Source organism: Odocoileus virginianus, chromosome 12, assembly GCF_023699985.2.
Source record: "Odocoileus virginianus isolate 20LAN1187 ecotype Illinois chromosome 12, Ovbor_1.2, whole genome shotgun sequence".
Classification (NCBI taxonomy): domain Eukaryota; kingdom Metazoa; phylum Chordata; class Mammalia; order Artiodactyla; family Cervidae; genus Odocoileus; species Odocoileus virginianus.
The window spans coordinates 63049370-64202802 of NC_069685.1; the positions used below are offsets into that span (position 1 = coordinate 63049370).

At 44.3% G+C, this 1153433-nt stretch overlaps 14 protein-coding genes, 9 long non-coding RNA genes, 5 other non-coding genes and 1 pseudogene across 68 annotated transcripts; 15 read left to right on the forward strand and 14 right to left on the reverse strand.

Annotated features, from left to right (window-relative positions):
• Nucleotides 1-7745: 7745 nt before the first annotated feature.
• On the forward strand, nt 7746-34825 carry LOC110126809 (uncharacterized). Of its 2 annotated transcripts, none has more exons than XR_011490743.1 (4): nt 7746-8199; nt 27386-27508; nt 30796-32007; nt 32222-34825. It is a non-coding gene; the product is annotated as an uncharacterized lncRNA (long non-coding RNA). The 2 variants fall into 2 exon arrangements; XR_011490744.1 differs by having other exon boundaries at nt 7746-8154.
• Nucleotides 28108-86499, reverse strand: PITPNB (phosphatidylinositol transfer protein beta). Of its 2 annotated transcripts, XM_020876682.2 has the most exons (12): nt 86381-86499; nt 81114-81144; nt 78270-78415; nt 71462-71553; nt 70816-70823; nt 70238-70312; nt 68591-68674; nt 48879-48956; nt 36409-36519; nt 34635-34757; nt 31275-31360; nt 28108-30111 (listed from the first exon to the last, which is right to left on the reverse strand). In XM_020876682.2, the coding sequence occupies exons 1-11, from the start codon at nt 86398-86400 to the stop codon at nt 31313-31315; spliced, it is 816 nt and encodes a 271-aa protein (XP_020732341.1). In that variant the 5' UTR covers nt 86401-86499; the 3' UTR covers nt 28108-30111; nt 31275-31312. The 2 variants fall into 2 exon arrangements, with proteins under 2 accessions (XP_020732341.1, XP_020732340.1); XM_020876681.2 differs by lacking the exon at nt 31275-31360.
• A 50758-nt stretch (nt 86500-137257) lies between these two features.
• TTC28 (tetratricopeptide repeat domain 28) lies at nt 137258-700404 on the reverse strand. Of its 5 annotated transcripts, XM_020876676.2 has the most exons (23): nt 700177-700404; nt 681878-682156; nt 418222-418369; nt 409579-409851; nt 408557-408687; nt 294403-294910; nt 230622-231963; nt 228853-229376; nt 225256-225365; nt 223331-223460; nt 220812-221030; nt 218631-218796; nt 170442-170582; nt 160027-160171; nt 154832-155011; nt 152525-153245; nt 150953-151077; nt 148378-148609; nt 147907-147983; nt 146623-146646; nt 146024-146153; nt 143537-143644; nt 137258-142477 (listed from the first exon to the last, which is right to left on the reverse strand). In XM_020876676.2, exons 1-23 carry the CDS (start codon nt 700276-700278, stop codon nt 140850-140852), a joined length of 7443 nt encoding a protein of 2480 aa, XP_020732335.2. In that variant the 5' UTR covers nt 700279-700404; the 3' UTR covers nt 137258-140849. The 5 variants fall into 5 exon arrangements, with proteins under 5 accessions (XP_020732335.2, XP_070331605.1, XP_070331606.1 ...); XM_070475504.1 differs by lacking the exon at nt 146623-146646; XM_070475505.1 differs by lacking the exons at nt 681878-682156; nt 700177-700404 and adding an exon at nt 540889-542014.
• LOC139037930 (U6 spliceosomal RNA) lies at nt 310543-310649 on the reverse strand. The gene has a single exon (XR_011490868.1). It is a non-coding gene; the product is annotated as a U6 spliceosomal RNA (small nuclear RNA).
• LOC139037897 (small nucleolar RNA SNORA70) lies at nt 485969-486103 on the reverse strand. The gene has a single exon (XR_011490846.1). It is a non-coding gene; the product is annotated as a small nucleolar RNA SNORA70 (small nucleolar RNA).
• On the forward strand, nt 498673-498776 carry LOC139037871 (U6 spliceosomal RNA). The gene has a single exon (XR_011490825.1). It is a non-coding gene; the product is annotated as a U6 spliceosomal RNA (small nuclear RNA).
• Nucleotides 668741-668847, forward strand: LOC139037941 (U6 spliceosomal RNA). The gene has a single exon (XR_011490879.1). It is a non-coding gene; the product is annotated as a U6 spliceosomal RNA (small nuclear RNA).
• A 1956-nt stretch (nt 700405-702360) lies between the features above and the next one.
• Nucleotides 702361-738481, reverse strand: CHEK2 (checkpoint kinase 2). 2 transcript variants are annotated; one of them, XM_020876663.2, is made up of 15 exons: nt 738394-738481; nt 736948-737245; nt 730871-730995; nt 730605-730752; nt 728093-728183; nt 724028-724136; nt 722178-722231; nt 716876-716937; nt 714825-714924; nt 712414-712500; nt 711325-711488; nt 710984-711099; nt 709867-709952; nt 705632-705712; nt 702361-704491 (listed from the first exon to the last, which is right to left on the reverse strand). In XM_020876663.2, the coding sequence occupies exons 2-15, from the start codon at nt 737237-737239 to the stop codon at nt 704402-704404; spliced, it is 1605 nt and encodes a 534-aa protein (XP_020732322.2). In that variant the 5' UTR covers nt 737240-737245; nt 738394-738481; the 3' UTR covers nt 702361-704401. The 2 variants fall into 2 exon arrangements, with proteins under 2 accessions (XP_020732322.2, XP_020732324.1); XM_020876665.2 differs by lacking the exons at nt 730605-730752; nt 736948-737245; nt 738394-738481 and having other exon boundaries at nt 730871-730955.
• Nucleotides 738482-739646: 1165 nt separating this feature from the next.
• HSCB (HscB mitochondrial iron-sulfur cluster cochaperone) lies at nt 739647-748110 on the forward strand. 6 transcript variants are annotated; one of them, XM_070475509.1, is made up of 7 exons: nt 739647-739937; nt 741431-741527; nt 742029-742118; nt 742704-742848; nt 742954-743100; nt 746659-746706; nt 747970-748110. In XM_070475509.1, the coding sequence occupies exons 1-7, from the start codon at nt 739702-739704 to the stop codon at nt 748059-748061; spliced, it is 855 nt and encodes a 284-aa protein (XP_070331610.1). In that variant the 5' UTR covers nt 739647-739701; the 3' UTR covers nt 748062-748110. The 6 variants fall into 6 exon arrangements, 5 of the variants coding, with proteins under 5 accessions (XP_070331610.1, XP_070331612.1, XP_070331613.1 ...); XR_011490745.1 differs by lacking the exon at nt 742954-743100 and adding an exon at nt 746160-746300 and having other exon boundaries at nt 739649-739937; XM_070475510.1 differs by lacking the exon at nt 742954-743100 and having other exon boundaries at nt 739655-739937.
• Nucleotides 748111-756658: 8548 nt separating this feature from the next.
• LOC139037911 (U1 spliceosomal RNA) lies at nt 756659-756806 on the forward strand (annotated as a pseudogene).
• A 5203-nt stretch (nt 756807-762009) lies between these two features.
• Nucleotides 762010-773122, forward strand: CCDC117 (coiled-coil domain containing 117). The gene is made up of 5 exons (XM_020876673.2): nt 762010-762337; nt 763029-763079; nt 767141-767365; nt 767807-767944; nt 770185-773122. Exons 1-5 carry the CDS (start codon nt 762156-762158, stop codon nt 770420-770422), a joined length of 834 nt encoding a protein of 277 aa, XP_020732332.2. The 5' UTR covers nt 762010-762155; the 3' UTR covers nt 770423-773122.
• A 2556-nt stretch (nt 773123-775678) lies between these two features.
• Nucleotides 775679-781524, reverse strand: XBP1 (X-box binding protein 1). Its single transcript, XM_020876669.2, is given in 6 exon segments — nt 775679-776823; nt 777121-777204; nt 777207-777266; nt 778782-778910; nt 780118-780214; nt 781261-781524. Coding segments are annotated over 6 exon segments (1155 nt in total). The 5' UTR covers nt 781488-781524; the 3' UTR covers nt 775679-776265.
• Nucleotides 777437-777508, reverse strand: TRNAG-CCC (transfer RNA glycine (anticodon CCC)). Its single transcript has one exon. It is a non-coding gene; the product is annotated as a tRNA-Gly (tRNA).
• A 4245-nt stretch (nt 781525-785769) lies between the features above and the next one.
• LOC139037822 (uncharacterized) lies at nt 785770-793934 on the forward strand. Its single transcript, XR_011490746.1, has 2 exons — nt 785770-790875; nt 791254-793934. It is a non-coding gene; the product is annotated as an uncharacterized lncRNA (long non-coding RNA).
• Nucleotides 791444-793729, reverse strand: LOC139037823 (uncharacterized). Its single transcript, XR_011490747.1, has 2 exons — nt 793454-793729; nt 791444-792683 (listed from the first exon to the last, which is right to left on the reverse strand). It is a non-coding gene; the product is annotated as an uncharacterized lncRNA (long non-coding RNA).
• A 28968-nt stretch (nt 793935-822902) lies between the features above and the next one.
• ZNRF3 (zinc and ring finger 3) lies at nt 822903-967245 on the forward strand. Its single transcript, XM_020907173.2, has 9 exons — nt 822903-823433; nt 907494-907619; nt 954958-955032; nt 955430-955561; nt 956893-957003; nt 957921-958088; nt 960140-960242; nt 960887-962656; nt 963708-967245. Exons 1-9 carry the CDS (start codon nt 823134-823136, stop codon nt 963749-963751), a joined length of 2829 nt encoding a protein of 942 aa, XP_020762832.2. The 5' UTR covers nt 822903-823133; the 3' UTR covers nt 963752-967245.
• LOC110146355 (uncharacterized) lies at nt 920442-923139 on the reverse strand. Its single transcript, XR_002316515.2, has 3 exons — nt 922561-923139; nt 921454-921607; nt 920442-921140 (listed from the first exon to the last, which is right to left on the reverse strand). It is a non-coding gene; the product is annotated as an uncharacterized lncRNA (long non-coding RNA).
• On the forward strand, nt 923098-939307 carry LOC110146359 (uncharacterized). 2 transcript variants are annotated; one of them, XR_002316521.2, is made up of 3 exons: nt 923098-923316; nt 938232-938444; nt 939166-939307. It is a non-coding gene; the product is annotated as an uncharacterized lncRNA (long non-coding RNA). The 2 variants fall into 2 exon arrangements; XR_011490748.1 differs by having other exon boundaries at nt 938232-939307.
• On the forward strand, nt 946606-950806 carry LOC110146358 (uncharacterized). Its single transcript, XR_002316520.2, has 2 exons — nt 946606-947509; nt 949220-950806. It is a non-coding gene; the product is annotated as an uncharacterized lncRNA (long non-coding RNA).
• A 517-nt stretch (nt 967246-967762) lies between the features above and the next one.
• Nucleotides 967763-970803, reverse strand: C12H22orf31 (chromosome 12 C22orf31 homolog). Its single transcript, XM_020907178.2, is given in 4 exon segments — nt 967763-967924; nt 967927-968278; nt 969602-970051; nt 970713-970803. Coding segments are annotated over 4 exon segments (879 nt in total). The 5' UTR covers nt 970716-970803; the 3' UTR covers nt 967763-967850.
• On the forward strand, nt 969790-975064 carry LOC110146356 (uncharacterized). Of its 2 annotated transcripts, none has more exons than XR_002316519.2 (4): nt 969790-969878; nt 970364-971225; nt 971673-971799; nt 974837-975064. It is a non-coding gene; the product is annotated as an uncharacterized lncRNA (long non-coding RNA). The 2 variants fall into 2 exon arrangements; XR_002316518.2 differs by having other exon boundaries at nt 970364-970468.
• A 2756-nt stretch (nt 975065-977820) lies between these two features.
• On the forward strand, nt 977821-1036886 carry KREMEN1 (kringle containing transmembrane protein 1). 3 transcript variants are annotated; one of them, XM_020907177.2, is made up of 10 exons: nt 977821-978075; nt 995974-996136; nt 999892-999983; nt 1016536-1016660; nt 1022494-1022647; nt 1024175-1024507; nt 1025292-1025450; nt 1026544-1026628; nt 1028420-1028576; nt 1033763-1036886. In XM_020907177.2, the coding sequence occupies exons 1-10, from the start codon at nt 977979-977981 to the stop codon at nt 1033793-1033795; spliced, it is 1398 nt and encodes a 465-aa protein (XP_020762836.2). In that variant the 5' UTR covers nt 977821-977978; the 3' UTR covers nt 1033796-1036886. The 3 variants fall into 3 exon arrangements, with proteins under 3 accessions (XP_020762836.2, XP_020762834.2, XP_070331616.1); XM_020907175.2 differs by lacking the exons at nt 977821-978075; nt 1033763-1036886 and adding exons at nt 984790-984869; nt 1033722-1033757; XM_070475515.1 differs by lacking the exons at nt 977821-978075; nt 1033763-1036886 and adding an exon at nt 984796-984869 and having other exon boundaries at nt 1028420-1032213.
• On the reverse strand, nt 982762-984031 carry LOC110146354 (uncharacterized). Its single transcript, XR_002316513.2, has 3 exons — nt 983932-984031; nt 983092-983314; nt 982762-982995 (listed from the first exon to the last, which is right to left on the reverse strand). It is a non-coding gene; the product is annotated as an uncharacterized lncRNA (long non-coding RNA).
• LOC139037824 (uncharacterized) lies at nt 1032077-1034319 on the reverse strand. 4 transcript variants are annotated; one of them, XR_011490752.1, is made up of 3 exons: nt 1034218-1034305; nt 1033953-1034043; nt 1032077-1033746 (listed from the first exon to the last, which is right to left on the reverse strand). It is a non-coding gene; the product is annotated as an uncharacterized lncRNA (long non-coding RNA). The 4 variants fall into 4 exon arrangements; XR_011490750.1 differs by having other exon boundaries at nt 1032077-1033074; nt 1033645-1034043; XR_011490751.1 differs by having other exon boundaries at nt 1032077-1033074; nt 1033616-1034043.
• Nucleotides 1036887-1068511: 31625 nt separating the features above from the next.
• Nucleotides 1068512-1107343, forward strand: EMID1 (EMI domain containing 1). Of its 7 annotated transcripts, none has more exons than XM_070475529.1 (16): nt 1068512-1068711; nt 1074628-1074741; nt 1075191-1075294; nt 1082615-1082698; nt 1083697-1083758; nt 1085318-1085438; nt 1085678-1085728; nt 1085808-1085897; nt 1086660-1086806; nt 1087915-1088004; nt 1088121-1088173; nt 1088660-1088722; nt 1088821-1088865; nt 1097831-1097875; nt 1102949-1103033; nt 1107121-1107343. In XM_070475529.1, exons 1-16 carry the CDS (start codon nt 1068611-1068613, stop codon nt 1107243-1107245), a joined length of 1380 nt encoding a protein of 459 aa, XP_070331630.1. In that variant the 5' UTR covers nt 1068512-1068610; the 3' UTR covers nt 1107246-1107343. The 7 variants fall into 7 exon arrangements, with proteins under 7 accessions (XP_070331630.1, XP_070331629.1, XP_070331631.1 ...); XM_070475528.1 differs by lacking the exon at nt 1102949-1103033 and adding an exon at nt 1103860-1103950; XM_070475530.1 differs by lacking the exon at nt 1107121-1107343 and adding an exon at nt 1103794-1103950.
• Nucleotides 1107344-1108117: 774 nt separating this feature from the next.
• On the reverse strand, nt 1108118-1113561 carry RHBDD3 (rhomboid domain containing 3). 9 transcript variants are annotated; one of them, XM_020907160.2, is made up of 7 exons: nt 1113084-1113559; nt 1112749-1112909; nt 1110955-1111144; nt 1109937-1110320; nt 1108882-1109044; nt 1108506-1108793; nt 1108118-1108419 (listed from the first exon to the last, which is right to left on the reverse strand). In XM_020907160.2, exons 2-7 carry the CDS (start codon nt 1112809-1112811, stop codon nt 1108242-1108244), a joined length of 1266 nt encoding a protein of 421 aa, XP_020762819.1. In that variant the 5' UTR covers nt 1112812-1112909; nt 1113084-1113559; the 3' UTR covers nt 1108118-1108241. The 9 variants fall into 9 exon arrangements, with proteins under 9 accessions (XP_020762819.1, XP_020762826.1, XP_020762825.1 ...); XM_020907167.2 differs by having other exon boundaries at nt 1112328-1112909; XM_020907166.2 differs by having other exon boundaries at nt 1112183-1112909.
• An 18-nt stretch (nt 1113562-1113579) lies between these two features.
• On the forward strand, nt 1113580-1139878 carry EWSR1 (EWS RNA binding protein 1). 8 transcript variants are annotated; one of them, XM_070475520.1, is made up of 18 exons: nt 1113580-1113682; nt 1118075-1118111; nt 1118242-1118293; nt 1119538-1119664; nt 1120081-1120098; nt 1123893-1124079; nt 1125932-1126099; nt 1128209-1128420; nt 1129308-1129488; nt 1132244-1132281; nt 1132820-1132852; nt 1133149-1133267; nt 1136750-1136879; nt 1137625-1137747; nt 1138185-1138347; nt 1138685-1138782; nt 1139232-1139484; nt 1139665-1139878. In XM_070475520.1, exons 1-18 carry the CDS (start codon nt 1113670-1113672, stop codon nt 1139702-1139704), a joined length of 1992 nt encoding a protein of 663 aa, XP_070331621.1. In that variant the 5' UTR covers nt 1113580-1113669; the 3' UTR covers nt 1139705-1139878. The 8 variants fall into 8 exon arrangements, with proteins under 8 accessions (XP_070331621.1, XP_070331623.1, XP_070331624.1 ...); XM_070475522.1 differs by having other exon boundaries at nt 1132247-1132281; XM_070475523.1 differs by having other exon boundaries at nt 1120084-1120098.
• Nucleotides 1139879-1143965: 4087 nt separating this feature from the next.
• On the forward strand, nt 1143966-1149319 carry GAS2L1 (growth arrest specific 2 like 1). The gene is made up of 6 exons (XM_020907156.2): nt 1143966-1144116; nt 1145037-1145685; nt 1146942-1147049; nt 1147134-1147230; nt 1147329-1147500; nt 1148016-1149319. The coding sequence occupies exons 2-6, from the start codon at nt 1145056-1145058 to the stop codon at nt 1149019-1149021; spliced, it is 2013 nt and encodes a 670-aa protein (XP_020762815.2). The 5' UTR covers nt 1143966-1144116; nt 1145037-1145055; the 3' UTR covers nt 1149022-1149319.
• Nucleotides 1149320-1149664: 345 nt separating this feature from the next.
• Nucleotides 1149665-1152357, reverse strand: RASL10A (RAS like family 10 member A). Its single transcript, XM_020907157.2, has 3 exons — nt 1151801-1152357; nt 1150611-1150735; nt 1149665-1150307 (listed from the first exon to the last, which is right to left on the reverse strand). The coding sequence occupies exons 1-3, from the start codon at nt 1152017-1152019 to the stop codon at nt 1150040-1150042; spliced, it is 612 nt and encodes a 203-aa protein (XP_020762816.1). The 5' UTR covers nt 1152020-1152357; the 3' UTR covers nt 1149665-1150039.
• Nucleotides 1152358-1153433: the final 1076 nt, after the last annotated feature.

A 1153433-nucleotide genomic window follows, 5' to 3' on the forward strand; every position in this document is an offset into this window, starting at 1 on the left:
TGTCTTGTTCATTACTGGATCCCTAGTGTCTGGAACTGAGGCTACATGTAAGGTACTCAACATCCAATTGCAAATGACTGGACCTGAAACCTGGGGCCTGGTTCCACAGAGGCACTCAGGGCTTTGTGTTCAGAACCAAATAGAAACTCCAGCTGTGCCATTCACACACTGGGTGACCTTGACCAAGTCTTCCGCCAGCCCCTCGTCTGGAAAGCAGAGATGAAGCTAGTGTCCCCTTCCCCGACTGCTGCTGGATCGCCAAGGCTGGAACATGCCAAAGAGGGTTGTCAGCCCCTGCAGGGTTAAGGCCGTGCCGTGTCACGTGGCTGGTTGCCCTTCCTACCCGACAAAAGGCCAATTTAATCCAGCCGCCGTCACCGCTGCTGAGGCCCGGGGCGCAATGCAGCAGGTTTGTGGCCAGCGTCTGCCGATCAGGTTTCGAGTAATATCCCCGCCAGGCTGCCCAGCCCAGCACACAAAGGCCTCTTTGTTGCGAATATATTTTTTAAATCCCTCAAGATATTAGCAGTGCTGGGGAACTCACACTGCAAAACAGTTCAAAAACTGTTTAAGGAACATGTTTCAAATTTGGGGGGTGATTGTTTAAATGGAAGCTGCCCTGGTGCTTTCTTATCAGGAAAAAGATTAGCTCAGGGCAGACTTGGCCCTTGGACCTGAGCTGGGACATCTCAACAGCGAAATAATCCTAACAGGCGTCGTAATGACAAAGCCAGTTGTGATTTACAGAGTCCTGGACAGGTGCCAGCCCACCTATGTATGTTAATTCCGATCCTAAGCACTTGGATTTGGACTAGTGCTACCATTTTATGGATGGGAAAACTGAGGTTTAGGGAAGTCTTGGCCCAGGACAGCTGACGGCCACATGACCCCATGCACACCTACCTGGTTCAAGTTCACCAATTGGAGCGCCTTCCTCAAACCTCTCCTGCAAACCTCCTCTCAAGTAACTCCAGCGGTTCCAGACCACAGCTACCCTTGTGTCTTTAATAAGGGACGGTGACAGTTCTTCAGGGCTGTGTAGTGGCCTAAAGCATGCAGACGCTTCCGTACCCCTCAGCCTCAAGAGAGCAGATGGCAAAGTACTTGACCTTGGATCAGAAACACCAGTTCTACAGAGATTTTCACAAGCTGTGCGGCCAAAAGCAAGTCAAAAGTGAGCTCAGCGTGGGGAAGAGTTAGATGGGGAGTCTGGGCTTAATCTGTATGCTCTGTTATATTTAAAATGGATAATCAACAAGGTCCCAATAATAAACAGCACAGGAAACTGCTCAACGTTATGTGGCAACCTGGATGGAAGGGGAGTCTGGGGGAGACTGGATACATGTATATGCATGGCTGAGTCCCTTAGCTGTCTACCTGGAACTATCACAACATTGTTAATCAGCTATACTCCAACATAAAACAAACAGTTTTAAAAACTGTTTTAGAAACACCTTGCATGCGTGCATGCATGCTCAATCGCTTCAGTTGTGTCCGACTCTTTGTTTCCCTATGGACTGTTACCCACCAGCCTCCTCTGTCCATGGGATTCTCCAGGCAGGGATACTGGAGTGGGTTGCCATTCCCTCTTCCAGGGGATTTCCCGACCCAGGGTTCAAACCTGAGTCTCGTGCATTGCTGGCAGATTCTTTACCACTGAGCCACCAGGGAAACCCTAGAAACAGCTTATGACCCAGCAATTCCACCCTTAGGTAGACACCCAAGAGAACTGAAAACAAGCGTTCCAAGAAAACTTGAACATAAATGCTCATATCTAGGTTATTCATAATAGCCAAAAGGTAGAAACAACCCAATGCCCATCAACAGAAGAATGGATAAGCGAAAAGTGGTTCATTCATATAAAGGAATAATATATAAACTAGAAAATAAAAAATGAGCAAAATACTAATACAAGTTACGATATGGATGAACATTAAAAACATTATGCTAAGCAAAAAAGCCAGACACAAAAGGTGGTATGATTCCATCGATATGAAATGTTCAGAACAGGCAAACCCACAGGAACAGAAATCAGACTGATGATGGGCTGGTGCTCAGAGGAGGTGCAGGGGAAGAAGAGTGACAGCTCATGTGGGTGGGGTTCCCTTTTGGGGTGATGAAGACATTTTGGAAATAAACAGAGGTGGTGTTCGTACACTGCTGCTAATGTACTACTAAATGCCACCGAATCATTCCCTTTGAAAGGGTTAAAATGGTGAATTTTATGCCATGTGAATTTCACCACAGTTTTTTGCAATCGCACTTATTTGTTTTAACTTTTGGTTGTGCTGGGTCTCCGTTGCTGCGCGGGCTTTTCTGTAGCTACAGCGAGCAGGGGCTACTGTCTAGTCGCAGAGCTCAGGCTTCTTCCCGAGGGGGCTCCCGCTTTACAGCACGGGCCCCGGGGTGCGGGCCCCAGACGCTGCAGCTCCGGGCTCCAGAGCACAGGCTCAGTAGTTGGGGTGCAGGGGCTCTGTTCCTCCACGGCACGTGGGGTCTTCCTGGATCAGGGACTGAACTCGTGTCTCCTGCATTGGCAGGCAGACTCTTCACCACTGAGCCACCAGAGAAGCCTCGGCTTCATTGCAATTTTTTAAAAGTGTATTTGCTATCTCTGTGCCTGCTTCTCTTACCGTCACACATTATGGTGAGATCTCGAGAAGATGGCACATTTAAAGAACCTGACACCAAGCAAGTGGCAGCAGCTTGTTCATTTTACTTTAATTGTCAAAACCACTCTTTGGTTCCCGTCATAGAGCAGGGAGCCGAGACTCAGGGGTGAGGCGGCCCAGCCAGTTGCACAGTTGGGCAGGGACCGTGGCAGACCCCAACACTGCTCTGCCTGGGCCTCTGCAGTGTGCACCATGCCCTGGTTACATGTCCAGGAAAGAGGGTAGTCTGATTACAAGTTGCCTTCAACTCCCCACTCTGTGCTGGACACGTTGGCAGTTGTTAATCTTTTTAGTGCAAAGTCAAACCAGGACTCAGACCCTGTGCCCAGTCTGGCCCTCGAGTCTGACTTTCCTCATCAGATCAGGCCCTTTGCATTGCAAACATCTGAGAGGAGTCTCCACGTGTATGTACTGAGAGCTTTTACTCTGGGCCTGGATCAGTTGGAGTCCCGCAGAAGCTGAGAGTTGGGGCGGGGTGGGGGGAATGTGATGGACGTTTGATAGAAAACCATTCACAGGAGAAAGGGCCAGGGGACAGGCCTGCAGAGGAAGTGTGTGCACCAAGCACTTCTCAAACACAGGCACAGGCACACGGGCGTGTGTATACATGCACATACATGCACGCGTGCACACACACATACACACACTCACCAGGAGGATTCAGGGGGCAACACATGGAGGCCCCCTCATTCTCTCAAAACTGGCCAGGGGACTTCCCTGGAGGTCCAGTGGTTAACACTCCACACTTCAACTTCAGGGTGCACGGGTTCGATCTCTGGTCAGGGAACTAAGAGCCCACATGCTATGCAGAGATGCCGAAAGGAACAAAAACAAACAAAATTGGCTGGGATCCTCTCTCTCAGGTTATGAAGCTTCATAGCAGCATTATTCCCCTGGAGAAGGAAATGGCAACCCACTCCAGCATTCTTGCCTGGAGAATCCCATGGACAGAGGAGCCTGGCGGGCTACAGTCCAGGGGGTCACGAGTCAGACACGACTTAGTGACTAAACCACCACCACCACCACCACCAGCATTATTCACAATAGCCAAAAAGCGGAAACAACCCAACGTCCATCAACAGATGAATGGATAAACAAAATGTGGTCTAGCCATCCAAGAACATTATTCAGCTATGGAAAGGGACGGAGTACCAGCACACGCTACACCAAGGATGAACTGGAAATCATCACGCTCTGGAAAGAAGGCAGTCACAAAGACTGATCCCATTTCGAATGATCCCATGTATATGAAATTTCCAGAAGAGGTAAATCTATAGAAACAGAAAGTGGATTAGTGGTTGCCAGGAGCTGAAAGAAGGGGAATTGGGAGTGACTGTTAGTGGGTATAGAGTTTCCCTTTGATGTAAAAATGTTCTGGAACTAGTTGGAGGTGATGGTGGCACAGACTTATAAATGTACTTGTAAATGCCAATGAATCATTCACTTTAAAATGGTTTAAATGACTATTTTATGTGGTATTTTAATACACACACACACACACACCTGTATGACACTGCTCTTTCAGACAAGAGGTGACGTGAGGGAACAGGAAAAGAGCATCAGAAGACATAGGTCCCAACTGAGCTCTGCTCAACCTGCTGGGCACCCTTAGGCAGGTCAATGCTCCTCTCTGGGAATCTTTGTCCTCCTCTATGCATCAGGCAGATTGCCCTGGGCCCCACAGACCTCACCAGGCTCAAGACAAACAGATGCAGGATCACATTTGGAAAAAAAAAAAATTCATATTATGACATTGAGAGCAAAACAAGAATAGAACCCTTGGGCTTCACACAAACATCGCTCAAACTTCCCTTCTTTTTCTGAAGGGCCCTACTTCACTTTCTCCTCACAAAATCCCTGGAAAGAAGGCAGTCCAGGGCTGGGGGGGCATTCTCCCAGCACAGACTACCAGCACATCCGCCCTGGCTGGCTTTCCAGAGCACCCCGGGGTGGGTATACTGAGGGGAGCCTTCAGATGCCTGTCTGTGCGGGGAGGTGCCCGTCCATCTCATTGGTGATCTGTCTGGACCAGTAAGGGAAAGGAGAAGCGGCAGACACGCCCGCCTCAGGTCCCCTGCTGGCTCTGCATGTTCCTCTGGACTTTGCAGAGGCTGTTCCCCCTGCCTGGAACTCTCTTCCACCGTATTAGTTTCTGTTTGCTGCTGTAATGAATTACACACTTACTGGCTTCCAGCAATACAGATTTATTATTTCGGCTCTAGAGGTTAGACGTGTTTCCAGTTCTGCAGGTTAGGGTCTCCCTGGGCTAAAATGCAGCCGTTTCATCCTGGAGGCTGGAGGAGAGACGGAGTTTTCCTGCTTCTTTGAGCTTCTGGAGACTGTTTCATTCCTTGGCTCATGGCCTTCTTCTTCCATCGTCAAGGCCGGCAGCACTATATCTCTCTGGGCATTCTTCCACAGTAACGTCTCTCTCTGAACCGAGTTGGGAACGCTCTCTGCTTTGGAGGGCTCAAACAATTACATTGCCCTTACCCCAGATAATCCGGGATAATGCCTCCCCCCACCTTCTGCAGACCCCAAATCTTAATCCCATCTGCAAAACCCCTTCTGCCATGCAAGGAAACACAGTCACAAGTTATAGGGAATTAGGATGCGGACGTCTTGGAAGGATGTTACTCTGTCCACCACAACCACTTCCTCTTACTTTAGCTGTGCTCTGCTTAGTTGCTCAAAATGTTTCTGACTCTTTGTGACCCCATGAACTGTAGCCCGCCAGGCTCCTCTGTCCATGGGAATTCTCCAGGTAAAAATACTGGAGTGGGTTGCCATGCCCTCCTCCAGGAGATCTTCCCAACCTAGGGATCGAACCCAGGTCTCCCGAAATGCAGGCAGATTCTTTACCATCTGAACCACCAGGGAAGCCCAAGAATACTGGGAGTGGATAACTTATCCCTCCTCCAGGGGATCTTCCCAACCCAGGAATTGAAGCGGGGTCTCCTGCATTGCAGGTGATTCTTTACCAGTTGAGCTCTCAGGGAAGCCCCTTACCTTAACCAACTCCTATTCATTCAGTGGTTCAGTGTGTACATCTTGTGTGCCTACAATGTCCCAGGAACCATGCTGGGGACATAGCAGTCATTAAGACAGATGCAACTCCTGCTGTCAAGGATCTCCTAAACTGGCAGTTCTCAAAATAGACAATCACTGCCTCCAAGGAGCCTTCCCTGACTCTCCTGACTTCTCCTTTGACGGGCAGATTCTTTACCACTGAGCCACCTGGGAAGCCTCAGCCAGGAGACAAGGCCCCTGGAAATTCCACAAGGTCGGTCTCTGATTTCCCGTAACTTGGAGACTCCTACTAGACTCCTAACTTTGGAAAATATTCTCTTAGCATTTGCAATTCTTGATCTGGGCCCAACACTGAAATTACTGCAGACTTTTTTTTTTTTTTCTTCTTCTTCTTCTCTTCTCCTTTTGACAGCTTGAGCAAAAGGAGCTGTTTTTGAATTTCAGAGGGGAAAAATACACACACTCACGCACACACCCTAAACAGCATCATTTTGCAGGACAAAATGTCCCCTGTGCTCCAGAGCGGGCGGCCCGGGCCCCGCTTTGCTGGCCTCACAAACACTTACTGTCACTGGGGGTTATGTAAGCGTGGTTTGGGCCTGCGAGGTTGGACGTGGCCTTGGGTTTGAAAAGGAGGCAGAGGAGTTTGGGTGAGGAGACGTTTGGCTCAAAATAAGTCCAGGAACAAAATGCAGGAAAAAAACATGATAATAATCCCCAAGACTCTAATGGAGGAATATTTAGATGTATAGTTTAGAGCATCAAGGACTCAGAAAAATCCAGCCAGAGTTTGGCCAATGTGGCTTTCTCAGCCCTCTCGTGCACATGTGTGAGGCTGAGAGGCCAAGGGAATGGGGGTCAGGGTGGGGTGGTTATAATGTGACCCCTTCAGAGGAATAAAGGGTAACATGCAGACCACATCACTCCTGGAAGGAAAATATCGATTCTTAATATATTCGAAAACTGTTTGTGCTTTTGTTCACTACATCTCTTCAGTTGGGGTTTCCAGCTTTTCAGCTGGGGCCCCAGATTCAATGATTTCTACTGGCCAGCAGGGACCAAGGCAGGCAAGCAAGATCACTGATCCAAGGAGAAGAAAGCAGGAGATGTAGGGCCCCCAACTCGTCCTGACTTGCCCCAAACCTTCCCAGTTTTAAAAACTAAAAGCCTTACGTTCAAGGATACCTCTCAGCCCAGGGTGGATGGGGCAGTTGGTCACCCTACAAAGGAGAGTACTCATGATGGCCCCTCATAACTGTTAACAGTGGTGGTGCTTTAGTAGCTAAGTCTGACTCTTGTGACCTCATAGACTGTAGCTCACCAGGCTCCTCTGTCCATGGGATTTCCCAGGCAAGAACACTGGAGTGGGGTGTCATTTCCTTCTCCAAATATTACACAGCATCTGCTAAGTGTCCCTGGCCATACTAGGGAATCTATATAAATACTATCATACTTCATCCTCCCAGCTACATTTGCACGTTGATTACGCCCATTTTACAGACCAGGCAACTAAGAGTCAGAGGGGAAAGTCAAACAGTAGAAGAAGCAGAAGACCACCAAGGACCCCAGCTCGGTAACTGGGGACCTGTGTTTATAACACGATCGCAGCGATTCTATAAGGGAGTGACTTCAGTGTGCAAAACTCAGCCAGGCTCCACTGGGGATGATCTTGGAACTGAGCACAGAAAGGCATTTCAGCAGGGACGGACGTCTGAGTGGAGGCAGTAGCATAAGGAAGGGAACAGAGTTGTAGAGGCTGGTGGCTGTACAGCTGAATACAGTTCTCTCGAGGAACAGAGCAGGAGGAGAGGCTGCTGTTGACAGAGGAGCAGCTTGAATTCCAGGCTAAGGAATTTTGAATTTAACCAGAGGGCACTGGGGATCCCTTGAGAGGATTTAAATAGTAATGACAAGGTCAAATTTGTACTTTTATAACCCACCCTCCCAAGTGGGTCCCTAGCAAGAGTCCTGTCCAGTGTCATTGGAATCAATAGAATGAGACCAAGTTTAGTTCAGGAGCAAAGGAAGGCTTTATCTTTTTTTTTTTTTCTGACTGTACTGCAGGGAATGTGGGATCTTAGTTTCCCGACCAGGGATAGAACCTGCACCCCCTGCCTTGGAAGCACAGAATCTTAACCACTGCATCACCAGCGATGTCCCAGTTCTTCGATCAATGCATGGAGAAATGCAAACGCAAGCTCCACAGTCCAGGTATCCGGGCAGGCTATGGGCAGGGCTACTTTGTAGGGTCAAAGGGGAGAGGGCGGAGTTCTGCACAGCCGCGCTGCTCCCGGCGCCAGAGCATAGTCTGCCGCCGCCATCTTGAGTTGAGTGTCGTGTGCAGCCCGTCTGCGCACCGCCCTCCGAACTGAGGCGTCTGTGCAGCCATTTTGCTCCAGGAACTCTGGCTCGAGGTCTGAAAGGTTTGAAACGTCAGCACGTGACTCTCTGAGTGAGTGAAACTAAGCACAGAGGAAACAGGGGAAAAAAAAAAAAGGTTAGACTTCATTATATCCAGATTCTACTTTGATTTCCCGAGAACTGTTAGGGGGCTTTGCTGGTGACAGACAAACCCCTCCTCCGCCCTCGTCTGGCTCCTCGGTCTTTGGGGCGCTGAGGGAGCAGGTCTGTCTTCTGTGCTGCGTCCTGCCGGGAGGCAGGGGCCTCATGGTGATGGGTGGGAGAGCAGAGCTGCTCCTGGCCGCCTTCAGCTGTGTTTGGTCTTCACCCAGCCCTGAGCGTCGGCATCTCTGAGTGACCCGAGATGGCTCAGTTGTTCCTGAAAGAGATAAGCCCCAGGTCTGGGGGAGTCGGGTGGCACATGCATCCGGGAGCCTGTGTAAACATTTAAGATCTACTGTATCACAAGCTCGCAAGCTCCAGGAGGCCTGTGGGTTCGGCATTTCGGGCAGAAGTCCTTGGGGGAGGCATCGTGCTTCTGTGACTGGGGTCTGGCGGCCCCTGCATGTCCTGTCAGCCTCTTCCCCTCTCTCCATCTGTCAGCCGTTCCCCGTCAGCGCTTGGTGGGGGCTCACGTCGTAGATAGGGGTGTCAGGGGGATCTCATCTGTGGTTTCTGTAGGATCATGCTTCCGGGCCCCGTTTCTGTGCGGAGCAGTGTGGTTGGGTGTAGCCTGTGACAGGTTTTCATGGTAACCTTTGGGTTGTCTAAAAGCACAGCCTGAGCTTGAATCCACTTTGGAGGGGCAATATCGTTCTGTTCCCTTAGAACTTAGCAAAGCCTGAACCTACTGTGGAGTCCATACGGCAGTTGGCAGACCAAACTGCACACTTCCGCTGTGGGTAGGCAGGGAGGTCACTCCTTAGAGAAATAAACAACCCCCCAAGTGAGGGGTCCCAGGTTTTTTTGGGGGGGGGTTGTTTGTGTTTTGGGGTTGTGTGTGTGTGTGGTTTTTTTTGTTTTTTTTTTTGCCCCGCTACACAGCTCAGTGAGATTTTACTTCCCCAGCCAGGAATCAAATCTGTGCCCCTGCAGTGGAAGCTCTGAGTCTGAACCACTGGACCATTGGGGTAGTCCAAGGCGCCGGGGTGGGGGGGTCCCAGTTTTTGAGCACATACCTCAAGGGTGATCCCCCTTCTCTCATGAACACAAAGGTCAAGGGTTTAGCTAAATCTGGGAGGGCCAGGGTGAGGGCCTGAAGTAATTGCTTTTTCAACTCTTGAAAGGCCCCTTCCCATTCTGAATTTCATTCAAAAGGATCGTCATCCTTTCCTTTCAACGTTTCATATAGAGGCCCAGGTATTAGATCATAGTTAGGGAACCAGATGTGGCAAAATCCAGCCATCCCCAGGAAACACCCCGAAGCTGTCTTCCAATTCTAGAAGGGGCAAGACTGCAAGTAGCTTCTTTCCTTACCGGGGGAAGGCTGCTCTGACCTTCTGTGAGAATGAAGCGTACCTAGGTCACCCTAGTTTGTGACATCTGAGCCTCTTCCTTGGACACCTTATATCCTTTATCAGCTCAGTGACTCAGGGTGGTTACAGCTGGAGATATGAATGTCGTCTAACATGTTGTAGGAGGGTTTCCTTCTCCAGATGGAGATCTTTTAGGTCTTTAGCTAAAGTTTCCCCAAAGATGATGGGGGGATTTTTGAACCCTCAGGGCAGGACAGTCCAGCAGTATTGTTGTTTTTTTTTTGTTGTGTGTTTGGGCCCTGCCACTGGAAAGCAGATATGTCTTGTGACTCTGGAGCTAACGAAATACAGAAGGAGGCATCTTTTAAATCTAATACAGAATAGCAGGTCCTGGTGGACACTAGAGTGGCCAGTGAGGCATACGGATTAGAGACCCCTGGACATGTACCTCGGTGGCTTCACTGGCTGTCCTGTGGTCCTGTACCATCCGGTATTCCCCACTGGGTATTATTTCTGTTTCGGCTGTGCCATGTGGCTTGCAAGATCTTAGTTCCCCAGCCAGGGATTGAACCCACACCCCCTGCAATAGAAGCACAGAGTTTTAACCGCTAGGCTGCCAACGGAGTCCCTCCACTAAGTTTCTTTACAAGGAGACTAGGGGTATTTCAGGCTGATTGACCTGGTCTGATAGGGTCTAATGGTGGTTCAGATGGTAAAGAATCTACCTGCAATGCAGAAGACCGGAATTCAATCCCTGGGTCTGGAAGATCCCCTGCAGAAGGGAGTGGTTACCACTCCAGTGTCCCTTGCCTAGACAGAGGAGCCTGGCGGGCACAGTCCATGGGGTCACAGAGTCAGATATGACTGAACAACTGACACTTGCACTTTTCCAATAAGGCTTAACAGGGTCAGTTGGGCCCTGTGTGACGGGGCAGTGCCCATCAGAGAGGGAGCTGTTTTCTGCTGGGCCGCATACATCCAGGTTTTAGATGGACGATCACGGGCCTGGTTGCTGCAGCTTGTCCCACCCTGGGGACTTAATCCAGGGAGATCAACTTGCTCTGTCCAGGGAGGTTTGTTCTCAGCTGTTAACACTGTCATCCGTGCCCTCTGTCTAGGGGACGCCAGTCTCCAGTTTGTCTCCCAGTCGGTGGACACTAGCTCCCAATTTATGTAGCGCATCCGTTCCTGGCAGAGGTATCAGGTATTCAGGGATGAGTAGGGAGGAGTGGTATATATGGTATATACTCATCCAGTTTGTGTTCTCATGGGTCTGTGACTGCTCGTTCTCAGGCCTTCCCTGATACACCCATAATTTTACAACTCTTGTGATCGAGTTTGCCCTATCTGGTGTTCAGAACCAAGAGTGGACTTTGTAGGGAGGGAATGAAGTAGCCCAGCCTCGAGCTGAAACTCCCTGTATTACCATGCCCCTTTCCTGAAGTGGAAACAGAGAGGTGAAGTGGGTGACAGAAGGTCACACAGCAACCCAAGGTCTCTAGACTTCGTTCAGACAACCGTTAAGGCCAGCAGTTGGCCTTGTGGCTCCTGTAGGGTGGGAGTTGTGCATACTCCTTGGAAACAGCCTAGAGAAGCTGCCCACGGACTCTCAGAAGTTGAAGCAGCATCTTTAGAGGCTGCCCTCATGCAAGCCCCGTCTCAACAGCCAGTCATTCTGCAGGCACAGATTAAAAGGAGTCCTCAAGAAATCTCTGGTCCAGAGGTAGGCATTGAGTGGGGCCTAGAAGCCCCCAGGACAAATCACTTCATGTCAGAGGCATGAAGAAAGGGCTGCAGGTCATGGAGCTGGGGTCCGTGAAGCATGTGAGAGCACAGTGACCTGTCGCCCAGGCACAATTCGTTCCCACGTGCAGAGCTGTGGTTGCCTGGAGTGGGGTCTTCGCAGCATGAGAAGGGGAGCGAACAGCCTTGAGCAGCCCCACAGAGTGCATGCTGTGAGCTCTCTGTCCTTTACCTTTCTGTCTCCTTTCCCTCTGCCTCCAGGAAGGCCGAGACCGCGTCACCCGTGTCCTCAGCAGCTAACACAGGCCTGACACACCATGACGCCGACAGACAGTGAACAACGGCCCCAGTTGTCCTGCACACCTCCAGGCACTGGAGGCTCACTGCCACCACTGTGGTCTGTCCCTGTGTCGAACAGCCTGCTGGAAATGCCATCCTTAATGTACCCCTTCTCCAAAATGGCAGAGTAACAGAGTTAGGCCCAGGGATCTCCCAATTTGAAATTCATCCTCAGGAGATCATTTAAAAATGGCAAAAACAAATTATCCATATGAAGATGTTATCTCCCATGGTGGAAATGTAGGAGCAGTCTGAACACCTCACAGTTGACAGAAATTGTGGGAGTGTGAGCATGTGTGTGTATTTGTGTGTACATTCTGTGGCTTTGGGCATGTGTGCTTTAGTTACTCCTGAGACATACCTATAATGGCCAGTTTAGCAACCATTAGAAATGTAAACCATGGGAATTCCCTGCCAGTTCAGTGGTTGGGACTCTGTGTTTCCACTGCAGGCGGCATGGATTTGATCCTCAGTTGGGGAACTAAGATCCCACATGGTGTGCAGTGTGGCCAAAAAAAAAAAATGTAATCCACAAGAAGCATGTAAAAATGTGGAGAATTGTGATCTAACAGAAGGTTAGGAAAAGCAAAATGCACGTTATGCCTGCAGTCACATAAGCCAAGTGTGTGCAGACAAGACGGAGTGGGAATGTGGACTGAAAGGGGTGGTCAGAATGGCAGCACCTTGGGTTGTTTATTTAAAGTTCCTTTCCAATTGTACCCCCTCATCCTATAGATGCTATTACTCCCATTTTAGAGGTGAGGAAACTGAGGCTCATGGAGGTGATACTGTTTGAAGGTGGTGGCTGCTGAGAGGAGCCAGGCAGCTGACTGAGTCCCTCTATAATCCTGTCTGCCTCCCCACCCAGGCCTTCAGCTCTTAGGAGCTGAAGACAAAACCCTTGCCTCCAAGGCCTTCTCTCCTCCTCCTCGACCATCCCTGCGCCTCTGGCTGTCTCCGCTAAGACTTGGTCTCAAGTTCCCCACTGCAGACCAAAAGGGAGCCAGAGCCAGAGAAGTCCCCACAACAGATAAGAATTGACTGAAAAATACCCTCATGGCTACAGCCTGACTTTTGCATGAGTCTTGGCACAAAGGCCCCCGTGCCCACTGGGGCAGCACTGCCAGTCGGGCAAACAGAGCAGTGTGTCAGAGCCCCCGGTGTGGCCATCTGCTCTTTAGGGCGCAATTAAATGTGACCCAGCAACTACGACTTCACAGTAGGTGACGGCCTCATACACGTGGGGCATCCCCAAGCTTTCCGGTTCCAGGCTCCACAGACTCCTAGAGCCTCACACACTGTAGGGTCCAAAGCCTCTTCTTCGAAGGCAAGCTGAGCTGGCCGTGCTGGGCCCGGCTCTCATGTCAGCTTACTTACTGTCCCTGAGACCGCATTAAGGCGCATGTCTTCTCCCTGTTTCACAGACAAGGGGCACGAAGGCAGCCAGTCTGGCCTGGAACATGCCCCTGTCCTCCAGCCCAGGCAAACAAACACAGATCTCTCTCCTCCCTTACCCCAACCCCACATAGTTTGCTTCTGAGTCACTCATTCAGGAGTTTTCTTTAGACACAAGCTCCTCTGCAATTATTTATCAAGTGTTGACCCTGTGCCCCTGGAGGAACAGAAGGTGCCATGAGCAGGAAAAAAAAAAAAAAAGGCACAGCTCCTGCCTTCATGGAGCTTATGGACAAAATAAGGAGGAGGCATTCAATAGTGCAGGAAGCTATACAGTCCGAACAGAAAAAGATGGGGTATACGATGCCCTGCGAATGTGGGAGTCACAGAGGGCTTCCCCGGGGAAGCGCCACACGGGTTGGGGGCTGGAGGCTGCGGTCGGTAACAAAGAAAGGGAAGAACAGTGTGCCAGCAGCAGGCACAGCATACGAAGAGGGCCTGTGGAGGGACCCAAAAAGGTCAGTGTGACGGGAGCACAGACAGTGTCCAGGGAATAATCACATCTTTCCTTCCACAGAAAGGGCATGGAATCAGTGTTTGTTTCAGCACATTGTTGAGAGGATTAAACTGCAAAGTTCCTAGAAATGGTGCCTCTTGTGGAGTGGTGGTGTTCAGTCCCCAAGTTGTGTCCACCTCTATGTGACCCGTGAACTGCAGTATGGCAGGCTTCCCTCTCCTTCACCACCTCCTGGAATTTGCTCAAACTTGGTGAAGCCATCCAACCATCTCATCCTCTATTGCCCCCTTCTCCTGCTGCCCTCAATGCTTCCCAGCATCGGGGGTTTTTTTTTTTTCCTAATGACCTGGCTCTTGTATGAGGTGGCCAAAGTATTGGAGCTTCAGTTTCAGCATCAGTCCTTCCAGTGAATATTCAGAAATGATTTCCTTTAGGATTGACTGGTTTGATCTCCTTGCTGTCCAAGGGACTCTCTATACCAGCAGCACAATTCATGGCATGGAGTAAGCATTCCCTAAACAGTAGTGATTCTTGTGTTTTTCTCTTCTTATCACAGTATGTCATCAAACCTAAGACACCATATCCCAATTTTAGAGATATTAAAATGCAAGAGGGAAAAAAATTACTTTTTTAGAATTGATGGAATACAGTATAATTCCTGTTGCCCAGACTGAGGTTATGAGGCTTGGGGTGGGGATATGATTTGCCTGTTTTTCTCCCCATGTTCCCTGCTCCTTGCCCTGGGACAGGGTCCTCACCGGGTCATTCTGGTGTCAGGTTCAGGCAGATTTTTGCTTTAATGACATGTTGCAAGAGGAGACTCAACCCTTATTTGAGCCATGGATTAACTTATTTTACTGCCATGTCAAAGAGAAGCAGAAGTCAGGAGCAATTATGCTGATGGGGGCCCCACCCACCCCCCACAACACCCTCCTCCCAGCCTCTGCCAAGATGACTCAGCCCCAACTATCCCCCTAATTGTCTCAACCTGTGTGGACTCCCCACTGAGGCCCCCCTTCCCCCAAACTTGCATTACTGGATCCCCAAGGGTTGCAGGCAGGTGGAGAGATCCTCTCTCTCTGAAATGGACTGTGGGCTTCCAGGGCCTTCCACCATTCCTCATAGGCCCAGTTCCCACTTCCCTCTTGTTTCTGCCCACCCTCCTCAGCCTGCATGCCCTGTGGTTGGTGGCGTTTATAGAAATTCCTGCTTAGCACTCTTTCTTTGGGCATCCCTGTTTCTCCACCCCTGGCCTTGCTTGTCAGTCTGCCTGGGAAAGGAGAGATACTGAATTTGAATTCCCTCTGAGAAGAGAAACTATCTTGCATTGACATCTAAAAATCCCACTCAAAAAAATAAATAAATAAATAAAAATCCCACTCAGAAGAGTTCATGGCACAAAGAAGTTCTTCAAGACAAGTCAGTTGATATATGATATTCATTTTTCTCTTTCTGACTTACTTCTCTCTGTATAACAGGCTCTGGGTTTATCCACCTCATTAGAACTGACTCAAATGCATTCCTCTTATGGTTGAGTAATATTCCATTGTATATATGTACCACAACTTCTTTATATATATGGAATCTAGAAGAATGGTACTACTGAGCCTATTTGCAGGGCAGGAGTGGAGAAGCAGACACAGACCAGACTTGTGGACACAGTTGGGGAAGGAGAGGGTGAAACAAATTGGGGGAGTAGCATTGAAACATACACTTCCCCATGTGTAAAATGGGTAGCCAGTGGGAAATCGCTCTATGACTCAGGGAGCTTAAACCCGGTGTTCTGTGACAGCCTGGGGGGGCGATGGGATGGGGTGGGAGGTGGGGGAGAGGTTCAGGAAGGAGGGGACACGTGTATACCTATGGCTGATTCATGTTGATGTATGGCAGAAACCAACCCAATATTGTAAAGTAACTATCCTCCAATAATAATAATTAAGGAAAAAAAAAAAAAAAAGACAAGTGGGTTGAATAAAAGAGAAGAAAAAGGAAAAAAAAAAAAAGAACCAAAGAGAACTTTGGTCTCGGAAGAGACAAGAAGGCCTCCAAGGAAGGGATGATGTGGCGGAATCAGACTCCTGTATTGGAACAAGCAGAGCAAAAACAGTACAGAAACAACGGCAAGAAGGAGCAGATGTGCCGATGTTCTCTACAGGTCTACAAATGAAGGGATCCGTAGATTCTCATGGGGAGAGGAGAAGGCACTAAACATGGACTTTCACACTCAGGATCGATAAAGGATCTTTTGGCTGAGAAAGTGCCCCTAGCTGTGTCAGTCTCATGAAGGCCGGAGTCCCATGAACTGAAGAGGCATTGAAAGAAGACCCACTGAGCAGGCAGAGCGAGGCTCTGGGACCCAGGCCCAGGCTGGGAGACGCTGGGAGCCTGACTGACTCGCCTTTAATCAGCGGATGACAGGGGTGAACTGACTCCTTCAAGGACACTCATCTGTGAGCAGCTGTGTCATCATCTGTCTAGACAGACCCTCCCCTGCCAATCTGTTTCGCTCCTTGCTACCACAGACATGGGCATTATGTATTTAAGGTCATTTCAGCCTTCCAGGACACCTGCCACCCCTTTAAAAACATTGCCTTGGGTAGGTGATTTTAATTTATTATTTTTTAAAATTTTGTGGCCATGATGCCACTTGGCAGGTGGGATTCTAGTTCCCCAACCAGGGCTCGAACCCATGCCCTCCTGTGTTGGAAGCACCGAGTCCTAACCACCGGACCACCAGGGAAGTCCCCCAGGGTTACTGGTTTTTTAAATGAATGTAAGTGATATCATCCTCTGTGGCTCATTTGCCATTTTCTTTTCTTCGTTGGTGTAAATTTTCAAAGATTCATCCTTGCTCACTCCTTTTAGCTACTGTATACTACTCCATTTTATGAACATCCCTTATTTTATCTGTCCATTTCCCCACAATGTAAGTTATCTCTAACCCTACCCTACCACACACTTCATTTCCTTTTATGAAAATGAGGTGCCACGAATGACTTCCAAGTTTACATAAGCTGGCTGCCTACATAGTACAGACCTCACCCCCAGGAAGCATGCAGTCCAATTGGAAAATTCATGATTTGTACATACAGACGAGGGATTTCACTGCTCAGCTGGACTGGGTGCCAAATATGTGTCTTAATTTTCATCTCTGCTGTTGGCCCCCTCACCCTGAGTATGCTTTGCGGAGTGATCTGATACAGGGGTGGAGGTGGAGGGGGGGCCAGTGGGGTGCAACTCCACGGATTCCACCGGGGGGCCCTGCCTCGTCCATCAACAGCCGTCCATCCTGGCCCAGACCGGTAGGACGAACCTCACGTCACGCAGCGGGAATCCTCTCACTGTATTTATGTTGGCTGCAAAATCCAGGAAATCGCCACTGGAAATATAGCCCAACGTCTCAGGATTAAATCTTGTTAGCATGAATCTCATTCCTTGGTATTCCCCTGTGACCGAGACCGCAGGGCCCGCCCGATGTTGCATCCAGGTTTGTTGTTACAGGGAAGAGAAAGAAACCAGAGCCCGTGTCGGGGAGGCTCCGAATCAGATCTATGGCCTGGCGGAAACACTACCATATGCTTAATTGTATTCCAATTACACAGAATGCTCTAGAATCGCCGCTCTGGGGTGGAGTGACGCTAATGGCCATCATTACATTTGGACAGCCCTGTTCAGTTATACTGTGATCTTTGCATCTACCGTGTGGTTCACCAGCCTCTTGTAACGTGGGAGCAATGCTGGAGTGAGTCACTTGCACGTGCTCACTAAGCACCTAGTACAGCCCACACAGGGTTCCGGGCAGGAGGGCCTCGGGAAACGAGCTTTCATGGATCTCCTAGTCCAGTGGGAAGAGACAAGCGGTAGTCACACACACGACTCACATGGTGCAGGTGGCGGTGAGTGCTCCGAAGGGCGCTGAGCTGCAGTGGGCGCTGCGGCGGGGCGGGGCTGTTTCAGGGAAGGTGGCTTGAGAAGGCCCCCTAGAGTGGGGAGGGGGCACGTGAGGGCATCTGAGGGAGGCAGGAGAGGGAGCCGGGAGGGGCTCTGGGGGCCGTGTCCCAGGCAGCAGGAGCGGAGGCCCCGAGGGGAGCGGCCGGCGTGTTGGAGAGCCGGCCTGCGGGACGCTGGCTTGGCTGGAGTATGGAGTCCAGGAGAGGCGAGCGGGAAGGGGTTGGCACAGGTGGGCCCAGCAAGTCGCTCTCAGTCACTTGGAAGGACTTTGAGCAGAGAAGGGCTGATACGGTTTGTCGCTTAAGAGAGCCACTCTGGCTTCTCTGTGGGAGGAGAAAGGGGCCAGTTAGGAAGGTCTTGAGCAACAGTCCAGGGGGTGGATGGTGGCTGGGCTGGGTTTGGTTTGTTGAGGCAGGTGTGGTGAGAAGGGCCAAATTTTAGACCTGAGTTCAAGGCGGAGCCCATTGGAACCTGTATGGGGATGTGGGGTGGGAGAGGTGCACGGGACTCAGTCGGTGGGGGTGTTGGGAGGGTTGGGGGCGGGATGGGAAGGCACATCACCTGCTTGACTGTGTCCTCAGTTCCCTCCACCACAGCCTGTCACTGGGCTTTGCTTTATCCACTTGGACAACCATGCTGACTGCCACTAAATCCAGCGGGCCTGACACCTGTTCAGGTGATCCCTGGACTCCCCTTTTGCTTTTGAGGACTCTGCTTCTTGCATGCACTCCTTCTTACCAGTGGGATTATCGTGAACAGGGTTTGGGACCAGGACCTTGGGTCAACCTCAGTGTTTTCACAGATGCATAAAACCCATACAAATAGTCCTTTGTGTTTGCACCTACTTCAAAGCCATACCCAGAGAAGAGGAGAGTCATCACCTGGCTGAGCTCTGCCCAGGGTGAGGCGTGAAGGATCCTGATGCTGGGATCCTGCCAGGGCCAGATGCTGGCTCCCACTCCTTCCCCTCAGCTCAGCCCATTTCCTGGGCTCCCTGGTCCCCATCATCCGGCGTGGAGACCTCACACGCAAGTTAGAGAAGAGTCCGTCTTCATGCACAGCTGTGATTATTTGAGGAGCTGCAGATTTTAAACATTTGAAAGCACTAAGGGATGCTAGGCTTCGATAATCAGGTACAAGGCATCTGGCCTCTTGTTCTTTCTGCCTGCAGAAGCTCCCGTGATGATTAAGGAAGAAAGCAATTCTGTCTTAGGATGTTCATGGTTCCAGTCCATTCCATTTTAGAATTTCTTAGATCTAATTCCTTATTTGTTCGATCTTGGAACATTCAGGGTTTTCACTCCCTTAACAAAATATCCTAGATCCAGTTCCTGCCCTTCTAGAATTTCCTTGATCTAATTTCTAACCGAATCCACCCCAGAACTTTGGAAGAGTATGTGGGAAACAGGTCTGGGTCACTTTCCCTACCATGGATATTTGCTTGCATCCAGTTATTTCTTCACTGGGTTTGAGTGTCAACTGTGGGCCAGACAGAGAGCTGGGAACTGAAGGCAAAAGCAAACTGGGCTGAGCCCTTCCCTTGAGGAACTCACACTGAGTGAAGCAGACAGTCTACACAAGAAAGTGATAAGGGCATTGTGTGCTACTCAGGCAAAGGGAGGGAACGTGGGCCCTGAGTGTACTTGTGGTTCCCCAGTTCAAGTGCTCCATCACCACAAGGGAAATGATCAAAATTAGATCCCTTGGCCTGAGTGCTCAGCAGTAGTTCTTCTGGGGTCTGAGGTGGGGCCCAAGTAGAGTGACGTGGAAAGTCTAGGACATGGGACTTTCTGTGCTAAAACTAGGATCATTCTGAGCAAACTGGGATAGTCTGTCTCTCTCAGTCCAGAAGTCTGCATTTTTAACATGATCCTCCAGTGGTTCAAATGCAGGTGGCTCCCAGGGACCTGGGCAGGTGGAGAGAGGAGGCCTGGAGCCCCAGTCTTCCCCAGGATATTTGAGGGTTTCCAGTTTTCCCTGGAATGGGGTGGGGAACATGGCCAGGCTGTAAAGTCCAGAGCGAGTTTGCAAGGGCAAAGTTCGCTGGTTGTTGTTGTTTAGTCGCTAAGTCATGTCCAACTCTTTGCAGCCCCATGGACTGTAACCCACCAGGCTCCTCTGTCCATGGGATTTCCCAGGCAAGAACACTTGTGTGGCTAGCCTTTTCCTTCTCCAGGGGTTCTTCCCGACCTAGGCATGGAACCCACATCCCCTGCCTTGGAAGGTGGGTTCTTTTACCATTGAGCCACCCGGGTTGGCTGGTGGGGATGTGTAATCCTGGCAGACAGGGCAGTCAAGACTCCTGGGACTAGAAGCACAACTGACGGTTATGCCCCCCGAATCTGCTGACCTAGATCTGAGCATCCCATCCCCCAGTGTGGCAAGCTAGTGTGGGGGAGAAATAACAATGAAAACGGATTGAGTACCCTACCTGGGTGGAGATGTCTGAGCTTGTTGGTACCACCGGGCCAGTTTTCCCAGCAGCCCCCCAGCCAGGCACAGCTGAGCTTCGGCTTCTGTGAGCTGCAGGATATTTGGAATCAAGGCTCAACCTTGAAGAAGTATTAATGAAAATGTCACAGGCACTAAAATCAAAGCAGATGCGAAGCCGGCTCCATGGGCAGACGTAGCTGATAAGAAACAGCCCAGGAGAGAACTAACCCCTTGAGATTAGGTCAAGGGCAGACGGGAAGGGGAAAAAAAAGATGACATCGGGGATCCGCCGTGGCAACTCGGGGGAATGCCGTCGCTCCTGTGGACAAGTTGACATTTTTGTGCCGCTGCGTTTTATACCGACATCCCGACAGGGCAGCGTTCGGAGGCCTCCACATCAGCAAATAAATATTACGTCTCCATCTTCAGCTAAGCAGAGCTGTGGTGCATTCCTATTACTTCATGTGGATTAACCATCTGGAAGTTGAATCAAGCCACAGAGTAAAGAATGGGATCCAATTTTGCATTCACCAAAATAAGCCGTACTAGTCTCAATTTATGGCAGATGGTTATGCAGTCTCAGTAGGCCAAAAAAAAATCTCTCTGCAAAAGAATAAAGTTTATGCCAATTACTGTAATAGGAACCAGCACAACAACTGTGTGGGTTGACTAAGATCGCAGATATTGTTGTACAGCTCATAAACCGTGGGGGGCCCTGGGGAACGATGGGGATCCAGTTAATTCATTAAGATAACGCAAGAGAAATGAGGAGCAGAGTTAGTCATAAAACAGAAATATTTCCTTGCAAAGGAGGGGAGGGGAGCAAGGTGGGGTAACTCTTAAACTGGGACGTGGCCTCGGCCAGGCTGCAGGCAGGGCAAAGGGGAAGGGTTAACAGGTAGTGGTCGAGAGAGAGCCTGTCTGCAGCCCTGTGGGAAAGGTGTGAGAAGGCAGGGGTTAAACCTGGGGCTTCTCGGCTCCATGCATTCCAAACAGATCTGTGGCGCGTGGGTGACTCCATGGCAGACAGTGGGAAGGCCCTGAGCTCTCGGTGGCCAATGCCGCCAGTGCTCCTTGTCTCTGCGTTTACGGAGCTCCCAGCTTGGCGGAGACGGCAGCACATGGTAGGGATGTTGGCCTTGTCAGGAGGTCAGAGGAGGCATCTGGGAGGTCAGGCACCCATCGACCGCTGGGCTGAGGTTGAAGGATGAACAGGGAAGGAAGGGGGCTCCAGACCTGGCAGGCACCCCAGGGCTTAGGTCTCAGAATCTGGAAAAAGGTGCGTATGGCTGGAGCTTGGAGGTGAGGGTGAAGATGAAGAGGGTGCCGGGCCAGTTCAGAAAGAAGAGGTTGGCTTCTGTCCTGGAAGCAGAGATGGAAGGAATGACCTGACCCACCTGCTTGGGGAGAGAGACCCTGGCCGCAGGAAGCGCTGCCTCTTGTCAGCTGAGGTCAGCTTGTTGATTTGTGGAAAGTGTGAGGACTTCCAGTTCCCTCCCAGGTGGTGTTAGGGTGGACCTGTGAGCTAGAGCAGAGGGTGGGGAAGGGATTCGCTCCCTCTGAGATGGGTCATCCCGCCTGAGGAAAGCAGTCCCAGGCCCCTGGGCTGGAGCAAGAGAGGCAGTCCGTCTAGGGGCACATGAGGCTGCAAGGCAAGGTGGTCTGTTCCCTACACAATCTGGGTTCGGCTTTTGTATTTGCTTTTAAATGAAAGCTTTTAGCTTCAAAAATGTTGATATTCGGGGCTGGGAATAAGGTAACCAACTGTTGTAGTTTGCTCGGGACTGTCTTGGTTTTAGAACCCAAAGTCCAGCCTCCCAGGAAACCCCTCTACCTGGACGAACCAGGATGGCTGGTCCCCCCGAGCTGATGAGTCAGCCACCCCTAGGGCGAATCCAGTGCTGTATAGGTCTCCATGCATTGCTTACACACTCATGTCTCCCGGCCACGTCCCATGTTGGTGTGATCACCCCAGCCTTCACTAGCAAGACTGAGGTTCAGGGGGGCCGAGACGTACTTGTTGGCCTGTTGCTCAGGAAGTGCATGTGTCAGGCTTGGAATGCAGGCGGCGGACGCCAAAGCCCCCACGTCTGGAGAGATAGCAGCAGTGACCATTAGTAAACCTGATGGCGCTGGTCATGGTTGACAGCCTCCACGTTCTCTGGTGGACGGACTGACAAGGACAGGAGAGGAGCTCTTTGCAGAGCAACAGTAATCCCACGGTTCCTCGCCCAGCCAGATGACTCGTCCACACTCTCGGGCCCGAGCAAACACAGGGCCTGCATCTCAGCCTGGTGGCCCAGCGCCAAGGCTGGGCCAGGCTGTCCCCAGTCTCTGACGGAGCCCCCCCGCCCCGCCCCGCCCTGCACCCCAGGATCCAGGGCGGCGAGGAGGAGGGGGAGGGCCAAGAGGGGGCCGAATTCCAGGGTGAGTCTGAGAAGCCCCTGCCTGAGGCCTGGAGCTTGCATGTTTGGGGAGCTCGCCAGCCAGAATGCAGGCGCTGACCTCAATCGCACAAGTGGAAAATCTGAGCCTGTTGGGTTGGAAGGGGCTGGGAGGAATCCTGAAATCCCCCCACCAACGGCTTTCTGGCACACGCCTAGGGAAAGGGGTGATCTCATGGGCCACCAGATGCAGAAGCGAAAATTCCTACCCACAGTGAGAGAAGGCACGGCTGGGCGTGCACACGGGGAAGTGCCCACAAGGTCCCGAGCTTCACAGAGATAGTTTAAGTAAGAGTCTTCTTCTGTAAAGCGAGATACTGAGGACAGTTCTCGGAGGAAAAGAAACTACCCCAAATTGCCCCACTGTCAGTGTGGGGGCCTCCCTGGTGGCCTCCCCCTCCAGCGGGCCACAGGCCTTAAGATTACCCACAGCTGAAGACTGCAGTTCTCCTGACTTCTCACCTTGACGGGGCAGACACTGTTTCTACCTATGTCAGAATCATCACTAAATCTTTCCCGCAAGGAGTTTGAGGGGACTTCCACGCAGGAGGCGTGGGCACAGGCCCTCAAATGTCACAGCACCGTCACAAAGTTCAAGTAGGAGGGGTGGCAAGGGGGACTGGGTGGGTGTGGGTGGAGTGATGCTAGGAGGCCTGCCTAAAGAGGTGGCCTCAGTTTGGACATGAAATGCCACATGGGAGTTTCCTGACACCTAGACTGAGGGGGAAACTGAGCTCTGTTGAGGAAGAACTGCTTTCTTGGCTCTGAGCGCTGGGAAGAATTGGTCATGGAAGTTTGCTCCTAAGTGGTGTTTGAGAACATAAGAGTGTCCTCAGAATTATCATTGTGGCTGCTCCTTATGTCAGCGCTTAGTATATGCCACAGGCTTGGAACCTTGCAGCTCTCAAAGAGGGAGACACAGGGGTGATGGGCAGAGGTTGTCCGTGACTCCTGAGTGGCCCCTGGGTAAGATCCCTGGCTCCACTGCTTTCCGTAATAATACCTAGCAAAATTACACTTATCTGGGCCTCATGTCCTCATCTGTGAAAGGGGGTGATAGCACCTACTTCATAGGGTGGTTGCTGTTTAGTCGCTAAGTTGTGTCCGACTCTTTTGAGACCCCATGCACTGTAGCCTTCCAGGCTTCTCTGTCCATAGGATTTCCCAGGTAAGCATACTGGAGTGGGTTGCCATTTCCTTCTCCAGGGGATCTTCCCAACCCAGGGATCGAACCCACATCTCCTGCACTGCAGGCAGATTCTTTACCACTGAGTCACTGGTAGTGAAGATTAAAGGCCATTTACATGCTGTGCTTAGACCAATGCCTGACAGACACTATTAAATGTTGATTGTTTTAGTGGGGGGTCTGGGGGGTGGGGCAAGAATCTAGAGATTGGCAAACTGTGGCCCTAGGACAAGATCCCAGCCCACCACCTGTTTGTGCAAATAAAGTTTTATTGGAACCCAGCCACACCCATTCATCTGCACAACATCTGAGGCTGCTTTTGAGCTACAAAGACAGAATGAGTAGCTGTGACAGAGACTGCATGGCCCACAAAGCCCCAAATATTTATGAAATATGACGTGAGCCTTCATAGAAAAGATCTGCCACGCTCTGATCTACATGAATGAACGACTGTTCTGGGACTGATCCTAAGCCTCTCTCCAGCCTGCCTTAGGAGAACCCCATCCTACAGAGTGCCTCTCCGGGGAGGATCTTTCTGGAGCAATAGCTACAGAACAGAATGGATGGGATGCACCAACAGCCCTTCTCGGCAGGCTGAGTGGTCTCAGGGCTTCCGGGGCCATGGGAAAATGGAGGTGGCTCTGAGAGAGCACACCAGTCATCAGTATTCGGGGCTGCAGGGAGCCGGCCTGCAACGGGATGCCCAGAGGCGAGGCTTTTGTTTAGCACATACATTAATAAACATTGTAAGCCACGCCTCCGTTCCACTTCATGAAGCCCCCTCAGTCTCGAGTGCAAGGCAATTCTACTATCAACTGATGAGCAGGTGGTGTCAGAATATATAAGTGATCCACGAGGCGAAGACTTGGCACGGCGCTTTACTGCTTCTCAGAAACCAAAGGAGTAAACAGATTCGACCAAAGGTGGAGTGTCACTGACTCGGGGAAAACTCCAGGCTGCTTTTCCAGGCCTAGCTTCACTGTGCCCGGTCAGGAGCCACGGGGGCCAAGCTCAGGTTAACATGTTAGCAATGGCATCTATGGAAGGAGCCAGATTTTAATTATGGAAAATGTATAGGGCATCTGTGAGCTTTCCCATGAGAATAGCATTTTGGTTTAACAGTCACAGATGGTATTTCCTGGACAATAGACATACAACAACGTAAAATTATGCCATTCGGGAAGTTTAGCTACCTGGGATTATCTTGTATTTTTTATGTCAACAGATTTTGTTAGCATAGCTCTACCCTCCAACTTCTGGTTGGTGCGTGTCTGACTCTGGGTTGGCAATCAGATGGCAAACAGCAGTGACTGTCTTCCTAAGGCTGGAGCCTTTCTAGAGACAGTACCCAGTCCCTTCACACATCCAGTGGCCATGAGGTGGACAAGCATTGCTGGCTCCACTTTACAAATAGGAGATTGAGGCTCTCACTGCTCACAGGCCTTGGCTACTGGGGTCCCTGGGGCCCCTGGGAGCCATGCAGGTGTTCAGGCAAGGGTGCGGCACCATCAGGAGCCATTCTAGAAAGTCACCTCTGGCAGAGCCTCATTAAGGCTTTACAAGATGTAGTCCAGCACTTGGCACCTATCGCCTCAGCCAAATCTGGCCCACCGCCTGTTTCTGTAAATAAAGTTTTATCGGAACAGACATGCTTACTTTACCTATTGTCTATGGCCCTTTTTGCCTTGCAAGAGCGGAGTTGAATAGCTGTGAGAGATCGATCACATGGTCTGTAAAGCCAAAAACATTTACTGTGTTTGCAGACACACTGCCCCAGATGAGAGGCTGGCTCACGGGAGCACAGCTTGCACCAGGATACCTCAAGAGGAGCAGGATTTCACAAGCACTTGGGGACACTTTTAAGACTCAGTGATCAACTAAGATTTCTGGCTTGGGCAGCACAGCCAGTCATGCAGTTAAGTGATGGGAGGAGTAAAGACTTCGAGTTTGGTTTTAAGACTCCTGAGGAGTCCACCAAAACTCCTGTTGGCATCTGGAACGAGAGGAAGAAACACGGACCAGGAGCTCCCTCGTCTGTCCTCGCCTCGTACTTTGTACGCTGAGCCACCAGAAGCGCTGCCTCCTGCTGCGGCTGGCAGTCAGGATCTGATTCTCAGAGCAGAAATTTGATCTCATGGATTTTTTTTTTGGTCATGCTCCCCTCCCCTCTAGCCCCAGGATTCAGAAGCGGCCCTGCACAGCACAGGCAGGAGTCTGTTGTGGGCAGGAGCAGCTTCAGAGTCAGACGTTCCACCAGGAGAGGCGGTTCTGGGGTACCACTGTGACTCCTGCCCAGGAGGAGTTCCCGAGCTCACGTGGGAAGCGAAACATACGGACACCTGAAAGATGACAAGCAATGAGCATCATTAACCAAGGCAGCGAGCCTGTAGGAGCCGAGTGAGGGGAATGGACCACTGGCAGTCATGCTAGGCAAACAAAGGCTGTGTGGACAGTGGGCACTGGGCTTTGAAGAACCGGCATGACTCTGATGACTTAGAAGGTGGTCTTCTCGACCGTCTTTCAGGAGGAGACTAGAAATTCTCTAAGCTTTTCCCCTGTCGTTTGAAAACAGGGCACACTCAACACAAGCTGTAGAAAAGCAGCTGGTGGGCAACTGACATTTTTAAAGGTTCCCCTGTGATTCTTAGTGGAGCCAAGATTGAGAACTTTTGGTTTGCATGTGCTGAACTGCTTTAAACCAGTAGCCCAAGTGTAACAGAACACTGAAAAGTTTTCTACTTTCCCTAGTCCAATCTGGTTTAAGAACTGGTTTTGAAGAGATCGCGGTTGCTTAACATTTCCAAGTCAGAAAACGCCAAGTGACCCTGGCAGGGTTCCTAGGAAGCACGCCCTGCAGACGCTCCAGGGTCAGCAGGACAACCTTTAACCTGTCTTCAAGCACCTTCCCTCCCTCCCTCCAATCTCGCGAAGGCCCCAACTCTAAAACTGACAATGAGGGCAACTTGAGAAAATCAATTTTGGACCCACTCAACTCTTTATCTCCTTACATCCAGTGACTCTCAATGGTATTAGGTTTGAGTCTAAGAACAGTCAGAACATTCTACCTCCACGTGGTCAGGAATAGGGAATTCTATGCCAACCCCTTGTCAACTTGATTGCGGAGGAGAAATGGACAAAACAGCTGCTAATAGATTGTCTTTTATTCCCTCAGAGACAAGACCTGAAAGGTAGGTTGGGCTGGGCTGTGAAACTTTATTGCTTAATGAGTTGAAAAGGAGAGAGGAAAGTGAGTTTTAAAAGCCAGGTGTCAGGTCCACAAGCTTCCCAGGTGGTTCAGTGGTAAAGAGGCTGCCTGTTAATGCATGAGATACAGCAGATGCACATTCGATCCCTGGGTCAGGAAGATCCCCTGGAGGAGGAAATGGCAACCCACTGCATTTTTTAGCTGTAAAACTCCTTAGACAGAGGGGCCTGGTGGGCTACACTCCATGGGCCACAGAGCTGGGCATGACTGAGCACAAGAGCGCAGGTCCGTAGGTGATCTTAGCTGTGATTTACCAAAAGCCGGGAGGCGGGCTGGCGAACAGGTGCAGCAGGAGAGAGAAACCACACTGAAAAGGACCACCACGCGCTGGAGGACACGGTGCCTTGGCTAACTGCACACACCACACCTGGGCCCCACGGCCCCACACACACACAAGGAGTCCGGGACTTGGTCAGGGGTCAGGAGGGGGCTCCCAGGGACCCCGCTAGCTAGCTGCCTTCAGCCTGGATGTTCGCTTTCTCATGTGTGTGACGTGGATGTCATCTAAGGTGTCTCTCACCAACTCTACTGTCAGATGGCGACTTACCAGACGGAGCTGTCGTCTACCTGTTCACACGCCGGTCTCCCACACTGCACTCTGCACTGCTGAACCCACGGATGACAGGCGGTCCACGCGAATGCAAACATCACCTCTGAGGTAAAACACTGAGATCATCACCTCGGAAAACACACATGGGAACACCTTGGAAATACATTAACTCCATCTAGATAGTTGGCCACCTCTCTGAAGGTTGAACTGCTCTAGAATGGTAACCCAGCACCACGAGAAAAGTTATGTGTCTAAAACCAGAAGACTGGAAGTGACCTCAGAGAAGAGGTGTGAAACCTGGCCCCAAACCAAAAAGCCATGGTCTTGAAATGGGCAGAATCTAATGGCAAAATCCTTACTGAGTACTTTTAAAAAATACTATGGGTTTAAAAAAAAAAAAAAAAACTATGGGTTTTCCATACTTTTCCCCTTTAAAAATTCTTAGAAAACCTCAGAATATATAATCCTTCTTTACTGTTCAGCTTTTAGAGACAAAATTATTTAAGAAATCAAATGTAACAACTTAAGGTGGCATAGGCACACCTCAAGAACAGAGGTTTGCAATAAAAAAGAGTCAATAAAAAAAATTTTTCCCCCAAAGTGATGGTGCTGCACACCACAGAATTCTTTAAAAAATAGCAGAGAGGTGGTTCACAGTGTTCTGAACCAGACGTGGCATCAGGCAAACAACCACTCAAGCACACAAGTGGCATTTTGTGATCAAATTTATTTTTTGTTTAAATTTCATTTACTTTGTTTTACTGTAATTTACACAAGAGACTGCCAAGTAAACTAGATATTTTACATTCACCACACATTCCCTCAGATCTCCACAGTTAGAAAAACATTAAAATCCATGCGCCGGGCCTTCATTTCCATGTGCGCCCAAGCTCCCAAATGATGCTACAGACGCCAGTGAGTGAAGTTCATTAAAAGAAGGCGAGACTCTTTACTTCACCAGATTAGCAATAATCTTCCTGGCATCAGACACTTTGCAGACAATGATTATGCTCTTGACAAAACCTATCTAACAGCAGTGCCCAGAGAGTAGACGTCGGTTCTGATCCTGAGTGCACAGAGGACGCGTGTGGTGAGGGGTCTGCAGCCGAGGGGAACCAGGTGTTGCTACGCAGGACTAACCCTGGACAGCCGTGTCCAGGCCACTGCGGTCACTTCAGTGGGGACACAGGGCTTCCGCAGGAAACCAGGAGCAGGGAGGGCGGGGCTGTCAGCCAGTCAGATTACAAATGTGGTATGACCACGGGGCCTGGCATGGGGCAGGAGGGGTGGGAGGTTAAAGAAGATGGCTGGGGCCCCAAGGCTTCAACAACATTCTATTTGAGCTCCCAGGACTGACAGGTGAAGAACTAGACTTGGACAGAGAAAGATGATAAAAATCTTACCTAGCTATTGTTCTTAAAAGAAAAGGAAAAAAGAAAGAGGACAAAAGGAGGCCAGCAGCCTCTGGGCCGAGTTTTCCCGATGCGAGTTCAGGGTGTCTTCCGATGACGTCCCAGGAGAGCACACCCCAGCGGGTGCGGGTGCGGGTGCAGCTGCGCTGGCCGCCTAACCATGTGCAGACAGGCCTCGCGCTGCTTCTGAATCTCTTCCTGTCTCAGATGCAGCGTCTCCCCCCACCCAAGTATATATTTCAACCCGAAAAGAGCAAAACAGCATCACTATCTATGTTCTACCGTGTTAACTTGTGAGGAATCTAGATCATTTGCATAGTTTCCAAGCTGTAATTTCAGAAAACAGTCATTTTAGAAACAAGACTCCATGGAAGCGCTGTACTTCCCGTTTTTCTTAACGGCCTACAATCCCATTAATTTCTTCATCAATTTCTGTCTTTGCCTGACAGAAGCCTGAAAAGTCATACAGTGTTCTTTTTTTTTTTTTTTTTAATAAATCAAAGACCGTCATTTCCATTTTTCCTAGACTTGATGTAGAAAAATACTTGAAATTTAAAATACAAAAATTTAATAAAAAATGGAATTCTTTTTAAAAGGATCTTTACCTCAGGGGCAAACAAGTAAAAACTGGCCTGTAACTCTCTTTACTAATAGATATTGTTCAATTTGGCTGTATGATAATGAAAATCCAGAATTAAATACATTCAGAGTTTTGTTCCAGATTCCTTGGAATACCAAAAGATTTTTAATAAATTTTCCTGTGGGATTCTGTTGATTATGGGACTAAAATTAAAGTTTATAAGAGACTGATTTAAAGGAACAAAAAAGTAATAAAAGGCTATATATATATATGTATATATATATATATCTTGGTCCACAACTTGCCATTTACGAAACATACCAGCTAGTATTACATTGCAGTCAATTCATCCATTAATGGTATTACTCTGATAATTAATAAAATCTGTTCCAGGTATATATATTGAAAATATTTTCTTTTGCATTCTTGCTGAAGATAGGTACAGTACTTTGGAGAAATTGTACTAATCCCTTCAGTATGTTTGTATGTACATATATACACAAGTGTGTGTACTGGGACCTGTAGCTCTACATGCGTTTTATATACAGCTACAGATTGACACACACAAACATATATACACACGTAGTTGGGACCTGTGCCTGTGGGCACAGAACCACAAGCACACGTCTGGGAAACGTCAACACTGCAAGACATGGTCAGACTCTTCTTCACTCATCGCTGGCTGCACTGGTGCCCCTCACTTGACCTTGATTACGTAACTGTAAGAAAAGCAAAAGACAGTGCAATGTGTTAAAATTCAAAGACACACAAAACACGTTAGACCGCAGCTTGTCGCAAACATTCTCTAGGGAAAAGATCCTCAGTGTAGCAAAACTGGCTGACAGTGCATACCAACTACTGCATTTTTAACATTTAATCTCTTGACTCAGGTCTTACTAAGAGCATATTTTGTTTCATTAGAGGAAAAATAAATTAGAAGAAATAAATCACAGAAACTCAGGAAAACTTAATGAAAGTAACAATAAATTTAAAAAATTTTTTAAGTGAACACTGAATTTTAAGAAAAGGGCTTTTGGAGGAGCCCTAGTGGAGTTCATCCATTCTTACTGGTACTACTTTACTTCAGGACTGAACATCGCTTGCTCAGTAACTGACGAGCAGGCAGTACATGTCAGGGGGTAGCAAAGAAACAGCAGGTGAGAGGACTGTTGTGTCTTGTTTCCGCAATAACCACCACAGTTCAGTATTAACAAGTGGCAGCAATAGACTGCCTGTTTTTGTTTACCCATCCTGGTCTCAACATGTGGGCTAGATTCTGATGTTCTCTTTTCTCCCCTATAAGAAAATCTCTTTTCTGGGCATGTACATGTGTGTGAATGAAGTAACACCATACAAATATTTCACACTGGAAGTGAAAACCAGTGTATTTACACATATTACAGCTAAATGTAAAGATACCCGAAGAGTCAGCATGAGGGAGGACTTCCTGGTGGTAAGAAAAAATCTCAACTCAGGTGAGTTACTGAGACTGGCTCTTATGGCATGGGATGAAGGATCTTTGATTTTAAATGCTTTTACATGTTTCCTTACTAACCACAAAAGGTCCCGGTGAGAAAAAGGTCAATGAACTGGCTATCAATGGGAAATTAGCTGCATGATGAGTGAGTGTACTTGGCAGCTGGATTCTAACGTGCAACACTATGAACTAACTTGGAATTACTATATTCATCCTGCTCCACAGATGAAATTTTTATACAATAACTCATGTTCACTGTCAATGTCTGAAATATATTAAATTCTCTTAAATTCTAAAAATTAAACCACATTTAACACACTGTCTCAATTCAGCAAGTTAACTAACTACCCATTACCAAAAAGGTATTGGTTTTTAAACATTCTTTTTACCCAGGTCTTCACTTACACAGTTTGATATTGTCTCTGACCCTACAGGGGACTCATTTAGACATCAGCAGCCGACGTGCCTCGGACGGAACCCTTCTTACGCATCTAAACGTAAAATAAAATCATGAGCTGCTGAAATCACAGACTCTACATTGGGTTAGTAACCAAAGGGAGACAAAGACCTTGAAGAGATTGTGAAGTGACCGCTGCCTGTTTATAAGCATATAACCTCGTTAAAATGAAGTTCTGAGACCATTCCAGTTACCCTGACCTAAGGAAAATCTTGCAAAAGGCTTTTCTTACACAGCACAAAAAAAACATGTTAATATCTCTTCTTGAAAACAGAAAACAAAAGCCTGCAGACTGATGAAGTGAAATTATCAAAGATCACCAGGGTAAGTGAACTGCTCACCAACACAGTGTGAGAAAATGCCCTGATGGTCTGGTTCACTTTTTCACAGTCCTTGGACCAGAGAGGAAGCCGTGTGGTGTGGCCACCTCTGGCTTCTGAGACCAGTGTCCCTCAGAGGAGTTCTTCACGGGAAGTTAATTAAAGAGCGGGAGGTGAAAGAAGAACGAGAGCGCACAGGGCCAACGCAGGGAGAAGAAACAGGAACACAAGGATGCTTGCAAAGGACAGACATTCCCGTCGGCCTACAGGCAGCTTGATGAGGAAATCAGGAAAAGGGTGGACGGAAAGGAACGCATTTCTGAAGCTCAACCCCTCCCACCACCCTCCCCTGCAGGGCCAGGTAAGAACAAGCGTAAGGTTGCCCTAAGTATTCCTTCAGTTGCTGGGCCTAATCTCAGTGTTTCTGTGGGATTACAGGCATGGGCATTCCTCTCATGCCTGACCTCTCGAGATGCTATGCCTTCTCTCCAGGGCCAAAATCCATTTGAAAGAAATCCAATTCTTAAAATATTTGAGAATTAAGAGAATTACAACACATCAAATTCTCCCACCAGGTGTCAGGGAAATGACCTCAAGGAAAGGGGAGATGCCTCCGTGGTGCAGAGGACGTGGAGATGTTAAGCGCTCTGGGTAGGCACTACAGGCATGCTGCCGCCCAACTGAGGAGATGCCAGCAAACCAGTCAGGACTCAGAGCAGCAGCGACATGATGCGGGATAAAGCATCCCCGGTGACCTCGAGCGAAATAGCCTATGTGGGATTTAACACCAAGATGACCAGCACTTAATCCTGAAATCTGACCTGAAGTATTTCTGAGATACTTCAACAAAGAAACTGCCATGAACTCCCAACCCTGAACCAAGGACAGATTTCTACCAACTTTATGAGGGAATTTGTCAGTTTAGGCCACATGGGTACAATCATGATGCTTTCTGATAAGCTGGGTTTCTGTGTAACTAGCTATCTTACACCTTCTTTTCAAGTGTAATTCCCAACTCACGAGTGACAGGTGTGCATGGAGACACAGCTGGGCCTGCAGGTCTGCCACAGGTGGAAGACAGTCACCACCTCCTGTCAGCACTGCATTCCAGTGTCTGAGGCTAAAACGCTGACAGGGAAGCAAGCACTCCCCCTGGAGAAGAGGAGGCCTCAGCCGGCGTCTGTCTGAGGGCCCCGCCCGCTACCCTTTTGCCATCACCACTCTTCTCGTGCTACGAGTTTGGCCTCAGAAATCAAAACCAGAAGAAAGCGTCCTTCCTGAGAGTTCAAACCAGTACAAGGAAGTCCATTTTCGGTTTTTTAACTGGTGTTGGCAAATCATTTTTTGGAGATGCCAAGGCTGTACTGTGGATGAGGGTGTAATCCTGGTCTTTCTTGTCAATGTTCAGCTGACACCCGCGGCTCCGAGGGGCTGGAGGCAGAGCTGGCGGCTTTCTGGAGCCTGGTGCATCCGGAAGGAGTGGACCCAGGCAAGGAGCGGGGGAAGAGGCCGAGACTGTGTGGTGGTGAGGGGCGCTGCTTAGAGAAGGGTGTCTGACTCGAGAGAAACAGTGTGACAGATGTGGAACAGAGGCACTGCAGGGAAGGGAGCAAGCACCCATAACATACTCTTGTCTGTTTAAATATCCTGCCTGGGGCCAGCCTCAAAAGTACAGGCAAGAGCCTGTCTTCTGTACTAGCCATCCTATCACCCCGCTCCCAAGACCCAGAACTCAGAGCCACACCGTTAAGTGTGAGGAACTGAGGTTGGAGAGGCCTCTATTGGCTGGCATGCAAACCAAACCCCGATTTATAATGTTGTCACTACGGGGAAAACATGTTCCAAATTTCAAAAACTGCACTAAAAAACTTTTGGAACAAAATCCATTCATAAGCTGGAGGCTGCTTAAAGTTTACTTTACATATAAGATAAGGTTAAAACACTTTATTGCCTTATAAAGAAAATATGTGCTAGTCCTCTCAGAAGGTTTGTATAAAGCTAATTAGAAGCAGATCTGCTGTAATCACCAAAAGTAAGCAATTTTAAACACAGATTCTTTACAATGCTATGTGCCAGACAAATAGATTTCCTTCTGTGCCAAAGGACCTGATTTGCTGCCAGTCTCCTGTGATTAAATGGAGTTCCTGCCTCACAGACAGGCATTTGTCAAATACTCCCCTCCTGCCTGCGGGCCTTCCCAAACTGGGACTGCTGGCAGGACTCTGGATGACTGCATGGAAACCACGAGCCTCCACTGGACATTCCATGCGTTCGTCTTCCCCGTGGGGCCTTACTTTCAACTGAGAAGCACAGCCCAGAGCAAGAGCAAAACTAGACACACGCAAGAGTAGGTGGGGCAAAACCATCCGCTCTGGGAGAAAGGGGGTGCTCGCGAGCTGCAGGGCTGGCTCACAGGTGCGGGGAGGAGCTGGGGTGGGCTGGACTTTCTGAGACATGGCCCGCGAACCTCTAGCCCAAGGATCACCTGAATTTCTGCCTCAGGTTTGTAAGAAATAAGGAGTCATTACTGGCTATGGGTGGGAGGAGGCACTTCTGGAATCAATGACAATACCACTAGCTTTTTTATCTTGGCTATAGAAGAGGGAACTAGGACTTACTGTGCTAATATTAATAACCTATTGTGATAATAAGATGACAGAGGCAACTTGGCCTAAGTAAAGTGAATGCCTCAAAGGCCTGTGAACCAGGCGTCATCACAGAGAACCAACACGTGAAAGAGAATACAAAACCACTGGACATTTTATGGGTAACAAATTTTAGATAAACAAAGTTCTAGTCTACTTGCATAAAGATGCTCAACAAAAGATAAATCAGAATAGAAGGATATTAGTGTCTAAGAACCCAGAGTTTAACAAGGATACAGAGATTAAGAAATGGCTTTCAATAACACTTTTCCTAATTGTAAGCCTAAACTTATTAAGCATGGACACAGTTTTAGAAAAGGGAAATTAGAATTGGAAGTCTTACTGTTTCTAGTTCTTTCTGAGTTTCATCTTCCATTCTCCTAATGTCTTCCATTGTCAGATCAATCCACTTGTCAATCCAACAAAAAAGCTGGCGATGAAAGTTTGTAAATATCCTTTTTTCTTGCTTTTAAAACAAAAGTAAAGTATTGTTAAGATGGCAAAACTCTTAACATTAAAAACATATTAACTTTATATGCCCCAGTTAACCCATGAATTTACATATTCTTGGATTGAAAAGACCACTATTTCAGTTAGTGAAAATCTTAATTACATCCTATTAACATTTTGTAAAGCAAAATAAAAAGAGAAATCTCCCTGAGAAATGTGAAAGAATTCTCCTTGCAAAGGCAGAATGATTTGTTAGAAACTGAAAAAAATGTGGTGGATGTGTTCAGAGCCAACATGAGCTCCTGCCGGACCCAACTTATTTTTACATTTTTCTAATGTCAATGACCTAAGGTCAATTTGACTTCTGCTACCGAACCATACATTATCATTTCCCCCTGCAATTCAAAGAAATACTGTGAGGCAGAATACAACATGCACTGAAAGAAGAGTCAGGTTCTTCAGAATAAGATGTTTTATTAAATTAAGAATTACTGCATACTCTCCATTAATCTTCCTGCCCTAGTGTTACTAAGTATATATGTATGTGTGTATATACACACATATATATATAAAATTAGTGACTTTAATGTATGTAATTCATGGCTTTAATTGCTGGATTATTTAAGTTTTACTACACTTTCCAAGAAGAGAGAAAAGTGCAGTGAACAGTGAGTACTTTAGTACTTTTGGACAATCTTCAACTTTAAAATTTTTTTTTCTATGAACAGAAGGGACCTCATCAATTATATGTGTAACTTCTTTATCAGAACTGGATTGTTAACCTATTATTCTGATCCAAGAGGAAGAAAGAGAGCCAGTATTTACAGAGTGCCTATTGGGGCCAACTGCAAGCAGGCTTAGGAAATAAGTTTCCAGCACTTTAAGATCCTTTAAAAAAAAAAGAGCAGTTACAATTTAAAAGTAGAAGTTATGGTGAAACTCAGATACAACTAGTTGTGGGAAGTTCCAAGGGCTTCTAAATAATGACAATGGAGACAATTCACAGACATCTATGAATTATTCACCCTACAGGAAAATTAAATACCAAAGAAACTTTCATATTCCTTACAAAATTACAATCATGAATACCTATGCAACTGCAATTCTCCCATCAAAACACTTGTGTTACTATCTCTTGAATGAAGAAGACATAAAAAACAGGTAATGAGAACGGGGGTCCTCACTCAGATCATGTCACCGCAGGTTCAGTGTAGCCATTCCCAGTGAGGACCTCCGAGGAGGACGTCCCATCAGAAGGTGCGAAGTTCACAGCACCGTCCGGAGAGAGCTGCAGGGGGCTATCCGCCCAGCCGGGACAGAGGAGCCTCAACAGCAAGGCCTGGCCTCTCCCCTCAGCCAGCGCCGGGACCCAGGTCCCCCTGGGGACATGCAAAGGGCTCCCCACAGAAGAGCCGAGCAAACCATCAGGAAAGCACTCGGCACAAAACGAACGCTTTGCTCTTCCCTAGAGAAAGCCCCGTAACACTTCCACTGGTATCTGTTTTTGCTGTTTGTAGGGAGAAAAAGAAGGGCAGAGAGGAATTCTGCTGGGACAAGAATCTCACCCAAAAGAGAAGGAAAAGGTGGTGGGAGAGACAGCACCCCACTGACAGCCACCTCCAATCTTAACCTACACTTAAGTCACTGTGTCCTGGGACAGGCTTTACCTTCTGGATGAAGTTTTCCACTTTGCTCTGCAGGCCCCACCACTTGAATTTGATGGTCACCAGCTTATAGGCACACATCTGAGGACAGTCAGGGTTGTTTGCCAGCTCCTTCTGGATGAGGAAAATCGAAAATGGGAAATCATGACTTGAATATTTAAGTCTTGATTAAAACTGACTGCTGTGTAACATCAAGGACATCTATGAAGAAAATCACATCGTATGTGTTTAATTCGGGTACCTGGGAATCTTAAATCATTTTAGCAAAAGCAGCAACATTCCCTTGCTGCTGACCCTCCTTCCACAGAGCAGGCTACTTCCTGGTTCTACAATTTAATAGGCACAGCGCTCTGCCTCAAATCACACTAGTCGGATTTCACATTAAGTACCAAATTCTATTCACATTGTGTCAACAGCACGCCTTTAACATGTGGAGTTTTCATAACGTCATTACTGCACTCACACCGTGGATGTGCTGGGGCCTCATCCATTTTATTGGGCCGCAGTAAGAAAACCATGAGGAAGCTTCGTCGTCGTCTTGTCTTCTAGCACTGGCAAGTGCAGGGGCACTGTTATTAACTGAGGTATTTTCCAACCAAATGAGGGGACATGAAAAGGTATGTAGCAGCAAACATCATCTATCATTACCAAGTATTTGGAAGCAAATTCCACACATTAGGATTTTAATTTCCACAAATAATTATACCTCATAGTTTAAATGTAGTCAAGAGTTAGGGTAAGAAAGGGAAAATAATGAGAGAAAAAAAAAGCAAGGGAGAGAGGGTGGGGGACTGTCTGGATTGGAAAAACAAAATGTTTATAATTTACTTTCATAAGAAAACAAAAATGCAACTAGAATTTGGATCCTCAAAACACGTTACCCTAGGTCCAGAGGGTATGAAAACTTAACTGTGGATTTTTAGGTTCAGAAATAAGAAAAGAAAAAACACTGGAGTGGACAGGAGAGAAAGAAGGGAAAAAACAAACACGACAAAGTGTTAACAATTCTCAGATCTGGGTGGAGGCGTTTCCAGTTCTATGCTTTTGGTTTCTTGACTGCTTCTGAAAATTTTCATTATAAAAATTGGGGGGGTGGGCGTTGCAATCCGCAGTACTGCTGATGATCTCTGTGAAACTGAGTGCAGGCGGCCGTCCTGGCACAATACATGAGCGTGTTTACCTGGGGGAGGGCGTGGGCCAGGAGCTCGCCGCACACCTGTGTCCTCACCATGGACGCACTGTGCATCACGGTTCTCCCAAGGCGGTGAGTGCAGGAGACGCACCGCCTGCCTGCCTGTCAGGGAATGTCTGACAGGAGGGCTCCTGCGTGTGGTCTCTCATGAGTCCTTTGTCCCTCTTCAAGCGGAACAGCACGCTGCTCCCAGGGACTGAGGTCACTGTGTGAGGCAGGCTTGGTCTCCTTTCGTAAACATTCTGCTTAGTCTTGCTCCCCTTTCTTGAGATACGGATTGTCTCCTGACCTTGTGACTAACATTACCCCTTGTTCCCTTGGTAACGGTTGCTGTACATTTGGTTTTCTGATCTCTATCATTCCCGAAAGAAGTTTCTTGTACCACAGCCTATATATACTCATAGAAAAATCATTAAAGCACCTTTGTTTCATTAGAGCTTAGGTCCCCGGGTTTTTTTTTTTTGTTTCTCTCTCTCTCTTTTTGGCTGATTCTCTGGAGCATGGAGACCCGTCATGCTCACTTTCCTGCCCGGGCTTCTAAGACTCTCTCGAGAAGGTCTTTGTGCCTTCACCCCCTCGAGAGGGCTCCTGGTGCCTTCGTGAGCGATGCAAGTCCTGTGTCAAGGGCTTTATTGGTCCTCTGTGTAAACCAGGGAATATCAGCCTCTTTCCCTCTTTTACTTTCTTATCGTCGACTCCCTACCACCAGGTTCCAGTCCATTAAAGGACCCCAACACCTGCCAGAGCAGAGAGCCTGGGGGGGCCCACAGCAGTGAGCAAAGGCGGCCTCGGTCCAGCCCGGAAGGCGGGTCGGGCTCAAAGAGTCCCAGGTGGCAGAGGGGAGGACCGCAGGCAGGGGGGAGGGAAAGGGCCGCCCTGACTCCCGTTCCAGTCCTGGTGTACTTCCAAGAGCAGAGCCATGTCTCAGGACTGTCGTCAGGACTAAATAAGGCAGGGTATGTACGATCCGTGCTTAGCTGGTGGGACTCAGCTGAGCACGCGCTAGTTCTCTCTATTTTTACACAGAGCTCAAAGAGTAACTTGAATATGCAAAACAGCTTTTCAAGAAAGTTTCTCAAAAGAGCAGACAGTTATGGGGGCCCTTTTTATAAAAACTGAAGTATGGAGTGAAAAGGTAACGCGCCTTTTACAAGGGCTCTCCCTTCTCCCTCACGGTTCTCGGTGTCACCCAGCGCTCGGGACACCTCGGCCCTGGCTGCAGCCACACCAGGTGCCACTGCCACGTGCGGTCGCCTCCCACTCACACGTTCACCCCACTGGCAGTAACTTCACTGTGTGTGAGCGAGTATTATTTCCAGCCAGCCACAGGTACATAGATTTTTTAAATGATGAATTTCTGGGTCTTATTCTAAAGCCTCAAGATTATTCCTCATTTATGCAATCATAGCAACCAGGCCACATTTCACTCCCCCCACCACCCCCTGCAAACCCTCAATAATGTTCCAGTTTCAAGTGAATTCTATGATATATGAAAAAAATTCTACTTTGGTATTATTAATAGGACCCAAAAGTTCTGTAGAGTCCTGCATGATTGATCATCTTTTCTCAGAAAACGTCTTCTGTAATAACATTTCACCTTCTGAATAATGACCAGGTACATGGATTAAATCAATGAGGCAGCACCACAGCACTTAAATACAAACATTACGTACAGCAAACTGTCCTTTCGTGAGTTCTATGTCAACAAAGGGACTTGACTAGCTTCTAGCTCTGTTTCTCCAATTTTCTTCCCATAAAACAGAGTACAATGTTAAAATTCAGCATGGATGGGTACATGTGTGTGTGCACATGCACAGACCCCCTTAATTTATAAACAAGTTTAATTCAGCAAGTATTAATTGGGCATCACTTACAACCCAATCTGTGCTAGGTGTTATCAGGGCACACGAGTGGCTGGTAGACAGGAAAGTAACTATGCATAAAAACAACGATGAAACCACTACCCTTGGTACCAACAATCTCTACTAGAAGGGACACCTTCTACTGTGGATGCTGCAGCCTTGGACTCCCATATCTGACCTGCAGGCCCTGCACTTAATTAAGCTGGGCTCTGGGGTCTACAAGTCAGTCCACAGCCTTCCCCAGTGGACAGCGAGCTTCTCAGGGCCCAGCCTCGTTGAAACGTCAGTAAGAAGGCTGGTCGTTTACAGATCGTTTTTTCAGTAAGCAATGAGCCAGTGTGGAGGTGCGCTCTAATCCAATGAGGGTCAACGACAACTCTCACATGAGATGCATCTGGGTGTATGCAGAATAAGGCATTTAACACAGTGAGGAGCGCCTGCCAAACAGCAGTGCTAGACTAGGAGTAAAGGGCTTGGGTCGCAAAGTAACCTATGTAATAATGTAGTCAGGGTTCTTTCCCTCCCCCGGCCAGTAGAAGCAAATGCTGGGCTCCACTTGAACTATTCATCCCCCACTGACGTGCCACTGAAAGCAGGGGTGTGAGCTGGGTGTGACGGGTGGGGTTGGCCCAGGGCTGCAGGGGCTAGGCTCATGTCCCTGACGTCCAATGGCTCGTCTTAAAACTTGCTATAGTTTTGCATTTTATTCTATAATATGCCCAAGCTTAACAAAATATCCCCCTGCCGACCAACTCTGGCTGAAACGTCCTTTCAGTGGAGAACCTCTGATATACCCACTGATTAGCCCTAAGACATCTTCCAGGAATGGAACATTCCAAGGTCCCTATTAATTATGGGCTACTGAGAGCTTCGTTCTCAAACTCCAAATCACTGGACAGCCTATGCTAGGTGAGAACCCTGGGTGTTTCTAGAACACCAGCTCTTCAGAATCCATGCCACCCACCCCCCCATTTTATAAAGACAGCAGGATGAGCACGGTTCTAATTAAAGAGCAAGCTAAATTTAATACATACATACCTACACTAAGCTGGGCCTCCAAGAACAGAGCACACACACGTGACTCCAACAATCACCCGAGTTTGTGTCTCACATCTTCCCAGTGACTTTGGCAGGCTGCTCAAATCATTTAAAACGACTACTGGTAATTGACAAAATCTATTGGTCTACAGAATTTAGTTTAGAAACTGTAAGTGATGGGACAAAAAGGAACCAGTTCTCTGAGCTATCTTCTGTGGATGTAAAATGTATAGTCAATCTGCTTTTGGTTTTCTGTCTAACATAATTAATTTAAAAAGTTCAGGGAAGAATATGGAAATCAATTAAAAGATAAGTGAACAAACAGCCTGCTGCCTTTATTTCTTGGCCTAACTCTCCACAATATCAACAAACAAGGGGGAGGCACAGAGATGACATATAGAAACATAATCTTAAAGAGCCTCGGAGAAAGATGAGAACACAGAAGTTATGTATTTTCAGTTATTAATACTGTATTAATATTATATTATTAACATCTGTCATATTTGAGATCTCATCCAATCTAAAGATGACTTATGCAATTCACCTCTTCATCTGTGCTATGGCCTTAAAACTAGTGACAAAAAAAAAGAAAATAACTTAAGAAAAGTCTCTATTAATGATGACAGAAAATAATGAACTTGACTACAAGTGGTAAAAAAAAAAATTCTTTTGGCATAATCTTTCTGACACTAAGTAATTAAAAAGTCTTAAAGCTGCTTATATCTTATATATATGCCATATACACTTCAGCCTGATAATTCTACTTTCAGAAATGTATCCCAACTCATCAGGTAAGAAAATAACAACACTGCAGATCTGTTTACAACAGCACAACCTTGGACTTGGTAAATGCCACACCCACTGAAAGAGCTGGTGAAACACCTCACAGGTCTTCCAAACAATGGGCTATTACATGAAGGAATAAAAAGCATAATGTGAGTATAAATAGATATCTGTGTATAGCATAAACATCTATAACAAAATAAACTATGTGCATCAGGGAATATAACAAGTAGCAATAATTAAATGGTGAGGCTACAACTGACCTTTTTCAAAACCTCTAAATATGTATCATTTTATAATCAGGAAAAAAACTAATACACTTAAAAAAATAAGACTCTAAAATAAAAGTTTTTGCTGTCAGCTGAGTAGTTTAGGACAATAATTTACTTTGCCTTAAATTATTAGTATCTGGAATCTATTTTAAATCTTCATTCATCTTTGATTACAACAATACATGTTTTTCTGCCTCTTTTGTTTTTGATGGTTCATAAATCAAAGCTAAAAGCTGAATTAAGATCTTTAATATATAACTTTAGTCCAGTCCATATTTAATTTTTCCTCATCTTAAACTTCTAAAGCAAAAATGAGGTATACAAGTAGAGTGAAATATTACCAACTCTTCAGAGTTACCATAAGTATTCTTATGAAAAAATATGTAACCTTTAGAAAATGTGAAAAATCTAAATGGGACAAAATATTTGCGACCCCATATCCTGAGCAGTGTTCCAGAACCTAGAGAACCTGAAGGAGTTTCCGCTGGTCTGCCCAGACTTCAGGAGACTCACGGGATGCTGGCCCAGGGCAGAGTCTGCTCTCTGGCCTTCAACAACACAAATGTTTTCTGATTCTTTCCTCTTCCACCAGTTGGAAAAAGAAAAAAATCCCCTAACAAATAAAACCACAATCTAAAGGTAGATCATTCACAGCTAATTCCAATCCAGCCCAACCCTAACACTTCCTAACTTAATATAGGAATAAATAAAAATTATTTAACTTGTATTTAATGAAAATACAAGTTTTATAAAGATTATGGCATGAAAATTGAAAAGAGCAACTGAAAATAAAAGGTAAAGTGTGCTGGGTTACGAAAATATAAGAATCAGAAGTTCTATAAAAAATAAAGTCATGGGCTAACAGAACCCCAAATCACTCATCTCTACATGATTTAAATTTCAGCTGTAGTACTAGCTAGTTGTGAAATGTTTCCAAAATTGTATTTAAATAGTTTGTGTATCCACTGAATTCCTTACATTTCACGTTTCTAACTATAAATGAAACCCTTAAACTCAAATCATGTTTTTAATTTAACAACACATATTAGGTTACTCTGAGGTATGTGGACGAGGCCTAAGGGAGAGTAATGTATACTGAAGCCACACAACGTAATTAAACAAAACGTGGCGTGTTTAACCGGAATGGTGAGCAATCAGCCCATGTTCTCCACAAGAACTGGTTTCTTGGATCTGTGACAAACACACATAAATGTAAAGGGGGGTGGGGGAAACCCCAAAGGCATTCTGCAAAGTCATTTTCTAAAAATGTGCTCTCACAGTTGCATCCCACATGTCAACTGCACATACACTCTTTCCTATTTAAAATGTGTCGGGATAAAGACAGCAGATATATGCTACATTTAACCAGTTAATATTTTGCAAGGACACAGCAGTTTCTATGAGGCTCACACCCCCTTTCAAATTTTAGACAATTTGAACGCTCAATTTCAGCTGCCGATTTCATAAGGCTAAGTTTCCAGCCCAGATTTCACTAAAGAAAAGTTATATGTAAATGCACTGCTGGGGCTATTGCCAGTGCGCCCACCAGCAAATGTCACCAGAAGATTACACTACGTGTGTCAAGCAGGTGTGCTGGAATCTCAAGGAGAGCCCGATTCTACCATTCCCGCCATTCTCAATCTGCTCCGATTTCGGTAGCCATGTGGACAGGCCAATGCTGGACATGACACTCTCTGTAAGTACACGGTGAGTCTAACGCTGATGTTTACTTAAGATGGCTAACCTGAATTCGCTGGATACTTACTAAGCGTCTACGCTGAGCAGACAGACCTCTGTGCTCAGCACTGCACATGTCAAGTGCGCTGGACACAGGGCCTACAGGCTGCGAGTCTGGAGGGTGGGGACGAGGTGGGTGGGGGAAGGGAGGGAGTGTGAACCTGTGCACTGCGTCCCTGACACGGGACACACCAAGGGTCAGGGGCAGGGTGTCGATGCAACACTCAGGAGGTTTCCGAGTCAGGAGGTTCCTATATGGTTGGGCAAAGGCTATCAAATGGAAGAAGTAAACGTGGGGTAAAGTTCTAAAGATTAAACTAACCGTAGGTTAAACTTATATATAGTAAGTTTCACAATAATAAAGACAGCAAAGCTTACTGCCTGGGAGAGAATGATTGGTCACATTTTCCATGTCTCCACACTTAATATTTTTGTAGCTCACTCCCATTTTACTCTGACGTGTGCTTCATACTTGCGTCCAATTACTCCAGGAGTGACACCAAGTACAAGTGAAATCACAAGTTCACCCTTCCAGTGAAACCCACGAAAAGTTTCTGTCCCTGACAGTGTCAGGAAGACGCAAGAGGCCCATCTTGTCAACGCACTCCTAGCACCCAAGTGGGACACCCCATCTGTCCACACCCAGTTCTTTGGCTCTGTCCAAGAACAGAGGCATTCAAGGGCCCAAAGTAAGGCTGGAACTAATCATGTACCGCTCCTGGGGAGCTCAGCTTCTGGAAGAAGACAGAACAGCTCTTCTGGTATCCTCCTAGGAGTTGCATAATTAATACACACTAAGGGTGAAACGCCTATTTTTTTATACTGAATTAAAAACCCAGCTGCCAAACTAAATACTTAAAAAAAAAAAAAATGTTTTAGGGTCTGCAAACATAATCCATAATGTGGTCTAACTAGAAACTAATTATTAAGCCTCTTTATACCACCCCCAATGGGGCTTCCAATGTGAGATTACAGGCGAGGGGTGGGTTTTTAAATGCCTTCACATCCCTCCCGGACTCAGAGCCGGGTCCAGGTGAGGACACAGGAGAGCAGCCCCAGGCCTGCTCCTCGGGCAGCTCAGTGCGGGGCAGGGCTCGTCAGCCTCTCGAGGGCCCTCTGGGCTGCATCCCTGCCAGTCTCCACCTCAAAGACGCTTCCACAGCGGGGTTTCAAATTCTCCCTCATCCACCTATTTTTCATTCTCCCCATCCCCGGTCAACAGAACCTTGTGGTATCTTTACATTAGGCCATCGGCAACCAAATCTGCCTTCTTTTCACAGATGTGAGGGGAGCAGAAGCAAGGCGTCTTGGTAGCACAGCAGAAAATACAGCAGCATTCCCACTGCCCACCGACAGCTGTCCTCCCCCGGCTTGGAGAATCCAGAAGGGCCCCCATGGCAAGTTCAAAATGAACCTAAAGCGTGACCACACACACGGGTGAACAATACGACAAACTGCTAGGCCAGGTGAAGCTCTGGCTGCTGGAGCTTCTGCGTAGTCCAGAAGTACCTGCCACAGGAGACAAATTGCACATGTCTTCATGATCAGAGAGAGTATATTCATATAAAGATATATAAGAAGGGGATATAAAATCCACCACAATTTCTGCATCAACTTTCTTATTCAACTCGATCCCCTAGTACCCCAGTGTTCAGATACCAAGTCTTTCAAGACACGTCAAGCAAAGCCTGTGACAAAGACCTTTACAGGCCTAATTATTAACTATCATGTGTGTGTATAGACACAGCAGCTTATGTCTTCATCAGGCATCTGGATTAAATGAAGAAAAAAATGAGACCATACTACAGTCTTCGAAGGTGTTGTTTCAGCTGGTTAACCTAACAACTCCACAGTCCATTAGAGAAGGGAAACTGCAAAGTTACAGGTATCTACATGTAAATGGGTAAGTCACTGGTATTGGTAATCACCACCCAGAAACACAAAGTGAACCACAAGATGGATGTGTGTAATCTACACACACACACATGTATAACGCTACACAGAAGCAACACACATCCGTGAGAAACGCACAGTTTTGCCTTGAAGCAAAAATGTTTCTCAGGTTATAAAATATTATCATGCAGACTCAATCAAGTGTTGAGACCTAAATAACAACATATAATTCATGTGCTCAGATTTTAAAAATTCTTTTTAGAGAGAAAATGAATATATATACAACTAAAGTCTGAACCTCTAGGTTTGTAATTTAAAAAAAATTAAAAAGCTATGCATCATACCATAAACTAAAGAAGTCTATACTCTTAACAAATACAGAATATATGAAAATCTATTATTCCCTGGTAACCCCATGACCCCTGCTAGCGAAGGCTCTAAAACTGTGCCGCCTCTGCTTTATGGCTGACCCTGGGTCAAGCACTCATTAAACACTCATAACCATGAGGGGTAAGGACAGGTGAACCAGGATGTGATGGACAATCCCCAACACCGAAAGCATGGGGACCCCTGGACACTAGACAAAGAAAAGGAATAATTATGTCCCAAACAAGGGAGCATATTCACCGACAGTACTCACTAAGCCCAGGAGATGATACTTTTTATTTTCAGAGACAAAAGCATGACAACAATGAAAAAGCTACCATTTATTGTAGACCCCCTCTCTGCAGGGGATATAATGCTCATTAGTCCTCACACAAACCTTCAGAGGCAGTCACCAGTATCATTTCCCACTTAGAGATGTGGAAACATGCTTTGGAGTTAAGTTATTTAAGTCACAGCTTGTAAGACTCATGACGGGTTTAATGGGTCTCCCCTACCACCACTGTCACCTAATAGCTTCCCAGGCCACTGGAAACATGACTGGTATTGAGACAGGTATCAAATTCTGGCAAATACCATGAATAAGAGAGCCACACCCCTGTCATGATACAGGAGGGCAAACAGGTACGTATTGGTGAGCCAGTGTCTCTGGATTAGGAGTGAAAATCTGCTATGTCTTCATGCCTTACACATCTCTGTGAGGAGTACTGAATCAGACATGACAGAAACGGCAGACGTTTCTCCTGTGACTATTATCCACATTTCTCTGGCCAAGTTTCTCATCTATAAAACGAAGGAGTTGTATTTACCCCATAGGAAAACTGTGAAGATTAAATATGACCTTGTATAGCGCCTGGCACCAAGAAAAAGGTTCTTCTCCTTCATCCAGTCTGGTGCAGACAAGCAGTAAATACGGCAGTAATTCAGAAGGAAAACACCACTGTGGGGTGAGGGAGGGGAAGTTTCAGCGAGATCACGGGATGCACTCTGGAGTGTGTTCTGGAAAGGCGCGTCTGCGGAGGGGCACGCAGCGCCTCTGGAGCACAGCGGGACCGCCAGGCAAGGCAGCACTGGGTCCGGAGCACCGCTCCACGCAGCCCCGGGGGAGCGGGTCCACGGCGGGGCTGCTCCTTCCCCCCCTGCCCCGAGCACCATGCCCTTCTTCCCTGTCCCCGTATTTCAGTAGAACAGAAACCTTCAGCTGTCATCCCTTTGGTGCCATGCAAGCAGGGCCTGCTCAACCGTGGCAGGAGATGCTGATAAGGGCAAGTCAGCCCCTAGGTTCCCATGATTCCGGCTGTATCACTGGCTAGTCAGTCCTTACTTTTCATTATCCATCTCAGCAGTAAGCGATGGGTTACTTAGTTATTCTTGACTACCTGAGTTATTTCTGAGATCATGATAACTCACTGAAATCCAGTTGAACAGTAACCCAACTTATGGAGTAGCTGCACCTACCATCACCTGGCCCAAGTTTAACAACCAACAGGCAAATGGAGAGAATGGTATCACTATCAGCCACACTCTCCCTGAGAAATCAGCTATTGTTCAACATCCCCCCCGCCGCCACACACATACAGAAGGGGGTAAAAATTCGCTACACTGCAAGGACTGAGCAGCTTCACTCTTACTGAGCGGCTTCACACTGCAACATGAAAAAAATGCAAAATTCACATTTCTAAAACCTAAACCTCTTTTAGAATTTTAAGTAACCATTAATGGATAATAAAAAGACAAAGCAATTTTAGTTAAAGAGGTAAAAGTCATAAATAAAAAAGCAGTAAATGTCATATCCCAAGTTCCCAAAGGTTGGAAATCAGGTAGAAATCACAGTGTCAAACTACGTTTGCTGTCTTTTATAGAACTGGCTAGGAGTTCCTACAGGAAAGATAGGCACCCAAACACACATAGCCCACCACATTATATAGCACCACCTTTTCAAGTTTATGCTTGAAAAACTGACAATGTGAAGAAAATGCGAGACTTAACTCACCTCCAAGTCTCAAGCCCGTGGCCCCCTACTATTCCCTGAAAAGAGGAGTTGGTATTATTGGGGCCAGACAGCCTGTGAGGACACCCAGAAGCCTCAAAAGCAGCCCACCTATCTGCTCCAACACAGTTTTCTCTCTCAAGGCCTGTGTTAAATCTCAGAGAAAAGGCTTCTCCTCTGACTCAGGGTGAGTTCTAAAGTTCACATCGAGAAATCTTGAAAAGGGTGTTTGGTTTTTTTTTTTTTTTAATCCATTAGAGTAAATTTAGAACACGTATACTGAACTTGTCCCTTAATTTCTAAGTGATATATATATATCACTATCTGGGTATTAAAAGTCTCTAGTCATGGCCATTAAACTGGTAGAATCTTGAACCAAACTCTACCCAGAGAACAAATGTGAAAATAAGATAATTATGAATCATTTCTTAAGAGAAGAAAGTCAGACTCATTCTTCATTTTAATCGATGTGCAAGACAGTCCCAAACAGTCCAACGCCCATGGAGAGCCACTCACTGGGTTCTTGCGGGGCTGTTACAGTGACCCCCTATCTACAAGCAACAGCGAGCACCTAGACTTCATTTATGGATGGCCTGTGACTGGCTTCAGCATAACCAGACTGGTCACCAAGTCAAGTCCTGCTGGTGGAGAATCTGCTTCAGGCATGTGCAGGTTTTCATGCGCCTCCCCTCCTGTCCGATCAGCTGGAATAACCTGCCATCAGCACACTAAGCCTTCTCTAAGGGACTGTAGTTGGTTTAGCGGATGTCTTTAAAATCCACTCTATTTCCACAGCGATTTAAATTACTACCTGGACACTGCTTTCCTTACTTCCACAAATGAAAATAAGGATGTGCTCTTTATTAGACAACAACCACTTGCTATCAAGACTGCTCTCTGGTGCCCTGCTTTCCAAAATATAACTATTAAAAGGCCAGGAACATGAGCCTGGGGAAGGTGAACTTGTTCAGTTTTTACTAAGATTAAATTTAAAACTATCAACCTTCATTCAACATAGACTTCTGTACTGCTTCAAGTCTCAAAAGAGAACATTACAATCCCCAAAGACTAAATCACTTGTCTCTTGTAAGAGTTATCAGAATAGCATTATGCTGAAAGTGACAGCCTGGCTCTGTTCTGTTTGTTAATGCAGCACAGACTTGCTGGCCAACTGCAACTGGCTGTGAGTCCTTATCACAAATAAAACTGTTTTTGTGCCATTTCTATTTTTCACTTAAACGTCACCAGCTCTTCCAGACTCAGGACCTGTCAAATGTCCTGCTGCCAAGACTCTGCCTGTCAGAAAGGTCAGCATCCAGTACCTTCCAGTTGGGTCCCAGAGGGCCTCTCTTGGTCTTGACGGACTGGAATAATGCTGGGTCTTCATCAGCTTTGTAGTCCTGCAAAGCAAAACAAAGTCAGAGGCAGAGAAGAAAACCAGAGAAAATTCTCTAACCTTGGCTGGAATAGCCCTTTGCAGCTACTGAAGACAGGACAGGAATCGACTGGGCTCACTGTGCTTTGCATAAATGCAGGGAAGTGCTTCTGTGTGACATTAAGTTGTCTGTTTGGTTCTCTTTGCTCTAAGCTTTTACCTTAAGGCAAAACAAGTACATAATAAAAGTAATACAAGTTTTGATTAACAAGTCCACCACAACTGGTTGCTGGATTGCTGTTAATATCTCTAAGAACAAAATTTTTAACACTTCTCAACAGTTTCAGCATTTTGATACACGTATCAACACACTCAAGAAATAAAGCAGACCCACACCAGTTTTGAAATGCCCACGAGACTCTAACGCCCGCTGGAGAGCAACCATCATGACTGGGAATACAGATCAGAACCGTGGGTTCTGTGCATCCCGAGCGCTGCCAGGCCTGGTTCTGAGGTGGAGCCTGTCTGTGGAGAGTCGCCAGGACCACGCTCAGGTCAGTCCCAGGTGGCCGAGTGAGGTGAGGGAGGGCTTCACAACTCCGTATGGGACTCAGTCACAGCATGTCACAGGGCACAGCCCTAAAATCTAGGTTTTATGCAAGGTTTCTGTTTGTGTGAATTGTTTCCCTTAATATAGTCTTTCTGGCAGAATGGAAAATACAAGAGAAGTAAATCCTTTTAATCATATCTGCTTTACAAAAGCTCTTGTGTCATTTCACACGTACACACACATAATCCACATAGAGAAATTAAACTCTTTTTGAAGAGCTAACGTCCAGGTTTAAAAAGTGAAGTCAGTTATAATACTAACAGTGAACAGAGGTCAGATGGAAATATTACAACAGGACAGCCTTTCTTCTTGGGCAGTGGTCCTTCACAGGATTTGTGGAGGACCACATACTTTGAGAAGAATGCCCAGACAAGTCAATATGAAAACATATCATTGTTTTAGAGAGGCACTGAAGGCACGCCAAAGCATAATACAAACACTCAAAATCAAAGAAAACAGGCTGAGAAGCAGCACATCAAGACTCGACAGTTATTCAGTAAGTGCATATGGCACGTCAGTATTTTCTGAAAAGAAAGTCACAAATAAATCACATGAGGAAGGAGAAAAGCGAGGTTCAGGTAGATAACAGAACCTCCGTAAGCAGCGGTAACTGGGCAGATGCGTGACCTTGGACTCAAAGCCTGTCTAAACGGCTACAGAGGCAAACCTGACTGGCCGCGGCGGGCCTTGCTGCTGAAACAGGCAGCAGGGCGCAGACGCGGGAGGAGGTCAGCCAGCGTCCAGGGCTACAAGCTGGGAGGAGCCGACCGCACGGAGTCAGACACCTGCAGCCACTCGGTGTGTGGGGGCACATCAGCAGAGAGTTCAATTGCTGTCAGCTAACAGGAATTCTTAAATTCCAGTTTAGACCCACAGCCTAAAATTAACAACTTCACTGCGGACTGAGGGAAAAAAAGAATCAACTGCACAGGTGATCCCAAGACCCAGGTTCACAGTGAGACACCAGCACTCCTGCTAACAAACCACCATGCAACGTTTTCTTCTAGGTCAGAGGCCTGGAAACCCAGAGACGAATTCAATGTCCTCCAAAACTGAAAGCATTTAACATCCTCTCAGATAATCACTTTTGACATCACCTCCCTCGATTCAAGGTCTATTTACTGAACAGCCATCACGGAGAAGGGTGCATTTCATAAGCACCAAGCAGGGTGCAAGATGCTAAGAGGTAGTCTGGGGGTCCGAGAGCAGAAGAGCCAGCACCTGGGTCGGGCTCCTAGGAAGTCAGTCTAGCTGGAAGCAAAGCAAGAGACAAACAAAAGGTACCCGCAACCCCAGGGATAACATGTCCACTGCCAAGAGAGAATGGAGAGAAGAAATTACAGTCAGAATGGAAACCAATCAACACCAGCTGAGGGAAAGTGTTTTTTAAATGAGTTTTAACTTCATGTTTAGAAGCAGAAAAATCTTTCTGCTAAACCTCATTGTGTTAAAATCTTTTATGATAAAATTTCAATTATCTGTATAATGCTCAGAGGCCTGGCCAGTGTTTAACACTTAACAGTTCATCCCACTTGAGGGAAAAACACTTCTTTTTTTTTTTTTGCTTTTTTACTAAGCGAGGTGTGACCTTACTGTGAGCAAGATGCCCAAGTGTTTGCTTTTTCACAAAACCTAAGATATTATGGAGCCCTGCATGAGCTGAAGAGTAAATAATCACATTTCCTGACTCTGAGAGACTGCCAGTTACAGGATGCTCCATTATTTTACGTACCATTAAAAAGGAAAACACTAGGCCAATAAAACATGCCACAACTGGAAGACAGATCTGACTTTGACTAAATATGAGGAGAAAAATGAGAGGGGAATCTCAGAACTGACGGAACAGAGACTGTAGAACTCTCTCTGTGGATTCTAAACTTGCCAGCTCCAAGACAGAAAGAAAAACAAGTCCGCAAAATACAGTGTACACAAGTGTTAGTAGGACTGACAGTATACAATAGGGCAGCAGACAAACCAAGGCAGAACTCATTTAAGAAAAGCGAGCTTGGTCTGAATTGTAATCAGCATAAATTATTGTCTTATAGAGGTAAACTAATTAAGGGGGTGGGTGCCCCAGGGGAAGGGCTGATGCTGGATTAAGGCGGCAGCACTGAATGTGAAAATGTTAAGCGGATGGATTAGATGGACTTCTGGACAACACTCCTTTCTCCGTCCTAACCCCATCCAGCACCACAGCAGGGTGATGACTTAAGGGATTTTTCAACACTTATTTGACATAATTAACTGAAAAATATGGAGTAACAGTTATTTCAGAGCTTTCATTATTAGTGCTGTTGACTGAGTAACTTTTCTGAACTATGGAGTCACAACATGACAGAGGGGAACTGCACCCTGAAGACCACCAAGCTGCCGCATTTCTCAGGTGAGGAAACCACTGTCCAACAAGGAGGTGGTATGGCCCACCGACCTGGGACCTGAACACCAGCTTCCTCACCCTCCCTCTGCCCGAGGCTCGTTCTAGGCCATCACACAGGAGGATGGTAGAAGGGCATCCACACGAGCCAAACACATTTCAAAAACATCAGGCAGCAGCAGCACCACAGATACCAAAGTGGATTCTCCTGAAAGGCATGAGTGTGTGCATATAAAACACACAGACACACACCCCCCCCCAAAAGCTAAGTCTCCCCTCTCTGCTCTTTCCCCTTGAATACAAAGCAGCAACATTGAAGATACACTGGAAATGTTAACAAAACCCAATTATTAACAATAGCACCTTAACCTTGACAGATGAGGAAAATGCATCTTGTCAAAACCTAGGAATTTTCGCACTTTTTAATGTTAGTTTGAATACACAGATGTTTAATCCGCTGAATTAAGTAGCAAGATATTAACAAGCAGCAAGCAAGTGTGGTTTTATTAACCTCACTTTTGTATTTATATAACATTTAATTTTTTGAACAGTATCTCTCTGGCTACAATTTTATCATTGGGTATCTAGTTTTGTCTTTCTGTATTTGAAATCAACTGGCTGATTTATATCCGTATCACAATGAACAAATATATTCCTTCATGTATGACAGTTTCAGCATACAGAATGCAACCTCAGCTACCAATTATAGCTGCAAATGAGCAATAGTGTGGAATGAGACAGCCTGCTGGCTTTGTTAGTATTCTGTCTCCTTTGGGATCCCATGGGGAAAGGGGAGGCTCTGATGAAGAGAAGCCCTTGGCTCATGGTTTATTGTGCTTGCCACCAGCTGCAGACTTCTCATCTCATTAGTTCTTTTAGAATACTGTGGGTGAAGACAGCTGTAGCCTACTTGAGTCTTCAGCTCCTGGGTATTCTGAAGGCTGAATTTGCTATGCACTTTCTGTAATCCTTGGGAAAAAAAAAAAAGCAGATTCACTGGGCCAAGGAAATGTATTTTTTAAATGAGTTTTAAAATCACATTTAGAAGTAGAAAAATCTTATTGCTAAGGTGCACTGTGTTTAAAATTTTTTTATGATCAAATTTTAATTGTCTGTATAAAATGCCCAGAGGCCTGGCCAGGAATAAGGGCTTAGTAAAACCATCATTATCAAGTTAGGTGTAGTGTCCCCAGACACTGCTCACTCTACCAATGCCTGAACAACAGAAAAACACAATGGTATCAGCATAAAGTAGATGCGGATCAGTGTTAATACAACTCTATTTAATTGAAAACTCTGTTTAAGTAAGAAAGGAGGCAAGTCAAGACACCCTTTGGAGAACAAATAAAATCTAATATGGTAAATAAGTGGATTACTGAGTCTCCACGCTGGAGCCACAGAATACATTCATTAAATTCTTATAAATAACTGTTTTCTGTCACTGGAATACAAAAGTTGTGCTACCTCTTGGGTGTACATCTGTTACTCACTACCGTTCTCGATAGAAACTCTCAACAGAAACCAGATTCATTCTGAAGACAAAGAATATTAGTTTTATGAATCTTTTAACATAGTGGCTGCCCCCGCCCCAAATGCAAGTACAAAATCTGTGCTGAGCCAACCCAACCGTCCTTGAGCCCAGATTGAACTCATGATTATGAATGGGGAAGGGAGCAGGAGGTAGGGGCAGGCTGGGAGGAGTTTCTTAACAGCTTGTGGAAAAATCAAGAGCTCCAGACACCAGAAACTGCTTAAAGAACCATGCCTGGGTCACCACAGGTGACGCTACCTGTATAGTGAGGAAAGAAAACACCGGCCCAGCCCATGTACGTGGGCGAGTCCTCCACACCTACCTTCCCCGGCAAAGAGAAACAACTCTACAGGGCAAACAAAAACTTGAGAGGGATATTAGGATCCTGCAGCCTGTTTGTAAAATGCTGTCCTTTAGCATAAGATGATTAATCAGGTGTCTACTCAAATAGCTCAAAGATAATCACCAAGTTTAAAATGCAGATACTGCTTGCTCAACTCAGCAGAGCTCATTTCCTCTAATCACACCCTAAAAGTAAAGACCAGGATGGGGAGAGAGCTGAATTAAATAGGAAGATAAATAACAAACATCATTTATTAGCACTGCACTGGATTTTTCAGTACTGTAGCACTTAGAAAAAGGGGGTTCCCGGATACTATCATCACTAACCCCAGTGTGTAACTCACTGGAGCTGAGAAAACTCAAGTGACTCCAAAGGGGAAGCCTATTAAGAAAAAAAAAAAAGTTTGCATTAAATTTTGCCACAAGAGGTGCAAAGAGAAATTAACATTTACTAACTTGTTTAAGATACTCATTTCAACATATTTTCAAATAAGCAGCTTTCTTTCCGATTTTTAATTACATCTCCCCAGTGAGTCCTCACCCTTTCAGGTTCCCACAGAGTACCATTAATATAGTATAAGTAAATCTTATTAATTCAGGTTCTACTACCTTGGAATTTATAATAATTCGGACAGGGGCTGGACTGAAGTTTATCTTTGCATGATCTATGAAAAAAAGATTTGCTACACAAATTAATAGAGTAACAAGATCTCAGGAGGGCTGTTTAAACAGTTCAGAAGTGTTTTAGAGCAATTCAGAAGCATTCATTTGCATATAATTATTATGCTAATTACAAATCATTCTTATCTATTCATTAAAGTAGATTCCCAAAGGACCACTAATTGTCAATAACTTGTTGGCCTAGTTTCTGTTGCTGAATGTACCTCAAAGGAACAGAGTTGCATTAAAAAAATATTCTCTAATTCAGCCCTCTCATTAATCCTTACAGGCTTTCCACCAATGAATCCTTAAAACTGAATTTTTAAACAACTGCCCTGAGAACTGAGAAATGCCGTCAAACCTACACACCCAAGCAGAACACTTGCTTGTAATCTTTTCAACCTCACAGAGACCCCGCACAGTGAGACTTCGGGTGGGCGAGCGTGGTGGACAGGGGAGGGGGACGGAGGCTGTCAACAGGACCCTGTGCTGAAAGGTGGCCCCAGCCTCAGGCACTGCTGGGCTAGAACACAGCTAGGGCAATCGCCTCCTCCATTCTTTCTCATCTTGTCCAAATCACAGCCAGAGCCTGCCAACCCTGTCATGGTTATGAAGGCAGACCCCTCAAAGCCTTTGGAAGGTTACAAATTAATACAGAAAGAGAAAAAACCCCAGAATTTCAGCCATGAAAAGAAGTTACAACCACAAGCCTGACATTCACAACCCAGCAGGAAAACCAAATAGCTGGGCTCCAGAAGAGGGGGTTCCCGGGGAGCCAAGGGCTCGTAGGTATCCCCCAGGTCTCCCCTACAGGGGTCAGTAGGCTACTGGTTTGGAGAAGCCTATATTTCATGCACAAATATACAATGTATTTGTTACTGTCACAAATTTATTACTATGTATTTACATATTATAGCATTAAGAAACAAATATATTTTAAGCTCTTCACACCAATGAAATTAAGTACCAACACACCCATTAGTCAGTCTTACTAAAGATGATTGTTGAATATTATATATCTTAAAATTAAACTGCATATGCCTAAAATGTAAATAATAAGTTTAGCAAAGTTTTACTTAATACAGTGCTGTGCTTAGTCGCTTAGTCGCTCAGTCGTGTCCGACTCTTTGTGGCCCCATGGGCTATATAGCCCGCCAGGCTCCTCTGTCAGTGGGAATTTCCCAGACAAGAACACTGGAGTGGGTGGCCATGCCCTCCTCCAGGGGATCTTCCCCACCCAGGGAACGGACCCAGGTCTCCCACATTGCAGGCAGACTCTTTACCAGCTGAGCTACCAAGGAAGCTTCCCTGATGGCTCAGATGGTAAAGAATTCCTGTTTTTAACACAAAATGCATTTCCTTAAATGACAGTAGATCGTAGAACATACTACATTAAATTCCTTAAAGCGGGAATGTCCTCTTGAGAACTTATAGGGTGAGCCCTCTCCAGTACAATGTTCATTTTGGTTCATGACCCGGGCTTCAGGCACAGCTGCTCCTAAGTCCCAGGACCCCACTGATTACATTAGCACCAATTTAATAAACACTAAATAGGACATGGTTTCCCTGATTCCTCAGTAGGTGAAGAATCTGCCTACAATACAGGAGACACAGGTTCAGTCCCTGGGTTGGGAAGATCCCCGGAGGAGGAATTGGCAACCCACTCCAGTATTTTTGCCTGGAACTCCCACGAACTGAAGAGCCTGGGGGGCTACCATCCAAAGGGTCTCAGAGAGTCGGACACGAATGGCCGACTAAGCTCAGTTGCTTAATTATATAATTAAATATAACATTTAATTATACTAAACATAATTATTAATTATAAATATAAAATTACACATTTTAACTTTAAAATATATAATATTTAACAGTTATCTTTAATAAAACTAACTTAGTGTGTTGGTAAATAGGATATAATTGCAGAGAAAAATTTAACTTTTTTTTTCTCAAACAATAATAGCAAAATCTGATAAGCAGCATCATTCCTGCTACTGTCTTTGGCAACATTTTCGTTCTGGGCACACACCTCCTCGCACCCTTGGGATAAGGCACTGCCATGGAAACTGGGGTAAGGAAGTGAAGGTCCCGCCCAGCCAAGTTCACGGCAGCTGGGCAGGATGAGGATGCAGAGATGCCCTGTGGACACCTGGGCTCAGGGAACGTCACTGCAGGAATGCGATGCGGTTTACACTCGTCACCTGGTGAGACTCGAGCACTTCACTCCCGGAGCAGCCTAGAGAAGCTCTCCCTGAGGGCTTCCACTGCTGTGAAGGGCCTTCATTAGGAATGCACTTTAGAAACTTGATTCGGAGCTGTTTATGCTGATTTCTTTAAAAATCTCTCTCATTAGCTGCTCAAAAAAAAAAAAAAAAAAAAAACCCACAAAAAAAGTTTTCTAACTCTTACCAGACCATTTCTCCCCACCCAGGAATACTTCACACCTGACCACCTGCATCACCCTCCCTGATTTTTTTTAACTCTGAAACCGTGCAACAGATTAGAAGTGAACACTAATAACGGGTTCTAACGGGAAAAGTATCTTCTGTGACATAAGCTGGTACACCCAGAGTTTTCAAGGAGAATTTTTATATTTTTGCCAAGATTTAAGCAAGCAGGAGATAAGCAATGTGTTCTTTTCCCACCAGAGGGCACTGCCATCCAACTATGCCTTCAAATACAGAAGACATTCTCTAAATCCACCCCTGGATGCAAACCTAAGTGTTTCACAGTACTTGACCATGTAAGGCACCAGAAGAAAGTGGGAAACATTTTCACATTTCTTTTTAATAAGAACCATGCTTACATTTATTTATATCTTCTTTGAGAAAGGGTGGGAAAAAACAAAATACCTCTGAAAGTCACTACAAAAAGGATCCTGACAAGGGTTTGTGTCATAGCATAAAGGGAGATGAGACAAGCCATTGACAAGTGAAGCTTCGTAAGCAAAAGCAAAACCACTGCTACCTCAAAACCTGTAACTTGAGTTGTTCTGTTTTTTCCTTTTTCTGGAGCTCAAGGAGGCCACTACTACACGTCAGGAGCCGAGTCACAGTTCTCACCTCTTTATTATGCACACACTTTAATAAAGAGCTTTTGGAGCTCCTGCACATAGACCTGGAATAGCAGCACCCTTTCGAGATAGAAATGAGTATCTGGGTTCATTCTAGTGGCAGAAGGAAGAGGTACTCAACTAGGCTGAGTGTGTGCTCACGCCAAGGAGACCTGAAGCACTTGGCAACCGCAGGCTCCTCGCACTTGCTGGAGGCTGGCCACAGACTTCTAATAAACAAAAGCTCTTTTCAGGGCTAAAGAATGGGATAGCCACAGCTCTGAGAGGCAGACGGCCCTTCTTAGGAAGTGAGAAGCAGCAGCTGGGACACAAGGAACATCTAAGATGCAGGTGTTTCCAAAAAGCTGCGAGCAAGAACGAACTGGAAAGATGATCAAGCCTGACCATCGAGGATTATCAGCTACCAAGGGTTATTTCTGAGGTCTATCAGGTTGACCCCCAAAGTGTCACTTTTGCAGCTCAAAAGCTGACAAATATTAACAATTTCATACGGTCCGATCAAATATTTAACTTTTTCCAGTAGGATTTCATCATGTTTCTAATTTTAAAGAGGAAAAAAAACATAATCTTGTAAAGATTATTTAGAAAGCATGTTTTCTGATTCTTACATTTCTTTAAAATTATGAAGTTTTTTTTCTGAAGGCAGTGCAATAAAGCACATGTTGCCAAGACTATCTACTCAAATGTGTAACATCTGGGCACTGTCTCACAGAACGCCTGATCAAAAGAAAAGATATGCCTGAATCCTTCCTAGAGCACATGAAACAAACAGTGCTTAAGTGTGACCAAAATTTACACGCCTAAATAAATTAAACCAAGTTTCATCAGCTTTCCATGGCTGACATTCAGGAAAAAGTATGTTTGAAAAGAGCAGTAAGTTTAAAACAATACATACTCAAGGTTTAAAACAATTATAAAGTGCCAGACTGTTCAATACTCAAATAATGGAATGGTGCTCAAAGTGAAAAACAAATAAATGGGTGGAAAAGGCAAGTCTTACATGCTCGTTTCCAAAGGCAACCGAAACATCAGAAAATCAGATACAGAGGAGCATACTTCCGCTGTCAACTGAAATGGGATGCTGCCCTGCCCACCAAAACACATTCTCCAAACAAACAGATCACAGCCAGAGAATAAATGGTCAGTGCTGGAAAGAACAAGCAAAAAGCACAAACTTAAAAAGCCAATTCATTTTCCTGGAGATCGCCATCACCACGGGACTTCCTACTAGCGGCTTAGATGACCCCACCAATCCCATTACTGTCTGTGGATATGCAATTGATGGGGACTTTTCATTTAGTGGTTCAAACTGTAAAGAATCTGCCTGCAATGGAGGAGATCCGCGTTCAACTCCCGGGTCGGGAAGAGCCCTGGAGAAGGGAATGCCAACCTACTTCAGCATTCTTGCCTGGAGAATTCCATGGACAGAAGAGCCTGGAGGGCTACAATTCATGGGGTTGCAGAGAGTCAGACACAACTGAGCGACTAACACTTTCATGTCTTCATTTAGGTAGGTAATAAACACCAAATCTCCCATCTCGTCAGCCTCTGAACCTGGACTTTGACGGCACTCTGGAGTCCAGCGCTGGTCTATCAGACGTGAGAAAAAAAGCTCTTTGGTGGAGGGCACTAACCACCACCAGACTACATGATCGGAACAAACAAACTCCAAGTCACTCAGAAACACTTTAACATGTTCACTAAGAATCCTGCACGCTCTTCAGACAGATACAATTCTTACTTTATCTGGAAAAATATTTACCATGCCAACAGAGAGCAAATAGCAAGTCCCAATAAATGTTTGCTAAGCGAACATGAAAATATATGAGTGGTGTTCTCTATTTTAAGTACCCACATCAAAAGACATCTCAGGGTCTCTAATCTTTTTACTCTACTGTATGTATGCAAATTTTCAAACATGCCACAGTTCAGGGGTTACGGATGGAGGTAACCAAGGCTACGGATGAAAACTGCTATTACGATGGGGCGGGGGGAGATTGGGGGACGCACAGGAAGATGGACAAAAAGGCAGGCACTTGCTTGTTTTACATCAGTTAAGAATGCTCTTCATCAACATCATGCAAAGGAAGAAACAACATACAGGGAGACGTTCTAGAAAGAGTAAGTCGGCAGCCCTGCTCTTGAGGCCTGGTTGCCCTCCGTCAGTAATGGCAAGTCACAGCACTTTGCTTGGCTCAAACTCCTTAACAGGGCAACTCATGACTGGTGTGGATGTTCTCAACCATGGCCTCCAACTGAGATTCCCCCTGCTTCCAAAATCCTAGAAGAGTACCCTCCCCGACCCTGTTCACCGTGAACAGGGCATTAGAGCACTTCTCAAGAGCGATCAGAGAGCACCGAGAGAGCTGGACCGAGTCCAGAGCTCCGGAGGTGCTGACCTGGCCACTATGGCAGTTACACTCATGGGCAGGAAAGGATGAGGAGCTGGAAGCGACAAACTGGGCAAAAGGGGGTTAAAAAGGTCGGAAGAAGGAAGAGATATGAATGAAATCTGAGCCTCATCTCAAAAGTACAAGCGTACTGGGTCACCCACAGCAAAAGGGCCCCTCCGACCTCTCTGAGGAAGTCTCCACCAAGGACTTGATCAATCAGACCACACCGTGCACATTCTGTCTGTGACCCAGAATCAATATAGCATGTGAGTTTCAAACCTGTCTCTTCCTTTTAGGAATACCATCTTCAGATAAACAACACCAAGCTTACAAAACTGGACAACTCTTGGTTTTGAAATGCCTCATTCAGGAAAAATCTTTCACCTTTAATAAATATACCCCAAGATGTTGACACGAGGGGGAAAAAAATCATTCTTTAAACTTGCTGCATTTTAATTTGGGATGGAGCTGTAGTTTTAAACTACATCTACCGACCAACTTAATACTTACACGCCATTAATATTTGCTTATTATTGACATCTAAAAAACAGATGTTAAGCTATGTATCACTTTTAGAACTGTGAGCCTTAAAAATTTGAACTGAACATTTTTCCTATGAAAAACGAATTGGAAATGTTAAAAATCAAGTCCCATACAAATCCTTCAGAGGAAGCAAAGACTATAGAGGAAGGCTGATACAATCCTTTCTGGTTACAAACAAATACCTAAAAATGTGGTTCCAATTTTTTTCTTTTTTTAAACGGTGCTCATTTTCTTTCAAATTACTTCCAAAAACGAAGGTCTCTCTGATGTTAATCGTGTGTACACTTCAGCTCACACTTTAAAGAGTCTCCCTCTCCTGGGAAGTGACTTTTGTATACAAATCATGGGAAGCTACTTAGACAAAGTGCTGGAGATGATTAAAAGGGGCCAGATTCAAATTTATACCTTAAAAAAAAAAAGCAGAAGCAGATGTCAACTGACTCATTTGTGTATATTTTGGAAATGAGTTGAAGATATGCATGTGCATTTCATCAGAACATTTAAAGAATTCTCAACTTTTTACTGTGGTTATGAATCAAGAACAACTTTAGAAATTAAAAATACTTTGAAGCTTATATTCCACTGGAATATATGCTGGACACCTTGACTCCTTACAATCTGATCTAACTGAAACACTTGTTAATATGACAGAAACGCATTTGCTCATGTAGAAAGAACCGTTTTTAGAACTGAAGGTACATCATATATACATCATGGTCTAGGATTAGTAAAGAAGGAGCTGAAGTAGCATTTGCTCACTTAATACTTGAACAATAAAAACTTCATTCCTCCAAACTGTTGCCCCACTCCACCCCCCAATTTCAATACCACACAGGGGAAAAAATCTGCACCTTCCCACCAAACCTTTATTGAAAAGCTCTCGACATAGGCAATGAGCACCTTGCTGGATCCTAGAAACACAGAGATGATCAGTCCAGTCTAGACCTCCAAGGGGAACCCGGTTTACTGAGGAAGGCTTTTCAGGAGTGACGTCCGGGTTGTATCTGAAATGAGGGAGGGGTGGGAGGCTGAGGGGACAGAGGATCTGAGTGGGGGCGGCGGTGTGTGCTCACTGGCTGCTGGAATTACAAGCAGAAGGCGCCTTCCTTCTTAGAGAACGTAACATCCTCGTGTGTCACTCTAATGCCTCTTTTCACTAAAACAAGAAGTCTGTTTTGTTTGGCCAGAAGATGATCGGGTGGGGACATTTACACAGGAATCACAGACTGCTCAACTTGTTTCATTAGGCAGTGATGTACCTTCTAGAAAATTACAGAAAACACTGGCCACAGCAGCAGTCCTATGCAGACTTCCCATTAAGTCATCGAGGGAAAAAAACAAGTAACCCATCAATTTAAACGTACGTATGATTCCTGTAGCAAACTACTCGGTGACTGTGTCACACTGGCAGAAGTTCAGAGTCATTTTGACAATGTCATCCTTCAATTATGTCAAGACGTCAAAGGCCCCACCTGAGCATCAGTGACACTGCGAATCTAATGCATGGTGAAATATGGTACATCAGCATGACCCAACCCAGCAAGTCCACAATGAGAACTGTCTGACACCAGCAAACCAGCACTGAGAGTTAGATACTCGAAGTCGTCAACAGTTGCTCTGAACTGAAACAGTGTTCAGGGCTGTTTGGATTAAATCCACCTGCAGCGACGGAAAACGCCCACCAGGTGGAGTAGAAAGATTCACGTTTCACTCCCAACTTCCTGGTTTCTTAACTTCGACCCAATTCATGTTCATCCTGATTTGGGAGACCTGGCTGTACCCTCTCAAAATTACTAACCAACTGTTTCCGTTTCTTTTAAAGCAAGTAATATGCAGGACAGAAATTCAACCATTTAAGGTGTTTTAAGAAATATTAGAAAAACCAGGGTTCATTAAAAACAAAATGAAAACCAAGGCATTAAGTTGGACTGAGACTAAAGTGAAGTCATTCAGTTGTGTCCGACTCTTGCGATCCCGTGGACTACACAGTCCATGCAACTCTCCAGACCAGAATACTGGAGTGGGATCGAATCCAGGTCTCCCACATTGCAGGCGGATTCTTCACCAGCTGAGCAACCAGGGAAGCCCCCCAGGAGTTCAGGTACCAGCCTGAGCGTGGAGGGATCTCCACACCTGCAGGTCTCCCTGCTGGAAATCCACCTTGGCCCATTCACAGTTACCAAGCTCCCAACTCGAGCATCAGTTTATCCTTAAAGAATTTTAGGTACTAACAAGTGATCGCTGGTATGGCAGTCACAACCTAAGATGACCCCTCTCCCCACACTGAGTCATAATCTTGTGTAATCACCTCCCCTGAGAACAGGTGGAGCCCGTGACTTGCTTCCAGCCAAGCCACTAAGGCAAAGGTGAGGGGCTGTCATCCCTTGACGAGGTTACATTACACAACCCCTCCCTCCGTTTGTGGTGATCTGTCATGCAGCAAAAGAAAACCCTACACTGAGCGAGAAGAGGTTGTACCCCTACGCCGTCCACACCTGTGCAGACTCGGCCTCGTCTACCCTGTCCCCCGCATCTAGCTAGAATCACCATTACCACCATCTTATACGTGTTTTCTCATCTGTCTATACGTAAGCAAGCAAATGCATGCACATAGATATTATCTTGTTCCCTTCCCATTATCTTGGAAAGGATTCCCTATCAGTACAAACAGGCTCACTCCCTTCTGGAAACTGCACTGAACTCCACCATACGGGTGAACCACATTCACATTAGTTCCCCACTGACAGAGAAACATTTGAGACTTTAGATCATTTCCTTATAAAAATCTTACATCTATGTATTTGGTACTTCATACTGAAGCGACAGATTTTATTTTCTTGGGCTCCAAATTCATTGCAGGCAATGACTGTAGCCGAGAAATTAAAAGACGCTTGCTCATGGAAGGAAAGCTATGACAAACCTAGACAGCATATTAAAAAGCAGAGACATCACTTTGCCAACAAAACGTCCATCTAGTCAAAGCTATGGTTTTTCCAGTAGTCATGTGTGGATATGAGAACTGGATCATAAAGAAGGCTGAGCGCCGAAGAATTGATGCTTTCAAACTGTGGTGTTGGAGAAGACTCCTGAGAGTCCCTAGGACTGCAGGGAGATGAAACCGGTCTATTCTAAAGGAGATCAACCCTGAATATTCATTGGAAGGACTGCTGCTGAAGCTAAAGCTCCAATACTGTGACCACCTGATGGCAAGAGCCTACTCAATGGAAAAGACCCTGATGCTGGGAAAGACTGGGAGCAGGAGGAGAAGGGGGTGACAGAGGATGAAATGATTAGACAGCATCACTGAATAAATGGACAAGAATCTGAGCAAACTCAAGGACAGAGGAGCCTGGCGTGCTGTGCACAGTCCATGGGGTTGCAAAGACTTGGACATGATTCAGCAACTGAACAACACTGCTTCAGACTGAGGAGGACCAACTCCGAGAAGTGGAACTTGCTGGGGCTAAGGCGACATCCATCTGCAATCCTGCTACCGAGGCTGTGTGCCTTGAAGCCCACAGGGATGTACGGGGAGAGCGCAGTTCGCCCCAGCCACCCAGGTGCGAGCAATTAGTTTCTTCACTGCCCTCAAGCTCATTAAGCTCATTTGACAAGTGCTGACAAGCAGCCACTCAGTGAAGAGCAGACAAGTTCCTGAACACAGAACAAGACACAGCAATTAGACAAACAAGAGCTGAAACTCAGAAGAGGGGAAGACTGATGTGAAGAAAGGTGAAATCCCCCGAAGCAGACTCTGCAGGACACACAGGCTATGGACCGAGAGGAAGGACCCCAGACCCCACCTCGTGTGAACCATGTCACCGTGCTGGGTCTGTCTCACCCAGAGTGTGAGCCGCTGCAGGGCGCTGGAGCAACCTCGAGCAGCTGCTGGGGGCGTGCCAGCCGCACAGACTGAGCCCCGCGACAGGGGCTGACCGCTACGACAACACTGCCCTTTCAGAAATGCAAATGCATCCTTAGAGCCTCCTTTGACACTGTGGACTCTAATTTCCAAGGAACATAAAAGTGCAGAATCAAATGAACAAATACATTCAACAGGAAACCCAAACTGGACCTGGCAAGAAGGCAGGCTGGCTAGGTGGTCCAGGTGTTTGCGACAGAAGCTAATCCTGATGCAAACATTAACTAGAGGAGGCCCAAGAGACCAGGTGGGGCCTGGAGGCAGAGTGGGGGGCGGCCGTCCGCACCGGCAGAGGGTACACGAGGGGCTCTCAACCACCCCAGCCTCACCCACCTCGGCCCTTACACACCCCAAACTGTCAAGGGCACCCGCACCTCCCACCACACAGCATTCCTTCCCCTCTTCCCATTTATAGCAGAAAATATGCATGTTGAGACTTTTCTTTCTCTTTCTTTTTTAAATGTCCAAAGGTCGGAGAATCCCTCCAGGATATCATTTGCACTTGTAGTTTCCACGACTTGAGAAAACACACAGACGAAACGCTTCTATGACACATGGTTACGGCAGCACTGCTTACAATGGCCAGAGGGTGAAAACCACCCAAATGTCCATGAAGTGAAGAATGCATAAACATAACGTGGTATTCACACACTGGACTAGTCTTCACCCATAAAAAGGAATGACGGGTGACGCACCCTACATGGTGGATGCATCTTGGGGACATTACACCAAAGCAAAAGAAGCCAGACGCAGAGGCCAGACACTGCAATGATCCCACCTGTATGAGAGATCCACAACAGAGAGCGCCACGGGGCAGAAGACACTCAGTGGCACAAAGGCTGGGGGGGGGGGGGGAGTCATGTGGTGAGATGGGAACAGAGTGTCCTTTCGGGGAGGTGAGAATGTTCTAGAGCTAGATGGCGGTGACGGTCGTACAACACTATGAATGCACTACACACCACTGCGTGTTTAAAAGTGGTTAATATGTATTTTATCACAATAAAGAAAAAAAGGTACCATAAAATCAGTAAACTTTTAAAACAGGCTGTTATTTTACCGGGCTTATGGAGAAGGGAAAGGCAACCCACTCCAGTATTTCTGTCTGGAGAACTCCATGGACAGAGGACCCAGGTAGGCTATACAGTGCAAGGGGTCGCAAAGAGTCAGACATGACTGAGTGAGTAACACTTTTACTTCCTGGTAACTAAGCGGTAAAGAATCCGCCTGCAATGCAGGAGATATGGGTTCAATCCCTGGGTCAGGAAGATTCCCTAGAGAAGGGAATGGCTACCTACTCCAGTATTCTTGCCTGGGAAATCCCATGGACAGAGGAACCTGGAGGGCTCCAGTCCATGGGGTCACAAAGAGTCTGACGTGACTGAGCAACTAAACAATAACAATAATTATCTTACTAATCTTTAAAGGGTAACTTGGAAAAGGGGAGCTATGCATGCTGAAAAAGAAAACTGCACATACTTATGTGAAAAACCGCACATACACCCTTATTCACTCCCCAAACCATGCTCAGTACACAGGTTCTCAGAACTCCTGCTAAGAATAATGACCATGACGGTGAACATTTATTCCACTAGGCACAGCTCTAAGTGTTCACGCTTAACCCTGTGAGGTAATTAGCCCCATTTTACACAAGATAAAACAGGCTCAGAGAGGTTAAGTAACTAAGGAGCCGGCAGGCAGCAATCGCAGAATCTGAGGCCAATCTAGTTTCTGACTGCATGTTCTCAGCGCCGCTGCCCTGGACTCACAATGCAGACCGTCCTCACCCGGCCCGGCCATCCTCTCTCCCTGTCCATCCACCCACACGTCCTTCCAAGAGCCCGCCACCTGCCGCGCCTCTGCACCGCGAAGACCTGCACCCAGAGCCACTGTGGCAGCGCAGCCACCACACAGCACCTGCCCTCCCCTCCGGGGGCAAGGCTGGGGTGGAAGGAAGGGGACGCCCGCCTCCAGGGCTACGGCACGGTCGGCTGAGCTGTCCTTCCCCTTGCACGCCCGCTGGCAAACGCTGACTGGGGGCCCACTGTGGCCTGAGGACAGGAACGGAAACCACTCCAGCGGCCCCGGAAGAGAGAGGCGCCCCGAGGTCTGCGGGAGAACCGCCTGGGATGAGACCTCCGAGCCGCAGGCTGGGCCACCTCTGCGGCCAGCACGCCTCTGCCGGACGCCCGCAGCAGGGTCCGAGCGCCTTCCCAGGAGCGCCCAACCCCGGGGGCTGCACGCACTGCTGCTCCGGGCGTCTGAGCTCTTCCAACCGAGCCGTCAAGTCACCCACACCAAGGCATCTTCCACCCTGTCACCACCCTCCCACCAACAAAGCTCGAGGCTAGAAGAGACACCAAGAGCAATAGGGGCCAGACAAGACAACTGAATGTGGTTGCTAAGAGAGAACACACATTCATTTCTAAGGATAAAAAATAGTCTGAGGTAACTTCAGAGGTGAAAATATTTCTGAAACTAAAATAACTTAAATGACAGCACAACTAAAACTTCAGAATTTCTATGACAAGGTGCCCTTATCAGCGTTCACAGCTCTGATCAGGGAGGGGGCCCTGAACAGAACAGGACCTGGCTGAGCAGAGGGTCACTCCGGGTGGTCCCCACCCCGGTGATTTCTGAGAAGAGGTCCAACCTTTGTTTTTGAAAGCTTACCTTTCAATTTCAATGGCAAAACCAGACACTTATTAGTTTTTTGGGGGTTCACCTTACAACCCTGCTGAAGTTCAGGGAATAAGCGCCAAAACTGAAATGGAAAGGGGCCCTAACTGAACGTGTGCTAACATGACAAACCAAGAGGCGCCACTCTTACTGCAAAGTTTCAGCACGTACAGAGGCCACAGCCGTGCCCCACGTACGCTAAGAACCGAATTAACACTGACTGGGGTAAAGAAATAACAAGGGTCTTAACTGCTAGTAGGGGGGTGGGGCTGGTGAGGAATAAAGCGTCCTTTGCAGGTGAAAACAATTATTTTTTAAATTAAGTCAAAAGTCTAGAGTACAAATATCTACATCCAGTAAGATGCAAAAGTGAAAGCTACACAACTGTTAAACTGGGATATTCTACCATCAACAGTTTTCCACAAATGACAACTTTAGCCCTGAGCTACTGAAAGAGGAGAGTGAAAAAGTTGGCTTAAAACCCAACATTCAGAAAACTAAGATCATGGCCTCTGGTCCCATCACTTCATGGCAAATAGATGGGGAAACAATGGAAACAGTGACAGACTTTTATTTTCTTGGGCTCCAAAATCACTGCAGATGGTGAGTGTAGCCATGAAAATAAAAGATGTTTGCTCCTTGGAAGAAAAGCTATGACCAATCTAGACAGCATATGAAAAAGCAGAGACATTACTTTGCTGACAAATGTCTGTCTAGTCAAAGCTGTGGTATTTCCAGCAGTCACGTATGGATGTGAGAGTTGGAGAATAAAGAAAGCTGAGCGCCGAAGAACTGATGTTTTTGAACTGTGCTGCTGGAGAAGACTAGTCCCTTGGACTGCAAGGAGGTCAAAGCAGTCAATCCTAAAGGAAATCAACCCTGAATATTGAAGGGACTGATACTGAAGCTGAAGCTCCAATACTTTGACCACCTGATGTGAAGAACTGATTCCTTCGAAAAGACACTGATGCTGGGAAAGATTAAAGGCAGGAAGAGAAGGGGACAACAGAGGATGAGATGGTTGGATGGCATCACCGACTGGATGGACCTGAGTGTGAGCAAGCTCTAGGAGTTGGTGATGAAGAGGGAAGCCTGGCGTGCTGCAGTCCATGGGGTCATAGAGTCAGACAAGACTGACAAACTGAACTAATACTGAAAGTTTGTTAAGTTAAAATTCTGCTCTCTTAATCAGACTTTGAATGTATAAGGTACCCACGGTATCTAAAGAAACTGAAGAGAACTCTTGTAAAATAATGTTATTTTTTTCCTCTCAATGAAAGCATACCCCTATGTACCCCGGGTATACTGAGACTTCTTAAAGGGATCACCTGTGCAAAGGTGACATCCACACGAGAAACAAACCACCCCCACTCCTGCTCTCTCATCTCGTGTGCTGCTCTGACCTCTTTCTGGACCCAGAGCTGAGCTCCAGATTTATTTCAGAGTAGAAAGGGAGGCCACACAAGAATCAAATAAAAGAACTTTCAGAGGTAAGAGGTAACAGGTGAAAATGTTATCAAGCTGTACATAGTACTTACTGCTGGTTCGACTTGACTTCGATCTGCAATATCTATGTGGACAATTTCAACCGTTTTCCACGTGTTTGGATCTAGACCGTGTACCTACAAATGACAGAAAGGAAACAAGGCCAGCTTAATACTCTTCTCGTTAGGTAAAACTAGTACGCTTCCATATATAATCTTTATCTTGAGTCTCTCAGAGTATAACAAGAGCCATAATAAAACCAACCCAAGCTGCTGTTTCATTAAATCAGCTGTCTGAAGGCTGGAGGGAGGAAGAGAATGCTGCCAAATTCACAGAAATCGGTCATCATTATTTCCTGGTAATTCTTAGAGATGACAACCTCACCTATGTTTAACCCAACTGATACGTGACAAAGTCCTTATAACCTCTAAGTCCTAGACAAACAGAAGGTGACATAATAATTAGATTTTAAGAAGCTGCACTATAAGCTCGAAAACCTCTCCTGAACTTGATTCACTCTAAAGGTATTCCGCTTCAGTAGGATGTCAATTCCTCTATACCTCATGTCATTCAATCATTTACTTCTGAAATTCCATCAATGAATCCATAAAGAACTGCTTAAAAATTGCCAAAGACAGGCCCATTTGAACACTAAAGATGGCAAATTAAATCATACAGACTAAAGCATATCAAAATACCTCATTCAGACTCTAAATTCTAGTTACTGTTGAAAAAAAAAAAATACAAGTAAGTGATCATCTTGAAGAAAAACTCAAGTTAAATACTCCAAGTTATAGCTCAAAAGTTCCTTTGATTGGCACCAGTAACAGAAAAGCAGAGGAAAAACATACTCTACCACCATTATCCATAAACTTACTCTCCCGTAAGAGAGTATCAAAAGGTTGCAATGGTCATTCTCAAACTGGAATGCACCCCAGAAAACAGACTGCAGGGCCCCACCCCCAGAGACTCTGACCCAGCGTGTATGGAGTGAGGCCTGAGCATCGGCACTTCCAACAAGTTCCCCAACGCCACTGCTTGCTGGTCCAGGGACCAAGCACCTGAGAACCCCTGGGCCAGGGCATCAACCTACAGCAGACACAGATGCCCTCCCAAGCTCCCTGCTACACCTAACCAAAAGTTAGAAGCTATACCAAGTCGTAACCGACTTTCTGGTAATTCAGTTGAGGGGTAAAAGTGCACCAATTTGTAAAAGTCAGGAGCGTTTCAACATTTTTGTAAATTATTCAAAATACCTTCTTCCTTCCTGCCTTTTGGGCATTTCTCTGAAATCAACCAATAATTCAAGCCAAATGGAATGGAGGTGAAAATTAAAGCAATCAATTTTGCTATGCATAGGAGCTCTGGCAAATACAGAGATGAAAAAAAACCTTTTTTTAAATTAACAGCTGAAACTGGCCTAAGGATTATCTGTGAGTTTTGTTTACCTACCCTCTCCCAATCCCAGATAAAGGGAGTTACTGATAAAAGCAGCAGCCTCACCAAGTTCACTCGCACACCAAGGCAAGGGGCCTGACAAGGAAGGCCCACTGGTTTCTGGCGGCAAGCCTGCCCCAGACACGCGCCAGCGTGGCCGGGCGCTCATCTGAGGCCGCTGGCGTCACGCTGGCGATGACACAAGACTGCGGTATCCCCACTTCGGAGGCCTTCTCACTGAAAGCCCAGGGTCAAAAACTTACATTTTCTAACGTTCCCAAGTCTGGTTTGTGCCATGTTTCAATTTTAATGAAGAAATCATCTTTCATATATTCGTTCTGCGGAAAACACAACAGCAAAATGACAGTGACCTTCCACCGGTTCTCGGGCTTGTGTCTGCAGGAGCGTTCCCCAGGCACAAGCGTCCACACTCTGACTCTACAAGACTGGTCCTCAGGTGACAGACAGTCATTAGCTGCCAACTGTTACAGACTTGTCAGGCCAAGCCAACATGCATTTAAATAACGTGCACAGCCCTGCCTGACATGCAGCGCACAGGGCTAACACCGAAGAAGCTGTGAGCTGTGCTGAGCGGATGTGGCATTCAAAGCAAGTTGCAGAAGCAAAATAAAGTCAAGAGGGAGAGGTCGAGGTAAGGCTGCCAAGAGCTCCGTAATAGTGGAGTACGTGGTGGAGTGTAAGCTGGTGCCCGGAGATAGAGAAGGGCCATGCAGCGGTGGGCAGTTTTAGGAAAATAAAGCAACAAATAGTTGAAAGCAATTACTATATAGGGCGAAGTTTAAAGATGAAGACTACGTGATACAGAAACAGTTTTACTCACCGTTACAACTGAGGCACACCGGAACAGGTAGGCAACCAAGGAGGAAAAATTTTCAGAATATTATAATCAGAGCCAAAACAGTCTGCCACAATATTTAATGTCACAAAGATTAAACTACCTGCCAACACAGAACATTTGGTTTAGATCTGCAAAGCACAATCTCTAAACAAGCGACACTATGGGATGTGTTAAGACTGTGGAGTCGCAATCTAATCATTTTAAGTAATTTTAAAACAATGGTAAAAGGAATAATGTCACAAGAGCAAAACACCATTTATAAGGCTGATGGAACAACCCGGAACAAACAACAGGAAACGGTTCCACCACGTGGCAATGGAAGCAAAATACTGTTGAAACTACATCAAACAACACTTGCGTGTGAGGGTAACCTTTAAGATTTCTGTATTCCTTTTATCTGCTGCCCGTGGAGCCTGCTTGGTCAACATGATCTCAGGGTGCCTGTCATCTGGGAAGGAACTGTGTCCCTCACCAAGGCTTGGGGGAGGGACCCCTGCAGTTGCTTTTCTGCCACAGCTTGTGCAGCGACCCCCCACAGAAGGCCCCACCTGGTGTCACCGTTCTCTAAGGCGTGGACCCCCGGAGTGCAGGGCAGAGTGGGAAGACGGTTTCTGGGAACCAGACTTACTTGTTCTACAGTAGGGGTATGCGTTCCAGGCTTTCTCGTGAAACACCAAGGAGCCCTCGGGAGCGATCATCCTCACGAATGCAGGGACTTTGCTGGGAGGAGAGAAACACTGGATACATTCTCAACAGCATCACTACTTTGTTGACTTCCATCAGACTGTTTCAGAGTACTCAAGTATAAAATTAATGTAGAGACAACAAAATGATTGTGTTTTTAAACAGAAGTAACTCTTTCTTACAGCTTTTGACCTACTCCCATAATACGAGATCTAAGAGTTAACTGAAGCTGTTCAACCTGCGTGGGACACGGAAGCTGTCTCTGGCAATCAGACCACACCACACTGTTTCTTAACATAGTAGAGAGTCTCTAGAATAAAGTAATGACTCAGAATAAAAGCCTTTTAACACATTTTACAGAAAAAACTTAAAAATGATAATATGAAGGGTCCGTGAACAGAGGAAGATAGGCAAACATACCTAAGTATAAAATTGTGTCAACCTGGAAAATAAATGTCAACTGCAGCCTCAAATCTGATCAGCTCAGACAGGTTGACTATGTAACTAACACATGATGAGCTTGTGCAAATTCATGAGATTATCAGGAAAGATCCCAACAGATAAGTGGGCAAAGCACAACCACGGATACACCACTAACAGAACACACAACTGGAAAGTTAGTTTTAACAAACATGGAAAATTAGTTTTATCAGTCTTCACAGCAATGCCAACGAAATGACCATCTTCCTGACTGGCGCTACGGTACAGAAACCTGTACGTGCGCAGGCTTTCCACAGGTCAGTTTCAAATCCCACATCGCCCTGAAGAAGCTGTGGGACCTGGAGCATGTCGCATCACAGGGCTCTCTGAACTTCCTCCTGTGCTGAATGGGGTCTGCATCACGTACTCTGCAGTAACTGAGGGTCCCGTCAGCCAGTACCTGTAACGTGTTAAGCACCAGGCACAGTGCAGTGAGAGCTGACTCAACGGCAACTGTTGCTGCTGTTGTTTAGTTGCTCAGTAGTGTCCGACTCTCTGCGATCCTGTGGACTGCAGCCCTCCAGGTTCCTCTGTCCACGGATTTCCCAGGCAAGAATACTGGAGTTGGGCTGCCATTTCCTCCTCCAGGGGATCCTCCTGACCCAGGGATGGAACCCATGTCTCCTGTGTCTCCTGCATTGGCAGGTGGATTCTTTATACCACTGAGCTAGCTGGGTGCTTTTTAATTATAAGCTGACACGTAGCTGGGTGCTTTCATATGCCTTTCTTCACTTTAATCCCCTGATAACACTATGAATTAACCATTAATTCATTATTTCATATAACCAGAATTTAAGTAGCTAAATAACAATGTCAGAATGATATCCTCCAACTTGAAGCCCTATGTATATTCTTTTCAGAGCTGCTTTCTGAAAACTTAAGCACAACTTAATTTCCTAAACTAAGAGAAAGAACAACAGCCCCACAGTAAGACTGAGCAGTTGATCAGAAATACTCCTATGCTGAATTTCAGAAGCTAAGCAAGGAAGGTGGAACGAGCCCCAGAGCAGCCAGAATGCCGTGTAACTACAAAGGGCAGTGCACACAGCCCCTTCTTCGCCTCTGCAGTACACGAGAACAGTGCAGTTGAGGAATTCCCTGGCTGTGCTGTGGTTAGGACGTGGCACTTTCATTGCCAGGGCCTAGGTTTGATCCCTGGTCAGGGAACTAAGAGCCAACAAGTGACATGGCATGGCCAAATAAAACGAATGCTATGGTTTGAAGCTCCTACTATTGTGGCAAATTAAATCTTTAAATCATTGGAAAAGCTGAAGTATTACTATCATATACACAGTATGCCCAAGATTGCATATTCTTAATTATTCTAAAATAATTCTTAAAATATTCTTAATTATTCTATTTCTATAGTGCCCAATACTCTAAAAACCTTAATATTCATCAAGTTTCAAAATTTGCTGACACAAGAAACTTGGCAATCATCTATTTAAAGTCAACATAAGACCAATCTCTAAAAAAATTTTAGTATTTCTTCATCGTGCTTCCAAATGCCTATTATTTTAAATCTAGGATGCTTTTCCTACCATGTGTATTTCAACTCATTTTATGTTTGACTTAGTTTCATGCAAGGATGGGCACAATAAAGGACAGAAACAGTAAGGATCTAACAGAAGCAGAAAAGATTGTAAAAAGAGGTAGCAAGAAAACACAGAACTATACCAGAAAGGTCTTAATGACCAGATAACCACACTGATGTGGTCACTCACCTAGAGCCAGACATCCTAGAGTGTGAAGTCAAGTGGGCCTTAGGAAGCATTACTACAAACAAAACCAGTGGAGATGATGGAATTCCAGATGAGCTCTTTCAAATCCTAAAAGATGATGCTGTTAAAGTGCTGCACTCAATATGTCACCAAATTTGGAAAGCTTGGCAATGGCCATAGGACTGGAAAAGGTCAGTTTTCATTCCAATCTCAAAGAAGGGCAATGCCAAAGAATGTTCAAACTACTGTAGAAGTGCATTCATTTCAAGTTCCAGCAAGGTAATGCTCAAAATCCTTCAAGCTAGGTTTCAACACTATGTGAACCAAGAATTTCCAGATGTTCAAGCTGGATTTAGAAAAGGCAGAGGAACCAAAGATCAAATTGCCAACATTCGTTGGATCATAGAGAAAGCAAGGGAATTCCAGAAAAATATCTACTTCTGCTTCACTGACTACGTTGAAGCATTTGATGTGTGGATCACAACAACTGTGGAAAATTCATCAAGAGATGGGAATACCAAACCACCTTACCTGTCTCCTGAGAAACCTGTATACGGGTGAAGAAGTAACAGTCAGAACCAGACATAGAACAAGAGACTGGTTCAAAATTGGGAAAGGAGTATGTCAAGGCTATGTACTGTCACTTTGCAGAGTATATCATGTGAAATGCCAGGCTGGATGAATCCCAAGCTGGAATCAAGATTGCTAGGAGAAATATCAACAACCTCAGATATGCAGATGACACCACTTTAATGGGAGAAAGTGAAGCAGGAACTAAAAGAGCTTCTTGATGAGTATGAAAGTAGACAGTATGAAAAAGCTGGCTTGGAACTCAACATGAAAAAAACTGAGATCATGGCATCTGGTCCCATCACTTCATGGCAAATAGATGGGGGAAAAAGTGGAAACAGTGGCAAATTTTATTTTCTCGGGTTCCAAAAATCACCACGGTCGGTGACTGCAGCCATGAAATTAAAGATGCTTGCTCCTTGGAAGGAAAGCTATCACAAACCTAGAATGCATATTAAAAAGCAGAGACATCACTTTGCAGACAAAGGTCTGTATAGTCAAAGCTATGGTTTTTTCCAGTAGTCATGTGCAGGTGTGAGAGCTGGACTATAAAGAAAGCTGAGCGTCAAAGAACTGATGCTTTTCAACTGTGGTGTTGGAGAAGACTCTTGAGAGTCTCTTGGACAGCAAGGAGATCCAACCAGTCCATCCTAAAGGAAATCAGTCCTGAATATTCACTGCAAGGACTGTTGCTGAAGCTAAAGCTCCAATACTTTGGCCACCTGATGTAGAGAGTTGACTCACTGGAAAAGACCCTGATGCTGGGAAAGACTGAAGGCAAAAGAAGAGGGTGCCAGAGGATGAGATCATTAGATAGCATCACTGACTCAACAGACATGAATATGAAGAGCAAACTCCAGGAGACAGTGAAGCACAGGGGAGCCTGGCATGCTGCAGTCCACAGGGTAGCAGAGAGTTGGACACAATTTGGCAACTGAACAACTGTAACAAAAAAACGAGCAAACCTTTGCACTAGTTTTGCTTCACATTTACTGGCTTTTCATGTTTAATATGAGAACATGAACTGACTACATTTAGGGGAAATGCACACATGGAATAAATACAATAAAATTTCAATTCTATTTCAAAGGAGAAGAATTTTCATCAAGGGCAACTTCAACATATTGCTAACAAGACAAGTCAAAGGTGCCATTTATACACAAGAGAAAGTATATACCTCGTTCTCCCCCTCAGGGTCACTGAGGATGTCACTTCAGCAACATGCAGGAAATACTGTTTTGGAAGCTTAGTCTCAGAAAATGGAGAAATGGTAGCCAAATTAACAAAACAGAGCTAGACCTTCAAAAACAAACTAAAAAGGACATTCATCCTCTTGTTACTCCAAACTAGTCACAAAATGTCCTCTCACAATAAATCAATATTTGTGACAGTGCTTACCTCAAGGTAAACACATCTCAATCACAGAGTTTAAGTGTTAGCCATAGTATCATGTCCAGTTGCACAAACATTCTTTGCCAGTGCATAGCCTTCCACCACTCCATCTCTGAACACAAAATAAGAATACTTAAGTTCATGTTAAAATTCAACTGAAGTGTTTCACCAATTGTGTTATCAATATCAAATCTAACCTTGACGTACTAATGGCTGTGAACCTGTGTATTGTGCAGTAAGATACCTTGGTTAGAGTGGGAGAAGAAAACAGAGGGCTTACGTGATTTAAAAGAGACATAATAAATGACTGTAGTGTACATGTAGCTTCTCCTGATGCAGGAGCCAACTTTAAAAAAGAAAATCCTGTTCCTAAGATAAATAATACCTTGGCAAATCATTTCAAACTGCACTTTCCCCAATGGAAAGTTTACGTCTTCTTGAGTAAGTAATCTTTCACTTTATAATCAACTGAAATATACCTTATGTAAATGGAGACCTCGTTCCTTGATCCACTCAGGTATTTACTTGAGTCCCACTGTGCCAGGGACCATGTAAATAACAGTGTACAAACAGGGACAATTCCTACCTGGAGCTCACCTTCCCAAGAGGGAAGCGGAAAATAGGTCAGCAGACAACAAAAGGCAAAGAAAAGCAGTGTTCCTAAAGTGCCGTGAGTTTAAGGAACATGGCAGTGGGCGAGCGAGCACGGGAGGCAAAGGTGCTCAGAAGAGGCGAGGGAGGCTCAGGGAACTGCAGCGGGGACCTGAGGGCCAGCGACACCCAGAGACAGCGATCACAGAGCGGGCAGAGGGACCCGCACGACCAAAGGGCCACTCGGAGGCCTCCAGCGTGGCGAACGCTGGCCAAGAAAGAACAGGGGGACACAAGCGCAGCACGGTGAGGTGGGCAGGGAGCAGACAGAGCACGCAGGGCCCGTCTCAAAGGCCTGCATCAGACGCTCTGGTTTATTTTAGATGCCCCAGAGAGTTCACTGGTGGTGATAAAGGGAGGTTTTTTAATGTATTGGTAAAATTCAATGAATGAGTAAATGTCAAGTGCTAGAAAAGTAAAACTGAGTAAACATAAGTAAATTCAATACTATGAATACTATATAGGTGATACCATGAAGAACGCTAAAATTTCTGAAAAGGCACATTTTTAGATATACTTCAGGTGCTAATGAATGAAAAGAAACCATGAATAACACAGTCTCTGGAAAATTGATTAATCAAAGTTATTGCCCTCACTCAAACCTGCAGCAGAAACAAAGAAATGCTGCATTCTAAGATAACATCAAAGTAAAACTGAAGGTTCTACAAAGTGACGTCCCACTTTATATTCATGTGTCATTATAAACAAAGCAACAGCCTTAAACTGAGAAAATTATGAAAAATATGAATCATCACAGCTCATCCACACCCTTAAAAGGCTCTACAAAACCCCAGCGTGAATCAATACGAAGAGAGAAAGCTCAGTGCAGAGCAGATTCCCTCCTCCTCTGACAAACTGTGGAGAACAGACACTACTGACAAGACACTCTTAAAAACCATTGCTGATCTTCTGCCCTTACGCAAGTATTAGTATGCATTTTCTATCTTAAAATATTTATACAAAAAAACAGAGATCAAACTGCCAAACTTAGGAGAACTGCAAACTAAGAGATAAAAACAATGAACAAAGGATCTGAATGGTCAAGTCACGCAATAAATTCAAAGGGCCAGTTAAATTAAATACATTTAACTTCACTGATAGAGAAATACAAATTTAAACAAGAGGCTATTTTCTGTGCATCAAATTGGCAAAAATTAAAAAGAAAATCATGGGGAAATGAATGCTCTCAAATTCTTGGAAGGCAATCTGGCAATAATACCAAAACTTTAAAAGAGCATGGGCTTCCAGCAATCCTACTGTAACAAACTTCTTCCAGAGACAGAGGAACCTAAGGCATAAAGACTTATGCACAGCCACCTTCACAGAAACATTACCTGCAAAAGACAAGAAGGCAAATACCTAAAACACCTAAATCAACTTATCATTTAGAGAATGGTTAAGCAAACTATGCTTATGACTATGCCAAGACGTTTTACTCAGCTTTGAAAATAAGGAAAGGGCATTAAATGATAACACGGGAGGATGCTCACGAGGTATCACTGAATAAAAACTAATGCAGAGTGCAGAAACGTGTGTGTGGTATGACCCCATTTGCTGTGGACAGCAAGAAACGACACAGGTGACATTTCCATGTTTCTTAAAAATTTCTTTCAATATGTGTAGAAAACAATCTGCAGGGACAAATGTTGTTTCTAATTTCTCTCTAGGGATATGGATTTGTGATAACACGAGGTTGGTACCAAGTTTTTAACTTATCATCTTCTGTTTGAATTTTTTTAATAAGCAGACAGATCACTTCATAATTTAAAAGTAATAAAAGAGAGGAATGCTCTCAAAAATTAAAATGCAACATATTATCACAATGAAAAAAACACCCAATAGTCAATTAGGTAGTTACATGCTTAATAAGTGGCTGGATAGTCAAAGTGTGATTATTTAATATGATGACTAAGCACCAAATGCAAACACCCTGCTTACCTCTTTAGGTGATAAATTTTGTGTGTATACTGTCCCTTTTCTCCATCCTTTTCATAAGGTTCATTCTTTAAGACTTCAATTCCTTCTCCACCACCAGTCTCATTCTTACTGGCTTCTGCCACAGAGTAAAGCTGCCCAACCTGATACTGAAATATCAAAGAGTACCCAACTTCAGTAAGTCAGCAGTAACTACAAAAACTTCCTGTGCTAAAATCTTTCTGCAGATACAGAAAAGCACATCCCAACCACTAAGCACATATGTTCCACATGAAAACGTGACTCAGATGAGAAATTAGTATGTGTGGAGAGATGAACACCAGATGATCATACAGCTTCAAGAAACTACAATAGTTTACAAGATTTCCATGATTTAGGAAAACTGTTAGTTACAAATATTCTGGTGCTTTAATACATACTATCCACTTGTTTCAATGTCGAGATGCATTTTTTTGGAATAAGAAAGATACATTCATATTTTCCAAACCATTTTGACATCTATGACATCTCACTTTATTTCACAAAATCCTGAAGAAGGTACGACAGGAATGTATCTGCTACTTCTTTGCCAAAAAAGAAAGCTGAACAATCAGAATACCATTCTCAATAATGAGGAGGGCTATAAAGTGAGAATAAAAGCCTGCAAATACAAAGGACCATTACAGTGCAAACTTTAGTAGACCTCTGGGGTCCTGTTTTCCATGCTCATGTATGTACGTGCCTGATTTGGCTCTGGTCCACCTAAGCACAAACAGTATTGGGTATCTAGGGTCTGAACTGTTAACTGTGAAGTTCTCCAGTAAAAGGAAACTGGTTTTAAAGTATAAATATACAAGTATTAACATGAAAAGGCAAGAAATTGCTGACAGTGCTTTCTCTTTCACTTCAAAGTGAATGAGAATTCTCGCTGGCTTGCACCAACACCTGTGAGTGGACAGCACTATTCTACGCCCATCTGGAATTTCCAACAGTTCCAAAGAATGATAAAAAGCAAAGTTCCTGCATTCTAATGTGTTCCAGTGACTCAATCATGGCACCATCTCCAACCTCTTCAAATTTGGCTAAATTTCTTCCTTCTAATGATGAGAGCCTGAAGAAATGTTGTTCTTTTTTTCCTCTTTTTTTAAGCATATTTTCAAAGAAAGGCTACCTCTAAAAACTAGTAATTCAAAACTAACATTTTATTTCGAGGAACAAAAAATCAGGGTGGTTGTAAGCTCAGCAAATAGTCCTATCTAAAAAAGTCCATGGAAATATGATGCTATATTGACAGTTAATTCAAATACACAAACACACAAATTTGGAAAGGTTTAGGAAGCTGGAACCAAACACATTTCTTAAATACGTCAAAAATCAGTTTTTGTAGAGATTGCAGACTGCAGAAAGGGCTGTCTTCTTTCTTCTGGTTTTTATGACAGACCACCAGGGTTAGTCCAGGAATGCTACAATCCTTAAGTCCTTCAAAATACACTTTTCAACACTGTCATATTTTAAAAATAAGATTAAAGTGTCTCTAAGTCTGAGGATAAATTTGATCTTGGTTAGAAACAGAGTAACAAAAATTTACACAGAAACAACAGTGTTCAAAATATGTTATTAATGGAATGATAACTTGTCACATGCCACTAAGCTTTCAATCTCATTTTTAAGAAGAACTTAAAGACAGGAGGCATATTAAGTCTGAATATAACAAAAAGCTGAGATTATTCTGGGTGACAATAACAAAAGACTCAGAAAGATTTCAACAAGTTGATCCAACTAGCTGAAACCAAAAGAAAAGAAAGTCGAATTCCACATTCAAGTTCACGTTCAAACAATTGTACAAGTCAAGATTTGGGGTGCCTGGCTTATCTGAGAGCTCTAATACACATGAAAGCTCAGACCCTACTGAGGCGCTTGCGGCTGTGTTCAAGTCTACATCAACAGCGCCAGACGGCTACTCGTTTTCAGCTCCTGCATTTTTTCCTGCCTGCCTCCTGTCAGCTGTCACATCTCCGGTTATCAGTTTGTTTCCTTCCACTTCCAATCCAGTGGTTCCAGTTGAGTCTCGGCTCCAGGAAGCCCAGACAACCGAGGAGCACAAGCTGTGAGCAAGTCACAGGAGGAGCCCAAGGCCTTCGAGGGTTTTGCTCCGTGGACCTTGATTTCTCAGGAGCCGTCTCTGCTTTTGAGAGCTGCGGCCACGCGGCTTTCTGAACAGATGACGCCTTTCTGTACCGTGCGGGCTCTCGCGCTCCTGTGCAGAGCACTGTTTCAGCTGAGAGCAACAAGTACAGCACAGGCAGCAGCCAGACGCGCTGGCGAGGAAGTCTGGAGGCCCTGTTACACCGGCCACATCACTGTGCTGGGAATGCTTCACCTTGGGACCTCAGGCAGAGAAGGTGCGACAAGGGCCAAGGAGAGGGGAGAGAACTGCCAAAAGTTACCCCCAAGGGCCACCAAGGGTAAGAGAGAACAGGCTTCCTTCCTTCCCTTTCTGCTCACGTGGAAGGAACTGTGAACAGCAGGCAGACTTTACAGGAAAGCATATTTTGGTTTAAAGTAATGAGAAATGTTTAAAATATCCAACAGTAAAGTAGGCGGTTACTCCAAGCAGCCAGTGACTTAACCCTAAAGTGCCCAGGTTGCGGCTGGAATCTCCATTCTCTGACATATTGCCGACAGAATTCCTGCACTGGACAAGTTGGTCAGCGTTCTCAGACTCTTCCAAAACCAGGCAGGGTAACAGATATTCATTTACAATTAATTCTCTCTAACACATCATAATTCACTGTCACATATGGCAACGTAAATCAAAATATGACCTCAGATTAGCATATCAAAATAAACTATGTAAGCAAGACTTACCTCCTGAACTGAACATGGCAGAACCACACGGCTAAAAAGACAAAAGGATAACAAATGTTACACACGAAGTGGTTGGCTTTATAACTGATCTCCGCGATTAAAAGACCTGTTGCTTTAAATCCAGTGACAGCATAGTACGAGATGTCATTTATGGAAGAGGGTCCTCGCAATGACTACAGATCTAAATAAGAGTTTTTAAACTGGGGAAATAAAACTACCCATTGCTGACTCTCAACAATCACTTGCATGTAGCATCCTCATCATACCAGGACCCCAAAAACGCCATTGTAGAGATTCTTGTGAGGAATAAAGGAACAAGAGGAAACTCATCACTGAAAATTGCAGGGGACAGGATGTATCATTTGTAGACTGTCTGGTCAGGCTGCCCTCAAGAAATTTTTAGTTCGGTTTCATTCTCCATCTATACACTATGCATTTTGTTTTTATGATACTTTCTCACAGAATTCATGTCTTGAATCTCATGAATGAATGCCTCCAAAAATTGCTCCCTACTACCCAATTATTGCTCAGTCTTATTCGAAAAAAACACGTAAAACATCCTTTAGACTTAGTAAGAAAAAACTACCATGGAAAATACTTTTAACCTGATAAATACAACCCCTTTCAGTGTAGATTCAACATGAGGTTGCTGTGTTTGACCTTGTCCGAGTCTGTTCCTGTACACACAAGATGACTAGGACAGAGGCATAATGCTCCTAAAGATGAATTCCAAAAAAGAATTCTGTGACAAATTACTTTATATCAGGATATTGCATTTTACCTCCAGATTTTTTAGGTAAGTACCGTCAAATACTTAGTTCCACAAGAAGCTCTGAAAACCAAGGCCATCCCCAAATATGAAAAGTCTCAAGGTCCAAGAGGGCAACTCCCCACCCCACCCCACCCCACCTGCCCCCAACCTGGTCATTCTTAGACTTTTCCCTCCTACCATCTAACTACCATAGCAATGCCACTTAAAATCTTTTTTTAACTCTACTTTAAGGAGAGGAAAAAAATACCACAGGGTTCACCTCAATTTTCATTTTACAGGAAATCCCCAATAGTCTTCCTCACTCCAACTTCTCCTCAGCTGCATTTTTTATCTGTTGCTGTCTCCCCAGTCCTCCTCACTCATGCTTCAGTGCTCCCGTCACCTTCATCTCTTCCAGGTGTCTCTGTGACTCCCCTCTCCTCCTTGACTACTGGGGGTCACTCATCACTCTGTCATTCTGATAATGATCGTCTAAAGACAATGAAGGTTCTCCAAGTCACAATGGTTGCTAATTTCTTCTCATCAAGAATAACCTTGTTATACAAAACCCTTCCAATACCTAATCATTTATTTCAGCTGTCTCCTCGGGGTACACACTAACACGCTCACCGTCTCAGTAACAGAAAATAAAACTGGGGTGGAGAGGTGCAGTGGACAGGGGGAAGACTATGATATAGGCTGGGAGCCTATTTTGGGAGAGTCAGACAAAGATACAGGTTGGGAGCATATTTTCAGGGCCTGGAATACAATGATACGAAATCTATTACATTCATTCAACAACAAAGAATCCTGGAAGGTTGTTCCAAAAAGTAAGCCACATAGCTATAGCTAACATGTCCTCTTAGGTGCTTAAAGACAATGAGAAGCAGGAGGCTGTGGTAAAAAGCCATCTTTTGCGAGGCAGGGCAAGGATTAACAAAGACCCAAAGGAGGATGCTCCGTGTACTGAGGAGCCTGGGGGGCTGTCCACGGATCCATGACTCACACTGACTGACACACACACACACACACACACAGGAGAACTCTGAGGAGCCCGGAGGGCTACAGTCCATGACTCACACTCAGTCCAAGGGTCCACGACTGACACTCACACAGACACACACACACACACACACACAACAACAACAACTCTGAGGAGCCTGGAGGGCTACAGCCCATGACTCACAGTCAGTCCAAGGGTCCACGACTGACACTGACTGACACACACACACACACACACACACACACACACACACACACACGAACTCTGAGGAACCCGGAGGGCTACAGTCCATGACTCACACTCAGTCCAAGGGTCCACGACTGACACTGACACTGACACACACACACACACACACACACACACACACACAAGAACTCTGAGGAACCCGGAGGGCTACAGTCCATGACTCACACTCAGTCCAAGGGTCCACGACTGACACTCACACAGACACACACACACACAAGAACTCTGAGGAACCCAGAGGGCTACAGTCCATGCCGAACTCTGAGGAACCCGGAGGGCTACAGTCCATGACTCACACTCAGTCCAAGGGTCCACGACTGACACTGACACACGCGCACACACACACACACGAGAACGCTAGGCTGCAGAGGAAGTCGAAGGAAGGAATAGAAAGGAAACAGACTTCCGTGAAGTTTCACAAAACCAACAATCACTGCTGAATAATTTTACTAGTAGGGAAAACTTACTTCACAAAACGAAAGTGACTGATTGTGACATTCTGAATGAATGACGAGTCAAGTAACTTCTTCAAGATTTAAGAAAAAGTAAGAGATAAGAAACAGGCTTTAATTTTGCATTATTATTCTAAAAGCAATATTCAACTTATACAGCACTTTGAAAATTTTCAAACATTTCTGAAAACTGTTATGAAAATAATTTTCCAAATCACACAACCTACTAGTTCTTTAAAACCAGGATTTTATGCTAATGGAAATTTCACCTACTGCTTCAATAACAACTTGAAGATAACTCCCCATCCTGAAAAAGTTATTTCTAACCTTTTAATTCATGTCAAAAATAGCTGGCATTTTTAAAGACAACAAACATTTGCCAAAGTATATTACAGTTTACCAACATCCTTACATAAGGATGACCTACCTATTCATTGCTCCTGACCAAGAACAATTTTAGAAAACAGACAGGTGAGTAGGAAGAATCATTTTTTTCATTAGACAACACTGAGTTCTTACAGTGTGCTAGAGGAGATGCTATGCTGGATACCAGGAATACTGGAATAAGAAAACAGCCTCTGACCTCAAAAATTCTAGGAGAAAAAGGGGAATTCCCTGGCAGCCCTGTGGTAAGGACCCTGAGCATTCACTGCCAAGGGCCCAGATTCAATCCCTGCTTAGGAAACTAAGATCCCACAAGCCACACGGGGCAGCCAGAAAAAGAAGTCTTTAGGAGGGAAATAAAATCTAGGAGAGACACAGGTGAGGAGTGGACATCAGGAAACATTAACTGAGAATTCCTTCAGAAAAAAGTATTACACCTTGGGCATATTTCAACATTGGTTATCTCGGTACATTGAAATTTTTATGAAGAAAGTAATGATTCACAAAAAGCATAGTGTGCAAATTCCCAATGAGAATTGCTCTCCATGATTTAGCCTGACACTACTCACATAACTGTCAAAGGGATCTACTGAATACAATTCACATTACAGAAAGAGGAAGTAACTCTAATAAAAGAAAAATTACTAGATCTGCAACCCAAAATTAGTTTCGCAACTTACTTGTTGTGTGACTTGGGCTAAGTCAATTTTCTCTTATTTCCTCCAGAAGTCTTAACACCTGCCAACTACAGACACTACAAAAATTTCAGAGTAATAAATGAACTAACACTTTCATGCTACATTATACAAATGAAATGGAAGAAAATTTTTATAAATTTAATAAAATTTTTACTGAAAACTTCTCTTCCCAGGATCGCTGTCTCTGACTAAAGTTAGAATTTTTCATTCATTTCTTTAACAAATATTTATTGAACGTTTACTATGTGCCAGAGACTTCAAGAATTGGGAACAGGGGAGTGAACAAAATAGATAAATTCATGAAATTTATGTACAGTGAGAGACTACATCCAGTAACAGAGAAGCAAGTTAGATGGTGATAGCTCTATGAAGACCAATGAAGCTGGAAAAGCAAAGACCAAACCATGAGGGTTGCAAATGAATCTTCAGAAAGAGATTCCATGAAAGTGATATTTAACCAAACACATGAAAAGGCATGAATTAGTAAAATGAGGGAAGAGCAAGCAGAAAGGCCCTGGACTGAGCTTCTTTTCTGGAGCAGTGAAGGAACAGCAAGAAACCTCGTGAGCTTCAAAAGGGCAAGGGAAGGGCTGTAACTGAAATCAGAGAACAAAACAGTGGGTAAAACCTCCCAGGGCATCTATCCTAAAGGCGGTGGCTTTTACCCTCAGTGAGATAAGGGGGTCCGGAAGATTTTTAAGCAGAAAAGCGACAGGAATTACTTTTAAAAAGAAATCTGAACTAACACTAAAAATAAGCTGTCTGGAGTTAGCTAAATTAAGTCCAAAATTTCAAGAATTTACAATGAAAACAGCATTTGAAACACCCAAGAATGGGCCACACTAGAAATCCCCAGTTGCCCAAACGGTGGCTGACAACATGAACCAGCTGTGACAGCGGAACACTCGCTGCCAACCAGACTTCCTGACATCAGTCACAGTCCTTGCCGGTAGGAAATGCCATAACTTTTCAACAAAATCACTTCGCCGGTATGATGCACCTGGGAACCCTTCCATACGACCGACCACATGTTAACGCCTCACCTAAACCCGGAGGAAGTCCATGGAGCCCAGAGTGTCATCCCATCTTCAAGATATAGAAACTGAGACTCAAGAGCAGAGAAAGATGGCTCTCTCGGGATGGGGAGAGCTTCGCTTCCCAGCGAAGATAGGTTTTTCCCGACTCCCAGCTCCGGCAGGAACTTCAGGGCGCCTACGTGCCACCTCGAGCCCCCGACCACCAGGGCAGCCTTTAGCTGGCAAGCCCACCTCCCGCGGGTTACAGGCAAGCTCCACCCCGGGGACGACAAATCACTGACCGACCGCGTCTCCCCCGCACCATCGGGCTTCGGCTGCGGGTGGGCCCAGTCTCAGACTCGGGTGTGGGGGGGTTGGGGAGAAGGCGGGTCCCAGCGGAAACTCCGGGCCTCGCCCGCCGGAGCCACGCGCTCGGGCCGGGACCCTGCCTCCTCCGCCCCTGGGGTGAGGGTTGGGGTGGGGGAGAGGGCGGCACTGTTACCAGGGCAACAGCGCTGGAGGTGGGGGCGGGGAGCGGAGAGCGCACCGCGGAGGGGCCTCGGGCGGGCCAGGGGCGCGTGCCGGCGGGAGGGGGCGCGCGCAGGGAGCGGCCGGCCCCGCGATTCGCTCCTTCTTAGGAATATTCCGCCACTTCTCAGTCAGTGGATCCCCCACCACTGCCGCCCCAGAACCTCGCTCACGCCCACTGGTCCCACTCACAATTCTTTAATCAGCACCATGTTTCCGGAACCCCTTCACAGCTGCCGCCGCCGCTACCTCTACCGCCGCCGCCGCTGCCGCCGCTGCCGCCGCCGCCGCCGCCGCTACCGCCTCTCAAAGCGCCTGCGCGGGCCCGCCCCCTGTCGTCCCAGCCGCCGCGGCGCCTGCGCGTCCACACCCTTCCGCCGCGACCCGTCGCGTCAGCGCGCGAGAGGAGCTGGCCCCGCCCCAGTCCCGCGCCCCGCCCCGGGCGCGCCAAGTTTCATCTGCGACTGCGCGGCTTCAGCGCGCGCTCGCTTGTCTCCTGGCGGCGGCTCGCGTTTCCAGTCAGGTTCTGTCGCGGGAGGGGAGGTCGGTGCAGCCTGCACTCTCCGGTGAGTTTTCCGAGTTGGTTGCTTGAAGTCGTTTTCTGGTGAGAAGAGCTAAACTTTCCCTCACCGCTTCTGAGAGGAGGCCGCCTTCTTGACGGACGCCTCCGTTGCGAAGTCCGCGTTAAAGACTCGAGACGGGTCTGAGAAGGATTGGTCCGGTGGGGGGTTTGCGCGCCGGTTCCACAGACCCAGACGCGCGCTGCGGACAGCTGTGGCCGCTCGAGTTTCCAGAGTCCACATCCCCTACCCCTGGGTCCAGAATTCCGGCCGTGGCTGTGACCCGACCGCAGGGGCGTCCCACCGTCCCGTCCCGCCCAGCTCCCCCGGGGGAAAAGGGAGTGCGCGTCCTTAGGACCCAGGAAGGGGGCCGGTTGTGAGGAGAAGCTAACGAGTCCCGATGAAGCCCCCACACGACTCGGGCTCCAGCTGGGAGCCAGGAGGTGGCCGTAGGAGTTGTAGCTGGGTCACTCGCGTGCTCTGTGCGAAGCATGGGTATAAGCCCTAGGCTCAACTAGCAAAACAGACACTATCCTTGTCCTCACTTGAAAACAAATAAGAGAATTGGGCGTCGTTGAAAGTACTAGTCCAGGAATAAGATAACACAGACTGGTGGGGGAGGCAGAGTAATCAAGGGAAGAAGGGCTCTCAGGAGGCCACAGTTGTGTTAAATAGCCCAGACTTTACTTTTTGGGGCTCCAAAAAGTGACTGCAGCCGTGAAATTAAAAGACGCTTACTCCTTGGAAGAAAAGTTATGACCAACCTAGACAGCATGTTAAGCAGAGACATTACTTTGCCAACAAAGGTCCGTCTAGTCAAGGCTATGGTTTTTCCAGTAGTCATGTATGGGTGTGAGAGTTGGACTGTAAAGAAAGCTGAGCACCGAAGAATTGATGCTTTTGAAGTGTGGTGTTGGAGAAGACTCTTGAGAGTCCCTTGGCCAGCAAGGAGACCTAACCAGTCCATCCTAAAGAAAACCAGTCCTGAATATTCATTAGAAGGACTGATGTTGAAGCTGAAACTCCCAGTACTTTGGCCACCTGATGCAAAGAACTGACTCATTGGAAAAGACCCTGATGCTGGGAAAGATTGAAGGCTGGAGGAGAAGGGAACGACAGAGGATGAGATGGTTGGATGGCATCATGGAGTCAATAGACATGAGTTTGGGTAAATTCCAGGAGTTGGTGAGGGAGGCCTGGCATGCTTCAGTCCATAAGGTCACGGAGTCGGAGGGGACTGAGCAACTGAACTGTGAAGTTGGGGGAGGAACTGTCCTAGTTAGAGGAAAATAGACCCCGAGGCTGAAATTTGCTTAGGGGTAGTAGTTGAGGAGCAGGTGGAGGCCAGGTGTGGCTAGAATGTCTTAAGTAAGGGGGAGGGGAAAGAAGCTGGGACTAAATAGATCCTAAAGAGTTTGTGTTGTATTCTAAAAACCATTGGAAGCTGTTCAAAGGTTATTAACAGAATACTAAAAGAGTAATAAAACACTTATATATAAACCTATATAAAATACACCCAATGAAGTTAGGACTGCCTCCAAAAAAGTAGTAGTAGTGAAATATTTGTCTCTAGTTGGAAACTGCCCACTATGGTAGCTGGCAATCCCTGGGATTGCCTGGGTTTCTGTTATGTGTGAAGCACTGTGCTAGTTATTGTGATGATGAGGATTCAAGGAAACACATGCTGTTACTATGGGGGAGCTTAGAAAGTGGCAGTCACTTCTACTGATCACCCCTCTGTTATATGCCAAGTACTGTGTTAGGTAATGGAAATGTTTGTCTCATTTCACCCTTAGAACATTAGGAGATAGGTGTTTTAACACACTTAAAAAGGAAAAAAAAAAAGTGTTCAGAGAGCCAAGTTAAGTGACTTGGGCAAAAGTCACTCTACTAGCTTGTTTACAGAGCCAAGTTTCAAATCTAGGTTTTAAAAACTTCAAAATCTGCTCTTTCCAGTACACTAACTTTTTTCTAAAAATGAAAAGTTGAGGCATGTAGGCAATATTTAAGACAAATCATTGTTCTCAGTTTAGGTGATACTTAAAGGTGAGAATAGACAGTCTACCATTTGAATACTGTAGTGCTGAACAAAAGCACTAGGAGGTGCATTTTTAAGGTTCAAGGAGATAATATTGGATTGGTCAAAAGGTTCATCAGGGTTTTCATAGCATTTTGCAACTAACTAGTCTTAGTGAATTTCAGCTGCATAGTCTATTTTCCTCTATTTGGGACTCCTCCCTTATCTTCACAGGCTGGGCTATTTGTAATGTTAGGCTCAACTGTTGCCTTCTGAGAGTACTTCCCTTGATTACTCTGCCTCCCCCACACTGTATGGTTGTAAAATAAAAGACTGTGTGCTGGGTGAAACATAACTCTGAACTACTGTACAGTATTGACTCTCTTTTTCCACAATGAAAGATTCATAGTAAACACTCAGTTGAAAACCACAAGATAAAGAAATCAACCAGTTTAGATGTATATATTGAGGGAAACAAAACCTGCTAATCCAAAATTAGCTAGTTTGATAGGAAACATGAAGTCTGTAACTAAATATCTGTACATTACCTTTGCTTAAGAGATAAAAATGGCAGAATAAGGGAATATTGAAGAAGACTAGAGAACAGGAAAGACAACCATCGCTGGAAATGAGAAAGAAGGAAGTATAAAAAAAAAGACTTACACAGGCAAAAATAAGCTAATGGGCTGTGTGGCATTTTCTTGTTTTAAAACTATAAAGATTTTGCATCTTGTACATTTTTGCAAATATGAGCCTATGGTGGGATGTAACTTATTAGTAATTATTTCTGGTTTTATAAAAGGTCCTCCTTTTAAGCCTAGTGTCTGTTGATCTTTGTTCTAACTTTCATCCTTCAACAAAGGTAACCTTTACACACAAGATGTCTGAATTTAATTCTGGAAGCCTCCTGTAACCACCAGCCTCATTACTTCTCTTGTATATGTTCTGGAACAGAGCTCCTTATAGTTAGAATGGTGGTAGATTTTACTGAGGCAAACCAAACGGTTTCTGATTACAGCAATGTTTGGTCCATTTATGCACTAGTACAACTCGGGTCAAAGAAATTTGGATGGTCCTTCAAATATTATACGTGAATATGGCCTGTTTTTTCCCCTGAAGAGAAGTTTTTAACTTGGATTCCAAAGGCTTTTTAGTGATTGCTCCCAGGAAATTTGTGAACCGCTAAGATTGTATATATTTCATGTCTATGTACATTTTTCTAGGGGTGCCGTCTATAGCTTTTATTTGCTTTGCTTACTCTGCATTTTGCCATCCTCTTTTATCATTCTCCATCCTAGAATTATCTTGATTGAAATATTTTTATGAAAAGAATAATTTCCAAGAACGCTTTAATATTGTCAAACATTTGCACGTAGGTCGTAACATTGTACTGCTGTGGGAGAGACAGGATTGGGCCTTGCGGTGGAAAGCCCTTGGCCTGAATCCTGGCTCTGCCACTAGCTGACTATATTGACACCTTTAGTAAATCATTTAATTTCAGATGCATATTTATTCATCTGTTTTTAAAAAAGGAGCTACTGATATCTATAACCTAGATTTGTTGCGAGGAATATCAGATACGAAGTGTATCTTACACATTACCTGATTTGTATTAGGGTTTCAGTGAATGGGAATCATTCAATTTTAATTTTTGGTTGTGCGGGGTTGTGCGGGGTCTTCGTTGCTGTGAGCGGAGCTCCTCTCTGGCTGCAGTGCGCAGGCTCCGCGTTGCACTGGCTTCTCTTACTGCTGTCGGAGCCCAGGCTCAGTAGTTGTGGCACTCGGGTTTAGTTGCTCCCGGTGTGGGAGATCTTTTCGGACCAGGGATCAAACCCATGTCTCCTGCATTGGTGTGCGAATTCTTCAACCCTGAGCCACCAGGGAAGCCCCAGGAATCATTTTAGCTTTCAGAGAGCAGAACAGTAGTTTTTTTTTTAAAGGTAAGAACCTATTTTTTAGAACTTTTTTTTTTTTTTTTGGTTGTACTGCGTCTTTCTTACTGCACTGGGGCTTGCTTTTGTTGCAGCGATGGGGGAGCTACTCCTATTTGCTGTGTGCGGGCTTCTCATTGTGGTGTCTTCTCCTATTGTGGAGCACAGGCTCATGGACTCAGCAGTTGTGGTGTATGGGCTTAGTAGCCCCTTGACGTGGGATCATCCCAGACCAGGGGTGTAACTGGTGTTCCTTGCATTGGCAGGCAGCTTTCTTAACCACTGGACCACCGAGGAAGTCGGTAATTTAAATTAAGATATAAGTAAGTTCCTCTCCACTCCCTCCATCCCTATGGTAACTGCTATCATTAATCACTATTCATCCTAATGCATGAATAGGAATGCATATATATGTATATGTACATTCCTGGTGGCTCATAAGCAAAGAATCCGTCTGCAGTGCAGGAGATTCGGGTTCAATCCCTGGGTCAGGAAGATCCCCTGGAGGGAGGAGGAAATGGCAACCTCCTCCAGTATTCTTGCTTGGAGAATCCCATGGACAGAGAAGCCTGGTTGGCTGCAGCCCATGGGGTGGCACAAGAGTCAGACACAACTTATCAACTGAACAATAGCAACAATGTAGCAATGTATGTAGTGATATATGGTTATAATGTACCTTTTCACCTGCAGTTTATAACAGTGTAGATTTCTGTTCTCTGTTGCACCAGCATTTGGTATTGTCAGAGTTTTTCATTTTTTACAATTTTATTGATTTTAAAATGCTATCTTAGTCACTTTGCATTTTTCTACAGGGAGAGGATCTTTTCATGTTGACTGGCCATGTTGTTGTCCTTTGCTCATTTTCCTGTTAGTTTTGTTGTGGTGACTGTTCTGTGTGTTGCAGAATGTTCCACAACATCCCTGACCTCTTGTCCGTTAGAGGTCAGTCATGACGATCCAAACATCGCCCAGTGTCCTGGGGGCAGAATTGCCCCTGGTTGAGAGCCACTGGTTTATAGTGACTAGTATTTGTCTTTAAGAAAACTTTGTCACAGTAACATTTTTGAGGTTTATATTATATGCCAGGTGCTAAGTGTTTCTAGAGTTTTCATATCATTGATACACAGTTGACCTTTGAACAAAACATGTTTAATCTTCGGGTCCATTTATAAACATTTCTTTCAGTAGTAAATGCAGTACTGCATAATCCTTGGTTGAATACACAGATGTGGAACTTCAGATATGGAGGGCCATCTGTAGGATTTGCGCATCCTCGGATTTTGTTACTCATAGCTGGCCCTGGAACCAGTTCTCCGTGGATACTGAGGGATGACTGTGCTATATCCTTATTTGTTTCTGGCTTTTTACACTCAGTGTTTTTGAGATTCATTAACGTTGTATGTAGTTCAGTTCTTTTCATTGCTGAATGATATTCCCTTGTATGGATATATCAGATTTTGTTTACCATTTGCTTGGTGAACATTTGAGTTCTTCCTAGGGTTTGGCCATTATAAATAAAGCTCCAATGAATATTTTTACAAAAGTCTTTCTGCAGATATGTTTTCATTTCTCTTGGGAAAATTTCCCTTGAATCATGAAGTGAACATTTAACTCTGGGATAAACTGCCAAATAGGTTTGCGAAGTGGTTGTGCTCAGACGATAAAACATCTGCCTGCAGTGCAGGAGATCCAGGTTCAATCCCTGGGTCAGGAAGATCCCCTGAAGAAGGAAATGGCCACCCACTCCAGTATTCTTGCCTGGAGAATTTCATGGACAGAGGAGCCTGGCAGGCTACAGTCCATGCAGTTGCAAAGAGTCTGACACAACTGAGTGAATAAAACACTTGCTGTTTTACATCCCCACCAGCAATGTATGAGCGTTCAGTTATTTCACAACCCTTTCAGCACCTGTTAGCCATTCTAGTGGATACGTTGTGGTGTCTCCTTGCAGTTTAATTTGCATTCCTCTGAAGACTAATGATCTTGAGTACTTTTTCTTGTACTTATCAGTTGTTTGTATATCTTTTGTGAAGTGGCTGTTTAAATATTTTGCCCATTTTAAAATTGATTTTATTATTGAGTCATAACAGTTCTTTATGCTAGATACAAGTTCTTTCTCAGAGCTGTTTGTTGTGAATGAATACTTTCGGCAGCTTGGCCTTTTGTTTTCTTGATGGTATATTTCACACAAATTTTAAATTCCAAGGAAGTCTGATTTTTTTCTCTAATGTTTTGTGCTTTTTGTGTCCTACCTAAGAAATCTCTACCTACCTCAAAGTCACAGAGATCTATTTTGTGTTTTCTTCTAGAAGTTTTAAAGTTTTACCGTTTCACATTTAGGTCTGATCCTTTTCCTTTTTTTAATTTCCTTTACTTTATTATAAAGCCTTTTCCTTTTTTTATTATGAAATGTACATAATTTATCATCTTAACCATTTTTAATTTCATAATGTTTTGAGTCCATCTTCATGCTGCTGCTGCTAAGTTGCTTTAGTTGTGTCCGACTCTGTGCGACCCCATAGACGGCAGCACGCCAGGCTCCGCCGTCCCTGGAATTCTCCAGGTAAGAACACTGGAGTGGGCTGCCATTTCCTTCTCCAATGCATGAAAGTGTCGTGTCCGAGGAAACCCCATGGACTGCAGCATACCAGGCTCCTCTGCCCATGGGATTTTCCCGGCAAGAGTACTGGAGTGGGGTGCCATTGCCTTCTCCTCCATCCTCATAGGTCTTCTCATTTTGTAAAAGTGAAACTCTCTGCCTATTAGGCAGTAACTCTCCACTCCCCTTCTTCCCAGCCCCTGGCAAGCACCATTCTACTTTCTGTCTATATGATTTTGACTACTATAAATATTATATAAGTGGAATCTTTCAGTATTTGTCTTTTTGTAACTGGCTTCTTATTTCACTTAGCATATTGTAGCCTGTGTCAGAATTTCCTTCCTTTTTTAAAGCTGAATGATGTTTCATTGTATGCGTATACTACATTTTCCTTATTCATTCATCTGTTGATGGACATGTGGATTGCTTTCACCTTTTGGCTGTTGAGAATAGAGGCATACCCCTGAGATAATGCAGGTTTGGTTCCCAACCACCACAGTATAAAGTGAATGTCAAAATAAGTCATGAGTTTTTTGGTTTCCCAGTCTATTTAAAAGTTATATACTATATTATAGTCTATTAAGTGTGCAATAACATGTCTAAAAGCGTGTACATACGTTAAAAAATACTTTATTGCTAAAAAATGCTAGCCATCTTCTGGGCCTTCATGGAGTTTTTTTTGATTGGGTCGTGTCTTCCTTGTAGCATGCGGGATCGTTGGTTGCAGCGAGCAGGCTTAGTTGCCCCATGGCCTATGGAATCTTAGTCCCCTGACCAGCCCTCTGTATTGCAGGATTGATTCTTAACCATTGGACCACCAAGGGAGTCTCAAGTTTTAATCTTTTTGCTGGTGGAGGATCTTGCCTCAATGTTGATGACTGTTGACCGATCAGAGTGGTGGTTACTGAAGGCTAGGGTGGCTTCTGGCACCCTAAAACAGCAATGAAGTTTGACATATCAGTTGACTCTTCTTTCACAAATGATTTCTCGGTAGCGTGCAATGCTGTTTGGTAGCATTTTACCCACAGGAGAACTTCTTTCAAAATTGGAGTCCTCTTCTCAAACCCTGCTGCTGCTTTATCAGTTTTTTTTTTTAACTTTACTTTCTTTTTTTTTTTTCAATTTATTTTTATTAGTTGGAGGCTAATTACTTTACAGTATTGTAGTGGCTTTATCAATTAAATTTATGTGCTATTCTAAATCTTTTGTCGTCTCTTCAGTAATCTTCACAACATCTTTACCAGGTGTAGATTCTATCTCAAAAAACTGCTTTCTTTGCTCATCCATAATAAGAAACTCCTCCTCAGAGTTTTGTCATGAGATTGCAGCAATTCAATCACATCTTCAGGCTCCACTTCCAGTTCTCTTACTATTTCTGCCACCTCTGCAGTAACTTCTTCCAATGGAAGTCTTAAACCCCTCGAAAATCATCCATGAAGTCTGGAATCAACTTCTTCCAAGGCTCTGTTAATATTGATGTTTTGACCTCTTTCCCTGAATCACAGATATTCTTAGTGGCATCTAGAATGGTGAATCTTAAGGCAGGTGTAGACTTAAATGTATTTCTTAAATAGTAATACTTGAAAATCGATTCCTTGATCCACGGGCTGTAGAGTGGATGTTATGTTAGTAAGCATGAAGGCAGCATTAATCTTGTTGCACATCTTCAGAGCTCTTGGGGACCAGGTTCATTGTCAGTGAGCAGTAGTTCTTCAAAGGAATCTTTTTTTTTTTTTTGAGCAGTAGGTCTCAGTAAGCCATATTGTAAACAGATGTACTGTCATCCAGGTTTTGTCTCCATTAGTAGAGCACAGGCAGAGTTGATTTAGCATAATTTTTAATAGCCCTAGGATTTTTTAAATGGTAAATGAGCATTGTTTTCAACTTCAAGTCACCAGGTGTGTTAGCCCCTAACAAGGGAGTCAGCCTGTCCTTTGAAGCCCAGCATTGACTTCTGGTCTCTACTTATGAAAATCCTGTATGGATGTAGGAGTTGGACTATAAAGACATCTGAGCGCCAAAGAATTGATGCTTTTGAACTGTGGTGTTGGAGAAGACTCTTGAGAGTCCCTTGGACTGCAAGGAGATCAAACCAGTCCATCCTAAAGGAAATCAGTCCTGAATATTCATTGAAGGACTGAGGCTGAAGCTGAAACTCCAATACTCTGGCCACCTGATGTGAAGAGCTGACTCACTGGAAAAGACCCTGATGCTGGGAAAGATTCAAGGCAGATGGAGAAGGGGGGAACAGAGGAGGAGATGGTTGGATGGCATCACCTACTCAATGGACATGAGTTTGAGTAAACTCCAGGAGTTGCTGATGAACTGGGAAGCCTGGGGTGCTGTAGTCCTTGGGCTTGCAAAGAGTTGAACATTACTGAGTGACTAAACTGAACTGAAAATACCAGAGGTGATAAAGACACTCTAAAATTTTTAAATTTCACGTTTTACATTTGGGTCTTTAATCTGCCTGGGCATAACTTTTGTGTACGGTGTAAGGTGTTGCAATCCAATTTTTCTTCTATGTGGATAATAAACAATTTAGTATCATTTATTGAAAGAAATGTCTGTTATTGTTGAAGTAGATGTTTTATTTTTCCCATTTCATACTTTATAGCAGAATATGGCTTAACAAGATGACAGGTAGTATCTTGAGATTCAGATAATACTTTACAAAGAGGGGCAAATGATACTTAAAACGTAGCTTGAGAAGTTTTTTTTTTTTCTTTCAGGTGAATTGATTTATTATGTGTAATGTCTTTCTAGCATTGCTTTTACCTGATATTCATTTAGCTAAACTAAGTCACTTTGTGTTAGTATTTGCCCAGGATATCTTTCTGTCTTTTTAAACTTGTTTGTTATTTCAAAAGCAGTTTTATCATATGCAGAGTTGGAAGTGTGTAATAAATTCCAATATGTCCGTCACCTGTCTTCAACAGTTATCAATCTGGTATTCTTGTCTCATTTATTCTCACTCCCCAGTTTATTTCTTTGGGGAGTGGGGAGAATATTTTAAAGCAAATCTCAGACCTGTAGTTTCTCCTACAAGTGTTACTGTTTCCTTTTCCGTCTCCTGACTTTCAGCTTTACTTTGTATATAAGTGTAACTCTTGCTCACAGATCATGTTTGTTTAACATTTATTCTGATTTTTTATAGCTCTGATATCAATGTAATTGTCCACTTCATTCACTGAGAATATATTTTTACAATTTTAGGTTCATCTTAGCATTTGTATCCCTTTTATATCTTCTTGTCACCTTTTGGGTTGAAGGGATTTTCTTACTCTGTTTTGCTGCTTTTCTCCATTTTGTTCATCTATTTTTTGGGAATTTAAATGCCTTTACCTAGTCTCTCTATTATTTTAGCTTTTATAACATACATGTAAGGTTTAAAAGTAAGCAGTATTTTTACTTCCCTTATGAATAACACAAGGAGCTTTGAACAGTCTAACTTTGAACATGTTTGAACTTGAAACTTTAATTTGAATATACTGAAAATATACTGAATTTTATGTTTATCCCATTCAGTTTTTCTCTTATCAAACATTTTTGTACTGGTGTTGTACAATCAGTATTTTATTTGGATTTGCCCACATTTTTATCAATATATCTGCTCATCATTCCCCTTCACACTGCAGCCCTTCCATCTTAGCTAATTTTATTTTTGCCTGGAATTTGTCTTCTAAAATTTACCTGAATAAAGGTCTATTAGTTGTAAGTGATGTTTTCTTGGTCTGCAAATGTCTATATTTTGTCTTCATTCATTAAAAAATGCTTTGTTATAGAATTCTAGGCTGAGATATGTTTTTTCTTGATATATTTAGGATACTATTACCCTGTCTTCTAGCTCCCGTTTTTGCAGTAAAGAAATTAGTCATCTGATTCCTGGCCCTTTGTAGATGATACATCTTTCCTCTCTAGCTTTTTGAGATAAATCTGTATTAAAATATAGCATGCATACAGAAAAGTGCAAAAAAATCATAAATACATTGCTTGGTGGATTTTTAGTAATAAAAACACATAACTACACCCCAGAATATAAATGGAGCATTACTAGAACGAGAGAGCTCTCCCCTTGTAACCCATTCCAGTATTTACCATCTAATTATTGTTTCATGAAAGGTTTATCATGATAGGTTAGTTTTTTCTTATTTTGAACTTGTATATAAAAGGAATAATAGGCTTTCTTTTGTGTCCGGCTGCTTTTCCTCAGCACTATTTGAAATTCTTCTGTTACAACTTGGTCATTCTCATAGAAGGTTCCATTATAGGAGTATACATTAGCCATTTTACTGATACTACTCATTTGAGTTGTTTCCAGTTGTTGACTGTTACGAATAGTGACACTGGTCTTTTAGCAACATACTTATTTCTATTGTATACGTACTTATTTCTATTGTGTATGTACTTAGATGTGAAATTTCTTGCAGTGGGAAACTGCCTAATAGTTTTCAGAAGTGGTTATGTCCTTTTATGCTCCCAGCAGAAATACATAGTTCTGATTGCTCCGTAAACTCATCATCTTTGTTGTGCTCAAGTTTTTAAATTGTATCTGTTAGCTACTTGTGGCTTTAATTTGAATTTCCCTGATGATTAATGTGCTTGTTGACCAGACATATATTTGTTAAATACCTGTTCAAATCTTTTACCCAATTTTTGATGTATAATTGACATATAACATCATAATTTCAGGTGTAAAATAATAACTTGATATATGTATATATTGCAGAATGCCACAGCATGGCTAGTTAACATCCATCACTGTAATTAAAAGTTTTTTTCTTGTGATGAGGACTTTTAAGATTTACTCTCTTGGCAACTTCCAAACATGCCAGTGAAGTTATTCAGTTGTGTCCGACTCTTGGCGATCCCATGGACTATAGCCTACCAGGCTCCTCCATCCATGGAATTTTCCAGGCAAGAGTACTGGAGTGGGTTGCCATTTCCTTCTCCAGGGGATCTTCCCGACCCCGAGCTCGAACGCAGATCTCCCGCATTGCAGGCAGACGCTTTACCATCTGAGCTACAGGGGAAGCCCTCCAAATAAGCAGTCCAGTATTATCAACTATAGTCACCACACTGTATATCCCCATGACTTATTTATTTTATAACTGGAAGTTTGTACCTTTTGATCCCCTTCACCCATTTTGTGCAGCCCTATACCACCCCTCCAACCTGTGCTTCTGGTGATCACCCAGCTGGTTTTCTGTATTTATGAGCTTGGTTTGTTTAAGATTGCACGTATAAGTGAGATTATACAGTATTTGGCTTTCTCTGTCTGACTTATTTTACTTAGTATAATGCCCTTAGGGTCCACCCATATTGTCACACATGGCCAGGTTTCTTCATTTTTATGGCTGAATAATACTCCATTTTAAAATTTAAATATATATGTGGCATTTTCTTTATCCATTCATCCGTGTCTTGGCTGTTAGTCTAAACAGTGCTGCAGTGAACAGGGGGTGAATATATCTTTTCATTTGAGTGTTTTCACTTTCTTCAGATAAATAGCTAGAAGTGGAATAGCTAGATGATATGGTGGTTTTATTTTTAGCATTTTGAGGAACTTGCATGCTTTTTTCCACAGTGGCTACCCTAGTTTATATTCCCATCAACAGTGCACAAGAATTCCCTTTCTTCACATCCTTGCCAACACTCGTTATTTCTTGTCTCTTTGGTGACAGCCGTTCTGACAAGTGTGAGGTGATCTCTCATTGTGCTTTTGATTTCCATTTTCCTGATGACTGATGATATTGAGCCACCTTTTCATGGTCTGTTGGCCATCTGTATATCTTCTTTGGAAAAATATCTATTTAGATCTTTTGCCCATTTTCTAACTGGGTTGCTTTGTTTTGTTTTTTATTTTTGCTGTTGAGTTATATGAGTTCATATATTTTGAATATTAATCCCTTAGCTGATATATGATTTGGAAATATTTTCTCCCATTTAGTAGATTGCCTTTTCAATTTCATGGTTTTCTTTGCTGTGCAGAAGCCTTTAAGTTTGATGTAGCCTCCATTATTTATTTTTGCTCTTGATACCTTTGCTTTTGGTGTCAAAAAGTTATTGCCAAGACGCATGTCAAGCAGCTTACTGCCTATGTTTTGCTCTATGAGTTTTAAAGTTTCCCAGATCTTGTGTTCAAGTTTTAATCCATTATTTTGCCCCCTTTTAAAAATCGGATTATTTTTGTCTTGAGTTGTAAGGTGTTTTTTAAACATGTATTCTGTAAATGGGTTCTTTGGTTTATTTTCTGTATATGGATATTTTCTATATATATTCTGTATATGGGTTCTGCTTATTTAACTTATGTGCAGAGTACATCATGTGAAATGCTGGGCTGCATGAATCACAAGCTGGAATCAAGACTACCGAGAAAAATATCAATAACCTCAGATATGCAGATCATACCACCCTTATGGCAAAAAGCAAAGAGGAACTAAAGAGTCTCTTGATAAAAGTGAAAGAGGAGAGGATAACAGTGAAAGAGGAGGGTGAAAAAGCTGACTTAAAACTCATTCAAAAAACGAAGATTGTGGCATCTGGTCCTATCACTTCATGGCAAATAAATGAGGAAACAATGGAAACAGTGACAGACTTTATTTTCTTGGGCTCCAAAATCACTGCAGATGGTGACTGCAGCCATGAAATTAAGAGACTCTTGCTCCTTGGAAGAGAAGCTATGACCAGCCTAGACAGCATATTAAAACTCAGAGACATTACTTTGGTAAGGTCTGTTTAGTCAAAGCTATGGTTTTTCCAGTAGTCATCTATGGATGTGAGAGTTGGACTGTAAAGAAAGCTGAGTGCCAAAGAATTGATGCTTTTGAACTGTGGTGTTGGAGAAGACTCTTGAGAGTCCCTTGGACTGCATGGAGGTCAAACCATTCAATCCTAAAGGAAATCAGTGATGAATATTCATTGGAAGGACTGATGCTGAAGCTGAAACTCCAATACTTTGGTCACCTGATGTGAAGAACTGACTCACTGGAAAAGTCCCTGATGCTGGGAAAAATTGATGACAGGAGGAAAAGGGGATGACAGAGGATAAGATGGTTGGATGGCATCACTGATGTGATGGACATGAGTTTGGGCAAATTATGGGAGTTGGTGATAGACAGGGAAGCCTGGCGTGCTGCAGTCCCTGGGGTTGCAAAGAGTCAGACACAACTGAGCAACTGAACTGCTGTGGGTTCTTTGATACATTTAATTTATTTAATGCACTGTTTACTAAGTGGTGGGATCTTAAGGAACAAAATTTTAAGTTTTAAATGACACCCCTTATGTGCGGAACCCCCCCCCCCCAAAAAATATATATATATAAATGAACTTAAAAACAGAAAGAGACTCACAGACTTAGAGAATGAACTTATGGTTGCTGGTGGGGGAGGGATAATTAGGTATTTGGGGATGGACATGTACCCACTACTGTATTTAAAATGCATAACCAGCAAGGACCTACTGTACAGCACAGGGAACTCTGCTCATTGTTATGTGGCAGCCTGGATGGGAGGGGAGTTTGGGAGAGAATGGATCCATGTATATGTATGGCTGAGTACCTTTGCTGTAGACTTAAAACTATCACAACTTTGTTAATCAGCTGTACCCCCAATAAAAAGTTTAAAAATAAATTCAGTGTATCAATTTATTAGGCCGTAGAACTCATGCTTTTAGAGTCTTATCTTAAATCTTTTCCTGTCCCAAAGTTGCATAGATTTTTCTCTTACATTTTTTTCTTGGAAGCTTTGGTCTTCCATCCCTTTAAGTAAATTTCATTTGTAGTACGAGGTAAGGGTTGACATTCATTTTGTTATACAGTGCATATTCAGTTGTTAATCTCATCTATATGTTATTCAGTAACAGCTTTGATTATTATAATTTTGTTGTAAATCTTGGTATCAACCTTCTATCTTTTTCAAAACTATTTTGGCCATCAATTTCTGTATAGATTTTAGAAAGAGTTTGCCAGTTCCTATGAACACAAACCTGCTAGGATTGGACTGGTTATTCAGTTTGGGGAGGACTGACATCTTAGCAATACAGTTAGTCCTTGAACACTGCAGGGGTTCGAGGCCCCAGTCCTCTGCATAGTTGACAATCCATGTATAACACATTGGGCGCTCCAGCTACATGGTTCCTTCAACTGTGCATTCCCTCTGTATCTGTGGTTCTACATCCACCGATTCAACCAACCAGAGGATTGTGTAGTAATGTAGTATTTTCTGTTAGAATAAATGTACATACCAGTGGATAACACAGTTCAAACCCATGCTATTTAACATGTATTGCCAATCCATGAACATAGCTTTTCTCCAGTTTTTTTAGGTCCTCTCTAGTATCTCTAAGCAGTGTTTTATGCTTTTTGGCATAAAAGTCAGAAATACGTTTTATTAAATTTATCACTAAATTTTTATGTTTTATGTTTGTTGTTCAGTCTCCCAGTTGTGTGCGAGTCTTTGCGACCCCATGGACTGCCTCACATCAAGCCTCCCTGTCCCTCACTGTCTCCCAGAGTTTGCCCAAGTTCATTTTCATTGCATGGGTGATGCTATCCAGCCATCTCATCCTCTGTTGCTCCATTCTCCTTTTGCTCTCAATCTTTCCCAGCATCAAGGTCTTTTCCAGTGTGTCGGCTGTTTGCATCAGGTGACCAAAGTATTGGAGCTTCAGCAGCAGTCCTTCCAATGAGTATTCAGAGTTGATTTCCTTTAGGATTAACTGGTTTGATCTCCTTGCTGTCCAGCTGACTCTCAAAAAAGAGTCTTGTCCAGCACCACAGTTCGAAAGCATCAGGTCTTCAGTGCTCTGCCTTCTTTATGGTCCAGGGTGTTCCTGGTAGCTCAGCTGAAAAAGGATCCACCTGCATGCGGGAGACCCCAGTTTGATTCCTGGGTCAGGAAGATCACCTGGAGAAAGGATAGGCTAACCACTCCAGTATTCTTGGGCTTCCTGGTGGCTCAGCTGGTAAGGAATCTACTTGCAATACAGGAGACCTGAATTCAGTCCCTGGGTTGGGAAGATCCCCTGGAGAAGGGAACAGCTACCCACTCCAGTATTCTGACATGGAGAATTCCATGGACTATACAGTCCATGGAGTCACAGTCGGACACAAAAGAATGACTTTCATTTTTCTCACAACCGTATGTGACTACTGGAAAGACTGTAGTGTTGACTATACTGACCTTTGTCAGCAAAGTGATGTTTGCTTTTTAACACACTGTCCTAAGTTTCTGATTGCTTTCCTGCCAAGAAGCAGTTATCTTCTAATTTCATGGCTGCAGTCACCATCCGCAGTGATTTTAGAGCCTAAGAAGAGGAAATCTTCAGTGCTTCCACCTTTTCACCTTCTATTTGCCATGAAGTGATGGGGCTGGATGCCATGATCTTAGTTTTTTAGTATTTAGTTTTAAGTCAGCTTTTTCACTGTCTTGATTCCAGCTTGTAACCCATCCAGCCCGGCATTTCTCATGACGTGCTCTGCTTATAAGTTAAATAAACGGGGTGACAACAAACAGCCTTGTCGTACTCCTTTCTCAATCCTGAACCAGTCACTTGTTCCATACAGGGTTCTAACTGTTGCTTCTTGACCTGCATACAAGTTTTTCAGGAGACAGGTAAGATGGTCTGATACTGCCATCTCTTTAAAAAAGTTTTCCACAATTTGTTATGATCCAGTGCACACATAGTTAATGAAACAGGTTGATATTTTTTCTGGAATTCCCTTACTTTCTCTATGATGCAGCAAATGTTGGCAATTTGATCTCTGGTTCTTCTGACTTTTCTAAACCCACCTTGGACATCTTGAAGTTCTCAGTTCATGTAATGCTGAAGCCTACAATGCAGGATTTTGAGCGTAACCTTACTAGCATGGGAGATGAGTGCAATTGTCCACTGGTTTAAACATTCTTTAGTACTGCTTTCTTGGGAATTTGAATGAGGGTTGACCTTTTCCAGTCCTGTGCCCACTGCTGGGTTTTCCAGATTTGCTGACCTATTGAGTGCAGCACTTTGATAGCATCATCTTTTAGGATTTTAAGTAGCTCTGCTGGAATTCCATCATCTCCTCTAGCTTTATTGACAGCAGTGCTTTCTAAGGCCCGTTTGACTTCACACTCCAGAATGTCTGGCTCTGGGTGAATGGCCACACCATCATGGTTATCTGGTCAATAAGATCTTTTTTGTACAGTTCTTCTGTGTATTCTTTCCATGTCTTCTTCATCTCTTCTGCTTCTATTAGGTCCTCACCGTTTCTGTCCTTTATTGTGCTCATCTTTGAATGAAATGTTCTTCGATATTTCCAGTTTTCTTGACGAGATCTGTAGCCTTTCCCCTTCTGTTGTTTTCCTCTATTTCTTTGTGTTGTTCTTTGAGGAAGGCCTCTTGTCCCTCCTCCTGTTGTCTGAAGCTCTAGTTGAGTGTACCTTTCCCTTCCTCCCTTGCTTTTCCCTGCTTTTCTTTCTTTAGCTATTTGTAAAGACTCCTGAAAGAAGCGGTGTCTTCTTGCTTTTCCTTTTCTTTAGAATGGATTCATTCATTGCCTCCTGTACAACATTACAGACCTCTGTCCATAGTTCTTCAGGCACACTGTTTACTAGATCTAATCCCTTGAATTGTATTTGTCACCTCCACTGTATATGTATAGGGGATTTGATTCAAGTTGTACATGGCTGACCTAGTGGTTTTCCCAGCTTTCTTTAGTTTAAGCCTCAGTTTTGATATGGAAAACTGATTATCTGAGCCATAGTCAACTCCAGGTCTTTTTTTTGCAGACTGTATATAACTTTTCCATCTTTCTACAAATAATGTAATCAGTCTGATTTTGGTATTGACCATTTGGTGATGTCCATTTGTAAAGTCGTCTCTTGTGATGTTGAAAAATGGTGTTTGTTATAACCAGTGTATTCTCTTGGCAGAATTCTGTTAGCCTTTGCCCTGCTTCATTTTGTATTCCAAGGCCAAACTTGCCTGCTACTCCAGGTATCTCTTGACTTCCTACTTTTGCAGTCCCCAGTGAGGAATGGAACATCTTTTTTTGGTGTTAGTCCTAGGTGGTCTTCTAGGTTTTCCTAAAACCAGTCAACCAGCTTCTTTGGCATCAGTGGTTGGGCATAGGCTTGAATTACTGTGATGTTGAATGGTTTCCCTTAGAAATGAACCAAGATCATTCTGTCATTATTGAGGTTGCACCCAAGTACTGCATTTTGGATTTGTTGATTATGAAAGCTACTCCATTTCTTCTGTGGGATTCTTGCCTACAGTAGTAGATATAATCATCATCCTAATTATATCCACCCATTCCCGGCCATTTTAGTTCACTGATTCCTAAGATGTTGATGTTCACTCTTACATCTCCTGCTTGACCATGCCCGGTTTACCTTGATTCATGGACCTAACATTCCATGTTCCTATGCAGTACTGTTCTTTACAGCATCAGATTTTACTTTCATCACCAGACACATTCACAGTTGAGTGTCATTTCTGCTTTGGCCTAGCTGCTTCATTTTTTCTGGAGCTGTTAGTAGTTGTCCTCTGCTCTTCCTCAGTAGCATTTGGACCACTTCTGACCTGGGTGACTCATCTTTCAGTGTCATATGTTTTTGTCTTTTTATACAGTTTGTGGAGTTCTCACCTCATGGCGAGTATACTGGGGTGGTTTGCCATTCCCTCCTCCGGTGAATCGCATATTGTCAGAACTCTCCACTATGACCTGTCCATCTTTGGTGGCCCTACATGGCATGGTTCATAGCATCATTGAGTTACACAAGCCCCTTCACCACGACAAGGCAGTGATTCAAGGGATTTTATGTTTATTCCACTAAAAATTAATTATTGCCATGGTTGTTATCTCCTCTGTTTTTCTTGTGTTTCTGCTTTTTAACTATTCCCCATTGTATTTTTAAAAGGAATTAGGAATTAATTAATTGAGTTATTAGGCCTTCCCTCATGACTCAGTCAGTGAAGAATCTGCCTGCAATGCAGGAGACCCAGGTTCGATTCCTGGGTCGGGAAGATCCCCTGGAGAAGGAAATGGCAACCCACTCCGGTATTATTACCTGGAGAATCCCATGGACAGAGGAGCTTGGCAGGCTACAGTCCATGGGGTCACAAGAGTCGGACACAACTTAGCTACTGAAGAGAGAGAGAGAGAGGAATTAATTAATCTAGGAATTAAAATATATAAACTCATTTTCCATAATCTACTTAGTGTTAAAATTTATGTACCGCGGTACACGAAATACAAGAATCAGCCATCTCGGTTTATTTACTCCATTCCTTTGCAAAGATCTGTTTCCACCTGGTATCCTTTGCCTTCTGCCTAATAACTTCCTTTAGCATTTCTTATAATGCAGATCTGCTGATAGTGAATTGTTTTAGTTTTATCTAAAACTCTCTATTTCACCTTAATTCTTGGGATATTTTTACTGAGTATAGAATCCTGGATTTATCATTTTTTACTCTCTTAGAATTTTAAAGCTGTTGATCCAGTGTTTCTTCTGGCTTTTGTTGTTTCTGGTGAGAAGTAAGTGGACTTTTAAGTCATTTGTTACTCCTTACATGAAATGTGTTTTTTTTCTTTTGGCTGCTTCAAGATAATTCTCGTCATTTTGATTATGACTGACTGGGCATATTTTTTGTGTGTGTTTGTTGGGGTTTGCTGAGCTTGCAAGTTTGTATCTTGCATATTTAGTCAATTTTTGGCCAGCATTCATTCCTCCAGGTATTTTTTCTTTTGTATTTTCTCTCCTTCTAGGAATCCAGTTACATACACATTATACCTTTTCCCACAAGTCCCTGAGGCTCTGGAAGTTTTTTTAAAAAAATATTTTCTCTTTCTAAATACTGTCTAATCTCTGTTAATTTCAAATGTTCTCCTGTTCCCTTCATGTGCTGTTAGCTCATCCAGTGAACTTTTTTGTTTCAGATATTGTAATTTCAAATCTAAAATGTCCAATTTATTCCTTTTATATTTTTTGCTGTTATTTATTCATGTCCAACTGTTTGTGACCCCATTGGACTGCAGCACACCAGGCTTCCAGGTCCTTCACTATCTCCTGGAGTTTGCTGAAACTCATTTTCATTGAGTCAGTGATGCTGTCCAACCATCTCATCCTCCCGTTGCCCCGTCTCCTCCAGCCCCCAATCCTTCGCAGCGCCGGGGTCTTTTGAATGAGTCAGGTCTTTGCATCAGGTGGCAGAAGTATTGGAACTTCAGCTTCAGCATCAGTCCTTCCAGTGAATATTCAGGGTTGATTTCCTTTCGGATTGACTGGTTTGATCACCTTGTAGTCCAAGGGACTCTCAAGAGCCTTCTCCAGCACCACAATTCAAGAGCATCAATTCTTTGGCACTCAGACTTCTTTATAGTCCAGCTCTCACATATGTACAACTACCAGAAAAACCATAGCTTTGACTATACAGATCTTTATCTGCAAAGTAATGTCTCTGCTTTTTAATACACTGTTTAGCTTTATCATAGTTTTTCTTCCAAGGAGCAAGCCTCTTTTAATTTCACGGCTGCAGTCATTGTCTGCAGTGATTTTGGAGCCCAAGAAAATAAAATCTGCCTTTGGTTCCATTGCTACTCCATCTATTTGCCATGAAGTGATGGGACCAGATGCCATGATCTTAGTTTTTTGAACGTTAAGTTTTAAGCTAGCTTTTTCACTCTCCTCTTTCACTCTCATCAAGAAGCTCTTTAGTTCCTCTTTCATTTCTGCCATTAGAGTGGTATCATCTGCATATCCAGGGTTGTGGATATTTCTTCTGGCAGTCTTGATTTCAGCTTATGCTTCATCCAGCCTGGCATTTCGCATGATGTACTCTGCATGTAAGTTACATAAGCAGGGTGACAGCATACAGCCTTGATGTACTCCTTTCCCAATTTGAAACCAGTCCGTTGTTCCTGTGTCTTATTGGAACTGTTGCTTCTTGATCTGCATACAGGTTTCTCAGGAGACAAACATGGTCTGGTATTCCTGTCTCTTTAAGGATTTAGTTTGTTGTGATCCACACAGTCAGAGGCTTTAGCATAGTTAATGAAGCAAAAGTAGATGTTTTTCTGGAATTCCCTTGCTTTTTCCACATTCCAGTGAATGTTGGCAATTCGACCTCTGGTTCCTCTGCCTTTTATAAACCCAGCTTGTATATCTCAAAGTTCTCAGTTCATGTACTGTTGAAGCCTAACCTGAAGGATTTTGAACTATACCTTATTTTCATATGAAATGAGCGTAATTGTATGGTGGTTTGAACATTCTTTGGCACTGCTTTTCTTTGGGATTGGAATGGAAACTGACCTTTTCCAGTCCTGTGGCCAGTGCTGAGTTTTCCACATTTGCTGGCATATTGAGTGCAGCACTTTGCAGAGTACATCATGCGAAATGCTGGGCTGGGGGAAGCACAAGCTGGAATCAAGACTGCCGGGAAAAATATCAGTAACCTCAGCTACACAGATAACACCACCCTTATGGCAGAAAACAAAAAAGAACTAAAGAGGCTCTTGATGAAAGTGAAAGAGGAGAGTGAAAAAGTTGGCTTAAAACTCAACATTCAGAAAACTAAGATCATGGCATCTGGTCCCATCACTTCATGGCAAACAGATGGGGAAACAATGGAAACAGTGAGAAGACTTTATTTGCAAAATAAAGTCTTTATTCTGCAAAATCACTGCAGATAGTGACTGCAGCCGTGAAATTAAGTCACTTGCTCCTTGGAAGAAAAGCTATGACCAACCTAGACAGCATATTAAAAAGCAGAGACATTACTTTACTAACAAAGGTCTGTAGACAGACCTAGTCAAAGTTATGGATTTTCCAGTAGTCATGTATGGATGTGAGAGTTGGACTATAAAGAAAGCTTGAGGGCCAAAGAATGATGCTTTTGAACTGTGCTGTTGGAGAAGACTCTTAAGAGTCCCTTGGACTGCAAGGAGATCCAACCAGGCCATCCTAAAGGAAATCAGTCCTGAATATTCATTGGAAGGACTGATGCTGAAGCTGAAACTCCAATACTTTGGCCACCTGATGCGAAGAACTAACTCATTGGAAAAGACCCTGATGCTGGGAAAGATTGAAGGCGGAAGGAGAAAGGGACGACAGAGGATGAGGTGGTTGGATGGCATCACCAACTTGCTGGACATTAGTTTGAGTAGGCTCCAGGAGTTGGTGATGGATAGGGAAGCCTGGCATGCTGCAGTGCAAGGGGTCACAAAGAGTTGGACATGACTGAGCGACTGAACCGAACTGAACTTTAATAGCATCTTCTTTTAGGATTTGAAGTAGCTCAGCTGGCATTCTGTCATCTCCACTAGCTTTGTTTGTAGTAATGCTTCCTGCAGTTCACTTGACTTCACATTCCAGGATGTCAGGCTGTAGGTGAATGACCACCCTATCATGGTTATCCAGGTCATTTAGACATTTTTTGTATAGTTCTTCAGTGTATTCTTGCCACCTCTTTTGAATCTCTTCTGCTTCTGTTAGGTCTAAAAATGGCCAATTTACTCCCTTTATGTTTCTGCTTATCTGCTGAGTTTTTTGTCTTTTTATTCCTTATAAGCATATTATCCTTGGTGTCTTTGAACATAGTTGTCATAGCTGCTTTAAATTCCTTGTATGTAAATTTCAACATATGGGGTCCTTGGAGTCAATCTCCACTGAGTGAATATCTGAGTATGGTTCACATTTTCCCATTTTTGAATCATGGTGTACATTTGGGTTGCATCCTAGACATTATGAATGATATATTATTGTAAAGGCTTTGGATTCTGTTTTGTTCCTCCTAAAAGTATTCATTTTTTTTCTTTTTTTTTTTTTTTTAAATCAAGCTATTAGGTTGGTTGAACTGGAACTAGAAACTCATCTCCAAGGTAGGCAGCAGCTGAAATTTTTCTTTAGTTCTTTTAGTCTTTTAGGGCCACATGGACCCTGCTCTTCACATATGCACTTCAGGGATTAGCTAGTGATTTGTGCACTGTTTATAAATACTTTCAGGATACTTGTTTTGCTCTCTCCATTGTAGCATTTTCTTCCTTAGCATTTGCCCTGAAATCTTTCAATCTTACATGAAAGTAAGATTGTAGATTTCTTTATCTGAGCCTCTTGGCATGGCATGGTTTGGGTTCTGCCCGACTAGGAAATGGAAGGAAAACTCAGCCCAGGGCTCAACCCTCCACTATAGAATCTCTCTGCTTCTGATTGCCCTCTAGTACTTTTAGGGGAGTTGTTGGATTTTTGTTTTGTTTTTTTGTGCAGAATTCATAGTTTTTATATGTAGAATTGTTTTTCCAATAGGAGTTACTCAGCCATGATTAGAAGCAAAATCTCTGGGCTCTTTGTAATGCATGAGCTCTGTACCTACTCATCTGAGGAGACCAGTCCTGCCTGAGCTGAGTCCCTATTTTAAGACATGAGTTACATGACAAGCAGAAGTAACATTATCCATGACTTTACTGCAGGGTTTTTCTGTTAGACTTGGTAGTAGTAACTGAACCAGGAATCCTTTATTAGATTTAATTAGATCAGTTTATTCAGTCAGTTCAGTCGCTCAGTTGTGTCCGACTCTTTGCAACCCCACGGACTACCGCATGCTAGGCTTCCCAGTCCATCACCAACTCCCAGAGCTTGCTCAAACTCATGTCCATTGAGTCAGTGATGCCATCCCACCATCTCATCCTCTGTCGTCCCCTTCTCCTCCTGCCTTCAGTCTTTCCCAGTATTGGGGTCTTTTCCAGTGACTCAGTACTTTGTATCAGGTGGCCAGAGTATTGGAGTTTCAGCTTCAGCGTCGGTCCTTCCAGTGAATATTAAGGACTGATTTCCTTTAGGAAGTCTGGTCAAAGTATTCTTCCAAACTGTATGTAATGAGAACACTGCACCTTATATGGCCAGTGGTTTTAACAAGTTGTAAGTTTCATATTTGTGTAGAGCCCAGTGAGGCAACAGCCCACTTCATGTGGTCAGTGCATGTTAAATCACTCTGATAAACAGCTTCAGTCCTTTTAAATGATTCAAAAATAAGATATAATTTAGAGTAGTGATGGATTGGAGTGTGTCCAAGGAAAAGAAAATTGCCTAGGATATTAGTGAGTTCAAGACATATAACCATCTGTGACTTGATGGAGGGGGGTGTAACATAAAGATGTATGATGCCATTTGTAAAACTAATTTCTCTTTCCATTTAATTTCTTGTTGCCTTAGAAAATGCAGCTAGTAATTAAGATACCATTTTGGTCTTGCTTGTAAATGTTGCTGCCTTCATTAAATTTCACACTTGTGAAAAGGAGCTATTAAGAGACAGCCTAAGGTAACACTTTTGAATAGCTAACTTTGTTAAAAATATGTTTTCCAAATTTCTTGCAATAAAATGTAATTGCATTTTCTGTTTTCACTTGTGTAGAGTCTTCTCACATACTATCTATTAGAGATAAGATTTGGCGCTAGGGGGAATATTCTGTTAAACTCAAGTAGTAAAGTGACTTCGGAGTTCTCTTCTCCTTGTCTTTTATAATAAATAAAGTTTTCTGGTTTCTCTAATGTAGGTGGTGGCAAGGGAGAGATTCTAGAATATATACTATTTTGAAATAGTGTCATTTTAACGGATTGTCACTGAATTAAAGTGGTTAGGAAGCAATCAATAAATAGGCATTGAGTCTATTGAATTACTAGAGTACTTTGAGCACATATATGGTTAAATACGAAAGAGTGTGAGGGAAGAAGGAAAGAGGAAAAAAATCTATATAATCTTTTTATTGTTGATAATAATACAGTCATGGCCCATGGAAACATGTTTTATCTTATAAAAATGGGTACATAGTAAAATTGTTGCTGCTCTGTATGAACGTTGAACTTGTGTGACATGTTGTTTTTTTTTTACTGTTTCACGTGTTGTGATTTTTTCATTGGAATTCTAAGTCTTCACTTCTGTTACTGGTCACTGCTTCATGCATGCATGCTCAGTTGTGTCCAACTCTATGCGACCATGTAGCACTAGTGTTAAAGAATCCGTCTGCTGTTGTTGGATAGTTGGATAGAAATTCCAAAAATGAACTTAAACTCTTATTGAGATATGGTATGTGGATATCGCCATCTCAGATCACTATGGAAAAAATGAACTTTTTAATAAGTAGTGTTGCAATCATTGGATAGCAATTTGAATAAAAAAATTGGATCTAAACCTCATACTGCTCACCAAAACACATTGAGATGGGTCAGAGATACGCAGTTGGCCCTTGAACAACATTGGTTTGAATTGCAGTTGGTTGAGTCCACAGGTGGGGAACTGCCAATGGGTGGGGGGCTGGGGGGAGGGGAGCTATAAAGTTATATGCAGGTTTCAACTGCAGGGAGGGTCAGCACCCTTCACCCCCACCTTCACTGCCCACTCACCCCCGCTTTGAAGGGTCAACTGTAATGTAAGAAATGAAACCATATAAGATCTAGGAGGGGGAAAAATGGAAGAATTCCTTTTTAACTTGGTAGTGTCAAAAGCCTTTCAAACTCTTGACTCGGCAGTACATAAAAATTATGGTATATCTGCATACCAAAAATCAGTAGCAAACTGGGAAATAGTATTTGCAGACTCTGTCACAAGGGGCTAATCTCATTAATGTACAAGGAGCTCTCAAAAAAATGAGTAGAGAGATCAGAAAACCAATCAAACACTGGGCAGAACCTTCCATTTCACAGGAAAGAGTGTCAAATGGCTTTTGAACATATTTAAAGATGCTCAAAGCCACTCACAATAAGTGACATTCAAATTAAAACCACTATGATGTGATACAGTGAAGGTACTACCCAGCGATAAAGAGGAGCAAACTGTAGATACCAAAATTATGCTACGTGAAAAATGCCACACACAAAGACTTCCTACTGATATCATTTATAGGACATTCTGGAAAAGGCAAAACTCTTAGGACAGAAATGAGGTTGGTAGTGGTCAGGGAGGTAGGGGTGGTGGGATGGGACATGAGAGAACAGTTTAATGAAAATGTCTTATACTTTGATTGTGGTGGAGACTGAACCAAAGGGGTAGATGTTATTTTGTGTAAATTATGCCTCAACAAACCTGAATTTAAAAGCAATCAAATAAAAAAACACATCATGGTATCATTTTGTTGTTGTTGTTCAGTCTCTCAGTTGTGTCTCACTCTTTGCGACCCCATGGACTGCAGCACACCAGGCTTCCCTGTCCTTTCCCATCTCCCGGAGCTTGCTCAAACTCATGTCCATCAAGTCAGTGATGCTATCCAACCATCTTGTCCTCTGTCGTCCTCTTCTCCTTCCGCCTTCAATCTTTCCCAGCATCAAGGTCTTTTCCAATGAGCCAGCTCTTCGCATCAAGTGGCCAAAGTATTGGAGCTTCAGCAACAGTCCTTCCAATGAACATTCAGAACTAATTTCCTTTAGGATTGACTGGTTTGATCTCCTTGCTGTCCAGGTGACTCTCAAAAAAGAGTCTTCTCCAGCTCCACAGTTGAAAACCATCAATTCTTTGGTGCTCAGCCTTCTTTATGGTCCAGCTCTCATATCCATACATGACTACTGGAAAATCTTAACTTTGACAGTTTGGACCTTTGTCAGCAAAGTGATGTCTCTGCTTTTTAATATGCTGTCTGGATTGTCATAACTTTTCTTCCAAGGAGCAGGTGTCTTTTAATTTCATGGCTTCAGTTACTGTCCACAGTGATTTTGGAGCCCAATAAATAAAGTCTGTCACCATTTCCATTGTTTCCCCATCTATTTGCTGTGAAGTGATGGGACCAGATGCCATGATCTTAGTTTTTTGAATGTTGGGTTTTAAGCCAGAGTTTTCACTCTTCTCTTTCACTTTCATGAAGAGGCTTTTTAGTTTCTCTTCACTTTCTGCCACTGGGGTGGTGTTATCTGCATATCTGAGGTTATTGATATTTCTCCCCATGGAGTAGGAAATGGCAAACCACTCCAGTATTCTTGCCTACAGAATTGCAAGGACAGAGGAGCATGGAAGGCTATTAGAGTGCTTTAACCTGCATATATGAGGTTATTGATATTTCTCCTGGCAATCTTGATTCCAGCTTATGATTCATCCAGTCCGTCATTTCATATGATGTACTCTGCATGTAAGTTACATAAGCAGGGTGACGACACATAGCCTTGACGTACTCCTTTCCTGATTTTGAACCAGGCCATTGTTCCATGACCGGTCCTAAGGATTGCTTCTTGACCTGCATACAGGTTTCTCCCAAGGCAGGTAAGGTGGTCTGGTATTCGCATTTCTTTAAGAATTTTCCACAGTTTGTTGTGATCCACACAGTCAAAGGCTTTAGTTCAGTCAGTGAAACAGATGTTTTTCTAGAATTCCCTTGCTTTTTTTATGATCCAGTGAATGTTGGCAATTTGGTCTCCAATTCCTCTGCCTTTTCTAAATCCAGCTCGAACATCTGGAAGTTCTTGGTTCACATATTGTTGAAGTCTTGCTTGAAGGATTTTGGTATTATCTTGCTAGCATGTGAAATGAGCGCAATTGTGTGGTTGTTTGAATATTCTTTGGCATTGCCCTCTTTGAGATTGGAATAAAAATCAACTTTTCCCAGTCCTTTGGGCACTGCTGAGTTTTCAAAATCTGCTGGTATATTGAGTACAGCACTTTCCCAGCATCATCTTTTAGGATTTGTAATAGCTCAGCTAGAATTCCATCACCTCCACTAGCTTTTTTTGTAGTAATGCTTCCTCAGGCCCATTTGACTTCACACTCCAAGATATCTGGCTCTAGGTGAGTGACCACACCATTGTGGCTATTTAATGGATATACATACAAGTAGAAATGAACATTTTCCCCCTTTCAGACAGATTTCTGCCTCATTTACACACTGTTCCGTACTTTATTTTCTTCACTTAAGATATATCAGAGATCTTTATGTACATAAAGGAAAACCTCTTTGTAGAGTTTGGGTGTTTTGTTTCTAAAATGTTTATTAACAGCTTCAGAATATATTCCATAGGGTATGTAATTTATTATGTAACTACTCTCCTGATGGACATTAAGGTATTTTTGTTTAATTACTGTCTTGATATTACAGACAGTGCTGCAAGGCACAAATCATTTCACATGTTTGCAATATATTTGTAGGATAAATTCCAAGAATTAGAATTGCTGTGTAAAATGAAGGGTACATGTTTAATTTTGAAAGAGTGTTTATTAAATTAACAAATTGCCATCAGTAGGGATCGTACCACTTTATTACTATTACCACTGATGTATGAGAAAGACTATTTCCCCTCAGCCTTGCCAACAGAATTTGTTCCCAAGTCTTTGGATTTTTTATCAAAATTGTCATATTTTAGTTTTATCCATTGGTTGATTTTTCTGTTAAGTTGCCTATCTTATGATTAAATCTTTTGTGATGTGAGTTTCAAATATTTTCCTGATTTTGACAGTTGTGCTCTTGACTTTGCTTTTGGTGGGTGTTTTCTTTTTTCTGTATAGAAGTTTCTTATTTTTATGTTAAATTTCTTTCATAGTTTGTGAATTTTTTTTTTTTTTGAGACCACATGCTGTTCTCCCCCCGCCCCCCGCCTCAAGAGGAGAAATTTGGTAATTAAATTTATTTCTAGTTTATTTTTTCCTTTTAGCTTTATTGTGTTATAATTGACGCATAGTACTGTTTAAGTTCACAGCATAATGACTTACATATGTTGCAAAGTGATGACACAGTACATTTAGCTTTCATCATCTTATATAGTGAAGTGAGTGAAGTCGCTCAGTCATGTCCGACTCTTTGCAACCCCATGAACTGTAGCCTACCAGGTTCCTCCATCCATGGGATTTTCCAGGCAAGAATACTGGAGTGGGTTGCCATTTCCTTCTCCAGGAGATCTTCCCGACGCAGGGATTGAACCCAGGTCTCCTGCATTGTAGGCAGACGCTTTACCATCTGAGCCACCAGGGAAGCCCACCTTATATAAGACACCCACTCAAAATTTTTTCTTTTCTTTGTAGTGAAAACTTTTAGGATCTTTTGGCAACTTTTAGATACATCATACAGCAAGATCAATTATATTATCATGTAATACATTACATCCCCAATAGTTATCTTGTAACTGGGAGTTTGTACCTTTTGACCACCTTCATCCAATACCCCTAACTCCTGCTCTTCACTTCCAGGAACCACAAATCTGATCTCTTTTTCTACAAGTTTGGCTTTTGAGTTTGGGGAGATTATTTTGTATTTAGATTACATATGTAAGTGAGAGCATATAGTATTGTCTTTCTCTGTCTGACTGACTTTTGTATTCCTTAATGTCCTAGAGGTTCATCCATGTTGTCATAAATGGCAGGATTTCCTTTTTTTGTTGAATAATGCAGTTCCATTGTATTTATATCTATCCCCCATTTTCTCTACCCATTCATCTGTTAATGGGCGCTTTGTTTCCATGTCTTGGCTGTTGTAAATAATGCTGCAGGAAACATGGGGTTGCAGGTATCCCTTCAACATAGCAGTTTCATTTCCTCTGGATATATACCCAGAAGTGGAATTGCTGAATCAAGTGGTAGTTTTAGTTTTAATTTTTTGAGGAACCCCTTTACTGTTTTCCATAGTGACTGCACTAATTTACATTCCCACCAGCAGTACACAAGAGTTCCTCTTTCCTTCATTCTCACCAGTATTTGTGATCTCTTATCTTTTTGATGATACTCATTCTACAGCTGTGAAGTAATTCATTGTGATTTTGACTTGTGATGTTGAGCACCTTTTCATGTACAGGTTGGCCATTTGAACCTCTTCTTTGGGAAAATGTCTGTTCAAGTCCTTTGTCCCGGGGAATTCCCTGGCAATCCAGTGGTTAGGACTAACTGCTGGCACCCAGATTTGATCCCTGGTCAGGGAATTTAAGATCCTGCAAGCTGCAAGGTGTGACCAAAAAAAAAAAAAAAGATGTTTTTCTGCTATTAAGTTATAGAAATTCTTTATATATTTCAGATATTAACTCCCTATCAGATACATGGTTTGCAAATATTTCTCCCATTCCATAGGTTGTCTTTTCATTTTGTTGATCATTTCTTTTGCTGTGCAGAAGCTTTTCAGTCCCACTTATTTTTTATTTTGTTCTTTGTACTTTAGGTGTCATGTGAAATATTATCGCTAAGATTTATATCAAGAAGCTTTTCTCCTATGATTTCTTCTAGGATTTTTATGGTTCCAGGTTTTACATTTAAGTCTTTCATCCAGTTTGAATTTTTGTGAATTGTGTAAGATAGTCTAATTTCATTCTTTTACTTGTGAATATCTGTTTTCCCAGACGCACTTAGTGAAGAGACTCTTTTCTCTGTTTTGTATTCTTGGCTCCCTTGTCAAGTGTTAACTGGATGTCTCTGCAAGGGTTTCTTTCTGGTCTCTCTATTCTGCTTCCCTGGTCTGTGTGATTGTTTTTATGTCAATACTGTACTGTTTTGACTACTATAGCTTTATAATACAGCTTAAAATCATAAAGCATGATGCCTCCTGCTTTGTGGTTCTTTCTCAGGATTACTTTGACTCCATATAGATTTTAGGGTGTTTTTTTCCTACTCCTTTAAAACATGCCATTGGAATCTTGATAGTGATTGGATTGGATCTAGATGGCTTTTACAATGGACATTTTACAATATTGATTCTCCCAGTCCATGAATACAGGCTGTCTTTCTATTTATTTTTGTCAGTTTGTGAATTTTGAGTTCAGTTAAAGAAGGGCTTTCTCAGTCTAAAGGTATTAAAGAACTTTGCCATGTTTCCTTCTAGTGTTGTTTCTTGTTTTTTTACCTTTAGCTCTTTGATTCTTACGGAATATATCCTAGTGGATAGTGTTCTTATTTTTCTGAATAGTGAATTATCCTAACAGTTTATTGAACAATCTGTTTTCTTCTTGGTAATTTGAGATATCACCTTTCCCACATACTGACTTTTCAAGTATTAGTCTACTTCTGTTGTTTATTTTACCTCATTGGCCTCCCTGGGTCGGGAAGATCCCCTGGAGAGGAAATGGCAACCTGCTCCAGTATTCTTGCCTGTAGAATCCCATGGACAGAGGAGTCTGGCAAGCTATAATCCATGGTGTCGCAAAAAGACAGGACTGAGGAGACTTAACAACATTGTTACAAGTGAACCACAGTTACTGAGGCTTTTACTATTTTGTATGGCTTAAACCCATTATTTGTTTTGAAATATATATATATAGTTTTTTTTCTGCTCAGAGTTTTCCTATCTTTTATATTTCCAAATGAACTTGAAAGTCTTCTTATATAGTTGAACAACAGTAACAAAGCTCTCGAAAAACTCAGTACTAACCAGAAGCTGATTTTTAAATTAATCTTGTCTTACATGTATAAATCAACATTACAAGAGCTTGCATTTTCTTCCTAAGCAGCACATACAGCATACCATACACTTCGAATACTGGAATTTTTGGCTTTACATTTGAAGGATTAAAATAATCAAAATTAAATAAAAATGAAATAAAGCAGCAGTAGCTATAATACAATCAATACTCTATCAAAATAGTGTCTCACAGCATCTTTAAAAGCATTCACAATTATATTCTCTGAGTTGCTTTTAGTGATCATCAATGTGTCTCCCTTTGAGGATCAGTTTACTTCTCTGCCTAGTCTGCTTGTGTTCTCAGGAAGCCAAGGTTTTTGTCATAAATACCCCTAAGTGTTGGTTGATGGTGAGATGTAACTTTTAATCTACTCCTGTTGTCTCCCTCTGTCCCTTACATAGCACTTACTTAGGTCAAACTGCATCCATTTAAAGAGTTCATGGGTATTTTAAGGAAACTCATTCTGTGTTCAGAAAATACTGCACAGCTGCAAAGATCAAGGAGTGTATTAATGGCCAAAGGGTAGACATGTCGACTGTGAGATACATATATGTAAATGTATGTGTGTGTGTATGTATGTAAAAGTGTTGTGTGTGTGTGTGTGGTGGTGGTGGTGGTGGTGGTGGTTTAGTGGTAGTTTAGTTGCTCAGTTCTGGCTGAAGCTTGCGACCCCATGGAGGGTAGCCCGCCAGGCTCCTTTGTCCAAGATTTCCCAGGCAAGAACATGGGTTGTTGTTTAGTCTCTCAGTCGAGTCCGACTCTTTGCAACCACATGGACTGTACACACCGCTTCCCTGTCCTTCACCATCTCCCGGAGTTTGCTTAAACCCATGTCCATTGAGTCAGTGATGTCATCCAACCATCTCATCCCCTGTCACCCCCTTCTCCTGCCCTCAATCTTCCCAGCATCAGGGTCTTTTCTAATGAGTTGACTCTTCGCATCAAGTGGCCAAAGTATTGGAGTTTCAGCCTCAGTCCTTGATTTTCTTTAGAATTGACTGGTTTGATCTCCTTGTTGTCCAAGGGACTCTCAAGAGTCTTCCCCAGCACCACAGTTAGAAAGCGTCAGTTCTTCGATGCTCAGCCTTCTTTATTGTCCCACTCTCACATCCATACATGACTGCTGGAAAAACTATAGCTTTAATTATACGGACCTTTGTCTGCAAGTGATGTCTCTGCTTTTTAATATGCTGTCTTGGTTTGTCATAGTTTTTCTTCCAAGGAGCAAGGGTCTTTTAATTTCATTGCTGCACTCACTGTCCACAGTGATTTTGGAGCCCAAGAAAATAAAGTCTTTAGTTCGTCTTCGCTTTCTGCCATAAGGTGGTGTCATCTGCATACCTGAGGTTATTGATATTTCCCCTGCAATCTTGATTCCAGTTTGTGCTTCATCCAGCCCGGCATTTTGCATATTGTATTCTGCATATAAGTTAAATAAGCAGGGTGACAGTACATAGTCTTGACATACTCCTTTCCCAATTTGGAACCAGTCCATTTTTCCATGTCTGATTCTGTTGCCTCTTGACCTGAATACAGATTTCTCAGGAGGCAGGTAAGGTGGTCTGATATTCCCATTGCTTGAAGAATTTTCCATAGTTTATTGTGATCCACACAGTCAAAAGCTTTGGCATAGTCAATAAAGAAGAAGTAGATGTTTTTCTGGAATTATCTGGCTTTTTTGATGTTCCAACGGATGTTGGCAATTTGATCTCTGGTTCCTCTGCCTTTTCTAAATCCAGCTTGAACATCTGGAAGTTCTCGGTTCACATATTGTTAAAGCCTAGCTTGGAGAGTTTTCATCATTACTTTGCTAGCGTGTGAGATGAGTGCAATTGTGAGGTAGTTTGAACATTGTTTGGCATTGCCCTTCTTTGGGATTGGAATGAAAACTGACCTTTTCCAGTCCTGTGGCCACTGCTGAGTTTTCCAGATTTGCTGACATACTGAGTGCAGCACTTTTACAGCATCTTTTAGGATCTGCAGTGGCTCAGCTGGAATTCCATCACCTCCACTAGCTTTGTTTGTAGTGATGCTTCCTAAGGCCACTTGACTTCAGACTCCAAGATGTCTGACTCTAGGTGATTGATCACACCATTGTGGTTATCTCAGTCGTTAAGATCTTTTTTATATAGTTCTTCTGTGTATTCTTGTCACCTCTTCGTAATATCTTTTGCTTCTGTTACATCCATACCATTTCTGTCCTTCATTGTGCCCATCTTTGCATGAAATATTCCCTTGGTATCTCTAATTTTCTTGACGAGATCTCTTTCCTGTTGTATTGTTTTCCCTATTTCTTTGCATTGATCACTTAGGCTTTGTTATCTCTCCTTGCTATTCTTTGGAACTCTGTATTCAAATGCGTATATCTTTCCTTTTCTCCTTTGCCTTTCGTTTCTCTTCTTTTCTCAGCTATTTGTAAGGCCTCCTCAGACAACATTTTTGCATTTCTTTTTCTTGGGGATGGTTTTGATCACTCCCTCCTGTACAATGGTTTTGATCACCGCCTCATGTGTAATGTCATAAACTTCCGTCCATAGTTCTTCAGGCACTCTATCAGATCTAATCCCTTGAATCTATTTGTCACTTCCACTGTATAATCATAAGGGATTTGATTTAGGCCATACTTGAATGACCTAGTGGTTTTCCCTACTTTCTTCAATTTAAGTCTGAGTTTGGCAATAAGGAGTTCGTGATCTGAGCGATAGCTCCCAGTCTTGTTTTTGCTGACTGTATAGAGCTTTTCCATCTTGGCTGCAAAGAATATAATCCATCTGATTTCAATATTGACCATCTGGTGATGTCCATGTGTAGAGTCACCTCTTCTGTTTTTTGAAGAGAATGTTTGTTATGAACAGTGCATTCTCTTGGCAAAATGCTGTTAGCCTTTGCCCTGCTTCATTTTGTACTCCAAGGCCAAACTTACCTGTTACTCCAGGTATCTCTTGACTTCTTACTTTTGCATTCTAGTCCCCCTATGACAAAAAGGACATCTTTATTTATTTTTTGGTGTTAGTTCTAGAAGGTCTTGTAGGTCTTCATGGAATCATTCATCTTCAGCTTCTTCGGTATTAGTGGTTGGGGCATAGACTTGGATAATGTGATATTGAATGGTTTGTCTTTGGAAATGAACAGAGATCATTCTGTCATTTTTGAGACTGCATTCAAGTACTGCATTTTGGATTCTTGCTGACTATGAGGGCTACTCTACTTCTTCTAAGGGTTCTTGCCCACAGTAGTAGGTATAATGGTCATCTAATTTAAATTCACCCATTCCAGGCCATTTTAGTTCACTGTTTCCTAAAATGTCAAGGATAGGGTAGCCTATCCCTTCTCCTGGGGATCTTCCTGAACCCAGGAATCAAACTGGGGTCTCCTGCACTGCAAGGGGATTCTTTCCTGGCTAAGCTACCAGGGGAGCGCTCACACCCACTAGGTTGGTCATAATCAAAACGATAGATAGTTAATAACAAGTGGTGGTGAAGATGGGAAGTTGGAATCCTCATGTACTTCTGTTGGTGTGAAAAGGTGCAGCCACTTTGGTGCTTCATGTGAACTGTGGGAACTGGGCCAGTGAGTCGAGTGCTTCTCAGGTTGAGAAAGTAGTGTCAAGAGTTTTATGTATATGTACACTATCACGTGTGAAACCGATCACTGGTGATACGTTGCTGTGTAACGCCAGGAATCCCAGCCTGGCGCTCCGTGAAAACCAAAAGGGGTACAGTTGAGGGGGAGAAAGGGAGGCTCAAGAGTGAAGGGACATTTGTATGTTTAAGGTTCATTTGCGTTGTTGTATGCCAGAAACCAACACATCATTATAAAGCAATTTTCCTCTAATTAAAAAAAATTTTTTTTTAATTTAGAATATCCTAGATGTTTCCTTTAGTCATGCTGAATGTTCTTGTTGGCAAACTATTCTATGATATAATGCTCTGAGAGGAGAATTCTAAGCTTCAGGAAATGTTTATCTGTTAGCCATTTTTCTTATCCTGATGAATTAAAATGTTTACTTTCATAATATTATTTAAAAGTTCAGCTTAATTTTCAGAAAATGGGAAGTGAAGGTACTATTCATTGACATTTTGCCCTTAAAAAAAAAAAAACTAATACAAGGTTAGCAAGATTATTAGAGTTGTGGTAATTGGATGTCTTTCAGGGAAATACACCATTAAAGTTTATGAGTCACGTCAACAGAAAGCCTTCTCATTTCCACCATTTCCCTTTATCAGTTCATTCTACAATAAACATAAAATCCTCTGCCTGGAGTTCAGAGCACAGCAAGGGAGAGAGGAAAAAGAGCAGAAAATTCAGACAGTCGTAAGTAGGAAATGTTCAGTTAGTAACCTTTTGCTCCTCCTGGTCATGACGAATGTACAGTGCTCAGTGCACGGCCAGGACCGGCAGAGTTTGGCTCTAGTGAGACTTCCTCTCAGCGGCTTAGTAACTAGTCTGTGATCTCAAGAATTCAGGAACTCCCCAGATAAGTTTTCTGGAAGTCATCTCAAAATCTTTTTAGTCATTAAAAGAAAGATGGTGAAAGCAAGTAAGAGCATCCTTAAGGGCTCTGACTGTTCACGTGGAAGGAGTCACGTGAACATTGCTGGACGCCTGGCAGCTGGGAGCGGGAGGCTGCACGCAAACCGTCTCTGAGCACAGGAAGATCCAGGCAACTGGGTGCAAGTCGTCTCTGACCTCGATTCAGAGAGAAGAGTGCCATTGCGGCAACACGGATGGACCTGGAGATTACCGTGCTGAGCAAGGAGAAAAAGACAGGCACCATGTGATGGTGTTTATGTGTGGAATCTAAAATACAAGACAGATGAGCAAATCTCTGGAGCAGCAACAGCCTCACAGACACACAGAACAGACTTGTGCTTGCCACGGGGAGGGGTGTGAGGTAGGGAAGGACTGGGGTTTGGGGTTAGCAGATGCAGACGGTGACATCCAGGATGGATAAACAGCAAGGTCCTACTATGTAGCCCAGGGAACTGTAATCAGTTCTTATGATAAACCATACTGGGAAAGAGTATATGTGTGTATACCTGAATCACTTTGCTGTACAGCGGAAATTAACATTGTGAATCAATTAAAAAAACAGAGTGCTTTGCTATCCTTCCCCCCTGTACTTCCCATTCGCACTTGGAGGAGACTGTGTGAGTGATCACAGACCACAGTCTGCAGAACCCTCGAGTGTGTGTGATTCACTTATTTTCTTCTTCTTCCTACCTCATTCCCTGACTCTTATTTTTGTTTCTGTGGATTCTGTGCTTTTATTTAGAGCAGCTTCTCGAAACCTCTTTTGGAAATTGAAGAATATATTTGTATATAGGTGTTCCTTAATGTATTATTGTAAAAGGAATATCCAAATTGACTTACATATAAAAATAGGTTTTTCATGATTTATGGAAAGCATGATGCAAATCTTATTGTGTGTGGGTTTTCTTTCAAAAGAATTCTTTGATTGTAAATTTTTCAAATAAAAAAAAGTCATTGTTTGCAACTTATTCTTCAAAAAGAATATGCAAACTGCCAGAAGCTCTTTTGTGGCCAGGAAGATGTATCAAAAACATATCCCTCTGTAGAAAGTTCAGCATCCTTAGGTGAATTCTGAAAGTCTGAAAAGTTACATACTCAGTTATGTGTGTGTGTGTGTGTGTGTGTGTGTGTGTGAAGATCTGGGTAGGAATGGGGGACAGAGGGCTGGGGTTGGGATGGGCTTAGAAAGCAGTCCGGCATCGACTCAGTCAATTGTGAAGTCACTGCCCTCTTTAGAACCACTTTTACTGATTTTTTTTTTGGAAAATAAAATCAAACTAACCATTCTTTGGCCTCCATAGGCAGCCTGAAGGAACTTTTCACTTCCAAGCAGCTGTTCTTACCGAAGACTAGGGAAAAAAACTGTTCCGTCCTGTAACCTCTGGTAGAAAAGGTCAGGCTCCCAAAATGTTCTCTTGTCACACTCATCTGATGTGTGCACATGACTCAAAGTACAGTTCATGGCTGTATGCAGACTTTTTTTTTTTATGGAGTTGGATATATATCACTTACCAGTCAGTACCTGCCTGAGGGCCACCCCCACCCAGTGTTTCAAGATGTATTAGTGCTTCATCAATTACTCAGATCTGGACTAATTATCAACTCAGTCAGTTTCTACATGAAGTCAATTGCCTTGCTACAGTGTCAGAATCAGCTAAATGTCTGGAAACTATCATCTGATGTTACCTGCGTGGAACTTCCTTATGAGTGCTGTTTTTTTTCTTTCCGGAAAACAGATGATGTGCTAAAATAAAACTGTTCTGATTTTTATTTTAACCAGTTTGGACAAAATTTTTTCAACTTAAATTAGTAACATATTTATTTTAAAAGTTTCAGGCTTAAAGATAGTTAGAATAATAATGAAAACTGATATGTCTACTGTCTATCCTAGGAAATAAAACATTATAAATATAATTGAAACTGCTGATATATTCCTCCCAGGTTATATTTTCTCCAGTTACAATTCTCATGCTTATCTGTAACAGATTAATTTTACTCATTTTTGTTGGTGGGATTTATCTATGTGCATGTGTAGCTCTATTTTAACAAGTCCCCAACCTTTTTTGCACCAGGGACTGGTTTTGTGGAAGATAATTTTACCACGGACTGGAGTGGGGTTGGATTGGGGCGGGGGGGGGGCGGGGAGGGGGGGCGCGGATGATTCAAGGGCACTGAATTTATTGTGCACTTTATTTCTATTATTACATCACTTCCACCTCAGATCATCAGGCATTAGATCCCAGAGGCTGGGGACCCGGCTCTAGTTCATTCTTGTTCATTGCTCTCCATTTTGTCGTTGCCTTCTTGATAGGTATTTAAGTTGATTATTTTTTTTTAACAAAATTTTAACATTTTGCTGTAATAACACCTTGATGGACCTTAAGTTGCCTTTTGATGCACAGAAGTTAATTTTCTTTATGGTTTGTTTTTTGTGTCTTATTTTAAGAAATCTTTTCTTACTTTGAAATAATAAGAATATTCTGTTTAGCTTACAGAAACTTATTTTTCACATTTAAGGCTGTAATTCACCTAGAATTGAGCTTTGTGTATGTAAGAAGTAGGGATCCAGGGTTTTTTTCTTTTGAAATAGATATTTCTTATGAAATGGGTCCTAACAATTTTTATTGAATAGTTCATATGTTGATCTATAAGCTACTGTTGATCTGTGAACTGTCCATGAAACTGACCTGCATTTTCACTTCCATCAAGACCACGTTTCAATATATGCATGAGTTTAATTCTGAGCTTTCTTTTTCTTTAGGTGTTATTTCTGTGCTAATCATCACCACAGCCTTATTTACTGTAACTTTTCATTCAGCCAGGGTCCAGTCAGGAGAACAAAACCACTCTTAAGTATTTCAAGCCAGAAGGGTTTAGTATGGAGAACAGGGCACTTCGCAAAACAGTGGCGTGACTGTCCAGTGCAGGAAGTGACTGACTGCTGCTTCCCAGGCTTGCCACTAATTTTTAGGAAGTCAGGAAGGTGCAGAAACTACAGATCTCTGAAATTAATCAGTTGTTACTGATGATTTACAAAAAACACGTGAAGGTTGCTGCAGAATCACACGTCTGCCCGTCCTAGACAAAGGAGCAGAAATACTCGACAGCTTCTCCTCTGCCCTCCGGTTTTAGGAGAGCCTTCCACTGGGAATCTAACCTGAAACCTGCTGGCAGGGTCCAGGGAACTAAGCTCCTGGACACCCAGCCCTGTGAGTGGGAGAAGGGACAGGGGTGTGACTTGCCAGCAGGCCTGCTGGCCTAGGTTCTTACTAGCCTCACTCTGTGTAGAACAGTCCTCCCTTCGCTGTACACACTCCGTTTCATTATCAGAACCCTGAGTCCTTTGCTATATGAACTCTTCAATGATCTTGTTAAGAACGCAGGATTTTAGATGGCCTTACATCTGATTTTCACACTAAGTTTGAGATAATTGACCCTTTATGATATTTGGGCTTCCTGCCCATGACCATGATCCGTCTTTCTTGTTAATGTCTTTCAGTAAAGCTTTATGTCCTCTACATGAAGGTTTTGTGTCTCTCTCATTATAATTAAACAACACTCAGTTAAAAAAAATATATATATATATATATATATATGCTATTTAGATGGTGGCAGAATACATAATGTGAACGAAATGCAAAGTACCTATCTGATGGGCCTTCCATCCATTCAGTTGCTCAGTGATTCCATGGACTGCAGGCAGCACACCAGGCTTCCCTGTCCATCACCAACTCAAGGAGCTTTGCTCAAACTCATGTCCATCAAGTCGGCGATGCCATCCAACCGTCTCATCCTCTGTCGTCCCCTTCTCCTCCTCCCTTCATTGTTTCCCAGCATCAGGGTCTTTTCAGATGAGTTCTTCGCAGTTCTTCGCATCAGGTTTCCAAAGTATTGGAGTTTCAGCTTCAGCATCAGTCCTTCCAGTGAATATTGAGGTCTGATTTCCTTTAGGATGGACTGGTTGGATCTCCTTGCAGTTCAAGGGACTCTCAAGAGTCTTCTCCAGCACCACAGTTCAAAAGCATCAATTCTTTAACACTCAGCTTTCTTCATAGTCCAACTCTCACATCCATACATGACTACTGGAAAAACCATAACTTTGACTAGATGGACCTTTGTTAGTAATGTCTCTGCTTTTTAATATGCTATCTAGGTTGGTCATAGCTTTCCTTCCAAGAAGCAAGCATCTTTTAATTTCAAGGCTGTAGTCACCATCTGCAGTGACTTTAGAGCCCAAGAAAATAAAGTCTGTCACTGTTTCCATTGTTTCCCCATCTATTTGCCATGAAGTGATAGGACCAGATGCCATGATCTTAGTTTTCTGAATGTTGAGTTTTAAGCCAACTTTTTCACTCTCCTCTTTCACTTTCATTTAGAGGCTCTTTAGTTCCTCTTTGCTTTCTGCCATAAGGGTGGTATCATCTGTGTATCTGAGGTTATTGATATTTCTCCTGGCAGTCTTGATTCCAGCTTGTGCTTCATCCTGCCCAACATTTTGCATGATGTACTCTGCATGTAAGTTAAATAATCAGGGTGACAATATACAGCCTTGATGTACTCCTTTCCCAGTTTGGAACCAATCTGTTGTTTCTTGTCCAGTTAGAACTGTTGCTTCTTGACCTGCATACAGATTTCTCAGGAGGCAGGTCAGGTGGTCTGGTATTCCCATCTGTTGAAGAATTTTCCACAGTTTGTTGTGGTCCACACAGTCAAAGGCTTTGGCATAGTCAATAAAACAGATGTTTTTCTGGAATTCTCTTGCTTTTTCAATGATCCAGCGGATGTTAGCAACTTGGTCTCTGGTTCCTCTGCCTTTTCTAAAACCAGCTTTAACATCTGGAAGTTCATGGTTCACATAGTTTCGCAGCCTGGCTTGGAGAATTTTGAGCATTACTTTGCTAGTGTATGAGGGCTTCCCTGGTGGGTCAGATGGTAAAGCATCTGCCTGCAATGTGGGAGACCCGGGTTCGATCTCTGGAGAAGGAAATGGCAACCCGTTCCAGTACTCTCGCCTGGAAAATTCCATGGACGGAGGAGCCTGGTAAGCTATATAGTCCATGGGGTTCCAAAGAGTCGGACACGACTGAGCAACTTCACATTTTCTCTTTGCTAGTGTGTGAGATGAGTGCAAGTGTGTGGTAGTTTGAACATTGTTTGGCATTGTCTTTCTTTGGGATTGGAATGAAAACTGACCTTTTCCAGTCCTGTGGCCACTGCTGAGTTTTCCAAATTTGCTGGCATATTGAGTGTAGCACTTCCACAGCATCATCTTTTAGGATTTGCAATAGCTCAACTGGAATTCCATCACCTCCACTAGCTTTGTTCATGGTGATGCTTCCTAAGGCCCACTTGACTTCACATTCCAGGATGTCTGGCTCTAGGTGAGTGATCACACCATTGTGGTTATCTGGGTCATGAAGATTTTTTTGTATAGTTCTTCTATGTATTCTTGCCACCTTTTCTTAATATCTTCTGCTTCTGTTAGGTCCATACCATTTCTGTCCTTTATTGTGCCCATCTTTGCATGAAATATTCCCTTGGTATCTCTAATTTTCTTGACGAGATCTCTAGTCTTTCCTGTTGTATTGTTTTCCCTATTTCTTTGCATTGATCACTTAGGTGTAGGCTTTGTTATCTCTCCTTGCTATTCTTTGGAACTCTGTATTCAAATGGGTATATCTTTCCTTTTCTCCTTTGCCTTTCGTTTCTCTTCTTTTCTCAGCTATTTGTAAGGCCTCCTCAGACAACCTTTTTGCCTTTTTTGCATTTCTTTTTCTTGGGAATGGTCTTGATCACTGCCTCCTGTACAGTGTCACGAACCTCTGTCCATGGTTCTTCAGGCACTCGTCAGATCTAGTCCCTTGAATCTATTTGTCACTTGCACTGTATAATCGTAAGTTAGTTGATGTAGGGCATACCTGAATGGTCTAGTGGTTTTCCCTACCTTCTTCAATTTAAGTCTGAATTTTGCAGTAAAGAGTTCATGATCTGATGAACATATAGACCTTGCAGCAAACTAATTGTTGACTGTATTACGATTTGATAGTAAGAACTGTGATGAGAACTAACGTGGAGTAAAGGGTATAGAACATGATTGCAGATAATACAGTGATAGAGGGGCAGCATCTGAGGGGTGAGAGAGCAGACGCTGAGTGGGGCGAGTGAGGAAGCCAGGAGGACTCCTGAGAGCAGCCCGTGCAGAGGCATGAGCAGCCGGCATGTCCGGGCCTCTGTGGGGAGTAAGCAGGGGCAGCGGTGGGGCCAGACCACGGAGGACGCACAGGCCGCGGGAGGGCTGAGAAGGCTTTGGAGCAAGCGCATTAGGTGAGCTGTTGCATGTTTAAATGCAGTTGCTGTGGCTGCCCTTACGGAGAACAGAGTGCGGGGAGGGAGGGCGGGCGCTGGAAAGACCAGGAAGGAGGCCTGACGGGCAGCGAGCAGGTGGCAGTGGTGAGACGGCCAGCAGGTCTGCGCTGGACTGTGTGAGGCGTGAAAGAAGGGAGCGTGGGGGCATGGCCTCCCTGATTTTGTCCTGAGCAGCGGGTTAGAGCTGCCGTTCCACTGAGAGGCAGGAGACTTCAGAGGGAAGACGACTAGGGAGAAGAACTGGTGGCCTTTGTAACCTGATACGTATTGATGTGTGACACACACGGAAGAGTACACAAACTGTCACTGCATGATGATTTCTTCCCAAGTGAACCCATCTAGATACGCACGTACCGGGAGTAGACAATATCCTAACTTGAACACCACCAGTTTGTTTTGCTAGTTTCTGAACTTTATGTAGATGGAAACACATGGTATATATTCTGACTTCTTTCACTCAACATTCTATTTTAAATATTTGTGCTGTTACACATGGTTGCCATAGCGTTTTCCATTGTCTGATACACAGTCATTGGTTTAGTCATTCCGTATTTGATCATCCAGTTTGTCGACTTTCTATATCCTGTTTAAGAAACATTTTCTTACCATAAGGTTATAGAGATATAATGTCTTATGTTTTCTTCTAAATATTTTCCGTAGATTTTCTGCCATTTAGTTTCATATAGCCCACCAAAACTTTACCTGTGGAGGTCAAGATTGATTTTTTAAAATATGTATATCTAGTCGAACTACCTCCATATATTGAAAAGTCTGTTCTTTCTCCACTGTAGTACAGTGTCATCTTTGTCATAAATCATGTATCTGTTTCTAGACTTCCTATTGTGTTTCATTCATGTTTATCTAACTTTGCATCAATACTACTGTCTTAATTTTTTTGAGGTTTAGAGTTCCACGCATGTACATTTAATAAGTGCAAATAGAAACAAAACAAACTAAAAGCCAGCACCCAAACAAACGCCACATATGCACGGTGTCCCTTTGCATTGCACTCTAGAAGGAGGAGCCACCAGCACCCGGCCCCCACCCTGTAACTGAGGGTGGGAACCAACCCCCTCCCGGAACCCTCCCCCCCGACTCTCTGCTAGACTCTGTGGCCAGGGCATCACCTCCCTGAGCCCCGATCGCAGGCACCAGGGTGCTGGGACAGAGTCAAGCGGAGGGTTCTAGTAAGATCTCTCCATGGAAATCAGTGCCATGATTTTAGGACAGACAGCCACCTCGTCTGCTGGGAAAATCATCTTTCATGCTTGGGCATAAGAAACCTTACATAATTTGCATACAGTTTGTAGTAAAGGAGATTATTTAGAATAAATGCAGGTAACTCATTGTGATAGTGGCAGATTCAGTAGCTATGGAAGACGTATTTTGGGGGTAGAAAGACGAGTCAGGGCTTACAGTGCAAGACGCTGGAAAGCACAGAACTACCTCCTCCCCTCTCCCCCGCTGGCCACCAAAGTTCCATTTTTGCATTTTCGTTTTCTTGTGATTCCCTTGTTCATCCAAGCACCACAACAGTTTCTTTGTTTTTTTTTTTTTTTTTTTTTGCCACAACAATTTCTAAACACTCGAGCGTTTAGGATGTGAATGCCCTATATATCGGTGTGCGGTATTTGAAAGTAAAAATTCTTAACCAGAGAATAAAAAAGACGGGAAAGGTTTCTGACAAAGCGCAGTTCTACTTGTCTTAATTATAGCTTTATCAGTTCAGTTTAGGTCAGTCGCTCAGTCGTGTCCGACTCTGTGACCCCGTGAATCGCAGCACGCCAGGCCTCCCTGTCCATCACCAACTCCCGGAGTTTACTCAAACCCATGTCTATCGAGTCGGTGATGCCATCCAACCATCTTATCCTCTGTCATTCCCTTCTCTTCCTGCCCCCAATCCCTCCCAGCATCAGCGTCTTTTCTAATGAGTCAACTCTTTGCATGAGGTGGCCAAAGTACTGGAGTTTCAGCATCAGTCCTTCCAATGAACACCCAGGACTGGTCTCCTTTAGGATGGACTGCTTGGATCTCCTTGCAGTCCAAGGGACTCTCAAGAGTCTTCTCCAACACCACAGTTCAAAAGCATCAATTTTTCGGCTCTTAGCTTCCTTCACAGTCCAACTCTCACATCCATACATGACTACTGGAAAAACAGTAGCCTTGACTAGACGGACCTTTGTTGACAAAGTAATGTCTCTGCTATCTAGGTTGGTCACAACTTTCCTTCCAAGGAGTAAGTTCTTTTAATTTCATGGCTGCAATCACCATCTGCAGTGATTTTGGAGCCCAAAAAATAAAGTCTGACACTATTTCCATAGTCTCCCCATCTATTTCCCATGAAGTGATGGGACCAGATGCCATGATCTTAGTTTTCTGAATGTTAAGCTTTAAGCCAACTATATAGCTTTATAGTGGAGCTTATTTTCTGGCCATGGAACTTATCATGCTTTTTTTTTCCCCTCCTAGACTGCCTTGGATACTCTTGGCTCCTCTGCATTTCCATACAAAATTTAGAATCACCTTGTTAATTTCTAGCCCCTCCCCCCACAAAAAAACTCAGCTGAGGATTTTCTGTAATTTACCCACAGTAAGATGTGTAAACTTTGCGAGTACAATTCGATAAGTTTTGACAAACATCCACTCGTAATGAGCACTCCAGTCGAGATACAGGAACAGTCGCATCACGCTAGGACAGTCCATCGTGTTCCCTTCCCATAATCCCCTTTTCCTCCCAGAGGCAACCTCTCGATTTCTGTCGCTGTAAGTTTGTTTTGACTGTTCTAGGACTTTATATAAATGGGATCGTCAAGGATGAACTCTTGTGTTTGACTTCTCTGCTCACCTCAGTGTGACTGATGCTCACTCCCGTCGCCGCCCCATCCTTCATTCCGTCTTTCTGTAGCGCTGTGCCCCTTGTCTGACTGTACCATGGCTCCCTTATCCTGCCACTGGAGTTTTCCCACTTGGGAGCGCCCGTAAACAGAGCTACGGTGGACATTCCTGTAGGAGTCTCTCTGTGGGCATCTGTTTTCATTTCTCACAGGCAAACGCTTGGACATAGGATTGGGTGGGTGTGTATTAAGTTTTATGAGAAACTGCTGAACAGTTTTCAGTAAATGGTTGTATCATTTTGGTTCTGGATATGCACCAACACTTGGTGTGTGTGGCCAGTGTCTGATTTAGCCATTCTAAAGGTAGGGAGTGTTTTGTTTTTACTGGAATTTTAATTTGCATTCCCAGATGACTAATGGTTCTGAGTATACTTTCATGTGCTTATCGATCATTTGTACGTCTTCCTTTGTGAAGTTTCTGTTCCGATCTTTCATCTTTAGTGTTTGATATCTTATTGGTGAGTTGCAGTTGATAATAGATATATTCATTCCAGATACAGCTGTGCCATCAGGTAAAGTTACTGTGAAAAATTTTCATGAATATTCTCTTCTAGACTGTGCTTGCCTTGTTATTTTCTTACTGATGTCTTCTGAAGAGCACAGGGTTTTAACTTCGATAGAACACCATTTAGTTTTCTCTTGTGGTTAGTGTTTGTTGTGTCCTATGAAATCTTTGCCTGACTTGGAGTCAAGAGGTACTTTCCGATGACTGAAGCTTTATAATTTCAGCTTTTATGTTTAGGCATATGACCCATCTTGAGTTACGTTTTGTAATCACTGAGGTTTTATTTTTCTAAAGATACGTCCTTGTCTTAGTGCCGTATGTAGAAAATACTGTTCTTTCCCCCTGTCGAGTTTCGCTGGTGCCCTTGGTTGAAAGTCCACTGACCGTCTATGTCTAGGCTCTCTTCTCTTTGTATTTTTCTGACTCTCTTCTGTCCATTGCTTGTTTATATTCCAAACGTATATAGTCTTACTTACTATAGCTTTAAAGTAAATTTTGAAGGCAACTTTTTTCAAGTTTGTTTTGACTCTTCTAGATTCTTTGCATTTCCAAATAAACTTTAAATATAACTTGGCTGTTTCTAATAAAAAGGCTAAGACTTTTTCCTGTTTATGTCAACATTTTCATTACAGCTGTGGTTCTGTAGATGAGTCTGGGGAGAATTAACATCTTAACAATATTCAGTGTTTCACCTGTCAATGTAGTATCTTTCTCTATTTATGTCTTTAATTTTTCTCAGTAGTGGTTTGTCTTTTTCAATGTAGAAATCTTACTTGCCTTTCATTAAATTTATCCCTAGGTATTTTTTCATCAACTTTATTGAGGTATAATCTACATATTATGAACTTTACCCATTTTGACTATAGAGATCAATGTGTTTTAATCAGTTTATATTTATTGACATAATAGTAAACCGAATGGGTTTTAATTTTGTTTTCCAGTGTTTGTTGCTAGTATATAAAACTACAGTTGTATTTACAATTGGTTGTGGTGTCAGTTACTTAAAAATCTCTATTGAGGAGTTCCTAGCTTCTTATTTCTCTGTAATATTGGAGTGTTCAAGAGAACAGACCACTGCATGTACAGATAAGGTAAATTTCACATCCTCGCTCACTCTGACCGTGTTGTGGCTGCTGGGTTGGACAGCACAGGCCGTCGTCATCGTGTCAAAAAGCACTGCGTGGGGTGAGGGGTGACCCCACCTTGGGATTCACCTGTCTCCTCAATCTGTATTTACAGTAAATTGAAAGTTCTATGCCTGTGTTTAAAAGCCTGATTAAATGCAGATTACAGTTTTATTTCACGTCCATCTCATAGGTGATGCCGGGTGCTCTGTGCTGCATCACAAAGAACGGAGAACTGACCACTGGATTTTACAGTGCGGATGTAGCGCCTGATCTTGTCTTGGCAAAAGCTTGATTTGAAGGGTGGTTCAGGAGAGAAGTGGGCAAGTGGAAGTGCTGCACTGAGTACAGAGCTTTGTTCTGAAAGAAGCTGAAAAACGGTGGGTTGCGGGTTCGCAGGACCGGGATGTGGGGCTGCTGGAGCGAGTACAGCGCGCCAGCGTGTGAGGGAAGGCCTCCCCTGAGAGGAACGCTCCGACGGTGCGGGTCCTTCAGCCAGCAAGCGAGAGCCGGCCTGGCCGTGGAGGTGGGGGCCATGGAGTGGTCCCAGGTGGTCCCCCACGGTGACATGAGGGTGGGCTGAGCCTAAGCTGTAGGAACGGACTCGGGGCTTCTCTTCGATCGATTCCATTGTTTATTTACACCCAAGATCACAGAGGCCCCTCTGGATGGCCTTAGACTTGGGTGTCGTCCATTTCACGTGTATATCTTACTCCTTAGCTTTTGTTTCCATCTTCAGTTTGCTGGCTCTTCTTCCAGCTTGCTTCTTTTTCACCATGTTCCGCATCCACAGCGAAGGCCCTGTTGAGGCCTCGTCACCTGCAGCCTTCCTGGAGCCCCTGCGCCGGCTCAGCCCAGCCGTGGAGCAGGGCACAGCGGGGGAGCCATGATAGGCACTTCCATTCATCAAGCTGTTTGGACCATTCACAACAAAGGAGAGAGCAGCGTGTAAGTTAAGGATACAACTTATTTTATAGACTTTTATATCTGTTTTAACTTTCCTGCTTTCTTGGGGATGGGGCAGGCTACATTCTATTTATTACAACAAACCCTCAGCAAGTATTTGTAGAGTCAGTGACTTCTGAAATATTAGATAAGAACTATCTATTTTTTATGAATTACATAGCAATTTTATATTTGCATTTTGGGTTCAAAAAGAAAATGGCTACACTTCAGGAAAAAACTTGTATAACTTCTACTTATGAAAAAAAAAATATTCAGACTTGACAGAATGCTGCCTGGCAGATCAGAATTCAAACCCATTTACCTGTCCCAGCTAGAAAGGCAGACTTTGAGCTCTGCTACTGGGATTCAAAATTATTTTAAAATTTTAGAACTTATTTAATATACATATATTGAGGATATTTATATATTTAAGAACGTATCATTCCCTGAAGCCCACATGCACAATTGCTGCAAATCTAATAAATATCTTGAGATTGGATGCAAATTCATTTGGGAGGCAGAATGTTTCCTTAATGCCAACACGTCCCTTTAATGTATTTGGATCCAGATGTTTCGACCTCATTTGCTGGAGTGGATGCAGCATTAGTCTGTCAAGTTCCCTGCTGTTTGCCATTATTTAGTATTGTTAGAGTCTGTAAGCTTGCACGCTCATTGGGAGAGCTGAAGAAAGGATTTAAACTGGAAAAGGTACCACCAAGCTGTGGCCCTTGTCCAGAATTCCTCAGGTTAAAAACAACAAAACAGGGACTTCCCTGGTGGTCCCGAGGTTAAGAACCTGCCTTGCAGGGACAGGAGGGCAGGAAGGAGAGGGACAGGGAAAGACTGAGAAAGAAGGGGAGAAGGAGGGAAGGAGAGAGAGAGAGAGACACACACAGCTCCAGGCTCCCTGCGCCTCAAGGACAGACCCCGCACGATGCAGGGGAGGCACCTGGTGCAGCCAGGAGCCAGACGAAATATTTTCAAAATCCTTAAAAAAAAAAGTGACTATAATAAAGTGTTAGAGTACTAAAATTACAAAGCAGCCCCGTTGGACTTCCCTGGTGGGCCAGTGGTTAAAGCTCCGTGTTCCTACTGTGGGGGGCCCGGGTTCGGCCCCTGGCCGGGGAACTAGACCCCACACGCGGCGCAGCACAGCCTAAGGAGCTAAGAGCAGTCCTGCTGCTAACTACAAGGTCCCCCGCACACGAATACCAGATCCTCACCAGGGGCCGGTCTCTCCTTCTGGGAAGCGTCCAACAAACTTCGGACACGCAAATTCTCCAACTCTGACAAATTACATAAATCGTGTTTTCTAAGGTAACAGGGACCACACAGCTGTGCTCAAAGACCCTTCATGGCGCTGTGCCAACCTCGCAGCCTTCTGTCTGCTCTGCAGATTGTTAAAGTCCCTCTCTGCTTCAGCAGTAACCGTTTCCTAAAAAACAGCTGGGCTGCGTGGGGTTTCCCTCACACTGACAGACCTGTCTCAGTACTCCTAAAGTAGGGAGTCACAGGTCTGCTTTCGTGTGTGATCACAGGGTAAACCTTGGACTTCGCGGCACCCCAGTTCTCAGAGTGGTGACGTGCTCCGAGGTTTAGTGCTGACCGCTTTTCTGTATGTGGGTGTCTTTACAGATACCGCTTAGGGGCAGAGCTCTGGCCCTTGGGAATACCACGCGAGTGTTCATGAGCAGAGGCAAGATCAGTGATGCACTTTAAATCTACGTTTTCCTGCTTTTAATGGAGAAGGAAATGGCAACCCACTCCAGTATTCTTTACCTGGAAAATCCCATGGACAGAGGAGCCTGGAAGGCTATACAGTTCATGTGGTTGCAAAGAGTCAGACACGACCGAGCAATTTTCACTTTCTTCCTAGTTTTAAAGGCATAGAAATTTAATGGTCATTGTTTTATTTCAGATTTTTATGTCCAGATTCATATATGAAATGGGCTTATACTTTTTCTTATACTATTGATCTTAGAATTAAGAATACCATCGTGGAGTGATTTTAATATCTTTTCTTATTTTTATGTTTTCTTAAACCATTTGAAAATACAGAGTACCACCAGTCCCTGGAAGTTTAGTGAAATATATGCACAACCTTCTGGGTCTGTATTCTTTGGAGAGTTGGATAAAGGGCAAGGAGTTATGGATACCATTTTAATTTTATGGGCTCTGGTTTTGTTTTCTTTCCCTTTGTGCACCAGAGATTTTAGTATTTTTTTCTAAAAGTTTGTATAATCTAATTTTTGTTGTGTAGTTGCCAATAACACTTTTCACTCATTCTTAAATTCCTTATGAAACAGTTCATGTGTGTGAACAAGGAGTTGTACATTGCAGCTCTTTGAAGTCACGTGCTTACCACTCCTGCATCTGAGGCCCACCATTTGCATTTAGGGGTCCCTCAACTATGTAAATAGGAATGCCTAAAACATACCAGGTGTTATCTTGCATTTTCACATATTTTGGCATAAAAGTATTCATAGTATTTTCTGATTAATTTCTGCTGCAACTTTAGCTGTACCCACTTTTCCTTTTCTGTCTCACACACATGACCAACCTTCACAGAAATGGGTATATTTTTCACTTTTGGCAGAGTTTACCGTGTGGTCTTCTGTGCTGTCTGTTATGAGTTTCTGTGTTGTCCCCTCCCTTTTCTCTCTGGGCTTGTTGTCACTGTGCTGATGTCAGTCACGCGCTCAGCGGCGCCTCCTTCCCAACAGACCACTGGCTGTTCAGAGCATCCTGCCTCACTGGCTGGGCTTTAAACAGTTACATGTTTAAAATTAACCTTGAAAATAAATATTTAGGTCTGTAATTTTTCTCTAAAAATGCCACTTTCACTGCATCCACTAATTTTCATGAAATTTTAAATCAATTTTAAGCTATTTATGTATTTCCTGAAAGTGGCATGTAAGCAGAACTAAGAATAAGTTTATATTTTACTTTATCGGGTGAAAAAAGATTGTGGTCTACTGTGCAAACTTCCAGTCTTGAACAGAACAAATAAGAGACATCTCTGTCATTAATAAAAGTGAACCCCAGAAACTCCCAAGGTGGAGCCGGAGGCCTCTGTGTGTTCAGATACAGAAGGTCAGCTCTGCTGCGCACTTTCTCTGGCTCTGCTCCTGGCAAACATGAGGCAGAAGTGCATTCATAAGGATAAACTCCAGACAGGAGTCTGTGTTCATTAATGACATGATACTGTGTGTACCGCAGAGAAACCTAGAAAGTGTGGAACAAAGAAAGTGATTCAGATACGGCACTTAAAACCAAGGGGACTCATGCTTTAATAGTCACGGAAGTCACAAAGGAAGGCCAAGTGCCTTAGCAATCTCAGTAAAAATACGAAGTTCTTTTTACATGGTAAATTTCATAATATAAAAAGTTTAATGCCATCTGGAAACTGTCATTTACAAAAAAGAAAAGTCCACATAGGCCAAGGATGGCTAACACTGCATACGGGGCATGAGTGCCACGTGGGGAAGGCGTGTGAAGAGGGGAGCCGTGGCCACGTGTGTCCTTCCACGCGGCATCCCTGAAGGACCTGGCACAAACGGGGGCCCAGTTCACAAAGCACATGTACAAGTTCTTTTAGGTAAAAGAACAAAATATGTGATGAAAATTACACAATTTTCACATTCTGCCTAAAGCAAGCCCGATTATCGTGTGGTGTTTTTTTTTTCCCAGCCTGAACTGAAACCAGCGAAGTGAAGGTTCTCCTTGTGGTGGCGGGGGTGCGGGACAGGGCATCACTGTTGGGCACCCGCGGCGGTGACCACCTGCCGGCTTCCCCTGGACAGCCAAGCAGATACGGACATGTGTTCGGTGGCATGTGGGCCAGGGGGCTGTTGCGAGTGGGTGGAGGCGAGAACGTTCTCGTTTCTCTGCATACCGATACCAAACGCATCAGAATGCAAGCTTGAGTGGCTCACTGTGTCTTGGTAAGTGGACTCTGTTAAGGTGAGTGAAGTGTGAAGAGTTCCCTGCGTGGCCCACTGGTGAGAAGTAAGATCTGCTGCCTTGCTTTGTGGTCACACCAGGGTTTGCAGGAGAGGGAGGTTTTATTGCTTGCGCAGTTGCATCTGATGGAGCAGAATAGGGGCAGGGGTCCCAGTTTCCTGAGCTGAAAAAAGTCCTTCCAGTGCTGTCTGCATAGTGACCCAGCGACCCCTTCCACATGGGGCGGGGAGCCAAGGACTCCTCTGGGGCCGGTCCCTTCCCTCCACAGGGCTCAGGTTCCCACACATCCCGTCAGTTCTGTCCACTGCCTGACATCCGCTTTCCCTAGACTGCAGAAACAAAACGTTACGCCAGTTGCGTTTTCTGCCATCTGGACCAGGAGTCAGCAAAATGTTTTCATAAGAAGCGAGATATTTTAGGCTTTGTGGACCAAGAGGTAAAAATCACAATATTATGTAGATATTTATATTAATATTTTAAAATGCAAACTCCATTCCTAGCTCATGGCTGTGAAAATCCAGGCCTCTGGTCAGATTTAGCCTGGAGGTCATTTGCCAACCCCTGATCTGTACAAAGAAATCTGAAAATTATACAATCACATAATTTTTAAGTGCATCCTTTTTTCAGGGAAGCCTAAAAAATTCACTTTGATTTTACATCCATTTAACTTGAATAGAAAGCACCAAGACTGACAGCAAACAGAAGTGGCAATTGGTCTTGATTTTATCATCTTTGCTTTCCTTCATTGAAGCCGATATCCAGGACCAAAAAAAAAAAATCATATATTCCATTTGGCTTTTGAACATGAAACCTACAACAGCAAATGTACTTAGACTAAAACCAAGTTAGGGTCCACAAGCCCTCCTAGCTGGCTTGGTAACCAGGAGAAGCGGTCTGGGTGGTAGGGGGCTGTGCTGGAGGCGGGCACCCGGGGCCAGAGCACAGACCGGCCTTTCCTCCAGGGCTCCTTGGCACTTGGGAAAGAGGCTCAGAGGTGCTGAGAAAGGACGAGCCTAACTACATGCATGCGGATTCAGAAATTCACTTTTGAGGTTTGTTTCCTGTTACTGAGGACCTGATTTTGCTATCTAAATGCACAGTGCTATAAACTTGGCTTTCATTTGCTACACTGGTACTTTTATTACCATTTACAAAAGACATAAAGACAGCCTCATAGTTGCTTGCCTCTTGATAAAAGTATTTCTCTTCCCAGTGTTGGGATCAGGGTTAGGATGGGAGGGACTTCCTTGCTTTTGTCAACATGGCTGTTGGGTTAAACACAGAAAGCTTCTGTGACACAGCTCAAGAGAGTAAGACAGGTTGAGTGTATATTATCTTTCTCTCTTTCCAGAGCACAGTGCGGAATAGGCAGGTGGTCAGTGTGTGTGAATAAAGTGAGACCTCCCCAAGGTTAACACCCCCGGGGCCTCCCTGCGGCTGGTGTCCCGGGACGAGAGGCTGCTGCCTTCGTGGGATAGACCTTCCCAGTGAGGAGGTAGTAGGATTTCCACTTGAGAATTACCTAAAAGTGGCCTAAACTTAGCACTAACATGATTTTCAGCATTTCATTTCCTTATAAGGTAAGTTAATGGTTACCCCTACCTAGACTGTTGTTTTGTCTTGTCCTGGCTGGCAGCAGTATCAGGGAGCTATCATGGCTGTAGCAAGAGTCCCGTGTCCTCCCTGTTGAGCAGTGACTCAGATGCAGACGTCTCAGCAGACAGCCCCTGCTTCTGCGGCCGTGGACAGTAAGGGCCTGTCCTCAGACCGCGAGCCAGGGCCCCAGTCACACCGAGACGGGGTCACATGCGATTAACGGGTGGGAGGCGCCGGGAACCTGGCAGCAGACGTAGGTAGAAGAGGTGTGTTAGCAGCCTGGAGTTGGGAAAAGATGATAAAACTAAGCAGGAAGTAAAGGGAATAGGAGCTGGAAGGCTCGATTCTGGTTAAATCTAGATAGCCATAGGATTTTTTTTTTTTTTGCTGTTTTTTTCTTCTCTTATAAGGAAACTGAATAATTTCAAACTCCCCCCCAAAACTTGATAATTACGTATTGATGACTGTTCAAAATCTGACATTTTAAAAAACTTCTTGAGCTTTTAAAAATAATAGCTATAAATGCAAAGTACTATTGATAACAAAACCAAGTTGTTTATCCACGTACAAAAAAGGTCAGTAAGGTTTTAAAAGCACAAAGTTGCATTTTAAATCACAATTGCATAGTTCTAAAATGCCTGGATGTGAGTTACGTAAATTTTTAAGAAACTTCAAGTTTGGTTGACCGCGGGGCTCCAAGGACATTGGTAGAGCTCAGGAGAACAGAGGTGAGGACGGAAGCACTATTTCCAGGTGAATTATTGCATCGGTTCTATGATGTTACAGTACCGTGAGACCAGAATTGCTACAATTTAATTACAAATCATTGGCATTTTTAAAACCAGTATCCTGTTTTTTGGCTACTATAATAACACTTTCATGTAGAATTCAACTTAGATTTTATGTATCCCACCCCCAACCAGCACCTGAAAGCCTTACAAAAGCTCTGTATTCTGTGTATAAAAGGTACTGCATATACACCTCCTAGCAAAATATGTACTCCCTCTCCTCCCCCACCCCAGAACCTTGACCATTTTTGTACAAAAGTCCTGTTGAAGAATCGCATCAAAGATGAGAAGAGGGAGCTTACAGGTAAACATTTGGTGATGTGTGTAGAAAATTCCATGAGCATCCTGTACCAGCCCCACAGAATTCCTGGCTTTTGGGGAATCTGCCCAGAGTCCCCGGGGACCACCAGCGGGCCGGCAGTGCATGCTCACGCAGGGGCAGCCAAGTGAATGCGGGGAGCCGGCTGGGCCGCTGCGCTCCGGGTTAGTGTCGGTGGGTATAAAAGATGCTTTAGCATTTAGAGGAAGGAAAAAATCTTCCTGGGGACAGAAACTTGTAGCCGTTTCCAGAAGGAAGTCTCAAAGAGCGCGCGGGCGCCGGGGCGGGTGGGCGCGCGGGCAGCGGCAGCGTGCTCAGCGAGGTGGTCTGCGTGCGCCAGTGTCCGTTGGGCGGGGCTTTGGGGGGTGTCTCTTCGCGGCGCTGCAAAGACAGCTCCTTGAGTTCCAGCTTGTCTGCGCCCTCCTCCTTCTTGCTGTGCCGAGGTGACAAATTCAATAGGCTGAGGACATCTCTCTTGGAAGTCATGGTCCCAGGGGCCCCCCGGAATATTTTCATCGGTCCCGTGGAGTGCTGGGGTGTGCTCTGCCAGAACATCTTCAGGTTGTGGACCGCCTGCACCTTCTCGTCAATGGCCGCCATCTTCAGCTTGTCGAGGTCGGGGTGGTCGGCGGGGCTGGATCGCGCGGAGCCCGCAGAGGAGTAGGAGAGAGCCGGGGACGGTGCGCTTCCCGCGGGAGACTGGTGGCCTGAGCTGGGGGACATGTTCCTTGGAGATTTGGAGATGTGAGCGCTGTAGGGGGAGCTGGGGTACTTCAGCTTGAAGAGAGGCTGGTCGCTCAGGGAGGTCTGCGAGTCGGAGCCGGGCGACGGCCGGCCACTGTGCTGGCTCGGGCTGTCTTTGGCGGACGCCTCGGAGGCGGTGGGGCTGCTGTACCCCGAGCTCACCTTGGGGAGGGAGGAGCTCCTGGCTGGGGGCTTTGGTTTGATGGAGACCGGCGAGGACGACGGCTGGCTCTTCTGGTGGGAGAGGGCAGGCCTGCTGAAGGCGCTTGTTTCTGACGCTCGGAAGACGGCGGCGCTGCTGGGCACGGAGACGCCATCCTCAGCACTGGAGCCCTGACCGCCGCCCCGCTGGAGACGCTCCACCGCCAGGAGGTGGCTCTGTGTCTCCTCGAGAATCTTCTGTGCCAGCTCTTGAGGGTCAAGCTTCGGGTTGCTTTCTTCTTGGGATTTCACGGTACTATCTGTTTCTGTGCTCGACTGGTCTGATTCTCCCGTGTCTGAACTGGCTAGTTTTCCCACTTTCTGGAAGGGTGAGTTTGGGCTGGGAATCAGAGTCATTTTAACAGGAGAGTTTGGAGTGCTTATGCTCCCCTTGGAGCTCACCGAGACTTTGACACTGCCCGCTGTCCCGACGCGGGACTGCTTGTGGTCGGGCGAGAAGCCTGTCGGTGGGTCTTCCTGGGAGGCCGCCAAGGGCTCCGTGCTGATGATAGAGAACCCCTCATACTCCTCCTCATCCTTGGCGCCTGCAGGGCGGGTGGGCGGGGACAGTGGGCTCCGAGGCAGGGTGGCAAGCGGTGGGTAGGCATTCTTGGACCGCTCGTAGTCCTGCCGTCCCCGAGGGACTGCGCCTTCTGACCCCCCGTCAGGCTTGGAGACGAAGCTCATGGAGGAGGCGATGGAGCTCAGGCTGTACACGGAGATGGCGTCTGAGGCTATGCTCTCCGCCCCAGTCGGGGAGAAAGGAGGGTGCTGGTAGCCCAGGGGCAGAGCATTGGAGACAGACTGGGCTGAGGCCAGCGACTCCAGGGAGGACGAGCTGTCCAGGCTGAGGCGCTTGGGTAGCTCGGTGGAATCTATGACAGAGGAGCACAGTTAGCATTCTCTATGCTGTTGACTTCTTTCACAAGCATCCTTATATGCATAGAAGCTAGAATTATAACACAAGCTGAATTTGTCTCAAGCCTGGAAAACAGTCCTGTGGGAAAGGTAAGTCTCACACTGGGGACAGAAATAGGAGAGGCCTCCGGCGCCGCAGGCCTGCCCTCACTTGCTCCCTGTCTCCTGAGGCCCTGTGGCCACCCCCTCCCCCCACCCGCTCTGGCACCCCTGCCTGAACCCTCACCCACCATCCCTTCCAGCTGCAGCTGCATCGCTCCACATCCCAGCACCCTCCTCCCCACCTGCTCAGAACCCACTCCAGCAAGCTTTTGTCTCCCCAGCTCATGTAAAGGTCGCCAGTGGCCACCACCAAACCTGGCGTTCACTGCCTGCTTCTGCACAGATCACACCCGGCTCTTTGGGACTGAGCCTTCCCTGGCCCTGCCTCATCTGTGACCTTGACCCGGGGAGGGCCCACAGGACAGTCTTGTTTGCCTGAGACCTGTGCGCATGTTAAGTCTCCAATCTGGACTCATCTAACCAGCTGCCTATGAACGTGTCCAGGAGGGGACTCAGACCCAGGCCTTGTGCCACCTTCACTATCTCAGGGAAGACAGCCCATGCTGGCAGCCGTCACCTCTGACCCCTCTCTCTGAGCATGTTCGTCAGCAGGCTTTGCTGTTTCCATCAAGCCCTGACAACATCAGCGCCAGCATTCAGCCTCACTCGGCCCCTTGAGGAGGGCAAGCTTGCCCCAGGGTCTGAAAACCGCCCCACAGGCCCAGCTCTGGGTGACGCCCCTCCCCCAATGCCACCTGCACTTGCTTGTCCCTTGATTTCCTCGTCTGACATACATTGCATGTGTGCACGTCATAAGGTGAGGTCCAGCAGAACAGGGAGCTTGTTTTCTTCAGCGTTCCCTAACATACAGCAGATATTCGCTCACTTAATTCTTCCCCTTCCCAAACCATCCCCAGGGCCGTGCCCCATAGCTCCTGGGAGCCACTCGGCACGGTGCCGCGAGGAGCTCTTACCAAAGAGCGCGAGCAGGGCCTGGAGCGCAAAGTGCATGGTCCGTCGATTGGCTTGTTTTCCGGTTTTCAGGATTACTTCCTCCTGCCCCACCTCACAGAGATCAAAACCTACAGAAACAAAGAGCATAAACACCTGCTTCCTTGGGGAAGATTCCCGGTCCTGAAAAGGATGTGCACTCCAGGGCTTCTCACACCATCCTGGGGAACCTGTGCAGAACCCCCTCACACACGCGCAGGGGGCTCACCTGCCCCACCCTCTCCAGAGAGGAGGGTGGGAGTAGTAAGGCTCATTGAAACTTGTCTCCATTCTTTTGCAGAACAGTTCACTTAAAGAAGACTGGCTCCTCCGTTTGCTGGATATTTAAAGCTGGTGCAGGAGAAGGTGGGAGCTTTGCAAGGACAGTGTCTCTGCGCGTGGGCAGGGTCTGCCCCAAGGGCCCTGAGACAAGCTTCTCTGATGCTGCAGAATCTGCTCTGGGCTGGAGCGCCCAGCAGGGACTTGCTCCGCCCTGCCAGAGCCCACAGGAAGCAGCCCCGAGTCTAATAAGACCCAGCGCGGGCACAACAAAGGCCGGGCGGCTGCCTAACGAGCTGTTGCCAAAGCACTCAAGACTCATTGGGGCCATGACAGAGGCAGCCAGCGCATCTCCTGGGGAAGAGAACAGGAGGAAGAGGCCCCACACAGACGCCGTGGCCAGCGCTGGATCCGCAGACAGTGCCAGCACGTAAGGAGTTAGGGCCTAAGGGGCTCGGCTCAGAACGTCTTCACTTAACCTCCCAGCAGATCACTGAGCTCTGCTTTGAACAGTGTGGACACTTGGGGCTGGCGGCAGCCTGGGGCTCCCAGGCCCTTTTCCGCCTCACCTCGGTGTTCCCACAGCAGGGACCCCAGCGCCAGACAAGAAACCTGTCTTTTTTATTCTTGTAATTACTGTGTTGGGTCTGACATTATCATTCCTTTGGGAACTGGACTCAATAGAGGTGCCTTGTACTTAGCATTCTGGTTGCTATTGGACATTTTCCCCTCTGAACTCAAAAATAAACAGTCCCTGAAAACAACAGGAAGGTCTCAGAGAACTCAGCACTTAGAGGATTCTAACTAAAACGTTATTAGTTACTCATTTTCTATCAAAGGGACTTGAACTGGTTGTCCCAGCAGAACTGAGTTCTCTAAATAAGCCACAGCTGTGACTTGCTGAGGGCTGGAGGGAGCACTTCTCCCCAGGCTCAGAACAAAGGACTTAAAGATTAGAAGTATGTGCACGTGACTCGCCCTTGAGGATCAGCGGGAGGAGCGGCAGCAGCACAGCCTGTCCCGGAAGGACCTTAGCTCCAGCCTCGCCGTACCTGCGGCCTCACACAAGCGAGACCCATCCTGGTGTGGAGCTGGTCCTTCTCACCGCTGCTGCACTTGCTCATGACTGTGCTTACTAGATATAAATGTGCTATGTATACCAAGAAGGCTATGTTTTAAGTCCACAAGAAACAAGCATATAATAAAAATCATTAAAGATGTCAGAGTACCTACTGCCAGGGGATTTGGAGCCCCTGCGGGGTTGTGTGGGTTCCCTCTTTGCCTCCAAAGACAGGTGGAGGCCCCCAAGTTGAGGCGGGCTGGGAAAAGTCATTCAAATGGGCTAGAAAAGGTGCCCAGGCTTCCCGAGCGGAAGGAACATTCCCACAAGGCATCAGATCCCCACTCCCCCATACTAAAAACAAGGGACCTCCCATCAGCGTCTCAACCCTGGGATCTGCCTCCGTGTCCCCTGCCCGGCCTAAGGCTCTGGGCCCACGCTCCTGCCCCTTTCTGTGACCCTGCTGCTTCTGTCTGTGCCGGGGTGCCTCACTTCTGAGCCGCTCACCTTAGACTGTGTCTTTCTACGTGTCTGTCTGTCTGTCTGCCCTGCTCTGGTATGAAAGCACTAATAAGAGCAGGGCCTTTCGTCCTGTGTTCACTGCTGCCTCCCCCATGCCTGCGACAGGATGGCAGAGCCTCTCAGGGTGATTTAGCAGCAGATGCACCTGCGGTGAGGAGACAGCAGTGTTGCTGGGAGCCGCCTCGACTGGCTCACAATGCTGAAGGAGGATCTTGCAACAGGCCTTCTGTGGTCAGAGGCAGTTTCAATTGTATTTCTTTCTCTGCCAAGCCTGAGTAGCCAGTGATAGAGCCCAGTGTTGAAATCTGGAGTTTTCTTTCGGCTGTAATCATGGCTTGACTCCCAGCAATGCTGCAATCAAGCAGATTCATCTTAACACGATGACTCCAAGTGAGAGGAGGAAATCATCATGTAGGGGATGGGATACAGCCGGAAGGCCACCTGGGAACTGTGCTGAGGCACTAGTCTTCACATTAGCTACTGAGTAATAAACACTAAAACACCACTTAAGACTCCTAAGAGTCTACCAGCTTCACCCAACAGACACTAGGAGAACAGATTAAAAAAAAAAGGTGGAAGGAGCGGAGCCCCTTCGCGGACATGGGCCTACCTAGAGCCGCCAGGAACTCGTGACAGCCGGGGAGCCGCCACAGCTGGACGCTGATGGACACCTGGATGGGCGCCGCGGCGAAGTCCTGCTCCTTCTCGCCGGCCTGCAGCTGCACCAGCACCTGGTGGAGCTGAGCGGGGAGAGCGTCAGCCTGCGCGTCCGGCCCCGGGGCTCGGCCCAAGCTACCCGCGTGCCGCCTGTCACTGGCATGGCTAACGACCTCCTGTGTGCGCAGCACCTGAAGTTCTTTTCACGGGGCCTCTGTGCCTGCTGCCCTCTGTCCTCTCTGTGGGAGCGTGAGGCCCGGCACGGGCAGGGTTTCTGCTTCGGGCCTTGGCTCAGAGCACAGGCTGGGGGGGGGGGGCTTGGGGCGAGAGGAGGGGCGGGGGGCTCCCAGACACCTGCTGAGTGTGAGCACTCCCCCCGGGGCAGGCCAGCAGTTCTGAGGGAACTTGAAAGGTCAGATCCAGAGCAGAGCGGGAGCCGGAAAGGGAGCCAGAGCCAAGGGTCGGGGCAGATGCCTGAGCCAGCAGCACAGGGCCGGGGCGGGCGGGTCGAGGGGCTCACCTGACCGCAGTGCTACTTAGAGTGGTACTCACCATTCCAACCATATTTTTAACAGCCTTCGGCCAGCAGAGTATAAGAAAAAGAAAGAAAGAGAAAGAGAAGAGTTTAGACTCAAGCACAGGTTGTTACGCACCACAAGCTGATCACTGCTGTGGGAAGCGCCACGCGGGCCGGCTCTGGGCCGGCGGGAGCGGAGAGGAGCGAGAGGCAGCAGGGACACAGGAGAAGGCGCAGCCACACCCGCCACACGCCCCGGGGGTCGCCGCCTGCCCTTCTGCGCCCAGAGGGGGGACGGCACTGCGGCCTTGTGGCCACGCTAAAGCAGAGTCTCCAGTTCGAGCGGCTCAGAGGCGCCTGCCGTCCCAGGGCAAAGAGAGCATTCGGGGAGCCACCAAAAGCAAGAGAGTAAGCAGTTGGCTCCAGATGCTCAGCCTCACCCTGCACACACGCCTTTTCTCTTGGAAGAGCACAGGCTTGTAGCCCTGAAGTGTCTTCCTGATTCTCCCCAACAAGCAGATCCTAACGCTTATTACAAAATGAGCAGAAACTCAAGATCAGTGAGCTATGTTCCGAATCTGGGTGGAAACCACCACCCAGGCAGCAGGGGGAGAGGCACCAGAGCTGAACCCTTGACGGAGCAGCTTATTTCCACGTATAAACAGTTCCACTAAAATGAAATCTGCTGATAAATACCTAATAACGTATATTACTTTGTCAAATTATTACACTTCAGAAAACTGCTCTGTCCTCTTCAGGGGTCACCATGCTGTCACCAGGGGCTTGTTCCAGACCCTCACGGGCCAAGAGGAAGATCTGAAGCTCAGTGGCCAAGTCAAGGATGGCCTACATGATGCCAAGGGCTAGAATCCTCCAGGTCTCTAAATTAGATCTACCTTCTCCTAAAAGAAAGCACTTCATGAAAAACCTGCTAAGCAGTATCTCCCACGAGAGGTGACTCTGTGTTCACCACTGCCTCAGCAGTGGCTTTATTCCAGGCAGGGGTCACGCTCTGATCTGATAATAAGTACGGGATCGCCTGCTGGCTTGGGGTGCTGGTGGTCAGGGGTGCCCAGTGCAAGAGGCCACTGGATGCAGAGGTCAGGAAGAGCCCTGAGACCACAGGGGACTGGGGCCCCTTGGGCGTCCTCTGAGGCCCTAGCGCTGCTGGCACTCAGCGCCCAGCTCCTCCGTGCCGGCCGATCTACCCCGGCGCTCGCCTCTCCCTCTCATCCCGAGGGCTGAGCTTCCTGTCAGGGTCGGAGCTCTGTCCCCCCAGTGCGGCCCAGCTCCTGGGCTCCGCTTCCTGCTGGACTCACCCGGCTGATGAGCTGCTCGCCCGTCTCTGAGGCCGTGATGAGTTTGCAGAGGGCTTGGAGGGCAGGGTTGGGCAGACCTACGGCAAGGAGAAGGCGGGCGTCATCTGGAGGGGCATGCTGCACCCCATCTGCACCTTCCCAGAGGAACACTCCCCGAATGCTCAGCTTTGCTCCCATCTTCAAAAGCTCAGCACAGCCAGACAGTGTGACCAAGTCCCACCTGGATGGTCTCTGAGAAGGGCAGCTGGAGGCTGCACCTGGTCACTCAGGCAGCGTCACCCCCCACCAAACAGTGCACGAATGGGAGCCCTGTGACCGTGTCATTCCGGGTTCTGCGACAGGGCTCTGTCAGGCCCGAAGCTGCCGACGAGACAGAGCGGCTGCTGTCAGCAAGGGGCAGAGCTGGGGGCACAGAGGGGTCTGGCGGGGACCACGGCCCCCACCCCGCGCGTGCTGCCGGCCGCGGCTCACCCAGCAGGGACTGGATGCTGCTGCTGCACTGCTGCAGCCGCTCGCCCGGGTCGGAGGTCGGGAAGAAGACGGCCGCTGGCAGACCGCTGGCCGGGGGGTCCAGCCGGAAGCCCACGGCGGTGAGGAGGGCCTGCCAGCCGGGGATGCCGCCCACTTTGTTCTCCACGCTCTGCTGCGACGTGTACATGGCGTTGCGCTGCCCGTTCTGAATGCGCTGCAGGGACTTCTCCACCTGCAGGGGAGGGGGGTGAGGCGCCGCTCTAGGCGGGGGTGGGGACCCCAGTTTCTCTCCAGGTGGCTTTGGGGAAACACACGGCAGCAGCCAGCACCTCGCAAGGGAGGGGCCGCCACTCTCAGAGCCAGCGAGGGCTGGGGGCTCCGAAGGGTCCTGTGCCTTCCCTAACATGGCTCCAGGCTCTGGGTGCCTCCACGCACACAGGAGATCTGTCTGGAAAACCCATCTCCTGCCCCACACCCTGCAGGGCTGACTGCCCATCACCAGGACAAACCCTCAGGATCCCGCACACACACGAGGCAGTGCCCTCACTGGGCCTGTCTCCCAGGCCTCCAACTCCTCTGCCTGCAGCACTGACCTCTGGACCCTGCCCCACACATTCCGGGGCCGCCAGGTAACAACTGGCCCCTCAGCTCTCCAGGAGCCTCCACGGCGCCTGCAGCAGCCGCACACTTTGCCTCGGCTGCTTGTCTCCTGAGACATCCCCTGCCCTGCACCACTGGAGGGGACAGAGCACTGTCCAGGATGTCCCTAGAGTAAAAGCCGCGGATGCTGGGGGATTGCCTGCTTGTCCCGTCGTCAGGACTCCGTGCTTCCACAGCCTTGGGCCCAGGGTCAACCCCTGGTGAAGGCCCGAAGATCCCAGGAGCCGTGCAGCACGACAAAAACTTAAGATAAAAATAGACAGCATCACATCTAGCGGGCACCCTGGGTGTGCTCAAGTGTTAAGCCTTTGCCAGGTAAGCCTACTTTTAGGAACTTAGCCTGGACAGTTGTGTTTCAGAAGTCCAAACTATAGGGGATTCCCTGTAGTTAGGGCTCTGTGCTCCCACTGCAGGGGCACGGGTTCAATCCCTTGTCAGGGAAGTGACGCATGCCGCATGGTGCAGCCAAAAATGAAAAACCCCGGGACGCTGGCGGCTGACATCACAGGTAGGAGGACACGTGAGTTCCCGGGCAGGACAGGTGGGCAGCCAGCTGCTGTCTCTCAGGCTGGGCGGGCCCTGGAGACACTGTCTGCTAGGTAGGTGTCCTACACTCATCCCCAAAGATGAAGCTGAGAAAGAGGCGAGAACCCTGGATGCACTTGAGGGGCCCTGAGGCTGGATTCCGGCCCCGGGAGGCAGCGCCAGCACCTCCAGTAGGAAGGGGGCACCGCCTGCCAGAGTCCGGGTGCTGAGCAACTTAAGGGTACGTTCACTTGCAGGCACAGGTTAAAACCAGCTGAGAAGGTCTCCCCCAAATTCTCAAAGCATGTGAGTGCGTCTACCCAGTGGGGTGGGGGTGCTTCCTTGTGTCTGGCCTGAGAGCTGTTGGAGGTCAGCCTCCAGCAGTTTTATTCACATATACTGACTTCTTTAAAGCCTGAGAAAACCTTCAGACAGACCTGAGTAAGAAGCGTCTGTGGCTGACTCGTCACTGGAGTCTGCCAAGGCTGTGCCCACCCCAGGACCCCTGGAGAAGCCCTTGCCAGCTCTTCCCTCCTGAGCACCTCTGAGCTGCCAGGTGGCCATGGGGGTACTGTGGGCCTTGGATTGGTAAAGAGCTTGGATGTGGTGGGGACTTCCCTGGGGGCTCAGTGGTAAAGAGTCTGCCTGCCACCCCTGGCTTGGGACGACCCCCTGGAGGAAGAAATGACAACCCACGCCTGAGAAACCCCGTGAACAGAGGAGCTGGGGGGCTGCAGTCCCTCGGGCCACAAAGAGCCGGACACGACAGTGACTAAGCTAACAGCAATGGACGCAGTGTGGGCTGCCGCCGTGTGTGGACAGGGCCTGGTCTTTCTGGCAGAATTCCAAGGAGGCTAAGCATTCTAAATTATTTGAAACTGCCTCTAGGTTACCAAGATGAAGAGGTGGAACAAGTTTCATGTCACTGGCTTGGTTTACCCCCTTTCAGTTCTGTAGCTAAGGGCATGGGGACTCTGACTGTGTCCTCGCCAAGAGCAGAGCCAGGCTGGAACTCTCCCAGCTGACTTTAGGGAGAGGCCAGTGTGCTCTGATTATAACCAGCTCTCGGCTACTGGGACCCTGTGGGGTGCCAGCCTCTCACCTTTTCTCTAGCCCTCAAGGTAACCTTGAAAAGGTACATTTTTATCCCCTTCCACTCACAGCTGAGGCTCAGAGAGCAAGGCCAAGTGCCCAAAGCCACATGGCTGGAAATGGCTGTGGTCAGGCTTTAAGCCAGAATCCCGCTCGGCCCGAGTGACAAAGCCCCCTCCATCTGCTCGCCCCCTGCCCCCGCTGCCGCGGGATCCCCAGCCTCATCGCATCCTCACCCCCATCCTCATCCTCATCCCCAGCACCGCAGCCGCTTCCCCGAGGGCCCCGCGCCCCTCACCAGGTGCAGCAGCACTCGCAGGGCGTCCCGCGCGCGCTCCGGGTGCTGGAGGATCTCGGTGAGGGCCTGACCGATGAGCGAGGAGGGGCTGTTGAGCTTCACGTCGCTGCCGATAAGCATGAACCCTGTGAGGACACAGAGGCACCTCAGGGCTGTCCGTCCCCAGCCCAGCTCGTTCACAGAGAGCGAGCAGGGCCTGCCCGGATAGCTGCTGCAGGGGCTGGACCGGGGCAGCTGCTCACTGGGCAGCTTGACACACCCCTGCCCCCACCCTAAGAAGCGACACTGTTTCATCACTCCGCGGGTGAAGGTGCTCTGCTGGGCAGGCTGCTCAGGGAGGTGCCCCTGCGCTCCTGCTGTGCTGAGCAAGCCCGGAAGAGGCCCTCCGCTGGCTCAGCCCCCATCCCGAGGAACCATCTGCCCTTTTTCCCTGAAATTCACCGGCATCTGCTGGGAAGGAGGGATGCTGTGCTGGACTCCTCAGGTCACCAGAGGAGGGGACAGGAGGCGGTTCTCCCCTAGACAAGCAAACGGGGCCTGGGCTGGGGGAGCCACACGTCCGCCCTCCTGCCCCACGGCTGCTTCCCCAGCGCCCACTTCTGTGAGCAGGGCCTGTGCCTAGGCGAGGCAGCTCAGAGCAGCTCTGGGAGCGCTAGGTCCTGCCCCGAGTAACGGGGACAAGGCCTTCTGAGAATGAATGCACCAAGGCTGTTTTTAAGGCTAACAGGGCAGCATCATTAAACCCCATTTCCCCCACAACAACGTTGGCTTTTCTACTGTCGCTGAAACTAAGCTGACAAACCGCCCCTTGCACGGGCATCCTGACACGTGGGGAGGGTCCTGTCAGGACTACGGCCAAGCGCAGGGCTCGTCCCCACAAGCCCTGTAGCACCTTCTGTGGGACCATGTGGGGGCCATTTTTAAACAGAAATGAATGGTGTAATTTTTTGCCATTAGAACAATAAAGTATAAATGTTTGAGAACAGTATTTTTGGTGTTCCTGTTTTAGGCATCACTACAGCATGGGTAGGATTGTGGCTCAGCTGGTAAAGAATCTGCTTGCAATGTGGGAGACCTGAGTTCAATCCCTGGGTCGAGAAGATCCCCTGGAGAAAGGAAAGGCTACCCATTCCAGTGTTCTGGCCTGGAGGATTCCATGGACTGTATCGCCCACGGGGTCGCAAAGAGTCGGACATAATAGAGCGATTTTCACAGCTACAACACCGCTCAGGTCACACAGCCCAACACGGAGCTGGACTGAACCCAAGTGCCCTGACGACCAAACCTCAGGCCTTTCTATGGCGCTGACTGCTCCTTCCTACGTCTAGGGGTCACAGGAAGGCTGTAAATGGGGCCCCCAGCACACACTCGACACTCACACTGCTGCTCCCTGCTCAAGAGACCACTTTCCTACCAGAGGAGTCAGGGCTGACTTGGCAGCAGGCCAGAGTGTCAGCCAGGGGACTCTCCTGGAGCCTCTGCACTGTCCTCCCCAGAACCACCCAGCCCTCTGACAGGCGCCCGAGCGCCCCACCACCACCCCCGAGCCTCTGACAGCTCCCGAGCCCCTACCTGCCCAGTTGGAGGGGTGTGAGAAGGCCTTGCTGCTCTGCACCACCTTCATGGCCTCGCCCAGCGCCGCGCTGGCCTTCAGGCCGTTCAGCAGGGACGAGTACAGGGCGTGCAGGAACATCTTGGAAGCGGCCACAGGCACGGGCCACAGAGACACGAGGACACACTGCGCGCCAGCCGCCAGGAAGGCCCGCGTCAGCGCCACCACCCCGTCGGCCGTGATCTTGCCACTGGACTCCTGGGAGGAGCCGAGCACCACCAGCTTGACGGGCAGCCGCAGGTCCAGGACGTCGGCGGCCGTGAGCAGCAACTCCTGCAGCGGCGGGCAGTCCGAGAGGCTCTCGCCGTCGCTGGCATCGTCCTGCACCCGCAGGGACTCGGGAATGGTGTAGGGGTGGCCGAAGGAGCTCTTGCCGCCCCCAGGGGTGCCGTCCACGCTGGGTGTGAGGACCAGGGCCGACAGTTTCCAAGAGATGTGGGTGGCGAAGTGCACGCACTCGGCCTGCGTCAGGGCGCTCACGACACGCTCCTTGGTGGCCACGCTGCCCACCAGCGGCTGGCAGCCCAGCAGCTCGGACACCATGTAGACCTCCTCCTCGGCCGCCGGCATCGGGCCCCACAGCCACCTGTCCATCACCGCTGACGGCAGCTTGGGGTTGCCGACCACCGCCGCCATGGACGTGGAGCTGGAGTAGGCGGGTGGGCTCTTCCTCAGCTGAGACTAGGAGAGGAGGAAAGGCGGGCGCGCCCGTCAGGGCTTCCCCGGGCGCTCGGACGCCCGCTCAGGTGGGGCCCACCTGTCCTCCTGGTAACCTCATTCACTCCACTTTTCAATACCTTCCTGACAGAGGGCACGTCTGGCTGAGAATCACACCTGCTGTGACAAGCTCTTGAGAACAACCAGACTAGACAGGTGGTCGGAAAACCCCATGCTGTTTGTCAGGCCCTGGGGGCGGGCGGTGGGGGAAGCAGGGGCAGGGTGTGCGGGGCGGTGCCAGGTCGCCTGCCCCACACCTCCCTCCCACAGGTCCCCCTGCAAACCCTTCAGTAAGGGGGAACCGATGCCACAGGGGCTTCAGGGGTGGCTTTGTTTAAACCTGCAGAAAGCAAGTCACTCTCAAGGGAAATAGGGCCAAATTAAGTCCTTTAGAGGCACTACCACTGAAAAGATTACAGCCCCTTCAAAAGAGAAACCTCCCTGAATTATAAAATCAGCATAAAGAAGCCCAACAAAGTTCTGATTTCACCCCACAATGCCTTCTGATGTTTTGAGGGGACACATCAAGTGTCAAACTATTTCAAAATAATTTTCTGGTGCTTCCACCTGGTGCTGCCTTCAACTCTGGGAGAGAGCAAGGCCTATGGGGAGCCTGTGGGAGGCAGGACTCCTCCCTGGCTCACCTCTGCCAGCTGGGTGCCCCGCAGCAGGAGGGGTCGGCCCTCAGGCCGGATGCACACAGCTTGCTCACCGACAGGATTCAGCCAACCGTGGGCATGAGGAAAACTTGGAGAAAATAATTTCTTTCTCCTTGAACTGAATCTGTCCCATGTGAAGGATGATCCAGCAACAAAAACAGTCAAAACTAAGCTATCCAAAGCCCATGGGGCAGAAACTGGCCTGGTGGAACCCTGCCAATGGCTAAGGTCAGCGGAGGCTGAGATGGGTCCCCTGCAGGCGCCCGTGTCCAAGCCTGGGGCGGAGTGCCGGGGCAGGAGGGAACCCGGGTCTCAGGGTCCCTGGGCGAGCTGAGAGAAGGGAAGAGGGTTCAGGGCTGGCTCCGAAGGCCCTCTAGTCAGGCAAGCAGGGCCAGGGGTGGCAGTGGGGTGAGCCCTGACCCGCGGGGGCCCACTGTTGCCCCCTCGAGTCCGCAGAGTTCATCCTGTGCTGACTTTCACTGAACGAGACGGGTCCCCTCTCCCCTGAAGGCCACTCATCGTGTTGGTTCTGTCGCCCCGCAGCGCTCTTCTCCACTTGACGCTCATCTCATCTGTCTGCCCTCCCTCCTGCGGCCCCTCCACCGGGTAGATGCAGCGCCCACTCCACGGTCAGCCTGCGAGCGGGTGCGGCCTCGGGGGAGCAACCCACCTCCACAGATGCGTGACCCGCCTCCAGCCCAACTCGGTGCTGTGACTGAGCTCCTGTTCTGGTGTCAGAGCAAAGCAGTGGAGACAGAAAGCACGCCCGGCGCCTCCTGGGTAGCTGAGGGCTGCCCGGCCCAGGAGGCTGCCCCCCGCCTTTAGACGGGCCTGCCCTGAGGTCCCCGCGGCCTCCGGCCATGGCCCAGCTCGCTGGGCAGCCTGACTTACCTTGGCCTGCGGGCCGAGGGAGCGGATGGAGGGGACAGCGATGAGGGCGAAGCGCTCGTACAGGTACTCGTTGGAGGAGCTCCCCTTCAGCAGGGCGAACGGGACGAGGTGCAGGTCCCCCTCCAGGACCAGGACCAGCTGCCGGTGCCGGCCCCCTGGGCCGCTGGCGTGCATCAGGCCCTGCGGGGAGCGCACGCTGACGCCGGTGTATGCCGGCCCACCTCCCTGGCCCCGCCCCGAGGGGCAGGGTGGAGGAGCACGGCCAGCAGGAGACTGGGTCACCCGTCACGGAGGGGGTGTCCCCAGAGATACAGCCCAGCAGGTCATCTGGGTGTCTGCCAAGGGCAGCTGCCCCGAAAGCGCTCTGCAGTCACGGTCACCCGGAGCAGCGTGGAGGGACCTGTCTCACGGCACTGAGGGCTCGGCCGGGGTGGGACCGCTGTCCGCGGATGAGAAGCGAGACCCAGTGTGTGGACAGAGGCTCTGAGACCAGGACGACATCCCTGGAGGAGGAGGTTCCGACTGCAGGGCCTCCGTGTCCCTCCCTGGCCCCGCAGGGCTGTCCCCACCCAGTCCCCTGAGACTGGCGGGGACTCTGATGCTGATAGAGCCCCCGAATCACTCCTGGAAGACTGGGCGGGACCCGAGGAGTGGGCGCACACAGACCAGTCAAGACACCTCACTCTCCAACAGAGCTGCTGCTGGAGACTAAGACTCGATGACTCTGGATAAAGAAAAGCAGGCGACGGCTGTGAAGCCTGGACTGGACACAGGGCGGGTGTGCATAAAGACGAGGTGGGCACAGGAGCCTGCGGGGGAAGGTGCGGGGCCCACAGCCCGCGGGCACCAGGTGCCGGGTGGCCCTGGGCCCTGGGGCGCTGGCTCGGGGAGGGTCACAGCCGGCGCCCTGCCCTCGTCCCTCTGCCACCCGAGCTGCTGCGCACCGGGGGTGAACGCTGGGCTGAGGATGCAGGGGGTGCTCAGCAACCACGACTGAAAGCTACCAGGACCGTATCCAACCAGAAGTGCAAAAGTCCAAATTCAGCCCACTCCACTGTGCTCTCTGAACCACAAACAACAGACCACTGGTTCCCTGGGGAGCCTGAGAAGTGGAGGAATCTGGCTGTGGAAATGCAAAACCAGTGGGCGACCAGAGCCAGAGGGGTCCCCCGGACCCCCAGGGTCCAGTCTCAGCCACGTCAGCTCCAGGGGCTGCTCACGCGCAGGGGCCTCTCTGAGGCCAGGGTGGTGACCACGAGCCCACACAGCCTCGGTGCAGTCAGGCCTCAGCTCCCCCAGAGCCTGCTGGGGTCAGGCTGAGACGGGGTGGTCGAACATCAGCTTGAATCAGCCTACGAGCCCTAACCCAGGGGAGGACGCCGCTTGCCCGGCGGGCGGGCTGGCGTTCTCACCGCTTCTGTGGCCCAGACAGCTGGCTGGTCAGTGCCTCCATTCTTCCTGCTCCTTGTCAGCTGTGGAGGTGCCTCGGGCCTCAAGTGACGTCTGTCCTCATGGGAATGTTACTCCAGAGTCCCCAGCAGAGACCAGACAGCCTGGCGGCACCCACCCTGCAGGCCTGGTGCCCCGTCCACACTCAGGCATCGAGGGCCGGCTGTTCTGTGGACGAGCGTCCCCTGACCGCCTCCAGAGCCCCCCGTCTTCTTACAGACCAGCCATGACCAGGCGGTCGTCTCCCAGGAAGGAGAAGTCGGGTTACCACACCACTCGATTCGTCTTTGTTGCCACGACTCAGCCAAAGCCATGCTCCTCTCCTCACCAAGCCCCTGGCAGAGCCAGACCCCTCCTCCAGCTCTCAGAGGGGAGGCCCTGGGCCGCCCCCAGCTCTGGTGCCTGGGGAGGCCAGGCACTGACCTAACCGACGTGACCGGCAAGCTGGAAGTCGGTTTCTGCAGTCCTGAGCCCGATGACTCCTTAGCCTAAGAGTGGTCTCTGGTCAACAGCAGAGGTGGACGGGGATGACCTCTCCTCCTGCCCAGAAGCATTCGCTCCAACCCCCTGTCCAACTGTCTTGGGTTTGACGACCATAAACCCAGGGAACAGGGGATTTAAATACATGCAAATAAATATAAGAAGGACAAAGACCATAACTAGAACAAGCCCAGAGACTTCCTAAATCACATATAAAGAGTGACTTGACAAATCCTAGGGAATGTTTGCCTCTGATTCTGGTCCTGGATGCTAGCAGCTCCTGGCCCGGGACGTCCAGGCCTCGAGGCCCTGTCTGCTCACAGAGAGGGCGGCCTGGGACCTGCATGCATGAGCGGCTTCATGCGCAGCAGGCCTGTGGCTGCGAGGGGCTCCTGAGGCAAGTCCAGGCTCGGCTGTGAGGCACTCCCCTCCACTCCAGGGTGAATGCCATGGATGCGCACCATGTCTGGTCCCTCTCACACTAACCAGGCGCACTTCTCCTTTGCGTCTGAGACAGGATTTGACTTAATGTTTGCTGATGACTTGTGAGCAGATGGAACGGGGACTCCTCAACAATAACTGGACATGCTCGCCCTGTCCTGACAGCAAAGGACGGCGGGCTTCCAGGAAAGAGCCACGGCGGTGTTTCCCTTCAGCTACATTCAATCAAGTCCTGGTGCAAGCCAGCGGGAAGACGTCATTCTGTTCCACTTTTCATACCATCTGACCTAGGCCCCTAGCAAAGGACTGCGGCTAAACAAGGCAGTTGTTCAAATAATTATAAGCCGCATGTGAAGAGGCTAATAGCTTTAGTCTTGAAAGTCAGTGATTCATAATCTTGGACTTTGGGTTTTGATGTGTATTTTCATTGAAAACATGGAGAAGGCCTGGCTCCATCTGGCAGCTGACAGCGCGGGAGCAGCGGACGGTGTCGCCCTCTAGTGGCCTTGGAGCAGAGTGGGAACGGCCAGCCCACTGATGGAGAGGATGGTCTGGGAGCACAGGGCCGCCGCCTGCCCCGTGTCTCCTCGTGTCCAAGATGCAGTGCGCCCGGCAGTGCCCAGCACGTGTCAGTAAACACTCGTGGGACGAGACCAGCTTCTGAGGGAAGTGTGTTCACTGGACCACAGTGGGTCCCGAGAGATGCTTCCCCATACTGTTCCCTCTAACAGCCTCTAAGAGGTTTCACTCCACGTCTCTTTGGAGGCTGACTGACTCCTTCACTGCGTTCAAACTCCTCAGTCACAAACGAGAACACTTTTAACATCAGGAACTGAACGTTTTCACCCTAAATGCCTCCTTCAAGACGCAACCACACTGCTGAGGGTCACACCTAGTCTCACGCACAGCTCCTGGGCACACACACATCGGGGACCGGAGTTTCCTTCCTATCAGTCCTACAAAGACTGTACAAAGACTGTCATACAAAGTCACTGTTTCAATGCGTTTGGGGCTCGAGTCCATAAATCTTCCCTTTCTGGCACCCTGGAGGAGCACAGAGGTCCAGCCACGAGCAACCACTAATCCCACTGGCAGCTTTTTTATTCTTTAAGTCACAGGGCAAAGTTCTCAGAGAGAGAAATTGTCTAAAAGTCACCAGGCGGATTCAGAAGGGGACCCATAAGGGACAACTCGGTTGAAGCAGCCCCTCCAGAGAGTGGAGATGCTGTGATGGATGAAGGGAGGGGCCGCCCCCCCCCCCAGGACTTCTGCCTTCCATACCAGGAAGAGCCCCTCCAAGCCCTGCCTTCTGGGGCCCAAAGGGGTACATCCTCCAGTGAAACAACTGGCGCTCAGGTTCCGGTCCCCTGAGACACGTCCCTGCACTTGAGATCTGCCCAGATATGAGCCAGGCCCAGCACCTGGCTGGGGGCCAGGGTCAGGGGCTCAGCCTCGGAGCTGCCCCACAGGCCCGGGGGCATCCTTCTGCATCCGAACCTCTAGGAAAGCTCGTGGCTGCCATCCCAGAGCAGTCACAGAGAACCCACTTGCTGACTTAGGTCTTGGGTCTTCTGTTTTGCATCCAGACTAGACCCGAAAGCCAAATGCATCTCTGGACCATGTACCGCCAATAAGCTTTACTAAGTGCCAGCACACGCCAGGCCCCGGGCCAGCCACCGGGACATGGAGACGGCTCTGCTTGGCGGCATGTCCTCAATCGGCCTCCACTGGTGCAGGCACCTGGCCTTTCCCCGGGGCCTGTTACGAACCGGGTGTTTGTCTCTCCCCAGATTCATGCGTTGATGCCTACCCCCTCAGTGATGGTGTTTGGAGGTGGGACCTCTGGGAGATAACTCTGTTTAGATGCAGGCAAGAGCTCCAGGGGGCCCCCTGTGAAGGGGACAGGAGACCTGAGTGTGCTCACTCTTTCTCTCCACCACGCGAGGACACACGAGAAAGTGGCAGTGGCTGTTCTCACGCAAGGAAGCGGGCGGGCCTCCACCAAGAAGCTGACGACGCCAAGCACCCTGACCTGGGACTTCCAGCCCCAGAACTGTGAGAAATCCAGGTCACCCAGTCGGTGGCATTTTGTCACAGCAGCCAGAGCTAACCCACGGTTGCGGGCAACGACATCTGGCGGGCTCATGCACAGCCGTTCAGATTCACGAGATCCCTGAGCCCTTCAGCAGCCCCGCACCCGGTCAGAGAACCGCGTCTGGATGAACAGTGACGGGCAAAGACCAAAGCCACAGAACCCTGTCAGAGGCCGCGCTCAAGCTTCTCAAGAACTCACAAGTACAAGGATGAGTCTGCCGCTGGACCCCGAAGTGGAGTGAGTCCTCCCAGGGCAGGGCCGAGGGGTCTGTTCCCATCAGGAAGTAGCCCCTGGCTTGAAGCTGCTCAGGTGAGACCCTCGGATGAGCAGTGGGCAGGGGAGCTAACATGGGCGCATCTCCCACCCTGACTGCGGAGATAGGGGGATGCATGCTGCCCTGGGCCCCCGGACCTCCCCAGGTCTGAGGAGCATGCTGGAAAGGAGCAGCATCTCATGTGCACCCGAGACTCCAAGGTCGACCCGACCACCAGCTGGGAGACTGGCCAGGGCCCGAACCTGTGTCTGCCCCCTTGGAGCCCAGGACCCCATTTGCGGCCCAGCGGCCCCCTTAGAACAGCGTCCACATGAGTGTCTAGAGGCTGGCTGAGAAGCCCCGTGTCTGGAAAACCCCCACTGTCTCAGGAGCCTGTTCTGTGTCTGGGGCCAGGGGCATGGGGTGCTGAGCAGGAAGTGATGCGTCCTGGCGCCAAGGGGCCGGCCAGGCACTTACCCCTTCCATGGGCGCCACGAGCAGGTCGTACAGGGCGCGGAGCGGCGGCCTGGCGAACGAGCTCTGCCTCCTGGGAAGAGAGGAGGTCCCGTCCTTGACGGGCGACGCGGCATTGCCCACCAGGCTGGTCACGCTCTGGCAGCTCCTGGGGAGAGAAGGGGGGCTGAAGCTGGCAGGAGGCCGCCCTCCCCCTCAGGTACATTCGCAGCACCGTGAGCACAGACACACCGCGGGCGGCCCAGCTGCACACCACATCAACACGGGCTGTGGAGTCTTTCTGCATAATCAAATGTCCCGAAGCGCTGTTCAAAACATTTAATTACATCCTCGTGTGGAGCGACTGGGCAGGCAAACGTGAGGACCATGAGAATTGGGGCAGCCGCCAATCTGCCAGGAAGACAGTGCCCTGAGACCTGTTAGTGTCTGGGGCGGGAGCTGCAGACATGAGGCTCGTGGTGGCTCTGCCAGAGCCCCAGCACAGCCCGAGGGGCAGGTCAGTTCAGGTGTGGCTGCAGGTTCTGTTTTTGTTTTTCATGTACGTTCCATTGTTTCTAGGCAAAATTTTATCAGTACAGATGGTATTTTCAACCCCAAGGCCCCAACTTTCACCCTTGATGTTAGGGGAAGCACACTGACTGAAACCACTTACCCTGGCCAGGTACCACAGTAAACGTTTGCCTGAGTTATTTTATGGCAGGAGGTCCTGGTAAGGAACGCAGAACTAACAAGCTATCGCCAACTGGAAGACTTCGGGAGAGGTCAAAAGGAGATGCCACGTGTCCTCCCACCTCCCAGAATCCTTCTGGCCGGCATCCACCTTGTCTGAGCAATGAATGCACCGGCAGGAAGAACCCCGAGTCAAGCTGGCCAGAGACAGCCCAGAAACTGGCCTCATCGCCATAACCCTAAGACTGCGGGCCGCGCGGCAGAGCCGTCCTCCTGGGCCCCCTTCACTCCCGCTCTCCCCCAGGGCGCCCCTTCCCAATAAAGTCTCTTGCTTGGTCAGCGTGTATGTCTCCTCAGAGAGTTCACTTCTGAGTGTTAGACAAGAGCCCACCCTCGGGCCTGGAAGGGGGTACCCCTTCCTGCACACCGACACAGGATGAGAGCATTCACTGAGTCACTGATTCACGAAGCAAATGTTTCCCGCCAGGCTCTGATGCAGGCAGGCCCTGGGCGGCGAGAGAGGACAAAGGACACGGCCGGGGAGGAGGAGGGATGGCGGCGGGAAACGAGCCCATTCCCTGCAAGGACAGGCTGCCCCTCAAGTCTGGCTAAACCGGCCCTGCAGCCTGGTCGGCGTGGCCTCAGCACAGCCTCCAGTGACAGGCTCCACAGAACCAGCAGACAGTCAGTGGTCCCTCAGCCTTGATTCAGACACTGTGCACGGTTCAGGAGTTTCTGCTACACACTTAGGACCTTAAGACACAGAGCAGGTCTCAGAGCAGACTCAGCTAAGTCAGTGCTCCAGACTGTCACCAAAGGGAAAAGCAGAACACACTCCCGCCCAGCCCCCACCCCCCGGGTCAAGCCAGGGTCCTTGACCATCTAAAGAAATGATGTGAAAAGTTTATTTGCATTTTTGAGACCTGGCTCTATCCCCTGGCCTTCCCCCCACCCTGTGCTGTTCTCAGCAACATCCCAACTCTAAACCCTACGGCCGTGCCAGGCCAGACTGAGAGCACCCCCCGCCCCCACCTGCTCCTATAAGAGAAGGAAGGGTAGAGGACTCGAGGGCCTGAGAGCCCGCTCACGGCGCCTGTCCATCACCCTCACTCAGAAAACATGGAATCACGAGTGACAGGGGCCAGGACACGTCTTTGCCGTCAGAGCCAGTGAAGCACTGATAACCCTGGAGTGACACTCACAGGCTCACTTAATCCCCTGGAATACACCACAAAGAGCATTGCTCCCCTGAAAGAGCGAGCATCAAACTGCCCCCCAGAGGAGACAGTCTGGTGCCACACGTGGCGTCCGTCACGGCTGCGTGTGCCCGTGCACACAGCCTGTGTGACCTCACATCCTCGGGAGCCCGAGTTGCCCCCAGGACAGCTTAGGGGTGGAGCGGGGAGCAGCCAGACGGCAGCACCCTCTCGCTGCACCGCCCTCACTAGACACGTGTCTGCCTGGACTGTGGGCTGGTTACCCCATTCAGGCACCTGGTCTGATTAATCTGGCCAAAGACATCCAGGGGAGTGCCATGTTCCCAGACAACGCTGTGTCCCCAAGTCCTAACGGGGACTGATGGGACACTCCCCAAGGCCCTGAATTTTAAACAGCTCCTACTGGAGTGAGACCAGCTCAGCACCCTGAGCTTCCCTGGGTACCAGGAGACCAGCATAACCAAGCTGTATGGAGTGGGGGCCAGGGGGAGGCAGGAGGAAGTGGGGGGCTATGGGGTGGACAGACCGTTTGCAAAAAGGGTGAATGGTGCAGGATGGGGAGGACAGCAGTGAAGCATCTTCACCTAGAGGTGCTGGGCGTCTCTGCTGATGGGACAGTGAGTGGGGAGGTCTGGGCAGGAGGGCCAAGTGTGCTGAAGGGCCTTTTTATTGAACCTGGGAAGTGCCAGAGGCACTTACCGGGGCCCAGCAACACTAACCCTCTCAACACGCATCACGCCCACGAGGTGCCAGGGTCCACAGAGGGCCTGCCCGAGGGTTCCTGCACTGGGCTGTGGGGAAGGGGGTCCGGGGCACAAGAGACTCTGCTGGTCACACAGAGCGGAGGCCAGGCTCTTGGAAAGAGGACCGCTTGCTGCGGGTTAGCCCGCCTGGGGACAGGGCGGGAAAGGCCACTCCAAGGCCAGGAACAACGTGGGGTGAAGCACCCATGTTGGCAGTGGAACAGCAGGGTGCCGGGGACAGAGCACTGAGGGAAGTGGAGGGGGTGGGGCCGCAGGGTGAGCGGGCTGGGCGGCTTGGCCTCTGGGCTCCGGCCCACGCCCTTCAGCACCAGGCGTGCCTGAACAGAAAAACAACTCCACCAGGCCAGTTCCTTCCAAGGCTGATCAGAGAAAGGCCCCGAGGACTTCACCCTTCCCTGCAGGCCTCCGGCGGGGCTCCAGAACTGGGACCAGGCTAGGACACGGTGCCCCCAGCCCTGGCCAGTTCAGGGGGGAAGCCGGTTGATGTAAGGTCCCTGTCCAGGGCTGGTAAACACATGGCTGGCCGTGGCACTTCAGTGGGGGTTTCGGAGGACACTCTCTGGGCATCTGCACACTTCCAGGGGCAGGTCTCGGGCTAGGAAACCACCCCCCCTCCTGCCTGGGGTCACAGGTGGGAGCAGCGGTTTCCTCACCTCCACATCGATGGCCGGGACAGACTGCAGTCATAGCTCCCTGTGTGTGCGGCTTCTGTTTTTACTACGACATCTGACATTCACAGTGACCTAAGGCCGCTCTCACTGGCCCGCAGCACACGGCCACGGCCCAGAGCCCCCGCTGAGCTGCCCATGTAGGCGCGGGGGCAGATTCGGCCTCGCGGATGTGTCCGCGGTGCCCGGCTCCGAGCCCCGGCCAGAGTGGTTGACAAGTGTGAGCGGGTGTGTGGGATGGCCCGCTCCCTGCTCTCTGCTCCCATTGTCTTGCAATGTCGCCATAGCCAGTGACCCCCCTCGCACTGCGGGCACTCGGCCAGGGCTGGGGCCTCGGTGACTGCACTGCTTCGGTTTCTGCAGCAGCCTGGCTGACTTCTCTCTGCCTCGGCAATCTGGACTCAGACGGGGTAAGGGTGCTTTGACAGGGTGGACGCATCCCCTGTGACAAGCGTGTGAGCTGCGGGAGGGGCCGCACCCCCATCCAGGCTCCAGCCAGGCCCGCCACACCCACATCACCGCTCAGGAGGTGGGGCCGCCCCTCCCCTAGGGATGAAGAGCCCACTTCAGAGAGGCCAGGAGGCTGCCGGGCAGGCAGGGTCAGGGCTCCCACCTGCCGGGGAGCCGTTTTTTGTGTCCCCCCAGCCTTGAGGACACACTGAGCCCCCTGCACTCACCTCTGCTCCCCACCCCTCTTGAGTGGGTCCACAAAGGTGACCTGACCGCGGCGGGCGGCTGCTCCGCGGGCGCAGGAAGGGGGGCTCCCGCGACTCGCAGCCGCGCCGCCACGTGGCTCCAGCAGGGGGCGCCAGCTCGCCGTCCTCGAGGCCTCGTTCGCTGCCGGGGCGCCAGCTGGGCTAACAGCCCAGCCCTCAGCACAGCACAGAGTTTTCTCACACCGCTCCTCGGTCTTTATCAGCTCCTTCCTTAGGTGGTGTTTATTAATCTGCTTCTGGAGAAATACTCGTTTTCTCTGCGGCACGGCCATCTGTGTGCTAACAGGATGGGAGAGGCACTGAGCGGTACCCGGGCCGGGAGGCTGGCAGGCTGGGGGAGCGCCTGGGCTCGGCGCCCTCCGCAGAGCTCTGAGCAGAGGTGTGAGGCGTGAGGCGCCCCGGGGCAGGGAGAGGCCGGGGTGGTTTATGTCTCTGGAACAATGACAAATGCCAGGCGGCCTGGGGAGCACACGCGGCTCGTGAATCTCCCCAGGGATGAAGAGATCTATTCGCCAAGCAGGGGATTTATAACGCACGGCTGCAGAAGACCCTGCGCGCTGGGACGCGCGCCGGCTCTCACGCTGACGCAGCCCCACCAGAGGCCTGCCTGGTGCCCGGGGGCACTGGGGACGCTGCGGGACGCGCACTTGGAAGTCTCGGCCCCAAGTGCCGCTCTCAGCACCAGGCTAGCTGCCCTGGCTTCCAGTCAGGGCCCCATGAAGGAGGGGAGTTGAGAGCACATGCAGAGCCTGCGTGGTGGGACCCCACCCCAACTCACACACATTTCTCAGGCTTTCAGTCAAGAAGGGGAGCTAGGTGAGCAGCAGAAATGGAGGAGGAGGGCTCAGCCCCCCAGAGGTAGGACTAAGCAAGGGCCCCGCCAGGCCCGAACACCCCAGGGACGGGGGTGGCCAGCCTGGCCTTGAGGTCCCATCCATCCCGCCGGTCTCTCCCCAAACCTAAGCTTGGTGCATCCCAGAGACCTGCAAGGACCAGGGCTCCACTTCCACCTGGAGGTCTCTATGCCACGAGAACAGGCCGCCCTCCTCTGAGGAGGGACAGGGACCGGCAGAACACAGGGGAGCAGTGAGCACAGGGGCGATTCTGACAGCAGGGAGGGGCGGGCTGACTGAGGAGGTGCAGGGCGGGGCCCCACCGGTACCTCCCTGCACCTGGAAGTTCTCCACGCTGCTCTCAACTCCCTGCCAGCACTCAGGTCCTTCCCACCTGACCCCGTGCACACATGGCCAAAATGGGAGCTGAGCCAGGAACACTCCCCGGGGGCCCTGCCGTCTTCAGGGCCACAGGAGGGAGGGGGCGTCAGTTGGGGTGGGCCTGGCCGGGCGGACACACACCCGTCCCTGGAAGCCTCCAAACGGAGACTCTAAGCCTGAGGCCCCGAGGCCCAAGGCAGGGGCAGGGCCCCACCGGCTCTCAACAGTCAGGCATCAGGAAGCCGTGAGCCCAGGGCCCGGCGCTACCACAGCCTCAGGCCTTGCGCCCCTCTGGAATGCCCGACAGACAGATGCTGCACTGGGCACCGTCTGCTTGCAGGACGTGCACAGGTCAAGGTGTGCGGGAGTGGGGAGGGAGGGCCCCACAGTGCTGAGCTCCTTCCAGGTGCCGCCCACCTTTGCTCAGACAGCTCCTCTCCTGCCCTGAGGTCTCTATCACAGGTTCTCACTTTCCAGTGGCCAGTTCAGGAGGCTTCCTGTCTGCGCTCACAGCAGCAGGGTCCCAGGCCTTGGGGTCGGGGGTCCTGCTTCTGCTCCTCATGAGCCATACAAGTCCCAAGAGGCCCCAGCCTTCCTCAGGGGGCCTCCTGCCCCACATTCGAGGAGCTGGGAGCGGTGCTGGCAGACGGGGCTGAGCGCCTGCTCCACAGGCATCTGCTGCTTTGACCCACTGGGCTCCTCCTCCCCACCTCGGCCCTGCCCGAGGCTCCACAAAGCCCCTGGGGGCTCTGAACTGTGACCTGAGGGAACAGGAGCTGGCCAGCCTGAGATCTGAACAAGTGCCTGGGTTTTAAGGTACCAGTGGAAAGACTGACGAACCCATTATATTCAAGCAGCCAGTGACTCTCCACCACAAACATCCTCACATGAAGGCTGTCTCCTCAGGGAGGTGAAGGCTGTCAAAGGCTGCATTTTAAGTACTTATTCAATAAGCTGTCGGTGCTGTCTCCCCGCTCCCCTCCCCAGTCACCCAGCGCCCGCTCCCTGACCTCTCCCTCCTCAGGGGGTGGGCTCAGGCAGAGACCCCTGCCCTTCCAGGGACGTGACTCCTCTCAAGTCCAGGGACAAACCTGGGCCGCGTGGGGCTCCTCTTCTCCTGCTCGCGGGCTCTCCCGGGAAGGCTGGGCAACGGCTGGGACACACGTGCCACCAAGGGGCTGGGGACAGCCCTCCCGAGGGACCATGGCGCGGCCCACTCTGCTCTTTGCTCCACAGCCCAGTCTGGGGTGGAGGGCGGGTCACCTAGGAAAACCCGATGCCCAGGCCAGCCTCACACAGGCTTTGCCTGCTGACCCCTTTCAGGGCCCAAGCTGGGCATTGGGGGGATGGGTTCACAATGCACTCAGGGGTGGAGAGCAGAGGTCACTGAGTGTGTGGCCTGCCCCGCTGATGCTAACATAGAAACGCCCTTTCCAAAGGGCCTTGTACCCATGGGTGATCTGTGGGTCCTGTTCCACACAGGACCTGTCACCCCACAAACCTGTGGAGTCTCATTCATTGACAAAGAACCCCCAGAGCCAAGTTAGTGTTTTCCCAGGACTGAAGGCACCACCTCAGAAGTGGTGAGCTCTCGCTCACTGAGGAGTTCAGGCAAAGGCTGTGACCCCCTGGAGGGAGCCTTAGATGGGTGGGATCTGGGAGCTGGAGCTCTGTCTTTGGAGCTGGCGAGACATGGATCCTAACAGTGGCCCTGTCACTGGGCCCATGTGACCCACCCATCAGGAAGGTCCACGTCAGAGCCACACTGACACGGGCGCGCGGGCCATGCGTGGGGGCCTCTCTTTAATCTCTCCCATCTGGTCATGGGAGGCTGGTCCTCCAGGATGGTGGTGCCACCTCTCTTCCCACAGGACCCTTGGTCTTTGTCACTGACTCTCTAGGGGGACCCCGACCAGGTCAAGGAGTCTCGTTTGCCAATTAACCCTTTTGTGGGGGTGATTGGGGTGCTAGCTGGAGGTTGCAGAGCTGAGGGAGGGCTCTGGCCCCATCGTGACACGTCTCTAGAAGGAGGAACCTCGACATGTTGTTGCTCTCTGCTTTGGTTCTAACCACTGACATCTGGGCAATAAGAAAGTCCCTTCCTACCCCCTACCTCACACACACTGCCAGAAGGGGAAAGAGCAAAGACAGTGGCAAGAGCAGTCGGAACCCTTCTGGGATACTGGCCCCAGTGGGTCCTGGCTCGGTGCACCTGCAAGGCCAGGGCACAGCCTGGGACCCAGAATCCTGGAGCAGTAGACAGCATATCCTGTTCCTCTTCCTCTTTTCTGCAGGAAAAGTGATCTGCTGACTGCCCCTAGGTTCAGACACACACACGCGCGCATACCCATACATGCACACCGGCATTCCAGCCTCCAGCATAACTTCTCAAGCGTTCTGCAAAACGAGGGGCAGAGGCCCCTCTGGGCACTGCTGCTCTGCCCAGTGGGGGACCTGAGGGTCAGGTGCTAAGTGAGAGACTCCTTGCTTTTCCTCACTGGCAGTGCCTGCTCTGGGCTCAACACGCAACTGCGTTTTCTGCCAAAGTGCAGAGGCGAGAAGAAATATAGTGGTTGTGGTGACCTCAAGAACAAAGACCAAGCTGTGCAGTGTGTGGAGGGGAGGGGCAGAATTCTAAGGCCAAGTCTCAGCTGACTTGCACCTGCCGCAGCAGCCTCATCCCCAACCAGTCCAGCGAACCACCCGGAACAACAGGGCCAGCAGCCCGTGAATCACAGAGCTGGAGGGCCCTACCGCGGGGCCCTGGCGCTGCTATACCCACGGCTGCTGCCACCTCACCTCCTCGGGCTCAGGGACCAGTGCTCTGCAAGCCCCCACAGTATTGGGGTCTGCAGAAAAGCCACTTCTCAGCCGTCCCAGCCGGTGACACACCAGCCCCACCTCCTGGTCATGAAGGGGCAGAGAGAAAGGCCTGCAGGGACCCCACGAGGTCAGGACAGCTGGGAGATGGACCAGAAACACAGCCCTGCACCTGCTGGGCGGCAGGTCTCCACCCTCCTGGCCTGTGCGTGCCCCTCAGCTGCAAGGGCCGTGGCTGGGCTGGAAGGTGGCAAGCGCCCGCACCATCCTCACCAGGATACCGCTGCTTCTGTGGGTCGCCAGGACGGACGGAGGCCAGCGCCCCCTTCCTGGACTCGCGGCTGACAGCGGAGGCCTGTGGCACCCGGCACCAAAGCTGAAGACGGACTGTCCCCTCCTCCGATCTGCCCCAGAGGCCTCCGGAGGTCAGGACTGGAAAGGCGCGCAGAGAGGTGCAGGAGCTCCATTCCTGGCGTCTTCCTGAGGGCAGGCTCGAGGCTTGAGGCAGGTCAGGCCTGACGAGGGAGCTGGCCAGAGAGTAGCCAGGCAGTGAAGCCACTGTGGGCCTGGCAGCCCCTCCCAGCCTCAGGCTGGCCCATCCTCAGCCTGGCCGCAGGCGCTGACCGCACTGTTTAATGAACCAGTGAGCTAACTGTGGTCCTGGGCTCACTGGACCTACCTCAGAGCTGCTAGGAGTGACAACAAACATTTTCTCAAAGCAAGAAACTCCATGATACAAAATTCACACCCCTTCCTGTCCAGGGATGATGAGGTAGGACCCCGGGTACACCTGGTTTGACCCCTTCCTCGCCCAGCACCCAAGGTCCTGGAGGAGGGGCTCCTGCCCACGGGCGTGCCTGAGATCAGGTGGGCCGCGGACGCCTGACAGCGGCCTCTGGCGTGCACTCTCACACAAGACACAAGGTGGGACAGGAAGAGAAAGGGCGGCTGAGGCCGCAACCTGGGGCGGTCAACAGCGGCTGCACAGGCACATGCACACTCCATCCCTTCCAAAATCTATCCACCCATGTTATCAGGAGAATCCAAGTTTAACAGTTCCTTCCCACTTCACTCAAGACAGCAGAAAGCCAGCACACCTACGCGCCTTCTGCACATTCCAAAGCCTAGCATGTGCTGTTCATACATTAGCTGCTCTAATTCCATGTTAAGGGAACCCTGCAAAGCAGGAAGCTTGTTCCCACTTTAGTGACGAGGAAAAGGCTGACAGTGGTGACGTCACCTGCCGCAGGTCCCACAGCTGACACGCGACAAGGCCAGACCCAAGTCCTGCGGTCTTCACACCCTAGTTTACAGCCAGGGATGGCAGTACTGGCAGAGACCCCAGAGCCTGAGGAGCTGAGGCTGAGGATGGAGCCAGCCTCGACCCCACACCTCCTCGCGTCTGGTCCTGTCCCTTCCAAGAAATCAGAGCCCCGAGCGACACCTGCGAAGGGGACAGGGCCGCAGAGGAAACTGGGAGTGAACCAGCCGGGGTTCTGGCCTCCTGTCAACCAGACGCCAGTCCCTTCAGCTCTGGCTCCTGGCTCCCATCCCATATGACTCACCCCTGGGAAAGTAAACACGCGTCTGTCACCCTGACAGCACAATAATGGGAGGAAACCGGGGCCTGAAGCAGGAGCACACAGGGCCCGGTGGCCCCCTCACAGCGGTCACTCCCACCCGTGCGCCTGCTCCCCCTGCCGCCCTGCAGAGGCAGGGGCCTCAGCGTCCAGGATGTCTTTCTATGGTCTCTCCAAATGTGACTCCCAGGTGCTGCCAACCAGTGACAACGGGACAAGTGCTCTTTAACCCCAACCGCCTCCCCTGTTCATCTGGACACAGCTCGGCTTGCACCCCTGGTGAAAAGACGCAGGGGCGCACCGGCTGGCAATTTCAACCTTGGCTCATCTCAACGCCAAGTACTTTGGTCAAGTAGTGGAGACAGGCCCGGGTGTGGATGGGTTCCTCCCCAGCAATGCTGGCATCTGCTCCCCTGGCCTCCCTCAGCCCCAGGCCAGAAAGGTCCAGGCACAGGGCCTGGCGATGAGCTACTGGCACAAGATGGCCAGGGAGAAAGTGTGTGATGTGGCTCTCTGTGCAGCCTCTCCTGGCGTCTGGGAGATCACCCCGAGGCCATGGGAGGGAGCAGCCGACCATCCCCTGGGCCTCCCACCCAGCCACATGGACAGTCACATCAGGCCAGCTGCGCTTCCTCCCCCGACCTGGAGGGCTACTGTGACCCCAAAGGCCAGAGCACCGCGCTTGCCCCCGGAGACCCCCATCCCACCAGAGCCCACGCAGCTGGAAGGTCACAGAAGCTGCACCACCCAGGAGGCAGGGCCACACGCACCTGTTAAAGAGGTTGTTGCGGCGAACCATCCGGAGAAAGCCAGTGGGGTCGGTGACCGAGTTGAGCCTGTTGTTCATCTCCTCGAACTGCTGGTCCATGATGTCTCCGGCTTCACTCTCGGTCTCGCTGCTAGCACAGGCCCTGCGGGGAAACAGCAGAGAAAGGTGCTGAGTGCTGCAGGCCTGCTCTGAGGCCCTGTCCGAGGCTCCAGCGTGGCCCGGCTCCTCCCGAATCCCCTCGTGCTCCCCTTGCCCCCCTTCTGCTCCCCACAGTCCTCCTGCTCATGTCCAGCACTGCCCCCGGCTGCAAACCCTCTTCAGGAAGGGGCTGCACTCTCTGCATCCAGCCTGTGCCCCACATGGACGGGGTGTGGAATCGCCCCTTGCTGAATGAATGGCACCACTTGCTGTGTCCTGCTGGCCAGTGGGCACTCTGCCAGCACAGGGCTTGGGCGAGTGCGCGGTGTGGCAGGAGCTCTGGTCCACTCCAGCTCAGAACCAGTAACTAAGCACCTGCCTGTGCCAGGCGCCACACCCGGCAGGGGATGCGCAGCCCCTAAAGGCACTTTTCCCGACGAGGACACAGACATGCCCAAGAGTGGTGGCAAGGCCAGGCAGAGGGGGACTGCTGAAATGAAGGCTTGAGAAACACGGCTGATTGAAGCCCATTCCAAGGTCAGCATGAAGATGTTATAAGTTTTGAATTACTAAATTTGTATTTCCCCTATGACAGACTGCGAAAGAGCATCTCACTATGGGTTTTAAATAAACAGAAGTACTCAGGACTTCCTTGATTCACCAGTCTGAGTAAAATAAGAGAGGGCATATTAAACGTAAAAGCCGTGCCCCGTGGCCCTGACAGACCAAGCACAAGCAGCTCGAGTGGTCGCAGACATGTCGAGGGAGTGCTGGCCATCCCCAGTCCCACCGCGACCCCGGCCACCGCACCTGGGGCTCAGCAAAGGCCGCTCCCTGTGTGGGGCCCCGCCTTCCTTCAGTGCCCGTTGCTTCCAGACTCTGGAAATGCAGTGACGTCTGCTCACAGGCGACTCCCAGCCCCCACGACAACTGTGTGTAAGGCTCCTGCTGCCTAAGGAGCAGGTGGAGGGTAGAGAGCACTGGAGGCACAGCCTTCAGCCAGGAGGACCAGCCAGGTAAGCTGCTCACGTGCAGGAGAAGTAGAACCTGGGAAGGGACAGACCCACTGCCAGAGAGAAGAGCTCGGCGCACTGAGACTCAGGCTGAGGGTGAGCACAGCCTGCCTCGAACAGCCAGGCCGGTGAGCCCCTGGCGTCTGGATCACGGGACAGAGAAGGGGAGGACTTCCCCCCGGGTCATCCTGGGGCCAACGAGATGCAGCGTGTGATGCCACTTAGTAAACCTGAAGGCTCTACCTGAGCGTCAGCCCAGATGAGAGGGTCCATTTTAGGTGTCAACTTGAGCAGGCCCCGGGGTGCCCGGCACAGCGTTCCTCTGGGTGTGCCTGTGAGGGCATTTCCGGGTGAGATTAACGTCGGAATCTAGACTGAGGAAAGCAAACTGCCCTCCCCGGCTCAGTGGGCCCCGTCCAACCAGCTGAGCATCTGAACCGGAGGAGAACAGGAGAGGGGCCTCCCCACCCGCCTCCCCGGAGCTGGGGTGGGGCGCTTCCCACCTCAGACGTGGACACCCCATAGCTTACACCACTGGCTCTCCATCTCTGGCTCACCAACAACAAACCTGGGGCGTCTCAGCCTTCACAACTGTGTGAGCCAGCTCCCCACAACAAAGCCCGTGTGCAAGTGTGCCTGTCGGTCCTGTCTCTCTGGAGAGCCTGGCGTGAGGCGCCGGAGCCCTACTCAGCCGTGCTCCTTGGAGAAGGTCACACCAACGCCCCACCACTGGGAGGGGGTCCCAGGAGCTGAGCCCCAGAGAAGTGCTGGGAGACGGACAGCTTTCAGAGATGGCAAAGAGGTGTGATCTCTGAGCCAGCTACCCTCCTTCATCCCAGAACCACACCAATGGCTGATCAAGGCATTACTAGCCCGACTTCCTCCCGGCCCCCACAACTAAACCCGGCCCTTCAAACCCAGCACACTGCCTGGCACACAGCAGGTGTACAAGAAAGAATGGCTCAACGATGCCAGCACCAGAGAGCATCTTACAACATGCAGGGTATTTCTGGCCAGATGTGATTTCATCTGTACAGCAAGCCTGTGAGGCAGCTCTCCTCATCTCCTCTAGGCCTGGAGAAGCTGAGGAGCTAGCCTAGGAGCACTCAGCGGTGGAGCCAGGCCTGACTCCCGTCCTTCCCCCTCTGAGGTTCCAAGCCTCTCGCACATTCCATCTCTCTCTGCTGGGCTTTGACAGGGGAGGGAGGGAATGAAGACAGGAAACAAGACGAACCAGGAAACTTCCGAGCACCTAAACAAATCACCCTGCCTCCACCCGGCTGGAGAGCAGGGAACGAAGCTTTATTCCTCCTGCCACCCCACGGGTGTCAGTCGACCAGGCCAGCAGCTGAAGGTTGAAAATGCTCCCTCGGGAGCTCAGGGCCCTTCATGGAGACCCTGGTAAATATCACTCAACAAGCTCTTCTGTCCAGGGACACATTTATCATCTGAACATGACAGCCTGCTCGGAGCTGAGAAATCTGCTTGTCACTCGGTGCTTTGCAAAGGGGAGAAGAATCGACTGCACTGGCATCAGCCTCCATTATCTTGCAGCTCTGCCCTCCCTGTCAGCTGCAGATGGAGCCCTCAGAATCTCATGCTTAATGCAGTTGTTTCCTATTTCCTGACCCTTCAGAGTATTAACACCAAAGGGGAAAACAAACAGGTGATGTCACAGATAAGGGAATCTCCCATTTACAAAGCGAGCCTCATCTGTACGGCAGGGAGTCCAAGTGCCTTGCCATCAGTGGTTGTCATATCACAATCACAGCCCTCTCATCTCTCTAAGAGACTTTCTAGAGATGGCACAGCAGCTGGTCTGGTTCCATTCACTTTGATCCAACAAGGATTACTATCTGAGATCTACATGCAAGAGCCACAGAGGCCAGACAGAAGATAGTAACATGCTTTCAAGGTATAATACATCCAGTATGACCAGTGACCACTGGCTAAGGTGGGTTAAGAAGGAGGCAGGAGGGTGTCAGCCTGGAGTCAAGGAAGGGAGGGTGCGAGAGCCCTCTGGAATCCCCGGAATCTGAGAGGCACTGGAAGGACAGCTTAGACAGGAAGGGACTGGGGTGGTGTGTGGGAATCGGGGGATGGAATGGTATGAGAAGGCATGGAAGTAAAAGAGTGGGGGGCTCTCTGGGGCCCAGGGACTAGCCCTGGTGAGCTGGAGGAGATGGTAAGAGTGGCGGAGAGAAAGGAGAGAGAGGGGGAGAGCCTTGAACCTGGAAGGCAGTGGAGAGCTGTCAGTCCAGGCTTCTGGTGGGCTCAGGGCGGTTGTCTGAGAGGCAGTCAACTGACCCAGAGTGGAGAACATGGACTACACGGGGCGGAGAGAGAAAATCAGGTGGCTTTCAGCAGCACTGCTCAGAAGCAGCCCTGAAGGCCCAGGGCCAAGCCCGAAGGAGACTGTTGTCCCCTCACACCTACTGGGAGCCCAATTCTCAGGAGTCACTGCTGTGTTAATACATCAATGTGCCTGGGTCTCAACACCCCCAGTGAGGCAAGCTTTCTCCAGCCCTCAGGCTTGGAGATCTGGGTAGCAGCTCCCTCCTCCCCCAAATCCCGTCTCCCTCCCTATAAATGGACATTCCCGGCCACGACCCCTGACCCCACGTTCCTGGTTCCTCCTCATTATGTGCTCTCTACTGTCACCAACAGGGGTTCTGCTTGTCCTGTGGTTGGGCCAGCTTAACTCATGAGTCTAGATGTGTAAACTAGGGTGGCAAGGTGGTGAATGAGAAAGTGAGAACTATCAGGAAAATACTACCAGACAGAGAACTTGTTTGCCTGAAACTCACTGAAGGAAAAGGATAAAAGACAACTAGCAGTTAATTTATAGCAGATGAGCCCGTGGTGGCAAACAAAGAAACTGAAAATAGGAGCTGGTCTTCAGTGGAAGAGGAATGGGTTTAGTTTGGACATGCTGAACATGCAGACAGGACTCTGTGTTGGTGATGTCAACTGTGCAGATACTGACTCTATTATTGAGATGGTCTTCATTCCAAAAGGGCTGGAGACTTAGAAATTCATGTCTGGTGCTAAAGACAGAGCTTGGGACCAATTGATTGATAGCTCATTCATTTATTTACCCAATAAATATTATTAAATATTTGTTATAAATATCCTGCTATGCCAGGTTCTAGTTCCAGGTAAAATGGAGTAAGCACATAGCACTCCATCTTTCTCAATGAATATAACTACACACTCTGTTGGACTGCATGGAATAGGATATCTGAGGAACATGAAGAGTTAATATCAGGCAAACGTGGGAAGAAGACCAGAATTCAAAATGGCACCAAATCACAACGGAACATCACACTCTTTGTCTCTGCAGAATCCATCAGACAACTCTCTGCAGCTCCCCCTTCTCTGTAGCCCCCCTTCTCTGCAGAAGTGGGCATCAGCATGAACAGAGACCTGCAGGAGAAACTGTCTATTTCCAGCTCAGAGAGAACAGAGAAAACCCCCCATTTCTCTTATTCTCTCATCTCTGTTCTCATGTTACAGGCCACAAACATTCCTATCAATTGACCTACTCTAAAATAATCGCTAATGGAAGAAGAAAAATGACATAAGAAAGCATCAGGAACATCAAGAAAGAAGGGAGAGTAATATAAATATCAAATGTCTGAGTAAATATAATAGACTATTCTTCTCCTCACACTGTCTCCTGGAGTTTTCACATAAGTAGATGTAGTATATAAGACAAGTGCAAGATGGGGGGGGGCGGGGAGGGGTGGGGGGTTGTGTGGTGGTAGAGGTTCCCATATGGTGATGAGACTTTTACATTTCATTCAAATTAATAAAGTATCAATAGCAAGTAAACTGCAAACTATAAAAAGTATATATGTATTATAATCTCTAGAATAATTATTTTAAAAGTTATAAAAGAGACAGTCAAAGAAATAAGAGATAAATTAAAATGAATTTTTAAAAAGTTCAAAACTCCAAAATAAGGCAGGAATAGGGAAATAAGAGGAATAAAAAGCAAAGAACCAACAGAAAACAAATATTCAAATATTGATATGACATACATAAACCCACACATATCAATAATTATATTAAACATAAATGGTCTAAATATAGGAGCTGACAGAATGGAATTTAAAAATAATCTAATTAAATGCTTCTACAAGAAAGTCTCCTCAAATATAATGATATTAGAAGGAGTAAAGTAAAAGGCAAAGAGAGAGACCATGCAAATATTATTCCAAAACAAAGCTGGAGTGCTTATGTTAGCAAGTAGACTTGTATACAAGTAGACTTCAAAGCAAAGAAAATTACCAGGGATAAAGAGGGACATTACACAATGATAAAAAGGCCAATTCATCAGGAATGCACAACGGTTCTAAATGTGTTTTCACCTTTCAACAGAGCTTCAAAATATATGATGCAAAAAGTGACAGAACTGAAAAGAGAGGTGCATAAATTGAGACTTCAATGCTCCTTTCTCAGTAGTTGACAGAATTGGTACACAGAAAATCAATAAGATACAAAAGAACTTAACAATACCATCAACTAATTGAATATAACTGACATTCAGAGAAAACTCCACCCAACAAAAGTTCAATACATATTCTTGTCAAATTCATAGTGAGTATTCCCCAAGATAGACCATATCCTCAGTCACAAAACAAACCTTAACAGTTTTTTAAAAATTGAAATCATGCAAAATAAGTTCTTCACCCACCATGGATTTAGATTTGAAAGTAAAAAAACAACAGGAAAGTCTCCAAATTCTTGGAAACCGAACAACTCACTTCTAAATAACTGTTATACAAGAAGTCTTAAGTGAAATTAGGAAAATATTTTGAGTTGAACAAAATTCTAAGTACAACATAAAATTTGTGGGACATAAATAAAGACTTAGAGATACATTTATAGCCCTAAATGCTTATATTAAAAAAGAAAGGACTGGGACTTCCCTGGTGGTCCAGTGGTTAAGAATCCACCTTCCAATGCAGGGGGCGTGAGTAAGACCCCTCATCAGGGAACTGAAATCCCATATACCATGGGACAACTAAGCTTGCATACTGCAGTTAGAGAGCCCACATGCTGTGACTAAAGAAGCCCATGTGCTCTAGAGCCTGTGCTCTGCAACAAGAGATGCCTGCATGCCACAACAAAGAGGCCATGCAGCCAAAAGTTTTATAAAAGGTGTTGTGGGGCAGGGGCTGAAATGACAAGAAGGTGGATGCACCAATACTCATGTCACACAAAGGCTATAAGGAAAGACAAAGGACATCATACAATAAAAAGATTAATACAAGAAGAGAATATTACACTCATTAACATATATGTTCCCAATATAGGAGTGCCTAAATGCATAAAACAAATACTAACAGACCCAAAGGGAGAAACTGATGGGAATATAATAATAATAGAAGACCTTAACACCTCACTGACATCAATGGACAGATCTTCCAGACAGAAAACCAATAAGGCAACAGAGATCCTAAATGACACAATAGAACAGTTAGACTTGATTGATATTTTCAGATATTACATCCAAAAGCTCAGAATACACATTCTTTTCAAGCATACCTGGAACATCTTCTATGGTAGACCACATACTGGGACACAGAACAAGCCTCAACAAATTTAAGAGGATAGAATTATTTCTACAATCTTTTGTGACCACTACAGCATGAAACTACATGGAAAGAAAAGACAAAAATAAGAAAAAATGATTATATGGAAACTAAACAACATGTTACTAAAAAAACCAATCAGTCAACAATGAAATCAAATAGGAAATTAAAAAATACCTCAAGACAATGACAATAAAACATAACCATACAAAATCTATGTGATGCAGCAAAAGCAGTTCTAAGAAGGAAGTCCATAGCAATATAGGCCTTCCTCAAAAAACAAGAAAAATCTCAAATAAACAACTTAACCTACCATCTGAAAGAAATAGAAAAAGAAGAACAAACAGAACCTAAAGTCAGCAGAAGGAAAGAAATAATAAAGATCATAAAGGAAGTAAAAGAGATAAAATAACAATTTAAAAAATCAATAAAACCAAGAGCTGACTTTTTGAAAGGATAGACAAAATTGACAAGCCTCTGGCAAGGCTCACCAAGAAGAAAAGAGCAAGGACCCAATAAGCAAGATAAAAAATGAAAGAGGAGAAATAACAACAGATACTTCAGAAATACAAAAAAAGAAGAGAATACTATGAAAAATCACACACCACCAAATTGGACAATCTAAAAGGAATGGAAAAGTTTCTAGGAACGTACAGCCTACCAAAAGTGAATCAAGAAGAAATAGATCATCTGAACGGACCAATCCCTATTAGTGAAACAGAATCTGCAATAAATTTTTTAAAATCTCACTGAAAACAAAAGTCCAAGACTGGATGGTTTCACAGGGGAATTCCACTAAATATATAAATAACTTACACCAATCCTTCTCAAACTCTTCTAAAAGACTGAAGAGGAGGAAACACTCCCAAAGTCATTCTATGAAGCCACAATCACCCTGATACCAAAACCAACACTACCAGAAAAGAAAATTACATGCCAATATCTTTGATGAATATAGATGCAAAAATCCTCAACAAAATATTAGCACACCAAATACAACAACACATAAAAGGATCATACACCATGACCAAGCTGGTTCATTCCAAGGTCACAAGGATGATTCAACATATGCAAATCAATGTGGTACACCACCACAATAAAAGAGAAAAACCATATGACCATTCAATAGATGCAGAAAAAGCATTTGAAAAAATTCTTCATTTATTCATTATAAAAAAATTCTTACCAAGGTGGGTATAGAGGGAACATATCGCAACATAATAAAAGCTATTTATGACAAACCGACAGCCAATATAACAGTAAATGGTGAAAAGCTGAACACTTTCCCACTAAAATCTGGAACAAGACAAGGATGCCCACTCTCACCACTTATGTTCAACCTTATATTGGAAGTCTTAGCTACAGCAATCCGGACCAAAAAAAAGAAATAAAATTGAAGGGATGAGGTAAAACTGTCATCATATGCAGATGATGTGATGCTCTAGATAGAAAATCCTAAAGACTCCACACAAAAATTACTAAAACTGATAAACAAATTCATCAAGGTAGCAGGTTACAAGATTAACATACAGAACTCTGTTGCACTTCTCTACGCTAATGATGAAATATCAGAAAGACAAAGAAAAAAAAATCCCTTTTAAAATTGTATCAAAAAAAAATCAAACAAAAACACCTAGGAATAAACCTGACCAAAGAGGTAAAAGACAGATATGCTGAGAACTATGAGACGCTGATAAAGGAAATTGAAGATGATTCAAAAAAATGTAAAGATATCCCACACTCTAGGACTGGAAGAATTAATATTGTTAAAATGGCCATACCACCCAAAATAATTTACAAATCTAATGTGATCCCTATCAAATTATCTCATGACATTTTTCACAGAACCAGAACAAATAATCTTAAAATTTATATGGGATAGCAAAAGACCCAGAATTTCCAAAGCAATCCTGAAGAAAAAGAACAAAAGTGGAGGCATAACCCTCTTGGACTTCAGACAATACTGCACAGCTACAGAATTCAAAACAGTGTGGTACTGGCACAAAAACAGACATATGGACCAATGGAACAGAATTGAGAGCCCAGAAATAAACCCATATATTTATGGTCAGTTAATCTTAGACAAAGGAGGTAAAAATATACAATGGAGAAAAGATAGGAAGTAGTACTGGGAAAGCTGGACAACTGCATGTAAATCAAAACAGTCAGAACTTTCCCTCACACCATACACAAAAATAAACTCAAAGCAGAGTAAAGACTTAAATATAAAGTATGACATCATAAAACTCCTAGAAGAGAATATAAGCAAAACACTGTCTAACAAAAATTGTAGCAATGTTTTCTTAGGTCAGTCTCTCAAGGTGAAAGAAATAAAAGCAAAAATACACAAAGGGGACATAATCAAACTTACAAGCTTTTGCACAGGAAAGGAAACCATAAATAAAATGAAAAAACAACCTATGGACTGGCAGAAAATATTTACAAATGATGTGACCAACAAGGGTTTAATTTCCAAAATAAACAAACAGTTCATACAGCTCAATATAAAAAAATAAGACAGTAACCCAATCAAAAACTGAGCAGGAGACCTTAGAAGACATTTCTTCAAAGAAGACATACAAGATTGTCAAGAGGCGCACAAAAAGACACTCAGTGTCACTAATCATTAGACAAACGCAAATCAAAACTACAATGAAGGATCACGCCAAACTGGTCAGGATGGCCATCATCAAAAAGTCTACAAAGAATAAATGCTGAAGAGGGTTTGGAGAAAAGGAAATCTTCCTTCGCTGCTGGTGGGAATGTAAATTAGTGCAGCCACTATGAAGAAAAGTATAGAGATTCCTTAAAAAACAGAAGAGTTATCATACGATCCAACAACCCCACTCTTGGGCATATATACAAAAAAGATGAAAACTCTAATTCAAAAAGATACACACACTTTCAATGTTCATAGCAGCATTATTTACAATAGCCAAGACATGGAAGTAACCTAAATGTCCATTGACAGATGCGTGGATAAAGAAGAGCTAAGCAAATGAAGAAACATACCATGTTCACAGATCTTAAGACTCAATTCCCAAATTACTCTGCAAGTTTATCATAAGTCCAATCAAAATATCAAGCCATTTTTATAGCTATACAGAGGTTAATTCTAAAATTTATATTAAAAAAATAAATAAAATTTATATAAAAAGACAAATGAACTAGAGCAGGTAAAGCAATTTTGAAGAAGCAGAATAAAGTTGGAGGAATGACACTGCCAGATTTTAAGATCTGCTATAAAGCTACAGTAACAAAGATAGTGTTGTATTGGTAAAAGGACAAACAATAGAGACCATTGGAAAAGACCCTGATGCTGGGAAAGATTGAGGTCAAAAGAAGAAGGGGATGACAGAGGATGAGATAGTTGGATGGCATTACCGATGCAATGGACATGAGTTTGAGCAAACTCCAAGAGACAGTGAACGACAGGGAAGCCTGGCATGCTGCAGCCCATGGGGTGGCAAAGAGTAAGGACACGACTAAGTGCCTGAACAACAAAAACAACATATATTAATGAAATAGAATAGAGTCTAAAACTGCTGCTGCTGCTGCTAAGTCACTTCAGTCGTGTCCGACTCTGTGCGACCCCATAGACGGAAGCCCACCAGGCTCCCCCGTCCCTGGGATTCTCCAGGCAAGAACACTGGAGTACCGGGTTGCCATTTCCTTCTCCAGCGCATGAAAGTGAAAAGTGAAAGTGAAGTCACTCAGTCATGTCCGACTCTTAGCGACCTCATGGACTGCAGCCCACCAGGCTCCCCCGTCCCTGGGATTTTCCAGGCAAGATTACTGCAGTGGGGTGCCATTGCCTTCTCCAGAGTCTAAAACTAGACCCATTCAAATATGGACAATTAACTTTAGACAAAGGTTAATTGCAAAGACGACTTAACAGAGGAATAAGTCTTTTCAATAAATAGCTTGGGAACAACTGGACATCCACATGCAAAGAAATGAACCTTGTAAAATAAACTTCAGACTCAATATTACACCTTATAGAAAAACTAAGTCACAAAATCAATCACAGATCTAAATATAACAATATTAAACTATGAGACTGTTAGAAGAAAATAAGGGAGAAAATTTTTGTGATCAGATTTCTTAGTCTCATTTCACCAAGAGCATGATCTAGAGAGAAAAAAACTGATAAAGTTGATGTCATAAAAGTTAAAAGCTTTTGCTCCGTGAAAGACACTGTTGAGAGAAGAAAAAGACAAGCTGTGGATTCCAAGAAAATATCTGTGAACCGGATACTGGGGCTTCCCTGGGGGCTCAGCTGGCAAAGCATCCACCTGCAGTGCGGGAGACTGAGGTTCGATCCCTGGGTTGGGAAGATCCCCTGGAGGAAGGCATGGCAACCCACTCCAGTATTCTTGCCAGGAGAATCCCCATGGACAGAGGAGCCTGGTAGGCTACAGTCCATGGGGTCGCAAAGAGTTGGACATGCCTGAGTGACTAAGCACATATCTGTAAACCAATGTATATGCCAAAAGACTTATATCTAGAATATATAAAGAACTTTCAAACTCAACAACAACAAAAAATACAGCTTAATCTGAAAAGTGAGCAAGAGAGCTGAATAATCTTCTAACAGTTTTCTTTCTCACCAAAGAAAATAAAAGGATGGCCAATAAGCATATGAAGAAATGTTCAATGTCATTTTGCCATTAGAGAAATGGCAAGATATTACTACACATCTATATGAACAGCTCAAATTTTAAAATGCTGACAATATCAAGTGCTAGCAAGACAGATCAACTGGAACCCTCATATATGACTGGTGTGGATGCAAAATGGTATAGTCATTACAGAAAATACTTTTCAGTTTCTTATCAAATGAAACATATATTTATCATATGACCCAACAATTCCACCCCTAAAGAATTTATTTATCCTATTTACCCTAAATAAATGGGAATTTATGTTACATAAAAACTGTCCATGAATATTTACAGCAGCTCTAGTCAAAACTACCCCAAACAAGAACCAACGCAGAAGCCCTTCAGCAAATGAATGGGTAAGCAGGCCATGGTACATCCATACAACGGGACACTCAGCAATGAGGAGGAGTGAACTCCTGACACAGTCAGTGCCTGGGAAGACCCAAAAACTTCAGGCTGAGTGAAATAAGCTAGTTTTAAAAGGTTATATACTGTATGGTTCTGTTAATATAACATTCTCAAAAGAAAAGACTCTACTGACAGAGAACTACTGATCAGCGGTTGCCAGGGGATGGTGGCAGAGGAGGTATAGGATATGATGATAAAAAGATGGAGTTCTCTGGGTTACAGAACTATTTTGTATCCTGGTCACGGTGGTGGTCACACAAATCTTTACATGTATTAAATTTTATAGAAATGACATCAGAAGAATAAAATGTACTGTGTGCCAGTTATTCATTTATTTACTGCTTCTATGCTCCGGACTCATTCTGCTTTGCCCGCCCTGTGATGATGGATCACAGCCCTTTCAATATTATTCCTTTGCCAGTGGGCATAGTTCTCAGCACTGTCAGTAGGCAGCACTAGAGAGACAGGCAGGAGGAAGCGGTTCTGCCGTCCTGTTTCTGGCGTGCGTGTTCAGAGGGCTCCTGTTGGGTGGGCGCCTTCTCCAGGGCCCTGTTCCTGCAGCACTGGTGCCTTCTCCACAAGCCCACTTTCACAGCACACAGCAGCCAGCAGCCTCCAGTGGCCATCAACTGGCCCTGGTATAAACCCCTAGGTGGTTCTGCAGTGGACTAGGACAGCCCCTATGAACAGCTTCCCACAGCACTCTAGAGAGCACAGTTCCAGCAAATTCTGAGGGTAGATTTGCGGCATCTTCTCTGCGGTAAGCCATGGCAGTGCCTCTCCAACGAAGTCCAGATCTCAGCCCTCAGCGAGGGTGGGGTGAGGTAGGGCCTTCCTCCTCGGGGTAGTGACTGCTCCTGACATCTGCTCTTCCTATACCCTTTAGAATATTCTTACTAGCCAATCCCTTTTCATTCAATTCTCTGTTAGAGTACCTATCTATCCCTGTTCAAACTACTGGGTGATTTCTTGCTCTTGCTTTGATGCTGACTGAAACATACCTTATGTTCATTAAAAAAACATAAATTAAATCCTGCTATTACTAAATCCTGAGAGGAATTCAGAAGAGCAAGATAAACCTTGGTGCTACTTATTTATCCATCTGGCCATTGGGCCCACCAACTCTCAAAACAATTCACCGTGCAACCAGTGTGTGCCAGGCCCTTAGCTGGGGTTTAGATCGCACCAAATGAAGTCAGCCTCTATCCTTGACAAGCTCAGGGAAGTGTGAGGTGGGAAAACTAATCTCTGCAACACAAAAAATAAATTATTACATAGTGGCGTGTATGTTTATAGAGATTAAATAAAGTATTGGGGACAAGAGAGAAGGAATGGAGGCTGAATATGAGAATATGAACAGATAAACAGCCTGTGATTGTGCAGAGCGAGTCCCCGGAGCACCTGGACACATGGCCAAGTTCTGGCCACTCTTCTGATGGCCATGACCTCAAACAGAAGGAAGAGCAGAGAAGTGCCGGTTTGGCAGACAAAACTGGTGGCCACAGTTCAGCAAAGGAGGGACCAGAGGCCTGGAAGGACAGAAAAGCTGCGGGCCAGGTGGCGAGGTTGGGGAAGAGGAGATAGGAGGCTGCCCAGAATGGGGAAGCCAGGGCCATGCCAACACCTTTCTCCCTATTCTGCCCACATCCAGTCCTGTGGGCCCAGCCCTGGACCCCTGGCCTGCCTACCTGTCCCACCCCCTGGGCTACCTCTCCGCCCCAGTGGCTCTCTGGGCCTAAGGATATTCTGGATCAGATTTGCCTCCCCGGGCCTTTCTACTGTTGAACCTCCGAGGGAGGCAGCATTCTCCATTCTTGTTCCAGGCCCCTGACTTTGCATTTGCCCAGCATCCAGAGTCCTGGCTGGACCTTGCCCCAGCCCCCTGCATGGGGCTGGGTGGAAGGTTGAGATTTATAGGTCATTTTGGTTATGGAGAACAGTGAAGGCAAAAGCTAAAGCCAGTAGAAGCGGGCTGAGGTGCAGGATGATGGCGCCGGTCCTGTTAAGGGGCTGAGAGGCGAGCTGGGGGGCCCAGGAGGTGGGCGGTGGCTTCTCCATGGTGCCCACCTGCCCTGCCAGCATCTGCCCCTGTGGCTGAGCAGCCCGGCCCTTCCCCTGCTCTGGGGAATATAAATCATGCTGTCACAGAACAGGCTCCAAAATGCTGTTCACATGCAGCTTTCTCCACAGAGGGAAACGGCCCATGAATCAAGTGCCACGGAGCGGCGCCCGAGCTGCCCTGTTCTGGGGGACAGGGCTTGGCCACAGTCTCCAGAGAGGATTTTCATCTGCAAGCATGGCCTCCCGATCTCTCCAGGTACACACTCTCTGTCATCCCTCTGACAGCGGTGACTGGAGCTTCACACAAGCACACTTTATGTCTCAGCGTTCCTCTGCTAACTCATTCCTTCTTCAACCCCCTACCCCATCTCTAGGCCTCTTCTGTACTGATAACTGGTTACTTTCCAAAGACCAACCCCTGGCAACCCTGAAGCGAGAAACAAAGAGGGAAAAGCCCCGTTCAGCTCCTAGTGTAGCAGGAAGCACAGGTTGGTAGCTGTGGTAGCTTCAGTACCACTAGTCCCGAGCCAATGGAATCAGCTCAAGGGCAGGAAATGCCCCTTCTTTCAAAGCAAAGACTTCTTTTTAAATTTTTTTACAAAAACTTTTTTGAGTCTTCATTGCGACGCACGGGGTCTTCACTGCTACACATAAGTTTTCTCCAGTCGTGACGAGCAGGGGCTGCTCTAGTTGCAGAGTGTGGGCTGCTCACTGCGTGGCCTCTCTTGTGGAACACAGGCTCTAGGGTACTTGGGTTTCAGTAGCTGCAGCTCAAGAGCGCTAAAGCTCGGGCTTAGCACTTGTGCTGCACGGGCTTAGCTGTCCTGCAGTATGTGGGCTCTTAGTTCCCAGACCAGGGATCAAACCTGTGTTCCCTACATTGGCAGGTGGATTTTTAACCACTGACCACTAGAGGAGTCCCAAGACCTCTTTACAACTGAAAAATAAACTTGAGGAGGCAAGAGTTAGTTCATTTGCTGCCACCGCACAGTCATTCTGGGTTTCCTGGTGACGAGGCCAGGTCTGAGTGTGCCAGCACCCTGGGTTATGGGAGTCCAGAGCTGGGTGACAGAGAATGTCTTGGAGACATGAAAAGGGACACAGAGGGCAGGCACCGTGGGCAGTGGGCTTCGCACAACCAGTCAGCCAACAGCTGAAAAGACCCACTCATCCCAGAAGCCACTTAGCAGGAGTCTCAGAAACCAAGGACATGTGACTTTGAACTCAAGACTTCTAAGACGTCTGAATTTCCCCATGTGAATTACTTGCTAGTCCCTGTCTGTTTTTTCATGGTGATTATAAGTGAAACTTCAGATGAAAAGAGCCTGGGGCTTCCTTTCAGGGACAGCAAGGAAAAGAGGCAGTGGAGAGGCAGCATCCTGTTCTGTGGCATCTCATAAAGGAGAAGAGCCAAGGGAACAGAGATGCTGATGCAAGGCATTCGAGCAACCGGGGGAGAAAGCTGTGGTGCAGCAGACAACCTTAGGGCATCTGCCCTGGTCATAATGATTCTACCTCTAGAAACTGTCTCCCTGACCCACAGGACCACAGGGGCGAGCTCCTGCTGCCAAGTGTGTACCTGACAACTCCCACTGCTGACTGGACCAGAGGTGGACACCAGCTCTAAACGGGCCAATCAGGTTCCTTTCCCAGAATCCGAACCCAGGAATTCAGGGAGAGCGAGGCGTGACTCGCTGTTGTCAGCTCTGCAGGCCGTGCGTGAGCACGATGGCCCTTCCCACCCTGGGACGAGAAGGAGCAAGCCGGAGGGAGGGCCGGCGGCAGGGGGCACACAGGGGGTGGCTGGGCAGTGCGGGGCCAGGCAGCCCGGGGCAGCCCAGGGCTCCCCACAGCTTTCCTTCCCCATTCTAAGCTCACCTTGGGTTTCAGGGGACTCTCTGACCCCATAACCTTATTATAAATGCCCCTTTCTGGTTCAAGTGAACCTCTGAGAGGACTGCTGTGGGGGGAATGGAGGAGGAGGGCTGAGAGGTGTCCTTGGAGACCTGTGTGGCCTTGGTGCAGGGAGCCAGCACCACAGCTGCTCGAGTTGCCTGGGCATCGCTCCATGCTGTGGGGCACACAGAGGAGAGGCCAGCACACGCTCAGCGGGAAGGAGTGTAAGCCGCCACCAGAGAAAGGCGTGCCAGCGTCACCCAGGACGGCAGGGCGACGAGAGGGAGGAGACCCTTCCCAGTGAGGGAGGTCCAGCAGGGGCGCAGTACAACCAGAGGCACAGCCAGCGCAGACCCTGAGAGCAAATCCAGGGGTTCAAACCCACACCACTGGTGTCCCCCGCCGCCCTCGGCAGCAGCACTCACTGTCAACACTGCCCAGGGGCCCTGCTGCTTCTTATCAGAAAGTGAATGTCACTGTCATCAACTCATCTCACTGGATGGAACTAGGTTTAATTTGTTGTTCCTCTATGTCACTCTGAAAGTGTTAGTCGCTCAGTTGTGTCTGACTTTTTTTGACCCCATGGATTGGGGGCCCCCAGGCTCCACTGTCCATGGAATTCTCTAGGCAAGAATACTGGAGTGGGTTGCCCTTCCCTTCTCCAGGGTATCTTCCTGACCTGGGTATCAAACTTAGGTCTCTCGCATTGCAGGTGGATTCTTTACCATCTGAGCCCCACCAGGGAAGCCCTTATATCACTCTAGAAATTACTTTTCCTTGTATCGTCTCAAGATTGCGATCCACACTATTATCTAACAGTTATTCTTTACAGAACAAATCTGTTGGTCTGAAGGCAAATGACTATATTCACCTGCCAGGAATCTACACATAAGACACACACAAAATCAGTAAGTTCTGTTAGGTGCCCTGGTGGTTAATCAACACTGGAATTGCATTCTTAAAATAAGCATTTGAATGTTTAAAAAAAGCCTCTTGCCTTTTGCATCCAGACAGTTGTACAGTTTTATCTCAGAAGTACTTGTGAATCCTAAGTAGAATCTTACCGCCTGGAATTATCTAGTCTCTATTTAGGAGGAGGAACATGAGTCTTTTCCTAGCTTTTCTTCCTTCAGTAAACACAGTGATCAAACAAATGAGGAGGTTTCACTTCCACTAGCTCAACAGCCTCTGTGCATGAGGATGGAAAGACTGTAATTGACAGGAAGGACCCATTACTTGGTCTCTCATTTTTGAAATCTCCGCTGAGAGACTGTCGGCAGTGGAGAGCTCTCCTGACAATGTGACTCGAACCCTCTCTACTATCGATTTGGCTTCGTCACATCAATAAAGACACTTTCAACCGACATGGACACTGTGTGTTGCAGCGTCTGAAGGTGTTAGTCACTCAGTTGTGTCAGACTCTTTGTGACCCAAAGGACTATAACCTGCTAGGCTCCTCTGTCCATGGAATTCTCCAGGCAAGAACACTGGAGTGGGTAGCCATTCCTTCCTCCAGGGGATCTTCCTGACCCAGGGACCAAACCTGGGTCTCTTCTATCTCCTGCATTGCAGACAGATTCTTTACCACCTGGGCCACCAGGGAAGTGGAAACAGCCAAAGCCCCACATCAGAGAGACTCAGGGAGACTCCCCCATCCTGGTCACCACCTGTCTCCCAGGTGACTATCCTTTGCCTCACACTGGTTGGGGGCTGTCCAAGGGCTCACGATGGCCCTGCTTCACTTTGTCACGTGGTGTGTAAGGGTGGTGAGGAGTGTGGTAGCGAGGGAAGGAGGTGAGCGTAGTGTGTATGTCATTGTGCAAGGTGAATGTGTCATGGGAGAGCTGTAGGTGTGAGGGTAAGTCAGGGTGTGTGCAGACAAAGCATTTTATCAGAGGAGTGGCTCTGGGCCCTTCCCCAGGCATCTGAAATAAGGTATCCATTCTCATCCACAGGGTACCCCAGTTCCCAGTCCAAAGGGCAACAGAGCTGTGATGTGTTACTATCCACAGCAGGAGGCAGTAACTGAACGCCGGGGCCGATGCTGAGGGAAACTCAGAGGAGTGCAGGCACCTGTCCAACTAACCCTAAGCAGCAGAACTGGACTCAGGAGCCAGGGGGTGCAAATTCAGGTCTATGCCTCATCACGTCCCCATCCCAGCCTCCACGAGCTCAGAAGCTGCCTGATCCAGGGACATCTTCTAAAGGCAGGTGAGGACTGTGAAGCCCAGAGTCCACAGAGGTGCTTCCAGACCTCAGCCTCTGAGCAGCAGCCCCTCCCATACACCAGGCACGCTTTTTTTTTCCCCCTCCTCATTTGATCCTATGTCTTGTGGAAAACAGGCTATTATAATGAAAATGTTTTTGAAGACCCCCATGAGGTCCATTTCCCTTGTCCACTAAAAGCTAAGAAGGTCTGTGGAGGGGACATCTGCATCCATGGTGAGTGCTCTACATACCATCTAGAAGCACGTGTGCATGGAGGGACCGATGCAGGAAGGTGAACGGTGGAGTGCAGGCATTCCTTTTTTCCCTGCATTCCTGCAACTGCTGGAGTCAGTCTTTAAAGACTTCCATTCTCTACAACTGCACTAATACAAATTATATTAAAAAGCCAAATGAATCCTCTAACAAATGAAAAGAGATGAGGTTTAGGATAATGAGACTATTATAGCAAAGCTCCTACTGTGTTTGTTTTTGTAAAGGGAGACCTGCATGAGACGCTGTGAAAGAGCCCCTCAGAACTGTGACAAAGGCACCCAGCCCTGATATGTCACCATAAAAATGCATATTTCAATACAACATGGTCCCCTTAATGAGGAAAACCAGAGGGACTGTGTGGTAGTTTTATTTATAAGCCTTTAAATCTAGGTAAATTGCACACATTTGAAATTTCTACACAAAGAATGTCACCAAAAGCTACCAAACCAAGTCTACTTAATAGGTCTGAGCACCGAGACGGGGGACAGAGAAGGTCAAGGCATGGCCATCTGCTGAGCAAAGGCCACGGGAGGGGAGTTCTTTTTCATGTGGTGCATAGTCCCTAAAAGCTTCTAAAATTGCTTCTACAATCACCCCCTATTTCCGAGATCCTCTGTCAAGACCATTTAATGAAAACAGAGACGAGCTGAAGGGACCTGTCTGGTGACTTCTGTGATGATTTCTAATGTCACAAGCACGCTTGGTACTGTCTCAACTGAACTCTGGGTGGACAGTTTCCGGTTCACTTGCAGTGTTTGTTTCCTGAGGAGAAACACAGGTTTTCTGAAACAAGTGATGTAGGATTTTCCTTTGTTAATATCGAAGTCTTTGACCTCGAGGGGAGAACCAGTCTCCCCCACCCTTCCCTCTAAGCAAGGCGTATTTCCTTCTCTGTCTAATTGGATTTTCTAAAAGGATCTGTTTCCCCTCCTCTATCCAGATGCCCGCGATACAAAAAGCCGCTGGCTGGGGTCGTTCTCGTCTTTTTCTGCCACATTAACCCAGTAGGGGGTCTAACAGCTCGAGATTTTGAAAAGCTGTTGTCAAATCGTGAAAGCCCCCAAATGCAACTTAAATGGTTATTAGCTGGTGGGAAACGTCCCCTGCATTCTAATACCTCCATTTAAATAACAATAATAAAGAAAATAATAACAATAAGAGTAAACTCCATGCCTTCACAGCCATGATTATACCCTACCACCCATAGTCCACACAGTCCATGGCCAATTCTCAAAAGGCCTGGGAGTGAGGGTGCAGCTTTGGCTGGTTGGGCGCTTCTGATTTTGCAGCCAGCCAGCAGGGGTCGCTCAAGCCATCTAGCAGCTAACTCAAGCTTCCATGACACCGTGGATAATTCCTTTAAACAATCCAAGGCATAGACAAAAGAGCCAAGGGGGTTCCTTGCTCTATTAAAAGCCTTGAAACACATGTATTGCCAAATGGAAAGGTGCAGAATTAATTGGAAAAGAGATGAAATTTGTGTTCCTCAGCTCCCTTGGGGGTTTTATAATTAATAAATATTTGTAAAGCCTTTGATAAGTATGAAGTATCATATATGCGCTAAACAAAACAAGCTTTTGTGAACATCAGAATGTACTTGTGGTACATTTCACATTAAATCAAAAGACACAACAGTTAGGAATAAGAGAAATGATAACAGTGCCAGATAGTGACCCTTTATGACATGCCAGATATTTTCCCTATGTTATTGCCTTCATCATGATCATCTATCAAAGAAGATATTATTATGTTCATTTCACAGGTTTTTGTCAAAAGCCCCTAAAAGCTCTGTGAGATTCTGTCACTTGCCCCAGGAAGCCTAGCCAGTAAGTAGAAGAGCCCTGATTCAAACAGGGCACTACATCCAATTCTTTCCAAGTCCCAAACTGGGGTTCTTTCCATAGCCCTCTTGAATAGCCAGCATAACAAAATGTAAGGACTCCTCATGCCAGGAATTCTCTAAAGGAAACATTACAGCAGGGAAAAAAAAGGACCCAGCCAATTTTAGAATAATGAATGAAATACAAATCGTGTAATACCAAAAACAACAACAACAACAACTGAGTTGGCTACAGGGTTTCTAAAATAACGTCTCAAGTGTTTTTATTTCTTTATGTATATTCAATACTCTATAAAATGTCTACAGATGTGAAAATTACAGTAAATATGTTCTGCAGTCTTAATTGCTAAACGATTACAAAGTAACTAAATAAGAGGTGGCAGGTTGCCCTGTGGCTTTATTCATCTCTTTCCAGAGAGCAGCAAAATCATAAAGTCTTCTCTGACACAACAGGTTTCTATGGTTACGCGGGACGTAAATGTGTTATACGTCCTGTACGGCGTGAGAGGACCAGGCAGGCGCGCTGTGTGTGCAGCAGCCCCCAGAGGGAGAGCAGTCTTGGAGACGGCACTCCTCAGCCAGTTAAACATTTGTTTCCAGGTTTACAACAGGGTAGGAACAGGAGTAAAAGCTTGTGGTGCTAGCGAGACTATCTACAGAGTGCAGATAATGTACAGGCACGCTGGTCACAAAGAAACGCAAAGAATGAAATGGCTTCTGCTGTGTCAGGCTTGGGCCTCAGCGAGCTGTGGGAGGCAGAGGCTTCATCCACCGCCCCTCTGGATCGGGGGGGCCTATCTTCTCCCACTGGGCATCTGAACAGAAGCTACACAGATCCAAATTATTCTGCTGGTAGTCTGCTTTTTAAAAAAAAAAAAACCTTAAAGATGTGTAACTCGATAGTGGCTGCTGAGAAACCAAATAAGGAAAGTCGCTTCCATTTAAGACAGGACAGGGTTGAGAACTGCCACCTCTGAATCCAGGGTTTACTATGTGTATCATGAGAAGTGACAAAATGCAATAACCTCCACCATTAAGACTCAGGATGGAATATCAGCAAATCCAAATTCAAAGACATGGGATAATAACAGCTTATATTTCTCCAGAGCTATTTTTATTACATGAATTACGAAGCAGCGTTAAATGGAGAAAAGCTGTTGCCCACTAAATGGAATTCCTGGGACCCTGAAGTGTGGCCTCTCCCTGCCTCACCCTGAAGTGTCCCACAGATCACCTGCTCCACATGCACAGACTCCAGGGGCCCTGCAATCCAGAAAGGCAGTGACTGGCGCAGCTATATGCCTTTATTTTTCAGTGATGGGAAAAGGAAGGATGGGCAAAGAGTCCCTAGGAGAAAAAGAGGCAAGGTCTTCTGGAGAGACAGCTTTTGCCTGAAGAAAGTACTCACTGGTACCTTTTGGAGAAAAAAGTAATGCCTCTTGGCTGACGGTTCAGCTTTTAAGGTTTTTAGAATACAGTGAAATAATTCTTTTGAAGGTATATGTTAACTGGATGCTTCTTAGAAAGAGGAAGGCTTATACAAACCCTTAGTACTTTTTCCACTTAAAGGGGACAATCTGAGTTAGGAAAATAACACAGGGACCCATTTAGGAGAAGACAGGGGCATATATGCTAGGTATCCAGCCCTCCCAGAGAGGAAATAGAGGCTGGTTTCCTCAGCTGTCTTCCAGGCACTAGAAATGTGGCAAAGGCAGGAATGGAGAAGGAATGATGAGATGGACCAAAGGGAAGTCCCTGGTAATCCCAGGATGGTCCTGCGCGTAGCAGACCACTTGCTGAAATGAGGCCTCCGAATGAACAGCTTGGACTGATTTGAAGACAAGGAAATATTAGGCTGTGCTAAATTGCTGCCTGGGTTCTGGACCATTTCAGCTGGCCTCCATCTGCACCAGACACAATGCAAAACCAACACTTCTGGGTTGAAATACAGGATTCCAAATGGGTTATTTGGATTTCATTTTAAAATCAGGAATTGAGCCTGTCTTTGGCCCAAATGAAAGGAAGAGGAGGTCGGAACCAAATCAAGGATGAGATAAGGCTGTTGCAAAGACAGAGCAGAGAGGGTAATGGCTTCCAACTCGATCATTAGCCATCTTGACCCCTTTAAGTCACGTGACAATCCTGATGTGGGACCAACATCCCACTGTGGGCTCCCCTCTAGCGCATACCTGCAGCCATCACCAGCTCCCAGCTCGCATCACTCTACACCCTTGGAATGTCCTACTTTCTCTTTAGACAACCCACATCTCTCCCCACCAATAAACTCTGCCTAATATTTGCCTCCTCCATGAAGGCACTCCTACTGACTAAGCCCACTGGCTTTAGATCCTTTCATCTACATTTAGTATTCAAGGGTTTGAGTATAAAAAAATCTAAGAGCGCTTCCAGCTCTAAAATGTTATTCACAGTTTAACAGAATAGCTGAAAACAACAGCCACAGTAAAGAGAAGGTCTTAACTACAGTCCTTGTCTTTATCACGGTCCCTGTCTTTGAGTCCAGTGGGGTTCTGGAACCACATCCAGCAGCAGATCTTGGCTGGGCTTATATGATCACATTGGTGTGTTTGGGTAAGTTCAGCAAGTCTGATGGTGAATAAGAGCAAAGATAAATCAGTGTGCTGACCAGACAGCACTGAGTGAAAAGTGCAGTGACAAAAAGGTAACTCTATTCTCTCATTCACTCAGCAAACACCTGCTGAGCCCCTTCCACAAGAAGGCAAACAGGGAGTCAGGCAGACCCTGTCCCTGCCTTTCTGGTCAGGGGAGAGACATACAAGAGACTACACAACAGCAGCGCTGGGTGACAACTCAGCAGAGGGACACTCAAAGCTATGCTCTGAGTCCTCAAGCAGCTACGGGATGATGAGTGAAGAGATAAGATAGACAGATACACACAGAGCAACTCTACACATGTGAGACAAAGTTGGACAGAAAGGAATGGTATGCAAATGCCAATGGCCCCTGGAAAAACAGGAAGAAGAGGCATGATTTTGTAGACTTAGACAAGGTACACCCCTTGAAGGACACCAAGGACTGAGATGAATGGAAAGACAAGGAAAGGATGACAGACTTTAGTCTACCATAGATTTGGGGCTTGTGCTAGGGACTTCCTGGATACGATCTGGTTTTAACTCACAACAACTCTGTGAAGTAGACATCATAATCTTCATTTTACAGATGGGAAAAGTGAGTCTGAAGAATGTGAAACAACTTGTCTAAAATGGCACAGTTAGCAATTGACAAGGTCAAGATCTGACTCATCAAGGACAGGCAAGCCTGGTGCACTGCAGTCCATGGGGTCACAAAGAGTAGGACACAGCTTAGTGACTGAACAACAACAGTGCTTTACCATCCTCCCGTCTACCCTTGTCCCTTCTCTCCCCACCATCACCACTTGCCCACGAAAAGCCTACCTACCCAGCACTCACCTGTCACTTATCCCATCATCCCAAGAAGACCCGAGTCACATTTCCTTTCCCATTAGCAGCTGTTCTAACGTTTTTGTTGTATATCATTTTGCCTGAACTTCTTCCTCCAAATCTGGATATAGGTATTTTAATCATATGAACAGTATCATTTTATACACTTCATTCTCTTTCTCATTTTTCCACTCTAATTTTTAAGGTCCATATATCCATGCTGCACTTAGTACATTTTCCCAAAATGTAATTATGAAAGAATTAAACATATAGAAAAGTTGAAAGAATTTTTATAGTGAATATCCAAATACTTACTGCCTAGATTCTAACATTAACATTTTAACAAACTTGCTTCATCACATATCTATTCAACTATTTTTCTCTCTTTCCATTCAATTCATTTTGAATTTTGGATTCAATTCAAAATAAATTTACAGGCTTTATTAAAGTTCCCCTCAATACTTCAGAAGGCGTAATTATTAGCACAATTATTTGTTTACAGTTTTTAATGTGAAATTTATATACAGTAAAAATAAAAACAAATACATGAAATGAACTACACAAATCTTCATTATGCATTCACTGACTTCTGACAAAGGCATGTCCTTGTATTCAAAAACCCAATCAAGATGCAGAACATTATTTTTACTTAGAAAGTTCCTTCATGATTCTTCCTAGTCAATCTTCACCCTTCCCACCCCAGAGGCAGCTGCTGCTCTGACTTTTTTCCACTGCGGGGTAAGTAAGCCTGTTCTAGAACTTTGCATGAATGGAGTCATATAGCATACACTCTATTGTATAAGGCCCCTTTCACTCAGCAGAGCATTTCTGAGATCCATCTGTCCTGCTTTTTGTACTCCCAGTTTGTTGCTTTTTATTGTTGGGTCCCCGGTGACTCAGACGGTAAAGCATCTGCCCACAATGCGGGAGACCCAGGTGTGATCCCTGGGTCGGGAAGATCAACAGAGGAGGAAGATCTCTGAAGAAGGAAATGGCAACCCACTCCAGTACTCTTGCCTGGAAAATCCCATGGAAAGAGGAGCCTGGTAGGCTACAGTCCACGGGGTCGCAAAGAGTCAGACATGACTGAGCGACTTCACTTCACTTCACCATTCCATTGTACAACTATAGCACAGTTTGCTTAATCATTCTATTGATAGACACTGAAACTGTTTCTAGTTTGAGGATATTATGAATAAATCTGCTAATAACATTCATGCAGAATTCTTTTTGTGAACATATGTTATCATTTCTCTTGGGTAAATAGCTAGGAGTAAAATTGCGGGCCCACAGGGTAGATATATGTTTCGTTTCATAAAAACTTTTAGAACTTTTCCCATATAGCTACAGCCACTCCAATAATACATGAGTGTTCCTGTTGTTCTATATCCTTACCGACATTTGTGTTGTCAGTCTTTTAATTTTACCCATATTGCTGGGAATGTAATGGTATTCTTTTGTGAGTTAAACCAACTTTTCTTGATGACTAACAACAGTTAAAAAAAAAAAATTCTTTTGATGTGCACATTGCTATTCATGTAACTTTTTGTGTGTAAAATTGTGAGTTTTTTCTTAAGTATTTAATAGAATTAATCAGTGAAACCATCCAGGCTTTAAGTGAGTTCGCTATTGTCATTAAATAGTTTTTTTTATTTAATTACATTTCTCTAATAGATGTAGGGCTATTCATATATTGTTTCATCTACTGTTGGTTTCTGCAAAATGTATTTTTCAAGGAATTTTTCCATTTCATTATAGCTGAACTAATTGGTATGAAGTTGTGCCTAATATTATTCTCTTATCCTTCGGTGTCCATAAGATCTGCAGCAACAACGCTCCTTTCAGCTCTTACATCCATAATCTGTGTTCTAGTTCTTCTTAGCCAGTCTCACTTGAGGTTCCTCAATTGTTTGCGCTCTTCTCAAAGAAGCATGTTTTAGTTTTGTGTGTTTTCTATACATTTTCATGTTCCTCTTCCATTGATCTTTCTTTTATCCTTCTTTCTACAGTGCTCTTTTTTCCCTAGCTTCTTTAGATGCAAATTTAGGTCACTGATTTTATTTCTTTTTCCAATATAAACATTTAAAGCTATAAATGTCCCTCCATGTATGTTTAGCTACATGTTGTAAACTCTGATATATTTATTTTCATTGTTATTTATCAGAAATATTTTTAAATTTCCTTTTTGTTATCTTCTTTGACCTATATAGATTATTTAGAAGTGTGTTTAATTTCCAATTATCTGAGGTCAGAACACATACTCTATGTAGTATTTCAACCATTTTTAGTTTGGTGAGATTTATTTTATGGTCTACCTTGTTGAATGTGTCATAGGCACTTGAAAAGAATATGTACAGGCAGACCTTGGATATAGTGCAGGTTCAGTTCCAGACCAACACAATAAAGCAACTATCTCAATCAACTGACCCACATATATTTTTTGGTTTCCCATTGCATAAAAAAGTTACCTTTATACTATAGTCTATCAAGTGTGCAACAGCATCATATCTAAACAATGTACATACCTTAGTTAAAAAATATTTTATTGCAAAAAAAAAATTTTTATTGCTAAAAAATACTAACCCTTGTCTGAGCCTTCAATGAGTCATAATCTTTTTGCTGGTAAAGGGTCTTGCCTCAATGTTGATGGCTGCTGAATGCTCGGGGTGTAGTTACTGCCATGACTGTGGCAACTTCTTAAAATAGACAATGCTTCAAAACAGTTATAGTAGTGACATCAAAGATCACTGTTGCTGCTGCTGCTAAGTCGCTTCAGTCATGTCTCAACTCTGTGTGACCCCATAGACGGCAGCCCACCAGCCTCCCCTGTCCTGGGATTCTCCAGGTAAGAACACTGGAGTGGGCTGCCATTTCCTTCTCCAATGCATGAGAGTGAAAAGGGAAAGTGAAGTCGCTCAGTCGTGTCCAACTCTTAGCGACCCCATGGACCGCAGCCTACCAGGCTCCTCCATCCATGGGATTTTCCAGGCAAGAGTACTGGAGTGAGTTGCCACTGCCTTCTGACCACAGATTAATACAACAAATAATAATGAAAAAAACTGCTGAGAATTACCCAAATGTGACACAGAGACACAAAGTATGCAAATGCTGTTGGAAAAAATAACAACAGACTTGCTCAATGCAGTTGCCACAAATCTTCAATTTGTAAAAAATACAGTAGCTTTGAAGTGCAATAAAGCAAAACGTAATAAAATAAGGCATGCCTATATTCTTCAATTTGGGAATGTACGTGTGTGCACGCTTAGTTGCTCATTCACGTTCAATGCTTTGTGACCCCGTGGTCTGTAGCCCGCCGAGCTCCTCTGTCCATGGGATTTTTCAAGCAAGAATACTGGAGTGGGTTGCCATTTACTTCTCCAGGGGATCTTCCTGACCCAGAGATCAAACCTACATCTCCTGTGTCTCCTGCACTTCAGGCAGATTCTTTCCCTGACTAGCCATCGGGGAGCCCTGGGGATGCAGTGTTCTACAAATATAATTAGGTCAAGATGATTCGTGTTTTTGTATCATCTATGCTTCTTGTTTTTTTGGTTTTTGTTTTTTCTAATTGTTCTATCAAATTCTAATAGTTTATCAATAAAAAGCAGTGTTAAAATTGCCAAATACAATTGCAGAAATGTGTATTTCTCCCTTTATTAAATTTTGTTTTATGTAATTTGAAACATTGTCATTATGATTACATTTGACTTTTCTGTATTTTGGGTCAATTGATCCTTTTATCATTAAGAAATGTCCTTCTTTATCTTTGGTAATACTCTGTCCTGAAGTCTATTTTACCTGATTGAAGGTACTTCATCTTTCTTTCAGGCTTACCTTTTGCATGGTGTATCTTTTTCCATGCATTTACTTTCAACCTATTTATAAACAGCAGATATTTTGGTTCTGCTTTTCTAAAAATTTATTTTGACAGTGCCTGTCCTTTAGTTGGAGCATTTAATTCCTTAATATTTAATGAAAGTACTAATATGCTGGATTAAAATCTAGTGTTTTATTATTTTGTTTGTCCCCTGTGAGATTTTCCCCATTTCCTACCTCCTTTGGGATTATCTGTTTTCTAGAATTCCATTTTAATTTACATTGGCTCTTTAGCCTGACAGTTGTTGTGTACAGTGGTTGTTTGGGGATTAGAACGTACATCCTTAACTTTTCAAAGTATCACACAAAGGGTCCATTTAACGCCACCTCCAATTTTCACTATATAATTGTGATATGTATCTCAGCTATCTCCATTAGAAATACCATAGGACAGTCTGACTTTTGTTTGTTTTATATAATCTTATGCACTTTTTAAAAAATAAGGGAAAACTAGGTTTATTTTTACCCATTTATTTTCCATTTCCAACATTCTTCTTTCTTCCTGAAGATCCAAGTTTCCATCCAGCATTAACCTTTCAACTGGAAGTGTTTCTTTTAGTACTTCCTGTAGTAAAGGTCTTCTGATTATCAATATTCAACTTCTGAAAAAAAAAATCTGAAAACATATTTATTTTGTCTTCATTCTTAATTTTTTTTTTTTTTTTTTTTTTGCTGTTCCTAATACTCTGCATCAATGATTTCTTCAGCCAACATTTTAAAGATGTCATTCCTGGTGTCTTCTGACCTTCATGTATTTAGCATGAGAAATCCACATCACTCGAAACACTGTTTCCTTCTATGTAATGTGCTGATTTGAGCTGCTTTCAGAATTTTCTCTATCTTATTTACAGAAGTAAATATCTTATATACTCTCTGAGATTCTTGAATTTTTAAATGTCATGTCTTCCACCAAATTTGGGGATGTTCTTCAAATATTTTTTTCTACCTCACTCTCTCTCTTCTTTTTTCCTTAGACCCTAGTTATATGTTAGATCTTTTGGTATTGTTCCACAAATTTATGAGGATCTTTTTTTTTTCCTCCAATCTTTTTTATCTCTCTTTTCTTAAGATTAGATACTTTCTATTGATCTATATCCAAGTTTACTCTTTCTTTTGTCAACTCCAATCTGTTATTAAGACGATGAAGTGAATTTTAAATTTTAGATACTGTATTTTTCAGCTTTAGAATTTTCATTGTGTTCTCTTTAAAAGTTTCTCACTGTCTGCTAAATTATATTTTCATATTTTTTATTTTGCTTTATATGTGTATTTTAAATATACTTGACAATATATTTTTATATATTTTATACATTTAAATATAATGTTATTCTCTTATTTTCACTCATTGTGAGCATAGTTAATTTAACATTATTATAAATGCTTTGAAATCCTTGTTAATTCCAACATCTGAATCAGATCAGGGTTAATAATCAGATCAGGTTAATATCAGTTGACTATGTTTTCTCTTAAAAACTGAGCTATATTTTTCTGGTTCTTTGTATGGCAACATCAGCATTTTTTTTCAGTGCATCCAGTGTGTTGTGAAAGTTATGCTTGCTGTGAATTCTGTTACATTCCTCTGAAGAGTATTGATTTTCCTTTTTTTTTTAAAGCAGGAAATTCACTTGATTGGATTCAAATGAAAAATTTTGTCTGAGTGGCAAATTCAAATCTCAGTTCAATTTTACCTTTAGCTAGAATCTCTCCTGTTCATTTGCAGTTCAGAGTTTATACATGGGCTGCGGTCACCCTGAACATGGTCATCTGATTCTTCGGACCAGAAGGATGTCATGTTTTATGGGAGTTCTAAGTGCCAAATATGGCTGCTGACTGCATTCTTACCTTAGGCTAAAAGCTGTAAAAATGGGACACATCCTCTATGCCATTCATTTCTTCCATGTTATGACTCCTCTCCAGAATCTGTTTGCTTCTGTTCACTCTCTAGCACCATCGGGTACTTGGTATTTCCTTCCCCGTGAGTTTAGCTGCTATGTGTGAGAAGTTTGTTTCCGCACACCGGGAGCAGAATCCCTGCAAGTGCAGTGCTCACTGCTGATGCGGCCCCGCCCCCGCCCCCGCCCCTCCGCAGTGACTCCAGTTCCCCATGAGCACGGTGACACAGTCCAGGGCCCTCTCTACCATGCCCCTGGGGTAGGAAGGGGGGACTCCTTCACACCCTGGCTGTGAACCTGGCCCATGAGGAGGAGGAGACAAGACAAGCAGAGCTGTGAGAAGGCTGAGTAACAAATGGGGTGGGGACTACACAGGAATAAGGCCCTGCAGCCTCCATCAAGGGAGCAGCAGGACAGCCACGTTTCAGGAGGGTTCTTGCGCCAGCAGGGAGCTTGTTGTCCTGGACTGCACAGAGGCTGGGGTCCAGGAATCTGGTTTGGTGTCCTATTTTCACCACGCATTCGACAGGATATGAACCAGGAGAAGCATAGTTGGCAGGGCTGGAAATAAAGGACTAACGTGGTCTTATTACTTTTCCTGTGGATGAGGGAGGGGTGCAGGAGTGAGGCCACTTTAAATGTAGTTTGCAAGGCTGCTCCTCACAAGACTGGAGATGAAGGAGTGGAAGGAATGTACTCGAACTCCATGTCTGCGGGTTTGGTGTCTTGGGAGGCTCATGGTATCACTGACACAAATCAGAGGGAAAAGGATGACTTCAGGCTTGGATGGAGTCTCTAAATAACCTCCCGGGCCCCTCGGACTTCAAACCTCTCTGATTCCATGTTTCCGAGTGTGGTTTCATGATCATGTTATGTTCTGAAGTTTATTTGTGTTATTTCAATGCCTTCAGATTGATGGTAACATCCTGAAAGCAGGAAGCAAGCTTTTACATCTTTAATATTCTATGGTATTTTAAATAGAGCATGACAGTTGAACGTTTATCATCTTTTAATAACTGCTAGTAATCAAGACCCCTATGTATTTGCTGGATTTTTAAATAAATAAAATATCTCTGTTATGAAAATAATAATCATTTATGCTCTGGCCATCCAATCTGGGGAGGCAGCACTTCTTGGCAGAAATAGGTACATACTGAATTTGAAATCCAGTTCTACCACTTTCAAGTTGCATATCCACTGGCAATTTATTTCCTCTCTCTGTATCTCTGTTTCTTCACATGTAAAATAGGTGAACACCAGGCATTAAATGGCATACCTAAAGCACCGAGCACAATGTTGAAACAGAGGCGGGCTCAGAGACTGGTTACAGTGAGATAGCTTTCTTAGTATAGGTCTCTAATAAGCCCTCACAATACTGCTTGTTCCAATATTTTATTGAAAGCAAGAGACAAAAGTATTTCTAAAATCATAGCAGATTCCATTACAACTCTGAATATATAGTAATGGAAATCGATTCTCCTAAAATCAGGCTTACAACACTGGACAGAAGCCTGAACACAAGGGGAACCCTCTAGCATCTAACTACCACAGATCAGCAGTAAGACAAAGAAAGGCACTGATTTTCTCTTCACCTCAGTTTTGTGAACTGTAAAGTGGAAATAATAATACTATAATACTTGCTCTTATCTGTTTTCTAGATTATAATAAGAGTAAAATGAGACATGGAATAAAAATATTTCAATGATGTATCATGTAAAATTAATATTTTATTGTTGAACAGGCCTAATTACACCCCTGCCCCAAATAACTTCATACTCTCAACTTCAGTTCTATGTTCAGAATGAAGGTGGTAAAGTAGTTTTCCCACAACTACTGTGAAACACCTTCAGTGTCCCCAAGAAGCAAGAGGCAGACGTGTCAAAAGTAAATGGTGAGATTTTCTCTGGAAATGTACCTGGGAAACTGGAATACCAGCCAACTCCAAGGAGAATTAGGTCATGAGAAACAGAGATGGGAGAGAGACTGTTCACCATTGTCTCTTTGAACCCTTGCAGTTCATACCAATTACAAATATTACTTGCTGAAAAATTCAAGTAGGAATGCAAACGGTGGATGGACAGGAGACGCATTTAAGGAGAACTATCAGTGCGTCACTTTGATACATTACACACAGGAATGTGTGGCCTCCTCTATCGCATCCAGAAACCAGCAACGCCTCTGGTATTCCAGCCAGGCCACCCCCCTTGCACGGCAACTTGGCAGCAGCTGCTAAACCTCACGGGGCCAGGCAGGATGGACTCTGACCACAGTGGGTATTTCCTTTCAGTGATTATGGACACACGTTCTCTTCCCAAAGTGGCATATGCACGGGTAATTATGCTTCCCACCAAGACGAGATTCTTCCAAAGAAGGAAGTGAAAGCCCGTGGATGCCGAAGAAAGGACTGGTTCCTCTGCTGCAGCTCACAATCCACTGACTTAGTGTATGCTCCGAGGTCACTGAGAATCTGTGACCGAAGCGAGCTGACGTTCTTTCCAGACTTCTCTGCCATATAACATTATTATGCTTCATAAAATGATCAGGCCAACAGGGGTCAGGCATGCTAACTGTGATCATTTTTCATTTAAGAAAACACCCTATAAGGCCAAAATAATTTAAGAAAACATGTTTTCTCTGGTTAAACTGAGGGCCAGTGAGCTCCTGTGACAGCCGTGCTACAGTTAAAGACAGTTCAAGCCTCCCAGCCTCGTCTGCCCTTCAGAAAAAGGAGACTATTTCTTCCTACTGTTTTTTATTTATTTTTATTGATACCATACAAAAATATTCAATTTCTAATAAAGAATAGGGCAAGAAGAGCATTCGGTACCATTTCATATTGCAGGCTGTCATGGAGTCAGGCCCTGGCCCTGAGTTTAGAGAGAAGGGATTTTGGTTTGGACTATGCACGGCTTAAACCTTGCTTGTTCCCTGAACGTTTATCCCAGCTAGGTAATTTTCTGCCAACACAAAGACATTACTAGGAAATGCACATATTTTATACTTGACTTGTTCTTACAACATTTGCTGGACCAAATCAGAATATTAATTTTCTGGTTTTCTCTAGAACTAGAAAGTGAGCCTCCTCCCTTCTATGTACAGTATTTCTTGGTTGAAGGCATATGCTCAACATGACTTAACTGTCCAGCAGGTTTTTAAACGGCTCCCTTTACTCCTAAAATAACAGACCATGTAGAATATTTAATCCAAGAGCCTAAGAGAGCACAGGGCAAAATGATCTTGAGTTCTCTTTGGACAAGTAGGATGGTGCATCTTTCTCAAATGCAAACTTCCCGCCCTGGCTGTGGGGTGACACCACTAGCCACGGCCACACAGCGTCTGGTGCCTTCGCAGCTTTCCAGCCTGTTTATAGGGGTGTTTGGGTCAAACTTCTCCCCATACTCGACATTCCAACTGTGCTGCCCTCCCTACCTTTCCCCTCCGCTGGCAGCTGCCCCACATTCCGAGCCTCAGCTTGTGCTGCACACTCCAAACAGGGTCCACCCTGCCTTGCAGGCCTGGTAAAAACTCACTGCACCTCCTCCTCCAGGAAGTCTCTCCTGACTAGACCCTCTTGAAGGAACAAGTGCCCCTGTGACCTCTGCGTGCCTCTCCCACTTTCCTCATCAGTGACAGCAGCAACTGCATGAAGGCTTCGAATGTGCCCAGCTCTCTCCTACTGTTTTTCAAGTATTATCATTGTATTGTTATAAAAATCCCATGAGATTAAATAGTCTGCCAAAGGTCATGCAGCTATAAGCAACAAATCCAAACAGAACACATTTGTTTTTTATCCTTCTCCTCTTAGACTGAGAGCTCCTTACCACAGGAAAGCTGTTGGTTTCATCTCTGCAACCCCAGTACTCAGCAGACAACCAGACACATAGTACACATGCAACAAATATTTGCTGAATAAATGTCTCAATAACTGGACTTCTCAGAGATGAGAGTGATTGCATTATCTATTGTAATATGAAATAATGAAAATTCCAACTTGAAGAAAATAAAAGATCTGAAAACTTAGGGATAGGTAAGATGAATGCTAGACCTCTGTGAAACTTTTATCTGTGCTTTCGAGTGTCTTTATTCATGATACCCACATACCTACTGGCCTGTGAATGCCTAAGGACAGGAACCATGTCTTTTCTTGGGGCCCAGTATAGTAACTGGCCTTATGGGGGGATATCAAGCAAATAGCTGCTGAATGAATAAATGAATTAAAAAATCTCAAACTCTATTTGAAAGGCCAACTTTTTCAGAAAAATGCTTCTAACATCGTCCACACTATATTGCAAAGCCTTCACAGCTGTTCTTTTAACTAGAGTAGAGTTGCACTAAGTGACACCCTATTTATTTATTACTTTTTTAGCAGTGCCACACAGCTTGCAGGATCTTAGTTCCCAGATCAGGGATCGAACCTGTGCCCCTCTGCAGTGGAAATACAGAGTCCTAATCATTAGATTGCCAGGGAATAACCTGATGCCGGTCTCTTTCCCCACTTCGATTTAAGCAGCTTCAGATTTATTCTGGAACCCACATGCCCAAGCCATGTAGAAATTAAGTAGATCAGTTTATTTATATACTACTGACTGAAATTTAGTTCATCTGGAGGCTTGGTGTGACACAGAGAATAATTCAGAACTTCATTATTACAGCTCAAATTCCATCTCTATAAATACTGACACCAACCCCAGGCAATGCCCATCTGTCTCAAACACAGGAAAACTTCTACTACAGTGAGAGACTTGGGATGAGCCTTGGCAAATCTAACAAAAGCTTATCCACGTAAATACTTGCCTTTGAGAGAGACAAATGGCTCTGTTGGAAAGAGCAGTAGATGGGTATCTGGAGGCCTGGGTCCAAGTTCCAACTTTATCCTTTAGCTGTGTGATTTTGGGTAAGTCAGTTTTTGAGGCTCAACTTTCTTGTCCCAAAAAGAGGGATCCTAACAGTTGTCTTACCTATCTCCAAGGGTTACTGTAAAGATTAACTGAGGAATGAATATAGGTGAAGATGCCTGGTAGATGTTATAAAACGCTCCTATATAGAACAGTTGGTATTATTATTATTATTATTGTCAGAGCTGATACCTCATTGCATTCTGGGCTTGCACACACTTACTTCTCTCCTCTAGTCCCTGTGGATAAAAGATTTAAACCTCTGAAGTCTCTGTGTCCTTATAAATTTTCTTTCTTTCAAATGAAGTCAAATATACAAGATTCAACTCTGTTTCAAGGTTGAGCTAAAATCACCAAAGCAATTATTTAGGGAGAGTTCAGGGAATTGTATGTAAGATTAAACGATCACTTTAATGTTTGAATGGAAACTAGGTAAATTCTCAAGGACTGCTGAATTATTTCTTTCATGATATGGCTTGATATGTACTCTTTTTATTTCAAGAAATACCCTGGGTAATGAAGGATTTATTTTTTAAAGATATTCTTTAAGCCAAAGGACTTTTATTTCTCAATGAGAAACCATGATCCGTGCTCTCAAATTCACCTTAGTAAGACTGTTTAAATGATGTGTTAGATTGCCCTGTGACAGAATATTTCTCTAGTTTTTCATCTTGTATATTTTCCTACACTGCTCTTTCCTCCATTTTACTGCTGAGACTGGAGAATACCCAGTACTTGGAGACTCAATGGAAGCTGCCAGAAGGGGAGGAGACAACTGTACTAAAATCTCTAAAGGGACAGCAAAAGTCTGGAAAGGCACTGAATGAGTAATTTTCTGTCTTTTTCTCATCCTCAAACAAAATCATTTGAAAAGGCAATTCTAGAGCCCCAGAAGGCATAGCACTCTTTGCTTTTGAGAAACCTTTTCTAAAGCCCACATCCAGTTCCACCATTTAACTAGCTACGAACCCCTGACAATTCCTTGAGTAACTCCGTCTCTCTGGGCTTCCTGCTATGTAGAATGGGACCACAATCACCACCTCGGAGGACATCACAAACAGTAAGTGAGTATGGACACCTGTGTGTGGCACAGGTAAAGGTCGTGAAGGCCATTTCTCTCTTCTTCCCTGAAAGAAGCAAGTTGAGAGGTTCTAATAGGGAGTCAGAGTTAAAATATGAGTGTTAAACAGAGCCCCCAGGAAGGCATTTTACACATCTTGGTTTGTTAATACTATTTAGTAGTGTAAGATGAAATCAAAGCTGTACACATATACTGAAAAACCCTACCTGCCATGAGAAACTGAAATGCCTTGTATTTTACAGAACCTGGATTCTCTTGCCTATTTGACTAATTTTCAAAGATAAGTTAGACAAATAGCTTTTTTCCTCTTTGTAACTTTCTCTCATCTCTAATTCTCTATCTTTCTAAACTTAGCCATTTCCATCATTCAAAAATACCATAACCCTCATTCACTACAAACTCTGGTGAGTTTTCTCTCCAGAACTTAAAACTCAACACTGAACTAAAGTAGGAGGAAGCAGATTTAAAAAAACAAAACAAAACAAACAGTAACATATTAGCTTACGCTTAATTGAAAGAAAGTTGGTACAGACACACTCCCTCCCATCTTCCCCCCCACCCCCATTTCACTCTGGTATTAATTCCATTTGCTCAATCTGTGTCCTTCTTTGGAAATTTTTTTCCTTTATGTAGCCAGATCAACTCTAGCATTGAAGGGAAACTTTCCTAGCTTCAGCAATAACATAACGTAACTGGAGTGAGTAGCCTTTCCCTTCTCCAGGGGATCTTCCCAACCCAGGGATCAAACCCAGCTCTCCCACATTGCAGAGGGATTCTTAACCTGCTGAGCCACAAGGGAAGCCCATTAACGTAACTATGAATTGACAATGTTTGTATGGGGGAAAGAAAGGTAGGCCCATTTCATTTAGTCATTCAATGACTATTTTCTGAGAGTCAACCACGTTCCAGGTACTGTACTGATGGCAAACCACGCAGACCCAATCCTTACACTCGATGGACTTCTAGTCCAGTGAGACAGAGAGACACTACAAAATGAACTCCATACAATCAATAATACTGTGACTAGAACACCCAAAAATAAAATATACAAGGTGTTGAGATAGAAGGAAACAGTGAAAACCCAACACTAAAACAACCTAGACCTAACAAGTAGCTTTTTAGAAACCCCAAAGAGATGTCTTCGTTCTCTGCAGGGATGCGGCACCCAAGTCTGGAGTGGCTGGTCAAAGGAAAGGAAATCAATGTTGTGTATCACTCCATCTTTCCATTTAATCTTCTCAAGAGAGGCTGGCTCCAATCTTGAGGTGACAATCAATACGTGACACATGGACTGTCAGCCCCATCGGTCTAAACCAGTACATGTGTATATTAACTTACAGTCAGACCTGCAATTTATCCCCACCCCAAGGCTCTATCCTTTCACGGACGACATGTGTCCATCCGACTTCCAGTGTTAGGTGGAAGCATCCACTGTTGCTTGATCCACCTGCAAGGCTGGAGATGAGGACACAGAAAAAGCACTGAAGCCAGTATCAGCGGCAGGCTCATAGGAGGCCCTGGAGTGGAGGCAGGGAGGGGACGAGGGCAGGACAGCTACGGGGCTGACTTCAGAGACGGGAAGGGATACCATCCCTCCTAAAAGCAAGATGCTTTTAGAAGGGATGCCAGAATGAAGTGTTGTTTCTTGATGTCTCTAATTAATAGGGGATGAGCAGCATGCACAGGAATAAAGGGAAAGACACTTTACAGTGATCACGTTGTCTCCGTCGGACAGTGTGCTTGTGGAGGTGACAGGGCCTTAAGTCATTCTGCTTCTCCTTATTAGTCTCTCCTTAATAGTCTGCTTATTAGCGGTGACTCCTCGCTGTATTAGTATAAGTCCATCAACAGCCAGGAAAGAACATCTCATTACTTTTGAAGCCTTAGCGAGTTTGATGTGTCACTACACTCAGAGGAGTTTCATGTGCTGGCTTAGGGGCCAAGTTTTGTAATGTGGATTAAGTTCAAGGTCTGCACTAATTATCTGATCTAAGTACACCTCTTTGAGTGTTGAAAATTGTTCTTTCATGGTACTTCATGGGGGCGGAAGTGGGAAGAAAAGACTAGAGCAATATGAGAAATAACTATGAAACATGTTCCCACCTGTGTCATGCTCTGCCATATCAACGATGCCATACTGATCTCATGGTCAAGGGAAGGAGTCCTTCTAGCCCCCAGCAGTTCTCTCCCCACTTTCCTCATCCACTCATCCAGTGAACACTCACTGAGGGCCTCTTAGGTACCAGGCACTGTTAGGAGCTGGGACTGTAGAGATAAGACACAATCACTAGAGCTGGTCACTGTCCAGCCATTCAGGGACAATACTCTTGGGACTGAGCCAGTCTGTCCTATTTAATTTTAGTTACCCAATGAGTATACATCAGACTTCTATGTCCCACATGCCCAGACTTTTCTAACTCCTGGTTGGTAGGTAAAGAAGGGGGGAAAGCATGGGTGGTCAGCTCCCAGCAGGTATCCCCTACTTTGTCCTCTCTCCTTAATACCCTCTGCTCCACTCTGACTTCTATCCACCTGTGTAAGCAAATCCTGCCTTCAATGTGTGCTTAAGACTTCCAGGAAAAGCAATGCCCCAGGGGTTAGGACTCCAGGGGATCCCATGCTGGCAGAAGAAGAAAGTAAATGCAAACCCAGGAGAATGTGCAGGATGAGGAGGTGGTGGCGGGGTGGCAGGGTGGCGGAGGGTGGGGGGAACCTGACCCCTGCTGGAACAGAGGGCTGACTCCAGGCACTGGCGTGAGGCAAGCCATATGGAACAATGGGACCTGCTGACCCAATCACCCCAGGTGCCCCTTGGCCACCAGCATTCTCTGTGGGTTATGATGTGTATGGGAGCCATCAGATGACAGTGCAGCTTTGGGAAAACTCCTCAGGCAGCAGGGGGCCAAGGGAACGGGAGCAGGAGAAGGAGGCAGGAGGCAGGGAGGCCAGGCTGGTCACACGGACAGACGTATTCTTATAAGAGCCGGCCCAGGGTGGGAAAACCGGAAATACCAGTGAACCTGATTGGGTACCACCTGAGAAGAGGTTTGATTTTGGATGTGGGAAGCCTGAGGTCATTTCCACAGGACCTGCTTGTATACAAGGGGAAGGGCAAGCATGTACATCTGTGTCCCTGAGGAAGACAACCTTTCCAAAGGAAAGCCCAATAACCAGATGTGAGCATGGGGAAAACACCCGTAGTTTCAGAGCAAGAGAAAGATGAGAAGCAGTCAGAGGAGACGGATGAGGGCTTGCAGAGCTTGGCTCACACCAGGGTATGTGCTGCGTTGAGTGTGGGGAGAGAGAAGCAGAAGGTGGTCCATGTCAGATACTGAAGGGAGCAGAAGCAGGAAGCCTGAACAAAGATCATCGCGTCTCTGCCAGTCTGCAGGGGGGCTGCAGGTGGGAGCCTGAGCTCCTGGCTCAGGCTGCGATCATGCAGCAGAGACTCCTGTCCTGTCCGTGTCCCACTGCATACATTTCTTGCTCTAGCCAATGGGATGTGAGCAAGTGGTGAGCCTGATGGTTTTGCTCGGCCTCCTGTGATTCTGGCTTCTGCTCTGAGAAGAGTGCTGTCTAGTCACAGAAAAAATGAGACACAGAGACCTAAGCCCAACAGGCTGGCTAAAACAGAACCACCCCAGTGGACCCGCAGACCCAGAGCAAGGAATACATGTCTGTGGTATTCGTCTCTGAAATTGTGAGGTGCCCCACGCATCACCAGCGCAGTGTGAACTGTGGTCTGACGCAGTAATGTGTGCTCCTCTGAGGACGGCACCTCTTCAGGGCCTCCTCACCACTGTGCTCGAACCGCAAAAGTACAAGTGAGATGAAAATTATACCTATTTTAGCCATTCCAAAGAGGAACGTAGTGGCTACACTGAGGTTATTTTCCCAAAGCAAGATAAGTCAAGAGTTATATATTAAATGTCTTAAATATTAATCATTAGATAAAGCTGCACAGAATCAAGCAGAAAGAAAAGACCAGGGAATTTCACTGGGGCAAAGGGCAGGATATACAAAGTCAAAGATATTGAGATCTGATTAGTTCAAAGAATTTTTATAAAATTGGTTATGGCAATAGCCAGCCAAGGCTGATGTGGGCCTGAGAGGGAAGCACTGACTGGACTGGTCAATGGATTTGCCTCGCCCCTTTCCTCCAGCCCTTGTTCTAATAGAAATGTCACTCCAAGCTTTGGGACCATGAACAAAGGATCTGGGATGAGACATAGAAGAAGTGTCTGGTGTCCAGCACTGCCCCTGCCAGGGCCCCAGGACACCTATCAGAATAGCCCGTGCCCTGTGACCCCGGTACAGACATGTCGGCCCCTGGTCCAGGGAAGTCTGGGCCTTTCACAGCTCCAGGCCCGGGGACCCCACATGGGCTCAATGACTGGCACAAATGGCGTGCCTTGTATCACTGCTGTCACCTTTTTGTCCTTAGGCTGATTCTACTATTCACCAGATTATCCCTCCTATGAATAATGGGAAAACCCATGTTGAGCAATTTCAAGAATTCTGCTTTTAAAAAAGTATATGAAACAGGTGGCCGAAATAGCTCAGTTGGGAGAGCTATTTAGACTGAAAAAAGTACATGAGAAATACAAGAGGAGATTCAATTTAGGCTATTTCAAAGGTCACACAAAAAGACCAACTACACTTATCCTTCTTGCTAAGCTGCTGACTTACACTAAGAAGCTTATCGGAGCCTTCTGTACTCATTTTGTATTCAGCCTTCTGGAAGGAATCCAAATTCAGGAATCCGGGGCATAAGACTAGAATCTACAGCATGTTCCACTCATTTCTGCAGCTGTGTCTCTTCAAGTGCTCTAATCACTAACCTGGCATCATGTTGTTTTCATTTTTTCTCCTCAGAGGTAGCTGAGCCTGTGTGAGTCACCTCAGAGGTAAATCCTGCCCTTTGGAATGAGCCTTTTCACGAGAAGCCAGGACATAAGAGACTCAGCTAGGCAAGCCCACCCTATCAGAAAGGGAGCTTGGCGTCAGATCTCACAGGAAAGAGGCAAGCCTCTGCACGCAGCAGCTGAGCACTGGGACGGAGGGACGACATTTCCTGCAGCACAGGACAGGGGTCCTCCTCTTGCAGTGACCACTCACCAGCTGAAGGCCTGGGCCCTTCCCTTCCTCCAGGCCCTGCGGGTAAGGGACTACTTCCTCTGCTAAGAATGACCTCTCCACCTCAAGCTTCAGGGCCCAGCTCAAATGTCACCTCTGAGGAAACCTCCTGAACCACTGCCTTGACCCCTGGGAGGCAAACTGAGGCATGGTCTTTTTCTGGTTTGGACCTTTGCCATAGCATTTCACATATGGTGGATTAATAATTTACACACTTGCTGCATGCTCCACACTGGCAGCTACTGTAAGGCCAAGAACTCCGGCTATTATTCCTGATGCATTTCCAAGCTCAGGACCAGCTCTGGCACAAACTGGGCTACATGATCATAAAATATTTTCAAAATGGCACTGACCTAATTTAGAATGAAGTTGGAAACTCTTTAACGGGTAAAATAAATGCCCCCAAATATTATATCCACTTTTACTTCATAGAATTCTGGGAAAAAATTTGGGATAAGAAAAAACATTTGATTTGCAAAATAAAACCTTACTAGTCTGGATTAATTGGGAGGTCTGCCTTGAGTTGCAATTTGCCAGAATTAGAAAATATCATGAAGATAGCTTTAAACTTTCAAAGTCGCTCAGTCGTGTCCAACTCTTTGCGATCCCATGAACCACAGCACACCAGGTCTTCCTGTCCATCACCAACTCCCAGAGCCTACCCATACTCATGTCCATTGAGTCAGTGATGCCATCCAATCATCTCATCCTCTGTTGTCCCCTTCTCCTCCTGCCTTCAATCTTTTCCAGTATCAGGGTCTTTTTAAATGAGTCATTCCTTTGCATCAGGTGGCCAAAGTATTGGAGTTTCAGCTTCAACATCGGTCCTTCCAATGTACACCCGGGACTGATCTCCTTTAGGATGGACTGGTTGGATCTCCTTGCAGTTCAAGGGACTCTCAAGAGTCTTCTCCAACACCACAGTTCAAAAGCATCAATTCTTCAGAACTCAGCTTTCTTTATAGTCCAACTCTCACATCCATACAGGACCACTGGAAAAACCATAGCCTTGACTAGATGGACTTTTGTTGGCAAAGTAATGTCTCTGCTTTTTAATATGCTGTCTAGGTTGGTCAGAACTTTTTCTTCCAAGGGGTAAGTGTCTTTTTATTTCGTGGCTACAATCACCATCTGCAGTGATTTTGGAGCCCCCCAAAATAAAGTCAGCCACTGTTTCTACTGTTTCCCCATTTACTTGCCATGAAGTGATGGGACCAGATGCCATGATCTTCGTTTTCGGGTTGTTGAGCTTTAAGCCAACTTTTTCACTCTCCTCTTTCAGTTTCATCAAGAGGCTATAGAGTCCATGGAATTCTCCTGGCCACAATTCTGGAGTGGGTAGCCTCTCCCTTCTCCAGGGCATCTTTCCAACTCAGGGATCAAACCCAGGTCTCCCACATTGCAGGCGGACTCTTTACCACGTGAGCCACAAGGGAAGCCCTAAACTTTCAAAGGCTCACTGTAATTTAAAATAAGCCAATGATGAAGCAATGACCAGTGCATGGTTACTTGCTTAAAAGGACAGATATAAGTAGTTTAAATCAGTCTATCAAGTATCCATTTTCATCAATTAAATATGTCCTAGTTGCAACCTTGCTTTTGCAATTCGCTTGTTTAAAAACCTCTGGGTTTTTTCCCCTTCTTTTAGCAGAGATGGGGGGTGGGAATCTCTTTGGGACTGAATTAATCATAATCTTTGGTCCACTGTCGATCCATGAGCAGCCTGTTTTCACATATTTATTCAGTAATTTTTAATAAAGTCATAAGTACTCATAAACCCACCAGCCCAAACAGCCAGAGAGCAATTTACAGCTAATCCTCTGCTACCTCCCACAGAGCCCATCCCCCTCCCCAGTCTGAGGCAAGTCCCAACCCCAAGCCCACGGCCATCACTCCTGCCTGTCCACTCCACACAAGTTTTACTGCCTCTAGCTATACTCCACTGGACCATAGAAAAAGCAAGAGAATTCCAGAAAAATATCTACTTTTGCTTCAATGACTACACTAAAGCCTTTGTGTGGATCACAACAAACTGTGGAAAATCCTTCAAGAGATGAGAATATCAGACCACCTTACCTGCCTCCTGAGAAATCTGTATGCAGGTCAAGAAGCAACAGTTAAAACCAGACATGGAACAATGGACTGGTTCCAAAAGGGAAAGGAGTAGGTCAAGGCTGTATATTGTCACCCTGCTTATTTAACTTACATGCAGAGTACATCATGTGAAATGCCAGGCTGGATGAAGCACAAGTTGGAATGAAGACTGCAGGGGAAAATATCAATAACCTCAGATATGCAGATAACACCACCCTTATAGCAGAAAGGAACTAAAGAGCCTCTTGATGAAAGTGAAAGAGGAGAGTGACAAAACTCAACATTCAAAAAACGAAAATCATGGCATCTGGTCCCATTACTTCATGGCAAATAGATGGGGAATAATGGAAACAGTAACAGACTTTATTTTCTTGGGCTCCAAAATCACTGCAGATGATGACTGAAGCCAAAAAATGCTTGCTCCTTGGAAGAAAAGCTATGACAAACCTAGACAGTGTATTAAAAAGCGGAGATATTACTTTGCCGACAAAGGTCCACCTAGTCAAAGCTATGGCTTTTCCCCCAGTAGTCATGTATGGATGTGAGAGTTGGACCATAAAGAAGGCTGAGCACCACAGAATTAATGCTTTTGAACTGTGGTGCTGGAGAAGACTCTTGAGAGTCCCTTGGACTGCAAGGAAATCTAACCAGTCTATCCTATAGGAAATCAGTCCTGAATATTCATCGGAAGGACTGATGCTAAAGCTGAAGGAAGCTCCAATACTTTGGCCACCTGATATGAAGAACTGACTCACTGGAAAAGACCCTGATGCTCGGAAAGATTGAAGGCATGAGGAGAAGGGGAAAACAGAGGATGAGATGGTTGCATGGCATCACCAACTTAATGGACACGAGTTTGTGCAAGTTCTGGGAGTTGGTGATGGATAGGGAAGCCTGGCGTGCTACAGTCCATGGGGTCACAAAGAGTCCGACATTACTGAACGACTGAACTGACCGCTCTATTCCTAGAAGCATATTTTGGTTTCAGTTGTTTTAACTCTATCAATAAAGATGTCATGCTATAGGCAGTATTTTTGGGACCTACTTTTTCACATATTTCTCCAATTTATTTAACTTATTTAGGAAGAGGTTCACTATTACTCATCTTTTTTGTCTGCTGCCCAATATTCCATTTGGGCACTAACTGCAGAACTATTTACTCATCCACTCTCTCACCAATGGCCTGTATTTCCAGAATTTTGCTGTTGTTTGCAGTGTGACTCTGAAGATTCTCGCTCATGTACAAGATCCTCTCTTGGATATTACACATATACTATATTATGTGCCTGGGTCAAAGGGTAGGCAACTACTTGGCTCAGAAGGTGACGACAAACCATTTTCTGATGTAGTCATGCCAATCTACTTCCCCAAGCCACATATAAGATACCCTGTGGACCCACATCTCTTCCAGCACTTGGGATTGTCAGTCTTGTTAACATTTGTCCCTGGTTATCAGGCTAGAACCAGCTAGAGGCATCAGCATTTATGAACTGGTGCACTCTAAGTTAATCAGTGTTTTGAAATAAGGAAATACATTTGACTATAAAAATAACTTTCACTATAGAAAATTCAGAAATATAGAAAAGCACCAAAGAAAAAAATAGTAGCAGCTATAGTATATCAAGATTTCATATTCATTTGCAGTAATGAAGGAATATTTACCCTATTACAAGGGCAGTCTACAACTGCAATTTATTTAAAGACCCTGGGGAAGACCAGACCAGATCTACCACTGAACATGGCCCTGCTAGTATTCTAACCTGTCAGCTTAGCACCCCCAAAGTGCCACTGCACTGTCTCATGTGCCCAGGAAGCAGCAAGGCTCTAGCTAAATATCAGAATTAAAAGCTGAAGATGTGCTTTGAAATTCATAACATCTCCCTTATGGGAGGTTCATGTTCTGTACAGTGGTTTCAATCTATGCCTCTTTTGATCTGGGAGGAAGGGACTGGAAGTTCTTATTAAACACTTAATAAAAGCAGTTCTTTTATTTTAAATCCATTTTCAGAAACTCCTTTGTAGCAATGTACTTCCTTTCAGCAGCAAGATGCCATTAAGGAGAGCAAAATTGGTCTGCAGAATAACAAGGATATCATGGCCAGACTGTGGGTAATTGAATGAAGGTGTTTCCCTAGGTGCGGAGACTCAATTTCTAGGGGCACACTGTGTACTTTACATCCACTGGAAAAAGGGAATCAGTGAGCCAGTCCAGCATGAGCAGAGAGTCTGCTCACAGCACACCTTCTGGTGACTAAACTTCAAATTCACTGACGTCCCGCTCTGGGCCAGGCACTGTGTTAGACAGTGAGAATTCAGAGAGAACACTGCACCTGCTCTCCAGGCATCGCCATCTGCTTGGGAAGACACAACCCAGGTGACTGTGGAACAAGGAAGAATGAAATAAGTGCTATTGTTAACGACCATGGAGAATGCTGCAGAGACCTGAGTTAGACTTACAAGGACTGGATGTTCCTGATGGAAACAGCACAAGCTTTAAACAGGGCTCTAAAGGGAGATTAGACTACCTACAGGAAAAGTAGAAGGACAAACTTTTTGGCCAATCAAATATTTCTAGAACAACTAAATCAATTTATATTCCTAGGGTATGAGACTGTCTACTGTACTCACACTTTAAAAATATTTACTCATTTTATAAATGAGAAATAATTTATCTGTCACTTGAAATCTTTTCTTGAAACTGTGAGGCAAAAACCAGTCTCACAAAAACTCCATTTTAGTAAATTCAAACCATGCCAACAAAGCATTTAATTTTAATATCATAATTAAGAACCTGAGTTTGAGGTCACAAAAGATGAACAAATTTCTAATAAGACTAGTTCAAAGCAACAGGAAAGACCCTCACTTCTGGATGTTCAAACTGGGATCGAAGCTACTGAGGGCAGCCCCCCAGATTGACGCTGAGTATCAAGCCAGACAACATCCTAGAGACCCCTGAGGATGCACCCTGATGAGTGAGCTTTCTGTCCTGGGCAGAGAGAAAAAGGTTAATGTGGGGAACAGAAGCAAGTTACAGTGCTTTCCTCTCTCCCTGCCATTGACGAAGGGCTGAACTATAACCCCAAAGTCATCCTTCTAAATCAAAAGGCACCAGGAAACAAACTCAGTCACCCTCCAGTTTCTTGTAAAAGAACTGCTCAGGCACAAGCGTTTGGAGTTAAACGATGGTGTCCAACAAGGGGGTGCTGGGAAGTCAAAGGGTTAACCCTCTCCTTCTCAGGATGAATTTCAACCTAGGTCCAAGAAAACTGAGATCAAGAGAAGGCTGTGCGTTCACACAGGCTGAGTCCTCTCAGTGTCTGGTGTGGACAGCGATGTCCTGGCTGCGGCAAGGGCGGCGCACACAGAAACCACCTCTGCACGCGCAGGGGTTCAGACGGCAGGTGCTGCACACCTGGGTCCCTTCATGATCTCATCTCAGTTCAAGCTCTGGAGTGTGGACCTACAAGCTTGAAAACCTCATGTTATGAATGTGCTCAAAGAATCTTGGCCTCATGGAGCTCACTTCCACCAACCAAGGTCATAGAGTTATACAAATCAGAATGCCAGTTTGTTATGTACACTTTATATCTGCAAGTAGATGTCATGAGAAACCAAATGGTAATCAGAAAGTGTGACAAGAAAACCATCAGGGAGGCAGGACCACCTGAGAGGTCTCTCCACTGAGGGTCACTGGAGACCCTGTGCATCCTGCCTGTGGCGGCCTTCATCTAATTTATTTCTCGTCATCCTTCTGCGCTCAGCTCAAACACACCTTCCTCAAGACCCCCCTGCAGCTCCCAGGGTGGGTTTCCCCACTGCTTACACATTTTCACTACCCCCTGCAATTTCAAGTACTTACAGCAATTTTCATTAAAGGACCATATCTGCTCTATTTTTTTTTTTCATTTGCCTCAGAGCAGGAGCTATGCCTGCCACCTTGACCACTCTGCCTGATCTCCAGTGGATGCAGCACGTAGTAGGCACTCAAATAAGTGTGGAAAGGTGGGGAGGAGGAGCGCATGATGACTGCCTGTCCGCTATGACGAGAACAGCCTTCCGACGGGACCTAGAGTCCTTTTGACAAGATTCTCTCTCCCTTTGCACAAGATTAGAAATGGGCGCAGCTGAAGTCTGCCCTACTAATGGTCCCTTTTCTGTATTTTTACTGCTGACCAACCCTTCGCTTCTCACACTTCCTTTGGATATGCAATACCTTTGACCGGGTTACAGGTTAATCAGACTGGTCTAAGCACCTTTCTGTCTGCTGAAACAGCTCTGGGTACCCCTGACCTAATCTATTTTACGGTCATTTATAGTTGAATCTGGGGAGTAGCCTTACATCCAAGTTCGAGGGGTTCCCACTCTGCGAAGCCCCTGTGGTCGCCAACCCATGTGCCAGCGTTAAGGACAGGGATGCTCCAGGATGCAGGGCAGCCGGGGGAGAAACCAAGCGACAGTGTGCGTATGTGGCTGACGCCTGCTTGTGCTTCCCACACACAGAAGCTAGAGATGACATTTTTACATGCTTCGACTATTGTCTCAAGTATGATATTAATTTTAATAATTAAAAACAGAACCAATACTGGCCCGGGAGTGTGGCTGAGATCGAGATTGTTTTGATCCTAGCCCTGACACTAACTCACTGTCAGCAAGTCCCATTCTGTGCTGGCTTCCGTCAAATAATGAGTTGGCCTTGATGGCCACCAGGGCCCTTTCCGGCCTTGACAGTTCATTTTCCAATGGTTATTTTTTGTCTAAGAGCTCATCTCAGACCTGATAAATACTCAAAGATCAATCCAGCTGCTGGCAATGACTACCATACCTCGGGAGTCTGACTTAAGCACCTATCTCTAAAGAAATCACTGCCACATCTTAAGATTTTCATGATTACAAATAAAATCATTCAAGAGGAAAGCAGATGTCCCAGGGACCTGACACCAACTCACACAGCAGATTCTCTGACACAGATCTTCTCAGCATTTGTTAATCACAGGACGGAGGACTGAGACGTCTGGGAAATCTGGCTATGACGCAGCTCTCAGGGACTCTCTTCCTTCCATCCTCCCAGACACAGGGTCCTTATGGAAATTACTTTCCATATATAAAATATATATTTTTTATATATACATATATTTCTATATATAAAATAGTCAATTATGATTAAACATTTCCATGAGTATATAACTTCTACAATATTTGCAAAAAACAGCACTTTTCTTCCCTATCCTTGATATTGGAAGTTCAACTTCCTTCACCTCAGCCTCCCAATGCACAGATCCTGTCACTGGTGATAAATTCTCAAACAGGCGTTCAATTGTAGTACAAACTCATTATGAATCTGTTTATAACCAAAGAAGCATCTCAATTTTAATTAGCTAATATGTTAAATTCAAAGTCATGTTTATGTTTAAACATTCTACAAACCCATCTTAGAAAATGGGCATGTCTGATGAGGCCCTTCCCTGTCTAAAAGGAAATTACTGAAAAGAATAAGACAATCTGCTAAGGGGTTTGTGCTCCAGAGACACATGTTTGCTTCTGCTACAGCAACTGTGAAGAGACCGAGCACAAGTGTGTGGATTTCAAAAGATTTCCCCAAGTAAGATGTTTGTAAAGGAAGAGACAAACGGAAACCCCCATACCTGAAGGCAGGCCCAGGAGCGCTGCCTCCTTACCTCGAGTAGCAGGAGTCCACGCCCAGGGCCTCCCGCACGCTGGCAACGTGCTGCTCCAGGGCTGAGCTCGCGGCTGATGGAAGGGCTGTGCTGCTGCCCGTCTGGAAGTCACTGGAGTTTTCTACCGTGGTGTCTCCCAGGTATTGTTCATGAAACTTCAGAATTCCTGAAATAAGACAAGCACAACCAACATTACATCTGACCAGGGTATAAGGGGAAGGGAAGGTGGAGGGCAAGGGGCAACAAGGTCAAAGCTACGTGACCAAGAGGTCAAAGTAGACAAGTGTGCTGTCCTCCAAACCATGGGAAGAAATCCTAAAATCCTGGGTCTTTCAGAATTCTAATCAGTATCATTTTTATAATTTTCACTATCAGGTTTGGTGCATGAAAACAAGGAATTGAAGACAGGACTTTTGCTTTTGATGATATATATTCAGAAGCTCCAGAACTGATGGCTAGTTCACATATTTTAAAACAGATGCATCTCAGAAGCAGCAACCAGGGAAAGTTCCCTTTGAAGAATGGTGCAGGAGCATGCCAAAGGTATATTCTCCCCAGAAGCTGAACTCCTGACAAAAACTGTAGCTAGCCAAATATAGACCTTTCCTTTCACAAAAGCAAAGCAAAATAAATACACAGCATTAAGGCCAGATAAAAACATTTTAAACCATCTTTAAATAAGACCAACTGGTCAATGGTCATTAATGGATTAAAGGAGCAAAAAATGATGGTTGTATGAAACCGAGGCAGTCTGCAGTGGTTTTCTGGCAATAAACACAGGACATATTCTCAAATGGTAATGAGGTGTGTCAGCCCTAGAAAATGCTGGTCCTCTCTGATTGGATTAAAGCCCCAGTGAAAGCTTCAGAGTCTAATTAAGAGCAAAGAGAAACGGAAAGAGAAACAATAGGCGCCTCATTATACATGACTCGTTATTACAGGGATTTGGATATGCCACCTGTCAAATCATGTCCCCAAAACATAACCACCACGGAGAGAGAGAACGTGCTCGATGCCTCCATCATCAGTTGAGCATCCTCCTGAGCATCAGGGCCCGCTGGGGGCTGGGATACAGAGATTCATCCCACTGTGTCTGACACTCACCAAGCCACCACAGACATCACAACTCAAAACCGTTAGCATATAAAGGTGGGAGGCAAGAATGTTCTTTATGGGAAGCCTATGGAAACGTGGGATTAAGGGGAAAATTACAAAGAGTAATCCTGCTGAGACATGGAATGTATAGGCATTCTCAGAATGTAATCAGAACCCAAGAAGTACCTCAGAGCTGTCATCCAGCAATCATTTTTTAAATTAAAGGGACAGAAAGGTAATCAAGAAAAGCTTGTCAGTTCTCCTTGGCAGTTGAACTTTTTGAAATTGGCTTACAGATATCCAAGAAGCCCATTCTTCAAGATTCCCAATTATAAGATCCACTTCCCCAGTCAATAAACTCTAATTGGATCTGGTCTGTCTCCAACATGGTAAAACCATCAGCATTTTATTATGCAAAAAATATGCCCCTAACAGCTAATTAGTGGTTCTGTACTTAGTGAAGCTGTTAAAGTCTGAACATTTAATCCTGATTTAATCAAAGGGGATTTTTATTTTTGAAACAGATTAACAAATGAACTGGTTAAAACTTGGTTTTGCTAAACTCAGAAATTTCAAGCATGAGACTTCATTGATACACCGTGATAAGAGTTGCCATCACCATTTCAGTCTCTTTAACTGGACCACAACAAATTATTAAATTTAAATTTAATATTATTAAATATTATATAAAATATTATTAAGTTTAATTATTATTAAATTATTAAATCATATAGAGAAAGAACTTGTTAGGACTTAACAGTTATCGCTTTATTAGCGAGTGAACAACAGTTGCCTAAAAATAGGGCTGCTGGTGACATTAATCCTCCTGTTCTTAGTCTTCCTTGATAAATGCTTCCACATTGACCAGCGAGGAGCTGTGATTTCTTGGGGGAATGAAAAAGCTGGGCTGTCTTATTAATTGAATGCCCCAGCACCAGCTACCCACTGAGGCTGAGGCTTCACTGAAAGCCAACATTAGCTCCTGGATCTGATCTATGGTAGTGCACGTACCTCTCCCACCTCTGCACATTAGACTCTCACGGTCCGCTGTCCTAACTGCCCTGTTCCCAAGGAAAGAGATCTTACCTGCCCCAGGAGCCAGCAGCCAGCTGTAGAGGTAGCCCGCCGCCAGGGAGTAGTAAAGCACTAGTCCCCTCTGGCCGTTAACCATCTCCAAGATCTGATCGACAGTGACCGGGGAGTAGGGGTCAGAGTCCTGCTGTCCTGTCTGTCGTTCTACCAGGAGGTCTGCAAACGCCCTTGTCCGTCCTCTTTCTGCCACGGCCAGAGCTTCATCATGATGGCCTAGGAGACAAAGGGATAGGCTGGGAGTCCACAGGGAGTGTGTTTATCAGAGAGGGCCTCCAGGTCCAGAGACCCCAGGCAGGCAGAAACCCCATGGCCTCTGCATGCCAACACGTGGCAGACTCTCAGTCAGACTGCCTCAGAGGCTGCATGCAGTGACCACGCTTCTCAAAACCCCCGGGTTCAGACCCCACACTCCTGAAAGCTGCTGGGCTTCCCTGTCTGGCAGCTACCTCAGGAGAGCTGCTGACAGCATCCATCCTAGCCTTGCCTACTCTCCCTCCTCAACCTGAGCTGCTCCAGGCCTTCTGGCTTCTGACCCCATCCCCTTGGCTCACTGGACCTGATGTTCTGCTCTCTGGTTACCCTCTCACTTTCCTGCTCAGCTTGGTTCTGATTTGGTCGCGACAGCTGATCCCTCCAGGACATGGCTTCTGACCATCTTTCTATTTCTCCTTGATGCAGCTCCTCCGTGCATCACATTGACCAGCCCCGTTTCCACATTTCACACCAAATTATATCTCTGTGTCCTTACACATGCTGGTCCATCTGCTGGAGTGCCTTTTCCTCCGTCACTTGAAACAAGGACTCTTGACAGCTGTCCTGCCTATCTCAACAACTAAATGAGGCCCTACACATGGAGACGCCTGGTAGGCAGCATTCAAAGCACAGTGCATATATAAGTGACATTATAATCGCTGGAGTTTATACCTTATTCCATTCTGGGGTCCCATAAACTTGCTTCTTGTCTCTTCTAGTTCCCACGGGCAAAGGGTTCAAACCTCCGAGGTCTCTAATTCTTTGAAATTGCTTTTCTCTTTCCAGTTTTTCCTCAGTCTTTTGATCCAACCTCTAAACCCACTTTGTCTAAGAAACTAGTCTGTAATGTAGTTTAAAAGCTAATGCACAATAATGAGAGCACAAAAGATACAGCAACATCCTTTCAAATGAAGATTGTTAGAAGAAATACAATGCAGAGGATTTACTTGCAGTCGTAAATGTACACACAGAAGAGCTGCTAGAACGAAGGTCCAAAGAGAGAGTGGGCAGAGGCAGGAGACCAGATGCCTCAACTCCAACAGCACTGGGAGGATGTCCCACTTCCTGCAGCCCATGTATCAGCAGATAAGCGGGGATTTACAAGTGTGTATGCAAATGTCTCCGCTTACTCTATTAAGTTATTAACTGGAACAGCAGGGACGATTTCTGTACACACTGGAAAACTGGCCCCAAAGTGCTAGACAGACTTAACACTGTGATTATAACAGATAATAGATTGTAATCCCAGGCAATGAGCACAGTTAATAGACACACTTTTTAAGGGGAAGTTTGAGCCTTCATATATATATATATAAAGCTAAGGATAGGTTACTGGTGAGGCCTTAACAACCAACTTCAAAGACATTGTTAATTCCAGTGGACACCTGCTTAACCCAACTTCTGGGCTGCAGGAAATGGTCTGCAGAGATGGGCAGGCCTGAGGAGAGGCAGAGCTGGAATCAGGTGGCTGCCACAGTTAAGCCAGGTAAGGGGAGGGGGTGCTGTCCCAATGCAACGTGGCACCCCAGCCCGGGAGAGTTGTCACTGACAGTGTCATGGCCACAGGGCAGACAGTACACATATTTACTAGACAGCAGCATTAAAGGATGTGTGGCACCAGCCCAGGTTGGATGCATGAGACAAGTGCTCAGGCCTGGTGCACTGGGAAGACCCAGAGGGATGGGGTGGAGAGGGAGGTGGGAGGGGGGACCGGGATGGGGAATACATGTAAATCCATGGCTAATTCATTTCAATGTATGACAAAAACCACTGCAATGTTGTAAAGTAATTAGCCTCCAACAAATAAAAATAAATGGAAGAAAAAAAAAAAAAAAAAAAAGGATGTGTGGCAGTGAACCAGGGAAGAGGCCAGTGACTTCTCAGGCGCCTGCCCCCACAGACCAATGGGCAGAGGGAACCTGGTGGGAGCACCTGCTTCAGGCACCCTGTCTCCAGGACACCTCCTCTGGCTCCTGGGTCTGCCTGCCAAGCCTCTTTGTTTCCACTACAAAATCACACCCTACTGGACCCCCAACTGTCATCTGCTGATGAACTAAGAGCTTCCAGAGGTCAGGAGCTGGGCCCTCTTGACCAGCACGTGGCACAACATTTGTGGGATGTACGAATAAATTTTCAAAGGCAAGGCTGTGGTTGTGGCTTCAGTTCTGCCATGATGACAAGTTGTATTTCATCACGGCGCTCACTAAAGGACTCAGACACAGGTGCACACTCAAGGCAGAAACCCCACCGCTGGCTCTCACCGAGGCTGACGAGCACTCGCTGCAAGGCCTGGTAGGAGGACGTCTGCAGGTCAAAGAGGGAGAGCTTGTAGTCCGTGCTCAGCTGCGCTTCGTGTCGGATTGTCTCAAACAAGGCTGATGCCCGGTAGAGCTGCAGGGAGGGAAGAGAACATTATCCATCTTCCAGAAGCTACGGGACAGCCGTTCCCTGACTAGAGACCACTGCTGCTCACATCTTGGTATACCATGGAAAAGCTGTTTTCGGAGTCTCCATTTCTAGACCTGAAAAGGCATCAGTTTGATCATACTTGGTAAATTACAGTTTGTGTAATCAATTTTTGACAGACAAGGGGATCTAAAAGACAGGGGTAATAGACTCATAGTCTGAAAGTTGTGAAAAAAGATCAGCTATTAATGCAATCAAGTCCTGATTTTGATTAAAACAAAACGAAAAGCCTCTGCTCTTGTCATCAAGCCACTGTAATTCACCACCCCACGCCTCGAAGTGCAGCAGGGCTGGGATGGGAGCGGGTGGGGGCAGGCTGGAGACGCCTGAGGCAGGGGGCGCGGGGGCGGGGGCGGGGAGAGGGTGAGCTGTGAAGACAGCTGTGCTCTCAGGAGGAGGAGGGGGCTTTGTGCAGGCTGTTCTGAACCAGATGTTGCTCCGCACAGCCGTGCTCCAAGAACCGTGTCCAAGCACATGGACGCCCTGACACCAGACACGCAACGCTCCTAAGGAGACACTGTCCTGCTGCTCTCATGGCTTTTCTCCGTAACCCATAGGTCCCTTTCCTCCGGGACCATGAGGCTTTTCTCCGATACCTATAGGTGGAAACAGTATCAAAATTTAAATTCATGCAAATGTAAAGAACAGCATTCTAAGACTAAGGGACTGAGACCAGGAGAGAGGAACGTACTCCCTCGTGACCCTGCCAAGAATTTGCTGGGGGACTTTCAGCAAGACTCGGAGCCTCAGCTTCTTATCTATAAAGGGATGGCTATCACTCTAGCTCACAGGGTCATTGAGGAATACACTCATTCAGTGAAAGTACTTTGAAAACTATAAATCACTATATCAATAAAAACTTTAATATCTGAAACCAGAAAACCAGAGGATTAATTCTTTAAATTGTAAAATGCCATAACATCCCAGGATGCTATGGCACAAGTTCAGGCACATCATGTCCTCAATCCCAGCAGCACCTCGGACGGGAGCCTGGATTCACCAATCCTGGGCCCCTTTGCTAGCACAGTGCCCTCCATGCTAAGAGCTGCCTCAGTGGCTAAGCACGTGATTTTTGAAGCCATCTCACAACTCTTGCAACCCAACAGAGGGATCTTTGACTAGAGACCACTCCAGGGATCTTTCTAATTTCCAGAGTCAGTCTGAGAGAAAATTTCTCTTCAATTCTTGGTTGAACATATGCAGAAACATGAACTCTGTGTGTGTGTGTGGGAGAGGGAGAGGGAGAGGGAGAGAGGGAGAGAGGGAGAGGGGGAGAGGGAGAGGGGGAGGGGGAGAGGGAGAGGGAGAGGGGGAGAGGGAGAGGGGGAGGGGGAGAGGGAGAGAGGGGGAGAGAGGGAGAGGGGAAAGAGGCATCTAGTGATATAATTAGAAACCTACAAAGACAGTAAATCCAATAATTACAAATTCTTGGATTACTTCTGTCAAAAAATGTATGTAATGTCATATTAAGGTTTTATGAGGAACAGCAGCACATAATACAAGAATTCCAAAGAAATTATTGAGAAATCTATCATACAAGTGAACAAGTCTTTACTATGGTTCAACGTGCTGGCCTGATACAGGCTGGATATCTTGTGAGTCAACCCAAGAGCACAAGTCAACACCTTCTGATAAATGTCATCACTGTTATGATAGTAATCTCAAGATCGTCCATGCTTCTAGAAACAAAATCTACTCAGAAAAGGGTTCTCCTGCTCACCTGATGTTGGGCCTCCTCCAGATTCCCGCTCGCCCAGAGGGAGAGGCCAAGACCATGGCGAATTTTGGCTTCATCTTCTCTTCGGCCCAGCTGCTCTGCTAACCTTAAACCTGAATTCAGAGAGAGAAATTTTGAGGATGTATAGAAGACAGACAATTCCACCCTGCCAAGGAGTTCTGGAGGGTAATTCTGCCTCAGGTGGATATAAAGATTGTCAGCAACACAGCGAGATAAAATGCAGGACACGAGCAGACTCAGCCAAGGCAGAGTAAGCATTCTTTTCAAATTCTGTGTTAGCAGCAGCCTTTCCAGGTCACTCCAAGATGCCCCAGCAAGAGCTCAGGCGATGGCTATCAGCAGGAGACAGGCATGCAGGGCAGGAAGAAACACGGAAGCAAATAGAACCCAACTGGCTGCTGTCCCCACTGTGAAATCCCTAGCTTTGCGAATGAAAACTCCAGGCCTATAAATGTATCGAACCCAATTCTCTGGCTGGCAGTAGTGTTTCTGACAGTTCCACAATCAAGTACAGAAGCCCAGCTCAGATCTCTCCTATCACCTGTGCACAGCATCCAACCAGCATCGACGGGAGACACATCAGATGTCCTGGAAGCAGAATGCTCGCACCGCCTGACCCTGCCTTCTGTTACTGATGCCACTGACACATTTCACATCTGATCTGCTTTTCCTTTAAGGCTGAGACTTTGATGTGCCTCAGTGGGGATGCAGAACAAGTGCTTTTGTGAGTCAAAAGCTTTAGATGAGACTATCCTCATTCTACTGGCCTTCGGATAGGCACCGGCAGTTTGGGTCACTTACTCACAGCAAGCTTCTGGATTTCAGGACACTGACAATCTCCAGGGCTTTGAGCAAGCCAAACCTGAAGGCAACCTTTTATTGTGTGGGTCACTAAGCAGTTCTCAGCATCACTCTGCCCTCGTTACCTTACTCTCTGTACTGAGAAGTCAGCTTGTGCCGAGACGGCAGGAAGGCCCCATGCTACAACTGTACACACCGAGGAAGGACTTCCTCTTTATAATCTAATTCAGGGTGAATGGGAACCTGCCTCTGGGCATGCTGGGCCCACTCAGTTTCAGACTTCTGGAAAAGAATCGAGTCAGTTGAGAAGCTAATAAAAGTGAGACTCGGGTTCAAGTTCCATAAAATATCATGTATCTCAAAATGCACATAACTCAAAAGACTTAGCAATAGCATTTTACATTTAAATCATGTCACTGGGTAATAAAAACAATATGTACTTGAAAATTATTCACATTTTAAAATACTTCATAGAGTAGGAACAGAAATAGAAGAAATGGTTCTTGGGTGAAAACCAGGAGGAGGCTGGTTGTTTTAACCTTCAACCAGCTTACTCTATTCACTCTTCAGGATTGCTCTCCTTGCTAGGCCTGGGCCTCCACGCTGGAAGTTCACTGTGGCAGCCCCTCCAGAAGGTATGTTCTGTGCAAGCAGCGACTTGACCATGCTCCCTGCTGGATCCCACAGTGGGGATCCTCGCTGGCCCGATGGTCAGAAGTTCAACAGTGAAGAGCAAACATGGTAGACACGACATCTGTGCTGTCCCAGTTTCCACCTGCTTCTGCTCTGAGGATCTGGCCCAGCCATCTGGCTCTCCTGGAGCCGAGTTGGCTCTAGCTCCCTTGCTTTATTTGCAAAAAGAGAAAAAACTGGATGAGACCAGTGGTTTCAATCAAGGGTAACTATACGACCCACAGAGCTTGTTCAAAGGACTCTGACCAGGCCCACCTATGAGATTCTATTACATATGGGCGGTGTGATGCTAGTGCACAGCCCCTTCTGAAAGTCAGGAAAGAGAACTAAAGTGGTTTCCAACTGAGCTGTTCCCTCTCTGCAAGAGGCTGAAGACCCAACTCAGAGCACTCAGTAAGTGCCCAATAAGGGTCCTGCACCTATAATAACTCATGTGAAGAGGCGTCTGGATGGGCCCAAGGGGAACATCAGGCTCTGGGGTAGACCACATCCACTAAAAAGACACTGTGGAGACACCACAGTAAGAATTTAGATCTCTGCAAGACTTAAAATTACAACAATAAAAAAAAAACAGCCTTCCATAAATATAGAATTATGTTACAATATCTCAGGCAAAGCAGCTGCTTCATGGAAATAATATTTCAGAAAAAACCAAAGAACACAGCTGAAAGGTTGTCATACGCTAGGTCTGAATTTAATAGTTTTCACATATTCAACTGAAAACTGCCCCTAGTCTGTTAGAATTTTACCACAGTCTAGTTTCAGGAAACCAAAAGCCAACTCTCATATTTCATGCATTGAGGCAGAGCTCCCATTGAGTGGGAGTCAAATAATGTCTGGGGAGTGGCTTACAGCCTCCCAGTAACCTCTCAGCCTGCAGGCCAGGGCAAGACCTGGTCTGTGCAGAGGACCACCCTGACCATCAGCCGCTGGCCCGTTCTCCACTCTGTGTGCTGTCTCTCTCTCCCGGCTCTCAGCTGGGGCTCAGGAGTGATCATGGACACGACTGTGCTAGCCTGGCTCTGTTCTAGGGGGCTGCATGGAGTCTTGTGCTATTCCTGGGATCAAGAAACCTGGGCTGAGCCCCATGCCACCACTGACTGACCACGAGGTCAGGATCAAGCCACTGCACTCTGAGCCTCAGGTCACTTAGCTGCCAATGGAAATGAAAAGATACACCTCTCAGGGTTACTAAGAGAATTAAATCCAATTAGATAAACTATGTATGGGAAGTTTTCTGGAAACCACACATGAGCATTTTTGCTGGAAATCAGTACCCCTTTCCTTTTACTCAAGAGCCAAGAACACTGTGTCTGCTGTGCCCCCTCCCAGGTGGTAACACACCATGGCCCTATGAGAAGAAGTGCTTTCCAGGAGGGTTTCCGGAGTGGAGGGCAAACACACTGCCGCAAGGCTTCTGCATGGTGAGGGAGGAAGCACCGCAGGCTCACCTGTGTGCAGGTAGCCACATGGAGCCTCTGCCAGAGAGGGAACAGAGCCAGGGGAAGTGAGGGAAGCAGGCACTTTCCGGGCCAGCCTGAAGCAACCGCACTGTGGCTGCTGCCCAGCCCCAGGGGTAACCAGTGCTGGGAAACCTGGCTGATGGCTTGAGCGACCCTCAGATGGATGCTACTGGATTAGACCCTGGTACCACCTTGAAATGGAATTCTACACAGTGCTGACATAGCTCAGGCACTGTCTAGCAGACAACGGGCTCAGAACCACTGCGCATCTCCTGATGTAGAGCATTAACCTGTACGTGCTTAGATCTAACTTCATCTTGTGGAGAAGGTGTTTTTCATTCAGTGGAGGGTTCTGAAAGGTAAGGAGGGTGTCAGCCCTCTGGACAGCTGGCTAGCATAGTGAGACAAGCTGGGTGATGCATCCAGGAGAGCGGAAAGAACTGTGAACTCTTAAGGAGCACCCACGAGAGGACACCATGATTTTGGAGTTGAATTGATGACGTAGCCTCTGAATCCTCACTCCAGGTCAAGATGGTCACTCACATGAGTGCACTTCCTCCTGGGCAGACTGTGAGCTCAGTCTCAGAGTAGACAGAGAAGCTGCACAGACCTTTCCACTTACCTTCCTGCAAGTACATGACTGCCTGGGAGTAGTTCTGCAGAGCGTGATGCGTCCTTCCGAGACTGCTGTAAGACGCCGTCTTGGCCACCAAGTCGTTCATCTGTGCAGCGATGCTCAAGTGCTGCTCCTGGTAGACCACAGCTCTCTCAAAGGTGCCCAGGGACTCGTAGGTCAGGCCCAGATTCCCGTAGGCCCGGCCCTGGCACGTGGGGTTGTTGGTCTCCTCGGCAATCTGCAGATCCAGCTGGTGGTACTGCAGGGCTGTATCGTACTCCCCCATCTGCTGGTACACACCCCCCAGGCCACAGGCCGCGTCACTCTCCAGAGCTCGGTCCTTCATCTCTCTAGCAATGTTCAGCTGGCGTTCAAGGCAGGAAATGGCTTGTTCATAATTCCCTAATTGGCTGTGCAGACTTCCCAGCTCACCGTAGGCCTGGGCTTTATTAAAGGCCTCCCCGAGCTCGTGGGCGACCACGAGCCTCTTTTCAAAGCACACCAGGGCCTGCTGCAAGCTCCCCATTGCCCTGTGGGGATGTAGACAGAAAAGCAATGATATTATTTTGTGCAGGTGCAGACATGCTAAAGCCCCTGAGAAAATGAAAAGCATTTGTCACTGTCACTTACTATAGAAGCTCTTAACTCCTCTTCTAGCTAAAATCTATCATGTGCCCTTAGAGTGAGATGCACGGGAATTTCATAATCTGGAAAGCAATTCAAGAGTCATCCCTTAGTGACCTTCCCAAGAGCCTGAGATTCAGTGGGATATACACCCCAGAGGAAACATAAAATATATTAATAGGCACAATGATAGCAAGTGAACTGTTTGGTTCTTTGGGCCTCCCAATTTCCACTACCGCACAGACTATGTTTTTGAAATCACTTTACAATGGCGATAAATCTTTCACCCTGAGCTTCTCGGAGCACTCTGTGGGTGATGATTTAGTCTGACCCTTGCCCTTCCTCCTCTCCAGGAGCTCTAATCCCCTGCCTGTCTGGAGAGGCCATATATTCTGCAGACGCAGACACCTTCTTGGATTCCCCACACCCAGGAGGGAAGCAGCGCCTTGCTCAACAGTGTGTCCTGTTGTGCTGCTAAGAGATGACACGGTAAGAGGGAGAAGGGCGTGGACTCCGGCAGCAGACCAAACCAGTTGTGTAGGACACACGGATTCCCTTCCCTGAGCTTCAGTTTCTGAACGCTGATAAATCCCACATCCCGTAGCCAATGATGATAAATGTAGACTAATACACAACTACAATAAATATTAAACAAGATATCTACACAAAGTGCCTAGCATGATGATAGTATATGCTCGTTCACTCCCCATCTTTTGAGGTGGCTTTCCCTAAAAGCAACAATATGGGGTCCAAGTAACCGGTGGGTAGAGACGTTATATTAATGAACACATTCATATAATGTGAGGGGCAATCAGAAAAGATAAACTAGATCAATTCATTCATCTTTCACCTTCCTGTTTTCTCTTTTAGTCTGCTCATTATGATGTAGTCAAAAAGGCACTGCATTTGGAGTCAGAGAGTCCTGCATTAAACTCTCAGCTGTCCCTTTTAAGCTGTGTAATCAACTCTGGGCCTTAGTTTCTTCCTCTGTGACACAAGGGTAGAAACACCCCTGCTACACTCACAGAATCACTGGAGGAAGCAAATGAGCAGTGTATGGAGCTGCTCTGTGGTCAGGGCGCTGCCAAGTGGACACAACAGCTGCCCCTGGTGCAGGTTAACTAACCACACTTGTCCTCTGTTGTTTTTACCTGTGTCCACTTCCCAGGCCTCGGTAAGCCTTGGCTTGGTCTTGCATGCGATTCAGACTCTGGGCAACAGATAAGTACTGTTCATAGTACTTGATAGCTTCCTCGTAGTCGCCCAGGGCCTCGTAGCAATCCCCCAGGTTGCCGTAGGCCCGGCCCCTGTCGAGCACAGACTCGTTCCCACTCAGCTGCTGCAGCATGGCCAGCTGCTGCTCGAAGTAGCCGATGGCTTCTTCCATCACGTTCATGTTCATTTTTGTGATGCCCATGTTGCCGTAGACCTGGGCTTCGAGACTCGGGTCCTTCAGCTTCTGCCCTAGGTCCAGCTGCTCTTCGTAACACTTGAAAGCCATTGTGTACTTCCCCAGGGCCATGTAGACTGCGGCCAGGTGCCCATGAGCTCTGCACTCTCCCAGCAGGTCACTCAGCTCCTGATATACCTCCAGCTCCTGTGTATGATAACCCAGGGCCTTGTCGTGTTTCTGGATCATTCGGTATGCGGTGCCCAGGGCTGCATATGCACTGGCCTCCAGTCTCCTGTCCTTCACGTGGTGAGCCAAGCCCAGCTGCTGCTCATAGAATTTTATTGCACCACTGATATCTTTTTTACAGATAAATATATCACCCAGGTTCCCCAGGGCTCTAAATTTAGCCTGGGAATTATTCAGGGACTGGGCTAGGGACAGTAGGTACTTTTGACACTCTTCAGCTTTGCTGAAATTCAGCAGAGCCTTGAACGCTAAGCCCAAGTTGCAGTAAGCTTTTGCTTGACTCAATTTGTCATGAAGGTCTTTGGCCAGGGCCAGATCCTGCTCATAGTACTTTACTGCCTCCTGGTAATTTCCAAGGCAGTAATGGGCGTAGCCGAGGTTGTGGCAGACCTTTCCTTCTCCCTCCATGTCTTGAAGATCAGGAGCAAGTCGGAGGTACTGTTCGTAATAGGGGGCGGCCTGGACGTACTCCCCTCGAGAGCAGTGGAAGTTGCCCAGGTTGCTGAGAGCCCGCGCCTCGCTCTGGATGTCTCGCAGCTCCCGGGCGATGTTCAAGTGGTTCTGATAGTGCTGCAGGGCCCGGTCGTGGGCGCCCAGGGCCTGGTAGGCCACGGCGAGGTTCCCGTGCGTGGATGCCTGTGAGGCACGGTCGTTCACTTCCATGGAGATCTGTAGCTCCTGCCGGTGGTACTTGACCGCCTGGTCGTACATGCCCAGAGCATTGTAGGCATTGCCCATATTTCCATAGGCGCGGCCCTGGGCAGCATAGTCGCTCAGCTCCTGGGCGATGCACAAGTGGGTCTTGTGGAGTTTCAGTGCAGTGTCATAATCACCTTTCATCTGGTGTATGATTCCTGAGAAAGAGCGCAAAAGAAAAGGGTTGGAATGACTGATTAGCAATAAAATGTAATTTGCAACTCGATTTATACTCCAATACAATCCAGATGAATTAAAGAATTTAAAATAACAGAGGGTAGAATTAAATATTTATCAGCTCTCCAGAGGCGGAATAGCTTTCTAAGCTTCAAAGCAACAGAAAAAAGAAAAAAAAACACACACACACAAAACACTGACAGATTTGGTTACAAAAATAGTAAGTTTTATACTACAAATAGATGCCTAAAATTAAAAGGCAAACACAATACTGGGAAATATATAAATCATATACAAAAAATTCAATAGCTATTGTGTGTAAAGATTTAACTGGGTTTGATTAAAAAAAAAAATCAAGACCTTAATTTACTGAAATAGGCAGACAACTCATATCCAAGGAAATACAAAGAGTAACCATAGGGGAAAATGTTAATTTATTTTAATAATCAAAGAAATGTAAAATAAAGCAACTCTGAAGTATCATTTTACTTCTACTAAATTAGCAAACAAAAAATTTAAACAATACCCTGTACCAGCAAGGTGGCTTTGAAACTAGTAAACCCATCAACTGCTGGACATAAATGGTAACAGTCTCTGGAAGAGTGGTGAGACAGCCTCACTCCCGGTGCTGCGCAGGCCCTGCAGTCCTGCTCAGGGGAGTGTCTTCTAAGGAAATCCTCAGAAGTTCTACATCTGACAGTCTTCACTGCAGGGTTATGGATTAGTGGAAGATCAGAAACATCTTCAATGGCAAACACTGGGGGGTTGTATAAGTACATTTCAGTACATCAACTCAATAGGGGATTACGCAGTCATTAAAAAGATTATTACAAAGACTACGCAGAAAAACAGGGAAAAACAGGTTCTTGCAATAATGTTAAGTGGAAAAAGCAAAGAACAATGCTCCATGCTCCCTTGTAACAATGATGAGGAAAATGAATGTGTACACATGGACAAGACCTCAAGGGGATTATGAAAAGATAAAAACAGTTGCCTTGTTAGGTGATGGGATTTGAATGATTTTTGTTTCAAAATTTCTTCTAATTTTGCTATCCAGCTTTTACAGTCAACAATAATTGCATTTCAAATAGCTCTCATAAACTATGCTATAGCTGCTAAGCCAAGCAGTTGTTTTTACAAGCAGTTCAAAATGAGATATATCATAAATATCATAAATATAAAGCAGTTGCAAATGAGGGATATCATAAAAGGAACTTGGGAAGAGCCTTTAAGGACAGCCTGGTTCATTCCAGTTGGGGCTGGGTGGGAGACACAGAAAAGGCAAAAGGATCTAGTATGCAAACAGGTTTCTCTCTGCCCTTGGTTTTCAATATGCTTTTCTATGTATCAACGTGTGAACTTTGTACTGGTGACCAAAACCTGCAGAAGTATAAAAACTCAAAAACACCAAGATGGGTTCTCACTGAAATGTCTGAATTGAAAACAGAGGCATGGAGAAAACAAGCTATCAAAATCCAGCCTCTGCAATTTGTTTATCTTTCCATCTTTCTTTCCTTCCTTCCTTCATTCACTCACTTACACACTGACCCAGCAAATATTAACTGAACATTTATTGTGTACCAAGCCTTGTGGTGGGCAACACACAGAGAGAGAAATGAAGACACAAGTCTGCCCTCAGAAAGCACACAGGGTCCTAAGGGAGACAGTCATGAAACAAATACTGTCAACATACATAATACAAGCTGAAGTGAGCAGGGCGTGGGGGAGAGAGGGGCATGCCAGGGCCACTCCTTTGGTCCTGACTCTCTGCAGCGGAGGTCTGTCCTGCCCCAGGAGTCGTGCCTGTCTCTGGATCCAGTCATCCGTACGACATTAACTGGATTCAGGACACTGGATAAATCATTTAGCCTCTTTGAGAATTTTTTCAGTTCATCCATAAATTGAGGAAAATGATAGTCTTGATACCAACCTTAGGATAGTAGTGAGGATCAAATGAAATAATGTATGTGCAAGCTCACTGTAAACTATAAAGTGAAATTCAAATATTAGTTACTGAAATTACTATATGCTTCCAGGGAAGGGAACTCTCAAGGTGGTAGAGATTAAACAAACTATGGTAATTCTTCTGTGTATTTCCTTGTACAAGCTAAATATTTCCATTTAAAATAAGCAAATTATGGTACTCTATATGATGGAATAACATGGTACCAATTAAAAATGGTGAAGTAGAAATTTATATATTGACATGGGAAAAAATAAAATGTATTAAGGGGTTATATGGGCTTCCCCAGCGGCTCAGCAGTAAAGAATCCTCCTGTAATGCAGGAGATGTGGGTTTGATCCCTGGATTGGGAAGATCCCCTGGAGGAGGGCACGGCAACCCACTTGAGTAATCTTGCCTGGAGAACCCCGTGGACAGAAGAGCCTAGCAGGCTACAGTCCACGGGGTCACAAAGAGCAGACACAACTGAAGTGACTGAGCAAAGGGGTTATATGGGCACAAAATAGTATCCTTAATAAAAACGTTAATAGGGTTCAGGCATGCGTGTGTATAGATATATGTTTACACTTATACATATAGTATACATTTTTAAAAATTTTAACAGTAGTAATTTTGGAGTGGTGGAATTTTGCTGTATTTTATTGGATTTTTCTATGATGAATGCATAATCCTTGGTTTAAAAATTAATCAAATATTTTTGAAACTCTGCTCCAATTGGAGCAGATTAGGTCTGGTCACTCCCCTGGATCAGGGATGTCACTGGCGTCCCAGCTAGAAAGAACAGATTTTCAAAGACTGTTTCAAGGTTAGAAACTCTAAGCTGCCCAAAACACATTACCTCAGAATCACCTGAAACCCTTCTAGTGGTGAAAAATTACTAGTGAACCAATACAGTATACTAACGCGTATATATGGAATTTTAAAAGATGGTAACGATAACCCTATATGCAAAACAGAAAAAGAGACACAGATGTACAGAACAGACCTTTGGACTCTGTGGGAGAAGGCGAGGGTGGGATGTTCTGAGAGAATAGCGTTGAAACAAGTATACTATCAGGGGTGAAACAGATCACCAGCCCAGGTTGGATGCATGAGACAAGTGCTCAGGGCTGGTGCACTGGGAAGACCCAGAGGGATGGGATGGGGAGGGAGGCGGGAGGGGGGATCAAGATGGGGAACACACGTAAATCCATGGCTGATTCATGTCAGTGTATGGCAAAAACCACTACAATATTGTAAAGCTAATTAGCCTCCAACAAATAAAAATAAAGGAAAATAAATAAATTTAAAAAAAGGAAAAAAATACTGGAAAAAAAATTTTTTTTTAAATTACTAATGACAGAAACATTTTAGTTCTGAAGGCCTGAATATGGCCTGGATCCCTAACCTGCTTTTACCTAAAGAGGAAACTTGTAAGGTTTCAACTTTCCAGGTATCCTTAGCGGAAATGCACCATTTACTCCCTCTCTCCTCAGCTTTGCATGAGGAGAAATAAGCGGCAGGATGCCTGCCCTGCTGTGAGTGCGGAGCTGGGGAGGGTGGTGGAGTGTCCTCTTAACCTTCTCAGACTTCCCCTCACAGTGATGCCTTTACAATGATTGCTTCCCCACAGATTTTGGATTTCACGGCCATGATTTTTAAGGCAATATGGTCACTAATTTGTCACTAAGATGATGGTAAAAGGAAGCGAGCAGCATGGGACCTTCAGAGAAGGCAACGGAGGAAACTCAGGAGTTTTGTGTGCCTCCTACCACCAAAGAACAGGTCACCTGGCTAGAACCCCATCCTCCCCACCTGTACCCCATCCCATAGGAAGCTGGTTAAGTATCTGGAAAAGCATGCTATAATGGAAAAGGCACAGGACTTTAAGTCAGAAGTCCCATTTTACAAGCCTGGCTCCCATCTCATTCAATTGATATCTTTGAGACTGTAAATTTATGTCTCTGAGCCTTTGTTATGTTGTTTTTTTTTTAAACTGATAACTTTTTGGTGTTTTTTGTTTTCTTATTAACAAGGCCAGGTTACAATAATCTCAAGGAAACAGTATGAGAAACACAGTAGTGTATATCAATAAGCTTTGCTAACTACGCATGCTACGCAAACACACTATGAGCAGTATTCAGAGAGTGAGAGTTCAAAGAAAAGGAATTCCATTTCTCTTACTCTCAGGGCCTCAAGAGTCTGGCTAGTTAATAGGGAGCAGTTGGGATGATAATGGCTACCCAGGGCTCAATGATTTGTGAAAGAAAGTGCCTGCTGGTTATGGCAAAATGATCTGACCTCCAGCCAGCTTGCGCACACTCCCCTTTCCTCCGCCTCTCTACTCGGCTGACACCTCCAAGAGTCTTTAAAGAACACAGGAAGATTCTCAAACAAAGACTGCCAGGCACAGCTAAGGGTAAGAGGAGACAGGCCAGCTGAGGTGGGCATTTTTTCTTCTGTCTTGTGTCTGCCCTGTCCCCGCCGCCGCTAGCCTGGAGCATTCTGAACGGAACATTACACACTCTTGGCAGCCCATCTCTTTGTTGAGGCAACATAAAAGCGGCCCTGAGAGCTGCCAGCAGAGTGACTGTACATGCTGAGGACATAATCTGTAGATCCTCCTTCCCTTTCGAGACCACAGCTTGATCTTCCAGGGCTGTCACTCAGATGAAGACTTACAGAGGGCCTGTCAGCGGGGGCACACTAGGTGACAACGTGCTGCAGGGAGGGGAATTAAATGAAGATTAGTGGGGCAGAAGATCCTCACAAAGCCCAGTTCTCACAAGGCGTAGGGAGAAAGGACGCATGGTTACGGATTTATTGTTGCTGTTCACTCACTAAATCGTGTCCAACTCTTCACAGAGCCCATGGACTGCAGCACACCAGGCTCCTCTGTCCTCCACTATCTCCCAGAGTTTGCTCAAATTCATGTCCACTGAGTCAGTGATGCTACCTAACCATCTCATCCTCTTTCACCCCCTTCTCCTTTTGCCTTCAATCTTTCCCAGCAACAGGGTCTTTTTCAAGGAGTTGGCTTTTTGCATCAGGTGGCCCAAGTATTGGAGCTTCTTTAGGATTGACTGCTCTGATCTCCCTGCTGTCGAAGGGACTCTCGAGAGTTTTCCAGCACCATAATGCAAAAGCATCAGTTCTTCGGCGCTCAAGTCTTTATGGCCCAACTCTCACATCCATACATGACCACTGGAAAAGTTGTAGCTTTGACTATATGTACTTTGGCAACAAAGCGATGTCTCTGCTTTTTAATATGCTCTCTAGGTTTGTCATACTTTCCTTCCAAGCAGAAAGCGTCTTTTAATTTCATGGCTGTAGTTACCATCCACAGTGATTTTGGAGCCCAAGAAAATAAAATCTGTCACTGCTTCCACTTTTTCCCCTTCTATTTGCCGTGAAGTGATGGGACCGGATGCCATGATCTTAGTTTTCTGAATGTTGAGTTTCAAGCCAGCTTTTTCAGTCTCCTCTTTTACCCGTCATCAAAAGGCTCTTTTGTTCCTCTTCACTTTCTGCCATTAGACTGGTATCATCTGCATATCTGAGGTTGATATTTCTCACAGCAATCTTAATTTCAGCTTGTGATTCATCCAGTCCAGCATTTCACATGATATACTCTGCACAGAAATTAAATAAGCAGAGTGACAATATATAGCCTTGTCACATTCCTTTCCCAACTTTGAACCAGTCAGTTGTTCCACGTCTGGTTCTAACTATTGCTTCTTGACCAGCATACAGGTTTCTCAGGAGACAGGTAAGGTGGTCTGGTATTCTCATCTCTTGAAGAATTTTCCACAGTTTTTCATGATCCCCACAATTAAAGACTTTAGTGTTGTCAATGAAGCAGAAGCAGGTATTTTTCTGGAATTCTCTTGCTTTCTCCATGATCCAATGAATCTTGGCAATTTGATCTCTGGTTCCTCTGCCTCTTTGAAATCCAGCTTGTACATCTGGAAGTTCTCAGTTCATGTACTGTTGAAGCCTAGCTTGAAGGATTTTGAGTATAACTTTGCTAGCACGTGATATGAGCACAATTGTTCAGTAATTTGAACATTCTCTGGCATTGCTTTTCTTTGGGATTGGAATGAAAACTACCTTTTCCAGTCCTGTGGCCGCTGCTGAGTTTTCCCAATTTGCTGACATATTGGGTGAAGCACTTTCACAGCATCATCCTTTAGGATTTGAAATAGCTCAGCTAGAATTCCATCACCTCCACTAGCTTTGTTCGTAGTGATGCTTCCTAAAGCCCACTTGACTTCACACTCCAGGATGTCCAGTTCTAGGTGAGTGATCATACCATTGTGGTTATTTGGGTCATTAAGACCTGTTTTGTACACTTCTAACCAGATGGTCAACACCGAAATCAGATTGATTATACTCTTTGCAGCCAAAGATGGACAAGCTCTATACAGTCAGCAAAAACAAGCCCGGGAGCTGACTGTGGCTCACATCATGAACTCCTTATTGCCAAATTCAGACTTAAATTGAAGAAAGTAGGGAAAACCACTAGACCATTCAGGTATGACCTAAATCAAATCCCTTATGACTATACAGTGGAAGTGAGAAATAGATTTAAGGGACAAGATCTGATAGACAGAGAGCCTGATGAACTATGGACGGAGGTTCATGACATTGTACATGAGACAGGGATCAAGACCATCCCCATGGAAAAGAAATGCAAAAAGGCAAAGTGGTTGTCCGAGGCGGCCTTACAAATAGCTGTGAGAAGAAGAGAAGCAAAAAGCAAAGGAGAAAAGGAAAGATATTCCCCTTTGAATGCAGAGTTACAAAGAATAGCCAGGAGAGATAAGAAAGCCTTCCTCAGTGAACAATGCAAAGAAATAGAGGAAAGCAACAGAATGGGAAAGAGTAGAGATCTCTTCAAGAAAATTAAAGATATCAAGGGAACATTTCAGGCAAAGATGGGCTCGATAAAGGACAAAAATCGTATGGACCTAACAGAAGCAGAAGATATTAAGAAGAGGTGGCAAGAATACACAGAAGAACTGTACAAAAAAGATCTTCATGACCCAGATAATCACAATGGTGTGATCACTGACCTAGAGCCAGACATCCTGGAATGTAAAGTCAAGCAGGCCTTAGAAAGCATCACTATGAACAAAGCTAGTGGAGGTGATGGAATTCCAGTTGAGCCATTTCAATTCCTGAAAGATGATGCTGTGAAAGTGCTGCACTCAATACGCCAGCAAATTTGGAGAACTCAGCAGTGGCCACAGGACTGGAAAAGGTCAGTTTTCATCTCAATCCCTAAGAAAGGCAATCCCAAAGAATGCTCAAACTACTGCACAATTGCACTCATCTCTCACGCTAGTAAAGTAATGCTCAAAATTCTCCAAGCCAGGCTTCAGCAATACGTGAACTGAAAACTTCCAGATGTTCAAGCTGGTTTTAGAAAAGGCAGAGGAACCAGAGATCAAATTGCCAACATCTGCTGGATCATCGAAAAAGCAAGAGAGTACCAGAAAAACATCTATTTCTGCTTTATTGACTATGCCAAAGCCTTCAACTGTGTGGATCACAATAAACTGTGGAAAATTCTGAAAGAGATGGGAATACCAGACCAGCTTACCTGCCTCTTGAGAAACCTGTATGCAGGTCAGGAAGCAACAGTTAGAACTGGACATGGCACAACAGACTGGTTCCAAATAAGAAAAGGAGTACATCAAGGCTGTATATTGTCACCTTGCTTATTTAACTTATATGCAGAGTACATCATGAGAAACGCTGGGCTGGAAGAAGCACAAGCCAGAATCAAGACTGTCAGGAGAAATATCAATAACCTCAGATATGCAGATGACACCACCCTTATGGCTGAGAGTGAAGAGGAACTAAAAAGCCTCTTGATGAAAGTGAAAGAGGAGAGTGAAAAAGCTGGCTTAAAGCTCAACATTCAGAAAACTAAGATCATGGCATCTGGTCCCATCACCTCATGGGAAATAGATGGGGAGATAGTGGAAACAGTGTCAGACTTTATTTTTTGGGCTCCAAAATCACTGCAGATGGTGATTGTAGCCATGAAATTAAAAGACGCCTACTCCTTGGAAGGAAACTTATGACCAACCTAGACAGCATATTAAAAAGTAGAGACATTACTTTGCCAACAAAGGTCCGTCTGGTCAACGTTATGGTTTTTCCAGTGGTCATGTATGAATGTGAGAGCTGGACTGTGAAGAAAGCTGAGCACCGAAAAATTGATGCTTTTGAACTGTGGTGTTGGAGAAGATTCTTGAGAGTCCCTTAGACTGCAAGGAGATCCAACCAGTCCATGCTGAAGGAGATCAGTCCTGGGTGTTCATTGGAAGGATTGATGCTGAAGCTGAAACTCCAGTACTTTGGCCACCTGATGAGAAGAGTTGACTCACTGGAAAAGACCCTGATGCTGGGAGGGATTCCGGCTGGGAGGAGGAGGGGACGACAGAGGATGAGATGGCTGGATGGCATCGCTGACTTGATGGGCATGAGTTTGAGTCAACTCCGGGAGTTGGTGATGGACAGGGAGGCCTGGCGTGCTGCAATTCATGGGGTCGCAAAGAGTCGGACATGACTGAGCGACTGAACTGAACTGACGTATTCCTGCCACGTCTTCTTAATCTCTTTAGCTTCTGTTAAGTCCTTACCATTTCTGTCCTTTATCATGCCCATCCTTGCACAAAATGTTCCCTTGAAATCTCCAATTTTCTTGAAGAGATCTCTAGTCTTTCCCATTATATTGTATTCCTCTATTTCTTTGCATTGTTCATTTAAGAAAGCCTTCTCATATCTCCTTGCTATTCTCTGGAACTCTGCATTCAGTTGGGTATATCCTTCCCTATCTCCCTTGCCTTTCAGTTTCTTTCTTCAGCTATTTGTAAAGCCTCCTTATTTTGCCTTCTTGCATTTGTTTTTCTTTGGGATGGCTTTGGTCACTGTTTCCTGTACAATGTTATGAACCTCCATCCATAGTTATTCACATATTATGTCTACCAGATCTAATCTCTTGAGTCTAATTCATCACCTCCACTATATAATCATAAGTGATTTGAGTTAGTTCATATCTGAATGGCCCAGCGGTTTTCCGTACTTTTTCCAATTTAAACCTGAAGTTTTCAATAAAGAGCTCATGATCTAAGCCTTGGTCAGCTCCAGATCTTGTTTTTACTAACTGTATGGAGGTTCTCCATATTTGGCTGCAAAGAACATAATCAATCTGATTTTGATACGTACATCTGGAGATGTCCATGTGTACAGCTATCTCTTGTGTTGTTGGAAAAGGGTGTTTGTTATGACCACCATGTTCTCTGGACAAAACTCTGTTACTGATTCATTTTGTACTCCAAGGTCAAGCTTGCCTGTTATTCTGAGTATCTCTTGACTTTCTGCTTTTGCATTCCAATCCCCTATGATGAAAAGGACATCTTTTTTTGGTGTTCTAGAAGGTGTTGTAGATCTTCACAGACTACAGCTGCTTTGGCATCAGTGGCTGGAGTATAGACTTGGATTACTGTGATGCTGAATGGATTGCCTCGGAAATGAACTGAGATCATTGTATTTTTTTTTTTTTTTTTTTTGTATTTGAGGTCACACCTAAATACTGTAGTTTGAACTCTTTTGTTGACTATGAGGGCTACTCCATGGATTTATATATCCTCAGAGTAAGCCTCCACTATGTATTAGGAACAGTCCCTGCATGGGAATAATAAAAACTACTGCATTGTATATTCCTGCCTCCTTTGTCGAAGATAAGGTGTCCATAGGTTCGTGGATTTATCTCTGGGCTTTCTATTCTGTTCCATTGATCTATATTTCTGTCTTTGTGCCAGTACCATACTGTCTTGATGACTGTGGCTTTGTAGTATAGTCTGAAGTCAGGCAAGTTGATTCCTCCAGCTCCGGGATGGTGAACACATGTAAATCCATGGCTGATTCAGGTCAATGTATGACAAAAACCACTACAATATTGTAAAGTAATTAGCCTCCAACTAATAAAAATAAATGTGGGGGGAAAAAAAGAGCTACTGCAAAGACCTGCGGTGAAGGCCAAGGAGTCTTGCTTATGAGTAGAACAAGTGCCTAGGAGACAGTAAGTGCTCAATACATTTTTGCCTCTGTTGCTAACCATTACCAGCAAAGACCAAAAAAGGTGTGGAACAGGACAAGACTAACAGAATTCTGCTGAAACTAAAACAGCATTTTAACAGTGAATTTTGGCAGCCTTTTCTCTTGCAAATTTTCTAAAAGTAGGGCCTCAGTGTACTTCGATGTATAAACTTCAACGTACAAATGATGGATGTGTTCTCATTTACTGAAAATATTACTATTCTGATTATTAACAGTGCATGATCCAAATGGGGCTTTAAGAGCCCATCTATTCTTTCCCACTGCTTTCAAACAGGTTGAGTTTGGCTAAATCCACTAGCTATTCTCAGAAAGTATCAAGATACAGGAAACAGAAGAGCCGCCCTAACTTTATAAATGCTGTGGGCCTGGCCCAGTGAGAGAAGTGAGTCAGCGACTGTGGAGAGAAGAACTCGGCCCACAGGCCTTTAGTTGTGTCAGCCCATCTGCTTTCAAGATGAGCAGGAGAAATAAAGGAACTGCGTTTAGTCTCACTAGGTGTGACATGAGACAACATCTGTACTTTAAAACCTTTTCATCCGCTAGAAGTACATATGGAACTACTTACAGATAAAATAACATGGTGTCTACTGTTTGCTTTAAAAATATTCCATCAGAGGGGAAAAGTGAGTATATGTGCGTATTTATGAAAATAGATGAAATAATATTAGCAAAATGTTGATAGCTGGGCAATCAATATAAGGGGATTTATTATACTATTTTCTCTCCTTGTGTAATGTATACGTTTGAAGGTTTCATAATACAAAGTTAAATCAAATAATCCAGACAAGCATAGAGGTCTGTAGTTCCTTGTGGATCGGGAAATGTCCTCACAGCTAAGGACCAACACGGATGTTTAAATTTACATCTCCTCGGTGGGACTTTGGTAGAAAAAAAGAAAGCAGCTGGTCACCAGCAGGTACAGCTATACCAGCCTCCATACACATCCTTCTCCAGGCTTGGCAGAGGACACGTGCAGACAGAACAACACAGGGCTTTGTCCTATTGCCCTGATTTAACATCATGATATTTAGTTTTGTCTATTATCTTAAAGAATAGGGTGATGATTTCTTGATCAAAGAGCAAAGTGGGAGGGAATGGGAAGAACAGCTGAGGAAACCTGCTCCAAAGAATATTCTGCAGCACTGCATATTTCAGGTGCTTCTCCCAATCTCACCCTCCCCAGGAGACAGGGCCCCAGTTTTTTCTGGGGATTCATTATTACCACTCTAGACACCACTATGGTGCCCCCATCCCACTCCTCCACCAGAGATATCTGGACACTCACAGGCAAGTCTGGAGTACATCATGAGAAACCCTGGGCTGGATGAAGTACAAGCTGGAATCAAGATTGCTGGGAGAGATATCAATAACCTCAGATAGGCAAATGACACCACACTTATGGCAGAAAGCAAAGAAGAACTAAAGAGCCTCCTGATGAAAGTGAAAGAGAAGACTAAAAGAGTTGGCTTAAAACTCAACATTCAGAAAACTAAGATCATGGCATCTAGTAGTCCCATCACTTCATGGTAAATAGATGGGGAAAAAGTGGAAACAGTGACTGACTACTTTTTCCAAAATCACTGCAGATGGTGATTGTAGCCATGAAATTAAAAGATGCTTGCTCCTTGGAAGAAAAACTATGACAAACCTAGATAGCATATTAAAAAGCAGAGACATTACTTTGCCAACAAAGGTCTGTCCAGTCAAAGCTATGGTTTTTCCAGTGGTCATGTATGGATGTGAGAGTTGGACTATAAAGAAAGCCGAAGAATTGCTGCTTTTGAACTGTGGTGTTGGAGAAGACTCTTGAGAGTCCCTTGGACTGCAAGGAGATCCAACCAGTCCCTCCTAAAGGAGATCAGTCCTGGGTGTTCATTGGAAGGACTGATGCTGAAGCTGAAACTCCAATACTTTGGTCACCTCATGCGAAGAACTGACTCATTGGAAAAGACCCTGATGCTGGGAGGGATTGGGGGCAGGAGGAGAAGGGGACAACAGAGGATGAGATGGCTGGATGGCATCACCGATTCAATGTAGTCGAGTTGGAGTAAACTCCGGGAGTTGGTGATGCACAGGGAGGCCTGGCATGCTGCAATTCACGAGGTCACAAAGAGTTGGACACGACTGAACGATTGAACTGAGACACCACTAGGTTCCCTGAACCCTATCCCTCCCTCTCAAGTTTCTACCCAGAGTCTTCTACAGTGTAGTTAAAATATCTCAGAGCCTGAAGCAGGGAGGGGGTGACAGACCTGGTCAGTAAACAAATGGTTACAATCAAAGGCATGGGAGCATATGTTCTTTATCTTAAATGCAACCAACTGACTGTCTTGACCGGCTCATTTTCAGGTGACTATGTTCCCAGAGACAGTCTCCATTATTTTCACCAGTGGAAGATAGCAAAGACATAGATGTTTTTATTTTTATTTTTTATGGTTTTTTTTTTTTTTACATAGATGTTTTTAAATGTCAGACCAGTCCAAAATTAGTTATCATATGATTTCAGCTACAAGCATCTTCCAGGTAGGTAAGCTTTCCCTGAGAATCTGGGCCTGGTTTCCTACCTTGATGACCTCATTTACTCGTCAAGACAATCTTGTGGTCTCAGAAACCCACAAGGTTCAAGAACTTATTCAGGCCCGTGTAGGTCTAAGTGGCAAGGATGATACTGGAATCTGGTTCTTTGGATTCAGGAGTCCAAGCTATTTCACTTGCTCCCCTTCTGGAATGAAGCTGGTGTGCCTTCTAGTAAAAGGTGCTCATGATTTTGTACTCATTTCTTCTTTATTAACATTAGTATGCTACTGCGGCAAACCAACCCTGTGGCAGCTATGTAAAAACAGGCTGATGGTCTGGCTAACTTTGTTTCTAGAGCAAACAGGTATACATGACAGACCGGAAAATCCTGAGACTCAGGAAGGTGGGAGGCGGCAGCAGATATGATTGTCCGTGTGGGCATCACCTCTGAAGAACTCTGTGGCCGCCACGTGTCTCTTCTGCCCTCGTCTATCACATCTGTCTACTTTTTCTACCAAACCCACCAGGCTCTTTCTGTTCCTCCAAAGGACACGTGACGTCAGGAGCCTCCTGTTGTCTTCTTTAGCTTCCACAGCCATCTGGGATTTCTCCAGTGACGCTGAGCGCACAGGGGCCCCAGATCCCACTGCCCTGCGCTTCGGTCTCAGCCCCGGGGTGGTGACTACAACACAGCCGAGGAGTCTCTTGCACGTGCTGCCTCCACCTCCCAAACTTGCCTCACCGGAAGCTACATGTCCTACCACCCGCCTCCAGCTTCACTGAAGCATAATTGACAAATAAAACTATATACATTTAAAGTGTACCACATGATTTGAACCAGCCCAGGTTGGATGCATGAGACAAGTGCTCGGACCTGGTGCCCTGGGAAGACCCAGAGGGATCGGGCAGAGAAGGAGGTGGGAGGGGGGATCAGGATGGGGAATACATGTAAAACCATGGCTGATTCTTGTCAATGTATGACAAAAAACACTACAATATTGTAAAGTAATTAGCCTCCAACTAATAAAAAAAATAATAATAAAGTGACTTTAGGTTTTTTGGACTAAAAAATAAAGTGTACCATGTGATTTGATACACATATAAGTTAATTAACATATCCATCACCTTTTTGTGGTGAGAATGCTTAAGACCTACTCTCTTACAATACAGTATTATTAACTATAGTCACCATGCCGGTGGCTCAGATGGTAAGGAATCTGCCTGCAAAGTGGGAGACCGAGGCTCAATCCCTGGGTCAGGAAGATCCCCTGGAGAAAGGAATAGCAACCCACTCCAGTATTCTTGCCTGGAAAACCCCCTGGACAAAAGGGCCTGGTGGTCTACAGTCCATGGGGTCACAAAGAGTCAAACACGACTGAGTGACTAAGACTTTCACTTTCACCATTCTGTACATTAGATCCCCAGAACTTACTCATCTTACAACGAAACCTAAGAAAATGCAGGAGGGAAGGGAAAGAGAGCCATAGCCCTAACTGTTCCACCCCTGGCCCTCAAGGCTTCCTTGGGGCTGAGCAGAGGCGGCTCCTCGGGCACCCCCTTCTGCCACCATCCCCAAGGCCGGGGTGAGCAATTATGACGAGAAGCCAGCCTAGAGCCACTGAGCTCACAGGTGCTTCACTGCCTTCGTACACGGCGCCACGGCCCAGCCTCCCTCGAGCAGCTAAAAACCAGGGCTGCAGGGGAACGGCGCAGTAACTCCCTGGGCCTGTGCGGCTGTAAATCCTGAGCAGCGGGGAAGATTAATTGTGCCGTGAAGTAGGGAAGTAATAATTAAACCTATTAAAAGGAGGTGGCTGCAGAGGGGGCTGTGGAGATGGGTGATGCGGTGGGAAGTGCTAGGCACAGTCACCCCTAGTGGCTGTGACCAGGCCGCTGTGAGAGCACTTGGTGCGAAGCCCAGAGCAGAGTGAAAAATATGCTGGGCCTGCCTGGCCAAGCCTGGCCATTAGTCACTGCTTGGAGAAGGCAAAGTATGCCTGGTTTTCATTCTGGTTCACAATAAGAGGTGGGAGGCACCCTCACAAGTGAACAATGCAGAGAATGTTACAGGCAGTTTGTTTCAATATGAAACAAGTATTTCTTTTGTTTCCAGCCCTGGGGTGGACTCTGAAAGGCAGAGATAGCCGCTTCTGCTCCTCCCTTGAGGGGAGCCTCAACTGGAGCGGCCCCACCTCCCAGCAGCACCTTCTGAGGGTTCCTCCGGCCTCAAGTGTAAAGAGTAGGCTGGTTACAATGGCATTTACGAGATTTCCAGATGCAGGCCCAGTCCAGCGGCCTGCGCCCCGTGCTCCTTTGCTGTGCCAGCCACGAATCCGCCCGCTCACCAATCGCTCCCTCCCAGCTGCCCTGGACGCCTGACTTCCTCAGCCCACTCCCGAGAAAGGCTCACCTTGCCTTTCTCCCCATTCTGTGATAGACCCTACTAATGTTCCCTGTTCTCTGGTTCTCTTCTACATCCATTGCCCCACTCACTGGAAGTTAGGCATGGCCAAGTTGAGTTGCTTTGCCCAATGAAATGCAAGTAGAAGTGACATGATACGGCCAGACGAAGCACTGAAGGGCTGGACTGCAACATTCCACTCTCTCTTCCCCTGCCCCAGTGCCTGTGGAAACCGTGCTCCACCCAGATGGCGCCTCTGGAGGAAGATGGAGCTGCGGCTGGCCTGGCGCAGCAGCCTGCCCCTGCGGGCTGCACGAGCCTGCAGTGGGCTGTGTACGACCATAGCACCTTGTTGTTTCAGGGCCACTAAGATTCGTGGGCTGCTGTTTCCTCATCAGACCCTAACACATCCTGATGGATATGCCATCCAATATCAATACTCCAAGACTTGTCATAATCTACAATTTCAAACTGTCCTAAAAAGTCTGTGTGAGAAGAGAGATACCTATTAATAGACATTTCATGATGGGATTTTGCTTTTTTGCATTTCTTTTTCTTGGTCATCCACACCTCTGGACATTCTAAATTCTAGCCCTGGATCAAGTGAGACCACTAAAATCCATAAACTTGAGCCAAATTACCTTCGACTCACACAGAATAGGCTGCAGTGAACTGACGTTTAACTTCAATGCCCTAAGGTTAGCTGGTTTGTTTTTTATTCAAGTTTGACAGCAGAAAAAGCACACTTAAACCTATTATAATCTTTTGCTATCAAAAAAAAAAATTGATAGTATAAATTTTGTCACCAAAATCTCTTATATAAAACCTCTTGAGAAATTTCTTTTAGAATTCAATTTTCTTTCCTCTGAGGAATTCTATGCTCCTATCTTTTGGGTGGTGAGAATAATCCCTTTCTCTTTTTGCTTTGGCCACCAGGAAGCTCTGACTTGAATATGAAGCTCTGTTTAACAACTATTTTAGCCTTCATGGGCTCATGTTTAGGCTCTTTCCCTTAATTTTGGTGTCCTACTTTTATTTGTATTTCCCTGATCCTGATTTTCTATTTCTACTGTATCATCATTAGATAAGTAAAATTCTTTATAGAATGAAACAAGTTATAAGTAAGCAATCAATCAAAACCCCTTTTCACATCTGTTGTACACTCAGCTGACCTTGCCTTGGTAATCTACCCACCACCCTAACCTGTCACTTCTTGACTTTGCCTCAATTTGTTTCTTTGACCCTGTTCTACCGACTTTAACAACCCAGAAGCAGCAGTTACTTAGAGACAGTTCTTTATGATGGAAAGACACTGTGACCAGAATTAGAAGTTTCCTATTCTTGGTTTTACCACTTCACTGTTTCATGCTCTTAGGAAAAGTTACTGATTCTCTTGGCCTCAAGTTTTCATCTATCTTAGATGGTTGTTATGAAGATCAAATAAAACTGGATACCACTGTTTCATATTCAATTTTCTAGTACATCAGTATTATTCCAAACAGCTCATTTATCAAAGTGTTCAATATTACTAATAACAAAATCAAAATATGCCACTCACTCTAACATTATTTTACCATAGAGTGTAATTCACTCTGTCTTAAGATGCCATCATATTTCCAAAGTGAGTACACCACAGGGGACTTGATAACAGTTCATATCATCTAAGGAGAGTGCAAAATCAAGGGCTCTGGGAATACTACAGCCAAGTTCTGTATATGATAAGAGAAATGGAGCCCATTTCCTTAAGAGTCTCATGTGGGAGAGGAGGTCCCCCAGGGGTGTTTGGAAATGCAGAGGGGCAATCTGGGTTGTTATCATATCTGGGGGCCACAAAGGCAGGCTATGGGCAGGGCTTGCATCATGTGGGTAAGTGAAAAACTGCTGCATCCTCAAATCTCCAAGAGACCACACTAAGAAACACTGGGGCTGAGGTGATTTTATACTCTGGCACCAATTAATAATCTGAAAAATACAACTTCATTTCTATATACTGTCATATATCAAAACTAATTAACCGGGAAGTCTTCTGGCTGGTATCCAATAATTTAAGCAAAAAACTAAGAAACTGAAAACCCGAATTTTAAAATCTAGTATGGGCTTCCCTCCTGACTCAGACAGCAAAGAAACTGCCTGCAGTGCAGGAGACCCAGGTTCAACTCCTGGGTTGGGAAGATCCCCGGGAGAAGAGAATGGCTACCCACCCCAGTGTACTTGATGGGGAATTCCATGGACAGAGAAGACTGACTGATCCCTTTCACCAGTTTCTTACTGTGAAATGTAATTCAGAAACTATAAACTAAAAGACACCATATGTAGGCTTCCTCCCAATTTCATTATGGTAATTAACAAAGAAGAGGGGAACCTTTCCCTAAGTAATAAAAATAGTAGTAGCAGTAATAATGACAATAATATACAAAATATTTCTTTGTGACCACATTCAATACTATGACAACACAAAACAATTGTGTGACTCCCAGATATGCAATTTCAGAACATTAGTCTCATAAACCTAATTGCCTAATGGATATACTTCAGATATACCTAAAATTCAATTACTTCCAAAAATGTTCATTGAATAATTGAACAGAATGAAATCTAACATTGTAGGGCACATGTTGGTTTTTAAAGTCTTCAGCTTCCACTATCTTATTTGACTCCAGGACAAAGGCAGGGTAGCTGGGTCGGCTTCTGAAGACACTCACAAAGGCCACACAGTCGCTGAGTCACACAGTTAGGACTGGAGCTCAGGCCCACAGCCTCCCAGCCCCACACTGTTCCCCTGGATTACTTCACCCCTTCAGGAGTCTGAGACAGCAACCGCTACAGAATTCAGCCATGCGATCTGCAGTGAGGATAAAGACCACCTCCTGAGGCTGCACCATTCCAGCAGCCCAGAGAGGACGAAAGGATGGCAGGGTCTGCCCAGACCAACAGGGAGCCCTGGGAACAAATAGGGAAGGGGAGGAGGGGCAGAAGAGCTAGCCAAAAGAACAGCTCTTCAAAATGATTTCACTTTGCAAATTCAATTGCAAAGACAGATGGATTTTCCAGCAAGGCTGGAGAGCAAATTATGAAATCTGCTTTCCCAAGGCAATCGGGTCTGAAAAGCTTCATTTTAAAAATTCACAGTGGATAGAAAACTCAAACTCTATGATTGTGTGAAGTGTTCTAGCTAGATTAAGCATAATGCTATCAAAACAAGTGATTCATATATTCTGCTCATTTTTCTATTAGTATATGGGTTTTTGGCTAGGGCAACTTCAAAAACATGGAGAGCAAAATGGGATTGAAACTGTGAATCCATTTACTGCTTTCAGTTTTTCTTCTCTTTCTGCTTAATTGAGAGAAGTTTACTTAGGAAATTAGAGGCTCCTGAGGTGGGCCCACTCATGCACATCACAGAATATTTAAAGGTGTATTCCTCTTTTGAACCGCTTTAAATCTGAAACCCCATTTTTCTCCTTTATTCAAGGTGTAGACACACAGGATCAGAGAAATCTATAGAAATCACCTAAACTTAGGCTTCCCAAAACATTTGTTGGTTCTTGACACACCTCAACCCTGCTACATCAAGACAAGGTGGGTCCCTGTCTGTCTATCTTGCCAGACCAGTCACCTGTCCATCTACACACCTATCTTCAGTCAACCACTTCTTCCATGTACATATAAAGAAATGAACCACCCAACCTCTCCCCCTCTATCACACAAAGAAATGTTAATGCAGAATACTATAACTGTCAAGACCCAGAGCAGACAACTTCAATGCTTTTCCTTCTTTTTGTCCTTTAGGTATGCATATTTCTATGCTATAGAGATATGATAAGATAGCAAATTGAACACAATAATCTCAAAAATATTTTCCAATTAAAAAATAATACATGTTAAAAAATATTTCTAGCAGAAACAAATTTTGGCTCACCCAACACTCATTTTCACTTCCTCCCAGCTGCCTCTGGCTATGGAGCTGGAAAGGTAAATATTCACTTTCCCAGCTTCCTTTGCAGTCAGGGTTGGTTACGTGACACTACTGTGGACAACAGACAAAAGCACAAGACTGCCAGCATTTTAGGAAAAGTGTTTCTGATAAAAACTGCTTCTCCCAATTTGAACAAGTCACGATGCCTGGAGCTTTAGCAGCCACTGTGTTACAATGAGGCATAAGCGACTAGCATGAGAATTGCAGAGTATAGGCTCTGTTATCCTTAACCTCTGAACAAACATTAGGTGTCTCACACTGTTTTGTGAGATAAATAAACCCTTATTTGTTTAAGCCATTGTAAATTAGATTTCTTAGCCAAGGATTATTGTCACTATATTCAATGTAGAAAATACAAAACACAGGAAAACTCTATATCTACCCACCTACCTATCTCACTCCATGACTATCTGAGATAATTATTGCTAACACTTTAGTATAGTTCCTGACAATCTGTTTTTTGTGCTCATATAGACTGTTTTATTTATATCACTGAGACATTATATGTACTGATTTTTAAACATAAAACAAAACTCGGTTCTTAAAGGAAGGTAATAAAAAAAGAATTTTGATGATGGATATCTGCCACTAGGTATATGCTCTGAAGTAGATCATTCAATATGCATTTAAAGGATGCAGACAATCATTTCTCAAGCTTCTTGGCAATGAAAGTAGTTATTATGTTGCTCTCTACAGCTCTGCTTTGCTGAATAAAAACTGTTTTAAGTCCAGTAATTCTTCTGAAAGTGTTTTAGCAATGTAAAAACAAGCAACTCTCAGGAAGTGCTGGGACAGAACTGCATCAGGTATATAGTCTTTGGGGGTTTCACACTCAACAAATTTCACTTGAAATAGGAGGTAAAGGATGTGGCAAAAGAAACAGATTTGCTGGTGTTGGTCAGGAGCCAAAGAAGGGCAGTTGACATGTACACGACAGGTTCACAGAAGCCACTTCACAATACACCAGTCAACTGAAACATGGAAGATAAAGCTCAAGGCTAACACTTCCTAATTTTTGTCTTTGTTTCTAGGTTCTTCTCTTCTACATCCCAATAGAGTTCATTCTCCAACGATTCAGCTTTCCACTGCTCAGTTCTACTTTTATTTGCAGATTTTACATGTTTAGATTCTCTGCAGTTCTTCCTTCTGTCGCTCATCTTCTTTGTCATCTGACCTTTTTGTCGTAACACCCTGCTTTCCTCTTCCAGTTTTCTACTCCCATCTCATGTCTTTTTGCACCTAGTAAGGACGCCAAACTCATAAAAACTTTTCTCTTAGTTACCATCAGTTCAGTTCAGTTCAGTTGCTCAGTCGTGTCTGACTCTTTGTGACCCCATGAATCGTAGCACGCCAGGCCTCCCTGTCCATCACCAACTCCCGGAGTTTGCTCAAACTCTACTCCATCGAGTCGGCGATGCCATCCAGCCATCTCATCCTCTGTCGTCCCCTTCTTCCCCTGCTCCCAATCCCTCCCAGCATCAGGGTCTTTTCCAATGAGTCAACTCTTTGCATGAGGTGGCCAAAGTATTGGAGTTTCAGCTTCAGCATCAGTCCTTCCAATGAACACCCAGGACATCTCCTTCAGCATGGACTGGTTGGATCTCCTTGCAGTCTAAGGGACCTCAAGAGTCTTCTCCAACACCACAATTCAAAAGCATCAATTTTTCGGTGCTCAGCTTTCTTCACAGTCCAACTCTCACATCCATACATAACCACTGGAAAAATCATAGCCTTGACTAGATGGATCTTTGCTGGCAAAGTAATGTCTGCTTTTTAATATGCTATCTAGGTTGGTCATAACTTTCCTTACAAGGAGTAAGCGTCTTTTAATTTCATGGCTACAATCAACATCTGCAGTGATTTTGGAGCCCATAAAAATAAAGTCAGTCGCTGTTTCCCCATCTATTTACCATAAAGTGATGGGACCAGATGCCATGATCTTAGTTTCCTGAATATTGAGCTTTAAGCCAACTTTTTCACTCTCCTCTTTCACTTTCATCAAGAGGCTTTTTAGTTCCTCTTCACTTTCTGCTATGAGGGTGGTGTCATCTGCATATCTGAGGTTATTGATATTTCTCCCGGCAATCTTGATTCCAGCTTGTGCTTCATCCAGCCCAGTGTTTCTCATGATATAATCTGCATATAAGTTAAATGAGCAGGATGACAATATACAGCCTTGATGTACTCCTTTTCTTATTTGGAACCAGTCTGTTGTGCCATGTCCAGTTCTAACTGTTTCTTCCTGACTGCATACAGGTTTCTCAAGAGGCAGGTCAGCTGGTCTGGTATTCCCATCTCTTTCAGAATTTTCCACAGTTTATTGTGATCCACATAATCAAAGGCTTTGGCACAGTCAAAGCATTGCTGTAAAGAGCAATATTGCATAGGAACTTGGAATGTTAGATCCATGAATCAAGGCAAATTAGAAGTGGTCAAACAGGAGATGGCAAGAGTGAGTGTTGACATTCTAGGAATCAGCAAACTAAAATGGACTGGAATGGGTGAATTTAACTCAGATGACCATTATATCTACTACTGTGGGCAGGAATCCCTTAGAAGAAATGGAGTAGCCATTGTGGTCAACAAAAGAGTCTGAAATGCAGTACATCGATGCAATCTCAAAAATGACAGAATGATCTCTGTTCATTTCCAAGGCAGACCATTCAATATCATGGTAATCCAAGCCTATGCCCCAACCAGTAACGCTGAAGAAGCTGAAGTTGAACGGTTCTATGAAGACCTATAAGACCTTTTAGAACTAACACCCAAAAAAGATGTCCTTTTCATTATAGGGGACCGGAATGCAAAAGTAGGAAATCAAGAAACACCTGGAATAACAGGCAAATTTGGCCTTGGAGTACAGAATGAAGCAGGGCAAAGGCTAATAGAGTTTTTCCCAGAGAAAGCACTGGTCATAGCAAACACCCTCTTCCAACAACACAAGAGAAGACTCTACACATGGACATCACCAGATGGTCAACACTGAAATCAGACTGATTATATTCTTTGCAGCCAAAGATGGACAAGCTCTATACAGTCAGCAAAAACAAGACTGGGAGCTGACTGTGACTCAGATCATGAACTCCTTGTTGCCAAATTCAGACTTAAATTGAACAAAGTAGGGAAAACCACTAGACCATTCAGGTATGACCTAAATCAAATCCCTTATGACTATACAGTGGAAGTGAGAAATAGATTTAAGGGACTAGATCTGATAGACAGAGTGCCTGATGAACTATGGACGGAGGTTCATGACATTGTATAGGAGACAGGGATCAAGACCATCCCCATGGAAAAGAAATGCAAAAAGGCAAAATGGTTGTCTGAGGAGGACTTACAAATAGCTGTGAAAAGAAGAGAATCTAAAAGCAAAGGAGAAAAGGAAAGATATTCCCCTTTGAATGCAGAGTTCCAAAGAATAGCCAGGAGAGATAAGAAAGCCTTCCTCAGCGACCAATGCAAAGAAATAGAGGAAAGCAACAGAATGGGAAAGAGTAGAGATCTCTTCAAGAAAATTAGAGATACCAAGGGAACATTTCATGCAAAGATGGGCTCAATAAAGGACAGAAATGGCATGGACCTAACAGAAGCAGAAGATATTAAGAAGAGGTGGCAAGAATACACAGAAGAACCATACAAAAAAGATCTTCATGACCCAGATAATCATGATGGTGTGATCATTAACCTAGAGCCAGACATCCTGGAATGTGAAGTCAAGTGGGCCTTAGGAAGTATCACTACAAACAAAGCTAGTGGAGGTGATGGAATTCCAATTGAGCCATTTCAAATCCTGAAAGATGATGCTGTGAAAGTGCCGCACTCAATATGCCAGCAAATCTGCAAAACTCAGCAGTGGCCACAGGACTGGAAAAGGTCAGTTTTCATTCCAATCCCAAAGAAAGGCAATGTCAAAGAATGCTCAGACTACCACACAATTGCACTCGTCTCTCACGCTAGTAAAGTAATGCTCAAAATTCTCCAAGCCAGGCTTTAGCAATACATGAACCGTGAAATTCCAGATGTTCAAGCTGGTTTTAGAAAAGGCAGAGGAACCAGAGATCAAATTGCCAACATCTGCTGGATCATCGAAAAAGCAAGAGAATACCATAAAAACATCTATTTCTGCTTTATTGACTACGCCAAAGCCTTCAACTGTGTGGATCACAATAAATTGTCAGAAATTCTGAAAGAGATGGGAATACCCAGACCACCTGACCTGCCTCTTAGTTCCCACAGTAAACATTATTTAAGGGTCTGCGTACCTTCTGAGAATCAGTGTTGCCTCTCCCTTACTTTGTAGCAATTTTTCATTTATCTCTATTTTTTTCTTGTTTAACCTCCAAATAAAGCAAGGTGTGTCTAATATTTACTCATAAATAAAGTACAGTGTTTGTGGTCCAGTGGGATTTGACCCCACCCTCCAATGCGTGGACTGGATAAATCCCAGTCTCAGATCTGTCATGAGATGAGAGAATGATGATGTATATAATGCCTCACTCAATTCCCAGTGTATAATAATATACATTTTAATAATTAAAATTATTGAGGACTTATTATGTGCCAGGCACTATTTTAAACATTTTACATATGCCAATGTGATTCTCAAAAGAGCATATGATTTAAGTACTATAATTATCCTCACATTCTAGACAGGCCCACGGAGAGGTTAAGGAACTTGCCCATGGTCATGTGACTAGAAAGTGGCAGGTAGGGATTTGAACCAGGCATCTGATTCTAGAATTCAAGAGCTTAGCCAGCACATTTGATAGCATTTAACGGCATCTGGACAATAAATCAAGGCTTCTATGAAGAAGATGCAAGTGGATAAGGTGGGATCTGGGGAGGTACAACGAAGCTTGATAACTTCTAAATCATGTCTAGATTGCTCACCTGAGGCTTTCACAACATTAGCTTGGGATGGAAGGTTGCGGGGGAGTGGGCAAACTTCAGGACAAAGTCTCAGAGGTTCCCCAATACTAAAAAGATGGAATCTAAACTGGGTGCCCTCTAAACTGTGTACCCAAACTCATCCTCCATATCTCACTAGTCCAAACCCTTTACTCCAGCTAGCTCTCTTCTGTGCTCTTCAAAGGAGTAAACTGAATACACCTCACACCCCCAGAGAAACAGTAACAGTGGCAATTACGGTGACAGAGTGTTACACTGGTCTCACTTCCAAAGAGTTCACCGTGCTCTCATCTCTCTCTCCCCTTTATCTTTATAGCATGACTCGGGGGGATGCAAAGTTATTAATCATTCATTTTCCAGATGGAGAAACTGAAGTACAAAGAAGGGGAACAACCTACCAAAGTCAGACAGCTGGTTACTGTTAGTATGTACCTGGCTCCTATCTCATCTCCTTAGGATCAGGTCCTGGGAGCCCTCCAGAGTGAAAAATGACTTGATTTATTCATCTCTGTTGGCTCAGACATAATTTGCTAAAATGCCATTATCACTCTTTCAGCAAACATTTACCGAAGCGCTACAGAGGGCATCAGGGATAAGAGATAAGGACTACGGATTCCTGCTCATGACCTAGTGGGGCGGGGGGCCTGATCACTATGCGGGATAACAAGTGTGTGAATGGAGGCACTGCTAACAACACACAAGTCCCCCAGTCAAGCCCCCCAGTCACCAGGTGCTTGCTCGAATGACCACCAGTGCCGCCAGAGGCTCTGCTATGTGGGGCAAAAAGAATAAAGAATGCTTTTACACCTTGAACTTTTGTAAAAGGAAACAGTACAGATCAATAACGCAGGCTTTACAGCAAGAGGATTCATATTTCTTTCTATACGTGCTTCTCTGCAATAGTTCACAAAGGTTTGTTAGAAAAAAAAGGATTATCACCAATTATTAATAAAACAGGTTAATTTGCTTAGCAATGATTTTTTTAAAAAAATGATTAATGAAATTTATTCAGCATAAAAAGATTATCATAGTTAATTCACACATGCTTTAAACATACCCATCCATTAAATTACAAAAACATGGCACGGCTTATTACAAAAAACTGGGTAAGAGACAAAAGGGAAGTTTTTTCTTATGAGGCCTCTGCATAAATTAGGTGAAAACAACAGCCACACTGGGAGCTTAGAGACCAGCTACAATCCTTAGAGGAACTGAGGGAATGGAAATTAGAAAGCAGCTACGTCCTATACTCTTTATCACTTTGAAAGACACTGTACCCTGGAGGCAAAAAGCAACATAGAAAACAAGAGAATCCTCTGGCCCTGGAGAGGACTGGAAAGAGAGAGAAACATGACCATTCAGTCCAGAGTACTGGACGTCCCATCCTGAAAACAGTTCCTAACTACACGGTGCCAGGGGTTGCCAGTGAAGGACAAGAATAGCTCGTCTCTCTCTCTCTCTTTCCCGACTCCTGCTCCACCAACAAAAAGGTGTTTCCTCAATGTTTCTCTAGAGGTGTGCTGTCCAATACAGTAGCCAGTGGCCACAAGTGGCTACTGAGCACTTGAAACATGACCAGTCCAAACTGAGATATGCTGCCAATGCAGGAGATGCAGGTTCGATTCTTGGGTGGGGAAGGTCCCCGGGAGAAGGAAATGGCAACCCAGTGCAGTATCCTTGCCTGAAAAATTCCAAAGACAAAACAGTCTAGTGGGCTACAGTCCATGGGGTCACAAAGAGTTGGACATGACTGAGCAACTGAGCATGCAGGCATGTAATATAAAACACAGCCAGGATTTCAACTTTCACACTGATTAATGTCATTAATTTTCATATTGATTACATGTTGAAATGATAGCATGTATTATACAGTGAGTTAAGCAAAATATGTTATTTATTTTCACTTTTTTAAATCTTTTATCATGTGGCCACTAGAAAAATTTAGATTATGTATGTGGCTCACATCACCTTTCTAGTGGACAATGCTGCTCTGGTCCATTTGTCTGCCCTTCAAGACAGTGAGCTCCGTGAAGCAGATGACTGATCTTCGTTCCTGGAGCCTCGGGAGTGAGCTCAGTGTTTGACTCGCATCAGAGCTGCTAAAGGTCTTTGCTGATCTAACTGGAACTGCAGCTCCAACAAATGGCTTACTCCTTCTGAACTGCAGTTGCTCACCTGATAAACAGGGTGAGGAGAGGACTCAATGAAACCCTCATCTAAAGCAAACAGCTGACTGCTGTTGCCAACTGATGGACTGGACTCGGATTCTGGTATATATTCTGAACACTTCTGTGGCTAATACTGAGATCCACCTGCAGACCTAAACATAAGATTTTAAGTAGGTGGTGCTTGGAGATGAGGGCCAGGCTGTGTGAAGAGTAAGAAAAGTGAATTCTGCAATCACCATAAAGATCGGTTGGAAAAGAAGCCTACTCTGCCTTTAGACATTTAGTGAGATTTAAACGGCCCTAGTCAATTTCTCTCTCCCTGAACACAGTGGGGTTATTGCATGCAACAACACATCAAATGCTTTAGGTATTTATACTACCACTCTGGCACTCTCAGTGCCGGCAATCTGAAAGTCTACCCAGGCAAGAAGTGAAGCGAGGCAGGTGCACTCTTCCCAACAGGAGTCCTGCCAACAGCGCCACACAGAGAGACATTCAGCCAGTCTGGAAACGAGCGGATCTCATCCTTAGGGTACATGTCAGACTCTTGGTGGGAGCTTTTAAAAATCCCAATGCCAAGCCCAGACCTCAGGCCAATTAAATCAGAATCTCTACAGTGGGGTGCTACAGTCTGAATGTTTCTAACTCCCCAAAATTCCTATTTTGAAATCCTAACCTCCAAAGTGATGGTATGAGTAGGTGGGGCTTTGGGAGGGGACTGGGTCATGCAAGTGAAACCCTCATGAATGAGGTTAGTGCACTTACCAAAGAAGCTCCAGAGAAATCCTAGCTTCTTTTACCATGACCCAGAAGACAGTCACCCAACCTCTCCCAACCACGCTGACCCTCTCACCTCAGACTTCCAGCCTCCAGAACTGTGAGCAATAAATTCCTGCTGTCTATAAGCCACACGCCATGAAATTAAAAGACACTCCTTGGAAGGAAAATTACGACTAACCTAGATAGCATATTAAAAAGCAGAGACATTACTTTGCCAACAAAGGTCCATCTAGTCAAGGCTATGGTTTTTCCAGTAGTCATGTATGGATGTGAGAGTTGGACTATGAAGATAGCTGAGTGCCGAAGAATTAATGCTTTTGAACTGTGGTGTTGGAGAAGACTCTTGAGAGTCCCTTGGACTGCAAGGAGATCCAACCAGTCCATCTGAGAGGAGATCAGTCCTGAATATTCATTGGAAGGACTGATGTTGAAGCTGAAACTCCAATACTTTGGCTACCTCATGCGAAGAACTGACTCATTGGAGAAGAGCCTGATGCTGGGAAAGATTGAGGGCAGGAGGAGAAGGGGACGATAGAGGATGAGATGTTTGGATGGCATCACTGACTCAATGGACAAGAGTTTGGGTAAACTCTGGGAGTTGGTGATGGACAGGGAGGCCTGGCGTGCTGCAGTCCATGGGGTCGCAAAGAGTCAGACACGACTGAATGACTGAACTGAACTGAACTGAACTGATAAGTCACACAGTCTGTGGTATTCTCTTATAGCAGATCAAATACACTAAGACAGTGGGCATCAGGGCTTTGCGATGTTCCCCAGGCAATTCTAAAATCAGCCAAGGCTGAAGTCCTCTGTGATAACCCCTTTCTCCTTTTAGCATGTTTTTAATACTTGGAAAAAGAAGAGGCCCTAAGATCAGGGAATTATCTGGGCTCTAGCATTTCATGGTTGTGTGATCTTGGATTTACCTACCCTCAGGAGCTGCATTTTCCTCCACTGTCAAATGGAGCTAGTAATACCCCCCTTACAGGGTGGGTTGTGGATGAAATGAATATGATCACCTATGTAGAGTGACTCGTGTGCAATGGGTTCCTGAGGAACCACAGCTGCAATCATTGTCATTATTCCCTCACCTCAAGGGAGATGATCCCTGCATGTGGTCAGGTCGGTGTCACTCTCTCCTGTGTTCATGCTTTGCTGGCAGAGCAGACGATGCACATAAAAGAACTTTGCAGACCAAGGCTTCTCAAACCTTAATGTGCATGAGTCACTGGGGACCTTGGTAAGATACAGAAGCCTCCCTCCTCGGTCTGAGGTGGGGCTCAGAGTCTACACTCCTAATAAGCTCCCAGGAGATGAGACGCTGCCCAGCCATGGGCCACACTTTGAGTACCTAGCCTGTAAATGGTAAACTGTTTGCTAAAATAAAAGGCTACTAGTACTTCCTTAGCTTACTTTTGGGAAGTATCATCATATTACCTACTCTCATGAATGTTCAAATGTTTTTCTTTTGAGAGACTTTATAGCAAGCTTAATACCTATAAAGGAACCAGTACAATTAGAGATCCTATAGAAAAACTTGAAGGTTTAAGCTCATTATTTTTCACCTTATGATTGAACCTAATAAACACATCTGAATCGCAAGTGTGAAAAACACATTTACCCTCCACTTCCCCAAGAATTGAAGGTATTTCTCCCTTTGTCTGCTCCAGAGGACAATGAGAAGATACATTACAACCTCCAAGGTACTTTGTGTTTCTTCTACTACTTTGGGAAAATAATAATAAACTCTTTGATGTTTCAGAAACTTCTCTGACTTTATCTTCATAATGATAGTGGTATTTCTCAATGTGAGCAGCTTCATTTGAGTGTCATAATCTTAGTCCTGCATGTGTTCTATCTGAATGATAATGTAATTTCTGTTTCATATGCATGTATCCAGCTTTACATATAAATATGTACTCAAAAATTGAGCAAGAAAAACTTATAAGTGAATCAAATCATATTTTAGATGCAGAAAAACAGCTGGCTATTTAAGGTTTCTAAAGTTAATTCTGAAAACCATCTTTGAAAGTCTATTTTGTCTTTTGGAAAATCTGGATTTTCCATTTTTCTACATGAGTGGATTACATCACCCTCAATTAGTGATCGTCTCTACAGGGTGTCTTCCAGGCCTATGGATTCTGCGTTTCGGTTTTTTGTGTGTGGTTTTTTTTTTTTTTTTTTTCAATTTTCTCTTGGCTTAGCCATGCTGTGTGATCTAAGGTCAGTCAATAAGTCTCCCCACATACAAGTTTCCTTATCAGCGAAAAATATTCACTTTCTTATAAAGCGAAGGAATTAAATTGAATAACATTTTATAAAAAGCCCTTTCAGTTCTAACATCCCATAGTTCTAGGATCCTTTTAACGGTAGGGTATGCCAATATTCTGATTTTCTAACATGACTCTCACAATGTCTGGAAGCATCCCACTGACAGCTTTATTCAGGTCACAAGCCATGTGCCTCAAGGGCAAAGGATGTCTCAAACTCTTTGGCAAATACAAATGCACCAGACTATAGAATATACCATTGGCTCTTGAAAATGGCTCCAAGTGCTTGGAAGTCAAGGAGGCTAAAGAACTAGAAGAGTTCACCAGTTCTGGCATCCGGACTTGGCATCTTGAAATTGCAAAAGCAAAAAATCAGTTAAGTTTCTTGAGGGTTCAGAATGATAATCAAGCTTTTGATAAGAGCAAAAAGACCTTGTTCTCAATCCTGGTTCTGACTTTTAACTGACTGTGATTTTTTAGAATAGTTTTTACTTTGAAATAATTATACTTTTCCCATTCTGCACTGGCTGATACCATCATGTGACTTTTCTTCATGAGCCTGTTAATATTAATACAATAGCTTACAGGGACCAATTTTCAAATACTGAACCAGTTTTGCATGCTCTGTGTAAACTCCACTGGTCATGGTGCATAATTCTTTTTATATGTTGCTGAATTCTAATGGCTGATACTTTGTTAAGACTTTCACATCTGCATTCATTACCTATACGTGTGTGTGTGTGTATATATATATATATGTATATGTATATACTTCAAAAAAAAGTCTTTGCTTGGTTTTGGTATCAGGATAATAGAGGCTTCATAGAATGAGTTAGGAAGTGTTCACTCCTCTTCCATTTTCTGGAAGAGATTGCAGAATTCATGTTAATTCTTCTTTAAATATTTGGTAGAGTTCTGCAGTGAAATCATCTAGGTTTAGAGATGTCTTTGAGGGGTGGTTTTTAATGAAAAATTCAATTTCGTTAGTAGTTATATTTATAGGAATATTCAAATTATCTAGTACACATTGGGTAAGCTGTGCTGGTTTGTACTTTTCAAGGAATTGGTCCATTTTAAGTAAGTTGTCAAATTATGGACATGGAGTTGCTCATAGTACCTCCTTACCCTTTCGATATTTGTTGGGTCTGTGATGATATTCCCACTTTATTCACAGTAATAGCCATCTGTGTCGTCTCTATTTTTCTTTGTCAGTGCTGCTACATGTTTTGCTATTTTATTGATCTTTTCAAAGAACGAGCTCTTAGTTTTACTGATTTTCTCTACTGTTTTTTTCTGTTTTCAATTTCATTGATTTCTACCCTTACATTTATTATTTCTTTTTTTTTTGAAAAAGAAACTTTATTGAGGTATAATTTAGGGTCCATATTTAAATTGTACAGTTCAATGACCTTTTTTAAAAGTTTATTTTTAAATGTACAACAGGCTCCAAGACAACACTTCATTCTAGATATGGGTGGCAACAGATGTTATGGCAGGGAAGCCAGATGCTTAAACAGGAATGGAATTGAGGTCACTTCAATGACTTTCATTAAACTTACCTAGTTGTGCAACCATCACCACAGTTAAGTTCTGTAACATTTTTATCTCCCCAATAAGATTCCTCTTACTAATTAACAGTTAGTGATGATTCCCATTCTTACCCCTATGGTCAGTAGCTCAGTCGTATCCTATTTGTGAGCACATGGACTCCTCTGTCTGTGGAATTTTCTAGGCAAGAATACTGGAGTAGGCTGTCATTTCCTTCTCCAGAGCATTTATTATTTCTTTCCTCTGGATTGTTTTAGGTTTATTTTTGCCTTTGTTTTCGCAATTTCTTCAGGAGGAGCTTAGATTATTGATGAGATTTTCCCTCTTATCTAACTTAAATATTTATTTAGTGCTATAAATTTCCCTCTCAGCACAAATTATGATATGTTGCATTTTCATTCAGTTTAATGTACTTTTTCATTTTCTTTAAGACTTTCTCTTTAATCCACTTATCATTTAAAAGTATTTGTTTTCCAACTGTTTGAAGACTTTTTATTTTTTACCTTTCTGTTACTGATTTCTAGTTTGGTTCCATTATGGTCAGAGAACATTCTGTGATATCAATTATTTTACATTTGCTGAGTTTTGTTTCATGGCCCAGGATATATGTGGTCTGGTTGTTTTCAAGAGATTTCTCTTTTTCTTTAGTTTTGTGAAGTTTTGACTAGGATTTTTTCTATGGAGTTTGCTCAGCTTTTAAATCTGTGTGTTTATATTTCTTGTCAGTTTCAAGAAATTTTCAGCTTTTATTTCTTCATATTCACTTTCAGCCCCTCTCTCCTTGTTCCAGGGCTCAAACAACACAAATGTTGGATCTTTTGTTATAGTTCCACATGTCTCCAAGGTTCTGTTCATTTTTTCGCCCAGTCTATTTTCTCTATGTTGCTCAGACTGGATAATTTCTACTGTTGTATCTTCAAGTTCATTGATTCTTTCCTATGTCTTCCCCTTTCTGCTGCTGAGTCCATCTGTTGAGATTTTTATTTCAGTTACTGTATTTTTCAGTTCTAAATTTCCATTGGTTCTTCTTTATACCTTCTTTTTCTTTGCCAAGGCTTTTCATTTTTTCCATGTGTTTCAACAATGTTCATAATTGCTCACTGAAACACTTCTGTGATATTTGCTTTAAAAATCTTTGCGAGATAATTCTAGCAAATGTGCCATCATGATGTCAGTCTCTTATCTCTTCTCATTAAGTTTGAGATTTTCCTGGTTCTTAATGAGTGAGTTCCAACTGAAACCTGGTATTTTTAATTATTATAAGATTCTGGACATAATTTTAATCTTATGTTTTAGAAGATCTCCTCTGACATCACCAGGTCATCCTCTGGTGGGTGAAGGGTATGATACCATCTTGTCACTGCCAGATGCAGGGAGAAGTCCAGTTTTCTCCACTTTGCCTTCTAAAGGAACTCACTACCATGCAGCTTATTACCTTGTCATTCTTTGGGTCCTGAGGTCCCTACTGGTCTACCTTATTTTTTCTACCTTTCTGAGCATTCTTATGCTTTTTTCATACATATGCATATATGTAAGCATATACATAATGCTTAGAGTTTTTGGAAAGTATATCTATTCCATTCCCTAGAAGCAGAAGTTGGTGATGTAATCTTGAGTGAGCCATTTCACCTCACTAATAAGGAATTATCCTTATTATCCAGCAAAGAATCTTATCCTCCACCAGACAGCAGACAGACTGAAAACCACAATCACAGAAAACTAACCAACCTGATCACATGGACCACGGCCTCGTCTAACTCAGCGAAACTATTAAGCCATGACGTGTAGGGCCACCCAAGACAGACGGGTCATGGTGGAGAGTTCTGACAAAACATGGTCCACTGGAGAAGAGAATGGCAAACCACTTCAGTATTCTTGCCTTGAGAACCCCATGAACAGTATGAAAAGGCAAAAAGATAGGATACTGAAAGATGAACTCCCCAGGTCGGTAGGTGACCAATATGCTACGGGAGATCAGTGGAAAGAATGAAGAGATGGAGCCAAAGCAAAAACAACACCCAGTTGTGGGTGTGACTGGTGATGGAAGTCAAGTCTGATGCTATAAAGGAGCAGTACTGCATAGGAACCTGGAATGTTAGATCCATGAATCAAGACAAATTGGAAATGGTCAAACAGGAGATGGCAAGAGTGAACATCAACACTTTAGGAATCAGCAAATTAAAATGGACTGGAATGGGTGAATTTAACTCAGATGACCATTATATCTACTACTGTGGGCAGGAATCCCTTAGAAGAAATGGAGCAGCCATCGTGGTCAACAAAAGAGTCTGAAATGCAAGTACCTGGATGCAATCTCAAAAATGACAGAACGACCTCTGTTCATTTCCAAGGCAAATCATTCAATATCATGGTAATCCAAGCCTATGCCCCAACCAGTAACGCTGAAGAAGCTGAAGTTGAACGGTTCTATGAAGACCTATAAGACCTTTTAGAACTAACACCCAAAAAAGATGTCCTTTTCATTATAGGGGACTGGAATGCAAAAGCAGGAAGTCAAGAAATACCTGGAGTAACAGGCAAATTTGGCCTTGGAGTACAGAATGAAGCAGGGCAAAGGCTAATAGAGTTTTTCTCAGAGAATGCACTGGTCATAGCAAACACCCTCTTCCAACAGCACAAGAGAAGACTCTACACATGGAAATCACCAGATGGTCAACACTGAAATCAGACTGATTATATTCTTTGCAGCCAAAGATGGACAAGCTCTATACAGTCAGCAAAAACAAGACTGGGAGCTCACTGTGACTCAGATCATGAACTCCTTATTGCCAAATTCAGAGTTAAATTGAAGAAAGTAGGGAAAACCACTAGACCATTCAGGTACGCCCTACATCAAATCCCTTACAATTATACAGTGGAAGTGACAAATAGATTTAAGGGATTAGATCTGATAGAGTGCCTGAAGAACTATGGACGGAAGGTTTGTGACATTGTACAGGAGGCAGAGATCAAGGCCACCCCCCCAAGAAAAAGAAACACAAAAAGGCAAAACTGTTGTCTGAGGAGGCCTTACAAATAGCTGTGAAAAGAAGAGAAGCAAAAGGCAACAGAGAAAAGGAAAGATACACCCATTTGAATGCAGATTTCCAAAGAATAGCCAGGAGAGATAAGAAAGCCTTCCTCAGCGATCAATGCAAAGAAATAGAGGAAAACAATATAATGGGAAAGACTAGCGCTCTCTTCAAGAAAATTAGAGATACCAAGGGAACATTTCATGCACAGATGGGCTCAATAAAGGACAGAAATGGTATGGACCTAACAGAAGCAGAAGATATTAAGAAAAGGTGGCAAGAATACACAGAAGAATGATACAAAAAAGATCTTCATGACCCAGATAATCCCAATGGTGTGATCACTCACCTAGAGCCAGGCATCCTGGAATGTGAAGTCAAGTAGGCCTTAGGAAGCATCACTATGAACAAAGCTAGTGGAGTTGATGGAATTCCAGTTGAGTTATTTCAAATCCTAAAAGACGATGCTGTGAAAGTGCTACATTCAATCTGCCAGCAAATTTGGAAAACTCAACAGTTGCCACAGGACTGGAAAAGGTCAGTTTTCATTCCAATCCCAAAGAAAGGCAATGTCAAGGAATGCTCAGACTACCACACAATTGCACTCATCTCACATGCTAGCAAAGTAATGCTCAAAATTCTCCAAGCCAGGCTTCAATAGTATGTGAACCATGAACTTCCAGATATTCAAGATGGATTTAGAAAAGGCAGAGGAACCAGAGATCAAATTGCCAACATCCGTTGGATCATTGAAAAAGCAAGACAGTTCCAGAAAAACATCTATTTCTGCTTTATTGACTATGCCAAAGCCTTTAACTGTATGGATCACAATAAACTGTGGAAAATTCTGAAAGAGGTGGGAATACCGGGCCACCTGACCCGCCTCTTGAGAAACCTGTACGCAGGTCAGGAAGCAACAGTTAGAACCAGGCATGGAACAACAGACTGGTTCCAAATCAGGAAAGGAGTACGTCAAGCCTATATATTGTCACCCTGCTTATTTAACTTATATGCAGAGTACATCATGAGAAATGCTGGGCTGGATAAAGCACAAGCTGGAATCAAGATTTCCGGGAGAAATATTAATAACCTCAGATATGCAGATGACACTACCCTTATGGCAGAAAGTGAAGAAGAACTAAACAGCCTCTTGATAAAAGCGAAAAAGGAGAGTGAAAAAGAAAATTAAGATTATGGCATCTGGTCCCATCACTTAATGGCAAATAGATGGGGAAACAATGGAAACAGAGGCAGACTCTACTGTTTTGGGGGGCTCCAAAATCACTGCAGATGGTGACTGCAGCCATGAAATTAAAAGACGCTTGCTCCTTCAAATAAAAGTAATGACCAACCTAGACAGCATATTAGAATGCAGAGACATTACTTTGCCAACAAAGGTCTGTCTAGTCAAAGCTACGGTTTTTCCAGTAGTCATGTATGGATGTGAGGCTTGGAATATGAAGAAAACTGAGCACCGAAGAATTGATGCTTTTGAACTGTGGTGTTGGAGAAGATTCTTGAGAGTCCCTTGGACTTCAAGGAGATCCAACCAGTCCATCCTAAAGGAAATCAGTCCTGAATATTCATTGGAAGGACTGAAGGTAAAGCTGAAACACCAATACTTTGGCCACCTGATGCAAAGAACTGACTTATTGGAAAAGACCCTGGTGCTGGAAAACACTGAAGGGAGAAGGAGAAGGGGATGATAGAGGATGGATGGTTGGATGGTATCACCGACTCAATGGAGATGAGTTTGAGTAAACTCTGGGAGTTGGTGATGGACAGGGAAGCATGGCATTATGCAGTCCATGGGGTCACAAAGAGTCGTACACGACTGAGTGACTAAACTGAACTGAATAAGGAGTTAATGTGCCTGTGCTTAACCAATGGAAAGCACTCAGAAAATGATAACTGGAGTAAATCAAATGAAACTGAAATGTTTTAAAATGAAGACACAGTATCATTCATGCTTTGGAGTGAAGAGAAATTAAGAGTGAAATAGGTGATGTTACTCTGTGTGCATGTGTGCGTGTGTGTGTGTGTGTGTTTGATTTCCAAACAAAAACAACTATAATTTTTTAAAACTTACAATTTAAAACAAATATGACTCTTATTCACATTACAAAAGAATTCTTTACAAAATAAGCACAGTTGGTTATTAAATCCATTCATGAACTAAATTTCAAAAATTTTACTCTAATGATTTATGCCCAGTTTTTGCTAAGCAGAGTTGTTGATAAATAAAACCCCAAGGCTAAGAGGAGCTTTGGAAGCCAAGTGAAGGAGGAACCCGAGAAAGGGTGTCAGTGATGCAGACATGGAGGGGAGCTCAAATAAATGAAGTACAAGGCAAAGTTGACAGATCTGACATTTAGAAAATCATTGAGACTTTAGCAAAAGAAATTTAAAAGGGGGGGTGGAGAAGGCAGATCTAGGGTGGATGATAAGTAAATGGAGTCAAGGAAGGAGAACCTGAGAGGAAGAGGAATAAAAAGATGAATCCAAATTTGAAAGTGAAGGGGAGGAACTATGGAGAATTACATCCTGATATCACTGCAGAAATTGTTATTGTATTCGAGTCATTTCCAAAAAATAGATCAAGAAGACTTAAAACAGAATGGACATATGGGATAAATCCAAAAAAGAAACAATTCCAAAATTGACTATTCTTTTAACTATATCTAAGACTGATCGAATATACTATAAAGTAGTACTTCTAAAACTATCTTGGTGAAGGGCCAGTTTGGGTATTCTTTGCTTTTTATAATCAACTGCAAACTAATAGTATTATAAGACAATGAAATATCACGGCAATGTCCAATTGCTATAAAAGTTTCAAAATGCTTACCCTTGCTTTCTTTCCTTGTCTTCTTGTGGACAAGGAATAGATGGCTCATGGACTGGCGCTGGCTCAGCTCAGAGCAGCGGGCTCTCTAAAGCTGGACTCTGCCACCTCAGCTGAGCTCCAGCTGTCAGGGCATCGTCTAACACGAGGGCACTCCATGCCTGTGCCCTGCTTGTGTTAGTCAGGGCGGGCTGAGTCCCGCTGCCACCAAGCACAGCCTGGCCTCAGGTTCACCACACATCTCCTGCTCACTCTGCCTGTCCCAGTGAGTCAGCAGGAGGCTCCATTCTGCACACCCACCACCCCAGCGGCTGCAGCAGGAAAACAGACACAGAAGAACTGCATGAGCGCTTTCCATGGTCTCACATTTCATTGGCTAGAAGTGGTAACACTTCCATGTCAAGGAAGCTGGGAAACTTCAGCACACCACTTTAACCATAAGCAGCACAGAGGAAAGTTTGCTGTTCTGCTGGAAACCAGCTGGTGGAGAAGTTCTTCTCCCTTCCTCTCACTCCCCGGTGTACTGAACTAGGAGATTTGGGAAGGGATGGGTGACTCTTAGTGTGAAGTTAAAGTGTTAGTTGCTCAGTTGTGTCCAACTCTTTGCAACCCCACGGACTGTAGCCCACCAGGCTCCTCTGTCCATGGAATTCTCCAGGCAAGAATACTGGAGTGGGTTGCCATTCCCTTCTCCAGGGAAACATCCTGACCCAGGAATCAAACCGGGGTCTCCCCCACTGCAGGCAGATTCTTTATGTCTGAGCCACCGGGGAAGCTTAGCCAGTGCTCTCTTGATGACTGCAGGCTTTTTGCTGAAGACTGGCTACTGCTGCTACCTGTACACAGGCATCCAACCACCACCCTCATTTGTAAGGGTCTTGTACAAGTTCTCTGGAGCTCTGGGGGGAGATCTACCCACTGCACATCTCCCTGATGTGGGAACCCTCTCTTGGATTCCCTCCACAGTCACACTCCAGAGTCTTGTGCTGCTAGAGTTTGCTCGTCAGAGGCAGCCCTCCTGGGAGTGGTTCTGGACAGCTGTCTCAAACCAACCTCTCCTCTCCCTGGGCCACTGGACACTGGTGCATGCATGCCTGACCTGCCAACACAGGAGTGCCGCTCTTCACTGCTGGCCCTGTCTCCATCTTTCTCCTCTCCCTTTCAGGAAGGTACAGATAGCAGACCAGCAAGTTCACTATTTAGTCAGATATGGGTCTGCAGAATGCGACTCCCATGCCTGCACGTACCTCAAGCACTAGGAGTAGTTCTCCTGCTGGCCCCTTCATGGTCTGGAGGGAGAACACCCATGTCTGTCCCCTGAGAGGTTAAGTATGAGCATCCTCACGGTGAATAGCTGACTTCCCCCACAGTGAGTGCTGCAAGAGGGAAGGAGCCAAAGTGGACGTTGTAGTCTTTCTGTAACCTTGCCTCAGAAGTCATATAGCATCACTTCTCTCATGTTCTATTCTTCATATGGGTTATTAAGTCTGGTCCACATTCCAGGGAAGGCGATTTAGACTCTACTTGGGAGGGAGAAGTGTCAGTGAATCTGTGGACACATTTTAAACCCCCACTCTCCTTAAACACTTTCCAACTCAGTCTGTGGAATAAACTACAGTATGAACCAGCCAGAGTCTGGATCAAACAAATATCTGACACAGAAATCACTAGAATCTCAAGATACAGTCAAAAACTGTCACAACTCTCTGCTTTTATAAATAAAGGGTAAAGGGATGTACTGCTAGACTCTTGGGAAATGAGATCCAAAACTCTTCAAATGCTCCGATAAATCTCTTTCTGCCACAAATTGTTAAAAACACTGAAAGACTGTTTATAAGTATTTGCATGAGGGAAGTTTTAATAACCAATCAAATAAGAGAGCTAAAAGTCTGTTCTTCTGTATCCTTCCTCCTACCCCGTGTCACCACGAAGACTCCTGCTCTGGCAGAAGCCCAGCTGTGCATCTGCATGGTGATCACAGGAGACAACCCAGGCCTCTCTGCTCTTCTGAACTGAGATGACACCGATTTTGTCAAAGCAGCTTTGGCTTCAAGAGTTAGGGAAAATCCCAAGACCTACCAAGACCTAACAACTTGCTCAGAGATAACCTCACAAGCAGGATATGGGAGACCCTGTGGCCCTCCGACTCCACAGCCTGAACTCTTCATCATTAGGCGGCGTTCTCTCTCCTAGACACCAAAACATAACTCAATATGCGAGAAAGATCTGAGGTGGCTTCTATTTCATTAAGAGGAAATCAATATCGTTGAACTGAACTCCCAAAGATACAAACAAAAACAGCGGCTAGTTCAAATGAACAAAGAATAACAATGACCAGTACTTCTGAAAATACAGATACTTAAAAAAACAAACATAAGCATGAATCATGAGGCTGCAGTGTTTCCTGTCTGTTAACTATTAGGATTACAGAACCACTGCCTTTGTCCTGAGTTTGAGGGGGTGGAGTTGAGGGGACTGAGGGAGATGCAGTGTTAACCTGCTACCAGAAGAAGCACATTTAATGAACGCCTTCTGAGAGTCATATACACAGTATCCACAGACTCCAAAGGCCTGCTACCAGGCCTTTAAGGAGCTCACAGCCTACAGGGGAGGAGAGACATGGAAAGAAATAGGAACAGCACACTGAGATTCAAGAAACACCAAAAAACAAAACACAGCTCTGTGCAGTGAGCAACTGCCTCCAGGCCCCAGTCGGCTCTTTCTACGGCACAGTCACGCACCAAGGAGGTCGTGGGAAGGAGGATAAACCCACGGTAACAAGGACAGGATGGCCTTAATCGCTGCTCATTTCAATTAAAGACATTTTCATCAGGACTTTTAGGAACTGTTAGCACTGGATGAACAACTTTAAAATACGAAACTCAAAAATTAAAGGGCTTTCCATTGTAGAAAGGGATTAAGGCAAAGAAGTCTGATATGAGGAAGGAAAAGACTAAGAAATCTGTTTGCCCAGGCGTTAGAAGTACCAGGCTGTCACAGCGCTTGGCCTCAAGCCAGCTCTGCGATTTAAACGCCTCAGCTCCCCTGAGCTGCGGTTCCGTTTTGCTTTGCTTCTCTAAACATTAAGGGGCCTGGATGATACGGCCCCTCTCCAGCTCGGAAACCTGGGATCCTCGCGTTCCAGGGACACGTGTTCTGCTCTCGGGTGCCATCTCCCCTGCAGGGTTCTCTTTGGTTTCAGGCCTTGAGCCAGACCTCCTTTCTCTGCTTGCCTGGCTCACCTCCTGCACGTCCCCATGATCACCCCGGAGGACTCACTCCTTAGGAGGACCTGCCATAGGTCAGCAGCTCCTGTACCAAGAGGGTGGTCCTCCCCTGCATGGTGGGCCTGCGGAAGCTTCCATAAGCTTGAATATGGGTGTAGTCCTGGCTTCTTGGGTGATCTTGGACATGTGAATTCTCCACCCACCAGGGCAAGAGGGTCTGCCCTGAGTCTCTGAAGGGCTGTTAATGAGGACAACATGAAGCAATTCATAAAGCACTGTACAAATACAGAGTATTACAGCAACAGACCATGATGACCAAATGCTCTGAATTCAGGGGCTCCTCCAGCCGGAAGTCTTGCCAGGACAGAGCTGTGTGCTTTATTGCTCCCTGAGAGGAAACTTGATGTAAAACAGACACAGCCGAGAGGCTGATGTGTCTCTGTATCTCTCCCCAGAGCAGCTAGTGGCTCTAGAACTAATAAGGTCCCAGCGGATTCCTTCTCTAAAGAAGCCTGTAATGTTGCTATGAACTGACAGTAATGCCGTCCACATCAATCCCACTCAGATCACAGTCTCCGGAACACACCGCATTAGAAACTTTAACTGGAGAACTTTTCTATCACTTCCCACTTAGGTCAACATTCATGACACCCACTGTCCCATGTAGAGTTCTAAGAAGTTAAGATCTCTATCCTATTAAAACTCCCCAGAAGGGTTTTATGGGACTGCAGGCATGTAGTGTAATGTACCCATGGGTCTGGACTTTTCAGAGATGGCCAATTTCATGTAACCTCCTCATTCTCAATAAAGGCAAAGATCACTTAAAAGTGTGATTAACTATAATTAATTTTTCCAAGTATCTTCTCGATAAAGGCAAAGATCGCTTAAAACTGTGATTAACTATAATTAATTTTTCCAAGTCCTTTGGATATTTATCCATATAAGTTAATAAATTAGGAAAACATTTTTTCAGATCAGATTCTTAAATTTTAATTGGAAAATTTTACACACGCATGTGTGTGTCCAATTCTTTGCAACCTCATAGACTGTAGCCTGCCAGGCTCCTCTGTCCATGGGATACTCCAGGCAAGAATACTGGAGTGGGTAGCCTTTCTCATATTCAGGGGATCTTCCCAACCCAGGGTTCAAACCCAGGTCTCCTGTATTGCAGACAGATTCTTTTTTTTTTAATTGGAGGATAATTACTTTACAATATTGTGACTGTTTCTTTCCATACATCAACATGAATCAGCCAGGGGTGCTCATGTGTCCCCCCATCCTGAACCACCCTCCCACCTCCTTCCCCACCCCCTCCTTCTGGGTTTTCCCAGAGCGCCAGCTTGAGTGCCCTGCTTCATGCATCAAACTCACACTGGTCATCTGTTTTACATAGCAATGTACATGTTTCAATGCTATTCTCTCATATCATCCCACCCTCGCCTTCTCCCAAAGAATCCGAAAAGTCTGTTCTTTACATCTGTGTCTCTTTTGCTACCTTGCATGTAGGGTCGTTACCATCTTTAAAATTCCATATATATGCATATTAATATACAGTATTTGTCTCTCTGACTCACTTCACTCTGTGTAATAGTCTCCAGCTTCATCCACCTCATCAGAACTGACTCAAACATGTTCTTTTCTATGGCTGAGTGATATTCCACAGTGTATATGTACCATCACTTCCTTATCCATTTGTCTATAGGCAGATTCTTTACTGCTGAGCCACCGGGGAAGCCCACTGATGATTACTGTAGATACTGTAAATCCTGGGTTAATCCCCACGGTCAGAGAACACAAAGCTGTATTTAATTTTCAAGTGCAAAAAGGAGAACAGAATCAATAAACACCAAACACGTTCATGCAAGCAAGAAGAAGGAACTGACTTAAGAGAGGTCTAACAGTGAGCAAGTTACAGTGATGGATTCAAACCCAAGTTTGGCTCACTCTGAAGTTCACTCTGCTTCACTCAGGTTTCTGTGCAAATGTCAGCCCCTCATAGAGGTCTTCTTTGACCTCACCACCTAAAATACCCCAGCTGGCACGTGACTCCCTTCCTCTCCATCCATTTGCTGTCACTTTCTACCCTCCTTCCCAGCTTAGTTCCTTCACAGTACTTATTTATTTAAAACCACTTCTCCTGTATTAGAATATAAGCTAAGCAGAGATTTTTTGTTGTTTTTGTATTCACTGTTTCATCTCCAGTGCCTAGAACAGTACCTGAGATGTGGTGCTCACTAAATATTAAACGAAGAACAAACTAACCTAAATGCTTGTTTTTCATCACAACTCACTGGAGGGTATAGTAAGAAAGCAGACATGTACATACATCCACATGTACACATTCTGTTTCACTGTTCTGTCCATGTTCTGGGTGGTAAGGTCATAGAATAAGGGTTCCAGGTGACTGTGGACACAACTCACCAACCTGTCTCCACAAGAAAAGAGCCTCTGTGTCCTAGGAGAGGATGACACCTTACACCTGTGCCAGTGCTCCTGTCCACATACCTGTGTCCTTCGTCACAGGAATCACTATACATCAAGAGCCCACCAATCTGGTAAGGTGATTTCTATCTTATTTTTCCACACAAAGGACAATTTAATACCAAACAAACCTCCCAGATCCTTCTTACAGTCAATTCCACAACCACTAAACTTATCCTGACTCACCAACAAAAGCCACATCAACATGAGAGCAAGGGATTCATTTAATATACCAAAAGAGTCTCTTCAGAACTTCTAAAGTAACTGCAATTTTTGATCATTTAAACAATTTTACATTTAACACAGGCTCTATTTTCAGATCTTTCTGAAATAGCTGGAAGACACACCTAATAAAAATAATTTCAACAAAAAAGAATTAAAGAGATTATGGAGCTCTGGGGTCATCATCCTGGGAAGGTAAAATTTTAAAAAGGAAGACATGCCTCCAAGGGTACATCATTAGGGCACATTCCTACTTTATTGAGGCAAAATGAGTGTACCGTAAATGTTGGTTCACCCATCATGTATGACTTCCACATAAGAGATACTCTGAGATCTAAATCACATATCTAATATTCAGCAGTGGGGCCGAGAATCGAGGGGTGAACCATGGAGGGAGGGAGATATGCGCTTCTTCCTGATACTCAAAAGCACAACACTGCTGCACAGACCCATTTGGTGTTTTCATAATTGCCTCAATTCTCTTCTTTTGTCAGAATTCATTCTCAGTAACAGCTTGAGCAGTGTAGCAATCGTGCTCTGAAATGACTTGTAAACCACAGACACAAATATTTGGGCCAAGAATGTGGAATCCATTGCTGTCACATTCCATTATTTCTGGTGGAGCAATTCACTAACATTTTGGAATCTAGATCATAAATTATGCAGAGCCTCAGCAAAAGAGCTGAGGACACAAACTGCTGTAATAAAATTCCTGTTACTGGAGCCATAAAAACAGAACAAAAGAAAGGCAAAGAAGGGAAATCAGGATTGGACTTTTCTGACATTCCTTGTCCACCATTGTTAATGGTTTTACAAAGTCAAAATGTAACATGCGCGAAACCATCAGACAAGCCAAAAATGATACGATGGGCATACTGTCGTTTATAAACACCATGACCACCATGAGACTCCCCAGAATAAAGTGAGCTTTGTGGAGAAAGCTTGAATATTGACATAAACGTGCCTAAACGTACAACAGAGCCATCTGTACATTTTTCATGATTCTCAAGAGGTGTGAAATGTCCTTCAATCACAGCACCCAGGCAGTGGTCGACTTTTCTTTTGAGATATATTACAAAATGTCAGAGGGATAGAGCTCTCTGAATTACCATGTTACTTTTCCTTTCTGTGGAAACTGAGTTAATGGCAGAGGCAGAACTAAAACCCCATCTCTTCACTCCCAACCCACTGGGTTTCATCCTGCAGAATGGTGCCTTAGGCAGGAAGGTGTTCAAAAATTATTTCATGGACAGATGGATAAAAGAATGGGTGAATAGATGGGTAAACAGATAAATGAATGAAATAAAAAACTGTCCTCTTTGGGTGAATGTTCATAACAAGAAAAAGCCAAAAAGAACATAGCACTGAAATACTTTAGAAATAAAGAACTGAAAAGTCAGCTGGATCATGCTTAGCAACCATTTCCAATGTGATTCTAAGAATTCTTTCTTCTCAAATATAACTTGAGAGCACTGGCATATGTATGTATGTGTATACCCCAAAAGGAGTAATGAGCATGAGAACAAACACAGGCAAACATATTTCTTAAGCAGGACCGCTATTACTTGGCAGGATTTAGTGTGACTCCTTTCCTCGAGGTGCACCATGAATGAGGGAGAAGAGAGGAGGGGAAAGGGGAAAAGCCCCAGCACAGAGACGGATGGGAAGTCAGGCATGTACTTTCTGAGCACAGCACTGCTTCTCCAATTATTACAAACATATTCAGAAGAAAACAAAATGCTTTTCAAGATCACATAGACGGTCTAAAATGTGAAAACAGGAAAAAGGGGCTCAGCTCAAGTTTAAAGCCATATAAGGGAAGAAAGTTATTTTTCACCAGGATAGAAGGAAACTTTTCTTCTAGCAAATCCCAGAGCACAACAGAAACGAGCTCCAGTCACCTGTCTAGGTGAGGAATCCTCAAGGCTTCTACAGAGAACCGCTTTACATCTCTCCAGAGCCTTGACATCACTCAGAGGAGGCGGGAAAAGGAGCAGAGAAGCAAGAAGGAAGCTGCAGCCAGCGGTGCCAGCAGGGCCCGAGGAGCAGGCGCTCTCAGCAGCACGCCAGCCGCGACTCTGAGCCGGGCACAGTGCACAGCGCTCCACACGCGTCGGCTCCTTTAGTCCCCTCAGGCGCTCTACCCCTGGCCCCACGCTGCAGGCTCCACTCTTAACTCCTTGTGTCAGATGAAGAAAGTGAAGTCTGAAGAGGTTATATAACTTTCCCAAAGCCACACAGTTCATAAATGGCAGAGCTATTATTCAAACCCAGTCTGGTCTGACACCAAGGCTCAGGTTTTTCTATCTCCGGGCTGCCAGTCTCCCTCCCCACTGAGAATCCCAGAAAGCCATGGCTTTACCAGGCTTAAATAGATGGTTTGGAAATCTACCAGGTATACCTTCAAGTTCTTTCAAGACTATGAGCTGAGAGTGCTGGTCAAAGTCTCAAAAATCTGGGTTTACCATTACAAAACAACTGGCAGTTGTCTTTCTTTGGTAAAAACCTTCTGGAAAGCCAAAAATTGCTGTGTTATGGTCATTCCTTACCCAAGTCTGCATTTTAACATCCAGCTAATTGAGATGAGTGGAGACATCTGTAAGCTGATTTTTAAGAGACAAATCTCTTCGGAGCATACTAACAGCGGTACCATTTACTGAGTGCCTGCTATGTGCTAAGCACTACTCATTAACTCATGCAGCATCAAAGATTAACAAGCTAGCACTAAGCCCTGGGAATACAAATGCATCAGAGGGCGGCCCACAGCCTGCAGGAAGCCAACACACAGAGCAGTCCCTGCCTGTCGGGCACAGGGCATCACGAGGGTGCCAGAGAGCACCCGTGTGGCTCCTGGAAGCCACCTTACCAGTGCGGTCACCTCACAACACCTCAGGATGGAACCGGAGGGTCAGAAAGTTTAAGTAATGTGAAAGGGCACAGCTCTGAGGTGGGCTGAGCTCAGGTTCGCCTCACTTCAGAGCCATGCTCCGCCCACCTCTGGCTGTGGCCTCACAAGAAAATACGCTCCTTAAAGCTCCTGCCACGGGATGACCTCCTTCTTACACGGCAACACGAGACAAAACCCCCACAGTAATTACTAGGTTCTCAGTCGAGTCACGTGATGGGACTCTTATTTAGCACCTGTGAATGTGTGCTCAGTCATTCAGTTGTATCCAACTCCTTGTGACTCCATGGACCGTAGCCTGCCAAGCTCCTCTGTCCATGGGATTCTCCAGGCAAGAATACCAGGGTGAGCTGCCATTTCCTTCTCCAGGGGGATCTTCCCAACTCAGGGATTGAACTTGTGTCTCTTGCATTGCACACAGATTCTTTACCACTGAGTCACCTGAGCTAACACTCATCAAAGCATTTTCACATTCATATTCACATTTGAGCCTAGAAACCATCTTGTAAAGAACAAATATATTATATGGTGCTTTTTCCTTTTTGCATGTGAGAAAATTAAGGCTCAGGAAGGGAAAGCAACTTGCCAAACAAAGTTGAGGCTCGGAGCTCAGTTTGGGGCCCTCTCGGTCCAGCCAATCTCTGAGCCACAGAACATGAGCTTATCAGGCTGGTTTGTGTGTTTCCTTTCTTGGTGTCCAAAACTGAATGACTTAACTCCAGAAATGAGTAAACAGTGTGGCACAGTTAGAATCTGGGGCCAGTTCTCCTCAGCCAATGTTCTGGTTTAGATGAGACTCCTAGAAACAGTATACTGAATGTTACCAGTGACTGAAGAGTGGGGTGCATGGGGAGATGGGTCCAAGGGTACAAGCTTTAAGTTAGAAGATGAATAAGTTCAGGGGATCTAATGTACAGCTTGATGACTAAAGTTAACAATACTGTATTGTATACTTGAAACTTGCTATTAAGAGTAGGGCTTTAATGACCTCACAACAATAACAAAATGGTAATTATGTGAGGTGGAGGGTATGTTAACTAACCTTACTGTGGTGAAGCATTTTGCAATATATATGTATCAAATAATCACACAATCCACCTTAAACCTATACAATGCTAAATATTGGTTATATCTCAAAAAAGTTGGGGGGAAAAAAAGAGATGACGAGATCAAAGAACAATATGTATTGCTGGCCCCTGATAACCACCTTCAACTTTCAACAGATCAGAATATTCTGAAGGGTAAGAAATACTACGTATTTCAGTAGCATTTTTATCTCTCTTTTAGCATCTTCCCACACGTGATATAAAGTTATGATGATGACAATGATGAAAACAATTTTGAATATTATGTGTTAGGCATTGCTCCAAAGGCTTTACACATATTAACTCACTCAGTCCTCATAACCATCTTGGGAGATGGGTGCTAAAATTATGCCCATTTCACAGGTGAAGAAACCGAGGCAGAGGGCAACTAAACATCTTGTCCAAGATCACAAAGTCATTAAGTGGCATAGCTAGGATCCCAAGCCAGGACATCTGATTTCAGCAGTCAGGTTCTTTACATGTGTATGCCAGACATAGGGTGACTCGATACCCTATATCCTAGACTGGCCCAGTGATAAATTCTACAGTCACCCTAGCTATACAACACTGTAAAAGCCACCACATTGGCAGAGAAGGGGAGCCATTTGTGAGTGGGGCTTCTTAGTGATTAAAATGAAGAGAAATCAGCATATGAGCTGAGTGGTTTCTACATCACCAGGAGAAAGAAAAAGAACAGTCCCAAAGGATTCCTATGCAGAGTGCCACAGCCCTGGAGGTCAGAATGGGAGCAGGGGAGAAAGATCAAACAAGTGTTCATTGAAAGATTCAGCACATAGGTGCTTCTTATTCCCTTTGTCACACACAAAGTAGTATGAGTTCCTCACTGATAACAAAGAGAATGTCTTTCTCCATCAGGCATTTAAGAAGTACCAGGAGTTGTCAAGGCAGACATGCCAGCTTGCCGGATGGTGCCACGAACTGAAGAACACCATCTGTTTTGTTAAGGTTGACAGTCTGAAATTTCTGGTTAAACTCCAGATCTCCTTGTTGTGCAGGGCTTGATAACTCTGAGTCCATTACCTTCTGCTTACTGAGTCACGGAGCACATTACCCCTCCCTTCAGAGCACTCCAACAGCTGGGCCATGGTATAAGTGGTCTCTGTCTTATTCGGTATTAAATAATGGATTTGATGGGACCTTCCTTTTGAATCCGGGAAACTCAATCAGAGAACTGCTGTTGTTTCAAATAAGTGGCCAACTCTGACATTCTGGCTCAGGAACACAAATCTGTTACTTTTTTTGCCACTGGGGCTGTTCTGATGAGGGCTTGCTTTACAAGCACATTGGACAGATAACAAAAGCATTTACTTCACTTTTTAATTGCTCTTGGAAACAGTCTAAATGGCACCAATGCAATTTTTACTAAAAAATGAAAGTGCTCGCTTCCCAGAGTAACTTAACTCTTCAAAGGAGAGCAGAAAGGACTACTTTTTGAAATCCCTTGAAAACTGAGAGCCTGTATTCAGGAGCTAACAAAGCTGTTTGAAAGTCAAATGGGGACAGGCTGAGTCAGCAATACCAACTAAAAGTCGCATTTCGGTTTTAATCCAATTCAACAAATGCATTTTCTGCTGTGTCAGAGAGAGCCTTAAGAAGAATTTCTGGAACAATATGCTGAAAATGGTTCTCGATGAAAGCTACTTTTTGAAGGCACCATGAAATTACTAACTATGCTGAAGAGAGTCTTAAACACTTGAGCCTCTCGTGGCTTTCATGCTGGGAAACAGAAGTGAGTTCAGGTTGTGGTCTATGAGCAGCCACACGTATGCCTGGTGTCAGTGTGAAGGTGTGCCTGTGTGTGACTGGCATGAAGTAGTGATAAGTGCATGAGAATGAAAAGAAGCTGTGGTTTTAAAATGCTCATTTCCAGTTTTTTTCCAGTTAAAATATGTCAACTCGCCCTAGCCACTTAAAAATGCAAGAGCTCTTGCTCTTCCCTAAATAATTGTAGCCACTCTCTTTATAGAGGCAGGCCGCATGACATTGTATTATAAAGACCATGGACTTTAGATCCAGAGAGCTCTGGGCTCAAATCACACACATTTGCTGTGGGACCTTTAACAAGTTAACCTCTGTTCTTCAGTTTTTTTACTTCTAAATAAGAATAATAAGCCCTATCTTTCTGAATTTTAAAATGAAACAATGACTCTGCAGAGAAAGCTACCCCAAGAAAAGTGTTAGCAACACTGGAGGCATTCCAAAAGTGAAATGACTTATTATTATCATGACTTTTAAGCTACTTCACAGGTGTGTTGAAAAGATCACAAAGGCCTTTCATACATTCTCTGTAGAACCTGTTATTTGAATACCTAAAAAGTGAAACTAGTCTTAGTTTCTTAAGACTAGATGATAAGTGCAGAGGAGAATAAACTAAAGTTATACATTTAAAAGAAGAGAGAGTGTGATATCTTAGTGATTTTCTTGTCCAGAAGTAATAAATATTAGGGCTCTGCAAACCTGCACAAAAGGCCTCATTTTAACCATGCTTTGTAAACTACTTGGATAAAAATCCAAAAAGGTTAATTTATTAGTTTGCCTGCTTCTCAGACTGTTTCAGTTATCATTGAGCAAAAGATTATGTAAAAGAAAGAAATATCTGCTCAATTCAGTATTCCTACTGACTATAAAGAGTAAAATTAAAATGGTATCATAAATCCTAATCACCACCTGCTGGTTTAACTATTTCTCAAGCTGATTATAGCTTTGGTTCATTTAAAAGCCCTTAGGATCAAGTTCCAGCTTCCATATACATCGTCTTTCCATGGAAAAAATAACAGAATTTCTGTCTTTTAAAGTAGTAGAGACTTTCAGAGATCATTTACACCATTGGGTATTTGAAGATCCAGTATAAAATGTACAGAAACTGCCATTGTTCCCAGGACTAGTCCACCTGTGCTATGGGATCAGAAGCAGCAGGAATTATATCTTGACTTAAAGCAGCAAGGCACAATGGATGAACACAGTAGCTATGAAAGAGGTAAGTAAGCACTTGACCCTCAGACTTCAGTAATTTAGTTCCTGGCATTTCCCACAGTGCTTGGCTCTTGTCATCCGTATCTATTCAAGATACATATTTGGTGTGGCCACTTACTAGCCACTAGGGTATAAGACCACCAAAAAAAGCTAAGAAACATATCCTGTCCATTCTTGGCATTTATGATTTGGTTGGTAAATAATTATGCTTAACAAGTGCCATATACAAAATGTTAGATCATAGGTGAACACTACATTTCCTGGAAGAGCCTGAGAGGCTTAAGGTGATATGACACTTGACTGACATCTGAATGAATAAGCAAGACTCCAAAGGCTTGACAGAAGGAGAAAGACTACTCAGGGCAGAAGAAATGGTGTGAGGAAAACCGTGAAGGAAAGACCGAGGGCAGAAGTTTGGAGGAGGAATGAGTGAGGGATAGGAAACAGCATTAGAAACACCAGCTGGGGCCAGTTCCCTAGGGAAGAGTTTTCTGGCACACCCTACCTCAATTAAAATTGCACCCCATATAATAATTTCCAAAGTCACTAAGTATTGCTCCTTTAAGCACTTAAAATGCCTATTTTATCTACCACACAGCCACTGGCAATAGTTTTTGGCATATAGTAGGTGCTCAAGAAATTTTTGAAAGTTTAGGGTTATTGAAAAATATATATGCTAGGTGTAAATGAAAAAAATCTCAGTGTTTTCCTTCCTGTCTGGAAAAAACCAGTTCTTCCCACTGTCTTTTCTCCCCCGAGTCTCCTTTACACTCGCACAGAACACTCCATTCCAACACTGCTGGTCATCAAGCGTGGTGTTAGGGGATGTTCTCAGCTAACAAGTGAGTCTTAGACCCCAGCTGGGTGTCCTAGGAGTCAAGTCTACCTGGAGCCGGCATCAGATCCCACAGGCACAGGCTCAGTCTCACAAGACCACCCCACTCCCACTTCAGATACCGGGCTCAACCTCTGTGCTTCCGACCAACAGGCTATACAGGAGATTCCTACAGCCTCCTCCTCAGGGTTGACTGTTGGCTAGAGAAGCTCACAGAACTCAGGGAAACACAAACATCAGTTTATTAAAGGGCGTGATAAAGGATACAGCTGAACAGACAGATGAAGAGACACACAGGTCCAAGCTTGGGAGGGTCCTGAGCGCAGGAGCTCTTCCAGAGGAGTCTCCGTGGAGTTGGGGTTCATCACCCTTCTGGTGTGGGTGTGTTCCCCAACATGAAAGCTCTTTAAACCCCCTATATCAGATTACTATTAGGATTTTATAGGCTTTCTCATATAGGCATGATCAATTATTATTAACAACTCCATTTCTAGTCCCTCTCCTAGCTCTGGAGGATGGGGAGGGCAGGGCTGCAAATTTCAAGCTTCAAATCATGGGCTGGTCCTTCTGCTCCCATCTAGGAGCCTACCCAGAGTTGCCTCATGAAGTCACAGACTTAAGAGGGAGACCTGTTTGGGGCAGATGGAGCTGTCGAGGGAGCAGGAATAGACAGATGTCTCAGATGGAAGTAAGGTCTGGGTTTGGGGATTTGGTGTATGGTGGTGAAGGCCATGGTCATGGATTAGGATCAAGAAAGGCATAACATTCCAATTCCACTCTGCCCCCAGAAAGCAATGTGTTTTTAAAAGTAAACCTTTAATTAAAGTATAATATACAGTCAGAAAGATATGAAATTTTAAGCATACATTTGAACAAATTTTCAAAAGTGAGCACAGCCATGTAACTACCACTCCAGATCAAGAAGTAGAACATTACCAGTATCTCTGCAATGCATAAACCATCAAAGGCATTTACTGCCAGTATCGTATTGGTGGCTTAGAGACCTGGAATCTTCACCTGTAACAATAAGCTCTCTTTAAATAGAACTCACCATGAAGAAGAACCACAGACGTGATCTGAATGTCTAGCTAAGCGACCCAGTTCAAATGTTCAACTTTTTCCACTGTTATTTTGATTTTCTCAAAAAATTAATCAAAAAGTAAATTCCTCCAGACTGACCTCAAAACAGATGGATTCCTTAAGGAATGAACATGAGACTAAAACAGAGCCAAATGTTTCTACAAGAAAGACCCCGAGAAGCCCACTGCAGTCACATGGCACAGGTCCAACAGGCAGTGTCCAGCACAGATGGCAGGACCTGGGGTCACATCTGCACCCACCACTGCTGGCAAAGCGAATGGCTACACAGGGGCTGCTGCAGATGGAAAGACTCGGGGACGGGCAGGTGTGCCAGCGCCAGGTGTGGGTGGCAGGAGCCAGCGGCCAAACCTTGCTGTGAGGCTCCCCTGCTCAAAGCACAGTGCCAAGCAGCACTGCTCACACAGAACAGCCACACAAAAAGGGCTGAAGGCTCAGTGAAGGCCAAAGTGGCAATACCCCCCAGCAGGCAGTGCCCACCTAAGTCTGGGAGAACAAAATCGTGTTCAGAAATCAATGTTCTCCAAAGTGATCACTCAAGTGTTCCCTTCTGAAGTCCTAACAGAAGTGTTATCAATGCTCAGGACTAGGCTGCCTAATGGGAAATGCCCCCATGGGGGCTTTTGACACATAAACCTATTCAGCCTCACATGTTCATAATCATTTGTGTAAAGAAGAAAAAACCTCCAAGCACTAATTAGAAAGATGGAGCTGTTGTATTTTCCTCCTGATCACCTTATCTTCTTTATTCAGTTCTTGAAGACTCAGCTATTAAAAGAAATTAAGTAATTCATCAAGACCATTTCAATTACCTGCTGCTGATAACATCAGATTACAATTAGCATCTACAAATGAACCAAGTGCCAACTGCCAAGCTGAAACATAAGCTAATTTACTGCTAGACTCTGCCTGCTGGAGACAGACCCTGGGACCCGGCAGCAAGCATCCACTTCATTACTCCAACAGCAGTTTGCAGCCTCTGCCGCAACCCTCCAAAGTGCAGCGCTGGCCAAGATTTACTGCCCCGTCCACCGCTGCTCACATGTTTACAGACGCGCTGTATCTGTAAGCAAATCACAGCTCCCTTTAAATGGCAATGTCTAGACAAGCAGGGTGACAAATCTTGACCTAAAGGAGAGAATAAATATTATTAATATTTATTAGGTACTGATAGGTGTGGGGCGCAGCACAGGATGTGCATGTCACCACCGTAATGAGGGCCTGAATCATTTTCTGTGAGTCCTCTGGTGCTTGATCAGAAAAATCTCCTGCTCTGGTTGGCGCTCTCCATTTTTCATTTCTCCTTTCAAACAGGGAAAGCACTTTCTGGTTACTTTCTTTTAGATGTCTAGAAAAATCTGTTTCAGGCTCTGGGTCACATTTTTCCCCTTTTCATGACCTGAACAGGAACTGCTTCGAAAGGAAAGCAGAGGTGTGTGGTTTGGCTTCCTATAGCATGGATCTTACTAGACTTTGACAATATGTGCAGTCTTGTCTATGAGTCTCAAGTAAGAACTAATGGTTCAGTTAAGTGTATGGGGTTCAGAGGAGGCTGTGGGCTGTTGCAGAAGACAGCAGGTAAACCTGGGTTTGGACCTTGCCTCTGCTGCTTATAAACCGTACAATCCTGGGTCAGCACCTTTACTTCTATGCCTACCACAGGGCTCTGTAGTGAAGATGACATGAAATAACACATGCAAAATATCTAGTTCAGTGCAAGTAATCAACAGAAAATAGATCCTCAAGGGAATCTAGGGAATCTGTTCCACCCTGACGGTGCCTGTCCTTCTCGGGTTCCAGCACAGGCTGGGACCACCGCTCACAGTGGCCGAGAGCCCTCCACTGGTGCTCCTTCTCTCATCTTCCTCTCTATGGAGGGTGGGTGCAGAGGAAGCACCTTTGGCTTTTCACCCTAGGCTAAGTAACTTCAGCATGGCTCCTTCTGGAATCCACCCACCATTCTAGGGGGAAGGCTCCCTCACGGAAGGATCAGTGGACTGGAATCAGAGACTAGAAGTCTAGACTCAACTCTGCCTTTTATTCCACAATGTTTGGTGAATTACAGACATTCGTTAATCTCTGGAACCTCATCAGTGAAAATGAATAATAATAATTTACCTCATAGTATACCTCATAAATACCAATCTACTTCATAAAACACAAATGTTATGGAACTACATTGCTGTAGCAAGAATTTCTTCGTGAGAGTCTTATGGACCCTTCAGTATCTTAAGTGGCTATTTTGAACACAGTCTCATAAATCGTACTGTGGATTCTCAAAGATAAATACTCAATGAGTGTAAATTACTTACTATCTACAATTACTAACATTTTACTTGTAAAGCTAGACCTCTCTCTGCCTAAAGAAAACCCAACATATAAAAATTGAAATGTGAAAAATAGGTAAAAGAGAGTGACTGCCGTATGACAGAATTTTTTCTCTTACAAACAAAACATATTACAAGATTTTTCACGATATTGTGTTTTACATGTATTCACAGTAATTATTTAATTAATAAAATGTAATCAGGAAGACAATATAATTAAGGTACAATGTGTGTTTGTTATGTATACAACATGTAATACTGTTGCATCTTTGGAAATTTAGAATTTTTTGATTCAAATTGTCAGAGTTTGTAAATATAATTTTTATAAAAGTTATTCAGATGATATTTCTTAAATCCTAGAATTAGAACAGCTGAGAGTCCCGCTTCTGGTGACTATTATTTTGCTGTACTGTGAGTATACCCACCAGGATAGCTACCAAACTTTTACCTCAACACATGACTCCCATGTTGGTTTGAAAACATGGGGGAAAAGAAGCCAAACATCATTTTATGAGATCTTAGTAAGTCTTTTATGCTACAGGTCTCTTGAAACTAAATAGATAAAGAAATTTTTTGATCTACCGGGGCTGTGATTTTCTCATATGTAAAATTAATTAATACTCTTGACCTCATAGGTTTGTGGAGATGATTAAATATGAAAATGGATATAAATATGTGACGCAGAGCAGACCTCAACATAAGCCTGGTAAATGAAAAACCATAAGCTCTATGGGGGCAGGAACCATGCCAGCTTTATTCATAAAAGATAGCACAGTGCCTGTCACATAACTAATGTCCAATAAATATTTGTTGTGCAAAAGAATAAATGATTAAGTGAGCAAGTGAATTAATGAATATTAGTCCCACACTGCTGTATTTAAAATAGATAACCAACAAGGTCCTACTGTATAGCACAAGGAACTCTGCTCAGTATTTTGTAATAACCTAAATGGGAAAAGAACTGGAAAAAGAATAGATGCATGTACTTATATAACTGAATCACTCTGCTGCACACCTGAAATTAACACACTGTTAATCAACTATATTCCAATATAAAATAAAATAATTAAAAATAAAACACAAGTCCCATTTCCCTTTCTTTCCCAAATAAGCTACTCTCCAGGTATCAAACATCTTTTTAAAATTTTAAATTATTTTCCATAGATAATTAGATATTTCATCCTAGGCCCTGTTGAAAAATACTTTTCATTTCTCATGTCTGACCCAATACTAGAAACAGAACCAGCTCTGACACTGTTGTGCATGGGAAGTGGTTTCTGAAATATGTTCACTTTTGTATGTATTTCAGGAGCATAGTGGCAAGCAAAGTGGTCACCTTCATCCAGAAAAAGAAAGGAAGAAAAAGAAAAAAGGAAGGAAGGGAGGGAGAAGCCACCTTTAGTCTCCCTTCTCACTTCCCCAACTGCAGCTTATCTCAAAGTAAAATGAGAAGCATTGCTGCCTGCCTCCCCCAAGAGTGAGAAGATCTGGGATGATCAGAGAAAGAGGACTTGAACTGAGTCTTGACTCAAGTGACATACTTTGCAGCCTAACCAATTCAACTCCAAACTACCAAAATAAGAACTATAAAGAAGGTTACCAAAAGACCAGAGGCTACAGAAATACGATCATGCAACTACCAGTGTTTTGAGCATAAAAAAGACAAGATGAACATTTTTTCAGGCAAAATTTACATTAGCATTATTTTCACAATTAAGACTTACTTAGAAAACATTAAGCAATTCTTTGTTGTTCATAAGAAACCTAAAGAGTCTAAATCATTTCTATTTGCTTTATTTTAAATCAACTACAAGGTGGATGGTAAATATTGGTACACACTGACCACCAAAGGGCAAAGATTTCTCATCTCTGCCTTCTCTTTTTCTCCATCTCCGTAAGTTCTATTGGCTTCTCCCTCAGACGTGCACAGAAAGCCTCTAAGGTCAAAAAGCCTTCTCAGTGACTCAAACCTCACTCTCCTTGGCTTCTCTGATGCAAGTGGTGTGCCTTCTACACACGGAGGCTCTCCTCTCCCTGGGTGAGCTCCACTGGGTCACCTCCACCCTCCGTGATCTTGACTCAGGCTCCCTGACTGGCCTTCCTCTCTTACCTTATAGGTGTCATTAGGACAATGCCATCTTAATACTTGTTTCTAGTTCTATTTTTTCATGTTACATTGAGAGGAACACACACTGGGCATGTCCAGAACAAACATGCCATGTTTGACAAGGAACAGGTTTTGGCGAGTTCCTCCTCTCAGCTTTCCTATTTCTTTCCAAAGGCACCACTAGTCTTCCAATCACCAAGGCACAACATCTTGGCATGAGCTTTGACTCATTCAATCTAATCATATAAACACTTACTGAGTTCTCATTATGTCTAAGCAGTTATACTCAGAGATACAGAGACCATGGAGTTGAATGCTGTTCATTCATACATCTACCGTGTTTTAATCCAGTGGCAGTAACTTTATAAGTACACAAATAACCATATTTTATGATTGAATAGAAATAGAATAATAGAAATTTTAAAAGTAGACTCAGGACTCAGACAAGGTAAATAACTTCTCTTGTTATCAAGAGAGGGCTTCAAGAAGTGAATGGTGTCTGGGATAACACTAAGAAGATGGGCAAACTTTAGACAAGCAAGATACAGACACAGAAGTTCTTCTAACTGGAAGAAATAGCTTGAGAAAATACATTAAAGCAAGACAGGACAGCCAGGGGGCTTGATTAGAGAAGATGGAAAAGCAGTTTTAGGTAAAGAGTCTGGACAGAGGAGCAGCAGAATTTAAAAATGGAAACCATGCCAGGCCCCATTCTGAGGTACAGTTTAGGAAGGTTGGTCTACTTTTGACATGTGGGATGGAGGAAACATGGGAGGAGGGGATGGTAGTGAGGAAAAGCCAACTAGTTGGTTATTGCAACAGACTGGGCAACTAGGAAGGAGCGAGAAAAAAAAAAAAAACTTCAGTGAGAATATCTATTTGACAACGGTTAGACTAAGTGTCAACTGAAAAAAAGGGGGTGGGGTGGGGTAAGAAATCAATGATGACTTTAGATTTCTAAGTCAGGACGGTATAACCAAGCCGAAGGACAAACCCCTCCCTCCCTAGTGTCTGCATTCTAACCCCAGGAAGCTGTGGCTGTTACTTCATACCACAAACGGGACTTGGGAGGTATGATTAAATTGTGGATCTTGAAAAGAATATTCTGGATTACTCAAGTGGGCTTGATGTAAACACAATAGGCTTTTTCAAAGAGGGATACAAGAGGAGTTGGGTGCAAAGAGAAGGTAATATGATGACTCAGAGGCAGAGACAAGAGTGGCACACCCTGGAATTGGGGGAAGAGGCCACCAGCCAGCCACCAGAAGCTGATTCTTCCCTAGAGCCAAGAAAGCAGGCTCGCCGACAGTGACCTCAGCCTGGTGAAATGAATTTCAGACGCCTAATCTCCAGAACTGTAAGAGAAACCATTTGTGTTGTCTGAAACCACTAAGTTTGTGGTAACATGTTACAACAGCAATAGAAAATTAATAGAGATGACTAGAAGAATGGGGCTGTAATCAACAGAATAAAAAAGCTAGGAGAAGCAGTTAATTTAGGAAAAAGATATTTCCCATTTGGACTCACAAACTTAGTAAGATCAGCATGAAAATCAGATGAAGCATCCACTAGGCAGCTGAAAATGTGAAAACAATCTCAGGCAGCAGGTCAGACCTGGTGAAAACAAGTTTAGAAACAATGTACGCTGAAGCAGCAGCTGAAGGTATGGTGGTGTAAGTGATAAAGAGCCAGATACAAAGAAAGAAGGGGAAAGAATCAGGAACAAAAATACAAGAACTCCCACATTTAACACATGGCAATACAATGGAAAAGGGCCATTAAAAATAAAGTAGGGAATCTGAATAATGACACAGAGGGAAGCCCAAGAGGGAAAGTGGGCTAAAAAAAAGCAGGTGGCAAAAAAAGATATACATTTTGATCCAAGTTTTTTAAAAAGGAACAACCTGTACACACGTGTGTATATTTAAGTATATTATTGTACTACCATGTGTTTATGTGCATAATAAAAAGGTCTGGAAGGAGTCTAACCAAATTGCTCACAGTAGTTAACTCTGAAGAGTGGGACAGAAGAAAGAATGTAACGGGGTGCACCTCCTTTTTCTACTTTATACCCTTTCATAGCATAAGCATTTTTAACAAAAGTAAGTACCACTTTTGTAACTTTTAAAATTGCTTTTTTTCCCCCCCTTAAAGAAAAGCCGATGAAGATGGTACAGAAAGAGCAGCCAAGAAGAAAACAGGACAGTGGTGCTTCCCAGAAACTGGAGGAGGAGAGAATTTTACGGAAGAGTAAAGCCTGCCAAATGTTGTATACTGATTAGGCAAATTTAGAGGTGAGATCAAGAGATCTCTAAACTGAGCCATCAGGAAATTACTGTTGATCTTTTTCAGGGTACAAAAGGTACATATCAAATTGTACTGGGTTAGGAGTCTGGCAGGCTACAGTTCGTGGAGTCACAAGAGTCGGACATGACTTTAGCGACTAAACTGCCACCAAAAATGAGTCTATCCTAGAGGAAATCAACCCTGAATATTCACTGGAATCACTGATGCTGAAGCTCCAATACTTTGGCCACCTGATGGGAAGAGCCAATTCATTGGAAAAGACCCTGACGCTGGGAAAAATTGAGGGCAGGAGGAGAAGGGGATGACAGAGGATAAGATGATTAGATGGCATCACTGACTCAATGGATTTAGGTTTCAGCAAACTCTGGGATAATGAAGGACATGGAAGCCTAGTGTGCTGCTGTCCATGGGGTCGCAAAGAGTCAGACATGACTGAGCGACTGAACAATAACAAAACAGATAGAAGGAGCTCCACTTCCAGTAATGGAGGAGCAGCTGCTCTCAGACACACCCAGACAGATAACGGAGTCTGACAGGGGGCAGGGGGCAGGTGTGGAGAGGGAAGGAACTTACCCAGAAACACTGGAGGGCAACCAAAAGCGATGAGAGACTGTGAGCAAGGTTGGAGTTGACTCTCTGCGGAAGGGAAGAGCATTAGGTCAGCTTCCCATTTTTGAAATGCCACAGGGCATTTTGTGGTGGCAGGGACCTGACGGCAAACCCCATCAGAGCTATGCGGTGAGGCTAAAACTCAAGTATATATACACCATCTTTCTGGTTTGAAAACACAAAGGCAAAATCCCAGAGAGAGTCACAGTGGGGAGCCTTGAATTCTGAGTATAAATTCTACACAAATCTCTGTTTAACTCATGAAATACACATGTGTGTGTGTGTTAGTCACTCAGTCATGTCCGACTCTTTGTGACCCCTATGGACTGGGGCCTGCCAGACTTCTCTGTCCATGGGATTCTCCAGGCAAGATTACTGGAGTGGGTTGCCATTCCCTTCTCAGGGGATCTTCCCAACCCAGGGATCAAACCCAGGTCTCCTGCATTACAGGTAGATTCTTTACTGCCTGAGCACCTGGGATCTAAGCAGCTCCATGAAAGCTGAAAGACTGAACAGAGATTTCAGCTGCCTGAAATCACAGGGAAGACAGAATCTGGAGTTTGAACTAAGTTAACTGGTAAAACAACAACAAATGTCAATACTGTTAAGAAAAATATATCAGAATCCAGAGTGTTTCTAAAATATCACTGACAATGTTGGATATAATTCATATCAAAAAGTACACTAAAATGTGACTAACAACTCGAAACAAAAGGCAATCGATGCACAACTCCGTGACTACACTACAAACCACTGAATCACACACCTTAAAGGGATAAATAGTATGCTGTGTGAATTACACCTCAATCAAGCTACTAAAAAATAATGACAACAACAGGCAATCAAAAGGGTGTAACTCTGAGATGACCCACATGGAACTAGAAGATGAGATTTTATAAGCTTTTGTAATAACTAGGGCTGCCTATGAGAAGGAAAATATACATGTAATGAATAAACACATAAATCTTCAGAAAACTGAACTGTTAATTAAATGAACCAAACGGAAATTTTAGAGCTAAAAAATATTATATCTAAATTTTAATACGCACTTACTCAATAAAGAATTAACCTTGCCCAGAGAGGTCCAGCCTTTACCCTTGGCTCTCAGAGGCACTCTATAAGCCTCTTAGACTGCCCAGTCTAAGAGTCTTTGTTTACCTGAGGGCATTGGCCATGCCAGACAGTGGATGCTAACAATATATAACCATCAATACCTTGACCAAAACAGCACCTGCAGAGACACCTATTGCAATACTACAAAGTATGTTCTCTGACTACAATGGAATTAAACTAGAATTTGATAACAATAAAGTATCTAGGAAAATCCCAAATGTTTTAAACAGCACTTCCAAACAACACAGGGTTTAGAGGGAAATCACAAAATATTTTGGAAAATAATTTAAACCCAATGAAAGCAAAAACATATCAAAAATTATTGGATGCAGCTAAATCAGTGATAAGAAGAAATTTTATATTTTTTAATTCTTGTATTAGAAATAAGAAAGGAAAAAAAAAAGAAATAAGAAAGGTCTAAAATCAATGACCTAAATTTCAACCTTAAGAGGCTAGGAAGAGGACCCAAAGAAAGTGACGGAAAGAAAATACTAAAAATGAGACCAGAAAAATGAAATTAAAAAATAAGACGAGCAATAGAAACAAAATTAACACCAACAAAAGTTGGTTCTTTAAAAAGATCAAGAAAATTGATAAATCTCTAGTTAGAATAATCTAGAAAGGGTGACGGGGTTGTTGTACAGGTACAGAACACAAACTACCAATAACAGAAATGAAACAGGGCATATCCTACTAGCATTAAAAGGAAAATACAGAAGTATTACAGACAACTTTATGCCAATCCATCCAACAATTTAGATGAACGAAGTCTTTGGAAAATACAACTAATCAAAACGATAGATTTCTGACATAAGATGAACTGTACAACAGGCACAGACTTCTGCACTCCAGGTTCCAAGCCCTCCAACCTCTCCTAATGCCACTGCTCAACTTGTCTTCTTTAAACAACTAGTCAGTGTTCTCCCTCCTACATTTCAAAATCTTCAGGAGTTCCTGTTCGCTAGCAGTTCCTTGCCTACTTTTCATAATAATCTTATAATCTTTTACCATCCTCTAGCACATTCCTGAAGGCTAATCATGCCACCATCCCTCAGATAGGCCCACCTATTGTATCAAATTCCTTGTATCACATACCCCTTGCCATCAATGCCATCCCATTTCTGGCCAAATCTCAGCTATTCTTCAAGGTTCACCTTGGTGTCATGCCCTCCAAGAAGCCTTCCAGACTATTCCCACTCCTCAGGGATTCCCTTCTGGGAATTTCATGGCAACACAACATCATTAACTCTGCTTTGTAGGGAGTCTGCTGCTGCCCCTATGTATTAGTCTTATTTTACCAACTAAATTATAAGTTATTTGAGGGCAAGGCTTTTTTTTTCAAACTTCTCTATCACTTAAGGCAATTATTCCAGGATTCAGCACACAGTAATGATTCAATAAATAATTGAAATTTGTTGAATGAATTGAATGAATATATAATACCAAGAACTTATTTCTACGGTTTTTATCAGACTCTCCAGGTTCTCATTCTGATCTCATCTTCAGTGTCATCTTCAGGGATTTGTTAGACTTATTCTAACAACCATATATATTACTGAAACGTATGGTTGCAGTAAGTGGAGGCAGAGGGGAGGAAGAAGCAGTGCCAAAGTTCTATGAAGAGAAGCAGGGTTTTGTAGGTCACATAAGGAAAGGGGACTGAGTTTTACCCTGCATTGCCGCTATGCTAAGCATACACTGGTACCAACAAGTTCACTGTCTCCCTGTCCTCTCCCCACCCTGAGTTCCTGTGGCACGAACCATAGGCTCCAGGCTCAGGGATGACTTCAGCTTATACCTCTGAACACATCTGTTCTCTTGGTTCATTATGTACCCACATCTGCTTGGGTACAGAGAAAAGCTACCAATATCCTCTAAGAAGTAGCCAGATACTAATACTCACCACCTCTTACCATTCCTTATAAATTCATCCAAATATATAAAGGTCTTAACTGTAACCAAATATGGAGAGGCCAAAAAATTCATTCATAAGATGTTATAGAAAAGCCCAAACAAACATCGTGCCCAACCCAGTGTGTGTAGCAAAACACACTGCAAATTTCTTACTTAAATTTTTCCAAAGAAAAAATTTGTACATTTACACTAATACTATCAATATCATTTGTGAATATACATACATTGAGAGGAAAAAATACATTTCCTTTGTGTTAAAGTCACCAAGTAAAGAAATCTTTCTAAACAAAAATCCTCTCAAATTCCCTCCCATTAATGACTTCCTAGCAGTTTCCCTTTCATTTAAACCAAACATAGCTTTGCATCTGCATTTCATTCCCCTTCTCTCTAATTAGATAAATCTGCTCACTCTTCTCTCTAGACAGATTAAAAGGTTGGGGTGTTTTGCTTTTCCAGTATTTCAGCATTCTAATGCTCACAGCGCTGGGATGACAGAAAGGATCCTGTGACTTAGAGCAGGCAGGCTTCAAGGAAACATAGCTGAAGGAAAAATGTAACACAAGCAATGAGGACTACTGAATATAAACACACAGATTGCTGTCAAAGACAGCGGGTCACTCCAGCAATTCCCAGTCTGTGGCCCTGACCCCAGTGCCGCAAGAAAGCCTGTCCTTACCCAGGTTGGAGGAAGCACGCCCCTCTGCAGCCCGGTCCTTGAGATCCTCAGCGATGCCCAGCTGCTGCTCGTGATACTGTTTAGCCCTCTCCAAATCCTGCATGCACCTGGCAGCGTGGCCCAGGCCAGCATAGGCCCGCATCTCAATGGCCTTCTCCATCAGCTCCTGCGCCAGCTCCAGCACATAGTTGTGGTAAGACATGGCCTTGTCAAAGTTCCTCCTGTAGTGATAGGCACTGCCCAGATTGCTGTAGGCCCGGGCCTCTTCTCGCTTGTTCCCCAGGTCCTTGGCTATCTTCAGATGCTGCTCATGGCACTGCACAGCATTCTCAAAGTCACCCATGGCAATATACACAGCTCCCATGTTGCCGAGTTCTCGGGCTTCAGAAAGCTCATCTTTGGATTGCTTGGCAAGAAGAACACACTGTTTGTGACTGGCCAGTGCATTGGGGTAATCTCCAATGGCTGTGTACACGTGACCCAGACTGCTCAGGGCTGATGAAGCTGCCTGGAGAGAAAGGATAAGGAAGAGAAAAGAAAGCATGTCAGAAAATGGCTTTGGTTTGTTTCAGCAAATAAAATGTTTGAGAGTTTGCCTGTAACCATCCAATACAATTTCCAGTAGTGTCTCTATCAGAGGTCTGCAGACCTATGCAGAACTGAAAAACAGTGCTTCCACTCAGCAAGTTCCTAATAACTGACAATGGCAATTCAATCAGTAACTTCCAATACCGAATCTCACAGAAACAGGTTGTGTGTCATATAACCTTCATCTTAAAGACCTGACATTTTTAATATTGTGATATTATATCTCTGTTAATAGCTATTAACCTCTGCAGTTAGAAGAAAATGTTGAAGAAAATCAAAATTAATTATTACATGTAATATAACACAGGACATTCATAGGAAACTCCATGCACGGCTCTTTGCACTCCTGGGCATTTCTCAATTCTTGTCTTCTCCCAAAGCGATGGATACACTAGCAGCAAGGGAGATATCAAGAATGATGGCTGATAATTCTGTGACCCAGGACCCACTGGAGGGTCCTGTCCTCTTATCTTTGCCCCCTCAGTGCGACTTCATCAGTGCTGGCTATGGTGGAGGGCTTAGATGAGATGAGAACCAGAGGAAAACGACAGAGTTACAACTACATCTCTGAATGGGGTGGTCCCCACGGGACCCCACCCCTTTAGTGCTTTGCACTCTGCTGTTCTCATCTCTAGCCTCTTTTGGCCTCAGCCTCTTTGCAGAAAGATGCTATCTTCCCAGTCGCCTCACACTGCTTGCCACTCGAGCAGTTCTTGTCTAAAGAAAAGAACATGACCTCTTTTTTGTCTTAAGGGTTTTAATGAAAATGCCTCTTAATTGGTATAGTGAACCAAAGGGAAACAAATATAACTAAGGAGATGTTACATGGGTTCTAGAATCTTACTAAGTGCAGACAGTCTTAGATTCTCACCTCTATTCTAACTCCTTTGCAGAGACATAAAAGGAAGTTACAGTGCATGTTTCCTGCCCTTCTTTTCATTCAGCAACTTGCCTGTCCTCCCCTCCCTTTTACCAAACCTACAGCTGGAGCCATGTAGCCCCCTTTCTTTGGGACGCTCCCTCCCTCTACCATGAACATGTGATCCTGGCAGAACAAATGGTAAAACAAACTCTGTCACAAATGGGCAAGCAATCTTCACGTGGGCCCCCAGGCTAGGGAAGGCCATCCCACCTTGGAGTGAGGGCACTGTTTTATCAGATGTGTTCCACATCTGTGTGCTTCAGAACACATTTACTAATATTTTATAGCTGTGAGTGATCTGCTACCTTATTTCTTTGCCTCTGAAATAAAGACTTGAGACTGACCTATCTTCATGATGCTTGCAAATTGTATATTTGCCAAAGGTTCCATACAGCTTTAAGCTGCTTTTATCATTTCACAGATGGTCCAACAAAAAGACTGAGGAAAACAGAGAGGAAATAAACACTTAGAAATGTACTTTTTTTTTTTTCTGAGTGGTAGAGAGCAGAAACAATTCAGTGAACATCACAATCCTGCAGCAATGTGATTCTGGCAGAAGCAGCAATGATGTCATCCAAGAGCATGCCACTTGGACGTGAACTGGCCTCTGGTTCCTACTTTGGGAACCTCTTTGGGATCAGAGGTTAAGACTTCATGTCAGCACATTGCACACGGGCCTTTCTACTGCTCACAACTCCCCACCTCATGCGCAATGAGCTTCTATCCTCCTTGCCACAGGCCCAGGGGCTCAGTCTCTCTCTTTTCCTTCTGTAACTGGCCCTCCCCTCCTTACTCTCAGGGGTCCTTCTGTGCCCAAGTGGGGCTAGAGAGAACACAGTCCACAGACCCTCCCATCTGCAAATCTTTGTTGCTCTCAAAGTAAAACACATGGCTCTTTCACTCTGGAGCTAGTGTAACTTGGAATCAGATGCACGTGGTTCAAAACTGTACTGCTGTTTCCTAGTTCTGGGATCTTTAGAAACTTCAATTTTCTGAGCCTCAGTTTTCCAGACAGATGTTTCTAGGACCCAGCAGTAAGCCAGGAACTGAGTGTTTTCAAACTTAGCCATGAGCCTCTGTCAAATGTATAAACCATAAATAATTCACTAGATAATTCCAAACAGTAGGTCTGGTTGGAGGCAATGAGCCCTTGAACACTGCAGGGAATAGATTTATAAGGCCTGGGGCAGGCACAGCACCCCAGGCGTCACTGTTCTTAGAAACTTCTGGTTTATGGCAACTCCAAATGACAGCCCAGGGATCTTCTGCTTCTGGTTCTTCATTTCTGTAAATGCCAGAGAGACAGAGCTCAGAGAGAGAGACTTGGGCTCATTTGCTCAAGCTCTCCTGAACATAAGGAAAGGGAGTACTGGGGCGTTTCCCTTCTGGGGTGTGAGGGAAAGAGGGAAGAGTGACTGCATTAGCTCTTCCCTGGCACCTGCCAGTCGCAGGCAGCACCATCAGGCTGCGACTCCTCACGAGGGTGTCCTGGAAACCGGCAGCTCCAGACAGGACAATATAGTCTGTGAAGCACACATCACAGCCTCCGAAATGAGAAAGGCTGCTTGATGTAGTATAGGAATGGAACAGGATTTAGAGTCAGAGGCCCTGTCTGTCACCCTGGTAAGTCATTCAACTTCTTCACCTGTGTTTTCTTTGTATGTAAACTGTTCTGATAATGACAGCATGTGTACTTCTCAGGGTTAAGATGGGATCAGATGAAGCAGTACATGCAAGTGTCCTGATTAAACTGTGAAGTTCTCCGTAAACACATCACTAAGGTGTGGATGGATGTTTTATGACTGCAAGCTGGCAGGGCTGAGCTCTGCTACCAGAGCAGAAGCTAGTAACAGCACTGAAAACATCAGTCATTGTGACCAAACATCTATATTCCTATCAGTTGCCACTGGAAATGAAGGCCAGTGTTTTACAGCCGCTGGGTAAATAACATGTGATGATATTTATCAGCTAAGTGAATTACAAATTAATCATTTATCTTTGTTCCTGTTCCTTCAGAACAAGCTTAGATCTGAAACAATAGTTTCAGGCTGTTAACGAGAATATGAAGACCCACTATCTAGGGGACTCACAAGCCCCACATCAAGCAGATGCTGTACTTGCCACTAAGGTTCACACTGCCTTTGTATATTAATCTCATTGAGATTTCTGTGCTAGAATAGCGGCAGCTGCTTCCCACAGTGGAAACATTTTGGAACATCTGTATTTGAATATCAAAATGCACACAAACAGTTATGCTAACAAACTATCCGGTTGGAATAAGACAACACTTTTCTCTTTTTACAAAAGATAAATTACTCATGTTCTTGCCAAAGCATGATTTCCAGCTGCAGACTTCACACACAAGAGTCATTACCCCTTGCTCTGTGACCTGAGTATCTGCAGAAGAACTGCACCTGACGAGTCCTTTCACGGGACATGAAGCTAGAAAAGGAAATTTGCTCATATTTTTTCAAACCACCTTTAAGGACTTTCAGTTTAGGACATAAAATAGACAAAGTCTAAAACTACCTGGGTTGCAAAAAGTTGGACATGACTTAACGACTGAACAACAACAAAACTACCCTAACTATAACCACAGTGATGATAACTACTATTAAACATTATTTTGTGGAATTAAACATGCTTTCCTTCACAGCTAGAATGTTTTTCCCCTTATTGTATGTATTTTCATAAGGGTTATATTTTGTGGGATGATTAAACACACATATAGAGGATATTTGACGTAATTGCTGATTAATTACATATAGTTTTAAGAACAGGGGAAATACTCCCACAACTAGTGCCAGAAATACACTTTTTCATCTTTACTGTCCCAATCCACACACACCTTGCATCCCCTGCCAGTTCAGTGCCCATGAACCCAAGGCATTGGGTTAACCACCTGCAACCCAAGAGGCAGAGGGATGGAGAAGAATAGGGACAGACTCTGGAATCAGGCATGCACGGGTTCAAAGGAAAAACTACGTAATATTGCACAAGTTATGCCACATCTCTGAGCCTCAGTTTCTTCATATGTAAATGGGAATACTGATATTTCGCAGTGCTCTGGTGAATACAATGTAAGATAGAAATTGTAAAGAGCCCTTTTCAGGGCTCACAGAAGATGCTCAAAATGTTTAATTTTCATTTATTTACCTACCCTAACCAAGACAACACTCACTTAGTGTCAATTACTCAGTCATATCTGACTCTTTGCGACCCCATGGACTATAGCTCTCCAGGCTCCTCTGTCCATGGGATTCTCCAGGCAAGAATACTGGAGTGGGTTGCCATTCCCTTCTCCTGGGGATCTTCCTGACCCAGGGGGTCTCATTTCAAAGATGGGGTAGAAGACAGATGACCAGAAAATAGAACATGACATTATGTTACCAAAACTAAAAAGACAACACAAGAATCTTGTCCCACTGATGATGGGAAGGGTTATTATCTTCATATGCTAAAGCATATTACTCATAATCAGTCAGTCAGTCAGTTCAGTCGCTCAGTCATGTCTGACTCTTTGCAACCCCATGAATCGCAGCACACCAGGCCTCCCTGTCCATCACCAACTCCCGGAGTTTACTCAAACTCATGTCCATCGAGTTGGTGATGCCATTCAGCCATCTCATCCTCTGTCGTCCCCTTTCCCTCCTGCCCCCTATCCCTCCCAGCATCAGGATCTTTTCCAATGAGTCAACTCTTCGCATGAGGTGGCCAAAGTATTGGAGTTTCAGCTTCAGCATCAGTCCTTCCAATGAACACCCAGGACTGATCGCCTTTAGGATGGACTGGTTGGATCTCCTTGCAGTCCAAGGGACTCTCAAGAGTCTTCTCCACACCACAGTTGAAACTCTTCTGCTGAAGTAGGCGTAAGAAAATTCACCCTTTACTCCAGGGCATTTTAGAGTCATTGGTATATGCAATGCAAAATGCTGGTAAAAGGACTTTGAGTGGTCAAAACTGACAAAGATACTAGAGTGTCTGGGGTCTTTTTGGGTGGTCACTCATATACTCAAGAAAACTCTCTAGACTTACACAAACAGAATCAACTAATTTTGACAACTGAGCAAAAGTAATTCAAAGGTGAAAGGACAGTCTTTTCAAAAAATGGTGCTGGAACAACTGGACATCCAGATGCAAAGAAAGCGAATCTAGACACAGACTTTACACCTTGCATACAAACTGACTCAAAATGGATCACAGTACATGTAAAATGGAGAACTGTAAAACTTGTTAAAGATAAGAGAAATTCTAGGGGACCTGGAGTTTGGCAATTAATTTATAGATAAAACACCAAAGGCATAACCCGTGAAAGAAAAAATTACTAAGTTGGATTTCATTAAAATTAACAATTGTGCTCAGTGAAGAATATGGCTAGGAGACTGAGAAGACAAGCTACAAGTTGGGAGAAGATATTTGCAAAACATTTATCTGGCAAAGGACTTGTATCTGTATCCAAAATATATCAAACATTCAAACAAACAAACAAAAACCCTTAAAACACAACAAGAAAACAATCCAACTTTAAAATGGACAAAAAACCTGAAAATACACTTCACCAAAGAAGATAGAGTTGTCTTCAGTATCCGCAAGGCACTGGATCCAGGATTCTAGCAGGTACCAACACCTGTGCATGCTCAAGTCCCTGCATGTACATATAACCTATGCACATGTTCCCATATTCTTTAAATTAACTGTAGATGACTTATAATGCCTAATATAATATAAATTGGGCTTCCCTGGTGGCACAGTTGGTAAAGAATACACCTGCAATGCAGGAGACCTGGGTTCAATCCCTGGGTTGGGAATATCCCCTGGAGGAGGGCATGGCAACCCACTCCAGTATTCTTGCCTGGAGAATCCCCATGGACAGAGGAGCCTGGCGGGCTACAGTCCACCTGGGTTGCAAAGAGATGGACATGAGTTAGCAACTAAGCACAGCACACATAATGTAAATGCGAGGTAAAGAGTCACTGGTGCGTGATAAATTCAAATTTTGCTTTTTGGAACTTTCTGGATTTTTTTTTCCCAAATATTTTTAACCTGTGGTTTGTTGAATCTATAGATGCAGAACCCATGGATATGGAGGGCTGACTATAAATAGATGGCAAAGAAGCATATGAAAAGATGCCCGCATCATGTATCATCAGAGAACTGCAAGTTAAAACAACGAGATACCACTACACACCTATCAGAACAGTGAAAATCCAACATAACTGACAACATCAAATCCTGGTAAGGATGTGAGCAATAGCAACTCTCACTGACTGCTAATGGGAACACAAAATGGGATAGCCACCTTGGAAAATATTTGGGTCATTTCCTACAAACATACTCATAGCATATGATCCAGTAATCATGCTCCCAAGTATTTACCTTAAGGAAATGAATACTTATGTCCACCTAAAAACGTGCACATGTATGTCTGCAACACCTTCGTTCATAATGGTTAAAAGCTGGAAGCAACCAAGATGTCTTTCAATAGGTGAACAGATAAATAAAACCTGGTATATCTTTAGAATGGAATATTATTCAGCACTAAAAAGAAATGATCTATCAAGCCGTAATCCCAACTATATGACCCTCTGGAAAAGGCAAAACTACAGAGAAAGCAAAAGGATCAGTGGTTTCAGTGGGGGGAGAGGATATAGCACAGGGGTTCAGGGCCATGAGACCGTTCTGCATGACATTATAATTATGTACACAGTGCAGCACATGTTGGTCAAAACACAGGTTGTGTAACACCAACAGTGAACCCTAGCATAAATTATGAACTTCAGTTAATAATAATATATTAACTATTGGTTTTTCAATTGTAACAAATGTACCACATTAGTGTAAGATGTTACTAAGAGGGGAAACTGAGTGGGAAAAGAGACGGAATGTGAGAACTCTCTGTACTATCTGTTCAATTCTCTGTAAATCTACAATTGCTCTAAAAATGAAGTCTATTAGTTAAAAAATTAATAAATAAATTGGATTTTTCCTCACTGGGGGAGTGGGCAATTCTAGGAAATGGAAACAGCACAAGCAAAGGCATGAAGTATGACAGAGTGTGTAGTGACTAGAGACCAAAAAACCAGTTAGACCTGGGAGTGGGGATGGTACTGGAGAGAAGTCTATAAAAGGTAAGTTTGGATGAATTCTATCAATTTATAAAATCTAAAATATATTCCATGTATGTTATTTCATTTAATCATTATACAAACCCTCCTAAGTGTGTTATTACTAAATCCATTTGTGAGTCTACTAAATTCTAGACTCAGATAAAATGACATACCTAAAAATACACAACTAATAGCAAAGCCAGGGTTCACATCCACAGACTTCAAACTCTAGCTCTCATGCTCATACACGCAGTTTAGCCTCTACTGAAGAATTTATGACCCACCCATGGGGCAATAACAACCACACATTTAAGCAGGAGACTGACAGGATCAGATTCATACTTTCACATATTTCCACAAAGTAGCTGAAAAGGAGGGAGACCGGTAGTAACAACATGTTTAACTAAAATAATGACTAATTAGAATACAATAAGTTCTACGTTAGGCACTAATGATACAAGGGTGGAGAAGGAAATGCCAGCCCACTCCAGTATTCTGGCCTGGAAAATCTCATGGACAGAGGAGCCTGATGGGCCACAGTCCATGAGGCTGCAAGGGTCAGACACGACTTAGCGACTAACTCCCCACCCTGACCCCCGCCCCCACCGGCCATGATATTAGGGTAGCCTTTAGGGATATTTTTGCCTGGAGAATCCCATGGACGGAGGAACCTGGTGGGCTACAGTCCACGGGGTTGCAAAGAGTCGGACACGACTGAGCGACTTCACTTCACTTCACTTTAGGGATATTCACAAGTTTGCTGGCATCTCTGCGTCAAAGCAGGTGAGACTGCACATCCTTGCCTGCAAGAAGTCAGGTAAGAGTGGCAATGCAACTTTCTTTGGCCAATAAATGTGCTCACATCCATGTAAAGCTTTAAGAACCAGCGCAGGCTTCACCACATTTCCTCTTCTCCTTGCTACACACTGCTCCATCTGAACTGAACTTCAAGTGACAATCACAGCATTGTGGAATAGAGCCCTGGCAGATTTATAACACACACACAGTGGGCACAAGAAATTAGGCACTAAGATTTGGGAACTGACTACTATTGCAGCATAACCTCGTCTACCCTAACCACAATACTGAGTATAAATTAATCATTTTCATGCTCCAGTCACTATAACTATAGTTAGCACTATCTATCTAGTGGTTCAATTATTTGAATTACCATAGGTTTTTACATGATGGAATTTTAGTCATTTTTCTAGAAAAACTAAATTTGAGGAGAACTGGATACTAAATACAGAAACTTAGCTAATCTTTAAAAATCTATATTAATCTGTAGACCCAAATACAAGGGTCTACTTGGTAGTAATTTACCCACACTGCAGATCAATTTAGGAGGAATTAATAGCCAACCAAATACAAACCTGTAGAAAGAGAAGACTGCGTCATGTTCTGCAGGGTCTATACACTCCCTACAATCTTAAATGACATCCACTCTCTATATAATGAATGTACCACAGCCTGAAAAATCTACCCTTGGTCAGCAATTGAGCTGATGAAGTAGTTCTGTACAAAAAGTTACAATAATCACTAATGTTCAGAGTTGCTTACTCAATAGTCACACAAAACCAACCAGACAAAATAATAAAAAATGTATAATCTATATTGTTGAGGACACTGTCCATGATACCATCTGATGTCATCTTCATAAGAATCAATGGTAAAATTTCCTTCCGAGTCAATGCTTCTACAAAACAGTTGCTATGGTTTTATCTTCAGAAAAATGTGAATCTTATAAGTGGTCATGTTTACCTTTTTTTTTCAGTCACCAGGAAGCTTATGATTTAATACAGAGCCTCCTTTTAACAGCCAGATAGAATCCCATAATAGGTACAAAGTCTGCCCTGGCTTCAGCAGATGATAGGATCCTAATCCTCTCATTACTCTGATTTCTTCCCTTTCATGTTTTGTTTCCTGCTTCCACAAATCCTCCTTGGATTGCAACAAAGAGAAGACAAGTCAGCAAAACACAAACAAAAAACAGTTAAATATTAAAGCTCTTGGTAGGGAGAAAGCTTCCTGAAATGGGATCGCTCAGAATTGTGAACTCACAATCACAGCCTAAAGAAGAGACTTACACACCACATAAACAGGGAAAATTTTAATTAGATGATCTTTAGCAGTCTTCGAGACAGCATATTAAAAAGCACAGGCATAACTTTGCCAACAAAGGTCTGTCTAGTCAAAGCTATGGTTTTTCCAGTGGTCATGTACGGATGTGACAGTTGGACTATAAAGAAAGCTGAGCGTTGAATAATTGATGCTTTTGAACTGTGGTGTTGGAGAAGACTCTTGAGAGTCCCTTGGACTGCAAGGAGATCCAACCAGTCCATACTAAAGGAGATCAGTCCTGAGTGTTCATTGGAAGGACTGATGCTGAAGCTGAAACTCCAATGACTTTGGACACCTGATGAGAAGAGCTGACTCATTTGAAAAGACCCTGACGCTGGGAAAGACTGAAAGCAGGAGGAGAAGGGGACGACAGAGGATGAGATGATTGGATGGCATCAAAGATTCAATGGACTTGAGTTTGAGCAAGCTCCGAGAGCTGGTGATAGACAGGGAGGCCTGGAGTGCTGCAGTCCATAGGGTCGCAAAGAGTCGGACACGGCTGAGCAACTGAACTGAATACCATAGTTGGAATAGCTAGTTTGAATCTATTACTATGAGCCTAGAGGGCCGTTAGTGATGGTTGTAACTTCTCCAGAGTAACCTGTCAGCCTTTTCTAATGTTACAGGGCCAGAGGAGCTTTCAGAATAATTATTTTTATCAAAATTATATTAGGGTTGGAAGAATAATACAGTGTCAGAAAGATCTATTACCTAGACCTAAGAGTTTCTATCACAGGTGATAAATTATTTATAATGCCCAGCATTAATACAGCAATGTTTTTAAACCAAGAATTTGTAAATGTCCTTTGCAGATGCAAATTAACAGATTAATAAGGAAACAAGCTTTCTTGTTTGAGAAACTGGATGACAGATTAGCTATTAAGAGCAATTTATAGGTCATAAGATATGAAAGTTGGCAAGAAACACTACCTCTGCTGGCTCTATAAATAGTAAAACTGCATTTAGTTTCCCAGAGGTATCCTGTTAGACATTTTAATTATACTATAAAAACTGCCAGAATTTATAATGAATTCATTTTTTTTTAAACTTGATGCTCCATGTAAACTTGATTCAATACATCAGGCATCTGTGCTATGTGCTATAACTGCCAAGTTGCAGCCAATGCAAGAGTGTGTGCTGCTTCCTCATGAAGAACTGCAAACAATGAGGTTGATGCTGAATGTCAGAGAGAAGAAACGTTCCTTCTTAACATCTCTTCCAGGTACCTAAGGATTCTCCTCCTTCCTTTATATCTTAACACTTGCCATGGCAGCCACATGCTATCCTTCCAGAAAGATTTTTATAAACAATTCCATTCTACATAGCTCTTTGACCACAAGATGATGACCAAGTAAAAAATCCTAGAGTCCTGGTAGTCCTACAGGGAAGTGAGTTTCATCGGGTGTAGATTTTCTCACTCACTCAAAATAATCAGTTAAGATGACTTTTGGAAACTTCTTTCCCATTATCAGTTTCACCTATATCTTCAGTTTTATTTGGGGTAGTGACAGGCAGATAACTTAGTCTCAAATTAGTTTTTTTACGACATAATTCACTCAAGTTTCTTATGCATCAGTACTGGTTTAGTCCAACCAAAACTACTCCATTCCACACTTGCCAGCCAACCTGAAATTTAGTGGACTATAAAACATTGTTCCGTAGGGAGCTGGAATGGAGTCAATCACCCTTTGAAGACTGAATCATAAAATCTGTCTTTGGCTGAGCAGGATGTAACGGAGAAATGTGGAGAGGAAAAAAAGATGGAAAACACATATGTGTTCAAATGCACATACAAGAGGCAGAAGAGACATTTCTTGGAAGGAAGAAAACCCAAGAAAAGGGCAGCCTATTTACAAGGATAGGCAGATTAACAATTTAAACAAGGAATCTTTTCATTGACTGGAAAGGAGTCTGCCATGATCCTGGAAAGATGTTAGGAAATTAAGAAACAACTGCTACCATCCATGAAGGAATATTGTTATGGCCCTCCCACTATGAAGAACAGGCCCTAGTGCAGGCTGAGACCTTCTTAAATTCACAACTTCTAACTGCTTAGGAATAAATGGCCCACCATTTGAGCTCTCAGTACTTTCAGTCATCCTAGCAGATTCAAATTCTATCCCTTTTGGATGATTATAAACTCAGATTGCAGAATAAGAGACGGGGGATTTTAGAGCTGGAAGAGGCCTTAGAGATCGCCTGATCCATCAGTTTTCAAACTTTTAAAGAATCAAATTAAAAATAAGTGTGATAAATGTGATTAAAAGTGTAGTTGTTTAGGTTACTTAGACTAGAGTGCACTCTTCTCCCCAGCACCCTTAAGAGAATCAATGGCACCCTGCAGGTTTGAAAACCACTTGGCAACAGTACTTCTCAGTGTCTTTAGACACAGAAATGAAGACCAAGACATGTCAAGCACCTTGGCAGCAGGTCAACCTGCTCATGACCAGCAAAGGCAGGGCTAGAGCCCAAATCTTTAGGCCCCCAACTGGTAAGTTCCTCACTCTGCTTTGTCCACATTCCATCACATCTAACAGTCACCTCAAACTCAAGCCTCATCACCTTTCCAAAGTCTTAATGAAAGAAGTGAACATTATCTCTATTTCTTTCAACAACTAGTTAAAAGCTCAGGGTTATCATTGACTTTTCCCTGTCTTTTGGCCCTCATAGTCAGCACCTATGCCAGACCAGATTTATTATACTTGTAAAGTTATAATTATACTAGCTTTTATTTAATAATCTTCACTTTAATGCCCATTATTTATGCAAAATATCCACTCAGAATTAATTTCTGACCATTTTATTTTTTTTTTCATTTATTTTTATTAGTTGGAGGCTAATTACTTTACAATATTGTAGTGGGTTTTGTCATACATTGACATGAATCAGCCATGGATTTACATGTATTCCCCATCCCAATCCCCCCTCCCACCTCCCTCTTTACCCAATCCCTCTGAGTCTTCCCAGTGCACCAGGCCCGAGCACTTGTCTCATGCATCCAACCTGGGCTGGTGATCTGTTTCACTATAGATAATATACATGTTTCGATGCTGTTCTCTCGAAACATCCCACTCTCGCCTTCTCCCACAGAATCCAAAAGTCTGTTCTGTACATCTGTGTCTCTTTTTCTGTTTTGCATATAGGGTTATCATTACCATCTTTCTAAATTCCATATATATGTGTTAGTATGCTGTAATGTTCTTTATCTTTCTGGCTTACTTCACTCTGTATAATGGGCTCCAGTTTCATCCATCTCATTAGAACTGATTCAAATGAATTCTTTTTAACGGCTGAGTAATATTCCATGGTGTGTATGTAACAACAGCTTCCTTATCCATTCGTCTGCTGATGGGCATCTAGGCTGCTTCCATGTCCTGGCTATTATAAGCAGTGCTGCGATGAACATTGGGGTGCACGTGTCTCTTTCAGATCTGGTTTCCTCGGTGTGTATGCCCAGAAGTGGGATTGCTGGGTCATATGGCAGTTCTATTTCCAGTTTTTTAAGAAATCTCCACACTGTGCTCCATAGCGGCTGTACTAGTTTGCATTCCCACCAACACTGTAAGAGGGTTCCCTTTTCTCCACACCCTCTCCAGCATTTATTGCCTGTAGACTTTTGGATAGCAGCCATCCTGACTGGTGTGTAATGGTAGCTCATTGTGGTTTTGATTTGCATTTCTCTGATGATGAGTGATGTTGAGCATCTTTTCGTGTTTGTTAGCCATCTGTATGTCTTCTCTGGAGAAATGTCTGTTTAGTTCTTTGGCCCATTTTTTGATTGGGTCATTTATTTTTCTGGAATTGAGCTGCAGGAGTTCCTTGTATATTGTTGAGATTAGTACTTTGTCTGTTGATTCATTTGCTATTACTTTCTCCCAATCTGAGGACTGTCTTTTCACCTTGCTTATAGTTTCCTTTGTTGTGCAAAAGCTTTTAAGTTTCATTAGGTCCCATTTGTTTATTTTTGCTTTTATTTCCAATATTCTGGGAGGTGGGTCATAGAGGATCCTGCTGTGATTTATGTCAGAGAGGGTTTTGCCTATGTTCTCCTCTAGGAGTTTTATAGTTTCTGGTCTTACATTTAGATCTTTAATCCATTTTGAGTTTATTTTTGTGTATGGTGTTAGAAAGTGTTCTAGTTTCATTCTTTTACAAGTGGTTGACCAGTTTTCCCAGCACCACTTGTTAAAGAGGTTGTCTTTTTTCTATTGTATATCCTTGTCTCCTTTGTCGAAGATAAGGTGACCAAAGGTTCGTGGATTTATCTCTGGGCTTTCTATTCTGTTCCATTGATCTATATTTTTGTCTTTGTGCCAGTACCATACTGTCTTGATGACTGTGGCTTTGTAGTAGAGCCTAAAGTCAGGCAGGTTGATTCCTCCAGTTCCATTCTTCTTTCTCAAGATTACTTTGGCTATTCGAGGTTTTTTGTATTTCCATACAAATTGAGAAATTATTTGTTCTAGTTCTGTGAAAAATACCATTGGTAGCTTAATAGGGATTGCATTGAGTCTATAGATTGCTTTGGGGAGAATAGCCATTTTGACAATATTGATTCTTCCAATCCATGAACACAGTATATTTCTCCCTCTGTTTGTGTCCTCTTTGATTTCTTTCATCAGCATTTTATAGTTTTCTATGTATAAGTCTTTTGTTTCTTTAGGTAGATATACTCCTAAGTATTTTATTTTTTTTGTTGCAATGGTGAATGGCATTGTTTCCTTAATTTCTCTTTCTGTTTTCTCATTGTTAGTGTATAGGAATGCAATGGATTTCTGTGTGTTAATTTTATATCCTGCAACTTTACTATATTCGTTGATTAGCTCTAGTAATTTTCTGGTAGAGTCTTTAGGGTTTTCTATGTAGAGGATCATGTCATCTGCAAACAGCGAGAGTTTCACTTCTTCTTTTCCTATCTGGGTTCCTTTTACTTCTTTTTCTGCTCTGATTGCTGTGGCCAAAACTTCCAAAACTATGTTGAATAGCAGTGGTGAGAGTGGGCACCCTTGTCTTGTTCCTGATTTTAGGGGAAATGCTTTCAATTTTTCACCATTGAGGGTAATGCTTGCTGTGGGTTTGTCATATATAGCTTTTATTATGCTGAGGTATGCTCCTTCTATTCCTGCTTTCTGGAGAGTTTTAATCATAAACGGGTGTTGAATTTTGTCAAAGGCTTTCTCTGCATCTATTGAGATAATCATATGGTTTTTATCTTTCAATTTGTTAACGTGGTGTATTACATTGATTGATTTGCAGATATTAAAGAATCCTTGCATTCCTGGGATAAAGCCCACTTGGTCATGATGAATGATTTTTTTAATATGTTGTTGGATTCTGTTTGCTAGAATTTTGTTAAGGATTTTTGCATCTATGTTCATCAGTGATATTGGCCTGTAGTTTTCTTTTTTTGTGGCATCTTTGTCTGGTTTTGGAATTAGGGTGATGGTGGCCTCATAGAATGAGTTTGGAAGTTTACCACCTTTTGCAATTTTCTGGAAGAGTTTGAGTAAGATAGGTGTTAGCTCTTCTCTAAATTTTTGGTAGAATTCAGCTGTGAAGCCGTTTGGTCCTGGGCTTTTGTTTGCTGGAAGATTTCTGATTACAGTTTCGATTTCTTTGCTTGTGATGGGTTTGTTAAGATATTCTATTTCTTCCTGGTTCAGTTTTGGAAAGATATACTTTTCTAAGAATTTGTCCATTTCTTCCAAGTTGTCCATTTTATTGGCATAGAGCTGCTGGTAGTAGTCTCTTATGATCCTTTGTATTTCAGTGTTGTCTGCTGTGATCTCTCCATTTTCATTTCTAATATTGTTAATTTGGTTCTTCTCCCTTTGTTTCTTAACAAGTCTTGCTAAAGGTTTGTCAATTTTGTTTATTTTTTCAAAAAACCAGCTTTTAGCTTTGTTGATTTTTGCTATGGTCTCTTTAGTTTCTTTTGCATTTATTTCTGCCCTAATTTTTAAGATTTCTTTCCTTCTACTAACCCTGGGGTTCTTCATTTCTTCCTTGTCTAGTTGCTTTAGGTGTAGAGTTAGGTTATTTATTTGACTTTTTTCTTGTTTCTTGAGGTAAGCCTGTAACGCTATGAACCTTCCCCTTAGCACTGCTTTTACAGTGTCCCATAGGTTTTGGATTGTTGTGTTTTCATTTTCATTCATTTCTATGCATAATTTGATTTCATTTTTGATTTCTTCTATGATTTGTTGGTTATTCAGAAGCGTGTTATTTAGCCTCCATATGTTTGAATTTTTAACAATTTTTTTCCTGTAATTGAGATCTAATCTTACCACACTGTGGTCAGAAAAGATGACTGGAATGATTTCAATTTTTTTGAATTTACCAAGACTAGATTTATGGCCCAGGATGTGATCTATTCTGGAGAAGGTTCCATGTGCACTTGAGAAAAATATGGAACGCTTCACAAATTTGTGTGTCATCCTTGTGCAGGGGCCATGCTAATCTTCTCTGTATCGTTCCAATTTTAGTATATGTGCTGCCGAAGCGAGCACTGACCATTTTATTTTAAATAATAAATATTACCTTTAAAGTTATATGAGAATGTTAAGAGATGAGGTTTGTAATATATTTTAAATACGTAATACTCCTCTCTAAAGTCTAAGCCAGCTATTTAGTGACAAATTCAGTGGCAAACTTTAAAACTTCAAACTTTTAGCAATTTTTCTAACAACTACAGATTCTGTCTCCTAAATAATAATACACTCAGCAATGCAGGGGAATACAGCGATTAGAACTGTCTGAATTGAAATTCTATCTCTGCTGGCCTTGTCTCTGTCCTTGTCTCCTTATCTACAAAGTGGGGGTAATGATATCTATCTCATGGGATTGTTACAAGGATACACTTAAAGAACTTCGAGCTGCACCCAGCACATCACAAGTATTCAATTACTGCTAAAGTTTATTACAGACGCTCAACATCAATAAAATCAAGTAAATTAAGTAATCTTAAAGTCATATATTCACTTAATCTGTTTTGTATATTTATTCAAATTTTAAATGTACTAAATTAGTGCCTCTCTTTCTCTTTCCCATTATATGAAATTTAAAACCTGAAAATGTCACTTCCCTTCTGTGGCATTTGACATTCCCTGTGTCACTATTCCTTTGGCACAGAAATTATTTGGGTATACAAGCACATAAACATTCCTTTCTGGGGATATCCAGAGAATCAGGACATCACACAAGATCTAAAAATGGAATGCAGTAAGCTCACAGGCAGAGGAACCAGAGATCAAACTGCCAACATCTGCTGGATCATCGAAAAAGCAAGAGAGTTCCAGAAAAACATCTATTTCTGCTTTATTGACTATGCCAAAGCCTTTGACTGTGTGGATCACAATAAACTGTGGAAAATTCTGAAAGAGATGGGAACACCAGACCACATGACCTGCCTCTTGAGAAACCTGTATGCAGTCAGGAAGCAACAGTTAGAACTGGACATGGAACAACAGACTGGTTCCAAATAGGAAAAGGAGTACGTCAAGCCTGTATATTGTCACCCTGCTTATTTAACTTATATGCAGAGTACATCATAAGAAACTCTGGGCTGGAAGAACCATAAGCTGGAATCAAGATTGCCGGGAGAAATATCAATAACCTCAGATATGCAGATGACAACATCCTTATGGCAGAAAGTGAAGAGGAACTAAAAAGCCTCTTGATGAAAGTGAAAGAGGAGAGTGAAAAAGTTGGCTTAAAGCTCAACATTCAGAAAACTAAGATCATGGCATCCGGTCCCATCACTTCATGGGAAATAGATGGGGAGACAGTGGAAACAGTGTCAGACTTTAATTTTTTGGGCTCCAAAATCACTGCAGATGGTGACTGCAGCCATGAAATTAAAAGACGCTTACTCCTTGGAAGGAAAGTTATGACCAACCTAGATAGCATATTAAAAAGCAGAGACATTACTTTGCCAACAAAGATCCATCTAGTCAAGGCTATGATTTTTCCAGTGGTCATATATGGATGTGAGAGTTGGACTGTGAAGAAAGCTGAGCGTCAAAGAATTGATGCTTTTGAACTGTGGTGTTGGAGAAGACTCTTGAGAGTCCCTTGGACTGCAAGGAGATCCAACCAGTCCATTCTAAACGAGATCAGTCCTGAGTGTTCATTGGAAGGACTGATGTTGAAGCTGAAACTCCAATACTTTGGTCACCTGATGAGAAGAGCTGACTCATTTGAAAAGGCCCTGAGGCTGGGAAAGATGAGGGCAGGAGGAGAAGGGGACGACAGAGGATGAGATGGTTGAATGGCATCACCAACTCAATGGACATGAGTTTGAATAAACTCTGGGAGTTGGTGATGGACAGGGAAACCTGGCGTGCTGCAGTCCATGGGGTTGCAAAGAATCGGGACACGACTGAGTGACTAAACTGAACTGAAGTTCACTGAAGAAAACTAAAATTTTAATTAAGATCCTAAACTACTTTTTAAAATGTTAATTTATTATAAAAATACCCAAACTGACATTAAATATAGGTTACATTGATAGATAAAATTTCTAATTACAAATGTGGCCAAATTCTTCATCTTGTTAGTTATTAAATTTGTTTTCAGTGGTATGCTTCCTTTGGATAAAAGTGAATATCAGAAAATGTACTAAGGTGTCAAAGGAAATATATTCTAAAACAAAAAGATGTGATTCATATAATTTCTATTTAAAGCAATAAGATATAGTATATATGGGTGAAAGGATGAGGAACACAGCATGTGAAAGGTCAGACTAGGCTTTCTTGAAGCCAAGAGTTGTCCTCATTTCTGAAACTTCAGAGTCCAGTGTAACACCTGGCACATAGCAGGCAATCAGCAAACAGTTGAAGAACAATCCAAATTTCAGTCTGCACAGAAGAAGAAAATCCCATCCTCTAAAGTAAGAATACCAAAATCAATGTGCAGTACCAATACCTCAGCTCTAGTTTTGTTTAAGCACAATTCAAACACACTAAAACTTGTCTACAGCTCCAACAGGGGATCCATAGACACACAGGGGTTTCTCAGTTGCACTTTGGTGTCTATATGCCCAGAACTCATGCTCCCCATATCTGTCCTTGTTCTACCTGCTGCTCATTTAGTCATTCTTTCTAAGTCTGATGAAATCTTCTCCCTTTTACATTGTTCACATGTGACATGAAATGATTATACAGGAGCCATTCTTATTTTTATTATAGTACTATTTTTCCTGAGAAAGATTATAATGGTATCCCCCCAAATAAAGTCTAGGAAATTTAATCTGGGAACCATGAAAATCTTCTTTAGAAAAAATATACCATATAATAAGTATGACTACTATCCATTGAGAACCAGGCATACCACATTTCTTCAAAGTTGCCACCAATTTACAAAGTACTTTATAATATGTATCACAAATAAAGGGATCAAAATATTACAATTAAAAAGTGAGAGCATGCTTTCTTATTGATTATAAAATCATCCTACATGGAAGCAACCTAGATGTCCATCAACTGATGAATGGATAAAGAAGTTTAGGTACATATATACCATATACATATATGTGGTACATGGAATATTACTCAGCCACAAAAAGGAGTGCATTTGAATCAGTTCCAATGAGGTACATGAACTTAGAGCCTATTATACAGAGTGAAGTATGTCAGAAAGAGAAAAACAAATATATATTAATGCATATATATGGAATCTAGAAAGATGGTACTGATGAACCTATTTGCAGGGCAGTAATGGAGATGCAGTTGTAGAGAACAGACTTGTGGACATAGTCGGGAAAGGAGAGAGTAGCACTGAAACATACACATTACCATATGTAAAATAGATAGTGCGAATTTGCTGTATGATGCAGGGAGCTCACACCCAGCACTCTGTGACAACCTAGAGAGGTGGGATGTGGTGGGAGGGAGACTGAGGAAGGAGGAGACACACGTATACCTGTGTATGGCTGAGTCATGTTGATGTACGGCTGATTCACGTTGACGTATGGCAGAAACCAACAAAATATTATAAAACAATTATCCTCCAACGAAAAGTAAATAATTTTTTTAAAAAAATCATGTTTGTATTCCAGGCATCTGTATTACTCCCTGGGCATTGACAGATAACTCCAATGTGCTGTGTTTCTGCCTGCTTGTGCTCTGAACCTTACTTCACTATTCTTGTAACTTTCTTGTGGAAAAAGAAAACAAAACATAAAAAACAAGTTTCTCAAATAACATTTGGCATGAATATTGCACCTGAAACTGTTTCCTCTGTCTGCATATTAATTTTAATGCCACTGTAGATGTAAAAACTGCATAGGAAATGAGAAAGTCAGGTAAGAGCATAGGAAATGGGAAATTCAGGTAAGAAAGAGAAGAAAATAGAGACAGATCTCAAAAAGCATGAGGTGATACTATATATGTATGTATGGTGTATATATAATAAAAACATATAAATATATATATGAAATACACATATATTGAAATTTCAAAAAAAACAACAGAACAGAGAGCTCTAGTATTGTGAGGTTGCAAGAGCTATAGTAGACACCTTTTCTCCTTAAGTTAAGGAAAACTAAATTCCCATGGTTTTGGTCGCTAAGTCGTGTCCAACTCTTGCAATCCCATGGACTATAGCCCGCCAGGCTCCTCTGTCCATGGGATTCTCCAGGCAAGAATATTGGAGTGGGCTGCCATTTCCTTCTCCAGAGGATCTTCCCAACCCAGGAATCCAAGCCGGGTCTCCTGAATTGCAGTCAGATTCTTTACCAACTGAGCTAGGAGAGAAGTCAATAAAAATCCCCGTAAGATGAACAAAAGGACCATGGTCTTATATATCAGAAACTAGACTAGGTCACTAAAGAGGGAAAGGAAATAAAATTTGTCAAGCTTATTAAAAACAATTTTTATTAAAAAAAAAAAAAAGAAACAAGAAAGAAAAACATATTCAGTGTATCAAGGAAAGAAAACATGAGCCAAGGGGGGGGGGGGGAAATCATCCAAGAGATTATTGTACTAAGCAAACTAAGAAAGAGAAAGACAAACACCACACACTATCCACTTATACGTGGATAGGACACAAATGAACACATCTGTGAAACAGAAACGGACTCACCGATACACAGAAAACACTGTGGTTGCCGAGGCGGTGGGGTGGGGGAAAGACTGGGATTTGGGATTAGCAGGTGCAAATCACTATTATTATATATAGGATGAATAAACAACAAAGTCCTACTGCATAGCTTTCCTGGTGGCTCAGATGGTAAAGTATCTGCCAGCAATGCAGGAGACCCGGGTTCAATCCCTGGGTCAGGAAGATCCCCTGGAGAAGGGAATGGCAACTCACTCCAGCATTCTTGCCTGGAAAATTCCATGGACAGAGGAGCCTGATGGGCTACAGCCCATGGGGTTGCAAAGAGTCGGACATGACTAAGTGACTAACACATACATACTGTATAGCCCAAGGAACTATATTCAATATCCTGTGATAAACCACAATGGAAAAATATGAAAAAGATTCTATTTATATGGATATATGTGAGTCACTTTGCTATATAACAAAGTAACGCAACAATGTAAATTAACTATACCTCAATAATTTTTTTTAATTATTTTAAAACATCCGGATTTGAGAGACACTAAAATAAGAAAATAAGTGTGCATTTTAGAGTTGATAAATGATATATCAGGTGTCTTATTTACATTGTCCCAAATCCACACCAGACCTCTCAGAGGTAAGGAATTTTTACTTTTACTTTGCAGATGAATAAAAAGACATTAAGCAACTGGTCTGAAGTCAAAATAGCTAATAAATGATTAAGACTGGAGTTTAAACCTAGGTCCACCTGACTGCATATCTGAGTATTTGATTCATACGGGACTTCCACCTAGAGAAATCCCAGACAGAAAATGAGGAAAACAGAACAAGCACTTGCTCTGAAAGGGCCTACTTACTATTGCTGCTCACAATCAGGTGCTTAAAATAGCTTAGCAAAAAATAACTATTGTCGAGTTGTATCACAAACTAGATACAGGCTCAGAATTTTACTAGGACGCAAGAAAGAAATCTGCAATAATTAACCTACCTTGTTTTCTGAGTAAAATAATGTTTTACTCTCTAACCCTTAGATATAAAAACTACTTCTGGATGTCTTCAAGTTTGCCAACCTACCTTTGAGGTTCAAAAGAGATGTGTTTTATTTGATTAATATTATCCTCGGGATGATATTTAAATGCTGAGATACAATGTGAAAAGTTTAGGAATGTTTCAAGTCTAGGACTGGTTAACGTGTCTGGCATGCCTGAAAAATCCCAGAAAGCTGCTCCCAACTGCCTGTAATTACAGACATTCAAGAGATGTGTTATGGGTCAGGTTTAAGCTTATTCCATCTAGTGACAGAAATGGTTTTCAACAGCGGTACTGGGATGTGAGTTCAGGCAGGACTGTCCAAATGTGCCTTAGTAATGCATGTGTGATGGGAGCTCAACAGGAAACAAGAGTTAGCCCAACTTTTTGAATGGCAGGGTCTATTTCCAGAAGGTTCCATTCAAAGTATTATGGCATTAAATATAGACTGCTGTAAGTTGTGTAGTTTTATGGAAACCTCAGAAGCTTTATTTTGAAAAAATCTGGGATTAGGAATGGATTGGTTTACCTTGCTCGTAGTGAACAGTGAAAGGGGAGGTGATGATTCAGTCACTGTTAAAGAGAAAAAGCAGTGGGAGGGAGGAGATGAAGTGGTGAGTGATGACACTTCTGTCCATGCCCCCTTCCAGATGGGGGTGGAACACAGCCTTTCCCTGCTCTGGCTTCTGCCCAAGGAAGTAGCAGCACATTTTCCCCACAATAAAGCACATGTTGCATCATACCTGATTGCACCTAAAACTTATTGTACCTAATTTTTTGTAGTTCAGAAGAAGAAGAAAAACGGAGGAAATGAGGGAGAAAATAGGAGGATAAGTAAAGTTTCACTTCCCAAGTTCTACAGTTACTCCGTTGGTAGTGACTTTATTCTGTGCGTAGTTAGTGCCCAGAATCTAAGAAAACTAGACAGAAATGCTGAAGAGACAGGGGCATTCCATCAGAGTAAGGGCAAAGACTTACCTCTTGTTTGATGTAAGAAACGCAAAATTAAGAACAGAAAGAAGTGAGAAAATGCCAGTACTAAAACATTCATCTACCAAAAATAGTTTTGCATAAATGTGAGAGTGGGACAACTTGAATTTAATTTAAAAGAAACACAAAGCCTTGATTTGCATTCAATGAGCTGTCAAAAAGACAGAGATCAGATTTTTTTTTAACGTAATTTTTAGTGGAACAAAATTAAACCTGCCGCACCAGTGATAAAAGGCAGAGGCCACTATCCACAACCACTCCAGGCTGCAGTCAAGGATCTGCCAGTCTTCTGCAGCAGCATCCAGATGTGCCCAAGTGAGCTACACTGCCCCCTGGGATGTTTCTTCCAACATCTTCTCTCTAACAAGATAAATAGTGGTTCTCACACTTCTCATGGGTGCCATCAGAGGCAAAACCAGAGCAGTGCATTAAACATGTGCTGGGTACTTGAGAGCAATGTGGTGATTAAGTCAGCTGGGGGCATCAAGGATGTGCTTCACGGGGTTGGCAATAAGAGTCTGGGAGATATATTCATCATTGGATACTTAATAAAATCCTCCGCATTAACAATGTCCACTGGGAATTCTAAGTAACTCGAGCATACTGTGAATACCAGCTGCATTCAAAGGAGACTGGCCTCATCACAATGGCAGAATCTAGAATGGCACTGGAAGCACTTTACTTACGGACACTTCAAGAAAATGAGTGTTTTGCAAAACTAACAAATTTGTTTATTAAAATTAAAATTGTATTAAAATTTATTTACTTATTCATTCAACAAACATTCGAGAGCCTACTATGTCCCAGGCCCTGGGTAGATAAAGACAAATGAGACGAGGCATCTGCTGCAAAGTCCTTGCAGCTTGGGAGACAGAGCAGGACAAGTGGAGGTGACAGAACCCTGGGTGACTGGAACACATGGAAACCCCAAGCTTCTCAGCTTCTGTCAGATGACTCAGAAAAACAACAGGGAAAGGCTTCTTAAAGAGCTGTAAGCCCAAGAAAATTAGAATACTGAGAAAGACACCAGCAGATGAGAGATATCCACCAAATCTTGGAAGAGGGAAAGCAGACGGATGGATGGTAACTGATTTTGTAGGACAGGGAAACAAAAACTAAACTGCTTGCAAGGAGGAGTGCCAAGTCCAGCTGCAGAACACTGGAAAGAAACAGGAGATGAGGCATGAGGGCTTCCGAAGGTCAGGGGAAGGGATGCAGGGTTCAAACAGAGAAGGGCATATAAACTTACACTGATATATAAGATATATAAACTTATGTTGATATAAACATATATGAGATATAAACAATGTAAGAAGCAATGAGAGCCTAGATCTGCTCCCCAAATCTGGCAAAGATGGAAGCCTACTTTCTATAGATGCTTAGAGATGATAGAAATGAAATGCTATACTGAAAAAAAAAAAACCAAGAAGCTCAGTAAAAATCTGCATTCTGAATGACTCTCCTCACCCCACACCCCTCTTCCCATTATAAGTCCCTCTGCTCTGCTCGGGTCCTACTAAGCTGGCAGCTGCATGGATATCTTCTGGCAGCAGACTGGAAGTTTCTGGGGAAACTGGTCCAAAGAAAAGATGTGTACATATTAATATGAGAATATTCCCCAAACTGAAAAAAAAGTTCTCTGTCTTTTTAACCTGCATTGAAATCTCTCGTGCATAAGACCCACCCAACCAGATACAGGCTCTCATCAGTTCTAGTGCCTCACTCCTAACATGAGAGTTGGCCAAAGATGATCAGAGACCTGAGGAAATCTCTGACATGAAGAAGCGACTGAAACAAACAAACAAAAGAACTTAATAGGGAAGAGATGCAAAGAGAGGATGAAAAAAAACTTTCAAAAAAAAGTCTGCTAGGACAAAAAATAACGTACTGCAGCCATGAATACAAGGTGCCACACAAAGAAACATTCAGAGAGAAGCCTTTAAAATTTCAAATGACAGCACAAAAAAATCTTATTAAGTAAAATAAACTGAAGAAGAATATTACATCACAAGAAGTAGGATCTGAAACAATAACAAAGAAAGAGAAAAGAGGGTGAAGGACAGATAATCCAATTAGAGGAAGAACCCAAGAAGCCTAACATCTGACTAACAAAGCTCCAGCTGTGGAGACAAGGAAAAATTATAGGAATAAACTGTCAAAAGTTTTTCAAAGAAACTTCCCCAGAAATTTTACACTATAGACCCAGACAATGAAAAAGAAGGGGGGGAAAAGTCCACTATAAACAAGGATAAAGAAAAGATTCCAAAATATTCCAGAGGAAAAAATCTGCTAGTAATTAAGAATCAGAATAACACTGGGCTTCTCAACAGCAACTGAAAGCTAAAAGACATTGAGTACTGTCAAAATTCTGGGAGAATATCATTTCAATATAGAATTTTATTCCTAGACAAACTATCAGTGAAGGTTGAACGCAAAATTAAAGAATGTTAAGATGTTTAAAGTCTCAAAAACTTTACCTATCATCCAACTTTTCTGAGGGTGTGCTCTAGTAACATATAAGTATAAACCACGCCCATCTCCCAGAAAAAGAGGCAATCTAAGAAAAAAAGGCTACAAGACAGGAAAAAGGCAAAGGGAATTCTCAAGAGTCACAGGGGAGGGCAGCTGTCAGGGGCCTATAGAACAATGAGTTAAGTTTGGAGCAGTACAGAAAGGCCTTCAAGAAGAATTTCTCCAGAAAAAAAGAAAACGTATAGATTATTTGATACGTTTGGAACTCTAGAAAGGAGTTTTCTCGTTCAGTTGAAAAGCCTTATGGTAGTGACTGGTATATAGAAAAGCAAAGCAACAACAAAAACTATAGTAGTAATTAATTCTGATTTTACAATACAGAAAGATCACTGGGACAATGTGAAGAATGGATTGTGACAGGGGTAGCACTGGAGGTAAGGAGGATAGGTTAAGAGTTGAGTGACAAAGTCTGGAAGAAGTTATAGGGCCTGAACCAGAGCAACAGCAGTAGGGATCAAGATGAGGCCAATTTAAAGGAATGGAGAGATGGGAGTATAATTTCTGATATAAACTCAATCTATATCCTTAACTACAGTCTTGCTGATGAAGAGTCAAGGCAAAAAGAATTTTTAAAGGAAAAAAAAAAGGAGTGTCATTATAATCAGTTAATTAACTGGGTGGAGCAGTAAGCATTGCTATTCTCATTAAGATGCCTAAGTAGCTGCAAGAGGATTCAACAATCCTAGTACTACTAGACCACCATGCTGGCCCTTTTCAAGTGACAGGATTAGGAAGGTTTTGCTGCTCCGACATTTTACTGTGAGGCATGGAGAGGGGAAGTTAATGCAACCATGGTCACACAGCTGGGAAGTGTCAAAGGAGTCAAACCCAAGCCAGCTGTCCCCATAACCTAGTCTCTTAACTGTGGGGTTCATTCTAATAACTACTAAAATAATAATTATCACTTGCTATCTGAGTACTGTGTGTCAGCACTGGGCTAAACATTTTACATGTGTTAACACATTTAACCTTCAGAACAATCCTATGAGATAGATACTAGTATCATCCTCATTTCACAGATGAGAGATAAAGTGAATTGTCCAAGGATATCTAATTAGTAACTGCTAGGATTCAAGCCCGTGGATCCTAGCTTGGATTCAAGTGCTTGCTCCTTGGAAGAAAAGTTATGACCAACCTAGAGAGCATATTAAAAAGCAGAGACATTACTTTGACAACAAAGGTCTGTCTAGTCAAAGCTTTGGTTTTTCCAGTAGTCATGTATGGATGTGAGAGTTGGACTATAAAGAAAGTTGAGCACTGAAGAATTGATGCTTTTGAACTGTGGTGCTGGAGAAGACTCTTGAGAGTCTCCCTTGGACTGCAAGGAGATCAACCAGTCCATCCTAAAGGAAATCAGTCCTGAATATTCATTGGAAGGACTGATGTTGAAGTTGAAACTCCCAATACTTTGGCCACCTGATGCGATGAGTTGACTCATTTGAAAAGATCCTGATGCTGGCAATGATTGAAGGTGGGAGAAGGGGACGACAGAGGATGAGATGGTTGGATGGCATCACTGACTCAACGGACATGAGTTTGAGTAAACTTGGAGTTGGGGATGGACAGGGAAGCCTGGTGTGCTGCAGTCCATGGGGTCTCAAAGAGTCAAACATATGACTGAGCAACTGAACTGAACTGAGGATTCAAGCCTAATCATTCCAGCTTAAGAATGAGCTGTGCTATAGGGTGCTGCAGCCTCATGTACCACTGGACCATATCACCTTCTCTACAGTTATCTTGATTCCTCTAAATCTCCTTCTTCCCTAGATCCAATAATGGGCAAATCCTACTGAGGTAAGCATGTCAAACATAGCACATGGTGGCTAGCAAACATGCTTTATTTGGTTCACACAGTGTTTTTTTTGTTTTAATTAGGAAATCTCACATAAAAATCTAGGTTTTCAATTTCCCTAGGGGGAAAAACCCAGATCTGACAATACCAACCCATAGTTTCTCTCACACAGGAAAAATCACCTAACTGAATAGTGTCTGTCTCCATCAGATACTGCAAATCTGCATTTTCAAGTTCTCCACAGACCCCACCACTGCCCACATCGAACTCTGCATTCTTTTGCAGTACTGCCTGGCTCCTATGGGCAACTGCCTCCTGAGACCCTGTTCTTTGGTCAGGTCTTCCCCACTCTGGGCCTCTTTCTCTCTCACCTGTGTTGCTTTAACAGCCTCTAACAGGTCTTGCAGCCTCTACCCCCTCCATCCACTCCATTAATTTCTGCTAAAGCATAGCTCTGATTATGCCATCCCTTTGCTTAAAAACCTTTGATGAGTTCCCAGTGCATACTAATCCAACCCCTAGGCTTGGCAAGTAACGATTTTTCACAACAGTGGTTCCAACCTTCTTTTTTACTATTATCACCCTCCTTACAACCCAGACCTCCTGGCATATTTGTTGTTCTCTAAACAACCAACTCATTTCCTGCTTCCAGGCCATGGCCCATATTTGTGTTAAATTTTTAATCATAAGAAGTATTTAAATGTAAGTTTGCTTTTTCAAAGTATGGTAGAAGCTTCTTTAAAAATCCTGGCTTAAAAAAAAATAAAAATAAAAATCCTGACTTATGAGAACAATGGATTATGAGAACAAAGGATTATTACATAAATGGAGATGGAACAATTAGTTTAAGATATATATAGTTCTTTCAAAAATAAATATCAGATAGAGTAAAAGGTTAAACATAAATAAAAAACAAAAAAATTAAAGATGATATAGGTGATTAATCTCTGAATGGGAAGGCTTAAGCCTAAAAACAACAGAAACCCAAAATAATAATATCAAAAGATTTGACTGTATAAACAATTTAAATTTACATCAAAAACATCATAAAATAAATTAAATGGCAAAAAAAAAATCCTGAAAATGTATCTGTCACAAATAAGGGATGAAAAAAGATATAATTTATCAATACAATATAAAAAAATGAAAAATTCATTTTCATTAGTTAGTAAAGGAACACAAAAGAAAAGATTCAGCTTCAACGTTCAAAGAGTAAAAACTTAATTTAAAAAAACTCTTCATGTTGGTGAAATGGAGTGAGGGGGCACTTTAGGGCACTGTTGGTAGGAACACTGGTGAAGCCACTCTGAAAAACAACCTGACAGAACAAACCGAAAACCCTAAAAATGTTCTTTGACACAGGAATTTTTCTTCTAGACACAAGACCAAGAATTTTAAACTGCAGGTTGATATTTTGAGCTGGATAATTCCTTCTTGTGGGGATCGGAGCGGGAGGAGGCTTTCCTGTGCATTGTAGGAGGTTGAGCTGCATCCGGATTCTACCCCCTAGATGCGTGACAACTCTTTCCCACTCCACCCTTTAGGAAGAGCAAACACCAAATGGACAAGAGTGTTACTTTAGGAGGATGGTGGGGGGCGAATAAAAGGTACATTCACTTTACCTGTAATATTGTTAACATCTACCATGAGAGTCTGTGTATATTCATGTACTTTTATTTTTTAATTTCAGAAATAAAATATACAAACATATTAACAGTAATTATCTTAGAGTCATAAAACTGGATGACAATTTTTGTATCATTTATCTTAAATACTGATTTAAATTTTTTAATAAAAGTAACCTTATTTTTGAAGAAAAGAACAAAGACTAAAAAGATTTCACCTGGGAAATGAGGTGACGTGTCATTTTTGTTTGCCTTTTTGATCACTGCTTTCTAAATTTGTTACAGCAGCATGCACTAATTTACAATTCAAAAAAGTTTTGCTTTTTGAAAATCCTAGTCTTATTAACTCTGAATTGAAAAGAATGGTTCCAAAGGATAAATTAGAACCAAATGAGGTCAGAGATAGTGTTGGTATCTGGCTCTTCTTTACAAAGCAGTTCAAAAACCTAGTCCTAAAGATTGGACACCAGGGTTGGGGAAGAACGGTTTAGAACTCGGTTTAGAATTGCAAGATAAGGAACACAGCCCCTCTGAGAGCTTAGGAACCAGAGGAAGACAGCCAGGGCCCAGAAAGGAGAACAAACAAATGGGTGTGGTGCAGTCTCAGACATGCCATCTCCAAGTAGCAATTAAGGAGCAATACAGACAGCCACTGGTTAAGGCTGGAGAGGGTCTAGCAGCAGGAAGAACACAAACTCTGCTAAGATGAGCAGCTGGTAGCAGAGTCTCAGAGACTTGCTCTACTTGATTTACAAGTGGAAAGTCATATTTTGTGTTACTATGCAAATAATTTTTGGTTGTTTTTATTTTTAGAAAGCACTATTATATTGCCTGGAAAATCTCTTATCTTCTCCCTTAACTATTCATGAAGAAAAAAATTGGTATTCACTCGGCATCTGCTATGTGCCAGGCAGTTGACACAGACTGGCTTACTTGCAACTCAAAACACTCTAGGGTTGGAAGCTGTTATCTTGCTTCAAAGGTTGGAAAACTGAGGGTCAGACAGGCCATTTAACCAAGAGCACATGGTAAGTAAAGTATAGGAGCAGCACTTGATCAATCTCAAAATCAATTCATTCAAACATTCAAAGCAATATTTTTGGGCACCTATTATCTGCATCTGGGGATATAACAAAGGCCATGACAACCTTTTCTTTCATGAAGAGTGTGGGGCTACTGTAGAGCACAGACTTTACAGAAGAAATCACAACACAGGGTTTGATGAAGGCTGGAGAAGTGTAGATGAGGTCAAACAGCAGAACTCAACCTCGGCTGGAGATTACTGGAGGCCTCCCAGAGAAACAGATTTAAAATGAAGCCTGAGCCAACACGTATGTGAAAAGATGTGCAACACTAACCGCCAGGGAAACACAATTCAAGCTGCAGTGAGACATTACCCACACCTGCTGAATGGTTTTTATCAAAATGACCAGAAACAAGCATCGTCGAGGATGTGGAGAAAAGAGAAACCTGGTGCGTTGTTGGTGGAAATGTAATTTGGTGCAGTCACTACAGAAAACAGCATAGAGATATCTCAAAAAATTAAAAATAGAACTACCATATGATCCAGCAATTCTGAGTATTTATATGAAGAAAATTAGAACACTAACTCGAAAAGATACATGCACCCCCATGTTCACTGCAGCACACAGCCAAGATATGGAAGCAACCTAACTGTCCATCAATGGATGACTGGGTAAAGAAGACAGACACAAATATTCATATATATATATATATATATATATATATATATATATTCTTGCCATCTGAAACAACATGGATGGATTTTTCAGGGCATTATGCTAAGCAAAATAAGTCAGACACAGAAAGGCAAATATTACATGAGCTCATTTACACATGGAATCTAAAACCAAAACAACAAAACCAAGTTCACAGATACAGAGAACAGACTGGTAGTTGTCAGAAGCCTGGGCAGGTGCAGGGACAGGGACAACAAAAGTGAAGGGGGTTCAAAAGGCACAAATTTCCGGTTATAATATGAGTTAAGTCATGGGGATGTAATGAATACAACACAGTAACTATTAGTTAATACTGTATTGTACATTTGAAAGTTTGCTAAGAGTGATCTTAAAAGTTTGCATCACAAGAAAAATATTTTTCTATGTATTGATGACAGATCTCAACTAGACTTACTATGAGGATCATTCATATTGTACACAAATATCAAATCCTATTGTACACCAAAACTCACATAATTGTTATACGTCAATTATACCTCAATTTTTAAAGGGGGAGAAAAAAAGTCTGAAAGATGTGTGAGAATTAAAAAGGTGAGGTGGAGCAAGTTGCAGAGGGAGGACAAAAAACAAGAGGCAAAACAAAGCACGAAAATGAAACTTTCAAGTTACTGAAAAAAATTCAGATTGGGTGAGTCATGCACTGTGGCCAAGAACAGTGAGAAAGATGTGAGGACAGCAGGGACAGCCAGGAAAACCCAACAGATTGAAAGGAGCAAGGCAGGGCTGTGGTCTGACCTGGGTCTGTAAGAAAGCAAAGAGCTTGGAGGGAAGCTGGCATGGACACAGGGTTGTCAGTTAAGTGGCTGTTCATCAAGTCCAGATGAGAGATGAATGTGCCCAGAACAGGGCTGACGGCCTTGGAATTAGAGAGAAGTGAGCAGACACGAGAAATACTGGAAACACCAAATTGGTTGGATATGAGTGCTGCACTCAATACGTCAGCAAATCTGGAAAACTCAGCAGTGGCCACAGAACTAGAAAAGGTCAGCTTCCATTTCAATCCCAAAGAAGGGTAATGCCAAAGAATGTTCAAACTACAATACAATTGTGCTCATTTCACATGCTACCAAGGTTATGCTCAAAATCCTTCAAGGTAGGTTTCTGCATTACATGAACAGAAAACTTCCGGATGTGCAAGCTAAGTTTTGAAGAGGCAGAGGAACCAGAGATCATATTACCAAAATTCATTGACTCATGGAGAAAGCAAAGGAGTTTCAGAAAAACGTCCACTTCACTGACTACACCACAGCTTTTGATTGTGTGGATCACAACACACTGAGGAAAATTCTGAAAGAAATGGGAGTACCATCTTACTGACTCCTGAGAAACCTGTACGTGCGTCAAGAAGCAACAGTTAGAACCAGACATGGAACAACTGGTTCAAAATTGGGAAAGGAATACAACAAGGTGTATACTGTCACCCTGCTTATTTAACTCATATGCAGTGTGCTCAGTCACTCACTCATGTCCAGCTCTTTGTGACCCGATGGACTATAGCCCGCCAGGCTCCTCTATCCATGGGATCTTCCTGGCAAGAATACTGGAATGGGTTGCCATTTCCTCCTCCAGGGGATTTTCCTGACCCATAGATCAAACCTGGGTCTCCTGCATTGGTAGGCAGATTCTTTACCACTGAGCTTCTGGGAAGCTCGTTATATGCAGACTACATCATGTGAAATGTCAGGCTGGATGAATTACAAGTTGGAATCATGATTGCCAGGAGAAATAGCAACAACTTGAAATATGCAGATGATATCACTCTAATGGAAGAAAGCCTCTCAATGAGAGTGAAAACACTGGCTTAAAACTCATCATTCAAAGAACTAAGATCATGGCATCTGGTCCCAACACTTCATGGCAAATAGAAGGGGAAAAAATAGAAACAGTGACAAATTTTATTTCCTTAGGCTCCAAAATCACTGCCACCAGTGACTGTAGCCATGAAATTAAAAGACGCTTCTTCCTTGAAGGAGAGCTATAACATATCTGCTGCTGCTGCTGCGCCGCTTCAGTCGTGTCCAACTCTCTGCGACCCCCATAGACGGCAGCCCACCAGGCTCCACCGTCCCTGGGATTCTCCAGGAAAGAATACTGGAGTGGGTTGCCATTTCCTTCTCCAATGAATGAAAGTGAAAAGTGAAAGTGAAGTCGCTCAGTCATGTCCAACTCTTCGTGGCCCCATGGACTGCAGCCTACAGGCTCCTCCATCCATGAGATTTTCCAGGCAAGAATACTGGAGTGGGTTGCCATTGCCTTCTCCATAACATATCTAAATATTGTTTTAAAAAGCAGAGATATCACTTTGCCAACAAAGGCCCATATAGTCAAAGCTATGGTCTTTTCAGTAATCATGTATGGATGTAAGAGTTGGACCATAAAGAAGTCTGAGTACCAAAAAATTGTTGCTTTTGAATTGTGGCACTGGAGAAGACTCCTGAGAATCCCTCGGACTGCAAGGAGATCCAACCAGTCAATCCTAAAGGAAATCACCTTTGAATATTCATTGGAAGGACTGATGCTGAAGCTCAAGCTCCAATACTTTGGCCACTTTGGCCCCAACTCACTGGGGGGTGGCGGGGGGGGGGGGGGTAACCCTGATGATAGGAAAGATTGAAAGCAAAAGGAGAAAGAAGGCACCAGAGGATAAGATGGTTAAATAGCATCACCAACTCAATGGACATGAATCTGAACAAACTCTGGGAGATAGTGAAGGACACAGGAGCCTGGCGTGCTACAGTCCATGGGGTCGCAAAGAGTCGGTCACAACTTAGTGACTGAACAACAACAAGAAAGTATTTGTATAGACTTCAGAGACCAAATGAGATAACCTACTCAGTGCCTATTACGTGCTCAACTCTTTACACATATCCTCTCTAGCCCATGACAATCCTATGAAGTAGTGGTTTCCTCACTTCACAGAGGAGGCAGAGGCTCAGAGAGGTTTCATAACTTGCCCTCAGTCTCATGGTTATCAAGTGGCAGGACTAGGATTCAGATCTAAGTCAGTCTGACTTCATGGAACCCCACTAGGCTTCTCTGTCCATAGAATTTCCCAGGCAAAAATACTGGAGTGGGTTGCTATTACCTACTCCAGGGAAATCTTCCCGACCCAGGGATTGAACTCCAGTCTCCTGCACTGGCAGGCAGATTCTTTACCACAGCACCACCTGGGAAACCCCAAGGAACCCCAGCTCTTTTCAAATACCACACTGCATCTGAATAGATTCAGAAACTTCAAAATCCTGCTTATATTCAATAGTTTAAAAACAAGAGAAACAAGGCTATTTGAAGAAGGATTTTCTTGGCATCATCATTCTCTATCTTAGATTTATAAAGATGTCAAACTAGCAGAGACCTTGGTCATCAGAGGACCACAGAGGTTTACAGCTGTCCTAGAGGGACTTCCAAGGTGCCTGCATTGTCTAGTTCTTCCCTCCTTCCACTATAAGTGTCACCAAAGCTTTCTGTGTCATAATTCAGGGCCAGTTTTCCTTCTGTTTTTAATTGTTTGAAATTTTCAAACAGAGAAAAGTATTAATATGTTGAGTGCCTGTGATTCAACTTTAACAAATCTTAACAGTTTCCTGTATTTGCCTTGGGTTTTTCTTCTCTTTTTTATGGAAAATAAATATTACAAATGCAGTTTACCTCTTCCTCCCTTTCTAGAGTAACCACTATCCTGAGTCTGAAGTTCACCACTCTATGCATACTTGATACTATTACTATGTATTAGGAATCCATAACAGGTGTTAGCATTTTGCATGTTTTCAAATGTTATAGAAATGGTAACATATGAGGCATATCATTGCATAGACTTCATCGTCTACATGTATTTGCATTATCTGTATTTTCTGGCAGGAGACAGCATGGTAAAGTGAGGAAGTATGGGCTCTGGTAGAACCAGGGAGGCACTGCAGCTTTTTCACGCAGGCTCTCAGGCGAGTTACTGAACCTTCCCGTACTCCAGGTGCCTGGTTTGTGAAAGGGAGACAAGAGCTCCCCTTCCAAGGCTACAGGGAGGTCTAAGATAATACCCATCTTTAAGCCTGGCACCAAGCAAATGTTCAATAAATGTTAACCATTATTTGCCACAGTAAAATAGTATACCCTCAATAAACAGGAGCTGTTTTGATTGTAACCTGTAAAAGTTCCATCTATCTTCGGAAATCCAAAGCCTTGAATGGCCCTGAGGTCCCGTGTCTGACTGTGCTTGGTAACAGGAGGTGTGAGAATTTCCAGGTCAAGTCTCCGTGAGTTTTTATGTAGCCTCCATCTGGCTGGGCTTGGCTTGTTTACTTTAATGGCAGAATTAAACTCCGCATTCTTTGCTCTCTACTGAACGCCATTCTATATGATTGAGATCAGGAATACAGCTTGCAGAAGTCTTTTAAAGCCTACTCCTGTCCGCCAGCCCCAGACCTTTTATGTCTCCCATGGACAAATTCATCCCACTACAATTCTGTGTTACCCATAAATTTAATGAACATTCATCTCTGTTTTCAATAAAGATGCTAAACATGGGCTCAGGACTGACATCAGCAGAAGCACTGCTATTTATATCATCTCAGCTTCACTTGTCACAAGATTGATATTATGGCTTCAAAAGCTGATTATGTTACTGCTCCATTTAAAAAAAGAAAAATGTGTTTATTCATTGTCTTATTTTTAATTCCTCAATCCGATTGTCATACCTACCTCTGCTGGTCAAAACTGCACCCATTCTTCAAGATTCCTCCCAACTACCAACTCCTTCATAAAATCCATCCTGACTGCCCCCTGCCCCAAAGGGGAACTCTCTCTGTCCCCCACCCCCTCACTCTTCTGAATCCAGAGCCTGCACTTGTTGCACAAAGCTCAACACGTAGTTAGCCCTACGCTGCCCTAATTAAACCACAAGCTTCCCAGGGAAAGACTCCTACCCACTCCTCTCGCAGGAGTCAAGAGAGCTGACTAAGAAGGCACGGACTGGAACTCAGTAACTATAAGGACCTGGCACACTGTGACGATGGGACACCAGCCCACATGCCAACCGTCACCACCACCAGGTGCCGACCAACCTGCTGATCCTGATGGCAACATGGACTCAATCTCTGCCTAAAGTTATTAGTAACAGCTAGGAATCAAGAGTCTCTGCCATGCCTGGCCCTGACCTGCATTAATTCTACCCTCATATCAATCCCGCAAGAGAAGTGGAGCTGAACCCATTTCGCAGACTGCAGCAGAACCGTCACTGAGATCCAGGTCTGTCTAGCTCTGAAGCCCATGTTCTTCCTACTGTGAATGTCCAACATAATAAACACCAGGCTGAATCTTGTGGCTCTGCAATGCAGCTACCCCGCCACACGCAAAGGGGCTTGAGGCAAGGAACACAACGAATAAGTCAGTCAGGATGCCCTCAGACACAGCTGAACAGTAACTCATAAAAAACACTTAATCTTTCCCAAGATTCCTAAGCCTCTGGTCCTTCCATCCCCTGGAGAAAATCCCAATCCATTCAGGATATTAATTATGATAAAAATTTATTAAACACTCATAAATGCTAGACACTATAGGGAACACTAGAAAAACACTGCTATGTATCTTCACTCTTATTCAAAGAAAATTAAGTGTCTAAATGATGACTCCCAGTAGCAGTAAACATTACTTTATTACTTGCATTTCCCCCACCCTTCTCATAAAATTGTATATTATTTATTCTCTTGGATTTCAGACAATAGGCCAAAAACTAATATGTGTTCCAGTAAAATATGATCTTATTGGAGAGAATACCACCAACTCACTATCAGCCTTATCTCCATCATAAGGGTCCTTGTGAAATATCACCTATAATGCTTTCATGTTTCTTTGCTCCTTCTTAGACTGAAACAGGGAATAAAAAGGGCTTACACCTTTTGTACAAATACAGTGAGGATGAAAGGATGCTCTTTTATTTTAATGCTAGAATTGCACAGAGAGAGAGAGAAAGAAATGACTATATTCAACCTCATCTATTTTTACACAGAAGATCTGGATACTCCTCCCTTATAAATGTCCTCAAATTTCAAAGACTTATTTTTTTCTCAGAACCTCTGTTCAAGGTGACAGAGCACAGTAATTAATATATGTGACAAGACCAGAAAAGATCCTGTGCATCTTGAAGCCCGGACTAGAATTTATACCTGACGGTAATTCTGCTCAGTTGCCCCCCACTCCAAGGTCAAGGTGACATTAAATTTTTAATAAAATGACACTTCCATCTAGTGGTTTCCTAGGAACTGAGGTAACTGAAATTAACATAGGAAAATATCAGACAAGTGAGTGATTCACCTATTTGGTGGGTATCAATTAAACGAGAATCTTCAGTGATGAAGACGTTAAATGAACAACAGAATAAAACATTTGATGGGATAAATATATTCAAATAAAACACTTGAGAACTAAAATAAAAGTATGATTTCCTCTATCAGGGAAGAAGCCCACATAAGCCCAAATCCTCTTCCTTTCCTCATGCATGAATTCCTTTAACAAGCCACAAAATCATTTATTTCACCATTAGAGATCAGGCTTAAACAGAAATAACCCCTTGGAAGAAGTAGCACATTGATTTTCATGAAATAGTATTGATTTATTTCCACCTCCACCCCCCATCCCACAACACACTGATTTATGCTAAGGTTAAGTATCTGAAGAGTAGAAGAGGGTTACTATAGACTGTCTGCACAAATCTCTAACTAGCCATGAGATGTCAAAAAAAGAGGGAACATTACAAGGATCTGAAGCAAAACACTTCAAATCCTACCTATGTCCCTTGAAAGCCAGCTTGCAAAATCTCCCAATTTTTCTAATTATGCATTGGGTCAGCTATGAGATACTCTGCAGTAATTGCTAAATAAAATACAAAGGCCCATCATCACAGATAGGTAAATGAAGACAAATAAACACACATTTACAGAAGACAGGAGAAACCTAACCCCTTGGATTTCTTTGCATTAAATTCTGGCTCACTCAAGGCTGTGACTCAAGTTATGGCCATACAGCAACTCCAGATCTTTTGTTGTTTAATTCTTTGGAGAAGTAACAAAGTATGTCCGTTTTCTAATCATCTTTCAACATGAATACCATCAGACGCTAAATACAATATTTGTGCTAGCCCAAGCAGCAGTTAGGCGTCTGAACTAGTGAAGAGAACCTAGTCTATCATACTGCTCAGACATTAGGCCACAAAGGAAAATTTAACCGACTCTGCTGAAGCACAAATTTAGTTAACACATCCCTTGTAGTAGATGAGCTGATTAGTACTTTCTCTGTTAAATCATTTAAGACCTAAGAGTTGCATTTTGCCTTAAATAGCACTAGGGCTTCATAAACAAAGGACATGGGTCCTCTCACCAGGGGTTTGAAAAGTCACTGAACGCCAGAAACAAGAAAACTGACACATCTCTATTTACCCTGGGAGACACACTACATTCCAGTTACCGTACTCATTAGTACTTTACTCAGCACTATCCCAAGAAACAGCCACTCAAAGATAATTTAAGCGCAACTGACTCTCATTGTTACAGATAATGAGGAAAAGTCTCTACTCTGGGCAGAGGAGGGGGAGGGGCAAAGGCAATAAAACATGAAGAACAAAGAAAAGGATTAATTCGCTTTAACATTTCAACACTGGATTAATATAAAATGTTGTTAGGAAAGTAAACATGGGACTCTACTCCAAATGTAAATGTTTAGACTGTCTGGGTTGGGATTATCTATTACTGGAAGTTATCTACCAGTTAAATACAGTACCCTTAAGGGGAAAATTCTGAGTGCAAGTAACTAACAAGTAACTAAGCCCTTTGAAGAGGATGCCACTTGATTTTGTGGAGGCTGAGCAGCTGTAAGGGCATGGTAAATGTGCCTTCAATAAATAATTCTTTAATGCTGTGACACAGTATAATCACTTTGGGTTAATTTACCCTAAAAATCACTGTAGCATTCCATTAGAGGAACACAAAAACAGTGACCCCAAAACACTATCCTTGGCTGCATGGTACACTGAAAAGGACAAAATGCCATCTTCTGAATCAGACAGATGTGGAAAGGAATCTCTTCCCTCCATTCTGTAATCTGCCTAAAGTGTTGCAAGGTGCTTAAATAAACGAAGGACACATGGACTTCCCAAGAAGCACTCACTGATATCCAGGAATTCCAACTTCTTAGTAACTAAAGACAATGTAACTTAGCATTAGCCAAGCCTAAAGGTGCTTTTCTATGGTGGTAGTCTAGTTGCTAAGTCTTGTCTGACTCTTGCGACCCCATGGACTGTAGCCTACCAGGCTCCTCTGTCCATGGGATTCTCCAGGCAAGAATACTGGAGTTGGTTGCCATTTCCTTCTCCAGGGTATCTTCCCAACCCAGGAATCAAAACCAGGTCTACTGCATTGCAGGCAGATTATTTACCTCTAAGCCACTGGGGAATAGTATTTTCCTTCACCAGCCCTGGCCACAAAACTCCATACTACATTTGGTTCTTCATCCACACAGTAATGTGACTAAAACAAAGAAATGGGAGAAATGCCAAAATTGCCAGGGTGGGCTAGTGAAAAGGGCATCACACTAGAGGAATCAGAAGAACTAGGTCCAAGTCTTAGCTCTAACTTAATCAGAACAGTTTCTAATACTTTTGTGCCATAGCCAGAAAACAATGAAGTTCAAAGACTCTGAAAATCTGGGAATAAAAACAGCCACACACCCACATAGGACCTTCATGATGTCCCCCAGGCATGGCTATAACTCACACTTATACAAAGGTAACTTGTCTTTTTCTACATAAACTAATACCCTATGAATTCTAGTTACAACAATCCATGGCCTTCTAAACTATGATATTTTAACCACTAAAACACACACACACTTCAAAGATGCAAAAAGGCTGTAGTCAATACCTGGAACTGACTTGAAGACTTGATAGACCTGAAACCAGTTTCAGCCTCTGAGAAAAGGTCTGTCAGAAAATTATGTGCTCGGATTTGAGACTAAAGATACTTACCCTCTACATACCAGAGGGTCAATCGCCAATCATTCAGAAGAGCAATTGCTCATTAGAATCATCTAGGACCTGCCAAGGAAAATTACATGCTTTGTAGCCACTGACTCAAACCTTTAACTTTTCTCAGACACACAGCCTTGTTAAACAGACTTAGCACGCACCAAGAGATCATGGCTCTCATAGTTTCTTATTTTCACACTAAGGGATCTAGAGATTGGCTACCACTAGCTGGCTGAGAGACATCGCTGTGCTGCTGTCTGCTTAGCTACAGAAAAGGAGATGGGACCAGACGGTCCACGTGGTACCTTCTAACCCTGCAGCCCAGCACCTCGCTCACTCCTGAGGACCACCACTGTGCTACCATTTCCCACACTGCACAGGAAGGTAGCGTTTCCAGTGATGGATCCCAGTAATTGGGGTTTACTGTGAAAAATAGTGCCTTCCCTGCCCTCTTTGTTTCTTGTTTCCTAATTTGGCAGTTAATTTTCTTCCCCACAACAGTGGCCTCACTATGGAGTTTATCTCTTAAGGAAATAAAAGCAAGGCCATCTCAAGGTGACAAATCTCTGAAGTGATCTTAAAGCGTGTACATCTGTGTGTGTGAGGATGCATTTGTGAGCAGAGGGATGTTGGAGGCTGGATCAGAAGTCTAGGGTCCTAGTGATGGTGTGCAAAATGGGAATAAAACCATCTTCTCTACTTATAGGCATACTGTAAGAGTCAAATAAAACAAGTATGGGAAAAGATTTGTTAGGCCTAGTGCAAGCAAGAGGCGTGTTTTTTATTAACTTTCCTTACTCTTATATACAAGTACCTGGAAATCAGAGAGAAAAAACCAGATTTGCAGAGTACAGGCTCACTAAAATTTAACTGGCTAAAAACTTAAATACCAGGAAAGATGGTGAATGAAAAGCATCACACTATTCAATAGACATTTTCTGTTTAGTGCTCACTATGCAGCAGACCCTGTGGGCTGAGGACCACATGCCTGCATCACTACTGCATCCTTACCACCTGCACAGCAGTTAAGACAGAGAGGCCCTCGACGTCTGCAGAGGGAAGGGGTCACTGGAGAGCCGAGTGCACGGTCCAGAGACCTGGAACGTAACAAGCCCAGTGATTATCACAGCTGATGGGAAAGAAGTCCACATGGCCCGCGCATGAAGGAGGGAGTGATCAGTCAGGCTGAACTAGGTTTACTGAGCAGGGATGAAGTGGAGAGAAAGTCAGAAAAGCCTCAGCAGAGGAGGTGAGCTTGGACAGAGCATCTGCATACAACTCACTCACCAGTTTAACTTTCCTTGAGTCACAGGTGTTTGGAGTGAGACACATGGGTTGTGGTTGTGAAGTGGGGTACAGTAAGGAATAGACTGTGTTTCTATCATCTTTGCTATGTGTAATCCTACTGAGCTGAATTTATATGCCTTACATGGCCTTGTTTACAAAGTGAAAACAACAAAAACAAGGCAAGAAGCAGTCACTGAGGAAGAAAGGATATTAGCAGCTTCCACTAAGGACCAGCAACACCACAGTTGCTACTGATCCTGAGGTCTACTAAAGATGTTAATAACAGCAAACGTTATTTTTAAGGATAACTTATGCGGTGAAACCTCAGGTTTGGAGAAAATACTAAATACCCTCAGACACAGGCAAGAGACTCGCTGTAGTCAGTTCTAGCACACTGAGTGCCTGCATGCTCGGTCGCCTCAGCCATGTACCTTTTGCGACCCTATGCAGTCCAGCAGGCTCCTCTGTCCATGGGATTCTTCAGACAAGAATCCGGGAGTGGGCTGCCACACCCTCCTCCAGGGGATCTTACCCACCCAGGGATCGAACCCACATCTCCTGTGTCTCCTGCACCGCAAGTGGATTCTTTACCCACTGAACCACTGGGGAAGCCCTAGCATGTTCATTAAACGTCATTAAATGGTCCAGGTCAGAGAACTCATTGCTCCTAAAAGCTGAGTGCTAATGACTACCCAGATATACATCATCCTAAAGCTGTGGTCCCAAGAATCACTCTACAATACAGGAAAGATGGAAGGGGAGTAATTAACAACCTGATTTATATTGCTTTCGGACTGCAAGGCTAAGGAATTATTTCAATGGCAAGTTTGATTGCAACCTACATAAACTGGTCAGTGAAACAGTCTACAGTTTTGCACCATTAAAACTGAGCATCACTGAGCCAGAAAAAAATCTACAAATGACCTAACAATAAATTCAGAAATGAATATAAAATGGGTTTTACCACATACCTATTTATATCAGTTCAGCCAAGTCATGTCTAATTTATGAATTCCATTCGATGAAAAGGAATTGTTGTGATAGAGGAAAGTGGTAATTATATATAACCTCCCAATATTATCAGGAGATTTCTTTCTCAACAGCAAAATCAAAGCGAATAGTTTGAATAAAGGTGAAACAGACTCAACATCATTAGTGACAGGATCATGCATCTTTAAAATGTTTATAACAATTACCTTTATCTTCAGAATTGACACGTGGGTACAAGAAACAGAGCACAAAACATCATTTCAAAAAGCACTTTTTGGTCTCAGGACCCCTTTGTGCTCTTAACACCTGCAACAGTAAAATTTGTGTGTGTGTGTATTTTACATTTCACCATTTATTATATGAAAAATTTTAATTATGAAAAAAATTAAATATTTATTAACTATAAGGAAGTATAAACCCATTACAGGTTTAATATAAATAACACATTTTTTTATGAAAACCAACTAGATCTTTTAAAACAAAGAAATTAATGAAAAGTATGGCATTATTATGTATTTCTTAAAATCTTTACTGGATGCTTAACAGAAGACAGCTGGATTTTCACATCCATTTCAGTATTTATTCTGTTGCAATATATTGTTTGGATTGAAGTATATGAACAAACCCAGCCTCACATAGATAGGTAATGGGAAAAGGGATAATTGCAGATATTATTCTTTAATATTATACTGAAACTTGACAAGTGATATTTTTTAAAGGTTAACTGCGATGTGGAATCTGAGGCTGTATTAATGAACTTTTTGTACTCTGTTCTGTTAAAACACATTGGTATACCTTGTACTTTGAATGCATCTTTTACCTACTTATGACTTTGTACTGTCATGCATTGGTTATTTGAAAATATTGTTCACTTAGTTCTCAGATTTCCAAAAGTTGACACATTTCATTATACAATATCAAACACTCACTTCCAATATCATCAGAAAAATACTCAGGAAGTTGTCAAGCTCACAGTGACAGTGGCAAATACAAGTTTTCCAAAATTCTAATTTTTCCTCGAAGCCTTGGATTGGCAACAAATATTGTTTTCCTTCAAGCAATAGGCTCATTCGGGTTTTTTCCCCACTCATTCATTTTTGATAAAACATCTCTATATATTCAAGCCTAGATGACCACAGTTTTTTGTCAGCTATGTAAGTAAAAAGTGTGTTCCATGAAAAAAGCAGCCACTGGGTCCACAAATCAAACAACACAAGGGCTTTCCTCCAGGCCAGCCACAGTACTCTGGCTGGTAGGCTGCAGAGCTGATGTAAATACACCACCTGTCTGGTCATACAGAATATTAAACAGACATGTACTCAAGGGCTGAGATGCAACAAAACTAATTTTTTTTATTGCTTCACTGAGGATACTCAAGTGAAACTGGCTTTTTCCCCTTAAACTGCAAGTGTATGGCAGTGAAGAATATAATGACTTCTAGTAGTTTGGTGCTACTGTCCAGATTCATGCTAAGATGGCAGCAGTTTTTCCACATGGCTTTTTGTTTTGCCACTTTATTTTTTTTTTAATTGAAGGTTAGTTGCTTTACAGAATTTTGTGGTTTTCTGCCAAATATCAACAAGAATCAGCCATACTACTCCTATAAAAAAAAAAAAATCAACGTGGTTTAAAAAAAAGAAAAAAGACACCCAAAAGTAACATCTTAGTATTAATATGAAAATAATTTTGACCTCATGGAGTCCATGAAAAGATTTCAGGGGCCCCAGGAGGTCCATGTAGCAAATCTTGAAAACTGCTGGGGTATAGGAAAGACAGCTCTGAAGCCATGCGCATTAGAGTTCTGTCTCAGACTTACTAGTTCTATGCTCTTGTGCACGCAACTTATCTGCGTTTAGTTTGCTCACTAAACAAAATGAAAATTGAAAGGAAAAAAAAACCCTCATTTTATAGACCTGCTGTGAAGATCATATGAGATGCAAAACAAATAGCAAAGTACTCAGTAGGTGTTTACAAAATGTTCTTTTTAACTCTTTCTCCTATATGAAATGGAGATTAGCCTATTTTCAAATATATGCAAAGGCCAAGAGAAGTTATTAAATGAATGAAGATAAGAAGAACTAAAATAAATGGAAAAATTACTATGAGAATGATGCATAAATAACAGATCAATCTAATATTTTTATGAAACTGAGATTTTTAAATGCCGTGGACAAATGCTGACTTTGTTTGTAAACACTGGTGAACTGCCCTAATTTCAAGCGATGGTACTAACCCTGCACCAATCGCCACTGCTCCAGACACTACAGACACCTCCCCCAACACTTTTCAGAAAATCTTTTAGGGACTCATTTTTTCCTTTGTTCTCTGCTACACACAAGGTTACACTCAATATAATCTCTATGATTTTATAGTTTTCCTACCCCAGCTGCTGGATCCCATCTGGTGTTCTTTATCTAGGACACCTGTTTCAGGAATGAGACAATTAAGGTGATGAACCATTTCCTTGTAGAAAATAAAAATTTCCCATTTCCTTAGGAATGTTAGTAGGAGAGAGAAAAATGCTTAATAAAGCACAATTACACATCTAATTACCAGATGTCAAGTATTTAACTAGAACAGAGATTCTAATTGCTGTATCTTGTTTTGCTCCACTGAGACATTGTACTAGTTATCTATTGCTGTGTAACAAAATTACCACAGATTTAGTAGCTTAAAAATAACACACATTTCTTATTTCACAGTTCTTTGAGTCAGGAGTCCCAGGCATTGCCTAGTTAGGTCTTCTGCAGGGCTGTAAACAGGGAGTCAACCAGGCCTGGGCTCTCCTTACCAGGTCAGATAGGGAAGAATCTGCTCCCTCTGCCCTCATGTGGTTGTATGGAGCAGAGACTCAAGCTACCTGCAGTTCTCCGCCACATGGAGCTCTCCAACATGGCTACTTGTTTCCACACAGCCAGCAAGGAAGAGACTCCAGCAGGAGAGATGCTACAGTCTTATACAACATAACCACATACACACGATCATGTATATTCTGGCACCACTGCCATATTCTATTGGTTGGAAGCAAGTCATAGGTCCTGCCCACACTCAAGGGGAAGGGACCTTACAGGAGCATGAATATCAGGAAATAGGGGTCATGGGGACCATCTTAAGAGCATGTTCTCCATAGACATGTTGCAACACTAGCAATGTGGCTAGTGGGGAATAAGAATAAGTGGGGAAGAGCCAAGATTAGGGTGAAAAGAACTAATGAGTTTAATGAATTTGACAGCTATGGAAAAGGAGGAGTACAAGCTTATTACCAATATAAATTTATATACATCAGTTCAGTTCAGTCGCTCAGTCGTGTCTGACTCTTTGCCACCCCAGGAACTGCAGCACGCCAGGCCTCCCTGTCCATCACCAACTTCCAGAGTCTACCCAAACCCATGTCCTTTGAGTTGGTGATGCCATCCAACCATCTCATCCTCTGTTGTCCCCTTCTCCTCCTGCCCTCAATCTTTCCCAGCATCAGGGTCTTTTCAAGTGAGTCAGCTCTTCGCATCAGGTGGCCAAAGTATTGGGAGTTTCAGCTTCAACATCAGCCCTTCCAATGAACACCCAGGACCGATCTCCTTTAGGATGGACTATCAACATGCAACAAATCCAGACAAAAGATGAGATGATCCTAATACACAAGGAGGTCTAAGTTGGTGAGTTGGATACCACTGTAAGTGTGACAGGCACTCACAATCAGCAGGTGACAATGGTGTGGCTCTGGGAAAGTGTCAGTTGGAGCAGGATCCCAGTGAGCAAGTGGAATACAGAAAGAATCTAGGCTTGAGGAGGATGACTGACAAGACAGACTCAGTCTTGGCTCTAGTTGAGGAGGCAGATGCATGAAGCAAGCTCTAGCTCTGGGAATCGGAGAGCTTAGTAAGAAACCAAGCAAAAGCCCAGTCACAAGGACCAAGTGAACAAGAACACAGCAAAGGTCCTGTTACAGCACTCAGGGAGCACCAGGGCACAGCACCGTTTAGGGCAGCAAGACTAATTCTAATCCTATTGGCTAACAACCCAAAGCTATCTTAGCTCCAGAGACTGACTTGGGGACTGACCAGGCAGGATGAAGTTTAAGGTATTAGTGTTGGTAGCTTAGCAAGAGAAGACAGGAACTTGCTTTGAAGGTTGCCCCCTCCCTTAGGATGGGATTCCTCAGTGGCTCAGTGGTAAAGAAAATCCACCCGCAATGCAGGAGACACACAGGAGATGGGGGTTTGATCCCTGGGTCAGGAAGACCCCCTTGGAGGAGGGCATGGCAACCCACTCCAGTATTCTTGCCAGGCAAATTCCATGGACAGAGAAGCCTGGTGGGCTATGGTCCATGGAGTCACAAAGAGTTGGACATGGCTGAAGCAACTGAGCATGCACACACTCATGACTTACAACACTGGCAGGGGTCTGAATCCATGGTATAGTATGAATGCCGCCATAATCTATCCTCAGTCTGCCCACTTATGTTGACACTCCTTAGATTGAAACTACTGGACCGGCCTGCCATGCTGTGAACCTGGCAAGAACTTGCATGCCTCTGAGACTCATTCTCTGTTCACCATGCCTGGAGGGCCCTGTCCCCTCCATCTCCATCGGAGATTCCTACTTTCCTTTCAGGACCTAGTTCAAATGTTAAAGTGAAAGTGAAAGTCACTCAGTTGTGTCCGACTCTTTGCGACCCCAAGGACTATTACAGTGCATGGAATTCACCAGCCCAGAATACTGGAGTGGGATCTTCCCAACTTAGGGATCGAACCCAGGTCTTCCGCATTGCAGGCAGATTCTTTACCAGCTGAGCCACATGGGAAGCCCAGTTCAAATGTTACTTTCTCCATAAAACATGCCCACTGTCCAGGCCACGCTTGCAGCACTTAGCAAGGTGGATCCTTGACCAGCAAGTCTTTACTCTACAAGGCTATGGGCATGAGGGGGAAATGGCTTCTCATCTAACCACTCAACTTTGTATCCTTCCCACCCGAAAAGAGTGGTGGGGATCTCACTGTTACTCAATAAAAATTGCTGAAACAACAAATCCAGGAAGCAATTAAATCATGCTTTATTGATCTTGCCTTAGGAGCCTAATTTTGTTTCCCCCTCTCACTGACACCCTCCACCCATCCCCTTGCTACACACCTACTTCTTGCAATATTGATGGGAGCTCTGTGTATATGTCTGGGTTCACATAACCGCTGCTCTTTAACGAGCATTAATGCAGTTGAAGCTTGACATAGAGGGCTGAAAAAACAGTACTAAATCTTTTATGGACAAACTGCAAATCTGCGTGCACAGTCAGACATTTCCCTTGTTGACCCTGGGCTCTGATCACCAGATGTGAGAGGTAAAGCAGAACACAACACCCACATGTTTTCAAAAGAGAGTAAATCCCAAGTGCAGTTCACGGCTGCCACTGTGGGTAACCCAGAAAGTCCACATGACCCGAAGGTGATTCGAAGTCCCTCTCCTTCTGCTGACAAGAAAAACATAAGTCTTGGCACTTGGTATCTTTAGTGTCTGAAGGTACAGTACAAGTATTTCCTTTTCAAAATTCATTCTGCATGTGAGAATGGCTTCCTTCTGCCCTTGTATGTGAGACTTTAATGACTAAACCTAATGCACAAGCACAAAGCTGGATCACAGATACAGCCATGGCTATTTCTAAGGCCAGCTCTTGCGTTCAGCACTAAATAATGTTCAGAAGCTGTCTACCTTCTACTGGGCAACAGAGAAAAGGGTTATTCATCATCGTCAGACATGCACAACATGCACAACAATGATGATAATACATACATCATTTTCTATGATGAAAGATTTTAAGTTGAAATGAATCTTTAAAGTCTGATTTTTAATGCTCAAGATGACCCCAACAGGGAGTGGCTGGAAACAAGCTCAGCTAATTTGCACGATCCCTTTTAGGCCTCTTAATATAGACATTAAACCCTGGAAATGGGGACAAATTATGCATACATCTTATCATTTTATTTTAAAATATGCATAGATCCATGTTTTAAAATGGCCCTTTGGCCCATGACAATAAAAAAATTCCATTCATAATGAGGGACAAGCATTAGATATGCTGAGAAAAAGAAGAATGAATTTGTTTAGTATGTCCTTAGATTGGCCTTGTGGAGAGACTGTGTCCAGGAACCGATGGCCCGTCTGCCAAGATGCTGAGCACAGCAGGTGAGTCCTACATGCGGCGACAGTGGTGCCGCATCTCACGTGCCGTCCTGACTCCTCTGTGTGCCCACCGGTCCTGTTCTGTCCATGTCACCAATGCTCGCTGAGAGCCTACTCAGTGTTATTACAGTAGACGCCTTCAAAACAGAATTTATTAAAAAAAAAAAAGAATAGAATTTATATAGTAGCATAAGTAAGAAATTAAAGATGTAAAAAAAAGGAAGTTTTAAACCACATTAGGTGAAGCCAACAAAGTCCCTTTGGAAAGCATACTTGGCTTTCTTCTCCAAAAAGAGAAATTGAAATTGCAAAAATATTTACTTCCACTGCTCATTGTTAAAAGTTTAAGGAAAGCTATTAAAATGATTCTGGTTTTTATAATCCATTTCCATGAGCTTCAAACATCTGTGCATTGGAACTTAACTATGTGAATTGGATTTGATCTGTTTTTACATCTTCTCCACAGTTGGTCACAGCAGCGGAACTTCCTGAATGATTAGAGCTTGAACTTCCCAAAGAGATTTCTTTGAAAAGGACTCTGTTAAATGACAAGAGGTATTTTATAGAAAACAAATACAATTAAACAAGTGCTAAATTCAGGATTTAATGTATACATGATAACTATGTGAGTAAACATTTCACCACTATATCAGAAAAAATGGAAAATGAAAAGAAATGGCTTTCTAAATCAATGCAGCAAAGTGACAAAACTTAATGTGACAAAACTTAACACTATGAAGGAATAAAAATTCACTAAAATCCTGATATTAAATCTACTCTTTTCATGGCCTTTGGCTTTTGGAGGGAAAAATCCCATCAGACTGACTAATGTTTATACAGATATTTATAGTTTATAAAATACTTTATGTTATTTCCTTTAATACTCTAAAGTAATGGTTCTCGACCAGGGCAATGTCCCCCCGGCCCCCAGGGCACATCTGGCAATGTCTGGAAACATGTCTGGTTGCCACAACTAGAAAAGGGGTGGGCAGAGGTTAAGGGTGCTGCTAAACATCCTACCAGTCACAGGAAGGCCCCCCACCACAAAGAATGACCCAGCCCCCACGTCAAGGCAGAGATGAAGACATCCTGCTCTAGGTAGTGCGTCTTGAGCTGTAGAGTGAATGTGCCTCACGTGAGATCAGGTCAAAATGCAGTGTCTAGGGCAGGGTGTGAGGTTCGGCACTTTTCTCTGCTCCCAGGAAATGTGGATGTGGCTGGTCCATTGAGTACCAAAGGCTCTGCAGGTCACATGCAGTGTTCAACGTGCCTATCTTGTGCAGCTCTTCTCAAGAACCTGTTTCCTAAGCCCATAGTTGTGGTCTTCATGACTCCACCCTCCCAGCAATGGTTCCTATACTTCAACAGACCCTAGAAATCAGCTGAGCCTGTCAGATGACCTAAGAATTTGTTATCAGGTCTCAAGGGCTCTGGAGAGTTTCTGCTGAAAACTAGGAGCCAGCAATCAATTCTGGGAACCAGACACTGAGCCAGAGTGAGGTTTCAGGATGGCTGTGTGTCTGGTCCATGTGCGCAGAGACACAGAAGGTTCTAAAGTAAGGAAGGAAAGAAGAGGAGGAAGGAGGAGGGCAGCAGAGAGGAAATGCCTGAAGAGAGGCAAATGTAAGAGCTGCACAGATATAAGAACTGCACAGATAATTCAAAATAAAATGCAATCTGCTTACTTAGGTAGTTGACGAAAAATAAATGGCATATATTTGAGGCAGAACTTGACAAGCTCTGATATCAACACCCGTGAAACCATCACCACAGACAATATGGTGAACACAGTCCATCACCCCCAAAGCTTCCTCTTGCCCCTGGGTGACCCCTGCTCTTTTGCCCCTCCCTACTGGCCCCCATTCCCAGGCTTTCTACGGCTAAAGATTCGCTTGTATTTTCTAGAGTTTTATATAAGTGAAACCATAGAGGGAGGTTCTTTTATTCAGAGTAATTATTGAGACCCATCCATGTTGTTTTATGTATAAACAGTTTGTTCCTTTTCGTTAGTGAGACGCATTCCATTGTTTCAACACAACCACAATTTGTTGATCCATTCACGTGATAATGGGCATTTGGGTTGCTTCCAGGATTTTTTGGCTATTACAGATAAAGTTGCTGTGAACATTCATGTGTAAGATATTGTGTGAATATGCTGCTTTTCTTTTCTCTATACAGTCCATGGAATTCTCCAGGCCACAATACTGGAAAGGGTAGCCTACCCCTTCTTCAGCGGCTCTTCCCAATCCAGGAATTGAACTGGGGTCTCCTGAAATGCAGGCAGTTTCTTTACCAACTGAGCTGTCAGGGAAGCCTCCAGAGGGAATATCTCAGAGTTAAACTGCTGGGTCATACAGTAGGTATGTGCTTAACTTTTTAGAACTGCCAAACTCTTTTTGAAAGTGATAGTACAATTTAAAGTTCTCAGCAGCAGCATATATAAGTTTCAGTTCTGCCACATCCTCACCAAAACTTGGCATAGTCAGTCTTTTTAATTGTAGCCATTCTATTAGGTATATAGGGTGTTAATGTATATTACCCTAAAAACTATTCATGTTGAACATCTTTTTATGCTGTTTTTGCTATTCAATGTCATTATTTGATCAAGTGTCTGTTCAATTATTGCCAATTTTTTCTTTCTTTTTATTCTCTCAACAAGGTCTTTCAAAGAGCAATTTTTATTTTAATAAAAGCCCAATTTATCAATTCTATTTCTTTAGAAAATACAGGGCTATCCAGGTCATCTATTTATTAAGTGTGCTTTGGTAGTTTTTATCTTTCAAGAAATTTGTCCATTCCATCTAAGTTGTCAGAGTTACTGGGATAAATTTCTGTAATCATAAAATCCCCTTAATTTTTTAATATTTGTTGTGATACCTGCTCTTTCATTCCTGATACTTGTAATTTGTGTCTTTTTTCCCTAATTAGTCTGGCTTGAGTATCAATCTTATTGATTTTCTCAAAGCACCAGCTTTGAGGTTTATTGATTTTCTATATTTTTTTCTATTTTTCTGTTTCATTGATTTCTGATCTTTATTATTTCCTTTCCTCTGCTTACTTTCAGTTAATTTGCTCTTCTTTTTCTAGTTTCTTAAGTTAAAAGCTAGAGTCATTGATTTGAGACCATTTTCCATTTGATAATATAGCCACTAATGCCATGAATGTCCCCTGAAAGTGCTGCTTTAGCAGCATCCTACAAACTTTGATATGTTGTATTTTCATTCAGTTCAAAGTACTTAATAATTTCCATTTTGAAATCTTTATTTTTTTTCTGGCTCATATGTCAGACAAGATAAATGACTGACCCCAGGGACATGAAGCAAAGCAGCAGAGCAGCTAGAATTTGAATCCAAATCTACCAAATTCCAAAGCATAAGTTCTTAATCACTATGTAGTCAACCAAAATGGCAACCCTTTTCATGCTTCCACACTATTTCTGCTGTGACACTCTTCCTTTGCTTAACTTCCACTTGGCTTTCAAAATCACTTCAACCACTACCTATCTAGAAATAACAGTAAGACAAAAATTTTAAAACTAAACAGAATGAATGTTAACATTTGTTGAGAGGTACTAAATTTCAGATAACACATAGTTAAATCTTACAACCCTGTAATGATCAATAGTGTATTTCCAATCTCAATTCTGAAGAAATGTCTAAGGCCAAAAACTGGAAAGTGGTTAAGTGGTGAAGTTGAGATTTAAGTCATTTTCTAGCCCCAAATACTACTGCAAAGTTTGGGAAGGCCTAGGAGCAGAGTGCCTAACTAAAGACAGGCATCAGAACTCCCTAAAGCTTTTCAAAAACATACATGTTCAAACCAGCTGCATTTATAGATATTAATAATGAACAATCCAAAAAGGAAATCAAGAAAATAATTCCACTTACAATAACATCAAAAAGAATAGAAATAACTTTTAAAATAATAAATATAAACTGAATAAATACACAAATTTAACCAAGGGACAAAAGATACTATACGTTGAAAACTTGAAGATATTACTGAAGGAAATTAAAGACATAAAATCAATGCAATGAAAGCCATGTTCATGGGTTAGAAGACATAAAATTGTTACGATGCCAATAGTACCCAAAGTGATCTGCAGGTCCAATATAATTCCTATCAAAACCTTAATGGCACTTTTTTGCAGAAAGGGAAAAATTCACCCTAGAATTCTTAAGGAATCTCAAGAGACCTAAATAGCCAAAATAATCTTGAAAAAGAAAAATCAAGTTAGAGGATACACATTTCCTTAGAAACTTCCTAAAAAGATACAATAATCAAAATATTGTAGTACTGGCCTAGAGACAGAGAGTCCCTAGATGAATTCTCACATATATGGTCACTTGGTTTTCCATCAGAGTGCCAAAACCATTCAAAGGGAGAAATGACAGTCTTTTCAACAAACAGCACTGGGAGACTGGATATCTACATGCGAAAGAATGATCTGGACCCTTACATTACACCATGTATAAAAATTCACTCAAAATGGACCAAAGACCTAAATGTAAGAGCTAAAACTATAAAACTCTTAGAAGAAAACACACAGGGAATCTTCAGGGCTTGGAAATCTCCCAAACCCTAGATTTGGCAGTAGTTTTTAAAGTATAACACCAAAAGCATAAACAATAAAAGAAAAAAATAGAGAAACTGAACTTCATCAAAATTTAAAACCCTTGTGCAGAGAACACTATCAACAGAGTGAAAAGACAATGCCCAGAATGAGAGAAGATATTTGCAAGTCATATACCTGATGAGAACTTGATATCAGAAGATATAAAGAATTCCTGTAACTAAGTCAACAACAAAAAATAAAGAACCCAATTCAAAAATACCTAAAGGACTTGCATAGACATTTCGCCAAGGAAAATATACAAATGGTCAACTAGAACATGAGAAGATGCCCAACACCACTAGCCATCAGGGAAGTGCACATGAAAATCATGACGAGATACCACTTCAATTTTGTTAAGGTACTATAACACGTAGGGGACGACAGAGGATGAGATGTTTGGATGGCATCACCAACTCGATGGACGTGAGTTTGAGCAAGCTGTGGGAGTTGGTGATGGACAGCGAAGCCTGGTGTGCTGCAGTCCATGGGGTTGCAGAGTCGGACACGACTGAGTAACTGAACTGAACATGTAAGAAAGGAAAGACGGGAGGGAGAGAAGGAGGAAGGAAGGAAGGAGGAAGGAAATAAGTGTTGGTGAAGATGTGATGAAATTAGAGCCCTTGTGTATGCTGGTGGGAATGTAAATAGTGCAGCTGCTGTGGAAACCAGCCTGGCAGTTCTTCAAAAAATTAAACAGAATTACCATATTATCTAGCAGTTCCACTTCTAGGCCTACAGTCAAAAGAATTGAAAGCAGGGCCTTGAACAGGTATTTGTATAGTGATGTTCATAGCAACATTGTTTACAACAGCCAAAAGGCAGAAGCAACCAAAGTGTTCATCACAGATGAATGGATAAACAAAATATGGTATACACATACAATGAAAAATTATTCAGACTTAAGGATGGAAATTCTGATACATGCTACTACGTAGATGAATCCTGATGAGAGTATACTATGTGAAACAAGCTAGACACAAAAGTACAAACATTATATGATTCCCTTGTAAGAGATATTGAGAACAGTCAAATTCATAGAGAAAGCAAGTATAATAGTGGTCACCAGGGGCTGGTGATGTGGTGGAGAAGGGAATGGGGAGTTAGTTTTAAGAGTAGAGTTTAAATGAGGAAGATTTAAAAGTTCTGGAGATGGATAGTGGGTGATGGCTACACAACAATGAGAATAAACTTACCACCACTGAAAGTGAAAAGTCAAAGTCACTCAGTGTTGTCTGACTCTTTGTGACCCCATGGACTACACAGTCCATGAAATTCTCCAAGCCAGAATACTGGAGTGGTAGCCTTTCCCTTCTCCAGGGGATCTTCCCAACCCAGGGATTGAACCCAGGTCTCCCACACTGCAGGCGGATCCTTTACCAGCTGAACTGTACGCTTAAAAATAGTTACATTGGTAAGTTTTATGTTTTACCACAATATAAAACAAATTTTAAAAAGTACACATGCTCAGATTACACTCCATATCTAAGGAGAGTCACCCTAAGAGAGTGAAGATCCCCTTTATTGGTAGAAATCATTTTAAAACTCTTATTTAAATCAACAAATGAAATATAGATATTTTCCAAATGGTTCAAAAATAAAAACAACCCTCCAATAAGATAAAAAAGTTAGTTTCAAATGAAAAGATAGCCAATCTTGTATCTTTTGAACAGAATATCTACTGCCTTTGAAAATCACACAAAGAACAAATAAGTTCTCCATTTGGCTTTAAAATACAAACAAAAAATTTAAGTCAAGCTAATTAAAACAAGAGAGGGACCAAGTGGATCAAGAAGATAATTAACTTTTAACGGCTATCATAAAAAACTACTATCAACTGTTCCCAGCAAAGACCAACTTCAAAAATATTAAATTCAACCTGGTGGCTCTATTGTATTGTAATATAGACATATAAAATATGGAACTGATTAGCTTATTTAAATACTCCAGATTCAACTAATTTTACTATTTTAACTTTCTCCTAACCATTTATTCATGATTGTATAATTAAAAGTGAAGCAGTCTTCAGAATAACACTATAGGTTAGCAGGGTAGTTAGGCAATAAGCAGGTTCCCAAGAGATGCTAGTCATAAAAGTTTATTCCCTGCCAATCCCTTCAATCTACAACCATATGAATCAGGAGTTAAGACTGATCATCCAGGGTGGACAGCAATAACTGAAGCCTCATTCTGAGTTCTCTGGATTAGACACAGCATAACGTCTCAGAAATGTCCTCTTCTAACACATGTAGACAATGGTGTTTTCCCTTCTCAAGAGAGGATTTTGACAATTACAGTTCCATAAAACATTTTGAAATGCTTAAATTCTTTTTTAAAAATCTAAATAAAAAATTATATTCCTAATGACGGTCTCATGATGCGGTAATAAAAAGGATGCACACATGCAGCATATCTGGGCCCCAGACGGAATATTCAAATAGTGGGAACCTGCTCCCCAGTCTGGTCACCAGCTGACAAACACCAATTGGAAAGAAAGAATGGAAAAAGCCATTGTGGTAGTAGCCTGTACCCGACAAGAGCAAACTGGCCTCACTTCTACTATGAAAGGTAAAAGAACTTGACAGAGAAAAATGCAGGCTCTTTTTCTACTTGCAATGGTCACATCAGCCCAAGTGACAGTATGATGTACAAGAGTCGAAGAATGAAAGCAAATATCCGTAGTCATGGAAAGGCCCCTTCCAGCTAAGCTGAGACAAAATTTCATGTGGATAGGCAGCAGTACGCATAGAGCTCTGTTGGCCGTAAAAGGCTTATTGATCCTGCTGAAGCATTCTGCAGGTTATTAAATCTAACTCAAGAGATCCAGACAAGACTTATTACAATTCATTCACAGGTGACTGCAACATAAGACTGCACCTACACATCAGGGGGACGCTCTCTGTCTCTGCATTGCCAGAAAACAACCCTTATTCTCAAGTGATACCTGGACACCACAGGAGATTCTTCAAAGGAGATTCTTCCACAGCCTTTCCTTCACATGCCATGACAGTTTCATGCACAAGCTTTTATTGTATTACAGGGAGAGGTGAGAAGGGGTCCAGCAAAAACAGGATGTTTTCCCTTGGAAGTATACCCTATACTGTGCCAGCTGGGAATGATCTGAACATTAAGTCAAGTGTGAGTTGAACCAAAATTTTTTCTTTATGGTCAGGAGAAGCTTTTCATAACTGCAAACTACTGAGCTCTCATTCATTCCAGTCCCAGGATTCCACTCCCCCTTAGCCAGGAGGAGTGACCTAATGGGAAGTCTAACTGCATTATACAATTCTTTGTGTGAGTTTTAGGCAAAAATGTTTAAGTAAGAAAGACATGTGTGCCTGCATGGGAAGCGTGTACTTGTAAAAATGCATCAAGTATTTTAAAGGTGTGAATTATAATAAACATTAACATTGGTGATCCTTGTACATATTTAAGTATATTCTAAAGTTAAGATCTCTAGCTTTTCTTTCAACAACCTGTTCATGCCGCAAATGCTGTCTACAGACCTAGCACATATATTACTGCACTAGAGACAGAGGCTAAAGGGTGAGGGGTGAAGAGGAGAGTGAGCAGGTGAATTAAACCTGGTATCTGCACTTGAGGAACCAGCAGTTTATAGAAGGAGATAGATATATAAAACAAATGGCTATATAATATGATAAGTGCTTTAATACAGAAGCTAAGGAAACTCAAAGAGAAGATCATAAAATCTGAGTCTGGGTTTTTAGCATGAGACAGGACAATGAGCCTTGAGTCCCATTTCTAAATTTTAATTCCAAAATGCACAACTTGTATGTAACTCTTCTAACCCTCCTAGAATCACAAGATAAACCCATTACAAGAGAGGCTGGTATCTGCAGATCACAGCTGGGAACAGCTCCGGGTTCTGTTTGTTTTATAAGTCCTATGGGCGGGCGGGGGGGGGGGGGGGGGCGCGGCGCGGGGTGGGTCATGGAATGTTAGCAGTTTACACATGGCTGATGTGGAGAGGCCGTGCAAGAGCCACCAGGACCTAGCTCTAACAGACCAGGCCGGGCCATGAGGAAAGTCTGTGAAAATAAATGTCTGGAAAGAAGATACTCGTTTCAAAGATTCAAAGAAGTCAACCATCAGGTCATTTACTGCTATAATCATAAATTAATTCCAGCATTGATAATGGCTAGGAAACAATGGAAAATGATTTCGTGAAACTTAAAGTATCAATCAATGCCTTGAAAACTTAAGGACATTTTCTTTCTGATTGAATGCAAGGCTTAAATACTTACATCTAGGAGCTACAGCAGTTCATAATGTCTGAGAAAGTATCCAGTAGAGAATCAGAGGTCATGGATTATTTTTTAAAGTAATATTAACCAATAACCACATAGGTCAGGTATTGGTCTTCTTATATCACACAAGACAATGATAAGGGAATGCAAGCCCATAAGCCCCTCGAAACTGCTTCTTCATCCCAGCCCTGGCTGAATGCCACAGCTGGCCAGGGTGAGCACCACAGTATCTCAGCCACCCTGTCATAACTGACTGAATCAGGTGTGGAAATTTTGACTGAAAGACAGCCAATCAGTTGGATAACCAATGATCTGTTTTGTGGTCTGGAATGAAAAAAAGAGCATCAACCAATTGGATCAGTTCACTTTCAGGAAATCAAACTGATAAATATTAAGAGAATGAGGCAGTTAAAAGTGAAACTAAAATTGAAGCAATGCACAAAAAGAAGCCTCATGAGGCAGCTTGGGGGAATGGGTACTCCCGGCATGGCCAATGATGGCACATTCTCAGAGAGCAGTAAAGATCTAGAGAGAGAAACACACACAGACATTAATCGATCCAACAGACAGAGAAAGCTGGTGGTCCTAACTTGTGTTTCCATTCCAGGGTAAAATGTATCCTTATAATAAATTTCCTTTCACTTAATATATTTTTCACAAATTTCTGCTTCTTGAAACAAAAGAATCAAGTACAATCTTCATTTTACAAATGAAGAAATTGAGATTTAATAAATTAAATTATTGGTTGAGTGGTAGAGCCAGGACTGATTCCTGTAAGTGGCTCAAGAGAGAAAAATAGTATAAACAGATAAAATAATGTGACTAGTATCTTTTGCAAACTTATGGCTTTTTTTCTTTTACTTAATATTCCTTTGATGACATCACATCATTTTTTTTATTTTTCATGTATTTATTTTTCCCCTTTGATGACATTACATTAGTTATTTAGCTTTTTATATTTTCCATTTTAATTTTGATTTGTATTTCCTTTATTGCTTTATGTTTATTATAATACAATATTACTTGAAATTTAAATTCTGGATTTTTTGAGTGATAATTTTTGGAGAAAATTAGGTACACTGGTAGAAAGAACACTTGAACGTGCTCCTCATCAATTTATATTTGAATTTTAGACCATTTTTCTCATACTTTACTACCTTTAAATTATAATATATATCACATAATTATGCTTCAATTAATTTACTTTTCCCTCATTATAAGATTTCTCTACATCTCACAAAATGCACACATTTTTATTAATATTTATACACTCTTCTAAAATACTGCCATATTATTTAATACATGACTATTTGTCCATTATATAACTAGTAAGATAGTGGAAAATAAAATGATAACAAAAGACAACTCAGGGATTAATTCCCTTGTTGAACATACATATTCCAAGTGTCACTCAGACATTAAAAACTCACCAGCAATGCAGCACACCATTCAAAGTCACGTGTGCTGTTTGTTACAAGGGCACAAGGAGCCATAACTAGCACGCATTCTGCAACACAATGCATCACTGACGAAATGACAACAGAAGAACTTGCTAAAACTGTTAGGGAGAAGGGAATTCACTAGGATCTCAAACTCCATTTCTATTATGCTAGCCTCATCTTCTGATCTAAAGACTACAGAATTAGAGGCTGAGATCCCTTAAAGTGTTTATTCATATATAGTGAAACAACAGGGTGAGTAAAACCCTTAAACTCTAAGAGACATGCTAAGAAAACACTAAAAATATATAATTTACTTCTAAATTAGAACTACAATGATGAATTGTTCCTGTGGGGTTGTGAACTTACATGTAATAAGCCCTTAAAATATATTCACTGACAGACAATCAGCCAATGTTTATCTCCAACTTGAGTCATGATCTTTTACATTATTTCCAAGGAAGGGGCTCTTATGTATTACAAGTGCCTCTTCTCTGAGGCTTTTCTGATACACAGTATTATAAGGTTTAGTTACACAATGTTAGGAAAGGAAAGACTGTTTGAAGCGTTTAATCTAGTCCACTCATATGGCAGATGGGAAATCAAAGCCCAAAGAGATGAAACAACTTTCCCAGAGTCAAAGCTACTATCAGCCTCTGTATATTACTTTCTCTTCATCCTGACTTTACTGCTACTCCAGTCATTCTCATAATATACTCATTGTTTGTTTGTTTGTTTTTCACTGAGGTTTTCTTCCCCCATTCTAAAATAGGCTAGACCAAGAGATCAGGGAAGGAACTGATATTTGTCCTAGCATTTGGTATCTGGTTTTCACTCGGCTCTAAATATGAAAGAAGCTTCACCCCAGCTGAAACTCCACAGTAACCACTGGCAAAGCTAATTGGACTCTAAATCTCAAATCTGTCCTTTCCATTAACCAATCCAAATATTAAAGGTGAAACATTGATCTAAGTGAGAGTCTAACTAAAGAAAGAATGGTATTTAAATATGGACTTACAATGGAAGACTAGCCCTATCAGATATGAAAACATACTACAAGTCTCCAGGAAAAAACAACGTGGTGTTGGCATCTGAACAGACAAAATGAACCAGGGAACAAAGTCTAGAACAAATGCAAGTACAAACACAAGTAAGGAAGCAGAGTATGAAAACGGTAGCATCTCAAGACAGCAAAGCAGAGATAGACTTTTCAACAAACATTGATGGGGAAAACTGAATAACCCTGGAAAATGATAAACTGAAATCCATAGATCCAAAGGAAATCAGTCCTGAATATTCAATGAAAGGATTGATGCTGAAGCTGAAACTCCAATACTTTGGCTATCTGATGCAAAGAACTGATTCACTGGAAAAGACCCTGATGCTGGGAAAAACTGAAGGCGGGAGGAGAAGGGGATGACAGAGAATGAAATGGTTGGGCGGCATCACTGACTCGATGGACATGAGTTTGAGTAAATTCCAGGAGTTGGTGATGGACAGGGAGACCTGGCATGCTGCAGTCCATGGAGTCGCAAAGAGTTGGACACGACTGAGTGACTGAACTGAATAATACCTCAGACCATACAGAAGAATAAACTCAAAATGGATCGTAGATAAAAACACAATGTAACAACTGAAACCATATGATTGTTCTATTGTTACCTTGGGTAAGTCCAGCACTACATTTCCTAGATTCCTGCTCCTTATGTGGTTTCAGCATAGAGGAGGCCAAAAGAGGAGCTTTAGAGAAATCTGGAAGGTGGAAGTGAGCCACAGCTACTACTGTCTGAGAGACTTCATGGTCTAATGTGACGGTGAACAGACAGTTTCAGCTGATGTGTTTCAGCCTGACTTACTCCTCTGCCCCACACCCAAGCTACCTTCCGAAATGCTGGTCGTGCTGACCATCTGCAGTCCCAGGTCCACCCCTAGAGGCTTGGCAGAAGACAGAGGCGACAGTTTTCCTACGGACCCATCCATGAACTACCCCCTCCACAATTCAACATCTGTAGCTGGGCACACTCACTTCTTACACTCCTGCGCAAGCTCCAACCTGCCCACCTGTGCCAGTGCTTCTGGAGTGGAGTGACCTTTTTCTCTCATCCTCCAGCTCCCTTCTTGACCTTCTTTCCTTAGCTACCCCCACATTTGTGTAGTTCTAATTCCCTAACACTCATCATGGATTTGCTTATATGACTGATGTATTAGTATTATAACTATCAGTCTTGGAAGTGGAATTCCAAGATAACAGAATGAAAGGGAATCTAGAAATAGTTCTCTGATCTAACTATACTCAAAGGCATTAGCACTCAAAAGCTTTTTGCTGGTTTTGAATGGGATACTGAGTATACAGCACACAGAAGCAAAACAGATTATAAAGGTGTTACCTAGAGTTGCCTGAAGACAAGTGCCAATAAAGGGCAAAACTCTGGGTGACCAAGAAGCTGACTCCATGGCAGACACCAGTGGAAATAGAGTATAAAGACTGTAGGTTTGGTTGCTTCTAAGGATTGAGAAGGAAATGGCAACCGACTCCAGTGTTCTTGCCTGGAGAATCCCAGGGATGGGGGAGCCTGGTGGGCTGCCGTCTGTGGGGTCGCACAGAGTCGGACACGACTGAAGCGACTTAGCAGCAGCAGCAGCAAGGGCTGTAGAGAACTTGAAGGAAGAAAATTATGAGCTCAGCACTATAAACATCCAGCCCAAGGTCAGGGTAAGAAAGCTTCCATGACTGCCCTGAAAGAAGTCCTAATTTTCTAAAGTCAGGTTTAAGATTTCCAAAAATAAATTACGACATAGACTTAGAAGGAACAGGACCTTGAAAAAAAAAAAGAATGAAGACATATAGGCATATTCTGATGAAACTGAGGACCTCAAATTCCAAGGGTTAGTCTTTCCTTCCCTGAAAACCTAAAATGAACAACTTCTCCTGAAGCAAGTGAAGCCCTGCAGAAGATGCTAATCTTCTTGAGACTGGACCCCAACTCCATCAGATCTCACTGCTCCTAGACTAGGGTTTCTCAGTCATGGGACTACTGACATTTGTTGGATAGTAATGCCCTATGCACTACAGGATGCTTAGCAGCATGCCTGGTTTCTAGTCACTGAGTTCCAGTAGCCCACACCCCGAGTTGTGACAATCAAAAATGTCTTCAGACAAGGTCAAATGTCCCCTTGGGGGCAAAGTTGCCTCCAGCTGACAACAACAATTCTAGGCCAACAACTAGTCTCTCTCTCTCTCCCCCGACCCCTCTCTCAGTGACCGCTCTCAGGGCCCTCTTTGACTGGGATTCCACGGCAGACTTAAGTCCAGATGCCCTAAGGTATCCACTGTATGCAATGATTTTACTCTTCTATGCACCGTAGGATGGTAGTATTTACATCTCATCCTTAGGAGAACGGGGACAACAGTCACTCAAATAATTTTCTGTATTCTGAGGTTGAAATGGGGAACTCCAGTTGAGAAAGGATGCTAGGGTTTACAGTATACATACACATCTTTAACTTATCACAGTCTACCTTTAAATATTATATTTCATGTAAAATGTGAGAATTTTATAACAGTATACCTTCATTTTCCGCTCTTGTCCTTTGAGCTATTATAATACATTTTACTTCACCATGCCATAAGCCCCACAATAACTGCTATTATTTCTGCTTTACACAATCAATTAATTATCTTTTAAGTAAATGAAAAAAGGAGGGGAAGAGTCATTTCTATTTATCTGCATATTTGCATGTTAAGCTCTCTTCTTTCCTTTGTGTAAATCTGAGTTTCTCTCTGGTATCATTTTCCTTCCACCTGAAGAGTTTCCTTTAACACTTCTCTAGTACAAGTCTGCTGGCAACAATTTTTCTCAGCTTTTGTCTGAAGATGTCTTTATTTCATCTCCATTTTTGAAGTGTATTATTGCTACATATAGAATTCTAGGATGACTGTTTTTTTTCTTTTAAGACTTTAAAGATGTCACTGTAATGCTTTTTTGGCTTGTAGTCTTTCTAATGGGAAGTCAGCAATCACTCTTATCTTTATTCTTTTGTATGTAATGTCTTTTTTCTCTGGCTGCTCTTCAGACATTCTCTTTACCATTTGTTTTCAAGAGTCTGAGTATGGTGTACCTTGGTGCAGTTTACTTTATGTTTATTCTGTATGCATGGGGTTTATTGAGCCTCTTTGTATAATTTTCACACTATTAGGAAATTCCTTGGTCATTATTTCTTCCATATTTGTACATCCTATTCTGGGAATTCAGTTACACATATGATAGACCACTTAACATGTCCAATGGACCACTGAAGGTGCTATTCGTTTTCCTTGGTCTTTTTTCCTTTTCTTCAGTGTGGATGGATTCTATTGTTTCATCTTTAGGGCTGTTTTTTTTTTAATCTTTTCTTCAGCTCTGTCTAATCTGTTATTAAGCCCATCAGTAATTTTTCATTCTCAGTATTATATTTTTTCCAACTTATTAATAGAAGTTTCATTTAATACAAGTTTCATTACTAGAAGTTCATTTATTAATAGAAGTTTCATTCTTTCTGATTGTTTCCACTTCACTCTTCATTATACCAAATATTTTCTTTTAAATCCTTGAAAATATTTATAACACCAGTTTTAAAGTACTTGTCTGTTGATTCTATCATTTGCATCACTTATTTGAAAATCAGTTTATTTTGAGACTTCTAAGTTTGTTAGTTGAAATCGTATGTCTGGATATACATGTATCCTTGTTGAGTTCTATCCTATATGACTTTTTACATTAATCAACCAATTACTGGTCCTAACTGGGTTAGGTAAGTTTCAGCTTTATCATCTACAACAGACAGCCTATAAAAGGCACAAGTAATAATAAGCAGATTCATTTTAGAAAACATGCTAAAGTTGAACAGACATCAGATTGAGCAACCATGTCCTAATACAGTGCTTCTCAAACTGTGGTCTATACATCAGTCCTGGTCTGCAAGGACACATGTACAGAAATTGAGGGTAGTATTTAGAAATGGTTTTCACTTTGACAGTAATTTTAAATCTATTTAACCAAATAATTTAAAAATTGGGACTTACATCATTTTTTAAATTTTATTTCATTTTTTTCTGGGTTTTTTGAGGGGTTAGTAATCTCCAAATATGTCAGTTTGTGATTGGTTAGAAATTTGAGACTGAGCCTCACCCACAGAGTCTGAAAAGTGCTGCCCTAACACAGCACGAGCTTTTGGGCGCCTGTCAAGGCTACAGAGCTGGATAAAGATCGGAGCCTGCAAGAAAATGCTCAGCGTTGTAGGCTTGAGCTATAGGGAATGGGGAACAGACATCCACCGAAGATGCAGCTCACTGCTTTAGTAACCTCACAAGCTATGTGGGGAGAGAGGGAAGCCAGATAAAATGAGAGTGTCCTCTGGCACCAGGGCTTCCCTTGGTGGCTCAGCAGTAAAGAATTTGCCTGCAATGCAGGAGATGCAGAAGACGTGGGTTCGATCCTTGGGTTGGGAAGATCCCCTGGAGAAAGGCATGGTAACCCACTCCAGTATTCTTACCTGGAGAATCCCCACGGACAGAGGAGCCTGGAGGGCTACAGTCGCAAACAGCCAGACATAAGTGAAGCGACTTAGCACACACGCACTGGCAAAGACAAGCAAGTGAAGATAAAGGTGAAGAGGAATAGGGAAGTGAGACATAGGGGAATAAATGTAGAATACCTTTACCCCAAATCCCTTGAACCCAGGGAGTTCATTCAATTCATTCAACAAATATTTATTGAGCACCTATTATGTAACAGGCACTGCTAGAGGTGCGGGAAATACAGAATAGACAACACGAACAGAAACAGGTATCTTTACCTTCATGGAGCTTCTATTCCAGGGGTACAATTTCAGAGATGTTAAAATGTGAAATATAATACATAGGCACCAAACATGGCAATAAGTTAGACAGTGCTAAGTTCTGAGGGAAAAATAAAGCAGGGCAGGTGGATAGGCAGGACTGGAGTAGGTCTGAATAAAAACGTGAAGTAAGCTGAAAGAGTGAGCTAAGTGGAGGCCTGGGAGAAGAGCAGAGGGAAAGCACAGAGGCGAGACGGAGACCAGTCCCTGCTTTACCAGCTGGAGAGCTCTCACAAGGACCATGTGGGTTCCACTCAGAGAAACCTCTCCCAACCACCATGTCCAAAGTCACTTTTCACCTCTGTTCAACTATAGGGGAGAGATTTAACTGAGAAATAGCTTATCTTGGTTTTCTAACCAAAAAGTAGGCAAAGAATGATTTAGCTATGGAGAGGAAAAAACTTGTGTCAACACACTACTTACACCTAAGTCAGTGAACGAATGAGTGTTACTGAATGACTTAACTGATTGCAAGATTGTTCTCTTGTCCTCTTGCTAGTAGGGTATAAAGAAGGCAAATGAAAAATCTGAAAAAGCTTCAAAAGAGAAACCCAAAGCACCACGTTTTCTTTTCTCCAAGTACAAAATACATGCTCTGAATTCTCAACACCTCTGCTTCCAGGGGCTCTTGATACATTATTCAATGTTTTTAATTCACGACAAATTACATCTAAATTTCCTTGCTCATGTTCATTTATGGGACATTTTTATCTTGTCATCTTTTTTCATGGACCGTGCAAGCAAGAAGAGAACACCCAGCACAACATACCCTTCAGAAATAAGCTAATGGCACAATTTGGTGTCAATTTCACAGCTCAGTGAAGTGAAAGTGATCTAGCTGGCCATCCACATACACCTAGGAGGAGGTCTACGGAGAGCGCCCAGCCTTGATGTTGCTGGTGTCATGCCTACAAGCAAGATAAGTTCAAGTGGAGACATTATGTATTAAGAGAGAAAGCACTTATCATTCAGATGCCCTTAGAGCTCGCTAGAACAGAATGCAGAGAGAGAAAGCAAGCCAGACCTTTCATTTTCACACTGCGGAAAGTTGTTTTTCAGAAGTCATGCTTATATTCACAAATGGCAAGGAACAGTAGCTTCCCTTTGGGGTTTTAATAACATTTAGAAGCAGAAATTTTCTTTAACAGAAGCATGAGAACTGAATATTTTAACAGCTTTCCCAGCTTCATGATGGGAAAAAAATCATAGACTTCCAGCTACAGTTAATACAAAACCAAAATGCAGTAGAAAGATTATGTAGCTTCTATTATTAACAGCAATATCAATACCATGTTTTGGTAGCACTCAGTAATGACTTCATTTCATCCTAGTCTACTTTTTCAAAGTTAAAGGGCACAGTTAATGACTTTCCCTATTTTATAGATAAGGAAGCTGAATCTGAGGTGACAGTTAATACATGCAAAAATAAATGCGATAAGTCAAAACTCAACCTCTGGCTTTTAGGGGGGAATTAGACTAGGTAGTCCCTAAGACTCTTCTCCAGTCTTTAACATTCTGTGATTCTTTGAGGAGCTAAGCTTACATTCAAATATAATGTATCATACTGAACTTGTTCCATGTGACAGTGTTTTTTATCCTTCACAGACCCTAGCACAGCTGCATACAGTGATAATCACAGTGATCGTGTACTCAGTGTTTTATACGTATACATTATCTCACTGAATCCTCACACTAACCCAGTGACATAGAAACTACCCCCATTTTCAAGTGCAAAAACTAAGGCTCACAGAAGTCACAGGCCAATTACACTCTATTAAGCGGTGGAATTCTGCTTTCACCCCAAGTCCTGGACTTCGAAACTCCTATTATTTCCATTGTGCTATGCAGCCTCTTGCAAAACTGACTAGTAGAAGACCAAATATAGCAAACTAGTAAAAATATAAGGTAGAATAAAAGGTGGGAAAACAGTTAAGAGTGTCAGGATAGCAGGCACTCTTTCTAAGATACTACTTTCCTCCTAAGTGTAAACAAGGTGATGAGCCTGCTAGGTGCCTGCTAGGACCACCAGAGACAACACTCAATAAATAGTGTCTCTAGTGACAACACTCATGAAGGAAAACAGATCGCACAGTTTGTATATCTGGGCTCCTCAATCATGGAAAATTGAAGGAGTCACACTGCCGGCCAGTTCTTCAGTGTGAACTTTCTCATCATGTGGGTGTGTAAGGCGCTGGACAAGGAGGATAATGAAAATCATGTGTGACTGTGCCTGAGTGAAGCTCAGAGCTGCTCACATGGCAGTGCAAGTCAGCTCACGAATCCCTAGTGGCTGCCTCTGCGCTGCTTGAGGCACAGGACTGGGCACCCGGGGGCGGATGAGAGCACAAGCGCCAGCCAGGCCCCAGGCTGCCCGCACCGTGAGACAGAGAGAAAACCAGTACTCCAACACAAGGCAAGAGCTGCCCGTGACAGATGGCATCTCACCACTCTCTGAGCACACAGACTGAGTGGAAACCCAGACTGTGGCAAGAGAAGTAGGGAGGGCTTGCTGGGGGAGGTGATGACTGACTTAAGTCTTATAGAGAGGGCTTCACCTAACAGATCACCAGCCCAGGTTGGGAGCATGAGACAAGTGCTCGGGCCTGGTGCACCGGGAAGACCCAGAGGGATGGGGTGGAGAGGGAGGTGGGAGGGGGGACCGGGATGGGGAATACATGTAAATCCATGGCTAATTCACTTCAATGTATGACAAAAACCACTGCAATGATGTAAAGTAATTAGCCTCCAACTAATAAAAATAAATGGAAAAAAAAAAAGAGAGAGAGGGCTTCACCTTGATGAATAAGGCAGAGAAAGACCTTCTCAACAAGCAGAAAAAGGAAGCAGAGGTCACGGGATGACCAAAAATTGTACAGTATATATGGAGAGCTAACAGCAGTTCTGCCTTCTATAGGCAATGGAAGGGGATGGGGCTGCGGAGAAGGCAAAATCCAGTTTTGAACAATTCTGACTATGAGTCACTGAAGATTTAAGCAAGGAAGACACGTGATCAGATTTGCATCTTAAATATCATCTCCTCTAGAAACAGTGAGTAAAATGCTTCTTCTTTATAGACGAATTTCTGAGTTGTTATGAAATAATACCCTTAGACGATAAACCTTCTAAAAGAACTAAGTCATGCTGTTTGCTGCGTACTTGTAGCAGGGCCTGAGTGCCAGTCAGTATCAGTAAGTGGCCTATGATAAATGACCCATTCTACTCTGCAGTAAGGCTGGGGACAGAGAAGGGTCTGAAGTGTCCCTAATGGAAACAGCATGTGTTCTTGTATTTGTATTCACCGAACACACCACATGTGGTGCCCACACATGGCTGGAAACTCCAGGAAACCTTGGAGCCCCCATCTATCTCCCTGACAGTTCTCACTGTAGCCAGCCTGGAAAACAGGGGCCAGGCTGGGGGGTTGAATTTACTCTAATCTCCACGACTTTCCCAGGCTTATTTGCCATGGAAAAATGAAGAGTTAATTTCAGAGGTGCTCTTTAATTAAGGAGAACATTAAAATTTAAAGCAGAACATAGTTCTCAACACTCAGCCATCAAAATACTGTGAAAATAACCAAAACATACCTTACTGCATGCACTACCCAAATACAGAGGGTTGTTTTTAGTTCAACAGTTAGTAAGAGGAGGAAAGACTTGGAATATGATCCCAATTTTCTAGCTGCAGCCCTGTCCTTCACAGTACACACCCACCGAAGCCACACTAGAGTTTGTCCTCCACTGATGCTTACTTGTGGAAAGAGAAAGGATTCTACCTGAAGCACCCTATAAACCTATAGGGGCTTCTAACCCATGATGCCAAGAATAAAGGTACATACTCGGGACTTCAAATCAGAATTTTCTTGTAGGTTTGCTTTCTGCTTCCATGAGGGTTTAATAATTCACTAGTCTAGCTTCTCTAACTTTTCTCCATAATGAGACAAACTATGAATACCCCATATGGGGTATTCAGCAAAGGGAGAAAATGCAGAACTTCAAAAACAGTTTGCTTTTATACCAGCTTTACCATGTGAGTAAATATATCCTTCCAACATAAATAATACGCATGTTAATTAATGGGTAGAACTCATAGAAATGACATTAATTCTTTAATTCCCCCAATTTGTCAATTTGCATTATTATATAATTCTTCATTTAGCCTGATAACTTACTTTCAGAAAAAAAAAATTAGAAGACAAACTAAGCACCATAACTGGTAAAGGTAGAATAATGCAGAGGTTGAGAATACAGTCTCTGAAATGAGACAAACCCAGGTTTCAAATCCCAAGTCCGCCACTTGGGAACTCTAGCTCTGAGTGTTCTCATTTGTAAAATGAGGACAAGAACAGTATCTGCCCCAGTGGGCAGCTGTGAGGATTAAATAAGTGAATGCATAGAACATTTTTACTTCAGTATCTGGCACACAGAAAATGCTCAGTATATGTAAGGTCTAATTTTCTTTATCATTGTTACTTCTCAAAGGGCAGCAAGGTGACTCAGAATCCCTGCAGATCTTCAGAGCAGGTAGAATAAAACCTCCCACAGGTAACTTTTATTTTTTTAAACACAGCTTTAAAATTAATTTTGAATTATATAAGTAGTACATGAAGACACTCTCCTTTGCCAGAGATAATTTAAGTGAATTCCTACTTGGAGTCAGAGGACTGGATGAGATAATGTCTTCCAATCTCTAGTAGCTCCAGGAACTGATGAATTTCCCAAGGACAAGGGCAAAGGGCAGCACCTCCACCAGGACTTGTAATACAACTGGGACTCAGCCAACCTTCATGTCCCCTGTGGCAGGGCTGCGTGCCCTCCATGGCCGCCTTGTGCTTTCACTGAGATGGGCAAGCCCTTAATGGTAAACACATTGTCCAGCAAAATGACAGGATGGATGTGTTTCCAGTTCAGGAAACTTAATAAAAATTCTTTATCTATTTTATTGAAAACTCAGTTCTGAGACATTACCTCAGAGGTCAGGCCTGAAGACCAGCCACTCACTTGCTATTTCATATTAAGACCAATTCACTGTGCCTCCAAGCAGCATCTCTGAGGTTTCACTCTTCTTGTTGTGATTAAAATAAGGACTCTCAACCACTTAAATAAAACATTTCAATTAACGCTCAACTAAGAAGCTAATTCTACACATAAGAGAGGTGTCTAATGTAAGTAACTGACAAATCAAGGTCCTGGAAGACAGTTGTGCAGATTCATTAAGCATTTTCAGTATTTCAAAAGCCTCTAGGAAACTGTGAACTGCAATCTAAAATGTCATGTTTCCTTGCTGTGCCTAGCATATCATCAGCACAGTCACAATGTGACTCACACTGATCACTTCAGTGTGAGGTTTTCCCTTTTAAGGTCCCAGAGGACATAAACAGAAAAGACTATCTATTTAGGCATTCTTTGGTTTATCTATCCTTTTGCTATATTTCAAAATTTTAAACTCTATGTCACTCTTAAGATTTCAAGTTTAATTTTCTTATTATTCACTCTATACCAATACTTTTTGTTTCCCATTTATTTTTATTAGTTGGAGGCTAATTACTTAAAAATATTGTAGTGGTTTTTGCCATACATTGACATGAATCAGCCATACCAACACTTTTTAAGAATTCTTCTTTGTTTTTCTTTGCTTTCTGTACCATCACTTTTAAAGAGAGACTTATAATATTAACTTAAAATTCACCTCAGTGCATTAAATGACATTTACAAATTTAATATATTCAGTTCTAAGTTCTCTAGTTACCTGACTGACAAACGCTTTCAAAGAGAATAGGTAATCCTTATAAATAAATGTTCAAATATGAAAATTCTTGGGCTGTCTAAAATCTTTCAGGATGATTTATAAACTTAGAGTTCTAACTCAAAATCATAAGTCTAATCAATTATTCAATTAAAAATATTAAGAACACAAGGCTGATCCATTGATCTAATAGTCCAAATTCTCTTAAACTTAAAAGTGCATATTGCTAAAAACAAAAATATTAATACTGGGGTTTGAATCATCTCTATATTTCAACATACAATTCTGAAAAGGTGCTTACACACTAAGGAAATGATTATGCCATCTGCAACAAGACTGAGAGCTATCCTAGGAAGCAACCTGGGGGTTCAGTTAGCTGCACAGCCGTTGAGAGGTTGGCTGGGCTGCAAGTTTACAAACACAGGTATCAGGGAATTATTCTTATAACCCGATGGGAAGGTGGGCCCCTTTCTGCAGCTGGCATGTAACAGGTTACAGAAGCTTAAAAGGGAGACAGTCACATACCCCAGGCCCAAGGCTTGAGTTATATCATAATCTAAATTTCAAGTCCTCATCTAGAAGGCTGTGCCCTTGACAGGAAAATGGACTCTTGGTATCACAAGACAACACTGACTCAAGGGTCACAGCTTTTAAGAAACATGCCATGACAGGTTTTATTTGGCATTAATTTTAAAATGAGAGCATGAACTCATTATTTAATATTGAGTTTGTTTAAAAGTCTAACTTTTAAAATATGGGGGAGTAGCAGGAGTCACAAATAGGAAACATATAAGACCCTTTAGTAAGGAGAAGTTTGGAAGCTACCAGTTTAGAAAAAAGATTGGCAAAATTCCATATACCACATATTTTTCTAAATAAAGTTTTATCGGAACACAGCCATACCCATTCAGTTACTCTCTATAGCTGTTTTCAAGCCACAATGCATTGCAATGATCTGGCCAAAAAAACTCTGAAGTATTTACCATTTGGCCCTTTATCAAAAAAGTTTGCCAACATCAGGTTTAGGAAAATAGCCACAGAACTGGAAATGAGAGTTGGACTCCATACCTAATTCCTACATTGTAGAGAAACAGAAATACAGTACGTATGAATTACTAATAAAATGTAAGTGATTCACAAATATATGGTGGCATATGATTAGCAATTAATTGAGCAATCTTAACTACTTTATTTAACCTATTTTTAGCTATGTTTCACAGCCTAATGTAAGGAACAGTGATATTTATCCTAATCAATGATAAAAAAAAAAAGCATGAGAAAATACAGACTTTGAAACATTAGAAGGCCTAGGCAATAGGGTAGTCCCATTCCACTATCCATTAAAAAATAGTACCCTGGATCGAAATCAATCTCTTTCAGTATTCCATATTCCATGTTATTAAAAGTAAAACACACACCAAGACCATGAGCATTTATCCTATACCCCCAACACCACTGTTTATTAGTAATGTCAGCTAGCTGTTCTTCACTTAGTGACTAACTTTTTTTTCAGAAGAGGAAATTAAATTTTATTATATTCAGCAAGGACACAATTCAGAAATAGCTACAAAATGATACAGTATCATAACACAAGAGACGGCTAACATGGTAACATGTTTCATCTCTCTTTCCAGAACAGCCTTGGGCTAATATAGAGTCATTTCAATTCTATATTTTGCTCTGACTCATTTGATAGGGCAGTTTCAACAGATTTGCAAGGACTCCTGTCCCATTATCCAGGAGTAGGGACAGGAGGGTCATTGGCTAACATCAGCGACAACTCCCTACCAAAACAGAGCTCCAACATTCACTGTAAAAATGAGATGATGAAGTATCCGATCATCATTTTTAACCTGCCCCACCTGCTATTCTGTGGTTCAACGACTGAAACGTACTGACCTGAGAATGGTTGCAAGAGCAAGAGAAGGGCGGAGGTAGATGATGGTATATATTTTGACAAAACTGAAGCCAGGCAGTTAAGCTGTAACTGTCATGACTAAACCCATAAATGCAAATGGTGCTGTCTCATATTCCTATCAGCATTTATCTAAGTGAAACAACTGAAACCAGAGAGAAGCTGTTTATTTGCAATACGTAGGATGCTCAGATCTTTTTTTTTTTCTCATTTCACACTGCCAGGTTTATCTTCATTAACACTGCTGAAATTTTTAAAGATGTGGACATTAGGGGAAAGACTCAGGTTTGTGTTCAAAGGCCACAAAAGACCTGGCAGCATCCTTTGGCAGAAGCTGACTATGGGGACGGGCGTCGTGGGTAGTTAACTCAGCCAGCAAGTCAAGATCGATGTTCTGCCCCTCTGCCCTTACCCAAACTGGAGTTACTAGGTAACGTGGTTTGGCTACTGATTCTAGAAACACACTGACTGATGCACCGGCTGTAGCAAGCAGAAAGCAGAGTGACAGGGACACAGAGACGCTCAGGCGCACCCCTCCTGCTGACGGCCGAGGCGGGCTGAGCGCCGGTGTCCACTGACTCAGCGGCCACAGTGCGCTGTCTTTCCCTGAAAGTGTCACAGCACTTTAGAGAGCCCTATAAAACCTTGCATTGCTATTTCAGAGAGCGGACTGAAAAGCAGATCCTGAAAGAAAATTATGAGTACTCTTGAGAGGGAGTATATATTTCCAGTTCTGGGAAATTTTCTAAATATAGTGTAAAGAAAAAGCCACCACATAAAAATAACATATCATATAATCAAATGATTATTTAAAAGAAGATATTCCAAAAATGTAAAGGAAATAATTGCTTTGGCTTCCAAACAATTTTAAGTAAATTTATGTTTCACATATTCAAAATTCAGAGAAATAGCCATAGTATGGCATTTTCTGGCACTTATTTTCATTGTAGATTGAATCTTCAAGAGATATTTTTATTCACATTCCAAAACACTAAACCTGCAAATTACCTAAACCACCACTAAGTAACAAAAGAATGTCACTGTAATGCAATGACTTTTTGCTATCTGACATCATGCTACATGTTATATATTTACTTGTTCACTATCTCTCACATGTGAAGAAAAACTCTTTGGGGCAGGGACTCTGCTATCTTAGTCACCACTGTGATTTCAGTACCTAGCACACAGTACCTGGCACATGGTAGGTATATAACACATACTTATTTTATGAACAAATGGACGAATAATAAGGACCTTAACCAGGTATGGTAGTAGGGATAGAGAGCACACTGATCTTTAAAACATTTAGGAGCTCAAAGAGCAATTCCTGGTATCTAACTAGACAGCTGTTGAAGGACAGGAGGCCTGACTCCCTGTTTGAATGACCAGGGAAAAGGGGATGTCATCAAGTGGCATGAGGAATTCATGGAGAAAATTAGTTTTGAGAGGAAAGTAATGAGTCCAGGTTTAGATAAGCTTACTTCCCTGGCTCAGTCAGTAAAGAGGCAGCCTGCAATGCGGGAGACCCGGGTTCAATCCCTGGGTGGGGAAGATCCCCTGGAGAAGGAAATGGCAACCCACTCCAGTATTCTTGCCTGGAGAATCCCATGGACAGATGAGCCTGGTGGGCTACAGTCCATGGGGTCGCAAAGAGTCAAATATGACCGAGTGACTAACACTTAAACAAACTTAGTTTGGGGGCATTTAAATGCATACGTTCAGTGAGCCACTGAATATACAAGGAAAGGAAAGGGTAAGGTTGGAAATACAGCTTGGTAATAGTCATAATCATGAAAATATACAGGGTCATGCAAAAAGAGGAAAGAGAGGAACACAGTGGAAATAAACTTGAACATCAAAATCTGGTGAGTGGGAAGAGACTGAGACAGTGAAGAAATACCAGCAAGCACCAGGAGAATCAGACAAGTCTAAGAAGAACATTTCAAAAATGGGGCTTATTCAGGAATACTAAATGTGCAGAGAAAGTCTATAAGACAAGAGGCTGGAAAGTATCCTGAGATTTGATAAAATGAAAGTCAATCAGAAACCACTGAAAAAAGGTTGAGTGTGTAAGAGAGAAAGAAGATATACTACAATGGTTGAAGAAAAGACTAAAGCCTGGTATGGACCTTCTCCCACTAGAACACATAGAAATGTCAGATGTAATAACATGTTAAAGTCCTCCGGGTGCTAGAAACAGAAAGAACCAAACAAGTATGTGAGCAAATACAGCTGTGGTCCAGGGTTCATCCGATGAGGAAACCTGGTCTTAGGTTCATAGAAGGCAGAGAACCAGAACTGACACTCTTGCCCAAAGCAAAGACTCTGAAAATGTTTTCTCCCTTCAATGAAAGAGGGACTAAAAAAACCACCCTTGGAAGACACAGGAACCTATATATCTGTCTTCTATACAGAAACACTGTATCCACTAAGAAATTAAAACCCCAGGCCTGTGGAAGGCAGAGCTGAGCTGTGTAGTCTTGAATTTAAATCTCACAAGTTGTATAGAATCTCAAAATAAGAAATCAACATTGAGAACAAGTCCTAGACCATGGAAAACCCTGAGTTTTTTCAGCAGAAGCAAATGCAAAGCCATCTGTAGGAACTCTTCTACAATCATTCTCAATAAAGATGATCTTGCTGTTTGAGAACAGCATGGACCACACAAGAAAGCCATTTGACCAAGAGGGGGTCACAAGACACAATAAACTGAGAATTAGCACCCCTAAAAAGTGACATAACATAACTGTGGTTGTCATTAGTGCTACAGCCAAATAGTTCCAACCCTTTGCCTCCAGGGCATGTAAGCCGGCACCTTGTGGCCGATTTGTAGATGAGTAACATGTGTCACTTCCAGTGTGAGACCCTCCTGTCACTACTCTGATGTGACAAGGAGCAATGTTCAAGATGGTGGTTAATCTCTCAGTCTGGGTCTCTGAGCGACTCTAATGATCAGAGACTCTAATGGCCTGCAAAGAACATACAGAATAAACAAAATATGCACCTTAGCTGCTCTAAACCACTGAGATTTTTTGGTTGGTTGTTATTGTAGGGTAACCTAGCCTGTATTGTCTGAAATGAAAATAATTTAGAAAAACTAATAAAATACATTTTTAGCATGATCAAACAGATTTTTTTTTAATGGAAGAGTGACTACAAAGTCAGGAACTGTGACTAACAAGTGTAGGTTACGTTTTTGAGAAAAGTATCTCGCTTTGGTGGTAAAGAAATAGCATAGTAGCTAAAAAAAGGAACACAGGGCAAGGGAACTTTTTTCTAAAATAGGAGAGACCTGAAGATATTCATAAGACTAATGATAAAGAGAAAGAGGTTAACATAGGGTTAAAGACAGAAAGAAAGAACTACATATTGTTTATCACTTCATCTAAGATCTCTAAGCAAATCATATAGGAAGTCTTAGCTGATTTTTATCACCACTGTCCTCACAGAAATCCTATTTCCTTTCTTTATAATAATTAAAAACCTTTGAAAAAGATAGCCCCCAAATTTTCCCCATAGAATAAAATAATTGTCCTCTATTGTTGTTGTTCAGTCACTAAGTTGTGTCCAACTCTTTGAGAACCCATGGATGCAGCTGGCCAGGCTCCTCTGTCCTTCGCCATCTCCGGGAGTTTGCTCAGATTCATGTCCACTGAGTTAGTGATTGCCCTCTATACTCTTATTTTAGTCCTCCCATTTTCTATCTTCCTTAGCAGAAGCCAACATACTATAAATTAACACACTGTAGTTGGATTAGTCAGTGCCCTTGAGTGGTGGACATTACTTATCAATGGCCTTGTCTTTTACACAGAAAGCTCAACTTTCAGTGCATAATTTGCACCAAATGTGAACAAAGGCTGAAAATATGAACAAAAGCTCACTGTGCCCTAGTCAATGAAATTTCATGTTATAATGGAAGTTCTAACTCTACGACTATAGCTAACTTACTAGACAGGAGCTTCAAAGATATATTTTCAGCATTTTATGTATGTTCTCAACTTTTAATCTTTTCCTTAATTTACTAGGAGATGTCAAAGAAAGTCAAATTGAGGATAAAGATATATTATTTGGAGCAGGGCCAATAATTTTCCATCTTAATCACAAATGTATTAACTTTTGAGACCCACATATCTTTTTGCTAATATTAACACTTTTATATTTAAATTTCCATTCATTTTTATAAAATAAGGGCAATATGCAATAAAACATACAAATAATTACACAAACTCACTCACAATGAGTTTGCCAAAGATGGCAATAGGAGAAGACGTGTAAATATCTAAAACTGGCAAGGGACCTAAACTCTAGGGCACAGGAAGAATGCCTGAAAGTCAATAGGACAGCAACCCCAATAAAAATGACAACCCCAACAACATCATGTCTAACAATTTATAGAAGAGCGAACGTAAGGGCAAACAAGAACATAAGCAAACGTTTCAATTTGTTAGCAATGAAAGAAATGCAATTAAAACAATGAGGAAGCATGTTATGCTTTTTAGACCAACAAAAATTAGAGTCCTAAAGAAGGCCAAGTGCTGACAGAGATGTAGGACACAGTAAAATATCTGTGGAAATAAAGACTGATACAGCCACTCCAGGGAAGAATCTGGCAGCTTCTGGTTAAGTCCAGTACATGTACATTCTATGACCTCACACTTCCATCTGAGTATATATTCCAAAGACATTCTCACCAGATCCAGAGGGGAATGAACCTGCAGGTGATCTTCGAAGCACTGCTGTGGTGGTGGGAAGCTGAGGTCCATCACTGGGGGGCTCAGTGGGTAAAAGGTGATGGATGCACACACATCAGAGAGAGGCAATCGCTCTTTAGAAGCCACTTACTACTGCTGTCATTGTTGTAATTTTTCTGTTTACCTATCTGCCTTTTCCTCTGAACTGTGAGCTCTTCAAAGGCAGGGACTGAATCTTATTCATCTCTGTACTGAAGTCATCATACACTGTTCTTAGCGTATAATAGGTGTTTGTTAAATATTTAATGAGTGAATAAAAATGGATTTAATAAAACTTTTAAGATACAAAAACAACATACATAATGTCTGAGAATACAATTTTCACTTCTACATAAAAAAACAACTTGACAGCAACTGCAATAATGGTGGTAATTTAACATTTTGGGTTTCTTCCCCCCCCCCCCCCAGTTTGGACTCAAGAGTACCACAGATAACAAAGTAATTGATGTTAGTTCAGAAATACTTACGTGTATCACAAAACTATGAGAAATGGTTCTAGGATATAAGACAAATGCTAGAAAAATCTAGTTCAGACTGTTGTAGATATCCTCAAATCAAATCACATTTCTAAGAAAAATGTGCTGCCTGTTCAATGGATGGAGTATCAAATATGAAAAGACAGCTCAATGGGTTTGCATCATATTTTTTAAAAAAAAACGAATCAGCTAGCCACCTTTATGTATGATGTCTAGAATCCACTAAAAGCAGCTATAATGGAAATGTCAAACGAAACTACTTCACTATTTGCCTTTAAAAGTGTGCTGCATTTTAAAGACACTTAGATATTTGGCATCAAAAACTGTGGTGACAAGGTCACATGGCTTCTCTCAGAGGAAATCACAAAGAAAGGGGAAGAGGGCAGAAGGAGACCACCGTCTGGCAGTAGAGGCAGAGAGTCAGCTTCAGGCCCAAACCCTCTACAGCTGAGGTTCTCTCCCAGTGACAACAAATCAACTACCGATGCATTTATTAAAGAAATATCTTCCCACAAAACTGGTATATTCAGGTAATGCTGTGTTCTCTTGGATGAATGCTTCAGAGAAAAGACAGGAACAGATGTGGAAAACATAATAATTTATTAGGAATTAGTAGAGCTTGCGCTTTATTTAGGGCAATTACACATCCCAAGGCAAAAACTCATGGGACATAAACATACTTATAAACAATTCTCTTTATGAAGCAGAAGTAGAAGAAGTGGAAAACTAGTAGTTGTGATTCTGCACTACAACATTAAAGGGGACAAATTTTAGACTAACTCTCAAGGACAGTACTATATTCATTCCTTTTAGCTAATTAAACAGAAGTGGTATATTCCACCCATCTGGAGACAAATGAAGTTTAAAGTTCTTCTTTTATATCTTTTTAAAAAATACATGAAAGCAAAAGGGAATCCCAACAGCTAAAAAACAAAATCTCTATTTCTTGAGAGCCAGAATCAGAATTATCATTATAGTCCTAAATCTGAAACTTAGCCTTTTATTATTTTTTTGAAAGAAAAAGATGAATTCATTTTTAATATAATGAATTTGGGGAGTAAAAGGTGAAATTATCAAAATCCAGAAACCAAATGAACAAGGTTTGTAAAAACAACAGAGCAACAAAACCTGCCATTGGAAAAACAGTATCCCCCAAATGAACCTGTTCTTTTCATAACTTGTTTGGCATGATTTCACATCCTGCAAATATGTGCATAAAGAATGACAGACCAGTGTTTCCCAGACTCAGAATTGTTCAGAACCAGGCTAGACTCAGGACTCGCTGTCGAGCTGTGCCAGAGGGCTTCCCATTCTTTCAAGTGACTCTGCCTGTAATTACAGGAGAACTAGCACACGAAGGTGACCACCATCACCTCCTTCTGTTTCAGGAGCATCACTCCTATTTCCTCCTATTCCCCTTCTCATCCTTGATGCTGAAAAGGATACTATGAGGATACTGTGACCACATTCATGGTACAGCATCATAATATGATTCACATATGACTCTTACTTCCTTATACAGGGACTCTGTAAAGGGGGTCCTTCTGCTCTGCTTATGCCTCTGCTCCCTTGCCTGGCCTGTTTGGGATGGAAGTGGTAAAAATCTGTACATTTCTTCCAAACCTCAGGAACACCATCCTCATCTAGATCCTTGATTTCTCCCAAGGACAAATTAGCTCACTCAACAAATAATTATTGAGTACTACATATCAAGAGGTATTTTAGATGCTGGGTTATAGCATCTCAAATTGTTGTACTTCTTGGGTACATCAGAGGAAAAAACACACACAGAAATACTGTCATCATGGAACAACATTCTAGTAGGAGGAAATCCACTTCACGGATAACAGACTTTTTATGGCAAAGGGGCTTGCATAACTCAATGAAGCTATAAGCCATGCCTTGCAAGGCCACCCAAGATGGACGGGTCATAATGGAGAGTTCTGACAAAATGTGGCCCACTGGAGAAAGGAATGGCAAACCACTTCAGTATTCTTACTGTGAGAACTCCATAAACAGTCTGAAAAAGCAAAAATATATGACATCAAAAGATGAGCCCCACCCCAGGTCAGTAGGTATCCAATATGCTACTGGGGAAGAGCAGAGGGCAATTACTAATAGCTCCAGAAAGAATGACCAACCTAGACAGCATATTAAAAAACAGAGACATTACTTTGCCAACAAAGGTCCATCTAATCAAAGCTATGGTTTTTCCAGTAGTCATGTATGGATGTGAAAGTTGGACTATAAAGAAAGTTGAGTGCTGAAGAACTGATGCTTTTGAACTGTGGTGTTAGAGAAGATTCCTGAGAGTCCCTTGGACTGCAAGGAGATCCAACCAGTCTATTCTAAAGGAAATCAGTCCTGAATATTCATTGGAAGGACTGACGCTGAAGCTGAAACTCCAATACTTTGGCCACCTGATGCGAACAGCTGACTCATTTGAAAGGACCCTGATGCTGGGAAAGATTGAGGGCAGGAGGAGAAGGGGACGACAGAGGGATGAGATGGTTGGATGGCATCACCAATTCAATGGACATGAGTATGAGTAGGCTCCGGGAGTTGGGGATGGACAGGGAAGCCTGGTGTGCTGCAGTCCATGGGGTTGCAAAGAGTCAGACACAACTGAGCAACTGAGCAACTGAACTGAACCAGAAAGAACGAAGTGGCTTGGCCAAAGCAGAAATGACATTCAGTTGTGGATGTGTCTGGTGGTGATGGTAAAGTCTGATGCTGTAAGGAACAATACTGCATAGAAACCTGGAATGTTAGGTCCATGAATCAAGGTGAATTGGACGTGGTGAAGCAGGAGATGGCAAAAGTAAACCCTGACATCTTAGGAATCAATGAATTAAAATGGATAGGAATTAAGAGTGTGTGCGTGCTCAGTCATGTCTGCCTCTTTGTGACCCTGTGGACTGTAGCCCACCAGGCTCTTCTGTCCATGGAATTTTCCAGGCAAGAATACTGGAGCGGGTTGCCACTTCCTACTCTAGGGAATCTTCCCAACCCAGGTATTGAACCTGCATCTCATGAGTCTTCTGCATTGGCAGGCAGTTTCTTTACAACTGAGCCACCTGGGAAGCCACCAAATGGACAGGAATGGGTAAATTTAATTCAGATGACTGTCATATCTACTACTGGGGGCAAGAATTCCTTAGAAGAAATTAAGCAGCCATTATAATGAATAAAACAGTCCAAAACGCAGTACCTGGGTGCAATTTCAAAAACAACAGAAAGATCTCAGATCATTTCCAAGTTAAATCATTCTACATAACAGTAATCTAAGTCAATGCCCCAGCCACTAATGCCAAAGAAGCTGAAGTTAACTGGTTTTTATGAAGACCTACAAAACCTTCTAGAAGTAACACCAAAAAAGATGTTCTTTTCATCATAGTGGATTGGAATGTAGAAGTAGGAAGTCAAGAGATAACCTGGAGTAACATATAAGTTTGGCCTTGGAGTAAAAAATGAAGCAGGACAAAGGCTAATAGAATTTTGTCAAGAGAACACAGTGGTCATAGCATAACACCCTCTTCCAAGAACACAAGGGCCGACTCCACACATGAACATCACCAGATGATTAATACCAAAATCAGACTGATTATATTCTTTGCAGTTTAAGATGGAGCAGCTCCAAACAGCACAAACAAGATCTGAAGCTGACTATGGCTCAGATAGTGAGCTCCTTATGTAAAATTCCAGCTTAAATTGAAAAAAGTAGGGAAAACCACTAGGCCATTCACATATGACCTAAATCAAATTCCTTATGATTATACAGTGGAGGTGGTGAATAGATTCAAGGGATTAGATCTGGTAGACAGAGTGCCTGAAGAACTATGGACAGAAGTTTGTAACACTGTACAGGAGGCAGTGACCAAAACCATCCCAAAGAAAAAGAAATGCAAGAAGGCAAAGTGGTTGTCTGAGGAGGTTTTACAAACAGCTAAGAAAAGGAACGAATTGAAAGGCAAGGGAGAAAGGGAAAGATAGACCCAAATGAACAGAATTCCAGAGAACAGCAAGGAGAGATAAAATAGTCTTCTTAAATGAACAATGCAAAGAAACAGAGAAAAACAATAGAATGGGAAAGACTAGAGACCTCTTCAAGAAAACTGGAGATATCAAGGAAACATTTCATGCAAGGATGGGCATGACAAAGGACAGAAACAATAAGGACCTAACAAAAGCAGAAGAAATTAAGAAGAGGTGACAAGAATATACAGAAGATCTATACAAGAAAAGTCTTAATGACCTGGATAACCATGACAGTGTGATCACTCACCTAAAGCTGGATATCCTCTAGTATTAAGTCAAGTGGGCCCTACAAAGCATTACTGTTATATGCACAAAGCAAGTGGAGGCTATGGAATTCTAGCTGAGTTATTTAAATCCTAAAAGATGCTACTGTTAAAGGAAGGCACTCAATATATCAGCAAATTTGGAAAATTCAGCAGTGACCACAGGACTGGAAAAGGTCAGTTTTCATTCCAGTCTCAAAGAAGGACAATGCCAAAGAATGTTCAAACCACCATAGAATTATGCTCATTTCACATGCTACCAAAGGTTATACTCAAAATCCTTCAAGCAAACCTTTAGCAGTACCCGAACTGAGAACTTTCAGGCATACAAGCTAGATTTAGAAGAACCAGAGATCAAATTGCCAACAATCACTGGATCATGGAGAAAGCAAGGCAATTCCAGAAAAACACCTATTTCTGCTTTACTGACTACTCTAAAGCCTTTGATTGTGTAGATCACTAACAAACTGTGAAAGAGAAGAGAATACCAGACCACTTTACCTGTCTCCTGAAAAAAGTGTATGTCAGTCAAAAAGCAACAATTAGAATTGGACATGGAACAACTGACTGGTTCAAAATCGGGAAAGGAGTATGACAAAGCTGTATGTTGTCAATCTGCTTATTTATCTTATAAGCAAAGTATCTTATGAGAAATGTTGGGATGGATGAAGCACAAGCTGGAATCAAGATTTCTGGGGAAAATATCAACAACCTCATATATGCAGATGATACCTCTCTAATGGCAGAAAGCAAAGAGGAACTAAAAAGACTTTTGATGAGGGTGAAAGAGGTGAGTGAAAAAGCTGGCTTAAAACTCAACATTCAAAAAACAAAGATCATGGCATCTGGTCCCATCACTTCATGGCAAATAGATGGGGGAAAAGTGCCAACAGTGACAGATTTTATTTTCTTGGGCCCCAAAATCACTGCAGACGATGACTGCAACCATGAAATTAAAAGACACTTGTTCCTTGGAAGGAAAACTATAACAAACCTAGATAGCATATTAAAAAGCAGAGACATCACTTTGCTGACACAGGTCCATACAGTCAAAGTTATGGTTTCTCCAGCAGTCATGTACAGATGTGAGAGTTGGACCATAAAGAAGGCTGAGCACCAAAGAATTGATGCTTTCAAACTGCAGTGCTGGAGAAGGCTCTTGAGAGTCCCTTGGACTGCAAGGACGTCAAAGCAGTCAATCCTAAAGGATATCAACCCTGAATACTCGTTGGAAGGACTGAAACTGAAGCTGAAGCTCCAATAGTTTGGCCGCCTGATGCGAAGAGCCAACTCACTGGAAAAGACCCTGATGTTGGAAAAGTTTGAAAGCAAAAGGAAAAGGGGGTGGCAGAGGATGAGATGGTAGGACAGCATGACCAACTCAATGGATGTGAATTTGAGAAAGCTCCAGGAGATAGTGAAGGACAGGAAGCCTGGTATGCTGCAGTACACAGGGTTGCAAAGAGTCGGACATGACTTAGCAACTGAACAACAACAATAAGGAAGAAACAGATATCACAATCATATAAGGCAATGACGTAGTTAGTAGAGTAGAAGACATTACGTGCTATGGAGAAAAAATAGAGCAGGAAGGGGAGTGGGTAGGGAATACCTGCATTGGACAGGATGGTCTAAGGGAACCTCATTGGGAGGTTCAGTGTGCCTGGAGAAGGGCAGGGAGAACCAAGAGATGAAGTTAGAGAGGAACAGGAGGTCAGTTCGGGAGGCCACTTGAAGAATCTTGGCTTTTATTCAGTGTTAGATGGGAACTTATTTCATTGGTTTTGAGTATCAGAGAGGCATACTTTGTATTACTATTTTTTAACTGGATGTTTCTGATGGATATTAGTAGGTGTCCCACATAAAAAGAAATAAAAAAATTCAAGTCAGGTTCCCTAATTAATTAGCCCTCTCTAATTAGTAGCTTTATGATTAACACAGTATTTTAACACATTTAAAGCTCTGAGAGCTCCTGCAGAAAGACTGCTACTAAGCTTGTTTTTTAACCTTTGATATCAGACATCTACTAGGCCCATAGAATCCTTTGATTATCAAACATCTTATAGAATACAGTTCAGAACCCAGTTCAGGAAACACTGAGCTAGACAATTTTTAAGGTCCTTTGAGATTAATAATCTAAGATTTTGTAATCAGAAACATTTTAATACAAGCCTAACTAAACTGAATATTACATAACATCAACAAAATTGCTCATGAAAAACAGATGAAATAACTTCGGGCTTTAGATGTCAGTGCTGTTCCTCTTTCTTGCTGCAGGGAAATAATAACAAAGAGAAGGGAATCATGAATATTTGTAAGCAAAGTTAGGGCTAAAATCCCTTTGACAAACTATGATACTAAGCAAAATCAAAGCTGAAGTCACCAGTTCAAGCAGAGACCCCTCAGTGGCTCTTGTCTGTCACATAAGAGTAGCTTTACAGCTTGAACTATTACAACTAACACAACCCTGCAGCCATTTATATCTGACACAAATGTTTATCTCAGCTACCGACTTTGTAAATTAGACTTTATGCAAACAATAGTTCTGAGCCACTAAACTAGAAAAATAGAGTTTTCCACACTGTAGCATGGCTAAATTAAAGTTACATTTTTTCAAAGCAATATATTCATTACACAATTTCTTTCTTTAATCATCTCTTACATCAAAGTATCTCAAATGTTTTGTACAACCACAATATCACTCAGTCACTAAAATCTAATATAAATGAACAGCTTATTTCTATAGCTTCATCTCTGATATAATTAACTATGAGCTATATATATATATATATATGTATATATATATATATATATATATATAAATAAATCAGTCTTAATGAAAGGACCTGGAATGACAGGTCTACAGGTAAGATTTCTATTTGTAAGGATCCCAAGAAATCATGCATTATACACATGATTCCTCATCATACATAGTTAACTCAGTTAAACTGTATTGTTTTTGCCAGTCGCCCAGTCCTGTCCAACTCTTTAAAACCCCATGGACTGTAGCACACAGGCCTCCCTGTCCCTCACCATCTCCCAGAGTTTGCCCAAGTTCATGTCCATTGCATCAGTAATATCGTCCAGCCATCTCATCCTCTGACACCCTCTTCTCCTTCTGCCCTTGATGTTTCCCAGCATCAGGGACTTTTCCAATAAGTCAGCTGCTCACATCAGGGGTTACCAAAATACTGGAGCTTCAGCTTCAGCAGCAGTCCTTCCAATGAGTATCTGGGGTGATTTCCCTTAAGATTTACTGGTTTGATCCCCTCGCTATCCAAGGAACTCTCAAGGGTCTTCTCTAGCACCACAGTTCAAAGGCATCAATTCTTCGGTGTTCTGCCTTCTTTATGGTCCAGCTCTCACAACCGTATCACATGACCACTGGAAGACGGTAGCCTTGACTATGTGGACCTTTGTCGGCACTGCAATGTCTCTGCTTTTCAACACACTGTCTATGTTTGTCATAGCTTTCCTGCCAAAAAGCAATTGTCTTCTGATTTCATGACTACAGTCACCATCCTCAGTGATTTTGGAGCCCAAGAAGAGGAAATCTGTTACTACTTCCACCTTTTCCCCTACTATTTGCCATGAAGTAAAGGGGCTGGATGCCATGATCTTAGTTTTTTTTAATATTTAATCTTAAGCTGGGTTTTTCACTCTCCTCCTTCACCCTCATCAAGAGGTTCTTTAGTTCCTCTTCACTTTCTGTCATTAACATTGGTATCATCTGCCTATCTGAAGTTTCAAGTTTCTCCTGCCTATCTTGATTCCAGCTTGTAACTCATCCAGCCCGGCATTTCTCATGATGTGCTCAGCATGTAAGTTAAACAAACAGGGTGACAACAGACATTCCTGTCATACTCCTTTCTCAGTCTTGAACCAATCAGTTGTTCCATACAAAGTTCTAACTATTGCTTCTTGACCCACATACAGGTTTCTCAGGAGACAGGTAGGAATTCCCATCTCTTTAAGAGAGTATTATTATAGGCTGTATTACACACAGATAACCCAGTTAAGGTCTAAGGCAGGATTGGCCAAATATTAGCCTAAGAAGTCTAACTTTTCTCTCCCAAGGGCAAGCAAAGATGACAAATACATTATCCCACAAGCCCCAACTGGCAATAAAGAAGATCTCATGGCCTTCCTCATGGGGAAGGGCAGCCCATAAGACAGGACAATGACTACCAGAAGTCAGCTCCTCATGAGACCACAAGAGGTGCAATATGGTTGACAATTAAGCATATCAGATGCAGGGTGGGAGACAAGCTACAGAACCTTAATAAGGGGTAAGAGGCAAAGGTAGGTCAGGAATTAGGCCTAGCAAAGACAAGGAAGACAAGGGCAGACAAGCAGAGAAGGTGGTCTGGAAGAGTTCCAGAATAAAGGTTAAGGTACACAAAGTGGTCTCTAAGGAAGCCACAGGATGGGTTTTCACGGTAAAGCTTTATGTTGGATGTTGAATGAGAGATAAATGAGACAGTTTATGGCATTGAGAGATAAGCAAAAATAACAATAATGTCTAACATCTATTACATCTTTACTATGTACTTTCACTAGGCAAGATGTTAGTGTGTTATGTGCATTTTTAATCTCTTTAACAGCCCCATGAATATCTTCTGTTTTTACCCTCATTATACAGATGAGTAAACAAACATTGAGAGAGGTTGAGCAGCTAACTTGAGTTTTTTAAAACAATAATAAGACTCTACTCATACAACTCAACAGCAAAGAAAGCTAAACAATCTAATTCAAAACTGGGAAAAAATGTCTATTCAGATAGACATTTTCCCGAAGAAGACATACAGATGCCCAACAGGTACATGAAAAGATGCTCAACATCTCTAATCATCAGGGAAATACAAGTCAAAACCTCAACGATACACCACCTCACACTTGTTAGAATAGCTATTATCAAAAAGTCAAGAAACAGGAATGCAAACTAGTACAGCCACTATGGAGAACAGTGTGGAGATTTCTTAAAAAACTGGAAATAGAACTGCCATATGACCCAGCAATCTCACTCCTGGGCATACACACCGAGGAAACCAGATCTGAAAGAGACACGTGTACCCCAATGTTCATCACAGCACTGTTTATAATAGCCAGGACAGGGAAGCAACCTAGATGCCCATCAGCAGACGAATGGATAAGAAAGCTGTGGTACATATACACTATGGAATATTACTCAGCCATTAAAAAGAATTCATTTGAATCAGTTCTAATGAGATGGATGAAACTGGAGCCCATTATACAGAGTGAAGTAAGCCAAAAAGATAAACACCAATACAGTATACTAACACATATATATGGAATTTTAAAAGATGGTAACGATAACCCTATATGCAAAACAGAAAAGAGACACAGATGTACAGAACAGACTTTTGGACTCTGTGGGAGAAGGCGAGGGTGGGATGTTCAGAGAGAACAGCATTGAAACAAGTATTCTATCAATGGTGAAACAGATCACCAGCCCAGGTTGGATGCATGAGACGGGTGCTCAAGGCTGGTGCACTGGGAGGACCCAGAGGGATGGGAAGGGGAGGGAGGCGGGAGCGGGGATCGGGATGGGGAACACATGTGAATCCATGGCTGATTCATGTCAATGTATGGCAAAAACCACTACAATACTGTAAAGCAATTAGCCTCCAACTAATAAAAATAAATGGAAAAAAAAAAGTCAAGAAACAACAAACACTGGGAGGATGTGGATAAAAGGGAACCCTTGAGCACTGCTGGTGGGAATGCAAGTGGGTACAGCTATTGTGCAAAACAACATGGAGGTTCCTCAAAAAATTCAAAACAGACCTCATGACCCAGCAATCCCACTTCTGGATATTTATCAAAGAAAATGAAAACACTTATCCAAAAACAGGCACACACCACCCTGTTTACTGCAGTATTACTTAAAATAGCCAAGACATGGAAGCAACCTAAATGTCGTCAATGGGTGAATGGATAAAGAATATGTGGTATGTATACATTATCTGTTGCTGTTTAGTCACTAAGTTGTGTCTGACTCTTTTGCAACCCCATGGACTGTAGCCCACCAGGCTCCTCTGTTCATGAGATTTCCCAGGCAAGAATACTGGAGTGGGTTGCCATTTCCTTCTCCAGGGGATCTTCTCAACCCAGGGATTGAACCTGTGCCTCCTGCATTGCAGGTAGATTCTTTACCCCTGAGCCACCAGGGAAGCCCTGATATGTATGTATGTATATACATACATACATATATATACACACACACAATAGAATATTACTCTGCCATTAAAAAAGAATGAGATCTTGTTACCTGCAAAAACATGAATAGACCTTAAGGGCATTATGCTAGGAGAAATAAGTCAGAAAAAGAAAAGCAAATACCATATTATCTCACTTCTATGTGGAATCTTGAAAAAAAGAAAAAAGCTAAACCAAAACAAACAAACAGCTGAGCTCACAGATTCAGAGAACAGACTGGTGGCTGCCAGGAGTCATGGCAGGGGGATGGGCAAATGGTACAAACTGCCAGTTATACAATAAATAAGTCACGGGGATGTAATATAGAGCATGGCAATAAGAGTTGATAATACTGTATTGCATATTTGAAAATTGTTGACAGAGTTAAGTTTTAAAAGTTATCATCAGGGACTTCCCTAGTGGTCCAGTGGTTAAGAATCTGCCTGCCAATGCAGGGGACGTGAGTTTGATCACTGATCTAAGAAGGTCCCACATGCTGCAGAGCAACTAAGGCCAAGCACCACAGCTATTGAGCCCATGTACCCAGAGCCTGGGCTTCACAACAGGAGAAACCACCATAAGCAGCAGCCCACACACAGCAATGAAGAGTAGTCTCCAGAGTTACTGCGGTGATTTCTCAATGCACAGAAATATCAAATCATCATGTTGTACACCTGAAACTAATATGTCAACTGTACCCCCCAAAATTTCTAAATTATAAAACTCTATTACATTTGTGCTTTCCATATTGCATTACATACGTAGTCTAAAATAAGCATCTCATGTATCCAACCTGGGCTGGTGATCTGGAAGACCCAGAGGAATGGGATGGGGAGGGAGGCAGGAGGGGGGATAGGGATGGGGAACACATGTAAATCCATGGCTCATTCATGTCAATGTATGGCAAAAACCACTACAATATTGTAAAGTAATTAGCCTCCAACTAATAAAAATGAAAATAAAATAAAATAAAATAAGCATCTCATGCCTAGTGACACAAAAATGAATAGCAACCCCCAAAATTACCAATGTGTAAATTATTTTTTCTTTAATAATAAACATTTGATTCTGAACTGGGACAATTTCACAACAGGCAATCTGCCTTTCATTTCATATAATTATTCTACTTTCCTATATCTACACTATTCACCTGTGTCAATTCTGATATACATGTGAAGCAATACAGACCAAAAAAATGTAATGCTGTGTATTCTTTTTTAAATTTTTATTTATCTATTATTTATGACTGCATCGGGTCCTAGTTTGTGGCATGCAAGCTTCTCTCTAGTTGTGGTGCATGGGCTTAGTTGCCATGTGGCATGTGGGATCTTGGTTCCCAGACCAGGAATCAAACCTCATCCCCTGCATTAGAAGGCAGATTCTAAACCACCAGACCACAAGGGAAGTCTCAGTGCTGTGTATAGTTTTCAAATGGTTTATCAGTGCTCACTTACTCCCTCCCAATCAGTCTTTACAGAAAGAAGAAATGAGAAGAGCTGTGCATCAGATCACCTGCTGAAATACTTTCTCAAGGAAGGTACCTCATTTTACACATATGTAGAACAAAGACGACATTCTCTAATTGTGTGGCTTATTTTAAGGATTAGAGGAGACACTGCCTGTGCCCTATGGGACACAAGAAAGAATCAGCAAATGGTAGCTATTGTTATAATATTACAGATTTGCTAAATGACATATCCCACCAGGCTTCTCTGCCAAGGAATTTTCCAGGCAAGAATACTGGAGTGGGTAGCCATTCCCTTCTTCAGGGAATCCTCCCAACCCAGGGATTGAACCTGGGTGTCCTGCACCGCAGGCAGATGCTTTACTGTCTGAGGCACTCAGTTCAGTTCAGTCGTTCAGCTGTGTCTGACCTTGTGATCCTATGGACTGCAGCACGCCAGGCTTCCCTGTCATCACCAACTCCCAGAGCTTGCTCAAACTCATGTCCATCGAGTCGATAATGCCTTCAGTCTTTCCCAGTATCAGGGTCTTTTCCAATGAATCAGTTCTTCGCATCAGGTGTCCACAGTATTGGAGTTTCAGCTTCAGCATCCGTCCTTCCAATGAATATTCAAGACTGATCTCCTTGAGTCCAAGGGGCTCTCAAGAGTCTTCTCCAACATCACAGTTCAAAGTATCAATTTTTCGGCACTCAGCTTTCTTTATGGTCCAACTCTCACATCCATACATGACTACTGGAAAAACCATAGCTTTGACTAGAGGGACATTTGTCTGCAAAGTAATGTCTCTGCTTTTTAATATGCTGTCTAGGTTGGTCATAACTTTTCCTCCAAGGAGCAAGCATCTTTTAATTTCATGGCTGCAGTCACCATCTGCAGTGATTTTGGAGCCCCCCCAAATAAAGTCTCTCACTGTTTCCATTGTTTCCCCATCTATTTGCCATGAAGTGATGGGACCGGAAGCCATGATCTTCGTTTTCTGAATGCTGTTTTAAGTCAGCTTTTTCACTCCCCTCTTTCACTTTCATCAAGAGGCTCTTTAGTTCTTCTTCCCTTTCTGCCATAAAGGTGGTGTCATTTGCATATCTGAGGTTATTGATATTTCTCCCAGCAATCTTGATGCCAGCTTGTGCTTCATCCAGCCCAGCATTTCACATGACGTACTCTGCATATGAGTTAAATTAGCAGGGTAACAGTATACAGCCTTGACGAATGCCTTTCCCAATCTGGAACCAGTCCGTTGTTCCATCTCCGGTTCTAACTGTTCCTTCTCGACTTGCATACAGATTTCTCAGGAGGCAGGTAAGGCGGTCTGGTATTCCCATCTCTTTAAGAATTTCCCAGAGTTTGTTGTGATCCACACACATTAGCAGTTCTACTCAAAAAATCAACCCCTATGTCAGGCTGCTTCTGAGTGACCCATGCCAACTTACTTACACAGTTAAAATTCTTGGGACAAGACAAATATTAGAGAGAGAGATGTTAAAACAAAAAGTCAAAGTCATTTGCCCAAGATAACAATAGTAAATGAGACAAACTCAGAAAAACCAAGCAATAAATATTGAATCATAAATATCTTATGGTAGAAAATGGCCTTTGAAAGCTACTGATGTTCCTTCGACAGCATCCAGATAGAAGTCAGAAAGCCCAAATTATTCAGGGATAGCAATAATTATTAGTTATTAAAAGGGTCCTTCTTGTAGGCTTTTGTACAGATAAAATGGGAAAAAATACGAAAGGCTGGATAAACTGATTCACCATTTGTCCTGTTCTTCCTTCTTAAGACATGGACAGTAAGTTAACAGAAATCATACTGAAAATAATTCATGCTAAGTAATTTGTAAACTGGGTATATAATTTTCAGATAATTATGCCACCACACTGCGGTAGAGTGATTGCACTGATAGTTCCAATTTTTCACCCCTCTCACTGAGGATGTGGTAACAACTCGAGGATCATTCAAGTTCACTTGCTTATTAGGCCAATAAAATGTGCAAGTGTGATTCGAGCAGAAGCTTGACAAGAACTTGCTGCTCGGCTTTCATCATAAGAGCATGCCCAGGGTGACCTGCTGGAGAACGAGACACACGGAACAGAGCCTGCTCTGCACAGCTGTCCCAGGGGATGTCTCAGACATGTGAGGGAGGCAAGGCAAGGTCAGGGAAGCTGCCTCACCCAGTGTCCAGCTGACTTCAGCTGACGGCAGACACACAAGTTAGCCCTGCTGAGCCCAGCCCTGATCAGAGATATGTAAGCAAAAATAAATGTGTATTGTTTTAAACCACTGAGGTTTTGAGGCTGGTTTGTCATAAGGCATTACTATAGCAACAGAATGCTGATATACATGATTATTAAGCATGTGAAAATTGTTTACTCACTATAAAGCCCAGACTCCACCAGAATGACTACATGACAGCGTCTCAACTATGACTGCGTTGTGTGTGTTTGAATAGGGTTTGGGTAATCACTTTTCTTTGGGTGTTTCTAAACAGATTTTAATAAAGAGATGCATCAAGGGTGGGACCTTTCCTATTATACTAGTTTTAAGCTCAAAATCAGAAGGCATCAAGGAAACTGAGCTGCCTAGGTCATATCCATTTGAAAAAAATTGCCTTGTACAATAGCTGACTTCCTAGGTGCATGCAGGGAGTAGCAGGATACTATACTAAACCCTGGGCTAAATGCCTACAGTATCTTTCCTATTTCCAGTTTCTGGGATTTCTCATTCTATTCTCTGATAGAACCCTGTTTCCTAACTATACAGAAATATTAGTTTCCAGTGATAAGAAAAACCAGCTGGATTTCTATTTCTATTTCCTGGAAAGTCTTCTCCAGTATTCGAGTCTAATCTTTGGATATCAATCTAGAAGAAACTCTATAAGTTGGGAAATTGACTGCTTTTAATAGCCACACGGGACACGGAAACAGCCAGGTGCCAGGGCAAATGACACTTAGCAAACAGGAATAAGGCAAGCCAAAAGATCTGTTTCTAAAATTCAGTGGGAGAAGGGTCCAAGTCATTGCTTTCTTGTGATCCTTTACCTAAGTCCAATTCCTTCTGTAATCAAGAAAAATAAAGCAGAACAAGAAGAAAACATAAAAGTCTGAGAGTGATAATAATGAATGAACTAATAAGAAAAGATATTTTGAGTTCTTCAGAGGAAGATCATCATAGTAATTAACCTAGTACTATTAATCCTATTGCCCAATCAGCTAACAGGAATTAAACCTGCAGAACCTAATCAGAAAAGGACATTCTCTAGAAACAAAATATATATTTTTTTCATTTATTTTTATTAGTTGGAGGCTAATTACAATATTGTAGTGGGTTTTGTCATACATTGACATGAATCAGCCATGGAGTTACATGTATTCCCCATCACGATCCCCCCCCTCACCTCCCTCTCCACCCGAATCCTCTGGGTCTTCTCAGTGCACCAGGCCCGAGCACTTGTCTCATGCATCCAACCTGGGCTGGTGATCTGTTTCACTATAGATAATATACATGTTTCGATGCTGTTCTCTTGAAACATCTCACCCTCGCCTTCTCCCACAGAATCCAAAAGTCTGTTCTGTACATCTGTGTCTCTTTTTCTGTTTTGCATATAGGGTTATCATTACCATCTTTCTAAATTCCATATATATGTGTTCGTATGCTGTAATGGTCTTTATCTTTCTGGCTTACTTCACTCTGTATATGGGCTCCAGTTTCATCCATCACATTAGAACTGATTCAAATGAATTCTTTTTAATGGCTGAGTAATATTCCATGGTGTATATGTACCACAGCTTCCTTATCCATTCGTCTGCTGATGGGCATCTAGGTTGCTTCCATGTCCTGGCTATTATAAACAGTGCTGCGATGAACATTGGGGTGCACGTGTCTCTTTCAGATCTGGTTTCCTCGGTGTGTATGTCCAGAAGTGGTACTGCTGGGTCATATGGCAGTTCTATTTCCAGCTTTTTAAGAAATCTCCACACTGTGCTCCATAGCGGCTGTACTAGTTTGCATTCCCACCAACAGTGTAAGAGGATTCCCTTTTCTCCACTAGAAACAAATAAAATATATTAATGCACATATATGGAATCTAGAAAAATGGTACCAATGAGCCTATTTGCAGGGCAGGAATAGACACATAGATGTAGAAAACAGACCTGAGGACACCATTAAGAGAAAGATGGTGGGACGAACTGAGAGAGGAGCGCTGGAACAGATACACGAGCACGTGTAAGGCAGATCGCTAGTGGGAAGTCGTTGTATAGCATAGAGAGCGCACTCGGTGCTCTGCGATGACTAGAGGGGCGGGATAAATAGGGGCGGGACTAAGTAGGGGCGGGGTAAGTAGGGGCGGGAGTGAAGTCCAAGACAGAGGGGATGTGTGTATGCTTACGGCTAATTCACATTGCCGTGCGGCAGAAACGAACACAACATTGTAAAGCAATTATCCTCCAATTAAAAATAAATTTTAAAAAGTGAGAATTCTCTAAACAGAATAAAGCCAATAACATGAATTAGAGTCTTCCTAAATTCAAATGTCTTTGCTCAAGATTTCAGTCACTGTTTTCAGAATCTTTTCAGAATGATTCATTTCCCAAATTTCTAAGTAACAGTGTAGGACAGAGATCAAGTCCTTTGAGACCAGAGCTGGACAGCTGCAGTGAAATCCTTTCACTGACATTTTCAAAGTTTAATATCAGATATCGTATTTAAACCTAAAGGGCATGTTGAAGCCGACTGTGCCATCAAGAACGAGCTAAAAGATTCTTTTTTGGTCATTTACACTGGAGATGCATACTCTGGTACACTCAAGAGATTAAAAGCAAATGGAGTTTATGAACCAGATTAATGGTCTGGTCCCTGAGGCCCTAGTGCAGAGTTTACTTAAGATGAAAGCTTTGGGTGCAGAAGTGAGTTTTTAGATCTAACCAAGATTCTCACTTAAATGGCCCCATAATAGTATTAGTACTGAACTCCTCCAGCTTGTTCTTTCCAAGGCTGCTAGAAACAAGAATATTGCAGAAAAACCTGATCGAGGTTACTGCCTGCAGTGGGTGCAGGAAAAGAGTTCTACAAGTTCAACAGCAGAGTGGGTCAGGGAGGCGGAGGCATATGTCAATACAAGTCCTTTTAAAACACTGATTCATGAGGCTGGGAAAATCTTTTCATCCAGGTCACTGAAATGCATCTTTGAAGGCAGACTGACTTCAAGACACATCTATGTTAATGATATATGTGGGAACGAAAGCCAATTGCCACGGTAATGCATATTTAGTAGCAAGAACCACTGAACCAGAGCAGGCTCTATGACATACTAGTTTGAAAATACCTGATTCTAAGAGAGAATCAGTTTTCCTTTCAAGTTGTAATGAGAATTCCAGATTTTCTACAAATATGCATTTAATGGGAAATGCAATGATCCTCACCATACCTTTCATGTCTAATTCCCTTTTACAGATTACTTTTTTCTCCTTTACAAATTAATGAAGAATTAGCTTTCTGTTGCTGGTGGTGGTGTTCCTTATCTAGACCATCTAGTTTCTTAGATATTATCTCTTAGATACTCTTCTTCACTTAATCAGTTTTTTTGAGAAAAGCAGTAGTATTTCTCCTTCAGTTATTTAATTTCATCTCTATTTTGATGAAAAAGAGTAACACATTTATTATGACAATCTATTTTTTTCTGATCCATTTTCTATTACTTAAAAAAAAAGTTTAACATTTATGATCATGAAGAAAAGACATTATATCTTTAATAAAACGCCTAATTCAGGTCTCAACATACTGGCCAGTGAATGCTTGAATACTGCCAACACCCAGCGGCCTTCTGGCAGCACGGGACCTTCTAAAAGCTGTTCTCTGGCAATAGTCTTTCACGCAAGCACTAATTTTATTATAGCTAGTTTATGATTTTCCCTTATTTCCCTGCTATTTTTAAACATGGGGCTGTAACAGGAGGCAGCCAGTGGCTCAGGAGATGAAGGAAACATTACACACTGTTGGGCCTCTGTGGTATCAGTGGCCTTTGGAAGCTAAGGACGCAAATGCAATGTCAAAGAATATTTGAATACAGGGTCCCTCACAGGAACTCTGCCCAACAAGAAACACATTGCTTCGCTCTCTGAATTTTCCTTTTAAATTCTGCTTTCAAGTCCTTGTGGTCTCTCAACACTCTCCCCAGTTTTGCTCTTTAAAGTTATTTTTGCACATTGCTCATTCTGGCCAAACCTATTTAGCTACATTTGACAACACTGTCTTGGGAAATGAGCTTTTGACATTTTGCATAATGTACTAGTAGTGATTTCTGTAACCCAATAAAACAACAAAAGATGTACACAAGACCTTGCATGAAGAAATAGCAAATTTACTTCTTATCTGTCTACATGTAACTTTGGGATGCAAGCGTTCAGAAAGACTGGCTCTGAATTTATGCTAACTAGAAAAAAATCTGAAGAAGTAGAATGGATTTCAAGGATGGCTTATTGGGAAAAAGAAAGACATTTATGAAATGGTAGAAGGAAAATCATGTGTTTTTCTTAGAAACATACTTTTAATAACTGAGATAAGCAGAGCTCTCACATAGGAAAGTGATAATTAAATGCCCTAGGCCCAAACTGCACCATCCCAATCAATTTCTATAATCAAAAATAGGGGGGAAAGTTCAAGATACAGCCCAAGTTGTACATTTATAAATACCAGAGCACCCTGACTTTAAGCTAGAAAAAAAACACATGTGGACGAGTAGGGACCAATCAATGACAAGAACAGTGAGCTGTGAGTCAGAGGGGTTGCAGACTAGTCCAAATCTACTTCTAATCTGTCCCAGAGACAACCCAGGGTTATATTTACTTCAAAACAAAAGAGAGAGAGATGATAAAAGTCATAAGCGCATAGAAGTGTGGTTCTAGCAATACTATTAAACAGTATTAATCTCTGGAGCAGACACTGCCTGACAAATATACTTTGTATGGAGAAGGTGAAAGCCCAAAGTGACACTAGGATTCCTTGGACAGAGATCCATAATATTGTACAGGAGGTGATGAACAAAACCATCCCAAAGAAAAAGAAAAGCAAGAAGGCAAAGTGGCTATCTGAGGAGGCTTTACAAACAGTGGAAGAATGAAGAGAAGTGAAAAGCAAGGGAGAGAGGAAAAGGTACATCCAATTAAATGCAGAGTTTCAAAGAACATCTAGAAGAGATAAGAAGGACTTCTTCAATGAACAGTGTTCCACAATGGAAGGAAACAACAAAAGGGGAAATATTAGAGATCTCTTCAGGAAAATTGGAAACTTCAAGCAAGCATTCCACCCAAAGATGGGCACAATAAAGCATAAAAATAGTAGAGACCTAGTAGATGATGACGAGATCAAGAAGAGATGGGAAGAGTACATGGAAGAACTGTCTTAAAAAAGATCTTGATGAACCAGATTACTACGATGGTGTGGTAAGTCACCCAGAGCCAGACATTTTGGAGTGCAAAGTCAAGTGGGCCTTAAGAAGCACTGCTGTTAATAAAGCTAGTGGATGCAATGAAATTTCAGCAGAACTATTCAAATCCCTAAAGGAGGATGCCATCAAGGTTTTGCATTCATTATGTCAGCAAATCTGGAAGACCCAGCAGTGGCCACAAACTGAAAAAGGTCAATCCTCATCCCAATTCCCAAGAAGGGTAATACTAAAGAATGTGCTAATCATCGGACAGTTGCACTCATCTCCCATGCTAACACGGTCACATTTAAAATCTTTCATGTCAGGCTTCAGCATTATGTGGAACCAAGAACTTCCATATGTCCAAGCTGGGTTTAGAAAAGAAAGAGGAACTAGAGATCAAATTGCCAACATTCACTGGATTATAGAAAAAGCAAGAGAACTTCAGAAAAACATCTAACTCTGTTTCATTGACTACACTAAAGCATAGATCATATAGATCATGACAAATTGTGGAAACCTCTTAGAGAGATGGGAATACCAGACCATCTTACCTGTATGTGGGTCAAGAAGCAATAGTTAGAACTTTGCATGGAACAACTGATTGGTTCAAGATCGAGAAAGGAGTACAAGGCTGTCTGTTGTCACCCTGTTTGTTTAACCTATACACTGAGTACATGATGAGAAATGCCAGGCTGGATGAGTTACAAACTGGAATCAAGACAGGCAGGAAAAACATCAACAACCTTAGATATGCAGATGATAATACTCTAATGGTAGAAAGTGAAGAGGAACTAAAGAACCTCTTGATAAGGGTGAAGGAGAGAGTGAAAGAGCCGGCTTAAGACTAAATATTTAAAAAACTAAGATTATGGCATCCAGCCCCATTACTGCATGGCAAATAGAAGGGGAAAAGGTGGAAGCAGTGACAGATTTCCTCTTCTTGGGCTCTAAAGTCACTATGGATGATGACTGCAGTCAGGAAATCAGAAGACAACTGCTTCTTGGCAGGAAAGCTATGACAGACCTAGACAGTGTGTTGAAAAGCAGAGACATTACTCTGCCAACAAAGGCTCATATAGTCAAGGCTATGGTCTTCCCAGTGGTCATGTAGGGTTGTGACAGCTGGACCATAAAGAAGGCAGAATACCAAAGAATTGATGCCTTCGAACTGCGGTGCTAGAGAAGACTCCTGAAAAGTCCCTTGGACAGCAAGAGAATCAAACCAGTCAATCCTAAAGGAAATCAACCCTGAAAATTCACTGGAAGGACTGACACTGATGCTGAAGCTCCAGTATTTTGGTCACCTGATGCAAACAGACGACTCGCTAGAAAAGTCCCTGATGCTGGGAAAGACCAAGGGCAGAAGGAGAAGAGGGCGTCAAAGGATGAGACGGCTGGAAGGCATCACAGGTGCAATGAACATGAACTTGGGCAAATGCCAAGAGATGGTAAGGGACAGGGAGGCCTGGCGTGCTGCAGTCCATGGGCTTTCAAAGAGTCAGATACGACTGGGAGACTCAACAACAACAACGGAGAAGGTGAAAGCTCAAAGTGACACTAGAATTCTGTCTCAGACTGTCATCAAGTACAGATTACACTTTAGTCATTAAAAACAAGACTCTATAAAGTAGCTTTCACGTGTACAGAGGTCAAACACTAAGCAGAATTTATTTCTCATTAATTTCCTTTTCTATTTACCTATTTCCATCACCTGTGTTTCATTTCCTAACATAAAAACTAAAAGGCAAACAGATATGCAACCCAGATGCTACCTTATACATTCTTGGAGAGCAGGTGATCAAGCTTTGCTATCATAAAGCCACTGTCAACAGCTCCACTGTGGGACCCATAAACTAGATCAAACTCTAGCCAGTCAGATCCATCCATTCTACAGTGTATCCTCTGAACTTACAAGTAAGTTTATCCTCTGTAAGAGTAGCTATCAACTTGACTGATAAATAAGATTAAGATTATTCAAACATTCTAAAAGCAAACTGCAAAAGTCCAAAACAATATTCTTTGGTTTACCACCCGTTGATTGTATGTGATTCCAGTCATATATACCTTATTCTTCTCTGGCATAACCTCTGAGCTATTATAGTTAATAAATACTCCCTTATAGCATGATAGACGGGCATGATCTGGTAATGTTCTTTATGAATTATCCACTCTAGATTGGAAAAAAAATTCATTTTACATGTAGAGTCTAACAAAAGGGGTAAAAGAATTTTAGAGTCTTAAATGTGGGTGGTTTGAGTAGCCCAGACAAGGCTTCATGGATGTGCCTGCAATTTGACAATATTATCACAACTTCAAAATATAAGCTCTTCTCTCACAATATGAAGCACAATCATTACTCAACCAGGCTGAGGTTGAGTTGATTTTATAGAATGCTTGTTAGACATGGTTTATGACCTCAGTAAGTGAGTAGAAGACACAAATACTGTATTACCTACCAGTGATGCAGTGTAAAATTCAATGGACTGTAAGTTGGGAGTCCCTGATATAAGAACAGATACTAATGGGCTGTGTGTCCTTGGATAGGTCTCTCTGCCTCAGGGCCCTCACTATTTCAGCTATAAAATGAGGACAAGTTACTCTTTAACATTTTTGTTTGATTCAAAAGTTGTGATTCTAAATAAACAAACATCAGGAATCTAAATACTGACTAGTAAAAAGCACATAATAAACTACTTTCAGTCATGACAGACTAGTTTGTAGCTAAAGAGTTCATTTGTCAAGAACTAGGAAAAAATGGATTTAAAAAAATACTTAAAGGCATTAAAAAAAATAACTGAAATTACAAATGTAATATGTAGGCTTAATAGCCAGTCAGAGCTAAAGAGAAAATATTTGTGACCATGAATAGAGCATAGTAAAAGAAAAATATCTAGGCTGAAACACACAGAGATAAAAATTTCCCAAAGACGGAAAATACTGTATAAAGAATAAGAGACAAATGGAACATTATGAAAAGGTGTAAGTTACATGCAATTGAACTCCTAGCAGGAAGACAGAAAAAAAAATGGGGTGGAAGAAATATTTGAAGGGATGATAGCTGAGACTGTTCCAACACTGATGAAAGCATCAAGCCGCAAATTTAAGCAGCCCTGGAAACTTCATACAGGATAAATACAAAGCAAATCACATCTAGGCAATTTCATAGTAAAAGTGCTAAAAGTCAAAGACAAAAAGAAAAAGCAAGAAGAGGGAGGAAAAAAGACATCTTCAAAGGATCAACAGTTAACACTGAGATAGACTTTTCAATAGAAAGGATGGAAATAAACAAGATGAACAGTGCATATATTCACATAATAGAATACTATATAGAGATGAGACTATATAATATTACTGCTATAGGTATCAACAATAATGAATCTAAGAAATACCATATTCAGCAAAAGAAGTCAAGTACAAAGAATATATTTTGTGAATCCATTTTATAAAGTTCAAAAACAAGAAAAACTAACCTACACTATTATAAGTCAGGATAGTGGTTATCCTTTGGAGGTGGTTAATACTGGAAGGAGATGAGGCTGGGTTGTTGATAACATTCTAGTTTCTCATTTGGGTAGAGGTCAGATATGTTTACTTTGTGAAAATTCATTTTAAAAATGATTTGTGTACTTTTCTGTGTGCATGCTATATTTCAATAAAAGTTTAGTTAAGTAACACATGAATGGATAACAGCAGTCTTTAAACTGCAAATTCATTTCACAATGATTTCATACACAACTTTTTTCCTTTTTTTTTTTTTTTTGCGTGTGTGCTCACTTGTGTCCAACTCTTTGCAACTCCATTGACTGCAGTCCACCAGGCTCCTCTGTCCATGGAATTTTCCAGGCAAGAATACTGGAGTGGGTTGCCATTTCTTCCTCCAGGGTCCTCCTTTTTACTCACTGCTTAATTTATCTTCAAATTACCCCATTTTGGGGGTTCAAAGACTTTCAAAAATGACACAGTCTTAAAAATAGAAGCTTCAGTTTACAGAGAGTCCCTTGGACTGCAAGGAGATCCAACCTGTCCATCCTAAAGGAGATCAGTCCTGGGTGTTCATTGAAAGGACTGATGTTGAAGCTGAAACTCCAATACTTTGGCCATGTCATGGGGAGAGCTGACTCATTTGGAAAGCCCCTGATGCTGGGCAAGATTGAGGGCAGGAGGAGAAGGGGACAACAGAGGATGGGATGGTTGGATGGCATCACCGACTCAATAGATATGGGTTTGGGTAGACTCCAGGAGTTGGTGATGGACAGGGAGGCCTGGCATGCTGCGGTTCATTGGCTTGCAAAGAGTTGGACACGACTGAGTGACTGAAGTGATCTGATATCTTATAAAGTAACTGAGGTATTCACGGCCAGGCTAGGAACTTGATCACAAAAAAAAACATCTGCTTCAATGAGGAACCAATTTTAAACATAAGCAAAACAAAAAGAATTTAAAGAGGGAAAGAATTATTAAGAATAATGAGAGAAAGAGAATGGATTGCAGAAGAGGCTAGTAAGGAGCATTAGGAAATGAGTAACTTGATAAGATGGCTCAAGAAAATATAGTATCTTAAACTTCACAGTAGGGGATCCATTTGTGATACATGTGAACACTTATCAATCACTAGGAGAACAAGAACGTAAAACAGGGTAGGATACATTTACGATACATGTATCCTATTTAGGATACATTTCTAGACGAACTTACAGAGAATCCATCAATCTGGTGTAAAAGCTTTGGCAAAGGCCTTCCCCACCTCATGTATATTTCACTTGGAACAAAGAAAGGGCCCTTAAAGTATTAATAAATTCCCGCCACCACCGTAAGTTTGCCTAAAGCAATAAAATCAGTACGTGGTTTGTGATACAGACTGTTAATAAAGCACTCTTACTGATTTGGCAGTTCTTTTTTCCTAATCATTTTCTTACAAGACCTCAAATGCAGTAAAAGTGGCTTTATAACTGAACAATGTTAGAAACCAGAAACCCAGTACAGGCTTTACAGGTACTGAATATTCTTCCATTCCAATAATTTAGTAAAGGAAACCCTTATCAGACTCTGCTAAGCTTTGGGAAAGAGTCACTGCTAGAAATATTCATATCTGACCTTATAATTTTTCTTATATGAAAACGCCCTTTTCTTCTTCTCCTTTATGAAAGTACTCCAGCTGCTTTTTAGAGACAGTAAAGGTATGTCCCAAGTGGCCTAGTGTTTAAAGAACCCGCCAATGCAGGAGACATAAGACGCAGGTTCAATCCCTGGGTCAGAAAGATCCCCTTGAGGAGGAAATGGCAACCCAATCCAGTATTCTTGCCTGGAGAATCCCACGGACAGAGGGGCCTAGCAGGCTACAGTCCATGGGGTCACCAAGAGTCAGACAGGACTGAAGCGACAGAGCACAGCATGCACAAAGGTGTTCTGCACCAGAGCAAAAAGTGACAGGCTTTTTAATCTACTGTGGGAAAACAGGAAGCTTAAAAAAAAAAGTTTTTTCTTCAAATTAGGCTGTCTACCACTCTACTATCTTATAATACTGAGATGGTGAAAACATTAAGTAGATGGGGTATAAGGTGGGAGCCAGAAAGTTTGGTCTGGAAAGACTGGCCATGTGCTTCAGATCCCCTAGCTGAAGCAGCACTGGACTGCAGCAAGGCAAAGAATCTGATACTCAGAAAGTAACAGGTTTTGGAGGACAGTTTCATTGACAGCTAAGAAATCAACAAAATAGGGAGTGCTTTTATTACAGGAACACTTCAAATGTATCAACATGTAAATCTTGGTTAGCCTAAGCCACTGGGATCAAATTATAAAGTATCAAAGGAAAAATAAGTACCTCACTGATTTGGATTCAGGAAAGAGAGGGATCTGAACTGGTAATAAGATTTGACTGGATAAATAGGCAAAGCGAGGATACCATCAAGTATACACAGTTACTAGAACTTCTCTAACAGCTTTTGTGGCTAGAGGAGGAGGATGAAGATGATGACGGCGGTGGCAACTCCTGCAGCTTACCGACCACATCCTATATGCTAAAAACTGTGCTAAACATTTTATTGTGTATTATCCCTATTTTAGGCATTGGGAGACTGAGGCTTAAAGAAATTCAAGTAATGCACTCAATGTCATATACCCAGGTAAATGTCGGAGAACCCAATTGAACAGACATTCGATCTTAATCACATTCTGCTCATAATTTTGATCAGCATAGTCAATTCCTTCTATGCTGAACATTTCTGGAGAATTTGGGAATGCTTATTGTCTTAAGGATTTATTCATCCTATAATCACTATTACCCATGGTGTGTCTAGTGAAAGTGAAGTCTCTCAGTCGTGTCCAACTCATTGCAATCCCATGGACTGTAGCTCACCAGGCTCCTCCATCCATGGGATTATCCAGGCAAGAGTACTGAAGTGGGTTGCCATTTCCTTCTCCAGGTTTGTCTAGTAAAACCTCCTAAAAGATACAGTTAAAGTAAAAATTGAGGCTTAACTAATTACCACAAATTCTAACTAGTCAGTTGAATTAACTGATTAATCAGGGAAGTGCTACAGGAAACTAAAATGGTTTTAAAAAAATACAAAAAAAATTAGAAGATTCTTAGGACTCTCAACCTCTTATCCTTCAGGAAAGGCCCAAAGACATGCTATAATATACCTCCAGAAACTAGCGGACACCTGGCTAGTGAGTCTGCAGGAGAATGTAGATTAAGGAATAAAAGCAGCAAGTAATTCAATGGTGATTTCTTTGGGATGTGATTTCTCTGTAGAAAAGGAGAACTCTGAGATTCATATGTGTTTTATGATAATTAGAGAAAAGTGCTTTTATTCAGGGGGAATAAAAGATTCTGATTACTGCTTTGAGAACTGATGTTTTTCTTCTCCCAATAGTGAACTAAAGTTGAAGAAAGGATTCCTAATTTGGATCATCTGTACTAGTGGAGGGGAAGGGTATTGTATTTGTAATCTATTTTCATCAGATTTCTATTGTTCTAACCCACGATAACATAAAATTAAACAAATCTCAGTGATGTCCTTACAAAATTAAAATGGACTGCAGGAAATTACGGTTTTTGTTGTTGTTTTTATTTTGGAAATTACCTTTTTAAAAACTGAACACACAGGATAAAAGTTCATTTCAGCAAGGATTAATGAATGAACGTATTCTAGCAGAACACATTTTATGTCTTCCAAGGCTATGATTCTAACACTTAATTGTCTAAGTGGCCTAAAGAAAAATCACTCATACTCTTTAAGTGTTCATTTTCTCATCTATAAAAGAGAAACAGGATCAGTAACTTGCTTCACTTCCTTAAGTTTCCATGGTCCCTAGAACAGATAAATCCAAAGGTAAAAATCAAGGAAGTGCAAGTTAATCTGGCAGCTATCCTGTCAGAACAGCTCACCACCATCATCCCGGAAAGACAGCATCACACAATGTCAGAGTACCTTCAGGAACCACAACACTCACACGCCTCTCAGCCCTCACGTGACACTGCAGTCTCCGCTATGTCACAGTCTACCTGTCTCTGAGTCCTTTGACTCTTTATGCTTCTATCTCTCAGCTCTCATGGGAAGTATATGCATAACCGAGCAAAAGGCTTTTGGTATAGCCCAGGGAGCCTGTCTCTCTGCAAAGTTACTCAACTATATCAAACAATACAAAAATCCATTCTGGAAACCTAAAAACATGCTCTGGGGTTTTGTGACAAGGAAATACTATATAAGGCAATCAGAAGTGTATTTGGAAATAGTAAGCATTAGTCACATATATATAATACTTAGTTATCACTGATAATCATGATTTCAAATAACTAGGACTCAGTTAACATCCTACAAATTGTATCATTATACAGAAGATACTTGAAAAAATTAGGATCTTTAGAAGTAAACTGCCACATAATGACAAAAAAAAAATATTCCTAAATATAACAACTTTAAACAATTTACTGTTGATCTTAGGCCAAGTCACTTCATTTCTATAGGCTTCCTATTCCTTAAGAAAAAAGAGAGGGCTAGATCTGGTGATTTTCAGTAAACAATATGAAGCACTTTTTTTCATAGGGCCTATATCTCAGTCCCTGCCCTATTCTATCACCTTTTGCGACACAGCAAGAGATGGCTCCCCACAGACAGCGCTGCAAGAAGAGGCCACTGGCCATGCAGTCGGGTGAGCACGCCCAACTTCACTGACATAGAGACGATACCACCACTCCTCCTTCCACTCAGACCAAAGATCCTTCTACTTTATTTAATTCTGCTTAATTTAAAATAACCATTCGTGGCTAATGGCTAGTTGGGCAATATGACTCTAAAAATCATCTGATCTGGTCTTTCTGTTTACAGACAGTGAACCAGCAACCAAGAGTTTCCAGAAGAGGTCTGCCCATGATACATAGCTGCTGGTGGCAAAACCAGGACTCAAAGTAAGATCTCCCAATTGTAGTCTGAAGTTCCTGCTACCCTGAAGAGAAAAAGAATGCAAAATGCTATAGCTGGAAGAGGACAACCAAAAATATAATGGATGAATGATGATAAATCAAACTTGAAAAAAATATAGGCAGAAAAAATGGAACAGGTGAGGGCACAAAGATTTGTAAACACATCATATGTTACATATACATACACACATATTCACTGGGTGTGCCCATTTCTTTTGATGTAATAACTATTTTGTCAGGAGGAGAAAAAGAGCTTTTAATAACTCATTACAGACCCAAAAGGTCTGACTTAGCCAATTTACACAAAATACAAAGAGCACAATCAAGAAATCGATGTCTTATCTCCATTCTCCACCAAATGTCCACTTTCCAAGTCCTACAGTCTTCAGTGATTTGCTGAGTTACAGCTTAACACTCTTATTTGTTTCTCAAAAGCCTGTAAGATACACACACCACTGGCAAGGTTGCCAAGCATTTGCCTCCTGAACTTAATATTCCCTTTGAGGATACGGCTCTCTGCTAAAATGGAATGCTTTTCACCTTTTAACCCACTCTCCTGTACTACTGAAAGTAAAATTATTACCTCTGCATTCCTTCTTTGTCTCTCTCTCAAACACATGCTGCCCACCCCCCACCCCCACAAACCTTTGCATGGATCTCACACTAGGGCTACTAATATACTAACATACACAGTGCAGAAAATGTCTGCAAAAAGGTCCAAGAAAAACAGCATTGTTTTCCGAGAAAGTGCTGTTCAGGATGATGTCATAAAAAATCATCTAATTAATTTCCTGTAGTTACATCCTGAAAGAAATCCAGAAGGCTCAATCTTCTCACAAAGTCAAGTAGTCTCTTTGGGGAGACACTAACTGTTCCTGTGAAACCACAGGTGTCATAAACTGATAAGGATTATGATTTACCTTTAATCTTCAAAATCGCAAACAGTGAAATTTCATTTTAAAAGATCTTTAATGTGGGAGGCATTATGAAAATGTAAAAAGTATCCTCATTAAATGTGTATTTTAGATTTTAGTTACTGACAGCAAAGGGAAAAAATGAGTAAAGGTATCAATATTAGGTATCAATATTCCTAAGGCCAGTAATCTCCTGGGCTTCACAGCGTTTCCTCTCCACATCCGAGAGAACAAAGACCAGCGTTCACAAGAGCCGAGGAGAGGGCACACTGCGCCCACGGCACAGCCTCAGTGCTCCTCCTCCAGGCGCCAGGCATTCACCAGTACGAAGCTGGGACCCCGCAGGACACCTGCCAGACTTGCACTCCTTGAGGGCAGGAGCAATAGCAGATTCAGCTTTATACCCAAAGGCATTATAGAGCCAGGCACCCAGTAATCACTTGGTAAGCATGCTTTGAATGAATTCATTAATAAATGAGATAATCAATATAAGTAAGTTATCCTCCTTCCCCCCCCCCCCGAAGCTGCCAGTTAATAACATCAGAAGACTATATTACAAACAAATAATCAATAAGCACCATAACTGATGACCAACCTAGATAGCATATTAAAAAGCAGAGACATTACTTTGCCAACAAAGGTCCGTCTAGCCAAGGCTATGGTTTTTCCATTGGTCATGTATGAATGTGAGAGTTGGACTGTGAAGAAAGCTGAGCACCAAAGAATTGATGCTTTTGAACTGTGGTGTTGGAGAAGACTCTTGAGAGTCCCTTGAACTGCAAGGAGATCCAACCAGTCCATCCTAAAGGCTATCAGTCCTGAGTGTTCACTGAAGGACTGATGCTGAAGCTGAAATTCCAATACTTTGGCCACCTCATGCAAAGAGTTGACTCATTGGAAAAGATCTTGATGCTGGGAGGGATAGGGGGCAGGAGGAGAAGGGGATGACAGGGGATGAGATGGCTGGATGACTTGATGGACATGAGTTTGGGTAAACTCCGGGAGCTGGTGATGGACAGGGAGGTCTGGTGTGCTGCGATTCACAGGGTTGCAAAGAGTTGGACACGACGGAGCAACTGAACTGAACTGAATCATAACTGAGCAATCACTAAGGGCTACAGTCTGCCAAACAATTTGAAAAAAATCTAAAAATTAATGTGACATGCTAAAGGGTTTAAAATATCCCCTGTGGTGATCATTGGGGAAACTCTTTTAACTTAAAGTATGTCTAATACTTCTTGATCCAGCAATCTCACTTGTCACACACTACTCTCGTCCTAAATGTATATAAAAAGACTTGTAAAAGGTCTTTTCTCCTGCAGCCATGTTTGTAAAAGGAAAAACAAACCTCTCTGAACACTCCACCAGCAGATGAATGGCACATTCATAATACATATACTACAAAGAAGTTCAAAAGAACATGGTTGATCTGTATGTGCTAACATGAAAAGAGGTTCAAGACTATTAAGTGAAAAAATCATTTGGAAAACAGTATCATATACCCATCCAGAAAAACAAAGCCATAAGAGAAAATAGCTAGAGCCATGGTGTATAATACAAACATAATAATTTAAACTTTCTAGCAACCACAGAAAAAGATAAAAGAAAAATAAAATTAACTTTAATAACATATTTTATTTAACTCAATGTATCTAAAATATTATCACTATATTGCCATCAATATGCAAACTTAGTAATGAAATACTCAACATTCTTTTTTCATTCTAAGTCTTCAAAGTCCAGTGTGTATTTTGCATTTATGGCACATCTCAATTAAAAAGCACACACATTTTAAATGCTCAACAGCCACATGTATCAATGGCTACTAAAGCAGATGGCATAGGTCTAAATGATACACTTCAAACTGGTAACAGTGATCACTTCTGGAATGGATTGTGTTTTAATCTTTTACATCAATAACTAACTCATATATTACTTATGTAATGGTAAAAACACAATAGCAAAAAACCAAGCATCATGGGAATATGGATGGCTAAAACAAACATACCTATTCCAAGGGTTAATGAACATCCAGCTAGAAAAGGAGGAACCAGGGCACACATGTACACACACACACACACAAAACCTAAGGATAAAACTAAACAAAGATATGCAATAGTTCTATATTGAAAACTATAAAACACTGCTGGAAGAGATTTTACAAGACCTAATAAATGAAGAAACATACCATGTTCATGGACTATTAAATTCATATATATTTATAGATTCAATGCTACCCCAATCAAAATTTCAGCAGGATGTCTGAGTGAAGAGAGGGGGAAATATAAGCTAATTCTAAGACATATATATGTTTTATATATTTATGTGCTGTATGCTGAGTCACTCAGTCTTGTTGGACTCTGAGACCCCATGGACTGTAGCCCACCAGGCTCCTCTGTCCATGAAATTTTCCAGGCAAAAATACTGGAGAGGGTTGCCACTTCCTCCTCCAGGGGATCTTCCTGACCCAGGGATTTAACCTGCATCTCCTGTGTCTCCTACACTTGCAGGCAGATTCTTTACCCTTGAGCCACCCGACATATATATGAATGTAAAGAACCTGGAATGGCCAAAACAATTTGGAAGAACAAAGCTATAAGCATTTCTAGAGTCAATAACAAACTACAGTAACTAAGTAATATGCTACTGTCATAAAGATAGACAAACAGATCAATAGCACACATCACCTTGCCTGTGACAAAAGTGGCAGACAGCGCAATCCCGTGAATACATGGTTCTGGGTCAGCTGGGTATTCACGTGGGGACTGAAGTTTGATACCCGCGCCAACCCAAACACAAAAGCAAACTCCAGGTGGCAGCAGAGCAAACCGTAAAGGTAAAGCAGTACCGCCTCACAGGAGGAGATCCTCACGACCTTGGGGGACACAAACATCTTCTTAAACAGGACACAAAGGGCACTAACCATTAAAAAAAAGACTGGTAAATGGCCTTCACCAATATTTGTATAATATTGGATAGAAAAAAACAGAAACTGAGACAGAGCTTCAGTAAGCAGAGACAATGCAAACAAACCTGGACAACAGAAAACATTGCTGAGGAGTCAAGGAAAAGATCTTCTATCCAGAGGGGCCATAGCAAGTAAAGACACAGAGGATGAGGCATAAGGCACTTTCAGCAAAGTGCGGCAAACAGACATGCATGAGCAGACTATAAGGTGTCTGACGCACAGGGCAGCTGGAGAAAAGTCACAGAACAAGATTACGGAGAGATTTGGACTTTATCTTAAAGGCAACAAAAAGTGGTCAAAGGCTTCTAAGCAGGAAAATTACATGATCTGAAATGAATTTTAGAAGGGTAACTCAAATATGGTTGAGAAAAAGAAGAAACTAGTATCAGAGCAGAGTTAAAACAGATTTCACAAATTAGAGTATTTAGATAGTCCAGTGTGACAAAAGGTGTGCAGAGCTCCTAACAGTACTTTTTCTAAGAGTGTCCAGTTTACTTGACTATCTGGGGGAAAACAATTTTACACTACAACAAAAACTGATCTTATACAGGATATGCAACATTCATATGAATCATTTAAATGATCATGACAATGATAATGCCCATAATAATGCTTTTTTGAATCCTTACTATGGCTCAGTAAGGAAATGGCAACCCATTCCAGTATACTTGCATGGAAAATTCCATGGACAGAGGAGCCTGGCAGGCTATAGTCTATGGGGTCACACAGAGTTGGACACGACTGAGTGACTAACACAACAATCTCTTATACTGCTGATGATAAAACTTGGTACAACTATTTTGGAAAACTGGTAAAAATCTTAATAAATCTGAACATACGCATGACCAAACATTTAACAGATGTTAAGTGCTGATGTTTACCTAAAGGTATATGTTTATAGTAGCTTTTCCATAACAGCCAAAAATTAGAAATAACTCACATGTCCATAGCACTTAGAAGAGTTATGTAAGTTTCAGGGACACAGTAATAAGTGGCCAAGCCAACATTCAATCCCAAGTTTGTCTAATAACTAAGTTCATACTCTCAGCCACTACACCATACTTGAAAAAAGTTAAATTCTTATGGCAGTAGCTTCAGGCTGCAATCACAGATTCAGGTAGTAGACACCCTCTCTTCTTTGCTTGGAGGAGAGCACCTGTTAAAAAGTACAGAAAGTTCTGAGAGGAGGCTACTGCAGCAGTCCAAACAAGATGATATGGCAGAAGGAAGGCACCAGAAAAGAGATTTCTTTTATAGAAAGATGAGAACCCACTAACAAATCAAACATACGAGTGAGGTGGCTTGGGCAAGAGGACAAATGGTGACAGCAGAAGTCAGCACCGATCGAGGGCTAAGTCAGGCATATTAAACTGAAGACGGGTGTCCAGGATGTACTTGGATAAAGAAATATGAAGCCCAGGAGAGAAATCAGACTGATAAAAAATGAAACAAAAACTTCCAAGTCACCAACATATGTGTATATCAGACTTCCTGAATAGAGAATAACATCTCTAAAACAATGTAACTCATGCACTCTTCTGACAACTAATATTAGCTCACAGGAAGGGTCTCTGTGGCCATCTGAAATTAATTTTGCAACTGCTAACACAGACAGAAGGCTAGTTAGAATGAAGGTGCCTGCTCTCTCCTATTGAATATCTGAAAACAGTTGTACAAAAGAAAAACATACTGCTCTTTAAGGTAAGTGGACAGTGGCTCAGGCTGCTTCTTGTTACTTGATAAAATCTTAAAATCTATTATAGCAAAGATGTAAGAGGCAGAAAGATGCAGCTTGGTTTTCTCACCAGTCACAGTATTTAAGTGGTTAATCTCTGCTTCAAAAGGCAGCTTTTTCCTGTATTTTACTTCAATATAAAAATAATGCAAAAGGAAAACCAGGATACAATTTGAGGTCACAGACACTATGTAAGAGGAGGATAGTCACTAAAAATTACATCCTCCAAACTTTGTATACTCAAAGGGTATGACTGCTTTGGGGGCAAGAGTTCTCAAAGTTCTAACCAGTGCAATAACTAAAAGAAAAAAAAAATAGGGGTACAACATAAGGATAGAAATGCACAAAACTATCATTATTTGCAAAAAGTCTGCATTACAAGAAAATCTAAGGAAATCAACAAAAAAAACCATGACCTATGATGAGAGAATTTTTGCATGGTCAATTATAAAATCTGCAAAGTAAACACCTTTTCTATATGCCGTTAGTAACTAATTTTTAGAAAAGACACATTGAAACAATATCCCATTTCCAACAGTATATATTAAATATCTACACTCCCCAAAAGTGTAGACCAGTGAGGGGTATAAAAGAGTAAATGAAAGAATAGACCACGCTCTTAAATAGAAGATCAACTATTAAAACTACATCAATTTATCCATAACTAACATGTAAATTTAATACAGTTTTAGTAAATACCACAATAGGAGAGTCTCTAAAATTTGACAAAATGATTTTAAAGTTCATTTGGTGGGAGAGGGAGAGACAAGAATATCCTAGATGTTAAAAATAATAATGATGATATGAGATTTGTAGTAGATGAAAAATATAGAGCAACCGTAAATAAAACTATACATTAGAGCACAAATCGCCCAATAGCTCAGTAGAATGATACAGCAATGTCCAAAATCATATCAATATACAATAACCAATGTTGCGATAGAAAATAGTTTGAAAATTAAAGATCTTTATAAAAGAAATTTTTTAAATAGTCAACCCAATAGACAGCAGAGAAATGTAAATCAAAATAATAACATACCGCTTTTAAACACCAAGCTGACCTTTTAGTTTTAACAGTAATGCCTACTGTTAGCTTTTATCCACTGTTTGTAGAACTGAAATAGATACAGCCCTTCTGAGAGCAATTTAGCAATATGTATCAGAAGTCTTAATGTTCTAAGTAAGCCCATTTAACCAAAGGAAATAATGAAAGACACGTTCAAAGATTGATCTACAAACATGTTTTTCTGGATTTTACAATACCAAAAAATTTGAAACAAACTAAATGTATAACAGTGCGTGTGTGCTAAGTCACTTCAGTCATGTCTGACTCTTTGCAATCCAATGGACTGTACTGTAGCCCACCAGCCTCCTATGTCCATGGGAGAATACAGGAGTGGGTTGCCATGCCCTCCAGGGAATCTTCCCGACCCGTGTCTTTTATGTCTCCTGCACTGGCAGTTGGGTTCTTTACCACTAATACCACCTGGGAAGCCTGTATAACAGCAGGGAAATAGATTAAATACATGATGATAAAAGACCTTCATTTAATAAAATGAAAGACCATTTAATAAAACGAAGAAATGTTTAAAATTAAGTGGAAAATATTTTCATGTATAATATTTATGTAATTAGATACAGCTAATATATATGGGTGTTCATTGGAAGGACTGATGCTGAAGCTGAAACTCCAGTACTTTGACCACCTCATGCGAAGAGCTGACTCATTGGAAAAGACCCTGATGCTGGGAGGGACTGAGGGCAGGAGGAGAAGGGGATGACAGAGGATGAGATGGTTGGATGGCATCACCGACTCGATGGACATGGGTTTGAGTAAGCTCTGGGAGTTGGTGATGGACAGGGAGGCCTGGCGTGCTGTGATTCATGGGGTCACAAAGAGTCGGACACGACTGAGTGACTGAACTGAACTGAATATATATCACATATTTTAAAAACCAAGAATCTGTGACTATATACACAATATAATAGAATGATTGAAAATATCTGTTTTAGACCTCATATGCCAATTTCTACATCTCTCTCAGAGGCCAGCTTGAGTTCTGCCTGTTTCACAGAGCTTCCTCAAGTCTATATCACTTTCTGCCTCCTCTGGAAGGACAGAATCTTGGCAGTGAATTAGGATGCTTTCCTTTTTTAATACCTATCACAACCCTCTGCCCCTAATTAAAAGTCTTTCTAATCTATCCAATAATTGGGCTAATATATACATCGCAAAGGTTAGGAAAACAGGGTATAAAACCAGCTCTTGACATACTTACAGCTATCTGTCCCTACACTAAATGGCCCTATCTAGATATCTATGCTATTTTAGTTTTTAAACTTGCCTTAACTTCTTAATGCTATCATTATATTTGTCTCTAGAAACCTGAGCCCTGTTTTTCATCCTTTTAACATCAAGAAATCAGATCATCTGGCTTATAAGGATTGCTTATAAACTAAGAGTAAATAGGCAAAGAGAAAAGTGTGTAGGCAACTTTCTTGAGAATAAAACTGCCAAAACATCACGGTCCTTGGTAGCTTTCCAAGGCTTTTATCTGACACTCATGGATGAGAGAGACTTTATAGAAGTCCAGCATTCTCTAGGGGCGATTCCAGCATGCCACTGAAGTAAAGGCTTTTTTCTTTACCATTCCTTTCTAATACCTGACTGTGTTCTAGAGAAATGAAGATCCTGGGTCATTTAAATAATATAATTAATCTCCATAATGTCCTACAGTAAAATTCTAAGATACAAATGTAACTAAACTTATTTCCCACCATATGGATGAATTCATAAATTTATTGTTGCCTCAGCTATTAACCTTCTCTTTCTCATTTAAATAATATTATATTACTATTACCATTTATGGAATTCCAGGTACCATGTTAGGTGCTTCACATATATTATTTATAATCCTATCACAACTGTGTACAGAATGAATGGAATCATAATTTTCTGAATAAGAAATAAGAGGCAAAGAGAAGTTAAACAATAACTTCCCCAAAATTCCCAAGCCAGGATGAATTGGAGCAGGCATTCAAGTCTGGGTCTGTCTCCCGCCAAACCCCACCCTCTTTCCACTCTTCAGGGACCATCGTGAGCATCTACTAGACATCAAGTCTCTAAGAATTTTACATTTCATTTATCTAGAAAAGACTAAGGGGATATTTCTCTGTCATTACAATTCAGCTCTCTTGAGGAGACTAAATATGTCTCTATCACCAGAGTTAAAAATCCACCAAAGAAACAGTGTGAAGGATTCACAGCAATAATACTCCATCTCTGACAAAGCATAATGTGTGCTTCCTTAATTTAATGGATATATCATACTGATACAGCTTTTGGCTAGTTTTACACATATCCACAGCACATGTGAAGAGCATAAGAACACTGCATTTGACAAGCTATTAGATCTTGAGGTCAGAGGCCAAGTCTCACCTATCTCTATATTCCCAAGCCCTGTATGTGGCAGATGTCCAACACCTCTTTGTTAATGAAAGCTAGAAGCAATGATTATCACCTTCTGAAAGTAATATATTAAGATAATTAAAACATTTTGAGCATCAGAAAAGAAAAATATCCCATGTTTCAAACAAACTGGTTTTGGTCTGCAGGTAAACTTCCTACCTCTCGATCCTTGAGTTTCATGGCAAGCACCAACTGATGCCTGTGGTTAGTGAGAGCCTCCCGGTAATTTCCTTTGGAGAAGAATGCAGAGCCCAGGTTCCCATGAGCTCGGCATTCTCCTGTCTGGTCACCTGAATTGGGTTTAAAAAAAAAGAGAATATTTCTCTAAGTTACAGCATTATTTATAATATATAAAGGCCATCTTAATTTGATAGCCACAGGTTTACTACTTAAAATTCCATTTGCCTTTTTTTCTTCCTCTGAAAGACTCCATGTGGGAAGTTATGGTCCTAGAAGTTAAACCTTTGGACAACCGTTATTGATGTTATAACATATAACAGGGACATAAGTTTCCTGGAAATGAGAGGTCCTTGCTTTGGTTCTGAACAACCATCATCTTGTTGGTTGGTTCAGTCATTTGACTCCAACCCTATTATAATATGTTGCTTCTTTACAAGTATGCCAATGGTAGACTCACCACATCTCTTCTCTTACTGCAATCTTCCAAGTCCTTAAATAATCAATGTAATGATTATTATAAACCATCTTTTTTAGTTTTTTTTAAATGAGGAAACAACTGCACAGAGATGTTAGGCAACTTGCCAAAAGTCACACAGTCAGTAAGTAGCAGAGTCAAGATTCTAAACTCAGCAGTCTGGCTCCTCAGTCCACACTCTAAACTACTGCTCTGAACTGTCTACTCCAACAAAATGATGGTGCATTCTCGTAGGCAAAAGTGTAAATTTAAGTGAAAGATCCCACAAATACCACCATTTGAGATATTAAATCAGTGAGCCCATATCTGAAAAGGCAATGAGTAGGTTCATCCATATCTTTTGGCCTTTTGGAAACTTAATACCTTGTTAAATGAAAAGCCCTAAAGACATGAGTACTCTAAAACACAGAATGTTCTAGAGGCAGAATCACTTTTCACTGCACATTTCAATCCCATTCACGTCAGGTTAATCCGTTTTCTTCATTTCCTTTCTGCACTAAAATAAAGGAGAAAAACAAAACTCTACCTAAGGTCTTGGCTACATCCAAGTCCTGCTGCATGTATCCCGTGCTCTTCTCTGTGTTTCCGAGAGACCAGTAAGCACTGCTCAGTGCAGAGAAAACGGAACCTCTCAGTTTGAGGCTGCAGGTGCCAATCTTCAGAGCGGCTTCTAAGACAACCACAGAGGCCCCGTGATGCCCAGCTGTCAGGAGTTCCTGCCCAACCACAGAGACAACCACAAAGGGGCTCTTGTCCAGTTTCATTTTCTGAAGCTGCTGATAAGTGGGCTCGAGGGAGTCTGAAGAAAAACAAAAGAAAACAGAGAATGTAGGAGAATACACAAAACAATCCTTTCTAACATGCTCTAGAAACAACGGTCTCTCAAACTTTCTATGGTCCATTTCAGGTACAAACTCTTCCAGCTTTTCATCCAGCACCATCCTCACTGTCCACTCATTCACATGACTGGACAACACCAAGGTCAGTCCAGCAATTTCCCTACTTCAATCTCACAGGTGTACGCCACACTCTTCCTCTCTTCTGGTTTTTCTTTGATTAGGACCCATCACTTTCCCTGAATAGTTCTCTCTTCTCTGACCTGCTGCCCTCTCAAAGTATCACAGGTACATCACTCAAGTCCCACTGCTACCATATCCAAGCAGACCTCAGAGATGCTGTGGGTCTGTCTGCAGACCACTGCAATAGAGCGAATGTTACAATAAAACAAATCGCATGCAATGTTTGGCTTCCACACATATCCAAGTTATGTCTACACTATACTGTAGTCTATTAGGTGTGCAATGGCATTGTGTCTAAAAAAAATCCCATTAATTAAAAATACTTTATTGCTAAAAAATGCTAACCATCATCTTGAGCCTTCAGTGATACAATAGCAACATCAAAAGTAACAGATCACAGACCACCAGAACAAATACAATAATAATGAAAAGGTTTGAAATATTGCAAGAATTGTCAAAATGTGATACAGAGACATGAAGTGAGCAAATGCTGTTGGAAAAATGGCACCAATAGACTCACTCGATGCAAGGTTGATGCAGACCTTCCATTTAGTAAAAAAAAAAAAAAAAAAAAGAAACAATATCTGTGAAGCACAATAAAGTGAAATGCAGTAATAGGAGGTATGCCTGTACTATCCCCAGGTCCTCCAGTCCACATTAATCTCTGTATCTAAACTTCTGATATATGTTTATAGTTAGTATTGCAGTTTGGCCCTTAACTTTTTTAGAGATGTTTCACGTGTGTTAATTTTTAAAATATTTTCCCAGCTAAATCTGAATACCATTATAGGACTGTTTAATACTTTATTATAAACCATTTCTATATAGGTGAAAGCTCCTAACACATCTGACATTCAATGAATGAAATGTTTGTTAAACCTGAATCTGAATGACTGATTAATAAACTCTGTCCACCTTTTCCCCTAGAAGATATAAAAGCAGCTCTCTCAACAAATAGCCATCATCCTCACTGGCAACCCAGTGTACCCTGCTGTTCCTGAGACTAGCATGACCACATTAAAACGTACTATCAATTTCTGTTGTGGTGACAAATGAAACCATAAAGAAATCATCTGAGTTTACTAAGGTAAGATGAAAGACAAAATTAATGTTTAGCTGGTTTTATTTTCAAGTGGTGAAAAAGACATAGATTAGGGGTCAGGAAGCCACAAGGAGATTCTTTCCATCTGAAGCTAGGTTTCAAAGTGGATGACCTTTAAGCTCCTCCTTCCTCTTCTCCTTTTTCCAAAGACAATCCCAGAGCTAATGACTATAACCCTACAGTGAGGCAGCACTTACAACACTTTTGTTGTTAGCTTCCCTGAAAAACTGTTTCACATTAGTTGTTCCACTGTGCCTATGTTTAAAGAAAAAAAAAAAAAAGGTTGGTCTCTTTAAATTGTGAATCTCTCAGCCAACAGTACTGCATTAAAATATAATTTTTACAATTTATGACTTCAAATCTCCACTCACTAAGGTGCTCTCGTCTGAATCAACATTACCACGGAAACCTTGAAACCTACTGGTGCCTAGAGCATTTTTTTCCCTTCAATCAGATCACTAAACCGAGAACAAAGAAGATTTTTTACACCTGTCAAGATGCAAGCAGTGCACAACACCAGTAAACACTTGCTAACCAATAGGGTTAAATACAGGCAAAGAACCCAGGAATTGCTGGAACAGGAAAAGAACAATGCCATACTCAAACAACTGGGAGCAGAATTTTGGTGGTACCCGCTGGACTTGGCAGCCAGTGATGAGCATATTAGCACACCACTGGCCAATCAGCAGGAGAAAAAAATAACAATTTTAGAGCTGAAGAGAACTTGAAACCACCCTTTATTTTAGAAAAGAAGAATCTGAGTATTCAAGTGATTCATGCAAGGGCAGATAGCTTGGGACAGAGCCACGACAGGAACCCATGGCAGGAATCTAAGTTCAGGCTCTCTGATACCATACCACACAACATTCTTAGTTGTTCACACATCAGTTAGATGTGTGACATCAATTAGAGCTGATTTTAAGTGGAGAAGAAAGGTACTGAGATGCTACTGGAAAGGGGATGTGGGTTCAATCCCTGGTCAGGGAGCTGAGATTCCAAATGCCTTTCAGCCAAAAAACCAAAACATAAAACAAAAGCAATGATATAACAAATTCAATAAAGATTTTTTAAAAAACTGTATAGGCTGGATTAGGTGATCTATAAGGTTTCATCCCAACTCTACTATTCTACAATTCTAATTCCTATCCTACAATAAATTTAGGCTGTTAGCAAAAGGACTAACTGTGTGATTTTCTCAGGCTAGATGGAACAGGGATTTGGCAGCCCTGTAAAGATATTTTTCTTTATAGAAATTATGCATAATACATAAAATATCCAATGTCAAAACAACTTCATAAGAATGTAAAATTATTTTGCAACAATTACTGAACACTAGTTATGTGCTTTCAAAATGTAAAGGCTTTAAGAATTTAAGATAAACAAAGTCATATTTCCTCACACTTGAAAAACTTGAAGGAATGTAGTATTAAATAGAAGCTAGTAGCAGACAAATAATCATACTCAGTTAAAAGACATATTATATTTATTTCATCAGTACTACATGTTTATTCACCTATTAACATCTGTGAATTTGAGATTTAATATCCATGAACTCACACTTCCTTAGTGGCTCAGTGGTATAGAATCTGCCTGCCAATGCAGGAGATGTAGGTTCGATCCCTGGGGAGGGATGATCCCCTGGAGAAGGAAATAGTAATCTACTCCAATATTCTTGCCTGAGAAATCCCGTGGACAGAGGAGCCTGGCAGGCTATAGTCCACAGGGTCACAAAGAGTCAGACACGACTGAAGTGACTAGACAACAGCAACAATCCAGAACTCAACGGTGCCTTACAATGGTTGGATATTTCTGTATCTGTGCTGTGCTGAGTTGGGTCAGTCTGTTTGACTCTTTGTGACCCCATGAACTGTGGCCCACCAGGCTCCTCTGTCCATGGGGATGCTCCAGGCAAGAATAATAGAGTGGGTTGCCATGCCCGCCTCCAGAGGAATCTTCCCAATCCAGGGATTGAACCCAGGTCTCCTGCATTGCAGGCAGATTCTTTACCTTTTGAGCCACCAGGGAAGCCCATTCCTTTGTCTAAAAGTAAAAGTGAAGTGTTAGTCACTCAGCTGTGTCAGACTCTGTGACCACACGGAATATAGTCCACCAGGCTCCTCTGTTCACGGGATTCTCCAGGCAAGAACACTGGAGTGGTTGCCATGCCCTTCTCCAGGGGATCTTCCTGACGAAGGGATCGAACCCAGGTCTCCCACATTGCAAGCAGATACTTTACTGTCTGAGCCATCTGGAGTCGATTTTCTTAATAATATGTAAAATAATGATACAACTTTCAATCCAGATTTCTCAGAACTGGTAGGATATGCTATGGGACCCCTGGGGAGAAAGGAAGGCAGGTCCCAGGTAGGTCTGAGAATGCTTTCTGGAGGTAAGTGATATCGGAACAGAAATGGAGCTTTGAGAAACCAGTGTTTTCCAGGAGCTGCAGGTAGTTTTAGCTGGGAGTATCTTAGTGATGAGAACAAAAGAGGTAAGATCTTTTATACTAAAGCAGTTGGCCTTTATCCTGCAGGCAAAAGGGAAAATATAGAATTATGAATAAGAGAATGACAGATCACATTTACATTGCATAAAACTCGTTCTGGAAGGAAAGTAAAAGCAGGGACTGGAAAGAAGCCTGGAAAGTCAGTGAGGGGAAAGGTTCTATGTTTTGTGACAAAACAGGTGGAAAACAAGAGATAAATTTAGGACACATTTAGAATTTAAAAATCCACAGAACTGAGGAATAAATGTATTAACAGGTACAATGCCTTATTCCAAAGTGATGATAGTATACTGACTGTCTCCTATGATGAATCATTCTTAAGGTAACTGAAATTGTGCAGACTTCAATCTGTCCCAGGTACTAAGAAGACATTCTGGAGCCTTCCATTTTATCCTTATAACATTTCATTAAGGCTTCAACTTTCCTAAAAACCTGGTGATATCACTACCAGTTACTATTGGATACAATATAACACTAAACTGAAAACTCAGAAGACCGGGAAAAACAATTTTGGAATGAATCTCCAGAACAGGGATCCAGAGAGAACAGCAACTGCTAACACATAAGTTAGCAAGCAAAGTGTAATGAGAGTAAAGTATTGCCCATAAACAAAGTTTAGAGATAAGGTTCATAATATTAACTTAATTTTAATTTATATCTTTTCTTAAGCAAATTCCTTATAGAGGAAACTAAGTTAAAGATCACCGGGCATGTCACAAAAAGGACAAATACTGTGTGATTCCACTTACGGGAGGTACCTTGGTAGTCATCAGGAGCTGGGGTGGGTTGGGGGAGGGATGAGGAGTTATTGTTTAAACAGGTACAAAATGCCAATCCAGGAGGATGAAAATCTGGAGACAGATGAAGGGCTGGCTGCACAACCCTGTACGTATACTTAACACCACATAACCACACAACTAAAAATGGTCAATTTGATGTTATGTACATTTTACCACAATTGGAGGAAAAAAAAAAAAGCTTTGGTTCATACTAAAAGGAAAACATAACTCTACTCAAAAAAATAAAAAAAAGAAAAACTGACACGTTTAGCTCTCTAGGTCACTTCATATTTTTCTGGGTTCATTTATGAATTTATTTATATCCTACTTCATTCCAAAAGGATTCGAAGACCTTCTATAGAAATAAGGCAGAAGACATGGTAGTCAGAGTGACTGGAAAGTAAAGTAAGGAAAATTCAGCTTAAAGATTGTTAAAGTCCTGGCACACTTCTTTAAGGTAGCCAGGACACTGGGTTCTACTGCTTCACAGAGGACAAAGCAAAAGAATCAAGGATCACTTTAGGTTAGTTCTCAGACCTTTTATATAAAAATACACTAACACTCAGGCAAAAGGCAGTTTTTCTAGGAACCAAGTGCTTAGCAAGAGGATCATGTGTACTGTGCAGTGTTTGTTCAATATCCACAGCACAAAGACAAGAGCAAGCTTATCACCACTGCGACTTCTCTCTCCAAGAGAAGAGGCGCATCATACTGCAGGGGGGAGGTGTCCAAAGGGGCCTGCCTTTACTGCCAGGGCTTGATTCTCAAAACAACAGTACAAGCTACTCACTATCACGCCCCTTTTACAGATACGAACTGAGAAGCAGAGAAAGGAAGAACCTTGCCCAGTCAACGGGATAGCAGATGGCAGTGCTGGGATCAGAGTCCCAGTCTTTTCAGGAAAAGTCAGTTCTGTTTCGTTTTCAACATTTCAGAAACAGGCCATCTGTGAAAAGTGACTGCCTTCTAAAAGAAAATCAGACAAAAAGAGTTATCAAGGGTGGACAATCAGGTAAGTAAAAGGTGAACACAAATTTGACTATGAGAGAAAAGCTTATACACATTCCAGCCATTTTCCACCAGTACATAACAAAAATCAGCTTCCTGGATCCTCTGGAGCTGAAAGAAACACCACGACAGGTGATAGCCCATAAATGTAATAGTCTTTAGATTACCGAATTAACAAGAGGGGAGAAAATATACACGAGAGAGCCCTCAGCAAGAAGCAGCCCTGCCATCTTTAGAGGAACAAATGAAGGTAAACTCAATCTCACTTTGTAATTGTATTACTAAATCTGTGGTTGGCAGCAGGACTATGCGACACCATCCAAATCTGCATAAACATTTATAAGATATAAAGAACTGAAATTGCTGCAAGACGATCTAAAAAAGAAAAATGGAAAATAGTAAAAGGACTTGAGAGTCATGAAAGAGTCCCACTTTATATGAATACTCATATTTGTATATTTTCATAACTGATTTAAGGGAAATACATTACATACAGTGATGTAAATATATTTAGAAGAAAAGTAGATAATCTGATATCTGGTTGATGAGCATGAATGAACCACAAAAATAAAGTAAAAAAGACAATGCAATTATCAAAATAGGGAACATTTTAAAAAATCAAGGAAGTTTTGATGTGGATTAATACAACGGAGTTATTTGGGAACAAGGGTATATTATCCCTATCTTTTAAAAAAAAAAAAAATTGAAACTTCCCCCAAAGGCCAAATGATAAGAATGCTATGCTTTGGGGGAGTTTTGTTTGCTTACAGAAGCACCTGGACCAGGGAGTCTCCATGTTGCATTTCAGATTCATTTTGCATTTCAAAGCAAAAACAATGGACACATAGATCAGACCTACACAGAAAGCATCCTGGACTGCACAGCTACTCAACAATGGCAGAAAAGGAGAACACTGCAGGAGATTACAACAAACAGTGGGCAAAAAATGATGACAGATTTTGTGAATTGTAACTGTATGACAAAAAGAAAGGTCATTAAGATGCAAAATGATAAACAGAACAACACTGTGTAAAGCAACAGTTTTTCTGTAAAATGTTGATAAAAAAAGCCCACCTGGAATAGATACAGTGGTAAAGGCAATGCCAAAAATACATGAGATAAGTCATTTTAAGGATAAAGAAGAAAATACTGAAGTGCTCCAGGCACCTGTAAGATGTAGCTTTCTGCAGGGTCACCCTGAGGTCACTCTGTAAGATGGGAAAGAACACGGGCACAGAAAACCCTAAGGGTGACAGCAGCCTGAGCTACTTCTTGCAGCACAGAGAAGATTTTTTTACATTTATCTAAATAAATTGCTTCAAAGGCAAACTGGTAAGTATGATTCTGCTGATCTCAACACATTCACTCCAATGTTCTAAAGGCAGCAGCAGAAATACCTCAGAATAAAGGGATATCTTCATGAACTAAATAAAAAATGATCTATGTAAATTACTTGCAGAGGGATATAGGGAGAGAATGAGAAAATACTAGAAAAGTAGAAAAGAGAGAGAGATTGATTTTCCTTGTTGCTGTCCATCTCCCCTCCCTCCCTTCCCACTCCTGGCGCTCCGAAGCGCGGCTGCTCTTGGTCAGAGTTTATTAAAGCAGGGCCCCCAGTGGGAGAAGCCATTAGGCTCCTGCAGCAAAGACTCGGCTTTGCATGGGGTTATAAAATCGCAGGAAGAGAGGTTTCCTTCCCACTTTTTTTCTAAAACATGAAATCTTCGCTTTCAGGAAAGTATTTTTTATAGCTATGAATTGCTCAGAAACCATATGAGTACCATTTAGTTCATCAAACTTTTACTTAGCACATAAATATTTTGAGCCAAGTATCAAACTAGCCAGTATATTAAAATTATCTAATGCTGCAAATATTTTCAAAACTAAATAAATTACCTAATGATACTGCCATCCATGTTTTTAGGTACACTCAAAAACATACCATGTCAGAGACAAAAACAGAGTTCTGCTTGACATCATCTAGTTAGTGTGGGACATCATTAGCATCAACCTGACTTAGTGTTTCCATTATTCCGCAAAGGTGACAACTGGTATACACTTTCAGCCCAATCCTCCCAAGAATTCTTTCCACAAAAATCAATGTTCCTCAAACAGAAGCCTTAGAACACCTATCTGAGCCTTAGAACACCTCCAACCTTCACAGTACTATTTTCAATCTGTTGTTCCAGAATACCAATTGGTATAACACAGAAGTAATACAGGTAAAAACCACATATCTACTTATTTTTCTCTTTCCTTTTAATTCAACATAATCTTTTAATGTTCCTCTGAAAAATGTTAGACATAGCCTACAGTTAGATCCATATTTCCTCTTAAGAAATGTCTAATGTCTTCTCTCATTTGTTTATTTCTAGATGGCATATTGGTCCAGCTGAGCAGATCAATTTACTACTAGAGGTGTTTTGTTTTAGATGTACAGAACCTGACAACTACAAAAAACATAAGAATTCTTTACATAACCCTAAAACCCAGAGAAGTTGTATAGTTAGTTAACGAAATATTCAAAAATACAATCTAGGTCCACAAAGTTCCAGACAAGTGGCCTTACCACTGTCCCATTGTGCCTCATTAATGTCAGCAATTGACAGTGATTTCCAATTTTCCTCTGTCTAAAATATCCAATCTTAGCTAATATGATAACCTATCAATTCTCAATGCCTGAGTCAAAATCTTCAAAGAATAGAAATGTTCTGACTTAAATTAGTGTTGGGACAAATACTTTTATCATATTTACCTCTCATGGGAGATTTCATGGCTGCTTCCACCATCCCCACCAGAAGCTGGAGACTCTTGGGGTCCTGAGCCAACCCAGATGCAAAGGCTGCCAGGGCATCGGCATGACGTCCAAGGTACTGGAGGGCAACACCCTGTCGGAAGTATGCCTGGAAATAAATAAAAGATAATGCATGTATTACTTATACACTAGGCCCCACCAGGCTGAGGAGGATTCTTTTTTTTTTTTTTTTTTTTTTTTTAAAGTTGATCAGAAACCTTTATTTGGTCCTTATCCTTTATTAACCAACCTACACAAACCATTTTCTGTATTTCTACCACAAGCAGCTGCATCCAGTCCAGAAATGGAAGACCCAAGTAGTGGAAGACCTTGTAGATTAAAGCTAACAGGCTTATTCAGGCTTAGGTGAACGTAGAACAGAAAAAAATGTGTAAGTTCAACATTTTAAAGACTCTTCTTCAAAGCTGAGGCCTGCAGAGGGTCTAGCTGAAGGATGCAGGTACAGGCTCACAAAACTGCCCAGCTCAGCAATCAATCCAAAGTACCTTCCAGAAAAGCAAATTCATCCACAGCTTCTATTGCAACTAGAACAACAGGTCAGCAGAACTAACACTGAGGTGGTCTCAGTTCAAAAACCTAGTAAAGAGTTTGTAATCAAATTTGACTTCTCTAAACATCATAAAATGTAAGCACACTTCTTGCAGGCAAATTATATTTAAAACTTTCATTCTTTTGACTTCTAGAACATATTAATTTTATCACATTCTTTGGTACTTATTCAAATAGTATATAATATTTTACCATTTTTTGATGATTTTAAAAACCTTTTACCCCAATTTAATAGCATAAGTTCCTCAAGGACAGGGGTTTGGAGATTTCTTTACATCTCACCAAAGTATCTAGTACAGTGCAAGACAAATGAGAGACACTCCAATTTCACTTATTTTGTTTTCTCCTCATTAATTAAAGGAATATATCAGCATGTGATTAGTATTAAGATAATTGTAATAATGAGTAACACAACATGGCTATATTTTTTTTTAACATGGTTACATTTAATGTGGTATTTCAGACATAGTATTTTAAAACCATTATTTAAAATACATGTGCTTTGCTTGAAACAAAATAAGATTGCTGTTGTTTGCATCTTTTAATTTGATTAGTTTAAAAACTGGTATTATCAACTGTGAATATAAAAAAAAAAAATCCCTCCTTCCAGCTAATTACAGAAAGGGCCAGAAAATTAATAAAATATTTAAACTTCATAATGATCATAAGAACTTATAGTTTATTTTCGAACACAGAGTAAAATCAAGTAAATGATCAAAGTGTTTCAAGTATATAACCAGCAAAGGATTTTGAACCTGATTAAATAACACATAAAACTGACATATTATTAATGCATTCATTGTTTATATGACATCTGCTTCTAAAATACTTGGCCTATTTAAATATTTTTACAACACTCTATGCTTGTAACACAAATGTAACTTTTTCATCCAATATTCTTTTCAATTGTAACAAATTGTATTTATGGGCTCTAAATGAAGTTTCAAACAACTTCTAAAACTACTATTCAAATTTAATACATAATTTTATATTATGTATACACACTATGAGAGAGCACCTTTCATGTTTACAAAACATAATTACTTACCTTATTTCATTTTTACAACTATGCTTTGAGGTAATTTAAGATAAGCAATACTATTCAGTGTTTCTATTAAAAAACAATCCATAAACAGAATGAATACTCAAATTATTATGGTCTATTCAGACTTCTATTAGTTTAAACTACCAGCAGCTGTTAAAACTCAGACTTCAGTAAGACAATAACCTGTAAATGCACTTTCATCACTAATTCATAAGATCACTTCCTTTCAGTGGACTCAGTCACTTTTTAATCTTTAATGTGTTTATACACATTTTTCACTACCCTTTTCATCTAACATTTTAGGTGATTTCTATAATCCAAGAGGCAACATGTACCACATTCCAACTAAAAATAACTATAGTTTATATAATTCTAGAAATGCTACATTAAAGCTAAATTTAAAAATTTATGTGTGTGTGTGTGTGTGTGTGTGTATGGATTTCCCAGGCGGCACTAGTGGTAAAGAACCTGCCTGCCAATCAATGCAGGAGATGAAAGAGATAGGGATTCGATCCCTGGGTCATGAAGATCCCCTGGAGGAGGGGATGACAGCCCACACCAGTATTCTTGCCTGGAGAATCCCATGGACAGAGGAGCCTGGCGGGCTACAGTCCATGAGGTCACACAAAACTGAAGCAAGTGAGCACAGCACAGCACACATGTATATGTAAATATATACATGAAATATTTACAAACTATTACTTATGAAGAGAGACAAAATAAGTCTGTGGTTAATGATTTCAGGTATATATTTTAAGAAATGCAATAATCTATAATGGTAATCATTTCAGAATATATTTAAGTCAAGTCATTTCACTATATACCTTAAACTATTAACATAGTGCTGTAAGTCAATTAAATCTCAATAAAACTGGAGAAAAAGCATAAAAAATTTAATTAGTCTCGATGAATTTTGATAATTTTTTATGTTTAAATCAAAGCATATCATTCATTACTTCACTGAGAAAATAACTGATTTTCCTATCTCCCAAATGAAGTCTCAGAAAAGTATGATGAATATACTGCTTAGTGGTTCAATGTTAATGGAAAGGTATGACATCAAATAAACAAAGGAGTTGCTTCCCTGGAAGCTCAGCTGGTAAAGAATCCACCTGCAATGCAACAGACCCTGATTCAATTCCTGGGTCTGGAAGATGCCCTGGAGAAGGGATAGGCTACCCACTCCAATATTTTTGGGCTTTCCTTGTGGCTCAGACAGTAAAGAACTGCCTGCAATGCAGGAGACCTGGGTTGGATCCCTGGGTTGGGAAGATCCCCTGGAGGAATACATCGCAGCCCACTCCAGTATTCTTGCCTGGAGAATTCCCATGGACAGAGGAGCCTGGCGGGCCACAGTCCATGGGGTCTCAAAGAGTCGGACATGACTGGTCAGCTAAGCACAGCACAACACATACACATTTTGTTTTCTTACTTAGCACTCTCAGAAATTAGATGAGGAAAGATATGACTGGATCACGCTGCCCAGAGTCTCAGTTTCCTTCCTGAGAAGATTCTGAAAAGAGGTAAAGGTGAGAAGGCCCGAAGACCTCCCCTGACCCTCCCTCTGTCCTTCCAGAATGACCCTCCCTCTGTCATTCCAGAATCCCCCACCCAACGCCAAAGACCTCCCCGACCCTCCCTCTGTCCTTCCAGAATCCCCAACCCAACGTCACCAGACTTTCTATTAAAAGCTTAGAGTTGTCAGCACAGTGCCTGACATAGAGTAAATACTTAACAAAGTAAGCTATTTTGATTATTAATTAATGAGGAAAACAAGAAAACATAATTACAGACTAACAGAACATAAGGAGAGTCCAATAAATATTTAAAACATTTCATTATTCACTGTAACAGCATTCAATTCCTATCACTGCTTTATTCACTCCTCCCTCTTGCTCCATGTAAGACTATTAGCAACTGGGAAACTCACTGCTGTAAGGCTCCCAGACAAAACCTGAACCACCCGACTAAAAGAAGTTGGTACTAACAGGTCTTGGGAGATGTAGCAACCCCCACCCCCACAGGATTCTCTGTCAGTCTCTCCTAAAGGAAAGATCAAGAAGCACTGAGTTTCACTGCTGTTTACTAAACTTAAAGAAAACTGATGTGACCTAATTCTTGTCTTACTATCACAGGTTTCATAGGAAGCAGCAGCATCTGGGAAAGGGACAAATCTGGGTCACTTAGGATTGAGCCCAGCCAACCTCAGATAATACACTCCCTGTTTCAGCACTCCTCATGTATATACACACATTCCGGTCACTGTTATGCAACAGACAGAGAAGGGAAGACAATAAGGACTGACTTTTGAGAGCCCCTATGCCCTGAGAACAATGGTTTTAACCTGAAGCTTTAGCCAAGAAGAAAGACTTATAAGGAGCTAGGTAATACACTGGACTACAAGGGGAATGCCTAGATTTTAAAGTGTTATAGAGTTATTTATATATTTGTTGTTTACCACAAAGAATCTTCAGTGATTATTCCACACATGCTACTAAGTAATCTCAGAAATAATAGAAATACAAGTAGATTACAAGTATGGTTTCATTCCTTCCATACTACTTCAATTAACATTCTCTAAAAATCCACAGAAGCAGGTACTGTGATATGCACCACAAATAAAAAGAAATAAAGATAGGACTTGGACTCAAGGTGCTCACAGTCTAGAGGGAAAGAGTATAAAATTTCTTGACTTCTACCTACAATAACTGTTACAATAGGAAGGGTTTATAACATTTTAGCAGTAATAAAAATGTAATTAATGACCAAAGTGCTTACATCCTTTGGTTAAAATTGTCAGTATTTTGTCCTTAGTGAATGTACATTCTTCTCATCTCAGAGAGTTTGCTAGACTGTGTGTGTCACTCCAAAATTAATAAGTTAAAACCTAATCGCTAGTGTGATGGTATTTGGAGGTGGGGCTTTGGGGAGGTGATTAGACAATGAGTCTCAAGAGTCTCTAATTCCTTTAAGAGTGGGATTAGTGCCCTTATAAAAGTGACTCCAGAGTGCTCTCTCTTTCCTTCTACCACATGAGACCAGGCACAGCAAGAAGACGTCAGGAAATCAGCCCTTACCAGATACCAAATCTGCCATCACCTTGATCCTGGACTTCCCAACCTCCAGAACTGTGAAAAATAAATGTTATTTAAGCCACCTAGTCTACAGTATTTTGTTATTTCAGTCCAAACAGACTAAGATAGGGTTAAAGTAAAAACACTCAAAGGCTAAACATGTGAAACAGTAAGCTATTCACCCCTCAAGTACCCCTGAAAGCAATGAAGGACCTTTAAGTCTTTTCTTTCAACAATCTATTCACAATTCTAAAACATCACTGAACTCAATAATAACCTAAACTTCCTCCTCTTCCATGGTTCAAATGAGTAATAAGATAAATTATGCTCATAGGTACATATGTACATTCATAACAAAAAATATAACAAAAAATAAATGTATATAATATGTAATGATACATAAAATTAAGTCTTTACTTACATGTACAGTATAATCTATTACTTAGTACAAGTGCTCCCAAACACTCCACCTTCAATTTAATCTGTACTTTTAAATGATATACTTTAATGTTCCTAACCTGTTTTTCACTGTTTGAATTTGAACTTTTTTTAAACATCTTCTGAAGAATAAATATCTCTATACAGGGTAGTATACTTGCCAGCCCATCATACCACCTGCTACCATAACATCACCATCTTGTCAACAATACTGGTAAGTCACAGAACTATTCCACTGACTTTTCCCTTGCTAGTTCATTTTAAAATGAGGAGAAATTGCAAAAACAGAAATGCTGATTTTAGTTTTTAAAAGCACCAGCATTAAACTACAATCTAACCATGATTGGGTCAAAAGTGAAAATGATTACAAGATGGCAAAAGTACAAAAGTTTTAACATCACACAGAACTAATTGTGCTCAGTTTTGATGGAAAAGGATAAAATTAGAGGATATAAATTTTTAAATGAATCTTAAAAGGAAAGGCATGATTTAAGATTTTATTTTTCAGTTCCCTAGGAATTAATGCTCCTTACTCACTGTATTTGTCAATCTCTTGTTTAATATTTGTACATTTGCCATCTCACATATTTGACGTTCATATACTTTTTTAGGAAGGCATTATATGAGAAAATAAAAGACTGTACTCCTTAAAACATATCCATCATACAAGCAAAATGTAAATGTACACATAATGCCCACTATAAAATTTATTACACATTATAAATTATATGTCACATTAAAATATGACACATAAAAATGAAGGGATAGGACCCATGTCCTCAATGAGTTTCCATAGTCTTGCATCAAATAGGAACCCAGATGGATACATAAGCACAAATTATTTTTGTAACATATTTTGTTATGTATGCTCATTTAGGACAAGAGAGAAATTAATAGAACTTTCTACAATGATGAAACTGTTCTCTATACTGTCTAATAACAGTACCCTCTGGCCAGCCACCTGTGGCCACTGACCATGTGAAATGTGACCCATGTGACTAAGAAACTAAATGTTAATAAGTTTAAACAGCCACAACTGACTAGTAGCTACTGTATTAGACAGTAGAGCTCTAGAGTTTGGTCTTCCTTTAAAAACAAACATCCAAACACAAAGTGAAAGGGTATACACTCAACAAATAAAAATAACTACTACAAAAGCTGGGAACTGAAGCTATGTGACTTACTTCCAGGGCAGCTGCTGCAGAAAAGACTCATTGGCTGACACTAGAATCCTATTCCAGTTGCTTTTCAGCTGTGTGCCTTTAGCCAAGGCACTTCTCCCCACTTCATGTTCCATTTCCACTTACAGAGAGGATGATAATAACAATGTCAACAAAGAATGCTAGTTGATATCACATATGGTATATGAAACAGAGAGTGGCTACATTTCTAAAAACTGAAGAGAAGTGAATTTCTCACTATTGAGTCTCAACTTGGCATTTGCTATTTAATCAGGTGGCTCATCTGCTTTACCACTTCACACAATAGAAATTACTTGTGGTAAAGTGGGTGAGGAACTGACAAAAAGCAAGCACAAAACAAAAATTGATGATCTCAATGATGACCTTTGGTCATTAACAGAATAGTTAACTTATGTTTGGCATCTCCCATTTCAGAAGCCTATAAATAGGTAATCTGTTTAATTGGAAATTTTTAAATCAAAATTGCTTTTAAAAATCTTTACACTTTTGGCACTTGATTGGGTAGGCTTTAATTATCTAGTAAATTTGTTACCTGGGAAAAACATCATATGCACTTTAAATCAAGTCCCTTAGCCTAGGTGGAAAAGAAGAAAGAGATGGCAAAAAAAAAACCAGATGACACACAAAAATCTAAGACTCTATCCTGATATACTGATGATTAGAATTATAAGATGTTCTGAGGTCCAAGCCTGAACACCTATCTAAGAATTAACAAGCGCCAGTCTTACTATATCAGTCTTGCCATTATAAAACCATAACTTTTAGTGCACAGATGCTTTATTTTCCAAAATCCCTTCTAGCTATCATTGAACTGCTACTCTGTGTCTCACACAATGCTAGTTGTTTTCCATAGTTCATCACTAACCCTCACGATATTCTGCAAGAATTTCTTATGACAACTATTGCACAAAAGAGGTGGTTATGAAACATCCCTGCTGCCAAAAACTCTTTCTACTATTCCACACTACCTCTTTGATAAAAGAACTAATAGTGTGCAATTAACCTCTAAATCAAGCTTTTTGTTTGGGAATTCTTACACTGGCAAAATCCAACCTATGGAGGCAGAAATGAAGGAAAATCAGAAATGACACAGAAAATTTATGAACATGAATATTTAATCTCTATTCCATTAGCAACCGTTGATTGTGGAACAATTTTTAATGAATTGGATGGAGGGAAAATTCATTTCATTAACCTTTCATATAAATGTATTATTATTGAACCAAACAGGCCACTGTACTTGCAACTCAGTTCGATGTTAATTAGATTACAGGCATGACGCTTTAAATCAAAGAGAAACAAAGGGAGCCATCAGCAAGCTTCTCAGCCAATGCTTATTTGTTTGCTGGCTAAAAATGGATTTTTACCTGCAATACAATTTGCTATGCTTCTTTAATTTTCTGAGATTTTCAAGTGGAGTTTCTTTTGCTTCTATATGCTGACAGTTTGTATTAAAAATAAAAATAAATGAAACCTTGAGAATCGGCAAAGAACACATTCTTCATGTAGCAATGTTTTACCTGCTCAGCTGGGAGTAATCATTCCTATCTCTCCAGAAAGCTATGCTTGTATTTTTTCACTAGTCTGTCTTACTGTATGCTGAAAGCACATGCAAGAGATTGAAGGCTATTTTAGAAAACACCATTATTCAGTTTGTAACCCAGAGTCAAAGGCCCAAATGGCCTAAACATAATGTTCTAACCAAATCTGCAGCTGTGAAGTGTTTTTCTCTTCAATGTTGCTTTTGGTACATACAGTATCAATTTCTAAAAGAAATCTCTCTCAATCATGATTGTTTCATACCATATCAGCTATTTCTTAACCCTAAATTAATTTTAAACTAATTCTATCAAACTTGTTAAAGTAACAGTTTATGGGAAAATCATATTTTGAAAAGAAACTAGAAATCTGATGAGCAGTTAAAGATGAACGATAACCAGGAATTAAATAACTAAGTAGGTGTCATTTTCTAGCACTGGAGGAATTCCTAACGCTAATGTTCATGTCAGATTATAAAACTTGTGTACCATCTTGAGTTTCCCTTGTAAACTTTGAAACTAAACAATGAAAGAAGTTTGAAGTCCCCTAGAGTAATGGTTCTGAATTGCCCACACCTTGTGCCGTCACTCTATGGGTGTGGCACAGGAGGAGTGTAAAGTCTTGCCAAAAAAAAAACACCAGGGAATTATCTGAACATTCTCCAAGTAATCATCTGGCTTCAGTGTAAGCTCTGTGCCCCTGCCCCACCAACCCTCCCTCTACTCCAGAACACTGAGCACGTGTGCCTTCACACATACAAATGATCCTGGGGAGAGTGTGAAACCAGGGGCAAACTGGGAAAAAATAATGGTGACCAAGGGAATTAGGAAAAACACTGAAGCCAACATATGGGAATTATAGGATTCACTAACTATTGAAAAAAGCACCATAATGTAGCTATACCCAAACCATACCAGACTAACAGGAATCCACTCCCTCCAGAAAGCAGTCTATAAGAAATTATTGCCAGAAGCGCTATACATCAGGATACAGGCGTTCTATACAAGGTGTCCTTGAGCAGACGAAATCCCACCATTAGTTGCACATTCTCTGATCTTTCTGATCTAACAGCTGATAGTTTCATAATTCTTACTTTTCTCATCAAAGTATAATTCAAATGCAAGTCCATAGCATTATACCATGGAGGTCAAAACTATATGATAACATAACATGTCCCCTGAAACGTCCAATCTATTTGAACTTTCTGGGAGAGAATCTTTTTAATTAGTAAACTACAGCAATTCTAGATTCACAGCAAAACTGAGTGAAAAATACAGAGAACTCCCATGATAACCATTGTTCTGACACATGCAGAACTTCCTGCACCACTGTGGTACTTTTTAAAAAAAAATAATCAATGGAGAATTATTTTTATATGAAAATTACAGAAGAAAATAAAAGAGTTCACACAATTTTTAAAGAAACATAAATAAATACCCATCTACATTCCATCTATAGCCCCAATCCCTTGGATAGTCCTCTCTTCTGACTCCTCAGGTACTGGGGAAGCAAAGTTGGAAGAGCGTTGCCAGAAACCACTGATGGCTTCTTCATTGTCAACTGCCAGCTCACATAAAGAGTGCCCAGAAAAGAAAGCATACTAAGAAGAGGGACAAGACAGGGTGACATGAGCAAGTGGTAAGGACAGAGCTGAAAGGCAAGAATGTACCTAAAAAAAACTTAACGCAAATATTTCATGTGTGCTTTTCTAAACAATGGACTTCATAGACTATGTCTTTCCCCTTCCTATATCAGGTAATCTTTCTACGTTGTCACATGTGTATTAAGGTGCCACACGTCACAATGAAAACCAAGAAAAAGAAAAATGTCTTCCCCTCAGTATCTACCACTACAGAAACATAACGATGTACTTTTGATCTTTTCAAAAGAGAAAGGGTTCCATTTCTAGGCAAGATAGAGTAAACATCCCGTCTTTCCACTGAATACCATCACATCTGGAAAGAATTCATGGAACAGATCTCTGAACAGCCAATGCAGTAGATGAACTGAGGAAAGAGACCAGAATTCAAAGTAGTACCAAAGCAGCAATGAGCTTCCTCTTGTGTTATGTATTCTTCCCATCTTGGATTCAAAGGCAGCTCAAAATAAGGAAACACTCAATTGTGCAAACAGAAGCTCTCCAAGAAAAGTCCTATTCCAGTCAGAGAAGCAAGAAAGAGAACTCCCAAGGGTCAGAAAGAGTAGAAAAAAACCCATTTTTAAAATCCTCTTTCCATTCTTTCTCACCCGACACCTCAGGCAAACCAACAGTGCCAGGGAGAGTGACTGCAGCGGCTGCTGAGCAGGCATATAAACTTGTGAGGAAGAGGGCCCTGATCACAGGACCTGTGGTGCCCAGAGTTCAGAATGAGTCCCAGAGCTTTTTTCTCTCTCTCGCTCTGTCTCTCTGCCCTTTCACTACTTGATGCCTCATTAAAGACATAATTATAGGATATGCATGGCAGCGCAGAGAAAACTAAAGCCCTAGTTTTGGCTAGTGGATGAGAAGGGAAGAGGGCAGCCAGCCAGAGAGCTGGAAAGTGTTGGGGAATTTTTAAAAAGATATAGGAGGGAGCTCATGAGAGATCCCATAAAGAGGTGTTTGGATCTGACCTTAAATAGCATACCAAAGCTTTGAGAACTAAACTACGGGACAGACTACCATCTGGTTCTCAAACTGGCCACTGGGTGGTGCATACAAAGGCAAGGTCCCAGAACAACTACAAAAACTCCGAAAACTTAACCGACTTTGGAACCAAAGTCCACAAAATATGGGCTGAGACTTACAGCCTAAATCTAATCAGGTGAATAGTTTATTAAAATAAACAAATTTATTCTTCTTAAATTGTAAATAAGATGCAATGAATAATATCAAAGTATTTGGGATATAAACAAAATCACTTCACCTGTAAAGAACTGAAAAAAATCTCTACTCACAAGGAAATCAACACATGCCAACTCTAAAATGACACAGAAGTTAACATGATCAGACAACTATTATATTCATGCTGCGAGATGGGCAAATAGTCTTGCAAAAAAGATGACATCCCCAGCAAAGAAATAAAAGATATAGAGAAAAACCAAATAAAAAAATTAAATATAAAATAACTAAACTGAAATATCTAGGAAGGGGTTCAATAGCAGAACTTTGATTACAGAGAAAAGAATCAGTAAATTTAAAAACAGACCAAAAGAAATTACCCATCTGAAAAACGGAGAGAAAGATAATAGAAAACCAAAGATGTTCAGAGCCTCAGGGATACACTGGACAATAACAAAAGCTACAACCTTCATGTCATTGGCAGGTATCCCAGTATAAGACAGTAAGAAATGTGAAGCAGAGGGGAACCTTGAAGTAACTGAAAACTTCCCATATTTGGTGAAGGACATACACCTACAGATTCAAGGTCAGCAAATTCCAAATAGAGTTAGCCCAAATAAATCCGTGTCAAAAAGCATCATAATCAGCATTTGTTGTTGTGTGTATAACTTTTATGTGACCCCATGGACTACAGCCCCCCAGACTCCTCTGTTCATAGGATTTCCTAGGCAAGAATACTGGAGTGGGTTGCCATTTCCTTCTGCAGGAGATCTGCTCAACCCAGGGATCAAACCCATGTCTCCTGCATTGACATACTGAAAACTAAAAACAAAGAAAAACATCTTGAAAGCAATCCAAGAAAAATGCCATATTATTTGCAGGAAAACTACATTTCCAATGACTGCAGATTTTTCATCAGAAACCATGAAGGCCAGAAAGCACACTAAAGACATCTTTAAAGGGCTGAAAGAAAAGAAATATAAACCTGAAATTCTATAAACCTTCAGGAAAACATCCTTCAAGAATAATGCTGAAATAAAAGAACTATGAAAACTTGAGTTAAAAAAAACAAAGAACCCAATAAAAATTAAGCAGTAGATTTGAACAGACACTTCAACAGAGAGGTTACTGAGATGGCAAATAAGCACATGAAAAGATGTTCAACATCTTTTAGTTAACAGCCAACATTAGTCAAGAAAATGAAAAGTAAACCACTATATACCTATTTGAATAGCAAACAAACAAAATGAAAAAACAATGTCAATAACCAAGTGTTGGTGAAGATACAAAGCAAGTAGAACACTCGTACAGTGCTAGTGGAAAGCAAATATCTGGAAAATAGTTTTTCAGTTTCTTATAAAATAAAATACAGATTAACTATTTTGTTGTTCAGTCTCTAAGTTGTGTTCCACTCTTTGCAACCCCACGGACTGCAGCACACCAGGCTTCCATGTCCTTCACCATATGCCAGAGCTTGCTCAAACTCATGTCCATTGAGTCAATGATGCCATCCAACCATCTCATCCTCCGTCACTCCCGTCTCCTCCTGCCCTCAATCTTTCCCAGCATCAGGGTCTTTTCCAATGAGTCAGCTCTTTGCATCGGGTGGCCAAAGTACTGGAGCTTCATCTTCAGCATCAGTCCTTCCAAAGAATATTCAGGGTTGATTTCCTTTAGGATTGACTGGTTTGATCTCCTTGCAGTCCAAGAGACACTCAAAAGTCTTCTCCAGCACCACAATTTTAAAGCATCAGTTCTTCAAACCTCAGCCTTCTCTATGGTCCAACTCACACCCATACACGACTACTGGAAAAACCATAGCTTTGACTATATGGACCTTTGTCAACAAACTGATGTCTCTGCTTTTAAATATGCCATCTGGGTTTGTCATAGTTTTTCTTCCAAGGAAGATTTAACAATATAATCTAGCAATCCTACGTCTTAGGTGTTTTTCCTAGAAAAATAACAGATGGTCACACAAAACCTGTACATGAAAGTTTATCACTGTTGTACACAGAATTTCCCCAACTGAGAACAATCCAAATGTCCTTCACAGGTGAATAGATAACTCTTCTTTTCAGGTTTGATTTTTTATTACTAGTATTTCACCCATTTGCCAACTCTTTCAAACAAGGTCAAAGCAGAACCCAAATAAAGTCAAGGGATACATCTATGAAGATCAAATTCAGGGTTGTGAGTCATGAGGATGATTTAAAAGTTTTAAAGGTATTTTTAAAAGTAAAATGCTGCTTTGGACATCTCAGTGAAAAGCACACACAAACAATACACACTGCAAACCCTACTGTGAAACAAAAAGAACAATTAAAAATGAAATGCGCTTTGTATAAAATGAACAACTATTGTATAACAGTTTCCTAAACAATTATATTTATATAAACTATTTAAAGTAAAGCCAAAAATATGAAGTTGTGAGATTAAAAAGTGGATAGCAATATGTATAATTAATCTCATTATTCACAGATTCTATATTTGTGAATTCAACTACTTACTAAAATTTATTTGTAACCCTAAAAATCAATACTACTGTGCTTTCATGTTCATTACAAGACATGTGCAGAGCAGAGCAAATTTGAGCTACCCAATCCCTATGTTCCTAAGACAAGTTGACACGTTGTCTTCTTATTTCAGATGTCAAAAGTAAACAAGTATCCTTTTCATTGGTGATTTCACTGTTTTAATTGGCCCCCAAGTGTAGGTCTAGAGTGTTTCTAGGTACAAGTCTATTATGGTCCTTACAGAGAAAATACATGTCTTAGATAAGCCTTGTTCAGGAATGATTTACAGCGCTTCTGGCCATGAGTTCAATGTTAATGAATCCACAATATACATTAACTCGGGTCTATTTAAACAGAAGCACACATAAAACAAGGTTATGTGTAGATCGTCTGACAAAAATGTTGTGACCAGAGACCTGCAGGAACCTAACTCTGTATTTCCCCTAGGAGCAATGGTTCAGTATTTGCTGACTTACAGAATATAACCAAACGCCTTGTAACCAGAACTGATTGCTACATTTTAATTAGAGGAGAAGGAAACCATTTCTCTCTTGGCTTTGACATCCAGTGAAGGGGCAAATATGCAAGTGCTTTACTGTCCAGTGCCCTCTCCTGGAGCCCTAAGGCAGGAAGCAGAGAAAGAATGGTTACCTACATCGTAAGTAGAGGTACAATTACTAACAATGCGATAATACCTACTGTTCACTAAGTGCCTCTTAATTTACCAACACTCTTCCACATGCTTTACATTCATTCATTCATTCTTTAAACAAATATTTGTATGATTAGCTCTTTGCTAGGCACTCCACGGGAGAGAACACAGATACCGTCTCTGCACTTCTAAAGCATTCATCTATTGCAGGAGTAAACAAGTACATGGTGAAAAAAATTATAAAATATAAGTTGTGAAAGGACAATAAACAAAGCATGTATAGTAATAAAGAATAACTGGTGGGGGAGACATACCTTATTTTAAAACATACCCAGGAAAGGTACCATTTAAGCTGAGAGTTAAGGATGGTAAGAAGCCAGCCAAGGAAAGAGCAATGCAGGGAGGAGTACAAAGGCCTGAGAGTATAAAGAGGGTACTATGCTCTAAAAAAGCACACCTCAGTGGGAAAGAATGGCCTGAGATGAGTTATTCAGTTCCTTTAATAACTTTGGCATTATCATCCCTATTTTTAAAATGAAGGACTTGAAGAGTTCAGGGAAGTAAAGAGACTTGCTCAAGGTGCACATCTAGTGGGCAAAAATTCAAACAGGATGAACTAATGCCAAAGTCCATACTCTTTCACTTACGTCATGCTGCCTCCCACTTTCTTCCTGCTACCCTATGACTCACCCCCAAAGATTTCCCTGTCTCACTAAGGTGGATATATTTATATACCTTAAAGAAAAATAACTAAGTAAGAGAAACATAATAAACAGGACTTGATGCCAACTAGTTGATATATGTTGTTTCTCTGTGTACATCCTGGGACCTTATGCACTTCTAAATAGTCACATCCTACTGCTGACACATGTTCAGTAATTACATTATTATCCTCATTACATTTCTGTAACCCCTTGATGCCAGTGCTTTCTCTCAATCATGAGCTAATCTAGCTTTCCCCTATGAGATATGAAAAGAAAATGACTTCTATTCTTATACAGGGAAAAACTAAGGAAAAGAGAGGTTAAAGTTCATAACGTCATCCTCTTAGCACATCACAGTTACCCTACTTGGGGAGTTCTGTTTTGCACATAGTATTTACAGAGACTTTAATCCTGAAAGGGTCTACATTAGGGACTCAGGTTTCCCATTTTCTTTCTTTGTTTTTGTTTTCTTAGGTAGTTATTTATGTGACTGTCCTCCTAACTAAATGGACCAATCTGGGCATAAACCATTTTCTCATTTTCTCTGCTTATAGAAAGGAATAGCTTATTTCAGCCCTGCAGATAACATCTCCAGGTCTCAGGAGGATGACAAATTGGAACAGTCTCTTTCTTGCCTAACATTTCTTACCCAAGAGTCAAGGGATGATGTTAAGTAACAAATTTCTCTTCTGACAATTTGCACTTATTTTCTTAATAGCCCTGCTAAGATTCAATGAATTTTAGTTTGCTTAGAGCCTACTTAGTGCCTGCCAACAAGCACAGGATGCTTCCATTCATCAGCGTAATAGTCCGAGGAGTGAGGCACTGCTATGAAATTATGGCAGCAATTCCAAAAAAGAAACAGCAGAAATAGGGGAAATGAATTATCTTTCAAAAGAACCATCAGAATAGCATAGCAGTGCCTACATAACTAGCAACTTAATAAATTATTTTGATTGAGAAATATTCAGAAATTTTATTGAGGTATAATATCAACATGCTAAAAATTACCTGTTCACTGGCTTTATCTATATTTTACAAAATCATTTGAAAACAAGTGCAGCCACTGAGTACAACTGCATAACTCTATTAATAAATCTAAGTCTTGGTAATCATACACAAAGAGTGTATTTACAGACCCCTGATGCCTCCAATGGCTAGAGAGTTTCAGATTAATGGCTGGCGTTGACCTGTGAGACTCTCCTGCACGTAATTCTGGTGCACTCTTGGACTGGCACCTTTGGTGCAGCAACGGTGTGTTTACACATCTCTTCCCAAGATCACAAATTGCTAACACTGTTCCCCCTATCATTTAAGCTCTCTTTCTGTAAAACTTGTAAATTGAAACACTCTTTTCTAGTATTACCTGTTAACAAGTTTTAAGCTGCAGAGTCAAAACAATTCTGCATTTTTAAGTGAATTCATCTTTGGCCTTTTTCTATAACTTTCACCTTTCATCAGTCATGTGTTCTCTGCTACCATGTATAATGTATTCAGCACGACAGAAGTATATAAGGAGAGACAATTAATGTCAGCTTTCAGAAAGCATATAATCAACTTAGGAAGGTATATAAAAGCTGCACATTAGATAATTAAAGAACTGTTTCAAAGCAACACATAAACAAGTGCTTATGAAACTGAATATGAATCCTTCCCAACTTACAAAGCAATTGTTTTTCAAAAGTTCATCTTCAAGCCAGCTGTTCAGAATGTTTTAAGCATTTTTGCATTAAAAGTTATACTGTAAACAGTAGTTATTTTATCCAGCCAATTCATAATGACCTACTTCATATAAGATGTCACTGGATTACAGGACTGACAATATTATGGAATGGAAAAGAAATGGAACTGATATTAGTATGTGATCAGCACTATCACACGAGTAATGTTACTTAGTCTCACTAATCCTGCAAGGTAGATTATTATGTCTTCCTTTAAAGATTAGGACCTTGAGTTGGTAAAGGTTGAGTAACTTGCCCATAGTAATAGCTTAAAAATGACAGAACAGATTCAAACCCAGAACTGTCTGGTTCTAAAGTCAGGACTCCACAACTGCAACATGTAGCTTTCCCTTAAACAGCATTTATAAGGGAAGCTTTTTTTTCAGTGTTTCAAATGGGAATGTCAGAAATAGATTTCACAACCCAGAAGCTCCTGAAGTGCAAAAACAATGCCTTTTCATCTTTGTATCTCCAAGGTAGTATCTGACACAAAGTAGGTAACCCATGATTACTGAATGAATGAATGAATGAATGAACGAACAGAAAATGAGTTCTTTGAAAGAAAGGATCATTTTTTATTCATATGTAGATACCTACAGCCTACCATAGACATATAATCTATCCATCAATAAATATTTCTAGTAAAGAATTCCATCTTGCTAGTACACCTCCTCTCATTCTGCTTTTCCTGAATTTGCAATCCTGACCACTTCCAAATTCACTCCTTGAACTCAATGTCTTTCAAAACCTCAGTTCTCTCCTCCTTCCTTTCCTTAGACAATAAAATCCAGAAGACTAAATCCATATTTACATCTTTTACGGGCTCAGCAAAGCTCCCTAGCCAAGACAGATATGAATTTAACCTAGGAAGCTTTTCCCATAATGCTCTTGGATCTCCGAGTCTGAAAAAGATGCACTGCCCCTTGGGGAGAAATTATCCAAACCAGTATCAATGAAGTGGATTTATCTTGTCCAGAGGAAATGCAAATGAACTTTAGTTGCATTAAGTTTCTGAAACTATACTACTTAAGCAAATTAAGAAACCCATTTCAAGTTGTTTGAAAGGAATGTTGGCTGACACTTGCAAATGAGTCTTCTACAGAGAAGGAGCTCTGATTCTACAGCTTATCATTTCATATGATCTTAAAGATGAATATTCAGATCCCACATCAATTCTTAATGAAACGGATAGAATTCCAAAAGCTTAAAAACTAGGTTCCACTTCATAATCTGTCATTCTCTGTACCTTCTTTCAGGATATATTAATTTTTTAATAAGTTCTTTTAACTATCTTCTAAGATACATTTTTAACCACTACAAGTTCAAAAATGACGCACCAAGCCACTAATTTAATTGATATCTTATGTATAGAATTCTTATTAATTATAAAATTGTGACTATAATTAAATAAAAATACAGAAGTGACAGAAATACAGGTTCTGAATTTCTTATATTAAAAGTCCTTGGAAAAAAAGACAAATCATCTTCTTAAACTGCCAGATGAGAACAGTTAATATCCTATACCAACCATGTTATTTTCAAAATTATCCTGAATATTATTAATGGCAAATGTTAAACTACCAAATATCTTGTACTATTGATAAATTCTCTCTGAAGCCATGGCTCAGCAATTTCAGTACATACACTTTGTGAAACAAGAGAACCAGAAGTACTTTCAAGAAACAACAACAAAACCATCATTCCCTTCAGCACAATTGGCTCAGAGTAATGAAACAGAAATACTTGTTTTTAAAACATACTTTATACCCACATTTAAATGCCTAATTAATCCTAATAATTAAATGCATCCACTAACCACTTTCTTTGCAAGATCTCTTTTCTATTTCCATAAACCCGGGAATTTAATGGAAATCATTGTGTCATTATGGCCAGGGTAATAAATGCCTATTGGTCAATAAGCTCTGAACCTTAACAGGCAGTTAACTAATTCAGTCAGAAATAAGACCAATAGTTCTAATGGCCTCTAATTTCACTGCAAGAGTCCAGCCTTATGAACTATAGATGGTTTTCATGAGCTCTTCCTACAGCAGAGAACAGCAATTTAAATATAAAAAACATGCATTTCAAATTCAAGTGCTTACACTCATTTCATTCGCCAGTGAGACTACAGATCAGAAGTCCTTCCGGAAGAAATATTTAAGTGCAATCAGTGGAGCCAATGCAAGCAAAAATAAACGATTTTAAACTACAAGAGATCAAGGCAGTCTATTTGAAAATTATTCAAATTTTCTTTTGCTTATTTCAAACAATGTGCATAATTTCTTTAAAACTAGACAAAAGTAACAACTGGACAAACACCTTGTAACAAAAACAAAAAGGGAGGCTTAGAAAGTTGATCTCTTCCTGCTGTCTCACTCATCCTCCTCCCCTAAGAGTGAAGGCTTCTAGATTTCAACATAAATAGATATAACTTAGTATACAGACATCCAATATCAGTATACATGAAATAAAATAGTTTGGAGACATCAGTAGCCACACAAAATCTAATCTCTTCAGCTGTCTGTCTCACACTGCAACAGCAGAGAAAGCATTTCAAGGGATGAGATGAGAATGTCCCTTCCTCCTATACCAGGAGGTGACTTCCACACAAAAAAGAACTAGGTTATGTCATTGTTCTGCCAGCATTCAATTCTGACCTGATTATTCTGTGCCTCTCTCCATACTTTTATGGTAGTTACACTTAACAGGAAAACCTCTTAAATTATACACTTGGGTTCCTTATTCTTATGACATTTAATTTAAAAAGCATTTACATGCCAAATTTTAAAACTCCTTATACTTATTCATCATTTACTTTATCAATTATGGTGAAAGAAATTAAAGTTCTCTGGTCTGATTTTACAACAAGCTTCTGACAAACCTAAAGAAAACAAATCACTATACATTCTAGCCTCTAGTTCAATCATAATCACACTTCTCACAAAATATTTAGACTATATTAATCTTTCCGATAGCACAGTAATTCAGAGAGTAATAATATATGGTAGTGAACCAGAACACTAGGCAGATAATAAAGAAACCTTGGGCTGGTATTAGCCTTATAACCAACCAGTTATATTCATTTCAATTTACTTTCCCTTTCCCAGCCTCAATTCTATAATTTCTAAAGTGAGGGGTTGGGTTAAATGACCTCTTAAGGTTCTTTAGATCTGTGTAACATCCTAAAATCCTATTCAATGAAATGTGATCTTCTTTAAATATTTATAGACTGGCTAACTGCTGAGGTATCCTATTAATAAATTTCTCCTTAATACTCCCACGTTCACTATCATTTGGAAACTTGTGACTACCATACTTGGTTTCATTTCAATGTCTCCTTTTTCAAACATATTTTACCTAAAAGAAAACCTAACACAAGAGTCCTAGATAAAGTATCTGCCCCCACCATTCATCCCCCAAAGCAAGACAAGCTTTTTCTTCTCTTTTAACAAAAAACACTCGCAATTGGCAAGAAGGGTGTCAGCCAGTCTATTTCTTTCCATGTGTTAATGAACCACCTATTGCCAAATGGAAGTCTTTCCTTAATTCCAGACCAGTAAACACAGTTTTCTGATGATATAAAATGACAAAGTTAAAAAAAAAAAAAAACGACAAAGTACTCATTAGAAGGAATCTAATATGAAGTCACAATTCTCATTAATTGGAACTTATTAGAGTAATTATTAAGTCACACTATCCTTAGACCAAAGAAACCATCAAAATTGATTTATGTATTCAGGAGTTTCCAATAATCAAGGTCTACAATCAAGGTCCTCTATAAAATGACCGGAGTAGAGAAAATAACGTTTTACTGGTTTAACAAATGTTCTGAAGATATCACATTTTTTATTGTTCAGATGTCTCTTTCTGGCATTTAAATATACCCTGAAACACTGAATTAAATGAGATGACTAGGAAGAGAGTACTTTAAAGTCTCCAAAGAGTACAACCTGTAGCATCTTCAAGAGGATAAAACAACCCTAATGATGACTAATGCCGTGAGGGTCCCAAGAAGCATCTAACTCTAAAGGCAAAAGAGTACTGCCTTTGTTCTACTCCCTAATTAAGATGAATTGAAGATAAATGCAAACAAATATTGAAGGCCTTTGGAGACCAATACATCAAAACAATAGAGGGGGAAAAAGCTGCTCAATTAATCGCAAAGCCATAACAACATGAATAAATTTTATGTTTCTCTTGGAATTCATCGGACTTCCTAATTCTTTTCTTAACAGATTTTTGCAATTTTTGAACTAGCTCAGATGCTATAGATATATTGTAATGTTAGCAAATTTTGGTATGTATTTGTACTCTGAACATATTTTAAAACTCTGTAATGAAAAGCTACTGATCAAGGGAATTCCTTGGCAGTACTGTGGTTAGGAATGTGTGCAAGTTCATTACAGGATGCACAAGTGTGATCCCTGGTTGGAGAACTAAGATCCTACAAGCCAAGCATGCAGCTGGGGAAAAAAAAAAAAACTACCAATCTTTGATTTATAAAAGTAAAAATTGTTTTGTGTGTGTGTTAAATTCCCTAAGTGCTACATATGGTCTAGGTTACAGAACGATGTTCTCAGAGCATACTGTCAGCCGCTCAGTCATGTCCAACTCTGCAAACCCATGGACTGTAGTCCACCGTCCCCAGGGGATTTCCCAGAACCAAGAATCAAACCCAGGTCTCGTGCACTGCAGGCAGATTCTTTACCATCTGAGCCTAAAATGCTAATGTGATGGTGAAATCAAAAGTTAATATAACTAAAAAATTATTTTACAGTTAATTTCACAAGTTAAACTCAAATTTTGAAACTAATATATTTTGTCATTGTTATTCAGTCACTGAGTCATGTCCAACTCTCTCCAGCACTGCAGTCTCCCCTGTCCTTCACTACTTCCAGAGTTTGCTACAATTCATGTCCACTGACGCGGTGATGCTATCTAACCATCTCACCCTCTGCTGCCCCCTTTCTCCTTTTGCCTTCAGTCTTTCCCAGCAGCAGGGTCTTTTCCAATCAGTTGACTCTTCACATCAGCTGACCCAAGTATTAGAGCTTCAGCATCAGTCCTTGCAATGAATATTCAGAGATGATTTCCTTTAGGATTGACTGGTTTGATCTCCTTACTGTCCAAGGGACTCTGAAGAGTCTTCTCCAGCACCATATTTCGAAAGCATCAATTCTTTGCTTCTTCACCTGCATACAGGTTTCTCAGGAGACAGGTAAGGTCGTCTGGTACTCCCATCTTTTTAAGAATTTTCCACAATTTGTTGTGATCCCCACAGTCAGAGGCTTTAGCATAGTCAATGAAACAGAAGTAGATGTTTTTCTGGAATTCCTTTGCTTTCCTCATGATCCAACAAATGTTGGCAATTTGATCTCTGGTTCCTCTACCTCTTCAAAGCCCAGCTTGTACACCTGGAAGTTCTTGGTTCCCATACTGCTGGAGCCTAGCTTGGAGGATTTTAAGCAAAACCTTGTCAGCATGTGAAATGAATGCAATTCTACTACAGTTTGGACATTCTTTGGCATTGCCCTTCTTTGGAAATGGAATGAAAACTGACCTTTTACAGTACTGTGGCCACGGCTGAGTTTTCCAAATTTGCTGGCATGTTGAGTGGAGCACTTTAACAGCATCATGTTTTAGGATTTTTAAATAGCTCAGCTGGAATTCCATCACCTCCACTAGCTTTGTTTCTAGCAATGCTTCCTAAGGCCCACTTGACCTCACATTCTAGGATGTCTGGCTCTAGAGGAGTGACCACACCATCATGCTTATTCGGGTCATTAAGACCTTTTTTTGTATACTTCTTCTGTGTATTCTTGCCACCTCTTCTTAATCTCTTCTGCTCAGTTAGGTCCATACCATTTCTGTCCTTTTTTGTGCCCATCTTTGCATGAACTGTTCCCTTGATACCTCCAATTTTCTTGAAGAGATCTCTAGTCGTTCCCATTTTATTGTTTCCCTCTATTTCTTTGCATTATTTATTTAAGAAGACCTTCTTCTCTCTCCTTGCTATTCTCTGCAACTCTATATTTAGTTGGGTGTATCTTTCCCTTTCTCCCTTGCCTTTCGTTTCACTTCTTTCCTCAGGTATTTGTAAGGCCTCCTCAGACAACCACTTCACCTTCTTGCATTTCTTTTGCTTTGGGATGGTTTTGGTCACTGCCTCTTGTACAGTGTTAAGAACCTCCATCCATAGTTCTTCAGGCACTCTATCAGATCTAATCCCTTGAATCGTTGTCATTTCCACTGTATCATCATAAGTGATTTGATTTAGGTCATACTTGAATGGCCTAGAGGTTTTCCCTACTTTCTTCAATTTAAGCCTGAATTTTGCAATAAGGAGCTCATGATCAGCCACAGTCAGCTCCAGGTATTGTTTTTGCTGACTGTATAAAGCATCTCCATTCCTGGCTTCAAAAAAAGATCATCAACCTGATTTTGGTATTGAACATCTTGTGATGTCCATGTATAGAGTTGTCTCTTGAGTTGTTGGAAAACGATGTTTGATATGATCAGTGTGTTCTTTTGACAAAACAGTTAGGCTTTGCTCTGCTTCATTTTGTACTCCAGGGCCAAACATGCCTACTATTCTGGGCATCTTCTGACTTCCTACTTTTGCATTCCAATCCCCTGTGATGAAAAAGACATCTTTTTTTTGGTATTAGTTCTAGAAGGTCTTATAGATCTTCATAGAACCAGTCAACTTCAGCCTTTTCAGCATCAGTGGTTGCCACAGACTTGGATTACTGTGATGTTGAATGGTTTGCCTTGGAAATGAATTGAGACCATTCTGTCGTTTTTGAGACTACACCCAAGCACTGCCTTTCAGACCCTTCTATTGACTATGAGGGTTGCTCCATTTCCTCTAAGGGATTCGTTTTCTCAGTAGTAGATATAATGGTCACCTGAATTAAATTCACCCATTATTGTCCACTTCAGTTCACTGATTCCTAAAATGTCGATGTTCACTCTTGCCATATCCTGCTTGACCATGTCCAATTTACCTTGATTCATGGCCCCAACATTTCAGGTTCCTCTGCAATATTCTTCTTTACAGCCTCAGACTTTACTTTCTCTACCAGACACATCTACAACTGAGTGTTGTTTTTGCTTTGGCCCAGCTGCTTCATTCTTTCTGGAGTTATTAGTAATTGTCCTCCACTCTTCCCCATTAGCGTACTGGGACCTGGGGGGGCTCATATTCTGGTGTCAGATTTTCTTGCCCTTTCATACTGTTCCTGGGGTTCTCGTGGCAAGAATATCAGAGTGGTTTGCCATTCTCTCCTTCACTGGACCATGTTTTGTCAGAATTCTCCTCTGTGACCTGTCTGTCTTGGGTGGCCCTGCATGGCACGGCTCATAGCTTCACTGAGTTACACAAGCTCTTTCGCCATGACAAGGCTGTGATCCACAAAGGGGCTAATAAATTTATCAATTACTAATCAAATAAAAAGAAAATTATCAACTAACAGGTCACATAAATAAATTTACAATATGTCTGCAAGGCAGGAGACCTAGGTTTCATCCCTGGGTCAGGAAAATCCCCTGGAAAAGGGAATGGCTAGCCACTCCAGTATTCTTGCCACGAGAATTCCATGGACAGAGGAGCCTGCTAGGTTATAATCCATGGGGTCCCAAAGAGTAAGACAGGGCTGAGCAACGAACATTTTATCTTATTTGTTTATTTTTTTGTCCTGGGCAGGCAGCGTGTGGGATCTTGGTTCCCTGACCAGGGACTGAACCCATACCTCTGGCAGTGAAAGCACAGAGTCCCAACCACTGGTCTTCCAGGAAATCCTCTACATTTATCTTATTTTAAAGATTTATATCATTCTAATTAAATAATATATGTTCATTCTAGAAATTTGGGGGAAAATAAAAAGCAAAACAAAAATTTAGCTCATCCTTTAATCTCATTACCCAGATATCATCACTTTCATTTTAATTTATGTGTTGTGCTCAGCCAAAAAACCAAAACATAAAACAGAAACAAGATTGTAACAAAGTAAATAAAGACTTTTAAAATGGTCCACATTTTAAAAATCTTGGATGGGATAATTATGTGTGTTTCTGATACAGAGGAGTAACATTGTCCTAAATCTAATTCAAGAATTCCAAAGTATTACTTTTATGAAGCACAGGGAAGTCCTTTTTATGAGATTTATAGAATATGGCATGGAGATGAATATAATTTAACTTGGAATTAACATGTGCAACCATCTATAAACATCTATTGGAGCCCATCTGTTTGCAGCAATAGTTTCACTGAGTTATGTGTTCTGCTGGAGTAGGAAATGGCAACCCATCCCAGTATTCTTGCCTGGAGAATCCCAGGGACAGAGGAGCCTGGTGGTTTACAGTCCATGGGTCACAAAGAGTCGGACACAACTGAGTGACCAAGTACACACATGTGTGTTCTGCACACCAGTAAAGAAATCTCTATAGCTTTTGAATGCTGATTAAAAAAAAACTAGCTTCTACCTACTGAAAAAATTACATGAACAGTAAAAACTTGGATTAACCTGGTGTTCTGGTGTTTTTCATTTCCTTGGGAAGAATATACAGAAAGGACAAAGAAAAGGATTTTTTATTTTAGCATTAAGCGTATGCCATTGCTTGTACATGACCATAACCACATATTTATATCCCTGATTACTCTTTAGCAGTATTATGAATTTCAATAGGAAAAAAAAAAGAGTATTTACTATTTTAAAATAGCCTTAGTCATTCTACTAGTCATTTGGTGTCTGCTCTATGTCCATGAAAAAATGTGCTAACCACACATATACCAATCCTGGGATCACTGATCCAGAAATCTAGTGTGGTGTCTTGCAACACAACTGAGAAATCAGACTTATTCAAAACAAGTACCTTTAGGCTGAGCCTTGAAGGAGAGTCACTACCAGAGAGAATAATGAGACACATACTACCTGAGGCAACATTACCAAGAAAAGGTAATTCAAATTCAACCATGCTTCCTTTGAAATAATCTCAGCTCAAAATTTCTACAGCTTTCCTTCTCAATTAAAATCATATATTAAGATCTTTTTGAAAAAGTCTTAAGAATTAACATGCGACAAATACCTTGTTGTCAGTATTTAATCATGATACCACCTGCCAAGAATCTGAAAGCATTAAAGAAACTGTAGCACTGAGTCTCTAACATGCTAAAAGATTTGGAAGGTTTATGTAACTGAAAATAATAAATTCATTCGTTGATCAGTATTATCAGTGATGAGAATTATTACAATTAACAACCACAGAGGCACTCCATTTATGCCCCACTCTCAAACTTATTTTATAATCATCCTAACTCTATAATCTGCATGAAATAAGATATAGCCTATTGGGATTAGGGAAGTTTCCCAAAGGGGTGGGAAAATGAGTCTCTCTGACCTTAATTAGGAGGAGAAAGAAGGGTTTTTCCCTCTCCTTTCATCTCTAAAGGAGATGGTAAGGCCCTGGCCCAACGTGAAACCAGGGGTTGAATTCTTTTATGAATAAGGAGTGGAAGGGGAAGGAGAAGAACATGGGGATGTCTTTATACATAGGACACATGACATAAATCAGTTATCTTAACCACCCTAAACCATGAGAATTACTAAGTCATTTTTTCCAGTGAGGGAGAGGAGCCTCTGAGAGGCGGGGCAGTTACCCCCATGTCACACACACCCAAACAGTTGAGTTGGGAGTCAAACTCAGATCTAACTTCAAAGGCTCTGCTCTTTCCACGGAAGCATGCTGCTGCCCTGACTGAAGTTTTACTCAGCAAAGTTTAATCATAATACCTTTCTCTATCAAAATAAATAACTTCAACCAGCTGGTCTTAATATTACAGGAACTGCAATTAAGAAAAAAAAAAAAAATCACAACAGCCACAAATATCTGGAACCACAAAGGAACATGTTATGTTACAGTCAATAAAGAGCTGGTTAACAGAAATTCCAAAGTTAGACCCCCAAAATAAAAACTCGTAGGAAGGAAAAAAAAAAATAACTGCTGCCAAAATGCAAATAATCACCCCCTAAAGATCCTTAACACAGCACATGGGATGATTGAGTCCTCAAACCCAGAACCATCTCCTTTCCCAGGCCTCCTGCCCTCCCATTTCCTTTAGCCTCACTCTTCTCAGGGAGCAAAGGTCACCAAATTAGGTGCCTGCAATGACCTTTTATGGATCTGCCTGCCTGAGTTTGCTCACAGAGCCGAAGGTAAAGCAACTTTTTCTGGCAAAGAAACTCACTTTCAGTTGTTTTTATTTTTAAGAGAAAGCATCATCACAAAAACATTAATGCTCTGGGTACACAAACAAGAAAAATTTGTTATGAAGCTCACTCTTTTTTCCAAAGACTTTACTACATAAATATCAGAACTTAAAACCCAGAAAGAAAGTGAGTCGCTCAATCATGTCCGACTCTTTGCAACCCCATGCACGGTCCATGGAATTCTCCAGGCCAGAATACTGGACTGCGTAGCTGTTCCCTTCTCCAGGGGATCTCCCCAACCCAGGGATTGAACTCTTACCAGCTGAGCTACCAGGGAAGCCCAAGAATACTGGAGTGGGTAGCCTATCCCTTCTCTAGCGGATCTTCCCAACCCAGGAATCGAACCAGGGTCTCCTGTGTTGCAGGCGAATTCTTCGCCAGCTGAGCTAGGCATATGACATTGGTTTTTCAAAAATAACAATGAATTATAAAATTACAGGGCTTGAAGGGATCTTGCACAGTTACACAGACCATCATCTTCACTTCAAACAAAATTTATTGAAGCATTTTAAATAATTGGGAATTCATTCAATGTTAAAACCTTCTTTCAGGAAAAAAGTAAGCATTCACAGGCAAGAAATTATTTCATATAACATGAAACACTCATTTTCCCTTATAAACTTGTGAGGAGTTTATTAAAAAGAGAAAAAAAACTTATTAAATCTTCAGGGTGGGAGTTGGTGGTAGGGATGGTTTGTGTGAAAGAAAGGAAAACAATCATTACATGTCAGGCACTACCCTGAAAGCTTTTATTTAATCTCTACAATGATCTGTGAAACACGTACTATGAACCCATTTTACTAGCAGATATTAAAGTTCATAAGGGTAAATAAAATACCAAAGGCCAGAAGGTTAACGGATGGAAGATTTGGGACATTAATTCAGGTTTGCCTAACAATCCTCTTGTCAGCTCATAGTTCATCACCTCTGGGCCAGATATTACCAATCTTGTCAAAGTGGTTATGCACTGCCTTCATTATCAGGGTGAAATGAGACAGCCTGGATCAGGGACAGTAACTTGAAAGCTAGGGATGGAGACAAGTGCTGGCCAACAGCTCTTATATGAAACACTGGGTCTACTTTAACAATCACTGGAAACTTCTAAAAGCCAGGAGGGCCACTCCAGCTCCAAACTCTCACCACGGTTTAAGAACGAGATTCAGACTGGCCGAAAATGGGCCACAGATTATGAGAAAGATCCCCAAACTACCACTTGTTAGGGCAAGTGGCTGACAATAGCCCTTGAAAGTGATAAGAAGTGGAAATTGTGGACAGAAATATCCATGAAAACTGATTAACACAGCTTTCCTTGGTATTCATTTCAGAGATCGCCAATCTCTGTAACATACAGGACTTTTCACATTCAGATAATGCAGAGAACATAGAGAAAGGGGAGCAGGGAGAGAAGAGAGTAACAATAAGATCCCGGTCTCATTGCTCCAGAAGGGGCAGGAACTGGGGAGAGCACTGGACAAGCACACTTCACAGCACAGCAACAAAGAAAACAACTTAAATCAAAAGGAATAAAACACAAAAGCAAAAACAAAAGTCAGAAAACGAGCAAGCAAAAAAATCAAAAAATATTCAGTGATGTGATCAGGGTAGAAACAATCTAACGATTTTTAAAGGAAAATCTCTTGAAGAGTCACTTTTCTCCTCAGCAAACACTCCTTCTACTTACACTCTTCTCCATTTACAGTGCACTCCATTCAATTTCATACTTCATTCTCAGAGTTCTGTTAACAGAGTCTCACCTCAGATAGTTTGAGTAGCAATAACCAATACATTACTCAGCAACAATATACATGCATAAAATGCCTAATGCCTCCAGATCATCAAATTTACTCCTAACCCATTTGGGGCAAGTGAGGCCCACTGAGAAGGGCAGCGGGAAGAAAAGCTCCTACGCAATCTCACATATTTTGAGAGAGAGACTTAAAGCAATGGGATTTGGACATCTTCTTTAGAACTATCAGATTTGCATCAACCAAAAAAAAAAAGATAAACCAAAAGCAGGCTTGCCACTTGAGTCTGAAGCAAGCAGGAAGAGTCAGGCATATGCCTTTCCACAATTCCAAGTCAGTCTAGAATTTGTACCTCAATTTCAGCCAGTTCACCTAGTGCTTGAGAGGTATGATGGGAAAAGATTCACCCCTGGGGTAAAATCTTTAGAAGAAAACAACCATAGCTCTGTTAGATACTAGAAACAACTGCAGAACTCACAGATGTGGTCTCAGGTTGTCCAAAAAAAAAAAAAGTTAAAAGCAACAGATGAACCTCTAGCCCTTCCCCATATCCAGAGTAGGCTCAAGCCCGCTCATCTGCTTCTGGTGTTTGAAAGGTGGAATGTAGCTGGATGATCCAGAGAAAGTGATGATATTCAGCACTCACTGGGGCTCCCAGAGGGTACCAGGTGTCGGCCTAGCCTATCAGGCCTCCAGAGTTACCTGAGCTCTAAAGAGAGCACAGAGATTTCCTAAAAGCCTTGGAATTAGCTCTCACTTGAGAGGAAAAGAGGCTTCCATGAAGCCTAGTGGAGCTAGAGCAACTTCTCCATGTTGCAATCAGAACAGAGAGACCTTCACAGGCAGCAGATACACCTAGTTGTTTGGGAGCTGACTTCCATATATGTGGAGCTTCTTTCATGATCGAATGCTACTTAAAAGTTATAGACTACTTCTAACCAATCGATGGCTTCTGATCCCATACTCCCTGCTCAAGTGAACACAGAGAAACGAAATGCCAGGCTCTTTAAACGTGCCAGTTGGAAATCACAGTGAAGTGCTGAAGGAGAAGCGCCAGCTCAGTGTTTCTAGTATAAACTCCCTGGTGCTCACTCTTAAAAGAGGCTGTCCTAGTCCTTCCCTGCTTGACATTTCCCTTCCTCGCTCAAGCTAAAGTACGGCCTGTGCATAATCACTGATGAACTAAATGCCCACACAACCACCTCAAGTGTCACACACAGTGCCCTGACACAAAAAACAAAATCAATAATCTGCTGCTCTGTGTCACATGGAAATCCTGACTGCTGTCAGTAGAAAGGAGGAGGAGACTTGGGGGTTGCAGTAGAGACAATTAGAGCCCTTGGAAAAGCAGAGCAGAAAGTAATAAAATCTCCCCAAGTTCATCAGTTACACACACACACACACACACACACACACACATGTGTGTGTGTGCACATGAAATGAAAAGGCCATGTAGCCAGAGGTCATATTTTTCCAGTCTGCTAAATTAAAGTGACTGAAAAGCTCTGTAATTACATAGAAACAGATGAAATTGTTATCTTAACTAAACTGTAAATGCACTTTAAATGTCATAAGTTTTGATGCAATTTAATATTTTAAATGGACATTGTTCAGTATATTCACTGAGTGTATGCCAAGCCACTGGGGATATAAGCCATGTCCATTATCAAGACTGAACAAAAGCTCATCCATCCTGAGCAGTACAAAAGGATACTAAAGAGAAAGCAAAGAACAGACCCTCTCTAACTGGAATCACAGAAAAAGAGCATTGCAAAAGAGCCAAGAGGCCCGAGTTCCAGTCTCAGCTCTGCCATTTACTCACTCTGACCTGAGGCAAGTCACAACCCTCTGGGCCTCAGTTTCCCCCTCTGTGAGACAGAAAAATGACTCCTGACATACTAGTGTCACAAGTTACTATGAAGATAAAATAAAATAAGAAAAATATTCTGCAGTCAGATACAAATGTAAACAATCATTAGAATTTATGCCATTACGTATTTGGGGGAAATAGGAAAACAAATCATTACTTACTATAGCCCAGAAAAGATCTAAATTAACTTTCCACTGCTAAGTCACTTCAGTCATGTCCGACACTGTGCGACCCCACAGACAGCAGCCTACCAGGCTCCCCCGTCTCTGGGATTCTCCAGGCAAGAATACTGGAGTGGGTTGCCATTTCCTTCTCCAATGAATGAAAGTGAAAAATGAAAGTGAAGTCGCTCAGTCGTGTCAGACTCTTAGCGACCCCATGGACTGCAGCCTACCAGGCTCCTCTGTCCATGGGATTTTCCAGGCAAGAGTACTGGAGTGGGGTGCCACTGCCTTCTCCGAACTTTCCACTAACCAGTGGTTTAAAAAAAAAAGTGGATGGATGACACATTCTCAGTGCATTACTATTAAACTCTCAGAGTGTCCAACACTTATGTTACAATGAAGATGAGGCAATAGTCTTCATGTACAAAACATAGACATACCTATCTAGTACGTACATAGGAGGATGAAAGAGCAAATAAATGTACTTCTTTTCATATCTAACTCATTAGCAGAGAGTGCCATAGCGCTGGAGAGAAACCGACCCATTCTCTCTCACCTTTCTTTGTCCCTTCTTACACACATTGTATATAAAATAGCAACTAAAGCAGACTAAGAGAAGCACTCAAGTGGCAAGTTTATATGTTAATTGCATTCCAGATAAAGCACAATTTTCTCATAGCGAGAGTAACTTATTTTCCTGTTATACATTCTGGGTATCTAGCAGATTTACTTGCAATTTTTGGACTCAAATGCATTATGTGTATTATTAATACTGTTAAAATCTGGATTTATATTTCAGTTTCCAGTCTTTTTAAAGTACTAATAGTTTTTAGATATTTGTTCATCAAAAAAAAGGTTTTTTCATCATGCTTAACGTGTTTTGCTCAAACCCTCCAAAACTTTGCTTTGGGATTAATCACAAGAATGGAAAGTTTTAGCTTTGATGGAATATTTTTGAGTCCTGGATGAGGTTAAGCTAGAAGATACCTCACACTTTGAGCTGTACAGGACTCCACGGATGGAAATGTATTTCTACAGTCATTCTCTCTTGTGATCACAGGTTCCACCAGATTTCTAAGGCAATCTAACACACAGACACACACACACACACACACACACACACACACACACACTCACACACATGTCTGAGTTAGTGATAAGTCAACACAACAATGCAATCAGAAACAAACAGGGCTGGAGTTAATGCACTGATAGTGGAGAAACAGAAAATAACTCAAGGAGTATTTAGGAGACTCTCTTGCTCAATTTTATATATAATGCACCAGTCTACACACAGATAATTTTGTATAGTACATAAAGGTTGAAAATTACTATTAAAATCCTCCAGAAATATTTCTCCAGAGCTGTCAGGACAGGACTGGCAACACTGCACAAAGAGAGTGTCTCCTAACAACCTGTGTTCTGCAAACAAAAGAGCTCACTCTCATAACAAACAGATCTCCATTTTACATGTGTAGAGAAAGCATTGCTTAGTCCACTTAAAAAGAAAAATACTACCAAAACAGAAAGGAGAACATCATGTCTTAATATAGTCTTCCATCGTTTTAGCCTTTGGGCTCACTTGATCTGAAGAATTCCATATATGCTTTGAGAGGTGAAAAGCCTTTGTGAATAATTGAAGACAAAATAATGAAACCCTAGAATGTCAGAGACATAATATAGTTTTGTAGAATTCATCACGGAGCTTTTAAATTCCCAAATACTACATGCTGAATAATTTATTCCTGTGTCAATATGGGGCCAGCAGATGTTCATTCAGAGCCAATATTAACCCTCCTCAAGCTGAAAAGCAGAAAAATAGGCTCTGTCTGAGATGGAAGAAGGCACTTAGCTTAAGTGAGATTATCTTGGTATTTATGAGAAAATTAAAGCAGCTTTGAAAGTCAAGAAAAAACACACTACTTAGTCGGCAATCTTTTATCAAAGTCTGCTTATAAAGATAAGGAGGTGAATTTCATGAAAAAACACAAATGGTTGAAACAGGGGGAGCTGATAACACTGCTCTCTCCTTTCAGAAGGGGCCCTGGGGACTTTTCACTGATTCTGTCTAAGGCTATCTATTAGTGGTTTATTGATATTTACCTCCCTCTTTGGATCAGTAATTCCTGATGCAATTTTGAACTCTACTGCAGTTTAGTTTCTGGGTATTCTCTACTCTATGGCCCACTTCTAATTCTGTTCACTTTAATTAAAAAGAGAATAAGGGAGAAGAAAACTGAAAAATTAAGCAACAATAAAGTTTAAAGTTTCACCAATGGTATTAAACTTCAAAACTGGAAACCAATGCCTTCCTTAGATCTCATTCATTCATTCACTCATTCAACAGCTAGTTATTGAATACTATCTCTGTACAAAATATTATGCCAGGGCCGAAAAGAGATGAGATGTTTAACAAAATATTCTAAAGATTTACTAAACAGGGGAATATACATGTACATGTCTAGATACCCGTGGAGGCTTCCAGTCAGTTACAGTGTCAATGGTGTACTAGGCCTCTGCAAAAAGAGACAGTTCTTGATCTGAAAACACACAAAGGGTAGAATATATGAAAATAATTTTAGGCTACATGACTGAGCTCACATTGAAGGAAGGGAAATCCCTCAACTGCTAGAAACAGAGAGGAAATAAAGACACAGTGATGAGCAGGGGGTAAAGCCAATAAAGTTCCCAGAAAAGTAATGGATCCAAGTCATTGAAGGGGCACCCTGACACCACCTCAGCGAGAGGCGCCCAGGCTACAGCTTCAGGTACTCCTCGGGGGACAGGAACTACCTGAATAAAATTAAGAATCACCAAGGTCTACACATGAAACAGAGACAAGGAAAAAACTCTACCTATCACCCAGAATGGTGATGTAGATAGAACAATCTGTACAGCAAGAGTTAGGCATAATTCAACAGACTAAAAGAAACTTTAAAACAACTATGTTTAAAATGTTAAAGGAGATAAACAAAGAGAAGTAACAAGGTTTAGGGGGAAAATTTTTAAAGGACAGTACAAAAAATGACCAGGGAATAGTATGAAAAAGAATCAAATAGAGACTCTAGAAATAAAAGAGAAGGTAACCTCATTTAGGGGGTATAAGAATTCAAAGGTGGCCTGAGCAATACACAGCTGATAGAAACTAGGGTTATTATCTCAGGGAAATCATCCAAAATTCAAGACAGACAAGGAAATAAATACAGGAAAAAGAGCTTGAGACAAAGAAGATAGAATAAGATGGTTCAGTCTACACTAACAAGGATTCCAGAAGAGAAGTAGGAGAAAAATGAGAGAAAGACATAATTGAAAAGTACTATCTAGAACAGACCTGATTTTACAGATGAGAAAATCTCAGCCCAGAACTGTCTTCGGTCACACAGCTTGTAAGTTAAAGGAAAGGGGGCAGCACATGGCCACTAGCTGATCACTCTTACATTATTAAACATCTTTCCAAAGGGAGAAACTCACTTAAAAAAACACCAACCTGAAATTCCTTTTAGTTATTATACTATTTGAATATTTTTTTCCATTTATTTTTATTCGTTGGAGGCTAATTACTTTACAATATTGTAGTGGTTTTTGCCATACATTGACATGAATCAGCCATGGATTTACATGTGTTCCCCATCCCGATCCCCCCTCCTGCCTCCCTCTCCATCCCATCCCTCTGGGTCTTCCCAGTGCACCAGCCCTGAGCACCCGTCTCATGCATCCAACCTGGGCTGGTGATTTGCTTCACCCTTGATAGAAAACTTGTTTCAATACTGTTCTCTCTGAACATCCCACCCTTGCCTTGAATATTTTACTTAAATGTATATGACACAGTGCTAAAATCCTTTTATGTTACTACCACTGATTTTCCAAATAACTTTACTATTATTTTCATTTTACAGATAAGAAAACTGATACTTAAACATAAGTGACTTTCCCAAAGTCATGTAAGTGATGAGTGGCAGAGCCAGCACTCAAGCAAAGGTGTGTCTGGTTCTAAAAGGCATACTCTTTTTTTCTAATTGAAGTAACAGTTCAGTTGCTCAGTCACATCTGACTCTTTGCAACCCCATGGACTGCAGCACGCCAGGTCTCCCTGTCCATCACCAACTCCCAGAGCTTACTCAAACTTATGTCCATCGAGTCAGTAATGCCATCCAACCATCTCATCCTCTGTCGTCCCCTTCTCCTCCCGCCTTCAGCCTTTCAGTATAGTTGATTGATTGTTGTGTTAGTTTCTGGTGTACAGCAAAATAATTCAGGTAGTGTGTGTGTCTGTGTGTCTGTGTGTGTATTTTCTTGGTGGTGGTGGTTTAGTCACTAAGTCGTGTCCAACTCTTTGCAACCCCATGGATTGTAGCTCACTGGCTCCTCTGTCCACAGAATTTCCCAGACAAGAATACTGGAGTGGGTGCTGCCATTTCCTTCTCCAGGGGATCTTCCCAACCCAAGGACAGAACCCATGTCTCCTGCATTGCAGGTGGATTATTTATCAATGAACCACCAGGAGAGCTCTCTATATGTTCTAATACACGTATGTTTTTGATATCCTTTTCTGTTATGGTTTACTACAGGATATTGATAGAGTAATATCAATATTACTGTACCAACAATGATACAGTAATAATAATGATACTGTAATAATGATACAGGATAGCACAGTTTCCTGTGCTATACAGTAGAACCTTGCTATTTTATCTATGTTAAATACAGTATTTTTTATCTGCTAATCCCACACTCCTGATTTTTATCCTTCCCCCACAGCCTTTCCCCTTTGGTAACCATAAGTCTGCTTTCCGTATTTGTGTGTTTGCTTCTGTTTTATTAAGTCAGTTCATGTATATCATATTTTAGGTTCCACATGTAAGTGACATCACATGGTGTCTCTGAGTTCACTCAGCGTGATGACCTCTAGGTCCATCCACTTTGGTGCAAACTGCATTTCTTCTTCTTATGGCTGAGTGATAATGAGTTTGGGTAAACTCCAGGAGTTGGTGATGGACAGGGAGGCCTGGCGTGCTGCGATTTATGGGGTCGCAAAGAGTTGGACATGACTGAGCGACTGAACTGAACTGAATATTCCATTGTATAAATGTGCCACATCTTCTTTACACGTTCATCTGTTGATAGACACTTAGGTTGCTTCCATATCTTGGTTTTTGTAAATAGTATTGCTGTGAACAATGGGGGGCATATATGCAAAAGAAAGTGAAAGTGTTAATTACTTAGTCATGTCAGACTCTGCAACTCCACAGACTGTAGCCTGCCAGGCTCCTCTGTCCATGGAATTCTCCAGGCAAGAATACTAGAGTGGGCTGCCATTCCCTTCTCTAGGGGATCTTCCCAACCCAGGGATCGAACCCAGGTCTCCTACACTGCGGGCAGTTTGTTTACCATCTGATCCACCAGGGAAGCCCATATATCCAAAAGGCATACTCTTAATCACTATATAATAATGCTTCTATAGTGATATAGCTTTAAAATAATAAGGCAGCCCTAAAATTTACATTCAAAGATCAATTTAATTACATCATAGTCTCACTGTATACTTGGGAGTATGATCTTTGAAAAAGTACAGTCAGCCCTCTATATCCACAGGTTTTGTATCTGCAGATTCCACCACAAATGGAAAATATGTATTTTTTAAATTCCAGCAAGTTCCAAAAATCAAAATTTGAATGTGTCATACACTGGCAACTATTTACATAGAAATTTCATTGCATTTATAATTATAAGCAAATCTAGAGACAAATTTAAAGTATATGGAAGGATGTGTGTAAGTTATATGCAAATACTACACCATCATATAAAGGCACTTGAGCTGCCTCAGATTTTGGTAATCTTACGGAAAAGCTTGAACAAACTTTAAGGCCAACCTAATATATATACCCAAGAAAACTGTAAAGCAGGGACTCAAACAGATACTTGTATATCAACATTCATAGAAGCATTAATCTCAGTATTCAACAGGTAGAAACAACCAAGTGTCCATCAACAGATGAATGGATAAACAAAATGCAGCATATACAAGATTCTGATACATCCTATATCATGGCTGAACCATGAAAATATGCTGAATGAAATCAGTCAGATGCAAAAAAAACAAATCATGTAAGATTTCACTTATGTGATGTACTTGGAATAGGCAAATTCATAAACACAGAAAACAAAACAGAGGTTACTGCAGACGGGGGGTAACCAAGGAGGAACGGGAGCGCATCTTTAAACAGTGCTGTTTCCGTTTGGGTTGATGAAAAAGTTCTGGAACTGGAGAGTGGTGCTGTTTGCACAACTGTGAACATACTTAAGGCCACTAAATTATACATTTAAAAATGGTTAAAATGATAAATTTTCTGACATATTTCACGGCAACAAATAAATGGAAATGGCATGTGGCTCACAGAATATCTCTTCCTAATGTTATTGAAATATACTAACATATCTTAAACATCTTTAAGAATAAATATCCCTTTACTACCACAAATATGGGTACAAGTATTAAAAAATACAGGATCCTTCAGTTCAGTCACTCAGTCATGTCCGACTCTTTGTGACACCATGAACCGCAGCACGCCAGGCCTCCCTGTCCATCACCAACTGCCGGAGTTTACCCAAACCCATGTCCATTGAGTCGGTGATGCCATCCAACCATCTCATCCTGTGTCGTCCCCTTCTCCTGCCCTCAATCTTTCCCAGCATCAGGGTCTTTTCCAATGAGTCAGTTCTTCACATCAGGTGTCCAAAGTATTAGAGTTTCAGCTTCAACATCACAGGAACCTTAAGATAATCTCAAAATAATACACAGTTGAAAAACATAATTATAGGCTTCCCTAATAGGTCAGCTGGTAAAGAATCTGCCTGCAATGCAGGAGATCCTGGTTGATTCCTGGGTTGGGAAGATCCGCTGGAGAAGGGACAGGCTGCCCACATCAGTATTCTTGGGCTTCCCTGGTGGCTCAGGTGGTAAAGAATCCTCACGCAATGCGGGAGACCTGGGTTTGACCCCTGGGTTGGGAAGACCCCCTGGAGAAGGGAATGGCTAACCACTCTAGTATTCTGGCCTAGAGAATTAAAGTATTTAAAAATACAGGATCCTTAGATAATCTCAAAATAATACACAGTTGAAGAAAATAATTATTGTTCATATTTACTGAGCCCTTACAATGTGCTAGCCACCATTCTTGCAAGAACGTCATAACACATACACTGGAACATTATATATATTATTATCCTGACTTTACAGATAAAGGAGTCATAAGAAGTTGAAATCTATTTGTCACTATGCAAATATTTTTAAAAATAAACAAGCTATTTTCTTTGCAAAAGTATTTCTGCTTTTGTGGAAAAGGAATTATCATGGAAAATTTTCTTTTAATAAAATTTCATGCAACATAATAAAAAATTCTTAATTGATTTTGCACATAATTTATGCAACCATCTCTACTGCATCAAGAAAGGTATAGCTACATGATACTTAAAAAGAAAAAAAGAGGGAGGAGGAAAGAAACTAGTATTTGTCAAGCATCAAATCAGGCACCAGAGACTGTACTAAGCATTTTACATATTTCATTTAATCCTCTCAACAACTTGGGAGGTAGGGATTACTACTTCCATTTTACAGGTAGGGAAAACAAAAATATACTAATCCAAAATAGTCCTATTTACTACTTTCTAATTCTGATAAATATTTTATTCAAGTAGGAGCCAATTAATTCCAGTTCCCTTGGGAGTCAAAGAAGAGTGGTCACTGCCAAAAACTACCACAGATACCCAAAGAAGCCAATGTGACAGCTGCCCCAGCGCGCTGCATGACTGAATGTCTGAAAGCCCAACAGATCTCACACCCAAACACAGTGTGCAAGGGCAGAGGATCACCCGCCCACACCACTGAGTCGAAGAACGGATTGTGCAGCCTTCTGCTCCAGCAGCAGCCCAACAGCCGAAACGACAACCAGATAGGGATGGCCCTGAGCCACATTAAGGTAGGCTCACACTGCCTTCCCCTACTTGGGTGTAAGAATAGAATCTAAGGCACCTTCTTTTGCTATGGAAAATGAAAACTTCTGAAATTCAAGTAAGTGCAGCAGAAACCATACAATAAATTTTTATCAAATATTTTGGAAATGATTATATTTAACTTTTCCCTCTGGGCTTACTTCATTTATTAACATAAATAGTCTCAGTTCGCCTTAAAAAACAAAACACAAAGAACTCTTCTATTTTATCTCCCACCCTAGCTACCACTCTTTTCCCTACAAAGCAAGTCTTTCAAAAAACTTTGTTTCTGGTTCAAATGCTATTAACACCCTCACCTTTGACTCACTCCTTCATACACTCCTATCTGGGTCCCTCGCCACCCCTATTAAACCGACCCTGTCAAAGTCACTCTTACCTAAACCGTGGGGGATTTGAAAGTGCCCAGAGAAATCACTAAGTGTTCTGAAGAGCAGAGTTTGAAAATTACTATACTTGGGTCTTGTTACATATTTTGCAAGGCAGTTACATAATTTGTCAAGGCTAGTACAAAGTGAAAATGTGAGACTCTTGTTTAAAAGCAGGAAAGAGGGCTTTTTCCTTATTTTCCCCTCTGTGTTCTCTCTATATACAAGTTGTGATGTTTTCTATTTGCTACTTGATACTGTGCTGCAAAGAATTGACTCATTGGAAAAGACCCTGATGCTGGGAAAGATTGAGGGCAGGAGGAGAAGGGGACGACACAGGATGAGATGGTTGGATGGCATCACCGACTCAATGGACATGGGTTTGGGTAAACTCCGGCAGTTGGTGATGGACAGGGAGGCCTGGCATGCTGCGATTCATGGGGTCGCAAAGAGTCGGATACGACTGAGCAACTGAACTGAACTGAACTGTGCTCCCTAGGGCATGAAGATGTCTCTAGGACAAATCCAGATCCTCACAGGCACCCAGGCAACACCCACAACTTCGTGTGTAGACACACACCAAACCCTACTCCTCGCATGCCCCTGTTCAAGGCCCTGCCAAGGCTGGAGAGTGGCAGCAATCTCTGAGAGGAACAGGGAAGCAGGCAGCCAAGAGTCTGTCCCAGGGAAGTGGTTAAGAAGTAGGAAAAGGCTAGGTCACAGAAGCTCCATGCCCCAGCACAGGCACCACTGTTCCATCTGACTTCACTCACAAAATACAATTTCAAAAATACAAGTATGCAGAATGTCAAGATGATGACCACATAGCATTAAATTTTAAGCACATGACTCCCTTCCGAGAATGAGATTTTATGCAACTACACTGATGGCAAACCCCAGTCCTGGCTACACCATGTAATAATCATAATAATGCCACCTTACAGCTGCATAAAACATCATAGTCCACAAATGTTCCAATGTAATTTTAATCCTACAATAAACCTATATATAGAGATCCTCATTTTACAGATGAAAAAGTGACTCAGAAAGGTGAAGTGCATTGCCCAAGGCACGGAAGAGCAGGTGTGAAACCCAACTCCTGACTCCAAGTCCAGGATTCTTTCCAGTGCAACACGCTTCCTAAGCAAAGAGCAGATGGGAGGGGACTAGAAGGGTGACCATTTCTGTACATGAGCCACTGGCTTAGTCATTAGGTGGAAGTATTTCTGCCAAACGTCTGTCAATTCCAGGTTTTTAAAAACTTGATCTTTTACATGGTCAAATTCAATGTCTTTATATAAAATATATGGTCTAAAAAAAAGTAAAAGCAACAGGTGTAAAGTTAGATTATTTTCCCCCAATGTACCCCATCCAGTATGCACCTTGAGACCAAGCTACTCTAAGATACGATGTACTTCAACTATAGGAGAGCCAATTCCTTGATTTTGTTGGGAGAAAATTCATCAAAATGGCAGATAGCAACAAGAGACGACAGGGAAGAAGGCAGCTAGGAGACCAGCAGTATCAAGGAGGGAGGTAGTTTCTTCAACCTGACTCTTCTTTACCCACTTTCCAATACTTTATGAGCTCGATCTTTCCAGATAGTGAAATTGTTGCTAAACGTCCTCATGTTAAAATAAAGGACTTTATTTTCAGACTTGAACTCTCAACTCATTCGTTTCTTAATTCAATTACTCAAAATTCTTCCCTAAAAGCAATAAGAGAGCATTTTTGTGTGTGGTTGAACTAATATGCATTTGTTACAACCATTCACAGTGTCAACCCTTCACACTGGCTGATCACCCAGAAAATACTGAAGGAAAAAGAAGTGCAATTGAATGTTAGATCCAAATAGCACAATCTCTCAGCTCACTAGAGCAGAATCTCTCTCTAATACACTGGTCACAGGCTATATGACTAGCTCTTTTTATCCTATCTCTAGGTAGGAAAGCTATAATTTAAACTGACAGCATTACTTGTCATGAAGTCTATGGGTTTACAATTCCTAAATGTCAGTTTGAACTTCTGACTAGTTCCTTAGAGCACTACTGTTTGTTTCTAAATGAGGCAACTTGTCAGCTCTGCATACATAAAAGCAGTTAATCAGCAATTTGCAGGCAACACCAGCGGGATCAGCTGGTGTGCTAACAGTGAGCCCACAAAGCACCTCCAATTAGGAAAGAAAGCCTCATCCTAAGCCAATGATATCCTCATGTATCACAAAACTCATTCTCCTACTCAGCAGATGAAACATTTCATGCCAAAGAACTTATTATTTTGAAGTAACTGTCTGCCACCAGCCTGAGGTACACAAGCTCCCACTGGCCTATAACGGAGGAGCCGCAGGCAGACAGTCAAGACCACTGTGGCTCCTGACCCTCCTCTCTTGTGGCTTCTCCTCAGCTCCCAGTGGGTTCTTATTCTTGACTCTCCTACCTACCATCCTGCTGTCCCCTTTTCTATGTGGCCTTCACATCTCCTGTCTTCAGCTCTCTAAGTAAAATGAGATGAGATCTTACCCGAGAATTACCCTGGTCCCTCTGAATTTTTCATCATCACCTGAAGGCCATAACTTATGTTAGGGTTTACTCTTGGGTGATACTGGGCTTCCGTGGTGACTCTAATGGTAAGGAATCCACCTGCAGTGCAGGAGACCAGGTTCGATCCCTGGATTGGGAAGATCCCATGGAGAAGGGAATGCCTACCCACTCCAGTATTCCTGCCTGGAGAATTCCATGGAAAGAGGAAGACTGGAGGCTATAGCCCATGGGGTCGCAAAGAGCTGGACACGACTGAGTGACTAACACTTGGTGTTAAACATTCTAGGCTTTGGACGAATGTACAATGACATGTACCCACCATTATAATAGCATACAGAATAGTTTCACTACAGTAAAAATCCTCTGACCTGCACCCATTTTTTGCATGTTTTAAAACAAAGTTCAGCATTCTCAAAGCTGGATACAAGAGTCCTCTTCTCACTAGGACATCGATATTAAATCTGAAACTAAGAAACATTAATTTTTTTCAACATCATCAGCACACATGAATAACTACCTGATATAACAGATTTATTTAGGTGATATTTTAAATTAGGAAATAAGGTCATGAGATAATTGATAGCAAAGTGAAGTGAAAGTCGCTCAGTCATGTCCAACTCTTTGTGACTCCATGGACTGTAGCCTGCCAAGCTCCTCTGTCCATGGAATTCTCCAGGCAAGAATTCTGGAGTGGTAGCCGTTCCCTTCTCCACGGGATCTTCCCAACCCAAGAATCAAACTGGGGTCTCCTGCATTGCAGGAGGATTCTTTACCACCTGAGCCACCAGGGAAGCCAAAGAATACTGGAGTGGGCAGCCTGTCCCTTCTCCAGGGGATCTTCCTGACCCAAGAATCAAACTGGGGTCTCCTGCATTGCAGGCAGATTCTTAACCAGCTGAGCTACCAAGGAAGCTAATTAACAGTAATATAACAGAAGTATCATTCCTAAAAGCTACCAGGAAAAAGGCACATGAACCTCAAAACACAGAAGCAAGCTTTGGGAAACTTTAGCAGAAAACATACATGATATTACCATATGCAAACACAAGGCATCCATCTTATTCTCTTGAGTAACTCTTTTCATTAATGCTAATGGGCTCAGGACCTCTGTTTAAAGGCTTTTTCTGCAAATGCTAGAACAACACAAATCTTATTCTTTTTGGTGAAGTCCAATCTCATACACAAGAAAAAAATGAAATCTATGTGTTGATATTGACACATGTCCACATGAGTATTTGTCGATGTATTACTTCTAACCACTTTTCCCTTTCACTTTAATTTATTAGTCATTAAAAATCCTGCCAAACATTATTGAGTAATACAATGTAAAAACAGCACCAAAATAAGATCCTATGGACATTTCTAACTAAATCCCTTTCATTAGGATTAAGAATTTTTTAAAACTCTGTGTAAAAAGGTAGTAGCATTGAAAGTCATTCACCACAGATGGCTTAAAGGTGTGTGCATTCAGTCATGTCTGACTCTGCAACCCTATGGACACTATAGCCCACCAGGCAAGAATACTGGAGTGAGTTGCCATGCCCTTCTCCAGGGGATCTTCCCTACCCAGGAATCGAACCCACATCTCTTGTATCTCCTGCATTAGCAGGAGGGTTCTTTACCACTAGCACCACCTGGGAAGCCCAGCTTAAAGGTAGTAATATAAAACATGCCACATATCAATCATATATTTGTTAAACACCAATTTACTTATGGTTAATAGGCTTCCCTAGTCACTCAGTAAAGAATCCGCCTGTAAAGCAGGAGAACTAGGTTCAATCCCCAGGTCAGGAAGATCCCCTGGAGAAGGAAATGGCAACTCACTCCAGTACTCTGGCCTGGAGAATTCCATGGACAGAGGAGCCGACCATGGGATCACAAAGAGTCAGACACGACTGTGTGACTAACTTTCACTTTTCACTTTATATATGGCTAAGTGCTAAATAATATACAAAACTGAACCTGAAAGGCATGTGCCCAATTCAAGTAGCTATTGTTTTAACAACTTTTTTCCTCTTCCTTTACACATGTATGTGTTGAAAATACCATTCTCAATATACCTTTCCTGATCACTATCTTCTGTCACTTACAAACTGAATTCAATTAAGAAACAATGCCAAACTTCAACCAAGAAGGTTGTTAATAAAGAAATCTATGGAAAAACATGCAGTTCTAAGAATTCCTATAGCCCATTTGACATTCTGCCCCACAGAGGCAAATAAAATCTAAACACGATGTAATTTCTTCTCAGTAAGTTCTTCCTGTTAAAATATTCCCTCCTGATTTCCTCTTTCCTCTCTCAATCACCCATTCTTTTAACATTTTCTTGTTGTGAGTTCTATTTACTGGGATACAAAGGTGAAGTAGTAATGATGTTGATTCCTGTCTTCTCAGGAGCCCACAGTCTGTTAGCAAAGACAGAAATGCATGCAATCACAGGAGAAATAAGTACTCAACAGAGGTCTATCTACATTGCTTTGGTGATGCAAAAGAGGGAGCAGTTAACTTAGGCAATAAGAGGTTTCTCAGACACCTGGATGAACTTAACAAAGAAGTAGACACTTAACTGGGGAAATGATAATTCAGGCAGAGGGAAGAGCTTGTGGAAAAGCACAGAGACCTGAAAGCCAATGACACAGTCAAGGAGCGATTTCACACAGAAAACCGGGGGACATGGGAAGAGACTAGCTTTGGCAGGAGATGAACAAGGAGAGTTAAACTGGGGCAAGAATATTTAAAGTCGTGTTTATTCTGCAAAGAGTTTGGTCTTTATCTGCTCTCCTTTTGTTTTCATTGTGATGAACAACAGCCGAAAAGCAGAAGGGCACAATCCACTGGTTTTAGGCAAAGGCACAAAGATAATGCAGTGGAGAAAAGATTGCCTTTCAACAAAGGGTGCTGGAACAACTGAATATACATATGGAGAAAGACAAAAACAAAAAAAGAATATGGATCCATACCTCACTTTGTATATAACAATCAACTAAAAATCAACCATAGACTGAAATACAACACCTAAAAAACATCCAGAAGAAAACATAGGAGAAATCTTTATGACTTGGGAGTAAGCAAAGATTTCTTACATATGACACCAAAAGCACAATGTATACAATAAAAAATTTTAAATGCATTTCATCAAAATTAAAAATATTGCTCATCAAAAGACGATTAGGAGACTAAGAAGATAAGCCAGAGCCTGAGAGAAAAATCTTCTTGATAAAGGACTTGTGTTCAGGGCAAGAAGAGCTCTCAAAATTCAACAATCAGAAAACAAACAATCCAATGGGGGGGAAATGGCAAAAGATTTAGACTCCTGTGTTAGTCATTCAGTCATGTCTGACTCTGTGACCCCATGGACTGTAGCCTGCCAAGCTCCTCTGTCCATAGAATTCTCTAGGCAAGAATACTGGAGTAGACTGCCATTCCCTTCTCCAGGGGATCTTCCCAACCTAGGGATTGAACCCAGGTCTCCCACATTGCAGGCAGACTCTTTACCATCTGAGCCACCAGGGAAGACCTTTAGACACCTGACCAAAGAAGACATATGAATGGCAGATAAGGACATGAAAAGATGTTCAACATCATTAGTTATTATGGAAATTCAAATTAAAACCATAATGAGATACCACTACACACCTATTAAAACAGCTAAAATTAAAGGGATTGACCATACATACCAAGTGTTAACAAGGATGAGGAGCAAACAATTCTTATAAACTGACAGAGGGAATGTAAAATGATACAACCATTTTGAAAAAGAGCTCAGCAGTTTCTTGAAAGATTAAACATACACCTACCATATGAATCAGCGACTCCACTCTTGGATATTTACTCAAGAGAAAATAAAATATAGATTCATACAAAGATTTGTACATGAATGCTTACAGCAGCCTTATGTATAACAGCCAAAAACTGGAAACAATCCAAATTCACATTAACATGAATAATTAATACACTGTGGCATATCCATTCAATGGAACACTGTTCCACAAGAAAAAGCAATGAACAGGTGATATACCAACAACATAGACAAAATTCAAAATAATTATGCATAATTATGCTGAGCAGCAGAAGCTAGATACAAGAGACTACATACTTCATGATTCTGTTTACATAAAAATCTAGAAAATGCCAAGTAATTTACAGAAAAGATAGTGGTTGCTGCCTGGGGACCACATTGCTGGGAAAAACTACAAAGAGCACACACAAGGAAACTTCTAGGACTACCTGAGGTTTGTGTTTTCCAGTACTTTCCCATATTTGTGACCAAGTTATGTATGATAAGATGAATAAGCAGACAAGGATAGAACACACAAGTTGGTAAAGACCAAACTTTTGAAGCACCTCCACAAGAAATCTGGTATGTATAAAGTAGCTGCTCTTCCTTATTTTGTTTCCCCTTTAACTACCCACATAATGTATTTGGTTCCTTATTTTTCCCATGACTGCAAAAAAATTTTAATATACAGTAGTCTTTTTTAATTTTTTGACTATAACGATGAAAAACTACAAAGAACGTTTCCAACCCATCATGGTAACAGGATGCTGCAATATTACTGTGAAATCACATGTGAGTGCATATACTACAACATATAAATACTCTGTCTAGCAAGACAAGTGTTTAAATTAATAGAACAGTGGATGGTGCTTTCAGAATGTGCAAAAACATCTAAAACAGTGAGAAGACTTAAACATTTTTAACAACACCCATCTCAAGAGTTTATAAAAATATACCACAAAATAAATACCACTCAATACTCTGGCTTTCTCCTCTACGTGCCCTAAAAAAAATGTTTCAAAAAAGATAAGTATTAAACAATTCTAGAAGGAAAAGAAATCCAACAGCCCAGAATGAGGTCATGTCCTGGCTACAGTGCATACAACGTGAAGTTACTTTCTCAAACTACAATGGCAAGCCAATGTTCTTCAGATTTGAATCAAGGACTTAATAGGATATCTGTCTTTTCGAGGAGTCACTACTTAGAGTATCCACCGTTTTTTGTCTGAGCTATAACACTTTAAGAAAAACAAAAACAAAAAACATCCAGCTCTTTTCTTAAAAGTTCAGATCTGAAAAGCTAGTACTAGAGTAGTAGTATATTCTAATGAGTGTGATGATCAGGGACTAGAAATGAACCAAGCTGACTGGCAAGACATCTGGCCCCATTACCAGGGCCAGGGGCATCAGTTCTCAGGGGTAGCTTTCTCTGAGTGAACAGTGCAAGAGAACTTCACCAAGTTAAAGAACTCTCATATCTTGAACACAAACGGGCTACATGTAAGGGCATCAGACTGAAGCTCACTTGTAATATACTAAAAAGTTGTTGGGTTTTGTTGCTTTTGTTGTTTGTTTTTAACATGGAACTGCCTCATTCGAGGGATAAGGTCTCATAGCACTGTATGCAACTCTGATGGTTCACAAATAAAACCGGGCTTGTAAACTTCTAGACGGATAATAGGTTACAGGAAGATCTAACTTGTATCATTCAGAAAACTAAGATCATGGCATCTGGTCCCATCACTTCATGGGAAATAGATGGGGAAACAGTGGAAGCAGTGTCGGACTTCATTTTGGGGGGCTCCAAAATCACTGCAGATGGTGACTGCAGCCATGAAATTAAAAGACGCTTACTCCTTGGAAGGAAAGTTATGACCAACCTAGATAGCATACTAAAAAGCAGAGACATTACTTTGCCAACAAAGGTCCATCTAGTCAAGACTATGGTTTTTCCAGAGGTCATGTATGGATGTGAGAGTTGGACTGTGAAGAAAGCTGAGTGCCGAAGAATTGATGCTTTTGAAATGTGGGGTTGGAGAAGACTCTTGAGAGTCCCTTGGACTGCAGGGAGATCCAACCAATCCATCCTAAAGGAGATTAGTCCTGGGTGTTCATTGGAAGGACTGATGCTGAAGCTGAAACTCCAATACTTTGGCTACCTCATGGGAAGAGTTGACTCATTGGAAAAGACCCTGATGCTGGGAGGGATTGGGGGCAGGAGAAGAAGGGGATGACAGAGGATGAGATGGCTGGATGGCATCACCGACTCAATGGACATGAGTTTGAGTAAACTCCGGGAGTTGGTGATGGACAGGGAGGCCTGGCGTGCTGCAATTCATGGGGTCGCAGAGTCGGACACGACTGAGCGACTGAACTGAATTGAAGTTGTATCATGAAGGCATGTCAATTACAGAAATATATGAAAAATATCCACTGTGTGGTCACTTGTAACAAGCACTAAACAAATTACTCAAAAGATCAGACAGTAAAATAACAAGAATGCTGTCTTTGTATAGTCGATGCACAAAAAGGCTCTTCAAAGACTCATGCTTAAAGTTATCTTTCACCAGCTTCAAAAAAAGATGTCAACATGACCAACTAGATGTATTCTCTTATTGAGTGTAATAAAGATTTAGAGAAATAAAATCTACAGAACAAGCTGATTTTGGCTTTTATGATTTAAATAGAACACCCTCTTCTTAAAGCAGTTATAAGGGATAGTGAAAATTAATATTTGTAAAGAGTTTAAAGAACAGATGCAACAGAAGATTAACAGAAATATACAGTAAGCATAAAGAGAAACCATACATGTGTTTCTTTTTACATTAAATCTGAATTTTATTTGTAAATCAAAATATATCCCTTCTGTGGTGGTTATTCTGTTTGCCCTCCCACTCCCCACTTATCCATGCCTGCCATTGTCTGCTCCCTCTGGACCAGGGGCCAACCTCTGCAGAACCTACAGTTTCCTCACTGCCCTGGCTTCAGGTTGAGCTGAACCAATGGGAGGCACCGGCAAGTGATGAGAAGGCAAGAGAAGAGAGGGACCAGAGAACTGGACTCCTGACCCCTCGGCTCTCTCTCTGCTCCCTGCAGGTGTTTCAGGGGCTTCGTTCCTCCGCAGCTTCGCTGCTGCCTCACGGCTCTTCTTCAACAGCAGCAGCACTCAGCAAGCTTCACTGCACTGCTCTCTCCTTCTGGATGAGGGGACACTGATCCCAGACACCCCCTTCACTATCATTTTCCAGTTTCCTTAACCCTGCCCAAACCTCTGTAAATAGTGCCCTCGTTAAATTCTCTTCAGTCAAACCCTGACTTTTTACATACTGCATGTCTTTAAAGCAAAACAGTCCTGTTTTGAGAGATAAATGAACATTTTACATGAAGACTGCTATTACACATGTTGGCCAATCTCAGATTCCCCATCTATCTGAAGCATCACTCTGATACCAGTGACTGCACACATCAATCTGCACCATTACACTTACAATCATATATTAATTCAAAGGTTTCCTGGCCGGGGGGGGGGGGGGGGGGGGGATAAAATATCTTATCTCAAAAGATAATCATCTATAGTTTCTTGGTAATTAGGTAATTTGACAGAAAACATCATATGTGAAATTTTGAGATGTTGAATCCCAGGAACATTCAAACTAGTATGAGAATATGCGTGCTGCATATTACATATCCCTGTAAGTACAGGGACCATTTACCAAAGAAAAACTCAGATACATAAGGAACTCAGCTGTTCAAGGCCCTACTCATTCCACCCGACATCCTTTCTTCTCCATCAAAACAAACAAACGAAAAAAATATGAAGGATGTTTCCAAAATCCAGGATACCTTCTAAGACAGTTGTTAATTCTACTTCTGTCCAGTGACAAGAAGTATACGGTATCCAGAGCACTGAAAAGTAAAGGCACTCAGCTGGGCCTTTTTGGCTTTAGATTAACTAGTGTTAAATATTACATCTACATATTGACAGCTTGCCATTTCCTTCTCCAGGGGATCTTCCTAACCCAGGAATCGAACCCAGGGTCTCCTGCATTGCAGGCAGATTCTTTACCAGCTGAGCTATGAGGGAAGCCTCTCAAAAATACAAACTATATCCAATATGTTAGCCCAAGCAAATCTACTGTTTGTAGGTTTCTGTTGAAATTAGATAATATGTTTTTAAATAAAAATGATATTTGTTTACATTACCCCTTAGCTACATTAGTAGACAAATGAGAGACGAATGCATTATATTAATCTTCAAATTAAACACACAACATATCAAGTCTAGCCCCACTCTACAGAAAAAGAAATTTATATTATGATGCAGAAGTGATCCAATTAAGAATTTAAAGAAACTAACAGTCAATATGTGAAATGTCCTTTACCAACTGATTTTTAAAAAATCACAGAATGTCAACGCTAAAAGGAGCCTTGAAGACCATCAGTTAAACTCTCTTATTTTACAGATGAGGAACTTAGTGCCCAAGGTTTAAGTAAGTTGCTCCAAATTCTTAGTTGCTCTGAACCCTATCAGGACTAAATCTGGTGGGCAAGAAGTATGGTTGTAAGAAGCATTACTTCTTGAAGGGGAGTGCTTAAGTTAGGGGGAGAAATTACGCTTACCAGCTAAGATTGCTGGGTTTTGAATGGCCAGTGTAGCTTTCTGTAATGATCAAGCTAGCTGGGGGAATTTATGTGCTTTTCTAATACTTTTAAGAGAACCACGATCACCCGCAGAAGGATGTCTCAGAATCCAGAATCTCGATGATGTATAAAAATTCAGACTCCCCCTTCCCCCTTGGCATTGTTCCTTATCTCTGATAACAGGGAGAAAGGTTTTGGCTTAGACTTTAAGTGGGAAATACATCATCAACATCATTAAATACCATTCAACATTCTTCACTGAGAATCTCTGTTCCCTATATTGTAACTCTGTGAGTAGGGTGTTTGTGAGAGAGAGAGAAACAGAGTGGAAGAAGGGGTAGGTTAAAAGAGAAGATAAGGAGAGAAGCAAGATATTAGAGAGCGGAGACAGAAAAAGGGAAAGCAGAGGGGGAAACAAAGAGACAAGAGAAAGAGACAGAAAGGCAGAGATACAGAGACGTGTTAGTCGCTCAGTCATGTCTGACTCTTTGCGACCCCATGGACTGTAGCCCACCAGGCTCCACTGTCCATAGGATTCTCCAGGCAAGAATACTGGAGTGGGTAACCATTCCATCCTCCAGCAGATCTTCCCAGCCTATGGATCACACCTGGGTCTCCAGCATTACAGGTGGATTCTTTGCTGCTGAACCACCAGGAAGGGTGAAACAGAAACAGTGAGAAACAGAAGCAGAGAGACAGACAGTGATGGAGAGACACGCAGATCAGAAAACACAGAGGGATAGAGAAAAGGAGGAGAGTAAGATAGCGAAGCCACACTAGAAACCCCTTTGTTAGACAATGCTGTCCTCACCAAGAAGTTTGAGCACCATCTGAGAATTTGTTAGAAGGCAGGAACTCAGGTCTTGTCCCAGATGCACTAAATCAGAATCTGTATTTTTAAGACTATCCCCAAGTAATTCAGGGGCTACAACAGTTAGTTCTATTTACTCAAGGTCATTTTTAACTGTCATTAAAGGAATGAAATGGTTGACACTATGTGCAAAGTTACAAGGTTCCATCACTTAGAAACCCAGGATAAACTTCAATCTCAGGCCAGGTAACTTGCATGCAGACATGTAGATTCAACCCAACCATACTTGCTACCAGTCTTTTTTTTTTTTTAAACAGTAGGTTCACATCTAAGAAGTTAATAATACAACCCCTTGTTTCCACAGAAATTTCCTTTCAAGTGTTCAGAAAACAGGACATCTTCAAGACTGACAAATGACAGATTTAATCAGATGCCTCTGAAACAATTATTCATAGTTGGAAAATTTCTGAGCAGCCACTATTAAAAACATTTAATTTCTTTTTTTGAAAAATTTAAGATGTAGCACCCATCCCATGATGACACATGTATTTAAGATATTCTGCACTTCAGATAAAAGAGTAAATATATTGTAATTTCACTATACAATGTTTTTATTAAACAGCCAAGCACGTAATTACAGGATTTTCAGTGCAAAATTACTGCCGCTTTGAAACTCCAGTATTTCACTCACCCACATGGCAATGTTTTTCTCTTCCTACAGTCCCAGTCATATTCCCTGAACCCTCTGCCAGCTGCTCCTTTCTCTCTCCACTTCCCTATTGTTTATGGCTTATCCTATTTATCATCTTTTAAAGGAGAAGAAAATAAGTATTAGACACTGATATCTACCTTTTTCCAAGAATATGCTCTTTGTTCTATGCACTGAGTAGAAATAATAACTGTTGCTAACAGAAGGGCCAGGATGGGAACTCTTGACTCTGATGGTCACCTTTTCCTTCTCTTTCCTCTTCCCTTCTCCCTCTCAGTCAATCTCAGTGACTCTTCACCCTGCCAACATATCCTAGCTAGCCAATATCTAAAGTGGAGAAAGCAACAAAGATCTGTACTAAAGGGGTGCAAACACGAAGGTCAGGAGAAGACAGCCAGAGACCACACACTGACTGACCAAATGACCTTGAACACACCATTTCCAAGCCTAGGAAATATGCCTCAGTCAGTGAAATGTGGGTGAGTTAAGTCCTTTCCAGAGCAAACACTCTGTTTCTAGCTGAAATCTGCATTTAGCTGAAGCCCTCTTTTCTTCTCATATATAACAAAAGACTGACCAGTGAAGAATACCACAAGAGCAAGTGAAAGAGAGAGGATGGGGACACTGGACAAGGTGAGCTCGCTGCTAAAGGTACTTCATACTCTGGAAGCACCTTCACATTATCCACTAATCCTCTCATTTACAAAAATAGCAAACATTTACCTCCCCACCCCCACCCCCACCCCTGTCAAAAAAAAGATGAACAAACTAAGAGGATCCCAAGTGCTCAGGCTGCTTTACTTACATAATAATGCTTAGCATCCTAGGGCATCATAAGGGCTATTGGCCACATCCTTCCATTGAAGAAGAGAAGATAAAGAACATTTAAGTCCACAGATTCCAATCACATCTTCAAAAATACCTCCGTTTAACATCTGCACTCAATAAATGTACATTTATCTAGAGTAATGTGCTTGGTTGTTTTTTGAAGTTTTTTTTTTAATAAGCAATTATTAAGAATATAAATAGTAGCTAAAGAAATAAATAAAGCTACCACCAAATAACTCTACTAAGTTTACAGAATGACTCAACAAAACTAACTTCTGAAAATGACAGTAACCCTCTGCCTAAATCTCTAAGCAGTATAGGTAAAAGAACAAAAATTGGTCAAAATAGGTTCTTGGGGGGCAGGGGGGGAATGCAACTATTCTAACATGAAAGAAGTAAAAGGGGTTAAAAACCAATTACAATGAATTTCCTTGTTGGTCCAGAAGTTAAAAATCTGCCTGGCAATGCAGGGGACATGGGTTCGATCCCTGGTCCAGGAAGATTCCACTGCCGCAAGGCAACTAAGCCTGTGCACCACAACTACTAAAGTCTGATCGCCCTAGAGCCTGTGCTCCACAACAAAGAAGCCACCACAATAAGAAGCCTGCACACTGCCAGATGCAGCAACAAAGACCCAGCACAGCCCCCTAAATAAATAACTTTTTTAAAAAATTAATTACCATGAATAGGCCATAATAGCCCAAAGAAACTTGTCTACCTGTAAGAATACTGAAGTGGAGGCAAAAACCATGAAATAAATGTTAAAAGTACACTTCGTTTTGTTTCTGAAAGCAAACATGGAAGAACACAGACATTTTTTAAAATAAGGACAATTTTTCAAAAGAAACACTTGGAAATGTCTATCATTTGAAACATCCTGCCTCCTTTCTTTGCTTTAAATTCCATGTAGGGTATTTTGAGCTTATTGCTTTGATCAGATTTAGCCCTAAGTAATTATATTTAGTCATAGACATTTGATCTATAAATGGAATCTACTAAAGGAATTATTATAACTTCCATGAAACTGGCAAACAGCAGCTCTGTTTGATGTGATTCTAGAAAAGCTTTATTCTGAAAAGAAAATGCAGTAAATTTACCTATATAGAAGATATTTCTAAGTTAAAATCTTTCAAAAGTATAGTTATACATCTATAATACGTTTCAAAGAAAGAATCACCATTTAACAGGGCCCTGCACAAATACGGGTTACTCAATAGTCACTCTTCTTTTGAGGAAGCAAACAGTAAAAAAAAAAAAAAATATGTTTCTCTTTTCATAGATCTCATGCAAATATCTATAGACCGAATGCCAGCCACTAAGCAAAAAGACTGTTCAGGATTCTTGCCTTGAAAGAATATAAAATATTTTGTTGACAGAGTATGTAAATCTAGACACAGGCAGAATGTGTCACTAGGTAGCAAAAGGCAAAGGAGAAAGGGAAAGATACATCGAACTGAATGCAGAGTTCTAGAGAACAGCAAGGAGAGATAACAAAGCCTTCTTCAGTGAACAATGCAAAGAAACAGAGGAAGACAAAAGAATGGGAAAGACCAGAGATCTCTTCAAGAAAATTCGAGACACCAAGGGCACATTTCATGCAAAGATGGGCATATGATAAATGACAGAAACAGCAGGGACCTAACAGAAGCAGAAGAGATTAAGAAGAGGTGGTATGAATACATAGAACTATACAAAAAAGGTCTCAATGACCTGGATAACCATGATGGTGCGGTCACTCATCTACAGCCAGACATCCTGGAGTGCAAAGTCAAGTGGGCCTTAGTGGCATCACTACAAACAGAGCTAGTGAAGGTGACAGAATTCCAGCAGAGCAATTTCAAATCCTAAAAGATGATGCTGTGAAAGTGCTGCACTCACTCAGTATGCCAGCAAATTTGGAAAACTCAGCAGTGGTCACAGGACTGGAAAAAGTCAGTTTGCATTACAATCCCAAAGGACAATGCCAAAGAATGCTCAAACTACCACACAATTGCACTCATCTCACATGATAGTAAAGTAATGCTCAAAATTCTCCAAGCCAGGCTTCAGCAATACATGAATCATGAATTTCCAGATGTTCAAGCTGGTTTTAGAAAAGGCAGAGGAACCAGAGATCAAATTGCCAACATCCACTGGATCACAGAAAAAGCAAGGGAATTCCAGGAAAACATCTTCTTCTGCTTCATTGACCCTGCTAAAGCCTTTGACTGTGTGGATCACAACAAATGGTGGAAAATTCTTAAAGAGATGGGAATACCAGACCACCTTACCTATCTCCTGAGAAACCTGTATGCAGGTCAGGAAGCAACAGTTAGAACCAGACACGGAACAACAGACTGGTTCAAAATCAGGGAAGGTGTACATCAAGGCTGTATATTGTCACCCTGCTTATTTAATGTCGATGCAGAGTACATCATGATGCAAAATACCAGGCTGGATGAATTATAAGCTGGAATCCAGATTGCTAGGGGAAATATCAACAACCTCAGATAGGCAGATGACACCACCCTTATGGCAGAAAGTGAAGAAGAACTAAAGAGCCTCTTGATAAAAGTGAAAGAGAAGAGTGAAAAAGTTGGCTTAAAGCTAAACATTTAAAAAACTAAGATCATGGCATCTGGTCCCATCACTTCATGGCAAATAGATGGGGAAACAGTGGAAACAGTAGTTGACTTTATTTTTCTGGGCTCCAAAATCACTGCAGATGGTGATTGCAGCCATGAAATTAAAAGACACTTGCTCCTTGGAAGGAAAGTTATGACCAACCTGGACAGCATACTCAAAAGCAGAGACATTACTTTGTCAACATGGTCTGTCTAGTCACGGCTGTGGTTTTTCCAGTAGTCATGTATGGATGTGAGAGTTGGACTATAAAGAAAGCTGAGCACCAAAGAATTGCTTTTGAACTGTGGTGTTGGAGAAGACTCTTAAGAGTCCCTTGGACTGCAAGGAGATCCAACCAGTCAATCCTAAAGGAAATCAGTCCTGGGTGTTCATTGGAAGGACTGATGTTGAAGCTGAAACTCCAATACTTTGGCCACCTGATGCGAAGAGCCGACTCATTTGAAAAGACCCTGATGTTGGGAAAGATTGATGGTAGGAGGAGAAGGGGATGACAGAGGATGAGACAGTTAGATGGCATCACCAACTCAATGGACTTGAGTTTGGGTAAACTCCAGGAGTTGGTGATGGACAGGGAGGCCTAGCACACTGAAGTTCATGGTGTCACATCACAAAGAGTCAGACACGACTGAGTGACTGAACTGAACTGATTAAGTCCTAACTCTGTGGCAAGCACTGTGCTAAAGGGCTTTATATACATTAATTAATTTTCTCAACAACCATATGAAATATGCAATATTGCCCCATATTACAAATGGATTAGATAGGCAGAATAACTCTGCTGTGAATTAGTGAAAAGAACAACAAGGATTTCAATTCAAGTCTGACTCTACAGACTGCGCTCCTAATCACTATACCATTCTGACTTGGGGAAAAAAAATTATTTCAGAGAAAGTTACTACCTTCTATCAGGATCAGAGTATTAACAAGGATGTTTTAGACCTGGTAAAATAAATAAATAGAGGAGGGAACAGGAAGGGAGGAAGGGAAACACTTTTACTAATAGCTCTTGCTTTTTAATACTCTGACTTTTAAGTCAGAGAAAGTGAGTCAGAATAAAAAGGACTGGCTCATGATCTTAGTTTCCCAGACTAGTGCAAGCCATTCTCTCCCTTTTTTTGGTGCCAGTAATAATAACAACTAACATTTACTGAGTGCTTAGTAAGTGCCAGAAACTCTTCTAAGAGCTTTATGTGTATTATCTTATTCAATCCTCACAAATCCATAAATATTATCTTCATTTTATAGATGAGTAAACTAGAACATAAGGAGATTAAATAACTTGGCTCAAATCCTGCCTCCAGGCAAGATAGAGTAACAGGGACAAGACTTATTTACCTAATTACTTAAACAACTAAAAATCTGTGGAGAAATATACAAGAAGTAACAGTTTTCAGACACTGGACAAGAGACAGCAAAGGACAACGATCCCTGAGAGAGAATGAAGAAAGAGGTATACTTATGAATGGCCCAGCTCACTGCATAGAGAGCTTTACTAAGCTGCAGTTCTGGGAAGGGGAACCCAAGAAAAGCCCAGAAATTTCCCTTAGTTGAGAAGACAGAGTGGGAAGCTCAAAGAAGCTCTGATGGGTCGAATCACAGAGAAGACTGGAGAGGAGAAGCTACACTGAGAGAAAACTGCAGAGACCTTCAGAGCCCTCCCAACCCCTGCCCCCAAGCCTTCATCTGAGAACTGGGTACGTGCATCCATATGAGAAAACCATCCAAAGATGGAAAAGAACCACCAGAAAGATGCAGGTGGAATACCTCAAAACTCACACAGGGCCAGGAAAAGGTTTTTCACAAGCCAGAGTGGAAAAGCCTCACAATACATAGGACATAGAACATGAAGTATTCTAAAGGACACTACCTCAATATACGGCTAAAATTTGCCCAGACTATAGGCTGCTCTGGTCCCCCCTAAAAAATGCTAAAAGTGAGCTTCAAGAAGATCAAGTAATTTACAAATAATTTAACAGCAACAAAGCTCCACAACAAAGTAAAAAAAATCTTCAGTAAACACAAGAATACCTAGCACTCAACACAGTAAAATCCAACATGTCTGACATCCAATCAAAAATTACCAGGCAAGCAAATAAGCAGGAAGATAAAATCCATAATGAAGAGAATAATTCAAGAGAAACCAAACCAGAAATGACACAGATAAGTATACAAGAATATTAAAAGCTATTATAATAATATTCTATATGTTCAAGAAAGTAGAGGAAAATATGATCATGTTAAGACCTGGAAGACATTTTTTTAAGACATATATCAGAGCTGTAGAGATAAAACCATAATGTCCCAAATTTTAAAATGCAGAAAATGTGACTAATAGTAAACTAGAAATTAAAGAAAAGATTGGTATATTTGAAAATACACCAAATGAAACAATTAAAATCGAAACAGATAGTGTTTTAACAGAATATAGTGAGCTGTGTACAAGTTCAAGCAGCCTAATGTATGTGTAATGGAAGTCTCCAAAGGAAAAAAGAGAGAGAAGAAGGCAGGAAAAAAATCCTTATTCAAGGAAATAAGAACTGAAATATGTCCAGGTTTAGTAAAGACTATTATTTAAAAAATAAAAACTAATAAAAAGTACAAGGCACATCATAATCAATTTTCTTAAGCACATTAATAAAGAAAAAGTCTTAAAAAGCATTCAAAGAAAATAAAGATTTGATACAGGAACAAAGCTAAGAATGACAGTGGATTTCTCACTGGAAATAGCATGAGAGAGACAAGGAAGCAACATCCTTACATCTGTGAAAGAAATCTCCAGACTTAGTGAAAATATCTTTCAAATAGCACAGCACAAAGCAATCTTAGACATATAAAAGCTGAAATGGAAAACAGTACGGTGGCTCCTCAAAAAATCAGAAATAGAATAACCATAGCATCTAGCAATTGGTGGCGCTAGTGGTAAAGAACTCATCTGCCAACACAGGAGGTCCAAGAGATGTGGGTTCAAGCCCTGGGTTGGGAAGATCCCCGGAGGAGGGCATGGCAACTCACTTCAGTATCCTTGCCTGAAGAATCCCATGGATAGAAGATCCTGGTGGCTACAGTCCATACGGTCACAAAGAGTCAGACGTGACTAAAGCAACTTAGCACACATGCACGAGCAATTCCACTCCTGGGTATATACTAAAACAAACTGAAAAGCAGGGACTCAAACCCATATATGTGTACAATAATATTCATAGCAGCTTTATTCACAATAGCCAAAAGATGTAAGCATCTTAAGTTTCTATGAACAAATGAATGGATAAACAGAATATGATATATACAAATAATGGAACATTATTTGCCTTAAAAGAAACTCTGATACATAGATACACAGGTTCATGCCACAACAAAAGGTAAACCTTGAGGACTTCCTGCTAAATGAAATAAACCTGTCACAAAAAGACAAATACAGTACAATTCTATTTATACGAGGAACCTAGAGTAGTCAAATTTATAGAGACAGAAAGTAGATTGGTGGTCAACAGGGAATAGGGGAGGCAGGAATGAAGAGTTGTTTAATTGCTACAACATTTCAGTTTTGCAAGATGAAAAGCGTGCTGAAGATTGGTTTGCATGACAGTGTGAATGCATATTAACACTACAGAACTATACACTTAAAAATGATTAATCTCAAAAATTTTATATATATTTTTACAATTTAAAAAAGCCTTTTTTACGTGGAAAGGGTTAACCAGCAACTGCATTACAAACAAAAAGAAAAACTAGAGGAAAGACTGATAAAGACAAAGAAAACAAGTCAAATATCAGAGGACACTTGAGGAGATTGCTCAGTTAAGTGCAATGCAATGTGGGATCCTGGATTATATCCTAGAGCAAACAAGGGGATTACAGAAAAAATGGTAAAAATTTGTATGGGCAGTAGTTTAATTAATAGCACTGTACTTGTTTTAATTTACTAGTTTTGATAACTACACTGTTTATTCAAAATGTTAACATTAAAGGAAGCTATGTGAAGGGCATATACTCTCTGTTCTGTTTCTGCAACTTTTCTGTAAGTCTAAAATTATTTTAGAAGAAAAATATTTAAAAAAAAAAAGAAGAAGAAGAAGAAAGCATGGTTAGCATACCACTTGTGACAAGAGTTAAGGTTCCCCTGTTAATACAGGTGACTAAAGTCCAAAGTGAGCACATTTAGATCTAACTTAGAGGAGAGAGAAGCAATTTTGTTTTGCCTTTTTCAGTTTAAACAGGAGTACAGAAGAGAATAAGGTCGTCAAGTATTGTTGAAACAGCATAAAAATCACAGTCTATACTTCACAATAAAAATGCCACCTTACCAAAGTTGTGATACATGTGACAATATCCCAGAACTAACCCAACAAATATGGGGATATAGGTACAAAAGCAATGTAGGAGTCAAGAGAAAGAAAAGAGGCTTAAAGGACTGGTTTGTGCAGTTCTGAAATCCAATCACTTTTAATCAATCCCTTAAGATAAAGAATAATAATTTCTTAGTTAAATTTCCATAAGAAGACTGCATGTTTTCCCTCCGCTGTTCCTGTCCATGAGATCCACAAATTTAATTCTCAATCTTCTCATCCACTGCAATCTGGAGCAGTTTTATGGAGCAGAAACAGCATGAAACTGAAACTGGTATTTACTGATCAGCTACTCTGTGCCAGGTACTGCATGGATTATCTGATAATCCATTAAATCCTCACAATAAGCCTAAAAGGTACTATCATCCCCATTTTAACAGATGGGTGATCCAGTGCTGGCTTTTCTACTATGTCACTGGGAAAACTTATTTGAATCACAACATCTCTGGACCCAAAGACACCAACACAGTTAAATGTCACTGCTGGCATTTGTTTGGTACCTGCCTTACCTCTCCTACTCTGAACTCCTACAAGGTAGGAGAGTCGTGACCTTGGTATTAGGCATATACATGCACAGGTTTGCAGTTGCTAAAAAGAGAGAATGTTACATGAGAAGGCTAAACTAACTAGAAAAAGAACCACTAGAGTTTCCTATGTTCTGCTATCATATTCTTCAAAGAAAAAGCATTAGAGAAAGGAATAGACTAGGGATGAAGAATCTGGGATCTGGTCCCAACTCCACCACTGACTGACTCTGTGGTCTTAGGCTCACAAACCTCTCTTTATCTAAGACTCAAAACCAGTGCAATAGAAAGTAGCTGACCTTTTTGATTCAACATACTGTGAGGAATGAATGAGCCTATCTTAGAGGCTTATTATAAACCTAAAAGAGACAAAATAAGTAAAGTTCCTGGTACAAGATCAGTGTCCAGCACTATCGTTTCAACACAAGGATTCAAGGATGGAGCTGCCTGCCTTGTTAGTAGACGGTGCCTTCCTGTCTGCTGCATTTTAGTAACCTGGCATTTTCACTCTGATGATATTTTTTTTGTGGTATCCTACAAATGTTGGTATAGAGGGTGATTCATCATGTAAACTAAAATCACTGCTTGCAAGTAAATGCAAACTGAAAATTACAGAGAGAACAGAGGTTTAAAAATGTACTTAAAAATAATAAAAACTCAAGTGAAGTCACTTATCCAATATTTTACTGGAAATTGGACCACCTCCAATTCTCTTAAGGGTACCCACAGTTTGGTAACCAGATGTTAATACTGTTCTTCTGCCAAAGAAAACTTCAGGATTCAAAGACTATTTTTTCCTTTAAAAAACATATTTATATCTCAAAACATGTATTTCTCTGATACCTTAACAGATTAGATGAAAAACAAAGTATCCCTTCGATCCCCATGCTACTCTGAGGTACATTTGATGTGCACTGGCAGGAGGCACTGGGAAGAGAAAGGGCCTATTCATTATCTGAATAAAGAATAAAACAGACACCAGTAGATAGCCAGCCTGACATTCAGATTCACAACTGAAAGCTAAGATTCAGAAGCAGCCCAGACCCAACGAGAGCTTAATGACTGTATTATAACTAGCAAGATGAGCCTTATTAAGGGACAGGCGCAGTAGTAATGAAGCAACGTGGCTGCTGGGACAACCCAACCTGTCACAAGGAATAAAGCAAACCATCATCCAAGCCAACCAAGTATCAGGTTAAAGTAAACTCTCTGCCATTTCCCTCAAGACACAAATATGAATATCCTAATCCACAGTATCAGAGTGGCAATTATGACAACTATACCAAGGCATTTTATTACTCTCTACTAGACTTGGCTAGATCTCTGAGCTGCTTTCATCATCAGCTGAGTATTCCCTGAACCCCAAAGCTGTTTCTGACAGAAATGAGGCACAGCAAATATGATATTCACTTTGTGCCATCCTCAAAGTACAGATAACAGAACAGAGTAGATTTAATTCTTTGACAGGATTATCCACGGGCCTGACCTTTGGTAACTGTTTCTAAGTTCATCAGCTAACCAATAAGTAAATGAGCAAATGAACAGGAGAGTTGGAATGCATGACTGTTCGACCAAACTCATATCATTGTGCAAATACCTCCAACTTAAAATCTTAATGATCAAAGGAATATGAGAGCTAACCTAGACCAAATAGATACACAAGTGCCTACAGCAAATGAGGATATTAATATCAGATAAAGTAGACTTGAAAACAAAGAGATAAAGAGGACATTTCATAATTACAAAAGGGAAAATTCATCAGAAAGACATGACTGTAATGTGTATGCACCCAACTAACAGAATTTCAAAATGCAGGAAACTATCTATTCTTTCTGTCACTACTTCATCTCCCACTTTCCTGAATCCTCTCCACGAAAATGTCCCTAAGCAAGATCACCAGTGACATCCATACAGTCAAATCCATTGATCAATTCTCATTTCATCTTACTTGACCTACCACTTCCTCATCCTTGAAACATTTTCCCCTTTGGACTGAAGGACTCCATTTTCTCTCCATTCTTCTAAAATCTACCATCTTTTCAACTAGGAAGTGCATTAGGCAAAAGATTGGATACAGAAACAACAGTTGGAATCGTTCATTTACTGGCCTTTTTTCCTGGTTTCCTTTCCTGGTTTCTGATTGTGCTTTTCTAAATATTCTACCCCCAATATGTACTTGGTTTTGACTTCTTCTCTATTATGCCTATTGCTTTACTTCTGCACTTTCTTTGATGAAAATGACATTGTTTAGTTTGAAATACTTTCCTTTGCCCACAGTGGTGATGTGTTTATCCTAAATTGTCCACACCCCCTTATCTACCTCTACCCTGTGTGGTTTTAGCATAGCTGACCATTGTTAAAAGCTGCAAATCTCAAATTTATAACTACAGTAAATTCCAAATGTGTATTCAAATCTCCACTTAGATGTCTAATAGTCGTCAAATCTGCAATCTTAATTCCAACCTCCTTTCTCCTTTTTCAATAAATGGCTCAGGCCAAATAACAGGTCCATTCTCTCTCTCGTAGCCCCATATCCAATCTTTCAGGAAGTTCAGTTAGTTCTACTTTCAAAAATAGATCCAGAACCCAACCATTACTTACCATTCCATCACTATCACCTTGGTCCAAGCCTCCCTACTGGTCTCATGGCCCTGAAGCCCATATAGCCTATTCTCCACATAGCAGTTACGATGATCTTTTTGAGCACTAGTCTGAACATGTCTTTACTTTGCTCAAAACCCTCTGATTTCCTTCCCTTATAGTAAAATCCTAATTTTTTACCATGGCCTTCAAACCTTACATGATCAGCCCTCCCCTCAACAACCTCTTTGACCATATCAGAAATCCTACCATTATGCCATTCATTCCCTCCAGCCAAACTGGTCTCCTTCCCCTCTGGGAGTACAGCAAGCATATTTCCTGCCATGAGTCTTTAACCCTGATGGTCCCCTTGGCTGGACTTCTCTTTTTTTTATTCCCCAAAACTACATGGCTTTTCCCTATACTTCTTCCAGGTCTTCGTTCATACATCACTTTTTAAGAAATTCATCTGACAATTGGACAGTGCATCCATATGAAGATATTCTCTCAATTAAATGAGTATCTTCAGCATTTTATCTCCCTTATTACCCTCATCCCATTAGTATCTAAGTTCTTTCAAACGTGCATCCATTACATCTTCTTCACATCTCTCCATTTCCATTACCAATGCGAGTTCAGTCCCCATCATATATCTTCTGCAACAGGCTCACCAGTGCTCCTTCTGTATCCAATCTCTTGTCTAATGCACTTCATAAGTGAAAAGATTATGGACTTTAAAAATTAGACAGATATAGACTCTCCTTGAGCAGTCAATTACCAGCTATGTGACCCTGAACAAATCATGTGAAATTTTCAGGGTTTCAGTTTGCTCATTTGTAAATGGAATTAATAAAACCTACTTTAAAAATTTTTACAGACTTTATTTTTTAAAACAGTGTTAAGTACACAGCAAAACTGAGCAGAAGGTACAGAGAGTTTCCACATACTCCATATGAACTCCACAGTTTATATATATGAACTTCTGTTCATATATAATATCTACTTATCAGGACTACGGTGAGTAAAAAAATAAGAATACAAAGCATACAATGATGGTCGCAAAGTACATAGCAGACACTCAAATATTACGAGGATTTTTTTCCTTTCCAAACTTTGATCATGTATTCCCTGGTTCAAAATTTTAACTGGCTTACCACTGTGTGTGTTAGTCACTCAGTCGTGTCCAACTCTATGAGACCCCATGGACTGTAGCCCACCAGGCTTCTCTGGTCCATGGGATTCTCCAGGCAAGAATACTAGAGTAGATTGCCACGCCCTTCTCCAGGGGATCTTCCTGATCCAGGGATCAAAACCAGGTCTCCTGCACTGCAGGTGGACTCTTTACCATCTGAGCCACAAGGCTTACCACTAAATACAGATAAATCAAAATTTTCAGTGTGGTGTCCAAAGATTTCCACAACTTGGCTCCAACCTAGTTTTCCAACCTTATCTTTTATTTAACACACCCATCTTCTAGCCCCCTTGCAAATTCTACTCCACCCACCACTCTACTTGTATTTTTTTATCACATTCAGCATTTTCCTACATCTATTCTTTGCCCCACCTCTGCTAAAAATACTTTTCTCTTCCAGTATGTCTGCCAAAATCTTGCGATCTTTCTAAGCCTGGCTCAAATTCCATTTTTTTATAAGAAGATATCCACAGCTTTACCAGTTGGCATTTATTTCTCTTTCTCCTATAAGTTCATGTTACTTTGTTTATGCCTCTTTTCCCACTCTCTCCTGATGAGCAGGGACCACATCTTATTCAGTAGTTAGCACAGTGCTGTGCAATACTCGGCATTCAGAAAAATCTGTTGGATTAAATCAAACATATTGACTACAAAATCACAAGTTACTCATCATTAGAGGAAAAAACTGGAGATCCATCCCTAGAATATTTGTCTTCGAATGAGTACTTGGTCAAATGTAAGTACTCATTCTACACTAGGATTCCACGAAGACTTTTACTTTGAGAACTTTAAAAAAAAAATGCCTTGGGGTGAAAAGGAAGAAGGGAATAAGTATGGGGAAAGAGAACACTAAATATCTAAGAGCTATGGAATCTTATAAATTGTATAACTCCTCAGAAGAATGAGGCTAAATGTTTTTATTTAACTTCACCCAGAAAGTCAGAGTGAAAATAAGAAACTAAAATCAACTTGTCCCTGAATCTCTTTCTGAAGTATGCTTTCCCCATCTCTAAGTTCCTAGAAAAATTACGTTCACATTACTCATCTGATAATCATATTCTGCATTTTGTTACTACTGCAGTATTTCCTTGAGCCATTTTTAAATCTTTCATCACTGAACTTTAATTCTCATATTCTCAATTAGATGATCAATTCCAAAGAAGGAGAGTTCATACCTTACACTTTTACAGTCTTTTCTGCTACAACACATTTCCACAACACCACAGAGTTCATGTCAATAGAGTGTGGAAATCGTATGTGATTTTTTTCTTAGGCAAGAAGAGCTGGAACAGTAGAACAGAATCACAGCCTTCAGGAGGAAAGGTAAAACAGCCTCAGCAAGCCTGCTACACTGACAAGGCCCTGCGCTCTCCTTAAGGAGAGTGAAAGTGAATGCCTGCCACGGCCGAGAGGTGGCATCTCAGCAGGGCTTGCTCCCCTCTGTGCCCCTCAGCAGCAACCCCACTGCTCAGGCCTCCACTTTCAAAGGCGTTATCTCACATCTCCGCAGGTCAGCATGTTTTACTCTTTTTCAGTGCATTTTTAACATCTATGGCAACTTCCACCCATACTGAGCTATCTGCCTGGGCTGTCCAATCTACTGTTTTTTGGTTCCATGGTTCAAAGTGGCATGTGTGTGTATGTGTGTGTTTAGTCGCTCAGTCATGTCCCACCCTTGCTGACACTAAAGGACTGCAGCTTGCCAGACCCCTCTGTCCTTGGGATTTTCCAGGCAAGAATACTGGGGTGGGTTGCCATTTCCTCCTCCAGGGGATCTTCCAGACCCAGGGGTCAATCTGGCACCTCTTGCATCTCCTGCATTGCAGGCAGATTCTTTACTGCTAAGCCATCTGGAAAGCCCATAGATTTTGAGTAATCTACATCTAGCCCTATTTTTTCCCCCATAATCTCTATAATTTTATACACACACATACATATATACACACACACACATGCATAGATAGTATGTTATAGTAAAATGCATGATTATCCAAAGTCACTAACACACTACCTTGAATATAACATTTATAGGTTATTGCATTTAATTCTGAAAACATCTGTATTTTGCCATTGTTCACATGATCTTAAATCTAAAATCCACTTTCTGGGGTTCCTAAAACCCTTCAGCCCCACAAGGAGTCCTTCATTGCCTGCTAAGGTGTCTATCATCACACCAAAATCACTACTTAAACTAAACCACTTCTGCTAATATAACATTCAACTTACTGTTGTAAAAAGATCTAACCTGCAATACCATCAGTATGACTCTCAAACCCCAATAAATGATGTGACCTCTCTGCTTGGTGATGCTAAACTTCTAGACACAATGAATGGAAAAGCGGAGACAAACAGGCTGTTTTCTATTCACTTTCACAGATGCTTGGGCTACTGCCCAATCTCCATAATGAGGGTGGCCTCTTGCTTTGTTTTTATGAAACCAAGAGCATGTAGAACACATAGCATTTCAATATGCAGCCTTCGGGATATTATATTGTCCCCAATTGCTTGATATTTTGTCTTTCTCGTCAGAATAGTCAGAAACACACTGAAGCTGTAACAGTAACTATGACTTCTACTGAATCAGCTTAAACAATCTACTTACTGTCAACAAGATGAATAACCAACTGATCATTTTAAGTAGAAGTCTCCACACTTGGATCTTTGGGACATGAGTTTCAATTAAAAAACTTGGAGATGAGTAGTATATTGTATTATATCCCCAACCAGGCCTGATGACACTCCTTTAACCTGGTTTAGGGATGTGCACATATAGTGCATACCTTTACATATACAGCAACATGATTTGTTTCCAACACACATGAATGTCTTAAACACATAATTCAAGGAGAGAGAGGAAATCAATCTTCCCTCCTTCCTTCCTCATTCCTTTCCTCTTTCTTTTTGAGGGAGGTGGGTGTGGTGCCAGAAAACATTTTCCTATGTAAAACAGCAACAATCCCAATGTTCACTGTTATTGTTTATTTATATAAACCCTGTGTAAACAATCCCCATGTCCTTGTAGGGCTATTTCATCCCTGACATATGATGCTCAACTAAATTATTTACATTACAAAATATATTCAAACAAAAGCAACATTTTTAAACACCATTCAACCAAGGCCTAACCACCATTTGGATATGAACTGTGGCTTATCTTTCATCAAAGCAGGAAAAATCAGAAAAGACACTGATAAATGTCATGTTTCTTAGAATCTGAATAATATTCACAAATTATGGCTAATACTGACAAATCAGAAATCACTTTCAAGTTATGACCTTAGGCCCTAAATTCTAAAATTCTAAATTATCAGCTTGAAGGTACTTTAAAGATCAGATATTCCAACCACCTCATTTTCAGATGAGAAAATTAAACCTTATAGCGAGGAAGTGAGCAGTATAAAGCCACAAAGCCAGAATTGTGCGCTGATACTTGAGCACCATTAATGCCTCTCTTCACAAGTTAAAACAATTATTTTAGAACATATTTTGAAATAAACTGAAAATGTTATTGACAGAAACTTTTTGCAGGCTTCTAAAATATATATGCTAATTTAGCAGCTGTACTTAGTCAACTCTCTATTTTCTTCTTATAAATTGTTTCATATTTGTTAACACCAAGATGACATTCCCCTGCAACCCCAAACAATTTTGGCAGCCTTTTCCATCTATTGGGATGTGCTCAAAAAATATATGTTACATTAAATATTTATTTAAGTGGAATCACTAGTAAGGCAAATTCATTGGGAAAATGACAAATTAATAGTAACAGTAAGCAGTTAAGTACCAGGCACTATAATAAGTGTTTTATATTTATTACCTAATTTAGGCCTTATCAACCCTAGGAGGTGGGCATTATTAATATTACTATTTTACAGATGAAGAAACTAGAGCACAGAGATAAAATACCCAGGAGTGACTATCATTTAGTAAACTCCAGAACAGGCGTTCTAGCTTCTGAGCCCATGCTCTTAACCACTATACTACAGGGCCTCTCTACCTTTTTTTTTTTTTTTTGACAGGAAATAGCATTTATTGGTGAGCGTGATTAAGGAGGGAACAGAGCTGATGCTCATGAGTGCAGGGCCCGCCATTTGTCCAGGGGACCATGATTAGGGATGTACTTGACCCCACAGCCATCCAGGATGAGTTGCTTTTCTGCCACCATGTTCTCAAATTCATCCGCATTGAACTTGGTAAATCCCCACTTCTTGGAGATGTGGATCTTCTGATGGCCAGGGAACTTGAATTTGGCCCGGCGGAGGGCTTCAATCACATGCTCCTTGTTCTGCAGCTTGGTGCAGATGGACATTATGACCTGGCCAATGTGGACCCTGGCCACTGTGCCCTGGGGCTTTCCAAAGGCACCGCGCATACCTGTCTGGAGTCTAGATTGAGAAACAGCAGGCCAGTCATGAATGCCCACTAGGAAGAGTTGTCTCCAAGGTCCCTTAGGGCTACCTGTACAGGCAACAGGTTGCATACAAAACCAAGGAGGCTGCTGTTTGCAGCCATTGCACACTGGGCCCCCATGGGGAAAAGAGCACAGTCGGCTTAATTGGCTGCAAATACAGGGCCTCTCTAAAAGGAAATTACATTTCAAAAGAAAATAATTTCTTGATTACCTGAAAGCTGAAAGATTAACTAGACTGCATTATCTCATAGAATGATAAAATTTTCAAGCTAAAAAAACCCAGAAGTCACTAGTCCAAGTCTTTCACTTTAAACACAAAGAAACTGACATTCAAAGAGGTTAAGTGATCTGTCCAAGGTCACACAGTTTTTGGTGGTAGAAACTATTTGTCATTACAGTCTAGTATTATTCCTCATTGCTCTCTTCTGCTAACAGACAAGCTAGAGAAAGTACTATTTATAGTAGCAATAACTACCTATCAGATAAAGAGTCTAAAAGGAAAACTTGACTTTGGGGAAGTAGAATTTATAAAGAGTGACATATCAAAGAAAAAGTATGTATGTAATTTGGTGGTTACATGTTCCACAAACAGGCAGAAGAGATTTTACTAGTTCAAAGAAAGCCAAAGTTACATTACCTCTTAGAAAATAATAGAGATTTTGCTAGTATTGATTGTCCCTAACTGAACATGGCCCAAGTTGAGGTCCAGCCAACAGTGAAAGCAGTCCACTGTCTGGCTGTTCTCACTCAGCCACAGAGCTCAACTTGTAGGACTGCTAACTCCGAGTTATCAGTTTGTGGATGCAAGTGTTAAACAAAGTCTACTGTGGCCGCCCAGATCATTTCCTCCTCCCCCCCTTTTTTAATGAAGCCACAAATTCAGTGGAGTCTGGAGATTTAAATTCTAATCATTTTCCCTTTGCCCTTTAACACTGGTGCTCCCAAGGGAAACTTTACTTCCAAGCATTACCATTCTAGGCCCCTGAATCAATAACCCACAGTTCTAAAAGGCAAGAATGCCAAGTAAATGCTGTTCTCTCTCTCCCTCCCCATCCCAATTAAAGAAAATGAAATCTATAAGGCTGTGGAAGAACCTCCAATAGACATACTATCATAATAAAAACCACTTAGAACATCTCGAACCAGACTAAACAAAATGCTGCATTCTACTTGCACACAGCAGCCATGCAATAATCCAGCTGACTACATTTAGGAAGAATGCATAGGTTTCCTCTCAAAAGAGGAAACCTAAATCTGGTTGCCTTTTTTCCCTGCTCCTGATCCAAACCCACCAGAAGCGCCCAGCACTCACCTTGGTCCTGTACACAGGATGAGATCTACCAGCGGACAGCTGGGTCTCTGCATTATCAATACCACTTTGCACAAAGGATGTTGCTGATTGTGCAGCAAACCAATCCAACATTAAGAATAAAAATAATTTTAAATTTCAATTTAATGAACATTTATTATCTTTAATATACCACACATTGAGTTATACACTGGGAACAAAGTAAAGGAAGAATAGCCAGTGCCTAGTTCCAATAATCTTACTAACTAATAAGGCAAAGAGATAAGTGGGCAGACAAAAATCTAACAGAAACTGCTTACAGTTATATAGCCCTTCATAACTTTAAAAAATTTTTGCATTTTTTTATAAAATGTTTGCCTCTTTTGTAGCTCACTAATCCCCACAACAGTCCTGAGGAAGGTAAGACAGTTCTAACTACTCCTCTTTACAGATGAAAGTACAAATTCAAGTAGAGAACTGCTATGAATAAAAGGCAAAAGGAATAACACAGAACAGAGCTAGTGCCAAAGAAACAGCATATTTAATGAAACCACAAATACTGTTGCATCATGATCATGTGAGAGAGCTCAGTCTGGCAGTTAAGAGCTCCAACAACAAAACAGCACTGAAAGAGTGACGACTTAAGTGTTATACCAACCAAAGATGTTTTTTACAGGACAAAGATGTTTTTCACCAGGACCATGTGATGCTCTAATTCTAACTGTACTGAACTGCTACTGACTTGTTTAATGCTGTTCTGAGATTTTAGTCTCTTCAATTACATCACCAAAGCGTCATTTTAAAAATTTGCCACAAATCTATGTATATATTTTAAATGTGCCACAAATATAAAAAGCTGACAGTGACCTAAAAACACAGCGGATAAGCGGTGGTACAAAACAGAGTTTTTGATCTCTCATTCACTGCTCTTTCCACTATAAAATATACCTCTCAGACTGTACAGGGAAGTCCAGGTCACACAAATTTCCCTTTGGAAAAGACTTCTTTAATAATCCAGACGGCTTTCAGTACAGGACTCCTGCATAAATCCCACGTTTCAGGTAGCCTCAAAATTGATCCCTAGGTCCCACGCAGCCCCAGAATTTGAAAACCAGGCTGTAACATCCTTTTCTTTTTTTTTTTTGGATGTATAGTTGATTTATAATATTACGTTAATTTCTATTATATAGCAAAGTGACTCAGTAATACATATATATACATTCTTTTTCATATTCTTCTCCATTACAGTTTATTTATGGCTGTTGTTCCCTGTGCTATACAGTAGGACTATGTTGTTTATCCATTCTAAATGTAATAGTTTGCATCTCAGTTGAGTTCAGTTCAGTTGCTCAGTTGTGTCCGACTCTTTGAGACCCCATGAATCACAGCACATCAGGCCTCCCTGTCCATCACAAACTCCCGGAGTTTACTCAAACTCATGTCCATCGAGTCGGTGATGCCATCCAGCCATCTCATCCTCTGTCGTCCCCTTCTCCTCCTGCCCCCTATCCCTCCCAGCATCAGGGTCTTTTCCAATGAGTCAACTCTTCTCATCAGGTGACCAAAGTACTGGAGTTTCAGCTTCAGCATCAGTCCTTCCAATGAACACCCAGGACTGATAGCCTTTAGGATGGACTGGTTGGATCTCCCTGCAGTCCAAGGGACTCTCAAGAGTCTTCTCCAACACCACAGTTCAAAAGCATCAATTCTTTGGTGCTCAGCTTTCTTCACAGTCCAACTCTCACATCCATACATGACCACTGGAAAAACCATAGCCTTGACCAGACAGACCTTTGTTGGCAAAGTAATGTCTCTGCTTTTCAATATGCTATATAGGTTGGTCATAACTTTCCTCCCAAGGAATAAGCGTCTTTTAATTTCATGGCTGCAGTTACCACCCGCAGTGATTTTGGAGTCGAAAAAAATGAAGTCTGACACTGTTTCCACTGTTTCCCCATCTATTTCCCATGAGGTGATGGGACCAGATGCCATGATCTTAGTTTTCTGAATGTTGAGCTTTAAGCCAAATTTTTTACTCTCCTCTTTCACTTTCATCAAGAGGCTTTTTAGTTCCTCTTCACTCTCAGCCATAAGGGTGGTGTCATCCGCTTATCTGAGGTTATTGATATTTCTTCCGGCAAGCTTGATTCCAGCTTGTGCTTCTTCCAGCCCAGCGTTTCTCAGGATGTACTCTGCATATAAGTTAAATAAGCAGGGTGACAATATACAGCCTTGACCTACTCCTTTTCCTATTTGGAACCAGTCTGTTGTTCCATGACCAGTTCTAACTGTTGCTTCCTGACTGCATACAGGTTTCTCAAGAGGCAGGTCAGGTGGTCTGGTATTCCCATCTCTTTCAGAATTTTCCAGTTTATTGTGATCCACACAGTCAAAGGCTTTGGCAAAATCAATATAGCAGAAATAGATGTTTTTCTAGAACTCTCTTGCTTTTTCAATGATCCAGCAGATATTGGCAATTTGATCTCTGGTTCCTCTGCCTTATCTAAAACCAGCTTCAACATCTGGAAGTTCGTGGTTCACATATTGCTGAAGCCTGGCTTGGAGAATTTTGAGCATTACTTTACTAGAGTGAGAGATGAGTGCAATTGTGCGGTAGTTTGAGCATTCTTTGGGATTGCCTTTCTTAGGGATTGGAATGAAAACTGACCTTTTCCAGTCCCGTGGCCACTGCTGAGTTCTCCAAATTTGCTGGCATATTGAGTGCAGCACTTTCACAGCATCATCTTTCAGGATTTGAAATAGCTCAACTGGAATTCCATCACATCCACTAGCTTTGTTCGTAGTGATGCTTTCTAAGGCCCACTTGACTTCACATTCCAGGATGTCTGACTCTAGGGGAGTGATCACACCATTGTGATTATCTGGGTCATGAAGGTCTTTTTTGTATGGTTCTTCTGTGTATTCCTGCCACCTCTTCTTAATATCTTCTGCTTCTCTTAGTTTCTTACCATTTCTGTTCTTTATTGTGCTCATCTTTGCATGAAATGTTCCCTTGGTGTCTCCAGTTTTCTTGAAGAGATCTCTAGTCTTTCCCATTCTGTTGTTTTCCTCTATTTCTTTGCATTGATCACTGAGGAAGGCTTTCTTCTCTCTCCTTGCTATTCTTTGGAAGTCTACATTCAAATGGGAATATCTTGCCTTTTCTCCTTTGCTTTTTGCTTCTCTTCTTCTCACAGCTATTTTTAACGCCTCCTCAGACAACCATTTTGCCTTATTGCATTTCTTTTCCATGGGGATGGTCTTGATCCCTGTCTCCTGTACAATGTCATGAACCTCCGTCCATAGTTCATCAGGCACTCTGTCTATCAGATCTAGTCCCTTAAATCTATTTCCCACTTCCACTGTATAGTCATAAGGGATTTGATTTAGGTCATACCTGAATAGTCTAGTGGTTTTCCCTACTTTCTTCAATCTAAGTCTGAATTTGGCAATAAGGAGTTCATGATCTGAGCCACAGTCAGCTCCCTGTCTTGTTTTTGCTGACTGTATAGAGCTTCTCCATTTTGGCTGCAAAAAATATAATCAATCTGATTTTGGTGTTGACCATCTGGTGATGTCAATGTGTAGAGTCTTCTCTTGTGTTGTTGGAAGAGGGTATTATGACCAGTGCGTTCTCTTGGCAAAACTCTTAGCTTTTGCCCTGCTTCATTCCGTACTCCAAGGCCAAATTTCCCTGTTATTCCAGGTGTTTCTTGACTTCCTACTTTTGCATTCCAGTCCCCTATAATGAAAAGGACATCTTTTTTGGGTGTTAGTTCTAAAAGGTCTTGTAGGTCTTCACAGAACCGTTCAACTTCAGCTTCTTCAGCGTTACTGGTTGGGGCATAGGCTTGGATTACCGTGATATTGAATGGTTTGCCTTGAAAACGAACAGAGATCATTCTGTCATTTTTGAGATTGCATCCAAGTACTGCATTTCAGACTCTTTTGTTGACCATGATGGCTACTCCATTTCTTCTAAGGGATTCCTGCCCACAGTAATAGATATAATGGTCATCTGAGTTAAATTCACCCATTCCAGTCCATTTTAGTTTGCTGATTCCTAGACTGTCAACATTCACTTTTGCCATCTCCTGTTTGACCACTTCCAATTTGCCTTGACTCATGGACCTAACACTCCAGGTTCCTATGCAACATTGCTCTTTACAGCATCGGACCTTGCTTCTATCACCAGTCACATCCACAACTGGGTATGGTTTTTGCTTTGGCTCCATCCCTTCATTCTTTCTGGAGTTATTTCTCCACTGATCTCCAGTAGCATATTTGGCACCTACCGACCTGGGGAGTTCCTCTTTCAGTATCCTATCATTTTGCCTTTTTATACTGTTCATGGGGTTCTCAAGGCAAGAATACTGAAGTGGTTTGCCATTTCCTTCTCCAGTGGACCACATTCTGTCAGACCTCTCCTGCGACGGACCGCGCAGAAGCGCGCCGGCTGCGAGGGACCGCGCAGAAGCATGGCCGTGAGGAGCTACCCCTAGCCCAATGTCAGGGGTAGCGACCGAGAGCGCCAGGCTGCGACAGCACAGGAGCAGCGGCCGAGAGGAGCTTCCCCACCTCCGAGGTCAGGGGCGGCGGCCAAGAGGAGCTTCCCCACCTCCGAGGTCAGGGGCGGCGGCCGAGAGGAGCTTCCCCACCTCCGAGGTCAGGGGCAGCGGCCGAGAAGAGCTTCCCCAGGTCCGAGGACAGGGGCAGCGGCCTAGAGGAGCTACCACACGCCCTACCTAGGTCAGGGGCGGCGGCCGAGAGGAGCAACGCCACCTCCAAGGAGTGGCTGCTGTGGGGCGCAAGAGGGCTGAGAGGAGCTACTCCACGTTCAAGGTCAGGAGGGGCGGCTGTGAGAAGATACCCCTCGTCCAAGGTAAGGAGCAGTGGCTGTGCTTTACTGGAGCAGCTGTGAAGAGACACCCCACGTCCGAGGTAAGAGAAACCCAAGTAAGACGGTAGGTGTTGCGAGAGGGCATCAGAGGGCAGACACACTAATACCATAATCATAGAAAACTAGACAATCTGATCACAGGACCACAGCCTTGTCTAACTCAGTAAAACTAAGCCATGCCGTTTGGGGCCACCCAAGTCTGCATCTACTAACCTCAAATTCCCGATTCTTCCCTCCTCTTCTCCCCTCTCCCATTGGCAACCACAAGTCTGTTCTGTATGCCTATAAGTCTGTTTCTGTTTTGTAGACAGGTTCATTTGTGCCATAGTTTAAATTCCACATATAAGTTATATCATATGGTATTTGTCTTTCTCTGTCTGACTTATCTCACATAGTATAATCATCTCTTCTTCCACCCATGGTGCTGCAAATGACATTATTTCATTCTATTTTTATGGCTGAGTAATATTCCATTGTGTATTATGCACCATATCTTCTTCATCCATTCATCTATTGATAGATATTTAGGTTGTTTCCCTGTCCTGGTTATTGTGAATAGTGCTGCTATGAACACAGGGGTGTATGTATCTTTTTAAATTATAGTTTTATTTGGATATATCAGGTCTTAACATCTTAAAGGCACCTAGACCAGGCTGGACACCCTGCAAGCCCAGTTCAGACCCAGCTGCCCCAAGACTAAATGGCTCCAGAAACATAAGTACTGTCAGGAACAGTGTAAATCCTGTCAGGCCAGAACACGGGCCCCCAACCAATTCCAAACCAAAGAGGATCTGGTAAGTATGTAAAATAGCCACCTGAGAACTATGGAGCCAAATGGGTACAGTGGACCCATGTGAGTGCTCAGAAGAGATGGTGAAACAAGGTAAAAAGAGAGAAAAATGGGGGAGGGAGAAGTAAAATGTGGGAACAAGAACCCTAAGTGTGGGCATAAACAAGGGATGGATGTTATGAATGCACTCCCCCTTCAGTCAGCCTCTCATAGTTTGGACCCTTGGCCACGATGAGGGTGGTTCTAGTGTGTAAAGCATGTCTCCTCCCTAAACACCATGGCCCATAAACACAAGCCAAGTGTATCTGGGGCTCAACCAAAGAAATGTTGCTTTGTTCTAACATTGGAGGGAAAATCTGCTGTATTAACACTATTAATCTCTAACATGAAATTTTTAGAGAGATTTTTTTTCAAGGTAATTTTCATTATTCCATTTTTCACTTTAGGTCTTGACCCTGGAACCTACTACCCAGGTAATACGTAGGTGGGTAGCTTCAGAATACTTTTCTCAGGGCAAACATGATTTCCCTACCACCTGAGTATCTCCAGCTTTTTGCTATTATTCTGGCTTCTAATTTCTAGTTTAGTATTTCTATATCCTTCTTCCAACCCCAATCTAGAAAAATGGGACTCCAATAGCTGGTTCAAATAGAATGTGATTTTTAAAGCTTAAATATGGACTAAAGAAACCAAAACAGTTTTTATTATTTCTAACTTTAGTTATTCGGCAATGAAAATTCATTGCATTGCTGATGATCCTAATATACGATGCACTTCAACTCTACCAGACTTTTTCATTTTCCAGCCAACTGTCTCCTGTCAGCCTTTGTTTGAAATTTCTTAACTCCTGGGGATTTCTGCCAAACTCTTAATACCATGAACTCTGCATTGTCTCTATAAAATTTAAATCCCAGGCTGGCTTCCCCAGTCACCTAGCTCATTTCTGAGCTCTTTCCACTACAAGCTGTATATAATCTGAGAAGAGAAACTAATTTTATTATCACTGTGAAACATAATTAGGGAGGTAAATTTCTCATAATCACACAAGTTAATAAATTTATCTTAAATACTATCAGTTAAAAGATAAGGTTTTTATTCTTTGATGCTTTGTATTATCAGTCACTCTACTTAAACCTTCAAGGTACTCAGCCCCTTGTCTCGCCATGCCTGGCCCCACACCAGGAGTCATCCTCATCTACCACCAAAAGCTGACTTTATAAGACATTATTCTTCAATAGCCACTTTGAAGACAAGCTCTTATTATAATAGTAGAAGCATGTGCACTCATAATAAATAGAAAACACAGATGAGGAAAGTGTTTCTAAATAAACATTTCACATTTCCAGCATTCAGAGATTAGACCTTTCAACATGTTGATTTATGGCCTGGTAGGTCTTTCCAAAGAGAATCATCTCTGTTCATTTCCAAGGAAAACCATTCAATATCACAGCAATTTAAGTCTATGCCCTGACCACTAATGCCAAAAAAAGCTGAAGTTGAACGGTTCTATGAAGACCTACAAGACCTTATAGAACTAACCCTCCAAAAAGATGTCCATTTCATCACAGGGGACTAGAATGCAAAAAGAGAAAGTCAAGAGATACCTGGAGTAACAGGCAAGTTTGGCCTTGGAGTACAGAATAAAGCAGGACAAAAGCTCACAGAGTTTTGCCAAGAGAACACACTGGTCACAGCAAATGCCCAGTTCTAACAACACAAGAGATGACTCTACACATGGACATCATCAGATGGTCAATACCGAAATCAGACTGATTATATTCTTTGCAGCCAAAGATGGGAAAGCTCTATACAGTCAGAAAAAAACAAGATCGGGAGCTGACTGTGACTCAGATCATGAACTCCTTATTGCCTTAATTCAGACTTAAACTGAAGAAAGTAGGGAAAACCACTAGACCATTCAGGTATGACCTAAATCAAATCCCTTATGATTATACAGTGGAAGTGACAAATAGATACAAGGGATTAGATCTGACAGACAGAGTACCTGAAGAACTATGGACGGAGATTCATGAAATTGTACAGGAGGCAATGATCAAGACCATCCCCAAGGAAAAGAAAGGCAAAATGGTTGTCTGAGGAGGCCTTACAAATAACTGAGAAAAGAAGAGAAGCTAAAGTCAAAGGAGAAAAGGAAAGATATACCCATTTGAATGCAGAGTTCCAACAATAGCAAGGAGAGATAAGAAAGCCTTCCTCAGTGATCAATGCAAAGAAATAGAGGAAAACAATAGAATGGGGAAGACTAGAGATCTCTTCAAGAAAACTGGAGACACCAAAGGAATATTTCATGCAAAGATGAGCACAATAAAGAACAGAAATGGTAAGAAACTAAGAGAAGCAGAAGATATTAAGAAGAGGTGGCAAGAATACACAGAAGAACTATACAAAAAAGATCTTCATGACCCATATAATCACAATCGTGTGATCACTCACCTAGAGGCAGACATACTGGAATGTGAAGTCAAGTGGACCTTAGGAAGCATCACTACAAACAAAGCTAGTGGAGGTGATGGAATTCCAGTTGAGCTATTTCAAATCCTATAAGATGATGCTATAAAAGTGCTGCACTCAATATGCAAGCAAATTTGGAAAACTCAGCAGTGGCCACAGGACTAGAAAATGTCAGTTTTCATACCAATCCCAAAGAAAGGCAATGCCAGAGAATGCTCAAACTACTGCACAATTGCACTCATCTCACACGCTAGCAAAGTAATGCTCAAAAATCTTCAAGCTAGGCTTCAACAGTACATGAACTGAGAACTTCCAGATGTTCAAGCTGGATTTAGAAAAAGCGGAGGAACCAGAGATCAAATTGCCAGCATCCAATGGATTACAGAAAAAGCAAGAGAGTTCCAGAAAAACACCTACTTCTGTTTTATTGACTATGCCAGAGCCTTTTACTGCATGGATCACAACAAACTTTGCAAAATTCTAAAGAGATGGGGTTACTAGACCACCTAACCTGACTCCTGAGAAACCTGTATGCAGGTCAAGAAGCAACAGTTAGAACTGGACATGCAACAGTGAGCTGGTTCCAAAGTGGGAAAGGAGTACATCAAGGCTGTATATTGTCACCTTGCTTATTTAACTTATATGCAGAGTACCTGATGCAAAATGCTGGGCTTGATAAATCACAAGCTGGAATAATATTGCTGGGAGAAATATCAATAACCTCAGATATGCAGATGACACCACCCTTATGGCAGAAAAGCAAAGAAGAACTAAAGACCTCTTGATGAAAGTGAAAGAGGAGAGTGAAAAAGTTGGCTTAAAATTCAACATTCAAAAAACTAAGATCATGGCATTCAGTTTCATCACTTCATGGCAAACAGATGGGGAAACAATGAAAACAGTGACAGACTTTTTTTTCTTGGGCTCCAAAATCGCTGCAGATGGTGAGTGCAGGCATGAAATTAAAAGACGCTTGCTCCTTGGAAGATAAGCTATGATCAACCTAGCCAGCAGGTTCAAAAGCAGAGACATTACTTTGCCAACAAAGGTCCGTCTAGTCAAAGCTATGGTTTTTCCAGTAGTCATGTATGGATGTGAGAGTTGGACTATAAAGGAAGCTGAGCACTAAAGAATTAACGCTTTTGAACTGTGGTGTTGGAGAAGACTCTTGAGAGTCCCTTGGACTTCAAGGAGATCCAACCAGTCAATCCTCAAGGAAATCAGTCCTGAATATTCACTGGAAGGACAGATGCTGAAGCTGAAACTCCAATACTTTGTCCACCTAATAAGACGAACTGACTCACTGGGAAAGACCCTGATGCTGGGAAAGATTGAAGGGAGGAGATAACAGAGGACAAGACAGTTGGATGGCATCACTGACTTGGGACATGAGTTTGAGCAAGCTCCGGGAGTTGGTAATAGACAGAGGAGCCTGGCATGCTGCAGTCCATGGGGTCGCAAAGAGACAGACATGACTAAGCAAGTGAATTGAGCTGAGGTCTTTGCCCTTGTCCCATATACACATATTCACACACATTTTCACCAAAATAACATTATATTCTACACATTCTTCTGCATCCTATTTTTGAAAGCCTTTGCTTTTCCATTTCAATAAGTTTTCATCTTATGTAATACCTAAGCCAAATTCAGATATCCCAGGTGACCTGAGGTGGTCTGTTTAAGTTACTGTCAAATCTAGAATCATCACAACAAATTTTAAGTTATTTCTTCCAAGCCTGCTATGACCTGCCTTCTTCCCTTTGCAGATCTGCACAGCTCAAGTTCTTCATTCAATATCTCCAAAGTGTCCCAACTCTAATCCCAACTTGTGTACAGCTGTATACAGTAGTAACAGCAGCAATACTACCACCTTGCACTTGGAAACATTTCCTTATCATACACACAAAAAACTTAATGCAATGCAAAATCTTTTGAGTTAGTAAGCACCTTATCTCCAGTCTGGAAAAAAAACAGAAATTTCACGTTAGAGGCCATATTATCCAGACCGATCAAGAAGATCTAAATGAATCTGTGACCTAATACATAAATATTGGCTAAAATACTTAGGATAGACCAGATGGTAACAGCAGTAATGCCAACTCCTCAGGCCACTTATTTATATGCTTCTAGTATTATTCTTTCAGCCTTCTATATTCTAAACAAGTGTGTATACATAAGAAATCCAACAAGATCTAATTTTATTTTTCAAGTCTTAGACTCTGAAACATTTTTAAAAATACAAATACATATTCATTGAACACTGAAAAGGCATTAAGTTTTATTCTTATTTTAGGTAAATGTTTCAGCTTCCTTAATTCTCATTTATATTTGGGTTGAAAGAGAAGACAGGAGTAGTAAGGGCAGGAAAAGGGGGGATCAGGGAGGTGTGATAAGAAAGATAACACAGGATACTTTACAGTTTAAAAATGAAGCAGAAAGAAATGTTGCTAGAGGGCCAGAAAGAAAGGGAAACAAAAGGAAAACTCAAAGGCCTATTATAGCCAGTCAAGAAACCAATGAGAGAGACGGAAATATATAATGGCTGAACTGGCCTTTCCATTAGAGGTACCTCCACAGATTAGCAGTAACAGGGTTCCTGTTCACTAAGTGATTATCCAAGACCGAAATAAAATCCAAAGCTTTTAAACATGCTTAAAAGAAATTCAGGGAAGTCAGATTCAGAAACATCTGTATTCCTTCATTCATTCCCAAGTGTTTGCTGAAAGCACTATGTTGAGCAATACACATGCACATATCACACATCCCTTATGTTAAGATAATTATTCTCAGATTAATGTTGTCTCTGATATGTCTGATATGTTGTCTGATATGTCATTAGCATATCAACAGGATTTTTAAATCATAAAATGTTCTTACGAGGAACAAGAAAGGGAGAGGGAGGATAAGAAAAAGGAGGGAGGAGGAGGAAGAATATGAGCAAGAGGAAGAACAGGAAGAAGAATCAAATAATACTCTCAATGGGCTAAAGTCTCCAAATGAAGTTCAAAGCCATCCATTATCAAATTAAACCATTAGACTCACAGCTGAACATAGACACAATCAACTAATTTAGAGATCCATGATGCCAAACCTAAATGTCAACTTGATGAAGAAGATCTATGCATTTAATTCACAGCTGCTATATTTCAGACACAAGATTTTTTAATTGACACGCTCTCCCTTTTTTTTTTTAAAGCTAAAATCAGGATCTTCCATCATCTGCTTACTGGTCAAGTTCCCCTATTCTTAGTTCAAATTTAAAATCTGACTTCAGTGCTCGCTTTGGCAGCACATATACTAAAGTTGGAACGATACAGAGATTAACATGGCCCCTGCGCAAGGATGACACTCAAATTCGTGAAGCATTCCATATTTTTAGCTGTTCTTCCACAAACTTCCACCAAAATGGAAATTTGGTTGATGGAAAATAAACTGTTTCTTAAAAAAAATAAATAAATAAAATAAAATCTGACTTCAGAACTAATTTTACTTAAATATGGGATCCCAAAGAGTATGTCTATCTGTAAAGGCAGGTGCACTGGAGACTATAGTTCTCCGTTTAACTCTTGAAATGGTAAGACGGGCAAACACAATACTACCACTTTATGCAAGCTTGTCAGAGGAAGCACTGGCATGGCAGGCTTAGAGAACATCTGTTTCCAGTAGCAGCAATAGATGGAAGGAGAAAAATAAGTTCCCGGTGTCTGCACTGAATAATGCCTAACGCAGTGACAGAAAACACAGGGCTCACAAACATTGTCATTTTTAAAGCATAGAAAATCAGTTCCTTAAAAATCCTGTGGTGGCACATACAAAAATAAGAGCTATTAATTCTTCCCTTTACCTGAAATTACCCCAGAGTGTTAGTTAAGTAACTCACTCTCTAATTCATTCTGATCATCACGTGTTGTTAGTTTGTGGTCTTTGATAATGTGTTGAAAGCTCTGCTTTCGGCTACAGCGCCTTAGAAGTTTTGGCGCTACTTCTCTGCAGGCCTGTCTGTGTTTTTTTTGTTTTTTCATCTTAAAGCACAGAACTGTACAAACTGTGCAGGACACCTGTGTCAGACAGATCCAGGTTCGAATCCCAGATCACCAGTTACTAATTTTGTGGTCGTCAGCAAGTTACTGACTTTGTCTTAGACTCAGTCTCCTCTCCTGCTCTAAAACCTTCCTGCAGTATTGTTAGGATGTGAAGGAGGTAATGATGTCAGCACTGTGCCTAACTCACAAGAGGCTCGCAATAATAATAATATTAGTATTAACATCGACAACTTTTCTCCAGGTGGTCTATGCTTCTGTTTTATTTCCATCTGCGAAATTGGAAAACAATTTCAAAAGTTTTATATCAAATTATGCTCTTACAACCAAGATTTTCAGATTTTCTTTTAATTATAAGTCTATCCTATGGTTACAGGCTAGTAAGAAACCAATACAAATTCTATACAGTCTCCCAGTCTCCAGAAGGCAATTGGACCTACGAAGCAGGCAAACATTACAGAGACTGTGCTTGTATATCCTTTAACTCTACACCAGTCTGTTCACAAAGCAAACCAAGAGGCAGACGCAAACCTCACTGACAGGCTCTTGCCAGACTCACTGGAAGAACATGGGACACCATTGCTGATTTTTGCTACCACCAGTCTCCTATTGTTACTGGGGCTAGATCCCTAACATGACTACTACAAGGCTAACACGTGGACGAAAACTGGCCCAAAACACATTGTTTTAGCCACAGACTATTAGATTATGAACAAAGACGCTACCTCCCTATAATATTAGAGACTGTTGTTACTTAGAGATACGGTGGCTCAGATGGTAAAGAATCTGCCTGCAATGCAGGAGAACTGGGTTGGATCCCTGGGTTGGGAAGATCCCATGGAGAAGGAAATGGCAACCTATTTCAATATTTTGGCCTGTAGAATCCCATGGACAGCTTTTCCGGTAAGCAGCCTGAGCTGACCCCTAAAAATGGTGCACTATTCACTCGACCCAGAAAACCCCACAAAATCATGCAAATCAAGAGGTTCAAATCTTCGTGTTTACTTTAAGAATACTCATGAAACTGCCCAGGCCATTAAGGGATGCATATCCAAAAAGCCACCAAGTATCTGAAGGATGTCACTTTAAAGAAGCAACGAGTGCCACTCCGTCGTTACAACGGTGGAGTTGGTAGGTGTGCACAGGCCAAACAGTGGGGCTGGACACAGGGTCGGTGTCCCAAAAAGAGTGCTGAATTTTTACTACACATGCTAAAAATGCAGAGAGTAATGCTGAACTTAAGGGCTTAGATGTAGATTCTCTGGTCATTGAGCACATCCAAGTGAACAAAGCCCCCAAGATGCAGCGCAGGACTTACAGAGCTCACGGTCAGATCAACCCCTACATGAGCTCTCCCTGCCACATTGAGATGATCCTTACTGAAAAAGAACAGATTGTTCCTAAACCAGAAGAGGAGGTTGCACATAAGAAAAAGATATCCCAGAAGAAACTGAAGAAACAAAAACTTATGGCCCGGGAATAAATGCCACAGAAAATAAATGCAAATAAAAGTAAAAAAAAAGAATTCCATGGACAGAGAAGCCTGGCATGCTACAGTCCATGGGGTCGCAAAGAGTCAGACACGATATAAGCGACTTTCACTTTCACTGAGGTCTAAAGGGAGATTTTAGTGAATGGAAATGAATGGGCAAATGGATTCCATAATTCAACTCATTAAGTAGACAACTGCCCTAGTCATGTGTTAAACGTGATTTGGGGGTCTAAAGTCAAAGCCTGGCTAACATTTGCTCATGTTACCTCCTGTTTAGGTCCTTTGTACAGACAAGTCGGCAGGCTCCATAAAAGCCGATTTTACCTTGCCTCCAACTACCATACCAAATGCTTCAGGAGAAGCATTAAATTGAGATCTCTGACTCCCAACATACCTGGCAGTCAATCAAAGCTGTCTCTTGACTCTAAATAACATACTATCTCACAAATGCCCCATTTCTTCTGCTTCACATATAAGAGAGTGTGAGCAGCGACCAGAGAGCCTCAGACAGGTCTGGCTTGGCTTCTCACCAGCAGAGGTGAACAGTTTTGGGTGGTTCAAAGCAGTGATGGATCTCCTTTTGTCACGAAAACAATCTCTGCAGCCATTCACAGTGTAAGTCTGAGGAGGTCAGCCACAGCTGGGGAGACAGACACATTTTAAGTAAAGAAACATCTGCCCCCAAACCTGAAGTAATAAGTTTCCATCTTCATGTGACTGTGGCTTGGCTTTTGATCTCTGCTTCTAATATGACAAGCTCTAGAAGCAAAGGACACAAAACCACTAACAAAAAGGCATCCTGAATACTGCTAAGATGGAAAAAGCCTTGAAAATACACTTTGTTTTTAGGACACACAGAGAGGAAGGGACGGCGTTGACAGATGTGACCCACTGCTCCCCCGCACACACTTGCTGGCTTCTCCTAGGCACTGGCCTGCCGGTCAGTCCATCCTGTGCTGACCTCTGCTGCTGCTTACTCCCAGCCTGCCTGCCAGCACCCAGCCTCCAGGTTCCTCCCCTCTCCAGTCTTTCTACCACCTCTTTCCCACCCACCCTTGGTTTTCTTCTACCTTCTCAGGTGTCCCTATATGACTTCTTACTAGGAGCCTTAACAAAGGCATTATCATTAGCTGCCAAAATCCTAACGTTTGTTTTATGAGAATTATCTAGGAGGGCAGAGCTTCAATGAAGATAAGGTCTGGGGAGTGAGATGATTACAATCATCACCAATGGGCAGGAAAGCATCAGACAGCAGTGGTAAAAACTGTTTCCAAAGTCATACAGAACTGGCAACGACCAATGACTGCTAGAAGTAGCCCCTGAACAAATATTTTACTTTATCATACCTCCTCAGATGCATGGTGAGTTTTTTATGTTTCCCCATTAGTTTACCATTTAATAGTGTGTGTTGTTAGGACAGGAGACTTAGTGAGACCTCAGAGCTCTGTACAATTAATGAATTCTGTTTTGAAGAAGGATCGTGTGTGTGTATATATATTCTCGGTATTTAGTCTGCAAGGTCTTCTTGATTCTGCTAAGAGGATCATATGTCAGTTTCTTATATAAAATTCAGCATACAAAAGTTTTTTAATGATTCTAATTTAGTATTTTCGAAATTTAAAAATAAAAATATTCTTACATAAGAGCAGGTTCTAAGTCTCTTCTCAAGACCTGGAGTATGATTATATAGATTAAAGTTAATGATAAAATATTTCTTTCTATTGATCATTCACTCAACAAATGTTTCAAGCCACTGCCTTAGGCTCCTTGGAGGACAAGACAGTGGTCTGTCACTAAGCCTTCCTTTAAGAAGCAGCATATTTGTAAAACTAATGTATATAAACAGCAGAAAGTAGAAAATATTGTAAGAAGTATACAGATAAAGCACTCCAGGAGTTCAGAGAAGGAAGAGATCAATTTCAGTTGAAGGACACATGGAAAAGATGTGGGAGTGGGACAGTTTAGACAAGAGGCCATTTCATCATGTATTACCATGTCAATTTCTGTGACCTTCTCTAGTAGCCAAATCTCCTGTGGAATCTACAGGTTCTATGTCTGATGTCAGTATTCTTATCCATAAAACTTCCCCAAGCTACCTCTCCCATTCATTGAAATGAAAATATAAGAAAGAACATAAGGATTTAAACTCTTAAATACAATTAATTTGGTAAAGGGACTGGAATACAAGCATCATTCACTTGACTAAGCCTCAAGCCCTTTGTATTTGATAGCAATAATCCCATAGCAACTAGAAAACACACTTATCTTATTAACGAGACTGGAATTATTTTAATTAGGTATCTCCACATGCACCAACTGTTAGAAATCAGACTGTTTTGAAACAGTTGTTAATGACTTAACACTGCAAACGTTTCCCTGAATTTCAGGGGGAAATCTATGATTGAGACAGATGGGGAAGAGCCTGTCCCTGCTGTGTAGCAGAGGAACAGCCTTGTGGGCCTAGAAACACATCTTCCACTGGGATTTAGCACAACAATCCTAGAGACACCCAGAAAGACAATCAGAAACTTTGGTAACATCTGTTACATTAAAACTTCAAAAGTGGCACTAGCACACATCTAATAATGAAGAAACGTTTCACCTCAGAAACAAGTCTCTAAATTTCAAAGTCTCAGAACACCTAATAAGAACATCAGAGCACAAGGTCTAATCCCAGCCTTGTGGCTAACCTGGGTGAGTGTGCTCTCTACCTCTACTAGATCCTTCTCACTCAGACAAGAAACAGGAAGCATAATGGAGTTCTAGTCTGCTTCACATCCTGTTGGAAATGAGGTTGTTTTCAGTTTATTATTAATTCACAGAAATGCTTTAAACCTTTGAAAAGGCTGTTAACAAATTTAAAGAAATATTTCCAGGGCCGTCTGAGAAGGTACATGCCCTGGAAATTCTATGTTCAAGAGATATGTATGTGGCCTGCCTGAAACAAGATGGAAATGTGTTAAAATGCAACTAAAAAGGAATACATTTTATGTTTTAGCAGTTGGATAAGTACTATCCTTCACAGCACTTCACAGGTAAGTCTCTACCTGTCTACTGAAAGCAAATATGTCAAAAAATGGCATACTGATTTCCTTTGCTCTTATTTTCTAGCCTAAGTAGGAAGAAAAGTAATAAGAGTTCTCTTACAGCCAGTCCAATGTTTTCCTAGACCTGATACAAAGATATATCGGAGAAAGTAAGAGGGAGAAGAGCAAACACAAGCATAATAATACTTCTTTCCAAGGTCTGTGGTACTCTGTACCTGCTATTTCTCCAAGGGTGTGATGAACAAAGGTTTTTCTGCCTGGCATGCCTGGGCTCCCTGAGCTCCAAGGTTTGGGAATACGAAACAATTGTAATGTTTCATAACACACACACACACACACACACACACACACACACACAGTGTTTTATAGAAGGTTTTGCTGTTTGGACAAGACAGAAGTTCTTTTGATTATAAGGCTGAGGGGCAAGGTAGGTACGGCTTATAATCCATTTACTTATGGATTTCACAGATTAAAATTTTCAGAGTTCTAATCTAATTTTACAAGATAGAAAAAACTTACAGTTGTTACCAGGTACAATAACATTTTTAGTCTAGGTATTTTTGTGGTATAATATGCATTGTGATTTGCACATATAATGAATATAAGGACTGACTCATTCTGCTAACAAACGCCTTTTCTCCTCTATTTTTCTAGTTCTCTCATAGCCAACTCTTCTATCGGAGCTTAATGACCAAAGGGCCAGTCTATTAGATCTAGCACACTGCCAAGTTCACAAGGAAATGAATGCTTCAGAGTCAATATCTTCTCTAAGGGATGAAAGTTGGATAGAGAAGTTAAGGCCATAAGGCATCAATTAACTCTTAAAATGATAAGTGGAGGTACAGCTGATGCTGTTTACTATTTGTATTCCAGAAAAGATGTCTATGAATTCTTAGTAATGTCACTTATATTTTAATATTTTCTCTTATAATTCAGTTATATTATGGAAGAATTACTATAAACCTGGCTATAGTTTCTGTTTTTCCTGCTTGGTAAACACATTTTTATAGGGTAGGCTTAATAAGATGCCTAGGAAGCAGACTTCCTAAAAGTTGCAAAGAATGGAAGAAAATAACAATAAAGGGAGTTTCTAAAACATCAGCACTGCATGTAGCAAATACACAACTTCCCAGTCCCACTGAACTGTTTTAGTTCCTCAGGAAGAACAAGGAGTTTGGATCAGGTTTCTTCTAAGGTCCCTTCCACCTAGAAGATTCCATGTTTTTCAAAAGTATTGTTTATTTCATAATACACATAATCAGCAAACACTTTGAGGAAAAAGTTCCCACTTTCATTTTAAAACCTCTTTCTTAAAGCCAGTACTTTTTTTCATCTGCTCTGCCATGACATAGGGCCACCAACATGTGTTAGAAATTAACCTACAATTAAAATGAGCTTTTCAAGCGAATCCTGAACTATCACCTCAAATTTTCGAAAGAAAAAGTGAACAAAGAGAATTGTTGCTCATGTAGAGCAGAAGGTACAGTTACTAGTCACTTAAGAACCAGGCAACAGAGTATTTCTTGCATAGAATATCTTCAGATCATGTTTCATTATTCATTAAACTTGGAGCTGAATCCTTTCCGAGCTACTGCAGAGTAAAGGAATCAGTTCCAAACTTCCAGCTGCAGTTTATGACTCTTATCCTTGCTTCCTTGTCCTCCTTGCAATGTTATACAATATCCGCTTCAAGAACTGGGAGTTTCACTCCACCCTTCTCCTGCTGTGAAAAACTGGTGATAATCATAGGAAAAAAATAGCAATTGTTAAATAATATGGTTGTAAGCTTAAAACTAAAAAAGAGGTCACTCTCATACTCATACCTATGTCTACTGACTCCTATGTTATTAAAGAGCAGAGAAAAGTGTATCTTTCAGAATCAAAGAAATTCAGCCTAGAGGTCATTTAACTCAACCTTCTCTCAAATGCCTAAACTGAATCAAGAGCAGCCCCACAGCACCTCCACTAACAGAAAACTCAAGACTTTCAGACAGAGAGCAGAAAATCCTGAGACCATTCTATCTGAAAGCTCTGCTTTGCATTAAACAAACAAGCCAAAACATGGCCCTGTCATTTCCACCAACTAGTCCTTGTGCTATTTTTTTAAGATATAATTCATATACCATAAAATTTACCCCTCACACAACTTTTAAGTAATGTGGAATATGGCTAATTTCTCTCCCACATCATAATCCTTCAAATACTTAAGAACAATATTGTATGCCTCTTACTACTAAAGATGTACATGTCCTATCAGTCTCCACCCGAGACTACAGAAAAGCACACTGTCATCCAGTCGCAGTGATGGAGGCCACGCTGGGCATACTACAGCTTATCTTCATCTTAGGTTACATCTGCCTTATCATAAACATGGCAAGTAATGAATAAAAGTAAATTATACAACTGTAGAAAACATTTCATTGTGAGAAGGAACATGGATTGATTGTATTACTGTGAGACGGAAGAGGCAAACTAATTAAGAGACTTTTTTGAGATACAGAAGGAAAGTGTTCACTGAAAAAGAGAGAGAAGCCTAGTAGGTTGGGAGGAGACCTCACTGTACTAAGGATAACAAAAATAGTATTTAGTGAGAAACAAACAAGAACACATTTAATTGAAGAGTTTAGGACCCATCTGTGAGGATAAAACAATAAAATGACTAGAAACAGAGGAAAATGGTAATTTAGTGAACTAGCAAATAAAGTGAATATATAGGATAGGATTCTTTTTCAATCTTTCCAAAAAAAAATAATTCTATCTTCAATGATGTAAGCTTCGATATACAACTTTCTCATTCATAATTCTCACCTTGGATGGAATGAAAACAGATCATAAAGAAAACCCAAACAACTGTTTCTAAAACAGTAATTTGGCTATGTTATGGATAAGACTTTATTTTCACTCAATTTATTTTCAACTTTGTTTTTTAAAAAGTGATGGCCTAAGTTCTCAAAAAGTGATGGACTAAATTCTCTGGTTTTAATACTGTAATGAAAACCTGTTCAGAACACATTATTGTTTTTAACAGATGCAGCAAAACTCCAGATCAAACTCTTCTGATTTTAAATAAAAATTGCTACATTTTTATGATGTTTTGTCACCCTTAAAAACTTCAAGTCCAGCTGCAGGGTCAAAGACAGCCACACTTGCAGATCCTAGCTATATGGAGCCAGGAAAAGCAACTGCAGAGTTAGTCAACTCTTTACAGAAGGCATTCCCACCACTGTTCAACCATGTTTATCATATTTAGTAATCTAAAAGCAAACTTCTTCCAAGAGTCCATTACAAAAACATAGTCTTGGAAAAGATTTTTGGTTCAAGCGATCATTCTTCTCCATCTGCAGAACCTCAAGAAGTGGTTCTGCAAAAAAAAAAAAAAAAAAACCTATCCTTTCTGCAAGAATTCATCAGAAATCAGTGCTTATAAGACAGCACCATGTATCTTGACAACTAAATGAGAACTACAACCTTCCCAAAAAGGCACAGGATTAAATGACGCCTGCAAGAAAGCACGACTTTCACAAGAACACTTATAATGTCAGGTTAATGGCCTTCACACTACTGATGACCTCCTCAGTTCCAAAGGCAGTGAAAGAAGTACCTTAAAAAAAAGAGGAGTTCTAACCACTAAAGGGACTTCAACTACTGCAACTACAGCCATAGCTGTGGCAGAAGTACACCGCTGCAAAAAGTCAGCCTTGCTGAAGCTGCTTCTGCTCGTATAGGTAGCAGTACACAAGCGGAGACAAACACCACCAGCATCATTAACGTTTTCCTCACCAGAGACAGAGAAACAGTCAGAACTAGAGTCACCAGTCTGCGATCTGGCAGACAGGACCGTCCCACACAGTCTCCAGAATTCTCCTCTCCACAAGCTCTAGACCCTGCTGGGGTTTCCTAATATAAAGACCCCACTCAATATGATTTCAAAATAATCAAATACTTCAAAGCATAGCAATTTCAAAATAATAAAAATAGTACAGTCATATAACTTATGAGAATAGTGAAGCCAAGTTCTATAAGCAGGTTGACAAGTCATTGTTAAACCTGTCCCAGTTGGAGAGCAAAGCTAGGACTTCAAAAGTTCCCCCAAAAACATGCCTTGTTAAAGAACACAAGCTCCCTCTTTCAGACATCTGAAAACCTGTCACACAGAAGATGAACGAAGACTGTGCCAGATGGTCAGATTCAGTACCTTAGTCCAGCTTCGTTACCCCCTGATTAGAACTATTAGTGCCTCAGCAGTTAGCAGGTCTTACCCCTTTTCTCCATAGCTGTGTCTTCCCAGTTCATCTCTTACCACGTGGTCATAGAGAGTGAGAGAGAAAAGATGATCATGGTTCTCTGCCAAACGTGAAAAATATTTCTTGGATGTTCACTGGCTCCTAAACAGAACCAAAACTCCCTTTCTTGGCATACAAGCCTTCACAATGTGACCCAGTCCCTCTCTCATGCCACGCTTCCTTTAACTTTCCACCAGACTCATGAAGACCCTGCCACGGTGACCTTTTCCAGCTACCGGGTTTGCCAGGTGTTTTCACAGTTCTGTGCCAGAATACCCTTGCCCCATCCCTCCTCCATTTGACAAAATTTTACTCCATTTTTTGCGCCAACTCTGCTCTCAGAGTTAAAAGTGTCTTACTTTACTGTTTTGTTCAACTCACAGTTTTAGCATGTACTGTGTTTTTCTGTAATACTTCCTCTGTTTTTAGGAATGGTGATGCTTAGGTACAGAATGTGCAGGAAACAAAGAGGTGGGCTGAAAGCAGATAGGAATGCAAAGTAGTTACAGGCAAATTTTCTCCATTTAAAATATTTTATCTAAACCCTTGGTTGTCAGCTCTTTAAAAAAGCACCCCCACTTGCTGCATTATTTAGATCACTAATGCCTGGGAGCACATTCACATAGGCTTTCATAAAGAATTTGGGTTTAATGACTCCTTTAAGATCAGACCACTTCTAAGCACCTGATGTAATCCTGAAAAAACAATGTGAATTGGATTTTATTTTCATGAAATATTGCGAGATAAATGCTTAAATGCTACAGTGAACTCTGGTACTTTAAATGTTACAGTGAACTCTGGTACAACACCACAAGAGTCAACTCTACATATGGACATCACCAGACGGTCAATACCAAAACCAAATTGATTATATTTCTTTGCAGCTAAAGATGGAGAAGCTCTATACAGTCAGAAAAAAGAAGACCTGGAGCTGACTGTGGCTCAGATCATGAGCTCCTTATTGCAAAATTCAGGCTTAAATTGAAGAAAGTAGGGAAGACCTCTAGACCATACAGGAATGACCTAAATCAAACCCCTTATGATTTTACAGTGGAGGCTACAAATAGAGCCAAGGGATTCGATCTGGTAGACAGAGTGCCTGAAGAACTATGGACAGAGGTTCTTAACATTATACAGGAGGTAGTAACCAAAACCACTGCAAAGAAAAAGAAATGCAAGAAGGCAAAATGGTCATCTGAAGAGGCCTTACAAATAGCTGAGAAAAGAAGAGAAGTGAAAGGCAAAGGGACAAGGGGAAAGACATACCCAACTGAATGCAGAGTTCCAGAGAACAGCCTTCCTAAATGAACGATGCAAAGAAATAGAGGAAAACAATAAAATGGGAAAGACTAGAGACCTCTTCAAGAAAACTGGAGATACCAAGAGAACATTTCATGCAAAGATGGGCACAATAAAGGACAGAAACAGGAAGGACCTAACAGAACAGAAGATATTAAGAAGAGGTGGCAAGAATACACAAAATAACTATACAAAAGATTTCTTAATGACCCTGATAACCGTGATGGTGTGGTCACTCATCTAGAGCCAGACATCCTGGAGTGTGAAGTTAAGTAAGCCTCGGGAAGCATCACTATGAACAAAGCTGGTGGAGGTGATGCAATTCCAGTTGAGTTATTTAAAACCCTAAAAGATGATGCTGTTAAAGAGCTCAGTTGTGCAGTAGTTTGAACATTTTTTGGCATAGCCTTTCTTTGGGATTGGAATGAAAACTGACCTTTTCCAGTCCTGTGGCCACTGCCAAGTTTTCCAAAACTACTGCACAACTGAGTTCATTTTATATGGCTAACAAGGTAGTGCTCAAAATTCTTCAAACTATGCTTCAACAGTACATGAATCGAGAATTTCCAGATGTATAAGCTGGATTTAGAAAAGGTAGAGGAAGCAGAGATCAAATAGCCAACATTTGTTGGATCATAGAAAAAGCAAGGGAATTCCAGAAAAACACCTGCTTCAATGACTACACTAAAGCCGTTGATCATATGGATCACAACAAACTGGAAAATTCTTAAAGAAATGGGAATACCACCAGACCACCTTACCTGTCTCCTGAGAAACTTGTATGCAGGTCAAGAAGCAACAGAACTGGATATGGGACAACAGACTGGTTCAAAATTGGGAAAGGAGTATGACAAGGCTGTGTATTGTCACCTTGCTTATTTAACGTCGATGCAGAGTACATCATGTGAAACGCAGAGCTGGATGACTCACAAGCTGGAATCAAGACTGCCTGGAGAAATACCCACAACCTCAGATATGCAGATGATACCAGTCTAAATGGCAGAAAGCAAAGAGGAACTTTGTCCCTTGGACAGCAAGGAGATCAAACGAGTCAATCCTAAAGGAAATCAACCTTGTTTATTGGAAGGACTGTTGCTGAAGCTAAAGCTCCAATACCCTGGCCACCTGATGCGAAGAGCTGACTCACTGGAAAAGATTCTGATGCTGGGAAAGATTGAGGTCAGGAGGAGAAGGGGGTGACAGAGGATGAGATGGTTGGATGGCATCACTGACTCAATGGACATGAGTTTGAGCAAACTCTGGGAAATAGTGAAGGACAGAGAAGCATGGCATGCTGCAGTCCATGGGGTCACCAAGAGTTGAACACAATTTAGCAACTGGACAACTTATACTGACACCAGAAGTAGCCTGGAGGCCCGTCACAGGGGTTAAAAGAGAATCAATTTTGAAATAGAAAAACTTATTTTAAATGCATAATTCAGGAGGAACACTTTATATTTCAAAATACCTTGTCAAAATTATTTAAAATCCTAAAGAAACAAATACATTTTTTGTTGTTGCTCTTCAGTTGCTCAATCATGTCTGACTCTTGGCGATATTTTTAGAATTTTTTAATTAAGATTGAGGGTTTATAAAACTAGGCAACTTCTCCCCACCATTCCCACGAGTTGTGGTCTATATCACTTATAATACTGCCAGCAGAATAAATGAAGGTGAACTATTTGCTTTGGGTTGTTCAAAAGCAAAGTACAGTGACAGCCAAATGACATAAAGCCAACAGAGTTTTGTAGACTGCTGTTAAATTTAAGCTTTGAGGTGATATTATGAACAATGAGGAGAAAGATAAACTACTGACTAATTCAAACTCAGAAACAATTCTCTAATTCATTATGAAACCTAGAAACATGTCAAAGCTTTGATGATCTTAAATATTCTTATTTTCAACTATTTCTGTCAATCATTAATATACTACATCATCATCTAATTTTGTTTGCCATGCAGTACATCTGAATGGAACTTTAATTTCTCTTCCATGTACAATGAGTACACAAGAGAAAAAAGGCTGTACTCTGGCTCAATCTCCTGTGGCTGGAATTCACACCAGGAAATGACCTTTCAGAAACAAACACCCTGCACAGATGCAGCACAGCTCTCTTGAGAGCAGCAGTAAATCTGAAGTTGATCGGCTGTAACTGGGGAGTGCCTGGAGGAAGGACTATTTGAAACATCTGGGATGCTAACTACAACCCTCTAAAATAATGTAAGGTGGCAGAGAGTGTGAGGAGAGCCCAACGTGTTATGTTCTTAGGAGCTGGTTCTTGTCAGACCAAGATATCAGAAGATATTGAGAAGACGGTTCTGAGTTGAAAACTGCAGCAGAGTTGGCCTATCGTGGGAAAAGCATTTTCACTGGAGACAAACCATCCAGAGGCCTGTGCTTCAGAGATGTAAGAGTGATGTAGACATCAGGATGCAACAGGAACAAATGTCTCAAAAGCCAAGGCAGTCTGTCCAAACATTTATATTAGTGGGTGGGGAAGGGGAAAATTGAAGAGAGAAGGACAGGCAGGACAGGGATGTGTAAGCCAGTCCCTGAGGCAGGGAAAGTGAATATGCAATGATCTAAGCACCAAAAATGGAGCAAAATTCTGTTAATTGCCTAATTCATAACCGTATAGTTCAATGTTCAATTTTGTATAGAAACTTCAAGAAATATTTTCCTTTGAAATAAATAAGAGTAATAAGCAATAATCAGTACAGTTTTTACAACTTTTAAAAACCATTTAATCAGGTTGGACAGACTTGATCAACTTTCTTTTAATATTTTAATTGCATAATTTGTTGAATTATAGCAAAACCAATGATCTAAAACTGTAATCCAGTAAAATATCTGAGACAGGGTCTCAGAGTCTAATTCACAAGTTTAATTAAAATTGGCCTAATATGAGCACTGCCAGATGGATTGACAAGTGGCTCTGAGATCACATAGGAAAATGATAAAGGAAAATATGTCAAATGGGAGGAGAGTCTGCTGCAAGTGCCAGGGTTGGTACTGCATCTGAGTTTAATTAACACATTCCTTAAATGACAAGAGAAAAATAAGATAATATCAGATAAATGAAATTCCCTTGAGGTAAATAAGAGAAATTTTAAATGAAGGAACAATTATAGAAAAGTGGAGACTATTCTTTGGAGGCATGCAATAGCAATTATAATTTTTATTAGAAAAAAATAATACATGGTACAGATTTAAGGGGAAAATCCATCATTTTACTGAATCAGAATTGAAACATATGTTCATGTGACTCTAGAACTATGGTGAAATCACATTTGGAAATTAAAAAGAAGTTTAAATAAAGATTTGCTTATAATAGACTACAGCGACCAAAAGTAAATATAATTTGAAACTTCCTTTTATAGAAATTATAATAATGTATTGCTTTACAGTTTCGTAGATGCTTTCACATATACTATCCTGTGAAATCCTCATAACAGCCCTCTGAGACAGGCAAGGTTCCTTGTCCAATTGTGCAGATAAGAAGCCCGAGGCTCTGAATGGGTACATAATGCACCTGTGATCATACAGCTAGGACACAGAAGCCATGCCAGCAAACCTCAGTTTGCTGACTTCTGTTTCCATAAAAGAAACGGATCACATCACTGGAAGGAAAGCTGATGCTACTGCAATTGTAAATCTTCCTTCGGTGCTTTATCAGGCACTTCAGCCTCTAACCTGGGCAACATCCAAATAATGATGTGACTTATTAAAAGGGCCAAAATAATTTTTTAAAAATATTTAAATACCAAATGATATGTTTTCTACACTTTACAACCTTCAAAAAAGTTTAAGAATGTTGAAGAGTTCCAACATTCAAGGTTAAAAGTTGAATTTTCCTAAACACCTATCTATGAAAGAGGATGCTCTAAAAATTGCCTATTTTTCTTATGCAAGTATACAGAACTTGAAAAAACACACCAGAGGAGGCAATATCAGTTATTATAAAGAATATATTCTTCACCTGAGGTTCCATTAATTTCAGTGTATTAGATCACAATATTCTATGGATTGATTGTTTTTCCTCTGCCCTTTGAAAGATCTCCTCTTAGCAAAAATATTTATTGAGAGTATACTAGAGGAAAATCTCATACTGGTACAGGCAGTTTCCGAATAATTCTAAACAGTCTCAGCAGGCACTGCCCTTCCATGTATCAGTCTGAAGTAATGGATCTTGAACATCATGTGGTTATTACATACTGAATACAACTCCTCCCAACCTCCACATCCAAAGAACTTTTACTTTACTGCAAACAAACCAGAGGAAAATTTGCCAGGCTGTAAAATGGAATTTGTGCTATTGTTGTTATACTCCTAGAATATTCTTTTCTTTATCCATCAATCTTCCTGCTTCAATAAAACATGACAAGTTAGAGTGAGCTCCAGAATGGCTTGGCTCAGTCTCATCTCTCCCAGGTTTTCAGTTACCCCTACCTATGCTGACGAACCATGTGGAAAAGCACAGCACACAACACCGAAACAAAAGAGACAGTAATATGCTTTGCAAAAAGAGCTGGGAACATCTGAACCAACAGGAAAACAGCAGTCAAAGGGAAGATTTAGAACTCCTATGATAAAACTTCATTACATTCATTCGATCAACAAATATTCACTGAGCACCTTCTTTCTATATTTTTTTAAAATTTATTTATTTTAGTTGGAGGCTAATTACTTTACAATATTATAGTGGTTTTTGCCATACATTGATATGAATCAGCCATGGGTTTACATGTGTTCCCCATCCTGAACACCTCTCTATATAAAGAACACATTCATAGAAAATGGCACATCCAAACCACAGGCATATTATTAATAACTTCCCATAAAGCAATTTTTCAAAGGAGTTTCTTTTAACATAGTCATTTTTTCCTCAGTTCGGAAAAAATTAAGGAAAAAACATTTACTTGAACAATTCCAATGAGGACTACCTTATGTTGACATGAACCTTAGGAAAAAGAATGAAATCACTGTGTTCTGTGTTGGAAAGAAATTCTAAAAAGGCAGACAACATATGGCTGACTTAGATGACTCAGGAATTTACAAGATTTAGATTCTATCTACCTACCAAAAGCTGTGGTAGACGTGTTCACATAATTTTATTACCAAGGCATATGCACATGCATTTTTATTACATCAGTAAGTTACAATACCCCAAGTCAAGCTTCCTGACAGAAAAATGGCACGACATTTGATTACTAATGTACACATCAGGCCAAGCTATGGAAAATTTGGTAGCTCTGAGCCTAAAACCTCAAGCCCTCTCACTACAAAGATGCAGACGGTTGGTATGAATCTTAACCCAGGAATTAATGTGGCTTTTAAAACATTAGCTATCTCTTGCTCTCAATGGTACTATGCCATGCTTTCTCTAAAATATGATCAACTTCTTAGAATAATCCCAATACACTAAAATACAGAGAGATCTTTTACCTTTTGTCTGACAGTAACTAAGAAAACCCAGTTTTAAACAGCACATAAGCATAATCTACAATGGAGGCAATCTCTCAAGACCCGGGCAAAGAAAAATTAAAAGGGAAAACCTTGAGAAGACAGTAATTGGGCCATTGGAGTCTCTTCTTACTAATTATCCCAGAGTGGCCATTAGCTACGTAACCAAGGAGGAAAGTGTGTCAGACTTCAGCGAAGCTGTGTCTTCAGCATCTTATGGAATGCACCCTAAAGCCACTATGTAATTAACTGCCAGGAAAATGCTGAGCGAGTAGAATAAAGAAGCTATAACAAATCAAATATACTGCACAGTTCAACCTCTAATGACAGCAGTTGAACTGCTTAGAACTTCAAAACACTCATCAGCATCCATTCCTTTTCAGAATCTCCAGAATACAGATCTTTGGTTGAGTAAAGAAGCAAAAATACATGCTTTATTTATTCTATAAATAAAATTATAGAAATTCTCAGCAATATGACTTGCTTTATCTAGCTGCCCTTCATAATGTTACAGGAACACAACTATCGGTGATGCTCAAAGCATGGGCCACGAGGAACCTATGGGACTTTTCCAAAAAACTAAGAGCATGATATACTGCACGTCAAACAAAGGAAGAACAGACCAAAATAGGGGAGAAAGGATGAGTCTTGAATTTAATGGAGCTACTCTCCATTAAGACTTTTCAGTAATTCATCTATTCAACAAATATTCAAATATTTAGTACAACATCTATTCAACAAAAATTTACTGAGTGCTTATGTGCTTAGTGACTCAGTCATGTCTGACTCTTTGCAACTCCATGGATTGTAACCCACCAGGCTCCTATGTTCATGGTGATTCTCCAGGCAAGAATACAGGAGTGGGTTGTCAGGCCCTCCTCCAGGGGATCTTCCCAACCCAGGGATTGAACCCAGGTCTCCCACATTGCAGGTGGAGTCTATACCAGCTGAGCCACCAGGGAAGCCCAAGAATACTGGAGTGGGGAGCCTATCCCTTCTCCAGCGATCTTCCCCACCCAGGAATCAAACTGGGGTCTCCTGCATTGCAGGTGGATTCTTTAACAGCTAAGCTACCAGGGAAGCCCAAAATAGTAGAGGAGGGAGTCCCTAGGTGGGCTCAAATCATCAGCCAAACGTGCTAGCCGATTGCACCACAGAGACTCTTATGTGCCTATAACCAACAATAAACTCCAATTCCACTTAAACATTGAAATTTCAAGGATCAAATAACTAGGCATAGGCTGAAACATGCCCATTTGTTTTGTTTTGATTTGGGAAGATAGGAATGAAAGGAGGAAAACTGTCTTTTCAGTGAGCAATGAAGCTCATAAGGAATGAATGTTATCTTCCAAACCTGGCAAGGCAGAATCACAAGGAACTTAGAATCTTGAACCCTACCGAACATCTACTGAGACAGACTGAGAGCAAAGTCCAGAAACATATAGTTTTTAAGACTCCTAAGCCTAGACAATTATAATGATTGCCTAGGTGTAAGAATCCCCTGTTAAATATAGAATCAGAACCAAAAATTTTATGGAACTATCTGAAGCCATAATTGCTCACTGTATCACCATTTCCTTCTTTCAAACTTATTACATGAAAAAAGAAAAAAGAACATCACTGTTTTAAAATACTTTCCCATATCTACTTCTTGAAATTCTACCCATTGTTCATGACAAATTAAAATGCAAATTCTTCCAATAAGCCGTCTCTGATTCCTCAGCAGGAACTGCTCCCTCCCCTGTGTTCCATAGCACTTTACATTTCTTATATTCTGCCTGTATTACAAAAGGTTGCTTATTGGTCACCCTAGCAAAAAATTAATCTCTGTGACACATGGAACCTTACCAACTGAATCTCTGTTTCTATTCCAGCATCTAATTCCTTGCTCAATGCAGATATTCCATACATATTTGTTTAATTGAACTAAACTTATAAACCAGAACAGAATTTGTCTTTTCTTTCTGTGGGGGGCATTCTTAAGAAACACTGATGATTCAAGACTCTTGCTGAAAACATGATGTTAAAACAGCAAATCAACAATCTAAATAAAAAAACCACCACCTCCAAGCATGGTATGTCAGCATTCTGGTTAAACCAAAGCACTGACTTAAAAGCAAAGTGACCATGACAAAGAAATTGCTTATTTCACTTAAAATCTCAGAGTTATACACTAAATGTAAGATTATACAGTTTGTTTCATTTCTTCCAAGTATTAGAAATACTCAAATAGCTTAGAATTCTATTTTCCCAAATGCAACTCTAAGTAAGACTGAGACCCAGTGTATTTTCAAGAAAAGAAGCTACAGATTATTATAAATAAATGTCCCCAAATCCCTATTATGGAATATTAACCTAAGATTTATAAGAAGTTAGGTAATTCAAGTTACCAACCTTATCACCAAAGGCTGATTTATTTCATATTAGGCAAGTTGGCTTCTTTGGCAGCTGCTACTGGTATTTGTACAGCCCTTGTCATCACCCCAGATGACTGCTGATTGACAGGACTAATTGTTTTTTGTTTTAATTGTAAAAGAAGACAGATGAAAGCTTTTGGCCAGATGACTAACTGCTCATCTTGAGTAATAAACATGCCCCTTTCTCTCCCTCCATATTAAATAACTATTTTTAATTCAATATTAACTAATTAAATAGGACTATAGTAATTTAAAAAAAGAATATAATGCAAAAGTTCAAGTATATCTCTTTGAAAAAACAGATTTCTTCTTCTAACCTTGATACCAACTAGGAATTACTAAATATAAACACCAAGTGGAACTTAAGTATTTTCCTGGTAGTTTCTCTTCTCTGCAGCTGCAATAATTCTTAAAAATACTCTTAAAAATATAGAAATTGAGAGGGAAAAGATGCACATGCCTTAACTCTAAACTTTTTTTCTCCCTAAGCACTTGAAAGAAAACAATTTAATTCTGTTTTTATAATCACAAAACCAAGAAACTCAACATTTTAAACAATTTTAGCTGAGATACACCTGGAAAAGAAAGTACATGTCTACTTTTTGGCCCTCTTTTGGCTATATTTTATATTAACTGATAAATACTCAAATCTATAATGCCACATTTTATCCAAAAACTATGTATCAAATTTATGACTAACCAAATAAAAAAATTATTTACCACTAAAATGGGGTAAGTACAGAGAGACCTAACTCTGCTATATAAACTGTGTGTGCCCTGCAGAGGCTAGTGCTATTACTGACCAATAAACCAGATGTTCAACAGTACAAAAAAGATCTTCATGACCCAGATAATCACAATGGTGCGATCACTCACCTAGAGCCAGACATCCTGGAATGTGAAGTCAAGTGGGCCTTAGGAAGCATCGCTAGGAACAAAGCTAATGGAGGTGATGGAATTCCAGCTGAGCTATTTCAAATCCTAAAAGATGATGCTATGAAAGTGCTGCACTCAATATGCCAGCAAATTTGGAAAACTCAGCAGTGGCCACAGGACTGGAAAAGGTCAGTTTTCATTCCAATCCCTAAGAAAGGCAATGCCAAAGAATGCTCAAACTGCCACACAACTGCACTCATCTCACACGCTAGTAAAGTAATGCTCAAAATTCTCCAAGTCAGGCTTCAGTAATATGTGAACCATGAAATTCCAGATGTTCAAGCTGATTTCAGAAAGGGCAGAGGAACCAGAGATCAAATTGCCAACATCCGGTAGATCACTGGAAAAGCAAGAGTTCCAGAAAAACATCTATTTCTACTTTATTGACTACGCCAAAGCCTTTGACTGTGTGGATCACAATAAACTGTGGAAAATTCTGAAAGAGATGGGAATACCAGACCACCTGACCTGCCTCCTGAGAAACCTGTATGCAGGTCAGGAAGCAACAGTTAGAAGTGGACATGAAACAACAGATTGGTTCCAAATAGGAAAAGGAGTACGTCAAGCCTGTATATTGTCACCCTGCTTATTTAACTTACATGCAGAGTACATCCTGAGAAAAGCTGGGCTGGAAGAAGCACAAGCTGGAATCAAGGTTGCCAGGAGAAACATCAATAACCTCAGATAGGCAGATGACACCACCCTTATGGCAGAAAGTGAAGAGGAACTAAAGAGCCTCTTGATGAAAGTGAAAGAGAGGAGTGAAAAAGTTGGCTTAAAGCTCAACATTCAGAAAACTAAGATCATGGCATCCGGTCCCATAACTTCACGGCAAATAGATGGGGAAACACTGGAAACAATGGCTGACTTTATTTTTCTGGGCCCCAAAATCATTGCAGATGGTGACTGCAGCCATGAAATTAAAAGATACTTACTCCTTGGCAGAAAAGTTATGATCAGCATAGACAAGCATATTAAAAAGCAGAGACATTACTTTGCCAACAAAGGTCCGTCTAGGCAAGGCTATGGTTTCTCCAGTAGTCGTGTATAGATGTGAGAGTTGGACTATAAAAAAAGCTGAGCACTGAATAATTGACACTTTTGAACTGTGGTGATGGAGAAGACTCTTGAGAGTCCCTTGGACTGTGAGGAGATCCAACCAGTCCATCCTAAAGGAGATCAGTCCTGAGTGTTCATTGGAAGGACTGACGCTGAAGCTGAAACTCCAATACTTTGGCCACCTGATGTGAAGGGCTGACTCATTTGAAAAGACCCTGATGCTGGGAAAGATTGAAGGCGGGAGAAGAAGGGGACGACAGAGGATGAGACAGTTAAATGGCATCACCGACTCTATGGACATGAGTTTGAGTAAACTCGGGAGTTGATGATGGACAGGGAGGCCTGGCGTGCTGCAGTCCAAGCGGTTGCAAAGTGTCAGACATGACTGAGCGATTGAACTGAACTGAAACCAGACGTTCAGGAAAGAGCCACAACATTCCTGGTTTACCTGACAAATCAGTATATCAAGATGCTCTACGGCCTCAAATTGTGCTCCTATGTATTTTACTTTCTTCCTTCCTTTTGTCCTGCATCCACTAACTATAGAAAAGGAATCGGCACATCCTATCCTGTTCCATCCTTACACGTAACATCCAAAAGCATGCTCAATGTATGTTGTCTTTCAAAATTAAACACATAAAATTTCAACACTAAAAAACTAATTTGTCTCAATCTAGGAAAATATAAGTAATAGAGTGAAATCTTCAAAAAGAATTGTTCTGATTCTACTTTACATGGTAATTTACTGACTCTTTGAAGAAAGTTACAAATAAGCACAATATCAAAAGAAAAGAGAGCAATCTCCCCCTCCAAAAAAACCTGCATTGTATTTCTCTGTTGACTAATGGGGTTGGAATGTTTTTCCATATATACTAGCAGTAATTATTAATTTATGACTGATTATGTGCATAAAAAATAACAAAAGAAATGATGCAATTATATAGTTCTTTAAGGCATTTATCAAAAAGCCTATAGTTGCTACTTTAAATCAAGAAGAGTTACCAAAATGCCTAGTCAAAGGAAAAAAAAGCAAGATACATTGTCTAATATAAGTTTTAAACATTTGACATAGATGTTATGGTCTTCGGTTGTATTTCTCTTTAAAATTTTAAATGACTATTTTTAAGAGGAAAGGAGTAAATGAAGTATCTCTGTTAAGTCAACAAAGCAGTAAATGTTACACTCAACACTGTAACAGTAATAATACAATGCTCAAAAAACATGAAAAGCAGGCTGTCTAGCTCTCACTTTATACTTGAATGATGTCCCTGCTAAATGATTCTGATGAGCAATAACGGGTTCTATATACAAATGGGCAAATGCATGGATGGATTCAGAGGTTAGAGGTCAAAAGCTTTTTTTTTTTTGAATCATGCGTCCCTGGTGGCTCAGCTGGTAAAGAATCCACCTGCAATGCAGAAGACCCCGGTTTGATTCCTGGGTTGGGAAGTTCCCCTCCAGAAGGGATAGGCTTTCCACTCTAGTATTCTTGGGATTCCCTGATGGCTCAGCTGGAAAAGAATCTGCCTGTAATGTGGGAGACCTGGGTTTGATCCTTGGGTCAGGAAGATCCCCTGGAGGAGGGCCAGACAACCCACTCCAGTGTTCTTGCTTAGAGAATCCCCATGGACAGAGGAGCCTGGAGGGCTGCAATCCATGGGGTCACAGAGTCGGAAATGACTGAGTGCCTAACTTGGCACAGTACAATGGATCCCACAAACAATGATCGCATCTTTTCACTTGTGATTTAAAACCTTGAATATATCTAAGTTCAATGTATTCTGCACCTTTTGCCATTCAATAATAATACATGTTTAATTTTATTCAGGCCTCAATAAGAAGCTTAAAAGCATTCTGAAACCCAGAAGAGAAGGCCCTTATTTCCTAAACACTAAAAGTCTAATTTTTATTTTTAAAATCAATTATATGTATTTTAAATACATTGATAACATTCTCAATAATTCCTATCAATGGATAATACAAATTGCCATTTTCTTATTTCCAGTCACCTACCTCTTCACTCAAAATACTGACCACTGAGTTCAATATTTTCCATGAAGAAATACAGATATTACAAACCATGTATCTGATAAGAAAAAGATTTCTGGATTAATAGTCAAGAACTTAAAAACCACTATATGTCCCTGACATTCCTAAAGATCTCTGGATCATTCTAATTCCTCCAATTTGCAAAAGATACTACAACATACAGCTTCCTCCACAAAATTCAGTAAAACATGACTGAAAATTTTAGGTGACCCCTTTCAGACTCTTGATTCTATAAATAATGAACTAAAGTAATTTACGATGCCATTAAAATAAGTCCTGCCATGCAAATAAACTCTAAAGTCCATTAAGTTACATCAGTATAGTAGCTACATTAACCTTATCTGTGTGTACAAAACAAGAATAGTACTTTCCAACCAAGATGTCCATCAACGGATGAGCGGATAAAGAAGGTGGGCTACATATATACGATGGAATGTTACTCAGCTGTAAAAAGGAACAAATTTGAGTCAGCTGAACTGAAGTGGATGAACTGAGAGCCTGTTATACTGAGTGCAGTAAGTCAGAAAGAGAAAAACAAATATCATATATTAATGCACACACATGGAATCTAGGAAAATGGTACTGATGAACCTATCTGAAGGACAGGAACAGAGATACAGACATAAGAGAACAGGTTTGTGAACACTGCAGGGGAAGAAGAGGGTGGGGCCAATTGAGAGAGTAGCACAGAAATACATACATTACCACGTATAAAACAGATAGCCAGTGGGAAGTTGCTATCAAACAAGGGGAGTTCAGCCCAGTCTCTGTGACGACCTGAAGGATGGGGGCGGGGGTTGGGAGGGAGGCTCAGGAAGGAGGGGGTGTGCTGCGGCTGATTTACACTGCTGTACAGCAGAGACCAACACAATGCTGCAAAACAATTGTCCTTCAATTAAAATAAATTAAGAAACCAACACAATACAGTAAAGCAATTATCTTTCAATTAAAAATAAATTTAATTTTAAAAATTAAAAATTTTAATTGTAAAAAAAATTTTTTAAATAGTGCTTCCAAGAGCTGATGATGGCCACTATACAGCGCATAGACCATCATGATAAAGAGAAGGATGGTGATGGAGAAGGATGGTGCATAGCAGGGAAAAGTCAGTTTATGCTAGCAGTAACCCAAATGTGGATATATTTACCAAATGGCTGAATATACAAGGTTGCTGGGTAGCCAGCTATACTCACTCATTAGCTAAGCAACTTACAGTTGGCACACGGGCAGTGCATGCTTTATCAAGATCACAAGTTTCTATATCACTCTTTGGGATCTCTAGAACAATTTAACTCTTGAAATTCTATCTGGAAATGACACATGCTTTGGCATACTTAACTTATGTATAAGTAACCTATGAAACAACTTGAAAATGATACCTAATAACTGCACATAAAAAGATGCAATAAAAGATTGTCCTTTCACAAGGAAATTAGGCTCTGACTAATTATTTGCAACACACTCTTTACATTCCCACAATAAACAAATAAACAAACGTGTCTTACTGTTCAACATCTTCCTGCCTTTGCCAATGGTGATGGCCCGCCCAAAATGAAACTTTCTCACCTCCCTCAAGTGTGGGAAACCATCTCTATTTCCCTCACATTCCTTTCTTAGCCAATCCATGATCCATAGTACACACTTCCATCAGAATACTCAGAACACTGTACTATAACTGAATATTAATATATATCTCTCAACTACACTCTGGTAAATATAATGCCATTTTGAGGCTGTTTTGAATATTATTTCTTTATCCAGGCCGCAGTATAAGTCTGATAACAATTTCCTTTTAATACAGTCTCCAGTAAAAGCATCTCATACCTAATTCTGTGTTTGCATCTTAGCTGTTCCTAGTCAAGTTCTTTCTTACCACTTGGCTTTGAGAGGAGGTGATTTCTCACCTCTGGGCTTTACCATACCAAACTATAACCACATTTAGTCAAACATTTAGATCTTTGCTAATTTCCAGTTAGCTCCTATCCATATGTTCCCCTTTCACAAACCTCCTGGATTAAATCAGTAAGGAATGGCTGCTGGCAGCTGTATGCCGTTCAATTTTGCTACCACTAAAGCATGTGAATATTTCATTGTTTAGGCGTTGCAGAGACTCTCAGCAAACATTTACTCTGGGTTCTTGGACTAGAAGAACATTTGTGGTAGGCAAAAGGTAAATAATAAACCACAATGCTACTCAACCAGTGACCTAAAAACCTTTTGACATCTGACTCTACTGCTTACTAAATCACTGTGCATATAAACAAAGATTCAACCCTTTGTTTCTATTACCAATTATATTTCTAAAACATACTTGTTCAGTTATTTAGTTTATATAAAATAAGCTATAAAGTAAGGCACAATAGTTCAGTGACTTGTAAGCTAACATAAAAAGTATCAGAATATGAATTCATCTGTAACTGACTGACTACATACAGCTGGATGTGTCATAATATAAGCTGTCAGATCTCTGGTTTCCTCCAATATAAGTCTATATGTAAGTTTCAGCTCTAATGAAGTAATATTCATGAATCTTCAGTCTGTGTGTCAGAATGAAAACAAACTCAATATATTCAAAGGTACTTGCCGAATGCCCTAGACAGTCAAGCACTATGCTGGGCACAAAAGAGAAAACGAGTAAGAACCATCAGTGCTTTTTAGGAGATGTAAATCTAGGGAGAGAAACAGATATAAACAAGCAATAAGAATGAAGAATTAGCTCACTGAAGATATGATCAAGGACAGCTCATCAGTTCCTTCCTGATATGTTGTATGGCTGATACACTGTGTGTAACAAACACATGTTAAACAAAATGTACTAATCAATCAATTCACTGATCAGCTGATTAAATAGCAAAAATTGCTCTAATAAGGGTTAACCAGTGAAAGGGGGGTCTCGGGGAGCCTCATGGAGAGAAAGGCTTTAAGAAAGTTTTGAAGAAAAAGTTCCAATGCCACAGAGTAAGGAAACTTCCTCACTGAAACAAGAGTCTAACAATATCTCCCCGGTCTCACGTTCCCCTGGGGTCTGTTCATGTCAAGAGTGGCCATCACCATCTCACTGGCACCAAGAGATGTGTTGCATTCCCCATCAAACTTCAATAGGCACTTGGTAAACAACTATTCAACAAAAGACCTAACTACTGGAAGCAGAGGGAAAGAGTAACAAAATCTTCCTTTTGTCTCTTCAGCTATAGCTAATGACATTCTCAAAAAGACTCAAAATGCCAAGGTTAGAAAAACTAAGCACAGATTATTATTAATTATTTAACTAATTCAATTAAATTGACTGACTCACACAGTCAACATTCTAAATCTACCTTCACATAGCTAGGTGGTTTGCCCCAGGAGTCGTATCAGGTCATTCTAATTCATAAACTAGCTACATTCTAACCTCAAAGCATCTTGACAGCTTCCCAAGTTTCTTTTCTTCCACATCCTAAGGCTACTTTAATGCAGAGGGATGGCCTGGGGATGGCACCACACAGGAGCTAACCAGAATATTCTGACAAGGTTTAGGGCCCATGCCCACTGTTAACAGTCTTGTTCGGTGCTACCTGGTGAGACTAAGGCGAACAGCCTCAGTGACTCTCCTCTACCTCCCCTTACTCAAGCTCAGGAATGGCCTTTCATCCCACCAGAGCTTCAAATGAACGACAGCACTCCATCAAAGGAAGTAATCAAACAATCGAGCAATTCATATCCTCGTTCATGACTTAAACAAAGACTACTACAGTTCACACTGTTGTAGACAACATCACACTTAGCCGACTCTTCCCACCACCTCAAACTTACAGCCCTGAAAAATTCAGGAAGGGAAAATGTTTTCCCAGTTGTGAAACTGACCAAGGGAACTACACCCTCTTATCTAACTTTGTATTGTTAAAATTTTTAGTCCTTTAATAACAAAGTGAAACCCTCGTAATGTTTTTCAGGAAAAACAGTAGGGAAATGTTTTAAGTGCTGTAAAAAATTGAATGTGAGAAAAATAGCTTGGCACGTAGCAATATGTTCATATCTCCAGGGAAATGTTAAATCCAGGAACCTGATAAGACTTTACTATGTCATATTTTAATAACATTTTATAACTTACAAGATAAGTTTTCGTTTTTACCTTCCTGCTGCTACCAGTATTTTTTTCTCACTTTTCTCTATCCCTATAATCTTCTCATTTTATTTCCTTCTCTTGCCTTCTTCTATTTCCTTCTAATTAATTTCAGCCATAAGAAAACAATATTTCCATAGACTATGTATATGAATTTTTATATCTAATCCAAAATAAAGATATGTTAATAAAGCAGTTCCCAACACATATATTTTCATGTTATTTTAAAAAGAGGCCATATTTGGGAAATAACTGATTGAATAAAGGTAAAGAAGTCTCTCTTCTCCCCTTCATTCTTTCTTTTCTAATTATAGGACTTCTCAGAACCCTCACAATATGCCAAAGGAGATCGTGTGGGTATACCTCTTCTGAATTTACTTAACCACAGAATTTTTTCCTCTTCAGTGAATCCCGTGGAGTGCACTTTAAGAACTGTTTTCCTAAACTGAAAAAAAAAGGGAAAAACTTAATATAGGTATAATACATTCAAAAGGTGTATGTATACTAATTTTTTTTTAAAAAAAGAGGACATTATGCCATAAGGTCAAAAGCTGGCAGGGTGGAGGTGGGGTGGGGGGGAGGACTGAGATAGCACTCATTTTATTAACAATCCAACTACAAAAACTAATCTTCTTAGAGGTGAATACATACAAAATACATTAATCTTCCAGAAGTATTTAAGAGGAAATCAAGCTATGAACAAAAATATGACAACATGAGAGTAATAAATGAAATACAAATGGGGAACTCCTTTAAAATTAGTTTAGTTACCTTTAAGTCACTTTAATAAAAATGAACGGTGAGTGGTAAGAAAGTCTGTACTAGAGAAAACACATGGTGGCTAGTGACCGAGACCGCTTTCACACGTAGCTCAATGCTTAGCTCACACCACCTCCTCCTCCTCTCTCCTGCTTTTCAGTGTCCCCACAGCACTCTATACAGGGCACTGCTGTTATCACGTTGTATTGAAATAATTCACTTTCTCATCTAACTTCCTGTCTAGACTGTAAGCTCCTTGAGAATGGGGATTATATCTGAATCTAACACTTCATAAATTACTAGAGTGCTTATAGTTAGTAAATTAATTGATTCTCTCAAATTCAATAATTACTACCTTACTTAGCAAACATTCATAAGGATTAACTGAGTATCTGAAATTTTAGAATAATGGAGTCACCATTAAGTATTACTCATTTTTCCTCCTCATGATACAAAGAGCCAACATGTGGTACATACTAGGCCCTCAATAAGTGCATATTGAAATAATTATTCAATCAACTGACCTCAAGCTTTGACTACAAGTTTAGGCTTTAGTGGAGGGCACAGGATACCTAAAAGCTGCTGTACTGAAGCCTGACTTCTGACTGCTGCTGAGTATTGCACATGGCAGCAGGAGAGACAGAAATTTCAGCACTAAGGCACCATTCTCAACTCACTGCAGCCAAAAGAAATTCCTATAAGAGGTAAAGAAACAGGTGCTACTTGAAAAGCTCGGAATTTTATAAAGGCATCCCAATAGCTCTGAAGACTGAAATCACTCATTTTTTTGCAGACAATCACAGCCTAACAAGGAGTTAACTTCCTGTACTGAGCACCCTTGTCACCTACGTAGACATATGTCCATCATTTCTTTTTCAGTATTCTTTCCAATTAATTATATTCTGGTATAAACTCATTCTTCCCACTCCAGTTTTCTCTGTCTTAACTACACACATATTATCTTTCCCAGATGGTATAATTAAATACTTTAAAAAGTAGTCAGAATTCTGTCTTCACAAAAATGCTCAGAGATCGAGCATTCCTTTTAAGCCGCAGCAATTGCCCTTCAGCCTGCCCATCAGCCTAGAGGCCATCTAAGCCTTAAAATCTTCCAGGAACAGCATGACAGGAGAATGCACCAAATATGAGTCAAAGACTCTCTTCACCTTCCAGACTATGATTTTGGAAGTTTATTCTCCTAGTAGAACTGTATTATTCTTTCATAATTTACTTAGGATGGATATATAAGTTCTCTCCAACAAGAGCTCTGGAATACAATTTTTTTTTTTTAAGTAAAGGCTGCTTAGTAGAAATTCAAACAGAAATGTGAATTAAAGGGGTAATTTCAGATGTAGTGAAAAGCTGTAATGTCCATTCAAACTAATGAAGGCACACAGCATTAATCTCCTAAAAGATTCAAATACTATGAGTAGGGCAATTCTGTTTCTTGGTAGGAGCAAATTAAGATGATTTCCCTTACAGAAATTGCCATAATTACAAGTAATTATCTTGTACTCTCTAAATTTACCACTATAGCACATTCTGCAAATATCATTCCCTTCAAATACTTTATTTGGAAATACAGGAGAGATAGCTGTTTTATGAATTGTGCTACAGACCTCAAACTGATTGTTTAACAGTTCTACATAATAAGTGTAGTAAAGAGATGACATTCTTAAGTTGGAAAGACTTGGAATTCCAAATTTATGATATTCCTATCATCAGGTAACTTATACTACCCAAAGGATTACAAACAAAATGAGAATGGCAAATGTTCAAAGATAAACTTGAGTCAAATGCGGACTTATGCATAAAACAAAGAGGAGAATCATTCTGATATACACAGGGCAATCATGAAAAACATGTAAACAGTTGCTGCAGTATTTATAAAAACCCTTGCAGAGCCAAATAAAATCCCATCATTTACAACCTACTCAGTTGTTCATTTCCCTTTAGTAAGAAAGGGTGAGAAAAAGCAGTTACTCATCGAGCATTAGGAGGAGAAGAAGCATGTGAAAACCTAATTCCCCATCTTTGGGGCCAATTACTGTCTGGATTTCAGCTGGCATTTGAAATCTATTCTCCAGCCAAACTGGGATGCCTTACCATGTTGTAAAAACATGCTCATAACTTGCCTCTCCCTTCGTTATTCTTGTTGCCTGGAATGGTTTCCTCGTCTTCCTCTGGCAAGCCCACCAAGTCTAACTGGAACGCCACCCCATCATGAAAACTCTCTTGATTGACTAATTTCTACCCCGAATTTCAAACCCTTCCCCTTCTCACCAACTCAGCTGTGTCCTCGCCTTTTAGTTACTTTCTCTGGTGATGCTTAACATCTGCCACCTCACATTTCAGACATTTGTGCACATGTCTTATCCTCCCTTCTAGAGGAAATGTATTTTATTCATATTTGTATCCCAAACAGCTTTAATAAATGTTTACTAATTTGATCATTTAAAAGATATTTTATTTTTAATATTACTATTGAAATTACCTCTAGAAGGGCTTTGTTGTTGCTGTTTAGTTACTAAGTCATATCCGACTTTTTTGTGACTCCCATGGACTATAGCCCAACAGTCCTCTGTCCATGGGATTTCTCAGGCAAGAATATTGGAGTGGGTTGCCATTTCCTTCTCCAGAGGATCTTCCCGACCCAGGGATCAAATCCACATCTCCTGCACTGGCAGGCCGATTCTTTTCAGAAAGAGCTACAGAGTCCACTAAGAAATCATACTTTTTTTAAACTCTGAAATAATATCTGGTTCTATTTAATCAAAAATTGTATATTTTTATAATTAGCATTTAAAACTCATCCATAGTAATATTATAATCTCTGTGCCTATCAATCTTCCCTAGTTTATTTGGTCAGTGTGTGCATGCTAAGTCACTGCAGTAGTGTCTCTTTGTGACCCTATGGACCGTAGCTCACCAGGCTCCTGTATCTATGGGATTCTCCTGGCAAGAATACTGGAGTGGGTTGCCATTTCCTACTCCAGGAGATCTTCCCAACCCAGGATTGAACATAAGTCTCTTACGTCTCCTGCATTGGCAGGCAGGTGCTCTACCACTAGTACCTCCTGGGAAGCCCATATTTAGTCAGTATAAATGCTAATTATATATGCATACATAAATACACATAATAGCTCAGTTGGTAAAGAATCTGCCTACAATTCAGGAGACCCCAGGTTGATTCCTGGGTCAGGAAGATCTGCCAGAGAAGGGATAGTCTACCCACTCTAGTATTCTTGGGCTTCCCCTCTGGCTCAGCTGGTAAAGAATCTGCCTGCAATGCGGGAGACCTGGGTTTGAACCCTGGGTTGGAAAGATCCCCTGGAGAAGGGAAAGGTTAACCCACGTCAGTATTCTGGCCTGGAGAATGCCATGGACTGTACAGTCCATGCGGTCACAAAGAGTTGGACACGACTGAGTGACTTTCACTTTCAATAACTTATAATTTAAGATCCTCCCTGAGCTGGTCCATCTGTTAAAGAATTTTTACATTTAAATTTTAAACCAAAAAAATATAGAAACCTACTCACTTTCTTCACATTTTACACTATTTAAATCAACTTCTCAGTGTCAGCATTGAGAAGTATATTCTATGTATATTCTATACATTTATAATAATTTAAAAATTAGCTCTAGGGATTTTACATTCTCATTCATCCTTAATCCAGAATGACAGAGTGCAATGTGTATCAATATTATGAATTCACTTTTAAAAATTGTCACAGAATTCTGTTCAAATTAATACAGATAGTTTACTCACAGTTATATTTATACTAGAAATGCTGGTTCCATAATAGCCCAATTCTTCTAAATTGTTTCTTTCATGACCACTATAAATGGTAACACATTTATATGGTTCATTAAAATTTCTTGAGAACCACAGCTATCATCAGAAATAATTAGAAAAGCGACAAGAATATTTTGATATGATTTATTATCAGCGAGGTCTATTTCAAATTTGTGGAAACCTACATAAACTGTTTTACTTTTCAAATAAGTTATTCTGTCTTTATTGATAGTGATCATTAATTTTTCCTCCCTTATGCTTGGTCCTTTGGGTCATCTACTCTCACCTAGAGCTGGTCATAACCTTAAAGTTACAAAGTACATGGAGTCTGTGGTCAACAACCTCTCTCCACTTCCACTCTCAGCATCATCTTCTCCTGTTCTCCCTGGATGCTACCCCCTTAATGCTACTTCTTTTTCACTCAGGATCCCCTCAAAATGACCCCATCCTCCACCTCAAAACAGGCCTCTCAGTTACCAGGAACCTGATGTTTCATGAATTTCTCCCAACCAGCTATATCAAGAGTTTATAAGGATTCTCATTTCTGAATATCTTGCTGGGTGACAGAGCAGCAAAGCTGACAGACAGCAAACAAATGTTATCATGTTTGCACTTTACTACAAATTTTTAAAGCACTGGCTCAAAAGAATTTTAGGAAAATAAGTCACAGAAAAGATGTCTGAAAGCAAATAGATTTCTTGTGTCTCCCAAATATGTTATCTATGTAACTGTCTCTTTTTCTTTTAAACAAAATAAGCCCCACCCTAGAGTCTGAGTGCCTAGAGAAGAGGTAGAAGCAGCACAGCTCAGCAGACACGGCCCGCTCCTTGGAGCACCAGGCCTACAACCAGCCTCTGAAGATGGAGCCAGCTCACTTGAGTGGCACTCCACTTCCTACTCTGTAAACCTAAACACTCCTTAAACTTCCTTTCATTTCCAAACATGTTTTATTTAGTCTCAGTGTTATAAATGCTGACTAGTAAGAGCCTAGGCTAAAACAGAAAGTTGTTGAGAGTCCCTTGGATTGCAAGGAGATCAAACTAGTCAATTATCAAGAAAATCAGTCCTGAATATTCACTGGAAGGACTGATGCTGAAGCTGAAACTCCAATACTTTGGCTATCTGATGCAAAGAACTGACTCATTGGAAAAGACCCTGATGTTGGGAAAGATTGAAGGCAGGAGGAGAAGGGGATGACAGAGAATGAGATGGTTGGATGGCATCATCAAATTGATGGACATGAGTTTGAGCAAGCTCCAGGAGTTGGTGATAGACAGGGAAGCCTGGTGTGCAGCAGTCCATGGAGTCGGACATGACTGAGCGACTGAACTGACGTCACTAAATAGATAATGTTTTAGTTAATTAACATTTAAGTAATTAATATTTAAATAAACCATGGTCATTCCATGATCATTTCTTAAGTAATCACCAATACTCCCTAAGATGTGCAAATCTACACTTCACATAAACTACTAATACTAGTTCCCTCTACAATAGTTTATTATTATGTGTATATATTCAACAAGTTATTGAGGGGGGAAAAAATGTCAAGCCAGATACTAAAGCAAAGTTAGAAAATGAAAAACTAGCATGAAAGTGAAACTGGCTCAGTTCATGTCCGACTCTTTGCAACCCCACGGACTATAGAGCCCATGGAATTCTCCAGGCCAGAAAACTGGAGTGGGTAGCCTTTCCCTTCTTCAGAGGATCTTCCCAACCCGAGGATCAAACCCAGGTCTCCCACATTGCAGGCAGATTCTTTACCAGCTGAGCCACAAGAGAAGCCCAAGAATACTGGAGTGGTTAGCCTGTCCCTTCTCCAGAGGATCTTCCCAACCCAGGAATCAAACCGGGGTCTCCTGCATTGCAGGTGGATTCTTAACCAACTGCGCTATCAGGGAAGCCTAGCATGGCATTTATCAAATCATTCAAAATGTTTTTCAGTCCCTGTCACTAAGCATCCTCAAAAGTATCTAACTCAGTATTCAACAGAATAACAAATTCTCACTTACCAAAAGGTCATTTATTAATCACCTTAAATATTTCAAACACTGCCTAAAACCAGAAATTAATTATTTAAAAAAAACCTCTAAGTAGTCAAAATAGAAAATCACAATTCATTACTCTCAAGTTCAATACTCATAAGAGAAACCCGCATTCAGAGGTTACTTAATTTCAGTCACAAGTTAAGGCTCAGTAAGCTGTGTTTCTCACCCACCACAGATAGGAAACAAATACTTAAAACTGCAAGAGGTAGGCACATGACAGCAGCATTACTTTGGGCAACATGGAAAGAAAGGTAAAAATCGCACAAAGATGTCATAAAATTATTTTAAAAGAAATAAAAAAGCAGTCTGGGGTCATTCAGTGTAAGATCAAATTATTCTGTATTCCTTAAAAGCTATCCTACAGTAGTGCTGCATTATGACAAAGTAGAATAACTCATGCTTGTGATAATAATCCTGAGTAATCTGGAGACTCTTAGTACCTTCTGTTTAAGAAGATAGAAAATATATATTTTAGAAAATTCCATATTAAAAAATGGTTGAAATTTAACAAGGGCTGGCAGTTAATGAATTAAGTTTGAGCTAACAAGAAATTCACAAGAACCCCACAGTTAAATAATAGCATAGTGATTTTTCATGAAAACTATGGTGACTCCAATACTTTGGCCACCTCATGCAAAGAGTTGACTCATTGGAAAAGACCCTGATGCTGGGAGGGATTGGGGGCAGGAGGAGAAGGGGACGACAGAGGATGAGATGGCTGGATGGCGTCACCAACTCAATGGACATGAGTTTGAGTAAACTCCGGGAGTTGGTGATGGACAGGGAGGCCTGGCATACTGTAATTCATGGGGTCGGACACGACTGAGCGACTGAACTGAACTAAACTGATGGTGACTACAGAATATTAAAATTCAAAATTAATCCCTCAAACTTATTTTAGTCTTAATTTCAGTATTTATCACCACCATTCCTAACCTACCAAATACTAACTGAACCAAAGTAGATTTCTAGTTTTGTAGGTAAAAGATGGTGAAACATGCTTCAATCTAATACATTCACCAAAATTAATAACAATATAGTAGGTTGCATTTATCTTTTATTTCTCCAGCTCACCCTCTATTGGAAAAAACTAATTATTAAATAATAAAAGACACAAAGTCCACAAAAATGATCATGAGTCTACTACCACTCACTATGACATTCTCTTTCCACTCCTCAAAAACAGATTTATTTCCAAAACTACCTGATAGATCTGGGCTTAAGCATTTAAGTTTTTCACAGATAATCGTGATTTAACATAATACTAAAAACGAGTGTGTGGATTTCCATATGTTCATTTATAAGTATTTAAAATATAAAACATGCTTAACAATTGTCAGAGCAATGAAGTAATGAACCAGATAAATATAATAGATACTCAAGGTTTTCAGCTATATAAAACAAGTTGACATTCAATTTTCAGGTTCAAATATTGTATTTTGACTTTCCATAAAACAAGGAACATCTATTTATACAATGGGCCAGTTAAAATAAGAAACCACTTATCAACTTTGAAAAACCCAATCTCTAATCTAATAAATGTTATTATGCCAATATAGGATATGTTATCCCAGGATGCACAACAAAATTTCCTTGTAGCTTTCTTCCCTCCCTACCCCCACTATTATCTTTCAAGGTTTAAGTCTACATATATCTGTGTGTTTAGGAGAGTATATATCCAAACACAAAGAGTTTCCACAATGACCTCCTAGTTCCCAACTCCACTTTGTCCCTATTCCAAATGGTAACTGCTTTCTAACTCAAAATTACCTAAAATCTGTGTTTCCACAAGCCTTAGTCTCCCAATGTGATATAAATCCAAAATATTACCTCCCCCAAAAAGTAATGCTGGAAATATGGGTATTCATGAATGGACATTAGCTTACACAACCAGACATAAACTATAGAAAATTCAGCCTTTCACAGTCCAAACTGAGAGACATCTACCAGTAGAAAGCTTATGTGAAGCTGACAACTGACATCAAGTTTATTTCAGGTACTCAGGTACTTTCTCCAGAAATGCTAAGTTTATTACACAGAAGGTGTAAACCAAAGGATACAATTTTATATTTTTCCTAACAATACATGCTAAAAGGATAGAATACTCAAAATAACAAAGACAGAACAGAATGAATAACAAACTGTGTTGAAAAAGGAATATAGTTAAAGGCTCGATCATGTGAGAATAATCCTCTTAGCTACCAAAATCTAAAAGGGGAGACTAATAAGAAAGTTCAGGACAAAAGCTTCATATATATCCCAAAAATGACAGTTAAATGATATAATTTTTATAGCTTTCAATAAAACTACATGGTTTTAGCACATCAATAAAAGCAAAGTCTTAAAGCTGAGACATACATTGTTATTAATGACATAATGAATTCACTGTGGAAGCTAAGGCTGACAAGGCCAGCCGGGATTTCAGGTTTTCTCTCGCGTCTGCTGTGTTTTCCACAGCATGTCATCACTGTGACTGACTAGCAAAATGAAGGTGGCTGCTGGAGCCTTTTCTTGAAGTTGGGCCAATTAAACTCTGTAGCCTCTCACACTGGCAATGTTTACTGGCTAGCTCCTGAACAGTAAAGGTGCCAAATCAGATTTCCTCATCACTGACTTCCTTCACTTCTTATCAAGTCTATCAGCTATTTCCAGCTACTCCAATGTCCCTGGAAGTAGTTTTCTATTGATGACCATTTTCCCACCAGTTTTACAAGATCAAAAACATTTCCAGCTGAAGGGAATAAAGATTTACTCTGGTAGTTTACAACCATGGTATTGCTCCACTGGTAACTTGCAACCCAGTTGTAAGATATTATCATTTCATGCAAAGATGGGCACAATAAAGGACAGAAACAGCACGGACCTAATAGAGCAAAAGAGATTAAGAAGAGGTGGCAAGAATATACTGAAGAATTATACAAAAAATGTCTTAATGACCTGGATAACCACGATGGTGTGGTCACTCACCTACAGCCAGACATCCTGGAATGCGAAGTCAAGTGGGCCTTAGGAAGCATCACTACGAACAAAGCTAGCAGAGGTGGTGGACTTCAGTTGAGCTATTTCAAATCCTAAAAGATGATGCTGTGAAAGTGCTGCACTCAATATGTCAGCAAATTTGGAAAACCTGGCAGTGGCCACAGGACTGGAAAAGGTCAGTTTTCATTCCAATCCCAAAGAAAGGCAATGCCAGAGAATGTTCAAACTACTGCACAACTGAGCTCATTTCAGATGCTAGCAAGGTCATGTTCAAAATTCTTCAAGCTAAGCTTCAACAGTACATGAACTGAGAACTTCCAGATATAAGGGCTAGATTTAGAAAAGGCAGAGGAACCAGAGATCAAATTGCCAACATTCACTAGATCATAGGAGAATCAAGGGAATTCCAAAAAAACATCTACTTCTGCTTCATTGACTAGACTAAGCCTCTGACTGTGTGGATCATAACAAACTACGGAAAATTCTTAAACAGATGGAAATACCAGACCACCTCAGTTACCTCCTGAGAAACCTGTATGCGGGTCAAGAAGTAACAGTTAGAATCTGTCATGGAACAACAGACTGGTTCAAAATTGAGAAAGGAATATGTCAAGGCTATATATTGTCACCCTGCTTATTTAACTGCTATGCAGAGTAGATCATGGGAAATACCAGGCTGGACAACTCACAAGCTGGAATCAAGATTGCCAAGTATGCAGATGATACTACCCTTATGGCAGAAAGCAAAGAGGAACTAAAGAGCCTCTTGATGAAAGTGAAAGAGAAAAGTGAAAAAGCTGGCTTAAAACTCAACATTTAAAAAACTAAGATCATGGCATCTGGTCCCATCATTTCATGGCAAACAGATGGGGAGAAAATGGAAACAGTGGCAGGTTTTATTTTCTTGGGCTCCAAAATCACTGCAGATGCTGATTGCAGCCATGAAATTAATAGACGCTTGCTCCTTGCAAGAAAAGTTATGACCAACCTAGAGAGCATATTAAAAAGCAGAGATATCACTTTGCCAACAAAGGTCCCTACAAAGTCCCTATAATTTTTCCAGTAGTCATATACAGATGTGAGAGTTGGACCATTAACAGCATTGAAGAACTGATGCTTTCAAACTTTGGTGCTGGAGAAGACTTGAGAGTTCCTTGGACAGCAAGGAGATCAAACTAGTCCATCCTAAAGGAAATCAGTCCTGAATATTCATTGAAAGGACTGATACTGAAGCCAAAGCTCCAATACTTTGGCCACCTGATGTGAAGAGCCATCTCATTGGAAAAGACCCTAATGCCATGAAAGATTGAGGCCAGGAGAAGGGGGCGACAGAGGATGAGATGGTTATATATCATCACAACTCAATGGAAATGAGTTTGAGCAAACTCTGGGAGACAACAGAGGACAGGGAAGCTGGGCATGCTGCAGTCCATGGGGTTCCAAAGAGTCACACACAACTGAGCAACTGAACAACAACAACTCGACAAAAGAGAGGCATCGCAGAATGTTAAGGAGAATAGTACATGTGTTTCTTTAAATAATTACTCTAGAAGAAGAAAGAAGGGAAAATCAGAGGGAAAGAGACAAGAAAAAGAAAAATCATTAGGATGTCATTTGCAATAGCTCCAGCAAGTGACAATGAGGCATTTGACTCTAACAGTGAGGAGTCAGATGTGAAAGATTAAATGACACACCCAAGGACACAAGTCATGGGAACTGCCAGAACCAAAACCTAGGTTTCTAGGTTGCACTGATCCAGGAATGATGTATAGAATAGATCTGCAGAAAGACCTTTATCATGAAATTTCTAAGACATCTCTTTAAAACTACTTTGGTCACAATGCTTGTTTTTAAGTTTAATTTTATACTATAAACAAACTGTGGTCCAAAATGAACATGATAATATCAACTAGCACAGCACTTAGGCAGGTAACTAAGTAAAATTTAGTATAGTTGTATTAAAATTTGAAACTGAGCTTTCTAATCTAAAAACAAAATACTTTATCATAGAAAAAGTGCAGGGATATGAAATACAGTTTTTTTGGTAAAAGGAATAAGCTATTTCAAGACACAAATTTATAGGATGCAATCCTTATAAGTGAGCTTTGAAATAAGCTTTTTAAATGAAGCCCTATCAGAGAAGTCATTTAAGAAGCCAGATTCACATTATATTAATGTGACAAGTATAATAAGATAAATACATCATATGATTCTCAAATGACATAATTAATGTAGCTTATGTGACATATTCCTATTAATGATCTTTTATTATGTGTGAACAGTAAAATAACATTAGATAAGCAATGAAAAAATCCAATCAGTAGCAGCTTTCCTAAAGGTTTTGACTTATTTACACAGTGTTATCTGATACTAATCCTTGGATTTTTAAAGAACAAAAATCACTTCAGAATTGTAAACAAACATGTTCCTATGAGATGATCATTTTAATTACTATCATTTCTGCAAATACAAGATAAAAATAACGTGCAGCATGATCGCCTCTTAAGGGGAAAACAGATTCTGCCAGGCCAATAAGGTTATGTTAATAAAAGAATCGTGACCCTGGATCGGAGCCTAGTCCACAGAGCCTGACAGTGAGTCTTAACAATGACTGCTATGGAACCCATGTGGAAAGTGTGGCTGTCCCCTCCCTGATATTGTCTATGGATGGTGAGAAGTGAGTGTCAAAATATTGTTGTTTTCTTTAATAATCCACTACAGTCTAATACCTATGAGCCAAATAAAATATACTGAGCTTTATTAAAGATCATACCACCCTAAAAACAGATACAAGTTTTACAAAGCAATATTTCTTATTTACTTTTACATCAAATAAATATCTACTGAGCAACTATATTATCCTTGGCACCAAAAAAAGAGGTGTGAAGTATACTGTTCCTAAACTCAAGGAGCTTGAAGTATAATTGAGAGGCTGACTTTTTAAAGGTGGGGGGAGGGGCAGTTTACTATCAGTAAAGCACAATCTATCTAAAAGAGCATAGATTTTAAATGCTCCAGGAATTCAGAGGTAGATAAAAATCACTGTTTCTTCAAGAAGGGGAGGGAAGAAGAGCATCTTGGTGGTAGTATCCAGAAGTGAGGGAGCAAAAATACAGCTAACTAAGCTCCTCACTGGTCCTGAGGGCAGAACATGATTAATCATGTTCTGGTGGTTTCTTTGTGAAAAAAGGTAGCAGACCCTAATTGAATACTCACATCTTGAATTTTAGTATTTACTTAAACCCAGCAAATAAGCAGAGGAAAGAAGAGTAAAGAGCTCCCTTTCAACCATATACCCCAGCTGCATGCTCAGTTAGAAACAAAGAAACCTAGAACCTATGGTCATGGTCTTAGGATGAGACCAGAATTGACAAAGCCAGCACTGGTGGTGGCTGACAGGGCACTGTGACAGCAAGTTACCCACCAGTCCTAGCCATGAGGCCCGGCTACACCCAACGCCACCTGGGTCAGTATCCACCGACGATCTTCTAGCTTTGCTGAATCACATCAATGTAGTATCACTTTTCATTTGTAGCATAGATGGTTTTTATGAAACAGCTTGACAAAACACAAGGCACGTGACTGTACCACTACAAATGTGTTAGCATACCCAGCCAGAAACCATGGCAATGATTTGATCATGTGAGTATTCTTGCAAGTGTAAAAAATAATCTTTGTAAAGACTTGTTTGTGCCGTCTAGGAGTTGAATATTCTTTCAAGGAAGCTTCCGTTTCCAATGTAGAGGAAGCAACAAGAACTGTTCTCTAGCCACCTCCAAATAATCACACAGTATTTGATAGCTCAGCTTATTTTTTAATCTTCCATAACTCTGTAGAATTTTATCTGGATCCTTATAACATGATGATTTGGGATTATGAATGCAGTGAATAAACACAACCTTCTGGTATAGCAATTTAAGTATCACAGAGTGAGTAAATACTTCAGAGTGAATCCTAACACTTGAAACAGAATCTTCCAGAGTCCAGAAATCCACCTGACTGCCAAGAATAATACTTCCGTGGTTCAAGCAATACCAGTACCCAGAGGGGTTTCCACAGACACAACCACATGAGTTACTGTGTACTGGGTAAAATAGAAAAAACAGACATTTATGAATGTATATTTTGCAGACATCTTAAAAGTACTCATAAATATACAATTTACAAATACAGAAGAAATTGAGGGGAGGGCTCGAGGAACGCACAGCATCTGTTTAAATTGCTTGATTATATCGCTTCTTCTATGGGTTTTCCTCACCCTAATTCTGATTTTTATAGGTCGGGGGTGGGGGGGAAGATGCATGGTCTCTTATCTAAAATACATGAAAACAATCTCACTGAAAGAAGCACTATGATAAGAACTAATATATGAGAGACTCTGACTTCAGGATGAGGTAGAAATGACTTCGTTTCAGATAGCAAATTAGATATCAAAGAAAACCTTTCAATTCACCAGGCTATACTGAAGCAGTGTTTGAACAAATGCACAATATCTTCTCATGCATTTCACAATTTCTATTTCAGCTCTGATGTAAAACATGGTATCACACATCATGCCACAAAGAAAAGAGTCAGTTTAGCTAGTTCAAGTAAAACACCAGGCAGCTGCTAACAGAGACAGGTCATGGCTGGGGAGGCGCACAGCACATTCAGTTCACTATGTTTTCCCTCAGAAGAATGTCAATAAAAACCAGGCCAAATTAGGTATTTGGGGGGGAGGGGGGGCGGGGGGTGGGGAGTCCTGCTATGCAGTCAACCACTGCGTTCACCTAACAGCACCAGTCAGACAAGTTAGCAAAAGGGAGCCCTAGCCAAAGCTACAGCTGCCAACAACTTGAAGAAAGCTGTCTTTCTCCCTGAACGTCCTGGGGTAGCGACCAGTCCCACATTTAGAAACGTTATTTCTGGGACCAATAGCAATTTATTTTGATAGAACCACTGGATTTTTTTTTCTTGAGTTCTCAACAAAGGAGCCATATTAGGAAATAATCTCGCAAAAAGCAAAGTGCCCCCTCCCCCTCTTCCCCACGATCGATGCACACACACCCGTGCAGGCTGCCACGCACAGACACGCGCCCGTGACAATGGCTGGCGTGTTCACTCGCGCTGGCCCACGCGGCCGCCTGGAGCCCCGCGGGCAGAAGGCCCAGCCGGCCGGCCCCAGGCGCTCAGGCTGGAGGCCCGCGGCCCCGCTGCCCGGGAACCAGCAGCTGGGCGGTTGTGCTGGGGATGCTCGCCCCCCAGCGGGGCCCTGGGGAAGCGGCTGCCAGCGGCTCACAGCCTATTAACCCCTTGGGGAAGTAGGTGCTACAACACCCACCTGCGAGGACACTGGAGTGTGTCGGGAACACAACCCCAAATGGCTCCCCGCAGAGGAGGCGCCACCGAGTTCTTAGACCCTTGCAGCTCTTGGCTGGCTCCGGCAAAGCTAATCGTGGTGCTAGCTCCACCGGGTTTCTAAAGCAAAGGGATGTTTCTTAGCTGTCACCCCTGAGAGTCCGGGCATACCAAGAAGGAAAAACTTAAGAGGGCAGTGGACGCAGATCAGACTTGGTAACTCGTCCCTAAGGAACTGGCCTAAGTCCCAAAGGGACAGAGCTATTTGGACCTGCCCGTCCAGCAAACTATGGAAAGGGTGGAGGGACCCGAGGGCAGCCGCCCCCAGTCGCCCCTCCCTGGGTCGGGCATCAGGGCCCCGTCCCCACTCTGGGACACTTACCTTCTTCCGGGGCTGCCATTTCATCATATTTGTACAGCCGATATGTGGAACATCAAGATGCTGGCTGGGGGCTGGGGGCAGATGCAGGGCAGCGGCGACTCCAAGTCATGCTGCCTGCCTCCCACCCCCTAATTCTTTCCCATATTCACCGCGAAGGGAAAGAGCCCAGAGAGTCCAGTCTTTTCGCCTGCAGTTCAGTGAAGTATCCCCAAACCAGGAACACGCTCCCCACGGGGCTAGGAAGTCCCAGCAGCAACCAGAATACTCCAGCCAGAGCGGAGCATTTTCCCCTCCGGCCAGCGCCCGCAAAAGGAGCCTGCAGCAGGGGGTCTCCAAGCCGGCGCAGAGACCCTCCCTCAGAGAAGAGCCGGAGAACGCAAGCTGCTGCAGAAACCCAGTCGGGTTCCTGCCATCCAAACCCCTTTTGACGAATTCTCCTCTTCTCAAAAAAAGATTAGACAAGCAATCAAACCCTCACGCGCAGCCTGGAGCAATTCCCAAAATTCTGAGTGTATTTCTCGTTTGTAAAATTTAGCAAAGAAAATTCCAAAGATCTGTAATCAGAGCTTCTTTACGCTGTTTTCTCTTCCTTCTTGGATAACTTGGGGAAAGGATCTACCCTTCCCGAAATGTCTACCTTCCCTTAACACTGTAAATAGGAAAACTTGGTTTGTGTGTTTAGATTTTTTTTTTTTTTAATTCCCAAGAACCTTAGTGGGGAAAGGCTGGAAGGAAATCCTGCAAGAACCCAACTCCACAGCTCAGTCTGCACTAATGACTTCCTTCCCTTCAGTGCGAGCACAGCCTGCCCAGCTCCAGCCACACAGAGCAAATGGTTTCTGGGTCTTAGTGCCACGACATCTGCTCCAAAGCAAAACGTAAAGCATACAGTTTCAGAGGCACCTCACAGCTCCCAAGGAATCAGAGTCAGAAGAGATTTACAGAAGCAGGAGACCATTTCAAAAAGATCTTGAGTTATATCAAGAGGAAAAAAGAAACAGAAAAGGTTTCTAGACCAAAGGGCTATATAATCTAAAAGTGTGACTTGAAGGAAAAAGACTTAAGGTATCTGACAAGATTAAAATTTTAATCAAAAGTAGACTCTGCTTCTCTAAATTTAGCGTTGATTTCATTATTGCTATCAAGATTAAGTTTCATGCAGCATCTGTAAAATGATTCCATCCTACTTAAGGAGATACATCTCCAAATACAAAATACAATGTAATTCTATTATTTGTCATCCAACATGTCGAGTAATTCTTATTACTATGAGGCTACTTTGATAGATGGGAATTAATGGGTACTGTAAGCTACTAGAATGCTAACTGATGTACATAATAAAAACAGCTGATGTACCATCACTCCATTGTTCCAGCCACGTTTAACGTATTACTCTCAGAGTTCTATAATATAATGCATTGACAGGATTGACTGATGGGGATGATTATAAGCAGACTGGACACTAACAATATCAGATACAAATGTCATTAAAATACCCAAAACAATTAACTAAAACAAATTACTTTTGAGTCTTTTTTTCTAAGCCTAAGTCTGAAATCTGATGGTGAAATCATTATCTTTTAAAAATAATATCAGCCATTATAGCTAAAGGAATAAACACTAGTTCTTAAGCCATAATCTGCATCATAGGCACACATCAGCCTTACTGCTCTGCTCAATAAAACTACTAAATGCCTATGATGTAAGCACATATTATTTGCCAGCCCCTGTTCCAGACACTAGAAATATGAGTAAGAGACTGTCCCTGCTCTTAAAATTACGTACTGCAGGCTGGAGTCACAAATACACCAATCCTCTGTGTATGTTCTAACATATCCAAATCATTCTTCACAGCTTAACATGGATATCTTACTAACACGGAAGTTCAATAAACTCCAAACCAAATTCATTAATCTTCCCCAAAATCAGTTTCTCTTCCCAACTTTCCTGCATCTGTCCATAGCACTGTTATTTTTCCAGGATCACAAATTAAAACTTTAATTAACATCATTCCTATGTCTAATTTATCACCAAGTCCTTTCACTTCTTTCTTAGACATTGCTTTCAAATTCCTACTACTGATATCTGAGGTCAGAGCCTCACAAAACAAACATATATTAAGTCTCAACTGGGTGCAAAACATCATATAGGATAGAAAGGTATAAAACTAAATCCCTACACTATAAGAAGTTAAAAGAAGTTAGGACAGAGCTGAAGACCTATAAGAAGACAACCAGACATTTGCCTTGGTCAGTTAAACAAATGAGTTACGTGGTTTATTGCATTCCAAGAGACAGAAGAAGAAACCACTGTAAACAGGGATGGCCAAGGAAGGTGTAACAAAGGAATCTGAAATAGAAATTCAGAGGAGATACAACTCACTCTGGAGCCAAAAGCCAAGGTCCTTACCACAGGCAGTAATGCTCTTCAGAATCACAGAACTCATCTCCTACCCCCTCTCCCACTGACCTTCTCAGACCCTGCCATACTGGCCACCCCACTGTCCCCTGAATATATCAAGCACCCTCTTCCTGAATCACTCTTCCCCCAAATACCTTCTTGGATCTCGCCCTCAGTTCCTTTAGTTCAAATACCATATTAGAAAAGCTGTCTTTCATCACCCCTTCTAAAATACCAGCACTATGACCCACATACCGTTATCGTCTCTCTTCCTCGGGCCTTACAGTTACTTCATAGGCCTTATGGCATATATTAAGAGTTTATTTATTTAATGTCTTATATCCCCAAGAATATAAGTTACAATGGAGCAGGAACTTTGTTATAAAATCAACACCCAGTGAACAGTGCCTGATACAACAGTCAATAAATATTTGTTGAATGAAATAACGAAAGAAAAGAATAGTGTGAACAAAGGAGGCAAGCCTATGTAAGATGTAGTCAAGATACAAAATATATCGATCTGCCTAAAATGAAAGCTTAAGTACGAGAATGTTAGAGGCAGAATGTTTCTTGTTCAGCTCTGTAATCCTCAGAGGCCAGCATACTGCCTGGCACAGCAGAGGTGCTCGATATTTATGGGAAAAAAGAATGAAGGGAGGGTAGAGATTGAATGATGAATGAATGAAATTCCATTCCATTCCATATAAAGTAAAAGATACTTTGGCAAGGTACATTGGAACCAAATGGTAGGGAAGAATGTAAAGCAAAGAAATTTGGACTTTATCCTGTAGGACGCAGGGCATTAAACATATTAACAATGGTCAAGAGGCACACTGAAGCAACATTTTTAAGCAATCTAACAAAATATTAACTATGACTTTATGAGGCTGCTTTGTACATAAACCTTTAGATTTTTAAATTATGTGCACAGTTAAAATGTTTATAATGATCATTCAACAGATATCAAAACTGAAATCACAGGAGTTAACTGACCTTTTCAATGCCACGGGGCAAGTCAATGGTAACGGAAGGATTAGAATCCAGGGCTTATAAACCAACACCTGAGTAATGGAGACAGGAACCTACAACTGCTTAGGGGTCAGAATAAAAGTTTTTATTTTTCACTCTGCCTCTGACTTGCTATACAACAAAAATTTTCAGAAGGGCAAGGCAGGTGACATGAATAAATGAAACAGGTATAAGATAAGAGGGAATTGTAAGGATTATAAATCCGGAGAAAGATAAATCATGAAAAAGAAGGAGTTACAACATAACACTTGTCAATTGATGTCATACAGGAATATCAGTCCAACGGTGCCAGATGCTCTAAATTTTCATAAGCTAAAATTTTCCTGATTTTAACTGTTTGCTCAAAAGTTTTAAAGCATCCTAACAGGCCAAACAAAACATGCCTGTAGGTCTAAATTCCATCTGCAAGTCATAATTTGTGACTGTGGATTTAAGTACTCAAGGTTTCACTTTCCTACATGTAAATTAAGAGAACTTTGCAGTCCCTAATCTATGGGGTGGTTTTCTGAGGGCATCTGTAAATCTATATTCATACCACACATGGTCTGTGGACTGAGGAGCTCAGATGCTGTCCCATGCTCAGATGTTGCTGGACTTAGTAAATTAAGACAGTTATTTAAATTGGCAGATTGGGAGTCTGAGAACAGTGGATTTAACAGGAAAGGCGACAGAGAAATTTATGTTTCGACAGAAAGACATAATCAGTCTAAAACTTTAAGGAGACACAAGGTTTCAGCTGGTTTTCAATTTTTTAGGTATACATCCTTTGGGTTACTTATTTGTATGGTATTTCTTCCCCCACTGACTGTTTCATTTAGTAGGTGCCACTTGACAGAAGAATCACATGGACAGAGGAGCCTGGCAGGCTACACAGTCCATACGGTTGCACAGAGTCAGACACAACTGAAGCAACTTATCACAGCACAGCACTCAATAGAGGACCATTACCTATAAGCCTATAAATATGAATACAATCTTTAATCACCTTACTTTTTTTCTTTGTGCCTTTATTTATTTTGCTTAATCCAAACTGATTTAGTAATTTGCCTGAAATATTTATAGAATTACTATCATACCAGTATACCTTCTCCTTTGGAAATTACTTATATAGAGCTACCAAGATAACACAACTCAGTGTAGCTTATTGTTTGAAAGATCCAGTGTCAAACAGTAAGAACACAATTTCTCAGATATGAAGCTACTAAAAGGCATCTGTACAACTTCATTTTTAACACAGCACTTTGCAAATCACTTACCTAAAAGCATATACTGTAAAACAGTCTATTAAAATAGTGTTTTCCTCAATAACTACTTGTCTATTCAAATCTGAACAAAAGCAAGAAAGAGGAAATGAATGGAGAAAACACACCTTTTTTCATTGTTGTGAATTTCTTCAAGATTTCCTAAGGAGTGATATGTCTGACACTGATCACAGGGTAAATGCCTAGAAAAGCTAGTATCATAGTTATTTACATTTATTGTGTTTTAGAATAATAAACTCAGTGTGAAACAGTATTTGGAAAATACATTAATTTTCCCAAAGACCTCCAAATTATTTTCAAGTATCTAAAGAGACATTAGGAAAGTAAAGGGACAAAGGTAGAAGTATATTTGAGACCAAAAAATGTGGCCTCATTAGTGATCTGCGTGTGCTCAGTCACTAAGCTGTGTCTGACTCTCTGCAACTCCATGGAACCTATCGGACACCACGGAATTTTCCAGGCAAGAATACTGGTGCAGGTTACCATTTCCTACTTGAGGGAATCATCCCAGCCCAGAGATTGAACCCACATCTCTTGCATCTTCTGTGCTGGCAGGCAGATTCTTTACCACTGTACCACCTGGGAAGCCAATCATTAATAACACTTCACACAACTGGGTGCTTTCAGAATATTAAAGGCCTTGCTTTGCTTTAAAAAAAAAAAGAGAGAGAAAGAGAGAATTTAACCTGATACAGTAAGAATTCTGCCACACAACCAAGTAGATGTAGAACCATGCTCCCATTCCTTGGAAGTAAACTCTACAACCTCCAGGGAGAACCACCTCTAACCTTAGCCACCTTGCTTCCTTTCACTATGTCAGACAGTGTCAGAGAAGCTGAAGCACAATCCTGTAAATTCAACACATACTGATGTAGGAGACAGATGGGCTCCAGGTTAGACATTTATAACTGGCCTCCTGTTTGCATTTCATGGGGCACAAACAAGTGGGCTTCAGGCTGGATACAAACTACTAGCATTTTCTGAGACAAGAGACAGTGGGCTCCAGTTAAAGCAGTTACAATCACCCTCCTGTTTACTCTCTGAAATAGAAGTAACAACAGAAACAGGGTAAATAGCCAGTATTTGTCTCTTGTAAACACTTTAAGGTAATAGTCATGCAGTAGTCAAGGTAATAGTCACAGCAAGGACAAAGAGGGGTAAAACCCTGCTTGAGTAAAGGATTAAAGGATCTCTGTTCCCCACTCTTTTGGGACAAAGGAAACACCACACACACACAGAAAGGCTCCCTGCGGGTCAAAAGTCAAGGGATAACACCAGGCCTTAATAAGTTGTGCTCCTCCCAGAAGCCTTCACTTTGAGATCCATCTTGGCTGAGGGATGTGTGCCCATCCAGGGGAGGGTCCCAGCATACGTCAGGTGAAGAGAAAGAAACCAGATAATTGGCCTGAAAGAAGACAAAGACCCGGAAGAACTGACCTATATAAATGACTTACCATATCGTTACTTCAGCTCCTCCTCACTAGCGGGGAAATCTACACGCGCTCTCTCTCTAGGTGTGCATCTCTGCCTTGCTTCTGTCTTAACTAAACAAACCATTTCTCTATGTGCTCTCCGACTTATTGTGCTATGTCTCTAGTAATAAACGTTGTACCTGCATTTACAGTTTCTGCCTCTATGATAAATGCATTTTTCACTGGGGGTAAAAATCCAAGGAAAAATAGTTTCTAGCCTCCAGCCTTTTGCTGGTCTGGTGGCTAGGATTCCTGGTTCTCATCCAGACTATCCAGGTTCAATTCCTGGGCAGGGGACTAAGAGCTTGCTTCATACCATGGCTCATTGTTGCCTCACCAAGATCAGACTGAGTACTCATTCTATACAAGGGACTCTACTAGGTACTATGAAAGGAGACAAAAATAAATCAGATGATTTTTGCCCTTGAGACAGAGCAGTCTGGTGGAGGTTGAAGGAGAAGACAAGTACAATAAAAAAAAATAAAATAAAAAAACTAATAAAATAAACTAAAAATAAAATAATAAAATAAACTAATAATAAAATAAAAAACTAATAAAAATAACAATAACAATAGCAGCTAACCCTTACTGATCTTGCCATTCATCTGACTTTAAGAATCCGAGCTCTTAGAGCAAGCTAAGTGCTAGAAGATGAAATAATTAAGGGCATATTCTCTCATTAAGACTATGAGAGCCCTAAAGAGTAATTAATTCTGACTGTTGTAACTAAGAAAGGGTTTACTGGAGAGGTGCCACAGTATCTTTTCAGCAAGCAGAGAAGAGGTTGGGGAAAGAATGTGCCAGACTGAAGGAACAGAGCATGAGCCAAAACATGGAGGTTTGAAAACACGGGCCACATTAGTAAGTCATCTTATTGATCTGAAACATACAGCACAAGGCAAGGCATAGTGTACTTAAGGTTAGAGGGCTGTGAATGCTATTACTTTAACAATAATAACTATCGTTTATTGAGTATGTACTAAGCACTGAAGTCTTTTATATGTATATGCTTTCATTTGTTGATTCTTCTTAACACCTTTATGAGGAGGAACTATCATTATGCCCATTTTACAGAAGAGACAATTAAGACTAACGGGTTAACACCCAAAGAATTCCCAAAGAATCATGGCTAGAAGAAAGGAAACTGGAGTCAGATTCTCAAGTCTCGTTCTTAACTTCTGACTTAGAATACAAGGGTGAGCAGCACAGGTTCTTAATTAATCCATTAGCAAATCTATTTGAGCTTCATGCTAACTCTGGAAGTATACTGTGAAGGACAGAAAAGCATATGAGAACAATAAAGAAAGGAAAGCCAAAGAAGTTTCTGTTGCAATAGCTCAGTAAGGGATGAAGAGGTCTTGAATTAGGGCAGCAGAAACAGAGAAAGACCTTCTTGAGAGACATTTCACAAGTAAAACATGGCCTAGGCTTCCAGGGTGGTTCAAATGGTAAAGAATCTCTCTACAATGCAGGAGACCCATGTTCGATCCCTGGGTTGGGAAGATCTCCTAGAGAAGGGAATGGCTACCCATTCCAGTATTCTTACCTGGAGAATTCCATGGACAGAGGAGCCTGGCAGGCTACAGTCCTGAGGTCACCAAGAGTCAGACGCAACTGAGTGACAAACACACATACAACAAAAACAGGAAGTTATTACGTGAAACAGACAGAGAAGGAAGGATTTAAAGATGATCCCTAAACTTTTCACCATCTTTTAGAAAAAGAGATATCCCATTAACTAAGGTATGGATCACAGAAAGAACAGGTAGGTATTAAATTCAGTTTGAGGCTTATAGGTCTAAGGTAGTGATAAGATATTCACAGGAATGTAAACTAGGCAGGTGGAGGTACTACCTGGAGTTAAGGATATATATCTGTATCTACAGCTATAGCTATAGAGAGATTTGTAGTTCATTCACATAATGATGACATGTATAAAGCTTTGGTGAAAAAAGAAAAAATACAATATAAGTCACTGCTCAGTTGGGATGGGTGGGACACCTGCCCAGTTTTCTGAAGCAGCATTTTTCATTTGGCTAATTATGCCTGGTTCAAACTCTAGATCCACCAACTAGCTATCTGACCTTGGGTCACTTCATTTTTCTGTACTTCAATTCCCAACTTTGTAAAATAGAGATAATAAGAGCAAAGTATGGTTTTTGGGAGTTTTAAATTATATATGTAATTATACACACACACACACATATATATAATATATCCTGTATGTAATGCTGTATGTTTACTGTTTTTGTTACTGTTGTTGTTTCACTATGCTAACCCTGACTTGATTTTTTTCTCTTTATCATACCAAGGGTTTTGTATTGACTATATATATTAAGGGCCACAAACTGTCAGAACTAACCTTCATGTGTTTCGGTAGTAAAGTCATTTTTCTAATGAGACCTGCTTCTGTTCGTGACACAGCAATTGGGACCAGGCGTACTCTCCTAGCATAACTAGAAACTGGATAAAATACAGGAAAAACACTGTTTTTGTACTATTTCAGACAACAATATGCACACAGTCCATGAACCTTGAGAGAAGCAAAACAAATGAGGTAACCCCTGTGATCACCCTGGATTTCTGCCTGGAGGCACTTTCCGGACCACAGAGGAGGAAAGGGATCCCAAGCAGAGCACAATGGTCTTGAGGAATCAGAGTCTAAGGATGTGAAAGAAGCTGGAACATTCAGGGCAGAGACATGAAGAAGATGAACTCTAAGTGGGTAAGGTGGACATGGTTCTCTAGAAATCAACAGAGGTCTTCTTGAGTTTTGGATGAATACAAAGTTGCCCAAAATAGGGTAAAACTCTGTGAGGCTAAGTGAAGGAAAGCTGTAAGATGAACAACTGTCAGAACTCTCTAGGGTTGTAAGTCTTTTAAGTTCCAATAGCTAGAGTAGACGGAATACCTGGAGCATTCAGTAGAGACCTCAAAAGAGTCATTCCTCAATAGAAGAGACTAACGACACTAAAGAATATTGTAAACTTACCCTGACAAAGTTTAAAAACAAGTCTTGAAAAAAGCACATTTAATGTACAAGTAACTTAACTATTTGGCAGAACAAAATTCAATCCTCTTTGAAGGAAGACAACAAAATCTACCGCTCAATGAAAAAGTCCAGTATTCAATTAAAGGACATGGGTACTAGCCTGGAAATACTTTATCTCTTTGGTAAATAATGAATCTTCTGTCTTAAGAACACCATGACTCTGTGACTGTGTTACAATTTTCTCATATAGATCAGATCAATGGACTATAATATTCTGGGCTACAATTTTGTTACTTCTACCAGGTAGCCATAGCTATAGAGCATGCATAATTGGTGTTATATAATTTATCAATCTGGGAAAATTTTCAGCATATGTTATCTTTACTTAGAATTTATAGGATTTATCTGGAGTCAGTTCAGTGGTCAGATATTTGAGGCAGAACATACAGCTTTGGGTTTATTAACCTTCTTAAAGGAAACCTGAATGTGCAGGGGCAGTGTTTTACTATGTTAAATTTAACATAATGAAGAAGCTTGAACAGGGGGCTTACTGACTTGTGTGTTTTTAACTAAAAGAGGCTATAATTTCTCTGGTTATGGTTAAAAGGAACACAGGGAAAGTAAATCTCGTTTCAATTCTATGGCAGGATAAAGGCTATGAGAGAAGAAAGTCAATAGAAGAAAATATTACTCTTAAAGTCCATTTGAAAGCACTGACTTGTTGCAGGCTCTGTAATTAAGAAGCAACCAAATAGATCACACTCACAAAATGGACACCTGTGTGTTGGTAATTGTTGAACTCCCTGGTATCTGAACTTAGCCTCTGTTTGAGGAATTCCCCATTATCTGAGTCTTGGTGGAATGTAGGAAGTATCTATCATGACAGTAACAAAAGGTCAGATAATTACTTGATATCTATCACCTGATAATTGGGATGAAAACATAGTATCTCTGGCAAAGATTCTTTGCCAAAAGTCTGAATGTGAAGCAACTGAGTCAAAGAACAGTGAGAGAGAGAATTTACTCTGGCAGGACCCACAGCAGCATCTAACTACTGCGGTCACCAGTACCCGGGAGCTCATCATGACCTACAACATCCAGCTCCAGGACACAGCAGTTGCCGCGGGCCCATTACGGCTGAAATCCATGTACCTCTGAATTAAAACAGTCAGGATCATTTTCCGTTAAACTTGCAACCAAGGGCTTCCCTGGTGGCTCAGCTGGTAAAGAATCACCGGCAATGCAGGAGACTCCAGTTCGATTCCTGGGTCGGGAAGATCCGCTGGAGAAAGCAGAGGCCACCCCCTCCAGCATTCTTGGGCTTCCCTGGTGGCTCAGCTGGCAAAGAATCTGCCTGCAATGCGGGAGACCTGGGTTCCATCCCTGGGTTTGGGAAGATCCCCAGGAGAAAGGAACGGCTACCCACTCCAGTATTCTGGCTTGGAGAATTCCATGGACTGTAGAGTCCACGGGGTCGCAAAGAGTCGGACACAACTGAACGACTTTAACTTGTAACCAAGAACTGCGGTTGACTCATATAGACAGGGTTGACTTTGTATGGGCACACAAGCTTTTCTTGCATGAACATATAGGAATAAAAAGATATGTATGTATGCTGGAGAGCTCCAAGGCAGAGTCTTGTGCCTATAAGTACTCCCTCAGATCTCAGATAGCCCCAAGTCTCTAAATATCACCTCTTAATTGATGACATCCATATTTATACATCAAATTCCTACCTGTCTGAGCTCCAGACTTATATGAATAGCTGCCTACTCAACATCTTCACTAAGACATCTAACAGAACATCTCAGACATCTCAACAAAACTCTTGATTTCCCCCCAGTAATCTGGTCATTCTTCATTCTTTATTTTATCTCAGTTAATGGCATCTCTATTCCTCTAACAGCTCAGGCCAAAAAATTAAAACAATTGCTTTGGATTCGGCTCCTTTGCTCGCCCTCAACATCTAACCCATTAACAAGTCCTCAACTTTCTACCTACAAATTCTAACTCGTATCCTGCCACTTCGCAGCATCTCTACCCCTTCTTCTTCAGCCACAGTAGTCATGGATACCAACTGGATGACTACAAGAGCTTTACTTTGCCTCCTGTGATCCAGTCTCTCTGTGAAAGTGAATGTCACTCAGTCATGTCCGACTCTGTGACTTCATGGACTATATACAGTCCATGGAATTCTCCATGGTCAGAATACTGGAGTGGGTAGCCGTTCCCTTCTCCAGGGGATCTTCCTGACGCAGGAATCGAACCAGGGTCTCCTGCACTGCAGGCGGATTCTTTACCAGCTGAGCTTCCAGGGAAGCCAAAATGATTTTTCAATAATATAAATTAGATCATACAGTTCCCCATTTGAAAACCGCTTAAGGCTTCCCTTTGCACAAAGTGTGTAAAAATACAAAGCCTCTACCATGTCCTGCAAGGCCCTACATTATCTAGCCTCTACTTTTCACCCTCATCTCTTACCATACTTTTCTTTAACTGTGGCCAGACCTGCCTTCTTATGCTTCCTTCATGACCTCAGTGGTTACAGTTATGTCTGCCTGGAAATCTCTTCCTCCAGAGTAGGTATTCTTTCTCAATATTTTGAGTCTCGTTTCAAATATAAATAGCAAGTCCTCAAGGAGTTCTCCTGAACAAAATCAACTCCCCACCCCAAATTCACTATATGGTCTCTTACTTTGTTTTCCTCAAGCCACATTCACATATTACAGTTTGAAAATGCATTATTTACTCATTTGATTACTATGTCACCCAATAGATTCTAAGGTCTAGAGAGTGGTATCTGTATTGCTCACCACTCTAAGTCCATACTTCAAACAGATATTAAGTACTGATATTAAGTACCAACACATATTAAGTACCCATTAAATATTCATTCAATGAATCAGTGAATTTAATGCTAGCCATATGATAAGATTAAACAGAATTTCCTTTAGCAATAAAATTTTCAGCACAGCATTTACTCATTTATCAAAGGATTTGAGCAAGCTTCAGGAGATGGTGAAGAACAGGGAAGCCTGGTGTGCTGCAGTCCATGGGATCGCAAAGAGTCAGACACGACTAAGCAACTGAACAACAACACTTGGAAACACGTTCAGTTCTGAAAGACAAACTCCCCCAAGTAACGCCAGAAGGGGCTTTTCCCCTTAAATCAGTACTACGCTCTGGCCTAAGTCTGAAAATGCTTAAGTGAAAAAATATAAGCTTCTGAAATATAATTATTGTCCAACACTGTTTTTTATTGCAAGAACTTCAGTACTATCACTTTCTATTTTCATTTATATTAAAGAGAATCTTATGTTACCTAAAAATGGGTGGATAAAATGATCTTTAATTAAAAACACTTAGAAAACCTTAGATGAAGTATAAATCACTTGTCAAAAGTACAATCTTATTTGTCAAAACATGAAAATGAGAAAAGAGAAGACACAGAAATAACAGGCTCAGAGCTGCCAAACTGACAGGCTGTCTTAAGTGAGATAGTCAAAACATTCATATGCTAATTTTTTAAAGTGCTGTCTCTCTGGTCATGGATATAAAAACAAGACAGGGCTTTTCCTTCCTACTTCAAGAGTAGGTGAATGGGCCACTATAGTGGCCACTGATTACCAAATCAAGGAACAGCAGTTAAGATCATAAAGAATTCTGTTTATTCTGAATGCATATATAAGACAAAAACTAACTTGCATGAAAGGTTTTTCAGAAGATCCACCTCCCACAGAAACACTCTTATCATCTAACACAATTACTGGTAGTGTTCTGCATACAGGACACAGTGCAAAAGATGACTGTCCCCGTTAGTAGCTGGGATTAGCTATACACTGTAAATGGCAAAGGCTGAATAGCAAATAACTACCAAAGTAGGCTTAAAGATTAAACCAAACTGTACAAACAATGTTTTAAATTATTCTCCTTTTTCATTTAGTATCTTAAAAGTGTTTTCATGCTCACATTTCTACTAGGTAGTCCTCCCTCTTACAACACTAATAATTCTAAACAAAAGAGCACCTCCTTGAAATGCTCCATTCATTGGGCTGATGAATCTATCATCCTCAAATCTATTATCAAATCAAATCAAATCTATCATCAAATCAAAACCCACTTCCTAGGATGCTACACAAATCCAGTCTAGAAACATTACTGAAGTATTGTTCAAATTTGCTTTGGTAAGAATACTAACGTTTCCAGACTCAGATTCAGATGTTCTGCTGCTAAAAAAGAAAGTGACACATACTGTATGGTTCCATTTATGCAAAATGTCCAAAACAGGCAAATTTGTAGAGACAGAAAGTCAACTGGTGAGTGGTTGCCAAGGTCAGGCGGGGGAGGGGGGCTGGAAAGGGGAGGGGGGGTTGGGGAGCGGTTAGGAGACAGGAAGAATGGCTGCTAATGGGTACAGGATTTCTTTGGAGAGAGATGAAAATGATTTAGAATTGGATAATGGCTGCACAACTTAGTGAATAAAAGAAAAACCACTAAATTCTACACTCTTAAAAGGGTAAACTTTATGGTATGTAAAAAGTATCACAATAAAGCTTATTTTTTAAAACAAGTGATCAGCTTTCCCCAATTCACAGAAAATTTAAGTTAATATATAATTCTCTTTATTTAAAACTCTTCCTCTCATAAATTTTTAACTCTTTGGCATAAGCTATCATATTCCTTCTAGCACCAGACAACAAAAATAAAAAATCAGCAGACTGATGATGGAAACTTGAGAGAACAGAACAACAACATTCTTGCCTTGGTTAAATGAGTTATTTTATTCTTGGACATGTGCTGATGATATTAATTTATTGTAACCATTTTCTATAATTACCATCTATAGAGCATCTGAAAGATAAAATATGTCAATATTTCACATTATTCTACTCAGAACACCATGGCTCTATACGGTGTCTTGTTTAGACACATTAGAGCCAGTGAAACAGAACAAAGTTCAAAAGGCCAAATAAAGATGGAAGCAACCTTTATAACAACATATGCTAGCCTAATACAGTTCATCTATGACTATAAACTGTTTAAAAAAAAAAAAAAAACTGTACACAAACTTTTCTGACTGCCTCCAAAAAGGAGGTGGAAAGGTTGTTTCCTATAATTCTCACCAACTTTAGCATCACCAACTTAAAGATAAGATTTTTAAATTCCAATCCTAAAATGCAGTGACTATTCTGTGTCAGAATCAGTTCCAACTGAAGAAAAAGAAATCTTAAAAAAAACCTCTGCTTCCTGAAGTAGTCAGATCTTAATGACAAGTAACAGTCACATTTTTCATACCTGCCAAGTGTAATGCTACTTATTTTACTGTATTCTCACTTATTCTATATCTTAGTCAACTTACTTAGACTTTCTACATATAAAATGTTTCTACATATATAACATATAAATATGTTATTAGTTCAGTTCAGTTCAGTCACTCAGTCATGTCCGACTCTTTGCAACCCCATGAACCACAGCACGCCAGGTCTCCCTATCCATCACCAACTCCCAGAGTCCACCCAAACCCATGTCCATTGTGTCGGTGATGCCATTGCCATCCAGCCATCTCATCCCCTGTTGTCCCCTTCTCCTCCTGCCCTCAATCTTTCCCAGCATCAGGATCTTTTCAAATGAGTCAACTCTCTGCATCAGGTGGCCAAAGTATGTTATATTTATATATAAATTTATATATAAATGTTTCTACATATAAGATATTTTTGCCTTAATTTTATATAAAACCCTGTTTAAAGTTTTACCTCAAAAAGCTTAGAGTAAAATTCAAAATAATAATAAAAATGCATTTAAATGGATAAGGGACCTGGGTCTGAGGACTGAGACAAAGGAAGGATGAAAGAGAAGGAGGAAGGGGAGAAAGATAACAAATTCATCTAAAAAGCAAAACCCAGGAGATTTTAGCTTGAAGATAGTATGGACTTCATTTAAACTTTTATCTAAACACTACTGAAATGGGTGAGACAATTTGAAAAATTCCAGATGTATCTAAACCTATTTTTCAATAACTTTCTCAATAATCTCCCCAGAAATAGAACTTCTAATACAAACCAGGATTTGGTAAAGACAGAAACATCAAAAGATATGTTACTAAATAAGAGGCTTTAATATTTTTTAAAAGTCAGTTTCTGAAAGGTAATACTGAAATATTTACCTTATTAATAAAAGTGTAGTCTTATTTCATCAGGTCATTAATGCATCATGTATCCCAGTAAAAGATTATTGAACACAACCACCAAAGACACAAAGATCTCCTACCTGTAGATGTGTGTGTGTTTTGACAGAGGGAGGTGGAAGTGGTAAATGGTTTAGCTTGGGAGTTTTTATGTTCCTATGCCAAAGATCTTACTCTCTTTTTCTAATATAAAGTCTAAAGAAAGTAAGTGGAACCTGACACAAACTGCCTTGCCCTCCAACCTTTCTCTCAAAGTGCCACCTACTTACCTCTCCCAGGTCAGGTCAAGTCCACTCATACTCCAAGATCAGCTTCTGCTTTTTGCAGAAAATGCAGATTAGCAAGCTCTTTTCTTGTTATTGCTGTTGTTCCATATTAGCAATGCAATCAATTATCTTATGCTTAATCCTCAATCTCCTAAACTGAGTCCTAATCACTTGGTACCTACTCCTTATCCAAGTTTTTTCTTCCCTGTCTCTGAATACTCAGAAATCTCACCCAAAGCCTGGCTCTCGTCCTCAGGAACAACTTGACACCTGACCTATATATTATCTGACTCTGATCTTCTGTGTGTATCTTCTGTTCTGGATTGTCCTCTGCTCTCAAACAGCCTAGACTTGGTTGTAGCTATAAATTTCAAGGCTATCCTTTCAGGAAATGTTGCTTGTCCTGTGGAGGAGGAACAGGGAGGTGGAGGAATATGTTCATTGAAAAAAAGGATTAAATACCAACAAATTTTCTGTTACTATGTTTTACCACAATAAAAAAAAAATTTGAAAATAAAACAAAACAAATACAGAAGTGAACCTCAGACTATATGGGAAAATAATAGCTCTCTGATGAGACCCTAAAAGGAAATACAGCTAAGATTATCAGGATAAAAGCTGAATAAATGAAAGAAGCCAGGTCAGAGTTGAAATATATTAACATGAAGGTTTTAGAATTAGGATGTTTAAGTTCAGAGATAAGGTCACAGGTAAAGGGTGATTATGGTGAGATACTTTTTTGTTAAACTAGTTGTAACTATAAAGTTAAAATATATTATGGTAAAATGTGAACAGATAGAAGACTACAAAATAAAAAAGACTACAAGATAAAAGATTTAACTCCTCCTTCCCATTACTGCCTGAACTCATCCATGCATATTCAAACATTTTTTTCAACTCACATGAGATAACACTTTACATATGGACCTGTAACTTGTTTCTCCAACCCAAAGAACATCTATGACATGTCATGCGCTACCTCCACTAACTTATAATGACTACATTACTTTCAAAATACAATAATAATCATTGAGAGTATCTGTAGTAAGAGAAACTCATTCACCATTTGGATATCTCACCAACTGTTGAAGCACATTAGAATACAGATAAACAGGCCCCATCAGGCTGAAGAATTTACATCTCTCACAAATTTCCAGGTGACACTGTTGCTGCTCTAAAGACTACACTTTAAGAACTACTAGGCAACATAGATCAGAGGAGGCAATGGCACCCCACTCCAGTACTCTTGCCTGGAAAGTCCCATGGACGGAGGAGCCTGGTAGGCTGCAGTCCATGGGGTCGTGAAGAGTCGGACACGACTGAGCGACTTCACTTTCACTTTTCACTTTCATGCACTGGAGAAGGAAATGGCAACCCACTCCAGTGTTCTTGCCTGGAGAATCCCAGGATGGGGGAGCCCAGTGGGCTGCTGTCTGTGGGGTCCAACAGAGTCGGACACAACTGAAGTGACTTAGCAGCAGCAGCAGGCAATATAGATGCAAAAATCCTTAACAAAATTCTAGCAAACAGAATCCAACAACATATTAAAAAGATCATACATCATGACCAAGTGGGCTTTATCCCAGGAATGCAAGGATTCTATAATATCTGCAAATCAATCAATGTAATACACCACATTAACAAATTGAAAGATAAAAACCATATGATTATCTCAATAAATGCAGAAAAAGCCTTTGACAAAATTCAACATCCATTTATGATAAAAACTCTCCAGAAAGCAGGAATAGAAGGAATATACCTCAACATAATAAAAGCTATATATGACAAACCCACAGCAAACATTATCCTCAATGGTGAAAAATTGAAAGCATTTCCTTTAAAGTCAGGAACAAGATAAGGGTGCCCACTCTCACCACTACTATTCAACATAATTTTGGAAGTGTTGGCCACAGCAATCAGAGCAGAAAAAGAAATAAAAGGAATCCAGATAGGAAAAGAAGAAGTAAAAATCTCACTGTTTGCAGACGACATGATCCTCTACATAGAAAACCATAAAGACTCTACCAGAAAATTACTAGAGCTAATCAATGAATACAGTAATGTTGCAGGATATAAAATTAACACACAGAAATCCCTTGCATTCCTATACACTAACAATGAGAAAACAGAAAGAAAAATTAAGAAAACAATACCATTCACCATGGCAACAAAAAGAATAAAATACTTAGGAGTATATCTACCTAAAGAAACAAAAGACCTATACATAGAAAACTATAAAACATGGATGAAAGAAATCAAAGAGGACACAAATAGATGGAGAAATGTACCGTGTTCATGGGTTGGAAGAATCAATATTGTGAAAATGACTATACTACCCAAAGCAATCTATAGATTCAATGCAATCCCCGTCAAGCTACCAACAGTATTTTTCACAGAACTAGAACAAATAATTTCACAATTTGTATGGAAATACAAAAAACCTCGAATAGCCAAAGCAATCTTGAGAAAGAAGAATGGAACTGGAGGAATCAACCTGCCTGACTCTACTACAAAGCCACAGTCATCAAGACAGTATGGTACTGGCACAAAGACAGAAATGTATATCAATGGAACAAAATAGAAAGCCCAGAGATAAATCCATGTATCTATGGACACCTTATCTTCGACAAAGGAGACAAGGATATACAATGGAAAAAAGACAACCTCTTTAACAAGTGGTGCTGGGAAAACTGGTCAACCACTTGTAAAAGAATGAAACTAGAACACTTTCTAACACCATACACAAAAATAAACTCAAAATGGATTAAAGATCTAAATATAAGACCAGAAACTATAAAACTCCTATAGAAGAACATAGGCAAAACACTATCTGACATAAATCACAACAGGATCCTCTACGACCCACCTCCCAGAATATTGGAAATAAAAGCAAAAATAAACAAATGGGACCTAATTAAACTTAAAAGCTTTTGCACAACAAAGGAAACTATAAGCAAGGTGAAAAGACAACCTTCAGAATGGGAGAAGATAATAGCAAACGAAGCAACAGATAAAGGATTAATCTCAAAAATATACAAGGAACTCCTGCAGCTCAATTCCAGAAAAATAAATGACCCAATCAAAAAATGGGCCAAAGAACTAAACAGACATTTCTCCAAAGAAGACATACAGATGGCTAACAAACACATGAAAAGATGCTCAACATCACTCATCATCATAGAAATGCAAATCAAAACCACAATGAGGTACCATTACATGCCAGTCAGGATGGCTGCTATCCAAAAGTCTACAAACAATAAATGCTGGAGAGGATGTGGAGAAAAGGGAACCCTCTTACACTGTTGGTGGGAACGCAAACTAGTACAGAGCCACTATGGAAAACAGTGTGGAGGTTCCTTAAACTGGAAATAGAACTGCCATATGACCCAGCAATACCACTCCTGGGCATACACACCAAGGAAACCAGATCTCAAAGAGACACGTGTACCCCAATGTTCATCACAGCACTGTTTATAATTGCCAGGACATGGAAGCAACCTAGATGCCCATCAGCAGACAAATGGATAAGGAAGCTATGGTACATATACACAATGGAATATTACTCAGCCATTAAAAAGAATTCATTTGAATCAGTTCTAATGAGATGGATGAAACTGGAGCCCATTATACAGAGTGAAGTAAGCCAGAAAGATAAAGACCAATACAGTATAATAACGCATATATATGGAATTTAAAAAGATGTTAATGATAACCCTATATGCAAAACAGAAAAAGAGACACAGATGTACAGAACAGACTTTTGGACTCTGTGGGAGAAGGCGAGGGTGGGATGTTCTGAGAGAATAGCATTGAAACAAGTATACTATCAAGGGTGAAACAGATCACCAGCCCAGGTTGGATGCAAGTGCTCAGGGCTGGTGCACTGGAAAGACCCAGAGGGATGGGATGGAGAGGGAGGCGGGAGGGGGGATCGGGATGGGGAACACATGTAAATCCATGGCTGATTCAAGTCAATGTATGGCAAAAACCACTACAATATTGTAAAGTAATTAGCCTCCAACTAATACAAATAAATGAAAAAAAAAAAGAAGAAGAAGAACTACTAGGCAATGAATAGTTGATCTGCTCTGATAATTTGAGAAAACAAGCAGAAAGGGGCAACAGTGGAATAGGTTAAACTCCCATCAACTGGCATGGAAAAGATATAAGAACTTCCAAATTCAGTTATCACAGAAGGTGACTTGGGATATCTTGCTGGTACCTTACCCAGGAAGACTGCCTGGAGGCAAGGGGATTCCAGTAGCAGGAGGCTTTAGATTGTATCACTAGAGGTGGAACCTCAGAGAGGCTGGAAGTGACAGAACTTGAACTTAGTCTCTCATATTAAGAAACTGCAATGGAGACGTTCCTAAAGGGCCCTTCAAAATATTCATACGTGTGCCTCCAGAAGAGAACTAGCATTTGGACATCTGCCAGTGGAGACCAGAGAAACTGCAACAATCAACGCTGAGTGAGCTACAGCTGGACCGGGGAAGTGAGACATTCAGCTCTTTCCACATCCTTCCCTCTAACTCACAAGAAGAGCTAGAGACCCAGAAGGCACAGGGAAAATTTTTTTCATGATGAAGCCTAAGCCACTGGCTTTGGACAAAGGGGAAGGGAAGAACTTTAAACTGGATATACTATTGGAGCTTTAAACAGGAATTTTTTAAATATTCTGAAGTATACACAAAGTTATGGAACTGAGAATCTGCTCAAAAAGAGGGATTTCACAGAACATGGTTGAAGGAAGTGATTACAGGAAAACAAAGCCATGTCATGTTTGTAGCTCCATAAAATGGTTAAGGGAGCCAGATGCTAATTTATCATATCAGCACCTTCATTTTCCTGATTATGTGTCTATCTTTTACAGTCTCTTGAAGATGCTTACTTTTCAATTTTATTTAGGAAAGATTTTCCCTATCTATGAAAAAGACTAAATTAGTGTATGGTAAAGATTTTGTTGGCCTTCATTTGCTCACTTCAAAAGAGAAAAAAAAAAAATCCTCACACTTTTATCTTTCTTAGAACAGAATTTAAAATGAAATACCCTCCTTCTCTCTCAGTATCAGAACTTGCATTTCATCTTTACTTTTTCTGTTACTATCTCTAAGTTACCCTATTACCATTTCATTTTCAGCACTGGAAGAGATGATGTTTACCCGATGTTGATCCTCCCAGGATTTTTACATCTACCTAACTAAACTACAGCACTCTTCACTGCTTTAATATCCTCTTTGAGAACAGAAGGAAACAAAACCACTTGGAAGCCATTTATATTAAGCCAAATTTCAACTCACAAAAGAATCTGAAATGACTTGATATTGTGGTCTTTTATAGACTTCACACCAGATGCTTTCCATTTTATAGACTCCCCCAAATTTCTTAATGCTATTGTGTGCCTCTGTGTCCAATGATCATATATAATCAGCAGAACCATAAAACATCATAGATTTACATTTCTTAGTAGACTTAGGTTTGTAGACTTAGGTTTACAAACTTTGGTTTCTCTCATTCGGGAGAAAAAATTCTTCTTCAGCTGTCTTACTGAAACACAATTACTAGGGTAAACTCTACATGTAAGAAAATTGCAGGAATACATTAGGTCAGATATAAATAGTGAGAAGAAAACCAGAAGCTAACCTTTAATTTTTAAAAGCATGTATCTAAATTCTAGAAATGGTCAATTAACCAAGCTTATAATAGGTACAAAGTAAGTCTTATTTGAGGATGCTTATGTTAGCCAGGGTTAGCTTGAGCTTCAAGGATTAGATAACTCAAAATAACAGTGGCTTACCTAAGACAAATTTAACTTTCTCCTATATAAACAAAGTCCAGAGATTAGAAGTTCAAGGCTGACACTGTGTTCCCTATCATCAAGAATCCATTCCCTTATCTTGCCTTCTCTCATCTTTAATACATGCTTTCAGTACAGTTCAGTTCAAATAGCTACTTAACCACCAGCCAATATCTACATTCCATCCAACAGGAAGGAGAAGAAGACAGGAAGAAAAGCACATCTCTCCCTATAAAGGTGTCCTAGGAACTGTACTAGACACTTCTGATTACATCCCACTGACCAGAATTTAGTTTTATGAATACACCCTAGCTATGAGTTTGGGTAGTCTTTATTCTAGGTGGCAAAAGGTCCAGTTAATAACTGCTACGGGAAAAAAAGGGAAGTGAATACTAGGGAAGAGCTAGCAATTTCTGCCTCAGTGATGATCATGTTTTGTTGTTTCTGAACACCAAGACTTAGCTTGCCACCTCAGGCAAGTCAATTTACATTTTCTCAATCAAAAGTTTCCCAGCTCCTGGCATGAAGAATATCAACTAGAAAAATGTAAAGTACACAAACTTTAAGTTAGAGTATGAATACATTCTGGGATCTGAAGTACAGCAGGTGACAATAGTTAATAATACTGTATTATATAAATGAAAGTTGCTAAGAGTGTAAATCTTAAATGTTCTCATCACAAGAAAAACAATGGTAGTCATATGACCTATGGTGGTAATCATTTGCAGTATACGTTTTTATATAATGTTATATGTCAATTATACCTCAATAAAGCTGGGTGGGGGGAGAAAAAAGGCCGAAAATACAGGGCTATACTGAGAAAGACAAGAGATTCTTAGAGGCAGCAATAAATTTCCCAAAGATTCTTAGAGGCAGCAATAAATTTCCCAAAGATGTTAGACAGCATTTGAATGAGGGAAGGATATAAAACAATGCTGATCTGATCTGTTTCTTCTTTCCCCTTGAGATCTTTCCTCCATGTTGCAGGTACAGGCATCAAAAAATTCCACTGTAAAGCATCAATGGTATATAAAAAATGGCATACCAAACAAAAGTAACAAATCTAAAGAAATCATACAGAGCACCAAGAGTGCGAAATCTGATTTGGCACTAAGACTAGCAAAGAGCAGCACAGTGTGTGATTAATCCTGCATGGCCACATTTACATCTCTAATTTGCTCATATAAATGCATTAAGCCAGATGGTTTTAGAGACTAGCACTCTGCATATACTCGTGGGTCAGCACCCACATCTTCTATACTTGATGGGTGCCCAGACTTTGACAGGATGCACCCCTAACCCTTCAGCAGTTTCCTAACATAACCCCTTTATTCTTAATTTTCCCCACTTTCCATAATCAGCATTCTCACATCCAATACTCACTTATGCCAACATCTGCTGTAATGTTGCTAAGCAATATATTAGGAGGACATGAAGAGACAACTGTCACTTTAACTTAGAACACATCAGAAAGACAGTTTTGAAAACAGGGATTTTATTCTACTTGTGAAAAATTAACACCCCCTACCAAAAATAGGAATTACATATTTTACTAGCATATATCCTATTCCATCTTTTAAAGAAAAATTCACACGAATAACAGATGTTCTCAAATATCCAATAAAAATTCCCAAACCAAAGCTTTTATTTGTGAAATGTTAATACTGATTTTCAATTATTATAATAACTCTACACTTATTGATCTGTTGGCATCTAGCTCCAACCAGACACATCATGTGAGCCTATTCAATAAGGCAGCTGTGGTAGCAATTTGATTCTAGGCAAATAATATACTGTTGAATATGGTCATTTTCTTCTATCTCAAGTGCCATCAATTAATGGACCATCAATTAGTCTTCAGTACGGAACTGTCACGTTAGGAACTATACATGACAAGCAGATATAAAACAAAGATACCCCTGAAGCATTCACAAGCTTAGGATTTTGATCATAACCTAAAAAGAAAGTAATCTGAAACAGCTCAGAAAAGACCTGTTTATTTTAGAGACATAGGGTACAAAGTAAGAATGCTATGAAAATTGGATGGTATGTTCAAAAAGAAGACATCCTCAAAGATGTGGGGATGACTGGGGGGACTACAGACATAATTCCCTCTGAGAAGAAGCTGAATCCCCTCAGCAAACCTTCAGGTGCTCCACAAATGGTGGGTGCAGGGGCCAGCTGGGGTGGGGGCAGGTCTCTTAAGGTTCACAATGCAACTAGGAGAGGCCCAGGGTGCAATCGCAACACCCACCGGATTAACCTGTTGGAATCATGGCAAAAGCTATTTAAATCAGCAATCTCAGGGAAATATAAATAGTAAAGATACAGAGCTAGCAAAATCTCTGTCTATGGGTCCTATCTCTCCTCTAATTTTAGATGACCATTTTTTTCTTCCTCTACCTCTTTTACACATGTAAGAGTTTACCCCCTTATGATGCTATGTGGGGGGATCACAATTGCAGGATTGTCTCTCATTTGGTTTTAAGAGCAAAGGGATAAAAATCACTATGAAACTATCATTTCTTATTAGAATTCATCCATTTTTGTATAATCAAAGCACAAAAATTATGATTTTCAAGAACATGCAATTATTCTGTCTCTAGTTATAACTAAATCAGCAACCTCAGTTTAGGTACTCTACTTATCCTCCTTTCTCTGAGAACCGCACCCCATCAATAGGATGGGGAGTCTGAAAGTGAAAGTGAAGTCGCTCAGTCGTGTCCGACTCTTTGCGACCCCATGGATTGCAGCCTACCAGGCTCCTCAGTCCATGGAATTTTCCAGGCAAGAGTACTGGAGTGGGTTGCCATTTCCTTCTCCAAGGGAGTCTGAAGCTGTGTTTATTAGGCATGAATCTGCCTCTTGGCCACAGGAAGCTGCACCAGGGTTGGACATCTGACCAAGTTAGGGCTTCAAACTGCTTTGTAGGAATCTGGAATCAATATTCAACTCTATTATCTACTATCCTATTAGTCTGAACTATTATCTTGTGAACCCAAGACCTAAGACTGCCATTATGGGTTACATATGCTTGGTACTTGTATACCAAAACAGAGAAAGGTGGTCTTCAGAAAAAACATGAACAGCTGCAGACAGAGAAGGAATGATTAGAGACTGGTAAACTAAATAATAGCTCCCAAAGATATCCTGGGCCTAATCCATGAAACTTGTGAAAATAATGTTATACACCCAAAAAGTACTTTGCAGATGTGATCCAGCTAAGGATCTTGAGCTGCAGAGAGTATCTTGGTTTATCCAGGTAGGCCCTAAATATAACTGCAAGCGCTCTTAATAAGAGAGAGGCAGAGGGAGACTTTTACTACAGGAGAAGGCCATGTGTCAACTGGAAAAAAAAAAAAAAAAGTCATGCTGCTTTGAAAAGATGGAGAAAGCCACGTGAATCAGAAAAACAAGAAATATAACTCTAGGAGATGGAAAAGGCAAGGAAAGAGATTCTCCCTTAATTCTCGAGAGGGAACACAGCCCTGACAACACCTTGATTGGAGCCCAGTGAAATTGTTTTCAGACTTCTGGGCCTCCACACTTTCAAAGAGAATGAATTTATTGTTTAAGCCACTAAGTGTGTGGTAATTTGTTACAGCACCAACAAGAAATTAATTCAGAGACCATGTGGCCCTAGAGAAAGAGGCTTTGAAAACGGCTGCCTGAGTTCTAACTGCTTTCTATTTCATTCCTTCACATGGCCTAGCTGGCACATCTTGCCATTAGGTTCCACAAGACACCAGTGTTTCACTACAATAAAACAATATTTTGCTTAGGCCAACCAGAGGCTTAGCTAAGATGTAAAGAGGGCCAATTAAATAAAAGTACAAGAAGCTATGCAGTGTAATTTGAAAAGAACCATAATGCAAGGTCTCCAGATAAAAATGCCCCAAGGTGGAAAACAATGTAGCAAATCTCTACCCCAGTAGTCACCCTTGCAGCTTTAAGTATCATCTCCAAAAGCCCTTGCTTTAAAATGAAACTCTCCTTTTATCTGAAAGTGGAATTCCCCAATATAATTGCATCAACTGAACACATCAATATGGAAGTGCAAACAAAATAATGTTAACAAAGTTTATACTTGGCCCTAAAGAAATAGGGCAAAGAAAAGGTACATTTGCAAGAAGGAACTTGTAAGAGGCTGGAAACTAAAACAGCATCTAAAAGGGCAAAATTCAGTAAGGTGGAGGTGTTACAATAAGAAATATATATTTGGTCTTTGTCTTTGGCCCCTGGCACACAGTTTCTAAAACCCTTGGTATCTCTAGAGTGGTGAAAGCATCTTTTGGGAGGTGAGAATTCTTAACAATGAACCTTCAATGCCTCCCAAAGAGTGTCTTTTGCATGCTAGACACTTCAGTGGAGGCTGGACTCCAGAAAGACTAAGGTGTGTCTAGAAGGTTGGAATATTCAGGCCCACCTTCTGACCTCCAGGGAGGGAAAGGGCACTGGAAGCTGAGTGAATCACCAAGGACTGATGATTTAATCAACCGAGCCTACATAACGAAACCACCATGAAGTGACAGCACCGCCTAAATGGCAAGGCTCTGAGAGCATCTGGGTCGTGAATACACTGAAGAACTGGAAGGGTGGCACACCCAGAGAGGACATGGACGTTCTGGGCCACGCCCCCATATCCTGCCCAATACATTTCTTCCATAAACTATTTCCCTGCACTGTGTGAGCAGTTAAGAGCAAATTATCAAACATGAGGAAGGGTCATGTTGTTGTTGAGTTGCTAAGTCGTGTCCGACTCTTTGCGACCCCATGGACCGCAGCCCGCCGGGCTCCTCTGTCCAGGGGGTTTCTCAGGCAAGAATACTAGAGTGGGTTGCCATTTCCTCCTTCAGGAAGGGCCATGGAACCCCTTATTTATAGTCAGTTGGTCATAAGTACAGGTGGCAAACTACGACTTGCAAGTGGTGTCTGAGGTGAGGCAGTTTTATGAAACTGAGCCATTAACCTGTGGGATCTGCACTAACTCCAAGTAGTTAGCTCAGAAATTAAATCGACTGTAGGACCCTCATTTGGTGTCTTGACAATCAGAGAAGTGGTTTGCTATGAGAAAAGCTTACACATTAGCAATGAAAAAGGTTTCCACAGGTAGAGAACAATATAAGAGAAGTGTTAGATGCAAACCTAGAGATGAATGAGCAGATTTTCCCCACATTTCAGCCTAAGGCTTACAGATCAACAGAGAAATCAATGTGTTTCAAAAATCAAACCTATTTTAAAAGCTCAGTACAGAAATTACACTATCCCAACATGAATCACTAAATTTCAATAGGATGAGAGAAGTCTTTTTCCATTTTCAATGAGAAACAATCCTTTCATCTTTCAAAGCTTGGCAAGTTGTACTTCTGTGAATAATTATTAGTCTATCAGTCTGTTATTCATCTTTTTAATGGTAGGTGTGAATGGCTCTTTTTCCAAAAAGTGTTATCTTTCCTTGTAGTAGTTTTGTGGGATAGGTTCGTTGTAGTGCTGAAATTCCTAGTACTCAATCTTCAATTCACATGAAAAGACAAGATGTCATTAGAAACTGTTTGATTAGTGATGCAGAAAAACAAAATCCTAACATAACACAGAACTAATCCAGGTTGAAATGCTACAGCTAAAAATCATGGGAAATAAAGATACACTTACCTAGAAAGGATTCTCTAACAAAAGAAAAGATCTGGGGGAGAAAATACATGCTTAACATAAATTAGGAAGATATTGCATCATTTGGTGAAGAAAAAGCAGAATTCCTGAACAATAGGTAATTAAAGTGCTCATTTATCTCTTGGAAACAACAGGGAGCATGGAAGGTCAGAAGAGGGGAGCAATCACCCAAGCAGGATTATTCGTGAACTCTAAATGCTTGTCACTAATTACAAATCATCTAGTAATACTGTAAAATGATCAAATAGGTTAATACAGGATTTGAATTAATCTTCCTGGGTTTAAGATTTTTCCTCTAATCCACTGAACCCTGGAATTAGTGAAGTGTGATTTCTGTGTTCTCAGAAAGAACACTGGGATCATTAACACAATATTCCAATCTCTTGCCAGGCCAGTCTCAGATACATCTCTTTTGCTGGGGTAAAAACTTAATGCTTTGTGTTTTGACCTTCAAATGGCAACCCACTCCAGTACTCTTGCCTGGAAAATCCCATGGACAGAGGAGCCTGGTAGGCTATAGTCTATGGGGTCACAAAGAGTCAAACATGACTGAGCGACTTAACTTTACCTTTTAGAGAAAGATCCATTTGAGGTTAGAGAGCATCTTTGACTCTCTAGAGGGCAGTGACCATGCTCACGGCATCTTTGAATCTTTAATGCTTAATAACTGATGTAAGGCTGACTGATAAATGAATGAACAAGTTAATATCGAAAACCTCTCTTCAAAGATTCTGCTTTTCTTATTTAGCAAATTAAAGCCCACCAAAACACCACCATACTGTAACCAACTAAGAAATATTGATATCATTCTTCTATTAATTGACATTAAACATAGTATCTACCAGTCATGTTCCAGTTCTCCACCCTGGATCATTTTCTTCCTGATATATCCCTATTACCCTTTTTTTTTCTCTAAGAACAATGACATTTCATAGGCTAAATGGCCGCTAGTCTCTTTACATAGAATGGCTTGTATAGTTCATTCTTTTACTAGTGGAGATTTTGAGCCTCAAGCAGTGAAGAAATAATTCTTACAGGGGATGGGAGGTAAAAAGCAGAGGATAGAAAAAACCCCATTCTATGACTTATCTTGAGTGGTTTGTTTAACAGGTGTTTACTTAGTTATAAATTATACATTTAGTTTTGCATACTTTGTAGATTATTACGTTTTAACAAAAAGAAAATGTGTGTGTGCATCAACAGATATATAAAAAGAGAAACTGCAACCATGAAATAAGGACAGGTTACCTAAAACACACACACACATGCACTACAGAGAATCAAGAACTCCTGAAGTTAAATACATAATAAAAATGAATGGTTCACTAAGAGGACAGTAATATGATAAATCCTAGGCAAGTTTCTCCACAAGTATAATGAAAAGCAAAAAAATGTGAAAAAGAGAAAAGCTAAGGGAGAAAACTACCAGTCCAGGAGTGCCAATATCTGCATAACATTCCAGCAAAGGAGAATAAAGAAAACAGGGGGAGGAAATCACCAAAGAAATGATTCAAGAAAATTCCAAAGGATATTAACTTCAAGACTGAAAAAGCCCACCAAATATCCAATGCAATGGATGAAAATCTCACTCACATCAAGGTATCACATCAGAAATTTCAGAACACTTACTATCTTATAAGCTTCAAGGGAAACAAAGATATTAAAGAGTCTTGAAGAAAGGATTTGGGATCAGAATGACTTTAGACTTGGGATCAGAATGACTTTAGACTTCTTGACAGAAACACCCTGTTTAAGCAAATTTGGGTGAGTATCTAATCTTTGCAGAAGAATGGAAAAAGAACCTCAGCTAAACATTACTAAGCTCACTGAGCCTGGGGAAAGCACAACTCAAAAAATAAAAAGAGAAAGTCATCCATAATTATTCTAACAAATATGAAAGATTTCTTTGCATTATAATAAAATAAAAATGGAAAGGTATACAGGCTGAAAGTATTAAAATCAATTCACTTAATAAATGTAAAAAATATTCTTATTATAGACTGAATTCAGATTACTGAAGTTCTAACTCCCAGTACCTCAGAATGTGACTATATTTGGAGACACAATCTTTAAAGAGGTAATTAAGATAAAATGAGGTCATAGGGATGGGCCCTAATCCAGTATGACTAGTGTTCTTATAAGAGGAGATTATAACAGATAACAGACACCCATAAAGTAAAGTCCATGAAGATAGAATGAGAAAACAGCCATTTACAAGCCATGGAGAGAGGTCTCAGAAGAAATCATCTTAATGTTGGATTTCTGACATCTTAATTCTACTGACATCTTAATATTGGATTTCTAACTTCCAGAACCACAAGAAAATAAATTTCTGTTGTTTAAGCCACTCAGTTTATGATACTTCATTATGGGAGCTCTAGGAAGCTAGTATTTCTAATACTCTGCTAAAATAATTATTACTAGTTAAACATGGTAGATTGAACGCAAGATTTGCATCTCCTCTCTTCTAAAATTCCACCTAAATGACATTAAAAGGATTTTATAAATGGCATAAACTCACAACGTAAATAAAAGATTAGAAGGTGAGGCAAAAACAGCAAAGTTCGAAAGGCTAGAAAGCAGATGGGCAAGTGCTAACTGACTTAGCAGAACCAAAACTTAAGCCACCAAGAAAAGTCCATTTATATTGCAGAACTTCTATCAGGCTCAGGAAGTGGCAGCACTAGGCACCTCTGGAAGCTGAGATGAAGACAGATGAGAAAGCTAAAGAAAGGGTGAAAGTCTATTTAAGAAGCAGTTACATATCCAGATGACCGCTACTCTCTCTTCTGGCAGAAGCCTGGATAAAGGAAAACAGAGATCTCTGCTTGGGAGATAAAAGGCATAGTTGGAGGGTTCAACTGAAAATATGGCACTGAAAATATATGGCTGAATTATAGGCTTGTATGTTTGGCTCTCAGAACACTTCAGGGAGCCAAACATAAATCCTCAGATAGAAAAATGGAAGAATTAGTGCTAAAGAATCTGACTGCATACAAGAAGGGGAAAAAAGACCCAAAGGGGTTCTACCCAGCCAGATCATCATGTGATGAAACATACAATCAGTCTCACCCTTGCTTAGAGAACTTCCATTAAGTTTTATTGTACCTCAGTCTTAAATCTAAGGAGAAAAATAAGGATGGTAGACATTTTTGAGAAAAACATCTTGTATAAAAAGCAGACACCAAACCACAGAAAAAAAGTTACTTGGGGAAATTAAAGAATATGTACAAAGATAAAATTTTCAAAAAGTTACCATCAATACCCTGAAAGATAATAAGAAAAAATATTGCTTCAATGAAGTAAGAACAGGATGTACTAAAAAAAGAACATTCAGGAGAAAAAGGACATACACACACACTACAACATGAATTGAGCCTGAAAACATTATGTTAAGAGAAAGATACAAGAAATAAAAATTCATATATTGTATGATTCCACTTATATGGTATGTCCACAACAGGCAAATATACAGAAGCAAAAAGTAAATTAGTGATTGTCAGGGGCTGATGAGTAAGGGGAATAGAGAATGACTCATGAGTAGAGGTTTCTTTTGGAATAATGAAAATGTTCTGAAATTAGAAAGTGACAATGGTTGTACAACCTAGTGAATAATATCTCATTTTTTAAAAGAAATTTTTGAATTAAAAATATGATAGAAGAAACAAAATACCCTCAATATAAGATCTAAAAGGTAAGATAGAAGAGATGTCCCAGAAAGTAAAGCAAAAATGAAACAATAATAAAATTAGGAGAAAAAGAAAAGGTAAGAAAATTAAATGGCAGGCTCATGAGGTTCAAAAATCCTAGTAACAGAAATTCTAGGAAGAGAGAACAGAGTAGAGAGATAAACTGTCAAACTACCTGTCTGTAAGTTCTATAAAAATTTACCTGAACACACAATCAAAACAGATCTACATTAAGGCATTTTGTTGTAAAACTGCAGGATGTTGGGGATAAGAAAGATCTTATAAGCTTCTAAACAGAGGGAAAAGAGAAAATCCAGCTTTCATACAAAGAATCAGGAATCAGAATAGCACTGGACTTCTAAGCTGCAACAATGAAAACAAGACAACACAGAACCAATGCCTTAAGAATTTGGAGGAAAATAATTTCTAAACTAGAATTAAATTAAATGTGAGAGTAAAATAAATTTCTTTTTCTCCCTTTCTTATTAGAAGGGTACTAAGGAGCATGCTCTACCAAAATGAGAGAATAAACCAAAAGAAATGAAGATGTGAGATCCAGAAAAAAGAAGATTCAAAAAGGTATGAAGCAAATGTACTCTCCAAATGATGATAAAGTGAAATCCTTTGACAACAGCGATACAGCAGAGATAAAGTAAGAAAGGGAGGAGAGAGCAGAGAGACTTAAGTGCAGAGTGAAATACTACTTTGGGGGGTTGGCTCTTTATGTGAAGAATCAGACTTAATCAAGCCATCAGTAAAAGTGTATTTTTATTTATATTCCAAGTTATAACATAAATGCTATAATTGAGATGCCAATCAGACAATGAACAAATAAATTATGAATTAATGCTGCAAATGTACTTTAAATAAATGTTTCCACATTTATAAGTGCCCACTTAATGGAAATTTGGACCTACACACTGAAGTACGAATGGGGAATCAATAACCTAAGAACCATGTTGTATGGACAGGATGGGATGCCAAGCCTGTACACTTCTGTCAAATAAAGTACCCCCTTCCAAGTAAAAGGCAAGAACTAGCTTTTCCCTGTAACAGTTGTGACAAATGTTGCTTTGAATGAAATCAGTTCTTTATGTGTCTCATTATAATCTACTCTTCTATACAAAAGCCAGAGGAGTTGTTTGATTTGTATGCTCATTTAAATATTTGATATACCAAGAGCTATACTGATGATTACATTTTAGTTATAAAGCAATTCAAGACCAGAACATTACCAATAATTTGCATCTACCTCTACCACTCCATCAACCTGCCCTAATCTCCCGCCTAAGGAAATATTCTTACTGTTGTATTTATCATCTCCTTGCCTTTTTTGACATAGTTTTATCACATTATGTCTGAACAACATATTTAGTTTTGCTTGTTTATTTACTTTATCAATGTTTCAAATAATAGGAGTTCATTCATTTTCCCTAATGTATAATATTGTGTGAGTATGCATAATTTATCCTTTATCCTATCAATGGACACTTGGGTAGTTTCTGGTCCTTTTGCTATTATAAACCGTGTTATTTTCAAAATTCTAATGCACAGTTCCTAATACACTTGTACAAGGGTTTCTCTACATAGGAGTCATTTCAATATATTGCCAAACTGTTTTCAAAATCAGTTATACCAGTTAACAGCTAACATTCCTACTAACAAGGTTATCATTGCCTGCAAATCCGTGTTGAATGGCACTTCTATAAATCTAGTATGTGAACATAGTATCTCACTGCAGTCTTAATTTGCCTTTCTTTGATTGTAATGAGGTGGTACAACGTTGAAAAGCAGTCTGACAATTTCTTATAAAATGAAAATATACTAAACCATATGATTTAGCAACTTCACTTTTAAGTATTTGCTCAAAAAAAATGAAAACATATTTACAAAAAGACTTGTTTGTATACAAATGTTCATAGCAACTTTATTCATAATAATCAGAAAGCTGGAAACAACCCAAATGTCTATCAACAGGTAAATAAATAAACTGTTGTATAGTCAAACCATGACATAGCAATAAAAATAAATGAATTCGCTAATGCTTGAAACAACACAGATGATTGCACAGTACAGACATTATGCTGAGTGAAAGGAGACAGATACAAAAGTGTACATTAGTATGGCTCCATTGATACGAAGTTCTGGAATAGGTACAACTAATCTATGATGATAAAATCAGATTGGGGTCATTAGAATGGAAAAGAGTCTGACTGCAAAGGGGCAAGAGGACATTTCTTGCAGTAATGGAAATGTTTGATACCCTGGACTTAAACAAGAAAAAAAAAAACAAACATAGATTGCTCAAGTCATTCTCCAGCTCCAAACCCAATATGGCTGTCCAGTAACTCTTAGGAAAACACCCAAAGTCCTTCCCATGATTCACAAGGCACCGTGTGAATTAACCTATACCCTCCAAGAAAAGGGAGAAGAGAATGGCAAACCACTTCAGTATTCTTGCCTTGAGAACCCCATGAACAGTATGAAAAGGCAAAAAGATAGGACACTGAAAGATGAACCCCCCAGGTCAGTATATGCCCAATATGCTACTGGAGATCAGTGGAGAAATAATTCCAGAAAGAATGAAGAGACAGAGCCAAAGCAAAAATAACACCCAGCTGTGGATGTGACTGGTGATGGAAGGAAAGTCTCATGCTGTAAACAGCAATATTGCATAGGAACCTGGAATGTTAGGTCCATGAATAAAGGCAAATTGGAAGTGTTATAACAGGAGATGGCAAGAGTGAACATCGACACTTTAGGAATCAGCGAACTAAAATGGACTGGAATAGGTGAATTTAACTCAGGTGACCATTATATCTACTACTGTGGGCAAGAATCCCTTAGAAGAAATGGAGTAGCCATCATAGTCAACAAAAGAGTCTGAAATACAGTACTTGGATGCACTCTCAAAAATGACAGAATGATCTCTGTTCATTTCCAAGGCAAACCATTCAATATCAGAGTAATCCAAGTCTATGCCTTGACCAGTAATGCTGAAGAAGCTGAAGTTGAATGGTTCTATGAAGACCTACAAGATCTTCTAGAACTAACACCCAAAAAAGATGTCCTTTTCATTACAGGGGAATGGAATGCAAAAGTAGGAAGTCAAGAGATACCTGTTGTGTAACAAGCAAATTTGGCCTTGGAGTACAGGATGAAGCAGGGCAAAGGCTAATAGAGTTTTGCCAAGAGAATGCACTGGTCATAACAAACACCCTCTTCCAACAACACAAGAGAAGACTCTACACATGGATATCACCAGATGGTCAACACTGAAATCAGATTGATTATATTCTTCACAGCCAAAGATGGAGAAGCTCTATACAGTCAGCAAAATCAAGTGCAGGAGCTGACTGTGGCTCAGACCTTATGAACTCCTTATTGCCAAATTCAGACTTAAATCGAAGAAAGTAGGGAAAACCACTAGACCATCCAGGTATGACCTAAATCAAATCCTTTATGATTATACAGTGGAAGTGACAAATAGATACAAGGGATTAGATCTGATGGACAGAGTGCCTGAAGAATTATGGACAGAGATTCATGAAATTGTACAGGAGACAATGATAAAGATCATCCCCCAAAAAAGCTGGATTTAAAAAAGGCAGAGGAACCAGAGATTAAATTTCCAACATCCACTGGATCGTCAAAAAGCAAGAGTTCCAGAAAAACATCTACTTCTGCTTTATTGACTATGTCAAAGCCTTTCACTGTGTGGATCACAATAAACTGTGGAAAATTCTGAAAGAGATGGGAATGAATACCAGACCACCTGATCAGCTTCTTGAGAAACCTGTTTGAAGGTCAGGAAGCAGCAGTTAGAACTGCACATGGAACAACAGACTGGTTCCAAATAGGGAAAGGACTACATCAAGGCTGCATATTGTCACCCTGCTTATTTAACTTATATACAGAGTACATCATGAGAAACCCTAAGCTGGATGAAGCACAAGCTGGAATCAAAATTTCTGGGAGAAATATCAATAAACTCATATATGCAGATAACACCACACTTCTGGCTGAAAGTGAAGAACTAAAGAGCCTCTTGATGAAAGTGAAAGAGAAGAGTGAAAAAGCTGGCTTAAAGCTCAACATTCAGAAAACAAAGATCATGGTATCCAGTCGCGTCACTTCATGGCAAATAGATGGGGAAACAGTGGAAATAGTGACAGACTTTATTTTGGGGGGCTCCAAAATCACTGCAGATGGTGACTGCAGCCATGAAATTAAAAGACACTTGCTCCTTGAAAAAAAGGCTATGACCAACCTAGACAACATATTAAAAAGCAAACACATTACTTTGCCAACAAAGGTCCATGTAGTCAAGGCTACAGTTTTTCCAGTAGTCATGTATGGATGTTAGAGTTGGACTGTAAAGAAAGCTGAGTGCCAAAGAATTGATGCTTTTGAACTGTGGTGTTGGAGAAGACACTTGAGAGTCCCTTGGACTGCAAGGAAATCCAACCAGTCCATCCTAAAGGAGATCAATCCTGGGTGTTCATCCTTCCAAGGACTGATGCTGAAGCTGAAACTCCAATACTTTGGCCACCTGATGTGAAGAACTGACTCATTGGAAAAGACCCTGATGCTGGAAAGATTGAAGGCAGGAGGAGAAGGGGACAACAGAGAATGAGATGGTTGGATGGCATCACTGACTCAACGGACATGAGTTTGAGTAAACTCCGGGAGTTGGTGATGGACAGGGGAGCCTGGTGTGCTGCAGTCCATGGGGTAGCAGAGTCAGACGTGACTGAGCAATTGAACTGAACTGAAGTGAAACCCTCCAAACCTTGCCTATCATTCAGTCCCTCACTAGTACACTCCAGTCACTTTGGTCTTCTCAATATTGATTAGAAATTCCTAAGTCTCTTTAAAAAAAAAAATAAAATACAAGGTAAAAAAAGTGCAGGAGGAAGAATCTAGTAGAGTAACTTTATTTGGATTCTAACTCAAACAAAATGCAAGAGAAAGTCATTTACAGCATTTGTGTTAGATTGACTGCATCAGTAAATTCAATGAATGACCTTCCTGAATTCTATCCATTTTGTCCTGCATCTCTGTAGTCCCCTCCCACTCTGTCTTGCTTTGACCAATGGGATGGTAGCAAAGGTGAGGCAAGCAGAAGCTTGAAAAGCACTCATTCATCTCACCTGCTCTCTTGCACAATTCGCTTTTGCTCTTGCTTTTCTGTTTTCAACATGAAAACATGCCCAAAATTGCTTACTGGAAGAAAAAACACATGGAGCAGGATCTAGTCGGTCCATTCGGCCCTAAATATGTGAACAAGCCCAACAAAAATCACCCATATTACCCACAGCTAACCACAGATACATGAGTGAGTCCCTCCAAGCCCAGCTTAGAGCAACAGAACCACTCAGCTAATACACAGACTCTACATTTGCTCTTTGTCTTTGAACCTCCAAGGTTTTGTGGTTGTTTGGTATACTGCACAACTGTGGCAAAAGAAAACTGATAAAGCATTTTCGGACAACTGGAAGTTCAACACTGACTAGATATTTGATGATATTAAGGAATTATTGTTAATTTTTTTCTAGTCATTCTGGCCATATTGTTTAAAAGAGTTTTAGATACACATTGAAATATTCTTCAATAACATGATGTCTGAAAAATAACATGAGTGTGGGGTAGGATAGGAAGGCCTGTCCTGCTCAATTCTGATTTTCCAGCCTCTATAACACATCTGGTTCATCGTAGGTACTCAAATAATAAACAAGCAAACCAAACCACAGCTGACTGAACCAAGCTGCAAATGCAGAAGTCAAGACAATGAAGACAGAATAAGTACAAGGGAGAAGACACACTTCTCAGGTATCCTCACAGAACCATAACTAAGAGGTATACTCAGTGCAGAGTACCCCTCAAGCTGACCCAATCAAACTGTCTTGAAAATGTACAAATGGTACACAGAATGAGGAGAGCCACTTATTTTAGGTTGTTAACTACAACCAGGCTGGTCTCTCCAAAACCACCCTTGATTTTCCACTGTTAGCATCAGGGGTGAGAACCCCATTAGGGTAAATTTCAGTGTTATGCACATATATCCTTACAATAAATTCTCATTCAAAAGGTAATAAGTATTTCTTTTCTTTGGGGCCAGAAAACCTATCTAATCACAAGATAATGACAAATCTGACCTTAATGTGATCTTACACTAGCCACTGCTGTTGCACCTAAGAGAATTTCCATTCTAGTGAACTGCTCTGATTTACCCATATGGAAGGAAACCTCTAATGACTTAAGAGGTGATGAATCATATTTAATTAACAAACATTTTCAAAGGACAATAGATAACAGATGATAATCAGAACCTCAAAGCTTAAAATGAGAACTGTGTAAATTCTCACTGATACTAACCTCAAAATAATTATCTTTGGTCTCCTTCCTCATTCTCCCCTACCCCTGGTTATCCAATACCCCAGTCTCTTCATCTTTGCCATTCTGCCACCCATTCTCAATTTATCTCTTCCGTTTCCTTTCTTTCTTCCTCCACGCTCATTTCAATTCCTTGTCTTATCCCCTCTTTCTTCCCCTCCAAGCTTCTACTGAAATGAACTCATTCACATTTTTTAATATTTATTAAATAATACACAAGAAATGAAAAGTAAAACTATAAAAATATATTGCTTTTACCTATCAGACTGAGGCTGTCCTTCCTAAGGGAGAGAAAAAGGAAAACGGCAAGCTCACATTACAGAAGATGTGGCAAAGCCAAATGGGGGTTATCAATATGCAGATTTTACAAGTCTCCAGATGTGAACTGTCAGTCACAATGATTACCACAGTAATCTCACAAAGGCTATATATGAGAAACAAGAGTGCTGCTACAAGCATTCATTCTAAAAGCATTTGTTTAATGGCTTGGGGAAATTTTTGCAAACATATCCAACAATTTTCTTTCTCTTGTTTTTCAAATAGTTGTTTCTCTTGTAACTAAGCTATACATAGATCCTAAGGTTTTAAGCCAACAATCTTGCCATAAAACTAAAGTTTTACACTTGTGACCTTACCATCAACTTTCTGGCAATAATATCAGGTCATGGACTCTACGAAGACAGAAATATACACTCAGTAGAAATCTTGATATGTTCAGAAAATTAATTAGTATTTGGCATGCTGTTTAAAAAGTCTTTCATTCTGATTCTGTCAAACGCAGTCTGGCACATTTCTCTAACAATCTGATGACTAGTAAACCAATGTTTTATTTAGGTCCTTTCCACAGTTCTTCACTGTTTCATTTGCATACATACATAAGAGCCAAGTCAAAACTGAGGTTCTAGAGGAGGAAAAGGCATTTTATACATATTCTTTTAATGCTTTTTTATGCTTTTAAGACTATTTCCTATCGCATGAGACAACAGTAAAGGAAGCAAACCAAAAACAATAAAATGCAGTCAAGTGTTCACAGCTGCAAAAAAAGAGAAGCTACCTTGCAAATTTTCTTATTGTGTTTTTCAAAATCAATCATTTAAAAGAACAATCACCCCTGACTACATGTCAGATCCTATTTTTTAAAAGGGCTACCAAAGAGATACCGTGATCATCCTCATTCTATAAATGGATAAAATGATTATTATTAAGGTTAAATGGTTCCTCCAAGGTCACACAGCAAGCAAATAGCAGAGAAGGGATGAATGTTCAGGTCTGATTCTAAAATCCTTTACCTTTAGCTACTATGCTACTCTTATTTTATTCTTTGTTATAAATACATTGCATTACATCTATCAAATATATTCAACATAAAAATCTAGCTATATCAAGACAGGTACTTTTATAAGAATGAAATGTTTCTTTTTAACTTTTATTTCTGTCACTTATATAACAGGTGACATGCAGCAGAAATTTTGGTTGTTCATTATTAACTTCCATAGAGAAGCAGTTATAATCTACATTTGAGAATAACCCTAGGCTTATTGCTTAGATAGTTTCCCATTTTGAGAGGTGCCTATAACAGAGAAATCACTGCTAATAATTAAACACATGGGAATATAAAACAAAAAAGGGAACATGAATAAAGGGGAAAAAACACTTTAGGATTATAGAGCATACATAAAAGGCTGTATTTTAGTATGGAAAACACCAAGTCTGGACACTTTGTTATAATTTACAATATTCCAAATTTATTTAGATTCTGATTAGCAAAACACAGACATGTGCATGTGACAATCACTGTGGAGACCAGCAAAGCTACAGAATGAAACCAGGTGAAAAGATGAGAATAGGAAATCTGTTCTATTTAGAAGAAAGGCAAGATTTTCTAACTGCTGGGGTAGAATGACTGAATTCAACTGCTGAGACAGAATTTGGATTAATTTTTTGGTGCTGTTTTCCTTCATTTCCCTAGGAAGAAAGATTATGTCACTCAGCAATGATACTTCCACTCAATTAAAGGATGGGGTTGGGCTATACCTCCAAGCTGGAAAGATTTCAGCTGTAACTTAGGAGACACAATAAGGATAAAGTAAGGAAGAGTAGGTAAAATGAGCTCTGTCACACAGGCAGGCAGGCTCATGGGAAGGAAAGAGCCAAAGAATTACTATTTCTGAATTTGACAAGTGAATGTCACAGTCACAGAGACTCTATATGCACCAGCAATCTTATTTTGCTCTGTCCGTTATACTACAAATCAGGTTTGAGGAACTATTTCTAGGTGTGCTCCATGTCAATCAAGGGTATTTCTTCTCCCATATGAACCAAAAACTTCTGTAGATTTTTAGTATAATCGCTGCTTGTTCCCACTCTCCCATTTTGCTCAGATCGCAGAGGTAGTAATTCGCAGTCTTATTCACAATACCCACAGCAGGCATTCAAAACAAACTGACCACTTTCATTATTCAGCAAACAGGAATTTTTTTTAAAAAAGCATTTTAAAAATAATTTCAAATATCTCATTTTAAAATACATTTTTAAAAATATTGAGGTGAAATTCACATAACATAAAATTAACCATTTAAAGTGAACAATTCAGTGGCATTTAGTACATTCACAATGCTGTGCAACCACTGCTCCAAAGCATTTCCATCACTCCAAAGTGAAACTCCAACCTCATTAACCAGTTTCTCCCCATTTCCCTTCTTCCTTCAACCCCTAGAAATCATTAGTCTGTATTTTGTCTCTATGGATTTATCTATTCTGGACATTTCACATAAGAGGAATCATGCAATATGTGACATTTTGTATCTAGTTTTTTTCACTTAGCATATGCTTTTAAGGTTCACCCATGTTGTATACATATCAGATATTAATTTCTTTTTATGACTGAATGATATTTCATGGTAGGTATATACCACAATTTGTTTATCCATTCACTCATTGTTAAGACATTTCCACCCATTAGCTAATATGAATAGTGCTGCTATGAAAGCGTACCTGTGTTTGAGTGCTTGTTTTAAATTCTTTTGGGCTATATATCTAGCAATGAAATTGCAAGATCATATGGTAATTCTATGCAGCTTTCCTGGTGGCTCAGACAGTAAGACTCTACTTGCAACATAGGAGACCTGGGTTTGATCCCTGCGTAGAGAAAATCCCCTGGAGACGGGAATGGCTACCCACTCCAGTATTCTTGCCTGGAGAAATCCATGGACAGAGGAGTCTGGTGGGCTACAGTCCATGGGGTCACAAAGAGTCACAAAAAGTGTCTAACACTTTCACTTCACTTTTCTTTCATGGTAATTCTATGTTTAACTTTCTTAAAAACTACCAAACTTTACCACAGCCAAGCAAGCAATTCTGAGCACCAACCATGTACTAGATAAAGTCCCTGATCTCATGAAGTTTACATTCCAGTGAGAAAAAAATAAACAAGTTAATCACTAATGTTGTTATATTGGGCCTATTTGTAAATATACACACATGTAAGTGTCATCTCAAATGGTGGTAAGTAGTATGAAAAAGTTATGCAGAATAGGGTACAGAGAGTTATGGGAGGGTACTATTTTATATAGGGCAGTCAGAAAAAGCCTCTCTGATATGTAAACATGAAATGAGATCATTAAATATTTTTAGAATACATCAATAGTCAGTGAAACATTATTTTTATGAAACATTATTTCTTATATTACATTTCTCCAAAGTACTTTCATCTTTTGGGCTTGCATAATGTTCCCTTTGTGATTTTTTCCTGAACATTAATTCAGACTAGTAACTTTATATAAAGATTCTTGCTATTTATTCTGTACAACACAAAACAAATCCACCTAGTGAATTTTGTTGATCACCAGTAATAACCTGTGACAACAAATCTACATTTCTGATATCATCGCAGTTAGAGGTAATCATTAGTTGTGGAATGTAAGGACTCTGTAATCATTTCAAATCATTCATTTCCCATAAAAATCTAACCAGAAATTATGAATAACTCACATAAAGTATTAAATCCAAAATGTGGGGCGAATACACTTGGTATGCAGGATCTTAGTTCCCGTAGGAGGTTATCAAACCCATGCTCCCTGCAGTAGAAGTGCAAAGTCTTAACCACTAGAATCTATCCTTGTCCCTTCTTCTCTACTGCCACTTCCTTAGTTCAAGTCATTGCCATCACTCTCCTAAACTATGCAACAAGAATCACCTCCTACCTGTTCTCCTTTCCTGATCCCCTATAAACCACACATTAGCCACAGTGATATTTCTAAATCACTGATCAGATAATGGCACTTCCAGGCTTAAAACTCAATGTATTTTCACTGCACTTCAATAAAATCTTGCCATGTTCTACTACAAAGCCTCATGACCACAGTCCCTGATATCACTGCTCATTACAACTCTTCACTCTCTTGCTCCAGCACACTGCTCCTCTATACCCCAAGCATAACAAGTTCATTTCTGTCTCAGGGTCTTTGTGTTTGTGGTTTTCCCCTATCAGGAAACCTTGTCCCCAAATCTTTATATAACTCATTATTAAGCTCTCAGTTTAAATGTTACCTCCACAGGTTACATTTCAGACCAAATCACTAACACTCAAATAATTTACTTCTTTAGAGCATTATCACTACCTATGGTTGTTTTTCTAGTGTTATCACTAGCTTCCTCCCACAAAAATTTAAGTTCTTTGAAAGTATAAATCTGGTTTGTTTATTATTGTATTTTAAGTACCTCAAAAACATTTCCTATTGCATAGCAGACACTTGATAAATGTTTAATAAATAAATGAACAAATGAATCTACAGACACAGTATCAATATTTTTTTACAAATCAAAATTATTACTACACTACCCTACCAACTTGAAGGTAGTGGCTACGTCCAATTCATCTTCCTATCTCCAGAGAGCTTCTATAGCAGCTTGTATTACTGTAGGTGCTTAAAAAAATGATTAAAACTAATGAAGGAAACTTTATTCTAAAGTGTCCAAAATATACTTAATTATATATACTTATATTGATATTGATTGAGCATTTAGTATGCCCCAGGTCTTATTATAAATGCTTTATGGATTATTTAATTTGATAAGCCTAACAACTCCATGAGATAAAAAATATTATTCACATTTTAGAGATGTAGGATCTAAACATAAAGAGCTTAAGTAACTTGCCCAATGTAACACAACTACTAATTAAGTAGCAGAGCTGAAATCTGAACTTAGACATTTCTCCCCAGGACAAGCATTAGTATCAGCTAATTGAGGATTCTCAGAAAAAGCCTGCCATTTTATCTGTTTGAACTCATAACTTTTCAAAGAATTTGAGGTTCTTCTAAATTTAAGTAAGCCAAAAGTTTATTTAAGTCATAGCTGTGACATAATCATTATTTCATATTAGAACAGGGTAACCTTCCAGAATAGTTTTGTCTGCTATGAGGTCCAAAGCAATGCCAGAAGGATTTTTGAACAATGAAAAAACTGTAAGGCATAAACTTAATTCATAATCACTGGAGGGAGAAATTGGGTTTATAGCTTAGGTGGCTCAGAGGTAAAGAATCTACCTGCCAAGCAAGATATGTGGGTTTGATCCCTGAGTTGGGAATATTTCCTAGAGAAGGAAATGGCAACTGACTCCAGTATTCTTGCCTGGAAAATCCAAAGGAAAGAGGAGCCTGGCAGGCTACAGTCCATGGAGTCAGAGAATCGGAAATGACTTAACAACTAAACAACAGTTAAGTTTATGATTCAATATAAAATTCAACAGGGTACTGAAGAAGTATAAAAATTCTTAAATGTTTGGCAAATATACAAAAAGTAATATGAAATATACTACTTCACAACAGGATTTGTGAACAGTTAATATGAGGTTATGTTTTTTCATAATATATAATTCAACTCTGTGAAGACTGATAAGTAATATCCTTTTGGCCTTGCTCTTCAAAAGCTCTGCTATAGTCATGACCCATCACCCTCGAAGTTTCATCAAAAGTTTTATGATTCCATAACTTCAGAATACCAAACTTCTTATAAAAACAAGCAAACCCTGTAGTTCACCATTTTTAATATTTGGAACTCTTTTGATTCTAGCCAGGAAGGCTAAGGGGTAGACAACCTCAACAGTGTTTCTGACACACATACCCTACATCTCACTCTGCAGTTATTCCCTTCCCCTGGTCCCAGGTCCTCCACCAAAGATGTCTGCCATGGACATTAAACCCTTGATAGACTGGGGCCAAAAAGGAAAACCCTCCATAACCCCAAACCCAAGAGAACCTCAAATGACAAAATTATATAGACATGTATTTAAATAACTCAATGAAAGTATATAATAAGAGGAGTAAGTAAACAAAAGGTAAAGAGAAAACAATATCAGACAGACGTCACAACTATTCTCTGAAACCTGAAGACTCTTCTGGGTTATCCCAGAATCCTCCAACATGATTTGTGTGTCTGCTCTGTCTCCTCAGCTTGACATGAAGTACACTGAAGAGCACAGCGTCTGTAAATCTCCTAATAAAATACCTGTAAACTGCTCCCTCTATAACGCTCCTCAGAGTCCAGTATAGTTTTTGCTATCTTGTCAGTTTTCTGTCATGATATTATGACAGGGTTATTTCATTTTAAAGGTCATCATTCCTTCAACTGCCAGATATCAGCTATCACAGGAGCAAATAACGGAACAGTATTTCTGTAATCTACATAGAGTTAACATTTTTTAAAAGGTAGTGAGTGAGTGAAATGATCCAACAATTCTAAAACCCAGTCTGATGAGAAAATAAGAAAAGACTACCAAATCTGAGGAAAAATAAAGTCCTTCCATTGTTAAACTAGCACCATATCATGACTGAATCAAGCCATTTCATTTTTAGTTATATGGAAGTCAATATCATACATATATTAAAAAATAATCTGAAAATCAGAATAATGTGTAACAGTGACTTTAACATTGCCTTTATTTAATTTTCATATTAAAATACAAACTGCTATCTTAACACAAGGTATCTGCTTAATTCCTAGTTAACTTCACTTCCATCCTTTCTTTCCCATAGCTTTTCTCATTTGGTCAGCTTTAAAAATACTCATGCCAATTCTCCAAGTCTCACCAGCATGATTAAAAAAATTTTATACAATATTGGTATGGGAGATGATTGATGATCTTATTTTTTTTCAAACTGATTTCTTGCTGGGTTTGTGGGATGGGAACAATGTTAAAAGTGATTTAAAAGCTGATTTTCTGAAATCCTACCTTCTCAGATGAATATCAAAAGAGAAAGAAAATGAGCATTTAGTCATTCTACCTTTAAAATGAGAAGCCCACACTGTGAAAATAGAGAAAAATATATTCAAAGAGACTGAGTAACAAACTGCTCAAGCCATCTCCTGAAAAGAAATTACATTTGTGATTGTTAAAATTATAGGAAACAACTTTCTGTTTTTAAAAAACCACTAAAATATGACTCCAAAATTGTAAGTATTACTTTTTAAATATAAAGATGTTAAGAGCAAAATCACACTATTGATAAATTTTAAGTAATGAGCTGTTATACTAGAAGACAACTGTGGTAAGATATACACAAAATACTAACTCATCTTGCCAAAAAAGGAAGACAAAGAGTAATAAAGACAAGTATAAAAGAAAATTGATTAAATCACCTTGAAAAGAGGGGCTGATGCTTTTGAAATTCTTTAGTATGGAATTTTCTTCCTATGGAATATTGTACAAATGTCTTTGTCTTGTCTAACATGCACTAAAATTACAAATACACATGCACACCAAAGAAAATTGCTTTTACTTATCAGGTTGAGAGGAACAAGGAAGACTTGGAAAAACAGATATTTTCAGGAAAGAAAAGTAAAGCAGGAAAGTGAAGGTATAATAAAAGGACTATAATCAGAGATATGGAAGGAAGACAAACTGCATTAATTAATTTTCTTTAAGAAATGAGACTAGCTGCACACTGAGATGAATTGTCTCATTTGCCAAGTGTCCCAAGTGGCAAAGTCAAACAAATAACTCTGTAATTCTTCATTAGTATTTCATCAAGTTTAACCATTTGCACACTGCCAAAGGTGGGGGTTGGGGAAATCCTTCAAATCTTATGAGAATCACAACTAATCAACTTTTTACATGGATTTTTCAATATCTTCCTTTGTTGAAATAACCAAGTACCAAATGGAAATGGATAAAAACAAAGCAAAAGCAAATAAGATAAACACCAGGAAGGGTCTGCTCTTTATGGGAGGACAGGCTGGACAGAGCCTTTCAAATCCTTCAGAACTGGGTTTAAATTCTGACTTTTTCACTTCCTAGTTAAATGACTTTGTCATTTACTTAATCTCCCGAGTCTCAATTTTCAAAGATGTACTAAATGAAGGATATATCAGCACTGCAGGAATGTTGTGAGATTAAACATGACTGTGATTTAAATATCACAAAGTATCTAGCACTTTCCTTAATAAACGTTAATTTCTCTAATAAAGTATACAGGTCAGGCAAATATTTAAACATTGAGATATATTGTTAAATGGTCAAGTTTTTGAGTACTGAGTGATGTTCTGAAGCCAAAAGACTCTCACTCAATATTTAGTTGAGAAATTTAGTCTTCAATTTTTATGTATTTTCAAACAGAGATAAAACTTACGGAAAGATTTGTCATAAATTTCTTTTTCCTTAGACATAAGCTTTTTTTTCCCCCTCAGCCCCACTACAATAAAGTTTTAAATCAAAGCCTAACTTTTACTAGCACAGGGACATTTTTTCCAAAATGAAAATAGCGTTATTATTTTTATCATTAAAAAATAATTGTCCTGATTATTTAAAATTAGATATTACAAAAATATTATAAAGAATAAATTTTTGAAATCTTAACACCTAGAAATAAGTGATTAAGATTCTGACCATTAAATAAACACATACACACATTCCCATCCCAGACCTCTTTCTCTGTATAAATATATGTATGTTGTGATTTTATTGTTTAGTCACTAATTCGTATCCAACTCTTTTGTGACCTCATGGACTGCAGCCCATCAGGCTTCTCGTCCATTGGATTTCCCAGGCAGGAATACTGGAGTGGGTTGCCATTTCCCTCTCCAGGGGATCTTCCCGACCAAGGGATAGAACCCCGTCTCCTGTACTGGCAGGCAGACTCTACATCAGTGAGCCACCAGGGAAGCCCATAAATGTACATGTAAGTTTGAATAACTCCTGGATGTCTTTTTTGTTTTGCTTTTCTGCCACACCACACCACTTGCAGGCTTCCCCGGTGGCTCAGACGGTAAAGAATCCTCCTGCAATGTGGGAGACCTGGCTTCGATCCCTGGGTTGGGAAGCTCTCCTGGAGAAGGACATGGCAACCCACTCTAATATTCTTGCCTGAAGAATCCCATGGACAGAGGAGCCTGACGGGCTACAGTCCATGGAGTCGCAAAGAGTCAGACACAACTGAGCAACTAATCACAGCACACAGCACACCACTTGCAGGATCTTACCTCCCCAACCAGGGATCAAACTGGGGTCCCTGCAATGGAAGCAGAAAGTCTTAACCACTGGACTGCCAGGGAATTCCCTGGATTTCTCTTATTAATAGTACAAAATCATAGGAATAACACTAAAAATACATAAAACTTCCACAATCCCAACACCTTAAATCATGTTTTTATTTTTGTCACATCCATTTCTAAGGCTTGCCCATACAAATAAGTAACTGACATAATTATAATCATAAAAGAAACAATTTTATATTATCTCTGTATCCATTATAAGCATGCTCTAAGTTGCTCCATGAAAAAAAATTAATACAATAAATGAGATACTTTGTCATAAGAACTAATATTAAAATATCCTTCCTGATCATGATTTATAAAGCCAATTCCTCATTCTCAGAAATGACTAGTTTTAACAAGCATACCTACTTTGATTTTTAAGGTTTTTATACTTTGTTGCTATGGAGATTAAACATAACGGGATTGTGAAAACTCTTGGTAAACCTGGATTATATTAACATAATATATTATTATTATCAATGGAATATAGTATGTTATGAATGAACATTACCAAGTATATGTGCTGTCTCTCAGTATTCTTAAGAATGACTTTTCTAGGTCTTTTTTGTTCCATAACAAATAAGACTCTTCCTCTATCCTACAACTAGATCAGTATATATTATGAAAAAAACAAATTTTCATGTACTTCTGGGTTTGCAAGCAAGTAGTGGAAAACTCTTAAGGTAGAGAAAGGAAAGAGGAGTTGAAATTGAATAGGGGGCACAGAGGAACTAAACCTGGATGAACAGAATGAGAACTTCCCACCTCAAAATTCAGCCTAGACCTTTTTTTTTCTTAACATTCTTTTTTTTTGGACCATTTTAAAAGTCTATTAATTGTCACGATATCACTTCTGATTTATGTTTTGGTTTATCGGTCACTTTTTTTTTTTTTAAGATTCTTTTGTTTTGGACCATTTTAAAAGTCTTTATTATTTGTCACGACATTGCTTCTGATTTATGTTTTGGTTTATTATGCTTTGGTTTATTGGCCATTATGTTTTGATTTATGTTTTGGTTTATCATCCCACAAAGCATGTGAGATCTTAGCTCCTAGACCAGGGATCAAACCTGCATCCTCTGCATTGGAAAGCAAAGTCTTAACCACTGGACAACCAGGGAAGTCCCCAGCCCAGACTCTTGAATTATGCTAAACTGGTCCCAGGTCCACAGAATTGTTGGCTTCAGACAAAAATAAATGCAAACTCTCCCTGAAATAAACAATCCCCAATTTAGGCCCTTAGGATTCTCACAGATTAAGTTCAAATATGCACTAAGAGTTAGTTTTTAAAAATCACTAAACCATTCAGGGAACTAAGCCACCATGAATGAGAGTAAAAACAACATGCAAATTTAAACTTCCAAATTTTTTTTTCCTAAAAGAAAGCTATATTTTATCACTACATTAAAAGACATTTGTGTTTCCACAAGGTCAGAATATAAATGTTTGATTTCTGTGCCCTATGATGCAAACTACTGTACAAGTGTCCTCACTGCAGATGCCAGCAGGGTAATGCCCAAAATCCTTCAAGCTTTGCTTCAGCAGTATGTGAACTGAAAACTTCCAGATGTCCAGCAGAGATCAAATTGCCTCCATCCGTTAGATCATAAAGAAAGCAAGGGAATTCCAGAAAAACATCTACTTCTGCTTCATCAACTACAGTAAAGCCTTTGACTGTGTGGATCACAACGAACTGTGGAAAATTCAAGAGACAGGAACACCAGACTACCTTTCCTGTCTCAGGAGAAACCTGTATTCAGGTCAAGAAGCAACAGTTAGAATTGGACACAGAACAACAGACTGGTTCAAAATTGGGAAAGGAATACGTCAAAGCTGTATATTGTCACCCTGCTAATTTAACTTCTAAGCAGAATACTTCATGTGAAATCTCAGGCTGGATGAATCACAAGCTGGAATCAAGATTGCCAGGAGAAACAGCAATCACCTCAGATATGCAGATGATACCACTCTAGTGGCAGAAAGCAAAGAGGAACTAAAGAACCTCTTGATGAGGATGAAAGAGGAGAGTGAAAATGCTGCCTTGAAACTCAACATTCAAAAAACTAAGATCATGGCATCCAGTCCCATCACTTCACGGCAAATAGACAGGGGAAAAGTGGAAATAGTGCCAGATTTTATTTTCTTGAGCTCCAAAATTACTGCAGGTGGTGATTGCAGCCATGAAATTAAAACACGCTTGCTCCTTAGAAGATAAGCTATGACAGTGTATTAAAAAGCAGAGACACCACTTTGCCAACAAAGGTCCTTACAGTCAAAGCAATGGCTTTTCCAGTAGTCATGTATGGATGTGAGAGTTGGACCATAAAGAAGGCTGGGCACCAAAGGATTGATGCTTTTGAACTGTGGTGCTGGAGAAGACTCTTGAGAGTCCCTTGGACTGCAAGGAAATCAAACCAGTCAATCCTAAAGGAAATCAACCCTGAATATCCACTTAAGGACTGATACTGAAGCCATCTGATGTGAAGAGCCAACTCATTGAAAAAGACCCTGAAGCTGGGAAAGACTGAGGACAGGAGGAATAAAGGGTGACAGAGATGGTTGAATGGCATCATTGACTTAATGGACATGAGTTTGAACAAACTCCAGGAGAGAGTGAAGGACAGGGAAGCCTGGCATGCTGCAGCCCATGAGTTCACAAAGAATCAGACAAGACTTAGTGACTGAACAACAACAATGATACAACCATAACTACCAAAGATGTGAAGAATATATTTCTCCAAAATCTCACCCTGAAATTTCATCCTTCATAAACTGAAGCTTGATTTTAAAATAGTCATTAAAATTTTTTTTTAAAAGTCATCTCTTTTTGTTCTTAACTGTTTAAGCAGGGATCAAGGGAAACAATAATGCCTTGGTTTTCTGGCTGCTGCTGATTTTTTTTTTTAGTAACTAAGTCTGTATTATGGTGTGGTTAGTAAAGAAATGCTAAATTACAGCACAGCAACACAACCTCCAATCACTGAGGCTTTAAGTAAGCAAGTTTTTTTTCCTGCCCTCCCTGTATGCCCACTGCTCTGCTCTTTACAGTCCTCACACAGAAATACAAGCTGCAAGAGCTTGTATTGTGTGGAAGAAGACAGATCACAAGACAGAAGTGAACATGGCATATGGCAAATTGTGAGCTGATCTCATGACATTTACTTGGTCGGAGCAAGCTGTATGACTGTGTCTAAGTTCAAGGGGTAGGGAAGTAAGTAACAGCCTACCACGTGCCTAGAATGAGGAGAACCAGGAATACTGATGACTAGCACTAAGCAACACCACACACAGTTATTTTAACTCTTCAAATGACATCTCCATTAGCAACATAAACAAAAATGCTGAGCTGGATGCAACTGCAAGTTTATGTAATAAATTCCACTGCTCGCTTTTAATGGAGAACCACAAGATGGCCTCAGAGAAATGTGGGTTTGACAACAGCTTCAGGCATTCATTGTTTCAAGACACTAGACTCCCTTATCAATTGAGTAAACGGAGCAGTTATCCAGGGCTCTACTCCTCCAACTAATTTAACTCTCTAACTTAATGTTTCTCTAATCAGAGGAGAAAATGGTTGACATACCACAACAGACAGAAGTCAAATAAAAATCACCATCATATGCTGTGTACTTAAAAGAAATATCTCTGATATCACTAGCAATGCCTTTTTACCTAAAATATGGGTCAATCATATAGTAGTTTAAGCTTCTTTTAGTCAAGAAGACTTCTTTTTTTAAGACATGGGCAATAAAGCTATCAAACTTTAAACTTAAGAATAATCTATAAATTCTCAGCCTTGTCATTTCTTCCTGCCCGCCTTGCTTCTATCTCTTTATCTCTCTTTTTCTACTTATTGAAGGTAAGTGATATTTTTAACAGTCTCCCTTAAGATGAGCACTGCCTTGGTTTAAGAAAATATCCTACTCTGTAGATACTCTGAAGAGGGTAAAGTGAGGACAGCCAAACTGTTGCTCATAAGAAGTTAACGGGTGGCTTCTAGTTAAAGATAATAGATTATATATAAATAGTTAGCACGAAAAAATGACTAAAACTAAAAGGAGAGAGCTTATCATAAATCTGCAAGGAGGAAACAAACAAAAAAAAACCCAACCTAGAACAAAAAGAAAAAAAGAGCAACAAAATTTTGGAAGCTATGAAGTCAACAAACTAGTTCTAACAGACTAAGCAGATCTAAGACAGTTAAGCCAACAGTAATGAAAGCTAAGAAATAACCAATTTATAACAATGACTCTCTCAAGACTTGGAAAACAATAACACCAGGTACTTCTAGGGGGGAAAAAAAAGAGGTAAAAATTGACCTAAAAATAGGACTGGTAAAAAAAAATATGTTTAAGAATATAGACTGTGGTTCCTAAATATTACATCTCCAAAAAGAACAGAATTCCCTAGAAAATGGCTGAGTCCAGCTTTTAGGCAGAAAAGAAAAAAAAAAAAAAAAAAAGATTGTGCTCAAAACATTTTGTCGTTCCAAAAGGTAAGATAACTTTCAAAGATCGCTGGAGTCATGTCAAAAGACACAGAAGTCAACTTGAAGAGGCTTCAAGGACCAGAGACTGGACATTGGCAAGGATAATAATGACAACACACTGACACCCATCAAGTCCATTTAGTCCAAGGGTTCATTATGATGCTTTAGAAAAAGAAAAAAAATTCACTGATAAAGACATGAAGAAATCAATCTGTAAGTGTGAAAATAGGAAAATAAGAGAAAGAAACATTCATCTTGCCTTTCTATAGGAACCACATCACAGGTAATCAAATAGCTATTTAAGTGGAAGACTGCTTTATAGAAGTTTTCTAGCTAATAAATACAGACGGAATGAAATTATTCAGGGTATCTTCATTTTGCAACCCCAAAATAATTTAAGGATCTAGGCAATGATTATCAGTGGCTGCTAACAACACAAAAAGAGAAACAAAGTATTAATACCTCATGATAGAAGTATGCAACACTTGTGAGGTAATCTCCCCACCCTCCAAAACTGCAGTAGTGAGTCTGACAAAGCATCTATATCCAACTTTCAGTTTCTGGGAACAGAAGAGAACCATAACATGTAAAGGCACCACAAGGATGCAATCAGCAAAGTCCAGGCTGAAAAACTGCATGACAACTGACTCTGTTTCTTCAAGAAGTATTTGCAAGGGGAAAGGAAAACAAGAAAGCAAAAGAGAGAGTGACTGAGAGCAAGAGCATATACAAGATAAAAAAAGAAAGGGAGAGAGAGGGAAGGGGAGGGGAAGAGAGGGAGAATAAGAAACTTAGAGCAACACATGGATGTTAATTTAGATCTTGAGTCAAACAAACACACCATGGGGTGGATATAGGAACCACTACTGAAACAATGAGGGAAATGTGAAAATTAAACTATCTGTGAAGAAAAATGACTGTTTATTATATTTAGGTATGATGATGGTATTGTGATTATGCTCCTTGTTTTTTAAAAATGTCTTTTTCCTTTAGCGAACCATATATAAATATTTATGAATTAAATAATTATGTGCAGGGCTGCTTCAAAATAACATATAAAACTGGACATGAGTTAGTAACCACACATGAAAACTGTTATTTCTCTTCTTGTACATGCTTGAGATTTTCATAATGAAAAGTTTATTTTATTTTTTATTTTTTTTAGTTTTGCCAGTTTATTGCTACCAACCCATCTTCCTCCACCCTCATGCACACATGCTCAGTCATGTAACCCCATGGACTGCAGCCCACCAGCATCCTCTGTCCATGGACTTTTCCAGGGAAGAATACTGGAGTGGGTTGCCATTTCCTTCTCCATCAAGATGAAAAGTTTAAAAAGCAGTTAGATAATCCCCACCCAGATACTTATTTTCAAACTATGTCCAGCAGAAAATGGCACAGATTTACCCTCTGGAGGGGATCCCTGTGTCTCAGATAGTAAAGAATCTGCTTGCAATGCGGGAGACCCAGGCTTGATCCATGGGTTGGGAATATCACCTGGATAAGGGAATGGCAAACCACTCCAATATTCCTGTCTGAAGAACTTCATAGACAGAGGAGCCTGGTGGGCCACAGTCCATGGGGTCGCAAAGAGTCAGACACCACTGAGTGACTAACACTTTCACTTCATCCTCTGGAGAGGTTAAAACACTGGATCTCTGATGTAAAGGACATCAGGAACAGTTAAATGTAGGATACTGCTTGAAATGAGAATTACTTGAAAGTTTACATAATGAATGTTGAGATTCTTCTCTAACCTCCTTCTCCTACTTGACTTCAACAGCACTGGCAATCAGAAAAATATCCCTTTGGGCCAGAAATTGAAAATAGTCTTCACTACAGAATCTCACATGCCCAAGGAAAGAGCTCTGAAAAGACTGACATCAGGAGTTCCTCCCAAGGAAACAGCCCAGCCACTCACCCTGTGGTGATGACTTGGAAGAAACAAAGCGAAGAATAAAATTTCAAAACTACCCTTTGAGAGATGAGAAAATACTGCATTTATGAAATAAGAATAGAATGCCAAAAAAAGACTAAAGTTATTAAAAATAAGATAGAAGAGGAAAAACTAAACAGAAGGATTTGATAATAAAATTTAAGAAATACTGGAGAAAACAAATTAAGGAACAAGAGAGATGGAAAATGACACAGAAAAGTATCAGAAGATTAGCTAAAGAGATTTGATATCCAAATAAAATTAGTTCAAGAAAACAAGAACAGAGAAAACCATAAAAATGAAATCATTAACAGAATCACTCAAGAAAATTTCCCAGAATTAAAGTAAATACATCAGTTCAATTCAGTTCAGTCACTCAGTTGTGTCCAACTCTTCGGGACCCCAAGGACTGCTGCATGCCAGGCCTCCCTGTCCATCGCCAACTCCCAGGGCTTACTCAAACTCATGTGCATCGAGTCAGTGATGCCATCCAACCATCTCATCCTCTGTTGTCCCCTTCTCCTCCTGCCTTCCATCTTTCCCAGCATCGGGGGTCTTTTCCAATGAGTCAGTTCTTCGCATCAGGTGGCCAAAGTATTGGAGTTTCAGCTTCAGAATCAGTTCTTCCAATGAATATTCAGGACCGATTTCCTTTAGGATGGACTGGTTGGATCTTCTTGCAGTCCAAGGGACTCTCAAGAGTCTTCTCCACACCACAGTTCAAAAGCATCAATTTTTCCGCACTCAGCTTTTCTTTATAGTCCAACTCTCACATAGGCTTTTAGATTGGGAGTTATCCATCAAGTGCCCTGCATTGTTGATGAAAACAAATTCTCCCTAGACAACAATGAGGAGAGATGGTTGAATGGCATCACTGACTCAAAGGACATGAGTTTGAGTAAGCTCTGGGAGTTGGCGATGGACAGGGAAGCCTGGCGTGCTGCAGTCCATGGGGTCGCAAAGAATTGGACACAACTGAGTGACTGAAGTGAATTGAACTGAGGTATTTACTTTAATTCTGGGAAATTTCTTTGAGTGATTTTGTTAATGATTTCATTTTTATGGTTTTCTCTGTTCTTGTTTTCTTGAACTACTTTTATTCGGATATCAAATCTCTTTAGCTAATCTTCTGATATTTTTCTCTGTCATTTTCCATCTCTCTTGTTCCTTAACCTTCTCAACTAAGAAAGTTTCCATATAAACAAGCAAGATTTTAAATTTCATCAAAATGAAAAGAGGGCAATGGCTGAAAATCAATTTCTTCAACATTCAGAGGGTAAATTAATTCCCAACCTAGAATACTATAACCAAACTATTCCTCTCCTGTGAGAGTATGACATTTTCAGAAATGCATGCCACACAAGCATGTTTCACTTCTCACAAAACAGCTCACGCATGTGTGCCTCCAAAATGATGACAGGAAGATGACATGGGATCCAAAATATAATGAATCAAATATAAGAAGCTAGAAGTATTCCTTGGCTGATTATAAATGATTATCAAAATATAATAGCTGTGGAGCAACTAGATCAAATTGGGGCAGATCAAAAGGCTCTACAGAGACTTCTTCAAACATATGAAACTGTTAGAAGGTCTCATGTGTCTAAACAAATTAACATGTTTCACACAACCAAGGAGATTGGAAGGGGATTTAATTCATAACATATACTTACTATCTCCAATCTTCTCTTCCCATCATTTCTTAAACCCATACTAAACAGGTGTTTTACCACCACCACTCCACTGAATCTGCTCCTGTCAAGGTAATTAGTAAGCTCCGCATTGCTGAATTCAATAGCCAATCTTCAATCTTTATATTAACTTGATTTATTAGCAAATCAGGTCAAAGAAAAAAATCAAAACGGAAATCAAAAAAATATCTTGAAACAAAAGAAAATGGAAACACAACTGACCAAACCTATGGGATGCTGCAACGCAGTCTAGGAGTGAAATTAAAGCAAAATATATCTACATTAAGAAAAAAAAAAAAGGTATCAAATAAACAACCTAGCTTTACACCTCAGGGAACTAGAAAAAGAACAAAGTAAGCCCAAAGTTAGCAGAAAGAAGGGGAAACACATACACAAACACACATCTGTACATGTGTATATATGTACATACATAGAGAATACAGTAGAAAGACAACATGGATGAACTGTGAGAGCATCACGCTAAGTGAAATAAGCCAGACAAATACAAATACTACAGGGTATCACTTACATGTATGTGGAATGGGGGAGGGGGAGTCAAACTCAAGGTAACAGTAAAAAAGTGGTTGGCAGGGCTGGAGGAAATAGGGAGAAGTTAGTAAAAAGATACAAACTTTCAGCTATAAGATGAATAAGATCTGAAGAACTAAGGCAAAATACACTGACTATAGTCAAAACTGTACTATGTAATCAAAATTTGCTAAAAGAGTAGAATTAGAGTGTTTTCACCCAAAATAGATAAATATGTGAGGTGATGGATATGTTAACTAGGTGGGGAAAGTTCTTTCACAGTGTACACGTATGTCAAATCATCACCATGTACACATTAAATACCCTACAATTTTTTCAATTTTATCTTGATGAAGCTGAAAAAGTAATAATATGCCTTTAACACCTTTCGAAATACAATACAAATAGTATGTATTGAATAAATACTTGTTCAATTGATGTGTCAATGCGAAACCCTTTGGAGAGCCTGTAAAAAAGTGAGAGAAGTCTCCAAGAAGGAACCCTCACCACCTAAACCTAAGACTACCATGAGCTGTCTGCCATCCGTAGCAAGTGCTTAGTATCATCCATTTGCACGTTCTGCTGTTAGAATTTCACTGTCAGTGTGTTTAAGACATTAATTTTAATCATTATGTCCATATGGCCTTATCAAACTTCCTCACAAAGTAGGAAGAATGCAAAGATGATGTCAGATACACGTAGTGAAGTGAAAGTCGCTCAGTTGTGTCCGACTCTTTGCAACCCCATGGACTGTATAGTCCATGGAATTCTCCAGGCCAGAATACTGGAGTGGGTAGCTGTTCCCTTCTCCAGGGAATCTTCCCAACCCAGGGATAAAACCCAGGTCTCCCACATTGCAGGCACATTCTTTACCAGCTGAGCCACAAGGGAAGCGTGATACATGTAATAACCTTTCAAAAAGATTTTTCTTATAGAAGGATCCATTATTATTACACACAAAAAATGGTTACCAAATGGTAACAGCAAAAAAGTCTAATGTAGGTTCAATTTATGCTTAATATTCAGAGTTGTTTTATCTCTTGAATAATACAAAATCTTGCTAGGACACAGCTAACTACATTAAAGTCTACAATATGCAGAAACCTCAACATTTATAATAGATAATTCCTTATCACAGTAATCCCATAATTTTCATTAGCAGTAAAAACTTCTATTTGTTAGCAATAACAATCTTCTGCATTATTCTTGATAACATGAGTTTCATAAAGCTGTACAAAGAGTAAAATATTTAGTTAACAATTTCATGAAAGGAGACAAGAAAGAGACTAGAATAGATCACTTGAGGCATGACATTCTATAGCTGGAATAAAAAATAATGTTAATATTTGATTATGATTGCCTTTAATTTGCTTGCAAGTATGAAAAACAGAGTATCTTATTTGACTAAATTTAGGAGGCTGGAAGAATATTTCTTACTAATATGAAATATGAACACTTTGGAACATATTCTTCAGTCTATTACTAGAGCTTTTCTAAAAACTTATAAAATAAACACTTATACAGTACCTACTACACACCAAGCATTGTATTAGGCACTAGATACACCAAAAAGAAGGGGAATAAAATGCACCTTAAACCTCACCTCACATCATACATAAAAGTTAATCCAAAGTTGATCACAGACCAGATAAAAGTAAAACTGTAAGACACCTAGGAGAAAAATATTCACAATCTTTGAGTATACAAAGATTTCCTAGACATAAAACAAAAAGCATCAATCATGAAAGAAATATATGGTAAATTTGACTTTTCCAAAATTTAAAAGTTCTGTTCTTTGAAAGATACCATTAAAAAATCAAAAGGCAAGCTACAAACTAGGAGAAAATATTCTCAAGCATATACCTGATGAAAGACTTGTATCTAGCATACATTGTTAAAAACTCAATAATAAAAAAGAAAAAAAGAAGCAACCCAATTAAAAATTGGGCAAAAAAGTTGAACAGATACTTTACAAAAGTAGATATACTAATGGCCAATAATCACAGAAAAAGATATGTAACATCACAAATTCATCAGAGAAATGAAAGTTCAATTTTTCTTTTTAATTTGGCCATACCATATGGCACATGGGATCTTAGCTTCCCAACCAGGGATCGAACCTATGGCCCTGCATTGGAAGCACAGAATCACTGAACAGCCAGAGCAGTCCCCTGGAAGTTTAAAATCACAGTAAGATACCATTACACCTTCAAAGGAATAGCTAAAGTTAAAAAGAATGGCAAACAGTCAAAGGACATATCACAAGGAAAATTAGAAAATACCTTGCAACAAACCAAAAAAAATGAAAACCCACCATACGCAACTAATGAGATGTAGCAAAAGCAATGCTAAGACAGAAGTTCACAGTAGTAAATAAATTTAAAAGAAATATTTCAAATAAATAGCTTAATTTACATTTCAATGAATGAGAAAAAGAACAAACTAAACCCAAAGTAAGGATTAGAGCAGAAATAAACGAAACAGAAAAAAAAGAAAGATTCAACACAACTAACAGTTGGACTTTTGAAAATATCAACTAAAGTGAAACCACCCTTAGATAGACTAAGAAAAAAAGACTCAAATAACAAAAATCAGAAATGAAACAGGAGACACTACATTTGATGCAAGAGAAATAAAAAGATTGTAAGAGACTACTACAAACAGTTATATGTCAACAAATTGGATAACCTAGAAAAATGGACACATTCCTAGAAACACACAACCTACTAAGACAGAATCACAAAGAAATGAAAAATCTGAAGGTAACTCCAACTTCAAGGAGATTGAACTGGCAATCAAAAACTTGCCAACAAACAAAAGATTCTCTAAAGCATTCTCACAAACATTTAAAGAAAAGCCAACAGCAGTCCTCCTCAACTCTTCTCAAAAATTGAAGAAAACACTTCCAAACTCCTTTTATGAGGCAAGCATTACCCTGATACCAAAGCTAGACAAAGATACTAGAAGAAAATAAAACTACAGACCAATTGACATAAAAATATTCAACAAAATACTAGCAAACTAAATTCAACAGCACATTAAAAGAATTATACATCATAACCAAGTGGGATTTATCCCTGGAATACAAGGATGGCTCATCATATAAAATTATTCAATGTAACAAAAACACATTTACAGAATGTAGGAAAAGAACCAGAAGATCATCTCAAGTGATACAAAAAAAGCATTCAACAAAATTCAACAAAATTTATCATGTTTTCATGATAAAAACATTCAACAAACTAGGAAAAGAGGGAAATGACCTCAACATAATGAAATCTACATATGAAAAGCCCATGACTAACATCATATAACTCTGGCCACCTGATGCGAAGAGTTGACTCATTGGAAAAGACCCTGATGCTGGGAGGGATTGGGGGCAGGAGGAGAAGGGGATGACATAGGATGAGATGGCTGGATGGCATCACTGACTTGATGGACATGAGTTTGAGTAAACTCCAGGAGTTGGTGATGGACAGGGAGGCCTGCTGTGCTGCGATTCATGGGGTTGCAAAGAGTCGGGCACGACTGAGTGACTGAACTGAACTGAACATCATATTCAATGTTAAAAAAAAAAAATGGAAAGTTTTCCCTTAATATCAAAAACAAGGCAATGTTGCCCATTCTTACCACTTCTATTCAACATGAATCTTTAGGTCCTAGCCAGAGCAATGATGCAGGAAAAAGAAATAAAAGGCATTCAAGTTGGAAACGAAGAACTAAAATTATCTCTGTTTACAAATGACATAATCTTATATGCAAAAAAAATTCTAGATTCCATACACAAATTTTAGAACTAATAAATGAATTTGGCAAAGATGCAGGATACAAAACCAACATACAAAAATCAACTAACGATGAAGAATCTGAGAATGAACTTAAGAAAATAAGCCCATTAACCAAGTAAATTTAACCAAGGAGGCAAAAGATCTATATAATGAAAACTACAAAACATTGCTGAAAGAAATGAAAGATAACACAAATAAATGGAAAGACATCATGCGTTCTTGGATTGGAAGACTTAATATTATTTTAATGTTCGTATTACCCAAAGCAATCTACAGATTCCTAACAATATCCCAATAGCACCTTTTGCAGAAAAAGGGAAAAAAATCTTAGAAGTCCTGTGGAATCTTAAGGGCCCACTAACTGCCAAAATAATCTTGAAAAAGAACAAAAAAGGGTCCACATTTCTTGACTTCAAAAGATACTGCAAAACAACAGTGATCAAAACAGTGAGGTAAAGCAAAAAAAGAGAGACAAATGAAACAGAATAGAAAGCCCAGGAATAAACCCTCATGAATATAACCAAATCATCTTTGACAAAAGTGTCAAGATCACAAAATTGGGAAAAGACAATCTCTTCAACAAATGTTGGTGGGAAAACTGTATATTCATGTACAAAAGAAGGAAGCTAGACACTTATTTATACCACATACAAACATAACTCAAAATGGATTAAAGATCTAAATAAGACCTAGAATTATAAAACTTCAAGAAAACAGAGGGGGAAAGTTTCACAACATTAGATTTGGCAGTGATTTCTCGGATATGACACCAAAAGCGTCGGCAGTGAAAGCAAAAACAGACAATTGGGACTACATCAAACTTAAGAACTACTGCACACAAAAGGAAACAATCAACAGAGTAAAATGGCAACCCACAGACTTGGAGAAAGTAACTAAAATCATATATCTGATACGGAGTTAATGTTCACAATATATACAGAACTCACTCCTCAACAACAACAAAAAAGACCAAGTTATCTGATTTCTTATTTTATTTTTTTAAGTTTTTTTATGTGAATCATTTTTAAATTCTTTACTGAATTTATTACAATGTTGCTTCTGTTTTATGTCTTGGTTTTCTGGTTGCGAGGCATGTACGATCCCAGTCCTCAATCAGGGATCAAACCTGCACCCTCTGCATTGGAAGGTGAAGTCTCAATCACTGGATCACTAGCGAAGTCCCTAGCCTGAATTTTTTAATGGACTTGAGTAGATATTTCTGCAAAGAAAATAATATAAATAGCCAACAAGTATATGAAAAGATGTTCAACATCACTTACGTCAAGGAAATGCAAATCAAAACTACAATGAGAAAATGCAAATCAAAACTACAATCCTCACACTATTAGGATGGACACTATAGAAAGAAAGGAAGAAAGAAAGAAAAAGGGAGGGAAAAAGAGAAAGAAAATAGTAAATCTTAGTAAGGATATGAGGAAATTTGAATCCTTGTGCACAAACAGTGGGAATGTAAAATATAGCTATAGGGATAAAATACAGACACCCTAATGAGTGAAACAAGCCAGTCACAAAAGGCCAAATATCGTAATGATTTCACTTATATTTCTACTACAGAAAACAATATGAAGATTCCTCAAAAAACTAAAAACAGAATTACCATATGAACTAACACTCCTACTTCTGGGTATACATCCAAAAGAACTGAAAGCAGGATCCTGAGGGCTATTTACACATTATGTTCACTACAGCATTGTTCACAATAGCCAAAAGATGGCAGCAGCACAAATGTTCATCAACAGGTGAGCGGACAAAGAAAATGTGGGATATATACACAAATGGAACATTATTCTACCATTAAAACAATCCTACCATTTGCAACAATGTGGATGGACCTTGAGGGCATTATGAAATACACACACACACACACATTATTCACACTTATACATATATATATTCATTGGAAAAGACCCTGATGCTGAGAAAGATTGAAGGCAAAAGGAGAAGAGTGTGGTAGAAGATGAGATGGTTAGATAGCAGCGCCAACTCAATAAACATTAATCTGAGCAAACTCTGGGAGAGTGAAGGACAGGGAAGCCTGGCATGCTGCAGTTCATGCAGTCACAAAAAGTCAGACATGACAGCAACTGAACAACACATACATACATTCATGTACATACACAGATACAATGGAATATTAGTCAGCCTTTAAAAAGGAGGAAATCCTATCACATGCTACAACATGGAAAAATCTTGAAGACACCCTGATGAGTGAAATAAGTCAGTCACAAAAGGCCAAATAATGTAATGATTTCACTTATATGAGATATTTAGAGTAGCCAAAATCATGGAAACATAGAGTAGAGGCTTCCAAAGCTGGGGGAGAGGAAATGGAGAGTTGTTGGTTGAGCATTACCCAAAAAATGAAAGTATATGTTCACACACAGACTAATGTTCATAGCACCTTTATGCCTATGTTTTCTTCCACTCTGTAGTTTGCCTTTGCATTCTCCTAATGGTATCTTTTGATAAACAAAGTTCTTAATTTTAATGTAGTCCAGTGTACTGTTCTTTTCCCTTATGGTGGCACTTTTGTGGGCTTCCCTGATAGCTCAGTTGGTAAAGAATCCACCTAGAATGCAGGAGACCCTGGTTTGATTCCTGGGTCTGAAAGATCCACTGGAGAAGGGATAGGCTACCCATTTCAGTTTTCCTGGGCTTCTCTTGTGACTCAGCTGGTAAAGAACCTCCCTGCAATGCGGGAGACCTGGGTTCAGTCCCTGAGTTGGGAAGAACCCCTGGAGGAGGGAAAGGCTACCTACTCCAGTATTCTGCCTAGAGAATTCCATGGACTGTATAGTCCATGCGGTTGAAAAGACTCAGACACGACTGAGTGATTCTTTACTAATGAGGGTAGTGGCAGTGAGAATGGACAGGAGAATATCGAATTTTTTTAATTGAAAAAGACATAACTGATGTAATAAGGGATACAAAATAAACATAACAGCAGGACATTACTTCAAAACACAAATAGCTTATATTTCACACTCCTATGTAGAAAGAAGCTTCACATTTTGAATCTCAGAATGTCTGCACTACAGATCTGATAAAAGTCAGTTTGAAATATATGATATTTATTCCTATTCTACTTAACAAGATCTCCCCCAAGAACAACTTTTAGATATGTGTGAAGAAATCCTATTGATTCAGATTTTTAAAATTAGATTTTTAGAATTAGACTCTTACTGAGCAGTTCTTCATTTCAAAACTTCATATTTTCACAATAATACAAACAGAGGGGCCAGAAGTCTTTCTATTATGCTACTCTTTTGCTTTTTTATATAATTTATTCAATGTTGGAAAATATATTTTTTAAAAATCATCACATACCTATTCACTTTTTTATAACCAGTCTTCTTTAGATGCAATGAATTTTTTAACTGCCACTAAGTTCTGGGTTTCACAGTGTATTCTGATGCTTTAAGTTAAAGAGTTGATTGGTTCTAAAAGCTTTCTCTAGTACCTATAAAAGCATTATGCTTTTTCACCAAATCTTTAAAGATTTACATAGTTAAAACAGTATTCTCATACATATTTCTCAAGTGGAACAGAATAGCATTGCGATTTTTGGTGATGGACTATAACTAAAGCCTTGAAAATTATCTGGTAACAACCAGTTAAGAGATAATTGCTGTTTCTACACTGGAGCAACAATATCTATTATAGCCTAACCTCCATTATCCCTGCATCTGAGGAGAGTTGCAGATTGAAAAATATTCATCTACTGATATCAATATTACTTGGTGACTGGCAACACATTAAGAACCATGCAAATTCCCTTCTAAATTATAAAGGAAAATGTGAAAGTAGCGCCCAAAAGTCCTTCTAAAAAGCTTTCCACAAGATTCTGACAATTAGGCTATCAACGCAAAATCTTGCATAATGAAGATCTTCCCCAATTTTTATAAAAGTCAGAGGAAAGGAACTGATCCTTCAAACCAAGGATAAAAGGGAAGCATATCCTCGCTTGGGCTATATATTTTGTTAATAAAAATTGATTATAAAATATCACAATATCCATAAAAGTCCAGGGCTGGCTCTGGGCAGCATTTTAATTTTTGCATTTTCTAATTTAGATTGGACACTTGTATTCTTTCAGAGGAGCCTGGCGTGCTGCAGTCCATGGGGTCACAAAGAGTCAGACACAACTTAGCAACTGAACAACAACAAATTTTCATATAGCATCAAACATTGCCTCGTAGAAGGTAGTAGGAACTAAATTTGTTGAGTCTTTCTGTGAAAAAACATAAGATTTGGACCCTGACCCCTAATTACATCACCAGACATCTTTTTCACTCATTCTTTGTGCTTCAAACACACATATAATTTCAGATTCTTCCCTTTTCCTCCTACCTCCTCCCCTTTCTTCAGAACTCAAATGAAGAATGTTTCCATGGAATTCCAGATGAGGTCGGGTCTTCCTGTTTGCTCTCATTTTGCATTGTACACTTTCACACCATTAATCACAATTGTAATTAAATAATTATCCTGTGATTGATTAGTTTAATATCTGTCTCTCCCTGGGGATGTAAGTGCCATGAGTTTTTACAACTTTATCCCAGTGCCTTTAATAAGCAGAATCAAAATAACTGATTGTTGATGAATAAATGAGTTTGAACCCTAGCTATACAAGTTACCAGGTAAATTTGAAAATACCACTTAATACCATTAAGCTTCAGCTTTTATATCTACGAAATGATGATAATGAAAAGGTTACCTTATTGAGTTGTTGGGATTTATGGTGAACTCTAAACTTTAAAATGTTGTATAAAAATCTTATTATTCTCAGCAAGGATAATCCACACTATAGTTAATGTTGTCTTTAGCTATATCTTAATAATCTTAGCTAAGGTTTTCAAAAAATCTTACACATTATCGAGATGCTAATAAATAATGGAACTATCTGACAAAAATTAATAAGTGGTCATTAGTTCCAGTCAGTAGCAGCCTGTGACAGATTCCAAGCACTGATCTAACGATCGCCAGTTTCATAATGATTGTCCACCTCACATGAAAGCTGGCAGGCCCACTGTAATTCATGTCTCAGAGAGAAGCATATCCTATGAAGTCAGCCTCAGACAAACAAATATACCAGTTAAAGCATGGATCAATAGTGAAAAGATGAGCTTTTCCAATTCACTCACAACTATGCTGGAGTGAATAGACTCATGTAAATCAATAATTTGTTATATTTACTACATTTACAGACTTGATCTTTAATATAAACCTGGCAATAAAACAACACACATTTCTTTTCCTGTTTTCTACAGTGATCTGAGCATGAATATGGTAAAGGGAAAAACTATTTTCTCTCTCATCTGAGTAATAACTACAAACCAAATTGTCCATTAACCTCTTTCAGGTATCTCTGGTAACTGTCTTCCTGAAAAGACTTTTAAAAATTTATGTAAACAACAACTAAAAGCTAGATACACAAAGGGAAATTACAAATCATAAGTAATTTTACATCCCAGGTGTATTTATATACATACAAATATCACCACACATACATACACACACACACATTATAAAGTACAATACATACACTATATATATATGTGTGTGTATATATATATGAAATCTCAACCCTTGCTCTACTATTATAATTATGTAGTATTTATCTGTATCCTCTCCTAGAAAATTACCTCTTTAAAGGCAAGGTCAATGTTTTTTAAATCTGTATTATCCTGTAGTAAAGTGTTTCAACATAATAAACATTTAGTGAATGTTTGCTAAATGGATGTTACCCTTTCTCTCCATCATAATATTTTCCTGACACCTGATTCACAGTCAGCTTCTGGGGCTGTCCATCCCCAGCTCTGAAGAAAGACATGCACTTAATAAAAAACACTTTCCTGATAATAATGTCTTCTTGTTTTCTTCAAGAAAATCCAGTGCCGGGGGGAAGGATAATGCAAAGGTGAAATAAAATTGTCTATGAGCTGATAACTTATGAATTTTTAGTATTGATTCATTATACTTATTCACTCTACCTTTGTATGTTTGAAAATTTCCTTTATGAAAATTTTTAACTAAAAAACAGTAATATTTCCATATAAATTTTACATAACAAGCTTCTTTGAATATTTTCACTTGAAAATTTCTTCTTTAATACTCATACTCAAGACAATACAGAAAGTAGTGATTATTAACCAGTCCACACTTTAAATTTCTGTAGCAGTCAGGAAGATATTCGTTCTTGCTTTTTCTCTACAACAGTCATGCTGATACAGAATGAAAAGAGCCAAAGTGAGAGTTAATGTGTCAACTGATAGCTTCAACTACCTTATTATTTAATCCTACCCACAGCTTCTCCGGTTCAAATTTTAGGAGCTGAGAGACAGCCAGATAAGTCAAGACAAGCTATCTAAAAAAAAAAAAAAAAAAATTTAAATGGAAGGGTATATTGACTTTTTCCAAAAGGTAGCATCTCCTTTTAAAGATAAAAACTCAATTTTCATTACCAAAAAAACAGGGGGGAGGGGCGGTGAAATATTTATACAATCTGAAAAAAAAACAGAATCTCAATTCTCATTAAAAATGAGATTTCTAAAAACATTTTAATGACATGAGAAAATCTTATGCTATATAAAGTAAAACTAGCCAAGGAAATGTTCATTTCAAACGGCTTCCAAACATTACAAAAATAAAAATACACATCCATATCTATACACACAGATATGTTCATGCATTTATCTATGTGTACATAAACAGAAAAAAATCTAGAATGAAATATAAGAAATATTAACAGAATTTTTACATATGAAAATATATACTTTATTATTTATATTTACTACATGTTCTAATGCAGTACGTGGATGCAATCTCAAAAACAACAGAACGATCTCTGTTCGTTTCCAGGGAAAACCATTCAATATCACAGTAATCTAAGTCTATGACCCAACCAGTAATGCTGAAGAAGCTGAACGGTTCTATGAAGACCTACAAGATCTTCTAGAACTAACACCCAAAAAAGATGTCCTTTTCATTATAGGGGACTGGAATGCAAAAGCAGGAAGTCAAGAGATACCTGGAATATCAGGTCAATTTGGCCTTAGAGTACAGAATGAAGCAGGGCAAAGGCTAATAGAGTTTTGCCAAGAGAACGCACTGGTCATAGCAAACACCCTCTTCCAACAACACAAGAGAAGACTATACACATGGACATAAACAGATCGTCAATACCAAAATCAGACTGATTACATTATTTTGCAGCCAAAGATGGAGAAGCTCTATACAGTCAGCAAAAACAAGACCGGAAGCTGACTGTGGCTCAGATCATGAAATACTCACTGCCGAATTCAGACTTAGTAGGGAAAACCACTAGACCATTCAGGTATGACCTAAATCAAATCCCTTATGATTATACAATGGAAGTGACAAACAGATTCAAGGGGTTAGATCTGATAGACAGAGTGCCTAAAGAACTATGGACAGAGGTTCGTGACATTGTACAGGAGGCAGTGATCAAGGCCATCCCCAAGCAAAAGAAATGCAAAAAGGCAAAATGGTAGCCTGAGGAGGCCTTACAAATAGTTGAGAAAAGAAGAGAAGCAAAAGGCAAAGGAGAAAAGGAAAGATATACCCATTTGAGTGTAGAGTTCCAAAGACAAGCAAGGAGAGATAAGAAAGCCTTCCTCAGTGATCAATGCAAAGAAATAGAGGAAAACAATAGAATGGAAAGAGATCTCTTCAAGAAAATTAGAGATACCAAGGGGAACATTTCATGCAAAGATGGACTCAATAAAGGACAGAAATGGTAGGGACCTAAAAGAAGCAGAAGATATTAAAAAGAGGTGGCAAGAATACACAGAAGAACTATACAAAAAAGACCTTCATGACCCAGATAATCACGATGGTGTGACCACTCACCTAGAGCCAGACATCCTGGAATGTGAAGTCAAGTGGGCCTTAGGAAGCATCACTATGAACAAAGCTAGTGAATGTGATGGAATTACCAGTTGAACTATTTCAAATCCTAAAAGATGATGCTGTGAAAGTGCTGCACTCAATATGCCAGAAAATTTGGAAAACTCAGCAGTGGCCACAGGACTGGAAAAGGTCAGTTTTCATTCCAATCCCTAAGAAAGGCAATGCCAAAGAATGCTCAAACTACCGCACAATTACACTTGTCTCACACACTAGTCAAGTAATGCTCAAAATTCTTCAAGCCAGGCTACAGCAATATGTGAACTGTGAAAGTCCAGATGTTCAAGCTGGATTTAGAAAAGGCAGAGGAACCAGAGATCAAATTGCCAACATCCACTGGATCATCGAAAAAGCAAGAGAGTTCTAGAAAAATATCTAGAAAAACTTCTGCTTTATCGACTATGCCAAAGCCTTTGACTGTGTGGATCACAATAAACTGTGGAAAATTCTGAAAGAGATGGGAATACCAGACCACCTGACCTGCCTCTTGGGAAATCTGTATGCAGGTCAAGAAGCAACAGTTAGAAGTGGACATAGAACAACAGACTGGCTCCAAATAGGAAAAGGAGTACATCAAGGCTGTATATTGTCACCCTGCTTATTTAACTTATATGCAGAGTACACCATGAGAAATGCTGGGCTGGATGAAGCACAAGCTGGAATCAAGATTGCCAGGAGGAATATCAATAATTTCAGATATACAGATGATACCACCCTTATGGCAGAAAGTGAAGAACTAAGAGCCTCTTGATGAAAGTCAAAGAAGAGAGTGAAAAAGTTGGCTTAAAGCACCACATTCAGAAAATGAAGATCATGGCATCGGGTCCCATCACTTCATGGCAAATAGATGAGGAAACAATGGAAATAGTGACAGACTTTATTTTGGGGGGCTCCAAAAATCACTGCAGATGGTGACTACAGCCATGAAATTAAATGATGCTTGCTCCTTGGAAGAAAAGTTATGACCAACCTAGACAGCATATTAAAAAGCAGAGACATTACTTTGCCAACAAAGATAAAGTTCACTGAACATTCATCATCTCATATAGATACAAAATTAAAGAAACAGAAAAAAAAAATGTTTCTTCCTTATAATGAGAACTGAGGATTTACTCTCAACAGCTTTCATATATAACATACAGCAGTGTTCATTATATTTATCATGTTGTGTATTAGTTCCCTAGTACTTAATCATCTTACAACTGGAAGTTTATAATTTCTAACTGTCTTCATCCAATTCCCCCTCCTCCCACCCTTCTTTTATTTCTATGTACTCTTGAAATTATACTATCTGTTTATGAAGTGATCTCTGTATACAATACAAAGCAGTCTAAGATTTTAAGATGGCATATATTCATGGTTAAGAAAAACAACACTGGATTTTTACTAAGGACACTGTGACTTGGAATAAAGTTTTATGAATAAAATAACTGGGTAGGTAAAATTTTTTTATCTCAGTGAATTCTTCTATTCTGTCTTATAGGTTGTAAATTCCTAATAGAAATCAATTGCATTACTCACTTGACATATCCATTACTGACATATCCAGATTCTTTTAGAGCATAATGTCTTAAATAACAGTAATGAGAATAATTAAAACACAACAACTATACCCTTTCTGATACATAAATAAGTGTAACAATGACTACCAGTACGAATCTCCCCGATAACACTGTTTCACTGGGGAAAAAAGAGAACAATTTGGCAAGTTAGCTAAATCAATTAATCATTTCCATCTGCTGCAAACCATACACACTAAAACACTCTCCCAGCTTTACTTAATGGAGAAAATGGAACTTTCATTTGGCGTTCATATCATATCAATAGAAAGAACATGCTGAATAAGGCCCTCCGAATGGACTACTTTGAGAGCTAACAAAAGGCCGGAAGCTAGAGAATTAAGAAGAGAAAACCTTACAGAGAGTATTCATACTTGGCAGCTACTGGTGATTTGATCAGGCCCGGGACAGAACATTCTTGTTTTACTTCTCTGTATTTTCATAAAAATGATTTTTCCATTCCAACACTTACATATGCCTGTGCACGGCAGTGAGAATAGCACTCACTGACTGACAGTACATATGGTATGCATTCAATGACATCATTCACGACTGCATTTGCCAAGTCTAACCTCTCCCATAGACCACCAAAACAGAGCTTCACAGTCCCTGTGGGGCTAAGCAAGTAGTTCCAAAGAAACAGGTCAGTCCCGCAGAGTGGAGAGGTTATTAATGTTTCATCCCATACACTCCATACCCTCCCTATCCCCTAATAAATAAAAACCTTTGTAATCTTGTAATGTATTCAGCTTTTATTAACTCTTTCACTGTTGCTTTGCATAGTGAAGTGAATACACACTTGATGGCTCTTATTGCCACAGTGCTCTGGCAGGTGGTGTTTACTGTCTTTTTATACAAGAGATTATGAGTGAATTTTTATTATGAAGATAGATGAAAATTACTATGTGAGCTGTAAATCATAATTCATGTAACTGATATTTTTAATTAATGATCATGAAACAAAAATCAAAGCAGCTTTTCTATCAAAGGAAAGGTTCCAGTAATATTCTGATTTTTTAAATTTAAACATCCCACTTAAAAGATTTTTAGAAGATTATATAATGGACTCATGATCTTTCAAAACAGTTACAAAAACCTCAATAATAATTTTCAAAGAGGTATTAAAGACTTTGCTTAATTATTTTTCAAACCAGTGGAAAAAATTAGAGAAAAAGCAACATTACTCATATAAAATTTTTTCCAATGGTCTATGATATATAACCACACGTGTAAGTATAGGAAAACTAAAGTAAAAAGATACTGCTGAACGATTTCAGGTGGTATCTTGCTTCACAGCACGCTGGTTACTGAGGTAGTTTAGCAAATAGCAGAGCTCTTAACACAAACTATTCAGGGCTTTAAAGCAAATGTCAGAAACCTAATCTCTAGGCAATGCAACAGAGAACTCTTGTTTGAAAGGTGTCAGCATCTCTTCCTTCCTTGAGCTGGCCTTTCTCAGATTGTTACAGGCTAGAAACTACAAACAGGGTCTGAAATTCTGTAAATTACAAAATGTCAGGTATTACATAACAAAATTATTACATCTTTTTAATAAACTTGGATAGTAACATATTTCCATTTAAAAGAAAATTTCAGTGAATTCATGTGATTGGCAACAGATATGATTTTATTCTCCACGTCTTAATGTAAACAGTAATGTTATGTTAACGCTATGAATTTTCTGAGGCATGAACATTCCTACTAGATATTATGATACTTAAGAATAACATAAGCATTTCAAAACCAAAATCTATTTAGCCATTAAAAAGAATTCATTTGAATCAGTTCTAATGAGATGGATGAAACTGGAGCCCATTATACAGAGTGAAGTAAGCCAGAAAGATAAAGACCAATACAGTATACTAACGCATATATATGGAATTTAGAAAGATGGTAACGATAACCCTATATGCAAAACAGAAAAAGAGACACAGATGTACAGAACAGAATTTTGGACTCTGTGGGTGAAGGCGAGGGTGGGATGTTTCGAGAGAACAGCATCGAAACATGTATATTTTCTAGGGTGAAACAGATCACCAGCCCAGGCTGTATGCAGGAGACAAGTGCTCGGGCCTGGTGCACTGGGAAGACCCAGAGGAATCGGGTGGAGAGGGAAGTGGAAGGGGGGATTGGAATGGGGAACACATGTAAATCCATGGCTGATTCATGTCAATGTATGACAAAAACCACTACAATAAAAAAAAAAAAGAAAGAAAGAAATGTATGACCCAAAAATAATTGTGAAAAATCAATGATTAAATTGTGAAATACATGCCATTTTCCAGAATAACAGAATAGTTTTCATATCTTGAGTTGGTGATGGACAGGGAAGCCTTACGTGCTGAAGTCCATGGGGTCACAAAGAATCAGACACGACTGAGTGACTGAACTGAATACTCATTACAGCTCACTCCTCAACAGCAAGTAGATAATACTCACTACAACCTATTTTATAGTTGAGGAACCCGGGCTCTGAGACAATTACTCTCTTGCCCAGGGTTGCAGACTGAGTAAGCAGCAGAGCTAGGTTATCAAACCAAGTGTTACTATTAAGCCTCCCAGCTTTTCTCTATATGAAACTGACCACATTTAAAGAGACTTAATATAAAAGTATAAAGCTAAAATTCTCTAAAGACAAGTTAGCCAAGAAGATTGGAAGAGAGCTATCATTTCCATAATACGAAAGTAAACAGGATAAAAGCAGAAATTTTCCAGCATTTTTTGACAGCCAAAAGTAAAGATAAATCTATTAAGATGAAAGACACATTCTATTTGGTTAAAATATATGTAGCTCAAAACACAAAGCAAACTAGTCCCCAACTCTCAATATTTACTGGACTCCTTGATATATATTCCATTTCTGAAATTCTGTCATTCTATTTGCTGGCCAGCGTGTGAGGAAAACAGTTCCCCAAAACCAAGAGATAACACTGCCTTCCCAAAAATAAAAATTGATGGGTCCTAAATATTAAGACAATCTAGTGTAAATTAGGGATTAAAGCATTTCTTCCAACCAGTTTTTGCCCAACATAAAGTAGAGCATCATTAAAGATGTATGTGTGCGTGCATGCTCAGTCACTAAGTTGTGGCTGACACTTTGCAACCCCATGCAGCTTGCCAGCCTCCTCTGTCCATGTAATTTTCCCAGCAAAAATACTGGAGCAGGTAAGACATTTCCTCTTCCAGGGGATCTTCCCACCCGAGGGAACAAACCCAAGTTTCCTGCATCTCCCCCTGCCTTGGCAGCCGGATTCTTTACCACTGAGCCATTTAGAAAGCCCAAAGATGTGGTATACCCAACAAAATTAGAAATCTAAAGAGAAAAAAAGATTTCCACAGAAGATACTCAAGTACCCACCCTCTATCCACCTCAAAAAGAAATACATATAGAGACCTGCAGGCAGAGTCTAGGGGTACAGAATCATAGCCAGTGAACTTTCACCTGGGTCTGGCATACAAGCCAATGGCAAGGCTCTACTTTGTGATAAGGAAACTTTTGTAAGCTCCTAAACTACAGAACATCTCAATCATCAGACTGCCCAATAGCCAGGTTAAGCTAAAGTCCCACATTTCATCCTGAAACATTCATTATGAACATTTCATAAAGTCATTTAAATTCCTTTAAAATAATGGTTAAATATGTATTAAAGCAATGTTCTGACTATTGTAATTAGGACTGTAGGAAGAAAATGCTTTCAACTCTACTTTCTCAACATTGCTTCAACACTTACTAATATATCAAATGTGAACTCACTCAAAGTGACTATTAAGCAATCTTTCTCTTTTCTGAAGTTTTCGGAAAGAGCATTTTTCAAACATTTATTACACATCTATGATATCTCTACTATAAATATTAACTATATTATGCTCAGCAATTTTGAGAAGAAATCTTCAAATATTCCTGTCATTGGCTTTTTCTGGCTTCAGCAAGGAAATTTTAGATTTATGAAAATGAAGACTGCTATAGGGTTTCAGCTGCCTGGGCTTAAATGAATTGAGATGTTTGCTTATAATAACAGATACCTGATCTAAGATCACAGATGACAAATTTAAGTTTTTAAGAATTAGTATATAATATTAAGTATAAACACATATACACAAACAAACCAAACTTCTGCTGAAGTAGCATGTCTGGCAGAATTCATCTACCAATTAGGAAGGAAAAAGATCTCTAAATATTCAAGAAAGATGTGCTTTATTCATTAGAGTTTTCCAGGCCCTCATTCAGGCCCTAAAAAAGAAAAATTGTGGAAAAATTGAAGACCATAGTACAGTCCACAGAAAAGATTTAGCTGTTGTCCTGTGTTAACTAACTGCTGAGCGTCTTGGCCAAAGTAACTAATTTCTCTGGACCTCAATTTCATTATGCATAAAATAAAGAAAAGCAACTCTAGATACCCTCTTAAGTACTAAGATGGTATTCTTCTTTTTAAAGACATTTTAACACTCTTGGTTATCTAGTTTATGAGCAAAAACAGATCAAAAATAGTCAATTACAGAGAGAAGGAGGTGTAATAAGAAGCAAATCATTGATCATGGCATAACTGGCAGCTGACAAAGGAGGAGGTGACAAATAATTTAACAATCAGACCCAGAAACCCTAACAATAATATGAGTCTGTCGGGAATAAAAGAAAACAGCTCTTCAAGATATAGATTATTCAAGGGTTTTTATTCTGGCACTTCAATTTTGCTTTGGTCATTTTACTGAAATAGATGATGAAAAACAGACAAGACAGAAATAAATTTATTTCAAGTATTGACAATTAAAACACAAAACTCTCTGTGAGCTTATGTTTCACTTAGAAAAAAAGAAAGAAAATGTGTCCTCTGAGTATATCTGTAGGTTAGACACTACTTTACAGTTCTAATAACCCTATTAGGAAGTAAGACAAATGATTTACATAAGAACAAGTTTCTAGAGTTCCACATGGATGCATGTGGGGGAAAATAGCAGATTTGGGAGTCATATGATCTAGTTTTGAGACTTAATTCTACCCAAAAGCAGCACATGAAAGACAGAAGACAAGTCATAGTCTTTTCAAGCTCAACTCTTAACTGGAAAATGAAGAAGATAATAATAATACTTAGAAAGCTGAAAGGATCAAATGAACTTAAATCTTTGAAAGTGTTCTGCAATTCTATAAAAGCCTTTCACAAACAAATGTCTCACATACACAACTTATGAATCTCCATCTCCAAAGTCTGGAGTAATTCTTGTAAAGTTTTGCCTTCTTACAGAGAATAACTGCAAGACAACTGCATAAATATGAATAAACTATAAAAGTTAATTATAAAATAAAAGTGTGTTTCTCTGACCAACATTGCTTTGATTCACTCATAAACAGAAGCAGAGATATTATCCAGTTTGGTCAAACTACTGATTTAAGTATGATGGAGTACTTTGTGACAGACCAACTCTCCCATCAAAAATACTCCAAAATATCTAAATAATGGATGGATGGACATGTTCACTCAGTCGTGTCCAACTCTTTGCAACCCCATGTACTATAGCCTGCCAGGTTCCTCCACCCATGGGATTTTAAAGGCAAGAGTACTGGAGTGGGGTGCCATTTCCTTCTCCAGGGGATCTTCCCGACCCAGGGATCAAACCCACTCTCCCGCACTGCAGGCAGACTCTTTACTGCCTGAGATAATATACATTTTTAAACTATCTGTTTAAAGGCATCAGAAAGAGTAGATAAAGCAACTGGCCCTGGAGAAGCCAAGATCCCAGAGAGCAGAAAGGAACTGAGGTGAGTGGATATTCTACTGACTCTCTTTCCCTGCGGGCATTGCTAATTCTGGGTAAAGGTCAAGAGGCTGAGAATCCATCCTAGCTTTGCTCTCAAGAGGGAAGGTTGCTTCTGGAAAACACAGAAACATACAGAGTTTTTGCTTGTCTCCTGGGACTAGTAAAGCAAAATTAGAAACTTGAGGGGCCAAGATCCCAGAGAAAAAAGAGAGGTAGAGAACTAAGCCTGACATAGAGCCAGCTTTCTCCTTAAGACATCTGCTAAATAATGCAAGACAAGAGCCTAAGCAGAAAACCTTCAAAAAGCAGGGTAAATTTTCAGCAGTCTCAGAATGCTGAGGAGACAAGAATTAAAGCTCAGAACCTATGATACAAGAAGCTTTATTGAACACACAGCTCTTCGTAGAAAGTTCTCGAAGGCTAGCCTCAACTCAGTATCTCAGTAGATTAAGGTGATCAGCCCCACTCTATGTGCCTACCAGAAGAAAGAACCTCTCCAAAAGAAAACATTCTCTGAACACTCTCCAATTTTTATGCACAATGACCACCTTTCCATCAAAGTTACCAGATATGCCAAGAAAGATAAAGCAGACAACCAAGAGAAAAAAAACAGAGAAACACAGACAATTTAGAAAGCAGAGTTAGCAAATAAGAACTTTTAAAGTACCATAACTAATATATTTAAGAAAATGAAGAAACAGACGGAAAATACTGAGAAACAGGCTGAGAATTTCATCAGAGAATGAAAATATTAAAAATACAAAATGGAAACAGAACTGAAAAACTGCTAAAATTAGAATTCAATAGATGAGTTTAACAGTAGATTACTGATGAACCAGAAAGCCAGCCAACAGAAAATAAACTGAAACAAAAAAAAAAGAATGAAGTACTAATACATGCCATGATATAAATGAGCATAAAACACAATCTAGGAGAAAGAAGTCATGCACAAAAAAAGAGCAGATATTGTATGATTCTATGTATATGAAATGTCCAGAACAGACAAAGCCACAGAGCTAAAAAGCACATTAGTAGTCGCCAGAGTCTGGGAGGGTGAGGCAGGCAGGGAAAACAGAGAGCGGCTGCTAATGGGTATAGGGTTTACTTTTGGAATGATAAACATGTTCTAGATTTAGATAGTGGCAATCCATGCAAAACTATACAAATACACTAAAAATCACTGAATTTAAAAAGGATATAGTGACATGTGAATTACATCTCAAGAGAGTTATTGAAAAAACAGAATAAAACTCAATATATGACTTACAAGAGACACACTTTGAATAAAAGATACAGAAAGATCAAAGGTACGGGATAGAAAAAGATGTAACATGTAAACACAAGCCAAAAAGCTGATAAAGCTACACAAGCATCAGACTTTAACAAAAGTAATATTATTCAAGATAAAGACATTTCATAGTAATAATTTTTAAAGTTAATCCATCAAGAAATATCACAATGCTAAATCTATGTATACCCATACGATAAAATGAGTTGCTATTCAGCAAATATACTTATCCCTCTACATCTCACTGAAGGTATTCTCCCCACTCTCTTTAATGTTTGGCCTGGCCAGATTACTTCCATCAGCCAGTGGACTGTCAGTGAGCATGACGTGAACAAAGGCCTTAAACGTATCTGCACATTTTGGATTGAGTCTTGTGCTCACTGATCTACTATAAGAAGAGAATGACCCAAATAACCTTTCCCCATTAGCAGGAGCTGCAAAACAATACCACATAAGGTAGAACTAAACTCAATCTGCAGCCTGAAGCAAACTACCCAGTCAACCACAGACCCATGAGAAAAAACAGATGTTTATTGTTATATGCCACAGAGGTTCCTGAGGTTGTTATGCTATATATATATATAGATAGATAGATAGATAGATAGATAATGACTATGTAATATATATAACTAATATACTACTATATCAAACTATATAGTGCAAAAAAATGGACAAAAGTAAAACAGTAGACAAATCCACAATTACTGTGAAACACTTTATATACTTCTTTTAATGGCTGATAGAGCAAGCAGACAGGAAATCTATAAGAACATCGAGGAACTGAATATCCAGCTAGGTTTTATTATAACAAATTGGTATGATAAGTGTCTCCTTGGTTAATAATAAAATTGGAATCATTTGAACAGAAAAGATTGCAGCAAAAGGTATTACCATCATATTCTGATAAACAAGGCTAAACCTTAAGTACAAGTCCTATATATGAAAGTGAAAGTCGCTCAGCACCTGACTCTTTGCAACCCCATGAACTATACAGTCCATGGAATTCTCCAGGCCAGAACACCAGAGTCGGTAGCAGTTCCCTTCTCCAGGGGATCTTCCCAACCCAGGGATAGAATCCAGGTCTCCTGCACTATGGGATTTTCTTTACCAGCTGAGCCACAAGGGAAGCCCAAGAATACTGGAATGGGTAGCCTATCCCTTTTCCAGGGGATCTTCCTGACCCAGGAATTGAACCAGGGTCTCTTGCAGTGCAGGCAAATTCTTTACCAGCTGAGCTACCAGGGAAATTAGACTGAAGTTTAGCTTTAAAAAGTATGACCTTCAATGCCTCCTTCACAGGTTTGGGGTGAAGTCATTTACAATCCTCAGTCATATAAAATAGTAATTATCACCTCATTTTTTTGCTTCCCTTCAAAGTTTTATTTCCCCCAAAATATTGCCCCCTAACTTGGTTAACCCTCAACTATCTCAAACCCCATTTCCCCTTCACTCTTCCTCTCATGCACATACAGCATCTGGCAGCACCATTCCACTGAAATCACTTACAAAGCCAACAATACCTCTCTATTACCAAATGTAATGGTCACTTCTCTGAAATCATCTGATTCAAGCTTTCTCTTGCCTTTGACACACCTGACTGTCACCCTTTACTGAAACAAGTCTTCCTCAGTTCTGATGACTGTGTACTCCTGCTTTTGCTCTGATTGCACTGGCAGCTTCCGCTCAGTCTCCTTTGCTGGCTCTTCAAATCTCTAAATACAGGTGTTAGGATTCAGTACTAAGTCCTCTTCCCTTACTTAAACTACATATAATCCATAATGATCTCATCCTATCCCATGGCTTTAAATACAATTTATTAGATTCCTATCTTCAGTCCTGACCTTTACTCTGAGCTCCAGACTCAAATATATGACTGCCTATTTGATATTTCCCCTTGAGTTTACTAGAAATATCTTAAACATGTCCTAAACCGAACATTTGATTTCATGTCTCTCCTTCCCAAGTCTGTTCCTCCCCAACAGTGAATAAGTCATTGTTGCCTTAAGATTTATTTATTTATTTGGCTGGATCTTATTTATTTGGTGGGTCTTCACTGCTGCACCTATTTCTGTTCCCTGGTGGCTCAGTTGGTAAAGAGTCTGCCTGCAATGCGGGAAACCCGGGTTTAATCCCTGGGTCGGGAAGATCTCCTGGAGAAGGAAATGACAACCCACTCCAGTATTCTTGGGACTTCCTTGGTGGCTCAGATGGTAAAAGCATCTGCCTACAATGAGGAAAACCTGGGTTGAATCCCTGGGTCGGGAAGACCCCCTGGAGAAGGAAATGGTAACCCACTCCAGTACTCTTGCCTGGAAAATCCCATGGACGGAGGAGCCTGGTAGGTTACAGTCCATGGGGTCGCAAAGAGTCAGACAGGACTGAGCGACTCCACTTTCACTTTCACTGCTGCACATGGACTTCGTCTCGTGTGGTGAGCAGGGGCTTCTCTTTGCTGCAGTATGCCATCTCCTCACTGACATGGCTGCTTTTGTTGCAGAGCCCACAGGCTCTAGGGCACACCGGCTACAGCAACTGCAGCACTCGGGCTCAGTAGTTGTGGTCAGGGGTTTGGTAGCTCCGCAGCATGTGTGATCTTCCCAGACCAGTGTTCTTTGCATTGCAAGGCAGATTCTTAACTACTGCACCACCAAGGAAGCCCTGCCTTTTTTTCTTTATACCACATTTCATTAGCAAGTTAGGGCAATGCCATCTCCAAAATTTATCTCCTATACCAACACTTCTTTCCATCTTCAATGCTATTTCCAAAGTCCATGCTATCACCCAGTCGCAGCAGCCAGCTCTGGTAAAGCCTCCTAAGTAATAAGCTCTATCTTTAGGGACACTTTCATAGAACAATTTAAGAAGTATTTAGGAAATTTATCCTACATTAAGGCAATTTAGGTTAAAAAAAAGAACAATAGTTTTGAATTTTTTATAATTTTCTCACAAAAATAGAAAAATTTAAAAGTTGGCTGATAAAAACAGCAAACTGGAAATCTAAGGAACAAGATTTTTAAAAAGTATAAGTTTTTAAGCCAAACAAAATCACAAAGAATTGGACAAGTTGCCTTTAAGTGAAAGCCACTAGACAAAAATTACCCAGATCATATTAATAATTATTTAACAAGGAATGAGATAATGATGATCCTGCCCCTCCACTTTTCATCTAAGTTCCTTCAGTTCAGTTCAGTTGCTCAGTCATGTCCAGCTCTGTGTGACCCCATGGACTGCAGCATGCCAGGCTTCCCTGTCCATCACCAACTCCCAGAGCTTACTCAACCTCATGTCCATCGAGTTGGTGAGACCATCCTACCATCTCATCCTCTGTTGTCCCCTTCTCCTCCCGCCTTCAATCTTTCCTTATAACTGAACAAAGTCCAAAGTCTGTTGAGCTTCAGAAGAAAGAGAATTAACTAGCCAAACATTATTTATATGGCAGTCTCCCTGTGTCCTTTGGAAATTCACTATGAGTAAAAACTTTGAAGCTTGCAACACTGTGTAACAGGGAACCACAGAGACTAAACGTGACATCATATCAGGAGCCAGATTAAGATAAACCAAACTCTCTAGCTTCATCAGTAAGTCACTTCCCTAAAGGATCTACTTTAGGGAAATAAAAGCTTAATGATGCCATTATTTAATAGTATTTTTTTTCCTCTACTCTCTATGCAGTCATTGTTGAGCACATTTCCACCATTCAAAATGCACCACAACAGTGGCAGCTATGAAGATGAGAGTGTCAAGCTTAATAACAGCTGAACTTTCATACAAAACTTTTCTCTGTATTAGTGTATCTTCTTCTTTTCAAAAATATAATTGCTTCCCTTAGGCTTCCTCCTTACCACCAAATGTGCTTCCCTACCCAAAAAACTTTCCCCTATCACCTGCCACATTGTCTGAAATCCCACACCACAAGTTACTTTAATAGAAGCATGATTTTCAGAGAGACAATTTTAGTAAGAAAACATTTAATCGGAGAGACCTTGTAAAGATCAAGAATAACTTTTCAAATACAAACATTGCTCACTTATTATGTGCTAGCACTGAACTAAATATTATATTCATTTTCAAATTTAACCCTCATAAGAAATGTACAAGATAAACGCTATTTCCATTTCAGAGAGGTAAAAACTGAAGGCTTCCCTGGTGACTGCCGGTAAAGAATCCACCTGCAGTGCGGGAGACCTGGGTTTGATCCCTGGGTTGGGAAGATCCCCTGGAGAAGGGAAAGGCCACCCACTCCAGTACTCTTGCCTGGAAAATCCCATGGACGGAGGAGCCTGGTGGGCTGCAGTCCATGGGGTTGCGAAGAGTAGGACAAAACTAAGTGACTTCACTTTCACTTTTCACTCTCGTGCATTGGAGAAGGAAATGGCAACCCATTCCAATATTCTTGACTGGAGAATCCCAGGGACAGAGGAGCCTGGTGGGCTGCTGTCTATGGGGTCGCACAGGGTCGGACACGACTGAAGCGACTTAGCAGCAGCAGCAGCAGACAGAGAGAAGATCTTGCTAAAAATCAAACACAAAACCTAATTGTATGGGTTGCTGAATTACAACAACAGTTGAATTTATAGTCTCACCAAGTTTCTCATATGGAGTTTAGGATACTGATGAAGACTGGGTTTTTCAACTGAAACTTGAAATAGGAAAATTTTCATATGAGAAACACTGAGACCAGAAGAAACTGGAATACTTTTAAATGCTGAAAGTGAAATCACTCTTCAAAAATTAAGACAAAATAAAGCTATGTTCAGAAAAATTAAAACAGAGCATTTATCCTCTACAAACCTTCCCTATGAAAATTCTAAAAGAGGTTTTTCAAACTGAACAGAACTGATGCCAGATGAAAACTGAGATCTTTGGGAAAGAATGAAGAGCACAGGAAGCGATAGATTTGTGAGTAAATACAAAAAATATACTGTATTTTCTCTTAATTTCTTATAAGACAGATGATTTGATAATGGCTTTTGCTTTCTTTTAATCTTTAAATTTCTACTTTGAAGTAACTTCAGACTTAAGTGTTGCAAAAAGAGTACTGAGATTTCCTATGGATCCTTTATTCAAACCCCCTAAACATTTTATGTAACTACGGTATAATTATCAAAATTAGGAAATTAACATTGGTGCAATACTGTTAACTAAATGATAGACCATTTTCTGTTTCAGGATTCAATCTAAGACCTCACTTTGCATATAACTGGAACACCTCCTTAAATCTCTTCCAATCAACATATGACAGTTTAAAGCAAAATTTAAACACCGTATTGTGGGGTTTACAGTATACAGTACAATATATATGACAACAATGTCACAAAAGATAGGGAGGTGATAAACAGAACTTATTGCAAATGTTTTTGTTTTATGCTTTTATCTTTTACATAAATTTGTACCAGTAGATCTCAAGAACACATATTCCTAGACTAGCATATTAAAAACTGTAAAGAAGTTAGCTGAATAGTCAATGTGGAAATCAAAATGAAATATTTAAAGTTCATATAGCACAATTCTGTAATACCTAACATGAGCAGAAATATTATGATTCACACTATACTAGTGATTTTGCAAATCTATTAGTCCATTTCCAGTGGAAACAAATTTCATTTGCTATCCAATCTCTGTAATACCAATTATGCTTTGGTTTTTTTGTTTCATTTTTCAAACAGACCACTTTAAATAGTTTGAACACATGTCTAAAGTATGCATGGAAATGAAACTGAAATAAATCAATAAGCAAGGAAATACATAAATAAAAACACCAATAACATGAAATCAACACAAAATGGTAGAAACTTGAATTTTCTTTAAATCTCAATTAAAAGAATGTAGCTACTTTCTTAACATAATAAAATAGATACATGTATTTATATAGATCTCAGCCTAAAAACCAGCATCACATTTAGTAAGGAAAGCTTTAGAAGTATTCCTACCAAAGGCAGGAGAAAGCCAAAAACATACCCACTATAACCATGACTACTTAACATTGTTCTAAAAGTAACAGTTCCTGCAGTTAGATAAGAGAATAAAAACTCAAAAAGTGGGAAGTTAAAGTTATATTTGCAAATAATATGGTTGTATTCCTAGAAAATCTTTTTTTAAAGCAATAAAATTAATAAATTAAAAAATGACCTTCATATATATAAGCAACAACTATTTTGGATGACATAAATGTTATAAAAGATGATACAAAAGAAGAAATTATTTCATTCGTAGCACAACACAGCACAATAGGAACAAAAAAAGATGACTTGCCTAAGATTCAAGTTTATCAAGAAAACTACAAGATATACATGACAAAATTCTTTAAAACTACTGAGAAATACTGACTAAATGTAACTACCTATCCTATCTTAGACGGAAGGACAATCCTATTAAGGCATCAATTCTTTGATATATAATTTTATTGTTTTATACATGCAATGCAGTCCAAAAAATTAGCAATAAAAATTTTACATTAGACACCTTAATCTCAAATAAAAAACAAACATGCAAGTAAAGCTGGAAAGATATTTTTAAAAAGAAGTAATGAGGAATACTAGCCCAACTCAGATACTGAACTACGTTTATATATTTTACATTATAATACTAAAATAATTACAAACATGGTCATGATATAACAATAGGCAGACACATTAATAAAAAAATAAGAGAACCCAGAAACAACCCAAGTATATATGAAAATTTAGAAAATGAGAAAGATGAAATTGTTTAACAGTGGGAAAAAGATGAAGGGGTTAGCCACCTTGGAAACCACACCAAAATAAACTGCAGGTTGATCAAAAGTTTAAATATAAAAATGAGCACTGTTAAAATCTTAAGAGTAGGTAAGTTCTTTCAAATAATGGTTGAAAGACCCAGAAAGATAAAAGAAAAAGCTGGCAGATCAAAATACATAAAAATTGAAATTATATGCAAGGTTAAAATACACAGCATAAATAAAGTCAAAAGACAAATAACAATTTAAGGTAAATATAAAAATTACAAGTAACTATACTCGTTTTATCACTGAATATAACAGCAAAAGTTTGAAAATAATCCATTATTGGAGGACTGTTAAATTATGATTCATCCATTGGTTCAATGTAAAGCAGCTGATAGACTAATACACAGTTCTCTATAAACAGAGATGGAAAAAATTTTAATACAAAAAGAAGGAAAAGCATAGAACAGAACAATGTACACAGTATGCTACTCAGTATGTGTGTATATTTATATAATTTTAATACAGATAGGTATATATGAATGGGATATCCTAACTGCATAGGATAATGAGTGTTGCTTCAAGGAATCAGTTCTAGAGAGGGAAACTAGATTGCTGAAGGTTGGGATGGGGTAACAAGGAGATAAATTTATATTTCTATAAATTGCTGTTAGTACCTTTCATATTTCAATTACACACATTTTACATAATCAAAATAGTTAATATTTAAAGGACTTGGGTAAGAATTTTTAATAGAGATTAAGAATTTAATATCCATATATTCAGTTGTACCTCTCCTTGAAAGGAGTTATTTCTAAATGACATCCTCTCCTACCAGGAAGTTTTTTTTCAATGAATTCATATGCAAACCCAAGGTATTACAATAGTACTTTACCATCTATTACATACCAATCCCTTATGACTATACAGTGGAAGTGAGAAATAGATTTAAGGGACTAGATCTGATAGACAGAGTGCCTGATGAACTATGGATGGGGGTTCGCGACATTGTACAGCAGACAGGAATCAAGACCATCTCCAAGAAAAAGAAATGCAAAAAAAGCAAAATGGCTGTCTGAGGAGACCTTACAAATAGCTGTGAAAAGAAGGGAAGTTAAAAGCAAAGGAGAAAAGGAAAGATATACCCATTTGAATGCAGAGTTCCAAAGACTAGCAAGGAGAGATAAGAAAGCCTTCCTCAGTGATCAATGCAAAGAAATAGAGGAAAACAATAGAACGGGAAACACTAGAGATCTCTTCAAGAAAATTAGAGATACCAAGGGAACATTTCATGCAAAGATGGGCTCAATAAAGAACAGAAATGGTAGGGACCTAACAGAAGCAGAAGATATTAAGAAGAGGTAGCAAGAATACACAAAAGAACCACATAAAAAAGATCTTCAAGACCCAGATAATCATGATAGTGTGATCACTCACCTAGAGCCAGACATCCTGGAATGTGAAGTCAAGTGGGCCTTAGGAAGAATCACTATGAACAAAGCTAGTGAATGTGATGGAATTACCAGTTGAGCTATTTCAAATCCTAAAAGATGATGCTGTGAAAGTGCTGCACTCAATATGCCAGCAAATTTGGAAAACTCAGCAGTGGCCACAGGACTGGAAAAGGTCAGTTTTCATTCTAATCCTAAAGAAAGGCATTGTCAAAGAATGCTCAAACTACTGCACAATTGCACTCATTTCACATGCCTGCAAAGTAATGCTCAAAATTCTCCAAGCCAACTTCAGCAACGCGTGAACCATGAACTTCCAGACGTTCAAGCTGGTTTTAGAAAAGGCAGAGGAACCAGAGATCAAATTGCCAACATCTGCTGGACCATCAAAAAAGCAAGAGAGTTCCAGAAAAACATCTATTTCTGCTTTATCGACTATGCCAAAGCCTTTGACTGTGTGGATCACAATAAACTGTGGAAAATTCTGAAAGAGATGGGAATACCAGACCACCTGACCTGCCTCTTGGGAAATCTGTATGCAGGTCAGGAAGCAGCAGTTAGAACTGGACATGGAACAACTGACTGGTTCCAAATAGGTAAAGGAGTACATCAAGGCTGTATATTGTCACCCTGCTTTTTTAACTTATATGCAGAATACACCATGAGAAATGCTGGGCTGGAAGAAGCACAAGCTGGAATCAAGATTGCCGGAAGAAATAACAGTAACCTCAGACATGCAGATGACACCACCCTTATGGCAGAAAGTGAAGAACTAAAGAGCCTCTTGATGAAAGTGAAAGAGGAGAGTGAAAAAGTTGTCTTAAAGCTCCACATTCAGAAAACTAAGATCATGGCATGCCATCACTTCATAGCAAATAGATGGGGAAACAGTGGAAACAGTGGCAGACTTTATTTTGCGGGGCTCCAAAATCACTGCAGATGGTGACTGCAGCCATGAAATTAAAAGATGCTTACTCCTTGGAAGAAAAGTTGTGACCAACCTAGACAGCATATTCAAAAGCAGAGACATTACTTTGCTAACAAAGGTCCATCTAGTCAAGGCTATGGTTTTTCCAGTGGTCATGTATGGATGTGAGAATTGGACTGTGAAGAAAGCTGAGTGCTGAAAAATTGATGCTTTTGAACTGTGGTGTTGGAGAAGACTCTTGAGAGTCCCTTGGACTGCAAGGAGATCCAACCAGTCCATCCTAAAGGAGATCAGTCCTGGGTGTTGATTGGAAGGACTGATGTTGAAGCTGAAACTCCAATACTTTGGCCACTTGATGCGAAGAGCTGACTCATTTGAAAAGACCCTGATGCTGGGAAAGATTGAGGGCAGGAGAAGGGGACGACAGAGGGATGAGATGGCTGGGTGGCATCACTGACCCAATGGACATGGGTTTGGGTGGACTCCGGGAGTTGGTGATGGACAGGGGGCCTGGCGTGCTGTGGTTCATAGGGTCACAAAGAGTCGGACATGACTGAACAACTGAACTGAACCATCTATTTACATAAAATACTATTAGGATGTGCAATATTTATGAATAAATGCCCTTTGTACTATAAAATTCAATACTCTAATTCTGTTTTCCTCTTTATTATTTAACTAGATCAAATAAGAAATAAACTTTGCAAGAGCCAGAATGCAGAGTCTTCATTTTTAAACAATACTTAACTGGTTTCAGAGCTTAGAATTCAACCTGCAGTGACATTTATAGACAAAGACAAAGAATCACAGAATTTTGCAACTGAATAAGACTTTAGATCTTAGGTCATCATTCTAATATGCTTCCTTCATCTTATAGTGGAAGAAATGAATATCTGAATAGTTTGACTGTCTAAAAACACATATAACAAATCAGAGGCAAAATGAGATTGAATCTTGCCAGATTCAGTCTTCATTCTATGTTATGCTAAATCATTCCATTCCCAGTACCATTACCCTAAAACAAGAGGAGAGTAATTAAAAGGCAACAAGAAAAGGTCAAGCCATCCTCACAGAATTTACTCAGAATAAATCTTTGATAGACCAAAAGAAAAAAAAAAAAAAACATAATGGAGCTATTTTAAGGTATTTCAAAGAACAACCCTAGGTGTGTTCGGTAGTCATTCACTTAAAATATCTTGGCTGTTCCACATTTCTATTGACCAACTGGAGCCATGATATGCTGATATAGAATACCATGGCTACAAGCTGCTGGTGAAATATGGGAAGATATGGATACCTATGCTACCTAAGTAAAGATAAAATGGTAACTGTGGCTTACATATCACAGCCTGCATTTCACCGATGTTAAAACCTGATACAATAATATTGGGAAATTTCAGTTAAAAAACAATCATATGAAGGACTGACCAAGGCTGGAGGATCTACTTCCAAGGTAACTCACTTATATGCCTCACATATTGATGTTGGTTGTTGATAGCAGCATCATTATTCTACTTTGTAGAAAATGTCTCCAATTTATGGTGGTTCAACTTACAATTTTTTGACTTTATATTGGTGCAAAAGTGATACACATTCAGGAGAAAATATACCTCCAATTTTGAATTTTTATCTTTTCCCATGCTAGCAGTATGCAATATGATATTCTCTCAAGATGTTAAGTAGTGGCAGCAAGCCACGCTTCCCAGTCAGCCACGTGATCACAAGGGTAAACAACTAATACACTTATAACTATTCTGTACCCATTCATTCTGTTTTTCACTTTCAATGCAGTATTCAATAAATTACATGAAACATTCAATCAATTCAGTTAAATTAGTTGCTCAGTTATGTCCAATTCTTTGTGACCCCATAGACTGCAACACACCAGGCTTCCTTGTCCATCACCAACTCCTGCAGCTTGCCCAAACTCAGGTTCATCAAGTCGGTGATGCCATCCAACCATCCCATCCTACCTTATTATAAAATAGGCTCTGTGTTAGATGATTCTGCCCAAGCTGTAGGCTAATGTAAGTGTCCTGAGCACATTTTAGGTAGACTAGGCTAAGCTAGTTTATCTACACTCCCCCTCGGCCCCATGCACATTCTGTGTGATTTCTTCAAATCTACCCTACAATTCATTAATTCTCTTTCAGTTCAGTTCAGTCGCTCAGTCATGTTCAACTCTTTGCAACCCCATGAATCACAGCACGCCAGGCCTCCCTGTCCATCACCAACTCCCAGAGTCCACCCAAACCCATGTCCATTGAGTCGGTGATGCCATCCAACCATCTCATCCTCTGTCATCCCCTTCTCCTGCTGCCCCCAATCCCTCCCAGCATCAGGGTTTTTTCCAATGAGTCAACTCTTCCCATGAGGTGGCCAAAGTGTTGGAGCTTCAGCTTCAATGTCAGTCCTTCCAATCAACACCCAGGACTGATCTCCTTTAGGATGGACTGGTTGGATCTCCTTGTAGTCCAAGGGACTCTCAAGAGTCTTCTCCAACACCACAGTTCAAAAGCATCAATTCTTTGGCACTCAGCTTTCTTCACAGTCCAATTCTCACATCCATACATGACCACTGGAAAAACCATAGCCTTGACTAGATGGACCTTTGTTGGCAAAGTAATGTCTCTCCTTTTAATATGCTGTCTAGATTGGTCTAACTTTCCTTCCAAGGAGTAAGCATCTTTAAATTTCATGGCTGCAATCACCATCTGCAATGATTTTGGAGCCCAAAAAAATAAAGTCTGACACTGTTTCCCCATCTATTTCTCTCTTTAGTCATGTCTAATTTGCTCTTTAATCAAACTATTGAGATTTCAATAACATTTTTCACTTCTGGACATTCTATCTGGTTGGTTTTCAAATGTTCTTGGTCATCTTTGATAATCTCTTGTTGCTTGTTCATTTTTGTGAACCCACCTCTTATTTCTTTAAATATTTTATGCATAGTTATTCAATATTCTATATCAGATCCATCCAGTATCTTAAATCCATGAGGGTCTAAATACATTGTTTTTTTCAACCAACTCCTTCACAATGACTTATATGATTGGTGATCTTTGATTGCGACCTTCATATCTGGTTGACCTTAACTGAGAGAATCCTAAGGGACGTAAAAATGTTTTCCTTCATAAAGAATTTGTATTTTCTTCTGCCAAGAACCATGGAGCACTATCTATCTCACTTTAGCTCCCTTCTATGGTTCTTGGCTTAAAGCTCTAATTTCATATTCGGCTTTGTTACCCTGTTACTGGCCCAAAGCTTAGATTCTCAACTGCTGTAATGATATGGGCATTTACTTTCAGGGAACCTTTCATGTGTGCTTATCTTTTATTGTTCCTGTTTTAGTTCACATTTTTAGTTGGAATTTTGTTGTTGTTATTTTGTCTTGCTTTGCATTTGAAGGGTGTTATAAGACTTTCTTTAATTTTTGCAAATCCAACAATGCAACAGCCAATGGTTTGCAGTGAAAGGTCCCTCCAACTTAACTTTTACATCATTCTTTCAGAAGTGAAAGTCCCCAAGGCCTTTACTGATTCACTCATCTTTTACATAATAAATAATTTCAGAGAAACTACCATGAACTCATTTCAATATTTATCTTAAATAATTCATCATTTAGAGTTCATTTGCATGATAGTAAAATGTAAGCCATCAAGAAACCAAAAACCTTGGGATATTTTAATCATATAGCACTGAATTAATGTGGTACTCATTAATATGGACATTAACTTGTAACGAGGATACAGCATGTCAGAAATATTGCAAATCTGAAAAAACAGGAAATCCCAAGTTACCAAGTACATAGTGTTCCTGAAAAAAAGGAACTACATATAGAGGGCCTGCTGAAAACTGACTGCTTGAAATCATTTACATGAGTTACACATGTCCATAGAGATCTTTATCTTATTCACACGCTTAGAAAAACTTTTTCCACAAATATACCCCTAATCCAAAATATTGGTGAAAATTTCATTAAATAGTTTGACTGAGCCCAAACTTGCATAATTTGATCAGTTCAAATAATACTAAAAGCCTCAGCCTCTAATGTATCCAAAATTATGCCAGCTACAATAAATTTAGTCTCTTGTTCTTTCCTTGTTTAAATAGTTTTAGTGTTTACTCCATACCCAATTATCAAGTCTATTAATTCTACCTCCTGAATTTGCCTGTAACTCTCCATCCCAATTTCACCCCCTTAGTCTAAGACACTATAATTTCCTTTTGGGTGGGTACAATAACATTTTACTCCCCCGCTTCTAGTCTTGCCTTGAATTTTGGGATCTGCATCAGCTTCTAGAACCAATCCCCTGCACATACTGAGAGATGGCTGTATATGAAATATCAAGAACAGGTTAATCCATAAAGACAGAATGCAGAGTGTAGACAGAGGCTACAGGGAGAGAGAAGTAAGGAGCAACTATTTTTTGGTACAGGGTTTTCCTTTGAGGTGAAAATAGTTTGGAACAAGCAGATAGATGGAGGCGGTGGATGCATAATATTCCAAATGTATTAAATCCTCTTGAATTGTTCACTTTAAAATTGTTAATTTTATATAGTGTTAATTTCACTCCCATTTTTTAAGTGTAAAATGTTCAAAATAATTCTTTTAACAAAACCTAAAGTTGAACTTAAATTAATGTCAAAGAACCTTCAAGATGTCACTTCAAAGACTGGTCCAAAATTTAATGGTCTACTCAAACATTAAGAAGGTGACTGAACATTCAGTGTGGCTAAAGTGAAATGAAAGGAGATTCAGAGAACTAGGGGATATCTGGGAATGATCTAGTGATAAATACATAGAAAAAATGGAGAAACAATTATCATTAACTCAAGAGAAAAAGTTTTACAAGAAAGGAAATGTAATCACAGTATACCAGTATACATAATCACAGTACATATAATCACAGAAATGATTCAGCTGTGAATGACCTTTTCAGAGAATAAAGCACAAATGTATGCTTTATTCAATTTACTTTTATCAGGAGTCCCAAGAATTTACCTATCTGCTCAGAAATAATGACATTTTTACACAAATTTCAAACATAGTTATGTTTAATTAAGCATTTACTAGAGACATTATAAAAATAATATCTACTGAATACCCATAATATACTGAACACTGTATAAAATCTAAAATTAAAAATTCTTCCTACTGAACATGAACTGCAATTATTTTTACCTATTACTTTTCTTTGACAAATCTGCCATTCATTCCTAAAGTAATTTATAAAATACGACATTTTGGGTCTTCAGGATTCAATTATCTAAGTCACTCTAAAAGCACTGCAAAGACTGTCTTAGGGAGCTAAAGTCCCAGAGGCCTCAAACTGTGTCCTCTTGGAATAAATGAAAATTAGCATTTATTTAAATAAATTTTCTAATTCTATCATCGTCTGATTTTGCAATAGCACTCTTCCTCAAAAATAATTTAGAAAAATAGTTATATAAAATAAGTTTTAATGACTTTATATCATCCCTTGAGATAACTAATATACCCTAGCATGTTACAAAGTAGGAATACAAGAGCAAATTAAGTAACAGCAGTAAATTTCAAGGAATAAATACGTAATATGTTGTGATTTAGTGGAGAAAAGTCTCATAATTATTCAAAGTATTAAAGGAAATTAATAATCATGAGCAGTTATCAAACACATACACACACAACTTGTAATTTCAACAGGTAGGTGCAGGACACCACTAACAAATAGAACTCAGTGATTTTCATCTACAGACATCACTGTAAGACCATTCTCCCTTTTGTCACATGGCTATTTTCCTTTGTATCTATGTTAGCTGGCATCATATTATTAGTAGATCGTACATCATAATCAACCCACTGGTGTATCTCATATGTCAAGTAACTGATATAAGGCCTAAAACAGAGCAAAGGGCTTCATAAATTTTTGAAAGAGTGTATTATTTAGAATGCTTTGTCAAGCACAAGGTTTTCATCTCAAAATAATATTAAGTGGTTTTTTTTTAAAGGAAAATAGTATTTTTTAAATAATTTTGTGGTCTATAAAGCAAATGTTCATACCTATAATTACTAACCATTTTTCTTAGCTAAGAATACATGATTACTATACAGGCTTTTAGATTTATCTGAATACATCAGGATGATTACCTGACCAAACTCTGTCCAGTGCTGGGACTTAAAATGTTATAAATATATGCTACAACATTAAGGAGCAATGAGGAGAAGATCCCAGAAAACAGAGGAAAGAAACAACTGTTTCTTAATGGCACCAAAAAGATGTAGAATAAAAAAGTTCCACACTTAAGTACAGAGCAGCTTTAAAAAATACACACAGATTATACCTCACAGAGGATAAGTAAACTGAAATGAATGATCCAAGATGTCGAAAACGCTATCATACTTCTTTCAAGGAAGACTAGGTTAGTGACAACACTGTAAGAACAACCTAATAGCTGCAACTGTGTATTACTTAAGGAGAACTAAGGTGAGACTTTTTACTATCAAAGTAATAAACATAAATGTGCAAATGAGAAAAGGAGATTGAAACCCATGAAACAGTATATGCTGAGTTTCAGAATAACCCATCATAGCTAGAGAACTAGCGAATCCAAAAAACTCCATTAAAAAGTTTTACGTCTAAAAAATTGGAATGTATCTTTTTCACAAATTAAAGACAGATTGTAAAGAGAGGGTTAGAGTTGGAAAGTTCCCTGCTCATCAAATTAAAAACAAGAGCTCTATTCATAAAAACAAAAAAAATATTTTTGAAAACTTATGTGGTCAAGTCACATTCTTAGGTCTAAAGTTTTTATGCAACTAGGGGTGAGCATTCTACTGTGATTCATAAAGAAAAATGTCCAGTATAACAGGGGTTCCTAGAGCATGTAAGTACATTCTAGGTAATACGTAAGTAGCCATTTAAGATACCATAGAAAAGGAGAAAACACACCCTTAATACTTGGAGGAAATACTGTGTTCACATGACCAACAGCTGGACTTGATTAGAAGGAAATCCCGGGTTAGGCTCGATGGTGGTTCTCCCAGTTACATGACGACACAAATGAGAAGTGCTCCATCTCTCCCAGCCTGCTGCCCAGTGATTTCAGGGCCTGCTCCTTTTCCCACCCACACAAGGCAACCACTTCTCCTCCCTTTCTTCCTCTACGTCATTTCAGTATTCTCGCTTTACAAAATCATCATTTAAAAGGACATAATGAGAAAACAGAGCGAGTATACATAAAAAATCAGTTTCACTTATAATTTGAGATTCATTTTTACTTTCATAAGCATGACAAAATAAAAGCTGAAGTTTCCTTATCAAAAATTAATAAAAAGTTACAAATGTATACAAAATTACTTTAAATAGATTAAACTATGCTGGTACAGTAGAATTCCTGTCCTCTGAGAATTGAAAGTTAAAATGCAGGATAGGAAGCAGATAACAAATCTTTCTTCCTTAAAATTAACTGAGCAATACAGCAGAAGGTTAACATAGAATGTAGTACTATGAAAGCAACACAGCTTTATTTAACTGTGAACTAAAGAGTTACATTAGATACCCACAATTCCTTGTGAAAAAAATCCCTCTGTTTTTCTGCTTGTCAGCATCTGCATTTTACAGCTGCCTCCTCAGTATGGACCCTGCCTTGCGGAAGTTCAGAATTTAAAACATTAATACCCAGAAGCTTAAAATCACAGCATTAATAACTTATTCAGATGGGGGAAAAAAACACAGCATTCTTGACTAAAGATGAACAGAAAATAAATCTAAAGACTGGCGATAACTATTTACAGGATATAAGGATAAAAAATATCTCTTCAGACTCAGCAAACACATTTATGCTTGAAAAATTCCACACACACACACAAAGAGAAATTCCTTTAAGCCAAAAAAAAAGCAGACAAAGGTTAATAGCAGGTTTAAGGTATTATTTACCAAAAGGTTAAAAATACCAAGAAAATTTTTCCCAACCACTTACTCTTTTCTCTTAATAATACAAGTAAACACCATTTTCTTCTTCTGACATAAATGTTTAACCCAATGCAAAAGGCATAATTTCCAGTAATTTTCCATTTCTTTCTCTCATTTAATGAGACTCCTTTTATTTTTTATCTGCAGTCCAAGATAATGACAGAAGTAACTCCTGCCTCTCCTGATACCACCATCACTCATGGTTAGCTTTCAAAGTATTTCTCATTTCAAATGCTAATCAAAACTACAATGAAGTATCATCTCACATTGGTCAGAATGGCCACCATCAAAAAACCTACAAACAATACATGCTGGAGAAGGTGTGAAGAAACCCTCTTACACTGTTAGTGGGGATGGAAATAGGATGGAAGTTCCTTAAAAAATTAAAAACAGAACTATCATATGACCCTGCAATCTCACTCCTGGGCATATGCCTGGAGAAAACCGTAATTCGAAAAGATATATACACGCCAATGTTCACTGCAGTACTACTTACAATAGCCAAGACATGGACGCAACCTACATATCCATCAGCAGAAGAACAGATGAAGAAGGTGTGACACATATATATATACAATGAAATATTGTGCTGTACTGTGCTTTCTCTTTCTCGTCCATGGGGATTCTCCAGGAAAGAATAATGGAGTGGATTGCATGCTCTCCTCCAGGGGATCTTCCCAACCCAGGGGTAGAACCCAGGTCTCCTGCATTGCAGGCAGATTCTTTCCTGCTGAGCCACCAGGGAAGCCCACAGAGGAGTATCACGCGGCCGTAAAAAAGAGTATGGACCTAGAGACTTACACTTAGTGAAGTAAATCAGACACAGAAAGACAAATATCACACAGGATCACTTATATGTGGAATCTAAAATAAAAGGGTAAAAATGAACTTAGAATCATGAACACAGAAAACAAACTTATGGTTACAAAGGGGTGTGGCGGAAGGAAAAACTGAAAGAATGGGACTGTCATATATATACTATATAAATATTAGATAATAAGAACTGTCTATATACCACAGGGAACTCTACTCCACACTTAGTAATGGCATATATGGGAAAAGAATCAAAAAAATAAAATAAAAGTTGATATATGTATATGTATAACAGATTCACTCTGTGGTACAGCTGAAACTAATAACAAGTTGTAAGTCAACTATACTCCAATGAAAATTAAAATAAACAGACAAAGTATTCCTCATTGCAAGGCAGCTCCAAGCTTCTCCCAAGGAGCCTTAACTCCTCCCGGTAACAATACGAGCTCTCCAGCATCGCTACCTCTGCTTCCTCTGCTCAGCCCAGCAAGGTCTGGTATAATACCAATTTGCTCCCTTTTTAAAAATATCCTGAATCTAAATCAGCATGTCCAATAGAATTTCATGCAATAATGAGAATGTATCTGAGCTAATAATATGGTAGCTATTAGTCACATGTGACTATTTAACACTTGAAATATAGCTAATGAAACAGAAGAATTAATTTTTTATATTCCAGCTGTTATTAACTTGAATTTTTTATTAAAGTTGACATACAATATTACATTAGTCTCAAGTGTACAACATTGTGATTTGACATTTATACATATTACAAATTGATCACCACAATAAGCCTAGCTACTATCTGCCACCAAACAAAGTCAATATTCCCAACTATATTCTCTATATTGTACATTACAGCCCTATAACATTTATTTTACAACTGCAAGTTTGTATCTCTTGATCTTCTTCACCTATTTTGCCCAACACTGCAGGCCTCTTCCTCTGGTGATCACCAGTTTTTTCGTGTCTATGAGTCTGTTTCTGTTTCATTTTATTTGTTCATTTGGTTTTTTAGATTCCACATGTAAGTGAAATCATATAGTCTTCATCTTTATCTGACTTATTTCACTTAGCATAATACTCTCTAGGTCCTTCTGTGTTGTCCCACATGGCAAGATTTCATTCTTTTTATGACTGAGTAATGTTCCATTGCATATACCTATACTACATCTTCATTATCCATTCATCAACAGACACTGAGTTGCTTCCATATCTTGATTATTATAATGAATGTTTCAACTAATACATCATTTTCAATCACAAGAGAAAGTTCCACTAGATTCCTGCCTCTCTGGCTACATCCTAAATTAGTCAATGAATCTCCTCACAGAATCCAGGCACTTTACAAGCTGCTGCTTCTGTGCTAGAACTCAAAGCAAGTAAAAGTCTCAGTTTCTCACAGCCTCCAGTTCTCCTGGATGCAAGCCCCACTGACTTTCAAAGCCAGATGTTACAGAGACTTGTCTTCCCAGTGCAGGATCCCTAGGCTGGGGAGCCTGACATGGGGTTCTGAGCCCCTGCTCTGCAGAGGGCACTTCTATTGTTGTGATATCCCTGCTTCTTATGGGTCACCACACCAATCGTGTGGTTTCTGACTAGATAGACCATGTCTCCAGGCCTCCTATTCATCTCAACTTGGCCTTTTCTTTACATCTTTGCTTCTAGAAAATCTGTTCTCCAGGTAATTTTCAGAGATAGTTGTTCTACATGTAGTTGTAGTTTTGGGGTACCTGTGGGGGCAAATAAGTTCAGGATCTTCTTACTCTCTGCGATCTTGATCTGGAACTAATTAAATCAAACTGAATTTTATATATCCACATATGACTAGTAATCTATCATATTAGTATACATCTAGAACAAGAGTTCTTTTTTCCCTACTAGAAATGACTAACTTTATCCTGCAAATGATGGAGAGCCACTGAATTTACATTGTAGAAAGCTTTCTCTGGCTGCTTTAAGGGAGTATGATTTGGAGGGTTGGGAACAAAAAGCAAATGTTGAAGGTCTGAAAGATGCTCATTGGATTTGGCAAGTAAGAGATCACTGCTAATTTTAGATAGAGAAGTTACAGTAGAGTAGCAGGGTTGTAAACCTCACTGGAAAGAGACTACAAATACAAACCATTCTTGAAAATCTGTTCATTCATATTTTGAAACTGCCTTTTGGTTAGTTATTCTCCTCCAAAGACCAGAATCCCTAAGTAAAGGATTTTTTAAAGTAACATCTCAAAAATAATTTGAGATATATTTATACAATCTAACTCATGTTTTCAGATCCTAGACAAAAAAAAAAAAAAACACTATGCATCTTTCACTGTCATCTTTAACTTATGTATATACTTATGCTCAAGTCTTCTTAGCTCCCATTTCTCTTTTACCACTTTAGGAAAATACAGTAGCACTGAGATATTCTAAATAAGTCCCTCCAATTCTTATCTCAGGCAGTTCTAAGTCCTAAAAGATAAACCTCCAATCCCTCATCTTCTAACCTATAGTTTATCTAAATAAGCTTGTATATTTTCAGTGACACTTTCCCTGAAAGGGACTATTATACTAAAATTCAGTTTTATAACATCTATGGGACTCCCAATAACTTCCTGCAATTACTACTATTTGAATTATAAAAATAACAAGATCTTGAAAAGATTCCTATAACTTCTTATTTGATTTCATTGGCATATTCCAATCTCTATCTCAAAGAAAAAGAAATGCAAGAGGGGAAAGTGGTGGTCTGAGGAGGGCCTTATAAATAGCTGTGAAAAGAAGAGATGCAAAAGGCGAAGAAGAAAGGGAAAGATATACCCAACTGAATGCAGAGTTTCAGAGAATAGCAAGGAGAGGTAAGAAAGTCTTCTTAAGTGAACAATGCAAAGAAACAGAGGAAGACAATAGAATGGTAAAGGCTAGAAATCTCTTCAAGAATATTGAAGATACCAAAGGAACACTTCATGCAAAGATGGGCACAATAAAGGATAGAAACTTCTCTTAGGCAAGGACCTAAAAGAAACAGAAGAGATTAAGGAGAGGTGGCAAGAACACAGAACTATACAAAAAAGGTCTTAATGACCCAGATAAGCACGATGGTGTGGTCATTCACCTAGAGCCAGACATCCTGGAGTCTGAAGTCAAGTGGGCCTTGCTTGCTTGTGCTCAACATTCAATCGTGTCCAACTCTTCACAACCCTGTGGACTGTAGCCCACCAGGCTCCTCTGTCCATGAGATTCTCCCAGCAAGAACACTGCAGTGGGCTGCCATTTCCTCCATCAGGGGATCTTCTTGATCCAGAGACAAACCCTGCATGTCCTGCATTAGAAGGCAGATTCTCTTCTGCTGAGGCCACCTGGAAAGCATACTAAGGCAGCCTTAGAAAGCATTAAGAACCAGAGATCGAATTGCCAACATCTGTTGGGTAACAGAAAAAAGCAAGAGAGTTCCAGAAAAACATCTACTTCTGCTTTATTGACTACTCCAAAGCCTTTTACTCTGTGGATCACAACAAACTGTGGAAAATTCTGGAAGACATGGGAATACCAGACCACCTGACCTGCCTCCTGAGAAATCTGTCTGCAGCTCAAGAAACAACAGTTAAAGCTGGACATGCAACAACGGACGGTTCAAAATTGGGAAAGGAGTACATCAAGGCTGTATATTGTCATTCTGTTTATTAACTTATATGCAGAGTACATCATGAGAAATGCTGGGCTGGATGAAGCAAAAGTTGGAATCAAGATTGACGGGAGAAATATCAATAACCTCAGATATGCAGATATGCCACCCTTATGGCAGAAAGTGAAGAGGAACTAAACAGCCTCTTGATGAAAGTGAAAGAGGAGAGTGAAAAAGTTGGCTTAAAGCTCCACATTCAGAAAACTAAGATCATGGCATCTGGTCCCATCACTTCATGGCAAATAGATGGGGAAACAGTGGCAGACTTTATTTTTCTGGGCTCCAAAATCACTGCAGATGGTGACTGTAGCCATGAAATTAAAAGATGCTTACTTCTTGGAAGAAAAGTTATGACCAACCTAGACAGCATATTCAAAAGCAGAGACATTACTTTGCCAACAAAGGTCCATCTAGTCAAAGCTATGGTTTTCCCAGTAATCATGTATGGATGTGAGAGCTGGACCATAAAGAAAGCTGAGCACTAAAGAATTAATGCTTTTGAATTGCTGGAGAAGACTGTTGAGAGTCCCTTGGACTGAAAGAAGACCAAACCAGTCAATTCTAATGGAAATCAACCCTGAATACTCATTGGAAGGATTGATGCTAAAACTCCAATATTTTGGCCACCTGATGCAAGGAATCAACTCATTGGAAAAGACCCTGATGCTGGGAAAGACTGAGGGCAGGATGAGAAGGGGGTGACAGAGGATGAGATGGCTGGAAGGCATCACTGACTCAATGGACATGAGTTTAAGCAAACTCCAGGAGATAGTAAAGGACAGAACTGGACATGACTCAGCGACTGAAAAATAACAGCAACAAGCCTTCCAGGAGGCCTCGGTGATCTTCTCCATGGAAAATTTAGAACAAATCTGCAAGAACTCCCAAAATCTCCAGCAATGATGTAAAATATCTGCTTATGCAATGAATGAGCAGGATTGATGAACCTTTCCTAAACAACTATAGAAACTACGATCTTTTGAAAATTTTCGATTAAAGGACATTTATAGAATGCTATAAGCAACTTCCACACCCACTTAAACCCACTCAACTAATTCCAGGAATGATATTCACAAAGCATCTTTTTATATCATACCTTTTCTGTATCTTGACCATATTCAATGACAGCTGACCCAATAATGAGTTATATTACGACTTTCAAGATACCACACTCTCGTTAATTTCTTCATTGCTCATCTCCTCTTCAATCTCTTTTTTGATTGCTGTCCATCTTCTCCCTGATCTCTGAATGGTAGAATACCTCCAAACTCAGTCCTGAAGACACCTTATCTTCTCTTTTCTATCTCCCTTCAGTAATTCCATCCAGCATCACGGTTTTAAATACAAATTTATACATTAGCTCATCTCTCTAAAATCTGAGATTCATATAGTTAACTGCCTACTCAACTTTTCACATGGATGTCTTTGAGGTATTTCAAATTCAACATGTCCAAAACTGAGCTTTTGATCTTCTTCTCAATCCAACTCCAACCATAAACTTCTGCATCTCAGTTGACAGCAAATCTATCCTTTCAGTTACTCAGGCAAAATGGCTTGGAATCATCTAAGACTTCCTCAAAATTGTATAAAAATATTGTTGGCACTACTTCAAAATATATCCAGAACCTGACTACTCACTACCTCCATACTTATACCCTCATCTCTGACATAGATTACTGCAACGGCTTCCTAATGGGTCTCTTACCCTATATTCCACAGTCTAGTCTCAACAGAGTAGCCAGAGTAATCCTCTTAAATGGTAAGTTAGATTATTACACCTCTGGTCACATTTCATTTAAAAAGTTAGAGTTCTTATAATGGTCTATAATCACCCAGATGATCCAGTTCCTCTTACTTTCCTCTCTGCTCATTCCTCTCCAACCATATGAAATTCCTTCTTCAGATGCACCAGGTACCCTCCTGCCTAAGGAGTTTTGCTTTAGATATTCCCTCTGCTTAGAGCACTCTTTTCCCAGATAACTTCATGGTTAACTTCCACACCTCCTTAAGCTCCTTGCTCAAATATTATTTTTTGCATCAAACCTACTCTCACTCTCCTACCAGCGCTACCTTTACTTTGCTTTTTCCCCCCCGACAGCACTTATCATTTCTAATGTACCATATATTGACTTCTATTATTGTTTACTTCTCTCCTGTCCCCAGATAGCTCCATCTCAGCTGATGAAAATTTCTTCTTTTGATTCATAGAAGTTCCTATGAACTTGGATGTTCATCCAAGTTCCTACAACATTATGCAGCACATAAGAGATATCCAATTAATATCTGCTGGGTGAAAAAAACAAAACTCATAAGCCTGCTAGTGACTAAAGAATGACAAAAAAACCACAACTACTAAGAGCCATGAAGCCCTATTCTTTTTGTTCAATCTAGCCTAACAAATAGATTATAAACCTACTGGTCCTACAAATAATGACAAGTCTTGCAAATTATGGCTCCACATTGTTCCTAAAACCATAAAAACATGAACTTAATCCAAAAGGGACACTATTCACTGCAGATTTTTGGCCTATACATAGTATTGACAGTAAACTCATTGCTTGCAGGTAAAATCAAGTTTGGGAGAATTATAACTTTAGAAAGTAGAACTAAAGTTCAAAACTTCAAAGTGACTTTGAATTTGTGAAATGGTCCATTAAAAAAACAAAAACAGGCAATTTCCTGGCAGTCCAGAGGTTAGGACTCAGTGCTCTCATTGCTGGGGCCCAGGTTCAAATCCCTGGTTGGGGAACTAAGATTCTACAAGCCACATATCATGGCCAAAAAGCACAAAACAAACCCAAGATGACCCTTAATAGGTAAAAGTATTCTTAATAATTGAAATAATACAATTTTAAGTAAGTTTCACATAGAGCTCTGCCATCTACAAATTGTTTTCGGAAAAACCCTTAATGGATCCTCACAACAATCCCAAGAGATGTATTATCACCAACCCCATTTAACTGCTGGGGTAACTGAGGTTAAAAGAAGTTACCTGCCAACTGCAGGAGACATGGGTTCAATCCTTGATCTGGGAGGATCCCACACGCTGCGGAGTAACTAAGCCCAAGCACCACAACTATTGAGCATATGCTCTAAAGCCCAGCAGCCACGACGGCTGCAGCCTGTGCTCCACAACAGGAGAAATCACGGCAATGAGCAGCCTGTGCACTGCGACAAAGACCCAGCATAGCCAAAAATAAATAATTTTTTTCAAATTTTACTTTTTGGTGTGTGTCTATGCATGTGTATAGAAGAGTGAGAGAGAGCTTTATATATCCATCAAATACCTGGGAAACAGCCTAGTAGCAGCAGATGCCTTTGAAGAGGGAAACTGCATGTCTAAAGGAAAGGAATGAAAGGAAAACTTATTTTTTACTGTGTAACTTTTTGTACCTTCTTGAATTTCATACTATAAGCATCTGTCACCTATTCAAAACTGAAGTAGTTATTTAAAAGTTACATACCCACATAATTATTGTTTTATTCCCCTGAGGGCCCCACAGACCCATGGTCATTTACTAGTTTTACTGTTCAAACCTCTAGCTGGAAGGACTAGTGGAGTAGAGAGAGGAAGAACGACTTCTCGCGAATGAGGTTTTGTACTCATAGTGGAAAGATCAGTTGTAGGCTACTAGTCAAAGCTTCTTGAGCTTGAAAGACGTTTTCTCATTCATTCAGTAGTATATTTAACAATATATCTGCCCTTGACAGATACTAAGCCAACAAGAAGAAGTCCCCAGTGCTACAGTTAAGGCACAGATAAAGTATGGAAGTTGTGATGAGAGATATCTATGCTGTACCTAAGACTTTAGAGACAATATGAGCTTCAGAGAACATTTAGTCTGCAGTATTGTTTAATTATTAATAAGCTATACTTATCTCTCATCGCCAAGGGGAATTACAGCTTTTTTGACCTTATTATGAGATTGATAATTCCAACATTTAATAAACTCTGAAAGCAGGAGACTAGTCAGAAGTATAATTTGGGAATTTCAATAAATTGAGAATTTTAATCAGGGATTACATAAATTACTAAAATGTACAAGATCTTTTACTTAAAGTACACACTCTGGGGAATCTAGTAAAATGAAGCATTAAAATATTTTCCTTAACATCCAGTACCAAAGCCATTACCAACTGGTAGCATCTCTTTCCCAGAGAATTCAGAGTTTCCATATGACTTTTAAAAGAGAACAGGGGTGTTTTGAATTATTTCTCAATTCTATAAACCACAATGGGGGAAAAAATGTTCTTTGCATCATCTGTCAATGAGCCCCCAAACAACTAAGTTAATCACTATACTGAGAAGTCTTATTCTAGAGCTTCAAGTATTTTTCAGAGCATTTTCTAATGTTCTGGACTTCAGAAAACAAAGAGAACAAAAGAAACAGGAAAGCTGTGCAGTTTTCAGTACAGATGACAGTCAGTCCAGTTCAGTTCAGTCTCTTAGTCGTGTCCAACTCTTTGCGACCCCATGAACCGCAGCACTCCAGGTCTCCCTGTCCATCACCAACTGCCAGAGTCTACCCAAAACCATGTCCATTGAGTCGGTGGTGCCATCCAGCCATCTCATCCTCTGTCATCCCCTTCTCCTCCTGCCCTCAATCTTTCCCAGCATCAGGGTCTTTTCAAATGAGTCAGCTCTTCGCATCAGGTGGCCAAAGTATTGGAGATTCAGCTTTAGCATCAGTCCTTCCAATGAACACCCAGGACTGATCTCCCTTAGGGTGGACTGGTTGGATTTCCTTGCAGTCCAAGGGACTCTCAAGCATCTTCTTCAACACCACAGTTCAAAAGCATCAATTCTTCAGTGCTCAGCTTTCTTTATAGTCCAACTCTCACATCCATACATGACTACTGGAAAAACCATTGCCTTGACTAGACAGACCTTTGTTGACAAAGTAATGTCTCTGCTTTTGAATATGCTGTCTAGGTTGGTCATAACTTTCCTTCCAAGTTACAGATGACAGTAATGACAGCAAAATTATCATACCTGTAGGCAGGTGAAAGTGCAGACAATCAAGCATTGGCTGAAGGCTATATACTTCTAGAACTAAATAGAATATACCTTATGTTACTGATCTGTTTAAGCTACCTGAGCTGAGAGCATGGCCTCAACCATTTATGTGCTGACTCTAAAATCACTATCAGGAAAATATATGTATTGGTGTAAGGGTAGAATACCACAGGAGGAAGAGTAGGGGTTTCACACCTTCATATCTCCATAGAGACTGTAGAATGTGCTTTACAAGGCATTTCACATTTTACAGTTAATACTATACATTAAAATCAAGCCTCACACCTATTTTGAAAGTAGTTAAAATGCTAGTTCTCACCAACTGCATGTAATTTCCAAAAATTAGTAATCAATGCAACAATGTGCCAAACCACCTTCAGAAACCATTACCTAACCTTTCAGCATCCATATCTTTGTCACAGAGAAATAAAACCAGTTTTAAGGATCCATTAGTGCTTTCAGAAAGTTCTGAAGCCAGTATTTCCAGCATAATTTTCTAAAATTTCACTGATACAATGCATTGTGTAAAACAACTCCCAAATATCTCCTACAGCAAAAGACCTTTGTAAATGGCATCTTTCTGATTCTGCACTAAGTATCTTTATTTAAAATATTTCCAGTTTACACAAATCCAGCATTCATTTACAATATTTGCTGAGCATTTATTATGTACTAGGCATTATGGACCTGGAGCACTTAAGTGAACAAGACAAAGTTCCCACACTCAAGAAATCCACAGTCGAGGGTTCCCTGGTGGCTCAGTGATAAAGAATCCACCTGCCAACACAGGAGACGCAGGTTAAGTCCCTGATCCAGGAAGATTCCACATGGTGCAGCGCAACTAAGCCCATGCGTTCTAGAGCCCAGGAACTGCAAAATACTGAGCCCATGTGCCACAACTACTGAAGCCTGTGTGCCCTGGAGCTCATGCCCCGTGACAAGAGAAGCCACCACAATGAGAAGCCCCCACACAGCAACTAGAGTAGCCTCCACTTGCCACAACTAGAGTAAAGCCCACAGCAACAAAGACCCAAGATGACCATAAATAAATAAAAAAGCAAATAAATAAAATTATTTTTTACAAAAGAAATTCACAGTCTAGGGATACAGAGAAGGGTAACAGTCAGCTATAATACAGAGTGAATGGTCACTACTGATGGCTGTGATAAGGACAGAGCATTATGGGAGCACACAGAGGTATCCCCAAGAAAGAACCCATTAATGCCCAAATGCTTCATGATTTTTAAATTTCCATATTTTAAAAAACACTGTTGCTTGTGTTTAATATAAAAAACTCTCAATGACAAATGTGAAGCAAGGGTAAAGTATTTAAAGTGATATTCTTTTTGATGACTGCCAACCCTTATTTTGTGAAGATGAATAACCCTAATTCTCTGAAGCAGGACTCTAATTATATAATGAAACATGAAGCCCTCTAAGATCTGGAAAAAAACTGCCATAAGCTGAGAATCAATGAAGCAGCAAGCCACTGTTACAGCTTTAAGTATATCTTATCCCTTAGTACTTTAGGGTAGAAACAAAGGTTGAAACTCACTGCCAAAATAAATTTAAAGTAAGATTCAATTTATTAGAATTCTAATCTATTCATAACTTTTAGAGAAAATCTATAATATAGCACAGCATAGTATATTATAAAGTGGGATACCCCTGTATGTATAACAATCCCTAGATATCATTACACTTCAATTACTGAAATAGATAGGATCCTCTCTTTAGGAAGGAAAAATGCTTAAACACAAGATATCAGAAAAATATGGGAAAATGAAAGTCAAAATATCTGTTGCAGCCTTCACTATCTGATCAATAAGAAGGGAAGTCTGCATGCTAAATCAAGTCACTAATCACTCACAGGCTTGCACCGCTGTTTAGCTTGCCTAAGCACACTATCTTCTTGGTATACTAGTGCCTCCTGGGGGTTACAGCACATTACTACTCCTTTGAGAAAACTGGCATAAACAGAAAACACAGATATTATTTTCTACTAAAAACACAACATGAAAACTCCATGTCAAATAACACGTAGGCCTTTCCTAAATAATCTCTATTTTTAACTGTCATATTTATTTCTGTCTGAATAATTGGGAACAAAGTACATAATGCAACTTAATTATAGAAAGTGGTTGTTAATATGATTAAGAACATCAGGGCTTATACAGCATTTTGCATTTACAAAGTACTAAGCCAACATTAGGCGATTAATCTTTAAAACATTCTTGAGGTCAATATCACAACCATCTTTTTACAGAAAAGTAAAGAGCAAAGTGAAGTGAAGTATTAGAAATTAAAAGACTAGTCATGACTCTAATCAGCAAAGTGCCACGGAATGGTTTAATGTAAAATATGAAGCACTAATACAGTATTCATTTCTAATACACTATGACCCATCTCTAGGAGAAGCTAGTTACTCTCTTAAACTGTGGTCCCATAACATTTTCTAGATCCCTCTATTATAAGACTTACTACTTCTGTATTATGGTTATCAACTTGACAGTCTCTGCTGTGTATCCCCCACAAGGCTTTGTACAGTGTCTCTAGCACACAGCAAGACACGGCAAAGAACCATTCAGGCATCTTCCAAGTATTAAGGACTTGCTACAAGCAGGGGCTATTCTGGACACAGAGGACACAGTGGTGAAAAAGAAAGCCAGTTCCCTAGTCTCATGGAACATACATTCTAGGAGGCAAAGGCAGATGACAAAAAAAAAAAAACCAAAACACTATCAAGCAGTAAGAAGAGCTATAGAGAAAACAAAAGCAGGGCAGTGTGACTACAGATGGCCATGCAGTTACATTAGATTAGGCAGTGATATTCAAGCTGGTATCTGAACACAAAAAATAACCAGCTATAACTATTAACACATGAGGAAAAGACAATTCCAGGGGGGAAATGACAAAGTGGGTAAGAAATGGAAACATTCAAGGGACAGAGGGAAAAAAGAAAAACAAAAACCGTAATTAGAGCAGTGGGCCAATGAATGAGTGATAAAATGTGAAATCAGAGAGGTGGGTAGGGCATTCTTGGGTCATGATAAGAATTTCACTCTGAATGAAATGGACAGTTCTTTAAGACTCCATAACATGTATTTGCCAATCTGAATTGCTGCATTTGTATGGTTGGTAGCATTAAAAAGAAAATTAATTCTGAAAAAGGAAAATTACTATGCTGTTCGTTAGGGAGCCTATTTTAATAAATTACTTTTCAGTGAAAAGTTATTTTATAATTAAATCTTCAGACTAAAGGATAAAACAGCAGTGTCTACTAACATTTTAATAGAAGTTAGAATAATGAGATTTTGACAGTCTCTTATTGGAAGAAACTGAAGGGCTCCTGCATAAACCACTGTACATTATACATGACAGTACTAGGATCTTATGCTAATCACTTATTAATTTTGCAAAGCCTAAGATATCTCCAAATAGCTCATGATGAGTGCCAGACAGGCATCTGGAGAGGAGGTTCCTGAGTGAAAGCATGGAAGTATCATTAAATATAATAAATCTCTTCCTCTTACCAGGGAAATCAGAAAGAAAAAGTATCCATTTAGAAGTGAGAACATGTCTCACCATATTAACAGAACAAAATACAGCAATCGCCTAAAAATTAAGTGCAGGTTTAAATTTCCCCTGAGATGACAAAGATGCTATGGAGGCCTCAAGGCCAGTCCCAAGCTACAACACCAAGATTCAGTTAAATTTAACCTCACAAATAGTCAATGCACAAAAAATATTATCATTTGCACATTATAGGAAGCTGATTCCTGGACATTTGGACTTTTTGTATTATCTACCTATTTAAGGTGTTTTTATTTTTATGGCAAAAAAAAAGGTAACAAAATTACCATCTCAGCTATATTTAAGTGTATAGTTCAGTACTATTAAGCATATTCACATTGTTATGCATCGGATTTCCAGAACTTTTTTATCTTGTGAAATCTATACCCACTGAACCACACTGCCTACTTCCCTCTCCCCCAACCCCTGGCAACCACCATTCCACTCTGTGTTTCTATATCACTCCCTGTTCTGTTTTTTACTGATAATATTACATTGTAATAGTACACAAGTTCCTACAAAAGTAACTATGTATACAAGATTTTGATTTGGTATTTTAGTTGGTTTGTTTTTGTTTAAACACACAGTTTCATCCCTGTTTCCTAAACCAAAACATGGATAGTAGAAGGGGCTAAAAATTACCTCCAATATGCAGGCAAGAACACAGAAGTGACCTGGAATTACACTATAATACACACTACACTATTTTCAATCCACCGTGAATATTAACAAAATTATTATAGAGAAGAAAATTATTAGCCATGAGTAGTATGCCAAGGAGTCAATATAATACAATCTAGTTATATGGGAAAATACATAGTATATAAGAAAAATTAATCATAGACTTAAAAAGACAAGTTTGAGAATAGTCTAGTAGACAATAATAAAATTTTTATTTTTATGTTTTATCAAGGACTTCTGCATATAATGATTCATTAAGTTAAATCATAGTCCCTCCAGATGCTTCCTTCTTCTCTAAGATATAAAAATGCTTACCATGCTTACCTCATAAGGATGATATAGAGTAAAAAAATGAAATAATAAATGTAAACAATTTGAAAGTTGACACTTCTGCATGTATATAAATTATCTAAAGATAAATTAAAAAAATGTATCACTTGTAACCTAGAAATAGTCAACATGGTGCTAAATTTGCAATTAATATTTATTATTTGTCAAATAATTTATAGGTTATCCTGAATATGAAGAGACAGCAAAATTTCCTCTACCCACTTGGTGCAAAAAAAAAAAAAAGAATTCTCTTAAATCTGTTAATGGTGAGGTTAACACTAAAAGAAAATCAAAATACAAATCTACAGACTGCATACAACAAGAACAAAAGGAGCAGGAATACAGGTGTGATTATTCATGATACAGAGCAGGTGGTCTTTAGAAAAATATACTATGTGTAAGTAACTTTTCCCAAAAGTACTTCCTTTTTGAATTGGTGACTTGGTAAACTGCCTCCCAAGTAGTGCTAGTGATAAAGAGCATGAATGCCAATGCAGGAGATGTAAGAGACATGGGTTCAATCCCTGGGTCGGAAAGATTCTCAGAGGAAGAAATGACAACCCACTTCAGTATTCTTGCCTGGAAAATCCCATGGACGGAGGAACCTGGTGGGCTATTGTCCCATACTCCACAGGGTCACAGAGTCGGACATGATCGCAATTTACCATATCAGTAATACCTGTTCAGTGAAAATTACAAAGGCACAAGCACAGGCAAGATTCTGTATAGGACAGAACAAAACCACAAAACCACAAAATCAAGAACAAAACCACTTCTCTGTGACATTATATACTTACAGAACTATGTGGAATTTACATGAAGAAATCTTGTATCTCATTCTTTTAAAAGTTGTGTTAAATTTGAGAATATGATCAAGAAAGTCACATAAAGCCATATTTATTTCCATCTCTGAATTGTACAAATTAGCCGATAACTGCCTACACAAATCAAAAGTAAGAGGGTTTTATTATTATCTAGTAAGCAGGCAGTTTAGTTCAGTTGCTCAGTCGTGTCTGACTCTTTGTGACCCCATGGACTGCAGCATGCCAGGCCTCCCTGTCCATCATCAACTCCCAGAGCTTACTCAAACTCATGTCCATTAAGTCAGTGATGCCATCCAACCATCTGTCATCCCCTTCTCCTCCTGCCTTCAATCTTTCCCAGCATCACTGTCTTTTCCAATGAGTCAGTTCTTCATCAGGTGGCCAAAGTATTGGAGCTTCAGCATCAGTCCTTCCAATAAATATTTGCAACTGATATCTTTTAGGACTGACTGGTTTGATCTCCTTGCAGTCCAAAGGACTCTCAAAAGCATCAATTCTTCAGCACTCAGTTTTCTTTATGGTCCAACTCTCACATCCATTCACAAACTACTGGAAAAATCATAGCTTTGACTAGACGGACCTTTGTTGGCAAAGTAATGTCTCTGCTTTTTTCATATGCTGTCGAGGTTGGTCACAGCTTTCTTCCAAAGAGAAAGTGTCTTTTAACTTCATAGCTGCAGTCACCATCTGCAGTGATTTTGGAGCCCAAGAAAATAAAGTCTGCCACTGTTTCCATTGTTTCCTCACCTATCTGCCATGAAGTGATGGGACTGAATGCCATGATCTTAGTTTTCTGAGTGTTGAGTTTTAAGCCAACTGTTTTACTCTCCTCTTTCACTTCCTTTTTTTTCCTTTTTTTTTTTTTCTCTTTCACTTTCATCAAGAGGCTCTTTAGTTCCTCTTCGCTTTCTGCCATAAGGGTGGTGTCATCTGCATATCTCAGGTCATTGATACTTCTCCCATCATTCTTGATTCCACTTGTGCTTCATCCAGCCCAGCATTTCACATGATGTACTCTGCATATAAGTTAAATAAACAGGATGACAATATTACATGCTCCTTTCCCAATTTGGAACCAGTAGGCAGGCAAGGCATTCTCAAATTCTGAACCTCTGGTAGCAAACCCTTTATAATTGCCTTTTAAATTCCTCCCCCTTTTGAAACGAATCCTTTGTTTATGATACTATTTGGTAAGCTTCTACCATCATTTTGGCACAAAACTTAAAGCCGCACCAAAGGATTCTAATGGGATCCATAAAATAAATCACAATAATTCGATCCATGAAGAATTCAAATAAGTGGGGGTTGGGAGGGGAGGGGAAGAGCTCTAGTTTCATGTCAATTAGAAAAAGGCTACAGTGAGATTTTAATGTGGTTATAAGTACCATAAGGTATTAATATAAAGGTCCTACTTTAATTAAATATTGACCCAAAGATTAAAAGTCACTTATTCGCCAGGTTTCTTTGCAACTAGAGCAACAAGCTGTCCTTCAAAATACAGCAAGGTGCAATTACCCAACTAATTTCAAATCTTTCAATCAGTAAGAAAAGTATCATCAGCTATGATATTTCATTTTTCCATTTAACACATTTATTGAAGGACTACGATGTTCCAAGCTCTTATTACTTTGATCACCCAATAGAGTCTATAAAAGCCATAGAAACTTCATATAAAAATAATGGTATAATTAAACCTTCTAAGTATTTTTAAAAATAACTTATATATACTTCAATAAATGCATTAACTAAATACAATAAAACCTGATATTCAGTTCAGTTGCTCAGTCGTGTCCAACTCTTTGCAACCCCATGAACTGCAACACACCAGGACTCCCTCTCCATCACCAACTCCCGGAGTTTACTCAAACTCATGTCCATCGAGTCGGTGATGCCATCCAGCCATCTCATCCTCTGTCATCCTCGTTTCCTTCCTTCAATCTTTCCCAGAATCAGGATCTTTTCAGATGAGTCAGTTCTTCACATGAGGTGGCCAAAGTACTGGAGTTTCAGCTTCAATATCAGTCCTTCCAATCAACACCTAGGACTGATCTCCTTTAGGGTGGACTGGTTGGATCTCCTTACAGTCCAAGGGACTCTCAAGCGTCTTCTCCAACACCACAGCTCAAAAGCATCAATCCTTCAACACTCAGCTTTCTTTATAGTCCAACTCTCACATCCATACACGACTACCAGAAAAACCATAACTTTGACGAGACAGCCCATTGCTGGCAAAGTAATGTCTCTGCTTTTGAATATGCTGTCTAGGTTGGTCATAACTTTCCTTCCAAGGAGTAAGCGTCTTTTAATTTCATGGCTGCAATCACCATCTGCAGTGATTTTGGAGCCCAAAAATATAAAGTCTGCCACTTTTCCCCATCTATTTGCCATGAAGTGATGGGACCGGATGCCATGATCTTAGTTTTCTGAATGTTGAACTTTAAGCCAACTTTTTCACTCTCCTCTTTCACTTTCATCAAGAGGCTCTTTAGTTCTTCTTCACTTTCTGCCATAAGGGTAGTATCATCTGCATAACTGAGGTTATTGATATTTTTCCTGGCAATCTTGATTCCAGCTTGTGCTTCCTCTAGCCCAGCATGTCTCATGATGTACTCTGCATATAAATTAAATAAGCAGAGTGACAATTTACAGCCTTGACCTACTCCTTTTCCTATTTGGAACCAATCTCTTGTTCCATGGCCAGTTCTAACTGTTGCTTCCTGACCTGCATACAGGTTCTCAAGAGGCAGGTCAGGTGGTCTGGTGTTCCCATCTCTTTCAGAATTTTCCACAGTTTATTGTGATCCACACAGTCAAAGGCTTTGGCATAGTCAATAAAGCAGAAATAGATGTTTTTCTGGAACTCTCCTGCTTTTTTGATGATCCAGCGGATATTGGCAATTTGATCTCTGGTTCCTCCGCCTGTTCTAAAACCAGCTTGAACATCTGAAAGTTCACGGTTCACGTATTGCTAAAGCTGGCTTGGAGAATTTTGAGCATTACTTTACTAGCGTGTGAGATGAATGCAACTGTGTGGTAGTTTGAGCATTCTTTGAAAATGCCTTTCTTTGGGATTGGAATGAAAACTGACCTTTTCCAGTCCTGTGGCCACTGCTGAGTTTTCCCAATTTGCTGGCATATTGAGTGCAGCACTTTCACAGCATCATCTTTTAGGATTTGCAATAGCTCAACTGGAATTCCATCACATTCACTAGCTTTGTTCGTAGTGATGCTTCCTAAGGCCCACTTGACTTCACATTCCAGGATATCTGGCTCTAGGTGAGTGATCACACCATCATGATTATCTGGGTCGTGAAGATGTTTTTTGTATAGTTCTTCTGTGTATTCTTGCCACCTCTTCTTAATATCTTCTGCTTCTGTTAGGTCCCTACTATTTCTGTCCTTTATTGAACCCATCTTTGCATGAAATATTCCCTTGGTGTTTCTAATTTTCTTAAAGAAATCTCTAATCTTTCCCATTCTGTTGTTTTCCTCTATTTCTTTGCATTGATTGCTGAGGAAGGCTTGCTTATCTCTCCTTGCTATTCTTTGGAAGTCTGCCTTCAAATGGATATATCTTTTCTTTACTCCTTTGCTTATCACTTCTCTTCTTTTCAGAGCTATTTATAAGGCCTCCTCAGACAGCCATTTTACCTTTTTGCATTTCTTTTTCTTGGGGATGGTCTTGATCCCTGCCTCCTGTACAATGTCACGAACCTCTGTCCATAGTTCATCAGGCACCCTGTCTATCAGATATAGCCCCTTGTATCTATTTGTCACTTCCACTGTATAATCATAAGGGATTTGATTTGGGTCATACTTGAATGGTCTAGTGGTTTGCCCCACTTTCTTCAATTTAAGGCTGAATTTGGCAATAAGGAGTCCATGATGTGAGCCACAGTCAGCTCCGGGTCTTGTTTTTGCTGACTGTATAGAGCTTCTCCATCTTTGGCTGCAAAGAATACAATCAATCTAATTTCAGTGTTGACCATCTGGTGATGTCCATGTGTAGAGTCTTCTCTTGTGTTGTTGGAAGACGGTGTTCGCTATGACCAGTGCGTTCCCTTGGCAAAACTCTATTAGCCTTTGCCCTGCTTCATTCTGTACTCCAAGGCCAAACTGGCCTGTTACTCCAGGTTATCTCCTGACTTCTTACTTTTGCATTCCAGTCTCCTATAATGAAAACGACATCTTTTTTGGGTGTTAGTTCTAAAAGGTCTTGTAGGTCTTCATAGAACCATTCAACTTCAGCTTCTTCAGCGTTACTGGTCAGGGCATAGACTTGGATTACTGTGACATTGAATGGTTTGCCTTGGAAACGAAGAGAGATCATTCTGTCATTTTTGAGAATGCATCCAAGTCCTGCATTTCAGACTCTCGTTGACTATCGTGGCTACTTCATTTCTTCTAATGGATTCCTGCCCACAGTAGTAGATATAATGGTCATCTGAGTTAAATTCACCCATTCCAGTCCATCTTAGTTCGCTGATTCCTAGAATGTCGACGTTCACTCTTGCCATCTCCTGTTTGACCACTTCCAATTTGCTTTGATCCATGGACCTAACATTCCGGGTTCCTATGCAATATTGCTCTTTACAGCATCGGACCTTGCTTCTATCACCAGTCACATCCACAACTGGGTGGTGTTTTTGCTTTGGCTCCATCCCTTCATTCTTTATGGAGTTATTTCTCCACTGATCTCCAGTAGCATACTGGGCACCTACCGACCTGGGGAGTTCATCTTTCAGTGTCCTATCTTTTCGCCTTTTCATACTGTTCATGGGATTCTCAAGGCAAGAATACTGAAGTGGTTTGCCATTTCCTTTTCCAGTGGACCACATTCGGTCAGACTTCTCCACTATTACCCGTCCGTCCTGGGTAGCCCCATGCAGCATGGTTTAGTTTCATTGAGTTAGACAAGCTGTGGTCCGTGTGATCAGATTGGCTAGTTGACTGTGATTGTGGTTTTAGTCTGTCTGCCCTCCGATGCCCTCTCTCAGCACAGTTTGATGTGGAATACGTGAAAGTAAATGTTGGGGACAGAACCAGGGAAACACTTAAAATTCTTTTCTCTTCTAATAATGAGATTAGATCATATGTACTGAATAGTTATCATTATACTTGAAAATTTTTAATCTCTTCAAAACACTGCACATATACCAACTCAATCCATCAAACTACTGAAAGTCAGAACAGTCTTAACTATAAACACAAGAGGGCGCACAAGCCTGGTAAATCCATAAAACCGAAGGCAAGTTGCATTTTGCTTAACTATCTGCAGCTCTTAAAGCATTGTCACATGGATTTACAAAGGATTCTTCACGCATGTAGTTGAGGCCAATTGCAATGAAAAAATTCCCCTTTCCCAATATACTTTCCAGAAATCAAATCACTGCTTCTCTTGCTAACACAAAGTCCTATACAAACAGACTTTAAACTTACATTTAATATTTTATCACGATGAGAAATTATGACTTTTTTTCAAGGTATAGTTGCTTTACACTGCTGTGTCACCCTCTACTGTCCAGTAAAATAAATCAGCCACACATATGCCCACATACCCCCTCTTTTGTGAATTTTTCCCCATTTAGGTCACCACAGAGCACTGAGTAGAGTTCCCCATACAGTAGGTTCTTATTAGTCACTTACTATTTCATACATAGTAGTGGTGGCTTCCCCGGGGACTCAGACAGTGAAGAATCTGCCTGCAATAGAGGAGACCCAGGTTTGATCCCTGGGACAGGAAGATCCCCTGGAGAAGAGAATAACTACCTACTCCAGTATTCTTGCCTGGTGAATTCCATGCACAGAGGAGCCTGGCTACAGTCCATGGGATTGCAGAGTCGGATATGACCAAGCGACTAATACACACATACACACAACATATATATGCCGATCTCCCAATTCATCTCACCCCCTCCCTTTCTCCCGTGGTACCCATACATTTGTTCTCTACATCTGTGCCTTTATTTCTGCTTTGAAAATAAGAACATCTAAACCATTCTTCTAGATTTCACATATATGCAGTAATATACAATATCTGCTTTTTTCTGACTTACTTCATTCTGTATAACAGTCTTTAGACACAACCATATCTCTACAAATGGCACAATTTTGTTCCTTTTTATGGCTGAGTAATATGCCATTGTATATGTATGTGCCCCAACTTCTTTATCCATTCTTCTGTTGACAGATGTTTGGGTTGCTTCCACATCCTGGTTATTTTAAGCAATGCTGCAATGAACACTGGAGTGCATGCATCTTTTGGGATTATGCTTTTCTCCAGTTACATGCCCAGGAGTGGGATTGCTGGGTCATATGTACTTCTATTTTAAAGTTGAAGGAACCCCCACACTGTTCTCCATATTGACTGTACCAATTTACATTCCCACTGACAGTGTAAGGGACTTCCCTTTTCTTCACACCCTCTCCTGCATTTATTGTGCGTAGATTTTTTGATGGTAGCCATTCTTATCAGTATGAGGTGATATCTTATTGTAGTTTTGATTTGCATTTCTCTAATAATTAGTAATGTTGAGCACCTTTTCATGTGTGTGTTGGCCATCTGTATATCTTCTTTGGAGAAATGTCTATTTAGGTCTTCCACCCATTTTTTGACTCAGTTTTTTTTTTTTTTTAATATTGAGCTGCACTGTATATTTTGGAAATTAATCCCTTGTCACTTTCTTCAATTTGCAAATATTTTCTCCCATTCTGAAGGTTGTCTTTTTATGGTTTCCTTTGTTGTGCAAAAGCTTTTAATTAGATCCCATTTGTTCATTTTTGTTTTTACTTTCATTATTTTAGGAGGTGGGTCAAAAAAGATGTCACTGCATTTTGTCAAAGAGAATTCTGCCTATGTTTTCTTCTGAGAGTTTTAGTGTCTGGCTTTACATTTAGGTGAAAGCATGACTTCTAATCAGAAGTTTATGCCACTTTATAATCTAACTTTCTCCTTGGAAAACCTACCATTTAGAAGCTAGCCAACTCTTATAATGCCTGTTTTCAAGTAACTTAAAAGCTTCTCCATTTAATGACTAGAATCATAATAAACTTAGCTATAGGAAATAAACCTCCAATTTTTAGAAGCTGATGCAAATCTGTATCATACTAGTATCAGCTATTTAATTCTCAGGTAGTTAATATTCTTTCTATAACATTCTATTCCAAAATTGGCTGTGAATCTATTCCAAGTAATAGAATATGATTTTAGTTCACTCCCTCACTAAATAAGCTACCACATGAGAAGTTTCTCTATGTGAGTAAATCAGACTAAGATTACAGAGCCTACATGAAGGTGCATAATCCAAAATAACTGCAGAGCACATTTCTGCCTACCCTAAGATTCATAGCAGATCATATTCTACACACACACACAGTTCTAGGTATGTAACTCTGTTCAGCTTTATATTGTCCTAATACAGGCTGTGACACATGAAATTACCCTGAATGCCAATAGTTTCATACGTTGCCTACTTCCTACACAGAAGAGACTTGAATATTATTTATCCCAAACATATTGTTATGTGAAAGTAAAGATCGCTCAGTTGTGTCCGACTCTTTGCGACCCCATGGACTATACAGTCCATGGAATTCTCCAGGCCAGAATACTGGAGTGGGTAGCCTTTCCCTTCTCCAGGGGTTCTTCCCAAACCAGGGATCAAACCCAGGTCTCCTTCATTGCAAGTGGATTCTTTATCAGCTGAGCCACAAGGGAAGCCGAAGAATACTGGAGTGGGTAGCCTATCCCTTCTCCAGCGGATCTTCCCGACCCAGGAATCAAACCGGGGTTTCCTACACTGCAGGTGGATTCTTTACCAACTGAGCTATGAGGGAAGCTCCATTATTATGTGAAGGAAACAAAAAAGACAGATGAAACTGACTGCTAGGATCAAGAGTCAGGCAAAAAGTCCAAACTAGGCTAGGTAGTGTGAGCAAAGCCTGACAATCCAGAATAAAGGATAAAAATGTATTATTTTAGTCATCAAAAGTCAGGGCACAAACCAAGGGAATAACAATTAAGAACCCAGAATCCAGCCAATTAAATAAGTTACTTGTAATGTAAGCACGTGGTACAGACCTGGATACTACAGTCTATCTGATCTAGATTCCTAATATACTTCTTCCTAGGTACTTGATTCTGCACCAGAAAGGGAAAGGTATTTATAAAAAATACTACCAGAGCATCAGTGAAATATGAATACAGGATCTGCGGATTGGATAGCAGTATTGTATCAATGTTAATGTCTTAATTTCAAGGGTTGTACTGTGGTTATATTCAGTACTTGTTGAAGGGTTTAGAGGTAATGGGACATCATGTCCACAATTCATTCTCAAGTGGTTCAGAAAATAACAGTAACAGTTAAAGGAAAAGAGAATTATAAACAAAATATGGTAAAATGTTAGCAACTGAGGGATCCAGATGAGGGATATACAGGAGTTCTTTAATATCACAACTTATCTGCATGTTTTCCATTATTTCAAAATTAAAAATATAAAACTAAAAAAATAAAATTTATAAATGCTTTGATATAGTATATTTTAAGAGAAATATCTAAATTAATAAACACATGAAATTATTTCAAAATAAAAACCAACAAAAGAAAGTAAATGAGATGCTTTGACAAAAGAGTATATTACATCTCAAAAAAATCTACGCTAATAAGCAGATAAAAAAATAAATAAACAGATGAAGCAATTCTTAAAAGCCTCACTGAATTTCAATTAACATGAAAAAATATTTCCCTCAAATTAATGAGAACATACTCCTTCTGAAGAATTCAAATGAAGGTAACAGTATCAACATTCTAGAAAGCCATCTGAAGGTAAAATATTTTTTATCTTTTAAAATATAATGCTTTTAGTAGCACTCTTCAAAACTAAAACAGTATAACCTCTTGTAAGGGGGGGAAAATCACTAAATTTAATCAATGACTAGCTTTACTCAGTGACTTCCAGTGTTGCTAAAAAGTAACACAAATATAGGAAGAATTTTCCAATTTTGGCAGTAGTAATACCTCAATTTCAAAGAAAAGATTCTTTTTTTTTTTTACACATATTGGCCATCTAAAAATCTTATCATTTAAGAAGGTTTTGGAAAAACACTTCCTTGCCATTGTTTGAGTTACTTTCATAACTTCTAATCGGAAATGTTTCTTTGAGACTATTGGAAAATATTTTTCTGAAATGATTGTGGAAACCCCTAGGATAGTTTTTCTCCTTTCGTTAACATAAAAAATGCTACCAACCCTTTATTACAGAACAAGAGAAACAGAAAAGTTGAGTGTCCTAATACATTTTGAATACTATCTCCCAAAAAGCATACATCTATAGTTCAATCAACTGTCAAGTATAAATGACAGTAAAATTTTCACTTCATTTAAAACAATGCATTCCCATTCCTTACTGATAAATTCATACCATCTAGGAGCTGGAAGTGAAATTGTTACTTACCATAGGGTTATGGCTTGGTCATTAGAACATTCTTGAGATGAATTATGACAAACAAACCTGAAACTTTAATAACTAAGTTCCCATTTCCTGAATTTCCTTTACAGCAAGACTTCCCTTCTTGCCAGACTTCCTGAATCATTTCCTAAGGATAAAGTACCCATCTTAAAAGTACTTGGTTCTGTCCCACGAAAGTCTGGTTTCCAAGGAGATGCGGTGTACTCTGCATTACCTCAGGCTCACATTTATAAGAAAAAGTCCTCTCAGTAAAAAAACTGCAATTTTCATCTCAAATCAACCAGAGTAAAATAAAAACTTAATGTATAAATAATTACCAGTGAGCTTAAAACTCACTTCAGCAAGAAATATAAAAAGCTACCAATTAAATGGTAGCAACTAGAAAATACGCTTTTGTCTGTCATCTCTGTCGTCTTTTCTAGAACAACAAAGAAACCAAGACTGCTTCGTGCCTTTTCACATGCACCCAAGAAAAGACAAAACCTTCAACCACTCTACCTCATCGCTGACACAGATTTCTATCTTCTTCTTAAATAAAAAGTCAAAAATACTAAGCTGGATTCATAACATGGAATCCATATTATGAATATGAATTCATTATGAATTCATAATATGGATTATTATATTTCCCAGGAAAGAATACTAGAGTGGGTTGCCACCTCCTACTCTAGGGGATCTTCTTGACCGAGGGATAAAACCTGCATTTCTTGTGTCTCCTGCCTTGGCAGATGATTCTTTACCACTAGCACCATCAGGGAAGCCTCTAAATAAAAAATCAAAAATATTAAACTGGTATATCCATAATATGGAATATTATATAGCTGTTAAAATAATTAGGTGGATAAACTGAGAAAATAAACGTATTACCATGCTAACATTTAAAAAGCATGTAGGTATATGTGTGAGCCTATGTGTATATGTGTGTATAGTTGTACATATATCACAAAATATCTCAAAATACTGAAATTGAATAAAGACAGTTAACTCTAGAACTGGAATGGAGGACGAGGAATGGAATGAGAGGAATATAATTTTTATTGTCTGAGATTTTTCCAAAAGTAATTTTGAGTTACTTTTGTAATAAGAAAAATACATATGTATGAACATACAACTTACAGAGTAACCTATAATACCTGAAATATAGCTTCAAAGGCATACAAATAATAAACCTGTCATAAAATCATGTTTTAAAACATATGAGTTTAGGCCTTCAGCACAGCTTGTCTTCTCTCTGCCACCCTGCCTCGTCCCCTCTTCCCTTCCAGGAGCATAAGGCTGCTCCTGGGCTACTCACTAATAGGCATCTTGCACACAGGGGGGAAGCAAAAAGACATATGAAATAATAGCTTATATTAATAACAAGAAACCATGATAAATTGGTAACAACATTTGTTCTGGTAATCAATAACATTAAACGAAAAAGTAGTAGACTGTGTTGAATTTCACTTATGGTAAATATAGAGACCACTTAACTTTAAGGGAAGTGTCACATTCTTCCTCTTTTCTGATTATCATTCCAGCTGTCCAACAAAAACTTTGAATAACTAAAGTCTCACTTCCTTAAAAGCAGGAATGAAATTATGCAAAGAAATTAAGTAAGGAAGACAGTCTATTTTATTGTAAACATTTATTCTGAACTTAATATTTGACTCATAACTTTGATTTTAATGTCATGAGACAGAATGCACAGATGTGGAGAAAATTAGAGTCAGGTAAATAGCATTTCTAATTCTCATTTTTTTTCTTACTCTGACTGTAGGCAAACTACTTATATCTTTCTGAACTTAACCTATGAAATAAAGACAGTACCACCTATAACAGGTGATTGTTATAAGGATCAGGGAGAGCTTTAGAATTATGACAATCGGTGAGTTTTTGCAAAGCTTATTCCATTCCCCTAAGTTTCTTTCCATTCAACACCAGTACTCTAGTTCAAATTAGCATCATCATTGGTCTGCCTGCTTCTGCTTTCACTCTCCTAGTTTCCATTTCTCTCACAATGGTCTTTTACATTTTTCCATAAAGAAGATTATGAAGCAGCTCTTCCAAAATGGCATAAGACTTCCAAAAATATGCTTTTCTATAAAAGCAGCAAGAACATTAGCAAAACTTTTCAAAATCAACTTCTGAGAAGTCTGGAAATTAACCAACAACTTGCAGCAGCCCAAGGAGTGTTTTTTCAAGAAAAACAGCTGAATCTCAAAGAACAACAAGTTTGTGAGGTTTTACCCTACACTATTTTTATCCTCTTCTCCGAACTCTGGGGTAGATGTGAAAACCAAGCAGTCTCTCAAACACAATACTTGTGAAAACCAGAAGCTTAGGAACCAATAGTGGGGGTAAAAACGGTTTGGAGTTTTCCAAGCACCCTATCCCTACCACTATCTGACTTGTTTGGCAGCTTCTTAAGAAACCTACAGTCTTAAGACTTTATTTGACCTGACTCAGAGATAACTCAGTACAAACAGCCCTCTCCTCAGGGCATGTGTCAAACAAAATCAGTGGCAATAGCTTAACATCACAGCTGCCTGAAGAAGTAATACAACTGCGTAAACAAGATAAAGAAATGTCTGGAAAATGAGATGTTCATAGGAGGCTCTGAAAAGCTCCTACATTCTTAGAAATCTAGGAATGTGAATGCCCAAGAAAGACCTGAGAATGATTCTAATCTCTTACCTCTGGCTGAACTTGAGGTTTTACACAAGCAGGAAGTGAAGGCTAAGACAGCACTGCAAGTTGCCAGAATGTTCAAAGTATGCCCCCCACACAGAGAACTCTTCAAAGGCTGGGAGAATTATTGGTTCAAGGCATTTAAGGAATTTCTATGCAATCAACAGCTAGCCAGGCAGAAACTTCAGTGCTACACAAGACTTTAAAAAGTTAGTCCAGGAAAGTCACTAACTCACAAAAGGCAACAGCAACAATCAACAATAAGCCCAGGCCGGGGGACAAAGAATACTATGGTTTTCAAAGTTGCTACAATATGTATGTGTGCTAGGTCACTTCAGCTGCCTCAGAATCTTTGAGACCCTATGGACTGTAGCCAGCCAGGCTCCTCTGTCCACAGAATTCTCCAGGCAAGCATAATGGAGTGGGTTGCCATTTCCTCCTCTGGGGGATCTCCCCAACCTAAGGATTGAACCTGGGTGTCTTTTTTGCACTGGCAGGCGGATTCTTTGCCACTAGCGCCATCTAGGAAGCCCCTTGCTACAATATATTACTACTTTAAAAGTACATTTTTCGACAAAAAAATTATGAGATACATAAAGAAACAGGTAGGTATGGCCCATACACTGCCAAAAAAAAAAAAGCAGGCAAAAGAATCTGTCCCTAAGGAAACACAGATATCGGACTTAGGAAACAAAAACTTTAAGCCAGCACTATAAATATATTCAAAGTACTAAAGAAAACCATGTCGAAGCAATTAAAGAAAAAAAAAAAAGTAAAGTTAAGCCTGAGCACAATGCAAAGAAATAGAGGGAAACAAAAGAATGGGAAAGACTAGAGATCTCTTCAAGAAAATTAGAGATACCAAGGGAACATTTCATGCAAAGATGGGCTCAATAAAGGACAGAAATGGTAGGGACCTAACAGAAGCAGAAGATATTAAGAAGAGGTGGCAAGAATACACAGAAGAACTATACAAAAAAGATCTTCACAACCCAGATAATCACGATGGTGTGATCACTCACCTAGAGCCAGACATCCTAGGATGTGAAGTCAAGTGGGCCTTAGGAGGCATCACTATGATCAAAGCTAGTGGAGGTGATGGAATTCCAGTTGAGCTATTTCAAATCCTGAAAGATGATGTTGTGAAAGTGCTGCACTCAATATGCCAGCAAATTGGGAAAACTCAGCAGTGGCCACAGGACTGGAAAAGGTCAGTTTTCATTCCAATCCCAAAGAAAGGCATTGCCAAAGAATGCTCAAACTACCACACAGTTGCACTCATCTCACACGCTAGTAATGCTCAAAATTCTCCAAGCCAGGCTTCAGCAATACATGAATCGTGAACTTCCAGACGTTCAAACTGGTTTTAGAATAGGCAGAGGAACCAGAGATCAAATTGCCAATATCCGCTGGATCATCAAAAAAGCAAGAGAGTTCCAGAAAAACATCTATTTCTGCTTTACTGATTATGCCAAAGCCTTTGATGTGTGGATCACAATAAATTGTGGAAAATTCTGAAAGAGATGGGAATACCAGACCACCTGACCTGCCTCTTGAGAACCTGTATGCAGGTCAGGAAGCAACAGCTAGAACTGGACATGAAACAACAGACTGGTTCCAAATAGGGAAAGGAATACGTCAAATCTGTATATTGTCACTCTGCTTATTTAACTTATACGTAGAGTACATCATGAGAAATGCTGGGCTGGATGAAGCACAAGCTGGAATCAAGATTGCCGGGAGAAATATCAATAACCTTAGATATGCAGATGACACCACCCTTATGGCAGAAGTGAAGAAGAACTAAAGAGTCTCTTGATGAAAGTGAAAGAGGAGAGTGAAAAAGTTGGCTTAAAGCTCAACATTCAGAAAACTAAGATCATGGCATCCAGTCCCATCACTCATGGCAAATAGATGGGGAAACAGTGGAAACAGTGGCAGACTTTATTTTGCGGGGCTCCAAAATCACTGCAGATGGTGACTGCAGCCATGAAATTAAAAGACATTTAACTCCTTGGAAGGAAAGTTATGACCAACCTAGACAGCATATTCAAAAGCAGAGACACTACTTTGCCAACAAAGGTCCGTCTAGTCAAGGCTATGGTTTTTCCAGTGGTCATGTATGGATGTGAGAGTTGGACTGTGAAGAAAGCTGAGCGCCAAATAATTGATGCTTTTGAACTGTGGTGTTGGAGAAGACTCTTGAGAGTCCCTTGGACTGCAAGGAGATCCAACCAGTCCATCCTAAAGGAGATCAGTCCTGGGTGTTCATTGGAAGGACTGATGTTGAAGCTGAAACTCTAATACTTTGGCCACCTCATGTGAAGAGTTGACTCATTGGAAAAGATCCTGATGCTGGAAAAGATTGAGGGCAGGAGGAGAAGGAGATGACAAAGGATGAGATGGTTGGATGGCATCACTGACTCTATGGACATGGGTTTGGGTGGACTCTAGAAGTTGGTGATGGACAGGGAGGCCTGGCGTGCTGCAGTTCATGGGGTTGCAAAGAGTTGGACATGACTGAGCGACTGAACTGAACTGAGCTCAATGTCTCACCAAAAACAGAATATCAATTAAGAAGTAGAAATTGTTTCATTTAAAAGACAATGGCATAAAATAATAATTATAAGATTATGCTGAAGGGCTTATAATATATAAAGATGTCATCTGTAGGACAACAAATAGCACAAAGGAAGGAGAAAGGAATGAAGCTGTATCATATCAAAGTTTCGTATACTTTTGAAATTAAATTTATATAAATTCAAACTATATTGTTTTAAATAAAGATGTTAATTATAACTCCTAGGACAACCAGTGGAAAAAAAACTAAAAATATATATAGTAAAAATATATAAATATAAAATATAAAAATATATATAGCAAAAAAAACAAGGAAATATAATGGTATATAAGAAAATATTTAACATAAAAAAGGAAGTCATGCAGGAAGAGAAGAATAGAAAAAAGACACAAAAAACAAACAAGACATTAAAAAAGTCATATAGGAAACATATAAAAAGCAGGTATAAACCCTACCTTTTCAGCAGTTATATTAAATATAAATGAATTAGACACTACAATCAAAGGAAAGGGATTGGCAGAATAGATTGTTATTGAAAAACAAAACCATGATATAGTCATAGACTATTTATAAGACACTCATGTTAGTTTCAAACTAACAAGCTGGAAGGAAAAGCATGGGGAGAGATACATCCTGTAAGCAGCGACCCAAATAGAGAGGGTGCGCTATTAATATCGGACAAAATAGACTTTACAGCAAAAATTGTTACTACAGACCAAGGATATTTTATGACAAAATGATCAATCTTTCAGAAAGACATAAAATTATAAAAATATTAGCACCAGACAACAGAGCCCCCAAAATACATGAAGCAAAACTAATAAAAGTGAAGGGAGAAAAAGAGAATTCAACAGTGAGAGTTAGGGATGTCAAAACTTCCAGTAACGAACAGGACCACAGAAGACTTGAGCAATACTATAAACTAATTAGGCCTAATGTACATCTAAAAAACACCACAACAGCAGAATATACATTGTTCTCAAGTGCAGGCAGAACATTCTTGAGAAAGATGATATGCTAAGCTATAAAGCAAGCCTCAATAAATTTTAAATGATTTGATATGATACCAAGTATCACAATGGAATGAAATTTGAAATCAGTAACAGAAGAAATTTTGGAAAGTCACAGATATGTAGAAATTAAACATACTCATAACCTTTAACTAGACTGACCATAAATTGTTATCACTCTGGTTAAAATCTTTCAATCATATGCTATCAATCTTTGAATAAACCTTAAAACCCTACAATGGTTTAAAAAGCCAAGGCTGTACATTACCTGGCTTCTGGCCACCTCAACAACCTCATCTCCTACAGTCTCCACTTCACTCACTTGTTCACTGTGCTCCACTGACGTTAGTGCTATTTTCTTCCGTTAACCAAATTCAAACTAGCTGCTTATGCTGCCTGGAATGCGCTTCGCCCAAATCTTCAAATGCAGTCCTTCCAGGCCCCATTGAATCTCATCTCCTCCCCAGCACTCTCCTCTAATTCTGCCACTCACCTTCTCCGGACTCTTTCCTTTCAGTGTGAAGTGAAAGTTGCTCAGTCGTGTCTGACTCTTCATGACCCCATGGACGATATAGTCCGTGGAATTCTCCAGGCCAGAATACTGGAATGGGTAGCCTTTCCCTTCTCCAAGGGATCTTCCCAACCCAGGGATCGAACACAAGTCTCCCACATTGTAGGCGGATACTTTACCAGCTGAGCTATCAGGGAATCCCTTTTAGTGTAGTCTGTTTCGAATAGTCTTCCAAGCACTTATCACTTTCAAATATTTACATATGTATTTATCACTTTATTTTCTGCGTCTCCCCTTCAGAATGTTAGTTGTAACAGCCTGGTTCTTTTTGAATCACTAAGCTTTAGAATGGTGCCAAGCACACAGAAATGCTCAATAAATATGTGTCTTGCTGAAGAAATGAACTGAAATTTAAAGAGCACTAATGTGAATAATAAATGCATACTAATATTCTATAAAAATAAACCTAAAAACATTTTGTGCATTTCTGTTATTAAGCTCCAAGTCATTTAAAACATCTTTTTTTTTCACTTGTAATGACAAGTAAAAAGCAAATAAATTGCAATCTCAGACTGATTTATATTACAGGAAACTGAAACTGAATGGTCGACTCAACATTATATGGCATATCAGTGTTAAAATTTGAGACAGAATTCTGAACTCTTACGATTCCTTAATTAATGAACTCTTTTATCCAGGGAAGTATTATAGTATACTGATTAAGGAAAAATTCTTCAGAGTCAGACAGACCTAGGTTAAAGTCTAACTCTTTAAGTTACTAGCTGGGTGTCTTGGGCAAATTATTTAACCACTCACTAAACACTCACTTTTACAAAGCTGGAATAATAGTATCTACTGCATAAGATTATTTTGAGTATAAAACTGATATCACAAAAGTATTCAGACAAATAAGCATCCTTTGGCAAATAAACATCCAATAAGAGCTATTATATTTTGCTACTATTATAATTTAGGTAAACCAAAAGGAAACATAAGGCCACAATATTTTTCAACATTTTTTATTACCTATAACTCTGTCATCAGGTGTAGCAACTAACAAATAAGATATAATACTCTGTCATTGAGTATTGTACCTGATGATAGGATTTTGTCATCAGGTATAATCAATAAAAAGCCTCTTGATAAAAGTGAAAGAAGAGAGTGAAAAAGTTGGCTTAAAGCTCAACATTCAGAAAACTAAGATCACGACATCCGGTCCCATCACTTTATGGCAAATACACGGGGAAACAGTGGAAACAGTGGCAGACTTTATTTTTCTGGGCTCCAAAATCACTGCAGATGGTGACTGCAGCCATGAAATTAAAAGACACTTACTCCTTGGAAGAAAAGTTATGACCAACCTAGACAGCATATTAAAAAGCAGAAACATTACCTTGCTAACAAAGGTCCATCTAGTCAAAGCTATGGTTTTTCCAGTAGTCATGTATGGATGTAAGAGTTGGACCATAAAGAAAGCTGAGCGCTGAAGAATTGATGCTTTTGGACTGTGGTGTTGGCGAAGACTCTTGAGAGTCCCTTGGACTGCAAGGAGATCCAACCAGTCCATCCTAAGGGAAATTAGTCCTGAATATTCATTGGGAGGACTGATGCTGAAGCTGAAACTCCAATACTTTGTCCACCCGATGAGAAGAACTGACTTATTGGAAAAGACCCTGATGTTGGGAAATACTGAAGGCGGGAGGAGAAGAGGACGACAGAGGATGAGATGACTGGATGGCATCACCGACTCGATGGACATGAGTTTGAGTAAACTCCGGGAGTTGGTGATGGACAGGGAGGCCTGGTGTGCTGCGATTCATGGGGTCACGAAGAGTCGGACATGACTGAGAGACTGAATTGACTGACTGACTGATAATCAATAAATGAAAATATGAAAAGAGCTTTACAGAAAGAAGAGGTATTTATGTTTCTTACTGTGAAATTTTTCCTTATATAGTGTTGTACCACATGAAAACTACCAAACCCCTCAAGAATATAACTATTTCTGTAACTCACAATTCACACTAAAATGATAGTAACTACTTCACAATTGACTTGTCTGAAAAGATGTGATACAAGAAAATTTCAAAACAAAAAGATAAAGGGTAAGAAATCAAACTAAAGTAGATACAACTAAGAAGCGATATGGAAAGTCAGAAAGAAAAAAATTTCTTGAATTAATGCATATATATAGAATCTAGAAAAATGGTACTGGTGAACCTATTTCCAGGGCAGGAATAGAGATGCAGATGGAGAAAACAGACTTGTAGACACAGCAAGAGGAGAGGGTAGGATGAATTGAGAGTGACATTCAAACACACGCATTACCCTGTGTAAAACAGATAGCTAGTGGGAAACTGCTGTGTAACAAAGTTAGCTCAGCCCGCTGCTGTGTGATGACCTAGAAGGATGGGTAGAGGGGTGAGGGGGTGGGAGGAAGGGGTTATATGTATACTTATGGCTGATTCACATTGTTGTGTGGCAAAAACAAACACAACATTGTAAAGCAATTATTCTTCAATTAAAAATAAGTATTTTTACAAGGGATATATTTTAGGAATGAGGGTACATAAATATGTACCATATTGTACATATGACCTGGCAAAGAATACAGAGGTAAATCACAAGGATGGCCAAAAATTCTTCCCTTTCTAAATATGCCCTTAGGTAAGCCCCTCTTACAGTGGGTCTGGGCTTGGTCATGTGAGTTGCTCTGACCAATGGGAAAATAGCAAAGGTGAAAACAGACTCAAAACTGCTGTGTCCCAGTGCTTCCACTTTCTTGCAGTGCTTGGAATCCTACAATTACCATGTGAAGAAGTCCATTAAAATCTGCTGGATGATAAGAGACACATGGCCCAGTTACTACCGTTTCCCAGCTAACAGCATTCTAACTGTAAGAAATGGGAATGAGACTGTTTCAGATTATTCAACCACCAGTCAAACCCCTAGATGACCTTGAACACATGAACAAGTCCAGTGGAAATTAGCTGGGTTCAGACCAAAAGAGTCACCCAGCTGACTTACAGAATCTTGAGTTAAATAAATGGTTCTTATTTTAAGCCACTAAGTTTTAGAGTGATTTCTTACAAAGCAAAAGCTTATACAAGTCTAGATCATCAATACACTCTCTTGGGATCTTAATTTCCTGCCCACGCACCCTGCGGTGCAGCACGATGTCTTAGGCACTGGAGCCCACGCGCCCTGTGGCGCAGCACAATGTCTTAGGCACTGGAGCCCACGCGCCCTGCGGCGCAGCACGATGTCTTAGGCACTGGAGCCCACGCGCCCTGCGGCGCAGCACGACGGCACAGGCACTGGACTGCCAGGGTAGTCCCTGTTCTTTTGTTTAATCATTAAAAAGTAGAATATCAAAACAATGAAAAATGTCCGTGTGCAAATTTTTTAAGATAAATCAACTAAACAACTCTTACCACAGAAGAACAATGCTTACCTATATAGCAAATGCCTAATAGATATTTGTTGAGTCAAAATAAAATATGGCACACATAAAAAAGAAAAATAGTATCTGACAAGTTATTCAAAAGAGAGCATATGTCTTATACATATGGTGAAAAAAAGTCTCCCTCTTCCCTCTGTAACACATATATCTTAATGGAACATTTCATCCATGTGGCATCATACTTTTTAAAAAATGATCAGCAGAAACTGGGAGGACTCAGATGATTTCTGAGATTATTATAAGAGGAAGAAAAATGCTCAAAAAAATTGGGTAATTTGACTAAAAACTGTATGTGTACAAATACAGAACAATTGTAGCATGATGATGGTGGTTAGCACCATCATCATTTATAACTATCATGTATTAAATAACCTGTATATGAGAAACTCTGTGCTAAATGTCTAACATTATTTTATTTAATCTTCAATACAACCCTTCAAGGTTTGTGATGTTAACACAGTTTATAATAGAAAAACTAGGGCTTATAGAGGAAAAGCAACATATAAGGAGAAAAAACTCAGGTCTTACCAAAGAACCAGCAGTGTGCTTGCTTCGGCAGCACATATACTAAAATTGGAATGATACAGAGAAGATTAGCAAGGCCCCTGTGCAAGGATGACATGCAAATTCATGAAGCATTCCATATTTTTGTAATTAGCCTCCAACTAATAAAAATAAATGAAAAAATAAATAAAAACTGGACTAAAAAAAAAAAAAAAAACAAAGAACCAGCAGCCTCTGTTTCACATGCCTCAATATATATGAATTTCAGTTACCACAGTTAAATAACACCAGTTCCCTAATAATGCAGTTTGAGTTTTACATACCATGGTATATTCAGTTCAGTGCAGTCACTCAGTCATGTTCTACTTTGCAACCCCATGGACCAAAGCACACCAGGCTTCCCAGTCGATCACCAACTCCCGGAACTGGCCCAGACTCACACCCACTGAGTCAGTGATGGCATCACTGGCATCACAAGGGTATATTAACTGTGAGTAAATGCGTAAAAGTACAAACTCCACTGCTAGCTCTTCAGTACACAACTGCTACATAATAAAAAGACATGCATCATGATTACTGACCAAACATCATTTGTTTCAAAGTCTGTCAGAGGGACTTTCCTGGTGGTCCAGCAGCTAAGACTCTGCGCTACCAATGCAAAGGGTCCAGGTTCAATCCCTGGTCAGGGCACTAGATCCCACATGCTGCAACTAAGATTTTGGATGCCACAATTAAAGATCCGGCATAACCAAATTATATAAATAAATAAATAAAAAGTCTGTCAGAGATTGGTCACTGCAAATCTGTTATTCAGCTCATATACAAACAGCAAAGTAGTAGTTATGCTGCCCCCTTATCTTCCAGTGATAAACCCATATGAACAGTCTCAAAAGAGAACTGAGCAACGAATATGAGTGCAGCAAAGAAATAAAAAGTAACAACACTGAAGGTAAAATTGAAATCAAATATAAAGAAAGATATAGGAGAACAGCTGACTGTCGGGATGCTGATATGTCTACCATTCAAGGAATTCAGTCAGAAGAACTTTGGATCATGAACTTACGGACATAAATGAAGAAAGTAGTTGTGACAAAAAAGCTGAATATGTTCCAGAGAAAGTGATGCTGGCAAAATTATTGGAATTACAGGAATTTTCAAAGATATTTCACAAAACTGAAAGCACAAATATTAAAACAGTAGAAGCTGATGCAAAATTACAAAGGAGTATGACAGTTTGTCAAGGCATATTGTCACTGACATTTGCTCATGCTGTATTATAAACTACATGATGAGAAGGCAGTAAGCACTGTTCAAATAACTCTGGGTAAGTTTTTAATATAAAAATAAAACAAATCCTTAATGTTTTAAATCACAGGCATTGAATATTAGTTTTTAAATATTTTAATATTTAATATTTTCCTTTCCTTATATATTTATAATCTACAGTAAGAGTTTTTAAAATTTTGATAAAAACTTGCAAAGGTCACAGAACAATCAAAATTGCTGCAATGATCACAGTGAAAGATTTTTCAGCCTGCACAGTCATCTCTAAGCTACTATGCTACCATACAAAGCAAGGAGTGCCTGTAAGTGCTGTTTCCATTATACGACGCTATCTCACTAAACACACAAAAAGTTTTAATGTGTGAGACTTGAAAGAAAGATTTCTTCCAGAACAGATTAAAAAGTAGACTAAAACTATTGAGGTCTTCAGCTAATGATTAAAAGAATTTCTAAACATCAAGTTTATGGTCTGTGACAACTGCATCCTTAGAAGTCTTCAAAAACACACATACACACACACACACACACACACAATTATGCCTCCTAATTTTCTCATTGAGGCTTAAAAAAAAGCGCATAGTTGCACTTCCCTAGTGGCCTGGTAGTTAAGAATCTGCCTGCCAATGCAGGGGACACAGGTTCAATCCCTGGTACAGGAAGATTCCACATGCCTCTGGGCAACTAAGCCCGTGTATCACAACTACTGAGTCCATGCTCTAGAGCCTGTGCTCCTCAGTAAGAGAAGCCACCACGAGGAGCCCATGTACCACAACGAGGACTAGCCCCCACTCCCTGCAAACAGAAAAATGCCTCGCGTAGCAACAAGAACCCTGTGTAGCCAATAAATGAATAAATAAAAATTTTTAATATTTTTTTTAAAAGTGCACAGCAATGTTAGGGCTATAAGATAAATAAACAACAAACTTTCAAGGAATTTTCAAGCTAATTTAAGACTCAGATACATTCAAGTTTATATAACAATAAAAATAATTAAGTGACATTAGCGGGACTCAGTGAATGATACATTCACATAAGCTCATTGCAGTTTCCAGGAAAAAGTAGTAAGAGTTGACAACCATAAAAAAGAATGAAGTCATGTCATCTGCAGCCACATGGCTGGGCCTAGAGATCATGATACTAAGTGAAGTAAGTCAGACAGAGAAAAGACAAGTATCATATCATATCACTTATGTGTGGAATCTAAAAAGAAATGATACAAATGAACTTATTTATAAAATAGAAATCAATTCATAGATATAAAAAATGTCTCATAGATATAAAAACAAACTTATGGTTACTAAAAGGGATAGCAGGGGGAAGTGGGGGATAAATTAGGAGCTTGGGATTAACATATACACACTACTATATACAAAAAGGATTTACTGTATAAAACAGGGAACTATACTCAATATCTGTAAAAACCTATAATGGAAAAATGGAAAAAGAATGAAAAAGAATACATGAATATATACATACACACTTGAAACTAACACAGCATTGTAAATTAACAAACTCCCCAGGTTGGTAGATGCCCAATATGCTACTGGAGATCAGTGGAGAAATAGCTCCAGAAAGAATGAAGAGACAGAATGAAAGCAAAAACACCACCCAGCTGTGGGTGTGACGGTGATAGAGGCAAGGTCCGATGCTGTAAAGAGCAGTATTGCATAGGAACCCGGAATGTTAGGTCTATGAATCAAAAGGAGATGGCAAGAGTGAACATCAATATTATAGGAATGAGCTAACTAAAATAGGCTGGAATGGGTGAATTTAACTCAAGACGACCATTATATCTACTACTGTGGGCAGGAATCCCTTAGAAGAAATGTAGTAGCCATCATAGTCAACAAGAGTCCAAAATGCAGTACTTGGATGCAATCTCAAAAACGACAGAATGATCTCTGTTCATTTCCAAGGCAAACCATTCAATATCAGAGTAATCCACAGTCTATGCCCTGACCAGTAACGCTGAAGAAGTTTAACGGTTCTATGAAGACCTACAAGACCTTCTAGAATTAAGACCCAAAAAAGATGTCCTTTTCATTATAGGGGACTGGAATGCAAAAGTAGGAAGTCAAGAAATACCTAGAGTAATAGGCCAATTTGACCTTGGAGTACAAAATGAAGCAGGGTAAAGGCTAATAGAGTTTGCCAAGAGAATGCACTTGTCATAGCCAACACCCTCCTCCAACAACACAAGAGAAGACTCTACACACAGACATCACCAGATGGTCAATACCAAAATCAGACTGATGATATTCTTTGCAGCCAAAGATGGAGAAGTTCCATCCAGTCAGCAAAATCAAGACCAGGAGCTGAGTGTGGCTCAGATCATCAACTCCTTATTGCCATATTCAGACTTAAATTGAAGAAAGTAGGGAAAACCACTAGACCATTTAGGTATGACCTAAATCAAATCCCTTATACAGTGGAAGTGACGAAGAGATTTCAAGGGATTAGATCTGAGAGGGTGCCTGAAGAACTGTGGATGAAGGTTTGTGACATTATACAGGAGGCAGGGATCAAGACTATCCCCAAGAAAAAGAAATGCCAAAAAGCAAAATGGCTGTCTGAGGATGCCTTACAAATAGCTGTGAATAGAAGAGAAGTGAAAGGCAAAGGAGAAATGGAAAGATATACCCATTTGAATGCAGAGTTCCAAAGAATAGCAAGGAGAGATAAGCAAGCCTTCCTCAGCAATCAATGCAAAGAAATAGAGGAAAACAACAGAATGGGAAAGACTAGAGATCTCTTCAAGAAAATTAGAGATACCAAGGGAACATTTCATGCAAAGATGGACTCAATAAAGGACAGAAATGGTAGAGACCTAACAGAAGCAGAAGATATTAAGAAGAGGTGGCAAGAATACACAGAACAACTGTACAAAAAAGATCTTTACAACCCAGATAATCATGATGGTAAGACCACCAACCTAGAGCCAGACATCCTGGTATGTGAAGTCAAGTGAGCCTTAGGAAGCATCACTCCAAACAAAGCTAGTGGAGATGATGGAATTCCAGTTGAGCTATTTCAAATCCTAAAGGATAATGCTGTGAGAGTGCTGCACTCAATATGCCAGCAAATTGGGAAAACTCAGCAGTGGCCACAGGACTGGAAAAGGTCAGATTTCATTCCAATCTCAAAGAAAGGCAATGCCAAAGAATGCTCAAACTACCATACAATTGCACTCATCTCACTCGCTAGTAAAGTAATGCTCAAAATTCTCCAAGCCAGGCTTCAACAGTATGTGAACCATGAACTTACAGATGTTCAATCTGGTTTTAGAAAAGGCAGATGAACCAGAGATCAAATTGCCAAATCCGTTGGTTCATCAAAAAAGCAAGAGAGTTCCAGAGAAACATCTGTTTCTGCTTTATCAACTATGTCAAAGCCTTTGACTGTGTGGACCACAACAAACTGGAAAATTCTGAAAGAAATGGGAATACCAGACCACCTGCCCTGCCTCTTGAGAAACCTGTATGCAGGTCAGGAAGCAACAGTTAGAACTGGACATGAAACAACAGACTGGTTCCAAATAGGGAAAGGAGTATGCCAAATCTGTATCTTGTCACTCTGCTTATTTAACTTATATGTAGAGTACATCATGAAAAACGCTGGGCTGGATAAAGCACAAGCTGGAGTCAAGATTGCCAGGAGAAATATCAATAACCTCAGATATGCAGATGATACCACCCTCATGGCAGAAAGTGAAGAACTAAAGAGCCTCTTGATGAAAGTGAAAGAGAAGAGTGAAAAAGTTGGCTTAAAACTCAACATTCAGAAAATGAAGATCATGGCATCCGTTCCCATCACTTCATGGCAAATACACGGGGAAACAGTGGAAACAGTGACAGACTTAATTTTGGGGGGCTTCAAAATCACTGCAGATGGTGACTGCAGCCATGAAATTAAAAGACGCTTACTCATTGGAAGAAAACTTGTGACCAACCTAGACAGCATATTAAAAAGCAGACACATTACTTTGCCAACAAAGGTCCATCTAGTCAAAGCTATGGTTTTTCCAGTAGTCATGTATGGATGTGAGAGTTGGAATAAAAAGAAAGTTGAGTGCCAAAGAATTGATGCCTTTGAACTGTAGTGTTGGAGAAGACTCTTGAGAGTCCCTTGGACTGCAAGGAGATCCAACCAGTCCATCCTAAAGGAAATCAGTCCTGAATATTCATTGGAAGGACTGATGCTGCAGCTAAAACTCCAATACTTTGGCCACCTGATGCGAAGAACTGACTCATTGGAAAAGACCCTGATGCTGGGAAAGATTGAAGGCAGGAGAAGAGGATGACAGAGGATGAGATGGCTGGATGGTGACACCAACTCAATGGATATGAGTTTGAGTAAACTCTGGGAGCTGGCGACAGACAGGGAGGGTTGCAAAGAGTCAGACACAACTCAGCAACTGAACTGAATTTTTTAAAATAAGAGTTGGACCTATTCTATGTAGCCCAATGAGCTTCCTTGGTGGCTCAGCTGGTAAAGAATCTGCCTGCAATGTGGGAGATCTGGGTTCAATCCCTGGATTGGGAAGATCCCCTGGAGAAGTAACCGGCTACTCACTCCAGTATTCTGGCCTGGAGAATTCCATACAGTCCATGGGGTCACAAAGAGTCAGACACAACTAAGCGACTTTCACTTATGTAGCCCAATAATAGTGGGTGCATGCTAAGTTGCTTCAGTCTAGTCCCACTGTTTGAGATCCTATGGCAGCAGGGACAAAAACCCAAGGCATAAAGCTTGGCATAAACAAAAAGAAAAGGGAAATGAGTGGATCAACAAGAGCAGCTCTGTCAGCAGAATAGTAAGAAATAAATGGGGAAATGTGACCACTGAAAGCACTGGAGAGTAATGAGAAGCAGGTGGATCCTGGAGAAAGTTATGAAATGAGTTTCCATTTTCAGGGTGCAGAGGTGAAGTGCTGATTGCAGGTGAGCAGGACAAGAGTGATGCCTCTCTGGCCTGTGGAATCAGACTACTGAAGCACAAAAAAGTCATAGCTTTTAGCCAAGGAAGAAGGGGATCCAGAAGGAAAAGAGGCAGAAAAGGGATACACAAATTCTGCTTTCCAACATCTCTGGATAAGCCTTGAGTTAACATGTATGAAGCAAATTCAAAGCAATTCAACTAAAGACAATATCTGTATTGAAGCTGAAGCTTCAATTCAAGAAATAAAGTATGTGGTTTTATTCTAAGCAAGAAAATTACTAGCCAAACAATATCATCAACAACCACTGAAAACAATGGCAAACTTACAAGAAAAAAACAAAATTAACTCAGAAAGATTTCAAACAAACCAATAAATAGCAGGAAAAAAGTAACACAGGAACAAAAACAGAAGACAGAAATAAAATGGTAAGTAAAGGCAAAATCAATAGTATTTATGATCACATTAACTGTTAGTGGACAAAGATTCAATTAAGAGACAAAGACTGCCAAAACTGACTTTAAAAGCAAGACACAATTATATGCTGTTCAAAAGAGATGAATTTTAAATGTAAAAGCCCAGAGAGATTGAAAATATATAAATAGAAAAATATACATAAAGCAAAAAGTAAGCAGAAGACGGCTAGAGTGGCTATATTAATATCAAACAAAATAGATTTTAGGACAAAAAATAGTATACCAGAAATAAAGAAAAACCTTGCACAATAATAAAAGGATCAATTCCTCAAGAAGACAATAATAAAAGTGCTTATGTTAATAACAGAGCTTTAAAACACATGAAGCAAAATTTGACAATATTAAAGAGGAAAATCAAAAAATAAATAAATAAATAAATAAAGAGGAAAATCTCCAATTCCAGAATCTTAATTGGAGATTTTAACTTTATTCCAGCAATTGATGGAATAACTAGACCTAAGTAAGTCAGCAAAGAGAAACAAGATATGAAGAACACTATCAACTACCTTGACCTAGTTGATATCTTTGACCTAGCTGATATCCATAGAACTATAGCTCGCTACTGCAAAATACTCATTCTTTTCAATTGCTCACAGTAGGTTCACCAAGACAAATCATATGCTGGCTATGAAACAAGCCTCAGTAAATTGAAAAGCAATAATATCATTCCAAGTATGTCCTTTAAAAACAATGGAAATAGATTAGATATCAGTAATAAGATAACTTTAAAAAACCCAAATATTAGGGACTTAAGTACAAACTTCATTAAATAACTCATGGATCAAAGAAATGACCATAAGGAGGATTAGAAAACATTCTTAATATTATCATTAAAATGAAAACATGTCAAAATTTGTGGGATACAGCAAAAGCAGTGATTGGAGAGAACATTTTAGGTTTAAATTATTGTAATAAAAAAGAAGAAAGATTTAAGATCAATAGCCTAGGTCTTCCCTGGAGCGCAGGGTTTACGGGTTCCATCCCTCGTCTGGGAAGATTCCACATATTACCGAGCAACTAAGCCTGTGTACCACAACTACTGAGCCCATGCTCTAGAGCCCTCCTGCCACAACTACTAAGGTCTGCACACCTTAAAGCTCTCACACCTCAGTTATTGAGCCTGTGTGCTGCAACTCCTGAAGCCCATGTGCCTAGAGCCTGTGCTCCACAACAAGAGGAGCCACCACAATGAGGCCCATGCACCGCAACTAAAGAGTAGCCCCTGCTTGCCACAACTAGAGGAAAGCCCAAGCCCGTGCAAAGCAACACACCCGGCACAGGCAGAAAGAAATACAGAAAAAAATTTAGTAAAATCAATGGCCTAACCTCCTATCTTAGGAAATGAAAAAGACAACAAATTAAATGAAAAATAATTAGAAAGAAGGAAATAATAAAGAGCAGAAATTGATGAAACAGAAAATGTACAATACTGAAAATCAATAAACCTAATAACTGATTGAACAGAAAGATGAACAAAATTGATAAGTATCCAGGCAGACTAATGAAACAAAAAAGATACAAATTAACAACAGTATGAATAGAATGAAAGAAAGGACACCATTAGAGATCCTACAGAAATGAAAACAATAATAAAAGAATGTTACTAACAATTTCATGCTGATAAATTTGCAACCTGGATTAAATGTAAAAATTAACTGAAAAACAAAATACCAAAACTAATCCAAGAAAAATTAGAAAATTTAAATGCCCTCATATCAAAGAAATTTAATCCATAATTAAAACCTTCCCACAAAGAAAAGTCACCGTAAAGATGACTAGACTGGTCAATTCTACCAAATACTTAAGGATAAAACATGCCTTTTTCCAGAAAACACAAGAAGAGGGAACACTTCAAAACTCATCATATGAGGCCAGTATCCCTCTGATACCAAAACCAGCAAAAGACATCATGAGAAAAGAAAACACAAATCAATATTCCTCATAAACATAGATGCAAAAATTCTTGACAAAATTATAGCAAATCATATCTAACAATATATAAAAATGGTATATGTAATGACAAAGTGGTATTTATCCCATGACTGCAAGGCTGACTTAACATTCCAAAGTAAGTGAGAAAAAATATAACTTCAATAGATGAAGAAAAAATGTGACAAAATTCAACACTCAATCATAATAGAAATTGAATAGAATATCCTCCACCCGATTAAGGGCATCACCATCAACAATACAAAGCTCATACTTTTGCACTACGATCAGGAATGAGTAGAGGAAGTTTGCTCTAATCTCTTCTATTCATAATTGTACTGGATAACCTAACTGGTACAATGGAGCAAGAAAAAGAAATAAAAGGCAAAGGCCAAAAAAAAAAAAGAAAAAAGAAGCAAAACTGTCATTACCTGTAGACAACAAGATCATGTACAGAGAGAATCCAAAAAGCCCTACTAGAACTTAAAAGAAAACTCAAAAGGGTCACATGACACACTTTTTTCTATAGACTCAGTTCGGTTCAGTCGCTCAGTCGTGTCCGACTCTTCGCAACCCTATGAACTGCAACATAGGCTTCCCTGTCCATCACCAACTCCCGGAGTCCACCCAAACCCATGTCCATTGAGTCAGTGATGCCATCCAGCCATCTCATCCCTCTGTGGTCCCCTTCTCCTCCTGCCCTCAATGTTTCCCAGCATCAGCGTCTTTTCAAATGAGTCAGCTCTTCGCATCAGGTGGCCAAAGTATTGGAGTTTCAGCTTCAACATCAGTCCTTCCAATGAACACCCAGGACTGATCTCCTTTAGGGTGGACTGGTTGGATCTCCTTGCAGTCTAAGGGACTCTCAAGAGTCTTCTCCAACACCACAGTCCAAAAGCATCAATTCTGTACACTAGCAATTAAAAATTGCTAAATGAAAAATTTTAAATACATTTCTAATAGCATCAAAAAACAAAATACTTAGAAATAAATTTAATTAAAGATGTGAAAGACCTGAACACTGAAAGTGACAGAAGTTGCAAAGGGAAATAAAATAAAAACTAAATAAACAGAGAGATATACCATATTCATGGATGGGAATGTTAAGACAGCAATTCTCTCCAAATTACTCTAAGAATTCAATGCAATCTCATTAGTTTCCTAGTAGATTTTTTGAAGAAATTGATGTTGATTCTACACTTACATAAAAATGCAAAGACAGAGAATTAGCAAAAACCTAGAAAAAGAATAAAGTTAGAAGATTCACAATATCTGATGTCAAAACTTACAAAACCATAGTAATGAAAACAATATGATTTTGTTAAGGATAAACAATAAATTAATGTAACAAAACAGTACAGTAATATCCTCACACTTTTACAGTCAAATGGTTTGTGGAAAAGGTGCCAAAGATAATCCAGTGGTGAAAGGATAGTCTTTTCAACAAATGTGACTGGAACATGGTTATCTATCTGGAAAATAAATAAACAAACATGATCCTTACCTCATTCAGTCCCTAAAATTAACTTGAAATGAATCACAGACCTAAAGGTAAAAACTACAAAAATTCTAGAGGAAAAGAAAAACTTCACAACTTTCAGTTAGACAAATATTTCTTAAATAAGACACAGAAAGAATGAATACATACACAGACAACAGCTATGAGGCAGTTGGAGATAAAGATATCATAATGGGATCGGGCTTATTGTTTTCTGGGGGGATCTCATAGTGCTTTCGTCCATACTTCTTTTGAAGCCCATATCACACCAAAATCACTGTTTCTTTCAGACAAAATAAGTGAGAATAAAAAACTCTCCATCCAATCTCTGGAACCCTTCAATCTTAACATAAAAAATTAACTTTTACAGAGAAAGAGAAATTTGAAGGTATGTTTTACCACATCAAACTAGACAACAATGACAGTTGGAGAAAGATTTCAGAATGGATTATAATGAAAAAGTTATGTGAAAAAAGAAAAGGAATTGATAAAAATTTACCAAACATATCTTTACAAGGGAGTAAAAATGAATCTTCTTTTATATAATGAGTATATTCCTACAAAAGTATAAAGGCAAATTTTTATCAAAGGAAACTTTTATGCAGTAGAAATTTCTTCATAGGTTAATTTTATTATGAATCATATTATATAGAAAGACCCTTTCATGACTTCAGTAACAAACCCTAATTTATATTTTATATAATTCTAAATCTTGTTGCTTAAAGCCAAATATGGAGTTGAAATATTAATGCAAATTTTAAATATACAATAAACTTACTTATCATAAGAGAAAAAAATCAGAGACTAAAATTGAGAGAAATTATCTTAAAAACGTTGATTTCTCATCTATAATCATAAAAGTGCACCTTCCAGCCATTTTCTGTGCAAAAATCATTAAGAAGTAGACATGAGAAAGTGGAAATGACATAGAAAAAGGGAAAAGATAAAAGTTTGAAGCTATTCACAAATAATAAGAACACAAAATAAGTAGACCTCAATAAAGAAGGAATGAAGACACTTAATCTAAAATTTAAGCTCTCTATATTTATTGGGCTCACTGTATCATCACAAGCTTTTAAAAAAGAAGAAAGAAAAAGAGAGGATACAGACCAAGGTTTGCTAGAATAACTTACTAATTTGAACATTTAATAAAAATGCACAATCATAGCTGTTATACATGAAACACCAAGTATGTACAAGTAACAAATAATCTCTAACTCTTAAATCACCTTACAAGATAGGTAAATCCATGGCTAATTCATTTCAATGTATGACAAAAACCACTGCAATGATGTAAAGTAATTAGCCTCCAACTAATAAAAATAAATGGAAAAAAAAATTTTTTTTTAAATAAATAAATAAAGTCTGCCATGTGATTCAGCAAAAAAAAAAAAAAAAGACAGGTACTATCATTCCATTTATCTTAACCCCAGAGATGTTAAGAGACTTATCTAAAGCCATATTGTCATTAATAGAAGTGAAGGAATTCAAACCTAGGTCTGTCCTTTGAAAACAGAAACCAGATCTGAAAGAGACACATGCACCCCGATGTTCATCGCAGCACTGTTTATAATAGCCAGGACATGGAAGCAACCCAGATGCCCATCAGCAGACGAATGGATGAGGAAGCTGTGGTACATATACACCATGGAATATTACTCAGCCATTAAAAAGAATTCATTTGAATCAGTTCTAATGAGATGGATGAAACTGGAGCCCATTATACAGAGCGAAGTAAGCCAGAAAGATAAAGACCATTACAGTATACTAACACATATATATGGACTTTAGAAAGATGGTAACGATAACCCTATATGCAAAACAGAAAAAGAGACTCAGATGTATGGAACAGACTTGTGGACTCTGGGAGAAGGCGAGGGTGGGATGTTTCAGGAGAACAGCATTGAAACATGTATATTATCTAGGGTGAAACAGATCACCAGCCTTGGTTGGGTGCATGAGACAAGTGCTCGGGCCTGGTGCACTGGGAAGACCCAGAGGGATCGGGTGGAGAGGGAGGTGGGAGGGGGGACCGGGATGGGGAGTACATGTAAATCCATGGCTAATTCATATCAATGTATAACAAAAACTACTGTAATGATGTAAAGTAATTAGCCTCCAACTAATAAAAATTAAAAAAAAAAAAAAAAAAGAAAACAGCAATCTAACTCCCAAGCAGTGTCACGTAACATTTTTTTAAAAACAGATCTGGTTTCATTAACAGTGATTATAGTTGTAAAAGAAATCCTTTAGGGAATTACAGAATCCTAAACAACTTATAAGGTAGCAGCATTGCTAGAAATTCCACTGACTGAGGCCAAAAATACCTACCAGAATTAAAGTAGAAAGCAACATGACTATGACATATCACTAATAAGATAGTAAGAATCATTTTTAAATTTCTGGGAAATTTTCACTAACATTTGTTAGTCCAACAGAAAGCCAAAAATAGAATGAAATGGGTTTGTAGTTCAATTTAAAAAAAAAAATCTCAAACACTTTGATCACATCTTAAGAAAGCATTTCTAAAACTGGATGTTAGAAGGTGAACAGGCACAATGAAAATAAAGTATATACCAAATAAAGATAACAACTCAAGCCTTAAACTATTCAAGGGAATATAGATAATTATCCTGATTTATTAGGGAAAAAAAAGCTTCTCTGATCAACTACCATTCTGGAAACAAGCAGTTGTTGTTAGAGAATAAAATTATTTTAAATTGAAGAAACACGATCATAATACTCCATCTGAAATATCACTGCAAAAGAGAGATATCCAAAACCTAGATAAATAACTAGAATGCATCCTATCAAGAAGCTAAGCTGGAGTAAAAAAAACAATGTATATCTCAAACACAAAGGAAAAGAATTAGACACGGAAAGCAAACTTCCAAAGTATAAAAAAGGAAGGCATTCACTAGTGCTCCAGCTCAGTGAAGCCAATTCCACATCTTGCTGAAGTACAGACTGTTAATAACTGTACTCAGTCAATAAAATGTAACATTAAAATAAGAAAGCACAAAAGGTTCTGTGAAAGTAGAGGAAATGTCTACCTTTGGCCACTTGGGATTGAGAAGTCGAGCTTTGATTGCATCATCCAGTGCCTTGTCATACTGCTGGATTTTCATATAGGCTGCAGATCTATTGCTGTATAAGATACAGTTCTGAGGGTCAACAGCCAGGGCTTCATTGTACAGAACAATAGCTGTGTGGAAATCTCCATCATGACAGGCCTGATTACTCTGACGAACTTTCTCAACAAATTCAGCTTTGCTCAGCACTGGTCCATCAGGACTTCTCCGGCCAATAGTCTTAGCACCAAAGAGAGGAATCTACAAATAAAGAAACTCTGTGAGATAAAGTTCAGTTAATCCAGAGAGGTTCCTTGTTGAAATTTCAAAAGAATATGGACATTCTTCATAGTCTGCTTTATATTACAGTTAACTTTTGTGCCCAGAAAGACAACACACTTTCCAAGAAACAGCAAACATAGTACCTTAAATACATATGTATATATGTATGTGTGTTCATATATACACATGTAGTTACAAACATATATATTTATATATGCATATATTTTTTGTTTCAGAGAATGAATGAATGAATAAATACAAAAAATAATCAGGCTTTTCCTTGGCAATTTAAAGTCATACTAAGAAAAAAACAAAATGCAAACCAATGCAGACAACATGATCTCAATCATGTTAAGATGGCTGCATTTAGGAAATTAACAGAAGGAACAAGATCAAAGTATCAACTATGCTAAGTTATCTTTGGATACAAGATTATGAGTTATTTTCTTAAAATTTTCTTTTAATCCAATGTGACGCAATGAGCACATGTAAGTCTTAAATTTAAAAAAATAATAACCTTTTAAGAAATAAATTTTCATGTACCAAGGAATCTTTTTAGACTGGCAAATTTGGTAACTATAATTTGCCTACCACCATGAAATTTCAAAGACAAACATCAGTTTTTGGATATCATCAAAAAGAAAAAAGAAAAAAAAAAAATGCTGTAAATTGTATCTTGGCAATTTAAACCCTGTCTCTGACGTTGATTTTTCCAAATCACTAAGTTTTCTATGACTTTATAGCAATTACCTTAAAACGAAAGGGAATAAATGAGTCAAATGTTATTCATTTTTAAAAAAGGAAAATTAGAAACTGCATTAGAATCCCAAGGATAGATGCTTACGACAGCAGTGTCAAGAGAAACAGTTTGCAATTTCAAGTAGACGTGCCCTAAGTGATAGTAAAACAAAAAATTTAATTTCCTTCCCCACGTCTTCCTTTAAGGCTCAGTCAGTCCCTCCATTCAAAAGTGTACATATCTAATAGGTAACAAATACAACAGGTACAAAAGTAACAGACTCCTCACTGAGGTAGTTGCATTAAAAAAGAACAGACTCCACAGAGAGGAGGAAGAAGACGAAGCCAATCTCCCACATAGGCAATCAAATTTTTTCCTCTACTCATAGGGGTATCATATCCTAGCTTTCTAGGATAATTTAAAATTTCCTAGAAATTTCAAACATCAGTGCCCAAACATCCCCCAAATTCCTCATACTAATATAGAAGTAGCCAATAATGTATACTCTGGTTAGGGTTCTGTTTGTGTTTTTTTAATTATGATCATGAAACATATTGCTTGAAAGTGAATGGACTATGGAATATTGAGCAAATGACCAGGATTTTCCTGAAGAGTCTTGATTAATTTTTTAATGATTTCAGCCACACTAAGCTAATGGATCAATATAAGACATTTAACAATGTATAAGATATTTCATTTTGGGAAACAGTCATCATCATGACTCTACTTAAGGGCAGTACTATCCATAAATTATAGAACAAATTCAACATTTGAAAATTCAGGGGTACAACATAAAAATAGCAGTAACAGTAATAGAAGTAAAATTTGTTAGGTTCATATGTGGCCTAAAAGTGAAAAAGACATAATCCTACTAATACAGCATTCCTTGCTTCTCAGGGTAATTTGGTTCTACTTCAAAATAGATAAGAATCAAATTAAGAAAAGAGTCTGCATTCTATTATCTCCATATACAGTAATACAAAGTAACATTTTCCAAAACATGTTCCAAGGAACCCCTAGGTCCTCCTGGAGACTGGGATGAACAAAGTTAAAATAAGTTTCTTCTTTAGTGGAAGACACTTCGACAGTGCATGGAATCCGCCAGGCCAGAACACTGGAGTGAGTAGCCTTTCCCTTCTCCAGGGGATTTTTCCAAACCAGGGATCAAACCCAGGTCTACCGCATTGCAGATGGATTCTTTACCAGCTGAGCCACAAGGGAAGCCCAAGAATACTGAAGTAGGTAGCCTGTCCCTTCTCCAGCAAATCTTCCCAAGCCAGGAATCAAACCAGGGTCTCCTGCATTGCAGGCAGATTCTTTACCACCTGAGCTATCAGGGAAGCCTGCTAAGAGTTATTTCACACATTGTAAATCTGATAAAGGAGATAGCTATTATACATAACAAGGTCAAAGTATCTTTTCGATGGAGTACCTAGCTGGACGAGAAAATGCTCAAACCACTGATGTAAACTATTAAATAATGCCTCTGAGAGCAAAGAAAAACATCATAAAAAAGTTAGTGCTAGTGCAGAAAGATTATAAATACTAGAGTTCTCCAAGACCATCATCATCACAAAATGCCCACAAATGTAAGAGAAAAATACACTCTAGTAGGTGTCCACAGAAGCATCTAATTTGTCAAAATCCGTCTGAGTCTACTCAGCTGGTTACAATGCGGTCCTTAGGAGGCTAAGAAATGGCAATTTTTGTATATGATTTTTTAAAAGAGATATAAGTTCCTTTGTCCTTCTCTATCTTCTCTGCAATTGATAAACTTGGCAATACAGAGAGATTTTTTTAAAAGGTTTGGAAAAAAAAAAAGGTTTGCATGTATTTCTCAGATTATATAGCACCTGGAATAAATGGCCATATTAAATTCATAGACTACTAAGGCAAATCTACAGTACTACTCAAGGAGACCAAAAAAAACCAAAGTTTTGAAATACCACTTAATTCCTCTGATATTCTTTCTTTCCTCATATATTTCATATAGGTATAGTTTACGAATGTCAACATCCGTTAACATTGTTGTTTTCTTCTGACCCTCTGACAGACTCATCTTAAAAGGATAGAAGTGTCAATAACATATGGACCAAACTGACTCAGACTATTCAGCCACATACAATTACTTAACATAGCTCCAGTCCTGTTATAAATTTTGACTATTCAAATGATATAAAAAATGCTTATCAGTTATAAATATCTGCATGGGAAAACTTATTTTTAAAAAAGTAAAAAGATAAGTCACAAGTAAATTTAAAAAAAAACTATTTGTAATACATGATAAAAAGCTAATTTGCTTACTATATAGTGAAAGAAAAGTAAGTCACTCCGTCGTGTCCGACTCTTTGCAACCCCATGGACTACACAGTCCATGGAATTCTCCAGGCCAGAACACTGGAGTGGGTAGCCTTTCTCTTCTCCAGGGGATCTCCCTGACCAATGAATCAAACCGGGGTCTCCTGCACTCCAGGTGTATTCTTTACCAACTGAGCCATCAGGGAAGCCCTTACTATATAAAAATATACAAATAAATTAGAAAAAAAAAATCCAGTGGAAAAAGCAAAGAATATGTACAGGCAGATCACGAAAAAGGAAATTTATATGGCTTTTAATCATATTTTTAAATGTGTGGCTTCAATTATTTTAAAAGAAAATCAAACCACGAAATATCACTTTTCACCTCTCCTACTAATGGGGAAAAAAAATACATTTCAATGGTAAGAGGATAAAGAAAAAGTCCCACACATACATTGTTGGTGGAAGTGCAAGCTGATGTAATCATGAACAATTTAGGAATATCTAAAAAAAAAAAAAATGTAAAAGATACACACCCTTCAAATTCTAGAAGTTTTTCCTACTTCTAGTAAATTAGACTTCAGATACATTAACCTATGTAAACAAAGCTATATATACCAGGATATTCATAATAGCATCATTTGCATGAGCAGAGCTCTTGGGTGAACAGGTACATTGTTAATGAGCAGTACTATTTTGAAAGGAATCTTTTTTTCTGAGCAATAGAGTGGGCTTAAGACAGTCAGTAAACCATGTTGTCAACAGATGTACTGTCATCCATGTAGATAGATGTAGCATAATTCCTACAGACCCCAGGATTTCTTGAATAGTAGTAAATAGCACTGGCTTCAACTTAAATTTACTAGCTGCAACAGCCCTAATAAGAGTCAGCCTGTTCTTTGAAGTTTCAAAGTCAGACACTGACTTCTCCTCTGTAGCTATGAAAGTCCCAGATGGCATCTTATTCCAACAGAAGGCTGTTTCATCTACACTGAAAATCTGTTGTCTAGTGTAGCCACCTTCATTAATTACCTTAGTGAGGTCTTCTGGATAACTGGCTTCTATGTCAGCACTTGCTCTCTCATTCCACCTTCCTGTTATGGAAACAGCTTCCTTCCTTAAACTTCATAAACCAACCTCTAATAACTTCAATTTTTTCCTCTGCAGCTTCCTCGCCTCTCTCAGCCTTCACAGAAGTAAAGAGAATTCGGGCCTTACTGCAGATTAGACTTTGGCTTACAGGAATGTTGTGGCTGGTTTGATCTCCTATCCAGACCCCTACAACTTTCTCCATGTCAGTAATGAGGCTGTTTCACTTCCTTATCATTTGCGTGTTCATTAGAGTAGCACTTTTCTCCCCCACAGGTTTAATAAGTTTCCCCCTTTAGTGTCTATTTGCCGCGCCCAGTATTCCTTTGAAATACCAGACAGACTTGGCAGTGGCCAACAGTAAAGCTTAGACCTCCGAAGTTTAAAAGCTCAGGTCCTCTGAGCATCATGTGTTGCACTTGTCCAAAACTGGTGACTCTCTATAGTTGAAGAGCTTTAAATGTACCAGTGGAAAAAAGTTTTCTCCTCTTCAAGGGGAAGAAAGAAAACCACTCCTCAAAACCCAGCAGATCTGTCTGTAGGGGCTTTCCTCCTGCCCCATCTCCTCAGGTTAGTTTTTTGCAGTGGAGCAAGAGACCAAAATCTAACTTGAGTTACAAGAAACAAGACAGTGATGGCTATAAAGGGAGTGACAGAAGCAGCAGATTCTCCTTTAGCTCCCACATCCAATATATGTGCCTCACAGAAAAACAAAAATAACAGGTCCACAAAATACAACAGCTAGAATTATAAAAAATCCATTCTTCCAATGGTGGTGCAGTATTAGTCACTCAGTCGTGTCTGACTCTTTATGACACTGCGGACTGCAGACTGCCAGGATCCTCTGTCCATGGCATTCTCCAGGCAATAATACTGAAGTGGGCAGCCATTTCCTTCTCCAGCGGATCTTCCTGACCCAGAGAGCGTCTGCATTGCAGTCAGGACACATACTACATTTACCAATTAAGTCAGGCATCTTACACGGGTACAATTAATTGTGCCCCAAAACAACCACAATACTAGCATCACAGATAACCATAACAAATAAAATAAAAATTTTTTGAAATATTGTGAGGATTACCAAAATGTGACACAGAGATATGAAGTGAGCAAATGCTACTGGGCAGGAATGGAGGTGGGGGAGAATGCCACCAATAAACTTGCTCAAAGCAGTTGCCACAAACCTTCCATTTGTAAAAAAGAAAAAAAAAATGCAGCATCTGCAAAGTGCAATAAAGCGAAGCACAGTAAAATGAGGCACGCCAATATTTTAGCTTGCTTCTTGGAAGAAAAGTGATGACCAACCTAGACAGCATATTAAAAAGCAGAGACATTACTTTGCCAACAAAGGTCAAAGGACTACTGGTTTTTCCAGTAGTCGTGTATGGATGTGAGAGTTGGACTATAAAGAAAGCTGAAGGCTGAAGAATTGATGCTTTCTGAACTGCAGTGTTGGAGAAGACTCTTGAGAGTCCCTTGGACTGCAAGGAGATCAAATCAGTCCATCCTAAAGGAAATCAGTCCTGAATATTCATTGGAAGGACTGACGCTGAAGCTGAAACTCCAATACTTTGGCCACCTTATTCAAAGAACTGACTCATTGGAAAAGACCCTGACGCTGGGAAAGATTAAAGGCAGGAGGAGAAGGGGATGACAGAGAATGAGATGGTTGGGTGGCATCACCAACTCTATGGATATGAGTTCAGGTAAGCTCTGGGAGTTGACGATGGACAGGGAGGCCTAGCATGCTGCAGTCCATGGGGTCACAAAGAGTCAGACACAACTGAGCAACTTAACTGAATATTTTAGCCAATGACAAAACTGCCAATATTTATATTAAAAGTAGATATGTTTTAGATAGCTCATGATTTTGAAGTGTTGTGGGAGGAAATGGCTTTCTTACTTCTAGTGTAAATTAAACTTAAAATGGCCCCTATATTCAGGAATTATTGGATGCAATACTTTTACCTGCCACTTTAGCTATTAAAATCCCAGGGCATTCTAAACTTGACTCTCTGGAAGCTAAGGGAAATCAGCTTGCTGACATCTCTGCAAGGAATGCTACCCTTAAAGGAACCAATAATCGCCAAACCTCTGTCATGGTAGAAAGGGATATTTCCCTAAATGATAACTTAGGAAAACTGGCTAAAGAAGCCCAACAATGGCCTCAGAAAAAAACAAAAACAGGATTGGAAACTCAACAAGTGTTGACTTGATAAAAAGAAAAAGCTCTGGTTTGGACCAAATAACAACCCAGCCATTCCAGAGACTCTCAAATTCTCAATCCTCACCATCGTACCTGCAATAAGCCACTGGTCTACTAACAAAACGATAGCCTTCATGAATCAATATTGGTGAGAAAACAATAACAAGGCCACAAAAAGTGCCTACCTCACTTGTCTCATTTACTTGAAGAACAACACAGGGAGGCCTGTTAGTACTGCTCTCAGACATTTTAAACAGCCCAATGGACCATTTGAGGTCTGGCAAAATGCATATCATACAATTTCTTCTGTCTCATGAATATAAATATGTTTTAGTCATGGTTTGTATGTTATCACACTGGATGGAAGCCTTCCCTTACGGACAGGCTACTGCCTCTTTTGTGGCTGAAGAGTCCTTTAGGAAAAAAATTATCCCTACCAAAAGAATGCTTCTCAAACTTCACAGTGATCAAGAACACATTCTATGGCCACTTCCTTCAACAAGCCTGAGTAGTCTGACTAGTTTTACAACACTTTCACTGTGTTTACCACCCTCAATCCTCTGGTTTAGTCAAATGCCCAAATGGCATTATTAAGATTGGAAAAATTTGTAGAGGCTCTCCAACTACCTTGACCAAAAGCATTGTCATTGGTCCTTCTAAATCTTAGACCCACCCCTTTTGGAATTCATAAACTTTCACCCTTTGCAATAGTCATAGGATGCCTAATGCACTTGGTGCTGGTTCTTTTGATGTGCACCTGATGGAAAGGAGAGATACTCCAATATTGCAAAGGTCTAATTGCTTCTATTAAAAATAGCCATGCTTTGGTACAGCAGTCTTTTCACAGTGCTCTCTCGGGAGACAAAGTACTTAAGCATCTCATCTTGAAACCTGGAGATTTCATCTAAAGGAAAAGACACCTCCAGGAGAGTATTTTTAAAAGTTAATGTTAAAATACTGCTGCATTTAAAGTAACTAGACACAAAAAGTGATAAAATACTACACAAGAAGAAACTTTTTTTTTAATGTTTGAGCCAAATTGATCCAAGCTCACTTTCACAACTTTCTCTGATCAATCCAAATACTATGACAGAGACTTCCCTGGTAGTCCAGTGGCTAAGACTGTGTTCCTAATGCAGAGGCCCTGAGTTCATTCCCTGGTCAGGAAACTAGATTCCACATGCCACAGTTAAGACCCAGCGCAACCAAACAAATAATTCTTTTTTTAATGCTATGACAATCATGGCAAACCAACTACATTTTGAAAAAAAATTCAGCTAGTATTAAACAAACTAAATCTAACTCCTCCAACTTCAACTAGAAATAAATATGTACTCTAAAGCAGAAGAGTAGGGAATTCCCTGGTAGTCCAGTGGTTAGGACTCTATACTCACTGCTGAGGCCCTGGGTTCAATTCGTGCATCAGGGAAATAACATCCCATAAGTTGCATGGTGCAGTCAAATATATATATACAGGTATGCAGAGAGAGAACAGTGTAAAACTGTTTAAGACATTTAACTATATCAACTCTTTAATTAAAGAAAAAGGAATAAGCTCAAAAATTAATATTTATTAAGTAGATATCTACATTTTACCCACACAGGAAATTCAAATGAAGAATAAATTTCTGGAATCCATTTTTTAACCAACCAAAAACTTCTTTCAGGAAACTAAAACTGTATTTTTATTTTTCAAATCTGTCCTTGGGCTAAAATTCTGAATCAATAAATTACTTATAGTGTTAATTCTTTTATTTTTAGTTAACAACTTTTAATTTGCATTATAAAGACTGAGTCCCTTCATTAATAAGAAAGGAAGATATAAGCAATGATTTTACAATTCTTCTATTTCAGAGATGCACCTGAAATTACAATCATTCCTTTACTATCTTAAAAACTAATATTTTTATATATCCTCATTTTGTTTGATACTTTTCTTCATTATCTGGTTTAATTCCCAGTATTCATTCAAGAAACATTTATGTCAGACACTGCATTAAGTATTAGTTTAATAACTGTTTTATAACTTTAAATACTTGAAAATAAACTGCTTACCCTGCAGTTAATTTTATATTTTGATTAATAAAGTTGAGATAATAAAATGAAATAATAAACTCAGTTTCAAGTACTCATCCTTTTGCTCTATCATCATTATAAAGACTCAAATTTCAGAATACTGTGCCAACATAACCTTAAACCCCAAAATGAAAACTAGATGTTTACAAAATATCCAGGGGCATTCCTATATTACTGTCCAGCAGTAAGTCTAACATTCCATAGCAAAAGATAGTTATAATGGATTATTATTTGTTTAATGATCATTCAAATTAGTCTAGTGCAATGGTTAAGAAAGTAAACTCCAGAGCCTAACTACTAACTTAGGATTCAGGGCAAATCAGCTTCCTAACTGTGGAACTGGAACAGGATACTACTTAGTAACCTCGCAGTACCTCAATTTTCTTTTGTGCAAAAAGAGGTAACAATAGTAACTATCTCATAAGATAGTTGTCAGAATTAAATGAGTTAACTTATGTAAAGGACTTAGAACAGTGCCTAAAACACAGTAAACACAAAATGTTAGTGATTAAAATCTGAAATCAACAGACCCTATACTTAATGGAAGGTACACTGCCAACATACAGTATTTTATAATTTACATGACTCTTCCAAATATACCTAATGAAAATTTTACTTTTTATGAAGTATATTTTGAATTTATGACCAATTTCCAGAACAATTTTTATAAATAGTCCTCAAAAATCTTCATAGAGATTAGGAAGTAATTTAACAAGAGCATTACTTGACAGTGGAGCAACTTTCAAAAATCCCATTTCTGCATAAACTAGAAGATTCAAGACAGCACTCTACACAAAATATTACATACAGAACAAAAGCATTTGTGACTGTTTTTAGTACTCTCTCAGGAAATTGTGCAATCCCCATAGTACACTTTTCCCAAGGACAAGAAACTATACACAAGGTCAAACGTCCAATAAAGGTGCCTGAATTCCAAAATCATATTAGTAACATGAAAATTTCTGAGACAGAAATGAGAAGGACCAAATCAAACCAGTCAATCCTAAAGGAAATCAACACTGAATACTCATTGGAAGGATTGATACTGAAGCTCCAATACTTGGCCACATAACACGAAGAGCCAACTCATTGGAAAAGACCCTTATGCTGGAAAGGATTGAAGGCAGAAGAAGGAGCCAACAGAGGATGAGATGGTTGAATGGCATCACCAACTCAATGGACATGAATTTGAGCAAACTCTGGGAGATACAAGCTGCAGTCCATGGGGTCACAAAGAGTCGGGCACAACTTACCAACAACAAATTCACTCCAAAATAAAAAGTACTGTTTCACAGCATTGAAACATGTATATTATCTAGGGTGAAACAGATAACCAGCCCAGATTGGGTACATGAGATAAGTGCTCGGGCCTGGTGCACTGGGAAGACCCAGAGGGATCGGGTGGAGAGGGAGGTGGGAGGGGGGACTGGGATGGGGAATACATGTAAATCCATGGCTAATTCATTTCAATGTATAACGAAAACTACTGTAATGATGTAAAGTAATTAGCCTCCAACTAATAAAAATAAATGAAAAAAAAGAATAAAACTACTATAAATGTTCATGTAAAAAAATAAAAATAAAAAAATAAAAAGTACTGTTTCAACCTAAGTGCTTAGCCTTATTAAATATATACTCTCCAGTATCAAACTATACTAGCTAAATTTCAGGAAACTAAGCTCATAGAGGAGAAGGCAATGGCAACCCACTCCAGTATTCCTGCCTGTAGAACCCCAGGGACAGAGGAGCCTGGTGGGCTGAGGCCTCTGGGGTCACACAGAGTTGGACACAACTGAAGCAACTTAGCAGCAAGAGCAGCAAACTCTTAGAAGACAAAGGTCACAGGGTAAGTCTTACAAAGTTGATGACTCCCTCTGTGCTACAACTTGGCGTAATAATCTCATAAATATATAAAGGTTAACATGCTTCCATTTAAAATGTTATCTCGTATAGACCTGTGCTTTCTGATAAGAATTTTATTGTTTTGGCTCTTACAGTTAGGTCTTCAATACATTTTGAGTTAATTTTTGTGTATGGTGTGAGACAGGGGTCCAAATTTATCCTTTTGTATGTGGATATCCAGTTGTCTGCTGTCCAGCAACTTTCACTAAAAAGATTATTCTGCCCACTTTGAATGGTCTTCACCTACTGTTGAGAATCAGTTGACTATACATGTGAGGATTTATTTCCAGAGTCTCAATTCCATAAACTTATGCTATTCTTATGCTAGTAACACACTGTCTTGATTACTCTCACTTTACAGATTTTGAAACTGGGAAGAGTGAGACCTCTACATTTGTTCTTTTTCAAGACTGTCTTGGGAATTCCCTGGCAATCCAGTGGTTAGGATTCCATTTCCACTGCAGGTGGCATGGGTTCAATTCCTGGTCTGGGAACTAAGGTCCTGTAAGCCTCAAACAGAGATCCCAGTAACTTTTGGAATGAAAAGTGAAAGTGAGTCACCCAGTCATGTCCAACTCTTTGTGACTTCATGGACTGTAGCCTACCAGGCTCCTCTATCCATGGAATTCCCCAAGCAAGAATACTAGAATGGATTGCCATTTCCCTCTCCAGGGGATCTTCCTGACCCAGGGATCAAACCCAGGTCTCCCACATTGCATGCAGACTCTTTACCGACTAAGCCACCAGGGATATTAATTTTTTTTTTTCTTTTTTTAGCTCAGCTGGTAAAGAATCTGCCTGCAATGCAGGCGATCCTGGTTGGATTCCTGGGTGGGGAAGATCACTGGAGAAGCGACAGGCTGACCACTCCAGTACTCTTGGGCTTCCCTGGTGGCTCAGCTGGTAAAGAACTCCCCTGCAATGTGGGAGGCCTGGGTTCGATTCCTATGTGGGAAAGTCCCTTGGAGAAGGGAACAGCTACCCAACTCCAGTATTCTGGCCTGGAGAATTCCATGGACTGTATATCCATGGGGTCGAAAAGAGTTGGACACAACTGAGCAACTTTCACAATTTTTAGAATATTGTCCTTTAAATCTAATAATTACCCTCTTCTCTTATCTCTGTTTGCTTCTACTTTGTTTATTTGGTTGACTCATTTTCAATATGTCTTTTCTTCTAACCTATTCTTACTTTCTTCTCATCTTCAAAAACTATTTTTCTTGTGCCTATTATGTAAAAATGAACACCAATGCATGATGTGGCAAAATATAAGCATCAAGTTTTCTGATTTTCCTTTTATGATGACAGAGGGAAATAATAATCTTAGGAAGTTCCATCTTCATCAAAGTGACATTTTTTATGCATTTCTGCAAGTGAAAAGAATACTGATTTTTAAAATTCCCTACCATCTTCTGAAATTAAGTCCACGTTAATAGAAACACTACTATGGCAATTTTTTAACTTCCACTATGGCAAACTTAGGCAGTCATAGCATGGAAATGTCATATATATAATCATGAAAAGGGAAAATGTATACAGTAAGACTCCTTCCCTTATGTAACAGTCACAGCTAAACTTTTTTTCACTCTTGCAAAACCACAACACAGAGTCAGGTTTCCTGCGTTACTGAGACCACCTGCTATTTCTTAGCAATCTGTTCTTTATCCACAACATAGTACCACATCCCCATTACTAATCATTATTTCTCAACTAGAATCTCAACAACTCACATTTCAGAATACTGCAAGTTAACTTCACACTATTAATTATTAAATACTGCATATTCTCCAGACTGAAATTTCCTCTCCTAGAGGTAATATAGTCTGGAGATGAAAAGAGGTTTTTGGTAGTGGTCGCAGTAAGGGCAATTAGAGCCCTTAAAGACCACCTGCCTCCCCACTTCTACGCTTCTTCTCTCCAGTTACTCTTACTGCTTTCTCAGCCTCCCAGTGTGTATGTGTGTGCTTAGTCGCTCAGCTGTGTCCAACTCTTTGCGACCCTGTGGACTGTAGCCCACCAGGCTCTTCTGTCCATGGGGATTCTCTAGGCAAGAATACTGGAGTAGGTTGTCATGCCCTCCTCCAAGGGATCTTCCCAACACCAGGACTGAACTCAGATCTCCCACATTGCAGGCAGATTCTCTTATCATCTGAGCCACCAGGGACGCTCCAATCTCAGTACTACTTTGATGTCCAATAAAATGAACTAGTCTCTGATCTCATTATCCCACAAGTCACGCAGTCAAAAAAAAAAAAAAACAGATATACAGAAAAAGTTCCAGAAAGTTACACATTAAAATATTAATAGCAAAAAAATATATATTAATAGCAATCACTATATTAGCAACGTTATGAGGGTGGTATTTTTGCTGGTCTAATATTTTCTAATTTCATACAATGCAAACATGCAGTTTTTTGTAATAATAAAAGGGTTTAATTTTGTTTTGGTCATACCACACCACATGCAGGATCTTCCCTGACCAGGGGTTGAACCTGTGTCCCCTGCAGTGGAAGTGTGGACTCAGCCACTGACCCTGAGGAAAGTACAAAAGTTTTTTAATAAAGACACTATGATTTAAATTTTTTTTATAGAAATATCTATGAGTTATCAGTTTGAGGATGTGGGGGCTATAAATTTAATTGTGATCTTGAAGATAAGTTTTTGTTTAACTGATATTTACAATCAGTCAGTCAGTGAAGTAGCTCAGTCGTGTCCGACTCTTTGCGACCTCATGGACTGTAGCCTACCAGTCCCCTCCGTCCATGGGATTTTCCAGGCAAGAATACTGGAGTGGGTTGCCATTTCCTTCTCCAGGAGATCTTCCCATCCCAAGGATTGAACCAGGGTCTCCCGCATTGTAGGCAGACGCTTTACCATCTGAGCCATCAGGGAAGCCACCATATTTACAATATAAACAATTATTTTCTTTGGTTCATAGTAAATACACATTCAGTGAACATGATTTGTTCCAAGTACCATATGTACATTATATTGTTGCTTATGATTTCTTCCTACAGAAAAGAGCAATCTACCCTAGCTACTAAAGAAACCTCAAAATAAAAGTACTATTAAATTTAAGTTTAAACACCAGGTTCTGTCTCTAAGAGTTTTTCTAAAATAGCAACCATTCTAAAGAAGTAAGAATTGTTACCATCAAACTTAATGAAAAAGCATTGCTTCTGATTTTAGGAAAAATAAATAGTAAAAGAAGAGCACATTAATAAGAACTGTGGAAGAAAAACAGCTTTCAGTTACACTTTCATTTTTAATAATACATACAAATACACTATCAAGTATCATACACACAGCCTGGATTTAGCAGCCTTCTATAATACAACTGTGTGGTGTGGGAGACTTTGTCCTTCACTGTTCCTCAAGCACTCACAGGGATTTCTTGGGTCACAGAAAAGTGATGGGGACAGGAAGAGGTTTGAGGTTTTTGTCTGTGGTTTTTTCTTTGTGGGTTTTTGTGGTTTGGTTCTTTCGTTTTTTGTTTTGGTTTTGTCTTGTCTGTGTTTTAGGTTTGTTTATTTGTGGGGGGTTGTGTTTGTGTATTTTTGGGGAAAAGAGGTTTTTTGTTTTTCTTTTTAGTTTGGCAGTTTGTTTGCTTTGGGGCTTGCTTTTAAATAGAGTTAATTAGCAAAAGAAGATAAACAACAAGTACCAAATCCCTACCACACGCAAGGCATTGTTCTGAATATCTACCTACGTTCTCTCTTACTTATTAGTAATTCTTTGAGGTGGATATCACTGTCCCATTACATACATGAGAACACTGAGATGTAGTAACAGTTAAGATGTGTCAAAAACTCAACTAGTAAGTAGCAGAGCCAAAACCTGGAGATATGAACCTACATCTGTATCCATACTTGAGCTTTCAAAGACCTTTCTTCCTTACCATTTTCAAGAAAAGATCTGAAACAGAAAACTTGACGAGACTACCACTAAACGATGAGGTTGAGAGATAACATGTGAGGGGTGAGAGAGGTCCAAAGCGGGGATGCATGTGCTCACAGCTAACTCATAGCACTGGACAGCAGAGACCAACACAACACTGTAAAATGAGCATCCTCCAATTAAACATAAATGTTTAAAAGGATATATCCAAAACTCAACTGTGTTTCTACTATACACTAGCAACGAACTAGTGATGAACAATGACGTGAAATGAAATGCTGAGGGCTTCCCTGGCGGCTCAGTGGTAAAGCATCTACCTGCCAAAGTAGGGGACACAGGTTCCATCCCCAGTCGGGAAAGATTCCACATACTGATGAACAACTAAGCCTATGTGCCACAACTACTGAGCCTGTGCTCTGCAACAAAAAAGCCATGCAATGAAGAGCCCACGAATTGCAACTAGAGAAAGCCCATGCAGCAAGGAAGACCCAGCACAGCCGATAATAAATAAAACTATTTAAAAAGAAAAAGAAGAAAGAAATGTTGAAAACAGTTCCATGTACAACAGCAACTAATACAATAACATAAACACTCAGGAATAAATTTTTGGAAGAAGTTTAAGACTTGGGCCTGAAAACTACAAAACATTATTGAAAGAACAGATTAAACACAATCTCTATAAAAACTCCTGCTACTCTTGGGCAGAAATTGACAAGTTGATCCTAAAATCCATATGCAAGAGACCCAGAAAAGTAAAAAAGTCTTTTAAAAGAATGAAGTTACAAGACTTACACTTAGTTTCAAAACCTATTACAAGCTTATTATCAATACAAATCTACTGTAACCAAATAGCATAGTACTGGCATAATAGAATAAAATTGAGAATCCAGAAATAAAATCCAACATATAGTCAGCTGATTTTCAATAAGGGTGCAAAGAACATTCAATGGAACAAGAAGAGTCTTTTCAAACCATAGTGCTAGGACAACTGGATCACCATATGCAAAAGAATGAATTCGGGCCACTGCTTTACCCCATATACAAAAATCAATTCAGAATGGATTGACAACCTAAATACAAGTGCTAAAACATAAAACTCTTAGAAGAAAGCATAGGGGTAAACCTTGAATTTGACAATGAATTCTTAGATATGACAACAAAAGCATGAGCAACAAAAGCAAAAATAGATAATTTGGACTTCATCACAAAACTTTGCAAAAAAGGACATTGTCAAAAAACTGAAAACACAACCTACAGAATGGGAGAAAACATTTGCAAATCATATATGTGACTTAGTAACCAAAAATTTTTAAACTCCAACAACTCAATAATAAAAAGACAAATAGGAATATTTATAACTCCTGCAACTCAATAATAAAAAAGACAAATAACCCAATGAAAAACTGGACACCTGAAATGGACAAAGGATTTGAACAGACATTTCTCCAAAAATATACAAATGGCCAGTAAGCTCACGCACGCGTGCACACACAGACACACACACCCAATATCATGTCATCAAGGAAATGCAAATCAAAATTGTAATGAGATACCACTTAACACCGACTAAGATAGCTAAGTTAAAAAGACAAACCATAATAAGTACTGGCAAGATTGTAAAACTCTCATACACTGCTGGTGGGAACGCAAAACGATGCAACCCCTTAGGAAACAGATTTTCAGCTCTTCAAAACATTAACGCAGAGTTACCATATAACCCAGCAAATGGGGTATGCCCAAGAAAAATCAAAACATCACATCCTCACTAAAACTCGTACAAAAATGTTCATAGCAGTATTATTTATTATAACCAAATGTGTGGGGGGGGATCTCATGTCTATCAATACATCAAAAGATAAAATGTGGTATATCTGTTCAATATTACTCAGCAATAAATGATACACATGCAACATGGATAAACCTCAAAAACACTGTGCTAAAGGAAAGAAACCAGTCACAAAAGACTATGTATTGTAAGATAATTCCAACTCAAAAAAGCTGGGTTTTTTTTTTAAGATACTTTAAAAAAAAAAGTCATGGGAACGTTATGTACAGCATGGAGACTATAGTTAATAACACTGTATTGCATAATTGACAGTTGTTAAAAGACCAGATCTTGAAACCTCTTATCACAAGAAAAAAATTGTAACGATATAACTTAATGTGATCACTTTGCAACATATAAATTTCAAATCATGTTATACACCTGTAACTAATCAAGCCATTATATTGTACACCTGTAACTAATATTACATGTCAATTATATCTCAAAAGAAGGAATTCCTTAAGACATTGCATGAACTACAAAAATGAAACAGTGGGAGAAAAAGAGCACCTAATTTTCAATTTTTCTTCTTCAGATGCCATCTCAATTCCTAAAATTTTGTCTTCCTATACATTCATATTTCATCCATCAACAAGAACTACTAAAATTAAATCAACTACTGAAATTCAAAACACATGAAAAAAACAGCCCCAGAAATATCAAATAACTTTCAAACCTATTTCAGCATTGATTCTGAACTAAACATAAATCTCAATTTCACAATATCACATAAAGATTAACAAATACTCAGAGATTTAAGCAAATTGCCAACTTTCTGAATAAACAGTAATTCAGATTTGCTTTGATGAAAATGTAAATATTTACCTGCCTCAAAAGAACAAAATCCTATAAGCCTAGCGTTCCCAAATGATGAAGAGAAAAAAAAATGTATTTTTTTATTCAGAATTCAGTTTCAGAAATTAATTTCAATCTAGCTAGGGTATACATAGTTGATGGCTTATACTAAGCATGTACATACCCTGCTTTTGCCTAAAATATACTGAAAACAAGGAATTTACAGTCATAAAAGTTAAGTTGGGACCTAAGGAAAATCACATACAGTATATCTGACAGAGATCTTAACATCAAAAAGCTCCTGAAAATACCTCAAGAACTCCTATTTTGGAAGCTCCCTAAGTCAGTCTTCCTGCAAATATTTACTGACCATCTACCATGAGCCAAGCACCGCGAGTGATACCAGGATGCCATGGTGAGCTCTGAACCATAGTAACCTAAGAGTTTGTTAAAAATTCAAATGTGCTTCTCTGCCTTGGAGCGCCTGGGCCTGGGTTGAGTCGTGACGCCTGTATTTTTATCAAGCGCTCCAGTTTATTCCCAAACCCTGGCTGCCTGCGGGCAGGGTGCTCGGGGGCATCCCATCCCACCCAGTGGGAGCCACACCTCTATTTCACTCGGTTTCAGTCCATTTCACTCAGCTTCCTGCACTCAGACGGATAAACACCCCAACTACACCACCAGCTGAGATAAATGTAAAGCATTCCAAAATCCCCTCTGTGGTAACACTCTGACAGACTTGCTTCTTTCCGAGGACGGACAGCTCACTCCCTCAGATTCTACCTGGGGCTGTCTGCACCTGAGCATCCCGGAGCTGCACCGACACCTGCCTCCCAGAGGCTGCGGTCTCCTTTTCCCGTGGGCCCGGGCCGCGGGCAGTCGCCGCCTTGAGGGGCCGGAGGCGAGGAGTGGCACCGCGCGCATTAGGCGCCGACTGTATACCGCTCCCCTCCCCGCTGGCGCGCACACACAAACACTCACTCCCGCGGAAACTGAGGTGGGCACGCGACAGACCCGGTCCTGACGCCGAGCGACGCTAGGCAGGGCTCGAACCCGGACGGCCGGGCGGGTTCCGCCTCGCGGGCGCTCGTCAGACTCAGAGGCCCGGCCCGGCTCGCACCGACGGAGTTTCACAAAGAAAGTCTCCCGGCCCGCGCCCCTCACACACTCACCGGAGCCGGCGCCGGCGGCGATTCGGGCTCCCGCCTTCTACGACTCCGTGCTGGGGTCGACCCCGGGGTGGGCTCAGGCGCGGGCGGCGGCGACTGCTCCATCCCCGCGAGGCACGGGCCGCGTCCGCCTCGAGCTAACGGTCCAGCCAGCTAGGCGCGCGCGCCGGCCCCGCGCGCCATGTTCCCGCCGTGCCGCGCGCCGCCGCGGCGCCTCACACTGCACCCCCGCCGCGCACGCGCGTACTCGCCGCGCACGCTCCCCGCGCGCCTCCGCGCGTGCCCCCGACCGCGCACGCGCGCACTCGCCGCGCCCCCGCCCCCAAGCCTGACGCCCTCCGGCCCCGGCTCCGCTCTTCCCAGCTTCGCGCCCACCCCCTCCGCACCCGTCAGGCCAGGCCCAAGCGCTCGCTGTTCTGGGCTGGGCGCAGTCGCCTGCCGCACTGCGGACGACGACAGACCAGGCCCCTCGTAGCATTACCCCTTTTAAAAACTTCACCTGCTTGGACTTGAAGCGGTGGTCTACCCCAAGAGGGAATTACCCCCAAGAAGTGTGAGGGGAAGGACACCGCTAAGGTGATGAGATCCCCATTGCGGTGGTCTGTGAGCACGTGCATGAGCCTAAGCGGCAGAATTGGATGTCTGTGTCACTGGAAAAGCCACACTCAATGAAGAAACTGAATTCGCGTCCCGCATCTCCACTATCTTTGCCTGATTAAGGTCAGGTCTCCAGAAGCCTGTTTTTCCTTTATGGGGAAAGTCTAACAACTAAGACAAGTCAGAGGACTTGAAGTAATCCAGATAAAATATCAATACCGCACCTAGTACTTTTACCAAGTAGTAAACTGGTGACAAAAACCTCTTAAGTAATTTTATGATCAAAAACCAAGGTCTCTTGAAAAGGGAAATTTCCGTTCAAGCCTTGCCTCCACTTCTTGCCAACTGGGAAATCTCTAAACCCATAAAGAGAGGAGGGGCAGCAAGGCCTCACAGGGTTGAGGTGAGCTTTCTGAGGAGACACACATGTCTCTGAGCACAATGCCTGGCACACAGCAAGCTCTCCAAGCTTCAATGGTATAATTCCAGCCCTGTCCTCCTAAGACTCCTAAAAGTTTAATGAAGGGGGCTCTGCTCCCAAACCCTGTGGTATAATTAGCTGGGAGGGGGTTCTCTCAACCTTGAGGCTGGAGAGACTCTTAGTTCCCACATCTTCACTTTCCATTCTTTGCCCCAAACCTCTCTGAAAACCCTGAAGCTGGCACAAAAACAACAGCAGTTGTTTAGTTTTCCCTACTTAAAAAGAAGTGTGTCCAAGGATCTCTTAGAGTTTGCAAATGGTTGGATTTATTAGTCTGGCCTTTTCTAGACACAAGTGACCAAACAATGAAAAAAATTAAAATAATTTGTTTCTTAATAAAAAAAAACCCTCAATCTGGAGTAAATCAACTAAGGGAACAAATCAAAGTCCCAGGTGGTACCTCACTGAAGGGATAGTTGGATCCAGGTGCTCAAACAATAAGCTCAGTCATTCTACATCTCAGCTCTGCTTGTCTGTGATGACTTCATTCTCATGCAGTTCTCCCCAGTGTCCTGGGCACCTCCCAGCTCACACCTCTACTATGGTAGGGTGAATAATGGCCTCTAAAGGTGTTCTCATCCTAACTTCCCACAATTTGTGAATATGTGACTTTACATATTCACAGCAGGAACTGTTCCAGCCAAAGGCTTGGGTTTTCTTTCTTTAGGGCCCCACGGGTCACGTGCATCTGCCTGAGCCTATCACAGCAAGACTGGCCAAAACAGACCACATGGAGCCCCTCTGGGAAGGGAGTGAGGTCAGCCCTGCCAGGACATGGGTGGGTGGGGCAAGTGGAAAAAGGGACTCCCCGTACGCCTTCTAACTGCTCCTACTAATGTTTCAGTCCTGTGCCCACCTCCAGCTGGGTGGTCAGTGGGAGAAGCTCTACCAGGGGAGAGGCCCCCAGGGACCCCTTTGGCTTCTTAGGTACCATCTCCCCCTCCCGCTATGAACTCGTGGGATAGGGGAAAAGAATTCCCCCTAATGAAAAGTGGCATATGAGGTGAAGAAGTGGAAGTGGATGCCTGGCGTCCCCAGATTAGCTGTCGATGTCTCAATAGTGAGTATATGTTTCCTCTGACTGCTATAACAAATTACCACAATCTGGGTGGCTTAAAACAACACACATTTATTCTGTCAAGTCTGGAGGTCAGAAGTCTAAAATCAGTTTCATGTGACTAAAGTCAAGGTGTAAAGTAAAAGGAGTAGCTCCTTCAGGGGGCTCTGAGAGGAGAATCCATTTCTTTGCTTTTGGTCAGCTGCTAGTGACTGCCATGTAGTGTAGTCCATGGCTTGTGGCCTCTTCCTCTGTTTCCAAAGAATACGACTCCCTCTCTTCCGACTCTCCCTGTGTCCCTCTTAAAAGGAACACTGTGATGACACAGGCCCACTTTGATAAAACAGGATATATCTTCCCATCTCAAGATCCTTCATTTAATCACACCTGCAAAGTCTCTTCTGCCATGAAAAAGGAACATATTCATAAATTCTGGAGATTAGGATAAGAATATCTCTGGAGGCCATTATTCATGGTAGGTGTAATCAGAGAGTGCACTGAAAACAGAGACAGGCTGGTTGACTACCCCAAGAGGGAAAGATGCCCTAAGAAACCACAGCCTTCACATTAAGTATTCAAATGAGCTGAAACCCATCTAACTTGGCAATCTCCGCCTCATTCCTTTAAATATGCAAACCACCTAAATCCCCATCTAGCCCTCAGCAACAGGCCAGCCAAGCCTCAGAATGCCTACACACCCTTTTAATTTCCATTGCCAACCACCATCCTCACTGCCTGGGGCAACAGCTGTGTGCCTCTCGCCCTCCCCTGGCTGGCTCAGCAGCAGCATCCGAACCAAGGCACTCAACTCATGGCATGGTCATCAAACTACAATGTGGCCTAGCATCAATCAGCCAAAGTGACTACAGAAGCAAATTCAGTGGGTCAGAAAGAGACAAGAGGAGCCAGCCATTAGAACTGCCCGGGTTCCTGATGGCCTCCCAGACCCAGCCCTCTGTAAGGCCAAAACAAATCTCCTTTTCCATGAAGTAATTTGAATGGGCCTCTGTTCCTTGTCCCCAAGATGTCCCAAGTTCCACAGATTATGGGGTTGTATCCATCCATCATGATTGAATATACCAGTATTCAAGACTTAGACATCAATTTCACATGAGTTTTGTCTGTGAGTCTACATCCCTGAGTCTGGATCGACTAGGGAACATGAATTGGAGTCAGGAAGCCCTGGGCTGGGTCCCAGCTCTGCCACTTCCTAGCTGTGTGACATTGAGTAAGTCACCTCACTTCTTCGGTCTGGGTTCCCCACTTATAACATGACGGTAATCAGAGGACCTAGCACACTGAATCACTAGACAAGACCAACCAAGGCAGGCACTTTACACAGGGTCTTCTTGGTCATCATTGGGTCAATATGACAACCCCACATGCCTTATACACATTTCAAACACAGTCAGTGTTTCTGGTCTTTTTCCTATAATCAGGAAGTTTTTGATTTCCACAACTTATCTGGGTCTGTGGTTTTAGGGACCATGAGAGTGAGAATGGGACTCTAAAACCATGGGCTAATTCCCTGTTGGTCCAGAGGTTAGGACGCCATGATTCAAGTGCTGGGGGGCACAGGTTTGATCCCTATTTGGGGAACTAAGATCCCAAAAGCTGTGCAGCCAAAAAAATAAAAATTGAATTTAAAAAATTAAAATAAAAAACACAAAAGTGGGCCATGGTATGTGCACCAAAGTACCAACTGTCTGGTAAAGACTCTGGCAACCAGTCAGTTTCAACAAACCCCACCCTGACTTGCTGTGCCCCACCCCCTGCAACTTTCTAAGGGGTCTTTAGAATTTGTATGCAGCTCACCCAGGGATGTATCCTAAGAAACATGTCTAGTTACAGCCTAAGTAGAAGCACCAGAAGCACACGTATCAAATACATACACACTAAAGTCATGTAGCTAAGAGCTGATCAACACGCAGAAAGCACAAAGCTCGGGTTCCATCACATTTTGAATTGTGTATCAGTGGTTGTGGAAAAGCAGCTGTTCCCATAATGAAAATACAAACTATACAAAACACGTTTAAAGAAAATGGCAGCAGAAGGGTTCAAGAAGGTACACTTCTTTCGTGGTCCACCAGTGTTCACGAGACAGCCGCGCACACAGCCAGGCGCTTCGTGGGGTCGGCATTCTCTGCTTCCCCTTCTCGAAGCCGCTTTCGACTTGTGGAAGGCTGCAAGTAAAGGAAAGGGGAGAGATGTTCAAAGAAAACCTCTGGCTTCGTCACAATTATCAGTTTCCCAATATGCTTCCAGTAATCTTGGAGCACTTCATGTGAACCTTCTAGGACCAAGAATGTTGGTTGTACTCATTGGCTCTGAACCCCTACCACACCCCTCCCCGTCTCACACACATTTATTGGACTGACATTTCTCTCCCCTGGGGCCTCCAACCACTCAATGATGCCTATTGAAAGTAAGCTGCAGGGACTTCCCCTGGTGGTCCGGTGGTGAAGCATCCGTGCTTCCACTGCAGAGGGCACAGGTTCAATCCCTGGTTGGAGAACTAAGATCCTACACGCCAAGTGGTGCAGTGAAAAAAAGAAAACAAGGAAGGAAACGAGCAGCATAACCAGCCTCCTCTTGGTTGTCTTCTCCTGACCCTTTTGTGTGTTTTCCCATTTACAGAATTGTGAGGGACCAATGGGAAAATGAATGTTACCGAAAGAAGGCAGGACAGAAATGAGCAGATATTAACATATACACAAAGCATATACACAATATCACAAATATCATCTTTGTGATATTAACATATACACAAAGAACTTCAGAGGAATAAGATTATAATCAGTACGTCATCAATCACTCCCCCAAATTTTTAAATTTTCAACAAATTTAAATCTGAGCCTCTCACACAGTCTTCTAATGTGGCTCAGTGGTAAAGAATCCACCAGCAATGCAGGAAACGCTGGTTGGATCCCTGGGTCGGGACGACCAACTGGAGGAGGAAATGGCAACCCACTCCAGTATTCTTACTGAAAAAATCCCACGGGCAGAGGAGTCTGGTGGGCTACAGTCCATAGGGTCACAAAGAATCGGACAAGACTTAGCAACTGAGCACGCACACAATCTTGCCTTACAGTAGACTTATTGAATAATGACCCCCACCTGTGCTTCTCTAATTTATAAAACATATTCTTCATTATTAAATCTTCTAAAGGTACTGGAGCAGATCAAGCTGAAAGTTTCTACGACATTACTCCTTACAAAAAAATGTTAAGTAATTGCAGCTGAAAAGACTATTCAAGCTCTTCATCCTCCACTCATGGGCTCCTTAAACTTATCCTACATTTAATGACCATCATCCAGAATACCTGGGCAGGGACCTGGGGCAGAGCCATCAACTTATCTTCTTCAGAAAGCAAGTTGTTAAATTTTCTCTTCATGTCCTCATCCTGTGAAGAAATGGAAAACCTAAGTAGGCTGTGAATGCTGGAAAGAAAGCTCCTGAAAGGCAGGGCCAGGATGCTCCCGGAAACAGAGAAGTGGGCTAAGATGGGGGTGGAGGGGAGAAAAAGGAACAGTCTAATCAGCAGTCAACACTCAGTCAACATGGGCTCAGCCAAACTCACACACCCTAAGTGCCCCAGGTGGGTCAGAGAGAACCACAGGCCTCAGTGGTCAAAGGCTTTCAGAATAAGCATCCCAGATCCTGAGAGACGGCAATCAGGAAGCCAGATACTGGGGTTGGCTCCATGCTGCTCTGCACATCTTTCCAGCAGGTGCCCCCTTCCTACTGCCAACAACAAAGCCTGTTACCAGGGCCACCCCAACAAAGCAACCCTGCACCCTAGAAAATTCACCAAGCAAGCACTGTATGAGTTCTAAGAAGGATGGCAAGCCTGCAATACCCCAGAGTTAATGAGAGGAAAAAGTGAACAGGTGCTTCCTGCTGCTAGAGATGGAAATGAGGCGTGGGGCAGTGCACATAGACACCCCTGCCCACCTCCCTAGATGCTCACTTCTTCAGGGCTTAAAGATTTGCCCACCAGGAGAGGTGGCCTGGTGTAGCTTCCCCCTTCAGAAACGTGAAATGCCACATGGTTAGGAATGTGGACACTGGGGCCAGCTGAAAGCTGAGCTCAGCCGTTGCAAGTAGCACGTGCAGAATACAGTCCCAGAGCAGCTCGTTTCCAAATCCCCATGTATCTTCCCATGCCAGCCCTCCCCTACTCCTCCCACTATGTACTGGCATACAAAGTGCACCGTCGGGGACGAGGGGGAGGAAGGACCAAGGAGTGAAGGCCTCAACATTCAGCAGTTTGACTGCAGAAAACGTAACGCACAAGATCAGTCTACCTGTTCTACATGTCAGTTCAGTTCAGTCACTCAGTCGTGTCCGACTCTTTGCGACCCCACGGACTGCAGCAGACCAGGCTTCCCTGTGTATCACCAACTCCCGGAGTTTACTCAAACTCAGGTCCATTGAGTCGGTGATGCCATCCAACCATCTCATCCTCTACATTTAGCAGCTAGAATCACCTGCCTCCATCACTCTGTTTATTGAGCTACTCAGTGTTGCTCCCCATTGCCCAAGCACCAAGTTCATCCACACTCTCCTCTAGGATCTCACTTCTCGGGCCAGGCCACCCTCAAAGGTCCACCCCTTATTTCCTCCTATACCTGCTCACAGCCTCTACCGGGAACGCCCCCTGTGCCTTCCTGCCCACCCACCCCACCCACCTCTCTCTTTCACCCAGTGAACAAACAGCTTACGGGGACCCTTGGGCGCCAGGCACCGTAATAAGCACAGGGGCCTCTGTATCAGAGGGGCTCAATCAATGTTGAAAATGCTATTCACCCATCGTTATGGCAACTGAATTGTTGTTATGACTGAATTGTGTGAGTTATGACTGAATTGTATCCCCTCCCCCTTTCCCCCCTTACATGCTGAAGCCCAACCCCCAGTATTGTGACTACTTGGAGACAGGGCCTTTGCACAGATAATTAAGTTAAAATGAGGTTCTTAGCTTAAATATAAGACATGACACCATACAACTCCTAGAAGAGAATATAGGCAAAACATTCTCTGATATAAATTGTACTGGTGTTTTCTTAGGTTAGTCTCCCAAAGCAATAGAAATAAAAGCAAAAATAAATGGATGTGAACTTATCAAACTTAACAAGCTTCTGTACAGCAAAGGAAACCATGAACAGAACTGAAGGACAGCCTATGAACTGGGAGAAAATATTTGCAAATGATGTGACAAGGGCTTAATTTCCAAAACATACGAACGAACAGCTCACACAACTCAGTAATAACAACAACAACAAAAACCCAGTCAAAAAATGAGCAAAACACTTAAATAGGTATTTCTTCCAAAGAAGACATGCAGATGGCCAACAGGCACATCAAAAGATGCTCCACATGGCTAATTATTAGAGAAATGCAAATCAAAACTACAATGCGGTACCACCTCACACAGGTTAGAATGGCCATCATTAAAAAGTCTATAAATAATAAATGCTGGAAAGGGTGTGCAGAAAAGGGAACCCTCCCACACTGTTGGCGGGAATATAAACTGGAGCAGCCACTATGGAAAATAGTATGCAGGTTCCTCTCAAAAAACTAAAAATAGTTGCTATATGTGCCAGCATTCCCACTCCTGGGCATATATCTGTACAAGGCAAGAATCCGCCTGCCAATGCGGGAGACATAAGAGACTTGGGTTCTATCCCTGGGTCAGGAAGATTCCCTGGAGTAGGAAATCACAACCGCTCCAGTATTCTTGCCTGGGAAATTCCATGGACAGAGGAGTCTGGCAGGCCAAAGTGCATGGGGCCACAAAGAGTAGGACACAACTGAGTGCGCACACACCCACAACTCAAAAAGATACATGCATCCCTAAATTGGACACTGTTAATGACAAGAAAGAATGACAAGATTCATATTCTTTGGACAAATAGTCCAGTGCCAGATCCACAAAATCATTTAGTTTCTTCAAAAATGCTGACTTTCCCAAAATAAAACCTAAACTGTCACTAACAGGTGATTTATGTGGGCCGTCGGCATCCTTGTCCCCACTGAATGTTCACTCCACCTTTTGCTGGAAAAATAAAGCATGGACAAAAGAGCATTCAAGTGAGACCCCTGTGGCAGGGCTGAACTTCACCTTCTCCTTGGCTGTTAACAACAATTTTCTTTTGAGACAAAAAGTTAAAGAAAAATAGGCTACGCTTGTTTGTACATTCTGGGTGGATGTAAATCCTGTTCCCAGGCCTAACTGGCAAGCTCTGTTTTTTTCAAGACTAACAGCTCCTCCACCTCCATATCTGGCCCCCAGGAGTTTCCCTATTAAGGCATATGAAAAGAGCCAAGAGGAATGTTTTTCTTTTTCATCAAAATTAAGTCCCCACATGCAAAGGCACCCTTTGTTTCCAAATTCCTTTTCTCCAGGGTCCTACAGTTTCAAATCTGTGTGGTCTATTAAGTGCTAAATCATCGGACAGATTTTTTTTTTTCCTGGGGGGGGGGGGGAGGCGGGGCGGGGGACTGCTGTTTCCAGGGCAACATCCCAAACATATACATCAACTTTTTTTTTTTATTGTAGGGATTTCTTGTTCTCAACCTGAGCTGGCCTGAGCTGAGGGTTGGAAGACAGAAAGAATAAGGACAGTCTTCCCAGAGCCCCAGAAGCACAGTGCTGAGACTGGATGGCCCCAGGAGTTCCTGGACTAGAAATTCCCAGAGTATCTGAGCCTCCAGCTCAAGCAACCTGGTTAAGTCCCCCATCCATCCCCACAAGTAACAGAGACCAAATGCAAGTTAACAGAAAGGGGTATGGCTGGCTGTGCTGAAAGGAACTCCACTACACAGGCCTGGCATCTGTCAGAGAGCCTGCCCAAGGCTGTAGTGAATTCTAAAACCAAAGACTAGCCCAGCAAAGGCACAAAGGGCTTCCAACTCCAGTAGCTTGAATGAAGTCAACGCATAATCTAATGGGAGCCGCAACCCCCAGCAGGGACACAGAGGTAATGCAGACTTGAAAGGCGCAGGTGACAATCTGCTAAGAGCATGTTTGCTCACCATGAACAGGAAGCAGGACCCCCTCATACCCGTTCACTTGGGCTTAAGAAATAGCCAGGTTCTCCCCGCACAAGGCTACTCCCCTCCTCCCACCCGTTTCCATGATCTAAGGTTGAAGATGGCGAGAACGCAGCTCACCCCATCTGTCTGAGGTAAGGGGTGTGAGAGAAGTGAAGGACGCAGCCGGGGTGGAGGTTCGGAGCTACAACCACCTCTCAAAGGAACAGAACAGAACACAACTGAACTGCAGACTCGGAGAAGAACAGCGGAACCAGGATAGGCCATAGGAGAGCTTGTTCATCCAAGTCAAGCTGTAAAGCCTGCACACAAACGCAAGACATGCCCACACTCACACCCACAGACATAAATACGCACCTCCACCCAGCTACAGCTCAGTCTTGAAAAATGGCATTAAACAGACCCAACCAAACAAACGTGTGTTTTCATCTTCTTCCCCATCTCTCGGGCACAGTTCAGGGTTGCCTGGGTATTTCAGGCGGGCAGCCACTGCCCCATACACACCTGAAGCCACGGGTGTCTTAAAGCCTCTTCTGTCGTAAAACGCGCCTTTGGATCCACTATCAACAACTTCTTGACGAGATCCAGAGCTAAAGCAGTAAGATAATTTGGCAAACCACAGTGAGAAGGATAAAAACATTAAATCAACAAAATGAGAGTGTGCCAGAATCACAGGCCAACATCCAGAAAGAGGAGAGAGGGGCTGAGGTCACAGTGAGTCAGCAGACACAGCGAGCAGGGCCCCCTGGTCCTCCCCACTTTCGCTATTTGTCCGAAGACTTTAGAACACCAGGAACGCCATGATGGTCCCCATGGCTCCCTGCTCAGATATCACAACTTCTTAACTCTCTGTTCCTGGTCCCCTTACTGGACTCAAATTCAAACTAATTAAAGCTGAACTTCCCCCAGTTCTAAAACACTCAGGATGTTCAGCCAACTCTCTCTGAGACCCACGGAGTGATGGAGAGAGTTCCTTAGCCAGGGAGAGCTCTCTCCTAGGAATCGCAGGCTTGGCAGAAACAAAGCTGGACTGTCCAGCAACAAGTGGAGGCTGGCTGTATATTATTGCAACAGTGTTATTCATCAGATGTTCTGACACTTAGCACAATCCTCTGTGTTACATTGTTTGACATTTAGTTTTAGTTTTCTATTTTTTCTTTTGAGAATTACAAAGTTACCCTTTTAAGTTCTAAAACACAGAATAACAAGTTACATTTAGCTTTTGCTGTGCTTACTACTTCAAAGGAAACCTTGTAACTAAAAAGTTACCCATTATTTTGCACCCTTAAATAGATACCAGGCACAGTGAGTATATTACAGGTAACCCTCACAAAACCTCCTTAAAACAGAGGTTTATTGTGCCCTCTTTTAGAAATTAACAAACAGGAGACCCAGAGACGTTAAGTAACTTGCCTAAGGTCACAAAGCTAAAAAGTACATCAGCCTGGCTCTGGAGCCCAAGTTCCCAATAACTTCCTTGGCCTCTAAAATGGTGCAAAAACTAACAGAAAATAAGAACAGGATCGACAGGAGAAAACATCACAGAATTTGAAAATAGACTCCCATCACAGCACACATACATTTGAGCAAACCAAAATTCTGAACTCTTTCGTATCCATACCCTTCTCTGAGACCTCGGCCCAGACTTCAGGAATGAAGTTGTATTTTCCACTGGTGATCTGATCCTTCAATGACACTTGAGTCTTATGCTCAGAGAAAGGTGGATACCCACTGAGGCTTCATATTGGTAGAGAGAGAAAGGAAAAGAAGTCAAGTGGCATTCTCAGTGGCATTCAGATATATCGATTTTTTTTTCAGCATAATGAAAACTCAGGTATTGTTTTAAATCAATGGTCCAAATAAAGTGACCTAAATTAAACACAAGCTCTCTAACTGGACACATTTCTGATTTCACCTTAATACCACCAACCACAGTCTGAAGCGATAAAACCTTTTTCTTACCAAATGAAAAGAATAACTCCTAAACTCCAGCAGTCCACAGCACGGTTATATCCCGCAGTTCCAAAGGAATTAAGAACCTCTGGAGCCAGGTAGGTGGGGGTACCACATAAGGTTCTCATCAGAGAGGTCTCCCCCAAAATCTTGGACTGCCCAAAATCAGTAATCTAAAATAAGGACAAAAGGGCATCTCTTTTAATGTCATGAAATAAAAAGTAACGTAGTCTGCCAATTCAAAAAAGACATGAAGGTTACAATAGTTCCTAGCCTATGGTTCATACCACTGTTAATCTGGACTCTACACATTCTTGTCTTCGTAAGGTAATTTTTAAAAAATATTTTTATTTATTTGGCTGTGCTGAGTTTTATAGTTGTGGCATCTAGTTCCCCAACCAGGGATCAAACCCTGGACCCCCTGCATTGGAAGAACAGAGTCTTAGCCACTGGACCCCCAGGAGAGCCCTGTAAGGTGATTTTAAATCTTGCAAGTTATTTAATTTTGCTTAAATAAAAATTCCTGAGCCAAGGAACTTTAAGGCTCAGGTTTTCTCCCAACATAGATCTGTATTCTCTGTAACCTTACAAAAGGCTAATAACCCTTAACAGACACTCTGGAAGTCTAGTTATTCCTGATTCTTCTTAGATCCCAGTTTTTCAATGTTGGCTGCAAACGGGAATACTGAGGAGCTGGGGAAAAATACTTCACCTGGGTGCCACCTACAGCAATTCTAAGGTGCAGGCTTAGTGTCATGTTTTTTTTTGTTTTTTTCCTATAAATCAACAGGGGATTCTCAAATGAAGCCAGGCCGGAAGTACTATCTTAGACAGAGGAAGACAGGGGATGTGTTTCCCCCATCTAGACCCTTCCTTCCTGTCTCTGAAGATGAAAGTGGCTTGTACACATGGAGCTCAATAAGTGCTCATTTGCATCTTCACTGGAGCAGTACCACCTGGATCCTAGAAGAATGGCTAAGAATGGAAATGTCAAATTCCTTACCTTTTTAGGCTCCCACTTTTTACTTGATGAATTTGAAAACAGTTTCTGAACAGAAACCTACTGGAGTGGCCACATACAGAGCATAAATTTCTTACCTTTATAAGGCAGTCTTCTTTTGGGGATGACAGTAGGACATTCTCTGGCTTTAAGTCCCGATGTATAATGCCATTTTCATGAAGGTACTACACAGAGAGGAGTAACCCTTAGATTTATGGAGTAGGTACGTGAGACAGACACACACACCTTATAGCTGGATGAAACGATGTCATTTTACAACCACACTCCCAAATCATAGAAAACCACTGGATAAATGGACTACTATTTACAAATCTGTTTGCAAGAAAATTTTTAAAAAGTAGAAAAAGGCAACTTATGACAGTAGACCTTTAATTTCACTCTTCAAGATAATAACTATTCCTTCACGTTAGCAGAAATAGGTGTCAGTTTCAATAATAAAAATGCAACAGGTGACATAAAATATTTGGGGACTATTTAAACTATAAAAATCCTACCAGAAGAGTATATTTGTTGATTCCACTTCTGAGAATATTTTTAAGGGGACTCTATAAAGTACACATATGTAAATTATCTGAACACCTAGAGTTAACATATTCCTTGATGCAAGATCAGTCTTTGAAAACTCGATGACTGAAATAGAATGGTTTCTAAACATCATAAATAGAATGATGTTTCTCTGTGTACTCATTTTTATATACCAAGTCATATTTCTTTAGGAAAAAAAGAATTTCCCACTGATCTGTATTCAATTCACCTTAATATTCTTGGTATAAGGTTGGGAGCAAACCACCTGGGTCCCAGGTGACTCAGTTGATAAAGCATCTGCCTGCAATGCAGGAGACCCGGGTTCAATCCCTGGGTCGGGAAGATCCCCTGGAAAAGGAAAAGGCACCCCACTCCAGCATTCTTGCCTGGGAAATCCCACGGAAAGAGGAGCCTGGCGGGCTACAGTCCATGGGGCCACAGGAGTTGGACATAACTTAGCAACTAAAGCACCACAAACCATGAAGAGAGCAAAACACCGGTTAGATTGATAACAGCAGATACTGCACGCGATCCTAACCAAACTGCCGAGAAGTGATGTCTGGCAGAAACCAACACCATTCTATAAAGCAATTATGCTTCAATTAAAAACTAAATTTTAAAAATTAAAAAAATTAAAATCACTGGTTAGGTGTTTATGGGCTTCAGGTTTCTCTGGATACCCCTCTGGCCTAGAGCAAAATACCTCCAAAACACTGAGAAAGTAACTTGGTGAAACCCCCTGGCTGGGCACCCAGGTAGACCAGCTCCTGAAAAACCTCCCTCAAGGCTCACTCAGTACAACAGCTGCTCCCAATCCCTATGTTTCTTGCACAGAGGAACATTCTCAAGGGAAGAGACCTTGGTGAGAATCCCCACAACATCTGGGTTGAGAAAGGGTGATGTTCTTTGAAGCATGCAGGGTGCCATCAGCCATTCACCCCAACACCTGCCCCGAATACTGAAGAGAAGGCAGTATACATGTCTGCCCGTGTGCCTGCTGCAGCACTGAAAAAACCACATTACCATGTGTAAGTTCAGCTCAGTTCAGTCGCTCAGTCGTGTCCAACTCTTTGCGACCCCATGGACTGCAGCAGGCCAGGCCTCCCGGTCCATCACCAACTCCTGGAGTTTACTCAAACTCAAGTCCATTGAGTTGGTGATGCCATCCAACCATCTCATCCTCTGTTGTCCCCTTCCCCTCCCACCTTCAGTCTTTCCCAGCACCAGGGTTTTTTCCAATGAGTCAGTTCTTCACATCAGGTGGCCAAAGTATTGGAGTTTCAGCTTCAGCATCAGTCCTTCCAATGAATATTCAGGACTGATCTCCTTTAGGATGGACTGGGTGGATACAGATAGTTAATGGGAAGTTGCTGTGTAGCATAGGGGGGTCAGTCTGGTGCTCTGGGACAACTTACAGGGGGTGAGAGAGAGATTCAAGAGGGAGGGGATGTGTGTATACCTATGGCTGATTCACGTTGATGTATGACAAACCAACACAACATTGTAAAGCAATTATCTTCCAATTAAAAATAAATAAATGGGAGAAAAAAAAAAAAACAGGATGCTACAGATGAAGGAAACCCCTAGCACTGTGCCACAGGGGAGTGATCCATCCTCACACCTGCCCAGCTGCCCCCTCACCCCTGCCCCAGAGGTAAGGGGGATTTCTGCAAGGACCAGACACAGTAGAGATCCCTGCCCTCCAGAAAAACCTCCTAGCTAAAGAGAAGCCGTGTGGGACCATGTGTTTATTTCTTTAACTTCCTTATTTTTTTTTTTCTAAACTTCACAGCAAAAGCTTTCTCATCTGAGTCAAAGGGGTGGGGTGTTTTTGCCAAGAACAGAACAACCCACACACAGACTCTGCTCTCTGGGCTTTTATCCCTGGTCCCTCATTTTCTGCCAACTCGGAGAGTAACTCACCTAAAAGAAAGCTGTCAAAAGCACCAAGGGCTTCTCTTACCTGCACAGCCAGGAGCATCTGGTAAAAATAGAGCTTGCACGTGGCTTCTTTCAGGCGCTGACGCCCCGCCACCCTGTCGAACAGCTCTCCTCCTTCCATCCTGAAACACAGGGGCAAAGCAGGGCTTCATTCCTAGAGGGAAGCTCACTTGGAGGGACGATAACAACACAAACAAACTCGTCAAGACAAGCAAAGTGGTTCATCCACTCTCGGCTCCCACTTGTCAAGGCAATGAGGTAATAAGCCACATTCACAATGAAGACATGTCTGTCGGAAACTGAGGCGCAAGGAAAGAGGGGGGAAGAGAGTGGTGGGCACTGGACACACTTGGGGAGCTTTCAGGAAATCTGATGCAACAGACTGGAGGCAGACCCCAGGGGTCTGCATTTTTATTGTGCACCCAGGTGGTTCCGAGACTGGTGTCGAGGAGAAAGCAGGAGCCCGTGACCTGACAACTGGGTCTGAATTTCAGCTCCACCACCTCCCAGCTGTGGGACTTGGGGCGACTTATGCAACCTCTCTGAGCTTGTTTCTAAACCCATTCAAAAAAATGGGGATAAAACGCCACCTATCTTAATGGCTGCTGTAAAAATTAAGAGATTAACTGCTGTAGGTAAAGCATCTGGCACAGTGGAGGTGCTTGGCCAGATTATCCAATCCCTCTGCAATTCAGTTCCCATTTCTGTAAAGTGGAGCTAAAGACAATAACTAACTCACCACTTCACTGATGTGACTTACGTGACTTTTTCACTTATGTGACTTCCCCGGTGGCTCGGACAGTAAAAGCGCCTGCCTACAATCCGGGAGACTCAGGTTCGATCCCTGGGTCGGGAAGATCCCCCGGAGAAGAAAATGGCAACCCACTCCAGTATTCTTGCCTGGAAAATCCCAAGGACAGAGGGGCCTGGTGGGCCCCAGTCCACGGGGTCACAGAGAGTCAGACACGACTGAACGACTTCACTGCTACAACTCGCCACTAACTTGCATGTAACCTGGATGACAGTTATGCAGGTTACATGAGTCAATCCCAGTGGAGTGCTTACAGCAGGTTTTGGTCTCATTACTACCAGTTACTGCTATTGTATTATTACAACTATTATTAAGCTATTTCTTTAAATTTATCTAACTGAGCCAGGTCTTAGTTGCAGCACGCAGGATCTTTGAACTTCATTGCAACATGTGGAATCTAGTTCCCTGACCAGGAATTGAACCCAGGCACCCTGCCTTGGGAGCACGGAGTCTTAGCCTCTGGGTCACCGGGGAAGTCCCAAACTGTTTTAATGAGATCCAGTCAGATAATAATCTCCTATTTCATAGCAACAGATACTCCCTCAAGCACTTCAAGGGCTGTCCAGTCTCTCCTGGCACTACGACTGGCCTGCTGTTTACTTTATAATCTTCATGGTCAGCCAGCACAGCCACTGTTGGCCACTCAGGAGTCAGGCCCAGCCTGTCTGCCATGATGGCCAGCCCCAGAAGCACTGTACACTTATGCAGAATGGACACCAAGGCAGGCCTCTTTCAGGAATGAGACAGCAGACGGTTGTAATCACACCAAGTAAACCTGCAGGTAAACCAGCACCTGAGAGACACTCAGGTGTCGCCCTGGCACAGCGACCCTGAGCAGCAAGGGCCCCCCAGGCGACTTCAGAGTGATAACATGCACCTGTGTTTGAGCTCCAAGCGTGCCACGCACTCTGCTGCAGGCCTTCCAGCCCTCGGAGCACTTGATCCTTATGACTGCGCAGGGAGCTCTCACTATTACTTAACACTAGGAATATGAGACTCAGACAGGTGAAGTCAACAAACCCATGGGTAGACAGCTAGTCACCAGCAGAGTGGGCTTCAAACCCAGGCCTCAGATCCACCTGCCTTTGGAAACATTAGAGTGCTTTTAGAATTGACACTAACCCCCTGTGCTTGTTTTACGGGCCACCCCCCACATACACACGCTGAGGGTCCTCAGGATGAGAAATGCAGGCCAGCATTAGACCCTTGGGTGGTTTATAAGCATTTAAATGGAAACAAATTTTAAAAAGTTTGCTACTTACAATTCCAAAACAATATAATAATCTTCGGCATCAAAAAAGTCTTTAATCTTGATGATACAAGGCTAAAAGGGGGAAAAGAGAAAAAATAGTTAAGAAGCTCCCCAAGAGGAAAACTACAAGAGCAGAACTTGGGACACCCACCCCAGGTGTCCAGGAGGCCAAGCCCAGGCCTCTGGTCCTTGCCTCGGGATTCTCTGAAGTTGATGCAGGGGAGAGGCACGCATGTGTCCTCAGTCGCTCAGTCGAGTCTGACTCTCTGCAACCCTGTGGACTACAGTCCACCAGGCTCCTCTGTCCATGGGATTCTCCAGGCAAGAACACTGCAGTGGGTTGCCATGCCCTCCTCCAAGGGATCTTCCCGATCCAGGGAACGAACCTGCGTCTCTAAAGTCTCCTGCTTTGGCAGGTGGGTTCTTTACCACTCGCACCACCTGGGAAGCCCGCAGGGGAGGAGACAGAACGCTAACTTGGCTGGCTCCTTTGTGAGAACACACAATAAGCTCTCCACCCCACCAAACTGACAAGGGAGCAGTCCATGCCTCGCATTTGACGCTGGCGCCAAGGGTGGAAGGCCAGCCTCTCCCCAGTCTTCCTCCTCCCTGTCCCAGAGCACAGGGACGCAAGGACACCTAAGAAACCTGGGAGCCGGACAAGGAGCACAGGGAAACGAAGCCCAGGTGGGGAGCCCAGCCGTGGTGCCAGACAGCAGGGCCATCAGCACACGCACCTGGCACCACAGGCAACCCATGAGACAAGGTCCTCCACTTTCCAAGCAAGAGGGCAATGCTAGTTTCAGAAGAATTCAAAAGCACATGTGTGGTGGAGGGGAGAGAGAGAGATACATACACACACACACACACACACACTTGTGGCTGAGAGTCTGTGACCTCTGATCAATGCTGGGTGCATCTGCTAAACAACAAGGGAGAACAGTATCATACATTTAAGGCATATAACACCCCTATTGTTTTTTCTAGTACAAAGGATGGACAGTAAAGCTAGTGGTCAGGGTAGATACAAGAACTGGTGAGTGTCAAGGACAAACACTCCTACCCACCAGGGAAAAGGATTCTGGCTATGACAATCAAAAGGAAAAGAGCAATAAGATTTTTAGACTGTATTTTTTCATCAAAATCTCGATTTTTACTGTCATATCTATTCACTTTACATTTTTCAATTTTCGATTAAAAAGACCAAAAACCTACCAGAGTGGGTGGGTTTGCATTTTCCTGCAAAGCACATTTCATCCCTTCCATCGCTGATTAAAATCCCCGAAGTGATACCTCCCCACAGTGAACTGTTAAGACAGCGGTGAATGGACGCCCCACCGCCTCCCCCAGCATGATGGACCTTGGAAACACAAGGCCAAGTGGAAAGGGCAAGTCTCAAAACACTTCTGAGTATGAGGTAAATTCGACAGTATGATCAAGTTTCTTCATTCTTAAATTCATGGCAAGCTCAAAGATGTTCATCTTAACCGGTTCACTTTACCACTTTCATTTATTACATGTGTCAAATATAATTTTAAATTATTTTAAGCCAGAAAGGGAGAAGAGTGAGAGGAGGGAAGGAGGGAAAAAAAGGAAACAGAAACCCTTCGGCACCTTGCGGCTGAAGAGGCTGCAGCCCAACTTCTCAGCGGGGATTACCAGCCCCTTCCAGACCCAGCCTCGTCCTGCCCCCACCACCACCCAGCCTCATCTCCTTCTGCCCGGCCCAAACATCCTCCTCTCCTCCTCTCCAGGCCACAAAACTCCCCATCCACCCCAGGCTCTCTCCCCACATCACATCTTTGCTCACACTACCCTCCAGCCTGGTGATCCAGCCTTCTGGGCGCACTTGGCCTCAGGTATCAAGCCCCAGCTCAAAGTCCCCATGGATTTTTTTTGCCACACCACACTCTGTAGCGTGTGAGTCTTAGTTCCCCAACCAGGAATGAAACCTGCGTCCGCTGGATGGCAGATTCTTAACCAGGACCACCAGGGAAGCCCCCCAACTTCCACAGTTTGGATCTATACTTCTTGCAGTGGCACTCATCTGTGTGGAAACTGACACCCAACACAAGTCTTTCAGCAGGTACTGCATGGGCTGAGTCAATGAGTCAGTCTTCTTCATCTTCCCAGGACCAACACTCAACAGAACAGCTGGCACACGGGGGAAACTCACCTGCTGTCCGGTTTAATACCATTAACATCAACAACAGACACAAGCACCCACTGAGGGTGGGTCCTGATGGCCATGTTTTGGTCATGGATTCCACAGCCATGGGGTCAGGCTGACAGCAAACCATTTCCACCTCTCCTTACCTGTGATCATTGTATACTTGGCTGTGCAGGACCACCTGTTATTGTCACGATGATGGAAACACTAAAAATGCACTGCAGCATCACATTAAGAGGGACAGAAAAGAGCTGAGGGACTTTCCTGGCAGTCCAGTGCCTAAGACTTCGCGCTTTGGGGATGAGGGTTCGATCCCTGGTTGAGGAACTAAGATCTTACATGCCACGTGGCCGAAAATAAAAATAAATGAAAAAGGAGAGCTAAAATTCTCTTGCAACAGAATGACAACAAGCTATTATTGTTGATAAGCCAAGAGACAGCAGTTTATGCATTAATAAATCATGTAGAAATAACAGAGGTAAATTCTTCTTTAAAAAAAGCTGAAAAAAATTTTAAATGAAGGGAAGGCGATTAGGAAGGAAGTAAAGCTGCTACTTATAAACCTTTTAGCATTATCTGACTCCAGAATATACACCTGTGACATCTTTTTCTTTTGGCCACAAGGCAAAAGGATCTTAGTTCCCTGACCAGAGATCGAACCCTCATCCCCTAGCACTGGAAGTGCAGCGTCTTAACCACTGGACCGCCAGGGAAGTCCATAGCAAAATGAAAGGAAAGGCAGAAGAAAAGACAGACATGGAAAAGGAACAGGAGAGGAAGGACTGGGAACTGCCTGGTCTGTTTGGCCAGTGCCACTCTGGGAACGGGGCGGGGGCGGCCAGCAGCTGACAGAGCATGCAGAGCCGCCACTAGACTGTCTCCAGTCCCCCCAGCTCTGGGGCCACAGGCTGCAGCTGCCACAGCTGAAAGTGTCTCTCAGAAACCAGAGGCCACCCACCCAGACCCTCCACTTAGGCCCTACAGGGCGGAGGGTAGGGAACTGCAGATCGCTGCCATGCCCCACGTGTGCTTCCTGTGCTGAGAGCTTTGTCTGCGTGTTCGGTCGCTCAGTCATGTCCGACTCTTTGCAACTCTACGGCCCGTAGCTCACCAGGCTCCTCTGTCCATAGGATTCTCCAGACAAGAATACTGGAATGGGCTGCCATTTCCCTTCTCCAGGGGATCTTCCCGACCCAGGGGTTGAACCTGGTTCTCCAGCGTGTCCTGCACTGCAGGCAGATTCTTTACCACTGAGCCATCTGGGAAGTCCTGAAAGCTTTAGAAGCATATATCCAAGTCTCATCGACCTTTGAGGTTCAGTATCCTATGATCTCCAGGGACAGACAAGGGAGCAGAAGCTCTGCAAAGTGAAATGACCTGCTCACGAGGGATGGGAACCCAGGTCTGTCTCCCCACTAGACTAAAGCCATATAAGAGGAGAGATGGCCAAGTCTATCTGTGCTGACTGCCTGGGGCCTAGAAAACAGGCTGGCACCATAAACATTTGACAATTGATAAATCAGTACCTGACTCCAAAGGCCAGGGTCTACTGGACCTCATACTAGGCTCTACTCACTGTCCCCAAATGTCCAAATGCACTCATGTGCCCATCTCTACTTCCCAAGGACTCCCAAGTGCCCTTATAAATTGCCAACAAAAATCTCCAAGGATCGTTTTTAGAGTTTTAAATTCCTCTCTTCTGCAGCAGACATTGGATTTGTATAAATGTTATGTTTGGGGATCTTCTGACATCAGAGAAAATTCTCTGAGGATTCTAAGTGTTTATCTTTGGGGGATGTTTGAAGCAACCCCACCCTGGAAAATTAGAGGGTTCCTCTCTTTAACGACATTCCAGATCCCATGGAAAAAAGGGGGGCAAAGGCAGGGGAGAGGTGGAAGTTGCAAGGCATTAGAAGAAAGCCAAACAGGAAGTTCAGCCACTCACACTCTCATGGGTCTTCAGATCCACCACAAATTCTAAAGGAACCTACTGAATTACTGTGTCCATGGGATGTTGGTCTTAGTTTCTATTTGTCATTAGGAGGATCTGACCAGGTCAGAGAAGGGAGAAGAAACCTTTTGTAGTTCGGAGGTTAAGAACCAGAATCAGACAATCCAGGGGTCCCCAACCCATGGGAACTGGGCCATATGGCAGGAGCTGAGCAGTGGGCAAAGGAGCAGTTTCACTTGTCCTTACGGCTGCTCCCCATCAATCGAATGACCGCCCACTGGTTCTGTATTATGGTGAACTGTATCATGATTTCATTATATATCACAATGTAATAATAATAGAAATATAAAGAACACAATAAATGCAATGCACTTGAATCATCCTGAAACCATCCTCCACTCACCCCGGGTTCGCAAAAAAAATCGTCTTTCATGAAACCAGTTCCTGATGCCAAAAAGGCTGAGGATGGCTGAGATAATTCTCGGCTAGAAGACTGGAGGTCTTATTTCAAGTTTAACTCCGGTGCCCTACCTAGCTCACGACTACATGGGGGCCCACGAATTAATGAAGAAAAACAGAAAGAAGAAAAAGGAAGATGGGAGGAGTCCCATTCATCTAACTTTCTCTTCTCACATCTGTAGACTCTTTCCACTGAGACAAGGTCATGACTGCACAAAAAAGACAGGACCTTTGATGCTCAGTGGGGCCAGAGACACCATTCAAACACTCAGGATGTTGTCATACTTATTGGGTACTCTTGGATACATTTGATTTATTCCAACCAAGGTGAATGGAAATCAGCACCTCCTAAAGGTACTTAAGAGGTATGAAATTCAGGTATAATTAATGTACCAAAAGAGCACTATCTCCCCAAATATAATCAGTTGATCAAGTCCCTATGATAGTATTTAGCAGATTTACTATGTCTTTTGGTTCAGAACTAACTCAGTGGAAAAACAACATAATTAATAATTAAATCTTTTTACAGTATTGTCCTTTCAAAATTTTAGGGTAAAGCTCTTACCAGCTTAACAGCTAATACCATGCATGTATGTATATACACACATGCATACACACAATTAAGGAACCCAGGTTAATACTAGTTTTATTACACTGAAGTGCTTTGCACTCTCCCCATTTTTTGAGATAAAAGAATTTAAGTATGGGTCATTTTTTTACAGTAGTACTTACATGATTTAGTTTCTTCAAAATTTCTATTTCTGTTTCAACATTGAGTGCTGGATCCTTTAATAAAATAACATTAGAGTTTATTAATGATAACAAGAGCCAATATTCAGAAAATGTTTACAGTTAAACTTAGTTGAGTAAAGGCTGCCTGAGTTCCAAACTCAGCACTGTTCTTACAGAGAAATCAAGGATGAATTACACAAAAACTCACCTAAAATCACTTTGCAAAATGCTTGGTAAATAATAAGCCATTCAGTAAGTAACTAGGCTCTATGCCAAGCTCTTTATCTAAAAGGGTCATCTCATGTAAGCCCCATAATCCAAGTGAACTGGGCTCTAAAAGTATTCCCACTTTACAGATGGAACAAGGCTCCAAGAAAGGAAGCCACTTGCTGCAGTTCCCACAGCCAGAAACAAATGTGTTCCCACTGTTCTTACATTGACCTGGTAAGCTCTGCTTGTCTCATCGAACTGAGGAATTGTTTACATTTGTAAAAATAATACAACAAGCAAAAACCAAAAAGAAGAAGGTATTCAATTAAACTGTGTAAAGAAAACATAAAGTCACATTTCTCATAATTGAGCAGAGCCAGGTTCCAATTTCAAATGTAAGCTGAGATATTTACTGAGACTCTAAAGGGAAGGGGAAGCTTCAGGGCAGAAAAGTCGCTCTCCGTTCCAATTCCAGAAGAATGACTCGACCTCATGGGCTACACCCTCTACAAGCAAAGAGGATATAGAATTACATATTTATGTAAAACGGACTTCAGCGAAGAAAGCCAGATGTTTAATTTTAAAAGCTGGCCTCTTCCTGTAAGCCGGTAAACTCATTACCAAGGCCCAGTATACTCTGATGATAAAGAGCTCTAAAGAATCTGATAGGATTTGAAAGATGAAATTAAAACGCAAAATTGTGCTCCAAGTCATTAAGAATCTGGTAGGTTATTTTCTTCCCCCCAAAATGGAAAACAAACCCAGAATCACAGGGGAAAGATCTATAACAAAGTGAACACTGAAAGGAAATTCCTCTTGCTATGTGAGAATGGCATTGTCTAGGGACCAAAAAAAAAAAAAAAATCGATCTTTAAGGAATGTAAAGCATAATAGCCAGAAACAGCTGGCCACAAAGGAAAACGTGACTAGAGGACACGTTTTATATTACTTTGTAGGGTCATATGTTGAAAAACCAATACATTTGGCCACTCCACCAATGCAGTAAGTGTGTATTACAGGAAATGTAAAAAGTGAATGGTTACCATATAAAGGGACCATATAATTTAATTAAGATCTTTTAAAATCTATAAACATGGAGGTATTCATTGCCACATTATCAGGAAGAACAAAGAAATAGAAATTATCTAAATGACTTAAATGATCTAAATGATCAAGCAGAGAAATGGATAAATAAAGTGTGATAAAGTTGGTGAAACAGAGACTCAATCATCCAAAGGATATAGTAAGGAAAAGTTTACGCATTAATGCTTATGTGGAAAAGCAGAATACAAAACTGTATACAATACGATCTCAGCCATCTAGAAACATGAATTCACAGGAACAAAGACTAGAAGGAAAGGGAAAACTGAAAACAGCTGTGGGTTCCAAGGGCGGGGATACAACGGGATTTTTTTTTCCCCTAATTTCCTTTCATTTATTGTAAAAACAATTTTGTAACAACTTGGAAGGAAAAAAAAAAAGTTCCTGCTATGTGTATTATTATATACAACCAAATATTTTTGGAGACAAATTATCTGTAAGTGTTTAGGTTAGTCCAGTATACCCAAAATTTTCCAAAGTTCTTCTGAGCGGTAAATTCTTTACAATGGGGCCAAGTAGCCACCGACACAGGTACTTACTGCCTCTCTCTCAGAGCCGATAGCAAACTTCCTCTTGCTAATGATCTTTATGGCCACTTTCTTACATGTCTTCCTCTCGAAAGCTAGCTTCACCTCACCACAGGCACCGCTAACAGGGAAAAATGCAGAAAGTGATTGACTGTCACAGTGTTTTTAATCCTGAGACCCACCACTCTTGAACTGGCCTGAGCTATTTCAAGTTAAAGACAGTCCATTGTCTCTGTTTACAGAAACCTCACCAGGGTAAGATGTCAAGGGCATAAAGGAACAGGGACCATCCAGCAACACCGAGTCAGCTCCAAATTCCACTTTTTGAGCCGAGCGATATAGACTTAAGTCTTACTGTCCCTCCAGATTGTGAAATGCTCAGAAAGACACTAAAAATAAATCAGAGAGAAATGACTTCTCCCAGAGGCCAGAGAAAGATCAAATACACAACCAAGCCCTAGTTTAAAATGAGTGCCTGCAACAAGGAATAATAAACAGCATCTGCAAATAAATTACTTCCACTCATCCATTTCTCTTTCTTATTCTGTCTTCAAAGGAAGTGCATAAGCAGTTGAAGACATGAATTGCACTGTAAATAAAATCACTAATAAACCAAAAGTACACCAGGAACCTACTTGCAGAAAGCTCCTGAAGATTCACAATTAATTGGGATGCTGATGCTAAAATGCAGGACCGCTACCCAGGATGGCACTCAGTACAGTTAATCAAGTTATCAAGCCCTCATTACCTACCTGAAGTAGATTTTTATAACCACTGGGTTTGGGGATGGGGTGAGGGGGTTGCCAAGACATCTCTTTTTATGTATTGTGTATATACATAAAATTTGCCATTGTAGTCATTTTAAAGTGTACAATTCAGTGGCATTAAGTACATCCACAATGTTGTACAACCATCATCTCTATCAAGTTCCAGAACTTTCTCAGCAGCACAAATGGAAACCCCATCCCCATTCAGTGGTCACTCTCCATTTTTCCTGCCCCTAGCCCCTGGCAACTTCTATTTCTTTCTGTAAAGATTTGCCTGCTTAAAAAAAAAAAAAAAAGATTTGCCTGCTCAGAGTATCTCCCACTAGTAGATTCATACAGTATGTGGTCTTTTTTCTGACTTCTTTTACTTAGAATGTTTTGAAAGTTCATCCATGCTATATAAGTATGTTCATCAGCATGTTCATCCATGCATGCATTAGTATTTCATTCCTTTTTATAGCTAAATAGTAGCCTGTTCTATGGATACATCACATTTTGTTTATCCATTCTCTTGCTGATGGACACTTAGGTTGTTCCCAACTTCTCGCTATTGTGAACAGAGCTGCAATGGAACATTCACGCACAAGATTTTGTTGAACATCTGTTTTCAATCTGGGGGGTATATACCTACAAGGGGAACTGCTGGGTCATATGGTAATTCTATGTTTAACTTTTTGAGACAACATCAAACTATTTCCCACAGTGGCTGTACCATTGTACATTCCCAACAGCAGGGCATAGCGGTTCTAATTTCTCTGCATCCTCACAAATGCCTGTCATTTTCTGTTTCTTTACTATGGTCATCCTAGTGGGTTTGAAGCGGCATCTCACTGTGCTTTTGATTTACACTTGCCTAATGACTAATGACGCTATCTTCTCAAGTGATTTTTGGTCATTTCTATATCTTCTTTTGGAGAAATGTCTATTTAAATATCTTGCCCATTTTTAAATTGGGTTCTCTTTCTGTTGTTGAATTGTAAGAGTTCTTTACCTATTCTGGATATTAGGTCCTTATCAGATATGTCACCTGCAAATATGTTCTCATTTCATATGGGTTTTACTCTCCTGACAGTGTCTTCTGACATGCAAAAGTTTTAAAATTTGACAAAGTCTGGTTTTTCCATTTTTTCTCTTGCTGCTTGCATTTTTGGTGCCATTTGAGAAACTACTGCCAACTCTATGATCATAAAGAGTTGTCTCCATGTTTTCCTTTTACAGCTGTATAGGTAAACCTCTTACATTTAGTTTTTTGTTTCATTCTGAGTTAATGAATATATGGTATGAGATAAAGTTCCATGTAACTATGATTTTTAAAAATCTACTCAGAACACTTTCTAATTCCCCTTCTGCTATGATAACAGTCACCTTTTGCCTGAGAAAACTTCGTTGAGTCTAACAGAACATCTATAGTAGTACGACACCCACTCCTGGGACTATGGGGTGGATGTACACACAAAATTGAGCCAATTAGGGATTTCTTCAGAATCAAATGCTGATGTTGGGAGAGAAACAATTCTCTACACTGTAGTTTCTAGAATAAAGAAAATATGAAATGTGAGACTCCTGGAAGACAATTTCCCTGACACCCGGAGAAAGTTATTCTATGGGAAAACAGCAAAGAATAGGGGAATCAAGAGATGGAGAAGCAGCCCTGGTAACACTTCAGTAACCCTCAGACTGAGCCACATAAAACCAAATAGATAATTAAAATTCAAGGGTGAGATAAAGCCCTAAAGGTCCAGTCATACCAGAAGTCAACTGTGCCCCTGTATTCCCCAGTTACAAGAGCCAGTAAATTTCTTTTGTTACCTGGCTCATTTCTGTCCCTTGCTAAAACCTAGAAAATTTGTGTTGAATCCTCCCTTAGGAAAAAACAAGAGTCCCAGACATTTCTTTAGGGTTGACACAAATTTGGCTGTGAGCTTCCAAGCAGTCAATGCCAAATATGGAAACGCAATGAGCTACTGAATTTAATGTTCATAAACTAAAATATCTCTCACAGATTATCATAAAGAGTACACTTTGCTTTATTCTCTGTGGCAGGAATGTGAGTTGATTATCACCTCGTATTTTCTACTTTTGTGTTTCCAAAAATATCAATAAATAGAAAGTCTATCGGGGACAGGGGAGGGTTGGGAAGGTGAAGGACATCGGGTACCATGGTAAAGGTGTCCTGAACACCTTCCCTAAGGAAGTGGTTCTTGACGGGCAACCCCCAAAGGGCCCTAAGATCCATTCAGAATGCCCACAAAGTCAGTACTAGCTATAGAATGACATGAAGACATTATTTGCCTTTTTCTCTCTCATTCTCTCATGGGTGTACAGTTTTCCAGAGGCTATATGGTATGCAGTATCACAAAAAAACACAAGTGAAAAAGCAAATATCAGGCTCCAGCCACCATCTAGTAAGCCAGATATGAAACAGATCTGTAAAAATGGGAAGCTTTCCCTCTCTTCTCACTAATCTTTTTATTTTTCATTTAAAAAAAAAGTTATTTATCTTAACATAAGTGACTATTTTTTAATGAATTAACAAATATTAGTAACATGTCTCCATTTTAATTTCTGGGCTTCCCTGGTGGCTCACTGATAAAGAATCCGCCTGCCAATGCAGGAGACATGGTTTCGATCCCTGGGTTGGGAAGATCCCCTGAAGAAGGAAACGGAAACCCTCTCCAGTATTCTTCCCTGGGAAATCCCACGCGCCAAGGAGCCTGGCGGGCTACGATCTGTGGGGTTGCAAAGAGTCGGACATGACTCAGTGACCAGACGACAGGAACAATTTTAATTTCTAACGCAGTACATTTCAAGATCTAAGTCACATGAACAAAAGCTCTTTGAGGTCTTCAGTAATTTTTAGGAGTGTAAGGGATCCTGACACCAAAAGGTTTTTGAGAACTTTGCCCTATTCAATGGTCAGCTTCATTTCTCTTCCCAAGATGTCACAATTCTGAAGAATGCAGAAATACAATAAATGTTTCTTTATGGAAGGTAATGAAAATGTTCTAAAATTGATTGTAGTAAAGGCTTCAGAGTTCTGTGACTATATGAAAAACCACTGAATTGTACACTTTTAAATGGATAAATTATATGATATAAAAATTATATCTCAATAAAATTGCTTTTAAAATGAAAAATTGTTCAACTGAAAATTATCAAATAAAATCAGTAAAATACCTATCACAAATAGGTACCCTAAAATATTTTCTATACATAACAAATGCTATAAAATCAGGAACAAAAAGCTAACCAGTGACAAATGTCTAGAAAGAAATTAAGTGCAAGTTCCATAAGAAAACAAAAAAGTTACCTTCCAAGAGTTTTTGACATGATGTATTCGTCTCTTAATTCCTTAGGATACACTGACTGATCATCTACAGTCAGATCAAAAAATACAAAAACTAAGGGGAAAAAATGGCAGAGATAAGTCTCATTAATCAATTTGATAAAGAGAAGATAAATGGTCCTGTAACTTAGTAAACATATGGAATATTAGACAATCATGCTTAGTTCCATTTAACATCTAACCCCAAAGAAATCATTAGCTAGGCTAACGGATACCATGAAACCCTTGAAAAATGATGGCAACAAGTTTCATTCCCATAATGGAAACACACAGTATCATTCTCACTACAGGACAAGAAACTCATATGTAAATGCTGTGCTTATTCACTGACCTCAGAACAGTTATCAGCTGGGCCCAGAACCAAATGCCAAATAATTTAAATCTAGAAAATATATTCAAGTCAAGTAAATATCCAGATAAAAATAAAGCCAGAGGTCACCATCACTAATATTATCATCTCTCCGTCATTTCTACCTTTACCTAGCTGGTATTTTACAGCGCAAACCATCCTGAACTTACTTGTAAAATTAAATAACACTTTCCCCCCTAAACCTCCTTTATTTCTTTACTATTCAGCCTATATCTCAGAGAAAGAATACCAAAAAAACTGCTCATTTCATAATTTAACCATCCACTGGTCCAAACCTCCAATCAGTTATCAAACACTGCAATTCTACAAAACGATACGTTTGCAATGGCCTATAATATTAGGAAAGAGTGAAATTTGTGAAGATCCTTGAGTTTCTCAGATTTCAGCTGACAGGTCTTAACTGCCCTGGAATAACCAAGAGAACCAGTGTCAGGCAGAAATCTGAACCAGCTCAGCACATTTCAATCCAGGCTGGTCCCAAGCAGGCAGATATCTGCCTAATGAATGAGACCTGCTGGCCACTGAGGATACAACCGTTCCTCTCTGTGGATATTTATGAACCTAGATGTTATAATGACACCTGAGATCAGTGGATCTGAGGGGCTCTGAGATGTATTTTTCCCATGTATCGAGGTCTAGTTCAAAGGCTGCAAACTCAGTTGCTTACAAAAGCCAGGCGGTCATGCAAACAGGTAAGGTTAGGGTGAGTGTAAGACGTAGAGCAGTGAATGGGGACTTGAACAGAAAAACACATCACCCATCTAAAGGAGGCAGTCTCTACTTAGCAGCCGGCAGATCCTCAAATTAAGGGACAATAGGCTCAAGTGTGGCCAGATATCCCATCTTTTCAAAAAAATCTGGATTTTCACATTAAAGCACACACGTCAGCCAAGGCCTAATAAAATATCAACAGGCCAAACGCGGTCTGCAGAGTACCAGTTTCATCCATTTCAATCGTGGCCAGCTTCAGACCACATAACACCTCTGTTCAAATTAGAAAAGGTGCCCTTTAGACAGAACAGTTATGAAAGGATGGCACGCCACTTGTCAAGTAGAGGACAGGCCACATTTCAGTGTCCACTTGCCCCCTCAACTGGGTGCTTTCAAAACAACAAAAACCTGTGCAAGCTGCCCTGACCGTAATTATCGGATAGGAAATAAAGTAGAAAACAGAGATAACTAAGGCAATCATAAAATGTACACCAGGATGGCCAGGATAGCCATAATCCCGAGATGGTGGTCTGAAGACTGGCTGCAGGACAACCACCTGGGAAGGATTCTTAACACCCCTGGAACCAGTGAATCAGGTTCGACAGTGCCTCTGGGAATCTGTATTTTTAAGGTGTCACCCACACAAACAGATACTATTTCACATCACTCAACCCTCGAGTTTTGGGAAGATCTGTGAGGTTTTCGCAAATTAAAGAAGCAAGAGTATTGCTCTTGTCCAAGGTTTTAAAGTCTCTGTGAGCTATGTTTAATTCTGTAGGTTGTTTTTTTTTTTATCCCCACTGAATGACAGCTGTTCATTTCAGATGTGATATTCATGAAGTTTTAGGAACAGCTGCTTATAAAATGCTACCCGATGGTGATGATAAACATCTCCACTTTCAGAGTATAACCATGTTGTATTTAAGGTGGAAGGTCTAAACTGAGACTCTTACAGGAAAACCCATAGCCTAATGCCGGGCTATATATAATAGCTCAATAAATATATATAGAAATTAATGTCTAAAAGGAACAAAGAAAAGGAAGAATGAGGAAGGGAGAGAAAAAGACAGGGAGGGAAATGAACTAACGGCCTAAAATAATTAATTGATATCTAAGGTTGATGTGACAAAACTGGATCAATTAATGAATGATAAATTAAGCAACATGATTATTTAAAGCATATGGCTTAAATGAAATTAATCAAACCAATCCAACCTTAGAAAATGTCTTGATAGAACTTTTCATAATTTAAAAAAACAGCTAAGATTGAGATGAATCTTGAATGCTAACCTACTTACTTTATTTACCTAAACCATACTCTGCAGGGGACACAGTGTCATTTTTCCTTTTATACGGGAGGAGAAAGTTCCAGTAACCAAAAGATAATAATATTACCTTTATTACTCCATACTGAAAGTGCAATTTCAGAATTGTTACTCAAAGGAAGGCGTCTTCCTTTCCCTACAAGCTCTCTATTTACAAAGGTTCCATTCCCACTGTGATCTTCTATGTATGCGATGTAAGAGTTTTTAGGACCCATTTCCTAAAATAGAGAACATTTTATTTCAACGTTTTAATGGTGGGACGTTAGAGTGGGGAGATAGCTGAGCGTGATGTCCAGATGACCAGTTTTCCCAAACGTATGGGTATTTGACACCTACTCTGAAGATCCGAAAGTGCTTCTTGCTGTATGTCCGGTATTTATCGGTGCTTTTCAGCAGGGGCTCATCGAAGCAGTATTCACAGTTTCTATCCCTCCCAAACCAGTAGCTGTCATTAATACAATCTGCAACACAAAAGCACGCATCAGAGGGATGTTGAATTTCATGTCTCAAACACCTTTTAAAACTGCTGATAAACACTGCAACACACATTACCATGAGTAAAATAAGACAGCTAGTGGGGAATTGCTGCATAGCACGAGGAGCTCAGCAAGTGCTCTGGGACAATCTGGAGGCGTGAGATGGGCTGGCAGGTATGAGGGAGGTTCAAGGAGGGAACATAGGTATACTATGGCTGATTCACGTTGCTGCATGGTAGAAACCAATACAACATTGTAAAGCAATTATCCTCCAATGAAAAAAAAAGATTGCTCACAAAATCATGACACAGCATGAACAAACTTTGAAAACATTATGCTAAGTGAAAGAAGCCAGACACAGAGGACAATCATGATTTCACTTATATGAAATATCTAGAATAGGTAAACTCAAAGATACAGAAAATAGGTTACAAATTAACAGAAGAACTTAACGGGGAATGAACAATCTCTTCAATTAATGGTGCTGGGAAAACTGAATAACCACATGCAGAAGAACGAAACTGGACCCCTATCTTACACCACTCACAAAAAATTAATTTGAAATAGATTAAGGTCTTAAATAAAAGTTAAACTGTAAAGCTACAAGAAAACAAATGGTCATTATGTGATGTGATGAAGGTGCTAGCTAAGGCCATGGTGAGGATCATTTTGCAATATATATCATGTATCAAATTGTATATCTTAATTTATACAATGTTATGTATGTTAGTGGAGAAGGAAATGGCAGCCCACTCCAGTGCTCTTGCCTGGAAAATCCCATGGATGGGGGAGCCTGGTGGGCTGCAGTCCATGGAGTCACTAAGAGTTGGACACGACTGAGCGACTTCCCTTTCACTTTTCACCTTCGTGCACTGGAGAAGGAAATGGCAGCCCACTCCAGTGTTCTTGCCTGGAGAATCCCAGGGTCGGGGGAGCCTGCTGGGCTGCCGTCTATGGGGTTGCACAGAGTCGGACATGACCGAAGCGACTTAGCAGCAGCATATATGTTAGTTACATGTGTTTCAGTAAAGCTAGGGATGGGAAAGGAGAAATTATCAAAGGAAAAAATTTTGGAACTGGATAATGGTGATGGTTGCACAACACTGTGAAAGTACTGATGCCAATGAACTGTATTGGTTATTGTTTTTTAATTGTTAACGCATGTCCGATTCTCAGGCTCCCATGTCCATGGGATTTCCCAGGCAAGCATACTGGAGTGGGTGGCCATTTCCTTCTCCAGGGGATATTCCCAACCCAGAGATTAAACCCCTGTCTCCTGCATTAGCAGGCACCAGATTCTTCACCACTGAGACACCAAGGAAGGTCAATGAGCTGCATACTTAATGGTTAAAATGGCAAATTTTTATGTTATATATATTTTATCACAATGAAAAGAAGTAAACATTAAAAAAAATTTACTAAGGGGGCTTCCCTAGTGGTCTAGAGGTTGAGAATCTGCTTGCCAATGCAGGGGTCAAGGGTTCAATCCCTGGTCTGGGAGTTCCCAAATGCCGTAGATCACCGGGAGCCACAACTACTGAAGCAGTGTTCTAGAGCCCGTGAGCCGGTTTCTGAGTCCCCGCGCTGCAGCTACTGAAGGCTCTGTGCCTACAGCCTCCATTCTGCAACAAGGGCAGCCACTGCAGTGAGAAGTCCATGCACCCCGACCAAGAGCAGCCCCCTCCAGTCACAATCAGAGAAAGCCTGCGTGCAACAATGAAGACCCAGCACAACCAAAATTAAGTGAATTTAAAAAAAAAAGAAATACTAAGGTATATAGCTTTTAAAGTGCAAGATTTGTATTCTGAAAACTACAAAACATGGTTGAAAGAAATTAAAGACCTAAATAAATGAAGAATATCTCGTGTTCATAGACTGGAAGACTTAATACGGTTACAATGGGAACAGTATCCAAATTGAACTACAGATATAACCCGAGGCCTTCTTTGCAGGAATGACAAAGTTATCCTAAAATTCCTATGAAAAAGTAAAGAACCGTAGTAGTCAAAACAATCTTGAAAGAGAACAAATCAGAACTCACTCTGGATTTCAAAACTTACTACAAAGACATACAGATGGCTAACAAACACATGAAAAGATGCTCAACATCACTCATCATCAGAGAAATGCAAAACAAAACCTCAGTGAGGTACCATTACACGCCAGTCAGAATGGCTGCTATCCAAAAGTCTACAAGCAATAAATGCTGGAGAGGATGTGGAGAAAAGGGAACCCTCTTACACTGTTGGTGGGAATGCAAACTAATACAGCCACTATGGAGAACAGTGTGGAGATTCCTTAAAAAACTGGAAATAGAACTACCATATGACCCAGCAATACCACTCCTGGGCATACACACCAAGGAAACCAGATCTGAAAGAGACACGTGTACCCCAATGTTCATCGCAGCACTGCTTATAATAGCCAGGACATGGAAGCAACCTAGATGTCCATCAGCAGACGAATGGATAAGGAAGCTATGGTACATATACACAATGGAATATTACTCAGCCATTGAAAAGAATTCATTTGAATCAGTTCTAATGAGATGGATGAAACTGGAGCCCATTATACAAAGTAAGCCAGAAAGATAAAGACCAATACAGTATACTAACGCACATATATGGAATTTAAAAAGATGGTAACAATAACCCTATACGCAAAACAGAAAAAGAGACACAGATGTAGAGAACAGACTTTTGGACTCTGTGGGAGAAGGCGAGGGTGGGATGTTCAGAGAGAACAGCATTGAAACAAGTATTCTATCAAGGATGAAATAGATCACCAGCCCAGGTTGGATGCATGAGACAAGTGCTCAGGGCTGGTGCACTGGGAAGACCCAGAGGGATGGGATGGGGAGGGAGGCGGGAGAGGGGATCGGGATGGGAACACATGTGAATCCATGGCTGACTCATGTCAGTGTATGGCAAAAACCACTACAATATTGTAAAGTAATTAGCCTCCAACTAATAAAAATAAATGGGAAAAATTTTTTTAAATAAAAATGATAATCATGTTTTCCAAAAAAAAAAAAAAAAACTTACTACAAAGCTACAGTAATTGAGACTTTGTGGTACTGGCATAAGGATGTACACATAGATCAATGGACTAGAAGTCCAGAATTAAACCCTGACATTTATGCTCAAACTTATAAGGACAGAGTACAGCGATAAAGCTGGAGAAGGAAATGGCAACCCACTCCAGAACTCTTGCCTGGAAAATCCCATGGACGAAGGAGCTTGGTAGGCTATAGTCCACGGGGTCACAAAGAGTCGGACATGACTGAGCTACTTCACTTCACTTTCAAAGGGATAAAGTAGGTGACTAAATAGTTAATCATGCTAGAGGATTATAAGTAGAAAAAATATGGGAGACCCCTATAAGTTAATGATTACTCAAGAAAGCAGGTTTGCTTAACCACAAAACCAAGCAAGCTTGCTTAGCAACAAAACCATGTAACAGAAGCACAAGTCATGCCGCTAAACAATAAAACAATGGTGGTGTGAGCCCCACATCCTGGCCAGTGAGCTCAGTAAGTTAATGATCCCTGGGACATGCTCTCTGCTCACATAAAAACAATTTGTGGACCTAGCCTGACCATGAAGGGACAAGAAAACTCCCCTGCTAAACCTGCAGGAGGAGTTGATGATGGAAGCATGACATCTCAAGAAAAACAAACATGGTCTTCTCCCTTCACCCACATTTTTTTTACCATAAAGCTACAGACTAGTAAGTTCTCAGTGCAGCATCTCTCACTCACCCCACTGGTAAAGCTCAGAAGTGCCCTATTCTAACAAGTCGCTTTATCTATCACTTTGCCGCTCACTGAATTCTTTCTGTGCTGAGACATAAACGACTGTGGTACCAGCAGCTCTTTGGAGCCTACCTCCCCCTCAAAAGGCTACCAAATGGTTTCAATATGATCTTTGATAAAGGTATCAAGAACATTCAAAAAGTCTCTTTAAGAAATAGTTCTTGGACAACTGGGCATTGCCATGACAAAGGATGAACTTGGACAATACCTTATACCAAGTACAAAAATCAACTCAGGGGTCAGTGTAAGAGCTAAAACTGTAAATTATTTAGAAGGTAGGGTTTGAATCAATAACAATAACAATAAAGTAGCTTCTCTTTACTCAGAAATTACTTTATTGTTATTCAGTTGTTAAGTCCTGTCCAACTCTGTGCGACCCATGGACTGTAGCATACCAGGCTCCTATGTCCTCCAGTATCTCCTAGAGTTTGCTCAAATTCATGCCCACTGAGTTGGTGATGCTACCTAACCATCTTATCCTCTGTCACCCCCTTCTCCTATTGCCTTCAACCTTTCCCAGCATCAGGGTCTTTTCCAATGAGCTGGCTCTTGGCATCATATGATCAGAGTATTGGAGCTTCAGCTTCATCAGTGCTTCCAATGAGTATTCAGAATTGATTTCCTTTAGGATTGACAGTTTGCTCTCCTTGTAGTCCAAGGGACTCTCAAGTCATATATCAAGTTCTCCCTTTTAAAGGAGATACATCCAGACACAGATGTAAAGAACAGTCTTTTGGACTCTGTGGGAGAAGGTGAGGGTGGGATGATTTAAGAGAATAGCGTTGAAACATGTATGTTATCAAGTGTGAAACGGATTACCAGTCCAGGTTCGATGCATGAGACAGGGTGCTCAGGGCTGGTGCACTGGGATGACCCAGAGGGATGGGATGGGGAGGGATGGGGGAGGGGGGTTCAGGATGGGGAACACATGTACACCCATGGCTGATTCGTGTCAATGTATGGCAAAAACCACTACAATATTGTAAAGTAATTAGCCTCCAATTAAAATAAATTAATTTTTTTTAATTTTTAAAAATTAAAAAAAAATACAGGAGATACATCCCACTTCACTCTTAACACTTCTGTGTCCCAGTCACCACACATCAGCCCTAAGCCTATCTTAAAAATATGGCTTAAATGAGTAAAAAATAGCTTCAAATGTTTACTTCTAAATTTAAAGTTATACATATGAATACTGTTATATTATTTCTCCATTTTTTGCTGTTTTTTCAAGTCACCAAGTTGCACACGATATAAAAGGAAAGGTGAGTGACAAGGTACAAAATGGTACATTAGTCATTCATTTCCTTATATTATTATTCTCTATTCCATTAACATCAAGTTCATTTTTTTTTAATGAGGTATATTGTGCGTATTTCAGTCGTTCAGTTGTGTCTGACTTTGCAACCCACTGGACTGTAGCCCTCCAGGCTCCTCTGTCCATGGGATTTTTCAGGCAAGAATACCAGAGTGGGTGGCCTTTTCTCTCTCCAGGGATCTTTCCGCCCCAGGGATAGAACCCACATTTCCTGTGTCTCCCCATTGGCAGGCTGATTCTTTACCAGCTGAGCCATCTTTTTAATGAAGAGGTCATTTTAATTCAAGACAGAGGAAAGATACTACATAAAACATACTGAGAGCAAAGTCTCACTGTTGGAATCAGCTGTCAGAGTGGATGAGTACATTTAAACAGCAAGGTTGGCTATTTTGAGATAACAACAAATAACAGGGAGTCAACAAATAACCTCCCCCATCCTGAGACTGTAACACAGATGCTCTGAAACTGCTGCACCAGAGCAGGAGTGAAGTGATGACACTTCTGTGATTAGACAACAAATGTTTGCAAGTTTGCATGAATCAGTATTCTTCAAGGGAAAAGATCCACAACCCTCCTCAGATGGACAACACATGGTAGAGGCCAAGTCAACATCTGGTGAAAGAATAAATGAAGGGGATCCACAGCAAGTAAGAGCCAGTGCACTACCCAAAACTGCTTTCTCCGTTCTGTCTTTCACCACCTCCAAACTCCAGAATCATTCCAGGAGTGTCTTGGGTTATCTGTTGCAACAACTTTCTGTAACTGTTTTTCTGAGCAAAATATTGCACTACATAAAAGATCTTACCAAGATTCGAGAATCCATCCTGAAGGGCCCATAATCGAGCCCAAGGGGCAGGGACAGGCTCCTCGGGTTCTTGGTCCTCCGGAATAGAATAGAGTTCCTGCGTAGACACTGTGTCTAAGGAGCTCAGCGTGCCGGAGCTGGAGTGAGAGGACTGGCTGGACGTGCCCTGGGACTGTGAAGAGGAGCTGTGTGGCTGCGAGGAGGGACCTTGGGACTGCGAGAAGCCGCCTTGGGACTTCGGGGAGGTGCTGCCGCGGGGCTGCTGACACTCCACATTCCTCTCCCAAGACATCACCACCTCAAAAATAAGCGTCCCACAACCAGGTGAGTCTCAAGGAACAAGACTTAAAGGTCAACAGTGAAGGATAGGCATATTTCAACAGCCAAAACAACACAAAAAAGAAGATCCAGGACAAGCAGGCTCTGCAGAAATTAAAATTCCAACAGTCTTCAGCTATCACTCTTCTGAGCTGAGTTTCTCATCAGATCATTGTGAAATTCACCTGATAAGTTTTTTGTGTAACAGCCACAAACCACAGGGGAAAGAAACAAAGAAATAATCTGAAGGCTATAAATAAGTGAAAAAACAAAGATACTGAATTGGGGAGGGGGAGAGACTCATAACAGCTTACACTCATCCAAATGTTAAAAATTAGAAATGGTGGTCCCTGGTGGTCCAGTGGCTAAGACTCTGTGCTCCCAATTCAGGGGGCTCGGCGGGTTCAATCCCTGGTCAGGAAACTAGATCCCTCAGGCCACAACTAAAAAGATCCCACAGGCTGTCACTAAGACCCGGTGCAGCCAAATTAATAAATAAATATTTTTTAAGAAAAAAGAAATAGAACCTAAAATGTATTCATTAATACAATCAACACTACACTTAAACTTCACATGTATTTTCAGAAAGCAAAGAAGGGGAAAGGTCGGGTGGCTTGGCATAGATGATGGGCAAAGAAAAATTCTACAGAAATTGGCTGCATTACCCCAGGGGTGATATTTACATAAAATGTCACTGATGCCGCTTCCAAAAACCAGCTCCTGAAGGGTAGGACCCAAGGTCATTCCAGATACCTAGACACCAAACTAAAAGCTGGGCCACTTAATGAAGCAAAACACTAAGGCAGCACTAAACAACCCCACCTAGCCCTTTGTGATGCTAATTAACTATGGGGCTCATCTTTTCAGCATCCCAAACGACCTCCAAGCACAACAGAAGGAACCATTCAGACACACAGAAGATCATAACAGAGGTTCCCACCCTTGTTTTAGAATTTAATTTGACAGTTAAACCCCAATAACAGAAACTACAGTGAAGTCAAAGTAACTTTCAAACCCTAACTTTAAATCCCTAATCTGATTTTTTTTTAAGTGCTTTCTCTCCAGATTTCCACACTCAGGCTACCCCTCAAGAAAAATATAGTAAACATGACTGACACAGGCTATTACATTTACACAGGCCTTCCAGATGCAAAAGTCCGATGAGGTTTCCCGGAAGTGCACCAGGGAGGTGCTGCCAGAGCTTCGACTTCAGGACCTGCTGCTCTGATACCACCTCAGCCGAGGAGTGACCTCCTGCGCCTTTGGAGCAAAACTCCGCCCTGAAAAGTGGCAAAAGACAGTGTGTCAAGAGGTAGCTGCTATCATCGCACCTGATAAGAAGGGTCCACCACACCAGGACTACAAGGGCCTCCGCCACATATAGTGGAGAGGTTATAAGCAAACAGATCTGGAGTCAGCTAAGCCAGCTCTTCGCATGACCTTTAGGTAGATCACAGCCTCTCAGAACCTAAAAAAGTAGACGGAGCTAGAAAATCAAATGAGACGCTGCTTCAACCCTCTTTCAACCCCACCCCCTCAGTAAAGCTTGATAATCGGACTTTCAGGCCCAAAGAATCTGAATGCAAGGAAAGGCCTTACAAGTGCAACACAATTCATTTTTTCTCAAATAGAGAAACTGCGTCCCAAGGAAGACTGGTGGCCCCCTCCCCTCCCTTTGCCACCCAATCCCCCACACTTCCTTGCGGACACTCTCGAAGCATCTTCCTATACAAGTCAGCGTGCTTTCAGTTCCAGCAGCGCCTATTGAGAATGGGTTCTCAAAAGGCATTTTTCAGATTGAACCAAACTATGATAATAATTACTAACACCTTTAAAACTTTCTGCAGAGCAGCTTGGCTCTGATTCTGAAGAGCACAACTTTGTTCTTTCTTATCCTGTACTTCTGGGCCAGTTTCTGCTTGCAAGTAACAAGGGAAGTGAAATGCACCTCGAAGTTTGTCTACAAAGGAGGAAGACAGTCGCCCACGCATTCTTCTTTCCCCCCGCTTCCCGAGCTCATACACAGGACAAGATGGAGGCTCTGGAGATTCAGCTCGCAATAAGACCCTGAGGACAGGATTCGAACCCCTAAATACCCAAAAGAAGCTCCCCACTATGACTCACCGCGTGAGCCCCTCTAGAAGAGTGCAACCCAGCGCAGCCGCAGCCAGCGGAGTGGCGCTAAACCCACAGATACAAACTCCACCCTCCACCAATCAAAACACCCCTCCGCTCCCGCCGGACCAATGAGAAGCAGCGGATGTGGCCGCCCCCGCAACCTCAATGCTTTCTGGGAGTTGTAGTTTAAGTTGCAGTGCGGAACTCAGAATCCAGGTTTCCCCCGGGTGGTCCCGCCCCCCGCCCAGTTCCCCAGCCAATCACTAGCACGAGTCTGGTCAGCCTCAGGTGACCTCGGCGAGGCAGGCCGTCGGCCCGATGTGGGGCGGAAGGACCGGGGCCTTGCTCCGCGCGTCGGGGTGGTGGCCGACAGGGGTGCTCGGGAGAAGACTGCTAAACTGCAATGCTGCTTCGCTGGCAGGAAGCAGCTCCCCACGATGTTGGAGCTGCGGCGGCCTAGGGGGCCCATCGCGGGGGGACCGGTTCTTCTGCCCTCACTGCCGGGCGCTGCAGCCACCTGACCCGACTCGAGACTACTTCAGCCTCATGGACTGGTATGGAGGCCGTTTCCTGAAACGCGTCTGGACGTGCGAGAGGGGAGGGCGGGTCGGGCTAGGGGAGGAGGAAGGCTGAACCAGTCACACAGGTTGGCGGGGCCCTGGAGGACCGGGCTGGGGGTGGAGCCTGGTCGAGAAGGGTGCGTGGGATGTATCTGGGGAAGAAATTAAGGGGCTGGCCTGAGCGACGACGCCTTAGGGGGATGAAGACGAGAGCGAGTCTTGGAGTGGAGAGGCGGGGAGTGGTTAGGGGAACCTGAAGTTTGAGGGCAGCAATGGAGGGAGGCTTGAGGGGCGGGTTCTGAGAGAAGGCCAAGTTGAGAGGCGGGGCTTTGAGGGGAGGATACTTGCGCGGCCCTAGGGCTTCCCTGATAGCTCTGTTGGTGAAGAATCTGCCTGCAGTGCAGGAGACCCCGGTTCAATTCCTGGGTCGGGAAGGTCTGCTGGAGAAGGGATAGATATACTTGGGTTTCCCTGGTGGCTCAGCTGATAAAGAATCCTCCTGCAATGCAGGAAACCTAGGTTCGACCCCCTGGTTGGGAAGATTCATTAATTACGGGCTTCCCTTGTGGCTCAGCTGGTAAAGAATCCGCCTGCAGTGCGGGAGACCTAGGTTGGATCCCTGGGTTAGGAAGATTCCCTGGGGAAGGAAAAGGCTACCCACTCCAGTATTCTGGCCTAGAGAATGCCATGGATTGTACAGTCCATGGGGTCGCAATAGTTGGACACGACTGAGAGACTTTCACTTTCACTTTGGAGCATAGAAGCTTGAAGTTCAGAATGTTTAAAGTTGGCTTGAGATTTTTAAGAAAGAAGTACAGAAGTGGTATCCAAAATACGAGAGTAAGAGCATGGAAAAACTTAAGGCTGTGGGCAGAGTCTAAGGGAAAAGTGAGAACTGGAGGGTTCTGAGAAATAAGTGTTTTTCCTGTTTATCGCCACCGCGGAAGGTCGAGGAGTTTGGAGAGGTGAGAAATTTGGCCGAAGCTATAGAGATAGGGCAGGTTCTGGGAATAAAAAGCGAAGGGGATACGTTTAAAATAAAGTGAGAGGCAGAAATAAAGGGACCTGAGCCTTAGAAAAATAGAGTATGATTCTGGAATACCCCTTAACTCTGGGCTATGGCCCCACCAGTCACTGAGCACTTATGAAGGGCTGCAGTAACACTACCCTGTAAGTTGTTCAAGCATGCCAATCTTGTTCTAACTTCAAGGTCTCTGCGTGTTCCCTGTGCCTGAATGCATCTTTCCTCTGATCTCTGATTACTCCTCATCATCATTTATGTCTCAGCTCAAATGTCATCTCTTTGTCCACTACATCTACCATTCTCTGACCCTATTTGTTTTCCTTTGCAGTACCTACTACTTTCTAGAATAGCTCTTGTCTGCATGTTTATTGTGTCCCCCCTGAGAAGAGGAACCAGGCCCATAGTATATTTATATATCTATAAATATCTGATGCATGAGTTTCATCTCCTGATTTCCTTCCAGCAACCGCTCCTTCAGAGTTGACACTGTGAAGCTCCAACATAGATACCAGCAACTACAGCGCCTTGTCCACCCAGATTTCTTCAGCCAGAGGTCTCAGGTAAGCCTGTTGGCCACCCCTAATCATTCTCTGGGTGGGGAAGCTCCCCTCGAGGAAGGCATGGCAACCCACTCCAGTATGCCTCCCTGGAAAATCCCAGGGACAAAGGAGCCTGGTGGGCAACAGTCCAAAGGGTCGTAAAGAGTCAGACATGACTGAAGTGAGTTAGCACAACAGACATAGCACAATCATACCCAAACACATATGCACCCTGTGTGCAGTGGCCTGTGGTTATGAGATTACCAGGGACAAAACTGGACAACCAGCTTTGCCCTGGGGCAGCCTGATTACAACCAACCAGGCCCTGGATCAATCCTACACTCAGAGCTTTTACCTTAATTCCTAGCAGAATTAAAACCTATTGTCTGAAAATTAAAACAGCTTATCCCACACCAGTTCTCCTTTCTTATGTGCCTGCCCATCAGTGTTTTATGAAACAGTTTGTGAATGTAAGATGGCTGATTTGTGTGGTAATATGACTATCTTCATTTCCACTTACAGAATGAAAAGGACTTCTCAGAGAAGCATTCAACCATTGTCAATGAGGCCTATAAGACCCTTCTGGCCCCCCTGAGCAGGGGACTATACCTTGTAAGGTGATTTTCCAACCGTTCTATCATGATTGCCTGATCCCATTGCTCTGGGGGACAGCTGTTCCCCTGTATTCAACAGAAGAGTGCTTGAGATCTTAGCTAGTCTAGGGACCCATAATTAACCTCAAAAATACTACATGCAAAAAAAAAAAAACTACATGCGTATAGTTTTCTGAGTATCTCTATAAACTTTACTTGCCCAGTTGCCTTTTTTTTTTTTTTTTACCATTTGCTACAAATTTAAAGAATTAGACTGTACTGGCTTTTAGGAAAGAGTAATTTTTGTTTTGTTGCTAGTAGAGAAGTGAGCACCTTAGAGTTTTAGAATTTAATGGAATCTTTACAGATACATAGTTCAACCTCTCAAGTGGAGGAATGACTCCCCTAGGGTCACATAGTTCCAGGTAGGAGAGTTCCAATACTCCTATCTCAGTCCCAGTTTCATCACTGGGACACTTCAAGTTTTCTCTGTGAGTGACATTTTGTTCTAAAGGGTAAGAAGGATTTATGGTGAGTAGGATTTATGACTCTAGCCATAATTTCTTGAGTTAAACTTAATTTTCCCTGCTTTATGCCCCAATAGCTAAAGCTCCATGGAGTAGAGATTCCCGAAGGGACAGACTATGAGATGGATAGTCAATTCCTCACGGAAATAATGGAAATCAATGAAAAACTTGCAGAAGCTCAAGGTGAAACTGCCATGAAAGAGATTGAATCTATTGTCAGAGGTAAAAGATAAAATAGTACCAGATATATTATATTGCTATTTTGAGTACACATAGAGTCTAAGTCACTCAGTCATGTCCGACTCTTTGCGACCCAATGGACTGTAGCCCACCAGGCTCCTCCATCCATGGGATTTTCCAGGCAAGAATACCGGAGTGGGTTGCCATTTCCTCCTCCAGGGGATCTTCCCAATCCAGGGATAGAAGCCAGGTCTCCCACATTGCAGGCAGATACTTCACCATCTGAGCCACCAGGTAAGCCCAAAGGCAGGTTCTTAACCTCTGAACCACCAGGGAAATCCCCGTATATGTAGAGGTTAAGTGGAAAATGGATATAAAGACGACACATTGGTCTTCATAGTGCTTGGGGAATTTTTTTTTTCTTGATGATACTGAAACCCATTCTGTTAGACCTGCAAAATCCCTAATTCTCTGGAAAGCAGGCTTAAACTAAGAATGTAATAGTATTTTGTAGACCACAGTGCTCTTTCCCACCCATGACATCATTTGGATGATGATATTATCTCTGCCAAGAAAAATAGGCCTCAGAAGTTCATGGGAATACCCAAAGTCACTCAGCAGATGTAGCAGAGCAAAGAATGAAACCTTGCTCTTATGATCCCATATTGCTTTACTTTCACTTTATTCCCTAGAGGGTCAGTCAGGGTTCTCCAGAGAAACAGAATCAATAGTGTGTGTGTTTGTGTGTGTGTGTGTGTGTGTGGAGAGAGAAACTTATTTTAAGGAATGGCTCATGTGATTGTAGGAGCTAGCAAATCCAAACTATTTCAGATAGATCAGCAGGCTGGAAACCCAGGCAGGACTTCTATGTTAGTCATGAGGAAGAATTCCCTCTTCAGGAAAACGCAGTTTTTGCTCACTGTCTTCAACTGATTAGATGAGGCCCACCTGTGTTATTAAAGATAATCTCCTTAAGGTCAACTGACTATAAATGTTAATCACGTCTACAGAAAACCTTCACAGCAGCATTTAGACTTGTGTTTGACCAGACAACTGAGCACTGCAGCCTAAACAAGTTGGCACATATAGTTAACCATGCCAAGTAGAAAAGGCTCCAGGTTTCTCACTCAAATTGCATGCATGTACAAACTTTCACAAATGTCTGTGGTGTGCCTACTGTGTATCAGGCGCTGTGCAGGACACCGAGAATCCAGCAGGGAACAGAAGGACATGACCTGGGCCCTCATGGAGTTTATGTGCTCCAATTCAGTGTGTCCCACATGGAGGTCATGAGTGTCCATCCTCCGCCCCCCAAAACCAACCTGATCCTCTGCGGATATTCCCTTTCTAAGTAGATGACCCTCTGCAGTTACTCAAGTCCAAAACACTGCATAAGCGTTCTTCCCAACTGACTCCCCCTCCCCCGATAGACAGTCTGTCGCCAGGTCTTGAGAAACTGACCTTCTTACTGTGTCTCAAATCCATCCATCCATTTTCACTGCCACCACCCTGTCCCAAGCTACCATTCTCTCCCATCTGGACGACTGGAGTAACTCCGACCAGTCCATCTCTACCTTCAGTCTGATATATTCCTGTGCTATCACGTGTGTTGTCTTTCTGAAACCCAGATCTAATCATCGCACCCTTGGCCTTGCTTAAAAACTTGAAGTGGCTCCCTTGGCTCCCCATCACTTTCAGGTTAAAGAGACCTGGATAGCTGGGCCACTGCTCCTTCCAGTCCAGCCATGCAGGCTGCTTCCAGTTCTTCATCCGTACTTTCCACCTTCCTGCCCAGGGCATTTGTAGGTACTGTTGCTTCTGCCCAAAATCCCCTTCTCCTCCACCCCATCTACTAACTCTTCCTCCTTCAGATCTGGGGGCAGTCCCCACTTCCTCAGGAAATCCTCAGAGGACCTCTATGTCTTTTAGCCGAGAGTACCCCTCTTTTGTAGGACTAATAATAGTTATAACCTTATTGTTCTATGTGAGATTATCAGCCCCACATCAGCCTCCCCCATTAGACCAGAAGTTCTGCGGAGGCAGAAATTGTGTCTGTTTTTTTCTTCTCTCACATCCTCAGCACACATAACAGTACTTGGAGTGTAACGAGGACTCAGTAAATATTTATCAAGTGAGTGAATAAAAAATAACAAACAAGTTAAAAGCAGTAAAATAGAAGTTGTGGTGGGGGAACTGTCCAGTGGGGGTGTATCAGCACTAGAGCTGTGTGGTGTTGGAAAAAGAGAAGCTCGGCATTTGCAGTCAGAAGACCCAGCTGCATGGCTTTGGCAGGCAGAGGACCATGAAGCTCTGGGTGATGTGGACTTGGGTTCAGTCCCAACACTGCCACCGACTTTTTGTGTGACCTTGAGCAAAGTGCCTTCACCCCCTCTGAGACTCAGTTTCCTCATCTGTAAAATGGAGACAATATTAGTACCCATTGTTGCAAGTATTAAATAAGTTAAAAACACCCTGATACTGGAAAAGATTGAGGGCAGGAGGAGAACAGGGCAACAGAGGATAAAATGATTTGATGGCATCACTGACTCAATGGACATGAATTTGAACAAACTCCAGGAGATAGTGAAGGACAGGGAAGCTTGGCATGCTGCAGTCCATAAGGTCGCAAAGAGTCAGACACAGCTTAGCAACTGGACAACAAAGTGTGTAAAACATTTGATACAGAGCCTCGTTCATAGTAAGTGCTCAGTCAGTGGTGGGGGTTATTTTAGCTCTATAGTTAATGTCTGGCTTTAAGCAGATCACTGATCTTCATTTAGAGTAATTCCTAAATTTCCTCCCTTACCTGCTAAGGCCCAGTTAAAGTGAATGTTTAAGGGCATGAGCTAGATGGTTTTGGGGTCAGGACTTCAGAGCCTCCAGACTCCTAATCCAGTGTTTTTTTTTTGTCGACACCACATTGCTACCAGAAAAGTGAGTTTCTAGCCACTGAACTTGGAGACAGGTGACTTGGGGTCTGTTCCGAGCTCTTCTACTCACCAGCTGTGTAACCACAGTACATTTTCCCAATACCTGTCGTTGCCTATGATGGGGATAAAATATATTTAAAAGTGCTTTGAAAGCAGGTACCCCCATAAATGATTAATACTGTCTGTAACTGGGAAATGCACTTATAAAACTCCTCATTTCCTAATGAGGAAATAATGCAAGCATGAGAGAGCTGCTCCTTTACTTCATCTGGCATCTTCTATCTTCAGGTACGTTCTAAGTGCTAAGTCGCTTCAGTCGTGTCCAACTCTTTGCAACCCCATGAACCATTGTCCACAAGGCTCCTCTGTCCATGGGATTCTCCAGGCAAGAATACTGGAATGGGTTACCATTTCCTTCTCCAGGGGATCTTCCCGACCCAGGGATTGAACCTGCGTCTCTTACGTCTCCTGCACTGACAGGAGAGTTACCACTAGTGCTACCTGGGAAGGAGAGGCTGTATGATTTCCTAGTGGTTGCCTGATTCTGTAACACCCTGCTGATAGGTGAGCCCAGCTTATTGATTTTTCTCCTAGCTGAAACCTGGAAGACTCAGAGTGCTTGGTGGAGATAAGATATTTCCTTGTCCTTTCTTCTTTTTTAATGCTTCTGTAGCCATTTTATGAACTTTGGTGATTGCCCCTCAGACCTTGCGTGGGTAGGAAAACAGTGTAACTGGGGTCAGCCAGAGCTGCACGGAACAGGAGCTTCCACTGCGCACATGTAGAGACAGAGGTCATGAGGCCTCACCCTTGAATCCAAGCTCCCTGCTATGCTGTATTCACAAGAAGATGACAGAGGGTTGTCTTCATATTATCAGTCTACTTAAATAGAAAAATTAAGATCTTGGTTTTCTTCTTTCAGCTAAACAGAAAGAACTGACTGATGATGTGAGCAGAGCTTTTGAAAGAGGTACTTCCTTCATTTCATGACTTTCTTAAATATGGAAAGAAATACTAAGCACTGAGATATAACCATTCATTCAATAAGTAGCTATTATATGCCCATCCTATGACAGGTATGTGGGGAGCGATAAAATAGAGATGAGCCTACATTTCTGCCTTCAAGGATTCACAGTCTTGCTAGAGAATCCAGGTGTGTGCTAAGCCAGTAAATGTCCACTGAAGACTAGATGAGAGAAAATGCTCCCATTCCCCTTTGGCAAGTAGGAGAAGATAAGGTGAGGGATGTGGGCTGAAGCCAACCCAGACTGACCTGAGGGCAAGGCTGCACACTCAACGTTTGGCAGAGCCCCATTCCCTCTATCCCTGTCTTGTGCCACCCCTTAAATAAGACAATAATATCCCTTTGGCCTAGGGATCATTCCACTGCAGGAAGGAGAAAGCAACTCATACTAACCCAGGTAAAAGGAGGTTATTCTAAGGAGTTAGGGACACCTCTCAGAATCCAGAGTCCCAGAGATGAGTCCATACAGTGTGATGAGAGTTGTTGCTGGAAAGTAGAAGCAGTCTGGAACCAAGACTGCGGTCCTGAATGTGGTGGCCTGTTGGTCCATTCCATCCTTCTCCCCCTGCACCAGGTGCTTCCACATTCCTTATCAGGTTTCGACCACCATACATGACAGGGGGAGAACTCTTCAAACACAACTTAGGAACTTCCTCGGTGGCCCAGTGGCAAAGAATCTGCCTGCCAATGCAGGGGACACGGGTTCGATCCCTGGTCTGGGAAGGTCCCACAGGCCACGGAGCAACTAAGCCCATGCACCACGGCTCCTGAGCCTGTGCCCTCGAGCCCCTGCTCCGCAGCAGAGGAGACAGCAATGAGACGGCCAAGCAGCACAGACAGTAGGTCCCGCTCGCCACAGCTAGAGTAAGGCCCGTGCAGCCGCAGAGACTCGGCAGAACCAAGATTTAATTAATCTAAAAAAACAAAAAACACAACTTAATTATACTGGGTATCATGCTGAAAAAGAATCAGCTTCTCATTTAAAGTCTGAATCCTGTGAACAAGCATGCTTTTGCTCCCTTTGGGTGTAAGTCCTCTGTTCCCGAGAGCAATTCAGGGTGTTCTGTCTCCCTCTCTCAGATCTACTGAGTAACTGATCAGCCTTCCAGAGCCCGGCACTCAGCTTTGATCCAGCTGCCTTGGGTGGTAGAATGATTTTATTCTTGCTTGAAATGAAGCCTCTCACATTAATCTTTCTCTTTATTTCAGACAATTTTGAAAAAGCCAAGGAACTCTTAACAAAGATGAGATATTTTTCAAACGTTGAAGAAAAGATTAAGTTAAAGAAGATTCCCCTCTAATGGTTGCTAATATTAAAGTTTCAAAAAATAAAGTTCTTACCTATTTCTCTTCTGGCCTCTGCTGTCTGAGAACAGAGGTGCTTCAACCGCTTTGCCCATCTTAACTACACTGTGGCTCAGGCACTCTCGGGCAGCAGAGTCTGGCATGGCGGCAGAAGCACAGCCTAGTCAGGGTTGGAGTGGTCGGCTCTTCGTGGGGTACTTGATATACCGTCTCCCCCAGCTAGGCTGGTGGATGAAGAGACGGAAACAGGGCCGCCTTGAGGCCCTGAGAGAACGGGCCTTCTTCCTGAAAAGGCCAGCGGTAAATGTTTTAGACTGCTGCGGGCCGCCTCCTCTGTGCAGCTGCTCAGCTCTGCCCTGGTAGCATGTGCACGCCACGTGCGTACTCAGCTGCTTCGGTCGGGTCTGACTCTCTGCAGCCCTGTGGACTGTGGCCCACCGGGCTCCTCTGTCCATGGGAATTCTCCAGACGAGAATAGTGAAGTGGCTTGCCATGCCCTCCTCCAGAGGATCTTCCCGACCCAGGGACCGAACCCACGTCTCTTACATCTCCTGTATTGGCAGGCAGGTTCTTTACCACTAGTGCCTTGGGAAGCCCTTATAGCATATTATTTACTCAGCAGGCAGTGGGTTCGATTTGACAGGGGTTCACAACCCTCTGCTCTAGAACCACATCTTCCTTCCAAAGGCATGACCTTCACAAATAGTCTTATTAGTATGTCTTTCAGGGAATTCCATTTTGGAACCGTGCAAACTGCCTAAGGGTCTCTTTGGCCCACACTTAAATAAGTGCATTTTATCTACATGAAATACAGGTCACAGTACCAAGAATTAGCCTGCTATGAAACCCCAAGCACATTTTCAGCTCCACCTTGGTGGAGCAGAGCATTTTTAATCTATTCCTGGACAGCTGCTCTCCTGTCACCCGAAGCAGCTTCTTTCCCCTTTTCGATCTTTGGAAATTCAATTTAAACTTCTTGATTCATTTCCAGAAGGGAAAAAAAAATTTTTTTTAAGTCTCTGGATCAAGGAAGATTAAAATAGAAAATTCTGAGAAGCAGCATTCAAACTCTTAGAACTGCTTGTTTATAAATGAAAAAATTCAGGGTTCTGAACCAAGGTTTAAATATTACTCCTAGAGCTTAAAACTGCAGCTCCTAGAACTTTCCTGGTGGTCCAGTGGCTAAGACTCTGTGCCCTCAAGTCAGGAGGCCCAGGATCAAGCCCCAGTCAGGGAACTGATCCCACATGCTGCAACTAAAGATCCTGCATGGTAGGACCTGCCACAGCCAAATAAATAATTTTTTTTTTTTTTTTAAGATAAACTGGAGTTCTTTTGCATCTTCCCTCATCACTGTCTTAAGAATTTATAGCTTGTGAATCCAGTTACACTCAGTTAACGTTTCAGGATTTATGGACCTTTCTAAAGGCAAATAAACCACAGCAGCTGTCTGGCTTAATGGTATTTAGGAATATCAGTACAATCTCCAAGCCCCTCATAATTTACAAGAAGAATGAGTTACTTATCTGAACATGCACAGGAAGTCCTTTAAGTAAATAATTACAAAGCAAGCAAAAAGTCCTGATTAGATTGGGTGCTTCTGCTAAGAAGGAAACGAAACGAGTATTTGAAATATGCCTGTAGACAATTTTCCATCCTTCCTCAGAACAAAGATCAAGACTGAAACTATCCTACCACAAAAAGAGATCAATGAATTTGCTCCGAACGACATTTTTGGCGGCACTTCAAAGAAACTTCTCCTTACCTATTGCCATTGGCTGGAAAGGCCACTGTGCAAACCATTTCTGATCAGGGGAATAGAAAAGACTATTTCTGGGATTTCCTTGGTGGTCCAGGGGCCAAGACTGTGCCCCCAATGCAGGCGGCCCAAGCTTGATTTCCAGTTAGGAAACCATCCTACATGCCGAAACCACAAGTTGCATAGCACAACCAAATATTCTGCATGCTGCAACTATAAGGGGCCCGTATGTTGCAACTAAGACCTGGGTGCAGCCAGGTAAGCAGTTTTTTTAAAAAGAAAAGACTTTTATTTCTGAGACATGGTTTCCCCTCTCTTCCAAATTCTTTCCCTTTTAACCTAAACTCCAAGTATAGCCGAACTTCTCAATCCAGAAGCCCGCTCAAGTGTTCCCTGACAAAGCCCTCTAGGGAGATGCTTCTAGACCTCTGGAAGCTTAGCAGTCCTACTTGGGTTAATGTTTCTGACCGAGGGAAGGAAATTAAGCATCTACCTCCCAACCCCACATGGTTCCTAATATAATGGTAGAACAAGTCAAGGGGTTGAGTAATTTGTGACTGTTTGCCCTGGTGTCAGACAAACCTGGTGTTGTGGACAGAACGTGGCTCCCCACGATTCGTATGTTGAAGCCCTACTTCCACTGTGGCTGTATTTGGAGCCTCTAACGAAGTAATTAAGGATAAATGAGGTTGTAAAGGCGAAGGCCTGATCTGACAGGATGAGTGTCCTTACAAGAAAAGACAGCAGAGAGCTCCCTTGCTCAGTCTTCATAGTCGTGCACGGGGAAAGGCCCCAGCAGAAAGCAGGGAGACGCCCACTGTCGGTAAACCAGGAGCAGACTTTTCACTGGATACTGAAACTGGCCCTGACAGCAACCTTGATCTTGGACTTCAGCCTCCAGACCATGAGAAAATTAACTTCTGTTGTTTAAGACACCCAGTCTGTGGTATTTCGTTACAGCAGCCTGAGTAGATTATTAATAATACACCTGGTTTTGAATTCCAGCTCTGCCACTAATTTGCATGAGTCCACAGTTGTGCTAAGCTTCGTTTCCTCGTCTTCAAAACAGTGATGATAGGGGCTTCCCTGGCGGTCCAGTGGTTGAGACTGTGCTCTCAATGCAGGGGTGGGGGGTGCAGTTTTGATTCCTGGTCAGGGAACTAGGATCCCACATGCAATGCTGTGTGGCCAAAAAATGAACAAAATCACACCTACACAATAATTCAGTAGGTTCCTTTAGAACGCCTAGTGGATGTGAAAGCCCACGAGAGTATGAGTGGCTGACCTTCCTATCTGGCTTTCTTCTAATGCCCAGTGCAACGGCCAAAACAAAAAAGGTGATAAAGATAGTAGCACCGCACTCACAAGGTGGTTGTAAAGAATAAATGGAATAAATTGTCTATGCAAACTGTTTAGCACAGTGCACGGCACATAATCACTCAAATGTGATTTTTTACATGGTAATAACTACTTTGGTTTTTATTTTGCAACAAACTCATACCTTTCACTACAGAGTAAAATATTATCCTTTCAACAAAGTTTCAAGCACCTAGTTTGGGTAAGAGAATGCTGGAACCTGAGAAAGTAACAAAAAACAGTGAGATGCTTCCTGTCTATTTGGGGAGACTTTCAGACTTTCACACCAACAACCAAAACAACGATAAAAGTTCCCATTTGCTGCGCAGTGACTGTGTGCCAGACCCTATGGGCAGTATTTTGCATGATTCTATCAAACACAATTCCACCCATTTTAGAGATGAAGAAACAAGATCACAGAAAGAAAATTAAGAGCAGGGATTCAAACCCAGGTCTGCCTGCCAAGCCTGTGCTCTTAGGGAGGTTGAACCAGCCATGATTAAGTACCAGACACAGGTACTGACCAATCTTTACAAGAGGGGCCATGTACCAGGGCCTGCACCATGCCAGCCAAAGCAGGATTTGATCCAAGACCCCGTTTCCAAAGTCTGCTGATACAGCTCCACTGGGCCTAGGGGACAACCATTCCCCATTGTGGGAACCAGGGAAGAAGGCCTCAGGGAAGTGGGATCCAGACAAGCTGAGAGAACCTGTGTCGGGTGTCCCCGAGACCACCCTCAGCTTCACTGACTCAGTAGGAGAACCCACAGGACTCGTATTTAGTCCTGCTCATGGCTACGATTTATTACAGCTAAAGGATACAAAGCTAAAGTCAGCACAGAGAAAAAGCACATGGGATGAAGTCCCACCAAAACAAGGCACAAGCATCCAAGGTTCCTTTCCCATGGGGAATCACAGAAAACACACTGTATTCCCCAGCAAAAAGCTGTAACAACAAAAGTGTGAAACTGCTGTCTGCAGGGAAGCTTGTTAGAGGCTCAGTACCTAGAGTTTTTCTTGAGTGCTGGTTATATAAGCACTCTTTGTTTAGCATGTGCCAAAATTCGACTTCCAGAAAGAAAACAGATATTCAGCATTGCTTGCATGAACAGCATAAACTAAGATCATGGCATCCAGTCCCATCTTTTCATGGCAAATAGATGGGGGGGAGAGGGAATGGAAATAGTGACAGACTATTTTCTTGGGCTCCAAAGTCACTGCAGATGGTGATTGCAGCAATGAAATTAAAAGAAGCTTGTTCCTTGGAAGAAAAGCTATGACAAACCTAGACAGCATATTAAAAAATGGAGATGTTACTTTGCCAACAAAGATCCATATAGTCAGAGGTCCAGTATTCATGTACAGATGTGAGTTGGACCATAAAGTAGGCTGAGCACCGAAGAATTGACACTTTGGAACTGTGGTGCTGGAGAAGACTCTTGAGAGTCCCTTGGACTGCAAGGAGATCAAACCAGTCAACCCTAAAGAAAATCAACTCTGAATACTCATTGGAAGTACTGATGGTGAAGCTGAAGCTCCAATACTCTGGCCACCTGATGCAAAGAGCCAACTCATTGGAAAAGACCCTGATGCTGGGAAAGATTGAAAGCAGGAGGAGAAGGGGACAACAGAGGATGAGATGGTTGGATGGCATCATTGACTCAAAGGACATGAGTTTGAGCAAACTCTGGGAGTCAGTGAAGGATAAGGCAGGCTGACGTGCTGCAGTCCGTGGGGTCACAAAGAATAGGACACAACTAAGTGACTGAACAACAACGTTGTTGTACAAAGAACTTAGGTATAGTGAGCCACTCTTACCAATTCTGGAAATAGGGTAAGTGTTAGTTGCTTAGTCATGTCCGACTCTTTTTGACCCCATGGACTGTAGCCCTCCAGGCTCCTGTGTCCATAGGATTCTCCAGGCAAGAATACTGGAGTGGGTTGCCATTTCCTCCTCCAGGGGGATCTTCCTGACTCAGGGATCAAACCCAGGTCTTCTGCATTGCAAGCAGATTCTTTACTGTCTGAGCCACCAGGGAAACTCCTCAAATCCAAGTTCCCAGGGACCAACCAAGGGCCAACCTTGTGAGCAGGACTTTCTAATGATGTTTGATCTTGGGATCCTCTGGTGGCTCAGATGGTAAAGCATCTGCCTGCAATGTGGGAGACCTGGGTTTAATCCCTGGGTTGGGAAGATCCTCTAGAGAAGGAAATGGCAACCCACTCCAGTACTTTTGCCTAGAAAACCCCATGGATGGAGGAGCCTGGCAGGTTACAGTACATGGGGTTGCAAAGAGTCGGACATGACTTAGCAGCTTCACTATAGCTTCACTTGATCTTCACTTGATCTCGGAGCAGCTCAGTTAACTGTTTTCTCCACAGAAGCCAAGGGGCAGTCCTGTCACAGTCGAGGGAATTATATGACTAGTAATCTATAATTGCTAAAGGGCTTTTTCCCGTCTGCTTGACCGCCATCAGGCAAAAGGAAAGATGCTGTTGAGTGACCACCTAGTATGTTCAGTGGCAAGTGACAAACAGCTTCAGCAGACTAAAGCTTTGCTTTGGCAAAGAACTGTCACTTTTGATAAGATGTTGGTTATATCAGATGGGGCCAGATGAAAAAAGAAAGAGACGACACCATCTTTTCCTTTCTAGGGGGCTGCAGTCGAGAGGCAAGAGAAAGTCAGGAGAGTTGAGAGGGGTGAGGGCTTCAGACAGAAAACACACAGGGCGTTAGTGGTGGAAGGGTGTGCCATCAGAGAGCGGTGAGGTCTTGGAGGAATTAGAACATGCCCCATCTCAAAGCTGTGGGGGGAAAGGGGGGTGCTACTTGACCCTGGTCCTTGCTGCCACGCTGAGATTCAGATGCTGTGTTGACCATCTCTGGATTGTTTTTAAGAGAAGCTGGAACTGGGATTTTAACAGGAAATTTCCCTGGGGTTGCCCATGGAAACATACAAGCAAGAAAGAGCTAAGTCAGCTGGCAAAAGGAGAGAAGCGAGAAAGGCTTTTGCAGAGGAGGTGATGTGAGAGCAGTAAGGTAAAAAGTAAGACAGTTCAGGGACTTCCTGGTGATCCAATGGTTAAGACTGTGCTTCCAGTGCAGGGGGACATGAGTTCAATCCCTGATCAGGGAACTAAGATCCCACATGCCAAGTGGTATGGCCAAAAAAAATTTTTAAGTAAAAAATTTAATGGAGTGTACAATTCAATGGTTTTTAAAAAAATGAGACAGCTTATCCGGTGGACTGAGGAAGGAAGTTAGGTTACAAATTATACTTGTGATACCGCAGATTTCAGAGATTCAGACAGAGCTGGGTTTTGCATCTGGAAGTTCCTCTTACTTACCGTGTGACCTCAAGCAGCTAAGTACATTTTTCTCATCTGTAAGACAAGCATAACCATAGCACCAGCCTTAATCATGACAAAGTACAGATATGACATCAAGAGTGAAGAGGATATAAAATAATGCACACAAAGTGCTCAGCACAAGGCCTGGCGATGCACTCAGCAAATATTCGTGGGAAGCACAGAATGACGTGGGAGCAGAGAGGAGCGGCCCCCAACCTTGACCAAGGGTGAGAGGTGGAATCACAGAGGCTTCCTGGAGGTGGTGGGAAGCTGAACCTTGAAGGTTAGAAGGCATCTGTGTTTTCTGGTAGGTTAGCAGGAGAAATGGCATGTATGCAAGTGAAGAAGACTCATACTACAAGGAGGTAACAGCAGGAGCAAGGAAGGGGTAGGGATGCTGTTGAGAAGGAGGCAGCCAGATCAGGAGGGTGTAGACAACTAGAGAAAGAGAGACCTAGCCGGAGACTCGGGTAGAGGTGACAGCTCGTGGTTTCTGATCGAAGGCAACATGGTGGTGAGGGGACAGTAAGTAGACAGATCCAAGAGCATTCTAGGAGGTGGGACTGTTAGGACTCAGCAGGTAATTGGCTACAGTGAGGGCTGAGTAAGGGGACCTCAAGTGCCTGGTGTGAGCACTGGGGGGATGGGGAAGCCTTGACCTAGGAAGAGGAGCTGCAGCTTGGGGTAGGGGCTGAGGGAGGGACTGAGCTCCATTTGGACAGGTTGGGTTTGTGTCCTTGGAACTTCCTGTAGATGTTCACTAGGCAACTGGAGGACGCCAGCAGCTGAGGAAGAATGTCTGGACAGGGCAGAGAGATCTGATGGACGGGCATTTAATAAGCATGTTACACTCCCCTCTCCTGAATCCTCCAATGGGCCCTTTCAGGCAGGAACTATCAGCCCCATTTCACAGATGGAGAAATTAAGGCTTTTAAGAGCACAGTAACTGTTTTGAAATTGGAACGTGTGCTGAGGAGATGGTGTATTGAATTAAGAATATACAGATTATGACCTGCTGATAAACGGGGCACAGAATACCCACATGGGGTCCCAAGGTAGTTCCCTCAGCATCTGAGCTCCCACTTTGGGGAAGTGAAACCCATGGGGTGATTTTGATTGAAGGCAAAGTTTCAATATGCCCACACAACGGAAGTAAAGTCACAAGAATTTTTACTTATAGATCCAGATAGGGGGGTGGGCGTTTACAATGAGTGGGGGAAGGGCAGTCCTCAGTCTCACATTAGGAGTGAGCTGGAGATAGAGAGCAGGGTGTATATGCTCAGATGCTCAGTCGCTTCAGACTCTTTGCGACCCCATGAACTGTGGCCCGCCAGGCTCCTCCTGTCCATGGGATTCTCCAGGCAAGAATATTGGAGTGGATTGCCATGTCTTCCTCCAGGGGATCTTCCTGACCCAGGAATCGAACCCACATCTCCTGCATTGCAGGCAGATTCTTTACCACTGAGCCACCTTGAAAGCCTCAGAGAGCAGAGTAGCAAGCACTTATCACTTATAAAGTAATTGGGGTAGAGATCACTAATTTTTTACTTAACCGCTTAACTCTTAAGTGGTTACTCTAAAAGGTTCCCTGGGAAAAGCAGAGTGGGAACTGAACAACAAGCACCCCAAACTCAAGTCCTTATCTAGATGTTCAGACTCTGGGTGTGAGCAGGGTTATCACCCTGTAAAATGTCTGGGCAGCAACTCAGAACTCCGTGTGTTTTTCTCATCATAGAAGAGAGGCTGAGTTCATTAACTCTGTCCTTCTTTTATAAGATTGTTTGGTTTTCTGGGTCCCTTGCTGTTCTGACAGGAGTGCAATACTGCAGTGTACTTCTGACACTAACCATCCACAGTTGGCATCAGACTCACCAGGTTTAAGGGCACAGGATTGGGTCAAACAAGATTTCCCTTATTTCAGATGCCAGCACCAAGTGGGGTCACCTATGCTTATGACAGACTAGCTACAAATCCAGGAGGTTCCCGTGACACCTTTTAGGTTCAACAGTTCACTGGAATGATTCCCAGAATTGAGGGGAAGTTATGTTTTGATTACAGCCTCAAATTCGTTTGTAAGGGTACAAACGAAAGGGTACATCTTATGTCTAGTATAAGATGTAGTGGGGGATACTTACCTGGCAGGGGAGATACCATGATCACGAAGGTGGTTTTCCCAGGGCAAGGCTTATCCATTGCACTCCGGATGTGCTGACCCCTGCGATTTCCCCAAATGTGGGAAACTCGACTGCATAATTTGTGGTAGTGGGGGACTGCGTAAAAAAAGTAAAAAAAAAAAAAAAAAAAGATGTAGTGGGGAAGAGGAGTCTTCCTAAGTGTAGAGTTTCTATGCTGAGTGCTTCATCCTCCAGCATATCTATGTGTTCATCATCAGAAAGCTCCAGTGAGCTCTGGCATCCAGAGTTGTTACTGCGGATTTACTGTGTAAAACCAGCCTAGACAGCATATTAAAAAGCACAGATATTACTTTGCCAACAGAGGTCCGTCTAGTCAAAGCTATAGTTTTTCCCGTAGTCATGTATGGATATAAGAGTTGGACCATAAAGAAAGCTGAGAGCCGAAGAATTAATGCTTTTGAACTGTGGTGCTGGAGAAGACTCTTGAGAGTTCCTTGGACTGCAAGGAGATCCATCCAGTCCATCCTAAAGGAGATCAGTCCTGAATATTCATTGGAAGGACTGAGTTTGAAGCTGAAACTCCAATACTTTGGCCACCTGATTTGAAGAACTGACTTATTGGAAAAGATCCTGATGCTGGGAAAGTTGAAGGAGGGAGGAGACGGGGACAACAGAGGATGAGATGGTTGGATGGCATCACTGACTCCATGGACTTGAGTTTGAGTAATCTCCGAGAGTTGGTGATGGACAGGGAGGCTTGGCGTGCTGCAGTCCATGGGGTCGCAAAGTCAGACACAACTGAGCGACAGAACTGAACTACTGTGTAAATATTGTTGACTTAATCATTGGCCACGTGGTTGGATTCAATCTTCAGTCTCTTTTTTTCTCTCTGGGTGCTGGGTTGGCGCAAAACCCCAACCCTCTAATCACATAGTTGCTCTTTTTGATGACCAGCCCCCATCTGGGATCACCTCATTCATTAGCATAAACTCAGGAATGATCCATAGAGCTCATAATACACACACACCTATCAGTCAAGTAATTCTCAGGATACAGAAACACCCTCCAGAACCAGAGATAAAGGCCAAAATCTTTGTTACACAATAGTTGCTTTTCTTCACGAATTTTAAAATCATTTTGTCAATATCTGCAAAAAAAGCTAGAGTTTTTATAAGGATTGCATTGAATCTGCAGATCAATGTGAGGAGTATTCAATATTAAAACAACAATATTGGACTTCCCCAGCAGTTCAGTGGTTAGAGCTCTACCTACCAATGCAGAAGGTGTGAGTTCAATACCTGATCAGGCCGTAACATCCCACGTGTCTCAGGTGCAGCAAATAAATTTTTTTTTAATTTAAAAACTATTAAACAAAAAAAATAAAAAATAAAAATAAAAACTATTAAACAATATTAAGTGTTCTGATCCATGAAAATAGGTAGACTTTTCATTTATTTAGATTGTCTTTAATTTCTTCCAAATATGTTTTATAATTTCAGTGTAAAAGTCACACGCTATTTTGTTAAGAGTTATTCCTGAGTATTTTACTCTTTCTGATGCTCCTGTAAATGAAATGATTTTCTTAATTTCAGTTTCAAGATTATTTTATTTATTGCTAGTGTACAGGAATACAATTGATTTTTAAATTTAAATATTGTACTATTTTAAAGTAGAAACAGGTATCTGCATTAATGATTTTGGTGCCTTGATGCAAGAGTTTGGGTTCATAAAATTCTCTCCTGAAACTATCTATCTGCAGACCTGTTCTGCCAGATTTCCCAGAGCAGAGTGCCTCATTCCTGATCTCTGCCCTGAAGCAAGTCAGCTACTGCAGTGGCTAATGACCTAATCCTTTTAAAGCCAGATGATGAGTGACATTCTTTAGTTAGCATCTGATTTAGGCATCAAAGTAATAGTGGCCTTGTATAATGGATTGGGAAATTTTCCCTCCTCTTCTATTTTCTGGAAGAGTTTGTGAAGGATTGGTGTCAATTTTTCTTTAAATATTCAGTAGACTTCACTGGTGAAGCCATGTGGACCTGGTCTTTTCTTTGTAGGAAGATTGTTTAATACTAATTCAGTCTCTTATCATAGGCCTATTCAAAATTTCTGTTTCTTCTTGAATCTGTTTTGTTAATTTGTTCATGAATTTATCCATTTCATCTAAATTATCTAATTTGTTGGCATACAGTTGTTTGTGGTTTTCCCTTATAATTCCCTCTTTCATTCCTGATTTTAATAATTTGAGTCTGTGCTTTCTGTCTCTTGATCTGTCTAGCTAAAGGTTTGTCACATTGCGTTAGCTTTTTCAAAGAATCAAGTTTCCGTTTCATTGATTTCCCTTGATTTTTAAAAAAACTGCTTATTTATTTGGCTGCACCAGGTCTCAGTTGCAGCATGTGGGATCTTAGCTCCCCAGCCAGGGATAAAACCCACGCCCCCTGCCTCGGAAGTGTGGAGTCTTAACCACTGAAGTGCCGGGGAAGTCCCTTTTCTATTCTTTATTTATTTCAGCTCTAATCTTTATTACTTCCTCCCTTCTCCTTGCTTTGTATTTAGTTTACTCTTCCTTGTTGTTTTTTTTTTTTTTTTTTTAAATAACTTTATTCATTTCTGGCTGTGCTAGTTGTGGCTCACGGGCTTAGCTGCTCCACAGCATTTGGGATCTTCCCAGAGCAGGGACTGAACCTGCGTCTCCTGCACTGGCAGGCGGACTCTTTACCCCTGAGTCACCGGGAGGCCCCCAGATGCTGCTTTTGAGAAGGGGGTCCTCTATTTGGAGTGTCATTGGCAAGCCCTGAACATACAAGTTTCTTTCTGTCCTATAGAGGTGGTTGTGTTTCTTTAAAGCAGGAACATCAATTTTTTTAGGGATTGTGATGGTTAATTTTATGTGTTAGCTTGACTAGGCTGTGATGTCATGATAGCTGGTGAAATATTATTTCTCAGTGTGCCTCTGAGGATGTTTCTGGAAGAGACTGGAATTTGAATTGGGGAACTAAGTAATACAAATGGCTCTTTGATGTGGGGGGCATCCTCCAATCCACTGGGGTTCTGGTGGTGGTTTAGTGGCTAAGTCATGTCCGACTCTTGCAACCCCAGGGACTGTAGTCCGCCAGGCTTTTCTGTCCATGGGATTTCCCAGGCAAGAATAGTGGAGTGGGTTGCCATTTCCTCCTCCAGTGGATCCTCCTGACCCAGGATCGAACCTGCGTCTCCTGCATGGCAGGCAGTCTCCTGCATTGCAGGCTGATTCTTTACCGTCTGAGCCATGGGGGATCTAATAGAACAAAAAGGAGGAGAAAGGGCAAATTGGCTTCCTCTTTCTGCTTGAGCTGAGACACCCATTTTCTGCCCTTGGTGCTCAGGCTGTCGCACTCAGATATGGACTCACATCAGCAGCCCCCTGATTAGCAGGCCTTCAGACTCAGACTGAATTACATCATTGGCTTTCTGGTTCTCTAGTTATAGAGGGCAGATGGTGGGACTTCCTGGCTTCCGTAACCAAGTGAGTCAGTTCCAATAATAGATCTCCGCTTATATATGTATATATATATATTCCTATACATCCTGTAGTTTCTATTTCTCTGCAGAACCTTGACTAATGCAAGGATCTTCCCTCGAATATGCATTTGGAGGATGTGCAGCAGGGGGGAAAAAGTTTCTATTTCCTTATGGAAAGCGGTGATGATATAACTAGTTTTGGAATCAAATATTTCCAGAACCACCATTATTAACTGTGAGACCTTAAGATTGGTCCTTCACCTCTCTGAATCTTAGCCTCTTATTCTGCAAAGTGGTGATGATGAGAAGCAGTGCCCTAGCACATGTGTGTGTTAGTTGCTCAGTTTTGTCAGACTCTTTGTGACCCCATGGACTATAGCCCGCCAGGCTCCTGTGTCCATGGGATTCTCTAGGCAAGAATACTGGAGTGGGTTGCCATTTCCTCCTCCAGGGGATCTTCCCAACTCAAGGATCAAACCTGGGTCTCCTGCATTATGGGCAGATTCTTTACCATCTGAACCACCAGGGAAGTACAGAGTTGTAGTGGAGTTAATGAGAAGCAGTGCCCTAGCATAGTGCCTGGTAAATAGTGAGTGCTCAATAAATGCTCGCTGCTGATGTTTACTTCTTTTGACTTCTTGTTTTTAACCTCATGTTCTACTCCATCTGGGCTGATATACAATGAGGTGCAATGGACACAAACATTTAGTCCATTGCATCTCATTGTATTGAAGATGTTTATTTTAAAAACACTGTCGGCAATTTTCCACCTAGGAATCCATTTACCTACTTGCAAATATATACAAAAAACTTAGTCAGATTTGTCTACACTTAGCCTTACAATGGGGCTTTCCTGGTGGCTCAGATGGTAATGAATCCACCTGCAATGCGGGAGACTGGGTTCGACCCCTAGGTTGGGAAGATCTCCGGGAGGAGGGCATGGCAAACCACTCCACTATTCCTGTCTGGAGAATCCCCATGAACACAGAAGCCTGGCGCACTACAGTCCCATGGAGTCGCAAAGCGTCGGAGACGACTGAGCTACTAAGCACACACAGCCTTAGAACAGAATTCCACTCAACAGTTGAAAAGGAAATGAAGTAGAGCGCTATGCTGTGTCCATATGCAACACAAGTGTGAGTCCTTGGTGGGCTCTGACTGAACGGCATTGACTTTGGTATAAGCAACTCAGACTAGACAACGGTGCCGTTTCCTGAGACGGGAAATACAGTCGTGATCAGTGGTTGGGATGGCCAACTCTGCTAGCCCTTTAGCAACCAGTCGTCTCTGGATGCCCCCAGAGAGACGCTGGCAGGCTTGCCAGTACCGCTCAGGAGAACTCTGAGGTTTTCCCTGATCCTCCATGCTGTTTCCTCTAAAGTGTCACCACCTTCATTTACATTAAAACACCGTAGACTGGAGAAGGAAATGGCAACCCACTCCAGTATTATTCCTGCCTGGAAAAGTCCATGAACAGAGGAGCCTGGCGGGCTGCAGTCCATGGGGTCGCAAAGAGTCGGGCATCACTTACTATGTGCCAAGAAGTGTTCTAACTTAGAACTTACCAGAGCTCTAGAAGTTTTAATTCATTTACTTCTCCTATCAATCTTAAGAATATAGGTACTACTGTTTTCGGGTTTTACTACTGAGAAAACTGAGGTAGAGAGGTTACTTGAGGATTTGAACCTACGACCTCTTCTAGGTAGGGCCATCCTCCAGCCCCGAAGACGCGGCCGGGCAGCCATCCTGTTTGTAGTCCTCAAAGACTTCAGCTCCCGGCAGCCCTCGCGCCAGCAGTTCGCCACACACAACAAATCCCGGCGTGCTCCGGGCGGCTTGGGGTGGAGGGTTCTAGAAGGCGTGACGTGGGGTCGGGAAGCGGGCTCAGAGGCGGCTACCTCTCGGCAGTCGCTGTGGCCGCTGCTGCCGGGCCCGGGGGCGCGGACGGCCGGGGCCGCGGGCGCAGTCTCCTCGTCTCCCCGGCCATGGCGGCGCTCGGCCGGCCGTTTAGCGGCCTTCCCCTGAGCGGTGGCTCGGACTTCCTGCAGCCGCCGCCGGCCTTCGCCGGTCGGGCCTTCCCGCCGGGGACGGAGGGCACCGAGCTGGTCCCGCGGCCGGGACTTCGCGCCGCCCCGAGCAGCTCCGGCGGGAGCGCGGCGCGTGGACGGTGAGGAGACTGGCTGACGGCGGGGGCGGATGTGGGCTCCGGCACGGGCTAGTTGACCCTTCTCGCGACCCTCGCGGGGGCTCTTCAACCTCAAGTTGAGGATGAGGAGATTGAGTCCCACAGGCGGTTGCCGTAAATCGCGGAGGTCGCACAGCGCGGGGGTCCGGTTCCGACCTCTGCGCGCTTGCGCCCGGAGAAGTGAGGAAAGGTCTGCTCACCCAGGGCTTGCGGAGATGGGAGCCGGACAGACCCGGGCCTGGAGCTGCCCTGGGCGCGCGCACGCCTCGCTCCTTCCAGACTGCGGCCCGGCAACTGTTGTTTGTAACTTTCAGCCACTCTCTGACTCTTGAGTTTCCTCATCCGCAACTTGGGAGAGAAATGGGTCCTTCTAGTGGGATCATAAACTAAAGTGCTCAGCACAGTCCCCGCCCCGATACGTTTTCCCTACGCTGGTCGCCCCAGTTTATCTCCCCTGGTCTTGACCGAATGAATTTAGATTTCAGTCTGACTTTGTCAAGACCAGCCAACACTTTTACCTGACTGACCGTGTGACCTGTGTATCCATCCCACAGGGCAAGGGAGGGGAGAATTGATAGTAGTGGGCTGGACAAGATTATTGGAGCCTGAAAGTGGATGCTGAATGTACCAGCTCAATAAATTTCTCAACTGACTGATTTTTTTTGTTTAACAGTATTTCAACTCACTGTAGAAAGAAACACAAGCGAGAGGAGGAGGATGATGAGTAAGTTTCAAGTGCTTTTTCAGTCACTTATGGTCACTTAGTTTAACCTATTTTATATCCGTAACTATTTAAGTGAATAGGTGGAGCATTAGGTGTCTCTGAATGGAGGCCCAAGGAACTGATAACATGGGTTACCTTTTAGAGAAGTGAGCTGGGCAGGTCAGAGGGAAGCTTGTTACTGTATAAGCGATTGTCATGCTTGAACTTTGAGACATATGATTATTATTACATGCACAAAATTAGAAGAAACTCGCAGAAGGCAAAATCTTATGCTCCCAGTTCTCCCCAGAGGGTTATCCTTATTGCCTGATTCCCCTTATGGAAGATAATGTAAAAATGTGCAAATATATTTATAGCTATATAATTCTAGTTTTTTACATTTATTAGTTAACATACTGTTCACACTGCAGCACTGGTGTTTTCATTTGACTCTCCTGTAGCTTGTTGCATATGGACACATAGAGTTCTTTTTTTTTTTCCTCTTTTTTTTTTCTTTTTTTTCCACATAGAGTTCTATCTCATTTCTTTTTCAACAGTTGAATGGAATTCTGTTGTAAGTCTAGGAATAGGTAATTAACCAGTCTCCCGGTGATAGATTTCTAAATTAATTTTAATACTAACAAATCTAAAGTGACCATTCTTAAGTTCCTTGTGTTTGTAATTAGATTAATGGATTCCTAGATGGGAAATTGCTCAATCTTTAAGTGTATGCATTTTGAATTTTAAGCAAGAGTTGTTGCCAATTTATACTCCTTTAAACTTTGGGAATGCGTGTTTCTCCATCTTCTCATCAGAATTGTATTTTCAAACTTCTTGATCATCACTTAACTGATAGGGAAAATACTGCATATTATAGGCAGGCAGTCTAAAAAAGAAAATGAGTAAAAGACTTCCCCTAAAGAGGATATCAAAATGACCAAACAAATGGAAAGATATTTGACCTCATCAGTCTTGAGGGAAATGCGTATTAAAGGCACAGTGAGAAACTACTCCACTACCAGATATTGGAGGGTTCTGTAGCACCAGGAACTTACAGACGCTATTGGGTGAGAATGTAAATTGCTACAACACTTTGGGAAACAGTTTTGAATGAGTTGAAGGCACACATACCCATTTACCGAGCAGTTCTTTTTTTGACTACGCATGCTCATCAGAAGATATGTACAAGAAAGTTTATGGCATCCTTGTTCATGACGGCTCAAAATTGGAATGTCCCTTAACAGTATCTGGACATAATAAATTTTTGCTGAGTTCAATTCAGCAAAAAAGAAACACTGAACTACACTTACCAACCCAGATGTGTCTTATAAGCAACAGTAGGAACAAAAGAAACATAGCATGAATGTATACATATTCAAAGAATTCCTCATATGAGGGTCAAAACCAGGCAGAACTAAAAACTTTTAATATTGAATATTTATATACATGATGTGTATTTTTAAAAATGAAGTGGTTATTATAAAAGTGTATACTTAAAGGGAGGAGGGAATAGAGTACCATTTAGGGATGCTGACAGCGTTCTGTATCTTGAATATTACTTTCATGGATTTTTGTTTTATCATTATTATATGTACTTTTATGCACGTAGGCATTTTATAATTAAAGGAGTTAGATCACTGTTCCATATTTTGTAAATTACATGCGATTTTGAACATCTTTTCCTTTAAGCCATTTGTGTTTCATTTTGGGTGAATTCTTAATTTTTCTGCAGATCTTTTATTGACTTATTGGTCTTTTTCTTATTAGTCTATAAGAAATCAGTTTATTATGTATGTTGTGTTTTCCCCAGATTTGTTGTCTTTCAACTTTTGTGTGATTTATTTTTTTTTTTTGCCAACAGAAACTTTTAATTTTCTCACCAGGTTGATACATAGACCTACAAGACAGTAGGTTTGAAAGTTGCCTCAGTTTAAAAAACTTTTGAGACTTCTCTGGTGGTCCAGTGATTAGGACTCCATGCTTCCAATGTAGGGGGCGTGGGTTTGATTCCTGATTGGGGAACTAAAATCCTGCATGTCACGTGGCATGGCCAAAAAGTTTAAAATAAAAAACCTCTAGACTAGACAATATTTATGTTCTTTATAGCTTTGGGATTGCTGTGGATGCACAAGGACCTCTTTGGTTTTATCTTTTGAAAGTGTGGAAGTGTTGGTTGCTTAGTCATGTCCAACTCTTTGCGACCCCATGGACTATAGCCCAAGACTCTCCTCTGTACATAGAATTCTCCAGGCAAGAATACTGGAGTGGGCCATTCCCTTCTCCAGAGGATCTTCCCGACCTAGGGATGAAACCGAGGTCTCCTGTATTGCAGGCAGATTGTTTACTGTCTGAGCTACCAGGGAAGTTTGCTAGGAGATCATTAAATCATTCTAATGTCATAAATAAAAAATTTGAAGTGTAAAAACCATTGACTTTATTTATTTATTTATTTTTTAAAACCATTGACTTTAAAAGTTAACCATCTTTAATGTGCAGATGGAGAGATTGAGGCCCTGCGAGGATAAGGGACTGGACAGTTGGATATTGAATGCCCAGAAGTGTGTTGCCTGCCTGCCACTTCAGTGGCTGTTATCAGAACTTTAAAGTCTTTTATATCCCATTTTCTCTGGGATTTAATCATCATCAATCTCTAATTATTTGCAAAGTAGACCCAGAGCCATGAAATTTTTTAGCCCAAATTGTTAGAGATCAGAACCCAACTCTGATACTCAGTTGCATTTAATAGTTTTAATTGTTAGATATGATAGGAAATTACCTATTCTTTCTAAAGTTGTTCTGCTCCTTCTTAGATGATTTCCTATGTGTATAACTTCTTGTTCTGCTTTCTAAAACATCAGATACTATCCAAATATTACAGAAGCGTTTAATTTATGGAGAGACATTCTTAATACTTATGAGTTAAAACTAATTATAAGCTAAACATATGATTGAGATTGTGCTTGGTGATGCCCAGGCAATAACGTACTTTTGGTCTGAATACTCAGAGCAGGACTGGTTGTGTATTCAGGACACCCCTCAGCAGTAAAGAATCGGCCTGCAGTGCAGGAGACTCAGGTTCGATCCCTGGGTCAGGAAGCTCCCCAGAGAAGGAAAAGGCAACTCACTTCAGTTTTTTGCCTGGAAAATTCCATGGGCAAAGGAGCCTGGTGGGCTACAGTCCATAAGGTTGCAAAAGAGTTGGACATGACTTAGTGACCAAACAACTAAATGTTGGGCGTGTTGTGGTCCTTACAAATACTAGTTTGTGTTAAGAGCTTTAGCAGTTGAACTTCCCTAACAAGGCAGGAGGTTTTAGTGAGAATTCTCTATGAAAAGCATAGAGGATACAGCATCTGTCTCTGGGATCTGGTACCCAAAATACAGCTCAGCTTATGTGACACTTTAGAGGGGGCACTTAAGTTTTCTACGTTCTTGTTTCCACATGTGCAAAGCAATCTGAATTGAACTCTTACAGTCTCAGTGAAATATAAAATTTTCTAGAAAGTGAAGATAGTTTATGTTGCAAGCTGGGAGAAAAGTGCACCCCATTAGGCAGGGACCCATAGAGCAAATGACAGCCTCTACCATTTCTGGCGAGAACCAAGAAATTAGCAAAGTCATCTGCACCTGTAGTAGTTGCTGCAGCCCTGAAGAAGCCTGTGTTTTTGCCCTAAGGGAATACAGGACGTCTACTGCCCAGCTCCTCACATGCCCAGTGCAGTGGGGCAGCCGCAGTATGAGAAATAAGGCTGGCCCTGAGTTGCTCCTCTGTGATTCTTGGTTTCTTTACTGCCTACCTGACCTTTCCAGAGCTGAGTAAGAATGACTCTTAAGTTCCCATATCAAACCTTCTAATCTGGAAAGGCAAAATCTTGCAGGTGCAGCCTAATTTGACAGATGTTAAGGGAAACATCTCAGGGCGACTGTGAAAATGACAGAATAGAAAATGCATGATTTTCCATCTTGTAATCACATACTGTCAAAAGTTAAGAGTTTTTTTCATAGCAGAATTTGATTAGCAATGGCGGTGATACATGTCTCATATTAGGATTTTCATTGATTTTTTTTTTTTCTTTTTTCAGTTGTCCAGTAAGAAAGAAAAGGCTAACTGAAGCAGGGCTCTGTGCTGGTCCTAATGACTGGATTCTTTGTGCACATCAGGATATAGAGGGTCATGGAGTAAATCCGTGCACTAGTGGCCTTTCTGCACCTGGCATGTTAGATGTTATTTGTGAAGAGATGGATCAGACAACGGGGGAACCACAGTGTGAAGTTGCCCGAAGGAGGCTTCAGGAAATTGAGGACAGGTAAATGGGCAGCATATCCGGCTGGCTTCTTGTTCCTATGTAACATCTCTGCTCTTTGAAGTTAGTCTAATTCATCATTTGGTGATTCCTTAATCTTCAGCCTGTCTAACTATAAAAATCACGAAGCTCAAAGTATGCACTTCAAATGTTAAAGTAAGCGTTTCTCATAGAACTGTACTAAATATTTTCATTTACTATCTCTGAATATTAATTTTTTGGTTTATGCGGGTTTTAGCCTTCAAATTTGGCATCTTTTGTCAAACATTGAACAGCTCTTTTGTATATACTTCTTTCTCTCCAAAGTAGAGTCTAATACTTTACTTGACCTTTTGCTGTAGCACCTGTTGAGTTTATCTTGTTTTACTTTAAAAATTTTGTCCAATTAATAGTATATGAGTTTAACCAAATAATTTTTCTTTCTTTGCATCTGCCTTTGTTTAGAATAATTGATGAAGATGAAGAAGTTGAAGCTGACAGAAATATTAATCGTCTCCCCAGCCTTGTCCTTTCTGATACCATGAAAACAGGTTTGAAGAGGGAATTTGATGAAATTTTTACAAAGAAAATGATTGAGTCCATGTAAGTTTTGGTTTCTGGTTTCCATTCAACTCTGATCTTTTTTAAAAATTCTTTTAAATTTACTTTTGGCTGTGCTAGGTTTTCACTGTCGTGCCCAAGCTTTCTGTCGTTGCAGCAGTCGGGGCTACTCTCCAGTTGTGCTTTCTTGTTGCAGAGCACAGGCTTTCGGGCATGCAGGCTTCAGTGGTTGTGGTGCATGGGCTTGACCCTCAGCTTGCGAAATACTGCACCAGGGATTGAACCCATGTCCCCTGCATTGGCGGTCAGATTTTTTAACCGCTGGACCACTAGGGAAGTCCCCAGATATGATCTTAGAAGGAAGACCCAATGTCTCTAGACACTTCCTGATCACCAACCGAGTGAAAGCTCAGTAGGTTTTATGTTTAGCCCAGGTTGGAGACCTTTTCTTAGTTCATTGGGGTGAGCAGAATGCTGTGCAAGTGGGAATTGGAAGTTCACAGGAGTGGCTGCCTTGTCTATTTACCCCCTGGGTTGTTGTGAAGTCCAAAATGCACTGATAGTCTAATACTTGGGAATGGGAGGATTGGCAAAAAAGAACCCATTCTTTCAAATTACTGTGATAGGTTGTAGGAACCACACTTGAAAACTAGCTGTTTACGTGGCTCTCTCAGTTATCTTGGACCACCATTAAGACCTTGGAAAAAAGTGAAAAGTTTACCAGCAGTCAAAAAAAGTTATCACAAAGGCCACAGTCTAGAGCTCATATTCATATCTCACAGTGTGTGGCCCCTCAGGCCTTTAGCTCTAAGAGCCATTTTGCTCTTCATTTAGACCATTTGATGAGCTCAGTTATCTGGTTTCCTTTGCCATCAGAGTAGAAACACACAAACAGCAAGTGAGCAGAATAAACTCACAATTAGTGAGCAGTGACAGTACAGTGGAAGGACAATAGAGGAAACGAAAGCAAGCATAAGAACCTAAAAAGCAAAGCAGCCTGGGCCCCATTAACATAAGACTAATGACAGCCTGTAATTAATAATAATGACTATGATCTCAAGTGGCCCTTACTCTGTAAAATACAGTTGTCTCTCAGTACCCATGGGGATTGCTTCTAGGACCCCTAAAGATACTAAAATCCAGGGATGCTTATGTCTCATATAAAATGGTCCAAATCAAAACCCCACAGATACGGAGGGCCAACTGTAGTAGGCAAGGTATAAAGTTCCCTGTACTGAAACTCTAGAAAAGACTTTCAGCAGACTTGGTACTGTGAAGGTAAGTGTCAGATATCTGAAAACTTCTCTTAGGCTACTAGTCCCACTGGTGCTAGGTAGATGACTGTCTTTAGACACTGGTTTCTCCTACTGCTGGATGTTAGCTCATGGGAGTTTTGCATTAGCTTCCTAGCTTGAGCTTATAATTAACTACCCAGCCCTGAGGGTGGGTAAATAGTTTAGCCACGAGTAAGCAGGTCATATTGCCCTCCAGTGTAAAGCATTAGCACTTTCTGCTCTTGGTAGTTTTCCAGAAGCTAACCTTTGCAGGGTGTTCTTCATTGTTTGTGTTTTATTTTGCCTTGCTCTTAGGTCCCAGAAACCATCAAACCATCACTAGATGAAATAGATTGGAGGTGGTAGACACAGACAGTGACTTACTGCACAAAGCATTATATACTTCATAGCTGTACTAAAAAGCAAAAGGCTTGCTGAGATATTTTTAGTGTGTTTAGCCAGTGTTTCTTTTTATTTATAATGGTTTAGTACAAGATAGTAACCCATATATGCTAATACTAACCACAATTTAAGAAGAAACTATAATGTTAAATCAAGGGCCTCTGTTTCTTATATTGAACATTTATATTCTAATCACAGCATCAGTGCAACCAGTTGGTTTGCTTACAATGCATGCAGAACTGTAAAATTTTATGTACTTGAGTGGCCTTTGTAAAGATAAGTTTGGATTGTCGTAATTCTGTTTTGATCACAACGAATCCTTTTTTTTTTTTTTGGCGGCTGCCCAGATCTTAATTGCGGCACATAGCATCTTTTAGTGGCAGCATGTGAACTCTTAGTTGCAGCATGTGGGATCTAGTTCCCTGAACAGGAGTGGAACCTGGACCCCTGCACTGAGAGTGTCCTCCCAATGTGGAGCCCCTGGCCTACCAGGGAAGTCCTTCCATGAATTTTTATATACTAGGTGGCAAACAGTAGTTTTTCAACATATGTCTTTTATTTCTGTTTTGTAAAGTTGTTGATACAAATATGTATTTCCTGTCTTAGGAGCCGTCCTTCCATGGAGCTTGTGCTCTGGAAACCTCTCCCTGAACTCCTTTCTGATAAGCCAAAGCCGTCATCTAACGCTAAGAACTACACAGGAGAGAGCCAAACTAAGCACGCAGCTGCTGGCACTGCCTTTCCTCAGAGAACTGAACTGTTCTTGGAACCTCGGCCAACAGGGTTGCCTGTTTACAATAGTTTGGAGACAGCTGCTTGCACAGAAGAGGAGATGGAACTCTAGAAACCAGTTTCTACACTAAAATTGTCATGTTGCAGAGGCTTATGTGTTCAGTCATGAGCCTGCTTGTACAGTATAGGGACTTGAAAGTTTTGAAACGGGTGTAATATCTCCACCTGTGATTTGGGGTGGGACTCTGATTTTGGGTAGCCATTTCTTGAAATTCAACTTCTTGCCAAGGAAACTTGTCTCAAGGGAAAAGCAGTTTTCTAGGGGGCTTATTAAAGGAATGTGAGAGTACATTCTGCAGAGTCAAGTATAGAAGCTGTATGTGACTTTTAAGTCATCTGTCACATTGTCTCAGTCATTCAGATAACTTGGAGAATATTCAGACACTTGGGTTGAAAAAGATGCATTAAAAAAAAGAGTGCTCTCCCTACTACAAGTGTGCCCTGACGGTTGAGCCACAACTTCATCTTCAGATAAATGAGTTCTGTTTATAATGGTGACTAGTTATTACTGGGGAAGAGGAAGATGACAGTAGCTTAGGCCTGTTGCTGGGGAATTTAACAGAGGCTCTGAAACTTGTATATTTGTTGTCAGTTCAGTGTAGCTCTATTGATTAAATAGCCAGTAGTGTTGTGGCTCCCCTCCTTGCCTCTGACGATGCAATGGAAAATACAAAGAAAAGGTTTTTCCTCCGAGGCTTTTTTTACCCTGTGCTACTGTTGCTCCTGGGTTTCCCTTGCATAATTGCTACACCCAGCTCTTCAGTGATGTTTACAGCCGCGTTAACTTTGAGTGGTAGTTTAGAAGATTGAGAGGTAACCAATGTGCGAACTGGCTCTGGGAGAAGCATCCTTAAGTAATCCTGAGGAAGTGCCGTATCAGCCCAGCCCAGCATATTATTTCAGTAGTTAAAGAAATGTGCCTGTAGAAGCAAGTTGTGGGTTTTTTTTAACGTTAATTTAGGAAATGTTGACTGATATAATTAACTGGGCACATACAAGTGACATTGAGATTTACTGAAATAGCCAGTTTGCCTGGTACTTCAACTCTTTGTGCAGTAAGCCTAGAAGTTACAAGAGAATATCTTTCTGCCGGCCAGAAATCATCATCTGGGGGACCCTACCCAGGCTCAAGGTGTCCTCTGAGAGTAATCAGGATTGAAGTATTTTTTTTTCTCAGGAACAGCTCTTCTGTGTGGCAAGGACTCAGTAGTACAAAGTAAAGTGACCATCCCTTTAGTGCTACAGAATACCCACTATAACTTATTAAATGAGTGTAATACTGGCCCTTTTATCAGACAGCAGGAGACCACCCCAGTTCTTTTTGTTTCCTGGGTTTCTTTTCTTTTGTAGGAATCACATACCTTGTGTAGAAAAAATGGTTTATGCCAAGTAGAGGTGACTTTAGGAGGCAGCTCCCAGGCAATTTTGAAACAAATGCCGAAGTCCCTCCCCTTGTTACAGATGGCGTAGAAGTCACAAGTCTGTTAACTGGACTGTTGCTTCTCCTGCCTGTAGTTCCTGCTTTTTCTATTTCTGTCTGGATAGTCAGGAAAAGATTTAATGTTTAATATTTAAACAAAATATTTAATGTCTACACAGTAAAATTATTCAGACTTCAAACCAGTATTGAAACCAGTTGGAAACCAGCTACTAGTTTCTTAATCTCAGATTTAGAGATGAATGTAAACTGTGTTCTGTTGAAATGTGCACGTGTTTGATTCAGCCATGTCAAGAATTGCCTCTAGGTCATTGTTTAATGGGACCAACTTGTAACATTTGTAGCCTTAAAGAAGTCTCCAGCTAAAAAGTTAGTTCTGCTACAGCTCATAAAGAGGAAGTGACTGCCTGGAATTTGGAGTTAGTCCCAGTGTTGGGGAGAAGAAGAGATGACAGTTTTCCAAAGAAGGACACACACACTTAACACTGTCCTCTGTAGGGGTGTTGGACAGGCCTGGGATCCAGGTCTGTACAGTGAACAGTAGGAAAGAGCTCTCTGAACAAGGCTCTGATACCATGGCTATATGTGGGAGAGAACTAGCAGGATTCCGTTAATTAAAATCCAGGCAGAACTTGTTTCAGGAGTCATTTTATCTGACACGATCATTATTTCTGCGGGAAACATGGATGTTCAGTGCGCCTTTTTAAACTTGCATTCATTTGTACAAAAATTTTCTTCTTCATCCTTGTGGTGCTTACTCATCTGAGCCGTCTCCACAGGCCCCATGACTTGCTTTGTTTCCCTTTTTGTAGGGTAAGGCTTTTGTTTTTGCCTTAAGGTTTCCCTCGGGAATTAACAGGTCTTTTCATTTTGTAAAACTTATACAGCATGGATCAAACATTGGCTTAGTATGCTAATGTGTGATGAGAAAAGGTTATCTAAAGCAGGTGAGCTTTAATGAACAAATGTATATTTCCTCTGAGTTTGATTAGGATGTGTGTGGTTTTTTTAATTAAAAGTAAGTCCAGTTCTCAGAGATATTAATAAAAAATTGTTACTCATTCTTGAAAAGGTGCAAATGTCCAATTTAAAAAAACAAAAGAAGTAGGGTGATAGCTCTAACCATGAGAAGAATGTTTACCAGCAGGTTCATTGATTATTTTGGATCTGGAAGTTGGCTTTGTTTTTTAAATAGTGATAAGAATGGTGGAATACTAGGAAAGTTCTGGAAGATGCTGTCAGTTTTACTTTAAAATGAGAATCTGGTTTTTCTGTATTTTATTGTTTTCAATAAAACTTCTTAAGTGTTTTGGACTTTTTGAGATATTTGTATTCCTGCATTTAAGTAAATTGAAATCAGCAAGTTTGGAAAAGTCCAGGGGGTAGGAAAAGTCCTTAATGTTCAGTAACATGGTCATTCCTTTCTTGAGTTGACAGGTCACTGGGTGGCAGTATTGCCTGCATGTTTACAACCATTATTAGATAAATGTGGATCCCTATTTGTGGGTGGGCAGAGTTTTCAATGCAGTTACCTTTTTTACCAGAATTGAAAATCACAGCTAAAAGTTAACTAATTTATTTTTATAGATTTGAAAACTAAGCCTAAGTAGATAGTGACAATTTAGTATAATCAGTTTGCCAGGTCCAGGGTTTTTTCTACTTGACCAGTATTTTTACAGACAGTTTTTTGACAGCAATACATAACATGTTTAGTCATTGAAATAAACTACTGTAAGGTATAGTTCAGGCGATGTTAACTTTAAACGCCTTGAGGGAATATAGTTGTATATATATCTGTTTGGTTCAAATACTCTTATCAGTGGCATTTGAGAGATGAACTTAATGCAGTTAGAATAGATAGGATGTTGTCTTTAAAAACTGGTTAGCAGGTAAACAAGCCAGTCTTCCTGTCCCTTCATTAACTTTAGAAGTCACAGGGTCAAGACTGAATGTCTTTAAAGATGAGCATTTGATGCCATAAAGTATTCCTGGTGTAGGAATTACCTCTGCCTACAGGTCTATTCCTACGTTGCCTGTACCCGCAGCACACCTGCTAGAGAAGCAAGGAGGCAGGCACACATCAGTGTTTGAAGGTTCAAGGAATTGGTGTCTAGCCATCTGTCACCTGTTTCTTTTCATCAGAACTGTGGACAACCTTTTGCTTTTAGTAGCAATCTTGCTTTGGTTTTGTGGGGAAAGATCCTGATTTTCATTTTTTAACTATTCAATTTAGTGTTTCAATATGAAGATACCAGTGAATATCAGGTGTTTTCTCAGGTCTGAGCACGGTGTTTAGTCATTTTCACCCATCTGTGCAGGAAATGAAAACTCAAATAATCTATACTCTTGTGTGCTATTCCTGTTAATACAGCTGTTTTTCATGTGATGCCACTGAATGTAAATTATCTGAACCCCAATCTTCAGATGCTTGTTCTATAATTTTGAAAGCTAAAACATATCTGTACCTTCGCCTATGTTGTTGTTGAGTCACTCAGTTGTGTTCAACTCTTTATGACCCCATGGACTGTAGCCTGCCAGGCCCCTCTGTCCATGGGATTTCCCAGGTAAGCATATTGGAAAGGATTCCTATTTCCTTCTCCAGGGGATAGATCTTCTCAACCCAGGGATCAAACCCACATTTCCTGCTTGGCAGGCAGATTCTTTACTACAGAGACACCTGGGAAACCCACATTTACTTAAACAATCCCTAAATAGATTCTCAGCACTTAAGTTTTCAGTTCTAGAAAATCAGGTGATCAGTTTTTAATTGTGGGGACAGCTGGGGGCTTGTTCTTATATTTACAAAACAGAAACTCAGAGCTTAAGCAAGTTCGCATTGCTAGGCACTAGGATTGAACTCTGGCTTCAGTGATGATAGATTGTCTTGCCTACTAGTGTGCTGGGTATGCTCCCAGTCACACCAAAGGCATTCCCCTTGTATTAATATACTTGGTTGAAACCATAGCATGCTGTGTCTTGCTACTTGGGATTCTTTGAATCCCATCTCATTTGGTCTGCTTTCACTGACCTCCCCAGAGGTAGTCAGTAAATACTGACCGGCATAGAATGCTGGCATGGGTGAAATAGTTTTTATGAATTAGGGAACTCCTTTAATAGCTTGTTAAGTGGTTTCCCAAGGAAAAGAGGCAGCATGATGGGGTTAAGTATGTAATTTGAAGGTCATATTGTCTAGGATATTTTCTTAAACAGGTTCATTGTTTTGTGAGATATGTTCTATAGTGTATATAACTCTTTTAAGAGATTAAAACCCTTCCAAAGTGGAATAGGAGATAACCATCAACTTTTGGGATGGTGCCTGGCTTTGTACTAGGTGCTTATAATGCATCATTTATTTGAATCCTCTAGTAGCCTTTAGAGATATTATCATACCCCTTTGAAGTGGGGAAATAAGGTATTTTGAGATGAGGAATTAAGTGGTATTTTATGCCCAAGATCACCCAGCTAAATGGGTGGCAGAGTTGAACTCAGGGAGTCTGAGTCTAAAAAAATGCTTTTTTTTTTTAAATGCTCTTAATATCTGTAGTATCAATAGCAGTATTGATACTTAATAGCATGACCTGTAACAAGATATTATGGCAAAATGGTTGTTAAGTGTTCTAGCTCTACCATTTATTAGCTGTAGTATCAGTCAGTTAGGCTGAAGAAACTGTCTCAAATATAGTTATTGGTCAGAGTGTATTAGGGCAGCCAGGAACTGAAGCAGGTGGTAATTAAGGGGGAAAAGGCCTTCACTCACTGTAAAAAGTGGCTCAGTGAAGCTGGATAAATCACTACTATGGCAGTGGAACACCCCGAAAGAACAACAATAAGACTTGAAAAGTTCAAGAAACATTCGAAGAACAAAGACACTGCGTTGTACTTTTTAATTGCACAGGTAGTTTTAAATAAATGGAGAAAGCACCTTCCAAAAGTTATACTAGCAGGGAAAGATTTCATCAAGCATTTAAACAGTAGTTTTTTGTAATTCTACAAAAGACTCTTGATCTTTCCTTGAACTGTACATGAGGGAAAAGGAGCCCCTCAGGTAGGCGTTCTGCTTGCAGAAGCAAACTAAAGGACCTAAAATCAGAGGCAAGCCTGCAATGCCAAGAAGGGGAAAGAGAAATTGATCAAGGACCACTCCGTAACTCCATGTCTGAAGCACTTATCGCCTGACCCTTGTGTAAGTACTTCAGGGCAAACCACCGCCCTTAAGATAAAGGTACACCCTCAGAAGCTGTAATTCTCAATCACAGTAATGTTATCTACGTACCCTCGACCACTAAAGGTCAAAAGACAACACTTGGGGTAACCTAGGTGGCTTGAACAAATACTTTAGAGGAGTTCTCCAGGACCACACCCCCTCTACTTTGGCGTTTTGGATGAAGCACAGGCCTCTGGGCTGTCCTCCCAGCAGCGTCACAGTCAGGAAAAGAGCATCAGTACTGGATCACTCCTCAGACACTAATCAGCTGGGGAAAGAGTTCACTGGCAAAAGGGTCCTCCCAAGAATGGTCTGCATCAAGCAGGGAGGACATGTCGCTCAAGGGAGAAGGGGAACCCTCATAGCTACAGTCACTGTAAGCATCCAGCAGGCAGGAAGATGGCTTCAGGCAGTTGCTGGTTGAAAGCAGATCTGAGATACCCAGCTCTGGAATGAAGTCATCTTCTACAAGTTCTTCCTTCACTGAGACAGTGAATTCAGGGTGATCTTTCTCTGAGGGGCTGAAAGGTGCTTCCTCAATTTTCACTACCACATCGGCTTGGCTCTCTGTCTCAGAGGGCATCTCTAAGACTAGGGGCTTTGTATATACATGGTCAAAACGAATCAGTTCATTAATGGCTTCCAGCTTGGCTGATGACGTCCCCAGGGATGGAGAAGGGGAGGCTGGTAAGGAACTGGGTCCTTCTGGGTCCACTTCTGGGAGCTGCTCCAGGCTGGCAGACTCTGGGGAAGGACATCTGAGGAACATGACTGGATCCAAGTTGAACAGAATGCCCAACAGGATATCAGACTAGAAAAGGAAAAATTAAATGGCATTCAACTGTTAAAGAGTACACTGGGAATCGACCTTAGTGCTAGGTTCCATAATGTAAACTAACCATTACGCTACAGGATGATCTCTGGGACCCACCAGACCCACTCATGTATCCTTCACTGCATGTCCTAGACCACCTGGAAACAGGAAGGTAGCCAATGTTCACCCCCAACTCAACCAAAATGACACTGCCCTCATCTGTCTGGTTAGGGCTGTCAGGCATCACACAGATGGAACCGAGTAAACAGCTCTACAAATCTGAGTAAGCCCTACCTCAGAGTCTGAAGAGTAAACACCATCAGAGTCCATGGGGAGATGTTCTGGACGGGTGACAACTGGGCCTGCACCTGCTGCAGAGGTGCACGTAGTCTGAGTGCTGCGGACTCAGCAGACCCGGCCACCGGCCCCGCTCCATTCCCCTGGAAGGAAAGACCAGTCAGTGAACAACTCCAGCAGCTGGGTGTCCCCAGAGAAATGCTTGCCAGGAGGCTGTGATTCTCAACTTTCAAGAAAGCTAAAAAAAACTTTTTTAAAAAAATTCATTTATTTTGGCTGTGCCAGATCTTAGTTGACAGCATGTGGGATCTAGTTCCCTGACCAGGGATCAAACCTGGGCCCCTGCATTGGGAGCACAGAGTCTTAGCCACTGGACCACCAAGGAAGTCCCTAGAAAATTATTCTTTAGAACTGAAATCTCTCCCTTACATATCTGTTATTTCCTTTTTTTTTTTTTTAGTCTTCCTTAAGAAAAGAAAAGCGAGGTAAGTCTAACTTCTTTTTTATTTTCTGTACAATAAAATGTTTTTCTTCCCCAAGCTAAGATTCAGGCAGGATTGTTATTCTTAAATATCATCTTATTTCTATTCTCAGTAAGAGTAACATCCCTAGTAATAAAGTTCTATAGTGAATTGAGGCCCAGAATCTTTTTGGATAGTGCTGTACTCAGATACTCAGTCATGTCCAACCTTTTACAACCGCATGGACTATAGCCAGCAGGATCTTCTATCCATGAAATTTTCCAGGCAAAATATGGAGTCATGAGCTGTGGTTGGTTACTAAGTCTCTGGAACAGACCAGAGCAGGGCGTGCCCTTGACCCCGTGACAGGTCACCCCTGGTTCCATGTCCTTTAAAACCAGAGACAGTAGTAGTCAGCTTTATGGTGAGACAGGGTGAGGACACAGCCAGTCCTCTTGCATTTATTGTTGTGTAGACAAAATGGTGTTAATGGAATGTTTTTCACCTCCCCACTGGTTGTTTTGATATTGTTTGTTTTAAATGTATATTTAGAATGGAATCATCTAAAAAGCTGATCTTGCTAACCTCCTGTTCCCTTTGAAGGGATATATCATAAGAATGTGTAAAAATAAAAGTCTAAGAAGAAAAAAAAAAAAAAAAAAAAAAAGAGAGAAATTTTCCAGACAAGAATACTGGAGTGGAGAGCCATTTCCTGCTCCAGGGAATCTTCTTCACCCAGGGGTCGAACCCATGTTATTATTTTTAAAGTTTGTTCTGAACACTACTTTTAGAGCAGAACTGCCAGTCAACCTTAGACCACTTATGTGTTATCACTGGATTTGCCATGATTCATAAATTAAAACCCACATATCATGCTTCCATCAGAAAGGTGTGTCTATCACAATGAATCCCTTCTCTTATTCATATTCATCAAAGAGCTATTTTAATTTTAGTGGCATTCACAGTCAGGTTTGACTGCCACTCTTACCCTGGTTCTCCTCAATGATGGCATTGTAGACACATGTCAGCTACCGGCATCTGTTAGTACTTGCTCTCAGAGAGTCGTGTAACTTATTCCAGTTATTAGGACTTAGTACTATTCACTACACCCTTGAAAAATGAATATCCTTAAAGAAAGAGGTCATGTCATTTAAAACCAGTTCTTACATACGGCACCAAACAAAGGACATGACTCACCTTGGTCTCTGCTTCCTCTTCAGTCACTAGGGCATCCATCCCCAACCGCTGTCTTAACTCCTGATTCTCAACTACAAGGCCATGAGTTTTCTCTCGTAAAAGCTGATTTTCTAACAAAAGTTTTTGGTTCTGGAAGAAAGTTCAGAAGAGGTTATTAAAACATCTCATTCTTTCACTTTAAGAATACACCTGACAGAGTTTCACTACAGTAGGTTTTCCTTCCTTCTCCTGGATCTTTTGGAAAACTCTATGCTTACACAGTTTTCATAGTACATATTAGAAGGCAAGGTGATAAATATAAAAAATAAGCTATTTAAGACGTACCATTACATGAGGGTCATATATAACAAAGTGCACCAAACTACTAATAGAGACCTCAGCAAAGAGTGACTTGTGGCTTTAATTTAGATGTGATGGTTTAAAAAATCCTATCTTGAACTGGTAGGTAATAATAAAAGTGATAGTGGTGAGCTGTAAAATTATCACGTTTTAAAAAAAGAACAACACAAATAATCTTTATGTATTCAAGATGTGTAACTGGCAATAATTTAAGTTTAGGTAACAAGTGGGTCCAAGAAGGGGAAGGGAACCGTTGGTGAACTAAGTCAGGAAAATTTAAGCAATGATTTCCTATCAGCTTTTACTGATTTCTTCGTACTGATAAAACATTGTTCTATCGCTGTAATTCACCAACAATCCATTTAGATTGATCTAGTACCAAATACTGGAGAAGGCAATGGCACTCCACTCCAGTACTCCTGCCTGGAAAATCCCATGGACGGAGGAGCCTGGTAGGCTGCGGTCCATGGGGTCGTGAAGAGTCGGACATGACTGAGCGACTTCACTTTCACTCTTCACTTTCATGCATTGGAGAAGGAAATGGCAACCCACTCCAGTGTTCTTGCCTGGAGAATCCCAGGGACGGGGGAGCCTGGTGGGCTGCCGTCTATGGGGTCGCACAGAGTCGGACACGACTGAAGCGACTTAGCAGCAGCAGCAGTACCAAATACCCGGAGAAGGCAATGGCACCCCACTCCAGTACTCTTGCCTGGAAAATCCTGTGGATGGAGGAGCCTGGTAGGCTGCAGTCCATGGGGTCACTAAGAGTTGGACACGACTGAACAACTTCTTTCTTTCACTTTCAGCACCAGATACCAGAGGGTGAATCACTTCTGTTCTCATCAAGCTTCACCACTTTACCTTTCTACCCTAACTTAGATTAGCTTAATTTTTAACAACACATCCAACTGTATTCTAAAGGAGATGAAATCACCATTCACCAGGGAAAGCTACACAATGAATGTAAGATAAAGTGTTTGGCCTTAAGTATTTTTACCTCTTCTTCCAAATCTACCACTTGTTGCTCCAGCTCACTCATTCGAGCTTTCTTTCGGTCTCTGGCAGTCTGAGCTGCTACTCTGTTTTTCAGTTTCCTGAGAACAGAAAGAGACATACCACACTGAATCATCTCGAACCTTATTTATCTTTATTTGAAAACTTGACCAGCTGGTGCTTTCATTTTAATTTACAGTACAGAATAATGGTAAAATACACTTCAGGCTCCTTTCCTCAGTAAAACAACAACAACAAAAAAAATCAGCCTTCTGTGGATCTAGCTAGCAGACCTACTCATCCTCCCCCGTATTGCGTCACCCACCTCAGCCACGTCCCCACCACAGCACAGAGGTTGCATCATAAGATATTTTCTCCTCCCCTTTCTATTTCCCGTTGATTCCAGATTACAGTCCCCTCAAAAAGGATCCAACCAGGACTAACCTGGATTAGGATTAAACCTAGCGAAGGCTGCAATCGCGCTACTGCAGCCGATAACGTAGTAACAACCTAACACCAAACAGAGAGAGGCGGATGCGACTTTCCTCTTGATGCTGACAGCCTAGGCCCGTGTCTGCTCCAGGAGGCACTTCATAAATCACAAAAAGCACACTGATCATAAAAGAACTAACATTTACGAAGGACTAAGCACGAGGCATTTCTCCACCGCCCCAGCGACCTCGGGAAGTAGATAACCATTTTAAAGGACGCAGAAACAGACTGAGGAGCCTCATAGGGCTTACAGCCCCTTCAATAGCTGGCATTTCAGTTCCGTGAGCCTCCAAAAAAGTAGGTAAACCCATGGCTCCACGTCACAGCCCAAGTTCAGAGAAGCTGAACCAGGGGTCTGTGGTCACACAGCTAGAGGGACTGGAACCCAGGTGCCAGCGTACGCAGCTCTAGTCATCTCTAACGAGACATAAAAGAAAGGAAGAAAAAAGGCCTGCGCTGCCCTGGACTCCACCCAGCGCAATGGATCGGCCAATTCAGACTTCCTGCCCTGCCCTGCCCCGCCCCGCCCCGCGCGGCGCCACGCTGGCACCGGACCGGCCAGACACCGGAGCCCGAACGCTGCAGGCGGCCAGCGCGGCCCCAGGCCCCTGTCCCGCTTTCGATTTCGGCCCCCAAACCCCCGAACCTCGCCCACCTCCGCAGCGCCTTCTCTTCGGGGCTCAGGTGCGTGAGGCGCTGTCGCTTGCGCGCCTGGGGAGCCCCCCCGCTCGCCCCCTCCGGGCTGGCGCCTTGCTGGCCCGGCACCATGACCGGCAGAGCCCGGCCAGCCGGGGCTCCGGCGGCAGCAGCGGGCTGGCCGGACAGAAGCAGTACTTTAGGAGCCCCGGCGGCCGGGCTCTGCGCGGGTGCAACCACCACCATGGCCGGAGCCTATCTACGCCAGTGCGCGCCGCCGCTGCCCAGTGGGGCGGCCCTGCCGGTCCCAACCTTTCTACGATCGTGGCCCTCCGCGATTGGCCATCGCCGCGTGACGCAAGCCTACCTCTGCTCCCATTGGCCCGGCGGATCCGGAGGGGGCGGGGCCAGGGCGTCCAGCGTGACCACCACCGCGGTCTTGCGCAGGGGGCGCCCGAACCTTTTGCGCAGTGGCCACAGGCAGAAGTTTCTGAGCAGGTGCGGGGCCTCTGAGGGTAGGGTGGGGGTGGGGCCCGGGATCTTGAGGAAGGGTCCGGAACCTGGCGGAGTTTCCTCAATAAATGGATTTCCCCTCCTGTGCTGACGGAGAGTTTAATTCGAATCCGCGAGGTTTCCAGACTGACGAATTTTGACTGAGATTTTTTATCCAGGCCTGAGAGAATTGTATCTTGTGCGCCCTTTCGGGCCCGGAGCTGAGTGGAAAATCCAAAGGGTAGCGCGAATCGGGCCTTGGGTTAGGAGAAAAAAAGCCTGCAGAGAAATTCCGCGAAATACGTCCTTAGGGAGTGAGATGGCCCGTTTTAAAACTAGATTCATTGCTGAACATTTAAAAAAAAAAAAAAACTAGATTTACCTCATAGTGAAGGTTTAATAAACCATAGGTGATATTCCCTGAGAATGGCGGGACGCCTGTAATTTCGTTTCTCTTTGCCTCTCTAAACTTTCAGCTATGAGCTGAAGTTTATGAAACGAAAAGAAAACAAGCGTGTATAAAAGATTGAGGGTTCCTGCCTGCCTGTTATGGCGCAAAGGGAGTGGGGGTGGGGTCCTTGTGAGAGAGGGGCCTCCGAACTGTAGCTGGGGACCAGTTTAGACACAGGAATATTAAAATGGAAAAAACTGAGGAAACACTCTCCACAGCCATTCTCACTTTTTTGAAGCGAATTATAAAATGTTAAGTTCCCTGGAATCACGAAGCAACCGTTGCTTTACGTTGTTGCGTCCTCTGTGCTTAGCACTGTTTTAGGTTCTGGGGATGCTGTTCTTTAGTATATAAGTCGTGATCCACTCTTTTGTGACCCCATGGACTGTAATCTGCCAGGCTCCTCTGCCCATGGGATTTCCCAGGCAAGAATACTGGAGTGGGTTGGCATTTCCTTCAGGAGATCTTTCCAACCTAAGGGTGGAACCTAAATATCCTGCATTGGCAGGTGGATTCCTTACCACTGAGCCACCAGAGGAAGCCCTGAAGGGACCCAGAAGTGAGTGAATCTCTCTGGTGGTTGGAAGATATGCAAAGAGTGAAAGAATGCTTCCAGGTAATTCTTTGGTGTTATTAAGTCAGACTAGCTTTTCAGTTATCTTTTGGTGGTGAGAAAACAAGTTGGGAAGAAGGAATGAATGAAAATTAAATCTCTCAATATACAGGCCCCTTTAAGGCATGGCTTCTGCCATCCCCAAGGCTGGACTGTAAGTCTCCTAGTATTTTCTTCCTCCCAACCAGAGGAGTAAAATCAGTGACTTTATTTAAATTGAGTCGGCCCACCTCAGAGTGTCCTGAGCACAGGCTGCTTCGTTTGATTGGAAAAGAGATGAGAGCTGATCAGAGACCAGGACAAAGCAGCCAGCCTCCCTTTTAACCTCATCAGCCTTGAGCTAACTGGGTCCTAAAGTGCATGCAGGGGTAGGACTCACTCCTGGCCCTGGAATATTTGGGGAAAATTTCTCACAATGCTTTCTAGTTGAGACATACATGTTCCTGTTACAGGACCTTGAAAAGCCGTAAGAGGTTCTGAGAGAAGCCATGTAAATGTCATGAAGACTTTTAAGTTAATATTTGTGAAGGCCAAAAGAATGTCTGGCACTGTATAAGAAATCTCAAGGCAACTAAAAGAAATTTAAATCATTTAGACTTTAAAAGAAAATGCATGAGGATTTTATCAGTCCAGCATAGTGTAAATAAATAACCATATGGAAAAGGTACAAGAGCTGGGGCAGAGGAGGAAAGGTCGATGGATCGCATTTTAGTATTGGTCAATGGGGGTAGAAATAGAATGTTGAAACTGACTCCCCCAGCTTTGTTTTCAAGGCCCTTTTAAAAAAATCTTTTTGATAAACACATTAAATCATACTCAGAAACAGTCACTGGACCCAGTGCTGATTGCTGTCCATGGAATCATGAACACTCTTGTCCAAACCTTTGAACAGTTTTATATCCTTTCTGTAAGATTACTCTGATAATTCTTGCATCAGATGCCATTAATATTTTAGAACAAGACACTTGTGATTGGAGTTCTAAAATATACAAAATACAAAGTTCTTAGTCTTTGTGAAATGCAAGAAAGAGTAGAACATTCAGTTCAGTTCAGTAGCTCAGTTGTGTCAGACTCTGCAACCCCACGGACTACCGCATGCTAGGCTTCCCAGTCCATCACCAACTCCCGGAGCTTGCTCAAACTCATGTCCATCGTGTCGGTGATGGCGTCCAACCATCTCATCCTTCTTTATCCCCTTCTCCTCTTAATTTAGAACGTTAAGTCTAAAAAAATGTCAATGCAAAAAAACTACACCAAAACAACCCAGTAGCAATCTGAAGCTAAAATTCAAGAACTGCTCTATCTACTACGGGAACCACTGACCACAGGTGGCAATCGATTGTTTGTTTTTTTCCAATCTTTATTTATTTGGCTGCACCAGGTCTTAAGCCTAATCGTAAAGTTAGAGTCTTAGTTGTGGCATGCAAACTCTTAGTTGCATCTTGTAGGATCTAGTTTGCTGACCAGGGAACAAGCCCAGGCCCCCTGAATTAGGAGCACTGAGTCTTAGCCACTGGACCACCAGGGAAGTTCCTGCCTATTTATTCTTTTTCCTACCTCTCTTTTTCACAGTCTCCATTGTAACACTCTTCACTCATGCTTAATCTTCCCAAAGTGCACTGCCCTAGGTAGAAAAATCTCTGGGCCTCAGAACAAGCAGACCTATCAAGCTACTAGTGATGAGACTGGAAAAGGAAATGACCTTCATCACTGAGTATCAAATCCCTTTCCAACTCCGTTGGTTCTACTCCTTTGTTATAGACAAAATTGAGTTGTCAGCAGAGACTTCAATACCATAGTTTTTAATGATAAATCATTATCATTGGCTTCTAACTCGAAAGATGTTCAGACAATTGAAGGGCATTGTTATAACCAAATATGCCTTCCTTACCTATCCATTTAGGTATATGAACAAGGTTTGGGGGCACTCTTTTAATGAAAAAAAAAAAAGGAATAAAGTTAATGTTGAATCTTGCCTCACTCTAGCAATAAGTACTGTTAATCCACTAATACATGATGGAAAGATACATTTCCAATGTATTTTATTCTGTTTAATAATTACCAAATTTTGAAATATAAGTTGTTTTGATAAGGTTTATAAAATTTGTCATGATTTAAATTGTTACAATAGCTCCATGCAAAATAATTTTTTGTGGTTTGAAAAAAGCTTTAAGATGCATATATTTTTTGTGTGTGCAAGGAAGCCTATTAGGTAATCAACAGTAGACTTTTAAGCATAAACCTATGTTGCATTGAGATAAAACCTGTAAGGAAAGTAGAATAGGCAGGAATGCACAGGGTGATGCTGTGTTCTTGTCAGTGCATCCTATCGGGGGCACAAGATGACCATTAGTCCCATAACTAGTGATGTTAATTCTTACCAGTTGGTTACCATAGTAGCCCCTGAAGTGAATTAGTACTGGTACTGATTAAGAATAAGAAAGATATTTGTAGAAAGATATTTTAAGATTTCTAGCTATCCTGTTCCTCATTAGATGTTCACTCACAGTCCTAGGATCCATAGATGATTCTTCCTTAAATTAATTGTTACCACAGTGATTTCCTTTCTTTAAAAATAAGAAAAACAAAACACTTTATTCTTGACTGCGCTGGGCCTTCGTTGGCTGTGCGCTGGCCTCAGTGTTTGGCTTCTTACTGCGGTGGCATCTCTTGTGTTGGAGCACGAGCTTTAGGGCAGATGGGCTCAGTAGTTGGGGTGCATAGGCTTACTTGCCCCAGTGGCATGTGGGGTCTTTTTGGGCCAGGGATTAAACCCGTGTCCCCTGCCTTGCTAGGTGGATTCTTTAACTGATGACCACCAGGGAAGTCCCACAAGGCTTTCTTAGACTGCTAGTCCAGACTGTTATTTAACTCTTTGACTGTTACCTAGCTTTCCATTTTTGTACACATTATTATGTTTTTCCAACTGGATTTCAAAAAGCTCATTAGAAACAGAAGCGTGTGTTACACTTCTTTGTGTTTAGTATAGTGCAGAGTACACATTAGACATTCAATAAATATATTTTTAAATGGTTATTAAACTGTTAGGTTGTCTGCAATATGCTTCAAAAGATAGAACATCTTTTAAATTACCCTTGCAGATTGCTACATAATACCATTTTCTTGAAAGCAGAATTCAAGGCAAAGCTGGTCTGTCTTGGACTCATTACTAAAGCCTAAAATGTTCTCATTTTAAGGCACTAAGGCAATATTTCTAGTTATTTATGCAGCATCTATTGTATTTTCCTTCCTTATTAAAAATAATAGTAATAATACTTTTGTACAGGTTGCCTAACAGAAAACATTCAGCTTCCCAATTCCCTCAAACTCTGAGTAGATGTGAAATGAAGTTCAGGCCAGTGTATAAGTGGAAGTAGTAGGCAGAGAGGATTCCAGGAAAGCTTGTTAAATGAAGACTCTGCTGGGAGGTCTTACACCTTTTGACTTTTGCTCCTTTCCCCCAGGCAATGCTGCTTGCCTGCAATAATGATGACAGTGGAAAGATTGAGGCAGTTCACCAACCACCCTGCAAACATGAGGGAGGAAGCCACAAACTAAGGATATCAGAGAGTAAAGACAGAAGGAGTCTGGGTTCCTGATGCCGTCACAGAGTGGTCATCTAGCCCTGACCTAGTTCTAGACTGCCCGCTTACAGATCCCAAGTTATGTGTGACAAGTAGAATTATCATGGTGGCTGGGTTTTTATTATCTGCCATACAACACAATCCTCACTTTTATAGACACTTACTTACCATGCTGCCCTAAATCAGATTTTCCGAACAGTCGTCTTTGTTGTTCTTGTGAATGGGCTACTAGTACTGCTGAGGAAGAAGCATGCTGAAATAGAGTGACAGGAAGTAGGTGGATCCCAGAGACATAGTTTTTATCAGATCCCTTCCAATACCAGGAAAAGAGATGAGTCACTTAGCATTATAGCATCACTATTTTGTGGCCAGGAAAAAAAAAAAAAACCTGTAAGTTCTAAGGGGCAAAATAATCATCTTAAGGCTACACTTTTCCCACTTAATTTATCTGTCCCATACTTCAGTACTATAACTTTTCTGGAATGTCCTTTTCCTCTCTCTGTTTAAATCATAGTTTCCTAACCTCGTCATTAATGACATTTGGGGCTGGACAATCCTTTGTTGTGGGGTGAGGCGCTGTCCGTGCATTGTGAAATTTTACTAGCATTCCAGGTCTCTCTTCACTAGATACCAGTAGCACCCCACCCCCACTCTTCCCCATCATGACAACCAAAATTGTCTCTGGACATAATCGCTGTCCCTGGGAGCCAAGACCTCCCCTCCCCCGCCACCGTTAAGATCCATTGCACTAAACTTGTGTCAAAAATCACCCTGCTGTGCACCTGCATAGACTTCCAGCAACACTGCCTATGATCATCGGCAGTACTGCCTACCTATCTAGATCTCTGTGTTAAACTGTAAGTTCCCTGAAGACAGGGACTACATCTGACTCATCTTTGTGATCTCCCTGTTCATTGACCAAGCAGATATTAAAATGGTCCAGGAAACTAATGGGAATAGATTTCAGGAATCCTGGCTCCCTGATACCATGATTTTGACACTCACTGTTAAGAGACTCCTGTGTCCTGTGTCTTTGCTTGGTATCTTATTTTATAGGCACTCACACTGTAGTCAAGAGACAGATTCTAGCAGAAAAGTGCTACATGGCTTATTGTTATAAACACCAATTGGGTGGAAAAGGAGAGCAAAAATTGTAAGACAACTTTTTATAGTCTCACAAAGAGAAATGAAAAATTCTTAAATGATATGGGAAAGAGTGAAAAGCCAAAGTTTATATACACTATCTTTGTTTCCTTAATGGAATCACAGTTGTATTTTAGTCAGAAAGTGCTGTGTACACCCCTCACCCAGTTCCCTTTTCCCCTGATACTGTCCTTTTACATGACTGTGGTTCATTTGTCACAGCTAAGAAACTGACCTGAATGCACAGGGATTCATTACCCACGAGAAATGGATGAAGTCGTTTGGTTTGCTAGGACTAGTGATTCTAGTGCTTTTAATTTCATGAGTCTGTGTTTAAAGGCAGACGTTTTTGAACTCTTTGAGTAACAAGACACCAACCTGTGGGCAGGAAGTCCTCCTGGTGGTGCTGGCGGATGCTTCCTTCAATCCTGTGGGCTGCCCACCCCTTTCTGGAGGAGAGTTGCAACACTTCCTGAAGCTCATTTGTGTGTATTAGGGCTCTAAGAAATTCAATACTCCTTTGGCTTCTGCAAAACGCTGCTGTTCATTTGCTCAGTAAATTAAACAGAGCCTGAAAGGGCGCACACAGTAACAAAAGGAAAAGTTTTGTTTGAAAAGTGAAAAGATATGACATGACTCTCTTTTACAGTTGGCATTGACCCAGAGCAGTACATGGCTCAATGTTTGTTTTTGTATTTTTGAAGTACAGACTCTCCATTGTCGGTACGTTTATTGACACCAAGGTTCAAAGGTAGCAGGAGGAGCAAGTTTTATCTTACTTGAAAGACATTTCAGTGGGGCAGGCACCCTTCGTTAGTCCTGAGAAAATAAATACCAGTGTCAATGTGCTGGTTGTGAATTTTTTTTTTTGGGGGGGGGTTTAATAATTTTTATTTCATTTCTTATTTTTGGCTGCTCTGGGTCTTTGCTGCTTTGCGTACACTTTCTCTAGTTGCAGCGAGTAGGGGCTGCTCTTTGTTGTGCTGCACGGGCTTCTTATTTCAGTGGTGTCTCTTGTTGCAGAGCACAGGCTCTAGGCATCCAGGCTCAGTAGTTGTGGCACACAGGCTTAGTTCTTCCGAGGCCATGAGAAATCTTCCCGGACCAGGGATTGAACATCCATCTCGTAGCTGGACAGGCCTCTGTTCCTTGCTGGCTATTGGCCAGAGACTTCAGTTTCTCATGACACTGTGGCAGCTTTCTTACTCCAGGAAGATCTGAGAGAGTGATCTGGCAATGCAGGAGACACCGGTTCCATCCCTGGGTCGGGAGAAGGAAATGCAACCCACTCCAGTATTCTGGCCTGGGAAATCCCATGGACTGAGGAGCTTGGTGAGCTACCGTCCAAGGCATCGCAGAGTCGAACACGACTTAGGAACTATAACAAAAACCCTATAAAGTTACCACCTAACATTTCAGTTCTGTCTTGGAAGGGCATCTCATCTACCACAGGTCCCTATGACAAAAGCTGCAAAACATTTTGATGCATTAAAATGCTACCGGGCCCCCCAAGTTCCCCCAAACGTTCAAACAGGAGGTGGCTCTGCTACAGAAGGAAGCCAGGCTAGGACTGCGGGCGCCATTGGCGGACCCATCTCAAAATTTTTTTTAATAGACTTTTTTTGGGTATAATTTTAGATGGACAGAAAAGTTACAAGGCCAATAGAATTCCCTTATGCCACCCTCCCGCCCCACTCCCCTACACAAACGGTTCTAGTTTCCCGTAATGTTATCAGCCTTTTTAGGTGGCACAGTGAAAAAGAACCCACCTCCAATACAGGAGACACAAGAGACGTGGGTTCAATCCCTGGGTTGGAAGAGCCCCTGGAGTAGGAAATGGCAACCCACTCCTGTATTCTTGTCTGAAAAATTCTATGGACAAAGGAGTCTGGCAGACAGTCCATGGGGTTACAAAGACTTGGACACAACTGAGCACACACGCACACAATGTTTTCAACCTACACTGCCATTGTTATATTTGTCAAAATGCCAATACTGCCACAGTGCTATTAACTAAACTCTAGACCTTATTTGGATTTCAACTGTTTCTCCCTTACTTTCTGTTTTCTGTTCTAGAATCCTGCCTTGGTTTTGATTGCTTTGCTTTCGTATGGTATGTCTATTTTTGCAAAATGTTTCATGACTAATTTCGGTAAGTGATATTTATCTGTACAGCACTGGATTTACCTAAACTCAACCTTCCCAGACACATACATAAACCCTGAGGCTCTGATTCTAAAATAATAGCAACTGAATCCCTCCCAAGGTGAGATGGCCTTGCATTTAGGTGATGCTGTGAGTTTTATCCTGACCTGGCTCATAGGAGACTGAATTTCTTGAGAATGACCCAGGGACTTTCAATATTAAAAAAAAAAAAAGAATCCTCCTGTCTTTTATTTATATCTGACTTTGTACATCTAATATTCCTGTGGGGAAAGACAGCAAGCTGTACATTTTCTGTTCTCTCATAAACTTTTTTGAAAACATCTAGGATTTATGCAGCTCCAAGAATCAGCTGGGTAAAATATAGACCAAACTCTGGTTTGGAGAATAAAGGAAATATGAGAAGAGAAAAGCTTTGGGAGCGGAGGACAAGAATTACGATTGCCTCCGAGATATTGGAACAGAGACCATGCATCTTCCATTTCCAGACCCTATAAGGACGGTCCTGGCAACCTGGAGGCTGGATGCCTGGACTAGGGACAAATGGACATCGGGCAGGTTTTCAGCTCTGACACATACTACTTAGGTAACCTTGGACAAGTTACTTGACCTCTCTGAGCCTCAATTTCCCTATTAGGAAAATAAGAATCAAGTGTTGACCAAGATAATATGTTAAACACAGTCCGTGACACAGAGAAAGCATCACAATTAAGCATCACAATTCCTGTTAGGTATTACTCTCACCAAGGGTCATCCACCTTCACACCATGTGCCATTGCCACACTTTCCCTAGTTTCACACAATTCTCATCCTTTCTTCCATCTTTTGATATCTGGTAGCCAGGAGTTTTGACAGGTCCCAGACGGCCAAGTAGAGCAATGGTGGGTCCAAGTCTTTAAAATATGTCTGAATATAAAATTTGACCACTGGTTACATGCAGAAAAGTGCCCATGAAGGTGGACCATAGTGATGGATGAGATGTAGGAGAGGCATCATAGGGATGGACACCAGGTGAGTTTTCCCCAGCTTCACTCTCCGCCAGCAAGAGGACAAAAGGCCCACATGACCCCTGGGTGGGCTGGACCTGGCCACAGGCTGCCGACAACCAGTTCTGTCTGTATGACCTAGGACAACATTCCCAGCAGAGAGCTGTCAACATTGCCTCGGTACACAGACCTGTGACCTCTGGTGAGATTCCGGGGCGGGGCCTGGATGATGCCATACCTGGGGGGGTGGGGGGGCTCGTGGGAGTTGCTCTGCACAGAACAGCTGAGCAAGGCTGCAGGATCTGGGGAGGAAGAGGTTGGGATCTCCAGTTTTTTAAAAAGGGACCCTGTTGGGACTTTTCTGGCGGTCCAATGGTTAGGGCTCCGAGCTTTCACTGCTGAGGGCCTGGGTTCAATCGCTGGTCGGGGAACTAGGATCTCACAAGTCACAAGGCGCAGCCAGAAAAAAAAGTGGGGGGACCCTGTTGCTTCATACTAAACAGATTCATTTTGTGTTTGAAAATGAGTTGTATTTTCCAACCTAGAGTTCCAGAATTATAGAGTTTATTACAATCCTTAGGACCTACAACATGTTTCCTAAAAGCCCTTGTCATAGTCTGTGCCTGCATGGAAGCCAGAGGTGGGGGACTGACCGCCAAACTTGAACAGCCCGGGGTGGAGGTTAGTGTTTGGCTCTGCTGGGGGACCAGGAATACACCATGGATCTCTTCAAGAGCTTTCTTTTCATTGTTGTTGTCTGTTTTTAACTATTTATTTTTGGCTGTCCTGAGTCTTCCTTGCTGTGCGGGCTTTTCTCTAGTTTCTAAATGATCTCAGGGGCTATTCTCTGGTGGTGTGTGCGGGCGTCTCATGGTGGTAGCTTCAGCACGGGCTCAAGGGTGCTGGGGCTTCAGTAGTTGTGGCGCATGGACTCAGCCGTTGCAGCTCCTGGGCTCTGGGGCACAGGCTCAGGAGCTGTGACACACGGGCTTAGGAGCTCCTAGCATGTGGGATCTTTTCGGATCAGGGGTCCGAACTTGCGTCTCCTGCACTGGCAGGTGAATTCTTCACCACTGGGTCCCCTGGAAAGCCCTGTTGTTGTCTGTTTTTACTCGAAAAGACAGGGATGTGCATGAAAGCAACCTAACAGTGCCTGAGTGCCTGGAACACAGGCGTTTAGGTCCAGGCTCCGAAGCAAAGGCAGTCCAGTCTGAGCCCCTTCACTTCCCCAGGGCGGCCCTGCCTGGAATCTGAAGGAAACTGACATCATCAGAGATAACCCCCTGTTTGAGTTCTTCACGCCCACAAATAGCCTCCTCGGCACCAGATAACAGAATGCTGGTGACCGGAGTGCCCACCTGCCAGCCTCAGACCCCCACCCAGGGCAGCACCATCCGGGAACAGGCACCGCCACAGAAGGAATGAATGCAGGTTCTCCAGCATCCCAAAGCCACATGTCTGGGATCCTTTAGATTCACCTTCCAGTTGACCAGGTGACTTTACAAGTCGAAGGGCCTCTGAATCTGACTTTACTTTCCAGAGCTGAGAAACGGATAGAGAAGACAGCCGCCCTGGGCACAGCTTTGGATGAAAATAAAATTTCTCAGTTGAGGTGTTTCATTAGTGTCTTGAAAAATCAACTTTGTTCAGGCTTGCAGGAAGTGTGTTGTCTAAGTGTAACTTTAAACATTTGGGGTGCAGAAATTGAAAACAGTTTTCTAGAGGGACACTCCTAATCTTGATCAGCAAATGTCCCCCCACTCCTTCGGGGACCAGGACTAGAGGGAGGAGAACAGTTTGTACTGACTTGAGCTTCTCCTGAAAACTTCCATCCTTAACCTGTGCTCAACTATTTGCATTCAGTAGGTTTTTTTAAAATTTCTGTTCCCTGTGCAATGAACTGGTATTTCCAACATTATAATTAGAACCACAGTCAGAAAAACCTTTTTTTGGAGTCGGTCATTCATCCTGAGCGCTGCGCTGCCTTTATCTTCTCACTGGGAGCAGAATCTAGAAGCGGAGAGAGATACTAAGTGACTAATGTTGTATAACTGCAACCAGCCCTTAGGAGTGGGACTGAGGAGCAAGGGCCTAACTCCACAGGGCCATCAGGGAAGGCTTCCAGGAGGAGGTAATATTCATGAGGCCCTGAAGGATGAGCAGGAGTTTGTGCAGGATTTAGCTTTACTTTTCCCCCTGCTCCTTCTCCCTACTAGAGAAACTAGATGCCACCTGGCCCCTGAGTTACAGTCTCAAGAAAGCAGTAATAGTTCATTTGGGGCTAAAAAAGACCTGAAACTAACACAACATATATTCTACCTTCGACACCTGCTACCGTTCCTGAGGCTGAGTGGAAAAGAAGACCCTTCTGGATTTCAGTATACTTATTCCAACTCTCCTGAGACATCCTTTGTCTCTTTCTTACCCTCATCCTTAGCCTCCTTCAAGATTTCCTTGATATTTTCATTTTAACCAACAACTTTTCTTTAGAAATGGAGACAAGAAAGAGAGAAAGGATACCTTCCCATCCTCCCCACCCTTCCCCTGTTTGGCTTTCAATTCTGCACACTCACTCCCTCCCCAGTTCCTTACTCTGCTTCTCTCCTTAAAGGAGACGGAAGGGACTTTGGGGTATCTGAGTTCAGGGGGTGCTGTCCCTCCCCTGAGTCCCTTGGAGGAGTTATCTCTTGGGGTCAGGAGCCAGGTGGGAGCCTGGGGTTCTGGGATCTGCCTCTGTGCCCGCTCCCGCCACCCTCCCCCCACCCTGCAGCTTTCCTCACTTTGCACAATGAGGTTGTTGACCTTTTCCATTTCATCTTGTTTTTCCTCTGTACCCTCCTTGGCTTGGCAACCACAAATCAGCTCTTTCCTCCTTGGCATTTCTTATGTATATTCCATTGAAATTAAAAACTCAAGAGGAAGAGGCCCCACAGACCTTGAAATGTTCAGCCTGCCTTCTGGCCTTGGCCTCTGGCTCGACTGGTTCCACCTGCTCTCCTGGGAGAGTGGGCAGCTGATGAAACCCAGAGGCCCCGAGCCCTCCCTTCCAGCAAGCGCTCTTGTTTGCATATCCTGGTTGGAAAACAGGAACCGCTGGTTGGAGATCAATCAGGGAGGTGAAGTTACTGAATGAGTGGGTGAGTGAGCCGCAGGCAGCGGCCTTCCCGAGAAAGGCAGAATCTGCCGTCTCTTTTAACAGGTTAAAATCTTCCTTGTTGGGACCAGGAGGGTGGAAAAAAAATAAAATTAAATTAAATCTTCCTTGTTTGTTTGCTCTCTGCTTCTGAAAGTTTTCTTGGAACCCTGTTCCCAGAAGAAACCCAGTGATAGGAAATAAGGGTCACAAAGACCAAGAAACCTTGTTTGGGCCCTCCTAAGTCGCAAAGCTCCCTTTGTTTTCAAAGAAACCAGCATGAGGATGTGTGAAATAAGTCACTACTAGAACATGAGTGAACGGTTACAGGACGTGAGCCAGGCATGGTGCATAACTCCTAGCCTCTGCTCCCTTATCTCTGCAAGGTAGGAATCGGCTCTGTTTCTCAGAGGAGGAAGATCAGGCTCTAAGAGGGTAAGCTGAAGGTCACATGGTCGACCTGGGATTCAAAGCTGCATCCCTGTGAATTCAGAGGTTGTCCAGCTTTCTGGAGGTTGCACAGATGTAGAAAGGACCCAGGCCAGGCCCACTGCTTTTAGGACAAGATGCCTCTGAGGCAACCCCCGCCTTCAGCGATTTGCATGGTATGACACAGAAACTGAAAACTCAAGTCAAGGTGTCCGAAACCAGCAAAAGAAGGTTCCTTTCAGTCGCTGTTCCCGTCCCCTGGTGGGGGTATAGACTGGGTGACATTTACTGTGCAAACAGCAGGCTGGGAGCCAGGCAGAGCCCACACCCAGCTGAGTAAATAGTACCTGGAGGCCTCGAGGCTGGGCACCCAAGGTCCCCAGTGAGGCCACCCTTTGAGAGGCAAACAGGAAAAGGTGCCTGTGGGCTGGGAGCCGGGAGCCCGGAGCACTGGTCCTAGTGCTGCCTCTTGTACGTCTCTGTTCCTTACCTAGAAGTGGAAGAAGTCAACTTGGTGACACGGGAATCTGGCTGCAGCGGTCAGTTTGCCTTGGGCAGCGTGGATTGGTGGGTAGGCCTGCAGAGGGGAGAATCGAGCTGCCTGGGTTCAAGTATGAACTTCACCACTCACACACTCTGTGACCCCAGACAAGTCCTTAATTTTTCAGAGCCTCTGTTTTCCCATTACTCATCCAAGGATAATTATAGGACCCATCTCACAGGGGCTTTCAAGGAATCACAGTCAGAAGGCACAGTAGAATTCTAGAATATTCCATCATAGCCATGAGAGCCCTTTCCTTTGACTTTTTGTTGCTATTGTCAGGGACATTGAGATTCAATTCAAGCAAAAGTTAACAAACTTAAAAGAAGAGGGTTAACCTCTTAGAGTTCAAGCTTAGTTCAGTACTGGTATCTAGTTGGGAATTATTAGTGATTCCTTAATTCTGCAAACATTCAGTGAATGCTTGGAACCTGAAAAGGCTCTTTACTAGTTACCTGGATGATACAGAGATATTACCACATGGACCCTATCTGTCCAAGATCCCACTGTTCAAGAGGAGACGCACACAAATATCTATGACACAGAAGCAACCAGCAGTCCAGTGGTGAAGAATCAGCCTGTTAATGCAGGGGATGCAGGTTAGATCCCTGGTCCGGGAAGATCCCACGTGCCACTGGACAACAAAGAACTGGACACAACTGAGCGACCGAGACACTCTGTGCCAAGCATCATCTTCGGTATTAGGTGCTAAGCACATGATGGTGAACAAGAATCTGCTTAGAAAACATGAAAATTTTCCAGAAATCCCCTGCAAAGAAAGACTGAGCAAGAAGATCAATGGCAGAACATGCCCAGAAGTCAGAAACCATCCCCATGATGACCATTTTAGATGAATTCTAAGTAGATACTGCTTAGCAGGTGGTCACAATTCTCCCAAGCCGGCTGCTATTCTTATGTTTAAAACACCTGCTGCTGTTTCCAGGATGCTAACATTTACTTTGGTTTTTATGTCAATGCCTTTTGTACAGAGAGCCAGCTGTGGAGCTTTTCTTGTTTCAACATTGCCCCTGGACTGTGCTTTGTTGATAAGAAAATAAACACCACTTGCCAAGATAGCACTGGAGTAGGCTTTAAGACTGGTTGGAGCAGAAGCCTTCTCTCAAGAGGAAGAATAGGCTTTCTCTTCCTGGTTAGGAATGTTGTCCTTCTTCAAGGCTTGACCATCTGGAATGCCGTCCTTCTTCATGGGTTGATTGTCTGGCTTGATCTTCTGTCCTTCTGCTTTCTCTTCTTTGGCTCTCTTTTTAATAATCCCTCTCTACTTGTGGGAATTTTACCAGACGGTTGAGGATTGATGAGCCATAAAAAGTAAAGATTAGACAGAGAGCAGGTGATCAGTTGCCAGGTGCTGGAGGTGGCAAAGGACTGGAGAGTGAGAACTTGTTGGGGGCTGGGTCTCCTTGGGGGGTCTGCAGTTCCTAAATTTTTTGGCACCAGGGACCAGTTTTGTGGAAGACCATTTTTCCACAGTCTGGGAAGGGGATAGTTTCAGGATTTCAAGTGCATGACATTTATTGTGCACTTTATTTCTGTTAGTATTACATCAGCTCCACCTCAGATCATCAGGCATTAGATCCCGGAGGGTGCGGACCCCTGCTTTCAGTGGGGGGGTAATGAAAATGTTTTAGAATTTGATAGAGGTGGTGGTTTCACACCACGGTGAAATGTTCTAAATGCCATTTGATCACACACTTTAAAATGATGCTTTTTATGTTATGTGAACTTCACCCCACTCAAAAACAAAACAAAAGATTAAAAAGCCAGATACAAAGGAACATGATCTATATGAATCACTTCATCTGATGCTCAGGTACCAGCTCATCTGTGGTGACAGGAATCAGAACAGGGGTCATGTGCGGGGAGGAAAGGGCGTGATTGGAAAGACACACAAGGGAGCTTTCTGGAATGATGGAAATTGTCTACATCTTGTTTTTGGGCAGTTGTTACAGAAAATATACAACTGTCCAAAAGTAATGAATTGTACACTGAGATCTGTGCATTTTATTGATGTTAATATACCGCATTTAAAATTGCCAAAAAAGTTAATTAAAAAAAGGAAAGGTGGAGAATTCCTGGATTGTCTAGTGGTTAGGACTCCGAACTTTCACTAGTAAGGGTCCGAGTTCAATCCCTAGTTGAGGAACTAAGATTGTGAAAGCTTAGTGATGGGGCCAAAAAAATAAAGGTAGAGGAGACAGCAGTATTTTTTTTTTAATATCTATTTATTTATTTATTTGGCTGCACCAGGTCTTAGTTGCAGCTTATGAGATCTAGTTCCCTGCTCAGGGATCGAACCCTGGGCCCCTTGCATTGGGAATGCAGTATCTTAGCCACTGGACCACCAGGGAAATAACCCTGCCTCCGTCTCCAGCATTATTTGCTTTGACTGATTTGACACACATTCCTGGAGTCAGTTCATCCACTTTTCTTTTTCTTTTTTTTTAACTTCCCTGGGACCTGTCTTCCAAGGCCAGGGAACAGCTTTACCGTCCAGAAGAGGGCCCTCTTGGCCCTTCGGGAACCTGGAATCCGTTCTCTTCTGGGTCGCTCAGTCCTTTTGGACTTCTTGCCACCCCTTGGACTGTAGCATTCCTCTGTCCATGGGATTCTCCAGGCAAGAATACTGGAGTGGGTTGCCATTTCCTTCTCCAGGGAGTTCATCCACTTTTAAAGGTGATGCCTGGAAAAGCTGCTTGCTGGTATCTCATTGCTTGTTTTATGAATACGGTTTTTGGAGGGGAAGAGGTTGCATTATTACTCAGCTGTGGGCTTGTGGCCTGTGCGCACACACAGTTTCACTTCGGAGAACTTTATGTGCTTCAAGGTAACAGAGCCTGGTCCTGAGCACCACAGTAGCCTTCTCTGTAGAGGGGCTTTGACAAAGTGGTCACCAGCCTTGCTTTGCAGGAAGGTGCTCTGGGTTGGACCCTGCCTCAGCCAGATTGACTCTTGCCTCATCTATCTGCCCGGGCCAGTTGGTAACTGTGTGACTCTGGGCAACTTGCTTAACCTCTCAAGGCATGACTTCCTCCTAGGGTGAAAGCAGGGATGGTAACCACACCCCACCCCCAACCCCAGCAACACTGTCATGAGTACTGAGCTGGCTGATCCCAGAGTCCTGGACACGGAAGGGCATCAGAAACCACAGCTGTGTGAGTAGGATCGTCAGATACAGCATAGGATATGCAGTTACATTTGAATTTCAATAAAGAACAAATGATTTTTAGTATATTATTATTATGCACCAAACGTTGTATTTGCCCCTCCATCCCCCAAATTCACACACTGAAGCCCTAACCTGTATTTGGAAGAAGTAATTAAGGTTAAATGAGGTCAGATGAGAATTCCAGAAAAACATCTGCTTCATTGACTATGTTAAAGTATTTGACTGTGTGGACCACAACAAACTGTGGAAAATTCTTAAAGAGATGAGACTACCAGATCACCTTACCTGCCTGCCTCCTGAGAAGTCTGTATGCAGGTCAAGAAGCAACAGTTACAACCGGACATGGAACAATGGGCTGGTTCAAAATTAGGAAAGGAGTACGTCAAGGCTGTATACTGTCACCCTGCTTACTTAACTTATGTGCAGCGTGCATCATGGGAAATGCCGGGCTGGATGAAGCATAAGCTGGAATGAAGATTGCCAGGAGAAAAATCAATAACCTCAGATATGCAGATGACACCACCCTTATGGCAGAGAGCGAAGAGGAACTAAACAGCCCCTTGATGAAACTGAAAGAGGAGTGTGAAAAAACTGGCTTAAAACTCAACATTCTAAAATGAAGATCATGACATCCAATCCCATCACTTCTTGGCAAATAGATGGGGAAACAATGGAAACAGTGACAGACTTTATTTTCTTGGGCTCCAAAATCACTGCAGATGGAAACTGCAGCCATGAAATTAAAAGGAGGAAGAGAAGAAGAAAAGCTATGATCAACCTAGACAGCATATTAAAAAGCAGAGACATTATTTTGCCAATAAAGGTCCATCTAGTTAAAGCTATAGTTTTTCCAATAGTTATATATGGATGTGAGAGTTGGACCATAAAGAAAGCTGAACACGAAAGAACTGATGTTTTTGAATTGTTGGAGAACACTCTTGAGAGTCCCTTGGACTGCAAGGAGATCAAACCAGTCCATCCTAAAGGAAATCAGTCCTGAATATTCTTTGGAAGGATTGATGCCGAAGCTCCAGTACTTTGGCTGCCTGATGTGAAGAACTGACTCATTGGAAAAGACCCCGATGCTGGGAAAGATTGAAGGCAGGAGGAGAAGGGGACGACAGAGGATGAGATGGTTGGGTAGCATCACCAACTTGATAGACATGAGTTTGAGCAATCTCCTGGAGTTGGTGATGGACAGGGAAGCCTGGTATGCTGCAGTCCATGGGGTCGTAAAGAGTCGGACACAACTGAGCAACTGAACTGACTGACCAAGATCAGGTGAGAGGAGCCCTGATCCAATACAATTAGTGTCCCTAGAAGAAGAGATGCCAGCAAGCTCCTCTCTCTTCTCTCCCGGCCCTGTAAAGACACAGTGAGAAGGCTGCCATTGGCAAGCCAGGAAGAGAACTCTCACTAAAAAATGAATCAGCCAGGGACTTACTTCCCTGGGGGTCCAGTAGTTGGGAATCTGCCGTGCAATGCAGGGGACTCCGGTTTAAACGCTAGTTGGGAAACTAGGATCCCTTGTGCCATGAAGCATGCCCCCCCCCCCTTTTTTTTAATTAGAAGGGAAAAAGAGCTCACAAACACCAAGACAGGAGAGAGGGCTCTAGGCAGGGACAGTCTCCTCTACCTCCAGCTGTGTCTAACTCCTGGGACCAGCCTCTTTTCTTGCTGCCCTTCCCCTTCTGTGGTTATAGATTCCAGGTGTTGTATAGTCCTCCTGCCCACAACCCTAGAACGTTCTTACCCATCACTCCCCTGGTCTGTGGGGCTCTTCTCAGCATGGCTTCCCAGACTCACTGGTCCGGCTGACTTGCTCTCACGTGCTCATCTCAGCTTCCCAGCTGAACCTTACTCAACTCCTACTTCCCTAAACATGACACCTTGGGACTGTCCCTGTTTCTCCCCATTTGGAGCTCAGACTCCAATTACTCCACACACCCCAAAGCTGCAGATTAACTGTGCCCGGCCCAGCCCCCAAAGGACTGGCCCAGGAGGAACCCAGGATCCGCCTGCATGACCAAGAGGAAAGGCCACCTTGGGAGAATCCCCAATAGCTGTCTGTAGTCTCAGATTCCTCACGGGTAGCTTGGAAGGGATTATGCATGTGGTGAAGATTCAGGGCCGACAGTGATTAGAGCTGTGACCGTACAGAGTGGGCCTAAGGAGATAACTGGTTTTTATTTTTAATTGGAGGATAATTGCTTTACAATGTTGTGTTGGTTCCTACTGTACAACAACATGAATCAGCTGTAAGTATGTATATATCTCCTCCCCTCTTGAGCCTCCTTCCCGCTGGAAATTATTAGCCAAAGAAACTCTGAAGAAAACACCGGGAGACAGAAGCGGACTGACTTGGTGAGTGGTGGGCAGCAAGAGGCAGCTTAGACACCTGGAAGCAAGGCCAGCCTGGGTGAGGGGCTCACATTTTAACAGTTCTTATAAAAAAAAGAAAAAAATGTAGAGAACAATAGCTGTGTCCAAAGCTGGATGGTCTTCTACACCCATCCCTGTGGCTCTGATGCCTTTTAGCCACACCCAGAGACTCACCATCTTTAAGTGCAAAGCAAAAGCCAGCCCAGTTCCCTCTTCTTCCATTTCAGAACATCCCCAGGCCTACGCGGGTTCTTGTCGATCCCTTAGTTGTGCCTTGACCTGCAACTCTATACAAGACGTCTTCCTTTGGGGACTTCCCCGGTGGTTCAGTGGTTAAGCCCCTGTGCTCCCAAAGCCAGGGGCACGGGTTCAGTTCCTGGTTGGGGAACTATTAATAGATCCCACATGTTGCACTAAAACCTTGCACAGCCAAATAAATAAACTTTAAAAAAAGAAGATTTCTTGCCTTACTCACTGTCTCTAGAATCATCTCCTCACATCTTCCTACCTTCCTGATACTCCAGCTGTTTTTAACAACTGAGTCAATATTTCCCTTGGGAAATTCTTACTGATTCTCTGCACTTTCTCAACTTGATGATTCTTTTATCAACTTTTCATTTCACTATTTTAAAAAAAGCTTCTAAGTGTGGTGTTTATGTCTGTAACTTTCTTAGGTAGTGTAGCTTTTTTCAAGGGCCACTGCCTGGAGGGCTGAGAACCTTTATACCACATTAAGATGTTTGACCTGGATCCATTTTTGCTGAGAAGCTAGTACTTTACTGATCCCAGACTCTCTGAATACACAGTTTAGTAAGGTTTTTCTTTCTTTCTTTTTTTTTTTTTTGAAGTCAGCAGGTCGGTGGGCCGGGCTGGCGGAGGGGGCAGGATTTGCTCTGCAGCATGTGGGATCTTAGTTCCCTGACCAGGGATCAAACCCGAGCCCCCTGGGGTGGATGCGTGGAGTCCTAACCTCTAGTCCGCCAGGGAAGTCCCCCATTTTTTTTTTTAAAGTTATCCCGTGATAGGTCAATTTTGCCAAGAAAGTATATTGGCTAAGGAAAGGGTAACCATCTATTACCATCCCCCAAAGTAAGAAGGGCATGATTTCAGAGTAGAGGATGGTCTTTTAAATTTAGTGCACTGAGCTTTTTGGAAAAAATGCCTCCACATTCTGCATAGTTTTCTCATTTCTTTGCTTTTTCTGGAGTTTGGTCATCAGGAACTAAGAGGCTGAGGGAGAGGGCACGGACACCGTAAAGCGCTGCAGGGCCATCTAGTGGCCATTTGTCATCACTGCATGTGCAAGTGACAACTATTCCAATGATTGACTCCCACCCAGGGTTTCTGGCATGAGAATCAATCTTAGTCATTTTGTGGAATTTCTGAAATCTCACGTTACAAACATTCCTACAACCTTGCATGCAAAATTATTGCCTCGGTAGAAATCTTAGGACTGAATTTCCAGCATTTCAGTGGTGATTCAGAGCACTGCTACCCAAGTCAGACAGGCTTGGGTGAGAGTTGGCTGTCTGTGTGACTTTGGGCAAGTTACTGGAACTCTCTGACTCTCTGTGTCCTCTTGCACAATGGAGATAACAGTGGACAGGACTGTTCTGAAGACCCAGGAAAGTGTGCATGTCACGTCTTTGCCACTGTTTCTGACAAGTAAACCTTTGCTATTAATTTGTTCAGTGCTTACAGAAAGACAGCATCACCCAGGTGGGGACAGAAACCCACCCAACGGGCTCAAGGAAAAGGTTCACTATGAGGAACTCGAGCATTCTCTCAGAAATCCTTCACTTCCTCTCAGTAATGTTTTATAGTCGTTGTTGGTTGTTTTTTGTTTTTCTTATATATATATATATTTTCTTATATATATATATATATATATATATATATATATATATATATGTATGTATGTATATTTGGCTGTGCTGGACCTTCGTTGCTGCTCAGGCTTTTCTCGGAGAGTAGGGGCTACTCTCTAGTTGTGGTGTGTGGGCTTCTCCTGTTGTGGAGCACAGGCTCTGGGGGGCGCAGGCTTCAGTAGTTTTGGCACGTGGACTCAGCATTTGCGGCTCTCAGGCTCTAGAGCACAGGCTCCATAATTGTGGCACGTGGGCTTAGTTGCTCTGCGGCTTGTGAGATCTTCCCGGATCAGGGATAGAACTTGTGTCTTCTGCATTGGCAGGTAGATTCTTTACCACTGAGTCACCAAGGAAGCCCTGTGTTGTTGTGTTTTTTATTTTATTTAAATTAAAAAAATTATATTGGGGTGTAGTTGATTTACAATGTATTAGTTTCCGGTGTACAGCAGAGTGATTCTGTTATACATATGTCCATTCTTTTTGCAGATCTTTTTCCCATATAGGTTATTACAGAGTATTGAGTAGACATCCCAAGCTATATAGTAGGCTCTTATTTATCTATTTTATATATAGTAGTGTGTATATGTTAATTGTTTGCCTTTGTAATGACATTGTGTGGAACCTGATGTGAAGAACTGACTCACTGGAAAAGACCCCAATGCTGGGAAAGATTGAAAGCAGGAGGAGAAACAGACGACAGAGGATGAGATGGTTGGATGACATCACCGACTTGATGGACATGAGTTTGAGCAAGCTCCAGAAGCTGGTGATGGACAGGGAAGTCTGGTGTGCTGTAGTCCGTGGGGTCTCAAAGAGTCAGAGACGACAGAGCAACTGAACTGAACTGAGCTGAGCTACATATTTTAATTTTGATGCCCTTATACATGGTGCTTTTCTACATTTCACTTTAAAATTGTTGCTTTTGTGTAGAAATTCAGCTATTATATCAACCTTGTGTCTAGCAAACTTGCTAAATTAACTTCTTTATTTTACAGTTTATGTTTCATTCATTTGGGCTCTCTGCATGCACAATCAGGGGAGTATTGCATACTGGTAGTTTTACCTCTGTGTATCCAGTACCATATGGCTTAAATATTGCCTCTCAAATGGCCTAAAGAACTGTGGTTAATATTTGTGATGAGCGCAGACACCGTCATCTCATTCTCCATCTCAGAAAGAGAGCTTTCAAAATTACCATTAAGTATATTTACTAAAGGTTTCCAGTGGATCAGATTTAATGAGACCTCTTCTGCTTTCTAGACCTTTCCAGAAGATGACTCATATAGACAAGAGCTGAGATAATGTACTTCTAACTCTTACCGGTGGTTCTCTCAGGATGGGCGTGTGGGGAGAGGTTGTATGACATTGTTCTTGCTCAGTCACTAAGTCGTTGTCCAGCTCTTTGTGACCCCATGGACTGCAGCACACCAGGCTTCCCTGTCCTCCGCTATCTCCCAGAGTTTGTTCAAACTCACATCTACTGGGTCAGTGATGCCATCCAACCATTTCATTGTCTATCACCCCTTCTCCTCCTGCCTTCAATCTTTCCCAGCATCAAGGTCTTTTCCAATGAGCTGGCTCTTTGCATCAGGTGGCCAAAGTATTGGAGCTTCATCATCAGTCCTTTCAATGAATATTCAGGGTTAATTCCTTTAGGATGTATGACACTACTTGTTGTTTGGTCGATAAGTCATGTCAGACTCACTGTGACCCCATAGACTTCAGCCTGCCAGGCTCCTCTGTCCTTGGGATTTCCCAGGCAAGAATACTGGAGTGGGTTGCCACTTTCTTCTCCAGCTGACATTACTTGCTAAGATAAAATTACTGTAGCATATGAACAATTTACCAGGAACCTATATTTCTTTTGTCACTAGAAAAAAATAAAGCCAAAGGGCAATTTAAACTAACATTACATAACAGGCATCAAAGAGTGAAATAGATCATTCTTAGACGAAACTTTGTGAAGACATGTCCAAGAACATATTTTTCACTAAACCTTTCCCATCCTCACATCCTCAGACTCTGTTTCAACTATTTTTTTCTAATGTATAATGAACTGCAGCATGTAGGGAGATTTGGTCTCTGGGCTGGACTCTGTTGGTGCCCTGCCCACTGGTACACCCACTTCCCAGCTGCTCTGGGTGTTGGCTGCTAAAAGCTCATGGCTCCATCCCTCTCTGGAGGATTCTCTTAGCTAATGGGAGCTGCCCTGCCAGGAGATGCCTGGGAGGTTACACACACAGCCCTGGTGGCCCTTGGCCAATGACTGACTAACAGGGTGGGGTTTAAAGTCCGGCTCCCTGGCCTCAGGGCAGGACAGACTGCAGTGTAATAAATACCCCCGAGCTCCCTGTGGGGTCGAGCTGCGGTTAGACCTCTCCTGAAAGCACGCATCTGCTCAGTTTCCTCCCTGGCTCTGTCCGGCTTCTTTAGGTTCCTCCCAGGTTCCTCCCTATAGGGTCCTTCCTCGATAAATCTCTTGTACTAGAATCTCTGGCTGTCCCAGTGTGTTTCTAAGTAACCCGGCCTAAGCGACTCAGAGTGGGCTCCCTTTGTCCAGCACCCACCTGAACCATCTGTGACTGGGGGGTGGAGCGGGGTGCAGAGTTAGGCAGCCAGGGAAGAGTGGGGGGTGGTGTTGTGGTTGGATCAGGGGGTCCCCAGGAGGGGCAGCCATAAAGAAGCAGGAGATGAGACATCTGAGAGGGAAAGTGAGATCTGAGGTTAGGTCTGACTCTGAAGCCTGGATTTGTATGACTATGACCTTGGACTCCTCTTCACTCTCTGCCCATACTTTCTAAAGTTTTAAACAGCAGCTTTTCTAAAAACCCTAAAGGGGGTCTTCTTCATCCACGCCGCTTCTAAAGCATTGACTGCAAGTTGTATGCCAAAGAGGGCGCTGCCCCGCCAGGGCTGCCCTGTGGCTGAGGGACTGGCCCACTTTGACTCAGCCCAGACACCAGACCAGCAGGTCTGCAGGGAAGCGATGGTGTTGGGACAACGGACTCTTTGTACGGAAAAAAAAAATAGGATCGGCTCACTCTGTCCCATCAGACCATGAACGAATTTCAGATGCATCAAAGCTCCCACTGTGGAACGTGAAACCTTACAATTTTAGCAGAAATTTTAACAAACATATTTGGGACATCAAAATGGAGATGGATCTCTTAAATAAGATGAAAAAACTGCAGACCATTAAGGAAAAGATGGTTAAATCTGACTGTATCAGGATTAAAAGCATCTGTGTGACAGATGGCAAAGGGAAAGGTGACTTACTGACTTACTGCTGGGTAGTCAGAAATACGGAGAAAGCCCACTCTAGAGGCTGTGCTCTCAACAGGAGAGTAGCCTGTGCGTGCCACAACTAGAGAAAGCCTGCTGGCTTTCAGACGGCATTCAGAGGAGGAAACAATTTCTGGGCAAAAGTAACATTAGTGGAACCTTGCAGGTGACAGGAGGGTGAGGTGGGGAATGTGGGGAAGGGCATCAGAGTCTGATAGAACAGGATTTCTTTCCTTGCTTCCTGAACAGAAAGCGTGAAGTTGGCCTCCCTTCCCAAAATTGATCTACAGCTTTGTGCTGCAACAAAGACCCAGTGCAGCTCAAAGTAATTGATTAATTAAGTGTTGGAGAGGGTGTGAGAAAAGGGAACCCTCCTACACTGTTGGTGGGAATATAAGTTTGTGCAGCCACTATGAAAACCAATATGAAGTTTCCTCAAAAAACTAAAAATAGAGCTACTATAAAATCCAGAAATCCCACTCCTGGACATCTATCTGGAAAAGAAGAAAACTAATTCAAAAAGACACATGCACCCCAACGTTCACTATGGCACTGTTTACAATAGCCAAGACATGGAAACAATTGAAGTATCCATGGACAGATGAATGGATAAAGAAGATGTGTTCCATGTACACAATGGAATATTACTCAGCCATAAAAAAGAATGATATATTGCCATTTGCAGCTACATGGATGGATCTAGAGATTATCATACTATGTAAAATAAGTCAGAGAAAGACAAATATCATATGATATCAGTTATATGTGGAATCTTAAAAGATAATGCAAATGAATTTATTTACAAACCAGAAACAGACTCACAGACATAGGAAACAGCTTATGATTACAAAGGGGAAAGGGGGGAGGGATAAATTAGGAGTTTGGGATTAACAGAAACTCACACAGGGAATTATATCAATATCTTGTAATAACCTACAATGAAAAAGAATCTGAAAAAGAAGGGCTTCCCTGGTGGCTCAGCAGTAAAGAATCCACCTGCCAATGTAGGAGACGTGGGTTTGATCCCTGATTGTATGTGGGAAGATTCCACATACTGTGGAGCAGCTAAGCCCAGGCGCCACAATTCCCGAGCCTGTGCTCGGGAGCTGGGGGAACTGCAGCGACTGAAGCCCATGAGCCCCAGAGCCCGTGCTCTACAACAAGAAAGCTCACAGCAATGATAAGCCCGCACACCACAGCTAGAGGCTAGACCCCACTTGCCACAACCGGAGGAAAGCCCACGCAGCAGTGAAAACCTAGCACAGCCAGAAATAAGCATTAGTAAAAAAATTTTTTTAAAGAATCTGCGAAGGAATGTATGTATCGCTTTGCCGTACACCTGAAATTAACACAACATTGTAAACCAACTGTCCTTCAATAAAGGAGGTTTCTGTTGGCATCGCGGAGCCGTGAGACCAGCACTTGGCTGCCCAGCTCCGGACTTCCAGTTACATGAGAAGAATAAGACCTCTATTTGGCTAAGCCATTGTAAGCTGAGCTTTCTGTTATACGGAGCCAAACCGATTCCTAGTTTATTCAAGGCCTGAGAGAGCAAGATATGTTAAGCTGGGGAGCTCCAAGTGGTTCAGGGGACTCGAGAAAGGGGGGCTGTAGAGATGACGAGGCGGGAGACGTGTTCAGGGACCGGATCACAGAGGGCCTTTGAAGTCTTGCCTAGGGATTTGGGCTTTATCCTGGAGGCTTTTGTTCCTTAAACCTGGATAATGTATAAATGGACTCTTTTTAAAAAAGGAAAACACTTTTTCCTGACCCTCCCCTTGCCACAGTATCACTAAGTGCTATTATTAAAATGTAGAAACGTAACACTAGGTGTAAACACCTTACAGAACTAGAAAACCACATTTGCAAATAAAAGTTACAGTTGTCAACAATCTAATGCAACAGATGATGTTGTTTTTCTTTCTTTTTTTTTTTTTTGCCACACGGCATGCAGGATCTTAGTTCCCCAACCAGGGATTGAACCCATGCCCTCTGGAAGCATGCAGTCTTAACCACCAGAAGGCCAGGGAAATTCGCAGATGATGTTGTTCTGCTGGAACTATATTACCACTCAAAACAAAGAGATGATGCTGGCTGCAGTGGCTCAGTTCTGCCTCTCTGACTTCTGCCACCTATGGAGCAGTGAGTGGCAAACTGGGCTAGGGTATTTCATTGTTGATACAAGAGTTTTCAGAGCTCTATTCCACTCTGTAATGACAACCAGCAATATTCAAACCTGGGGCTACTTTGGTATGATGCTTCACTTTTGAAGGGAGGTGACATGGAGCAAAGCACCAGCCAATATGTAATGAGTATGTAGCATAACATAGTAATAAAGATAACACTGTTACAAGGCACTGAGGTTTGGGGGCTGTTACTGTAGCATAATGTACCCTATTGGTAATGCTGTCATGGAAAGAGATCATCTGGAGACACAGCATATCTTTATTTTCAGTCAGTTGAGTTCAGTTCAGTCACTCAGTCATGTCCGACTCTTTGAATCCCAGCATGCCAGGCCTCCCTGTCCATTACCAACTCCCGGAGTTTACTCAGACTCATGTCCATCGTGTTTAAGTTTATATTATTATAACTGAATAGCAAAGTGATCATAAACATGGACTTCCCTGGCAATCCAGTGGTTAAGACTCCACACTTCCAATGCAGGGGGCACAGTTTCGATCCCCGGTTAGGGAACTAAGACGCCACTTGCTATGTGGCCAAAAAAAAAAAAATAGCCCTGGCTAAGCATGGTGGAAAAAAGGTCATAAACATAATATTGTGATTATGTACGAAAATGTCCTTGTCCTTAGGAGATATATTTTGAAGTGTATAGGAGTAAAAGGTTTTCACATCTACAATGTATTTTCAAATAGCTCAGCAAAAGTGAAACAGAACAATAAGGCAGAAGGTTAATAATTTCGATTCTAAATAAAAGCTGTGTAGCTCTTCCCTGTGGACTTGAGATTTAGAAGGCAAATTATCAGAGACTGCTCAGGGAGCGCCAAGAATACATCATTAGCTCTTGGTTTCGAAAGCTGTAGATCAATTTCGGGAAGGCTGATAGAGAGTCAAGAGGCCAACTTCAGGCTCTCTGTCCCAGAAGCAGGCAAAGAAATCCTGTTCCATCAAACTCTTATGCCCTCCCCACGTTCCCTTCCTCAACCTCCTGTCACCTACAAGGTTCCACTAATGCTACCTTTGCCCAGAAATTGCCTCCTCCTCTGAATGCCTGCAGAAAGCTCTCCACATCTTTCTACAGCATCTCAACGAAGTTCTACACCTACATGGTATGAATGAAAGAAGGAAGATGAGGTGGTGGTCACAGCAGCCTAGTGCTACTAAGCTCAGTGTCTGGCACATAGCCTAGTACATAGTAAGGCCACCATCCTTGTCATCACCCCTAATTAATCCTTAGGGTACATCAGCCAAAGTCTCTGCCTTCATATAATTTGCATTCTAAAAAAAGAAAAAAATGTGTATGAATTTGTCTATGTCTTATAACATGTACTATACTGGGTCATCGCTTTTATTGAGATAAGTATTTCTTAGATTATCACTTTGTGGTATGTGTCCTGAATACAGGAGTCCAGGTTTAGGACCTGATTCTAGTCCTGCCTTCACCATGAAGTTGCCGTATGTCCTGATGATTCTCTTTCCCTCTGTAGACCTTACCTTCCTCAACTTCTTCTCTAATCCAATAGGATTAGGGTCTTTATTAGAACTTGACGGGTTTTGATTAAATTAACAACCCCAAAGGGTGCTGTTCTTGTTTCTAGCACTAGGGGGCGATCAGAACATTGGAACGCATTTTGCTTTTACAGATCCGGCTGTTGGATGTAGGGTTGCAGGCAGATGATTGCTCTCTGCTTTAGTTCCCCAACCTCTTCTGAAACCTTAAGCCCCCAAACCTGAACCTTCTACCAGGCTGGCTAGAGACTCAGACCTCCATGAAAGGGAACAGGGCTAAATCGCCCATGAATCTTGGATCCATCACTTTTCTGTCTGTTATGAACCCTGCATGTGGTTGGAGGGAAGGCATGTGGGTGATAAATGTCCTGTGAATGACTGATGGACCACCAGAAGAAGAAACACTGAGATGTAGACTGAGATTTCATTTGGAAGAGAAAACAGTTTGGCAATACTATCTTGCTGTGATATCCCAATGAGACCAGCATGTGATGGGAAGGTCCATGGAGGCCATGCATACAGAAGGAGAGCCAGGGCCTGTATGCAAGGAGACCCATGATGAAGGCCCAGCTCATCCAATGGTCAGCATGCTCCAAAGCCATTAAGAGGTAGGAGAGCATGTACTCAACTTTGCCCTTGACCTGCAGAACTTTGCTTGGAATTTTCACATCCAGGTACACAATGTAGGGCTTCCCTGGTGGCTCAGTGGTGAAGAATCCGCCTGCAATGCAGGAGGTGCAGGTTTGATCCCTGGTTCTGGAAAATCCCCTAGAGGAGGGCATGGCAACCCACTCCAGGCAAGTATTCTTGCCTGGAGAATCCCATGGACAGAGGAGCCTGGCGGACTATGGCCCATAGGGTTGCAGAGAGTCAGACACGACTGAAACAACTGAGCGTGCACACAGTGTGACTGCGTTTAGGCACAAAGAGAAGGTTCCTCTAAGGGAATCTGGAATGAACTAGGGCTTCATTCCTGAAAGATAGCTCCATTGTGCGATGCAGCCACCATCCACTTAAAAATGGGTTCAAGTCAGCGTGTCCTGTTAGTGTTACTGGAATAGAAGTCAGGAGACCTGAGTTCTGTTCTTGGCCTTCCCCTTTGTTAATCGAGTGACTAAGCGTCTCAGAACCTCAGTCTCCCCACCAATACAATGGGGATTATTAGACCTGCTTTACGTATCTCAGATTATGAAGGCCAAATCAGACAGGTCACATATCTGAAAATACATTGCAAAGGGCAAATACACCATACAACTCCAAGGGAACATGATATGGATTTTTGCAGGGACCTTCTGAGAACAATATTTATCATCTTTTTTTATTCTTCTTTGTACTTTCAAAAATTTGTATACAGTATTCAAAGGTTACTTTCCATTTACATTTATTACAAAATATTGACTATATTCCTCCTGTTGTACAATACATCCTTCTAATCTGTCTTACATCCAGTAGTTTGTATCTGTCTTCCTGCCCCGCCCATATACTGCCCCTCCCTGCCCCCCTCCCCCTCTAGATTTTTTTTTTCTATTTCTAAATGAGTCTGCTTCTTTTTTTCCACATTCACTAGTTTGTTGTAGTTTTTAGATTCCACACATAAGTGGCTCAAGAAATAAAACCTCCCGCAAAAACAGTATCCCCTCTATGATCTCTCCCACACATGAACCCTATCCCAAACCTGATGTCTATTATTCCTCTGGATTTCTTTATATTGTATCTATATGTATGCCCTACCAAAAAGTAGTACTGTTCTGCATGCTTGTACAACTTATTTAAACGAAATCATGCAGTGTGTCGTTACTTTTTTACTTAGCATTTATAAAACAACCAAGTTGAGGCATGTAGATTAGTTCATTCACTTCCCCTGCTCTATGCTGTTTCATGGTAAATGAACAACATCTATCCATTCTTCTCATCATAGTCATTTTCTCCCCAGTTGTTTTTGTTTTTTTTTTTTTTGCTATTACAAACAATTGCTCTCTGAACATTTGGACTCACCTCCTTGTATGCATAAGTAAGATTTTTTTTTTGCAGATATATGTATGTAGGCATGTTATTGAGGGGTGGTTGAACTCTGTTCCCTGACTTACCTGAGCCCCCTGTGGCGGAACACAGAGTCTCTCCACCAGACCACCAGGAAAACCCTTATTCGATGCTCATCTTTATCCTATTTGTTCATAGATGCTCTTTAGGTCTTCCCGATACTGATCTTTGTTGATGATGTGTTGTGAAAATCTTCCCATCTGTGGTTCATGTCTTCCTTTTTTAATAGTGTCTTTTGTTGAACAGAAGATTAAAGTTTAATTTGTCTCTCTTTTCCTTTATGGTGTGACTTGTTTAAGATATCTTTTCCTACTCCAAAGTCAAAACAATGTTCGCCTTTTGAAGTTTTGCTTTTCAAGTTGAGCAATTTAATCTCCTTGAGACGGATTTGGGGGGACGTGGTGGTACAGGGATTTCCTCCCCTCTTTTCTCTCTGGATAACAGATTGTCTGTTCACCAGATGTTCAGTAATCAATGACAATCAGCTAATGTCATCCCCCTACTTAAAACCCTCCGTGACTCTCCATGCCACAAGAAGAGGCCCCAGATTCCTTGTTTCAGTCTGCAAGGTCGTTCACGAACTCTGCCTCAAAATTTCTGCCCTCACCTCTCACCATTCTGTGCTCCAGAACATGGCTCTCTATTACTTCGGATATTCACTGGTTTTTTTCTTACTACCTAGCGAGTCCATATACTTCTGGTCTCAGTTAATACTAGTTGTAGTAGGTTGGATGGTACTCTCCCCCAAAAAGTACATCTACCCAGGATCTGTAAGTATGGTCTTATTTGGAAAAAGGGTCTTTGGGAGTGTAATTAAGGATCTCAAGATGAGGTCATCCTGAATTACCTGAAGTGAAGTGTCAGTTGTTCAGTCGTGTCCGACTCTCTTCACCTCCATGGACTGTAGCCCACAGGCTCTTCTGTCCATGGAATTCTCCATGTAAGAATACAGGATTGGGTAGCCATTCCCTTCTTCAGGGGATCTTCCCAATTCAGGGATTGAACCTGGTCTCCTGCATGGCAGGCAGATTCTTTACTGTCTGAGCCACAAGGATTACCTGCTAGACCCTAAATCCAATGACAGATTCCTCCTAAGAGACAGAAGATGAGAAGACAGAGAGGAAGGCCATGTGAAAACAGGCAGAGCTGGAGTGAATTGGCCACAAGCCAAGGAACTTGGGCAGACACCAGAGCCTGGTAAGCTGAGGAAGGATACTTCTCCGAGAGTCTTTGGAGGGCACATGGTCCTGGTAACACGTCAATTCCAGACATCTGACCTCCAGAACTGTGAGAGACTGTATTTCTGTTGTGACGAGCCCCCTGAACTTGTGGGAGTTTGTCCCGGCAGCCCTAGGAGATTCATACGGACAGGAAGCTGGAGTTAGGGGGAACCAGAGAAGCTGATGGATGGGGAGCCCAGACTGGGGTACTGGAGAGGTGGGTGGTTGGATGCGGCCTGTCTGAAACTCCCAACCAGGAGGCAAGGCCACTTCCTCACGTCTAGGAAGGGGGACGATGACCATAGAGAGGGTGGAAGTGACAGGGCCACAGTGAAAGGACCCTTGACTCCCAATAAAATGAATGAATCCACTCCAGACCCCTTGAGATACCTCATCGGCAAAGGAGAGAGGCAGGAGGAATCCCAGGGAGGCCCAGGGATCCCCGGGCAGTGAGGGAGTGGACGCCTGAGCCACCGCAGTGGCTGGAGAGCGGCAGACGGGTCTCAGTGAGAGACTAGGGCTAAGCAGCGTGTGACTAACAGCAGGATGGGTAAGGTCTAACCCCAGCCCTGCAGCGGCGCAGGGGTGGATGCCCGCAGGCTAAAGGGCAGTTCCAGGACAGGGCAGTGGGCGGCTTCCTGTGTCTCTGAGCTTCTTTGATCCCTGGGCCACTTGGGTGGAGACAGAGCCTTGGGCACTGACAGGGTCATGTCTGTTTAAACAAAACTAAACACTGGGGGTAAATCATTAACTCACTGAAGAAACAAACATGAGTGTTGGCCACCCCAGGGTCGCCTGGACATGAAGAAGCCCCGCTTATCAGGAGTCTGCCACTCAAGGTTCCCACAGGCGGGTGTGAGCGTTTGCCGAGCATCTTCTCCACAAAGGAGTCCCAGAGTGGGTGCTGTGCGGACTGAGGCACGGACAGTCAGAGCCGGCTGTTGGCTCAGAGCTTGGGCACCAGAGCTCACGACCACCACAGGCGTGCGCCCACGTGCCATCACAGCGCCCTCCGCGAGCCATCGCGTCTCATCAAATCCTCATGCCGACCCTCTGAGGCAGGCAACGATTGCCTGCCCACATCCTGCAGGCCAGAAGACCCAAGCAGAGAGAGGCAGTGAACTTGGCCTGACCACACAGCTTGTCAGTGGTGGGGAAACTAACACAGATGGCTCTAGCCAACAGGGGAATGAATTCAGGTTTGAGGTATGTTTAGGAGCCTAAGGACAGAGCTGGGCCTCTTAAAAGACAGGAGCCATGACCAGCAAAGCCTTCGGGAAGCTACTGTCCTCTTCTCTCTGTTTCTCTGGGATTACAGGTCTCCCAACTGTATTTCTAATTGAATATTAATTTTATTCTTCCCTCTGTTTGGGGGTTAAGAGCAAGAGTGAGGACATCAGAGTTGGGTCCAGTACTGGCTTCACCTCTGCGACCTCAGGCACGCACACCACTCGCCCCCCCTGCCCCAGCCCGGCCCTGCTACATGGGGAGGCTGTGGTTCCCACGGAGCAATCAAAGGTGATAACACGTGCAAATTCCTTGGCAGAAAGCCTGGCACATAACAGATGCTCAGCAAACAGAAGATGCTGTTATCATCTCACGTGGTAGGAAGTAGCCTCCCCAGCCCTCCCAGATCCAACACTGCCTGTGAGTTCAGTAGCTCCTGGTCCTGAGTTCAACCAGGGAACCAACTATTACAAGGGAGGGTGGTGATGATGGTTTAGTCACCAAGCTGTGTCCAGGTCTTTTGTGACCCCATGGACTGTAGCCCACCAGGCTCCTCTGTCCGTGCGATTCTCCAGGCAAGAATACTGGTGTGGGTTGCCATGCCCTCCTCCAGGGGATCTTCCCGACCCAGGCATCGAACTCGGGTCTCCTGCACTGCAGGCAATTCTTCACTGAGTGAGCCATCAGGAAAGCCCACAAGGGAGGGTGCTTTTGTTCAAACGCGGCCTCAAGTGCGTGGAGATGAGAAGCCGGGCGGCCTAGTCAAAAGGTTTCTGTGACAGAAATTTCAACTGCAAGGCCTTGCGATCAGAAAACTGGGTGATCAGCCTTTCCAGACCCCTCCATGATGAACGCTTTGAGCGTCGACGGAGGCCAACCTGGCCAAGGGAGTAGCTGGCTGGAAACGTACAGGTGGATGCTGACCGAGAGGCTGCGGAACATGCAGGAGAGGCAGGAAGGATGATTTGAATCTCAGGACTTAATTTTGGCATAGATTGAAGAGCCATTCATTCATTTTAGCAAATCTGTACACAAAGCAGTTTGGCAGGAATCACTGCCTAAGTGAAAGGTGTAGTCGTTGCCCTCGAGGAGTTAAATGGTCCAGTAGAAGGAGACCGTGGGAGGAAGTGGACGAACGTTGTCAATGTGATGGGAACTCTAAAGGGATCTACTTTCCATTCAGTCCAGTTCAGTTCAGTCGGTCAGTCGTGTCTGACTCTTTGCAACCCCATGAACCGCAACACACCAGGCCTCCCTGTCCATCACCAACTCCCGGAGTCCACCCAAACCCATGTCTGTTGAGTCGGCGATGCCATCCAGCCATCTCATCCTCTGTCGTCCCCTTCTCCTCCCGCCTTCAATCTTTCCCAGCATCAGGGTCTTTTCAAATAAGTCAGCTCTTTGCATCAGGTGGCCAAAGTATTGGAGCTTCAGCTTCAACATCAGTCCTTCCAACGAACATCCAGGACTGATCTCCTTCAGGATGGACTGGTTGGATCTCCTTGCAGTCCACGGGACTCTCAAGACTCTTCTCCGACACCACAGTTCAAAAGCATCAATTCTTCGGTGCTCAGCTTTCTTTATAGTCCAATTCTCATATCCATACATGACTACTGGAAAAACCATAGCCTTGACTAGATGGACCTTTGTTGACAAAGTAATGTCTCTGCTTTTTAATATGCTGTCTAGGTTGGTCATAACTTTCCTTCCAAGGAATAAGCATCTTTTAATTTCATGGCTGCAATCACCATCTGCAGTGATTTTGGAGCCCCCCAAAATAAAGTCAGCCACTGTTCCCACTGTTTCCCCATCTATTTGCCATGAAGTGATGGGACTGGATGCCATGATCTTAGTTTTCTGAATGTTGAGCCTTAAGCCAACTTTTTCACTCTCCTCTTTTACCTTCATCAAGAGGCTCTTTAGTTCCTCTTCACTTTCTGCCATAAGGGTGGTGTCATCTGCACATCTGAGGTTATTGATATTTCTCCCAGCAATCTTGATTCCAGCTTGTGCTTCTTCCAGCCCAGCTTTTCTCATGATGTACTCTGTATACAAGTTAAATAAGCAGGGTGACAATATACAGCCTTGACGTACTCCTTTTCCTATTTGGAACCAGTCTGTTGTTCCATGTCCAGTTCTAATTGTTGCTTCCTGACCTGCATACAGGTTTCTCAAGAGGCAGGTCAGGTGGTCTGGTATTCCCATCTCTTTCAGAATTTTCTACAGTTTATTGTGATCCACACAGTCAAAGGCTTTGGCATAGTCAATAAAGCAGAAATAGATGTTTTTCTGGAAATCTCTTGCTTTTTCGATGATCCAGTGGATGTTGGCAATTTAATATCTGGTTCCTCTGCCTTTTCTAAAACCAGGTTGAACATCTGGAAGTTCACGGTTCACATATTGCTGAAGCCTGGCTTGGAGGATTTTGAGCATTACTTTACTAGTGTGTGAGATGAGTGCAATTGTGCTTTGGCACAATTTGGAGGATTCTTTGGCATTGTCTTTCTTTGTGATTGGAATGAAAATTGACCTTTTCCAGTCCTGTGGCCACTGCTGAGTTTTCCAAATTTGCTGACATATTGAGTGCAGCACTTTCACAGCATCATCTTTTAGGATTTGAAATAGCTCAACTGGAATTCCATCACCTCCACTAGTTTTGTTTGGAGTGATGCTTCCTAAGGCCCACTTGACTTCACATTCCAGGATGTCTGGCTCTAGGTGAGTGATCACGCCATCATGATTATTTGGGTTGTGAAGATCTTTTTTGTATAATTCTTCTGTGTATTCTTGCCACCTCTTCTTAATATCTTCTGCTTCTGTTAGGCCCATACCATTTCTGTCCTTCATTCTGCTTTAGGTACCAGGAACACACCTGTCCACACAATGTAGGGAGCAGGGGAAGGAGGAGGTGACTATGGCATCTAGTTTTGCTTTTGTGAGTCTTGCCTGGCCCAGCATTCCTTCCCCTCCAGTTGTCAACCAATCTCAGTCCATGTGGTTGGAAGGGACTGACCCTCATCTCCAGGTCCAGAGAAGAACACCTTGAGCCAGACCTAGCCAATCCATGTAGTCCACCCCCCCTGGCCATAGCGATTGGTTCACTGAGGTGTACATAAAGTAGCTGTGGCCAATGAGAGTCAACCCATGACTTGTGTTGGAACTTAGAGTAAAGAAGCTCTGTCTCCACTTGGAGTATTGACAAAGTGGGTAATGTGAGCCTGGAGAAGAGGAACCTGCTCTTGTAGAAACCAGGGAAAATGATGTCATAGAAGAAAGCAGAACTGAGAGCAGGAGAGGGAAGGCACCTGATAACATCCTTTGAGCCGCTGGACCCAGCTGTGTCTGAAATCAAAGTTATTTCTGTCCTTGTGGTTGTGTGAATCATTAACCCCTACCCTCCCCACTTTTTTTTTTTAATCTTAAGGGAGTTTGAGTTGGATTTCTGTTATCATAAGAAAAAGGATTCAATATGCCTCTCTCCCATCCCAGACTTAAAATTTTGTCCTTTATTCAAACAAGTCTGGATAACAGTTTCTTCTGTACATTCCTGGAGTATATATGTTTGTTTTACAAAAAAAAAAAAAAAAAAGGACTATCTAACCATAAGTACACTCATCTATCTTTCGATGCTCTAATGACCCCCTTATCTACTATTGGTCTTTCTTGGTCAAGTAGGTATGTGATTACATTTCCACCTCAATTAGATATGGCATCCTGAAAAGAGGTTCCCCTTGTGGTCAGAGGTGCAGCCCACACATACAGCTATCTCTGTGTGGTGTGTGTGTTAGTCACTTAGCTGTGTCTGGCTCTTTGTGACTGTTTGGACTGTAGCTGTCAGGCTCCTCTGTGCATGGGATTCTCCAGGCAAGAACACTGGAGTGAGTTGCCATGCCTGCCTCCAGAGGATCTTCTCAACCCAGGGATCAAAACCCAGTTTCCTGTATTGCAGGCAGATTCTTTACTGTTCTGAGCCACCAGGGAAGCTCAGCTCTCACTATACAGCGCAGCATTTACGCTTCCCAGATACTGCGTTTCTTCTTTCTCTATCTCAGTAGTGAGAAGCAATAGTTTTACAACCTGATCCAATTAACATTTGCTTTGTCACTCTTCCCTCCGTTGTCTTTTGGGCCAAAAATGTATTTATTTTGGGACCTGGAGGTATATTTATTTGGCCCCACGCAGCAATATAAATATTTTAAATCTATTGTAAACATTTTAAAACCAGCAGACACTACAGACACATTTGGAATTTTGCTTCTTTCTTACAACTCAGAAGATCTGTGAACCCTGGGCCCGTGTACCCCAGAGCGATGATACTCGGGAGTGGCCCGGACCTACCGTGTGTTCCCAGGCCACCGCTCCCAAGGGTGTTCCTGTTTGAGGCTCCTCTGCCATTTACCTTCTTGTGTGCTTAGTCGCTTAGTCATGTCCGACTCTTTGCAACCCCATGGACTGCAGGCCGCCAGGCTCCTCTGTCCAGGGGGATTCTCCAGGCAAGAATACTGGAGTGGGTTGCCATGACCTCCTCTAGGGGATCTTCCCGATCCAGGGATCGAACCCAGGTCTCCCTCATTGCAGACGGATTCTTTACTGCCTGAGCCTCCAGGGAAGCCCAATTCCCTTCTTCCTTGCTGGTTATTTTTGCTCACACCTGGCCCACCCCACTCAGCCACATTCCCTCCCTGGCCCCTGGAGCGTTGTTTGAGTTTGTGACTCCTGGTTGGGTGGCCACTGCACATCAGGGACGGGTTGAAGCAGGGTTTCAACCACTGATGAATCGGGGCCAGCCTGGCCTTCCGCCTCGAGGCTCAAAGTAGATGGAGATTGATGGTGCACTTCAAAGGCAGAAGAGACACTTCTAAGAGTTTTGAAAGAACTGCCGCTACTTGTCTGTGTAACATCTATTGTACCTTTCAAGAGAATTATATGATCTTTAAATACAATAAATTAAAAGTTCCCAGAAATAGACATAAAGACTGTGGAAGAACGCTAGCATGTCTTCAGTTTGAATCTCCTTAAAGAAACAAGATGAAATTCAAACTCTTAAGTTTACTTTGCGAAGGAAAGTGGACTTGATTGTCACCCTGTGTGACTTCTCTCACTCTCCCTTTGTGGTGCTTGTGCTGTTGTGTTAAGTCGCTCCAGTCGTGTCTGACTCTTTGCGACCCCATGGACTATAGCCCAGCAGGCTCCTCTGTCTGTAGGACTCTCCAGGCAAGAAGACTGGAGTGGGTTGCCCTGCCTTCCTTAGGGGATCTTCAGGGATTAAACCCCTGTCTCTTAGGTCTCCTACATTGGCAGGGGGGTTCTTTACCACTAGCATCACCTGGGAAGCCCCAATATTTGTGAAGGGAACAAATTCAATATGTATGAAGGGTATACAGGTGACGGTATACCTCCCTCCTTTCCCTGCCTCCCAGTCACCCATTGGCCACCATTCATTTCCTATAGCTCCTTCCACACATAGTTCATGTTTGCAAGCCTTCACAGATCTGTTGCCTCCTCATCACTCCCCTCCACTGTAGAATACCACATGCACATCCTTTCCACTGAGCAGTGTATGTTGGAGATCGGTCTAGGTAAGTTCACAGAGTGCCACTTCATTCTTTTTTTTTCCTTTTTCACTGCTTTGCTTGAGACCTTATTTATTCTTTTGGCTGCGGCGGGTCTTAGTTGTGGACGTGGGGTCTGTGTTGTGTCATGCAGGATCTTTAGCTGAGGTGCACAGGCTCCCTAGTTGTGGCTCATGGGCTCCGGAGCTTGCAAACTTCGGTAGTTGTAGGGTGCAGGCTTAGCTGTTCCACTTGTTTGTGGGATCTTAGTTCCCTGACCAGGGATCAAACCCTGTGCAGGGATCTCCTGCACTGCAAGGCAGATTCTTAACCACTGGACCACCAGGGAAGTCCTTACTGCATTCTTTTTAATGACTATTTATATGTGTTCCATTATATATTATATAGAGGTACCATAAAATAATTTGTTTAATGAATCCCCTTTGAGGCATATAGACTATTTCCTGTCTTTTGTTATCAAGAACAATATGGCTATGAATATCCATGTCTATTTTGATTTAGCACAGATAACAGTGTCTTTAGGTACTAAAGCATACATTTTACTAATCTCACACCCGTGAACTTCACTATTTGATCATGTAAATAGAACACTGATGGCAGAAAACTTCCTGAAGCTTTGTGTAGTTTCTGGCCTAAGTTAGCGAGATTTGCTTAAGGTCTGGCAGCTTTCGCTGATGCTGATGCACCTGTGCTCCGTTACTTTCATCTGAGCTGTGTCCGAGAGAAAGGACCAAGATAAGTTATACTCGGGGTGACTGGGATGTGTCTTGGATAGTGAATGTGCATTGCTTCAGTTCCCTCCTATCAGCCCTTGTTCCTGGCCTTTAAGTCTTCCTTCTTATTTGAAGTTATTTTCTATCTCCCCTCACTGTCCAGCAGATTTTGGTGAAGTTTCATTACTCACTGAACGCTTCCATTTCTAGACAGGTTTACTGCTGAGAGGTGAATCATGTCACTTCCCAGATGGTGCTAGTGGTAAAGAACTCAATTGCCAATGCAGGAGACACAGAGATGAGGGTTCGATCCCTGGGTCTGGAAGATCCCCTGGAGAAGGAAATGGCAACCCACTCCTGTATTCTTGCCTGGAGAATCCCATGGACAGAGGAGCCTGGCGGGCTACAGTCCATAGGGCTGCAGAGCTGGACACCACTGCAGTGAGTTGGTGCCCGCGCGCGTGCACACACACACACACACACACACACACACACACACACCCCTTTGTGTTGCTGACCTGTGTCTTATTAACCACACCTTTTTAAAAGCAGATTTAAAAAAAATCTAAACTGGTTTCTTTTTTGATCCTTGACGGGATCTTAATCACAGTCCCTGAGGGAATGACTGTTGCTCTTTTCCATGTTCAGAATTTATTTTGGTCCCATGAAGCCCAGTGCTCCTAAACAGCTGTTAACAAGCTGCCCCACATATCTGCAAAATGAGAGGGGTACACAACAGTGAGCTTATCACTCATTCATTTAGTCATTAATTCATGCAAGAAATATTTATATAGAGTGCCGACTCTGGGCCAGGCAGCCTCAGCCTGAGTCAGTGAATAAGACAAGGTCTTAGCCATTATAGAGTTTGCTCTCTGGCATGTGTGTTTATGGGGCATGAAGGAGAGACAAAAATAAATCAGCAAATTATTTAGTATGTTAGGAGGTGATAAGTGCTAAGGGTGGGGGTGGGGTGGGCAGACCAAAGGAGGTTAGGAGAGGGGGACAGGGGCACTCTGCTGTTTTAAACAGAGTATCCTGAGTAAGTGTTGCTGAAGGTGTGAGATTTGAACTTAGACTTCAAAGAACACAGAACAGTCTTACACAGTATCCTGTGTGTTATATGTGTGTTTGCCTGAAAAAAAAAAAAAAAACACTGATGATTTTGTAATATTTATTTTACAACTGTACTGAGATATACTGCACATACCATTAAATTCACCCTTTTAAAGCATGCAATTAAAAAAAAAGTGTGCAATTCAGTAGCTTTTAATATTTACAGAGTTGTGCAACCATCACAAAATTATCTAATCCCAGAACATTTTTAACACCCCCAAAATAAACCCATTAGCCATTGCTACCCATTTCCACCTACCCCCTAGTTCCTGGTAACTACTAATCTACTTTCTGTCTCTGTAGATTTTGCCAATTCTCGGCATTTCATATAAATGGGATCGTGTACCACGTGGTCTTATGTGTCCAGCTTCTTTCACTTAGCACTGAAAACCTTGCTTTCAAGGTTCATCCATCTTGTAGCATGCATCAGTACTTCATCCCTTGAAGGCTAATATGCCACTGTATGGATATGTCACTTTTGTTCATCCATTTATCACCTGATGGGCTGCAGTGACTGACCACCCCATTAAGAACTGGAGGGAGACCATTGTCAGGCCTGATGTTGCCCAGTCCAGTAAGCACCAGTGAGGCTTGGTTCTGAAGAAACTAAAATGCCACCATCTTCAGACCCTGCTTTCCCACCTGCTCCTCTCCTGAGCAGTAGCTCCGGGTGGTCCAGATTCAGCAACACAGACCTGTGGGTTTTTTTTCAAGTGTATTTGCTATTCCATATTTTGAAAGGTTTTTTTTTTTCCTACTTTAAATTGTAACCTTGGTAAATTGTTTACCCAAGACAATTCTCAATGGCTTTCCTTTTTAATATTTTGGGTGTGGTAGCAAGTAGAAGCAGCCCATCCCAATCAAATATTTGCAACTATCTGAAAAAAGTTCCCTATCTGGTCAGAGAGGGAACACTCCACGGAGGAAGTGGGAATTGAATCTGGATTTCGAAGGAAGGTTCAATTCTCAGAGGAATAGATGAGGAAGAAAAAGGCATGTTCCAAAGAAAATCCAAAGTTTTTTTTCTGGGTGACTGGGAACCCCTGAGTCCTGGAGCTCATGTCTTAGGTACGTTAATTTGGTAGCTATCCTCCGTGCACAAAGTGTGATGGTGTTGGAATCCTCTGGACTTCTGCTCAGAGGAGAATCGAAGTTTCAGAACTTCCATCAAGGGGGATGTTTCAGTTACAGCCTCTGGGGCTGTAGAAAGATTATCTCTATCAAAGTCCAAATGACTTAATGGCTTTCTCACCCCCGCCCCCTCCCTCCCGTACACACACAACTGTCTAAGCGACACCCGTGCAAGAACCCGACACGCCCCGGATTGGCCCAGCAGCAAACTGCCCCAGACCGCCTGAGCCTTTCCCATACGATCCTGGAGGTGGGGGTGGGGGTTGAGAGCCGGGTGCGGGGGCTCCGCTCTCAGGAACTGTGGATTGACGCGGGGAGCCGGGAAGGAAGGACAGGAACTTGACTTCTGCATGAGACCAGGAGGCGCGGGACCTCCAGAGAGGACGCGCATCGCCCCGGAGCAGGATGCCGTCTCCACTCCCGCCGAACTTCAGCAACCGCGAGGAGAAATGTCTGCCGCCGAAGGCGGGGCGCGACAGAAGGGGCGGGGCTAGAGCATGGGGGCGGAGCGAGTATGTAGGGGCGGGGCAAGACGGTAGGCGATGGGCGGAGCGACAGTAAGGGGAGGAGCGCAGAAGGCGGGCTAGGGGGCGGGGCTGTATTGGGGGCGTGTTCCACCTCCCGGCTCCACCCCCGCCGCAGGCGCGCCCGCCCCGCCTACCCGCTCCCCCGCCCCCCGGCTGCCGCGGCGGTCGAGAGCGGGGAGGGAGGGGAGAGCGGGTCACGACGTTGCCGGGGCGGGGATAACCCCTCACGTGGAGCAGATGAAAGGGCCGCGGCGCGACGGCCGTGGGAGCCCAGCCGAGCCTGCGACCCACAAAGCCGCCGCCGCCGCCGCGATGGGGCTGTGAGGCGTCCGCCCGCGCTCGGTCCTCCGCCGGCCCGCGACTATGCCCGGCCGCGCCCGCCCTCCGCGCCCTCCCGCCGCAGGACCATGAGGCCGCGCTCGGGCGGGCGCCCAGGGGCCCCGGGCCGCCGCCGCCGCCGCCTCCGCCGCCGCCCCCGCGGCCCCCGCGGCCGCCGCCTGCCGCCGCCGCCGCCGCTGCCGCTGCTGCTCGGGCTGTTGCTCGCGGCCGCGGGGCCCGGCACGGCGCGGGCCAAGGAGACGGCGTTCGTGGAGGTGGTGCTGTTCGAGTCGAGCCCGAGCGGCGACTACACCACCTACACCACCGGCCTCACGGGCCGCTTCTCGCGGGCCGGGGCCACTCTCAGCGCGGAGGGCGAAATCGTGCAGGTAGCTGCCCGCCGCCCGGGCCCCGCGCCGCCGCCGCCACAAGATGGCTCCGGGGGCTGCGCCCGCCGACCCCGCCGCGGGCTGGCGGGCGGGCGGGCGGGAGGGGTGGTGAGGAGGCCAGCGGCATCCCTCTCAGGCGGGCGGGCGGGCGGGCGGGACGCGGCCTCCAGGGCTCCGCCGTGGGGGGTTGGCGAGCGCACGTGGGGGTTCGGCCTCCCGTGGGTCCCGGGAGCGGGAGGGGAGACCCCGGGTCCGGGCGCCCACGCTGAGGCAGGCCCCCTTAGGCGATCGGGGCGCTCGCTTTTACCTCAGGTGGAAGTCCCGGGAACTACCTGTTGAATGCCAACTTCGGCGAGACAAGTGATGAAGGATGGGGTGGCTCGTTCCAGGTCGCAGGCTGTGCCCTCCCACCCGTGCAGGTTCTTTGAGGGAGCAGCCAGGCTTGTCCGAGGGGCTTCCCGGGAACCTGCCGCCAGCCTCACCTGGGCGCCCACCCTCCCGCGGGGGCGCTGGACCAGCAGCCGCAGGAGGAGAGGCAGCGGGAGCTGGCCGAAGAGTGGGGATCGCGGGTGCCCCGGAGTGGCCGGAGCAGCAGTCCTCGCTGCGTGCCTCAGATTACAGAGAGGGTGGGAGGGAGGCAGCCTGCCCGCTCCTCGGCCAAGGACTAGTGCAGAGGGCCTGCACCTCGGGGGAAGGGTCGCATACTGACAGGGCCTCCACCTTGCTCCGAATGAAAGGGGTGTGCATTCCAAAGGAAGCTGGCGGAGTGGGGGGCCGGGGAGGGGGAAGTGGAGAGCGAGCTTTAAGCAGACCCCCGCTCTGTGGAGGAGGGACCCTGAGCCCAAGCCTCTGCAGATGGTGAACTGGGTAGATGCCTTCCTGCTTCCTTGGCTGTGATTTTATCATCTTACTAGTAGACAGCCAGTGCACTTACGGCGGTGAATATGCGTGCCTGGGATGGGAGTGATTTGAAATGGTTGGCTTGTCTTTGAACCTTTTGCGGGTGAGGGGGTGGCTGCAGGGGCTCCAAGCTTTGAGGCCTTGTGCGCTTTACTCTTGGATGAGTTATGAATGAAGAGCGGGGACTGAATGGAATTAACTGCAAGCAGCCTTTCATTTCCCCTCCGCTGGTGCAGACTGAAAACGCTGCAGGGTTAGGGCAGGGGGCAGTGCGGCTTGGCCCTTAGAGGTGTGTCCTTAGTCCCCATCTCAGACTTCTGCAGGACAGATAGAAGGGGAAAAACACAGGTTGTTTGAGTTGTGTGACTACACATATGTTAAAAGCTTTTGGACTTTTTAGGAGGATAAGGTTATAATTATAGTCTTTAATTTATAAGCTTTAGAGACCACGGTCTGCTGAAGATTCCTGCAGCCTTTCAGTTGCAGCCTTCAAGCACAGTTTGAATCTTAATGCCTACTCCTTGTGACTTCTTGTTTCTCTTTGAGGCTTTCACTGTGGCCTGATGCCTGTAGAAAATGTTTGATTTACAGCTTTCTAAGAGAAAAGATGTTTTAATCATGGCACTTCACTTTTTGAAGGAGACTTTTGAAGTTTGCGATTTTTATCTGCAGTGTTTTAACTTGTACTCTTTCTCCCTAGTAGGTTGTCTGGCGAGCTATCCATTATGAGTAGTGCAGTGCTTTGGAGATAATCTTGGGTTCGCCATTTAATACAAAATTAGCAGTTTAAACACACCATTTGTAACTATTTTATCCTTGCGAGTGGGGCGATACTGTGTGAATTTGGCAGAAGGAATCTATTCTCTTTTGAAACTTTTTGAAGTGCTTATCTAACTCCTTTGTAGTCCATTAGCCTTGCCAAAAAAAAAAGTCAACAACTGCTAAGTAAAGAAAAATGACTTAAATGGTATTTAATAAGTTTACCTGTTAAGCAATCACTAATAAGTGTCCTAATTCCCTTATAACTGCAGTAATACTGGTGAGTTTGTCTGAGCTGTCTGAGTAGTCATTTCTTAGTGTTCTCTACATCTTTGATAACTTTATTGTGAGGCCTACTTGCTGAACCTGTGTGCACAGAAGGAGCTCGGCGTGGCTTACAGGGCTGTGTGTGTACAGAGGCTGGCATGCTTTTATTAGTTCTTGGAATACTCCTGAGTGAAGGAACTAGCGTGGCTGCTGTCAGCCCCGAAGAAAGTTTTTGTAAGGGAAGCTGATGTTTTAGGACTGCCGAGAGAATGTCACGTCTTGCGTGAGAAATGAGAATATAGAAGAAACAGCTTGGTTGTTTCTTCAGCTTCAGATTAATCAGATTTTCTAAGTGCCCTTGTTGAACTTTTAAAGCCTCCTTCTCTTTACTATCTTAAAGAAAAAGCTCTTGCATAATTTGCTATTTACTATTTTATGGTCTTTGGAGCGGGGTTCATTTTCCTTTAACTAAACCTAAATGGTAGCCCTTACAGCACTGGTTTTGTTGCCGTGGGATTCTGTAGCGCTGTTTTCATGCTTTAGGGGGAAAAGAACCTGTCTGAGAGACTCTTTCCTTTAAGAATTCTAAGATAGGAAATTGGTTTGCATCACTGATTTTTTTGCCCCCTCTATATTGTATGCAATGAAAGTATGTGTCTGTGTCTGTTTATAGAGTAGATACCTTATCACAGTCTGGTTTGCCCAGATAACTCTAATTAGAATACCTGTTCATTCATCTGCATGGGTTGGGGTAGGAGGAGGCCTGGTAAAGCAGGGGTGTGTGTGTGTGTGAGAGAGAGAAAGAGAGAGAGAGGGAGTGAGAAAGACATACAGAGAGAGAGAGGGAAATTCAAATCTTGGGATTCGTCACTAAGAGTGTTGATTCTCTCCTTGTGCATTTTAGGCTTAAATAACTTTCCCAAGGTCATCACTGTGCTCTGAAAGAAGAGAGATCCCTTTTCTTTTTTTTGACATCTTTGTCTGTGAAAGTTGTGGAAACAATATGTGGCTATGAAGTGCTATTCACCACTGTTAGTATCTTATTTATTCATGCAGCATTACAGCCTGTTTGTTTGTGTCAAGCATACAGTGTGAACGCTGAAGGAAGTAATTACACTTCTCCTTTAGTTCTGAAGTGTGGAACTTTAAAGGGTTCTTAGAGGTATTGATACATATTTCATCTTTGAACCAATTTGTTGCTATTAATGAGATCATTATCTGAAAGTTTCAGACTTTGGCTGTTCAGCTCACATGGTTAGTGATGTTAAATAAAGACCCAATTAAACACTGGCTAGTGGTATGTGAATTGGTTAAGCAAACAAAGAAAATTTGCATAGCTAGAGGTGAAAGATTGTTTTAAATGGAAATGCATCCCCCCCCCCCCCCAAGTCAAATATTTAGAACCGCTTGAGAAATTCATTTGTAGGAGAAATCTGAATGGTAGGTTTTGTGTAACTTTAAAATCGGCCTCTGGATCCTGGATTAAGTGTTGAATGGTCTTGAAAACAGAGCTTGCTGAGAACATTTAAGAACTAAGCCAGGGCCTTTAGCCATGAGGGCTGGGAGGAGAGCTGAGTGGTGGGTCAGAAAGGCTTGAGTGAGGTCCTTAAATAGCTAATGTTAACTAAGGGTATCAGAGAGAATAATTTTAGGAAACTAATTCCTCTGCCTTGTCTCCCTGTCAGTGTGTTTCTGCAGTTTAACATTTGATCAAACACTTTCTTTTCATCTCCATTTTAAGTTAACTTAACAGGCCTGCCTCTCTAAAAATTGACTTGACCTAATAGAACAATTGCGTGCTGACAGCTGACCTGGATTTACACAAAAAGGGATTGCTGACTGTCTTGTCAGAAGGGCCTTCATAGGTTAAAACCAAGCATTTGATTTAGGGGAAGACATCAGGGCTGTGTTTTGTGACCTCGTGAATTCTTTAGGGGCTCTTACTTTCTGTCTCGTTCCCTGAGATGCCATGGGAGTTACTAACACAGCTCTGAATGGAGATGAAGACAGGAGTGAGGGCTAAGTGTGCAGCCCGTGGACTAGAGAGGGTGATGATGGCTTCTCTTTAAGAGCATTTATTTTGTATAGGGCACTATGCCAAGCTCGTCATGTGTTTGCTCATCCAAGTCTTTAACATGGAATCAGCAACTGTTGTTGACCCATTTGACAGATGAGGAAACTGAGGCTGAGAAAGGCTGTTTGACTTCTGCAAACTCACACAGCTAGCAAATGATAAAACTTGGGTTGTAACCTAGGTCTGTCTGGCCCCTTTGTTCCTATTACTGTTAAATAAATAGGAGTTGGCTGGTTAGGTCCTGACGTTTGTTCAAGTCTAATTTTTAACAGTCTAGAATAGTGGTTCTTAACCTGAGGGTCACAGACTTCCAGAGATGGCCTGTGAACCCCTGAACTTATGCATACAATCCTGTGCATGTGCACTTTTATTTTCCTGAGAAGATGCGTAATTTTCCCCCAAGGTGGGTTCTCTGATGCCGCTGCTATCCATGAGGAAAAAGAGAAGCAGTCCTCCAGTGCTCGTCATCAAGTCATCCATACCTGGGGATTTGAAGGCGGTGACGTGAGGCTCAGGCTAGCAAGTCGTTGAGGAGTCTACAGGTTTATGTGTCCCTGTCGAGCGTGTTCACTTGATGGATTTCTACTCAAGCCCTGTTCTGTGCCAGATACTGTATTGCTGTTCCTTTAGATCTGTGTGATCTAAAGTGATAATTTGACTGGGTCTCCACACACAGTGGAGCCCCATAGTCCTGAAGGCATCCTTTATCTCTAATGGATGAATTTCTCTCCAGTTCATCTATCTGTAGTAGTGAAATGCATTATCCTTGGGGGAAATGAGAAGGTAGTTACTCCAAGAATTTTCTGCATTTAATATCGAATCACTATGTTGTATACCTGGAATTAACATAATGTTTTTAGTCAATTATACTTCAATTAAAAAAAGAATATTCTGTATTTAGATGGTGAAAGGCAAGAAGATGAGGCTCTGAATGCAGAGTGTGGGAGTGTGGACTGCAGGTGTGTGTGTGTCTTTTCAATATTCACTGGGAAATGAAATGGAGCATCCGTCGATGTTGAAACACCTTGAGAGCAACCCCTCACCGCTTCCCCGTGGACCTGGACACAGGCCTGTTTGTTTTTGTTCATCCCTGGTCCCCAGTGCCTGCTGCTTATCAGACACTCAGTGTTCAGTGAATGAATGATGGATTCAGGGTGGACACCAGGTGGGCAGTGGATCTTTATGAGAATCGATGAGAACCACTTCATTTGCTTTGGCTAATACATTCTGGGGTCAGCTTTCTTTTTTGGCTGTTGTTTACAGAAACTTGCTTGATTAGACGGAAAGAATGGTTCTGGTTGGAACCACTGCTGTTGTAACACCAGGCTGTGTGACCGTGACACACGTGTGTGTGCGTGTGTGTTCATGGTAGGGTATCTGGCGTTACGAAAGTCTGAAGACATTCTTTTCATGATAAAACACTGATAATTGAGAGAGGCCTAATGTGGACAGCTGTTAGGGATGGACAGACACATGAAGAACAGTTCATGGCCAGGCCCTAGTGTCCCCAAGCATAACTGTTAAAGTTTGGTATTCAGGATTATCATTACCCTGAATATTATGTCATATGAAAACTTTGCTTTTTGATGGCATTGCACAAGTCTGGAGAATGCGGATTCGCAGTTCATGACAAAAAGGATGTTTAAATCAATCTCGATAATCCGAAGACCCAGACTCAACCCTTTAATGTGTCAGATGAGGAGGCTGAGGTCCAGAGAAGTGAAGGGCCAGCACCACGTGGTAAGGTTGAGATAACCCTGGAGAACTGTTTGGGTCTCCCGGCTCCCACGTTTGGGCCTTTCTGTCATCCTCAGTTGTACCTTGGCCGAGTGTGCCAGGGAGAGCCGACTCAGAAGTGAGCTTAGTGATCAGGTGTCTAATTGGGGAAAGCCAGGTCTTGTAAAGCTGCATCTCGGGTGTAAGTGGCTGCTTTTCTCCTTTAATTTAGAGCTTTCACTCAATCTTCCTCTGTCAGAGCTCTTAAAAATAGGTGGTCATGATCCCATGTTTCCTGGACGCCAGGCCCTGGGTACAGCACCTGAATTTATACTCAGTGGACGAGGGAAACAGGATGCCCCAGGTTTTCAGATGAGGAAACTAAGCTCAGAGAGCTGAGGTCATGTGTGGAAGATGCTAAGCAGGTCAGTTGCAGGGTTCAGATTAAAACCCAGCTCTGTGTGATTCCCAGCCATTTCTGTTTTCACAAGACTGCTTCACTTGGCACTTTCTTCTGCTTGGGATGAGATGATGGGAACTGATGGTGGAATTTAGAGTCCGTATAAACCCAGACTGATGGACCAAGAGATGAACTGGTAACTTCAAGTGAGAAAACCCTCTGCCCTTAGAGATTTTTCTCCTTCTTCCCTCCCTTCTTCCTTTCTTCCCCTTTACTCTTTCTTTTTTCAATCACACAGTCTCATTCTACCTTGTTTTTTTCCATGAAGAGCTAATCCGCCAAGGTTGGGAAGAGGGACCAGTGACTTGAAGTACACCACTGTCTCTTGATGGCATGTCCGTTGTTTTCTGGCTCCAGGGAAGTTGGAATGGCTGTGGTGCTCTGGCCTTTAGAGAGATCTCTGAAGTGAGACACACCTCCTTCCTGTACTGGCTTTTCAGAGTCCTTTCACAGCCTGTGTGGCTTTCCCCAAAGAGGCCCCGTCCCGTGTTCATCGCCTTTCTTCCTTTATTTACACACTCTGCGTGTTCCCTGTGATCTGAAATTTGATTTCAAAGATGGTCAGAACCTGAAGCTGTGGCTTCCCTCTGCTCATCCCGTCCTCCTGGCCATTAAAACCTCTCGTGGGTCTGCGTTCCGGCAGTGGGCCGGCGTTCACTGCTGCTTTCTGTGCCGCTGGCCCTGTGCGGGGCGAGGCAGCAGGTGGGGGCGAGGGAGGCGCTGGCCCTGCCCGCAGGCGACCGAGCGCAGGGGGCGCGGCGTGCTGACCGCAGGCCCTCTCCGGGGGCGCACCTGGCCCAGCTGTGACAGGTGGGCCTGGGCAGCCCATTCTGAAGAGGCTCCTCTGCGTAATGACACAGTACGTGGATTTGTGCCTTTTGGCCCTTTCCTGCTCATTTTTTTGTTTGTTTTGTTTTGTTTTTACCTACCTTTGAGGTTAAAAGCTGATAACCCCTCTGCAGAGAGGTGCCTTTATACCTGCCAAACAGGACGGGGAGCCTGTAAAGAGTAGAGGGTCTTTGTTCCATCTGCTGCTTGAATGAGATGTTTGAAATTCTGACTTTGAGTGGCTCTGTTGACTCACGATAGTGTGAAGAGAATGAGGTCAGCCGGCCTGTTGTGGTTCAAGGGAGAGCGTTTTATTTTTATTACCCTTCAGATCTGTGGTAAGACTTGACATTAACCCCCTTCTCGCCCCAGCAGCCAGTGTGATATGGTTGTTTAGAAATTCAGTGTGTAGAGTTGATTTGGTGAAGACAGACTCTGATGATTCTAAAAGTTTCACAGGGAAATGTGTGTTGGGATGGGAGCTTCTGGTCTCCTGGTGCAGAAGCTGCTGCATTTTTAAAATAAGTTATGAGTGGTGCTCGATCAGGTGCATGTAACCCTTCGGTGCTGTAAGAGTTTAAACTTGATTTTTTTTTTTTTTTTTTAACTTAAACCGAGTACGCTAACTTGTCAGCAGACATTTGAGTTCCTGCTGTGGACACAACCTAGAGAAGAAACAGCTTTGTGCACCCACCATACAGTTTGTGATTTGCAGGTGTCATTTTCATGATTTCTCCCGTGAACGGTGGGCTGTTGAATTACCTGCACTTCTCAGAGGAAACTGGGAAGCTTCACAGAGTACAAGTAAGCTTCTCAGGGCCACAGAACTAGGCTCGAACTTGGGTCATTTGAAGACAGACCTCGAGACCTGCTTGCTTGAGGACCTGGGTGTATTTAGATACGATTTGGGCAAAGAGGCTAGAATAGATTCATTTTACATTACCTCTCGTCAGGGCCAACATTTCCCTTTAAAAAAACAGATCATCTGTAATTTATTCCTTAATTATAAAAATAATACATGTTTATTGTAGAATACTTGGAAAATAAAGGAAAGTATGAAAAAGAAAATCAGTCCCACTGCCTCCATGTAACCTCGTTAACCTTTTGTTATTTGGGATAGCTTTCCTTTCCTTTTTTTTTTTTTTCCCCTATGCACTTAGATTTTTAAGAAAATTGGAAAAAAACACTATATAGTGTTAATGACCCTTTGTGTACCTTAAGTATTTCCCTCTTACTAATAAATATTCCAAACCACTTTTAGTGTCTTGTTTTCCATTATTATAAGTGATGCTGTGGGGAGTTTTTTCTCTATCCCTTGATTATTTTCACAGACTCAAGTTCTAGTATTGGGACCCCTGTGTGGAGAGGTATAAACACTTTCCCTGCTTCTGTTGTGTGTTATCAGTTCCCCCTGCAAAAGAGCAGGGCTAGTTTATATTCCCCAGCCAGGTTGGCATATGTGTTTCCATGCACCCCCACTCACAATGGGTAGTTTCTTAAAAAACAAAACAAACGTACCCATTGAAGGCAGGAGGAGAAGGGGACTGCAGAGGATGGGATGGTTGGATGGCATCACCGACTAAATGGACGTGAGTTTGAGCAAGCAGTGGGAGATTGTGAAGGACAGGGAAGCCTGGCATGTTGCAGTTCATGGGGTCGCAAAGAGTCAGATATGACTGAGCAACTGAACAACAACCCATTGAAAAACAACTTCACAAAAGTGAAAGCCTGTGTATTCCTGTATGTGTGTTAGTCACTCAGTTGTGTCGGACTCTTTGCGACCCTATGGAGTGTAGCCCACCAGGCTCCTCTGTCCATGGGATTCTCCAGACAAGAATAATGGAGTGGGCTGCCATTTCCTTCTCCAGGGGATCTTCCCCACCCAGGAATCAAACTCAGGTCTCCTGCATTGCAGGCAGATTCTTTACCACCTGAGCCCCAGGGAAGCCCTGTGTATTCCTGTCACTTAGCAAGTGGTAAAATACTGGCTTTCCCCCCTCTGCTACGAGGATATGAGATGCGACTCTCAGCATCAAAGGGAAGGTGCTTGGTGTGGTTTCTGGGTCCCTCCCTGGCGGGTGTGTCTGAGCCGGATCCAGGAGCAGGCGCCCTAGGGCTCAGGGTAGGGACGCAGTGTCTGGCCAGGCAGATGGCCACACTCTGAGGCCTAGAGAAGACCTCATGGAAGGGACCGCCTCCTGGTGGGCACAGCCGGTGGCAGCAGATTGCGGCCCAGGAGGGTGCTGCTGCCTGGGATGTTCTCTGCCCCGCCTCTGTCCCTGTCCCCCTCGTTCCGAGCGGCACAGCTGTCAGCGTGTGGTCGGTAGAGGTGCATTAGAGCCAAGCTCCAAGACCATCGGGGCGTCCCTAAACAGCAGGCCCATGGGTGGAAAAACGGTTTCCTGCTGTTTCGTTTGATCCCTGTTAAAAATCTAGAAGTTTTACATAAAAATCTGGAGCTTTGGCTCTTCTCGAAAAATGAAGAGATCTGGCAGTGTCGGGTCCACATTCCCATGTGGCGACAGCCTGCTCCAGTGAGACAGCAGCTGCCCTCTTCAGATGGGGTGCAGGCCCCCGGTCTACAAGCTTCCCTTGCATCGCGGCGGCTTGCTGTGCTCCCGGGTAACGATCCTGTGCCTACCAGCACCCGGGGCCCCCGTGGGCAGTGACTTGCCATCCTCTCTCTCGCTGGGAGTTCTGGAGCTGAAAGCTTTTAAGTTGCGCTTGGCAAGTCTCCGTGGTCTTTCCCCTGCCATCTGTGTGTCGGAAGGCCAGGCCGTCAGCGACTTTATGACACTTCACTGCACCCTGTGAGCCTCAAGTTCCGCTACCGGGGAGGGCCGCGGCAGCCCTGGCATGACCAGCGCGTTCTTGTTTGTTGCTGCTGTTTTTGGCTGCCCCGCGTGGCATGAGGGATCTTAGTTCCCTGACCAGGGATCGAACCTGCACCCCCTGCAGTGGAGCACAGAGTCTTCGCCGCTGGGCATGAGGGAGGTCCCCCCTGACCTGAGTGTGCTCAGCTGACAAGGTGCTTCTGTTCCCTGGAGCCATTTGGCTCACACCTTCATCACCATCTCTGTCCATTCTCTCTTTTTGCTCCTTGGTTTCTTTTGACTATAAGAGCTCCTGCTTGACCTCGAGGGCACCCTGAAATGCCATGGCCCTGATCTCCTTTTACAGCGAGGGTGCTGTGGGCAAGGGCCTCGCGCCTTTGGTGGCAGGAGGAGCTGGGGTTAGAACTCGGGTCTCATCAGTCCAGGTGCTGGTCTCTCTGGAGCAGCATCCTTCTCTGATGCTCAGCTTCCAGCAAATTTTCCACGCACTTTTAGGGTACCCCCCCCCCCGCCTTGAACTTTCACCCGTATTCCTGGTTTCCTCCTCCCAGCTCAGAGCGCCTTTCCTGGATTCTGCCCAGAGGGCCATCTGCCATTCAGGTTGCCCCAGCTGCCAAGGCTTGTCCCACACTCGAAGTCGAAGGCTTTTCTTTGTACCTAATGTTACTTAAGCGCCTTCAACATTTCTGTGTTCAGCACCTTTATGCGATTTTTGGAACCACCACTGGGTACCCGGAGGCTTGGCATCATTTCAGAAGGTGCCTCAGTCTTGGAGTAGGTGGTAGGCAGGCGGCTAATGGCATGTAAAGAATGCTGCAAGCGTGACTTGCAAAGCCATTTGCAAAATGTAAATCGAGGTAGCTTGTGGCCGAGTCAGAGGAAGTGGTGCCCTTGCCCCCTCCCCGCTGACCTTGCCCCTTCACCTCATCAGATGCCGCCTCAGCATCTCCCTGCCTCCGCCTGTCTCCCCCGAGCAGCTCTTACCCTCCCCACCAGCTTCATCTTTCCCCAGTAACCACTGATCTTGTCATTCCCTCCATCAGAATCTTTCAGCGCTATGCTGTTGTTTGCTGAGCGCAGAGCTGGCCTGGGACGCGGGCCTGTGTCCTGGGTGTTTCTGCTTTTATTTCCCGAATGGGTCCTGGGCTTCCCTCACTCTGTGACCTTCCGCAGGGACACCTTTCTGCGGCTTGCACGTTCCCGACTCCCACCTTTGCCCCCTACTCCACTTGCCCGTCTCCCCAGTGCTTTCACCTGGGGTCACACTTGCGGCCGTTGCCGTCAGGCATCCCCAAGTCCTGCTGGTGGGCCCCCTTCTGCCCAAGCACCCCATTCTTTGCTTCTCAGTTGCTCTTCCATTCCTTACTATTTCTTTTTCCCCACAAAGTCACGGCTCCCAGCAGAGAGGGTTTGTGACTTCCTCACCCCCCCTGTTGCCTTGCAGTAAAGCTCTTAAATTTTACTGAACTGAAATTCTTCTAGATTATGATACTTAGGGGTAGCGTAGAGGTGGAGATGTTAGTGGGGCCAAAAAAAGAGAAAAGACTTGGCTTTTTGAGGGAGAGCTTTCTGTGATTGGAGAAACCGTTCACAAGATGTGGGTGTGTCCTAGGGCTATTCCAAATAGTTGGGGTGGACCAGACTCTCAGAATAATTTCCCCTTGCTTCTGTTCACTGGGCTTGGAAAAAGGACGTGGGATAAGGCTGTAGCACCATCTAACTCCTTCCCAGCTGGCAAGGGTGCCTGGGTGCAGTGTTCGGAGCATGCTGGACAAGAGACATCTCAGCCTAGACTTTTAGGGAGTATGTTTCTTTTAAAAAACGTGCAATATTTCGGTGTCACTTAGAAAGCTGGTGTTTTGGGAAATAGTAAAAGTTATATGTAGTCCCAAAAGGACCCGTTCTTAACTTAAGTTTGTACCATGTTGGTTTCTCAACTCTCTTCTCCCCACACACCACTCCACCTCTGACCTTGGAAGTTCTGGCTGAGGCTGTGTTTAAATGCTGGACGGAAAGCAGCTTTATTTCACTTGTTAGAATTTGTATTTTAATTTTGGTTTGCACTGTCTTTGTTGCTGTACACGGGCTTTCTGTAGTCAGGGCAAGCGGGGGCTACTCTCTAGTTGCAGTGAGAAGTTACACTTCTCATTGCTGTGGCTTCTCTTTTCTTAAATTATTTTCTTTCTTTCTTTATTCCCTGGCTGTGCTGGGTCTCACTGCTGCACGGGCTTTTCTCTCGTTGCGGGGAGTGGGGGCTACTCTAGTTTCGGTACTTGGGCTTCTCCTTGCGATGGCCTCTCCTGCTGTGGGGCACAGGCCCTGGTGCACGCGGGCCGCAGTAGTTACAGCTCCCGGGCTCTAAAGCACAGACTGGATAGCTGTGGCTCGCGGGCTCAGCTGCTCTGAGGCACGTGGGATCTTTCCGGACCAGGGCTCGAACCTGTGTCTCTTGCATCGGCAGGCGGACTCTTTACCACTGAACCACCAGGGAAGCCCCCTGCTCTGGCTTTTCTGGTTGCGGAGCCTGGGCTCTAGAATGCAGGCTCAGTAGTGGCGGCCCACAGGCTTAGTTGCTCCATGGCATGTGGAATCTTCCCAGACCAGGGATCGAACCCACAGCCCCTGCATTGGCAGGTGGACTCCTATCCACCGTCCCAGCAGGGAAGTCCGGGAAGCAGTTTTAAAGGACGACAGTAGTACTCTAAAGAGACCAGCCGAGGCTACTTCCCTGGTGGTCCACTGGCTAAGGCTCCATGCTCCCAATGCAGGGGGCCCGGGTTCAATCCCTGCTCAGGAAGCTAGATCCCACATGCTGCGATGAAGAGTTCACATGCTGCAATGAAGATCAAAGATCCTGAGTGCTGCAACTAAGACCCAGCACAGACAAATAATAAATATGCAAAAATAAATGTTAAAGAGGCCAGCAGGCTATGAGTGGAAGGAATTAGAGTTTCACTTTCAAGAACATGATTTTCTAGTCTTTAAGCAGCCCACCGTACACATTTTGGAATTATTAAGTTATTGCTTTGTTGTGTACATGTTGGCATGTTGAGGTTTTTCGGTTATTGTTTTTTGTGGAACAGTGGCTATCATATGGGTGCTCGGACCTTCAGAAATAGTTCAGAGTCTATCTGTGACATGTTATGTTTCACTTCTACTGGAGGCTAGTCACACCTTTTCACGGCATATCCACTCCAGAAATGTTCCGAGGCCCCCAGGTAAGTGTCAGCCTCACCCAGGGAGTTGAGTGAACAGCCAACGTGTAGTTCTGAGGCTTTGGTGTTACTGAGTTTAAATCTCTAGGACACACACAAACTTGCTTGGCATTCAGTGTGCCGTCTGGGTGATTCAGGTTCCAGTGGCAGTGGTAATTTTTGCATTTCCTGACTCTTGTGTTTAAATTTGCAGTCTCAACATTGCATCACCATAGGTTTTCACATTTAATGAATATTTATGTGGAGCAGAGTTCTATACGAATGCGGCGGTTTCTGACTTGATTATAGCTCGCTGCGTGCTGTGGCCAGGAGTGCCCTACAGACGACAGAGCTGGCACACGCCTCAGCACGCCAGGCCCTGGCGGATGTGGTTAGGGACCACAGTGACTGGTGCTCTGGTTGCCATGCCAACCTTGTTTTTGGAAGGGGGAGGCTCTGAAACAGCAATGGGATGGGGGGTAAGAATAGTTTAAGAATATTCCAAGTGGAATGATTCCCTGTTATGTGCTCCTACAATATAGAACCCTAGATGTAGAAGAAAGAAGATGTAGAAAACCCTAGAATTCTTACTAGATGCTCAGGTAACAGTAGTTAATTTTCTTAATTATGCAAGGCTGTTTTAATTGCCCCCTTGCAAACTTGTCAAAGTTCAGGTATGAATGTCTTCCCTACTGTGTGTGTGCACGCGCATGTGTATTTGTACGCTCAGTCATGTCCGACTCTCTGCAGCTCCATGGACTGTAGCCTACCAGGTTCCTCTTTTCATGGGATTCTTCAGGCAAGAATACTGGAGTGGGCTGACATTTCCTTCTCCAGGGGATCTTCTCGACCCAGGGATTGAGCCCGTTTCTCCTGCCATGGCAAGCAGATCCTTCACCGCCTGAGCCACCTTGGAAGCCTGGCTCCCTTACTTGCTGCAGGGTAAATAGGGACTCTTCAGCCTCTTAAAACTTACAAACCCCTCCCTCCCACCTCCTACCAACATCCCTTGCCCTCTGGTGTCTCCGATCCAATGGGGGTGATGGGGGAGGGAAAGGGAAAGAACACGGGGCAGGATGGGTAAGGGACTCCTCCTCCCTGAGCTCCTCATCCTCATTCCTCCCTGCTCCCCATTTCAGGAAGCCTTATCCTCTCCCCTCCCTGATCCTGTGTATTCAGCAGAGATCATGGTGGCAGGTGCCACCCTCCTGCCCATAAGTGGGGTCTCAGGCTGTCCAGCTCTCAAGGTTTGGCAAGGAGAGGAGTGATGTCTCTGCCACCCAGCCCTGGGATGCTGTCTACCCCTTTGCAAATGATGTCCCACAGAATGAATTCTTTGGTGCTTGGTGTTGTGCAGTGAAACATCCGGAAGGGGATTGGTCAGGCCCAGTAAGCTCAATGGGAGGCCCTGATGGTGGGATGGGATGGGACGCCAGGGCACCGCCCTCGGAACTCGTGCCCCTCTGCAGAAGGTGACCCAAGTCCCTGGAGGCCAGGCTGGGGCCGCATCACTGGCTCAGGCAGCCGCATGGTTAGAGGGCCTGCCGCCTCCCCTCTGAATGGAGACCTGCTGCTGCAGGAGGGGTGTGACCACACGCGTCATCGCAGCTCGCAGCTGTGGGGTCGCCGTGTGACTGTCCAGCAGGCTGCTTTTGTCTTCAGGGCAGGGCTGGGGGCGCGACCTTTCAACATCTCCCCACTCTGACTCACAGCGTCCCTGTGTATGAGTGAGGGGAAGTTGCCCCTTCCTCAAGATACCTGGCGTCTCTTTGCCCTAACGTGGATCCAGGGTGACTCCAGGAGTGGACAGCGCCCCCTCGAGTTGTGCAGTCATGAGGCACCTGTCTGTAAATTCATTCCCTCCTCCCCTACAAGGCTTCTCTCTCAGCAAATGTGATTTGTGCCCCCCTGCCTCCATTCCTAGAAAACCAGGGAGCCACGTTTGCCAGAATTGAGTGTAAAGTTAGGAAACAAGATCCCAAGGTGAGTCTGAAGTTTACTACAGGGGTTTTAAACATCTGCTTTGTCTGCTGTTTTGCTTCGGGTTGCCTGGCGTGGGGTCCTCAGGCCTTGGGTGTGTTCCAGTTAAATGGAGAGGCCTTCCGTGGAGCAGAAACGGCACCCCATTTTATGGGAGAAGATACACATGCCTTCCTAGGAACCAACTTAAAAATTACCTTTAGGCCTATCACCTGATTTGGGTATGAGTTCTCTTCAGTTCTGTGTTATAACCTTGAGCCAGCCGTATTTAAGAGGAGTTGGGACGGTTCCTCCGCGTCTTGGGGCATTGGTGTGAATATTAGCCTTAGTCTGCACCTTTGCTACGCAGACACCCAGGACTTATTGGCTTCCTTAAACTGTGTGTAAATGTTGGTGGTTCTGGATTTCCTTGGCTGAAGTGAGAGGCAGCAGAGCAGACTGCCTAGGCTTGGACCCGTCCCTGCCAGTTACCTGCCGTAGAAAGGTGACCATGCCTCTCTGGGTCTCCGTTTTCCTCACCTGCAAAATGGAGTTGAGTTACAACATGTACTTTGCTCTAGTGATGAAAGGGTGATAATGAAGAAAGTAATGTGTATACTTGCATAATGTTCCTCACTCATACTGACACTCACGGTGTCGTTCCCAAGTGGCTGAAACTTTTTACTCTGAAGTCATCGTTGATCAAGGTTAAAGAATCCAAAGATGCTAGTCATCGACAGGAGAAGCGACCATACTGTAGGAATCATTTCCCAACACGCTCAGTGCCTGACCACTTGCACCCGTGGCTCTTCTCTCCTGGGAGTGTCTGTGAGGGGCTGGGGTGTTCAATGCCTCTGATCCCCGGGTCCCTCTTTCAGCACTGTGACCTGGGGGATGGGGGGAAGCTCTGCAGCAGCTCCACCTGCTCAAGGCTGGGCCCTACAGCTCGGTCACCATCCAGGCTCCGAGCTCGGTCACTTGGTCCTGTGTTCACACACACATACCCACAGGCATGTGCACATGTGAACTGCAAGTCCAGTACACAGGAAATGAAGCTTCTAGACCAGCCTGCCTGTTGTCCCTGAGGCCACTCGGCCTGCCTGCGGGCATGGCCTCTCCAAAGGGAAGCAGGGTGGTGGCTGGCTGCTCTGGATCCAGCCAGGGCCCATGGGATGTTGTGATGCACTCAGGCCGTGCTCTTGGGGTCTGTTACGTGGGACCTGAGGCAGGCACAAGTGATGTCCACGCTTGGTTCGGTCCAGTGTGCGATTATGCCAAAGCAAATACTTTATTAATCTTAATCCCCCAAGTTAGGCACATGGACTTTTTTCTAAAAATGGGAATGACCAGAGTGCATTGTGGGTTTTTCTTTTTTTTTAAACAACCCCCCCCCCCCCCCTCCATCCCCTTTGCCAAGACTGGGCAGTGCATTCCTCTCCTTGAATGGAGACGGTGGTTTCCACCTTGGCCTGCCCCCTTCCCCCACATTCCTGAGACAGTGATGGAAAGATGCCCCTTTCTTTTCCGTGCAGGTGTGTTTTCTCTCTGCATTCTCCAAGAGGTACTGCTTCTTTCTACTTCAAGTCCAGAGAATCTTGCTCCTGAAAGGACCTGCCGTCCTGATGGGACTTCACTAATTGGGGAACTCTTTAGGATCCCGACCCTGAATATGTGTTGGGAAGCTGCTGGGTGACTGGGGGGCTCAGCCATCATTTCTCACAAGGCATGCGAGCGGAGTCAGGACAGGAAGAAGGGCTTAGGTGAAGGGCCCGCTCAAAGGGCAGGAAGAACGCATTTGGTATTAGGTGAGCTCGTCCTTACCTGGTTGGGGGGGCGGTAGGGTGGGGGAAAGCAGGCTCTAAATAAGCAAGCAACCTGACCTCACCTTGAAAATGATTCTGGGCGGGCCTCCTCCCTTCCTTTCCCTCTGCAGAGGCCGGGGACCTGGTGGGATTTGCCAGCTTTGAAGTCCTAAGGTGCTATTTTAATACTTTTCTTTTACACTGCAGGTTTCGAGACCGATTTAACTAGATTCTGGAGGGAGCTCACTTTACAGCATTCTTAAGAGCTCGGACAATCTTGAAAGAGTTAAACTCTAATTAGCTCATTCCTAAGGTATTTAATGCCCTTATTAAAACTCAACTGCTCGTTCACTTTTTTCTTCAGTGAATCAGATTTCTCGAGGAGCTGAGCCCTCGCTCCTCAGATCACAGGCTCACATGTTGAAGCTGGCAGAGCGCTGGAGGCTAGTTCCTATCTGTGTGACAGCATTTTTAATTTAACAGGACCGCCTTTGATGTTTCCAAATATTTATAGGCAGCTTTAGATCATTTCAGTGTGTGCTTTCTTTTTCTTTTCTTCTCTCTCTCTTTCTTTTAAAAAAAAAAACTGGAGCAAAAGTTCTCCTTCATGCAACAGCCTTCCTTTTATCCTGTTGGTTTATTTTTGTTTCCTTTGCAGCTTTAGCGAAGGCTCTCTGGGTGTATTCACACACACACACACACACACGGGCTTGACCCTTCCTCTTGCTTCTTTGGTAAAGACCACCTCTCTGTATCATCCTGCCCACTTGACATTGCTTAGGGCACTTTTCTGCTGTGTCCCTTGACTTTCTAGAAGCTGAGTTTTTTTTTTTTTTCCTGATTTGGCTCAGGAATCTGCTCTCTGGCTGACCTGAGGGCTTTCAGATCCGCGCGGAGACCTGGGCAATGTGTGTGGAGGTGTCTCTTTATGGATGACCAGGCTCCGCCTGTGCGTTTTGACCGGGCCCCAGCACGTTCTGATTTATGATGTAACTCTGGCAAGGGCCGTCGTAGCTGGGGCAGGAAACACAGAGAGACAGAACCCTGTCCTGCTCTCTGCAGGCCTGCTCCATTTGGCTTTGCTGGACTTCCTGGCCGAAAGTAATAGAGAACCTTTAGACCTCAGGCTTGGGAATGGGAAAAACAGAGCTGCGACGGAGATTTGTTAAACCATTAAGGAAAAGGAAAAGGAAACTTTGTACCAATCAAATCCAATGACAAGACAGAGGACAGTGGTTTCTCCCAGGCTGGACTCTGGGTAAACATTCTGTTTGTGAAACTACCCAAGTGGTTACCTCTCGGCCGCTGTCACTTAACCTGGCCTGGAACCTTGCGTGGCTGGCTCCACCACCCCTAGCTCTGCCCCCTCCTGCTCGGGAGGCTTTGGGGCTGAAGGTCACATAGGTGGTTGGTGAAATATTAGAATGAATGAAGGAATACCACGTTAGAGACTGCCCCTGGGGCTTTACACTGTTGGTCCCACTGGATCCTCAGGACACTTCCAGGCAGTAAGAGGTTCCATCCCTGCGTCCCTGGGTGACAGCAGGGTGCAGGGAGGTTTAACGCAACTAGTGACTGGAGAAGCTGGCCCGCAGCGCAGGACTGTGTATCCAGCCTCGCTGTAAGGTGGTTTGAGACCAGTAAACCCTACAGAGGTCTGCTCGCCTCTTACAGGTAACCATGGCTGCCAGCTGCATGCCAAGAGTTTGGAGCTGTCCAGGCTCGCGCCCCAGAAGGGGCGCCGTGGTGCCTAGCACAGCCCAGGAGTCGGGCCAGCCTATGCATCCCGGCCCTACCACTGCCATGCCGTGACCTTGGCCAGGTCACTCAGCCTCCCTGAACTGCTGCCTCCCCACCCCTCACCCGAGACAGGATAGCTTGTACCTCCAAAGGATCGTGAGCTAATTCATGTAAGGCACACAATAAGTGCATAATACACATTAGCACCCTGGCTTTGCTGCTGTGGAGCCTTCGCCCTCAAGGAGTCCACAGTCCTGCTGGAAAGACAGGCGAAGCAGGTGACTGTGGTGGATGCAGCAGAGATGTCCTAGTGCTCAGGAGGCACGCGGATGGAGCCACGGGCGTGGGCTTCTGCCTTCTCTCACTCAGCACCTGCGGGTTGAGTGCCCTGTGCTAAGGGAGCCTCCCCTCCCCCTCCTGAAATTTCCCTTTCCCTTGGGGGAGCTTGACTTAAAATGTTAATTGCCACCTGGAGAAAGGTTTCCTGAAGTCATTTTCACATGAAACCCCAAGGTGCCAAATGGGGGCATTTGACAGTTTATCTCGTGTGGCTCTGTGTTATCCTTCAACTGTTATTTTAACCTCATCTAATTTTCCCCCTAATTTTCCTGGTCTCTCACACGCGAGAATGGCACCATCCTTGAGAATGTACCGCCGACTTGCTGAGGGAGCAGGTGGTGATCCTTTTGTTCCTTGCGGTGCCCAGATGGTGGCCGTGCCTTCTCATGGTCCGGTTCCTTGGGGATTTGTTGATAAGGGTTTGCTTTGATTTGGTTTTCCAACCCAGCGCCATATTCAGATTTGATTACCGGCACTCTGTAACTCTTTTCTCTGCTCCATTTCATTGTCTCTGTAAACACAAGCCCCATTCTTCACCTCTCTGCCCCTCTGCCAGCAGCAAGGATGGTGGCACGGGAGAACTTTTTAACTACCCACAGCGTGCATAGTCCAGAGTGGGTGGCTCAATAGCTTTCATTTGTTGAGTTGATTGATAACACGTTTAATAAGCTACATTACATATTTTTAACAAAGAAAAAAGCATAATTGAACAAATGATACAGCTGAAAGGAGGTTGCTGTTGTCTTCTATATACTTTAAGAACCCAGATTAAGCCTCTTTCCTAAATGAGATTTCAGGTCATTTCAGTGCCTTTTTCGTTGAGTCAGTAAGCTTTCAGTGGAAGGCGGGTGTTTTGTAAATACACTGGTGGACCATGAAAATAGTGTTAATTTTTTACTTGGCTCCATTTGAAGATTCCCACCAGGGTGGGTCACTCGGCTCAGCACGGAGGTGGGGGGGACCCTGCTTTCTTTAAATAGTAGATGAGCTTCCCATCAAAGTGGCTTTCATGCAGCTAAGTCAGCAACCGGTTGAAAGGAGAGTTTGGAAGAAGGGTGAATGAAGAGGAGGCGGCCTGCGACTGAAACCTGCTGCCCGTCAGCTCCCTCGTGTTCACGAGAATTGAGCGGAGCCCAGACCTCTCCCCAGAGAACCCCTGCTCCCTCACCTTCCCTCGGGCTTCTCGGTGGCGTCCTTCTGTCCTTGGGCCCCGGCGTACGGCAGCAACAGACAAGAGTGAAGCAGCAGGGTCTGAAAGCACGCCTCCCGGTAGCACTGGGGAGCGTGCAAGGTTATTCTGGAGAGAAGTGGGCGCCACTGGCAAACCTGGACAGAAGGAAGAGCAGGGAGGTTGAGTTGGTGCCCCTGCGGCCTGAACGTGGCAGTGTTTGTGTTTATTCTAGTGATGCTCATGGACCATCCACTTGCCCCGTGCCCTGTGGGGCGTGTCTTGCCCCCACCCTGGCTGTCAAAACGAGGAGCAAAACCCACTGCGAGTCACACCCCTTCCTCTGGCTCAGCTGGGCAGATCGTGTGGTCAGTAGGATGCTGTGGGGTTCTGCTCAGGAGGCTTTTATCAGACGGGAAAGTCCACACTGGTCACACGGTGACAGCACCTGTGCTTGCAGTCTGGGTGTTTGTAACTGGGGATTAGAGCTGTCTGCGCGGGGAGCAAAGGGGAAGGTGATGGTCCAGCAGGGACCACAGGTTCTCAGACCAGGCCTAGCGTCTCCGCTGGGCTTGTCAGGCCTGCTTGCCTACAGGAGCTCTTTTGGTTTCGAACCACTTTCCAGAACTCTGAAGCCCTGCCCGGTCTTAAGTCTCTGTGGAAACGTGCGCTCTGGGGATGGGCAGCCCCTAGGAGCTGGCAGCCTCTAACGTGGCCCGACCATCCTGGGGGCTTCCTGTTGGCCTCGCTCACCGCCCTGCCGTGGACTCTGCCTCCCGTCCAGGACGGTTTTCACTTGTACTGATTTTCTTAGAAAATAAACTAAAATTTGCTCTTGCTGGTAGGGGACGGTTCTGCAAATCAGGTCCATAGGCTCGTGTTCCTGGAAATGTTCAGTGAAAAGAAGAAAGGGCCTCCTTCTGACCCATTGTCTCTTCCTCATTTACGCAACTGGAGTTTGATGAAATCTGGTCTGTGCCCGGGAGTCTCAGTTTCTCCATTAGACCCCGGGTCTGAAATGGAGTGAGAAGAGCGGTGAGGTGACGCGGCGCTGTCTCCTGTGGGTTCGGGCGGCCCCAGTCTCCACTGCGGGCTGCCTTGTTCTGTGTTCTTGGGCACGGCGGTGAGGAAGCCTCGGGTGTGTAAGGGTGTGTCCAGCCGTGCTTCTGCCCTCTTTCCTGGAGCGGTCTGATGGATGTGGGCCTGCCATCTTCCGGGTGGTGTGCACAGAACCACTGCGGGCCTCCTTCCGAGTGACCAGGGCAGGGGTGAGGGGGGCTTCTGGGCTAGCGGGAAGCTCAGGACTGTGCCCCCGAGATGGTGACAGGCTGGACTGAGTACTGCATGCCCAGGGCTGGGGAAAGTGCCTGGCGTTGCTGCGAAGCTCCTGGAGGCTCGCCCCCAGCTGGGTTCTTAAAGAAGGCCAGCACTTGGATCTCAGTGGGTGGGTGGGGACATTCCTTGCTGAGACCCAGCACCAGGTCAGCCTCCGACAGGGCTTTCCTGAGCTTGTGGGGGTCACAGTAGACCAGGAAGCCCCGTGGTGTGGAGTATGCTGGTGGCAAGCTGAGCCACTGCTTGGAGACAGGACTCCCGACCTCCTCCCTTACCTGTCACATGAGTGAGACCCCAGGGCAGCCAGCCCCTCTGAGCCTCAGCGCTCACACCCGTGAACTGGGCGTGGGGGCCAGGTGAGATTCCTGGGGGCTCAGGTCTGTGTGCTCAGGGGTGGGACGGGAGCAGGAATGGGGACAGCCACCCGAGCTGGAGAACCGGGGGTGGGGGATGGACTTCAGAGGGCGAGCCAGGCGTGGATCCGGGCGGCAGGGCGTGGGGTTGTGGGTGGTGGTGTGAGTGCCAGCGAAGGTGCTTGACTCTCTGCTGATGGGCTCCAGCTCCACGCGGTCAGGGGCTCCCTGTGCACGGCTGGATTTTTGATGACATGACCTCCCCCCTGCTCCAGGCTCCCTAGCCAGCAGCAGGGTTTGTAATCACAGCCTCCCAGAGGCTCAATGGGGGGCTGTGCTCTCCTTTCCCGAGGAGAACAGCCTGGAATGTAAGGGAGTAAGTGACATTCGAGTGAAAACCTTGAATTCACTTTATTAAAGATAAATAAATTACATGCCAACTTTGGCCTTTAACTGTTACTAGTAACAAATTGCTCTCCACCCGTACTCTCAACCATTCATGACACCCTAGGGAAATTTGCTGTTGTGGCCCTTTTTTTCTGAGAGTTTTCTTTCTTTCTTTTTTTAATATACCATGAGTGCATAGAAACTTCTGGGGGAGCGATTCATCAGCGGCCTCTCGGGTTCTGCCCATAACCCTTCAGCTGGGGCTCCATCTGTTGACAGTCCTGGGTTTCCGAAGAGTAATTCCGACGTCCGTTAGGATTAGGCAATCGAGTGACAGACAGGCTGGGTTTGGACATTTTTCTGGTTATTGACAGGCCTGACTGTGGCTTCTCCCACATGAATGAGGAATATATTTTTCTAAATCCAGCCACTGAGCCAAATGAGCCACACTAGGATAAACTCTGTTTGTTTACAAATTATGTAAGCGGAGGGCCTGACCATTAAATTCTTTTGGGCCAGAATTCCTAGCCCCTCTTCAAAGTTGTAATCAAACTAAACAAACACTTTCCACAGGAACTAACTCCCTCCTGAGAAGCAGGAGCATCTGTTCCTGGGAGGCCGTCGGCGGCTCTGGAATGTTTAAAGTAGAAATATGTAACCAAGGTGAAGCCTGTTCCAGGAGCTGTTGCTTGCTCTAGCCAGGACCAAAGCACGTGTCAGCTTTTTAATTTAGGGCAAGAGGTGCAGAATGAACCAGGGCCAGTCTGGGCGGCATTCTCTCTAGAATGTTTAATTTTCTGTTTTCATCTTTCCCTGCCTCTCATAGTTTCAGCTCTTTTGTGACCTTTATTCCTTTCTGCTTAAGTCACTTAAAAAAAAAAACAAACTTGATCCTTATCTCTGAGCTATGCTGGATCACATCTGGGGATCAAGGAGCCCTCCTCCTCACCAAAGCACTCAATTCCTGCTTCTCTGTCCCTAGGAAAGATGTCAGGTGCAGAGCACACGCTCCTGGGGAGGAAGACTGAGGCTGTCTCGCGTTTTTTGATCTGGGTCTTTACTGGCCGACTTGGTTTATTTTGGTTTGGGAATGTTGTGATTTTTTAGGGCCTGTATTAAAACAGAGGTACCCTTTCTAAAGTCCAGAGCAGATTTCTCTGGATTAGGCTTCAAAGATGAGCTTTTCTCAAGGCACCTTCGGAAAGATACCTAGTCCTACAGAATGCTCTGGAAAGGGTTCCACGGTGAGCTAAGTTTGAGAATGCTGTTTATCATCATTCCATCTTGCAGACTTAGACTGCTTAGTAGTGAGTTAATGGCTCAGAGAGACCCCGCTGAAAAGGAATTGAATTCTGTTCAAGCTGGCATTTCACGAGTATCCTTGATCCTACAGCTCTCTTTTCTCAAAGGCCCCAAGGTGCTAGGGAAACTCCACTCCAGCTGGCTGACATTAGGTTGGTTTAGGGACCATGTTCATCCCGTCAGCGTCCTGTCGGATCACGAGCATGGAAGGCCAAGACTGTGTTGATTTCCAGCTTTCCACAGGGTCCTGGGACAGTCATCCCCCCAAGAGCGGTCCAAACGCCTCTCATCTGTGATGGGCCCTTTCTTCCATCTGGGTTTAGCAAATGGGCTTAGCAGAAGACCATCTTGTGGTCTTCTCTGGACTTGGGTGATGGATGGGTTTGGGGTCGGAGTGTATAAAGAACCAAGGGACAGCAACTGTCTTTGAAGACTTTTAATTTCTACCAGCACGGGAAGACTCGTGAAAGAGTTAAGCAGTGATACCTTCCAAGCGGATAGGAGGCCATACCAGAGCAAGCTCAGCACCAGGTCCAGGCAGCCTGTCCTCTGGGCGTTTGTCAGGGCAGGAAGGAGCTGAGAGTGTTGCAACCGAGTGAGCTGTGAGGAGATAAAACAGAGGAGCAGCCTGGCAACTGAGACGTCCTGAATTACTTGCTGTTGGAGGCGGCCCTGCGTTTGACCCATGTTCACGGGGAGCAGCCCCTCAGACTGGTCCGCAGCTGGCATGTCAGAGTTGGATGGAGCCTCTGGAAGGAGCACTCTCTCGGCTCCTGGGCTGAGTTCACATCCTGGATTTGGGGTTGGCCACCCTCCCCAACTCCTGAGCCTCAGGCTGTGAGTCTGGGTTTTGGGGCCCAGCTGCCTCAGAGGCCCTGGGCTGAGTGGGATGGATGTGCATCTTTCAGGTTTGTCTACCTTGGTTAATGCACAGCAAGGTTGCATGCGCTCTCCTGGCTCTGGGTGCCTGTAGGGAGAACGTAACACGAGCAGGGCGGAAGAGGAGACTCCAGATGAGTTTAAACTCTTCTCCAACAGTGTGTCACATTTCACCAGTGTTGACTTAGGGTTTTTTGGTTTCTTTTTTTCTTTTTTCTTTTTTTTAACTTTTCCAAATGGGGTTGACCCTCCTGATGGAGACTGTCAGCAGCTGAGCTCTCCCTAGCCACGGGCATCCCTCACTTTGCCTAGTGGCTTTTGATGAGGTCCTAGCCTCTGCTGTGGCCCTGAGTGTTGGGACTCAGCCTCTCTTCAGCTCCCCCCACCCCCACCCCCAACACACACAAGCCACTCAAGGAAGCAGTGTCTTTTTGCAGGGTGCTGAAGTCAGAAGGTTCTTCCTTATACAGACCCAGACTCCATGCCTTGGTTCTGATTTCTAGAGTATGTTAGCATCCTCGGGCTCCCAGAACAAAGTGCCTCATGTGGCAGAAATCCGCCTTCTTATGGTTCTGGAGACTCCACGTCCAAGATCAAGGTGGCAGCCTGGCTGATTTCTTCAGAGGCCTTTCTCCTTGCCTCACAGAGCCCCCACTGTCTTCTTCCCGCATGCTCACATGGTCTTCCCTCCGTGATCAGCTCTGTCCAGATTTCCCCTTCTTAAAATGACACCAATCATACCGGATTAGAGCTCAGCTTTAACCTGATCACCTCTTTAAAGGTCACACTCTGAGGTCTTGGGGGTTTGGACTTCAATATAGAGATTTTGGGGAGATACAATTCAACCGTAACATGTAGAGCCACTGACATGACAGCCCTGCAGATCTTTGAAGGTGGTTATCCTGCTACCCACCACCGCCGATGGAGCCATTAACGTTCGTTTTCTCCTCACTGAGCACCCCGGTTCTTTCCATTATTCTTCACGTGAGATGGTTTTGAGATCCTTGACCATCTTGGGAGTCTTCTAGACTTGCTTCAGTTAGGAAGATACGTCGAGTACCCTGGACTGCTGATATTCTAGTTGGAATTAATTCTGATATCTCCTCCAGCAAATAGTTTTGATGATTTTTTTGGAAAAAATTTAAAGGCTAAAATTAGACCTAAGTTTCAGTAGCAACTTTACTAAATTTATCTTTAGTCTTGGCCTGAATTGGTCTGGCCATTGACAAAGGTACACACTCGCGCACACACCCACCCCACCACACCGCCCCCCCCCCCCAACGAGAGCAGTGCTGACCATAAGTCTTCTGACTCAGGCATCGATGTTGAGAGTTAAGTACTCAGGGTCCAACCTTATTCACCACTCTTGTCCTCCCTTATACTTCAGCTTTAGGAAAGCCAGTGGGGATAGTTATTTCAAAGGAACAAATGAATGGAGAGATGTGTTTATTCTTTTGAAGTGTAATTGCTGTCTGGAGAGCCTCGGAGTAACTCAGTTACTTGAAGATAACTCCTTTTAGGTACATACTCTTAGGCCAAGTTCTGTGTAATTAGAGTTGAGATTATAAGGTATCCTTTTCACCTGTGGAGGCTGTTTTACTTCTTATTGTCCACATCTCCTCTACCAGAAATTAAGTGTCAAAAGGCCTATCTCTTTTGTTCTTTGTATCTTCAGCACGTGGCAGAGCGGTTTGAAGTTTGTTGAATGACTAAACGATGCCTCTGAATCATCTTGTGCGTTTCTAATTGGGAGTGTCCTGTTGTGTCTCAGAGGCCCACATGTAGCAGAAACGGCAGCCTGGGGCTTGGGGGCTTTTCTGGCCGCCCCTTCTTTGGCCGCCGAGCTCTGGCTCTTTTCACCAAGAGGCCCTCGGTGCCACTCACTCTTCTGCTCAGCAGTGGTTTGTAAATCCTGAGGGATGACTCTGACCTTCTCCCTCCACTGTAGCCTCTTCAGATGGAGCTCAACGCTCTTGGAGTTGCTTTCTTTGAAGACACTTTGACTGCACCACCCAGGGTTTCTAAATTGCGGCTCTGAGATGCCCAGAACCTCGGCCCCACACAGCTGTTGGGCCCCCTCTGTTCTGGAGGCCCGATGACATTAAAAACACCAACTATTTATAGCATCCCTTTCAGTGTCAGGAAATTACAGGATGCTCTTGCCAGTGGGTCGGGACAAACACCCACCTGCCCGCCACTCTAGGGCTGCCCAGAAGCTGGCAGCCAGGTGGCGGGAGTGGAGGCCCACCTGGGTGCAGTTGGGGCCTCCCGGGACACCCAGGGGTTTCTAGTAGGTCCTTGGAGATAGTGTGGGTGGGGGTAAAAACACAAGAGGTGCCAAGGTCTGTAGACTCTTGAGAGAAGCCTTCGTTGCTCTCCCTGCAGCCCCTAGGTGGCTGTGTCTTGGGTGGTCTGTGCAGAGAAGCTAGGTGAGGTCCCTGGTGAGCAGGAGCACGCCCTGCAGTGTCCAGGTCTTCTTTCCTGGAAGGGGCCCTTGGATTCCAACAGGGGCACTGAGGATGCTGGTTCTGGCTCTGGGTCCACACAGTCTCTGGAGGGTGAAGAATCTGGAGAGGATGCGAAAGCTCTCAAGGAAGGCTGATTGGGTCTGGGGTCTTAATCTTCCCTCCCCTGCCCCTTTGGAAGGCCTTCCAGGCGGCCTTTGGGAGTCCTGGGGAAGGGGCGGCCCCCTCAGGGTGCTGTCCCATGTGCTTAGAAGGGGCTCAGCTGCTAGGACGCCGCCAAGGGTGGGCAGGCTCTCTCCAGGCCTCCAGGCCTCAAGGGGTCAGACTTTGGGGGCCAGGCTTGGCACTAGCTTTTGAGCCCTTGAGCCCCTCCTGTGGCTCAGGGAGGGACTAAAAGAGAGAGAGGCCTGGTCTGTTAGGGGAGTTTCCATTTAGCCCTGCCATTGGAAGGCGTGCCGCCTTGCTGGAGGGGTGGGGAGCTGGCTCCCCGTGACCCCGCCAGGCCCCCACGACCTGCCAGGCCCCCACGGCCCTCTCAGGGTTAACAGCTCTGCTTTGGAAGCAGCTGGCCAGTTTACACTCCTCCCTGGGCTGTACAAAAATACTTCCTTTGAAGTGTGGGGAGAAGCGGCGGAGGGTAAAACCTGGTGGAGAACTGAACCCGGAGCGGGGCCAGTTGCCCGCACGTCTCTCCCGGGGAGTCTGCGGGGGAGGGACCGAGCTCCCAGCCTTCCTGGTGACCCACCGGCGGGTCGAGTCTCCTCACACATTTCACAGCTTGCAGAAGGGATGCGGCTGGCTTCCTCCGTGTGTGTGTGTGTGTGTACGCATGTGTGTTTGTGTTTAAAGTTTCTGCAAAAAAAGTGTTTCCCCCTAAGAGAGATGGCTAGACTGCAGCTCCTGGCGCAGGCAGGAGCCCCTCTGACCACATAGCTCCCAGGGGCTGCTCCAGTGGGGGTGGCGTCCGGGTTTCTGGGAAACCCTGGTGTTTCCACCGAGTCCTCACGGATTGAGCCTGGCTCCTTGCCCCCCGCGGGGGTGGGACAGCCGCCACAGATCCCGCCTGTGATTCAGATCCGAGCAGTGAAGCCCAGAAGACCCGCGGGCTCAGGGCAGGAGGTTCTGATTCTGACACTTGGGACTCCTTGCTGAGAGCCAGCATGATGCCCCGACCCCTCTTAACCTTGGGGGTCCGTGTCCGAAAAGTGGGGCTGGCAGCTCCTGCTGCCAGGATGTCTGTGTTGTAAGGATCCGTGGAAATCAAGGCTCGAGGGCACCCTGAGAAAGTGCAAGACACTTCTGAAGTGCAGGGCCCGCTGCTGTCGAGCAGAAACGGCATTTAGGGCAGAAGAGAATGCCAGAGCAGAAATGAGACGGAACAAAGCTTGAATGTCTTCTTAATCCTTGAGTATTTGCAGCCGAGGAGGGGTCGGGGTGAGATGGGAGGAGAGGCAGCTGTTAGAGTCTAGGGGAAGAATGCCAACCTGTTTCTCCCCACAGATGGGGCCACACAAGTTCTTTCTGAAGTGGGGTTTGCAGTCCTTTCTTTCCTGGGAGGTGCCCTTATCATAGGGATTCCTTACTTCTCATGACACTACTTCCTGTCTCCCTTAGACAAGGGGTGAGGGCCACAGATTTAAAATATCACAGGGCTAACATTTATCACTGCCTTGGGACGTGATCACAATATGCCCGCATGACATTAAGCACCCAACACAGATGACCATATTTATTTCACATAATAACTCTGTGCTGTTAAGTGCCCTTGTCTCCATTTTATAGATGAGGAAACTGAGGCTTTAAAAGAAGTGAAATGACTCGTCCAAGGTCTTATTCCCTCCTGATACAAATATGGACGTGCAGACCTAGTCAAGCTGATTTTAAACCCTTTACTCTTCATTGCTCTAAGTTACACTAAGTGATGAAGGTTGAAATTTAATTCAGTGCCCCAAACCTGGTCAGAAACTGTTTTTAGGGAAAGCAGCAGAACACTGAACTCTGTTCCTTCTGCTGGTTATGTTCATCTGTTGATTCTTGCTGATCAGTTGTATTTGAATTAAATACTTTTTTCCCACTTGTGGTTTCTGAGAAGGAATTTTCTAGTTTTCTGTGTTGTCTTCATAACACAAATGCTGTTTTCTCTGTCATTGGGAAAGAAGGAAGGTGACTGCAGGGCTCTGTGATGGTGGCCTTCCTGCAGCTGAAGGTCTTGGTGTTGGGCATTGATGTACCTCTAGGAATCTTCGCTGTAAACTTTTGGTCTTACCCCAGCCTAGAGCCAGATTTGGCACTTACTTCAAGGGACCTGAGATCCCATCCTTGACCTTCCTCAGCGAAGGAGGGAGAGGGCTGGGAAAACTTGAGTGATTTACCCCCAGTTGCACGTGGGGCCAGACCCAGGTCCAGGCCAGCAGGCCACTGGCCACATGCTTCTCCTTTTCACCCGAATTTCAAACAGGAGAGTAGATGAAAGGACTAGAAATGACAAGTCAGAGGAGTACGAGGGCTCTCATTTGCAAACAGTTTCTTTTGATCTTCACCCCTTTGTTTAAACACCACCGCCGCCCCCCACCCCCCGCCCCCAGCAAAGCCACACTGGCAGCCTGAACACATGGTTCTCTTTGGTTCATTGAGGGACAGTCACTTCTCTTAGCGGGAAGCCCCCCACCCTGCAGTGGCCTGTTTCAGCTAGGGCCCTGCATCCCCTCCTTGACTCTGCTACTCGGCTGCCAGATGTCACGTTCCTCTTCCCGAGTCTTTAAGAGCTTTTTACTCTCTGTAGGATGGAGTCTAAACCCTGTGTTACCCTAATATTCTAAAACCCTTGGCATTTTGCTCCCCATCTGTCTGTCTTTGCAGTTTGATATCCTACTGTAGAATCACTCACCTCCTCCAAACAGACCTTATTTGCCTCTTTGCTTACTTTCTGCCCATCTTTCAAGCCTGCCGACTCCAGGAAGCTCTCCTGGACCATGGCTGCACTCAACCATCTCTGCTACCCCTGAACTTGAAAAAGCCTGGTTTGGTCATGCGTCTGTCACTTCATAATAGGTTTTGTGTGTGTGTGTGTGTGTGTGTGTGTGTCGGGGTGGGGGGGCGCACGGCATCCGTCTCTTTACTAGATTGCAAACCTACTGAGGTCAGAGGCAGGTCTTCTGAACTGCTCTATGCCACACCAGCACTCTGCAGGGTCTTGGTTGGATGCTACGTAAGGATCTGGGACTGCAGTCTTAACATTTTTTCTGTTAATAGGAGTGAAAGACTTGATCAATGAGTTTCCAAAATAATTAACAGAGAGATTTTTGTGCCAGAGAGATCTTGAGATCTCGCTATGCCAGAATCAATATGCTTTTAAATCAGAAACTCTTGAATGAGTGGGGGAATTTTTGCACATTTTAAAATGTGTGTGATTTTACTGGGAACCAGTCTAGAGTGGGGTTTTTGGAGTCAGACCCCTTCAGGATGAAAGCTAACAAGTGTGTGCCATTTTAATCTGCTGTTGAGGTTTTGCTCCCTTGGTTGGTTGCCCTTTTATTTTTAGGCTTTGACTTCAGGGTTCTGATAACTTCTCCCCCCGAACTCACTTCTTGGATCTCTCTCACACCACTACAGTTGTATTCTTCTCTTAAAAATATCCCTAATCTTTTCAGCTATTAGGATACTGTTTCTGGTTTCCTTGACCCTTTCCGAAGTTTTTGGTTGTTGTGCCCTGGACTCTGAGGGGTCCAGGTGGGTTGATGGTCTTCACTGGAGTTTCTGGTTTGAGCTCCCAAAGGTGGATCCACCTGTATGGAGAGGGTTTGTTTCCCCTTGTCCACCCCCTCCAGGCCTGTGTATGTATGAAATCCTGGCCCTGAACACACCTAACGCACCTAACAGTCCTGGACCCTGTCTGTTTTCAAGTTAACTCTTCTGTGCCCAGTCTGTGTGGGCTTGTTCAGCTGCAGTGGCCAGTAGAATCATGTTTGCGTCCCCACATACATTTTCCTTCTTGGCACTTTGGCCCCCTACCCCCACCCCCAGCCATTTCTTACACCCCAGTTAAGCATGTAATAGAAGAGGGTCGTCATTAACAGCTCTCCACTGACAGAATGCAGGGACTAGCTGGGAGAGGTTAGGCAGCTTACCAAAGCAGGGTTGGCCTTGCAAGGCAACCCAGAGATGTGCCGTGCACCCCCGGCCCCCATGGTGGTGTTGGGAGGCCAGTGACTGGACACGAACCTGCAGCCGTTTGAGGGAGGGAGTGGTCCAAACAGAGCAACCTGGAGTACTCACTCCAAGAGCCGCTTTTGATCTGATTTCTGTAAGTAATGGATTTTTTTTTTGGGGGGGGTTGGTATTTCCTCCAGGTTGTCCTGCATTAGTGGGTGTTTTTGGGGGAGAGGTTGGTTCTCATCTTTCTCTTAAGGCTGAGGCCCTTAAACCAATGAGGTGCTCCCAACTGGGGTGCCCTTGCACCCCTCTTGCCGTGCTGGGGAAGCTGGCCCCCCCGAACCACATGTGCCCTGGTTGCTCCAGCGACTGCCCTGGGGGCAGAGTTGGAAAGTCTCATGTGTTCCACCCTCACCCCATCCCCATGTCAGACCACTGTTTTCTTTCCTAAAATAAAAAGTCTATGAGGAATAACCTTTTAAAATAGCAAAGCGTCAAGAGGTTAGTTTCTTTTTCAAGTTCTTATTGTAGACAGTCTTCTACTTGTATTCACAAGTAGAGAGAAGGTACACCGTGTACCTCCGCTGTCCCCCAACCCAGCCAGCCGCCCTCACCTGCTTTAGAAGTCCTCAGCTTCCCGCCCCTCCTGTTTTCATGTGCGCCCCCACCCCTCCCATTCTTTTGAAGCAGAGCCAGCCCCTATCGTTCTTTAATCTGGAAATATTGAAAAATCTGTAAATATTCCCTAAAAGATAGTGGGTTTGTAAAAACATAACCTCAGTGCTATTCCCACAAGAGGTTATCTCTTGAGTTAGTGGTGTCTCCTCCCCTCCCAGAGCTCAGGAAAAATGCGCCTCCCCGCCCCGCCTGGTAAGCCACCCCGAGTGTCCCGGCCCTGGCAGCCGAGTCTGGGGGCTGAGTTGTGATCGGCGGTCCCCGTGTGGACCGCGGTTCCCCGCGTGGGCGCGCGATGGTATCGGCTTGGCCCCCGGGGCGGGAACCTCAAGATCAAAGGGCACCGCGCGCTCCGCGCTTCAAAGCCGCCGAGCAGCCGGGATTGATGCAGAGAAAGAGACTCTGCTGATGTAATCGCAGCCTGTGAGACAGGTTCTTTCTTTCTTTTTTTTTTTAATTTAAACAAAGACACCCCTTGTTTGTTTAGAGAGGTGAAGCGTGTGCCGCGGAGGGCACCCGGCATCTGGAGGGCTCCAAGCCTGGTGGAGGGGCGGTGGGGGGCGGGTGTAGGGCAGGAATGCGCCAGGCGTGGAGTTTTCTTAGCTGGACTTGCCGGAGTTTTCTGGAAAAGACAAACTGTTTCTGTTAGGAGCAGCTGATTTTTTGTCCCTTTCTTGGGGGTGGTCAGGTTTGTTCCCAAGTGGCCTTCCTGAGATTTTGAAAGCACCATCCTCTGGTGGGTGAGTCAGCCTTGGGAGCACACCTGGTGAGCCAGGTGGGGGACAAACCAGAAGTGGGCAGGGGGGTCTGGGGCCCCTCCTCTGCTTATTCCCGCTCACCTGTCCCCTCCGTGGTGGGTGTGAGAGGTTTGCCTGAGGCTGGTGGACAGGGCTTTCTGTTGGGGAGGTGGTCCCCAGCAATGTGGTAGAATGCCAGGATCCCCAGCACCCCCAGCCTGAAACGTCCTCCAAGTCTATAAGAATCACAGACATGTGGCTGATCTAAATGTTCCCGGCTTAAGCCGGTGTGTCTCTCTTTAGCAGTTTGTTCAGTACACACATTGGCGAAAGTCTGTGCCGTGCGTTTCTCCATGAGTGAAGTCAGCTGTGCTCCATCGCCTTGCAGACGCTGAGCTGCACGCATGAAGCCGTCCTCCACTGTGGGCCAGCTGGCTGGACCTTGAGCTCCTTCCTGGGATCTCTCCCACATCAGAGGTTGGGATTGCTGGGGTCTGAGGTGTTCAGCCAGGCCGAGTTCATGGTGACTGACACCCACCTTGGCATCTTACAGGCTTTAAGCCAGCACATGTGAAAAGCAGATTGCTCATCTGTCCCCAGGTCCATTTCCCTTGTGTCCTTGCTTGTAACTCAAGCTCAAATCCTGCCATCTTTCCAGTCTGTCTTCTCTCTTCTGGCCCCAAAGAGACCTCCGTCCATGCAAGTCAAATTGTCTGTAAGCTCTTTGACAGCACGACTGGGAGGTTTTTATCCTTTTTTTTAACTGTAAATCAGATTTCTCCCATCTTCTATGAAAGCCCCCCCCCCCCCACCCCGGGTATTTTAACATGAAAAATTTTAGACATAGAGGAAAAGAAAAAAGCGTTTTATAATGAATGACCATGCACCCATAATATACTGTTAACGTTTTACTATACTTGCTGTATCATATCTGTCCATCTGTTCATGTGATGTGTCTTAAATAGTTGAAACCTGTGCACATGTATTTGGGAGGTGCTCAGATGTTTTAATGAACGTGACAGGGTTATTTGAAGTTCCCTTTTTGTTATGTTTTTACAACTTTCAGATCCAGGCATCTCTCTCTCTCTCTTTCTCTCAAGCTGGAGCAGACCCAGGGATCTTGCTTCTTTATTTAGGCACTCAAAGGAGAACCCAGCAGGTTGCACCTGGGCCGTAGAGTCTGCTTTGGGGACCTGTTGTGTTTGAATGACTTGGCCCCTCACGCTTCCAGAGCCCATTGCTCTTCCGCAGTCTTGTCCTGACCTTTGCTGCCTGCTGATGTGGCCTGGGGATTCTTCAAGGCTCAGAGACTGTACGTTTTCCTACAACAAAGGATGCTACCATAGAGCATACAGTTAACTAGCTGGGTGGAATGTCTGGTAGGTTTTAAAGAAATTGGTTTTAAGACTCTCTAGTTTGAACGGTATTTTTTTTTTTTTTTTTACTTTATCATTTGTTTTTAAGTAAGTAAAACAAGTCATGTTTCTTGGAATATTAGTATGAACCTGTGTTTTGGAGGGAAATCTCACAGGAATTGACAAAGTCAGCTTATTGTATAACCCTTTCAGTTGAAAGGTCTTCCTTTGCTCTTGCTTGTAAACCTGCTTGAAGGATCCTGGAAGCCTAAGCTATTTTGACTTCTGTATAAAAACCTACATGTAAAAAGCTTTGCAAAGTTGAAGTGAACCATGAATTGCTGCACTTAAACTGGCCTCTTCCTTTCTTTTTGCTTTGCCCAGCTTTCCATCTCCTCCAGAACAAGCCAATGGGATTGCGGGTGTGTGCAGAGTCTTCTGGGGAGTGCTTGATTTCACTGTTACAAACAAGAAATGGACCAGGTCTTCAGGCTTACCTGATTCTTCTTCAGAGGCTCTTCCCTTTGTGCGTGGGGAGCAAATTTTCATTTCAGTCTTGGTTTCCCTGGTTAAGGAGTTGGGCTCAGAGAGATTTCAGTTTTAGGGGGGTATATGTGTGCAGATGACCTGACTTTGCCATGGTCTCTATGGTGCCTCTAGGATGCCGAGAGGTCTGTGACATGAGTTGTGTTGTGAATCTGCAGGGTTTTGCTCCAGGGTTGTACCTGTTTAATTTTGCTGTAACGGTAGAAGGCAGTTATGCAGCCTTTTTAATAATGATGCCAAGCCCACCATCTCCAGTTTGATTCTATTTGGAGACCTTTCTTTGGTCTGGACCCATGATCCAGCAATACTTGTGATCTGATTGTCTCCCTAATCCCTATCTTGGTCTTTAATTTTTTTTTTGCCCAACTCTTATTTTGAAGTTTTTAAACACATGGAAAAGTTGAATGAATAGTTTGAGTGTGGCAGAATGTAATAGTTGCTCACTTTATACTCTAACACGTTGTTGTGTGTGTGTGTGTGTGTGTTTCTTTCTGTTTTGGCCAGACCGTTCAAAAGATGCTAGTACCGTGACTTCTTCCCCCTCAATACTCTAGCATACATCCAGTGAAGGCTAAGGACGTGCTCCTAACACTGTGTCATCATCACACCTATGAACTCGACATATTTAGATTTTTCTAAGTGTCTCAACATGGCTGTAATAACTGGCTTTAAAAAATACAGGATGCATCCAGGCTTCTCTGGTGCTGTAGTAGCCAACCTGTAAGTGGCTATGTTGTGTAGATGCTCAGATACTAGAATGCTAAGAGGAAAGTGATATGAAAGGAAGGCTTCTTCCACAGTGTCACAATAAGCCAAACCAATTTCCCCTTTCCATCTGCTTGTAGTCTTTAAAAACGAAGCTCTGGACAAACTTTTCAGTTCATTTTCATCACCATCCATGAGATAATTGGAGGTATCGTGGAATGTGAAAGAAAAAAGAGAACTGACCAGCATTCTTGTGCTGTTTCACCACGTACATGAAAATTGTGGTCTTTGAAAATTCCTGCCCAGAGATTGGGAGTTTTATCAGGAATACCAGGAAGCCGGTGGCCTTTGAGTCCTGTTTGAGTCAAGAGGGGGAGAAATCGACTCTTCCTTTGGTTTGTCCAGAGGCTGGCTTTTCTGATGATGTAAACAGAATCCACAGGTCTGGGAACTCCTTTCTCCAAGGTGACTTCTTCAATCCTGGCACCGTCGGCATTTTAAGCTGGATCATTCTCGGTCGGCGGGGGGTGGCGGGGGGCTGTCCCGTCCATCAGACAACGTTGAGCAGCATCTCAGCCACCCTTCCCCACCCGCTGGATGCTAGTAACAAGCTTCCCTGTCAGTTATGACAACTAGAAATATCTCCAGATGTGTGTGTATGTGTGGGGCGCAGGGAGAGTGGCACAAAACTGCTTGTAGTTAAGAACCATTATTTTAGAAACATTTTAGGGTTAATTACTGTGTTGAGGTTGACCAGGCTACTGATGAATTTCTGTGGAGGGATATTTCCTATAGCCATGTGAATTAGACTACGTTAAGCCCTCTCCCTGTGTGAGAGCCCAGAAATTCCTAAGATGTCACCGGCCAGGGGCTGAAATCATCTGTTGGCAGATGACAACAGAGTGTGTGCCTTTTGTGATAAGCTGATACTGTTGGGACCTGTAGATGGCTGGGTGATTGAACAAGGTCGGTTCACTTGAAGCAGGAAATGATTTAAAACGTTTAAAAGCAGACATTCAGACTCAGGCTTTTGTGAATGGGACCACTGGTTTGTATTCCTCAAAGCCTTATTTTAGCATTCCTCTTGATTCAGCACTTAAAATTCACAGTTCTGGGCTTTTTTTTTCTAAGCAAAGGGAAAACTTACAAACACCTGCAAAGCTTTCAGAAATTCTGATACAAAGCTTCTAGAAATTGCCTTCCCGCCTACCCCTTTTCATCTAGTCTTCAAAAGTTGCACTTAGTTCTCAACCATTTTTAAAGTTACTTGTCTTCATTCAATCTTTCTTTCCACATTTTTTGATTTAGTTTTCCTAGACTGAAACTCAATAGTTTAGTTATAAACTCATATTAGACAGAGTAAGAACAAACAGATCTATAAACACATACAGTCTCGCTAGTGGGAGATGGTTTCCTGGTCAGGTGTCTGCAGTGGGTACCAGTCAGTGGCGTATTGGGCAGTTGTGTTCATAGCCCCTGCTCCATTTCAAAGTAGTAGAGTGACTCCAGATGAAGACAGTGCCCTTTCCTAAGTGTGGGCCTCCTTAGGAGTTGGAAGATCTGGGAGCAAGAGACCCCAAGCTTACCTTAGAGACCCCAACCTTCTGGCTGCTCATCTGTCAGGTTGGAGTGATAGTAACCCTGGTCTTAACCACCGTGCAGGTCATCCTGAAGGTTCCAGGCAGGTCACCTAAGGGACACGCTGGATGCACCTTTGCAGATGTGCCCCGGGGCCCCTGGTGTGTTATTAGTGAGTCAGCTCTTGCCGAGTCTGCGAATGGATTGCTCTTCTGAGGGTGATTTGGTTGCTTCTTGTTCTGACCACAGGACACCGGAACCGTCACACTGAGCGCTTTGGGCCAGAACAGGAAGCAGAAGCGACTCTGTTCAGTCTGTGTTCGTACCCCTTGTTTGTTGGTGTTGTTCAGTCGCTAAGTCATGTCCTAAGTTTGTGACCCCATGAACGGCAGCACGCCAGGCTTACCTGTCTTTCATTATCTCCCAGAGCTTGCTCAAACTCAAGTCCATTGAATCGGTGATGCCATCCAACCATCTCATCCTCTGTCGCCCGCTTCTCCTCCTGCCCTCAATCTTTCCCAGCGTCAGGGTCTTTTCCAATGAGTCGCTCTTGGCATCAAGTGGCCACAGTATTGGAGCTTCAGCTTCAGCATCAGTCCTTCCAATGAATATTCAGGGTTAATTTCCTTTAGGATTGACTGGTTTGATCTCTTTGCTGTCCAAGGGACTCTCAAGAGTCTTCTCTAGCATGTCCATACCCATAAGTGATGCCTGCTGGCAAACCCAGGTGGTGTGGCTCGGTTGTCGTCGTAGGTCTTGCTTAAGTGGAGATACTGGCTTCTCAGTGGTGAATGCAGACAGCAGGTGGGGGTGAGGTGGCAGGAGGTGGGGACACGGGGGCTTGGCTGGAGGGCCTAAGTCCTCATCCCGGGTCCTGCACCTGTGATTTGACGTGCCTGCAGAGTAAGTCTGCACCATCCTGGGGGAAAAGAAGTCATCATTTCAGTGCAGCATTCTAGGGCGTTCTGGACAGTAAGAAATTATATATACTTTTTTTTGCCAGGATGCCACTCTCATTCTTTCATCATCAGGCTGACCAGCGTTAGAGCTGTCAGCAGAGTCTTGTGCAGTTTCATGAATGGTTAGATAAATCTTGCGATGATGTTCAGACGTTGAAGGACCTTTTGTTGTGGAATGTCACCAATCAGAGAAACTGAATCCATCCAGTCACTCTTTTTGTAAACTTCCTCCTCCTCCTCCCACCTTGGGAAGCTAGAATCTCCCCCGTAGGTGAAGAGGTTATTTTGTGAGGACTTGAAGAGATTATTTTGTGAGTACATTTGTAGCTTGAAGAATAGCACAATTGTGTTGCAATTAGCATTAGGGAAACCCTGGAATTATTAATGCAAATTGTTATTAGTGCAGCACAGATTCTGCCCTGAAGCTAGCACTGGTCTTCTGACGTGCGAATTGACAGAAGGGGAAACATCCAGGAGGCTGCGCTTGGTTAAGGAAGCCCATCCATCCATGCCAGGCGCTAGGAACACCGCAGTGGAAAAGACTCGGATCCAACATCTGAACTGTCATAGCACTGCAGTCATGCTGAAAACAGAAGGACCCCCTCCTGTCCAGTCCCCCGGGGCTGGACGTGCAGTGAATGTGTGATCCAGAAACAGCTAAGCTTTGGTCACCTGGCAAAACACAGATGAGGTTTCCATGGTCAGAGAAGGTGTGATGGGGACACGCTGAGCGTGGTGAGGCTCTGCCGTGGCGATCCCGGGGGACCTGAACTCGGTGAGAAGCCGAGGCTGTATGCCGGGCCCAGGGCCCGCTTGGAGCAGAGGCTGTGGAAGGGCTGGGTTGTGTGTGGCTCCTTGTAACTGGGGCTCAGAGAGGACCCGCTCAGCCCCGCCCGCCCATGCGCATCCCAGAGCCCTATTTGAAATCAAAGATGAAAGCCTAGCGAAGGGAGGTGTGCCTGGGGCGATGGGAGGTGGTGGAGCTGATGCTTATCTAAGCTGGGGGAGGCCTGGCCTCTCCTGGGCTTGGTTTCCTCACCTGTAGAATGAGGCCTGCATCTCAAAGGTCTCTACTGCTTTGAATTTACCCCCCCCCCCAAAAAAAAAACCCAACCCTGCAGCAGCTCAACATTGTTGAGTAAGAATGTAACCACTTGCCTCTTTGATCTTTGATCAGCGATCCGCATGAGTGGAGGGGACCTGGTTTTCCTGGCTGCCGCTACCTTTGGCGTGAATGCAAACTGTCTGTCTGTAGAAGACCAGGCCCGCCCCCCCCCCCCCCCCCCCATCAGGGTCCGAAGCTAGGGCGGTGTGAGGGTGCGGGAGCCGCGCAGTAGCAGGAGGTCTTCCCCGACTGTCCTCAGGCCCAACAGTGAGCTGAGCTGAGAGGCGAGACCCCACAGAGAGGTGCCTTCTGCAGCTGGAGCCCTGAAGCCTGGGGGCAGGGCTGACCCCTGTTCCTTTAGTCCTTGTCTTGGGTGTTGCTGGCTGTGATCAGCCACCCCCTCCCCCAGTAGCCTTACCCCCAGCCGAGGAGGTTCACCCCATGTCCGCCTTCTCTTGACCAGCAGAAGATCTTCAGTGTAGGTCCTCTCTGAGCCGGGCCCTTCCCTCTCCTCCACGCCCCTGCTTCTCCCTCCCTCTGCCCCAAAGACAGAAAGCCAAACTTCTAATTATATGGAGACAAAGACTGCCAAAGTTCATTAGAAGTGTTGTGTGTCTGTATGTGTGTGTGTGTGTAGTCCACCTGTAATAACAGCCAAATCTTCCACAGCACGTCGTCTGACATTTTAGAATAGAGACTTTCTTTTCATGGCAAAGCCGTATTTTAATAGCTGTGGTTTTTAAAATATCATCTCAACTCAAGAACAAATGCATTCTTCTCAATTATACCCTGATTCCACCACGATCTTCCCTTTCTTCTGCTTAATGTCTCTAGAAATTATTGGAATCTACTTGTTAAAACTGGGGGATTGCACATTACAGTTGTTCAAAAAACGGATCAGTTCAAGTCTGAGCAGTGTGGTAATTAGAAGGCGTTTCAGGCGTTATTCTGATTTTCTTTTTTTGAAGGGACCTTCCTGAACTTAAGTGGAGCAGTCAGTGTTCCTCCTGAGCCAGGGGCCCCGGAAGCACACGTTGGAGTCTTCTGGTGGGCGTCTTAACTGCTGAGGAGTTAAATGTTACCCCTGCCCGTGTTTAAACATTAACCAGAGGGCTTCCTCTGCCGTTATCTGTTATCAACAATTACTTGGAACATTTTCTGGCAGTCGGAACTTTGTTTTTCCTCTGAGGAGATGCTAAAACAGGATGAGACTAGACATTAGGCTTCAACAAAGGAGATTCTTGATTATATCCAGCGAAACACTGGTGGTGTGGGTACATAGAGTTTGCCGTCTTAACATTCTGTAACCTCCTGTCAACACCTCCTGCCCCCCAATACACACACACACAGAGTTATCTGGATCCTGGAGAGGGGGCTGTAGTAATTATATTATACATATTTCACTGTATAAAGATGAACGGTACCTCTTTTCCTGTTTTGGTCTCGTTGTTTAGTCGCTAAGTCGTGTCTGAAGGCTCTTTACCGACCCCATGGACTGCAGCCCACCAAGCTCCTCTGTCCGTGGACTTTCCCAGGCAAGAATACTGCAGTGGGGCTGCCATTCCCTTCTCTCGGGGATCTTCCTGACCCAGGGATCAAACCCACATCTCTTGTACTGGCAGGTAGATGCTTTACCACTGAGCCACCTCGGAAGCCCCCTTTAGGGCCGCTCATTAAAATTGCTTCATGGAGACAGTGATGGCGAGGTGCAGGTAAACAGTGAGTGCTCTGGTGAGGTACCAGTGCCCTGAGGCCGCTCAGATCTGCGGGTCCTGGCCTACTGCAGATGCGTTCACTGGGTTATGAACAAAAGGCCGGGTGACCCAGAAACCCAAACCTGGAGAAGAACAAAAGTACTTTCAGACTCACAGATGGGAAGATGCTGGAGGCTCCTGAATAGCCCCTCTGGAGTGCTCTCCCTGCCACCTCGCTGCTTTGGAGCCGTGGCGTCTAATAGCTTCTCAGCCCAGAGGGCCCCATAAAATTTTAGCCTGTTTCTATATAGAGTGGTCTGGAGTGGCCATCTCTCTCCGCCTCTCATTTACTCTCAAATACCCCACTGGAAAAAGAGCTGATGAGGTGCATTGAGAGTTGGCATCAAAGGCCATTCATTGATCGCCATCGCCCAGTGCTCCTGGATTTTTTTGGCCTTAAATTTTGTTTTAAAAAATTGCTTTTGGGTTTCCCTGGCAGTCCAGTGTTTAAGACTCCATGCTGTCAATGCAGGGGGTGTGGGTTCGATACCTGGTCTGGGAACCAAGATCCCACACGCCACCTGGTGTGGCCGAAAAAAAAAAAATGACACCCCAAAATTGCTTTAAAGGCATAGCTCCTGTAATTCAAGCAAACATTACAGTCTCATCAGTGAAAAAGTATACAGGTTAAGAAAGGAGAAGCCTTCGTACCCCACTCTTCTTCCTGTAAATGCTGCCGTCACCAGCTGGGTGCCTAGTTTTTCTCTCCTGTGGTTTATCTGTTATCTGCTAGCTCTGTTGCTAGACGTGCTGACCCAGGGCCCCTCTGAGTGGAGCAGGGGTATTGGGGCACCACATCCAAGCCCTCGCGTGGCATGCAGTGCGGGTCGGGTGAAGGCATTTGTGGGGCAGCAGCGCTGACCTGAAGCTCCTGGGTGTCACATCTCTGCATGCTTCAGATATTGCCCCGCTTTCTGAGTATGGCTATTACGATTCTTTTTTTTTTTTTTAAAGTCTGTATTTATTTGGCTGCACCTGGGTCTCACTTGTGTCATGCGGGATCCTCACTGTGTCACATGGGACCCCTGGTTTCCGCACACAGGTTCTCTAGTTGCAGCCCTCGGGCTTATTTGGCGGCTTGTGCAGGCTTAGTTGCTTCACGGCCTGTGGGATCCTAGTTCCCCAGTCAGGGATCGAACCCGCATCCCCTGCGTGGGCAAGTGGATTCTTATCCACTGGACCACCAGGGAAGTCCCCGTCACGATTCTCGATCTTCTCGGTGTTTTTCTCCTGCCGTGGTGCTTCCAGAGTGGAATTTCGGGGTATCTCAGTTCCTCTGACCTCAGACACAAGCACACAGACCTGCCCCTGTTCCTGTCCTTTGTCCCCAGGGGCAGCTCTGCGGGGGCCCTCAGAGGCAGCCCACTTCGGTCGCAGGCGACCAAGCCCCGCCGCCTTCAGGTTTCCAGTCACTGGGCCCCGACCTTGGCCTGGCTCTCGTGTGGCCTGGGCGTTGGGTGCCCCGCCAGTGCGCTCGGCTCATCTGTCTTTGTTCCAGGTTCTTTGCTTCGGGTGCACTTCTAAGCTCCTTTTCAAGTCTGCCTGTTCTGGTGTTTTGACTCTAACAGTGACACTCGTGACAAAGCCAGTTTCTGTGATCTAGAACAGTGTTCTCGAACTTTAGTGTGCATCAAAATCACCTGGCCCCACCTCAGAGTCCGATTCAGTGGCCCTGGAGGTGGGGGGAGCTGAGAATTGCATTTGTAACAAGTTTCCAGATGCTGCTGCTGCTGATCTGACAACCCCCCTTTGAGAACCACGGATCTCGCAGGGACAGGGAGATGAGCACCATCTTCAGTCTGACCGCTCGGAACCGCTGTTAATTTCTGAGATGTAGTGAATGTGTGCTGGTGTATTTGCATGGACAGATTTTTAAAAGCAAAGATGGTTCTGGGCTGTAGAGGTTATCGCTTTTGAAAGAAGCCAACTTTTAATTTTAGAGTAGTTTCAGACTTGCAGATAAGCTGCAAAGACGGAATAGATGGTTCCCATATTCTGCACCCAGTTTCTCTTATTGTTAATGACTTATCTTCTTATGGTACCATTGTCACAACTAAGAGACCAACACTGGCACACGCAGTTACTGTTTTTGCTTTTAATGAAAATATTCCTTTTAATATTTTTTTCCCCTTAAGATTCAAATATCAGAACTGTATAGTGACAGAAGTAAAAGGCCTCTCTCCACTCCCCCATCTCATTACCTGTATGTCAGAGTATTTTTCCGTGCACTTGTGTACTCATATTATCACACACACACAGACATAGACACACACATACACACCTATACCTTATTTTCGGACATGCTTTTTTCATCTAATGTGTCTTGAACATTTTTCTGTCTGTCGGTGCATCTGTCCCATTGTGTGTTGATGGATAGCACACATTGTTTGGTCCTCTTTTTAAGCCTAATAATATCTCATCTGTTTCCAGATTCTAAATCTAGTGGATAAAAGGTGAGGTTTGGCACGCCTCCCTTTTATCTTACACTGGAGGTGAGACATTATTTGCCCGCCTCTGTGGAGTACTTAGCAGGTTCCAGGCACTGCCAGGCCTTCACCTTTAGCATACATTATCTCATGCACTTATCAAAACAACCTTACAAAACAGGTATCATTATTATCCTTATTAGCAGATGAGGAGACTGAGGGTCAGGAAGGTGAAGTGAGCAAAACCCTTTGATGACTTTCTAGTTGCAGCATGCTCTCTGGCTTTTTTTTTCTTTAACTGCCCCCCCCTCCCCCCCACTTTAAAGGTTCATTTACTTTTGACTGCACTGGGTCTTCGTTGCTGCATGCGGGTTTTCTCTAGCTGCAGTGCGTGGGCTTCTCACTGTGGCACAGGTTCTAGGCATGCTGGCTTCAACAGTTGCCGCTCGGGAACTCGAGAGAGAGGACTCAGTACAGTTCTGGTACAAGGGCTTAGCTGCTCTGTGGCAGGTGGACCAGGAATCGAACCCGTGTCCCCTTCATTGGCAGGCTGATTCTTAACCACTGGACCGCCAGGGAAGGCCCCCTGGCGTTTTGAGTGCCATGAGCCTCTCCACTTAGTGTGACTATGGCGTGTTTGTTCAGCTCTCCTGTGGGCCACACCCAGGGCTCAAATGTGAAGGTGAAGGATGTCCTTTAGGAACTCGGGCTATTTGGGAAGACATGCAGATAAACAAAGAACTGCATCAGAGGGTTTAAGTTACTGATGGGGTTTTGACGCCTTAAAAAAAAAATTCCACCAAAGGAGGGGACGTGTGCCTGGAGCTGTTGCAAGACAGAGGTGCAGAGGGGAGTGGAGCTTCAGGCTTGGCAATCAGACCCGAGTTCATAGTCAGCTGAGTGACCCAAAGTAAGGTGCTTGACCTCTCTGAGTCTCTGCCATGAGCACCTTCTTAGGGTTGTTGTAAGATTAAATAGATGCATGGTGGGAGCTCGCTGTTGTTATGCTCCATACACACGTAAATCCATATTAAGTATCTTTTCTGTGCCTAGTGGGCCTCATAAATATAAGTGTGCAATCTGTGCCACATCAGCTGCTGAGTGGAAACTTGCACTGAAGAATCCTTGGAACGTTCCAGACAGGAAATAAGGGAGGAACCACATCTCACAGTCTTCTTTTCTCTCTTAAGACCAACTCGTGAAGGTCTCCCGGGATGCCTCATGCCCAGTTTTGCCTTCTTTAAAACAAACCAAAAAAAATCGTTATTTATTTACTTTTGGCTGCATCAGGCCTTTGTTGTGGCGCACGGGCTTCTGTCTAGTTGCAGCATGCAGGCTGTTTAGTTGAGGTGCACGGGCTTAGTGATCCCGTGGGCTCTTAGTTCCCCAACCAGGAGTTGAACCCTGCCTTGGAAGGCTGATTCTTAACCACTAGGCCACCGGGGGAGCCCCAGTCTTGCCTTCTCACAACAGTCCTCACTCTTGGCACTGACACCTCACTCCCACATGTGCTGTTATCCCATTGGTGCCTGCTCTGCCCCATGCAGTTGCAGTCTCTGCCTTTTATTCTTGCGTCCCCTGCGGTTAAATGGGAACACACTGAAAATCAGTTGCAGAACCAGGTGCTATAAAGGAGGGGTGGACGCTCTCGTTGCCAAGGTGGTCAAGCTTACACACGACGGATGGCCTTGGAAGAGTTTCCCAGACGTTAGCCTTTTACACCCAAACTTGAGTTTTTAACACGGATGGGTTACTGCACATTTTGTTCAGCAAGATTTTTTATTTCATTTTATTTTATTTTTAATGTTTTTGGCTGCACTGTGCAACACGTGGGATCTTAGTTTCTTGACCAGGGATAGAACCCACACCCCCTGCGTTGGAAGGGCGGAGGCTTGACCACTCGACCGGTCTCCAGAGAAACCCCTCAGCAAGAGGTTTTTAATGAACACTATCCTGATATATGAGTAGTCTTCAGCATGAGTTAGCTTAATTCTTGGCTCTGTCGCTGGGAAGAAAGACTTAAGTTGATACCCCACCCCCGTAGGAAAGCTGGACAGAACCTCAGGCATCTCGCGTACCAGGACTGTTCTGACCAGGCCACCACAGGGTGGATAAAACGCAGTTTGCCCTTTTCCTTTCCTATGTGTGACTGGGCTAGAGAAGCCTCTGGCCAAGATTCTGGACCAGTCAAGCTGGAATAATATTGTAAAGTTTTGGTTGAAGATGCAGTGAAATGAGCTAAAGGAAAGACGAGCTGCTTTGCTGTGTAATGGCTTGGAGAACTTTCTGAGTTTGTCCTGGGGGACTGGTGGTTAAAACACATTCCATGTCGACCTGAACCGTCCAAACAGTCATCTTGAGAAGAAACAAGGCAGTGTTATTTTTGTTTTTGTTTTTCCTCCTTTCCCTGGAAAATCGGCCAAACCCCCACATATTGGTTGGAAAGTGGGCTTGACGTGAGTATGTGAAAATCCACTCTTCTGGATTCAAAGAGTGGGATTCCCATTTCTGACGAGTAGTAACAGCCATGCTACATTTCTGCTCCCCCCCCCTCTTTTTTTAAGAAGTTTGCTCCTCCTAAGAGAGCCAACTATTCAGGAAACTTAATCACAGGTTCTTCTTCCATTCAGACTTAATCTGGTCATTCAGAGGCCCTCGCCCTCCCCTTCAGAGGCTGCCAGCGCCTGACCTGGGGCCACAGAGGTCTTCCTCTGGGCCTTCGGAAGGCAGAGAGGGCAGGAGCAAGTCTGACTCTCTGGCTTAGGGGGTTGGGTTTTGCCTCTTAAACTTAATCTCCAGTCGTGAACTGTAAAGGAGACGCAGCATCAGAGAGACCCACTCTCCTTTATCATCACCATTGCAGCCAGAAGCTTCTAATGGCTTCAGCCAAAAAAAACCAGTATGAAAATGACCCAACATAACAGAAATGTGTTTAACTGAGGTTGTTCATTTTATGGACGGTTGTTCCTTTGCAGGCACTTGAATCACCCTCATGAATTCCTTCTCCCCACCCCCCTCATCTTTTTCTGTCTTCAATTCTCTGATGTGTTCAGTGACAGTGGAAGGGCCTTGAGAAGTCTTTCTTCACGTAAATGAGTGCCTGCATCTCTCCTCATTCTTCTTTCCTCTCCTTGAGAATGAAAAACAAGACGAAAAGCCCACACGAGTAGGAGCAGGGTTCTCAGAAATCCTGTGATGGCGGCAGCATTGGTGGCGGAGAACAAAGTGGGGAGGCCCTGGCACGCCGATTAGGAGCCGTCGCTTGTTCACCAGCTGGGTGGCCATAGGTGTCGAGAACCGCAGATTTATGTCTGTTGATTTGAATTCAGAGGAGTTTTTGAAATTTTAATTTTTTTTCTTTTCATTTCGTGTTGACTCTTTTCCACTTGGCTGAGGACAAACCCAGATAAAAGTTTTGGCCTATAGAAAAGGCCATTTAAATCTTGTCCTTTCGTTTTTTAGCACAGCACATTTTATATCCACAAAACGTGGTGAAGACAGAGCCATTGATAAAAACAGATTGCAAAAGGCTTTGACTTGCGAGTGTTTACCCTGGAAGAGATCACCTGTGCCTCTTCAACTTTGCCCTTTCACACAGGATATGGTTCTGAGATGGAGTTTCGTGGGATAGGGTTCCCTGATAGAGTTTCGGACCTGAACCCTCTTGCATGTGTATGTCTAGTCCCATGAACCTCTCACCTGTTTCAGGAAATCATTTTGAGCGAAACGATACCTTCTCTGAGGCTCTGAGCACTTTCTCAGCAAAACCACATGATACAGACATGGGGATCGGGCTGAGGACACACAGATGTGTCCACCTGCCTGGGGGCCTGACGTCCATGAAAACCCACTGAAACCAACAGACAGACTGTTCTTCGGAATCGTTTTCTCTCAGAACTTCTGTAGAGCCCGTCAAGCCATTCAATAGCTGCCAGAAACGAAGACCAAGCCTCTCAGCCCTCTCCTTGTCCCCGGACCTTTATGGTTGTCACCCGTGAGTGGAAAGGGCTTCGGCCTGGGAGCTGGGAGACTGGCCTCCCTATGAGCCGGGGGCATGTCCCAAAGCCTGTCTGCATTCAGCCTGCAGGAATGGGACTTGATTCTCCTACTGTCTCTTCCCCCAAGAGCCGTGTGATTTCTGTGCACGGCGCTCCGTTTGGGGCCGGAGAGCGCAGGTGTGACAGGGACTCTGAGATGTCCGCTTAGAGCCTGTGGAGCCTGCTGACTCCTGTGCCTCTTACACCTGGAAAAAGGAGGACAGCTTCTACTCAAATTAAGGGGCGCACTTAGATTCCCCTGTTTAGAGTCTATAGACAACAGATAGGTCCACTCTTCTTTGTGGCTGGAGTTGCTCTGCTGGGAAGAGGGTATTTGGGACCAAGGATTTAGAGATCTTTCTACCAGAAGATAATCACTTGCGTATTGAGACAGTGCTTAAAGCTGGTTAGTGTTGTTTAGTCCTTAAGTCTGTCTTGCGACCCCATGGACTGCAGCCCACCAGGCTTCTCTGCCCATGGGGTTTCCCAGGCAGGAACACTGGACTGGGTTGCCATTTCCTTCTCCAGGGGATCTTCCCGACCCAGGGATTGAAGCTGCATCTGCTGCATTGGCAGGCAGGTTCTTTACCACTGAGCCACCAGGGAAGCCTCTTAAAGCTGGTCCTTGCCATTTTATCACTAGTGGCTGTGTTTTTCTTTCCACAACCGTGGGTTTTCTCTGGCCGTCTCTCCAGTAGGCCCACAGCTCTGGCTAGCACTTAAAAAGGCAAGTTCAGGAAGTGCTGTTTTCTGTGTTTCTTCTTTCCCTCCTTTGCCCCTTGTTGAGCCACGCAGAGCTGCCAGGTTTTATGTTCCATTGGGCAGCTGCTACCGGTCTGATGTTTTTCTCCCTCCTTCCTCCTCCTCCTCCTGCGCCCCTCCCCTGGACGCCCCCTCCCCCACCCGTGCCCCGCTACCTTTGTGGTTCTCCTGCAGCTGCCGGACTTTGATGGGGACATGCTTGCTGCCTCTACACTCGCTTCCCGTAGCAACCAGCTCTTTGAAGATGACCTCTTGCTGTTTGCCTGTTGTCTCTTGTGTTGGATTATAGATGAGAGATTTACCAGGCTGGGGGTAGGGGCCTGCTGTTAGCACATTTCTTTCAGGGCTCCCAGCGTCCCTCAGCCTGTGCTTTCTCTTTCCAGAATATGAGGTCTGGGGGTGGGTTGGGGAGGGGTGGGGACATCGTGCTGAACTGAACACACTTTTTGAGTGTGTAGGATTGCCCTGGTGGTGAGATGATTTGGAAATAGACGCCGCAGCAGTTCCTTACTGAAGTTATTGGGTTTACTTTTCATTTTTATTTTAATGAGATTAGCCCTCATGGGAGGGGGAGGGCACTGACTCCCCTCCCACCCCCTCCCCGTCAGTGTTTGTGTGTTGGCACTGTACCTGCTTCCTGATATAATCTGAGCTCTGGGAATCACCAGAGTGTCTGCACCTCCACACACTCGAACACCCGTCTGTCCCCCCCATAGCGTCACGTTTCCTCTGTCATTAGAGGCTCAGAATCCCCTCACGTGGCCCGTGTCTGGCGTGGACAGCCTCTGACGTGCTGTGTGCATTTCCGTTGAGCCCCGTGGACGCGCCGTGGAGAGAACGAGGCCATCGTGGAGCAGCAAGGATTCCAAAAGAACCCTGGGTTAAAACAAAAACTGGCCTTATTTATTTTTTTAGCGTACCTGAATGGCAAAGGCCAATACAACAGTAGAACCATTTTAGTAAAAGGTATAAGAAAATAGCTGTTTTTATGCACTGCTGGTAGGAGGGTGATTCGTAGCAGCAGCGCTTGTATCTAGAGGCTCACAAATATTCTGACTCCTTGACTCAGCAGTTTTTCTTCTAGGAATTTATCCTAAAAGAAAAAATTGGAGGTGCCTAACAAGATTTTCATGTGAGGATGTTCACTAATATGTGTATGTTACGATAAAAACTACCAATAATGAGAATATGTAACAATCAAGAGGTGTCTCAGTGATAGTACTTTTGTTCACATAGTCAAGTTCCATGAATACCTTAAGATTGCTTGAGAGTGTTTAATGTTGAGGGAAAATGCTTGTAAGTGAAAAAAAAGCAGGATATAATAACGCAGTGGGCTTCCCAGGTGGCTCAGTAGTAAAGAATCCACCTGCCAATGCAGGAGACGCGAGTTTGATCCCTGGGTCGGGAAGATCCCCTGGAGAAGGAAATGGCAACCCACTCCAGTATTCTTGCCTGGGAAACCCCATGGGCAGAGGAGCCTGGCGGGCTACAGTCCATGGGATCTCAAAGAGTTGGACACGACTGAGCAACTAACACACACTTTCACATACTTTCTAAAGCTAAGTATTTTTAAAATACATAAACCAAGATAATCCATCTGTTCTTTTGTTGTTGTTGTCATTAGAATGTGCTTGCTTTTTTTTTTCTTTTCATTAACATCACTGTCATTCTCTGTGTGAGAGAAATGGCTTTGCAGCTTTAAGAAGTTGCAGTTTTATCCAAAAGGAAGTTCTGTCCCTTAGCAGGAATTCAATAAGGTAATATATCATCTTTTGTAATCATGCAACGACGCCTGACTTCAAAGTGACTTGCTAATTTATGGGCACTAGTGTTTGGATTAGTTGTTTTTGGCCGAGTCCAGGTAGACTGTCCATTTGCTAGAGGTGTATGAATGACAGTGTGCTTTGGGGGCCTCTTCTGTTTGTTAGTGGTTGAAAGCACTAGTTACAGACTCTACCTTTATTAGGAAATGTTTGTGATTTGGAGGGAAGAAGGCGCAGTGTTCGTAGGTGATGGTTTTATGAGCAGGTTATTTAAGGGAATCTGAGTGGCGGGAGAGGGTTTTGAGGACTTTAAGGTGAGTTTCATTTGTGTTTGTAGTAGATGATGGTGGCTAAAGGTCGCAAGGTCTGTTCAGTCTATTAAGGTGAACATTGACTATAAGGTTGGTTTACTCATCATAGCTATGCTCCCTTATACTTCTTCAACCGTCACTGTCACCAGTTACTTGGGAACTCATAAAGCTGGGAGGAAGAGAAATATAGCAGTGATTTCTGGAGAAGGCATTGAGAGTCAAGTCTAGAATGCTGGAACGTGGGTAAAACTGCCTTCTGTTGGGTTCATCTTGTGCGAGGGACTAGTGAAGTTTGGGTTGGCTCTCCTTAAAGGGCTTAGTTTTTTAACACTCCCTTCTATTTTGAATCCTTTAAATAGGGACATGTGGGAATCTACAGGTGTCTAGACGGAGTTTTAATTAGTATCCCGTTTTTAACCGTATATTACTGAGTAATGTTGCATTGTATGGACACCACATTTTGTTTATCCATTCACCAGCTGGTGATCGTTTGGGTTTCCACTCTTTGGTTATTATAAACAATGCTGCGGTGAACAGTCATGTACAGTCTCTGTGTGAACCTGTTTGCATTTCTCTTGGGTGCAAACCTGGCAGTCCTATTGCTCGGTCATATGGTAACTCTGCGTTTCACGTTTTCAGGAACTCCCAGGCTATTTTCCAAATGGTCGTACCATTTACATTCTTATCAGCACTGCATGAGGGTTCCAATTTCTCTGACTTCATCAACATTTGTTATTGTCTGTTTTGTTCTTTTGGTTATAGTACCTTGTGTTGTGTTTGCATTTCCCTGAGGCTAATGACGTTAAGCATCTTTCTCTGTGCTTCTTGGTCATGTGTATATCGTATTTAGAAAAATACCTACTCGGATCCTTTGTCCACTTAAACTGAGTGGTTCTCTTTTTACTGTAAGACCCCTTAGTGCTCCTGAAGCATTAAGGGACAAAGAGATTTTCTTTATGAGAGTTGCGTTGTTGTTGTTCCATCGCCTAGTCATGTCCAGCTCTTGGTGACCCCCTGGTTTGTGCACGCCAGGCTCCTCTGTCTTCCACTATCTCCCAGGGTTAGCTCAAATTTTTGACTATTGAGTCGGTGATGCTATCTAACCATCTCATCCTCTGCTGCCCCCTTTTCCTTTTGCCTTCAGTCTTTCCCAGCATCAGGGTCTTCTCCAGTGAGTCGGCTCCTCACATCAGGTGGCCAAAGTATTGGAGCTTCAGCTTCAGCATCAGTCCTTCCAGTGAATATTCAGGGTTGATTTCCTGTAGGATTGACTGGTTTGATCTCCTTGTTGTCCAAGGGACTCTCAAGACTCTTCTTTAGCATCGAAAGTTCTATGATGCTACAGTTCAAAAGCATCAATTCTTTGGTGCTCAGCCTTCTTTATGGTTCAACTCACATATCCGTACACAACTACTGGAAAAAAAGCCATCACTTTGACTAGACAGACCTTTGTCGGCGAAGTGATGTGTCTGCTCTTTAATACATTGCCTAGTTTGGTCATATCTTCCTCTGAGTGTTTTTCACACCTACTGATATTTGCCAGATAAGAAATTAAAAACAGAAACTGTAAAAATATACTTTAAAATAACTACAAGCCCATTACATGTTAACATAACTAACATTTCTTATGAAACAGTATTATATTTTGGAGATACAGTGAGAAGAATGGTTTGGTTTTGTATTCTCGTAAATCTCTTTAGTGTCTGGCTTAATACATGATAGTCGGATTCTCACACCTACTTTTGTACCCAGTCTGTTTTGATATGCTTTGATTGAAGTATATGAAGAAAATCTGGCCTTACTCAGATATGTAGTTGGAAAACAGAGGAGTATTTTCTTAGCTTTTCAAGATAATTGTGGATATTCTTTGATACTATATCAATACTCAGGAACAGGTAGTTTCTTGAAGGTTAGGGATAAAGTGGAACCTGAAACCATATTGATGAACTCTTCATGCTCTGTTCTGTTGAAATCCATTGGTCTTGCTTGTCCTTTGAAGGCATCTGTTACTAATGAATGATTTTGTATTATCATGCACTGGTCATTTAGAAAATACTGATCCACTGAGTCACTCAGCTCTTTCAAATGCAGACACATTTCATCATACAGTATTTAAAAAATCACATTTGTTACTATCCTCATTCTTCTCAGCAGGAAAGCCTTTAAGTAGTTCTGGGATTCTGTCAAGTTCATGGTGGTAGATACAAATTTCCCCAACTTCTGATTTTGCTTGGAAGCTCAAATTTTATCATTGGCAACAAGTATTATCAATTGTTTTTCTGGAAGTGGCAGGCTCATTTCATTTATTTCTGAGAAAATGTCTGTCCTATACCTGTCCGTTTAACCATATGTTGTAGACTTTTTAAGTAAAAATGTGTCCCATTATGAAGTGGCAGGTTCAGCTTGCAACTCACAGTCACATGGTATTGTATGACTTTATCATGAGGCAACCATGCGCTTTGGTATGCAACAGACATGCTTTGTGCAAACTTCTCATTTTTTCACACAGAATATTAAAAAGTATGTACTTAGGAGTTGAGGGCTTCCCTGGTGGCTCAGCTGGTAAAGAATCCGCCTGCAATGCAGAAGACCTGGGCTCGATCCCTGGGTTGGGAAGATCCGCTGGAGAAGGAAAAGGCTACTCACTCCAGTATTCTTGCCTGGAGAATTCCATGGACTGTATAGTCCATGGGGTCGCAAAGAGTCGGACAATGACTGAGCAACTTTCAACTCACTGGGAGTTGAATGCTAATAAAAAATTTTTTAAGTTAAGTAAAAATAGCTTTTATTCTTGAGTGTTTTTAATCAGTATTGCTTCATCAGCATTCTTCTTTATTTCTTTGTTTTTAAATTTCGGTTGTGCCATGTGGCATGAGGGATCTTAGTTCCCAAACCAGGGATGGAACCTGTGTCCCTGCGTTGGAAGTGCAGAATCCTAACCACTGCACTGCCAGGGAATTCCTGCTTCATCGACATTCTTAAGGAAACTGTTTTTTTCTGACTACAAGTGCGTAGTAATCAGGAGTGCAGCCTGGCGCCTCTGCCTTGATTCCCACTGCAGTCTTGTCCCACTGCTGCCTTTACACCATCAGTGCATGTGCCACACAGTGTAAAAGGCAAATGCTGCCTTAGCATCATTACAGAAATAGTTTTGCACTCACAGTTTCTCCGAAAAGGTTTAAGGACCCCCCACCCCTGCAACCATCACCTCTTGGGCTTCCCTCACCAGGCTCAGATGGTAAAGAATCCGCCTGCCAATGCAAGAGATCCAGGGTCCATCCCTGGGTCGGGAAGATTCCCTGGAGAAGGAAATGGCAATCCACTCCAGTATTCTTGCCTGGAGAATTCCATGGGAAGAGGAGCCTGGCAAATTACAGTCGACAGGGTTGGAAAGAGTTGGACACTACTGAGAGACCAACACAAACCCTGCGCCTATACTACCCCTGTCAGGAGATTGTAGACTGGACTTTCAGAACACATGGGCTGGATGGCATTTCATGGGAATTGGGATTAAACTGTTTTGAAGGCACTTGGCTCTCTGGTGAGGCGTCCCAGGTGGCTCACTGGTAAAGAATCTGCCTGCCAGTGCAGGAGATGCAGGAGACCCAGGTTCGATCCCTGGGTTGGGAAGATCCCCTGGAGGAGGAAATGTCAGCCCACTCCAGTATTCTTGCCTGGAGAACCCCATGGACAGAGGAGCCTGGTGAGTTACAGTCCGTGATGTCACAAGAAGTCGGACACGACAGAGCATGAATATCTGTTGCTGCTTTCTACGCTGATAGTTATGCCGCTCTGATATCACATGTTAGCACACACTTGCCTGATGATAGTGACTGTGTGTGCATGTGTATTATGCACCTTGTAGTTGGACATTCTTCCCAGTCATCAGCAATATTTAGAATCACAAAGCCATTACCGCTGAGGTCCCTTTGAAAATAAGATGCCTTCCGCCTTTTTTTTCCTTCCAAGTAAAGGACCCTCTTCATTGCCCGTCTTTGCCAAACGTAGTGTTTCCTTCTTTCATGCGTTGAGTTTGAGAAAGCATGGTCCCCCGAGGGCCTCCCTCCATGCGTCTTGTTTCTCAGGACACTCCTTCCTCTGAAAACCCCAGGTGGGTGTCTAGCTCAAGCCCGGGCCAGTGGCTGGCAGTGACCCGATCCTCGCCACGTAAATCTTGCCTGAATGGCAGGAGGCTCAAACTTAGCAGTTCACGGAATTGTAAGGTGAGCCCCGTTTCCCAGCCAATTATGACTCGATCTAAAGCCATAGCTGGGCCATTAATGTATTTTGGGCCTTGTCCTCTTTTATATCTTGCCAGACTTGGAGAGTCTACTGTATAGCTACTGGCAACAGGCCTCTGCCAAAACAGTCTGTGAATGTATTATTTTACACCTCATTTTTTCCTGTTCCCCCTGTGATGGCACCTTGCCTGTGTTTCTCTCCCACATCTTTCCACCCACTTAAAAAAAAATTATCCATTTAATTTACTCCTGCACTGTGATACAGACTTGTGGGTTCTGTAGTTACTTATTGTGAAAGAGATGTTAAAGAAAAGAAAATGCTAATTTCTTATAGGGCCCTTTCTTTCTCACGTACCCGTGGTTCTCCAAGGGTCTTCTTATGGGTGGCATTACGTTCCCCCACCCCAAAAATCACATGTCGAGTTTTTAACCCCCAGTACCTCAGACTGTGACCTTCTGGGGAGATGGATTCCTTACAGTGGTAATCAAGTTAAAATGAGATCATTCGGGTGGGTCCTGATCAAATACGACCAGTGTCCTTATAATATGGAGAAATCCAGACACAGACCCAAACAGAGGGAGGTCACACCGCGTGAAGACGGGAAACCGGGCCAGGCTGATGATTCTGCAAACCGCGGAGTGCCAGAGGTCGCCAGCAGCGCCCCCGCAAGCCCGGGAGAGGCGGGGGACAGATTCACCCTCGGACACCTCACTCTCTGACTGCTGGCCTCCAGGGCAGTGGGACAGTGCGTGGCTGTTGGGGCCACCGGGTTTGTGGCATTTGTCAGGGCCGCCCTAGGACACTGATATCGGCTGCAAGGCTGCCTGCGCTGTGTCTCACTGCGCCGTGGTTCTGTCGTTCACCTTGGACCTTTGTGCTGCAGGTCACACCATGGACGGTCTCCCTGTGTCGCCCCCACGCGAGGGTCACACTCAGAGCAAGGCTCCCTTAGCGCTCCCTCTGCTGAGGATGGCGTCGTCTCCCAGAAGGATGGAGGGGGGCGGGACTGCACCCCAAGGAAGGCAACTCCAGGCGTCCGCCTCCATCCCTTCTCCTGCCGGGCCTCCTCTTGCTCCTGGTCCTGCCGAGCCAGAGTGGATATCTTCTTTGCTCCAAGTGCTTCCTCCCCGGGAGCCTCCTGCGGGTTCCCGGCGGAGCACCGCCTGTGTGCGCCGCACTGTGAGGAGTGGTGGCCAAGAAAAGCGAGCTGCTGGGGGGTGCTCCAGGGCCCCGCAACCTCCTCTCTTGTGGTAGTTTGGTTCTTGCCAGGATGTCCTTGTAAAACTTTTATGAAGATGTTGTCGTACTCGTATTGGAGGTTGCAAATCGCTGTTAAGTTGGCTAAGTCCCGTGTCCCCCAGGAATGTGGGACGCTGAGGAAATGCCTCCGGGTCCTCCCTTCTGGACGGGCACTCCTCAGCGGCAGCTGCCTGCTCCGAAAGTTGAACTGGATGGATGGATTAAGGGCCATCAGCTAGGCTTTTGTTTAAAAATATTTAAAATATGTTTGAACCTCCCTTTTATCAACAAAGAGCAGTTCCTTTCAGCAGAGAGAAGTTTTTCATTTCCATGTGGTTTTTTTTTTGCGATTTTTGTTTGGTCCTTTTGTATATTCGTGACTTTGGGAAAGTGTTCCCATTCACATTTTTGAAAGCAGAGCACAGAGGCGCTGCATAATGTCCTATTTTGCTTAAGGGAAAAGAGCTGTTTACTTCTATTAAGAATATAACATTTATGAAGATAATCTTCTTGGGCTCGAGTTAATATTTCTTGGTGCTGTTGACGATTTAGGGAAAAAAAAAGGAACATGTTTGAGAACGTGTGTATTTAAAACTTCTCTGGAATTAGGAGTCCGTGGAGGTATATCAATAATGAGAATGAGCTCTGCAAGTTACAAAGAAGTAAAAATAAAAGAGGTTCCAAATGTCAGGGGACCGTGCCGTTCTTAGAACCAGGAGTCTTTGACCTGCTCAGAGTCCCTGACCATTAAGGTATTTTGAGTTAAATGTCAGAATAAAGTATTTTCCTAAAATAAGATCCAGGTTTCCCCTTGCCTTCCTCCGTGATGATCAGAGCCTTGTGTATCAGGTTTCTGCTTCACTTCAGATCTTCTCTGGGCATCTGCCCAGAGTTATTAGAAACCCGAGCTCCCTTCTCTCTATACGTGCAGGAAGGGCCAGCGTGTTGCACAACCCCAGGGGCCCCATTCATCTGAGAGCAGATGAGACCAGCGTGTGAAGGGTGCTGGCTGGAGCCGGGCCTCGCGTGCAGGTGCCGACAGGAAAGGCAGGGCGTGTGGAGGTCCCTGCTCTGGGGGTCATGGATTACGTAATCACATTTAGAAACGGACCCTGGGCATAAACCCTGATACTCTGTGCCCTTGATGAACCAAATCATTCATCTGGAGAAATATTTGGCCGACCCTGACTTATGGCTCTTGCCCTCCTGCCACGAGCTTAGCCTCTGCTTGACGGGGTTGAGGCCACAGCCCATGGAAGATCAACCTGGACAATTGTCAGCTGTCTCTCCAGGTTTCTTTGAACCTGCTTGCAGGCCAGTCCTGCAGTTGAGGAAAGGAACATACTTGCATTTCTCCTTTTTATACGTTTCTCCTCCACTATCCCTTCATGTGCTCCAGTGGATTCTGGAGACCGAAATCCGAGTCTCGAGACAGAGTTTAAAGAAGACGAAGAGGGCTTTAGGTAACCATTCTAGAAATATTTCAAAAGTTTCGGGGTTTTGGATTGAGGTTAGGGACGCACTGCCCAAGACCGAGGTTCCACTCCGTCCTGAGAGGAATTGGTCAGTCTCGCGCCAGCTGTTAATCAGACATTTAGCAAATGGTTCGTGCAGCTCTTGGGTTGAGTCCTTTGAACTTGCCATTTTTGTAAGTCAGAAATGGTTGGATATCCACGATTTCCCATGGTCCTACCCAGAGTTCTCTGGGGAGGCTCAGAAGAGCAGGGAGCTGGGACCCACATGCCTGGTGCTGGGCTGGGCTCTGCACTCTGTGTGTGAGTGTGTGTGTGTGTGTGAGTGTGTGTGTGTGAGTGTGTGAGAGAGAGAGAGAGACATTGGGCAGGTCACCAGCCCCCTCATACTTCAGTTCACTGCTCTAACAGGCATGATGTGGTAACTTGTCGTGGGGTTGTTTTTGAAAACTATTTTAAAAATTTATTTTGGAAAGATTTATTTATCCTTGGCTGTGTTGGGTCTTCATTGCCACATGGGCTTTTTTCTCTAGTTGCGTCGAGTGGGGACCACTCTCCCGCCGTGTCCCGGGCTTCTCGTTGTGGCGGCTTCTCTTGCTGCGGAGCTTGGACTCCAGGGCGTGTGGGCTCAGGAGTCGTGGCTCCTGAGTTCTAGAGCACAGGCTCAGTACTTGTGGCACACGAGCTTAGTTGCTCTGAGGCAGGTGGGATCTTCTTGGACCAGGGATCAAACCCATGTCCCCTGTGTTGGTGGGTGGATTCTCAACCACTGGACCACCAGGGAAGCCTGTGGAGTTGTTTTCAAGATGAAATATGTTCAGTTCTGTAAGCCCCCGGAGCAGGCGTGGTTCTTGGCTTGCCCTGTGCACTCTTGTTGTATAACGTGGTTATTCTCGTGACACCTTCATAAAGTGAAGTGAGGTCACTCAGTCGTGTCCGACTCTTTGCGACCCCTTGGACTGTAGCCCACCAGGCTCCTTCGTCCATGGGATTCTCCAGGCAAGAATACTGGAGTGGGTTGCCATTTCCTTCTCCAGGGGATCTTCCCAACCCAGGGATCGAACCCAGGTCTCCCACATTGCGGGCAGATGCTTTAACCTCTGAGCCACCAGGGAAGCCCTAGTTCCTTCCATACCTGCAAGTCATGGTTATTTGAAAATTTTCTTTAAAGTGACTGTAATTCTAAAAACTGAAATAACTTATCTTGTTAATTTTTAGAAGCTTTCCTTTTTGGTATCATATCATCTCTGACATTGGAATGTCTCAAAACCCATGGTGTGTCCTAGTTTAATTTTTTTCCTTGCCACGTTTGGTTGATGTTATCTGAGCTTTGGTGAAAAATGGCATTTTTGAAAGGAGATTTTTATCAAGAATTTGTGCTAGTTAACTTTTTCTAACTCATGCTAAAATGAACATATGTGTATTGTTTTTAAAAATCCGCCTGTGTACCATCTTGAATCCTCTGTGGTTTCACTTTAGGGCTGGTCGATAGGACTTTCAATACTAAACATGGCTGGGAAACCAGCAATAAGCCATTTTCCCATTTGCGCCGCCCCCCCCCCCAACCCGTGGCCCACCAAGGTCCTGTCCGCTGGGCAGGGTGGGGTGCAAAGGGTTCTCTCCATCCCTGGGACAGGGACGCTCACCTGGTGGACTAGTTGGCCCACCTGGCTGATGGTTGGTGGCTCTGCCCGTCGTTGGAGCACATCAAATACCACAGAGATGGTCAGAGACAGGGATGTCTGGCTTGGCCAGCAGTACCTTCAAGTAGTGAGCGTGTTCTTCACAGGCTGCTTCTTGGGATGGCAGTTGGCTGGTCAAGTGCTGTGCGAGGCCTGCCCTGAAATACAAGGGACCAGACAGGTGGGGAGAACAGGTAAGGTAGGGAGGGGTGATGGATAGTTCCTGCCAACACCTGTAGGTCTTCCTATTACACAGAAGTGTCTGATGACATGTTTTCGATTTTCTCAGCAGCCTTTCATTTCTGTTTCCTTGATTTTCTTTCTTTTTTTAGCAGCAGTGTCTTTCACCAGATGAAATCCCGAGCTTCCTAGAAACAAAGGGATCTCTGGACTCTTCGCTCCTTCCCTTCTCTGGGGCTGGCGTTTTCTTCCCAACCAAGTGAGGAGCAGGAGCACAGAGAATTTGGGGAAGCCGGTTCTGCCTTTTCTTCTCCAGGAAGAGAGGCGTGTCTGCAGAGCCTGGGGCCTTTCTCTCAGTCCTTTGAAGTCAACCGCTGTGCTGGAGACAGTTTGCCCGCTAGCTTTGAGCCTCGAGCTGAGCGGAGGGGGAAAAAAAAAAAAAAAAAAAATATATATATATATATATATATATATGTATCACTTAATTGCCCAAAGCAGTACGTGAGGTGCGTGAGGAGAGCTTCACACATTCCTGCCTTCACTTTATCTGCCAGAGAGCTGAGAAAGCCTTTTCTTAGACCCATGCCTTCTTAGGGGCATGCCTGCTTCTTAGACCCCTGGGCGAAGGCCTCCTGTAGTGGTGTGGAGGGGAGGGGGTCTCCATCCCTTCAGGGCTGGGGGATAAATAGTCCCCAGAGGGCTTTGGAATCAGATGGGGTCAGTTCTGGAGGAAAAATCGGGCCTGAGAGCCACTACTGCTTTTCACTCCAAAATGTCTTTAGCCCTCGGGGGGCTCAGCAGCTAAGTGGGGTCCAGCGGCACAGAGAGTCCTGATGGGCACCTCCTGCTCCCAGCACATCTTGATTTGTTAAGAAGGGAAATGTGAATCAGATCTAGAAAGGTAATACTGGGCAGACCACAGGGCATTTTGTTCAAGGCTGTCTGCATTCGGAAGAGGATTGTAGAGCACTGTAGATTTATGTTAGTGTCTTTTTTTTTTTTTAAGATTTATGATTTTTTGGCTGTGCTGGGTCTCCGTCGCTGCACTTAGTCTTTCTCTAGTCCCAGCGATCGGGGCCTGCTCTCGAGTCGAGGTGGGCTGTCCTCTCGGAGGCTTCTCTCGTTGCGGAGCACAGGCTCTAGGCACTCGGCCTTCGGTAGTGGTGGTGCACAGGCCTAGTTGCTCTGAGGCACGTGGGATCTTCCTGGACCAGGGACTGACCAGTGTCCCTTGCCTCGCAAGGCGGATTCTTAACCACTGGACCACTGGGAAAGCCCAGTGTCTTTGGTTTAGGACACTTGGTGTACGACATCACTGTGGTTTGGAGCCAGAGCAGCACTTTCCAAATTCCGTCTCTTGTCGAGGGGCTTTGCAGAGCTGGGGTCCTGCTCTGGTGGCACCGGATCAGGTTTGGTCACAGGATTGCAAGCCGAGGATCGTCATCCGGAGCCCCTCCAGCGGGGGGATCTTCCGTGTGACTCTTCACTATACCACTCCCAGCACCCGTCACAGTGCCTGACCCCCAGGGGATGCTCAGTAAGTTTATTGACCAGGTTTTTAAACTCCCAAATTGCTTTCTGATGGGATAATGACTAGCTCGCTGTTTCTGAGACCTTGTTCATCACATTGCGTCTAGTAATATTATCAGTATACTACCTCCCCGAGATTGCATCCCTTCAAGAGGTGGGAACCAGTTTGTCCTCCATCTGGGAGTGTGGAGAACTTTGAGGGGGAAGAAGGATGCTTCAGAAAGCAAGTGACGCTTCTGTCCAGTTGTTAATAAGAGCCGAGGTTACTAGTCACCTACCAGCAACTGTTTGAGTGTCTACTAGGCAGGCCAGTAGATTAGTCGTTCATTGATTTGGAGATGGATAAAAGTCGATTTTACCTTTGTCTCCCTCAGATCCAGAAAATGACTGAAAAGTCATGCATTTTTTTCCTTTTGGGGAAGGTATATGACCCAGTGACTCAGGGGCCTTGTTGATGGAGGGGGCTCAGAGTGGCTGGTTTGCCCGTGGGTCCAGCAGCCGCCCTGTCTCTTTGGACACGTCACTTCCTGAGCACAGGCCCCTCCTTTTGCGCAGGGCCATAAATCTACAGCAAAGGAGCGGATGTGACCTGCATTAAGGTTTATAATGGTTGGATGGCATCACCAACTCGATGGACATGGGTTTGAGTAAACTCCGGGAGTTGGTGATGGACAGGGAGGCCTGGCGTGCTGTGATTCATGGGGTCGCAAAGAGTCGGACACGACTGAGAGACTGAACTGAACTGAACTGAAGGTTTGTAAAGACCGTGTACCCCGAGGTGGTTGCCACCCATGCGGGCAGAGGATGAGGGAGTGGCCCTGGTGGGCACAGAGACTCCAGGAGCCTCAGGCTGGGCATCGGCCACAGTTGGTCCTCCTGCCCTCCGTGGGTGCCGACTCCTCCAGTTTCCTTCATTTGGCCCGTCTCCCAGTTTGGCTTCTCCCTCAGCTCTAGGTAAACAAGTTGACTGTGTTCAAAACCGAGTGACCCTCATCTGGTACATTTTGTCCTCGCATCTTATAGCAAGGACTAAACGGAACCGGGGTCATCAGCAAGGAAGCATGCAGCCTCGTGGGAAGGCCAGGCCCTGGAGGAGGGTGCCCTTTCTGGTCCGGAAGTCCTCACAGTCACAGGAGCTCCGGAAGGTTACCTTTTGGACCTCACCGTCCCACCCTTCCCAAGGGAAGCCGAGTTGCTTCTCGAGCTTGTCTTAAGACCACAGGGGTGAGAATCCAGTTTTGTTGAAAATAATTAGACCTCAGAAATAAGAAAATACAGGCTGGTCTTCCTGGAGGAAGAAGCAGGCTCAGTTTACACAAGCCTCTGGCCCAGCAGCTCTCTGACTCCCGCACGGAAAGTGACCCCTGAGCTGTGGGACCAGGCAGCTGGGTGGGCACTCGCCCTTGGACTGCCCCCTGCCCCTGCATACGTCCCCACCCAGGGGAGCAGCACAGTCCATGGTGGAGAGAAACCTCCGGGCCCAGTGGAACTCTTGTAAATTAAGGTTATGCTCTATGGATAAAAAGATGCCCATTCGCCAAGGCACATGTTCGCATCTAGAAGTAATGGCATCCTATTACCATATACAAGTGCAACTTTTGTAAATAACAGTAACTGTCAAATAGTGGCCACTGTCATATCGTTCTTCCCACTACTTCTTGGGAGCATCGAGTTATGATTCATGTCATGTAGTCAGTTTCAGATAGACAGTGAGAAGCCTAAATCGAGTTATCCTGTCTACCCTTGACCTGTTTTCTTTGGCATAGGCAAGTAATTTTCAAAGTGGTCCCAGAAGTTCACTTTCATCAGAATCATGTTAAAATCCCTAAGTCTGTGTCCCAGTCCCGGAGATTCTGACTGGGGTTGTGTATGGCTGGACTTTACAAGTTTTGTGTGTTTATAGTCTGTTCTTTGTGGTTAAAATTTACATGGAATGAGATGTACAGATCTTAAGTGTACCACCCGGTGGCCCCTTACGGAGCTCAGCCTTTGTCTCTTCGGTCAAGATTAGGAACAACATGACCACCAGCCGAGAAGGTTCCTTCTTGCCTGTTCCTAGTCAGTACCTACCGGACTGCCCACCTCACAGTGCCCAGGGCCTCTTGTCAGTGGTGGCCAGGAATTGCGGTGACTTCTGAGCTACCGCACCGCGTTGGAAGTCTGGTCTAGCAGGAAGGGTTGGGCATTGGAGTTACCATCTGAAGTCAAGGCTCTAGGATTCCGTGCGTCTCGGATCTTATTGATAGAATCTATACAGTATATGTGTGTGTGTGTGTGACTTGGCTGTGTCTTCGTGGCTGTGCGGGTGCTCCCTGCTGCAGTGCTATGCGGGTGCTATACTTCATTGCCGTGCGCAGGTTTTTCATGGCGGTGGCTTCTCTTGTGGCAGAGCGTGGGCTCTAGTAGGTGTGGTGCATGAGTTTAATTGCTCTGCATTTGGGATCTTCCCTGACCAGGGATTGAACCCCTGTCTCCTGTATTGGCAGGCAGATTCTTAACCACTAGACCACCAGGGAAGTCTGATAGGGACTGCATTTTTAAAAGACCTATTTTGGGCAACTTTCTCAGGAGTTACAAGCTGCCTGTAGGTCTGCCTTGCTGCTCCCTTCTGAAATCAGGGTGTTTTCAGTTCTGGATGTGGAGTCTCCATTGTTGTTCAGACTTTTAGATCTTTGGGCCTGTTTCAACAAAATACCATGGACTGGGCAGCTTATAAGGAACAGAAATTTATTTCTCACTTTTCCGGAGTCTGCAGTTCTGAGATCTGGGTGCCAGCATAGTTGGTGAGGGACCTCTCCTGGGCTTCAGACTTCTCACTGCGTCCTTGCATGGCCGAAGAGGCCAGAGAGTTCTGTGGACCCTCGTTCACAAGGCACTGATGCCACACCTGACGTACGCACCCCCTAGAGGCCCCACCTGCTTACATCACCTCTGGGGGCTAAGACCGCAACAGAGGAACTCTGCGGGGACACAAGCATTCAGACCTTAGCAGTGCCCATCGCCTGCCAGGCTCTTATGGGCTCCAGCCCCTTCGTGGCTCAGTCGTATCCAACTCTTTGTGACCCCAAGAACTGCAGCCTGCCAGGCTCCTCTGTCCGTGGAATTCTCCAGGCAAGAATACTAGAGTGGGTTGCCATCTCCTTCTCCAGAGGATCTTCCTGATCCAGAGATTAAACCTGGGTCTCCTGCATTTCGGGCAGATTCTTTACCATCTGAGCCCCCAGGGAAGCCCTTGGTACTCTGAGGTGCTCATTACTTTACCTTTCTTACAACTCTGTGAATTACATGGGGCAGGTGGTTAAATCCTGTGTATTATTGAGAAATTGAGGTCCAGAAAGAAAAAAATGATTTTCTTTTTTGCCCGAGACCACCCAGTGTGATCACTGGCAGCCTGCGGCCCGCCTCTTGCTCCCAGATTTCCTGTGCCACCTGACCTCCCACTGGTCTCTGGCCCAACACCTTCGCTGCTGGTTTCCCGTGGTGTTTTGTTTTCTTCTGCCCCGCATGGTGCTGCCCAAACAAAATCTCTTAACCACAACATTTGCCCTGTAAGCCTGCAGCATCCAACACATTTCTTTATCTTCTGGATTTGACCCAGTCCTGACTTTTAAGATAATTTGAGGAGGACAGGGTAAAGAGTATCTCTAGACTTTTTCTTTTCCCCCTCTCTTGAGATCTGAAATATTAGATTTCAGAGTCTAAAGTTAACATGACAGTCACTAGCCAGGTGTGGCTCCTTAAATTGGAATTCATTAAGATTAAGTAAAACTTAAAGTGCAGTTCCCCAGTTTCCACGGCCGCATGTGGCTCATGGGTCCCGGCAGTGTCAGTGCAGAAACAGAGCGTCCCCGTCACCGTGGAAGGTGCTGCCGGATAGCCCTGGCCTAAAGCCGCAGCCTGCACTGAAGGACTTCCTGTGACCTCTGACTTTACACGGAAGGCTCAGGATGCAGGGGGTGTGATGTAGTCGTCTGTGGCACTGATGTGTTCAGGCCACCTTCGAATAGTCTCTGGTTCAGCTCCCTAAAAGACAGAAGCAGTCGCTGGTGTTTCCCAGAGAGGGACAACGTCTGACTCTAGTCACTGCACTGAGATGTCACCAGTGCCCCTCCGCTCAGGCAGCCTCCCACGACAGAATCCCGAACCAGCATCCGTCGACCCTGCAGAACCACAGGTTCCACGTCCTTGGATCCAGCCAGCCGCAGACGGAAAGTGTTTGGTTGGGAAGCGAAATTCCAGAAAGTCCCCAAAGGCAGAAACTGGATTTGCCTCATGCTGGTGACTCTTTAGCATTTACATTGTATTTACAGCTGTTGACATTGTGTTGAGTGTTATAAGTAATCTAGAGATGATGTAAAGTGAACAGAAGGGTGTGTGTGTGTGTGCTGTGCCCAGTCACTTCAGTTATGTCTGACTCTTGGTACCTCTTTGGACTGCAGCCCTCCAGGCTCCTCTGTCCATGGGGTTTCCCAGGCAAGAATACTGGAGTGGGTTACCATGCCCTCCTCCAGATTTTCTTCCCAAGCCAGGGATTGAACCCGCATTTCTTATGTCTCCTGCATTGGCAGGCAGCCACCTGTGTAGATCCTATGCAAATACTGCACCATTTCGTATAAGCGACTTGAGCATCCTTGGATTTTAGTATGTGGGAGAAGGGAGGGTGGCATCCCAGAACCCGTTGCCGTGGAGACTGATGGACGACTGTATTATCTTCTGTCCCATGTTTACATGTGGTCACACTACATGTGTTGTCAGTGGTGCATAGTGACACAGTTGTGTGTGCGTGGATAAACGCATATGCGTGAAGGCACAGCCTGTGTTGGGGGAGGTGTGGTGGGGTGAACGAGTTGCCACGTTGCTGCCCCCACCCTTAAGAATTTCGCTGTTGCCGGTCTCTGACTGGAATTTGGTTTATGCGTTCTTTGGGTTTGCAAGAGGAAAAGCCTGAATGCAGAGTTACAGGTAAGGGACTGCTCTTAGTTCCTGTGCGTCAGATGTAAAGTTATTCTACGCACACTGGCTGGTAGCGGGAATGTCCTTTCAGAAGAGCGAAGCAGAGAGGGCTCGTGTGGTTCAGCACGTACACTGCCTCTGATGGGATGGTGAGGCACCCAAAGGGCCCCGCTCTTGGCTTCAGGCTCTGTTCCACCAAGATTAGGGTTTACAGAGCCTGAAGCGCCAAATCCACACTCGTGATCTAAAAAAGACATGGTCTCTTATTGGTTTTCCTGGTCTGGTTCTAAGCTAGACCTAAATCAGAGGAGGAAAGTTTTCTTCCTTCTCTCCCAGGTCCTCACGTGTCTATGAATGAACAGCTTATTTACATAACTGAGATGCTTATGACGTTTGGTTGGGGTGGAGAGGTCCATGGTGGAGTTGCTGACTCTTTGTAGAATGTTGTCTTTGGGTTTTTTTGCCCTGAATTCAGCAATTTCCTTAAAAACAAACAAACTTTTAATTAAAGTATTTATATACCATAAAGTAACCATTTAAAGGTAAAATGTAGGAAGTTTTGATAGATGTAGACATTGTGAAACCAATACCACCACCAATGTTTTCATTACCCCTGAAAATTTCTTATCCCTTGGCAGCCCATCCCTTCCTCTGGCCCAGCCCCAGAGAATCACTGGTCTGTTTTCTGTCACTACAGATAAGTTTCTGTTTTCTAGAATTTTGCATTAATGGAGACATGCATTATGTACCCTTTCTGGGAGGAGGGGAGGAAGGCTGGGTTACTTTATTTGGTGTGTTGATTTTGAGGTTCATCTGTGTGGTGGCCTGCATCCATCTTCTGTAGCTCTTTGTGGCTGGATAATATTCCATTGTATGGATACACCAGATCTTATTTATTCATTTACTTTGTTGATGGACCCTGGGTTGTTTCCACTTTCTGGCTTTTGCAAGCAAAGCTGCAATGACTGTTTGAGTACAAGATTTGTGTGGACAAATGTTTTCATTTCTCTTGGGTAAACGCCCAGGAGTAGAATGGCTGGGTCACCTGGTAGGTCTGTGTCTTATTTTATAAGAAGCTGCCAAGCTGCTTTTCCAGAGTGACTGTGCCGCTTTGCCTTCCAGAAAGCCATGCATGAGAGTTCCCATTGCTCCACATCGTCACCATCCCTTCGTCTGATCAGTCTTTTCATTTCAGCCCTTCTGCTGGGTATGTGGCAGTGTATCTTGTGTTGATGTTGCATTTCTCTAATGGCTAATGATGCTGAGCATCTTTTCATGTGCTTATTTGCTACGCTTGTCTCTTCCTTTGTGGAGTCTTTATTCAAATCCTCTTCCCATTTTTAATTGGATTGTTTGTGTTTCTATTATGGAGTTTTAAGAGTTCTTTATATATTCTGGATAATAGTCCTCAGTCATCTTTTTTTTTTCTCAGTCTTCTTTTGAGTCTTACAGTCATTTTTGTATCTTTGTAGTAAGACAAGGCCCAGCTTTCATTTTAGTGTTCAGAACTGAACTCCTTCCAAAACAAACCTGTTCTGTCATTCTTTTTCATCTCAGGCAATAGCATTTCTATCCTTGGAGCCCTTCTTGACTACTGTCTGTCTCCCCCACCCACGTCCAATCCATCGACAATTTCTGCTGCTCTACCTTCAAATTATATTCAGAATCCAACCGCTCTCACCACGTCTGCCCTGTTCTCACCCACCGTCATTTCTCTTCTGGGTTCTCAGAGGAGCCTCCTAGCTGGTGTCCCTTCATCTACGCTCCCACTTCCTGCCACCCTCCCCTCCCATCTTTCCCCAAATGTAGCAGCCAGAGCAATCCTGTTAAAACCCAAGCCCAGCCCTGTCGCTGCTGGGCTGAGAATTTCCTACCTACTTAGGAGGGCCTGTAAAGCCCTGCCTTTCTGTTCCATCCCCCTGGCTCACTCTGTTCTTCAGACACTGCAGACCAGCCTCAGGCTTCTTGAACTTGTGGTTTTTCCCTCTTTTCTGGGATAATTTTCTTCCTTCAGGCATGACTCTCTCCCTTACTTCCTTTAAGTCTTTGTTTAAATATTCACCTTCTACACAGTGTATATGTTTAATTTGGAGTCGCTTCCCTCCCCCCCCCCCCGCCCCCGCCCACCGCCGCCCCACCCCTAGTTATAAGCACCAAATATAAAAAGAAAATTAAAGATGCAATTATGCTCAAAAACAAGACAGACATTATCAGTGAAAAACACACAACCAAACAAAAGTCGAGAGTTGATGCTGAAGCCACAGCCCCGCTCCGCTGGGAGTCTGAAGTAGGCTGTGTAGCTGGGAGCCCTGCTCTGCTGGGGAAGAGGGAACTAAAAGTAGCCCACGAGCCAGACTCACTGCCGAAAACAAGGTCTGGGCTGGCTGCTCCGGCTGTGGAAGGAAGCTAAAAACATCCAAGACAATTACTGCTCAGGGTGAAGTCTAGGGCACCGGGAAGAAGCAGACGCAGGCCTGCAGCCCACTCGTGGGCCAGCATCACCTGGAGGCGTGACTGAAGTTTGCCTGCGTTACTGTGTGCCAGGGGTCCTGACCTGTCTACATGAGGCAGATCCTGGGAAAAGTGACCACAAAACTGTGGGGGAGGGGTGGTGCAGGAGAGACCCCCCCCACCCCCCACCTCCACCTTACTCCACCCACCTCCTGCTGACTAACTCTGACCGTGTGGACTTGCAAACCAAAATTCCAGAACATCTGAAGTACTAAAGATAGCCAACCAAATCAACACTGAGAGATTAATTTGTTCTGGGTTACGTGAAAATAGAGCAATCCAATACCGACTGTAAAATGCATGTTTAGAATTAGCAGAGACGGAAGAAATTACAGCTATAAGAAAACAAGAAACACAACGGGCAAAAAGGAAGTATTAATAGGTGGGCATGAATAAAAAGTACAAATGCCAGAAATGAAAAATGAGAATCAAAATTTAAATATTGATGAATGAATCCCCATACTGGACAAACATACAGATAGGATTAGTGAATTGGGAGATATGCAGAATGCTGAAGAGGAAGAGTAAAAATGTTTCGACAGAGTAGTTGGGTCACATGTAGGGAAGACCTGAGTCTCCAACCAGATCTGATAGGTGCCCTTGAGGAAGAGAGACAGGCCAGTGGCAGACAAGCGCTATTCAGAGACAAAGCCTGAGAATTTTGCAGAGGCAAAACAAGATACAAGTTTTCAGAATGAAACACACCCAGTGCTTTGCTTTAACAAGATGAATTAAAATAAACCCACGAGTCCACACCTGGGCATGTTGCAGTACAATAGCCCAATGTAGGCATAAAGCAAAAATCCCCCAAACTACCAACAGAGCAAAGACTGCTAACCTATGAAGGAGTGGCAGTTTTTGTTTGTTTGATTGGTTTTTGTTTTAAAAACTACATTTTAATTTTACTTTATTTATTTATTTGGCTGCACAGTGTGGCATATGGGATCTTTGTTCCTCAAGCCAAGCAGGGATAGAACTCACGTCCCCTCATTGGAAGCTTGGAATCTTAACCACTGGCCCTTCGGGAAGTCCAGTCCCAGGAGTGGCAGTTTTAAGGCGGTGTTTTTTCTGCACACATTCTGCTCCCATCTCAAGCCTTGATCCCAAGTGCTAAGGCAGGAGGTTACTGCGTAAGACCTTAAGCAGCCACAGATTTTGTCTGGTCGAGCAGTGAGGGGACCTGCGTCTGAGGAGCCACCCTCTTGTTCAGCCGCTCAGTCATGTCCAACTCTTTGCGACCCTATGAACTGCAGCACACCAGGCTTCCCTGTCTTTCACCGTCTCCCGGAGCTCACTCAAACTCATGTCCATTGAGATGGTGATGCCATCCAACCATCTCGTCCTCTGTCGTCCCCTTCTCCTCCTGCCTTCAATCTTTCCCAGCATCAGGGTCTTTTCCAGTGACTCAGCTTCTTACATCAGGTGGCCAAAGTATTGGAGTTTCAGCTTCAGCATCAGTCCTTCCAGTGAATATTCAGGACTGATTTCCTTTAGGATGGACTGGTTGGATCTCCTTGCAGTCCCAGGGACTCTCAAGCATCTCCAACACCACAGTTCAAAAGCATCAGTTCTTCAGCGCTCAACCTTCTTTATGGTCCAACTCACTCATCCATACCTGACTACTGGAAAAAAAGCCATAACTTTGACTAGATGGACCTTTGTTGGCAAAGTAATGTCTCTGATTTTTAATATGCTGTCTAGGTTTGTCATAGCTTTTCTTCCAAGGAGCAAGCATCTTTTAATTTCATGGCTGCAGTCACCACCGGCAGGCCACCCGCTGCTACCCACCACATCCGAAGATGTGTGAGCCGGGGTGTTTCTTGCCATGTTTTACGGACGCAGAATCTCGAAGACCCAAGGGGCTGAATGACAATGGCGGCTGTAGTAGACCGAGTTGAGGCTGCTGCCCAGAGCTTGTGCTCTGCTCAGGGTGGGAAATCAGATAAGCAGGCTTCCCGGGTGATCTGGAGTTGTTTGGTGCTAGAACCAAGCCAGGTTCTCTCAATGGGCTCTATCATGGCGGGTGGTCTTTCTCGCCAGGGCTGGGAGTGGTCCTCGGGCTTCTGGCTCTGGGTCAGCTGCATCGTGGGGAAGGTGAGGGGAAGACAGGCTGGTTACCTCCTATGCTGACACACAGACTGCAGTCCTGCTGCGTTCCTGCTTCTTTGGCCACCTCCCAATTTAAAAAATGACTTGTTGCTTTATTAACATGTTTCTGGACCTAGTTGGTACACTTATGATTTGCTATTGTGTGTTATGTTTTTCTTCAGGTTAGAAAAATTGATATAGATCGGTAGTTTTCTTCATGCCAAGGTACTTTTTGGTACCCATTGAATTTCAGAGGTTTAATTTATTTTTACATTTTTCCCCGTCATTTAGACAAGGACCTAGGAGCTTTGCAGAGGAGGAATTAGGTTTTTGCCAGTCAGGACATTGGGGAAAGTATCTGAAAGCACACAGGAGACAAACCAGGAAGATTACTGATTTATGGAGTGAGTTGACTGTGCTTGAGATGGGGGTGTGGTGGGTAGATTTCTTATGTAACAAAGTCATCCAGTTTATGCTTTCTTTTTTTTTCCTTTCAATTGGCGCATAACTGTTGGTTTCTCCCGTACAGTGAAGTGAATCAGCTATACATGTATACATATATCCCCTTCCTCTCGGACCTCCCTCCGACCCCACCCACCTATGCTTTCTCAAGAAATAAAGGGGTTGAGATGTAAAACAGTATATCGGGCAATGTGGCCACCATCATGAATTTGGCATTTTTATTTCCGTGGCTGCTTCTGTCTTAAGTGGATCTAGCGTTCAGCTGGATGGTTATGGCTGCTTGCACATTCCCAGATTTGGAACTTCGGTTTGTGGAGGCAGAGGGTCATAAAGCCTTCTTCACTGGGAATCTGTTTCTCCTCTGTCGCCCCTCAGAGTGGATGATGCCTCACCTCTAGAATTCCTTGTCACCCACATCCCTGACGACCCTTGTCCTTTCTCTCACTGTTTATTTGTTTAAACTCAAGGTCAACCAAATAACTAAGATGGTATCAGGACAGGAACCATTCTTAGCCCTTGGGTTGGAGAAAACACGTTCATTTTCTTTTCAGCACCAAGAAGGTAATATGAATGGGGTCGTATTTTATATCTACTGTGGCAGGGGAGTAAAGGCTACCTGGGTTTAAATCTCAGCTGTACCACTGACTTGGGTGTGACTTTGAACAAATCACTGAACCCCTCTGTCTCGATTTCCTTATCTATAAAACAAGAATACTAAGAATACCTAATTCAAGGTTGTTAGGGATCAAGTGAATTATCACCTGTAAAACTGGAAAACCAGTGCCCAGAACACAGCAAGCCCATGATAAGTGTTGGCAGCTGTTATAATCCACCACTCTGGAAGTTTAACGTGTGTTATCTTTGATCTTCACAACAAACTTATAAAGTTAGTTCACCCAACTGAATAAAGACCCTCAAAGACAGATGCCCATGTATAGACTTTTGTATCAGTTTTACACACATACAATATGGCCTTGCCCTTGCTTTGAAATACTGGTCTCCTGGGTTGGTAGCCTTGAAATTAAACCCTGCAAAAACTGGTCCGTGAGTCTGATTCCCAGGAACAGAGTCTTTGTGGACTCCGGGATCTCGTCCCCACGCCCCTCCCCAGCCTGGCGGTTACTCCCCTCAGGTCCTAAGAGTTGAGGGGTGAGGGTGGTAACATGAAGCAAGGGGTCTCAAAACGCCCAAATCCAGGGGGCCTTTACTTGTTTGTTTGTTTTATTTGTGGCTGCTCTGGGTCGTCTTTACCGCGCACGGGCTTCCTCTGGCTGCAGCGAGCGGGCGCTGCCCTCTGCCACGGTGCCTGGCTTCTCAGTGAGGCGGCTCCTCTCATTGCCGAGCACGGGCTCTAGGCACGCTGGCTTTGTCGTCGTGGCCCACGGGCTTAGCTGCTCCACTGGCTCGTGGCCCCTTCCCAGACCAGGGACTGAACCCGTTGCCAATCCACCGCATTGGCAGGTGGATTCTTTACCACTGAGCCCCTAGGGAGATCCTAGAGGGCCTTTTAAAGCATCCGTCTCTGGCATCAGATGCTGGGCGCCCTGCCGAAGGTTCAAGGTGCCCTGTTGTTGAGGAGCAGGGTTTAAGGAGTGGTGTTAACAAGGCTGGCCAGGCAGTGCAGACCCAGCCTGGGTTGTGACCTCCGTGGTGCCCTCTTAGAGCGAGAACTTTAATAGCAGATGTAATAAAGCTTAGGTGTCATAATGAGGTGAAGAAAGGGCAGAAGGCTGTCCTAGCTTGTGCTAATAATGCCTGAGACCTAGTGGTGTCTGCAGGAGGCCTGGAGCAGAGCTCAGACATCATCTCATTAATCCTCCCCAAACCCCCATGGGGTGAACAGGGGGCAGGCGTTCCCCTCGCTCTCAGGATCTGAGCGAACTGAGCCCTCATGCCACTCGCCGGAGGTCGTCCAGGGTGGGAAAGCGCAGCGAATAACTTGTTGCTTTTGCTGTCGTGGTCTCCTCTCCTCCCTATCCCCCCGCCCCTGTTATTAACAGACTAGCACAGGACAGTTTTAATCAGGCGGTTTTCATCCAGTGCCCCTTTCTGAAGGCTCCAGTCTGGAGGCTCACCAGTGCAGTCACAGAGGCGGGACGGGATGGGGTGAACCCGGGGGCCTGTGGTGGAGTAGTGAGTCCTTGAGGGCCCCGAGCCACCCTTCCCCTCCCTGCCGGCTCTTGCCCCCCACCCTCACCCCCCACCCCCGATCTGGATCCATCCCTGGGGTCCTGCTTTCCTGTGACAGGTTTCTCGCTTGGGTCCGTGGTCTGGGGCGTGGCGAACGGCGGTGGGTGCACTTCCGCCCCACTTTGCTGTCACACATCCTCCTGCTGTCAGTCTTCATAGTGACACCGCCCTCTCAGACACTGGGCCTCAATACACACCCCTCACCCCCAGCCCCGGGATCCTAATTTACCAAGTACGTTGGCTCCTGCCATCTAACTCAGGAGATGCAGGCCCTGTCCCTACTTTAGGCCCGAGGAAACGGACCTCCAGGACTGCATTCTCTTCAACACGCCAAATCATTGCTCTTAATTAGAATCCTGCCCTATTTTTTTTCTTTTTTAACTTTTCCTTTACTTGCATAGCTCTCTCATAACAGCTTTGTCAAGACCATACAGTTCACTGTATAAAGTATAGGGTTCAGTGGTTTTCAGTATATTCGCAGAACTGTAGAGTGTCACGACAATCCATATTAGAACATTCAAATCATATCAAAAAAGAAACCTTGTACCTTTTAGGTCCTACTTCCCCAGCCTCTCATTCCTCAAGCCTCCAGCCTTACGCAACCACAAATCTATTTTCTGTATTTATAGAATTCCCTGTGCCAGACTTTCATATGAACAGAGCAATGTAAGATGTGGACTTTTGGGTCTGGTTTCTTTCACTCAGCCTAATATTTTCAAGGTTCACCCGAGTTGTAGCAAGTATCAGTATTCTGTTCCTTTGTATAGCCAGATGATATACCCTTGTGTGAGTGTACCGTGTTTTGTTTACCCATTTGCCTGTTGATGGACGTTTGGGTTCTTTCCACCTTTTTGGTGGAATAACAAATAATGTTACCATAAACTTTCAGGCGCAAGTGTTTGTGTGGACATATGTTTTCATATCGGCTGGTTATATAACTAGCAGTGGAATTGCCAGGTCAGACGGTAACTCTGTTTATTTGCAAAATTATTGTACTGTCTCCACAGTTCCCAAGGCAGTGCATGGAGGTTCTGATTTTTCCACCTGGTAGACGACGCTTGTTATTTTCTTTCTGATCACAGCCGTCCTAGAGGGCATGGGGGCTTCCCCAGGTGCTCAGACAGTAAAGAATCCACCTGCAATGAGGGAGACCTGGGTTTGAACCCTGGGTTGGGAAGATCCCCTGGAGAAGGGAACGGCTACCCACTCCGGTATTCTTGCCTGGAGAATTCCCATGGATGGAAGAGCCTGGTGGGCCACAGTTCACGGGGTGGCAGAGAGTCAGACACGATTGAGTGACTTAAGCCCAGCACAGCACCAAGGGTATGAAGTGGGAGCTCATTGTGCTTTTGATTTGCATTCCCTTGATGGCTAATGCTGTTGGGCAACTTTTCATGTGCTTATTTGCATTCTTTTGTTTTTTTTTGGAGAAATAGCTATTTAGATCTCTTGCCCATATTTTAGTTAGATAATTTGTCCTTTCGTTGCTGAGTTGTAGGGATTTTTCTGCATTGTAGCCCATTATCGGACACACGGTTCGCATGTATATCCCTCCACCCTCTGGGTTGTCTCTGCGCATTCTTGAGGGCGTCCTTTCCGTTTGTCACTAGTCCAGTTGGCCTGTTTTTTCTCTGGTTGCTTGTGCTTCTGGCGTCAGCCCTGGCCACCAGCTGGGACGCGGGCCCACTCCAGGTCTAACCTCAGGAATAGATGCACGTAGTCGGGATCAGCACCGCCCTCAGACGGGAAGCAAGCTCCGAGGTTGCCTGGCTCTTCCCAGGTGGCCAGAAGTTAAGCGGCAGTGCCGGGAGCCACCCTGGCCAGCGGCTCACAGCCATATCCAACATGTCGGGGCAGTGCCCCAGGGTCAGCGGAAAGGACAGACTCTGCCCCCAGGCTGGACACCAGAGTGCCCACTCCCAACATGGTGTCGCGTCCCTCTGCGTCCACAACGGTCACTTAGCAACTGTCGGCTCATTCCTCCCATTTTACTTCCTACGTTTTACTGATTAAGGAGCCGTCCTGAATAAGAATGAATCAGAATCATGATTGGCAGGGAACGTAACGAATCTGCCTCCCCAGGGCCTGGCTTTCTTTGCGTTCAGAAAACGACTCAAAGTTAGAGCAAGCCTGCATTCTCTCCCTGGGTATTCCTTGTAAGAAGCTCCTCAGATCTCAGGAGTTGTCTTTATTTTATAAAGAACCCCTGACTTGCCCTTTATGGTCATATTTGGGGTGAAGAAGTGTATTTTCTGGGGCTTTCTAGGTGGTGATAGTGGGAAAGAACCCGCCTGTTGATGAGATAAGAGATAAGAGGAGACATAAGAGATGGGGCTCTGATCCCTGAATCAAGAAGTTCCCCTGGAGGAGGGCAGGGCAACCCACTCCAGTATTCTTGCCTGGAGAATCCCATGGACAGAGGAGCCTGGCAGGCTACAGTCCGTGGGGTAGCAAAGAATGAGATACAACTGAGCGACTTAGCATGCACACGGTGTATTTTCTAGGTGAAAGAATTTTTAGCTTTATTTTTGTTTCAAGTGTTTTTGTCCATCTGTCTTGTGTGTGTCAGAGGAAGGAAGCCAAATCGCCGTGTAACTTGGTAAAGTATTTCTGTGATTAGGTGGCCTCTCGAGCAAGTTTGGTGCATCAGAATGACTGGAGCTAAGCTGCTGTCCTCATTGGCTAGGATAGTGTTCATGGTTGATTCCTCGCTGTGTGCTGGTGTATGATAATTTCCTCCTGTGTTTTCTTTGCTGAGCCCTTGCACACAGCCTTTGCTGTTTGACCAGCACGTGCTTCCAGTGCCAGGCTGCGTGTGGGGTCTTAGCTCCTGGACCAGGGATCAAACCCACACTCCCTGCATTGGAAAGCGAAGTCTTAACCACTGGATCACCAGGGAAGTCCCAACAGTAGGTCTTAATTACCTTCTCTTGTGCAGTGTCCAGCACGGGGTCAGCGCTCAGCAAACGTTGGTTTGGATGAATGCTAAAATCCACAAAAGGGAAGTCTCCAGCTACCCTTACACTCTAAACCCATCAGCTTTTAAAAGTCTTTGTCTCCTTACATTCTTTGCCCATCTGCAGATGGTATTTTTTAATAGGTGTTGCCTTATACATACACTTTTCTTACAATTTCATACATGGTACTTTTTATACCCTGTCATCTTCATCATTATCTTCTTAGGGTTGTACAATATCCCATAAATTAGGCACATTGTTTTGTTTGATTAAATACTCTTGGGAAATCTTTTTTCTTTCTACATTTTCGTATTTTGGAGAGGGACTCCTTGAAGATTTTATCATGTAAAGTTGTTACTGTTCAGTCACTAAGTCATGTCTGATCCTTTGTGACCCCATAAACTACAGCACACCAGGCTTCCTTGTCCTTCACTATCTCCCAGAGTTTGCTCAAATCATGGCCATTGAATCAGTGATGCTATCCAACCATGTCATCCTCTGCTGCCCTCTTCTCTTGCCCTCAATCTTTCCCAGCATCAGGGTCTTTTCCAATGAGTTGCCTGTTTGCATCAGGTGACCAAACTATTGGAGCTTCAGCTTCAGCATCAGTCCTTCCAATGAACATTCAGGGTTGATTTCCTTTAGGATTGTGTTTCTTCTTTTATTTATTTAGTTTGTTTTTGACTCATTTGTTTTAAATTAATTCCTCAGTATCTTCTCTAAAAATGGAATTATGAGGGAAAGGAAGTTATAGGATCGCGGGTTTGTTGCATGTTGCTAGACAGATTCCACCCAAATCCACATATACCCAGCAGCCCTCCCCTGTGGTTAGCATTGGTTTACATTGGTGATTTTACTGTGCATTAATCCACAAGAAGACTGATGGTCTTTCAGTTTTCTTACTATAACCTATATAACCTTGATGTCTATCCTATAACCATCATTTCATTCCTTTCTGCTACTGATAACATGGAGACATTTTAAGAATATCTTGTTCTTTCTGCTTCCTTTTGTCATTCTCGAGCTTCCCTAAAGGGCTTCCCTTAACTCAAGTTGCCTCATCGATTCTCAGAATAGCTTACGGACAGCCAAACTGAGTTTTTCTCTGCATTGCTATACACCTGTTCCAACAGAATTTATTGAGTGAGTCCTTTCTGCATCCTTATGTTGCCCTGGTTTACGTTATGTTAAGATCTTATAACAACTTAAATGTGTTTTTGGAATTCCTTTTCCACTTGTTCCATTTTTCCAGTTTAAGACTGGCACCAAGCAGTTTTATTGATTTTGTGGTTTTATAGTATTGTTTGTAAAACTGGCAGAATGAGAAGCCCACTTTACACTTTCCCCTCCAACATATTTCTTCTTGATTTAGTAGCTCTTTGGTGTGTACAGGCACTAAATCCTTACCTTTTTTATAGTAAGAGCAATCACGTGTCCTTTATTCCATCACCTTGCGATTTAAACTAAAACTGTGTCCGTGAATTTCTGTGTGGGGCTCAGTCCTTGTCATCTGGTGGTGGTATGAGTCACTCTGAGTCATTTTTAAGAACAGAACATTTTCAGATGGTTTTCTATAGGCTATTGGATAATTTTTCTTTTTTAAAAAATAAAATTTAACTTATGAAACATAGCCTTACCCACCTGGACTCAGAATTGGAAGTTCTAAGTGAAGGTCTATAAAGTCAGACCTGGGATATACACAGGGCTGTATCTAAGTTTCAACAGAATTATCTGACCAAGTTCAGTGCCTGGGGATATTCAGGTGAAAAGGAGGGTTTGAAATACGCGCTGTTTTGCACAGCTTCCAACAGGCAGCTTCTCAGCGGTTCTTCTGGTACCAAGAACAAGAAGAACCAGATAGGGTAGAGGCGGTTCTTGGTTTTTCTCTAAAAAGTGACGCCCACGGCAGAAGACCCTGCTCAGAAAACCCAAGTCCTCAGCAGAAGAAACCCCAGTTTTGATCCTCAGGCCATTCCTATTTCGAAGTTTCCAGCAGACAGCAGCAACAGCCAGCTCCTTTTCTGTGTCTGTGGTACTCTCTGCTCCCATCGCTATGACAACCGGGGAGAAAAACTGTGTTCGGGGACCTCTGGATTCTAGCTCCAGAAGGAGGTTCAGGATGTTTGTTCAAAGAGCAAAAGAGAGCTGTTCCTTTGCACACAGAAGAGAAGAAAATAATCCTTATGATTCAAGAGAGAAGCGGGTGGAGCTGTCCTTTTCCACTCTTTCACATAAATTATAAGTCTTGACTGCAGCCACCACACCTTTTAAGAAAAGGTCCAGGGCTGTGAAACCCTGTACCACACTGACACCCTACCCTAGTCAACGGGCGGCGAAGGGACAAAAGGAAGGAAGTTTCCCTTTTAAATCCCCAGGAATTTTTTGATGAGATAATATTACCGACCGAAATGTCTCTCCTCCTATTCGTTCTGTGTTTGGCTCCAGTGTAACAGTAACCCACTTAGAAGCAGGCGGCCCTTTTGAAGTTATTTTAAACTTGCAGCACAGTGTGGAGATATTGTAACCTTGGATAAGAGCTCCACCAGCCCTGGTTTCAGTTTTGCCCTTTCAGACGTGTGGAAAGTGCCCCGGTATATCTCAAGGATTTTGTACTGAGAGCTTCTTAAAGAGCGGGTCTTGGTTTCAAAGCCTGGCTTGATGTCCCGTCCCCAAGGGAGTGTGGTTCTGTTTTCTCCAGTTATTTAACCTTGTCTGACATAGCCTTTCGGCTTTGAAGTTCCCTCTAGTCTTTGCCCATTAAGAAAACAGTGAAACCCTGATAGCCAACCCCAGCAGGCTTCGAGAAATTTGAAGAAGGTCCATCTTCATATTTCAGCATGAAGCCAGATGCTCGATTCCCGGCACAGATGCTGGCCGGGACTCTGCCCTGCTCCTTGTTAGCCATTTGGCCCCGAGCGGCTCCTTGTGGGGAAGTGCGGGTCGGTCGTTCAGCACCCCTCCTGGAGGCTATGAGATCTGTCTGTGTCCGGGAGAAAACGGGGGCCCCTTAGAACAACCGACCGGCTGTTGTGCCTGCCACCTCTGCGACACCCAAGTCCTCGGCACACCCTGGTGCCACCCGGAAGTTATTTTGGGCTGCGGGGGCTGCGTGGGCTGCGGTCCCCTCTGCACCATCCTCCCCGTGCCGCGTCCCCGCCATCGCCAACCCTGGGCCTGGGGGCTCCCCAGCTGTCCCAGACGGCGCTCCTCCAAGGCCATGGCCCTGCGCAGGCTGCCTGCCGGGTCTCTCTTTGGCCTGATGGAACACTCGCCTGCAGGACCCAGAGAATCTGCTGGAACACCTGGAGGAAGGGACTTCTGTCCAGCAGTGCCTGCAAAGATCTTAACCAAACTGAAGCACGTATACATTTATAACAGGCAAAGGGTACTTCATGGCTTTTAATAAAAAAAAAAGAGGCTTCCTCCGGGGCACCCATTGCCATTCCCGATCGCTCTTCTCAGAGGGAACTATTTTCAGGTATTTAGTGGTTTCTTCTACTGTTCACCTCTAGGAATATTTCTAAGTTCCTGTCAATAATTTCTAAATAGCGTGTCTTATACTGCCTCATATTTTGCCCATTTATACGTTTTTTGACTTCCTCCTATGGAAGATGGAGATTTGTTCTCTTACCCGCCTCATCCCTTCCGAGGCCCCAACCTTTCCGCCTCCCCACCCCATGCACACACATTTCCCATCTCTGCGTTTTCTCAGTGTAGTCACATGACAGTTAGTGTCTAGATCGGGATTTACATTTTGTGGCCATCACCGTTCCCAAGCAGGTCCTGCGTGCCGTGCCCTGCTTTGGTTTACAGTTCTGGCATTGACGTTTTGGTTTTGTTCCGGAGTTAATAATCATCCTCTCTGCCTCCATTGCTTTAGTTTGCTGTATAATTATCACATTTCTGTTCAGAACTATAACACTCTGCCCAGTACTGCCAGACCCCCTGGGTGATGACCCAGGCTGCTGCTGTTTGCTTACTGTCTGGTGCTTTCTGCGGCGCTCATCCTTCTGGCCTCATCTGGGCTGCTCGCCCGGCCGGCCGGTGGCATAGCTGTCATTCTGGGATTTCCCTCTATTTTTCTTCTCTGTTGGGTTCCCTGTGCCCTCAATCCAATGCCTGCCTCTTCCCCGCTTTATTCCTTCGTCTTATCAGAGGTGACAGCAACTTCTGCGGTCAGACCGGGGCGGGAGAATTTGAAGTTTTGTTTGCTTTTTTTTTTTTAAGGCAAGAAATCCTCTATTCCTCTTCCCCCTCCACCACCCTGATAAAGCCCTGTCGTGGGCCTGGCCCAGGGAAGGGAGGTGGCGTTGTGTTCCCTGCACTTCGAGAGTGCTGTCTGCCCCTGCTAGCCCGGCCATGGTGACCAAGAAGGAGCAGCCTTTGCTTCTGTGCCATTGCCAGGAAATCCTGAGGTCACCAGTGAAGTCCTGGGAATGTGTTTGGCGGCTTGGGGATCAATGGCTGTGAGAGCCACCTCTGTAAAGTTCATGCAGTCGTTTGCTGAAATTCTGACCTGTTTTGTCCTGGTCCCTCACCTAGGCAAACAGAGGCCCAAATGACTTCCAAACAGAGCTGAGGCATGGTAGCAGTGGTCATTTATTGAACACCTTTTGGGTGCAAGGCTGTGGGTGGGGTGAAAGGGGGCCTCTGAGAAGACTTCTAGAAGCAGCTGCCCATCCCCGAGGAGAGGGTGAAGGAACTGTGGCAAGCACCATGTAAAGTGTTTGGGAACACAGGCGTGGAAGCCACTAGCTGTACTGGTGCATTTAAGAGAGCTCCATGAAAGGGCTGACCTTGAAACTGGTCTTGAAGGACAGAGGATTCTAGGCAGAAGTGTGACTTGCAAGCAAGTGTGACATGTCTAGAGAAAGTGAAGAAGGAGAGGACTTTCCCACTGATGGAGCGTCTGCTGTGCAACTATGATGATGTGTTCTTTCTCATTGAATCCTCACAGCACCCTGTTGAGGCAGATGTTGCTGTTCCCATTTTACAGTTGAGGCAATAGAGGTTTATAGAAATTGAGTCATCTGCCCAAGGAGATGTGCCTCGTAAGAGGCAGGTTTCAAAACATGGTTACATGATTCCAAAGCTCGCATCCTTTCCACCCCCCCAAACACCCCTCGGAACAAAATCAGAAGGAAAGCAGCAAGAGGCACAATTTCTTCTTTTTTTAAAAAAAAAAATTCTATTATTTATCTGCACCGGGTCTTAGTTGTGGCACTCAGGATCTTCGATCTTTGTTGTGGTCTGTGGGATCTAGTCTTCTGATTCAGCCTGGGCCCCCTCCATTGGGAGTGCAGAGTCTTAGCCACTGGACCACCTGGGACTTCTCTAGACACAGCTTCTTAATGTCAAGCCTCACTATAGAGGACCAGCTGGGAATTTGCCTTCAGTTGACTTAAGCAAGAATGTTGACATCACAAAGTTATTCTGAGAGCGCAAGACCAGAGTTACAACACAAGACAGATCTTCTGTTAAATCCTCACACTTTAGGGTAGCTTGTGAATTATTGGCATTGTTCTTCTGTGGACCCACCCAGGAGTTCTCCTGGTCTTCTCATCATTTCAGACTGTCCTTCCCCTCCTTCAGTATTCTGTCTCCAGTGAGTTTTTGTCAAGCTCTGTTCTAGGTTTCTGAGTCTATTTGGTTTTTTCCTTTGTGCTTTTGTTAGCTTTGGGTTGGGCAGAAAGTTGGTTTGGGTTTTCCCATAAGATGTTACAGAGCCCATAGCATGGAGCCCTTGGAATGTTTGGAGACCTAGGGCAGCAGGCACTTCTGGAAGCTGATGTCGTCATCAGGGCTGAGCTGAGAAAGACCCCATTGGACAGTATCTGGCAGGTGGATGGAAGAGACCAGTTACACCTGAGACGTGGTTGAGATTGCGTTCTCAGGTCAGGTAGTGCAGGCCTCTGGAGAGTCGAACTAGAGTAAGGAACTCTAAGGAACTCGGCAGAGGAGGAACTCTGGAGAGGAGCCCGGAAGTCAGTGGAGACAGCGAGGTCGGTTTTGGATTCACTGAGATTCGATCTTGGGGGCCCTTGCACCCTCCCCGGGGAAAACAAACCACCCACACCAACCCATGACACCCGCCGGCACTTTACAGAAATTCCTCTTGGTTTTTAAGTCTTTGATCCCTGTTCAGAAGTCAACACCCTTGACAGGGCTGACACTTTGAGCTGCTCGCAGTCACCCCAGCGATGGTCTGAAAGGGAGTCTGGGGCGGGGTGGGGGGGTGGGGGGAAGAGTGGGAGGGCGTGACTGCCAAGAAGGGGAGGGCCCGCCGGGGGGCGCAGGCCAGGGCTCCAGGGGGACCTCAGTGTGTGTGAGGCGTGTGCAGTGGGGATTTCTGCGAGCTCAGGGCACCCCCTCGCTGCCCTCCCATGCCTGCGTGTCCTGCTCCACAGCCCGAGCCTCTGCCCAGCCCGCCAAAGGGCCTCGGTGTTTCCTCCCGCTCCTGCTGCTCTGGTCTCCCGGTACCGCCCTCCCTGGCCCCCTCTTCCTCCGTCTGTCCCTCCGTCTCCTCCCCCTTAAAGCCCTTGCTGTTGGCATCAGGCGTGTCAGCGTCATTCTTGAGTCACACCTACTTCAAGTTGGTTTCTTCTTCACACGTGTGCCTGCCGTCCCCGACCCAGCATCTCTCAGGATGAGAGATGCCCCTTGAGAAAGTGTGAGCATCCTAAGCACAGCACGGGCTGACCACCAAAGGGTAGGGAATGCTGGTTTCGGCAAAGGTTAAAACCCGTTTTTAGACCTCAGGCCCGTGCAGAGCTTTAATTTCCAGGTGTAGACCCTGATCCGCAGGCCCTGTTGCTCCGCCTTCCTTGCTTGTGCAGAGCTGCTGGCATCGGGCGGGGCCGGGACTCAGAGGACAGGTCTCCCGAAGGGTCACAGGGCTGGCTTGGGCTCCAGAGGAGTGAAAATCATATCGTCCTACACTGTGGGTCCCCGTGTTGACTGAGGACAGTAGTTTCTGAGTAAATTCTTGGGACATTAAAGAAAAAATCTTTTAACATTTATTTAATAATTTGGCTGCACCAAGTCTTAGCTGTGGCATGCAGGATCTAGTTCCCTGACCAGGGATTGAACCTTGAGCACCCGCATTGGGAGCTCAGAGTCTTAGCCACTGTACCACCATGGAAGTCCCCCCAAAAGCTTTTTTATTTCAGTAAAACTGATAACAAATTTACCATTTAAGCCATTTTAAAGTATACAATTCAAAGTCCCTCTGAATGTCCATAAATACCAAAATTCCTTCTCCGAGAAGAAAATTAGATAGGAATTTGGCATGTATCCTTTCTAAATTTTGTTTTTGAGAATTTATATTCATAAATATATCAGCAAAAAAGACACTTAAAATTTTGTGTGTGTCAAACTGTATATAATTTTCAATTTCATTTTGTATGTCACTGTGATTTAATGTATCTGTAGTAGTCAGGTCAGCCTCATTTCTTTAAACTGCTATGTAAGATTCAAAATCTGAATAAAGCACAGTTTATGAATCCTCTTTTTTTTAAAAAAAGTATACAGTTCAGAGGCATTTAGTCCATTCACAATGTTCACATATCCATTACTGTCATCTGATGCCAAAGCATTTTTATCCATAAAATGAATGGGGGATAAGGAGAATGTTTTAGTTTCCAATTTGCTGCTGTAACAAGTTACATCAAACTGAATGGGTTAAAGAAACACAGACTTACTCTCGTATTTCTGGAGGTCAGAAGTGAAAAAAATGGGTTGGCAGGGCTACATTCGCTCTGGAGGCTTGTAAGAGAACCCTTTTCTTGTCCTTTCTAGCTTCTGGAAGCTAACCACCTGCTTTCCTTGGCTCCTGGCTCCCACCTCCATCTTCAAAGCAAATCACTCCAACCTCTGCTTCCCCGGTCATTTCTCCACCACTTGCACGATTTCCCCTTTTCCTTGTAAGGACCCTTGTGATTACATTGGGCTTACCCAGGTAATCCAGGACATCAAAATTCATCACATCTCTAAGTCTCTTGTGTCTTTTAAGATAACAGTCCCAGCCTCTGTAGATTAGGGCATTGATCTCTCCTGGCTAACTTGGTGGGTTCTTCGGTCTCTTGTGTCTCTAACACGCCACGAACCTAAAGACCTATTTCTTTCGGTTATTTAAAGAGCTTAGCACTGTGATAGACCCCTTAACGTCGTGGTAGGTTATGTTTATCCTCGAGGACCTCCTCTTCTCGGATGGTTATCAGGGATTTTTTCCGTCTGAGACGGGACTCAACACTAAGAACTGTGAGCGCGAATGGCAGCATCATTCTGTGTTCAGGCTTCCACCGACATCACTTTTCCTGGTAAAAATTTGACCAGCTTTTCTACCTATCTCTGATTTTGTGCTTTGCCAAATTTTGAAAAAAAAAAAAAACCTCAAAAGACTGTCACTCATCTCCCAGTAACCAGGAGTGGCCTTTACATGGCTTGTTAATTGTACCACCGATGCTGCCCCATGTCTGCTGGTCTCTCCACGAATTCCTCACTTTTCTAGGTCCTCTTGCATCAGCTGAAGTAGATGTGTTGTTCAGGTCTGGAAGCCAAATAATCTGGGATGCTGCCACTGAACGTCACGGTATTTCACAGTGATTTAGACCAGCCCTTACGTGGGAGTTAAGCTATTTGCCTTTCCCTGCTTCCCATCAGGTGGCGTCCGCCTTGGGTGACTGCTCCTTACCGAGCAGTGAGACAGCGTCCTACAGTCTATTTGTAGTGGTCCTGCTGTGTTCTCCCCAGGGGTTCGGCTCATTGTGCTGAAATAGAATCCCCCGAGGGTTGAAAAATGCATTCCCCACCCCCATATGCTTTGCAGTTTCGAGGTTGCTTTTGACTGTGCCGTCTGAGACAGGCACTGCAGGAGCCCCGCAGATCTGCAGCCTGCCCACTGAAGCTTTCTCCCCGCTTGTTTCCCAGATGCACCCACTGGGCCTGTGTAATAACAATGACGAAGAAGACCTGTATGAATACGGCTGGGTAGGAGTGGTGAAACTGGAGCAGCCGGAGCTGGACCCGAAACCATGCCTCACTGTCCTCGGCAAGGTAAGCCCCGGGCCCTCCTCCCACCTGCCCCGGTTCTGACGCCGGTGTCCTCCGCGCCCTCAAATAGCCGGGTATGAAGAAGAGGCACAGTGCTCTTTCCTGGCGGAAGTCGTGTGTTGGGGCGGCCCCCCGCCCCCAGGGTGGTCAGCGGCTTGGACACTGGTAGCGGCTGCAGCCTCAGGGTGGCCTCCACTCTCGTCCACCGTGTGGCCTCGGGCAGGTCTCGCGCCCTCAGGGATTCCCAGTTTGTTATTGGAAAACCGGGTTGATCATAGAGATTCACAATTCTTGTCTCACACCGTGGGAGCCAGATATTTCAGAGTTCTGAGATTTTGGGGGGTTTCGAAAGGCGCTCAGGTGCACATGTTTTGTATTGAGGAGACGTGGGGCCGCCCTCAGTAACCAAGCACATGCAAAGTGTGTAGCTGCCGGCACAGATATTCACATTTAGTGGCACAGCTGGAATCTAAACAGCCCAGTGTTAGTTCAGGGCCCTGATATTTTGCTGCCAGCTGAGTTATGGAAAAGCCTGGGGGTTGTGGAGCGTTTTTGGTTTCAGAATGGCAGACAGCAATTGGTCCTGTCTTAGAACTTACCTCACAGGATGGTCAGGAGGTGAGACGGGAGACGAGCGAGTAGCCGAGAGAGCGCTCCAGAAGTGTCTGCCGCCGTGGACTGTTCCGTCCTTCCCCTTAGAAGTACTTTATAAAAACAAAAAGCAACTCTTTGAGGGTCAGCATTACCTCTGGTTGCAGTGTGAGTTAAAACATAGAGATCCATTTATTTTGGAAAACCGTCTGTCAGTGATCTTAAAATACAACAGATGACATCTTGTTTTAAACCGGATCGTTTTGGTAAGAGAAAGGTTTGGAGAAAGCTGCTAGGACTTTGGTTGGAGAAACGGTAGTACAGCCTAAGGATAAGTGTTATCTCTTGGATGTTTTTTTATCTTCTCAGAAGCAGCTGTTCCAGGTATCACGGGGAGAGAACTGGAGAGAACTGGAGGGGGCGAGGGGGAAACAGTCCTGGTTCTGACCTCCTGAGGAGATTCAGTCCAGAGCAGAGTGGTTCTGATACAGGGCACTTGAGAGAGAGCCTTTTCCAACACTTGAAAATGTCCCAGAGGACTTGCCTGGTGGTCCAGTGGCCAAGACTCCACGTTCCCAATGCAATGGGCCTGCATTCGATCCTGGTCAGGGAACTAGACCCCACATGCCACAATTAAGAGTTTGCATGCTGCCGTTAAAGATCCCGCATGCCGCAACTAAAGACCCGGCACAGCCACATAAATAGCTAAATACTACAAAGAAAGAAAGAAAATGTCCCAGTCAGTGTCTCCTTGAAGACTTCTGGCCCAGAAGACCCTCATGGATCTGTGATGTTTGCATCCCACCTGTCTTCTGCGTAGCTTCCAACCACTTGTCACGTTCCCCTGCCTTCTTCTTTAAGTATCTGTTTTTGGCTGTGCTGAGTCTTCATTGCCGCGAGGGCTCTTCTCTAGCTGCAGCGCACGGGCTTCTTACGGTGGCTTCTCTTGTTTCGGAGCAGGAGCCCTAGGGCGCATGGGCTTCAGTCGTTGTGGCACGTGGGCTTAGTTGCTCTGAGACATGTGGCATCTTCCCAGATCAGGGATTGAACCTGTGTCTCCTGCATTGGCAGGGGGATTGTTTACCACTGAGCCACCAGGGAACACCCTCCCCGCCCCCCGCCCCCGCCCCCCCCAGCCACCCTTTTATAGAAGAAGAAGGAAAAACAAAAAAACCCACCCCACAGGAACTATTGCCTGTTTGGTTTACAGTTCACGAAGTCCATTCAATGTGTTTCAGGCGGCCCAGGCCCCATCCTTCACCGTTTAAATAGGTGGCCATGCTGCCTGATGACGCTCGGAGAGCAGCGACCCCCTCGAGAGCATGTTAGTGTTTTCCTAGGAGGAGTGCCAGCTACAACCAAAGCCTGGGCACAGGGCTCTCCTTGTAGGTCACACTCCCCTAATAGAATATTTTCCTCTGTACTGAAGCTGCTGCCCCGCAGGGCTCAGTGGCTCGGCCGGGTTTGCTCTGACCCAGTCCGGTGGGCCTCCACCCGCGCGTCTGTCACGTCTGTAAATGGGCTGGAACAGGGCCCCCTCGGGCCCCACCCGCCATGGTCCCCTGTGGCCCGAGCGCTGTTGAAGTCAGTCCGAGAACCCATCTGCTGCTCCTCTGCCTGGAACAGCCACGGAGTGGGTGTGACTTGAGTCGTGTATGGCTTGGCCTGCCGGCCCGTGAAGCCAGAGGAAATAAAAGCCTTTGACGTATACTGCACCGTTAAGTATCTGTCATGTTTATTCCTTCACTAAGTAGTTATTGAATGCAGGACCTCAGCACGAGATTCCGCCTGCTTGCAAGCAACAGGCCGCCCCCCCCCGCCCCCCCCCCACCCCTTGTCCCCGCCGCCTTGGTTCTGTTTGGAGGGGCTGTGTGGTGGCCAGGCAGTATTCACACGTGGTTAGTGACTGAAATTTGGCTTAACACCCACATAAAATCATGAGCAAAACCACCAGGGCCAGACACAGCAGGGCAGTTTCGTATTTGCCTAAAACCCGGAGTCAGGCCTCTCTCCCTCTCTCCTTCCTCACCTCTCTCCCTCCCTCCCTGTCTTCTGCCCTCTCACCCTCTTCTTCAGTGTCTTTTTTTTTTTTCCAGCTTCAGGTTTATTTACTTTGCCAGCTGCCCTTTCTTTCTTCCCAAGCCCCCAAGCAAGCGCAGTGGCAAGAGGGTAACGCGGGATGAGCAGGGTGGTCCTCACGGCTGGCCCACCACGCTGCGGACACTCGGTGTGGTTTTCTGTACTCAGGTGCTTCCCTCTGCTCTCAGCGGCAAGGGCAAGAAGGAGGTGGGCAGCGAGGACTTTCACAAAAGGAAGAAGCAGCAGCCAAGTCCCCGTGGGGGTGCGGGTGGGCCCCCTCCTCCTCCTGTGGATGTTGAGACTTGTTGAAAACCATAGAAGGGAGGGTCTGCCAGCATCTGGAAGGGCCTGTATGGGGAGGGGGAGACACAGACCCCTCTCCCTCCCCTGTCACCCACCCCCTTCACCTACCCGCCCACGGAAAATGCCATGGGGCGAAATGCTGAAATACCAGAGGAATGTCCTAAATTAAAACAACGTTAAATGCCTCTCCAGGAGTTCAAATAAAGTTTCATTTTAAGAGTGAAAGACATAAACTCATCACCTGGGTTTATTACTGAGTGCTTTTGAAGTCCTCAAAAAAAGGAACACTGTAAACTCAAGAGAGAAAAGTGATTTACGATCACCTCCTTGTAATCTTTTTGATACTGGATGAGGCAAAGGCAGACAGTTGGATCAGCTCGGGGGCTGGGGGAGGGGGTGCAACGTCGGGGTGGGGGTGAGATGCCCCACCCCACCCCCACCCCCCAGAATGCAGCAGGTCAGGGCTCCAGGCCAGACCCCGGGCAAGTCCCTTCCGCTTCCTGGGCCTCTCTCTTCCACGTCATGTAATGAGGCTGTCCTGGGTTCCTTGCTTGTCTGATATGTTGAACTTCTGTATCATATTAAAAAGCTTCCCTTGAGATTCTACCTTTCAGAGATTTCTAGTTGCAACACTAAAAGACTGGCTATGTTACCTGCGAAGATTAAAAGAGAATAGAGTAGACATTTCTGAGCAGCTTGCTTTTGAAAGTAAGGGTCTTCAACCATCTCCAAAGTTGTAAGAGTCTGTGTTTAGGCCCCAGGCATTTCAGCCCTTCAACTCAAGCAGTGTTTATTGTATAAAGCATCCTGTGGGGTAGGTAAGACATTGTGCGTCACCGCATGGACAGCCTCGTGGCAGGGAACACACTAGACCTGCTCAGATCCAGCACAGCCCACCCGGCCCGGAGTCACCAAACACGGAAGCAGGGCAGGGCTCCGTCCCCCACTCCCCACACTGGAGGGGACTCTTAGGGTTCTGAAGCACAGGATCGTCCACAGGCTTGAACTTGGCTCTTGCCGGTCCTCAGGAGGACAGCGGCAAGGTAGCAGAAAGACAAGAAAAGCAGGTGGCTTAAGTCAGAGAGAACCCAGCTTTGGCTGAGTGGCCTCGGAAAGGTCCCTTCAGTTTTTGGAGCCTGTTCTCACGGGGGCTCAGACCACCCCTGTCCTTGTGGCGGGAGTTCTGCGGGGAGCCCCGAGCACTGTGCCTGGCCCTCGGTGGACACCCCGCGAGGGCATGACAGCAGCCCTCCTGCGCTGGGTACTAGCCAAGGGCATCGCACGCGGCGTCTCCTCCCGTCGTCAGGCCGACTCTGGGGCCGTGTCTAGATCCCCATCCTGTGCTGAGGACATCTCAGTGTCTCCTGAGATCAGACGGCTCCCAGGGGCTGAGCTGAGATTGTCTTCCTCTTGCCTCCTCTTGTCTTTGCCGGGTTCTCTGGGTTTAAGCATCGGATGTGCTTCAGTGGTTACTGGCCATGTGAGGAGTGCTGGTTCTATTGAGTAGAAACCCCTCTTGCGCTGTGTTGAGCCCAAGGAGGGATCCACTCCTGAGGTCCCGAGTGTTGTCGGGGAGCCCGAGATGGGGCTGCTGTGCTCCTCCGCAGCTGCCAACCACGGGGCTGAGTGCCGGGGCCCCTCCCCGAGTCTTCTGAGCGTCTGCTTCATTTCACCCCACTCACTATCTCCTTGGTGGAAAATAGGGCCCCAGTATCCCTTGATCCGACGCATCTTGGATCAGGTGCTCCCTTCAGCCTGTCGGCTGTGATCTGGGGCTGGGAACGTGCTGGAACTGCCCAGCTGTGTGTGCGTGTGTGTGTTGGGGGTGGGACGGGAGGAAGATGCACTTGCCAGAAGGAAGCTGGCGGGGGGCAGCGCTGGGCTACTGCCCCTCAGCAGCCCCCTCTGCACCAGCTCACGTGTGCGCTCACAAGCCGCCGGGAGACGGCCTCAGCTTCTCCAGAGCTGGTCAGGGAGACGCCAGTGGAAAGGGCCCGTTCTGGTTCCTGCGCCCGGAGGAGCTGCTTCCTCTTGTCCCGTCCCCGGGACAGGCGGCGGTGGCTGGGAGTGTGGAGCTGGAGGGGCTGTGCGAGGGGGTGAGGTGGGTGGGGAGAATGGGAGCAGGTTCCTCGGAGGGTATTGAAAGCTGCTGGGGCAGGAAGAGGCTCTCAGATGAGAGGGTTTCATCTATGTCCCCCAGGAAGCTGGGAGCCACTGAAGGTTTGTGGGGGCGTTCGCTTGGCAGTGGTGTCTGGGTCTAGGGAGAGGGTCAGTCAGTTGCCATGCTGGCGGATGTTTCCTGAGCTGAGTGGGCCCAGACACCAAGGCTTTGGGAGCGCTGATGAGGCTCTAGCCGATGCCGTTGACCTCGCGTTCGCCCTCAGATCTCCCAGCTCTCCACCCAGCCTCTCCTGTTCCCACCTGCGGTGACTGCCTGGCCAAGCACCGCAGGCAGACGCTGCTGGGAACCACCATCCCGTGAGACTGAGCTCCGGGAAACCCAGGGGTGAGGGGTCGGTGGACAGAACCCCACGTCCAGCCCTTGGGGTGTTTCTTGGTAACTTCTTCTAGAGAACAAGTCCCTTGGTGCCCAAAGCGGCTGCAAGACAGAAAACAGAATCAAAGGAATTCCTGTTTTTAAGATGGCTGGGAGGAGCGGGAACGTGTAACGGTTAAGATTTGGGTTTAGTCACCAAACTAACCTGAATTTAAAGCCCAGTTCCAGCCCCCAGATCCACGTGGCCTGGGATGATCACCAAACCTCTCTGCCCGATTCCACCTTCCTGAGACAGGAGGGACTGCAGGGGAAAGTGTATGTTGGGTTCACGCACAGCCAGAGACACAAATCAACTAGCAGCTCTTGGTGCCCAAGTTCCCTTCCTTTCTCCCTCCCCGCTTCCCTTATTTTTTTTTTCCCCCTGCTTCCCTTATTATCCTTCAGTTGCTTTCAGCACTCACAGTGCCGTTACTTAAGTAGTCAAATCCTTAGAGACAGAAGTAGAGTGGTGGTTGCCAGGGCTGCGGGGAGGAGAGGATGAGGAATTAGTGTTTAACGGGGCCAGGGTTTCAGAGAGGGGGTGGAAGAGTTCTGGAGATGAATGGTGGGGGGCGGACAGGGGGCGGGGGTCATCGTACCCTCCTCATCCAGGGTTCGGTCACAGGTGGGTGTCCCATGCAACCCTGGGGGCCCTGACCCCTAGGCCAAGCCCAGCCTAGCGCCCCTGGGAATGAGATCCCTGGCTGCATCTCAAGAGCCAAAGGAAGGTACTGGCCGACTGGAGCAGGGTCTCAGAGCAGCCACCCCTATCCCGGGCGCTGATGGGAAGTAAGTGTGAACTTTGCCACATACCTGACCTCAGGGCACTGTGACTACACCGCTCATTGCCATGGTATCCCCAGAAGTACCTGTGTTTGGGACATGTACCTGTGTCACACCTTCCCAGAGCATGTCACCTGGGACCTCTTATTGCAGTGATTCTGACCTGGGGTGGGGGTGGGGGCAGGAAAACGCGTGCACGCATACACCCCCTCCCTAAGGTCATCTGGCAGTATCAGGAGACATGTTTGGTTTTAAGACAAATATCCAGGAGGGGGTGGGGGTGGGGGTGCTGCTGGCATCCAGCATGTGGAAGCCAGGGATGCTGCTTTGCTGCTCAGCACCCCTCAATGCACAGGCCAGGCCCCCCTATAAGCCAAGTACACTCTGGCCCCGGATGTTCACTAGCGTCACCGTTGAGAAGTCCCGTCTCTCTGGGACACGTGCCGTTTCCCTTAGCAGACCCTTAATTCCCACTTCTTCCTTGACTTCTCTGCCCACTGGCCTCTAGTACAAAGGCAGGTCCGTGGCATGTTGGCTGAATTGCGTGATCAGTGTCAGGGCACGTTTGTTTCCAGGTGAGGAGTGCGGGGAGCAGGATTTGCACGGATGCGTCGTGCCTTCACCACCCGGGCCCCCTGGACTCCTCCATGAGCCTCACCCTGGGCCAGTTCACCTCCCTCTGTCTTCGTTTCTCCATTCCGTGCTCCGTAAAGAGCGTTGTGATGATTTAAAAAAATGACATCTGTCAGTCCTCAGAGGGTGTGAATACTCGGCAAATATCAGTTTCCTCCCCGCTCTAAACATACTCCTGAGATGAGGTGGGTTTCTGGCTGGAGAGGAAGTTTGGAAGGCTCCTCAGATTTATTTTAAGGAGCACTTGGGTACATACCTCCCATATTTGGTTAAAAAGGAAAGCAAGAAAGGAACTTAGTAAAAGAAATCAGATCAGGAAGACAAGATTGGCATGATATGAATGGAAAAAGGAAAATCTCAGGGAATACCACTTTGCTTCTCACGTCCTGTGTCTGGTTTCAAAGTCGCAAACTTTAAATGTGATGCTTTTCTTCTTCACCTAAATCTTCCAGGAACCTCTTGGTTAAGAGGCTATATTAAGCACAAGACTTTTTTTTTTTTTTTAAAGCTAGATCTGAGACATTTTCAGCTATAAAAGGCTAACCGAAACTTTTCTTTGAAATTCCCTGAAAGGCTTCAGGCAGTTTTGATGGTAGAGCAAGTGAATAAAACAAAATAATGTTTCTGGTGGTCTGAGGCTGCTGGCCACCTCCCTGGACTGGGGGAAGCCTGGCTCACAGCACTCCTCTGGCCACTGTCCCCTCCAAGTGAACCAGGCTCTCAATAGAGCAGAGGCCACAAGCAAGGCTGTCCTAGGAAACTGGGGCTGGTGTGACAGGCCAGCAGGAAAGATCATCAAAAGTAGCTAATGGGGCTTCCCCAGTGGTCCAGTGGTAAAGAATCCACCTGCCAGTGCAGGGGACACTGGTTCGATGCCTGGTCCGGGGAGATCCCACCTGTCTCGGGGCAACCATTGAGCCTGGGCTCTAGATGCCACGTGCAGCCATGAAGACCCAGTGCAGCCAAAAATAAACAAACAAATAAATACATTTTTAAAAGTAGCTGATGACTTTGTCTACTTTTGAGAGGCCATGCTGAATGATAAATGAAGTCAGAACCTAGCACAGTAAGTCATGGTAATGTCTATAGAGACAGTCCCAAGCCGGGCGACCTGCCTCTCTCACACCTGGAGACCAGCCCCGAGGCTCCATCTACTCTCTGTTCTCGTCCCCTCTCAGCCCAGGCTGGGCAGAGAGTCCCACTGGGAACAGACGCGGAGGAGCAGGGATGCTGGCCAGATTTGTCTGCTAACTGTGGACAGAAGCCATTTCTCTGCCTCATTGTCTTTCGAGTTCATTTCCTGTATAGAAAGCACTGTATTTCATCTGATAGAAGGTAGCATTCTGCTTTGGTGATCTTAATTTCCAAATCAGACTTCAGGTCCTGTAGTCTAATATGTGTTGTGCTGTTTGAGGCAGTCTTAACAACTGGGATACGGAAACCCTTTAAAACCTGCCTCATTTTTGCTGGTTATGAAAATATTAAAGAGTACCGACACATTCCAGTAGTTCTAAGCACTGCTGGATAAAATAATTTCTAGTCTGCCTGAAAATCTTGGGCTATGTTTCCTCATCTGCCCATGGGATTCTCCAGACAAGAATACTAGAGTGAGCAGCCATCCCCTTCTCCAGGGGATCTTCCCGACCCAGGGATGCGAACCTGGGTCTCCCGCATTGCAGGCAGATTCTTTACCGTCCGAGCCACAGGGAAGCTCATGAGGCACGCAGCCTTCCCCATCACACTTTACCCCATTGCCGATGGATCTGCACAAGCGTGCTGCGCGTTAAGTCGCTTTTTAGTCATGTCCGACTCTGTGCAACCCTAAGGACTGCAGCCCACCAGGCTCCTCTGTCCATGGGATTCTCCAGGCAAGAATACTGGAGTGAATTGCCATGCCCTTCTCCAGGGGATCTTCCCAACCCAGGAACCGAACCCGCATCTCAACGTCTCCTGCATTGGCAGCCAGGTTCTTTACCCACTAGTGCCACCTGGGAAGCCCATTTCACAAGTATCAACTCTTAAATGAATCTCAGAGAAAAGAATATGGAATTTGCTAGGAACCTTTGTTATTTTGGCTCAATGCTTAGAAATCAAATTTTAAAGCGGTTAGCTTCAAAATTTTTTTTAAATCTGTTTGTAAACATAGTAAATTGTTTGTTTTTGGTTTGCTTTTGGCCGTAAAGTTGGATTAAGGGGCTGGATAAAGGGGTCTTGAGTGCCCTGTGGCATGTGGGACCCCTGCCCTTGCAGTGGAAGCTCCAAGTACTATTTATATAACCAACAATTTTCTGGTCCTTTGCTTTTTTTTAAAAGCAATATAATAATTTTACACAATCCTATATTCCTAGTGCCAAGAACAGTGCCTAGGACATATATTGGGCACTTGGTAGATATTTGTTGCATGAAACAATTAGTTATGGATTATTTAAAAACCAAAGGGGGGGGAAGCAAAGGGGAAAATCCGACTTTCATTTTACTCCTTTAATTCAAGTACTGTCAGTCTTGGTGTATTCCCTCCCAGTCTTCCAGGGAATCCAAGTCTGAGTTTTAATGTAATTATTATGAAGGTGTGCATCATTATTCTGCCTAAAAGCTAATAACACGTGCTAGTTATTTGACCAGTTTGCTGTTATTTTTGTAACCTGTCATTTCATTGGCTGCATAACATGACAGTAGAACACGCCATGATGGAGTTGACCCCTAGGGTTCAGTAATTAGGTTGCTTCTGTTTTATTTTTAATCCTCACAAAGAAGCCACACTGAAACCTTTTTTCATGTAAAATGGACATTCAGGGGTTTTTTTTTTCTCTTTGAATTACTCTCTCATGGTAATATTCCAGGAGCAGATCATAGATCAAAGGACATAAACAATTTTTAATCATTCTTGCTGCAAACAGTTGCAAATTGCTTTTCAGGAAAGTTCCCTCAGTTTACCTTGCCACTAGTGAAGTAAGTGTGAACCATTTTCCACAGAAACAAATGCTAACATTCACCGTTACAGTTAATATGTTTCTTTACTGATTAGAAAGGTAAAAATAGTACTTCATTGTTTCCTTTGCATTTCTTTGATTATCAGCAAGCATTAAGTGCCAAGCATCTTTCCATCTACTAATTAAATTTCCTCTCTTGTGAATTGTCTACTCTGGCCGCTTGCTCATTTGTGGGTAGATCTTAATGTAGTTTTTTTTTTTTTTATAGCAATGTATTAATTTCTTGTTTGGAATGTTTTTAAACTGGCTAAGTTTTTAAACTTAGCTTTCTTGGCACGCAGAAGTTTAAAGTTTTTACATAGTCATCACTCCTTCATGATTTCTTCTATTGCTTTTAAAGTTAATTATTTTCTCCCCTCCCTTGCAAGCTTAGAATCATTTTGCCTTTTCTACTGTTTCTGTTATCACTGTTTTTCTTTTAGTATATTACATCCTTAAATCACTCAATTAATTTTGATGTGTAACATTAGGGAGTGGCTAAGTAGAGTCTCTCCCTTTCTTAAAGTTGTCATTTCCTTTGTTTTATGTATATTCCTCCTTTAAAAAGATAACATATTCTGTCCTACTGAAACCTATAGCAGACAGCGTTATCTACTGTCAGATTCTGTATTCCTTTTAGGGCCAATAACACTGTTTTAATTTTTGTTGTTTTAGAACATAGTTCCTGAGTTAAGTAAAATATGCTTGTTTGCAAACACTTTTTTTTTTTTTTGGCAAATTTATTTAGTTACTTAATTTTGGCCACACTATGCAGCATATGGAATTAGTTACTAAGGGATCGAACCCACTCCCCCTTTAGTGGAAGTGCAGAGTCTTAACCTCTGGACTGCCGGGGAAGTCCTGCTTACAGAAACATTTAAAAGAATTAATCCATTGGTAAATCAACAAAGCACAGGCCTGCTGTTGCTATTCTTTAGACCAGGGAATTCTGATTACACCTCATCCTCTCCCACTCAGTAAGTATATCATGAAGGTATGAAAGTGTTAGTCACTCAGTCATGTCCGGCTCTTTGCAACCCCTTGAACTGTAGCCCGTCAGGCTCCTCTGTCCATGAAATTCTCCAGGCAAGAATATTGGAGTGGGTTGCCATTCCCTCCTCCAGGGGATCTTCCCCACCCTGGGATTGAACCCAGGTCTCCTGCGTTGCAGGAAGATTCTTTACCATCTGAACCACCAGAAAAGCCCTAAGTATATCATAGCCCTGCCCCAACTCTGTCAGCGTGGGGAGCTGCTTTCAGAATCTGTTCATCATCATATCCAAGTTTCACTCCATTTCAGCACACATATATAAGTTTTACTAGGAAGTGTATATTGTGGTTAAAACCAACTGCCAATCAAGCCTATTTCAACTTTGAAATGCCCAAGATCTTTCCAGTACCAAAACTTTTCTACCCATTTCTGTTCAAGAAATAAGTTTTCAGATGATTGGACTCTACACAGAAATAGAAATGACTGATCAGGTTGTTCCCACACAAAGGCTTCTTTTTATCTAGGTATAGAGTGGTTTTCTGGGGCTTTCCAGGTGGCTCAGTGGTAAAGAGTCACCTGCCAGTGCAGGAGATTCAAGGGACATGGGTTCGATCTCTGGGTCAGGAAGATCCCTTGGAGAAGGAAATGGTAACCCGATCCAATATTACTGCCTGGGAAATCCCATGAACAGAGGAGCCTAGTGGGTTACAGTCCATGGGGCTGCAAAGAGTCAGACATGACTGAGCACACATGCACGCAGACACAGTGGATTTTAGTATATTCACAGAATTGGGCTACCATCACTCTCTATCAATGTTAATATTTTCGTATTCTTTATGTATTATGGATACAAGTGCCTTATCAGATGTCTGGACATTTTTATCAACCCAGAAGGAAACCATGTACCACTGAGCCGACATCGCCCCTCCATCCCGGACATTCCTTACACATGGACTCATGTAGAGCGTGAACTTCTGTATCTGTTTCTTTTTTGCTCAGCATGATGTCTTCAAGTTTCATCCATGTGGCAGTAAGCTGTCAGCACATCATTTCTTTTTATTGCCAAATAATAGTTCATTGTGTGTGTTCACTGTTTGTTTATCTGTCAGTGTACATTTAGATTGTTTCTACTTTTGGGTTACTAAGAGTGATGCTCCTATGAACATTTGTGTGCCTGATCTTGTGTAGGTATCGGTTTTCATCTATCTTGGGTAGGTAACTAAGAGTGGAATTGTTGGGTCATATGATAACTGTTTAGCCTTTGAGGAGCTACCAAACTATTTTCCCAAGGGGCCGCACGTTCTACACTACTGCCAGCAGTGTATGATTCCTCCAAATCCTAGCCAACACTTGTTATTATCTGTCTTTTTGATTACAGCCGTCCTACTGGGTCTGAAGTAGTATCTCATTGTGGTTTTGCTTTGCATTTCCCTGTTGGATAATGATTTATCCATCTTTTCTATGTGCTTATTGAAAGTTTGCATACCTTTGAAGAAATATGAATAGCTATTCAGATCCTAAGAGTTCTTCATATATCCTCGATACCTGTCCCTTATCAGATATACGATTTGCAAATATTTTCTCCTATATTGGGGGTTTTCTTTCACTTTGTTGACAGTGTCCTTTGGAGCAGAAAAGCTTAAATTTCAGCAGAGTCCAGTTGATTGATATTTTCTTTTAGTATCATGCCTAAAAAATCATTGGAAAGCTCATTCTTTTTTTTTTTAATTTTATCGAAGTATAGTTGATTTACAATGTTGTGTTAATTTCTGCTGTATAGCCAAGTGATGAATTACGCACATATATATTCCTCTTCACATTCTTTTCCATTATGGTTTATCACAAGAAGGGAAGCTCTCTTTCAGAGACCCACTAGTTGTCCTTACTGGTCGTACATTTAAGGCCCTTCTGGGATTTGTAATAAAGAATTTACCCTCTTTCCCCTGCAAGAAGCTTAAACCTAACAGAGGGCCAGGAAACACGGGCCTGCCACTTCCCAGAACCCCAGCAGATGACTATGAACGCGGGTGCCCCCCCTGACCAGACTCAAGGACCCGATTTCTCAGGCTTAAGGTTATATTCTGTCAGGCTTAAGTAGAGAAGACAAGACAGTCTACCAAAACAAAGGGAAAGGAAGAGCCAGTTTTGAAATGCTACAGGAAGGATGCAGGCGAGTGACAGCTGTCAGCGAGGCGCCCACCTGCATTGTGCTGTTAGTGCCTTTGAGAAGACAGCAGCTCACAAGTCCCATTTTAGAACATTCAGGATCTTGAAAAATCTTTCCAAAACAATTTTTCTCTTAAAAGGTTTTGCCATTGAGCACCGGCACTGTGAAAAGAACTCCCTAGGTGTTCTACAGAGAGGGTGTAGGTGTCTTTGGGGTCGAGAGTCATCGATGTCCTCCCAAGAGCCCGGGCAGTGCGGGGGCCTTCCTCTGAGTTCTGGCCGTAACCACCGCTGGTCAGCAAGGCCTCACTTCAGACCACTCAGCCTTGGCAAGCATGTGCTTCAGAAAGTCCCTGGCCGAAACCAGAGCTGACAGACAGACGCACATGGCAGTGGGAACCGGTGGTGCAGAGGCTTCTCACTTGCTAGACATGAGGCTCTTTTCCTAAGTTCTTTTCATGAGTTTGGAAGCCCTGAGAAAAGGGGGAAAAAAAACACTTTTTGCAGTTATTTGTGTCATTTATAGGGCTTCCCTGGTGTCTCCCAGTGGTAAAGCACCCACTTGCCAATGTAGGAGACCTGGGTTCAGTCCCTGGGTTGGGAAGATCCCCTGGAGGAGGGCATGGCAACCCACTCCAGTATTCTTGCCTGGAGAATCCCCATGGACAGAGGAGCCTGTTAAACTACAGTCCATGAGTTGGACTTGACTGAGCAGACATGCACATGTCATTTATGGCATCTGAAATGCATCTAAGACCCTGAAAATATTATTTGTTGTTTATGCACCCCAGTTTTCCTGTTATACAGTCTTCAGTTCCTCTGCTTATATTACAGTGCAGTTGGCTTTTCTATCACGAGTATGTTAGATGGATGGATGGATGACTGGATGCAGTAGGCTACCACACAGAATGTTTACTTGACATGGAAACGGACTCTTCCCCTAAAAGTCAAAATACAATCAGTTTGTTTTGCAAAAGGATTACCTTTTGTAGAATTGCTTTCAACTATGCTCACTGCCCTGAAAACTAAACACCCCCTCAAAAAAAAATTAAAGACAAATGCAGTATGCACCCATCTCTTAAGCATTGTATTCTGTTAGGAAGCTGGTGTTATATAAAGCCGCATCTCTTCCCAGGCCCCCACCCTCTTTATCCCTCTGTGTATTGTCATCTCTGCTTAGGTTGGGCTTTCTTCTCCAAATGAGAGAAACTAAGAAAATTGCCTGTTTTAGGCAATGCAGGTGTGTTTCAGAGATTTAGAGTTAAGAAGTCAAGTAAATGTTTTGGCAGCCCAACAAAGGTAAGAAAGGGAGAAGGTACCTAATGGGCCTTTCAAATTACAGGCCTGTCCAAACACCACCTTCCCCAGGAGCCGCTGGTCAGGGCCAAAGCCTGCCCTGCTCCGTGGCGGCCACAAGGCTCGGCTGAGAAGTGGGCTCGCTTCTCTCACTGGCCCTGGCCCTGTGCCCAGCAGGATGATGTTGGACTTTGATTCAGTCCCACCCGAGAGAACAGATACTCATCAGTAAGGGCGAGATCTTTCCTCTTTAACAGATTCTAATCACATCACTTCCTCTTTCTTGCTGGGGGAAAAAAAAAATCACAGATAGATTTCTCCCCCTCCCCTACCCCCACCTCCCAGTTTAAATTGGAACCCTGAAGAGATGGGGCATAGCATCGCAGATAACTTGTTCAGTGTAACATCATCCATCTCGAGGGTTGGGAGGTGGACAGCTATGAAAGAGGACCCAGAAGGAACAAGTCTCAGCGGGGCGAGGATGATGGGCAGGGGGCGGGGAGCGGCATCCAGGTGCACCCCGAGCGTATCAGTCTAGGTGGCTTTTGGGTCTCCTGGTTTAAGAGCAGAGACATCCTTGAAGGAGGTAGCTCTGACCTGCCAGTGGTGTGTCTCCTCCGTTCAAACCATGCCTTATGTCTCTTCTGCGAAGAGAACAGCAGACATGAAAGCTGCCTCTCTTCCTTGCCCCGCACCCCCCAGCCCGGCGGCTTCCACTGGATCACCTTGGCAGGGCCTCATCCGAGGAGGGCGGGAGGAGGGAGGTGGGAGCACGGGGCGGCTCCTTTGATCACCTCCCTCCCGGTTCCAGGCCCCGCCGCCAGCAGGCCAGCCAAAGGGCCGGCTCTACTGATCTGATGAGGTGCTGAATGGGACCCGAGGGGCAGTGACGGGAGCGAGAAGAAAGCCTCGGGAATGAAAAGGAAACCCCGTGAACCTGCTTGGCTTCACTGGCCAGATTCTCCTACCAGGGAGCCGCTCAGTTCCTGCCAGCCCCCGCGGGCCGCCTGCCCCTCCCGCCTCCGCTTTTCAGACCCCCGTGCGTGTTTGACGTTTGAATCGAGGCTGCTCTCCCTGGTTCTCAGGCTGGGAACCCACTGCGCCTGTTTCCATGGTCACTGGGAAGCGCTCCGCGCCATGTGCTTCAAAGGGAACCTTTCCCCTCCGGGCGCTCACGCTGCCTGCCCCAGGCGGCCACACAATGAGCGGCTCCTCCGAGCCAGGCCTCTGACCCCCGCTGCCCGCCCAGAGGGAAGCCTCCCCTCCGCCCAGAGTGGCTGTGCGGGTCGCGTGTGTGCGCATGTGCGAGTCTCGCATGCCCCGGTAGGCTTGGATGGGATGCAGAGATCACAGGTTGGTGAGAGTTTGGGGAGCCTTTTGGAAACTGAAGGAAAGAACAAAGCCCGAGCCCCTTACAGTTGGAAAAGTGGCCTCCTTTGGGGCAGGAGAGGGCAAGGGAAAGGAGGCTGGATTGAGGAAGGTCGTGGGACCAGCAGGTGGTGGGACCGGCAGGTCGTGGGTGACTTCCTCTGCTAGACCTGTGTCTTTAGGGTCAGCGGAGAATGGAATCAATGTAGATGGCCCTGCTTCGTGTCCCAGGAGCCAGGGTGGTCCCGGTGGTACCTGCTCACTTCTCCAAGACTACAGATGCGGAGCAGTCACCCTGCCCCGCCTCCCGGCTTGACTTTTGTCTTCGCTCTTTGTTGAATCACACAGAGGAGTGGAGCCTCTCACATCATTTGTAGAGACAGAGGCAGTGTCAATGATCTGGGAGGGCTGCTGGACGGTGTTGCCAGAATTAAAAGATGAAATGTCCCCTGAGAACTCACCTTTCAGATATCAAGCCTGCCCCCTCCCCTCGGAGCCCAAATGTTAATTTCTGCCTTGGGCTTCCTGAACTAGAGGCTTGTGGGAAACTGGATGTCTCTCCAGCTGTTAATTTGCTACCTAGCTTTGCATGTGTGGGTGCTCAGTTGCACTGTCACGTCCGACTCTTTGTGACCCCATGGACTGTAGCCCACCAGGCACCTCTGTCCATGGGATTCTCCAGGCAAGAACACTGGAGTGGGTTGCCATATCCTCTTCCAGGGGATCTTCCCGACCCAGAGATCCAACCTGCATCTCCTGTGTCGCCTGCATTGGCAGGCAGAGTCTTTACCACTGAGCCACCTGCCTTTTATAATATTTTGATCACACGTCCTCCTTTTCTCTTGCTCATTTACCCTTTCTATGAAAACTCAATTTCGTTCCTTTTTACAAAGCTGCCCAAATGGCCCCTCTCTCGCATGCTCAGATGATGAGGCTGGAACATACGATGATGGCACAAGCTCTCTATATCCAAGAGCGTCATTCTCACCAAGTCCTGTTTGGTGGGCAGAATACATGCCCCAAACCGTATCCTCACCAGTGGGAACAGGAGACCAGGATCTGTTCAGGGTCTGGCCGTGGGGTCTGGGGGTTGCTGATTACCCACATGCGCTACAGGGTGATCCAGGTTCTGAGCCAACTCTCTCAAGATTATTGATCCACCTCGACACACAGAAGTTAATGTGGTGTGATGATTTACTCTGGCCCTGTTAGGATGTTGGTCATGTGATTTGAAGAAACTAGGAAAGAGAGGAGTCCTGATTCACTTGAACCTGTTGGGTTTTCTGCCTCGCCCTTCTCCCCAGGCCTGTCTGACGTGGACGTAGCACTACAAGGCTGAACCAATGAGGACTGTTTTCTTTCTGTATGTTCTCAGGACGGAACTCAGTGAGACGGGCATGGGACAGCAGGCGGAGACCACACAGGCGATGGCTCTTGTCTTGAATTTAGCCATTCTTTAGAAGAAGGTGGTTGGGTTTTCGCCCCTTGGGGCGACAGAGGATGAGATGGTTGAATGGCATCACCAACTCAATGAACATGAGTTTGAGCAAGCTCCGGGAGATGGTGAAGGACAGGGAAGCCTGGTGTGCTGCAGTCCATGGGGTCGCAAAGAGTCAGACATGACTTAGTGAGTGACCAAGCAACAACAAAAAATGCCAGTGACTGTCCTTCTTGGCAGCTTTCATAGAAGGATTGGGAAACTTAGATGTCTCTCACCACTCGAAACTGATTCTCCAGGTCCAGTTCTGTGGTTTGTCTGCATTCTGTGGCTGTGATAATCTAGGGAGCCAGTTAATCTTTTTTGTTACCAAGGAGGTCTGTTCAGTTATTGGGCCAGGATCTGTGATGGAAGGTGTGGATATGTACAGGGATGTAAAATTTACCTGGAATCTCAGAACTACAGCTTCCCACGCACTCCTTTGCCCTTGTTGCCCTGGTCCCTCAACCTTCAGCAGGCAGCTTCAGGGTGTCCAGGGCTCCAGTCACCCTCTGGGCACCGCAAGGCCATCACAGAGAGCCTCAGGACCGACTCCTTCAGGTCTTTGCTCATGCATCACTTTCTCTTAAACGTCTTTCTGGACCTGTGGTGTGTTTGCAAGCAAAGGCTTCCGGAAGAGGGGAAACTGAACTCTCAAGGATGGTTGGGCTTGGGGTAAGAAACTCCAGGAGGAAGGGAAACTCCAGGAGTGGGGCGGCAGGAATAGCAATAGCCCTTGCTGTGTCCCAGGGTGGGGTGGTCAGAGAGAGCGACTGGACCGGGCCTCGTGGTTTTAATGGACAGAAGAGACGTTTGGTGGGGAGGGCATCTCCAGGGAGCATGTCAAGTGGTGTGCAAAAGAGGACACGGTGGAGGGAACTGGGAGTGCTTAGGCCTAGACGCAGAATCCCACTTTGGACATTCCTATGATGCTGCTGTAAATTGCTGCTCTGTGGCAGTTTAAGTAAAATAGAGGAATACAACTCAGAGGTCTTAAAAATGTAGACTCCAAGAGGATTTTTACATGACTGAACTAAAGTGGTACTTGGTAGAACCTGCCCGGCCAACGCGAAACACAAACAGGGGCTCTAATTTCCCTTCCCTGTGGCGTTTATTCTTTTTACCCTGAATCTTCTCTCTACTTTGTGGTTCTGTATGTATATATGGAGTTTCCCTAGTGGCTCAGATGGTGAAGAATCTGCCTGCAATGCAAGAGACCCGGCTTCAATCCCTGATTTAGGACGATCCCCTGGAGAAGGGAAAGGCTATCCACTCTAGTATTCTTTCCTAGAGAATCCCATGGACAGAGAAGCCTGGCGGCCTACAGTCCATATGGTCACAGAGAGTCGGACACGGCTGAGCGACTAACACTGTTATCATTTTAAGCATTTTCAAGTGTACAGTTCTGTGGCCAGAAGCACTTTCACACTTTGTGCGACCATCACCACCGTCCGTCTCAGAACTTTCTCCTTTTCTCTAGCTGAGGCTCTGTACCCTTTAAACACCAGCTCCCCATCCATCCCTCTCCCTGGCCTCTCCCTGGCAGCTACCATTCTCCTTTCTGTCTCTGTGAATTTGACTCCTCCAGGTGCCTCACGTAAGTTAGGTCAAGTAATGTTTGTCCTCTCATATGCTTTTTACTTAGCATAATGTCTTCAAGGTGCATCCGTGTTGTAGCACGTACCAGAATTTCTTTCCTTTTTACGGTTGAGTAATATCTGTGTGTGCACACGTTTGTTTATGCATTCATCGCTCAATGGACAATTGGGGTGTTTCCATCTTTCAGCTGCTGTGAATAATGTTACTATGAACACAGATATACAGATGTCTCTTCAAGACCCTACTTTCAGTTCTTTTGGGTCTATACCCAGAAACAGAAATGCTGGACATATGGTAATTCCATGCCTAACTCTCTGAGGGACCACCACACCATTCTCCACAACAGTTGCCCCATTTTGCATTCCCACCAGTCATGAACAGGGGTTCAGTTTTCTCCACATCCTGTCAACGCTTCTTGTGTTTTGTTTTCTCTTAGTCATCTTTAGGGGTGTGAGGTGATTTTTTCATTGTGATTTTGATTTGCATTTTCCTAATGATTAGTGAGGGCTTCCCAAGTGGTAAAGAACCTGCATGCCAATGCAGGAGATGTAGGAGACGTGAGTTTGATCCCTGGCTCAGGAAGATCTCCTGGAGGAATGCACGGCAACCCACTCCAGTATTCTTGCCTGGAGAATGCCATGGACAGAGGAGCCTGGTAACAGTTCATGGGGTCGCATAGAGTTGGACACAACCAAAGTGACCTAGCACTCACACACACATGCAGTGATTAGTGATCTTGCTCACCTTTTCTTGTACTTATTGGCTATTTGTATATCTGCTTTGGAGAAGGACTGTTCAAGTCCTTTGCCCATTTTTTAACTGAGTTGAGATCCAGATTCTCTCTTTTCTTTTTCCATTTGTGGCCTTGTGCTTTTGATATCTCTTCTCTCTTTTGCACTTGTTCCTTAATTCATCGTCAGCTAACATTTTTCTTACACGTAGAAAGTTATGCAAACACATCCTACTCCTTAGTCTCAGTTTAGAATTTACTGTTGTCCTGAGAGTTCCAGAAAGGAAGAGAACTTTTTGCTTCCTAGGCCGGGCTCTCCACTCGCTGTGTTGGAAGATGCTCTGTTGTGGATGCAAAGAATGATACGGAACCACACAGAAAGCTCCGAGGCCGTTCGGAGGCCGGCCACAGGGGTCCAGCAGACTGGCCACACTGCTCTGCGGTCGACCTCTCGCTAACGGGGAGCTCCTGTTGGCCTCTGTGGCCGGCTGCCACCGGCCCCACGGAGGGAACGGCGAGGAAGTGGGGGCTGGCGGCTGGCGGCACTCCAGGATGTAGCCTTTGCTGGCGGGGGACCAAGGTGGAGGGGAAAACACGCTTGTGTATGAGAGAAATAGTGCCAGTTCCAGAACCTATAATTCCCAAACTGTGCTTTTATCTTCAGATTCTGAATGGGAGATTGTTCACACAGCTAAGCTGGCTGCTGAAGCCAGGCCAGTTAAAACAATATGCAGGCAGCTCCCCTCCAAGTAACCAGAAACTGTTGGCTCAAAGGCGCCCGAGCCGAGGAACCAACCTGCTGGGAGACGTTTTCCAAGTAACTCCAAGCAACGGCCTGAATGTAAATTCTCCTGCTGGGGAATGGCACTTTGGCAAATGAAGACCCTAATTAGAGATGGAAGGGTTTCTGTTTTGTTTTTCTTTAATCCTTACCCTGGGGCCTTTGCAGGGCCGCCATGTCTCTGCTTGTGTGCAAAGACATTTCCAGCTCCTCTTTGTAACCAGATCCTCTTTGGGGAAAGAAGCAACAAGCTGACAATGCGGGCCCACCACCGCAGCTGGGGGGCACCCCTCCACCAGCCTCACCCGCAAACAAAGAGCTCGAGCTGGGCGGAGAGCCAGGTCACCTGGATTGACCAGGTCATTTGAAGCTGATGGCCAAGTTGGATCCCAGGCCACCACCACCGCCCCCAGCCCCCTCACCCCTCGCCTCTCGCCCCTCGCCCCGTGAGCCGCTCAAATCCATGCTTAGACTGCAGGCAAAGTTTCTCAGGTCCCGAAGGAGAACAGTGCGAACAAAATGCACAGCAGTGGACGGGAGCTGCCGCTCTGAGGTGGAGTTGGAACCAGGTGGCGGGGCCCTCTGATATCTGCAGCCTCGCACATCGTGAGGCTGAGGGGCTGTGCTCCTTTTCAGATTCATCACCTCTTGGTATCTTTGCCAGGAGAATTCTACGGAGAGAGGAGCCTGCTGGGCTACAGTCCATGGGGTCTCAAAGAGTCAGACATGACTGAGCAGCTAACACTTTCACCTCTTAGTTCTTCAATATCCCGAAGTATTGCAGGTGTAGGGAATCTACCCACACCAATTTTGTTCTGTTTTGTGTACATTGGCGACTTGCCCAAGGACCCTCGGGCCAGCACAGATGGTCTCGCTCATTTTTATCTCTCTTGTCCTAAAAAGGCAAATGAGCAGTATTCTCTGGGTCCAAAGTATGGGGCTGTGGGTAGAGGACAGAACAAACTAGATGATTCTAGATGATGAAGATGAGGTCAAGAGATGTGCCGTTCCTCGGTGCTCTTTGAGGAGTTCATTGTCCTTCACGCTGGGAGGCGTGGGAAGTACACATAAGAAGCCATGTGCCTGAGCATTTTATGCACCATTGAGGGCTGTCACCTGATGGGTCACTGGATGCTTGTGCCCAACGAGTACCTTCAAAAAGTTCCCAAGGGAAAATGGCACATTTTGGAGTCGCATATAGGAAGGACGCCTCTCCTGAGCTTCCGTTCCCAGAGCACAGAGCCCTGGGTCGCACTGGGTCTGGAGAGTCTCCTCTTGATGCTCACAATTCCCAACCTCCTTTAAGATGAATATGCCGAGTCTCGGGGAGCACAGTTGCCCGAAGCCGCCTCCTGGCTCTGTCCAGGCCCCCCAGTAACTCCAGACGTGCCCTTTCTAGGCCACCCAACTCCTCTTTGCCCATCAGTTCTGTTCTTTGCATTAGAAGTTGAACCTACAGATGGTGGTTCTTCCACTTGTGTATGTGTAACAGTCCAGCCACAGGCCTGGAAAAGATCAGTTTTCATTCCGATCCCAAAGAAAGGTAATGCCAAAGAATGCTCAAACTACCGCGCAATTGCATTCCTCTCACACACTAGCAAAGTAATGCTCCAAATGCTCCAAGCCAGGCTTCAACTGTGCGTGAACCGTGAACTTCCAGATGTTCAGGCTGGATTTAGAAAAGGGAGAGGAACCAGAGATCCAATTGCCAACATCCTTTGGCTCATCAAAAAAGTGAGAGAGTTCCAGAAAAACATCTACGTCTGTTTTATTGATTATGCCAAAGCCTTTGACTGTGTGGATCACAAAGAACTGTGGAAAATTCTTAAAGAGATGGGAATACCAAATCACCTGACCTGCCTCCTGAGAAATCTGTATGTAGGTTAAGAAACAACAGTTAGAACCGGACATGGAACAATAGACTGGTTCCAAATCGGGAAAGGAGTACATCAAGGCTATATATTGTCACCCTGCTTGTTTAGCCTATATGCAGAGTCATGAGAAACGCTGGGCTGGATGAAGCACAAGATGGAATCAAGATTGCCAGGAGAAGTATCAATAACCTAAGATATGCAGATGATACCACACTTATGGCAGAAAGCAAAGAACTAAAGAACCTCTTGATAAAAGTGAAAGAGGAGAGTGAAAAAGTTGGCTTAAACCCAACATTCAGGAAATGAAGATCATGGCATCTAGTCCCATCGCTTCATGGCAAGATAGATGGGGAAACAATGGAAACAGTGACAGACTTTATTTTGGGGGGCTCCAAAATCACTGCAGATGGTGACTGCAGCCTTGAAATTAAAAGACACTTGCTCCTTGGAAGAAAAGTTATGACCAACCAACTCAGCATGTTAAAAAGCAGAGACATTACTTTGCCAACAAAGGTCTGTCTAGTCAAAGCTATGGTTTTTCCAGTAGTCATGTATGGATGTGAGAGTTGGACTACAAAGAAAGCTGGGCACTGAAGAATCTATACTTTTGAACTGTGGTGTTGGAGAAGATGCTTGAGAGTCCCTTGTACTGCAAGGGGATCCAACCAGTCCATCCTAAAGGAAATCAACCCTGAATATTCATTGGAAGGACTGATGCTGAACCTGAAACTCCAGTACTTTGGCCACCTGATGCAAAGAGCTGACTCACTATAAAAGACACTGATGCTGAGGAAGATTGAAGGCAGGAGGAGAAGGGAACGACAGAGGATGAGATGGTTGGATGGCATCACCGACTCAATGGACATGAGTTTGGGTAAACTCCGGGAGATGGGGAAGGACAGGGAAGCCTGGTGTACGGCAGTCCATGGGATTGCAAAGAGTCGGACACAACTGAGTGACTGAACTGAACTGAACAGGGCAGGTGGATTCCTAACTAACAGGCCACACCCCCACTGGGGAGGAGACCACTCCTGTTGTAATGTCCCCTGCGCCTGTTTCCCAGAAGCCCTCAGCCCGCTCAGACTGTCTGCAGTGAGGCTTCAGGGAGTCCCAGGGAGTCTGTCCGTTCACGCTGTGCCTGTGGTCAGGCCGCTGCAGCTCATCCACCACCTGGCCGGGTGATGCCTGTGAGGAGCTTCCCATCAGCGCCAGCGACTGGCCCCGTTCCAGCCTCGCATCCATGCTTTAATTTTCAGCAGGGCTTCTAGAAACTACTTGAAGTCCCTGGGAAACAGGCAGATCCAGAAACAAAAGTAAAGTGAATGTCTCTCAGTCAGGTCCAGCTCTTTGTGACCCCATGGACTATACAGTTCATGGAATTCTCCAGGTTAGAATACTGGAGTGGGTAGCCGTTCCCTTCTCCAGGGGATTGTCCCAACCCAGGGATCGAACCCAGGTCTCCTGCTTTGCAGCCAGATTCTTTACCAGCTGAGCCACAGGGAAGCCCAGAAACAAAAAGACAACCAAGTTTCTAGAGGCCCCGTTGATCCTTTTAAAAAGATAAGACAGAGACTGCCCTGGTGTTCCAGTGGTTAAGAATCCACCTTACAATGTGGGGATTTGATCCCTGGTCAGGTAACTAAGATCCCACAGGCCTTGGATCAGCATACAACTTAGAGAGCCACAACTGGAGACACATGGGTTTGATCACTTCTCTGGGGGATCTTCCCATCTGAGGCAGTCAATAAATACAAAAATATTTTTTGAAAAAAACTTCAAAACAATATAAAAAGACAAGACAAAAGGAAACCTTCCCACCGTGCCCTTGATTTATCTTTTCGCTTTTCAAAAGTGTGCTTAAGAGACAGAACATGGTAGCAACTTGACCCTTGTTGTTATAAAAATCTTTGCCATGTTATATACTCACAGCTAACTTAAAGAAAGCTGTATCAGACTGAAAAGAGGGGGTACAATCATTTGCATGTCAGCTTGTACCTGATGGATTGTCCCTGGGCTTCCCTGGTTGCTCAGATGGTAAAGAATCCGCCTGCAGTGCAGGAGACCCAGGTTTGATCCCTGGGTCAGGAAGATGCCCCAGAGAAGGGAATGGCTACCCACTCCACTATTCTTGCCTGGAGAATCCCGTGGACAAAGGAAGCTGGCGGGCTACAGTCCATGAGGTCGCAAAGAGTCAGACACGACCAAGTGACTATTCTTCTTTCCTTTTTGTACCTAATAAACAGCTTAAACCATTGCCTGCTAAACTTGTTATGACAGCGGGCTTGGAAGAGGGCCCAAGTGTTAAGAACCAAATTCTGTCACAGGTTGTTGATTGCCGGTGTGACTGTAAGCATGGTGACGCAGAACTGCGATACTGTACTCCATTAGCGTGAGGAACTGGGGACAGGGTCGGGCACCATTCTCTGACATAAACAACCACAGGTATCACAGGTAACTGGTGGCCGTCTTTTTCCAGACCAGCCCAGCATTGCTAATAATGGTAAAATATCCCCATGCTCTGAAGGAAAAACAAAACAAAACAGTGCTGAAGTCTCCATAGTCTTAATATTATTGTTCCCTAAATATCTTTCCCCTGTATTTTTCCTCTTGCCCTGGTTATTTCCATGTTGCTGCTGGGAAATCACACAGATATCCAAGGGCTGACACTGAGGATCCTCGCCAAAAATCTTGCCCCTAGGAAGAGATGAGAAGTGTCACTGGAATTACCCATGTTGTTTTTCTTCCTCTGTGTTATTGTTGTTCAGTTAGCCAATCATGTCCGACTCTTTGCGACCCCCACGAACTGCAGCACTCCAGGCTTCCCTGTCCCTCACAGTCTCCCAGAGTTTGCTCACTTGTGTCCACTGAGTCAGTGATGCCATCCAACCATCTCATCCTCTGCCACTTGCTTCTCCTCCTGCCCTCAATCTTTCCCAGGATCAGGGTCTCTTCCAGTGAGTCAGTTCTTCACATCAGGTGACCAAATTATTGGAGTTTCAACTTCAGCATCAGTCCTTCCAATGAATATTCAGAGTTGATGTCCGCCCCCCACCTTTTTAAATTTTTTAAACAAGGCACAAGTTAATGGTGGTGGCATCTTTGATGGCCCTCAGTCATCTGAAGTCATTTGTTAATGCCCTGCATGCCCTCAGCCTGTTCCCCCAGACAGAGCAGTCACCCCGTGGGCTGCCTGAGCAGTGCGGCAGGCAGGCTTGGGTGATGTGATTTCTCATGTCCGTGGGATCCCCGAGCCCTGGCAGTTCAGCTCACTGCACAGAAGCCAGGGTGGGGACGAGAGCTTGTAGGCCTTCTCACTGCAACCCCCACATTTGACCAGAGGCAAAGGTGTACCAGGGCTCCCGGCAGTGGGGAAAGGATGCAGCGAGCTGGACTCATAGCAGCTCCCTGTTGTGCAGAAGAACCGACTACATCTGTGGATTTCATTCCTCTGTTCATGAAGCAGCTCCTGTGTCCCCGTGTGTGCGTGCTTAGTCGCTCAGCCGTGTCTGACCCTTTGCACCCCTATGGACTGTATGTAGCCCGTCAGGTTCCTCCATCCATGGGGTTCTCCAGGCAAGAATACAGGAGTGGGTTGCCATTTCCTCCTCCAGGGGATCTTCCAGACCCAGGGGTCAAACCCACGTCTCCTGTGTCTCCTACGCTGGCAGGCGGATTCTTTACCTGCTGGGCCATTGGGAAGATCCCATGTCCCAAGTCTGCTCAACGCTGCCGATGCAGTGGTGACTCGCATAGACAGGTCCCCTGCCCACAGGGGGCTGGCAGGCAGTGAAGGGGGCGCAGAGACCCCTGGCAAGTACACACACACACACAACAGGCTGTGATGTGTGCATCTTGAGACAAATAAACAGGTGGGAGGCTGTCTGGGGCGTCTCTGCACATAGGCTGTCTTGAGTGGAGAGCCTGCCAGAGTCAAGGTTCCCACACCTCTCACCACATCCCAGGCGCTCGCCTCCACACCAATCCAACCCGGCACCTGCTCTTTGAAACATCTGCTGTGGAGGGCGGGGGGGGGGGGGTCACGCTCTTGATTCCTGTGATTCCTGTCACTTTCTAATCATCAAATGGAACTTCGCTTCCATATATATTCATCTGCCAAGTAATAGAGCGAGAGCACTCGAGTCTTGCAGAAAGTTAACAACTTATTTGAGGTATCCTGTTAAATATTATCTATTAATACTTGATTATTTGGTGACAACTTCTTTCAGGTCCTCTAAAAGTTATTTAATGTGCTGAGTGCTGTTAAAGGATGTGCTGTATGTAAAAGCTTTATTCTAATAATTGCCTGAAACTTACTGTGTGGGTTTTTTTTTTTTTTCCCTTAATGGCTAGTTATAGCCTAAGAAACCCAAAGTTTAACCAAACCTTGAATGGAGGGAACCTTCACTGAACCTTCCCTGGTGGTCCAGTGGCTAAGACTGCACTCCCAATGCAGGGGACCTGGGTTCAGTCTCTGGTCAGGGGACTAGATCCCGCGTGCTGCAACTAAGACCCAGCACAGCTAAATAAATAAATATTAAAACAAGAGAAAAACTTTAATTGAAACTTAGGTTTTGATGTATTGCTTTGGGTTAATATCCTTCCTTCCAGACTTTTTCTTTCCCTCTCTCCGTGGCTTTAAGAAGGGAAAAGAAAGGAAGGGAAAGGAAGGGAAGGAAGGAAAAGGGAAAAGAAAACAATATCCCCAAGCTATTGCGATGAAAACCAGCTTGGCTGGTGAAAGGTGTATCTTCTACTCTGAATTAAATAATGTTGCAAGAGGTCAGCTGGTCATCCCTAGATGATGTCTGTGATCCTTGCAAAAGTCATGGTCACAGTTAACGGCAGAGCTTCCGGTGCACTGACCTCGTGGTCGCCTGAAAACCTAGAGACCAGACCAACCCTGCGTCCCCTCAGCCCGTGATGATAAGTGCATTTGGGAAGGTGATGTGGTGTCTGAACACCCAAGGTAGATGCCAGTGTGGACACAGGCTGTAATGAGCTAGAGAACTTTCTCTTTAGAAAAAAAGGGAATGAGAAGCAAGGCTTTGCCAGGGCAAGGGATGTTCGCTTTAGCAAATAAAAGGTTACACAGGAACCTTCTTCCTTTGTTCTGCTAAGTAAAGTCTTGCTAACACTGAATAATTATAGTAGGAAAAGCCTGAATGAGGCCATCCTTTCACTTGTTCAATGAAGGTTAATTTAAGGGACTTAAATTCAAGAGTTAATTTAATGAGACTTGAGATAAAGCTTGAATTTAGGGATTTTTGCAAATTACCTGTTAGAGGTGGTGGGAACAGAAGTGTATTTGTTCCTTTTATGCGAGTGACCTCTTAGCATTTAAGTGATTACTGATTAACCAAGGAGTTTCAAATAAAACTTTTCGTATTCTGATTTAAAGAACTTGACCCAGCTGAGAGTGGCTTATGTTGGGGAGTAGTGAGGGGTGGGATGGGGAGTAGGCAGGGTACAGTATCTCAAGCAACGTGACTTCAGCTGGAGAAATGTCCCGCTGGGCAAAGCTCCCTTTGTTCTAAGGAGCATGCCCAGTGGTGCACAAAGCCGCCTCTGCAACCCTTTTTCATCCAAGAGACTTGAAATGGGAGAGAAATTCCTGCCTAGAGAGGACAGTCTGGTCCCTGTGTTCTAGATAAACCAGGAGAGCAGTGCTTTGCCCCACAAATGGTCTTCATCAGCCAGGACGCTGGCCCAGGCTCCCTCACGTGGTCATCTCAGGGTTCCCAGCAGCAGAAGAGAGCCAGCCCAATGCATAGGCACTTAGCAAGCCTCTGCAAGCATCATAAGTGCTAACCAACCATTGGCCAAAGCCAGCAACGGGACCAAGCTCTAGCCCAAGGGCTGTTGAATTAAACTCTACCTCCTGATGGGAGGAGCCACAAAGTATTGTGGCTGGATTTTCTTTTCTGTCTCCCTTGACAGGTGTGAATTTCTTGTTAACACTTGACCAGAGGAGCTATCTGATGCTTTGGGTCAACCGTGTAACTTGTAATTGACCCAGGAAGGATGGGAGATCACGGTGGGGCACTTTAAATTCTGACGACTCACCTAACTGTGGAGGAGACTGTTTCGGTTCTGCTCCAGACAAGAGCTAAAGGTGGCACAGGGGAAAGCCAGTGCCACTCGTATTCGTGACAGCAAGCTAAAGCGATTCCTAAACACATGGATATACCCAGTTCAAAACTCAAACTCAAATTCCTTTCTCTCAAAGCAGCATTGTCAGATTTGTAGCAATCAACATTTGATAGCACTATGACTCACTGGACACTAGATCCTAGCTGCCATTCCTTGGTGCCTTCATGGGGCTCACCCCGTGCCACACACTCTGCACCCACGAACCGTCTGATCCCCTGAACAACCTTACAGAGTCCTATTGCTGGCTTGCTTCTCCCTGAGCGGGGAGCCTGCGGGTCAGATAGAAACAACGAACTCATGAGCGCCTATTTAGGAAATCAGAGAGTCCGGAATTTTAAAAAGTAACAATTTATTTTCGGCTGCGCTTGGGTCTTCGTTGCTGCAAGCAGGCTTTCTCTAGTTGCGGTGAGTGGGGAGGTTACTCTTCGTTGTGGTGCTGGGGCTTCTCACTGCAGGGGCTTCTTGTTGCGGAGCAGAGGCTCCAGGGCGCAGGCTCGGGGGTTGTGGTGCACGGGCTTTATGTGCCTGCAGCATGTGGAATCTTCCCTGATGAGGGATGGACCCTGGCGTTCCCTGCACTGGCAAGGGGATTCTTATCCGCCTTATCAATTCTTAAAGAATCGCTCAGGCCACTAGACGCCCAGGACTGTGGGCGGCTGGAGCAAGTGCACGGGGACACTCGCCACCTCCCATCCCCTCCAGTACTGATCATCCCCCTCAACACGTGATCTCTCCCGCCTCCTGACCCAGGAGTCCCCACGGGCTCAGGACTGCCGGCCCAGCTTCCCCATTCATCCAGATTCACCCAGAGTGGATTGGTTTTAGAGTGTTGAGACGTGACGTATCAGAAGGAGGTCTTCTAATCTTGCTCAGTCTGGATAATTTTTAAAACCAGCTTTAGAATTTTCCTATATCAGCTAATGCTAACAGCATTCACATGATGAAAGCTATCTGTGTCATGAAAGTTTTGCTTTTAAGCAGTTAAGAGCAATCATGGGGAAAGAATATTTCCAGATTCTACCCCACACACACACCTCTAAGTTCTCTATTGATGTATAATAGACAGAATAGACAGTACATATTTGAAGTGTACAATTTGATAAGTTTTTACCACCGCCCCCCCCCCCCAATACACACACATATCTGTGAAACTAGGACCAGAGTCAAGATATGAACTTTCCATCACTCCAAAAAGTTCCCTTTGCCTCTTTGAAACCCTTCCCTGCCCCTGTCTCTCTGTCCCTTGCCAGTCCCCAGACAACCATTATTTGCTTTCTCCTCTGTAGATTAATTTGACTTTATATGAATGAAATCATATAATATGTACTCTTTAATCCGACTTCTTTCACTCAGCATAATTAGCATACTTTGAGATCCAGCCATATTGATTGTATCAGCAGTTTATTCCTTTTAAAATTTTAAATGAGAAAAGGGAACACTGATCTTTTTTTTTCCCCTTCTGAACTTCGCCCAGGACTATTGAAGTTACCTACCAAATTGTACATTAACCAACTAATGCCAGCGATGAGTTAATCTATAACCCCATCTGTTAGTGGTTAATGCGACCCCCAAACCTAAGCTCCTCCTACTGACAGTCAGACCCTGATACTGGGCACCCTTTCCCTTGGGGGCTGCGGGGCTTGGGGAACCCAGTAATCCTGAGCCTTGGTTCATCCCTGCCCACGGTCAAATCTGAACGTAGCCCATCTTCGTCTTCTCATGACGAGGGGGCTCTGGGCTTTGTAATGGTGTGGCCGGCAGAAAAGCAGGCTCTGGGTGCTCTGAAAGAAGCTTGAACTTCAGTCAGCTCTCTTTTATATTTCTAAGTTTGAGCTATGCAAATGCCCAGTAGAAGCAAATTCAGTATATGGGGCGGAAATGAGGGGACCCCGTGTTGTTTCAAAAATATTCACTTTAGGATTTTTTTTTTTGTTTGTTTGTTTGTTTTTTTTGATTTTTTTTTTTAATAGTGAAATCAATTCACTAGAAATTATTTGAATTGACACTTCAAGACTCCGTCTCCTTTTAAGGCTAACATACACCTGTCTGCTATCGAGTTCATTACAGTTCACCGTCTTCCTTTCACAGATCAGTTTTTTTTTTTAACAGCTCTTTCCTTAAATGTTTGGTTTCAGACCTCTTAGTGTAGGAATGTTCTAGTAAACAACTGCTTAAAATAATATGCAAAATACTTATGTTCTTACGCATAGGTACCAGTTAAATATATCTTTCAGCTATTTTTGGAAAACTACCACTGGACGCCCCTGAGTTTTGATTTTCTCCCAAAAGGAAAGCTCAGACATGACACAACATAATGGACTACAGAGAAATGGGGGCAGGGCCGACAGGATGTGAGTTGAATGCCCTCCCCCGCTGCCAACGTGCTGACCTCGGGAAGTCACCGCATCCTCTGCAAATCTGGGACGTGGGGCTAGGTGCTCTTTAATCCCGTTCCAGGACCGAGAGGCACTTAATCGATTCAGATGGACCATATTCGAGGAGGTCAGTGTTGCCTCAGAGGCCTGCTTTGTCCCTCTGCGTGAGGACCTCGGCGGCTCCCCAGCTGGGCCACGTTGGCGCCCGGGAGAAGCAGGCTCACCCTCTCATCTGGATCTGGCTCACTGGTCCTTCCAAACGGCCAGCCTCCTGCGGGGGAACGCAGTTTGACTTGTTTAGCCTCAAAACGATGCCAGCCAGTCCCCCACTGCCTGCCTGATGGTGGGGTGCCTCCTGAACCAGCCCTGGCATATTCTACAATCACCTGCTTGTTTTATGGGGGTCAGGTGGGGGGTGGTTACATGGGCTTCCTATATGGCGCAGTGGTAAAGAAAGCGCCTGCCAGTGTGGGAGATGAAGGTTCCTGATCCCTGGTCTGGAAGATCCCCTGGAGGAGAGCATGGCAACTCGCTCCAGTGTTCTTGCCTGGAGGATCCCATCAGAGGAGCCCATGGGGTCGCAGAGTGGGACATGACTGAACACACACCCACCCCACCCCCCACCCACGCCCACTGGTAGTTTCAGCCCTCTCCACTTACCTACCACAAGCCAGCCCGCCAAGCTCTCGGATAGTGAAACAAAGCGTAAGCACCTGGATCACAACCCAGCTCTTTTCCTGTTCTTCTTTTGAGACTTCCCCAACAGGAAAGGCTCTGGGTAATTGATAGAGATTATCCCTGATTCCCTTAATGTAACCTTTTTACTCTTTCTTTTTCCTGGGATTAAGCTGTTCCTTTGCAAGAAGTCCTCTTCTTAATGACACAGTCATCGGCCCATTATTGACCAAAGGAAGCGATCCAGCCCAACTCCACCTTTCTGTGGTTCACGGCCCCTTTGGTCTCTTTCATTATAAACGCCTTCCAAAGTCATTAACTGTTTTGGGGTTTTTTTTCAATTTTTGGCACAGTGAAAGGCCATCAAACTACACTTTAAAATCAATCTGCCTTCTTGAAGCAATAATTGCCCGTGTATTTGTCGGCTATAAGCGTTCGCACCGAAGACGTGTTTTAGTATTTGCCGAGTGAGGGTTCCGAGGCAGTATGCCCTGCACAGGATGATGAGTTGAGGTCTGACGTAAAGTGGAGACACGTGGGCCCTGTCAGCAGGCACCTTTCTTCTTTTCCCCCCTTTCCCGTTTTTCCTTCATTCAAGGAGTATTTTTTGCTGTGCATACAGGGCCCCCAGTGTGACTGCTCCAGCTCCGAGCTAAGAGGGACTAAATCTTTTAGGACTGGGCCTGCTCAGCATATGACTGTACCATCATCATCATGGGAGGCATTTGAGAAATACGTGTTATGTAAATAACTCCTGGGTGAGACCATCAGAATTACATATTTGCCTGTAAGCACAGAGCAAGCAACCTGAGTCCTGTGTAGGGGTCAGGGCACCCCTCCCAGAAAAAAATGCAATTTCAGTTAGTGATCCAAAAATGTCAGTAAACCATAGGGGCTCTTGGACGCTGTGTGCTGGAAACTAACCTGTGGGCCTGCCGCCTGCTACCGAGAGAAGAGAGTTGGTAAGGAGTTGTCAAGCTTCCCCGGTGCTCACTGTTAAAGACTCCACCTGCCAGTGCAGGGGATGTGGGAAGATCCCCGGGTCGGGAAGGTTCCCTGGAGGAGGAAATGGCAACCCACTCCAGTATTCTTGCCTAGGAAATCCCAAGGACAGAGAAGCCTGGTGGGGCTGCAGTCCATGGGGTTGCCAAGAGTCAGGCACAACTGATCGACTAAACAGCATCAAAGTAGCAGTCAGTATTTACACCGTGGCCTTGGGAGGGGACCGTGATGTGTAATCACCATCACATTACAGAGCATCGCCTCTTCCCTTCATAGGACTTGATGGTGTCTGCAAGGTCTTCAGCCTCAGCCAGCACCTCACATGTCCAGCTCCCGGCCAGCCTCCCCTTCCTCTTCATTTGGGCAGCTTGGCCGCCAAAGCCCTTCCCAGCCACTCGAGCCCATCCCAGCTCCTCTTTGGAGCACCTGTTTGGAGCATCCCTCCAGGTGGTGGTTCCACATGGTTGGGCTCCCAATCCACTCGTTTCCCCTGTTGGTCCAGCTCCCTCTCTCTAGTCAGGACACTGCAAGCCCTGCACAGGCGAGTGATCACCCCCGACTGCCTTGCAGCAGCCAGGATGGGACTGCGGACCCAGGAAGTAACCGCTGCCGCCACCCTGATGCCGGCTAGGGATGCACAGGAACCTCTTTCTCCTCCAGCTCGGGTCTGTTCTCAGCCTGAGGAAGGACTGCTCGGTGTCTGCTCAGCTTGTCTCCCTCCCCTTCCATCACCACTACCATCGTGGTGACTGTTTATTGAGCACCAGGCCTGAAATGCATTGAGGGGAAAAACACGAGTGTACTTTCCACGTGGTCTTCAGCTTGCTGGTCTGTAGAGGTGGGCTTATAAGGCTTGTTCTTTGAATCAGACACTAGAATATGGCCTTTCTAGGCTGAACGAACTCCCATGATGTTTTCGAGCCTTCCCCATAATCTCAGCTGCTCTCGCTAGCGTCCCCCTCCACACCCCCAGTCCCCGTCCCCAGAAGGGCTCCCAATGACACAGCTGTCCTGACCTCCCACAGAGAAGTGGATCTGAAGTGGGATCCCAGTTCTGTGACTCGGCTAACTCGGCTCAGGGTGTGCTTGAAGACTTTGTTCAAGAAACCATGGGTCTTGTGAAGAAAAATGGGACTTTGGAAACGGAATCCTTGAGATTCTCATCTTCTTGAATTTTCATTGTCCTATTATCACAGAAGACTATTCTGGAACTCTCATTCTGTTGCTCTGTCCAGTCAGGGTGTGCAGACCCCCGGGCCCCGGGGGATCCTCTGTGCTGAACCCCAAAGCTTGCCCCTCACAGGGTAGGGAGTTGCTCTGTGCCCACAGCCCCTCCCCTCTGCATGAGAGCCTTGCCACATTTGCTACCCTGACGGAGGATGCCTGGGATAGTGACTGCCCCCCAGACCTTTGACCTTTGACTGTGAGCCTCCTGCTTGGTGGGGGAGTGGGGCACATATTATTTCCTCAGCCAGACATCGAAAGAAGCACAATCATTTATTGCCTTGAAGCACATTTTTCTGAGCGCTTTCCTTAGGTCTGAGTTACAGCAGCCTCAGTGGGCTTCTAGAAACCAAACAGCCCACCTGAGAAAGGAATCTGCCGTCCTGGGACGGGGGCTGGGGCCCGGGGGGCTGGCTGTGGACGGGGATGGGTGAGCTAGGGCTGAGAAGCACCCTCCCGCCACCCCGTCCTCTGACCTCCTGGGGTCTCAGTCTGGCGGTCCAGCTCTCAGCTGTTGCCCAAGGGTCAACCCAGGGAGCCTTCAGCCCTACAGAGGCGGGGTCCACCTCCCGCGCTGGGCCCCCGGTCTCCAGGGTGGGGCCTGCCCCCACCCCGTATCTTTAAGAGGCTCCCAGAACATTCAGATGTGTTACTGACCACCTTCTCCTGGTTCTGTGCCTAAACTGTGAGGTTCCCCTGTGTCCGCGGTGTGCGGCACAGTCACGCTGACTTCCAGAACCTTCCACAGGTGCAGTCCCTGTGAGTCCAGCAGAGTGCCTGCTGCTCTGTGTGGGAACTGGACCTGCAGGAGAGGAGAGGAAGCCTGCACACAAGTGGTCACAGGGAGGGCCAGGGGCCCCAAGGAGACAGTCCTAGCATACGTACTGCATCGAGATGGAGATGGTGCCACAGTGCTCACCACATGCCAGGCTCCTTCTCATCTCATCTGTTAGCATCATCCCCATTGTGCAGGTGCTCACAGTCAGAGCTGGGGAGGTGAGCAGGGTTTTTTTTTTTAAACACCAGCAGTGCTAAAAAGAACCCGGGTCAGCCACCCATTCACAAGTCACCTTCTAGCTGCTGTTCTTCCTCAGGGCCACCATGGTTGCGGGGGGAGGGGTGTCATCAAACCTCTCCCCGGGCTGAGGGGCACCTGGCAACTCTGCCCAAGGTGGGTGGGGGGAGAGGTGTGGTTCTGTTGCTGCTATAAATGAGACGAGGAAATGATATCACTCAGATTCTAATACAAGTCACAGATACAAGGAATCACGACAGTGGGGTACACGGGGGAGGCCTGATGTGAAGCAAGCTCGGTAGATCCTTAAGAAGTATACAGTGAGCGTGCACCGTTTGTGAGCCTGCGCTGCCTAAATAGCAGTGGACCTACCTCCTGAATGAACGGCTTCTGCCCGAGACAGCCATGAGCTTTCAAAGCAGCTAACCTGTACAAAAGCAGGACGGTCCACCCTGCCACCCCACTTCATGTCGACTGTGTGAGCTGCATGGCATTTGCAAAGGGAGTTTTAAAAACGGGGAATCCAGCTGGGTTAGGGTAAGAGATACCCGGAACTTCATAGCGGGGCTGGGAAACAGAACACTTCCATAAGGTATCAGTGGGTGGGGCTTCCCAATGGCTCATGCCTACCAATGCAGGAGGCGCAAGAGATGCAGGTTTGATCCCTGCGTTGGGAAGAGCTCCTGGAGGAGGCAGTGGCAACCCACTCCACTATTCTTGCCTGGGGAATTCTATGGACAGAGGAGCCTGGCAGGGTACAATCCGTGGGGTTGCAAAGAGTCGGACACAACTGAGCGCACACACACACAAACTATTAATGGACTACCATTCACATCTGTACTTGTGCACGCATCTCCATCAGGCTTGATTTTTGGAAACCCTAGGATACCATGAGTATTTCTCTAGCCTCGGATTACGGAGAGAGGCTGACGTCACATTCTCAGCTCCCCCCATACCACAGCTATATCATGTAACCACTGGCCGTCCAGCTCTAAACCGGGAACGAGCCGCACCTCACCTGCAGACGTGCTGTGCAGGTTCAGTGCTGTTGAAAGCACTCGTTGCTTCGCCCTTACATAACAGGTTACTTTCCCTCTCTAGGTCTGATGCTCTGGGGCAGTCATGTCCCAAGACCAGGTGGGGGAGGCCCAGTTTCTACAGCTTCTGGCCACTCAAAGACAGTCCAAGAGGAAGCCCCCTTCTAAATTGTTTCCGGGATCCCCAGATCACCCCCAAGATGGCCCTGTGCTGGCTTCTAGGACCTTGCAGTCCTCTCCCCCAGGACCCTCTTCCTGGGGGCAGGGTATCCTGGCAGCACAGCCCTCTTCCCAAGGAGAGTGGGTGGACTTTGGCCTCGAGGCTAGGGTGACCCCTCGCATGTGCACAAGCTCCCCCCGCCCCAAATGCAGGGTGGGCCTGGGGTCTGCTTTCTCCATACCGAAATATTCCAACAATGAATCCAAGGAGTTGGAGAAATTTCAGTTAGAACCTGACCTTTCAAGTCTCTATGAAGGTGTGTATGTTAAGGTATGTGTATGCATGTGTGCTCATTCGTCTCCAACTCTGTGCATGGACTGTGGCCCACCAGGCTCCTCTGTCCATGGAATTCTCCAGACAAGAATACTGGAATGGGTTGCCATTTACTCCTCCAAGGGGTCTGCCCAACCCAGGGATCGAACCCGAGTCTCCTGCGTCTCCTGCATTGGCAGGCAGATTTCTTTACCACTGAGCCACCTGGGAAGCCCTCAAGATAGATAGTAGAATTTATTTTATTTAAAGGTTTGTTACTTTCCCCCCAAGCCCCACAGATGGGAAGAGCAAGCCTGCTTGGGGCATGCAGAAATTCTTACATCCAGATTCCCTTCCTCTTAATAAAAATAAGAAAACACATAATTAGACTATCCTAGGGTTGTTTTTTTTTGTTTTTGTTTTCATTTTGCCACCTGATTCAGGAATTCCTCTGCCTCATCAGCAGTTTTGCCTGGGATGCTGGTTACCTAGCTTCTGGACTTATCTGAGTCCAGTTGAACCAGGAGGCGCCTCGGAATGTGCCTCTGACAGGCACTCCAGAGGCTTCGTGCAGCTCCTGACTCAGTGATACCTCGGCCCCGTCTAAATTTTAAAACTGACTGAGAAACTCAGAAAAAATCCTGCAGTGGGGGGCTCCCTTCTGAACAGATGAAATAGGCATCTCCAGGGCAGGGGCCCAGGCCTGCAGGCTGCCCTGCACCCCACGATTTGCCAAGGTTGAGAAGCAAGTCCGCCAGGCTTGGTGGTTCTCTCTGAGAGGAGCCCGGCCTTTGCTCTCCTGGTGGAAGGGAGCCTGTCGGGTCTTCAGACTTTGCAGGCACTGTTGTTGTTAAGCCCGATCCCGCCACCTAATTAACACTTGTTTATATTAAACAAGCGTTAGCTGCCCCATGCAGAGAAGGGGGTGGTCCTTTTTGAAGTTTCTAGTTGCTGACTTTATAAGATCTGGCCTGAGGTGGGGCTTCTGGAAACTCATCAACCTGACATAGCAGCTAACAAGTCCTTCGAGAAGTTTCTCTCGCAGGCACGGCCATCTCCCAAGGAACAACCCAACCTGCGCAGGTTTCCCCCCCCCCTCCCCGCCCGACCCGGCAGCGCGATGGCGCAGGAGGGCGTGGACAGCTTCCCGGGTTTGGGTGCTCCTCGTCAAGGTGTTAAAACAAAGAGGATCGTTGTGTTTCTTGGAACTGGTCTAAATGTCTCTGTTGAAGATTAAGATCTAGGGAAACGCATTTCCGTTCGAGACCCAGTGTTTTCTGCTCTTGAAGGGCACCGACATGGTGATGGCGCCGTGACACGGCCGCGGCCCCCAGCCTCTCCTGCCGGTTCCTTTAATTAGGAGAAATTAAGTGGGGCTGCTACATATTTTGAGAATAAATAACACTATTTAAACGCAGGCAGCCTTAACCACTGACTTAACCGCTGAGTTCTCGCTGCTACATGTCTCCTAAGTAGATCAGCATAATCTTCCCGAGGACTTAAAATGCATCACCTTCGTTCCGGAGCTCGGAACCCGCAGCCGGCGCGAGCCCCGGGAGGGCTTAATGACGGCGAGAAACACCTTCTCCGGGCGGGAGGGGCGCGGCCGGCGGGCTGGGGTCAGAGGAGGCCGGATGGGAGCCCGGCACCCCCCCCCCAAATGCCCCGCCCCCACGAAGACGGCCCCACGGGGTGGGGGGAGGGGAAGCCGCGGGGGAGGCCGCGGGGCCTAGCAGTTCTGAGCCGTGTTTGTGGCTTCGGCGCTTTGATCTCCGGCCAGGGAAACCTGGAAGGTCAGGCCGGGCTGCAGCCAAGCCCCGGAGCCAGGAGCCGGTGGAGCGGGCCGGGCCGCGCCACCCACCCGCCTCCCCCATCCGCCTCCTCCCGCCCCTGAAAGTGAGCCAGCCTGGCCGCCCGACACCCCCACTTCCCTACACCCACCCCCTCACTGGGTTGGAGCTGTTTTGCGTGGGTCTCCCTTTAGGCAGTGGATTAGGGTCTCCAAATCGTGGCTTTAAACCAGACACATGCCCTGCAAGTTTTGTTTAGTAACTACGCTATATGTCGTACAGACTGTAAACGAAACCAGGTTGTTTTTTTTAAGCTCTGTGCCCCTCCCCACCTCCTAACCCTCCCCTGCAGATCCCCCCTCAGAGCGGCAGGTGATTACCCTGCCCGGTTAGAGTGTTAGGGTCGGGTTTTTTTTGGTGTTTTTTTTTTTTTTCTGGCCACTTCTTCTGACGCCCGCCCCCTTCTTGGCACCAGGCTTTTCTCACCGGTTACCCATGTGCGCCGGTGTGTGACCTCATTTCCTATGGAATGAAAGGTTTCTGTAGGAAAACAGGGCGCTTGGTGAGACGGGCCTTGCAAGCCCCCTCGGCTGGCATTGTCCCCTGTCGAGCAGTGCCTGATGCTTCAGGGCGCAGCGGCGGACCAGAAAGCCCAAGAGCCCCGTGCCTGGGCGGTCACTGAGCAGAGAACACGGCGGAGGAGGAGGAAAGGAAAAAGTGAGGAGGGCAGCTTTAGAATCCACTTAGCGGCGTCCAGAGGGAGGGGCGTGAAGGGAGCTCTGGCTTGTTCCTACTGGGGTGGGACCAGACGAGAGAGACTGGTGAGCGTCAGGCAGGGTGTCTCCGCGCCTGGCCGGTGGCCTCTGTGTGTGGACAGGCCCTGCCCCAGTGGCAGGCTGAACAGGGCTTGTTAGGGGCCTTGCGTTCCTGGCAGGGACCGTGCCTGGAGGCTCAGGCCTCAGGTGGACCAGCCTCGCAAGCCTGCACTTTTGGTCTCTCGTGGCTCTGCCCAAGGGCATGTGTGAGTTGGGTGGGGGGGGTGGTTCGGAATCTGCCACCAGTTCTGAGATCTTGACAGCAGGAGGGGTGGGCAGGCCAGTGTCCACACGTTGCCCCTCTGTGTCATGCAGGCCAGCTTCTCCCATCAGTCTTCTAGGAGGAAGGAAAGCCAGGTTTTCCTGAGCGACGAGAGGACAGTGAAAAGAGAGGACACTCCTGCCGTCTGTGCCCGTGGATGTACCTGGAGGTGGTGGTTTGCTCAGCTCTCCTCTGCTGAGAGTTGTTAGGGAGGCTTGCGTTCCTCCCGGGAGTAGAAGGGGCAGATGCGATGAGTGCCCTGACATCAGAGACCTGCTCACAAGAGGACTGGGACCCCATAAAGATCCCCAGCGAGGCAGAGCCATTCTCAGGGACTGGGGTGGAGGTTCCCCAGAGAGAATAATTCCTGAGTTAGAACCAACCACCAATAGAAGGCCCGTATGCAAGCGCTGCAGCAGAAGACCCAGCCGCAGCTCATAAGAAACCAAATCACCAGCATCTGCCCAGCGGAGGATCCTGACTTCCGAGAAGATCTGGTAGAGAATGAACCTTCCGCCACTCAGAAAGAGTCAGAGGAAACAGGAGACCAGGTGGCCTGGAGCGAGCCGCAGCCTGTGCTTGGAACAGCAGGGCCCGGCGTGTTTGATGCTAACCCCTGGGGCAAAAGCTCATCCTTTTTAGGTCAATCAACAGACGTTTCTAGGCCATTTTACCCTGTGCCAGGCTCTTTGCAGGATTCTGGGAATGGAGCGGGAAAGAAGTCTGAGGCCTTGGCTGCGCTCTAGTGAGGGAGGCACTTTAAGTAAACAGTGAGTGTGATGTCACAAGAGCTGTTCCAGTGGGACCTGGCGGGCCAGGTGGCGGGAGAGGAACACCTGAGGCTGTGAGAGTTGGAGGCCCCGCTGGCTGTGGGCGAGAGGCAGCGTGTTTCCCCCGCAGGTGGGCAAGGAACTGTAGAAGCCCCACCTCGGCAGGCTCCGGGGCTGGTGGGTTGAGTTCACTTAAAGCCGGAGGAGTCGCATCCTATTGTGTCTTTTTTGGAGGATAGCCGATTAACAGTGTCGTGCTGATCCAGGCGAACAGCAGAGGAACTCAGCCATACACACACGAGTATCCGTTCTCCCCCAGACTCCCTTCCCGTCCAGGCGGCTGCGTGTGAACAGAGTTCCCCGTGCTGTGCTGTAGGACCTTGGTGCTTACCCATTTTAAATAGAGCTCACGTCTTATTCTAAGAGCATCACAGAGTCGTTCGGGAGAGGGGCAGGGCAGTCTGCGACTCAGAGAATGCCCTCTTGTGCTGCATGGAGATCCTGTGGGGGGTGGTGGGGGCAGGCAGGGTGGGCTCCAGAGCCCCCAGGGGGGTGGTGGTTGTGACTCACTTGAGAACTCTGGTGTCTGGTATAGGGTGGTGGCAGTGGGGCTGGGAAAACAGTGAATGGATGTGGAAGATGGAATCGGCAAAACCCAGTGAGCAGCTGAGCGTAGGGGTGAGGGCAAAGGGGTGTGGCTCAGCCTGGCCCCTGGGGGGCGCTCTGGGGCACCTCCCTCCGGAGAGAGCCCTGGCTGTAGAAAGGCCAGGACCGCGTGAAGGGTAGGCGCATGCACCTCTATCAGCCCGAGCTGGAACAGCGAGCTCTGCCCCGGGAACAGCTGCAGAAGGACCTCGGGGGGCCCCGCTGAAGCAGGAACTGATGCCAGGTCGTGGGCACTAAGCCCTGGGCCTTTGGTGCCGTCTTGGGTTCTCCACGACCGTGGCTTCTGCCGCCGTGGGTCACGCTGCTGCGTATGTTGGAGGAGGGCAGCGCGTGAACACTCTTCAGTAAGAAGGGGAGACCTCGGCAGCCTCACCCGGCTTCTTGCCAACCGAGAGCTCTTCCCCCTCCCAGGAGGACAGCAGGTGCGTGGAGACAGACACCTCTGGGAGGTCCTGGCTTGGATCCTTCCTGGGGTGCCTGGCACACCGTTGGCCCTCTTAAGTAGTTGTCACATTGCACTGTGTATGCAGCTGACCCTCGAGCAACACAGGTTTGAGCCATGGGTCTGCTTAGACACGGGTGTTTTCAGTGGTCATTTCTACAGTGCTGCATAACCCAGGGGGTTGAGTCTGCGGCCACGGAACCATGGACGTGGAGGAAGCTTGGGGATTGAGGAGCCGAGTATACAGAGGGTGACTCTGAGTTCCATGGCGATTTCCCTTCAGTTGTGCAGAGGGTCAGTGCCCTGACCCCGCATTATTCGAGGGTCAACTGTTAATTGAGTGTTTTCACACCAGGGACCACCTCCTGTAAGCTGCAGTGGGTGTATTCCTTAGACATTGTCTTCCAGATCAAAATGTAGATTCTGGCCCATCCCTCACCCTCCGACCGTGTCCATGCGTTAGAGTCAGGGAGCAGTTAGGCAGTGAGACTCCTGTCACCTGAGCCAGCCGTTTGCGCAGAGCCTTGGGTCCCAAAGCTTCTCCAGTGGAAGGAAAGGCATGGACAGAAGTTGCTTCAGAAAGGGTCCTGTGTCGAAAAAACTGGGGCTGCCAGGTAGCTGAGAGCCTTAGCACACGTGATATTTCCCAAAGGTGTCTCATCCCCTGAGACCTACTATAGGAACGTGGGATCGGTGGCTCCAGGCGTTTATTTCTAACTCATTGGCCTTCAGAACAGAACACTCAGACCTTTCGTTACAACTTCCCCAAGTCTCTTCGGCGAGGCCTGCCGCAGCACTGCTGGTGAAACGGACGCTCCCTGAGGACGGGGCGGCCACTGTCCTGCTCACCGTGTGCATCCTCCTGGCCTAGCACCCACAGTAACTGGTTAATTACTGCCATTGAACAAATAAAGTCATAAATGACACCACAAATAGAATTAAACCCTGCCGCCGCCTACTAATGTGAATTTGTTGAGTAGGGGCTGCGCCCACCCAGGGCGGTCTGCTCTGTTAGGCTTTTCGAGGCACCGACATGGGTCAGATGTACCTCCTGGCTCCATAGACCCCAGGGCAGGTGAGCCTAGCACCCAGCCAAGATGATTACATGTGAGATGTTAGCACCGTCTGATTCCGCAGGACCACATGTAGCGATGTGAGGGATGGATGCCACCAGAATGTGAGTACAGGACTGTACACACAGCACTGATCCTGATGGAGAAAATGCAGAGAGCCCCTCAATGCCTGTCAGAGGCAGTCCACCCTATAATGGAAGACTATATATAGCTGGTAAGAAGAAAAACCCTTTTCTGCATCACTGCATATAATGTTGTTGAGTAAATTGTTGAGATAAGGGGGAAAACAGTTGAGAACAGATTATATACATCCAACTTATTTTTCAATATATTTTCACATGTGAGTATATATATATATAGGCATTTTATGCCTGCTGATACATGAATTAAAAAAATAACACACATGGAAGGATATAAACCACACTGTTGTTACATTATAAAGCTGGGATTTGAGGAGGTACTAAGTCGGTTATTTTTTGCTTTCAGCTTTTGAGTAATGTTTGAATTTTCACGTCAAGCATGTTACTTTTATTAACTGCAAAGATACTAAAGATGGTCACCTTTGCAGGGGAAAATACATCATAGAAAGTGATAAGTGGCAGAGGAGAAATCTTTATAGGTATTAGAACTCAGGGGTAAGAGCTGCTTCTGACTAAAGAGAAGCACTTACCAGTCTTAACGTGGCAGACTTTGCACATGAACTTGACCTTGAAGCATCAGTAGGCTAGGTAAGGTTCAGTACGCATCATAGTTCACTCTGGAGGTCTTTACACGTGTTAAGTATCTCCTGGAGGGTTACTCTCAGACTGCCAGACTCCTTCCTGGCCAGCTCCCAATGTGCTGCTTTATCCAAAAGTTAAATCTGTTGACCCAGATTTGTCTTACATTGTCATTGTCATCCTATCTTGTCCTTGCTGCAGATAAATTAAGAGTTGAGTGGGTTTATAAGGAGGAGCATTAAAATCTTCTGTGGATTGTATAAAGATTCTTAATAATCTTTTTCTTTGGCCCTGGGCCTCCATCCTAGGAGAATTGAAAGTGTAAGCCAAGATTCATTCAACGTGGCATTAACTATAAGAATTAAAAAACTGAAATAGCCCAAATATCAGAAAGATATGAGTGAGCAGGGTATCTGAAGGGATCTATCACAGCCTTAAAGATATTAACAAAAAATTTTAAATGACTTGTTGGAAGATTATGATAAGTGCAAAAAAAAAAAAAAAACAGAACACAGACTTATATTCAATAGAGGCAAATAAAGAAAAAGTCTGCTTGAAGCCCCCATATGTCAGAATTTCCTGTAAGAGGTTGAAGACACAATTCTTTCTATCAGCGCTAACAGTCCAGCTTCCTGGCTTATGCTTTTGGTCAGGCGTGAGGGACAAAGGAGAGATTGTGGGCTTCCCTGGTAGCTTAGTGGTTAAGAATCTGCTTGCTAATGCAGGAGACATGGGTTCGAGCCCTGATCCAGGAAGATCCCACATGCCACGGAGCACAACTACTGAGCCCGTGCTCTGGAGCCACAATTACTGGAGCGCGTGTGCCCTAGAGTCCGTGCTCTGCAACAAGAGATGGCAGGACAACTAGAACTGCCCCCCCCACCCCGCCGCAGGAAATAGAGAGTAGCCCCCACTCGCTGCAACGAGAGAAAAAGCTCACACAGAAACAGAGACTCTGCACAGCCAAAAATAAATAAATAAATAATAAAATTAAAAATAAAAAATCAAACACATTAAAAAAAAAAGAAAAAGAAAAAAAACAAAGGAGAGATTGTGGGCCATCTTTTGGGTTATTTCCGATTCAGGTTGTGTTCCACCGGAAGTTTTCCTACAATAAAGTTTAAGCACTGGACGCCACATCCAGTGCTTGATGAAGAAACAGGGCAACGGTCTGTTCCCAGGGGCTCTGCAGGGGAGCTCTGGGGCGGGAGTCTGTGTGCGGGCTCAGCCACGTCTAACTCTTTTTGACCCCATGGACTGTAGCCCGCCAGGCTCCTCTGTCCATGGGATGGTCCCAGGCAAGAACACTGGAGTGGGTTGCCGTGCCCTCCAGCTGATCTTCCTGATTCAGGGATCAAACCCGCATCTCCTGTGGCTCCTGCATTGGCAGGCGGATTCTTTACCACTGAGCCACCCGGGAAGCCCAGCTGTGGGGTAGGACCAGGCCCCAAACCCAGTCTGGGTGTAACTGCACACTCTGGGGCAAGTGCCAGGTCCATCCTGAATTTAACTGAAACCCAAGCAGACTCTAGTCTGTGTGTCTCTTCACCACATTAGCAGAATGCCCAGTACGCACCCAGAAATTCAAGACTCAGTCATATCGACAGAAGCACTTCCTTGGGGGAAGACTAGACAACCCACGTTCAGGGAGCAGTATCCCGAGAGCACAGTCCCAGGCAAACTCGCTCTCCTTCAGAGTAAGTGTTCACTGAGTAACCACCGGGGTCTTGCACTGCAGTGCCAGTCACGTCAGGTCCTGTCTTCTAGAGCTTGATGTATTGCACCCTGCCAGACCTAAGTCTGCAGATGTTGCTGCTTTTGTGACGCGTCTCAGTGGCTGTGGACGTTGTTGCCTTGGGTCTAGCAGGGCCTGGAAATAAGGAACCGTGACCACCTTTTAGTCCACATTCTGCTGCGGGGCTTGTGGCCACCTGCTGGCTGGGGCCGGCTTGCCCCAGCCTGGTGGAAGCCCCAGCAGTGACAAAGGGTGGGAACATGCTCATGTGAGTGGGGCGAGGGGCAGGGTCGGCGGAGGTCAGTAAGCCAGGCCTTCGGCTGCTTCTGGGAGGCCCGGCCTGGTCCTCTCACCTGCTTTCTGCTGCCCGCACCCTTCCCAAGCTCTTCTTCCTAATCTAGTCTGTGCACTGATCAGGGGTAACTGCACTCTCCAGCTAAAGCCCAGCGCCTGTGACCATCTAGCAGCATCCACCAGGAGGCGTCTTCCCTAGCCGTCCACTGAAACCACCTCATTTTGAGAAATTTAGACCTTGGGTGTGTGACTTTATAAAGATGAAGCTTTGAAATAACTTTTTGGTCCAAGTTTGACTACAGAAGACATGAAAGCTCTAACACATGAATATTCGTTCAAGGATGCCGCATCCATTTTTAACTGAAAATGTAGGGTGAGGGGGAACGTGCGACCAAGTACGTTTTTTCATTTGCTTTGGGAATACTATGATCAGTGTGTCATTTTCAAAGTGCAGATCATTCATGGCCTATTTTTAAACCCAGGCTTTTCAGGTGGCTCCGTGGTAAAGAATCAGCCTGCAAAGCAGGAGACACAGGTTCAATCCCTGGGGGAGGAAATGGCAACCCACTCCAGTATTCTTATCTGGGAAGTCCCATGGACAGAGGAGCCAGGTGGGCTACAGTCCATGGGGTCGCAGAGAGGTGGACACGACTGAGTGACTCACACACCCCCTGAGCAGAAGACTGGCACCCACTTACTGGGGCCCCCGAGGACCTGCTGACCTCAGGCAAAGGGGCCTGTGCCCCTAAACAGCTTTATGGAGGAAGCTGACACCACCTGGCTCCAAACTTTCTCACAGGGCCATCCCATCCTCTCTCGCTGGAGGCAGGTGACGGCCATCGCAGCTCTTTCTGCAGCACTCTGGACAGCCCGTTGCCTCTGCGAGTGACCGAGGCCAGTCCTCACGACACAGGCTCTGTCCTCCTTTTACTGGTGGGGAAACTGAGTCTGGGGACAGAAAGAGGCTCAGCGACCCACCCCCCACCCCCCCATCCGCAGCTTGTCTGGCAGAGCCAGGGACAGCACCCAGGAGCTCCTCCTGATGGGGGCGAGCCAGTGGGGAACCAGGGTGGGACCCGTAAGCGGCGGAGCAGACCAGGTTCACTAAATCTCAGTCCAGCGGGAAGGGGTCCCCAGCAGAACAAGGACGGCACTCAGGTGCCTGAGCTCATGAAGCTGCGGAGGGGTCTGCTGCATCCCGAAGGGTTCGCTGTCCTGCTTGTACCAAGCACAAGGAGCTGGCTTGTTGCAGCAGCGGTGGGGCAAGACTGCCCTCTGGTGGGCTGATGGGGCATTGCCCTAGCCACATTCCGGTCTAAGGCCGTGTTGCTTTCCCAAGCTGTAGCCATGCAGTGATTCTTTCTATGGAAGGAATTCAGCTTTCGTTCTTTCTCAAGCAGTCTGGCCCATAGAGGCTTTCTTGACCTCTGAGTACTGGCCATCATCTGTCCATCTTACTGGAGGCTGGGTTTTCGTTTTGGTTCTCTCCCCCATCCCTCACCTTGAGAGGAGTCTTGCTTCCCTAACAAGATTCAGGTTCAGGATTATGTCTGATTCTTCCTCAGCTTCTACCCTGCTGTTCCCTTAGCTGGACATGAACCTAGAAGTTTCACCAGGATGGAAAGGAATCCTTTCCGCCCCCCAAAAAAGAATTCCACCGCTTCTCATTTGCTCCTGAAACATTTCATCTCTGACCAGTAGTTCCCCAAATGGTTGAATCCTCAGAAAACTTTCAGAACTCAGTTTCCTGGGCCTCACTCCAGCCCTGCTGAATCAGGGTCTGTGGTCTGAGCCAGGAAATCTGCTTTACAAACTTCCCCAAGTGGTTTTTGATGTGCGGCCAGGTTTGGCAGCCAACAGCTCTAAATCCCCATTTACAATTATTTCTCGTAGCCTTTCCCCTTACCCGACAGCATCTCCAAAGGTCTTCAGCTCATGTCCATTATTAAAACTGACCATTTTGAGATTCCTTTGGACATATTCACAGGCTCTTCTAACTGCAGGGCTGGATGACACGGGGAAGAGGGAGGACCACAAGAGAAGGACCAAAGGCATGTGCTTTTGTTGCCAGTGGCCCTGCGTTCATAGCAGAAATCACTGAAACCAATACCTTTATGCTGACGGGGCAGGTTGTCAGTTTGTAGTCTGATGTTAAGGCTTACGCTGAAGAGGGAGACAAAGGTTAATTGAGTACCCAGTTATTTATTTTATTTATTACCATTTCTAACTCATCTAGTTCTCAGGTTCAACTGAACAAGGCGCTGTTGCCTACCCATCCCCACCCCCTCCTTTAAAAAAAAGACAAAACAAAAGATAGGCAAATTGAGGCTTGGACTTCCCTGATAGCTCAGTTGGTGAAGAATCCACTGCAAGGCAGGAGACCCCAGTTCAATTCCTGGGTCGGGAAGATCCACTGGGGAAGGAAAGGAAAAGGCTACCCACTCCAGTATTCTGGCCTGGAGAATTCCATGGACTGTATAGCCCATGGGGTCGCCAAGAGTGGCACATGACTGAGCGACTTTCACTTAAGTTGAAGCTTAGGAAAGTTAGTAACTTGCCCAGTCACGTAATTCTGCATTCGAATACAGGTCTGATTTCCAAGGTCAGCTTTTTGGAAATGTCCCTACACGCTCTTTCTCACTCTCCCAGGCCAAGCGAGCCGTGCAGCGGGGAGCCACTGCAGTCATCTTCGATGTGTCTGAAAACCCAGAAGCTATTGACCAGGTAAGCTCCTGGGGCCAGGCCCAGGCTGCAGGGCCCCTGAGAGAAGCAGCTCCCTTACTTAGCGGGGCTTCACCGTCGTGTCACCTGGGTCTTCGGGGCCCTTGTGCTTGTCTGTCCTCATTAGTGATCCGTATCTGCACGTCGTCCTCCAAAGCGAGTGTGTCGAGAGGGGTTAAGCGCCAGGGAGCTGGGGGCTGGGAGGCATTGTCACAGACCCTTCATCCTAAAACGGGGCATCCTCAGCTTCACCTGCCTGGGAGCCCCCAGTCTACGATGCTGGTGTTTGGGGATTTTCCAAAGGGAATTTCGTGTTCTTTTCCTCCAGTCTTTCTTTCTCTCTCTCCGGCTTCTTCAAAGTAATTACGTCTTCTAAGCAGCACCGTCTCTCCTTGCTTAGCTGAACCAGGGCTCAGAAGACCCGCTCAAGAGGCCAGTGGTGTATGTGAAGGGCGCAGACGCCATCAAGCTGATGAACATCGTCAACAAGCAGAAAGTGGCGCGCGCGCGGATCCAGCACCGCCCGCCTCGAGTGAGTCTCCGCCGCGGTCCTCCGCCACCTGCCCCTTCCGGCTCCGGCCTTTTTTTTCTTTGCTTCCGGCTTTTTCCCCATCTAAAATGCTGATGCGCCCCCAGGGACCTGCAGGTTTAGAGCAGATGTAAGCCCGGAGGCCAGGGAGAGATTACCAGTTCTACTTGAGGGCATCTGAAAAGCCCTTCCAGAGATAGATGACTTGTGACCAGGTGTCTCTTCCACCCGGAGTCCCCTCCGGGCGACCTCCTTTTTCCTCTTCTGTGCCATCTTCCCATGAGAGGCTGACTGAGGACTGAAGGGAAGGGCACCTAACCCTCAGTTGCTTTTCCAGTGTCTCCCTTCTCCCAGGGGTCTTCACTAAGAGTATGAGGCCTGTGCTTCCTCCTTCCTGTGGGGCAAGTGCGTTACCAAAACCCCCTAACCTGTCCTAGATTCTTTAAAAGTAAGCTTTCAACTGGGATTGGAGCTCACGACTTCCAGGTGGTTAATGGATAGCTTTGTCTTCTAGGCTTCTCTTAGTTGTGTTAAAGCCACGCTGCTGGCATCCTCTGCCCAACCTCAGGCTCAAGATTCTAGGAACCTGGGACAGGTGCCCCATAGATGGTTTATTTCCTCTTCCCAAATATTGGAATATTCACATAAAAGAGGATCCTTTTGCAAAAATTACCCAGATGCTCGTAGCATTCAGGCAGCAAAACTCCACTCCAGCGGGCCAAATGCATGTCCCAGATCAGGTGGCTATAAGGTTTTAGGAGGCTGTATGCCATGAGGGAAAGGTAAGAACTAAAACTAGAGGGAGTTTGCAGAAGAACTGACTTGCTGGCTGCTTTTTAAAGGAAAAAAAGAGTGCTTTGGTAAATATGACTCACTATAGTGGAAGCTGATATTTGTGGAAGCAGCATACAATTTTCTGAGTTGTTGTAAACCATTAATTATACGGTTAGTAATCACTGTTCCCTCAAAACATGACACTCACTCCTTTGTCCCATAAATGTGATATTTGTGTTTATTCGGAAGGGCCTCTCCTGCTGGTTACGGCGGACTCTGCGCTGTTCCGCGGGGAGCCCGGCTAAGCGAGCAGAGTTCTCCCAGCTGTTAGGAGGCCTGGCAAAGACCCCGGCAGGCCTCCCCGGGCCGCACCGCGGGGCACTGCCTGGGCCCGGAGAGCGCAACGTGCGCCTGTCAGCAGAAGCCCCGGCGGGTCCCGCAGAGGCGCGGAGACGCAGCCCAGTGGCTCCATCCCTCCACTGACCAGAGCCGACCCAGCCCACGTGCCCATCCCCGGGCCGAAGAGCACTGTGACTCACTGTGTCTGTGTTCTGTTCCAGCAACCCACTGAATACTTCGATATGGGGATTTTCCTGGCTTTCTTCGTCGTGGTCTCCTTGGTCTGCCTCATCCTACTGGTCAAAATCAAGCTGAAGCAGCGACGCAGTCAGGTAATGGCCCCGGAGCGGCCCATCACCTTCATCCCCGAGGCCCCACTGCCGGTGCAGACCAGGGCAGGGTGCTGACCCCACACAGCAGCCTCTTCTCTGTTGGCCCAGAACCAGCAAAGATGGAGAAAAGCCAGAGCAGAGCTCAGAGCACTGAGTCGTTTCGGTTCCAAAAGGGCCGGTCCTCTCAATACAAGGGCCGGGCACTGGGGCCGTTTCCAGCCACGGGTTTTTCCAAAAAAACGTTTGAATGTTAACATGGAGCCCGAGAGTCTTGCTCCCCAGATATGATCAGGGTACCAGCAGGCTCAGCATTACCTGGGAGCTTGGGAGACGCGCAGAGTCTCAGGGCCCACCCCGGACCTGCCGCAGCCGAGTCTGCGTCTACCAAGCTCTCCAGGCGATCCTCGATGCAGAGGAGCCACGCTAGTGCCCCAGCTGACACCGCACTGCGTGCTTACAGGAGGGAAGGGTTTGGGGGCAGAGGGCAATGGAGGGACACGCAGGAGTCCAGACTCTCAGGGGTGTAGCAGTGTGACGTCCCTGCAGAGAGACAGCGCCGAGGGTCGGGGGGGCTGTCAGCGACAGAGCAGCAGCTGGTGTCTGTCAAGCACGTCCAGTCTGCCCAGTGCCAAGCACCCCCACGCGTTGTTCATTGGCCCGCGGGATGTTCCTCAGTGAAGGGAGGAGCCCTTAGCCCAGAGCAGAGTCGGCCGGCTCCGCTGCTCAGGCCAGTGTGGTGGCCACGCAGGAGTCTGGACCTGTGCTCTTGGGCCGTGGTCTCTCCACGTCCAGTGACTCCTCAGCCATCTGTCCTGGCCCAATGGAGACTAGCGTGAGGCTGACCGCGGTCCCCCGGGGGGTGACCGCCGCTGTCAACACAACCCAGACCCTCACACGGGCCACGTTCTGCCGCGCAGAATTCCATGAACAGGCTGGCCGTGCAGGCCCTGGAGAAGATGGAAACCAGGAAGTTCAACTCCAAGAGCAAGGGGCGCCGGGAGGGGAGCTGCGGGGCCCTGGACACACTCAGCAGCAGCTCCACGTCTGACTGTGCCATCTGCCTGGAGAAGTACATCGACGGGGAGGTAATGGCGGGGGCAGGGGCAGGGCTGGGCCCCGTGGGGACAAGCTGAGGATGAGGTGCACGGGGTGCATGGAACCTGGAAGGACAGGCCCACGGGCCTTGCCCACAGCCTTGTGGGACGAGGGCTGAGCCTGCCAGCTGTCCAGGGGCATCCTGAGACCTTCCAACTGCTGTCCCCCCGGGAGGGGGTGGCCACGTGCATGGACTCTCTCCCGGGTGCCTGGCTGAACACAAGTTGGTCAGAAATGTATGTAACTCTGGTTTTAGGAATATTTACCGTTAATTTACATTTGAAGAAAGTGAAAGTGTTAGTCACTCAGTCGTGTCTGACTCTTCGTGACCCCATGGACTGTAGCCCACCAGGCTCCTCTGCTGTCCATGGGATTTCCCGGGCAAGAATATTAGAGTGGATTGCCATTTCCTTCTCTGGGGGATCTTCCTGACCCAGGGATCGAACCCCGGTCTCCTGCATTGGCAGGGAGATTCTTTACTGCTGAGCCACAAGGCGGGGGTTGGGGGGGGGGGCTTCTTTAATTACATTTAAATTAATTAATTTACACTTATTAAATTGAGGGCAGGAGGAGAAGGGGGAGACAGACGAGAGAGTTGGATAGCATCACTGACTCAGTGGACATGAGTTTGAGCAAACTCTGAGAAATAGGAACGAGTCAGACATGACTTAGTGACAGAACAACAGCAGCACTTAATTTTAGCATTGCTCATCTGAAAACTCTGGAACTCAGCTTCATACAATTCTCTCCTAAAAGCTGTGTGGAACACTTACACCCATTCTTACTTATAAAGAGACAAGGGCGGGGACTCCCCTGGTGGTTACGACTCCACGCTTTTTCTGCCAGGGGCTCAGGTTCAATCCCTGGTTGGGGATATAAGATCTCACAAGCCAGGTTGGTACGGCCAAAAAAAAAAAAGAAGAAAGTAAGAACAAAGGATGTGATGTCTCCTTTTTCCTTCTAGCTTTTTTTCTGAAAATTTCAAACTTTCAGAAACGTTGCAAGAATCATACAGTGAATGCTGTTATCATTCACTGAGAATCACCCATTGTTAACATCTTCCTACATCTGCTTCATCTCCTTCCGGGTTGAGCACACATAAACACACGTTTGAGGGAGTAAGGAGGCAAACCATTTCAGAATTAGTTGCAGGCATTTGACGCCCCTTTGATGAAAGTGTCCTGCTGCTGTGTAGACTGTTGGATGAAAAACGAGGTTTTGCAGAGGCCTTCAAATGAACGGTCTCACACAGTCTCTACCTGCAGAATGCTTGAGTTCTCATCTGGGCCCAGGAGGGTTCTAGCTCTGTGATCTTGGGCGAATAACTTTACTCTCTCTGCCTCTGCTTATGACATGAGCCCAAGATTGGCCTGGACTCCAGGTAATCACCAAGGTCACATGAGAAAATCCAGATAGGACTCTTCTCATGGTCAGGCACAGCCGTAGGGGTTAGTTGCAATATGGCTACGTTTAGCTGGTCAGAGAATGGAAAATCAAAGTAAAAGTGGCAAATCCAGAGGGTGTTCTGGGCTCAGGAACTTTTAGAGGCATTTCTGCCTGCCTCAGAACCCCATCACCTTCTCTCCATGTTAGGAGTTTTGTTACAAACCACGTGGCCTCAGGTGAATATCGAGGGTCCCGTGAAGGGGAAGGTGGGAGAACTTTGCGCCTTTTCTGCCACACCTGTCAGTCATGAATCCCAGGCATCGTCCTTTTTACCCACCTCATTTTGCATCCCAGAAATGCAAAAGGTTTTGGAGCATACCTAGCTGTCCCTCACGCCCCCAGGCTGAACACCCTGTACGAGCACACAGCTGTGGCGGGCCTGTGTGAGTGGCCCGAATGTGAGGAGAGCCTACTTCCTCCCTTGACACCAAGCACCGTGGTTGGAGCTAAAGATGGGGGTGGGGGAGCCTCCGGGCACTGCCACGGTGCACTGGGTTCCTTGGTCCACTCCGGCCCCGCGGGAAGGAAGAAGCATGTGCGGACCGCCCTCTGCCCCGGCCCACATTCAGGCCGCGTGTCCTCTCTCCCGCCCCAGGAACTGCGGGTCATCCCCTGCACGCACCGCTTTCATAGGAAGTGCGTGGACCCCTGGCTGCTGCAGCACCACACCTGCCCCCACTGCCGGCACAACATCATAGGTAACGCTCCGCTGCCTCTGGCCCTGCCAGGAGGCACTGTCTTTCCCGGGTGCTTAGTGGGAGCAGGACAGGCACCGCAGGCTGCTGAGCCGACAGCCCACCGAAGCACTGCTGCCAGGACCTGGAGGCGCCCGGGGGCCTGGGGGGCTCTGCTGGAGGGTCAGCCTGGGTCTGAGCTCTGGCTTTGACATGACTGGGTTCCTGACCTTGGACCAGGCCCCCGGCCTCTCCAGGCCCCGGGCCCACAGTCTCTTAGGCGGGACAACAGTGGTGACATGCGCCCTGCCTGCTGCCTAGGGGTCATGATGCTGTGTCACTGTGGGGGTGCCTGAGGGTCCAGAAGACAGGGTGCCTTCCTCATAGCTGTTTTTCCAAGAGGGTCAGGGCCTTTCCTGTCTCGGTTGCTGTCTCGAGGCTCTTGTCACTTAGAGCAGCTGGGAGGTGGGAGATGGGCCCTAATAGGAGTGGCCACCCTGAGAGTGGAGGAGCAGGAGGCCTCTGCCCGCGTGGCCGGGTTTGGCGGGAGCTTAGAATGGGCCAGAGCCCCTCTGGTGCCAGCTGCCTCAGTCTGCCCGTGTCTGCCCCTCTAGCGCTGGGCCTCGGCGTGCTCCGCGCGCTGACCTGTTTCCTGCACTTCTCCCCAGAACAAAAGGGAAACCCGAGCGGCGTGTGCGTGGAGACGAGCAGCCTGGCGCGCGGGCGGCAGCAAAGGGTGGTCCTGCCGGTGCACTACCCGGGCCGCGTGCACAGGGCCGGCGCCGTGCCCGCCTACCCCACGAGGACCAGCATGGACGCCCACGGGAACCCGGTCACGCTGCTGACCGTGGACCGGCGCGGGGAGCAAGGTCTCTTCCCGCCGCAGACCCCCGCCTACATCCGCGGCTACCCGCCCCTCCACCTGGACCACGGCCTGGCCGCGCACCGCTGTGGCCTAGAGCACCGGCCCTACTCGCCCGCGCCCCCCTTCCGCAGGCCCAAGTTCGGCAGCCGCAGCTTCTCCAAGGCAGCTTGCTTCTCGCAGTACGAGACCATGTACCAGCACTACTACTTCCGCGGCCTCAGCTACCCCGAGCCCGAGGGGCAGCCGCCCCCCAGCCTGGCCCCCGGGGGCCCGGCGCGGGCCTTCCCCCTGGGCGGCGGTGGCGGCGGCGGCGGCAGCCTGCTCTTCGCGCCCGCCGCCCCGGCCTCGCCCCTGGAGAGCGGCAGCGCGTCCAGCTTCAGCTGCTACCACGGCCATCGCTCGGTGTGCAGCGGCTACCTGGCCGACGGCCCGGGCAGCGACAGCAGCAGCAGCAGCAGCGGCGGCAGCTCGGGCCAGTGCCGCTGCTCGTCCAGCGACTCCGTGGTGGACTGCACGGAGGTCAGCAACCAGGGCGTGTACGGCAGCTGCTCCACCTTCCGCAGCTCGCTCAGCAGCGACTACGACCCCTTCGTCTACCGCAGCCGCAGCCCCTGTCGCGCCGGCGACGTGGGGGGCTCGGGCCGGGGCCCCGTCGTGCGCCTCGATGGCTCCCCAGCCCCCGAGGAGCTCCCGGCGGCCGCCCGTGGCCCCGGCGCCGCGCGGGGGGAGCCCTGGCCCGGGCCCGCCTCGGTCTCGGCCTCCGCCTCGGGGGACCAGCTGTCCACCTGCAGCCTGGAGATGAACTACAGCAGCAGCTCCTCCCTGGAGCCCCGGGGGTCCCACAGCTCTACCTCACAAGGGGGGCTCGAGGCCTCTCCTGGCGCCGCCCCGGACCTCAGAAGGACCTGGAAGGGGGCCCGGGAGGGGCCGTCGTGCGCCTGCTGCTGCGAGCCCCCGGCCCCGGCCCCAGACCCCAGCGCGGGGGCGGCCGGGGGCGGCGCCTTGTACCTGGGCCCCCCGCCCTGTGAGGGGTGCGGCCCCCCAGGCGGGGAGCCACAGCCCACGAGCTCCCAGGGCCTCTATGGCCTTCACCCGGACCATGTGCCCAGGACGGACGGCGTGACGTACGAGGGCCTGCCCTGCTGCTTCTATGAAGAGAAGCAGGTGGCCCGTGGCCGCGGGGGCGGCGGCTGCTACGCCGAGGACTGCTCGGTGCGCGTGCAGTACACGCTGGCCCAGGAGGCCCCGGCCGGCTGCCACCCTGGGGCCCGGGACCTGAGCCAGCGCGTCCCCATCATTCCGGAGGATGTGGATGGCGACTTGGGCTTGCCCTCCAACTGCCAGGGGACCCGTGGCCTCGGCCCCTGGCGGGGGACGCTGCCCGGTCCAGATGCCCTGTGGCCCCGCAGGGGCCTGGGAGCAGCCCAGGAAGAAGAGCGGGTTCTGTGCTGCCCAGCCAGGGCACCACGGCCACCTGGCTGCCCTCCGGAGGATGTGGGGGCCCCTGGGACCAGCTCCCCCAGAGCCCTCCGGGACACTCGGGAGTCCAGCACCACAGCGCCCGAGGCTGCAGGTGAGAGGGAACGGTGACCGCAGGCCCCGGTTGTCGGGTCTTCTCTCCCCGTGGTCACTTCCTGACTGACTTTCTTGGTGCACTTGGCTTTAAACCCCATCCGTACCTGGTGATTTCCAGGTGTTGCTCCCCCACCTACTCCTTTCTCTGCGCTCTAGACCTGTGGGCCCTGTGCATCCCTCACCTCTCCCCCCAGATGCCCCGGACGCAGCCCACCCGACCCTCTGCACCCACTCCTCCAGGGCTCCCCACCCAAATGCCCAGGCCCCAGCCCCAAGCCTGCCCTGCCCTTCCCGCTTCAGGGTCTTGGGCTCCATGATCTGTCTGAAAATCCTCTGTGCTGATTTGCCCCTCATCCAGAAAGGGGAATCCCCAGAAAAATGAAACTTAGCTAAAGACATGCAGAATTCCAGTCCAGATCTTTTATTATGAGGTCGAGCAGACACGGTCAAACTGCAGTCAAGTTTCCGAACATTTTGTTTCAGGAGTGAACGGTGGGCAGCCTAGCACCTTTGAGTAGCACCGGGACCATTCCATCTCCACAGTAAACCCCACAAGGTTCTCTGCTGCTCCCCACCCGCTGTCCGCAGCCAGGCCCATTCCCTCTCCCCAGGGTGAGGGCAGTAGCCTTCTGACTGGTCTTATGTGGCTGATCTTGCCCTCTGTTCCACATCAGCGCCACAGTTGTCTTTTTTTAAACATTAAGTCTGTCTTTACACCAGAAAACCCTTCACTGACTTGCCATTACCCTCTGAATTTTAGAAACGTAGACCCCTCTCCCAGCTGTGTGTGATCAGGCCCTGCCAACCCCTCTGACCACCTGCCGCTTCCCTCCTCGTTCATGATGTCACCCGCCCCATGCCCCCATTCTGTTCCCCTAACATGCCAGGCGGTCCCAGCCCCCAGGTGCCTCTGCCGCTTCTCTCCTGCAGATCTCGGCTTAAGCGCCCCCAGGGGATGGGCCCCTGGGTCCCTTGCCTGGTCTCCGCACATGGTGCCCAAAGGCTGCGGGGACTTCCCCCTCCCCTGACGGTCGTTCTCTCTCTCCCAGGACTGATATCTTGCCCGGCGGACAGCGGCAGCCCCGGAGCCTGAGCTCCGAAGGAACTCTTCGTGGAAATGGGAACTGTGTGGAGACTCCAAACTCTTGACTTCCTACAGAAAAAAAGAAAACAACAAAAAATTTTTTTTAGCTTTGACAAACACAAAAGTGGTAATAAAGAGAGCCCTCCTTCTCAGCCCAAAATGTGAGCCACCTGTGGCAACCGCCCCCCCCCCCCCCCCTTAACAAACCAACAGACAAAATTCTGAGTCTTTTGCCTCTTTTGATAACATGTTACACTTCTGTTTTGTAAAGTGTGTGTGCTTGGGGTTCCGAGGTGTGTGGGATTGACTTCTCTGCTTTTTTTTTTTTTAAGATATTATATGTAAATGTAAAAAGTTATTTAAATATATATTTTAAAGAACCCTTACTGCCAACTTTTGCTGAAAAAAAAAATCACTGCTGCATTAATTGAACCACATCATGTGTAGATACTGTTGTCTCCCTGGAGGGAGCTCAGGCCTTTGAAAAGCTCAGGGCTACACCTGCCTTAGAAAATGAACCAGAAACTTGAAGTAAAGCTAGTTGATATGGGTACAAACTCTGAGGAACAATGCAATGCTGCCTCTTTCTTTCTTGTGGCAAATCCCAATGTACAAAGCGTCAGGCCTCCTCGGAAGCCAGGCCTGTTCAGCCCGCACCTGCAGGCCACTGATGGCAACAGCCGGGGGTCGGGCGGAAGGTCTGCCGCACTGCGGAGCCAGGACAAGCCATTGCTACATAAGCCCCGGGGTGACAGGGATGATTCTACGCAGTGTCCTCTGTCTGTCCCGTCTGGCCCGCGTCCTAGATAGAAGGACAGAGTCCTGATCTTGGGCTTCCTGCCACTGGCTGCAGAGATGGTTCGATGTGGGGTGTGGGGACAGACACCCAGGAGGAATGAATGTACATGGTTTTGCAGCCTCGGTGTCTGACCCAAATTGGGGGAGGGGAGGGACGGAGGGCACCCTGGTGCAGAGTGGGCTTGTGCGCATGCGTCCGAGCCGGCATGGTCACGCCCCTGGACTGTTCCGACTTTGGGATGTCTTCCTAGGGGCGCGTGGCAGGGACCCCATAGGGTCTGAGCTCCGTATGAAAGTTTCCCATCCCATCGCTTCAGGGTTGTTCAGCCCTCTGCCTCATGGCTGAAATTGCTCATCTCGCCTGCAAATGTCTACTATCCTTTCTACCTAATGCACTATTATGTATTGATTCTCCATGAGACAGAGAGAGAGACTATCAGATAGTTTAGCCCCAAAGGGTAGGTTTTTGTATATTGTTCCAGACTTTCATTGTTTTCTTTTGTTGTTGTTGTCGTTTTAAGAGGGAGGGAGAGTTTAAAAACCCAAACCATTTTTTAAAAGATGTTTCCATTTTAAAAGGGAGAATCTATTTAAAGCTGTTTCAGATCAGGGATCATTAACCTCTTTGTCCAATGTATTTCTTGTCCTTAAAAAAAAATTTTTTTTTAGAGGAAACTAATCACCTTAGCCCTTGTGTCTGCTAACTCTTCTGGTCATTTCTGCTTATTCATTTATTCAGCAGGTGTTTGCTTGTTGTCATCTGAAATGCTCATTTGCTGAATAGGAACCTTGAGTCCTGGCCCCCTGTAGGTGGGGAAGCAGAGAACTCTGCCAGGGGGCTGTAAGACTTTTCTCCTAGGGCTGACCGCCCTAGGGGAGGTCAGCCCAGGGTCTGCACCAGAACATTTGGAATGAGAATCTTATTGAATCCCTTTCTTAAAAAGCCCAGCCTTTGGTGAGGACATCTACTTACTTCTGGCCAGGATTTGTCAGAAAGAAATCTCAGCATCAAACGATTGAGCCATCTGCCCATTAAGGGGCTCGCTGTGGTGAGATCTGTCCCCCAGCTTCCGCTGTGGGACATCCCTCTGGGGCCACCCCCACCCCCAGCCCCACCTGTGCACGGCACACCTGTTGGTGAGGGTGTGGGAAGTGCCTGCACGGGCGACATGTGATCTGGGCCGCCTTTATTCCTGGGGCCGAGAGTAGCAGCTGCAAAGGACAGCAACTTGCATGGGGAACGGGTGGGGGCTTCTAACAGGAACTGCAAAAAGCAGCTTCTCATTGTTGAGATTCTGTTTGTTTGTGGTTTTGTGTTTTTTGTTTGTTTTTAATGCCTTCGAGTGCATATTCTCTTCTTTGTCTGAAACCCGACCCCCCAAAGTGGCTTGCTTTAGTCCCGACTGGGGAAAAAAAACCACTCCTCAACAGCCTTAAGCAATAAATGGATGAGGAGAACATGTGGCTTCAACTGGGCTTATTAGAATAAATGTGTCCAATTTTCATCTGAAAAGAGCAGTAACTACAGATGGCAAAAGAAATGCATTTAATTTTCATATTTTATAGGGTGGTAGAAACAGAAGAATGAAATTTTCAGACTTTGAAATCCCTAACCATTGTCTTAAATCTGTGTTGGGTCACAAAGCATAATGACCCAACTATATTGCCTCACCGTTCAAGTCAAAAGAACTGTCTTCTTTGAAGTCGTAAGACTCCAATAATGATAAGTATCTTTTCTCAGTGGCCTCTCCATGGTGTGTGGGGGTTATGTAGATGTGGAAACTGTAAGCCTCGAATCTTCCATTGAGAACCACCCCCTACACACACACACACACCCATGAGCAGGAATGTGGCTATTGGGCGTGGTCCCATGGCCCAGCCTTGGGTGTAGGACAGCCATGTAGATCGAAGAATGCTAAAACCAGTGAGAAATGGGGGTTTGGGAGTTCTGGTCCACCAGGTACCTCTTTGTGGACGCAGCCCGGGGTGCTGGCCTTAACTCCCCGTCTCTTTGCCTCCCGCTTACCTTGACCCTGATTCTAACCCGCGCCATGTTATAAAGCTCCTTCTGCTGCCCACCGCCCACACCCTCCCTAATGCGCTGCTAGCTCCTACTCAAAGCTCATGCAGGACTAATGCTTTTAAAATGAGGTCTAAAAAATAATTACTAATCAAGAGTATTATTTTTTAAACAGAACTGCCTTTTTCTATTCTTTATATAAACTCTATTGTATTGGTCTAACAAGGCACTATTTTTAAATGTTTTTTAAAAAATATTTCTCCCATGGCACTTAAAAGATATTTTGTAAAGACTTTTGCTGTAAAGATTTTGTAATAAAGTTGTCTAAGGGCTCCTTCTCCAACATTACCATTTTTTAAAAATGTTTTAAAGGCTAGAAAACAACTTATGTATATTCTGTATATGTATAGCAGCACATTTCATTTATGGAAATATGTTCTCAGAATATTTATTTACTAATATATTTATCTTAAGCCATGTCTTATGTTGAGAGTGTGACATTGTTGGAATAATCATTGAAAATGACTAACATGAAGCCCTGTAAATACATGATAATTGCACACAGATTTTACATATTTGCCGACCAAAAATGATTTAAAACAAGTTGTAGTCTTCTATGGTTTTGTAACAAATTGTACAAATGACTGTAAAAAAAAAAATACAATTTTATCAAGTATGTATTATATGTTGTCGTTGCTCTGTTTGGTGAAGGTCTTACAGATGCCACAAAGGAGACCTCTGCGTGAAGCAGTGCCCATCATCCACGGGGGCTTCTGTGTAAACAGAATTCAGGTACCTGGGGAGCCGGGTGATTCCCGGGCAAGCATTTGTGATTGTGTCCCTGATGGTGGTGGCAAGTGTTCTGCTCAGCCCTGTGTGTGTGTGTGTGGCCGGGGAGGGGGTGGGTGGGCGGGGGGATCCCAGGAGCCTACTTTTTAAAAACAGGAACCATAGGCTGGATGTAACCATCGACTTCACCTGCCAGGCCTTTTCCTACTTGGAAGACTGAGGCCCTCCAGCCCCTCTTTAAGGAAAAGGGACTTGTAGGAAAAAGGCTTAAGTGTCCAGCCTGGAAATGGCCAAACCATGAAGGTGGAGAGGGGGCCCTGCATCTAAAATGAATCTCCTACACACCCATGCTTGCTTCCCCCCTGACCCGGGGAAGGTAGTCACTGATTTGTAAAGCACTCTGAGATCTCGTGGAAGGTGCAAAGCAGTGTTTATTTTTCAGACATCCAGCAGAGAACATCCTAATCCTGTGAGCTCCGGTTCCTATTTCTTGCTCTTGAGCTATTTCTTGGGGACAGGCTCCTCCACAGGCTCCTTGTGGACTTCCAACCGCTTCCTGCCTGGCAGCAGGTCCTCTGAGCATCTTTGGGGGCGGCAGCCTGTCTGCACAAAGCCTCCCAGAGCTTTTGTTTGATGGCCTTGCCCAGCTCCAGGCTGTACCTCTTGGGGGTCCCAGAAGGATTCCGCAGCATGGGCTCTACCACAGCGTGGTACAGAGCCCGGTAGCCCTCGGTGGGGAGGCCGTGGATGACCAACACGTCCTCGGACAACTGCTGCCTCTTCCTGGTTTCGGGAATCGAGGCTCGGCCCTTCCAGGACGCTGTCCCCATGTCCCGGGGTAGCGCTTGGGTGGCGGCCACATGTTCAGCATATCTGCTCTCAAGATCTTGGCAGACCGTTGCTTTTTTCTCCTTTGAACTCTCTTTACTCTAGCCAGGAAGAAAGCAGAGAAGTCAAAGCTAAAACTTGAGAAGGGAGCTCAGAATAATTATCTGGGATTTGTGTCCCCGAGTCTTGGTTACGGCCACAACCAACATTTGTCTAGCATGTTCTAGTTCACTGCATTCCTTCAGAGACACCTCCGCGAGCGATTCGCCACAACACTGGAAGGTCAGCGGGAGACAGCTCTAAAGGCAAGGAGCTGGGAATGGGTTTGCCCAAGGCCACACAGCCATTGCGTGGGCCGTGGCTGTCACCTCCAGAGTGCCACACAGGACCCCAAGCATCTACTCTGCGCCAGGCTCGGCTTGCAAACCGTTTGCGTGTACTAACTCATTTCATCCTCATGAAACCCTATGAAGGAAGGGCTGTCACTCCCCGTTTTATAGATGACAAAAGCCAATTACAGTCAGAGTTGGGATCAGAATCCTGACTGACTAGCTCCAGGAGGCATTCGGTTTTTCTTTTTTTAATTGGAGTATAATTACCCAGCTTTCCTGGTGGCTCAGACAGTAAAGCATCTGCCTGGAATTCAGGTGACCCAGGTTTGATCCCTGGGTCAGGAAGATCCCCTGGAGAAGGGAATGGCAACCCATTCCAGTATTCTTGCCTGGAGAATCCCAGGGACAGGGAGACTGGTGGGCTACAGTCCAAGAGGTCGCAAAGAGTCGGACAGGACTGAGTGACTAACACTGTCACTTTCTTCATAATTGCTCTACAATGTTGTATTGGTCTCTGTTGTACAATGAAGTCGATCAGATACATATGCATACATTCATGCCCTCCCTCTCGGACCTCCCTCCCCCCTCACCCCCACCCCCACTGCCATCCCACCCCGCTAGGTCATCATGGAGCACCAAGCCGAGCTCCCTGGGCTATGCAGCAGGTTCCCGCAGGGCGCCTTCTGGACTCTGCTGGCCACCATGGCGTAACAGAGCTGGACTCAGATCAGGCCTCTGGATGCCGGGTTCTCCATGTTCAGATTTATAGCTAGATCTGTGGCTCAGCTCTGGGGTTCAGGCGTGTGTCTCTGAGCCTTTCTCATCTTCATTTTCCCTTCACATCAAGTTCCTTTTGTCTCTGCTTCTGAAAACCACTTTATCCTCCTCTCAAGCTGGGCAGAGGATCCATAGGCATGACCCTGGATCTCGTATCCTCTCCGCTACATCACACCCCCCACCCCCATCCTCACTCCCCCCCCAACCCCCGCAAGCCATCTTTAACTTTAGGATTTCCTCTTCTTCACGGGAATCCCTATCACCTCTCCCTCTTCCCACTCTGTCACATTTCCTCCACCACCAGCCCTCTCCTACCTCCTTGACGCCTCCTGCAGGCCTCCTGCACCTGGGCGAGCCTGGCCGCCGCCCCGCTGGCTCCTTGCTCTTGGAACTGATGGAGCTTCTTGTTCCACCCTGCTGGGTGGTTTTCATTATTGCATCGTCCCTGGGCTTTAATCTCTTGGGGGGGTTTGCATCTCCAAACTTGCGTGGCACTGGGCAGCATTTCTCTTTCAGCTGTTGCCTGAGCACCAGTTTCACCAGGGAGAAGGAACTGGCAATTACTGGGTCCTTCACAACTTCCCAAGAAGAGGTGGGACCTGGTGTGGGGGCACTGGTGTTCGGCTCAGCACAAGTTCTGGTTGTCCAATTGTTGGTGAGAGCTGGCGAGTCCACATAGCAGTCATGGAGCCTGGTGTTCAGTAAGATAGCCTGTCGGAGTCCATAGGCAGGGATGCTGGGGTCTCGTCTCACATAGATTGGATGCTAGAATTATAAGGGGGAAAGAGGAATAAAAAAGACCAACTCTCAAGCTGAAACTAGAAGGTCTATTTTGGAGGTAAAGTACTAACATCTTTTTAAAGACCATTCCTTCCACAAAAACTCTTAGAAACCTTTCTACATACCCTCTGTCCTGCTCACTAAAGCCTTTTGTACCAAGTAGGAAAGCAATAGTAACTTCACAATGTCACAGTGATGGTCAGGTTCTCAAAGAACATAGCATGCTTGCACTGGAAGTGGAGGGAGGGTTGGGGAGCATTTATAAGAAATTAAAAGCAATTTCTGTCTCCTGGAAAGCTAAGGGAAACCACCGTGGGAGAGGAATGGGAGACAGGATCACTTGAGCTGCCGATGGAGCTGTAGCCAGTTCTCAACTCTGCGGCAACCCAGAAATGACAGCAGGTAAAAATCCCGCCAAGTCCTGAAATCACTTCTAACCAGACTGCCACGAGCCAAGAAAAGCTGCTAAGCAGGGAAATATACTCTGGGGTCTATAAAGGCAAAAGCACAATGTAAATGATGCTGGCCTCCATTTCCCAGGACCAGCCAAGAACAAGAGAACAATTTGGAGAGATTAGAATCACACACTTAAAAGAGACCTGGCTTTCTAAGAAATGTCATCTATAATAAAATAAAATCACCTTACCATATTTCAGTTGCCTTAAACTTTATTTTAGCTAGCTTAGTAAGGGGAAGAAATATGTATTTTCTTTTCCCCTTTTCTCTTTTGTGTTTTGTTTTGTTTTGTTTTGCTTCGTTTTAATATTTCTATCACCTGTCTTTCTCTGCCTCAGTCATGCATGGGCAAACTGCTGTTTGTTTAGATTTTGGCTCTCACGCAGGCCGTTCTGAACCATTATCTCTAGTATTTGTGATGTCACTTTGGTTTGTGATGTGGGTGTGGGTGGGTGTTACATCATCAGATTTTTGTAGTTGATTTATGTTGGAAGAAGTTCTATTTTCTTGTGCTTACAGCCTCAGGAACTTCTCTAGCCCTCTTCTCCCCCAAAATGGCGCGGGTGAATTTTGAAGGTCCTGACATTCTTAAGAAGCACGTTCTGCACGCAGCATACTCAAATATGCAGGCCAGGTTTGTGGGTGCAGGTAGCGAGATGTATCCTTACCTGTGCACAGGGCCTTCTCCGTGCACATAAAGAAGGTACTGTTACGTTCTCAGAACGGCTGCCAAGGTTAGGGACCAGAAATGAAAGAACACGTTCCTGCAGCCCTGGGCACCTACCTCTGCCCGCGTGTCTCTCCCGGGGAGACTACATGGTTTCTGGAATGTGGTTTTATTTTACATCCCGTGGCAAATGCAGTAATTAGAGCTGTTAGCGGTGTCAAGGGCTTGAAACAAGAACAAAGACGCCTCTTCCTGGGAACTCTTGGGCAATGCTGAGCTCCTTATCAGGTGCTCGCCCTGTTGGTGGTTTTGATATTTCATGTGCAGAATGCCAAAGGAGGCTCCCTCCCCAGGGGGAGGAGGAAAGCGAAATGATGGAAAAACAGAGTATGAGTCTGGCAGGAGTTCCTGGAATCACATGTGTTGCCTGTCTGATTTTTTTTATTTGTTTGTTTTTGTTTTTGTCCCCGGAATGAATCAAAGTCGCAGGCAGACCGCACCGCAGGCCGCCGTGGAACCCCTTCCAGGCCGCCGGGATCTGGACCCACAGGCGCTCAGGAGGACAATGGGGCCCATTCAGTGGCGGAGCCTTGGCCTCACCTCCTGAGAGGTGGGTCAGTTTTAGAGCAGGGCATCGGAAAGGGTTTGTCTCTGGGAAGGGTTTGTGAGCGTCTGGAAGTTGGTCAGGCAGGCATCCTTTCAAAGTCGGTGAGCCCCGGAGAAGTGCGACCCGGCTCTGGGGCTACCGTCTGCCTTTATTCCGCATTGTGGGAACAGAAGGGCCAGACACAGGGGACCGGGCCTCTGTTTCCCTTTGCTCCTTCCCCGTCTTGCGGTTGACTTTTCCTCACCACCTCGTTCCAAACACCCAAATGTATTTACTTTCCTGGGCCTTTGACTCAATCACTGAGCAACACTACTCTGCCTCTTGGAGCACTCAGAATCTCTTTCTAGCACACAGCTCTTCACACAGATGGCAGCTGATACATACTCTTCAAGCTCCATTAAATTCTGTCTTCTCTCCCTTCCGTGTAACTCCCTTCAGTTGACACTGCCATAAGAGTAAACCTCATGTTCTTTACCGATAATTCAGAGTAATTTGACGTGTGCTATTGCTCCTATTTCTGTAAAAGCTGTGTTGATTGAATGCTCACTGTAGTCCAAAGCATGGTTCTAGACTCTTTATCAACATCATTTCACAAAATGCTACCAACAGTCTTCTTTAAAAAAAAAAAAATTTACTTGGCTTCCCAGGGTCTTCATTGCTGCACACGGGATCTTCAATCTGCATTGTGGCATATGCAATCTTTAGTGGAGGCATGTTGGATCTAGTTCTCTGACCACGGATTGAACCCAGGCCCCCTGCATTGGGAGCACAGAGTCTTAGCCACTGGACCATCAGAGGAGTCTCTCCCCCTGCTTTTAGAAGTTGTCCCGAATAGGGAAGTGGGTATATGAGGATACATTAAACAAAGTAACTAGTCTTTAACAGAGGTTGTTCCATTGAAGGTTGTTCAGAAGTATGAAATCAGGATGGAAAGACTCCATTTGGTCCAGGGTCCTGAAACCATGGCAAGAGTTTCCATCGTTGGTGCCAACCCTTGGTCCAGAGAACTTAGGGTTGAGGCCGTAGGGCTTCCGTGTTGCGGAAAGATCTGTCCCTCAGTTTGATTGGCCAATGAACCTTTTTTACTGTGCTGAGCTGAGTCTAAATAACTTTTACTTTCCACCCATCCTATGGAGCTCTTCTTCCTGACACATCTAAATGACCGATTCTATTTGCAAACACATCTGCCCTGCTCTGAAGTTTACCCAGGCTCTCCTCACTGTATTTTTAGCTCTGTTAATCTTTCTTCTTTCTTTTTCTCCTTTACTACCCCTCTTCTTTGTAGTTTTCCTTAGCTCCTATTCTCTTTCTGGAGGGTTGATGAATAAAGAGCCAATTCATATGAATTCTCCTCTTCCCCCTTCATGCCCCATCCTCAAATTCTAATGGAATTTAGTTGTTTTTAATTTCCACAGAAGATGTTTTTAACACCCAAGCAAGTAAACTTCCACACCCATATGGGAACACATCTGAGGTTAGTGATGTAGAAGTTTTAGGAAAGAAGTGAGAAACTCTGGATGAGAGAATTTGTAGATTCCTGAGCCGTGATGCAAACTCAGAGGACCAGTGATTTAGACCACATGTGCCGAACACACACCTCTCATGGCCAAGTATGTGAGATGAGGGTGTCCTGTCCACCCTGCCAACCCCTTCTCACCTGGCTCTGGGTTCTCAGACGTGGCCACCAGATGCCCCACAGACATCTCTAACTCATTATGTTCAAAACCAAATTCTTTTTCTCCCTTCACGTACATCAGAAAAGACAAACTACTGCTCTCTTCGCCATCACTCGTTGCCTGACTCAGAACCTGGGAGACAGGGTCAGTGACAGTACTGTGCTGAGATGAGCCTGAAACTAAAGGAAAATCAGGAATCTAGATCCTGATTTTATTTAAAATTTTAAGATTCTGTTCATCATGAGTTTTTTGGCATTCATTTAGAGTTTTTAATGATATTGCATTTAAACGTAATCCACTGGGACTTCCCTGGCAGTCCAGTGGTTAAGACTCTGTGCTTTCAATGTAGGGGATACAGGTTCAATCCCTGGTTTGGGGAAACTAAGATCCCACATGCAGTACGGCACAGCCAAGAAACTTTTAAAAAATTTTTTTAAAGTACATAAAAACAGTCTAGGGCTTCCCTCGTGGCTTAGTGGTAAAGAATCGCCTGCCAATGCAGGTGACAAGTGTTCACTCCCTGATCCGAGCAGATCCCATATGCCTAAGAGCAAATAAAGCCTATGTGCTGCAACTACTGAGTCCTTGCTCTAGAGCCTGGGAACTGCAACAACAGCAAATGAGCCCTAGAGCCCGTTCTCCACAAGAAGAGAAGCCTCAGCAGTGAGAAGCCCACACACCACAATTAGAGAGCAGTCCCCAGTCTCCACAGCTAGAGAAAAGTCTATGCAGCAACAAAGACCCAGCAAGGCCAAAGATATAAAAAGTAATTTTCAAAGTCACAGTCCATTAAATATTTGTGACCCTGTGGATTGTAGCCCACCAGGCTCCTCTGTCCATGGGATTCTCCAGGCAAGAATACTGGACTGGGTTGCCATGCCCTTCTCCAGGGGACCTTCCCAACTCAGGGATCGAACCCACGTCTCTTACGTCTCTTGCACTGGCAGGCAGGTTCTTCACCACTAGCACCACTTGGGTTTGAAGGCTCCCTTAAATCTTGTGCTTAAAGCCAATGCCTCACTCACCTCACCCTAATCCCAGCCTTGGACCACTCAGGGAGCATTGGTTGCTAGAAGCCCACAAAGACAAAGCAGTTCACCATGGTGGGTGATGAGCTGTGTGTGGTCCTGAAATCCCACTGCCTGGGGTCAAAGCCCAGCCCCACCACTAGGTGACCTCTGGGCAAGCCATTAACCATCTCTGTATGAGGGGGCTGGTAAGGGTGCCTCCCTCGTAGGGTGACTGTCATACATGCAATGTGATGACAAATCCTGCACCCTGCCGAAAGCTCAGTGAAATCTTCAGTGAACACCTGCTATTCTTGTTATTATAACCAGACTTCTCATCTCATGCTCTCTCCACAGCATGACTGCCCTTTGAGCAGAAATCATCCCAGCTGGAGTTTCAAAGATACCAGGATCCCCCAAACTCCGCCAGCTGAGATCACTCAGGTTTTGGCAAATCCTGCTGCCCTCAGGAGGAATCCAAGGGCCCGACTGCACAGCCAGCGGACACCAACCTCTTCCTGAAGGCCCAGGGGCTACAATCAGTGCCCTCACTCTTTCCATGAAATAAAGCTGCTTAAGAACTGAGGCATGTGAAGCACTGAAATGAATATCTCAGGCAGCTCCTTGCCAGGGCCCGGACCACATCACTGAGCAAAGACCTTGAGCCCTTACGTGACCTGACCTAGACCTGCGTGGCTGTATTTTTAGTCTCTGTGTGCTGTTTCCATCACCTGTGCTGGGCTTTACGCTGGAAAAGAGGGGAGGGAGGCCTGGGGACAGCTAGAGGGATGTTTCTCATAGCAGCCAGTGGGGGCAGGGGCTTGCACACTATTTCTCACTTCTGTTGTACAAGCCAGCTTTCTGGGGCTTGCGACATTCCAGGGCTGTGTGCAGTTGACACAGGCCTTCAAGCTTAGGAGGACCCCAGGCTTGGTTTAATGTTCTATTGTTGCTGTCTGGAAATTCTTCATTTTAAAGAAAGGGATCCCACATTTTCACCTCTCACTGTAGCCCATTCTGGTTACGCAAGGCCAAGAGAGCAGACTGGCACACCCAGCCAGCAGGGGTGCCTTTCTGCAGGACAGTAAGACAGATGGGAGCTACTACCACGAGGCATAAATCCCCAGATTTGGCCAAATAAACCTGATTTTGAAACCCCTGTCTGCCCTTCTTATTTCCTCTTCTGAAACTAAGAAGAGATATGAAAGGACCTCATAAACTATAGAGAGCTGCGTCCTGCTTTGCTAAAACCGTTCCCTAGCGGACTGTTTAAAACAGGCCACAGAGCATCCTCTGTCAATATCATCTTCTTGTCGTTATCCTACTTGGTGCTTTCTGAAAATCACATTATTTTCCTGTTGGTTAACCAGCCTCTCCCCTCTGTATGAGTGTCAGTTCAGACTGTAAGTTCTTATCTTGGTGCTTTTGACAGACTCCTCATTTAGCATTTGTTGAAGGGAGGAAGGATCCCCTTCCCTAAGTACTCACTTTGTGCTGATCATTCTACCTGCATCTCCCCATTTTATTCTCCTTCAAGCAGCTCCTGCTTGGAAGGGTGTGCACGTTCAGAGGTGAAGAATTCCCAGGTTGTCTTACAGGAGGCAATTTTGGAGGTGGGGAAAGACCTGAAATGGTGCAGAAGACAAAGGGTAAGTTAAGTGCAAGACACCAGGTGGGATGTGGAGGGTGTGTCTCCGGGAACCTGGGAGAGGGGCGGCCCCCTGCTCCAAGGAGCCCAGAGGAGTCTCCACCTCGGGAATGACACAGGGAAAACAGTGACTGAACAAGATGACTCTTGCCGGGGCGCTGGGTCGTGTGGGTGGAGAAGGAGGGAGCCCAGAGGCCTCGTGGGAGGTAGGTGCGCCTTTGGGGCGCTTCTGGAAGCAGCTGGGACGGGGTCGGGGGGGATTGTTGGAGGCGAAGTGGCAGGCGAGGGGACGGCCCCCGGGGAGTTAGGGGGCGCAGGGGACGGTGTGCCTAAAGCGGGCCGGGGAGCCTGCGGGGCGGGGAGAGCCCAGCTCCGCTCAGGGCGCTGCGAGTCTGCATGAGAGGGCGGTTTCCTCCGCCGCGCCGGGCGCAGGCCCGCACTTGCAAGTCTGGTACCAGGGACTTAAAAACTCCCGGCGCATCGCCCGGACCTGCCCTGCGGGGCGTTGCCGCGGCGCTTTAGGCGGGAGCTGGAGGAAAATTTCTGCCTAGGGGAGTGCGGCGTAGGAGAAGGCCCTCCCACAGACCCTGGGGCTGGCGGGGAAGACCTTGCCGGGGAGTGAGGAGCAATGCGCCGGCCACACGGGGGCCGAGAGCCGCCACGCGCTCTCTGCGCCCGGGGATCCAAGTGTCTGAGAAAGCACCGTCGCCCCACCCACTTCGGGACTTTCTCGGGGTCGGGAGCCTCACTTGTTTCTATGTAATCTAACCTAATTTTGTGAGGACCTTTTATTATTTCTATTTTGCAGATGACTAAGAGCAGGGGACTTGCCCTACTTGACAAAAGATGTGTTTTAGAATTCGGAACCAGGGCTCAGTATGCTGCCTCTTTTGTGCCTGCAAGAATCGGCATGGTGAAAGGAACTCAACAGTTTCTAAGCTCCTACTGTGTGTGTGTAAATGTTTCCACGCATTTTCTCGTTAGTACCACCGCTTTGGGAGTAATTGTTATCAACGCCCCCGTTTAACCGATGAAGAAGTTGAAGTAAGAGAGCTATTTTTCCTTTCCCGGGTGGCTCAGCTGGGAAAGAATCCGCCTGCAATGCGGGAGATCTGGGTTCGATCCGCTGCGTTAGGAAGATCCCCTGGAGAAGGGAACGGCTACCCACTTCCCGTATTCTGGCCTGGAGAATTCCATGGACTATACAGTCCATGGGGTTGCAAAGAGTCGGACGCGACTGAGCGACTTTCACTCTCAAGAGCTTACAGGTGATCAAGTGGGATATGAATCCGGTCAGGCTGACTCCAGAGCACCCTTTTTAAAACCGCTGCGACGAGCCAAGCAGAGAAAAGCGGTTTGCAAAGTGCTGTTTTGATTTTTACGGTTGCGGTTGAGCCCGCGTGTGGGTCACGACCCGAACGAGGGTGGAGCAGGGGTCACTGGGCGCCCGGCCCGGTCCAGCCGGGTCAAACCTCCACTCGGGGACTCGGAGGCGGTGCCCCAGGCCCCGCCCCTTACCTGTAAGTCCCGCCCCTCGAATCTTCCAAGTGAGTGCTCCGCCGGTGGGCGGGGCCAGGTGCAGCGGGGGGTGTTGTGGGCGGGTCCTGGCGTGTGAGTGGCAGGCGCGGGCGGGCGCCGTCGGCTCCGCCCCTCGGGCCTCGGCTGAGCCGGGCGGGCCCCGGGCGGCCGGGGCGGTGGCGGCGCTGGGGGAGGGCGGGCCGGGGCGGGGCGGCCGGGCGGCCGGGGCGGGGCCACGCTCAAGCCCAGCGTCCCGCTCCCATGGCCGCCCCCGGCTCCGTGCGCTGCCCCCTCTCCCCCGGGCCGCGCCCCGGGGCCCCGCACTGACGGCCCATGGCGCCGCCCGCCGCCCGCCTCGCCCTGCTCTCCGCCGTCGCGCTCACGCTGGCCGCCCGGCCCGCGCCCAGCCCCGGCCTTGGCCCGGGACCCGGTGAGTGAGCGAGCCCCCCGCCGCCGCTTGTCCCTCGCGGAGCCCGCCCAGGGGCCCAACTCCCTCGCCCCAGCTTGGTGGGGCTCCTTTTCCAGCCCCTCAGCGACGCCCCTCGGACGAGGCGGCCCTTCTCCTCAGGCCCCTCCGCGACGCCCCCGGCCGGCGCCCTCTCTGCCTCCAGTACTTCAGACCCTTTGCTCAGGCTCCTCAGCGACGCCCCCCCGGGCCGGGAGATCTCCTCTCAGGACCCGAGAAACCCTCAGGCCCCTCCGCGACGCCCCCGGCCGGCGCCCTCTCTGCCTCCAGTAGTTCAGACCCTTTCCTCAGGCTTCTCAGCGACGCCCCCCCCCACCCCCCCGCCCCGAGCCGGGAGGTCTCCTCTCTCAGGACCTCGCACCCCCAGCCCAGTTCAGGTCCTTTGGGGCGACTCGCCCCGCTTGGGGACGCTGCCCCACCCCCACCCGAAGCCCCTCAGAGACACCCCAGGCCAGGACGCCCTCAGCAAGCCCCACAGCGACGCCCCCCGGTCCCTTTCCCTCCCACGTCCGCGCGCCCCGCGCCTCCCGGCTCCCGACCGGGTGCCGAGAGGCGACGAGAGCGGGCGTCCGGCCCCTCTGCCCGGGTCTGCGCCCCGCTAGCCCAGCTCTGTAATCTGCGCCTCGTGAGGAGTCGAGTTGACCTGCCTGTCCTACTAGTAGAGACGGATCTGGGTCCCGAGACGACCGGCTCGGCCTTGCCTGAACGTCCCCTATCCACCCCCCTCCCCGGGGCCCGCTTTGAACTTCCCGGGGACTCAGGTGCAGGTCCAGCGTTGGGGAGAGGAAGAAAGGAAGGGGGGTGATGGCAGACGTCTCCCCTACAGAGTTTAGGGTGCTTGTCGTGCGAGTGCAACGCAGAGCCCCCATTTCCCCTGGGTATCTCCACACTTTAAACAGGGTCACCCTCTCCCCAAGCCAAGGTCAAGGCCAGGTTTTCCCCACATGGGGCCTTAGACCAGGATGGAAGCTGGAACTTGCTTAGCTTGCCCTCACACCCTTCCTTGCAGCAGAACTCTCCCAAGTTGAAGAGCAGGCAAGAGGGCGTTGTCTGGCCCATTTACCTTTCTCAGCAGGTTGTTCAGGTGTGGGGAATTGGACATGAGGGAAAGGGGTGGGAAAAGTGCATTACAGATTTGCCGACTGGGAAAACTCAAGCCTCTGGGTTCTCCACCCAAAGTCGCAGACTGTGATGTTGGAGAGACAGGATTTTGCTGCTGAAAGAAAACTCTGGCTTGCTTTGTTTACTTGCCAGCTTGGTTTCCTGATAAAGATCAAGTTTAATTTTGTCACTTACTGCCTGACTTTGGGCTGTGCCTTCGGCTCTCTGAGCCTCAGTTGCCTCATCTGTAAAGGAGTATATGGTAATTCCCTTGCTGGGTGTTGTGAAGATTAAAGAATATACTGCAGGTAACACGCCCACATACAGCAGGCAGTCACTGAACACATTTAAGAATTCTTTTTATAGTGCTTCACAGTTCACCAGGTGCTGGACACCTCCTTTGCCCTGGGAATGCTCTGAGCTTCCAATCTGATTAAACCCCGTAAAAGGCAAAGCTTGGCTTTGGAGAAGTAGAAGGGGGCTCTCCAAATGCTGTAAACCTTAGGCTCAGGAAGGGGGTTTCTGAGTTATCAGTGGCCTCTTAAGGGGACATCTTCAAAAACTTCTGCAAAAGTTTGATCACTTCTACTGTTTATCGTCTGTGAGGAATGACGGAGGAACTTTCTGAGAGCCAGGATATGTCAACATAACTGTAACCTAGTAACCCCTTAGCTCCACTTTGCCATCTGTGTGGTCAGGATTTAATGTCCTCTATGGAGAGAGGTACCGGTGGAAACAAACTGGTTCCTCTCCTGGACAGGGCAAAGTAATAGCTCTGAAAAGTGTTCAGGGAGCCTACTGTGTGCTTATGCTTGTTGGAAGGTGGCACCCTCCTCAGGCACCTTTGTTTCAGTAGAAAGGGTCAAGTGCAGCAGCCCTTATGTCATGTGAACTTCAAACCTCGGCGTGCTTTTATTGGAGGGTCTGGGGTTTGTGCATGCCTGCATGCTCGCTTAGTCCTTAAGTCCTGCAACCCTATGGACTATAGCCCACCAGGCTTCTCTGTCCATGGGATTTTCCAGACAAGAATACTGGAGTGGGTTGCCATTTCCTCCTCCAGGGGATCTTTCTGACCCAGGGATCAAACTCACATCTCCTGTGTCTCCTGCATTGACAGGTGGATTCTTTACACTGAGCCACCTGGGAAGAGTCTGGGGTAGGGACAAATAAATAACCATTATGAAATTATTTCTGATAAGGCCCATGTTCCCAATTCAGTGATCCTCATCAGCTTTTCTCCCTACCATCTTGATATAATACATCAGTGCCTTTGTGACTTTTCCTCTTTAGTTCCAGAGCAGTTTTGGGGAGATACCACATGGTCTTCACCATCACATCCTGTCTAGAGCCTACCCACTAGTTTTTAAAAATCCTTTCCAATAAAAAACATGTTTTACTCTGAAGATATGTCAGGCTTGCCATTTCATATTTTTGATACTGTAATTTTCTCTAAAATTTTGTGGATGGAAAAAATTATTTCAGTACTTACATTCTGCATAATTTTGTAATATTTAAATTACTGGTGGTTTGCATATTTGAATGCTGACTCTATGAAAAGAGTTAGCTCATTCCCTATCAGTGATACTGCTAATTACAGTGTATAGCCAACCCCTAATGATCTCCCTTCTCTTTATCCTTTGAGATCCTCTCCCTTCCTTCACAACTGATAAGGAGAGATGTAGAGGTTAGTGGTGGAATTTAGACTCCCTCTTCAAAGAGAAAGGCAGCCAGGGCCATGGACTGTCCGACGTGGACTCCCATCTGGAATTTACTGACCTGCAGGGGACAGCCAAGAGGTAGAAGAGAAAGCTGGGTGGACTTTAGCTCTGAGTTTTCCGCTGAAGGCAAATACCTTCAGTGTTTCACCTTCACCATTAGTGTTTCACCACATTTAGGGCCTGCTGGGTGTGCGTCCACAGAGCGTCTCAACTCTGGTAACATTTGCCGTGAACATCGTTTTGTAGTTGGTACTCATTCTCCTCTAGCTCCTCATCTAGATTTTGTCCCATTGGACAGTGGTGTGTCTTGCTGTAAAACCTGTGAGTTCAGTTAACAGTAAGAGCTTCATACTGTACAGAGCTCTGTCCCTTGTGGGGACTCCATTAATGTTAATAGGATTACCTGCAAAAAACCTGCCTCCCAAAGCCAGAGACATGAGTTCAATCCCTGGGTCAGGAAGATCCCCTGGAGGAGGAAATGGCACCCCACTGCCGTATTCTTGCCTGGAGAATCCCATGGAAAGAGGAGCTTGGCGGGCTACAGCCAGCCCATGGGATGGCAAAGAATCGGACATGATTGAAAGGATTTAGCATGAACGAACATAAGGGCTGAGAGGAGTAAAGGGGACCAACGTGCATACCAGTTTCTTTTATGCTTTTAATATTTTAAGAGACAGGGAAATGGTCAAAACTGACCTGGCATCAAAGAACTCTCATCTTTTTGTGAAAACTTCTCGCTCCTCAGCAAAGCTATCTAAGTGTTTGAGATATTGTAATGAGACCTTTTATAAATCTTAGAGCAAAAAGAAGTTCAGTTTAAGCTCACTGCTAAGAAACAGCAAGTTGGTACATTTAATAGAGATATTCTTGATGTGCTTACTTATGATTTAGGCTATTTGGATCAAAGGCAATCAGTGATGAAGGTAAAATATATTGCTTCACAGTGTACAGATTAGGAATTTGGTGTGATGGGCAATATATCGTCTTTAGTGTAGACTTTTCAAGCCTGTAATGCCATGTGAGGCTCTAGATCAGGTGTCGGCAAACATTTTTTATAAAGGACTAGACAGTAAATAATAGGGGTTTTGTGGGCCATGTACTGTCTGCTGCAATTACTCAACTCTGGCTTTGTAGGGCAAAAGAGCCCATAGACCAAATGTGAATGAATGAGAGTGGCTGTCTTCCAGTAAAACTCACATGGACACCCACATTCGAATTTCGTGTAATTTTTATGTGTCACAAGTTTTAGTCTTTTCAACCATTTAAAAGTTTAAAAAGCATTTTTTTAGCCCATAGGACATACAAAAACAGGCAGTGGGCCAGAGTTGGCTTACGGGCTGTACTTTACCAAGTCCTGCTCTAGGTCCATATGTATTGATTTTTTCCCCCAGTGTTCACTGGTCTGGAAAGGTGACAAGGAGGCAAATGATTTTGGTGAATGAATGAACCTTTTAGTGGTAGCTGACTTTAAAAGACTTTTGAGAAATGGTTGAAAAGGTAAATTTTATGTTATGTATATATTACCACTGTTAAAAAGAATGTGTCCGGGAGGGAAATTTCATGCACATACATTTGGATCTTTACTAAGACTTAAAAAAAAAGCGTTAAAAAGAAATTCAGTGTGGTTCAGCGTGCAGCACATAAAGAAAATAGAGCTTGCCTCAGAACCAGCCCAGGGTTTGTTCAGCTATGCAGATGTTGCTTGGATCAAACTGTTGAGAGATCTGTTTCTCAGAGGAAAGCCTAGGCAGCAGGTGGCACAAGCCCTGAGATATTTAAAAAGAAAAAAAAAGCCAGAAAAAAAAATAAAAGAGAAAACAAACTTCTATCATTTTCCTAAACAGTTGAGTTTTATTTCCATGGTTCTATCGTCATTTTTATAAAGTGACCTTTAGAAAAACAACAATGTGTTTAGCATGGCTGATTATTTTAAAACATTTTTGAAAAAAACAAAATGAAACAAACATACCAAGTTGATTGTATTTGTACTGTGGAACAGTTAATGCAAAACACTTGGGAGAGGCCGGAAGTTTGGATCTGCAGCTTTTGTCTGGGTTTTTGCCTCCTGAATAAGGACAACAGAGGAGAAAGTGAATGTGTTCCTTAGCAAACTACCTGTGCAGGTTTTGAGGTGAGGTCTCCTCAAGCCCCCTGTAGTCACCTGGCAGGTTCATTTCTGGCTGACTCCTGGTGAATGGGTGAGAACTGACTGACATTCTCCCATGTTATTTTTATCTTGAGAATCCAGCTGGAACCCAGAAGCGTGAGTCTAGGGGAGGAGCCCAAGGTCACTCTGTATTTTTCCCCCTTTCTCTGTTGTCTTCGGTGTCTTCCTCTCAAGATAGCAGTGCTTCTTCCCCAGACCTCATCTCTGGGACCTTATCCTGGATTCAGATTGAACAGAGAAAGCAAAGCCCTTGTAGAAATGTCAGAGGGGTGTCCCTCCTCAAAAATGGCCACTCCACAGAAACCTGCCTTTTCCTTCTCTAAGGACATCTTCCCACTCCCCACCTGCCTTTAAACCACTTTCTAGGTAAACACCTCCCTCGCCTGGACTTGCACCAGTTTGAAGAGGAATGAGGTTGGGGACTAGGAAGAACTTTATAGACAAAAGATTTCAGGCCACCTCCTATACAAGGCTGCGTCTCCCTCCTACTTATAACAGTACCCTCTCAGAGCTGCCTCTTTGCTGGGCCCAGCTTCTAGTTTCTCTCACCACTGATTTAATCCCTGGCAAGTAGCCAGAGCATTAAACTTTTATTGTTCAATTTTCCATGAGGGCGGGGTCCCACTTCTAGTGGGCTGAGGAGGCTTCCAAACCAGAGTGTCACACCACATTAGCAACTTCAGACTTTGAGGGCTGGACTTCTTTCAGTTTGGTTAGATTCTTGGTTAGAACCAGAGCAGTGTACTCACACTCAAAGTTTGAAAGCTAGGAAATAATAAAAACAGCAGAGGCAACTTTTAAAGATGATTCAGAACAGTTGTAGTGTTGACTTACAGGACTAACTCTCCCCAGTTTCTTGGTATCTTCCAAACAGAAATGTTAAGTGGCTGTCCATGTTCTTTGGTGTCCTGATGTTGGATGAAAACATGGCGGCCAAGTAGTTCTATTCTAGAACAGTAGGGATTGTTAACCAGTGTCATCACAGTATGTAAATTACTTGCTGCTGTTCAATCTATAAAAATTCATCTTCAAAGAAAATTATTGGACTGGTAAAAATATTTTTAATAATGACCACAGAAGCCATATTTGTTTTTCTTTGATGTTCTTCCGAAGACTTCTTCTGGTTTTAATCAGATTGTTCCCACATAAAATACAGTGGAAATCTACAATAATAAAATCCCTATTCCTATGTCTATGGGGAAATAAACAGGATGGGGACTGTCCTTTTAAGGGGCTTTCCCCTTCCTTTTCCCCAGACTCAAAGCCTCTATTACTGGTGGGTGTTTTGGCATCAGTTAAGGGCCTTCAATCCTTCCCTCCCTCCATGTTTTGCTCTTTCATTAAAGTGTTTCTGTTGTCTAATTATATCCTTTCAATCAAATTAGAGACTGCAGCATCTGGTGAGGGCCATAACTGCTGCCATCTGCACCTCGTATATACAGGCCTTTTCAGCTGAGAATCACTCAACTTCCAAATGGCAGGAAGAGATTTGGAAAAAGTTTAGTTGGAAGGGAGGTTAACTTAAAAGGAACGTCTTCAAAGGCTGGGTGCGTCTCCCTGCTTTGTGATGTGTGTACTGCCATGCAGAACTTCATCGGCTTGGCTCACCAAAGATTCTCCTTCAGTGCTTCTGGCCAATGAAGGGTTTCTGATTGTCTTAGCTGAAATAACTAGTCCTCTCATCCTTCTTACGGGCCTGAGGGGGTCCCCGGGTGGAGCTGAAAATTTCTCTCTTGAGAAGAATCTTTTGTTGTGTGACCACTGGTTAATGGGTATGACACTCTCTGTTTATTTGATCATTTCTTCTAATTCATTGGTTTCAACTAGAGGAGATTTGTGCCCCCAAGGGACATTTGACAATATCTGGACACATTTTTGTGGTGGGAAGGGGTGCACGGGCATCTGGCAGGTAGAGGCCAGGGATGCTGCTGACAATCCTGAAATGCACAGGACAGCGCCCCTTTTCAGGATTATCCAACCCGAAATGTCAGTCCTGCTGAGATTGAGAGACCCTGTCCTAATCATATTATTCTTTTGCCCTTCTCTTCTCTGTGGCCTCAGGGTAGGCGACTCTGATCAACATCTTTTTTCACTCTTAAGAAGATAGATTCTTCATATCTAAACTCCTTAAGCATTTCTGTGAACAGGGCTTCAGAAATCTCAGTGGAGTAAGGAGGTCTGTGGGTCACCGTATGTTTCCACTTTCTCTAGAGTAAGAGTGCCAGATTAAATACAGGACACTCAATTAAGTTTGAATTTCAGATAAACAGTAATTTTTTGTGTGTTTGTCTCATGCAATATTTGGGAATACTTATCCTAAAAAATCGTTCGTTGTTTATCTGAAATTCCAATTTAACTGGGCATTCTGTACTTCCATTTGCTAAATCTGGCAACCAAATTCTTGATCCATGAAACATTGCCTGAAACTTTAAACCTTTGACCAGCAAATCAGTCTGTTGGCCACCATCTGTCCTCGTTCTGAGTGACTAAAGGTGACAATGATGCCTGTTCTTGTTTGTAGTCAGCGCTGCACTGAGACTTTCCTTCTGCCTCAAGCTGTCTCCATGGCCAGGATTTCTGAAACTTGTCTCTTGAGTCATATCTTTATCTTGGAACTGACTAACAAATGTTATCAAATATCTACTGTATGCCCCACATCTCTGACTAGGACTTGTCCCTGTGCCAAATCATAGAAAATGATAACTTTGTTGCTTTGGGTTTTAATTTAAAGATGTGCTCTAAAAGTACACTGGGGCTTCCCAGGTGGTAAAAGATTCTGCCTGCCAGTGCAGGAGACTCAAAGAGATGCAGGTTCGATCCTGGGTCAGAAAGATCCCCTGGAGTAGGAAATGGCAAACCACTCCAGTGTTCTTGCCTGGAATACTGAGCCTGGTGGGCTACAGTCCATGGGGTCGCAAAGAGTCGGACACAACTGAACACGCACTCCCCTAGAATACACTGTCTACCTGCCAGTCAGCTCGCTTCTCATTCACGGCCTGCTGTATTATTTGCCCACCCCATATCAACCAAGGGAAGCTGAATAGCCCAGAGCCTGGCTTCCATGGAGCATTGGCTGCCCTCCAGGATTCCATTATTGGGGAACTTTCTCACTGTCTGAAATTAAAAGTCGGACACAGGCAATACTCATGAAACTTGTCCAGAAAGCTGGATCATATCAGTTTATTTTATCTCCTTTTTAGTCTGATCGAGAACTTCAGACAGTGTGAATGTGTTGCTCAAGTGATGGTTAGGCGAGGTGTAGATTTGAGCCAGGTGTCTCCTGTTGCAAGCAGACTCAGAATAGAAACAGGTGTATTCATTGCAAAGAGGACTGCTCATTCCCTGTTACAAACAATTCTACTGTGGATTCTATTTAAATAGCAGATTCCCCTGGTTTAAATAGCAAGCATTTGATTTTCAAATACTTTGATTTACATAAACTTCCCTGGAATTTCTCCCGGGTCATTTACTGTATGGCCCTGACAGCCAGGGTGGAGGCCCAAATTGGTAAGGAAACCTGGGCTCTCTGAATATGTCCGTCTTGGGTTCCCCCCTAGCCCTCCATACACCTGCTTCCCTCACTCAACAGACGTTTGCCAGGCATGTTCTGTGTGGTCTGTAGTTGCTGAGACTACAGAGATGAGTGAACCACTCAGGAAACTTACGTGCTAGTGGAAGCAGGGCCAGGTGCTTCTGGAGCAATTACAGTTCAAGATGATCAATTCTTAGAAGAGCTGGGACAGCAGGCACTGTGGGACTTGTTTTAGAGCCTGTGGTTTCCATAGGAGTATAGTGCTGTCTCCTCTGGACCCTGAGCTTTCAAATAGTTCTCCAGCATTTGTCTTATGCTCTGATCCTTTAGAGTTGACTTATGATGCACTAAGTTATTGTCTATCAGAGAAGTGGACTTTGAACTTGAAGACATCTTACTATGCTTCCCGTTTCCTTACCTGAACCTCTAGTGTGAAATTTTATTTCAAGATTGAAGAGGATATTTATAAGTAAATGTTTAAGTAGACCCACTGATTCTCAGGCATTACACTGAGAGAGGTGCCATCACCACGCTGTGATAGAACATGTCCTGCTGGCATTGGCAGAAAAGTCCATGGTTAATTAATGAAATGTTTTCCTTAGAGTTCTGCTGAGCTAGTGACTTCTGAGCAAGTTCTAGCTTTCACTGAGGCTTGGCCTAATCTTTCTGTATATGTTGATAGGTGAATGGCCATTCTTTCTTTTTTTTTTTTGGCTGCATCAGGTTTTAGTTGTGGCACGTGGGTTACATTGCCCCGAGGCATATGGGATCTTATTTCCCCGACAAATCCCAATTCCCTGCATTGCAAGGCAGATTCTTAACCACTGGACCACCAGGGAAGTCCCTCATTCTTTCTTAAAAGCTATCTCCTGGTCTTCAGTTTGATGAGCGTGCTTGTTTATAATACCCTACAGAATGACTGTCAGTTCCTCAAGCACTACTGCATGTTCATGGTGACTCTTCCTAGCAAAAACACGTGTTTCACTATGACAGCCATGCATGCTGTCCAGTGGGTCCTCCCTGGGTAAGAGTAGAGCATATTCCAGATGAGACCCGGACTGGGGACTGGAACCCAAGCAGCCCCGCATTCAGGGCCTGCTCTGCTTTGATAGTTATCTGTTTTTCAAATTTTTATATAACAAGTAATGAGGACCCCTCTCTGAAGTTTTTTCATGGGTCTTCTGAATTTAAACCTCTGCTCCATTGCTTAGTATAGGTTCAGTGTTTATTAGATCAGTCTTTAAATCAAGTATTTTATCTGTTAATGGGTTAGGAAGATTCCCTGGCATGGGAAATGGCAACCTGCTCCAGTATTCTTGCCTGGAAATTTTCATGGACAGAGGAGCCTGGTGGGCTAGAGTCCACAGGGTTGCAAAGACTGACCAACTGAGCACATCTGTTAATACAGATGAGTAAGCTGGAGATTTAAATAAAAGACCTCAGGTCCTCTTCCAAAAGCATGCATTCTTTAGTTAAAATAACTTTGAGAGGTACAGGATGCTGTTTTTAAGCACACTGTTCTATGAATGAAAAGGAAGATCTGAAAGATATTTTAATAGAAAAGCTACTGATAATTTAAATATTTACAGTGATTATTTTGTGGCAATTCTACTTTGGGCAAAAGTACAGAACTACTTTTTCCTGTGGTCATTTGAACTGTGAATACATAGTCTAAGAACATGGTAGGTGAACGTCTGTCTTGATTTTAGATGAGTGAATTTATGGTTGATTGAGTTTGATCATAGTTCTTGAAAAAGAAACTAAGGTAGATTAATTGTAAAAGAACATGTTAGTATTTTCAAGATGTCCTTTCAAAAATTTTTAATATGGAAAATTTAGAACATATACAAAAATAGGAGAGTGTAAGGAAGTCGTTAGGTATCTGTCTCCCAGCTTTCATGATTATCAACCAAGGCCAGTGTTATTTCATTTGTGTCCCTTTGATTCCTACAACTGGATTATTTTGTAACAAATCTCAAATATGATATCATCTCATCTGTAAATATTTATGTATCTGTAAAGGATAGGAACCCTTTTCAAAAACATAGTACCACTACCATTGTCACAGCTAAAAAATTTAACAATAATCAAATATCCAGTCCATTAATCAGTATTTAAATATTCCTGATTGTCTCATGGGTGTTTTTTAGAATTCAAACAAGGATCTAAACAAGATGCTTTTAGGTCATCTGACTCTATTAACCTAAGTCTCTATTCACCTAGAAGTTTCCCCTTTTTTTCTTGGACATATATATTTTGAAGATGTAGCTTCTTCTAAGCAAAAAAGAGTGCTTAAGAGCCTCTACAGAGGCAGGGCCCACATGGGAGGTGAGTTTTGTTTTGTTTTTTTTTCCTGAAGAACTGTCCCTTCCATTAGAGAAACAGAATTAGAGCATTGTAAGCTTGGAAGAGAGTCTTAATCATTAAGCCTTTCCTGTCACATTACCTCAGACTTTTGCATCTCTGTCCTTTTTTGTTAGAATCCTGAGATTAGAGTTTAGAGTGAAGGGACATTGGCTCCAGTCCCCTCATTTCACAAGTGAAGAAGTGGAGGCCCAAATCCAGGTGATTTCTTTAAACCTTGCAGTGTCAGCTACTTACCTAGTGTCATTTCCTCTTTCTGCCAGTGATTCTGTATGCACCATGTATATAGAAGGCCTCCTCCTTCCCCACAGACTACCCTCTCTCTGGGGATCTAGATCTAGATCAAGATCTAGATCACTTACCTCCTTGTAATCATGGGAATCCCTGCCCTCAGGGAGCCATCGGCATTAAAGATGTAGAGTTTCTTCTCACAGGCTCAGCCCCATTGGGGTGAGAAAAGCTGAGAACCACTGCCTTCCTAGGGCCACACACCTCTTGACCACCAGGTTCCATGTTACTGAAATAAGCATTCCTGAGTGCCTTTGAGTGTCTGAGGACAAAAGATGCTTTTGTCAGGGACCGAAGGCATTGAGGACCTACACAGAAGTTTCCACCAGACACCAGTCTGTATTGAAAACACACAGGTGTGTTGTGCAAACATCTGATGACACGCTTGTGTCACCATCTAAGTATTAAAAGGAGCTTTTTCCACCTCAGCCTTATATTTCTATAATCTACCTGCCTGCCAAACTTAATAGATATCTTTTAAAAGGACAGAAGATATTCCTGCTGAAAAATATTTTCTGCCTTATTTTAAGATGCTATAATTCAATTTAATGCTTGTTGATTTGTGTTGATTTCAAACTAGGCTAAAACCAGCCAGATTCTTCCAACATAGGATTGATAGAGATGCTGAATGGTTCTATGTGAAACAGAAACTTGACTTTGATGGATTAAAACAGTGACTCTCACACACATCACATAAACAGAGATCTAACTAGTAATTAGCTACCAGAAAACTAGGAAAATTCAAGACTCAGTATGAGAAAAAAATTTCTGTTTCTCAATAGTGTGGTTAGGAATGGTTCAGGGAAACAGTGTCGTTAGGAATGACTTGGAGCTTCATTGAGAACTTATTCTTCAACTTTATTAAATGTTATTCAGGAGTAGAATGTCTTTTGCTTTCCCACCACTATCTCATATATGTCAAGTTTTAATTATTTTGACAGAATACCTCATTACAGTTTTAAACATGAACTTTAAAAATTCAGTGTATGTACAACCTGTCAAGGGTTAAATTGTCTGAGACTCTTAACTTGGCATTTTCCTCACTTATAATAAGTACAAATGTTGAATTATGTGATTTCAGTAGCATATATAAACAAAGACATGTTTCATCACACAGTTGGAATTTTTTTTTTTTTTTTTTTTTTTTTTTTTTATTTTTTTATTTTTTTTTTTTTTTAAATTTTTATTAGTTGGAGGCTAATTACTTTACACAGTTGGAATTTTAAGAAAAGCATATACCTTTTTCACTTTACCTTTTATCCACTGAATGCTGGGATTCAACATAGGGTTCAAACCATATGTATTTTTTCCTTTTATTTATCAGTTTTTGTTTAATTTTTATTGGAGTATAGTTGCTTTACCGTGTTGAGAAGTTTCTGCTCTTCAGCAAAGTGAATCAGCTGTACGTGTACATATATCCCATCTTCTTCAAACATTACATATTTTTTTCTATCCGAGTGGTAGCCTGGAAACTGTCAACAGAATTGTAAATAGCAGAATGGTGTGCCTGTCCATCCATGGCATATTGCCTTTTATAGTTATGTATTTTTATGGGGTAGAGTAAACTACACGGTCGTGATTGTTACAGTACTTTCAAAGTTCTAGTAATGTTTGATTTTTTTGCACTGTTTAGTTAAATAATAAGACACTGTTTATTTGCATAATGATAATTTATGGGGCACCTACTGTGTGCTAGGCACTTTACTTGCAGCTTCTCTGATTCTTCCAGGTGTCCCGAGCTATTAATAATCGAATCCCCCTTTGCACCAGTGAGGGAACAGGCTCAGAGCTCAGCTGCCTGCCTGCAGCTTGCACACCACGGAGCTGAGCTCCGACTCCAGCCGGTAACGTGCTCTTTCCATGCCAGAAGTTTTTCTCGCTAGAAAGTAGTGAGAAAAGGATTTGATTTAAACTGTTTCATAACCCTGGAGATTAACCACTCAGTCCTGTGAGTTTACATGTGCATGTGTGTCTGTTCTGTAGGTATATCACTTGTACAGGCAGTCGGGGCTGCATAGCAGGGCTTCAGGGGCTTCATGAGCACTTCTGAAACTGTAAACTGTTGTGTATGTGATGGTTGTCTGGGGAATCAGATCCCTGTCTTTCAGCCTGCTCTCCAAGAGGTCTTTGTGTATGTAAAAGGATTAGGACTCCCGATCTCGCTGACCGCCCTCATTTCAGAGATAAACTTGAGATGTGGAAGGGATGTGCTGTGAAGGTGGTGCAGCCGCCAGGTCAGAGCTGGAGCAGGGCAGGCCCGCGCCCATCAGCACCCTCTGACCACAAGTGCATCTCCAGTTTTTAAAAAATAAGTGCCAATGCCACAAGCCATGCTTGGAAGGATTTTGGTGATGGAGAAAAAGGTAAGGCATCGCCAGCTTAGAAAGGCTGAATTAATCCCGAGTGCTTCAGGCTTGTGTCTAACTTAAGGGCTGTTTTCCTTCAGTCCCCCAAAACAAAAGACTTGGGGTTCTCTAATAGAGAGGAAAGGTCCAACAAAGATAAATGGAGTGGGCTCCAGCTAGAGAGGACAGGCAGGAAATAAAAAGCAGTGCTTTTCACAGCTTATGATCTCTTCCTTCTCAAAACCCCTTCTCCCTTAAAGATCCCACCTCCCAGACTGCGCACTGTCAGCTGTCACGGCCGGGCCCTTCTTCCAGGCCTGAAATGCAGCAGGGCCCCAGGGTGCGGCCTAGATGTCCTCTCTCTCCACATAGGCACCGTTACCTCCACACTTCTGGATCTGGCCTTGGCTTCTTTCCTCAACCCTGGGCTCATCTAGCCATCTCCTTACCCTCTTATCTCCATCCAGTTTTCCTGTCCAAAACCAAAGTGTTGATTCCACCCACAAGATACTGTGCCTCTTGGCTCTGCCCCATCGTAGTACATGGCAGTGCCATTCACCCAGGTGCCCAGGCCTACCTCCTCAGTGTTGTCGCCAACTGCTCTTTCTCTGGGACCCTGTATTCATCAAACCCCCGCCCCCCAGCAAATACTTTGGTTCTACCTTCAAAATACATCCAGAGTCCAGCCACTTCTTCCCACCCTTCAGCTGCCAGCGTGGCCCAGGCCACCCTTCTTTCCAGCCCATCATCTGCAGCAGCCACCAAGGGTCCCGTTGCCACGTGCTTGGCACATTCTCCACAGCTCTTCCTCCGCCTCGCAGCTGCAGTTCTGCTAAAGGATAAATCTGATCACGTCACTTCTTTGCTCAAAGCCCTCCAATGACTCCTCACTCTTAGAACAGAAGCCAAAATCTAACTTATATGACCTTCAAGACCTTACTGTGTCCTGGTCTTGCCTGGCCCCTCCTCCTCTTCATGTCCCACCCATCCTTTCCCGCACACTCGCCCTACTCTGGCTGGGTCAGAGGAGTGGCCTCGCACTCTCCCAAAGAGTCGATGCAGTTTTCCGGGCTTGTGCCTGCCGTGCCCTCTACCCAGAAAGCCCTTGTGTCATTTACTGTTTGCGTCCTCTTCTTGTCCACATCTTTGCACAAACATCGCCTTTTCAGGTCCTTCCTAAAAGAGAACCCCCACCGTTCCACCTCCATCCCCTTACTCCATTTTCTCTTGTTGCACACAGCACTGGCTAGCGTTGACTTTGATTGGTGTGTTAGGAGCGTGAAGCCCTGTTAGCATGTGAATGCAGAGTGTTCACCACACGGTCCCAGTGCTGTGAACAGTGCCAGACACATAGTAAGTGTTGAATAAATACTTGTTGAATAGATTAATGAATAGTATCCTGGACATTAGATTAATTGCCTTTGCTCGTTCTCTTTCACTGAATGCGTAAATATTACAACCAGCCATGTGAAAATTTATTTATTACTGGTTTAAGCCTCTCCTTTCTTGTCTAGCCAAGGCTCAGGTCAGTTTCCCAGCGGTAGGGAACAAGGTGGGCAGGGTCCCCATTACCTAGTACCCACCCTGGTATTCTGGTGAAGTCAAGATGCACACATAATTGTAATCCAGAATGTTCATGCTTGTTTTTCTTGTCCCCACCCTCCCCACAATTGACATGCACCTGGCAAGTCTGCTCAAAAAATAATTGTCAAATCTGGTAATACTGCCTCAGTTTCCCTAGTGTAATTAAGAACAAGACTGGGCCTGGGAGAAGCAGACTAAAGCCAACAGGCTTGCTCATTCCCATCCCATCTCTGAGATGCCACCTCATCCCGTTCCAGAGGGCTGGCCCTTGTGTGGATGGCCACCACGTTCTTCTTCAGGTTTAGTCATCAGGGAACACTGACCCACTGCCCTGCAGATTGCTGTGTACTGCTAAGGCTTTCTGTTGGTCGGCCCGCATTTCTGGCTCCCAAGCCCCTCCTCAGTCACTTTTGATAGGGGAACATATGTATTAACACATAGAAATTAAGATTCTAGTAACTGGCAGAGATTGGCATGATCTTAGAATCATCACCAGGGCAGATTTGTAGGAATATAGGTTCCCAGGTCCTGCTCTAACCCTGAGACTGGGTAGGGCTCTGGTGTGTTGAGCCCGCACGCGCGTGTGCACACACACACACACACTCTCTCTCTCTCTCCAGCAGATCATATATATTCCTAGTGATGATAAGTGCTACGAAGGAAACACATGAAGGGCAGAAAAACAGGAGTGGAGATGGTGGGGAAGGGTTTTCCGAGGAGATAATGTTTAGTCTGTGATGGGAAGTATTAGGGGAAGGACTTTTCGGGCAGGAAATAGTGTGGTGTGTTTATAGAATTAAAAGCAGAAGAATGTGGCTGGAGCGCAGCACATGATGAGGGGATAGCTTGGCTGGTGAGGAGAGGGCCTGGGGCCACGTCTCACGGGCTTCGCAGACAGGGATGAAGGCTCTGGGTTTTGTTCCCAGTGCTCACGTCTCTCTGGGAGTTTTGAGCCCTGTGTGGGAAATGGGTTGTTGGGAGCACAGCAGTGGATGCCGTGGGACCTGAATCGGACCATATTGTCCTCCCATGGCGAACGGAACAAAGGTGGCAGTGCCCGAGATGGAGAGGAAAGGGTAGTTTCAGGGAACTCATGTGACAGAAGTCAACAGGACTCGCCTATAAGAGGAAACAGGGTGAGGGAGAGCGTGGGAAAGCTAGGATGATTCCAAGGGGTTCTGTCAGAGGCAGCATAGAGTGTGATCGCGTGCCTCAGTCGCCTCATCTGTAAAATGGGAGTGTTAAGGCCTCCAGGCTGGGCTGGTGAGGAGCTGATGTAAAGCACTGAGAGCAGAGCCTGGCACGTCATGTAAACGTCATGTAAACATCAGTGGTGATGTGGATGGTGGTGATTTGTCCAAGGTTGCACAGCTGTTTGGCATCAGGTCTGGGACCAGTGGATTTTCTGCTATGCTGAGCTGCCTCCTTCCGTTACCTTTGAACTTTTTTAATTCGCGCACTCTTGGTAGAGGGTTCGGTTGACTCAGAACTTGACAAGTCACCCTTCTCACAACGTGTAGGTGAAGTGCGAGGGTGTCCTGTGCAGCCTGGGGTTCCCAGTTATTTTGGCTGTCCATAAAACCATGCCATTCTGGACAAAACACAGGGCCCAGATCAGGAGAGGAAGCGGGTAGAGAGATGGTCTGCGGGTAGCTTTCAGATACGTTTCAGAGTATAGACGCCCTGTTACACACATGCTGAGGCTGGAGGAGGAGCACGCCCCCACACTGGGAGCCGGAGGTGTGAGTCCTTCATGCCGGAAGTTGTGGGTCAGCACATGCAAGGAGGGAAAGGAACAGAGCCAAGAATGTTAGCGTACCACCCCCAGATTGTCAGGTTCCTAGGGATACGTCTTAAAGGAGTGTTTGAAGTGCTTCTATCTGTCAGTTTCAACTAAGCTAATTTTCGGAAATCGCTCTTGTACCGTGCCTTTCTCGTGAACCTCTGCGAATGTAATGCATGCAATATGTGGGGGGAAATCCTCTCAGCCGAGGTTCCCATCCACCCCCACCCTCCTCCCCCCACGAAGTCTGAAAGGCAGATTTGAGAAGCACAATTTTTGCACCTGCAAGGATTTTGTCTTCTTATTAAAGGGACCTCAGACCATGTTGAACGTGTCCTGTAGGAAGGAATTTCAGAAGGAGGTGAAACAAAATGCCAGCTCAGCGCCCGCTCCCCTCTGTTGACTATCTGTTTTGTGGCACCTCCATCTCAAGCAGCGTGGGGAGGACTGTTCTTCATTACCAGGGAATGTGAGTCATTCCCAGACCCGTGTGATTGGGATTCCAAAGCGTTGCTGTATCCAATGGTCTTATTAAATCCAAGTGTCAGTGCAGCCTTTCAGACCATAGAGGAGAGCTCAGTTAGAGCTGGTGCCCTGGTTCCAGTTACCACGCAGAGACGCTGGCAGCGCAGTGACCCCCTCTGAGCACCCCGAGTTCCTCACAGACGGCTCCCAGGCTTGGGGGTTTTCCTGGTTCACTTCATGGGCTTCAGTACATTTCAGCTCCCTGTTTATATCCTAGCTGGGATCTGTATAGTTTCGGGGGAAATGTCCTTGTGTCTGCAGACAAGCAGCACCGAGAGGGGCCTGGCCTTTGGAGGGTACCCAGCCCTACCCATGTTCAACCCACTGTGTCTCGGCTCCAGCAAGACGCTACCCATTTCCAGCTCCATCCAAACAAAACAAGACATCAAGCACAGAGGGAGGAAGCTATAGATGTTGCCAGAAATTTAGTTTGCTCTGTCTTTTCTTTCTCCCAGAATGTTTCACAGCCAATGGTGCAGATTACAGGGGAACGCAGAACTGGACAGCACTGCAAGGTGGGAAGCCATGTCTGTTCTGGAACGAGACTTTCCAGCATCCTTACAACACTCTGAAGTACCCCAACGGGGAGGGGGGCGTGGGCGAGCATAACTACTGCAGGTAAGACCCTCCTCCGGTCTCTTCCCGCCTTGCTCACAACTAGGCAAATCTTTGTCTTCCCTTTGGCCAACTCAGAAGGCCTTTCTTGTTACTATTTTAGAAATGTTTCTCCCAAACACACACACAAACACAAAATCTCTTTTCAACTTGGGGCTCTCTGACGCTGGTTTTCAGAGCTCTGCTTTCCTGTCTGATCACTTCCATGTCTCTCGGGGAGGGTTTCCTTTGTTGGCGCTGCCAGCAGAAGACTCAGCTGCTTAAGCTGCCATGGGTGTCACGGGCAAGCGGAGCACTGTCTGTGGCCCGAACCCCCCTCTGCTTCTGAGCAAAGGAAGATGCCCTGGGTTGCCCCACCTCCTGCCAGCCCAGGACCACCTTGCTCTGGGAGCAGCTGTAGCCAGCAGATCTGCGCTGCTGCTTTCCTTTCAGTATACTCGGGTGTTCCTTTGCTCCTTCACCTGCTGTCTGAGCCTCACAGGGCTGAGCTCCATGGTGCCTCAAGTGTGTACTTGTGGTTGTTGGGGGAGATGATCCATGGCTTTTATCACATTCTCAAAGTTGTCAGTGATCTAAATCAGGTGGAGAATTGCTGGTCAGTAGGGACCAGAGCACCTTTGGTTATAGCTACGTTGTAGGTATTTATACCCAGGGTCCTGGTTACATGACTCAAGGTTCAGCCATGTGCTGAATTTAATTATTATTAGGAAAGGTACAGAGGCAGCCTCTTGAGCCACTGTGGCAGGGAAAAATGATCAGTGAGCTGCTCTTTGAACCACAAACTCTGCCCCCAGTTCTAGCAGAATGTTGGGCTCTCAACCATGGCACTGTTGACCGAGCTGAGACAGCATACTTATACCTACACTGCACAGGCCCCAGTGTTTACCTGCTGTCCTCCCCAGGTACCTTTGCCCACATCTAGGACCCTTGGGCTTATCTTGAAGTCTCCAGGCCTGTAGTTCGTATTGTCTTCATCTCTTTGCTTTACCTCGGTTCTAATGGACACCACTGGCCATTCCCTCATAGCTGTTAGTGCACTGTTTTTTAGTTTGCTATTTGATTGCTGTTTTTTATATGTTACATTTTATTTTTTGTTTGTTATAGAAGTATTAAAAGTTTATTAAAAAAAATTTCTCAAACACCATAGATATATATATATAGAGAGAGAGAGTTTAGATTTAAAATCCCCATTTTACCTTTTCCCTCCTCAATCCTCTCCAACAAGGCCTTCTTCCCAGAGGTAACTGTTTATATACTACTTCACATTTTGCTGTCTCTTGCATTTTAGCATTAATGTTACACATGCTCATTAAATAATCCTTTTACATTTTATTTTCAAAGGTGTACATGATCGTTAATTTTTTTCTTTCATATTTAAAAGAAATGAACCCCACTCCACTTCTGGCTTATTTCCTTCCCCTAGTTTTTCTATTGGGAATAGTTGGCTTGGGTTAAGAAGAGTACTTAGGAAGAGAAACCAGTGTTTGTTTTTTGTTTTATCTTCTTGTTCTAAACTATCTCTTGGTATTAGGCTGTTGGTTTATTCTATTTTTCTGTTGCCTTCTATCAAGCAAGTCTTCTCAGACATGCTCCTGTTTTTAAATCTGATTTTAAATTTCCCATGAGGTTTAATTTACATGAAAAAAAATTTTTTTTCTTATAGATTAGCACCCAGTTCCACCACTAGGCTCCCACACATGCACCAGTAAATATCCATTAAGAAAACACTAAGCACCAAGAGCACCACCTTCCTCCTGAGCCTTGGCTGGCTGCAGGCCTCTCCTTTGATTTGATGAAAGGAGACCAGACCTGACCTCACAGTTTATCCTTCAAAAAAGGGACACTGAAATTGTCGATTATCATCACATCAGAGAGCCCCTGTTTCAGCACCGAAGCGGAGTCAAAGATGAATTTACTTGTTCTTTCTTAACCTATTCTGATGCTTTTCAGAATGGTTTTGACTTTGATAACAAACAGTTGTTTTCGAAAGCCTTTACCAAATCCTACATCAAAGCCAAACCCTGAATAGAGGGAGGAAAATGACAGTGAAATACTTTCTAAAGAAGGGCTTTGTACAAGTTCTCCAACTTTGATTTCTCAGCTGACACCTGACACCATGTTTGTCTTACGTGAGGTTTCCAATGCCATCCCAGTCGCGACGTCTGAGAGATGGCGAGTGATGGGAATGGGCTTCTCTGGGCTCTGTGTATCTTGGTTGGGGGTGGGAGGACAGAGAGGCCGGGACAGCCGGGTTGGTGCTGGCACCTGCCTTTGGGCACAAAAAATAAAAGGACCCTTTGTGCTTCAGGGTGGCTTATCTTCTGGGCCACACAATAGGCTGATCCCTCCCAGGCCTGATAGGGGCTGCTCCAAAAGCTTAGGCCGCAGGGTCTTTATGCCCATTTCCGGCCTAACCGGAGTGTCAGGTTTCCAGCCTTCTGAGTCCAAATAAAGGGAGCTTGAAAAGCAATGGAGAGAGGCAAGGCTTTTCTGTACGTCCAGTAACCCCTGCCATCTTCTGCTGTGTTTCAGCTGCACTGCCCATATTGTTGTGGCATCTCAGAGCTGGAAAGACCTTAAAGGCGTTTATTCCAAGCCACTTGTTTAGAAATGTGAAATAAGTCTTTTGTGATTATTACTGCCATGTCAGAAGTTGGTACCAGGATAACAGGACTCTATGTTCTGACTGAGACTCTTTGGTGTAGTTTTTTTAGAAGTTTCTGAGAAGTTAGTAATTTGATGTGGAAATAGGACCCATTTCTATCACATATGAGTTGACTGGCCTGATCCTGCTGAAAACTTGTCAGTGGAGTCTGGAGCATGTGAATTTTATTTTATTGTTTAAAAATCACAGTGTTCACTCTAGAAGACATGAGAAAATAAAGAGAATCAGAAAAGAAAAACATTAGAATTATTAATATCTATAGTCCCATCATCTAGAGATAAATACTTTCAAGGATCTGGTGTGTATCTGTCCTTTAATATGGCTTTTCAAAAATGGGATTGTTGTCATACATCGAGTTTTAGAACTGCCTTTAAAAAAAAAAACTACCTAACAAGAAGTTGTGAATATCTTTCCATATTAATAAATGTTTCTCTATACCACATTCTTACCAGCTGTCTGGCTTTCCCTTGTATGGACATATTTATTTAACCAAATTTTAATTGTTGTTTCTAACTTTTTTGCATTGTGAAAATGCTGTGGAGATTTGTAAGTAAAGATTTCCCTAGAACACAGCGTTGAAAGAGAAATTGTGCAGTAAAGGGGGTCTTGCGTATCTTCAGGACCTTTGACTCTGAACCGCCAAGTCTCCATCCTGACCGTTTGCTCTGTTTGTGCGCTTATCCATAGTTCTGTGTGCACCTGTGCTCTCCCAGTCATGGGATCCCCGTGTTCACAGTTAAGGTGCCAGGGCTGTTTGGCATCATCTGTTCCGTGGTCAGCTGTCCCGGTCACACTGCAGTGGATTCCTGTAAACACCCTTCACCTTTGCTTACTCCCCACCCCCACCCTCAAGCTCCAAAGTTTCTGTGGCAGTGCATTGCATTGTTCTTGTAGTATCACCACTGTTTTCTTCTTCATGAGAGGTAGCATTAAGATGCACATAAATTATTAGAAACAACACAGAAGCTGAAGATTTTTTTGTCTGTTTGGTTTGGTTTTGGTGGGGGGTAGGGGTTGGTAAAACTGAAAAGCAATGAGCCAGTTGACTTAAAACAAAGGGAGTGTTACCGGGTGTGTCCTTTTCCCTCCCCAGAAACCCAGACGGTGACGTGAGCCCCTGGTGCTATGTGGCGGAGCACGAGGACGGCGTCTACTGGAAGTACTGCGAGATCCCCACCTGCCAGAGTAAGGCCGTGACACCCCCTGGGCCCCGAGCACTGAGCTTTCGGAGTGGAGGCCAGTGCCTGGGCGGGGGCGGGGGGCAGTGCAGGCAGGTGGGAGGAGAAGGCCCCTGGGCTGAAGATGTTCGCTTCTCTCATGGAGGCTTTTTGGGAAGGAGACCCTCAGGTTCTCTCAGGACCCCCTCCCTCCATGGATAAGCCTAGAACTTCACCTTCCACTGGCTTTCCTCACACTGATTCTTTCATGGGTAGAGATGGCACCAGCTTGGTAGCAGTCCAGAAAAAGAAACAGTACCTTGCACTTTGGGGAATTAATTTTCAAAAATGAGGGAATTCCCTGGCAGTCCAGTGGTTAGGACTCAGCACTCTCACTGCTGGGGCCTGAGTTCAATCCCTAATTGGGAAACAAAGATCCCATGGGGTGTGGCCAATTTTTTTTTTTTTTAAGAATGAACGAAGAGTCTTTTATTGACAGTAAAACTAAGTTGTGACCCTACTTACTGTTTAGATTTGATGTGCTGTGTCTCCTGAAAGCTGGTGTTCAGTAAATGTCTAATTAGATACCTTCAAAACCAATGTGATAGCTCCTTTCCTCACATTAGCATAAAGATGTTCTATTGTTATATTATGATAGCTCATAATTTGTCACTCTCTACTACTGGAAAACCCACTTTCTTCAGCCTTTTAGTACAAGATCTGTCTTCTAATCTGTTCATTCCTTCATTCCCTGTTCAGTGTTTATAATATGTAAAGGCAGAAAGGTATCTTGACCCTCAGGGCATATGTGATATGTCAGGGGATCTTAGAAAGATACTTCAAAATAAGGTTGAAAATTTTGTGGGAAGATTTAACATAGAAAAATCATAACTAAACATGGTAACCATAAGGCATTTACTAATCGGTGTTTATAATATCTTGTTAAATATGCCAGAGGAATAGAGTTTCTCAGTTCTTAGAGCTGAAGGAAAGGACCGCTCTTTCATAATCATCCTACCTGGATTTTTTTCCCTCATGATTTAAATCTACCCTTTGCCCTGCCTTCTTTCCCACTCCTTAGGTCAGGAAGGGATATGGAGGTCCAAGTGAGACCCAAGACTCTCTCCCCATGCCCACCTCAGCAGTCTGAATTCTGCTGCCTCACGGGGACCAGTGCTCACTTTTCGTGAGCTAAACTGCCGCACGTCTCACTACTGCCCAGCAGCTAGGCCCTCACGTCCCTGTCCTTCCAGCCTGGTATACCTTGATTCAGCTCCCCCACATTAAGAAAACTGTAAAGACCAGAAGAATGGGCTTTTGCCCAGGAGGCTTAATCAAATTTTTAAAATGAAAAACATCTCTTTTGGCTCTAGTTATGTGAAGAAGGAAGGGGCAGGGGGAGAGGAAAGCAGATTTTCCTCGGTCCATTTGTTCTACACAATGATGGTCTTTTAGTACCAGCCTATGTCATTCTCTCAGAAACGGCAAAGAGGGGGTTTCAGTCCGAGTGCTTTTATTTGGAAAGATAATCCTCAACTCTCATTTATAAAATATAATTTGGGCCAATGGGAGCAGACTCACGTGGTCACTGAGACTGAGTTCCAGAGTAGAGAATTCCAGCAAAACAGTACGAAACCACCTAGGTCCCCTCTAATTTGTAATATTTGTTAGATGTGTCTCACTGTTCCAAAAAAGAAAGACTAAATATAATTTTTCTTAAAGGCACTTTCATAACCCTCTCAGAGCTTCTAAAGCTGGCCTTGAAATGGTCAAGGTGGGAAGACACACAGAGGTTGGGAATGAGAACTGGGAGCCCTTGGTTTAGGGTGGTGGGAGGAGGGAGCAGTATGTGGCTTTGGTCCTTTGGAAAACCCTTCTGTTCACCCTGTGGGCGCCAGGGTCCCCACTGAGCCAGGCTTCAGACCTGAGTCTGCGAGGACATTGTGCTTTTCATGTGTCAGATTAACAGAGTTGAGAAAACCTCCTAAGCTGTTTGCAGCAGGAGACCTTGGTAATTGCCTGATGGACTCAACTGAGATCCAGCCTGCCTATTTTAGGCTAGTTTTGCCCTATTTCTGGATGTGGAGTCATAATTTTCATGAATAATACCAACCCTCTGTGTGAAGCCCGCTATTCATGATCAGCATTGAACTTGTCATACAGGAAAAGGCCTGTGACATGATCAGATTCCTGGAAAGTTCATATCTGAATATAACAGACCCAGCAGGAGCCAGGGGGAATGAATGTTTAGGGACAAAGCCGAGTGTGGTTGAATGGTGGGCCATTGTGTGGAGACCGGAATCTCTGTTACGCAAAGAGCTAAAACGAGTAGGCAGGCAGAGACCAAGTCTGATTCAAAAGGGAGCAAAGAGAGATCTGAACTACGCTCTTGACCTATGGAGCGGGGATCAGAACTTACTGTTAAAAGGAGAACAACCCCCAGGAAATTGGATTTGCTCTTCAAACTGCTTCTGCCAATATGTTTCTCAGAAACCCCATTCTTATCACAGAGAGTAGAAATACAGATTTTTAAAAGGAAATCCCAACATCAAGTTTACCATCACTGTTTGTCCTGCCTCCTGAATCTAAGTCCTGTTGACTACTGAACAGGAAATCATTTGGCTTAATGTCCAGCCTTTGCGTGTCTGTCTCTTGTTAAATAGTCAGCCTCACCAGTCCTATTCCTGTTTATTTCATTGCTTTTGAGGGACAGGCACTATAATACCCTGCATGGCTTTTGCTTTGTTCTCTTTTACCTACAAATTCTTTATAAAAGTTTTGTAGTTTTTGAAACTAAGTAGTCTAGTTGAGGGAAAGCAGAACCTACAAATCGTATTTACAGACAAATATGATTTTCTTCACATCCCTGATTAGAGCCTGAGGCCACAGGCATGAGAAATTTATCATGTCGGCTCCAAGAGCTATTTTTGGTTTGCAATAAAATTTTCACCTGATTTCTACACACTCAACTGTTAAAATTCCCCTTCGAATTAGGGAAATTTGAATCCTGACCATGTTAGATTATATATTAAGGAATCACTGTTAACTTTAATAGGTACAGTAATGGCATGCTTATAGGGAGAGCCCTTTTATATTACAGATACACCCTGAAGTTACATTATATCTGAGATTTGTTTTAAGTTTTTGTTTTAAGATTTGTTTTAAGAAGATATATTCTTCTAAAGAGTGAGTGGGTGGGACAGGGGGTGGGGGAAACAGATGAAATAAGAATGTTTTTTCTAAAGTGGCTATTTGTTGATGCTGGGTAAGGGCTCATATTCTTTCCTACTTTTTGTGTATGCTTGAAAGTTTCAATTGCAAAAAATAGTTTTTGTAATACTGAAAAAAATTGTAATATTTAAAAAATTTTAAACTGAATGTGTAAACACATTCAAAGTATCCAGATTCAAGTGTGTAACATGACTTACCTAAACTGTACTTTTTAAACATAGTTCACGGGCATTTGGGTTAGTTATTAAACTTTTAATAAGTTTAATACTGTTAGTTATTTAAGTTATTTAAAATTAGATATTAAAGTTTAAAATCACAAGGACCTTAGAAGTGATTAGCTGTGACAAACATTATTTAAGCTCTAACCATATATCAGGCCTTGTACACAGTAGGGGACACAGGGGTGGCATGGTCTGCAGCCCGTGGGGAACCCCTAGTTTAGAACTGAAGGCAGCACGTAAACAGATGAGCATATGCGAGATGCTCTGCATACGTGAGATGAACAGAAGGACGAGAGTGCTGAAGAGGGGGGTCTGCTCTGCACAGGCGAGTGGCAGGGCTGCTTTGCCAGCGGGCTTCTGGAAGAAGTAGGGCCTTCTCCTACTTTACGGTACCTACCGTCACCAGGGCGCTTATTAACATGCAGGTTCTCATTCAGTAGCTCTGGGACAGGCCTGGGATTCTGTGTTTCAGGCCCCTGGGATACTGGCACTGCAGGACCACACTTTAAGCAGCCAGGTTAACGTTGGGCGGAAGGAAAAGTTTGCATGTGTGCGCGCACACACACGGGAATTCTCATGCACATCAGTGTTGCTAAGACATCGGTTTTAAGAAAAAAGGTCAGGAAATAAGGTCTGAAAAAAATTAGACGGGGCCAGATCATGGTTTGGGTACAAAACCTGACCCAGAAAGACAGTGATGAGGCCTGGGGGAGTGCCAGAGTCAGAAGGAAGCCTTCCCCATCGCTTCCTCAGCCTCTGTGTCGGGGATTCGGGGCGTTGTTCCTCCCTCCTAATCCGGGAGAAGTTCTCTCCTGGTGGCATCATGCTCCCAGACTTGCCCTAGGAGGACGCCAGCAACGGCACCTCTGCCACTTGGGACCTTTGGTCGGTGACCTCACTGGCTTAAGTTCCTTTTAGTTAAATGACACCCTGAGTTTGTTCAAACAGATTTGTTTTTCCTTACAGAAATACAACCCGAAAGAGCAGGGTTTGAAAGCTTCTAATTGTGATCCCTAATAAGAGTTTTTAAAGTTCAATTTTAGTGTATGTGCTACCAAAGTGAGCACTAGAGTTTTTAAACTTCAGACTTTTGAGTGAAAAGCCAAGGGCACTTTGGCAATGATGGTCAAGGCAGGCTCTCAACTACAGAAAGTGTTTTGCTTCTGTCAGCACTTTGTGCATTTTAATGTCAGCACTGATTTTTTAATGTTTTAGCTTTTTTCAGTTATTATTGAGTACCTCATATGTGTAAAGCACTTATATTCACATTACCTTATTAACCTTTTCAACAATTCTGCGAAGCAGGTGGTATGTTCCCTCCCTCCTGCCCTCCTTGGTCAGATGAGAAAGTGAAGCTGGAGTGGTTAAGTGATTTGATGAGGATTACCCTCTGAGCCAAATAGGATTTGAGTCTAGGACTTCTCATGGCAAGACCAACCAGTGCCCTTTCCCTCCCAGGACTTGTGAACAGCCCCATTTCCTTTATTTCCTTAAAAGTGGGGGGCTTGGGATGGAACCAGGCTATAGTTGAGGTCATTCTTGAGAATTTTTCTTTGGGGATTGTTTGGGAATTCGAGTTTGAAATTCTGATAGTATGCTGAATTATTAGGATTGCCTTTTCGACATTGGGGAAACCAAAGGATTAACTCAGTGGCGACAGAGGGTCTGCAGTTCAAGCTGTTAGCTCCAAGCCATTCTCTTTTCTCCTCTGAGTTTGGGAAATCCCAAGCCCCAGGAGTAAACAGGCTGCGATGGTATCCAGGAAGCATTCACTGCAGGCAGAACCGCTCTGGACGCTGTTGGGCCCGTCTCCATGGGTGTTCCCGGCCCAGCTGTTCTCAGCTGGGAAGGGGCTCCCCACAGGTGGACCCTTGGCATGAAAGCACACATCAGTGGCCTTGTCCCAGCCTCAGGGTCTCTCCCAACGCTGTGTTCCCATTGCTCTGAACTTCACCTTGAAAAAGACACATCTCTGCATGTCACTAACGCTTTACAGCTAAATGTTGAAACCTCAAACTCTAGCCCATAGCCAAAGCAGTATCGACACTGAAATGAACATTAATACTGCACCTTATGCAGTCTCATTTTCCGCCTTTTCTCTCTTTGAAACTACAATTACATAACCTTTTTATCTAAATGAACTGTTTTCGATTACCAGAATTAGCAGTCAGAATCCTGTTTTGATGATTTATTTTTTATGTTTATTTTCCCAACTGGACTAAACTGGTCAAATACAGGCATAAGTTCTGGAATCCCTGTGAGGGACAGACCTTAAGGTAGTGGGGACCCGAGGTTTCTCTGAAACCTATATTTGCTCAGTGGGCTCTCTCACTTAACTTGGACTGTATGTCTGTTTACGGAGGGGTGCTGATAGAATTTATGGGGGCTTTCCCCCCTCAAGCGATATATTTTAACAGTCTCCCACAGCCCCTCGCACAGTGTAGGCTGTAACAGTTTAGTTCAACTGCTCAGTCGTGTCCAACTCTTTGTGACCCCACAGACTGCAGCACACCAGGCTTCCCTGTCCAACACCAATCCCTGGAGCTTGCTCAAACTCATGTCCTTTGAGTTGGTGATGCCATCCAACCATCTCATCCTCTGTCGTTGCCTTCTCCTCCTGCCTTCAGTCTTTCCTAGCATCAGGGTCTTTTCCAGTGAGTCAGTTCTTCACATCAGGTGGTCAAAGTATCAGTTCTTCCAATGAATATTCAGGACCGATTTCCTTTAAGATTGACTGATTTGATCTCTTTGCAGTCTAAGGGACTCTCAAGAGTCTTCTGTAACACCACAGTTCAAAAGCATCAGCTCTTCGGTGCTCAGCTTTCTTTCAGTCCAACTCTCACATCCATACATGGTTACTGGAAAAACCATCGGTTTGACTAGGCAGACCTTTGTTGGCAAAGTAATGTCTCTGCTTTTTAATATGCTGTCTAGATTGGTCATAGCTTTTCTTCCAAGAAGCATGTGTCTTTTAATTTCATGGCTGCAGTCACCATCTACAGTGATTTTGGAGCCCCCCAAAATAAAATCTGTCACTGTTTCCATTGTTTCCCCATCTATTTGCCATCAAGTGATGGGACTGGATGCAGGCTGTAAATAGATGCTCACCAAATATTCTTGCTGATGTGATTGTCATATCTCTCCCAGGAAGAGACAACACAATCCACTGGAAAGAACTCAGCCTCCAAAGTCCTCCACCTTAGGTTGGAATCATCACTTGCTTATAGCTCATGGCAAAATGACTCTCCTCTCCTAGCCTTGGTCTCCTCATCTCTACCTTCCAGGGTCATTTTGAAAATTAAATAAGTAAAATACACATGTCTCCGAGTCCAGGGACCTAGCAGAGGGTAGGCAGAAAAGTACAGGCAAGGACTGTGGTGGCCTGTGCTGCCTCCACGGCTTGGACTACCACTGGCATGTTCTTGATATCCTGTTCCTAAACAGGTTCTTCCCGACCTTCGTTTTATTGCTGTCTGGTCCTGCGCCATCTGACAGGCCGCAGGGCCCTGGAGTGTGCCTCAGCTGCTTGTCCAGAGGCTGTTCCCTTGGGGCCTGGTGTGGCCCTGTGCTCAGGGAACACCCGGGGCCCCGCATTCCTCTGACAGTGCAGCTTTATGGTTTCAGGACAGGCATATCTCGATTACTCATTGTTTTTGGCAGTGGATGTTATTTAATTTCTCATTTAAAAATTCAGACTTTCTGAACCAAGTGGACATTTTCCTCAGCGACAGTTATATACGTTGCATTTCCAAAATGTTCTAAAGCATATTAATAGCTTAAAAAGGGAAAATCATTCAGATCAGTAAGGACAGTTTTACTGACAATCTTCATACCAGCACCAGTAAAAAATACACATAAACATAAGGAATAGTCCCACCCTCAATCTTATGATGTAATTAGGAATCTGAGCTATAAACACAGGAGAAAATTGGAGACCAGCCACCAATTATATAAATAAGATTGAGTTATGTGGTAGAGAGCTGTGAGTTTTTGAAGTTGAGAGGGCTCAGTGAGGGTTGGGGAGCTGGAGGCATCATTAGCGAGGAAGGCCAGAGGGGCTGGAGGGGTCAGGGCCCCGCGGGTCGGGGAACAAACAGCCAGACAAAGATGCGGAGGAAAGTCATGGGACTGCTGTGCATGTTGGTGGTAGTTACGCTGCCCAAGGAAATGAGTGGACAGAGAGGAACTGGGTGGGAACCTTGAAAGCCAGGGCTGATTAGATTGGGGTTCACATACAGGGAAGGCCCTCCTCGTTCAGGAAGATGGCCCAGTGTCTGTTACAGGGTGGGTAGAGGAGGGATGTTTGGGGAGGGGAGGATAGGTGTAGATTTCTAAACGGCGGGATGAGGGCCTGGGCTGTGGTGGTGGCAGTGAGATCATGCAGGAAAGGTTCATCCCAGACGCATTTAGGAAGGAGTCAGAACTTGATGACAAGTGAGATACACATGGCATGAAACAGCAGGACGAATAAAGGATGCCTCTGTGGTTCTTTGCCTGGGATGTTTGTGGTGTCCAGAAAAAAAGCTCGAGTCAACAAACTGAGCTCTTCTTCCCAGAGACACAGCAGTACCGTACTGTTGCTCCTGAACTTGGACTGACCTTCTGTCGAGTAAGGTGTTTCGGTTGTCTGTTGCTGCATCACAGGCCACCCCAAAGCCCTGGTGGCTTGAAACACCGCCAGCTTGCTGTACCTCCTCACTCTGGGGGATGGCCGAGTTCCAGCTCGGCTGTGTTCCTCCTGCTCTCATCTGGGTTCAGTCAGGGGTCTGCATCCATCGGGCCTCTGCTGGGGCTGGGGTACCCACGGGATGTCCAGGATGGCCTCAGCCCCTACCTGGGCAGCCTCTCTTTCCAGCGGCGTACTTGGACGTCTTATAGGGTGGCCGGCTTCCAAGAGAAGCTGCCAGTCCTCTTAGGGGGTGAACTCAGCGGTCCACCATATTCTATTAATCAAAGCAAGTCACAAGGTCAGTACTGATTCAAGAGGAGAGGAAATTGGTTCCATGTTGAAAGTGGGGAGTCACACACATGTATGGGGAGGGAGGAAATGATTAGAGCCTTCTTTGGAGAAGGTCTACCACATTCTATCCCCAAAAATTAACTTTCAAAGAAGGAACTCCTGCCAGAGGAGAACTGTCTCTGTGATACATCAGGGTCGAATGGGGGTCAGGATCCTTAGGAACTTTTCCTGCCTTCCCCAAAGGTAAAATTTCATAGGGGAAGACAAGGCCTTGTTTACTAACCTATTTGGGTAAGTCGTTATGAGACTCAGAGACATGAGTAGAAGAATCAGAGTGACTGAAAATGAGAACTCATATTTAGAAACAAAGTTGTAGAGGGGCTTCCCTTGAGGTCCAGTGGTTATGACTCCACGCTTTCACTTGCATGGGGCTTTGTTTGGATTCCTGGTCAGAGCACTGAGATCCTGCACGTTGCATAGTGTGGCCAGAAAAAAAAAAAAAAATTTGCAGAGTTAGAGTGGGGCCATGTTATGGAAGGACTTGGATCACGCTGGCAGCTGGCAGGTTTTTAATGGAAGTTGTAGGGATAGAGGGTGCTCATGGTCGTGGGCTGAAAGTATGGAATAACCCACACCTAACCTAATGATGCTCTGAGGGAAGTCTTTGAAATGACTGGTCATCTGGTAGGACTGTCAGTGGCATCGTTTTATGTGTACTTAGTTTCTCCAAAGGAGAGAATTCAGCTCCTGAGGCACCAGTGTGGAGGCAGAAGGTAGTGAATGACATTATGACTTTTCAAATAATTAGCCTCACCCACCCGGCCCCCCCCACCCCGCCCTGCCTTCTGTAGCGGGAAACTCACTGCCTGTTCTTGGGGACTTTCCCATTGAGGAGTTAGTAGAAGCCAGTATAAATATGCTAGATTCGGTGTTTTGTTAATACTTCCAAACAGTGTACATTGAAAACAGAATCACTTATTTGTTTACATAAAATTCTCCCGATGCGCTTCATCACACATTAGTGATAAGAAATGAGATATAATTTCCCAGTACCTGCCCACAAGACCTGAGTAGAACCTGACTGTAAGTTGAAGGAAGATTCGCCCTAACTCATGGATTGTGTAAGAATGAACTGCCGTTGGTTTGATTGACTGTAGATGGGTTGTGGTGTGGTATATTTGAAGGCTATTGAATGCAACTTACAGTGCTTAATAAAAATCTTTATTTTTTAGTATAAAAAAGTAAGCAATCGCTGCATAGTTTCCAAAGAGCCAGATTTTATTTGTAAGAAAATGTAAAAGATGTTCCCAGAGCCAGGGTAGAGTTTTCTAAAATGCAAGAGAGAAGCTTTGCTTCCGGTTTCTTAAACAGATCTCTCGGATTTGGCAGTAGACAGCACAATGATGGATCAGGACTTCCTATGCAAATTACCAGCTGAAGATTTTTATTCAGATTGAACTTTTACAATAAAGGGCAGACTTTCTTCTTTGTCAGTAATTGTCTGCAAGGAATAGAACTCACTCAAGCTAACTTGAGCGCAAGAGATTTATTGGAAGGGCATTGGGAGAATATCACAGAATCCAATCCCTGTGTCCCAGAACCTGGGAAGGAGGTGCCCACACTTACCGTCTGTCTGTGGGGCCGCACAGTCTCCCTCTCTGCCCCTCTCTCTCAGTATGGCGTCCATTCTTCTTCCTCTTTGTGGACCAGTAGAATCAGTTCACTTATCCAGTCACGTGGCCCAGATGTGGCTTGTTGCCTTAATCCAGGCTTGACTGAACCCCACAAGTCTTGTACCTGCAGTTCACTGCCTGGAATCCTAGTTCCAACTTCCTGGGAGAGGGAATCTGGTGACCGCAGTGGGGGTCAGCAGTGGCCAAGGATGGGGCTGATAGGCCTGCCCCCAGCCTACAGCAGGTCCTCCGAGACAGTGGTTCTCAGAGAAGGGCTGTTGGCCATGGAGGCCCTGTGGAGGTGTGAGCTGCACCATCACAGTGGGACCACAGTTATATCCAGTTGTAAAGGCTGTTTAGCAAGTCTGCATGGTTGGTTCCCAATAGTTGCTTGCGGCAGTGAGAAGACAGTCATTCCTGGGTTAATCTGAAGAGAGAACCATCTTCCCTCAGCTACCTCTAAAACTTTTGCCTCTGTCAAGAACCCTGAACCTCTGAAAAGGTTGTTGGTAATTAACTTTCACATTTTAAAGCACCAAGTGTGGTAAACAAGGGGTCCATTTATATTTATAGATGATTTTTAAAAGTTGAAAATGTGGAAGCCTCTTTGGTAAGAGAAAAAAAATGCATGACCAAGCCACAGGACTTTAAAGTGGTCTTGAAAGTAAAAAAGGAACTTGAGAACAAATATCCTTTTACAAATTGACTTTCCCTCCCCGCTTCTGGGAAGAACTCAGGGTGGGACACGGTCTGGAAATCCACTCAGCTGACCAGTCATGCTTTTGAAGACGACAATGACGTGTCTTCTCTGGCGAGACTTGGAGCCACACTTTCCAGTTAGAATCAGCAGCAGCGACAGCCCTCAGAGGCTGGCCTTGCGGTGCACAGAGCGCCGAGGGACTAACGTGTCTGCAGAGTTAGCCCCTCATCTTAGGGAATCACTTTCATTTAGCTCCCAGACTGGCCTTATCAGGAGAGGGACGCCAAGGAACAAGCCGTGGAGTGAGCACTCCCCACTCTGGAGCTGACCTCTGCTCTCCAGGGAGAACAGCCTCTCATGTATCCCCACTCAGGGCCCTTAGCCTGGCCGAACTGTGGCTTCTTCTCGGTCACCTAGGAAACCCATCTCCTGTCTGCCTTCCTGAAGGGGCTCTGGGTTTCATGGGAAAGGCTTGCATGGCAGTGTACTGGATCTACCCAGATGTAGAGGTTAACATTTTAATATCTGGAATCAAATCCAGTTTTCCAAGATAACTGCCTTTGATCTTATCTTTTAATTCAGTGCTGTTTTACTCTTCTATCAACCCAGCAGGTTATTCTGGTTTGTGTAGGAAATGATGAAAGCCTTTTTGTATGTAATGATAACAAACAGCATTTATTCAGCACATACTATGTTGCCAGGCCTTGTGGTGTTTACTTTATTTACATTATCTAATTTTGATTTTCACAAGAACCCTTTGAGGCCCGTATCACCCAGTGTGGATGAACCCGAGCTTAGAAAGGCCGTGACGGAGGGACCCAAGTTCACCCTGGGGTCCGTCTGTCGAAAGCCCAGCATTTGTGATTGTTGCAAAATGCTGGTTGCTTCTGGACAGGTGATGGTAGCACCAGCGCTCTTCAGAACATTGCCAAGAACTGGGAAGTAGGCAAACAAACAAAAGCTCTGAGCTACTGTATGGACAGCTGAAATTGAGAAGAAAACATAGAGGCCTTCCCTCTTTCAGAAACTATTCTTATTTTCCACACAGTTCTAATAAGCTCGATAGTTTTGTTCTAAGCCTACTTAGTTTTTAGTGTTAATCGCTCAGTTGTGCCCGACTCTTTGCAACCCCATGGACTGTAGCCCGCTCCTCCCTCTGTCCATAGAACTCTCCAAATAAGAATACTGGAGTGGGTTGCCATTTCCTTCTCCAGGGGATCTTCCCGACCCCAGGATCGAACCTGGGTCTCCTGCATTGCAGGCAGATTCTTTGCCATCTGAACCACCAGTGAAGTCCATAAGCCTAAACCTAAGAAGCAGCAAATTAAGAAGATAAGCCAAGACCACAGGCACCGACAGTAGCAAGTAGACACTGAGACTCCTTCCAGTGCTGATGTTCTGAGGGTTCAGCAGCCCCAGTTGTAACCAAGGAGACAGATTAACTATTAGAGTCAGACACAAGAACATAGAAAAGCACACAGTCTGGGACCATTTGGTGACATACATCTGGTGACCTCGAGCCACCAAGAAACAAAGTACGTAGGTTAAACTAAGTTGTTGTTGTTGTTTAATTATCTAATGCATTTTAGAAAAGTTTCATCCAAAATGATGAAGAGAGAATCTTACCTTTTAAAGTGAACCTCTGACGGAGAACCTGGTGTTTCTAGCTCACCAAAGAGGACAGCGAGGAGTCAGAACCTAGGTGGTCAGAGATGCAGGTCAGCTCTCCTCTCTGCTCCGCACTTTTGACTCCCTGTGCCTGACAGGCACCTTGACCCATACTCTCCACGAGTTCAGCTGGCAACATGGGACGCATTTGTTCGTTGAGCACCCAGTTTCAGGGCACCCACTGTATGGCTGGGACCATGCCAGGCCCTGGGAATACAATGGTGTGCAGAAGACACAGTCTGGCCCTTAAGTTCATGGTTAATCAACGAATAGACATAAACAGGTGCTTAGAATCAGGTTTCGCACAGGCTGCTACAGGAGCACACCACAGGGGCGTTCAACCTTTTCTGTGGAGTGGGAGGATGATGGGAGGTCCATGGGGCTTCCCAAAGGGAACGATGCTCAGGCTGCCATCCTAAGCAGGGAAGAGTGTTCTAAGCAGAAGGAACAGCTTGTAAGAAAGGCCAGAGGCCAGAGAGCCATGTGCATGTGGGCAACTTGCAGATACACTATGATGTATCTTGGGTTTCATATAGAATGTGAGCCGAGGGACAGAGAGGGGTCATGCTGAGGGGGCGGGATAGAGGAGCAGCATAGATCAGGTAGGGCCTTGGGTCCCATGTGAGAGAGTTTGGACTTCATCCTGAAGGATGACCCGGGAGATCTGAGGGTTTCAGGAAGGCCCCTGCATACCTCTGTAGCTCCTGCTGCCTTCCTGTCTCTCTTTCACTGGTCACACTCACTTCTTTGTGTTCCTACAAAAACCAAGGTCATTCTTGCCTTAGGCCTTTGCCCTTGGCCTTCCTTCTGCCTGGAATGTACTGTAAAGGTTATTCTGGTTGCAGTGTGCTAACTAGATTAGAGTGGGTGAGCCTAGAAACAGGGAGATGGAACAGGAGGCTGATAGAATGGTCTTAGTGGGAGAGGTGTGTGTTCTCAGTCATGTCTGACTCTTTGCAACCCCAAGGATTGTAGCCCACCAGGCTCCTCTGTCCATTGAATTTTCCAGGCAAGAATCCTTGAACAGGTTGCCACTTCCTATTTCAGGGGATCTTCCTGGCCCTAAGATTGAACCCACATCTCTTGTGTCTCCTGCATTGGCAGGCGGATTCTTTACCACTAGCACCACCTGGGAAGCCTCGAATGGGAGGGGACAGTGGCCTAAACCAGGGAAATAGCAGCCTGGATAGAGATGTGGACAGGGGTCTGAACTATTTTAGGAGGTAGCAAGGACAGTGTCTGGCAGGCAGTTGACAGCATACTAAGGCCATCATTGTCCAGATGAAGGGAGCAGCAGCAAGGTATGGGCTGGTTTCCAGGCTCTGTCTCCCTGGGGTGTTTTGGAGCCTCACTGCCCTACTGGAACTGAACATGAGCTCCCTGAATTTGCTCCCCGAATTGTTGTGAATAAACCTGATAGGTTCCAGCTGCATCCACGTAAACCACGACCTTGTTTATGTCTAATGTTAACATTTGTGATTCTGTGCCTTGGGCTGTCTATAAATGAATACATAATAACATGCCTATTTGTGAGCATGGAATGGAATAAATGAGACAGAAATCAGAGTAAATGACCAAAATGATCACGATCAAGTAGCTCTTATTAAAAACCATTAAATGCATGCTTCAGGTTTCCATGTGTAAGTCCCCTTTAACAAGCTCAGCTTATATGATACACCCCTAACTAGAGATGCTTAGCTCCCTGCATTTGTTTAAAGGCTAAAGCCCAGCCATTCCCAATCCAGGCCCCCACTGAACACTGAACTCCTACTGCCTAGATCTTTTCTGTTTACATTTGCTACTATAGAGATTTGGTTTGTTTCCTAAAGATGCATTTTAACATTTGTGTGGTGAGCCACATTTGTTATATTTGACCCATGTGTGACGCAAGGGAGAAGGGTAACCACTTGGCTTAGAGGGGGGAGGTTAGCTTTGGGTTAGCTTCCTGCCAGTTTAAAATGAGCTGGTTAGATGTAGATGGTGGCAGAAATTGAAAAGTGTATATGTGTGTGTGTGTGTGCACGTGTGTGTATTTTTATGTGCCAAAAACTAGTATGAGTGTAAAGTTTCCTCAGTTGGACCATGCTGCTTTCCAGTCTTAAACAAAAAGTGCTTTCTAAGAATCTATATATCTCACTTTGGAATTGGATAATATGTAACTCTGACTGGCTTAGAAGTGCTTCTAGGACCAGACCTCATTCATGTCTTATATCTTGAGTGATGTGAACTGTAAGGAGCCAGATAGAGACAATAGGGAAAGGGCTTCATCTGATGGTGGAGTGATTTCCTAAATTAATAACACATGAAAAACTGAGGGGCAGAGAAGTCCATTTGTCCATTATTGTTTAGTCATTAAGTCGTGTCTGACTCTTTGTGACCCCATGAACTATAGCCCACCAGGCTCCTCTGTCCATGGGATTTCCCAGGCAGAGAATACTGGAGTGGATTGCCATTTCCTTCTCCCCAGGGGATCTTCCCGACACAGGGATCGACCCTGTGTGTCCTGCATTGGCAGGCAGATTCTTTACTGCTGAGCCACCTAGGAAGCCGTAATTTGTACATGACTCACAATACATTCCTTTATTCAATGAGCATATATTTAGATGCATGTTATTTAGGTGTGTTAGTCATCTATTGCTATAACAGATTACTCTAAAAATTTAATGAGAACACACATTTATCACCTCACACTTTCTGTAGGTCAGGAAATCTGGACATGCTTTAGCTGGGTCCTCTGCCTCAAGGTCTCTGGTGAGGCGTCTGCCAGGGCCAGGGTCTCATCTGAAGGTTCTGCTGGGGAGGATCTCCTTCAAGCACACATAGCTGTTTGTAGGGTTCAGTTTCTGCAGAAACTGGAAGTCTCAGCTCCTTGCTGGCTATTGGCTGAAGGCCATTCTTATGACCTCTGATGTGATACATTGCCTTATTAGAGTATATAACCCAAGAAGGCAGTAGAGAGAGTCGACTGGCAAGGCCGAAGCCACAGCTCTTGTAGTCCAGTCACAGAAGTAGCTCCCCTCAACTCCACCACATTCTGTTGGGCAAAAACAAGTCACTTGTCCAGCCCACACTCCAGGGGAGGGAATCACACAGGAGCACAAACACCAGGAGTTAGGGGCACGTATATTTAGGTTTCTTTATTCTCAGTTGCAGCTTTTTCTGCTAGACCAGACCATCTGACTTTTGAGGTTGTGAAACGCTAATATATCCACTGTGGTAAACAGAATACTTCCCCTCCCCCAAAAGTCTACATTGTAACCCCCAGAATCTTCAAACATGTTACCTTACATGGCACACGCGATGAAGATGAGAATTTTGACAGGGAGAGATTACCCTGAATTACCCCGGTGGGCCAGCGTAATCACACGGGACTTGTAACAGAGAGGCATGGGGATGAGAGACAGAGAAGGTGAGGTGATGACAGAAGCAGAGGGGGGAGGCAGAGGCTGGAGTGGTGCAGCCTCAGCCGAGCCATGGGGCGGCAGCTTCAGGAGGCAGCAAGGAGCAGGTTGTGCCCTGGAGCCTCAGGAGGAGCCAGAGTTCTGCTGACACCTTGATTTTAGTCCCCTCACACCCATTTAGTACTTCTGACCTCCCCAAATGTAAGAAGCTGGATTTATGCTTACTTTAAGCCACTAGGTTTGTGGTCATTTATTGCAGTGGCAACAGGAAACTATTAAATTCACGAAATGACCTGGTAAAACCAACTTGTGGGGCTTTTGAAGGAACTAGGGCGGGCATAGGGCATAGGATGGTAGGCTTCCAGGTGCTTTTTCTTTTTTGCCCTCCAGTGACTCTGAGACATAATTTACATATTGCAGCTTCTCTGTTTTTAGGAATCTATGCCTAGTTCTCGTCAATACTAAGTTCTGTCAATATTGAACAAGTAAAAAATGTCTTAGGGTCGGTTTTATGGGCTTCACATACTCATCAAAATAAAACAAAGATATAGCAGATAGCAGAGGACCCCAAGACTTCCATTTTTAATACTTGCTGTTTGCTATTTATTTGCATTTTAGAAATGGAAATATTGGCTGAGATGAAAGTACCTGGCACAACATGCCTTTCCTTCTTGGTGTTTCACAGCCAGATGTTGTGAAGTTCTTTTGTTTTTCTTTTTTCTCCAGTGCCTGGAAACCTTGGCTGCTACAAGGATCATGGAAACCCACCTCCTCTAACCGGCGCCAGTAAAACATCTAACAAACTCACCATACAAAACTGCATCAGTTTTTGTCGGAGTCAAAGGTTCAAGGTAATTGTTCTGTGGTTTTGTATCTATGGAAAAAGATAAAGGTCTAAATGCATTCTACTGAGATATCATTTAAAATGTATTTAAATCATTTAAATTGTTAAAAACAACAACAACCTGTGAAGCCATTACAACTGCACTTTTCTGCCAAAGAGAAGTTGGAGGAAGAGTGGGGCTTGGGATTCTGGGGCGTGAGGCAGCACTCTGTCCAAAGACTGAGAGAAAAAAGGAAATGCCCCAGTACCTGCATCCAGCTTGACCTCCAGCAGAGTCCCGTGTTTCCTCGAGCCCCTGTGTGTTATGAGCAGAGACGGCTCTGGCTCCAAGGGGGTGGATCTGAGAATACACGAAGGTAGTGGTTACTACTTTGATTCATTAAGAGCCCTTGCCTGGATACCAGTTCAAAGTATTTTCTCTCCATCCTGTCCATTCTTCTATCTGAGAGTCATTCATCAGTCATTAAGGTTCAATAATGCTGTTGTTCGTTATATCAGAAAAAGAAGTCTTTTCCTCCCTCCTCTCCTCCCTCTCTCCATCCCTTCCTTCCATCCTTCATTCCTTCCTTAATAATTCCGTCAAAAGGCCATTAATCAGGCCCAAGCAAGGAGAATAGACTGGCAGTGCTCAAGGCCTGTCTGAGGCAGGGGCTGAGCAAGGCAGTTGGCCCAACATGATCAAGCGATTGGTTGTTTGCAAAAGATTGAGCATGTTAAGTAAGTCTATGGAGGATAATGGGAACCAGGTTTCTCACTATTAGGGAAGGGGGCCAGAGAAAACTGGAATGAAGCCTGCAGTGTTGGACAGGGGTTGACATTATTAGTATAGTGCATGGTTTCTGATACATATGTAGAGAGAGATATATAGAAATAAATATATAGGACTCGTGGTTGTTGTCCAGTGATTAAGACTCCACACTTCCACTGCAGGAGGCATGGGTTTCATCCCTGGTTGGGGAAATAATATCCCACATGCCACATGATGCAGCGAAAGAAAACAAAAAAGAAAGAAACATAAATATAAAAGTATGTGTATATGTGTTTGTATATACATATGTATTTCCTAGCTCTTTCCACTAAGAGGCCTGGGAACAGTGACATACTGAAGAAAGAGCTACAGTACTGGCATAAAGAGGGACATATAAGCTGAAGGAAATAGAATTCAGAGTCCAGGCATGTTATTATTTATATTAGTAAATAATAATTTATTACATATAAAGATACAGCATATAATAAATATATGTATTTATTATATATGTCAGAGACCATGCACTATACTAGTAACGTCAATCCCTGTCCAACACTGCAGGCTTCATTCCAGTTTTCTCTGGCCCCCTTCTCTAATAGTGAGAAACCTGGTTCCCATTATCCTCCATAGATTTACTTACATGCTCAATCTTTTGCAAACAACCAATAGCTTGATTGATAGTACTATTTATGGCTGATTGATATTTGTCAAGGGTACCATATCATCCAATGGGAAAAAAAACAGTGTTTTCAGCAAACAGTGCTGGGACAACTGGATATCCACATGGAAAAAAAATGAAAGTGGACCCCTACCTCATATATGAAAATTAATTTAAAATGGATCACAGACCTACATGTAGCAGCTAAAACTATAAAGCTTTAGGAAGAAATATGGGTACAGATATACATGAGCTTGGATGAGGCAATGATTTTTTTCAGTTAGGATACCAAAAGCACAGACAATCAAAGAAAAAATAAATTGGACTTCATCCAAAATTTAAAATCTCTGTGTATCAGGGACACTATTAAGAAAGTGAAAAAGCAACTCACGGAATAGAGAAAATATTTGCAAAACATATATCTGAATAGAGGTCTAATGCTGAAAATATATAAAGAACTCTAACAGTGTGACAGTAGAAAAACAGCCCAATTAAAAAATGAGCAAAGGATTGAATAGATGTTTCTTCATAGAAGATGTACAAATGGCCAATAAGCACGTGAAAAAGTGCTCAGTATTCTACCTATGTTACACATAATAATAATCAAAAAATTTTTTTACACTTCATGCAGTAAAGATGCTCAGTATTACTAGTCTTTAGAGAGGTGCAAATCAAAATCAATGAGATACCATTTCATACAATAAATAAGCTAGGATGGCTGTGATTTTTTTTTTTTAAGGACAAAAGCAAATGTTAATGAGGTAGAGAAATCGCAACCCAGAAATCCCATTTCTAGATATTTACCCTAGAGAAAGGAAAGCTTATGTTCACACAGAAATGTACACAAATGTCTATAGCAGCTCTATTTTATAATCACGAAAAACAAAACAACTCAATGGATTAGCAACCTGTGGTACATTCATGCAATAAACTACTATTCAGCAAACTATAGATCAGTTCAGAGGAACCTCAGAGACATTATGCTGAGGGAAGGAAGCCAGTCTCAAAATACGATTCTGTGTATAGTATGTCTGAATCTATTCTGACTGCTGTACAGAATACTTGGTCTAAACCAAGCATTCACTAACACAACATTTTAAAGCAACTATATTCCAATTAAAAACAGACAACAAGAATTCATTTCTCAAAGTCCTGAAGGCTGCAAAGTCTAAGATCAAGGCTTTGGCAGATTTGCTGTCTGGTGATGGCTTGTTTCCTGGTTCATAGATGGCTGTCTCCTCACTGTGTCCTCATATGGCAGAAGGGGAAAGGGGGTCTCTTTTTTGTTTTTGTTTTTTTTTTTTTTTGGGGGGGGGGGTCTCTTTTATAAAGGCTTTAATCCTATTCATGAGCACAAGCCCTCATGAATCACTTCCCAAAGATTCCACCACTAGGTACCATCACATTGGGACTTAGCTTTCAACATATAAATTTGCAGGGGAGGGGCAAACATGGACATTTGGTCTCTAGAATATGACAGTCTTAAAAAGTTAAAACTATAGTATGAAAACTAGTGTATGACCTCAATCAAATAAATCCCTTAAACGATTATACAGTGGAAGTGACAAATAGATTCAAGGGATCTGATCTGACAGAGTGCCTGAAGAACTATGGATGAAGGTTTGTAACATTGTACAGGAGGCTGTGATCAAAATCATCCTCAAGAAAAAGAAATGCAAAAAGGCAAAATGGTTGTCTGAGGAGGCCTTAGAAGTAGCTGAGGGAAGAAGACAAGTGAAAAGCAAAGGAGAAAAGGAAAGATATACCCATCTGAATGCAGAGTTCCACAGAATAGCAAGGAGAGATAAGATAGCCTTCCTAAGTGATCAGTGCAAAGAAATAGCAGAGAACAATAGAATGGGAAAGACTAGAGACCTCTTCAAGAAAATTGGAGATGCCAAGGAAACATTTCATGCAAAGATGGGCACAATAAAGGACAGAAACAGTATGGACCTAACAGAAGCAAAGGTATTAAGAAGAGGCGGCAAGAATACACAGAACTACTGTACAAAAAAGATCTTAATGACCTGGATAACCACAATGGTGTGATCACTCGCCTAGAGCCAGACATCCTGGAGTGCAAAGTCTAGTGGGCCTTAGGAAGCATCACTATGAACAAAGCTAGTGGAGGTGATGGAATTCCAGCTGAACTATTTCTAATGCTAAAAGATGATGCTGGGAAAGTGCTGCACTCAATATGCCAGCAAATTTGAAAAACTCAGCAGCGGCCACAGGACTGGAAAAGGTCAGTTTTCATTCCAGTCCCAAAGAAAGGCAATACCAAAGAATGTTTAAACTACCACACAATTGCACTCATCTCACACACTAGCAAAGTAATGCTCAAAATTCTCCAAGCCAGGCTTCAATAGTATGGGAACCAAGAACTTTCAGATGTTCAAGCTGGATTTAGAAAAGGCAGAGGAAGCAGAGATCAAATTGCCAACATCGCTGGATCCTAGAGAAAGGAAGAGAGTTCCAGAAAAACATCTACTTGTGCTTTATTGACTATGCCAAAGCCTTTGACTGTGTTGATCACAACAAACTGTGGAAAATTCTTTTAGAGATGGGAATACCCCACCACCTTACCTGTCTCCTGAGAAATCTGTATATAGATCAAGAAGCAACAGTTAGAACTGTACATGGAGCAATGGACTGGTTGCACATTGGGAAAGGAGTAAGTCAAGGCTGTATGTTGTCACCCTGTTTATTTAACTCATGTGCAGAGTACATCATGCAAAATGTGGGGCTGGATGAAGCCCAACCTGGAATCAAGATTGCCGGGAGAAATAGCAACGACCTCAGATATGCATATGACACCACCCTTATGGCAGAAAGTGAAGAAGAACTGAAGAACCTCTTGATGAAAATGAAAGAGGAGAGTGAAAAAGCTGTCTTAAAACTCAGCATTCAAAAAACGAAGATCGTGGCATCCATTCCCATCACTTCATGGCAAAGAGACGGGGGAAAAAAAATGGAAACAGTAAGAGACTTTATTTTCTTGGGCTCCAAAATCACTGCAGATGGTGACTGCAGCCATGAAATTAAAAGACGCTTGCTCCTTGCAAGAAAAACTGTGACCAACCTAGATAGCATATTAAAAAGCAGAGACATTACTTTGCTGCCAAAGGCCCATCTAGTCAAAGCTATGGTTTTTTCCAGTAGTCTTGTATAGATGTGAGAGTTGGACCATAAAGAAAGCTGAGCACCAAAGAATGGATGCTTTTGAACTATGGTGTTGGAGAAGACTCTTGAGAGTCCCTTGGACAGCAGGAATATCAAACCAGTCAATCCTAAAGGAAATCAGTCCTAAAAATTTATTGGAAGGACTGATGCTGAAGCTGGAATTCCAGTACTTTGGCCACCTGATGGGAAGAACTGGCTCATTGGAAAAGACCCTGATGCTGGGAAAGATTGAAGGCAGAAGGACAAGGGGATGAAAGGGGATGAGATGGTTGGATGGCATCACTGACTCAATGTACATGAATTTGAGCAAGCTCTGGGAGTTGGCGATGGACAGGGAAGCCTGGTGTGCTGCAGTCCCTGGGGTCGCAAGGAGTCAGCACGACTGAGTGACTGAACTGAAGGGGTCATAGAGGGGAACTACAGAGCAACAGCACAAGAAAGCTTACTGCACATGTTCCGTGTCCTGATTGTTGTGGTGGTTGTACAGATTTATTCATGGGTTAAAATCCTTAGGCCTATACACCATACAAATAGTTGTATGGTAATGTAAAAATAAAAATGTTAAATAGGGGATTTCCCTGATGGTCCAGTGGTTAAAAAATCTACCTGCCAAAAGAAAAGTAAAAAACAAAAAAAAAAGGAAAGAAAAAATCCACCTGCCAATGCAGGGAACAGAGGTTTGGTCTCTAGTCCGGGAAGATTACACATGCCACAGGGCAACTAAGCCCTTGCGTCACAACTCCCGAGCCTGCGCTTTAGAGGCTGTGTTCCAAAGCCACTGCAATGAGAAGCCAGCTTACCACAACTAGAGAGACCTGTGCACAGGAACAGAGATCCGGTGTAGCCATAAATAAATCAATTAATTTAAAATATGTATTACACAGGGCCTACAATAAGTTTGCAATAAGCACTAACTTCAAAGCATTTACCATCTGTCACATAGTAAACATTCAGTAAAATGTTTAGCTGTCATTAATGTTGCAAGTTAATGGGATCCCTGCCTTTAACTGAGTTAAATACAGTAGAATTGCAAACACAGGTAAGGGATACTCAGGAGGGGAAGCACCTTGGTGGTACACAGTTACAAGTCAGCATGTAGTAAAGTGCGGTGAGAGTGGGGCGGGACCAGGGCAGAGGATCAGAGAAGGTGGGCTGGGAAGACAAGGTGCTTGCTTGCCGAGAGGCCGATCCGGCCAGGCCACCTGAAACCCCGACTGACGCTTATCAAGTGCTGCTTCTCTGTTGTGGCAGTTTGCTGGGATAGAGTCGGGCTACGCGTGCTTCTGTGGAAATGACCCTGATTACTGGAAGTACGGGGAGGCAGCCAGTACTGAGTGCAGCAGTGTTTGCTTCGGGGACCACACCCAGCCCTGTGGGGGCGACGGCAGGGTCATCGTCTTTGACAGTGAGTATGCTCTGGGCCCTGCGCTGTCCAAGGCCGGGGAACCCTGGGCCCGGGGAGCCGGCCTGCCCATTGTCTGACCCTGCCTCCCTACTATGCATCCATTTACTTGCAATACTTACTAAGCACCTACTGCAAGCCAGGGGCGGGTAGCTTTTGCCTCTGTTATTCCTCCAAAGGCAATGAGTCTTCTGGTTACTTAGACAAGAGTAACAACAGCTCCCAGGGACAGACAGGGGCCTGGGAGCAGAAGGGCGTGTGGCCCCTTCCTCTCAACTTCAAGCTTTTGCTCCAGGAGGGTTCTGGAAGAGAGCAGGGTATTGGGCCTGTCCCCCAGCAGCAGCTCCTCACCTCCTGCCCACTGGTCCCACCAATGGGAACCCTTTGGTCTCCTGCCCCACCCCAGTCATTCTCATGGGCACCAGGTGGAGGCCTGCACAGAAGTGCGTGCAAGTGAATGCAGACTGTTGTGTCCGGGGCTTCTGGGCATCCTGGACTGAGAGGCTGGTCCATATTCAGCATTTAGAAATTTGTTAAAATTTTAGTTGCTTTCTTTTTCCTTGCTTTCATGGTGCCCTGCTCTCATTCTTGTGCTCTGTCAAGGATGAAGCGCTTTGTGTGGCCTGACTCTCCTCAGAGGCGCTTCTTACTTTTTAGAATTAAAATTCCTTGGTTGTCTTGAGGTCTCAGCCGTCTGATGGGTTGAAGAAAAAGTTCTGAGCTTCTTCTCAGTGTTAGGATGGAAGCAGCTTTCTACATCCTAAAAGGAAGTAGGTGCCCCGCCTCCAACCTGGCCTGCTTTGTAAATCCTGGGCTTGCCCTTTCTCTTGAGGACTTTGATTTCTAGGCTCTCATCTTCACCTCACTACATAAGACTGTGAAGTGGTGTGTCCCCTTCCTTGAACCTGCTGCTCAGAACCGGGGGTCCAGACATTAGACGTGCTGGTGCAGAGTAATGAGGGAACTTCCTGTCTGCAGAAGGTCATTTCTTGTGCCACAGTGTCCCACTTCAAAAACAAGTGTGGCCCCCTCCCATGAGCCTTGCACCCCTCAGGTAGAGAGGCCCTCACTTCACTTTGTGCCCCCTGCAGAGAGGCTTGTTTTCATGGGCTTTGTCTCTTCTGTCCTCACACATTCATATGATATGGGAGCAGGCGGTGGTCTGTCCACCCTCAAAGCCGAGAGAAGTGAGAGGTCTGGATGTGAAGTGAGCCCCTGGGATCACACAGCCCAGCTGGTCCCGAACCCAGACTCTCTGACTCCAGCCTGGCCCCCGCCTGGGGTGTACTGCCAGGCTGTGTGCTCACTCGGAGGTCTCCTGGGGGAAAAAAAAGCCTCCAGTCATTTGTTCAGGGTTTAAGCCGCTCATTCTGTGATTCGATCCTGAAACATAAGATGGTCTGGTTTTGCAGACAAAAAAACAACATCCTAGACTGGATCCCACCAGCTCAGAAGCTTTGTAACAGGTTGGAAAGCAAACCCCACGGCCGAGCCCCCGCGTGAGGGCTGGTGTCCTTTTGTCCCCTGCAGCTCTGGTTGGCGCCTGTGGTGGGAATTACTCGGGCGTGACCTCTGTGGTGTATTCCCCCGACTTCCCTGACGCCTACGCCGCGGGGAGGGCCTGCTACTGGACCATCCGGGTCCCAGGAGCCGCGCACATCCACTTCAGCTTCACCTTGTTCGACCTCCGGGATTCCGCAGACATGGTGGAGCTGCTCGATGGCTACACGCACCGCGTCCTGGCCCGCTTCAGCGGGAGAGACCGCCCACCTTCGTCCTTTAACATCTCTCTGGATTTCGTCATTTTGTATTTCTTCTCTGATCGCATCAATCAGGCCCAGGGATTTGCCGTCTTATACCAAGGTAAGGGCCCGGCCTCCTCGGGCCCCCCTTGCACCTCCTTATGACGTGCGGACCTCAGGTGGTTCTTGCGTGTCAGGAGCTGCCCAGTCATCTTGCAGGTTTTCCCACTTCCTGTTTTATAACTTGTACATGCTGCATGATACAGAAAAGAGATGCCACCTGTGAGTTTTGCTGTTTTAGTCATTCTCATGACAGTTTTCATGGAAAGGCTAAAAGAATAACTAAAAGAGCTGAGATTGGTAGAATCAGAAGGTTCCAAAGCGGGCATTTGGCTCATCGTCCTGTCTCTGAACAGCCTTGCCAATCACCAGAGCCTGGTTCACTCAGATCACCCTCACCTGGAGCTATGGCCCTGTACGGTGGACATGTGTGCTGGGTACACAGAGGGCATCCATGACCTAGTCTCTGCCCTGGACATCAGAAGCCTAGACAAGAGTTCAGTCAGTGTCTGGCTCCAGCGTACAGGTGGGACAGGCTGCAAGGACAGGTGGGATTGGGGCAGACAGATAGGAAACAAGAGGGCCTTCCAGGCTGGGAGACTGTAGCTGCAGAGGCACAAGGGAAGAACCACCCTAAAGCATGTCCAGGAGTCCACACAGAGACCTCAGATGGCTCCTTCAGAGTCAGAGCCTGGCAGGTTCTGCTTTGGGGCCGGGGTGGGGGTGGGGAGGCCAGGGGAGAGAATCGCCCCCAGAGCAAATGGCCTCCCTCTTCATAACCAGTGCCACCTCCTCTTTGGCGTCTCCACCAGCTTTCCCCCAGCTAATCCCTTTTGGTCTTCCAGCCATCAAGGAAGACCCACCACAGGAGAAGCCCACTGACAACCAGATGCTGGCCGAGGTGATCACAGAGCAGGCCAACTTCAGTGTGAGCGCTGCCCGGTCCTCCAAAGTCCTCTACGTCATCACCACCAGCCCCAGCCACCCACCCCAGGCTGTACCAGGTAGCCGTTCCCAGACACCATCAAGGGAGTGGGAGCCACAGAGCTTGGCAGCAGCACCCTAGGCAGTTACAGAAACAGGGTACTCTTGAGTGTTCCGTTTTCAAGGCTGCTTGGGGGTCCTGGCTCCATGACTCTGTCTTGGCCTTGGAGGGACATCTCTTTGGCTTGATTCCTTAGTCCTTAGGTAAAGTGCTCACCTCCTTTAGGACACGTTATTTAATAAGCTTATCCAGTGTTTTCCACAGCCAAGTTGTAGCTCACTAAATGCATCAGCAGTTGCCAGAGCTCTTTCCTCAGTCATTGGGCAGATGTGTAAGTGCTTTACTGATGCTAGGCTCTGTTGTAGCTGCTGGACTGTACAGAGAACCACACAAAATCCCTGCCCTCCTGCCACTTGTAAGTGGGAGGAGAAAGACAAGAAGCAAAATGAGAAGTCAGATAGTGACCTGAGCTGTGAAGGTAGGTCCCACAGGAGTAGGCTAGAGAAGGAGCGGTAGTCTTGTGGTCCAAGCTGGGTGACTTGATCGGGCACAGACGGTCACTCCCTCTTTTCTGCCAAGGAAATTGCAGTCTTTAAGAGCTGGTAGAGCTGCAGATCCCATTAGTGGTTCCCGGCTTTAAAGGTTTTCCCCTGCAGGACTCGCAGCAGGGAGTCAGGCACGAGAGCCGCTCGCTGTGTGTCCTGTCATTTGTGTATCTGTAGCGTTTCCCAGTTCACACACCCCATTCCTCAGATGAGGGAACCCGGGCCCAGAGAGCCGTCACACGGTGGTCCTAGGGGTGGAGATGGAACGTGTGCCACGCGTTTTGACTCTGAGTTGAGTGTGCTTTGGACCACACTGCCTGCCTCTTTCCACAGGGGAGTCAGGAGGTACTCACAAGGCCTGGGGCTACATGCCAGCCCTGCTCCAGCTGCATGCTGTGGCCGCCCCCACCTGCCGGGAACTCCTCAACCAGCCTGCCCCCCAGCCCCCCGACCCCAGGCTGCCAGGGATCCCTCAGGGCTCCACACAGACCTCCTCCTGAAAACAGCTCACACCCAGCCCGAAACTCACCCCTTGTGCACACTCACCCCTGTGTTTTACACTTGCAGGATGGACAGTGTATGGCCTAGCAACACTCCTCATCCTCACGGTCACAGCCATCGTAGCAAAGATACTTCTGCACATCACGTTCAGGTGAGTATGGGAGCTGCCTGGCCCCAGGAAGGGAAGGTAGTTTCTACTACGTTTCAGTTGTCTGAAAACACTTGTAACATCAGAACACAATTCCAAAGCGCTCAACACAGGGCAGTGTACGGCCGTAGACATTCCTCATTCTCTGTAGAGTGAAATGTCCAGCTGGACAAATCTCACTAAGGTTTGAGGGATTGTGTTTGCTCCCCCGTCTAGAGGATATCATTTCAAGGAGGACTGAAATAGTCCAGGCGTAAAACAGGACAATTTCCATTGTTTTGATTTGTGCTGGCCTCTTGATGAGATTTTTACCTAAGAGCAGAGATTCCTAGGATAATACCAGGTATATTTCCTGATGCCATCTAGAATCTGTGAGACAGTCTTAGGAAGAGAAGTTTTATTAACTACTGTTTAATAATTATTTTTAAGGCAGTTATTTAGGAAGCTTATAATAGCTTCACCCTTCAATTCTGACCAATTTAGGGAAAAAATTTTTTTCCTTCTCTTACTTCCACTATTCAGGTTTAACTGTTCTGCCTTTTAGGAAAGGGGCAGTTGTGCACTTACAGAAGGGCTTGCTAATCTTCCTACCTGTACTCTGTCTTTCCTGTGGTGCCCGTCCAGGCTCTCTCCATTTCTCTTTTCCTCTAGTTTTATTGAGGTACAATTGACATAAAGTCTCTCTTCATTTCAAGGCCTTCCTGAGCGTTGGTGTAAAAGCTACCTTTTCCCCAACTTTCTGGCTTGTGCTTGATTCAGGGTTTTTTGGTTTTTGTTTTCAGTTGTCCCGGGTCTTCGAGTGGGGGCTACTCCTTGTTGCAGTGCGCAGGCTTCTCACTGCAGTGGCTTCTCTCGTTGCGGAGCGCAGGGTCTAGGTGTGTGGGCAGTATCTGTGGCACACGGGCTCAGCTGTGGCGGCTCGAGGGTTCAGGCCCACAGGCTCGATGGTTGCGATGCATGGGCTTAGTTGCCCCGAGGCTGCCACAGACTTTCATACGTTAAATGCCGGCTCCTCTATTGCCCTGTAAAGGCTGCCCTTGGCCCCTTTGGCACTACTCATAGGCCTTGCCATCCTGCACTGTATGTTTTTCAGGGAAAATAATGTCCTTATTACTGTTTACTGAGCTTCTAATATGTATAAATATAATATATATATGTTTTTCTTTCTTTTTTTTGAGTCACAGTTCACGCACTCCAGGGAAGCCTCTCAGGCATAGTCCCGTCTGTGTGTCCCCGACAGCAGGGAGGGGCGGGGTGCTGGAGCCCAGCACCTCACCATGTGCCGAGACCCCAAAGCTTGTGTGCATCTCCCATCTGACACCCAGTGCCTCTGCACTTTCCCTGCCCAGCAGCCCGAGGGGCTGACTCAGGGAGCAGGGCAGATGGGGAGAAAGGCAGGGCCCACTCCCAGCAGAGCAGGTTTGCCTTCATCCTGTTTAGAGTAGGTGAGCTTCTGAATAAGTGTCATTCGAAAAGAGTTCGTCTGCTTAAAAAGAGAAGATTTTTTAAAACTCATAATCTCTCAGGCCAGCCCTTTCCAGATTGGAATAATCCTGCCAGCTAGAAGGTTCTTCATTACTCTGAGCTGGGACCTGCCCCACTGCATTGCCATCCTATGGGATTTGGGTCACCCACCTGGCGATCCCTCCAGTCTCTAACGGCAGCTACTAGGTTTCCCCAGGCCTCCTCACTGAGTGTCCTGTTCTATAGGTGCAGGTATCTCATGAAATGGCAGGTTGCTTTGGACGCTTAGTTCTGTTCTACTTGAAAAATTAAGATATTTTTGTTTGACAGATCCCATCGCGTTCCTGCCTCGGGGGACCTTAGGGATTGTCATCAACCAGGGACGTCGGGGGAAATTTGGAGCATTTTTTACGAGCCTTCTACTTCGATTTCCATCTTTAAGAAGAAGCTCAAGTGTCAGAGTCAACCAGACGACCGTAATCCTCTTGTGAGTGACTAAGAGTTGCCCCTCCATGCCCAGGACATGAGATCCCTCTGCACTCAGGCCCCTGGGGACCGCCTCTTCCGTGGTTTCCTTCCACCGACTCTTCCCCGCCTCGCCTTTGGCCTCCTCCAGGGCAGCAGCCTTCCGACTGTGTGGGCACCTGACGCAGGGGCCGCTTGGCCTGGATTCAGCCTGCTTCATCACCACACTCAGGAGAGAGACTCAGGTCCCGCTCTGTGCCTCCTGCGTCTCACTCTCGTCTAGGAGCGGGGGGGTTGGGACAATAGGGGCTGAGGTGACGGGGTGATTGTGTCAGGCATGGGGCTCAGGTACATTCTAGACAGCTGTCAGGTAGTGGGTAGGTAGCGCTTCTTCCTGGTTTTGTCCATGCACAGATGGCTTTCTCCTGGTCTTTCTGCTTTGGAACAGGCCAGGCAGAGAGAGTTCTGAGGCTCTCCCGAGGGGTGGCATGGTTCAGTACTCCCGGGCGTTAGCCGCCCCACGCATGATGTAGGCCCATGCTCTGTGCTGGCTCTGGGCTCTGGGCAAGAATGGGCCTCCTCCAACCTGGAAGGCCATCAGGTCAAAGCTGACACCTTCACACGCGGCTACTTTCTGTTGCTTCTTTGTGCAGCTTGGTGACCAGTAGACAGGTTTGAGGGATGGTCATAGGAAATGTCCAGCCGTCTATTCATGCAGCAGACTTCACCGAAAGCTTGTCTAGGTGCTCAGTAACTTCTCATTGGGTTTGCTGGCCTCATCCCTGAGCAGCTTGAGGTTCCGTGGAGCCCAAGCCAAGCCTCATCTGGTGACTCCTAAGCTGCCTCTCTGTTCAGAACAGTGTATATGGCAAAGCATCCAGGCAGCGTCTTGTGACCCCGAGCACCAGCAGTCCCTCCTTTAACTGTCCCTCTTTTTAAAAGAGAATGAGAAATTCCCCATGCCCCTTCTTGTGGGGACAGGATGGGCTTTGGAATGGCTCAGCGGGCAAAGAGAGGGCTCTTGTCCCTGGTCCCACATCCCCTGCACCACCACCCCCCCACCCCGACCCAGAGGGGAGCCTCAGAGAGTGGTGTGCAGAGTGCGGAAGGAGGGCGTGGGAACCGGAGCCCCTCCGGGAGAGGCCTCCGGAGATGGAGAGCTGCAGCTGCAGTGGCTGTGGGTGGTAGAGTCGGTGCCATCCCTCACAGCAGCTGGGAGGAGGGCCCGGGCCCCGTGGGCCGGCCTGGCCTTTCTCAGAGCGAGGCTCCCCTGCAGGCACTCGGGCCTCGTAGGCCTCGGGCCCCACCGCTCCCTGTTTGGGTACTCTGCCCCCCTCCCCCAGCCCCTGGGCTGCTGCTCGCTTGGCCTTCCCTGGGGGTCTGCCACACTGGCAGCCATCTGCGCCCAGCTCCCAGAAAGACAGAGGGCCGCGTGGGGCCGCTGGGAGGTGACCCCAGCGGCCAGAGAGATGCTGGGAGCTGGTGGGGGGGAGAGTTAAGAGTGGGAGACGCAGCAAGCCCACAGGAGGGCGGGGGCACTGCCCCAGGCCCTGGAGGAGGCTTTGATCTGGAAAGGCAGTTCCCCCAGAGCAGCGGGCCTGCCACGTGCAAAGACCACTGGGATGTATGACATGTGCAGTCTCCCCTTCAAGCTATTCCTGGCCTTTGTGGAATCTCCTCTCAAACACAAGTGTCAGGTGTGTGCGGTCACTGGTCCCTGAGCAGCTCAGAGGGAATGTGGGATTGCGGCCGGGAGGGCTCCGCCCAACCAGGAGCCGTTGCTCCAAGCCGCGGGCTCCCTCTGATCACTGGCCCCAGTGCATCCTGTGGGCCCACCTGCTGTCGTCACACTTGGTGACTTCAGGTCACGGTGAGTCTGAGCAGCTGGAGGAGCCCTTTCTCGGAGATCCCCAAGGTGCTGGAAGCCCAGTGCTATCCTTCCTGCCACCCTGGGTGCAGCCCAGTGACCCAGGATCCCCTTACCTTCCCGGGAGCAGCCCTGGAAACCCACACCGGCCTCAGGATGGCACACGGGGAGAGGGCGATAAACTGTCCCAGGCTGAAGTCTGTAAGCCTGACCTGGCCATGGCCTTGGCTGGAACCTGTCAGCCACCTGCCCAGAGGGGCCCCCCGCACCTAAGTAAACACTTGAGACACAAATTGTCCCAGAAGAGGGGAGGTGTTTACACCTAGGAACACCCAAGGGAGCAGCACTTGATCTGCTAAGAAACCACTTAAGAGGTGAGAAAGTAGGGGTTGCAGGGGACTGGAAAGGGTGACCCTGAGAAAAGCACATGACAGATCACACGGGCTTAGGCAAGAGGAAGCGTAGGGGCCCCAGGGACCCCATGGATCAAAGCATCCCTGCCCTGCGGTGATCGGGTGCCGCTGGGACCCAGGCCCCCACCTCAGCCCACGCCCCACTCCGGCCAGCTAGGGAGCCTGGCCTCGGCCCCTGGAGAAGGCTCAGGGGGCTCGTGTTCTTCCCCGAGTGGCCAGTGGCTCACAGAACAGAGAAGAGGAATGAACCCAGGTGCCCGTACATCGGAACAGGGTTGAGGCCCCCCTCTTTCTGGGCCTGAGCGAGGTAACCAGGTTGCTGTAACTTCTGAAGTGTGGGCTGTAGCTCAAGACTCCAGTCAGCCAGAAACCCTCAGAGATGAGAGCACTTGCAGGCGCAGCTGTCCTGGCCCTTCTGCCAAAACCAGGGGGGCGGGGGCGGGGGCCTGCACAGGAAGCACCTGCGGGCCCCCCCGCCCCGCCCTGCCCATTGTCAGCCCCTGGCAGGAGTGGTCAGACCTGCTCCGTGTCCAGCCAGGTCGTCCTGACCCCAGAGTCACCATGCCCCTGTGAGTTCTGGCACTCCGTCTTCCCAAGCACTTGCAGGTGCCTCTGAGGTCGGCCCCTGGCCTGGCCGCACCCCGGCCTCCCGTTGAGCCGGGCCGGCCCGCAGCCCCGCACTGCGGCCCTCTTGGTTTCCAGTCTCCCTTGCTGTTTGATGTCTGCTTTTGCTGCCATCTTGGGAATGTTTAACCTTCTAATTGTTTCCTCTGGTGTCTCGTTTACCTTCCTCACTGTTCTACCTCCTGGCTGGGGCTCTCAGCTTAGCTGCCCTGGTGCAGGGTGTTTCTCTTCCAGCCGCAGCTGCCTCCCCTCAGGCTGGCCAGCTCAGGGGGACGGGGCCTCACCCTCAGCCTGCAGACCCCGGGGGGGCCCATCTCCCAGGTTCCCATCTTGCCGAGTTGAACACACTCAACGAGGCAGCAGTGGGGTGTGAGGGAAAGTCCAGGTCAGTCTGCTGCTTTGGAAAGGACCTGTCGCCAGGAGCACATGGTTGGGGTTGGGGGCTGCTGCCACAGGGTCCTCCTGGTGTCAGGGCCACCCACACCCAGACTCACCTTCCCAAGTGGCTCCTGACTCTGGATGATAAGGCTTTACCTGTAAATATGCTCTTAATATGCAACTTTGAGAATAAAATAGAAACATCATGTATTTTAAAATATAAGATGAAGTGTGACGCACTGTATACAATTTAATATATATTTTTAGGATTTTGTTATTTAAGAAAATGGAATGTAATGGTACTTAACTTTTACAAAAGAGAGAAAAATGTTATTTTTACCGTCTGGAGAAAATAAATATTCTCATTGTTGTAGAAACCGCGACAGGCCCAGGGTTGTTGTGTTTATGGGAGGCTCCCAAGCCCATGGGCCGGGACGTTGCTGTGCTAGTGGACTGCGGGCTCACCCCAGGTCCATGCCTCTGACCCGCAGCCAGTCTCCCACTGGTGAGGTCTGAAGAGTTGGGATCCCACACCCACAGGGCGGCCATGGGCGAGGGCGCCGGACCACAGGTCTGAGGTGGCCTCAGGCCGGTCAGCCCAGTGTCTGCCCCTGTAAGACACCCAGCACCCTGGCTCAGGAGGTCCACATGATCCCCCCGCCTTCCCGAGCAGCTGGCCCTTCCTCTCCCCCCCCACCCTTCCTCTTTAATAGCAGGGAAGGAGCTTGGGTGTGAGTGCCCTCTCCTGCGAGGGCTGTGCTCTCCAAAGCCCCTTTCAGCAGGCCCTAAGGAAGCCGAGCGTCAGCCTGTGGGACCCGGCTGTGAGGCTGGGGGTGTAGCACAGGGAGCCTGTGAAGGATTTCCGTGGAGGAGCATCTCCCACTTGCATCCAGAGAAGTGGTCAGAGTGAGGTTAAACCAAGGGTGAGGAGGCCAGTCAGAGATGCTGAGGGCCGATCCGGGCTCCCAGAGCGGCGCTGTGGTGGGAGGGGAGGGCCTGAGAGAGAGAGCCGGCCGTCTCCACAGGGCCCGGCTCGCCTCCGTCCTCCCACTTGCCTCATCACCTTTCAGGTGAGGGCAGTTACAGTACTCAGGTCACCTGGTCGTGATGAGTTGTTGCCTGTGGTATGTTTTCAATGAGCAGTAGCTGCTCCTTGTTCCGGAATGCAGCTGGTAGGTGAAGAACAAGGTGCCGCCCAAGTGTCCTGACCCGGCTGCTGAGGAGAGAGAGGCCAGTCTCTGCGGTAAAGGACATAAAAGAGAGGAAATGTGCAGAGCTCTGCCGGGCTGAGTCGAGGGAGGTCCCCATGGGATGCGGAGGCCGAACTGTTAGACCCTGGACAGGTGGCCTGAGGCCCAGGGAGGGTCAGCCCATGAAAGCAGAGGCACAGCTGACATCCCTGGGGTGTGTCTGGGCAGGAGCAGCTGAGGACAGTGTCGCGGACACAGGCAGATGGGGGGCAGCCTGGGCAGGACTGGGGCAGGGGGCTGGCCAGTGGGCAGCAGCGGGGGCAGCCCCAGAAGCCAAGCTTCCCACCTGCCTGGAGCAGGCTGCTGTTGGTTCTGTAAGCCCCCAGGTACAAATCCTCAGGAGGCGATTGGCCTGGCAAAAGCCTCCAGCACCACCACCTTAGACGCAGACGTGCTTCTCAGACTGCCGCCTCAACCACTGGCCTGAGAACCCCTGGTGTGCTAGTTCGAAATGCAGGTTCCTGGGCCCTACCCCAGACCCACCAGACTCTCCAGGAAGCCCCTGACTGAAATCTGAACACCCTTTTACCTCATTTGAGAAGTTTGGTCAATAGTCACCTTCTCCTCTGAAATGAACTGTCCACTCATAGACAGCGGCCTTAAGTTCCCCTGGCCTCTTCCTTTGCCGTCCACAGAGTACTGGTTCCTCAACTTAGAAGGCTGTATCACTCCACAGATTCATCGAGGGACAGAGAAGGGCAGGGCATAGCAGTCATTCCAGAAGCTTCTCCGGAAGGCGCTGCCTTGACATGGCTGTTTCGCACCCCCCACCCGTCCCCCGACCTCGGCCGGCACCTCAGAGGCCAGTGTCACCTGAGCGTTCGTCTTCTCTGAGCTCTCCTTCTGTCTTTCCCAGAAGCTCTTACCTGGCCCTGAAGGAAAATACTAATATTTTTAATGGCTGTTGGAGAGCAAATGGGGTGGCCTTGCTGGTGAACTTCTTAGAGACGGATCCACCTGCAACAGAAAAATAAACACACGTAGCTAGAACGCAGGCACCTGTCCTGCCTGAAGCAGGGCCAGGAGGAGCCCCCCCCGTTCCGGCCCATCTGAGTGGACCCGGGGGACCGCTGACATTGATCTCGTCTCCTTGTTCTGAACCTGCAAGATGGGACACTAAAAGCCACCCACCTGGAAGCTGGCACCAGGGCAGCGTCAGCCTCATCCTCTGTCAGGCAACCAAGGGCCTTCCTCCAGAGACGGAAGGCCTGGACAAGGCCGACCTTGTCCTCAAGCTTGGAGATCACATGACCATCCGCTCTCCCCACGGGGCTGTGCGTGCCTGAAACAGCAGACGGTCTCTGGAACACAGAGAACTGGGACATCTTTGTTCCTCTGTGGCAGGGTCGGGTCCCTGTGGGGGATTGTTTTTGCTTGGCTGAAAGGGGCACTTTGGGGAGAGAACATTTCAACCTCAAGAAGCAGCAACATTTGCTTGTAGCTGGAAGTCTCCCTTCCTGGTCTCCAGCTGTTGTCTGGAGCCACTGGGCCCCTGCTGAATGGGACCACGCCCGGCAACTAGGCGCAGACAGCACCGGGCTGGCCTGGCTGTGGACCAGCCTGTGTGCAGAGGCCGGTCTCCAGGACAAGCCTGTCGCCGAAGATTCCCTCAGCCCTCTCAGAGGTGGTCACCGGGCCCGGAATGAGCCTGCCTGCTGTGGATGACTGGGCCAGGGAACCAGGCTGCACAGAGAAGCATTTTAGAGGGAAAGCAGATCCAAGCTCGAGGTCCAGAGTAACTCCTCAGGTGGAAAAAAAAAACAGGAGAATCTGAAACAGCCAAGCTTCTTGCAACAGAGAACCTTCCAATCTCTTATTTCACTCTCAGGAAATGTCTATTATTGTCCCTGTTCAAATGAAGCCACTAAACTTCTAAAAAGGCAGAATTGGGGGCCTGCTGTTTGGCAGACTGACAGTGTGAATATGTCTCATGAACTCACTTTAGTTGCTGGTACCAAAGATAAAGTCAAATCAAGAGCAGTGGGAATTCAAACTTCCTGTTAGCCAGACATGGGGCAGCTTTTCTTGGGCTCCAGGTGAGCTGAGGGAAGCTTCTGAATGTCCAGGGATGCTGATGATGATAATAGTAAGAGTAGGTACCCTTTTGTGGTACCTTGAGTGCCAGACACACTGTGGTCAGCCCTCTGCGTCCTCCTGGGGCCAGCCCAGCCTGGAAGCCGAGGCTTGGCCAGTGGAGGGCAAGGCCGGGATTGAACCCCTGTCTGCTGGCTACAAAGCCAGGGCCCTTGGTTCCTGGTGCTCTGCAAGCCCCTCCCACCTGGGCAGGGGCATGGGTATCTGAGGAGGGCCCCACGGCCTTCCAAAATCTCCCCCAAATATCATCCATGTTGCCTCCAAACAGCCCAGAGAAAAGTACAGATCGGTGCCTGCAATAAGGGAAGGCATCAAACCTATGCTTCTTTACCTGTCTGAGAACACAGACTCCTTCAGGAATCAGATGAATGTCATGAAGCCCCTCCCCAAAAGACCTCGCCTACAAAAAAACAAATTCTCTGGAGATTCAGAGACACCCCCCCAAAAAAACCCTTCCAGGGACTTCAGGTTCATAGTCTCTCCATTAAGCCAAAAGCAAGGGGTACCTGAAAGTTAAAACCAACCAAGAGAAGAAGAATAATGGTAACCGTGGATACCTTTTACTGATGGCTCATCCAGGGTCAGGTGCTCGTGCCAGGGGTTGACCAAGTTTTTCTGCAAAGGGCTAAATGAAAATGAAAGTCACTTAGTCATGTCTGATTCTTTGTGACCCCATGACTGAGGCCTACCAGGCTCCTCTGTCTGTGGAGTTCTCCAGGTAAGAATACTGGAGTGGAAAGGCATTCCCTTCTCCAGGGGATCTTCTCAACCCAGGGATCAAACCAGGTCTCCTGCATTGCTAAATAGTAACTATTTTACCTTTCCTGGCTCCTACAGTCTTTGATCTCTGTCACATCTCACCTCTGCCTGCGGTGGTTGAGGGCAGCATCCACTGGGACCATGGCCCATCCCCAAGGACCCCCAAGGACCCCAGCACTGCAAGTCCTCAAGCCTTGGGTGACTCTGTGAGGGGGTAGGGAATTGGCAGCGGGAGGCGGGCACCAAGGCCCACCCCTCGCAGCCACAGACGATAAACAGAAAGTCCCCTGCACATGAACCTTCAAGTTGCAAGCTTTTAAAGATGCAAATGCGCACTCCAGCCCCTGTATACCAACTATGGTCCTTGTACTACTACACTTTTCAAGGTGCTGTCCTGTAAGATAAAATAATGTTTTCTTGGGCTTCCCTGGTGGCTCAGTGGTAAAGAATTCACCTGCCAATGCAGGAGACACGGGTTCCGTCCCTGGTCCAGGAAGATCCCACATGCTGCAGGGCAACTAAGGCCATGAGCCACAACTACTGAGCCTGTGCTCTCAAACCCTGGAGCCACAACTACTGAAGCCCACTCACTCTAGACCCCACACACTGCAACAGGAGAAGCAACCACAATGAGAGGTCCCCACTCTGCAACTAGACAAAAGCCTGCACAGCAATGAAGACCCAGCCAAACATAAATAAATAAAATTATTTTTTAAATGTTTTATTTATTTTGTGAGTTTATGTATGTATTATTTATGTGGAAAGTATTATAAACCTATTACCATACAGTACTATATAACCAGTTGTCTTAGCTGGGTACCTAGGCTAACTTTGTTGGACTTAGGAACGCACCCTCAGAACAAAACTCAGTCGTATAAGTAGGAGACTCACTGTATAAACAAATGGCAGGTTATGTGCCAATAAAACTTCATTTATGGACTCTGAAACCTGGATTTTATATAACTGTCACACGTCTTTTGATTCTCCCCTGACAATTAACACATGTTCTTTGCTTGTGGGCCATAGGAGAGCAGGCGGCAAGCCTGCAGGCCAGCCCCTGGTGCCAGGCCAACCACTTCTCATCCATCCTGTTGAACGCGTAAAACGGCTGGATGGGTTAGGCCTCCTTGTCATCCTTGTCTGTCAGATGAGGACACTGAGGCTCAGAGAGTTTACGTAACTCACTCAGGAAGCGCAGGCTTCAGGGCTTGAACCCGTCCCCAAGCCTGTTTGCTTTCCTGAAAGACAAGCCAGCTGGATGAGTTTAAATTGTCCAGGAAGGAAAAGGTGCTGGTGCAGAGCAGGAGGAGGTCCCTGGGAGCATGAGGTGGTGATGGGGGAGGCTCTTTGCTCGAATGGACTGCCCTACAGGGTGGGTGGGGAGCGACTAGTTTCCTCCAGAGAAGGAATTCTCAGATCCAGGACAGCTGGTGGCCCTTGCATTGTTTTGCTCTCCCAGGTTCTCTTAATTATAACCAATTTGCCACCCTCAGCAATGCCTTGTTCTCCTCTGCTAATACCCATGAGTTGGAACCATGAACCAGACTCCTGGCCAACTGCTGGGCTAAAATCACTTCCCTTTCCCACATAGGGAGCCCCAGTCTCTTAGAAACTGGCCTTCTCATTCCCACAAGGCAGCCAGGGCTGCCCTTTTGCACGTGGCCTTGCTTGACGGAGCTCTGCCATCAAATCTTTTAGCAAAGGGTCTCAGCAAAGAATCTGTTTCCCTTTGTCTGACTGCATGCCTCCCCAGCTGGCTCTCAGGGCAAGGAACTGACTTCACAGGTGGCCCTTGGCCGTTTACCACTTCTTCCCCACTGAGTCATTTGCAACTTGGGCCCAAGGCTTGGGAGCCCTCCACCCCAGAAACACACTCGGGGCCGCACTTCCGTCTTGTTTGGAGCGACAGGGACCAGAAGCTGAACCTGAGGAAGGCAGCCCCTGAGGGGTGCAGGGAGGAGACGGGCTTGCTGCCACACCTATATAGGTAACCGTAGCCAAACCATGGGGCTTCACGGAGGAAGCCATGACTCCTCATCAGAGGGGCGTGAAGACCATGAGCTCTGGACTTGTGGGGGCCAGGTTTCAGGCGGGGTCTGCCATGGAACCTGCTCTCAGACCTCAGGCAAATTACCTTTCTAACCTCAGTTGACTCATCTGTAAAACAGGTCTAGCAGTAGTTTCTCAGAGAGTTGTTGTGAAGGTGAAATACCATAATAAAGGTAAAGTGTTCAGTTCTGGCAGTAAACTAAGGTGGTGACACTCTAGCAACATAGGTCTGGAGACGGTCAGCATGTCAAAGGCCTGGTTCACAGTCCCGACTCTGCAAACAGGAGCGGATTCAGGTTTCTGCAGCCTGACCTTCTGGGGACCACCGACAGCAGGGGAACTTCAGGCGCGCCCTGCCTCTGAGACGGAAACCCTGTTTATCAAATTCCAAGCACACAATGCACTGAGAAAGGGTAGCTCACACCTTAGAAAATGACTCCTGACTCTGTTCCTTTTAAATAGCTAATTTCCCCCAAAATGTTCAATATGTGGCCCTATTTTGTAAAACTATCTGCTGACCATCACCTTTTCAGCAACATTATCTATTGGGTGAAAATACCCTTCTCTGCTGGCCTCCTTGCCTGCAGTGGATTTTTTTCTTTTTTTTAAACTGTTGCTTCAGGTCAGGAAGCTTCCCTGGTGGCTCAGTCGGTAAAGAATCCACATGCAACGCTGGAGAACCCAGGTTCATCGATAAGATCCCCTGGAGCAGGAAATGGCAACCCACTCCAGTATTTCTGCCTGGAAAATCCCATGGACAGAGGAGCCTGGCGGGCTACCGTCCATGGGGTCACAAGAGTTGGACACAACTTAGTGCCTAAACCACCACGTTCGGGTCAGGAACAAGTGCAGAACTTGGATGTCCTTTTATTTCCCTCATGGCCCCAGGTGGGCAAGCGGACAGGCCAGCCCCGAGGCCCAGCTCCGCATACCACACTGCCAGGACCCTGCCTCCTCCGCCCTGGCTCTCCTGACTGGAGCCACCCCTGTTCGGACTTGCTCAGCAGTGCCCCCAAGTGGTATGATTAGAGAGCTGCAACTGAACTGCAGCCTCCGCACAGAGCTCTGGGCCCTAACCCTGAAGACTAATCCAGGACACTCTTTCTCACCACTGACACCTAGGAGCTCTTGGATTCTCCAACTGTCTACCCAGAAGGCGAGTCCTCTGAGCCCTGACCCCACGGGACCCAACAACAGAAAGATCTTTACTTAAGAGCATCCTCTTTGTCTTCTTATAAAAAGAACACGTTGCATCAGCAGGTGAGCAGATGAGTTATTCTACTTCCATACTATAAAATGCTGTCAGCATTCAACACATTTTATTTGATGCATTTATATGTAGCTTGAATCTTTTATATTCTTGAATTACATGTGCAATTTTGGGGGAAAAAACACATTGTTTGTTTTTTTAATGGAAAGTGTAAAAAAACACAAAGAGCAACATTTGCCTCTCACTGGCACACCACTCAGAAGAAAGTACTTCTTTCTTCTGTTGAAGAGTGAAAATGCTGGGGCAGACTGAGCCCTGAGAAGCAGCACATCTCCTACCTGGGGAAGTCACCTGGGGTCCCCAGGCTGGGCTGACAGCTGCTGGCCTTCCCCACCCTGACCTGAGCCACCCCCAGAGGCACCTGCTCCTGTAGGGGGCCTCCCCAAAGCCTCTTTCTCCCTGGGGCCAGCAGAACACTCGGCTTGCAAGCCAAAAGTTCCTTCTCTTTGTTAACTACAAAATAAACATCTCCAGGCCCCCTGGGCTACTTGCAGTACAAATGTTTATGCCTTTGGAAAGAGAAAAAAGACTCTTGCAAGTTCTCCCAAGCAGATGGGCGCCAAGTTTGTAATTAACCCTCAGCAGTTGGGGTGTCTGATCTTCCGCCAACGGGTCTGTAGCAGGTTGCGGGGGGGTGGCTGATGTGGGCTTCTGCTATAAATTTGCTTTTGATGGGCTTTTGAGGCCTTGGAACGCTCTCTGGAAAGGATGCTGGCTACATCTTTAAAACTCTGAATTAGGCACTAGGGACTGACCCCTAGAGAAAGCCCCCAACACAGCAGCACCTACTCCAGGTGAAGGGCTGTGAGCACCTACAGCACTCAAACACTTGGGGGCGAGACCCCTCATATTGGGTGTGTACACAGAGGCGGGGGGAGCAAGGCTAACATTTGCTGAAGATCAGGTACTTTGTCCTGTCAACAGTGGACGTTGATTAAACATCCGAGGACCAGGCTCCCTGCTAAACTCGACACACTTTGTATTATTTCATTTGAGCCTCCCAGCCACCCACTAGAGTGGGTATGGTTATATTCACATTTCACAGACGAGGAAACTGAGTCTCAGAGAAATCAAATCTGCTTTTTTCTTATTTTTCCCCCAGTCTCACTTAATCCTGGCTAGTTAGGTCCTCTTCTTCAGACAGAAGGCAGCTCTTGCCTGAGGTCATCGACCTGGTGACTGGAGGACAGAGCTGGGACTGAAACCCAGGGCTTTGCAACTTCAAAGTCACATCTGGCCACCCCTGTGTGTTTGTGGTTCGTTAAAACAAAGGACAGTATCGCCTTTCAGACCCCTGGAAACAACTCCGAACTCAAAAACCCACCTCTGGGGTAGGCACCCAGAGGGAGTGAGAGGGCCAGTGGTCAGCCCCCACATCCTGAAGCCTCTCAGGGGAGGCTGGGGGCATCTCAAAGGATCAGCCTCCTCCGTCTCTCCATGGGGGAAACTGGGGCCCAGAAGGCAGAATTCATGCCCCATGTTGCCACCAGGACCTCGCCTCCACAGTCCAGGCCCTTCACACGACTCCATGGAGTTTCCTGAAAAAGCAAGCACTGGACAGAGAAAATGGGGCAAAAGCTGATCTTCCAAATTGCCTGGGTCTTTGGTCTAGGTGGAGGGCATCACCCAGTCTAAGGGTGTTTCCTTCTTGATGCAGAGCTGGCCGTGGACTGCTGCCATCTTTAGCTCCAGCATCATGTGCATTCAAGGCACCCTTAGGGTCAACAAACTGTGTTGGGAGCCAGTGTAGGTAGAGGGTCTCCAGGAGATATTTTATGGGTGGGACCCAGGAAAGTAGTCCTTCACTGTACTTCACTTCCTCCCACATCCTATTGGCCATGACTAGTCACATGGACTCAGCTGGATGCAGGGCCTTCTGGGAAATGTAGTCCTGCAGCAGAGTCGGCTGGGACATGAAATAGGTCCATCGAAGGCGCTGTTTCTGCCACAACTATTCAAAAATCCCACAGCCGTATCGGGGCCTGAAATGCCCCAGGATCTGAGGGAGGTCCAGGGTGAGTGCTGCTCAGCATGTAGGAGGAGCCACAGAGGGTGAGGCTGGAGAAGCGGGCCGGCCCAGCAGGAGAAACACCAGCGGAAAAGTAGGAAGGAGAGAGGATCCTGATTTGCAGTCAGGCCCTTGTGGCTCAAGTCCCTGACATCAGTCCAGCCACAGCAGGAGAGGGACAGGATGGTGCCAGAGCGAGAGGCAGAATCTTCCAGATGAATGTTAAGGGAAATCCTAGAGCCCTGAAGATGCTCAGAGGAGGCCCCACCAGCCAAGACTCCTGGCCGGCTTTCCAGAAAAGCAGAGGATGCAAGGGGGAGCTGGAAGAGAGGAGAGGGGGGAAGGAAGCACAGGGCGCCGGGGAGGGAGTTCTGAGACGGTGGCGGCTGGTGCCAGCAGGGCCCGCCTCCCACGAAGGCTCACTGCAGGGACACAGGGCCGCACGCTCAGGAGGGCCCGTGCTCCGCGCGGCTGTTGCCATCTGGAACTTCCTAATAAGTTTCAAAGGAGCCCCACATTTTCATTGTGGATTGGGCCCCACAAAATTGTGTAGCCAGCCCTATGTCCAGTGGTGTGGGCATGATGACCCTGCCTCCAGGGCAGAGGTGCTGCTGACAGAGGCTACTTTCCAGCCTGATCGTACAGTCGGGCAACAAGAAGTGGAACTGGAGGCAGATGGGGGTGGGGGTGTGGTCTGCTCAGGCGTGTCTTGTAACTTAACATTCTCAGGTATAAACATTTAGGATGGACTGGTTTCAGATTCTACCTATTGGGAGGAAAAAGATGCTTAGCCAGTGAGAGATTTTTTTAAAAACTGAGAATGATGAACTCTGTAAGATATGTGATTTTTTTGTTTAAATAAGAAGATCCTCATATTTATTTTGGCTATGTGGCACGTGGGATCTTAGTTCCCCAACCAGGAATGGAACCTGCCCCTGCCCACCCCCCGCCCCCCACCACCACATTAGAAGCACAGAGTCTTAACCACTGAATTGCCAGAGAAGTCCTGAAATGTGATGTTGAAGGCAACAGATAATGGATGAAATCCAGGTGCCCAAATGCGGAAATGGGGGCATTAGATAGGGGGTTTAGAGCAAGGTTCTTAGGAGTCTCTACCTTCATATACCAAGAGACATTCAAGGAGGCCTACCTGTACAGTTTTTTTTTTTTAAAAAAAACAGTCCTGGTGTTGCTGACATTACAAAAGCAGGAAACAGGTTAACTAATCCAAAAGGGAAGTGGCTGTGGATGGTGGCGGTGGGGATCCTCCGCCAAAGAGAGTCAAAGAGAGTTTCAGACGTAGCTGGCAAACTGACAGGACCAGCCCTCCTCTGTGTCACCCACAACAGGCCACAGCCTAAGGGAAGAAGAACCTAGTGCAAAGAGCTCGACCTCGGTACACAGCTTGATTCCAAAAGAGAGGAATGACTCATAGCTTGCCGAGTACCCACAGTACCAGGCACTGCACTTCACACCTGTGTGAGTTATACTCGGCTGTATGACCTATCCCATAATGGAGAAGTTTAAAACAATGAAAAGGTATTATCAGCAGTTTCCCTGCGTCAGGATTCAGGAGCAGCTGAGCTGAGTGGCTTTGGTTTAGGGTCTCCCACGAGGTTATAGTCAAGATGTCAGCAAGGAAACAGCTTTCCACTGTGGCTCAGAGGTAAAGAACCCACCTGCCAATGCAGGAGTCTTGGTTCAATCCCTGGGTCAGGAAGATCCCCTGGAGAAGGAAATGACAACCCACCCCAGTATTCTTGCCTGGGAAGTCCCATGAACAGAGGAGCCTGGCGGGCTACAGTCCATGGGGTCACAGAAGAGTCAGACTTGACTGAAGCGACTAAACAACAACAATAGCAGGGGAGGATGAAAGGAGGAAACCCCAAAGGAGTCCAGCCCGAGTCACAATATGTTTTATGATCTGTACGAGCACGTGAATGTGTGGCTTGCTCAGGCTCAGTGGTTGCAGTCATTTCATGGCAGCGGTGGCCTCGTCAGTGACATCAGTGGTCTCCAGGCCCAGGGCAGGCTTCTCTGAGAATGTCCCAGAACCAAGTTGCATATCATTTTCCTGTTAGCAACATCCTGGTGTGCATATTTCACTGGGGCACCTCACGGGAAGGAGGATTTGGGCATCCCTGGATCTCCCAGCCGGACATCAGCCCCAAGGACCGCAGTCCCACCAGGACCTTGACCACCAACTTTGAGCGTCAGCGGGTGTGGCCTGGGCCCCCAGCAGAAGACAAGGGTAGTGAGGGAGGACAGGTGAAGCGTGCGCCCTCGGGGCGGGCCCGGGGGCCCTCGGACAGCACACTGAGACTTTGTGGGAGGCTGGTCACCCCATCTTCGGACCAGACCTGCCTAATTTACCTCTCGTTACAGACACCTTCCTAAACGCCAGGACCAAGTGATGTAGGGCACAATCCAGAGTGTCGGCCTGCTGGGCCCCCTCCCAGTGGAGGCACACACCCCTCCAGCATCCTCAGCAGGTGGCCCTCCACGCCTGCACGCACCTTCCTGCGGCCGGAAGCTCCTGCCTACACAGGCAGCTGCTCCTTCACTTTATAGCGCAACTGCCTGTCTGGCCCTTGGACTCTTGCTGGCCCAGAAACGTGGGCCTTGTCCCGACCTGTCTCTCAGGCCCATCCACTGCCCTTCATCTCTCTGCCACTGCTGAGGTCAAGCCATGACCACCCCTTGCTGCGTGACAGCAGAAGTCTCCTTGGCGGTCTCCCCACTCCTGTCCATTCTCCACCTTCCCACGGGGCAGGGGGCGCCTCCTGAACCCAAAGCTGACCAGCCTCTTCCTGCCTAAATCTCTCCACAGCCCGACGCCAGCCCCAAGAATCCCACTGCTTCCAGGATAACAGGGCTTGTATGATCTGGCCTCAACCTCATTAAGAAGAAGGAGAGGCACTCGTCCTCGTGATGGCCCACAATCTGTGGAGTCTGTTTCTCTCTAAATAAATCCTCTTCTTATCTATCAAAAAAAGAAGGAGGAGGAAGAGGGGGAGAAGGAGAAGGGACTTCCCTGGTGGTCCAGTGGTTAAGAATCCGCGTGCCAATGCAGGGTCCTTGAGTTCCATCCCTAGTCTGGGAAGATCCCACATGCCATGGAGCAACTAAGTCCATGCGCCACAGCTACTGAGCCCGTGCTCTGGAGCCCAAGAGCCTCAGCCAGAGAGTAGCCGCACACAGCAATGAAGACCCAGTGCAGCCTAAATAAATAACAGAAAGCTGAAAACAAATTTTATTAACTTAAAGATGATAGTAGTGATTGCTAACACTTATACAGCAACTACCAAGCTCTAGGCACTGTTTAAATGCCCCAAACTGCCGTGCTAACACCTTGATTTTGACCCAGTGAGACCCATTTCCAACTTCCGACCTTTAGAATGACAAGGGAATAAATCTGTGTTGTTTGAAGCCACTAAGTTTGTGGCAGTCTGTTACAACAGCCATAGAAAATGAATACATCCTATTCAAAATTTAAATGGAGAACTTTAAAAAAAATCTATTAATTTGCTTAAAAATAACAGTGAGTATATTTCTTGTTATACTAAGAATATTTTTATTTTAAAGTAACTATATTTTTAAAAAACATTAGTGCGAAGATGGCTTTGAAAAAAATACTTTTGCAAACCTTTTTATGTCTGGCTGCACAGAATGATGGCTGGATTCCCATGTCTGCGCCTGCATTCTGTCTGTTGTGACGTAGTGTTTGGGTTGAAAATATGAAGAAAATTCAGCTTCAACAGATAGGAAGGTGGAAAAAAAGGAGGAGTATTTTCAAAGCATTTTCAGATAACAATGGCTATTTTTCTCCGACATAAACTAGAATGCGAAAGTGGCAGTTTCTCAAAGGTTACTTTGGAGTCTGAAATCATATCAATGGTCTTTGTTACGATGGCCTTTGAGTGACTCTGGCCTTGATGCCCCTTTGCTGCCCAGAGGAGCTGGCAGTCCCCTTGCTGGGGCATGGAAGGTGCTGGAGGTAACCCAGCCCTAGCAGGAGGTGGGTCAGGGGAAGGGCAGAGGTGACATTGGCGTGGGAGCAGCGAAGCAGTTCGGGACAGTGGCATTGGATTCAACCAGCTGAGATCTTTAGAGGCCGCTGGTGACAATATGACATTGCCCCATCCCCTCCCCATAGGCAACCACAACTCCAACAGAACTAACCCTAAGACACAAACCTTTGTGCACGTTGGAATTAAAATAGCTTCTCTCTCTAGATCTTCTGCTGTCTTCTAGCCAGATTCTGGCCAAGTTTTTCAGAACCACCTCTGCTCACCTCTCTGATCCTGCAGTTAAGACGAGCTGAGTGTGAATGCAGGTCCTGCCATGCTCCAGGCCTGTACCCCTCGGTACAGCAGGCATCTTCACACCTGTCCACCAGGGTTGTGAGGGTCCTGAGAGGAGGCTTGTGAGGCACGGCCTGGCGTGTGCACGTTCAAGTTTGCTGTGATTCTTGCAGGAATGCAAGTGACCTTCCAGGGGCCTCCAGCTGGCTCCTGCAGCCCAGATCTTTCAGCCAGGGCCCAGGACTTGGCGAGGTTGGCCCAACTGTCCACTCTCCCCTCAGCTCCATAACTCGGGGTTTCCCTAGAAGCCACAGGGCTGGGGAGGGAGCTGTCGATGAAAATAATCCACAAACAATCTATAATAGGAATAGCAAAGAGTTTTATTTGAGCCAAAAAGAGGACGACAGCCAGGAAGACAGGTTCTCAGATAACTCTGAGAAACTGCTCTGTAGAAGCATGGTTTTCAGCACAGTTTTGGGTCTTGTCAGAACAAAGAACATCAAACTCATCAGGGATACGTTCCTCCAAGTTTTAAAAAGGAACAGATCAGCATGGACACAGCGAATCAGCGTGACCTTGGCACCTGGGAAGGGAGTCTTAGCATCAGAGGAGAACAAGCAAGCATTGGCATCCCAGGAAGGGAGGCATTTAGTCTGTGTTTTTATCATGGTCATTCTTTACTTGTGGTAAAACATCCATTTTTATTTTAAATCAAAGCAGACATGCAATGTGTGTTTAATAGATCACAAATGGGCCGTACTAGTTAGCATAAAATTCAAGTTAATTCATGTATAAGCCAGAATGACTCCCCTGGACCCCAATACATTGGACATTTCTTCTATCAGAGAAATACAAGGAAGTGTCTCAAACACAAGCAACCTCTCCATCTCCTCTTCCCATAGAGCCCAGAGCTGCTGCGGCTGCTTCCAGAAGGATGGGCTTGGGGAGGCTGGGGTGGGGGTGGAGGGACACAGGTCAGGAAGGCAGCACACTTGTCACACAAAATGGAATAAATATTTACCATTTTACTTTAAAATAATAAATATTTTAAAGTATAACACAGACTAGGTGGCATAAACAACAGAAACTTATTTTCTTACAGATCTGAAGGCTGGAAGTCCAAGATCAGGGTGCCGGCAGGTGTGGTTTCTCCTGAGGCCCCTGTCCTTGGCTTGCAGACGGCCACCACCCTCTTGCCACTCTCTGCACGTGGTTGTCCCGTGTGCACGAGCACTCCTGGGATCTCATTGCGTGTCCAAATTTCCTCTTCTTCAGGCATATCAGATTAGGGTCCACCCGAATGACCTTGGTTTAACTTAATCTCCTCTTTTGGTCCACACGTTGTTACTTTTTGAGACACCTGAGGTTAGGACATCAACATATGAATTTGGGAGTGGGCACAGTTCAACCCTACGCAGGTACTGAGAGCTTAGTTTTGTCTGCGCCGAGGGGCTGCAGGCAGTGGGAGGAAGCACAGGGGAAGTGGGCGTGGGAGCAGAACCCACGATCAGAGGAGAGGGAGGCTCCGGGGAGGCCATCCGAACGCGGTTGTAAAAGGGTTTCCGGACGCAGAGTGTTGCAGCAGGAAGGGAGTTTATGAAGAACAAAGAGCAGAGATAGTGTGGGCTCTCTGAGCACAGTCGGCTGACTTTGTGACAGACCAGAGAAATCCGACGGGACGCTGTTAGAACAGCGGGCCAGCTCAAGGGAAAGCCGACGCTCTCATGGGTTAGAAGCCACTTTTATAGCTTCAAGACGAAGGGAATTCCTGCTGGAAGGGCGGCATTAGGTGATTAGGGCGTCAAGGGTGAGCAGTGAGCGGGGCATTTTTGCCTGATACAGGGTCAGGAAGCTTGCGGGTGATGATCAAGGGGGCTTTTGGCAATGGTTTCAAAGGGGCTCAGAGAATCCCATGGACAGAGGAGCCTGGTGGGCCACAGTCCATGGGGTCACAAACAGTGGGACACGACTGAGCAACTAACACTTTGTAACACTTTCACAAAGAGGCTCAGTCAGTTCCCGAGGTGACCTTGGTTCTGGCATCTGTGGCCTTGCAATGGGACTCCACAGCTGCCACAGAGATCTTTCTGGGAAGCCAGGAGCCAGGGGTACATACCGTATCTGTACTGCTAAGTGGCACAGAATCCAGGAGGCGGTCTCTGTCTGGCCGGAGCTTCACTGGTAGGCCCACAGCCACGTCAAGGCCTGAGGCCTTCCGGAAAGTAGAAATTGGAACTTGGGTGTCAGCCCAGCCCAGCAGAGGGGCCTGGGAGGGAGATAGCTAGGGAGGCAGCCGTGAGGGCCACAGGTCCCAGGGTGAAGATGACATTGAACACGCACCTCCCTCCTGGGCGTCTCCTTGCCAGAGATGGGTGTTCACCCACAGGCCCTGGACAGATCATCTCTGCACAGCCTCAGCCTTCACCATGACTGAGAAATACTCCTGCAGTTTCCGCAGCAACCCCTGACCTTCCTTTCACTGTCTGGACTGGCTCAGGCTTTCTCCACATTCTTTTCAACTTAATTGACATTTATACAGCTTTCTACCCCCAAATTGCAGAATCCACATTCTTTTCAAATGCATATGAAACATTTACCAAGATAGACCATATTCTGGGCTATAAAACAGACCTCAGTAAATTTTAAAGGATTTGAGTAAGCTTCTGCCTTAAGAAATTAAAAGAGAAGAAGAAAAAGAAGAAGGAGAGGAACTTCCCAGGTGGCCGGGTGGTCAAGAATCTGCCTTCCAGTGCAGGGGATGTGGGTTTTGATTCCTGGTCGGGGAACTAAGATCCTGCATGCCTCGGGGCAACTAAACCTGCATACTGTAATGAAGACCCAGAACGACCAAAAACAAGAAGAGCAGGAGAAGAGGAAGTGGGGGAGTGGTCTTTGCTGAGTGTACAGAGCTTCTCCATCTTGGTCTGCAAAGAATATGATCAGCCTTATTTCAGTGTTGACCATGTGGTGACGTCCATATATAGAGCTGTCTCTTGTGTTGTTGGAAAAGGGTATTTGCTATGACCAGTGTGTCCTCGTGACAAAACTCGGTTCGCCTTTGCCCTGCTTCATTGACTGTTACTCCAGGTATCTCTTGACTTCCTACTTTTGCATTCCAATCCCATATGATGAAAAGGACATCATTTTTTGGTGTTAGTTCTAGAAGGTCTTGTAGGTCTTCATAGAACCAGTCAACTTCAGCTTCTTCAGCATTAGTGGTTGGGGCATAGACTTGGATTACTGTGATGTTGAATGATTTGCCTTGGAAACAAACCAGGATCATTCTGTTGTTTTTGAGGCTGCACCCAAGTACTGTATTTTGGACTCTTTTGTTGACTGCGAGGGTTACTCCATTCCTTCTAAGGAATTCTTGCCCACAGTAGTAGATATAATGGTCATCTGAATTAAATTCACCCATTCCCATACATTTTAGTTCACTGATTCCCAAGATGTTGATATTCACTCTTGCTATCTCCTGCTTGACCCTGTTCAATTTACCTTGATTCATGGACCTAACATTCCAGGTTTCTATGCAATACTGTTCTTTTCAGCATTGGATTATACTTCCACCACCAGAAATATCCACACTGAGTGTAATTTCCATTTTGGCCCAGCCTTTTCATTCTTTCTGAAGCTATTAGTAATTGCCCTCCACTCTTCCCTAGTAGCATGTTGGGCACCTTCCAACCTGGGGTGTGGGGGTTCATCTTTTGGTGTCATATCTTTTTGCCTTTTCATACTGTTCACGGGGTTCTCAAGGCAAGAATACTGGAGTGGTTTGCCATTCCCTCCTCCGGTGGGCCACGTTTTGTCAGAACTCCTCACTATGACCCATCCTTCTTGGGTTGTATGGCTTGGCTCATAGCTTCATTGAGTTATGCAAGTCCCTTCACCATGACAAGGCTACGATACATGAAGGAAAGCTATGGCAAAGCTAGACAACATATTAAAAAGCAGAGACGTCACTTTGCCCACAAGGGTCAGTACAGTCAAAACTATGGTTTTTCTGGTAGTCATGTGTAGATGTGAGAGTAGGACCATAAAGAAGACTGGGAACTGATGAATTGATGCTTTTGAATTGTAGTGCTAGAGAAGACTCTTGAGAGTCCCTTGGACAGCAAGGAGATCAAACCAGTCAATCTGAAAGGAAATCAACCCTGAATATTCATTGAAAGGACTGATACTAAAGCTCCAATATTTTGGCTACCTGATGTGAACAGCTGACACTAGAAAAGACCTTGATGCTGGAAAAGATTGATGGTAAAAGGAGAAGGGGGCATCAGAGGATGTGTTGGTTATGAATTTGAGCAAACTCTGAAAGATAGTGGAGGACGGGGAGCCTGGCGTGCTTCAGTACGTGGGGCTGCAAAGAGTCAGACATGACTTATCAATGGAACAACAACAAAGTGGTCTTTGCAGATATAATTAAAAGTTGTGAAGTGAGAAGATCATCCTGGATTATCTGGGTGAACCCTAAATCCAATAACGAGTATTTTTATAAGAGACACATGAGGAAAAGGTGTTATGAAGTCAGAGGCAGAAACGGGAGTGGTGTAACCAAGGAATGCCAGGTGGCCACCAACAGCTACAGGATTTGAAGAAGGGATTTTCTCATACAGGCTCCTGAGGGAGCATGGCCCTGCCAACACCTTGCTGTCAGTCTTCTGACCTCCAGAATGCTTAGAGGATAAACTTCTGTTGTTTTAAGCCACCGAGTATGTGGTAATTTATTGTGGCATCCTCAAGAAACTAGTGTAGATATCCATATGCAATTAAACAAAAAAAAAAGAATTTTGGCCCACACCTTGAAGTATATGTGAAAATTAACTCCAAAACAGATCATGGGGGTTCCCTGGTGGCTCAGCGGAGAAGAATCCTCCTGCTAATGCAGGAGACACAGGTCCAGTCCCCAATCCAGAAAGATCCCACATACCATGGAGCAACTAAGCCCGTGTGCCGAGACTACTGAGCCCATGTGCTGCAGCTACTGAAACCTGCACGCTCTAGAGCCTGTGCTCTGCAACAAGAGAAGCTCCTCCAATGAGAAGCCCTCTCACCATAACTAGAGAGCAGCCCCCACTCACAGCAAGTAGAGAAAAAGCAATGAAGACCCAGCACAGTCAAAATATAAGTAAATCAATCAGTCAATAAAAACAGATCATAAATGTAAATGTAAAACTAAAACTTCTAGAAGAAAAGAAAACCTTTGCAACCCTGGGTCAAGCAAAGATTTATTTATTATTTTTATTTATTGCTGCACTGTGAGGCATGTGGGATCTTAGTTCCCTGACCAGGGATCAAACCCACGCCCCCTGCATCCAGAAGGCAGATTCTTAACCACTGGACCACCAGGGAAGTCCCAAGGCTTTTTGAATTTATCTGCTCCTGCATGTCCAGCACTGATCATGAGCTCAGGCTCCCAGAGGGCGCTCAGCAAACGTGTGTGAGTGGGACGAATTAAGCCATTCAGGGCACAAATCGCTCGGGCCACAGAGCCGGCATTGAGTCTCCTGGGGATTCGAGTCGGCCACGTTCCACCCAGCAGGGAAAACTTAGAGCTGACGTCAATTCAGACCCCACATACGTGATTCTTACCCAGCGAGACATCGAGACAATCTCACCCTTTGTCGGAACTGTGGTGGGAGTCTTAACTTAGGCGGAGAGAGAAGCAGTCTAAAATCAGTCGCTTTTCTGAAGGCATCCACTCAAGAAATTAAGGATTCTGTCAACGTGCCCTGAATTTCTGGGCCCAGCAATTAATTCCTTCTAGATTAAAGGATTGTTGTGTTTCTAATACATTATTATGCGGAGCGGGCTTGCTGTGAATTTTAAAACTTTAGCTAGAATCCTCATTAACGGGGATCTTTTATCTGTGTGCAACTTCTAGAGGAGGCTGGCGGCTGAAAAGTAAGCTGACACATCCAAAAGGGAAAAGCACCGACTCGGGGGCATCCTGACACACATTCAGCGTGAGCGGCTGTCCTCTATCCTCACGGCAACAGGGCCGTGTCCGCACAGGGCCCCAGGCCCAGGCTGGACGTTGTGCACTCAGCCCACCAGCCCTCACCTGCCCTGTCAGTGTCCACAGCTGTTACCACCTGCGGCTGACAGGTGAGGAGATGGTGGCTGTGAAGGGAGGTGAGGGCCCCTGGCCCCCGTCCATGGTGGCCCGTCTGTCTCAGCTCCAGACCCCATGTCTGTCCTGTTTTCTACTGCAGCCCCCGCTTCCCGCACAGCGGAGATTGCTGTGCAGAAGGATAAGCCCAAGGCCTTCTGAGTCCACCATCCATTCAAGAGCCAGCATGGTACCCAAGGCCACGTCTGTGTTGGGAGCGAGGCTCCACTGGGCCCTGGGGAGTCCAGAGGCCACAGGGAGCCGTGGAAACGCAACTGCATGTGAGGCTGAGGGTGACCCAGAGGCCAGGGGTGCCATCCTCTGTCTGGGCCCCTTGGGGTTCTCTCAGGGTTCTCTTCTCAGCGTCCAGTGTGGCTGCACTCACGGCAGAAACTGAACTCAGAAGTAACCCTTTGAGGGGAGATTTGAAGACCTGGTCAGACACCGGCTGGGCCACCACGCGTGAACCTGGGTCTCCCCACCCCTAGTATTTTACCCAATGCTCCTTTTTAGTTCTCATGGGTTCGTGTGCATAGCGTGTGTGCACACAGCCACCTCCTCACTGCGCCCCAGCCCCACGCAGGCCGGGAACCACCACCTGCCCCTCCACCCCTACAGTCCAGCGCAGGTTCCTGCAGCCCAGGGTCTCTTTCTGGAAACTTCAGAAACTCAAAAGGGACTGAGTCAGGAGCTTCTCTAAGGAAGTGCCCTCCTCCAGCTCCCCAGGCGAGAGGTTGAGAGGCAGGCAGGCCCCTGAGAGCAGCCGTAGGCCCAGGGCCTCCTTTCTCGGGGCCCTTGGAGCCCACCTATGGCAGACGGGCTGCTCAGCGCCTCCTCCCGGGGCAGCTGGAGCTCACCACCACACAGAGCCTTCACAATATTCTTCTCTTGGAAAACAAAACCTAAAGGAAATGCTGGGACTTGCCTGTTGGTCCATTGGCTAGGACTGTGCACTCCCAATGCAGGGGGGGCCCAGGTTTGATCCCTGGTCAGGGAACTAGATCCCACATGCAGCAGATACAAGTTCACATGCTGCCACCAAGACCTGGTGCTGCTGAATAAATAAATATTAAAATAAATAAAGGAAATGCTGATGCATGCAGCAACATGGATGAAACTTGAGGACAAGATGCTGAGTGAAATCTCCCAGTCACAAAAAGACAAACACTGTGAGAATCCACTATATGAGGTCCCTAGAGCCGCTGAATTCTTAGAGACAGAAAGCAGAAGGGTGGTTGCCAGGGAGGTCGGAAGGGAGGGATGGGGAGATTGTGTTTAACGGGGCAGGGTTTCAGTTTTGTGAGATGAGAAGCGTTCTGGAGATAGACGGTGGTTGCACAATGTGGATGCACTTAATACCGCTGAACTTCAAAAAATGGTTAAAATAGTAAATTTAAGTGATATATATTTACCACCATTTTTTATAATCTGTTTTACATCGATGAGCTGCTAATGTTTTTTATTTATTTATGTGTTTTTGGCTTCGCTGGGTCTTCGTTGCTGCCCATGGGCTTTCTCTAGTTGTGGCGAGCAGGGGCTCTTCTTTGTTGTGGTGTGGGGCCTCTCTTGGTGTGGGTCACAGTCTCTAGGCTCGAGGCCTTCAGCAGTTGTGACTTGAGGGCCCTTGAGCAAGCAGGCTCCTGTAGTTGTGGCTTCCAGGCTTAGGTGCTCTGAGTCATGTGGAATCTTCCCGGACCAGGGATCGAACCTGTGTTCCCTGCATTGGCAGGCAGATGCTTATCCCCTGCACCACCAGGGCAGTCCACCCCGATTTTTTTTAAGTTAAAAAAGTATCTAAAATTTCCCTTCATCAAGCATCCTGGTATTCCCATTCTCTCACCGAATCCTGGCAGCCGTATTTGGAGGTAATTTCTCCTACTGCCCTCATTTAATAGATAAGGAAACCAAGATGAGTGAGGTGATGTGAGTGGCTTCAGGTCACCCAGAAAGTAAGCACAGGGCCAAGGCTTGGCCCAGGGGCCTACTGCAGGACCTGCTGCCTCCTGCCGGGGGCCCTGGCCATGAAGGGAGCCACGCCTCCCTGACCACTTGCCGCAGCTCGGCCCCGATTCCCCTGCCAGGGGCGGCCAAGGGGCCATCCAGATGGTGGGTCCCTGCTGACCGAGAAGGGGCCAGGGCTTCCAAGTGCAGCCCAGACCTCTGTCCTGGAAGTGCCCGTACACTTCTGCTGGTGGGGGGCGGGGCGGCAAGGAGAGAAGTAGCCGGGCCTGGCCGCAGGCCTGGACAGTGACCGTTGGGGGACAGGGTTTTGGATCAGCCCAAGGGCCCCCCCACAGGCCCTGGAATGCCCATTTTCCCCAGACTGTGACACCCATCCCCACCTGTACAGAGTCCGGGGCTGCAGTAACCGAGTGCCACAAACGGGAGGCGTGAACAACACGCTTCTGGTCTCACAGCTCGGGAGGCGGGGGTCTGAGGTTGAGGGCGCTGCAGGTGCCTTCAGGGCCCCGAGGGGGCATCTGTACCACCGCTCTCGGTAACTTCTGGTGGCCTCGGGCACTCCTTGCACCAGTGGTGGCCGTCTCCCTGTCTTCACACCATTTTCCCTCCGTCTGTCCAAGTGTCCAGATTTCCCCTTTCATAAGGACACAGCCATGTCGGATGAGGGTCCACCTCAGTGACCTCACCTTAACTTGCGTGCTCATCCGCTGTAGTCATGTTTGACTCTTAGCGACCCTATGGACCTCAGCCCACCAGGCTCCTCTGTCCATAGGATTCTCCAGGCAAGAATACTGGAGTGGGTTGCCATGTCCTCTTCCAGGGGATCTTCCTGACCCAGGAATCGAACCCACATCACCTGCATTGCAGGCATATTCTTTACCACTGAGCCACTGGTGAAGCCCAACTTGAGCATCTTCAAAGACTCTCTTTCTAGATAACATCACATCCCAAGGGTTAGGACTTACTTCAGCGTGTTTTAGAGGGACACCATCTAACCCACGACAGCTCTGTCCCACGGCAGTTACTGTCTTCGGCCTCCCTGAGGCCAGCGGGGAAGGTTCTGAGGGTCGGGGATGTTTGCAAAGTGAAAGGACATTTTGCACACTCTTTAAGATTTTATGAATTTATAACTGTCGTCGTCCCATACTGAATGCCCTCTGTGTGCCAGGCACCCTCTAAGAATGACCATCACCCATTTCGCAGCCCTCCGTGGAAGGAGTGAGACTCAAATCATCACAGCTGGAGTAAAAGACAATGCCTGATTTGGACAGGAGAGGAGGTGTGTGGGGAAGGTTTTTTCTACTTCCTAAATATCTCCTTTCCAGGTAGTGCTAGTGGTAAAGAACCCACCTGCCAATATAGGAGAGTGTAAGAGATGGGGGTTTGGTCCCTGGGTCGGGAAGATCCCCTGGAAGAAGGCATGGCAACCCACTCCAGTATTCTTGCCTGGAGAATCCCATGGACAGAGGAGTCCGGCGGGCTACAGTCCATGGGGTCTCAAAGAATCAGACATGACTGAAGTGATTTAGCACGCAAAAATCTCCAGATCTGGTGACTTCTCTCCATCCGCACGTGCCCTCCTGTTCCAGTGTCCTGGGGCTGATGTAACAAATGAGCACAAATTTGGCTTAAAGGTGCAGAAGTGTATCCTGTCACACTTCTGGATGAGGAAGTCAGGATGTCAGCAGGGCTCCCGCTGAAGCGTCTAGAGGGGGGTCCTCCCCTGCCTCAGGCAGCTTCCGGTGGCTCCAGGAGGTCCTTGGCTGGTGACTGCATCCCTCTTGAAGCTCTGCCTCTGTCTTCACAGGGCCTTCTTTCTGTCTCTCCTCCAGTGTCCTTTATCAGGACATTTGTCCTTGGACTTAGGGCCCATCTGGGTAATCCAGGATGATCTCATCTCCAAGTCATTAATTTAGTTACATCTGCAGGAGACTTCCCTGGGGGGCCGAGTGGTTAAGAATCTTCCCACCAATGCAGACATGAGTTCAATCCCTGGTCCAGGAAGATTCCACAAGCTTCAGGGCAACTAAGCCTGTGAGCCACAACTACTGAGCCGTGCTTGGGAGTCCTCAAGTTGCAACTATGGAGCCCAAGTGCTGCAGCTACTGAAGCCCACGAGCCTGGAGCCTGTGCTTCACAAGAGAAGCCTGTGCGCCGCGTCGAAGAGTAGCGCCTGCTCATCACAACTAGAGGAAGCCTGTGCAACCAAGAATAAACAATTAGCTTTGAAAATAATTTATATTTTAAATTACAAGCGTGATACATGAGACCACCAAGCCAACTAGTTAGAAACAAGAAAATACAGGCACACCCATAATCCCCACCAACAAAGATATCTGGCGCCCAATGCTTCAAACATCCCTTTGCTCTTTTTACTTATATGGATCCTGAATGGGTGGCCATGTACGTGGAAACTGTGACAACTCCTGGCCTTTGCATTCAGCTTCCTCTGATCTCCTGTGTGACTATCAATAAAGAACAATTCAGCGCAGATTAGAAATGAAACCAGCTTTGACTTCAAAGGACAAGCAGTCAAGAGTTTAGCTAAGAAAGAAGGAGGATTTTCAGCTGTCTGGAGGTGGGGAAAATATTTTCAATGGGACTGGAAGTTTTCTTTCTTTGGCAAAAAAAAAAAAAAAAAAAGCACTAAAAAGAAGGAAAAGTCCAAACCCCAAACAAAGATCTGGGGAATCACTACATCAAGGTGGATGGATTACAAATGATTTATTTTCTTAAAAAAAAAAAAAACAACTTTGATGATATTTTATCATTATCTTTTACCACTAAAAAGAGTCTAAGAAGGCTTTGAGGGATTACTGATGAAAAAGAATGATTTCACAAAACCCAGCAATTCTTAAGTAGAGTGCAGCCAAAAAGGCCTTTTCTGTTCTATAGTTTCTTCCAAGAACAGACTCACTGGGAGAGACCGAGTGAGCCGATAGCCACAGACCTGAGGAAGGCTGTGAGCATCTCAACTCCAGGAATGAGAGTGGCCTGTGAGCACTTAGGAAGAAGCAGGTAAGAAAAGGCATTTGAGGTGTCTCTCTTTATTTTATTTATTTATTTATTTATTTATTTTTTGAGGTGTCTCTCTTTCTTTTATTTATTTGTTTATTTATTTTTGAGGTGTCTCTCTTTGAGAGACTTCCCTGGGGATCCAGTGGTCAAGACTCCACGCTTCTGCTAGATGGGGCACAGGTTCCATTCCTGGTCAGGGAACTAAGATCCCACATGCCTCAAGGCACAACGGAAAACAGAAACGACTGTGGGGAAAAAATGGAAACTCTTAACCATCCAGTAAGAAAGGCTGAACCTTCATGCTTCCTTTTTTTTTTTTTTTTTTGATACTTTGCTGCAAATGTTTTCCCAAACTATATGTTCTTTATTACAAAAAGTATTTGTATAAGTATCCCTTCTTAAACAGTGATTAGTAATCCTAATATTTACATTCAAGTGTTTCACAAATTCCCACTTAGTCTAAAAAAGTAGCATTAAATTTAGAAACACATACTCAGAGGCACATAAGTCTAGAGGGCTGTGGACTCAGAAGCCCCTGTTTTCTCTCCCTTCATCCAGGGCAGGCATTGCTAAGTGATCACAGCACTCTTTTCCCTCAGTCCAGCGACTGCTTCTGTATTCCTGTCTGTTCTCAAAAAGCAACTTCTTGGAGATCAGAGGGACCAAAAAAAAAAACCCCAGAAAAAAACCCTCACTTCACGGCAGGTGCAAACCCAAGACGCCACCTAGTGGCGGAGCTTCCTAATTGCAGGCAGAGTACAACTGAAACTAGTGGGTTCCCTGGGCCAGCAAAAAAAGCTAGCCACGATGGTAGTAATCAAACCATTCAGTCTAGTCTTGAGTAAACACGTAGAGAAAAATTTTGAATTTCAACAGGGATTTTCCTTGCTTAAGCCGGAGAGATTGGCCAATAGAAGCATGTCACCGCGAGGGACTTTTAGAAAACCCGATTCTCCCCTAATATTCTCTTTGCCGAAGACTGGCTCTTCCATCTGTCACGTTTCCCCGGATGCCCAGATATCTCATTCTGCAAACTGCACACCCCATGCCTCAGATTCACGTGGGTACTTTTTCCTGAGCAGAATGTAGCAGCCCTGGATAAGGAGCTCCTCTTTTGAATCTGAGTGCTCCCCTTAAGCTCAGTGGTAAAGAACCCACTTGCCTGTGCAGGCGACATAAGAGATGTGGGTTGGATCTCTGGGTTGGCAGATTCCCTGGAGAAGGAAATCCACTCCAGTATTCTTGCCTGGGAAATCCCATGGACAGAGGAGCCCGGCAGGTCGCAGAGTCATACACAACTGAAGCGACTTAGCTTGCACGGTTAAGCAGCCACCCTGAGACAAGTGCTGCTATCCCCATTTTCCAGGCAGACGCACTGAGGCTCAGAGAGGGGAAGCAGCTTGGCCAGGGCCACACAGTGAGGAAGATACAGGCAGGACTGAAACATCGTCCTCCTGGCCAAGCTGGGGCTACAGAGTCAGCCCCTTCCCAACATCAGGCTGGAACCCAGGCAGGTCCGCTCTGCTCCTGGGAACGTCCCCCCATGGCAGGACACAAGCAACCCGGATGGGCCAACAGGCCCCCGTTGGAGGGAGCTGGGCATAGTGCAGGGTCCCGGGGTCAAGTCAGGGCCTGGACTGTCCTGACCACCTGCCACAGGGCTCCGAAGCCAGGCGCTGAGTGGCATTCTGCTGTCACTAGCTGTGCAGCTTATCAGCTTCCTGGCCTCCCTTTCCTGGGCAGAATACCTCTGCACGGCGGCTATGATAATGCATGCCGTCTGCAGGCACACAGATAAAAGCTCGGGGCTGACTCAGGAGGGGGCAGGTCCTTGCTGCCCCCACCCTCTGCCCGCCCCCGGCCCCTCGCCACCGTCCCGCCCTCCCACAGTCTCTCTGCTCCCTCCATGCCTCTGTCTGCCACGTGGCAGCCCCCACTTGTCCACATCAGGCCCGAGCTCCTCCGTGCGGATGCCCGGGCTCAGTCTCTCTCTCTGCCTTTATCTGTCTCTAACGTTCGCTCCCGCTCGGCCTGCTCTTCTCTGTCTCTGGCTTCCCTCCCCCTGTCTTCCCTGGGATCAGGGAAGGACACAGCCCACTTCAGTTCTCATGGCTCAGTGTGGACATGGGGGGCCACCCCGGCTCTCTGCCAGGACTTCCCTCTGGCAAGGGAGCCCACCTCCCCGTCACCTCCCTGAACAGCCTCCACTCAGGTGCGTCATGAGTGACTGGAAACCCCAGGCCAGGCCTGGTGAGGACAGGGGCTCGGGGTCCTTCCCAGGAGGGCAGGGAGGGGCCGCCTCCCAGGGTTCAGCTGGTTCAGAGGCACAGCTCCCAGTCCAGCCCTGGCCCCTGTGGAGCCTCAGCCTGCCCAGAGGTGGAGGTCTGTCTTGAAACCTTGCCCAGCACTCAGGGGCCCTTCCAGGCTGCAGGCACCCTCCAGCTTCTGGGCTGGGATTTTAAGAGCTGCTAGTTCATATGTGCACACATACACACAAACACACGTACTTAATTCTTAGGGCAAAGGGTTACTATAGTATGTATACTTTCTGGGTTTTTTTTTTTGTTTTTTTTTGTTTTTGAACCATGCAAAAGGATTCACAGTGAAAACTAATACCCTCGGTCCCTCATTCCATCTTCCCAAAGGCAGCTAGTTAGCAGTTTCTGGTGACTTCTTCTAGAGAAAGTGAGTGTATAACCTGACACTTATGGGTGGGTATTTGTGCAGTTTCCCACACATGGCAGCATCCTTTACACAAAGCTGCCGTTATTCTTTCACTTAACTGATCTTAGAAGTTCCATTGTCTTCCCCATCTTTATATACATAAATGTATATATAAGCCTCATCTTTAGGAATATGTATTGGTATATATAATTTCCAAGCCACAAACCCATCCTTTAGTATGAACAGTTCAGTGGTTTCTGGTATATTCAGAGTTGTGCAATCATTGCCACTAATTTTAGAACATTTTCATCACCCTAAAAAGAAGCCCCAGACCCATTAGCAGTCACTCCCCAGTGCCAGCCCCCAGTCCCTGGCAATCACTAATCTACCTTTTTGTCTCTGGGGACTTGCCTGTTCATTTCATATAAATACAACATGTAGCCTTTGGCATCCGGCTTCTTTCACTCAGTATAATGTTGTCAAGGTTCCGGAGTGTGTATCCGTGCTGCAGGGTGTATCTGTACTGTGTTCCTCTTGATGGCTAATACTCCACTATGTGGGAATGCCACATTTCACATACCCCATTGACGAGGCAGCATTCCACTGATAGGTGTACCTTGGTATACTAATCTGCAAAGGTATTTAGGTTGTTTCCAGTTTTTTGATACTACATATAGTGCTGCAGTTCATTTCCTTCTGTTCTTTGCAAATGTATGTGCAAGAAATTGCCTCACTGTGGAATTACCAGATCAAGGTAATACATGTTTTATCTTTTATTACATATTACCAACTGTGCTCCAAAGAGGGAATATATGAAGTGACATTTCCCCCCACAGACTTGCCAAGGCATTTTATCAAAAATCTTAAGTCCTTAGCCATCAGTTTTGGAAGGTGCTATCTCACTGTGGTTCTCATCTCCAATTTTTCTCTTTTGAGTGAAGTTGAATGCCTTGTCCTTCCGAGTTGTCTGTCCATAACTTTTGTCTATTTCTCTATTGGGTCATTGATGTTATTGATTTGTAAGAGCTCTTTACATATGGAGGAAATTAGTCATCTTTTTTTCTGGTAAGTTGCAAGTTTTTTCCACAGTTAATCATATTATTCTTTCTCTATGCAGAAAAATTTAAGTACCCAATGCATCCTTTATGGCTTCTGGGGTATGTGGCTTTCCTAGTACTCTTAGGAAGATTACAGAAAGGGGCCAGCAACTATCTATGACCCATCAGGGGGACCAGACAAATCAACAGGTGGCTCTTGCATAGAATTCTATGAGTGGGGAAGCCCAGTGGACATGAGACCCAGTGTTGGTGTGTGGGACACCTTCCTGGAGGCAGGGAGGAAGTCATGTCTGAGCTGAGACAGAAGGGTTGTGGGCATTGGCAGCCAAAAGGGATACAAAGGGAAAGTCCCACAGCCCAGCTTGAGGGCACAGGGTCGTCTGGGGAAACGGAGACTCGCGTTGGTATCTCAGGGTCTGGGGCAGTGGGAAGGTGAGCAGGCCAGGCCACATTCCATTCCTGCCTCAGGGCAGCAGAGACACTGCAGGTTCCTCCCATGGAAAAATGCCTCCATTCGCCTTAGGGAAGGTCCCGAAGGACCGGAAGGGTCAGCGAGGAGCACATGCGAGGCCACATCCCGTGGGGAGTGGAAAGGGGCAAGAACCGAGGAGCGGGCAGGCGGAGAAGATCCAGGCTTGGCCCCAGAGGGCTGGACAGGAGGGCAAGGCAGGGAGAGCCTGGAGTCCAGGTGCTCCAGGGCTGCACACACCCACATGCTGTCCGCCCATTGATGATGCCCCGGGCCAAGCCGCAGGCTAGAAATCCATCTCTTCTCAGGCCAGCAGCTCCATCTGCCTGATGGGGCTGCCCTGGCACAGTTTAGACCAGCAACACAGGCAAACCAAAGCTCGTTGGTCGGCCAGGGCCAGACATGGGCAGCAGATGGGAGAAGGCCCAGCTCCTAACTCTCAGGGCTATGGGGGTGTGGCTCTGAGTGAGGCAGAGCCTGTGGGTGCAGAGGATGGTGCTGAGCTGGCACCCTGGTCCCACCTCCTCTGCCCGGCCTCCACAGGAGCTGAGATCAACAACCTGGGATCCTTCTCCCCAGGAGCTCTTCTCTCAGCATCTGCCTCTTTGTCCGTCTCTCTGTCTTTCCAAATTCCTCTCTCTGTCTCCTGCTGGCTCTTTCTCTCCTCTTCCTCCTCAGAGTGGAACCCGTCCATCCTGCGGGTGTCAGGTGGGACAGGCCCACAAGCTGCTGGCCGGGCAGGCATCTCCTGGGGCTTGCGGGGCTGGCAGGCAGCTCTGGGGTCTCTGCTCTGAGTGGCTTCTCTCACCTGTCCTTCGCACCAGCCAGATCCAACTAACCTGCAGGGACTCGTGGCTGTCACTCCAGATTTATCCAGCAGGGGATGGGGAGATGGGCCTTTTCACCCCTTACTAGCAGACAAATTCCACTACCAGTGATTTAGAGTTTAAGTGAGGAAGAATTCCTGTTAACTGTGCCCCGACATTTAACAATGTTCAACATATCAGTCATTATCACTCTAGTATAAATGAGCCAATAAATTTTTTTTTTTTTTTTTCCTATTCTACCCGCCCCCTCCCTTCCAGCTAGGGGGATGCTGCCTTAAGGAGACTTTACCAGTTTGTTTTTGCAAGAGGAGAGATGTGGAGAGAGAAGCAGAGCAAAGGGGCCCCCCAAAAAGGGAGATAGGGCAGAAGCAGGGGGCAGAAAGGAAGGGATTTGGTGGGGGAAAACCGGAGGAAGGCAATTGGGACAAACATTGTTAAGAAGCAGGCCATTTATTTGTCTAGTTCTTCACAGCCAACAAAGCACAGCCACAGGAAAGTCCCCAAGTCTTGTATCCCTCCCTCCTCTGGCTTCTCCAGATAGGCCTGGAGAGAAGGGTCTCACTGTGGATCACGCAAACATCCAGGTCTTCTAACTCCAAACACAGGTGCCCTGCCGGCCACTATGTCATCCTCCCTGCAACCCCAAAGGTGCCAACTTCTCCTCCTAGGATTTCCGAGAAGAGCAGGAAGGCCCTTTTGGGCCCCTGATTTATGAGTTTCTGACAGCTTCCTTCCTCCTACCACTCCCTTCCAGCCCCAGTCCCAGTCCCACGAGGAAGGAAAGAACTGGGTGAGAAGGGCGGCTCCATGGAGCATAACTAACTTGGCTGGGCAGCTACAGGCCCTCGGGTCCCCCAGCATCCCCGCCCTGGCCCAGCGAGGGGCCGCAGCCCCGGGCCTCCAGATCAAAGGCACAGAACGCAGGCCTTGTTCCCTAACCTGGTAGGCCGGCCCTCCGGCCCTGCCCTTTGTCTAGGCAGAGGTTCTGAAGGCCTCTGGCACTGCCTGGGACCCTGGGGGCTGCTGCCATGGACTTGGGTACCCCCAGCCCTCTTGGGCTGCTCCTGCCCCTATAGAATGGACAGGATATGGGTGCAGATCACCAGGGGCACCTGGGCTTTCTCGAGCTGGTGTGCGGACAGGGCTGATCTTATAGGCACCGCCAGCTGGGGAGGCTGCCCTTGGGACATAGGCGGAGAGGAGAGGCCCTTAGCACAGGCCCCAGGGGGAGATAACGGGAAGGAAGGCTGTGACCCAGGTTTGTTTGCTGTTAGGAGAACAGCATTTCCTGTTTGGACTAGGCTGCTGGATGTGTCAGTGAATCCACACCAGCAGGGCTATGTTTCCCAGACCCCGTGGCCTGCTTGGGGGTTGGGGGGTGGGTGGCGGGCGGTGTCTGAGTTCATGTCCCCAGGTGGCCCACACAGTTGTGTGTGTGTGTGTGTGTGTGTGTGTGTGTGTGTGTGTGCGTGCTCCCTCTTACCTCCTCAGCTCCTGGCGGGAGTCTCAATCTGGGCTGATCTCTTTTTGCCCAGAGAAGCCCCCATGCAGGGCTGGACCAGAGGGTGGCAGTGTTGCCTGGTGGGTAAACACCCAGGCCGGCATCCATCACTCACCAGCCTTGAGCCCTGCACCTGGGGATAATCAGGCGGCCTCCCAGGTGTGGGAGAAGAGGGCAGGCGACAATGAAAGCAAAATGCTTAACACAGCGCCTGGCGCACGGTCAGCGCTCAGACCAGACTGGAAGTTGCTGTCATTACTGGCGGTTGTGGTCTAGTCTTGGCAGCAAGAAGATCAGGCCCCCAGGGAGGAGGTCCCTCTCCTCCCCATCTCAGCAAACACTGAAACCTCAAATGACCAAACCCAGGTCCCCACAGCATTTCCTGCCCTTCCTGCTCAGGGAGCAAAGAGGACCAGAAACTAAGCTGACATGTACCAGGAGGATGTGCTCGAAAGGGTGCCTCGTATTGCGCCCCAGGACCGCTGCCCAGAGACCCAAGCTTTAAAAACTGCCTGTCTTTTGTTTGTTTAATTGAAGCATAGTTGATTCACACTGTTGTGTTAGCTTCTGGCAGACAGCAAAGTGACTCAGTTATATACATATCTATATTTTTTTTCATGTTATATTCTATTATGGGTTATTACAAGATATTGAATATAGTTCCCCTTGTTATTTATCTATTTTATATGAGGCAGTGTGTATCTGTTAATCCTAAATACCTAATTTATCCTTCCCCCACCTTTCCCCTTTGGTAACCCTAAGTGTGTTTTCTACCTCTGAGTCTATTTCTATTCTGGAAATAAGTTCATTTGTATCACTTTTTAAGGTTCTACAGAGAAGTGGTGTCATATGGCATTTGGCTTTCTCTCTCTGACTTGCTTCACTTAGAATGATAATCTCTAGGCCCATCGACGTTGCTGCAAGTGGCAATATGTCATTCTTTTTATGGCTGAGTAATATTCCATCATACATACAGTGGGATGTAATGGTACATATAGGTATATATGCACACCACATCTTTATCTATTCACCTGTTGAGGCATACTTAGGTTGCTTCCATGTCTTTAACGGCCTCACTTTGGGACTTCCCTCGCAGTCTGGTTGTTAGGACTGTGCACTCTCAATGCAGGGGGCATGGATTCAACCCCTGGTTGGTGAACTAAGATCTGTACCACAAAGAGTAGAAAATACAGTATACCTAGTAATATAAAAACATGACATCTCAGAAGGACATTTAAGGGCATGAAGAAATGCTCAGGCTATCTTAGAGACAAAGCAAAGCCACTTACAGTGATCTACAAACATGTATGAATATGTAAAGAGGAAACAAACGGCCTGGTTTTTTCAGGCAAGGAAATGAGGCTCAGAGAGGGGAGGTGACTTGTGCCAGGTCACACAGTGCCAAGTGGTTGTTCACGGACATCTCGGCCGGGGGCACTGAGCCTGTATTAGCCACTGGACTGCACTGCCATGGGCTCTAGCTTAGAGGTGTTTCTTTCTTTGGCTGCGCTGGGTCTTCCGTTGCTTTCTGTGGGCTCTCTCTCGTTGTGGCCCGGGCTTCTCATTGCGGCGGCTTCTCTGGTCAAGGAGCACGGGCTCTGGGTTCTCGGGCTTCAGGAGTCGCAGCACACAAGCTCAGTGGTTGTGGCACGTGCGCTCCAGAGCACGGACTCTCGGTAGCTGTGGTGCACGGGCTTCGTTGCTGTGCACCATGCGGAATCTTCCAGACCAGGGATTGAACCGGTGTCCCCTGAATCGGCAGGCAGATTCTTATTCACTGCACTACCAGGGAAATCTGTTTTTTTTTTTTTTTAATTGTATTTATTTATTTGGCTGCACTGGGTCTTATTTGAAGCACACAAGATCTTCTAGCTGCAATGTGTGGACTCTTCAGTTGCAGCATGTGGGATCTAGTTCCCCAACCAGGTGTCAGACCCAGGTCCCCTGCACTGGGGGCGTGAAGTCTTAGCCACTGTTCCACCAGGGAAGTCCTCAGTTCAGTCTCTCAGTCATGTCTGACTCTTTGCAACCCTATGAACTGCAACATAGGCTTCCCTGTCCATCACCAACTCCCAGAGTTTACTCAAACTCATGTCCATCAAGTCAGTGATACCATCCAACCATCTCATTCCCTGTTGTCCCCTCTCCTCCTGCCCTCAATCTTTCCCAGCATCAGGATCTTTTCCAATGAGTCAGTTCTTCCCATCAGGTGGCCAAAGTATTGGAGTTTCAGCTTCAGCATCAGTCCTTCCAATGAATATTCAGGACTGATTTCCTTTAGGATTGACTGGCTGGGTCTCCTTGCAGTCCAAGGGACTCTCAAGAGTCTTCTCCAACACCACAGTTCAACAGCAACAATTCTTTGGCGCTCAACTTTCTTTATGGTCCAACTCACACATCCATACATGACTACTGGAAAAACCATAGCTTTGACTAGATGGACCTTTGTTGGCAAAGTAATGTCTCTGCATTTTAATATGCTGTCTATGTTGGTCATAGCTTTTCTTCCAAGGAGCAAGCATCTTTTAATTTCATGGCTGCAGTCACCATCTGCAGTGATTTTGGAGCCCCCCCAAAAATAAAGTCAGCCACTGTTTCCATTGTTTCCCCATCTATTTGCCATGAAATGATGGGACCAGATGTCACGATCTTAGTTTTCTGAATGTTGAGTTTTTGTTTTTTTTTCAGTTCTACCAGTTTATTGCTACCAACCCATCTCCCTCCACCCTCGTGCACACATGCTCAGTCATGTAATCCCATGGACTTCAGCCCGCCAGACTCCTCTGTCTATGGATTTTTCCAGGCAAGAATACTGGAGTGGGTTGCCATTTCCTTCTCCGAATGCTGAGTTTTAAGTCATAGCTATAGTTTCAAATAAATACCCTGGACCAAAGGACCCCAGCCTCTGATGTCACAATGTTGATAACAGCTTTTCCTTGGAGTATCCACTGCTGGAGAAATTCCACAGTGGCTCAGAGCTCCCACAAGTTTGGTAATAAAGGAACACATACACAGTTCATCTGGGCTTCCCTGGTGGCTCAGTGGTAAAGAATCCGTCTGCCAATGCAGAAGACTTGAGTTTGATTCCTGGGTTGGGGAGATCTCCTGGAGTTGTTTTTTTGTTGTTCAGCTGTGTCTGACTCTTTGTGACCCCACGGAATGCATCACGCCAGGTTTCCCTGTCCTTCACTATCTCCTGGAGGAGATGTTCATTGAGTCAATGATGCCATCCAACCATCTCATCCTCTGTCGTCCCCTTCTCCTCCTGCCTTCAGTCTCTCCCAGCATCGGGGTCTTTTCCAGTGAGTCAGTTCTTTGCATCAGGTGGCCAAAGTATTGGAGCTTCAGTTTTAGCATCAGTCCCTCCAGTGAATATTCAGGATTGATTTCCTTTAGGATTGACTGGTTTGATCTCCTTGCTGTCCAACGGACTCTCAAGAGTCTTCTCCAGCACCATAGTTTGAAAGCATCAATTCTTTGGTGCTCAGCCTTCTTTTTGGTCCAACTCTCACATGTGTACATGGCTAGTGGAAAAACCATAAATTTAAGTGTATGGACCTTTTTCTCAAAGTGATGTCTATGCTTTTTAATGGGCTGTCTAGGTTTTTCATAGCTTTTCTTCCAAGGAGCAAGTGTCTTTTAATTTCATGGCCACAGTCATGAAAGTGATGGCACTGGATCCCATGATCTTAGTTTTTTTAATGTTGAGTTTTAAGCCAGGTTTTTTTTCACTCTCCTCTTTTACCTTCATCAAGAGGCTCTTAAGTTCCTCTTCACTTTCTGCCACTGGGGTGGTGTCTTCTACGTTATCTGAGGTTATTGATATTTCTCCCTCTGGAGTAGGAAATGGCAAACCTGCTCCTAGAGAATTCCATGGACAGAGGAGCATGGCAGGCTACAGTCCACGGGGTTGCCAAGATTCGGACATGACTGAGCGACTGAGCCCATGCCGTTCACCACGGAGCATCTCAGACACACAGCTAACAGGTGTGGCGCTGCCTCCTCACTTTGGTCCTCCCAGGTCCTTCCCAGGACAGAAGCCACTGCCCACTACTTCCCCTTCCTAATGAGCTGCATGCCCTTCAAAGTGCTCTCTAGGGTGTTCGGTTTTTTTTAAAAAATATATATGTATTTATTTGGCTGTGCCAGATCTTCAGTCTTTGTTGAGGCATGCAAGATCTTTAGTTGTGGCATGTGAACACTTAGCTGTAGCATGCGGGATCTAGTTCCTTGACCAGAGATTGAACCTGTCAGTCCCGGCAGAAGCGGGGAGGTCAGAGACTATTTTGGAGTTTGGGAAGGTTCTGGGTGTCCTCTGATGAGGGCTATGGCCCCTCCCCATAAACACACACTCCAGTCACAGACACATACATCACACACATGCACACAGACATCACACATTTCACACACCCCTATCATGCTTGCACACACATGTGTCATATACACATACCGCCCTGGCATACACTTTGGAGGAATTCACAGCCCTCTGCCCAGAAGCCCACCCTTATACCCCAGATGAAGTAGCTCCACGCTAAGCCTGTCCTTCCAGTGTCACAGATGGGGAAACCCAGGCCCAGATCAAATGCTGTCTGCACTCTTCCTTGATTGTGCTAAAGAGCTGACACCCCCTCTGAAGTCCGGAGGCCTGGATGTGACCACTCATGGAGTGCTTTAGGTAGATGACATCTCCTCTTGGCCTCAGTTTCTCCATCTGTAAAATGGCAATAAAAGTGGACACTGATTTTATGGGGTCAGCCCAGGTCTTCTTCTCCCAGGGGGGACTACAAGTGCCTGGGCCTCCGTCTTTTTCTCTCTAAAATAGAGATAACTGTGCCCACCTCACCCACGGAGGTCTTAAGATTAAACGTGAAGCACAGGTGAGGTGCCCACGCACACAGTGGAGTGCACAGCTTCGGCAGCTTTTGTTGCATAGATGGACCGCTCCTCCTGCGCTGATGACTGGATCTCTCAAAAATATCCAGAGGGGATGCGGCCCCTGGCATCATTAGCCCAGGCTTGGTGGTTTGGGGTCCTGGCTGTGTCAGAGACCGTGGCCCGGCCTCAGTTTGCAACACGTGGTTGGGCACCTCGGAACTGGCACCCCGCCCCCAAAAGGGACACCCGGCGCAGGGCACCAGGCTCAGGTGGGCACCTGGCGGGCTTCCTGGTGGGGACGCCCGGCCCCCCGGGGCTCCTTCCGGGTTGGCAGCGGCGGCGCAAGGGGCGGGGGGCCGTGCGGAGGGGCCGGGCGAGGCCGGGAACGCGCGCCCCCGCCCCGCGCCCGCCTCCCGCCCGCCCTCCCGCCGCTGCGCTGGGAACCGGGATCCGCGCGTCCGGGGCGGCTGGCTGCGCGGCCGGCGGGCGAGCGGGCACGCCAGGCTGGGGGCGATTGCGAGGGGCCGCGCGCGGAGGGCTCCGGGCGCAGCATGGGCGGCCCGCGGGCCTGGGCGCTGCTCTGCCTCGGGCTCCTGCTCCCGGGAGGGAGCGCCGCGTGGAGCGTCGGGGGAGCTCCGTTCTCTGCGCGCAGGTAAGGGCTGCCCCCCACCCCCTCGGGGTTGGGGACCTGGATTCCGGGCACCCCCGCCCCCAACCTCGGTGCAAGCCCAGGATTGGGAAACGGACCCGGTTCCCCACCTCATTGCCAGCCCCGGTGGGGGCAGGGACCCTGGGCCTCATTAGCTGGCAGGAGCTCCGGGCCGTGCGGGGAACCCCTGCTTCACGCACATATCCGGAGCCAGCAGCCCCCGACAGCGTTCTCCAGCCCCCACCACTTCAACTCCGGACCCCAGGGGAGGGGGAAGGGGCACGACGGAGGAAACCCCAAGATTTCCCTGTCCCCTCCATAGGGCCCCCACCCTGCACGTAGGAGAAGCCCGTATCACCCTCTGGCTGACACTTGGGGGACCCTCCCCCCTCTGCTCTGCTCCTAGCTTTTTTTAGTATCCCAGCTATTTATTTCCCTCGAAGGAAGAAGACCGGGGTGGAGTTTCACAGAGGAGGGTCAGTGTCGGCCCCCAGGGACCTGGCATTTTGGACTGAGTGCTGTGGGAGCGCTCTGTCTTCCTGCCCGTCACTCAAGAGCAGGAACATTCTATCTGGTGGTGTTTATGGAGCACCCCCTAGTACCAGCCAGGGAGCCCTTCACATGCAGTGTTCAAGGACTAAATGAGTTAGGGAACACTTGTCCCCATTTAGCAGATGAGCAAATCGAGGCCCCAGAGAATTGACAAAATCTTCTAGGCTCTCTGAGCATTGACAGAAGAACTGGGATTCAAATCTGTGTCTTTCTGGCCTTGGTGACAGTGTTTGAACCTGCGCAGGCCCTGGTCCTGACTGTAGCCCCTGCCCCCGCTGGGGTCCCCTCTCAAGGGCCGGCCACTGCTGTTGTCTGAGCAAACAATACGGAGTAGCCAGGCCTCTCCAGGCCTTTTCATCCCATTCAAAGGCCTGCCGGGCCCCCACCCCCTATGGCCTCAATTCTTTAATTCTTTTCAGAAATTCCGCTTTCCCAGTGGTCAGGGGCCAGCGTGTCCCCACTGGGCTAGCAAGAGCAGGTGACGCAGGCAGGGCTGGAGGGCAGAGGTGGCTGTGATGTCAGAGGCCAGAGGTGCAGTTGTCTGAGATGGGGACTGATGGCTGGCCGATGTCACAGCCACCACCACGCATGCTGACCTGGGCTGGCATTTTACCTGCACCTGTCCCCCTCCAGAACCTTTCCGACTGCCAGGAAGGCACACATTTGTATGGTCCTCATTTCATAGAAGACAAAGCTGAGGCTCAGGGAGGGGATATGACCTGCTGAGGGCAAGGACGTGAACCCTCAGGTTCCCAGGTGCCAGAATGACCAAGACTCTGAACTGGCAATATCAAGTGTTAAGCTCAGGGTGCTGGTTGAGAGGGCATGAGGCCTGCACTGCCCTTCGGCCAGCCCACTGCCTCCCAGCCTGGGCTCCTTTCCCCACAGGGCTCCCCGTGTGGGAGCAGGACCGTGGCTGCGGGCAGGTGTCTGGTGGCCACTGGGGGCTGTCACCCAGGCATAGAAGGCTCAGAGTGGCCTGAGCATCACAAAAGCACTGTAGGCAATGCTCTTGCTCCCATTCTACAGATAAAAAGACTGAGGCCGAGAGAAGAAACAGCTCCTCAGTCTAAGTCAGTCAGTTTCCAGACCCAGTGTTTTCTTCACGCTGGCAGCTCTCTGGAGGAGGGAGCATGGGTGTCAGCTTGCGGAGCCAGGGAGGGTTTGCAGGTCATGGTCAGCAATCAGGGGCTCCAGCCTCAGTCACAGCAGGGTCTCCTTCCTGCTCTGTCACCCACTCAGTGTGCGACCTCGGGCAGGCCTCTCCGTGGCTCCAGGGCTCAGCTCCCCTCTAAGTTTCCTCCCTCTTCCCCTCTCCCCTCCCCTGCTCACAGGCCCGTTCTGAGGACGGTCCCAACCTGCTAACACCAACGTTAAGTGGGGGAGGGACCCTTGCCAGAGGAATCTGTGGTTCTGGGCTGCCAGGACCTCCCCTTGTGGCCCCAGCCCCTCCTTGCTGGGCCTCGCTGGAGACTGCATGGGGATGTCGTGCCTGTCACCCCCCTCCAGCCCCACACCCCAGGCGCCCCTTGGCAGCCGAGGGACCAGAGGCAGAAAAGAGGCTTTGTGCCTGGGGAGGGGGAGGCCCGGGACAGCATCCAAGGGGCCGCCCCCAGGCCCAAGAATGTGGCGGGACTTCGAGACCCCCGGAACCAGGGTGCCTGCGGGCTGCGCTGAGCTGCCTGAGCTCGTCTTGCCCCTGTCTTCACCCCAGTCCCTGCTGGGGCGGCTTCCTGCCCCTCCGAGGACCCTTCAGCCTGTCATGGCCCATCTGTGTCTCAGCACTGTGGCTCTAGAGTCGACGCCATCACCAGCGTCCTGGCCCAGCCTCCTGCCTTGCAGTGTTGGCTTCCTTTGGGCAAATCCCAGATTCAAGGAGAGTGGAGGATTTTCTTCCCCATCCTCTCCCCGGGGAGCTCAGATCCCAGTGCTGCACCCACAGGGGTGATCTGGGTAGGTGACTTCTCTCGGGGCCTCAGTTTCCCCTCTGTAAAATGCAGAGCCTGACAGTCGCGATCTCAAAGTCAAGGCGGGGGTGGGGGGGGGACCTTGTGTGGAAGGTGCGGTACTGGTGTCCCTCGGGGAAGCCCCTGGACCCCAGCCTCCTGGCGTGGCCCTGTGTCACGGTCCAGGAACAAGAAGGACCAAAACGCCCATCAGCACTGCGCTCACTCGGAGCTTAGCGTGACACCGTGCCCTGCTGGAGGAGGTCCTGCCGTCCCCAGGTGCAGATGGACAGAGTGAGGCCAGAGTGGGGCAGGGCTCGTCCGAGGTCACCAGGTTAGGGAGCAGCAGGGCCAGGGCTGGAGCCTGGCCTCCAGTGTGGGGTTCGGGCTCCGTCCACCCCACCCCCACCCGTGGGTCTTCTTTCTTTCCTCTCCTTTTCATAACGGCCCTTGGCCCCCAGCCCTCTTGGCTGCCTCCTGCAATTAGCCCCTATCACTGTTCCGGATCACAGCCCTGGGCCCTGTGGAGACAAAGTCCCCTGGGCCCCTTGTGGCAGGGGGTGGAGGGCAGGTGGGGGGGCCCTTGTGGGGGCAGCCGGTGCCAGGCCGAGCTGGTCTGGCCTGTTTTCTCTCCTCCCGGCAGCCTGTGGGGCCGCGGAGGTGCTGAGTGGGCAGGAGTGGCAGGCCCAGCAGAGGGGTGCTGTCTCCTCCCAGCCCCTGCCATCACCCCGTCCCACAGGAGGTAACGCAGCCTCAGTGGGGTCTCAGGCGGCTTCTCACCAAGCATGCCCCGGGACAGAAGCCCCCAAGGGCAGCAGGCTGGAGGCGGGCCTTCCAGGGGCCACGCCCATCTCTGGGAAACCCTGGGTCCTGGCTCTCCTGCCCAGGGCCGCTGTCTGTCCTCAGTCATTCAGTCATTCAGCAAACCTCCTGGGCGCCCTTAAAGCTGAGCCCCATCCTGGCTCGGTCCCCGCCAGCGCCCTCCCCCAGCACCTTCGGGGGGTGGGGGGAGAAAAAGCTCAAAGCTGCTGTAAGTGGCTGGGATGGGGGAGGGATGCCCTGCAGATGCCCAGCTGTGCCCACAGCCTCAGGAGGCTCAAAAGGAGCTTTCCAAAGCAGGGAATCTCTGCAAGGATCGGAGGTGGGGAGAGGGCACTCACGGGGAGGGCAGGGAGGAGAAAGGGCGCCAGCACAAGTGTGCAGGGCTGAGCGGTCAGGGTGATGGGCAGCGTGGGGAATGTGGACTCCAGGCCGGTAGTGCCCCTGGAAAGTGGGCAGCGGTGCCAGGCTGGAACCCTGCTGAGGAGCTCGGGTTTTATCCTGGCCACAGCAGGGCTGGGTCTTCAAGGCCGGGGGGGGGGGGTGGGAAATACTTTTTGGTGACCTCCCCCTACACCAGGTGAAGGGCACGAGGGGCTGACCTTGAACCCCACCTGGCCTGACTGTCCTCTCCTGTCTAAAATCTCTGCTGGCCGGTCACCAGCTCGGTGTCCCCTATGCAGGGGAACTGGACTGGTGAGCAGGAAGCCGGGGAACCAGACAGCAATTCACACAGGGGAGATCTCAACTAAGGAGGAAGAAAACAATGGGCGCCTCTGCCTCAGGGTCACCGGCCATGGGCTCTGCAGAGCTCCGGTGACGTCTGGATCGGGATGGGCTGCTCAGAGGCCCCTTTCTCTGGCTCGCCCACCTCTGTGCTTTCAGCGGACTGTTTCCTCCTCTGGGATTGATTTCCGTGGGACTCAGAACAGTGAAGGGACGTCCCCAGAGTCCCATGGGGAGTTTGTCCACTGGTTCCTGCCAGAGACTTTTTCCTCCAGGTGGGCCGGCAGCCACAGGGCTAGGTTTCCGGGGTGGGGGACACCTCCGCAGAGGCGGGACATTCCAGGTGCTCACCGGCCCTCAGCCCTGCTCAGGGTCACGGGCCTGGGGCTGGGAAAGGAATGACCGTTTCAGGTGACCCTTCTCAGCTTGAGCCCCCACCCCACCAGACTCTCCTTTGTGGCCTGGAGTCCGGGGTCAGCAGGTTCCCAGGCGGAGGCCTTCACAGAGCCACAGACCGTGGCCCAGGGGATGGGGAGGAGACGGGAGCCCAGGCCCCTGGGAGGGAGGCGGGGGTGGGCTGAGCATCCATATTCCTGGGTTCAAATCCAGACCCTCCACGCACCAGCTCTGTAACCTCAGCAGTTGTCTCCCCCTCACTGAGCCTCAGTCTGTTGTTCAATTCCTCAGTCGTGTCTGACTCTGCGACCCCATGCACTGCAGCACACCAGGCCTCCCTGTCCTTCCGTGTCTCCCAGAGTTTGCTCAAACTCATGCCATCCAACCATCTCATCCTCTGTCTCCCCCACGTCCTCCTGCCCTCAATCTTGCTTCAGTCTACTCCTCTGTTAAATGGGGGGGCGGGGGGGTTGTTCCCAGCTGTGGGAAGATGATGTGAATATCTTTCTTTTTTAAATATTTATTTATTTGACTCCTCTAGGTCTTAGTTGCAGTGTGCAGGACCTTGTTCTCTGATCAGGGATGGAACCTGGGCCCCCTGCATTGGGAGCTCAGAGTCTTAGCCACTGAACCACCAGGAAAGTTGATGTAAATACCTTTGCTATACAGTCGGCACTCAATATGTGCAGCACAGAATGATTATTCGGTGGCATTTGAAGGAGCCAGTCCTCCACACTCGGGAAGGTGACCCCGCTCCCGGCTGTCACTCAGAGGGGACCTGAGCATAAGTGAGGCAGGGCCTCTCTCCTACATGCCTCGGGGAGGGAGGGGCAGACGTGACTCACCAGCTGAATTCAGCGCGACAGGGATACAGAGTGGAAAACCACCGCTCTGCTCAGACGGGGGCGGAGGTGGGTGAGACCCAGGGAGAGGGCACAGCGCGGGGGGAGGTGCCAGGAGAGAACGGGGGAAGGGTGCTCCAGGAGCGGACCCAGCAAAGGCCTGGAGGTGAGCAGTGCGTGGCAGGAGCGGGTGCAGGAGATGCAAAGGGCTGGGGTGGAGAACCCCGTCCAGGTCTCCATTGTCTGACCCGCCCCACCCTGGGGAGAGAGTGAGGGGCAGGACCAGGGGCAACTGGCCTTGTCCAGGCGGGAGACGGTGGTGTGGCCTGGAAGGATGAGGGCTGGAGAGCAGATACCGAGGGGATGAGCCCCAGTGAAGACGCCCCGCTCCTGTGGGGCCCCTTCAGCTCATTCCCCAAGACTCCTCCAGGGCTCCCAGCACAGCGGCCCACCCTTGCCCCCACCCAGGGCTCTGGGATTCACTCCTCAACCACAGCGGCAGGGAGGCTCCCACCAGGGCCCAAGGGCTCGGGGGGGCTCCAGGGTCTGCCTGCCTGGAGCCTCGAGGTTTCCCGAGAGAGAGCGCACGCGCAGGCTGCGGGAAACTCCCGAGCTTTCTGCCTGCTGGTCTGTTTCAGGAACTGGTGCTCCTACGTGGTGACCCGTGCCGTGTCATGCCACGTGCAGAATGGCACCTACCTGCAGAGGGTGCTGCAGAATTGCCCCTGGCCCATGAGCTGCCCTGGGAACAGGTGAGTGAGACCGTGTGGATCAGGAGTGCTGTGGTCGAAGGGCTGGGGCTGGGGCTGGGGGGAAGCCCGGGACCCCAAGGGTGGGTGGACAGAGGGCCCGCTGCCCATTTCCCGGCACCTCCCGTTGGCTCTTGGGCCACCCTGGAGGGCTTCCTGGGGGAGGATTCCCCCATTCACCCGCACATCTTTACTCAGTGAGTGTTCACGGCTGGAGGACAGGCCAGCCCAGCTCACAGGGGCTTCCTGTCCAGTTATTTCTTGATTCCCCCACCCCTGGCCAGGGGCTGGGGAGGGAATGGAATGGCTGAGGCCCAGAATTCAAAAGGTGAGAAGCTCCAGAGAGGCCTGGAAGTGGCAGAGGATCCCAGGACCCTGGGTGTGTCCTCACGGAGGGCAGGAGAGGGGGCGGGAGGTGCTGTCTGAGCCGGGCCCCCCGGGCGCTCTTTCAGCTACAGGACGGTGGTGAGACCCACGTACAAGGTGATGTACAAGATGGTGACGGCCCGCGAGTGGAGGTGCTGCCCCGGGCACTCGGGGCCGAGCTGCGAGGAAGGTAGGACTGCCCTGGGCCGGGCCAGGTGCCTCCCCGCAGGTGCGCGGGAGGAGCTGTAAGCTGTGGCTCAGACGGTAGGCGCTGAGGGCCGGAGCACCACGCGTACTGGGGGCAGCTGCGCAGAGCTGCCAGCCAGGCGCACAGCCACGGTGGGTGTCTACTGTCCCACGGGGGTGGACGGGACCCTGTCAGGACCCCTGGAGGAATTTCCTGTGTGATGTGTGGCTCATAATCTGAAGTCGCACATCCCAAGCCTTTCCTCCAGACTTGGGGACATTTCCACGGGAGGTGATGATGACGCAGGGAAGGGTCAGCAAGATGGGGATGGCTGCACCCCATCCTGCAGGTTCTAAGACCAAGGCTCAGGATATGAGACGGGCACGCAGGTCCTCAGTGGTGGGATTCTGCCTGGCTTCCCCCAGGCCCTCAGTGATGGGAGGACCCAGCTGGGCAACCTGCTGGGAGCGGAACGTGCTCCAGGCAGAGGCACCCCCTTACCACATTCCCTTCCCTGCATGCAGCTCAGGGGGCTGGGCCGAACACCCGACAGGGGTGCAGAGGAGGCAGCCCCCACCTCTTCGAGGCTACCACAAGTGCTGTCTCCTCCAGGGGGTCTGCATATGCTGAGCGGTCCAGACTGCATCCACCCTCATGGTCTGGCTGAACCCAAGGAGCGGAAGATTTGGGGGCCCCCAGATTTGTGCTCCAAGAATGGCCATAAGGAGGATGGACGGGCCCAGAGCCAGCCTGAGAACCAGGCCTGAAGGCCCCTTAATGGAAAGAGGTGCTGGGGCCCCCCAGTAGCACATTCATATGTGTATCAGTCAAAAGACATCCTGGTTCCAGAATCAAGGGACCATGATGCTATGGTCATAGATGCTTGAGAGACTTACCCCCTTCACCTCCCTGGGGCCCACGGCAGCCCCACCTCACAGATGGGGCGATGGAGACCAGGAGAGGTGAAGTCACACAGGTGGGGGGCAGACTCCCCACGGAGAGGGGCAGGGAGGGGCCTGGCGGTTTCCATGTGGGGTGGGAGAGCCCCCAACCCAGTGGCGGGAGTCAGGCAGCCAGAGGGAGGGGGCAGCCTGGGTCTGGTAGGGAGAGGTGGTCACCCAGGCAGGTGTGGGAGGGGAGGGGAGGGAGGCGAGCCAGGAACTGAGCCCTCCCCGACCTGCTGGGGGTGACGGGGGAAGGCAGAAGGGCCGGGCCCGGGAGGGCATCCAGCCAGGAGGGGCTGCCGCCAAGGAGGCTGCAGAGACGCTGGTGGTGAGGAGAGGGTGAATCCCCAGGGTGTGGGGGCCCCCCGGGTGCAGAGCACCTGTGCCCAGGCAGGGCCTGCCCAGACACGGGTTACCCTGTCCTTGGCTCCCCTCCCAAGGGCGGACCCTCCCAGGTCTGTTGGGCCATCGCAGGCAGGCGGGGGTGAAGGACAGGTGGGGCGCGCCCACGGCTCAAGCGCCCCTGTCCTCGAGTCCAGCCGCCAGAGGCCGTGCGTCCAGGACCATGCCGAGGGCTGGGGCTCTGGGGAGGGCGAGTAGGGGCAGGAGACAGGCCTGGGGTGGGGTTGGCCCTGACCTTGCGGGGCCTTGGAGTTCCAGCCTGGGGATGAGGGCTTTCTGGGCCGGCCCGCTCAGCCACATACCAGCTGTGTGGCCTTGGGCCGGGGACGCCCCATGCGTTGTGCAAGGGCATTGGGCCGGGGAGGGGAGGCTGCGCTTTAGGCAGAACTTGTGGCCCTCGGGGGCGGGGGGTGGGGGTGGCCGCCTTCTCTAAAGGGCGCCGAGCCGCCTGGTGCTCCCTCCTGGCATTCTCCTACGCGGGGCACCCGTGTCCTCACCTGTGAAATGGACAAAGTCACTCAGTCTGCCTCTCGGGGGTGTTGGAAGGACGTGAAGCGGGTGGTGTGGCCGCGAGGGGGCTAGCATGGGATACCCACTGGGACGGGAAGGGCCTCTCCCCACCCACAAGACCAGAGCGAGTAAAGGGAGACCCAGGCCTGCATGTTCCCGAAAACTGCCCTGGGGGTGGGGGGTGGTGAAGCATGAGGACACTGCCGGCCCACAGGGGGCCCTGACCTTCCTGTGACAGCCGGCTTCAGGCTGGGCCCCCAGCTGTTGCCCTGCTGACGGCTGCCCCGTGGTCTGTCCAGTGCTGTGACGTGACCTGAGGCCAAGGAGCTGCGTCACCAGGGCCAGCGGGGCCCAGAGTGAGTCAGAGGGAACGGAAGCACCTGTCACTCCAGAATCCTGCCTGGACTGTGCTCTGCTGTGTGACCTTGGGCAAGCCACTTCACCCCTCTGAACCCCATCTCTATTTGGAGTTCACCTGGGATCGAGAGGTGCCCGTCTCGTACCTTACTGAGAGGGCCAGAGGCTCACATCTCCAACATGGCTGCTTAATAAATGTCTTCCTTTCCCCTTTGGCCCCCTGTGCTGGGGGGTCTGCGCTGCCTCCCAGCTCTGAGACCCCCCCTTCTCCGTCAGCTGTTCAGCAAACAGGCCTCTAGTCTCTGGTATTCGTGAGGCCAGCAGACTTCTGGTTGGGAGTTTTGCTCCGTGAGGATGGTTGAGGCTGGTCTCTTTGATGTTCTTGATAATGAGGAGGAAGGGGCTAGAACGGGCCTCTTCATGCAGATGGAGAAACTGAGGCTCAGAGACGATGTGGTATCACTCACGGTCACACAGCAAGTAAGCGTCCTGGCCGGGATTCTCCCCAGGGCTCAGACCTGAGGTCTGCAGCGTGCCCCTGCCTCAGACCCTCCTGCAGTCACCATGACGACAGGAGGAAAGCTTCCACCGGTCCCCTTTGCTGAGCACCAGGGCTGGTCCTCACCTGCATCGTGCCCTCTTGTCAGGGTGCCAGAGGTCTGGATGTGGAAACTGAGGCAGAGAGAGTGGTCAGAGCGGGATTCAAAGCCCTTCAGTCCCACTGGAGCTGGGTCTTCCCTCCGCAGTGACGCTGGCCGGGGACTTCACCCGGCGCGTTCAGACCCCGGAGTGAGGCAGCCAGCCTCAGCCCCTCCCAGACAGAAAGACAGAGAATCCAGGCTCCTCACCTGCCCCTCCCTGTGGCTCCCCCAGAGCCTCCACTGCCCCCCTCGCTGTCCGCACTGGTCCCCCACACCTGTCCCTTCCCTCTCCGTGGACCCCCGCAGCCCTTGTCTTCTGCGGTGGAGGAACAGCAAGGGAAGAAGTTTGCTCAAGGTCACATGGTAGGAAGCACTTTCTGGGGCTTCTGCCTGTCCAGGGCTGGGCCCTTCCCGAGCACAGCTTTCATGCTCTGACCAGATGTGCGGTGCAGAGCGGAGCCCGTGTCTTACTTCGCAGACTCGGAATCCCGCATGTTAAACGCTGTTGGAATTTGCCCGGATCTGCCGTCCACTCCACTCCCGCCACCGTTCCACTCCCGTCTGGGGGTCTCGAAGGCCCCCACCTCCAACTCCGCGGGCACATCCTCCACCCCCCATTGGGAGGCTCCCCCTCCGCCCTCCCAGCTGCCTCCGCCAGGCGCCCCAGCCTCGCCCTCCCTCCTTTTCAGCCCGGGGCCCGCTCTGGCCTTGCTCCCACCCCAGAGCCTGGGCAGTGGCTGTCCTCTCTGCCTGTGACCTCCTTGGCGCTCCTGCCTGGCTCCGTCAGCCCCCACCCTTCCATCATTAATCCTGTCTCTCTGGTTCCCGGCATAAGTCTGGCGTTAAGTGGGTGCACGGGAAGTGAGTGGGGGACCTCGTGTTCCCCCAGGAGGGCCCAGGACCGACACAGATCAGGGCCTCCCAGAGGGTTGTTGGAGCTCCCAGCCCCAGGCCTGACCTTGGAGCCTGGCTCAGGCCAAATATTTACATTCGCAGAGTAAATTCCCAGGAGGGAGCTGGGCTGGGCAGGGGAGGTCTGTGGTCGCTGGACCCAGCGGACCTGGGGGGAGCGTTCCGGAGGAAGAAGCCCCTCGGACAGAAAGTCAGAGGTGGAGCCCAGGGACACCCCCAACTCCTCACACCATCCCAGCTGAGGGGGGATTTAAACCCCGTGCCCTGCCTCCTTCTCCCTCCCACAGCCTCTGCTCCCTGGGCGGCAGTGTTCTCACGAGGAGCACAAGACACTGGGTGGTGGGGGGCGGCTGCTGCGGGGCCACAAGACTGGAAACTGCAGATGGCGCGGGCCCTGCGGAGGTCAAGGTGGAGTGATGAGAGCTTTGGCGGAGCTGGCTTTAGTGGGTCCCCTGGTCTGTCCAGGAGGACTTTCTGGAGGAGGAGACATGGGAGCAGCAGCTGTGGGAATGGGGAAGCAGCGTGTGTGCATGCGTGTGTGTGTGTGCGTGTGTGCATGTGCGTGTGTGTGCATGTGCGTGTGTGTGTGTGTGTGTGTTCAGCACTGGCCAGCATCTCCCAGGTGGGGGATGTGGTCCCAGGGAAGTGGTCCAGTCAGGGTCCCAGAGTAGAGCCAGGGCTTGTGGTCCTGGGACTAGCCTGGAGCTCTTTGGAGGGCAAGGTTGCAGCTGGGGAGGTGCCCTTCAGGATGGACCACCAGGCTGGGGTGAGGGGGTTCTCAACCCACTGGGGCCTGCTCCAGGGATCCCGATTCAACACCAGTGGGAGGGATGTGACATTGCTGTCCTACAGGAGACCTTTCCAGCCCGAGGATTTTTCCCTACTGGAATTTTGTGTGGTATAGGGCCATTTGGGCTTCCCTGGTGGCTCAGTGGTAAAGAACTTGCCTGCCAATGCAGGAGACTCGGGTTCAATCCCTGGGTCAGGAAGATCCCTTGGAGAAGGAAATGTATTCCTTCTCCAGTATTATTCCCTGGAGAATTCCACGGATAGAGGAGCCTGGCAGGCTTCAGTCCATGGGGTCGCAAAGAATCAAACAGGACATAGCAGCTAAACAATAGCACCATTTACAACCTGGCTCAACTCTTGAAGTATTTCTGTCCATTTATTAGAGTTTGGGGGAGTTGAGGGGATCATCTTTTGTGAATCTTGAAACCAGAGCCAGTATCTTCTGGTGTTTTTGACAGTTTTTGTTGTTTATTTAAACTTTCTTTTTTAAAAAATTTTAGCTCTCAATTTCTTTGAGCCAATTACGTCTCCACTGCTGGTCAGGCCATGTTTTCATTAGTTTTTCTAGTTCTCTCTGACTCCTGGTGAAATGGCCCAAAGCAACTAGATTGAAAAAGAATTTGCAACCACACGTTTATAGATTAATAACTCGGGGACACCCTAGCATAATGTTAGAACACTTACGTTCATTTTCAAGGCAGCTGTGTCTGCCGTCCACATTATTTTGCCTTTTGTTTGGTTGCTTTACATTTATTTTCAGCCAGCGACTCATGCATTCCTCCGTAAGAGGTTGGGTGAAGCTTCTGAGGCCCTACTGCGTGCTGGGTACTTTCCCCGGCCACATGCAAGATGGATGAGGTCCTTGCCTGGTGGGGCTCACATTCTAGCCGGGGGGTGGCGGCGGGGGAGCAGGAGATCAGACTGGGAGCTGGCAAGCAGATGACATTTTTGAGGTGGAAAGTGCCGTGGAAAACAGGGAAGACGATAGCAGGGTGGTGGGGAGGGCGGGCAGGGCAGATGCTCTGCCAAACTTCACCCCAGGGCAAACCCACACTTCCCCGGGGCTGGGGGACGGCCGCTTCTTTTGGTTGACATCCTGCAAAGAGTCAGCCAGTGGCCCTTTTACAGCTTCACCTGGGAGCAAAGAGGATGAGGAGGGCTTCATCAAGGCCGTTCTTCTCAGGAGCCAGCCTCCTTGATGGGCGCTGGGCCTCCCGCCTCTGCCCACCTGGACTCAGGGTGCCAGGTGGCCCAGGAGAAAGGATGCCGGGTCCCGGAGTCAGACCAACCCAGGTTCCATTCCAGGCTCCAGCCCTCAGCTGGGCGATCAGTCACTTCCGCCTCTGCCTCGTTGCCCCTCAAAGGGAGAGATTCATATTCGCTCATCCATTTATCGGAGCTTGGGGGACAGAGGAGTGGTAACACCAAGCTGCCCTGTGCCTCAGTTTCCCCACGTGTAAAGCAGAGGGGATACTGGTGTCCACTCACAGGGCTTTGTGAGGATGGCGAATTAAGACTGTCTATGAGAGGCACTCAGGATGTGCCGGGCCCAGGAAAGTGCTGAACAAGCATTAGCTGCTATTATTCCCTACCTTGTAGGATCCAGCTGGGCTATGTGAAGCTCTCAGCCCTGGGCATGGCTCACAGTGGCATTCCCCCCTAATTTCCCACAAGCCCCCAAGCTCTGCCCCTGTTGTGGGCTGCCAACCCACTGCCCTCCATCCCAGGTGAGATGTACCCCCTGTGAGGGGGCACATTGCAGGCCCCGGGGAGGGTACATGGGGGATTCGGGCTCAGCCTGAACGAGGGCCCCGTGGTGGAACCCAGAGAGGGCCTGGCAGCCTCCCTGCTGGGGGACGGCCAGGGGGACCCGTCTGGTTTGAATTCCCGGCGCCGCTCGCTCGCTGCACCAACCCGCAGCTTGGCTCTGAGCTGCCAGGCCCGTGCCTTATTTGGGTCTCATCTGCCCCCAGGCGACACTGCGTGGCCTTAAAAGGCAGGCCCGGGGGTAGTGGGGAGAGGGGGCAGTTGCCACTGCTGGCTCCAAAGCCCCTCCAGCTGCGCCCTGCTCCCCTGGCTTGGCCGGCCCAACCCGCCAGCTGTGGAGAAATCCAGGCCCCCAAAGCCAGACCAGCCAGAATGGGCTGCTCCTCACAGGGGTGGGCTCCTGGAATGGGCCCCCCCTCTACCCTCCCAGGCAGCCAGCTGCCCTCTGGTTTTCATTTAAAACTTTGGTGTTTTCTTACCAAGTGGGGCAGTGAGAGGGTGGATGGTGACGATGCTGTGTTTATTTACCGCCGACTGCATGCCAGGCCCCCGTGTGCTCAGAGGGCCCTCTGCACGCATGGCCGGCCTCAGGCCTCACGCCAGCCCGGGAGGTGTATAGAGGGCCTCATGACCCCATTTTACAGATGGGAACATCGGCAGGTCCAGGGAGAACAAGCCACACAGGCCCGACAGCGGCAGGGCTGGGACCTGACCCCGAATCTCTTGGCTCAAGCTCTGAGCCCAGGCAGCTTGCTGGGCTTGTTGGAGAAGCGCCCGGCCACCCCTCACCATCATCAGCCCCTCCCCAGCCCCATAAGGCTGACAGCCTTGTCCCAGCTCGGCCCACTTCATGCTGTGTGACTCTGTTAAACCGTCCCACCTCTCTGGGCCTCCGTCTTGCTCTGCACCAAGGGGAATAGCGATCCCCGCTGTGGCTACAGCAGTTGGGGGGGAGCAACAGAACGTCACGGCCAGCAGGCCCTCACCCTCGCTGCCCTCAGTTGCAGGCTCCTCTGGCTTCGTGGAGCCCGGGTGGTCGGGCAGCACCACGCGGCGGATGGCACTTCAGCGCACAGGCTTCTCAGGTGGGTCCCAGGGCAGCTGCTTGGGGTCCCCCTGGGCCAGGGGAGGCTGGAGGGGCTGGTGGTGACTGTCCTAAAAGCCAGCTGGGTCCAGCAGTGGAGCACCCTGCCCCCATCCACTGCAGGCTGGAAAGAAAACTAGGGGTGGGATGAGGAAGGGCTCCCCGAGGGGAGTCTGCCCTGGGCCCAGGCACCTGAGACCCAGGACCCCCAGAGTCTTGCAGACATGGGTCCAAGCCCCCAGTTTCCTTTTCATTGAAAGAACATCTGTCTGAGCGACTGCAGGGTGAGAAGCCCCACGCCAGGAGCTTTCCTTGGTCGCCTTGTATAAAGCTCCCCCCAGGACGGTGCCACCGTCGCTGAGGGTCAGAGAGGGGATGTGTCCTGCCCAGGACCCCACGGCCCGGGCGGGGCAGCGCTAGGCTTCCACCCCAGGCTTTGTGCTTGGGGAGACCCCAGGTCCCTTTGCCTGAGCTCAGCGTCCTGGTGTGCACAGGGTGATACCTGTCCTCACACGCAGGATCGTGGTGAAGACCAGAGAGACGCGCGTGTAGCGTGCTCGGCTGCTGCTGACACTGCTGTGAATAACGTCGGGGTGTCGCTGAGGAGGCCGGGGGGCTGGATGGTGGTTCTGGGGGAAGGCTCAGAGGGTGGCCTGGGGGTCCAGCGCAGTCTGGACTGTGTGGGGTCCCCAAAGCCAGCATACCACGGCCAGCCCTGCCCGGGGGAGGGGAAAGCAGCAGGCATTCCCTCCCCGCCCCACCCCGTTTGGGATGAGGAGTCGGGTCCCTGGTCCTGCCCTGGGAGAAACAGTCCCCTTGGAGGCTCGGGAGCCAAAGGACACCCGCAGGGCGTGGTCCACCCTGGACAGGCTGTGACTCTGTAGCCCCGTCCCTGCCCTGAGCTGTCTCATGGATTGGGGTCATCAGGTATCTGTCCCCTCCCTCCATCCTGCCCCCAGGAATCTGGGAGCCCCAACCCAGCCTGCTTCCTCTCCACAGGTTGTCTCAACTGCAGCAAAGTGTCGGAGCTGACAGAGCGGCTGAAGGTGCTGGAGGCCAAGGTGGGTGAGCACCTTGCCTGCCAGGCAGGCACCACCCTCCCCCCAGTGCCCGCCCTGGGAAGCCTGCTCACGGTCAGACAGCCTGCTCTCCCTCCAGGAGGCCCGTGAAGCTCTCCCAGCCCCAACCCCTCCCAGAGACTCCTAGACGCCCCCCAGAGCTTATAAATGAGTCCCCTCATTGCCCCAACACCTTCATCCTTTATCCCCCACCCTCACCACAATGCCATCTTCCCATTTCCAAAAAGCAAAAACATGTACTGCATGTCTCAAATTATCTCAAGATAAAAAGATTTTAACAACTAAAAAGTAAGACATCCTAAATTTAGAAACATGAAAAACTCAGAACCACAATCAACCTACCAGAAAACCATCGGCCTCGGTCGCCTATGCCCCCCAAAGAGAGCAACTGCCAACATCGAAGCATCTTTTCTTCCAGATTTTCTAAAGACATGTAGAGACTTTTAAACTTTATCTGTATATCCATCGCCTCCTCCTGGAATTTATCTTGAGATTAGATTCTAAGATGTTCACCCGAGTGTTAACTCTTCAGAGGGAGATTTGAAAACCCAACAACAGAAGGGGTGGTTGCCGACTGAGCGAACATGGCTCGGTGGAATGCTAGGCAGCCATGAACAATGCCTACATTTGCTAACATGGAAAGATGCCCCTGATGTATGACTATCAAATGGAAAACCCAAGTTTCTAAACAACATGGGGTAGAACCCCTGTTATGAGGTATGAACACCCCCAGAACCTCACCCTGCTCCCCAAGCTCCCTCCCAGGGAAAGCTGGCTTAAGGGGCAGCTCCGCTCAGTTCCAGGTTAGCCGCCCTCTGGGTAGGCACACACGGCCCTCACCTCCTACTTAGCAGGCAGTCTGGCCTTTCTTAAGCCCCGATCAGTGGCTCAGTGGACACTGTTGACCGTTCAGGCCCTTCCCGCCTCACTGAGTCCAAACAATGGTTTTTGTTTGTTTATGTTTTTTACTTTTTGGTTGCACCAAGAAGCACATGGCATCTTAGCTCCCTGACCAGGGGTGGAACCCGTGCCCCCTGCAGGGGGAGCACAGAGTCTTAACCACTGGACCCCCAGGGAAGTCTCCAAAAGTGGTTTTGTACACACCTCTGCACTTCTGTTTCATGACAGACCCTCCCGAATTTCCCTTCAAATTTCGTAAAAAATCCTTCCAACCTGTGGTGTTTTAAGACACCAAGAGAAATGCCATGTTATATATGCATGTAAATGTATTTAAATATACATACTCACATGCAGGTAAACACAGGAAAAAACTGCACAGCCTAGCAAACACGGGGACAGTCTCAGAAGCCAACGTGGGTGGCTGTGATAGCCTGTGATGCATTTCCTACAATGAATGTGATGAACTGTGCAGTCGGAAAACCACAGACACTTCTGATGAAGTTCTGGGCCCCTGTGAGCCTGGCCTCCAATCCAGGCTGGGTTCTGCTGGCCGCCTGGCCTCCCAGCTCCGCCTCCACGGGGCGAGCTGGCCTGTCCCTGGTGAGACGCTGGTCCCACCCCACCGTCCTCTTCCTCCACAGGTGGCGGTGCTGACTGTCACGGAGCGGGCAGTGCCCCCGACCCCAGCTGCCCCTGAGGACCCCGCCCCGCTCTGGGGTTCCCCAGCCGTCCAGGGCAGCCCCGGGGATGGAGGCCTCCGAGGTGAGTGGGTCAGTGGGGAACGCGCTCCTGCCTGGGAATGAGCTGCGGGGAGCCAGATTCCAGCCCGCGCTGCCGCTGGCTCCCAGCTTGACCCCCATGCGGGCCTCAGTCTTTCCAGCTCGCCAATGTGTCTCCAGGGGCCCCTGAGCACTGGGGTCCAGGGAGGCCCGGCAGCTGGTGGAGCTGGGGCAGAAACCCTGGGTAACACTAACCCCCGCCTAACCCCCCCCCCACCCCAGGGCTGCCGGGAAGCAGAGAAAACCAGAGGCCCCCTCTGCTCCCTCGAGATGGTAGGTGCTGGTGTGGGCGGGGCCGGGGCGGGGCTGAGCAAGGCCGGAGCTGTCCAGCTGTTGCCTTTTCTCCCCCCAGATCGAGTTGGTGCCCGGGGGCTTCCTGGGCCCGCTGGCCCCAAGGGAGACCCTGGCAGCCGGGGCCCGATGGGGATGAGAGGCCCACCAGGTGAGTGCCCACAGCACTGCCCCTTCTAGCAGTACCCCCTCGCAGGAGGGCCTGCCTTCCCACCCTGATGTAACAGAGGTGGCCTGGGCCTCTTTCCGCTCACCCATCTCCTGACTTACCCCTTTTCCAAAGGTGCCCGCCACCCCCCACCAACGCCTGGGCCCCCTGCAACCTGCTTTTGCATTCACTTGGCCCATCCACCTGCTATCCTATTCCCAGCTTGAAGCCGGACGCGTGGGGGTGGGTCGGACCAGACCCTGCCCTCCCGGGGTTCCCAGGCGAGGGAGGCCAGGGAGGGTGGGCCTGGGCAGAGGAGGAACAGCAGTGCCCCGCTCCACGGGACCATGGTTCTTGTGGGGGCCGTGGCTGCTATGGGAGCCCCAGGGAAGGAAGCCCAGACCCTGCCTGGGTGGGGTGGGGGGTGGGAAGGGCTTCCCAGTGGGAGCGACACCTTAGATGAGGCCTAGGATGACCTGAAATGCACGCCAGGCCGCATAAAGGGAGGACCAAGAGAGGGAGCAGCTCGTGCAAAAGCCTGGAAGAGAGAGGACATTCTGGAAATCAGCATCTGCTCAGCACCTACTGTGTACCAAGTGTCCACTGTCCTCATGACGGCTGGGGAGGCAGTGACGGGAGCTGCCCTGCTTGTGGCCCCTGGCACCCTCTGTACCCATTGCCCCAGGCGGCCCCCTCCCTCCCCCTTTCAGCCATCCCGAGCCTCCCTGCCTCCAGCACACCCACCAAACCCTGGTTCCATTGCAGGTCTGCAGGGCCCCCCAGGGAGCCCTGGCCAGGTGGGAGCTGTGGGCATCCCCGGAGAGAGGGGACCTCCAGGGCCCCCAGGCCCTCCTGGCCCCCCTGGGCCCCCAGCGCCTGTTGGACCACCCTACACCCGGATCTCCCAGCATGGTGAGTCGCTTGGGGTCACAGCAGGCCCAGCTGGCGGTGGGGTGAGGCTGGCGTGACCATCTGCTGGGCAGCTTCTGTATACCAGGCTTGCCCTTGGGCCACCCCTCCAATGGGCACCATTGTCAGGAAGACCAAGGGCCAGAGCGGGGAGATCACACAGCCAGGGCCCTAGAGGCTGGCTTCAGATCCTTGCAGCCTCCACAGCCTCTGCTGGGAACCACCGGCGTCAGGCCCTCCCACCAAGCCTCGGAGCTGGCCGGGATCCAGCCCACAGAGCTCCGGGAAGCTCAAGGCCTGGCAGCAGGACGTCAGCCCTGAACTCCCAAGGCCACAGCCCTGCCCCAGCGCTCAGAGAGGCCTGGCCCCTTCTGCCCAGCTGGATCCTGCCGTGCCTCCTCCTTCGAAGCCTGACCGGCATGCCTGCTGCTGGGGTCGGCGTTTAGAGTGCCAGGTTCAACCCCATCCGCATCATACCTTTGCTGTGAGACCAGGCACCATTCATTCGTTCCCCGCCCCCCACCAAGCCTCGGTTTCCTCATCTGTGCCATAGAGATTGTGACGGTGCTGGGTCCCAGGGCTCTATGACACCCGTGCACAGAAGCTGGGCACAAAGCCGGCGTCAAAGATGGTAGCTTCCTCGACTTCCCTGGAGGGCCAGGTGGCTGAGTCTCTGCACTCTCAGAGTGCGGAGGCCCAGCTTCAATCCCTGGTCAGGGAACTAGATCCCACATGCCACAGCTAAGATTTCGCACATGGCAACAAAGACCCAGTGTAGCCAAATAATTTCTTTTTTTATTGGTAGCATTCATTATTATTCCCATCAGACCTGTGACAGTCCAGGTTCAGAGAGGTAGAATCTTGCTGGATGTCAGCAGCTAGACTGTGGCAGTTAGAACCCAGGTCTCCCTGCAGCCTGGTCCTGTGTAACCTGCGCTTCCCCCACCACCCGCCTTGGCGCAGGTTACGGTGGCCCCAGCCACAGCCTAGGGACTGCCCCACAGGGGGCACAGCAGTTAAAGCTGGCTTGGCAGAAGAGACAGGTTGACTGTCTGCCTCACACCGCCCCGCGCAGCTCCGCCCTGCTTGCTCACCATCCTTTCTCCCCCAGGGGACCCGTTTCTGTCCAACACCTTCACTGAGACCAGCAGCCACTGGCCCCAGGGACCGGCTGGGCCCCCAGGCCCCCCAGGACCCATGGGTAAGTTGAGTCCAGGCCTGGGGTAAGGGGCAGGGCTGGCCGTGAGGAGGGCACTGAGGGTGGAACTTCCTGGTGCTGTACTGTTTTGAACCTGAGGACATGCTGTCTGATTCCAGGTCCTCCTGGACTTCCTGGTCCCATGGGGATTCCTGGGAGTCCTGGACATATGGTGAGCATTTCTCCAAGTTCTCCACTCATCTGTCCATCCACCCCTGACCCAACCCCCCCATCCACTCACCCTATCTACCCACCCACTCATCCATCCACCATCCATTCCTCTATCCTTCACTCATTCACTCGAGCCGCCATGGAGCACTTAATGTGCAAACTACTTTCCATGAATCTTATTCAGTCCACATGGTAAGGAACAGGTGTTGTTATCACCCAAGGACAAGAAAGGAGGTGGAGATTCTTGCCCTAGGGCTGTGGCCAGCACCTGGCAGCTTCCAGATCAAAGTGGGGACTGCCTGACTCCACCGTAGCTTGAACACTGACCTGTGTCAACTTCCCACTCCGGGCAGGCCGCCGGCTATGTGGTGAAGGGCCCAGAGGCCCAGACCAAGCTGGGGAACCCTCCCCTGCCCCTCTGCACCCCAAGTTCCTGCCCACTCCACCCTGCCCTGGCACAAGGCTGAGGCCCTGTCTTGTTGCTCAGGGACCCCCAGGCCCTACTGGACCCAAAGGAACCTCCGGCCACCCTGGAGAGAAGGGCGAGAGAGTGAGTACTGAGGAGGAGGTGGAGGATTCTGGGGAGTCCTGGGAGCCCCGGGTCAGACCCTCTGACAGCTCACTCCATTCCTCTCCTCCCTCCTGCAGGGACTGCGGGGGGAGCCTGGCCCCCAAGGCTCCATGGGGCAGCGGGTAAGTGACGCTGCTCAGCCGGCAGCACCTCTTCAGGAGCCCACAGGCCCAGACCCCAGCCATGGCTCCATCCCCTGGGGCCGAGCCCCCGACCCTCCCGGGCTGGTCCAGCGTGAGCTCCAGCTCCATCCTTGCCCCCATGTCAGGGTCCCAGCAGCCACCTCCGTCTCCCCCGCTCTGGCTCTGTGTCTCTGGACCTCTTTCTCCGTCTGCCCTTTGCGTGTCCTCCTCTCTGACTCTCCAGTTCTCTCTTTGTCTCTCCCACTCTGGTTGTGGATTTGTCTATTTCTCCCTTTAGTTTGTCTTCCGTAGTGGTTCATACAGTAAAGAGTCTGCCTGCAGTGCAGCAGACCCGGGTTCCATCCCTGGTCGGGAAGATCCCCTGGAGAAGGAAATGGCAACCCACTCAAGTATTCTTGCCTGGAAAATTCCATGGATGGAGGAGCCTGGCAGGCTATAGTCCACGGGGTCGCAAAGATTCGGACACGACTGAGCAACTTCACTCCCTTTAGTTTGGTCAATTTATGCTTCATATTTTTTTTTTAATTTATTTATTTGGCTATGCCCGGGCTTAGTTGCGGCCTGTGGGATCTAGTCCCCTGACCAGGGATGGAACCCAGGCCCTCTGCATTGGGAACAGTCTCAGCCACTGGACCACCAGGGAAGTCCTTGCTTCATGTATTTTGAAGCTTTGTTATTAGATGCATACTCAGTCAAGATTTTAATGTCCTCTTGGTCCTTTTATCTTTATGAAATGAATATCTTTCTCTTTGATAACACTTCTTGTCTTGAATTCTACTTTGTTTGATATTAAAATAGCCACTCAAGCTTTTTTTATGCTTGCTGTCTGCATGGTATGTGTCTTCCAATCCTTTTACTTTCAACGTATTTGTGTCCTATTTAAAGTACATCTTGTAAAAAAGACGTGTACTTGTGCCTTACTCTTTGAAACAGTCTGACTATTGAGTTCATTACATTTAATGGTATGTATCCCTACTGATATGCGGGAGGCCTGGGTTCAATCCCTGGGTCGGGAAGATCCCCTGGAGAAGGGCATGGCAGCCCACTCCAGTATTCTTGCCTGGAGAATCCCATGGACAGAGGCGCCTGGCAGGCTACAGTCCACGGGGTCACAGAGCGTCGGACTCGGCTGAGCGACTGAGCACACATCTCATCGCTACTGATACGGTTTGGTTTAAGTCAACCATCTTGCTGCTTGTGTTCGTTTCTCCAGTCTCTCCTTGACTTCTTTTTTCCCTCTTCTTTTCCTGTCTTCTTTTGGATTGAGAATTGTTTACAACTCTGTGTTATCTCCGCTAATGATGTTTTTATTATACCTCTTTGTGTTATTCTTCTGTGGTTGCTCTAAAGATAACAAAATGTGTCCTTGACTTAGCACCATTTACTTGAATTACGATACCTTTCCGTGTATAAGTAAGAACATCACAAATGTTCAATTCACCCCCTTCTGTCCTTGTGCTGTTGCTGTCACGTATCACACTTCTGTATTTGTTTTAAGCCCGCAATACACTGTCGCTATTGCTTTAAACAACCAGTTGACTTTTAAAGAAGTTTAAAAAATGAAAAAAAAAGTATTTTGCATCTAATGATGTGTTTGTCATCTCTGATACTCTCCATACCTTCCTTTAGATTTGGATTTTCATACAGTATCATCTCTCTTCAGCCTAAAGAACATCCTTTAGCCTTTCTTGGAATGTGTGTCTGCTGGCAACAAATCCTCACTGCTGTTGTTTATCTAAAACTGTCTCTATTTAACCTTAATCTTTGGAAGTTATTTTCACTGGCTATGAAATGATAGGTTGGCAGTTTCCTCCCCCTTTAGTACTGTAAATATATTGTTCCGTGGTCTTCTGGTTTACGTAGACCATTATAATTTCTCATGAGAAACTGGCTGTTGTTCCTACTGTTTTTCCCCAGTGCATAATATGTCTTTTTTTTCCTTTGGCATTTAAGACTTTTCTCTTTACCCTTGGTTTTCATCAGATTGATCGTGGTGTGGTTGGGTGTGATTTTTTTGTGTTTATTCTGCTTTGGGTTGGCTGAAATTCCTGGATCTGTAAGGTTTCTGGGTCTTGCTTTTGTTGGTTATTTTGTTTAGTGAATACAGTTCTTTTTTACAGCATTTTTTTCAGTTCACAGCAAAATAGAGTAGAAAGTACAGAGAGTTCCCATATTGTCCCTGTCCCCACACGTGGATAGCCTCTCCCACCACCAACATCTCACATCACAGTGATTCGATGCAGTTGATGAACCCAGATTGTCATGTCATTATCACCCAAAGTCCATAGTTTACATTAGGGTTCATTCTTGGTGTTGTACAGTCTAAAGATATTGTTAGATGTATCATGATATTTATACACCATCATAGTATCATATAGAATATTTCACTGCCCTTAAAATCCTCTATGCTTTGCCTACTTATCCCTCCCTCCCCTATAACACCTGGCAACCACTAATCTTTTAACCTTCTCATATGTTTTTGCTTTTTCTAAAATGTCATATAGCTGGAATCATGTGGTATGTAACCTTTTCAGATTGGCCTCTTTCACTTAGTAATATATATTACAAGTTCTAGCTTGTCTTTTCATGGATTGATAGCTCCTTTTAATTCTCTTGGTCTGAATAATATTACTTCATATGTGCCACAGTTCATTTATCCATTCACCTACTGAAGGACATCTTGGTTGCTTCCAAGTTTTGGCAATAGTGAATAAAGCTGCTATAAACATCTAGGTGTAGGTCTTTGTGTGGATGTAAGTTTTCAGTTACTTTGGTTAAATATCAATGAATGCAACTGCTGGATCATATGATAAAAGTAAGTTTAGTTTTATGAGAAATGTTTTCTTATAAGAAACACTGTGTGTATGTATGTGTGTTGAGAATACTTGAGATAGACTCTTAGCAAATTTCAATTCATTCTGGTCACCATACTATATATTAGATCCTTAGGTTAGAATTTAGTCATCCGGGAGCTCCCTGGTAGTCCAGCAATTAGGATTCAGCACTTTCACTGCCACGTCCCAGGATCAGTCTCTAGTTGAGGGAATGAGATCCCTCCATCCCCATGGCTCAGCCAAAAGAGAAAAAAAAAAAACTTAGTCATCTTATAACTAAAAGTTTGTATCCTTTCACCAACCTTTTCCATTCCCTCCCTCCCCCAAACCCAGTCCCTGGCAACCACCGTCCTACTGTTTCTCTGACTTTAATGTTTTTGGTTGTTTTTCGGATTCCACACATAAGTGACACCATACGGTGTTTGTCTTCCTCAGTCTGGCCTATTTTGCTTAGCATAATGCCCTCCACATTCATCCATGTTGTCACAAATAGCAGGATTTTCCCTCGCTTTTAAAGGCTGAATAATATTCCATTGTGTGTGTGTGTGTGTGTGTGTGTGTGTGTGTGTATAGATACTGCACATTGTATTTATCCATTCATCCATTGGTGGATGCAGGTTCTTTCCATATCCTGGCCGTCATGAATAATACTGCAGTGAACGTACCTCTTCAAGACAGTGGTTTCCTTTTCTTTGGATGGATACCCTACTGTTAATTTCTTGAGGAACCTCCATACTGTTTTCCATAATGGTTGAAATTTACATTTTACATTTCCAGTTTACATTTCCACTAGCAGTATTCAAAGGCTCCCCTTTTTCTGAATTCTCACCAGCATTCATTATCTCTCATCTTCTTGAAAACAGATGTCCAGGCAGGTGCCTTTTCCTGATGACTAGTGATGTCCAGCATCTTTTCACCCATTGGCCACTTATATGTCTTCTTTGCAAAACTGTCTATCCATGTCCTTTGCCCATTTTTAAATTGGCTTATTTAGGGTTTTGCTATTGAGTTGTATAAGTTCCTTATATGTTTCAGATATTAACTCCTTATCGGATATGTCATTTGCACATATTTTCTCTGATTTCATAGGTTGCCTTTTCATTTTGTTGATGGTTTCCTTTCCTGTGCAAGAACTTTTTAAATTAGGTTGTCTTCTTCCTGTTGGATTTTTAAGAGTTCTTTGTATTTTTTGGATATACAAAGATATACCTTCATACACCTTTATCAGGTATGCCTGTGTCTTCAGTCGCTTCAGTTGTGTCCAACTCTTGGCAGCCCCGTGGACTGTAGCACACCAGGCCCCTCTGTCCATGGGGATTCTCCAGTTAAGAATACTGGAGTGGGTTGCCGTGCCCTCCTCCAGGGGATCTTCCCTTCCCAGGAATCAAACCAGCCTCTCTTTTGTCTCCTGCATTGGCAGGCGGGTTCTTTACCACTAGCACCGCCTGGGAAGCCCTTATCAGGTATATCTTTTGCTTCTAATTACCTTGACACTCGCTTTTGCAGAATAGAAGTTTGTAGTTTTAATGAAGTCTAGCTTATCAATGATTCCTTTCATGGATTGTGCTTCTGGCATTGTATTTAAAAAGCCATCATCAAACTCAAGGTCATCTAGGTTTTCTTCTATGTTATCTTCTAGGAATCTTATAGTTTTGCATTTTACATTTAGGTCTGTGATACATTTTGAGTTGATTTTTGTTGAGAATATGAGATCTGTGTCTAGATTCATGTTTTTGCATTTTTTAACCAGTTTTTTTTTAATTAGTTAATTAATTAGACTGATCTTAATTGTGGTCCATGGGCTCTTCCATCTTTGTTGCAGCATGCAGGACCTTTAGTTGCAGCATGCAAACTCTGAGTCGCTGCATGTGAGATCTGGCTCCCTGACCAGGGATTGAACCTGGCCCCCTGCATTGGGAGTATGGAATCTTAGCCACTGGACCACCAGGGAAGCTCCTATCTTTGTTCCATTGTGTTGCCTTTGCTCCTTTGTCAAAGCTCAGTCGACAGTATTTATCTGATTCCGTTTCTGGGCTATCTATTCTATTCCATTGACCTATTTAACTGTTAGCCAATACCACATTGTCTTGACTACTGTACCTTTACAGTTAAGTTTTCTTTTGAGCACTGTTTTCAGTCTCTCATCAATTTTTATTCTCATGTAGTTCAGAGTATGTTAAAATTTCTCTTGAGATTTATTCTTTGGCCCGTGTGTCATTTAGAAATCTGTTTAATCTCCAAGTATCGGGGAGTTTCTAATTATTTTTTTCTTTTCTTTTTGCCTGTGCCATGTGGCACACGGGATCTTAGTTCCCCAACCAGGGATGGAATGCACGCCTCCTGTAGTGCAAGTGCGGAGTCCTAACCACTGGACTGTCAGGGAAATCCCTCCAGTTATCTTTTGTTAGGGATTTCCAGTTTAATCCCACTATGGTCTAAGAGCATATATTGTATGATGCTGGAAAGTGAAAGTGAAAGTCGCTCACTTGTGCCTGACTCTTTGCAACCCCATGGACTATACGGTCCATGGGATTCTCCAGACCAGAATACTGGAGTGGGTAGCCTTTCCCTTCTCCAGGGGATCTTCCCAAACCAGGGATAGAACCAGGGTCCCCTGCATTGCAGGCAGATTCTTTACCAACTATCAGGGAAGCCCAATGTATGATGTTTATTCTTTTTAATTTGTTGAGATATATTTTATGGGCCAGAATGTGGTGTGCCTTGGTGAATGTTCCATGTGAGCTAGAGAAGAATGAAAAATATTTTAATTAATTGATTGATTTTTATTTTTGGTTGCGCTGGGTCTCTGTGGTTGTGCGAGCTTTTCTCTAGTTGCAGCGAGCGGGGCTGCCCTTCACTGCAGTGCACAGGCCTCTCGCTGCAGTGGCCTCTCTCGTGGGGCACAGGCTCTGGGCGCACGGGCTTCAGTAGCTGTGCCTGTTGGTCTCTAGAACACGCTGGTGTCAGCGGTTGCGCTGCATGGACTTAGTTGCTCCACGGTACGTGGGGTCTTCCCGGACTAGGGATTGAACCTGTGTCCCCTGCATTGGCAGGCGGATTCTCATCTACTGTACCAAAATACTTTTAACAGGAAAAATCTAAATAATATTGGATCTTAGGCCCATGTGTTCAAAACAAAAAGCTTAAGAAACAGAACTGGTCAGCACCTTTGACTCTCCCACATGCTCCTCCCCTGTCACGCTGTCCTTCCCTTAAAGATGCTTTCAGGGAGCATGAAATCCTGGCCAGCAGACTGAGGAGCCTATGACTGGAGGTAGCGTTCTCGTGATTTTTTTCCTGTTCTAGGTAGAACTTCAGGGAAGGTGTGATCTGGGAGACTAAAGGCTGAAATTCCGTTGGATTTGTATTTCTGGACCATGGTCTCTGATACCAGCAAGAAGGGCCTTTGCTGGGGTAGGAGTATTTATTAAGAGGCCTGGAAGAATGTGGTTGTCCCTAGCTAACTGACCTTATAAAGAGGGCCTTCAGCTGAATTCTAGTGTTTCTCTTTGGCTTTTAGAATTTCCATTTCTCTGCTTATATTAGCCATCTGTTCTTAAATGTTGTCTATTTTTCCCATGAAAGCCCTTGGTATTAATCATAGCAGTTTTCCTTCTGTGTATTTGCATTTTTTTAAAGCCTATCTGATAATTCCAACATACATAGCCTATCTGACTCCAGTTATGATATTTATTCAGCCTCTTAAAACTGTGTTTTTTGCCTTGTAGTACGTCTTGTAATTTTTTTTGTTGAAAGGTAGATATGATGTGGGCTTCCCAGGTGGCTCAGTGGTGAAGAATCCACCTGCAATGCAGGAGACATGGTTTGATCCCTGGGTCGGGTGGATCTCCTGGAGGAGGGAAATGGCTACCCACTCCAGTACTCTTGCTTGTGAAATCCCAGGACAGAGGATCCTGGCGGGTTATAGTCCACGGGGTCGCAGAAGAGTCAGATACAACTTAGCGACTAAACAGCAACAAGCCTCTGCAGCAAGCAGGCCTTTAGTAAGGCAGTGGTGAGGGGTCGGGAGGAAGTGCTCTGTGGTTGTATTGTTAGGTCTCAGGGTTTTGTTGAGCCTGTGCCCCTGGGCGGTGAACCTCACAAGTGCTTCTCAATTTTATTTTGGTTTCTCCCCTTTACGTGGAACAAGATGGCCAGAGCGGGCTGGAATTGGGGTAGTTCCCTTCTCCCATGTTAAAGGCTAAAATTGGCTAAAGATGGGTATTTCCCTACTCCCATGTTAATCAGGGAGAGATAAGACCAGCCAGTTAGGCTCTGGAAAAGTAGTTTCTCCTTTGGGCAGGCCTTGTTAAGAAGAACTGAATGCTCTGGGGTGTTTCAAGATGGTTCCTCTCCCCTCTCCCCGAAAAAAAAAAAAAAAAAAAACAGGAGGAGATTTTTCTCCAGGGTTCATTGTGAGGACCAGCTAGAGCTCCTGGAGGTAAAACTCATGAATGTGTCTGCCACCCCACCAACTCCACTCTCAGCCCCACCCAGAGACTGGGTCCCCTGGAATTTTCAGCTCTGGGACTTGTCCACACTGAGCCTCCAGCATTTTGGCAATTACTTTTAGGTTTCACCAGCCTGGCACTGGGTTCCCAGGAAGGCTCTTGCTCCACTCAGCTGCGGCCCGCCTGTCTGTCTGTCTCTGCAGCTTGGGATGGGGGTGGGGAGGTGTAGGCAGCAGCTTGCCCGGTGACCTTACATCTTTGATGGCTCGAAGAAGAACTGTTGATTTTTCAGTTTGTTCAGCTTCTTACTTATTGTGAGGACAGAATGGCGACTTCTAAGCTCTTTATATGCTGGACCAGAAACCAGAAATCTGTTTCGTTTTGATTTTCAATCACACTTAGAAAAAAAATAACTGGTTGATGTATCTTCAAATGTTTTTTCTGTTTCTGCCCTCGCTTCCTTCCTCTGGGACTCAAGTTATGCTTAAGTGAGGCTCCCGTGAGTCACTGAGGCTCTGTCAATTTTTTAAAACAATCTTTCCTCTCCTTGTGCTTCAGTTAGAATTGTTGCGTTGACCCGTTGTCAAGTTAATTGATTCTCTCTTCTGTTATGGCCCATTTTCAGTTAATCCCAGCTAGTGAATTTTTTATTTCAAATATTATTTTCATTTCTAGGATTTCCATTTGATTCTTCTTTATAATTTTCACATCCCTTCTGAAATTTGCTATCTTATCACCCATTATATCAGTTCCACTAGATTCTTTAACATATTTGTCACGGATTTTTTTAAATTTAAAAATGATTTTATTCTATTTTATCAAAAAATTTTAAACTTAATACAATTTTTAAAGGTTACTTTCCATTTATAGTTATTACAAAATATTGGCTATATTCGCTGTGTTTTACAATACATTCTTAAGCCTATTTTACACCCAATAGTTTGTGTCACAGATATTTTCAACTCCATGTCTAGTAATTCAAATATCTGGGTTGCCTATGGATCTGTTTCTACAGACTGATTTTTCTGTTGAGGATGGGTCACATTTTTCGGTTTCTTCACATGTCTAATAATTTTGTATTGCATATTGGACAATATAGATGTCATAGTGAAGATAATCATCCTCTGGTGAGTGTTGACTTTTGCTCTAGTGAGGGCGAGCCCTCAGCTCCGTGACTTTAGGACGGGCAGTTCGCGGACCATCCAAGGATCAGAGGAGAGAGTCTCTACTCTTTGCTTCACTGCTGTGGCTCTCTGCTTTCCAGTATCTTCCCCTCAATTTCCTCCTCCTTTGGCGGTCTCAACCCCAGCCTCTGACTCCTCAGGCCAGGAAGACCAAAGCTTCCCGCTTGAGCCATTTGCCAGGCAGAGGGGCCTGGGATGAGCCCTCGGAGGAAAAACCATAAAAGTGTGGATGTTATCCAGTGTGGTTCCATTCTTTCTAAGGTCAGATATCCTTCAGTTACTGGCTATTCTTTATCACTTTCCATTGCCTTCAAACAATTGGGTTTTTTTGCATTTTTATCTTGTGTTAGTCCAAACAAGCTACTCCCTATCTCTGTCCGTCTCAGCCTAGTTCAGCCTCTCTCTCTCGCCCCACAACCTCCAAGCCCTCTTTCCTTCCCTCTCTCACTGCTCCTACCTCTGTCTCTCCTCGCAGGGAGAACCTGGCCCCAAAGGAGACCCTGGTGAGAGGAGCCACTGGGTAAGCCCCAGCCCAGCGCTGCCGTCCCGCTGCCCCCTGCCCTGGACACCAGGAGATTATACGGGGGTGGGGGCAGCCCACCCAAATTCCCTTTGCAACCTGGTCTCCCGGGCAGAGCCTTGCCAGTTCTCAGCCCCTGCCCCCTCCCCGCAGCCTGCCCCTCCCCTGTGGGCAGGGCCGGCCTTACCAGCAGACCCACACTCTCTGTCTTCGCCCTGTTTCTGTCTTCTCTCTGCGGCCTTTGCAGGCCGGGTGACCCCGCCGCTTCCTCCTGGGCAGTTTGGGCTGACCCAGTCAAGACTGCATGCCCTGCCCCCATAGCCCTTCCCAGCAAGGGCTTTGGCTTCTGCTCCCCTGTCTGCAAAAGAAAGGGAAGCAGGAAAACAACATCCACACAGAAGAGGGGGCCAGAAGGCCTTAGGAAAGCCGTGGAGCACAGGAAGGGAAGTGCAGAAAAGCCGAGGTACACAGGAGCCCTTTGGGAAAAGGGATGGGGCACTGGACACCACCGAACACATTGGAAATGGTGAATCATAGGAAGGGAGGCCTGGAAACCATCATGGACCCAGTGTACATGGTGAATGAAGTCAAGGGACCTAGATCCATTGTACCCAGAAGATGTACAATTAACATGAGGTCCTCAACACCATCACATCCACAGGAAACCCATGAGGAGGGGAAGGAGAGGCCTAGAAACTGTCATACGCACCAGAGAACCATGGAAAATGAAATAAGGAAATCTAGAAACCACTGTACACAAAGCAAGCCTAGAAACCGTCACATGCACAGAAGACATAGAATAAATGGGAAAGGGCACCTAGAAGCCTTCACCGTCACGAGAGGGAGTTGCAGTGAATGAATTTCAGGGCCTAGAAATCACCGCCCCCCACCAGGAAACATGGAGGAAGCGCCAGAAGCCCCACAATGCAGGGACCTGGAAACCACCACTGCCATAGGAGGCATTTGGAAAGTGGACGTTTGGGATGGGGGCAGACAGGAGAGGCCATTGGGGCATTCTTCTGGAGGCTGGCATTGTGCCCCCTCCCTCCCCCGCCCCCCTCCTGGTGCAGTCTGGCTGGGACGCCCTACTTCCTGGCAGGCCCTAGTTAATGAAGACAGGGGAGCACCCAGCACCTGCCCCGCCCTCTCTGCTCCTGACTGTGGGTCAGTGATGGATACAGCCGTGGGAGCCGCCCCCCCCATGCACGAGCCCTCCCCTGTGTCTTCCCATGACGCGTGGGGTCCTGCTACCTCTCTATCAAGCCTCTCCCAGCCCCTCACCGCCACCCTACTCGCTTCCCCACCTTCCACCCCCTAGTGGCTCCAGAGTCTCTTAAGCATACTGTCAGCATCAGCATGAGCTGGGCTGGGGGTCAGCTAGACCCAGGAGACCCCAGCCTTCCGGCCCCCTTCACTGGCTTCTTCAGAGGCCTGGGGGAGGTGGGAGAGGTGGGATGAAGGCTGAATTAGGCTGGGCAGCCCCATCCCTTTATGGGGGACCCAACAGGAAAACAGATGCCTGAGATCTCTCAGAACAGACCTCAAACTCAGAACCACCTTTGGGAGGGACTCCCACCGCCATGAGGTAGCAGGGTCCCTGCCCATCCACCTGCCTTCCCCTCACCCACCTACCTGCTTTTCTGTCCCTGCTTGCTGCCTGCCTGGGAGGGGACCTGCTGGGCTGGGGGCTGCATGAGGCTCTGGGGGCTGGGGGGCCAGCTCTGTTGGGGGCAGGTGGGGATGAGGTCTGCGTGGGGAAGGGCTCCTGTTCCCACACTCACCTACTAGTCCCCACTTGGTGAAGTGCTTGCAGACATTGACCTGGCTGTGGCTCAGCAGTGACACCCAGTGGTCATGAGGATGCACTGCAGGCACTGGCCCATCCAGACCAAAGCCCATACCCCTCATTCAGATAGGGAAAGCTGAGGTCCAACTCCACAGAGTGAATTGTTGGCAGAGCTGGAACTGAAGCCCAGGCTTTTCAGCTCCTAGGGCTGGGGGAACCATCTAACTGTCCCAAAGCACCTCCTTGGTGGTGCCAGGCCCCAGACTGGGCACTGTGGACACAGATGTGATCTGGACACAGTCCCCGCCTTCAGAGTGGTCACAGTAGGGGTGGGAGGGAACAGACCAGTAGCCAGAAGTGACAGGACGGGGGGGGGGGGGGGGGGGGCTCAGCTGTGACGGCAGGGGGCAATTCAGCATCTTCTTGGATGAGGAGACTCAGGCTGAGGCCTGGCAAAGGGTGTTCTGGCAGAGGAGAGGAAACATCATGTGTAAAGGCCCTGGGGCACGGGCAAGCCTGGGGTGTCTGAGCAGCTGCAAATACTTGGAGCGACAGAGGGTGACAGGCAAGGAGTGAGACACAAGCCAAAGAGGCTTTTGGGACTTAAGAGGCCATATTGAGAAATGTGAAGTTTGTGCTGTAGGTGGTGGGGAGCAACTCATTGAAATGTTAAGCAGAGGAGTGATGTGGTCAGATTTTTATTAGCAAAAGATCCCTCTGATTGCCACGTGGAGAATGGATGGGAAAAGGGAGAAACGTGGGAGCAGAAAGACTAGACAGGAGGCTGTCCTCGTCATCCTGGCAAGAGGCTGTGGGGGCCGGAACTGGGAGGCGGACAGTGAAGATGGACAGATGTCAGTGGAGCTGAGAGACACGTGGGTGCTAGTCTGGCTGTGGGATGAGGGGGCGAGAAGTTAAGGGAGATGTTTACAATAGAGAAAGACAGAAGACAGCCAGGAGAAGCTGGCCCTCTGAGCTTTCTCTGCGGAAACCGGGAATGTCTGTGTGACAGCTGAGGGGCTGTCCAGCAGGCCCTGGACACTCAGGCCAGGCTTGGGGCACTGGGGCATCATCAGTGCAAATAGCAGGCCACTTACCCAGAATATTTATTTTTGCATTTTTCCCCCCAGATTTTTACTTTGAAAATTTTCAAATATATAGAAAAGTTAGTCAATGACTATCCTTATACCCTTCTTCTAGCCTGACCAGTTATTACTATTTTGCTACATTTGTTCTTTCACTCTTTATATATTTACAGATCTCTTTTCCTAATCCATTGGAAAGTAAGTTGCAGACCTCATCTGCATCTCCCCCAACACATCAGTGTGTGTCTTGAAAGAGTATGGACGTTCTCCCAAAGAGCCACAGTACCACAGTCACCCCTAAAAAAAATTGACATTAATTCAGCCACTTAATATACAGCTTATCTATAAAGCAGATGGCAACCCACTCCAGTACCCTTGCCTGGAGAATCACATGGACAGAGGAGCCTGGTAGGCTACAGTCCATGGGGTCGCAAAGAGTTGGACATGACTGAGCAACTTCAGTTCACTACCTATAAATTTTACCAGTCACCTCCAAAATGCATTTTGTAGCTGGTTTAAAACAAACAAACAAACAAAAAAATGAATGCAAGATCAAATCAAGACTCGTGTATTGCATTTGGTTGTCATGTCACTAGGTTCTTCTACTCCAGAACAGGCCCCCTGCCCTTTTCTTCTTTCTCTCGAGGTTTCTTTGTGAGACTGTCCCTCCGTCTAGACCGGCCTGACAGTTCCCTGTGATGAGATGCAGGTGAACTGCCCTCCACAGGTGCACCAGCTGGGGAGGTGGTGCCCTCTGACTGAATCTCATCAGGAGACGTGTGACGGCAGCTTGTCCCACTGTCCACGCTCCAGCGGCTTACTGTGGTTTCTGAAGGTCATCTACGTTTACATGGGTGTTAATACTCGAAGCGGGGTCACTTCACTGTGACCTGGTGACCCCCAGGCTCCACGGCCAGTCAGTGGAGAACAGTCCCATCCTGTGAAGTGGACAGGCCAGCCAGGTCATAAGGGCCGGTCCTAGCATGGCCATGGGCTCGCTCAGAGCGGCCACGTTTCGAGGACTCGTTAGACGTTTTTTGTGGGAAGAGCTACCTTGAAGGTAGCAATTGTCCCAAGATGCATATTATACCCCATCCCTTCATTTAATCTGCAGTAAGTAAAGGACTCGGGAGAGACTCCCAGATGTGTCGGGGCTGGAATAGTTCTTGCTGCCCTGGTGCTCGGTCAGAATTAAGATCTCTACATTCCGGAAGTACCTTTAGTCTGGTCTAGGAAAGAGCAAGGAAGGAGTTAGGGAGTGTGGGGTTTTGGCAGGACCACGGGCCTTATGCTAGGGGGAGGAAAGGACAGATGGACAGACCCTGGGAAGAAGGGAAGGCGAAGGCCAGCTGGCGGTCCCTGACCAGAGCCCTGGGCAGCGTCAGCACCACTTGAGACAGGAGACCCCAGAGCAGGGAGGTCGGGGGGAGGGGTTGGAGGGGTGCCGGAGACTCAGCTGAGACGAGAGGGCGGGGCTGAGGGCTGGGCTCCCTCGTGTGCAGCATGTGGACCTGGAGCCGTCAGAGCCCTGGGAGGAAGCGGCCCAAAAGGACTGGGGAGGGGGCACCTGGGCCTGGACTTCAGCCTTGTCAGCGTTTTAAGCCTAGCTACCCAACAGTGATGCCACTCAGACATCTCCTGATTTTACTCTGATATGTTCATTTGGACATGAGTGGGAAGACGATTGGAAAGTAGCCTGATCCCAGTGGTGGAGTTAATTAGACGAGACAAACACACTATTGAAGGCAAAACTGAGTCAGTTCAAAGACTGCTAAGTAAACAACAGTGCAAGTGGCCCAGGGATGTGGCAGGAATCCTGCGGATGTTGTGGGACAGCTGGTTTCAGGCAGCAGAGATGGAAGAGCGGCTGGGGCTCTGGGGCAGCCTCATGGCAGGCCCCAGGACAGCAGGGCTGCCCCCGCAGACTGGCCTCCCCCTGCTCCCAGTGCAGCGAAGATGTGCAGGGCTGTGGGCAGAGAGCAGACAGCTGGGTGGGATCCTACCGAGGGAGTTGCTTCTGCCTGCCTTGTCCCCCTCCTGTCTTCTCCAAGTCTTGTTCTGGCTGTCCATGGGCCCTGGGCTGTGGCAGGTGGTGAGGGGCTGCGGGTGCATGTCCAGGGTGGGGCATGGGCCTCCAACAAGCTTTGCAGGGCCCCCCTCCCCTGCCCCCTTCACGGCTGCATCTGTCTCTTTCCTCCACAGGGGGAGGGGTTGCACCAACTACGCGAGGCTTTGAAGATTTTAGCTGAGAGGGTTTTAATCTTGGAAACAATGATTGGGCTCTATGGTGAGTAGAGACAGATGGACAGACAGCCCAGCCCCCGCCCGCCAGCCTTCCCCAGGCCCCCCAGGGTGGAGCTGCCTGGGCCCAGTCAAGAGGCTGGAGAAGGTACCTGACCTTCTCCAGGTGGGGATGTGAAAGGTCAAGACCACTCATCCCTCGATGACTGGTCCCACGAGTCCACAGGGGAAGTGGGGAACCCCAGAAACCCAGGCCCCCACCCCTGTGGTCAGACCTGGGGCTCCAGAAACTGGGTAATGTGGTTTCCAGGCCTGCAGAGGTGCCAGGGCTGACAGATTTTGAGTCTGAAGGGAATGATGGGCAATGGAGCCAAGCTCCAGGGCAGCAGAGGATTGTGGGTAACAGAGCCAGACTGCAACAGTACAGAGGATCATGGGTAATAATGTCAGAACCTGGGCAACCAGGAGGATTATGGGCAATGGATCCAGACTCCAGGCAGAGCCAGTGTGCACGTCCACGGGCCAGCAGGGCAGGGGACTGTGGGTGACACAGCCAGGCTCGGGTCCCAGGGGATTCTGGGTGATGTACCAGCCTCCAGCTCTGACCCCAGAGGCACTCAGTCAGCAGGCCCTCCTGGTCCCAGGATGACCCGGGAGTGGGCTGGGAGACCCTCCCCCAGGCACGCATCCACCAGTCCTCCATCCATCTGGTCACTTAAGGAGCCAAGTGAGCCCCGTCCCCACTTAGAAGGAGAGACCAAGATCCTGACAGAGACTGGAGCCCAGGCTCCTGCCCCTCCCCTCAGCTCCCCGGCCCAGCCCGCCCCCGGAGGCCAGACCCGCACCGTCTGCTCTTCTCGATCTCCCATCAGGCTCCTAGCTTACAGAGCTTCCTGCAGCAGCAGGTTCAGCTGGAGCTCCTGGCCAGACGGGTCACCCTGCTGGAAGCCATCATCTGGCCAGGTAACGGCAGGGCGGGCAGGCAGGGGCAGCCCCTGCCAGGAAGGGCCTGGGAAGGGCCTGGGAACCCAGACGGCACCTCCCCACACTGGGTCCAGACTAGCAGCCACCACCCCCGCTTCAGCCCTTCCATTCGGCCAGCAGACGGTGTCTGGCACAGAGAAGGTCCTGGTAACTAGATCCTGAGTGATTGAGCACCTGCTCTGTGCCAGGCACCTCACCGGACAGGTTCCAACAGATGAGACAGACACAGTCCTGCTCTCGTGGAGTTTAGGGTGCTGCTGCGGGGGGGTGGGGAGGGAAGCCCCGGAACTGGGTGTTAAATCCAGGGTGAGGAATACCACAGCGGAGTGAGTACTGGCAACCAGGAAAGCACAGAAGTGCTCCTGATGCAGGCTGGGGCGTGGCAGAGGGCATCTTGGGAGGGCTTCCTGGAGGAGGCATCTAAGTGGAGACTTGAATGGCAAGGATCGGGGGCAAGTAAACAGGCAAGAGGAGTAGCGTGGCCAAAAGCCAAGAGACCAGGGAGAACCCAGAGGGATTGTTCTGTGAGTTTGCTGAGGGGCGAGAGCTGAGGCTAGAAGATCTGGCAGGGGCCCGTTTGAGAAGGTCCTTGAATGCAGGCTTGAAAAGAGGTTAGCCCCACCTGTGGGGCTGAGGAGGTCTCCCCAAGTTAACCTGGAGTTTGTGGCAGCCCTGGAGAGAGGCAGGGATTGACTGCCCTTGGGGCTAATCCTCCCCTACCTGCGAAGAGGCCCCAACAGCCACTCCTCTCCCAGTCGCCCCATCTCTCAACACTTCAGTGCACACAGCCTCAGATATCACATGTAACCTCATGTCTGTTCTACAGATGGGGAAACTGAGGCCCCCAGCAGGAAGGAAAGCTGAGGTCAGAGCCATCTCCTTCATTTGGCAAAAATGTAGGGCACACCTGCTGCATGCTTGGTCTGGGCGGGTGCAGAGGCCGATCTCAGGGTACCTGCCTTGGAGGCAGGGGGTCTTCAGCATCTGTAGAGGTGAGGGCCACAGGGAACAGGCGCACCGAAGGATGAGTGTGAAGGGAAGCCTTCCTGCAAGATGGGGCCCTTGCATTAGTCATGGAAGGTTCTGAGTGTGCTGGGAGGAGGGAGGAAGGCAGCCCCCACAGAGCCCCGCCCACCAGGGGTGGGAAGGTGTGCGGGGTCTGCTTACAGAGCTGCTCCCGCCACGCCACATGGCTTCCCCAACTTCTAGAAACTTCTCCAACCATCTCCCAGACCTTCTCCTCTCCCAGGACCAAGGACCAAATCCCAGGCTCTCAGCTCTGTCAGGTGACCCCCCACGCCCCCTCTCAGGAGAAGGACTGGGACAGGAGCCAGAAGGGACACACTGTGGCCTTGCCTCTGTGCCCCGCCCCTCCTTCAGCAGCCCCGGAAGTGCGTGCCAGGCCCCTGGCAGGGCCCGTGTCCACTCAGTGTGGCCTGGAAGGGGGGTGCAGGAGGAGGGGAGCAGAGGAGATGGAACCCTCCCCGCTGTTGCATCATGCACAGCAGGTGCTGACAGAAGACCCAGATGGGCTCGTGTTTAGACTGTGACTGGTAACGATAGTAGTGACAGCTGTCACACACCCGGGTCACCTGGGCCGGGGAACTTATATCCATCATCTCCGGCCCTTGTAACATGCGTTCCAGGTGGGCAGTACCATGCCCACCTCACAGAGGGAGAAACATGGGTTCAGAAGACTCGTGTGACTCCCACAGTGACACAGGGAGAGCTGTGAGCCCCTGGGGCCCCTAGGTCTGGCCTAAAGCTCCAGCGCTTTGGGCTCCATCAGCAGAGGTTCTCCAACCCTTCTGCTCTTCTAGGCACTGAGGGGGGCCCAGGGGAAACCAAGGCCCTGAATTTGGTCATGTCAGAAACAGCATCTCATGACCAACTCACAGTGACCAGACCTGCAGGGGTTGAAGACACACCAACCTTGTGACTATTATAATCCAATATTTACTGTGAAAACCACTTTCCACTCCTGGTCACCTTAAACGCTTTACAGGAGTGTCACCCCAAAATTCCAGAAGGGGCTTAGAGGTTCTGGGACTTGCTCAAGGCCGCATGACTGGAATATGGTGGGGTCAGGACTTGGCCCGAGCTGATGTTGGGACCTGAGCGCTGGGCTACCCTACTCCTGTGCCTCCTGGTTTGGGGGCATGAAATGTCCCTTGACTGTGACTGCAGATACCTGTCTGCCCCAAATCTCAGTCCAGAGGTTCATGGGCCACAGGGTCAGGACACTAGACACTTATGATTATGAGGCTCTAGCCGCTTTCCCTTCAGTGGGAAGCTGATGCTCAACCAGAGTCCAAGTGTTGGTCCTATGAACAGGATTTTGGAGGCTCAGCCAAGCCCTCCATCCTGGGGCTCTCCCTCTGGAAAAACAGCCCATCCTTCCAACCTGCCTAACCCATTTGAGAAGGACTGAGGTGATAGTGACAGAAGGCTTCCTGGAGGAGGTAGGTCCTGATCTGTGTTCTGAAGGATGAGTAGGAGTTTTCCAGGTGGGAAGAACGCCAATTATTCAGTTTTACTCTTGGGGGCCAGCTAATTTGCAGGTTGGGGCATATGTCACCATAGCCAAATCGGAACTGACTTCAATAATCACTGGAGTTGCCCAGGGCCTCTGTATCTGGACCATCCCCCGAGTCTTAGAGATGAGACAACTGAGACCCTGACCGAGGTCCAAAGCTACACAGTAGATCAGTGGCAGATCCTGGCCTTCCTAAACCCTTCCCCACTACAGGTGGTGTAACCCAAGGAGAGAGAGTGATGCCTGGCCTTAGTTTACCCAGATATGAAATGGGAATGACTCAGGGCACACCTCCACATCCAAAATATGTTAATGAAAGAGTACTTTTTCATGGCGCATCCACTACGTACGAAGCATTTCAGAAACATGGTGGGTTTATCCCCACCTGTCACAGAAAAACAAGTAGAGGCCCTGAGTGCTTTAGTTGGGTTTGGGGCTAGTAACTCCCAGGGGGACGGGCACTAACCAGCTTTGCAGACCCCCTTCTTTTCCACAGCTCTGCTTCCAGATGACAGAGCCCCACCCCCAGAGGGCCAAGGGGAGGTGGGTGCCTCACATAGACCTCACTAACCTGGCCTCTCTCCGTCCCTCCCTCTCTTCTTCCCTCCGGCAGAACCAGAGGGGTCAGGGGCAAGCCTCGCTGGCACAGGCACCCCCAGCCTCCTGAGGGGCAAGAGGGGAGGACGCGCGGCCAGCTACCGGATCGTGGCCCCCAGGAGCCGAGACGAGAGAGACTGAGGGTGGTGGCCTCCCTTGGGGAGGGCCAGCCAGGCTTCCCTCCCCAGCCTGGCCTGGGCCGGCTGCCTCTGGGGTCTGCCCGCCTGTATTTATTGACATCCTCAGGGTTCCTTCCGCCACCCAGGCCTTTGGGTGGGGGTCTTGGTCCTGGCCCCCCATGTGCCTCTGCCTCCCATGAGGCTGAGCAGGGACCGGGGCCTGAGAGGGAGGCATGACCCAGGTGAGAGGTGAGGCCTTGCTCAGGGCCCTGGGCCTCAGTTTCCCTCTGTGAAATGGGGTTATGGAGGTCTGCGGGTTTGGAGCTTCTGTCGCCTCATCAACTGCCCAGCCCTCCACACGCCCAGGGATGACGAGGGCGGGCAGTCTCGCCTCCCGGCTCCCCAGCCAAACCTGGGGGCCCACCTGTACCCCTCCTCATTTTCTGGTGCTGGCTTCCTGACCCTGAGGTCAAGCTACCTGATCTGACTGGATGTCCAGGGCTCCTTGTGTCAGTTCTGACCCCTGAACCCTCGGGCCCTTCCATTGTGACAGCCCCAGCAGTAGATGTGTATCAGCCAATAAAGGCCCCCGCCTGACTGCCCACTGGGCTGGCCTGTGTGCGCTTAGATGGGGCGGCCGGGCAGGCCAGCAGCTCTCCTCTGTGGCCACTGCTGTCCCCGAGGGCTGTGGAGCTGGGCTCCCTGGCCATCACCTGGCAGCTGGGGGACAGGGTCGGGGGGCAGAGCAGAGGCTCAGGTCATCCCCAGCCCCGGCCAGGCGTCCAGCAAGCACTGCCCTCCTGCAGTCAGCCGTTTGTCCACTGCTCGCTCATTCACTCAGCCCCCTGATGCCAGCATAAGAGTCAGACAAGCACTGCCCCACAAGATCCAGGCTGAAAAGTGAACTGGGTTTTATTCTGAACAGTACCGGGGCAGGGTGCTGGGGGGCCACCCCAGACCCCCTCCTGACTCTCAGCAGACAGGGCTAGGGCTCTTCTCACCCGAGGGCCTGCCTGTGCTACGGGGGCCCAGGACCCTCAGGGTGGGCGGGCCCTCTCCTCCCCTGAGTCACCAGTGCCTCGGTGCCCACCTCCCCGCCGACCAGCAGTGCAACAGCCCCCTCCACTCGGCCTGTGGCCGCCAGGGCCACCACCGCCTGTTCCGTGGGGAAGCCCATGCGCTCCAGCTGCTGCAGCCTGTGGCAGGGAAGGGGCAGGGAGGGAGGGTCAGGGCCACCTCCAGCCCCCAACAGGGCAACCCCCACCCACCCACCCCACCTTACCGCAGAGAGGAGACGGAGGACTTAGGCAGCCAGAGTGGGCTGTCAGGGCCCTGGGCTGGGCCCTCAAGCAGCGAGGCCTCGATCCCCTCCTGTAGCATCTGCTGGTCCAGGGCTGCCCACAGTGGGGTCCCTGGGGGGAAGCCGGGCCCAGACCAGGCCAGTCCAGCCTCTGAGGAGCCCTCCCAGAGCGGCTGCACAGGCCTCAGGCCCGGCGGGATCGGGGCTGAGCCTTCACTGAGGGGCCAGAGGCTAGGGGAGGCCATGTGGGAAGGTCCAGGGGTGGGGGGCCTGGAGGGGCAGAAGCAGAAGAAGGCTGACTGCCAGCCACTGGCACGGCTGCCACCACCGGGGCCAGTGTCCTTGGCATCACCCTCACCTCGCTCCGGCGGGATGGGCGACAGGCAGCTCAGCTGGGCCACCTGGGGCGGGGAGGAGCCGGAGAGGCCAGCACCCCGCCAGGGCCCTGCATAGGACACCCTCCTGCAGCGCCTGCAGCCGCCACTCCGAGAGCTCCAGCCACCAGAAGGCCCCGGCCGCGTCTGTCTGCCCGGGGCAGGGCGGCCGGTCAAGGAAAACCACATACAGCTGAGGGGAGCCCATGCCACATGCCAGGTCCCGTGCCAAGTGTGTGATGGGCATTCCCTCCTGTCTCCTCACTGTGGCCCTGCCAGAGCGGTGTCATCACCCTCATCAGCGTGGAGGCTCAGAGAGGAAAAGGGGCCCGCCCATAGCTACCCAGCCAGCAAAGAGGTAGTGGTGTGCCTCATCCCTAAACCCGTCTCACCCCATTCGGCCGCCCCCCCCCCCCGCCATCCCCCAAGCCCTGTGGGCTCGCTCAGGCCTGTGACACCAGGCCCACCTCTGGGCACTGTCACAGCGAGGGCAACATGCTCCCCTCTCCAGGATCCAGCCGGGCGTCCCCAGTCCTAAGCAACCCCCGGGGCCAGCCTGCGCCCACTGTTCCCTCTGACTGCAGTGTCACCCCGCAAGGCATTAAGCCTGTGTTCAACACACCCGCAGCAGGCCGTCCCCCTTCTGGGGCCAGGAGAGCCCCAGGCTCACTTTCACCCTGGTCCTTCGCCCTCTGCGCTGACTGTGGGCCCATGCTCTCCTCTTCCACCTCTCCTCATCAGGACCCCTCATCCTGCACGGGCTTGGTGTAGCTGCCACCTTCACTGGGACGTCCAGACTAGGCGCCTCCCAGGGCCGCTCGGCGCCCAGGCTCTCCTTTAAACTGTAATTGGCACCTCTACATGGCCACGAGCCCCCAGTCCCCAGCCCAGAGCCAGAGAGAGGAGACTCGGAGATGCCCCTGGGATGCGTGTGAATGATGGGGGCCTGATTCCTCGTGCCAGTTCCTCCCTGGCACCCTGGGGGCCCAGCCACGGAACCCGCATGTCCACAGCAGCCCTGAGCCCTGGCAAAGGATACAGGCCAGGCCGGCGAGGAGGCCGCAGAAGAGCTGCAGGAAGGGTGGCTCGGAGCTGAGCAGTGGTGTCAGGGCAAGCAGCAGCCACGGCAGGAGCCACGGTGGCAGGGCCCCCCGGGGCCGTCGAGGGCGAGAACCCTGTCCTGCTAGCATGGCCAGGTGGACAGGCATGTACCCGCAGCCCCCGGCTGCACCGGACAGCCCGAGGCCTGCCAGCAGCACAGCCAGCAGCCCGGAGGCCAGCGCGAGCAGGCTGGAGGCATGCAGGAACCGCAGTGTGCCCAGGTGGCGCTCCTGCTGCCAGCCCAGCGTGGGCAGGAGCAGCAGGCTGAGCAGCAGGCCGGGGAGGGCCGTGTGGCCCAGGGCATGTGTGAGCAGCCGGTGCGCTGGGGGAGAGAAGCGACTTATGTGCCAGGTTAGGGGCTGTGGCCCCTGAGTCTGGCCCAGGTGTGCCGGGGCTGTCCACCAAGCCAGCCTCCCCCCCAAGGGAGTCAGAGCCTGCTCACAGCCAGCACTTTCACCCCTGGTGGAGGGGACCAAGGGCTTCCAAACACTATGGCTACCCGCCCCCCTGATGCTTTAAGTAGAACAAGCCAGACCCAACAATAAGTCTTCTTAAGAGCAACCAACCATAGGTAAGTCACTTCACTTCTGTGAGCATCATTTGAGTTCTTCAAATTCCTGGGAAACAGGTGCTCAGCTCCTGCCAGTCCTCAAACCCCTAGCTCCTCTTTTGCATTTTCGGGCTTAGCTGAAAGCCTTAGTTTAAGGGAAAGCCACCAGACAGGGCAGCCATCTGAAAAGAATTCCTCCTCACAGGCTCCCAATCCTGTGCTGGCCCCTCTGCCCTCCCTCCTCGGCTGTGGTTGAGCTGGGCATGCTCCCGGCCAAGGCGGACCTTCCCTGGAGCACTGGGTCCAGCCCCTGCCTGACTGCTGCAGGATGCACTTGCTCCTGCCAACTGGTCACAGGCCCTACAGCAAATCCCCTGCCTCCAAGGGCCATGTGGCCGGCCCTCACCCTGCCTAGGGTCCAGCAGCAGCTCTGGGGCCAGGACGAGGCTGGGGCCGGCCCCCAACAGCCACAGGGTGCTCATTAGCAGCATCAGGACAGAGGAAGCGAGAGGCAGCGCTGGGGTCGGGAGGCCAGGGGGACCTCTGGCATGCATAACTTGGCTGAAGGTGCTCAAAGGTGGCCGTGGGACTGTGTGCTGGGGGAAAGGAAAACAATAACAATAGTTATTATTGCAGCTTTTATCTGACCTCCTTTCAGCTACCATAGCAATAGCACCATTTTACAGAGGTAGAAAGTGAGGCTGGAGAGGTCAGTGCAGCAACCTGGCTGCACAAGAGTTCAGAGCCTAGCCATGTGCTTAGCCATTTCGCTGTCCTACCTGCCTATGTGTGAGAATGTGAAGAGGTCAGGCCCTGATGGGCCCTGAAAAGGAGCCTGGAGTGGGAAGCACGGGGAATGGGAAGTTGAACTGGGACACTGGACTCCCCAATTTTGGGAGGATTTGTACAGCCCCAACGGGGCAAATTGAAGGCCATCTTCTGCCTCCCTGTTCCCTCTGGCTACAGACTAGCCACCTTCCTCCCGCTCCCCTCCACTGACTTAAGAGCTCCAGGTTACCTCAGCTGCCCTTGACCGAGGGGGCAAGGCCAGCCAAAGGGCAGGCAGATTAGGGAGCTGGTGGAGCCGCAGGGCTGGAGGAGGGGCAGCTGGAGTCCACAGAGTGACACCAGACAGAGACACCCCTCCTCCAGCCCTGATCACAGCCCCTCTGGCCCAACCCTCACTTTCACAGGAAGCTTCCAGGATCCACTTCACTTTTTCCTGTTGTCTACTCCTCCCTCAGCAAGTCTAGAGCCTCTCCTTCCTCATCTGTAAACTGGGGATTAAGAAAATTCATTCCTTGTAGGATATGAAAAAGGAATGGACTAGGCAGGCCCACAACTCCTGCTGGATAAATGGTAGCCACCTGGGCGGTCCCCACCAAGGGGGAGGCCTCAACACGGAAGCAGCCGCTCCAGCCCAGCTGCCCTCAATTGTGTCAATCCCCTGCCCACGAGGCAAGGCTTTCTCTCCTGTGTTCTCCCTCCTCACATCCGGCCTGTCTTCTAAGCCCTGCTGGAATCCCCTCACTCTGGTACCCTAGCATGTCACAGGAGAGGAAGGGAAATGCCAGAGATAAGAGGGCAGCCTCATCTGCTCCCTTTTCAGGGGTATCCTTGGCATCAAAACCCACCTGCCACTCTCTTGCAGAAAAAATATAGAAAACTCCTCTGCCTGCAATGTCTTTCGCTCCATCTCGCCAACAGCAAACTCCTACTTATCCTTTGAAGCCCAGCTCAAAGCGCCCCTCGCCCCCACCATCATGGAGCCTACCCTACCTAATGAGTACCGCTTGGGCAGTTTTCTAGGCAGGTGATCTGAACTGGGGGAGGAGGGATGCTCCTCTCACTCACGGCCAAGTTTCCCAGGGTGGTCCTAGCACAGAGCTCCTGCTTTGTATGTGTTCGTTGAAAAGAAAGACAGTAGCTTTGTTCCAGGTCCCTCTCAAGGATTTGAATGAGCCCTGCCCTTTGCAAGACCTGGGCATCCACTTAGGGAGATCGGGTTGATTCCAAGAAGTCAGGCTGGTGTCAGCCTTGCGGCACTGCTATCCTCCTGCACCCTCCCCCACCTCCCCCCGGGGTACTTTAACAAGAGTAAGAGACTTGCCCTTGGACAGACTGAACTGGGATCTGAACGCTGCAGATCTCAGTCTCTTTATCTATAAAATGGAGCTGTGTACCCTCGGACCCCGCCTACCTCTCCGGGAAACCGGAAGGACAGAATGGAAAGATAGGGACGGGGATGATTCTTCCGGGTCATGGACAGTTGGGGGTGGGGGGGAGTCCCGGGTGTGGGTGAGACTCAGCTTTGTGACTTTAGGAGATGTAACCAAATTCCGTGGGCCTCAGTTTCCCCTTCTGTAAAAACAAAGAGTGTTGGATGAGGGGTGATTAAGAGTCTTCGCAATCTCGATCGTTACTTGGGGGTGGGGGTGGGGTCTCGGGCCGGGCGCTACGTTCAGGGCCTCCCATCCAGCCCACCGGTCTCGGCTCCCTCCCCCGCGGGCCGGGCCACGTGTCCGGGGTACTCACTGCGGAGCGCGCCCCCCGCCCCCCGAAGGCCGAGTGGGGCCCTCGGCTGGCAGGCGGTACTCTAGCTTCCCGCCGAGGCCCGAGCCCATTCTGCTCGCCCTCCGGCGCGTGACCCCGGCCGACCGGTCGGCACGCCACCCCCTCCTCTGCCGCCCGCCGATTAGTCAGCAGTTGTTCAAGGCCCGGGTCCCTTCCCCCTAGTGTTCCCGCCGGCCTCCGTTTCCCTCCAATGTAGTCTCTTCAGAGACGGTCCCTAGAACCTGCGGGCGTAACCATTCCCCGAACGACCCGGCGTCGACCAAAGAATCGCTCCGACTCGTCACCGAGATCCGCTCACCCACCGCGCCCGCCACTGCGGTGTTATTTTGGTCTGCTCATCACATCCGGGGCTCTTTACAGAGCATTAGGACTAGAGAGGCGGGCGCGAAGGACGAGAAGCGGTGGGTCATTCCGCCTTTCCCCACCCCCGTGGCGGGGGCCCGATGGTAGCGCCCGAGGTTGCGGGTCTCGCGCCTGCGCAGTGCGGCGTCTAGAGGAACTGCGAGAGGGAGACGGACGTTGAGAGAACGAGAAGGAAGGAGAGAAAATGGCGTCCACGGGTGAGTGTGGTGGGACTGTGGTCGCGCCGGCGACGGCAGGGACGCCCAGATTGGGGGTCGCTCGTCTTTGAGGATGGCAGGGACGACTGAGTGGGCTTTCCCGGGAAGGGTGTGAGGTACCCGCCGCGGTCTGAGAAGCTCGATGGCCGGCGTCCCCCTCCGCTCTTTCCCCTCCCCCCACCGGGCAGGCCGGCTCTGGAACCATCCGGCGCCCCCGGCACGCGGGGGGCTGGAGGCGGCGGGGGCGCGCGGGGGCCTGCCTTGGCCTCCATTGTGTGGCGGCGGTCGGGCCCCGAGATCCAGGCCGCTCGCCACGTGGGCGGGGCCTGAGGCCTCGGGGCCCCGCGTGCAGTGGGGGGGAGGGTTCGGCCAGGCCTCGGGCCCGGCACCCCGAAACTGGAGGCGGGGGCGGGCGGCGGCTCGAGAAGCGGCAGGCCCGCTGTCTCTTTGGCTCTCCCCACCACAACTCAATTTCCAGGGCGGCAGCCTAGGCCCGAGGCCGACTCTGCCTCATCGAGAAGCCCGGGGGGTAAAAAAAAAAAAGCAAACAAAAAAAGGCTTCGCGGACTTGTGAGCCGAGGGGCGCCGACCTGTGAGCCGGAGCCCCGTCATCCTTAAAGCCGGGTCGGCTTGCAAGTCCAGGGCCGCCGAATTGCCCCCTTCCGCGGGTTCCAGCCCCCAAGCCGAACTTCTACCCAACTGGGCTTTAAACGGAGCGCCCCCGCCCCACGCGCCGCTTTGCAACTACCCAGTCGCTGCTGCTTAAAGTTTTTTTTTTTTTTTTTAAACCATTATTAGTCCTTCTTTCGCCACAAAAAGCAATTAAGCGGCTTCCCAGGGCCATTTTTCATCAAACGCGGAGGGAGGCCTGTTGTATAATGAGGCCAACCCGGTTCGCGAGGCCAGGAATCCCCCACCGAAAGACATTTCTTGGCCTTTTTGATTTAGGAGAAACAAAAGGCCACGGTCGGCGTTTGAATTATGCTTAAGTAATCGTCTCGCACGTTTATTCGCTTAGGTTAAGCCGAGAGAGGCTTGTTTATTTCGTGGTCTGACAGAAGAGAGCGGAAGGAGGCGCGGACTGGACTTTGAAAGAAAGCCCGGGGTGGGATCTGGAACATGGTGTGTGGGGTGGTCCTTTACTGCCCCGGGGTGTGTAAGAGAGTAGCCTAAACGAGACCTGCAGTTTGCAATCCGTGCACTAACTGCGGTTGTGGGTCGGGTGGGGCGATTTTTGCCTCTGGGGCAAAATCTTAGGCAGCCTGACTCCAGGCCTTGGAGGCGGTTAGAGTAGAGGGAAGATGGAAAAAGCTTTGGGTCCTTCCGAGTTTTAATTCGAAAAGGGTCCAGAATCCAGCAAAGGCAGGGCAGTCTTAAGAACTCTCCCCAGCTTTGTGGTCTGTAAACAAGCAGGTAGTGGATGCTGGCTGTTAGTGCCAGGGTACAGAGTGCCCCTGGAAGAAAGGACTCTGAAACAAGCACAGTCCAAGACACCTCCTGGTGGGGAATGGTTTCCTCAGAGCCCTGTCCTCCTCCCTCTTCCCTGCAGTATTAGGATTCTGTAAGGGGGAGTGCTGCTCTCCCTTCCCCTGGAAAGTTCGGGGAGTACATATGTGTGTGTATTTAAGTGTGTGTGTGTGGACATGCCAATTTTTCGTTCTCCTTTGCTCAAGCTCTGTTTACTGGTAACCACCGCATACTGTATTAGAATTACAATTGTTTTTTATGTAGACACGGCAGTAGGTCTGACCGGGGGACCTTTGAGGGAATCCTTAACTTACCTGGACTTCAGTGTCCTGTCCTTCAAGATGATGGGGTTAGGGTAGACCTTTGAAGAGCTTTTTGAGCCCTTAGTTTCTGATGTTACAGCAAAGCATTTTTGCTTTCACGGAGTTGTCCCAAAGTGACTTTAACTTATGATGTAGTCTGAAGCTCTAACTCTCCACAGTTTGAATCGTGACTGCCTGAAGTATCTAAAAGCCACCACATTGGGCAATAGTCTCAGTTTTTCTTCCTCCTTATTTGGCATATTTAGAAAAGTAATTAAAGTATATGTCCACTTCAGCAAAGAAACTTCCAAGTAACCACCATTCAGACCAAGAAATAGAATATTGCTAGCACTCTGGGTTGGGAATATCCCCAGGAGGAGGACGTGGCAACCCGCTGCAGTAATCTTGCCTGGAGAATCCCATGGACAGAGGAGCCTGGTGGGCTGCAGTCCAAAGGGGCGCAGAGAGTCTGACACGACTGAAGCGACCTGACATAGCACTCTGGAGCCCTCCCCCCCACCCCCATAGCCCCCGTTCTCCTCAGCTTGTCCTCTGTTTTAGTGTAGTCTTCAGCTACACGTTTGGGAGTTATTAAAAAAAAAAAAAGACAACTACTAAATAATCTGACCAGTGTGTAACTGTAGATTTTTGAGGCCATATAAATGTTTGTATGCTGTAGGAAGATAACATAAGTTCTCAGGAAACACATTTACTACCTCCCTCAGCCCAGCAGTGTGGGGCTAAATCAGCTGGTTTCCCATTGATCTGAGATCATTCCTTGTTCCATGTCAGCTTTGCCAGTTTTATGTTTTGCATAACTTGTGTAAAAGTTCTCCTGCAAACATTGAACTTACATGTCAGTGATATAGAGCCATTCCTCACACAGAAACCTCAGCAGAAATGTAGGTTGAAATATTTGATTTTTGGTGTTTTATTGATATGTTTTTTTTTTAACTAAAACGTGAAAGTGATTTGCATTTCTTTTTATATGTCGCATACAAATTGTCTTGAACAAATGGATTTGCTCATTATACATAGCCTTTGGTGGTTGATTTGATAATGTGGACGATTCAGGGTTCTGAGTTAAGGGTGTAGAGGAAGGAAAGTGGACAAGTTATGTGTAGAGGTGAAAAATGAGCCAAGTTAAAGAGATGGGTTCAGCAGATTGCTCTGGGGGCAGGCCAGGTGAACTGTGAAGCAGGCTTCTGTTGGAGTGAGGTTAGAAACCCCCTCTGTGAAGAGCTGTTAGCTCTTGCTTTCAGATAAGGCACTACTTGCTGATTGGAAAGAAAGGACCCTTTGGTCTGCCTTAATGGCCGTATTGTCTTCTGACATATTAATAGAAAAAGATAGTAGTTTCTTAGGGAGAGCAGAGAATTGGGCAGGGTTTTCTAAAAGTATATATGAATGTTTACTCCAGTTGTGCCATGAAAGCTTCTTAACAATTTTATTTTCTATTTTCACTATTTTTAGACACCTCAGTGGACCAGAGGGGTTTGTTTTTTCCTTTTAAGTCCCTTTTTGTGCATTTGTAAATTTCTTTTCTTTTTTTTTTTTTCTAGAAAAAGAGTATTTTATTTATTTGGCTGTGCTGGGTCTTAGTTGCGGCACATTGAATCTTCAGAGTGGAATGCAAACTTCTCTCTGGATGTGGTGCACAGGCTTAGCCACCCTGTGCATGTGGGATCTTAGTTCCCAGACCAGGGATCGAACCCATGTCCTGTGCTCCAGAAGGCAGATTCCTGACCATTGGACCACCAGGGAAGTCCTTGCAAATTTCTTATGAGAGGAAAAATTGTAGGAAGGTTTACTTAGGACAGGGGAAGAAAAATAGTGTGTGTTTTTTAAGGTGAAATCACTTGAGTTTTAAAAGATGGTTTTACCTAGAACCAAACTATAAAGGCAAAACAGTAAATGCTTTCTCCTCTGCTAATTACGAGTCTGCCTTAACTACTTCAGTGGGATTTGTAACGGGTAGTTTTTAAATTATAGATGTGACCCCTCATTAGGGTCAGCAAGCCCTCTATAACCCTGGTTTGCAGGATACCTTGTCTCATTCTCTGCCACTTCTGTTCAGCCTTTATGGGTGGTCTAACTTGTGTGAGTGAGGGAGTGTTTTGTTTGGTTTTTGTTTTTGAAGTAGGTTTTGAGGAGATGTAGCTACTGATGTAACCATTCCAGTATTAAACATTGTTATATTGTTGCATGCCTCCTGAGGGTAAAATTTTGGATCCTGTTGCATTTATCTTGTCTCCTGTTACTTTTAGGATGAGGACCATGTATTTGAAATGACAGCCAGTGGTTAAGGGAGGCTTTGTAGTCATGGGAACATGCAAAGTATCTTTGCCAAATCAGCTGATCTTGACCTCATTAGCTAGCACTGTTCAAATTTTCTGAATTTAACTGGCTTAGACTTATTTTTCGGTTTGGTGTTGAGAGATAAGAGATACTCATTTGGGGAGGGGAAAAAAAGAGAGACTCGTTTGGACCTGTGTTGTCCTGTAGGTCCTCTCAGTACGGTGTTTAAAAATTCATCTTCCTGCTGCCTGAATTCCTTCCCTCCTTTTTCTTTTCTCCTTGTAAATTCTGGCTTCACACTATTTTGTCTTCTTGTTTTCTCTAGATTATAGTACATACAGCCAAGCTGCAGCCCAGCAGGGGTAAGTCAGATTTTTACAAGTGTCCTTTGGGTTGCTTTTTTAGAGTACAGAGCCTCCTCTAACTGTAGAGAATTTAGTAATGGAATTTGGATGTTCTGTATTCAGTTCTTGCATTTAATTTCTTTTACAGCTACAGTGCTTACACTGCCCAGCCCACTCAAGGATATGCACAGACTACCCAGGTAATTTTTAAGATAATTACATGTTGCTGCGTCCCCAAGTAAACTATTGCCATCAGCCATTAAAAAATAGCTAGCATGAGTCTTTTTCAAAAATTAGGTAATGGAAAAGTATAATGTGTTTGAAATCATAAAACGCACAGATATTTAAACTTTCACAGTGGGAGGGCCATTGTAATGAAACTGTCCTCAGACTGGGAGTTGCTAGTTCTCCTTTCCTTTCTAGTGTTATTTCTCAAGTTAGATGTTTTGCTCCATGCTTGTTTCTTCTACATATTTTGTGTTTAAGTTTATTTAACTTAATCATACAGCAGTTTTGCAGAGGAACGTGATAATATGGCATTTTGCAGATGAAAAATTGCAGTGCATAGATATTACACCATTCGCCAGTGGTTGCACAGTAAGTGATGGGTCAGCTCTTAAGGCTGCCTAACTATAGGGCTTCTGGGCTCTTTTTAGTACATGAGCCTGTTATAAAATCTAGGCCAAAAGATACTAGAAATGAACCACCTAGTGTTCTCAAGATCACCTCAAATTCTGAAATGCTCTGTGACATAAAAGAATACTAATAGCTCTGTTGTGGAAAGATTCTAGGACAGGCAGAATGTGATGTCTCTGGCAGATCTTACATAACTGGCCGTTCAAATCTAGAATGTGATCTTACTGATATCTGAAGGAACAACTCATACCTTGCCAGGTTTTCAGTATTACTGATGTCCAAGTTCAAATTCAGTACTCATGCTTTACTAATCTAAAGGAGATGTGTAGTATTCCTTATTTTCTTTGAAGTGGTGTAATAATTTGTAACTCTTTGTCCCATACTGAAAATCCAGTTTTCAAAACTGTCTGACAGGTTTTAGCCCCATTTTCATTTTCTCTTTTCATTTTGTTTTTCTAGCATTTGTTTCTGTTTGCTAAAACTGCTACACTGGTTACTAGTAATTATATATCTTTTCCTTCATTGTGCATCATTTGAGAGCATCTTGTTAATTTCTTGTATCATTAAATTGAGATTTTTACCTATTTATCTCAGGAACTTTTTTGTAGTTTATGAAAACGCAAGTGGATTAGATAAGGGGAAACAAATGTTTGTGATATTGTGGTCTCTCTCTTTTTTTTTTTCATCTTTTTATTAGCATATTTTTCTACTTTGGCCTTCCAATTTAGGAACTTAGAAATAAGTTAGTCTATTTTATTACTAAAATGCTAGATTCATATATGAAGTTCTTGAATTCTTTTTCTTGGAGCAGGCATATGGGCAGCAAAGTTATGGAACCTATGGACAGCCCACTGATGTCAGCTATACCCAGGCTCAGACCACTGCAACCTATGGGCAGACCGCCTATGCAACTTCTTATGGACAGCCTCCCACTGGTAAGACCCTGGGAGACTTTGGGGTCATGTTAGCTAGGGTGTTTGCTAAGGAACTTGTTAGTTGTGCTCTTGGGTATATATTCTAGTTGATACCTTGGTGTCTGGGAATTCTTTATTCTTAGGAGGAGCTGGGTTTCTGTTTTTCCTTTTCCTTACATTCTCCTTGAAGGATCTCTAATAGAATGTGGGTGGGGTAAATTCCAAAGGAAAAAAGAACTTTTTCTTTCATCTGTCTTATACAGTGTATTAAATAATCTCACGACAAAATGGAGAATATATAAAAGATTGTGCTAATGCTAATACTGGGTAAGAATGAGCCTTCTTAAACCGAGCTGCTTAAAAATCAAACTGATTTTCAGATCTGTTTGCTTCATCTGATAGTGTGCCCTCTACTTTTTGTTTTGTGCTTTCCACAGTAGAAGGGACCAGTACAGGTTTGACTATCCTGCTCATTCTTGCATGGGAAATGCTTTCCATCTTGTCTAACCCTGTAATGTTAACCCTTTAGGTGTTTTCATTTGTTTAACCCTCAAACTTTTTAACATCACACACAAGGTGCTACTGGAAAATTGCTTCAGGTGCCATTTGCAGATCCATGTCCTTTTTCTTTATGTGATTTTTGGGAAAGATCTTGCTTTGTTTTATTTTATATTATTTTGTGTCAAGCCTTAATAATAGTTGTTCACCTTCTTAGAGGTATTTCAGATGACTACTTCCCAGCTGATTTCCCCCTGTTCCCTCAAGGATAGGTTGCATGATTAGATTTATTTAGAGGAACAGATTGCCATCCTGCATGTATTATGTTTGTCTGTTGGTTGGTTTCCAGTCCAGACACATTTTATTTTCCTTTTAAGTATTAATGATATTATTTTAATCCATAGTATGTTTTAAATATATATGTAACAGCATTCCAGGGAGCAAAAAATAAAAAATGAACTATTTTAAGAATTAGAATAAACTATATCCTAATACTGGGGTTGAAGGTGGAGTGTGTGAAAATTGTACAATAACTTTTTTATGTTTAATACTGTGTAACATTTCAGGATCCCTACCTTTTCCCCACCCACCCACTCCTGTCATTATTATTGTAAGAGAATATTACTTTTCAAACTATCTCCAGTCCCCAAGTTACATATGGTCTACCAGAGCTGGTAGGGAGAAACTCACCTACAATTTATTTCATTGTGTGACCATGTCGTGGATTTGATGGGAAGTATTTCCTAGTCTACCTAATGCATAATGCATATCATTGAATAGGATGGGAAGCGTTTAAACTTTCTGTGGGTGTTAGTTGGCAACTGTAGAAAAAGCTGGAACTGAAATTTTGCAGTTTGTATTTTTAACACAGAATTTTGAAGTTGTGAGATGAACTTTACATATTCAAGTTATTATGTTTTTAATGAGATGTAATTGACATGTATGATGTTATTTTCAAGTGTACAACAAAATGACTCAGTGTTTGTGAGAATTGTGAATTGATCACCACCAGTCTAGTTAGTGTGAATTGCCACACATCCTCCTCCACCCGCCCCTGCCCGACATCATCCTTTTGATGAGAACTTTTAAGATCTTCTCTCCACAACTTCTAAGTATACAATACAGTATTGTCAGCTATGGTCACTATACTGCACTTCACATCCCCATGACTGATTTTTCACAACTAGATGTTTTTAACTACCTTTAACTCATTTTAAAAGCGAGTGTCATTTGAAGTTAAATAATGCAGCCTTTGGAGTCTCTGAATCATTTTATAAGAACATGATCAAGTCATTTGCAGGAAATAACAGTTTTTAGGTTCTGTAGAGCTATGTATTCACTTTGTAGTTTATAGAAGACCTTTCATATCTCCCCTAATTCTCCCATACACTTTTGGAGTGTAGGAACTATAGGTATGTTCAAGCACACTGAGTACTTTTTCCCATACCTCATTCTGCCTTAACACATAAAAGTCATTGGATAATTACTGGAAGGAATATATATATAAAGACTCTTCTAGAATATTTTAAAATAAACCTTTGTGAGGAGGGGCTATATAAATCTCGGCTTATTAATTGGAATGGAAATATTAGACTTTAGATTGTATTGTTGAAGTTGAACAAAAATTCTGGTGGTTTGTGTGATGTTTCTTACTCTTTTTTCTTAAATTCATCACCACCTGGTAAATATGTTGTCTTTTTGATATTGGTCATTTTTATTGTCATTTTGTTCTATTAATTTTTGCTCATTTTGCTTGGCTGCTTGTGTGGGTATTACAGATTAATTAAAAGATTATTAATCTGGTGTCTATTACTGTAATTTTCAGCATTACACGGGTCTGTTGCTGGATGTTTTTAATGACATGAATTATTGCCCTTATCGATTTTTTGTTGTTTTTTAATTGTTGTCCTTACAAATCTTATAAATGGCTTGTCATGGAGAGGGGAAAAATCTGTGTAGGAGTACTAGGGTAGGTGGAATTAGATTCCAGTTAAATTTAAATAAATGAGTGCTTTATATGGTTGACATTAGGATTCTGCAAAGAACTTTTAAATAAACAGTTCAGATGAATAACATGCCAACTGAAAAAACTTCCAGTGCTTGGGACTCCTGTTTTGTGAAGTGTGCTTTCATATACATTTCAACCCAACATATTTGAGAAGGCAGTTACTGTTTTTGTGTATAATTAATTTCAGAATTGCCCTGAAATGTTTGAAGTGGAGAAGAAAGTATTCTGTGCTACAGATTGGTGACATTTTACATTACACAGAGGGAAGTTGATTTTGGTTTTTTTTGGCTAGTAAGTTCTGTGTAGAGTGAGGACACTGTTCTAACTGAAGTTTGTTATGAGTACTGAAACTTTTTTTGCTTTACTGAGATTTGGATTTTTCTTTGATGGACATAAATGCTGACTACTAGACTTGACTCTGACTGCTTGTTGAATAGGAAGAAGGAAAGTCAAGCACCAGGAAAGGTTATGACACCTCTTCTAGGAAAGGGACTCAAGTTAGGAACTGCAGGTTCGGTGGTTGTCATGTTCCAAGCCCAAATTCCAGAGGGAAGGGCATGGACCCCAGGAATTCCCTGGTGGTCCAGTGGTTAGGACTCGGGGCTCTCACTCCCAGGCCTTGGGTTCCCTCTCTGGTTGGGGAACTCAGGATCCTGCAGGCTGCACAGTGTGGTGAAAAGGGAAAGAAGGGTGTGGGTCCCATCTGGTGTGGGAAGGCAGGAACTGGGGAGAGACCCTCGCTTGGTCTTTGCACACCCACAGGGACAGGTGTGTGACACTTGGTTAGGTAAATAGCAGGGGGCTACAAAGTCCACCTCCAGTATTGCTTAGCAGGAGAAGTACTCATTTGCTCATGGTAGGTAAATAAGAGAGAAATGGGGTGGATAACTTGATGACTACTAGAATCTCAAATGGTTTATGTGAAATTTAACATTAACTTCCAGTGTGTATTTTGGGAGTATTAAGTTTAAGGTAATTTATCAAAAAAGTTAAAGAGGAAAACCTTTATTGGTCATACATACATAAGCAAATATAATTTGTAGTATGTCTTTATTACTAATGTAATGCTGGTAACTGGCATTTTCTTAGTAGTTTGTTACCTGAAGCAAAATTAGTGGTTCTTAAAGAGTGTTTAATCAGTTGTTAATATCTCACTGAAAATTAAACACATCTTCTCCAAAATTTCCAGTTTCCTTAAACTTGAATTGCACATGATGCTTGGAGCTGAAAGCAAATAATTCCAAATGATATGTTTTAATGCTAAACTTGTACCTGGATCCTTATTTTGCAGCTACTTCAACATTCTGTGTCTTTTACCTCCCTTTCTGGGGCATTTTATTCCTGTTTGTAGAGATTTGGGGTATACTTAAGTAGTTAGTTGAAAAACTTGTTAAAGAAGGCCTGCTTGCAAAGCCAGTGTAGAATTCATGTCCCCTATTGAATCCCTTCAAGGTAGGGGTAAAGGGAGCCCTTTTTTCTATATCAGCATTTTCTGTGGCCTACTCTCTTCGTTTCTGTTTGGTGTGGTTTAGAGCAAAAGAGACAGTGCTTTGCTGAAAACTGAGTTTTTTCAGAGAACTTAGGCTTTAAATATTGGTTTGTTGCTACTTTTACTGAAGGGGAGATTATTTAAAGGGGCCAAATATATAATGTTTGAAAGTGATTTATAATTTGTTCTATTAATGAGTGTTCAGGCACATCTCTGAGGAGCCAGAAATCTGACGTAGTTCTCCTTTGTTCTAGGATATTCTACTCCAACTGCCCCCCAGGCATACAGTCAGCCTGTCCAGGGGTATGGCACTGGTGCTTATGATGCCACCACTGCTACGGTTACCACCACCCAGGCCTCCTATGCAGCTCAGTCTGCATATGGCACTCAGCCTGCTTACCCAGCTTATGGACAGCAGCCAGCAGCCACTGCGCCTGCGAGGTAAGGCCCCCTCACCTACTTCTAACGCTGCAGCCTTGGGCTTTCAGAAAAGAGGGCAAACCCGCCCACTTAAGAGAATCCTTGACTTGGTTCCTTTGTAAAGCTTACTCAGATCTACTTGGGTGTTAACTGTTCTTCACCCAGTACAGTCACACCAGAAATGTTACTCATCATTAAGTAGATAAGTGGTGCCATCCAGGGGCCAGAATAAGGAGTGTCACTGAGTAGGTTGTTTGGTTTCAGTAGAATGGGCATTTTGATACAAGGTGGTATTGTATTTACTTTGCTAAACCCAGATGAAAATAGAGTGTGGTTTCCTCACAACAGAACAACTGATGGACTTATAGTTTGATGCTTTTACCTTTGGTTTTATTGACCCTGTAAATGGGTAATAAACTCTCTCTTTGGGAAAAACACTGTAGTTCTCAGTTGGGGGTAGGTCGGTCGTAGAATTATGTATTTCAAGGAACAGTCACGTGATTCAGTTGTCAGTAAAGGCTATATCCATATCCAGAAGTCAGACAGTGATGATGTGATTTTCTGTATTGTGTACTGGCTTGGTAATCTAAGTACCATAGGCAAGTATGAGTTCTTCACTGGGTGCCCTGCTGTAGGGTGAATATCTGGGCAAACAGTTGGTACTCCATGACTGATGAGCAGGTAAACAATTAATCATCACTGAGCAGGAGGCTTCAGGCCTCTGCTCAGACGGTGCACTGAGGTGGCTTCCGCACACAGCCTTGAAGGAACATTGAATTCTAGTTTGAAAGAAGACTTTAGGGAGTAAACACGAGATCAGCTTGAAATCTAGACTTTTTGTCTGTTGTAGAGGTAAGAAATTAGCTCTGGCAGACACTCATGAGAGTACTTCTGAAATGCACAGTGAGTAACCAAAGCTACTTAATAGTTTACATCTTTTAGACAGTCATCAGTGGTTAGTGTTAAGCAGGTTCCTCTGGGGTCCCAATTCAGTTGAATTAGAATGTTCTCAGGTGTTTGAGGTCCCATTTGATGCTCCATTGCAACAGTGTATGCAGTCCATGGTGGGCACAGGGTGGGGGCAGGTATATGTTAGTCTTTGAATAAGTCATCTTTTTTGGTTTCTTAATTTTTCAATCCCTCACACTTTATAACAGTAATCTGTCTCCTGAGCAGTGATAGCTACTCACTTTTCCCTTAGAGAGAGGGGGCTTGTGAACTGTTGAGCAGCTCTTTGGAGAAAGCAGTACTTCTACATCCTCCCTGGTCTGCCTGCTGATTCTTGGGTTTTGCTTAACATAGCATGCATTCAACTCTGCTACAGCCCTGTTACAGACTTTGGGGTTAAGCGGTAATAGAAGCTCTTTGGTTTTTTTCCCCTTGGGATTAAGATTGGTTTTCATCACTTCACAAGGGTATTTCCCAGTTCACCTTGAGCATGAGAGGATGCCATAGACTTACGTAAATGTTACTTTAACCCAGAATTTGCATTATTGTTAAAAGTTTCTTATTTCTCTTTAATAGTCCTTGTTGAGAAAAGGCATTTTCTTCCTGAACAAACCACCTCCCATCCCAGGTCTGTTAAATGGGCAGCACAGAGTATTATAATTGCTTCTATAGCTGATGACATGAATGGAAAGGAGCGTGTTGATGTCTCTTCCGTGGACGTGATTAAGACTCTTCCATCTTTAGTGTTCTCTTCCAGCAGAGACCATGGACCAACATTGGGTTTTCATGGAGTTCACTTTGCAATTCTACTTATTATTTCCAGGCTCAATCCTAACATTGCTTATTGCTCATAGATTATAGAGTTCTTACTCAAGAGTTTGGTGTTGAGAGAAAAGAAGTCTCACTTTTTTATTTCTCCTTTTAGACCGCAGGATGGTAACAAACCCGCTGAGACTAGTCAACCTCAATCTAGCACAGGGGGTTACAACCAGCCCAGCCTAGGATATGGACAGAGTAACTACAGTTATCCCCAGGTACCTGGGAGCTACCCCATGCAGCCAGTCTCGGCACCACCGTCCTACCCTCCTACCAGGTCAGTCTTCTCTTGCTTGTTCTTGTGGCCAGTGAGCTGGTGGGATAATACAGCAGATTTTTTTCAGGCTGTTGCCCAGCTTGCTTTTGCTTCCTCAGGTGAACTGTGTTACCTGACTCTCCCAGGGATAAGCCTGACTGTATATTCTACATTAACACCTCAGTCAAAAACACTTCTAAATATCAGTACATTTTTGCCACTTTTTTTAAAAAATTTATTCAGATAAGAAACAGTGGCATGAAAGCAGGTAAACAGAACCATGGAAGTCACATTTTCCAGGTGCAGTTGAGATGGGTCAAGTTGCAGGGCATTATTTTTTCAAAAAGAAAGTTTACCTTAATCATTCTATGTTTAACTTAAAGGTCCATTCTTGCACCAGTCTTAAGCCAAGGCCTTTCTTTTTGACTTAAGAGTTTATTGTTCTGCATTTTGTCTGAATTAGCCACACCAGCAACTACAGTGTCCAGTTTTGGTTTCTTTAGAGGAAGAGCCACAAGTTGTCTCAGATTTATTTTTTTGATGCAAGTTTTCAAATTAACTGTCTGAATTCTGTCCTCAAGTGTTAACTTGGTTTTGATAGAATTAACATTTCCCCTCTTTGTATTCATTTCATTGGCTTATGTGTAAGCAAGCACAGCGGACTGGTAAGTGTCTCCGTACAGCTTGGAGCAGCAGTGGGCAGGGTCTGAGCCGGTCCTCCCGAGGGCCCACCCACACCTGTCCCGCTGAAAGCGCTTAATCTGGCAAGGCGGATAGGTGCACTCGGTGCGAGGAGAGGCTTCTGAGTCCTCAGGCTTTCCAGGGGCTCTCTGGTGGCTCAAGCGGTAAAAACATGCCTGCTGTGCGGGAGGCCCAGGTTTGCTCTCTGGGTGTGAAAGACCCCCTGAAGAAGGGAATGGCAGCCTACTCCAGTACTCTTGCCTGGAGAATCCCATGGACAGAGGAGCCTGGTGGGCCACAGTCCATGGGGTTGCAGAGAGTCGGACAGGACTGAGTGACTGACGTCTTACAGCTGTGGTGAGGGAGGTGCAGATACTTAAAATTATTGTAGTTAGAATTGAAATCGTACTATGTGTTGTCTTGTTTTTCATTATCATGGTTCATCTAAAGTTTAATCTTTCAAGCTTTATTTCTGTGTAAAAGTATCTTTGATTAGTTTCCCTGCCCTTTAGTTGACGTATATGAAGGTGAATATCAGTCTGATACTCATTTTTCATATAGTGTCTTGATTCTCATGTTTCCTTGTCCAGCTTTTCCTTATTAATGCCCACATTCATAGACGATCAGGCATGTCTGGAAGTTTTAGAACTATACACTAAAGCAACTTGAAACTTACCCTCAAGAGAAAAGTGGCCACACAAACACACATCAAGTGGCCTTGTACCTTCAGAAAACAAGTCATCACTCAAGAGAACTATTGTAGGCAGCCTTGGAACTGGACACCATACTTAGCTGCCTCACTTTTCTTCTCAGTGCCTTTTCCTGGGTCAGCCTTCCCTGGGAGCACAGTCTTCCTTCAATACAGGAAGCACCTAGGCTCCCAAACGTGCCTCGAGTTTGGTTGAGAATAGCTGTTGTTCTAATGAGCACGTGTGCCTGCTTGTGTGTGCTCAGTCGTGTCTGACTCTTTGTGACCCCATGGACTACAGCCTGCCAGACTCCTCTGTCCGTAGGATTTCCCAGGCAAGAATGCTAGAGTGGATTGCCATTTCTTCTGCAGGGGATCCTCCTGACCCAGGGATTGAACTTGTGTCTCCTGAATGGGCAGGTTGGAGCCTACTAACCCTCCACTACTGCCCCACCTGGGAAGCCCTGTTTTAATAAAGGTGGGGGTGGTAAAGGGGGAAACTCTTAATTAAGGTTGTACATTTTATAGATGGGTTCGTTTTGTGTGTGTGTGTGTGTGTTTGTATAATACCCCCTCCTATTCAGAGCTTGATTCTAAATACAAAAATACTTTGCTCATTTGGAGTTCAGCATGTTAATATGTAAAGAGTAACTGCATTTTTAAGGGTTTCTATGTCACATGCTGGGAATGTCGCTTATATTTAGGGGACCTAAAATAACAAGCCTCTCCTCACTAGCTGTTTTGTTTTGTGTTTTTCTCAGCTATTCCTCTACACAGCCGACTAGTTACGATCAGAGCAGTTACTCCCAGCAGAACACCTATGGGCAGCCGAGCAGCTACGGGCAGCAGAGTGGCTACGGCCAGCAGAGCAGCTACGGGCAGCAGCCGCCCACCAGCTACCCGCCGCAGACCGGGTCCTACAGCCAGGCTCCGAGCCAGTACAGCCAGCAGAGCGGCAGCTACGGGCAGCAGAGTGAGTTGCCAGGAGGGAAGCCCAGATGAGGATGCTGTGTTTGGAGTTTCTGAGATGGGGAGACACTCTACCGCTGTGTCTTTTGAGCTCCAGGATGCATCTTGAGGGCATCATGTCCTGGCTAATAATCCTGGCTTTTCTCCAGTTTAATTGTTGTTAGTATGCCTTAGGAGAAAAGAGAGTTATAACTGACCAGAGAAAAAGTTTCAGACTGCCAGCCCTGCTCTCTGGGGAGGTTATATGCAGTGAGTGAAGCCAGCTTTTCTCATGGCCTGCCCACCCGAGCTCATTAAGAGAGCGTGAGCAGGTAGCTATTGAAGACCCCTGCAGTTTTGATAGTTAAAAAGATACTGTATTTTGATTTTTTTTTTGTTTGCATTCATAAGACAATTTTTGTGGAATGCTTACAGTTTATTTATGTGGAGAAGTAACCAAAAATTCAAAAAATTATTTTCACAATTTGATCTTTGCCTGGATTGTTGTCTTTTAATTTAAATTGCATCCATGAGTGCGTCTCATTATGACAACGAGTAGTGCTTCTTGATGGAGACTACCCCTTAGCAACCCCTAAGAAACCTGACTCCATTTGTGTTTGTGGTTTAAAGAACAGTTTTTTAAGGCATCTTGGGATACAGGACCCTGTGAACTGTTGGTCAGTCCTGTTTTTGTTTGAGAATGGTTTTTTCCTAGGCAAACTATATGAGATTACTTCAGCCTTTTTTGTTGCACTTTATAAAAAGCTTACTGATAGGGCTACTTAATCAGATGTGAAGAAGATGGTACCTCGGTTAGTGCCTTGCAGTTGAGAATTCTGTGACTCCAGGAGAAAGTACAGCAGCAGTGGTGTAATGCTGATCCGTGGCTTACAGATGTGACTCTTTCCTCAGGTTCATTCCGACAGGACCACCCCAGTAGCATGGGTGTTTATGGGCAGGAGTCTGGAGGATTTTCCGGACCCGGAGAGAACCGGAGCATGAGTGGCCCTGATAACCGGGGCAGGGGAAGAGGGGGATTTGATCGTGGAGGCATGAGCAGAGGTGGGCGGGGAGGAGGACGCGGTGGAATGGGGTAAGAGCAAACCTTTTCTCCTTTTACCTAATTTTGTTTCATCCATAGGATTTTCAATGGAAAGAAGGGACTGAAAGACATAGGAAATTTATTTCTGCATTTCCATGGATAGTCTGATGAGCCCAAGCCATCTTGCAAACATGGAAATGCCATCTCTGTGGCATATCTCTAGAGGCAGTTTGCTTTTTTAAATGCCAGTCTACTTGGTTGGGTTGGGGAGAACAAAGAATGGTTTTGAAACTAGAGCTTTCAGTTCCCTTCATGGTTTCCAGAGGTCAAAAGCCTCCTGGGTAATAGATTTGGGATGGAACACACACAACCCTTCTAACAACCCTAGGTTTTTGACTAATTGCTTTTGAATGATTGTCTTGAAATACCTGGTGTATATACTGCAGAAAAGGAATGCAGCTGTTTTCCACAATGTTTGTCCCCAACTTCTGTTTATACTTGGAACTATTGAACAAAAATGATGAAGGTCTTGGTCCCATAACCCTTGAACTATGGCCTGAGGTGCACCTGGTGTACAGAGGAGTCTAGTAGCTTTGTGCAGAGTAATGTATATAATTGTAGAATCACTCTCCCCAGTGGAGATTTTGAGAAGTCTAAATCGGTTTGGCCATTTTGATAGATGGCACAACCTGGTTTAGAAAACTTTGCTTAGAAGAGTAACATGAGCCTGCCACCCCACCCTCCCCCCCTCCTCCCACATCCTCTTCCCTTTCTGGTGTCTACTTTGATGAAGGTGAGGTGAAATGTTGGTTAACATAATCCAGAAGGCTTAGTTCTGTGTGTGTTCTGTCCCTGTATAAACTAGTAAAAAAAAAAAAAAAGTTATGCAGAATGTTAGTTTAAGTATAAATTGGATTTGGTGCCATCGTTGGTTCAAGGAAAAACTGAACAGAATTTCTTTAGAAGTGCACTTCAAGATTAAATATATAATTGATTTTTAGATTTTATATTAACAAATCTGTTTACTGCTGCACAATACTGGTTTAAAATACTGTTTTGCATATTCTGCATAACTTAAGTCTTCAGTGAAATCTTTATTGGAAGAAAGTCATTTTATATGCAAAAATTTATGAGTAATTTGGTATAAAGTAGAGTCAATCTTCTGATTTGGAGAATGTCATTCCATTATAAAGGTTTCACTTCTTTACAGATGTTTTAAATAGATGTAGACACTTGAAATCACTATCATCACGTCTCCAATCATCTAGACTCCGTAGTATTTTTCGATTGCAAAACCAATTTTAAGTTTATTCATTTTAATTCTCCGAAAGTAATAATTCTACTAATTTTACTAGATTTTGCTAGTAGAGGGTGTTCCCTCTTTCTCAATGAGAAGTCTCTGCTGAAGCCATAGAAAACATCGTGGCTTTCCCCACAGGCTTCTCAGCAGACTGTGATGCAGTCTGTTGGACCCTCTGGGGACAATACAAGAGCCTCCCCCCCCCTCTTTTCTTTACTGTGGTGTGGTGATGGTTTTCAGTGTCTTCTGCAGGTAAGGCACTCAATGTTGTTAACATGCCCTTTTTCATTGCCTCAGTATTTTGATATTTTCATTGGCTGTTAAACGTGGAAACTTTTTAACATGCTTTGTCGCATTTATATGCTACAGGTTACAAAGTGAGAGCCTTGTATACACTTCAATACTTAAAAAGTACCCGTACTCAGTACTCAGCCGGCAGCATAATGAAAAGTGGGACTAGACACGGTGTCCATATGGAGAGGAAAAATATACATAGAATATTTTTAACAAAATGTATTCATTGTATAAATGGAATCCTTCTGTAACTTTGGTAACTGCATACTTGTTGTTTGGTAATGAACCAGAGGAGGTATAATACTCTAGAATTGTGTAACATTAAAGTGTAAACTTTTGTGTTTAAAGAGAGAGAACATTTTATGGTGTGTACTTTTAAAAAGGAAGCAAAGCTGCATGCAACAGCTTGAAATTGTATATTCAGGTATTAAAGGTGCAATACTGGTTAGAAAAGCTCAAGGCCTCCCACTGAGGAGCTGCCTTTTATTTAAGAAAAAAACCTAAAAGGCCCAATTCTTATTCTTCCCGTTTGAAAATACATAAGGCAGTGATTTTATACTGCCATTGTCATTAATCTCAATTGATATGTCTATAAAGTTGCACCCCCAGTCTGTGGAGCCTTGGTATTTGTTGTAAATTCTCCTTTCACAGCGATTGTTAAACCCGTTAGCACCCTGAAATGTATGGCTTTATGCTGAAGATCGGCTGGATGCGTCCTCTGGTGTATGTCATAGGCCTCTACTCTGGTGTCTCCTGCTTTTTATAAACTGTGATTGTTAAGAAGCCCAGGGCCTCACTTGGCTCTCCCCTGGGAGAGGTTGAGGGTGCACCTTTATGAACATGAAAAGATTCATCACAGCAGTTACCTGGCTTGCTACTCCTCTCCACACAAGCTCTCCCTGTTTTTCAACTGATGGGGTGGGTGTTTGGGATGTATTTTTCCCCCAATTTGCCAAGTATTGCACTATTAATACCAGCCCCCGAAATGAAAGGAATCAACCACACTGGTGTGTACAATCAGACAAGCAAGGTTGTATATAAAGGAAATTTGAGCAAGCTGCCCTGAAGAAAGGCATAGTGACAAGATGAGAGAGATGCATTGTTTGGAGATGTGTTTAGCCAGTGCCCTTCTTCCCCACGAGCCCCCCCAAGGCTCAGAGCGGTACTGGCTTTTAAAGGGAAAGGCCTTCATTTCTTCGTTTATCCCCCCAGCAGCGCTGGAGAGCGAGGTGGCTTCAATAAGCCTGGTGGTAAGTTTTTGAGTATTACCATGGATAGTGTTTAAAAAAAATACAGTCAGTTTTTAGAAAACTATAATTTTTTATTAGTTTGATAAGCGGTTTAAAAATGATCTCTACAAAAGAGACTAATGGGTACTGCCGGCACTGTCTTAGGGGTAATAAGGTTAACCTACGGTTATGAAACAAAGGGTGACGTGGAGTATTGAGCAACTGCTTCTGTAATATGGGGGAGAGTACATTTTTAAAATTTGGTTTATTTGGAGGAAACAAAATTTGACTTAAATTTAACACTAATTTGGCACGTAAGCACCGAGAGTATATTTGGTTAATGGTTTAAAAGCAAACTCTGAGCGAAGGAAAAGCAAACCCTAGCAAACCTGTCACATACGTTAAAGGGGCACTGCTCCATTCTAGCAGTGCGGGTCGTTTTGAATTTAATGAAGCCCTATGAAATGGTGGTATAGTAGGTAGCTATGTGTGTTTGTAAGGTTTGTAGCTTGCAAGACGTGCACTAATAATATTTTGTATGATCTTTCCTGGTTGGCAGGACCCATGGATGAAGGACCAGATCTTGATTTAGGTAATTTTGAATTCCTGGAGTTATGATGTGCGTTGTAATTGAATAGCCCAGAAGCAAGTGTGTGTGTTGGAGTTCAGCAGCCAGGTAGATGAGTGGAATACTCTCGCTGTCAAGAGCAGTTTGGGGCTTCCTTTATCATGAGTAAACAAAAAGACACCAAAAGTTCTGTCTCATTCTTGTTAGTAAGGTTGGTAGTTCTCTTGGCTTTGTGATGAAAGCTAGCAGGGAGTAGTGACCATTGGTTAATCAGCCCCTATGGATACATGATAGTAACTGCCTCTCCTTTTCTCTGGAAGGCCCACCTGTAGACCCAGACGAAGACTCTGACAACAGTGCAATTTATGTGCAAGGACTAAATGACAGTGTGACTCTCGATGATCTGGTAGACTTCTTTAAGCAGTGTGGAGTTGTTAAGGTGAGTAAGAACATGATCCTGTGCGCTGGGAGATCTTGTAGCCACAGGGCATTTTGAAGAGAACTGACTTGGAGAGTTTCTGAAGTGGCTTGATTTTTCCTTCTGGACTGTCCATATGTGGTTTGCTCCTTAAAATACAAAAAGCAGAAAGCAAAAAATATTGTTCTACAGAAAAGAAATCCTAAACATGGTTTAAGCATATTTGATAACTCAGGGTCACTTTTATAATTATCAAGTTAATTGTAAGAATACAGAACTTTTGGGGGGGAGGAAATACCGACTATAATGTTTTTAAAATAAAATTTATGTGTCCATACCCCAGCACAGGCAGTAGGGCTTTATGAGTTCCTTGGAGGTGCCTGGTGTGTGTCTTCCTTTCCTAGTTTTGTCCCTTCCCCCCACGCGAATCCTGAATTTTATCCTTCCCTTTCTTTATAGATGTACCTCAATAATAATTTGTTTCACATAATTTTGAAGAATATTAAAACACTACTGTAAGGCAACACCATTCTGGACATACCCTGGGAACAAACAGATAAGAACCCTTAAAAGTTTACGTATAGCGTGGAACATGTTGTAAAGAGGAATATAGTTGTGCTGTGTTCAGTGATCATGATTCTCAAGGAAGATAGGAAAGGGATAAGATGAGGAACGGAGCCACTCCAAGTGGGGAATAATTTCAGAATAACAGAATAGTGAGACAGGAGCTTGCCTGGCAAGCTTGAAGAAGCTTGGAGTGGCTAAAAAGTTTGGTTTGAGCTACTGTGGTTACCAATTAGATGAGGAAAACTAAGAGAAACTGGAATTTTGACAAGGGTTGAGGAGGGTCCCTAGGTCAAAATCTCAATGTCTGGGCATCCTGTATTTCTATCATAAATATATCACAAGTTATTCATCCATTCTGTTAACACACAGGCTGTCTGTTCAGTATATAAGCCACACTCTAGCGCACATCCTTGCACGTGTTTCCTGGTGGCGCCAGTTTCTCTGGTGTGTACATAGTTGATTCTTGTTACTCGTGGCGCTAAGTTCTGTAGTCACTACAGACACTGGATTCTCAGCGAATGCCGAGCCACCGCCCCAGAAGTGTGTACACACAGCTCATGTAGATTATAATCACAAATTCTGAGAACAGTTCATCCTGATAACAACTCCTCGTTTTACAAAGGAAAAGGTTCAGAAGTGTGACTTGCCTGCATTGGTATTCAGATTTGTCCAACTAGTCCCGCAGCCAAAACTCGTTACGGAACACTGCCCCCGACCTCCCAGTTTCTGGCCTCTGGTCGTTTCCAGGAGAGCTAGAACGGGAGGAAAGAGCATCGTCTTCCTCCAGTGGGAACATGTGCATCTGGCCACACGTCTTTCACTTTATGTTCTCTGCCACAAATAACCACAGAAAGTGCCACAAGTGTTGATTTTGGAGTTACAAATATTTGAATCCATGAATAATGACAACTGACTATACCCAGGTGCAGGACTGCTGGTTCTTAAGTGTGTACAGTGTTTAACCTCAAAGTAACCGTCTGGCTGACCAGTGTAGACCTTTCACTGCACATCCACCACGGCCTCATCAGGAATCACGTGTTCGTTTTTTTAAACTTCCAGTAATCTGGTAGAAGAAAATGGAAATGTAGTTTGCTTTTCCTTGATGGTTAATAATGTTATAATGGCCTCCTGTCTTTTTTGAAATGCCTGTTTGTGTCTTATACGCACTTTTCATTGGGTTGTCTGTCCTTTGTTGATTTATATGTGGTTCTTTATATTGTCTGAATGCTAATCTTGTCTTTGTTGCAAATACAAGTCTTCCAGTTTGTGGCTCAGTTTTGAAAGGGCGGGGTGGGAGATCGTACCACTCTGCTTGCAGGATCTTCTTCCCCAACCAGGGGCTGAACCCATGCCCTTGGCAGTGAAAGCAGAGTTCTAACCTCCGTACCACCAGGGAGTTCCCTGAGGCTCACATTTTTTTTACTTGTTTTCTTTCTGCGAATAGGAATTCTTAATTTTTTCAGTCATTACCTTACTGGGTTATGTCTTCATGTTCTTTTAATCTGCAAGACCTTTTATTCTACATCTTTTGAAAGGTCTACCTTTTCCCTGGTGGTATATGATGCTGTCACATAGAAAGTACCATCTATACCTGGGTCTGTTTCTTGGTTCCACATATACTTTTCGTTAATTATATGATCCTATGCTAGCAGCTCTGCTAATTACTCTGTGCTAAATCTCAATCTCTAGTAAGGCAGATTCTTGTTTCATTCTTTTTACTTCTTGCTCTTCTATCTATACATTTTAGAACCAATTTATGAAGTTCCTTAAAAACCCCAGTTGGGGGACTTCCCTGGTGGTCGAGTGGTCAGGGACTCCATGCTTCTATGCAGAGGGGAAAGAGGTAACAATCCCTGGTCGAGGAACTGCTTTGTGGTGCAGCCAAAAACCACACACACACACACAAATAGGATGTTTTTTATGATAGAGTGCTTTCCTCCCACCCTCTATTAACATTGTATTTGTGTATTTATTAGGTCTTTGGTAAAGCCCATCTCTGTAAAAGTTTTGCAGATTTTTTTTTTTTTCGTTAATGGGCTGTTTTGGAACGACTTTCTGATCCATCTATATAAAAAAAGATACTTTTGGTAAACCTTAAATCATAAACTTCCTGCTTGTGGATTATATAGTATATTATATATTTGGGTATTAGGATTTATTCCTAGTTAAGTAAGTAAGTTTACTATCAAGTTTTTAAAATTAAAGATTTTAAAATTATATAACCCATCATTCATACCACTATTTTGTCACATTTCCTTTGTCTCTATATGCCCTTTATAAAAACATAGGTATCAGTCCATGTATATAAGTTACTTCATTTAAGCTCTCTATATAGTTTCACATATCACTAGCTACATAAGTGTGTGTCTTTTTTTTTTTAATGTGTGTATCTTAAAGAGTTTGATCATATGCACGTGTAATGGAAAAAATACACGAAGCCATATTCTATATATCGTGTAGTGTGGCTTCTGAACTCAAGCTGTTTGCATCTGGTATTGAACTCGGAAGCTAGTCCTGTTCTGTCTCTGGAGGGAAAACTGGCTGTGATTGAGCTTGAGGTGGTCGAGTCCTTTCAGCACACTCGCAGCCCTGTGTATTACATGTAACAATCGAAGGACAATTTCACTTTATGTGCAGTGTGTCTTATGGATGGCCTGACTGCATCCTAAGAGGTGGCTGCTCACTGGGTGCCTGTGATATGGCCCTTAGGGTGTTGGGGCAGGTGTAGGCCATAGGAAGAGGAGGCTGGGGAACAAATGGGACCCAATTTAGAACTTTGGGCCTATTTTGGTTTTATGATAAAACATGTAGGAAGAAAAAGTCATTTACGTGTACATAGTTGTGGTAGCTACTTTGAAAATAAGTCACCGATAATTCCACCATTCCTCTGAACTAATATTTCTGGTCATAGCTTAATTGTGCTATTTTATGCCTAGATGAACAAGAGGACTGGACAACCCATGATCCATATTTACTTGGACAAGGAAACGGGAAAGCCCAAAGGCGATGCTACAGTGTCTTATGAAGACCCTCCAACCGCCAAAACTGCTGTCGAATGGTTTGACGGTAGGAGCCCTGGGTCCGCGGGGTGTGCCCGGCCCTCCTGGCTCTGCTGCCTCGGGGCGCACGGAGGGTCTGGGAGCAAGTGTGGCGGGGAAAGGGTCTCCTGCTCGAGTATGTCCTTCTGTTGGAATGATTTTCTCTTAATGTGGTTCTAGGGATCAGGGACAGATGGGCTGTCCCTCTGTGTAGCTGTAGGGTGTGCAGGAAGGAGGACTTGAGAGTCGGAAGAGCAAGGAGACCCTCTCTCTGCTCCTGGAGGGGCGCTGGGGGCGTCCAGGAAGCGGCTTGCCCTGCTCCCCTCAGTCACACGAGTGCCAGGTGTTGACCTGGGGTTAAGAGATCCCTTATCTTCGGTTGTTCTCAGATCCACTTGCTTCTCTAAGAACAGATGTCAGAGGTGCAGAAAGCCCCACAGACCCCTCAGCTACACACATTTGTGGTTTTATATATATAATGACTTTGGCGTTGATCCTAGATTTTCAGTTCATACAAAACCAACTTGAAAGTGTCAGCAAGATCTGTCTCCTCTCGGCCACTTCCTGCTCTACTTCTCACCCTATTAAGGCTCTTCTGGCCTCGCCTGTAAAAATCTTAGGGAAGATTGTGGGAAGACACTGATGCAGTGGGAATGGTTGAATGTTATAACGGGGTGCAGTTGGTGAAAAAGGAGTCGTGTAACCTTACCTGATCCCCTCAGGGGGCGTATGAGTTGGACACTGGGAGTAATGAGTGTTCTCTCTCTTTCTAGGGAAAGACTTCCAAGGGAGCAAACTTAAAGTCTCTCTCGCTCGGAAGAAGCCGCCCATGAACAGCATGCGAGGAGGCATGCCGCCGCGCGAGGGCAGGGGGATGCCACCGCCGCTGCGAGGAGGTATGTACCGGGAGCTCTCGGGCTCCGCTCTGCTGCTCTGAATGTTCTCGGTGCACTCGTGTTCCTAGAGTGAAGGCAGGCCCCTCAGGGATGCTGAAAAGGTGTGTCAGATCAGTACTGGTAGTGAGTGCTGACAGCGAGAGAGGAGGAGGGGCTGAGTGGTCAGGGAGGCTGAGAGCCCTGGGAACCATGCTGCTGGGTGGGGGGTCAGCCCTTGGGCTGCCATTTGTTTATCCTGCTTTGGTCCCTCACATGTGTGAGGAGGCCTGTCCTCCAGCTGTAGGGACAGACCACAGGGACACAGAGCTGTGCCCTTGGGCTTCTGGCGAAGTAGGACTGGGCAAGGGGCCAGTGACGCTGTGATCCAATTCCCTTCATGATTCACATCCTGTAGCAAGTTTGGTGCTACAGAGAGGTTTGCTGTTTCCTTACTGCAGGTCCAGGGGGCCCAGGAGGTCCTGGAGGACCCATGGGGCGCATGGGAGGCCGCGGAGGAGACAGAGGAGGCTTCCCACCAAGAGGGCCCCGCGGTTCCCGGGGGAACCCCTCTGGAGGAGGAAATGTGCAGCACCGAGCTGGAGACTGGCAGTGCCCCAACCCGTATGTACTTCTCCCAGCCCACCCTGGAAAGGCCTGCAGGGCCCCCAACCCGCATGTACTTCTCCCGCCACATCCCGGAGAGGCCTGCAGGGCCCCTTTTGTCCAGGGCAGCCTGACCCTGACCCTGCTGTGGGGTGGGGGCCTTCGGGAGACAGTCACACAGTCCACTGGACTCAGGCCCATCTGCACGTGCTTGTCCAGACACTTAGCCGGATCAGACTCTGGCCCTGTGTATAGTCAGATCCTCCGAGTGGAGTTGGCCCCAGCCTCGGTGTTTGTGGTGGTCTCTGCTCAGGCTTGTTCAGTAAGTGATTTCTGTGGTGATGTAATTATGCAGGGGCTGTGGAAACCAGAACTTCGCCTGGAGAACAGAGTGCAACCAGTGTAAGGCCCCAAAGCCTGAAGGCTTCCTCCCACCACCTTTCCCACCCCCAGGTAGGTACCCACAGCTTCTTGGCACTGAACCTCTAGTTAGCTCCGTGGGCTTGGTAACCAGCTGCCCAGGGTCAGGTTGGTGTCAGCAGGCGCAGCCCTGACCTGGGCACGGTCAGTTCTGCACTTGACCTTTGAACAACACAGGGGCACTGACCCTCTGTGCAGTTAAAAAAAAATCCCCTTAATTTTCACCATCCGCCCTCCCTCCATGTTTGTGGTTCCACATCCTCGGATTCCACGGACCGCAGATTGTGCAGTCCTGAACTTCATATTTGGTGGGAGAAAAATCAACGTGTAAGTGGACCCTCAAGCATTTCATAACGTTTGTCAAAGGGTCACCTGCAGCCCCAGCATCAGTTCTGAACTGTGACCTGATGTGCAGTGAGGGAAGTGCTGTGCACCCAGCCTTCTGTCTTGGCACTGAGTGTCCTCCTGCGCGCTCCCCTCAGGCGGTGACCGCGGCAGAGGTGGCCCTGGAGGCATGCGGGGAGGAAGAGGTGGCCTCATGGACCGCGGTGGTCCTGGTGGAATGTTCAGAGGCGGCCGTGGTGGAGACAGAGGTGGCTTCCGCGGCGGCCGGGGCATGGACCGTGGTGGCTTTGGTGGTGGAAGACGAGGTGGCCCTGGGGGCCCCCCTGGACCACTGATGGAACAGATGGGAGGACGGCGAGGCGGGCGAGGAGGACCTGGAAAGATGGATAAGTACGTGGGGGTGACCTAGCTGGGGGCCTGCGCGGCAGGCAGCAGCCCCTCCCCCCAGAACGGGTCTCACCACCCCGGGCGGGAGGCGGGTGGCTGTTCCAGGGCGCCCTGAGCTGGGACCGGGCTTCCTCTCCACCCTCGTCGTAACCCACCACCCCTTCCTTCCCTTCTGCTGGGCAGAGGCGAGCACCGTCAGGAGCGCAGAGACCGGCCCTACTAGACGCAGAGACCCGCAGAGCTGCATTGACTACCAGATTTATTTTTTAAACCAGAAAATGTTTTAAATTTATAATTCCATATTTATAATGTTGGCCACAACATTATGATTATTCCTTGTCTGTACTTTAGTATTTTTCACCATTTGTGAAGAAACATTAAAACAAGTTAAATGGTAGTGTGCTGAGTTTTTTTTTCCTTATTTTAAAGATGGTTGTTTAAGACTAAACAATGGGAACCCCTTGTGAGCATGCTCAGTATCATTGTGGAGAACCAAGAGGGCCTCTAACTGTAACAATGTTCATGGTTGTGATTTTTTTTTTTTTAAATAAAATTCCAAATGTTTATAAACAGTCACCCTTCTCCGCCTCTGTTCCGCATCCACCACATGCCTACTTGGACGTGCCCCCGACGCCCAGGTCTCCGCTTGTTCAGGTGTCCTGACTGCTCTTCCCCCAGGTGCCAGCCCCTCCCTGGGGGGGGCTCACCCTGCCCGCCTCCCACCCCAATTCTCAGAGGGGAAGCATCCCCCTTGTCCTCATGAACTCTGTTCCCTCAGACCTCAACTCAGACTGTCCTCACCAAGACCCACACCCCCTACCCCCTCTCCCGAGCCCTGGCTTCCCTCGGCCCCCTCACTGAGTTCTCGGAGCCCCCCGGGGACTCCTGCCACGCCTGCATGACCCCCCGAGAGGCCCCTGGGACCTGAGCTGCCTCCCTGCGGTCCCACCATGCGAGTCAGCATGTCCCTGCGGAGGCCAAGGACACCGCTCCCTTGGCCCTGGCAGGCACAGGGTCACACCCCAGAGGCCCAAACATGCCCAGGATGCCACTGGGCTGCCACACTGTGCCAGGCGCTGCCCCGGCATGTCCAGCTCCATGGGCTGGCGAGGAAGGTCCACACCCTGGAGGGGCCGGGGGCGCCTCAGAGCCTGTGGCCACCCCCCCCCGCAATCACACGCACACACACACAGGCATCCTGGGCCTAAAAGCCGGTGCCCGTCGGCCCCCGCCCCAGCCCGCAGCCACCTCTGGGACAGCCACCAGCCAGGTGTGACCGGTCTTGGGCCTGAAGCTGCCCCGGGTACCTGCCGCACCTCGGTCTCAGGTGGCACTGCCCTCAGACGCCCTTTGCCAGCCCTGAGCCCAAGGTTGCGCACAGGCGGCTGGAGCCCGCGGGCGCGGCCCCGCTCCCTGCTCTCAGGAGCTCCCCGTCAGACACAGGACGGAAGTTTCCAGCACAGCCTCGTGGCCCCACAAGGCCACGCCCCACAGGTCCAGGTGAAGGTTGAAAGGTCAGTGAGAGGACTATGACGTTGAGAAGAAAGGCTCGCAGGGAGGGGGCTCACCTCCAAGGCAGGGATGGCTGGACACTGGCCCCTGGGGCCACTCCTGACAGGCCAGGCGCAGGGAGGCTGGGGCGGGGGGGGGGGGGGCCTTCCAGGCCTGCTGCTCCCACGGGGCAGGGTGGCCGCTCAGGACTGGGGTCTTGCCCCGCAGCCAGGGCAGGAGCAGCTGTCATGGCTGCACCCACACGTGGACAGGGCAGCCTCGAGCCCCTGGCGGGTCACGCCCACTCACCCCAGGCCGTGCTCCCACGGCAGTCTAACCCAGAAGGTGTGGGGTGGAGCTGGCCAGGACCACAGCTGCCCAGCGCCAAGGCAGAGCCGGGGGTCTGCCCTCGAGGCAATCATCCAACCGGCTGCAACCAAGGCCAGCAGCCCAGACCGGAGATCCAGCCGCGTGCCCGCTGCCCGAGCTGCATGGCAGTGCAGCATTCTGTACGCAGGGTGGCCTGTGGGGTCTGCAGGGATGGGCTCTGGACAACCTCAGCCCAAACCTCCCCTCCCTCCAGCAGCGTCTGTGCTTCCCTTGGTCCTGCCAGGAGGAGGGTGTCAAAGCCAAGGCCCTCCGTGGCCTGGGCCGTGGGTCTGGCCATATCTGTGGGCACCACACCTGCCACGTGTCCTAGAGTCAGAATGCTGGCATCGGGTCTGATGGCAGCCACAGCGTCCCCCTTGGCCCCTGGTCCTCAGCAGCGCAGTGGACGATCACCCTGATGGCGCCGGGCTGAGTGACGGTATTTTCACAACTCCGTGATGTGACTGCTGCTGTCCCATTTTACAGACCGTGCAAACACCACTCAGGGAGCTTAGCCACCTCACCCAGTGATCAACAGCAGGGCCTGTGTCCAGGGCCCTGCAGGTCATGAGGTAGCTACAAGCAGGGGTCAAAATCCCGCACAGCTGCTGACCACACACAGCCCTGGCTCTCTGGGCCTCAGTCTCCTCAGACCGGAGAAGCAGAATCCCAAACAGTGTCATACCTCACAGGATACTTTGGGAATTAGTTTCCACACCCTAAATCTTACCCGGCCCTGTCTGCAGTGATCCTGTCCTCCCAGGTATCAGTGGACCACCCCAAACCTGGGACTCTCCTCACCCCGATACCTCATTCACCAGCACATTCTATCCGCTTTCCCCTCACAATACAGCCTCAAAATTGGACTCCTCTCCCCAGCGGGCACCACCTGGTTCCCTCCTGGGCCCCCGCCCTGCCCACCACGGCAGCCACAGGGATAGTCAGGTCACACCCCTCCCCTGCTCCAAGCTCCCTCCGTGGCTCCCATGTCCCTGAAAAGCAGCGTGGCCTGCAAAGCCCTACAGAGCTGTCCCTGTCCCCAGGCCCCGCCTGCATCTCCCTCCTCTCCAGTCTCGCAGGCTCCCTCCTCCTTTCTCCGACCCACCAGGCACAGGCTCACCTAGACCCTTACCCCAGCCCTTCCCTCTGCTTTAAAACACTCATTCCAGACACCCACACAGCTCCCTCCCTCACCTTTCCTGTTCCCGGATCCAAAAGGACAAGCCCGCGCCACCCCTGCCGGCCCTCCGCTCCCTCCTCCCTGGCGCCTTGTCCCCACTGCAGCCCAAGGGCCACCTCTCCAGACTGGGAGCCTCACCGCTGGCTCGGTGGTTTTGTTCTCTGCCTTTTGCTCCCGGTTTGCAGCTCAGCAGGTGCCACGTAAGTGTCAGCCTTTATCACGCCTAGGCACAGGCCTTCCTCACTAGGCGGTGGGGAGGAAGGGGTGCTGAGAAGGTAGAGTGGGACCTGCACCATCTGGGCGTTGAGGTGAGAGCCCCCCCTTCTGAAAGGTCAGGAGGACGCGGTAAGATGGTGTGTGAGCAGCCTGACACCCGGAAGTCTGGCACACTGTAGGTACTCAACAGATGGATGCCCCATCCTTGAATGAAGGTATTCCCAGAACAGTCATCGGTCAAATCCCAGTGCCACCAGCTCCTCTAGACTTGAGCCCAAGTTTGGGCATAAGAGCGTCCCCTAGAGAGCTGACTCATCGATTCCTTCAGGTCAAGGGTGCACAGCAGGCCTGGCACACAGTAGGGGTTTTATTAAATAAAGCTCCGAGCACTGGCTGCTGTTGGTGGTGCCTGCCCCCAGCAGCCCCGCCTGGCCAGCAAGGCAACTGCCCAGCCAGGCCTGGCGTCCCTGCCCAACCGCAGCAGGGGGCAGGATTTCCCGCTGGTCCGGGCAGGTCTCTCCTCTGCAGTGTGAAAAGAAACCAGCCAGGCTTAACCCTCAGGAGCCAGGCTGCCGCCTGCCTTCCTCCAGCCTTTATTCTGTGCCCCACCGGGCAGCCAGAGGTGGTCCAGGGCAGGGCAGGGGCCGAAGCCTCAGACACAGGGGCCTCAGCCAGTCTCCTCCCTGCCCTCCCCTCAGCGTTCTCAGCTGAGAAACGGGTTCCCCTAACTTCAGGGTTTAACAAAGAGTAGTTGATGAGGAGCCAGTGGCCGAATGGGGGTACAACAGAGCCCCTCTCCCCATCCCCGAGGCCAGCACTGCTGGTAGGAAGCCGCCACCCAAGGCCAGATGGCCTCACTTATCAGACCTAAGGAGGTCCACTCCCGCCGGCCGGAGGTGACTCCGCAGCCCCGGCCCCCTATCTCTTCCTGAGTTCCTCTTGGGAACAGGCCATGCGGCTCACCAGGGGAGGCCACCATCTGCGAAGGGGGTGCCACTAAAAACGCCCAAACCCCTTCCCAGGAGACCAAGGAGAGAGAAGGGACCCGGTCTGGGGGATGGGACCTCCGGCCCGGCAGGGTCGCCTGGGGACCCCGGTCCCGCCTCTGCCCAGGGCTGGGGCGGGTCCCGGGCCAGGCCCGCGGCTGGAGGCTCCAGCCCCGTCCCAGCCCAGGAACAGCGCGTCCCCTTTAAGAGCGCGCAGCCCCGCCCACCCCCTCCGGATCCGAATTCCAAGGAGGCGGGGCGGAGACGGCGGGCGCGGAGGACGCGGCGGTGGGACCGGGATCTGCTGCGGCTCGGGCGGCGCCTCCCTTCGGCGGCCCGCCCCGGCTCCGGTCCAGCCGGGGCGATGCTCCCCGAGGCCGCGGGATGAGCCAGGTGAGCGTGGGGACCCCCCTCCCCCCGGCAACCCCTGCCTGGCACACAGTGAAGCAGACCCAGCGGCGGCAGCCGCGGGCTCTGTTTCCCGGGGCTGTGTGACCTTGGGCAGCCCCGCACCCTCTCTGGGCCTAAGCCCAGAGGATGGCCAGGGCTGGAGACAGCCATTCCGAGTCCCGGCTCACAGGCATCAGTCTGGGGCTAGGGAGGCTCCCTGGAGGAGGGGCCTGGCCCAGGCCGGCCGCCGGATCCGCCACGCGGGGCTGGAGGGCCGAGCTCCGCTACCCACTGCTGCGCGCCCTTGAGCGAGCTCTGCGCCTCAGTTTCCTCGTCTGTAAGATGGAGGTAATATCGCTGCGCGCTCAGCCCCGGCTGCGGTCACTGCCGCTGCGTTACTGCTGCTGCCGTCCTGTCGTTATAATGACACAGCCTTTAGGGTAAAGGGCTTGAGGGCGGGCCTGGGGCCTTTCCGGAGTAAGTGGGATCACCGCCAGGCCTGAGCAGCGGATCGAACCCCTCTCTGAGGTCGGGTCCAGGGTTCCTACTCTTGAGTCCAGGGCTGCAGGTTACTCTCTCTCGGGCTTAGCGCTTCGCCTCTCACAGGGGCATTAACGATGGGGGCCTCCCTGCCTGGGCAGGAAGGAGGACTCAGCCAAGTCTTCACAATCCTTCTTCCCGAAAGAACCAAGCAGCCAACACTTACGGACACTTAAATCATTTATAAAAATCATCCCATTAGTTCCTATGAGGAAGGTACTATTATTGTATCCACTTCACAGACGGGTAAACTGAGGCGAGAAGTTTCTCAAAATCCAGGCATTTGGTCTGAGCCGACAAGCAGGTGCAGGTGGTCAGCGGCTTAGCCTGTGCTGAGAACTTGCTGGGTCCACAACCGTCCTGACCCGTGTCCCTGCCCACAGTGACTCGGCTGGCCCGGGCATGGCAGACCCCGTGGCGGGCATCGCCGGCTCCGCAGCCAAGAGTGTGCGGCCGTTCCGCTCAAGCGAGGCCTACGTGGAGGCCATGAAGGAGGACCTGGCCGAGTGGCTCAACGCCTTGTACGGCCTGGGTCTGCCCAGCGGTGGCGACGGCTTCCTGACGGGGCTGGCCACGGGCACCACTCTGTGCCAGCATGCCAATGCCGTCACCAAGGCCGCCCGCGCCATGGCTGCTGCCCGGCCGGCCCGCGGGGTGGCCTTCCAGGCCCACAGCGTGGTGCCGGGCTCCTTCATGGCCCGAGACAACGTGGCCACCTTCATCGGCTGGTGCCGCGCGGAGCTGGGTGTGCCCGAAGTGCTCATGTTCGAGACGGAGGACTTGGTGCTGCGCAAGAACGAGAAGAGCGTGGTGCTCTGCCTGCTGGAGGTGGCGCGGCGCGGGGCCCGCCTCGGCCTGCTGGCCCCTCGTCTCGTGCAGTTCGAGCAGGAGATTGAGCGGGAGCTGTGCGCCGCGCCCCCGGCCCCCAACGCCCCCAGTGCGGGGGAGGACACCGCCGAGACCACCGCCCCGGGAGCTCCAGCCCGTGGGCCGCGCATGACGCCCAGCGACCTGCGCAACCTCGATGAGCTGGTGAGTCCGCGAGTGCGCATGCCCGATGGCCGGGCTTATTCTAGCACAACCCAGGCACCAGCAGGCAGGGTGGTACCAGCCACCTTCCGCGGCCTGTCCTCGTGGCTGCAGGACAGCCTGCCCCGGGGAAAGGGTGCATATGTTGAGCACCAAGTGGATACCCGGCCCCAAAGAGAGGCAGGCGCAGAGAGGGCTGAGTGCTGGGTGAGGTCACAGCGCCCAGCGTGGCCTGGGAGAAAACTCGGCCTCCGCTACCCCATGGCACGACGACCCCCGCTTCCTCTCTGTGCCAGCCGCGCCCCAGGTGAGCACCGGGTGTCCTGCATCCGGGGGTGTGAGCCCCTCCTCTATGCCTCCGTGCTCTCCGCTGCTAGAGCGCGGCATTCACGCCATCACTGGGCTCCAGGTTGCATGGGGCCCAGGGTCCAGGGCAAGGCAGCTGGCGCACAGCAGGCGCTACGTGAGTGCCCAAGGAAGCTCCCAGGGGCTCTGCGGGCCCCTCCTCCTCCCCCGGGACTTATCTGAGAAGCCCAGCCCAGAGTACCCTGTTAAGAGCTGTGGGATGAGCTCTATGCTGAGCATATAGGAGGTGCCAGGCCGTGACTCCAGCTCCCACCTCTTACTGGGACCTAGGTGTCCCTGACACCCCCACAGCCTGGCTAAGAGTTTCCTTCTTATCAGGTTAGGACGGGATGTGCCCGTCCTGGAGGCGGGCAGCCGGATGGCTGTGGGCAGAGGCTGCACCCCACCCCACCCCGGGCCAGGGTCACCCGAGGCTCCACCTGCTCATTCTGTCAGCTCTGCTGTGGGTGAGGAGGCGGGTGGGGCCGCCCACATAGCCAGCCTGGCAGCTCCTGGCCTGGGGGAGCATGTGGGCAGACGTGTGCTGGCCGGGCGGGCGGCCTGGTGGTGTCTGTGTGTGCCCCACGGATCTGTAGCACTGCCGCCTCCATATGGCGTGGGTCTCAACATTCACGTCTCTGAAATGGGTGAGGGGGAGTGAGGACTCCCCCAAGGGTTCAGGGACTTCAAGGAAGCAGTCCCCCACCTCGTCCTGGTTGGCTTCCTCCCCAGTGATAGTCAGAAGGGAAGGAGCTCTGGTGAAAGGTCGAGCACAGAGGCGGCACTCAAGTCCAGGGCAACACAATTGGAGCCTCTGCTCTCCAGAAGAATTTACTTCCTTCTGCCCCTGGAGCTGCTGACGGCAGGCCCATGGAGGAGGGACCTGACCCCTGACCTCCAGCCTCTCCTCTTAGGTGAGGGAGATCTTGGGGCGCTGCACCTGCCCAGACCAGTTTCCCATGATCAAGGTCTCGGAGGGGAAGTACCGCGTGGGAGACTCCAGTCTGCTCATCTTTGTGCGGGTGAGAGCAAGGGGCTCCCCGAGCAGGCAGAGCCTGGGAGGTGGGTGGCATGCGCCGTGACCTGCGCACGCCGGGCTCCCACAGGTGCTGAGGAGCCACGTGATGGTGCGTGTGGGAGGCGGCTGGGACACGCTGGAGCACTACCTGGACAAGCACGACCCCTGCCGCTGCTCCTCCGCGGGTCAGTGTCGGGGGGTGGGGGGGGTGGGGGGCGGGAACGCGGGGGCGCGCACTTCTGCGGCCCGCCCCTCACGCGGCACCCACCCTCTCCCCCTGCAGCCCACCGCCCGCCCCAGCCCAGGACGCGCACCTTCTCCCCGCAGCGAGTGTCACCCAGCCCCAGCCCCCGAGCTGGCAGCCCAGCCCCAGGTGGGGAGCGCCGGGGCTCCCGCCCAGAGGTGACACCCATTGGCTTACGCAGCTGGAAGGAGGGGCCCGAGACCCCACTCAGGTGAGAGGAGGGAGGACATGGGACCCGGGTCCAGGGGGTGGGGGTGTGGGGGGCGCCCGCCCTGGCCGGGATGACGCTTCTTCCAGTGACTCACACCCTGGGAAAAGTTCCCGTGGGTGGGGGTGGGCCTGGCTTCCCATCTCTATGGCAACCCAAGCAAACGAACAACACAGCTGGGCGGGCCCTGGGGGCTGGGCGGCCGCCAACCCAACCCAGCTTCCCTCTAGCCTGCCCAGGAAGCTGGAGGCTTGAGCAGGGGGGAGCTTGGGCCCTTGCTTCTTCCGCTGCCTTGGGGTGGGGTGGCGGGGGGTGGCCCTGGCTGCAGAAGCTGTGGCAGAATCTCTCACTTCTCCCTGGAAGTCCCCAGGACGGACAGAAACCCTCGGCACCCCCGCTGCCACCACAGGTGTCTCGCCCGCGGCCGTGCGTCTGCCCGTTCCTTCCCCGCCCCGCCCTTTATGTGCAGCGGGTCTCTCTGCCTCGCCCCACCTCTCTCTCTCGTTCCCCTGCCCCAGGGTCCGGGACCAGCTGCCCCCCCATCCCCGCTCCCGCCGTTACTCTGGGGACAGCGATTCCTCAGCCTCCTCGGCCCAGAGCGGCCCCCTTGGTGCCCGCAGTGAAGACTCAGGCACTGGCCCCCGGCGGGAGCGTCCCAGCCGGCGTGTGACCACGGGCACCCCGGCCTCCCCGAGACGGCCTCCCGCCCCACGCAGCCAGTCCCGGGACCGGCTGGATCGGGGGCGGCCGCGTGGGGCCCCAGGAGGCAGGGGAGGCCAGCTATCCGCCCCCAGCCCTGCCCGGCGGGCCCGGAGTCAGAGCCGTGAAGACCAGGCAGTGCTGCTGGTGCGTCGGGACCGAGATGGACAGCACTCCTGGGTGCCGCGGGGCAGAAGCAGCCCCCACACTCCCCGTGCCCACAGCCCTGCAGCTCCCAGGGGCCCCAGCCCCAGTCCAGAGTTGAGCACAGTCCCGGCCAGTGTCTTCCGCACACCCTTGCAGCTTGACCCAAAGCAGGAACAGCAACTGTTTCGGCGCCTGGAAGAGGAGTTCCTGGCCAACGCCCGAGCCCTTGAGGCTGTTACTGGTGGGACCCCCAGTGGACCAGCCCCTGACCCAATTCGGGCCCCAGACCCTCCAGCTCCTGACTCAGCCTACTGTTCCTCCAGCTCCTCTTCTTCGTCCCTCAGCGTCCTGGGTAGCAAGTGTGGGCAACCCGGGGACTCTGGCAGGATGGCCAATGGGCTGCCTGGGCCCCGAGGCCCAGCCCTGTCCAGCTCTTCCGATGAGGGCAGCCCCTGCCCCGGTGTAGGGGGCCCACCAGATGCTCCGGGGAGTCCTCTGACCGGCCCAGAGCCCCTGAGGACCTGGGCACGAGGCCGGATGGACACACAGCCAGACCGAAAACCCTCACGCATCCCCACACCAAGGGGCCCCCGCCGCCAACCCGGACCCACGGGGTCCGGGACCTGGCATGCCCTTCACTCAGTCAGCCCAAGGACGGAGCCGGATTCCTGGATGTGACGGACCAGCCCAGCTGCCCCCAGTCCCCTGTTCCCTCTCTCCTTTTCCTTTGTGGCCTTAACCCCTCTGCATCAGGGAGTGCCCCTGCCTCTTGGGGACCAGACCTCATGGGACCAGACCCCTCGGGACCACATGGCACAATGGGACTTCTGGTGTACATTCCGCTTGGGGGATGAGCATTGCTATTTAATTACTAATATTATTGAATGCCTTAGAGGAGGCTGGGCCAGCCCAGTAAGGACCCTTCCTGAGGTCCCGTGGCCCTGCAGAGCCTGACAGTAAAGTTTTCTTCCAGCTACTTGTGTCTGCGTCTTGGAGACTCAGCCTTCTTGGAGACTCAGCCTTGGGGCCGTCATATCCATTTGAGAACCCTCATTACAGGCTGGGATTCTGGAGTCAACTGCGAGGGGCAATGCCTGTCAGCTCTGACCTTTAAGTGTATGTCTCCTGCATGGGCAGACAAGTTCTTACCACTAGCGCCCCCCTGGGAAGCACAAAATTTGTTTTTTAGCCACTTTGTGAGGCACGAGAGATCTTAGTTCCCCAACCAGGGATTGAACTAATGCCCCCTGCAGTGGAAGCTTGGCGTCTTAACCACTGGACCATCAGGGAATTACCCAAGATTATCTTGCCATCCCAGAAATGCCAGGGGCAACTTGCTTCCCCTTTATTTCCTCCCGGGAGGTGTGACTTAACAGTTGGTCCAATGAAACTCCAAGAGCAGCCTGAGCATGTCCAATCAGATTCATAGTCAAGTCCTTTTCATCCAATGGAATCGTGACTCAATGAGGTCCCAGAAAGGACTGATTTGTCCAATGGGGCCTGGTTGAGCCCAGTGAGATTCAAAGAGAAGTCTGTTGCCCAGGAGACTGGGTGGGAGCGTTCCTCAGCCAATCAGGGAGGAGGCTGTCCTGTCCAATCCGAAATAAGTTGGGCAATCTCGTCCAATCCGGGCCCCCGGTTGTTCCGGTTAACCAGAAGGCCCCTCCCCCCCGTAAGGGGCGTTTTTCCAATTCGATCACATGAGGCTGCAGCGCGCCGGGTGCAGCGCCCCTTGCAGGCGCAGAGCTGGATGCGCAGGGCGTGCGCGCACGAGCGCGCAGCGCAGCAGCTCGCGGAAGAGCCGCAGCACGTGCCAGTTGTACTTGGCGGAGCATTCGAGGTATCCGCAGCGCCAGCCCCTGCGCACCAGGGCAGCCAGTGCGCGCCGAGGCCCGAATCGCAGCCGCTGCCGGTCCCGCTTGTTGCCCACCACGAGAATGGGCGCTTCAGGCGCGCCAGCTGGCCTGGAGGCCAAAGGAGGATGAAGGTCGCAGTGCCTGGGACCCCCATGGCCGAAGAATCCCTCCAGCGGGTATAAACACACTAAGGAGCATACTTTCCTGCGGCCAGAGAACCTCCAGCAAACACCAGACCCACAAAGACCCAGGACCAAAGACCGCTTAGGGCCAGAGGCCAGGCCCGAAAAGGCCTGAGACCTGGTCCAGGACGGCGGAAGAGCCCACCCACTCACCTCGGGGAAAAAAGACCCAGCCAGACCCACAAACACTCCCCGCCGTCCCATACACAACCCGGGCGGCGCACCTCACCTGGTCTCCGCAATGCGCTGCCGCAGCGCCTTCACATAGTCGAAGCTGTCCGGGCTGCAGATATCGTAGACAAGCACGAAGGCGTCCGTGTCCTGCAAGCTCCAGTCTTTAGAGTCCGGCCACTCCTGAGGGGCGGGAGGCCAGAGTTTGCCGAAGCCCTCTTCTTCTCTCACGCATCCAGACCTTCTGCAACGGGCCTTGACGTGAAACCCACACAGTTCACGCTCAGGCCTTGGCCCTTCTCCTGCTCATCTGTGGCCCTCTCCCGCAAGCTCCCTGGGCCTTACTGTCCTTATGGGCGCTGGGGTATACCTTTTAAAACCGTGCCTGAAGCCAGTCAGCGTCCAACCCTTCTTCTGTCAGGGTCTCCTCTCCCCTGAGGCCTGTCTCCTTCCTCGCGCCTTCCTCTCTTTCCCATGGTTCCCTTCTTTCGGGCCAGGCCCCGCCCCTCCCCCAGCGCCCTCAGGAGTAGTGCCTGCCTCCAAGCCTGGGCCGGTGTTCCTGAGCCTGCGGAGACCACTGATTAACAGCAGCTCTACACACTTAGGCTTCCGGCCGAAGCACACGCTGCTCTTTCCACCTGGAAATGCTTCCGCCGCTTCCTCTAATCACAATTTCACTCATCCTTCCCGGTTCAGCCCAAATGCCACCCTCACCAGGAAACCCTGGTTAATCCTGCCTGCTCTTTCCTCTTCACTTCTTGAAGGCATCAACTCCCAAGGATTCAAAGTCTGCCCTGGACTTTGCAAAATTATTAAACAAGTCTTGGCTGCAGGTACTAGGAATGAGGGAGCAGAGAATGATGCCCTCAGAACGGACACCCCCGTGTCTAGCTTCAACCTCTCCCACTGCGGCTCTGCTCATGGCTCCAGACACAGAACACTCACTCTCAGGCAGGCAGGACCATGCTCCCCCGTGCACTAATCCTCACCCACCAGCGGAGGCCGAGAAATAGCAATTTAAGCAAGCGAGAAAAAGCCACTCTGCAAAATCGCCAGGTCTTGGGCCTGAGTTGGGGCAATTGCATGCCGGCAGAAGAGGTGAAAAGCACAAATGCCAGGACACACATTGACCGTTCAGTCCATGAACACAGTCGGGTACCCCTGGGCCGTCCACGGGGACACGCACGTGTGTACCGAGCATCCACCCACATGCTGTCACACGCCCCTGCCCACCCCTTAGCCTACTACCTCTTGCCCCCCGGGGCTCTGACCGGGGCCAGCACCGTCGCCGTCGCGGATGCTCAGGTCGTAGACGGCGCCGTCGAGCAGCACCGCGGGCCGGTAGAGGCGCGGCCCGTCCGTGGGCCTGTGGCGCTCGGGGTAGTCACCGAACAGGAACTGGCGGATGATGGCCGTCTTGCCCACGCCCGGAGCGCCCAGCACCGCCACCCGCAGGCTGCCCCCCATGGCCCGCGCGTGCTGCTGCGCCCCGCTCTGGGAAGCCTCATGGGCAGGCGCCGCTCTGAGCGCCCGGCGCGCCCTGCCCCGTGCGCCCCAGCCCCGCCGCGCTCATCGCCCCTTGGAGCACCGGGGGCCCGGGGAGGCCAGGCTGGAGGTCGGAGCTGGCGGTAGAGGGGAAACAGACAGCCGAGCAGGCGGACGGCGGACGCACGAGCAGCTCCGGCGAGTGCCAAGCTCAGGAGAGAACTGACCGAGCACGCCGCGCGCAGACACGACCTCCGCCCCGCAGCGCCACTGGAGGCGCCGGCGACAGCGCGGAGCACCGAGGTCGGACCTCCTCGCCTCGCGGGTCCCGCGGCGGTGCAGGATGCAGGGGGCGGCGCTGCCTCTCGGCGCCTCGGTCCCTCCGTCCTTCTCTTGCTCCGGCGCCCGGAGTCGCCGCCCCAGCCGGCGGCGCGAGCGAGCAGCGAGCAGCAAGCGGAGCCTCCCGGAGGCGGCGATGAGGTAACCGCCTACCCGCCCCTCCGGCTCCCCGCTACCCGCCCGGGACGCCCCTCCCGGGAAGGGTCGCGGGAAGGTGACTGGGACTCGGGGAGCCCAGGGAGGGACCCAGCCCCCTCTGCGTTCCGCGCTCCTGTCACCCGCTCCAAAATAGAAGTCCCTTCCCGCCCACGTCCGCGCCCGCTCCTCCAAACACCGCTCTCCCAAGCTGGCTCCTCGCAAACCCGGCCCGCTGGAGTCAGGCCGCCCGGGTCGGATCGGGCCCGGCTATGTGACCTTGGGCGAGTCGCCGCACTGCGCTGGCTCTGCTCCGCATCCACCAAAGGCACACACCGTTTCTTGAGCGCCTACTACGTGCCAGGTCCTACACTAAGCTATCACCCACACGATCCTTGACTCGAAGCCTCAGCCTGGTGTCTCTGAGAGAAAACTGAGGCCGGAGAGGGGGCTGCTGTCCAAGGTTGCGGGTCAGCAGCTGGTCCCTGTGAGGAGCTCTCCCACCTCCCTCCGGCCCACAGGGGCCAGCCCTAAATAAGGGTGTCAGGGAGGGGGCCGTGGGACAAAGTGTGCAGCAGGTCCCAGCAGCTCAGCCCCAGATCCCTATCCCAGCAAGGCTGAAAAAGGCCGAAATTGGTTCACGCCACCTCCCTCACCACTAAGGCCAAGTTTTCCGCTTAAGTCTCCACCTGTAGCTTTCCCTCACACCCCGCAACCTCCACGCTAGGTTCCCAGAGCCCAAGTCCCCACTCCTGGAGCCGGCCCGACGCCCCTTCCTTCTCCGTCAGGCCTTGGGAAGTCTGGGTTAGGCAGCCCGGTCCTCTGCTGACCCGCCCCGCCCCTGCAGTGGTGGGGGGCGGGGGTGTCTCCCGCATCTCTGACCGTCCCTGATGCCCCGGAACTGCATGACAGGCACAGACAG

Coding starts and splice junctions, on each gene's coding strand:
- GAS2L1 (XM_020907156.2), top strand. CDS start 1,145,056: ATGGCAGACCCCGTGGCGGGCATCGCCGGCTCCGCAGCCAAGAGTGTG. Junction 1,145,686..1,146,941: donor TGCGCAACCTCGATGAGCTG/GTGAGTCCGCGA, acceptor CTCTCCTCTTAG/GTGAGGGAGATCTTGGGGCG. Junction 1,147,231..1,147,328: donor CTGCCGCTGCTCCTCCGCGG/GTCAGTGTCGGG, acceptor CTCCCCCTGCAG/CCCACCGCCCGCCCCAGCCC.
- EWSR1 (XM_070475520.1), top strand. Junction 1,129,489..1,132,243: donor GGAGGACGCGGTGGAATGGG/GTAAGAGCAAAC, acceptor TTATCCCCCCAG/CAGCGCTGGAGAGCGAGGTG. Junction 1,132,282..1,132,819: donor TGGCTTCAATAAGCCTGGTG/GTAAGTTTTTGA, acceptor CCTGGTTGGCAG/GACCCATGGATGAAGGACCA.
- ZNRF3 (XM_020907173.2), top strand. CDS start 823,134: ATGAGGCCGCGCTCGGGCGGGCGCCCAGGGGCCCCGGGCCGCCGCCGC. Junction 907,620..954,957: donor GCCTCACTGTCCTCGGCAAG/GTAAGCCCCGGG, acceptor TCACTCTCCCAG/GCCAAGCGAGCCGTGCAGCG. Junction 955,562..956,892: donor TCCAGCACCGCCCGCCTCGA/GTGAGTCTCCGC, acceptor GTTCTGTTCCAG/CAACCCACTGAATACTTCGA.
- CHEK2 (XM_020876663.2), bottom strand. CDS start 737,239: ATGTCTTGGGAGAGGAATGTGGAGTGTCAGCAGCCCCGCGGCAGCACC. Junction 716,938..722,177: donor TTTTGAAGAAACTAAATCAT/GTAAGTACTACT, acceptor TCCCCCTTTTAG/CCTTGTATCATCAAGATTAA. Junction 711,100..711,324: donor GGAGTTATTCTTTTCATTTG/GTAAGAAAAAGG, acceptor ACCAATATGAAG/CCTCAGTGGGTATCCACCTT.
- HSCB (XM_070475509.1), top strand. CDS start 739,702: ATGTGGGGCGGAAGGACCGGGGCCTTGCTCCGCGCGTCGGGGTGGTGG. Junction 742,849..742,953: donor GATTGAATCTATTGTCAGAG/GTAAAAGATAAA, acceptor AATGGACTGTAG/CCCACCAGGCTCCTCCATCC. Junction 743,101..746,658: donor TTCACCATCTGAGCCACCAG/GTAAGCCCAAAG, acceptor TTCTTCTTTCAG/CTAAACAGAAAGAACTGACT.
- CCDC117 (XM_020876673.2), top strand. CDS start 762,156: ATGGCGGCGCTCGGCCGGCCGTTTAGCGGCCTTCCCCTGAGCGGTGGC. Junction 762,338..763,028: donor GGGAGCGCGGCGCGTGGACG/GTGAGGAGACTG, acceptor TTTGTTTAACAG/TATTTCAACTCACTGTAGAA. Junction 763,080..767,140: donor CGAGAGGAGGAGGATGATGA/GTAAGTTTCAAG, acceptor TTCTTTTTTCAG/TTGTCCAGTAAGAAAGAAAA.
- RHBDD3 (XM_070475539.1), bottom strand. CDS start 1,111,213: ATGGTAGCTGAAAGGAGGTCAGATAAAAGCTGCAATAATAACTATTGT. Junction 1,108,794..1,108,881: donor GCCCATCCCGCCGGAGCGAG/GTGAGGGTGATG, acceptor CTGCCCCTCCAG/GCCCCCCACCCCTGGACCTT. Junction 1,108,420..1,108,505: donor TCCTCCGTCTCCTCTCTGCG/GTAAGGTGGGGT, acceptor TCCCTGCCACAG/GCTGCAGCAGCTGGAGCGCA.
- KREMEN1 (XM_020907177.2), top strand. CDS start 977,979: ATGGCGCCGCCCGCCGCCCGCCTCGCCCTGCTCTCCGCCGTCGCGCTC. Junction 996,137..999,891: donor GGCGAGCATAACTACTGCAG/GTAAGACCCTCC, acceptor TTCCCTCCCCAG/AAACCCAGACGGTGACGTGA. Junction 1,022,648..1,024,174: donor CAGGGTCATCGTCTTTGACA/GTGAGTATGCTC, acceptor TGTCCCCTGCAG/CTCTGGTTGGCGCCTGTGGT.
- TTC28 (XM_020876676.2), bottom strand. CDS start 700,278: ATGGAGCAGTCGCCGCCGCCCGCGCCTGAGCCCACCCCGGGGTCGACC. Junction 408,688..409,578: donor GGATGTAGCCAAGACCTTAG/GTAGAGTTTTGT, acceptor AACCCAATTCAG/GTGACCAGACAGGAGAATGC. Junction 223,461..225,255: donor TGGAGGAGGCCCAACATCAG/GTGAGCAGGAGA, acceptor CCCTCCCTGCAG/CTCTACCGGGCATCAGCCTT.
- EMID1 (XM_070475528.1), top strand. CDS start 1,068,611: ATGGGCGGCCCGCGGGCCTGGGCGCTGCTCTGCCTCGGGCTCCTGCTC. Junction 1,068,712..1,074,627: donor GCTCCGTTCTCTGCGCGCAG/GTAAGGGCTGCC, acceptor GGTCTGTTTCAG/GAACTGGTGCTCCTACGTGG. Junction 1,088,866..1,097,830: donor AAGGCTCCATGGGGCAGCGG/GTAAGTGACGCT, acceptor CTCTCCTCGCAG/GGAGAACCTGGCCCCAAAGG.
- PITPNB (XM_020876681.2), bottom strand. CDS start 86,400: ATGGTGCTGATTAAAGAATT. Junction 78,416..81,113: donor TGCCATGTTCAGTTCAGGAG/GTAAGTCTTGCT, acceptor TTGATATTTCAG/TATCAGGTTGGGCAGCTTTA. Junction 30,112..34,634: donor CTCAGAAAGAACTAGAAACA/GTAAGACTTCCA, acceptor CTTTTCTTACAG/TTACGTAATCAAGGTCAAGT.
- RASL10A (XM_020907157.2), bottom strand. CDS start 1,152,019: ATGGGGGGCAGCCTGCGGGTGGCGGTGCTGGGCGCTCCGGGCGTGGGC. Junction 1,150,736..1,151,800: donor AGAGCCCCGGGGGGCAAGAG/GTAGTAGGCTAA, acceptor CCCGCCCCTCAG/GAGTGGCCGGACTCTAAAGA. Junction 1,150,308..1,150,610: donor CAGCGCATTGCGGAGACCAG/GTGAGGTGCGCC, acceptor TTTGGCCTCCAG/GCCAGCTGGCGCGCCTGAAG.